At 43.4% G+C, this 1,024,695-nt stretch overlaps 3 protein-coding genes and 1 long non-coding RNA gene across 12 annotated transcripts in view; 3 read left to right on the top strand and 1 right to left on the bottom strand.

Moving 5' to 3' along the window:
* Positions 1–157,886, top strand: part of MED13 (mediator complex subunit 13) — a 191,143-nt gene extending 33,257 nt beyond the window's left edge. The window contains exons 3-30 of the mRNA XM_068268750.1: positions 26,653–26,821; positions 47,949–48,094; positions 50,876–51,073; positions 65,232–65,423; positions 78,648–78,810; positions 82,897–83,007; positions 86,589–87,278; positions 92,458–92,668; positions 101,070–101,154; positions 101,388–101,506; positions 103,596–103,683; positions 106,251–106,444; positions 108,228–108,424; positions 111,244–112,169; positions 120,944–121,111; positions 121,602–121,825; positions 127,088–127,277; positions 127,370–127,844; positions 130,452–130,671; positions 137,543–137,734; positions 140,749–140,972; positions 142,708–142,850; positions 145,484–145,642; positions 145,840–146,013; positions 148,031–148,179; positions 149,027–149,200; positions 151,594–151,694; positions 156,072–157,886. Of these exons, the coding sequence (XP_068124851.1) occupies positions 26,653–26,821; positions 47,949–48,094; positions 50,876–51,073; positions 65,232–65,423; positions 78,648–78,810; positions 82,897–83,007; positions 86,589–87,278; positions 92,458–92,668; positions 101,070–101,154; positions 101,388–101,506; positions 103,596–103,683; positions 106,251–106,444; positions 108,228–108,424; positions 111,244–112,169; positions 120,944–121,111; positions 121,602–121,825; positions 127,088–127,277; positions 127,370–127,844; positions 130,452–130,671; positions 137,543–137,734; positions 140,749–140,972; positions 142,708–142,850; positions 145,484–145,642; positions 145,840–146,013; positions 148,031–148,179; positions 149,027–149,200; positions 151,594–151,694; positions 156,072–156,204 (6,215 nt within the window). The 3' untranslated portion in view covers positions 156,205–157,886. The remainder of the gene's footprint in view (positions 1–26,652; positions 26,822–47,948; positions 48,095–50,875; positions 51,074–65,231; positions 65,424–78,647; positions 78,811–82,896; positions 83,008–86,588; positions 87,279–92,457; positions 92,669–101,069; positions 101,155–101,387; positions 101,507–103,595; positions 103,684–106,250; positions 106,445–108,227; positions 108,425–111,243; positions 112,170–120,943; positions 121,112–121,601; positions 121,826–127,087; positions 127,278–127,369; positions 127,845–130,451; positions 130,672–137,542; positions 137,735–140,748; positions 140,973–142,707; positions 142,851–145,483; positions 145,643–145,839; positions 146,014–148,030; positions 148,180–149,026; positions 149,201–151,593; positions 151,695–156,071) is intronic.
* Positions 157,887–192,589: 34,703 nt separating this feature from the next.
* INTS2 (integrator complex subunit 2) lies at positions 192,590–261,395 on the top strand. The gene is made up of 24 exons (XM_068268749.1): positions 192,590–192,705; positions 194,466–194,766; positions 197,565–197,703; positions 199,799–199,901; positions 203,064–203,177; positions 204,431–204,561; positions 206,287–206,460; positions 209,069–209,283; positions 209,844–209,969; positions 216,811–216,882; positions 217,297–217,411; positions 217,931–217,999; positions 220,930–221,064; positions 227,704–227,986; positions 230,263–230,367; positions 231,227–231,391; positions 240,153–240,354; positions 241,525–241,650; positions 241,750–241,951; positions 243,613–243,798; positions 246,252–246,359; positions 247,801–247,906; positions 249,926–250,102; positions 261,121–261,395. The coding sequence occupies exons 2-24, from the start codon at positions 194,474–194,476 to the stop codon at positions 261,291–261,293; spliced, it is 3,519 nt and encodes a 1,172-aa protein (XP_068124850.1). The 5' UTR covers positions 192,590–192,705; positions 194,466–194,473; the 3' UTR covers positions 261,294–261,395.
* A 13,768-nt stretch (positions 261,396–275,163) lies between these two features.
* On the top strand, positions 275,164–826,004 carry BRIP1 (BRCA1 interacting helicase 1). Of its 9 annotated transcripts, none has more exons than XM_068268742.1 (23): positions 275,164–275,226; positions 278,696–278,793; positions 296,007–296,118; positions 315,494–315,661; positions 316,628–316,764; positions 321,313–321,471; positions 395,434–395,718; positions 425,829–426,050; positions 432,117–432,316; positions 438,477–438,609; positions 442,380–442,534; positions 473,711–473,876; positions 477,572–477,712; positions 483,102–483,263; positions 631,576–631,735; positions 638,214–638,335; positions 678,515–678,627; positions 687,242–687,321; positions 706,151–706,471; positions 710,480–711,268; positions 725,614–725,671; positions 738,597–738,661; positions 740,550–741,515. In XM_068268742.1, exons 2-22 carry the CDS (start codon positions 278,701–278,703, stop codon positions 738,658–738,660), a joined length of 3,840 nt encoding a protein of 1,279 aa, XP_068124843.1. In that variant the 5' UTR covers positions 275,164–275,226; positions 278,696–278,700; the 3' UTR covers position 738,661; positions 740,550–741,515. The 9 variants fall into 9 exon arrangements, 8 of the variants coding, with proteins under 8 accessions (XP_068124843.1, XP_068124844.1, XP_068124842.1 ...); XM_068268743.1 differs by having other exon boundaries at positions 275,224–275,295; XR_011026250.1 differs by lacking the exons at positions 275,164–275,226; positions 738,597–738,661; positions 740,550–741,515 and adding exons at positions 275,339–275,425; positions 777,662–777,725; positions 825,772–825,809.
* Positions 500,383–506,502, bottom strand: LOC137544319 (uncharacterized). Its single transcript, XR_011025817.1, has 2 exons — positions 506,414–506,502; positions 500,383–500,788 (listed from the first exon to the last, which is right to left on the bottom strand). It is a non-coding gene; the product is annotated as an uncharacterized lncRNA (long non-coding RNA).
* Positions 826,005–1,024,695: the final 198,691 nt, after the last annotated feature.

Below are 1,024,695 nucleotides of genomic sequence, written 5' to 3'. Positions count from 1 at the left end.
CCATTTAATAAAATATATTAAAAAGAGCAAGTGCACTTACAAACATCCAGTTAAAATGCGCATATAAAACAATCCTCGAGGTGATCCAGCTTCTGACCGGCTCCTACAGCGCCGCCCGACTAGTTTTGTCACTTGGACTCATCAGGAGCTTAGCTAATAGGAGCCTGCAGATGCTTTTAAACAGTTTCCACATCACATGACCATATGATTCAGTGAGCGCCATTCGCTGAGCTCTTTAGCTCGTTTCTAACCTCACTGTCTATTGGCTCTACTTTGTGTGTTATCAGGGACTACCTTACCCATCATTCCCTAGGATCAGATCTATCCCAGGCTCTCCAATTGGGTGGTTAGGGTCACAAGCCCCTCAGGGCTCCACCCCTCCAAATTCCGCCCTAAATTCCGGATTTCTGTAACTACTATCAGACGGACTACAAATGGCAGCATGTTGAACGGATTTCCGCATAAAAAACGGAATTTCGCATTCAAAAAACGGAACTCCGCATAAAAACCGGATTTCCGCATAAAAACCGGATTTCCGCATAAAAAATTTTTTTTTCTTTCTTTTTTTTTTTTTTTTTTTTTTGATCTTGTGATCCGGAACTCCGCATCATAAGCGGGCAAAAAACCTCAACTAAACCTCGACTAAAATCATGGGTCCACGGTAATGCTTCCAAAAAAGGCTACACCAGCTCCCATAGGAAAGGGACAATTGCTCTACTTTTACCTCTGTTTCTAGGCGCTCACTTCCACATATGTAACACTACGTACATTACTACAAATAAACCCCTTTCTGTCCATAATGCCCCCACCCCTTAATACACATATTCACCAATTACAATAACTGAATTGAATACAATTTTACCTTCACATTTGTGTCCCCCATCATTATTTATATATACAGCTCCATTCAATTCTCCCTTCAATCATCAGCTATATGACAATTCAGATCAAGCTCAACGTTCAATCCACCCGGCTGCATTGTTTTAAGATCATAAATCAATTTTGTTTCCATCTTAGATATCTCCCTAATTTTGTGACAGCCCCTCCACCTTGTCAATTTTTGTACCCCACAGAATTTCAACAATTTTGGGTCCCTCCCATGCTGCTCAAAAAAATGTTTAGAAACACTGTGTCCTTTATATCCTCTACTAATGTTCCCAATATGTTCCCCAATTCGTTTGTGTAAAGCTCTTTTCGTACGTCCCACATACTGCAGCCCGCACGGGCACCATAACAGGTATACCACGTGCGTGCTGCAGCAGTGGATAAACTCTCTAATTTTCTGCACTTTTCCAGTTTGAAATGAGCCAACTTCTTTTATTTTTATCCCCTGTGCTCTTTCACATGCATAACATTGATGACAGGGAAAAAATCCCACATTTCCCCACATATCTGTCCTATTCTTAACCACAGGTGCATCCACATATGTTTTAACTAATTGCTGCTGTAGATTCCTTGCCCGTCTGTAAATAAACTTCGGTTTCTCTGGGATTACTCTTCCCAAAATCGGGTCAATTTGTAGCAACCCCCAATGTTTCTTATATTTTTTTTTTCTACTTCTCTATGTTGTGAATTATACCCCATCATTACTGCATATTCAAAGGCACTGGATTTGTTCTCCCTCCCCATGTCATTTTGTAACAATGTGTCTCTCTGCTGGTACATTATTTGATTGGACAGTCTCTAAAGTTGTTGGCAATTATAACCTTTCACGCTAAACCTATCTATAAGGGACCTTTCACACCAGAGGGATTTTTCGGCGTTTTAACGCCACGGCCGAAGTTGGCGTTTTGCTAGGTAAAAAAAGTCCATAGACTTTCATTTTACCTTTCACATCTAACTCGGCGTTTTGGAGCGTTGCGTTTCAACGCTCCCAGGAGCTTTTTCAGGGCTGTTTACAGCCGAAGTTGGCTGTTGGCGTTTCAATGATAGTCAATGGAAAACGCCAACTTCAGCGTTTTCAAAGCGTTTTACAGCTATCTTGCTCACTTATTTTTATAGAAGAAAAAAAAGACTTTTTCATATGAGCTGTAAAACTCTTTCAAAAGGCTTTGAAAACGCTATGTATTGGCGTTAAGCAAAAGGCTGACTTTCAGCCTTTTCTACCGCAGCCTCTAGTGTGAAAGAGCCAAGCACTTCAGCCTGTATCAGGTAATCAACATCAGAGCTGCAATTCCGCCGTATTCTGCTCAACTGTCCTTTTGGAATATTTCACATCCAGTTTGGGTGATGACAGCTTTGGATTGGGATGTATGAATTTCTATCTGTTTTCTTAAAAAACGTTTTTGTTCCCAAGCAACCTGCCTTATTCATGACCACCACATCGAGGAAATCAATTTCCTCTTTGTTACACTTCATAGTCAGCTCAATACCCAGCTCATTTGCATTTAACCATTGTATATAATGTTTTAATTCTTGTTCACTCCCCTCCCAGATCCAGAACAAGTCGTCAATAAAACGTTTCCAATTTCTAACTTTGTTACTTTCTTGTGCTGACAGTATGCTTCTTTCCCATTGGTCCATAAATATGTTGGCGACGCTGGGCGCAAATTTTGCCCCCATGGCGCAGCCAACACACTGGACATAAAACCCTCCCCCATACCAAAAATAATTATGTGTTAGACAAAATTCCAGCAATTGTAAAATAAACAAAATTTGGTCTTCCTTTAGTTCATTCCTCTCCCTAAATGCCTTTCCTACAGCTTCCAGTGCCTTATGAGGAATGATGGTGTACAACACCGTAACATCCGCCGTTACCAACAATTCACCTTGCCTCATCCCCAATCCATTAATACTTTGTAGAAAAGGTTTCGTGTCCTTCAATAAGCAGGGCAAGGTTCTAACAGGTTGCAAAAATCTATCAATGTATTCGCCTAATCGTTGATTCAATGAACCTATGCCACTGATAATAGGCCGCCCGGGGGGATTCGTCTGATTTTTATGGATTTTGGGATTTATATACATCACTGGAATACGTGGGGCGTCTATCATTAGGTGCCGGAACTCCGCATCACTCAAAATCCCCTTATCCAAGCCCCCCTTCAAAATATTCCTCATTTTCCCTTTATACTCACCTGTGGGATCTCCTTTAAGCTTCCTATAAGTCCTAGTGTCACTCAAAATATTCTCAATTTCCTGTGTGTATTGGTTATGCTGCATAATGACTACCCTCCCCCTTATCAGCAGGTCTAATTAATATTTCTTTTTTCTCGCTTAGATCTTTAATCTGTTTCCATTCATTTTTCTTTACTTTCATTTCTAATTTTTCAATGTCATTCAGCACCATATTTTTAAAACTTGCTATGGTGCTATTTTTTGCCATATCGGGTGGGTTGAACGTTGAGCGATTCCTAAGGTTAGTATGTACATATTGCTGGTCTACTCAAACCCCCCCCCCCCCCCCCCCCCCCTGTTAATTCTGCTCGTTGGTCCTTCTTTTGCCAAAAAATATTTTTTGATGTTCATTTTCCGAATAAATTTGTGAGGATCAATCTATACATTGAATTTATTTACCCCCTGGTGAGGGGCATATTTGAGTCCCTTGTCAAGGAGTCTCATTTCAGCTGGAGAGATGGGGACTCCACTGATGTTAAAAATCCCTTTACCCACTATTTTCTTCTTTTCATGTCTCCCCCCTCTTCTGCCTCTTCTGTGTCTCTTTTCCGTGTGTTCCTCATTTGATACTCTATCTCCTCCCATTGCCCATCTCCCATTCTCCTGTCCCCCAGAAAATGGCGGTGCGCAATTTCATCCACTTCTCTCTCCAGGGGTTCAAATCTATTAAACGTGGGTAGTGTTCCACCTCTCAGTTCCCGTTCCTCCCAACTCCCCTTTGCTGGTGTCTTTCTTTGCGGGCTCTGAGGTTTTCGGGGTTGCTGCCCAAAATGTTCACTATTGGGTTTACCTACATAGGGACCTCTGTACCCCCAATATCCCCCATATGCTCTCCCTCTATTTTGCCTAGGGTAATCCCTCTCATATCTCATCTCTCTTCTGGCAGGGGACCCATAAGCACCCATGGGGGCCGACCCTCTGCCTGGTCTCTTAGAGATACCCCCTCTATCCCACTTGTCCCATCTCTGCCCCCAAACTCCATGTGCTCTCTCCTTGTCAAGAATGGGCATACTTACCAAATTTGTCTCCATTTCCGCCTGCCCTTCACTTATAGCCTTTTTTGCTTCCTCCTTTTTATTTCTCCTACTTTGTTCTATCTGCCACTTGTACGCTATTTTTTTCTTATATTCCTGCCAGTCCATCTGATACCGATTGATCCTAACCTCAGATACATCTTTTTCACATTTTTGTACTAATTTACTGAGAGTGCCAGCATTATTCTTAAACTCCTCCTCCTCTTTAAATGGTTCCAATTTGGTTTTAATGCTGTCAATCTCTTTGCCTAATTTATCCAACCTGTTCTGTTTCCTCTTTGCCAGAAGTTTTAATAGATTTATGCCACAATTATTTAGAAATTCTCCTAATTCTCTATCATTTTCATCACTCTCCTCTCCATCATTGGCAAAACATCCCATCTAAACCTTTTTGGAATAATCCCTTCTATTGCCTTTTTCAAGCTGGCCAGGTCCCACCACGCATTTGTTTCCTTAATTAGTAAATGCTGTAGCTGTTTAAATAATCCATCTGCATCTGAGTGATTGGGATCTGGTTCTTTTACAAATAGTTTGTCAACATCAATTGTGCCTGTATTCCTGATGTTAAACAGATCTATTCCCTTATATTGTATTAAACCGGGAATCTGTTTTTTATGCGGAATTCCGTTTTTTTATGCGGAAATCCGTTCAACATGCTGCCATTTGTAGTCCGTCTGATAGTAGTTACAGAAATCCGGAATTTAGGGCGGAATTTGGAGGGGTGGAGCCCTGAGGGGCTTGTGACCCTAACCACCCAATTGGAGAGCCTGGGATAGATCTGATCCTAGGGAATGATGGGTAATGTAGTCCCTGATAACACACAAAGTAGAGCCAATAGACAGTGAGGTTAGAAACGAGCTAAAGAGCTCAGCGAATGGCGCTCACTGAATCATATGGTCATGTGATGTGGAAACTGTTTTTAAAAGCATCTGCAGGCTCCTATTAGCTAAGCTCCTGATGAGTCCAAGTGACGAAACTAGTCGGGCGGCGCTGTAGGAGCCGGTCAGACGCTGGATCACCTCGAGGATTGTTTTATATGCGCATTTTAACTGGATGTTTGTAAGTGCACTTGCTCTTTTTAATATATTTTATTAAATGGAATTACGCTATGGTACACCTGTTTGAGCCCTAGATCATTTCTTTGCTGACACAAGAGAAAGTCATCACAACAAGCTAGAGCTGCTGGTCTGTGAAGGGTCGGCCATATTATCTGGTGAGAGGCTTGAGTGCATAGCTGGTGGAGGCACTTTAGGGTGACCCGTGAGTGGAGTGGGAGCACTGGTGGTGCTGGATAGTGTATGCTCTGTAAACGGTATCACACTATTGCTGTGTCTCTCTTTCATATGACATGTATACACACATCTGAGGAGTCCTATATCAGTGGAGGAGTTCGTGTGCTGGCATGGTCCAAAAACGTGATTGCTAATCGTTAGTGGTTGGCCTATTGTTCCGGTGAGAATATATCATTACTGCTATGAACTGTATATGAAGAATTATTGCTTGGACTATTAACTGGATACCTGTGGATCACACCTATTGAGGGTGTTGTGGACTTTTTAAATGTTGAATCTTGTGTATTAATATGTAGGTTGTTGAGCGCTGTTTCCATAGAATAGAAATTTTGTATGTAGTGTGACACACACAATTGAAAAATAGCGATCCGACCAGACAGAGATTTATTAAGATTTAATAATATTTAGAATATCTATTGAGGAGCGCACTGATTAAATATAGAATTATTCCATCATTTGCCGCATGTTGGCCCTCCTCTCCTTCATAGCAACACAATGCTAGTTTGGAAGCTCGTAACGTGTCTGTACAGCATTGGGCCCCAAATTGAGGGCCCTTTCACACTGGGGCGTTGCTGTAAATGTACCGCACCACACCCCCGGGCAATGAAAGTCTATGTGGGAGTTCACACTCCCCACATTGTGGTGTGCTGAGCTCGAAGTGCCATGTGGCAATCTACGGCGGACCGGTAGTCTATAGTAACGCGTGTCTCTTTTTTTTTTTATATATATATATATATATATATATATATATATATATATATATATATATATATATATATATATATATATATATATATATATATATATATATATATATATATATATATATATATATATATATATATATATATATATATATATAAGGCCTCCAGTTTTCATTTTATAAATGCTCTTCCGTGCACGTCATTGATTGCCCAACAGGAAGTGAGCGTCACTTCCTGTTGGCCAAATGCCAGACAGGGATTACATCGTACTAACGCGGTAACCCCTGAAGGCCTGTTTTTGGCGGTGCAGGGACCGCAACACTGCCACCAAACTGCAGTGAGAAGCCGGCCTGAGGTATCGATTGCTGGTCTCGGCAAGTGACAGAATTTTAAGTTGTATACGCTTTTGTGCAGATCACTGTGACCATGGCCATTTTAGTAAAAGGGCTTGGCTGTCTGTCGTCTGTGGACAAAAAGGGAAGGGTGGCAAGGGTCAAATGTTCAGGGCTGGGGCCCTACTAAAGGTGTTCAGTATAGCACCATGATATGTAGTTGCCCCTTTAGTTTTGCTTGTTACATTTTCGTTATATCATTTTAAATGATCATCTTTTTTTTTTTTTATAATAGTTTTGTATCCTTTTTAATATTTTTTTTATACACAAACTGTACATTTTTATGACTTGTATTGATTTGTGGGATGTTTTATATGAAGTGGCTGAATGGAGTACTGGTTATGGGCTCTGCCTTTGACATGGGAGACCAGGGTTCGAATCCTGGCTAGAGTCAGTACCTATTCAGTAAGGAGTTCAAGGCAAGACTTCATAACACTGCAGGGTGGCCTTCTGAGCGCGCCCCAGTGGCTGCAGCTCTTGAGCGCTTTGAGTCCAACAGGAGAAAAGCGCTATATAAATCTTCTTCTTCTTCTTCTTCTTCTTCTTCTTCTTCTTCTTCTTCTTCTTCTTCTTCTTATAATTATTATTATTATTATTATTATTATTATTATTATATCACTCAATCTGAGCTTGAAAATAAAATTGCATTCAATACATATTTTTATCTTTAGAAAGAAATCATGCTTTTGGCGTATTACACTATAAAGGCTTGCAATTTAATTATCAGTCTCTGCATAGTACAGTACTATCGAGTTTTTAGATTTTGTCCAATGCTTTTAGGACCATTGTAGTCCCTTACACACTCCAATGAGTTCTGGGTCACCATGAGCTTGCTGGTTAGTCTGTACCTTTCGGTGTTACAAGCCCTACTGCATAGAGCCAAATTAATCCATGCCATGCACTGATGAGGATCAAACAATCCGAAACAGTCTGTATGCATGTTGGATTATTATGGCTCTGTACAAATTAACAAGCTGACACATCATTGCATTCCAGCGGTTCTGGAGGTGTGTTTAACTTACAATTAATTTGCATATATTCAGCAGTGATGCTCTGGGAGACATCTCAAGCTCACTCCAACCTGAATTATCGCAAATTCTTTCTGTTTTAAGAAAGCAAACTTTTTGTTTTTCTTTTAGAGAAAAGTAGGGTCTAGTAGTTGTTTGTGTGCATGTTACTTTTTGTAGGTGCATGTTAACCACTTCGGGACCGGCCGCCTAACCCCCCTTGAGGACCAAGGCATTTTGCGGTGGAGGGGGGTGCGCGCGTTTGGGGGGGTCAGGTGGCGGATCCCCTCTGTGGCTGGCTGGGCAGTGTTATCCTCCCACCCCAGACCCCCACCCATGGTGGCAAGTGTCCCCTCTGTAGCTGGCAGCCATCACTTACCTTCTAGGCTCCAGCGATGAGCCGCAGAAGCCACCTCTTCTCCGGCCGGCATCTCCGCTCCAAATGACGCTCAGGTCGCGGCTTGATTAAGTCATCAAGCCGGGACCCGGCGCTGACGTCAGAGGGAGCAGAGATGCCGGCCAGAGCAGAGGGGGGCGCCGATAATCGCTGGAATGGCAGGGAAGTGAGTGGATCCTCTTCTTTTCCCCCCTGCCGCCGCCGCTGTCAGTGATCACTACGATCTGACGGCGATTGTAGTGATCACGTGATCAGCAGCCATACGCGATGGCTGCTGATCACTAGGGGGAGATGCCAGCTGTCAAATGACAGCTTAATCTCCCCCTCCGGGTGCGCACGATCGCGTCGTGAGTGGTGGTTTAGCGCGGACGTTGAATGTCTGGTCAGAAGGGTACCACCACCTGCCGGACGTTGATTCAACCTGCAGCGGTCCATAATAGGTTAAAGAGCAGCTATGTTGTTACCCAGATTTATGTAGCTGAGTGTCAGAAAGAATCCTATTTGGTTATCTGCTTACTTTTTTTTTTTTTTTCTCTTGGGCTGTAACCATCTTTTCTGATTGTTTTGGCCAGAAATTCTGGTGTGTGTGTGTGTGTGTGTGTGTGTGTGTGTGTGTGTGTGTGTGTGTGTGTGTGTGTGTGTGTGTGTGTACTCTGGCATCACTGGATTTCTCTTTATTGATCTGTATGGGTGGCTTGTTTCACCCAATTGAAGGTTCCAAAGGAAAAAACTTCCTAAAGTGTTGCCAATTGTGTGCCAACCCCTCTATACACCTGTGTACATTTCTGAACTGGGATACATTGTATGGGTACAATACTTGTTGGTTCCACTTCAAATGTTCTATAGGCCTGGGACCGATGCGCTCTTTCAGCCACGCATTGGACTCGCTGGTGATCCCAAAAGAGCCAGGCTAATGAAAGTTGAGGTGATCCCACAGGATCATGTGAATTGCCAAACTGTTTCACAGGGGAAAGCCGGGCCTGAAATCGCTTCCGTTTTTAAAGAGAAACTGTAACTTTATTATTACTTATCACAAGAAAATGATCTATACCTCGTTTTTTTGGAAGTGTGATTTTATTAATGAAGTGTATGTACTTGAAAATGTATGTATTTTGTAGATGTAATATACTTTTTGGCCACAAGATGGCGCTAGTGAACACTCGTTATAGGAAGTTTTTTTTTTTTTTTTTCTTTTTTTTTTTTTTACACACACTTTATTTGTTACATTTCCTGTTTATGTGAATGGATGTAGCCGCTGTTCGCTGTCACGTCCATTCACTCCAGGCACTGCGATTGGGTAGAGGACCGTTCGGTCTTCTTCCCCAATCACCCAGCACAGGATCCCGACGGAAACAGCGGCGGTAGCGGCGCAGACACGGCGGGAATGCGCGACGTATTAAAACGTCATGTTGCCGTTAATAGAGGTAAGCATGACTTTTAATACGTTAGGATGGCGGTAAATGGTTAAACAAAATAGATTGTGTGTTAGGAGGAGGAGGAGAAGAATAGATTAGCAAAAGCGTGAAAATAGTTCTGTAATAGTACAGTAGCAGATGTTGGAAGGACAACTGTAGCATGAGAAATATGGAGGCTGCCATATTTATTTCCTTTTAAGCAAAACCAGTTGCCTCCCAGCCCTGATGATCTATTTGGCTGCAGTAGTGTCTAAATCACACCAGAAACAAGCATGCAGCTAATGTTGTCAGATCTGACAATGTCATAAACGCCTGATATGCTGCATGCTTGTTCGGGGTCTAAAGGTGCGTACACACGACCGCCCAGCGGGGAGGGTCTGACGGACCCGTCGTTCTCTTTTTAGTAGTGCATGTGTACACACCTTATGGCTAAAAGTATTAGAGGCAAGAGGGATCAGCAATTGGTATTGCTTAAAATAAAATAAATATGGCAGCCTCCAAATCCCTCTCGCTACAGTTTCCCTTTTAAGGACATACATTCATACATATCAGAAATACAGGGAGGGTCAAGACAAGGCAGTAACGACAATGCAGAGACACCTGAGGGAAAGGTAGGGGAGTTAAGGGATATTGCAGGGGTTAGAGTTCAGGAGGACAGCCTTGGAAGAAAGTGTGGTGTTGGAAAAAAAATTGTATTCCCTTACTTGAAGATGCCCCCTTTTTGTCTTCTATAAATGTCCAACTTTATCCAGACTGCGTATGGCTCGGTTTCACACTGAAATCACTGGAAAATGCCTGCTATATTGTCACAATTCTGTTTGTAATTCTCGTTCAGGGAGCGACTCTTGTTTTGTGAATGGAAATCGCAAGTGCAATTGCTGCAGTTTTCACACTTAGTTTTTTGCTCTGATCTCCACTAGGCATTTTCTATAGAATTAATTATGGAGCTTATAATTAAGCCCCAATATCGCAGCACCCCCAAACTACCTCTGTACTAAAGTGCAACCTCCCCCCCCCCCCTTGTGCAATTTGGCACAAGGGTAGTTCAGGGGGTATGAGTGCTGAGATACCGGAGCTTAAATATAAGCAACATAATCTAATGCTGTAGAAAATGTGATCAGCTACAGTATAGCAACCTAGTGGAGAGCAAACAAATAGCAAAAAATAAGTGTGAAAAACAGTTTTTCACACTGAGAATTCAAAGAACAAGAATCACTCCCTGAATGAGAGTTGCAAATGGAATTGTGGCTCAATAGCAGTGATTTTCGGTGTGAAAAGGCCCTGTGCGAACTGGATAAACTTTGGGTATCTATATAAGAAAAAAGGGGTGTGTCGTACTATGGAATAAAATAAAAAAAACCTCTGCATGCTCTGCAGCATGAGGCTTTTTTTGTGTTTTACACTACGCGGACAAGGTAAGGTTTTTATTTTTTTGCTCATTTCTTCTTTTCCTCATAACACACGCTCTTCCCTTTGTTTTGTTGGGGGTTAGTTTCCTCCTTCCCTACGAGTGTGTAGGAGGTAGGAGTGCTCAGATATCAGGGCTTAAAGAGGAACTTTACCCAGTAATGAACTTTATCCCAATTGGCAGGTGATGCCATCCCTTTCCCACAAGAAATCTTTACCTTTTCTCGAATAGATCTTCAGGGAGAGGGGTGGTTGTCTGTGTGATTGTGGTGAAACCCCTCCCATGGTCATAACTGTTTCCAACTGCCAAGCAACCGGTATCTCCCTCTGTGCATATATCTATAAAAATAACAAAAACATGTCACACGGCTTTCCCCAGTACATCGCTGGCATAGATCGCAGCGCTGTACTATGTAAATAGACTGAGTTTTCACCGTCTAACAGTCTCCTAGCGGCGATTGCAGTTGGGAGACTGATAGCAGAGCTCCGTCATCCAAACGGAGACGGCGAATCCCTGCCCCAGGACTATATGGCGTTAGGCAGGCCTGGGACTTTACGCCCATCAGCTTGACGCGGTCGCCTGCAGGTTAAAGATGACATGCAGGCTCATTGTGGAAAAAACTCCTCTTTCAAAATCAACAGCAGCAGCTATTATGGAAATCTGGAAGGAGCTGCATGTGATGTAATTACCCATGAGGCTGAGCATCCAAGGCCGAATTTCAATTAGGCTCAGGACTAACATTTCTGAGTGGGGGGGATTTCACCTTTTTTAACTGGATTTCCATTGACAAACCTGCTATCAGCTTCACACTGGTAGCGAGTTCATTTCCACCTTACAGTTCCTCTTTAACCTTTTCAGCCGCACGGGCGCGATGGTCCCGGCGACAAGTGGGATTGGTGGCAGGGGACTTCTCTGTACTTGTGCACCGAGAATGATCACTGTTGTTCAAAAACGATGATCATTCTCAGTTGTAGGAGCAATTGTGCCGCAGCGCTCCCTTCCTCGCTCGTTCCTGCCGATCGTTAGATTAATGAATGGGAACTTTGTTTTCATAATGCTTAGCATTATGTACCGCCCAAAGAAAGCCTAATTCGTTCTGATAAGTAGTGATCAAGTTATTGGGAAATATGGGAGAAGCGCTGAAATGTGGAAATTCCTCTCGTCCATAAGGTGAAAACAGCCCGCGGGCTGAAGTGGTTAAGTAAAAAATTACTCAGTGTTTTTGAGAGCGGTTTGTGTCTATAAGTGGGTCCCAGGCCTAAAGACAAAATCTTGCACATTCACTATGGTTGTACCAGAAGCCAGCCCTTATCTAGTGATAATTAAGGTGTGTATTCTCTATCGGAGAATACACACCTTTTTAGCTTTTATTTCGGTGACTCTTGACCACTCTGGGGCCCATCACTGTGGATAATGTTCAAAATAAAACAGAAGGGCACCTGTAAAGCTAGCCATGCCCTCAGGCTTTTATATGTGCTAGACTGTTCTCAGTTGAGGCTGCCTCTGCTAAAAAAAACTAGTGTGTTTGACGACCCTGATACATTGCCAAGAAATACCGATGTTGCACCATCTTTGCCTAGCGCAGCCAGAGAGCATTGTCCTCCTTATTCCTTTGCACGCTGCACTCCTCCCTGCTCTATAGAAATAGACGCATTACTAACCTGTTGGCTACTGCTGCAGTTGGCCCCAAACTGTTGCTTGAGGGATCAAGTCCTGATCCCTGCAGGTGACAATCCTCTTAAAGCGGACCCAAACCAAACATTTTTTTTTTTTATTCAAAATATTTAGTTGCTCCACTCTGACATATACAAATATAAATAAACACTCCTTCAAGCCTATGAGCATTTCAGTGCATGCTTTTAACCCTCCTCTTTGCATAACTAGGGTTATACAGGTGGCGGCCATTAGCAATTCCTCCTTTGCTGGACACCATCTACTCCACCAGTTTGCCGGATTATTTGCCGGCAATATGAAAGGAAGGGAGGGGTTTCTCCAATAAATGTAAAATATTTTATATTTGTCATCATGCAGCTGAAAAAAGGCCGCTATTTATTATTATAATTTAGAAAATAGATTTTATTTCTGAAATCTTGTATTTTTAGTTTGGGTCCACTTTAAGGTATGTATGCGGTCTAAAGCAAACCTGTGATCTTTAAAAACCTAAACATACTAACACAAACCTACTAAAAGGACAACTGTAGTGAGAGGTATATGGAGGCTGCCATTTTTATTTCCTTCTAAGCAATTCTAGTTGCCTGACTGTCCTGCTGATCTTCTGCCTCTGATACTTTTAACCATAGACCCTGAACAAGCATGCAGATAGTCGGGTGTTTCTGTCATTGTCAGATCTGACTGGATTACAGGGCTGTGGAGTTGGAGTTGGGGCAATTTTGGGCACTCTGAGTTGGAGTCGTTAATTTCATAAACGTCGGAGTCTGATGATTTTTTGAACAAAATCCACAGCCCTGTTAAGTATTAGACTAAGGAGTCGGAGTCGAGGAGTCGGAGTCTGAGCCATTTTGGGTACGAGGAGTCAGTCGTAGTTTCATAAACTGAGGAGTCTGAGTCGGGAAAGATTTGTGTACCGACTCCACAGCCCTGCTGGATTATGCATGCTTGTTCCTGGTGTTATTCAGAAACTACTGCAGCCAAATAGATCAGCGGGCTGTAAGGCAACTGGTATTGCTTAAAAGAAATAAATATGGCAGCCTCCATATCCCTCTCTACTACAGTTGTCCTTTAACTCAGTAGGGGGAAGCCTCTGGATCCCCCAGAGGTTTCACTGATCGTTCTTGAACAAACCGCTGGTTGCCAGGAGCCTCTTCTGGTTGCAGACTCGTTCTTGTCCTTGAACGAGCGCGACCACAATGCACAGGCACACTGATGGGCTACGCAGTAGCTGGGAAGAAAAAAGACTCGCACAATCGGCTTTGCGTACTGCGCAGGCCGACTTGCGGCGCTCCTTGTTCACGGGTGGGAACGTCGTTGCGTGAACCTATTTATCAAGCTCTTTTTGAATAAGTGAGTTTAAGGCGGAAACCTCTGGTTTATGTTTTTCCCAAAATTTGTCCTCCGGTATAGTGGTCATTGATCACACAGGATAAGAACAAAGTGAAAAGAAGTGTATGATTCTACTTGTGATATTCGATCACTTCTGGTTGGTGAATCTAGACCATACATGTCAAACTCCGACCCGTGTGCCAAATCTGGCCCTCAAAGCCATCAAATTTGGCCCCCAAGTGGTTTCCCCACTTTGCATTATGTTTGACCCACTCAAGACCACCAAGGAAGCTATATTGGAGGTAAAGCCCTAGAACACCAGGGAAGCCACATGTGAAGGGAGGGGCAAAGCACTAGACTCCAGGCAACTTTGTAAGGAAGAGAAGATCAATAGACACCAGGGAACTGTATAGGGGAGGGAGGAGGGCCATTAGACACCAGGGAACTTTATAAGTGAGGGAAGTGGCCATGAGGTTGGCCCGCGACTTGGGCCCAGTGTTTAACTTTTGGCCCACTTTGCATTTGAGTTTGACACCCCTGATCTAGACATTTTTAGAATGGATTTAGGTTTTAATCAATGAAACAATCACATGGACAGCTTCTTAGAAAGGAGAAGTTGTATGGCTCTTTGTATGCCCAGCTTGTTTAGCACTTCCTTGTTTTGTGCTGATACTTAACATCTGCAAGTTTTGAGCTATTGTCATTAGGGCTCTTTCACACTAGAGGCTGCGGTAGAAAAGGCTGAAAGTCAGCCTTTTGCTTAACGCCAATACATAGTGTTTTCAAAGCCTTTTGAAAGAGTTTTACAGTTCATATGAAAACGTCCTTTTTTTTTTTTTTTTTTTTCTTCTTCTATAAAAATAAGTGAACAAGTTAGCTGTAAAACGCTTTGAAAACGCTGAAGTTGGCGTTTTCCATTGACTATCATTGAAACACCAACAGCCAACTTCGGCTGTAAACAGCCCTGAAAAAGCTCCTGGTAGCGTTGAAACGCAATGCTCCAAAACGCCGAGTTAGATGTGAAAGGTAAAATGAAAGTCTATGGGCTTTCTTTTACCTAGCAAAACGCCAACTTCGGCCGTGGCGTTTTGCCGAAAAATCCCTCTGGTGTGAAAGGGCCCTTAGTGGACACCTTAAAGTGGATCCGAGATGAAAAGCTAAATATAACAAGTAAATTGTCTATATATCTTATCTAAAGTTTAGATCGTTTACACAGCAAATCTAGCTGCAAACCGCTTCATCAGTATAGTAATTTTTTTTCCTGATATACAATGGGAGCAGCCATGTTTTCTGCTCGTCACTATTGCACAATTACACATACAGGCAAGCTTAGCTGAATCTAGACCTGCAAATCTGCATATTCAGCCCTCAGCCTGTGAACTCCACTCCAGTCTCTTCCATTACACAGGCAACTGATCTGTATCTGCACTGCAGCCCTCAGCTTGTGAAAACTATAGCTAGTAACACTTTTTCACCTGCCCAGACTGAAATCCCACAATCCCTTGCAAGCGCCAAGGCACTCTGGAGAAGCTGTGGGCGTGGCTTGTTTAGTTTATAGGAAATAAGGGTATTAAAATAAAACAAAAGTATTTGGCTTAAAGAGAACCCGAGGTGGGGTTCTTCCACCGCAATCCCCATACAGAGTCTGGGTCTGTCTATAGAGCCCAGCCTCTGTTGCTAGTTCGTTTCCTTCAAAGCCCCCCCTGCGAGCTGTCAGACCCCATAAAACACAGCCGCGCTGGCGACACGCAGCGTGTCGCAGCCGGCTGTGTTTACCTCACTATTGTCAGTCTCGCCGCTCCCCTGCCTCCTGAATCACTCCGGTCCCCGCCCACGTCCATTCCCTTGCCGCTGATTGGAGGGAAGGGACGGGGGCGGGGCCCGGAGGGATTCAGGAGGCGGGGAAGCAGCCGAGACTGACAGTAGTGAGGTATACACAGCCGCGTAGCGCGGCTGTCTTTTATGGGGTCTGACAGCGCGCAGGGGAGCCTTTGGAGGGAACTAACTAGCAACAGAGGCTGGGCTCTATAGACAGACCCAGCCTCTGTATGCGGATTGCAATGGAAGAACCCCGCCTCGGGTTCTCTTTAACCTCCTTGGCGGTTAATTTTTTTTTTTTGCAAATGGGCAAAAAAAAAACGTTTTTTTATTTATTTTTTGTTTCATGTAAAGCTACCAGAGTGGTAGCTACATGAAACACCACTAGAAGGCGCATGTGGCCCTCTAGTGCGATCGTCGCCGGCATCAATAGCAAACAGGGGAGCGCGTATATAACGCGTTCCCCTGTTTGGCTTCTCCTGTCGCCATGGCGACGATCGGCATGACGTCATGGACGTCAGCTGACGTCCTGACGTCATGCGCACTCGATCCAGCCCATAGCGCTGCCCAGAACTCATTGGTCCGGGCAGCGCAGGGCTGTGGCGGGGGGGGGGCCCTCTTTCGCCCCTGCGTGCGGGCGATCGCCGCAGAGCGGCGGCGATCGAGCTGTGCGCGCGGCTAGCAAAGTGCTGGCTGCGCGCACAGCACTTTGAATGGGGCGAATCGCCCCAGCAGGCCCTGAGAAATCCTCCTGCGCGGCATAGCCCGAGCTCAGCTCGGGCTTACCGCCAGGGAGGTTAAGGAATGCCCTATAAACTATATGTAAGGAACACAATTCTGCAATGAGCAAAAGTTTAATCTCGGATCCACTTTAACACTAATGGGACCTATCTATATCATAGTGGCTCTAATGCTGGGAATACAAGGTTAGTTTTTTAGGTGATTAGATGGTTCGATAGATAATTTCCGACATGTCCGATCTCCCTTTCTATTAATTTGCTGTTTGATTTCTGATAGAAGTGAATGGAAAAAGATAAGAAAAACGAGATAAGAGAATCGACTGCAGAATTGAGCGGCAAAAACTGATCGAGAGCAGAAACACACGGCAGAAACGAACTGTGCATTCCCAGCATACCAGAGCTGTGTGCTGATCTGTCTTTGGCTGAAGCACTACTGACTTTCAACTGCAATTGTAGGACTTGTGCAACATTTTTGGTGAAAATTTGAGGTTTTTTTTTTTGTTTTGTTTTTTTGTTTTTTTTTTTTGTTTTTTTTTTGGTGTGTGGCTGTCTCTAATGATGAAATTGCCACATTAGTGAGAGTTGGTGATAGACTGGAGATTCGGGCTGCCAGTGTCACAGCCATTGAGAGTAATGGGCATTGGTTTCTTAGTGATTTGAGGTGCACTAGGCTCCTGCTTGCACAGCTCTGAATCAGCACGCCTTAAGCCGCATCTACACACGTAGATGCGGCCGCGATGCTCCTTATCCGATTGATAAGATCCGACAGGACGGATCTTAGCACCGCCGATTCCCTGCTCGCTCCCCGCGAGGGGACAATGGCAGGGAATCGAGCGGCAGATAAGGGGCGTGGGGACGAGCGGGAATCGAGCGGGTATTGATGCACGCGCGCCGAGCGGGGACGCGGAGGGCACGCGGAAGAGGCGATCCGGCAGCTAATCGAGCCGCCGGATCGCCACAATCTCTCCCCGTGTAGACGGGGCTTTAAAGTGAACCTAAAGCCACGCAAAAAAAGAGATGAACTCACCTGGGGCTTCCCTCAGCCCCCTGCAGCCGATCGGTGCCCTCGCAGCCCCGCTCCGATGGTCCAGAACCCGCCAGCGAACACCGGAAATGTTCGCCGGCGGGTCCTGGACCATTCTTGTGTGGCTTTAGGTTCACTTTTTAAGTTAATGGTGCAGCCCACTTTTTCTTTGTTGTGATGGGTGTACTTATGTATAGATACTTATTTTTCAGCATATCTTAGCTCATACTGGCAATGGCATATGGTAGGGATGAATGAGGGAGTACATATGGTCAATAAGATGCTAAGCATTCTGGCTTGCGTACAAGTTTAATGCAAATGGTACACTACTTGGAATTGGGCCATTCTAAATCCGTAGGAAGTGCATTTGATTGGCCCAGTTTCAAGCTCCTTATGTTTTGCATTAAATTTCCGTACAAGCTACAATTATTAGCATGTCATTAATCCTCTCTAGTGGAGAGTCGTCCTAATGTTCCAAATTCCACTGCTCCAGGAAATTAAAGATCTGCCAGCAAACCAGCTGCTAACTGCTGAGTTATCCAGCATGTACATTTATGTATTGGTAGCTAGTGGCTTTCATTTGCCAGGCCAGGTTCTTGGGTCAGTGAAGATTTCAGTGTTGGGTTCATTTATATGCTTATTTAGAGGTGGACAAAATCATATGGCCAGTCTGCCCAGCCCAGAAGCCAACAGGAAATTTTTAGGAGCCAACTACATTCACAATTATTGTAATACAGTACAATAAAAGCTAAGATGTTAGAAGTGAGCTGTAAATGTTTTTTTATGAGCCCTAGCAACTTGGCTCATGGAAATTTTCCAGGTTGCGGCTCATCCATAGTGCATGGAAACTTTGTGAGTCATCTTACTTTTCCAGCCTGTACAATGTTCCTTTGCAAACACAAAAAGACGAAGTCTTTGGGGGTTTTTTGCATACATTTTTACTACCGGAAGACTGGACTAACCGGAAGACTGGTCAGTAAGGGCTCTTTCACATCAGAGCTTGCGTTGGAGAACGCTCAAACCATACGTTTTGTTGTATGCGTTTTGATATGCATTGCACTGCAGTGAGTGTGCGTTTTCAATCCGTTTTCAATGCGTTACTGCACATAGAAAAACGCAGGTAATTTTTTTTTTTCTTTTAGTTTTCAACTTTCTACATTGTTCCTCTGTTGCATTCTGGGACTGATTGCCTGCGTTAACGGATTAAAAACGCACATAGTGTGCGTTTTACATTGACTAACATTGTAACGCATAAAGCTAGCGTCGGCCGAAAAACTGCGCCTGGGTGCAGTGTAACGCAACGCACAAAAAGGCTGCGTTATATGTGAAAGCTAAAATGAAAGTCTATGGACTTTCATTTCACCTTGGGTAACGCAAACTTTACCCTTTGCGTTGAAACGCAGAAAATCTGCCCTAATGTGAAAGAGCCCTAAGGGTGTTTGTTTATTTATTTTTTCCTTCTTTTTCTTCATAATGTGTTTATAGTCCTTGAGTTTACATTGTCCCCTGCAATCCTGGGTGAAAAGCAGCAGAGCAGCCCCAAAAACACAACCAAAGCCCCCTTACATGTTCAGCTGCATGTGTGCTGTTCATTTGGAGTTCACGGAGTATCTCTTTGGAAGTTTGCTTAGTTGTTTTTTTATTTGTGTGTACTGCTTTCGCTATCCCGCCTGTTCTGGGGTTTATTTTTCCTCTGCTGGCCTCTTCCTAGGGGCATTTTATTTCTCAAAATTTCCTACTGTTGTGTCAGAAGTATCAGGTCACTTGAATGCTGTGATGACCCTATGATGCCAAATAGAAGAGTTGACTACATATACCTATTTTAAGAGAGTCTGAAACAATTTTAAATACCTGTTTTTATTCAGCAGGCTGCTTCAGCATTCTAATCCAAACTGATTCTCCACAACAGCGCGACAGAACAAGGTCTTAAAGGGAAGGTTCAGGGAGTGTGAAAAAAAAAAATCCATATCCACTTACGCTCCAGAGGCTGTCGGTCGTCTCCGGTGGCCAACCTGGCCAGGCCCGGCTGCCAGGTCAGGCTCTTCTGCGCCTCACGGGGGTGCGCTGACTTCATCGGACTTCCTCCGAGCTGTACTGCGTAGGCGTTCTGCGCCTGCGCAGTACAGCCTGGAGGACGTCCGATGACGTCAGCGCGCCCGCGTGGGACTCAAAAGAGCCCGTCGTTGGAGCGCAGAAGAGCCCGACCTGGCAGCCGGCCAGGTCGGGTCGGCCACCGGGAGCCTGCGGAGCGGCGGCGAGGGCACCTCCTGCCTGCCACGGGCTGGAGGAAGCCCCAGGTAAGTGGATATGGATTTTTTTTTTTCCAGACTCCCTGAACCTTCCCTTTAATCCCCTAGGCAAATTTCTTCCAGGTAGAGGCAGAGCTTTGTGCAGTAGGTCTTCCTTTGCTTCAGTGAATCAGAGGAGATTTATTGGACTGGAGGCAGAGCTGCAACGCAAAGCTCTGCCTCCCCGGGCAGCAAAATCCACGACCTGGAAAGTTGCGGATTTTTGCCCCGGGATTTCGGTGGGTTAAAGACCTCGTTCTGCCGTGCTGTTGCGGCAAATCAGATTGGATTATGATGCTTAAGTGGCCTGCTGAATAAAAACAGGTATTTTAAAATGCTTCAGTCTCTCTTTTTAAAGTGTAACAGTTTGGCTAAACAAACAAAAATCTATTTATTTTTATCTGGTAAACAAGTAATAAGGATGCTAACCAGGCAACTATTACTTTTCTTGTTGATAAATGATCATTCCCCAGTTTACCGACTCTTATTTGGTACACACAAAATTTAGTACACACAAAGGACGTTGCAGGGCATGTTGGGTTGTTTTTGCTTCTCTACTTTCCCCTCAGTCTTAACTAATGCAGCCTGATTGGCTGAAGCCTCTTACCCTCATGTTTTTGCTCTCCCACGCATCTGCTCCTCTCTGATTGGCCAATATTTCTCATGCTGAGACAATGCACTTTCTATAGTGGAGGGCGGGCAATGCTTACACAATCAGGCAGAAGAGAGTAAGGGGGGAAATTACATCAGGATTGGCTTCAGAATAGCCGCAGTTAAAGTGGATCAGAGATAAACTTTTACTCATTGCGCAATTGTGTTCCTTTCATACAGTTTATAGGGTATTCCTCAAGCCAAATATTTTTTGTTTTTGTTTTAATACTCAAATTCCCTACTAACTAAACAAGCCTCGCTTGCAGCTTTTCAAAGAGCCTTGGCACTCAGTCCCAGGTAGCAAGGGCTTATGGGAGCTCAGTCTGGGCAGGAGGAGGAGGAGGTTACTAGCCAGAGAGTGAAATTTTCCACAGGCTGAGGGCTGGAGATGCTTTCAGCTTGCCTCAGTGTAGTGTGACGAACAGAACATGGCTGGCCTCATATCACAGCAATAAATAAGTATAAACTTTCTAAGCTGTTTGCAGCTATATATGCTGTGTAAACTATCTAAACTTTAGATAAGATATATAGACAAGTTACTTGTTATAGTTATTTTTTTTATCTCGGATCCGCCTTAAAATGGGAAATGCTAAGAAGGATTTTTTTTTCCTGTAGAAAAATCACTAAAATCAAAACGTAGACAGTGCAATAATACATATGTTATGCAAGTAGAGCAAGTATTTATCTACGTGTGTGTGTTTTTTTTTTTTTTTTTTCCCTGAGATAATATGGCTGACAGCTCCTCTTTAAAGTGAACCTTGTCCAAAAAAAGATACTTGCCTAAGTAGAGGGATTCCAGTGTCCTCCTCGCTTCTACTGCGGCCCGCTTCCTGAAGATCATGAATGTGTTCCTCTTCAGGCAAGAGAGCAGCCTCTTGCACCCGTGCAAATACAGCCGAGCCTGGGCAGTAACACGAGTGGTTCGCTTGTGCATAAGGAGGGGCATGGTCGCGGTCAGAAATCGGACAACCTCTTTTTAGATTTCTTTCAGGGGTGAGCTCGACAGTAGTGGGGGCTGGGAGGACGTGGGAAGCCTCTGCAGGATCCCAGAGGCTTATCTCTACCTAGGTATGTATCTGACTTAAGGTGGCCATACACTGGTTGATTTCTAATCAGATTCGACCAAAAGATAAATCTCTCTCTGATCGAATCTGATCAGAGAGTGATCGTATGGCCACCTTTACTGCAAACAGATTGTGATCAGTTTCAGCCTGAAACCCATTCATAATATGAGGAGTTCCCCCCGCCCCCCCCCCCCCCCACGCATACATTACCTGCTCCGCCAGCACGAGTCCCCTGGTCCACCGCTGACTTCTCCACCTTGTCCCGGCATCTTCTCCGCATCGGCTCCCGGCTGGCATTCGCGTATAACTTTCTGTCACTCCAGTGACAGCGGAAGTTCAAATAGAGCGCCCTCTATTTGTACTTCAACTGTCACTGCAGTGACACAGGAAGTTATGCCGGATGCCGGGATGCGGAAGCTGATGCGGAGAAGATGCCGGGACCAGGCGGAGAAGACAGCGGTGGACCAGGGGACTCGCGCCGGCAGAGCAGGTGATTATACCCGCTGTATTGTGTCGGTCGTCGGGCATTCAAACGCCGCTATCGACGCACTCCCGGCCCGCCGGCGACCGAGAAAAATCTTCTGCACGGATGAGTCGACTGGAACGGTGGATTTCGGACAGAAATCCATCGTTCTATCAGCGGTGTGCGCGGCGATTTCACGGCCGTTTCGATCACTGATCGAAACGGCCGTATTTCGGTGGGAAAATCGTTAGGTGTATGGGCACCTTTACTGTTTCACTTAAATGGGCAGACAAAAGGCTATGCGTTTTTTTTTGTTTTTTTTTTGCGACAAGCTCACTAGGTGGGTACAGGCGTGATCACTTAACCACTTAAGGACCAGGGCTTTTTTCAGTGATCGGTGCTGCGTGGGCTCTCCAGCCCGCAGCACCGATCAGCAGTGAGCCTTGGCGATCAGACTCCCCCCTCCCCTTTTCCCCACTAGGGGGATGTCCTGCTGAGGGGGTCTGATCGCCGCCGGCTACCCGGGCTTTCCGGGGAGGGCTCTTCAAAGCCCCCCTCCGCATCGCTTTCCGCCCTCCCTGGCTTTCCCTACCTCTCCCTTGGCATTGGAGCGGCGCAGGACAGATATCCGTCCTGCGCCTGATATGATAGGCTTCAGCCTATAGCCTCATCTACACGCGTAGATGAGGCTGCGATCCGGCGGCTCGATTAGCCGCCGGATCGCCTCTTCCGCGTGCCCGCGCAGCATACGATTCCCCCCTCGTCCCCGCCGGCGCCGCTTATCTTCAGCTCGATTCCCTGCCATTGTCCCCTCGCGGGGATCGAGCAGGGAATCGGCGGAAGCAAGATCCGTCCTGTTGGATCTTAGGCTCGATTGATGAGGAGCATCGCGGCCGCTTCTACGTGTGTAGATGCGGCTTATCATATGCCGGCGATCCCCGGCCAATCAGAGGCCGGAGATCGCCGATCTACGTCACGGCGCTGCTGCGCAGCAGCGCCGTATGATGTAAACAGCGGGGATTTTTCCCCCGCGTGTTTACATTTCGCCGGCGAGCCGCAATCGGCGGCTCTCTGGCTGTTCACTGAGACGCACTCCGTGAACTGGCATGTTTCCATGCTATACCACTAACGACCCGCCGACGCCTATCGGCGTTAGGCGGTCGTTAAGTGGTTAAATGATGATTAGCGACGTGCAGCAATAATGACTGACGGTGGATCTCATCTCTAAGCTCTCCAATGAATCTGCGCAAAGAACCACGATCGCTTTACTTCTTGTTCGCGTCTGTCGTGTGAGGTCGTATGTACACGCCGGCTGGAAGCTGGATCGTGGAATTCTCGTCAGGGGGACACCGCTAGATCCATCTTCCTCCTCCGGTTGGGGAGCATTTAGCTTAAAGGTTCCCATACAGTTATTGATTGTCACCTGATGTGGCAAAATGATTGATTTTCTCTCTTAATGGGAAGGTCTGAGGTGATTAAAAAACGAAAATCTACTTACCTCTGGTTTCCTGGCAGCTGTTCTGTACCCTCACAGCAGCTCCAGAGGCTCCTGGTCCCCTCCAGTGCAGATGCTGACCTTGCCAGGTCGGCATCTACTGCATTTCAGTGTGCGGCTCACGGAGTCGCACTGACATCATCTGGACTGTACTGCGCAGAACTACTGCGCCTGCACAGTACACTCTGGATGACGTCAGGGCAATTCCGAGAGCCGCTCGTACAGGCGCAGTAGGCATCTTGCACCGGAGGGGCCCGTGGGCCACCGGCAAGAAGCGGAGCTGTGGTGAGGGCACAGGACGGCTGCAAGGGGCTGGAGGAAGCCCAAGGTAAGTAGATTTTTGTTTGTTTTTCACCTCGGACCTTCCCTTTAAAGAAATTAATTTCTACCTCACACTGCACATAAATGTTCAATACATTCCTGGGGTGAATCTATTGAAAATTGGCAGCATTACACTATTCAATGCAGTGCAACATGGGTTGTTGATCTACCATTGCTCCTGTCCCAGTCCCAATTGACCTAGATCTTCCATCCTTTCCGATTGACACTTTTCATTTAGCTGTGGTCAAAATAAATTGATAGTCGATAGATTAGTCATTTTGCAGGAATGTTATTTGGGGAAAATTGATAAGTACCCTTACTGATCTAACAACGTATTACAGAAGACCTCTAGTTTGTCTTTACAGCCCTGTCGCTTGAAATTAACTGTAAAGCTTGTTTTGGGCAACAAATTGGCCAGGTGAGCTTTTACTCAATGACATATTGGTGACCACTTATGCAGGTCATATATGGGACACATGATTTTCATTTGCTCATTTTTCACGACCTATAGAAAACTTTTTCAGTCAACTGTTAGGCCAGGTGCTTACTATAGCCTGCGGTAGCAATACGGAAATCACTTGCGATTTCTGAATCACGGAAGTATTTTGGTCTGCAGTTCCTGGAGCGATCTATTGCTTCGGGGCAATCGCAAAAATGCGTTATACAGAGCTTTTGCGATTGCTCTGCGACCACAATGCTACTGTACATCTTGCCCTATAGGGTTGCATTGAAGCAGTGCTTTGCTGGTGATCCGTAAGCACTGCAAAAGTGGTGCTAGTGGGCTACAGCCTTAAAGAGACACTGAAGTGAAAAAAAAAAATATGATATAGTGAATTGGTTGTGTACTATGAATAATTACTAGAAGATTAGCAGCAAAGAAAATATTCTCATACTTTTATTTTCAGGTATATAGTTTTTTTTCTAACATTGCATCATTCTATAATATGTGCAGATTACACAACACTCAGCATTCAAAATGAGTATTTCAGAGCAGTCTATGAAGTAATGACCTCTCCTCTAGCAGAGGAAAAGTAAATAGTCCAGGAACAGTTGAGATAATAAGTCAGATAACAGCCCTCTCCACAACTAACTTAGTCGGAGAGCTTAATGGCTTGTTTGCATAGAGATAACAACTGGAGTTTCTCAACTGTTCCTGTACTGGAAAAAATTACACTGATGTATCTGATCTTAATGTTTTATTTCTTAGCTGTGCTACACATATAAATCATAATATCATTTTTTTTCGCTTCAGTGTCTCTTTAAGGCAGTGTTAACACTCGGCAGTTAAGATTCTCATTCAAAATGAATGAGAATTGCAACAGTCGTTGGGGAAATCTTGCATGCAACACAATTGCGATAGACAAAAAAAAAACTCACCGTTGCCACAGCGTAAGTAATCCAGCGTGCACTTTGCGAAATTGCAAAATGTGGGCGCGAACCGTGTCTTCTATATGCAAATTCCACATGTGTGTTTTTCTGCACATCCGAATCTGCATGTTGCAAATTTTCAATTTTTATTTTTTTTTTTGTGTATTGTCCTTTGGCTTTAGGATTTTACAGTTCATGTTTACATGCTGTCTTCCAGCTTGCAATTTTCGCATGCATACCATTAATGTGAATGAGAATGTATGTAACTTTAAAAACAGATGTGTGGTTTTTGTTTTGTTTTTTTGCATTTTTATTTTTTTTTCCCCTATGCACAAAACTAAGATGTTTCTGCATTTCCATTGACTTGCATTATTAACACATTGCACATGGAAAAAGCAATACAGTGGTGCAATATAAAATGCAGAAAAATCACAAACTGGGGTGAAGAAGAAGCGGGTAACGCGCACAGCCAATGAAATACATTTGATGTTTAAATGCAAACAAAGTGTGAACAGGGCCTAAGGTACCAACAAGTTTGTATGTAAGCCTATAGGAGCGTACTCATGTCAAACTTTTCCGACCAGCTTGTCGTACAACTTGTAGTTCGAAAAAGTTGGATGTGTGTACGTGTAGTCGAGCTACTGATAACTGCTGTTTTTGCCCAATCCGCTTGGCTGAGCAGTTGGACCAACTGTCGTTCAAACGACTGTCAGGTCTGTACGTGTACAAATGACCAGCGGTCGTTTGGCTAACTAATATGACGGCAAATGCGCGTAGAGGTGCAGGGTGCCAGGAACTCTATCAACATGAAGACGCACGTCTTTTATGGCTGAATGTCCAGTCTGTCAGACGACATGTAAATTAGTTTGTCAGCCGCTTTGTTGGACCTGTGTATGTGACGTTTAAACTACATGTTGTTTGCCTGACAAGTCGTTCAAAAGGCAATCAGGCATAAAGTTGTACGTGTGTATGCACCTTATGATTAACGGCAGACTGTAAGTCCGACACGTGTTTGTTCTTGTGGAAGCATAGTTTAGTGCCTGACTTTTTCAGTATGTCTGTAAGCTTCCATATAGTAGGTTTTTAAAGTGGACCTGAACTCTTGCACAGGACAGAAGGAAAACCTATAGAATATACCTTGTACGTATTTAGAGAGTTTAGCCTGTCTAATTCTCCTTCATCTGTGACTAAGCACAATTTGTAATTTGATCCCTCAGCTGTATCAGTGGAGAGTAGAGAGCTAATTGGTAAGCACAGGATGTTAACAATATGCCTGCTTACATGAAAGCAAGAAGTAAACACTGCAGATTTATTCCAGGATTTGTATCCGCTGTAACAATTATTGCTGTTGGTTAGCTTTTAAAATGAAGAGGAAAGTCTGCGTTCAGGTCCTCTTTAAGCTGACAGTATACATCAATTTTCTAGATTTGTTGTCTTCGGTTTTATCTGCCAGGCATCTATTTTCCTATCACATCCAACTAAATCTACAGACTATGCCATCAGTGTTTGGATTGTGTCCTGTGTTGGTCAGAGCACTGTTTTTTTTTTTTTTTTTTTTTTACTAGAAAATATGGCATTCTACAGTAACTGTATTTAAGAGTGAAAACTTTTATAGTCTTAAATACACAAGTAATTTTTTTTTCTCTCTTCTGAACAGTGGAGGAAGACGGAATTTGGGAAAATGGCCTTTCCTATGACTGCCGTACTTTGCTATTCAAGGCTATCCACAACTTGCTGGAGAGGTGCTTAATGAATCGTAACTTTGTGCGGATTGGGAAATGGTTTGTGAAGCCTTATGAAAAGGATGAGAAACCAGTTAATAAAAGGTGAGTTGCTTTTTCAGCTGTTTTTAAGTGTGTTGATCGAAGATTGGTTTAAAGGCAATTTGTAGAAACTGCCATCTCTTACCAAAATGTAGTGTTGTCAGTTCAAGGCTAGTGCAAATGTAAACCACGGTAAATAACAGATGTTTTTATTTATATCAAAGGCATCTGAACTTAGGATGCTGTAAGTAGGACAGTGCAGGGTACATCAGAAGTGTGTGTTTGTGTGTAAGGGCTGGTTCAGACGGACGTTTGGAGGCGTTGCGTTTGCTGGCGTCGCGTTCAGCAGCGTTCATGTGCGTTTGGATGCGGTCGCGTTTTTTCTTCCCCTAGGGGGACATTAGCCGTCGCGGTTAACCTCCCCTGGAAGCTACATGTAGCTTCCAGGGGCTCCTTGAACGCCAGAGAAAATCGGGACCCAAACGCCGCGTTTGTGTAAACGTGCTTGAAAGCTTGGTACAAACTCTCCCATTCACTTGAATGGGAGCGTTTAACACCAAGCCCTGAACGCTGGCTGTAAACGCTCTGCAAACGTCCGTCTGAACCAGCCCTTATAACTTTGCATGCATGCATCTCCCGCTGCTGCTATGAAGTCCAATCTACTCTCTTAATATCACTGTTGTTTTGCTCTCAGGTATGTCATTTATCGTGTGTTCTGTAATAGGTGATCAAAAGGGTTGAAGGTCAATTTACACCTGTGTGGTTCTCTGTGCATGTAAACTCTCTCTGTGCTCGGGGAATATGTGTTGTTTGCACATTAGAATTGGTGCTTATTTTCCACAGCGTGCTCTTGAACCGCATCATACAGCGATTTTGGTATGCTCAATGTAAGATGTTAATAGCGGTCCTCTAAGAATGCTTTAATTTCTGCACTGCACTTGTCCTTTACAAAAACATAGATGAGCCTTTAAAAAGGGTACCTGTAATGAAAAAAACAAAATCAAAATTTAGGTCCTGATCCAATTCACCTTTTCTCCTAGGCGATACTGCATCTTCTTAAAATAACTTTTCAACATTTTGCAGTTGAAAAAGTGTAGTCAAAATTATTCTGAGTATTTTCTTGCTTGCAGGTGGCTTAAACTGCATTTTGATAGATGTGAAAATACAATCTAGGAGAAAAAGTGAATTGGATTGAGCTGTTAGATTCTTAAGCCAAATCTGCATGATACGATTCTTTGTGCGATTCGATTACGATTCTATTTACGATCCGATTAAATCCGACATGTCCGATCGGGATTCGATTGAATTTGATTTGCTATTGCAAAACAATGGCAAATCGAATTGAATCGGACATGTCGGATTTAATCAGATCGTAAATAGAATTGTAATTGAATCGCACACAGAATTGTATCGTGTAGATTGGGCTTTACATCAGTAGAGAGAAGCCTCTGGATAGTTGCCTTCCCTCCTTTTGTGCACCGATCCAGTGCTGTGCCCTCTGAACATACTTGAAAGAGTTTATCAAATGTGTATTTGCAGCCGTGCTCCTGCTTGTGTATGAGCGTCTCCACGCTACCAAAGTATGGCTTGCCTAGCATCATGGAGCCACTCGTGCACAGCATTTTTCTCCATGCATGGGTGACTTTGTGTTACTGTGTGTAATACTTGCACCTGCACAGTGTGGCTTTGAAGAAGAGTCCCAGCGAGCATTAGTAGAGGTGGTTTGATGAAGCTTATATAAGCCCCTGTACCCTCTAGTGTATTCCCTCTACTGAGGGATGGATCTTACTTTTACCACCACCCCCTGCACTTAAAGGACTACTCCAGCGAATAAAGTAAGCAGTTAAAATCTGACAGAACAGTCAAGTTTTGGACTAGTCTACTGCTGTTTTGGACTGCTGGTCAGGAAATGCTTTTGAATTCAAAGAAAACCCTGAGAATCCCCCATGAGGAGATGGGACTAGTCCAAAACCTGTCAGATTTTAACCGCTTACTTTTTTCGTTGGAGTGGTTCCTTAAAACAAACCTTTGGATTGCACTGTCCACGTTTTTGATTTTACTGAATTTTTTTCTATAGTGAAAAAAGAGAAAATCCTTCTTAGGATTCTCCATCTTAACTGTCTATTTTGAATCCAATTCTGATGTCATTTCCTCCCTTAGTCTCCTATGCCTGATTGTGTATGGATTGCCTGCCCTCCTCCCAGTCTTCAGGCACTCCCACCCAGCTCTGTAATAGAAAGTGCATTGTCTCATCATGAGAAATATTGGCCAGAGAGGGCCAGAGGTGTGGGAGGGGAGAACAGGAGGGAAAGAGGCTTCAGCAAATCAGGCTGCGTTCGTTAAATCTAAAGGGTAAAGTAGACAAGCAAAAAAGGACAACCCAGCATGCCCTGCCACTTCCTTTGTGCGGCAGATGTACCAAATAAGAGACATTGAGACTGGTAAATGATGTTTTATGGGGAAGAGGTGTTTTTTTTTTAACTTTTCAATTGCCAGATAAAAGTAATTGATTTTTGATTTTATTCCCGACAGTTACACTTTAAGTATTTTGTACTGTGCTGTTATTTTCTTTTAATTGTAGAATGGGTGACTGTCACCATGTCTAATATTTTTTTTTTCTTTATTTGCACAGTAGTATTTGACTGCTTTTTAACTGGATAACTTATTTAATTAACTTCTAATGTAACCAGGAATAAACAGCGACATGCAAATTTTTGAATTGATGCAGGATCATGCAGCCTGAAACGGTCTAATTGAATTCCATTTGATTAACCCATTTACAAACTGCATGGATTTGCGTAATCCTGCATAAACTTAAAATGACTTGCACCCCATTGATCATCCCTAATGTAAGGACCCTTCTCCCCAGGCAGCTGAACTGCGTGCTCCGTGAGCAGTTACCAAGCAGCAGTGATCAAGCAGTTGTGAGAGTTTGACAGTCTTTTTACTGCCTAATAGCTGCTAGTGGAAAAAGGCCTTAATCCATGCGAAAACAATATACCGCCCCTCCCCCCTCCACACCATAAAAGGCTTCACTTAAAGGGAATCTGTACTCTAATATTCTTACACTAAAAAGCATACCATTCTATTCCTTATTTTCTCCTGTGCCCCTCTGTGCTGTTTCTGCCACTCTCTGCTGCAATCCTGGCTTGTAATTAACAGTTTTAGGCAATGTTTACAAACAAACTAACCAGCTTCTAATAGGCTCAGCTAAGCATAGTGTGTGAGTATGCAGGGGGCCTGCAGAGGGTGTGTATCGCTTCTACCAATCTCAAGCAGCCCTGCACATTCCACACAATCAAAGCCTTAGCCCGACAAACAGGACAGAGGAAAGATACATTGATTTATTACAGAGACAGTGTAATTAGGAAGAGCTGAAGTAAGCCCCAGCACATTAGAACAGGCATAGGAACTCATAGGATAGAAGAACTAAGGCTGAAAAAATTGTTACAGTCTCTTTAAAGCAGAACTGTAGCCGTCCTGTCCCGCGATGGTCCTCCACAAGCCTCCGTTCTCCCACCGCTGCTCTGTTCCTCGACTTGTTAGTCAAGGCCAGCGTAGCCCTGCCAAGCGTATCTTTTCTCCGCGGTCCCCTCTGCAGTAGCAATATTGCAGAGGGGAACGTGAAGAAAGGATATGCGTGGCTAGAGCCGCGCAGTGGCCCGGCGGCGAAACCGAACGTAGCTGGCGGCGGGAGAGCGGAGGCTCGTGAAGGACAGGACGGCTGCTGGGGGCTTGCAGAAGCCCCAGGTAAGTGAAACAGTGTGTTTGCAACATATCTACAGTTACACTTTAAATTTTAAATGAGCAAAATGTAATTGGTTGGTATCGCCACAAATCATATATTTGTGTCTGAGGTTCTCTCATTCTCCTTTGAAAAGTATACTCTTGTATGTTCTTGTATCGGCTCCTTTTATTTTGTTCAATATTTTCTGTAATCCGTTCTAAAGAAGACTTTAGGAAATTTTGTGATAAATAATTGCTGGGGCAATTTTCAAAGTCTTCCATACTTTGACCGTACATATGCACATTAGCATGAACTGCTAAACCTTTCATTTAGATTTCTGGTAGGCTGTTTAAATCATATAATACGGAGGTAAAATCTTATCAGGGACACAATGTTGGGTTTTAGTTGCAATAGGGAAATTACAAGCTTGCCAAAAACAAGCATGATGGTAAATTGATAGGGATAATGTTGCCAGGTGTTATAGTTACTGGCCCTGCAGGAATTACTAGGTTCTTGGCAGTCTTTATGTCTCCCTATTCATCTACAGGGAGTTCTCATTTTACGTGTGTAATTGACATTTATTTGAAATAAGACAATATATCAGGTTAGTCGAGTTGTTTTAAATAACACTTATTATGCATGTGTACTGTGGATGCTGGAAGAGGAGTTATGGGGTTGTCTTTGTATGTATAAAGCACTTTGCTACTGTATATTTAGAAAGGTTCAGTATCATACAGCGGTTCACTGATATGCATGCATGAAGGTTGGAGATGTGATAACATAGAAGGTGGGAAAGTCTTGTCTCTCATGAAGTACAGTTTAATTCAACTTTGAATGAATCACAGAGATTTGGAACTCTACATTCAGTGAGACTTCATACTGTACAGATGCTTTTAATCGAAGTACACCTGCTAGATAAGTTGTTGCCTATAGGTACAATTTTCCTTCAGATTCAATCTTTCCACGCAATTTTTATGATTGAATTGTTTAGAAAACTGCTCAGGGTGTGGTGCAAATCGTTGTGAAACAATTTTTTGGTCGATTGGAAAAGGAAAAAAATATGATTCAAAAGTTAGATTTTATGATCAACTCGGAATTTAAAACCTTACATAGTTCAGCTAATGGGATCAATTGATAACTCTGTTTATTACAACACTATACAGACTGTGGAGAAACCGACTGTACTGTCCCTCAGAATGCATTGCCTCAATCAATCAGTGAAGACAGATTATTTGTTGTTTCTGAGAGTGGTTGTTGAAGTCTTCTCATGTCGTTGGACAGTTTTTCAACTTAAAAACATTTCTGATGACCATATTTGTTAGCCTAACATACCCATGAGGCTTAAGATTAGTAATTGAGTTTCAGACAATCAGACCTGTAGCCTTAACCTCACTAAGTACGAACATAGCTTATATAGTGGATCATCATATGGTTCCTAAACCCCAATCACATCTATATGGGGGAAGGCTTAACCCTAGGTATAGGCACATAATTAAGACAAAGTATTGAGGTCATACAAGCCTTCTAAAGTATACCAAAATCAGCTTTTAATAAATACATATCCACATCAGACCCCCAAAGATACACAGATTGATCAAAATACTATCCCAACAACAATTAAAAACACCATATGCGGAGCATTAGCAACTGTACGTCTGTATGGCTAAATAGCATGCACCTATAATAATGCTGTAAACTTATCCTGGCCAGGAAATATATCACAACAGCACTACATGCATCCGCGCTTGCTCACACCACACACACTTGTGCCATAAGTATTGCAACGTTGGGGGGCCCCCTGTTGATTAATGCATAAGCGTGGAATCATTAAAGCCAGGCTAGATTCAGTTCCATCAACTTAAAGTAACTTCTCATCTATTGCTGCACATGAAGAAGCAAGGAAGCGAAGCAAAGCAAAGCGTGGAATCAGCAAAGCCAAGCCAGGTAAAGTTCCATCAGCTCTGTGCAACAGTACAACTGCTGCTGCATTAGGGAGGCAGTCATAAACGATCTCACCCGTTCAGTCGCATCACAGTTGGTTGACTCAAGCTCCTGGGCACAGAAGTGATGTCCGTTTCTGGACCTGCTCAGACGTGTGCTGGGGTCATGCGACAAGACCCCTCACTGCAGCGCACACCGGCAAGTAGGAGGACGCCAGCCCAGGAATCCATAGACAGCGTGTGTGAGGAAGAGCTGCGTCACACGCACCAGTTGTAGCTCCGCCCACCGACGCGTTTCACGCCCCCATTGGGCGTTTCATCAGGGTGTGTCCATAGCTGCTAACAGCCCTTCCTTTGTATCCGCCTTGGCTCCGCCCACCTTTCTTTCGCCCTGTCACTCACCATTCAGATAACCAACTCCTTCAGGAGGCGGGCATAGTAGGGGATTTGGCTGGATACTTTACATTGCATAGCAACACCATACAGATAGCTTTCTCCTCAGACAGCAAGAGCATTTAGCAGAATTCATTAGTGGGGCAGTTAGGAAGCTTATATCTAATAAACATACTCATAGATTGTCGTGAGATACTGGAAGCACACATTCCACATGTTACTGTAGCCTTTCTTGCAGCCAAATTTTCCACTATATGACAGCACAAGGCGGATACAAAGGAAGGGCTGTTAGCAGCTATGGACACACCCTGATGAAACGCCCAATGGGGGCGTGAAACGCATCGGTGGGCGGAGCTACAACTGGTGCGTGTGACGCAGCTCTTCCTCACACACGCTGTCTATGGATTCCTGGGCTGGCGTCCTCCTACTTGCCGGTGTGCGCTGCAGTGAGGGGTCTTGTCGCATGACCCCAGCACACGTCTGAGCAGGTCCAGAAACGGACATCACTTCTGTGCCCAGGAGCTTGAGTCAACCAACTGTGATGCGACTGAACGGGTGAGATCGTTTATGACTGCCTCCCTAATGCAGCAGCAGTTGTACTGTTGCACAGAGCTGATGGAACTTTACCTGGCTTGGCTTTGCTGATTCCACGCTTTGCTTTGCTTCCTTGCTTCTTCATGTGCAGCAATAGATGAGAAGTTACTTTAAGTTGATGGAACTGAATCTAGCCTGGCTTTAATGATTCCACGCTTATGCATTAATCAACAGGGGGCCCCCCAACGTTGCAATACTTATGGCACAAGTGTGTGTGGTGTGAGCAAGCGCGGATGCATGTAGTGCTGTTGTGATATATTTCCTGGCCAGGATAAGTTTACAGCATTATTATAGGTGCATGCTATTTAGCCACACAGACGTACAGTTGCTAATGCTCCGCATATGGTGTTTTTAATTGTTGTTGGGATAGTATTTTGATCAATCTGTGTATCTTTGGGGGTCTGATGTGGATATGTATTTATTAAAAGCTGATTTTGGTATACTTTAGAAGGCTTGTATGACCTGTAGCCTTAACCTCCCTGGCGGTTTATTTATTTTGCCAGGGAGGCTGCGGGAGGGTTTTTTTTAAATTAAAAAAAAAATATTTCATGCAGCCAACTGAAAGTTGGCTGCATGAAAGCCCACTAGAGGGCGCTCCGGAAGCGTACTTTTTATCGCCTCCGGCAATCGAAAGTAACAAGATAGGCCGCAATGAGCGGCCTATCTTGTTTCGCTTTCCTCGTCGCCATGGCGACGAGCGGAGTGACGTCATGGACGTCAGTCGACGTCCTGACGTCAGAGCCGCCCGATCCAGCCCCTAGCGCCGGCCGGAACTGTTTGTTCCGGCTGCGCTGGGCTCGGGCGGCTGGGGGGACCCTCTTTCGCCGCTGCACGCGGCGGATCGCCGCGGAGCGGCGGCGATCGGGCAGCACACGCGGCTGGCAAAGTGCCGGCTGCGTGTGCTGCTTTTTTCAGAATGAAAATCGGCCCAGCAGGGCCTGAGCGGCGACCTCCGGCGGCATACCCCGAGCTCAGCTCGGGATTACCGCCAAGGAGGTTAAGGTGGCCACACACCATACAATTTTTTTAAATCTGTTCAATTTAAGAATTGCAATCAATTTTTCTGACTGTAACATTTCAAAAATATGACCAATGTACCACACACGTATGTTCAATTTTTTCCCCAATTATGATAAAAATGATTGGATACTCTGACAAAATTGCTAGGGTGTGTATATTAATAAATTTATTAGAATAATATATTAATAAATTGGCAATCTAACACACACCATAGAATCTTTAGAAAGATTGAAGAAAAATATCTGGCGTTCCGGATCGATACAAATCGAAGAAAACGGGAAATCCGATCAGATTTTTCAGTCGAATGAAAAATACGTTTCGATTTTTTTTTTATTTTTTTTTATCTCAGTAAACCTGAGATGGTGACTAATCTATAATTTATACATACCTGCGGTTTCCTCCAGGCTTATTGCTCCCAAGCCATCCTCATTTGTTAGCAATTGGCCCCAGAAAGTCCTCCGGTCTGGGGCCAACTGTGCATGCACACTTGACTGGACAGAGACTGTGCCGACTGGATGGCTTAGCAGGTCCAGTTGTGGGCAAACGTGAAGGACCGCGTGGGAGCGAGAAGTCTGGAGGGGGCTGGAGAGAGCCCCAGGTATGTATATTTTATAGGATACGTGTTCCCTGAACAGGGTTAGGCCCCTAGCGCACTAAAACATCACTTTTATTAGTTCTATTAAAATCGGGTATATCAAAGGTACAGCATTTATAAGACATAAATAGCTGTGTTGGTGTTTGACACTATTGTGTCACATATGTATCCTATCCCTGGGATGGATCACTTTCAGGCAGATAAAGATTGTACATCTATGTGCATGTGTCGTGGAGAGGAAAGGGATCTCCTCTCCAGCACCTATGCACAGCTAGTACATGCACAAATAGGACCTGCTGATCACACCCTCTTGCACCAAACACAGGTATAATGGACAGCAGGGGATCACACCATGCAAACAGTGTACAAAATTACAAATAACTCGACATGTTTCGGCTAAACGCCTTCGTCCGGAGTGAATACATATATACAGTGCTGTGCATCAAACATATACAGTGCCCCTGCCCCACATAACTGTCAGCATATATAGCCCCTATCAGAGCTGAATGCCGCCCTTAAAGGGAACCTAAACTGAGAGGGATATGGATGTTTTGTTTTAAACAATACCAGTTGCCTGGCTTCCTGGTGATATCTCTGAAGTTGTAGTAGTGGCTGAATCACACACCTGAAACAAGCTTGCTGCTAATCCAGTCTGACTTCAGTCAGAGCACCTGATCTGCATGCTTGTTCAGGGGCTGTGGCTGAAAGTATTAGAGACACAGGATCAGCAGGAGAGTCAGGCAACTGGTGGTATTTTAAAAAGAAAAATTCATATCCTTCTCAGTTTAGGTTCCCTTTAACTCAGTCTTATATACTGAGCATTTCCTCTCTCCCCTGGGCGTCGCCCAGCAGGGTGTGTCCTACCTGTCGATCATGTAGTATATCCCATTCATTATCCAGGGTTCTCCTATCTCCTCATAGTTCCTCCATCTCCCCCCTCTTATCTGCGCATATGGCTGCATGTTAAAGCAATCTGAGAGATCACGGGTAGGCAATTTTCCAGTGCAGGAGGGAATTTGTTGAGGTCGGTTTCCTGTATATTGTGGTTTGGATGCTTCCATCCTTTTACAGGGTTATTGTGAGATCCAGGAAATTTATACTGTTTTTACTGATCTCATGTGTAAAAAAAAACATCCCAATTGTATTGTTGTTTAGACGCGTAACGAAGTCCTTGAAGATGTCCACTGACCCGTCCCAGATAATCAATATGTCGTCTATAAAACACCCCCAAAAGAGGGTGTGCGATGTATAGAACGACAAATCCTCACCAAAAACGATGGTACCCCTTGTCGAGTGTGTCCCTAATGAATATACCATAAAGCTGTCGGATATATAGATATACAGATGCCTGGGTGCTATTGAGCACCAGTTATATAATGAGGCACTACCTAGCTTATATAAAAAGAGGGACTCCCGAGGTTAAAATCGGGATGAACAAATATGCATGCCTAACCGTGAGTTATAGGCGACAAATGCGCAGGCCAAGCGGCTTTAGCATACAGCCATATGCGCAGATGAGGTCGCGTGAGAGAGCAAAAAGAGGGACTCGCGAGGTAAAACTCGGGGCGAATATCTAACAGTTATGCACGCCTGATCATGATTTATAGGTGACAAATGAGCCGATCAGATTGCTTTAACATGCAGCCATATGCGCAGATAAGAGGGGGGAGATGGAGGAACTATAAGGAGATAGGAGAACCCTGGATAATGAATGGGATATACTACATGATCGATAGGTAGGACACACCCTGCTGGGCGACGCCCAGGGAAGAGAGTAAATGCTCAGTATATAAGACTGTGAGTTAAGAGCGGCATTCAGCTCTGATAGGGGCTATATATGCTGACAGTTATGTGGGGCAGGGGCACTGTATATGTTTGATGCACAGCACTGTATATATGTATTTACTCCGGACGAAGGCATTTAGCCGAAACATGTCGAGTTATTTGTAATTTTGTACACTGTTTGCATGGTGTGATCCCCTACTGTCCATTATACCTGTGTTTGGTGCAAGAGGGTGTGATCAGCAGGTCCTATTTGTGCATGTACTAGCTGTGCATAGGTGCTGGAGAGGAGATCCCTTTCCTCTCCACGACACCCCTTTCCTCTCCACGACACATGCACATAGATGTACAATCTTTATCTGCCTGAAAGTGATCCATCCCAGGGATATGACACAAATGTGACACAATAGTGCCAAACACCAACGCAGCTGTTTGTTTTATAAATGCTGTACCTTTTTGATATACCTGATTTTAATAGAACTAATAAAAGTGATGTTTTAGTGCGCTAGGGGCCTAACCCTGTTCAGGGAACACGTATCCTATACAAATCCCCCGAGTACTCTATTAAGTATGTATATTTTTATAGGCAAGTCCTCATCTCAGGTACACTTTAACCACTTGACGACCAGGGTAATTTCCAGTGATTGGTGCTGCGTGGGCTCTACAGCCCACAGCACCGATCAGGAGTGCAGCAGGGCAATCAGACTACCCCCCTTTTTTCCCCACTAGGGGGATGTCCTGCTGGGGGGGTCTGATCGCCGCCGGCTGCTTGCGCTTGCGGGGGGGCTCTTCAAAGCCCCCCTCCGCAGCGCTTCCTGGCCTCCTTCCCCTTCCCTCCCTCTCCCTCCCCCTGTGAGCGGTGCAGGACGGAATTCCGTCCTGCGCCTGATAGGATAGGCTTCTGCCTATCAGATGCCGGTGATCCCCGGCCAATAAGAGGCCGGGGATCGCCGATCTACGTCACGGCGCTGCTGCGCAGCAGCGCCGTGTGATGTAAACAGCGGGGATTTCTTCCCCGTGTGTTTACATTTTGCCGGTGAGCCGCGGTCGGCGGCTCTCCGGCTGTTCACGGAGACACCCTTTGTGAACTGACATGGAAACGCCGCTCGATCGAGCGGCTGTTTCCATGGTAACCCGCAGACGACCAGTTTACGCCAATCGGCGTTAGCTGGTCGTCAAGAGGTTAAGCAATCCACTGAGTTGTATGGCGCCCAGCACCACCCCCTAACATTTAATACGGACCTAAACTTTCCTCCCTGCTGTGTAAAAAAAATAAAAAAATAAAAAATAATAATAATAAAAAAAATGACCACCACATAACCTTTCAATACAGTGGTCTGAAACTCAGCATTTATCCTTTGCTCTAAAAAAAAATAAAAAAAAATCTTTACAGCCTTAACCTCCCCGGCGTTCAATTTTCCCAGGATTTCTTTGCAAAAGGGGATAAAATTTATTTTTAAAACTTTTTTTTTTTCCTGTAACTTGCCAAAATGTGTCAAGCAAGGGTCTAGTATACAGTGCAGGAGAGTATTGATGTGTATGCACGTTTATACTGTTCACAGCATGTTTTTATGGATGGACATTTCTGTCCATACCGCTGGGGAGGTTAAACCTACTAGCAGAAACAAAAAATGTAGCAGAACAGCATTCAAACAGTTAAGCACAGCACTTTGTCCTGCCAAGGAAAGCCCCTTCAGCTTTGGATCCGATCAGAAGTGGAGATAACAGTATCGTTTACATTCCTCAGTTGTTACGTTGTATGTGACAACTGAAAAGGAGCTTTCTGTGCTTCAAGCATACACACAGTTTAGATGAGCTCACTAGAAGATTTTAATATATAATAAAAATCAGCTTGAATAAAATGCAATGGCAGCTTTCAGAGCAGATAAACTGTACTTTGGGAACTTGTAATTTGTAAACAGACAATATTACTTGTACACAAATGCAAATCTAACCACTGTATGGGCAATAACATGTTGGAAAACGCATTTTTATTGAATGTTATGTAAGAATTTCAGACCACTTTAACAAAAATAGTATTTATTACACTATTTGGAAATCCTAAAAAAAAAACCCTGAAGTTTACAAGTTGGCTTCACTTTGCAGGGAGCACTGAAAGGGTTAAGCTTCGGTGTCTACAGTATAGGGAGAGCTGCCTTGACTGAGCTCCTGCAGGCTCTTCAGATGCCAAAAAACTAATGAGACACTTTGATCTGGATAAACAAGCTCAGGAAAGCAGAGCAATGAATGTATTCAGTAACCACTACTCTGCTTAGACGGCTGATCGTCACCACTACTGCCTCTGCTGAGCAGAGGCGTCCGAGCCATTAGGCAGCTATAAATTTTCGCCTAAGGCGACAGGAAGAGGCAAGGGCGCTTCTGCACTGAGTAGTGAGAGAAGAAATGCCTCTCAGCTGACTCAGGTGTCAGTTTACACAGCAGCAGCAGCGGGGCTGACTGGACTTCAGCTCAATGATTCAAAGAACCACAGTAATGAATGAGTCAGTGAGAGAAGGCACTCATCCTAGTCAGGGATCCGAGGAGTACAGCATCATCAGCTCCTGAGTCCGACTCCTGAGAATTCAGTCCCTCTCTCTCTGCTACTGGTAACTGCATGGATGTAGAGACTGTGTAGCAGCCAGGCATTGACTTCCCCAGGCCGCCTTTCATTCAATGATTTAGGGTTGGTCCTGTGTCTGCTGTATTCAGGTTTGTTGATGTAAGGCAATGTAAAACACTAGGCTAGCTGATAAAAGTGCAATTAGAGGGCAGGCAAGCTGGTAAATATACACAGCATGATGTAGAACTCGTCTGGAGGGTCAGTGGGAAAAAATCTGTCTGGTCTCTCCCCATTGTTATGACTGCAAGTGCAGATAAGGTCTTAAACAGGTTGAAAAGTTTTGACAGTCCCTAGACTCCAGGAGGGCTGCTTGCTGACTTGTGTAAGAGACTGGCAGGGACAGCAGTCCTATTACCAGCAACTAGTCTCTGTGTAATGTGGGACTGCAATACAGATAAACTGCTCCATCTCAGGCTATTCTCAGTCTCACTCCACTCCTCCTATCTCTGTATGTGTATAGTGTATGTCTAGTGTGTGTGTGTGTGTGTGTGTGTATAGTGTGTGTACTGTGCTGTGTGTGTCTAAAGTGTGTGTGTGTGTGTGTGTGTGTACTGTGTATAGTGTGTATGTTGTGTGCAGTGTGTGTACACTGTGTGTGTGTGTGTGTGTATGTACTGTGTGTGGTGTGTGTGAGTGCATGCCGCAATAAGTATATTTTATGGTGAAACGCTCTGCTGCATAACAACTATTTTCTGGTGAACCCATGCCGCAATAAGTACATTTTCTGGTGAAACGCTGCTGCATTATGATTTTCGGGGGTCTTGGGGGTGGGGTTCACCACAGGAGTGGTGTTCACCATGAGGGGTGCGGGGTATGGGACTGGGGGCAATCACAGGGGGGGGGGGGGGGTGCCACAGGATTTCTCGCCTGGAGTGACAAAATGGCTAGAGACGCCCCTGCTGCTGCAGCATGTGTACAGCAGCCCCTGACCCTTTATCAATTTGGCTGAGCGGCAGCCAAGAGATCACTCCTGCAAATAACCAGAAGATTTACTTCAAATTCTAAATCACTGCCTTTCACCCTCTGCCCAAGCTGACCTCTCTGAAGGTGATCTAAAAAACCCACCACCTCTGGTTGAAAACCTAATGCTTTTGCCCCACTTTTTCCCCCATTTCTTTGAAGAGAGAGGCTTTTCCAGAACTTTGGTCAGGTCTTTTTTTGCGCAGCACACTGTTCAACACCCTCTCCATTGTTGCCCAGAAAATCCCCTGATCTTCTGCTATCCTAGCAACACTGGAATGAAAATGGATGCTATACCATCCACAAAGAAGATGAAAAAATGATCTGCATGGCGTTATGTAGAACTCTGATTACAATACAGGATCTGACGGTTTGAAATTTAAATATGAAGTGTGTAATTTGATTCTGCGGGAACAAGTTAAAAAAATATACCAAAATAATGGAGTTTTTCAGAAAATTTATTTTTAGAAAATATCAGAGGTGACACAGTGGGGGTAGATAGAGGAACACTAAAGACAGAGGGGGCACTGGAGGCACGGGTGAGCATAGAGGAGGTACAAGGGACAGCGATGGCAGTGTTTCAACCTGTGGTCAGATCCACGTTAAAAATGAACCTACAGTCCTTGTCTCAGTCCATAGTTTATGAATATGTGTATAGTTGCATTTCTGCCCTCAACGCAATTTACGTTTAGTAAATTCACAGATATAAATGTAGTATTATTATTATTATTATTATTATTTATTTAGTATTTATATAGCGCTGACCTCTTCCGCAGCGCTGTACAGAGTTTATATAGTTTTGTCACTAACTGTCCTTCAGAGGGGCTCACAATCTAGTCCCTACCATAGTCATGTCTATATTGTGTAGTGTATGTATTGTAGTCTAGGGGTAGTTTTTACGGGGAAGCCAATTAACTTATCTGTATGTTTTTGGGATGTGGGAGGAAAACAGAGTGCCCGGGGGAAACCCACGCAGACACAGGGGGAAAATATACAATCTCCTTGCAGCTGTTGACCTGGCTGGGATTCGAACCGGGAACCCAGCGATGCAAGGCGAGAGCGCTAACCACTACGGACAACCGAGGTGACGTGTATAAACAGTGCCAAGCACACAAATAACTAGGCTGTGCTCCTTCTTTTTTTTTTTTTTTTTTTTCTCCCTTTCTCTGCCTGAAAGGTATGCAAGTGACAGTTTATGTCCAGGTCGGGACTGGGTTGAACTGGGTCGGACTGGGTCAGACTATAACATAACCCCCCACTGATGAGTAATTACAGCCATAAATACTTTCCTGTCTGTAATTGGCTTCTGAGAGCAGGAAAGAGATGTCAATAATCCATAGATTTGAGCTCTAGCATACTTCAATAAAGGTTTCATTGAGCAGAGACAATGAAACAGTAAAACATTAGGGTTAAATAATAAAATAAAACTGTGGGATATCTTTAAAAAAGTCATTTTTAGGAGGAGGAGGATGTATACAATTGTTTTTCTCATCAGATTATTTTCACCTTGGATGGCCTTTAAAGGGAACCTTAACTGAGAGGGATATGGATGTTTCCTTATAAACAATACCAATTGCTTGTCAGCCCTGCTGATCTTTGTCTGCAGTAGTGGCTGAATCGCACACCTGAAACAAGCATGCAGCTAATCCAGTCTGACTTCAGTCAGAGCATCTGATCTGCATGCTTGTTGAGGGGCTGTGGCTAAAAGTATTAGACACAGGTTCAGCAGGAGAGTCAGTCAACTGGTATTAAAAGGAAAAATCCATATCCTTCTCAGTTTAGGTTCCCTTTAAAGTGGATCCGAGATGAACTTCTACTCGTTGCATAATTGTGTTCCTTTCCTATTGTTTATAGGGCATTCCTCAAGCCAAGTACTTTTTTGTTTTTGTTTTAATACTCTAATTCTTTATAAACTAAACAAGCCACGCCCACAGGTTTTCAGAGAGCAAAGGCATTTTCAGACAGTAGCAAGGGCTCATGGGAGCTTAGTCTGGGCAGGAGGAGGGGGAGGTATTACTAGCCAGAGATTTCAGAGGCAGAGGGGAGGAGGGAGGAGGAGGGGGCTTAGGTTTTTTTCACAGGCTGAGTGCTCAAGATGCAAATAATCCTGCCTCTGTGTAATGTTTACAATTATGGCTGCTGTCATTGTATCACAGGAAGAAATGATCATATTCTATTGAAGTTGTTTGCAGCTAGATTTGCTGTGTAAACTAAACTTTACATAAGACATATAGACAAGTTACTTGTTATAGTTAGTTTTTCATCTCAGATCCGCTTTAAGTATTTCTAATGCTGGGTTTACACCATACAATTTTCTGTTAGATTTTTCTGTTAGATTTTCTGTTAGAATGCATAATTAGATTATTTTATGGAGAGAATGGTTATTATCTCTGGTGCATTGTCTTCTGCTCATCTCCTGCTCAGTAGATTGCTCGGCAGATGGTAAATATCTCTTAAGGTGCATACACACGCACTACAGCAGCCAACGACTGGTCCGTCGGCACCTCCTGGTGGGCGGGTTTTCAGCAGACTGTAGTGCGTGTGTACGCACGGGCGGATCGTTCAGGAACAGCCTTATCAGTGCGTACATACGCACTACAGTCTGCTGAAAGTCCGCCCAACGGGAGGTCCCGACGGACCCGTCGTTAGCTGCTGTAGTGCGTGTGTATGCACCTTAAGATAGATACATTTCCAACATGTTGAATTTAGATAATCTAACAGAAAAATCTAACAGAAAATTGTGTGGTGTAATCCCAGCATAAATAGCATTGATGTAGGATGTAGAAGATTGTATGCGTGTTTAGAGTGATGTTCTCAACCAAATTGATTTAGATTGCTTCATGCGTAGTATTTTGTTCTCTGGACAGTGCCATGAATACACTGACGTTCATGAACATAAAGGCTCTTATTTGTTTTTCTTGTCCTTGGTAGCTTTCCAGCCTCTGCTGGCAGCTGTTGTGTTTTTTCTTTTGTGGAAGCTGTAATAAGTAATGTTTTACATGAAGTGTATTTCTTTGCTGTCCTACACACTGCTTTAAATTGTTGTACTCAAGATTATTGCTGCATAACAGTGAAACTTCATTATCTGCACATACCGTATTAATTCCATGCCTTTTTTTTTATATGCAACTGCATAGTTCTACATGTAAATATACTGATCAATTTAGAGATTTAGAAAAGAGGTTGATGGCAAAGAGAACTAGCAAGCGCACTGCACTAGTCTAACCACTGTGTTACATGAGTGAATTGTAATGGCAACATCATTTTTTATGTTTAGCAGCTGCTGCTGATGGTGTGCACTGCAGCTTATAATAATCATGTTGCATTATCAGCAATGCAGAGACCAGTGTTGTTGTCACTTGGATCTCTGCTGCAGAGTTGCTGTTATGACATATCTCTAATGCCAGCTGTAGGCATTGTACCTGGTTTGCACTAGGCTCTCCAGAAATCTCCAAGCCTCTGAAATGGCTTTATCAGGGATGGCGAACCTATGGCACGCCTGCCAGATCCGGCACGCGTAGCCGAATCTGCTGGCACGCCATCGCTGCTGCGCTATGTCCCGTCCGATTGCATGAACTCGCCGCGTCAGTTTATAGCCCGCAGCCCCTCTCCAGCCTGCATAGTCTTCTGGCAGGCAGAGTAGGGCTACGGGAAGATGGCAACCGAAGTCCTGTACTGGAGACTATTTGTGTCTCCAGTGCAGGGCTTCGGGCGCCATTTTCCCGTAGCCCTGCTATTCCATCCAGTGCGGGAGATATGCAAGAGCAATATCTCTGGGGGAGCTGCGCGCCAAAGGATGGCCGGGAGAGAAGACTAATGTCAGGTGAGTAAATTCCTTTTTTTGCAGGTGAAATGTTGCCCACTGCGTTACTTTCTGCTGAAATGTTGCCCACTGCATTATTTTCTGGTGTCTGGGGTAACTGTTGCTGCATTTATTTAATGGTCATAGTTGGCTATATGTGCTGCTTTGGAGTTACGGCGGGTATACTAATGAATAGCATCACACAGTTTCTGCACACCCATGATGCGAATCCTCGTTTCACCACATCATGGCGGAAACACTGCTTTCTTATGTATCGCTGTTACATCAATATGTTAGCTCCGCCCATACAATGTCATGACCACGCCCATTTTTCGGCACAGCGCAAATCTGGTCACTGTAGGTTTGAGGGCCTGGTATTTGTCATCTCTTATGTTCGGTGGGGGTGGGGGGTGTGTGTCATTTTGTTCAAATTGGCGTGTTGGCACTTTACGAGAGACGAGACTTTTTTGATTTGAAGTTTGGGCACTCGGTCTCGAAAAGGTTTGCCACCACTGGGCTATATCATCCATCAAACCAGAGCTGTGGTTAGGTTCTGGGCCATATAAGGTCATGGTCAGGGTTGCTGGAAGATGTGTGAACTAGCAGCTGTGTGATTTTAGGTGCATGCAGCTTCCACAGCAAGAATTGCAGTGTTTTTTATTTAACTGGTTGTGAGCATGCTCTATTGCGTTTTTTAATTTAAAATGTTCTCCTTTTTGGGGAATCATCTCGGCTAGGATGTAAATGTCCGTAACCCAGCTCCGTGTGCTCCTGCCACGTACTTCTGCCACCACTACACTTATCTGTCCAATGACAGCTGAGCTCTGTGCGCTTGTCAGGATCCAATTATTGTAATCACTGAGTATAAGTAGAAAAGAAGACTTGTCTTTTTGTTTAACCTGCAGACAGCATAGACCTGCTGTTTGCTATTAAATGGTAATAGTAAAAAAGCTAGCAAACCATTATTAAAAATGTTTAGTCCGGGTTTGCTGGATCACGTACAATACGCTAGCTAGAGATGAATGGAGATGCCCTAGTAAATCTGGCCCAATATGACAGTGTGACCTTTCCAAACTGTTGTGCTTGGAGTGTTTTTCCTTGGAAAGCACCTCTGCAATGGTAATACAAACGAGATTTAAATTTAACCACTTCAGCCCTCAGTCGTTCTCACTTTATGCATCCGAGCGATGTTCACCTCCCACTCATTAGCCTATAACTTTCACTACTTATCACAATGAACTGATCTACATCTTGTTTTTTCCGCCACCAATTAGGCTTTCTTTGGGTGGTACATTTTGCTAAGAGCTACCTTACTGTAAATGCATTTTAACAGTAAGAATAAGAAAAAAATAATTTCTCAGTTTTCGGCGATTATATTTTTAAAATACATGCCTCCATAATTAAAGCCCACGTATTGCGTTTGCCCATTTGTCCCAGTTATTACACAGTTGAAATTATGTCCCTATCACAATGTATGGTGACAATATTTTTTGGGGAAATAAAAGTGCATTTTTTTCCGTTTTGCATCCGTCACTGTTTACAAGCTTATAATAAAAAAAATCTCTATCTCTCGCTATCTCTATCTATATATTTTATATTTTTTCTATCTATCTATCTATCTATCTCTCTCTTCGGTTGAGGTATCCTTTAAAAGTTTAGATCCTTAGGTAATTTTTTTTTAAAATTATTATTTAACATTTTATTTGGGTATTTTTGGGAGGGTGGGATGTAAATAGTAATGTAATGTAAATATATGTTCATTTATTTCTTTTAATGTAGATGTAGATTTACTTTTTGGCCACAAGATGGCAACCTTAGGTTTGTTTACATGACGTCACTCTAAGCGTATCATGTACGCTTAGGGGGACGTAGGAGGCAGAAAAAGCAAGGCTTCCGAGAGAAGCTGTCGCTTTTTCTGCGGGGGAAAGGAATCGGTGATCGGCACCATGGCCCGATTCATTGATTCCTGGGCTAACGGTCCACGGCCGGGAGCGAGCGAGCGTGCATGCGCGCGAACGGCCACAGGAGCGCACATGGCCTTCTGGGCGTAGCTCTACGTCCAGCAGGAAAAAGTGGTTAAGGGAAAATCCTGACAGTATTTTTAAAACACGTTTTGGCTGAAGTTCTTTATTTTGCGAAGGACTTTAGCAGGTTTCTTGCAATGCAGGAGCGTTTTTTTTGTTTTTTTTACATTTTTAGTATATGCCACTGGCCATTGTCTACTGTAATCTATAGAATACTTCTGTTTTTATATTTCTTCCATACTTATTTGGTGCGGTTGAATGTCTCTATTTATTTTTGAGTGTCATTAACGCACTCAATCAGGGTCCAGACTATGATTGGCCTGCCAGTTGCAGTATAGCCCATAGGCATTGCAGTACAATATCCTCTGAAATGGGACCTTTTGTGAAGACAAACTTCTGCCAATGTTGGGACAATACAGCAGTTTACAGGTTCTCCAATTACCACTGCACAGTTTTTATCCACAGGAACGTCACATTAACACAGTGCTCCTAATCCAAAGGTTCTCAAACTGGATGGTGTGGTTCTGCGCCCCGGGCACTTCCCAGGGGTGCCACGGCTGCACTCCAAGTCATATGTCCCTATTCCGTTTCTGTTGCCAGTTGCGTCTCTCATCTGATCCGAGAGTGCCTGCGGCGATCAGCGGCTTCTCCTCTCCTTCACTCTTCCAATTTTGCTGGCTTTTCCTGATTGCATCAATACAAGTGGTGAGTGAGGGACGAGGAGAGGTGTCTAATCACTGCTGGTTCCCAGGATCAGGTGAGACATGCAATCTGTTTGCTAACTCTGCACAGGGAGGAGAGAAGGACATGGAGCACATGATGGAGAACATAGGAGACAGAGGTGGACACTAAAGAGGGAGGGATAAGGACACAGGGCAAACGAGGACACAGAGGGTCAATGGGGGCACAAATGGGGACATGGGGCAAACTGAAACTGGGACACAGAAGGGAGGATGACACAGACACAAAGAGGACACGGGGATAAAAAAGGGGGGATGGAGGACATCAGACAAACGGCGACACAAAGAGGGACAGAGGACACGAGACTTTGCGTAAAATGGCGAGCGTGCATTTTGGTAATTTTTTTGACACGTAGTGCCTTGAAAATCAATTTTAATCGTGCTCATTACCTCTTCATAGGGTACGTCAGGTTGATCAACAGAAGCAGCTTGTTTTATAAGCACCTGTCTCCCAAATTTATCATGAAAGGTTGTTCCTACAAAACCTTTATGCAGGTCTGTGCTGGGCTTTACTTATGCAGTTTTGTTGAAGACATTAGACAGTTTATTGGTAGCAAACCAATTAAGTTTCCAACTCCTCTTCTTTGGCAGTAACACAGGAAGTAGAAATATGAGATCCTTGATTTCAAGGAAAGGAAAAATATGGTAGTTAATTAAATCATGTATGTCTGTGGTGCTCTGTCTTGCTCTTCGGTTCATTGTTTCCTCAGCAATACATTGGATGCATCTATGGGTTTTGTGGATGCATCCAGTTGTGCCGAGGATGTACCATGGCTGGATGAGCGTGGCAGAGTGAAGGTGATTGTGTGATATTGTGCACAGGGATTTTCAAATTAGAAATGCTGGAGAACATCTTTATGTTTAGGAGTATGTCTCTCTTCTGTGTGCACCTTCATACAGGACATATAACAATGGGTGGTGCTCTTTTAATGTATCCAGTTTTTCATGTTTATAACATGCATTGACATATCAAACGCTCTTGTCTTTTTACAGTGAGCATCTGTCTTGCGCGTTTACCTTCTTTCTTCATGGTGACAGCAATGTTTGCACAAGTGTGGAAATTAACCAGCACCAACCAGTATACATTCTTAGTGAAGAGCACCTTACACTAGCTCAGCAATCCAGCAGCCCATTTCAAGGTAAGGACTCCCCTTTATCTTGAGTTTACTACCAGTTTTTTTTGTTAGTTTTTTTTTTTGTTTTTGTTTTGTTTTGTTTGTTTTTTGTCTTTTATACTTTGCTGAATCCACTCTTACCTTTGCCCTCAAATAGCCTTATGTGGTAGACTGCTTGGCATTTCTATTGAAAGCTGACAAGAGTTGACATCAAATTAATTTTTAATGTGAACTGGGTGAGTACCCTTTTCCAATTGGTGGCTACAGAGCGGTGTCCTTTTGTAAGACCCATTTACACCATTTGTTTCAACTTAAAAAATAAAGCACTATGAGATTTATGAAGCTATATTTTTAATTGACTGAAGAAAAATACAGTAGACTGCCAGTACAGAACAGACTTCCATATCCCGCATGCTTGTAGAGATTGTCTTCTGTCTTGTAATCCAGCCACAGCTAGTAAATGCAGCAGTGAGGGCTGGTTTACATTGGGGCGATTGTTGAGCGCTTTACTAATCGCCGGCGATCAGCTAAGCGCTGCTACAATGTATCTCTATGGATACACTCACTGCAGCGGTTGCGATTCCGGTCAAATGCAAACTGCATGCAGCGTTTTGGGGGTGATTGTTCTGTGATTCCCGTTCTATTGAACGGGAATCACAAGCGCAAATCGCGGCAGTTTCACAAGATTTAAGTTAAGATCGCGGGCTAGCAGGGCTCCAAGCGCCGAGTGTGAATTAGCCCTAAGTGCGCACTCTGCTCATTCTGCATCTCTTAAAATTGAAGGTGGAAGAGCTGTGACTGAGGATGGTTTTTTAAATACACCAAAATTGAAAGATTAGTTACCCTCGCAGAGACCATTCCACACATACTTTGGCATATTTGAAACTTTGATTTTTTTTTTTCTGCCACATCTGATCCAGAATGTATGAATAGTTCTTAAAGGGAACCAGATACGAACGTATTTTAATAATGAAATAGTTATAAGCCTCATCTACACGCGTAGATGAGGCTGCGATCCGGCGGCTCGATTAGCCGCCGGATCGCCTCTTCCGCGTACCCGCGCGTGCCAGCCGCGTCCCCGCTCGCCGCGTGTGTGCCGCATTCGATTCCCTGCTCGTCCCCGCCGGCGCCGCTTATCTTCCGCTCGATTCCCTGCCATTGTCCCCTCGCGGGGAGCGAGCAGGGAATCGGCGGAAGCAAGATCCGTCCTGTTGGATCTTATCAATTGAGCTGCATCAGCGGTTCGATAAGGAGCATCGCGGCCGCATCTATGTGTGTAGATGCGGCTATACATCCCTGGTGCTTCCTTCAGCCCCATAAGCTTGGATCGCTCCCACGCCACCGTCCTCTGCTGCCTCTATCTCTGGTACCGGGTCCCGTCACTTCCGCCGGATGCGGCCAGTCTTCCGCATGCCCAGGGGCTCCCTCCGGCTCTGTATGCATGCGCCTGTGCAGTACGGAGGGAGCGCACTGCGCTTGCGTTGACTGGCTCAACTGGCTGAAATGACGGGTCCCAGTACCGGCGGAGAAAGGAGGCATGGGAGCGATCCAGGCTGATGAGGCTGGAGGAAGCCCCAGGTATGTATAAATATGTTATTTTATTGTCTCTGGTTCTCTTTAATCTCCCTGGCTTTCCTCCTAGGCGATATTTTTCACACCTTATCAATAAAATGCCTTTTATACCACCAGCAAGCAAGAAAATACTCAGAATAATTTTGACAGCACTTTTTTCACCTACCTTGTATTACCTTTTCAGTTGCAGAGTGTTGAAAACATTGAAAAGGAAGTTGAAAAAAGTATCTCATAGGTGAAAAAGTCAATTGAATAAGGTCCACTGACTAACAAGGGGAGCTCAGAGGCCAAGATAACCTTTAAGAATCTACACCAGTGGCAGTCAGTGTTACATAGAGGGAGCCTTAAAGGAGTTGAACTAACCTGGGCCTGCGCCATGCGATTGCGACATTAATGTTGCAGAAGTGAAGCGGCGGTGGGGATTGGAGCATTGGTGACTAGCTGCACGAGCACAGGATGTCTGGGGGGGGGGGGGGGGGGGGGGGACACATTAGAAGCCCCAGGGAAGTTTAGCTATGTTTTTTTTCCCCCAGCATTCTTTTACAGCATTCTTTGAAGCGAATTAAAAAATAAAAGGAAAAAGAAAAAGATACACTCCTAAGAAGGAATGCTCTGGGTCCTATAGAGCTTCCTGTTCCGCTCACAGACCCCCCCCCCCCCCCCCCGTGTTCTAGTGCTGGCTTCCCTGCTAGCAGTCTGACCGATGGGTCGTAGACTGCTCTCTGCTGCTGCAGGAGGCTTTGGGAGCCCGATGGCTTTTGAAGATGGCCTGCTCTGTACTGCATTCTTGTGCATGCACAGTACGGAGCCGCCCATCTTTAGGAGCACTCGGGCTTCTGAAGACTTCCGAAGCCCCACCCCCTCCACAGCCTTCCTTCTCCTTAGGTGAGTTTTAATATTCGCTTCAGACTCACTTTAAGAGCATCAGTTCTGCCGATATGAAAATTTCCAAAAAGCAACATAGCGGGGCCCTATGAAACAAATTATGCAGCACTTAATAGCAAGTTGAGATGTATTCAAATGAAGGAAGCTTCAGTTTAGTTTTGCTTTAAAGGTTATATAAATAAAAAATGCTGCTAAATACCGAAATTACTCCTTAGTACCGGTAATCTTTTTAATATTACATATATATGTAGAAAAAATTGCATTTGGGATTTGCTATAGAGCGCATCTAGTATTACACCAGAACACCTTTTTTTTTTTTTTTTACTTTTTTTTTTTTTTTATTTATAGTTATCTTGAGCCCCTTTGGATTAAATGGCACCCTCACTGGACAGTCATTCAAAATGTCTGATTCCTCTACAAAGAAGCTTATTGGTGAATGGAAGCAGTTTTATCCCATCTCATCCAGTGTGAAAGAGTGCGCAGAGGAAAAGCAAGAGGAGATGGATTGGGAAGATGATTCGTTAGCAGCAGTTGAAGTACTGGTTGGTAAGTGTCTCTTTAGCATTTCAAATCTTTGTTTTCTGAATACCTCAGATATTTTCTCTGTGGCAGTTTTTTGGGTAAAAGTGAATCTGAGTCTAAATTCTGTGACATAAATGCCTGACGACTTCAATGTAATTTTTTTTTCCGCTCTGATACAGTGTTAAACTTGGGCCATAAGTTGTGCCTTACTAAGCCTGCTCCTGTTGTCCAACTGCACCATTTCTATGTGATATTGGGGATAGGGCTACTAGGGTCTGGTCCTCATTTAATCTAGAACAACTTTACTTGTTTGTAATGGTAGCCCTATTCCTACCACATTCCTATCGCTGGAGAAAGCCCTCGGTGAGTAAATGTATTTACTCAATGGGCTTAGAGAGGGGGGGGGGGGGAGGAGATCAGGAGGGGGGACATCGGGAGGGAGGGGGAGGAGGGGGATAGGCCGCCCGCAAAAGCCACAATAGAAGGGGGATCCCCCCACCCGCACAGAGGGGGATCCCCCCGCCCGCAAAAGCCACAATAGAAGGGGGATCCCCCCACCCGCACAGAGGGGGATCCCCCCGCCCGCAAAAGCCACAATAGAAGGGGGATCCCCCCACCCGCACAGAGGGGGATCCCCCGCCCGCAAAAGCCACAATAGAAGTGGGATCCCCCTGCCCGCACAGAGGGGGATCCCCCCCAGCACAGCCTCCACATACAAGGGGGATCCCCCGCACATTCTCTGCCCCGCTGGCTGCCCAGGGATTCCCTAGGGTGGCTGGATGCTTGTTCTGCACGCTGTGGGTAGCACAGATCGCTACCCACAGCGTGCAGTCAGGCATCCAGCCATCCTGGGGAATCCCTCTGATAAGAAAAAAAAATGCAGCCGGCGGGGCAGAGAAACAGGAAATCTCCCTGTCGGCATGGACGAGCTCAGCTCGTCATTAACGTTTTTTGCAAGTTTTTGCTGGACGAACTCAGCTCGTCCATACCGCCAGGGAGGCTACGTAACGACTGCTGCTCTTTCACCTCTGATGTCCTTTAAGCAATATATTAATCTTTATCATCAAGAACATATACCTAAGATAAAAGGCATTTTTGTACCGGACCATCATAAATTCTTAAATAAGTCACAACTATATGCATGCCAGTAGATGTCTCTCATTAGGATCATAGGTGTTAAGGTGGCCATACATCAGGCGACTTGGTAGCCGATCGTCTATCTGATTCAATTATTAAAATCCAATTGGATGAAAATCGGTCCTGTCAAGTTCATGCCCAACCGACAATGCGACCAATTTCGGGACAAAAATTTGTCACATTCTCGATCGTAAATGCTGCAAGATGTTGAGCCGACTTGCTCGAGAAGGTGCGCGGTGGGAACAGCGTGCAATTTTGCAATGATTGACAAACGCTCCGACGCTATCCCCCTAATGAAGAATGTCCTCCTGGTGCCCCTTGTAAAGTATATACATTACCTGACACTGCCTGCGCTTGTCCCTCCGCTGGTCCAGTCGCATTCTCCTCTCCATACACACAACCCACGTGGTTTCCTAGTATGGGCGCGTGTGTGGCGTCACACCCTTACTAGGAAACCACTTGGGGGGGGCACATGTATGAAGAAGGAATCGCTGAAGCCTGCGGGGGACAAGAGCAGGCCGTGGAGGCACATTTTACATTAGGGGCTAGCATCAGTGCAGCAAATGGCGGCGCACAAGGCAGATTCTGGATTGATTTCAGCATGAAATTAATCGGCAATCTGCCTGCGGTGTATGGGCAGCTGACGGATCTCTCTCTAATCAGATTTGATGAGAGAGATTTCTCTTGGTCGAATCTACCCATACATCACTAGATACATGTGTGCCTTTATTCACCATTGTGAGGCCTTCATGATTTATATGTATTAAGCATTGACTTTACATACAATTGATTTCTTCTTTTGCAATTGTCTTCATTATTGGTTGCACAGCTTGCACTTTATATATTTGTTCATTGAACTTCAATACAGGGAGTGCAGAATTATTAGGCAAGTTGTATTTTTGAGGAATAATTTTATTATTGAACAACCATGTTCTCAATGAACCCAAAAAACTCATAAATATCAAAGCTGAATATTTTTGAAAGTCGTTTTTAGTTTGTTTTTAGTTTTAGCTATTTTAGGGGGATATCTGTGTGTGCAGGTGACTATTACTGTGCATAATTATTAGGCAACTTAAGGCCTTGTTCATATATTCTGCGTTTGGTGTGCTTGGGAAACGCATCAGAAAACGCATGGACAAAACGCGTACATTTGTACGCGTTTGTATGCGGTTTTTAAATGCGTTTGTGTGCGTCTTTATTTAGTATGCGTTTTTGGACACCTGGACATTTCTCGTTGTCCATCCCCAAACGCATCGCCAAATATGCATAAAAAAACGCATGGTCATGCGGCCATCTGCGTTTCCATTGACTTTCATTGCTATGCGTTTGTTCGCGTTCTGCACACATATGCATGCATCTATGCGTTTCAAAAACGCGTACGTTGGAAACGCATAGATGTGAACGAGACGAATAGCAATGCATTGTTTTTGCCCTGCACTAAAAAAACGCACACATCCGCAGTGGGAAAAAACGTACAGCACCGCATTTGATGTGAACGAGGCCTAACAAAAAATAAATATATACCCATTTCAATTATTTATTTTTTACCAGTGAAACCAATATAACATCTCAACATTCACAAATCTACATTTCTGACATTCAAAAACAAAACAAAAACAAATCTGTGACCAATATAGCCACCTTTCTTTGCAAGGACACCCAAAAGCCTGCCATCCATGGATTCTGTCAGTGTTTTGATCTGTTCACCATCAACATTGCATGCAGCAGCAACCACAGCCTCCCAGACACTGTTCAGAGAGGTGTACTGTTTTCCCTCCTTGTAAATTTTATGATGGACCACAGGTTCTCAATGGGGTTCAGATCTGGTGAACAAGGAGGCCATGTCATTAGTATTTCTTCTTTTATACCCTTTCTTGCCAGCCACGCTGTGGAGTACTTGGACGCGTGTGATGGAGCATTGTCCTGCATGAAAATCATGTTTTTCTTGAAGGATGCAGACTTCTTTCTGTACCACTGCTTGAAGAAGGTGTCTTCCAGAAACTGGCAGTAGGACTGGGAGTTGAGCTTGACTCCATCCTCAACCCGAAAATGATACCATGATGATACCAGCCCAAACCAGTACTCCACCTCCACCTTGCTGGCGTCTGAGTCGGACTGGAGCTCTCTGCCCGTTACCAATCCAGCCACGGGCCTATCCATCTGGCCCATCAAGACTCGCTCTAATTTCATCAGTCCATAAAACCTTAGAAAAATCAGTCTTGAGATATTTCTTGGCCCAGTCTTGACATTTCAGCTTGTGTGTCTTGTTCAGTGGTGGTCGTCTTTCAGCCTTTCCTACCTTGGCCATGTCTCTGAGTATTGCACACCTTGTGCTTTTGGGCACTCCAGTGATGTTGCAGCTCTGAAATATGGCCAAACTGGTGGCAAGAGGCATCTTGGCAGCTGCACACTTGATTTTTCTCAGTTCATGGGCAGTTATTTTGCGCCTTGGTTTTTCCACACGCTTCTTGTGACCCTGTTGACTATTTTGAATGAAACGCTTGATTGTTCGATGATCACGCTTCAGAAGCTTTACAATTTTAAGAGTGCTGCATCCCTCTTGCAAGGTATCTCACTATTTTTGACTTTTCTGAGCCTGTCGAGTCCTTCTTTTGACCCATTTTGCCAAAGGAAAGGAAGTTGCCTAATAATTATGCACACCTGATATAGGGTGTTGATGTCATTAGACCACACCCCTTCTAATTACAGAGATGCACATCACCTAATATGCTTAATTTGTAGTAGGCTTTCGAGCCTATATAGCTTGGAGTAAGTCAACATGCATAAAGAGGATGTGGTCAAAATACTCATTTGCCTAATAATTCTGCACTCCCTGTATATGGGTCGTTAAGATTACAGTACTTAATTCTAGCAATTTAAATACGTCAGCATTTATTCTCCATGGTGAGGGCTTCATGATTTACCGTATATACTTGAATACAAGTCGACCTTGTGTATAAATCGACTCCAATATTCAACCCTCTTAATCTGGAATTTTTTTGACTCAAAGTATAAGTCTACCCAGCAAAGTTAATGGCTGCACTTGAGGCTCAGGAGGGGTTCATGACTGCACTGCCTATAGTATTGCAGCCATTAACCCCTCCTGTCCCTTAAGTGAAGACAATAACTCCTCTAAGCCCCCAAGTGCTGCAATTATTCAGTCCCTTTTATGCAGCCCAGTATTTCCCCTGCCACTTTCCTTGTTAATTGTTGTGGCCAGGACTTTCACACCTGTATTTTCTTGGCATTTCCTTTCCTCAAAGTATCACTTACCACTGGGTACATTGCTGCAAATGGGAATGTCACTATTAGTAGTACACACATATGTTGCCCGTGACTCGTGTATAAGTCAACCTCTATACTTTTATGAAGTGAATCAGACCTAAATTTCTAGACTTATACTCGAGTATATACAGTGTATGTATGTATGTATGTATATATATATATATAATATTATTAAGCATGGACTTTGCACACAATTGATTTGTGCTTTTGTGATTGTATTCATGTAATGATTGCATTGCTTGCTCCTTATATATTTTCTTTCATCACTTTGTTGGGATTTGTAAATTAAGTTTCTCTTTATGGATTATTATTAGAACATTACTTTTATTTTAGCATTTTGAACACTTTCCATTTCTGCACTTTACAGACACTTTGTGGAGCTTGCTTTGTTGGTCAGAGTATGGTATAGACCTGCATTTGTGTACCAGTGACACATGATTTTGTAATCTGACTTATTTATGAAAGCCTGGTAGAACAAACATTTTTGTCTTTTTGTATCTAATAAAGATTACTAGATTGCGTACTATACGGACTATATCTGGATTAGTTTCATGGATGTCTTTGATACAGTGTACTTTCAGCCATGTAATGTACAGTATCTCACTAAAATGCATACACCTCTCACCTTTTTGTACATTTTATTATATCTTCTCATGGGACAACACTGAAGATATGACATTTTTATACAGTGTACATTTACTGTCCCAGCAAAATAACTCAACACACAGCCATTAATGTCTAAACCACTGGCAACAAATGTGAGTACAACACTTAAGTTGAGCAATGTCAAAATTGGGTCCAATTAGGCATCTGCCTCCCTGAGTCATGTTACTTGTTAGTGTTTACGCGTTTTTAGGTGTAATTGTGGCGCAGGTTTGTTATCACTCTCAAACTCTTATACTGGTCACTAGTAATTCAAAATGGCACCTCATGACAGAAAACTCTCTGAAATTGTAAAAAAGAAAAGAAAAATGTTGCTCTACATCAGAGGCGTCAAACTCGAATACTAAGTGGGCCAAAATTGTACACTGGGACCTAGTAGTGGGCCAAACTTGTACACTGGGACCAAGTCGTGGGCCAACCTCCTTACATACTGGTCACCTTCCTCCCTTATAAAGTTCTCTGGTGTCTAGTGGTCCTCCCTCCCCTATACAGTTCCCTAGTGTTTAGTGCTTTCGCTCTACCTCCCCATATGGCTTCCCTGGTGTTCTAGGGCTTCACCTCCAATATAGCTTCCCTGGTGGTCTAGAGTGGGCCAAACATAATGCAAAGTGGAGAAACCACTTGAGGGCCAAATTTAATGTCTCTGAGGGCCAAATTTGGTTCTCGGGCCAGAGTTTGACATGTATGCTCTACATGAAGATGGCCTAGGCTATAAGAAGATTGCCAACACCCTGAAACTGAGCTGCAGCATGGTGGCCAAGACCAGACAGGCCTTGCTGTTGTCAACCAAAGGCGTTGAGTGCACATGCTTATCGTCCTATCTAGAGTTTCTTTTGCAAATAGATGTACGTCTGCTGGCAGCACTGGTACAGAGGTTTGGTGGATGGAGGTCAACCTGTCAGTGCTGAGACCATATGCCACACTGCATCACATTGGTCTGCATGGTTGCTGTCCCAGAAAGAAGCCTGTACTGAAGATGATGCACAAGAAAGCCCATGAACCGTTTGCTTTAGGGTAAGGGGGCGATGGTCATGGATTACTGCAACCATGTCCTGCAGTCTGATGAGACCAAGATAAACTTATTTGGCTCAGATGTAGTCAAGCCTGTGTGGTGACAGCCAGGGGAGGAATATAAATTCCAGCGTCTCTTGCCTATTGTCAAGCATGGTGTTCGAACTGTCATTGTTTGGAGTTGCATGAGTGCTTCCGGCACTGGGGAGCTACAGTTTATGGAGGTAACTATGAAAAATGCCAACATATACTGTGACATACTGAAGCAGATCATGATCCCCTCTATTAGGCTGCAGGGCAGTACCTCAAACACCCACCAGCGTCGTGCGATCATCATGGAGGAGTGGAAGAGGATTCCAGTGGCAACCTGTGAAGCTTTAGTGAATTCCAACACTTATGCGGCTGGGGTTCTGTTGGTCATCACAGTATTGGAAGCCGTTACCGCCATGCACTCGACCCAGCCTATTTGACCAAAACTTTTCTATCATTCCTGATTGATACATTGGACCAAATTCTAATGGAAATCGATAAAAAAAAAAAAAAATTGTTGCTACACCAGTTTTCTTTTTATTCGATGAAGTTGTTGAATAGGAACATTGGTCGGTCTGCAATATTGAGCAATGTATGGGCACTCTTAGATTTATCTAAGGCATACCTATGAATGTGCCGCCAGGAGATTTGGGCGCAGGATAAAGCCTGTATATGGCTTACCCTGCTCCTGCACAAGTCCCAGTGACGTTAATTACTATTCCCCCTCCAGGCTGCCATGGATAGTGGAGAATGATGTAATTTGGCTTCCAGCTATTGTTGGCGGCCAAATTACAGTGTTTTAAAAGTAGCTTCAGCTCCATCTTTAGGAGGCGCCCAAATTGGTCACTGAGTGCAACTATAGCTGTAATTGCTATTATAGCCGATGGTGGCACCGGCTGCGCATAAAACTCCTGTGCTCTTTTAACGGCGCTCGCATCTACGGGCTCAAATCCACTAGCAGCCTTTTCTAAGCTCTAGTGCTTTGAAAAAGCTCTTGCTAATGCAATGCTATGGGGGAATTTTTATAAAATCACATCGCTCAAGTGGGATCACAACTTTAGCATTACATTAGCAAGAGCTTTTCTAATCACAAGCGCTTAGAAAGTGCTGCTAGTGGCTACCTGGCCTAGAAGCCTAAAGAGAGCCTTGTCTTGTCGGTTGGGGTTTTTTTTTTTTTTTTTTTACTACCTTATATTCCTCTTCGTATAAGACGACTGGGCATATAAGACGACCCCCCCAACTTTTCCAGTTAAAATATAGCGTTTGGGATATACTCGCCATATAATCTTCCAACGCACACCACAAAAATACATATATCATATACTGGAGGTGCTATATATGGACAGATACTGGTGCTGTACTGTATGTGGTACCCAGTATCTAACAGGATATAGACAATTGACAGGTTGGATTGCTCAATTCTCCCTCTCCATAAGCGGATTGGTCATCTCTCCCTGTCTCCCTGTTTATCAGAGCGGTATGGAAGAATAGATTGCGCTGTGCCCATAAAACACATCCTTTCACCTGTCTGGCCCGCCCTTGTATCCTATTTACCTCCTTCTCTGCCTCTCAGATCTCGCATATGTGCGCCTGTGCCGCTTCACTACAGTCCTCCAGCAGCGAGATCTAAGAGGCGGTAACAGGATAGGGCGTATCATCCGGCATCAATGACACCCAGCGTATAAGACGACCCCTGGCTTTGCAGATGATTTTCAAGGGTTAAAAAAGACTTTTACGCCAGAATATACTGGATCTTCTCAAAAAATTAGACTTTCATATATTTTAGATTCATTACACACAACTGAAGTAGTTCAAGCCTTTTATTGTTTTAATATTGATGATTTTGGCATACAGCTCATGAAAACCCAAAATTCCTATCTCAAAAAATTAGCATATTTCATCCGACCAATAAACGAAGTGTTTTTATAACAAAAAAAGTCAACCTTCAAATAATTATGTTCAGTTATGCACTCAATACTTGGTTGGGAATCCTTTTGCAGAAATGACTGCTTCAATGCGGCGTGGCATGGAGGCAATCAGCCTGTGGCACTGCTCAGGTGTTATGGAGGCCCAGGATGCTTCGATAGCGGCCTTAAGCTCATCCAGAGTGTTGGGTCTTGTGTCTCTCAACTTTCTCTTCACAATATCCCACAGATTCTCTATGGGGTTCAGGACAGGAGAGTTGGCTGGCCAATTGAGCACAGTAATACCATGGTCAGTAAACCATTTACCAGTAGTTTTGGCACTGTGAGCAGGTGCCAGGTTGTGCTGGAAAAATGAAATCTTCATCTCCTTAAAGCTTTTCAGCAAATGGTAGCATGAACCCACTTTTGAACCAGAAACAGCGGCAGAAGCGCCTGACCTGGGCTACTGAGAAGCAGCACTGGACTGTTGCTCAGCGGTCCAAAGTACTTTATCCGGATGAAAGCAACTTTTACATGTCATTCGGAAATCAAGGTGCCAGAGCCTGGAGGAGGACTGGGGAGAGGGAAATGCCAAAATGCCTGAAGTCCAGTGTCAAGTACCCACAGTCAGTGATGGTCTGGGGTGCCATGTCAGTTGCTGGTGTTGTTCCACTGTGTTTTATCAATGGCAGGGTCAATGCAGCTAGCTATCAGATTTTGGAGCACTTCATGCTTCCATCTGCTGAAAGGCTTTATGGAGAGGAAGATTTAATTTTTCAGCACGACCTGGCACCTGCTCACAGTGCCAAAACCACTGGTAAATGGTTTACTGGCCATGGTATTACTGTGCTCAATTGGCCTGCCAACTCTCCTGACCTGAACCCCATATAGAATCTGTGGGATCTTGTGAAGAGAAAGTTGAGGTGCAAGACCCAACACTCTGGATGAGCTTAAGGCCGCTATCGAACACCTGAGCAGTGCCACAGGCTGATTGCTTCCATGCCACGCCGCATTGAAGCAGTCATTTCTGCAAAAGGATTCCCGACGAAGTATTGAGTGCATAACTGAACATAATTATTTGAAGGTTGACTTTTTTTGTTTTGTTTTAAAAACACTTTTCTTTTATTGGTTGTGAAATATGCTAATTTTTTTAGATAGAAATTTTGGGTTTTCTTGAGCTGTATGCCAAAATCATCAATATTAAAACAATAAAAGGCTTGAACTACCGTACTTCAATTGTGTGTAATGAATCTAAAATATATGAAAGTCTAATGTTTATCAGTACATTACAGAAAATAATGAACTTTATCACAATATGCAAATTTTTTTAGAAGATCCTGTACAGTAGTTGTCTTTTGAAGGCAGTGCTAGAAACATTAGTAGGCACACAGAAAATTGACACTTTGGACAGAATTTTGACATTCTTGACATTTGTTGCCAGAGGTTTAGACATTAATGGCTGAGTGTTATTTTGATAGGACATCAAACCTTGCATTGTATCAAATTGTCATCTTTAGTGTTGTCCTATGAAAAGATATTTACAAAAATGGGAGAGGTGTACTCACTTTTTTGAGATACTGTACATATTGTATAGGTTCTATTTGTTTTTTGGATTTGAACCAGCAGTCTTTCTCACACACAAGGAAGACACATGCAGCGCACCGAGCAACAGACTTCTTGCTCTCCCATGAGAGGGTGAGAACATAAATAAGAAACTCTAGACAAGACAAGACAAATAACATTTATATTGCGCTTTTCTCCTTGCGGACTCAAAGCGCCAGAGCAGAGCAGCAGCCACTAGGGCGCGCTCTATTGGCAGTAGCAGTGTAAGGGAGACTTGCCAAAGGTCTCCTACTGAATTAGTGCTTGCTTACTGAACAGGCAGAGCCGAGATTCGAACCCTGGTCTCCTGTGTCAGAGGCAGAGCCCTTAACCATTAAACCATCAACCAACTCTACAGACCACAAGAAAACTGACTAGTCGCCAATAATATCTGAACATATTTTAAACTTATTACTGTAAAAGGAACCCAAAGTGAGAGACATGGAAGCTGCAATATTTATTTCCTTTCAAACAAAAAGTTGCCTGCCAGTCCTGCTCATCTTTCTTGTCAGTAGTGTCCGAATCACACACCTGAAACAAGCATGTGGCTAGTCCAGTCAGACTTCAGTCAGAAACCTCTGCTCTGCATGCTTGTTCAGGATCTATGGCAATGGACTGGATCAGGGCTGGATATTACATTATAGCACAAGATGTCTGCTTAAACAGCTAGAATCTTTGCTTCTTACTCATGACATTACTTTGAATCATGTGGATAACTACATAGTTACTAAGTAGTTGGTTGTCAGGTTTTAATTGTATGTTATGTCAAGCTATAGTTTCACTTTAGGTCCAGGTTTATTCAAACAGAAATTAAATTGACCTGCTTATTCTTTTTTTATATAGTTTGTACTTTGCATTGCCAAGACTAGAATACATGTATAATGCTATTGCACAGCTGGCTATGGTTATTTAAATCTTTCAAAGTAGGACTTGTGCATTTGAAGGTTTTCAGCTGGTATTGTACTCCTGGTTAGATTTCGTAGTGTGTGTTTGTAGTATAAGAGGCTGTGGTATTGTATAAGAGGTTGTGGCGGGTAGTCTTGTTTTCCTGTAGAGTAAAGCCCTGTGACCTTGATGTAATCGGTTTCAATTTACAGTATATTTGATCTTAGAACACAGCGTGCCTACTGAATGTGCAGTACTGCATCCACTGCAACATTATGCACACACAGTTAAACCATGTTTTGCTAATGCTCAAAGCTCTATTTAGGCGATAATAGTTTTCCTGTTATCTTTATTAACTTGAATGGTACTTTGATCAGTGTGCGTTCTCAGAGCTCAGTTGAATTTAAAAGCTAGCTTTCTCCCAGAGGAAAAGTAAAGTATGCCAAAGAAAATTAGTGACTTCGCACGATTAAACCAGCATATGGAATAGGGGCAGTGTTTTCTGTTGAGGTCTGTAAGGTTACTGTTGTGGGCTTTTATATACAGGAGGATTTTGATTCTAGGATGGCTGGAATTTCAGTGTGCACTTTGGCCCTGTCCTTTCTCATACACATGTTGATTCAGTTTTAGACAGAATGAAGCAAGTGTGCTGCGCTTTTCTGAAACTCCTTTTTTTTCTGTCATCCTTGTGTTCCCTTCCACACAAATGCTAGCCAGCAGTTATATATAAGGAATGTTCCTCTTATTTCTGCTTATTAGATGTAATTTTAACCCACTACAAACTAGCCATAGTGGATATGTACGAAGAACCAGCGACACCTATGCTAACCTAGAAATTAAAAACCCATATATAAGTAGATAAATACTACCTCTACTTACATAACAGATGTATTGTGCTATCCACGTATGATTCCTGTGAATTTTATAAATGAAAAGCAGAATATCCTATTCTAGGCAGTAGCCATTTTACCAAGCTACTGCTGACATCCTATCCTCCCTGACTTTCGTTTCCCCCCCTCCCTTATCTTGCTCATTGTGTATTCATTAGCTGCCCTCCTCCCAGAGTCTTCAGACACTTCCACTGAGGTGTATACTAGGAACTGCACTGTTTTTGTTTTGTTTTTTTCTTTCTCCAATCGCTGAGTCACCTCAGCCTTGCTTGTAAACACAGAGGTGTTTCAGATAACAAGCTAGGCAGGGAAATAAATGGAAGAGGAGGAATATAATATAGATAAAAAGAACTCCCAGCATTCAACTGTTTGGCACTGATTACTAAAGGGCCAATGCTCCTAAAGTATGTAATAACTCCAAACCATAGCAGCAGAAAAAGTTTTGCAAGTTTTTAAAGGGAACCAGAGAGGATGACACATACATACCTGGGGCTTCCTCCAGCCCCATACGCACGGATCGCTCCCACGCCGCGTCCTCCGCTGCCTGGATCTGCCGCCACCGGGTCCCGTCATTGCCGCGAGTCGGCCGGCGGACGCGGCCAATTCTCCGCATCACAGGGTGCTCTCTCCATACAGATACGCATGTGGCTGCCTACTGCGCAGCCGCATGCGTACGTGTATGGAGGGAGCCCCTGTGATGCGAACAATTGGCCGCGTCCGCCGGAAGTGACGGGCCCGGTACCGGCGGATCCAGGAAGCTGAGGATGGTGGCGTGGGAGCGATTCAGGCTTATGGGGCTGGAAGAAGCCCCAGGTATGTATGAAATCTTCCTTTTTTCACCCCCCGTTCCTCTCTGGTTCCCTTTAATGCAGGATTACCATCTTTATCACTTAATACACTGAAACCAGTTGCTGTTGAAATTTGATTTTTATGGTGACAATGCCGCTTTAAAGAGCTTTTGTCTGGAGGAGTATGCATGTAGAGTGCATTTGCCAGTTCAGCCTGATGTAGCGTAGCATAACCTTTGTAGAATAAACATGGGAATGCTAATGTATGAAAAGCATGGAGTGTACCCCTGTGGGGTGTCTTACTGTTTTGGTAAGAATCCTGTTAATTCCTTCATCTGCCAGTGTGCACTTCGAACATTTGTTTAAAACATTCATATGTACATGCCGTTTTCCTTTTCACTTCCTTTCTTACTAACAGTTGTGGTTACATTGAGGGGGTTGAGAGATGTAAACCTCAGCATAAAGCTGTTTTGGCTAAGCACTGCATGGTTATAAAAATATAAACTCCTTAAAGGATACTTAAGTCTAGAAAAAAAAATGACATTTACTCACCTGGGGCATCCCTCAGCCCCCCGAAGCTGGATGGTGCCCTCGCAGCCCCGCTCCGATCGTCCTGTCCCCGCCGGCGGCTACTTCCGGTTCGGCGCTGCTGCTAGCAGCATAGAGAGTGATAGCAGCGGCTGGGAACGTGGAAAATCAGCCGCGTTCCCAGCCTGTCGGCGGCTGTCGCCGAACCGGAAGTAGCCGCCGGTGGGGACAGGACGATCGGAGCGGGGCTGCGAGGGCACCATCCAGCTTCGGGGGGCTGAGGGATGCCCCTGGTGAGTAAATGTCATTTTTTTTTCTAGACTTAAGTATTCCTTTAAGGAGCACACCTTCCACTCTAGCTTACCTTTGTTGGCCATGAGCCTTTCAGTGACTGGTCCTGTATGGTTGAAATTAGTCAGTGGTGTAGAGAAGAGACTACTGAGCATAGCTTTAGAATGTTTATATACTGTCTGCTGTGAATCTACTTTTCATTTTGGAAGAGTCTTCCAGAAGAAAGGTGTATAGTGCTGCTTTCATAAACAGTCATATGCTTTGTGGTTCATCTGCCTGTGGCTGGAGAAACTTTTACAGTGAGAACATACAGCACTTTAATGCAGGAACTCCAGTGAAAATAATGTAATAAAAAAAGTGCCTCATTTTTACAATAATTATGTATAAATGATTTAGTCAGTGTTAGCTCATTGTAAAATCTTTCCTCTCCCAGATTTACATTCTGACATTTATCACATGTTGACATTTTTACTGTGGGCAGGTTATGTAGCTGCTCCTAGCTGTTTTGGCTGTTGCAGACAGCTGTAAACAGCAATTTCCTGTCTGTGAACATTGTTACATTGTGGCAGTTTGCCCAGAGTACCGTGGTACCAGAGTTTCTTGTGGGAGGGGTTTCCTCACAAAATCAGTCATACAGCGCCCCCTGATGGTCTGTTTGTGAAATGCAATAGATTTGTCATGTAAAAGGGGGTATCAGCTACTGATTGGGATAAAGTTCAATTCTTGGTCGGAGTTTCTCTTTAAAGAGAACCAGAGACAAAGCGCCCTCATGTATTTTACCATATATATCAATGGGAACATGACAGTAAAGACCTACCCTGCTCTCTATTTCATTCTTCTCTGCTAAATCTGCCTGTTATCAGCCCTGATAAGAATCCCTGACTGAGCATTTAGTCTAGCTTTCACCGGAATGATTAGTTATACTGATTGTGTACTTATATTTTCAATCATTGACACATGGCCAATATTTAGGTCAGGTGCTCTGACTTTGGTCTTATCTTACTCTGCTGGCTGCGTGACAGCCAGGTAAATGACATTTACAAATGCTGGAAAGATGGTCTTCTCTATATCGTTCTCATCACAAGCTACTTGTAACTAATAAAGGTATTAAGAGGTTTTATGATAACTTATGATTCTTTTTATTTCTTTCCCTCTTCCTCTTTTGTAGCTGGTGTTCGAATGGTATATCCAGCCTGCTTTGTGCTAGTTCCTCAGTCAGATATCCCTACGGTCAGCTCAACTGGGTCCACTCACTGTACGAACACTTGTTTAGGGGCCACAGTGCTTGCTTCCTCCAGAGATCCAGTCATGTCTTCAGTAACTCTGACACCACCGACTTCTCCAGAGGAAGTTCAAACCGGTAAGTTCTTATACATGCTCAGAATATCGATATAGAATTTTTTTGCACTTCCTCACCACATGTATGTTAAAGTGCCACTGTCCTTTTCTGTGTCTAAAGGCAGAGCACTAGCAGAAAGTCAATAAGTTAAGCAAAAAGACAGGTAGGTCTCAAGATCGTGAAGGGAAAGAGAAAGTCTGTTCATGCCCTTACTTACAAGGGGTCGTGGGTAATGGTGAGATGTTGTTGTCATAACATCCAGATCTCCGTGTGTTGCTGAGTAAGCCAGTAGAGGTAGACACTGTAGATGCTAGAGCTGTGAGATTTTGTGTCCTTATTTTGATGATGGTGAAATTGTACACCTTTGCTAATAAACTCAGTGGACTTGGTTTTTGCATTGCTGGACACTTCTTTACTACAGCAGTTAAAGGGCACTTAGCACAGTCTTAATTTTTTTTTTTTTTTAAAAAAAAGAACCTCCCCATAAGGGAGGTTCATATTGTTTGTGTGCCGATGGGGATGGCAGGGAGCACCATTACTTACCTACAGTGTGCTGATCCTCTGGGACTCTTCCCAGAATGCATCTTGGCGTGTGCATGTGACCTCATTGGGAAGTTTAAAATTCCACACAAGCTGCAGTCTCCCACACCTGCATCGGCACACAATACAGTGCTCAGTGCCCTTTAAGTGAGACTCTTATCTATTGAAAACACATTCAAGTAAATACAGCAGTTTATTTTAAATATTACATTTGTTTCTAATGATACAAAAAAAAATATTTTCTGAAAAATAATTTATAGTACTAAATGCAATAAATGGATATTTCAAAAGCCATGTATTCCCTTTTAAATTGTGCAAGGGTGCTTTATCAACAATTCCTTGATCTTTGGAGAATTACAGAAAGTGACCGTAATGCTTTCATTAATGCTTATTTTGTACCATTAAGTTTAAAGGGAACCTGAGATGAAGACAAAAGAAAAGATCATACATACCTGGGGGGCTTCCTTCACCCTGATCTTCCCTCAGCGCCGTTCTCCATCTCCATAATGGCTCCCGGTATCTTGGCCAGTCGGGACTTACTTCGCATGTGCGGCCTGGTTGCTCGTGTCCGCCAGCTACGCGCCTGTCGCCAGAGCTTTCTGCGCACTGCGCATGCTCCAAATGGCCCCGACTGGCCGAAGATACCGAGAGCCCTTATGGAAGATCCAGAAGGCAGAACAGTGCCAAGGGAATGATCAGGCTGGAAGAAGCCCCCGGTATGTATGATCCCCCCCCTCTTTCATCTCTGGTACACTTTAAGTATGGTTCTTCTGACATCCCTATTTTTAGTAGGTGATGCTTAGCCTTTTTATTTATTTTTCTGTCTCCATTGACTATTAAATATATAATTTAAAAGCTTATCTTGTTTGTGTGAAATGAGGCTGCAAGCAACTATAAATACTGCATTGCAATATTGATTGCATTGACTAAAAGCACAAGGTCTAGTGGTGCTAGACATAGGGGGAGGATGTGGAGACGGGCTGATGTACCTGCTTGGTACACACAATGCAATTTTCTGACAGATTTACTGTCAGGTCGATTTACAACATGTTCAATCTGATTTTCAATCGATTTTCCGTTCACTTCTATGGGAAATCGAGTGGAAATTTGATCAGAAATCAGATCGGACATGCTGGAAATAGTCCAACTGACAGTAAAGGGGCCCATACACCTAACGATTTTGCTGCCAATATACAGCAGATTCGATCACTGTGATCGAATCTGCTGTGAAATCATTGCGCAAACACTGACAGAACGATCGATTTTTTATTTTTTTTTTTTTTTTTTTATTTTTTTTTCCATCCGAAATCAATCGTTCCTGTCGATCCGTCCATGCGGAAGATTATTCTCGAGCGCCAGCGGGTCGGGAGTGCGTCCATAGCGGCGTTCGAATGCCCGACGACCGACGCAATACAGCTGCAATACATTACCTGCTCCGCCGGCGCAACTCCCCCGGTCTCCGCTGTTTTCTTCTCCGCGCTGGTCTCCGGGTCAGGCAGGCTTCACTTCTTCCTGTCTCGGCAAGAAGTTTAACCTCCTTGGCGGTAATCCCGAGCTGAGCTCGGGGTATGCCGCTGGAGGTCGCCGCTCAGGCCCTGCTGGGCCGATTTCGGTTCTGAAAAAAGCAGCACACGCAGCTGGCACTTTGCCAGCCGCGTGTGCTTCCCGATCGCCGCCGCTCCGCGGCGATCCGCCGCGTGCAGCGGCGAAAGAGGGTCCCCCCAGCCGCCCGAGCCCAGCGCAGCCGGAACAAACAGTTCCGGCCGGCGCTAGGGGCTGGATCGGGCGGCTCTGACGTCAGGACGTCGACTGACGTCCATGACGTCACTCCGCTCGTCACCATGGCGACGAGGAAAGCGAAACAAGATAGGCCGCTCATTGCGGCCTATCTTGTTACTTTCGATTGCCGGAGGCGATCGAAAGTACGCAACAGGAGCGCCCTCTAGTGGGCTTTCATGCAGCCAACTTTCAGTTGGCTGCATGAAATATTTTTTTTTTAATAAAAAAAAAACCACATTGCAGCCTCCCTGGCAAAATAAATAAACCGCCAGGGAGGTTAAACAGTAGAGGGCGCTCTACTGTTTAAACTTCCCCCAGACAGGAAGAAGTGAAGCCTGCCTGACCCGGAGATCGGGGGAGTCGCGCCGGCGGAGCAGGTAATGTATGTATGCGGGCGGGGGCAGCACCACCACAGATTGTGATCGGTTTCATGTTGAAATCGATTGACAATCTGTTTGCAGTAAAGGCAGCCATACGATCCCTCTCTGATCAGATTCGATCAGAGAGGGATCTATCTGTTGGTCGATCTGATGGCAAATTGACCAGTGTATGGCTTCCTTAAATCTGTCAAAGTTGCATCGTGTGTACCTAGCATTAGGGAGAAATTGTTTCAGATTATGGTGCTCAGGTCCCTTTAAAGCAGACCAGCACTCAGAACTTCCTCTATCTAAAAGATAAGCAACAACATAATACTCTTTAAAGAAAAATATTTCCTTGTTAAACCTGATACAAATTCTACAATAAATCTGCACTGTTTCTACTTACTGCTCTCAAGGAAGCAGACATATTGCTAACCTCCTGTGCTTTCAAATGAGTTTATCTGCTGTGGCAGTCAAGTGACATAGGGGAGAAAGCAAATTACAAATTGTGATTAGACAAGAGGGAGAATTAGACAGGCTAAACTCTAAATGCATACAGAGTGAATTTCACTAGGTTTTCCTTCTGTGCTGTGCAAGAGTTCAGGTCCACTTTGTTCCTGCAGTGGGATAGTTGCAGGGGGAGCACTACAGACAGGATGCAAGCTGGGGGGAGACAGACGACACCGTAAGAGAGCAGATTTCATTTTTTTTTTAACTTTCAGTTTGGAACTGGGAGCAGAGGAGAGACCTGGAGAGGAGTGCACAGGAGGCTGCCTCGGAAACACCCTGTCACTGTACACGCTGTGTACTGTTCTCTCCTCTGCCCCACGAACTAAGAAAGTGAGGGGGGGGTGGGGGAGCAGAGCTCTGTGAAGACATATCACCTCTCCTGCTCTCCGTAGCGGGATTAAACCAGTGGCTCCTATTCTTAAATACACTGGCATAGTTATCTGCTGTCTGGGGGGAAGATAGAGAATGAATGTGCCGCTCATGGCTGTCCCTGATTGCCTAACCCACGTGGTTTCATCTCATAACTTTTGCTGGCTGCTCACGAGGATGTGTGGGAGTGCTTCTTTGGCTGCCTCTTTTCATTTGAAAGACAGAGACTTTTCATTGAGGGAGAGAGACGAAGCAGGAATCTCTAGCTTGAGGAAGCGCATGGTCCTGCCTTTTACAACCCACCCAGCCAATCCCTGCTCCACCAGAAAGCGTGAGGTGACAGGCAGAGGAGCGCTCCTGCAGTGTACAGCATTGGCTTTCGCTATTGTGCGAGAGCTGGGCCCTGATTGCTAGCAGGCAATGGAGCGCTCCTGCCTGCAGTTTAAGCGCTGGGTTTTTCTAGCTAGGTGGGCAAATCACAACAGCTGGGCGGGGTTTTAAAACAGCGGGCGGCTCGCCCACCTATTTGGCCCTGGGGAGAACACTGAGCTTGTCTATGTTCTCTTGGCTGCACTCCTAGTTCTATACGAGCGTGGCTGTAATGCTCCGAGAGTGCCCAGAAAGCAAATTCACTCATCCATGAGCGGCTTGGTGCTTCTGTGCAGACGCAGTATGGCCAGGCTCGTGTACTTAGCTGAGTGCAGCCGCAAACGAAAAGAAAATCCCAGCCAGTGGCAATGGGGTCCTGAATGGATGACTAGACAAGCATCTGAAGACTTCAGAGGCTTCTCTCTTTATAGGCAACTCTATAACTTTTTGCTTTCTGCTGCCTCGTGTTTGCTTTAAGTTTTAGTTTTCAAAATGTTTTTTTTACTGCAAAAGGGAACCTGGCGTGAGAGGCTTATGGATGCTGCAATTTATTTCCTTTTAAACTATAGCACTGCCCTGGCAGTCTTGCTGATCTGGCATAAGTAATGTCTGAATCACACACCTGAAACAAGCATGCAGCTAAATTAGTCAGACTCAGTCAGAAACCTATGATCTGCACGCTTGTTCAGGGTCTATGGCTAAAGGCATGAGAGGCAGGACAGCCAGGCAGTGTGCATTGTTAAAAAGGTAATATGGCAGCCTCCATATCTCCCTCTCTTCAGGTTTCCTTTAGACTAGGAGCACACTAGGCATTGCAAAATACCATGCGTTTTCTGCATTTTGCGTTTCTACATTTTTTTCTTTAGGAGCGTTTTTGTATGCAATTGTTTTTCATGCATTATATTTGTGCGTTTGTGTTTTGTCTGCAGTGGGACTTTTAACCTCCTTGCCGGTTATCCTGGCTCGTGGTAACCTGCGCAGGAGGATTTCTCAGGCCCCGCTGGGCCGATTTGCATAATTTTTTTTTAATTGCATGCAGCTAGCACTTTGCTAGCTGCGTGCATATTACGATCGCCGCCAATTCGCCGCTACCCGCCGCGTTAATTTTTCCATGAAGGGAAATCATTGGCCCAGTGGATTTCCAAGAAATGGCACTCCAGATCATCACAGAACCCCCACCATGTTTTAAGGTTGGGTGAAGGTAGTCTGGATGAAATGCTTCTTTTGGCTGTCCCCAAACGTACACTCGCCCAGAGGTTGGAAATAAGTTAACAATGATTCGTCGAGGGACCAATTCTGGTGGTTTCTACACCACTCTGAACACTTTGAAACATTTGTCTTTTAGAGCAAGGGGTTTTCTAATTGCAGTTCTTCCGTGGAATCCAGATTTGTGCAGCTCCCGACAAACAGTTTTTGTGGAAACTAGGTTCTGTAGGTGTTCGTTCAGCTCTGCAGTGATTTTAGGAACCGTGGTCTTGCGAGCTTTTCTAACAATTCGATTTAGAGTCCGACAGTCTCTCTCAGACAACTTACGGCCACAACTGTGCTTTGCTGAGGACATTTTTCCTTCTCTTTCGTTTCAAGGGTGTTTATTAAAGCAAAAACACATGAACTGGAACATTTCAAAGAAAAGATTTCCCCACGCAGGAGGAATAGCTACATAAAATACGATTTTTCCTTCTCTTTCAAAGGCAGTCATTACTTTTGAGACAGTACCTCTTGAAATGCCAAGCATTCAGTCAGTTTCTGTTACAGCAGCGCCTGCCATACAAGCACCAACAATTTGGCCTCTTTGAAAGTCTGATCTGCCATTTTTATAAATTATAACCAACTTTGGTTTAAATATCTGTAAAAAATACAATTATTTTAATTAAACCTATCAAATAACAAAAATAATAATCAAAAAACACAAATTAACATGTCAAGTTTTGATTGCTTAAAACATGTTCAAAGATTATGATGCCAAAATGGTGTTTCCATTATTTTGTCCAACCCCTGTAGTTCGGCTTTGTATGAGACAGAAGGTAAGTGGCTGAGAAAAGGGAGAGAAACCGCCATGTGGAAATCGCAGCTGTACTGGCCTTCGGCCAGTAGTAAAACACTATATCTATTGCTGTTTCTTTATGGCAATGTATAGAATCCTGAATGTGGCAGTGATCTGTTTATTCAATGCGGCAGAAAGATCTACATAGCAGTATTATCTCATGATCTGTGTCTACTAGTGGGTTTTAAGCCTCATCTACACGCGTAGATGAGGCGGCGATCCGGCGGCTCGATTAGCCGCCGGATCGCCTCTTCCGCGTCCCTGCTCGCTGCACGTGCGCCGGATTAGATACCCGCTCGTCCCCGCGCCGCTTATCTTCCGCTTGATTCCCTGCCATTGTCCCCTCGCGGGGAACGAGCAGGGAATCGGCGGTGAGGAGATCCGTCCTGTCGGATCTTATAAATCGACCTGCTCGATTGATGAGGAACATCGCCGCCGCAGCTACGCGTGTAGATGCGGCTTTAGACCTGAACAGAGAGTTAAGCCTGTTTCATTCCCCCTCATTTGTATCTAATCACAAATTGTAATTTAATCTCTCCCCTGTGTCATGACTACCACGGCAGAGATGGCAGATAAGCTCATTTGAAGGCACAGACTGTTAACAATGTCTGCTTCTGAGAATCGGGAAACTCAACTGTAACAAAGAAATGTTTTTTGTTTTTTTAACCACTTCAGTGTTCTCCCTAGAGCCATTTACTTGGGCGGGCCGCCTGGGTGAGATCCATGAGCGCCCGGGTAAATTATCACCGTTTTGTGCATTTATTAGTGAGCTGCGGCGGCTGTATCATTGCAGCCAGCCGCTGTCACTCAGAGACACTATCTCCGCCCTCCTCTTAAGCTCCCGGCAGTTGTGTGAAGGGGCGGGGGATTGCAGGAAACGTCACACACCTCGTATGACCTCTGAAGACAAGAAGCACGGCTCTCGGAAGGTCCTGCAGACGCTGTCCTCCTCCTCATCTCCCTGTACTTGCAGCTCACATGAGCTGAAGAGAGGAAGCACTGCTCTGGAATGTCCAGCCAGATGCTGTCTCCTCCTCCTCCTCCTCTCCATGTACTCAGCGCGCAGCTCTGATGTTTGTGGCATGTCCAGATGCTCTCAACCTCTCCCTGTACTGGTCCCAGCAGCAGCGTGTATGTGTGTAATCTCTACTAGTAATGGAGGAAGGAGGCCTCTAACTCAGCCAACACCCCCCCCCCCCCGCCAGCCAGAAGGTTAGGATGCTTGACCCTTTGACCCCACAATTCTCCAGTCCTGCCACCGTCTTCCCCAGCCCTGATTGATGCCCGAAGTGAGTGTCACTGGTGTGAGGGAGTTGCAGTTTGGAGGGGGCGGGGGGTGGAGTGAGCCAGTGTGTAGCTGGCCGCAGACTTACCCATGGCAACGGCAGACAGAGGCACTGAGCGATTAGTGAGAGACACCCTGGCCCCTTTACAGCCACAGCCAGCAATATCCTCTGTGAGTGGCAGTGTCACATTACAACCAGCAGCCAGGTGCAATCTGCAGATTTGAAAATGAAACTATCAAGATTTTTTTTCCATGTTGCCTATATACAAGGGTGGTGTAAGAGGGATATCTGATGTGGCCCAGAAATCCTCTTCACTCTGGGACCACCCATGTATATAGGAAAAGCTGCTAGTTTCATTGTCAAATCAGCAGCTGTTACTTACCAGGGGCTTCTTCCAGCCCCTTTAGTTGTTCTTCCTCCTTGCAGTCATTCCGCACCGCTGTGTTCCTCTCTGAACGCTGCATGCGCAGCCACGTGTCACTCGCCTCCCCTATCACATTCTTGTGACCGGTAGCGTTTTGCACTTGTGCAGTAACTAAAAATTGCTACTGCGCATGGGCAAAGCACTCCTGGTCACAGGGGCATGATCGAAGAGCTGCGGGGCTAAGGAACAGAGCAGTGTGGAATGGCGATCATGGAGCAGGAGGACTTTAGGGGGCTAGAAGAAGCCCCAGGTAAGTAACTAGTCTAATTTTTCGTCAGTTAAGTATCCCTTTAAGAGATTCCAGTACAAAAGACAGAGCCTAGCCCTAGCCTGTCAATTTATTTGGGGGGGGGGGGGGGGGGGGTGGCGTCGGCAAGGTGGCACCCCCAGGACCGCGTAACGCCGATCGGCGGCACCTGGGGGACTGATTAGCCGGGGATCGCGCGCATAAATGTGCACGCTCCGCCCACCCGCGACGTCAACCCGCCGGCCAATTAGCAGCGCTGGCGGATTGTTAACCCTCTGATCTACCACTAGAAAGTGTATAATACTGTGTAATGTATACAAAGTGTATTATACAGGCTGCCTCCTCCCCTGGTGGTCCCAGTGATCGAGCGACCCCTAGGGGAGGAGGCAGCTGTGTATGTGAAAGCACACACACATTGATCCTGTCCCCCTGCCCCCCTGATCGCCCACAGCACCCCTCAGACTACTGTTTGCACCCAATCACCCCCCCTAATCACCAATCAACCACCCCCTGTCACTGTCAATGCTATATTTTAGATTAGGTCCTAAACTGCCCCCACACCCTCAGATCCTCCCCAGACCCCCCCCCCCCCCCTGTGTACTGTATACATCTATTCTCACCTGTAATCACCCACTGATTACCTGTCAATCAGCCCCTGTCACTGCCACCCATCAGATCAGACCCTAACCTGCCCCTTGCGGGCACCTGATCACCCGCCCACACCCTCAGATCGCCCGCAGACCCGCCCTCAGATCGCCTCCCAAGTGCATTGTTTACATCTGTTCTCCCCTCTAATCACCCACTGATCACCCATCAATCACCACCTGTCACTGCTACCCATCAGATCAGACCCTAATCTGCCCCTTGCGGGCACCCAATTGCCCGCCCACCCCCTCAGATTGCCATCAGACCCCCCTGATCACCTCGCCAGTGCATTGCTTGCATCTATTGTCCCCTCTAATCACACCCTGATCACCTGTCATTTACCCCGTCACCACCTGTCACTGCTACCCATCAGATCAGAAACAAAAAAAAGAGATAACTGGGTCTCCACCTGGATTTTATGCAAATGCAAGTGAAATTTATTCACACCATAGTTTCAAAAAACAATCATCAGATCAGACCCTAATCTGCCCCTTGTGGGCACGCAATTGCCCGCCCACACCCTCAGATCGCCCTCAGTCCTTTCCTGACCACCTCCCCAGTGCATTGATTGCATCTATTCCCCCTCTAATCACCCCCTGAGACACCCATCAATCACCTCCTGTCACCCCCTAACACACCTACCCATCAGATCAGGCCCTAATTTTCCCCGTGTGGGCTCCTGATCACTCGGCCAAACCCTCAGATCCCCCTCAGACCCCCCTCCGATCACCTCCCCAGTGCATTGATTGCATCTATTCTCCCCTCTAATCGCCCATCAATCACCTCCTGTCACCCCCTAGCACTCCTACACATCAGATCAGGCCCTAATCTGCCCCCTGCGGGCTTCTGATCACCCGGCCAAACCCTCACCCGCCCACCGCAGTGACAGAATTTTTTACTTCTAATCACTGTACAATAACTGCCGCTGTAAAGATCAGTTTTGTTTTTTTTTGTTTGTTTTTGTTTTTTATCAAAACTCAGTGACCAATGCTTTCTACTTCACAAGTACTCTCTTTTGCTAGGTAGGTGCTCTTTTTCCTGGGTAGTCTCAGGGGAATACCCCCTAAATTTAGCAGTCCACCATGGCAAAAAAGGGGTATTCTGCTGAAGAGGCCGCCGAGATTCTGGCCCAGTGAGGTGAGTGCGATTGGGAAGCCTCATCCGACGAATCATCCGGGTCAGAATACGAACCGGTGAACAGCAGTGGCTCTCTGACCGATGGCAATGATGGGGTTGAGGTCCCAGCTAGAGCCAGGCGTACCACACCCCATGTCACTGGACCGCAGGATCAGACTCCAGTGCAGCAGAGTGGTGCTATCGCTGATCTGAGTTTTCTTGGTGAGGCATGCACCAACAGCGTAGCATCTCCTGGACCTAGCACCAGTACTACTGTAGACCCTGGTGAAGTGGCGAGCACCAGCATGGTAGTAGAAACTGGTTCGGTGGCTCGTGCATTAAGACCTGAGTAGCAGCCACCAGCAAAACGGGGCCGTACTACCCATAGTCTCCCAGAGGTGCTGGCAAATCCCAACTGGCAATCCCCTGGTTCCGCCACACCTGTACTGCCCCCTTTCACCGCCCAGTCTGGAGTCCAGGTGGAGACAGATAATCTAGGATTGGCCCTAGACTCTTTTTTTCATCTGTTCTGCACTGTGGATATCTACGACTTAATTGTGGCTGAGACCGTTATGCCACACAATACGCAACCGCCAATCCAAGAAGCTACCATGCCCAGCCTTTTCAGTGGAAACCACTCCAAGTTTCTGAACGTAACCTTTTTTGGGGCCTTCTCCTTTACATGGGTCTAGTCAAAAAGAATGTATTGCGGTCTTATTGGTCTACGTCTACGCACCCAATACATCACATGCCCATGTTCTCTGCTGCCATGTCCAGGTCACGATTTGAGAACATCCTGCGCTTCCTGCACTTCAGTGCCAATACAACCTGTCATCTAAGAGGCCACCCTGCTTATGACCAATTCCACAAAATTCGGCCCCTCATAGACCACCTGTCATCAAGATTTGCAGATTCTTATACCCCTGGACAGTCATTTTGAGGCATTTGGTTTCCAGACTACTCCTCACGGTTTTGGGCCCCTAAAATGCCAGGGCAGTATAGAAACCCCACAAGTGACCCCCATTTTAGGAAGAAGACACCCCAAGGTATTCTGTTAGGTGTATGATGAGTTCATAGAAGATTTTATTTTTAGTCACAAGTTAGTGAAAAATGACTTTGTGGGGAAAAAAATCCATTTCCGCTAACTTGTGACAAAAAATAAAATCTTCCATAAACTCACCCTACTCCTAACGGAATACCTTGGGGTGTCGTCTTTCTAAAATGGGGTCACTTGTGGGGTTCCTATACTGCCCTGGCATTTTAGGGGCCCTAAACCATGAGGAGTAGTCTGGAAATCAAATGCCTCCAAAATGACCTGTGAAATCCTAAAGGTACTCATAGGACTTTGGGCCCCTTAGCGCACCTAGGCTGCAAAAAAGTGTCATGTGGTATCCAATGTGTTTTGGGGTGTATTTTTACACATATCCATGCTGGGTGGGAGAAATATCTTTGTAAATGGACAATTGTGTGTAAAAAAACAGCAAAAAAATCTCATTTACAGAGATTTCTCCCACCCAGCATGGGGATGTGTAAAAATACACCCCAAAACACATTATACTATTTCTCCTGAATACGGCGATACTGCGTGTGACACTTTTTTGCAGCCTAGGTGCGCTAAGGGGTCCAAAGTCCTATGAGCACCTTTAGGCTATACAGGGGTGCTTACAATTTAGAACCCCCCAAAAATGCCAGTACAGTAAACACCCCACAAATGACCCCATTTTGGAAAGTAGACACCCCAAAGTATTCAGAGAGGGGCATGGTGTCATTTTCCACTAACATGTGAAAAAATAAAATCTTCTATGAACTCACCGTGCCTCTAAGTGAATACTTTGGGATGTCTTCTTTCCAAAATGGGGTCATTTGGGGGGTATTTATACTATCCTGGAATTCTAGCACCTCATGAAACATAACCGGTGCTCAGAAAAGTCAGAGATGCTTCAAACTAGGGAAATTCACTTCTTGCACCATAGTTTGTAAATGCTATAACTTTTACCCAAACAAAAAAAAATCCAATAAGTGTCTATTTATTGATCAAAGACATGTAGCACAATATTTAGACAAAAATGTATATAGAAATTTTACTTTTTTTGAAAAATGTCAGCACAGAAAGTAAAAAAAAATATTTTTTTGACAAAATTCATGACTTTTTTTTTTTTTTTTTTTTGATGAATATAATAAAAACTAAAAATCACATCAGCAATCAAATAGCACCAAAAGAAAGTTGTATTAGTGACAAGAAAAGGAGGTAAAATTCATTTAGATAGTAGGTTGTATGACCGAACAATAAACCGTTAAAGCTGCAGTGGTCTGAATGGAAAAAGTGTCTGGTCCTTAAAGAGAACCTGAACTGAAAATTAAACGTCAAAATAAACATAAACAAGTCATACTTACCTGCTGTGTAGTCTACTCATCAATCTCTCTCCTGTGTCCCATTTGTCCACTGTGATCAATGGATTGCTCTGTCCTCCATTTTGAAAATTGCCATTACCCCATAACTGCTTCCTGGACAGCACACTGTTAAACTGTAATATTGCCCACTTGAGCCATAGGGAAACATGGACATTACCTTGCACATTCAGTTGTAACTGACAGCAGCTGATCTATAACTGACAGCAACTGGTATATTTCAGTTCTGACAAAATATTGTCAGCACTGGAAGGGATCAATGTAACAAGAAAATGGTGAACTTCTGAGAGGAACGGACGGTGAGGTTAGTATGTAATATTCATTTGCAGCTACATCATGTGTTAAGTTTAAATAATTTACTCGCTTTAGGTTCCCTTTAAGGGGTTTTAAGGCTGCAGTCCTTTAGTGGTTAAAGGTTATTACGCTGTTGTATATCTTTTAGAGCAGAGAGGAAATTCTGAGTTCAGATTAGCATTAAAGTAGACACAAAATGCTGGCAGGTCAATGTTGGGATGTATGAGGGAGAGAAAATTGGCACCCAAAAATGCAGTGAAAAAGTAATGTAAATGAATTTGGCAGATTGAAAGACAAACCTTTAGTTGTCTGTTTGAGGTCATTTTCTCGTGGTTTATCTGTCAATCTGTTTCTTCATTTCTACACAAATTTAAGTGTGTGTGTGTGTGTGTGTGTGTGTGTGTGTGTGTGTGTGTGTGTGTGTGTGTGTGTGTGTGTGTGTGTGTGTGTGTGTGTGTCTTTAGACAGGATCATTGACATGAACACCGCTCTCCCAAACCAATCTGTTTTCTGGTCAAAACACAACTGAACTTGTTACCCCCCTCTCCTCTTGATGAATAAGCAAGTGCTAATGCGTTCACATTGTCTGTATTCCTGCTGAGAAATACAGAGATGCAGTGTAGGTGATGCTGCTACTAAGATGGATTGTGGGATTTCTGAATGTGTCTCTATCGTGGAGAGATAGGAGTTTGGAGACTAAGCCATTTAAGAGGCAAAACAAAGAACCATACTTCACATCAAGTATATAATATGCCATACAGATCTTGCACTTCCATCTGGAATACACAGCTCATGTAAATGCATTTCATTCACACAAACATTGCACTACATAATCATAGCTTTTGTTTCCTCAGTTGATGTCCAGTCGGCGCAGAAATGGATGAAGTTTCCATCAGTATCAGATTGCTTTAATACTGATAGTACCAGCCATCATGGGGGAAAAATACCAAGAAAACTGGCTAACCAAGTCGTTGACAGAGTTTGGCAAGAGTGCAACATGAACAGGTCGCAGAACAAGTAAGTATGGTGCTCAATCGTGTACCATGGTGTAAGCCAGAATAGTTTCTTCCTACACCATTTTAGTAGTTTCACATGACAAAACCTATATCAGAGTGCTTAGCATAATCCTGCAAGCATGGGACCGTTTCTCATGCTTCTGCTGAGAAGAGAAGGAGATTAATCAATTGTAGATTTTTTCTGACTTTATGCATTGTAATTTGTATGCATCTTAGAATTAGACTAATCCAAACTGTCAGCCATGGGATTTGTTTGGTTCAGTTTCAAAATGTATTCAAATGGCAAAAAAACTTGCATAAAGTTGGAAAAAGCAACATCTTGGCCCTTATGCAATTAACTTTTTCTGCTAAGTTATCTCCTAGGTGATATTTTTAAACGTATCAATAAAATGTCTTTAAAGCAACCAGAAAGCAATAAAATACTCAAAATAAATTTGGTAGTACTTTTTCACTTACCTTTTGTTACTTTTTTCGTTGAAAAGTGCTAGAAAGTTATTTTAAATAGAAGTTGAAAAATTATCTCCTAGGAGAGAACTCGGGTGAAAGTTAATTGCATATGTGCCCTTGTTGTTAATGGTAATTTAATTGGTAAAGCAAGTTGAGGATCTTCTTTGTAACAAGCAACAATATATGTCCACATGCATCAGTGAGAGTTGTTTTTGGGCGGGTTCACACTTGAACGGATGCAAAATGGGTGTGGTAATCACATCCCCTAAGCAGATGCACTCCATCCATTTTGCATCAGCTTGTAGTGTCTGCTCCGTCTGTCTGCTTCGCCGACATTGCCACTCGCATGTCCTGCTGCTCTGCCCCTCTACTCAGCCCAGAAGCTGGAAGGAGCATGGGGCTCTCCATAGTATGCAATAGACCAATCCTACCTAGCAACAGGGAGAACTTTTATTAGTCCACCATGAACCAATGATAATTCTCCCTGTTGCTGAAGATCCTCATTGGTCTTTTGCAGTCTAATGGCGATCCCCATGCTTCTGCCGGCCACTGGGCTGTGTATGAGGGGCGGTGAAGGCACTGTCTGTTCTCATAGGCTTTCATGGCATACATTTTACCAACCTGTAAAATATACAACGTTCGAACTCCACTTACTGCAACGCGGCAAGCAGATCAGTTTTGTGAAAGCGGATCCTATTTTTAACATTAGGATCCACTTCTGTGCTGAACGTAGGTTTTTTTTTTTGTTTTGTTTTTTTAAAGGACTTACGAGGCCAACGCTGGTAAAAAGTGAATTACATGTATTGTTGTTTCAGGCATGGAGGACGCCGTCCGCGCCCTCCGTGCCGATCCGCCGGGTCCCCACGCTCATTATCCCCCCTGGCCGGCTCCCGACCCCACGGCCCGGGTCGGGCTCTCCTGCCTCACGAAAGATGGCCGCTTCCTCTGGCCGTGGCTGTGCAGTCAGCTCTAGGGCCAAACCACCCCCCCCCCCCCCCATCCACGATACGTATTCGGCCCCCTTGAAGTTTTCCACATTTTGTCTCATTACTGCCACAAACGTGAATCAATTTTATTGGAATTCCACGTGAAAGATCAATACAAAGTGGAGTACACGTGAGAAGTGGACCTGAAATCGTACATGATTCCAAACATTTTTTACAAATCAATAAGTGCAAAGTGGGGTGTGCATAATTATTCGGCCCCCTGAGTCAATACTTTGTAGAACCACCTTTTTCTGCAATTACAGCTGCCAGTCTTTTAGGGTATGTCTCTACCAGCTTTGCACATCTAGAGACTGAAATCCTTGCCCATTCTTCTTTGCAAAACTGCTCCAGCTCAGTCAAATTAGATGGACAGCGTTTGTGAACAGCAGTTTTACGATCTTGCCACAGATTCTCTATTGGATTTAGACTTTGACTGGGCCATTCTAACACATAGATATGTTTTGTTTTAAACCATTCCATTGTTGCCCTGGCTTTATGCTTAGGGTCGTTGTCCTGCTGGAAGGTGAACCTCCTCCCCAGTCTCAAGTCTTTTGCAGACTCCAAGAGGTTTTCTTCCAAGATTGCCCTGTATTTGGCTCCATACATCTTCCCATCAACTCTGACCAGCTTCCCCGTCCCTTCTGAAGAGAAGCACCCCAGAGCATGATGCTGCCACCACCATATTTGACAGTGGGGATGGTGTGTTCTGAGTGATGTGCAGTGTTATTTTACCGTCACACATAGCGTTTTGCATTTTGGCCAAAAAGTTCCATTTTGGTCTCATCTGACCAGAGCACCTTCTTCCACATGTTTGCGGTGTCCCCCACATGGCTTGTGGCAAGCTGCAAACAGGATTTCCTATTCTTTTCTGTTCACAATGGCTTTCTTCTTGCCACTCTTCCATAAAGGCCAACTTTGTGCTGTGCACGACTAATAGTTGCCCTATGGACAGATTCCCCCACCTGAGCTGTAGATCTCTGCAGCTCATCCAGAGTCACCATGGGCCTCTTGACTGCATTTCTGATCAGCACTCTCATTGTTCGGCCTGTGAGTTTAGGTGGACGGCCTTGTCTTGGTAGGGTTACAGTTGTGCTATTCTCCCATTTCTGAATGATCGCTTGAACAGTGCTCCGTGTGATGTTCAAGGCTTTTGAAATCTTTTTGTAGCCTAAGCCTGCTTTAAATTTCTCAATAACTTTATCCCTGACCTGTCTGGTGTGTTCTTTGGACTTCATGGTGTTGTTGCTCCCAGTATTCTCTTAGACAACCTCTGAGGCGTCACAGAGCAGCTGTATTTGTACTGACGTTAGATTACACACAGGTGCACTCTATTTAGTCATTAGCACTCATGCAATGTCTATGGGCAACTGACTGCACTCAGACCAAAGGGGGCTGAATAATTATGCACACCCCACTTTGCAGTTATTTTAAAAAAATGTTTGGAATCATGTATGATTTTCGTTCCACTTCTCATGTGTATACCACTTTATATTGATCTTTCACGTGGAATTCCAACAAAATTTATTCATGTTTGTGGCAGCAATGTGACAAAATGTAGAAAACTTCAAGGGGGCCGAATACTTTTGCAAGCCACTGCATGTATATACCTCATATACTTGCATATAAGCCTAATTTTTTAGCACAAAAAAGTTACCCAGTCAGCTTATATATGAGTTAGTGGAGCAGATGATGGAGCAGGTTTTGTTACTGGCAGAGGAGGAGTGTAATTGTACACTAGTGATCCTGGTCTTGCCTGCTGTGTCCGTGCCCCTTTATCTCCTGCAACGTGGTGTGCAGGGTGCGCTGCTCAAGACTGTTTCCCCAGGCTTGTGGAGCGGAGCATGCAAGCAATGTGTCAGTGGTGCAATGAACGGGGATTCTTCCTGTGTAGCAATCTGTCTCTCATATCAATGACTCCATCTAGTGGAGTCTTGAGACACAGCTGTATCATCCTTGGGGCACATCTGGCTATGGGGAGAAGGAATGACTTGTATTGGGGGCATGTCTGGCTACTGTGAAGGGGGCTATATTGGAGATGGGGCTTATACATGAGTCAATTCCTGGTTTCTGAAGGAAAAGTGGGTTATATGCTGGTCGGCTTAAATGTGAGTATATACGGTACTTACAAACCTGTAGTCTGTTCTCTGCTCATTACCTCTGAAAAGTAACATCTGTATTCCATAGTTATTGTATACCCAAATCATCTAGATCTTTGGAAAAAGCTGCAGGAGTAATCTTGACAAAAAAAACAACCCCCCCCCCCCCCCTCCCCAATTCTTTTGTACAGGTAGTCCCTGGTTTACAGAGATTGGGGGGCTTGAGGTTCGTTTTTTAACCTGAATCAGAACTACTGCATCTGCGCAGTACACTGGGGACAACGTGGGCTTGATCGACAGCGGCACTTCACGCAGGCCGCAGTAAGGACGACCTTGAGGCCTTCCTCTGCACCGTGCAGAACGGAGCGGTCAGCGGGGGAACAGACAGCTGCGAGAGGCTAGAGAAAGCCTCAGGTAAGTAAATCGGATTTCGATTATTTTGCCTCATGATTCTTTTAACAATCCCTTTAATTTTAGCAACATACTTGTCCTGTGATATAACTTAAAAACGCAGTTATGTACACTTAACCTCATTCAGAAATTGTTTATACTTTTTAGACGGAAATATTCAGCTACTTCAAATGGAGTTTGCGAAGAAGAGACATCTGAGAAAACTCCATCGTGGGATTTTGTGGAAGCTACACAAAGAACAACATGTACCTGTTCAAGGTAAGAGATGTTCTGGCGTTCAGTAGGATTAACCACATAGGGCCTGTACACACAGCTGCCTTTGCGTAGCAGTTTTTAAATCACAAAGCCTTCATAAAAATAGAAAAAAATCCCATCGCACCAGTGTACAGGTTTTCACGATTTTCGTGATTTTCAGAAGACCTTGCGATTAAAAATACATGCGATTTTAATAGTGCAGCACACGCCCAGCGGTGTGTACAGGATCTTAAAGGACACCAGAGGCAAAAATAAACGAATGAAATAAACTTTTGTATCTATCTTCCTTCTCCTAAAAATGACATTTTAAGATATTCCAGTTTTATTTTAAATCTACTTTTTAAGTTTTAACTTTTTTATTGTTTTTGCTCAATGGCACATTCATTTAAGTATGCCAGAGCTATAATCTATGAACTATTGACCCTTTTTATCTCTTTCATGCTCAGAAGCCATTTTCTGCTAGAAAATGTTTTATCGTTGGAATTTCTAATCAGTGAGGGTCACACTGTAGTCCCTTCCTGTCAGGACTGAGTCAGCCACTTACATACCTGATATTTAACTCTTTTAGGCAGAGATAGAGAAAAAAAAAGGAACACAGCATAGTTATTTGTGTGCTAGGCACTGTGCATACCCATGTCTATCTCATCATGTCACCTCGGGTATCCTTCAAGCCTATCTGGACGAGCATTCTTGTTCAGATAGGTGGCACTAAAGGCAAACTGGATGAGTATTCTCGTCCAGTGTTGAAGCAGCGGGGCCGCAACCCTGCGGAACCCCGGTGGTTTTCCATTTTGGTGATTGAGGAAGGAAAGCAAGGCTTCCCCGAACTAATCGCAGTGCCTGCAATGAATCGACATAACCCCAATCAGGGGCCATGTCCACTCATAAGAAAGTGAATGGAAGTGGGAAAAAAATTCCTGGTAAACCAGAGTGTTTCTAAAGCCAACTGTAATGATCTGCTCAGCTGCCTGTGCAGGCAGGCAGCTTTTTGACCATTGTTTAGGTTTGCATGCTGCAGGACTCTGGAAAGAAGAGCTTCTGTCAGTTTTGCAGCGTGTTTGCTGAGGAATTTGCATACGTTGTCATGCAAATTTCCTGGCCACATTCATTGGAGGCGTGTACTATAAGTACTATGTGTTTCCCACAATGCTTGACTGGTCATAAGGATTCCTTCCTGTGAAACACTCCTGGAGGAGTGTCAGCCTTACTCTTTGTTTGAAGTTCAGCTTAGAGTAATTTCTGAAACTGCGCTAGGCAGGTTCCCCTAGTGCAGTTAGGATTGCTTATCTGTTTTTTTTGTTCTGTTGCGATTGTCCTGTCCCAGCGGTGGTCGACAGGAAATCGTTCTGATCTCTGTTCTTGGAGTATAGCTGGTGCAGCGGTTGCTACCAGCTATTTCTTCTGATCTGTCTCACTTGGATCGCACTAGCATCTTGCGCTAGCGCTGTGGATCCTTCTGTTCTGTCTCCTTGGATCGCGCTAGCCACTTTCCGCTAGTGCTGTGGAGATCCTTCTGTTCTGCTACTCTGTACCTGGATCGCGCAAGCCACTTTCACTAGTGCTGTGGATCCTTCTGTTCTGCTACTCTGTCTGCCTGGATCGCACTCGCCTAGCGCTAGTGCTGTGGATCCTTCTGTTCTGCTACTCTGTACCTGGATCGCACTAGCATCCTGCGCTAGTACTGTGGATCCTTCTGTTCTGTCTTCCTGGATCGCACTAGCCACTTTCGCTAGTGCTATGGATCCTATCTTTCGCTTGTCCCTGTTTTCGTGTGTCTGTCTTGTCTGCTACGAATGCTTGCTGGAGGCTCGGTGAGGTAACCGTTAAGCAAGCGCTCACGTCCTCTGTTACATGTTTGTCTGTCGATGGTTAGTTAGGCGTGCTTGTCTCTATTGTGCTTATCACGTGGAGACCGCGCATTAATGCGTGCACTGTTGCGAATTAGTGCGGTGTTCGCGTTCAGTTAGCGTTTGTTATTTTCCGTATCTCCTCATTGTATGATTTGCTGTGCCTTTGCTATCCTCGTATTCTGTTCTGATCTGCCTTGTGTCACTTTTGGCAATCGCCTTTCTTGCGGTTGCGTTTGTTTCGTATCTGCTGTTGTGTGTGCGCTGTCGCGGGGTGGCGACTAGATTGGCGCACACACATACAACCTGTCCCTTTGCTCGTTCTCATTCGCAATCGCTTCTCTTGCGATTGCGTTCTGCGCTTCGTACAATTCCTGTCTGGCATTTGTGGAGGTACAGAGGATTGGTTCCTCTGCACTCCTCAGCGCCATCTGCCGACAGGAATTTCCCTCTACGGGTGCTTAGCACCTTTTGCTGGGTTCCTGCAATTATACGCTTGTGGAGGATTTCCGCCGTATCAGCGCACGCGTTGTGCGCTGGTCACGGAGGAAGTTCCACAATCGTTACACCAACTAGTTGCAAAAAGTTGAATTACACACCACAGATAATTTTTATTAAAAAATGTATATAGTTCAATCACTTCCAAAGCCCCACATCCAGTTACCAAGCAAACAAATTGAAAAAAAATAAAATAAATTTTAATATTGATATTATGAGGGTATATTACTGTTTTTTTAGTACATAAGGGCTTTCAATTGGTTTTTAAAATGGAATATATTGACTCCATACATTGTACTAAGAACGTAATTTACATGTCGTGATAACCGGGACTAATGGGCAAATAAAATGGGTGGCTTTGCTTAACCTCCTGAGCGGTATGGATGAGCTCAGCTCGTCCATCACCGCCGGAGGCTGCCGCTCAGGCCCTGCTGGGCCGATTTTCCTCAAATAAAAAGCAGCACACGCAGCCGCCACTTTGCCAGCCGCGTGTGCTGCCTGATCGGCTGCGATCTGCCGCGAGCAGCGGCGAAAGAGGGTCCCCCCAGCCGCCCGAGCCCTGCGCAGCCGGACCAATCAGTTCCGGCCAGCTTTAAGGGCTGGATCGGAGGCGGCTGACGTCAGGACGTCGGCTGACGTCCATGACGTCACTCCGCTCGTCGCCATGGCGACGAGGAAAGCCAAACAAGGAAGGCTGCTCATTGCAGCCTTCCTTGTTACTTATGCTTGCCGGAGGCGATCAGAAGAACGCCTCCGGAGCGCCCTCTAGTGGGCTTTCATGCAGCCAACTTTCAGTTGGCTGCATGAAATAGATTTTTTTTTATTAAAAAAAAACCCTCCCGCAGCCTCCCTGGCGATCTCAATAGAACGCCGGGGAGGTTAAGCATTGCTTATTTTAAAGGGAACCTTAACCCTGGAAAATAAAGTTTCACTTACCTGGTGCTTCCCAAAGACCCCTGCAGCCATCCTGTGCCCTTGCTAGTTTTGTTTTCGGCTGAATGAGAATCGGCTCCTGGCCACGCGTATTGTTCTTCGCCTTCCAGTCAGCAAGCGCGTCCTGCGCATGCGCTGTACTTAATCTTGAGTACAGTAGAAAGCTCCATGGGTTTCTTCAAGATACATCCACGATTGGTCATATATGCTTAATTTTGTTTTTCATAAGGGGTTCATTTAATTTGAATCATTCAGTCTAGTAGTATTGTGATACAACTTATGATCTTTTGCTTTTATACTTCACAGGCACAAAAACCTTAAACAGAGAAATTCAGGTCCACAAGGGCAGGTACCTCCTGCAGGGCCTCAGCAGCAAGCAGCTCAAAAGCACAAGACTAATGAAAAGCAGGAAAAAAGTGACAAACCTCAGAAGCGCCCATTGACTCCTTTCCATCATAGAATATCTCTTTTTGATGATGTTAGCATGGAGACAGACACTGCAAACCAGAGACTTGGCATTCGTTCCCAAGACAGCAGAGGACGTTTCTCAAATATTCGACCTAATGATGTAGCAAAAACACCACAGTTGCATGGCAATGAAATAAGCAACTCTCCTCCACCACCTCCCTTGAGTCCACACCCTTGTGAGACTATTGATGATGGGGGGGAAACTATTAAAAACCCATCTACTCCTCAAAGTCAGCAATTTTATCATATGCCAACACCAGATCCGCTAAACCCAGCAAAAGCAATAGATGAAAGAATAGATGGTTTATCCCAAACCTTTGCTCCAGTGTTTACTGAAGTTCTTGAGCCAACTGTTTATGTTGGAATTGCAGTTCACCTTGAGGAACAGGAAACGGATAACACCTGGAAGTATTACAAGGTTCCAAAGAAAAGAGAATCTGAGTTTCTTCCTCCACCACTTCCGAATGATAAACTAAGAGAAGATGCTTTTGGCCCTTCTGGAAAGGAAAACATTACCTCAGTCACAGAGTAAGTATTGCGTTTTCAGTATATGTTTAGAGCTGCGCTGGCTTAATGGTTGTGAATGTTTGCTTCCATTGTATTGGTCTGTTTCCTTTTATTATTTCTTTCCCTGCCTTACAGCACAGTACATGGAGGGTGGCAATACACTGTTTAATGTTTCTGTTTTTTGTTTTTTTAACACTTTGTTTTATAGAATGATGCCTGAACAGGCTGTGTAAAATTTTCTTCAAAATATATCAACAATGTTTTGATTCAAATTTTCTATACAATTGGTCATTTTATTGAATAATTACAGAATAATTACAATTACAGTTGAAGCATTTAGGTATACTATGTATGGCCACTTTTACTTAGTGGTCTAGGAGGTATGATTTGCAAGAGGAAAGAACTAGCTATAACTACTGCTTGTCTGTGTAGGTATACCGGTAGTTCTGGCTCTTCCTAGTTTTCTTAATCAGTTGATGATGTAATGCTGTTTTGTGTGCATTTCACTGCAGCGCGCCTCAGCTTTTCAAACACACATTCAGAAAGGGCACATGCTTTCCTCTGGGCCCATTCACATGTCCATTTCATGTTCACTTTTAAAAAACTAAACTGAGCAGTACGACTTTTCTGGGCAAAGACCTGTTTTGCCATGCATTTGATGAATGGTGATATCTGCTCCAGATTGACAGCAAACCCTGGAACTACACAGTACTAGTGTTGATTTTAACGAGTAGCTATGTACTTGGGGGTGTTAGACAGCTATGGGGGGGGGGGGTTAACTTACCCATGCAACCGTCTCATCCGATGCATCCCTCATCACATCTCACATCGTGTTCCATGTCACTCCTACTCTTCTTTCGGGTTGAAGGAGGAAGTGTTGGAGCGACGTGGAATGTAGTCACTCTCCCTTGGTCACAACTATCTCATTTAAATTTTGATTAAGAGTTGCTACAAGTACGTAGCTACTCAGTAATAACACTACATGGGACAACTGTACAATATGGAAGACAAATAACTCATGTGTAGGTTTTTGGAATGTTGGCCCTGAGGGAACCTGTGCAAACACATTTTAGAGCAGTGATGGCTAACCTTTGCGCTCCAGCTGTGGTGGAACTACAAGTCCTATGAGGCATTGCAATACTCTGACAGCTGTAAGTATAACTCGGGGAGGAGGAGGCATGATGGGATTTGTAGTTTTGTCACAGCTGCAGTGCCAAGGTCAGCCATCACTGTTTTAGAGCATACAAACTCCATGCAGATAGTTTGCTAGCTGAGATTCGAATGGTTGAGAGTGCTATTCACCATTGCCACCTCTCTGCTTGTAGTTGGATATTTTAATACGTATATACACAAAACACACTTTGAGTTTACTTTTGTGCTCAATAAAATTCTATAAGGTAGCTGAGAAAGTCCTACATACTTGCTATATGATACCATAGGATTTGTTGGAAAGAAAAAGGTGTACTTGCTGTTACAAAAGTTTTACTAGATTGGCAAAATATTGGTAGGCTCATTTCTACTACATGTGTTTTTACGCACCCAAAAACACATAGAATCTGTCAGCCCATGTTAAATCAATGGGCTGTTTTTGTTTCTTGAAACCATTCAAATGTTCTGTATAAAGATCATTGTGGTGCTGTGGGTAAACAAACACTTATTGTGAGCGAATGAGCTGAATTAAGGTGGCATGTAGCGAAGATCAAATCCGTAAAATGTTTAGATTTTATATAAGCCGCTGGGGTTTCCATAAATTAATCAGTTTGATATTACAGTACAAATATATTAATGTATGACATGAAAGCAGCCATGTTTGCTTATTTATATTGCTACTTGGTTAGTTGTAATGTACAGTGATTGCCCAAGTACACGTTTATCACTCTTCTCTGCCTGTAAATGGGATAATCTCTAGCTAGATTGTTACTGATGACCATAATTTTTATGTAAAATAAACTTTTGAAATATTAAGCACTAAGCAATTTAAAATAAGCCATATCAAATTAATATCTTCTTGAAACATTATTAAAAAATTATGGCTCAAAATTGTAATCACTTAAACACAATGCACTGATTATTTATTTATTTATTTATTTGTTTGCTTTGGCTTGGCTACTAGCTTCTAGGTACCACTATTTTGCTTTGCAAGATGCACCTAGGTTTAGAGGAGGAAAAACAGAAAAAACAAAACTTAGAGCCTCCTGCATATTTAAGGTACAGAGGTCATCTTCTGGAGCATAGGGGTGAGCACACGGGTGCACAAAGGAGCACACTGGTTGTAAAGGGGTACTGGAGGAGAACCTGGGACAAACAAGGACACGGGAATGGCAGAGGACGCAAACTGGCACCGGCTATACAAAAATGTACCCTCCATCATAACTTAATTGATTCCAATGCCTACTCCCACCAATCCATACTCTCACGGATACTGGGGACCTGGTCATACACTATAACAGCTCAGTGTTTGATTGCAGTGTTCACTTTCTATACTGTAGCAGTCTGTCCATTGAAATGAATTGGGAAGCAGTGTACTGGCTACAGCACAGTGCCCTCTTACAGCTGGAATAAGCAACAGCATTGGAAGTAACTTTGCTACTATTTTGAGCGTATAGGGATGGTTGGAAACAAGTACTGAAGTGCTGAGGTACCTGAATTTTAAGTATTTTAATTACGTTCAACCTTTAACCACCCTGGCAGTTCAATTTCTCCAGGATTTCCGTGCAAAAAGTTTCAATTAATTTCCAATAATTTTCAACCAATTTTTTTTATTTTTTTTATTTTCTTTATATTGAATTCAATACAGGTTATTGTATTGAATTCAATTTAAAAAAGAAAAATTTCTGCAAGATGTTGATGCTGTGTGACCCTGGTGTCGTCAATGCCAATGAACTGGGGACGTGATCGCCGAGGGAAAAGCAAAATCCACCAAGGGACATGGAAGAAGACAATGGGGAAGGTATCAGAGGTACGCAACGAGGGATCTGCACGCCAATGGTGAGTATAAGACCCAGATATATAGTCAGATGTATAGTTAGCCAGATGTGCAGCCAGGTATAGTTAGCCAGATGTGCAGCCTGGTATAGTTGGCCAGATGTATAGTTAGCCAGATGTGCAGCCAGGTATAGTTAGCCAGATGTATTAGCCAGATGTATTAGCCAGGAATAAATAGCCAGATGTTTTTCTAGGTATAGAGAGAGCCATGTATATAGTGAGCCAGATGATTGCCAGGTATAGGAGACAGATGTGCAGCCAGGTCTAGGGAGTCAGATGTATAGGGAGCCAGGTTTGCAGGTGCATCTGCCCCCCCCCCCCCCATTGCACCTGATCCCCGTACTCCCCCCTGACTGTGCCCGGGTGTCCCTGGCCGAGGACTCCTGTTTGTGTGTGTGGGGGAATCCCCTTCTATGCTGGTGGTGGCCTGCGGGGATCTCCCTTCTGTGGGAGGGGGTTCCCCTTCTATGGGGGCTGTGGGCGGCCTCTCCCTCCTCTTCCGCAGACATACGCCCCCCCCCCCCGACCACCGCCAAGTCATGAGCCCTGATTTACTCACCTGAGGGCTTTCTCCTGCGGTGGAAGCGGTGCACTTCCTCCTCCATCGCACCGAGCCTCGTAACGACAGAGACCGGGACTTCGCCAATGGAGGAGGAGGGTGTCCATCGCGGCCAGCGCTGGAGAAAGCCCTCAGGTGAGTAGATCAGGGCTCCTGACTATGGAGGGGGATCGGAGGGGGGGGGGGGGCACGGGGGATCGGGAGGGGGGGAAGAGGGAGAGGTCACCCACAGCCCCCACAGAAGGGGACACCCCCCACAGAAGAGGGATCCCCGCAGGCCACCACCAGCCCGCACAGAAGGGGGAGCCCCCGACCGGCCACGACCAGCCCCCATAGAAGGGCACCCCCCCACCCCCCCCCGAACAAAAGGGGTATCCCCACAGGCCACCACCAGCCCGCATACAAGGGGAACACACACCGCACACACACACACCGCACACACACACACCGCACACACACACACCGCACACACACACACCGCACACACACACACCGCACACACACACACCGCACACACACACACACCGCACACACACACACCGCACACACACACACCGCACACACACACACCGCACACACACACACCGCACACACACACACCGCACACACACACACCGCACACACACACACCGCACACACACACACCGCACACACACACACCGCACACACACACACCGCACACACACACACCGCACACACACACACCGCACACACACACACCGCACACACACACACCGCACACACACACACCGCACACACACACACCGCACACACACACACCGCACACACACACACCGCACACACACACACCGCACACACACACACACCGCACACACACACACCGCACACACACACACCGCACACACACACACACACACACACACACACACACACACACACACGAGTCCCGGCCAGTCTGAGCAGGAGGGAGACATCCCCCCCCCCCCTCCCCTTGCACAGAAGGGCCACCCGCCCGCAGAGAAAGGGGAATCCCGCACACAGCCAGCACATTCTCTGCCCCGCTGGCTGCACAGGGATTCCCCAGGGTGGCTGGATGCTAGTTCTGCACGCTGGGGGTAGCACAGATCGCTACCCACAGCGTGCTGACAGGCATCCAGCCATCCTGAGGAATCCCTCTGATCAGTAAAAAGTGCAGCGGGCGGTGCAGAGAAACAGGAAATCTCCCTGTCGGCATGGATGAGCTCAGCTCGTCATTACCGCTTTTTACATGTTTATTTTCCTGGACGAACTCAGCTCGTCTATACCGCCAGGGAGGTTAAACAAGGTTGGACCTCAAAGAAAATGAGCATTTTTGGTTTGCAATGAAAGGTGCTTCAACATACTGCTAAAAAATACATTTTCTATTGTGTTCTACTGATACTCTTATCTCCATTTGTTTTAGTAATCCGTATTTGTATTATAAACTTTTGACAGTCTTAAAGCCTGTCTATGCTTGTGCACTAAAACACACTTCTGTTTTTTCATGCATATGAGTGTTGGCGTAAATGCTTTGCTTGTAACCTAACCACATAGTAACGAGTGGGATTTCTACTTGATGTGTTTCAATGCAGCAAAGGAATTTAACATGCATGTGTAAACAGGCTGTCAATCTTCTGTTCCTATTGCCTTATCTGATTGTCTGATCTAATTTTTCAGGGTAATGGTGCACTGTAAAAAGCCACTGAAAATTTCAGAAGAGTTGCTGAACAAGTATCAAAGTAAAAATCAGTATATACCAACAACTGTATTAGACAGTGAGCAAGAACCTGATCCCTATGCATTTGTGGATGGTGATGTGGAATTTGTCTTCTCTGATGCCAAAAAGGAGAGACAGATCACTGAAAGAGAAGTGGCGAAAAAACACAAGGTAACTTATCCTCTTTTAATCACTGCAGAATTTGCTGTCGGTATGTATATGCTTTATTTTTGGGGGGATACTTGTGAACTAATTTCCCTTTTCTCATGGCTACTTCTATGGGGCTTTTTCAGTGATCAGATTTTTTTTTTATAGCAGTAGTGTCCATCATTTTATGTGTCAGCATTTCTTTTTAAGTGTTATTTGTATTATAGATGGCCAAACACTTGTTGATTTTTGTCCTTCGACTCCTGGCACATTTGATCACTCTGATGGAGTGTGTACCAGACATTAGGCTTGGTTCCCATCTGCCGTCGGACAACGTGAGGCCAGCAGGAGCAGACAATGCAGTGTCTGCTGTGGTCTGGCTGGAGCCCAGATGGATGCACTGCCACCATAGGCTATATATGGGGAAAGTATCTGCCTGCCTGGTGTTATTGCAGCCTGCGTAGAAGTGGGACCACTTACCGCAACAGATCCAGTGGATCCATTGCAGACTGACAAGTGTAAAAGGCTCACATATATAAAATAGGAGCCTTTCGCTGTCAGTTTTGCGATGAGTGGTGAACAGACAAAAAATGCCCGTTCTCAGTGCTAGTGGGGACACTGCCTTACGGTCTTTTTCCGCCGAGTGAGCATTCACATTAGTTCTGAAAACAATGGAATTTCAATGAAGTAGTTTTTATTAAAAAAAAATTTACATTTATTTATTCATTCCAGTGCAAAAGAGAAAAATAGACTGCTTGCTTCCATTCATTGTTCCACATGCGAATTGCATGTAATGAAAGTCAATGGGTCCGTGTGTGAATTCAAATTTTCGCATTCGTTTTTCCCATCTAACATGCATCTTCCGGTTTATTGTGTAGTCACAGTGATGTCCTGTTGCTATGGAGATTAAAAATAGGATGCAAAAATGTGCATTCAAAACGCACATAAAAATGCATGCGGTTTGACAAATTCGCAGTATAATTGCATGTCAGTACAGTACTTAAATCGCATGCGAGACAGTGGAAGTGGACCTTTTATTTGTATGTAGAGATAAGCTTGTTGCTGTAGCTTAAAGTACCACTGAACCGGTTATTAAATTACATACTTTTAATGCTGCTTTTACTTGTGGTGCTGTGACATATGCACAGTACCTTTTTCCCGCTCCAGCGCCCCCATGTGCCCCATTCTGCTCAGCTGTAATATTCGACTGAGCAGAACGTTGAATATGGGCGGGGAGGAAGTGTCAGTTCTTCCTCCTATCTGCCTGTCCTTAGTCCTGCCCCTCCACTTGCCAGTTATAGTTCATGACCAGTGTTAAAGCACGCAGGGGAGCTGCACTGTGTATGGTCTTGTGTAATTGAAATTGGGACGATAGTGTACTATTACCTGTATTAGTACACTATTGCTCCGACCTCTGTTCGCTGGAGAGGGATTAGCACCACAACTAAAGCAGCATTAAAAGTATGTAATTTAAAAACCGGTTCAGGGGTACTTTAAAAATAAAAAAAAAAAATCAGACAAAAGCTTTCCTTAATCTAGCTGGCAGTTAATCTGGCTGCTAGTTCCTGCAGTTAGGCAAAGGCAACCAAACCAGGTAAAGAGGAAAATAAAGAGGGACATATGAGGACCTTTTTGTAAAAAAAAAAAAAAAAAAAGTGGTTTACATGTATTCTTGAAGCACCTGTGGGCTTTATGTTAAAAAAAAAACCCTTTAAAGAGACACTGAAGCGAAAAAAAATTATGATGAATTGGTTGTGTAATACGGATAATTCTAATATTTCTATTTTCAGTTATATAGTGGGTTTTTTTTGGTTTTTTTTTGAACATTGCATCATTCTCTAATATTTGCAGTTTAGACACTACTCAATATTCTAAATGGGTTCAAAAGTTGTCTAGCCTGCTCTGGAATATGTTCCCTGCTGAGGGAAAAAAAGATACGTTGGGCCATATGCAATTCACTTTTTCTCCTAGGAGATAATTTTTCATCAACGATTTAAAATAACTTATCAGCACTTTTAAACTAAAAAGTACTAAAAAGTAGGTGAAAAATATCAAAATTATTTTGAGTATTTACTTGCTTTCTGGTGGCTTAAAAAGCATTATCAGAATCAGATTTATTTCACGAAGTGTGACGGATGCTGCACTCAGAATTATTTTTGGTACACATTGGCATTGGACATAGCATGGACATAGCAAAAAAACATAAAGTGAGAGAAACAGTCATAGTGCAGAAATACAAAAAACACAGACAGTATAGAAGCATACGTGCACAGTATAGGGGCCTATATAGCGTTAAGCTGTAGAGCGCGGTGACCGTGAGGCCACGCCCGGAGGACGTGCTGAGTGGGGAGGCGCTAGTTAAGAGCGAGCACAGCTTGGGGGAAAAAGGAGTTCCTGTGCCTGGAGGTTTTAGTTGGAATAGTTCTGTAGTGGCCGCCTGTGCGCATGTAGTTGAAGAAGCGACAGCCGGGATGGCGGGGGTCTTGTGCAATCCTGTTTGCCCTGTTGCTTAAAGAGAATCTGTATTGTTAAAATCACACAAAAGTAAACATACCAGTGCGTTAGGGGACATCTCCTATTACCCTCTGTCACAATTTCGCCACTCCTCGCCGCATTAAAAGTGGTTAAAAACAGTTTTAAAAAGTTTGTTTATAAACAAACAAAATGGCCACCAAAACAGGAAGTAGGTTGATGTACAGCATGTATAGAAAATACATCCATACACAAGCAGGCTGTATACACCCTTCCTTTTGTATCTCAAGAGATCATTGTGTGTTTCTTTCCCCCTTCTGCTCTCATGCACTGAAGTTTCAGGCTGCTCTTTTCTTCTTGCAAACAGCTTTGCCCTTGTCTGAATTTCCTCAGTATGTGAAAGCCCAGCCAGCTCAGAGGATGATTTATCCAGCTTGTAAAATATACGAGAGAATCTGCCATAATCTAAATAACACACAGGCAGTGTGCAGAGAGGGGCCTGGAGGGGGGAGATTTATCACAGAACCACAACACTGAAGAACTTGGCAGCCTTCCAGACACAGGCCTACAAGTCTGACAGGGGAAAGATACATTGATTTATTACAGAGACTGTTATAGTAGAAAGTGCTGCAGTAAGCCAGAACACATTAGAATAGCTTTTGGAACTTGTAGGATGATAAAAAACAGGATGCAATTTTTGTTACGGAGTCTCTTTAACCTGGAGGCATGAAGTAGGCCCAGTGGTGGCAGGGAAGTCCCGATGATTCTTTCTGCAGCCTTGATCACTCTTTGTAGTTTATACTTGTCGCTAGCGGTGGCGCCTGCATACCATACGATGATTGAGGAGCAAAGGATAGACTAGATGGTAGCCGTGTAGAAACTTGTTATCAGCTCCTGGGGCATACCGAACTTCTTCAGTTGTCTCAGGAAGAACAGCCTTTGCTGGGCTTTTTTTTTTTGGCATTTAGTGATGTTTTCTCCCCATCTCAAATCATCGGTTATGGTTGTGCCCAAGAACCGAACGCTAAATACTCTGGCAACTTCAGTGCCTTCAATGATGACTGGGTTGAGAGGGGGAGGGCATTTCCTGAAGTCCACAGTTAGCTCAACAGTCTTTGCAGCGTTTAGGACAAGCTTGTTGCTCCTACACCAGTTGCAGATCCGCTCAATCTCGCTATGGTAGGCGCGTTCGTCCCCTCCACTGATCAGGCTGAGGATAGTAGTGTCATCCGCAAATTTAACAAGACGTTTAAAAATATCACCCAGGAGAAAACTAAGGAGAAAAAGTGAATTGCATATGGGCCATTGTCTGTATTTTTTTTTTTTTTTAAAGCTTATTATCTCAAGTGTCTGGCAGAGTTCTCTGCGACTCAGTCGTGGAGCTCAATGGCTAATTTGCATAGATAACTGGAGTTTCTTAGCTCTTCCTTTACTGGAAACAATATTAGACTTATGTCTCTGCTGCTAATCTTTTATTTCTTAGCTGTAGTACACATACAAATCATTATATCATAATTTTTGTTTCGCTTCAGTGTCTCTTTAAAGAAGGAAAAAAATCCCAAATGTTGAAGGTTTTTTTTACTTTGTTATTGTAGGACAGTGTGTCTGTATATCTAAGTGATTATTAAGATTTTGTTCTTTGCTTGGAACTGAGAAAAACACCTGGTGGTTGCAGTTTGAAACCACTTCCTCCTTCAGCTGACTGGTATATTTTGATGATTCAGATGTAGCAATTTTTTTTTTCGTCCTTGACCCCAAACAGCCCTTTTCTCAACACTAATGTTAATGAGACTAAAATGCACTCTTGTAATAAAGCTGTGTGTGGGAACTTGGCCTACTGGATCTAGATTTCCAATCTAGCCAAACAAGTTGTCTTTTGTTAGTCAACATACACATTTAAGTCGGGTGTGGTGGATCACTCGTTCTCCTCCTCTTTGCAGTAAATCTTCAGTGCAACATTTGACTTTTCTCTCTGAAGTATCGGATTGCATTAGCGTGCCAGATGCTTTCTTGCTTGGTGTTTCTATAGTGCTTGTAAATGTGCATTTTTTTCTTTGTCTTTTCACTGACTCAAGATGTACCGGTTAAAAAAAAAAGTCTTCATTTTGAAGAGAATGTAGTTTAGCAGTAGTGGTTAGGAAATATATACTACGTTAAAAGTAAAATAAGAACACCCCAACAGCGAAAAAGTGCACATATTTAGTTACTGCATTGTACGATGAGCATCCAAAATACAAATACATATAGTTTTAAAATGATACAGCAAAAACGGGCAGTTTGGCAAGAGTCCTCACTGTGGAAGTTTAAAGTTTACACTCGTTGCATTTAAACATGAATTTAGTAGTTTTATTGAAGAACCAAACTGGAAAGTGCTTTTTAGTCAGCCTGAACTGTGGCCTTTGAGTGTTATGCTGGGCATTGACTGTTTGTTTCTGTGGCTCGATTAGCCGACGGATCGACTCCCGCCGCCTCCCCGCACGCGCCTGGATCGATTTCTGCTCGTCCCCGCGGGCGCTTCCTTATCTTCCGCTCGATTTCCGCTATTGTCCGCCCGCAGGTAACGAGCGGGGAATTGATCCGCGTGGTGATCGGAGCTGTCGGAAATTATCAATCGAGCTATCAGCGGCTCGATTGATTAAGAAAAACGAACAGTCTATGCCCAGCATTACATACACAATTGTTCACTCCCAGCTAAAGCAATTTCCTATCTTTACTTGGTCAGCAGGCGCCAGTCAGCCAATCAGGTGTACGGTTATACACCCTTTGCCTGCTGTAGCAAATCTAGCAGGAATTGCATAAATTAGGCAGCATTTAGGTGGGAGTGTTCGGTTGGACGTAATCGTAGATACTGGGTATCGCATGGTGGTGTGGGGGCCCCGGTTGTTGTGCGAACCAGCGTTTGTGTCCTTTGAGTGTTAGCTAGACAATAAGTGCAAGGATTGACAAAAGCAGCGTTGAGGACCAAGACATGTGAATGGATCAAATAGCAGAATTCAGTAATTCGAGTAATTAGAGTGGAGTAGTGCTAAGATGTATGTTAAGGGGCCCATACACTGGTCGATTTCAGCCATCGATTGATCGATCAGAAATCGGTTCTAGCAAATTCCACATTCGATCGATTTGCAACCGATTTCAATGGATTTGATCTGACCGGATGGAAAATATAGGTCGATCTGCTGCTGGCAGCGGATCGATGGCCCATAGAGTTGGATTGGATCTAATGGTCCAATAATGCATTTAGATCAATTTCCAAAAGATTTCATTCTAAAATCTCTTGGTAATCTGTTCTGAGTGTGTGGCACACATCAGATTTCTGTCAGATTGGACTTGACAGGCATCTGACAGAAATCTATCTAATGGTGAAATCTGCTGCAAATCTATAAGTGTATGGCCACATTTAGACTACAGATGAGGCTGTTGTAATAGACTACTTGAGCTATAACATAAGGGAAGAAATAACTGCTGTGGACTATATCAGGAGAATAAGCAAGATCTTTTATTGTAAAATATGACATGAAGGGGTTATTAGATTTGAAGCAGATTACTGAGTTTAAAGTATGTCTGTACTTATGAACAAGTATCCAGAGTACCACTGCATTAAAGTAAACAATTAGGTACGGCTTGTTTTTATATGCATTTGTCGGAACAGTAATATGCATGAAAAGTGTTGTGGGAAAAAAATGCTGTAATGCTAAACAGAGAAGGAATAAACCCGCTGAGCCTTCAGCTGCCAGCTTACCCTGTCCACACGGTCTTCCAAGTTTAGCCTCATGCACACACTAGACTATTTTCAGCACAGGCAGCCGGTTGTGGCCCATCTTAGCTGAGCATCTATGAGACAGAGTGCCCAAACTGTATCCCAAAATCCATTTCTTTATTGCAAAGTGTCAACACAGCAATTCAAAGTGGACCTGAATTCTTGCACAGGACAAAAGGAAAACATTGAGAAATGTACTCTGTATGTAAATGAAACCTCCAGTATTGGTAGCCAGATGTCTCCCCAGTATATAAAAACAGCAGCAGATGTCCTTACAGTACTCCTGACCACCGAATAGGGTGCAGCGGGACTCCTATGCTACCCCCTCTGGTTGTGTATAAATGAGCCTTACAGTCAGGTACATACCCATACAGTGAGAAATATTGTACTGTACCGATCAAGTAAAGTACAACTATTCTACACTTGGAATTCATCAGCGAGATGCAAATTCCGAGTTCTCATGTAACCTGAAATTGAGCCAGACAAATACAGTAGCTTGTGAGTGGGTTTAGCTCAGTTTCATGTTGCATGCTATTTGCATGTAAATTTGAATCATTTGCATACCATTAATGGTTTCTGTTCATGAAACTCTGTCTCACCTCACAGTAATTTGTTATGGCAAGTAATGAAAATGTACCACCAAATAAGCACCTTATGAGAAGTCCATACTGCTGGACTGCTTTTGTTTTTTAGTAGATCAGGCCAAGAAAGTCCTTATACTGAAAACAGAATATAGACCAGCAAACCTTTTTGCTTAGCAGTGACAGAGTACGGACTAGGAAAAGATGTTTTATGCTGAAAGCTGAGGAGTAATCAAGAAAACTGTTATGGAATAGTCTCCCTTTAAATTCAATGATTAGCAATGCCTGGAACCCACTAGCAGTGCTTATTGAAGCCTTTTGTAAGTGCTTGCGATTTGAAAAGCTCTTGCTAATGTGATCCCATGTGTGTGATATCCCACTTGAGGGATTTATTTATTTATTTTTTTGTAATCCCCCATAGCATAACATTAGCAAGAACTTTTCAAATCACAAGCGCTTAGAAATGCGCTGCTAGTGGGTTCCAGGCCTAAGCCACGAGTCATCGTTAAGAAGGGCAGTTTCAGTGGAGTGGTTCAGAGAGAAACTCAATTTAAGGGTAGTAATCCGTTTTGAGCAAATGTATCATTCAAGAGGTTTGAATGAGAAGAGAAAACGAGAAGTGTTTGCATTGCGTTCATGTTTTTGTGCTGAAATTTGGGCTGTTGTCGAAATGGGATGTCTGGGGCTTTGTGTTCAATGACTGTATTATATGGACAGATTACCGTAGTTGGACATTGGTGCAAAACATTTTGAAAAGTACAAAATTGCCCATAGTTTAGAGAATAGTGCCCAATTTAAATATTTAGAAGCTGCCTTTCCACATCAAGTGATTCTTGCGGTTTTCCGCACCAGAAAAACACAGCAGTGCAAGTTTATGGACTGGTTTCTCTATTATTCAGTTTTCTGGATGTGTTAAAGTGTGGAAAAAAAACTCACCATGTGCTGCATTTTTTCAGACACCGCATCGGTTTCCTATGTAATCCTTCTCAATTTCGCTAGAATCATGTTACCTTTTGCATAGAAAAGTGAAAATCCACATACAAAAAAATGCGTGCAAAATGTAATGTGCATGCGGAAACTCAGCCTGAGGCTGTAAATGACTGCTGAGAAAATATGCATCTGTGGCATCCCATTACACCTTAGTGCAGTGAGAAGGTTTAGTACACTGCCCCCAATGGACTTTGCACTGCAGTATTGCATGAGCTTAATATAGTGAAGTACATAACTAATGTAATCTAATGCTTTGAAAGCTTTTGTGGTTTTAACCACTTCATCTCCATGGGGTTTTCCCCTTAAAAAAACAGAGCAATTTTCACCTATCAGCGCGCCTTACATTAATTTGCCTATAACTTTATTACTGCTGGTCACAATGAAACAATCTATGGCGGTAAGGAATGTAGTAGCTGCATCCCTGCAAGGAGATCTGGGATTTTGCAGGGACGTAGTTACTCGTCCCAGGGGAGGGCAAGTGGTTAAAGGAACATTGCGTTGTAGTAATGTATGAAGTCACTGCAATACAATCCAGAGCTTTTTACAATGGCATAGCTAGTCATCCTAGTCTTTTGTTTGTGTGCGTAAGCTAAATTCTTGAATTATTTTTTTATTTTTTACATAGGCTGATGACAGCATATCAGGTGTTGCCGTGATAACACAAGGAGGAGAGGATGCTATGTCATTATTCAACCCAGCAGTTAAACAAGGTCTGTTCCTGTCAGTAATTTCATTGTTTGTATGAATGGGAGGCCATAAATGTCCTACTACCACCCAAAATTTGTTGGCCTGTTACAGTAAGTGAACCAGGTTTAACCACAATGGACTGGCAGATCTGTTTTTCATGTGATAAAAGTTTATAAAGTATGATCTATATTTGTATGTATATAATTTTTTTTTATTTGGCAGATTTACATGCTTATTGAGATGTATTTATTTGTAGATCAACGATCATCTGCACATGCCCGAACCACGTCAACCAGTCTCTTTCATGAAACTGACCTTGTTGTTTCTTACACTGATCTGGATAACCTTTTCAACTCTGATGAAGATGAGCTTGCGGTATATATCTAAACTTTCATTTACATTTTAAATCTTTCTTTATTTGTGTTTAGTAATTAAAGTGGACCTGAACTCAGAACGTCCTCTCTGCTCTAAAAGATATGCAACAGCATAATAACCTTTAAAGAACAGCTGATACAAATCCTAAAATAAATCTCTAGTGTTACCACTTCCTGATTCATGGAAGCAGACATATTAACATCCTGTGCTTTCAAATGAGCTTATCTGCCATCTCTGCCACGGCAGTCGTTTGGCATGGGAGAGCTCAAATTAAACTCTCTAAATACGTACAGGGCGAATTTCTCCTTTTTCCCTCTGTCCTGTGCAAGAGTTCAGGTCCACTTTAAATATACAGTAACACCCTTTTATTATCCCACCACACTCGGTACTAGGATTACTATAGTTTTGCCACAGCACTTGTAAGAGCTTGGTAACCTACAGCAATTATGGTTGGAGGGGAATATTGTTGCATAATACAGTAAATAAAAGAAAACCTGCATTCTGAAGACTACTATGAAAAATTCCCTGATGTGGTGGTGGGGGGGGGGGGGGGGAGAGATAATTAAAGAGAACCTGTACTGAGTAAAAATATTTAAAATAAACACGAGGTAACTTCAAATGAACATTGCATAGTTACCTTGCCATCAGTTCCTCTGAGAAGCTCACCCTTTTCTTCTGACAATAATCCCTTCCAGTTCTGACAATATTTTGTCAGATCTGAAATATCAGTTGCTGTCAGTAAAATATCAGTTGCTGTCAGTTATAGCTGAGAGGAAAACTGATGTACCAGGTAATGTCCAAGTTTCCCTATGGCTCAAGTGGGCGATGTTACAGTTCAACGGTGTGCTGACCGGAAAGCTGCTATGGGGTAATGGCCATTTTCAAAATGGAGGACGGAAAATTCCCTTGATCACAGTGAACAAATAGGATGCAGGACAGGAGAAAGACACTGAGGAGTAGACTACATGGAAGGTAAGTATGACTTGTGTATGCTTATTTTGACTTTTAATTTTCAGTTCAGGTTTTCTTTAAAGAGAACCAGAGATGAAGCACCCTCTTGTATTTTACCTTATAAATCAGTGGGAACATGACAGTAAACACCTAATCTGCCCTTTGTTTCATTGTTCTCTGTGTAATCTGACTATAATCACCTCTGATAAGAATCCCCGACTGAACAGTCAGGCTGCTCCGTCTAGCTTTGCTACAGAAAGATTATAGCTAAGTCTGTCTTCTGTGGTGTTATTTCAAGCCCAAGCCTGCCCCCTTGTGGCTTTGCTATAATGACTCAGCAATAATCATTCCCAGCAAAGCCAGATTTAATTGCTCAGTCTGGGATTCTTGTGACTGCTGCTAACAGACACTTTTAGCAGTGAGGATGAAACAGACAGCATGGTAAGTGTTTTCTCTAATGTTCTTACTGATATACATGGTAAAATACACAAGGGTGCTTCCTCTCTGGTTCCCTTTAAAGAGGAACTGTAACGTCAAAATGTCCCCTGGGGGGTACTCACCTCGGGTGGGGGAAGCCTCCGGATCCTAATGAGGCTTCCCACGCCGTCCTCCGTCCCTCAGGGGTCTCGCTGCAGCCCTCCGTGCAGCGGTGACGTCAATATTTACCTTCCTGGCTCCTGCGCAGGCGCTCTGACGGCTGTCTGCTCCGAAGTAGGCGGAAATACCCGATCGCCGTCGGGTCTGCTCTACTGTGCAGGCGCAAGTTGCCGGCGTCTGCGCAGTAGAGCGGACCCGACTGAGATCGGGTATTTCCGTGTAGTTCGGAGCGGAAAGCAGCCACAGCGCCCCCGCTGGAGCCAGCAAAGGTAAATATTGAATCTACAGTCGGGTCTGTCGCCGGCTGTTCGGAGGGCTGCAGAAAGACCCCCGTGGGACAGAGGACGGCGTGGGAAGCCTCATTAGGATCCGGAGGCTTCCCCCACCCGAGGTGAGTACCCCCCAGGGGAGGTTTTTGATGTTACAGAGTCTCTTTAAAGGTAATGTTTAAAAGCTGTTGAAAGTACCCTTGACAGACAACTCGCCGGTTATGTTAAACTGACTGTGGTTTATTTATTTTTATTACTTCTACTTTTCACAGCCTGGATTAAAAAGGGCACAAAATGCAGATGACAAAAACAGCAGCAAAGAGTCGAAGTCTGGAAACCTAGATCCTCTGTCCTGCATAAGTATGTATTCTTGCTTGGAAAATTTCCTGTACGATTCTACTGTATGTGTGGCTTGTTAGTTGTTCTGTTAATTGCATCCAATCAGATGTAGTACTAAAGAGTTTTTTCCTTAGGTGTAAATCAAATTCAGTGATATTAACCACTATGTACACTGTTTATACGGAAGCATGTTTTGTTTTTTGTTTTTTTGGGGGGTTTTTTTGTTTTGTTTTTTTCCTCTGTTGTTTTATAGTGCAGTCCTGGCAAACACCATTTTACTTTAAAGGATGAATTATGTCAACTACCGTATATTCCGACATATAAGATGACCCCCCCCCCCCCCCCCAACTCTTCCAGTTAAAATATAGAGTTTGTGATATACTCGCCGTATAAGACTACCCCTCTTCCAACGTACACTAAATTAAAAAAAACAAAAACAAAAAACATATACTGGTGCTGTACTGTATGTGGTACCCAGTATATAACCGCATATAGACGATTGACTGGTTGGATTGGTCAACTCTCCCTCTCCCTAAGCGTATTGGTCAGCTCTCCCTGTTTATCAGAGCGGTATGGAAGAATAGATCACGCTGTGCCCATAAAACACGCCTCTTTCACCCTTCTGGCCCAACCTTGTATCCTATTTACTGCCTTCTCTGCCTCTCAGATCTCGCACATGTGCGCCTGCGCCACTTCACTACAGTCCTCCGCAGCGAGATCTGAGAGTATCACCCGGCATCAATGACACCTGGCGTATAAGTCGACCCTCAACATTTCTGAAGACTTTCAAGGGTTAAAAAGTAATCTTGTACGCCAGAATATATCCTTCCATCCTTGTGTTGGGGAAGGATGGATTTATTTGTGAAATCTTTTCTCTATTGATTAATGGTATAAACAAGGGAATTACTTATGGTCCTATTCGATCCGGTAGTCTTTATTTGGATGTAACTTTGTTACAGATGGTTAAGTCCTGGTTCACATTAGCATTCCCTGTCCAGATCCGCCTGATCGGATCCGGACCGTATACTGTACAAACGGAACGGACGTTCCGCATAGCAATGCAAGGTCTATGCGGACGTTCACATGCGTACGTTCCGTACAGAACGGAGCCGGATCGGATCCGGACTCGGGACACTTTTCCAACATGCGCTATTTTTCGGGTCCGGATCATCCGGCCCACGCACCCGGACCGGAGCCTGACTGCACCATCCGGAAATAGAAACCTATGTGGAACGGAAAGCACAGAACACACAGGATACAAACACCTGATTTTCTACCCCACTTCCTATGTGTATTCTAGCGGCCATTTCGGATGGGGACATATGGGCAGCAGTGGAGCAGCAATGACTAACGTGCTGGAGCGGTTTGGCAGTATGTCGGAGGTGGAGGTGAGGCCACCAGGTGCACCTTCTGCTGACCCCAACAATGTTATTAGTAATTTCGCAGTTTTCACCACACTGATCCAGATAGCAGCCTGATACATGCCTGATGCAAACGGTCCGGATCGGAACCGTACGGTTCCGATCCGGATCAGGTCCAAATTTGGTCCGTTTGCATGCCAAAACGCAAGTGTGAATAGGGCTTAAGAGTATGTAGCAGTTAAATGATCAGCAGCACGCTTACCCTAAGTAACCCCTGGCCTGTGGAACCTCTGCAAATACTTGCTGGCCACAGCTGAGACCTGTGAGTATTTGTGGGGGTCAATACAGGTGGTATGCCTAGGTAAACGTAACTTAGAGTAAAGGGTGCTTCTTCCTCTTCTATCGCAGTATAAGTTGTGGAAAGAGATGTAATGTTTGTGTTACTTCCACAGCCTCAAATCACTGCTTTTTTTTTTTTTTTTTTTTTACACTCCTTGTAATGGAATGTACTCTTCCAAAAGCCTGTCAGGATGAGTACCGTAATATCAACGGTGTTCCTTTCAACATTATCATTAATTGCTTCCTTGTTTGAGTTTGTTTTTTATTTACCTCTTTTAATACCTGATTTTAATGTGTGATTATTTTTTACTTTACATTTGACTCCTTTCACTATAGTGCCCCTTTAAAGTGAACCTTAAGCCAGGAAAAAAAAATGAGTTTTACTCACCTGGGGCTTCTACCAGCCCCCTGCAGCAGTCCAGTGCCCTCGCAGCCACTCACTAATCCTCTGGTCCCCCGCTGCCAGCTAGTTTCGTTTTTGCCGACAGGCCCGTCAGGACTGACCACGCGTAGCTTTTTTCGCATTCCCAACTAATTAGCGCTATTGCGGACCGCAACGCGTACAAAAATACGCGTTGCCGCGTATCTATGCAATAGCGCTAGTTACAGTCGGGAATGAGTAAAAAGCTACGCGTGGCCAGTCCTGACCGGCCTGTCGGCAAAAACGAAACTAGCTGGCAGCGGGGGACCAGAGGATTAGTGAGTGGCTGCGAGGGCACAGGACTGCTGCAGGGGGCTGGTAGAAGCCCCAGGTGAGTAAAACTTATATTTTTTTCCTGGCTTAAGTGTCTCTTTAACGTGACGCCATTAGTCTGACCGTTATGATGGACAGCTCAATTCTTACAAATGCTGTGCCACAGGAAGTAAAACCTTATTTCTGTTCCCTAGGTACAGCTGATCTTCATAAAATGTATCCCACTCCACCCTCCTTAGAACAGCACTTTGTGGGCTTCTCGCCTATGAACATGAACAGCGGTAACATGGACTCTGGACCAGGAGCAACAATGCTTGACGGAATAAGTGCACAGTTTAAAATAGAAGTCGATGAAGGATTTTGCAGTCCCAAACACACAGAAATTAAGGTCATTTGCTTGCTAAATTTTATTTTTACTTCTTCCTCAAACATGTTTTGGTGTTGAATTGTGATCCAATTTATTCTGTAAGACCACAAAAAACAAGTTGCCTGAAGCAGTCAGTAACAGTAACTGGAAATCTGATTGTTACAGGTTAATGTACTTACCTTCATTGTTGAATCTGTTATTGAATAATGAAGGTTGCTTGTTCTATAATTGGCTTTAGTTACATCACTATCTTTTTGTACCTTCTAATCTATAATTTTGATAACCTTCTATGACAACTACTACGTTTTAAGAATATACATGAATATATTTTGTTACCAAATGTGCACTCACCTAAAGGATTATTAGGAACACCATACTAACGCGGTGTTTGACCCCCTTTTGCCTTCAGAACTGCCTTAATTCTACGTGGCATTGATTCAACACGGTGCTGAAAGCATTCTTTAGAAATGTTGGCCCATATTGATAGGATAGCATCTTGCAGTTGATGGCGATTTGTGGGATGCACATCCAGGGCACGAAGCTCCCGTTCCGTCACATCCCAAAGATGCTCTATTTGGTTGAGATCTGGTGAATGTGGGGGCCATTTTAGTACAGTGAACTCATTGTCCTGTTCAAGAAACCAATTTGAAATGATTCGAGCTGTGTGACATGGTGCATTATCCTGCTGGAAGTAGCCATCAGAGGATGGGTACATGGTGGTTATGAAGGGATGGACATGGTCAGAAACAATGCTCAGGTAGCCCGTGGCATTTAAACCATGCCCAATTAGCACTAAGGGGCCTAAAGTGTGCCAAGAAAACATCCCCTGCCGTGTCATTGGTTGATTAGATAACTGCATTAATGAGAAATTGAACTGGTATTCCTAATAATCCTTTAGGTGAGTGTATTTGCAAATATTATGAGTTGTTGATCAAAATTTAGCAAGTTAGCTGCTGGCCTGTTTTATACTCTTAAAAGTAGGAGAAATGCCTCAAAATTACAACCACAATAACAATCACTCATTGTGAGGGCCACATTTAGCGCTTTCTACTGCAAACATTAATGATCCTAGCAACCTGCCTCTTTCCGGTTTGTGTAGTTAGATAAAAATGTCTGCTCTAATGAAAATCTATGAAAAGTTACTAATATCTGATACAACATTGTGATCTGCTGCAAAATTGACTAGTGCATGCTGGTAAGCAGGTTAATGATCAATACCTGGAAGCAAGTGATCATTTACTTGATCTAATATTCAGTGACAGCTAATTAAGTACTTTGTCACACACTAGCATAGCAGAGAAAATGTGAAGATTACGTGCTCCTTGTGGTCAAATGTTCACACTTTATTTCTTTGTGCTAAGGGGAATCTGCAAATGTCTAACAGTCGGGTGAGTCTTTGTATACAACAAGCACGTGTCAGAAATGCTGCAGGGGTACAGGCACCAGAGGTTGTGAAACTGCAATAGTGCAAAGTTTTATATACTACTATTTATAGCATATTCTTAAACTGTGATATGCAAAATGTATCTCTTGTGCTGTGAAATTGAATGTATGCCTGATCCATTAATGTTCTCTTGGGAAGAAGGCCACTGAATAAAGTAAGCTATCCTGCAAACATAACCTGGTTTTGGGGTTTCAAACGTTTGCACCCCCTCTGTGAGTTATATCAGACCATAGAAAGGCTTGTTAAAAGGCTATTGCGTTATTGGGGTCAGTTCAGTCACATTTATACGTCACAGAAGGAGCTTTTTGTGTATATACATAGGATTTTGGAAATTTACATTTTCCTTTTTATTTATTGCAGGACTTCTCTTATGTATACAAACCCGAGACCTGCCAGCTGATGGTAGGATGTACCATGTTTGCACCATTAAAGTCTCTTCCTAGCCAGTGTTTGCCGCCCATCAAGCTGCCAGATGAGTGCATTTACCGTCCAAGTTGGACTGTTGGAAAGCTTGACCTGCTTCCTCCTGTACCTACAATGCCATTCATAAAAGATGGGTAAGGTTCTTCAGCTACGACCAGCAACTACTGTGATCGTTTTCCGTTGCTAGATACCTGACACACAAAAGGCCACTAAATTTGCTGTGCATAGGCTGCTCGCTGCACATTTACCAGAAGTTACACCAGTTACACTATTTCCACCATGCGCCTTACCCTGGAAACTCGCATGGCACTAATGGTATATTAGGCACTGCTCCCCTGCCCTTAATACTTGTAAATGTACCATGCGCTGCCTGCGCACAGAGCAATTAATAACCTTTTGTGCGTCAGGCTACTGTGTCTCTTGTCTGTAAAAAATGATGAAGTGTAAAGCGTCAGTGTATCTGACAATCACCACTTTTGTTTACTTCAGAAGTTCCACTTTAAAGAGGACCTGTAACTTTAAAAACGCCCCCTGGGGGTACTTACCTTCGGAGGGGGGAGCCTCTGGATCCTATCAAGGCTTTCCCTGTCTTCCTCCGTCCCATGGTGGCAGCGCTAGCGGTCCCTGAATGGCGGCCGTGTAAATATTTACCTTCCCCCCGCTCCAGCACAGGCGCAGAAGAGTGGACCTGAATGAGATCAGCTATTTCCGCCTGAACCCGAGCGGAGAGCCGGTTCTGCGCTGGAGCTGGGGTAGGTAAATATTGCAGGCACGCCTGCGCCACAGCCGACTTTCCTTGTAGGCTGTGGTTTCAGGTGCCCAACGAGACCACAGTGGGACTAAGGACAAAGGGGGAGACCTCGATTGGATCCAGAGGCTTCCCCCTCAGGTGGCAAGTAACCCCTGGGGACCATTTTTAAAGTTAGTCTCTTTAAAGAGACTCTGAAGCCAATTTAAAAACTGGTTTTTACCTTTTATTTATGTTAAGCATGTTTGCCCCTGTTAAAATGCTGCTATCCCGCGGCAGAATGAGGGTTTTCCCAAATCCCCTGGGGCACATTGCGTGGCTCCTTCCGCATGGAGGCAGAGCTTTTGGCTGCAGCCCTGCCTCTATACACATCCATCAGCGCGGATCGCTGCCCCTCTTAGCCTCCCTTCACAGGGAGAGGCAGCGATCAGCGTTGATTGACGCGCATGGATGCAGAGCTACAGCTGAAAGCTCTGCCTCCTTGGGCAGCAAAATTCACAACCAAGAAAGTCGTGGATTTTGCACAGGGGATTAAAAAACTCTCGGTTCTGCCGCAGGATAGCGGCGTTTTAACAGGGGCAATATGCTTAACGTAAATAAAAGGTAAAAACCTGTTTTTTAAGTGCCTTCAGAGTCTCTTTAAGACATAATTCACACTAGTATCAAACAGACTTCTACAACAGTAGAAATCACCAAATTGATTTTCTATTGTAACATTCACACAGTGTTACGTCATGTATACAGCTAGTGAACGTTATCTTCAACATCTGCCTGCTACTTGATTACCTAGCTTATTGCCCTGCATGACGGTAGACTCTCACTGGAGTGGAAAATAAACGTTGGATGTGGGAAAAGTTTTGGCATTTGCAACATGATTGATGGATGTTTGCTTGTAGGAAATCCTGGAATCCTCCCCAGTATAGTAATTTATCGGGTGTAGTGGGGAAGACTAAGTGCAGTGCTCCAAAGCTGCTGCTCTGAACTGGCATAGAATTGCCATGTTTTAAAAGGTATGATCTGCTCAACTGTGGCACTAATCGGGGATTAGGTTACCGTAGCTACCCTACAGTGGTGATCAGTCCTCTAATCCCTTGAATTAAACCTTAGAATGAAAATCGTGATCTGCTTGGGTAAAGTGTCCATAGATTTAAATTGCACCCTTTGTACTTTGAGTGGGAAACATCCCTAATGCCAATTAAAGCCCATAGCATTCTCCAGTTTTACTTGAGAATCTGCATTTATAAGTCTGTTAGTAGCAAAGTTCTTTTTTTTCTAGGATGAGCGTCGGGGTGGTTGGGGTTGAGGATTGGAGAGCGTAAGGGTTCTGTGAGAGTAGGGTTAGGTTTAACTGTAGTAAAATATTGATAACATTTACCTATATTTTAATATAGAATTACCACTTTAAAATAAAAGAATTTTGGTACATGGACCCTTTTCCACTAGCCGCAATCCACTTAAACAAATGGATCGCTGGCATTTTGCCAATGTACATGTAAGTCACGATGCAATGTAGCATTTAGATTTTTTGCTAACCGCAATCGTCGGGATGCGTGATTTTTGGTGCGATTGCGTTTCGCTCCTGATGGTTCACATCACAGTTGCATAGACTGGTAAAAGAAGCTTTTGCAACTGCCAATGCATTTGCGATTAGGAATGCAAGCGGAGAAGAAACCATACTCTATCGGCGGTTTCCCTGCGGCCAAATTTTCTGGTTCCTTTATTTTGCATATACGGGTGTAGACGAGTTATGTAGTGAGAGGGATGTAGAGGCTGCCATGTTTATTTCCTTTTTAACAGTACTAGGTGCCCAGCTATCCTGTTGATAATTTATGACTTCAGTACTACGTGAATTAACCACCAAAGACCAGCATAGGCTTAATGTGGTCAGACTTTGCTCAGACCACCTTATGTGCATCCTTAATCTGGGCAGAATTTTGTAAAGTAAACCTGAGCTAAAGCCACTGGACTATGGCATTGACAGCCTTCCGTATACACGCGCACGCACACAATTTGTAAGAACATCAGACACTGCATACAAAGCCATGTTTGATGTTCCCAGTAATGCATTGCAATGGCTGCTATGCACATGTGCACTACCCTATTTAGTGTAATGAATGGAGTTACTATGTGTTGATGTACAAAGAGTACTAATGCTGTATTTTTAATTTTTTTGTTGTACTAATGCTATAATTTGTTTTAATTTAGGAATATTTCCAGTGTCAGCAGTGCAATTGATCAAGAATATGTTCAGACTTACACACCACAAACTCATACACCATTTGGAATGTCAAATAGTGCACCACCAAGCAATGGCGGAGCAGGCATCCTTCCTTCTCCAGCAACTCCCCGCTTTTCTGCTCCAACTCCACGAACTCCAAGAACACCCCGTACTCCTAGAACAGGTGGTGGGCCTGCAAGTGTTCAGGGATCAGTCAAATATGAGAACTCTGATTTATACTCTCCGGCCTCCACACCATCAACCTGCAGACCACTGAATTCTGTAGAGCCTGCCACTGTTCCATCAATCCCAGAGGCCCATAGCCTTTATGTCAACCTCATCCTTTCAGAGTCTGTGATGAATCTGTTTAAAGATTGCAACTTCGACAGCTGCTGTATTTGTGTTTGCAACATGAACATAAAAGGATCTGATGTTGGAGTGTATATCCCTGATCCTGCCCAGGAAGTACAGTATCGCTGTACATGTGGTTTTAGTGCAGTGATGAATCGCAAGTTTGGCAACAACTCTGGGTTGTTTTTGGAGGATGAGCTGGATATAATCGGTCGACATACAGATTGTGGAAAGGAAGTCGAAAAGCGCTTTGAGGCTTTAAGGACTGCTGGAGCAGATTGTGGGGGGCTTAAGGATCCTGAGAAAATGCCAGATGAATTAATACTACTTCTCCATGATCAGTGCACTAATTTATTCTCTCCATTTGGAATTATGGATCAAGAACCAGCAACCAAAACCAGCATTGTGAGCTACGCAGCTCGCGTTGAAGAACAAGACTGCTGTAACGATTGTTACTTAGCACTAGAGCATGGGCGACAGTTTATGGACAACATGTCAGGTGGCAGAGTTGATGAAGCACTAGTGAGAAGTTCTTGCTTACATAGCTGGTCTAAAAGGAACGGTGAGTAGCACAGATCATTATTCTGCATCGTTTGGGTTTACTGTAATTGTGATATTGCAACTGTGACTGATGTCTTTTTGAAAAGCTCATCTTAAATTAACCCTAAAAGGTTAAAAAAAAACACGTTCATAGAGGAAAGCCTCTGTATGCTCCAGACCCTTCCCTGATCCTCCTCGCCCCTTCTGCTGCCCCCCAGGCACATCTTCGCAGCTGCGATTCTTTGTGTATGACAAGTGCTAGTGGGTTTGTGTCTGCGCAGTAGTACGAAGCCACTCATGCATGAATGAGAAACCACCCTTGCACAAGAGGCACCGTGTTACTGCTTGGCTGTCCATGTACCTGCATAGTGTGGCCGTGCTCATACCCAGAGTGGAGCGTGGCTGCGAGTATAGAAAATAGTGGGGTGAAGGAATAACGGTGAAGCCTCTGGACTATCCAGAGGCTTCCCCCTACTGAGATAAGTATGGAACTTTACTTATATATATATTTTTTTTTAATCTGACTTCAGTTTTACTTTAAATCTACTTTATATTATTATTACCTATGCTGTAGTACTGCTCTATTAATGGGCTTTGACAACACTAGTAGAATTGCATTTCACTGTAGCCCAAAAATACAAGCTAACACAGAATGCAGCAGTGTGTTTAGCATGCTGCTAAACCAAATCTAGTTTTAACATGTATAAGCATGTTTTGTTTTCTATTATGCAATGCTATAATGTTCTAAGGAGCCTTTAGCAGTGCATATAATTATGTTTAAATCGGGAAGCTTTAACTGGAAGAACCTGTGGTGACTTGGCACAGTTAAAAGCTACTGGTTGGCTGCTTTGTGTAGGTCTTAATTGAATGCAGTCATTTACAAGTGCAGTCAGTTGTGATGCAAAGTATCTTTTACTGCTGTTTCAGACTGGGGTTTTAGTTTTTTGTTTTGTTTTTATATACGTACAGCAATCCTTTTTATAGAAAGTGTTTAAAGCAGGACTAAAATTAAAGAACATTTCTGTCTTTTATAAAATTAGGTTCAAAGGGAACCTAAAGCAAGTTCAATCTTGCCAGTTCAACTTAGCCGGGGGCTTGTTCCAGCCCACTGTAGTAGTCCCTGGGCATCATTCTGCGCTGGTCCATTCATCCACTAACCCATCCGAACACTATGTACGGCCCTGTGCCATTTTCCTCCTCCATCACGCTACTGTGAACGGAAGAATTCTGCGCTTGTGCAATAAGTAATAATTGCTACTGTGTGAATGCACAGAACACTCCTGACTACAGACGTGAGATCGAGGTGCACAGTGCCTTGCAACTGGTCAAGTAGTCCAGATTTCGAAGGGAGATTGTGAATAGAGCAGCGCAGAATGATGCCAAGGGACCAGACAGACTTTAGGGGCCAGAAGAAGCTCCCGGTAAGTTAAACTAGCTAGATGTATTTTGATTTTACCATTTTCCGGTTGAAAGAGAATTGGATTAACAGAGGTGAAATTGGTTCCTATGTTATTGTATGAAACCATTCACAAATGTATGTTAGAATTTTATCGAAATTATCCGTTTCCCATAGAAGCCTATGGTGGAAATGCTCCAGATGCCTGTGGACCATTGGAGTGGATTCTGCTCGATCTGCTCTGCTGGTCATTGGAGAGCTGACTCTAAGTGTGAACAGAGCCTTAATCTTCTGTTCCAAGACTGTTGGCAGGAAGAGAGGGGTATATTTGTGTTTTAACCCCCCCCCCCCCCCCCCCCCAAAAAAAAAAAAAATTATGGGAGAACAGGTGCTGTGTGTACATCCATAATGCCCTCTTCCCCACCTCTTGAATCCTGTCTAGCTCACTACAATAAAAAGCTGCGTACAGTATACTGTTCCTGCTTACTTGCTGAGGACATTTGGGAAGTCTATTTGGTCCCTTGCTGCAGTTCCTGTCCTCTTCGGTATCCCGTTGACTGCCCGTAAAAATCGCAGGCCCCTGGTGCAATACGCAGACATGGACGCACATGTGCAGAAGCACTGACCCTCTGGCGGGTCTGCGATCTTTACGGGCAGTCAGCGGGAAAATGAGGACCGGAACTGCTGCGAGGGACCAAAATTACTTCAAGGGGCTGGAAGAAGTCCCAGGTAAGTAAAGATAGATGAAGCTGTTCGCCTCGGGAGTCTAAAAAAAAAGACATCTATTGTGAAAAATGGTGAAATTGAAGATGCATACATATAAATGTACAGTTATCTGAGTAAAATGTACTGTAAATTGTTTCCTATATATCGTTCTCACTTTAAGCAGGTAGTACATTTCTGAAAGATTTGTCAGATTTTGTACTAGTCGTCGTCGTCCTCATGGGGGATGCTTTATTTTACAAAAGCACTTGCTGAACGGCAGTTGGTCAGTCCAACTTCCAAAATGGTGTGCAAATGATTATGGAAACTCACTGAAGTATGGATTCTTTCCTGGGAGTGCTTTTGTAAAGGTAATACTGAGTATCCCCAATGAACGAGGTTAACTAGTTCAAAATCTGTCAATTTTACTACCATTTTAAATTCAATCTGGGAGAAATGCACATTTTATGTTTTTGTTTTCTTTTTAGCTTTACGTTCTGTTTATAATAGTAGTCTTTTTTTTTTTTTTTTTTTTCAAAGTGAACCTTAACCTCACGGGAAAACTAAGTTTCACTTACCAGGGGCTTCTAACAGCACCCTGCAGCCGCCCTGTGCCCTCGCCATCCTGGAATGATGCTCTCTTGCTCTCACTCACATCACCGTCCTGCACATGCGCAGGAATAGAAAAATCTCTTCCTGGCAGGACGGTGACTGAAACTCAGCCGTGGTGGGGGACCGGAGCATCGTTCCAGGATAGCGAGGGCACAGGGCAGCTGCAGGAGGCTGGTAGAAGCCCCAGGTAAGTGAAAATGTTTTTATTTTTTTTCCCCTTCAGTTGAGTTAAGGTTCATTTTAAGTAGTTTTTTCTTGTATTGCAGTGTGTTACATGCATAAACAGAAGACATTTGAAGTGATCCACAAACCGCTTTTTATTAGTCAGTCCAATAAACTTTACTAATGACTTTATAATTATAACATGAGGGCTTGAAACAATCCATAGTACTTTTGCCGACCGTTTTATGAAAATGCCCTATAGCTAATTTTTGTTATGCTGCCTCTACTACTAGGTTAAAAACAAGTATGCAGGTCAGGTTTTCTGGTTTCTCTGGCCATTTTATGTCTTTTACACAAGATGAGATTTTCTGGCAGATTTACTGCCAGTTTGATTACCCACAAATCCGATCAAATCGGGATATCATTAGAAATAATCGATCTGGCAGTAAATCTGCCAGAAAATCTCATCCTTTGTACCTGGCATTAGAAGAACCTAAAATATTCCTCCATATTCCTTTACTTCCAGTTTGTTCTAAGACAGAGAGTGTGATTGACAAAGGTTTATCAGACTAAATTGTTACTAGGATAAAATAACTTGACATGAAGTATTAAACTGAGAATGGCCACTATTTGATGGGATGCCTGTATTTACAGTCCTTTTTTTTTCTTTCTTTCTTTTACCCTAAGTGTAGTCGGGTAATCCCCTCTATAAAGCTGTGGCCAAACCAGTTGACCATACATTACTCTCTGATCTATTACCTGCCCACACACTGCACACTAATTTCCAATAGATTTCAGCATGAAATCTATTGGAGATCTACCTAGCACTTGTCTCAGTCTGGTCTTTGGCAGGTGCCATTTGATAAAGCTGCCAGTTGAGGAGTCCTCTACTTGTCAGACTACACACTTTATTGCATTTATCCTCTTGCTCTGTTGTGCATCTAGACGTCCCACTCCTATTTCATTTGTGGTTAGAGCCAATTTTATCTTCTCTGTGACTGCAGTTGTACACAGTGAGTTTCTTGCCAATGTTTCACGTGTAACAGCAATTTCTCAGAATAACTGATTGAAGAAATGTTCTAGCCATTTTAATCCTGTATTCAAACCCTCAATTGTTAAAGCTCCCAGACATCAAACTAGTCTTAACTAGTTGCTGCAAAAGGGGCGTTTGAAGAAGTCCTGTTTTTGCACTTTTCAGTGCAAAACAGATTTTAAAATGAACGATTTTGCAGTGCAGCCCGGAGTACACCCGCATGAGAATACTGCCACTTTCCACCAACACTGGGCTGGCAGTAAGTGGATAAGACTGTCAGTTATATTGCTTCTTTTATTACCACAACAGAGTTCACCTGACTTTCTAATGATCAGTTAACCTTTTAAAATAAGCAGGCTAGTTATTTGCTCCACAAACGTATATCTTTTGGTTGCTGGATGTAAAAATAGATCCTCAGTAAAGGTGCGTACGCACGCACTACAGCAGCCAACAACTGGTTCGTCTGCACCTCTCGCTGGGCGGGTTTTCAGCAGACTATAGTGCGTGTACGAACTGTCGGCGGACTGATAAGGCTGCTCCTGAACGATCTGCCGGGCGGATCGTTCAGGAACAGCCTTATAAGTCCACCGACAGTGCGTACACACGCACTGTAGTCTACCGAAAACCCGCCCGGCGGGAGGTGCTGATGGACCCGGCGTTGGCTGCTGTAAGTGCGTGTGTACGCATCTTAAGCATTTCCCTGGGATATGCACGTAGCCATTTGTCAATAGATTGCATAGTTACACTTAAAGCGTACCAGAGACTGCGGTCCCCGAACAAAATATACATACCTATTCCCCCGGCCTGATGGCCCCCACGGCGTCGTTTTTCCCTCTCCGTTCCTCCGGTACTGGCCCCGGAAAATAAGTTAGTCGAACCAGTCGGCGCATGCGCAGTCCGGCCAGGCGCGCTCCCCTGTCTTGATCCTGTCGCCAGGATCGTTCTGCGCCTGCACAGTAATACTGCGTAGGCGCAGCACGCTCTAGGTGACGTAAACACGGCAGGAGCGCGCTCGTGGGTGGGCTGCGCATGCACAGTTGGACCTAAGGAGTTTCCAGGGCTAATTGCAGGAGCACAGAGGGAGAGAAGAGGATGCCGTATGAGCGATCAGGCCAGAGGGGGCTGGAGGAAGCCCCAGGTATGCATGTTTTCTTGTGGAGTCGCTCAGTGACACTTAAAGCTTCATACACACACTGGATGGTTCTTTGCCAGTAAGGGCCTCCTCTGCTAAGAATCTAGCATGTGTTTGAAGGCCCCATAGTGCTGCCAATAGATCCGGATTGCCAGATAGTCTCAACTTAGCTCATCGTGCTCTTGCTCAGCCCCCTCCCATAGCAACAAAAAGCCAAAGTCTTCAGTGTTCAGCCCCCAAACTGTCGCCTGAGGGATTAAGTGAGCCTTGATGCATTTGGACAATGGTACTCTATGAAATGCAGGTTTGGAAGAAACCTATGGTGAGGTGGTACCTGGCCTCTGACACCACCATCTGTATGGAAAGTTATAGAGCAATAGGCACTTGGCTCTAGCCACACCTTATGCTAGGTACACACTGAGAGTTTGTCAGATTTACTGTCAGATCGAATATTTCCAACATGTCCGATTGGTGCTGTGTTGTGCGGCCCTGCAGCTTGGCCTTAAAGCTGCAGTGGCCCTTTTAGTAAAAAATAGCCTGGTCTTAAGGGGGGGGGGTTAGCACTGTGGTCCTGAAGTGGTTAAAAGCTCACTGCATGTGCAAGCATATTACTACAATTCCACAAATGCTGTTACAATAAAAATGTACATTAACCACTAGCCGCTTTTGCTGCAGTATATCTACGCCCTGTGGAAAGACTGTTCCAGGGGCATAGATACTCCTCTTTTGATTTCAATGTGTGGCGTGTGCAAAGTGGTTAAACGGACTTAAAACATGGGTTCCAGTCTTAGTATTTTTTTTTCATGAATTTGGATGCATTTTAGCAAGTATGGTAGGGTTTTCTGCACCTTTGTTTACATTAGAGATTATCTCAGATGTGACCTGTAGCAAGTGCTGGCTGGCACAGTTAAGGAGGAACTCCAGGGAAAAAAGTAATGAACAAAAGTGCTTAATTTTTACAATAATTATGTATAAAAGATTTAATCAGTGTTTGCCCATTGCAAAATCTTTCCTCTTACAAACAATGAAAAGTCCACGGGCCTCAGCTAATGTCCACTGTATCACGGGGAGTCACAGATTAAAGTAGGAGGTTCATCAAGCCTCCAAACAACTGAAGTCCATACACATGCAATCCAATCCGGACTCGACCCTTTAGAACCTATAATAGTTTATTTGTATAGTGAGCGGCCATGCTGGGTAGATACCAAATAGACTCAATTTAGAGGAGACGCTAAGGTGCTATAAAACGTTATATCTGTACAAAAAATTATGTCACCCGCGTCTTCAGTTGGTTATCAAACAAATTACTTTATTGTGCATTCCAAAACCACAAGCTGGGTACACTTGTACCTGAATTAAAACTTCCCATTTAAAATAAACTACAAGGCTGGCGTGCTCGGGTTCGCTCTTCTTACCACTAGTCCTAGCCTAATATGCGCAATGGAGGATCGCCCGGCTTTACAGCCTATGCATAAACCCCCTGCACTTTGGCATCACTGGACTACTATGTGGCCCCACCACCATGGACGCACACTGAGGCCTCATTCACACCGCTCACTGATAGGTGAGTGGGGCCACATAGTAGTCCAGTGATGCCAAAGTGCAGGGGGTTTATGCATAGGCTGTAAAGCCGGGCGATCCTCCATTGCGCATATTAGGCTAGGACTAGTGGCAAGAAGAGCGAACCCGAGCACGCCAGCCTTGTAGTTTATTTTAAATGGGAAGTTTTAATTCAGGTACAAGTGTACCCAGCTTGTGGTTTTGGAATGCACAATAAAGTAATTTGTTTGATAACCAACTGAAGACGCGGGTGACATATAATTTTTTGTACCTTTAGAACCTATTGTGAACTTTATTTGCAATGAATAGCGTTTATACAGCAACAAACAAGCACAACGTTTCGGGCCTTCTGCCCTTTCTCAAGTGCACAATTGGTTCTGAAGGGTCTAGTCCGGATTGGATTGCATGTGTATGAAAAACTTTTCTCTACCTGATTTACATTCTGACATTTATTATATGGTGACATTTATACTGCTGGCAGGTAATGTCAGTGGAAGTAGCTTCTGCTTGTTTTTGGCAGTTGGAAAGAGCTATTTCCCCACAATGCAACAAGGCTCCCACCCAGTGTGATGTCAGCACCATGGTCCTGACATCACTCTGTGGGAGGGGTTTCAACACAAAATCAACCATACAGAGCCCCCTCATGATTCGTTTGAGAAAAAATAGATTTCTCATGGGAAAGGGGGTATCGGCTACTGACTGGGATGAAGTTCAATCCTTGTTACGGTTTCTCTTTAAAGAACAGATTTGTACAATATAGTCCTCAGGAAAACATAGAGAATGAAACGATCTCTGATAACCAGAATAAGCTCATGTAAACACAGGACATATCATGAAAAATGCTTACCTATTGTCATCTTGAAAACGTTAGATCTAACATATATCAATAATATGTAAATCTGAAGGCCTGAAAGACCAAACAGCAGTATGTTGACTAAAAAAGAAGTTATAGTAGCCATTCATTGCGTTGGTATCAGCTTACGGTTTCTCTTTAAATTGGCAGCGTACATATTAATTTTTTTTTATACCATCATCCCTGTGTTCGTAAGACAGAGTAAAGGTGGCCATACGCTGACCAATTTATTTTTTTTCTTAACCTCCCCCTTTGCATAGATATTTAGCTGATAGTCATTTGATTGTATCTGCTTGAAATCAATGCTGCAAATCAAATTTGATTTATTTGGTCATACTCACTGGATGAAAGATTTTGGTTGATTAACGGCGGGGTGCGTTGCTAGAGATGTTACATTTTGTGATGGCCGGCGCTGCTGTGTAGCTAACACTCACCTATACAATATACAATACAAGAACATTTGTAAAGCGCTTTTCTCCCATAGGACTCAAAGCTCACCTATCCACCAAGAGTCTTCTCTTCACCGCTGGGCTCTGCTTTTTGTCTCTTTTATCCTGTAGTGTGTGTCATGTGTTAAACACTAGAGATCTTTAGTGGCTTCATAAGGTATGTGCCATGGTGCCTGTAGTGTTTGGCCTTTAGTGTTTATCACATGACACAGGCCACCAGGAGAGAAGAGACAGGAAGCAAAGCCTGGCGGCGGACCGGTGAGAGAGGACTGTTGTAAGGGGTGTTACAACTACAAGACTGGGCAGGCGATGACCACATATTTTCATTAGATTCACGTAGTCCAGTGTGTGACCAGCTTAACATACTTGAGATGGACCTCACATAACTTTTTCAAAAAAATAACATTTACTATAGGACTGGAGTGGCTGCTGTTCTAGCCTGTACATAGTTTATCTAGAAAAGAATATATTGTGCAGTTAGCATATGGTGTTGGCTGTGGCAGTCTCTAAATCTGCTTTCACTTTCAGTAACAAATGGAAATACCAATCTTGCTGTAAGCAACTGCAGGTTTACCTGGGCATGGCAATTTCTGTACTGGTTTGAGGAGATTGGGAGGTGTCTTGGAGTAGTGTAATTATAGAGGGACTATATTGACAAACCCTACCTCCACGAATGTCAGTGTAAAGTTTAAAAGGATAGAATGGGAATACAATTGTTGACTTTACTGAGATCAGACCGAGTTTTAGTAACAGCGTATGTCCTTCCTCAATTAGCAAAATGTCATTTGAGTGAATTAAATGTGCATGTATGTTTTTTTGGTGGTTCACCCTTTTACCACTGTAATACAGAGTTCCCTAACACTTTTTTTTTCTACTTTCTTTCTTTCCCCCTTATAGCTATAGACTCAAGCAAACAGTGTTCCCAGGACATCCTGCGTATGCTTCTTTCATTACAACCTGTTCTGCAAGATGCTGTTCAGAAAAAGCGGACTGTTCGATCTTGGGGAGTGCAAGGACCGTTAACCTGGCAGCAGTTCCATAAAATGGCTGGCCGCGGCTCATATGGTGAAGACACACACACACACACACACACACACACACACACACACACACACACCACACACACACCACACACACACCACACACACACCACACACACACCACACACCACACACCACACAACACACACCACACAACACACACCACACAACACACACCACACAACACACACCACACACACACACCACACACACACACCACACACACACACCACACACACACACATCACACACACCACACACCACACACATCACACACACCACACACCACACACACACACCACACACACCACACACACACACACCACACACACACACAGGTTTCATGAATGTGGAGTTGCCAATAGTACCCGTTTTAATTCCTCCACAAAAAAAATTAAAATAAAGTGATACTTCCAAAATGGATTAAACGACCTTATATAGTGCAAAAATTGCTATATAATTTCTAAGACTAGAGAAATGTAAACTATCAGTAACTTTGCTCCTTGTTTCCTTAGGAACGGATGAGTCTCCAGAACCACTGCCAATTCCTACATTTCTGGTAGGGTATGACTATGATTTTCTGGTGCTTTCTCCATTCGCCTTGCCTTACTGGGAGAGGCTGATGCTGGAACCTTATGGGTCTCAACGAGACATTGCTTATGTTGTGGTGTGCCCAGAAAATGAGGCTCTGTTAAATGGAGCCAAAAGTTTCTTTCGGGATTTAACTGCAATGTATGAGGTAAGAAAACTTCCTTTTTTCGTACTTTACTCAGGAAGAGGACCTTATTTAGGCTTTAAAATATGTACAGTAGAGTCTCTGTTATCTGGCACAGACTGGGATTGTCTGATGCTGGATAGGTGTAATTTGGGTTGCTTAGGTGTCCAAGTTTACCCCCCACAGAGCCCTCTTTCCCACTAATGCAGTGCAGCGCTCAGGGGAAGACACCAGAGCTATTGGCGTAGGCTATCATTACTTGTTACAGCTGCCAGCTGTTCTGCTTCATCCTCCGTACAGCTCTCTTTGCATGCATGTGACTCATTACGTGTCAGGTGGCATCAGGAGCCTACAGAGGATGCAGCCAGGAGCAGTAAGAAGTGAAATGGATGGTGCCCAGAGCTCTGGCATGAGTTTTCCCCTGCTCTGCATTAGTGGGAGAGAGGGATGCCTCATAGGTGACTGTTACTTGAGAGACCCAGGTTGCATGAGTTGTGGTTAATGGGACTCTACTGTATATCCTTTATTCCATATAATCAATAAAATTGGTCAACAAACTGAACAGCCAACTATTGCATTTCATTCCTTACATGGTAAATTTTAAATTCCAATAATTGTAACAGACCCACTTTTGAACGTAGAATCCACTGTGGCTCCTATCTTGGAAGCACTCTTGCACTACTCACAAGTTTATACATTCCCCCTGCTCTTTTAGGGCTCAGCCACACTATAAGCACTTTTCTGAGCACTTGTGATAGATTAGTGCTTTCTGAGTGCTTTTTAAAAATCTCTCCCATTCACTTTCATTAAAATCGCAATAATTGTCAAGTCCGTGTAAAATCACGGCGATTTTTACCATGATTTTAATGAAAGTGAACGATTGTTTTAAAAAGCGCTAATAAATCACAAGCACTCGGAAAAGCGCTTATAGTGTGGATGAGCTCTTACAGGTATCTGCCCTGTCCATGCATCTTTTACATGGACGTTGTAGTTTTCGTTTTGTTGAATGTAACCTGCATAGGTTCGTATGCAGCAATGATACTGCTATTTAGCATTGCTTCAGCAATTAGAAAATCCCCTTTGCTCCAGCCCTGCCTTTCTCTCCTTGCAGGAATGGGACTGGCCGTCGCTGTTCAACTGTGCATGACTGGAGGGGAGGTTTGGAGGCATGCCTCCGCACCAAAACTTGCATAATGGCTTCCTTTGGGCGCTTTCACTCTTTCATGTACTTGCACTTTACTGGAAATGTAATATGGTAGTACCAGACTTTCACTATGTATGTTCATAGACTGTTTTCCTTGTCTTGAGTAGAAATAGTTACTGCTGACACCTTGAGCCCTTTATCTTGTGTGCCAGCCCAGCCTTGCTACAATTTATATTTAATTTTTACACATGAATAAAAGGCAGTAGTTGCCTGTTCAGTAGTTTGCACAATTTGATTCAATATTTTAATTGTATGTAATAAAGGATACAAGCTTTTATCCCATAAGGTGCTCTTTTTGAGTTTAGTACATAGTAGGTTGTGGTCTCTGGTGTTCATGAAAACCTTTAGAAAATATATGGTTGGGATTTCCATTTTCTCTGAATCATTTATTCATTTTTTTTTATTTCTTTAGAACATATATGTTAATTAGCAACTTCTTTCACCCTAACCAGCTCAGAAATATTTTCTTTTGACAAATAAATTTTACCTATATGCATTCTGTAGCTTTGGCCATGTATAGATCTGCACTGCTCAATTGTTCTCCTTCAGACCTAAATAATTATTATTATTGATTTATAAAGCTCCAACATATTCTGTGGCACTGTACAAATATTCCTCCACTATATTTAAATTACAACACCATTGTCATAGAGCCAATAAGGGATTATGACCTCGGACGTGATACCTAAACTCAGACAACATTGCGCATGGAAATGTTGCCATTAATAGCGCGGTAGAGCACCGGCCATTAACACTTAGCACCACATACATTACCTTGGTAACGCGCACATTAATGTGGGAATGCTGGTTTTAACACGCTAACCCAATAACCCACATGGCGCTAAGGGTTAATGGGCGGTACAACCCATCCCCCCCCAACTCGCTCCCCCCGCATCTCCAATCAGCGCGCACGGCTGTACTCAGGAGCGAGTGCGCTCCTGTCCTGTGACATCACTGTGCGGCAACAGGGGAGCAGAATGTCCAGGTTTGGAGTCGCCCCAAGTCACGGAGGGGAATTGGGAGGGCGCTGTAAGTATTCGATTATGTCCCCTCTATCCACTGCACCTTCAATTTTTACCAGAGCCTTTTGGCTCTGGTATCCTTTAAATGACAACTGTAGCAAGAGGGCTATGGAGGCTGCCATATTTATTTCCTTTTAAACAATACCAGTTGCCTCTGCATCCGCTACATGATCCGCTGCCTCTAATACTTTTAACCATCGACCCTGAACAAGCATGGAGCAGATCAGGTGTTTCTGACATTGTCAGATCTGACAAGATTAGCTGCATGCTTGTTTCTGGTGCTGTTCAGACCCTACTGCAACCAAATAGATTAGCAGGGCTGCTAGGCAACTGGTATTGTTTAAATGGAAATAAATATGGCAGCCTTCATATTCTCACTTCAGTTGTCCTTAACCTCCCTGGCGTTCTGATTATGCACGACTGCACATGGTTTTTTAAACCTAATTTTTTTTTTAATCATGTAGCTAGCCTAGCGCTAGCTACATGATACCCCCCTCCCAGCCGAAACCCACCCACCCTTCCGATTGCCGCCGGCGTTGATGGCTATCAGGAAATCCCGTTCTGAACGCCCACGAACGACGTTGTGACGTCATAGGAAGTCCCGATCCACCCCTCAGCGCTGCCTGGCACTGATTGGCCAGGCTGCGCAATGGGTCTTTTTGGGCCCTACTACGCGGCGGGTAGCGGCGATCGGAGCAAACATGCAGCTAGCTAAGTGCTAGCTGCGTGTTTGAAAAAAATTATCAAAATCGGCCCAGCAGGGACTGAGCGGTGCCCTCTAGCGTCTCTGGACGAGCTCGGCTCGTCCAGAACGCTAGCTAGGTTAAAGCATCCTGGTGGAGCTCTCCTCATGGATACCACAGCTAGATGACTTACTGGTCTGAGGTCCTAGCCTGAACTACGGCAAGAGAAAGGGGACACAATTGTGACTGAGGTAGTTGCTGGTATCTCAGAAATCTGTCAAAAATACTCAGATAAAAAGCTTGATGTATTGCACATTATACAATTTTAGTGCTGTTAGGTTATATTAAAGTCTAAGCCTGTTCTTATTTATCACCACTCTCTGTTGTTGTCTTACATTGTCTGTGGACAGGTAGAAAAGTTATGTGGAAGTGGAGGATTTTGAGTATGTTTTGTACATTTTAAAAGGCTACAGACGTGGTACCAGAGAAGCATATTTTGGACCAAAGACAGCTCTTGAAAATTATGTTTTGATTACTGGTACCTAGATCCTTGCAAGTGACAGGCCTTGTATGTTTGTGTGAGGTTGAAGTGCCTGTGCAGCAGACTGCTGCATTTCTGATTGAATTCCAGCAACCTGGCTCAGCGTGCAATATGCAGGCACATCAGACAACACATAGCTGATGTTTTGGAAATGTATGCTGCTTGAAAATGGACCAGTTGAATAAATTGGTTGGTCTATTTTAAAGCTGCACCAACATGGAATTCTTTTCATCTCATTGACCATCCCTAGTGGGGAAGTTGATGGTAACCAACAACGGGGTTTTTAATTTTTATTTTTTTTTACATTTGAACTTTTAAGATAAATATGTCTTATTGCACTTTTTTTTATTTGAACACATTTTTTTTACAAGATTTAAGAAATGCAGTTTATGACAAATATATATTGATCACAGCTGGCTTCCATTTTCCATGTACTACTATAAGTGAGTAATGCCACGTGAATTAATACCACAAGGAATGAAATGCCACATGAATTCTATACAGTCGAAGTTCTGAGACGATCTTCATATCCCAACCGTGCGCTTGTATGAATTTACAATGTATGACCAATTCTGATATAGTTAACTACTTGGCCAGGTTCCTTGAAGTGTACAACAGAGATTTTACTGTAATGCAGGAAATATCACATGTATTCTTCAAATAATAAAACCATCTTTAAAATAAAGCACGAGGTGAAAACCTTTGGGAGGTGATATGAAAAATGTGTGGTTTTGCTGTCTAAAATATCACCAGTGAGGAAATAAAGCATACCTTTAAATCATACCTTATAACGCAATATTTGTGCATTGAGCCCACTGTCATTACCTCCTTATCAGCTCCATGCCACTGGTGTTGTAATTTGAATATTGAGGAGAAATATAACTGTGAGGACAACTGGTCTTACAGTTTTAAATCTGTTATGGTATATGGTGCAGACCTCCTATTACTTCTGAGCAGGTCACATGTAGGTTCTGTAAGAAAAATGTGGGAAATGATTGTAGGTTTTATCATGTCACGTACATCGTGTTGACGTGGCATGCAGGGAACTGCTATGCATTTCTCACCAAGAATAGAGCTGTATGTAGAAGTCTTATCAGTTCCTTGTAGCAGGGCATATGCTTATTTATGTTTTTACAGTAAAACAGCAATGAAATGATACAGAATCCAAAGGACCTCTTACCAGTTCTGCTCTCTGCAGTTTAGCTTTAATTCATAGTGAATTAAAGTTCTATCAAATTGAAGCAATTACAATATGAAGCCATCAGTAGGCTTCTTAACAGCAGGCTTATTAGCAGTTTGTTAGGGGAGTAGTATCAGATGAGCTAGAGTCATGAACTATATAAACCTAGATTAGACTAGTACACCTTTGGATGCAAGCTCATTTGATTTTTTTATTTATTTATAAATTCCAAACAATCATAACATCCATCAGCAGTTTTGGCTCAGCAGAGTTCCCTTTATCAAGAACGTGGAGGAAATATAAATGTTCATATTGTTGGTGTTAGTGCACACTGTGAGGCCTCAAATCAGCTGTCAGATGTTATGATGGTCTGGACTTTGTGAATAAATTACAGAAATTGAATCCAGAGTTGTTCTAACCGAACATGTGTTTTTATTGCCTTTTTGTGGTGCCATACATTTTTTATTTTTATTTTTTTTTGCTACCGCACCCCGCTTTTAACCAAGCTTCCGGAATTGGGTAAAAGGTTTGTGGGTACTTCCTTCTAGAGCAGTGAGGCAGTTGTTTTTGTTGTACTTTTTTACTTAATCACCACTTTTGCTTTGTGCTTGACGGTTTACGCGCTATTTACTAATACTTGTATATTTGTGTTTTAGTCTTGTAGGCTTGGACAACATCGTGCAATTTCCAAACAGCTTACTGATGGCATCATGCGGGTTGGAACCTCTGCAGCAAAGAAAGTTTCAGAGAAGTCTGTTGCAGAATGGTTTTCTCAAGCGGCCAGTGGCAGCACTGAAGCATTTTCCAAACTGCGACTGTATGCCCAAGTGTGCAAATATGAACTAGGTATAGTGTGTGTGTGTGTGTGTGTGTAGCGTGAAATGTGACTACTGTTGTACCATAATTAGGTTTTAACATAATATTTTTTTTCTCTTTAGGTCCATACCTTGCTTCCCAACCACTAGACAGTTCTTTACTCTGCCAACCCAACCATGCACCTTCTGTTACCCAAGCATCATCCACTCAACCTCCTATCACAACCAGCACTGGTAACCCAAGCACTCCTTCCTCTTTAACCCCAGCTCCAACAAATAACTCAGCAGCAGCAACACCAAACAATAGTAACCTGCCCCCTGCAACTGCCTCCAGCCTCCCTGCTCCTACATCTGTGGCCAACTCTTTAACTGGAAATAAAAGCACCAGCTTTCCTCCCTATGGGAGCATGAATAACGGCTCACTCCCAGCTCAAGTTACCTCTGTCCCGAACAATCAGACAGGGCAGCAGCAACAACAGCAGCAGCAGCAACAACAACAACCACCACAGACTTTGCAACAAACCACTGGAGTATCAAGTGACCAAGCAGCTGCTGCCGCTGCAGCAGCAGCCGCCGCAGCATCTGAGGTTACTGAAAGGTGAGCAAGCATTACTAGAACATAATATTTTTCTTGTTTCTTCTTAAGTTTTTATTTTTTAGAGGTGTGTTTGTGTAACATGTAAACGCATGCCAAATAGATCGACAACTTACAGCCTTTCTGCATCAATAGAAGTAACATTTAAGTTAACGCTAACAATTGTTTCAGGTGTTACAAATTTTGATTGCTTACAAAATTCTCTGTTCATATATTTAGTGTTATAAAAACTGTTTGCCAGGTACACACCATGCAATTTCTCGTTAGACGAGTTGAATAGATAATTTCCGGCAGGTCCGACCTTATTTCCTATCCTTTTTCTGATCGATTTTGTATATAAGTAATTGGAAAATTGATCAGAATAAACGATCGGTAATAAGATCAGACCTGTCGGAAATTATCTATTAGACCCATCCATCTGACAGGAATTTGCATGGTGTGTACCAGGCACAAGGGCCCGTTTCCCCGGGGCTGTTTGCCCAAATTCACGCCCACTAATGCAGATCCGGAATCTCAGCCTATTGAAATCAATAGGCTGCTTCTGAATTCGAGCGTGTGAAAAAATTCTGAAGGACTGCTTCAGAATTCTGGACAACTTGTCCAAATCTCCATAGTTTTGCATGGCATGGCTACAGGGATTCGGATGCATAATCTGCATGCTTAAGTGCTAGCGTCTGTCTGGGAGACGTCCGGCGCTAGTGGAAACCTGCCCTCACACTTAAATACATTAGAAAATACAGGTATGACCAGGTTACATTTAGAAGAGCTGACCTGATCAAAACCAGACTCTACTCTTAATTATTGTACCAGCAAATACAGAATAGCCTCGGGTTTGGTCTACATGAACTCCACAGATGGTATTGCACAGTTGAACATTTAGAATGCTTTTCTGTGAGCAACCATGTCTATTTTTAGTGTCCGAGTTTGTTGTGTTTCCACATTGCACAAATTAGACCTGCAGTTTGTTCGAGCAACAGATGGATATTCACTTGGAAGGTGTACACCTGCAGCAGCCACTGCAACAGACCTCCAGAGCAGTACAGCATATGCATAGTATTTGGATACACTACTGCTCAGATTCCAATAGACCTGGCACACAGGACTGGCGTGGAGTCCAAATCAGTTATTGGGTACCTGGACTTGGAGTTCCAAAAGATGTTTTGAATCCTAATAAATGTAAATTGAATTGTAATGAAAAATTACGAATGTGAGAAACTGCAATGAAAACCAGTGTTGCAGATGATTTGTTTCCTACACCATCAAAGGGCACTTGGAAACTGAGGGGAATGGTCCTGGCAGACCTAGTTCCCAGAGTCTGCATCATAGTGTAAGTGTGTGATTCTAGGGAACCGCTCTGGTCTTTCAGGGAAATCTATCCACCCTTATGAGAATTTAAGACCATGACAAGTGGCCGAGGCTTAAAGTGGACCTGAACGCTTGCACAGGACAGAAGGAAAACAGAGAAATGCACCCTGTATGTATTCAGAGCGTTTAGCCTGTTTAATCCCCCCTCATTTGTGTCTAATCACAAGTTGTAATCTGATCTCTCCCCACTGTGTCACATGACTGCCTATGGCAGATAAGCCCATGTAAAAGCACAGGCTGTAAACAATATGTCTGCTTCCATGAATCAGGAAGTAGAAACAGTGCAGATTTATTTTAGGATTTATATCAGCTGTAACAAAGAAATGTTTTTTTTTTCATTTCAAGGTTATTATGCTGTTGTGTATCTCTTAGAGCAGAGAGGACATTCTGAATTCAGGTCCACTTTAACCAATCTGAGATGTCTTCCCCTATATTGCAGATGTTTGCAGCAGCGTAACATACAAGCTGGCACAGTATTTCGGGCTAGCTGCCCTTCCTGAAACATCCAATAAAGTGTAAAACCACCTGGATTGTTATAGCCACCGTCATCTATCATTGTCTGACAGAGGCAGTAGACAAGTTTTGAAAAAACATTTATCATAATGGGTCACAGGAGTAGAGCTTTATGTTCACTAGGCATTAATGCAAACCTGAAATCAAAGTAAACTGTTGATAAAAATCGTTCCTGTAGTTCTAATCATTAATAGGACTTTACTGGAATGTCAGTCTTATTTTTATTAAATTCTTAATGCCTCTGTTTACTGTTCTGAACATTTTATATTTAACCTTAATTAACTGGACATAAAGGTGAAAGCAAAGCACCCTACATTTGCAATCTGTATGTTGGAACTTCTACAGCAGGGCAGGGAAGAACCTTATGAACAATATTTGACTTCCCTTGGACCTTTTCTGCTGTTATATTTGCAGAAGATGGATGCTTTTGATTTATAAATTTAAATTATTTGTTTTGGTTTGTTTTCTTTTTAATATTGGAGTGCGTAAGTTTAAAAAAAAAAACTTAGGAAAGGGGCAGTTGTAGAAAGAGGGCCTTGAGCATGCATAGATAGGTGTGTGTGTGTGTGTGTGTGTGTGTGTGTGTGTGTGTGTGTGTGTGTGTGTGTGTGTGTGTGTGTGTGTGTGTGTGTGTGTGTGTGTGTTTATATATGTAGATATATTCATTTCTTCTTTCGTCTTACATTTATTTATAAATATTTTAAGTGATTCAAAAATGTTTCCCTTCCCTAGCACTATGGAACGTGATAAGGTTGGAGTGCCTACAGATGGGGAGTCTCATGCTATCACTTATCCACCAGCCATTGTGGTGTATATTGTTGATCCCTTCACTTATGAAAGTAATGATGAGAGCTCAAATTCATCTAGTGTGTGGACACTGGGGCTTTTGCGTTGCTTTATGGAACTGTTGAACACTCTTCCACCACACCTCCGAAATACAGTTTCAGTTCAGGTATTATCTTCTTTTTTTTTTTTTTTTTTTTTTTGTGCTTTGCTGCATGGTTTAGTAAGACTGTAAGCAGACTGGTTATCTACTAAAGAAACTTTTTGAATTAGTTTGATCATGTAAAACCTCCATGCTGGGACATCTCCCATCACTTCTGCACTCTGGGGAAATTGTGATTATGCAGATGACATGAGTTTTGTACAAAAGCACGTAAAATCAACTGTTTCCCAATAATGGGTATGGAAACAAGGTTTTAATGAATGTTATGCAAGACTGTTATGTTTAAGTAAGCATCACTACACAACTTCAGGCTTGGGAAAAAGGGTTCATTTTCAGATCTAAAATGATGTCCTCGTCCTTTAAGAGGTACATAAAACATTCCCATTGCACTTTGGAAACTTTACAGAAAATAACTGAGATGGTACATGACTCCCTTTTCTCATAATTCTACCTCAAATTGCTGGAGGCAGTGCAAGGTCATAGTCATTACTGCATTTCCCATGGGCCTGTCCCAAACTAAAAACTGCAGAAAGAGGTAAATAACAACATTTCAGTAGGAAACCTCCTGTACTGAAAAATCATTGGTTCTACATTCAGGTCCAGAACAAGTTCCCCCTCCTCCACAAAACAAGCGGGTTATATACACGTCTTTAAAGTGACACTGAAAGGGGGGGGGGGGGGGGGGGGGGAGTATGATATAATGAATTGTATGTGTAGTACGGATAATAAATAGAACATTAGTTGCAAAGTAGAGAGTCTAATATTTTTATTTTTTTTAGATATATAGCTTTTTTTAAAAATAACATTGCATCGTCTAATATTTGACAACACTGAGCACGCCCGGCCGGGCTGCTGCTCTCTTAACCTCCCTGGCGGTAAGCCCGTGCTGAGCACGGGCTATGCCGCCGGGAGGCACCGCTCAGGCCCCGCTGGGCCGATTTGCATAATTTTTTTTTGCTGCACGCAGCTAGCACTTTGCTAGCTGCGTGCAGTGTCCGATCGCCGCCGCTACCCGCCGATCCGCCGCTATACGCGTCGCCGCAGCTGCCCCCCCTCCCAGACCCCGTGCGCTGCCTGGCCAATCAGTGCCAGGCAGCGCCGTGGGGTGGATCGTAGTCCCCTTTGACGTCACGACGTCGGTGACGTCATCCCGCCCCGTCGCCATGGCGACGGGGGAAGCCCTCCAAGAGATCCCGTTCTTTGAACGGGATCTCTTGATCTCCGATCGTATTTGCTGCCCCCTGGCGGATTTTTACAAACCGCCAGGAGGGTTAAGCTGCTCCAGACCTTGTCTCGGATTCCTAGACCTTTATTTAAACCTATTTGTGCTGAAACTGTACCCAAAATACAGAGGAATCTCATCCACCACGATAGCTACAACCACAGCCAATCAGAACATACAGATTACTTTTGGATGGCAGAGGTTTAAGCCGGATTCTCTAATATTTGTAGTTTACAAACTACACTCTGTATTTTAAACTGAGACAGAACAGCGCTAATGGCCCTTTGAACTTCTCTGCAGTAAAATTGTATCTGAAGTTTTCTTTCATTGTTTCATTAATGTATAAGTGCTTCAGAAAATAGCATTGTGCTCTGACTAAATTAGTTGTAGAGCTCAGAGATGCTCTTTTGCATAGATAAGTGAAGTTTCTTAACTCTTCCTGTACTGGAAACAATATGAGACCTATATCTGTACTACTAATTTTAAATTTCTTAGTTGTACTACACATACAATTCATTATATAGTAAGATATTTAATTTTATATTACAAAAGTGAGTATACCTCACATTTTTATAAATATTTGATTATATTTTATCATGGGACAACACTGCAGATACGACACTTTCATATAGTGTAAAGAAGTGAGGATACAGCTTTGTATAATAGTGTAAATTTGCTGTCCCATCAAAATAACTCAATATACAGCCATTAATGTCTAAACCGCTGGCAACAACCGTGAGTATACCCCCAAAATGTCAATATTTGATGTGCCCACCCCTATTTTGCAGCATTATTTTTTTTCACTCTTGGGCATGGAGTTCACTAGCGTTTCACAGGTTGCCACTGAAATCCTGTTCCACTCCTCCATGACAACATCACAAAGCTGGTGGATATTGGAGACCTTGCGCTCCTCCACCTTGTGTTTGAGGATGCCCCACAGATGCTTAATACGGTTTAGGTCTGGAGACTGCTTGGCCAGTCCAGCACCTTTACCCTCCGTTTCGTCATCCTGTTTGAATACTGCCCTGTGGCCTACTTTCCAATGGGAATGCTCTGCTTCACTGTGTCACAGTACATGTTGGCATTCATGGTTCCCTCGCTGATCTGTTGCTCTTGCATTCCACAAACCATGACACTCCCACCAGCAGGCTTGTTTTTGTACTTCTCATCTGGTTTCCGCCACACATGTTTGACACCTTAACCAAATAAGTTTACCTTGGTCTCATCAGATCACAGGACATGATCCCAGTGATCCATTTCCTTAGTCTGCTTGTATTCAGCAAACTGTTTACAGGCTTTCTTGTGCATTATCTTTACAACAGGCTTCCTTCTGAGACAACAGTTATGCAGACCAATTTGATGCATTATGTGGCGTATGGTCTGAACACTGCATGGCTGACACACCCTCAACCCCTGCAGCAATACTGCCAGCACTCAGTCTATTTGCTGAAGACAACTTCTGGATATTAACCTTTTCGGGACCATGTGCATGAGATCCTACGCCGCACTTGTGGCTGTTCTAGCCTGATGCGGCGTAGGATCTACGCCGGCCCGCAATTTCCGCTCCCGACGCGATCGTGCGCACCCGGAGGGGGAGATGAAGCTGTCATATGACAGCCGACATCTCCCCCGAGTAATCAGCAGCCATCGCGTATGGCTGCTGATCACACGATCACTACGATCGCCGTCGGATCGTAGTGATCTGTTTGACAGCTGCGGCGGCAGGGGGGGAAAGAAGAGGATCCACTCACCTCCCTGCCGTTCCAGCGACGATCGGCGCCCCCTCCGCTCTGGCCGGCATCTCCGCTTCATCTGACGTCAGCGCCGGGTCCCGGCTTGATGACGTCATCAAGCCCGCGACCCGGAACTGCTCGTCAGACAGAACGGAGATGCCGGCCGGAGAAGAGGGTCCCGTGCGGCTCATCGCTGGAGCCTGGAAGGTAAGTGAAGGCTGCTAGCAGAAGGGGGGGCCCAGGCCACCAAGGAGGGACACAATGCCAGGCAGCCACACACGGGATCCGGCCGCCTGACCCCCCCCAAACGTGCGCACCCCCTTCCCGCGCAAAATGCCTGGTCCTTAAGGGGGGGTAGGTGGCCGGTCCCGAAAAGGTTAAAGAACAAGTGACACCCATGCTAACCTAGAAATAAAAAACACATATATAAGTAGATAAATACTACCTCTACTTACATAACAGATGTATTGTGCTATCCACGTAACGATTCCTGTGAATTTTATAAAGGAAAAGCAGAGAATCCTACTCTAGGCAGTGGCCATCTTGCCAAGCTAATGCTGACATCATATCCTCCCTGACTCTTGTTTTCCCCCTCCCTTCTCTTGCTCATTGTGTATTCATTAGCTGTCCTCCTCCCAGAGTCTTTTTATTTACACATCCAATCACTGAGTCCCCTCAGCCTTGCTTGTAAACACAAGTGATCAGCTAGGCAGGGAAATAAATGGAAGAGGAGGAATATGTTATAGATAAAAAGAACTCCCAGCATTCAACTTTTTGGCACTGTTTAGCACTAGGGCCAGTGCTCCTATAGTGTGTAATAACGCCAAACCATAACAGCAGAAAAAAAGTTTTGAATGCAGGATTAGCATCTTTATCACTTAATACACTCAGACCAGTTGCTGTTGAAATTTGATTTTTATGGTGACAATACCGCTTTAAGAAAATACAAAAATGTTAGAGGTGTACTCACTTTTGCGAGATACTTTATGTAACTGGAATTCCTTGTTACCCTTACTTGTCAGCATTGTAGATTCAGTTTAGAAAAACTTTTAGACATTAGATTAGACAAGGGCAAACAGGTTAAATATAACCCTTAGAAATGGAAAGGTGGGATGCTTTAATTTATCCATGTACTTTTGAATATATACCATATTCCTAATTTGTGAGACCCTGTTTATTAGAGGGAAAACGTTAGTGATTGCATTTTTATTGGACTTTGAACTTAGCAGATTTACTGAAATTGCAATTTTTTCATGTTTTGACTTTTTTTTAAAAAAAAATTTAAGCAGAATTGCCTAGACTTCAAAATGTTGAATGTGTCTTTTATTTGAATTGTATTAACCACTTAAGTCTATCTGGACGGATATATCCGTCCAGATTTACTTTGCAGTTGCCGCTCTCCCCCCCCCCCCCCCCCCCCCCAATCAGTGAATGGGTTTATAATTCCCATTCACCAATCTAAGTCCCCTGCAGAAAAACCGACGCTTTCTAATTAGAGAGCGCGGTATTTCTGCACAAAAAAAAAAAAAAATCACAGCCTCCTTTGTAGTTCCTGGTAGCGTGATCGAACGCTCCAGGACTTTTTTGACTGTGGCCAAATGGTAAACTACACCCACATACATTTTCTACATTACATTATTTTGCATTTAAAATTATCTGTTTCCCTCCCACACCAAAAATTACCCAAATACATTTTTTTTATTTAAAATAAATAAATAAAAAAAAAGTTACCTAAGGGTCTAAAATTTTTAAATACACATATCAAGAGAGTATCTGATTATATTTTTTAAATTTATAAGCTTGTAAATAGTGATGGATGCAAATTGAAAAAATGCACCTTTATTTCTAAATAAAATATCGGTGCCATAAATTGTGATAGGGAGATCATTTAAACGGTGTAATAACCGGGACAAATGGGCAACTAAAATACATGAGTTTTAATTACAGTAGCATGTATTAATCTCGGGTCAGGTGTCTTTAAGCAGAGCATCCTACAGATCATTTACATCAATTGGTAATAGTTCTTGGTTATATCTTATTTGGGTAATGTTTCTCTATGCATGTATGTTATTTCAGAAGCTTGTAAACTAAAATAAGAGATTAATATGATTACCTTGACTATGCCTAAATATTTCAGTTGGCCACTTTAAAGGAATACTGTAGGGGGGTCGAGGTAAAATGAGTTGAACTTATCCGGGGCTTCTAATGGCCCCCCGCAGACGTTCTGTGCCCGCGCAGCCACTCACTGATGCTCCGGCCCCGCCTCTGGTTCACTTCTGGAATTTCAGACTTTAAAGTCTGAAAACCACTGCGCCTGCATTGCCATGTCCTCGCTCCCGCGGATGTCACCAGGAGCATACTGTGCAGGCACAGACCATACTGGGCCTGCGCAGTACGCTCCTGGTGACATCAGCAGGAGCGAGGACACTGCAACGCAGGCGCAGTGGTTTACAGACTTTAAAGTCTGAATTTCCAGAAGTGAACCGGAGGCGGGGCCGGAGCATCGCTGCGCGGGCACAGGATGTCTGCGGGGGACCATTAGAAGCCTTGGGTAAGTTCAACTCATTTTCCCTCGACGCCCCTACAGTATTCCTTTAAGGCCACTGCAAAATCCTAAGGCCTCGTTCACATTACAAACGCGGACGGGCACGCACGGGGAATGCAACGCGTACAAACGCACGCCATCTGCGTTTGTATGCGTTGCGTGGCTGATCCCATCACTGAAAAGTGAATAGGGCAGCCATGCGTTTTGGCAAAAAATGCGTACAGCATGCGTTCCCGGACCGCACAGGTCCGGAACGCATGCAGTGTGAACATAGACAGTGCACTCTGTGCACTGTTGGATGTCGTGCGTGTCACCTGCACGCGTTTCCAAAACGTGGCTGGAAACGCGTGCAGTTTGAACGGGGCCTAAAGGTTTAGGATGGAGGAATTTTTTTTTTTTTTAAAGTCATTTGTTTTCAATTTATTTTCAGTAGTATAGAATAGATATCAACATACAAAAGAAAATAAACTCCGTTACATCAGAATGCAACTGCCACAACCAGCAAAGCATGGTTGCTCCCATAATACAGTGTGCTATGCAGTAGAAATATCTTCATTATACCGTACTGTACAGCCAACATTGTTGTTAGTCTGTGTCCTCCATTAAAGTGGACCTGAATTCTTGCACAGGACATAAGGATTCTGTGACTAATCACAACTATAATTTGATCTCTCGGCTGTGGCAGCTGACTGCCTTGGCAGAGCAGCTAATTTGTAAACAGGATGTTAACCCTATGTCTGCTTTCATGAAAGCAGGAAGTACACACTGCAGCTTTATTGCAGGATTTGTAGGAGCTGTAACAAAGAACATATTTTTTGTTAAAGGTTAGTATGTTGTTGCTTATCTTTTTAAAGCAGAGAGGAGGTTCTGATTTCAGATCCACTTTAGCCCCCCTTATTCCCCTGCACCCCACCTTTAATTCTTCAACTAGAGTAAAGGTACTACTACTCTTCTAATTTTAACTCCTAGTTGGGATGTAGGAATTATTTATTCAGCAGCTATGGAAGTGTTCAGAGGCCTGAGAAAATGTGGAATGGTTTCAGAAAAGCACATATATAGTGTACATTAAACGGCTACTTATTCCAACAAAAACTTGTATATTGCTGATTCAAGAATTTTATCTGCGCCACAGGGTTGGTTAGGTGAATCAATAGACTTGAAATATTTTGAGCTGTGGTAGGTTCAATTTTAAATATATTGTTTAAAGTGTACCCAAGCCGAAACTCTGGTACAAATTGAGATACCAAAAAAGAGAGAAAATCTAGCTTGTTCACTCCTATCTACAAAGTGTCACCCAAGTAACTATAACAAATCAACTTTTTCGGTCTGCGGTGAATATTTTTTTGTTGACTCAACCATGTTTGTTTTACTTTTCAGATCGTACCTTGTCAGTATCTCTTGCAGCCAGTGAAGCATGAAGACCGGCAGAATTACACCCAGCATTTAAAGTCGCTAGCTTTCTCAGTGTTCACACAGTGCCGAAGACCACTACCAGGTTCAACAAATGTAAAAACACTAACTGGATTTGGCCCTGGATTAGCCATTGAAAATGCTTTGAAAAGTCCAGAAGTAAGTGTTGTGTGGTTTTGTTTTTTTAAATATATATCTGTGATAATACATGAAAAGACTAATCTATGAATCTTGCTATTTTTCAAATATTGTTGGGCAGAATGTATTATTTAATAATGGGAATGTGGTTGACTGAGCAGCCTGTTTTTCATTCATTTCAATAAACATTATTTTACCTGGCCACATACAAAAGGAGGCTGTTGTAGAGCAGTCAGCAGTCATAATACTAACCAGGGAGTAGCTATTAGTGCCACACACAGGCCCGGCCCTAGACCATTTGCCGCCTGAGGCAAACTTTAAAGAAATCGCCGCTGCGCCCCCCCCCCCCGGGGGCCGCCCGAGCTGGAGGGGATAGCGGGCAGGAAGGGGGTATTGGGGCTAGCGGCAGAGGTGAGTGATCCCCGCCCGTTGCCTCTTACAGCCGCAGCCAGCCAGCGCGCATAACAAGCTGGAGGGGAGCGGAGGACGGGGGACCCAGGCGAGGGAGGGGGGGGGTCCGACCCCCCTCCCCGCCGCTCGCCCCAATACCCCCTTCCTGCCCGCTATTACCTCCAGCTCGGGCGGCACTCCACACCCACGGACGGGCGGGTGCCGCCCCCTCAGAAGCGCCGCCTGAGGCAAACGTTTCACCTCGCCTCATGGGCGGGCCGGCCCTGGCCACACACTACAGACTTGATCTCAGTTATATTTTAAATAAAGCTGATTTTAATCAACTAAATCAGTCACTATGTATGGCGTTTGCACTGCTTGATATAGTACAAAATGATCATTGCTGATCTAATTATCATTTTGTGTTGTGCAGTTGAGGTTCCAGGTGATTATGAGGGGAAAAGTCTTACAAAATCAGTTGCAATAATCAAACCTGCTTGGAACAGACCAGAATATGATGCTTTCTCATTTGCCACCTTTACAGTAAAATTGTAATTGTAAACTTTATAAGTTATACCTTTTTGTTTATCAGTGAAGATGTTAAATTAAAAAACCTTTAATGGCAACCCATATGTTGGTGCCACTGGTTTCACTTCATGTATGGTTCTTCCTGTAGTGCAGGCTTTCTCAACCTGGGTTCCTTGAGTACTCTGCAGGGGTTCCTTGGCATTTTCCCCATTGTGGGGGTTGGGGGAAGTATGATAGAGAGCACACTATATTAGATGGTATTAGACTTTAAAAAGAAGCACTAAATTGGGGGTCAGAATAATGAGCACGTTAATGAAAATCATTAGAATCTGTAATAAAGGGAATTGTAATAGGGGGTAGTGGCATAAACAGCCACATCCGCTTTTAAAGACCATGCCAGGGGTTCCTTGAGATCCAAAAAGTATTGCAGAGTTCATCCAGGGTAAGAAGGTTGAGAAAGGATGCTGTAGTTCATTAGCCCTCTCCCAGTCTCTGCAGTTCTATGCTCTGGCTAGTGCTTGCAATGGGGTACACTAGCAGATATGGCTAGGATATGACCTATATGGAATAATGAGAACCACATTGTCATTTACACTTTGTGGCTATACATCCATTTCTTAATCCCATCCATGAACAGAGATCAGTTTAATTTGCATCAGCTGGGAGCAAGTGACAATGCCATGAGATGGATTACTGGCTGGGTCCAATTTTGCCCAAGACAGTTTGATGCCAGATATTCTGTGCAACCCCTTCCAACCTCCTTCGTACCAGCAAATATTCATGATTCTTGTAGCCAAGTATGCAATTTAAGATCAGTCAGCTGGTGTCCCGAGTATGGTCTGTGCTCACATATAAAACATCCTTCAGCTATGTGTATCGGGCCTTAAAGCAAAACTGATGTGAAAAATAAACTTAGAAGTAATTGTATCTTTAGACGTAATCCCTAAATAGAACTTGTCTAGAATACTTTTTTTTGTGTGTGTGTGTGTTTCAGGCAGGGGTCACACTTGTCTTTCAGTATTTACACTTTTCAGAAAACTGAAAGACAAATGTGACCTCTACCGTACAACTGCTAATGTAATTTATAGAGAAAACTGACAAATTGCGCAAGATGTCAGTTTTTTTTCTGCATGCGAAATCTGCATTAAAGTGTGACCTAGCTCATTGATTAACATGGAGTTCTCAGTTGAAGTCAGTTTTTCTGTGCAGAAACCGCGTACGAAAGCTGGTAAGTGTGACCCCTGCCTTAAAGTGAACCTTAAGCCAGAAAAAAAAATTAGTTTTACTCACCTGGGGCTTCTAACAGCCCCCTGCAGCAGTCCTGTGCCCTTGCAGTCACTCACTAATCCTCTGGTCCCCTGCTGCCAGCTAGTTTCGTTTTTGCTGTCAGGCCCGGCCACGCGTAGCTTTTTCCGCATTCCCGACTGTAATTAGCGCTATTGCGGGCCGCAATGCATACAAAAGTACGCGTTTCCGCATATCTATGCGTGCGTAAAGCGGCAACGCGTATTTTTGTACGCGTTGCGGTCCGCAATAGTGCTAATTACAGTCGGGAATGCGGAAAAAGCTACGCGTGGCCAGTCCTGACGGGCATGTCGGCAAAAACGAAACTAGCTGGCAGCAGGGGACCAGAGGATTAGTGAGTGGCTGCCAGGGCACAGGACTGCTGCAGGGGGCTGGTAGAAGCCCCAGGTGAGTAAAACTCATTTTTTTTTTTCCTGGCTTAAGTGTCTCCTTTAAGAGCTGAAAATTGTAGTTTGAAATGTGAGCTATTTCAGCTCCACCACAGAGAAATGATGACCTATTGAACTTTTAATCAATACACTGCTATGATGAGTATGTGCACAGCCACAAATTTTATGGCTTCTGGTAAGTTTTCAGTAGAGCTAGGTAAAGCATTGGTTTTAACCCTTGCAATAAAAAAAAATTAAATTCGAGTTAAGTTATAGGTAGGATTTGTACTGTATTTTCTTGTTTTATCTCATGCTACATGTCTCTGCAGGTACACTTGTATTATGTTTTATTAACTTGATCATATGAATTATGGTGCAGAACACTCTTATAAACTTTTTCTCTTTTTTTTTTTTCTTTTTTTTTCTTTTCCTCCCAATTATTAGAGACCAGAATGCATTCGGCTTTATACACCACCTTTTATTTTGGCACCAGTAAAGGATAAGCAAACAGAATTGGGTGAAACATTTGGAGAAGCTGGTCAAAAATATAATGTACTTTTCCTTGGATACTGCCTATCTCATGATCAGAAATGGCTCCTGGCTTCTTGCACTGACCTCTATGGAGAGCTGTTGGAAACCTGCATCATTAACATTGATGTGCAAAACCGGTAAGCGTGAATAGTGTACCAATTTTCATGTTACTTCTGGTTTTAGACAGCAATGCCTGTTCAACTGGAACTCAGCTTAGTGATGGTCAATGAGGTGCAAATAATTCTGAGCTGATACATGATTTTCCAATTGTATACTGCTTGAGAATGGACCAATCAAACCCTGCAGAGGTATAATTGGTCCATTTTCAAGTTGCATACATTTTTGCATCTCAATGATGATCCCTACGTAGTTTAGGCTCAGTTCACATTAGATATTAACTACTTGAAGACTGCCTCACGCCAATGGGCGTCACCGCGGCAGCAGCCCCAGGACCGCCTAACGCCAAGTCCTGGGGCTGCAGTTTCACAGGGAACGTCCGAGCGCATGCGCGATCGTTCCCTGCCACTTCACGGAACGGAGTTCCGTGATTAGCCTGCTAGCCGCAGATCGCGGCTAGCAGGCTGTTTGTAAATGAAAGGGGAAAGAAGTCCCCTTTGTTCACAACTGTAAAGTGGTGCAATCCTTGGCCGCGCTGTACGAGATCGGCGATCACTGGCCTCTGATTGGACGGGGATCGCTGTCCTCTCATAGGCTGATGCCTATGAGAAGGCGGAACAGGACGGATCGCCGTCCTTTTCCAATTCTGATGATGGAGGGGAGGGAGGGAGAGAGAGCCTCATAGAGGATGGGGGGAAAAAAAAGAAGGTGAGTCCGATCGCTGGGCTCCATAGCTGGGCTGTGCAGGAGGCTGAAAAGCATGCAAAGCCCAGAACTGCAAAAAATGGCCTGGTCTTTAGGGGGGTTAGCACTGTGGGCGTCAAGTGGTTAAAGCAGGCCATACACTGGCTCGATTCACGGCCGTTTCGACAGCAGATCCGATCCTGGGATCGGATCTGCTGCCAATCGCTTGCGCTAAACGCACCCGCCGATCCGATTCCCTCCCGAAATCGGATCGGACCGTCGATCGCGCCGTGCGGGAAATTACCCTCGATCGCCCGGCGGTAGGAGCGCGTCGCTTGCGGCGTACGATTCGGGCCCGATCCGAGCATGTATACATTACCTGAAGCTGGCTCCGGGGTCCTCTTCTCCTCGCTGCACCGCATTTCCGCATGTCCCAGTGTACGCTTATACTTCCTGTGTCACTCCGGTGACCAGGAAGTTGAAATAGAGGGCGCTCTATTTGAACTTCCTGGTCACGGAGTAACACAGGAAGCGCCGGGATGGAGCAAGAACAGCGGTGCGGTGCAGTGCGGAGAAGATGCCCGGGAGCCAGCCTCAGGTAATGTATACGGGGGGGGACAGGCGGCAGGAGCAGCTGAACAGATTGTGATCGGTTTCAGGCTGAAATCGATTCACAATCTGTTTGCAGTAAAGGCAGCCATACGATCCCTATCTGATCAGATTCGATCAGATAGGGATCTGTCAGCTGGTCGATCTAATGGCACATCGACCAGTGTATGGCCACCTTAAGTGTTGTGTTATATTTTAATTCAGTGTTTCATTCACTGGGTCCAAAGCTGCTTTCACAAATGGCAATGCAATCCATTGACTAGCAGCAGGACTTTTCTTAAGTGCTCAAAAATGGGGTAATGTGAACTGGCCCAAAGGAAAGCATTGCAGTTTTCATTTTTTTTTCTTCCCCCTGTGGTTTTCAGTTTGACCATTTTCTGTCCACTGCTCGGTCCGTCAACATAAGGTCAGTGGAGATAGTGTGAATAGAACCTTAGAATTCTATGTTTTATATTTTTACAGTGCCAGGAGGAAAAAAGGTTCTGCTCGTCGCAGTGGCCTTCAGAAACTATGGGAATGGTGCCAAGGGCTTGTGCAGATGAGTTCTGTTCCATGGAGGGTTGTTATTGGTCGCTTGGGAAGGATAGGACATGGAGAATTGAAAGGTATAACTGCATTTTCTATGCAATAAAATAGTGTTCAAATCAACAGCATGTTTATCGTGATCTTTTCTGACTTTTTTTTTCTAGTTTACCGGTCTATTTGAAACCGTGATAATCCTAAAATGTTTTTTTTGGTTTTTTTTTTAAGAGATCTGGTGCAATATATAAAGGTGCCTACACATCAGGTGACGTTGGTGGCCGATCGACCAACCAATTTGATTATCAAATTGGTTGAAAATCCGTGCCGCCAAGTGCAGGCCCGGCGGACGATTCAACCAATTTTGCATTGGTCGTGTTAGTCGATCGTGCCTGGTGCAAGATGTCGGGCCAAAGTTGATCAGGTGTACAGTGGCCGATTTTCACGGCGAGCGACGAAACCCTCATTCATACACTACTTGTCCTGTGTCGGCCTCTGCGTGGTGTCCGTTCGTCTCTCAGGGTTCTATCAGCTGCATACACGCATATGGTGCATGACGTCAGACGCTATGCGCCGCCAACGTGTATGCGACTAATAGAACCCAGAGAGACTGCCGGACACAGGACAGGTAATGTATAAATGCAAACATGAGGGGCACATTTATACATTTAGGGGTGCAGCGACCGGCTCAGCCGATTCCCTGAAGATTTCATGCTGAAATCGGATGGGAATCGGCCTGCAGCTCTGACAAAAAGACAAATTTATCTCTAATCAGATTAGAGATACATTTGTCTCTTTGTTGAAGCTGACCATAATGTATGGCTACCTTAAAGTGGATCCGAGATGAACTTTTACTCATTTCATAATTGTGTTCCTTTCCTATTGTTTATAGTGCATTCCTCAAGCCAAATACTTTTTTGTTTTAATACTCTAGTTCCCTATAAACTAAATAAACCACGCCCACAGGTTTTCAGAGAGCCTTGGCAGTAGCAAGGGCTCATGGGAGCTCAGTCTGGGGAGGAGGAGGAGTTACTAGCCATTGATTTCAGAGGCAGAGTGGAGGAGGGAAGATTAGGGTTTTGTTTGCTCAAAATACGGATAAGCCTGCCTCTGTGTAATGTTTACAAACAACATGGCTGCTGCCTTTGTACCACAGAAATAATCAATCATATTCTATTAAAGCTGTTTGCAGCTAGATTTGCTGTGTAAACGGTGTAAACTATAGATAAGCTATATAGACAAGTTACTTGTTATAGTTAGTTTTTCATCTCGGATCCGCTTTAAAGGGAACCTTAACTGAGAGAGAGATGGATGTTTCTTTTTAAACAATACCAGTTGCCTGGCAGTCCTGCTGATTTCTTTGGCTGCAGTAGTGGCTGAATCACACACCTGAAACAAGCATGCAGCTAATCCAGTCTGACTTGAGACAGAGCACCTGATCTGCATGCTTGTTGAGGGGCTGTGGCTAAAAGTATTAGAGACACAGGATCAGCAGGAGAGTCGGGCAACTGGTATTTTAAAAGGAAAAAATTATATCCTTCTCAGTTTAGGTTTCCTTTAAGCCTTTATCAGGGTCCTCACCTGGGGCAGTTTTTCTGTGTGCTTTGCTCAGCTTTTTTTTTTTTTTTTTAGAATCCATTCAGCTAATGGTAAACCAACAGTTTTGTGTGCTAGAACTTGTTTTACTGGGTGGTGCGCTCATGACAGAATGAAAAGGAGTGGAGAGAAAGCTGCAGCAATAAGTAAAGCATCTTACTGAAGTCTGTCTTTCTGCTTCCAGCAACATTAGGACTTGACATTTTCTCTGTGCTTTGATTTTCCAACTAATGTGAAGTTAACTGCCCTAGTCAAACTGTCATGCTGTTAAAACAGCCTTTAGTGCAATAAGTAAATTCGAAATATCTGCACTCTTCACTTCATGCAGCATGGGGCAATAGTATTATTGATTAACTGCCCCTGGAGGCAGACTCCTTATGGGACGTGCTCCTGTAATGAACATACAGGGAAACTAGTCCAGTCTGTTGCAACAAAAAGACAAGTCTGGGCACTGCCCGTGTGATGGAGGGGTTTTATTGCAACTTCCAAAGATGCAACCACGTGGTGCGGTAGATGTCCAGGGGTGGGTGCAAGGCAATAATCGGGCCAGCATGATCGCAGTTTTGCATCCGGAAAGACACTTGCTCACATGTTTAGCCTAAGTGCAGGGGAGTGGCCGGGGCTGCCAGAGATGAAACCAATTGGTAGATTTTACTTAGATTTTCACACATGCGGTAATAGTTTGGTAACTCCTGAAAAAAGCACGTTATGACAATTCATTAATATTTTTACCCCATGTGTTATTTCATTTGGTACTTTGAGGAACCATGCAGCTCTTTCCTGCATAGAAAATACATGCAAGACCTGATACAGAAACCATTTTTATTATGCTGACAAGTACTGTAACTGTAAGTCCAAGTGCTATAAAATTTGTATTGGCTCAAAACCATTACTATATTATTAACCATTTTAGTTACTGCACAATAATAATGTGGATTTGGTTTACTTGAAATTAGGGGAAAAAGTCAAATTCCAATCCCCTCCCCATATTTAAAGGTATTCTTTGCAAGGAAACATTCTATTGTAATAAACTTTCCCTGATCTCAAATAAAACCTTGACTGGATACATGATTTGATCAATGGTTGTCATTGATTACTACTAAAGCCATCCTTTGTTCTGCAGATTGGAGTTGTTTATTGAGTCGCCGCAATCTTCAGTCACTGAGCAAGAGGTTGAAGGATACATGTAGGATGTGCGGAATATCAGCAGCAGATTCTCCCAGCATTCTAAGTGCTTGTTTGGTGGCAATGGAGCCACAGGGCTCCTTTGTGATTATGCCAGGTATGTACAGCCCTTAAAGTTGTCTTGTACTTGGGCCCCAAATGTATTTTTTTGCTGTTTGATAAAATCACCCTTGGGAGCTTGTTGCTCCATATTTCTGAGCAAACTTCATATAAGGATACAATCGACGATAGCAATATGCATGCATATCCTGTGAGCAGTTAATAATCTATGCTGTTAATTTTTTTTCCTTGCAGACTCTGTATCAACTGGTTCTGTGTTTGGTCGGAGCACTACATTAACAATGACATCTCAGTTGAATACCCCACAGGACACATCATGCACTCATATTTTAGTTTTTCCTACATCTGCGTTTGTGCAAGTAGCCTCAGCAAATACCACTGGTGAGAACATTTTCAGTTCAAATACTGGTAAGTTTTGAATAGCGAATGTTTTTTTGGCAGCTTTCAATGACTTGTAAAATAGCAATAACATGTATGTACTAACAATCACTTACACAGTTTGCCTATCTACTTCATCCCTTCCACCCTTAAAATTGGATAGGATGGTTAAGCTGAATACGAGCAGCCTTACTGTACTCAAATTGTGGACCTCTTGGCAAGAGGCCCTGTCTATAGGCATTCCATCAGGTTATTGCTGATACTGCCAGGTTTTTCTGGCATTTCTACTGCACTCTATGCAGCCAGTATGAGAGGTTGGAACTTATCACAATTATTTTTTTAGCTAATCGAGTTGAAATTAACTCATAGTTGTTGTGTGCACCTTGCTGTGTAGCAAAAATTGTAAACCGTTTAAATGACAATTGTGTGTTTTCAGTGGCAAGTTCAATGATACGTCATGGAGTTCTCCTTTAACTTACTAACAAAAGTAGGAGTTGGACTTGTGTGGATCAGAAAGTTCTCTTAAGGGTTGTGTTAATCTCTCTTTTTCCCGGAGTTGGACTTCGGATGAAGGCTTAAAGGGAACCTAAACAGGTAGGGATATGGTTGTTTCCTTTTAAAAAATACCAGTTGCTTGGCTGTCCTGCTGATCTCTTTTGCTGCAGTAGTAACTGAATCGCACATCGGAAACAAGCATGCAGCTAATCCAGTTGGACTTCAGTCAGAGCACCTGAGCTGCATGCTTGTTGAGGGGCTGTGGCTGAAAGTATTAGAGACGCAAGAGAGTCAGGCAACTGGTATTCTTTTAAAAGGAAATATCCATATCCTTCTCAGTTTAGGTTTCCTTTAAATATTTTAACGCTTTGCAGTCCTGTGTTGGACTATGTTCGACATTGGCATTTTGCAGTTCAGCACCAATGTTAGACAGTCCTGCAAAGGAAAACATGGCTGTCTCTATGGACGCCTTTACTGGGTCTAGACTTGCAAGGCATCAGCCCCTTAAAGGAGTCATCAAGGCAAAATTAATAAAATAAGTGCTACTTACCGGGGGCTTCGTCCAGGCCCAAGCATGTCCCTCGCCGCAGCTCTCCCTGCAGCCATTCGCCACAGCTCCGTCCCGGTCCCCGGCGATGACGTCAGGGCGACCTCCAGGTCGGCCTGTACTGCGCCTGTGCGAGCGGCGCTGTCAATCACCGCCACGTGGGCTGGAGCGGACTGCGCAGGTGATTGACAGCGCCGCCCGCACAGGCGCAGTACAGGTCCACCTGGAGGTCGCCCTGATGTCCTCGCCGGGGACCGGGACGGAGCTGCGGCGAATGGCTACGGCGAGGGACATGCTGGGAGCTAGGGGCTTGGACGAAGCCCCCGGTAATTAGCACTTATATTAATTTTGCCCTGATGACTCCTTTAAGATCAAAGTGTCAGACTTTGACCTCCTCCAGTACCGCCCTGTGCCATGTAATGTTGTAGTATGCCATATTTCATCACTAGTTGGGAATGTGGAATGTGGTGTACCATTCTTTCCAGCCTTTTAGCTATTAGATCCAGTCGCTATGACGCATGGCTTGGGGACCCCAGTACTGTACAGATACATTGCAAGGCAACAGCATAATAGTATTGTACGGCATTTGGTCTCTGAACTGTTGCACCAGCTATCGCATCCGACCGCTACTGGCGGCAGCCATTACAAGTGTCCACGAATCTTAAGGCCAGGTATAGGTGACACAAGGGGTTAATGAGATAGGTAGGAGTTAATACTTTGGGGGTTGTGATCACTTAAGTGTTTAATGGTGGCACTGTCACTTTAATAACACCCTCACCCCCCAACTGTTGAACTTCATTTTGCAGTTGGAAGCATTTGTGCATGTGTGGAATGACGGGAGTGTGACCACGTCAGCGATTCAATTTGCAGGACGTGAGTTTCACGTCCTGGAATGCACAGGAGGGCTAATTAGGGCATGAAATTCATGTCCTGAAATCTTAACTGGTTAATATTGCACAGAAACTTTCTACAGTACATTCTTTAATATAGTTTATTATTTCTTAGATGGAACAGATGGAATGGGAATTTTTGATGTGCTAGAGACTCCAGACGATTTGGATCCTGATATTATTAACATCTTTCCTGCATCCCCTGGTGGGTCTCCAGGAAATTCGCCTGGACCACATTATCCTCATGGAGGTGATGTTGGCAAGGTAATTAATTTGTAAAATATACAATGATTTTGTCTAAGCCATGTGCATACATTTTATAATTTATATATTGTATGTGTTACGTAGCTTACACGGAGTATAAAACAAGTCTGGTCAGGTTACTATTGACCCTTTTCAAACTTGCTGTATGCAGCAGTTACAAATTGGCATGTGCAGTGTTGATTTAATAGCCGTTCACTGTGTTGGGAAATAACATCTAAATTACGCTTATGCTGGGAATACACGGTTCGTTTTTGAGGCAGATAGACGGTTAGATAGATCATTTCCGACATGTCCGATCTTCCGGTCGATCATTGTGCCTCTCGATTTCTGATAGAAGTGAATGGAAAAAGATAAGAAAAACGAGCGGAAGATAAGCGAATCGACTGCAGAATTGAGCGGCAAAAACAATTGAGCGGCAGAAACGAACAGTGTATGCCCAGCATATCTTTTTAAATACTTTTTACAAAATATGTAAATCAATATATCAATATGTGATCTTTAAATTTGTTAAACTGTGCTTTACTTGGTGCTTTAAAATGACCCCTCAGCAATACACAAAGTACTTTTAAAACCGGAGCCAGAAATGACTTTTATTTAGCTCATGATCGTCTGGTATTGACAAATCACACTATAGCAAGTTTAAGCTATGATTGTCTCCAGATTTAACATGGTTTTAAAAATAGAACAGGCTTCGGTCACAGCAGTGGTTAGTTCTGTAGAAAAAAATATATCCAGTAGTGGCTATGCATAATAACTGGAAACATTAGCAGACAATTGAGAGAGAATGTTGGTGATCCACTGATTATAAAAACTGGTGCTTATTATTTTCAAAACTTTTAAATTGCAGGGTCAAGGTACCGATCGACTGCTGTCCACAGAATCGCATGATGAGGTTACCAACATTTTGCAGCAACCCTTGGCACTTGGTTACTTTGTTTCCACTGCCAAAGCTGGTCCACTGCCAGACTGGTTTTGGTCAGCTTGTCCTCAAGCACAAAATCAGTGCCCACTGTTTCTTAAGGTAAATGTTATTTATGTTTGGTTTGAGCATATCTATCATTCTGTGTATAACTATAAGAAATATTTGTCAGGTTGTGTAGAGAGAGCACTGAATGGGGGCATACACCTTTAACTTACACTGCTTAGGCCCGGTTAACATAGACATCTACATGGCAGTTGACGGCTGTGGCGCTCGTTGTTTAAACATTGCCCAAGTAAATGGACAGCCAACAGCACAATCAATTACCGTTATTTGGGCAAATTTCGTACCCAATCCCATCATTTTCTATCGTATCCTTTCACCCTGGATGGTACATGTAGCTTCCAGGCTCTGGTAACATCAGCGCTTCGGTGTCCCCCTGCAGGGGTCAAAATGCGACACATTTCCTGAACCCAGCTGAAAGTTGCCAAATGCTTTTCTGTTTGCCCTTAAGGTGGCCACTAACTGTCCAATTTCTAGCGAAAAATCGTTTGAGCGATAAGAAATTCTGATCGGACGAAAAATCGTTCACTACACCATCAACTAACCAATCATTGCTTCCCATCTATCACGACCACCAAGAAAATCCAAATTTTCGTTCGACGAAAATTCATTCGGGCGACATTTTTTTCACTCGTTCATAATAGATTGTGTCCACCAATGGAGATTATTTACAACCAATCCGATCAGAATTTCTGATCACTCGAACGATTTTTCGCTAGAAATTGGACAGTTAGTGGCCAGCTTTAGGCTACCACCTGCAGCAGATGTAATAGTAGAGGTGAACTGAACCTAAATATTCAAAACCAATTAACTCAATAGTCAATGTTAGTCTGTCTACTGGCACACATCCAGATATACTATCTAAGGGCTGGTGCACACCAGAGCGGTTCTGTAGTGTTCTTTAAAACACTTGCAGTGGGAAAACCGCTTGGCTAATGAAAGTAAATGGGATGGTGCACACCAGAGCGGCTCGTTTTTCCCACAAACGCAAACTCGGCGGTTGCAGCATTTTTTAGATTTGAGGCGTTTCTGCTTCAATGTTAAAGTATAGGAAAGGTGATAAACGCTCTGAAGAACGCTAGATCAGAGCGGCTTTTCAGGCGTTTTTGTTAGTCTGAAATCTGCTTCAAAAACCTGCTAGAGGTTTTTGGTGTGCACTGGGCCTAACTGCTTAGTGCTCAAATGTCAACCCTTTTGATGTTGAACAAGGTTTCTGCAACTAAATGCTCTCCTGAAATTTTGATCACATGATAAAAAGCAGGTGAGTCCACATGGTCCTCAAATCACTAAGCAGTTTAGACTAGTCTACTGATGGTTTTTAGTCTGATGGTTTGGTCAGTTGCATCAAAGGGGAATTCACTATTAACAAATGTTTTAGACCTGGTCTAAAACATTTGGTAATTAGGGCGGTAAAGCAGGGGAAATCTCCTTCTCCTTTGACGAGCTCTCCTCTGCATCAAATTAAACTCCTGCATAATTAATTCAAAAGGTTCCATCCTCACATCTAAAATACCTCACAGAATTACTTTACCGACAGAAATCAGCTGGTCTAATCTCTGTCAGCAAAAGTGGGCGTGGTTACTACTTTGCCCTTGTGAATTGTGTAATTACTGAATGTTAGACCAGGTCTAAAAACAGGTCTAAAACATTACTCCAAGCCATCAGTAGACCTTTAGACTAGTCTAAACTGCTTAGTGAATTGAGGCCATAGTCTTTCTAGAACCATGTGGAAGGGACTGCTGCGGATTAGATTGCATGAACTTGCTGTTCAGACTACAAGGGTGAAGATACAGACTGCATCTTCCTAAGAACATTGCAGCTCAGACAATCTGTGGTGCAGGAAATGACCTTTTTTTTTTTTTTTTTTTTTTTTTTTACATAATTCTTTTTATTGTAGGTACTGTTGATGTAGATGTTGAGTATTTTTTATTTCATTCAACTGTTTCTAGTTAATGGTGTCTAAATTATTTTTAATAAGCGATCTCTTTCTTTAAGTGGAGAAACGTGAGACCTGCCATTGTTCTCCTCACACTACAGAGTAATGAGAAGAGGACAGACTTGCAACACTGTCTGCGCTCTCCCTGCACATGTGATTGGTTAATTACAGATATCATGTGACTTGGAGAGTGCCTATTCACTGCTCACGTGAGAACTGCAGAACCTGTCTGTCAAATAATGGCAAAACCAGTATTCTCGTGGTGAACAGTAACTCTCACATGCATTTCAGCACTTTTTTTACATGGCACGGGAAAAAGAGGAGACATTTTTCTACTGTGTTGAAACAAAGTATGGCAGGAATGCATTCATACTGGATAGCGAAAGAGCGGTTTTCCTGATACCAACTTTTATCATGTTTTCAAGATTGTTAAATGTAAATCTACTGATAGAAAGTCAAAGAAAATTAGTTATATTCCCTTTGTTTTTCCTCTTAGGCCTCATTGCACCTCCATGTGCCTTCAGTGCAATCTGATGAGTTGCTACACAGTATACACTCACACCCACTGGATTCAAATCAAACTTCAGATGTTCTCAGGTGAGAAGAAAACAGTATACAATATACAGTATATTGTATGGTTTATTATTCCTTAGAGACTTTCAGACATATTTCTGTTCACATCTGATTGACATTGAGTGGTGCCAGGCAGTAAAATGAACACAACTCCCCTATTAGCAGTCATAGAGATATTGATAGTTTTCCCGATCAGGTACCCATCAAGTAGTATGTGGGCAGCTTAAAGAGAACCTGTACTGAGTAAAATTATTTAAAATAAACACATGAGGTAACTTCAAATGAACATTACATAGTTACCTTGCCATCAGTTCCTCTCAGAAGCTCACCATTTTCTTCTTACAGTGATCCCTTCCAGTTCTGACAACATTTTGTCAGAACTGAAATATATCAGTTGCTGTCAGTTATATATCAGTTGCTGTCAGTTACAGCTGAGAGGAGAACTTATGTGTCCATGTTTCCCTATGGCTCAAGTGGGCGATGTTACAGTTTAACAGTGTGCTGACCAGGAAGCTGTTATGGGGTAGCAGCCATTTTCAAAATGGAGGCTGGAGAATTCTATTGATCACACGGGACAAACAGGACGCAGGAGAGGAAAAATAGATTGAGGAGTAGACTACACAGGAGGTAAGTATGACTTGTGTATGTTTATTTTGACTTTTAACTTTCAGTTCAGGTTTTCTTTAAAGGTGCCAGTGATCTGTTGCCCCCAACGTGTCCAGTCGGTTTCTTTCCAGATCAGTTTCAATTCATATATCAAAAAGGTGATTAACTACTTAAAGACCGCCTCACGCCAACGGGCGTGACCGCTGCGGCAGCCCCAGGACCACCTAACGCCAATTGGCGTCAAGTCCTGGGGCCGCAGTTTCACAGGGAACGTCCGCGCGCATGCGCGATCGTTCCTTGCCACTTCATGGAACGGAGTTCCGTGATTAGCCTGCTAGCCGCCGATCGCGGCTAGCAGGCTGTTTGTAAACGAAAGGGGAAAGAAATCCCCCTTCTTTACAACTGTACAGCGCTGCGGTCCCCGGCAGCGCTGTACGAGATTGGCGATCCCCGGCCTCTGGCCAGGGAGCACCATCCTCTCATAGGCTGATGCCTATGAGAGGCGGAACAGAACGGATCGCTGTCCTGTTCCATAAAGATGAGAGAGGGAGGGAGGGAAAGAGTCTCAGAGGCTGGGGGGAACAAAAATAAACAAATGGCCACATCGATCGGACCCCTCTGGCGGCATGTCCCCCTAGGGACAAAAAAGGTGAGTCCGATCGCTGGGCTGTGCAGGAAGTTGAAAAGCCTGCACAGCCTAGTACTGCAAAAATGGCCTTGTCTTTAGGGGGGTTAGTACTGTGGGCGTCAAGCGGTTTCCTTGTGGCGTTGGGATCAACAACTGTGGGCAGCACGGTTGCGTAGTCGTTGGCACTCTCGCCTTGTAGCGCTGGGTTTGAATCCCAGCCAGGCCACTATCTGCATGGAGTTTGTATGTTTTACCAGTGTCTGTGTGTGTTTCCTCCCACATACCCCAAAACAGATGGGTTAATTGGTTTCCCTCTGACTCTGATATATACACAGGCATATGACACTGGTGGGAATTAGTGTGATCCCCTCTGAGGGACTGTTGGGGCTTGTTTCCATTGAAGCGCAGAGCCCCCGTGGCTATGCGCTGTGCGTCACTCCCGGCAGATGGGCGGGGCTTGCGTTCTCATTTATTACGGAATGGGATCGCGGGCTAAAGAGCCCTGAAATGCAGCAAACCCAGGCATCGTGATTCAGCGCTGAATTGTCACGTATAAATGGGAACGGCAGGCAGTGCAGTCTATGCACTATCTGCTGTCGCTGCCATCACGCTTCCATGGAAACAAGCCCTTAAGTGAGAATTCACACTGTACAGCGCTGCAGAGGATGTCAGCGCTACATAAATACTAAATAATTATAACTGCATAGCATTGTTCAGCATTAGGCAGTACAAAACTAGTTTCATTATCGATCATCATGTACACTGTTGCCTCCTTTGCCATGCTTCTCGGCCATTCCATTCATCTGCAATCTTGCCCGGTATTGGGGCACCAGTTGGTGTGCACTGCGCATGCGTGGCCTGGGCAGGAGCGTTCTGCACCTGCACAGTATCATCGGCGAGTGAGGCAATGGTGTACATAGGACTGGAGAAAACCCCAGGTGAGTATTCTTTTTTTTTTTATTTTTTTTTTTTTACCCTCAGTTACCCTTTAAAGCACTTTTAGTAAAACCCCTTCCTCACTTGTGTGCTGATTGCATTTTCAGCATGTGAACAATATGCAGACATCATTACTAAGTAGTAACTAGAGTTTGTGTTCACTGCCATAGTGTTTAAGGTGGCCACACATAATATAATAAAATAATCAATTTTATGGCGGTTCGATTAAAAAAAATTTGTCCTGAAAAATTAAAAGCTCATTAAAGCTAGTTTGTTTTTTTTGTTTTTTTATACAAGTCAATCCGGAGCGGTGGATGTTTCTGATCAATATTTATAAAAAATGTAATGGTGTGTGGTAGATTGTCAATTTATTAATGACCAAAGCATTTTTTCAGTTTTCAATCTTTTTTTTTTTTTTTCTTCTCATAATTGGAGAGTTAAACACAGGTGTATGATACAGTGATAAGATTATGTTTACAATCAATCAGAAAAATGTATTGCAATTCTTGAATTGAAAAGCAATGCAAAAAAATTGTATGGTGTATGGCGGCCACCTTTAGGTTAAGGTTTGTCTGCTGAGACAGAGCCACTACTTAGTCAGCAGATGTTTTACTGCAGTGTCTGTGTACAGTTGTACAGATGCAGCAGAAGTGTAAAAGAAGGATAAAATGTTTTAAAAGAAAACACTGGGGAGGTTAGTGGGGGACTTACCTCCCCGAAAGTAGGCAAATGAAAAAACTGTTGCTTAATTCAACAAATTAACGATTTACATACTGGGGGGGGGGGGGGGGGGATGCAACGCGTTTTGTGGGCACATTCCACTTCATCAGGCAATAAAAATGGAGTACAATCGACTGTGGACAGAGACCAAAATGAACACTACTAAATATTGGTACAGGACAATAAAACCATAAAGATAAAAAATAAGAGATAACATTTCAACTGTAGTGATTCATTGGTCTATGGTTCTATGATTCATTGGTCTATGTTAATACCCATTACACTAACGTGCGCAAATAATGTTTTTGTTTTTTGTTTAGCACACATTCGTTTGTGTAGAACACCTAGTTTATCATTCTTTCCGTACACAACTAAGCTCCTGAGCCCCCACGATCACTGCCATATTATCCAAGTATATAGGTCCTTTCCAACTACCCATTCCGCAATACCATACTATACACCTCACCAATGATGTATAATCCCCAGTTTAAACTAGAACCATAGACCAGTGAATCACTACAGTTAATGTTTCATTTTTTTTAATTTTTTTTTAATCTTTATGATTTTATTGTCGTACCAATATTTAGTCGAGTTTATTTTGGTCTCTGTCCACAGTCGATTGTACTCTACTTTTATTGCTTGATAAAGTGGGATGTGCCCACGAAACGTGTTGCTCTGTAAATAGTTTATTTGTCGAATTAAGCAACAGTTTTTTCTTGTCTACTTTGGGGAGGTAAGTCCACCACTAACCTCCCAGTGTTCTCTTTTAAAACATTGTATCCTTATTTTACACTTCTGGTGCCTCTGTACAACTGTACAATAAGTTTGTCCACCCCGGGTGAAGAGGACTTGGTTCCTTTTTCGATCTACTGAGAGCGACTTCTTAATCCTGAGTGGGGACAGGTCTAATACTCCACACCTGCCTACAAAGTGGTTGCCTGACTTGTGAGTAGAATATTATACTTTCTTTTTTCATACCCATCATCTCCAGTACATACTACACTATATTGGGCTCTCTGTGTCCCCCTGTGGGTCCATCTGCTACTTGGGGGCGGACTAAAGATGCTTGCTGGCATACCTTCGGCAGGTGCAAAGAATTTTTGTAAACCTTTTAATTGGCATCTGCGTACATGTTTGGGATTGGCTGATGCTGAATAAATGTGCTTTCTGGTTGCTTGAGACTCAGTTAAAACTAGGCCTAGCTAATACAGTACTATATCCCACTCTAAATACATACCATGAATTTTGAATTAAATGTTAAAATACAGTAATTTCATTGAAAGTAAATCCACAGTGGAGGATCTGTGGAACCCAATGTTTAAGCACAATAGAGCCCCCAAACAGCCTAAGAAGTTGGCTTTCACAACTGTGCGTACTGCCAGCCATTAGTGCTGGTTGGTTCAGTACTGACTTGAAATATACTTTTATTGAGCACATAATTGGGGCTTTTGCTTTAAACTGGTTCAATTGAATTGAAGCTGATACTGATTATGCTGTTCTTTTTCTTTCAGGTTTGTTTTGGAACAGTATAATGCCCTTTCCTGGCTAACCTGTGATCCTGCAACTCAAGACAGACGATCGTGTCTGCCAGTTCATTTTGTGGTGCTGAACCAGTTATATAACTTTATCATGAATATGCTGTGACACTCACTATGAAAGCTGGAAAGGACACATGGCTTTTTTTACTGCAAAGCAGAACTCTGAATTCTTGTTTCCTTTGAACCTACTCAGTACACAAAATCAGCAGCATTACCATCAGTCCGAATTATTGAACAAGACAAGCAGGAACACTCTAATTTGGATAATTAGTTTTTTTTAATAAGGAAGACAGCGCAATTCTGAAAGTCTGTCCTGAAACCTCCTGTCTCAGTATTTTGTGGGAAAAACCTTCGTTGGCATCACAGAGAAGCCTGGGGATGTCGCAAGACTGATGCTTTTCATCAACAATGACTTTTAAACATCATGAAGATGTTGTGTGAATTATAAAAACCTAATATCAATATACAGAAAAAATGCCTGCATCTCTTATTTATTGTAAGTTTTTAAATGTATAAATTGTCTTATATTTCTTAACCTCTTTTATAAAAAAAACAACAAACGAAAAAACTTTTTTCCCCCTTAGAAGGTTTATATTGCCTTCCTGCTTTAAAGCAATTGGTTTAAAATATATGTATTCGTCTTAATTAAAAGTTGCAGTAGGTTGCTTTTAGAGTATTATTTTTTTGTAAGGGGGTGGGTGATAATAAAATTTGTATTGTTTAATGTACAGGAAAATGGGAGTGGGAATGGGGGAGGGCTATGTCCATACCATCGTGTGTGGGGGATTTACAGCTAAGCTGTAGCAGCAGAGTACATGTACAGTAATGATATACACTGTGTTTATAACATTTGAAAAAGGTACCGGGTCTTTAAAAGAAAATATTTTATAATCTCACCTCAACAAACCTAATGGCAATATATCATTGAATGTTGTAGGTGGTTTAACCTGTAGTGACAAATAAACTGATCACTCTCTTTTGTAATTTGGTTCAGGGCTCTGGCTGTATTTCTTAGAATTGTTACTACAAACTAAAAGCATTACTTTCTACGATAAGAGAACTACATTGCCTTTTATCACCCCTCCAAATTCTCCAGATTGTATTAAATTCCTTTTCAGTAGCAGGTTAACATCCCATGCAAATGGATAAACCTTAGAAGGGGCTCATGTCCGAAATACAAGCAGTCAGTCTGAGGTGTAGCAAGTTTCCAGGGTGTTATGCTGTCGTGTATATAGACTTTCACACTGTTTGGATGCTGGGTTTCCTGAGTTTTTTGTTATAACAATATTTGATCTTTTAAAGCCTGTATTACCTTGAAAACCTCCTCTCTTCACAGATACCTGGAAATAAGCAAATTGTATTCAGAAAACCTCACTTTTTTTCTAAAGTTTGTAAATACAGAGTATTTACCTTTTAACACTCATAGTTACATGGAGGAATCCAGTTTGCATTTTGCGTGTGTGTGTGTATATATATATATATACATAGATATATATATAAATATATATAAATTTAAATAAATATTTAAGAAAATATCAATTTTGTTTAAAATTAAACACTTGGTGACAAAAGCTTTCAGACATTCTTTCAAAACCGTGCAATCAGAGTATTTTACTTCAGAAATCTCTATATTTTTTATTTTTGTTTGTTTCCTAAAGGTAATTTGAATGCCTCGGGAAGTAAGTTGGCATTTCTCTACTTGGTTAAGATTTCTGTGGGATAAAGATGTTTTCTGATGTGTTGGAAATTTTCAAGTCTGTAATTAAATCAGTCATATTTTTATTCATATATTGTATGTAATGCTTGCAATTATTTGCCTTCTAACCAACACACAAATAACAAGGTCTCTGTGTTGTTGCAAAAAGGTGAAGTGTACGATGTGTCAAATGCATAGCAAACTAACAACACAACTGGCTAAAAGTCAGTTTGACTTACAGGTAAAATGTAGCTCTACTTACAGAGCCAGGACTACATTTTTCATTCAGCTCAGGCTAAAATACAATGGCGTACTACTGCATAACTTTGTTTTAACAAGGTCCGGCAGCTGGAAAATACTTTAGTCATGTTTGGTTCTGTGTTCTGTGACGCCAAACTATAGTTACCATAGCTAATGAACAATCGGTCAGCAACATTTCTCACCCCACCCCTATCTGGATACACCTTCAGTAGATAGAGAAGTTTGAGCTGACTTTACCTACCATAATTTAACCTGGGAAGTGCAAATATGCCAAGTAAAAGAGCAGCTCACAAAGATGGAGGTGTAACCAGACAATCCGTGAGCTGAACCAAAGGTGGGTCATGCGAACCTTGCCCACCATTTACCATTTCTTCAGCCTCGGTATTGGGAAAGAATTGGCAGCTCTCTAAACCAGGCCGCATCTGAAATGACTACCAACAGGAGGTGTGCAGAGCCCCCTAGAGGCAACTGCACACCTTGTATTCAAAGCAGATGCTAAACTATGCACTAAATTCAAGAATGCAAACTTGAGATAGCAAATGGGTGCAGCTAGCCATAAAATAAACATACCTTTTTTTTATACAGAAGGGTGAGGTGGCAGCGCTTGCAAAGACCAGCTGCATCTGAATAACTAGCAGCATAGATTTGCAGAGCCTAATTATAGGCAGTGTACACAACTTGCATTCAGCATTGGGGCATGGCTGGCTTATAGTGACTTGTAAAGCTGGCCATACACTAGGCCGATTACCCGCCGATCGACAGCAGATTCGATCACTGGGATATCTGTCGTTCATGCTAAACGCTAAATTTCGATAGATTTCGTCCCGAAATAGATTGGTCCCATCGATCGCTCCGTGCGGGAAATTACCGTCGATCGCCCGCAGGTAGGGAGCACATCGCTAGCGGCGTACGATCGATGCAGGTATACATTACCTGAAGCTGGCTCCCGGCATCTTCTCCGCATCGGCTCCCGGCTGGCATCTTCTCCGCATCACCTTCCGCATCCCGGCATCCGTGTATAACTTCCTGTGTCACTGCAGTAACAGCGGAAGTACAAATAGAGGGCACTCTATTTGAACTTCCGCTGTCACTGGAGTGAGAGAAAATTATACGCGGATGCCGTGATGCGGAGAAGATGCCCGGGACCAGGCTGTAGGTAATGTATGTGGGGGGGGGGGGGCAGGCGGCAGCTCAGCAGATGGTGAATCTGGTTCAGGCAGAAATCGATTCACAATCTGTTTGCAGTAAAGGCAGCCATACAATCCCTCTCTGATCAGATTCGATCAGAGAGGGATCTATCTGTTGGTTGAATCTGATGGCAAATCGACCAGTGTATGGCTACCTTAAAAGTGGGCTGTAAAAAAAATAAAAATCAATATCCACTTACCTGGGGCTTCCTCCAGCCCGTGGCAGGCAGGAGGTGCCCTCGCCGCCGCTCCGCAGGCTCCCGGTGGCCGACCCGAACTACTGCGCAGTACAGCCTGGCGGACGTCCGATGACGTCAGCGCGCCCGTGTGGGACGCAGAAGTGCCAGGCCTTGGAGCGCAGAAGAGCCCGACCTGGCAGCCGGCCTGGCCAGGTCGGGTTGGCCACCGGGAGTCTGCGGAGCGGCGGCGAGGGCACCTCCTGCCTGCCACGGGCTGGAGGAAGCCCCAGGTAAGTGGATATTGATTTTTATTTTTTTACAGCCCTCCCCGAACCTTCCCTTTAACACCACACCCATACCAATCCACTTAAGTAAAAAGTGTTAGGTGCAGACGTAGTCATGCCTGAGGCTGCGCTCCTGTTTATAAGCTAGCCACTGCTCCAACTCAAAGGCTGATCTATGGTCAGGTAGGCAGGCAAGAGGATGACTACAGTTGCTACCTGTACTTGTATAGCAGTAAGGTGTAAAAATGACATAGCTTTCTACAGGTATACTGTATGTAGAAAAGGTGGTGAGTCAACATAGATTTCAACATTATCCATAACAAGGATTGTCGTCATGTATAACGAGAGTTAATGGATACTGCAAGCCTAATGGTGTTATGGCCTAGTGGGTGCTTTCAACTGGAAAGTGGATGGTGTCACCCTAAAAATCCAGCATCCACTCCATAATCATAAATAATTCATATACTCATTGTAGCAATCCAACATTTGAGTCTTCTTGCAAGGACACCTTTCTGAAGGCAGAATAGTAGACAATATCCAAACATGCTAGCCAGATGCACTTTTTCAGCAACAATTTTGTAGCTCCAACAAGCTTTAGGCGAGTGCACTGACCATACCTGATGTGTTTGCATGGTTTACAAAGAAACAAAAAAACCTTCTACTTGTTTCCCATTACTGTGCATTGCACACATTTCCATTTGCCTGGTACATGAAACTAAATGGCTTGAGCATTGGGAAGCTGTTTTTATGTGCATTGGAGGACATTTTTCTATTTAATTTGTTGAACTTTCCTCAGCACCAAACTTTACTTATCACAAACTACTGACTTGTATTGGTATTTTCTTTGGTCAGACAACCACTAAGAACCCCAATTCAAAGATGCTTATGCCAGAGCTCTCTTCTTTCTGCAGTCTGCCACAAACCTGAAGATTCAGGGAACATCGGCAAAATCATTTTAGAATCTCCTGCCTTAGTTCCCATAAAAGGGCTTTGCACTGAAAGAAGGGAACACTGCACTGCTCATTGGCCCACTGATCTAACCAATGAGAATCTTTCTCAGGAAGGATTCTTTTTGGTTTACATCAATGGGGAACCCCATTAGGAGCTTTAAAGATGCTTCCTTCTCAGTGCTGTGCCGACAACTGACCTATGACTTAGGGGGAGTTCTTCATTACAAATTTTAAGAAAAGTCCTGAGGATTACAACTGCAAATCCGCTTATTTGAATTGGACAACGGGACACAAGGATTTTTTTTTCTTCTCCCTATTTACATAATCCAGTTGCCTTTTTTATGAAGTATGTCGATACTCTTTCCAAAGTATGCATCTGAATTAAGAGGCCTTAAGAACAGGCTATTGAGAAGGTTTGTGAAATGTACTAATTTTGTCTTGCATGCAACTTAAAGTGGTTAATAATTGTGTTCCTTTCATATAATTTATAGGGCATTCCTCAAGCCAAATACTTGTTTTGTTTTAATACTCTAATTCCCTATAAACTAAACTACTAGCCAGAGATTTCAGAGGCAGAGGGGAGGAGGAGAGGGGACTAAATTTACACACAGGCAAGCTGATGGCATCTCCAGCCCTCAGCCTGTGACAATGTGTCAAACAGTAAAATAAATTCAAGCACCCTGATACTGCGCTCATGTATGGAGCATAGACAACTGACATTCTAGTTGTAATCACTGCGCCTGCGTCCCACTTCCACCGTCTACCACAGTGGCTAGCGCCTGCGCAGAGGCTCAACTTAAGCCTTTCCAGGTTAACATAAACCAAATAAAACTAGATAAAAGGCACCTAAAAATGATAAAGATAAAAAATGATAGATAAAAGATAAAAAAAAAAAATATATATATATATATATATATTCCTCCCACTGCTATATCTCACCAATCGCTTCATGCAGTGATCCATATATACCCTGTACAGACATCATACCAGCATAGAATCAAGCAGTCTATCAGGCCAATTGGTGAGTATACAATGATCAATGACTACTGTGTAGGCCCACCCCCTCCTGGCTCACTTTGAGCCCCCTATAACCACACCACACATCCCCTAACATTACCCACATTCCCTGCGAGGCCCCCCATCAATCCCCTTATCCATTATAGATAAAGCAATTTAGGTCTATGTCCACATTATGCCCCTTTGGGACCAACGTGTGCATTTTATATATCCATTCCGTCTCCTTTTGTGAGACACTCCTCTCTCTATTACTACCCCTCCAATTGGGGGTTAATTTCTCAACCCCACAAATTCTGAGTGTTTTGATATTACAATTGTGTTTCTCACCCACATGTTTAGACAGGTTATGTTTATTGAATCCTTTGGCAGAATTACATATATGCTCCTCCCACCTTTTATACAGGGCCCTAGTAGTGCGCCCTATATACTGCTGACCACATCCCCACGAGATCAGATACACTGCAAACTTTGTTCGGCATGTGATGAATCCCCTGATCTTATGCGGTCCTCCTGTAACAAAGGGACTTCACCTCTTTACATTTGTATGTCAGGCCTTCCTCACAGGCTCTACAGCTTCTACAAGGGTAAAACCCGTCCTCCTGCCATGGGTTACTTATCTTCTTGGGAGGATTCACACAGCTCGGAGCCAGATCATTTTTAAGGTTAGGGGCTTTCCGATAAAAAAGTGATCCCGGATAAGCCTAAATTTCTTTAAGTACAGGGTCCTGCTGCAACAGGGCCAGGCAGAGGCTGGAGAGGCTCCAGCCTCAGGGCGCAGTGTAGGAGGGGGCGCACAATTCATTCAGCTGTCATTCCTAAATGTGTATGAAGCAGAAAGAAATAAGAAAAGGGGATACATAGCAGTGACTGCAAGCCAGATAACTAGATATTAAGGTGTTGGGGAGGTTGTGGGCCCTGTGACCCTCTTAGTCTAATAGCAATCAGTGTGTGACGGCTGGGGTGGGAGGGATAGGGGGCGCACTTTGGTGTCTCAGCCTTGGGTGCTGGAGGACCTTGTCCCTGCTCTATGCTGCAATATGCCCCAATGTTTAGTCATCACTGATTCCAACCTCCTATGCTGCTTGCTGAAATCAGTGAGGAAGCCAAAATGTGTCAAACAGAACATGGCTGCCCTCATTCTATCACAGGAATAATCATAAAATGTTGAAGCTGTTTGCAGCTAGATTTGCTGTGTAAACTATCTGAACTTTAGATATATTATATAGACCATTTACGTGTTATAGTTAGTTTTTAATCTTGGATCCGCTTTAAATGCAGATTGTCCAATTTTAGTTTCAAAGGTTTTTATTAGAGAACTCCAAACATGACACTCGCAGGGGGATAATACTAAAGGCAGTCTACAGAAAGCACATAAAGAGTCTCAAGTTTTGTGAATTGAAGCAGTGCACTATCAAATAGTGCAATCAGAATTTAACTTCGAACATATGAAGGGGAAAAAAAGTAAAAATGTCAGCATGAATGAACAATCTGTGGCTGGATCAGGCACATAGAAGTTGACAAAGACAGAACAATATAGAAATTCCAAGGAACAGCAGCAGGGTGACAAGATTGGAAGTACCTTAGGAACAATTATACCAGATAACTTAGGCCCTGGCCATCAGCATATATTTTCTTCTGAAAGTGCTCCATGCGATCATGAGTGATCGCTAGTGTTGGGCGAACACCTAGATGTTCGGGTTCGCGAACGTTTGCCGAACATCGCCGCGATGTTCGGGTGTTCGCGCCGAACTCCGAACATAATGGAAGTCAATGGGGACCCGAACTTTCGTGCTTTGTAAAGCTTCCTTACATGCTACATACCCCAAATTAGCAGGGTATGTGCACCTTGGGAGTGGGTACAAGAGGAAAAAAATATTTAAAAAAGAGCTTATAGTTTTTGAGAAAATTGATTGTGAAGTTTCAAAGGAAAAACTGTCTTTTAAATGTGGAAAATGTCATGTTTCTTTGCACAGGTAACATGCTTTTTGTCGCCATGCAGTCATAAATGTAATACAGAGAAGAGGTTCCAGGAAAAGGTACCGGTAACGCTAACCCAGCAGCAGCAGCACACGTGATGGAACAGGAGCAGGCGCAGGAGGAGAAGGCCATGCTTTTTGAGACACAACAACCCAGGCCTTGCATGAGGACAAGAAGCGTGCGGATAGCATGCTTTTTACCGCCATGCAGTCATAAATGTAATAAAGATAAGAGGTTCAATAAACAGGGACCGGGCGTCAACGCTAACCCAGCAGCAGCAGACGTGATGGAACAGGGGGAGGCGCAGGAGGAGAAGGCCACGCTTTCAGGTGCAACTCAGGCCTTGCATGAGGACAAAAAAATGTGTGCGCAATGCAATGAGTAGTTTTCAGGACACAATGGGCTATTCGGAGGAGCTATTCCCACCCCCACAATCTTCTACCTGTGAAAGGTCAATGGAACAGCCACAAATGTTGTGCCCGGATTCACAACCTTTTTCTGTGGAAAATGCACCTCGCACTGAAATGCAAGGCGAGGATGAACATGACGTCAACAACTCAACATGACGCAAAATGGGGGTGGAACAGAAAGCTGCTTTCAATGTTTTGAAGGCCTTAATTGCCTCCGGTGGCCAGTTAGATGCATCATTCATCACACCCAAATCCCAGAGCAATGTGTGCAGGAATTTGAATCGCAGGAAGTGTACCGAGATCATCTGGACAAGTGACAAAGTGACCAGTGACAAAGTGACAACTGAGAGGTTGTGCTGGGGAGCTCCACTGCACTCAGTCGCATATGAGGAGAGGTCTCGTCGGGACTGCTGATCCTCCTTAGCTTGCTCAAAGCCTTGAGGGTTCCTGAAGATCCTCTGCTTGGAGTTCAGCTTGGTGTCTGGGTCGGCGGCGTCCTCCTCACTCCAACGTGGCAGATCTTCTGTTGAAGGGAAAAAAAAAAAACATTGTTAAAAGTCCAGTACCGCTTCTGAAGGACTCACCAAGAGATGCAGGAGCGCTTCAATCTAGCGCACCATCGCTCGCTGGGTGATGTCCCTCCCTACGCGCTGGAATTCTACGCTGCACATGCTAGCACGCTTTTGCGCAGTGCCGAGGCGCATTCCAGCAGCTAGCTACCAAGCTTCTGTGGATCTGATTGGGCCACCATGTTGGATCTCTGCCAAGCCCTCCAAAATTTTGAGCAATCCACGTTGCGTGACTGAGCAGTGACAACTCTACAGTCAGCATTACAATACCACTGCTGTGTTTACTGAAGAAATCAATGTTGAAGATGGAAAACCGCTGGCATGATGCAAGTGGGGGATTCTGAAGATGAAAACGATCAGCGTGATGATACCAACATCAGGCAACCTGCCTCAGGAAACGCTGGTCCCAGCTATGACAAAGAACAGGACGAGGAACAGCTGGAGTTGGAGCAGGAATTGGATGCCCCCACTGCCGAGGGACAGAGCGGTGCACGTTGGACTTCCACAATTTAGCGGGAATGGACAGCAGAAGAGGAGGAAAGTGATGCTGGTGACGAATATGGTGCATCACAACAATCACAACGCTCACAAGAACATGAAGACAGAGGAGTCTGGCAGGACTCTCTGGCACACATGGCTCAATTCATGCTAGACTGCATTGAACGCGGCCCGCGCATTATTCACTATTCATTATTATTCATTATTCTGGAATCTGGACAACACCAATTACTGGGTTTATACCCAGTTTATACAAACACAATGTTAAAAAACTGATTGAAGAAAGTGTCAGACAGGTCAAAAATGGAACAATTCCAGCAGGCCCTTGAGGATGGAGACTTTAGAGAGGAGATTGACATCCTCCTCCTTCTCTAGCCAGTTGTACGCCGACAGACTGACTTCAGCAAACCCAGGAGGACCAGGAGGGCAGCAAAGAACACAAGCTGCTGCTAGTGCCGAAAAGGGAATGGTATTGGCAGTGTCCTTGGAGTGGGAACATTTTCTGACACCCATGCAGCAGCCCACAGAACAGCAATCGGGCAGTTCCACGTCCTCCAACACCAATCGCCTGGAGAAGATGGTCAAGGTCCAGGACTACATGTCAGATGGCTTAGCTGTGTTGAACAATCCATCTGCAGACAGACGGTGAGTGTGACAGGCAGCACAGAAGGACCATGGCAACTCACTCATAGTACCACAGTTTGATAGTGCTGCCCAAAAAATTATATGGATCCGTGGACCCGGGCACTGCGGGCAGTACTGGGAAGTGGGAACGCAGATTTTAGTACCTAAACACACGATACAACATGTTTTCCGGGGTCGGACTCTGAGGCACATACAGATGGTCCCGATCATCATCCTCATCATACAACTCTTCTCCTGAGTCTGACCCACCCACCACCTCTGCCAGCCCAACATCCCCAGACACAGACCCCTCATCATCCTCAACATTAACTTGGGATGCTGGCCTGAGCCAGACCTCCTCCTCCACATCAGGCCCCATCATCTCCTCAATGGCAGCCCTCATTAATCGCTCTGGCGACGGACCGATGGACACAACGTTCTCCTCCGGGGAGGGCTGCTGCTGACCACTGGCTGCTGGGGTGGATGTTATAGCTTGCGTGGGGCGTTGGCTGTTGCTGTTGTTGGGAGTGCTGCTCACAGCGGAGGTCTCTGAGGAACTCATGGTGAGCTCATATAGTGGTTGGCGGTGAGTGGAGTATTACTGATCCCAGCAATATACACACTGACTGGCAGAGTACGCAATGCTATATAGTCTGGCTGAGCGGTGTACACAGAGTGGCAATACACACAATGCTATATAGTCTGGCTGAGCGGTGTACACAGAGTGGCAGTAAACAATGCTATATAGTCTGGCTGAGCCGTGTACACAGAGTGGCAGTAAACAATGCTATATAGTGTGGCTGAGCGTTGTACACAGAGTGGCAGTAAACAATGCTATATAGTCTGGCTGAGCGGTGTACACAGAGTGGCAGTAGACACAATGCTATATAGTCTGGCTGAGCGGTGTACACAGAGTGGCAGTAAACAATGCTATATAGTGTGGCTGAGCGTTGTACACAGAGTGGCAGTAAACAATGCTATATAGTCTGGCTGAGCGGTGTACACAGAGTGGCAGTACACACAATGCTATATAGTCTGGCTGAGCGGTGTACACAGAGTGGCAGTAAACAATGCTATATAGTCTGGCTGAGCGGTGTACACAGAGTGGCAGTACACACAATGCTATATAGTCTGGCTGAGCGGTGTACACAGAGTGGCAGTACACACAATGCTATATAGTCTGGCTGAGCGGTGTACACAGAGTGGCAGTAAACACAATGCTATATATAGCGTGGCTGAGCGAGGTACACAGTGGCAGTACACACAATGCTATATAGTCTGGCTGAGCCGTGTACACAGAGTGGCAGTAAACACAATGCTATATATAGTGTGGCTGAGCGAGGTACACAGTGGCAGTAACCAATGCTATATATAGTGTGGCTGAGCGAGCGGTGTACTACTGTTCCCAGCAGCGACACACAATGACTGGGGGGGACCCTGGCTAGCGTGGCTGGAGAGCGAACTACCCTGCCTGCCTACCCAAAGCTAAACCCACAGACAAATGGCGGAGATATGACGTGGTTCGGGTATTTATTTACCCGAACCACGTGACCGTTCGGCCAATCAGAGCGCGTTCGGGTCCGAACCACGTGACCCGTTCGGCCAATCACAGCGCTAGCCGAACGTTCGTGGAACGTTCGGCCATGCGCTCTTAGTTCGGCCATGTGGCCGAACGGTTTGGCCGAACACCTGATGGTGTTCGGCCGAACTCGAACATCACCCGAACAGGGTGATGTTCTGCAGAACCCGAACAGTGGCGAACACTGTTCGCCCAACACTAGTGATCGCCAGCATCTGTTTGTACATCAGAGGCCTATGGACTCTTGTTATTAGCAGGTCAAGGACCAGTCTGGGTTGCAGCCAGCAGATTGTGCAAATTTTATGCAATTTGGAATGAGCCAATCAGAATTAGCAGGAAGTAGATTTCAGTAACCAAATGTAAAAATACAAAAAAAAAAACCTTGCCTTCTCCTATTTTTGACATTAGAGAATGCCTCCTATGTCTAAAATTATTGAATCATGAGAAAAGAACCTTATGGCGGCCACTAATGATCCTAATCTAATGATTTTTCATCCCATCTTACCATTTCTATGTAATATAAGGGACTGCACAATTATCTATTTAATATATTCACTCAGTTTACTCTTCTACAACATAGATTTGGTAAGATTGGATAAAATCGATTGTATTATTAGGGGCCACCTTTATGGTGCCCATACACGGTACAATAAAAACGTTAAAATTTTCCTGTTTATTCAACCAAAACTATCAAATTGAAAAAGTTTAAAACCCTTTTTTTTCCATCTAGAAAAAAGAATCGGTTATCCTATGTTTTCAATAAAAATCTGATCGGTCATGTTGGAAAAATCTTTATATTTGATCTAACGGAATAGTCGAACCAAATTATCGATTTGAAAAAGAAAAAATTGTATCATATATGGCACCTTTAGGATGATAAAGATAGTTGAGGTTTTTTTTATTATTCGTTTTTGTGGGGTATGGAAAGCAATTTTTTTTTTTTTTTTTTTACCTAGCGCTTTCCCTAAAATAATTGTGCAAAAATATGTTCGCCAGTTGGACACTAGAATTGCATCAAGCCCTTAAATTGTAAAGTGCCTTGTGAAAATATTCAACCCCCTCAGTGTTTTGCTATATAATATAATAGAGCACAGTTCCTGGTTGTCCTGCTAAGCTAAGCTTCTGTCTCGAATGCTTTTAGCCATAGACCCTGAGCAAGCATGCAGATCAGACATTTGCCTAAATTTCATGCATGCTTGATTCAGGTGTGTGATTCAGACACTACTGATGCATGAAAGATCATCAGGATGTCAAGCAACTGGGATTATTTAAAAGGAAATAAATGTGGAGCCTCCATATCCCTCTCACTTCAGGTGTCTCTTTGAACTTTCCATGGTGGGAAATGCCATGTGTTGTGCAGACACAACACTACCCATCACCCCAAGAACTCAATTTACATGGTGGCAGCATCTTGCGGTGGGGATGATTTTTTTTTTTTTAAAGTCGGAACAGTAAAAGGGTTACGATTGAAGAAAAGATGGATGGCACCAAATAGAGGGATATACTTGAGCACATATTTCAATCTGCAGGGAATGAAAGTATACCTTTCCAGAAGGATATTGATCCTATGTATACTGCTAAAGTTATACTGGCGTAGTTTAACCACTTGAGGACCTAGGGCTTTCTACCCCTTAAGGACCGGCCACTTTTTTTCCATTCAGACCACTGCAGCTTTCACGGTTTATTGCTCGCTCATACAACCTACCACCTAAATGAATTTTGGCTCCTTTTCTTGTCACTAATAAAGCTTTCTTTTGATGCTATTTGATTGCTCCTGCGATTTTTACTTTTTATTATATTCATCAAAAAAGACATGAATTTTGGCAAAAAAATGGATTTTTTTAACTTTCTGTGCTGACATTTTTCAAATAAAGTAAAATTTCTGTATACATGCAGCGCGAAAAATGTGGACAAACATGTTTTTGATAAAAAAAAACCCATTCAGTGTATATTTATTGGTTTGGGTAAAAGTTATAGCGTTTACAAACTATGGTGCCAAAAGTGAATTTTCCCATTTTCAAGCATCTCTGACTTTTCTGACCCCCTGTCATGTTTCATGAGGGGCTAGAATTCCAGGATAGTATAAATACCCCCCAAATGACCCCATTTTGGAAAGAAGACATCCCAAAGTATTCACTGAGAGGCATAGTGAGTTCATAGAAGATATTATTTTTTGTCACAAGTAAGCGGAAAATGACACTTTGTGAGAAAAAAAAAAAAAAAAAAAGTTTCCATTTCTTCTAACTTGCGACAAAAAAAAATGAAATCTGCCACGGACTCACCATGCCCCTCTCTGAATACCTTGAAGGGTCTACTTTCCAAAATGGGATCATTTGTGGGGTGTGTTTACTGTCCTGACATTTTGGGGGGTGCTAAATTGTAAGCACCCCTGTAAAGCCTAAAGGTGCTCATTGGACTTTGGACCCCTTAGCGCAGTTAGGCTGCAAAAAAGTGCCACACATGTGGTATTGCCGTACTCAGGAGAAGTAGTATAATGTGTTTTGGGGTGTATTTTTACACATACCCATGCTGGGTGGGAGAAATATCTCTGTAAATGACAATTTGTTAATTTTTTTTACACACAATTGTCCATTTACAGAGATATTTCTCCCACTCAGCATGGGTATGTGTAAAAATACACCACAAAACACATTATACTACTTCTCCTGAGTACGGCGATACCACATGTGTGGCACTTTTTTGCACCCTAACTGCGCTAAAGGGCCCAAAGTCCAATGAGTACCTTTAGGATTTCACAGGTCATTTTGAGAAATTTCGTTTCAAGACTACTCCTCACGGTTTAGGGCCCCTAAAATGCCAGGGCAGTATAGGAACCCCACAAATGACCCCATTTTAGAAAGAAGACACCCCAAGGTATTCCGTTAGTAGTATGGCGAGTTCATAGAAGATTTTATTTTTTGTCACAAGTTAGCGGAAAATGACACTTTGTGAAAAAACACAATTAAAATCAATTTCCGCTAACTTTTGACAAAAAATAAAATCTTCTATGAACTCACCATACTCCTAACGGAATACCTTGGGGTGTCTTCTTTCTAAAATGGGGTCATTTGTGGGGTTCCTATACTGCCCTGGCATTTTAGGGGCCCTAAACTGTGAGGAGTAGTCTTGAAACGAAATTTCTCAAAATGACCTGTGAAATCCTAAAGGTACTCATTGGACTTTGGGCCCTTTAGCGCAGTTAGGGTGCAAAAAAGTGCCACACATGTGGTATCGCCATACTCAGGAGAAGTAGTACAATGTGTTTTGGGGTGTATTTTTACACATACCCATGCTGGGTGGGAGAAATACCTCTGTAAATGGACAATTGTGTGTAAAAAAAATCAAAAGATTGTCATTTACAGAGGTATTTCTCCCACCCAGCATGGGTATGTGTAAAAATACACCCCAAAACACATTGTACTACTTCTCCCGAGTACGGCGATACCACATGTGTGGCACTTTTTTGCACCCTAACTGCACTAAGGGGCCCAAAGTCCAATGAGTACCTTTAGGATTTCACAGGTCATTTTTGTTTCAAGACTACTCCTCACGGTTTAGGGCCCCTAAAATGCCAGGGCAGTATAGGAACCCCACTAATGACCCCATTTTAGAAAGAAGACACCCCAAGGTATTCCGTTAGGAGTATGGTGAGTTCATAGAAGTTTTTATTTTTTTGTCACAAGTTAGCGGAAATTGATTTTAATAGTTTTTTTTCACAAAGTGTCATTTTCCGCTAACTTGTGACAAAAAATAAAATCTTCTATGAACTCACCATACTCCGTACGGAATACCTTTGGGTGTCTTCTTTCTAGAATGGGGTCATTTGTGGGGTTCCTATACTGCCCTGGCATTTTAGGGGCCCTAAACCGTGAGGAGTAGTCTTGAAACCAAATGTCGCAAAATGACCTGTGAAATCCTAAAGGTACTCATTGGACTTTGGGCCCCTTAGCGTACTTAGGGTGTAAAAAAGTGCCACACATGTGGTACCGCTGTACTCAGGAGAAGTAGTATAATGCGTTTTGGGGTGTATTTTTACACATACCCATGCTAAGTGGGAGACATATCTCTGTAAATGACAATTGTTTGATTTTTTTACACACAATTGTCCATTTACATAGAAATTTCTCCCACCCAGCATGGGTATGTGTAAAAATACACCCCAAAACACATTATACTACTTTTCCTGAGTACGGCGGTACCACATGTGTGACACTTTTTTGCAGCCTAGGTGCGCTAAGGGGCCCAACGTCCTATTCACAGGTCATTTTGAAGCATTTGTTTTCTAGACTACTCCTCGCGGTTTAGGGCCCCTAAAATGCCAGGGCAGTATAGGAACCCCACAAGTGACCCCATTTTAGAAAGAAGACACCCCAAGGTATTCCGTTAGGTGTATGGCGAGTTCATAGAAGATTTTATTTTTTGTCACAAGTTAGTGAAAAATGACACTTTGTGAAAAAAAACCAATAAAAATTAATTTCCACTAACTTTTGACAAAAAATTAAATCTTCTATGAACTCGTCATACACCTAACATAATACCTTGGGGTGTCTTTTTTTTCTAAAATGGGGTCACTTGTGGGGTTCCTATACCGCCCTGGCATTTTACAGGCCCAAAACCGTGAGTAGTCTGGAAACCAAATGTCTCAAAATGACTGTTCAGGGGTATAAGCATCTGCAAATTTTGATGACAGGTGGTCTATGAGGGGGCGAATTTTGTGGAACCGGTCATAAGCAGGGTGGCCTTTTAGATGACAGGTTGTATTGGGCCTGATCTGATGGATAGGAGTGCTAGGGGGGTGACAGGAGGTGATTGATGGGTGTCTCAGGGGGTGGTTAGAGGGGAAAATAGATGCAATCCATGCACTGGGGAGGTGATCGGAAGGGGGTCTGAGGGTTTGGCCGAGTGATCAGGAGCCCACACGGGGCAAATTGGGGCCTGATCTGATGGGTAGGTGTGCTAGGGGGTGACAGGAGGTGATTGATGGGTGTCTCAAGGTGTGATTAGAGGGGGGAATGGATGCAAGCAATGCACTGGCGAGGTGATCAGGGCTGGGGTCTGAGGGCATTCTGAGGGTGTGGGCGGGTGATTGAGTGCCCTAGGGGCAGATAGGGGTCTAATCTGATAGGTAGCAGTGACAGGGGGTGATTGATGGGTAATTAGTGGGTGTTTAGGGTAGAGAATAGATGGAAACACTGCGCTTGGGTGGTGATCTGATGTCGGATCTGCGGGCGATCTATTGGTGTGGGTGGGTGATCAGTTTGCCCGCAAGGGGCAGGTTAGGGGCTGATTGATGGGTGGCAGTGACAGCGGGTGATTGATGGGTGGCAGTGACAGGGGGTGATTGATGGGTGGCAGTGACAGGGGGTGATTGATGGGTGATTGATAGGTGATTGACAGGTAATCAGTGGGTTACTACAGGGGAGAACAGATGTAAATATTGCACTGGCGAATTGATAAGGGGGGGTCTGAGGGCAATCTGAGCGTGTAGGCGGTCGATTGGGTGCCCGCAAGGGGCAGATTAGGGTCTGATCTGATAGGTAACAGTGACAGGTGGTGATAGGGAGTGATTGATGGGTGATTGATGGGTAATTAGTGGGTGTTTAGGGTAGAGAATAGATGGAAACACTGCGCTTGGGTGGTGATCTGATGTCGGATCTGCGGGCGATCTATTGGTGTGGGTGGGTGATCAGATTGCCCGCAAGGGGCAGGTTAGGGGCTGATTGTTGGGTGGCAGTGACAGGGGGTGATTGATGGGTGATAGGTGATTGGCAGGTGATTGACAGGTGATCAGTGGGTTATTACAGGGAAGGACAGATGTAATTAATGCACTGGCGAATTGATAAGGGGGGGGGGGTCTGAGGGCAATCTGAGCGTGTGGGCGGGTGATTGGGTGCCCGCAAGGGGCAGATTAGGGTCTGATCTGATAGGTAACAGTGACAGGTGGTGATAGGGGGTGATTGATGGGTAATTAGTGGGTGTTTAGAGAAGATAACAGATGTAAACGATACATTTGGGAGGTAATCTGACGGCGGGTTTGCGGGCGATCTAATGGTGTGGGTGGGTGATCAGATTGCCCGCAAGGGGCAGGTTAGGGGCTGATTGATGGGTGGCAGTGACAGGGGGTGATTGATGGGTGATAGGTGATTGGCAGGTGATTGACAGGTGATCAGTGGGTTATTACAGGGAAGAACAGATGTAATTAATGCACTGGTGAATTGATAAGGGGGGGTCAGAGGGCAATCTGAGCGTGTGGGCGGGTGATTGGGTGCCCGCAAGGGGCAGATTAGGGTCTGATCTGATAGGTAAAAGTGACAAGTGGTGATAGGGGGTGATTGATGGGTGATTGATGGGTAATTAGTGGGTGTTTAGAGGAGAGAATAGATGTAAACAATGGATTTGGGAGGTGATCTGATGTCGGATCTGTGGGCGATCTATTGGTGTGGGGGGGTGATCAGATTGCCCGCAAGGGGCAGGTTAGGGGCTGATTGATGGGTGGCAGTGACAGGGGGTGATGGGTGATTGACGGGTGATTGACGGGTGATTGACGGGTGATTGACAGGTGATTGACAGGTGATTGACAGGTGATCAGGGGGATAGATGCATACAGTAAACAGGGGGGGGTGGTCTGGGGGGGGGTCTGGGGAGAATCTGAGGGGTGGGGGGTGATCAGGAGGGGGCAGGGAGCAGGGGGGGGGATAAAAAAAAAAATAGCGTTGACAGATAGTGACAGGGAGTGATTGATGGGTGATTAGGGGGGTGATTGGGTGCAAACAGGGGTCTGGGGGGTGGGCAGGGGGGGGGTCTGATGGGTGCTGTGGGCGATCTGGGGCAGGGGGGGGAGAAATCAGTGTGCTTGGGTGCAGACTAGGGTGGCTGCAGCCTGCCCTGGTGGTCCCTCGGACACTGGGACCACCAGGGCAGGAGGCAGCCTGTATAATACACTTTGTAAACATTACAAAGTGTATTATACACTTTGTATGCGGCGATCGCGGGGTTAACATCCCGCCGGCGCTTCCGTATAGCCGGCGGGATGTTGCGGCGAGCGAGCGGTGACAGGCGCCGGCGGAGGATCGCGTCACGGATGACGCGATCGCTCCGCCCATGCCCTTAAATGGACCGCCGCCTCTGTGGGTGAGGCCGTCCTGCAGGGCTCCACTTCCCCGCCGCCCCTGTGTAGTGGGCGGTCGGGAAGTGGTTAAAAGGAAACATCTGAGTGCCTTGAAATGGCCTAGCCAATAGGAATGGTTAATAAGATGCAAAGTTGATACTGTATCATTCAGATCTTGTGTGCAAATTTATGCAGCTTGAACATAGACCATTGATATTATACCTTGGCAGAATTTTCTGCATTTTCAAGCTGCATACATTTGTAAGCAATATCTGCATAATACTGTATTGACTCGGAACAATTTGATTCCCATTGACCATTCCTACTAGCCAATGCCCATACCTCAAACCCACTAGAAGCCCTTTCTAAGTGCTAGTGATTTGAAAAAGCTCTTGCTAATGCAATGCTATGGGGGATTTTTATAAAATCACATTGCTCAAGTGGGCTCACACTCATAGCATTACATTAGCAAGAGCTTTTTAAATCATAAAGCGCTCCTACTGGGATCCAGGTCTGGGGAATGAGGGGAAATCCCAGTGGCTAAATATATTTAGGTAATGGACATACTTAGTCTTGCTGCTGCAGTTGCTGCTAAAGATGGCTGTGCAAAGTATTGAATGCATATGCACACATTTATTTTGTCACAATATTGGGCCAGTGCACACCAAAAAGCGGTATCTTAAAAGCAAACGCTTAATGCTTTTTTAAGTGATTATTTTTTAAAGGCGATTCTAGGCATGTACCTAGCTATTTTTGGAGCGTTTTGGTGTAGCGTTTTTATATTTTGTTACAGTAGAGCTGTAACTGAACCGCTTCTGTAACAAAAATGCTTGGAAAATCGCTCTGCTCGAGCGCTTTTCAGAGCAATTTTCACTTTCCTATACTTAACATTGGGGCTGAATCGCCTCAGAAATCAGCCAGAATGCTGCAGGACCCACGTTTGCGTTTGTGGAAAAAAAAAATCACATCTCTCTGGTGTGCTACATCCCATTCAAAGCACTAGTGTTTTTAAGAACGCTCAGAAAAGCTCTTGGTGTGCACCAGCCCCTAAAAATGGTTTCCACTTTTTAAAGCATGTAGATTGATGCAACAAAAACAGGACAAATGACTTAAGGGGGTTGTAGAGATAAATTTTCAAGGCACTGCATAAGGATATCCGAAGTGACATGATGAAATAGACATGGGTATGTACAGTGCCTAGCACACAAATTACTATGCTGTGTTCCTTTTTTTTCTTTCTCTGCCTGAAAGAGTGAAGTATCAGGTATGTAAGTGGCTGACTTGGACAGGAAGTGATTACAGTGTGACCCTCACTGATGAGAAATTTCAACTATATAAAGGTGGCCATACACTCGTAGATTAGCAGCAGATAGATCATCAGATAGATTTCTGATCTATCTGATGTGTTTAGGAACAGATTTCCAATAGATTTCAGTATGAAATCTATTGAAAATCGATCTGATGGCATTTTTTTGCCATCAGACTTCCATTAGGTCCAATGCAAAATAAGCAATCTCAACAGATCGACCTAGATTTTCCAGCATGTCAGAACGATTGAAATAGATCGAAATAGGCCGCAAATCGATCGATTGGTCAATCGATTTGCTTTTGATCGATCAGCCGCTAATCGGCTCAGTGTATGGAACCCTTAACACTTTCCTAGTAGAAAATGGCTTCTGAGAGCAAGAAACAGGAAGAATGAGAAAGAAAGAGAAAAAAAATCATTCTTTCTCTGTTTTTGGCCTTTATAGTTTGAAATTAATGCATGCTACTTTAATTAAAACACATGTATTTTATTTGCCCATTTGTCTCGGTTATTACACCGTTTAAGTTATGTCCCTATCACAATGTATGGCGCCAATATTTTATTTAGAAATAAAGGTGCATTTTTTTAATTTGTCCATTACTATTTACAAGCTTATAATGTAAAAAAAAAAATAGTAATCTACTCTCTTGACATGCATAATAAAAAAAGTGTTCAGACCCTTAGGTAACTATTTGTTGTTGTTTTTTAATTGTATTTTTTTTTTTATTAAAAATGTTATTTGGGTAATTTTTGGTGTGGGAGGTAAACAGTTCATTTTAAATGTAATAATGTGTTTGTTTACAAAAAAAAAAAAATGTATGTGGATGTAGTTTTACTATTTAGCCACAAGACGGCTACAGTGAAAAAAAATGTTTTGTCCTGGACGCTTCCAGGTACCATAAAAAGGACGGGACTCTTTTTTTTTTTCATGCGCAGAAATACACAGCCTCTAATAAGAGGCCGTCTGTTTTTCTGCCGGGGACTTAGATCAATGAATGGGAACTATTATTATTTAGTGCTTATATAGCGCTGACAGTATATATTGTATTGTCACTTCAGAGGGGCTCACAATCTAGTCCCTACGTCTATGTATGTATCGTGCAGTGTAAACAGTGGAGTCTAGGGCCAATTTGGGGGGAAGCCAATTAACTTATCTGTATGTTTTTGGGATGTGGGAGGAAACCGGAGTGCCTGGAGGAAACCCATGCAGACACAGGGAGATCATACAAACTCCTTGCAGATGTTGACCTGGCTGGGATTCAAACCGGGGACCCAGTGTTGCAAGGCGAGAGCGTTAACCACTACGCCATCGTGCTGCCCAACCATGTTCCCATTCATTGTTCTCGGGGCTAACAAGGTGGCGGGAGCGCCTGTGGCTGCAGGGCAGGCTATCTGGACGGATATATCCGTTCAGATAGACCTAAGTGGTTGAACTTGGTCTGTTGGGCATGTGTATGCTGGCAAACAACAAGATATCCAACTGATAACAGGATCAACCATACCATCTATCATGCAGGTTAGTCACGTGTGTACAAGGCATTTGAACGACTTGTTGTTCCTGAATGCGAACATGTTGGTGCGTACAGTGTTTTTAAAACGAATTGGTTGTTGATCAGCGTGTGTGTGTACGTACTTATCGTGTAAGCAACAAGTCTTGCGGCTGATTATGTGCGGTTGGTGGTGCATTAAGTTGCACATGTATACGAGCCTACAGTTTACTGACAGACCAATCCCTCTACCCCTAGTATCGTCATGTATCTGAAGCCAGAGTCTTAACCACTTGAGGACCCACCCTTTAACCCCCCCCCCCCTTAAGGACCAGCGCTGTTTTAGCTGTGCCCCCAGCACAGATCAGGGTGCAGGCAGAGCGACCAGATCGCCCCCCTTTTTTCCCCACTAGGGGGATGATGTGCTGGGGGGGGGGTCTGATCGCTCCTGCCTGCCTAGGTGTTGCGGGGGGGGGCACCTCAAAGCCCCCCTCCGCGGGAATTCCCCCCTTCCTCTCCTCCCTCCCTTCCCCGGAGATCCGAGGCTGCACAGGAACGGATCTGTCCTGTGCAGCCTCTAACAAGCTCCTGCCTGTCATGTGACAGCGATCCCCGGCCGCTGATTGGCCGGGGATCGCTGATCTGGTACAACGCTGCTACTGTTAGCAGCGTTGTACGAATGTAAACAAAGCGGATTATTTCCGCTTGTGTTTACATTTAGCCTGCGAGCCGCGATCGGCGGCCCGCAGGCTATTCATGGAGCCCCCCGCCGTGAATTGTCAGGAAGCAGCCGCTCGCGCGAGCGGCTGTTTCCTGATTAATTAGCCTGCAGCCGGCGACGCAGAACTGCGTCGCTGGTCCTGCAGCTGCCACTTTGCCGACGCGCGGTATGATTGCGCGGTCGGCAAGTGGTTAAGGTAACTGGATGTAAGTAGGGGAGATGTGGATTCTTCTATGCTGTACAAATTTTTGTTTCAAAAACTTCTATGCATAAGAAACCTTCTCCGGATGAAGGTGATAGAAATTGACGCAATTTACTGTCACTTATCCCTGCCTGGCCGTAGTTTTCAAGAAGTTTTTGCCACTGCACTCTGCCAATCACAGTATTTAAATCAGTATCAAAAAGTTTGCGCAAACCGAACTTTTTGCGCAGGTTCGCGAACCTAAAATCTGAGGTTCGAGCCATCTCTAACCCTGGGCTTCATATAACAGACTGGTGTCTATACCAGTGCAGAGGTGGGGGATCCAGTCACATAGGCTGGTGTAGGTCAGGAGTCTGGATTGGTGTTGGCCTTTCATTTGACATCAGAGACTTGCCAGTGCTTGGAAGTGCACATTTAGTGACAGCAGTCTGTGCTGCTGTAAAGCCTTTGCATTATGCAATTTTATTACTAGTTATTAATTACAGTGATCATCTAAAGAATAATTTTAAAGGAGAACTCCAGGGTGTATTAAATACAGGTTTCCCCACTGGTCACATTAGATGTTGCAGTTTCTGTATATGATTTAAATTGCTCATAATTCACTTTAATGGCTGTGGATGATTAAAACAGGACTTTATAACTTCTGCAAAGGCAATGGGTGTGAATTTACTAAGGATCTGAAAATCACTGGAGGACCCAAATGGCATTCCAGACTAGCTTGATTCATTTGCAGTAATTGTCAGTGTTAAATGGGGCTGTGGCATCAATACAAAGATCATCCGACTCCTCAGTTTATGAGATCTCCGACTCCATGTACACAAAATTGCTTTGACTCTGACTCCTTTTAGTCTAAAGGTGGGTACACACGTCAGATAAAAGTATTTGGAAAAGGCAAGATCACAGACCAATTTTACCCCCTTTCATGTAGTATGAGAGCCATACTCTACACAGTCTATTCTATGGAGCTGAACTCCCCATCAGATAAAAATCTTGGCAAGATGCTGCATACACAGATGCTGTACAGACACAAAAGATCAGTATCTGCAAAAGATCTGTTCCTGCGAAAGATCCATCCTGCAAAATGCATTCATAGTCCATGACATCTGCAGATCCCATACACACCTTGTTTAACCCTCCTGGCGATTTAAAAAAAAATCCGCCAGGGGGCAGCAAAGTAGTGTTTTTAAAAAAAAAAAATATTTTTTTCATGTAGCGAGACAAAGTCTCGCTACATGGTAGCCGCTGCTCAGCGGCATCCCCCCAGCCCCAAAAGAACGGGATCTCCTGGAGGGCTTCCCCCATCGCCATGGCGACGGGCGGGATGACGTCATCGACGTCGTGACGTCAAAGGGGACTCCCATCCACCCCACAGCGCTGCCTGGCACTGATTGGCCAGGCAGCGCACGGGGTCGGGGGGGGGGGGGGGTGGCCGCGGCGGATCGGCGGCGATCAGATGCTACACGCAGCTAGCAAAGTGCTAGCTGCGTGTAGCAAAAAAAAAAATTATGCAAAATTATGCAAATCGGCCCAGCGGGGCCTGAGCGGTGCCTCCCGGCGGCATAGCCCGTGCTCAGCACGGGCTTACCGCCAGGGAGGTTAATGGACATTCATCTGCAGATCAGACAATTATCTGCCAATCTGAAGATCCAACCTGGTGGATCTGATCTACAGATAATTGTCCGTTAAACAAGGTGTGTATGAGATCTGCAGATATCATAGACTATGAATGCGTTTTGCAGGAATGGATCTTTTGCAGGAACAGATCTTTTGCAGATACTGATCTGTTGAATGTGTACAGCATCTGTGTGTGCAGCATCTTGCAAAGATTTTTATCTGATGGGGAGTTCAGCTCCATAGAATAGACTGTGTAGAGTATGGCTCTCATACTACATGAAAGGGGGTAAAATTGGTCTGTGATCTTTCATTTTCCAAAGACTTTTATCTGACGTGTGTACCCACCTTAATACTTACCAGGGCTTTAGAGTTGGTCCAAAATCATCCGACTCCTCAGTTTATGAAACCTCTGACTTCAGAGCCCTGGTGTTAATGTACACCTGGGTCCATATGCAATTAACTTTTTCACCTGAGTTATCCCGTTGATGTTAATTTTCATCTTCTCTTTTCAGCATTTTACAATTGAAAGTACTATCAAATGTATTTTGATTATTTTTTTGTTTGCTGGTGGCTTAGAAGCAGTGTATGGGTATATGGGTATATGCAGTGAGCTGGGTTCACTCAACACGACAGGTAGTAGGTATATGCAGTGAGCTGGGTTCACTCAACACGACAGGTAGTAGGTATATGCAGTGAGCTGGGTTCACTCAACACAACAGGTAGTAGGTATATGCAGTGAGCTGGGTTCACTCAACACAACAGGTAGTTATGTGCAGTGATGAGGTGGGTTAAGTAAACACAACAGGTAGTAGTAGGATGCAGTGAGCTGGGTTCACTCAACACAAAGGTGTTGAGTGAACCCAGCTCACTGCATATACCTACTACCTGTTGTGTTTACTTAACCCACCTCATCACTGCATATACCTAGCTTTGTGTTGAGTGAACCCAGCTCACTGCATCCTACTACTACCTGTTGTGTTTACTTAACCCTCCTCATCACTGCACATAACTACCTGTTGTGTTGAGTGAACCCAGCTCACTGCATATACCTACTACCTGTTGTGTTGAGTGAACCCAGCTCACTGCATATACCTACTACCTGTTGTGTAGAGTGAACCCAGCTCACTGCATATACCTACTACCTGTTGTGTAGAGTGAACCCAGCTCACTTCATATACCTACTACCTGTTGTGTAGAGTGAACCCAGCTCACTGCATATACCTACTACCTGTTGTGTTGAGTAAACCCAGCTCATTGCATATACCTAGCATCCCCCCGAGATGGACAAAATGGACAAACCAGGTAGAGGAAGAGGTAGAGGCAGACCCAGAGGAAGGCCACCAGGCACCGGCAGGTCTGTGCGAGGTGGTGTTGCTGTGATTTCGTGCGGACCTGCCCCAAAATACAGTGCTCAGAAGAAGGCACGTGCCATCACTTCCCGAAATCGTGAGGAGGTGATTGAGTATTTAACACAGAACACCATCTCCCGCAGCCACCAGCGCTACAACAAGCACCACATCCGCTGCATTTCACACTTCGCAGGAGTTGTTTGGTGGTGGTGGTGGTGAAATCACCGATTTACAGCCACTACTGCAACAACAAGAAGAAGGCGCAGGTACTCCACCTCCTACGTCTGAGTGAGGTGGTGATAGTATGGACGTAACGTGTGTGGATGATGGACCACCTGAAGTTGGTGCAGTTGAGGAGGTTTCTGAGGAAAGCGCAGCTGGCCAGGAGGATTATGATGACGATTATACGGATACCACATATGTTCCCGGTAGAGGAGATGACTAGGGGGACAGTTCAGGGGAGGATTCAGAGAGGACTAGGAGGAGACGACTCCATGATAGAAGCAGAGGGAGCTCGTCCTCAGAAACAGCTGGGGGCAGTGTCCAGCGCCATGTATCGCCAGCTATGGCCAGACAGCCAACATGCCCTTCAACCTCAGCTGCTGATGCCACCGTAGCGCCATCAGCCCAGGGGGGCTCAGCGGTTTGGAAATTTTTTAACGTGTGTGTCTCAGATCGGAGCAAAGCCATCTGTTGTCTCTGCCAGCAAAAATTGAGCCGTGGAAAGGCCAACTCTCACGTAGGGACAAGTGCCTTACGAAGGGACCTGGAGAGCAGGCACAAACCGCTATGGCAAGAACACCGGAGGAAAAGCAGCACCCCTCAAAAGACAAGCCACCCTCCTTCTCCTCTTCCTCCTTCAGGTGCATCATCTTCATCCACTTTCTCCCTTGCACCTTCACAGCCACCCTCCTCCACACCGCCTCTTCCCTTCAGCGGTTCCTTCTCCTCTGCCCACAGCAGTACCCAGCTGTCCGTGAAGGAAGTATTTGAGCGGAAGAAACAAATGTCTGCCAGTCACTCTCTTGCCCGGCGTCTGACAGCTGGCGTGGTGGAACTATTAGCTCGCCAGCTATTACCATACAAGCTGGTGGAGTCGGAGGCTTTCCGTAAGTTTGTGGCCATTGGTACACCGCAGTGGAAGATACCAGGCCGCAATTATTTTTCACAAAAGGCCATACCCAAACTGTACCGTGCAGTTGAGAGGCAAGTGGTGTCATCTCTGGCACACAGCGTTGGGTCAAGGGTCCACCTGACCACGGATGCCTGGTCTGCCAAGCACGGGCAGGGCCACTACATTACATACACAGCCCATTGGGTCAACCTGGTGACCGATGGCAGCAAGCAGGGAGCACGTGGCTGCGCAGAGGACCGACTTGTGACACCTCCACGGCTTGCAGGCAGGCCTCCAGCCACCTCCTCTCCACCTGCTATCACCGCTTCGCTGTCGTCATCCTCCTCCTCCTCCTCCTTGGCTGGTGCCGCCATCTCCTCTCCAGCTACACAGCCCCAGCACCCCAGGGCCTATGCTGCATGCCAGGTGCGACGGTGTCATGCAGTGTTAGACATGTCTTGCCTGTAAGCGGAGAGTCACACTGGAGCAGCTCTCCTGGCTGCTCTTAACAAACAGGTGGAGCAATGGCTGACCCCGCACAAGCTTGAGATTGACAACGTGGTGTGTGACAATGGCAGCAATCTCATTGCTGCGTTGAATTTGGGAAAGCTGACACACATACCCTGCATGGCACATGTGCTTAATCTGGTCGTGCAAAGATTTGTGTCCAAGTACCCAGGCTTAGAGGACGTCCTGAAGCAGGCCAGGAAGTTGTGTGGGCATTTCAGGCGCTCTTACAAGACCATGGCACGCTTTGCGGAGATTCAGCGTAGAATCAACTTGCCGGTGAGACACCTGATTTGCGATACCTCGATTCGCTGGAATTCCACCCTGCTGAGGTTCTCTCGCCTGCTAGACCAGGAGAAAGCCTTCACCCAGTACCTGTATCATTACTGTACAAGGACACAATCTGGGAGGATGGGGATGTTGTGGCCCAACAACTGGACACTGATGCGAAATGCATTGAGGGTCATGGAGCCCTTTGAGGAGGTGACCAAACTGGTGAGTCGCGATGAGGGCACCATCAGTGACTTGATCCCCTACGCCTACTTCCTGGAGCGTGCCGTGCGTAGAGTGGTGGATACAGCTGTGGAGGAGCGTGAACAAGAAGAGTTAGGGCAGCAGGAGTCGTGGGAGCCATTTACACACGAACCCGATGTTTCCACAACACCGGCGGCAGCACAGAGGGGGGAGGAGGAGGAAGAAGAGGAGTCGTGTGGGGAAGGAGAGGAGTCAGACTCTGATGATGGTGATGATGAGGAAGGTGTTTCTGTGGAGGAGGAAGAGGCGGCGGAAGGAGAACAACCTCGGCAGCCATCACAGGGGGCTTCTGCTGCTCCACGTTCCCGTGGTATTGTTCGTGGCTGGGGGGAGGAAGAGGAGTTGCGTCCCGTCACTGAGGAAGAGCAAGAGGAGATGGAGAGTACGTCTGCATCCAGCTTTGTGCAGATGTCCTCTTTCATGTTGTCCAGCCTGTTGAGGGACCCCTGTATCAAAAAACTCAATACGAATGACCTGTACTGGGTGGCCACGCTACTAGACCCTCGGTACAGGCACAAAGTGGCGGACCTCTTAGCAACTCAACAAAAGGCGGAAAGGATGCAGCACTTGCAGAACAAGCTGTCGATGATGCTTTACAATGCATTTAAGGGTGATGTGGCTGCACAACGCAATCAAGGTACCACTGGCAGTAACCCTCCTCCTCCCAAGTCCACGCAGGCAAGAACAGGATGCTCCAGCGATCTCAGGGTTATGTCGGACATGCGGACGTTCTTTAGTCCAACTCCTCGCCATAGTCCTTCCGGATCCACCCTCCACCAACGCCTGGACCGGCAGGTAGCCGACTACCTGGCCTTGAGTGTGGATGTAGACTCTGCGAAAAGCGACGATGAACCCTTGGACTACTGGTTGCGCAGGCTTGACCTGTGGCCAGAGCTGTCCCAATTTGCCATACAACTTCTCTCTTGCCCTGCCGCAAGCGTCCTGTCAGAAAGGACCTTCAGTGCAGCTGGAGGCATAGTTACTGAGAAGAGAAGTCGCCTAAGTCACGACAGTGTTCAGTACCTGACCTTTATCAAAATGAATGAGGAATGGATCACGGAGGGCTACTGCACGACCGAAGACTAAGTCAGTCCCCACACACAGCATCTCTGCCTGCAGGCCGCTTGACTGCCTTCTCCGCCACTACCAACAGGGTCCAGGACTCTAGGCGGATTCCTGAATTTTTAAGGCCGCTGCTAGCAGCGGCCGCTACACTTCTTTCTCTGGTGCGTGTACATGTGCCCATCCCCCTTCGTGATCATTACCTTGCCGCGGTGAAGGGGCTTGCGCATCACAATGAAGCAATGACCGCTGGCTATTTGAGTGTCTCGGGTGGGGGTGGCACACAAAAGATAATAAGGTCGTTGCTTCATTGTGGTCAGACCAAATTTGATCAGCTGGACAGTCACTGTTCTGTCATTCAGCTACATCAGCCGGGCGAGCATATGGGCTGAAAAGCCACCATCACCTGCACTCTCGTCATGGTGCGCACCAGTCCAACACGCCCGTCACTACACAAACGGCTGTTTGCAGTCACTGCATACCTTTCACTGCATCTGTGACTGCACATTATACCTGGCAGTCAGTGCATAACTTGCACTTGAATGGATACACTTTTAAACAATTTAAAAATACAACCATCTAAACTTTTAAACAATTTAAAAATACAACCATCTATCATTTTCAAAAAATTTAAAAAAAGGGCAAAAAAACTTGCCCTCCGTAAAACATTCTTGGCAAATGCTTTCGACTTGGTTTGTCTTCCGCTGGCTCAAGGGTCCATCTGACCACAGATGCCTGGTCTGCAAAGCACGGTCAGGGCAGCTACAGCATGGGTCTCAGCAGGCTCCCACTTCGTGCCGGAATCCAACCTTCATTCCCCGCGGTGACAATGGAAGACTTGCCCTCCATAACGGATTCCCGTTAAAGGATTTAAAGTTAATTCATTTCAGATACACAGCAGGGCCTCGAAAGTCCACCTCCTGTATTGTTATTTTTGGTCACTACCTCGGGGCGGGCATGCATGCCTGCCTGCTGCCCTCCTTGGATGTGTAGTGGTAGCGGTTTCTCAGGCACCACACCGGATTCCATCCCTCATTCCCCGGCCATTTCCCGGGGTCACAAATGGCAGACTTGCCTGCCTCCATATGATTCTCGTGAAAGGAATGTGGTGTCATCTTTGCCCGCCATAACTGGTTCTCGTTAAAGGATTTAAAGTACATTCATTTTAAATACACAGCAGGGCCTCGAAAGTCCTCATCCTGTATTGTTATTTTTGGTCACAACCTCGGGGCGGGCGGGCGTGCGTTCATGCCTGCCCTCCTTGAATGTGTAGTGGTAGCCGTTGCTCAGGCTCCACACCGGATTCAAACCCCTCATTCCCCGGCCATTACCCGGGGTCACAATGGCAGACTTGCCCGCCTCCACAGGATTCTCATTGTAGCGGTACTGAACAAGTACACAGCAAGTAGAAAATGTAATTTAAAAACAAAACGTAAGCTTTTTAACAATGCCATGGAAAGTTGAGAAGGAAGTCACACATTACCTGACATCACTGAGTGAGGAAGGGCAATCTCGCCATGTTGCGCAGTAGTCCAGCATGGCCGTCACTACACAAACAGCTGTTTGCGGTGCGTTACACAGTGAGTTTGGTGTGTCAGTGTGAAGCAGTACTCTAATTACACTCCCTGATTGATGTATACACATGCAAGATGTTTGAAAGCACGTTAGGCCTGCAATTTAGCATTCAATGTGATTTCTGCCCTTAAAACGCTGCTTTGCGTCACATCCAGATTTTTCCCCGGGACTTTTGGCATGTATCCCACTCCACCATGCCCCCCTCCAGGTGTTAGACCCCTTGAAACATCTTTTCCATCACTTTTGTGGCCAGCATAATTTTTTCTATTTTTCAAAGTTCGCCTCCCCATTGAAGTCTATTGCGGTTCGCGAACTTTTCCGCGAACCGAACCTTCCGCGGAAGTTCGCGAACCGAAAATCGGAGGTTCGTGACATCTCTATCCGCTTGGTCAATGTATCTCAATGGGGTGGTGCACACCAAAGCGGGAGGCCCCTCCCGGGGTGAGGCATTTTTTGGATTTCGGATGCGTTTCTGCCTCAATGTTAAGTATAGGAAAAATGCCTGTTCAGAGTGGTTTTGCCGGCGTTTTTGTTACAGAAGCTGTTTAGTAATAGCTTTACTGTAACAATATATGAAATCTACTACACCAAAACCGCTACACAAAACCGCAAAACGCTAGCTGAAACGCTACAGAAAAAGAAGAAAAAGCGTTTCAAAATCTGCTAGCATTTGCGGATCTGCTAGCGGGTTTTGGTGTGCACCAGGCCTAAGGGTCAGTGCACACCAAAAAGCGCTAGCATAATCACAAACGCTTAGCGCTTTTTTAAGTAATTTTTTAAGGTGATACTAGCCATGTGCATAACGATTTTCTAAGCATGCCTAGTGATTGTTGAAGCGTTTTGGTGTAGCGGTTTTTATATTTTGTTACAGTAGAGCTGTAACTGAACAGCTTCTGTAACAAAAACGCTTGGAAAATAGCACTGATCTAGCGCTTTTAAGACTGATTTTCCACTTTCCTATACTTAACATTGAGGCTGAATCACCTCAGAAATCAGCAAAAATGCTGCAGGACCCGAGTTTGCGTTTGGGGAAAAAACAAATCGCTCTGGTGTGCACCATTCCATCGAAATACATTAGCCAAGCGCTTTTTTAAAAACGCTCAGAACCACTCTTGGTGTGCACCAGCCCTTACACTATGATGCAGACTCTGGGAACTAGGTCTACCAGGCCCATTCTCCTCAGTTTCCAAGTGCCCTTTGATGGTGTAGGAAACAAATAATTTACAATACTAGTTTTCATTGCAGTTTCTCTGAATTGGTAATTTTTCATTACAATTCAATTTACATTTATTAGGATTTGGAGTCAGGACATCTTTTGGAACTCCCAAGTCCAGGTACCCAATAACTGATTTGGACTGAATGCCAGTCCTGTGTGCCAAGTCTATTGGAATCTGAGCAGTAGTGTATCCAAATACAGAGCCGGGACAAGGTCCTCCAGCACCCAAGGCTGAGACACCAATTGCACCCCTCCATCCCTCCCACCCCAGCTGTCAGGCCCGTCACATACTGATTGCTATTAGACTTATGCTTCATACACACTTGAGATAAAAGTCTTTGGAAAAGGCAAGATCACAGACCAATTTTACCCCATTCCATGTAGTATGAGAGCCATACTCTACACAGTCAATTCTATGGAGCTGCACTCCCCATCAGATAAAATATTTGCAAGATGCTGCACACAAAGATGCCCGTACACACTCAAAAGATCATTATCTGCAAAAGATCTGTTCCTGCAAAATGCATTCATAGTCTATGAGATCTGCAGATCATCATACACACCTTGTTTAACAGACTTCATCTGCATATCTGGCAATCATCTGCAGATCTGAAAATCCATCCTGGTGGATCTGATCTGATAATAATAATAATCTGAACATTTGTATAGCGCTTTTCTCCTTTCGGACTCAAAGCGCTCAAGAGCTGCAGCCACTGGGACGCGCTCAAGAGGCCACCCTGCAGTGTTAGGGAGTCTTGCCTTGAACTCCTTACTGATAGGTACTTGACCTAGCCAGGATTTGAACCCTGGTCTCCCATGTCAAAGGCAGAGCCCTTAACCAGTACACTATCCAGCCACCAGCTGCAGATGATCTGCAGATGATTGTCTGTTAAACAAGGTGTGTATGATGATCTGCAGATCTCATAGACTATGAATGCATTTTGCAGGAATGGATCTTTGGCAGGAACAGATCTTTTGCAGATAATGATCTTTTGAGTGTGTACGGGCATCTTTGTGTGCAGCATCTTGCAAAGATTTTATCTGATGGGGAGTGCAGCTCCATAGAATAGACTGTGTTGGTATGGCTCTCATACTACATGGAAGGGGGCAAAATTGGTCTGTGATCTTGCCTTTTCCAAAGACTTTTATCTCAAGTGTGTATGAACCATAAGAGGTGCCCCCCCCCCCCCCCAACACTTTAATCTTTAGTTATCTAGCTTGCAGTCACTGCCATGCACCCCCCTTTCTTATTTCTCTCTGCTTCAAACACAATAGGGGAATAATAGCTGAGTGAGTTGTGCGCTACCTCCTACACTGTGCCCAGAGGCTGGAGCCTCTCTCACCTCTGCCTCGGCCCGGCCCTGTCCAAATAGTATGCATATGCTGTACTGCTCTGGAGGTCTGTTGCAGTGTCTGCTGCAGGTGTACACCTTCCGAATTATTATGCATCTGCTGTCCAAACAAATTGTGCAGGTCTAATTTGTGCAATGTGGAAATACAACAAACTTAGACACTAAAAATAGACATGGCTGTTCACAGAAAAGCGTTCCAAATGTTCAGTTGCGCAATACCATCTGTGGAGTTCATGTAAGCCAAACCTGAGGCCATTCTAGATTTGCTGGTCTTTGATCCGGTCAGCTCTTCTAAATGTAACCTGGTCATACCTGTATTTTCTAATGTATTTAAGTGTGAGGGCAGGTTTCCACTAGCGCCGGACGTCTCCCAGACAGACGCTAGCACTTAAGCATGCAGATTATGCATCCGAATCCCTGTAGCCGTGCCATGCAAAACTATGGAGATTTGGACACGATGTCCAGAATTCTGACGAAGCGCTTCAGAATGTTTTCCCACACTCGAATTCAGAAGCATCCTATTGATTTCAATAGGCTGAGATTCCGAATCTGCATTAGTGCGCGTGAGTTTGGGCACAAACAGCCCCGGGGAAAGGAGCCCTTGTGCCTGGTACACACCATGCAATTTAGTCAGATGGATGGGTCAAATAAATAATTTCCGACAGGTCTGATCTGATGACCAATCGTTTATTCTGATCGATTTTCCAATCACTTATATAAAAAAAAAAAAACACAAAACACAAAATCAGAAAAAAGATCGGAAATAACGTCGGACCTGCCAGAAATTATCTATTCAATCTGTCGGACGAGAAATTGCATGGTGTGTACCAGGCATAAGACCACACACACTGTAAGGGCAATTCTGGTCTGATCTCTGTTAATTGTCTTTTTTTGCCATTTTGGACACAACAGACTTCTTGCTGTTCAGAAACAGTTTTTATAACACTAAGGCTGCTTACACACAGGGACGTTACAGGCGCACTGTAACGCTCCCCCAACGCACAGCAATGTAACACAAGTGGGCTGTTCACACAGCCCACGTTGCGTTACATGTAACGCTGCACGTTCTCCCGAAAGTGCAGCATGCTACCGCGTTAGAGCGGCTATAGCCGCGTTAGACTGTTTGCACATGCTCAGTGGGGGGCAGAGAGGAGGCGGGGAGAGCCAGCTACAGTAGCCGCGCACATGGCTACTTAATATTCACTGCACTGGCGGCAGCTGATTGGCCGGCGGGACCACGTGATGCGGAGTGTCTCGCTCCGCATCACATGGTCCCGCCGGCCAATCAGCGCCACTCTGGGAGACCTTATAGGAATCGAGCCGCCTGACGCGGCTCACTCTACCGTCCTATCTTGCAGCACCATACGTTATGTTAGGTGCACGTTATGCGACCTTAACGTGGCACCTAACGCAACGTCTTGGTGTGCAAGTAGCCTTAATGAATGAAAAGCGAATTTTGTATTTAATCAAAATTTGTGACAACTGTAAGAATTGTTAGCGTTAACTTAAATTTTACTTCTATTGCTGCAGAAAGGCTGTAAGTTGACAATCTATTATTTGGCATGCGTTTCCAGTAAACGCATTACACGTACACAGACACACACCTCAAAAAAAAAAATAAAACCAGAAAAATATTCTTTCAGGCTGCTTACACACAGGGACGTTACTGTAACGCTCCCCCAACGCACAGCAATGTAACACAAGTGGGCTGTTCACACAGCCCACGTTGCGTTACATGTAACGCTGCACGTTCTCCCGAAAGTGCAGCATGCTACGGCGTTGGAGCGGCTATAGCCGCGTTAGACTGTTTGCACATGCTCAGTGGGGGGCAGAGAGGAGGCAGGGAGAGCCAGCTACAGTAGCCGCGCACATGGCTACTTAATATTCACTGCACTGGCGGCAGCTGATTGGCCGGCGGGACCACGTGATGCGGAGTGTCTCGCTCCGCATCACGTGGTCCCGCTGGCCAATCAGCGCCACTCTGGGAGACCTTATAGGGATAGAGCCGCCTAACGCGGCTCACTCTACCGTCCTATCTTGCAGCATCATACGTTGTGTTAGGTGCACGTTATGCGACCTTAACGTGGCACCGAACGCAACGTCTTGGTGTGCAAGTAGCCTCAAAGTAACGCTTGCTCACTTTTCAGTAACCTGCAGCAGCTGCTTGGTCACTTGATACCCCAGTGGTTTGTTGCACGGTCTGTTGCTACTGCCCTGTATGTTTGGGACAGAGGTAACTTGAGCTGAGAGTGTGCAGTTATTCATACTCCCATTGAGAGTAAAGCTAAAAATCAATTTTTAACAGCAACTGTTTTGAGTCTATCAACTAATGCAGATGTTAATCATGAATTCAAAACGTGTTTTGTTATTGTTGGGTGCAGTAATGACATAAATCAGGTCACTGGCCCTTTTTGCGCCATCGTCTCCTACCCTTTGTAGTGTTGTCCGGATCATGAACGATTCGGATCTTTGATCCGAATCTATTTTGTGAGTCGAATCATCCGAATAATCAAAATGAGTGATTTGGATCGCAAAAAGGGCGGGGCCAGGAGCGACATGCCCCCTCTCAGCGGGCAGCAGGGTCCTGGAAGCAGAGCTGAGATGGATCGCTCTGTTGGATGGGAGCCAGCCTTGCGTACGTTAAAAAAGGGCGCCGGGAAAAAAGGGCGCAGGATTTTAAATGATAAGCATGAATAACGTTTAAAAAAAATTGTGCTATATTTCGTTAAAAAATAATGTTTTATAAAGTTATAAATCATTAAATAATGTGTATGAAATCGGCAATTGTAAAAACGTTAATCTTCCCTGTTTAAAAAGTGAAATTTATAATAACGTTTTATAAAGCATTAATAAGAATGTTACTAAAGCTATACCTAACCCTACTCTCACACAGAACCCTCCCTGTACCTATCCCTAACCCTTAGACCCCCCCTGGTGGTGCCTAAACCTAAGACCCCCCCCTGGTGGTGCCTAAACCTAAGGTGGTGCCTAAACCTAAGCCACTCCTGGTGATGCCTAAACCTAAGACCCCCCTGTGATAAGCATTAATAACGTTGTAAAAAAATATTGTGCGTTTTTTCGTTTAAAAATAATGTTTTAAAAAAAAATTGTACGGTTTTTTGTTTAAAGATAATGTTTTAAAAAAATATTGTACTGTTTTTCGTTTAAAAATAATGTTTAAAAAATTATAAATCATTAAATAATGTGTAATCATGAGAAGCAGTTATAAAACATGAAAAGTCTCCGGGCGCCGCTTTTAAAAAGTTATTTTTCTCCGGCGCCCTTCTTTCCTGTTAAACGATATTTATTATGGGAGTGAATGGCGGCGCCCTTTTTGTCCACCTGCCTCATGCGCCCAAATTTCCTGCTTCCCCAGCCTTGCAGGGAGACAGGTAGATGAGAGAGAGGGGACATGGGGTGCCACTGCCAGATATGTGTAGAGCACACATACTGGCTATAACGTGCTGCTGATTATAGGCTGTCTGTTCCGTAGTTGCGCACAGTGAACACATTGGAAGCTTTTGGCTCAGCTCAGCACAGCTTAGTAACTTTGCAGGCACTGTGATTGCAGCGCAATATGATCCTCCTGCACTGCTCTAAACAGCTGCACTTCACTTCTGGGAATGCTTTCTTTCACTGTGCGATGTTTGCATTCAAAGTACACAGATGAGCATAGAGGTGAACATGTAAAGCATATGATTGCAGCATGTGGGTATTGTGTGCAAACAAACATTTCTGCTCTCTGCTCGTCCCTCCTCCCTTCTCTGTCCACTCCCTGCCCTCTGTCCATCTTCTCCCCTTCTCTGTGTGTCCACCCCCCTTCCCTTCTCTGCCCACTGCAGGGAAAGTCCTGTCCTGCTAGTCATTTCACCCCCGAATGCTTCCCTAGTAAAATGATCCGAGATTCGGATCAAAGATCCGGATCTTTTCAATGATCCGATTCGAATCATCCGGATCATTGAAAAGATCCGAACTTCCCATCTCTTTGTCCCTCCTAAAAAACTCCTCCTAAGCCTCCTCCCTCGCTCTCCCGTTCCTCCCCACCCACAGCACACCTCTGATTGGCTGAAACCGCAGTGACGTGTTTGTTAGTCGCCACTGTTCTCATCATGATCAGAGGAAGAGGAGCTGTGTGAAGAAGTCGCCGCCGCCGCCGCCGCCGCCGCCGCTGCTGGAGAGTAACTCGTGGACTCGCTGGCAGGAGGGAGAGGACCGTGCAGTGAAGAGTGGTAATTCATACTTTGCACGCATCACCACAGCACAGCTCTGCAAGGGGGGACATGGGCACATATTTTTCATACTGACTGGCCTTGCTTTAACTATACTGAGGGAACCAACCTGACTATAGTTTTTCTGGGGGAACCTAACTCCCCATGTTGGGGAAAACTACCTGCCTATAGCGATACTAGGGGAACCTACCTGCTTATACTGATACTGGGGGAACCTAACTGCCTATACTTATACTGGGGGAACCTAACTGCCTATACTTATACTGGGGGAACCTAACTGCCTATACTTATACTGGGGGAACCTAACTGCCTATACTTATTTAGGCAGTTAGGTTCCCCCAGTGAGCTCCGGCCGGCAGCTCAATGACACTGTGCGACTCCGTACTGTATCCACGATCATCCGCAATTGTCACAATTGACTTCGATAATGGCAGCCGTAGACTGCCGAAACGCGTTAGTCTCAACCCTCACCCTGCACCATCCTATATTGTTCAGCGAGGATTTTTGCAACTAACACTACCAGACTTAAACTCGTCTATCATCCTCCGCTAAACCGCAGTATAGCGGTAACTTAGCAATAGAGGACGCGAGGAACAGGTGACGTCACCGGAAGTAGACCAGCCACCACCCGGAACTACTACTGATCATTGCGGATGATCGTGGATACAGTACGGAGTCGCACAGTGTCATTGAGCTGCCGGCCGGAACTCGGACACACTAACTGGATCCCCCGCAAACCTCTCAGCAGCCCTCACCCTAGGACGTGAGTACAACCATCACCAGTACAACTTGAAAACACTATTGACTTTTTGAGGAAGGAGGTGAGTCCATCTATGAACTTTATGAACTATATGCAAATTACAGCCTTGATGCCTGGCATTTTCAAACGTAAACTTACATTGAAAGATTGATCTTATACCAAGTCCAAGGGAGCTAACCCTCTGCAAGACTTTATTGTGATTCACATCGGGACACATCAGCATTTCTTAGGGAGCCCATACTACAAATATTGAAACACTAATTTTAGGTATCTGCATGATATATATATTTTTTAATATCATTTATATACATTTTACCTTTTGCAATTGCTTATTCTTAGCATCCATTTTTTTATTCACATTTTTTTATTATTTTTTATTTTTATTTTTTGGCAATCTATGCACATTGGAGGGTCTGTGGATGATTGTTAGTCTGAATGAGACAGCTATTTATTATCATTGCTTGACCCGCATGTAATGTAATATGCATTTTATTGTATCAATAAATTTCCAGATGCTTTACTAATTAATGGTTTGAACGTATATCACATTGGGTGAATGATACAGGATACCAGCTAGACCCAGCGCAACTAGTATCTGTTTACCTAAATATAATTATTTTGTATGAGGTGAGTGGGTCCCCATACCTATCTAGTTAGCAGTGGGCAGAACAGTCCAACTTGCCTACCTAAGCGCCCTCCAGTTTATTAGAACCTAACTGCCTAAACTTATATTGGGGGAACCTAACTGCCTAAACTTATACTGGGGGAACATACAGGCTATTAGCCAATCACTGACCAATTTTACTACCTCCACATAGTATGAGGGTTCACCTACACCATCTGCTCATAGTATTCAATATCTGTTGGCCTTCATATTACATGGATGTGGTAAAATTCGTCAGTGATTTGGCCAATTATAACCAGGCTTAAAAGCTGTAGTACTTAAGTTTTATTTTTTGGTTTTGTACTACTCATATTCTATTTTTTTTTCTTTGTAAAGGTGTTAAAATGATTGACATGTCGGGTCTCCAGTTTGTCAGTCCATTTGCATTTGAAGCAATGCAGAAGGTGGATGTAGTACGATTGGCTGCCTTGAGTGATCCAGAACTGAGACTCTTACTGCCATGTCTGGTTCGTATGGCCCTGTGTGCTCCAGCAGACCAGAGTCAGAGCTGGGCCCAAGACAAGAAACTACTACTTCGGCTTCTTTCTGGAGTAGAGGCTGTAAACGCCATTGTGGCCTTGCTGTCAGTGGATTTTCATGCTCTGGAGCAGGATGCCAATAAAGAGCAACAACTAAGGTATGTCAGCAGTATTAAGGGGAACTTAAGTGGAAAGAGAGTGAAACAGTCTTCCCTAATTAGCTGTATAAATTGTTTACCTTGTTTTGATGTCCACATACTAAACACACTTTTGCAATTGACTTCTAAGAAATGCAAAAGGCAACATACTGCTATGAGTTGATTATAGCAACCTAGCAAATTTAGGCAAACATTCATCATGTTATCCATTTTATTTTGAGGCAGCACAAAAATACATTTTATAACACACCGAGACTTATATCTATCAAAAATAGAATGTGCATGATATTGTTAGCTGTTCATTTTAAGGGCCTAAAGCCTGTCTGAGCTGGCTTAACCAAAATAGTATTAACCGTGGATGGCCTATGCGCTAGCATATTTGCCAGAATTTTAACATCTGTGGTCAAGAACGCAATAGGTCTGTATGATTCAACCAACAGGAGGTTCTACCCAGTCTTTATAACCAGGAGGGAGGGGTTTTATGGTGGCATCTGGGAGTCCTCTTCAAGGGACCTCCAGATGCCAGCCCCCTCCCCAGGGCCCCATTTCCACAGATGGTTAAATTTGAAATAAAAATGCAGCCTCGAAAAAAGTCCTTTAATGTTCTTAATTAACCATGAATACTTACCTTAAAACTTGCCTAAAAAAAGTTCCCACGCCAATATCCTCTTGGTACATTGATTGAAGATCTTTGCCTGCCGCTGCCACACACACTAAGTATAGCTGAGAGCCCTGTCCCTCCCGACGCAGCACCAACGGATCCTGTTGTGTTCCCTGCCCCCCCCCCCCATACCCCAGCTATGCTGGCACCTAGTGCATCCGATAGGTGTGGGGTGCGATAGGTGTTGGGGGCGGGGAGGACAGCGGGATCTGGCAGTGCAGTGTCCAGACGAAGCTCTCAGCTATACCAAGTATAGATGAGAGCAAAAGCATCTTCAAATAGCCCTCCAAGGCTCCCCATTGGTCCATCAGGATTCCCATTGGTCTGTTAATAGACCAATGGGGGGAGCCTTGGAGGGCTATTTGAAGATGCTTTTGCTCTCATCTATATTTGGTATAGCAGAGAGATGCACGGGGGAGTGGCATGTGGTGGCGGCCGCCGAAGATCTTCAATCAATGTAACAAGAGGGTATTGCTGTAGATATTGGTGTTAAAGGAGAACTGTAGTGAGAGGTATATGGAGGCTGCCATATTTATTTCGTTTTAAGCAATACCAGTTGCCTGGCTATCATGCTGATCTTCTGCCTCTAATACGTTTAGCCATAGACCCTGAACAAGCATGCAGCAGATCAGGTGTTTATGACATTATTGCCAGATCTGACAAGATTAGCTGCATGCTTGGTTCTGGTGTTATTTACACTATTGCAGGCAGATAGCTCAGCAGGGCTGCCAGGCAACTGGATATATATGTGTATATGTTGACACATTCTCTTATATATTCCCCCCCCCCCCTCTGACTTAAAAATCGATTTTCTCCGAAACTATGGTCGTCCTTAACCACTTAAAGGAGTCATCAGCCAAATTACTTGAAAACACATTTAGTTACCTGGGGCTTTCTACAGCCCCTTGCAGCCGATTGTCCCACGATGACAGCTCCGTTCGCAGCCGCCAGCCCGGGGTCCCCACCGGTGCAGAGGACGACCTCAAGGTTGTCTTTACTGCACCTGCATGAAGCACTGGTGTCAATCAAGCCCACGTTGTATGTGGTGTACTGCGCAGGTGCAGTAGTTCTGCGCCTGCGCAGTAAGCTGCGGACGACGTGGCCTTGATTGACAGCGGCGCTCATGCAGGCACAGTAGAGGATGCTTGCGAGACATCGTGCGGGGACCCCGGCCTGGCAACGGAAAGCGGAGCTGCGGCGTGGGGCAATCGGCTGCAAGGGGCTGGCGAAAGCCCCAGGTAAGGAAATGGGTTTTTAGGTAATTTTGGCTGATGATTCCTTTAAGGGCCACGGTCCTACCCCCCCCTTCCTAGTGACCAGGCCATTTTTTTACTAACTAGGCCACTGCAGCTTTAAGGCCTTGCTGCTGGGCCGTACAATCTAGCACACAAGTGATTTTTTTTTCCCCTTCCGCTTTCTGCCCACCAACAGAGCTTTCTGTTGGGCTATGATTGCTCCCAGGATGTTTATTTTACAAATATTTATACTTTATTTTTTTAAATATATATATATATGTATGTATGTATGTATGTATGTGTATGGGCTAAAAAAAAAAAAGTAGGCTGTCTGATCCGCGGGGCTGAGCGTATCAGGTAGCCGCAAAAAACGGCACTTCTATGGGTCGCACTGGCCCACATTCAATTTCCTGACCTATAGTGTCTCTCATAGTGTGCAGGGAGGTTGGGGAGCAGTAGGGGGTGTGTCCAGTGAGAGAGAGCTGCCCAATGGCACCTCTGGAAACTCTGTAGGAACTCCCCCTAGCGGGCATTTTAACCAGGGAATCCTACTGCCGCTAATCTTGGTTGGGGGGGGGGGGGGCAGAGAGGGGTGGTGTGGGGACACAAAGGCATGTCATGAGGCAGAGAACATGCCTCTGTGTCCCATCTGCCCACCTCTGGTTCGCTTTACCATACCCTGAAAATTTGGTGTTTCGAGTATAGGAGCTTTGTAGAACTATCTGATAACCATGCTATCCGTAGAACTTGTTGTGATTTGTACCTCATATCATTGTATTACATGTAGCAAAAACACAAAATGCTGTTTACCTTTCTGTGTAAGTTTACAGTCTTCATGATATCTTGTGAAGCATATCAGTCTGATTATATTGTAATAATGAAATATGTTTAATTCTATGTAGACACAAACTCGGGGGAAGTACCGGAGAGAGTATCCTGGTATCACAGCTTCAGCATGGCCTGACACTGGAGTTTGAGCACAGCGATTCTCCTCGCCGGTTGCGTCTAGTGCTCAGTGAATTGTTAGCAATAATTAATAAGGTATGACGTCTGTATTTGTTACTTCAAGCAACTGTTTGAATTGTACTAACTTTTCTGTGCTGCTTTTATTTTGCCACTTTATAGATTCCATTATCCTTTTTGTGTGTGAGCAGTGAGGTAGACTAGGCACTCCTTTTGTCTTTATCTTCCACCTGGCATTGGTTTCTCGGGAAGAATAAATTTATGTAAGGGCCCTTTTCCATTGGCAAAGTGATGTGAATGTGGCTACCTCGCCGCATGGCATCACTTCTGCTTGCATATGCGAAAGTGAATGGAGGAGTCTGGACGTGGGGTGGATGCAGCCGTGCCAGAATCTGCAGCATACTGCATATTCTCTGATCGCTCCGCACTGTTCTGCATAAACAGCACGCAATGGAAACTGTTCCGTTGCCGTGCATTGGTTTCAGTTCGGATGCGGTGCAATGTGGCTATGTAGCCACATCGCACCGCGTGTAGTGGAAACTGGCCCTAACAGATTCTAAAAACGTTTGTACATCCTTTTCAGCAGTGGCAAGTAAGATTTTTGACATCAGTGAGAGTAGCATTATTGGGAATTTTAAAGGACCACTGAAGAGGGATATGGAGGCTGCCATATTCCTTTCCTTTTTAACTACTTTAGGACCAAACTGATTTAAATCTACGCCCTGTTTTGGTGGTTACCTGGCTGGCAGGGTGAAGATTTCAATCAGCCGCAACTGCACGCATTCGCCGATCTCGCCGCTTATTCACCACCGTCTCTCGCCGATTTCATTGGCTCCTGGCCCTGTCTTTCAATGTATGCAACTCCCATTGGCTTACATTGAAAGACATGGTCAAGTGCCATTGATGGCGACTTCTGACCGGCTCACAGGAACTCTGCTGTCAGAGACAGCAGAGTGGGTGGCCCAGGATCCCGACGTGCTGTGGTGACGGCAATTGCGGCAGGTATGTGCGCCAATTCGTCGTTTTCCGTCGGGATTCTGCCGTTTCTGTACCAGTGGTCTCCGGTCCTTAAAGAGAAACTCCAATCAAGAATTGAACTTTATCCCAATCAGTAGCTGATACCCCCTTTTACATGAGAAATAGAATGATTTTCACAAACAGACCATCAGGGGGCGCTGTGTGACTAATTTTGTGCTGAAACCCCTCCCACAAGAGGCTCTGAATACCGCGGTACTCTGGGCAAACTGCCACAATGTAACAATGTTCACAGACAGGAAATGGCTGTTTAAAGCTGTCTGTAACAGCCAGAGCAGCTAGAAACAGCTACATAACTTGCCCACAGTAACAATGTCACCATGTAATACATGTCAGAATGTGAATCTGGGAGAGGAAAGATTTTACAATGAGCAAACACTGCCTAAATCATTTATACAGAATTATTGTAAAAATGAAGCACTTTTTTTATTAAATTATTTTCACTGGAGTTCCTCTTTAAAGAGAAACTCCGACCAAGAATTTAACTTTATCCCAATAAGTAGCTGATACCCCCTTTTACATGAGAAATCTATTCCTTTTCACAAACAGACCATCAGGGGGTGCTGTATGGCTGATATTGTGGTGAAACGTCTACCACAAAGAAATTCTGAGTACGTACTCTTGGCAGTTTCCTGTCTGTGAACCCTGTTGCATTGTGGGAAATAGCTGTTTACAGCTGTTTCCAACTGCCAAAACAGCAAGCAGCAGTCAGAATATAAATCAGGGATTTAAAATATTTTACAATGGGCAAACACTGACTAAATCATTTATACATAATTATTGTAAAAATGGACTTTTTTTATTATGTTATTTTCACTTGAGTTCCTCTTTAAGCGGGCAGAGTTCGCTGGTACTTTAAGTAGTTAAACAATACCAGTTGCTTGTCTATCCTGCTGATCCTGTAATCCTTTTTAGCCATAGACCCCAGAACAAGCATATGCAGATCAGGTCTTTCTGCCTTTGAAGATCTGACAAGATAAACTGTATGCTTGTGTCTGGTGTTATTCAGACACTACTGCAGCCAAATAGATCCATTTTGCTGAAAAGTATTTTACAGAACACGTGAAATCAATCAACTCATGAGAAGTTTTTTTGCATCATGGCCAACTGCGTATTTGTTTTCCTTCTTAAACGGTAGGTGGCAGATTCCAATGGTGAATACTTCTTGAAGTCTTCTGAACTCTTTGAAAGCCCTGTGCACATGGAGGAAGCTGCTGACGTCCTATGCATTTTACAAGCAGGTATAATCTATTCCTACAGTGCTTTACTTGCCTGGTCCAGCCTTTTGAATGCATCTTTGTTTTGCAATGGTGTAAAGGATGTTTAGTTTGCTTGGGTTGAATAATGCTGGCCACTTCCATTAATATTGCAAATAATTTAGTGAGCAGTTTTGTCATATGTAGATATTTCTGTAATTGAAATGAGTAAATTTAGCCTTGTATACTTGCTACATGGTTCTTGGCCAAGATGACCGGTCAGGGTTACCTCTGCTGAGGATCTGATTTCCCTCAATGCGTCCGCGAGCAATCAGCCTGGAAGATCATCTCAGCTGAGTGCAGGCCATGGGCATTGTTGCACTAATAAACCAGGACTGTGGAGTCAGTACAAAAATCATCCGACTCCTCAGTTTGAGACCTCCAACTCCAGGTACATAAAATTACTCTGACTTCTTGTCACTAAGGCAGTCAGCCAATATATTGCACTCAGTTGTTAAAAAGATAGTCTATATCCTAGGTTCTCAACGTGTGGTACGCGTACCCCAGGGGGTACTTCTGATGGTTCCAGGGGGTACTCAGGCTTGATATACTTAACCAAGAATAACATATTTAGAGTTTTAGAAACTGATAAATCTTATTTAAGAAACACCAAATTAGGTGTTTTAGCTAATTAAAAGCTTAAGTAAATACTTGGAAATGATTTAGAACCAGTTATAATGTACTACGATTAAATATATATTTGTCAAGGGGTACTTGTGATAAGGTTTACTATACAAGGGGGTACTTGGTAAGTACAGGGTTTTCAAAGGGGTACATTCCAATAAAATGTTGAGAAACACTGGTCTATATGGATAGAACATATGACATCCTGATTTCAACTGTCAATTTGTCAACACTGCTCAGATAAGTCTCACGCACACACCCCCAATGTGGATCGCAATAAATTCTTGGGGTGTTCTCCCCGTTCAGCAAATGTCACTAAGGCAGTCAGCCAATATATTGCGCTCAGCTGTTTTAAAGAACATATGACATCCTGATTTCAACTTTGTCAAGACTGCTCAAATAGGGTCTTCACTTTCATATGTAGATAAACAGTGACTCACTGTTTGATTGGGCTCAACGAGCCAGACAGGGCATTCGAAGCGCATATGGTGGCCCTCAGAGCTTCCTTGATCATATACCCTCTTGTCCAGCAACAGCTCCAGGAATGGTACACTCTCTAGGATTCTCAGCAGCACTTCCAATTAGTATGGCAATTTAGAAGGGGGGAGGGGGGGGTCTTATAGTCTAAATCCCTTTTATTAACCAGCTGAGCGGTCTGGACGAGCTCAGCTCGTCCAACACCGCCAGCGGCTGCCGCTCAGGCCCTGCTGGGCCGATTTTAATGAAATAAAAAGCAGCACACGCAGCCGGCACTTTGCCAGCCGCGTGTGCTGCCTGATCGCCGCCGCTCTGCGGCGATTCGCCGCGAGCAGCGGCGAAAGAGGGTCCCCCCAGCCGCCTGAGCTCAGCGTAGCCGGAACAAAAAGTTCCGGCCAGCGCTAAGGGCTGGATCGGAGGCGGCTGACGTCAGGACGTCGGCTGATGTCGATGACGTCACTCCGCTCGTCGCTATGGCGACGATATAAGCAAAACAAGGAAGGCCGCTCATTGCGGCCTTCCTTGTTTATTCTGGGCGCCGGAGGCGATCGGAAGATCGCCTCCGGAGCGCCCTCTAGTGGGCTTTCATGCAGCCAACTTTCAGTTGGCTGCATGAAATAGTTTTTTTTTTTTATTTAAAAAAAACCCTCCCGCAGCCACCCTGGCGATTTAATCAGAACGCCAGGGTGGTTAAAGTAGCATACAATCCAAGTTGGGCAAGGTATGGAGGTTTACAATAGATAGTGCCTACGCGTTTCACTTGAAATGAAACGCGTAGGACAGAGCTACTGGCTAAGCAGGAACTAGGAGCCATAGATGAGCTGTGTTTGCACGTGTTTTGCGTGGCGTGGAGTAGGCTGTATTGACACCCAGGGTGCAGCTACCTGCCCACTATGGCATACACTCTCACAGTGTAGCACCGTCTTTTGTAACCTCCATACCTTGCCCAAATTGTCCAAACAAATTTACACTATATAAGAGGCCCATTTTTTTTTTTTTTAAAGTGCCATACTAATTGGAAGTGCGTCTGAGAATCCTGTAGAGTGTTCCATTCCTGGAGCTGTTGCTGTACAAGAGGGTATATGATCGAGGAAGGTCTGAGGGCCACCATAAGTGTCCCGAATGCGCTGTCTGGCTCGCTGAGCCCAACCAAACAGTGAGTCACCCTGTGTTGGGGGGAGGGGTGGACAGGCCTCTTTATTTACATATGAAAGTGAAGACCCTAACTGAGCAGTGTGGACAAAGGATCAGGATGTCATATGCTCTATCCATATGACTGTCTTTTTAACAGCTGAGCGCAATATATTGGCTGACTGCCTTTTACATTTTGTTGAACGGGGAGAACACCCCAAGAATTTATTGCGATCCACATTGAGGGCGTGCGTGAGACTGTTAACAGTATATCATCGCCCTGCATTGTGTATAACTGTACTCTAGCTTCTTGTTTGTGTGCAGGAGGTCTCCCATTTTCTAAGTCTAATTCTTACCAGGGCTGTGGAGTTGGAACAAAAATCATCTGACTCCTCAGTTTATTGAAACCACTGACTCCAGGTACCCAAAATTGCTCTGACTCTTTGACTCCGACTCCACAGCCCTGCATCCCTGCATGATGCTCCATCAGCCTTCATCCCCCTCCTAGCAACAGAGCAGACATACCCTACAGGTTGCCATGGTCAGATAAGGAGCTCAGACTTGAATTTGTGAATGGAGTCAGTGTGATCTTACCACTAAAGTCACCCAGGTATGGCAGCATGTGATTGACTTAAAAAGGCTGTCTGCAAAGAGATGAAAGATGTGAAGCTTCGTGCCTTTCACAAGCGCACTTCACTCCGCTCTGACGCTTAGCTGTATGTCACTCTGTTAGATGCAGGAAATCTCCAGGTTTTTAGGCAGTCCAGAACAAATATCCAGATACTTCTGCTGAAAGCTCCCTCCACCTGCATATCTAGAAGTAGTCTAATGATTTATCTTGGCTTGGCTATTATTATTTCTGTTTGGAAATGTCTTCCAATGGATTAGAATTCAGCCACTCTTGTTTTGTTCCAGAACTGCACAATTTATTGCCGATTACTGAAATGGCGGAAGCATTACTCCATGTTCGGAATGGGGCTTGGTTCTTGTGTCTTTTAGTAGCCAATGTTCCAGATAGTTTCAATGAAGGTAAGCAGTAATATATTTATGCATGGATTATTGAATGATCTCTATGCTGGACTTAATATTGTTTAACTAGTATCAGAATTCTTTCTTGTTCTTTTTATTTGAAAATTTAAAGATTTCACATTAAACTTTGTATGCTAAAACTTCTTTCTTCTTTTTTTTAATGTTACTAACTATGTAAAATCACAGAAACGCAGTGTTGACTAGCAGGCAACATTTGTAAAATGTTTACAAAGTGTCTTCATATGCGTTGTATGCTGATAAACAGGGGGTCTGTAATACTATAAAACCATGAAATATATATTCACAAAGCAGAAGCGAACAGTGCAGTCATTCCCAAAGGCCCATTCCACACGGAGTGTGTTGCAGTGGACAACATCCCCTCATCGCTACGCTATGCTATTCATATGGGACTTGCACATAGCGTGTGGTGGGTTCCAACGCAGTAATTAATGCACAGCATGGTTCAATCTTATTCTGTTATGTTTTCCACATCAGCTACATAAGATATACGTTTGTTTGAAAACCTCATCAATACCTTCCTAACCTAGGGACACCTGCCCTCCTGGCACTGCTGGTGATCCACAAGTTAAATATTTTTCTTATAGGTCTGCTATATTTTCAAATCTTCTTTACAACCCTAGGAGCTGCACTATCTGACCTGATGGCTATGCCTGTCACTAGTGCATAAATGAGGACTACCAAGACCTATAACATTAGGTTCCTTTAATGTTAAACAAAATACATACTTATGCAGCTGACCACAATAGCTATAACATTCCAGGGAGATACTAACGCTCTCCTTTGAATGTATGTTCCTTCATGTCTGTGTTTATTCTCCCATGGATGTAAAACTTATATTTCAAGTTGATAACAACTTCCTTTTTTCTGCATGTTTGTAATTTTTTAGAAAATGTTTCAATAAACTACAAATTGGAAAAAAAATATAGTATTTTGTATATGTCTTAAAGTTGGTGACTATGTACATGTCAATATTTTATTATACTTTATGTTGGCTATCCATGGTATATTTGCTTTGGGGCCTCTGAACCATTAATTTTTTTTTTTTTTTCTGTGATATTGTGTTGGTCGGGCAAAAAGGTGTGTGTGTGTGTGTGTGTGTGTGTGTGTTTTCTATTTAGGAGTCAGCAGTTGCCTCCTGCATAATCTTTACTTCAGGTACATATTACTGCCCAATCCTGTGTTTAGAGACCTACTGCTTCCCATTGTATAAATGCAGTGCAATCTTTCTATAGTTTGCCGGAGTTTGATAAAGAATGGAGAGCGTCAAGATGAGGAAAGCACTGGAGGGCGACGGAGGACTGAAGCGTTGCGTCAGCTGTGCAAGATGAATCCTTCACAGGCACTCAAAGTCCGGGGCATGGTGGTAAGGAACTGTGCGAAATGCCTCAAATGGAGGCAGTTACTAACAATTTGCAATTACAAAATCTTAAAGAGAATCTGTATTGTTAAAATCGCACAAAAGTAAACATACCAGTGCGTTAGGGGACATCTCCTATTACCCTCTGTCACAATTTCGCTGCTCCCTGCCGCATTAAAAGTGGTTAAAAACAGTTTTAAAAAGTTTGTTTATAAACAAACAAAATGGCCACCAAAACAGGAAGTAGGTTGATGTACAGTATGTCCACACATAGAAAATACATCCATACACAAGCAGGCTGTATACACACTTCCTTTTGAATCTCAAGAGATCATTTGTGTGTTTCTTTCCCCCTGCAGCTATCTTCCACTGAAGTGTCAGGCTGTTTCTTCCTGCAGAGTGCAGACAGCTCTGCCTGTATGTAATTCCTCAGTATGTGAAAGCCCAGCCAGCTCAGAGGACGATTTATCCAGCTTGTAAAAGAGAAGAGAGAAGCTGCCCTAATCTAAATAATACACAGGCAGTGTGCATAGAGGGGCCTGGAAGGGGGAGTTCATAGCAGAACCACAACACTGAAGAACTTGGCAGCCTTCCAGACACAGGCCGACAAGTCTGACAGGGGAAAGATGCATTGATTTATTACAGAGATGGTGATAGTAGAAAGTGCTGCAGTAAGCCAGAACACATTAGAATAGCTTTTGGAACGTGTAGGATGATAAAAAAACAGGATGCAATTTTTGTTACGGAGTCTCTTTAATGTCTATGCATTAAAAAAAGTAATTTTAAAGGCTTTCATTATTGAACTTTAAATAAAAAAAAAAATTGGTTTTAGGACAGTGGCGCATGAGACTGTATAGACACACTAGAGAAGCTTTTACAGACTCTGCTGTGTAATGTAACATAGTGCTTAAAAATGTATTACTAAGCGTCTTTATAGGAATGGACTTTGGGTATCTGATAGCAGCTCTGTGCAAGTTTGGCATTACTGCAGATTTCCAGTAAATTGGACCCAAGTTAAAAATACAAGATTTCAGAAATCAAATCTATTTTCTAACTTATAATAATAAATAGCAGCCTTTTTTCAGCTGCATGATGAAAAATATAAAATATTTTACATTTATTGGTGGAACCCCTCCCTTCCTTATTGCCGGGACAGAATCCTGCAGACTGGGGAAGGAGATAAAAAACAAAACACAGGCTGCTACTGATGATGTCACAGGGGAAGTGATCTCATCTTGTGTGAGATTTCACATAGACGATGCCCCTGGTCGTCAAGAGGTTACAGGGGTTCTCTGTTACCTGTGTTAAAAAAAAAGCTAAAAATGACACTTACACGGGGCAGAGATGCTGCGAGGGACATGTCAGATGCAAGGGGCTGGAGGAAGCCCCGTGTAAGTATATCATAGGGCAGCACAATTTGCTTCATGTTTCCTTTAAGCAGCCTATTCACTAACCAATTATACCCCCCCCCCCCTCTGAAAAAAAAAAGCAGCCTGTACATCTTAGGCGACCTTTATATCCACGGATAATACATTTACAGATTACACCTCCGAGCATTGTGATTGGGAAGCATATTCCCCCATTCCCAATAATACATAATTGGGGAGGGTGTCCCCTTTAACAAGGCAGAGTTTCATCTTAGAAGCAAAGTGTCTCCCAAAAGAACACAAAATTAAAATTGTGTTTATGTAGATAGGATTTAAGCAACTCTCTAATGCTTTCTTATGACAGGTGGAGGAATGCCACCTTCCAGGGCTCGGTGTAGCTTTGACACTGGACCACACTAAAAATGAGGCAGGTGATGATGGTGTGAGCAACATGGTATGCTTTGTGAGTGGGCTGCTGCTGGGAACCAATGCAAAAGTTCGCACCTGGTTTGGAACATTTATTCGCAATGGTCAACTGGTAAGTACCATATTTAAAGTTTATTCCTTTGAAATATTGTTAGATTTTGGAGGTTTCATTGTCTGTTATATCTGAAGAGATTTATTGTTTCATGAATATTTTACAGGATATGTGTTTTTGTTTTTTTATTAAGGTTTTTATATAAAATCTAGTTAAGTATAAGAACTATGTACAACATTGTACAAGATGTCATTGGTATTGGGTGCATCAACATGGTAATCGCAGTGCTTTTTCCTCACTGGTGCAATCAATTTGAACCAAAAAGCAAAAGAAGTGCATGCAGCATGTTTGCTGTGTTGCGTTAAAAAGACCCCGAGGTGAGAGACCTATGGAAGCTGCCATATTTATTTCCTTTTAAATCATACCATTTGCCTGGCAGTCTTGCTGATCTTTTTGGTCCGTAGGGTCTAAATTGCACACCTGAAACTAGTATGCAGCTAATTTTGTCAGATTTGTCTTAGACTTTGGATCTGCATGCTTGTTCAGGGTCTCTGGCTAAATGTATTGGAGGCAGAGGATCAACAGGACAGCCGGACAATGTGCATTTTTTTAAAAGGAAATAAACATTTCTGCCGTCATGTTCCCTTTAAAGTGACCCTGAACGCAACGGAAAAATACCATACTGCACTTCCTCCAGCCCTCCCGTAGTCTGTGAGGTCCCTCCGGTGTCCTCAAGGCTCCCTTTGTTCTCCCTCTGGTGGCTCCGTTAGCTGCGAGGCCTGTCTTGTTCGCGCACCCGTCGCTGTGAGCATTCTGCACATGCACGACTCTCCAAAGAATAAACCATGCTAAACACTCATGGCGACGGATGAGCCATGCATTCGCTGATGCACTTGACTCCCAGCCAAGTCACGCAGCTTACAGAGCCACCAGGAGGAGTATGGAGGGAGCCCAGAGGACGTCAAGGGACCTCACGGACTACGAGAGCTGGAAGAAGCCCCAGATAAGTTCAATATGGCAATTTTTCATTGAATTTAGGGTCCTTTTAAGTCCATGAGAGCACATGAAAATTGTGTAGCAAAATGTGGTGCTATACAGGTTTTTTTTTTTTTTTTTTTTTGTTTTTGTTTTGTTTGCTTCAATTTCCCATTTTCCCATTCTTCAGGTCTTTTTTTGGAAGAAAAAAAAACAAAAAAACAAACTCCCCACTGGAAATTGCAGTTGCGTAGGCAAAACTCACCCAGTCGTATGTTATTCGTGTCACAGCAGGTGCATTGTGAATAAAGAAAATCGTGATTGCAGCGTATTTGTCATGCTCATCTCCATTTTCAGTGTGAAAGCACCCTAATGCCAGCTACACACTGAGATTTTCTGTCAGATTAACTATTTTGTTTGCTACAAGAGAACGGAAAACACATCAGAAAGTGATCGGAAATCAATCAAAATTCAGATCGGACATGTAAATCCGCCAGAAAATCTCATCGTGTGTACCTAGCATAAAAGTCCACCAGCTCTTCTTTTTTTTTTTGGTTTGATGTTGCACAATTTATTATTATTTTTTTTTTAATTGGCCCTATGCCTATCAGGTAGGTCCAGAGGGCAAATTGCTGTACGCTTCTGGATACACACAAAATAGCAGCTTGGACGTTTCTAAAAGTAGCGACGGTGAGTTGGGATAGTGGTGTTAGGTTCGTATTGGCGATAGGTTGGTTAGTGGAAGCGATAATAGACTATAAATTTAATCCGGCACACAAATAACCCTGCGCCTTTACAGATATGCCAAATTGTAGGTTAAGATAGAAGTACCCCCCCTCCGTGTTATTTAGTGGCACTTAAAGTGGATCTGAGAAACTTTTACTCATTGCATAATTGTGTTCCTTTCATATAGTTTATCGGGCATTCCTCAAGCCAAATACTTTTTTGTGTTTGTTTTAATACTCGAATGCCGTATAAACTAAACAAGCCTCGCCCACAGCTTTTCAGAGTGCCTTGGCATTTTCAGACAGTAGCAAGAGCTTACAGGAGCTCGGTGTGGGCAGGAGGAGGGGAAAGGTGTTACTAGCCATTGATTTCAGAGGCAAAGGGGAGGAGAGGGGACTGAATTTACACACAGGCAAGCTAATAGCATCTCCAGCCCTTAGCATGTGACAATGTGACAAACAGAACCTGGCTGCCCTCATTGTATCACAGGAATACATAATCATAAACTTTTGCAGCTAGATATGCTGTGTAAACTATCTAAACTTTAGATAACATATATAGACAAGTTACTACTTATTATAATTGGTTTTTCATCTCAGATCTGCTTTAGCAGCCCTGTTAACAAAGGTGGTTACTTTTCCTCACTGAGGAGCTTTTAGAATGAACTTGATATGACCTCTACTAGCACTAACGCATCTTTGCACAGATTACATTATTTTGAAACAAAAGCAAGGATGAAAAATTCAGGGGCAAAAAGAGTATTGAAACCAACTTTTAATGTAATTTATGCCAGTTTGTAATTCCAATTAGCAAACCCCAGAGAAAATTAAATTGGAAGTTAACAGACTCTGAACATGGTACAGTCCATGTATAAAACCTCAAATCTACTTCTGTTTTTATTTTTATTTCTTTTTGAATTTTGTTTTTGCATGAAATTCATAGTTTGTGTTTTCTTTCTTGTCTTCAGAGAAGAAAGGAGAATAGCAGCTCGGTGCTTTGGCAGATGAGAAAGCAGCTGCTTGCTGAGCTAATGAGCATTCTCCCAGCTGCAAAAAAATCACAGACCCCACAGGAGGGGGATTCTGCAACTTCTCTGTACTGTGGACTTAAAGAAGAACATGTGGTGAAAGCCAGTGCCCTGCTCCGACTGTACTGTGCCTTGATGGGAATTGCTGGCCTTAAGTATGCTCTCAGTGCTTTTCTGCTGTTATTAATGTTGCATTCTCTTTATACGCTAATTCTATAGTTGAAGTTGACAATTTATTTTACATTTTGAATAGAGGGAGGAAGTGATAGATCTTTCCAGAGGTCTACTGACTTAAGATTTGAAGTTGAACGGTGCAAATATTTTCATTGGACAGACTGCGCTGTCATCAACCATTGCCTCTCTGCTTTTACACTATGTACGGGATGTGATACTTATCCTACTTATTCACATCTGTGATGTGATTTGGGCAAAATGAACTACATTGATATGCTTGCGTGTTCTTTTGTATGCAGTCTTCGTAGATGCCAGATGATCCTGAAGATTTGGTAATGCTGCCATATGCCTTGTATAGATTTAGCCATGGGTGGTTAGACCTGTGTAAAGATAAGAATATTTGTGTTCAGTTTAGATGTTATGCTCTTGGTATAATTCATTTTTTTTTTTTTTTTTGTAGGTTTGTTTTTTCTTGTGTATCGCTGTCATTATCCAGCTCAGACTTACTGATATGTGTATTATATATCTGTTATCTGTACAGGCCAACAGATGAAGAAGCTGAACAAGTATTGCACCTCATGACCAGCCGCCCACCTGCAACTCCTGCTGGGGTACGCTTTGTCTCCCTTTCTTTCTGCATGCTGCTGGCTTTTTCCACGCTTGTCAGGTGAGTTGTACGGTACTGTCTCCGATGATTGAGTCAGGGCAATCCTACTGGTTCCTTAGCAAGAATAAACCTCAAACCATTTTTTTAGCTGCTACTTCCCTGATAGCTCTCGGATAAAAGCTGGAATCCCAGAGCTTCAACAAATATCCAACCAAAAAATTGCTTTCTGAATGAAGTGCTTTAATTGGCTGTAGTAGTCTGTTTTTTTTATTTTCCTGATGATATTACTAGCCTTATGATCTGGTTTCAGAATTCTTATGCAAGGTAAAGCTTAATTAGTCTAAAAATGTTATAATAAACCTAGTTTTCCTTTTATTTTACTAAAAAAAAAAAAAAACAAAAAAAAACCCAAAAACGTTTGCCCCAAAAAGGAGGCTGGATTCCTCTCCTTTTTCCCCTTCTTCCCTGCACAGTTGCGAGTGAGTGGCAGCGGATTTAAAACTCCTCTATCAACGATTCCCGTGTCATGTCTCTATGGCAACAGGGCGTCACATGACATGACATCGGGACGTGCCAGCATATTACACGCTGGCTTCCAGCCATGAAGATGCAACCCAATGATCGAGGTGAGTTTCTAATCCCCCGCCGTCCACTCGCAAATCTGCAGGGAGGGGGGTTGGAATTTTAAGGACCGCATCCCTCAGCATGTGGCCTGGGCTCCTTAAAGTTTGCCCAGCGCTTGTGTAGATGGACCATGTTAATTTATGTACATAAAATTAATGCCTGTTTAGGGACTATGCATTTAACCTTTATCATGCAGGACATCTACATGTATTTTTTTTTTTTTTTTAATCCCAGAAATCAAGACAAAAACAATATACTGTATTTCTTGGATTATTAGACGCACGTTTTCTCCCAAAAATGGGGAGAAAATTTCCTACGTCTTATATTCCAAACACAGGGAGTCAGGAGGGACAGGAGAGGACACACAGTAGGGGACACGGGTACACACATGGGGATTGGAGAATGACATGGGAGTAGAAGTGGACACACAGGCAAAGGAGGACATGGAGACATAAGAGGGCAGAGGATGACACAGTGGGACACAGGAGGAGGAAAGGGGACACAGGAGGACAATTTGTGGGGGAGATCTTCAAGATGCTCATGGAACATGCACACACCAGTTTGTTTTTTTTATAATATAGTAGCTGATGGCCCTGCCTTGCCCGGGTATGTATTTGGCTGGTGTTAGCTCAGCCCACTTTTCTAACCCTAATACACAATTATTTAATGACCTACTTTTTGAGCTTTGCAGTGTTTGGCATTAATCATTTGCATTGAAATGAGACAAATCTGATTGGCTGTGGCTCCACCCCCTTTTCTGAATTTGAACCCCAGTCACCCCCGGTTTGGGGCTTGTGCCATTAACAGTGCATGAATTTTGATTGGCTTTTGTAGGCTCCGCCCATTTTTATGTATATTAATCCCAGTCACCTAGTGACCAACTGTGCAAAGTTTGAGAACCCTACCATTAACAGTGTAAGAATGGCTGATGATTAAGTTTTTTTTCAGCGAAATTTGTATTTGTCTCCGCCACTTTTTGGTTATGGGAATAAAAAGTATCCTGTATGTTCCAGGTAATGCACTATGTGTGTGCCAAATTTCATTCAAAGCCGATAAGCCGCTTTTGCGTGATCGAGTAACCAACATCCGAACGTTCCCATTTATAATATTAGTAAGATACTGTATGTATATGTGTGTATGGATGTATCTATCTATAGATAGATAGATAGATAGATAGATTTATAGATAGATATCTATCTATCTATCTATCTATCTATCTATAAATCTATCTATCTACCGTATTTTTCGCCGTATAAGACACACACTTTTTCTCCCCCAAAAATGGGGAGAAAAAGTCCCTGCGTCTTATACGGCAAAGGCAGGGAATCCCCAACTTAACGCCCGCCGTTCCGACCCGCCGCCATGTTGGGGATTCCCTGCCTGCTTTCCCCATGCCTGCCCGAGTCTCCTGGCCCCCCGGATGGAGTGTTAATAGCAGCGGCAACTTACCTTTGGCAGGCTCCCGCGCTGATCCTATAGCAGCGCGCTGCCCCCCGCTAGCCTCCTCTGCCTCCCCCCTCTGTATCTGGCCCCCCCGGGTGAAGGAATAAGTATCGGCAGCTTACCTCCGCAGGGCGCCCGCGATGACTGCAGACGTCCGTCTTCAGGGCACTTCTCGCTCTAGTGGCCGGCTTTGAACTGCGCGTCATCAGTTCAAGCCGGCCACTAGAGCGAGAAGTGCCCTGAAAACGGACGTCTGCAGTCATCGCGGGCGCCCTGCGGAGGTAAGCTGCCGATACTTATTCCTTCACCCGGGGGGGGCCAGATACAGAGGGGGGAGGCAGAGGAGGCTAGCGGGGGGCAGCGCGATGCTATAGGATCAGCGCGGGAGCCTGCCAAAGGTAAGTTGCCGCTGCTAGTAACACTCCATCCGGGGGGCCAGGAGACGCAGGTGGGAGGGAGGAAGGCTGGGGGGCACTGGATGACATATGGGGGGGGCACTGAAGGACATATGGGGGGCACTGGAGGACATATGGGGGGCACTGGAGGACATATGGGGGGGCACTGGAGGACATATGGGGGGCACAGGAGCACACATGAGGACACACAGGAGGGGCACAGAAGGACACATGGGGGCACATTAGGACACACAGGAGGACACATGGGAGGTACAGAAGGACACATGGGGGGCACAGGAGGACACACAGAAGGACACATGAGGATGTGGGGGGCACAGGAGGACACATGAGGACACACAAGGTTATGTACAAGACGCTCCTGGAATACGGACGCACCAGGTTTAGTATTTTTTTTTTCCCTGGTTTTTGCCCTCTAAACCTAGGTGCGTCTTATATTCCGGAGCGTCTTATACGGCGCGAAATACGGTATATCTATATCTATTTCTCTATACAGTGGAGGAAATAATTATTTGACCCCTCACTGATTTTGTAAGTTTGTCCAATGACAAAGAAATGAAAAGTCTCAGAACAGTATCATTTCAATGGTAGGTTTATTTTAACAGTGGCAGATAGCACAGCAAAAGGAAAATCGAAAAAATAACCTTAAATAAAAGATAGCAACTGATTTGCATTTCATTGAGTGAAATAAGTTTTTGAACCCCTACCAACCATTAAGAATTCTGGCTCCCACAGAGTGGTTAGACACTTCTACTCAATTAGTCACCCTCATTAAGGACACCTGTCTTAACTAGTCACCTGTATAAAAGACACCTGTCCACAGAATCAATCAATCAAGCAGACTCCAAACTCTCCAACATGGGAAAGACCAAAGAGCTGTCCAAGGATGTCAGAGACAAAATTGTAGACCTGCACAAGGCTGGAATGGGCTACAAAACCATTAGCAAGAAGCTGGGAGAGAAGGTGACAACTGTTGGTGCGATTGTTCGAAAATGGAAGGAGCACAAAATGACCATCAATCGACCTCGCTCTGGGGCTCCACGCAAGATCTCACCTCGTGTGGTGTCAATGGTTCTGAGAAAGGTGAAAAAGCATCCTAGAACTACACGGGAGGAGTTAGTGAATGACCTCAAATTAGCAGGGACCGCAGTCACCAAGAAAACCATTGGAAACACATTACACCGCAATGGATTAAAATCCTGCAGGGCTTGCAAGGTCCCCCTGCTCAAGAAGGCACATGTGCAGGCCCGTCTGAAGTTTGCCAATGAACACCTGAATGATTCTGTGAGTGACTGGGAGAAGGTGCTGTGGTCTGCTGAGACCAAAATAGAGCTCTTTGGCATTAACTCAACTCGCTGTGTTTGGAGGAAGAAAAATGCTGCCTATGACCCCCAAAACACCGTCCCCACCGTCAAGCATGGGGGTGGAAACATTTTGCTTTGGGGGTGTTTTTCTGCTAAGGGCACAGGACAACTTAATCGCATTAACGGGAAAATGGACGGAGCCATGTATCGTGAAATCCTGAACGACAACCTCCTTCCCTCTGCCAGGAAACTGAAAATGGGTCGTGGATGGGTGTTCCAGCACGACAATGACCCAAAACATACAGCAAAGGCAACAAAGGAGTGGCTCAAGAAGAAGCACATTAAGGTCATGGAGTGGCCTAGTCAGTCTCCAGACCTTAATCCAATAGAAAACCTATGGGGGGAGCTCAAGCTCAGAGTTGCACAGAGACAGCCTCGAAACCTTAGGGATTTAGAGATGATCTGCAAAGAGGAGTGGACCAACATTCCTCCTAAAATGTGTGCAAACTTGGTCATCAATTACAAGAAACGTTTGACCTCTGTGCTTGCAAACAAGGGTTTTTCCACTAAGTATTAAGTCTTTTATTGTTAGAGGGTTCAAAAACGTATTTCACTCAATGAAATGCAAATCAGTTGCTATCTTTTATTTAAAGAGACTCTGTAACAAATTGTTTATCTTTATTTCTTCTATGCTATAAGTTCCTATGCCTTTTCTAATGTGGTCTGGCTTACTGCAGCTTTTCCTAATTGCACAGTAGCTGTGTTATCTCTGTTATATGATCTAATCTTCTCTCTATAGTCGGCACAGTCAGGCTGAGGCAGTCAGACTGGAATGTGCAGGGCTGCTTGTGATTAGCTAGAAGCTGTACACACCCCCTGCAGGCTCTGTGTGACTAACACACTCTGCTTAGCTGAGCCTATTAGAAGCTGGTTAGTTTGTTTGTAAACACTGCCTAAAACTGGCAATTACAAGCCAGGTTTGCAGCAGAGAATGGCAGAAACAGCACAGAGGGGACCAGGAGCACATAATGAATAGAATGGTATGCTTTTTATTGTAAGAATTTCAGAGTACAGATTCTCTTTAAGGTTATTTTTTCGATTTTTCCTTTTTGATGTGCTATCTGCCACTGTTAAAATAAACCTACCATTGAAATGATACTGTTGTAAGACTTTTCATTTCTTTGTCATTGGACAAACTTACAAAATCCGTGAGGGGTCAAATAATTATTTCCTCCACTGTATCTATCTATCTATCTATCTATCTATATATATATATATATATATATATATATATATATATATATATATATATATATATATATATATATATATACCAAAACATAAGAGGATGTACAAGAGGCATTATTGTGTTAAAAAAAAATTCCAGCTTTTATTTACACTTGAACAAAAAAGTGTCCAGTCCAAAATTATTCATACCCTTCACAAACTGTCAGTCTGTGGGAAAATCCAAAGTTCTATATCATTCCAAATAGTCTGAGCTGTTCTAAAGCATCCTAATTACCCTGATTAATTGGGAACAGCTGTTTTAATCAACTCAGCAGGTGAAAAAAAAAACAGCTCTATGCAGTTGGTTGCGCATTGTGGCTGCTTACAAGTCAGGAAAGGGTTACAAGGCCATTTCTAAATGTTTTCAAGTTCCAGTGGCTACAGTGCAAAGTATAAAAAATACAAGATGTTCCACACTGTGGAAAATCTCAGAGGACGTAGTCGGAAGCCAAAAGTGACACCTGTGCTGACCAGGAGGATAGTGAGAAAGGTGAAAGAATCCAAGGACCACCACGAGGGCCATCCTGGTGAATCTGGGCTCTGCTGGTGGCAATGTCTCAAGGCAGACAATCCAGCGGACACTGCTGGGTTCCATGGATGCAGACCAAGGAGGACACCACTTCTCCAGATAAAGCACACAAAAGTTCGCTTGGCATTTGCAAATGCTCATCTGGACAAAGAAGACTTCTGACCTTCTGTGTTAAGGTCAGATGAAAACGAAACAGGTCTGCAATTAAAGGAACCTGTTGATTGCTGTAGTTGTCAATAAAGGCTTATCTATTGATTATTGAGAAGGGTATGAATAATTGTGGACTGAGCATTTTTTTTGCTCAAATGTAAATAAAAGGTGAGAAATGTTTTTGTTGGGCCCCTCCCCCCCATCCCGAATTCCTCTTGTACATTATCTCCTTATGTTTTGGGAGGCACCTATGTCATTTCCCGTCAAAAAATTACGTGCTGGTTGAATAAAAGTAAATTAAGTCAAAATTTGCCTAGGGTATGAGTAATTATGGGCAGCACTATAGATAGTGGTATGATTAGGGAGTGGGTTTAGTGGCATGCATCAGGCAAGCCATTCATCAAATAATGGTTACAGAACCATACAAATATTTTTAACTATTGGCAATACCCAGCATCCAAATTAGCATGTACCTCTCAATGAGGATCATAGGTTATTTTTTTTATTTAGTATTTATATAGCGCCAACATCTTCCCCAGCGCTGTACAGAGTACATAGTCTTGTCGCTATCTGTCCTTCAAAGGAGCTCACAAACCAATCCCTATCATAGTCACTAAACCCATGCAGACATGGGGAGAACATTCAGACTTTGTGCATATAGTGCCCTTCCTGGCATGGATTGGGACCAGGTGCCCATCTTTGCAAGGCGAGTGCAATCCACAATGACAAAAGATATGGCTTCGGCAGTGGCTTAGAATAGACTAGAAAGCCAGAGGTGGCATGAGACAATGTAGTTAAGCAAATTATCACTGAAATGCACCTAGTCATAAAATGTCCTGATCTATTCAGTAGCTTTTTGCTGTGTTCTTACACACTGGTGTACAGCACTATAACTTTTTAGTGAAAACCACAAGCAACTTCTTCCTAGGCTGCAACAGACACAATACGTAAACACCTGTGCACAGTTGTCTTTACGGGGTATATACTTTATTAGTGTGCCATTCTTACATTGAATCTGCAGACGTTTTTGTAAAAATATTCTTCATGATTTTAGGTGTTATTACCTTCAGATTGATGCCATAAGCGTGTATTTAAGTTTTAAGAAATTTGGAGGGGTTCTATATTACCTTTACCTTGAAATAATTTTACAGTACCCCAGAACAGGAGCAGCTGATGTTGACCTGGCTAAGCTGGATGATTAAAGAGGAGGCTTATTTTGAAAGGTAGGCTGTGTAATTGATTTCTTATTTTTAAAAAAAGCACTGAAGAAAATCTCTAGTGGTGTAAAATACAAAACAAAAAACAAACAACCCAGAAAATGAATTAAATGATCGTGTTATTGCTGTATTTGTAGAGTCCTTTCTCTTGGCATCAGAATAGAATTACATAATCTGCTTTAATTGGTGGGCATTCTCACTTGTTAGTTATTCTGGTTCGAAATTTAAATTTTTAAAGTATACATCCAGCTATCTGAAAAATAATAAAATTTGGGGTTAGAGGGAAATTGCCAGGACTCCTGGGTTTGCTCGACAGTATTTTTTATTTTATTTATTTTGATGCTTAGATGTCCTTTAAGAAGATGGTCTTGTTTTAGTTTAGTCAGTCCTGTAGTATTTAATTTGTTTTGTGCATTACAGTACTGCTGGTGTATCTGCCTCATTCGGAGAAATGCTATTGTTGGTTGCCATGTATTTTCATAGTAACCAACTGAGTGCTATCATTGATTTGGTGTGTTCCACACTGGGAATGAAGGTAAGTAAAATATAGCATCATTGCTAGAGTAGTCAATTCAAACTTCAGATTTTTCACAAGTATTGTCTTTTTAATAACTCATTATAGAAGAGGAGGAGGGATGTGTGCACATAGCTATAGTTTATACTTGCCTATGAGGTAAAACCTCACTTGTACAGTGTTTTCAAATGCAACATACCCTTTAAATCATATCTTCTGCAGTAGGACTGCCTTTGTACATTTGCAGGAGCAGTATTCTTACTATTATTATTATAAAAAATAATTATTATTATTTTATGTGAGATTGTTATTCAGCTCAGCTGCAAATGGCTAATTTAGAAGTTTTCTGACATCTGTGGCCTACTTTAAGTTTTCTTCCTTCTTGCTAATTAACTGTGTGCTCCTGATTTTCTAATTTCCATGATATCTATTTAAATAAGCTAATGGCTGCTTAGATGCATACAAATAAGTTACATAATAAGCTGTATTAAACCAGACTGAACCATGTTGATTTTTTTTTTTCTCTAATTTTTTTTGAAGACGGTCATTAAACCAAGTTCGCTCAGCAGAATGAAGACTATTTTCACTCAAGAGATTTTTACAGAGCAGGTAAAGTCATTAACTTATTTGTTAATGTAATTATAGCTCCAAGAACTAATGAGCATCAGTTAACTAGAGGAAAATCACTCAAGAAAAATGTAATTGCTGCCTGGCTCAGCAGAGAGCACTGCTGTATTTACAGGCAATGTTTAGTGTAATTATGCTAATAGTCTTAGAGAACCTTGATTTTTAAAGAGCTTTTTGTGCTGTGGTTTTATTGGACCTGTCTTAATTAACGGATATTATAAAATGTATGACACAGTGACTTATTCCGCTTTTGACTCCATTATCTTTCAATATTAGAGAAATTAATCTACTTTATGACATAAACTTTCCACCTACTTCATGTCTTAAAATTTCTGCTTTCAGCAAAATGTATACTTCTAACACAGTTGCTTCCTCAGGTGTATACAAGACCGCACACAACACCAAAATGATATCCCTTCACCCTAAAGAGTGTCACACTGACTATTACTTCACTACTTAAAGGGAACCTAAACTGAGAGGGATATGGATTTTTCCTTTTAATTTAAACAATGCCAGTTGCATGGCTGCCCTGCTGATCTCTTTAGCTGCAGTAGCGGCTGAATTGCACACCTGAAACAAGCATGCAGCTAATCCAGTCTGACTTCAGTCAGAGCACCTAATCTGCATGCTTGTTGAGGGGCTGGGGCTGAAAGTCTTAGACACAGGATTAGCAGGAGAGTCAGGTAACTGGTATTATTTTAAAATGAAAAATCCATATCCTTCTCAGTTTAGGTTCCCTTTAAAGACCATCTCCAGCCAAAAAAAGGTCTGAATGGCAATACATATATGTAGTCTAGGCACTGTGTACAGTTAGATGAACATATAAAGTTTACATCTAGTATATCAAATTGGATATAACACTCACATTTATATCTGTAAGTAGCACTTCCTTAAAGGAAAGGTTCAGGGTAACGTGGAAAAAAATAAAAATCCATATCCACTTACCCGGGGCTTCCTCCAGCCCGTGGCAGGCAGGAGGTGCCCTCGCTGCCGCTCCAGAGGCTTCCGGTCGTCTTCGGTGGCCGAACCGACCTGGCCAGGCCGGCTGCCAGGTCGGGCTCTTCTGCGCTCCACGGACGGGCTCTTCTGCGTCCCACGCGGGCGCGCTGACGTCATCGGACGTCCTCCGGCCTGTACTGCGCAGCTGCAGCTGTCCTCCTGCAGCTGAAAGAATTGAGCCCACCTCTTCAGCCTGGTTAACTCCTCTGCCCCTCCCTCCCCTGCTGTCTGCCTGCCTGAATCAAATTACTTCTCTTTTGACAAACCGTAGTACAGAGAAGAGACAGGAAAACTGCTGCAGCCTATCTTATCATGTCTGTCTGCTATAATTCTTATTTCAGATGTCTGTCTGCCTTTTATTAGATCACAAGGACATGAGGGGTAGAGTTATGACATCAATCCCCCAGCACCCTTTGCATCTATGGTTTGGAAATTAAAAAAAAAAAAGGCCCTGGGGTGAGAAAATCACACTTTATCATGTGTGAGTTTATAAATCTTGACAACTTATTACGTTTAAAGCAAACTGTAATTTTATAATTTAGGTACTCTTTAAGCCTTGTACACACTTTCAATTATGATTGGCCAATCACTGATCAATTTTAACCCCTCCATGTAGGACGAGGGTTTACTTACACAATCTGCGCATAGTATTCAATATCTGTTGACCCTCATATTAAATGGAAGTGGTAAAATCTGTCAGTGATTGGCTAATCATAATTGAAAGAGTGTACCAAGTCATCAGCCCTGATGTAAAAAAAACCTGATGTAAAAAATAAAAATAAAATAAAAATTGTATGAGTTGTACTGTAGAACCAATATAATTTCTATAGCCTAGAACTGAGTCTTATACTTTTTATATGGAGTTTGATGGCTTCATTTTAAGACTCTAATTCTAAACAGCAGCTTTGACTAATCTGCCTTCCTGTGCTAAAAAAACAACAGAAGTGACCCTCTAAACCTTCCAGCACTGAAATCTTATCACAAGCCTGTTCTCTCTCACACGCTTTTGGCTTCTTTTTACTTTTCAGGAAACTGCCTGAATTCAACAAAACTGTTCATCAAGCTTCTTAGATAACAATTAGCCTATCTGTATGTATTTGATATGTTGGAGGGAACTGGGAGTACCCATATGAACACCACCCACACATGGGGAGAACGTATAAACTCCATTCAGATAGTGTTCTGGCCCAAAGATCTTGGTAATTTTGAATGTCCGATTACTAGTGCAACATTTTGGGTGGGCCTGCCTATTTTTATTTTTTTTATTATCTACAATATATATACTTGAAGAGCTAGTGGAGTCGCGGCGGCCATAAAGGGGACTTCTCTGTGGGTGAGATCCAACCATTGTTTGGAATATAAATTGTAGAGAAGGCGGGGCCCCCGCAATACAGAGACAGTGGCAGTATGGATGATGAATGCTTGCGCGGATAAATGTGATGTGATTACATTATTCTCTGGCCAGAGACAAGTATTTACTGTTATCTGCTGGGTTCAGTAGTGCCACGTAATGGCTAAATTGCTCCACCTTGTTCTTTGTTTTTATTAATGGGAATATTATGCTGCATAGAGGGTTTTGTATTTAGATTATGCTTTGTAATTTTGGTACTAATAAATTGATTTTTGGTATAATTATGGTGGCCATATGACCTGTCTGTATATGTTTAAAGCATTCACTGTGTTGAGGTCGGCCCCACCCTTTATCTTTACAGGGTTACTAACCAATCAGTCTATAAGGCACCATTGCATCTATACTATTTAGACTTAAGATACAGGTACAGCCCAAGTCTATGCATTTAGCTACTGCACAAAACATGTATATGTCATTTTTATCACACTGCTTTGAACTGTTAAGTGGTTATGTATGTTTTTGTGTTTTCATTGGTTCTTATTCTATTATATCTTGTCTTTAGGTTGTCACAGCGCATGCAGTTCGTGTTCCTGTAACAAGCAACTTGAGTGCAAACATTACTGGTTTTCTTCCAATTCACTGTATATATCAGCTGCTGAGGAGTCGCGCCTTCACCAAGCACAAAGTGTCAATCAAGGTAACATGCATTAAGGTCCGTACACACGCCGGACTTTAGGCAACGACGGGTCCGTCGTTGCCTCCCGCTGGGTGGGCGTGCCAGCGACAGTCCGGCGTGTGTACGCTCTGTCGTCAGACTGTCAAATGTCTGACTAAAAATGTCAGCAGACATAGGAGGTACAGGTAGTCCCCGACTTACTAGTACATGATTTATGAACGACCCGCTGATATGAATGGCTTGAAAATATGAACATTTTGATTCTGTGGGAACATGTGAAAAATACATTTTTCAAAAAGACCTTGTAGTTTTTGAGAAAATCAATAAAAAAAATTAAGAAAAAAATGCTTCTTAAACTGTTAAAATTACGTCTTGCTGTGGTACATGGAGACGGAGGTGACACAATGGGTGGACAAAGTAGGAACGGGGGGGGGGCATAGAGATTTTTGTTTATAAAAGCTGTGAGTCAGCTTGTTGGAATGCAGAAAGAAATTCAGTATCATGGATTTTCACAAGGCACCAGGTTGACTGTGTCTGCATGCAGAGAAAAAGATGGCAAATTGAATGCTTTACAAATCAGGAGAAGGTCTAAAACAAATTGTTCCTCTGTTGATAACCCTACATACATTTTGACTTGGATCACTGTCTTCCACATGGACATGCACATCTCTGAGGACACACCACATTTAAAGTCAATGGGAACTGCTTACAAAATATATATCTATATCTATCCGATACTTACCTAAGGAGAGGGAAGGCTCTGGTTCCTATAGAGCCTTTCCCCCTCCTCTCCCGGTCCCCGTTGCAGCATTTAATTAATTTGGTCAAATACTGCTCTCTCTTTCTCTGCCGCCGAAGGAGACTGTGGACGTTTTTGGGTGCTCAAGTGCTCCTGAAGATGAGTTCCTGAAAAAGATCAATTCTTGCAAAATACATTCATAGTCTGATATCTGCAGATCCTCATACACACCTTGTTTAACAGACATTTATCTGCAGGTCAGATCCACCAGGATAGATCTTCAGATCTGCAGATGACTGTCAGATATGCAGATGAAAGTCTGTTAAACAAGGTGTGTATGAGGATCTGCAGATATCATAGGCTATGAATGCAATTTGCAAGAACTGATCTTTTGCAGATACTGATCTTTTGCAGATACTGATCTTTTGCAGATACTGATCTGTTGAATGTGTACAGCGGTCTTTGTATACCATGTATAGAGCCACTGGCTCGATTACGGCTCGTTCCCGCTCGTCCCCGCGGGCGCTTCCTTATCTTCTGCTTCGTTTATTCTATTGTCCTGCCCGCCGGTATCGAGCGCGTAATTGAACCGGCGAGGTATCGGACACGTCGGAAATTATCAATCGAGCCATCAGCGGCTCGATTGATTAAAAAAAAAACCGTACCGTGTATCCCCAGCATAAGAGTATGCCTTAGTTGTAGATAAAGAGGTCTGTCATTTATGAGTACTGCTCTTGAGTGTTGCAGAGTACCAGTTGCTGATTATGTATAATTTGCTCCAACTATATCATACCCTTATTGGTATTGCAACCAAAATTTGCATCAATTCTGGTAAAAAATTGCTTCTTTTACATAATCTTCAGTATTAATGCAATTGGACAATCCAACTTGTATTGATGAGGTTCAGCTACTAGATGTCAGTTTTGTTTACTTTAGTCATGGAGCCAGTTATATCTGCTTTTAAAATATGAAGTTGAACTAAGAGATATTTTAGTTGCTGTTGTAGTTGTCTTTGAGAGCTGTTTTTATATATATTTTTTTAATTATTGTCCTGTACTTTTTAAGGAAGTAATGTTTTTACCCAGTATTCATGCATGATGATCATGCATTGTAGGAGGATATGTAGTCGTTCATTAAAGGATGAACGGGCACAATTGTTGTCGCCTGAAGGGATCAGGGCTTGATCTCTAGGGTGATAGTTTACAAACAATGATTAACCCTCTGCACACATACACTCACATCAAGCAGGAAATCAAGTAATGATGAAAACAATTTGCACATTGCAAAATGCACTAATTTGCATTCAGTTGTACTAATGGAGGAGGTTCGCTTTCAAAATGGTTTGCATGCATAGGCATTTCATACTAGACCCTTTCAACGCGAAGAGGTAATTCTATGGAAAGGAGCGCTACTCTACCCACTCCAGAGAGTGAAGTAAGCAAACATTTCATGCGCTCAAACTGGATATTCACGCAGAGGCCTGTCAGGTTCTACCACTCTAGGGATCACATGCATGTACATAAATCAGTCTAAGACACAGGTGTCGAACTCCAGGCCTGTGTTTAGGATGGACTGAGAAATAGAGGAATGTGTTCTACCTGATGGACCACACCTTTCCTGATTCAGACCCATTAATTAATTTGAGCTGTGTCAAAAACGTGCGAGGACCTCGACCCTCCAAAGACCGGTTTGATATCCTTGAGTCTAGGTCATCCAGGGAGTGACAAAATGCACTATTTACACCATTATATAAATAAGCTGCACAGGAGCAGGAGAGCTGCAGCATGCAGCCATACCACAATGGCATGCGTGGTAGACCCGCGCCTGCGCAGTAGAGCGGATCCGATCAGGTTTGGCTATTTCCACCTTACCCGCAATGAAGAGCTACTACTGTGCCTGCGCAGAATTGCGTTAGGTACAGTAAATATTTACCTCGCTGCGGTTCGTCGGGCTGCAGCGTTTGATTGCCGAGACACCGGAGGACAGGGGAAGCCGCGTTAGGATCCAGAGGCTCCCCCCTTATGAGGTAAGTTTCTTTAAGATAACCGGTCACAAGCTTTGTATTGTTATATAGGGGCTGTATCAGGACCTAGTGGCATTAAAATTCTATGAAACTTCTGCAGTGGCAGAGAAGCAGAGCGGGGAGGCTGCAGACATGACTTCTTCCAGCACCCGCTCTGCAAGAACGAACGGCAGGATTCCCTGCCGCTACGAACGAACCTGGCAGACACGCGTGTCCCCCGGCTTCCAAAGCTGCATTGGAGAGGGGCAGGGGGAGGAGGCAGAGCCAAAGAGGCAGCTTCATCTGATACATTGCCGCCGGGGGTGAATTCATTAATTTAATGCCACCGTAAGCTGGGAATCCTTTTCATTTCTAACATTGGCTGCTTTATAGGAGAGGGGCAGGGGGAGGAGGCAGAGCCGAAGAGGCGGCTTCATCTGTTACATTGCCGCCGGGGGTGAATTCATTCACCGGGAGCCGGGAATCCTTTTAATTTTCTAACATTGGCGCAGGTGCATGGCCACTTCGCGTTTTGACTGGCCAGACCCCGAAGTGGCCAGACTTCGGGGTCTGTCTGTGACATATTGATGTATGGGATGGCAAGTGTAAAACATGTAGAAAGATAAAATATTTAAACACGTGAATTATTGAGCCATTTGTCCCAGATAAGGGAAAATCTATTCTTATAGACCAGTCGTTTAAAGGGGAGCATCTTATTTATTCTAGTCTTCCAGCTGTCAGTGGTGGGATTAGTGGGGGAAAGCCAACAAAGAGCAAAGCATTGTTTAGCAGCAAAGAGGGTTTCAGATCGCTTTGGTGTATTATATAGTTGGGTGAGTTTTTCACGTAGACAGGGAGAAACGAAGCGAGAGTTTAAAAGGCATTCTTCCCAATCCTCGTCCAAGTCCATACCCCTAGCATTCCATTTAGATTGTGCATGGGAAATTGTTGGGGCGGAGGTCTTCTCAATAAATATAGAATAAAGGTTCCCAATTTGGTGTCTAACCGGGCCGTACATAATACTTTCAAGTACAAGTGAGGTACCAATATGGGGCATGCCATCAGGAAATTGAGCTTTAAGAGCATGTTGTAGTTGTGTATTAGAGAAGAGAAATTTTATTTGAAAGAGCATATCTTCAAAAGGAGCTAATTTGGCGTTGTGTATAATTTTACCGAAGTAGACCACTCTTTTGTCTGCCCATTGTGAAGTATTTTCAAGTTACGCCAGTTCTGATAGTTTGGGTTTTGGCAATAAGGGTGTAAAGTATTCCCAAGAACTGAGGGAGAGCAATTTAGAGGTCCTTTGCCAAACCTTAGAGGCTTGATGTAGGATTGTGTTGTGGTGGTCATTTTGGGTTAATGTGCCATTCAGAGCAAAGGAAAGATTTTTATTTCTGTCAGAGTCTGAGAAGCCCAGAAGAGCAGGGGCTTGGTCGGAATCTGACACAAACCAGTTAGACATATGTTCGAGTTGTGAGGCACGATAGTAGAGGTGGGGAACAGGTAGTGCCAGTCCTCCAGAGGCTGCGGGGCATTGTAAAATGGTGTGTTAGCTAGGTCTAGATTTCCCCCAAACTGTAGAGCGGAATAAAGATTTGAGTTTACGGAAGAAAGGCATATAGGCTTCAATTCATCAAAGGGTGTTCGATAACAAAATCCCAGTCCTTAAAGGGACTCCGAGCTCAGAAAAAAAAGGAAAGTTGTACTCACCAGGGGCTTTTTCCAGCCCAGTGCTGGTCGGGAGGTCCCACGCCGGCGTCCTGGCTCCTCTTCTTCACCCCGCTCCGGAATGGCTGACAGGCCGCAGCCCGGGCGACACTCTCCCGAGTGTCGGGCTGCTCCTTCCGCATATGACGCGGATTACGTCACACGCCGGCCGCCTCGCGTCATCACGGCGGCCGGCGTGAAAGTACTGCGCATGCGCGCTTTGTTCGCGCATGCGCAGTACTTTCACGCCGGCCGCCGTGATGACGCGAGGCGGCCGGCGTTGACGTAATCTGCGTCATATGCGGAAGAAGCAGCCCGACACTCGGGAGAGTGTCGCCCGGGCTGCGGCCTGCCAGCCATTCCGGAGCGGGGTGAAGAAGAGGAGCCAGGACGCCGGCGTGGGACCTCCCGACCAGCACTGGGCTGGAAAAAGCCCCTGGTGAGTACAACTTTCCTTTTTTTTCTGAGCTCGGAGTCCCTTTAAAATACCGCATTCGGTATTTTACACTTCACTGTGCTAATTCATCAATATTTTCACACATGTGGTAGAGGTTCGTTAAGTTACCGAAGTAATACGGCTTCAGTTCATCAAAGGCTGTTCGATAACAGCAGAGTGGTGCAGAGCAGCTTGGAATGTCCTTGTGTTGTTACAAGCTGATAACAATAGAAGGCATCCAGACATCCCTTTACATGTAAACGTGTTCTATTTACTGTTACTTATACTGCCTCTGCTGCTCTGAATCTGTCCATCAGTGTTTTTTAACATTTTACTTATTTGCCACAACGTAGATAAACTTCCTGGAGACATTACAAATGCCATGCTTGGTGATTTCACCACTTGCATCTTTGCATATTCAAACAGGGACTCAAAGGGTTACACCACCAAAGGACATCTGGGGATATCTTTTGTCCCGTTCTCTCTGCTCACTGCCTGGGGGGTCTGGAAGCTTGTGTGGAGAAGCCTGTGTGACCTATCAGCAGCACTTGCAGGAGAACAGGGGCTGTTTCTATTGGCTGCCTGCTCCTGCTAATCATGAAAACATTCACACAGAAGGCTTTCAAAAGCCTGTAAGGACAGGGGAGAGCTGGAGATAATCACCGAATGTGTTAGCGAATGTGGTAACCTTGATGAATTAACATTTACTGACATTTGCTGACATGTGTTGAGCACATGTCGGTAATTTATCTCATTGTTCTGTCATTTCAGCTTCTCATTCGGTAACAGCTTTGATGAATTAACATTTTCTAAAGTGCTCCCTGTAAGTCAGCTGTTTTCAGCATTACCGAATGCGGTAATGCTTGATGAATTGAAGCCATAGACTGGGGAGTTGTGGAGGATATAGAGGATCTTGGGTAGTAGTACCGTTTTTATAAGGTAAACTCTACCAGCTACAGACGAAGGTAATTTAGCCCAAGCATTTAGTTTCTGTTAAGCAAGGCAGAGGAGTGGCCCAACATTGTCTTCAAAATATATTTTGGGGTCGGCCCGGACCATTACACCAAGATATTTAAAACTAGTTACAATTTGCAGGGGGCAAGGAAGAGGAGCAGAGTAAACATCAGTGTTATCAATACCCAAGATGGCTGATTTTCCCCAATTAATGGATAAGCCTGAATAGTGTTCCATCTCAACAATTAGGTCATAGACTACTTGGAGGGAGTTATGTGGTTCGGCAAGGAATAGTATAGTATCATCAGCATACTGACTGAGTTTTTCTTGGCTGTCGTCGATTGAGACCTTTTATCAACGGATTTTGCCTAATTTAACATGCCAGGGGTTCTGCCAATAGAGCATATAAAAGTGGGGAGAGGGGGCTACCTTGACTGACTCGTTCCTCTGCCAATTGGGAAAGGATCAGATATTAAGGAGTTAGGCCTGGTGCACACCAAAACCCGCTAGCAGATACGCAAAATGCTAGCAGATTTTGAAACGCTCCTCAGATTGTGATCGGTTTCAGGCTGAAATCGATTCACAATCTGTTTGCAGTAAGGTGGCCATACGATCCCTCTCTGATCAGATTCAATCAGACAGGGATCTATCTTTTGGTCGAATCTGATGGCAAATCGACCAGTGTATGGCTGCCTTAAATACATTTAGAACCAGTTAATGTTGAGGTGTGTGTGTGTCTTTTGATGGAGGTAATTACCGTCCTGAGCTAATTTTGCCAAAGGTTTATGTGTTCATTTAATTGTCACCCTTCTATTTCCCCAGGACTGGATATACACTCAACTTTGTGAAACAACGCTACCGCTGCATCAGCAGCTGCTTCCACTTATTGATGTGTACATCAATTCCATCCTTACTCCAGCTTCCAAATCTAGCCCAGAGGCCACTAATAAACCAATCACAGAGCAAGAAATACTGAAAGTATTCCAGGGTCACCCAGGAGAGAATTCACGGTTCACTCAGCACCCTAAAATAACTACTCAACTCCTGTTGCTTTATTACCTTCTGTCTTATGAAGAAGCTCTTTTAGCTAATTCAAAGTCATTAGGTTAGTGGTTTGCTTTCATTTATTTGTGTTGCTTGTTTGGTTACAATACTGTAGCAGAAAATGTTGCATGTAAACCATTCCTAATAGATGCTCTGAAGATGGTGCTCTTCAGCACTCACATCAGTGTTGTTGTTGTTATTATTATTTATTATTATTACTACTACTATTACTACTACTACTACTACTACTACTACTACTACTACTACGCTTTAGTCCTGTCACTAACGCAGAGGGGCTCACAATGTAATCCCTATCAAAGTCAAGGTCTAATGTCAATACCATAGTCTAAAGGTGGCCACACACCATACAATTTTTTAAATATCTGTTCAATTTAAGAATTGCAATCAATTTTTCTGACTGATTGTAACATTTCAAAAATCTGACCAATGTACCACACACGTATGTTAAATTTTTTCCCCAATTATGATAAAAATGATTGGAAACTCTGACAAAATGGCTAGGGTGTGTATGTTAATAAATTGGCAATCTAACACACACCATACAATCTTTAGAAAGATTGAAGAAAAATATCTGGCATTCGGGATCGATAAAAATCGAAGAAAACAGGAAATCCGATCAGATTTTTCTGTCGAATGGAAAAAAAAGCTTTTGATTTTTTTTTTTTTTTGGGAGATCCGATCGTTTTTATCGAATTACCGTAAAATCGGATCATTTTATTGTATCGTGTGTGGCCACCTTTAGGCCGGTTTAAAGGGAATTAATGAATCCGTCTGTTTTTAGGCTGTAGGGGGAAATCAGAGTGCCTGAAGGAAAAGGAAAATGATGTAAACACAGGGATAACATAGAATACAGTGCAAGTAGTGTATGGTCAGTATTGTAAGTCAGGACTCCACCATTGCAAAGCTAAAATGTTAAGGCCAATGCCAGTGCACACCGAAAAGCACTAGCATAATCGCAAAAGCTCAGCGCTTTTTGAAGTGATTTTTCTAGGCGATTCTAGGCGTATGCCTAGCAATTTTTCTAATCATGCCTAGTGATTTATTTATTTATTAATTTTTTTTTTTTGGGGGGGGGGGGGGGGGAGCATTTTGGTGTAGCTTTTTTTTTTTTTTTTGTTACAGTAGAGCTGTAACTGAACAGCTTCTGTAACAAACTATTGTAAAATTGCTCTGATCTAGCGCTTTTCATAGTAATTTTCCACTTTCCTAAACTTAACATTGAGGCTGAATCACCTCTGAAATCAGAAATGCTGCAGGACCCGCATTTGCGTTTTGGTAGAAAATCACATCGCTCTGGTGTGATCCATCCCATTCAAATACATTAGCCAAGCACTTTCCAAAGCGCTAGTGTTTTTAAAAGCGCTCAAAGGGCTCTTGGTGTGCAGCATGCTAATTATTTTAAATTGAATTGGGAGGCTCTAGAGAACCCATAGGCTCTTTATTTCTTCCGTCCTCTTCCAGATAAACTGTGTGCATTGCAACACTTTAATATTTCACAAGAAGAGGGGAAAAAATGCTTCAGAACAGCAATAATTTTGCAGCAGGTCACAGAGAACATAGTATTTTCACATACCGGAAGTTCCCTTTGCCCAAAGCCGTTCAGTCTGCTGTTTCTACTATATAGTTGTGAACGAAATTGCGCAATATAGATTTTGCATTGTGGGAAGAGAAAATGCCAAGCCCATGCAGATAACTGTGATAGCATTTGGACCAGGACTTCAGAGCTGTAAGGGAAGAAAATACTAACCACTTAGCCACCTGGCAGCCTCTTGCATTTAGAGCTTTTGCAGATATATTTTACAGTGTGCGCACAAAAAGATGTATATGCTCGAATACATGTATAAGTTGACTTCAATAATCAACCCTCTTAAGCTGGAATTATTGACTCAAGTATAAGTCTACCCAGCAAAGGCTGCACTTGGGGACCAGGAGGGGTTAATACTGCATGCAGTATTGCAGCTATTAACCCCTCCTGTCCCTATAGTGCAGCCAATACCTCCTTCAGGCACCCAAGTGCTGCAATTATTCACTCCTTTTTATGCAGCCACGGATCTCCCCCCCCACCCACCCTTGACTTTCAGACCTGTTTTCTTGGCATTTACTTTCCTTGATGTATAACTTACCACTGGGTAAATTGCTGCAAATGGGAATGTCACTATTAGTACACACATTGCTCAGTGTTGCCCGTGACTTGTGTATAAGTGGACCCCTATACTTTTATAAAGTGAATCAGAACTTCATTTCTAGACTTATACTCGAGTATGTACAGTGGCATATATGTTTCTCTTGTTTTGAGTAATGTTATTGTTTCTGCAGCTGCCATGCAGAAGAAACCAAAGTCTTATTCTTCATCACTGATGGACCAGATTCCTATAAAATACCTTATTAGACAAGCACAGGGTCTACAGCAGGAACTTGGAGGTAAAGATTATATCTTAGGAACTGGGTTACCCCATATGTTAAAAGAAAAATCTAAATCTGATTTTCATTGACAGCTTTTCAAGTCTGTAAAGTATGTAATACCACCTAAGCTGTCAAAACATGATGGTGTTACCACAGGGGACAGCCATGACAGCCATTAATGTGTGTTGACCTCCCTTCCTTCATTCCATGTGCATATGAGAGTGTAATTTATCTGTCTGCGCCATTTACCTGCCTACATCACTGAGAGGTTGAGCGGCTGATCTGTTGCTGCTGCTACCACAGGGGATACTTAGTTTCGGCTGAAAAAAGGATGCATGTGTATCCTTTCATACAAATGTATCTCATTGACCCTCTTTGCTGATAATTAAGTGTTCCTAGTGTTGAAGGATAGAAAAAAGGCTCTAGTAGGCTAGGGAAAGTTAGTTTTAGGTTATTGTTTGGGCTTCAACAAGTAGAATGTTGGGGTTGAACTTTAACCCCAAAATCCTAAACAGAAAAAAATCCTGAGCTTGAAATATAGCATCGTGAATCTATCCCTTGGTGTTTGTAAAATACTGGTAATGGTACCATCCAGTCTCCAGTCTTCTGATTATAAAAATAAATAAATAAAATTAAAGTAAAAAAAGTGTGCATGGTAAAGCGAATGCAACTATATTTTAGGTTGCCCTGACACTGCTTGTTTTGAACGTGTTACATTTTTTTTGTTTGTTTCCTGTATGAATCCCTTTTGGAACCACAGTACTAGCATTATTGTGAGGATTTCATTTTGTGCTATATTTATTCCTTGTGTACTTTCTATAATTTTAGCCCTGATTTATGTAGCTGCGAAGAGCAATGATATCTTTGCCTATTCTAGGTTTACATTCGGCATTGCTGCGTCTTCTTGCCACTAACTACCCTCATCTGTGCATTGTGGATGACTGGATATGTGAAGAGGAAATCACAGGCACAGATGCTCTTTTAAGAAGGATGTTACTAACAAACACTGCCAAAAATCATTCTCCAAAACAGCTACAAGAAGGTAAGTTCAGTAAGGCCTGGGTGCTTGAGGCCCTGTTCACAGTGCTCAGTTGTGTTGCAGAATAATACTGCATGATAACTCACTGCCCATACAATTCTATGGGCCTGTTGAGTGCTGGGTTGTAACTGATCACGTTGTTCTAACTCGCTGCATGCAGGCTTTATATTAACCACATGCCGACCGCCCACAGCTGATGGGCACAGAACGACCGCAATACGCCCATCGTCGGCGGCTCGTTCTGCGCTCTCTGGCCGGGGATCACGAGCTCGGCAATAGGCTCTGCCCACCCTCGACGTCAACCCACCAGCTGTTCGGAAGTGCCAGCCGGTTGTTAACTCGCGGATCGCCGCACAGTAAGCGTATAATACGCTTTGTAATGTATACAAAGCGTATTATACAGGCTGCCTCCTGCCATGGTCCCAGTGATCGAGGGACCACCAGGGCAGGCTGCAGACCTCCCTGTCTGCACCCAAGCACACTGATCTGTCTCCCCCCCCCCCCCCCCTGCCCTCTTATCTCCCACAGCACCCCTCAGACCCCCCCCCTGCCCACCCCCCAGACCCCTGTTTGCACCCAATCACCCCCCTAATCACCCATCAATCACTCCCTGTCACTATCTGTCAATGCTATTTTGTAGATTAGGTCCTAAACTGCCCCCTGGGGGCTCCCGATCACCCCCACACCCTCAGATCCTCCCCAGACCCCCCCCCCCCTGTGTACTGTATACATCTATTCTATTCTTCCCTGTAATCGCCCACTGATCACCTGTCAATCACCCCGTCACCACCTGTCACTAACACCCATCAGATCAGACCCTAACCTGCACCTTGCGGGAACCTGATCACCCGCCCGCACCCTCAGATCGCCCGCAGACTGCCCTCAGATTGCCTCCGAAGTGCATAGTTTACATCTGTTCTCCCCTCTAATCACCCACTAATCACCTATCAATCACCCCGTCACCACCTGTCACTGCTGCCCATCAGATCAGGCCTTAATCTGCCCCTTGCGGGCACCCAATCACCCGCCCACACCCTGAGATTGCCCTCAGACCCCACCTTATCAATTTGCCAGTGCATTGCTTGCATATATTCTCCTCTGTAATCACTTACTGAACACCTATCAATTACACCGTCACCCCCTGTCACCACCTGTCACTGCTAACCATCAGATCAGACCCTAAACTGCCCCCTGCGGGCACCCAAACACCCGCCCACACCCTCAGATCACCCTCAGACCCCGCCTGAACACCTCTCCAGTGCATTTCTTGCATCTATTCTCCCCTCTAATCACACCCTGATCACCTATCAATCACCCCGTCACCACCTGTCACTGCTACCCATCAGATCAGGCCCTAAACTGCCCCCTGCGGGCTCCCAAACACTCGCCCACACCCTCAGATCACCCTCAGACACCGCCTGAACACCTCTCCAGTGCATTATTTACATCTGTTCTCCCCTCTAATCACCCATCAATCACCCCCTGTCACTGCTACCCATCATACCCATCAGATCAGACCCTCATCTGCCCCTTTGCGGGCACCCAATCACCCACCCACACCCTCGGATCGCCCTCAGACCCCCCCCCCCCAATCATCTCCCCAGTGCATTGCTTGCATCTATCCCCCCCCTCTAATCACACCTTGAGACACCCATCAATCACCTCATGTCACCACCTGTCACCCCCTAGCACACCTACCCATCAGATCAGGCCCTAATTTGCCCCGTGTGGGCTCCTGATCACTCGGCCAAACCCTCAGATCCCCCTCAGACCCCCTTACGATCACCTCCCCAGTGCATTGATTGCATCTATTCTCCCCTCTAATCACCCCCTGAGACACCCATCAATCACCTCCTGTCACCCCCTAGCACTCCTATCCATCAGATCAGACCCTAATCACCCGGCCAAACCCTCACCCCCCCCACCGCAGTGACAGAATTTTTTATTTTCTGATCACTGCTGGTCTCTACGACTTAATTGTCGCTGAGACCAACAGTTATGCCACACAATACGCAACCGCCAATCCAAGAAGCTACCATGCCCAGCCTTTTCGGTGGAAACCACTCCAAGTTTCCGAACGTAACATTTTTGGGGCCTTCTCCTTAGCATGGGTCTAGTCAAAAATAATGTATTGCGGTCTTATTGGTCTACGCACCCAATTCATCACATGCCCATGTTCTCTGCTGCCATGTCCAGATCATCACGATTTGAGAACATCCTGCGCTTCCTGCACTTCAGTGCCAATACAGCCTGTCATCTAAGAGGCCACCCTGCTTATGACCGGTTCCACAAAATTCGGCCCCTCATAGACCGCCTGTCATCAAAATTTGCAGATGCTTATACCCCTGAACAGTCATTTTGAGGCATTTGGTTTCCAGACTACTCCTCATGGTTTTGGACCCCTAAAATGCCAGGGCAGTATAGGAACCCCACAAGTGACCCCATTTTAGAAAGAAGATACCCCAAGGTATTCCGTTAGGTGTATGACGAGTTCATAGAAGATTTTTATTTTTTGTCACAAGTTAGTGGAAAATGACACTTTGTGAAAAAAATAAAAATTAATTTCCGCTAACTTGTGACAAAAAATAAAATCTTCTATGAACTCACCATACTCCTAACGGAATACCTTGGGGTGCCTTCTTTCTAAAATGGGGTCATTTGTGGGGTTTCTATACTGCCCTGGCATTTTAGGGGCCCTAAACCGTGAGTAGTCTAGAAACCAAATGTCTTAAAATGACCTGTGAATAGGACGTTGGGCCCCTTAGTGCACCTAGGCTGCAAAAAAGTGTCACACGTGTGGTATCGCTGTACTCAGGAGAAATTGTATGATGTATTTTGGGGGTGTATTTTTACACATACCCATGCTGGGTGGGAGAAATATCTCTGTAAATGACAATTTTTTTTTTATTTTTTTTTATTTTTTATTTTTTTTTTTACACACAATTGTTCATTTACAGAGATATTTCTCCCACCCAGCATGGGTATGTGTAAAAATACACCCCAAAACACATTATACTATTTCTCCTGAGTACGACAATACCACATGTGTGACCCTTTTTTTTGCATCCTAGGTGCGCTAAGGGGCCCAACGTCCTATTCCCAGGTCATTTTGAGGCATTTGGTTTCTAGACTACTCCTCACTGTTTAGGGCCCCTAAAATGCCATGGCAGTATAGGAACCCCATTTTAGAAAGAAGACACCCCAAGGTATTCTGTTAGTAGTATGGCGAGTTCATGGAAGATTTTATTTTTTTGTCACAAGTTAGCGGAAATTGATTTTTATTGTTTTTTTTTCACAAAGTGTCATTTTCCACTAACTTGTGACAAAAAATAAAATCTTCTATGAACTCACCATACTACTAACGGAATACCTTGGGGTGTCTTCTTTCTAAAATGGGGTTCCTATACTGTCCTGGCATTTTAGGGGCCCTAAAGCTTGAGGAGTAGTCTAGAAACCAAATGCCTCAAAATGACCTGTGAAATCCTAAAGGTACTCATAGGATGTTGGGCCCCTTAGCGCACCTAGGGCCATATGCAATTCTCTTTTTCACCTGAGTTTTCTCCCAGGAGATAATTTTTCATCTTTAATTTTAAATAACTTTCCAGTACTTTTCACCGAAAAAAGTACCAAAAAGTTGGTGAAAAAGTACTATTAAAATTATTTTGAGCATATTCTTGCCTTCTGGGGGCTTAAAATGCATTTTATTGACGAGTTTAAAAATATCACCTAGGAGAAAACTCAGGTGAAAAAGTGAATTGCATATGGCCCCTAGGCTGCAAAAAAGTGTCACACGTGGTATCGCCGTACTCAGAAGTAGTATAATGTGTTTTGGGTTGTATTTTTACACATACCCATGCTGGGTGGGAGAAATATCTGCTGGTTAAAGTCCATGTCCAGTCCCCCATGCCAGTTCACACTTATTAAAAGATGAAATACAGGCGCTGTTCCTAATCCACAAAGAATATTTCACCCGCTGCTCCAGACAACCGTATCCACAGTAGGTGTCAGAAATGCCAAAAGAATATCCAAAGCGCTGGGTGATCAAATATCTGCAGCACCACAGTGCACAGAGAAAGAATCTCAAATAGTGACCGTCACCAAGGATAAAACCATCAAAGGGTCACTCATATTTCTTTAAAACATCCAGTTTTAATCACAAGTAATAAAAATGACAACACATGTACAATGACTCGCTTCGAGGGAACCTGACGACGGCGGAAGGCCGAAACCGGTCGGAACTGGAGACTGGGCAAATCGATAAAAAGGTTATAAGACTATGTGATGTGTATTGGTATACACTAGAAGCGTGTTTTTATCTAGGGTCCCTGTCAAAAGGACCCTCGAAGTGAGTCATTGTACATGTGTTGTCATTTTTATTACTTGTGATTAAAACTGGATGTTTTAAAGAAATATGAGTGACCCTTTGATGGTTTTATCCTTGGTGACGGTCACTATTTGAGATTCTTTCTCTGTGCACTGTGGTGCTGCAGATATTTGATCACCCAGCGCTTTGGATATTCTTTTGGCAGTTCACACTTATTGTAACGCATTGCGTTATGCAACTGACCACTGTAACTTAGTCTGAAGATTTGTATTTATTTACTTTTGAATAGCAACTTATTTACATTGTATTAAGCATGTCCTGTTAATTTGAATATAAACATTCTTTGCCTTTCGTCGTCTTCTAATTGGCATGCCATTTGGGTTTAAATTCCTTTTTTCAAAGCTACACATTGTACAGAATTCAATCAGCAAAGCACTTAAAATGCAGGATAATTAACCTCATGAGCGGTATGCCAGACAATGTTGGGCAAGGAATTGTTGCAAAAAGCGCTATGCCCGACACAGTATCGGGCATGCCGCTCGGGGTTTCCCTAGCTACAGGAGCCCCACAGTATAAGTTAACTAGGTGCAGGGTCTCCTGTGCACTATAGGCAGCATTAGGAATGTTAGGCATAGTGGTACCCCCCCCCCCCCCCCCCAATGAAACCGCTAGATAAATACCGAGCCTCGTTCCAGCGATCGCTCTAGCCTCCCTGCACAGCACTGCATATCATCCGGTATGTGGAGGATCGGGACTGACGTTATGTCTGATGTCACATGACATCAGTCCCGATCCTCAACGTACCGGATGATATGCAGGACTGACGTTATGATGTCTGATGTCACATGACATCAGTCCCGATCCTCCGCATACCGGAAAATATGTGGAGCTGTGCAGGGAGGCTAGAGCGATCCTTGGAATGAGACTCCGTATGAATCTAGTGGCTGCATCTGGGGGGTAGGGACCACTATGCCTAAAATTCCTAATGCTGCTTATAGCGTACAGGAGCCCCTGCACCTAGCTAACTTATACTGTGGGACTCCTGTACCTACCTAGCCTATCCTGGGGGACACCTACCTAGCCTATCCTGGGGGACACCTACCTAGCCTATCCTGGGGGACACCTACCTAGCCTATCCTGGGGGACACCTACCTAGCCTATCCTGGGGGACACCTACCTAGCCTATCCTGGGGGACACCTGCCTAGCCTAGCCTATCCTGGGGGACACCTGCCTAGCCTAGCCTATCCTGGGGGACACCTGCCTAGCCTATCCTGGGGGACACCTGCCTAGCCTATCCTGGGGGACACCTGCCTAGCCTATCCTGGGGGACACCTGCCTAGCCTATCCTGGGGGACACCTACCTAGCCTATCCTGGGGGAAACCTACCTAGCCTATCCTGGGGGACACCTACCTAGCCTATCCTGGGGGACACCTACCTAGCCTATCCTGGGGGACACCTACCTAGCCTATCCTGGGGGACACCTACCTAGCCTATCCTGGGGGACACCTACCTAGCCTATCCTGGGGGACACCTGCACCTAACTAGCCTATACAGGGGGGCACCTGTACCTAGCTAGCCTATACAGGGGGGCACCTGTACCTAGCTAGCCTATACAGGGGGGCACCTGTACCTAGCTAGCCTATACAGGGGGGCACCTGTACCTAGCTAGCCTATACAGGGGGGCACCTGTACCTAGCTAGCCTATACAGGGGGGCACCTGTACCTAGCTAGCCTATACAGGGGGGCACCTGTACCTAGCTAGCCTATACAGGGGGGCACCTGTACCTAGCTAGCCTATACTGGGGGAAACCTGTACCTAGCTAGCCTATACTGGGGGAAACCTGTACCTAGCTAGCCTATACTGGGGGAAACCTGTACCTAGCTAGCCTATACTGGGGGAAACCTGTACCTAGCTAGCCTATACTGTGGGCACCTAGACCTGGCTAGCTACCTACAATAATCTGCGGGGGATTCCAAAGACAGATGGGCACCACGCGGTGGGCAACACAGGACAGGTAATGTATAAATGCACACACGGGGGTACATTTTTTACATTGGGGGAGCAGCGACGAGGCAACGGGCACAGTCGATTCCCTAGCAATTTCATGTTGAAATGTATCTGGAATCAGCCTGCGGAGTATGGGCAGCCGACCAATCTCTCTCTAATCATATTTGATTATATAAAGATTTGTCTCTTTGTCGAATCTGCCCATCATTTCTATTGTATCAGTGCAGGTTGAGCAGCTGCAGTTTGGAAGTTTAAATGATCAGAGATTTTGGGGAGTCATTTTGAAATGTAGTTTAGCTTTTGTGTTTCAAGATTTTATTGGACTTAAAGGGAACCAGAGACGCCAGCGCTGAAAAAAGAAATACGATTTCATACATACCTGGGGCTTCTTCCAGCCCCATAAGCGTGCATCGCTCCCACGCCGCCAACCTCCGCTTCCTTGATCCACCGGTACCGGGTCCCGTCACTTCCGGCGGACGCGGACAGTTATCCACATGCACAGGGGCTCCCTTCATACCCGTACGCTTGCGGTTGCGCAGTATGCAGCCGCATGCGTAAGGGTATGCCGGGAGCCCCTGTGATGTGGACAATTGGCTGCGTGCTGCCTCCGACTGGCCGAAACTACGGGACCCGGTACCGCCGGATACAGGAAGCCGAGGACGGCGGCGTGGGAGCGATCCGTGCATATGGGCCTGGAGGAAGCCCCAGGTATGTATAAATTCTTTTTTCTGGGGCCTCTGGTTCCCTTTAAAATGTACACTAGACCCCTGCTTGACACATTTTGTTAAGTTACAGGAAAAAAAAGTTATGAAAATTAATTGGATCACTTTTTGCACAGAAATCCAGCAGAAACTGAACGCCGAGGAGGTTAATCATGTCATGCTCTTCAACTGACTAGGATAGCACAGGGCTAAATGTGTATATCCATCTTTCTGAATTCACACGTTTGATAATCATCAAGCCCTTATTCGTTATGTAAATAATGCTGAATAAGAGCTTATAAGCTTTTTGGAGGTCAGGTATGCTTAAACTCAAAACTAGGCAATAAAGTGGCTACTCCTATTCTGTGATGGCCATTTTATATAATAAGCTGTTAACTGTAACTGCTCACTGGTAGTTTGCCTTTGTTTTATCCCGCTTTGGACATCTGTATACCCTATCTAATTTTATATAGAGCTGTATTTGTTTGTGCAGAGTGCTCATGCTCGGTTAACTGCAGCAGGGCCTGCTTAACTCCTCTTACCAACTTGTTTGTTTTTGCATGCTGTTCATGGACTTTCCCAAAGCAACATGGCAGTTACTATAAATGGTGTTTCTGCTGCTTGTTGTTTTTAGGGTGGTAGTTTTTTTGACCTGAGGTTGGGGCCTTGGCTATTTTTGGCAGGGAATGATCTCACTTTTGGTTGAGATATAGATATACAGAGTATAGAGATATAGATATAGAGATATAGATATATATTATAACTTTACATGCACAGCTACTATTTTTTGTACATATTGTACAATATACCATTAATGCCAAAATAGTGTCAGTGGTAATCAAAGCCATGCTAGCAGCAAAAAAAAAAAAAAAGTGCTCATGATGAAATTCCTTAAAGAGAACCCGAGGTGTTTTTTTTACAAAAGATAATAGGACACAGAAGCATGTGCACCGCACAATGACAAACTTCTATGTGCTGCTAAGCAAATTGTATTCTAATATTGTGAAACTGGCAGTTAGCAAAGAACTTTGAAAGCTCTCAGAATTTACCTCTGTATTTCTTCTGGTATAATGGTGTACATTTTCTTAAAAACTCCATATTCAGTAAGGGCTTCTTTTCTTGAATTATAAGTGATCATATTATAGCTAAATACATGTTTTTAAAAAAGAATCTGTACTGTGAAAATCTTACATAAATAAAAGTACCAGCCTGTTTGTAGTCTTCTTTTAGTCCCCTCTGTGATATTTTCGCTGCTCCTGCTGCTTTCTTGGCTGCTTGTCTGGGCTTTGAACTGATCTTTCTGCACTCACAGCTGTTCACAAGGTCACAGACAGGCTGGCTGTGAGCAGAGATGCTGGCTGTGACTCGCGCACACACACAGAGCCTGCAGGGGGCGTGGGGGAGGTGTGCATAACTTCTCCCTATCACAGCACATTCCTCTCTGTGCTGACGAGGCTCGACAAAGGAAAGAAGATTAGATATATTACAGAGACAGTGCAACTAGAAAAGGCTGCAGTAAGCCAGACTACATTAGAACAGGTATAGGAACGTATAGGATAGAAAAAATAAGGCTGAACAATTTGTTATTCTCTTTAATGATTTTGTTTCATTTTTTTTTTTTTTTTTAAAGAATTTTAGAATCTTAGTATTTTTAAAGCCATACTATATGTCATGAGTTATGGGCTTTTTTCATACTGTCATACTGTTCTGTTTTAACCTCTGTTTACAGCATTTACAGTGCTGCAGAGCAACCACACACAACTAATGCAAATCTTGGAACATCTGACGTTGCTTAGTGCCAGTGACCTCATCCCCTATGCAGAAGTGCTGTCTGCTAATATGGGCCAGCTCCTCAATGTTGGTGTTCCATGCAGAATCTTGCAGACCATCAACAAGCTGTGGATGACCCTGAATACAGTTATGCCAAGAAGGTACCATATATACAATTTAGTGGTTCTCTAGAGAATGTATATTTTAGGAATTGTTGAAATCACTTAACATATATGCAATAAACCATTCACGTTAACATTTTCACCTGCAGCTTTTCCAATTTACAATTAAGACCTTTCTGACTTTAACCCTTTATATATTTTTGGATCATCACCCCACTCCAGCTCTATCTTTTACATGTGCTGAGGGGTGACACATAGATGATCTCTGCAAGCTTGCTGAGGGTTGCCGGTGTGGGATTAGTGCAGCAAGGAGGTCACCTTCCAAACAGGAAGGGAGTAAAGCCTGTGCCAAAGTGCGTGCTCTAACTCCTGGCCACAGTGCATGAGCGCTAACATGATCACATGTAGCAGCATGGTGCCAGAGGGGATCGAAGTCCAACACTTCAATCAGAGGGGCCTGATGCCGTGTCAGGAATAGATCCGGCCAGTGGCAGCCTTGAATGCTCCTTGCTGGATTTGGTCCAACATCAGGAGCTATGGCGAATGCTCCAGTTGGAACACATTTGTCAGAATCGCATGCCACATCACTCATGCGAATTACCATTTGAACTTAAAGTGAACCTGAGACAAGAAACAGCCCTAATGGGGCTCAAGGAAGCCCCAGGAAAGTAATGTACCAGAGACTCTTCTTGTCTCTGGTACGCTTTGAAACCAATGTAAGTCAACAGCATTATTCACACTTAAATGTGAGCTTTGCATTTGTGGGGTAAAAAAAACTCACAGCAGTGCAGCATGATTTCACACATTGTTTTTTTTTTCATGGACAATCATTCATTTCAATGGCAAAACACATTTAATTGCAGACGAAGGCACAAAATTGTGTGTGGACAAATAAGGCACCTCTTAGCAGTGTAATATTATATAGTCCACCTTTGGTGGAAGGTTAGGTTTTCCCACCTTCACTTTTTTGTTCTTTCTGGAGAGCTACTACTGATGCTTGACTGCACAATCTCGTGGGTGGACAGGTTTGTCATCCACATCTGCCTTGTCTGGTTGCCTTGCTGTGTGACCCTGATCTGGCAGTGCACATTTGTATGCGTTACATTTTACCTGAATTCTAAATTTTCACTAAAAGTGGTTCTTGTGTTTTTCTCTGACTTGCCTAAAGACTTCAACTTCTCTTACTGTTTAAAATGTTTTCCTTTACAGGTTGTGGGTAATGACAGTAAATGCTTTACAGCCTTCATTAAAGTTGGATCGTCATCACAAATACACACAGAATGATCTCATGATTGACCCTCTGATTGTTTTACGGTGTGATTCACGAATTCTGAGGTTAGTTGATGATCTACTGCATTGATACAGGGAACGTGGTTAGTGTCTTGTTAACATGCTAAATTGTTTAATCCCTTTTTATTTTATTTTTATTTTTAGGTGCCCGCCTTTGATGGATATAATCTTGCATATGCTGAATGGTTATCTTTTAGCCTCTAAAGCCTACCTAAATTCATACCTAAAAGAAACTGCAGACCAGGACATTAAACCATCACCCAGTAATGCCCTGGGTCTTGCAGGACAAGCAGAAACAATGGAAGTTACCAGAGAAGAACTAAAAAATGCTCTGCTCTCTGCCCAGGTACTGTAGCTAAACGAAACATGTAAAATAACATATGTACAGGATCTTCTCAAAAAATTAGCATATTGTGATAAAGTTCATTATTTTCTGTAATGTACTGATAAACATTAGACTTTCATATATTTTAGATTCAAATACACACAACTGAAGTAGTTCAAGCCTTTTATTGTTTTAATATTGATGATTTTGGCATACAGCTCATGAAAACCAAAATTTACTATCTCAAAAAATTAGCATATTTAATCCGACCAATAAAAGAAAAGTGTTTTTTAAACAAAAAAGGCAACCTTCAAATAATTATGTTCAGTTATGCACTCAATACTTGGTCAGGAATCCTTTTGCAGAAATGACTGCTTCAATGCGTCGTGGCGTGGAGGCAATCAGCCTGTGGCACTGCTCAGGTGTTATGGAGGCCCAGGATGCTTCGATAGCGGCCTTAAGCTCATCCAGAGTGTTGGGTCTTGCATCTCTCAACTTTCTCTTCACAATATCCCACAGATTCTCTATGGGGTTCAGGTCAGGAGAGTTGGCAGGCCAATTGAGCACAGTAATACCATGGTCAGTAAACCATTTACCAGTGGTTTTGGCACTGTGAGCAGGTGCCAGGTCATGCTGACAAATGAAATCTTCATCTCCATAAAGCTTTTCAGCAGATGGAAGCATGAAGTGCTCCAAAATCTCCTGATAGCTAGCTGCATTGACGCTGCCTTTGATAAAACACATAGTGGACCAACACCAGCAGCTGACATGGCACCCCAGACCATCACTGACTGTGGGTACTTGACACTGGACTTCAGGCATTTTGGCATTTCCCTCTCCCCAGTCTTCTTCCAGACTCTGGCACCTTGATTTGCGAATGGCATGTAAAAGTTGCTTTCATCCCGAAAAAAGTACTTTGGACCACTGAGCAACAGTCCAGTGCTGCTTCTCTGTAGCCCAGGTCAGGCGCTTCTGCCTCTGTTTCTGGTTCAAAAGTGGGTTCATGCTTCCATCTGCTGAAAAGCTTTATGGAGATGAAGATTTCATTTGTCAGCACGACCTGGCACCTGCTCACAGTACCAAAACCACTGGTAAATGGTTTACTGACCATGGTATTACTGTGCTCAATTGGCCTGCCAACTCTCCTGACCTGAACCCCATAGAGAATCTGTGGGATATTGTAAAGAGAAAGTTGAGAGACTCAAGACCCAACACTCTGGATGAGCTTAAGGCCACTATCGAAGCATCCTGGGCCTCCATAACACCTAAGCAGTGCCACAGGCAGATTGCCTCCATGCCACGCCGCATTGAAGCAGTCATTTCTGCAAAAGGATTCCCGACCAAGTATTGAGTGCATAACTGAACATAATTATTTGAAGGTTGCCTTTTTTGTTTTAAAAACACCTTTCTTGTATTGGTCGGATGAAATATGCTAATTTTTTGAGATAGGAAATTTTGGTTTTCATGAGCTGTATGCCAAAATCATCAATATTAAAATAAAAGGCTTGAACTACTTCAGTTGTGTGTATTTGAATCTAAAATATATGAAAGTCTGTTTATCAGTACATTACAGGAAATAATGAACTTTATCACAATATGCTATTTTTTTGAGAAGATCCTGTATATACTTCACATGTACCAGATAGAGATATCTAAATGCTATGGTCTCTGTTGACTTTTAGGATAGCGCAGCAGTGCAGATCTTGCTGGAGATTTGCCTCCCTTCGGAGGACGAGAATACTCTGGAGACCACGGAAGGAGAGGAGAGTCTGCTTTGTAACCTCCGGGAGGTGCAGTGCTTGATCTGCTGTCTGCTGCATCAGATGTTCATTGCAGACCCAAACATAGCTAAGCTGGTTCATTTCCAGGTACTCAACACTTTGAAAAATGGGGGAAATAGTGTGGTTGTTTTTTTTTTTTTTTTACTTTTATATTGACGTTTTGATATTTGAAAACCTACTTTCAAAACATCCCTGCATGACAAATGCATTGAAACCACACCTGAATTTTCAAGAATATGGAGGCTGACATATTTATTTCTTTTTAAATGATGCAAATTGCCTGCCAGTCCTACTGATCCTTCATCTCTAAAGGCCCGTACACATGCCAGACAACAGAGGAACTGTCGCGAAAATCCTAAAATTTAAAAAACCTACAAATAAGAAGTGCACTTCTTCCTGAGTAAAATGAGCCATGAATTACTTCTCTCCTATGTTGCTGGCACTTACAGGAAGTAGTAGAAATCTGACATTACTGACAGGGTGTACATTGGAAAAGGACTCCTGTAAAAAAGGGCTCCTGATATAGACGAAAAAACAAATTCGGCTACAAAGGGCGCCTGGTGTATCCCATATGCCAAATTCGGCTACAAAGGGCGCCTGGTGTATCCCATATGCCAAATTCGGCTACAAAGGGCGCCTGGTGTATCCCATATGCCAAATTCAGCTACAAAGGGCACCTGGTGTAAGCGAAATGTCAAATTTGGCTATAAAGGGCGTCCGGTGTAGCCCATATACCAAATTTGGCTACAAAGGGTGCCTGGTGTAGCCCATATGCCAAATTTGGCTGAAACAGGTTCCTGGTGTAGCTGAAAAGCTAGTTTTAGTTTATAAAAAGGATGCTGTTATAGGCAAAATTTGTTGGGCTATAAAAGCGCTCTGGATATAGCCAAGAAAAGTGATTTACTATGACCTAACTTCTCCCTACTCTCACACAGAACCCTCCCCTGGTGGTGCCTTACCCTAAGACTCCTCCCCCCCCCCCCCCCCAGTGGTGCCTAACCCTAAGACACCCCCCCCCCACCCCCACTTGTGATGCCTAATTCTACCCCCCCCCCCCCCCCCCCTTTGCAACCTTTTGTAGCAGAATCAAAAACCTTGCAGCCAAATCAAAACTATGGGCTACAAAGGGGTGCCCATTTGTAGCCGAATCGAAAACCTTGCAGCCGAAAGGAAATTTGGGAGCCCTTTTCACCACTTTGTAGCCCATATTTGAAGAAATAACATTGAAGTCTATGGGGGAGCCCTTTTCAACTGATTCCCTAACAGGTTTTGGGCTAGAATCTCCATGGGGGATTCTCAGCATGGCCTTTATTCTTTTTAAAGACATTCCCTGAAAAAGATTTATACAAAGATGCTGACCAGCCTCCCTGCTCACCGTACACTTTTTTTTGGCAGTTGGACGGAGCAACTGCCATTCACTAGGTGCATTTTGAAAAAAAAATAATCCCTGTGAACCCCCTATGAGGAGATGGGCTAGTCCAAAACCTGTCGGTTCTGTCACATTTCTACTACCTGCTGTAAGTGACAGCAGCATAGGAGAAATGTAATTTATGGCTCATTTTACTCTGGAAGAAACGTACATCTTAATTGTATATGTTTATGTATATTTTAAATGTTAATATTTTTGTGACAGAGGTCCTTTACGTCGGCTGAGGCAGCCTATAACGACTGCCTCAGCTGAGAATCAGGCGTGTGTACAGCAACCCTCAACCCACGAGCAATCCGCCCAGCGGATCTACTCATCCCTAGTGACACCAATCCCATTGTGCACGTCACTCCCCTGCCTGCAGTGTGACGCTCGCAGTCCCCCGCCCATCCGCATAGCACCACAGTGCATCATCAGCTACACAGCTGACATGCATGTGTGCAGCCTGGACCAACAATGTCACCCAAGGGGGTCCTGATTCTTGATGGGCGATGTCTGTCAAAGGTTTGTCCGCACCTTAATAATTTTAGTCCTAGACCTTCAACAAGCCTGCAGATCAGATGTTTTTGACTGAGGTCTGACTAGATTAGCCGCATGCTTGTTAAAGGTGTTAAAGCTGATTCAGACACTGCTGCAGCCAGAAAGATCAGCAGAACTAGTATGGTTTAAAGGGAAATAAATATGGCAACCTCCATATCCCTATCACTTCAAGTGTCCTTTTAAGAGTTATCTGTGTGACTTTGGCATATATGCTTGAGAAAGGGACCATGTTCTGAAACTTCTAGGAGGCATGTTTGTGGACTTAAATGTCCTACAGCTATAATATGTAACATTTTTAGTGGTTTCCTATAAACGCTAGTCTAGGCACCAACCCTTCCTCCTCCTATACTCCCCTTTTAGTTCTTTAATGTGATTCAGGGTTTCACCGAGCCTCACTCTGCTTTCATTTTGTCATAAATAACCGCTACATGTAACTTTGAAAGTATGGTACTGATTAATTCAACATGCAATTTTCTTTGACGAGAACCTCTAATTATGCTTTTGTTTTCACCAAACTCTGACCTTCAAACTCTGTTAGTGGTTTGTTGTGAATAAACTTTCCTTTGTTATACAGGGCTACCCATGCCACCTTCTGCCCTTGACTGTTGCAGGCATACCATCAATGCATATTTGTCTGGATTTTATTCCTGAGCTCATAGCTCAACCTGAAGTGGAAAAACAGGTAATTTTTGTATAGTTTTTAGTAGCAGAGCAGCTGGGGATCCTGGCAGATAAATGTAGGCAGCGGGTGCGAAGCACTGGAAGTTTCCTCCCACAACTGGAATACTAGTTTTGGATCATATGATCCTTGTACAATGCAGTTTACACAATGTTGAAAGTTTAGGCTTTATTAAAGCGTCACTGAAGCGAAAAAAAAAAAAAGCATGATATAATGGGGAGGTTTCGAGGGCGCACATCCGAGGTGAAAATAAACTGATCAGAAAAACAATTCTATCTATCCTCCTTCTCCTTAAAGAGAATCTGTACTGTGAAAATCTCACATAAATAAAAGTACCAGCCTGTCTGTAGTCTTCTCCTAGTCCCCTCTGTGACATTTTCGCTGCTCCTGCTGCTTTCCTGGAGATAAAATCACTGTTTTATTCATTGTTTTTGTAAACAATGAAGATGGCCACCAAACAGAATATGCCTCATCAGAGCAGGTGCCTTTGCAGAGGCTCCTCTCAAACCTGACTTCACTGCTGTAATATTTCTCCCACTTGTTGACTTGCCTGCTTGTCTGGGCTTTGAACTGATCTTTCTGCACTCACAGCTGTTCACAAGGTCACAGACAGGCTGGCTGTGAGCAGAGATGCTGGCTGTGACTCATACACACAGAGCCTGCAGGGGGTGTGGGGGAGGTGTGCATTATTATGTGAATTATTGACCTGTATCTCTTTTCTGCTCTCAGAAGCCATTTACTGACAGGGAAGTTTTTTTTATAGCTGTAATTACTAATTCGTGAGGGTAAAGGCCCATACACACGTTGGATTTTTCTGAACGACGGGTCGTTTGAACGTCCCGTCGTTCAGTCGTTCGCACGCGGAATCAGACGTGTGTACGGACTATCGTTCGCGTGATAAGACTGGTTTCCAGCGATCCACCCGGCGGATCGCTGGAAGCCAGTCTTATCACCCGAACGATAGTCTGTACACACGTCGGATTTGACGTGCGAACGACTGAACGACAGAACTTTCAAACGACGGGTCGTTCAGAAAAATACGACGTGTGTATGGGCCTTTATGCTATAGTCTGACCCATTCCGACCCGGTCCCGAACCCGGATAGAAACACTTGTCACTTGCATACCTGATGTTTAACTAGGTAGAGAAAAAGTCTGTGTAGAATGGCAAAATGAAAGAAACAAAGGAACACATCCTAGTTATTTGTGTCATCATGTCACATGTCACTTCGGTTGTCCTTTAAGGTTCCCACTATCTTTGGCCATGCCATTTTTTTGTTTGTTTTCAATTTTGAAGTATTTCATTGAATCAAAACTCTCTAGGCAAGTTTAATTTTTTTGTTAAATATTGTACAAAGCATAACTGATGCCAATTAGGTATTTCAGAAATGTTGTGGGCTTTGTCATAGTTTCTTTAATATAAACTTTTTTTTTTTAATTTCTAGATATTTGCAATACAACTTCTTTCACACTTGTGTATCCAGTATGCCTTACCCAAGTCACTTAGCATGGCTCGGCTAGCCATTAATGTAATGGGGACCCTGCTTACAGGTAAATAGTTTTGTTATTGCAATACCTATAGCTATATTTTTTGTCTTTAAAGGACAACTGAAATGAGAGTGATATGGAGGCCTACCATATTTGTTTCCTTTATAAGCAATACCAGTTGCCTGGCTATCCTGCTGATCTTTTGCCTCTAATACTTCGCCTTAGGCCCAGAACAAGCATGCAGCAGATCAGAAGTTTCTGACGTTGTTAGATATGACAAGATTAGCTGCATGCTTGTTTCTGGTGTTATTCAGACACTACTGCAGCCAAATAGATCAGCAGGCTGCCAGGCAACTGGTATTGTTTTGAAGGAAATAAAAATGTCAGCCTCCATAATCTTCTCACTACAATTGTCCTCAAACCACTTAAAGTGGACCCACATAAAAAATACAAGATTTCAGAATAAAATCTATTTTCTAAATTATAATAATAAATAGCAGCCTTTTTTCAGCTGCATGACGCCAAATATAAAATATTTTACATTTTATTGGAGGAACCCCTCCCTCCCTTCCTTTCATATTGCCAGGACAGAATCCGGCAGACTGGTGGAGGAGATAAAAAAACAAAAACAAAACACAGGATGCTACTGATGATGTCACAGGGGAGGTGATCTCAGCTTGTGTGAGATTTCACATAGACGACGCCCCTGTGAGGGAGAGTAGCTTATGACAAACACACCCATAATCTAAAACCTCCTACTAAGCTCAGAAGTAATGGCTGCCACCTGTATAACCCTAGTTATGAAAAGAGAAGGGTGAAAAGCATGCACTGAAGTGCTCATAGGCTTTAGGAATGTTTATCTTTGTATGTGTCAGTGGTGCAACTAAATATTTTGAATTAAAAAAGTTTGGTTTGGGTCCGCTTTAAGGACCACAGGCTTATACCCCCCTAGTGACTAGTCTTCGGAAGTACTCTAGGACTTAAGTACATCTGTAGGCTGCCTAAGGCGTGCCAAAGAGGTATGCAACCTAGCAGGTCAAGATAACTTTGAGGACGATGCTGAAACGACTGGACAGACTGAGGACCAGGATGGCTCTACGCTATTCAGAGCTTTCCTTCTACATAGGTAAGTATTTAACCTGAAGGGAGTTTCACTTTCCTCACTTCAGCTTCACTTTAATCACATTCTACTAAAGGAAGTACTCCCTTTCATCATAAAAGTAGAGCAAAGGCCTGTATATTGTGCACATTACCTCAAAAGTACCTGGATTGAAAATCAGTTTATTTAATTAAAATGCCTTGAAGAACTTATTAAAAGCCACCATACTTTAATTGCCATAACTTTTTAATGCTTGCCTAGAACCCACCCAAAAAATCCCTGTCAGACCTGACTGTTGGTTAGGAAATCCAGATTTGCCCCGTAAGCCAAACCCTACACCTTGTATCATAATCCACTGAGTAATACACCTCTCCACCTATCTACGGTCTCTGGGAAGGTGGACGGAGAGACGATTCACTGAGTCTGTGTAGAATGGCAAAATGTCTGACTGACAAAAATCTATTGTACTGTATGTTCATGGCTCAATACTGATTGTACAGTATATCTTTTATAGAAAGGCGCAATCCTGCCATGTAATATTTACTAAGCTGACGATTAGATTTTTTTTTTTTTATGCGTGATGGATATTAGTTATGACTCTAATACTGAAAGAATTTGGTGTTGCCATAGCCCAAAATTAAAATGTTACATCTGGTAGAAATATTACCTTTACCCTTCATATATGAAAATGCACGTACGTACTTACCAGACTTAAAATGGAACTATAGTCAAAGTATTCCATGTTCTAAAAGACGAGCCACAACATAAAAACTTGTAAGGACAAACCATTAGGTCTTATGGTTACTGAAAGGGTTAAGATACTGTGTTTCATTTTCCTGGGAAGCTTATCACTGCTCTGTATTTTGTTATCAGACTGTAATTTCACTTTAAGGAAATTTTAAATTGATTTGTCAATACTATTTCTGTCACGGTTTGAACACATTTATTAGACATTTATGCTTTACTGTTCTCATATTTTGCAGTGCTAACTCAAGCTAAGCGTTACAAATTTTTCATGCCAACATTGCCTTGTTTGGTATCCTTCTGCCAAGCCTTCCCTCCGTTATATGAGGATACCATGTCATTGCTCATACAAATAGGACAAGTTTGTGCATCAAATGTCTCCACACAAACAAGAGATGTTGACCCAATTATTACACGTAAGTGGAGTTGCTAAAAACTGATATACATTATTATTCTAAGTTATATTTGCGGGTATGCAGTACTCGGTGTGCAGCTACCTGCAGTCTCTTAAATTTACATTTGTTCATTGGTAACTGTTAGCTTCTGCAGGGCTCTGACATGTAGCTTAACTAGTTTCTATCTTATACGGTAAATTAAATTTTACAGTACATCAGGACACCGTTATTCTTGACCCACTGTCAATAGTATTCAATCGTATTGTAATTGACCATGAGCACTTGAAATTGGCTTTTATTATTCTTTAGTATTTCTATAGCACTGACCTCTTCCGCAGCACTGTACAGTATATATTGTCTTGTCACTTAACTGTCCCTCAGAGGGGCTGACAATCTAGTCCCTACCATAGTCATATGTCTATGTATGTATTGCGTAGTGTACGTATTGTAGTCTAGGGCCAATTTAGTGGGAAGCCAATTCATTGGGATGTGGGGGGAAAATGGAGTGCCCGGAGGAAACCCATGCAGACACAGAGAAAACATACAAACTCCTTGCAGATGTTGAACCGGGAAATCCAGCATTGCAAGGCAATAGCGCTAACCACTACGCCACCCTGCTGCCCCGTGCTGCTTTTTTAACACAGTGATGGCTATAACAACCAATCATAGTGATCGTTATGCTGTATTCGTTTTCTCTTTCTCTCTGTTCTCTACCCCCCCCCTTTTTTTACCAGCACCACAGCCTTGCATTCAGGAGTGGGTCATGGACATTTAAGAGTTAAGGCCCATACACACGTTGGATTTTTTTAAACGACTGGTCGTTTGGACGTCCCGTCGTTCAGTCGTCCAGACGTCAAATCTGGCATGTGTACAGTCCGTTGTTCAGTTGATAAGACTGGTCTTGAGCAATCCGCCAGTATTTGACGTCTGGACGACTGAACGACGGGATGTCCAAACGACCCGTCGTTAAAAAAAAAAATCTGTGTGTATGGGCCTTTAGACAGCACCTAGCTCAGACGTGATCAACATATATTGGCTAAATAAACTAACAGGAGTTAAATACCTGGAAGCGTAGATAAACTTGCTGCTTACCAGGAGGCTCCCATCAAGGGTGGTTAAACTAAAGAATGACCGCACTTGTAATAAAGGGACAAACACCATCAGATGCCAGCACTACATGGAAAGTATTATGTATCATAACTACCAAATAACAGAACCGTATGGGCCACTAGACAGCACAGATCAGGAAGGCATTGGGAACAAAACCAGAGGCACAAACACCAGTTTCTCATAAACAAAGTAGTCAGCCAAGTCTCAAAGTTGAGACATAACATTAACTGAATTCAGCTTGGATTGACTAGCCACACACACAAATATGTGAATTCCTGGTGCTATACAGAGTCAACAGGCCACGAAGAACCTTCCTCAAATTCAATAGGACAGTGGAAGACCACACTAGAAACTCAAACTCAAGACAATTAGCATAATGAATATGTGAAGATTGTGAGTGGGCACACCATCTCGCCAAAGGTTGGGTGCTTGATATTGTGGCATAGGCTATGTCACGAAGTATATCCGTAATCAAGTATATCAGCACACCGTATTTGCAGGAATCACGCTCTTTTATTGAGCCATTATATCCAGAGGTAGCCAACAATTGTTTCAGGGGCCTCGCAGGGTCCCCCCTTTGATCAAGGCATGTGGTTACAATATTGCATAGTAGACAACTCATATATACTTACTTAATCCTGTAATCATGCAGGCTTACCGGTCTGTGATTACCGGTTTGTGATTGCAGTAGTGCTGGGCGTACTGTCATTTTGACAGAAGTGATTTCTTGTCTGATGAGATGTTAAGAGGATTTCTGCATAGTTACATGTTTATGTTGTGACTAGGAGATGACCTCACTGTTTGGTCATTGATTTGGGTGGGGTATTTTAGGATTAAGTAAGTATATATGAGTTGTCTACTATGCATTATTGTAACCACACGCCTTGATAAAAGGGGACCATGCGAGGCCCCCGAAACAATTGTCTGCTACCTCTGTGGATATAATGGCTCTATAATGCTGGGTACACACTATGAGATTTTATGGTCGATTTACTGTCGAATCGATTATTTCCAACATGTCCGATTTGCTTTCTGATCGATTTCCGAGCATTTTCCGATCGATTTCCGTTAACTTTAATAGGAAATCAATCGGAAAATGCTCGGAAATCGATCGGAAAGCAAATCGAACATGTTGGAAATAATCGATCTGACAGTAAATCGACCATAAAATCTCATAGTGTGTACCCAGCATTAGAGAGCGTGATTCCTGCAAATACGATTCCTGCAAATTCCTGCTGATATACCTGATTGCTGAATTAGCACAAGGGAGTAATCTTGTGTGGCATATATCAAGGTGTGGCACTTTCTCTGTTGCTGCTTTGCATTATCTCAAAGCCCTCAGTAAAGGTATGTACACACGTCTGATCTTTCTGAACGACTTGTTGTTCAAACCGGTCATTTGAACGGCAGTTTAGAGTGTGTACGAACGATCGTTAGACTGATAGCAGCAGTTTTGACTGATCCGCTTGGCGGATCCGTGGACTGTTAAAACAAATTGGTTTTAGTTTTTTTTAGTTCTATTAGTTTGACACTAAAAGACATTCAAACAACAAGTTGTTTGATCAGTCATTGATCTGGTCCATTGTTCTATACAGTCCATTGACCATTTAAACGACATGTAAATTAACTGTAATTGGCATTCTGTAATAGATTGCGGAAAAGCCACCGCGCGGACTGACAGCAAGGCGGCTGATTCCGCGTCCAGCCCGGCGGTTTGCACGCAGCAGCGTGCGTCTGCTGTGGCTGGGTCTGTTCGTGCACACAGATTGAGGAATACGCGCGCGCGCGCTGAGAGGCAGAACCTTTATGGCAAACGAGGAGGGATCAGCTGACCAGGTTAGTCAGCTGATCGCAGAGCAAGTGGCCATTGGCTGATCAGCGGTGGGTGGCGCCGCTCTATATATAGTTATTGCTGGTCAGTCTCAAGTTGTCTGCCGTTGCGAACACTTACGTGAAAGCACTCAGACCATAGTCAGATCCCACAGTGTGTTAGAACCAGGAGGACCTGGGAATTCACACTGAGCCAGATTACTTCTGTATTATTATTGTGTTATACTTCAGACTAGTTCCAGGGTGTTGAGACCACGGACCTCACACCCAAGATTAGGGATACTATGTTATCATTGTGTTATACTCCAGACTAGTTCCAGGGTGTTGAAAACACGGACCTCACACCCAAGACTAGGCATTGTTTGATATGTTATGACCTATTGCATTCCTGACTATCCCTCCGCTTTCTGATTCGGTACCTACGCATATCTGATTACCTGTTGCCAACCCTGCCTGCCCCTGGTTACCGAATCAGCCTTCTGTCTTTGTACTTTATCTGCCCGTGTGTTGCCGACCTGGCTTGCCCGACCTTGAGAGCTATCCCTCTCCATTGAGAGATTAGTCTCCAGACCTGTTTGTGACGCCCACCTTCCAGGTGTCACTCAGCCACAGGGCCTTCCTGCTATTCAGCCTGGGGCTCCACCCCTTTGGATGTCTCAGGCTGCTGAAAGGTCCTTGTACTTTCCAGAGGGAGGCATTTCCCATACTGCCAAGGACCACCTGCTCCTAGGGTGGTCCAACTCCGTCATTACTGTTGCACCAAACACTCACACTATATAGGTGTCCAGAGGTTAGTTATACTTGTATTATTGGTGATTCTGCAGATCATCAATAATCAGGTATATATCTGTATTCTTGCTGATACTGCAGATCACCAATAATCAGATTCTCTCTGTGTGCTGACACCGATCGTTACACATTTCAAACGTTTTCTCGTATGTGTGTACAAGGAGTCTGCACGACTTCTTATTTGAAAGACAAGTCGTTCAAACGTCCAGTTTGAACGACAATCTGGCATAACATCAGATGTGTACGCACCTTAAAGAGAACCCGAGGTGGGTTTGAAGAATATTATCTGCATACAGAGGCTGGATCTGCCTATACAGTCCAGCTTCTGTTGCTATCCCAAACCCCCCTAAGGTCCCCCTGCACTCTGCAATCCCTCATAAATCACATCCTCGCTGCTGACAAACAGCTTGTCAGAGCTGGCTGTGTTAATCTCTATAGTGTCAGTCTGCTGCTCTCCCCGCCTCCTACAGAACTCCAGTCCCCGCCTGCATCCCTTCCCCCCCTGCTGATTGGAGGGAAGGGACGGGGGCAGGGACCGGAGCTATGCAGGAGGCGGGGGAGCAGCTGAGACTGACACTACAGATGTAAAATCAGCCTCACAGCATGGCTGTGATTTATGAGGGATTGCAGAGTGCAGGGGAACCTTAGTGAGGTTTGGGATAGCAACAGAGGCTGGGCTGTATAGGCAGATCCAGCCTCTGTATGCAGATAACCTTCTTTAAACACACCTCGGGTTCTCTTTAAGACTGCAAGTGGATACAAGTTAAAGAGAGGAGCTACCAGCAGTAACGTCTTCTACAATCTGCTTTTTTACTGGAATGGTATTTAATTAGGATACATTAGGAAAGCATTTGTGCAGTATGAGTAGATCCCAAAAACTAGTGCAGGAGATGAGGCTCACCATCTCTACAGTGTTCTTTATGAATTTACAAACAATGGGACATAACTGTGCAGAAAGATGCTTCCTCCAGGACTCAAGGCGCCTCTCGCATATTTATTTGACATAAACTGAGGAAGGTTTTCTCCTACATGCTTCTTGCTCTTGCTAATCATCCCTCTTTTATATGCACCCATTTGCAAGTTTTCTTTAATTACTTCCCCAAACTTCTTACCATTTAAACTCTACATTATATGCGGCATTCAGCAATGACAGGAATTATTTGTAATATATAATATATAATTGATATATAGTTTCTATTCTTTTATTTATCTATTATTAATTTATTTTTTAAACTGCAGTCCTATTCCTTTTCTGCACACAAGATGCTGGAAGAACCTCTAAGTTATACCCAGAGGTTATATAAAGTTTAACAGGAACCTAGTCGCTGCTGTCCACACACAATATATACAACATAATCTTTTACTGGATACACCTAGATGTTAAACTCTGTTCAAAGTAGGCTGAACTTGAACACTGGGACCAAGTTACAGGCCAATTGCAATGTCTAGTGGTCACCTCCATCACTTATAAAAGTTTGCTGTTTTCTAAAGGACCTCCTCCTTCCCTATACAATTCCCTGATGTCCTACCTCCCCTTTTCATTTTCCTGGTTTCTCCCTCGCCTATAAATTTCCCTCGTATCTAGTGATCCCCCTCCTACCCCTAAACTATTTCTTGGTATTTACAGTGGTTTGCAAAAGTATTTGGCCCCCTTGAAGTTTTCCACCTTTTATCATATTACTGCCACAAACATGAATCAATTTTATTGGAATTCCACATGAAAGACCAATACAAAGTGGTGTACACGTCAGAAGTGGAACGAAAATCATACATGAATCCAAACACCTGAGCTGTAGATCTCTGCAGCTCGTCCAGAGTCACCATGGGCCTCTTGACTGCATTTCTGATCAGCGCTCTCCTTGTTCAGCCTGTGAGTTTAGGTGGATGGCCTTGTCTTGGTAGGTTTACAGTTGTGCCATACTCCTTCCATTTCTGAATGATCGCTTGAACAGTGCTCCTTGGGATGTTCAAGGCTTTGGAAATCTTTTTGTAACCTAAGCCTGCTTTAAAATTCTCAGTAACTTGATCCCTGACCTGTCTTGTGTGTTCTTTGGACTTCACGGTGTTGTTGCTCCCAACTCTTAGGCAACGTCTGAGGCCGTCACAGAGCAGCTGTATTTGTACTGACATTAGATTACACACAAGTGCACTCTATTTAGTCATTAGCACTCATCAGGCAATGTCTATTGGCAACTGACTGCACTCAGACCAAAGGGGACTGAATAATTACGCACACCCCACTTTGAAGTTATTTATTTGTAAAAAAAAATGTTTGGAATCCATGTATGATTTTTGTTCCACTTCTCACGTGTTCACCACTTTGTATTGGTCTTTCACAGGGAATTCCAATAAAATTGATTCATGTTTGTGGCAGTGATAATAATAATAATAATAATAATAATAATAATAATAATAATAATATTTATTGAATTTATAAAGCGCCAACATATTACGCAGCGCTGGACAATAAATATATACAATGATACAAGGATGACAGACATAAGGTTATACAACATAGAACAAAGTTAAACATGGAAATTGTTCAAAATACATGATCGTGTGATATGGGCTGGTTAGGTAGGCCCAGTAATACCAGTACAGGCTGTCATAGGACAGGAGCACACAATCCTGTAGATTACACTAGGGAGTGGAGGACCCTGCCAGAGGCTTACAATCTAAAGGGTGGGGTGGAAACACTAGGTGGGGCTGTTAAATACTCATTAGAGAGTTACTGTGCGGTAGGAGGTGGGTAGGCCATCCTAAAGAGGTAGGTTTTAAGGGCTTGCTTGAATGTGTTGAAAGAGGGAGCAAGTCTGATGGGTGGTGGAAGGGCATTCCAGAGGGTGGGGGCAGCCCTTGAGAAATCCTGCAGGCGGGCATGGGAGTGTGAAATGCGTGGGGTGGTGAGGCGAAGGTCGTTGGAGGATCGGAGGGGGCGACCTGGTGTATACCTGTGAACAAGCTCCGAGATGTAGGTAGGGCAGGTTTTGTGCACAGATTTATACGCCAGGCATAGAATCTTGAAAGTTATCCTGAAACGGATAGGGAGCCAGTGCAGGGATTCACAAAGGGGAGATGAGGATGCGGAGCGGTGCGAGGAATGGATGAGTCTTGCAGCCACGTTCATCACTGATTGAAGGGGGGGCAGTGCGTTTCAGGGGGAGGCCAGAAAGGAGGGAGTTACAGTAATCAAGGCGGGAGATGATGAGGGCATGGATGAGCAGTTTGGTCGTGTCTGGGGTTAAGAAGGGGCGGATCTTGGAGATATTACAGAGGTGGAAATTGCAGGCTCTGGTGATGTTTTGGATGTGTGGGATGAAGGAGAGGTCAGAGTCCAAGGTGACACCCAGACAGCGGGCCTGGGAGGTAGGGCGAATGGTTGTGTTGTCGATTGTGAGGTGGAAATCTGGGAGGGGTGCAGCAGCATGCGGTGGAAAGATCAGGAGCTCAGTTTTGTCTAGGTTAAGCTTCAGGAACCTAGCTGACATCCAGGAGGAAATTGCTGAGAGACACAAGGAGACCTTGTTTATGGTGGTGGATGAGAGATCGGGGGTATGGAGATAAATCTGAGTGTCATCTGCATAAAGGTGGTAATTGAAGCCCAGGGAGGAGATAAGCTTGCCAATGGAGGAAGTGTATATGGAGAAAAGAAGGGGGCCTAGAACAGAGCCCTGAGGGACCCCAACTGCGAGGGGGGCAGGGGTTGAGGAGGAGCCATTGAAGGAAGTGGTGAAGGAGCGATTGGATAGGTAGGAGGAGATCCAGGCCAAGGCAAGGCCATGGATGCCCATGGACTGTAGTGATTGGAGGAGGAGGGGGTGGTCAACAGTGTCAAATGCTGCGGAGAGGTCAAGGAGGAGCAGGATGGAATAACTGCCTTTGGCCCTGGCAAGGATAAGGTCGTGGACCACCTTGGCAAGGACTGTTTCAGTTGAGTGTGCAGGTCGGAATCCAGACTGTAGGGGGTCAAGTAGGGTATTGGTGTTGATGTATTGGGTAATGCGTTGGTGTACTAGGCGTTCAAGGAGTTTAGAAGCATAGGGAAGGAGGGAGATTGGGCGGTAGTTTGAGGGTAGGGATGGGTCGAGTGAGGGTTTTTTCAGCAGGGGAAGTACAGTGGCCTGTTTGAATGGTTTGGGGAAGGTGCCTGTGGAAAGGGAGAGATTGAACAAGGAGGTGAGGACTGGGGCCAGGTCAGGGAAGTGGGGACGAAGAGTATTGGCAGGTACCGGATCACAAGGAGAGGATGGGGGGGGGGGGGGGGGGGGAGCCGCTAGCAGCAGGCTGACTTCATCAATGGTGGCAGGAGCAAAAGAGGTGAGGAGTGGATGAGACAGGGGAGCAGCTGGGAGGGAAGGCAAGGGGACAACCTGAGAGGCGTTGGGAAGGGAGGGATGGGGGAGGGAAATTTCATTGCGTATTGTTGCAATTTTAGTGGTGAAGTGGTTGGCAAAGTCGTTGGCTGAGAGGGAGGAGCTGGGAGGGGGAGGAGTGGGGTTGAGGAGGGAATTAAAGGTAGCAAAAAGCTGTCGAGGGTTGGAAGCTTGGGTTCCAATCAATGCTGCGAAGTACCTTTTGTTTAGCCTCAGAGAGGGCAGTGTGGAAGAGTAACAGTTTGGCCTTGTAATCTAGGAAGTCAGAATTGAGATGTGATTTCCTCCATTTCCGTTCAGCTGCTCGAGTTTCTTTCCTGAGGTTGCGTATGTGGGTGTTGTGCCAAGTGATATGACAAAATGTGGAATGTGGAAAACGTGAAGGGGGCCTAATACTTTTGCAAACCACTGTAATCTGCAAAAGGAACATACACTGAAAAGCACATCTAAGTCCTGTATTGAAACATCTGTACAACATATGTGCTTCTGCTTCAAGTCTAGAAGGGAGATTCATCCCAAGGTCCTAGAAAATAACAGGTCTAAGAATCTTTGAGGCTTGCAGTTCCAGATTGACACAGCCGCACTCAATTCTTTTTGTTTTACTATTAATGGAGATAAGAACTTCTTTCCATAATCGTTTGGGTTTATTGCAGTGTATTACTTTATGCAAACCACAGTTGGTATCCAGTATTTGTTAGGTTGTAGTTTCCCTTTTACAAAAATGCTTAGTTATAAAAGTTGTACTTTATATTTTACCAGTTCACCTCTACTCTAAAGGAAACCCGAGTTGAAACTGAAGTGTCCCCTTTTACTTACCTGGGGTTTCTTCCAGCCCACCGTAGTCTTTATCCGCTGTTTGGCCTGGTAACATTGGCACTTGCCTTACTAGGCATGCGTTGGCTCGGCAGCACGCTTCCTTTATCGCGCTCCCATAATCTGGTGTGTTCGTTGCCTGCGCTGCACATTAAGACTCATGACCATGCATGCACAGTAGTGTGCAACGTAACGAAATCTGCACTTTACTGGGCCACACAGTGGATCAAGGAAGAGAAACAGGAGGACAGCAAGGGACCTACAAGATTTCAGGGGTATCTTTTTCAACTCAAGTATCCTTTAAAGGGACTCCGAGCAGTGCAGAAACTATGGAAAGATGCATACCATTTCGAAGCTCTCTTTCTCCTCTTTCCAACAATATATAAACCGCCGCCCTATGCCTTTTAGTTTGTGTTAATTTTCGCGATCGAAATCGCATTTGCCGTGATTTCGATCGTGAAAATAACGAAAACTAAAAGGTGTAGGGTGGCGGTTTATGTGTCGTTGGAAAGAGGCGAGAGCTTCAAAATGGTATGCATCTTTCCATAGTTTCTGCACTGCTCGGCGTCCCTTTAAAGGGATCCTTAAAGAGACTCTGAAGTCTCATATTTTATTCCTGTTTTTGTTATTTAATCCTGTTCAGCATTATATCCTAAGTAGATTGCAGGTCTATTTCTCTAGTATAATACACTCGTTCTGACGCGGGATTGCGGCAAATCCACTTAGGATATAAGGCTGAACAGGATTAAATAAAAAAACAGGAAAAAAATGACTTCAGAGTCTTTCAGCCTGCAAGAAAAAAAATCAGTTTTACTCACCTGGGGCTTCTACCAGCCCTCTGCAGCCATCCTGTGCCCTCAGTCATTTTGCAGATGTCCCCTGCAGTTAGCTACCGTCTTTTTCGGCCGACAGGCTGACTGCGCCTGTACAGGCCTGGCTACGTGTGTTCACGTTCCCGTCCGCAATACCATCCTGCGCTGGCCAGGCCTGTCCATGCATGTTCACGTTCCTGTCCGCAATACCGTCCTGCGCAGGTGCTGGCCAGGCCTGTTGGCGAAATGAAAGTAGCTGGCGGTGGGGGATAGGAGGATCTGTGGGTGATTGCGAGGGCACGGGACGGCTGCAGGGGGCTGGTGGAAGCCCCAGGTTAGTGAAACTGAATTATTTTTTTTTGCAGGCTTAAAGGGACTCTGAGACTGGGCTTAAAGTGAACCTCCGGACTAAAAATCGACTCAGCAGCACTGAAAAGGCTTTGTGTTTCTTTAACAGTTTCACAGCATCAGAACTTTGTTTCTCTTAAACAAGCCTTATTTTTAGCTGCACAGAAGAAAACTGCCTGGGCTTTTTTCCACTGATGCTGTGCAAAGCATGATGGGATTTCTGTTTTTGTTGTTCTCGTTCTGCTGTTTTAGTGTATTTTTTTTTTTTTACATTTTGAATTTGACATTTGAAGCCCAGTGTGTGCAGCTGGGAGGGGTAATCAGGACACAGGATAGTTGGAACTGTGTCTCCTGCTCCTTGTCACCTCCTTTCAACCAAAAAGATGGCTGCCCCCATGACAAAGATGGCAGCCCCCATTAATCACAAACATTTGCCTGTTCTTTTAAAACAGGGTGGGTAAGAGATTAAATTACCTAACTAAAGTAACTTGATGACAGTATGTTTGTTTAGGCTGAAGTTTCCCTTTAAAGCTATTTTTTTTTTGCTTACCTGGGGCTTCCTCCTGCCCCATAAGCACGGCTGCGTCCCTCGCCGTCCTCCTGCTCTCTACTGTTGAGCCTGCGGTGAGCCCCGGTAACAGACTCAGTCAAAGCCTTCTGCGCATTCGCAGTAGACCTGGAGTGATGTCACTGAGCCTGCTACCGGGGCTCACCGCTGCTGAACAGGAGATCGCAGGAGGACGGCGAGGGACACAGCCATGCTTATGGGGCTGGAGGAAGCCTCGGGTAAGTAAAAAAAAAAAAATAGCTTAAGACTCGTCTCTGAGTCTCTTTAAGTGCCTCTTTAAGTACATTTTTTAAATATGGATTGGTTGTCCTGGACTTTTTTGGGGATTTGTGAATTGCACAACATTCTCATACTCTGTTGCTATGTTACATGACTGTTTTATGTCTCTTTTAACAGGCCTGCAGCAGCTTAAAGAAAAGCCAAAGGAGTTGTCCAGCACATTTAGCCAAACCCCTGCATCCATTTCCCTTACAAAGGATGCAGAGACTGTGGATCCAGATGTACAGCTCTGTCAACAAGTTGAATGTACAATTGTTGAAATAATTAATATGAGTGTCACAGGAGTATGAATAATATCACAATGTTATAGTTTTGTATACTTTATCTGTACATAAGCAGAAATGGATCAGCTTGTAAAAAGCAATAAAACAGCATTATAGTTGTTAAACTTATAGACTTCTTGTGTGTGCAGATAGTAGGATGTGTAAGATGGACTAAAACGCTTTGCCAAAATACAAAATAGGATCTGATCTTTAAAAAGTTTTGGGCATTGGTTTTCATATAATTTGTAGCAGTTTTCTAAAAGTGACAGTACATTTTTAAAGAGAACTGTTTTTTTCTCAAATGTTAATTTCAACAGTAATGTAAAAGCAGAGGTGCATTTTAATTCTTGGAAATTCCTGCAATATTCCTTGCAACAATTCCTGTGTACGTGGGGTGGTAATTGATCCTCAGGTGCATTCTGTACAAAAGGGCTTAGAATAGCTGAGGACTTTTTATATACAAGCACAATAACTGTTTATTTTTAGGGTATGTTACATGTTTGCAGACCCAGCAGCTGTTGACATCTTCTTGTTTGGGTAAAATAGTTTCCCCCATGAGACAAACTAATCCCCAAAACAGGCAGTGTTCAAATATTAAAGTGCTGACCAGTTAAGCAGAGTGACCACCCAATTTTAATCCCAGTGGGTTATAGTGACCCCTCCATATTGTTTAGAGCAACTATTAGTAAAGCAGAGTAACCCAAAAAATTTCCTCCCTTCAGTTGGGTAAAATTTACCTCCATGCCATATCCGCCAAATGAACAGCGTAAGCCTGGCCGCATGCTTTGGCTGTATACCGTACATTCTGAGGCTGGTGCACACCAAGAGCGCTTCTGAGCTCTTTTAAAAAACGTCAGCGTTTTGAAAAGTGCTTGGCTAATGTATTTGAATAGGATGGATCACACCGGAGCCAGGGTCCTGCAGCATTTCTGCTGATGTCTGAGGCGATTCAGCCTCAATGTTAAGTATAGGAAAGTGAAAAATCACTTTGAAAAGCGCTAGATCAAATCTATTTTCCAAGCGTTTTTGTTACAGAAGCTGTTCAGTTACAGCTCTACTGTAACAAAAAAAATAAAATAAACCTACACCAAAACGCTCCATAAATCGCTAGGCATATGCCTAGAAGAATCACTTCAAAAAGCCCTGAGCGTTTGCGATTACGCTTGCGCTTTTTAGCATGTACTGGCCCTGACATTCGCCACTGGAGCAACAGCTCATGGGTGGTACGCATCTGAAAACCACACAGGCCTTTGAAGGCCACTAAAAAAAGGGCCACATATGTTGACTATTGGTATATAAAATCTATTAGGTCAGCAGAACATATATTAGTGTCGCTAGTTATCTATTTATATTATGGAATTATCAAATTAATATATATGGAATGGTCAAATAAGGGAACCAAGAAGTTTGGTTCACATGAATGTGTTGGCTGTAATGACTAAAGGAGGGGCAGCAACAAACCTCCGTTTGAGTAATTAACCAGTCTTCGTTCTGTCCATAATGGAAAAGAATAGGATGTGATTTGTTATTTTCCACCAGTGCAGTGATCTGCAAAGTTGGCTCCCCAGCTGTTAAAGGGGTTCTTCCGCGAATGAGGAAAAAAAATCAAAATGGTTTATGCATGTTCTATTAAAAATCCTTCTAAAATAGTGTGAAAATTTTTTCAAAAAAATGAATGGTTTCACCAATACAACATGTAATGTATACAGTGACGGCTGACGGGACTGTGAGGCTAATCCATTTGTTAGGGGTGTTTTTTTTTGTTACTTTCACTTCATAAGCTGCTCCCTACCTAGTTTTCATTGCTGTAATGCAGGGCTATGATGAAGTGCTGTGCAATGGCAGTTACAGCTATTAAAATAACGGCTGTGCTGCTCTGTAGTTTCTGCTTGTACTTCCTCACAGAGCTGACCCCCCTCCCCCCGCCTCTCCCTGTAGGCAGAGGTCGGGCAGCTCTTCGGAGCAAATCACGTGTTTACCTCGTTGCCGGGCAACCAGACTTCAGCGTCTGTGCAGAGGACTTCCTATCCATTGCACGGCAAGTTAGCTGCCTGAGCTACAGTTCAGTACAGTACAGTACAGAGAGGGGGGGGAGGGGGGTCAGCTCTGTAAGGAAGTACAAGCAGAAACTACAGAGCAGCACAGCCGTTATTCAGCTGTAACTGCCATTGCACAGCACTTCATCATAGCCCTGCATTACAGCAATGAAAACTAGGTAGGGAGCAGCTTGTGAAATGACAGTAACAAAAAAACCACCCCTAACAAATGGATTAGCCTCACAGTCACCTCAGCCGTCACTGTATACATTACATGTTGTATTGGTGAAACCATTCATTTTTTAAAAAAACTTTTCACACTATTTTAGAAGGATTTTTAATAGATTATGCATAAACCATTTTGATTTTTTTTCCTCATTCGCGGAAGAACCCCTTTAAGGAACTACAAGCCCCACAATGCATTTGCCTTTATGAATCATGACTGTGTCTGTCAGACTCCCGCAATGCATTGTGGGACTTGTAGTTCCTTAACAGCTGGAGAGCCAAGTTTTCAGATCACTGCGCCGGTGTAGCTCATCAATAATGTAATTATTACATTAGTTATTTTAAGTTTACTATAAATAAAGCACCATTCACATTCTGCAGACTAGACTAAATTGTGTCCATTACACCCTCGCATGTTCTGCTCCTGGTAAACACTCCAGAAATCCATGTAAAATACTACTTACTACTTGTACCATATAAAAAGGCATTCCCCTGTTTGGTTCTGTCCTAGTATAGCAATACTTTTTTTTTTTTGCAAGAGCAGAAAAGAGAAAAACAGGGTAAGACATAGCTTGACTGTGTGCAGCCTGCTCCATGTAAACATCTGAGTGCTACTTTGTCCATAGCTGGTTTAAGAAGCAAATCAGTAATATAATTGCATTAGCATTTGGGGAGATTTTCAAATAAATGTCAAATTGTGCTTGTAATATTCTATTCTGTTCTAGTGCATTGACAACTCTGAATTTATACTTCTTGTGTTCACCAATCTAGTCACTGGTTTTCTCAGATGTTATATTAAAGCTCTGTACAGATGCTGAATGATTGTCACCCAAAACTATTGTTGGTGATAATTTTGCAATTTTAGGCTCTGGAGTGGGGAGGGGGTAATTATGCGCTAAACAATAGTGGTCATAATTTAGTGATCTGGTATAGTGCTAAATGATATCATGGGGCGCACCTGTACTGACACTAGGTTTGCACCCAAGTAATGTCATGTTACAGGGCCAGAGTTAGGACACCTATGTTTACCTGGGTACTTCTGCGCAGTATAGGTGACTAAGCATAAGAATGCAAATGCATAGTCTGTGAACTAAGACCCCGGCTTTTAACTTAGCTGTAGGGATACAGTTGTGCCTGGATGAGTGAACCTGTGAATGTATTTGTTTGAAAATTTGCATGCGAGGGTGCAAAGGGTTACTGATTTTTGCAAGTAATGTCTTGGGCGATGATGGTCCATCTGTATGTAGCTTCAAGAAGTGTAGAGGAAAAACTTTATACTTGACTGTAATATTTTGTAATTTATTATGTTTTGTGCTGTATGTCATGAACACATGACTATAAATAGGTTTGATAATATCATTTCTTTTTAAGAATACACTTGTTTATACTATGAAATGGCTGAAGTTCCTATGAAATGTGGATGGATTTTGCTGTTGTAAAAAATACATTTTTTTTTTATCAAAGTGTTGTGTTTTTTTATTCTATTTTCTGTTTGTACAAAAAACTGCATTCAGGTAGTGTTTGCCAATGTCCTGGTAAATTACCGTAATAAACAGTCTATGTAAACTGTTTTGAACTGAATGGCACCATACACACAAGTGCTTGCTGAAGCATCAGCTGTTTTATGTACTAAATCATGGTCAAATGAATGCAAGTTGGTGGTAAGGATACCTTTTTTGAGTAGTTTATGGAATTCTTTTGATCCTTGTTTTGTATGTATAAAGTTGGAGATCAGAAACATACAGTCCTCGATCTCTGGTCCCTACCCCCAAAAATTCCTATGCAGTATGACTGCATTATTTGTTCCTTGTGTATTGCAGATACAAAGGCTACCCTCTCAGGGTTAATGGCATTAAAGAGAACCCGAGGTGGGTTTGAAGAATGTGATCTGCATACAGAGGCTGGATCTGCCTGTACAGCCCAGCCTCTGTTGGTATCCCAAACCCCCCTAAGGTCCCGTGCACTCTGCAATCCCTCATAAATCACAGCCGTGCTGTCAACACACGGCGTGTCGCAGCAGGCTGTGTTTTTCTCTATAGTGTCAGTCTGCTGCTCTCCCCGCCTCCTGCAGAACTCCAGTCCCCGCCTGCATCCCTTCCCTCCCTGCTGATTGGAGGGAAGGGACGGGGGCAGGGACCGGAGCTATGCAGGAGGCGGGGGAGCAGCGGAGACTGACACTACAGATGTAAACACAGTACGCACGGCTGTGATCTATGTCTGATTGCAGAGTGCAGGGGGACATTAGGGGGGTTTGGAATACCAACAGAGGCTGGGCTGTATAGGCAGATCCAGCCTCTGTATGCAGATCACATTCTTCAAACACACCTCGGGTTCTCTTTAAAATAAAACACAGCAGATAAGTGTAGACTGCTATTTCATTGCTTAACCAACAGGTAAAATTATGAACTAAACAAAATAAATACAGGGCCCATGAAATGGGTACCCCTAAATAAAACCACACTTCAATGTGTGATTAATGAAATGGCAAAGAGGTAAAGGCGCTGCCTGTGTCCTTCCCAATGCTAGTTTTGTAACTTGCTTTACAGGAAAATAGTAGGACTAGTACTACATGTACCTACAGTATGTTTGTCTCATCCTTTCACATGTCACTTCAGGTAGGTGTTATAGAGACTCTGTAACAAAATTTTGAGCCTTATTTCTTCTATCCTATAAATTCCTATAGCTGTTCTAATGTGCTCTGTCTTACTGCAGCCTTTCCTAGTTGCACAGTGACTGTGTTATCTCTGTTATATGATCTAACCTTCTCTCCTCTGTCAGGCTCAGGCAGTCAGGCTGGAATGTGCTGTGCTGCTTGTAATTTGTGTTTACTGGAAACAGGCCCATAGGCATTCATTGCAGTCATTTTTTCCTGCATCCAATCTGCGTGTAGTGGAAACAGACCCTCACAGTTAGTGCTGGTGTTCACATCCAGGTTTCCATTCTCTGAAGCCTGGGTAACACAGTGTACTGCCATTCAGCACCATTAGCGGGGTTAGTCACGCAATTGTGCTCCACCTCATGCTTAACGTGACTCTGTTTCCTTCTTCTAAGCTGGAAGTAGGAAGCATCGAAGTCGCATGAAGCGCAAACTGGAGTGCAACTTCGTGACGCTATCCCCTGCTAATGGTGCTGTATGACTGTGTACAGCACTATCCAGGCATCCGAAAATGGAAACCCGGATGTGAATAACACTATTCACAATAAACATTACAATCTATCTATGCATCATAAATGGATGCATTTAGAAAAAGTATTTTGCCAAATGCTCCGCAAAGGAGAGTATAAGGTACAGCTTTGTTTCCTATAGAAAATTGAAAGTATTCTCGAAGCTCAGAGGCATGATTCTGAATCTGTGGATACCAAACTCAGTCAAAATGATGGATGGTGAATAATATTTTTTTATTTATTTTTTAATTATTTGGACAGTTTGCAAAATGACTTGTACATCTTCTATCGTTCCCCCTGCACATATCAAATAGTGCACATTTGCCAAGTTTAATAAAACATAAATACTTTTTTTTGTTTTCCCTCAAAATGATGGCCATGTGACCTTTGTTCACCTCATCTTAATTCCACATATATAACTGCTATCAATGAGGGCCCATTCACATTAGATGTGCTTTTCTGAGAGTTTTACAATTGATTAGCGTTTTTTAAAATTGCTGCCATTCACTTTCATTAACTACTTTGGCCTCCTGGACGTACCAGCTATGCCCAGGAGGCCATGTGCGCTCCCGCGGCCGATACGGCCGTGGATCGTTAGCCCACGAACAGTGAATCAGGCTATGGTGCCCGATCACTGATTCCTCTCCCCCGCAGAAAAAGCGACAGCTTCTCTCAGAAGCTCCGCTTTTTCTGGCTGTTGCATCCCCCATGCGTCCCTCTAAGCGTATGTTACGCTTAGAGTGACGTCATGTAAACAAACTCATGGCCGCCATCTTGTGGCCAAAAAGTAAAACTACAACTAAAAGTAAAAAAAAATAAAACTCAACACACATTTACATTATAAAAGTACTGTTTACATCCCACCCTCCCAAAAAATACCTAAATAAAATGTTTAATATAAAAAATAAAAAAAATTACAATAATAAAAAAAAAACATGTAAATATTTACCTAAGGGTCTAAACTTTTTAAATATCAATGTAAAGATGAAATATTTCTATATATTTTTTATTTTAAACTTATAAATAGTGATGGATGTAAAACGGAAAAAATGCACCTTTATTTCCAAATAAAATATTGTCGCCATACATTGTTATAGGGACATAATTTTAACGGTGTAATAACCCGGGACATATGGGCAAATACAATACGTGAGTTTTAATTATGGAGGCATGTATTATTTTAAAACTATAATAGCTGAAAACTAAGAAATAATGAATTTTTTCCGTTTTTTTCTTATTCTTCCTGTTAAAATGCATTTACAGTAAAGTGGCTCTTAGCAAAATGTACCAGCCAAAGAAAGCCTAATTGGTTGGCGGAAAAAACAAGATATAGATCAGTTCATTGTGATAAGTAGTGATAAAGTTATAGGCTAATGAATGGGAGGTGAACATTGCTCGGATGCATAAAGTGAAAACGACTGAAGGCTGAAGTGGTTAAAATCGTGTAAAAATTGCCACAATTTTTACCGCTATTTTAATGAAAGTGAATGGGAGTGATTTTAAAAAATGTGAATCAATCACAAAACGCTCAGAAAAGCGCTTCTAGTGTGAATGGGCCCTGAGTGTCTAACAGGATGCTGACTCCTCTACTTCAGGCTGTTGTGTGATAGGTTAACACACATACAGTCAGGCACAAGCAGATAAGTCTAGAATACATTCTACTAACCACCTCGTACACAAGTGCTACTATTCCGCCTAACTATCTAAACTTGGTCTGTTGGACGATAGTTGGGCATGTGTACCTGTGATAAATGACTAGATGAGCGATTGATAACAGGTAGTTTGCCCAGTCCAACCGGTGATTCAACTCACACAAGTGTTGGGCTGATATTGCACAGTTGGCCACGTGTGTTCAAATCGTTTGAACGACTTGTATTTGTTTGGAATGTAGTCATATTGTGCAGTCCATCATTCCGCTTGCGTACGCAGTATGCAAATTAGTTGATCATTCAGCTGGGTGGTGTGTGGAAAGGTCGTGCAATCGCTTGGTCATATGGTTGGTCATGTGCTTTGTTGGATGTGTGTACGAGCATTAAGATCTGTGGAAGGAATGGTTCGGATTAGAGACAAGAACAAACCAATTTTGAAGAACTATTTTCATAGAATAATTATAGGCTCAGTGCTGCATATTAGTTCTTTACAAGTAAAATATAATAATTATTGTTATGGATTTATATAGCGCCAACATCTCCTGTGGTGCTATACAATAATAGACATTACCTTGTAACTGTCTGTACTGTGTATTGAGTTACAGATAATAGACAACTGAACTGGCCAATGATGCATTGTACATGAAGGTGGAAAATATGTAACTACGTGAAACCGCAATAATAGCACATACGGGTTGAGAGCCCTGACTGACTTATACAGTGGAGGAAATAATTATTTGACCCCTCACTGATTTTGTAATTTTGTCCAATGACAAAGAAATGAAGTCTCAAAACAGTATCATTTCAATGGTAGGTTTATTTTAACAGTGGCAGATAGCACATCAAAAGGAAAATCAAAAAAATAGCAACTGATTTGCATTTCATTGAGTGAAATAAGTTTTTGAACCCCTACCAACCATTAAGAGTTCTGGCTCCCACAGAGTGGTTAGACACTTCTACTCAATTAGTCACCCTCATTAAGGACACCTGTCTTAACTAGTCACCTGTATAAAAGACACCTGTCCACAGAATCAATCAATCAAGTAGACTCCAAACACTCCAACATGGGAAAGACCAAAGAGCTGTCCAAGGATGTCAGAGACAAAATTGTAGACCTGCACAAGGCTGGAATGGGCTACAAAACCATTAGCAAGAAGCTGGGAGAGAAGGTGACAACTGTTGGTGCGATTGTTCGAAAATGGAAGGAGCACAAAATGACCATCAATCGACCTCGCTCTGGGGCTCCACGCAAGATCTCACCTCGTGGGGTGTCAATGGTTCTGAGAAAGGTGAAAAAGCATCCTAGAACTACACGGGAGGAGTTAGTGAATGAACTCAAATTAGCAGGGACCACAGTCACCAAGAAAACCATTGGAAACACATTACACCGCAATGGATTAAAATCCTGCAGGCCTCGCAAGGTCCACCTGCTCAAGAAGGCACATGTGCAGGCCCGTCTGAAGTTTGCCAATGAACACCTGAATGATTCTGTGAGTGACTGGGAGAAGGTGCTGTGGTCTGATGAGACCAAAATAGAGGTCTTTGGCATTAACTCAACTCGCTGTGTTTGGAGGAAGAAAAATGCTGCCTATGACCCCCAAAACACCGTCCCCACCGTCAAGCATGGGGGTGGAAACATTTTGCTTTGGGGGTGTTTTTCTGCTAAGGTCACAGGACAACTTAATCGCATTAACGGGAAAATGGACGGAGCCATGTATCGTGAAATCCTGAACGACAACCTCCTTCCCTCTGCCAGGAAACTGAAAATGGGTCGTGGATGGGTGTTCCAGCACGACAATGACCCAAAATATACAGCAAAGGCAACAAAGGAGTGACTCAAGAAGAAGCACATTAAGGTCATGGAATGGCCTAGTCAGTCTCCGGACCTTAATCCAATAGAAAACCTATGGAGAGAGCTCAAGCTCAGAGTTGCACAGAGACAGCCTCGAAACCTTAGGGATTTAGAGATGACCTGCAAAGAGGAGTGGACCAACATTCCTCCTAAAATGTTTGCAAACTTGGTCATCAATTACAAGAAACGTTTGACCTCTGTGCTTGCAAACAAGGGTTTTTCCACTAAGTATTAAGTCTTTTATTGTTAGAGGGTTCAAAAACTTATTTCACTCAATGAAATGCAAATCAGTTGCTATCTTTTAATTAAGGTTATTTTTTCGATTTTCCTTTTGATGTGCTATCTGCCACTGTTAAAATAAACCTACCATTGAAATGATACTGTTGTAAGACTTTTCATTTCTTTGTCATTGGACAAACTTACAAAATCAGTGAGGGGTCAAATAATTATTTCCTCCACTGTATGTAAGGCTGTTTTGGCCTAGCTAATCTGAAAGGTGTATGGCTGGCTAGAATGACTGGAGCTACACTTAGAAGCCCAGTATTTTAACTTGTTATAATGAGCTGTCTGTGGCAAGCATATAGTATCTCACAAGAGTGAGTACACCTCTCACATTTTTGTAAATATTGTATATCTTTTCATGGGCTGTGTGTAATCTAATGTCAGTACAAATACAGCTGCTCTGTGACGGCCTCAAAGGTTGTCTAAGAGAATATTGGGAGCAACAACACCATGAAGTCCAAAGAACACACCAGACAGGTCAGGGATAAAGTTATTGAGAAATTTAAAACAGACTGGGGCTACAAAAAGATTTCCAAAGCCTTGAACATCCCACGGAGCACTGTTAAAGCGATCATTCAGAAATGGAAGGAGTATGGCACAACATAAAACCTACCAAGACAAGGCCATCCACCTAAACTCACAGGTCGAACAAGGAGAGTGCTGATCAGAAATGCAATCAAGAGGCCCATGGTGACTCTGGACGAGCTGCAGAGATCTACAGCTCAGGTGGGGGAATTTGTCCATAGGACAACTATTAGTCGTGCACTGCACAAAGTTGGCCTTTATGGAAGAGTGGCAAGAAGAAAGCCATTGTTAACAGAAAAGCATAAGAAGTCCCGTTTGCAGTCTGCCACAAGCCATGTGGGGGACACAGTTAACATGTGGAAGAAGGTGCTCATGTCAGATGAGACCAAAATGGAACTTTTTGGCCAAAATGCAAAACGCTATGTGTGGTGGAAAACTAACACTGCGCATCACTCTGAACACACCATTCCCACTGTCAAATATGGTGGTGGCAGCATCCTGCTCTGGGGGTGCTTCTCTTCTGCAGGGACAGGGAAGCTGGTCAGAGTTGATGGGAAGATGGATGGAGCCAAATACAGGGCAATCTTGGAAGAAAACCTCTTGAAGTCTGCAATAGACTTGAGATTGGGGTGGAGGTTCACCTCCCAGCAGGACAACAACCCTAAACATAAAGCCAGGGCAATAATGGAATGGTTTAAAACAAAACATATCCATGTGTTAGAATGGCCCAGTCAAAGTCCAGATCTAAATCCAATCGAGAATCTGGCAAGATCTGAAAACCGCTGTTCACAAACGCTGTCCATCTAATCTGACTGAGCTGGAGCTGTTTTGCAAAGAAGAATGGGCAAGGATTTCAGTCTCTAGATGTGCAACTTGCATTTCAGGTACTTGAACTTGACCCGATGAAGCAGTTATAGCTGCGAAACGCGTTGTCTGATGTGCATAGTAAAACCTTAGTTTTAACAAAAACGTTGCTTTCTTGAAATTGGCAGCACTAGGGTAAGATTTTCTTACCAATTTAATATTCCACCTGATTAATTATACCTTGGGTGCCTCCTACTCTCTCTTTATGTATTTAGTACGCTTCCCTAGAGGAATGTACTGAGTCCTAGACCTCTTTGAAGGCCAAAAGACTCCCCCCTTTTTTTTGGTTTTGGAGCAGCGACTGCCAGACCATCCTCTCACAAAGGCCGAGTGGGGATGGTACTTCCTCACATGCCAGTATGAGTGGTTGCCTTGTTTGCAACCCATCTTTGTGAGTATATATACATTTTTTTTCTACTTGCTAACATCCTTAACCCGACGATACTACACGAGATTGGGCTCCTGGTGTCTCTGTGTCTTTTTCTCGCCCCTACAAGACCCTAAAATACTGGCAGCTGTAATTGCAGCAAAAGGTGGTTCTACAAAGTATTGACTCAGGGGGCTGAATAATTATGCACACCCCACTTTACACTTACTGATTTGTAAAAAATGTTTGGAATCATGTATGATTTTCGTTCCACTTCTCACGTGTACACCACTTTGTATTGGTTTTTCACATGGAATTCCAATAAAATTGATTCATGTTTGTGGCAGTATTATGACAAAATGTGGAAAACTTCAAGGGGGTGAATACTTTTGCAAACCAATGTATTTATCCTGCTGGTCCCTGTGCACTATGTTTAGTATCTTTTGCTTATGTGTTACTGAGTGGTAAGTGCAGTACAGTACTTTTTCAAATGTAAAGTGCTGAAAGTTATTTTAAACAGAAGATGAAAAATTACCCCCTAAGAGAAAAAAGTGAATTGAACAAGGGCCAATGGCTCCTATGCAATTCACTTTTTCTACTAGGTCATATTTTCACACTTTGTCACTAAAATGCCATTGATCTTAGCAGCATAAGGTGGACATTGTCCTCCCATCCGATAGCAGCATTGGGTGGCATATGCCCAAATCCTCTCCCCCCCCCCCCCCCCCCCGAACATTGCATTGTCCCTCCTGCACAGTGCACACAGCGAAGCATTCTCATCTTTCCGACTGGTGTGCTCGGTTTTTTTTTTTTTCAGTGCTACCTGCAGGGATAGTGATGGAAGGTAGTTGAAGAAAGGGGGCGTGTGCCAACCGGAAAGACTGCGCAGTCGCAGAACTCTCCCAGCCGCGGGAGCGTGGGCGGACTGCACTGACTGGCCGATGATAATGAGGCATCTACCGGACCATCCAGGAATTGTGAGACCATCCAGGAAACGGGGAATGGTGGCGAGAGAGCAATCTGCGTGGAGGGGGCTGGAGGAAGCCCCAGGTATGTATAAAACTTTAATGTTCTTTCATCTCATGTACACTTTAACCACTTAAGAACCAGGCTTGTTTGCGCTGATCTGTGCAGCGTGGGCTCTCCAGCCCACAGCACAGATCAGCAGACAGCCAGGGTGACCAGACTTTCCCCCTTTTTTCCCCACTAGGGGGATGTCCTGCTGGGGGGGTCTGATCGCCGCTAGCTATTTTCGATCAGTGGGGGGCTCGTCAAAGCCCCCTCCACAGCGATTTTCAGTCTCCTTCCCCTTCCCTCTTTCCCCTGGGCGGCGCAGGACGGAAATACGTCCTGCACCGCCTCTAATAGGCTTCAGCCTATCAGCTGCTGGCGATCCCCGGCCAATCAGAGGCCGGGGATCGCCGATCTCCTTTACGGCGCTGCCGTATGATGTTAACAGCGGGGATTTCTTCCTCGCGTGTTTACATTTCGCCTGCGAGCCGCGATCGGCGGCTCGCAGGTTGTTCACGGAGACACACTCCGTGAACTGACATGGAAAGGCCGCTCGAACTGCGGCTGTTTCCATGTAAAACCACTTCACACCTAGGTCCGCCGATTGGCTGACCGTGGTCGTTAAGTGGTTAAAGGACAACCGAAGTGAAAATATGAAGGCTGCCATATTTCCTATTAAACAATACCAGTTTCCTGGCAGCCCTGCTGATCTTTGCCTGCAGCAGAGTCTGAAGAACACCAGAAACAAGAATGCAACTAATCTTGTCATATCTGACAACAATGTCAGAAACACCTGGTATGCTGCATGCTTATTCAGGGTGAGCATCATCGGCAGATCAGGTCCACCAGGATGGATCTTCAAATGATTGTTTGATCTGCAGATGAATGTCCGTTAAACAAGGTGTGTATGAGGATCTGCAGCTATCATAGACTATGAATGCATTTTGCAGGAATTGATCTTTTGCAGATACTGATCTGTTGCATGTGTACAGCATCCTTGTTTTCAGCATCTTGCAAAGATTTTTATTTGATGGGGAGTTCAGCTCAACAGAATAGACTGTGTAGAGCAGGGGTCTCAAACTCAATTTACCTGGGGGCCGCATAAGGAATTTCACAATCGTGGCGAATCCCCGCCTCTGCCCGCCCCTCTCACTCTTCCTTCACAGAGAGGGGCGGGGAGAGGCGGCGATCTGTGCGGCGATTGACGTCAGGAGGGGCAGAGCTGAAGCTGAAAGCTCTGCCCCTTCCAGGAAATGCCGGCAGATTGCCTCCGGGCGATTTGGGGGCTTTGCAGCCCTTGTTTAGTGGCGGGGATGCAGCGGATTACTTGGGAGCATTGAAGCGAACTATAAGTAAGCTTTTGCTGGCGAGGGCCACAAAATATTGTATCGAGGGCCGTGAGTTTGAGACTCCTGAAGTATGGGTCTCATACTACATGGAAAGGGGTAAAATTGGTCTGTGAAGTTTCATTTTCCAAAGAAATTTATCTGATGTGTTGTATGCACGGTGCACCTTTACTCCGAATATACTGCTTCAGTGGTTATTTTGGTCCCCCCCCCCCCTTATCCCCCATCCTATCCATTATCCCTACTCACCTGGTATCTAACCCCGTATCATGTACTGCTCAAACCTCTCATTGTTTTATGATCATAATGAAACCTGCACGATTAATATACGAATGGAACTAGTTATTTTCTGATTTTCACACTGGTTCATTTACAAGTTTCTCTAAATATGATACATGCCATACATTTTACATTCATAAAGAAATATTCAGTCTTGTAGGGGAAATAAAGTAGAGCTAGCGATGTATTCAGCTCTAGCGGAAGTCAATCCGGAGTCATCTGCCACAGGTCAGCTAATCCTGCTCAGCTATTGGTGAGATGCCACCCGATGTTCAATTGGCTGCGAGTGGGGGTAGTGGGCGGGGCAACGTAAACCCGGGAAGAATTGGGCTGTGCTGTTCGGTTCCGGATAGAAATAGGTACGAATGGAGAAATAGCGGTGGCGTAGCGGTTGCCGGGGGAAGCATATGCCATATGCACCGCCTAAGGTTTAGTTGTGTCACTGTCATCCCACTACAGTGTGTTTATGTGTATAAAGTGGCGGGGGACTGACCTGCGCCTGCACACGCTGAGGCATGTCCTCAGAGAGATTCATGTGCAGTGTGTTGCAGGCAGCTTGTACGTATAGCAGTTTGGCCAGTCCATCAGCTGTGTTGTTTGTCAGTAAAAGCTTGTCATACACTCAGTGGTGTTTACCCAGTTGGATTAATGATTACATATTTTTCAGATTATAAATTAATCAGGGACCAGCATGAGTTCTCTCTTGCATGAAAAGTGATTTTAGCGTTGTCACTTGTGGAAATATCAGTACTGCACCTGTGCAATAGTTTTATATATGTCTAACTTGATAAAATCATCAAAAGGTATGACATTTTTTGAAATAATAGGAGCCCCTAAGTTTTGATTCGGAAGGTGATCTTGAGGCTAGGTTCACAGCCACTCGTAGCCGTTGCATTCCCTATGAGACCAGGAATGCAATGGATAGGGAAAGCCTCATTGCATGTTATGGAAGGCATACAGTCAATGAAAAGTATGTTTAAATGTTAACATGCGCTACAATGCTGCATATCGTTATACTGCAATGCAAACACCACACTGAACATTGCATAGGTGGTGCATTGCAGTGTGGCAAGCTGTGTTACAAAGAAGCTGTTATGTCGCACTGCATTGCACCACTATGAATGTAGCCTCCGCGTCAGTTGTTTTATTGGTGAAGCGCAGGGAGAGTGGCAGGTGATTAATGTTGCATAACAGTACTTGCGTATTAGTCTGTTGGCAATCCCATTCACCGTGACCATACTAACCGCTGATATGATTAACTGTCACAATGGTCGTTCCGTCCCGATCCCAACACTGACAGTTGACATTAGTGCTAAATGTTACTCAATGGAAAATATAGAGTGTGAGGTAAATAGTATGGTCGTGAATGATCTAATTACAGTGAAAATTAGGGATAATAAGGCCTGGTACACACCAAAACCCGCTAGCAAATCCGCAAAATGCTTGCAGATTTTGAAACGCGTTTTCTTATTTTTCTATAGCGTTTCACCTAGCATTTTGCGGTTTTGTGAAGCGTTTTTGGTGTAGTAGATTTCATAATAAAGCTGTTACTGAACAGCTTCTGTAACAAAAACGCCTGCAAAACCGCTCTGAACTGCCATTTTTCAGAGCGGTTTGCGTTTTTCCTATACTTTACATTGGAGGCAGAAACGCCTCCGCAATCCAAAAAATGCCTCACCCCGGGAGTATGCGTTTCAGCAAAACGCCTCCCGCTCTGGTGTGAACCACCCCATTGATATACATTGACCGAGCGTATCCGCAGCAAAAACGCTAAAAAACCCGCTCGGTGTGCACCAGTCCTCAGAGTAGAGAAGAGATTGGCGTAGCACACTAAGGACAAAAGGAGTAACTTGCCCTGTGAGTGTCTCCCCAGTCACCACATCTCAAGCTCTTCTTGTCTTTGCCAGCAAACTCAACTTAGAATTAGAAGAACACAGGTAAAAAAATGGAGGGATGTGACAAGTTTATCTGGAGGAGCGGGGGTGTTGGGTCAGCGGTGACTGGATATGAAGCGGGTACATTCTTCCTGTGTATCTGTGAGACAGTCTCTGTACTTACAGTTAAGTTTCTTAACATAGTAATGGGGGCTTTACAAGTGTCTCTCCCCCAGCCAGCCTGACAGCCTTGAGGTCACTGTTCTGTAGTTACAGATAACCGTCCACGAACTCCTACTCCAATCTCTTTTCTACTCTTATTATCCCAACCATTGTAACAACGACCGCACTCACAGCTAAGCCTGGTTTTACACTGAATCAGTTGCTGTCAGCTATAATGCAACACACCACTGATAAGGAACTTTCCATGTTTCCTTATGGGTCACTTTACATCTATGTGATAACACATACTGGTAGTTGTATAAAGACCCATAGGGAAGCCTGCAAGATTCCTTCTCATCAGATTTCCGTTATGTTATAGCTAACTGCAACAGATTCTGTGTAAAAATCAGCCTTAAGCTGGCCACTAACGGTCCAATTTCTAGCGAAAAAAATGTCGCCCGAATGAATTTTCGTCGAACAAAAATTTGGATTTTCTTGGTGGTCGTAATAGATAGGAAGCAATGATTGGTTAGTTGATGGTGTAGTGAACGATTTTTCGTCCGATCAGAATTTCTGATCGCTCGAACGATTTTTCGCTAGAAATTGGACTGTTAGTGGCCAGCTTAAGACCATTTACTGCTGTTTTTTTTTCGGTTATTTACCGCACATATTTCTGTAACAGACAATTACTGTTTGATCCAAAATTGACTAAGGGATTTTATGTATTTGAAAAACTTTCATTCCTTTTGATGATTTTACTATATTAGATATCATAAGTCAGTGAAAGGAATAGCCAGCGGGCTAATACGTGAGTAGTCGCATAACTTTATACCACATTGAGAGGTACAATGCTTGGTGGCAGTGTTCTAACCTGTTTACAGTTGGATTTCTGCCAAAACAGAATCCCCAATTGATTTTTGATCAAGAAAATCTCGCATAGGCCCAGTTTTATAACTTATCCAGGTGAATCCAATTGTGTGGAAATTGAAAAGATGCCCAAATACATTACATAATATTTTAGTCCAAGTAGATTTTTCAGCTGACAACTAACATTCTTTAGTTGAGGTATTAGGTCCACTTGCCTCTCCCTTATATGTACAGGAGGTAATCTTTGTTCCTGCCCATACTGTAATGTAGCTGTAATGTATTATCACCCTTTTGGAAATGACGTGGCAGGGATGCCATATATGGCGTCTGAGGAATCGGTGTGTCACCAACACACATCATAGAATCTGGGAAACTGACATGTCACATGGGACAAGCACAGATAACTGCAAGGAGTTTAAAGATATAACCACAAGGCAAATGCTAATATAATCTTGCAGAGCTTCACTTCATCCCTGTTTCAGAGCCACCACTCCATTTCCCCATGCATCAAATAAGCCCAGTCAAAGCTGTCTGAATTCTCACATGGAATGAGTCAGCCTGACTAATGATACTTACCCATAGCTCTCACTGGGGGTGCAGAGGATGCAGCATACGTGAGGGAGAAATTTGGTTTTGTAGTTCCCAACTGGTATTATAGCTGGTGGATTACTTCTGGCACCCTATACTGTGGGCTACCTAATACTGGGGCTCATGTGGCATAAACCTACTGGGGGATGCTGAAATCTGGGGTCCTCTTTGGCAAACAACTGGGGGTAGCAAATACTGTGGGTACTTCTGGCTACCTTTACTTGGGACTAGCTTTGGCTATCTGTACTAGAGGTCACTTATGGCTACCTATACAGTATTAACTTGAAAGTTTATATGAAAGTGGCTTTAAACTAAATATGTTACATTTTTTTTACAGTCAAAATGTCTTCAGCCTGTTCAGAGTATACGATTGGGGGAGTGAAAATTATTTTTCCATGCAAAGCATACCCATCCCAACTTGCCATGATGAATTCTGTAAGTAATACTATCAGCACTCATTCTATCAGGTTTGCAGCATCAGTCTTGATAATCAAATTTTGTCATGTAATCTTAAATCATGACCACTATTAATCTTCATTATGGCACTTCAAGGGTCTACAGGAAAATGTCATTGTGATACATCCCTTAAAGGGAACCCAAGGTGAGGGGAATATGGAGGCTGACATTTATTTCCTTTTGTGGTCTGAAACTCCAACATAACATTCAATAAAAATGTGTTTTCCTACTTTGTATTACTCATACAGTTATATTTGCTTTTGTGCACACATAATATTGTCTGTTTACAAATTACAAGTTTCCAAAGTGTTGTTTATCTTGCCCTGAAACCTGCCATTGCATTTTATTCAAACTGCTTTTTTATTATATATCAACATCTAATTAGCTGTTCTGAGCTGTTTGTGTGCTTGAAGCACTGAGAGCTTCACAGAGAGCTCAGTTTTTACCTGTTACACTGTGTTTGCACACATTGTAACAGCATTAGAATGTAAATGTAAGGATCGGTGTCGGCAAACAGAGAGAATCTGATTATTGGTGATCTGCAGTATCGCCAACAATACAGATATCACCTGATTATTGATGATCTGCAGAATCACCAATAATACAAGTGAAACTAACCTCCGGACACCTAACACAGTAAATAACAATAACGACAGCAATAATTCACAAGATCGTGGAAATATCCACCACACGGCAATTCCTCAGAGGTGTGGTTACCTCTGAATGGGAACCCCGTGTGTGAGATCCTCAAACCAGGCAAAGAGAGGAATCTCGGCCCCTGGCAGTAATCGTCTGCTAGGGCAGGCGTCTCGGAGAGGCAAGCCTCAGAGATAACCCTACAGTGGGAGACATTCCACTGTAGGGAGAAAGGTCAGACAAGCAGAGGTTCGGCAACAGAGAAGGTGGCAGCAGTACAGAAACGGAAGGCTGATTCAGAGTTGGTAAACAGGCAATTTAAATCAGATAGGCAGAAGTACAAGAGCGATTAGAGTAAAGAGTAGTCCGGGATAGCCAGAGTCAAAACACAGGTAAATATACAAATACAATCCTAATCTAAGGTGTGACGTCCTTGGTATCAACACCTAGGAAACTGAACTACGGTCTGAGCGCTAACACGGATGTATTCACGACAGCAGACAACTTGCTACTGACAAGCAAGTCCTATATGTAGCCAAAGAGCTGCCCAGCGCCGCCCCAGAGCCCCAGCCAATCACCAGAGCAGCCGGAGTCAGCTGACTCCCCGTCTAGAGGCATAAAGATCCTGACTCCTCGCGCGCGTCATGCGGAGACTGAGGGCCGGCGAAGGGAACCCCACAGGAAGCAACTCCGCTGTCCGCACTGCCCCGCTCGGCGGCACACCAGAGGTGAGAGCCTGGGAAGCGGAGCCCGCTGCCACATGCATACTGGCAGCGGGTCCGCTAGCCCTTACAGTACCCCCCCTTGAGGAGTGGACTCCGGACACTTCCTACATGGTTTCTCAGGATGTAACTGATGAAACCTCTTCCTCAATCTCTCGGCATGCATGTGACCCTCTGGTACCCAAGATCTTTCCTCCACACCATACCCCTTCCAATGGACCAGATACTGCACAGAATTCTGTACCAAACGATAATCCAAAATCTTTTTCACCTCATATTCTGTCTGGCCCTCCACTACCACTGGGGGTGGGGGGGGGGGGGGGGGGTGAGGAATCCACATACACCGCCGGCTTCAACAAAGAGACGTGGAATGATCTCCCACTTCTCATGCTGGCTGGGAGGTCAATCACATAAGAAGCGTCATTGATCTTTTTGGCCACCGGATAAGGCCCTATAAACTTGGGACCCAACTTGGTGGACGGTTGTCTGAGTGCCAAATGTCTGGTCGACACCCACACCATGTCCCCCGGTGGTAAAGTGCCACTCAACAGATCGCCTCTTGTCTGCCTGTTTCTTCTGATTTTGAAAGGCTACCCCTAAACTCTTTTTCACCTGTGCCCAAAGCTCCTTTAAAACCTTCTGCCACACTTCCAGGGCTGGGAAGGGAGAGGAACACACCGGTAAAGGGGAACATTTAGGAGACCTTCCTGATACAACCTGAAAAGGGGACAACCCCGTAGAGGAACTTTTCAGATTGTTGTGCGCAAATTCCGCGAAGGGCAAAATCTTAACCCATTCAGTTTGCGCATCCGCCACATAACATCTGAGAAATTGTTCTAGTGCCTGATTAACCCTTTCGGTCTGTCCGTTGGTCGTTGGGTGGTACCCAGACGAAAAGGTCAAATTCATACCCAAACTAAGGGAAAAAGGCCTCCAAAATTTAGATACAAATTGGACTCTACTATCAGAAACCACATCATCCGGAATCCCATGCAAGCGAAAAATGCGTTGTGCAAAGAGATGTGCCACATCTTGAGCCGAAGGAAATCCTTTCAGAGGGACAAAATGGGCCATTTTGCTGAACCTGTCTACGATCACCCATATGACTGTCATACCCTCGGACCGAGGAAGCTCGCCAACAAAGTCCATGGACAGATGGGTCCATGGTTCACTCGGCACTGGCAGGGGTTGCAGGGTACCCACTGAGGCCTGGTGAGAAGGTTTGCTCCTGGCACACACAACACACTCCCTGACAAACTCTTTGCAATCAGAGGCCAATGAAGGCCTCCAAACACACCTCGTGAGCAAGTCCAGAGTGCGAGTGACCCCAGGGTGACCTGCATTTTTATGGGCATGGAACAACTGGATGATCTGTAATCGGAAGGGAAGTGGTACAAGCAAAACCCCCTCTGGTTTCCCTTCCAGAGTATCTAACTGGTAGGCAGCTAATGTGACTGCCCAATCCTCCCAGGTCTCAGTGGCAGCAAGCACCACTTTGCGAAGTAGAATGCTCTCGGGAATTGCAGACTGCACTGTCTCAGGCTCGAAACATCTGGAGAGAGCATCCGCTTTGACGTTCTTACTACCTGGGGTGTATGTGATGATAAATCTGAAACGCGAGAAAAATAAAGACCAGCGGGCCTGACGAGGACTAAGCCTCTTGGCCCCTTCAATGTACTCCAAGTTCGTATGGTCTGTGAAGACCGTGATCGTGTGTTCTGCCCCCTCTAGTCAATGGCGCCACTCCTCAAAGGCCAACTTAATGGCCAACAGTTCCCGATTACCAATGTCGTAGTTTCTCTCCGCCGGAGAGAATCTACGGGAAAAGAAGGCACATGGGTGCAGTTTACCCTGAAGTCCTGAACGCTGAGACAGCACAGCTCCAACCCCGATCTTTGATGCATCTACCTCCAAGATGAAGGGAAGGGTAACATCTACGTGTCTCAGAATGGGTGCAGAACAAAATAACTTTTTTAGGGTATCGAAGGCTGCCTGGGCCTCCGATGTCCAATGATATGGATCAGCCCCCTTCTTGGTAAGACTGGTAAGGGGGGCAACTACTGAGGAAAACCCCTTGATGAACTTCCGGTAGTAGTTGGCAAAACCAAGAAATCTCTGTAGTGCCTTCAAGCCTATCGGTTGGGGCCACCCCAAGACTGCGGAGACCTTTTTTGGGTCCATAGAGAGACCTGAAGTGGAAATAATGTAACCCAGAAAAGGAATCTGAGTGACTTCAACGAGACACTTCTCTAGTTTTGCATACAGCGAATTCTGTCTCAATTTCTTTAATACGAATTTGACATGTTTACGATGTTCAACAAGATTTGGAGAAAAAAATAAATATATCATCTAGATACACGAGTACAAACTTTCCCAGCACTTCCCTGGAGACCTTGTTGATCAACTCCTGGAAGACGGCCAGGGCGTTACACAGCCCGAAGGGCATAACTAAATACTCGTAATGCCCGTCGGGCGTGTTGAAGGCCGTCTTCCACTCGTCACCGTCCCTGATGCGTACCAGGTTGTATGCCCCATGTAAGTCCAATTTTGAAAAAATACTGGCACTAGTTATCTGAGCGAAAACATCGTCTATCAAGGGCAGAGGATAGCGATTCTTTATGGTGATCTTGTTTAGACCACGATAATCAATACAAGGTCTAAGACCACCGTCTTTTTTTTGCACAAAAAAAACCCTTCCCCGTCCGGTGACCGGGAAGGACGGATGAAACCCTTTGCCAGATTTTCTGTAATGTATTCCCGCATTGCCAGCTTCTCAGGCCCTGACAAATTATAGAGATGACCTCTAGGGGGCATACAGCCAGATCTCAAGTCAATGGGGCAGTCGAAACTCCGATGAGGTGGGAGTTTATCAGCGGACCTAGGACAGAACACGTCAGCAAATTCGGTGTATTGTGTTGGCACTCCTTTAACCTCCACCTTGGTGGTACAAATAGCTATTTTCGCCAAACAATGACTATGACAATACGGTGACCAACTGAGTAACTGGCCTGACGCCCAGTCAATCTGCGGGGAGTGGAGCTGCAACTAGGGCATACCAAGGATAATGGTGGAGGTTGTCATGCGTAGCACAAGAAACTGTAATTTTTCTTTGTGTAAAACCCCTATCGTGCATGACAACAGCGGGGTCTGAGAGAGGGGTTGTCTGTATTGCAATGGAATGTCATCTACTGCAGTGAATACTAGTTGACGGTTTAATGAATGGAACGGAACTCCCAATCTTTTTACAAACTCGTAGTCAAAATTGGCCGCCGAGCCAGAGTCCACGAAGGCCTCAGTGCACGCGGCCCGGCCTTCCCAAGAAATAGAACAAGGTAAGAGTAAACGATTATTGTTCAGAGGTAATGTCTGCTCGCCTAGGGTGCTACCTCCAACTACTCCTAGGCGGCAGAGTTTCCCCACTTCTTGGGGCAATTTTTTGCAAAGTGACCCTCCTATGCACAATACAGACAAAGCTTCTCAGACCTCCGGCGATCTCTCTCCGCTTGTGTCAAGCGGGAATGTCTGATCTGCATCGGTTCATCTGTGGGTAGGGTAAGTGACGAGGAAGCATAGGAGAGTGACCTTAGTGCACTTTTCCCTCTTGACTAACGCTGATAGCGTAACCGGCGGTCCACTCGGACGGCCAACGAAATAGCGTCATCAATAGATTTAGGCTCAGGATGACCCAACATTAGCTCGGAGACCGCGTCTGACAGACCTGAAAGGAAGTGGTCCAACAACGCATATGACCCCCACCTAGCCGACACAGCCCATTTTCGAAATTCTGCCGCATAGACTTCAACAGAATCCCGACCCTGTTTAAGATTTTTAAGCTTCCTCTCGGCAGTGATGGAAGCGTCCGGATCATCATAAATTATAGCCATTGCTTTAAAAAATTCCTGGACTGAGGTTAATGCCGCATCTTCCGGCGGTAGACCGTATGCCCAGGTTTGTGAGTCCTTGGTTAATAAGGTCTTTATAAACGTCACCCTTTGAGGCTCAGAACCTGATAAATTTGGCCTTAATTCAAAATAGGACAATACTCGATTGCGGAAATTCTGGAAGTCAGACCTATGCCCTGAAAACTTCTCAGGTACTGACATACGAAGATCTGTGACCGAAGGGGATTGCATTGTGGTAACAGTCGTTTGAAGGACCTGCACAGACCCAGTCAGTTGATTGATGTGGGTCTGTTGAGTATTAATCACCTCGATGAGGTTATTTACCGAGGTGGTCAAAGCCTCAACCTGGCTGCGTAATGCATCCATAATGTGGTCTGCTGTTCTGTAAGGATCGGTGTCAGCAAACAGAGAGAATCTGATTATTGGTGATCTGCAGTATCGCCAACAATACAGATATCACCTGATTATTGATGATCTGCAGAATCACCAATAATACAAGTGAAACTAACCTCCGGACACCTAACACAGTAAATAACAATAACGACAGCAATAATTCACAAGATCGTGGAAATATCCACCACACGGCAATTTCTCAGAGGTGTGGTTACCTCTGAATGGGAACCCCGTGTGTGAGATCCTCAAACCAGGCAAAAAGAGGAATCTCGGCCCCTGGCAGTAATCGTCTGCTAGGGCAGGCGTCTCGGAGAGGCAAGCCTCAGAGATAACCCTACAGTGGGAGACGTTCCACTGTGGGGAGAAAGGTCAGACAAGCAGAGGTTCGGCAACAGAGAAGGCAGCAGCAGTACAGAAACGGAAGGCTGATTCAGAGTCGGTAAACAGGCAGGGTCGGCAACTTGAATCAGATAAGCAGAAGTACAAGAGCGATTAGAGTAAAGAGTAGTCCGGGATAGCCAGAGTCAAAACACAGGTAAATATACAAATACAATCCTAATCTAAGGTGTGACGTTTTTGGTATCAACACCTAGGAAACTGAACTAAGGTCTGAGCGCTAACACGGATGTATTCACGACAGCAGACAACTTGCTACTGACAAGCAAGTCCTATATGTAGCCAAAGAGCTGCCCAGCGCCGCCCCAGAGCCCCAGCCAATCACCAGAGCAGCCGACCGGCCTGGTCAGCTGACTCCCCCGTCTAGAGGCATAAAGAACCTGCCTCCTCCCATGCGCGTCATGCGGAGACTGAGGGCCGGCGAAAGGGACCCCACAGGAAGCAACTGCGCGGCGGAGTCCGCCGAGTATGCGCTGCCCCGCTCGGCGGCACAACAGAGGTGAGAGCCTGAGAAGCGGAGCCCGCTGCCACATGCATACTGGCAGCGGGTCCGCTAGCCCTTACAGTAAACAAAGATATTGCTCTCTCCAGTTTGGATGCGGATTTGAAGATGAATAGCAGGACAAAATGCTTTGTTTAACCATTTCAGTGATGTTTTGCTAATAAAAAATTCTGGGATCAGAGCTTTCGAGCTGTGAGGAATCTTTTAGAGCAAAGCAGAAATGCTAACTTTCAGACCACTTTAAACAATACCTATTGCCTGGTTGTCCTGCTGATCCTCTGCCTCTTATACCTGTAGCCATAGACCCCGAACAAGCTTGCAGATCAGATGTTTCTGACAAAAATCTGACTGGATTAGCCACATGGTTATTTTCATGTGTGTGATTCAGACGCTACTGCGGCCAATAGATCAGCAAGACTGCCAGGCAACTGTTCTTGCTTAAAATGAAATAAATATGGGGGGCGTGGCTTGCTAATGGCCGGATAAAGACGTGTTTCACTTGAGCTCCCACTGCCCAGGCTCCCAAAACCCTACCAAACAATCATAACCAGCTGGATTACTGCCCCACATGGGCGGCAGCAGAAGAAAGAAGGAATCCGCTAAAAAACCTCGCTCAAGCTCAGCTCAGATCCTCCATTTCCTTCGCCCACTCGAGAGGAGGCTGCAGCAACAAGAGGGAGACAACATGGCGTCCTCACCACGCGGGGGACAAGGCCGCAACTCTCCACCTACGACTTCCGCCCACAGCGCTGACTCGCCTGGGGGACTGACACCTGCCAACTCCCCAATAGCACCACAAAGGCAGTCTAAAGACCTCCAAAAGACCTCACCTCGCGGCGGGCAGAGCCGGGACTCCCCGCCGTCTGGGTCCTCCAACAGCAAAAATGCCACAAAACGGCAGTCTCCTGCGAACTCGCCTAAGTCGCCTCAGAACCTGCCTTCACGCAACCCAACGTCTCCCGCAGCTTCAGAGGGTGCTGACTCTTATATGGAGGTCGATCTACATGAATATATCTGATCGCTGCCTACTAAGCAAGACCTGGAGAACTGCGTTACCCGCATAATGGAGTCGCACAGAAAAGACATGGCGGAATTCCGTCAGGAGTTCAGCCACGTAGTTCAACGAGTGGAGGCAATCGAAAGGAGGCAAGAGGAGGTCGACAAAACCCTAAAGGCCCAGCAAAGCACCATCAACTCACACACAGACCATATCTCGAACATCTACCTTAAGATTGATGATATAGAAAACCGCCACAGGAGAAACAATGTCAGAATCCGTGGAATCCCTGAGGCCACACGTGCTCCAGACATCATGGCCACCACGGAAGCTATCTTTAACCTCTTTCTGGATGCCCCAGCGGATAACAAGATAGAACTTGACAGAGCCCACAGGACCGCTGGCCCACCAAATACCGATCCCCTTAAGCCAAGGGACATCATACGTAGAGTCCACTTCTTCTGTGAAAAAGAAAGGATAATGGCAGCTGCGCGCCAGAAAGGCGAGGTGGACTTTGATGGAGTTAAGATCCGCCTCTATCCTGATCTATCGGGGTTAACTCTCCAAATGAGAAAAGCAGTCCGTCCTTTACTCACGGTGCTGCGGGAAAATGACATCACTTATCACTGGGGCTATCCGTTCGCGATCTACATGTCCAAAGATGGGAGATCAACGGCTTTCTCCTCACCCCAGGACCTTTAGAAGGTGAGAGACTTTTTTGATCTACCGAGAGTCATCATCCCGGAATGGCCTCTCCATACAGCCACATCGCCCCCCCCCCCCCCCCCGCAGCGGGAACGCTGGAGAAGAGTCCAAAATCGTGGGAGACCAGCTAGAGCTGTCGGCGGGGCACCCAGTTAAGAAACTCGCTTTCTTTCAGTATACTGCTTCGGACTTTGGCCTTATTGACTTTCCCCTCCCGAGGGCGACCTCATACATGTGAGTACTACCTCGGACAATACCATCGTACAATCTTTGCGAGGTGTTTGTTTTTGTTTTTATCTTTTGCTCCTCCTCTCTGCTACCCAATATCTCAGACCAACGGCCCTATTTCTACTGTTTTTTACTTTTTTACTGTTTTTTTTGAATGCTCAGGATCAGTTATCCCTCCAGAGCTACATGTTTCCCTACGAACTAAAAAAAAACAAAAAACCATCAACTTCCTTTATAACTACTATTGCCGCCCTACCCGGCTCCTGCACTCAAGTCAGACATGCGTATGCTCACTAAGGGACCATCACGCTAAGAGCCCAACCTTGTGTGTTTCCCCTCAACATCATTCCTAACTACGCTGGACACTTATCCTTCACTTTTCTTTTATTTCAAGTAAATACAGGGGAAACGGGTACCGCTTATTCACCACTGCCGATGGTCCCCTGAACTTTATGTGGCTATCCTTGTCATTGAATCCCTGCTCATAGACCCACAATGCAGGAATCTCAGGGTTTCATATACATATGGTTTAACCGTTTGTAGGTTGTTCATGCTTTTTAGATGATGTTGTTGTTTTATTAAGGTTAGCTAAGCTCCAGGAACCTCATCAGTTCCTTCTATTGCTAAGGCAAGATGTTTCTTCATTTCCCTACTCTGCACTATAAACATAAGATATAAACAGGGCGCAGCCTCTGGGTGTTAATTGATGTCTTTCTCACTCCTCCACTCCTTCAGATTTGAATTGGAGGCGGATTGTGTGCCCAAGTCTAATCCAACCCAAATATTACTCTCTTACAGATCCAACCCACACAGTCCCACCATCAATATCCTATGCATAGTTTACTAGTATACTGCTCCCTCTTTGACTCATCTCACACGACCCCATTTATCAATAAAATACAAATTACTTACTCTCTCGCTATAATGGGTCTCATCACAGCAAATTACTAGGCCCACAGACCCCATCCCTTAAATTGCCCTGTTTGTAAATAACTATTTAACCTCCCTGGCGGTTAATTTTTTTTTGCAAAATTGGCAAAAATCCTTTTTTTTTAATTTTTTTTTTTGTTTCATGTAAAGCTACCAGAGTGGTAGCTACATGAAACACCACTAGGAGGGCGCATGTGTCCCTCTAGTGCGATCGTCGCCGGCATCAATAGCAAACAGGGAACGCGTATATAACGCGTTCCCCTGTTTGGCTTCTCCTGTCGCCATGGCGACGATCGGGATGACCGTCATGGACGTCAGCTGACGTCCTGACGTCAGGCGCACCCGATCCAGCCCATAGCGCTGCCCGGAACTCATTGGTCCGGGCAGCGCAGGGCTCTGGCGGGGGGGGCCCTCTTTCGCCGCTGCGAGCGGCCGCAATCAAGCTGTGCGCGCGGCTAGCAAAGTGCTGGCTGCGCGCACAGCACTTTGAATGGGGCGAATCGCCCCAGTAGAGCTAAAGAAATCCTCCTGCGCGGCATAGCCCGAGCTCAGCTCGGGCTTACCGCCAGGGAGGTTAACATAGCCCATGATATTCCTCATGTCCTAGTTTATGTAAGCTAAACAGCTCTACTTATTTTCGGCCACCCAGAGGCTGCGCCCCAAGCACAGCTCAGGTTCTTGAACATACACCTGATCTAGGGTGGGATAATCAACCGACATCTAACGTCCTGACCTCTACGTTCTTAAGCTAATAAATGAGAACAAGTTAAGGGTATGAGTAACATTTTTTTTTTAACTGTTTAACAAGTTCATGCCGATATCTGGTTATGGAATCAATGGTTATTTCTATGGGAGCCTGGGACCGGTCGGACTCCTGTGACTAGTGTTGGCTTCCACACTCCACCAAAATTACCACACTGCGGGTGCTTTCAGTGCCACAGGTGTGACCGATGACCTAGATGTTTTAATGGCTGGCACATTTGATGCTAGCCTTTTAAGTTGTGTTTTCTTTCTCTTTTTCTCTTTCTTACCTACGGCTTTCTTTTACTCCTACTCTCCTCCTCCCCTTCCCCTTCTTGGAGACTGCCGCTTTGAGATCGCCGAGATTACTCATCTTTTATGGTCAGTGCACGGGAGATATGGTAAGTTTCTTCTCATTCACCCCCACATGAACAGTTGTGAAATCGCCTCATTCAATGTCATGGGCTTTAACTCGCCTGGAAAGCGCTCACAAATTTTACATCACTTCCACAAACAAAAGGTTTCCATAGCGTTCATTCAGGAAACCCACTTCAAAACAAATGAAATCCCAACTTTCAAAACCAGGTACTTCAACAGATGGTACCACAGTACTAACCCCTTAACTAAATCAAAAGGCGTGTCCATCGGCTTCCATAAACACCTTAAAGTGACTCTGTAACAAAAATTACAACGTTTTTTCTACCATCCTACAAGTTCCTAAACCTATTCTAATCTGTTCTGGCTCACTGCAGCACTTTGTACTATCACGGTCTCTGTAATAAATCAATGTATCTTTCCCTTGTCAGACTTGTTGGCCTGTGTCTGGAAGGCTGCTAACTCTTCCGTGCTGGTCTGTTCCTCTATGCACACTCCAGTGTGTGTTTTATTTACATAAGCCAGCAGCTTCTCTGCTATCTTATCAGTGATAGAAGAGAGCTGGATAAAAATCCTCCTTTGTTAGGCTGTGAAAGTAGCTGGCTGACACATACTGAGGGATTACAAACACAAACACAGGCAGAGCTGTCTGCAGGAAGCCTGTAATGTTCAGTGCATGAGAGAAGAAGGGGACAGAAGGTAAAGACACAAATGATCTTTTGAGATTCAAAAGGAAAGCTGTATACAGCCTGCTTGTGTATGGATGTATTTTCTATGTGTGGACATATTGTACATCAATCTACTTCCTGTTTTGGTGGCCATTTTGTTTGTTTATAAACACACTTTTTAAAACTGTTTTTGACTACTTTTAATGCGGCGGGGAGCGGCGAACTTGTGACAGAGGGTAATAGGAGATGTCCCCTAACGCACTGGTATGTTTACTTTTGTGCGATTTTAACAATACAGATTCTCTTTAACCTCACAGTTCAAAAAGAGCTAATAGACCCAAACGGGAGATTTGTATTCCTAACTATCCTGTTAGACAAATGTAAATACACCCTAGCAAACCTGTACCTACCCAACCTCAACCAAGGTGGGACTCTGCTGAATTATCTCTCCAGATTGGCTACCTTTGCCGAAGGAGAACTGATACTGGGGGGGGGGGGGGGGGGGGGATTTTAACTTATGTTTTGACTCGAAACTGGACTCCTCTTCCCAGAGATCATCCCTACCCAAATCAACGCTTTTGAAGCTAAAATCTAAACTAACATCACTCCATCTAGTCGATGCCTGGAGAACTCTAAATCCAGATACACGCGACTATACCTTCTTTTCCTCAGTTCACAAAACCTATAGTCGTATTGATTACATCTTCGTTTCCCAATCCCTACTTGATCTAAACATTGAGACCTCCATTGGAGACAGGCTCTGGTCTGACCATACACCCATATTCTGCTCATTTTGCACGAGTGATTACTCGCGACGCCATTTCCAATGGAGACTTAATGAAAATCTCTTGAAAGATCCTCAATGCGCTGCAGCTATCAAAGACACGATTGAACAATTTAAGCTAAACCATGCTAATGATGAATCCCCAGATACCATTAAATGGGAAGCCCTTAAATGCGTCCTGCGCGGCGTATTCATTTCCCACGGAGCAAGATTAAAAAAAGAAAGAACCACACAAATAACAGACCTCCTTGCAAAAATTCACAACCTAGAACTCTCCCTCAAATCTGCCTACTCTTCTTCCCTAGACCTAGAACTCTGAAACACTAGACAGACCTTACTAGCTTTACTCGATCAGAAAACCCTAGTAGCCAGAGAAAGATTTCATGGTAAACTCTTTTTCAAAGGCAGCAAATGTGGCACCCTGTTAGCACACTACCTCCATCCCCGAGTAGCCACCTCCAATATTCCCTCAATTAAAAACTCCAAGGGTCAATCCAAATTCAAAAATTCAGAAATCGCCCATGAATTCCATAGTTTTTACGCAGCCCTATATAATATTAAGGGTAAATACCATGACATGAACCAGGCTAAACTGAAGGACAAAATACGATCATACATTAATGCAACTAAATTACCAACCATCTCTGAAGACCTGATTAAAGAACTAGAATTAGATATATCAGACTTTGAACTAATATCCTGCATTAGAGCACTCAAGAACGGCAAAAGCCCCGGGCCCGATGGGCTTACTGGACCCTTCTATAAACAATATTGCTCCGCCTTGACTCCCCTACTTTTGCAAACCTTTAACTCTATCAATGAAGATAGGACCTTCACACCTCAGACCTCGATGGCACACATATCAGTAATACCCAAGCCAAATAAAGACCCCAATAGTTGCGCAAATTATCGCCCAATCTCCTTAATTAATATCGATCTTAAACTTTATGCCAAAATCCTGTCTGAGAGACTTAAACCCATCCTGACTTCCATTATACACACTGATCAGACTGGCTTTGTGACGGGGAGAGAGGCTAGAGACAATACTCTAAAAACTGTCTCCCTAATACACTATGCTAGGAAATCTAAGTCACCTTTATGCATCATGTCAGTAGACGCGGAGAAGGCGTTCAACAGGGTCCACTGGCTGTTCCTTGAATCCTGTTTGGAGCAGATAGGTTTGGGACCTGGCTTTAGGACCAAGGTGATGGCTCTATACAAAAACCCCTCAGCCAGAATTAAGATAAATGGGACCCTGTCGGACGCCTTCCCTATAACAAACGGAACGCGACAGGGCTGCCCCCTCTCACCGTTGCTTTATGTTCTCTGTATGGAACATCTGGCAGTTGCCTTAAGACAGAACCTGGACATTCAGGGAATAAAGAAAGATGACAAACACTTCAAAATCTCTCTATTCGCAGACGATCTGCTAGTTTATATTTCGAATCCTATGATTGCCCTCCCAAATCTACTCAAGGAGTTTGACCTCTTTGGAAACGTCAGTAACTTCAAAATTAACATCACCAAAACCGAAATGTTAAATATCACACTATCATCCTCCGTAGTGTCCAATCTCCAACACTCCTTCTCCTTCAAATGGCAACCCCATAAAATCAGATACCTGGGAATACATATCTCAGCTGACCCATCTGAATTGTTCGATCTAAACTACCCACCCTTAATAGCACAAATTACAAAGGACTTAGACAACTGGAACCCACTGCATCTGTCCTGGACAGGCCGCATTAATGCCATTAAAATGGACACTCTTCCAAAATTGCTGTATGTAATGCAGGCAATCCCGATCAGATTACCCATGCTATTTCTAAACAAACTACAAGCACTCATATTAAAATTCATTTGGCACAATAGACCTCACAGAACTAAATTTAGGCTCCTCACCAGACCTAAAGCAGGGGGTGGTATGGGTCTCCCAGATATTAAGGTGTACTACCAGGCCATTTTACTTACACACATACTCAACTGGTTCCAGGATAGAACAGATAAGCAATGGGTCAGTTTGGAGACTTCCCTGTCCACACTCGATCCCAGGGCACTGCTCTGGACATCAACAGCTCATAAACCAAACTCTGTAGACCTAGCATTCTGGGCCCAAATTGTCCTTAAGATGTGGCACTCCCTTAGTAAAAGATTAAGCCCCTCTTCTCCATACAGCCCACTTACCTCGCTTTTCGACAACCCAGACTTTGCCACAGGGGTAGAGGCTCACTCTATCCTTGGCTGGTCCCGAGATTTCTGGCCACAGATAAGACACATCACGAGTGAGGGCAGACTAACTTCTCCAAACACAATTGGTAATCCTGACAAGCGTCCCAACTTGGATTGGCTGTCCTGGAACCAACTGGTATGGTTTCATAAAATGATCACTTCCAAATCTCTAATCCATAGATCACTCTCGGAATTTGAGAGTATGTGTGCTTCCGCATCTTCCCTCCCACATAAGGTTTCGCTCTTATACTCTCTTCTTATAAGCGCCTCCAGTGAAAAGGTCCTACTCAACCTTACTGATATGTGGGACAGGGACATAGGATCTCCTCTCCCAGCAGAACAGTGGGAGAAGATTTTTTCCCTTATCCATAAAACCTCCATTTCTGCGATTCATCAGGAGAGGAACTACAAAGTCTTCTCCAGATGGTAACGTACTCCAATCCAAGTAGCTAAATATAACCTTGAAACGCCCCCCACATGCTGGAGATGTACCCAGGCTCTTGGAACCTTTCGACACATTTGGTGGGATTGTCCTCTCGTCCAACTTTTCTGGTCCAAGGTCTTCCTGGTACATAAACACCTCTAATGTGGAGATCTTCCGTTGTCAATTTCCACTGCTCTCCTAACTCTCCTACCAGGAAGAACCTCTGTAATCAAAAAATCAATAACTCCCCAATTAATGGTTGTTGCCAGATTATTAATTTCCAGACACTGGAAATCTACTACCATCCCCTCCATGACAGAGTTTTTCAAGGAGATCAACCACATCATGAGGATGGAGGATCTTTACACGGACACACAGGGATCGGCCGAAACCTTTACCATGAAATGGGCAGTATGGGTCGACTGTTGAGAATCAACCAGGGCTAGGGACATGCTCTAGGCCCTACTCCCACATATACTTTAACACATAACGCCCCATGCACACCTCTGACCGAACCTCTATAATAGAAACCCACACACACACTCAACACGGCGATGATCTTGGCTTCAGACCTCTCCTGCTCTCTTTCTCCCTTATTCCTATCTTCTCTACCCCTCTGCTCCCACCCTGTTCTCCCTTTCCTTCTCCCTACACACTCCTGTTTAGAGGATACGAGGAGATACCTTCCCACTAAATGGGATAATACTAGAGATAGTCTCTTCTTTGGTTCCAATTTTATATAACAATGTGCCAATATACTTAGTGAATTCTCTGCATTTTTTCTTTCATGATAATTAACGTTGTTAACTATAAGTTAATAGACACTAGGTTGGCTACCAAAGCTTTCAAGAGTTCCTATGCTAATTATACTGTCTCCTATACAAGGTATCACTCTTTTGTATTACAAGGATGATGGGAAGGTGTTTCTCTGCTTACCTGTTCCTTTACGGTTTTGTATTATATTGAAATAATAAATAAAAGTTATTTTACAAAAAAAAAAATGAAATAAATATGGCAGCTTCCATGTACCTCTCACTTCATGTTTCCTTCCAAGCCCAAACACTGAGTTTTCCTTTACGTTTTTGAAGGTAGGGGAAAGTATGGACTTCTTTCACTTTGCTTGGGAGGTTTCCTAACTTTCAGCTTCTGTGGCACCATCTGTGACACCTTGGGTTTATGGTTTAGTCTGTTGCAGTCTGTGTCATCCTCTAACAGGTATTTGATGTTACTTACTGCTCACGGTGAAAGTGTTTTTTATTTTTATAGATAAAAGGACCTGTTTTTATCGTTACTTTGCTGTATACCCCAAATGTAATCCCAATTTGAAAAGCGGTTAAATAATCCTCCAAAAATATGGATTCGAACATTAGATATAAATCTTTTTCTAACTTTTATTATAGAGCTCCAAAATATTATTCCAAGAAATTAGAAATGTATTTTTTCTAGTCTGTATATAACATTCATTTTTCTTAGCTCTCATTAATACAGTTTCAATCTACAAGTTATTGGCTATACAGTAGTACAATAATGCGTCATTCTGAGCTGCCTGACGCAAGTTTCATGGTCCTGTCGGTGCTTCCCCAAAGAGGCTCAACAAGAAAATGTCGACTCAAGTTTCAGCCAGTTTTACATTTTAATATTCCAGTCTAAAAAAATATTGTTTCAGAGAGAATCCAAAGAACATTGTCAGAGACAAAGCAAAAATGTCCACAAGTGATTATACAGTAATGATGCTTCAGTCAATCATTCATTCATCCATCCATCCATCCATCATATGTATAGGGCTACATATAGTCATTCATACTGATCTGCAAGCAAGACTACAAATGACAAAAGAACAAGGGGTTAAAGTAGTGTTGAAAATGGAGAGAGAAGGCAATATAAAAAAAAAAGTTTTTAACCCGTTGTCCCCTATGCAGGCTGGTATAGCCAGGATGGTTTTGTAAGTCTCTGGTAGGATCTCTTCTGTTTCCTGTAAGTTAAAGCAGGCAGGGGTCACAGCAAACCAGAGCCTTACAAATCTATCATCTGATCACACTGACCATCTACTTATCCATGAGTCCTGCTGCACACAAGCACCTGGGTTAACAGTATTAAGTATCGGTGAATGGGGTTACCACCCACATAAGGAGAAATTGAATCTAAAAGAGAGGGCATAGATCAAGTGACTACCATCTCCAATTCGAACTCCAGGTATTTAAAGGTTTTATTTGATAAAGGGACCAGTCATTATTAAATCTATGATCAGTAAACTATGTAATGGTGCTTTTACTTTTGATTTAGGAATTCTACATCGAGTGAAATGAAGATCTGAATACCATCTCTTGCGTGTGAGAGAATCTGGTTTATAATGAATTCTGGTACCAAGATTCAGTTCAGTAGCATGAATTCAGACCACTAGATGGCAGCACTTCCTCATATACTTTAGATTACATAGTCACAGTATTACTCCTTGATGGAGCAGAATTTTGACAACATAAGTTGATTGCTAAAACATGACATTATTTCCAATACAGCAAAATAATAAAATATGTATTTTCTGTTTCTTTTATTCCTGTAGATTATGAGAGGACTGAACTGCAGCCAGCATTGTTTGTTGGAAAGTCCTACTGGAAGTGGGAAAAGTTTAGCATTACTTTGCTCTGCTCTTGCATGGCAGCAGGCTCAGTATGGTGAGTAATGTATACAGTCATTGCTAGATTTGTTTTGTAGAGCCTTATTTGTAAAGTTGTTTGCAAATAACAGATATATTGTTGCTGAATTTGGACTGTGTCTGTAACAGCAAGTAGTGTTTTTATTACTCTGAAAGATCCATGATATGCTCATTTTCCTATATTACTACAGTGTGAACAATGAAACGGATCTTGCCATGAGCAGTATATTATATGCTACTTCATACAGCTCATACATGAGACTTGCTGTTTGAAGGTCTGGCAGGATATACGGACAAATCCTATACAATAAAGTCCAAGTGTTGCTGCGTCCAACAGTTTTGCCAGCTGGCTGAAACTGACAGTGCTGCATTCACAGCAGCGCTACAAAGTGACCCAAGCCTGGAGGCGCTCAGGCAGCAAGTCTCTGAGCCCCTCGCAGACGAAGCCGCTTTCAAGGTGTACTGGGAAAGTGGGAGACTGTACAGCAAGGCTCTGCAGCCCACTACAGGTAAGCCACAGGTGAATACCAAGTGGCTTGTAGTACCGAGTGCATTCAGGGGCCATGTGCTGCACTCTGCACATGACAGCCCTCTGACCAGACACTTGGGGGTCCACAAGACACTTGCCTGTATTCGAAAACAGTTTTATTGGCCCAGGATGAACATGGATGTAGCAAAATACTGCAAGGCATGTGCCGTCTGTCAGGAGCTGGGAAGGTCCAGGGATTCCTGCGGGGTTCCCTTAAGTCCACAGCCACTTAGAAAGGAACCCTTGCGTGGGCTGACTGTTGACCTACCCAAACTACTGCCCGTTGTTAGCAGTCCTGGCAGAAGCCACATCCGAATGCGGTGGCGCAAACACCCTGTCCAGAACAGTCCATGTTGGGTCAATCCTAAGAGTAAAGGACAGCGACCTGTCCAGATGACTCGAGCCGCAGGCTCCAATGAGTTATCCCGCCGTAGCGGCAGCTCGAGACCTGTCAGCCACACATTTGTGGATGCCTGGCTGAAGCCTTTATCCTTGGGAGGAGGTGTCACGGAAGAGCCGTGAGACCAGAAAACGCAATCGCAGTAGTTTCCTGAACCAATTGTCGCGTTGCCAGACCAAGATTGCATGTTGGGGGGTTATTTTGGAAATCTAGCTTCCATAGCTGCTAGAGGAAGTCTGTTCATGAAGCCTTTTGCCTGTGACTTGTTAATTAGCCAGTGGTGTGAAACCTTAGCTGGAAGCCTGGTGTAAAACTCAAAGGTTGTTCTAGCTGGTCACGCTTAGATGATAATTAACACACCAAAAGGTGGCTTTCATCCAGGGGAAGCCAAAGGAAGCTAGCTCCACAGGGGTCCACTGAAGAACTCAGACACAGTGGCACCGCTGGGGAACAGATTTAAATGCATGTGGTTTATGATTTCTGTCTGTTAAATGAAAACCGTGTAGAGCACAGCTATGAAATTCATGTAGTCTTATTCGTTAAAATCTGCCCAATGTGCTGATATAAAATTCATATCAATAACCCGTCCAGTTATTGGTGTATGGCCCTTCTCGGGGACAGGACAGCCTAACGCATTCGTGCAAGATGTCATATTAATCGGTATTTTCTGACAATTATGAATCCGCTGTCCGCCTAAATATGACATTTATCATTAATAAGTTAGTGTTTTACAATTTAAGCTCAAAATTCTCCTAGGAGGAGGTGGGCTGTCATTGGTGGGTAATTCAGAGGGGGCATGCGTTGACACACCCCCAAACCAGCTTCATCAAAAGCACATTGCCAGCAGGCGGACTTGAGTCCTCCATCTTAACATCATCTGGATTACAACTAGACCTGCTGCTGGGCAGAGGACCACCCAGCAGCCATCTTGGAACTGTAACATCTGCTTGGATTACCAAAATATGCCTAAAGACCTATGACTCTGAAACCAAGGACTTTGCATTTCTTTTCCCAGAAGGACATACTTCCGCATGAACTTAAGTATCCATATTTTCTCTCGCTATTATTTGTCTCTATAATTGTTGATTTTAACGATTTTCTGTATATATTAATTATTTATATTGCTTTTATAATAAACAACGCTGTCATTTATTTGTTCGGCTACACCTATTAATTAGGACAATAGTAGAGGTTGATTGGCACAAGATGACAGTGGACTGTAGACAGGTAGGGGGTAACAGGTGACCCAAGTTGTGCCTCCAGCTCAGTAGTCAACATTCAGTAGTAATAGGTAGAAGAAAGTATCCGGGCACCAACAGCAGCAGTAATGCTAATACACCTTTAATACATCCCCAAACCGCTTGACATACAGGTAAAGCCTAACAGCCGTTTCACAGGAAAAGACCTGCTTCTTCAGAGGCAACCCTATTAATTAGCAACACAAAACTGAACCCTGGCTTCTGAAGAGTCGCTACTATTGTTGATCGCTAGATAAAATAGGGTGTGTTTAACCATTTCTATTTGCAGGTCTAGAGTCAGCCAGTCAGTGGGTTCCTCTGTCCCATGATAACAGAGGTGGTGCCAGTTACACCCTGAAATAGTGTGTAATTTGTATTACCGTAACTAACGGGCTCCATTCTAGTCAGTCTGATGGCAAAATCCCAGTGGTTTCTGCGCACCGATTGCGACCACAGATAGCATGGCCGGTGTGCTGAAACCGATTGGAAGGCATTGTGCTGTCCGGCCACTAGGGGGCTTGTGACATGCTTATTCTCTGAACAATGGTTAAAGAGAACCCGAGGTGGCCTTGTATTACGTAAGTGGGGCACAGAGGCTGGTTGGGCACACTAACACCAGCCTCTGTTGCCCCATCGTGTGTGTCAAAGACCCCCCTGCTCGCCGCTAAACTCCCCGCAGTGCTGGCGACACGCAGCGCGTCGCCAGCACAATGTTTACTCTATCGCTGTCTGTCAGCGCCGCTCCCACGCCTCCTCCGCATCGCCGCTACCCGCCCTCGTCCCTTCCCTCCAATCAGCGGGAGGGAAGGGACGAGGGCGGGTAGCGGCGATGCGGAGGAGGCGGCGGAGCGGCGCTGACAGACAGCGCTAGAGTAAACATTGTGCTGGCGACACGCTGCGTGTCGCCAGCTCTGCGGGGGTATAGCGGCGAGCAGGGGGGTCTTTGACACACACGATGGGGCAACAGAGGCTGGTGTTAGTGTGCCCAACCAGCCTCTGTGCCCCACTTACGTAATACAAGGCCACCTCGGGTTCTCTTTAAGAAATCATAAATTCTGTTAGGGGATGTAAACTTATAAGCAAAACTGTAGTATGGGGTTTACTTTTATATTTGGGTCAGTGTTAGATTACCTTTACGGATGGAAAAAAAATTGTGATGTAAAATGTGACCAGTAAGGTCGCAAAATTATGTGATATACTTATACTGGATAAGCACTTATGTCAGCAGATTCCTGTTATTCAGCTACCTTACAAAATAATGAATAATTTAAGACCAGGTATTTCAAGTGAATGCTGTTCATCCTGTGACAGTCTCCTCCTCCTAGCAGGAATGAGTGGCACCTGGGAAATGGGGTACGTATGGGTCTGACATGGTCTATATTAGTTTTTTCTCAGCTTTAGTTATGCAGTTATGGCACAGGTTTGTAATATAAGTCTCCAGCCATCACTAAGCACAGAGTGTATGCTAGCCCAGGCTTTTGCTCATTAAATAAACAGCTGGAAGCAACATTGGATAAGGCAAAATATTTACTTGTCACTAATTCCATCAATGTGTGCAACTGCTGATTGCAGTGCTGCTGTCACCATCCATCATCTGCCATATGCAGTTCTGGCTAAATCATGTCCTAATGGTCCTAATTTAAGTGTGATATGTGGGCCAAAAGCTTAATACAGTCACACTATATGGGGGAAAATTAAGAGAATTTTCCCATGTCTCCTTTTCCATTTAAAATGAATTGATTTTTAGAAGATACATGCAAGGAGTGGATTGGGCAGGCGGGCAAAGAGGCCAATAACTACAGCAATTTCTTGACCTGAGCATTCTATTTTTTTTGTTCACTTTTATTATTTTCCAGTCATTCTGCTTAGGTCTAGCCATGACTAAACTAAGTTGTCCTAGCTTAAAATTTTTGTTTCGTGCTGTGAGGCTCTGTGTGGTTAGTCTGAGTAGATGTGTGTATAGTTTACAGTATGCCTTTTTTGAAATTGTTTTTGTTTGTCTAAAATGGGAGGATTGAGATGGCTGAAAATGTTGTTGATACATTCCTTGCAATGCAAATAGTTCCTGTACTAAAACCATTGTGTACAACTATCACTTACTCCTACTATTTACCGGAATTATAGATGTCAAGATATGTAGATAAGTAATTTGACTGTCATGTCAGTTCTAAAAATGCTGCCATCTGAGGTGAAGCTTGTGGCCCTAACTACTTAAATGTTTCCAGTGGTTGATCAATTGGTCATATGACTTGCCTCAGAACTACAGCAGACAGCAAGTTTTTCCATAGACAACAGAGCCTGCTGGAAGGTTTCCCTCAACTTGGCAGTGTGCATATAACTTAATGTGCCTAAAATAACTTAAAATGAAGCTCTGATCAAGGAAGGAATGTACTTGCAATATTTATTTTTACAACATTTTAAATACATGCATGTCAACACCAATATGTTTGTAGTAAGCTGGCGCACTGTATTTATGGCAATAGTAAACAAGATACAGTCTGTTCTGGTCTCTGCTTGAATATCTGGTCTCAACCTCTAAAGGGCTAAACTGACACCATATATTGAATTATTTCTCTGTGCAAGTCCATAAAAACACCACATCCAGATATCAGGTTCAGATGAGTCTTTGCTGCAGTTTCAACAGAAGTGGGAAATAATATGCAGGTTGGAATAGAACCAAAGACAGAAGTATACAGCATTATTTATTTATTTCAGTTATATAATGACGTGTGTTGTTTAATAAACATGTTCCCTTAAAGTGGAGTAATCCTTTAAATGATAATTTTCCTCAACCCAAAGACATGGGGCTTGATTCACAAAGCGGTGCTAACCTAGTTAGCACGCCTAAAGACTTTTAGGCGTGATAAGCATAGCACTAAGTAGGTTAGCACCGATTTAAGGGAAAAGCGCGCAAAGTTTTGCGCACGCAAAGTCCGGTGCGCGCGAAAAGTTGCATAGAGTTTAATGGCGTTGCGCACGCAACCTTTGCGTGCGTAAAAGTTTACGCGCAAATTTATTTTATCACGCTTAAACCGAGTTTAGGCGTGATAATGGGCTTTTCACCAGCGTGCTAACAGTTAGCACCGCTTTGTGAATCAAGCCCCTGGTGTCTTGGTGTCACTTTTGACTCTGCACTCTCATTTACTTCCCACATCCAGAACATCTCAAATCCTGTTATTATCACCTGAGCAAAGTATGACCCTTTGAAGCTCTCGTGAGCACTAAAATACTTAGATCATGCAGTCAGTCTTGTACTTTAGCTGCTGGAACATTCATTTGTCTGATATTCAATCTATCTGTAATGCTACAGCTACTCTTATCTGTCCATCTCCCTACTCATCTGCTTATCCTTCCTACATATCTGTACAATGGCTTCTAATTCACCTCAGAATTAAATTTAAGCTACTGTACTTGGCTTTACTTTTGTATTTCAATGCAAATCCTGCTGCGCTCTCCACCTATGCCTGTAATGTAAAAGAAGACTCCACATAGGGTAATAACGTTCTAACTGGAATTCCCATATTTCAAGCAACACCAGTGCGCATGATAAACCGTGCCACTCTCTGTGCATTACACAACCCCCATTATCTGAATGCTCACCGGATAGGAGACACCTCAGCTTTCAGGTGGGTAAGCATGTTAGGCCCGGTTCACATTAGCGTTCCAGGTCCGGCTTCCCCAGACCCGGAACGCTCTGTACACAGCGGATGGTGAACGAATACATTGTTAATCAATGTATCCATTCACACTCGTGCGCCGTCCGGGAACGCAGCTCCGGGACGGTCCGGCTTTTTTTCCAACATGCGCTATTTTTCAGTCCGTCCCGATGCGGCTGCGGACCCGGACCGGATCCTGACCCTTCGCATGCGGCCATGCTGTGCAATGGGAAACGGATGTTTCCCATCACACTGGCAATAGGACCGGATGCTTCCAGCACCGGTCCTATGCCACTTGGGGGGCCCGGACTACACGCCGGTATCCCCCATGCTTGCAGTGCCTTTCTGGCACTGCAATGTATCTAGTTCCGGCTACTTTATTGTAGCCGGAACTGATACATGCATCCGGCGCAACTTGTGGCCAGCGCAGAGACCCGTACGGTCTCTTTGCGGGACCCGGACCCCCGGACACTTGCGGACTCGAACCGCAAGTGTGAATGGGGCCTTAAACTGAAGATCCTTTCTGTGAATCTAGGACTGTTCTAAAATCTATAAATGAACGCCAGAGTAGTATTGCTACAACAATTTGGAATCAATCAACCTTACTCTGTGTGTGGGGTGCCAACACTCGGTGCAACACAACACCTTGCAGTAATCACACTGTAACTGCTCACCAGATGTAGCCCACCTCTAACTTGCAGGTGGAATTTGCGCTTAGGGAATGTAGGTAGTGGAGAGGTATCTGGAGAGGTTCGGTGAAGAATCGGTGTTATGTGGCAATAGCGGGGATGGTTTGTTAACAGCCTTGCAGTGACATTCTGTACTAATTGCAGGCGGTGCAGGTCTTTTTTTGGAAGGTCTGTACAGAGAACATTGCAGTTGTCAAACCGTGATGTTATGAATGCATAAACTAGGGTTGGAAGATCTGCTGGAGGTATGAGGTGCTTCATTTTTGCAATGTTCTTTAGGTGAAAGAAGGAAAGTTTCACAACAGCTGAGATTTGATTTCTGCAGCTTAATTCTCCATCAATCAGTGCAAAGGGCTGTGCATAAAGTATGAGCTGTTCAGGTCTGAACGCCCTATTCTTAGTGCTGCTGGCTGAGACTAGGAGTAGACAGCCGAGTGTCATGGTTGTCCCCAGTACAGTGCTGCCTTAGATCGCAGCGCTGTACATTGTAAATAGACGTCTAACAGTCTCCTAGCGGGGATCGACGCTGGGAGACTGATGATGGAGCAGAGCTCCATCATTCAAGCGGAGATGCGCGCGCCAATGCACGCGCAATCTCCTGTAAATTACGCCCCAAGGACTGCGCACCATTTGGCATTAGGCGGTCCTGGGGCTGCCGCCGCGTTCACGCCAATTGGCGTTACGCGGTAGGCAAGACGTTAATGGATGCAAAAAGTAGCCTGCCACCATGGTCTGATTCAAGGTTATTACTGAAGAAGGTATCTTAGATATCCTCTTAAACCTTCGCACATTACCAGTGACCAGTGACCTCGACCCTGGGCCAACTAAATTCATTTTGAAATGCCCTGACCTATTTAGACAAGCATTCCACAAAATAGTAAACTGTTCCTTACAAGCTGGGAGGTTTCCCACCTGTCTGAATGAAGAAGAGACTGAAAGAAGCAATTATCAGACTGCTCCATCCTTAGACCCAGATGCTGCGAACAGCTACAGACATGTCTCTAACCTAAGCTTTCTGGGGAAAGTTATTGAAAAGGCTGTCTATCGCCAACTTGAAGCCAGGCTCTCCTGAAACCACATCCTTGACCCTTTTCAATCTGGCTTCAAAAACATCACAGCTTTGAAACAGTCTCCACCCAGATCTGCAATGATCTACCCATGGCAAGAAACAGAGGTCAATGTTCCATCCTGATATTGCTTGAACTCTCAGCGGCTTTTGACACAATTGATCATGCAATCTTGCTTAAGAGGCTACAAGATTACTGTGGCATTAGATAGCTTAGTTCAGTAAGCCAGCACTAATTCAGTAGGAGACCTTTGGCAAGTCTCCCTTACACTGCTACTGCCAATAGAGCGCGCCCTAGTGGCTGCTGCTCTGCTCTGGCGCTTTAAATCCGCAAGGAGAAAAGCGCAATATAAATGTTATTTGTCTTGTCTTGTCTTGTCTAGTGGTTCAATTTCTTTGCTGGCATAGCACAAAGGGTATCCTTTCTTTTCCAACATTGTACCACTAAAATATGGTGTACGCCAGTCTCCTTTGCTGTTAACAATATTCATGCTGCCACTTGGTTAAAATAAATGCGTGCTTAGCTGAGCTTCACAATTGGCTGAATGATAGCTGGCTAAAACTGAATACTGACAAAACTGAGCATTTTGTAATCAGTGGTCCACACTTGACAGCAAACCTCCTAGTCTCAGCCAGCACCACTAAGGATAGGGAGTTCAGACCTGAACAGCTCATACTTTATGCACAGCCTGGGTGTACTGATTGATGGAGAATTAAGCTGCAGAAATCAAATCTCAGCTGTTATGAAACTTTCCTTCTTTCACCTAAGGAACATTGCAAAAATGAAGCACCTCATACCTCTAGCTATATCTTCCAACCCTAGTTTATGCATTCATAACATCACGGTTGGACAACTGCAATGTTCTCTGTACAGACCTTCCAAAGACCTGCACTGCCTGCAATTAGTACAGACTGTCGCTTCAAGGCTGTTAACAAACCATCCCCCGCTATTACCACATAAAACCGATTCTTTACTGAACCTCTCCTGATGAGCTCTCCACTACCTATATTCTCCTATATTTCCCTCTCCACAGAATAGAAGTGGAGTGTGTCCACACACAAATTCAGAAACAATTGTGTTTTTTAATATAGCCAATGCTCTCTCTGATCCGGAAAGATATCAGTCAGTGTGATGAAAGTCACTGAATACTGTTGGCAAGCAGGGCTGCACTAATCACATAAAAAATATGCACTTCTAAATAGCACGTTGTGAAAATACTTGGCAGCTGGGTAGCTCAACAATATATCCGTAACTCCTGAATTTAACCCTCTTTTTTTTTTTATGTGGAAAAATTTGTTTTATTATATGAAAGTCTGAATTAATTTAATCAGCAGGACTAGCAAGGCGCTTGTCTCCTGTTCTGGAAATTTGCTTTGCTGAGTTGAATGAATGTTGGATTTCTGACTTCTTTTAACTACTGGGCTTTTTGTAACTTTGTGAGTTCTCAGGAGGTTACATGTGTTAGGCTTTAAGACAGCTCGGGGAATAACGAGATCAGGTATATGCAGAATCTGAAGACTCAGATGTTTCATAGGAAGGTGTCATTAAGTGAACTGATACAACACATGCTAAAACTCAAAACCAGTTAGGAAACCTGTGACATCACATACATAGTTTTCTACCTGCATGTCAAGTCACTTCATAAACTGAGAAATGGCACCTTTTTGTAGACATTTTGGGGTTTCATACTATTGTTTTTATTGCATCTATGTGATCTTTCAGAATTTGCCTTGTCCTTTCTAGTTATATTTTTGTTGAGGTCACTTATCACACAATATGGCTGAAAGTCCACCAAATCGGATGCTCTATACATGCATATAATGCATAGAGGGAGAGCAGTAGAGGATCTTTGCGATCTCACAAACCTTAAGTAGATGTTTATAAAAATGACTTATTATTGGGTGGTAATACAATAATACAATACAATAACATTTCTATAGCGCTTTTCTCCCATAGGACTCAAAGCGCTTAGGCTCTCTCAGATTCAGTAATTAGTAGGATGAAGTATTCACACAACAAAAGTTATATTTCTGCAAATGCCAAACTGAACAGGTGGGTTTTCAGTCTGGATTTAAACACGTCCAGGGATGGAGCTGTCCTGATCTGTTGAGGTAAGAAGTTCCAAAACGTAGGGGCAGCATGACAGAAGGCTCTGGGACCAAAAGTTTCCAAGTGGACTCTGGGTATGACTAGATTATTAGAACCTGTTGATCTGAGAATGCGGGGATTGCTACGCAGCTGCAACATATCTTTCATGTATCCAAGGCCTAAATTATTCAGGGATTTAAATGTCAGTAGGCCGATCTTGAATAGGACCCTCCATTCTATAGGTAGCCAGTGAAGGGAGCGCAGGACTGGCGTTATGTGGCAGTGACGGGGTTGGTTGGTTAGCAGTCTGGCAGCAGTATTCTGTATCAGCTGTAGTCGGTACAAGACCTTTTTTGGAAGGCCAGTGTAGAGAGCATTGCAGTAGTTCAGTCGGGATGTGATCAAGGCGTGGACTAAGGTTGGCAGATCTTCTGGCGGTATGAGGTGCTTGATTTTTGCAATGTTCTTCAGGTGAAAATAGGATGATTTCACCACAGCAGAGATTTGAGTTCTGAAGTTTAAATCCCAATCAATTAGAACTCCCAGGCTACGCACATGATCAGAGCTGCGCAGATCCGTGCCTCCTATTCCCAGTGGTGAAGACTGCAAGTTAAGTTGTTTTGTTATCATGCTCTGCCCTCCTATCAGAAGGACTTCAGTTTTGTCTGCATTTAGTTTCAGCCAGTTGTCATTCATCCATTGCTGTAGTTCACGTAAGCAGGCGTTTATAGTTAGGTCTGTCACACCAGGCTTGAAGGAAAGATATAGTTGGGTGTCGTCTGCATAGCAGTGGTATGTCAGGCCATGTTTTTGGATTAGTTTTCCCAGCGGTAACATGTAAATCGTGAAAAGCAGGGGAGAGAGGATTGAGCCCTGGGGCACCCCATACTTAAGTGATACAGGGGTGGACAGGAAGGGCCCCATAGACACTTTGTGGGTTCTGCCACTCAAGAAGGATTGGAACCACTGAAGAACTATGCCATCAATGCCGCAGTATTCCTGTAGCCTGTTTATCAAGATGTCATGGTCAACTGTATCAAAGGCTGCAGAAAGGTCTAGCAGTATGAGGATGGAGCACTCTCCTCTGGTAATGGTTTTTAATACACACCTGCATCATATTGTTTATAGTGATGATTGCTACAAGGTGAGTGAAATAGTGGCGGTCTAACTGCAGCCAAATACAGCACCTGCAGGGACAACTATTGTGTAATAAATCCAGGAACACTTGGACTTTTTACAAAAGTGTTGCAGTGAAAGTACTACACGAAAATGCAACGGCATGTCTGCTACTTCAGTAAGATTTGACTAGATTTTTCATGATCTTCTGATGTTGTAAACCTTTGCTGCTTAATAGAAAACCGCTTTTAAAATAACCCAGTACTGGTTTGCAGCATTTCACAAGTTGTCCATTGCTGTACAATCCACAGGCTTGTGTTTCAGATGCTGCTCTCAAGCCTTTTACACATGTGCGAAGCATATCGACTAGCAGGGATCGGGATCTGATCCCTCAAGCAACACTGCAGGGCCAACACTGTACAGACTCATCACTAGCCTGCTGGCTAGCAACATGTTCTGTTGCTATGGGGGGCGGAGAGCCAACAGAGTGGTTCAGGTAATGACCTCATGCGGAGCATGGTAAGTGGGGAGAACAATGCTCTCAGATGTCGCTTGGCCAAATCAATCTGCCGTTATTGGCTCCCTCGGCCAAGTTTCAACAAGTGTGTGTACAGGGTTTTAGCGCTAGGTACACAGAACATAATAAAGGTGAAGATCAGATAGACTCTCAATATCTTCTGGACATAAGTCATCTTCCAGGTCTACCACTTTGCATTTTAGATCTAAGGCAAGATTTCAGCAGAAATCTTAAGTAATGTTGATTGCGTAACTGCTAGCTTTGCATTGCATGGTTTAGTATGATTTAGTGAGAAGCTTCTTTTAGGCTGTGTTCCCACTAGATAGTAGAACTGACATTTTTTGTCTGCTCTCTGCTCATCGCTAAGCAGACAGTGAACAGCTCCTGGTTTATAAATGGGAGCCATTCACACTTGTCACTCTGCAATGGATCCCAGGATTATCTCAGATGCACTTCTATGCAGTCTGAGATAATCCCGGGCAGGCGGATGCATCTGCATCTGCTCCAGGCTATGCCAATCCCCGCTGATCACTCCCTGTTCACAGTGAAGTAGCATGGGGATTTCCCTTGGGTTGCAGAGAACCAATGGAAATCCTCAGCAACAGGGAGAATTCTCATTGTTTCATGGTGTACCAATGAAGATTGAAAGTGTTGCTAGAGAGAATTGCCTAATGCAGCCTGTGTGCCGGCCTTCGGGCTGAGTACAGAGAGGAACCGAGAAGCGGCGGGACGGGTGAGCAGCATTTCCGATGTAGAGCGGATAAAAAATGGACTTAGCTTAGCAAATGCGCTTACTGTGTGCATTTTGCCTTTCCGATTTGCAGTTCTGATTTTCGATTTTCACCGGATGCTAGCAACACAAGAAGAAAAATGTAGAAAAAAAGCAGCATGCATGACTTTTTAAAATTGCATAAAAATCGGAATTGCATGTAAAATTGCATCGTAATCGCATGTAGTGTAAAAGAGCCCAACATGTCACACAAACGATGCTGCAGCCTGTGGCTCCCGCATTCTTCTGTCAGCACTGCTCACTTGAAAAATACATTTTTTCTGAATCAGGAAAATGCCAATTTCACCTGTCCCTCAGGCAGGTTATTTAGGTGTACTAGTTCATAACACACTAACTATTCTCCCGCCGTAATCCCCATAATAACATAATTTCTCTTTCAAGATACACCTTAACTACTTATGCATGCCTTGATACGCTCTCCTGTGATTCTTGCTGCGCTAATCATCCAGCTGTCCTCTCCTTACAGTTTACTGACAGAATACACACAACACAACTGAAGATACTATTACTTACAAAGATCTCTATGACTTCGCTCCCCCTAACATAACTGCGTGTCTAAGCCATATAACAAAAATAACAAATAAAACAAAATACCAATGTAACGATCGGTGTCAGCACGCAGAGAGAATCTGATTATTGGTGATCTGCAGTATCACCAAGAATGCAGATATGTTACTAACCTCTGGACACCTAAGGGTATGTAAGTGTTTGGTGTAACAGTAGTACTTTGAGTAATGCACCTGCTGGGCAGGTGATATAGGCAGTAAAGGAACACCGCTCTGAGAGCACAGGAACCTTCCAGCAGCCTGAGACTCTCCAAGGGGTGGAGTCAGGCTGGAGACAGGAAGGGCCAGAGAGTGAGTGACACCTGAAGGTGAATGTCACTAACTGATCTGGAGACTATCTCTTGAAGGGAGAGATAGCTCTCGAGGTCGGACACACCTGGTCGGTAACACACGGACAGATAAAGTACAAAGACAGAAGGCTGATTCGGTATCCAAGGCAAGCAGGGTCTGGCAACGGAGTATCAGATATGCGAGGTACCAAATCAGAGGACAGAAGAGTAGTCAAGAAAGCAATAAGTCATAACAGATATCAAACAATGCCTAGTCTGGGTGCGAGGTCCGTGGTCTCTCCACCCGGGAACTAGTCTGATGTATAACAAAATGATCGCACAAGTTCCCTAGTCTTGGGTGCGAGGTCCGTGGTCTCAGCACCCTGGAACTAGTCTGATGTATAACACAAATGATAATACAGTTCCCTAGTCTGGGTGCGAGGTCCGTGGTCTCAGCACCCTGGAACTAGTCTGATGTATAACACAAATGATAATACAGTTCCCTAGTCTGGGTGCGAGGTCCGTGGTCTCAGCACCCTGGAACTAGTCTGGAGTATAACACAAATGATAATACAGTTCCCTAGTCTGGATGCGAGGTCCGTGGTCTCAGCACCCTGGAACTAATCTGGAGTATAACACAAATGATAATACAGCTCCCTAATCTGGGTGTGAGGTCCTTGGTCTCTACACCCTGGAACTAGCTTAAGCATAAACAGAATAACAGTTCAAGTAATCTGGCTCAGTGTGAATTTCCAGGTCCACCTGGTTCAAACACACTGTTGGATATGACTAAGGTCTGAGTGCTTCCACGTAGTGTTCGCAACGGCAGACAACTTGCAACTGGCCAGCAGTAACTATATATGGAGTAGTGCTCTCCAGCACCACCCCTAATTGATCAACCAATAGTATCCTGCTCTGGAGTCAGCTGATCGGCGTGATCAGCTGACTCTCTGTGCCCAGTATATGAATTCTGCCTCTCAGCGCACGTGCGTATTCCTAAGCCTGTGTGCACTAACAGACTCAGCCACACCAGACACGCTGCCGCGTGCAAACCGCCGCACTGGACGCGGAACCAGCCGCCTTCCTGTTGTTGCATGCGGACGCGGAACCAGCCGCGTTCTGCCCTGCTACCAGACACACGCTTCCGCGTGCAAACCACCGCATTGGACGCGGAATCAGCCGCCTCCTCAGTAGCACGCGCGGCGGCTTTTCCGCGTTCTCTCACAACCAACCTTAACTTCTCGCCTAACAATAAGATTTCTATTGTGGACCCTGTACACTTTTTTTAGTTATAAGGGAATGATGGGCGGGTGCAATTTCCGTAGCCTGTGAGCGCATACACGCAGCTGCAACACTGACTTTATGAATGGCGGCTGGCGTCCGCTCCCTGCCACAGCATATGCGGAACAGGTTGAGCTGACTTGCCGACCACCAAGTGCGGAGGCCTCACGCTTTTTGGCTGCTGTTGACCCTATTCTCTTGTGGGGGACCTGTTCAGAAGAGCCCGGTTTACTGGATGACTGGACGGAAGCATGCTGAAGTGGTGAGACATATATATACCTGCTGAAACTGTCATGTGCTTGCAAGCTGAAGACTAACCATTCACGCTTAATGCTGCTGCAATCCTCTCCCCCTCTCTGAAGAAAGGGACATTGGTACCGGTACCAGAAGGGGTGTATGAGTGGCTATGCATGCATGGTGAGTGGGTGTTGTGGAGCGCTCTGTATGGCTACTTTTAATTGTTTTTAAAGCTGTTTTGCCACACATTTGCCAAATTCTAATAAAGTTCAATTTCTACTTTTGATACCCAAGAGGGACCCATTTATCATTTATCCAATTAATGATGCTCAATGACAGGAGAAAAAATTGTTTATACAGGGTCTTCTCAAAAAATTAGCATATTGTGATAAAGTTTATTATTTTCTGTAATGTATTAATAAACATTAGACTTTCATATATTTTAGATTCAAATACACACAACTGAAGTAGTTCAATCCTTTTATTGTTTTAATATTGATGATTTTGGCATACAGCTCATGAAAACCCAAATTTCCTATCTCAAAAAATTAGCATATTTCATCCGACCAATAAAAGAAAAGTGTTTTTAAAACAAAAAAAGTCAACCTTCAAATAATTATGTTCAGTTATGCACTCAATACTTGGTTGGGAATCCTTTTGCAGAAATGACTGCTTCAATGCGGCATGGCATGGAGGCAATCAGCCTGTGGCACTGCTCAGGCGTTATGGAGGCCCAGGATGCTTCGATAGCGGCCTTAAGCTCATCCAGAGTGTTGGGTCTTGCGTCTCTCAACTTTCTCTTCACAATATCCCACAGATTCTCTATGGGGTTCAGGTCAGGAGAGTTGGCAGGCCAATTGAGCACAGTAATACCATGGTCAGTAAACCATTTACCAGTGGTTTTGGCACTGTGAGCAGGTGCCAGGTCGTGTTGAAAAATGAAACCTTCATCTCCATAAAGCTTTTCAGCAGATGGAAGCATGAAGTGCTCCAAAATCTCGTGATAGCTAGCTGCATTGACCCTGCCCTTGATAAAACACAGTGGATCAACACCAGCAGCTGACATGGCACCCCAGACCATCACTGACTGTGGGTACTTGACACTGGACTTCAGGCATTTTGGCATTTCCCTCTCCCCAGTCCTCCTCCAGACTCTGGCACCTTGATTTCTGAATTACATGTAAAAGTTGCTTTCATCTGCAAAAAGTACTTTGGACCACTGAGCAACAGTCCAGTGCTGCTTCTCTGTAGCCCAGGTCACTCGCTTCTGCCGCTGTTTCTGGTTCAAAAGTGGGTTCATGCTTCCATCTGCTGAAAAGCTTTATGGAGATGAAGATTTTATTTTTCAGCACGACCTGGCACCTGCTCACAGTGCCAAAACCACTGGTAAATGGTTTACTGACCATGGTATTACTGTGCTCAATTGGCCTGCCAACTCTCCTGACCTGAACCCCATAGAGAATCTGTGGGATATTGTGAAGAGAAAGTTGAGAGACGCAAGACCCAACACTCTGGATGAGCTTAAGGCCGCTATCGAAGCATCCTGGGCCTCCATAACACCTGAGCAGTGCCACAGGCTGATTGCCTCCATGCCACGCCGTATTGAAGCAGTCATTTCTGCAAAAGGATTCCCGACCAAATATTGAGTGCAAAACTGAACATAATTATTTGAAGGTTGACTTTTTTTTGTTTTAAAAACACTTTTCTTTTATTGGTTGGATCAAATATGCTAATTTTTTGAGATAGGAAATTTTGGTTTTCATGAGCTGTATGCCAAAATCATCAATATTAAAACAATAAAAGGCTTGAACTACTTCAGTTGTGTGTATTTGAATCTAAAATATATGAAAGTCTAATGTTTATCAGTACATTACAGAAAATAATGAACTTTATCACAGTATGCTAATTTTTTGAGAAGACCCTGTAAAACTGTTTACTTACTGAATCTATTTATTGGAACTTTGTTTGCCTTTGTAGCTTTGTACGGAGGCTGTCAGCCTTTTCGTTTAATTAGAAACATGAAATCTTAAGGTAGCCACTAATGATATAATTTCCTGAACGATAGTTTACAAACAGAGGCCCTGTATTTGACGAGACGGGGCGCTGTACTTGGCTACACAACCTCTGACTTACTCCTATCTGTATTACAGCATGAGGAAGCGGGCTAGAGACCCGCAAAACGCGTTGCATTTGTTTTGGAGTGCGAATTAAATCTTGTTTAAACCATACATAGTGGTTGTTTGGTTTTGGGGAGGTAAGTCCATCCTTGCCCAACCCCCCCCAACTTTTATCTGTTTTTACCTATGATCAATTTTTACTCTGCTGGCGCCTCTGCTTCCATTGCGATAGTTTACAAACGATTATTATTATGAACATCTGGAAATTGTTTGGGACCACTAATGGACTAAACTCTCCTACTTGTTGAAGGAGAACCAGAGACCCTCTTGTTCTCTATGGCAGTGTCATATCTAGGGATGGTCAGTGAGATGTTAATGCAGAATTATGAACGTTTGTGGAGCCTCACAATGGAGCTAATTTTTCAAGCTGCATTAATTTACATACTCTTTTATCAACGTAATTAATAGCATCTCATTGATCATCCCTTGTCATATCTTCTCTGCACTGCAACAAAACAAGGCCTTTACTGTACACGCCAAGCTTGCCAGTCAATCAGTGATATTTAATATTTTCCTAACTAAAAAGAAATAATTAAACAATTGAAATTATTTTTTAGTACTTAATAAATACAATTAAAAAAGGTAATTGTTTAGATCTTGCCTTGCGTTATTGTTAAAGTTACTTGCATTTGTATTTTCTGCATTAAATCCTGAAGATAGCATTTGTCCCACTGTGTACCCTGGAGATCTGTCATTGGTCACAAAATAGCTGAAAGTCATAGAGAGTATTGACATTACCACTGAACTTTCCCCTAGGTCTGTGTATTTCAGTTTTAGGTGGGAAAGATCATTTCTGTTTCATAACTAGTAAACAGAACTCGGTGCAACAAAAACTCATATGTGCAAAATGTTTTCAGTTTGTATTTAGTTTTGTTTTTTTTCAAATGTGTAATTTTTTTGGTGTGTACAGTATAAAAATATATCCAAAGCATTTTTTTTTCCTTTATGTCAAGGTGTGGAATGTTATTGAAATGTCTTTACCTGTTCAAGACTTTTAACCTGTATTTCCCACTCATTCCCTTACACATTTTGAAGACGTATCTGTTTCTAAATTGTCCAAGACTGGCTATCTAAACTTTTTACCAACCCTTTCTGCACCGCGTTAGGTGAAAGCTATGGTGTACTTGTGGTGAGGTGGAAAAAAATAATGATAGGGATTTTTATGTGCATTACAGCTAAGAAATAAAACATTAGAAGCAGAGACATAAGTCTAATATTGTTTCCAGTACAGGAAGAGTTAAGAAACTCTTGTTGTTATCTATGCAAAAGAGCCACTGAGCTCCACGACTTTCAAAGTCGCAGAGAGCTCTGTCTTCTGAAGCTTATCTCAAGTGTCAGTCACTGTATTGTTTTTTTTTTTCTTCCTGCAGAGGGCAGTTCAAAAGTTCACTGACCTGCTCTGTAAAATCATTTAGAATGCTGAGTAGTGTGAAAACTGCAAATATTAGAGAATGATGCCATGTTATATATAAAAAAAAACCTATATAACTGAAAATAAAAATATGATCATATTTTCTTTGCTACTAATGTTCTAGTAATTATCCGTACTACACAACCAATTCATTATATCATAATTTTTTTTTCCATTCAGTGTCTCTTTAAGGAGCCAGAGCAGCGCCATTTCCAAAAGGTTAAAGGGAAATGCTACTATTTTTTTTCCTTTTGGATACAGAGTTTAACCACTTGCCGACCGCACGCTTATACCGCGCGTCGGCAAAGTGGCAGCTGCAGGACCAGCGACGCAGTACTGCGTCGCCAGCTGCAGGCTGATTAATCAGGAAGCAGCCGTTCGCGCGAGCGGCTGCTTCCTGTCAAATCACGGCGGGGGGCTCCGTGAATAGCCTGCGGGCCGCCGATGGCGGCTCGCAGGCTAAATGTAAACACAAGCGGAAATAATCCGCTTTGTTTACATTTGTACGGCGCTGCTGCGCAGCAGCGCCGTAAGGCAGATCGGCGATCCCCGGCCAATCAGCGGCCGGGGATCACCGCCATGTGACAGGGGACGTCCTGTCACTGGCTGCACAGGACGGATAGCGTCCTGTGCAGCCTCGATCACCGGGGATGGACAGGTAGGAGAGGGAGGGGAGGAATCTCGCCGCGGAGGGGGGCTTTGAGGTGCCCCCCCCGCCAGCCACACGCAGGCAGAAGAGATCAGACCCCCCTGCACATCATCCCCATAGGGGGGAAAAAGGGGGGGCAATCTGATCTCTCTGCCTGCACCCTGATCTGTGCTGGGGGCTGTAGAGCCCACCCAGCACAGATCACTAAAAACCACGCTGGTCCTTAAGGGGGGGTAAAGGGTGGGTCATCAAGTGGTTAAATCAGTCTTATATGCGATTTGTGGCAGAAGCAGAAAAGTGTCACTCCACTCCACTTTGTTTTTTGACTTGTGATGCTGTGTATTGAGCACAATATGTTGGTTACTCTGTGCTTGGAGCTCATTCTGCGGTGATCATCGAGGAATCTAGCATTGTGACAGTGTTGCCAGTGTCTTTGTAGAGTCTCCATCGGAAGGGATGACACGTGCACTCCATAAAGGGAAGCTAGCAATCTCTCTCACCAGGGCCAAGACAGTAGAGAAAACTTGACAGATAAAGAACTTTCCTCCAGTGTGACCGGCAATATACAGTGTGGTATAATATTGCAGATTAAAAGCAGTTATTGATGTGGATGTGTGAGCTGTGTGGTTTTGTGAATTAAGGATGGAGTCCTATTAAATGTCAGTGGTTGCTACTGATCATTTATATATTACGCTTCATTCTGTTGTATTTCAGTAAAGCCAGCCGATGAGGGCACCAAAGAGAAATGCTTTAAAAAAGAAGAGACCGTTCCATGTAGCTGTTCTTGTCATTCAAAGATTCCAAGCATCACAGGACCATCCACATCAACCACCAGTAGTAATGCAGGACCCTCTTCTGGTGAACCGTTTTCATCCACTTCTGGTAATAATATGGAACGGATGTCCTGTGACACCCAACTCCTGCATTATTTTGTGAATGTTCTAATTTTGTTTTAAAAATTTGCATTTGCTTTTTTTCAGCGACAGTTCTTTAAGGTAGGGTGAGTAGCACGTGAAAGGGCAAAGTGAGGGTGGGAGATGCAGCAGACAGGATGGGAGGAGAACAGGGAGGTAGTAACAGAGATAGTTGCTAGGGAAACGGAAGTGGCAAAAAATGTACCTGCTCAGCATTCACAAATCTTTGATCTGCTGCGCTTTTTGTTGGCCTGTAGGGCATGCAACTGGGCCAAAACCATTATGCAAGAAGGTAAATAAATTGTATATGACAACTTCACATAAATAAATTAAAGAATAAATTAAAGGGAATCTGAGGTGGGAATGTTTGTAAAAAACCAAACATGCTTCCTGATCTGTGGCTGTCAGGTAGCCGCAATACCTGCCACTCCTGTGGCCTGCAATTATTTGATGATGATGATGATGATGATGCTGGAAGCCTTTTGCCCTGTGTGTCTCACACAGAGCAGAGTGAAGGGAGGCGGGGGAGCAGCCGGGGAAAGGCAGTGCTGCCCAATGGCAGTTGTGGAAGGGGGATCAGGAATGCCCCAGTGGGCGTTTTGCAGGAGTTCTTCTGTTAGGGATGCCCCTACCCCTCAAGATTGGCAACAGGCTGAATGTGGCCAATTTCGGGAGTCGCAGCGCAGCACGGGGGAGGGAGGGGGGGCAGAGAGCAGTGCATAGGGGACACAGCCATGTCATGGACCAGGAAACCTGCCTCTGTGTCTCATCTGCCCCCTCCTGCACTGCCTCGGGTTCCCTTTAAACATGAGAAATATAATTAATAAAAGTAGCCTTAATTCTCCACATTTCCTTTGGCAATAGTCTTGATTAATCTTTTTATGGGTTTTTAGCTGCATTTTAGAGTTCTATTGTGTTTTGTTTTTCTGCTTAGATACCAAAATCAAACCAACACTAGCCTCAAAGCTCTCTGCAAAAAAACAGGCTTCTTTTACATCTGATCACGAAGAGGATGATGATGATTTTCAATTAGAGAGAAAACGCACCCGGCAACCATCGCTTGAACAGCAGGTAATAACATGTTGGATGTGGAGCATTGTACGGTTTCTCTTCTTCCTAGATCCCTTGGGAGATCATAAGGTCATATACACCCGCTATATCATGCTATGTCACAGTAGCCAGTTACAAATAGCTTCATTATTGCTGCACACAAAGGCATGCCAGGCAGAGTAATGACTTCTTATCTGACAATGATTGTGAAATTACAGTAGTCAAACCTTGTGGTTACTCCCTTAACAGCTAATCTTAATAGTAATAGCTAAATAAATTACAAAATGGCAGTTACGGTAGAAACACAGTATCTTGATAGGATTTATGCATTGTGGCTAATTATATTTTCTGCATTGGCTTCATGTATGTCCAGGCAATCATTTTTTAGCTTTGAATAGACTGAGGAAAGGTTAAAACATCTATTAGGTATATGATTAAAACCCCTGTGGGGGTATGAAACAGCAATATGTTTCTACAAATAAAACCCTTTTTGAAACTAAAACACCTACAGTATTAGGTTTTAATGGTCATTTGTGTTGCCGTTGTACAAGTTTATTCTCACTTCCTGTTCTTGGTGACCTCGTCCCTCTAGCAAATAATGAAGGAAATCTTCTTCTTCTTCCTCCTCCCTTCTTCTTCCTCCTCCCTTCTTCCTCCTCCTCCCTTCCTCTTCTTCCTCCTCCTTCGTCCTCCCTTCCTCCTCCCTTCCTTCCTTTTTTTTTTACAAAAGAAAGGAAAAGAAAATGCATTATGAGGAAAAGAAATAGAGATAAGGAAAAGAGAGAAAACAAATCCTCTTACCCTGTCAGTGTGGTGTGGGAAAAAAAGGCCTCATGCTTTTTTTTAAATTCCTTTAGTTAAAGACACATCCCCCTTTTTTTCTTGTATTAGTAGATAACCAAGTTAATTCATATTGCTTAGGGCCCGGTTTCACACTGAAAATCAAAATCACAGCTATTTTAACACTGTTTCCTTTGGGATTCTCGTTCAGGGAGCGATCTTGTTCCCTCAACTAGAATTGCAAAAGGAACTACTGCAAACTTTTGCCATGATTTTCAGTATGAAACTAGACTAGCTTGTACACCGTTATTTCCTGCTACTTCTGCTGCAGCTATTCCTGTGCTGTCCACTAGGCTGCTATGCTGGAGCTGTGTCTAATTTTCTGCTGCTGCTATTTCTCTGCTCTTTACTTAGTAATGGTAGTGTAATGGTTAAAGGGAAGGTCCAAGCAAAAAAAAAAAAATGAGTTTCACTTACCTGGGGCTTCTACCAGCCCCATGCAGCCATCCTGTGCCCTCGTAGTCACTCACTGCTGCTCCAGTCCCCCGCTGGCAGCTTTCTGACCTCGGAGGTCAGGGCCGAATTGCGTACATTTTTACACATTCCCGCTAGTGCAGGAACATTAACACATACATTTTTACGCGTTAGTGGTGCAACGCATACATTTTTGTTCCTGCACTAGCTGGAATGCGTAAAAATGTATGCAATGTGGCCCTGACCTCCGAGGTCAGAAAGCTGCCAGCGGGGGACTGGAGCAGCAGTGAGTGACTACGTGGGCACAGGATGGCTACATGGGGCTGGTAGAAGCCCCAGGTAAGTGAAACTCATTTTTTTTTTTTTGCTTGGACCTTCCCTTTAAGTGTTCTGCCTCTGACACAGGGGACCTGGGATCATATCTCTGCTCTTCTTGTTCAGTAAGCCAGCATCTATTCAGTAAGGACTCTTTGGGCTAGACTCCCTAACACTGCTACTGCCTACTGAGCATGCCCTAGTGGCTGCAGCTCAAGTGCTTTGAGTCCACCAGGACAAAAGCAAAATATTCCATATTTTCCAGTGTATAAGACAACTGGGTGTATAAGACGATCCCCCCCGCCCACTAAACTTTTCCAGTTAAAATATAGAGTTTGGGATATACTTGCCGTATAAGTCTAACCCTCTTCCAAAGCACACCAAATAAAAGTAAAAAAATAAAATAAAAATTTTACTGGTGCAATGTATGAACAGATAATGGTGCTGTACTGTATGTGGCACACAGGATATAACAGTGATTGACTGGTTGGTTGGTCAGCTCTCCCTAAGCGGATTGTTCAGCTCTACCAGTCTCCAAGTGGATTGGTCAGCTCTCCCTGTTTATCAGAGTGGTATGGAAGAATAGATTGCTCTGTGCTACTTAATTTCCTGGTTGAACTTGATGGACGTATATCTTTTTTTCAACCCAAATAACTGTAACTGTGTGCCCATAAAACACGCCTCTTTCACCTGGTCCAGACGGGTGAAAGAGGCGTGTTTTATGGGCACAGCGCAAGCTCTTCCATACCCTGGGCATCCCAGACCTTGCAGCGTGAGCGATGAGCTCCCCCCAGCATATGTGGCGACCGCCGAATCGCCAGCACCCAGTAATTAAACATGAGCATGTCTCATACGCGCATCGGGTGTCAGCACCGCGTATCACCCGGCATCAATGACACCCTGCATATAAGACGACCCCCGACTTTTCAGAAGTTTTTCAAGGGTTAAAAAGCTGCCATATTTGTCTATTAGATTATGCTTATGATATTTTAGAACTGATATCTCAGCACTCATACCTTATACATACTCCACAATTTGAGGGTAGGTAGGAGACCCCCTAACTACCTCTGTGCCAAATTGCAGATCTCCCCCCGTCCCCATGGTTCCTGAAGCTATCTTGTTAACCACTGGGGCGGGGGGCCTGCAGAGGTAGTTTGGGGGGATCTTCTCCCTACCCACAAAATTTTCCTGCAAATCAGGAAGTACCTGCCTGTGATATTACCCACAAGGCTGTGCGTCCAAAGCTGAATTTTAATTAGGTCTAGGACGAACCTCACTGAGTGGGAGGGCTTTCACCTTTTCAGCTGGATTTCCATTGGATGCTGTACTCTTTTTTTTTTTTTTACCTTTAAAGAGGGATTGTCACCATAAAAATCAAAATTTCAACAGCAACTTGTCTGAGTGTATTAAGTGATAAAGATGCTAATCCTGCATTTAAAACTTTCATTTTTTTTCTGCTTTTTAACCAAGATAGAAACTTTCTAGGATAGTATTCTCTGCTTTTCCTTTATAAAATCCACAGGAATCATAATGTGGACAGTGCAATACATCTGTTATGTAAGTAGAACTAGTATTTATCTACTTATATATGGCTAGATTCACAGTGGGATGTTGCGTTTTGATGCAATGTTAAAGTCGCAACGCAAACTTACAACGCAAAGCGCCCAAAAAGTCGCAACACAGCATTACCAACACGTAAAGCAGATACAGTGCAGAATACAGGCAATGAAAAGTATGCTTCCAAGTCAGTACTGACCATGTGCAAACAGTCTAACGCAGCTAATAACATGTATTACGCACTGCATGCTGTACTTTCACTTAACGTGCAGTGTTAGACACCAACGCAACGTGTGCACCGTTGAATGTTGTTTTAATGTGGGACTTTAACATCGCACTGTGAACTTAGCCTATGTGTTTTTTATTTCTAGGTTAGCATGGGTGTCGCTTGTTCTTTAAAACTGGGTTTTCTCTGACAAACCTACCATCAGCTTCACACTGGTGGTGAGTTCCACCTTACAGTTCCTCTTTAAAGTACATCTGTATCCTTTCACTCCAACAAAGTTAGTTACTTACCTCTGTAGGGACAAGCCTCTGGATTATTTCAGAGACTTTTCTGTTCCTCCGGGACCCCTCCACTGCCGACTTGGACCCTTATTATCTTCTATGTACGCTCCCTTCTATGTACGAGTGCAGCTGCACTGCGCAGGCACCAGTGGGTTCGCACCTGCGCAGTAGCACGCAGTAGTGCGGAGTCGCTCATGCATAGGGAAAAAAATGCACACGCAGCTCTGTGCTACTGTGATCTGCGCCTGCGCAGTGCAGCTGGGCTCGTACATGGAGTGGAGCGCGGCCGCAAACAATCTTCGACTTTGTTGAAGATTGTTCATAGGGGGTCCCAGTAAGTAAGTATCTAACTTTTTTGGGGGGAAACATTACAGGTGCCCTTTTAAAAGAAATGTTTATACTCAAAAACAATACTTCACTAAGATATAGCAAAATCATTTAAGAAATTAAAACAATAAGATACCTTGTGTTATAAAACACAGTACGGTATCAGCGCTGGTAGAAAAGATTTATAATGGTATAAACATGTGTATATATACAAATGAATTACTATGTACATAGGGATAGTCACATTGGCCTCAAATGGGTAATCTATAATAACGGGTGCCATATCCACTCGGCGTAGTTATCGAATAATAATACATTGTGAGCTACAGCAGGCTGTTAAACCAACTGCCAGTATTAGATAAATTGGTTAGCAACAGTACATATTTACATAAAGTGAGCTAGGCACAGAGCAGTGTGAAACCGATTAGTGGGTACAGAACGCTGCCCTGACATTTCAGGGCAATAGGCTTTCCACCAGAAAGTCTGCATTTTATTTTTATAGTATTCATGGATTTTAATTCATTTTGTTAAGGAAATTAAGGTTTTCATGCTATGTCCTGAGCTAGGTTTTAATGAAAATAATATGGAAGCTTTCTTTCTTCCCTGCAGACACGGAAACGGCGATGTTTTGAAAAAGGTGTGCAGTTTATTGATGATGATGATGATAATGATCATGTGAGCAGAAGCTATGCGGACACAAGTTTGAATCATCAACTGAAAACAGGAGCTACAAATTATCAGGAGGATTCAGAGTTCACAGCAAAACAAGTACGTTTTTCAATTACTATGATCATGCCTTTTGTAATGCAGAACGTCTACAATCCTCTTGAGCAGTGGTGTCAAAGAAGTCTGTGTGCGGCCTTGACTTGCATCAGCACTTACAAGTAGTGAGTGGAGTGTGGTAGAGCTTTTAGCTCACCTGCCAGCGTGTACCTCGGCTTATGCCTGATCAGTGTAGCAAACCTTTGTGGTTTGCCATAGCTAAGATTTCTACTCTCGCGGTCTGTAGACATGTGACATAAGCTTGACCATGCTGGCAAAAAACAGTGAAACCGGAGACTTGAGGCATAGGCACAGGGATGAGACTGGACAATGGTGTTTGCTGAATGGATAAATAAGCTAAACTCGCCAAAATGCTCCTCTTGCGTCTCAGATTGCATAGGAAAAGTGCAAAAGTTTCTCCTGTGTACTTGCATTGGAATGTTTAATGGGTTTAATGACCCTCAATCATCGATCCTAAATAGGATAGAATGCAGTTGTGTAAAAAAATGCAGCATGCTGTGTGCCTGCCAATTACAACACATTTGTTAGCACAGCAGCCTGTGCTCTCTGTGAGAAGGCCCATGCCATTGTATTCTCTTAGGGCCCTTTTCCACCAGCGCGTTTGCGCTGGCTGAATCGCAAAAACGCAAACCGCTAGCGATTTTACAATCGCTACGGTTTGCTTTTTAACATAGGAATCGCGGTAGGTCATTTCCACTACCGCGATTCGCTTTTTACGGGAAAGCGAACGCGCGGCGGAGCGATATTTGCCGCGATTTTGCTATGCAGTGCATAGCATAGCAAAATCGCGGCCGTGAACGTCGAGGAATCGCCGGTAATTGCGATTCAGCAATCGCTAGCGTTCAGCGTGAACGCTAGCGACTGCAAGTGGAAAAGGGCCCTGACTGTATGTGTAACAGACTCCTACTATGTACAGCTAATTACTCCTATTGCGAGATGGAAATTGTCTAGTCCACCATAATTCCACAAAGTACAGATTCCAGGTTGTTAAAGAAGTTGCATTTTATCTTTATATTTTAGAAAATTCATAGCTGGTTGTACGTTGAATTGCAAAAATGCATGGGTGCACAGTGTATAGCACTCTCCCCTTTCAGTCTCAGTTTGCATTATGTCTCTTGGCCTGCATTTTGATGGACCCGACAGCAGGCTCAAAATAGATGGGTCGAGGACTGCACTGATCTGCTGTAGGCCCATTGAGGTTGACCAATTCTGTTTGAGCCTTTTGTGGAAAAATCCAACTGCATGCATTTTTACAAACTGTTAATTGCAGTGCCATTCATTTGAATGGCACAGCTCCACTCTGGAATGGCAGCAAATTCTGTCAGCGATCACAGCTCATTTGTCAGAATGGATTCAATTGTGTTGAAATGCACAGCCACCTGTATAGTTTGCCTACATCCATGGCCCTGGAATAGGGACAAGTTATACAACATGTATTAGTGGCACTTTTTTTGTGTTGTGAGTCTTGCACTTTGAACTCTAACTAGTGCAGGTTCTGGCTAGTGTTTTCAATCTCAGTGGGGTGATCCAAAGGAATGCAAATAAATATGCAAGAAAGGTGGAGCAATTCTCGGGAGTCCTCATCAGATGAAAACTTTATTGTTTGCTCCTGTCAACACCTCCTGTTTTGACACATCTGCCCCAATGAAAAGTAAAGGTCATACACTGGTCGATTGACACCAGAGCGACTAACAGAAAGATCCCTCTCTGATCGAATCTGAACAGAGAGGGATCTAATGGCTACCCATACACTGTAAACAGATTTTGAACGATTTCAGCATGAAATCGATTCACAAACTGTGGAACTGCCGCCTGCCTCTCGCCCCTGTTCCTCTGGCCAGCCGCAATACATTACCTGTCCGCCGGCGCGGGTCCCCGCAGTCTCATTTCTTCCAGAGTACTCCTCCATCTTCGCTTTACTTCCTGTCCCGTCCAGAACGTTCAAACAGTAGAGCGTCTTTTACTGTTTGAACTTCGCTTTCTCACAGGATGGGACAGGAAGTGAAGAGAAGACGCCGGAAGAAGTGAGAGACTGCGGGACCCGGGAACTCGTGCTGGCCGGACAGGTGATATATTGCTGCGTCGGTCTTCGCCGTATCCAACGCCGCTAACGACACGCTCCCGACCTGCCGGCGATCGAGCAAAATTTTCCGTCTGGGCAGATCGATGGAATCGATTGATTTCAGATGGAAAAAACATTTGCGTTATCAATTTCACAGCAGATTCGATCACAGTGATCGAATCTGCAGTCAGTGGGATATCGCGTTAGTGTATGGGCATCTTTAGTGCTTGGGGTAAACAGCATTATCTGAGAAGAGAAGTTGAACCTATACCACAGTTTATTTATTATTACAAGCCATCATTTCATGATGTTCTTTCCTCAGGCTTTGAAAGCTGATATGAATAATTGCTTGTACACTGTACAAACCTGGCAATGTTATGTGAACTGCAGTTTAATTGCCTAACCTAATTATGAACATGCCATTTCTGTAGCAGAGCTGCAGTAAAGTATTTGAGCCTTATTTTGTGCTTGTTTTCCTGCTGCCACAAGGTGGTGCTGTAGTCTTCTATACTGTACTTGCATAACTCATGGCTGGTGTAATACAAGTAGTTTGACCTGCAGTAATTTGCTATTACTGTATGAACTTGTTTTATTTTTGAAATGCTTTATTTGTAATATACAAATCTAGTGTTAATGTTTGCATCGCTCTTATTATGTAATATGTTGTCATCATGTTACTGGATGCCTTACTTCGCTTCATTGTCTCTGTTCTCATATATAATTCATTCTAGTTTAAAGCTATGAGGTATATTGGAGTCATATAGATGAGATGATAATAATGAATGCTTAGGTTGGGAATCTGGGTACATCATAAAATGTATGGTTATTGATCGCAAGTCTAGACGGTTACTCAGTATAGTCATTTGTTATCAGTACACTGGTTTAATGCATCTTCTTTGGAAAAGGCAGTTTAAAGAATGTGTGAATCTCATGGTATGGTGTACCAGATGCATGAAAATGTTTAAACTGATATGAACACTAAAACGCAATCTTTGAAAAAGCATTTTAATTTAATTCATTGTAGATTACAAAAATATTATTTTCTTTCAAAATATACCTGAGACGAGAAAAAAAAGGTTTAATACACACCCATGGCTTCCTCCAGCCCCCTTCAGGCTGTTCATTCATTTGCTGTCTTCCCATGTCCACCTGGATCCTCCGTTAGGCGGCCCAGTAAGTTGACAAGTTGGAGTGTACTGTGCAGGTGTAGAATGTGCCCAGTTGCGGAAGGGAGTCGGGGGAGCGCTCACAGCCAGGCTGTGTCTGCACTGACTGGTGTCGACCTGTGAAATTGCCTGGCCACCTAGCGGAGGAAGTCTGCTAACAATCGATCAGCCTGATGGTGGCTGAAGGAAGCACCAGGTACCCTGTAAGATCACAGAACTTTCCTTACTGATAAAACTCAGATTACAATATGGTAATTCCTTATATCTTCATAAACGCATTTACTTCCTTAGAATGGAAAGCCTGCAAATGCAGTCATTGTGTCAGGGGCGGACTGACCATTAGGGAACTCGGGCATGGACCGAGGGCCCATGGTCAGTAGGGGGCCAGCCCCTGGTGCGATTGAGAGGCAGGAAGGGGGGGACACAGTGGCGAGGGGCGTGAGCATAGTAGGTACAACTTGCCTTCTTCCGCCGATCCCTGCAGCCTCTATCTCCTTCCTCTCTCCCAGGCATCCATTGCGTTGGTAACAGCACCTCCCTGTAGTGACGTGACCGCATGTCATCACAATGGGGCGCTGTTACCAATGTGAGAGATGCCTGGGGAGGAAGGAGATAGAGACTGTGGGGGATATGCGGCGGAAGGTGAGTTGTAACTACTATGCCTGCTTCCCCCGCCGCTGCGGGGCACTTACCTATCTAACTTGTACAGCTGGCACCTACCTATCTAACCTATGCTGGGGAAACCTACCTATCTAACCTACACTGTGGGCACCTACCTATGTGACCTATATGGGGCACCTACCTATCTAACCAATATTTGGTCACCTAACTATCTAACCCAGTGATTTTCAATCAGGGTTCCGCGGAACCCTGGGGTTCCGTCAGAACCCCTCAGGGGTTCTGCTGTGTTTTACTGCTTCTGCAGGACAGCCTGGTCCCGCTTTCCCCTTCCGTGGGACAAAATAGTCCCACTGATGTGACCGGCGGATTGATCCAATCCGCTGCGCCTCACGCCGCTCTCTCATAGGGCAGTTTTGGCACCCTTCAGTGATGGGGAAGAGCAAGCGTGGTGGACGTGGCGAATGGAGAAAGCGAGCGAGAAAGTGAACAGGAGACTGCTGAGGAATGAGGCAGTCACTGGGTGAGTATGTTAGGGGTGACAGCGTGCACTGTAGCGTGTCAGCCTTGTTACCTATGTTGGGGGTCCCTATTCCTTCCTACCTATACTGAAAACACCTATGCCTTGTTACCTATATTGGGGGTCCCTATTCCTTCCAATCTATACTGAAAACACCTATGCCTTGTTACCTGTATTGGGGGTCCATATTCCTTCTAATCTATACTGAAAACACCTGCGACTTTGTACCTATACTGGGGGCCCCCATTCCTGCCTATCTATACTGGGAACACCTATGTCTGGTTACCTATATTGCGGGTCCCTATTGATCTATAATGGAAACACCTATTCCTGGTTACCTATATAGGGGGTCCCTATTCCTGCCTATCTGTACTGGGAACACCTATGCCTGTTACCTTTACTGGGGACACCTTTGCCTGGTTACCTATACTGGGGGCCCCCTTGTGACGGACGAGCCATGAGACCAGAAAATGCAATCGCAATCCGCTTCCTGCATCGATTGTCGTAGCATTGCCAGATCAGAATCTTATGTCTAGGGGGGTAGCAGTCTGTCAGCCTGGGTTCTTCTTTTGGGAAATCTAGCTTCATAGCCTCTTTTCATGAAGCCTCGTGCCTGTGATTTGTTAATTAGCATATGACATGGCAGAGGTGTCAGAGTTTGTCCCAGCTGATCTCACTCAGATGTTAATTACCGCACCAAAAGTCCTTTCCTCCAGGGATAGCCAAAGGAAGATAGTCGCAGCATGAAGGAAGACTGGCTGGCTCCAGCAGGGGCAGATTAAAATGCACATGTTGTGTGATTTTTAGCATGTTTAAGGAATACCGTTCATATGAGAGGTATGAGAGTTATCTCATTCTGCTGGTCGGGGTCTGGTGAATATGTTGATATTAAATTGAAGCCACTGACATACCCAGAACCCAAGGTATTCCGCTATTTCGTAACCTGGCGTGCAAAAGCACCCAAGTTTGATGTCATATGAACTGTCATATTCTGAGGAACATGAGTTTGTGGCCGTTAAGTGTGTGCGGGAAGCGTAAGCCAGGATCTAGGAAATGTCATATTTGGTGGCCACAAGGAATCCACCCAGGGGATTAACTGCACCCTGTCCGGCCCCTGGGCTGGACCTGAGACTCCACCCAAAGATGGGGATCAGTCAAAAGTGTTTGCGAGGGACTCCTCCCTTAGTGCTCCAAATTCCATCTTCACAAGAGCCTGCTGCTGCTAACCAGAGGACCATGTGGTTAGCGGCCATCTTGTCTGAACTTTGCTCCTGAACTTAAACAAAGGAACTTTACGAGTTTTCCCAGAAAGGACATATTTCCATGAACCTAAGTATTTTATTCCCTTTTATTTTTTATACTGTGCTATTTGTTTCTATAATTGTTGATTTTAATGTCATTTATTCGTTCAGCTACCCTATAATTCAGCCGCCCAAACTGAACCCTGGTCTCTGAAGAGTCGCTACTATTGTTGATAGCTAGACAGAATAGAGTGTGTTTAACCGTTTTATTTGCAGGTCTAGAATCAGCCAGTCAGTGGACTCCTCTGTCCCATGGTAACAGAGGTGGTGGCAGTTATACCCTGAAATAGTGTGTAAATTGGATTACCGTAACTCACAGGCTCCCTTCTAGTCAGTCTACTGCCAAAATTCCAGCGGTTTCTGCGCACCGATTGCGACCACAGCTTGCATGGTCTGTGTGCTGAAACCGATTGGAAGGCATTTTGTGGTCCGACCACTAGGGGTCCTGTGACACCCCTGTTGATTGGTGCAATTTATATGTGGGTTGATTGCTACATTGTATATGGGGGTGAATAATGCATTTATTATGTGAGTTGATTACTGTATTTGCTATGGTAGTAGATTGGTGCAATTTATATGTGGGGTAATTGCCACATATGTATACGGGGGTGATTAATGCATTTATTATGTGAGATGATGATTTCTGCATTTGCTATGGTATTAGATTGGTGCAATTTATATGTGCAACATTCTTTGTACATAATACATGACTTTAGTGGTGATAGAATGCTAATTAGTAAACATTTTAAGTTTGCAATCAAAATGGCGATGTTTCTCTGCATCACTTTCATACAGGGGTTCCCTGAGATTTGAAAAAAAAATGAAGGGCTCCTTAGCCCAAAAAAGGTTGAGAAAGGCTGATCTAACCTATACTGGGGGCACCTACCTATGTAACCTATATAGCGGGCATCTACCTATCTAAACTATACTGGGGGCACCTACCTATCTAACCTATACTGCGGGCACCTACCTATCTAACCTATACTGCGGGCAACTACCTATCTAACCTATACTGGGGACACCTACCTATCTAACCTATACTGGGGGCAACTGTACTGGCTACCAATATGGGCGACACCTACGCCTCCACCGCGCAAGCGGGTGTACGGGGCCCCATTATCTCCTATTGCCCGGGGGCCCCATGAGTTGTCAGTCCACCCCTGCATTGTGTTCATTCTGGCTAGGGCTGAACGTTTTAGGAAAAGATTTAATTGCCATTTTTCTGTCAGAAATTGTGATTTTTTTATTCATGATTTTCTTCAAATCAAGCTTTAGCACTAAATTCACAATGTACAGTAACATTTACAAACCTGCATGTCCCGTGGTGATCGCCCTCTGCAACCCCTCGCATGTCCAGCTGCCCGTTGATCATCCTCTGCCTTTGGCCTGGAGTACACAGGCAGATGCAAGCAACCAGTGGAAGTATTTGCAGACTACACTATCTGAACTGACCTACCAATCAGATGGGGGGGCGCTGCGGGGCCAGTTAGAAGGCGGAGCAGAGAAGAGTAGTGCTGATTGGTGTTTCTGGGGAAACGCCCCCATCTGATTGGTGGACGGTCCAGATAGTGTGTGAACACTTCCACTGGCACCTTGTATCCACACCTGACGATCACTGGTCAGCTGGACATGCGAGGGGGGGAGGGGGGGACAGAGGGCAGACGTGCAGGGGAAGGGGGGGAGAGCAGAGGACGATCACTGGGCAGATATGTGGCAGAGGGTGGGGTTGCAGAGGACGGACATGCGGGGGAGCAGAAGAGGACGATCCCCGGAAATGCATGAGAGATTCCGGATGAGACTTACTGGACTGACCCGTTCTCGAACACAGGGATCATCTAACTTAAAAAAACGCAGCTTTTATGATCACATGATCGTCTTGTCCCAAATAGCAATTTCGGTCTACAAACGTTAGATCATTCAGCCCTAATTCTGGCCCTTTTTATTATGTACTGATTGACAGCACAGTGCATGTTATTACAAAGGAAGACACCCTAGCCCGGAGAACAGAGATTACATAGTAAATGTGGCGTGGGTTATTGAAAATCATCTTACAGGTTGGCAAGACTTTTCAACCCTCCTGTGGTAATATTTTGGTCTGTAGTAAGGTCAGTGAGTCAGAGCTGTGTACTTATAGTCACATGTAGCTATACTAAAAAAACTTCTGATACATTCGGATATACAGTATGTCGCATGATCACTTATGAAGGACTGCTGTACGTTAAAAAGCATCACAAAGAAAAATAAGTGAGAAATAATGGTAATAAAATATTTGTAATTCTACTGATATTCAACTATCATCCACTGTACTGAGTTTCACTTGAACCCTCTGCTATAAATGCCGAACCCTTAACACCCCCACTTACTCCAAACACTAACCAGCCCTTATTTATGCCTAACCCGAACCACCCCTCATCTACTCCTACCACTAACCAGCCCCTATCTATGCCTAATACTACCCCCCAATCTAGCCACCCCATCTACTCCTAACATTAACCCTCCCCTATCTATACCTAACACCAATGGGCGCGGCCATAGGAAAAGATCTAAAACCGTATATTTGGGTACTGGAGTTGCCCAATGGTGCCCAATAGTGGGTGCTGGTATCCGCCACATGGATGCCTGGTGCCAAAAGTTAATTGCAGCGCTCCATGTCCAGCTTTACGGGACACCCCCCCCGGTGTGCTTATTAGATCAGCACTATACTTCAAGGATTTTCTCCCTGCTTCACACATGTTCTTATATCGCATGTTGTGGTGTATTGATTGCTATTGTGCAGTGATCTACATGTCATTTGCCAAGGCATTCAGAACTTGGCAAGGGCAACTTTATCATCAATAATAAAAGTGCTTTTGTTTTCTCATTTCTAAAGTTAACCCATTCGCGTTCCGTCGTTTTCACTTAAGCAATGCTCACTTCCCATTTATTAGCCTATAACTTTATCACTACTTATCACAATTAACTGTTCTATATCTTGTTTTTTCCGCCACCAATTAGGCTTTCTTTGGGGGGTACATTTTGCTAAGAGCCACTTTACTGTAAATGAATTTTAACAGGAAGAATAAGAAAAAAAACGGAAAAAATTCATTATTTCTCAGTTTTCAGCCATTATAGTTTTAACCACTTCAGGATTCTGCATACGCTTAAGTACACCCCTGAATCCTGAAGTGGATTCCATGGAAACGGCCGCTCGTACGAGCGGCCGTTCCATGTCAGTTTACGGAGGGTGTCTCCGTGAACACCCTGCGAGCCGCCGATCGCGGCTCGCAGGGTAAATGTACACACGGGGAAGATCTTCCCCGGTGTTTACATATATATGGCGCTGCTGCAGCGCCGTAGAGGAGATCGGCGATCCCCGGCCTCTGATTGGCCGGGGATCGCCGGCATCTGATAGGCTAAAGCCTATCCCATCAGGCGCAGGACGGAAATCCGTCCTGCGCCGCTCACAGGGAGAGGGAGGGAACGAGGCCAGAAAGCGCTGCGGAGGGGGGCTTTGAAGAGCCCCCCCGCAAGCGCAAGCAGCCGGCGGCAATCAGACCCCCCCAGCAGGACATCCCCCTAGTGGGGAAAAAAGGGGGAAAGTCTGATCGGTCTGGCTGCTATCTGATCGGTGCTGCGGGCTGGAGAGCCCACGCGGCACCGATCAGCAAAAAACCACGTGGTACAGAAGTGGTTAAAATAATACATGCCTCCATAATTAAAACTCACGTATTGTATTTGCCCATATGTCCCGGTTATTATACCGTTAAAATTATGTCCCTATCACAATGTATGGCAACAATATTTTATTAGGAAATAAAGATGCATTTTTTCCGTTTTGCATCTATCACTATTTACAAGTTTAAAATAAAAAAAAAAAGAGAAATATTTCATCTTTACATTGATATTTAAAGAGTTTAGACCCTTAGGTAAATATTTACATTTTTTTTTTATTGTAATGTTTTTTTTTTATATTAAACATTTTATTTGGGTAGTTTTGGGAGGGTGGGATGTAAACAATAGTTTTATAATGTAAATGTGTGTTGTTTTATTTTTTTTACTTTTAGTTGTAGTTTTACTTTATGGCCACAAGATGGCGGCCATGAGTTTGTTTACATGACGTCACTCTAAGCGTAACATACGCTCAGAGAGACGCATGGGGGACGCTACAGCCAGAAAAAGCGAAGCTTCCGAGAGAAGCTGTCGCTTTTTCAACGGGGGAGAGGAATCAGTGATTGGGCACCATAGCCCGATGCACTGATTAGCTGGCTAACTAACCGCGGGCCGGGAGCGCGCATGGTTCCTGGACGTAGTTTCTACGTCCAGGAACTAAAATGGGTTAATGTTTTATCTGGTCAATATAATTAAAAGGAAACCTTAACTGAGAGGGATATGCATGTTTCCTTTTAAACAACACCAGTTGCTTGTCGGTCCTGCTGATCTATTTGGCTGCAGTAGTGGCTGAATCACACACCTGAAACAATCATGCAGCTTATCCAGTCTGACTTCATGCAGAGCACCTGATCTACATGCTTGTTGAGGGGCTGTGGCTGAGTTGGGGGGCTGAGACACAGGATCAGCAGGAGTGTCAGGCAACTGGTATTATTTTAAAAGGAAAAATCCATTTCCGTCTCAGTTTAGGTTTCCTTTAAAGTGTATGTCCAGACAAAACTAAAATCCTTTTGAAGAAAGTATCTGTGTCTTTAAAGTGTAAAGTATATGTGTGACAGTGTTAGCATTCTGGTAGCTAAAGTAGGAGAGTCATCTAGCCTTCTTTGTATTCACTTGAGATCTTCTGCATGAGAGATGAGCTTACTATACCTAATATACTAAGATTCCTATGGCTATGCAGGCAGTTCTGTGTGGACTCTGCTTGATACTGGGAACACAAATTGCAATTTTCTGTCTGATTGACGGGAACCGGGCGATTATTTCCAACATTTCCAAAGGAGAAAGCGATCGATTTTGCAAAGTTATCATTGGAAAATGGATTCCTTTATCGATCTGGAGCAGTTTGGATATGTACACACGGTACAACTTTCTGTCCAACCACCTGTCGATCAGACGGGGAATTGCATAGTGTGTTCCCAGCACAAAGCTTAAAAGACATCGGAACTGGATCTGTGCACTCATTTTAGGTCAGTTGTGTTTCAGAACTTATTAGACAGAAGATCAGCACATCAACCAAGCATTCAGCCTTTTCTAAAGGGATGGAGAAAATCTTCTACGTTCCTTCTACTTCAGACTTTGTCTTTTGGCTGTATTGGATGTACCCCTTATCAATGAATGAGTGTTTATACTTCCTTGCTACTATTTGTACTTTATAATTATGGCTATAGCATGAATGCAGTCTCTGCTTCATGGTAGTGTCTTTCTGTTTCTCTTACTTCATTACTAGTCTGCTAGACAGTGTCTGTCTGATTTAAAGAGGAACTCCAGTGAAAATAATTTAATATAAAAAGGTGCTTAATTTTTACAATAATTATGTATACATGATTTAGTCAGAGTTTGCTCATTGTAAAATCTTTCCTCTCCCAGATTCACATTCTGACATGTATTACATGGTGACATTGTTACTGTGGGCAGATTATGTAGCTGTTCTGGCTTTAACAGACAGCTATAAACAGCCATTTCCTGTGTGTGTCATTGTTACATTGTGGCAGTTTGCCCAGAGTACCGTACGGTACCAGAGCCTCTTGTGGGAGGGGTTTCAGCACAAAATCAGTCATACAGCGCCCCCTGATGGTCTGTTTGTGAAAATCATTATATTTTTCACGTAAAAGTGGGTATCAGCTACTGATTGGGATAAAGTTCAATTCTTGGTCGGAGTTTCTCTTTAAATCAATAAACTATTTTCAGGTTGATTTTTATAATGGGAAACAATGCTCTTTGTACTATGTATTAGTTATTTAAATAGAGGATGTCAAATAACTGTGAAAGTGCTTGGTCAGGAGCCACTTCGAGCCATTTCCTGCAGTACAAGTTTTCAGAGCTTCTTACTGTGATCCCCACAGAAAGGTCTGTCTGTGCCTTGTTGTTTCGTGCAGCCTGCATAGCATGATGATGGGCAGCTAAGTACCAGCACTCTGCCTACCAGCCTGCTGTTGACTCCTGCAACTTTGTTGCTTTAGGTTGCTTTCTAACTTTTAGTGGATGTCTTAGGCCCTGTTCACACAGGTTTTTTTTAAGGCCTAGAGATGCACATCCCAGAAACGCAAGATAATTGTCTTTCTCTCAAAATTGTCCTTACACTGTAAAAGCTTTAAAGCCATGTACATACATTGGATAAAAGTCAGCTGATAACTGCTTTGACCAAGGATCGTTCATTAATTATGTGTACATCAGCCGCCTAATGTCTTTTACAAAACCAACATAACGGATTCTTAATGATACTCGAGCAGCCCCGATTCATTTAACACAAAGCTCCACTAATAATATTGTTTAAAAATCAGGAGACCACAACATGCACACACACATACTGTAAACTATCAACCAGACATCGGTCCTACCTAAACCATCAAATCTGACATCGCCCTAAATCATTTTCAGATCAAAAACCGAATAATTAAAACCAAAAAGAGATAAAGATATCACAAATGGTTACTACAAGAGTGCTTATAACTATTGGGGCATAGTCACGCTCAGTGGTATATTCTCCACAGTCAGCACGTAATGCATAACCTGACGTGAAGGAGACACACACGCAAGCACAAGGAACCAGGATATCTCCAGTTATAGTGCGAACGCACTAGTGGAGGAGAGGACTGACTCTAGTAGGAGATGTGGCGCACATAGCAGGCGTAGATCTGAGCAACCACAAACAATACCTAACAATAGTGGCTCAGTGCAAGGTAGCGCTGAGCGCATAAACCAGCACTCAGAAAGATCAGGACAGGTAGACCGAATGAACGCTTACTAAACTAGTAACTGACTCAGTAACCGCAAGCGCCCATAAACAGGACAGACTGAAACGAGGTAGCCCATCGTGAATACAGCGATGGCCTATCTCGCAGAAACAGGACTGAACTAGCTAAGCACGGGTGATCACGATAAGCGCAACCTACCGAAACGTGCTGGGACTGACTGACTGAACACAGGATATAAACAGTTCGAGTACGTATATATCAGCGACGCTGATGTATTAACGTAACACGAATACAAGGAAAATAACAAACACGCTAGTATGCGTATATATTGGCGATGAACCAATATATGATGCAAGACTAGCTAAGTAACAAATACTGATAAACAAGAACAGGACTAGAAGGACTCACTGAATCCTGTGCAGGAGTCAGTGCAGTCCACATGAGTAACAAGCTGAGACTGAAACTATGATAGCCCGTGGAGCACTGCAGGAAGCAGCTCTTTATACTGAGGTCATCCAATGGGAGCAGACATGCAGATTCCCACACAGGTGAATGATAATCAGTCACAAGCTGGCAGCAGGAAAAGGCAGAAAAAACTATGCAACCTGCATGAAAAGCTCCACTGCAACAGAATGTTTAACTTCACAAGAGCATCCCAAACTGTCATGAACTGCAGAGCGACTGCAGATGAAATCATCACTTAGTGTGAGTGCAAGCAAAACTATGCGAGCAAATGCATGTAAAGAAATCAGAAACTGCTTGTCTACAGTACAACTGCAGCCAGCAGTACATGCTGCAGAAGTGATCATAACAGGCATATAAAGTGCTGAGACTTTATGATCCTCATTATTCAATTGATAAGTCGCCTGCATGGCTTTGGAGTCAGTACAAAAATCATCCAACACCTCAGTTTATGAAACTTCCAACTCCGAGGTACCCAAAATGGCTTAGACTCCTTAGTCTAATACTTACCAGGGCTGTGGATTTGGTACAAAACTCATCCGACTCTCGGCTCTGACGCCTCAGTTTATGAAACCATCTACACCCAACTCTGACTCCGGGTACCCAAAATTGCTCCAACTCCGACTCCACAGCCCTGGTCACCTGTAGCTCTGTAGAGTTCCATAATCCAGTGAGAAAATATAGTGCACAAGTGGAGTGTTATCCCACCTTTTGTGTTCTGCCGATTCCCAGTAATACGGTAAGTACAAATGTACCAATAATCCTGTGATTTGGAAGATAGAAATATAGTATACCGTGCAGCTGATTGCACTTAGTTCACAATAAGTCGAAAAGGGTGGTCATCACATTAACATTATTTATGTGGATAAAATCATTGTCTACACTTTATACCTAGCTCTGGTTTGTACATATATTTTGAGCCTATTATGATAAACTTCACAATCAGAGGCTGTCATCTTCATCTTTTCACTGAAAACTGCATGATGTTTGTTCCAGAGCTACACCCAGGGAAAGTACTTTTGTTCCTATCAGTGTCGGGAAGCGGTTCCTTCCCTTTCAAACATTTAAAGAATATCCGAGGTGACATGTGTATGTACAGTGCCAGGCACACAAATAACTGTGCTGTGTTCCTTTTTTTCTTTCTCTGCCTGAAAGAGTTAAACTTCAGGTATGTAATTGGCAGTCTCTGTCTTAGTCAGGACTGGGTCAGATTACAGTGTGACCCTCACTGATAGATTTCAACTAAAACACTTTCATTGCAGAAAATGGCTTCTGAGAGCAGGAAAGAGATAAAACTCGTCAATAGTTCATAGATTTTTGCTCTAGCATACTTCAACAAATATGTCATTGAGCAAAAACAATAAAACTGTAAAAACTTAAAAAGTAGATTTAACCACTTAAGGACCAGGGGTGGTTTGCCTGATCTGTGCTGCGTGGACTCTCCAGCCCGCAGCACAGATCAGGATAGAGCCAGGGCGATCAGACTTACCCCCTTTTTTCCTCACTAGGGGGGTCTGATCGCCGCCGGCTTGCTGCACTTTGCGGGGGGGCTCTTCAAAGCCCCCCTCCGCAGCGTTTTCGGCGCTCCCTTCCCTCTCCCTCCATGGGCTGCGCAGGACGGATATCCGTCCTGCGCATTGTAGGATAGGCTTCAGCCTATCATATGCCGGCGATCCCCGGCCAAACAGAGGCCGGGGATCGCCGATCTGCCTTACGGCGCTGCTGCGCAGCAGCGCCATATGATGTAAACAGCGGGGATTTCTTCCCCGAGTGTTTACATTTTGCCGGCGAGCCGCGATCGGCGGCTCTCCGGCTGTTCACGGAGACACCCTCCGTGAACTGACATGGAAAGGCTTTAGCTTTAGCTGGGCGTTAGACAAGACAAGACAAATAACATTTATATTGCGCTTTTCTCCTTGCGGACTCAAAGCGCCAGCGTTAGCTGGTCGTTAAGTGGTTAAATATAAAATAAAACTGGAATATCTTAAAAAAGTATTTTTTAGGAGAAGGAGGATAGATACAATTGTTTATTTAATTAGTTTATTTTCACCTCGGGTGTCCTTGTCCTTCACTAGTAAGGAGCTTTTTCACTTTACTCTCAGTTCCACTTCTATCTCCCTCTGATCTGTGGAATTGCTTAACATTTCCATATACTGTTTGCTCTATAGGTTAATTCCTGATTACGTTTTATATATTCTCCATATTTCATTACCATATGTTCAGTTTATACGGTGCAAGTTTCCTTCAGGGGCACTTTAATCTACACAACATTCTTCCCTGTTACTAAAATTATTTTTGGGGGGATTTTAAGTGAATTGAATGAAAGTTGCAACTTATTTTCCTGCCAGCCTCACTTTCATCTTGCTTTTAAAAACATCATTTTTTTTTTTTTTTTTTTTTTTTTTTTTTTTTTTTTTTCGAACTCAGCGAGGCTTGACCTTGCCCATGCCGGACCATAATTCGAGCTTCATTGAAAGTCTCCATATGTCCGGCTAGAGGTTGCATCATAGTTCGATTAATCTTATTTTATTATCTTAATTTATTAACCTCAAGTGGACAGAAAAAAAAAATAAAAAAATGCCTTCTAGAGCTAAGTATGCTATAGACCCCTAAACCAAACTACATAAATTCTTTTCCACTTATCCTCCATCACACCCCCCTCCCCCCCCACTCCGTCATTCCCACATATTTTAGACTAAGCATCCAGACCACATTCAAAAACCAAGTATCCCATTCGTCCCTTATCCTTCCTCCCTACCCGCCCGCATTCAAACCACATCTACTCATTTACCTATTAACCAGGTCTACACCAGAGCCTCCAGTTTCTGTTGATTCCTCTTCCTTCCATAGCAAATCCATCCAAAATTCCTTTAATCTTTTTAACCTATTAGGTCCCCTTATATTCTCTGATCCCTCCGACAGGACCTCCTCCCAAAAAGAACTCATCCCCGTCAGCCATGTTTCAAAAGCTAATGGGTTCTTATCCTTCCATTGCTTTGCTAAAATATTTCGTGCCACCAGGCTCCCAATTTCTCTGAGATCCCTAAATTGGGTATTCTCTTCAGCTTCTACCACTCCAAATACTGCTTCTAAACAGCTTATATGTATATTTCTTTGCATATATTTACTCCAAAAATCCTCTAATACTTGCCAGGATTGATACACCCGGGGGCATGCCCACCACATATGAATCTGGTCCCCTCCCTCTGGTCCCCTCCCTCCTGGTCACATCTCCAACAGCGATCCACCCCATTCACGGAGAACTTAGCCAGTCTGGACGGGGTAAGGTGCCATCTAGATAGAATTTTGTATTGAGAGAGTTGACATCTACGGTTCGGATATTTCCAAATAATCTGATAGATCTTATCCCAAAGTTCTTTTCCCCAGTTGCTTCGTATATCCTCTTCCCATTTTTTTTGCCATATAAGGGGTTTCTCCGGCTTTCCCCCTCTAATAAATTTATATATCCGGGATAACAAGTTTGCCGGTCTTTCCCTAAAAAAAATAAATTTTTCTATCTTGTTGATATTTGTTCTTATACCCAACCTTTTCTTATCTAACGTTCTCAGATAACTATTGATTTGCATTATACCCCATGGACAAATATTGTTCTCCCTTCTCAGGGAGCCAATAATCCTCAAATCATGATTACCCAATAAATCCAAAATCCGGGTCTCCTTGTCCAGTCTGTTAGAAACAAACCAGCCCCTTTGGATACCTGGAGGAAATTCCTCATTATCTCTTAATGTGACCAGGGGGGAGGTACCCGCCCTCCTATCCCACTCTACCACAAAATCATACAGCGTCCTGAGTGTCGGGGCAATAAGTGGATGTGAGGCCCGGTTTTTTATATCCCGAATGTTTCCCGGTATCCAAGTAAATAGATGTTCAAGATCTACTTCCCCTTCTTCTGTCGCTACCCACAGTTTCTCTTCAGAACCTACCCTCCAGTCAATCACCCTTGCTAGGTGTATACTTTTATAATAGGTTCGGATATCCAGAGGTACATATGTACGGAGGCACACAATATATCCTGTCTTGTGGCCCTTAAGATCAATATGACCTCTGTCCCTGCCCGGCCAGCTAGCTGCCCTGCCATGTGCCATGCTCTATGCTCTATGCCCCATTAGATGATCCTCGTTTTCTGCCTGGCCAGCAGCTTATAGCCAGCAGCTCATAGCCATTTAACCAATTAGCATATAAATGTTAAATACATTTTTGCTTGTATTAGTCTGCCTGTATCAGTTTTGCTTGTATTAGTCTGCCTGTATCAGTTTTTTTTTTTTTTTTCCCCCCCCCCTTTTTTTTTTTTTTTTTTTTTTTTTGCAGTTACAGTCATTGGCTTTTTTGGGGCTTTGTGTGGCATTCTGCGGCATTTGGTGCTCATCTACGTGCATCTTAGATGTGCTGTATGCATTGCATGTTCTGCATGCATAGGAAAACACTAGACTTCTTTGCTGCCTATTTGCTGCCTATTTAAAAATCTTTAATAGCTGCTAAGCTGTTAAGTCTTGAAGATAAAGATACAGAGTACATAGAGTATGGCTAACTTTGGCTAAATTTGTAAAAACATATAAAAACATATAAAACATATAAAATAGCTTGCCAGATTGCCAGGTGAACCTGTGAAGGTCTGGAATAGTGCTTGTCCAGATACCTCTTCAATACCTCTTCAATATATCATCTACAGCACAATAAGACACAATAAGACGGCAGATTGTAGACCTTGAGGGTCCGGAATAACGCTTGGATTCCGCCGGTCCACTGCCGGCAGCTATTGTTGGATACTTTGGCCTCCTTTGTCCTCCTCCCCCCCACCCCTCCACTGTGCATATGGACCTACAGCTTTCCAGTGTTTGCATTTTTTTTTTTTTCTTTTTCCCTTCCTCTTCTCGTTTAGGAGGTGCTGCAGTAACTGTCTATCTCAAGATCGGATAACGGTCCTGATTGTCTGCTGATCTGCCTGTTGCGGCCCAGCTTGACCACAAGTAAGTGAGATAAGCGGAGAAGCGGAACGCTGCCTCACCGCCACCGTGGGAGTGAAGGGTGAGTGAAGTTTATCTGCTCAGTGTTGGCTACCCTTTCTGCTGAAATTAATATATCTTATCTGAGCATTGCTGGACTGAGCTACTGAATTGAAGTAAGGTTGGGTGGAAGAGAAGGGGCAGGGGGAAAATACATGGCCACAGGCACAAGGAATAGAGGAAGGACCACACAGCCTAATAAAAACAAAGGCCTAACCGACTTTGGATTTACAACAAATACAAACGGGAAAGAGACTTTAGGTCTCCTAGCTGAGAACAGCACCCGTACTACTATTATGCTCAGCACACCGAAGAAAGACCCTCCAATTTTAGCACCTCAGGCAGCCTTTACTCCTAAAGATATAGCCACACATATAAAGAGAATTGACGCACTGTGTAATAGTTCCTCACATAAAGATCCAAAAATAGATGAAGCTACCCCAAAAAAAACTAATTCACAGGCCAACGCACAAGATCCGATTGAAGGCGTGTTAATCAATGAGACAGACACCCTAGCTAACAGTATGGAAAAAAAAATGCTGGGATTAATGGAGGAATTTGCAAAGAAAATAGAGCAAACAATGGTAACGACAGTCCAAAATAGTATTAAAGAGGCAGTTGCCTATGAGATCCAACCCATCAAGGAGCAGATAATACAACTGACAAAAGATGTGAAGAAGATTGAGGATAGACTGGAAGGAATTTCCACAGTCACACAGACATGTTCTGAATCTCTTAAGGTACATAAAGATCAAATACATGAGATTAATAGCAAGCTGGACGATCTGGAGAACAGAAACAGACGTAATAATATTAAAATAAGAGGACTGTCTCCCCAAATAAAAAACGAGGAGCTACTGGAGGCAGTAACAGAAATCTTTAAACAAATCCTGGGCAACGAAGCCCCAGAAGAAATAACCATTGAAAGAGTGCACAGAGTGGGTAAGATCAGGAGCGTGATGGAGGGAGGAGGAGGAAGAGGAACTGATGTTTTGTGTAAATTACTTTTATACCAGATCAAAGAAAAGATCATAAAGAAAGCAAGGAATCTAGGCACTATTAAATACAGAGACTCTAATATTGAAATATTTCAGGATCTTTCTAAGAGGACGATAGATAGAAGAAGAATGCTTAAACCTCTTCTGGCGGAGATTAAACAGAGGGGGGGTACATATCGCTGGGGTTTCCCACTCTCATTGAACGCTACTATCGATAATAAATCGGCCACATTGAGAGATGGTGACCCGTTAGCTGCTTTTACTGAGTCCTTGGGCCTATCTAAAAAGGAGATTGCAGAATGGGAAAAAGTCTAGGTCTTGAGGATATCTATAGGTGGCGCCTCTCCTCCCCTGTCCCCTAGCTTATTGAAGCAGCTCAGCGCCCCAATATTTAATATACAGTGAATGGCGGAGGGTGGGACAGGAATACTGGAATCAGGGCCTTTACCTGGTATCCCATCGGAAGTGCCAGGGAAGGCTTCTGGAGAAGGAGAGTTATTCGAATGACTCTTGAAGTAGACACCTATGTGTGTCTCTCTTCAGAAATGGATCATAATGGTGATGTGTGGTGTTGGTTGAGAATGAATGGGATTGAGTGGATATTGACCAGGCCTCCTTGTGACTCGCCCTATGAGCTTTATTTCCGGATTCGGCCCCTTCTAATTTTTTTTTATGTTATTTCTAATAAAATGAAAGTTATTAAATTTGAATCAGTCAACGTAAAGGGAGCCAATTCGGGTTGCAAAAGAGGAAGAATCATAGAGGAATTTGTTAGAAAGAAGATAGACATAGGTTTCATACAAGAAACGCATTTTAAATCTGGCAGGATACCCAAGGCATTTGACAGAAGATACAATAGGTGGATCATTAATGCAAATTCTCAAAAGAAAGCTGGGGGAGTAGCTATAGTTTTTAGCTCTAAATTAGCAGTCACCATCAATAGAATAATAAAAGACGAGGAAGCAAGGGAGCTAATTGTTCTGGGGAGTGTTGATGGCACAGATTTTACACTTGCTAATTTATACGCACCTAATAAAAAACAGGTTAAATATATTATAGGGTTTCTTGATAAAGTAAAACAGGTAGCGGTTGGCACCATTGTTATTGGTGGCGACTTTAATGTTGCGATCAGCCCCCCCCAAGACACGTCTAGAGGAGTTAGTCAGATTTCTGACACAGACTTGGTACTGTTGAAAGACAGGTTGAGGACACTGGGATTAATAGATGTATGGAGATTGTATAATCTGAATGAAAGGGAATATACATTCTATTCTAATAGACATAAAACAGCCTCCAGGATAGACTATTTTCTTGTCTCTCAGAGAAATATATCCGAAGTCACTGATGTGGGGATTGGAGAGATAACTTATTCTGACCATGCTCCAGTATGGCTAACAATAAAAATAAGAACGGCACATCAAGGGAATGTTATTTGGAGGTTGGACACTAGTTTACTGGAGGATGAGGTCGTGAAGAAAGACCTGCGATTAAATATAACTGAATTTATTACAATAAATGGAACTCCAGAAATTTCACCGATTACCCTTTGGGATACAATGAAGTGCGTGTTAAGGGGGAGGCTGATCGCAATGAAATGCGCCCTAAAGAGAGAGAGAGAGCAGAAGACGAATACCCTATTAGATAAATTGGTGGAAGCCGACAATGTAGCCAAACAAAACCCATCAATAGATAATATTACTAGATTAAATACAATAAAAACAGAATTAAATTTAGTTCTGGATAGGAACTGTGAAGAAGAAATTAGGAAAAATAAAATCACATTTAAAAAAAATATTAATAGATCTGGTAGGTTTATGGCAAATTACCTTAAAAGTGGAATGAAGAGGAATAATAACATTGAAAAAATTAGAGATGATAATGGAGAGATAAAGATTAGACCCGAAGAAATAGGGGAAGTTTTTACCAATTATTATGAAAAATTGTATAATTTGAGCAGTGCAGTAGGTCAGGACCCCGGGGAGTATCTGATGAAGGTGAAATTGCCGGAGGTTGAAGAGGAGATGTGGGCAATGTTAGACGCTCCAATATCGGAGTCAGAATTTAAAGAGACGGTACGCAAATTGAAAAAGGGGAAAAGTCCGGGCCCGGACGGATTCCCTGGGGAATTCTATGAATGTGTAGCGGAGGAGGTGGCCCCGCTATTCTGTAGCCTCGTTAATCAAGACACATTTCCTATAACCTTCTCTAAAGAAACTAATATGGCTTTTATCTCTGTAATCCTGAAAGAGGGAGGGAACCCGGAAAATTGTAAACAATACAGGCCGATATCTCTGATTAATACAGATGTAAAAATCTACTCGAGAATCTTGGCCTCAAGATTAGAGAATGCCATAGAACATATAATAAGTAAACAACAAAGCGGCTTTAGGAGGAATAAACACATCCAGGAAAATATCTATGCTGCCATTAGCTTTATTCATGCCTGTAAAAAAAAAAATGAAGAAGCGATAGTAGTAACAATAGACGCCGAAAAGGCATTTGATAGAATCTCAAGAGAATTTATGTTTAAAACTTTACAGAAATATGGCCTTACAGAAACATTTATCAATAGAATTAAGAAACTTTATGAGAATCAGTCATCTAGTGTGAAGCTGAACGGCTCCCTAGCGGGAAGTTTTAGATTACAAAATGGGGTACGTCAGGGGTGCCCACTGTCTCCGATCCTCTTCAACCTCTGCGTAGAACCGATTATTAGCCTAATTCAGAACGATCCCCAGATAGAGGGGCTGCCACTGAAGGGAACAGAATTAAAACTACTAGCCTATGCAGATGATATACTTTTGACCCTAACAAAACCAATAAGTTCATTGAAGAAAACTTGGGAATTATTGGAGGAATTTTGTATCCATTCAAATTTTAAAATTAATAACGGGAAGACTAAAATCTTAAATATAGGTTGCTCAAAGGAGATACGAACAGTAATTCAAAAATCAAACCAACTAGAATGGTGTGAAGACTCTGTCAGATACCTGGGGATCCTGCTAAGTAGCAACCCAGATATGCTGTTTTTGGATAATTTTCCCCTACTAATTAAGAACTGTAAAAAGATATTAAAGGGAGCGGACCGTCCCTGTTTTAATGCCCTGGGAAGGTTGGATATTATCAAGATGCTTATCCTCCCCAAGATTTTATTTGTACTCCAATGTCTCCCGGTAGCCATACCTCATTATTGGTTTATGGATGTGAATAATATCCTTCAAAAATTTATTTGGGCTAATGGGAAACGCAAAATTAAATATGCCCAGCTGATGAGGGAGAGAGAACAGGGAAAAACATCATTTTTATACTATATATCACTTATTAATTTTGAGAAATGTGATTCCTCATGTGGCAGGAAAAATGTACATATAGTTACAAATCTTTTAAGCCTTTAAAAACTCTTTTAGAGAAAATTGCATGATTAGCTGCTGTACGTACAATCTGTGAAATTCTCCTTAATTATTTTTAGATGAAAATGAGTGAGGTGAGAATATTCCTGCTGAAAGAAATACAAAGCGTGATACTTGATTGGCTTTTAAGTAAGACTTGCCGCCCATGTTTTGATTCCCTAATTTTTCCAGGCTAAAGACACCCTTGTGGTTGTACACTAGTGTCTTTTAATGTATGTGTGTACAGTGCCTCCTTCTTCCCACTACCAATGCAGCACTGTGTATTTACTATGAATAAATAGCTTTTCCTTTTTATATTAGTTATTTTGGAATGTAATACAGAGCTTAATGTGTTGACAGAGTTTTAATTGCCAAGGCATGAAGTGTGAGCAAACTCTGCTGAGTTGCACATAGTTGGCAGTGATGTAATTTCTCAGAGGGAACATAAAAAGTGCTAAAAAATGTCATAAGAACACCGGCACTAATTATATTAACCACTGAGCTGTTTATATCATAGCTTTGCACTAGGATTGATCTTGCTTTAAGTGAAGCAAATACATTTTAGGCCCAATTCATTAAAGAGAAGTTTTTTTTTTTTTTTTGCTTGGTTTCCAGGCACATCCAACCAGAGTACTTGAAATTAGTACAATGAGATTCTACAAATCTGGTATGCAAATTTAATTATTTGTGTGCAGCTTAGAACCGAACCAATCAAAAGGGACAAGAAGTGCATTTGATTGGCCAAGTTCCAAGCTGTTCACCTTAAATTTGCATGCAAGTTGAAATTAGTAGCATCTTATTGGCCATCTCTATAAAAATTGGTGATTGGGTATTATGTCAGTAAGGGCCAGCCTTGGCTGGTTGGAGTGAAGGGACTCCCCTGTCTCATGCTTCACACAATACACACTCAACACGCTATTCACACTTCACCTCCCATCCCCTTAGTCTCAGTACCCACCCTCTCATTCCACCAACATAACTCCTAGCACTAAGCTTCATCCACATATGTAATGGCTTGATCGCTGTACACTATAAGCAGATGGGCAGAAGAGGCAGGAAGCCAACGAAAAGGTTGCAGTCATATAAAGCCAAACACACCTTGAAGAGGCACCGTAGTGGCATATAGTAGAATGTAGTAAATTATGCAGGATACCCACTTTTACATTAAGTATCTGGGTTTCATCATCAGAAATATTTCCTATCTCTATAAATTGCTGTATATTGGTTTGTAGCCCTGCCCTTTCAGGCTGTTTAGCTGTGCGGGATTCTACTCCCAGAGTATTCTGGGAGACCATGTATTACTTGTACTGGCTTTGCACATAGATGCACCTGACAGCACTAAAGATTTCGCTACCTGTGATAAATTTCAGAATGTAATCCCTGGTGAGGAAAGATTTTTTAATAAGCAAACACTGACTAAATAATTTAGAGTAATATTGTAAAATAAATAAGCAGTTTTATTCGTTACGTTATTTTCAGTGCATTTCCCCGTTAAAGAGAACCCGAGGAGGGGTTCTAACAATGCAATCCACATACAGAGGCTGGGTCTGCCTATACTGCCCAGCCTCTGTTGCTATTTCAATTCCCCCGGGCGGCACCGGAGCTATACAGGAGGCGGGGGGAGCACGCAGAGTGACAGTACAGATGTAAACACAGCCCGCACAGCGCGGCTGTGATTTATGGAGGATTGCAGAGGGCAGGGGGAACTTAGGGGGGATTGAAATAACAGAGGCTGGGCAGTATAGGCAGACCCAGCCTCTGTACATGGATTGCATTATCAGAACCCCGCCTCGGGTTCTCTTTAAAGAGGAACTGTAACCAAGGATTGAACTGCATCACAAACAGTATCTGATACCCCTTTTCCCATGAGAAATCTTTACCTTTTCTCAAACAAATCATCAGAGAGCTCTGTATGGCTGATATTGTGGTGAAACTCCTCCCACTTTGTGATGTCAGCACCTAGGTACACTGTGGCTCTCACACTGGCTCTCACACTGTTAGAGCCTTGTTGCATTGTGGAAAATAACAGCTGTTTCTAACTGCTAAAAAAGGCATCCTTCCGCAAAAAGCATGCTTCCACACACATCACTTGCCAGCAGTAAAAATGTCGCCATGTAATACATTTTAGAATGTAAGTCAGGGAGAGGAAAGATTTTACAATGGGCAAACACTGATTAAATCATTTATAAATAATTAAAAAAACAAATTAAAGTAAAAATTAAGCACTTTTTTCTATTATGTTATTTTCACTGCAGTTCCTCCTTAATTCAAACAAAACTTTAACCACATGCCCAAGTAGAAACTACTGTACATCTAGCACTGCATTGTGCACAAAAACATGAATTCGTACATCATTCAACTTAATTCAGTAACTGTTTACTGTATTAACAATTACACAAATAAAGTGAAAATGGGTAAAACCCACAAAAGGGTAAATAATAACCTTGTGCAAACTCTGCTCGTTCACATTGGGTGTGCTGAAAAACGTGTAAACGCATGATAAACGCATGTGTGTGCTTTAGTGCGCGTTTCAGTGCGTTGCGGTGCACTTTTTTTAAGCATGTTTTGCTTATTGTAGCAGTTGTCAATAAAGCTTTGTTTTCATATTTAAATTTATTTTTTTCCAGTAACCCTCCAGGACAGGTGAACTACGATATTTGACCCCTCCCAGGAAACAGGAAACATCCACTCTATCTCTCTTTAAGTTTAGACCCACCGCAGGTGTCCGGCAGTATTGAGGGATTACTGTTCCCTGGAACAGGTGCGTTCTGGTCCTGGAGAGCCTGGGTGGCTAGGGGCTGGTGGGGCACGCTTCCTGGATTGTTGCGCTTTGTAGCGCTTTATGAATTCAACTGGGCAGTGAAATGGTTGCAGTACGGATTGCTCGGTCCTTGAATTGGACACAGAGCTGAAACAATGCCGGTTGTTACCTCTCTGGAGTGCTGGATATCATAGGAGAGCGGTGGAGAGAGGGCTGCGGCGAAGACGCTTGTTCACAGAGGCTGTTGGCGTGGTGACGTCCAGGGATGGAGTGGTGGGCAGAGGCTGTGTGCATTTTCCCTGATCCAAGATGGCAGCACGTACATTTTCGGTGGCATCGTGACGTAACTTCCGCCTGCCAGTAAAGAGCCGCAGCGTTTTGTCGTCCTCTCTCACTATCCTGACAAACTTGTGAGAGATGGATGCTGCTCAGGAAGCCAGCAATATGGGGCAGGAGGCCAGACCGGAAAATGGGGGTAAAAAACGCATACGCTTGTATGCGCTAAAAAAGCGCACCCATTCACTTGCATTGATGTGCGTTTTAGAGCTCAATGCACAGAAATGCATGCAACACTATGTTTTTGTAACACAGCTCAGCGCAGCGCATACATGTGAACAAGGCACATTTATTACATGGGAAAATCAATACCTTGCAGAATGCACAGGGCAATGCGCTGTGAAAAACGCACAGAAACAGCCCTAATGTGAACGAGGCCTAAGCGTTTATTGTAGCAGACATTCATTGGAGTCCTAAAACAGTCATTATCTTTGTGAAATCCATTTAAAGCGGAATATAACCCTGCATTTCAACTTTGCTCTAAAACATTATTTACAGTATATTATATGCAACCAGCATTTTTTTTTTTTACTAGACCAGCATTGGAAGGGTTACACAGGGCTTTAAAGTTCCTTTAGATTTCTGCAGAGGCATCCGAAGCTGAAAAGAGATGCATTTTGTTTACAGAAATGTGTTGAATGACTCATCTCTCTGACTGAGAAGGAGCTTGGAGGACTGCCAAAGAGTGTGTAACTGTTTATCAATAGATACATAGAATGTAACAATCTGAACTTCTGCATATCTCTCCACGGAACTTGAAACGTCTGTGTTTAACCCTTCCAATGCTGGTCTAGTAAAAAAAATTCTTTTTGCATATAATATGCTGTAAATAATATTTTAGAGCAAAGTTGAAATGCAGGGTTATATTCCGCTTTAAAGGGACTCCGAGCAGTGCAGAAACTATGGAAAGTTGCATATCATTTTAAAGCTCTCCCTTTCCTCTTTCCAACGATATATAAACCGCCGCCCTACGCCTTTTAGTTTTCGCTATTTTTGCGATTGAAATTGCCGCGACCGCGATTTCAATCGCGAAAATAGAGAAAACTAAAAGGTGTAGGGTGACGATTTGGGTGTCGCCAGAAAGAGGAGAAAGAGAGCTTTAAAATGATATCCATCTTTCCATAGTTACTTGTATTACACAGGACGACACTTTCCCCAGTGTCAGCAGCTCCATTCAGCAGAATGGAGCTGCTGACTTTAGGAAAAAGTCGCCCTGTGTAATACAATGTAACTATGGAAAGATGGATATCATTTTAAAGCTCTCTTTCTCCTCTTTCTGACGACACCCAAATCGTCACCCTACGCCTTTTAGTTTTCTCTATTTTCGCGATTGAAATCGCGGTTGCGGCAATTTCAATCGCGAAAATAGCGAAAACTAAAAGGCGTAGGGCGGCGGTTTATATATCATTGGAAAGAGGAGAAAGAGAGCTTTAAAATGATATGCATCTTTCCATAGTTTCTGCACTGCTCGGAGTCCCTTTAAAGCAAACCTGAAGGATTAAAAAAATAATTAGATACCACTGTAGAGAGAAGGCTTCTCCGATGTCCACGACTCCTCAATGCCTTGAGGAAACCCACATAACTATGGAAGTACATTTAAACTCCTTGCATATAGTAACCTGGCTAAGGATTGAACCTGGTATGCTGCTGTTGCTAGGAAATAGTGCTAACTACTTAAAGGACTTACGAGCCCAAAATGTCTAAAAAAGCAAAGTACCTGTAAGCTGTTTAAATGCACGGAGGACGCCATCCGCGCCCTCCGTGCAGTTCCGCCGGGTCCCCTTCCTGAGATCGCCCCCCGCGCCGACCCCGACCCCCCAGGCCGGGTCGGGCTCTCGTGCCGCTCTCAATATGGCCGCTTCCATTGGCCGCGGCTGCGCAGTCCGCCTGGCCGCGAGTACGGCTGCGCAGCTCTACGGCCAACCCCCCGAACCACGCACTGTAGCGTGGATCGGAGGGGTTGGCCGTAGAGCTGCGCAGCCGCACTCGCGGCCAGGCGGACTGCGCAGCCGCGGCCAATGGAAGCGGCCATATTGAGAGCGGCACGAGAGCCCGACCCGGCCTGGGGGGTCGGGGTCGGCGCGGGGGGCGATCTCAGGAAGGGGACCCGGCGGAACTGCACGGAGGGCGCGGACGGCGTCCTCCGTGTATTTAAACAGCTTACAGGTACTTTGCTTTTTTAGACATTTTGGGCTCGTAAGTCCTTTAAAGAGGAACTATCGCGAAAAATTTAAAATTTAAACCAGAAGCATAGGAGAGAAGTAATTTATGGCTCATTTTACTCTGGGAGAAATGTACTTCTTATTTGTATGTGTATTAAATTTTATTTAAAGATTTCCGTGGCACTTTCTCTTTAACTACTGTGCCTCAACTCAGTATTTAAATAAAGTAAGCCTCGTATACAGTGGAAGATTGTCATCGTTTGCAACCATCGGTGAAAGACTGTTTCATGATCAAGATGAGAGAAGATGTCAAGCAATGGACATGCACAACAGCAGAAGACTGCAACCAAATGGCAGACTATTGTAAAATGATGTAATCGTTAAACCACGGAGGATGTGGCGCCGTAGAAACAAACTGTAGGGGATACATCATTTACAAATTTAACTAGCTCTGTACACACTACTGATTAAGAATGATCTTCCAAAGTCATCCATCAGGTTTGTCATTCAGAATGCCAGGGCACCGCTGGGGATCTGTCAGTTATTGTTCACAAGCCGTTGTTTGAGCGTATGATTTGCAAATGATACTTGGACGATTGACTGTTCATCGGTTGTTTACAACAATTTTAATTTGCTGTTAGCTTTAGTTCAGTAGTCGGGCTTTAAAGAACAACTGTATCCAGATGAGAATTTCGATGCCCCATGCACACCTCATTTTGGAACTCGTACTACTTTATGTGTCAAATGACAAGAAACATTCAGCTTCAAAAAAATGACCTTTACAACTTAGGTAATGCTTAGTTGGTGGCACCATGGGCAGTTTTACATTGGCACTATGATGCCTGCTCTCTCAGGGAAATGTGTAAAACTCTTTTCAGCACTTTTCTGACTACACTATGTACAGTTATAGGTTTTACAAGCGTTGTAACTTGTGGGGAGTCATCTGTGGGCATTGTTAAAATTCTTATGATTGGTCATGGAAAGCAGACCCTCAAAGTGATCCTGTAGTAAGAGGGATATTGTGGTTGTAATATTTATTTTCTTTTAAACAATGCCAGTTGTCCTTTTTTCCTGCTAATCATTTATAATGTCTGGAACACACACCTGAAATTGGCATGGTGATGCATCAATCACAGCACCTGCTCTGGGTCAGTGAGTTGGTATTGGAGGCACAGGAGCAGCAGGACAGCCAGGCAATTAGCATTGTTTAAAATGAAATAAATATGGCAGCCTCTATATCCCTTCCTCTTTACAGACACTTTTAATGGGATTGCACCATAATAGAAATATGGATGCTGCTTTCGCAAACATTTTATATATGCGCTTTTTCATTCCACTTATGTTGCTTCTTGACTTTGTTATTGAGATAGGACAAGTCTAGATGGCAAGGTTTGTAACTTTATTGGCAGCATATGTGTTTCTGGTTACTGGTTTATCTTGAATTGTGAAGTTGTAGTAGGGCTATAACATCCATAATTCATCACTTTTAATGTCCAAATTATTATCAAGAAATGTTCCCAATAGAGTTGCGTTTGGGTTTCTGAATTGCACATTAACTAGTACATAAATGTTAGATGGAAACCAGTTAGCCTGTGTTTCTAGACCCCATCGAGCAAATTACCTTAGATGAAACGTCTGTAAGCAATCAAAGTTAAAAGATGTCATGAGTGCACAACAAGTTGTTTTTAATGACAGCTTTTTCAAGTGTGTCAGCTGTATGTCCTTATGCTGCAATGCACAATGGCCTGTGTTTTACACTGTTTGACGATAATATAAAACTTTTTCTCTTTTTTCTTTATTGAGACTTTATCAGCTGATCAAAGAGAGTGTGTGTATGCTAGCTCAGGGAATTAAGTCTCCAGTATCATGCACATCTTAAACTCTAAAGTCAAGCAGAGGCTACGTGGACATTTTCTAATCCTTCCCAAATGAATCTGGTATATGATACTGTGGCCTGGTGTAGGCCCAACACACATCTTTGGCACGATTAAAGTAATGGGTGAGATTTGTTACTTAATATGAGAATCCTGGTTTGACTTTAGTAATTTTGTTATCCTATCTTCATAATCTCAACACTGTGTACATGATAGTGAGATAAATTACAGACTAATAAAATATGACTATAAAGGTATGAATCTGTTTTCCAAGTCTGTTGACTTCCTGATTTATTGTTAAGAACACTGGTTTAATTATAAAGCAGGATATTTTAAAACAAAAATCTACTGAAACCAACGTGCAGCCAGTTAAAGGGAACCTAAACTAGACCAATACATGGTATATAAGAGAGGACGGCTGTAGAAAGGTGACCTTAGGAGAATCTTCATTCACTTTTAATGAAAGATCTGCTGAAGTCAGGTTGTCAGGGATGACCAAAGCGGAACCATGAAGCAGAACATTGTGCAGACTTCTTATGACAACTTGTTGGAAAATATTTATTTCTGAATATTTAAGTGAGAGTCTAGAACCTATTTGACTTATTGCTGTCCTATACCTGCAAATGTGAAAATTTACATTGCTTCCTGTTAAGTCAAGAAGTATAGATATCTGTAGAAAGCATAGGAAGAGTGGGGACAGGGTCAGCAAGAAATAAAGCATATTTCTTGTGTAATAGTTATTTATTGCTGTCCCCTCATTTCCTGTCCCCAGTACTACAAGTTTTCTGTCTGAATGTCACAATGTTGCATGGAGTTCCCAGGACAGGAATGAGAGAAATTATCTCTGATCGGGATATGGAGAGGAAAAAAAAAGCAGGTGGTTATTTGCTGCTTTTGCTGTTTGAAAGCAAAGTTTATGAACAGCAGGACAATTTTCACGTCATTAGAGAATCAGAATATTTTTTTTACTTGTATAGTAGTTGCAAAAATTAGCTGTTTCATGCTAGTTTTTAGTTCCCTTCTCATGTTTCTTGACCTTGCTATTGACTTACTTTTTGTGAAATTCTTTTTATTTATGGGATTCTATGTTTCATAGTGGAAAGTAATTAATGTTCAGGTAAGGCTGGAAGCATACTTGCTTATGCAGAAAAGCATGTTTTTTAAGGCAAGTGCGTTTCTTTGTTTTTGAATTTTATGCTTTGCCTTTTTCATACGTTTGTGTTTGCATTTTATTAATAATCTGCCTTTTCAACTATAGAAAAAAATACATTACTAGATCTGTTTTTACATAAAAACGCATACCTTTGTGGCTCCATAGGGAAGCATTATATGCATACTGTATGCGGGGAAAAGGGAAATTGCTGCGCAATTTAAAAATGCAAATAAAATCACACTGTGAATTGCAGAGTTTTGTGCAGCCCGTAGAATTTCATACTATGCATTTTCCACTATGCGGCAAAACAGATGTGATTCAAATCAGTGTGCTTCTAGGATAAATGTTTGTAGATCAGCCTGGGTGGAAAATAACCATTTAAGTAATGAAAAAGTAATTATAACTTGTAAAATAATTCTTGTGTCACCTGTGCTATAATTGTGGTGCTTGAGAAGTGTTGTCATGTCAGGCTTTGTCTAAATTATGCAGGATTGGGGAGGGGAGGTCATAGGGCTTGATTCACAAAGCGGTGCAAACTGTTTAGCACGGGTGTGCTAAACAGTTAGCACGTGAAGTGCTTTTTCGCGGACGTTTGCGCGCGCAAAGTGCCGCGATTCGCGGCAAATTGTGCGTGCAAAAGTCAGCGATCACGCGAATCGCGGCATTTTGCGCGCGCAAAAGTCCGTGAAAAGCACTTCACGTGCTAACTGTTTAGCACACCCGTGCTAAACAGTTTGCACCGCTTTGTGAATCAAGCCCATAGTGTGCTAAGGTGTCATCTATGGCTTCAATTCATCAAGCATTACTGCATTCAGTAATGCTGAAAACAGCTGACTTTACGGCGCACTTAAAGAGAACCAGAGATGAAGCACCCTCTTGTATTTTACCTTATAAATCAGTGGGAACATGACAGTAAACACCTAATCTGCCCTTTGTTTCATTGTTCTCTGTGTAATCTGACTGTTATCACGTCTGATAAGAATCCCCGACTGAGAAGTCAGGCTGCTCCGTCTAGCTTTGCTACAGAAAGATTATAGCTAAGTCTGTATTCTGTGGTGTTATTTCAAGCCCAAGCCTGCCCCCTTGTGGCTTTGCTATAATGACTCAGCTATAATCATTCCCAGCAAAGCCAGATTTAATTGCTCAGTCTGGGATTCTTGTGACTGCTGTTAACAGACACTTTTAGCAGTGAGGAGGAAACAGAGAGCATGGTAAGTGTTTTCTCTAATGTTCTTACTGATATACATGGTAAAATACACAAGGGTGCTTCGTCTCTGGTTCCCTTTAAGAAAATGTAAATTCATCAAAGCTGTTACCGCATGAAAAGCTGAAATTACAGAGCAGTGAGATAAATTACCGAATTGTGCTGAACACATGTCAGCAAATGTCAGTATATGTCAATTCATCGAGGACAAAATATATTTTCCAGGCACCCTTCAGTGGTGTAACCCTTTGAGTCCCTGTTTGAAAATGCAATGTTGCTAGTGGTGAAATCACCAAGCATGGCATTTGTAATGTCTCCATTTAAGTTGAGGCAATTAAGTAAAATGTTAAGAAAGACTGATGGACAGATTCAGAGAAGCAGAGGTAGTATAAAAAACAGGAACTATAACAAATGTTTACATCTAAAGGGATGTCGGGATGCCTTCTATTGTAAATGCCTTATAGCAGCTTGTAACAACACGGAGACACTCACAAGCTGCTCTGCTGTTATCGAACAGCCTTTGATGAATTGAAGCCGTAGTAGTTTGGTAACTTAACGAACATCTACGGCACATGTGAAAATATTAATGAATTAGCACACACGTGTAAAATACCGAATGCGGTATTTTACTGACTTGGATTTTGTTATCGAACAGCCTTTGATGAATTGAAGCCTATGTCTATACTATTGCAATCAGATACTTTTTTGGCCTTTGGAGTGGTTTCAGGCTGTGAATGGTGTTTGTGCTCTCCATTTTTTATGTTGTTGTATTTTTGTATATTTCTTGTGAAGAAGAAAAAAAAAAAATATATTAAATTTAAATAGAACAAATAGTAGTATATACTTTTTGAGGTGATAAAAACTTTTCCCTGATTCCTCCTTGTTTGAATTTATTTACAATTGGGATTTAGGCCCTGGAAAAACCGTTATTTTGTAGTAAGTGCCCTGATATTGTCTTGTGTTTAAATGAAGCCCACGGAAACTGAGTTAGTGGTTAGGGCTAGTAGCTAATGTAGAAGGGTTAAGCTGGCCATGCATGAATTGATTGTGGTCTGATTTGCTAAGTCAGTCGGTCCATGTCTGATCGGAATTCAATCAGATACTGTTTGATTCTTACATCACAACACCTGCTCAGTTTGTATATATTTCAGAAGAAGCCTATCAAATCAATTAAACTGTGAGTGATGTACTGCTTGATGCAGTGCAGTACTATGTGGCCATTGATCCCTCACTGGTCCTGCCCTTCTGCTGGCACAGAGATTTTCCAACATGTCCAATCAGACATTTGATTAACAAACTGCCCGTAATTGATCAAAAGTGGATCATTTGGAGATGTCTGGGAGATTTGGTCAGTGTGACTGAATCGTCCAGAAAATGATAGTAAAGAAAACTATGTATGGCCAGCCTTAGTGTTGAGGATAGCAATCGGAAGGGATGTAATATTTAAAGGGACGCTTAAGCCAGGAATTAAAAAAAAAAAAAAAATCAGTTTTACTTTACTGGTGCTTCTACCAGTCCCCTGCAGCCGTCCCGTGCCCTCGCAGTCACTTATGGAGCCTCCGGTCCCCTGCCACCAGATAGTTTCGTTTTCGCAGACAGGCCTGGCCACGCAAATTTTTCTTCCCGTTCCCGTCTGCAATAGCGTCCTGCGTCTGTGCAGGACTCTATTGAGGACAGGAACATAAAAAAAAGTATATGCACGACAAGGCCTGCGCAGGCACAGAACACCCGCCAAATCCCTGTCAGTGAAAATGAAACTAGCTGGCGGCGGGGGACCGGAGGCTCCATGAGTGACTGTGAGGGCACAGGATGGCTGCAGGGGGTTGGTAGAAGCACTAGGAAAGTAAAACTGATTTTTTATTCTTGGCTTAAGTGTCCCTTTAACCAGCTGAGCGGTCTGGACGAGCTCAGCTCGTCCAACACCGCCAGCGGCTGCCGCTCAGGCCCTGCTGGGCCGATTTTAATGAAATAAAAAGCAGCACACGCAGCCGGCACTTTGCCAGCCGCGTGTGCTGCCTGATCGCCGCCGCTCTGCGGCGATTCGCCGCGAGCAGCGGCGAAAGAGGGTCCCCCCAGCCGCCTGAGCCCAGCGTAGCCGGAACAAAAAGTTCCGGCCAGCGCTAAGGGCTGGATCGGAGGCGGCTGACGTCACGACGTCGGCTGACGTCGATGACGTCACTCCGCTCGTCGCTATGGCGACGATATAAGCAAAACAAGGAAGGCCGCTCATTGCGGCCTTCCTTGTTTATTCTGGGCGCCGGAGGCGATCGGAAGATCGCCTCCGGAGCGCCCTCTAGTGGGCTTTCATGCAGCCAACTTTCAGTTGGCTGCATGAAATAGTTTTTTTTTTTATTTAAAAAAAACCCTCCCGCAGCCACCCTGGCGATTTAATCAGAACGCCAGGGTGGTTAATATTTGTAGAGAGGCTTGGGGCAGGATTCAGGAAGGATTTAATATTGAGGAATAAGGAGGGGAAGTTACACTTAGTGATTAGAAAGAGATTTACCCTAAGACTGGAGGATAGTATTTAAGTGTTAGACAAGAGAAGGCTTCATCAATGTATACCTGAGCAATGGGGAGTGGCAAAAGTGCAGTACAAAGCCAATAAAACCAACTTGCACCTGTGCAGTGCGGTTGTATTTGTACATGGAGAGTAACGCGGCTGCAAATAAGTTGTACAATCAAGATTGTATGGTATATGTCCATCTTAAAGGATACATCTGGGGAAAAAAGTTTCAGTCACCTGGGGCTTCTTCCAGCCCCTAGAAGTCTGTTAGGTCCCACGTAGTCATTCTGCTTCGAGCCAGGCCTCCTCTTCTACAGGTCAATTGGTTGCACCAGACCTATTTGGCGCCAACAAAACTTGCCAAATTTAGTCCACTGCAGGCAAGTGCTGTAAATGTAGAACCGAGGTAGCCGATTTCATTCATTGTGTATTGCTGTATCCCTTGGTGCAAGAGTACTGGAAGTCGGTAGTTCATTTCTCATTACTCACTATCAATTTATCAATGCATGCTAGGAATACTGACCAATGTGCCCTGCAATAAACATAGGAAGAAACTTGTTAGACTGCTATTCTTCTATGCCAGACAAATGTTATTGGTGAAATGGAAGCTGCCAGTGATTCCGAATTTGAATGATTGAAAAGCTTTGTTAAATGCGAATTTACCTCTGTATAAATTAACATATCAGGTGAGGGGTCATCCAACGGTCTTTGAAAAAAATTGGGGTGTGTGGGTTGATGCAATTTCACCAATTGTACCTAACTTAGACATTAATGTGGCTGTTGCAGATGTACATTTATAACACTGACTACTTTGTTCCTCTGAACATAAGTGTTATGATGTACAACAGGTGAAAATGGCAGCACTTTCAAATGCAGGCTGCACTCGAGTTGACCAGCTGCATAGATGTGCAGAGCCCAAAACACGGGCAGATTACACAACATGCATTCAAAACAGAGGCAGCAAATGAAGGATGTTAGCTTCCAAAACAGTTTGTGCACAGATTGTTCAGTACTAGACTCTTCCATGATGATAATGTGCCCTCACAGAAGAGACCTAACTGCTAACTAACAATTAAAACATAGTGTAAATCTGGGGCTACTAGCCACAAATGCTCTACATATTTTCTAAAGAACAACAAAAATTTGGCAGCGCTCCAAATCAGGCTGAAAATGTAATGTCTGTTCAAGAATATGACATGGCTTTGGATGATATCTAGAGATATATACATGTACTAGAACTGGGTGATTATACTTGAATTTGGATGCTGTAATCTGCTCATTGTATGTACAATTGGCTTCACCTGTTATTATTCCTATGTATTGTGTGTTGCTTTAGTTCTCTTGAGCAAAAACCAATACAAATTCTCTGTTAAAAAAGGCCTCCTCTCTATAAGATTGCGACCTGCGGCAGGGCTTTATTGCGCAAGCACACCACGCGCCTCTCCCAATGACGCTCCACTCGCCGGAAGCAGTCTGCGCTTGCACAGTTCAGTTCAGTCTAAATTGCCGCTAGGGGAGTACGATCACGAGAGGGTGTGCAAACGCAGAAGATCTTCCAGGGGGCAGAGCGGAGACCTGCCTCGGAGCGGAACTATGGCCTATGACCTAACAGATTTTTAGGGGCTAGAAGAAGCCCCAGGTAAGAACACCCCCCCCCCCCCCCCCCAGATGTAAACCTTTAAGGCTACTGCTCTTGGGTCACTTAAAGATTCATAATATAGCAGTGGCTGTAAAGCAAGAGAGAAGGGCAAAGTTGTACTTTTTTAATATCATATCCTGTTTATAAACACTTTCCTGAAGCAAAATATCTGTGTTAAGAAAATTACATTTTCTTGCCAGTAATCCCTTTCTTTTTACAGTGCAGCCAACAGTAAATTACTTAGCTGATTTTTTTTTTTTTTTAAATTTTTTTTTTAAGCCAGGCACATTCCAGATTTTATTTGAAAGAAATTCCCCGTGAAAAATGACTAAGAGAACATAGAAGAGACTGAAACAGGGAGCAAATAATTGCCTTGCAATTATTTACGGCTGCAGTTTGTCTTGTGCTTCCTTATCACAATACTATTGCTGTCGCTTTCAGCAAATTCTTTGTGCCTCAAAGAGTAAAACATAATTGGGTTTCTAACTCACCTGTGCACATTCTCACTGATGAAAACTGGTAATTACACATACAGCAGTATCATGTGCCTGGAAACCAGCCTTATACTAGTTCTGTTACACCTGATGTGGCACCGGCATAGTTCCTCTTAAAGGGAACCTAAACTGAGAGGGATATGGATATTTCCTTTTAAACAATACCAGTTGCCTGGCAGTCCTGCTGATCTCTTTGGTGGCAGTGGTGGCTGAATCACAGACCTGAAACATGCATGCAGCTAATCCAGTCTGACTTCAGTCAGGGCACCTGATCTGCATGCTTGTTGAGGGGCAGTAGCTGAAAGTATTAGAGACACAGGATCAGCTTCTTAGTTTAGGTTCCCTTTAAGTTAGTCACTCCAGGGCCCCTATGCAATTCACTTTTTCACCTGAGTTTTCTTCTAGGAGATCATTTTTCATCTTCTATTTAAAATAACTGCTTAGCACTTTTCAACAAAAAAAATACGAAAAAGTAAATGAAAAAGTACTATCAAAATTATTTTGAGTATTTTCTTGCTTTCTGGTGGCTTAAAGGGCATTTTATGGACAAGTTTAAAAATATCACCTAGGAGAAAAATTTAGGCGCAAAAGATGATTGCATGTGGGCCCAGGCCCCTTATTTAAGTCACCTTTTCGCTTATGTTTTTTTCTTCTGTTTAAAATAACTTTTTTTTTAACTTTAATTGAAAAAGTACGTGAAAACGTACCATCAAAATTATTGTAGTTTCTTGCTTGTTGGTGGCTTAAAAGGCATTTTATTGATAAGGTGTGAAAATATCGCCTATGAGAAAACGTCAGAGAAAAAGTGAATTGAATAAGGGTCTAGAGTGCAGTTTCCATTTAAATGGTGCCTGAAGTGAGATGATGAGATAAACGTGTATGTGCAGTCCCATTTTTCCACAGAAATAAGCTCCTTTTTTCTCACAGCAAATGCTAAGAATCTAGAATGTGTTCTGAGTATTTACTGTATTTAAACTGCCTATGTGTCCTACCATAGAACTATTGTGTGTTTACAACTCTGCATGATCCTGCAGCAGCATGGCAGAAGTAGAGACAGACCTTGCTAAGAAAGATTGCCTTGCAAAAATGATGTTTGGATCATATCTTTGGCTAAAAATGCATGTGGTGGCAGGCATTTGGTTGGGCTGGTGCACACAGGAGCGGTTCTTTTGGAGCGTTTTTCTAAACGCTTGTAGGGGGAAAACTGCTTGGCTAATGAAAGTGAATGGGATGGTGCACACCAGAGCAGTTTGTTTTTTCCACAAACGCAAACTCGGGGGCTGCAGCATTTTTTTTTTTTTTTTTAAAGATTCTTTATTTAAAGAGTAACTGTCAGGCTGCAGAAGCTAATTTAAACCTCTATTCTCCTGTGTTAAACCGTTTAGAAGGAAGTCAAAAAGGCATTAGTGAAGATAAAAATCTCAGTTACTTTTGATGTGTGCTTATCAGCAAAGCTGTTAGAGTCCCAAGAGGACGCAAGCCGCATACTATACTGCAAAGCATTCTGGGGCCCTCCCCTCGGCTGCTAATGAGACGTTACAGCAGCTTGTAATCAGTCCAGCGTGTAGCACTGATAAATCTCCGGGCAGAGTACACTGCAGGAGTCAGCTATTGTTCCTAGCCACATGGCTCATTAATATTCACTGCACACTGTGTTATTCAGTACGAGCTTTTCTGTGATCAGGAAGCAGGCAGGACATGACGACACATTTGACAGAAAAACATGGAGCCTGCCATGAGCTGTCAGGAGCATCTATCTCTGCATATACTATATACAAATTCTGTGAAATCCAAACGTGGACAGTGAAATGCATATGTAATGTAAGTACAGCCAATCTTTAGCTACTGATATGTGTTTATTTTCTCTGAGACCTTATACCTAACAGCTCCTCTTTAAAGTTTTACACATAACATATAGAAAATATGATATTGATACAAGGGAACTGTAGGTGATACACCTGGTTACATTAATGACTGATTTTCATATACAATAGGTCAACCAACTGCGTTGACTTCTAAAGTCCATAACCAAGTGAGTAGAATAAACGAACATATCCCTTTATAGCTACTAATTGAAAGAATAACAAGTATTTTAGCATATTGAAAACTTTTCTTAAGCTAAGAAGGTTGCACATGTCTGCCACTCATGTGCTCTTAACTATATGATCGGAGGTAGATTATAAGAATCTTTTATCAGCACCAAGAGGAACTTGAGGCCCTGTGGGATCATACACTCAAGTAGTCCCCTTGACGCAGATCTATTATCTCTGACATAGTAACTGATTTTCAATTCGTAGAATCAATAGAATAGTACGTGTACGTATATATTACCTATGTAGTATAGATATGAATGCACGCCCAGTGCACTCAATGTATACTGCTAATGCTATTATTTGACCCACTGGTTAAAGAGAGTCTGAAGCGAGAATAAATCTCGCTTCAGACCTCATATATAGCAGGGGCACGTGTGCCCCTGCTAAACCGCCGCTATCCCGCGGCTTTACGAGGGTCCCTGTCCCCCCAAATCCCCTCCGTAATGCGGGGGAGCGCTTCCTGGTTGGGGCAGGGCTAGCCGCCGCAGCCCTGCCTCACGCGCATCTGTCAGCGCGTATCTCCGCCTCTCCCCCGCCCCTCTGTCTTCCTTCACTGAGAGGGGCGGGGGAGAGGCGGCGATGCGCGGCTGATAGACGCGAATGGAGGCAGGGCTGCGGCCGTTAGCCCTGCCTCCAGGAGCGACCAAGCCTGCGACCAAGTGTCGGAGTGGGGGGTTTGGTGGTGAAGGGACCCCTGTTTAGCGGCGCGTATGCAGCGGTTTAGCAGGGGCACACGTGCCCCTGCTAACCATGAGCTCTGAAGCGAGATTTATTCTCGCTTCAGAGTCTCTTTAAGATATGTATTCAGATGCGTATTTGGGTCTATAGTATCTAATCTAATGCTGGCAATAACAGAACCAGAAAGGTAGAAAAATAGGTGGGGAAGATAAAGAGAGAAAAAGAGGTGTAGGATAGATTATAAAGAAGCAAGTTTCAATTTCGACCCATCGCAGCCCGTATAGCGAACACATACACTGAAGTCATTATTATTGTTTAATGATAGAAAGGGGAAGTATAAATTCCTTCAATATGATATATTCTGGTAGTTTCAGACTATATCTCCATATTCCTGTGTAATCCACCATACATCCCATGGCCTCCAGATCTCATTGAATTTACCTAGTGTATCATTTAAACGAGCCGTGAGCTCTTCTAATCTCTTAACCTCCAAAATTTCGTTAATTAAAGCATCTTTAGTTGGAGATTTTGGAGAACGCCAATGTTTGGCTATCAAACGTTTAGCCGTGTTTAAAATGATACCCGAGAGCTTACTGGCTTTACGTGTTTGTCCTGGGTATGGATATCCCAATAGCATATTTAAAGGATTACACTCTAATTTTGTTTCCAGGATTTCACTTAGAATATTTTTAACCTTGTTCCAGAAGAGGCTTATACGAGTGCAATCCCAGAATATATGGTATATGCTGCCTCGCGTTTTCTGGCATCGCCAGCAAGAGCTAGGGATGGTTGGGTTCCATTTGTTGATAACCTCTGGAGTTCTATACCATAAGAAAAGGACCTTATAGTAAGTCTCCTTATGCGTCGTACATATGGTGAGTAGAGAAGAAGCATTCCAAAGTCTTTTCCACATGGGGGTTGTAATATCAATAGATAAGTATTGTGACCATTTTGTCATATATCTATGTGTGAGTATGTCAGCTGGTGGGGTGGCTAATATTTGATATATCCTTGAGATGAGATGGGGTTGAGTATGGCCCTTTGCGCATAGCATCTCAAAAGATGTGGGTGTCTCGAAAGACCATGATCCACTTAGTGAGTGTATAAAATGTCTAATTTGGTGGTAATTATAAAGCATCAATGACGATAGCTTAAATTTCGCCTTTGCTTGTTCTGGAGTGTACATGGTTTTAGTTAAAGGATCTATTAAGTGTCTTAATTGGAAGACTCCCCCTTTTAACCACTGTTTTACAAAGTAGGGCATGGAGCTATTAGGTAGGTCACAATGAAACAGTATATTGGTTAGCGTGGATGTTTGAGATGTTAAACCAAATTTTTTACTACTGTAGGACCAGATATATTTAGTAAATTGTATCGTCTTCAGTAGGGGACTGTGTACTAGGTTGGCGTTCCATAAGAGAGAGCATGGGTGTATTGGTGCTAGCCATATTTTCTCGATCTCCATCCATTTAGAATATGCATAGTAATGGGTCCATGGCACCACCTGACGTAGGTGGGCAGCCAGATAATATTTGATAATGTCAGGTAGCCCAAGACCTCCATGTTCTTTCCGAGTGATCATAACAGAGTTGGGTATTCTATGAAATTTCGAGGCCCAGATATATTGTAGTATATCTTTCTGTAGGGAGCGTAACGAGCTCATTGGGATCCTAACTGGGAGGGTCTCAAATAGGTACAATAGTTTAGGGAGAATAGTCACTGATACACTGTAGATTCTCCCGAAGAAGGATAATTTAAGAGGGGACCATTTAGTAAGCAATTGTCTAATTTCTACAAAAAGGGAGGGGAAATTGTTATTATATAGTGAATCGTAGTCCGAGGTAAGTTTAATCCCCAAGTATTTCAGCGAAGTGGAGCACCATTTATAGGTATACCTGTTTTGTAATAGGGTGAGCTTATCTGGAGGAATATTAATGGGGAGGGCTTCTGTTTTAGTGGTGTTCACTTTGTATCCAGACAGGTCCCCAAATTGACGTAGGAGTTTATGCAGATTCGGGAGTGTGATATGCAAGTTTGTAAGGGTAAGGAGAATATCGTCTGCAAATAGTGACAATTTGTACTGCTTATGACCTATTTGTAGGGCTGCAGCATTTTTTAGATTTCTGAGGCGTTTCTGCCTCAGTGTTAAAGTATAGGAAAGTGGAAAACTGCTCTGAAAAACGCTAGATCAGAGCGTCTCTAAACATGCTCAGAATCACTCTGAAATCTGCTTCAAAAACCTCTAGCGTTTTGCAGATCTGCTAGAGGTTTTTGGTGTGCACTGGGCCGTTGTGTGTGGATAAGACCCGTCAGTTCAACATTGTCAGTGACACTTTTTCATCTTGCTGGTACTTAAATTGTCATCCTGAGTGCTGCAAAATATAAGTGTAGCATCTAGCCAAGAGTAGTTTATCACAGATGCTACTCTCTGTGCAAAATACATAAACATTCTAGTGTTTTCACAAGTACAGTGCAGCCCATAATTATTCATACACCTGGTAAATTTTGAATTAAAGTTACTTTTATTAAGCCAGCAAGTAATTTTTTGACGGGAAATTTCATAGGTGTCTGCCAAACGATAACAAGACGATGTACAAGAGGCATTATTGTGGGGAAAAACATTTCTCAGCTTTTATTTACATTTTAGCAAAAAGTGTCCAGTTCAAAATTATTCATACCCTTCTCAATAATCAATAGAAAAACCTTTATTTGCTATTACAGCAATCAAACGCTTCCTATAATTGCAGACCAGTATGATTAATTATGGGCAGCACTGTAATTTCACTAAAACTGAATGAAACTTTCTTCAGAACTGCTTTCATTTAAAATGTACCCCGTCTTTTGCTATGTGGAGGGAGGAGAGCTGACGGAAGGATTGTCATTGCGCGGCAGGCAGGGTGAGTAAGGAGATGACAGCTCTTGGCCAGTGATCGGGTGACCTAATCCTCGTGGCGGATTGCTGGCTGAGGCATTTCATCTAATGTATGTACGGGGCTTCAGCTAAGCTTGTGTATCTGTTAGGCCCTGTTCACATTGCACGCGTTGCGTCCGTGTTTTGGCAACTCGTGCGGGAGGCAGAAGCGCGCGACACTAGAAGTGCATAGACTGCACTGTCTGATATTCACTCTACATGCGTTCTGGACCAGTGAGGTCCGAGAACGCATGCTGCACACATTTTCTAACTACTTGCCGACTGCTCCACGCCCGCCAATTGGCGTGAGCAGTGCGGCAGCCCCAGGACCGCTCCACGCCGATTGGCGTGAACGGCTGTTTATGGGGCTAGCAGGAGATTACGCGCATTCTGCGCACGCATTTCCTGCTTGGAAGTTCACTGTTAGACGGCAGAACCGCTGTCTAATTACTTTGTACAGCGCTGCGATCTGCAGCAGCGCTATACTGGGGACAGCTGTGTGAAACGGCGGTCCCCCTGGGACACGGAAGCAATCAGCTGTGATAGGCTGAAGCCTGTCACAGCCGATCGCGCTGATAGGCTGGCCAGGGGAGGGAGTAAGGGCAGGTAGTGATTTTTTTTTTTTTTTTTAAAGCAAAATTTTATTTAAAAATAATACAAATAAATATTTATATAAAAATAAACAAACATTGGGGGAGCGATCAGACCCCACCAACAGAGAGCTCTGTTGGTGGGGAGAAAGGGGGGGGGATCACTTGTGTGCTGAGTTTTACAGCCCTGCAGCTTGGCCTTAAAGCTGCAGTGGCCTATTTAAAGGGGAACTGAAGAGAGAGGTATATGGAGGCTGTCATGTTTATTTCCTTTTAATCAATACCAGTTGCCTGGCAGCCCTGCTGGTCTATTTCTCTGCAGTAGTATCTGATTAAAACCAGAAACAAGCATGCAGCTAGTCTTGTCAGATCAGACTTATAAGTCTGAACCACTGAAACACCTGATCTGCTGCATGCTTGTTCAGGGGCTATGGCCAATAGTATTAGAGGCAGATGATCAGCAGGGCTGCCAGGCAACTGGTATTGTCTAAAAGGAAATAAACATGACAGCCTCCATATACCTCTCTCTTCAGTTCCCCTTTAACTAAAAATGGCCTGGTCTTTGGGGGGGTTGACACTGCGGTCCTCAAGTGGTTAACAAAACGCGTAGCTGATCCATTCAGTATAGTGAATGGTATAAGCCACGCAATGCATGCAAACACAGATGGCGTTCCGATCGCACGACCATCCGCGTTTGATAATGTGAACGTGGCCTAAAGGGATTGCTATTTCGAAAGATAGATACTAGCTAGGACATGCGTTATTTGGCAAACTAATATGCAATATAAAATTTGCCTCTGACTTTAGTCTATATAAGCTTGTGAGTACGGCCTATTTTGTTTTGACAGGCAATAGCTTGCATATTTTGTTAGTGATGGATTATTATTATTTTTTTAATTGGTCTGTGGCTCAGGTATGATGTACATAACAAGATTATTGCTAAGTGATCTCATTGCTAAAATTTCATCTGCTTGCTTATTTAACTGTTTAACCACTTCAGGATGAGAGCAATTTCCATATATCAGTGCTGCTCCCATTCATTTGCCAATAACTTTATTACTACTTATCACACCTAAATTGTCTGTATATTGTTTTTTTCAGGACAAATTAGGCTTTTAATGTGTGATAATTTTGTTTAGTATCTACCTTGTTTTCTATGCATTTTAAAGGGAAATAAAGTGGAAAAATAGAAAAAAACACACTATTTCTCCATTTACATCCATTATAGCGTTTCAATAAACAGTGCTACCTATAAGTTAAACCCACAAATTGTATTTGCTTATCCATCCTGGTTATTACAACATTTAGATTGTCCCTAGTACATTGTATGGTGACAATATTGTATAAGGAAATAAAGGCGTCTTTTTTTTTCTGTTTTTCGTTTTTGTTTTCTCATTGTACACCATCGATGATTACAAGACCTTATTTGCAAATATAATAGTAATATACCCTCATGGCATATTTTTTAAAAGCCATGTTCCTAAGGTAAGAATATATGTTTTTTCTTTTATATTCTGTCACTTTGTTTTCATTTTACAAGTCTTTTATTTGGGTACAGAATATGTGAAAATTTAATTGCTTTTGATTGTTTGTGACTAAAAAGAATACACAAGACATGGGCCCCAACTCTAAAACTCTCTTCTACTTCTTATTATGGTTAAAATGTTACAACATAAGTCTCTTGTAGTCTAGTTAAAACATTCACAAGTTTGATCATAATTTTGAAAATGACTTTTTTTTATGTTGGATTGAATTTGTCCCTACCTATATTTTATGTGACATGGGTCCAAGCTTTAAGACACACCAAAATGTATTCTACAACTCGTCATGGTCAAAATGATACCACGTGTTCCTCATTTAGTAGTATATACTGTGTGTGTGTGTGTGTGTGTGTGTGTGTGTGTGTGTGTGTGTGTGTGTGTGTGTGTGTGTGTGTGTGTGTGTGTGTGTGTGTGTGTGTGTGTGTGTGTGTGTGTGTGTGTGTCCAGTTGTCATTAAGTGGCTAAAGCTTTTGGATAGTTTAGGATGTGTGTACAAACTTTTCAGTCCGTGCAGATGTTCTTGTCTCCATTCACTCTCATTTCCTAGGATTGGCGTGGAACTCCTTGGTCTTGTAATGAACCTTGATGGTTCCAGGGACAGGAATAAAAAAAAAAATCTTATACTGTACAGTGTTCTCCCCAGAAATGTTTTTCCAGCTGTGTGGGGCATGATTGGGGAAGGCAGGGCTGGCGCAACACTGCTTACAGCATAGGAGGAGGATGAGGAGGCAAGCCGACAGTTGTTTGCTCACCAAAATTAGCCGGGTGGAGCGCACGCCTTAAAGAGACACTGAAGCGAAAAAAAAAATATGATATAGTGAATTGGTTGTGTACTATGAATAATTACTAGAAGATTAGCAGCAAAGAAAATATTCTCATACTTTTATTTTCAGGTATATAGTGTTTTTCTAACCTTGCATCATTTTATAATATGTGCAGATTACACAACACTCAGCATTCAAAATGAGTCTTTCAGAGCAGTCTGTGAAGTAATGACCTCTCCTCTAGCAGAGAAAAAGTAAACAGTTTACTTACAGTTGAGATAATAAAAGTCAGATAACAGCCCTCTCCACGACTAACTTAGTCGGAGAGCTTAATGGCTTATTTGCATAGAGATAACAACTGCAGTTTCTCAACTCTTCCTGTACTGGAAACAATTACACTGATGTATCTGATCTCAATGTTTTATTTCTTAGCTGTACTACACATACAAATCATAATATTATAATTTTTTTCCCGCTTCAGTGTCTCTTTAAAGAGCTGGGTGAGAACACTGCTGTTTATGTGCTGTTTATGTATTGAGACTTCAAACTGTTCCCAGGATATGTGATGCGTTTATTTCTTGCTGTCTTTTAAATAAAAACTGCAGTGTTATTTTTACAATAATTATATAAAAATGATTTAGTCAGTGCTTGCCCAATGTAAAATATTTCCTCTACCCGATTTACATCTTTACTGCAGGTGATGTCTGTGGAAAGAGAGGATGCATTTTTGGCAGTTGGAAATGGCTGTTATTTCCCACAATGCAACAAGGCTCCCACAGTGTGATGTCAGCATCCTTGTGTTGACATCACACTGTGGGAGGGGATTCACTACAATATCAGTCATACAGCGCCCCCTGATGATTTGTTTGAGAAAAGGAAAAGATTTCTCATGGGAAAGGGATATCCGCTACTGATTGGGAGGAAGTTCAGTCCTTGGTTACGGTTTCTCTCTAAGAGATTTACCTTTCCTTTTTTTCTAGAAAGATGGCAAGCAATAGTTCTTCAGTACCATAGTAACACTGACGGCTATAACCCCAAAAAGGGGGGTTACTTTTAAGAATTTTTTTTCTTGTAGCTGGGCATTAAAGGGAAGGTTCAGGGATGCTGTGAAAAAAATAAAAATCCAAATCCACTTACCTGGGGCTTCCTCCAGCCCGTGGCAGGCAGGAGGTGCCCTCGTCGCGGCTCCGCAGGCTCCCGGTCTCCTCCGGTGGCGTGCCCGACCTGGCCAGGCCGGCTGCCAGGTCGGGCTCTTTTGCGCTCCAATGTGCGGCTCACTGGTGCGCGCTGACGTCATCGGACGTCCTCCGGGCTGTACTGCGCAGGCTCAGAACTACTGAGCCTGCGCAGAACAGCCCGGAGGACGTCCGATGACGTCAGCGCGCACCAGTGAGCCGCACATTGGAGCGCAGAAGAGCCCGACCTGGCAGCCGGCCTGGCCAGGTCGGGCGCGCCACCAGAGGAGACCGGGAGCCTGCGGAGCCGCGACGAGGGCACCTCCTGCCTGCCACGGGCTGGAGGAAGCCCCAGGTAAGTGGATTTGGATTTTTGTTTTTTTCACAGCGTCCCTGAACCTTCCCTTTAATTTATCACCTTGTACCCATGGGAAAGAAAGCACGCGTTTTCAGTGCCTTCATTCCAGGAGACATTTTGGAGGTCACAGTGCCTGTAACACAGCACTGCTAATGTCTTCGCTGTCCTTGCTTTTCTTAGATCCAGTCAAACCTTGTGAAGTCACAGTGACTTTAACACAGTTTTTTTTTCTGTTTCTTTGCCATTTGTATTCAGTCCTTTTCAGTAGGTCCCCTGGTGTGCTGACACTTGTATTTACCTTGGAAGACTGTCAGTCCTTCTGTATTGAGTCTGTGTTTGGCCCTTGGGCCATAAGAAGAAATGGACGCTCACATACTGTTTGTATAGGTTCTGACTGTGAAACCGAACCCTAGCTGCACACTCTTGATTAATTCTGCGGGTGCAGTGACTTCGTGAAAGTGGGACAGCAATGTTAAGGAATCCCCATGTACACCAGCTAAGAAAGTAAACAGTAAATGGAGAGTAGTGTAACAAACACTTGCCGTATCAAGAAACCGGCTGTGAAAAGGATCTGTCTTAATGTGCTAGCCCACTGCAGTTTAACATATTGCTTACAACCTGCACAATGGGGTTCGAGTGACTTGAGTTACACATTCCAGGAGACTGGCAGTCTGTTACAATCAGAGCCCCAACTTTATACCAGGCTAATTTACAGAGATGGGATGAAGAAAGTTACGGATTTGTATTACACACTCTCACCTGACACCGTATCCGATCTCTATCCCGCTGATTGACATCTTGAATAAGTTCTTTGAAGCGAGTTCCAGCTTAATTAAAACGTTTGCTTGGCTACCAGTGATCTGTAAAAGCCTATGATAAATATTGAATCGGGTTCACCTGCTGGTTACTGTGAGTGGATAAACAGCTGCTTTGTGTAGCTTAATCATGGGACTATTGCTGGGGAGCACTACCCCCTGTTAAGAGTTAAAGAGTAGTTGAGAAGCTTTAGTAATGTCACTTCTCATATCCCAGCAGGGTGCCCTCGTGTGAGATTTCACACAACAGGGTATTCAGGCTTGTAACACTGAGATGGCTTTGTGACAGTATTATTTTGTAGATGATGATAGCCCCATATTCAAGTTATCTGCCTCCTGTCTTGCATCAGTGATCAAAGGTTCTCTGTTAATTGATTTTACTTAATGTGTTATTGTTTTTCTGTTCAGCTCTTAGTCTGCTTTCATAATGATAGGTTGATAGGCTTTAGATGATACCTGCGTCCTCAGTTATTATTTGTTCATGAGCTTAGATCACTGGACTGTTAATAATCTTGAGGGGCCGCTGTCTAGTATTTAATTTAGAAGTATGTGCAAAAATTGGAGTAGTGCTCCCAGTTATTTGTACTACATAGACAATTATAAGCAACCTTCATATTAACGATTTCTTAGAAATAACACCATGAATTAACTAACTCTTTTTTTGCAGTACAGGTAGTCCCCGGTTAACGAAAGAGATAGGGACTGTAGGTTCGTTCTTAACCTGAATCTGTTCTTAAGTCGAAACATTGTGCCATCTCTGTCCCCTGTACCTCCTCTGTGCCTCCAGTGTCCCCCTCTGTGTCACCTCTGCTCTTTGTACCTGTTTATACAAGTTTAAAAGCCATTTTTTCTTTGATTTTTTTTAATATCTATTTTCTCAAACACTACAAGTCCAATTTCCCATGGAAACAGAGAATCCATGCTGTTCGTATCGGCGGGTCATTCGTAAGTCGGGCGATCGTAAGTCGGGGAATTGTAAAATTGTTCAAGAAACCTCAGTCATATTCTCAGTCTTGTTGGTGCTGTGCAATAACTAAATGATCTATGTCTGTATAGCAAAAACGTAATTTAGCAGACATAAGCACACCATTTTTGTTTATCCTTACAATAAAGCTAGTTTCTTATTGAAGTGAAATACACTCACCTAAAGGATTATTAGGAACACCATACTAATACGGTGTTTGACCCCCTTTTGTCTTCAGAACCGCCTTAATTGTACGTGGCATTGATTCAACAAGGTGCTGAAAGCATTCTTTAGAAATGTTGGCCCATATTGATAGGATAGCATCTTGCAGTTGATGGAGATTTGTGGGATGCACATCCAGGGCACGATGCTCTATTGGGTTGCAATCTGGTGACTGTGGGGGCCATTTTCGTACAGTGAAGATATTGTCATGTTCAAGAAACCAATTTGAAATGATTTGAGCTTTGTGACATGGTGCATTATCCTGCTGGAATTAGCCATCAGAGGATGGGTACATGGTGGTCATGAAGGGATGGACATGGTCAGAAACAATGCTCAGGTAGCTCGTGGCATTTAAATAGTGCCCAATTGGCACTAATGGGCCTAAAGTTTGCCAAGAAAACATCCCCCACACCATTACACCACCACCACCAGCCTGCACAGTGGTAACAAGGCATGATGGATCCATATACTCATTCTGTTTACGCCAAATTCTGACTCTATCGAGACTCATCAGACCAGGCAACATTTTTCCAGTCTTCAACTGTCCAATTTTGGTGAGCACATGCAAATTGTAGCCTCTTTTTCCTATTTATAGTGGATATGAGTGGTACCCGGTGTGGTCTTCTGCTGTTGTAGCCCATCTGCCTCAAGGTTGTGCATGTTGTGGCTTCACAAATGCTTTGCTGCATGCCTCAGTTGTAACGAGTGGTTATTTCAGTCAACGTTGCTCTACTATCAGCTTGAATCAGTCGGCCCATTCTCCTCTGACCTCTAGCATCAACAAGGCATTTTCGCCCACAGGACTGCCGTATACTGGATGTTTTTCCCTTTTCACACCATTCTTTGTAAACCCTAGAAATGGTTTTGCATGAAAATCCCAGTAGCTGAGCAGATTGTGAAATACTAAGACCGGCCGATCTGGCACCAACAACCATGCTATGCTCAAAATTGCTTAAATCTCCTTTCTTTCCCATTCTGACATTCAGTTTGGAGTTCAGGAGATTGTCTTGACCAGGACCACACCCCTAAATGCATTGTAGCAACTGCAATGTGATTGGTTGATTAGATAATTGCATTCATGAGAAATTGAACAGGTGTTCCTGATAATCCTTTAGGTGAGTGTAAATATTTGGATGCTGCCACTACTGACGTATAGCTGCTAGTTTCCTGGTAGTAATGATGATCATCTGGTTGTGTTACTTTCAGCGATCAACCTGCCAGCCAACGATCAGATTAGGTAATGATGTGTTTTTATTTTGTATATAGCGCTGACATCTTATGCATTTCTGCACAGGGTAAAGTCTGGTCACTTAACTGTCCCTCGGAGGGGCTCACAATCTAATCCCTGCCATAGGCATATGTCTAGTTATGTATAGTGTAGTGTTTGTACTGTAGTCAAGGGCCAATTTGGGGGAGGGGAGGAGGGTAAAACCACCAAAAGAAAGATCTATTTGTGAGAAGAAAAGGGGGTAAAATTTCATTTGGGTGCTAAGTTGTATGACAAAGCAATAATCTGTTGAAGTTGTGAAGTGCCGAATTGTAAAACATGGCCTGGTCACTAGGGGGGTATAAACCTCTGGTCCTCAAGTAATTAAATTAGTGAAATGTATGTATGTCCACAAACAGCACTAATATTTTATTTACCGTAATATTAGTGCACACAGTAGTTGAAAAGCATTTGAAAAATGTATCTAATTGCAACAACATAATAAAAATGTTTAGGTCACAGGTAATGAGATGGCATTACATGTTTGCTTTAAAAAAGAACAATTGCAATAATCGTTAAGTAAAAGTAGGAACATTTTCTGTATGAACACAGATTATGTAGACAGGATAAAAAACATTGTGATAAACCTCAAGTGCAAAATATAACAGCCACTGTTAGTATATTGTAACATTTGTATAGTGCTTTTCTCCTTTTGGACTCAAAGCACTCAAGAGCTGCATCCACAAAGTGTGTGCTCAAGGGGCCACCTTGCAGTGTTAGAAAGTCTTGCCCAAGGATTTCTTACAGAATAGGTTCTAACCCTAGCCAGGATTCAAACACTGGTCTCCCATGTCAAAGGCAGATCCCTTAAATGATACCAGATGCAAAAGCATCTGGTAAAAGTCAAACCTGTACTTGGTAGGGGGGCATAATCAATTACCCCCCCCCCCCCCGCTCTCCGCCTCTTTTAGCTTCCTCCAATAGGAAGCCAAGCCGTGACCCATGAGTAATTCCTGGGTCGCGGCTTGGCTTCCTATTGGAGGAAGCTAACAGAGATAGAGAGCGGCAGGGGGAGCATGTTATTAAGGAGGCGATGCGGAGGAGGCTGATTGACAAACCTTACATAAACAAAGCAGGCTAGCGACAAGCAGATTGTCGCTAGCCTGGTGATCTTTAAGGGGGGACAGCAGAATGCAGGGGGGTTGGCAGCGGCGATAGAATGACACAGAGGCATGTCATTGTGCACATGACATGCCTCTAGGTCCTATTAGAATTTCAATATGCCTCCCCGGGTTCTCTTTAATGCGAGTCCGGCCACTGTTGGTATATACTGACTGATAGAAGTTATTATATAACATAATAGCGGTCACACAGTTTAAAGCAAACCTGTAACATAAAAGAAGATGGAAAACGGATACTTAAGTAGTGGAAAGCCTGTGGGTGCTCCAGAGGCTTCCCAGATGGTCTTTTATCACACTGCTGCTATCCTCTTCTTGTTTGCGGTCACGCCCCCCTCCATGTATGAGCGCGGGCTGTACTGCACCTGCTTGAGTACAACTTGTGCATGTGCACTAGAACAAAGCTTCCTGCTACTAAGCAAGCGTGGGGTGTTCTCTTGCATGCACAGTACGGCCATGCTCGTACAGAGAGTGCGGCCACAACATGTATGAAAAGTTCTTGTTGGATATGTTCAGAAGGACCCTGCATGGGAAAGTGGGGGGAGGGGGGGGGGCATAAGAGGATCTGGGATTATCTGGAAACTTCCCTCTACAGAGGTAATATTTTTTTTCCCCGTTAAAGGTCCCCTGTAATAACTGAATGGTAGTAGAATAGTTGTTTTCGTCCACTACAAAGAATTATAGTTAACTAGAAGTGTCCTTACAGGCTTTGTGGTTAAAAACTTCTTCAAAGAATATTTGTATAATGAAGTATGAGTGGAAGAGAGAACCACTGTAGAACACTATTAAAGTAGATACATTATTATAAAAGGACTGTAGCGCTTTGCATGGTACAAAAAGGCAATAATGGGCAGTACCCAATCGACCACGTGGGCCCAAGATTTCCAATCATGCTTGACTGATACATTTGGCCAATTTCGGCACAAAATTGGTTGATCTGTTGATAGGACATGCTTGTTGCGGCGCCGATTTTCATCTGATTGAATTCTATGGGGCTGATTCATTATCACTATAGCTCCCCTTACTGCATGGTTAGCGTGCCTTATCAGAGTTAACGTGCCTTATCAGAGTTAATATGCCTTATCAGAGTTTGCGTGCTTTATCAGAGTAGCATAGCGAGTGCTACAAACGTATGCCTGCTAATTGGCAATGACGAGAGCTCCACTCGTCCTGCCCTGAGTCCCTGCGGGTCCAATCACTTTAACCGTTTATGCCGCAGGGACGTGCTAGTCACGTCCCTGCAGCTTGGGGGGCTGTGCAGGCGATTCTGCAGGCAAATACCCGTGATCGTGCTGTTACAGGGAGCAGGGGGAGATTGGCTGGAGGGGACAAAAGTCCCCTGTGCCAATCCGTACATTACCGCCGAGAATAAACACTGTTTTTGATCAAAAACAGTGTTTATTCTTACATAGAGCCGCCGGTTTCTGCCACCCGATCGTTACATGTATGAATGAAAGCAGGTTATAGACTGGCCACAATTCAGGTGGAGAGTCTATACATCAGAATCCCTCACGAGGAGGGAGTAAGGGCGGGTCCGTAGGTTCCTCGACAGAACTAACAAAGATGATGGGTACAAAGACTTTCTAGGCAATTTCCTAGATCTGAAAATTAAACCGGATGGAGCGAGGTTAGTCTGTGAAGGCTACAGAAAAGTTACAGCGGTCAACTCTTTATTGCATAGAGGTAGTTTTCACCCGGAATATGTGAAGGCAACCCTGCCATACAGCCATTATCTACGACTGAGACAGAATTATTCAAGCTTTGACACCTTTGAAACGCAGGCAGAGGATTTGACTGCACGGTTAGAAGCGAGAAAATACAATCGGTGTGCCTTAAGCCGCATCTACACGAGTAGATGCGCCCGCGATGCTCCTTATCAATCGAGCCGCTGATGCGGCTCGATTGATAAGATCCGACAGGACGGATCTCCGCACCGCCGATTCCCTGCTCGCTCCCCGCGAGGGGACAATGGCAGGGAATCGAGTGGAAGATCGGCGGGGACGAACGGGCACGAGCGGGGAATCTAATGCGGCGCACGTGCGGCGAGCGGGGACGCGGCGGGTAGATGAGGCTTAAAGCGGATCCGAGATGAAAAACTAACTATAACAAGTAACTTGTCTATATATTATCTAAAGTTTAGATAGTTTATACAGCAAATCTAGATGCAAACAGCTTTAATAGAATATGATCATTTCTTCCTGTGATACAATGGCAGCAGACATGTTGTTTGTAAACATTACACAGAGGCAAGGCTTATCTGTATCTTGAGCAAAAAAACCTAATCCCCCTCATCCTCCCTCCTCCCCTTTTCCTCTGAAACCTCTGGCTAGTAATACCTCCCCCTCCTCCTGCCCAGACTGAGCTCCCATGAGCCCTTGCTACTGTCTGAGAGAGCCTTGGCTCTCTGAAAACCTGTGGGCGTGGCTTGGTTAGTTTATAGGGAATTAAAGTATTAAAACAAAAACAAAAAAGTATTTGGCTTGAGGAATGCCCTATAAACAATAGGAAAGGAACACAATTATGCAATGTGTAAAAGTTCATCTCGGATCCACTTTAAGAGAAGGCTAGGATTAAAGCAGGGGAGAGAAACAGGTCCTCACTTTTACATAGGACTCCCAGAGACAAAGGAAAAAGTCCTTTCACCCTGACCTTTAATTATACCCTCATGTCTTAAAAAATGGACACAGATCGTCAAAATATATACCCAGTGCCTCTAGTGGAACCCACCGCGAGGCGGTGTGCCTCCCCCCCCCCTCCTTTCCCCATTACTGCATTTTTGCCCCTCATTCCTCCTTTTTTCATATCTCTATGACCTTCCTTTTTAGGTCTCTATCCTGATGACCTCCCTGTCTGGACCTTCATATTCGGGCATACTGTTCTCACCCTTTGATCCCTCCCCTTCGTCTGTTAGCTACCCAGGTTCCCCCATTTCCCCCAGCAGGGTACGGGAAGGGGGGGGGAGGGGTCAGGGATTGTATATTTTTTTCCAACAAGTCACGCCAGCACTTGTAACCAATGGCGGTCGCGCTGGGTGGGACCCGGGAGCTTTATCCCGAAAGCCCAAGCGCTCTGCTGTTTACACAGGACAAAGCACGTGAACAAGCGCCACACCAAAGCAGCTGTTGTGCCACCTTGTCCACCCCTGGTCACTGGTCTCCCTCTCGCTCCACCATTGTCTACTGATGCAGGTCTGATGTATTTTCCGTAGACTTTATGTGAATTTGCTTGTGATCTCTGAACACAATATTAAAGCGGTTAAAGGGACAGTGCCTGGTCTATTTTGGTGTACGCAAATGACTTTTGTCATGTTTCCCGCATATTTTACCGGACGCACGCCCCGACGCTGATGGCACAGACTCTTATTCATGTGGTTAGAGTGAAGAGGTGGTGAAATTAATAGTTTGGCAGGCACGTAGGATACACCATCCGTCCCCTATTGCCGGGTGCCGGGTATTCCAATTCTCCAGTAAACTTATTTAGGCCAGTCTATAACCTGAAGCATCAGATGATGTTTGAATATTGACCTCTTTCTCCTACTGGGGTTGATGCATGAAAGTGCGGTAATATTGCTGTGCGCAGACAACATATGGCAATATTACAGTTACTACCGGCAGCATTGTACTGCCAGTTACACTATTAGCGCAACCCATGGTACTTGGATAGCGCAAGCATTACTAACTAGTGCCGTAGCAATGCTCACACTGCTTAAGTACTGCAGGTTGCGCTAAGAATGTAACTTGCAGTACAATAATGACGGTATTAATGGTAATATTGCCACATGCTATCTGCACACAAAAATTTTGCACATCGACCCAATAGTCTGCTCTACTCCTTTAAACAATCGCTATGTAAGAATCATTTATTTCGCCAAATACAAAAGGGGGTTGTACCCGAAATTGGTTTTGGCTCATACAAGTTCCGGAAAGAGGGAGGGGATAATGTGCAAAAGCCAAGAGCCGAGACTGCGCTACTACGGCGCCACCAGTCGCATTTGGCAATCAACTGTTATCTTAGAGACATCGAGGGGGGGGGGGGGGGTGCGAGGTGAAGGTTCAGCAGTGATGACCAAGTTCTTCATGAAATAAACCTGCAATGATGGCTGATGCTGCTGAGGATCCCGAATACTGACATCTGGCAGTGCTGACCAAGGCGTTCTGGTGCAAAAGATGCAGTAGTTTTCACTTCTGTGGTGGGTCCTGACTCCTGGGCAGCATTGGGCAGGGCTGGTCAAGATAATCTGGCTGTCACAGAAATGTCCTTCCCGCAATGGCCCTTGCTTTTGAATTAGCGGCTGATATCATGGGTGGACTGATTCAAAAGTGTCTCTGCTGTGGTGGAGCAGCAGCAGCCGATGGATGGATGGAGCAGGCATCCAGCAAGGGCAAAGGTGTCCGGATCGGCGGAGTGTCTTCTGACCTTCTGCATAGCAGCGGTGGACTCCACTTGGCCTGTACCTGCACAGGCAATGGATCCAGGCAGCGGCAAGGCAGAAAAAACGCCAGGTCCTGAACTCCCACCACCCTCACCCATGTCCCAGGCTACACCGGACCACACTGCACACCTTCAGGGGAGAAAACAAGATGAATTGATAAGGAAAGACAAGAAAAGGTCAGAATACTGTGGCCATGGCTGCCAATTAATGCGCTATCTTCCTGGAAAAAAAAAAAGAAGCACATTGGACATTCCAATAAGAGAGACCTGGAGCAGTTTGCAAAGGAAGAGTGGTCCAAAATCCTGGGTGATAGGTGTAAGAAGCTAATTGATGGTTATAGGAAGCGACTGATTTCAGTTATTTTTTCCAAAGGTTATAAAACAAAATATTAGGTTAAGGGTGCCAATAATTTTGCCCAGCCTATTTTTGGAGTTTTGTGTGACATTATGTGCAATTTGCTTTTTTCCCTCCCTCTTTTTGTTTTGCTCCAATACACTCAAAGGGTATAAATGAGTATTGCAAAACATGTTACTACATTACTTTTCTGTGAGAAAAACTTGATTTTCTGGAAACATTTCTGGGGTGCCAACAATTTCGGCCATGACTGTATGTCCATCACAAACCCTGTTAGCAGGTTTTTCACATTTCTTCTTTAATTTACACAGTTTACCTGCATTTACTTTGTCCTGTTCCCTTATCATCAACTTTTGCTTGAGAAAGTTACAAGGAGGGCTCATCTAAAGCTGCTTTGTAGAGAACAGAATCTTTTATCAACGTGCATGTATGTCTGGGCACATGTGGTGCTTTCCATGGTTATTTGCCATATAGGGCACTTAAACCTGTTCCTAATCTGCAAACTGCACACTTACCATAATGATTTGTATGAGTTGAAGAGAGGCCACAGTGACACCTGTTTTGTTGTTTCCTTTCAATTGAAGCAGAAGCACACACAGCACTGTCCACACAAAAGGCTCTTTGTTGAGTAGAGGGTCTGCCATTAAAAGGTATTGCAGAATCTAAGTTTAAGTATGTTTACCTCCCTTATTAAAATAACTCTGGGCATTTCTTGCACAATTCCTTCTGCAGAACTCTAGTAACAGGGCTGCCTGTTTTATCTAGGGCATTTATAGGAAGAGTGCACTGTAATATGTGTACTGCTGAGTTAGAAAATAAAATAGACAAAGCATCTGCTCTGTTCTTTCCTTTTATTTTGGGAACAACATTACTTGGGTTGTTCAGTTCCACATTTTTACAGAACGCCATAAAATATGGCCAACTTTATAGCTTGATAGCTTCATGCTGTCTCAGTAGAAAGTCACAATTTGAGTCAAGTATATTGAACACAGTTCCTATTAAAGACCTCTTTATACCAGATCTTTAACATTGCTAAAGTTATTTTACAGTTGCTGCTAAGAAAAACATTCTTGCTCTACTTGTCTGTTTATTTGGTGACCTGGAACTTTTATTTATTATGCCTTTTCTTTGCTGTAAAGAAACAGTTTTATACCTTTTCTTTCTTGATGTTGTTGAATGGGTCCCATTCTCAACAGGTGACTTCTCATAGTGTGGAATGAATATATGTGTATTGAACATTGTATAATACAATGCATAATAGTTTTGTCAAGTGTTTATCATACACTGGCCATTACGAAGTAAAAAGTCCTTTTTACAATAAATTGTATTACAGAAACAGGAATTGTATATACTGTAGAATCCCTTTAAAGTAAACTCCAAGGGTTCTGTAAAAGTAGTTTACTATATCAAAATTGGTCATACATTGTATATTTATACAGACACATTTTCTGGCACCTGAGGACTGAGTTTACTATATCCAGAGGTTTACTAGATCAGAGTTTACTATAACGAGATTCTACTGTATTAAAGGTTTGCTGTATCTTTGTGCAATGTTTAAAGCACAAATTAATGTTTTCCAAGTATAGTTATGAATTTATTTACAGTCATAGGTCAATTAAGAAGTCCATAAACAATTCAGCGTTCCAGTGTGACAGCTGTAGTTTCATGCAGAGGATATAGCTGCAGTTGTATGCCGCGATTCTCAGCTGGATGTGGCAGTATGTGTGTCTTTTATACACCTGGGTTATCTCTCATGGTGCCCACACGCGATACAATAAAATGATCCGATTTTACGGCAATTCGATAAAAAAGATTGAATTTCCCAAAACTAAACATGAATTAAGGAGACAAAATAATGTAAATTGTGCCATGACTGATTTAACTACTTAAGAACCACAGGCTTAAACCCCCCTACTGATCAGGCTATTTTTTACAAAATAGGACAAAATAGGCCAGTGCAGCACTCAAGTCCCCGCCCCCCCCCCCCTTTTCTGCCCACCAACAGAGCTTTCTGATCGCCCACCAATGTTTATTTATTTTTTTTACAAATATTTATTTGTTTAATTTTATAATTTCCCTTTTTTTTTTTTTTTTTATTATTTTCTTAACTGACCCTCCCTCCCCCCGCCAGCCAATCAGGCTTTCATTGGCTTCAGCCTACGACAGTGGAATGCTTCTTTGCTCTCCAGGGGGACAGCCGTGTCACACAGCTGTCCCCAGGACAGAGCTGCCATAGATCGCACCGCTGTCCAGAGTAAGTAGACAGCGGTTTCACAGTCTATCAGTCTTTTAGCGGCGATCGCCGCTGGGAGACTGATGGCGGAGTGGAGCTCTGTCATTCAAGCGGAGATGCGCACGCGATCATCTGCAAAACCGCCACTGCTGCCATAGGAGTGGTCGGCAAGGGGTTAATAAAACAACACAAGTAAAGCCATCCATATAGCCAATAATAAATGCTAGAAATAACAAAGTCCATAAAGTACTAGTAAAGTTTATTAAGGATGTGTCCCTTTTAAAAACATTAAAAACACAGCAAGGAGTGGAGATCCAGTGTTGTAAGGACTACTACAATAATGGTCATATAAATCAATAATATGCAAACAGTACCACATATAATGTAACGTGATGTAAGGTACAAATAGGGCAAGTCCACCATAACAGAATCAATCTATATCAAAAATCCATATCACAAATAAAAATCATTGTAAAAAAAAAATCCATATAAAAAATCCAGGACGCCCTGCGTCCTGTCGCAACGGCTGTCAGTGTTTGACAGATGCAGGAACACTTGTATTTTATTATATAGGATATGCCCAAGCAATTCTCTGAGTTTCCAATCATTTTTTATGAAAATTAAGTAAAAATTTAATGTGTGTGGTACATTGGTCAGATTTTTGCAATGTTACAATCAGTCAGAAAAATTGATTGATATTCTTGAATTGAACAGATATTTTAAAAATTGTATGGTGTGTGGCCACCTTAATATGGACTGCACGTGAATTTGGCTTTTGTTGCAATTAGATGGGAAAAAACTAAAATGGCCTCCCGGGTAATGCCCATTCTAGCTTCCACTAATGCAAATTGTGGTGGGGATTCTTCACTGACTAAAGTAGTGATAATGAGGTGGTCACTCTCTGGTTGCATTGGTAGTAATGTGGGTCAGTATTTGGCTGGTTTAAAGGGCTACTGTAAAAAGAAAAAAAAAAAATGTACTTTACATACTTGCATATAAAGTGTATGTTGTCTTAAAGTTAAATGCACAATACATTTTTCTCCTATTAGCTACCACTTACAGCCAGTATTAACCTCCTTGGCAGTATGGACGAGCTCAGCTCGTCCATAAACGCCGGAGGGCACCGCTCAGGCCCTACTGGGCCGATTTTCTTAATTTTTTTTAAAAACACGCAGCTAGCACTTTGGTGACGATCGCGTTCGCTTGCCGCCGATGCGCTGCTACCCGCCGTGTTACTTCCCCCCCCCCCCCCCCCCCCCCGAGACCCAGTGCGCAGCCTGGCCAATCAGTGCCAGGCAGCGCTAAGGGGTGGATTGGGACTCCCTGTGATGTCACAACGTCGATTTCGTCATTCCGTTCGTCGCCATGGCGACGGGGGAAGCCCTAAAGGAAATCCAGTACATATATCCTTTGACAAGATTCTCAATGGATTCACAGCAGATCTACAAGGAAAGTATATATTGTTATCTGTGAAATAGGACATTTTAACACATTATACTGTTTTATTACAATTAAGTTATTAAGAATTGGTTCTTTTTTGCTGACTATGAGTCCTGGTATCAAATTACTTTTTCCATCTCCATAACTCCACATTCTTGCATAGTGGTGAAGGGCACTCGCTACTGCTTAGTGATGGGCTTAGTGATGGGCATTTCTTAACGTGGACCTGAACTCTAGCACTAGACAGGGAGGGGTGGGCCTACTCCTCTCCCCATCCTGCACCTTCCGTGTCCTTACCCCTCCCCCTTCTCTTTACTTTACCTCCTTTGAGGCCCATGTTATCCGCCTCTACCATCCCCTCCCAGCCATTATTGCAGTCCTATACCGCCCCCCCTCCAGTACAATATCGCACTTCCTAGAAAACTTTGCCTCCTGGCTCCCACACATCCTGTCCTCCGACCTCCCAACAATCATCCTCGGAGACTTTAACATTCCAATTGATGAGCCTATCACCTCTGCTGCCACTCAGCTTCTCTCGCTCACCAACTCCCTTGGTCTCACTCAGCATACTAACGCCACAACCCACAGTGCTGGTAATACCTTGGACCTAATTTTCTCCAAAGCCATCGCACTTACCACCCTGGACATTACACCATTCCCCATCTCCGACCACCACCTCTTCACCCTCACTCCATCCAGCACCCCCTGTCCCCCTCCCCAAACTGGACGTTGGCAGAGAGATCTGCGCAACCTTGACCCCAATGTACTAGCCACACCCCTCCACTCTCTCTCCTCCTCCCTCCCCAGCCTAACCTGCACCAACGAAGCAGCAGCTTAATACAACAGTAACCTCTCTGCAGCCTTAGACCATGCGGCTCCCCTGACCTTTCGTACCAACAGTCGCCCCAACTCCCAACCTTGGCACACTGCCCTCACAAGAAAACTACAAAATGAGACACGAGCTGCAGAACGCAAATGGAGGAAATCCCGCAACAACAATGATTTCCTGGGATACAAGACTAAGTTGCAGACGTACCATGCTGCCCTCGCTGATAGTAAACAGATATACTTCACTCACTTGATCGCTACCCAAGCCTCCAACCCACGTCGTCTTTTTGCCACCTTCAATGCCCTACTTAACCCCACACCTCCCCCCCCAACCTCCACCCTCTCAGCCACTGACCTATCAAATTACTTTATCAACAAAATTACAACCATCCGGAGGGATATTTCTCTCCTCCACTCTATCGCCCCCGCCTCCCCACCACATCCGACTCCTTCCTCTTTCTCCTCCCTTACCTCCTTCAATCCTGTCACGGTGGAGGAAGTCAACCAGCTGCTGGCAACTTCACCTGCCACTTCCTGCCCCCTAGATCCGGTCCCATCTGATTCTCTGCGCCCACATTTTTTTTGATCTGGCCCCTGTCCTCACCCATCTGTTCAACCTCTCCTTCTCCACCGGCATCTTCCCCTCCGTATTCAAACAGGCCACTGTGCTTCCCCTACTAAAGAAATCTTCACTTGACCCTGCTCTGCCATCCAACTACCGCCCAATCTCTCTCCTCCCTTTTGCCTCAAAAATTCTTGAACGCCTGGCCCACCAACGCCTGACCAACTTCCTTAACTCCAACTCCCTTCTCAATCCCCTGCAATCTGGTTTTCGCACAGCCCATTCTACAGAAACCGCCCTCACCAAAGTGGTAAATGACCTCGCCCTTGCCAAAGCCGAAGGTAAATACTCCATCCTGCTCCTCCTGGACCTCTCCTCGGCATTCGACACTGTCGACCACTCCCTCCTCCTCCACTCCCTGCAGCTAATGGGCATTCAGGACCTTGCCTTAGCCTGGATCTCCTCCTACCTCTCCAACCGCTCCTTTACAACATTTTTCAATGGCTCCTCATCCACTCCTACACCCCTCTCAGTTGGTGTTCCTCAAGGTTCCGTCCTAGGACCCCTACTGTTCTCACTCTATACTGCCTCAATTGGCAAAATCATCTCCTCCATGGGCTTCAATTACCACCTGTATGCCAACGACACCCAGATATATCTCCACACCCCAGACCTCTCCTCCTCTACCATGGACAAAGTCTCTGCCTGCCTCACATCCATTTCCTCCTGGATGGCTGCCAGGTACCTGAAGCTTAATTTGGACAAGACTGAGCTTCTAATATTCCCACCCCGCACAGCTGCACCCCTGCCAGATCTGCACGTCACTATTGAAAATACTATAATCCACCCTACCTCCCAAGCCCGCTGTCTAGGCGTTACTCTGGACTCTGAACTTTCCTTTACCGCCCACATCCAAGGTATTGCCAGATCCTGCAACTTCCACCTCCGCAACATCTCCAAGATCCGCTCCTACCTGTCCCCTGACACCACTAAACTCCTTATCCACGCCCTTGTCATCTCCCGCCTAGACTACTGCAATTCTCTTTTATCTGGCCTCCCCTCTAACCGTACTGACCCACTTAAATTGGTAATGAATGCGGCAGCCAGACTGATACATTCTTCTCACCGCAGCGCCTCTACAACTCCGCTCTGTAAAGCACTACACTGGCTCCCCATCAGCTTTAGGATCAATTTCAAAATCCTGTGCTTTGCCTACAAATCAGTGCACAAGACCTGCCCAACCTACATCTCTGATCTGGTCCACAGGCACATACCAGCCCGCCCCCTCCGATCCTCCAATGACCTGCGCCTAGTCGCACCACGCATAACTCAGTCACACGCACGATTGCAGGACTTCACCAGGGCCGCCCCTACTCTCTGGAACTCTCTCCCACCAGCCGTCAGACTCGCCCCCACCTTTAATTCCTTCAAACAAGCTCTCAAGACTCACCTCTTCACGCTCGCATACCCCCCTACACCAGCACCATAATATGTTCTGTTAGACCCCCTCTCAAAAGACGCACCTATTGTCTCCACCCCACCCTTTAGATTGTAAGCCTCCGGCAGGGCCCTCCTCCCTAACGTATCCAGCTTGATTATGCAATCTTACTCGCAACCACCCCTCTTGTAGACTCGAACAGTCTCTATTTTGACCTATGATACTGTATTGTTATCAAATCATTTGCATGATCTTGTTTTGTTGTGAGTTTCCGTATGTTCTACCTGTATGTTAACCCATTTATCTATTGTGCAGCACTGCGTAAGATGTTGGCGCTTTATAAATACAATAAATAATAATAATAATAATAGACAGAAGGAAAACATATAGAAATGCACCCTGTATGTACTTAGAGAGTTTAGCTTGTCTAATTCCCCATCATCTGTGACTTAAAGTGACTCTGTAACAAAAATTACAACGTTTTTTCTACCATCCTACAAGTTCCTAAACCTATTCTAATGTGTTCTGGCTCACTGCAGCACTTTGTACTATGACAGTCTCTGTAATAAATCAATGTATCTTTCCCCTGTCAGACTTGTCGGCCTGTGTCTGGAAGGCTGCCAACTCTTCAGTGTTGAACTGTTCCTCTATGCACACTCCAGTGTGTGTTTTATTTACATAAGCCAGCAGCTTCTCTGCTATTTTATCAGTGATAGAAGAGAGCTGGATAAAAATCCTCCTCTGTTAGGCTGTGAAAGTAGCTGGCTGACACATACTTAGGAATTACAAACACAGGCACAGGCAGAGCTGTCTGCAGGAAGCCTGTAATGTTCAGTGCATGAGAGAAGAAGGGGAAAGAAGGTAAACACACAAATGATCTTTTGAGATTCAAAAGGAAAGCTGCATACAGCCTGCTTGTGTATGGATGTATTTTCTATGTGTGGACATATTGTACATCAATCCACTTCCTGTTTTGGTGGCCATTTTGTTTGTTTATAAACAAACTTTTTAAAACGGTTTTTGACTACTTTTAATGCGGCGGGGAGCGGCGAAATTGTGACAGAGGGTAATAGATGTCCCCTAACACACTGGTATGTTTACTTTTGTGCGATTTTAACAATACAGATTCTCTTTAAGCACAAGTTGTAATTTGATCCCTTAGCTGTGTCAACTGAGAGCTCATTTGTATGCGCAGGATGTTAACCATATGTCTGCTTCCATGAAAGCAGAAAGTAGACAAACTGCAGATTTTTGCAGGATATGTATCAGCTATAACAAATGTTTTTCTTTAAAGGACAACTGAAGTGAGAAGAATATGGAGGTTGAAATATTTATTTCCTTTAACCAATACCAGTTGACTGGCAGTTCTGCTGATCTATTTTGCTGCAGTAGTGTACAAACACCACCAGAAACAAGCATGCAGCTAAATTTGTCAGATCTGACAATAATGTCAGAAACACCTGATATGCTGCATGCTTGTTCAGGGTCGTGGCTAAAAGTATTAGAGGTAGAAGATCAGCAGGATAGCCAGACATCTGATATTGTAAGGAAATAAATATGGCAGCCTCCACATTTCTCTTGCTTCAGTTGTCCTTTAAAGGTTATTATGCTGTTGTTTATCTTTTAGAGCTGAGGTGAAGTTCAGGTGTGCTTTAAAGCGGTATAAAACCCTGACATAATATTCAATAAAAACATGTTTTCCTACTTTTTATATGCCATACGGTTATCATATTTGCCTTTGTGCATAAGTAGTATTATTTATTTAGAAACTATACATTCCCAAAAGTACACTTTTTGCTTTGTGAGCTGACTTTGAATTTTAATAATAACTGGTTTTATTCATTATGCATTGAATTCAGAAATGCTTTATCTGTGTCCAGGAGCTTCTGCACAGTCAGAGAATGTGTCACATTCCTCACTTGATACAATTAAGTAAACACAAGATAACAATCTACACTTCGGATGCGTCCACATTTCTCTGCACTGAACTTTCCAGCCCTGTGTGTAACCCTTTGAATGCTGGTCTAGTAAAAAAAAAAAGTGCTGGTTGTATATAATATGCTGTAAATATTTTTTTAGAGCAAAGAAGAAATGCTGGGTTTTATTACGCTCTAACTACCTTCAAGGTTGGTAATAGATCGTTACAGTGTTGGTAATTAATTGCTATGGCGGTTTTAAGTGGTGATCCTTCCTTGGATGTAGTTTTGTTGTCTTTTGGCAAAACAGTTCTATCCTGCAGTGTTATGCAGGTCTTCCTCCATTGCTGTGTCAGCTACTTGGACTCTAGCCACGGTTAGACCTTGAAGTGCAGTGGCCACCTCTCTCTCTTGATGCCCTCTGTGCTGCCAGGAAGGACAGACATTGGAGACTTGGGCCATCCACCATACACATGCACAGAAAGAGAAGACACTTGCAGAGACAGAAATGCCAGTTCCGAAAGTAAAAATATGAAGGCAGGGCTCTGTAGCATCTTTTTCGGGAGGAGAAATATTTGTTTTTCTCTTTGAGTTATTTTTATTTTAAACTGAATGAATATGGTTGCTGCGCTTTCATAAAACAGAAGAAAATTAGAATGTTAGAACAGAAAAAACTTTCAGTTAGAAAAATGTAAGATTTGGGAGAATGAATAAGCTTTGACTCTCTTAGTTATGTTAGATGAAACCTTTGCCATACTGCAACCATTACATATGCTTTACAATTTTTTTTTTTGTAAATAAAGTTTATCATCTTCTCATACCTCACTGTTTAGAGAAATTTTGGTCTCACAGTCACATAAGCTGTACCAGTCCAGCGCTCTCATCATCGCATCTCTTCTGCGGCATAGATTTCTGTATCTGAAGTTACTAACCAGCTGACTGAAATAGACACAGTCATGTCTCAATTTTTTTTTCTTTTTCTAGTGAAAAGGAAAGCCCTAGTCCTATTTAATACAATCCAAAACCACTGAATACTGGAACGAGTCTTCAGAGTGAAATAATCATTATATAATTTGCTCTCTGCTTTCCCGTTCAAGTAGGATATTGCAGTGAATGTAAGGGACACCGCCGGGTCAGCTGTTTCCTCCTTCACCACTTACAAGAACTCCATTCATAACGCGCCCTTTTTATCCTTTTGAGTGAATAAGTAATTATTCAATATAGAAGGCAGGATATTTGGAGCTGACTGTTTAATGTGGCAGCACACCGTAATGAAGCCTACCTTACTTGGCAACTTGAGAAGGGAATGTAACAATTCCAACAAGAAGGAAACTTTATCCGGTTTGACGGGCTGTTTCTTTGGCACATCAGTGAACCTTTTATCCCCGTGACTGACAGCTCCAGAAGGGTCACATTCACCTCCATTCTATCGCTTATTGTAATATTTAATGGTTGACAAGGTTGAGTGGGATGGAGGGTAATCTGAACTTGCTTTTCCACGTCGCAAAGGCTAAGAGACAGCTTGATCCCCAGTATTGTGGTGTAACACATGCCATGGCTTAGCATTTATTTATAGAGGATAATCTTACTTTTTTATAAATAAAAAAGAAAAATCTTCACCTGAATTTTACTCCGTAACAACTACTGACAGTAAAGCATATACCACAGGGAGTTCCAGAAGCACAAGCCTAAAGATGTAACCATACATTGGGCAGATTTGTAAGCGACATGTGCATACATGTCCATCCTGTGCATAGTTACATGTTTATGGATTGAAAGGGACTCTTGTGGTAATCATGCTCTTCTACTTGTCTTACTGGTAATGTAAAAGGGCATAAGTACTACTGAATGCTTTGTGTTTATTTCATGAAATTGTATTGGTTTTTGCAAACTAAAATTATTCATTCTCATGTGTGTGCGTACGTGCTGCATGTCTATTAGATTTAAAAGTAAAAAAGCAACATATTTCTCAGGCATTTGTCCCCCTATAACATCTAAGCAAATAGACTATTATTACAAATATGATAAAAAAATAAAAAATCCTTTATTAGAACAAGCTAAAAGATTGTACTGTACAACCACACATTTCTACCCACAGACCACCCATAAACCACCCTTATAAAAACACATACCCCCCCCCCCCCCACTCCCCTTTGGTATGGCGCAGGATACCCCAAGTCAATGGTCACCCACAGCTATACTGCCTGTAGTATGTCCTCAGTGGACTGGGCGTCCCCAGTCAAGTGTGAAAAGGCCAATGATGGAGTCAATCTTTAGGGAAGCAGATGTTTAGAATGGTAGAACACAAGCTTCAATGATGTCATGAAGTCCAAACAACCAGCTGGATTCCTTCTGAGAGCAATTCAAATACAGCTATCTATCCACAAAATAACTGAGAAAGTTCTTTGATATTTCAGAAGTCAGCTCTATATCTTCTAATAACGGCCCAATCGCAGCCAGACATTAGATTTAAAAGCTTTAGTAGGAAAGATTACTGACCAAAAGGGCATATGTATATTAAAATTGTTAAGGGACAGCTGTTTAACCCCCCTACTTATGTTCCCCCAACTGCAAAGGATTGAACATTAATGGCCCTTTGAACTATTCAGCTCTAAAACCTTATCAGAAACATCTCACTCTTTCTCAGCTGTTTTGGCTTATATTTACATTTTAAAAAAAGGACTGAATTTGACAAGTTGTTTGAGCTCATTTACATAAAAAGCGACTTCGGACAATTCTTTAGTAGGGCTAGTACTACATGTGTTTAGCCTGCAGCACCAAGCAGAAGCCCATAAAGCTGTTCATGGGGCACAGAGTGTGTTGGAGCTCTCTTATATACTAGGTCAGCAATACATGGCTAAATTCACACCAGTAGCATTGGCCTCAATTCACTAAGCTTAACTCCTGTCTTTAATAACTCTTCTGAGCTGTTTTACAGTTATCACAATTATATCACCATGGTGATAACTGTAAAACAGCTCAGAAGAGTTATTAAAGACAGGAGTTAAGCTTAGTGAATTGAGTGTTAACAAATTGTTAATCCTTATCAACAGCCCTTCATATATATTCCCAGATATATGGTTGGAAAGTGCAGGAGAGCCAGCATAAGTGGCATATAGCAAGCAGATGCAGCGGGGCATAATCTAGGGTGCAAGCAAGTAGCCGTAGTGGAGAGAGAAAAGATGCATAGCTGCAGCAGTCAGTAGCAATGAATAGGTGAAACATAACACCAGGTGGAGTTCAACGTAGTATGCCTGGGGTATAAATGTCTCACCACAACGGTGTGCCACCTTTCAGATATCCATATCTCCAAATGCAATCAGTATGTGTTTGAACTGCAAGGCCCCCATATAACCAGTGCAGATTCTTGGACCCCATGTAATGTGTGTGTAGTGGCCAAGCCTGCATTTCCAGTACATGGAAGTGTGGACAACAGTTGAGACTACTAGGGCAGAATAAGAGCATACTGGCCCTTAGATATAAAATATCTAGTTCTTTGATTCCCTATGGCCTCTTAAAAATGCTTTACATTGTGTGGTAAAGCGCACAGTGCTAATAGTGTAATACCTGCTGCTCCCCTGGCATTATTACTGGTAACATTCTGTGTGCGCTGCCAGCACACGGCTAATGTACCAGCCTTTCGTGCATCAGGCCCATTGTCCTAACTAAACTAAGCACCCTTTTTTCCCCCTGGAATTCCTCCTGGTTTGTAATAGCTATAGGAGTTGCCATGTCCCCCTTCCCTTCTCCCCCTCCTTATTTACAGAAGTCACATATGCTATCTTCACACATTCCCTCTGGATAAGCTCATTAAAGAAGTTGTCCTAATTAACACCTCCCCCCCCCCCCACCCACATTGATAAAAAGGTATGGTTTATAACAAAACTATTAACTTAAAGTGACTCTGTAACAAAAATTACAACGTTTTTTCTACCATCCTACAAGTTCCTAAACCTATTCTAATCTGTTCTGGCTCACTGCAGCACTTTGTACTATCACCGTCTCTGTAATAAATCAATGTATCTTTCCCCTGTCAGACTTGTCGGCCTGTGTCTGGAAGGCTGCCAACTCTTCCATGCTGGTCTGTTCCTCTATGCACACTCCAGCGTGTGTTTTATTTACATAAGCCAGCAGCTTCTCTGCTATCTTATCAGTGATAGAAGAGAGCTGGATAAAAATCCTCCTCTGTTAGGCTGTGAAAGTAGCTGGCTGACACATACTGAGGAATTACAAACACAGGCACAGGCAGAGCTGTCTGCAGGAAGCCTGTAATGTTCAGTGCATGAGAGAAGAAGGGGACAGAAGGTAAACACACACATGATCTTTTGAGATTCAAAAGGAAAGCTGTATACAGCCTGCTTGTGTATGGATGTATTTTCTATGTGTGGACATATTGTACATCAATCTACTTCCTGTTTTGGTGGCCATTTTGTTTGTTTATAAACAAACTTTTTAAAACTGTTTTTGACTACTTTTAATGCGGCGAGGAGCGGCGAAATTGTGACAGAGGGTAATAGGAGATGTCCCCTAACACACTGGTATGTTTACTGTTGTGCGATTTTAACAATACAGATTCTCTTTAAGTTCTTAGCTGCCTGGAATCTGCGGTCGGGCCGTCCGGCTGTAGTAGGCTAATAAAACCTGTGCTAAACTTTAAATGTAAAAATAGGTAAAATGGAAGATTTTTTTCTTTTACTAATGAGACACATTGTTTGCATACATTTTTAATGTGCTATTGAGATGCTCTGGGTGCTAAAAATGGTGCTTGGTTCACTTTAAGCTCCTGTCCTCCGTGCTCTCTGTGATTGTACCACAAGGCCCCCATATAACCAGTGCAGACTGTTTGACATGTAACATTTAGCACACACACACTTAACACACACACTTAACACACACACTTAACACACACACACACTTAACACACACTTAACACACACACACTTAACACACACACACACACACACTTAACCACCCTGGCGTTCTATTAAGATCGCCAGGGCGGCTGCGGGAGGGTTTTTTTTAAACAAAAAAAAAAATATTTCATGCAGCCAACTAAAAGTTGGCTGCATGAAAGCCCACAAGAGGGCGCTCCGGAGGCGTTCTTCTGATCGCCTCCGGCGGCCAGAAGTAACACGGAAGGCCGCAATGAGCGGCCTTCCGTGTTTTGCTTACTTCGTCGCCATGGCGGCGAGCGGAGTGACATCATGGACGTCAGCCGACGTCCTGACGTCAGCCGCCTCCGATCCAGCCCTTAGCGCTGACTGGAACTATTTGTTCCGGCTGCGCAGGGCTGGGGGGACCCTCTTTCGCCGCTGCTCGCGGCGGATCGCCGCAGAGCGGCGTCGATCGGGCCGCACACGCGGCTAGCAAAGTGCCGGCTGCGTGTTCTGCTTTTTATTTCAGCAAAATCGGCCCAGCAGGGCCTGAGCGGCACCCTCTGGCGGTAATGGACGAGCTGAGCTCGTCCATACCGCTAAGGTGGTTAACACATACTTAACACACACACACACACACACACACACACTCACACTCACACTCACACACACACACACACTTAACACACACACACACACACACTTAACACACACACACACACACACTTAACACACTTAACACACTTAACACACACACACGCACACTTAACACACGCACGCACACACACACACACACTTAACACACACACACACACTTAACACACGCACACACTTAACACACACACGCACGCACTTAACACACACGCACGCACTTAACACACGCACACACTTAACACACACACACTTAACACACACACACACTTAACACACACACACACACTCTCACACACACACACACACACACACACACACACACACACTCTTAACACACACACACACGCACACTCTTAACACACACCCTCACTTAACACACACACACACACACACCCTCACTTAACACACACACACACCCTCACTTAACACACACACACACACACCCTCACTTAACACACACACACACACACACACACACGCTCACTTAACACACACACACACCCTCACTTCACACACACACACACACACACACACACACACACACACACACACACACACACACACACACACACACGCACACACACGCACACACCCTCACTTAACACACACACACACACCCTCACTTAACACACACACACACACACACACACACACACACACACACACACACACACACACACACACACCCTCACTTAACACACACACACACACACCCTCACTTAACACACAGTAAACGTAGCATCAAGCCCACTATATAACAAGTATAGCCTCATGCTTTGCATCTAAGAAGTACAGTGTTATGCAATATTCTCTAAAGAACAGGTGTGGCATCATATAAGCCATATATCAAGTGCTGCCCTCCATGTCACCGCTGCATACGTTATACGTCACTGACAAGTGCCTTCCTTCAATCCCATATAACAAGTGCTGTCATGGCTGACCCTTATGCCAATTAGTGGGTGTTCTGTCTGCCAGTTACACAAAGAATCCAATTGAAAATTCTTTAATCCATAAAGTTTTTACAGGCTTTTACGCCTGTACATCTGTTTACTTACTTCAATATATAATTATGTATCATTCTTTCATCCTTCAATAGACTCGTCTCCTCAAATTTGCATAAATAGAACTTTTCAGAAGTATTCCCTTTCTCTGCAGATTTGTCACTCTTCACCCCTTGAAAACCTCAAGCAAACCCGAACACTTACCTTGTCAAGAATGCACATATTAACCAGGATAGTTCTTAAAGAGACTCTGAAGCGAGTCTTAAATCCTGTTTAAAGCTTTTATTACTGTAAAGCACTACAGATAGTGCTAAACCGCTGCATCCCTGCGGCAAAACGAGGGGTTTATACCCCCCAAATCCCCTCATAACTCCGGGGAGCGCTTCCTGATGAGGCAGAGCTTAGCGCTTTAGCTCTGCCTCTTAGCGCGTCAATCTCTGCTGATCGCCGCCTCTCCCCGCCCCTTTGCCTTCACAGAGAGGGACGGAAGGAGGGGAGATCCGCGGGCAGATCGAAGCGCATGGAGGCAGAGCTACAGCCTTAAAGGAGTCATCAGAAAAAGTGTAAAATAAGTGGTCCTTACTGGGGGCTTCCTCCAGCTCCAAGCTCCCAGGACGTCCCTCGCCGCAGCTCTGCCCGCAGCCATTTGCCGCAGGTCCATCCCAGTGCCCGGCGATGACGTCAGAGTGACCTCCAGGTCGCTCTGTACTGCGCCTGCGCAGTCCGCTCCGGCCCACGTGGCGGTGACTGACAGCGCCGCTCGCACAGGCGCAGTACAGAGCGACCTGGAGGTCGCTCTGACATCAACGCCTGGGATCGGGACGGACCTGCGGCGAACGGCTGCGGGCAGGGACGTCCTGAGAGCTTGGAGCTGGAGGAAACCCCCGGTAAGTACCACTTATTTTACACTTTTTCCCCTGATGACTCCTTTAAGGCTGTACCTCTGCCTCCATGCGCGTCGATCTGCCCCCGCATCTACCCCTCCTTCCGCCCCTCTCTGTGAAGGCAGACAGAGGGGCGGGGAGAGGCGGCGATCAGCAGAGATTGACGCGCTAAGAGACTCCTTTAAAGAGACTCTGTAACAATTTTCAGCCTTATTTCTTCTATCCTATAAGTTCCTATACCTGTTTTAATGTGGTCTGTCTTACTGCACAGTCCTAGTTGCACAGTGGCTGTATTATCTCTGTTTTATAATCTAATCGTCTTTCCTTTGTCGGCTCAGGCAGGAATGTGCTGCTCTGCTTGTGATAGGCAGAAGTTATACACACCCTCTCCACGCCCCCTGCAGGCTCTGTATGAGTCACAGACTGAGCTTCTCTCAGCCTATCACATGACATGTCTTTTGTTTGTAAACACTGCCTAAAACTGGCAATTACAAGCCAGGATTGCAGCAGGGAGTGGCAGAAACAGCACAGAGGGGCCCAGGAGAACATAATGTATAGAATGGTATGCTTTTTATTGTAAGAATTTTAGAATACAGATTCTCTTTAAGCTCTGCCTCCATGGGCAGTAAAATCCACAGCCAAGAAAGTCGTGGATTTTGCAGAGGGGATTTGGAGGGTTTAAACCCCTTGTTTTGCCGCGGGGATGCAGCGGTTTAGCTCTATCTATAGTGCTTTACAGTAATAAAAGCTTTAAACATGACTTAAAGGGAAGGTTCAGGGACAGTTAAAAAAAAAAATCCAAATCCACTTACCTGGGGCTTCCTCCAGCCCGTGGCAGGCAGGAGGTGCCCTCGGCGCCGCTCCGCAGGCTACTGAACTACTGAGCCTGCGCAGTACAGCCAGGAGGACGTCCGATGACGTCAGCGCGCCGGCGTGGAACGCACAATGGAGTGCAGAAGAGGCCCGACCAGACCACCGGCCTGGACAGGTCGGCTCAGCCACCGGAGACCACCGGGAGCCTGCGGAGCGGCGCCGAGGGCACCTCCTGCCTGCCACGGGCTGGAGGAAGCCCCAGGTAAGTGCATTTGGATTTTTATTTTTCTTTAACTGTCTCTGAACCTTCCCTTTAACCTCCTTGGTGGTATGGACGAGTATATCCGTCCATTACCGCCGGAGGTCGCCGCTCAGGCCCTGCTGGGCCGATTTTCGTAAAATAAAAAGCAGCACACGCAGCCGGCACTTTGCCAGCCGCGTGTGCTGCCTGATCGCCGCCGCTCTGCGGCGATCCGCCGCGAGCAGCGGCGAAAGAGGGTCCCCCCAGCCGCCCGAGCCCTGCGCAGCCGGAACAAATAGTTCCGGCCAGCGCTAAGGGCTGGATCGGAGGCGGCTGACGTCAGGACGTCGGCTGACGTCACTCAGCTCGTCGCCATGGCGACGAGGTAAGCGAAACACGGAAGGCCGCTCATTGTGGCCTTCCGTGTTACTTCTGGCTGCCGGAGGCGATCAGAAGATCGCCTCCGAAGCGCCCTCTAGTAGGCTTTCATGCAGCCAACTTTCAGTTGGCTGCATGAAATAGTTTTTTTTTTATAAAAAAAAAAAACCCTCCCGCAGCCTCCCTGGCGATTTTAATAGAACGCCAGGGAGGTTAGGACTCGCTTCAGAGTCTCTTTGATTGTTGTATGTTTTGCTTGACACATTTTTAGTTATTGCCATTTTGTTTGTATTTTCCCTGTATATTTTGCATGTATGTTTGTATTTTTAGAGCACATCCAAATGTAATTTGTCACCATTACTTGTACGATTTTTTTGAAAAGTCACATTTTTGATGAGATCATTCAAATAAAACCAAGTATAATTGTATGGGTGGAAGGGTCGACAGGCCCACACAGATTTTCAATAGATTTCATGCTGAAATCTTTTAAAAATCTGTGGGTAGTGTGTGGAGGGATTCGATCAGATAGATTCCTCTAGGATCAGATGGCCACATAGACTAGTGTATGGCCACCTTAAAATGAATAACGTAACCTTATGGAAAACAAAGTAAAACAGTGTTGTTTGTCTTCGAAAAAGTTTAAAACCAATTGGTAAAATTGGTCTTTACAGTAAATATAACATTTTTTAGAACAGGTGCATAAGTAAGAAATGACAAAAAAAGTATCTTTTTTTTCTTTACTGGTGGGTGGAAGGGTGGGATAGGGCTGCAGTTCCACTTACCGTAGTTGCTTATGCCATGGATTTACATGGTGAATTCTACATGTATGTTATCATCCATGAACGTTATGTATCATCCGTGAACTGGTTTAACTGTGTTTCTTTATTTACAGTACCTTGAGCCATGCAGTCTCTGCTCCAACGGATGCTCCAAAAGCCAGGACAAAGGGGACTTACATGGTAAAAAGAAAGAGAATGAGGAAAAGCAAAGAGTGCCCAAAATATTTTTTGGAACCCGAACACACAAACAAATAGCACAAATAACCAGGGAATTGCGGAAGACTGCTTATTCTGGTGTGCGGATGACTATCCTCTCCAGCAGAGAGCATACTTGTGTCAACCCAGACATCCACACCAACAGGAATGAGAAATGTAAAGAACTTCTTGATGCAAAGGATGTAAGTTAATCATAGAGTTGCACTTTTTTTTTTTACTGTTATAAGAACATCTACGGAAAATCTGCTTGGGAACCCTAATATAATTGCCAGAAGTTATTCAGTAGATGTGTTTTTTAACCAGTGAAAATAAGTCAGCTGCACACTGATCTAGAGATTGTAAAATAAAACATCTTAGGCACAAATTCAGGGATGTTAGCCGGATTTTATTACTTAGTTTAGAGAACTGGTTTAAAGAGACACTGAAGCGGAAAAAAAAATTATGACATAATGGATTGGTTGTGCAGTATGGATAATTACTAGATCATTAGTAGCAAAGAAAATATTCTTATATTTTTATTTTCAGTTATATAGTGTTTTTTATAACATTGCATCATTCTCTAATATTTGCAGTTTACACACTACTCCGCATTCTAAATCATTTTACAGAGCAGGCTAGTGAACTTGAGACCTGTCCTTTGCAGAGAAATACAATACAATGACTGACAGTTGAGATAACAAGCTTCAGAAGACAGAGCTCTCTGCGACTTTGAAAGTTGTAGAGATCAGTGGCTCTATTGCATAGATAACAACTGGAGTTTCTTAACGCTTCCTGTACTGGAAACAATATTAGACTCATGTCTTTGCTCCTAATGTTTTATTTTTTAGCTGTACTACACATAGAAATCATTATTTCATAAGTTTATTTTCACTTCAGATTCCCTTGAAGTTTACGAAATGGACAGTTAACATTTACAAGCTACATTCTTTTTCTAGATCACTAGCCAACTAGATATTAAAGTGAACCCGAGGTGAAAATTATATGGGAGGCTGCCTTATTTATTTATTTTTAAGCAATACCAGTTGCCTGGATTTCCTGCTGATCTTCTACCTCTAATACAAAGGGGGAGAAAGAGGCGCCCAGGGTATGATAAAACTATGTTAAAAGCAACTAAAATGAAAAAAAAGTTTGAGGTGGCTTACCTCAATGATGACACGTTCAAAATAATTTGTAACTGTGACGATTGAGTGCCACACCTCAGATGTCTGATTATTGGTGATCTGCGGAATCACCAAGAATGCAGACGCTATACCCGATTATGTGTGATCTGCAGAATCACCAATAATGCCAGTATAGCAAGACTGAGAGCAGAGTGTGTAGTGATTGGTGTAACCGTCACTATAATGCTTAACCACTTGCCGACTGCGCACTCATAACGCGCGTCGGCAAAGTGGCAGCTGCAGGACCAGCGACGCAGTATTGCGTCGCCAGCTGCAGGCTGATTAATCAGGAAGCAGCCGCTCGTGCGAGCGGCTGCTTCCTGTCAATTCACGGCGGGGGGCTCCGTGAATAGCCTGCGGGCCGCCGATGGCGGCTCGCAGGCTAAATGTAAACACAAGCGGAAATAATCCGCTTTGTTTACATTTGTACGGCGCTGCTGCGCAGCAGCGCCGTAAGGCAGAACGGCGATCCCCGGCCAATCAGCGGCCGGGGATCGCCGCCATGTGACGGGACGTCCCGTCACTGGCTGCACAGGACGGATAGTGTCCTGTGCAGCCCGGATCTCCAGGGGGGGGCCAGGTAGGAGAAGGGAGGGGGAGGATTTCGCCGCGGAGGGGGGCTTTGAGGTGCCCCCCCCCCGCAACACCCGGCAGGCAGGAGCGATCAGACCCCCCCAGCACATCATCCCCCTAGTGGGGAAAAAAGGGGGGCGATCTGGTCGCTCTGCCTGCACGCTGATCTGTGCTGGGGGCTGCAGAGCCCACCCAGCACAGATCAGCTACAACAGCGCTGGTCCTTAAGGGGGGGGTAAAGGGTGGGTCCTCAAGTGGTTAAATGAGACCTCACCAGAGGGGCTGGTGAGGTGTAAACAGTACACCGAATGTGCACGGACGTACAACCTCCAGCAGGCTGGAGAAACAATACTGAAGAGGCCGAATCTCCCGAGGAGCGGGTGATTCAGAATATACTGCAGGCAAATGAACACCTGAGGGGCGGATGAGTCAGACTGACTGACTGAAAAGAAAATACTCTTCTGGAGTGGCCCAGTCCTGACCTCAACCCGATTGAGATGCTGTGGCATGACCTCAAGAAAGTGATTCACACCAGACATCCCAAGAATATTGCTGAACTGAAACAGTCCTGTAAAGAAGAATGGTCAAGAATTACTCCTGACCATGGTGCACATCTGATCTGCAACTACAGGAAACGTTTGGTTGAAGTTGCTGCCAAAGGAGGTTCAAACTGTTATTAAATGCCAGGGTTCACATACTTTTTCCACCTGCACTGTGAATGTTTACATGGTGTGTTCAATAAAAACATGGAAACAATTAATTATTTGTGTGGTATTAGTTTAAGCAGACTGTGATTGTCTATTATTGTGACTTAGATGAAGATCGGAACACATTTTATGACCAATTTGTGCAGAAATCCACATAATTCCAAAGGGTTCACATACTTTTTCTTGCTACTGTATATATCTTTGATAATTTTTATAAGAGTATAAGAATATCAGCTGAGTTCAGAGGACTCTGTGTTTAATGATTTTAGGCACCGTATTCGGCCTGAGGAAGTGGGCTGAGACCCACGAGACAAAGTGCATAATCAAAGTAAGTTACAAATTATTTTGAATGGGTCATCATTGAGGTAAGCCACCTCAAACTTTTTTTCATTTTAGTGTCCAAAAAGAGCTTTATTGAAAAGACCAAAGAAATATAACAAGCGAAATTAACAGTATAAAACACTTTTAGAAAATCAAACAGAACAGTACAGACACATAACAAAAGGCGATGGATATGTAAGAGTACTTAAAACAGGGGAATCGGCAAAGGAGGAGGTATAGGTTGTCCGGGTGAGGTACAGTAAAGCATCACAATCCCATTCTACCAAGCATGATATATGCACATTATTACTTTTAAAGCCACTTTCAACTGCAGCAGGTAAATGTATAAGGTACACTCTCAACCAACCTCATTAGTACATACAGAGGTTTGTCTTTAATGATGTATTTGCCAACTAGTCATTGACAATATTAAACATGGGAATGCTTCCTTTATGATCCACCCATGGTCTCCACACTCTTTCAAAGTGTTGCATCATATCCTGAACTCTGGCGTTAATTCTTTCATGCATCATTTTTCTATCTTTTCTTGCTAGTATTGGTAGCATAAAAGAGTTTTTTTCCATTGAGATGCTATATATAGCTTAACAGAGGATACTATATGCTGAATCAATTTATGGGTGGCGTGTTGCATCTCGTCCGGTCTATGGCCCAAAAGAAATATCTGAGGGTCTTTAGTAAAAGAGTCTTGGAAGATTCTGCTTAATAACCTTGCAATTTTAGACCAAAGACCAGACACAACTGGGCACTCCCTCCAAATGTGGTACATGGATCCAGGGAGCGGGCAGCCTCTAAAACACTGGGAAGATTGTGAGGAGTATATTCGGGCCAATCTCACGGGGACTAAGTATGTTCTGTGGAGTAATCGTATAGACACTTCCATGGTGGAAGATTGCATACTACCCTTAGATAGGACCTCAAGAGACTGTTTCCAGTCTTCGTCATCAAACTGGATACCTAGATTTGATTCCCATGCTATTCGGTAAGGGAGTACATAGTCATTGGGCGGGGCGTTTATAGTTGGAATATAGATATAAAACCATTCCTTTCATTAAGGGGACTGTCAGGCAGAAGTTCTAAAAGGCGGACGTTTTAATGCCAATTAGCGGATTAATTAAAGAGAGTACAAAGTGATGTAATTGTCTACATCTGAAAAATTTGGATGTAGGAGGTCGGAGGGAAGAGAGTAAATCCTCCATAGTAGGAATTTTATTGTGCACTAGAATGTGTTTAAGTAAACACAGGTTTTAGTCTGTCCACCAATGAAAAGCCATTGCCTCCAGACCTGCTGGAAAGTCAGGATTACCTGTAAAACGTGTGAGGGGAGAGGTGGCGGTTTGCAATTTAAACTTAAATCTGGATTTTCTCCATATTTGTAATGTGCGTGAGGTAATTGGAGACCCTGAGATCACCTGTTGCGGGATAGGTTTGCGTGACCAAAGCATGCCTTCCAATAAGTAGGGGAACAGAATATTATTTTCAATCTCTGCCCAGGAGGGGGCGTAAAAGTTTGCATAAATTAGAGGGAGTTGGGCTAGTTGGGAGGCTGTGAAGTATTTCATGAGGTTAGGGACCGAGAGTCCACCATCGCTTTTATGTCTCATCATCAAACTCTTCTTGATACAGGGTTTTTTATGGTTCCACACATATTGGAATATCTGTTTTTGGAGCAATAGTATATCAGAGGTTTTGATTGCGATGGGTAAACCTCTAAAGTAATACGTGATTCGTGGGAGGAGAGTCATTTTAACAGCTGCGATACGTCCGGACCAGGAGATAGAGGGGACGTCCCATTCAGTCAGGTCCTGTTTTAACTTGGCGATAAGAGGAATGTAATTCCATTTATAGAGTGTGTGGTAATTGTTGGTAAGCTTGACACCCAAATATTGTACATAGTGATCTCTATATTGGAAGTTGTATTTGGTAACTAGTTACGGAGGTTTGACAGAACATGACTTCAGTTTTGTTAATATTAACTTTAAGGCCTGATAAGTTGCCAAATTCTGTCAGAGCTGCAAGTGAGTGGGGGGATTGAATCTGTGGGATTTGTAAGTGTAAAGAGAACGTCATCTGCAAAGAGTGTTAGTTTGGATTCAGTCTTCCCTATTTGAAAGCCATGGATGTTGGGGTGGCGTCGGCTATGCTCTGCTTCTATAGAAGGTGCAAATAGGGCGGGGGACAGGGGACACCCTTGGCGGGTCCCTCATAGGATAGGGAATGATACGGGATTAGATCCTGGGATTTTAAGAGAAGCTGTGGGATGAGAGTAAAGATTTTTTTTTTGAAAAAAAGTTTTTATTAAAGTTTTTAACACATTTAAACAGACAATGCTCGAATTGGTAAGAAACATATTGATTATCGTAAAAGTACAAATAAAGAAATACATCTTACATTGCAGGTAAAGGTTAAGTTTTTGTTTGTTTGTTTGTTCTTCAACCCAGGGGAGCAAGGGTAAGGGGGGGGGGGGTACGAAAGGGAAGGAAAAAGGAGGGTATGGGAGCGGGGAGAGGGAGTGGTATTATGGGGGGGGGGGGGTAGGGGGCAAGGGGTAAGGAAAGGAACAAAACCGTCATTAAGCATAGACATATGGCAACGATCTACAGCGCATTGTAATGGAAGTAGTTAGGATTCTTTTCTCTAACATATGTAGGTAGGCTCATGTATGATCTACCACTTTCTCTAAGTATGTTGCGTTATTAACAGCTGTACCTCTGTGTATACACTATTCAGTCATGGGGTTAGTTAATTACACTTCATGTTAGAAACGCTTTGGCCTTGTCTGATTCCCTGTAGTCTATCCAGATGGCCTATCTGTTCACAAACTTTTCTTAACGGCCTTGGGTGGTTAGGCAGAGTTCATCTAATCTCATTAGCTTATTCAGATGTGAGAATAGGTCAGATACTGTGGGGATATCAGTGGATCGCCAATTTCTGGTTATCAGAGTTCTGGCTGCAGTAAGAATAAATCTGAAGATAGAACTCTTGATATTAGAAAATGAGCCAGGTATGGTGGATAATAAGGCTATTGCTGGGGACGGAGAGACCGAGGTAAGGTATAATTCTTTATGTAGCTCGAAAACTTTTATCCAGAAGGGTTGTAAATTACTGCATTCCCACCATATATGCATATACGTTCCTTTGTGGCTATTGCATCTCCAGCAAAGGTCAGAGGTTGTGGGCTGGAATTTGCTTAGCCTTTCTGGGTCTCTATACCATCTGGAAAATATTCTGAAATTTCTTTCCTGACGTTTTGTTGAGATTAAGAGTTTGTGGGAGAGTATAAAGATCTTTTCCCAGGTCTCAGCAGTAAGGGTAGTTCCCAATTCCTTGTCCCATGTATCTGTGATTTTTTTGTAGATGCTGTTCAGACCCTCTGGATATAAGTAAATTGTAGATTTTAGATAAAATATGCTCTACCCGCTCTGTTTGTGAGCAAATGTTCTCGAAAGGTGTCAAAGGTCTGTGAATATTGGATTTGGGATGCAGGGAATTGTAGAATTTGTCCAGCTGGAATTTAGTTAGCCAAGTGGGTTTGTAGCTTAGGATTGTAATGGGCCAGTCAGCCATATTTTTTATTCCATGTTGGGTTAAGTAATGTCTAATTTGTGGCCAATCTGATTTGTTATTTCCTAGAACTGATGGAGAACCAAGGCCTATTTTGAAGTCTGGATTATCTAGCAGAGGGGTAAGAGGACTGGGCATGGTGGTAAGATTATAGATGCTGTATAGTTTGTCCCAGAAGGTAATGCTTTTCCCTGCCCAAAAAGGTGAGTTAGCAATTGAGGGTCTTTTTGTTTTGGTTGTCCAAAGTAGCGCGCGGCGGTCCATGCCCAGTTCTGCCTCCTCCAGCTCTATCCATTGTTTCTGGTTTGTGCCTTGAAACCAGTCTGTTATTAAGAGTAATCTGGCAGCTTGGTAATATTTAGTTAGGTCGGGTAATCCTACTCCTCCTGATTCTTTAGGTCTTGTGAGTAGTTTAAAATTAGTCCTTGGTTTTTTCCCTGTCCAAATAAATTTAGTGCAAGCTGTTTTGATAGTTTTCAATATGGAGCTTGGAATGGGAATTGGAGTGGCCTGAAATAAGTATAAAAGTCTGGGGAGTACATTCATTTTTAGGACGTTTATTCTGCCTAACCAAGATAAACTGAGATTATTCCATTTGGTTAAATCTTGTTGTATTTTAAGTATAAGTGGGATGTGGTTTAAAGTGAGTAGTCTGGTTAGATCCGTGGGTATGTTAATTCCAAGATATTTGATGTAATCAATTTTCCATGTGATAGGGAAGGAATGCTTCAAAGTTTGTATTTAATTTGGGTGGGAGGGAAATGTTTAGGGCCTCAGTTTTGGATAGATTCATTTTGAAATTACTAATGGCAGAGAACCTATCAGCTTCTTGTAAGAAGTTTGGGATGGAAATGAGGGGGTTCGTCATATATAGCAGTAAATCATCTGCATATAAGGCTAATTTGAATTCTTTATTGCCAGATTTGAATCCTGAGATGTTTACATTTTTTCTGATAGCAAATGCAAAGTGTTCCATACATAGAACAAATAATAATGGTGACAAGGGGCACCCCTGCCTCGTTCCGTTATTGATGCTGAAGGCATCCGACAGGACCCCATTTGCTTTAACTCTAGCTGTAGGACCCCTGTATAGTCCTAGAATTCTGTGGAGAGCTTTCTGTCCCAATCCCAGATTTTCCAGTACTCGGCTTAAATAGCCCCAGTGGATCCTGTCGAATGCCTTCTCCGCATCTACTGATAGGAGACACAGGGGTACCCCCTGTTTCTGTGCCCTAGTCATCAGGGATATGGTTTTAATAGTGTTATCTCTTGCTTCCCGAAATTGTGTGAACCCCACCTGGTCAGTGTGTAGAACCCGAGGTAAGGACAATTTTAAGCGTTCTGCTATAAGTTTGGCAAAGAGCTTAATGTCTATGTTGATTAATGAAATAGGCCTATAGTTGCCGCAGGTTGTGTGGTCTTTATCAGGTTTTGGTATTACTGTAATATAAGCCTGCAAGGACTGTATAGGGAAGGAAGTGTCAGCTGAAATAGAATTAAATGAGGCTAGTAAAAAGGGGATGAGGTCTGGGGCGAGGGCTTTATAGAAGGCAGGGGTGAAACCGTCTGGGCCAGGGCTTTTCCCAACCTTCAGGGATCTAATTGCCGTGAGGAGTTCTTCGCCTGTAAAATCTTCTTCTAGAGCTTTGATCTCGTCTTGTTCAAGTACGGGGACGTTGGAGGATTTTATATATTTGTCTATTTTGTTATCTAACTTGGTTTGGGGAAGTTGGTGGTATTTTACACGTATGGAGTATAGCTCTTGGTAGTAGGATTTAAAAGTGTCTGCAATCTCTGTAGGCTTGGACTTGAGGGAATTATCTTTTGCTCTGATGATCGGGATGTAGGTGGAAGGTTGCTTGGGGTGGAGATAGTGTGCAAGCATGGTACCGCATTTATCTGCTTTCTCAAATAATAGGCCCTGGAATCGCTCTCTTTCTCTAAGAGAGTTTTGGTCTAGTAAGGTTAACAACTTCTGTCTAGTAGTGGACAGTTGAAGGGATATACAATCGTCTTTCCCCTTACTATTTTTCAGTTGTTGCTCTAAACTAGAGACTTCTGTAAACAGGGTATCAATTTGGGCTGTTCTTTCTTTTTTAAGCCTTGCGCCATGAGAAATAGTATGCCTCTAAGGGTGCATTTGAGGGCTTCCCATTTTATTGGGGCGGCCGTTTCATCATTTGTATGATTCCGTGTGAAATCTGAGATAGTTTTTTTGAGTGCATCCAGGCATTCTAAGTCTTTCAATAGGTTATTGTTAAGACGCCAGTGAAAACCCGAACGGGACCTCTCAAAGATTTTAATTGTACAAAAAACTGGAGCGTGGTCAGACCAAACTCTTGTACCTATGTTTGATTCTATGATGTCATCTAAGATAGAGTGAGAAACTAATAGGTAGTCCAATCTACTGTAAGACTTGTGTACCGAGGAGAAGTGAGTAAAATCTTGTGTCTTGGGGTTGAAAGTTCTCCAGCAGTCAGCAAGTCTTAACTCAAATACTTTTTGCTTGATGGCTACCAATGTGCATTGAGGCACTGAGGAATGGCCCGTTGAGGAGTCCCGTGCGGGGTCCAGGCAAAGATTTAGATCAGCCCCAATTAGTATTTTCCCTTCAGCAAATCTCTGTGGTTTGGACAGGGATTGCAGCAGCCATTTTCCCGGATTAGAATTGGGGAGGTACATGTTCGCTATTGTGTAAAGGATACCATATATTTCCAGTATTATGAAGACAAATCTGCCCTCTTCGTCAATAAGTTGTTTTTTAAGTATAAAGGGGAGGGTTCTGTGTAGTCCTATTGATGTTCCCCTCGCTTTCGTGGTGGGATTGGTACTATGAAGCCAGGTGGGGTACTGTTTTAGTGGCATTTTGGGCAAATGGTTTAGTTTAAAATGAGTTTCTTGTAGGAGGATAATATGGGAATTTTCTTTGTGTAGGTGATTTAATGTTTGGGTTCTCTTTGTAGGGTTGTTAAGGCCATTAACATTGTAAGTAGTGATTTTTAACTCTCCCATGGTGTCTTAGAGTGGTTGGCATAAGTGATTTGAGAGAATGTGGTGAGGATTATTGAGTGTGGAGGGTTTAAGAGATTCATTGCAATAAAACAAGGGGAGAACATAGATACAACATGAAACACTAAATAAACAAAGTTGGGTGTGCTCAAGGGGCACCGGAGTGAGTTACCCCGTCCCATCAGGTGTGGCGTAGCCTTCTCCTGATGGGAGTGGGTCGCCCAATCCATGGATTGACCACGTTTGGGTCTTTTAGATCTTAGAAAAGATCTAACCTATCAGGTGAAGAGTGGAAGCCCTGAAGGAGCGAACAGTGTCTCCCTAAAGCCAGGACCCCTTACCCACCGATCCCGCGTAGCTATGATTGATGGTTAGGTATAAACATGCATAGAGGCTTAAATCCTAAGAGTTATCTAACAATTGTAATGAAACATCTATTATAACATCATAAACCAGGTAATATAGATCGCAGCAAAATGGAGGTGTGAGTATATGTTGCAGAGACACATTGCAGGTCATATTGAACATATGCAAATAATAACCATTTTAATATCTAACATTTCTTATAGTATGAGATCTTTATAGAGCCATAAGTTAGACCAGGTAGTGGGGTATGGGAGAGAGATACTTGTCAAGGGCTAAGCCCTGACTATCTGTCCCTTACGCAGTGTCCCAGCCACATAAACTGTATGTGTCCTTTCATTTGTGGATGAGATAGCGTAAATTAATAGGAAAGAACCCGGTGGGTGCGTATGCAGGGATTGATTCTCGAGTGAGCTCCAGCCATCTGAATGTCTAAGGCGCACACAAAAGAAAGGCCAGAAAAAGAGAATCCGTAGTGAAAAGTCCAAAGTTATGGTGTGCTAATGAAGTTGTGAGCAAGGCGAGTGGATGGGGCAGTGGAACATTGCTATTATAGAGTAAAATGTATAGAAAAGGACCTGTGATTATCTTAAAAGTTCATTACTCACGTTGTGCATTTCTGTTGTTGCGGCGAGCGTTCTTCCAATGTGCTCTTTGTGGAAGTGAAGTGTTTTGCTCAGCAGATTCTGAATGTAGTGGCCAATCTGATATCTCAAAAGCCGGAAGATTCAAATCTTTTTTTGATCTTAGTCGCATCTGAGGGATCTTTCAGTGTATGGGTTTGGCCCTCGTGCCTTATTTGTAAACTGAAGGGGTATCCCCATTTATAAGGACTCTCTCTTTCTTGAAGGATTGTGAGAAGTGGCTTTGGCTTCAGTGCTCTCCGCATCTGTAAGGTAAGTTTTGAGAGATCTGATAGTAATGTGATGCGGGTTCCGTCAAAGTCGATGCTGCCTTTTTCACGAGCTGCCGCCATGATGTCTGTCTTTGATTACAAGGCGGTGGACGCGGCAGATGACATCTCTAGGTCTATCCGGGTTTGTGCTGATCGGTGCAAGTATCCTGTGGGCTGTGTCCAGTTCTATGTTGTGATCTGCAGCTCTTCCCAGGAATTGATTAAAGATCCCGACCAGGGTGGGTGCTAGGTCTGCTTGTTTTGTTGACTCCGGGATGCCTCTGACCCTGATGTTATTCCTTCTCTGTCTGTTTTCCTGATCATCAAGTTTTAAGTAAAGGTCTTTAATTTGACTCTCATGTCGATTGATATCAGCTTGTTGTTTTTCTTGAGTGTGCGCCATCTTATCCACCTCCTTTTCTGTGTCATCCACTCGGTGGCCTATCTGTTTTATGTCTTGTTTGACCTCAGCCATCTCCTTTCTGTAAGTGGGTTCAATTCTACTAACGTATCTTTCAAGATCGTTTTTGTTTGGTAGTGCGCAAATATAATCATGTAAGTCCATCTCTATATATGACTCCGAGCTGCCCGAGGGCGTAGGAGAAAGCATCATGGTGGGGCCCTCCATCCTGTCTGATTCGTGAGCTGGGGATGCAGACAAAGGTGAGTCTCGCCCCTTACGTTTAGCTGACTGTGTTTCTTGATGTGTAGGATGTGGGGACCCTTGTTTGGAGCTTGCCGAGTGTGTCGGTGAGGGAGCTCCACTGGAAGCCATGTTTCCCGAGGTCGTGCTGTGGGTCGGGGAGGCCTGTGTTGAGTCCCCGCGTATTTTATATTGTGGAGACTGACCTTGTGATGGCTGTGAGATGCCTCGGCCCGGGCTCGGCTGGTGGTCTTGGACAATTTTGTCATTTGAGAGTCCGTTAGTGGCAGGTGAGTTATGCTCCGGAGAGTTAGCTGGGGGAGTTTCCCTCTCCCTGTGATCTTGCGCGGGCGCCATCTTGGTGGAACTCGGGGAAGTCAGGGTCTGGGCTAACGGTTTCAGGAACTTCTTAATCTGCGAGCTTCTGTTTTTCCGGGGTGAGCGCTTGGGTTGTTTGTGCTTAGTGCTCCCCATAGATGTGATTTTTAGCCTCTATTAGGTGCGGGATCCGGGGTTTCAGCGTTCCAGGCAGCGGGAGCTCCTATCAACCACGTCTTGTCCGCGCCATAGGAAAGCCACGCCCCTCGAGAGTAAAGATTTTTAATGAGATTAAGGAAAGGACCTGTAATACCTGCATTTTCGATAATTTTGAACATATAGGGACATTCTAGTGTATCGAATGCTTTCTCTATGTCAATTGTGAGAATAGTTAGTGGAGTTTTGGTGGTGTTAGCATGATTAATTAATAGCATATTTCGTCTGATATTGTCGGAAGCTTGCCGATGGGGAATGAAGCCGACTTGATCGTTAGAAATTAGAGAGGGCAGAAATTTGTTGAGTCTGGCTACCAAGATAGCTGTGAGAAGCTTATAATCAAAGTTTAATAGGGAAATAGGGTGAAACTTCTTGACATTGGTATGATCTCTAGCAGGTTTGGGTAGGAGTGTGATATGGGATCCAAACTTTTTTCATTTTAGTTGCTTTTATCATAGTGTTATCATACCCTGGTCGCATCTTTCTCCCCCTTTGTGTTACCAACCCACCTTTGTGAGGGGTATTGTATTTGGCCAGGTGGCCTAACAACACCTTTGCAACCATCTAGAACTTTTTTTTACCAAGAGAGCAACCGCATCCAGCTTTGCTGGTCACCCGAGTGGATTCGGGTTTGTGTATCTCCTGCCTACAGTGGTTGGTTGCCTGTCTGCAACCTTACTTTATGAGTACATTTCATTGACCACAACACTTTAAGGGACCCATTCACCTAACGGTTTTCCCGACTATATACAGCAGATTCGATCACTGTGATCGAATCTGCTGTGAAATCGTTGCACAAATGCTTACAGAATGATCGATTTCCGTCCGAAATCAATCGTTCCCGTCGATTCCTGTCGATCCGTCCTTGCGGAAGATTTCACTTGATCGCCGGCGGGTCGGGAGTACGTCGATAGCGGCGTTCGAATGCCCGACGACCAACGCTAGCGGCAATACATTGCCTGCTCCAGCCGGCGCGTGTCCCCTGGTCTCAGCTGTACCTTCTCCCTGCTCGGCTCCTTCAGCTTCACTGAACTTCCTGTCCCAGCAGGAAGTTTAAACAGTAGAGTGCCCTCTACTGTTTAAACTCCCCCAGCAGAAAGTTCAGTGAAGCTGGCGGAGCCAAGCACGGAGAGGAAGACGGCGGAGACCGGGGGACACGCGTCGGTCGGATCAGGTAATGTATGCAGGGGGGGCAGTGACAGCTTCACAGATTGTGATCGGTTTCATGCTGAAATCGATTCACAATCTGTTTGCAGTAAAGGCAGCCATACGATCCCTCTCTGATCAGATTCGATCAGAGAGGGATCTATCTGTTGGTCAGATCTGATGGCAAATCGACCAGTGTATGGCTACCTTTATTGTGGTGACTTACTGCACCACCGGGACGCCCGGTGTCTGTGTTTTTTTTTTTTTCTAATCCAGGGTGTTACCCCTCTTTTTTACCCTACCTACGCATTCTGCCTCTAATACTTTTAGCCATAGACCCTGAACAAGCACATGCAGATCAGGTGTTTGACACCATTCTCAGATCTGACGAGATTAGCTGCATATTTTCACAAGGTCCAACTGGATAATGCCCTAAATGGTACACTATAAATCAGGGCTGTGGATGCGGTACAAAAAAATCCACCGACTTCGACTCCTCAGGTTAGGATTCCACCTACTCCGAATCTCCGACCCCTCTAATTTGCATGTTACAAGCTTGTTGATTGAAAGTATGTAACATGAAATGCATCTCTTAACTGCCAATGCTTAGGAATTTTAAAAGGCATTTAAAGTGAGAGGGATATGGAGGCTGCCATATTTATACCCTTTTAAACAATACCAGTTACCTGGCTATCCAGCTGATATTCTGCCTCTAATGCTTTTAGTCATAGACTTAGGCCTCGTTCACATCATATGCGCTTCCGTGCGCATTTGGAAGCGCGTGTGACGTGTTAACATGCAAGAACGGCAGAAGGGTAGGATCTTCTGCCTTTAGTCATAGATTAAAATTAGTCCTTGGTAAGAATACTTGTAGAAGGTACAGACAGGAACAAAGAACATCTATCAGGCCCTAGGCAATGTAACTGTGGGTACATGTAAGAGCTTTATTCTTACAGCATAGATGTTATTTAGTATATATAAGAGATTCCTTTGTACACATCATACATACAGTCACAATCAGATATGTATATCTGACTTTAAAAATACGGGGACTGCTTTATTGAAGCAGCACAAGTAACTATTTTTTGATTGTTTATTTCATTTTTGTGGACTAAGCACTTACTGTATATATAAATTATTTATGATGACCATTATATGAGAAATAGAACATTGTATCATATTTTCTATTTTAATTACAGTTTAAATTCATTAGGAGTCGGAGTCCGTGCATTTTTTCTGACTCCGACTCCAGGTACCCAAAATTGCTCCGACTCCGATTCCACGACTCTGACTCCACAGCCCTGCTATAAATACAAAGTGTATACCCTTTATTGTTAAAACCACAATGTTATTGTGTGTTGGAAAAATCAAAAAGGTGTGCTGGAGGGGTCGTTATTCATCACCCACCACTCGACATGTTTTACCCAGCTCTGACTTGTGCTATTCGCAGCTGCAGGTTTTGTGATGTCGTTTGGTGGGGAATATTTTGTATATATTTTATTTTTTCTAAATATCACTGACACCTGTTAACACTTCTGATGAAGCCCCTCTGGGCGAAACATGTCTAGAACTAGGTGGTGTTGTCACTGTAAATATGTATGCGCACCCGTTAAGTTTTCAGTTGTATTAGCTACTAGGCCTGACCGATTTTAGGAAAAGATTGAAGTGCACGATCTTTGTCAGAAATTGTGATTTTGATTTGATTCATGGTTTTCTTTGTCATGCGAGAGCCTGTGGAACCCATTCAGGCAGTCTCTGCACCCCTGCAACCCATTCATGCACTCTCTGCACCTCCTTAATGGGTAGGGTGGAGGCGCCCAATGTATGTTCTATTTTGGTATTTTTAAATGCAAATAAAAAAATTATATAATGAAAAGATAGGTAATTGCTTACCTCTCCAGAAGATATAGACACCAGTTCAACTGGAAAAAAAAGTTTTTAATCAAAAAGCAATCTGACAATGCATTTCACGGGTCATGGCCCGCTTCCTCAGGTCAATACAAAATGCCTTGATAGCATAGGGGATAGAGTATAGGCGCATGCAGTATGTTTTTTAATCGGAATCCAAAATCGGATCAGATAAAAAAAATCGGAATCGCATGTAGTGTGCAAGAGGCCTAAGACCCTTTCTGCTGATCCTGTAACCACAACACACGCTTTTTGCATCCCCGTAGCCCAGACAGATGTTCTCTTTATTCCTGTGATACACTCTCTGCATCCCCATATCCACATCTCATAACCCCAAGCAGAGATCCCCGATCGCCACAGTGCAGCAGCACTAGGAGTCACCTGGAGAGGCAGCTGCTGTTTATGGCCCTCTGAACTCTCGTCATGGTGCCGCGGAGATCTTTCAGCTGATCCTACAAACTTCCCGCGCTGCCGTTCTGGATCACCCACTCCCAACGCAGAGGGAAAGAGAGTGATTGCAAGAGCCTGTGGGCGGAGTCTGCCACCCGCCCAGCTAATGATGCGCTAGGCTGAGCAGGAGGGAAAAAGAGAGAGCCTGCCAGCTGATGACGCAGGAGGAGGCGGCTAGGCAGAAAGGAGGAGGTAGTGAGCCGCCGACGAGAGTGAGAGCTGCTGCTACTTTTACATGGAGTGGCTAGCGGGAGTGCTAGACAGTTAATGCTGCACATCAGGAGGGTGCGGAATATGTCCAAAAAACGCTGCTTTGACTATCACGGAATCACCATTTTGATCTAAAATCGATAAATCATTCAGGCCTATTAGAAACTCCAGCCACTTGTTATGTTACAGTTACACTGTTCAATGGATAATGATCATTAGCAGTATACCACAGACCTCGGAGGACATGTCAGAGATAACGATCGTCTGGACTGTGGTTACCCCACTTTGAACAGTATGCTCTATTATAAAGTGTTCTGTTGGACAAGGTACTGAAGGATAGTTACACCCCGTATATACTCACAGGAGTGGTGGGGGATGAACAAAGACCCCCTCCTGTGCACCTTTTTGAATTTTTCATCAGATACAATAACATTGTGGTTTTAACCACAAAAAAAGTGTATGCGTTTTGTATTTTTAGTATACTATTTAGGACAGGGGTCCCCAAACGTTTTGGGTCAAGGGCCGAGTCAACATGCTTCAGACTACTGGGGGGCCAGAGAATACATAAAATTATGTAGAAGTCTTTGCGGAACAGACAATGACGCATACCCAGGTGACAACATGCAGTCCAATTGGACAACAGTGTCACCTGATGTAGAATTTGATTGGAAACCAGCGAATTACTGCTTTCTGGCTTCATTCTATATGTGGACAACCAATATTTAAAGATGTAGCTGATCGCATCTATAATACATTTTGTGTGTGGGGGGGCCGGTAAAAAAGCCTCAGGGGGCCACATTCGGCCCGCGGGCCTTAGTTTGAGGACCACTGATTTAGGACATTAAACCAGTTGGACCAAATATTTCAATTTTCCCATCACGGTTTGTTTGTAGGTCTCAAGATAACCTGCAAGTTTGTTTCTGGTGTCATTCAGACACTACTGCAGCCAAATAGATCAGCAAGGCTGTGAGGCAACTGGTATTGTTTAAAAGAAAATAAATATGGCAGCCTTCCTGTCACTCTCACCTCAGATTCACTTTAAATCAGACATGAAGATAGCTTTGGAGTGTAGACATTTACAGAGTAACTAAAAGAATTGAGCAGTTGAAGTTTGTATATATCTTTCTTGTGTTTATTTTAAAGAGCACAGTGAGCTTGCAGGTGATTTTTGTGAAACTGATATAGAAATATTCCCAAAATCTGTTCTAAACGTATGGGTTATTCAGACTTCAAGCTCTATATCAATGAAAAAACAGAAACTACAGTAAGCACTCCCCCTGCACCTTCCCCTGTCTAAACTCTAAACAATAGTATGCTGGGCTTGCTGCACCTCAAAGTGTTACATGTACACCATAAAGATTGATTTAGAATTATTCAGTTAGACAGCACTACCCAAACCAATGTCCACACACCACAAAAAAGTCCTGTTTCAAGCAGTTATCCCCATTGTGGTTGTGTAACATTGGGATGTACTCACTAGACTGCGTTAAGCAGAATAATATGCATTAAATCTTACTGCACCTCTTACTGGTAACAGGTTTTGAACTAGTCATCCTTTGGAGGATTCTCAAGATTTCCTTTATCTCCTTATAAATACTAGGTTCTCAACACTTGATACACACACACCCAGGTGGTATTTTAGTAGGGCCCAGAGGGAACTTGGATTCGTATTAGTCAGTCTGTTATACGTGTGTGGGGGGTGGGGGTGGGGGAACAAAACTTCAAATATAAACAAACCTAAATAAGTTTTTGTAGCAAATTGAAAACCTTAAGGAATGTATCTGTGTTAAGGAATACTTGAGATGTTTCCCTTCGATTGAGAATACTTGACTAAATTTGACATTCAAGAAGGGGTACATGTTATAACACTGTTGAGAAACACTGTTCTAAAGCTCTCCCTGACAAAGACCTGTACAAAGGTTAGAAGAGCGTAATGCAACTTCATTGAGCATGATTCACAAAGCTTTTTCACTTTTTTTTTACTTTATGTATGTTACTTTTTTAAGCTCCCAAAGACCAAAAATATAACAATTAAGATACGAAAAGTAATATTGAAATGAAGTTAATCAGGAACAACTTAGGTTTAGTGATTATTTTGCTTGTAAATGTGCTCAAGGGTTATTTTTATCAATCAGCTGATAAATAAGACCTTTATGAGAAGTTTTGTGAATAGAGCCCAATGTGTACTGTAAATCGTTGCACATTATTCTGCTTATCAGTGTTTAGTGAATGCTCCCTACTGTATGAACATTATTTGTTTTGTAGCAGTCCACAATTTCCAAATGACATTATAAGTAGTTTGTATACAAAGCCAGGTTCCATCTTCTGCACAGCCCAAAGCAATTTTTTAAAGTAATATTTCTTGGAAGGTTCTCATTTATTCAGGTCATGATATAGCCAAAGAAAGTTAGATTATATTTAACTAGGCATCTATTTGTGTTCTAGAAGATTTTTCATGGCTTTTAGTAAATAAGTTGTTTATTTATAAGGAGGTTTAAGACATACCCAGTTACATGCAAAGGTAATTTTCCAGGGAAATCAAATATTAACACCTGCCTAATGAGTGTCCATTGGCCAGCCTATTGATTGACTGAAATAAATAGGTTGCATGTTCCTCTCCATTAGAACTGAGCATGATGTTTTCTAAGAGTGTAGAAACATTCTCTAGAATACAAAGAGGTATGCGGTTGAAGCTGCATTTATTTTTTAAATTCAGATAGGTCTGTAAAATATGTAGGTGTGTTCATGTTCTCTTTTTGTGCCCTTATATTTGGGCTTTACTCCTCAGTGTGCTGGTGCCACATGCAGTTCCATACCCTTCATCAGATCTGTACAAACCATTTTAAATGTGTAAGTCAGGTTGCATATGAGTTACATATCTCACATTTCACTTGGACAGTCTTTAGAACAATATGTTAATGTCCACATCTGAAAGAACAGCACATAGTGCTAAACAAAGCTATGGTTTTACACATTTCCTTCATATGAGCTGGTCGGGTGTACTTAGGTTTCTTGTAGAGGTGTCTGGTAACGTCTTCGATTGAGGTTCCTCTGTGTGCTAATACATTTTACATTTGTAGTATCACCTTTAGAGGAACTTCTGCTTAACATCAAATAATAATATATACAGTACATCCAGTGAAGACTGAGTAGCATGGTACAGTAAAACCCCTGTTATCCAGAACTCTGTTAACCAGAAGTCTCAAGCATCTAGAAAAAAAAATTCTGACCTTGCCGAATCTACTTTTACACTTCTTTATACAGTAATAAACCTTTGTTACATTACTGTATATACTCGAGTATCAGCCGACCCGAGTATAGGTTGACCCCTCAACTTTTACTTAAAAAACCTGGAAATATGATTGACTTGAGTATAAGCTATGGGTAACAAATGCAGAAGTATTAACCTGTAGCATTTCTTTACGACATTATTTTTTTACATACAGTGATGTGAAAAACTATTTGCCCCCTTCCTGATTTCTTATTCTTTTGCATGTTTGTCACACTTAAATGTTTCTGCTCATCAAAAACCGTTAACTATTAGTCAAAGATAACATAATTGAACACAAAATGCAGTTTTAAATGGTGGTTTTTATTATTTAGTGAGAAAAAAAAACTCCAAATCTACATGGCCCTGTGTGAAAAAGTGATTGCCCCCCTTGTTAAAAAATAACTTAACTGTGGTTTATCACACCTGAGTTCAATTTCTGTAGTCATCCCCAGGCCTGATTACTGCCACACCTGTTTCAATCAAAAAATCACTTAAATAGGAGCTATCTGACACAGAGAAGTAGACCAAAAGCACCTCAAAAGCTAGACATCATGCCATCGGGGACACACTGAGGGCAGAAGTTGACACGAAGGAGACAGAAGGGTGGTCACAGTTGGAGTCAAATAACCTTTAATTTTATCCTTAATATGCACTTTTTAAAGTAAGTTTCTAAACATAGCTTAGTCACTTAATATACATACATATACATGCGTCTTCCTACACCAGCTGTCAAAAAAACTTTTGCCTCCTTTGCTACAGTTTTATCATCACTGGACCTAGTGTTTTCTCCACTAGACAGTAAACCTGGCAGGACATGCCTCTCTCACCCATATTTTTTTTTTGTCTTTGATGTTCGAAGTTGCACTTAGCTCTCTTTTTTAGGGAGGCCAAACTATGCACTTGTTGGGCAGTGTAGCCTTGCATTTGGAACATAAGTATCAGCGTTTGATATGCAGTGGTGTTACTTGGCAGCAAAAAAAATAGCATCATGTTTCTGGGCTTGGCCACTGCCTCACTCAAATGTTACTCCACAGGGGGCTGAAGGAAGTACTTCTAATGGATGATGATGTTATACTATGGATAATTTGTGTATTAAGGCGTATTCACAGTGGGACGTTGCGTTGTAATGCAATGTTAAAGTCGCAATGCAAAAAAAAGTGGTAAAGCACATTAATGCTGCGTTACCATGACATACAGTAGATACAGTGGAGCATTCAGTCAATGAAAAGTATGCCTCTCCGTATCTGTTGACGTCTGCGTTTAGAGGTATAGCACTGCAAGCAGTGAGTTACCATAGCGCAACATTTATAATTCGATGTTAATGTCACACTGTAAATGTCGCATAGGCTTAACATTACAGTGCGTTATCCTGCGTTATAATTGCTTTATAACGCAGGACAATAACGTCCCACTGTGAATGCGACCTTAACCTCCTTGGCAGTAATGACGAGCTCAGCTCGTCCATTACCGCTGGAGGGCGCCGCTCAGGCCCTGGTGGGCCGATTTTCTTCATTTTTTTAAACATGCAGATAGCACTTTGCTAGCTGCGTGTTTAGGGCGATCGCCGCCGATGCGCCGCTACCCGCCGCGTTACAGGCCCGCCCCCTCCCCCCCCCCCCCGAGACCCCGTGCGCAGCCTGGCCGATCGGTGCGGGTGGATCAGGACTCCCGATGACGTCACAACGTCGATGACTATCGTCGCCATGGTAATGAGAGAAGCCCTAAAGGAAATCCCTTTGAGAACGGGATTTCCTTATGGGCATACGCGCCGGCGGGTATTGGAGGGGGGGAGGGATGCCGCAGGGAGGTGGGAATTATGTAGCTAGCGCTAGGCTAGCTACATGATTTAAAAAAAGAAAAAATACTGCTGCGCCGCCACCCTGGCGCATTTAATAGAACGCCAAGGTGGTTAATATATGCAGTATTCTCCCCAGGCTGTGTTAGCCAGGTGCCCCAACACAATAATGTTGGTGGGCACCCGGCTGTCATCGGCTCACCTTTGCATCCTCCTCCTATGGGGTAAGAAGAAATGCGCAGAGAAGTGGCTAACCTGCATTTTCCCCACCCGACTACTTTTTCATGTCACTTGCCTGGAAAAAAATTCTGGGGGGGACACTATATGTGGTATCTGTATTGCTTGATATTCCTGTAGGTTTCAACTGTTAGTGTGCTGTTACCCACTGTTGTCTGTATTTTATCCTGCTCAGTGCTATGAGAGAGAGATGATGGTGGTATATAGACAAAATAACAATACTGGTCTGATAATGTGACTGAAGAAGCTCCTCCCCCACTCTGGCATAGCAGATAAATCATAAAGGAAAGATGGGGAAGGCACATTTAGTAATGATCCAATATTGCACCTTTTATAAGCTTGGACTGTGTGAAAGTCATTACGGATTATATTTTTTTTTACCCTCAAAAATGTGAAGGTGTAGGAAACCAAGTCTTCAATTGCTGGCTAATAATACAAATGAGTTATACTAAAAGTAAATTGTACAAGTCTGGCGCTGGATTCAAGATAAAGGGCCTGATTCACAAAAGAGTGCTAACTGTCAGCACGGGCGTTTTCGTGCGAATTCTCGCATTGCGCGCGATCGCGAATTTTCGCGCAAAACAATAACGTTTTCTTGCGCTAACGTGAATTTTCGGGTGGAAACGATATCGATTTCACAGGGAAATTTGCGTTTGCACGCGAAAACATTATCGGTTTGCACGAAAATTTGCAATCGCGCACAATGCGAAAATTCGCGCGAAACCGCCCATGCTAACAGCACTCTTTTGTTAATCAAGCCCATAGTATGAACCATTTGATCAGTTCCACATTTTGCCCCAATATTGTTAATAGATGTTAGGAGAAGGTAGTATATTTAGCTTTCTTTAAAGAGACACTGAAGCGAAAAAAAAATATTATATAATGAATTGGTTGTGTACTATGAATAATTACTAGAAGATTAGCAGCAAAGAAAATATTCTCATATTTTTATTTTCAGGTATATAGTGTGTTTTTTAACATTGCATCATTCTCTAATATGTGCAGATTACACAACACTCTGCATTCAAAATGATTCTTTCAGAGCAGTCTGTGAACTAATGACCTCTCCTCTGGCAGATAAAAAGAAAACTGTTCACTTACAGTTGAGATAATGAAAGTCCGATAACAGCCCTCTCCACGACTTTGAAAGTCGTAGAGATTAATGGCTTTTTTGCATAGAGATAACAACTGGAGTTTCTTAACTCTTCCTGTACTGGAAACAATTACACTGATGTATCTGATCTTAATGTTTTATTTATTAGCTGTACTACACGTACAAATCATTATATCATAAAAAAAAAATCGCTTCAGTGTCTCTTTAACCTGCTGGGCGGTCTGGACGAGCTCAGCTCGTCCAGTACCGCCGGAGCCTGCCGCTCAGGCCCTGCTGGGCCGATTTGGCTCAAGTAAAAAGCAGCACACGCAGCCGGCACTTTGCCAGCCGCGTGTGCTGCCTGATCGCCGCCGCTCTGCGGTGATCCGCCGCGAGCAGCGGCGAAAGAGGGTCCCCCCAGCCGCCTGAGCCCAGCGTAGCCGGAACAAAAAGTTCCGGCCAGCGCTAAGGGCTGGATCGGAGGCGGCTGACGTCAGGACGTCGGCTGACGTCCATGACGTCACTCCGCTCGTCGCTATGGCGACGAGGGAAGCAAAACAAGGAAGGCCGCTCATTGCGGCCTTCCTTGTTTATTCTGGGCGCCGGAGGCGATCGGAAGAACGCCTCCGGAGCGCCCTCTAGTGGGCTTTCATGCAGCCAACTTTCAGTTGGCTGCATGAAATATTTTTTTTTTATTAAAAAAAAACCCTCCCGCAGCCTCCCTGGCGATCTTATCAGAACGCCAGGCAGGTTAAGTGGCCCTGCCTGGAGCTTTCTTCCCATGTCAGATATAATTAAATTCCAGTGTGTGATCTCTTTGAGGATTTATACTTGAACATGGATACTTTGATCTAGCTGGTATTTTATTGTCAATACATTTGCAGTACAGGGGATTGGTGGTCAGGGTGATGAATGTAATGCTATTGTAAAGTTAGCTCTTCAATATAAAATATACATTTAGGCTGTCTAACAAAAAATACAGATTTTAGAACATAGTCTGATAATTTTCCATGGACATGATTTCTATTTTTGTAGTACAAACATGCGTAATGTGGGATTTAGCAATCTAAAGTAACCTGCTGCTGCCAGTACTCTTATCCATGTGCTCAGCAAGTGGAACATTGCAGCAATACCCATTGCCTCTTTGGTTTTTATTACATCCGTACTATTTGGATGGCTACCACTGTTCTTTGGAATCTTGCCTTGTATTTGTGCCTGGCAACCTGTCGAAAACTCATTTAGCTACCCAACCATTTTATTAGTTCATTTCAACCTGGCTAAAATTAATGTGTTTCCATCCTTCCATTCCAGCTATTTGATTTAACTTGTGTTTGTTTTGGTATTTTGTAATAATGAAATAATTTTCTTTCCATTATGAACAGGTTTACTCAAGAATACCTTCATAAATAACGGTTGTTATTTATTTTATTGTTTGTTTATAAAAGTCAATACTATACATTATTATTACACTAGTAGACCCACACTGTTTAAAAAACGGGCTCTAGGGTCTGTTTCTCGGCGCACACTCACGCCTGCCCGGCTCCCTGGCCCCGTCCTCCTGTCTCTGTGAGGCTGGGTCTGTGCTGCGCCCATGCGCAGTAGCATAAAGCACGGACCCACCTACACAGAGACAGTAAACGCAGGGACACAGGGGTTTTATTATAGAGGATTAGAATTATAAATATCCCCCCCCCCCCCTAAAGTTTTCCCCTTTTTATACAATTTAGAATTAAAAGAGACGTAACTTGATTTTGTGTTGCTAAAAATTTGTTTACAATACAAAGAAGAAAAAGTGGATAGATCTTCAACATAGAAACCTAAAAAAAATATGAAAATGTAACCTCTTGTCTATCATACGATATGTAAAACAGAGATTTTAATTCTTATAATATCACATTTGCCATTCACAGTGGTGTAAATGTTATTGCATTCCAGAGTTTACCTATTTCTGGTTTAGTGTATTAAAAAAACAAACAAAAATACCTCTTATTTCAGCAAAGGGGGTTTTACTACACAGGATTGATACACATTCTGAAGTCATTATGTTTTAATAGACAATATATTTTGCGGTAAGTTTTTTGTTACAGCACTTGCTCTCAAGGCCATTGGCACAGCTTTTGTTGCATGTTATAAATGCATTGTGATATCTATCATGATCTGAAGATCATAGGATAGCATGTATTCTTAATGACGGGTAATTAAATTGTCAGCTGAGGTGTCTGACTTCAGAGCTTCTCTGTTAATCAAGTAAGGTGATGGACTGATAAAAGCCAGCACAGCTTGATAATGTGTGATAACAGAGTTAACAACTGTTCCCTGCGGGTTGTGTTACCTGGCTGAGTGATGAGCTTTCTCCTTTTCCTATTGCTCTTCTCATGAAGTAAGTGCAGATGGTTAGCATGGAAAGGATACTTCACTGAATAACAATGAAAGGAAATAGGAAGAATATACATTAGAAACGCTGCATAGATAATGTGGGAGAATTGTTTTATTATATCGCTGCTCCACAACATTCATTTTCACTGCATTCTCTGTAAGATAAATAGATTATTTCAATTGTATCTGCCTATTAAATAAGGCACTCAGAAAAATACTTCTGTGTAAGTAGCAGTCTGCAAACTTCAAGAGAAAAATTGTAGCTTTCTTTAGTCATGTTTGTCTAATTGATAATGATGAGTCTTATATTATTCCATGAATTGGGTACTGGACGGTTGAGCTTGATTGGCTACATTAGGCAATACATGCTCTAGGCCCTGTTCACAGTGCTCAGTTACATCACAGAATAATTCTGGATGTCCACTCACTGCCTGTAAAATATGGGTCTGTTCATAGTGCTGCGTTGTAACGGATCACATTATTCTAACTCGCTACATGCAGGCTTTGTCTATTTCCATCTCTAAGAGTGATGTGCAGGTACTCTGCAGGAGAATGAGGCGATTCTTCCTCTATTACACATTCTTCATGCACAATCTGAACCAGGTTTATGGGTGATAGACAACACCTCTGTGTTCAATGTGCACAACATTCTCAGTGGATTGCAAGGACATGAACAGCGCTACTTAAAAACAGGCAAGTGCCTACCTGCAAAAGAGTGCAAGCCCCACTTGTGGGATATAATACACACCGAGCATACGCATTCTCAGTGGATTCCCTGCAGCTCTGTGGGGAGTGCATATGTAAAGTATAGTACTACTGTGTAAAAGTAAACCTGAGACAGATGAAATTAAAGTTTTATACATACTTGGGGCTTCAGGCTATTCAGTCCCTTGCTGTCCTCCTCCGCCACCTGGAACTTCTGCTATGAGTCCAGGTACTTGAGCCAGTCTGCACACACTCCGCCGCCGGGAGCGTGCTACACCTGCCCAGCACTATTGCGCAGGTGCAGAATGCTCTTGGCTGTAGGAGTGACGCGTGGCCAGACTGCGCTGACTGGCTGAATTGCCAGGACTCATAGCAGAAGATCCAGGTGGTGGAGGAGGAGGACAGCGAGGGACTGATTGGCCTGAAGGAAGCCCCATGTATGTATAAAACTTTTCTTTTCATCTGTCTCAGGTACCCTTTAGTTCGTAGTCACCAAACCAAATTTTACCAACATATCAAATTATTTGATTTCATGAGCAAAGAGAGTGCATACATTTGCATAAATCAGCATCAACGCAGAATTATTTCCAGCTCATTGACCATCTCTATTAGTGACACGGCTACACATCAGGCTTTATACTTACAGCATAGATGTAATTTAGTATATATAAGAGATTCCTGTGTACACATCATATATACAGTCACAATCAGATATGTGTATCTGACTTAAAAATACGGAGACTGCTTTACTGAAGCAGCACAAGTAACTAATTTTGATTGGTTTATTTCATTTTTTTGTAGACTAAGAACAGCTATTACTGTATATAAAAATTATTTATGATTATTATCTGAGAAATAGAACATTTTATCATATTTTCTATTTTAATTACAGTTTAAATTCAATAGGAATTTAGACTCCGACTCCAGGCACCCAAAATTGCTCCGACTCCACGACTCCGACTCCACAGCCCTGTTTAGAACAGCTATTGGCATTGGCTGGTTGCTTCTTCAAATGTAAAGGATTAGTGTATTTCGAACTGTCAGGACACTGTCTGCATGAAGTTTGATCAGACCATGTTGACATAGGTTTTCTCCAGGCGCTCCAGTTTCCTCCCACAGCATTTAAAAAAATACTGGCAAATTATTCAAATTTCTGCTTAAAACTGCACATAGCGTGTGGTAGACACATTAGATTTTGAGCCCTGCTGAGAAAGAGTGGGTGATGTAAATTACTCTAGATCGTCTGTAAAGCACTGCAGAAAATATCATCACTATAAAAAAAAGAGTAAATTAACAAATGTGATGGTGAGGATGTTAAATCGTTGCTTTCCACATCACTCCGACTTCGAAGGAAAGAGAATTAACCACTGCGCCGTGGCCCGCAGGTGTAACGCTTCCATTTCCTGAATGTGAACTCAAAAACTCATCCCTATTTATAAGGTTGATAATGGTTGGTACTATGTTTGTTAAATCACTTATCAAACTGAAAAAAAGAACAGTCACCCAAAAAGTGATTTGTCATTTAGGCTAGGTTCACAGTGATCAGCTGCATAACATATGAGTTATAATGCGTTAGATGCTCCTCCGTCCACTAAACTTCAGTCCTGGATCGGGTGTATTTCCACTCCTCACAAATGCTACCTACCGCTATAGGCAGCCGCATTCATGTACATGAGTTTCTGCATAGAGGTGTCTTGGATGTGTAGGAGGAACCAGTTTGTGTGAGGGGTAATGGTTGTGAGAAACTCCACTCTGCTCTGCGTGTCTTACACAAGCAAGCAGCAGGCAGCTGGAGAGGTTTGTGAACTGACAAGCAGGTGCGTGGTAGAAAGGATGAACGGTGGCTGCCGTATAGTGTGATTAAAAGGAATCTCAGATTAGATTATTCCATGGTTGGCTAACCGGTTTTCTCACATTGTCTATTGAGTGAGCTCTCCCCTCCCTTTTCCCCTTGTCCTTTATACCCACAGTCACGCTGCCTAGGGCCTGATCCATGTTCAGATTGTGCATGAAGAATGTGTAATAGAGGAAGAATCTCCTCATTCCCCTGCAGAGTACCTGCACATCATTCTTACATGTACCCACAGTTACATTGCCTAGGGCCTGATAGATTTCCTTTGTTCCTGTCTGTACCTTTTACAAGTGCTCTTACCAAGGACTAGTTTTAGTCTATGATTAAAGGGAATAAATATGGCAGTCTACATATCCTTCTTACTTCAGTTGTCTTTTAAAATTCCTAAGCATTGGCAGTTAAGAGATAAATTTCATGTTAGATACTTTCAATCAACAAGATTGTAATATGCAAATTAAAGGAGTCGGAGTTGGTGGAATCCTAAACTGAGGAGTCGGAGTCGGTGGATTTTTGTACCGACTCCACAGCCCTGGTTCTAAACACAATTTTCTTTTACATATGAATCTTACGCCAAGTAAATTGGTAACTTTACTATTTTTACAGCATGTGTGTTCCAAACACTTTGGACACATCTTGAATGTTAAGTTAGAATTTTGAATGCCATCTGATATGGAATTTCAAACCCATACTTCGGATATATTTGATATGCTTTACATTTTGTAGTAGATAAGAATTCTGCTGCACCAATCTCAGGATAAAAGTCCAATTTTGATTGAAGCAATTGTGGACAAACAGCAATACAGCTCACATATATCGGAGGAAACTTATGGCTCCTTAGTCATAGTCAGCTAAGGAGCCATAAGTTTGCTCCGATACGCGTGAGCTGTATTGCTGTTTGTCCACAATTGCTTCAATAAAAATTGGACTTTTATCCTGAGATCGGTGCAGCGGAATTCTTATTTACTACATTTTCCTGGCTCTTCGGTGTTCTGCTCCCGATCACAGTAGGTGCAGTGGTTGCAGCTACCTGTTTCCTGGATTGTATGCTTTACCTACTGTTTTATAAACCCAGCCCTATTATCCCGTGTTTGTGGTTTCTTGATTGTGTGAAGTGCTTTCTTGATTACTCACTGTATTAAAGTTTAGTTGGTGGTTATGGCCAAATCCTATTCAGATGCAGTTGAATGTTTATTTAAGCACAAATTAAATGCAAACATTAGCATGCTCAAGCTTTTACCTTTTTTCCCAGATTATATCCATCTTCAAATAATGTACCACTGAATTAGTACTACTGAAAGAGTTAGTTTTACACTACATTTCATAGAGGCATTCCTATGCTTCCCAGTTGGTCACTGTTTTTCAAGGAACTTTAGAGTATTAGACAAGTATGTTTTTGGGGTGTGGGAGGAAACAGAAGCACCCAGGCAACATATATTGGTAGGAATTCCAGTATGGTAGAACTGCAAGACAAGTAAGCTAACCACTTAACCACCACTGTTGCTAGTTATCCGTGTACTGCCAGGTGCCCTGCAGTCCTTTAGATTGGTGTTTTCCACACTTTATTGTTGGCAAGTAAGCTGCCATGATGGCACAACATTTGAAATGGAAACTTCATTAAGCACTTAAGGAAACTTGTACCAATGGTGATGGTAGATTTAAACGTATGGGAGTTAGATAAAAAGGGCATGTAGAAAACCATAAAAGTAAACAGAAGCCAAGTGTGAAATAAGTGATAACAATCTGCAAGTGGAGACACTGTAGAGACACTATCCTTTTGCTTTATATCGTAGACTAAAGGGGACAGTTTAGAGTCCAAGAACAACATGATAGGAATTTATTTTACATTCCACTTGGGAATTATTGTTTCTTTGCATAATGGAAAAAACACTAGGTCTATTATTTTACTGCCTTAGCAGCCTGTGCCGAATAAGCTGCCAGATAGTTCTGCGTTTTCCACTGAGGTGCCAGTATCAAAGTGTGGGTTTTGTAACCCAATAAAATGGCTCTCGAACTGTCTGATCAGTTTTCCACCAGAAATAAATTTATTGACATAATTACAAACAAAGGTGTAAGCTACGCAGGACTATATAAACAAATCAGCTTTTTATTTTTATCTTTTTTTCCCTTTTGGCAGCGCAGAACATTTTCAAAGGGTTAAATATTCTGCCTCATTTAAAACAACATGCCTAGACCTGCTTTTTATTTTTCCTAAGTCAAGCCAATGCAGACTATATTGAGCAAAAACATGGCTCTGGTCCCACTGGACTGTTAAAGCATCCTTGCATTTCTTTCACTGGTTTGGGAGTCCTAAAATGTTTATAGGACCTTTATAGAGCCCCCAAGGCATTTCAACACTAAGATGTTCTGGGCTTTAACTGTATTTCTGGCATGGCCTGCTAAAGCTGTTAAACTTAGTTGAATGTCCAAAATACAGTCACTTGACGGGGCATCTGCTAACAGATTCTCCATGCTAGCGTATAAGCTGCTCATAGTAACCATCGCTTTGGAGCCAAGACAAGATGAAGGTAGAATTCTGGTGTAAGGTGAACAGTTAACGTGACTGTCTTCCTGCTATAGGATTTCCTGTGTAGGTTGTGTTACGTTTATTTTATGAACATGCAGTTTGAGTGTCTGCTAATATTTTTTTTTTTATCATATTTGTAGGTGACCTTTGGGCTGTGTTCCAAAATAAGTAAAGGTCATGTAGTATTTAGTTGCGTGTGGTTTTTTTTTTCTGACCTTCATTTTATTTGCACAGTTGTAATTTTGTAGATGTTATTTATTCACAACATAGCAGGTATAAAACTGCAGGAGGGAGCCAGTCTGCTTAGCCGCGCACTTGATCAGGATGAATTGCTACTTACAGTGCGTGAAGCAGTACATTCAATATATTCATGGTTCAGAAGAAAAAAGCATTTGATTCTGAGTTGCAGGGTGCAGTTTAAATGGTGTTGTATCTTTGCATGAACAACTTACAGTATGTCTGTGATCTATACAATCATGAATGGGTTCAAGTATATTATGTTTGATTGCCGTATTTTAAAGGAGAACTCCTAGGAGAACATAGTGTTTGATGCAAACAATAAACGTGAGTACGGTACTTGTCTGCTTTCTGGTTTTGAGTGTACCATTAAGTAGGGAAAAAAGAATTCATATGTTTCTGTGCTTTTAGTAGGAAATCAGTATTTCAATACATTGCTTCTTTGGTTCCACACAACTAAACTCGATTGGTTGAAATTAATGGTGGTTGTATTTTTTTCAACCAAACTATGTAATTACACAAAATATATTTTCTATCTTGCAGTGATAGCTATCACATGAATTTTACAGGTATATGTTTGGAAGAGTGGGGCCCATTGTAAATTGGAGCTGCATTGTTTTGCCACAGTTGATATTCAAAATCAAACAAGACACTGTAAGTGCGTAGTAAAATACATTCTCACAATTTATTATTTTTTTTAGGGTCCTTCTTGCCGCTACTATTATGGGGTTCAGAGAATGAATGAACAGACTGTCCTGCAGTACAGGCATGGAGTAACTCAGGCTTGGGATATTGAAGAGCTTGTTGGCCTTGGGAAGAGGCTTCGTGCCTGTGCTTACTATGCGGCTCGTGAACTGATGAAAGACGCTGATATTGTGTTCTGCCCTTACAACTACCTACTGGATTCACAAATTAGGGAAAGTGTAAGTACATGCTTATGTTCTGATTTTATATTTGTGTGTGCATTTAAAGAGGAACATTAACCCAGGATTGAACTTAATCCCAATCAGTAGCTGATACCCCCTTCCCTACGAGAAATCTTTACCTTTTCTCAAATGCATCATCTCAGTGTGATGTCAGGACCATGGTCCTATCTGTGAACCTCGTTGCATTGTGGGAAATGATGGCTTTTTCGAACTGCCAAGCAAGCAATAACTACCTCTGTGCATAGAACTTAAGTAGACAAATATTCTGTACAGATCACCTGGCAGAACTAAAGTGATACATTTCAGAATGTAAATCAGGCAGAGGAAAGATTGTACAATGGGCAAACACTGACTAATTAATCTATAAATGAATACAGCAGAGTCCTCAGTAATCGGCACTGGCGGGGATCGCCTGATGCCAAATACATGTGCTTGCCGGTTGCTTGAGCAACCGGGCTAAAATGCACCCCTCTCCCCAAGTACTTATCGAGCCTCCAGCGATGTCTAGCAGCCTTTCTGAATCATCTAACAGGGCGCTAGCAGCTTTCTGACTTCCCCCAGAAGCCGGTATGTCAGCTGACCCACATCGGGTCATGTGACACGCCGACTTGTGTGCACAGATGCCGGAAGTCCATATGAGCCCACTAGGTGATGCAGAAAGGCTGCTAGATATCGCTGCAGGCATGTCTGTTAGTTGAGGCTTCCAGTTGCCTGAGTTCCGGGTAACAGGGATTTTGCTGTATTGTAGAAAATAAGCAATTTTGTTCATTGTTATTTTCACTGCAGTTTCTCTTTAAATATGATTATAATAATCCCTTCCTTTATTAAATAATTACATTTGTGTCTCCTGTTTCACAATGATTACACACTGTGAATAAATACCAGTAACGGAAGGAAAATGGTTGCTTTAGTTATCTCTTGAAACAGGTGAAGCTATCTCTTTTCATCTGTTTTACAGTGCACTTAACAGAGTTCTACACTTTTTATGATTTGTCTTAATCACCTGTCATATAAAAGAGAGAATTTCATAGTAGCAACTGACTTTAATAATTTCTATACATATACACTGCATGCAGATATTCCCTCTGACAGCCAGCAGACCTAGCACACCAGTATGGATTCTTAGCCGATGTCCAAGTTTGTTTTACCAGTAAGGCCTCGATTCATAAAGCATTACCACATGCGTTATCGGCCAAGCGGTAAATTACCGCATGGTATGTTGTTGATAGTGGATTCATAAAATTTTACGCATGTTTTACTGCATGCGGTAATGAAAACGTTGTTTGTGTCGGCGTGTCATATATATATATATATATATATATATATATATATATATATATATATATATATATATATACATACATACATACATACATACATACATACATACATACATACATATATATATATATATATATATATATATATATATATATATATATATATATATTTTTATAAAATATAATAATTATAATTTATAAAAAATAAGTCACGTGTCTAAAACTGCCCACTTCTACACAGCATGCACCTTGTCATTAGGAAGTCAGCGGCAAACTACTGCACTCAGCAAATTATACCGACAGCTTTCCGTACCACACCGCACACTTACCGACTGCTATCGCAATCTTCTCGCACTCAGAATTTTTTTAATGAATTTACTGCAAACACCCTCATTTACCGCTAGAGGTAATTTCCCGCCCGTCTCTGAACTACCCCACTCACTTTTATGAATCGAGGCCTAAGTGGATTAGTCCACTCTGAGAAGCACAGCTAATTATTTCTACAGCCAGATGGGTAGACTTTATGTTGACTGTACTCCACAGAGTACAGATTCCTGGTACGTAAAAAGCACAATTTCATCTTCAGTTATGGTACCCATACAGTACAATAAAACATTTGATTTTCATGTTTTTTTTTCGAAACGATCGAATTGAATGAAAGTTGAAAATAATCTTTTTTTTTTTTTATCAAGAAAAAATAACGATTATCATTTTTTCTATAAAAATACGATCAGACATGTTGGAAAAATCTTTATATTCTATCTAACGGAATAATCAAACTAAATTATCTAATTGAAAAAAATGAAAAATTGTACCATGTATGGGCACCCTTAGTTTAGGAAATTCCTAGCTCACTGCAAATTGTAAAGGAATTATACTTTTATTAACATTACATTACAAAAAGTGTTGAAGAGTACTGGTCCATATTTGTAGCAGTTATGGACTTTCCACTTTAATTTGTTTAACTTATATTAACAAAAGGCTGCCTGCACTAAACTTTCAGTCCTTCCTTATCACCTGTTCCCTAAATCCCATTTTTTCTCACCTGAATCCACTCTCAATCAGTTTCATACTGGAGTATGTGTTTTCCTCTCTTGTTTAGGTGATACCTTTAGGCTGCTTACACACCAAGACGTTACAGGCGCACGTTAGTGCGCCTGTAACGCTCCCCCAACGCACAGCAATGTAACACAAGTGGGCTGTTCACACAGCCCACGTTGCGTTACATGTAACGCTGCACGTTCTCCGCAAAGTGCAGCATGCTACGGCGTTGGAGCGGCTATAGCCGCGTTAGACTGTTTGCACATGCGCAGTGGGGGGCGGAGAGGAGGCGGGGAGAGCCAGCTACAGTAGCCGTGCACATGGCTACTTAATATTCACTGCACTGGCGGGCGCTGATTGGCCGGCGGGACCACGTGATGCGGAGTGTCTCGCTCCGCATCACGTGGACCCGCTGGCCAATCAGCGCCACTCTGGGAGACATTAGAGGAATCGAGCCGCCTAACGCGGCTCACTCTACCGTCGGCTCTTGCAGCACCATACGTTGTGTTAGGTGCACGTTATGCGACCTTAACATAGCACCTAACGCAACGTCTTGGTGTGCAAGTAGCCTTAATGACTAACTGTACAATATTTCTCCGCAAGCTTTCAAAACTTTACATTTCTTCTTCAGGCATGTTTCAGAACTGGATGATATGGTTCTGATCCAGTTGGTGTATGGCTTATGGTTCTGATCCAGGTTTGAAACATGCCCTGAAGAAGAAACTTAAAGTTTTGAAAGCTTGCACAGCAATCTTCTACAGTTAGGCATTATAGGTATCACCTAAACAACTTTTGTTATTATGTCTTCGGATCCTCTCCATGACTAATACCGGACCACACGCAACTAACTTTTCTTGTTTTCCCATCCAAGTTGCTAGAACAATGCATTCACTCATATGGAATATTTACCTCTTAAATTTTATTTGGTTCCCATCATAATTAAAAGTTCAAAAGATTATTATTGTCTATGTGGGAGAAGTTCTATGTGCAGTTACTACTACGCATACAAATAATTCTCTCATAAGTTTAGGTTTGCTTTAAACCGTGAGAGAGTATAATATTCTTTCCACTGCTAGAAAAAAACTAGCCATGTTTGGTGGCGGGGGTTTGCCCTAATGTCATTCCATTTAGTTGAAAGAACTCTTCTGTGGCCCATAGGCTTAGATTGAATCTATATCTGAGGTGCCCAAATTTTTTCAGCTTTCGCGCTACTTAAACTATGCATTGAAAATGATCTACCATGTAGAACCTACGTACAAATGCAAGCCACAACTGTAGCATGTGCACATCACTCAGGCTGGAGGAGTGGGATATACCCAGAAGTCCTTTGCAATTTAGCGATAGATCACAATGTATGCAATGGGCAGAGGTAATCTATATTATGAAAAGATGTAGTGTGAGCGATATATTGTCTTTATAAAGAGGCTGCAAGAATATTTTACAAGATTAAGATTTTTATATATTTGGCATTTTTAGCATACCTGTGTAAATAGGCCCCTTGGGCTGGCCATACACTGGTCAATGTGGCCAACAGATAGATCCCTCTCAGAAGTGGCTGGACAGTGTAATGGCTAAGGGCCTCTGCCTCTGACACAGGAGACCTGGTTTAAATCTTGGGTCTTCCTGTTCAGTAAGACACTAGACACTACTGCAGCCAAAGAGATTAGCGGGAATGCCAGATGCTAGATTACAATACATATACTACATGATATAGACATATGACTATGGTAGGGATTAGATTGTAAGCCCCCCTGAGGGGCAGTTAAGTCACAAGACAATTTAATCTGTACAGTGCTGCAGAAGATGTTGGTGCAATATAAATACTAAACAATAATTTTGCATATTTTCCTATATGTACAGTTAAAACAAATATTGCATACTACTGTACTGCTCTTGTCTGTCTGTAAACTTTATTTTTCACCTTTATTGTCCCCTTAAAGTGTAACTGTCGGGCATAAAATCAAAAACCAATTATTTATTTTTATCTGGTAAATAAGTAATAAGCATGCTAACCAGGCAATCCAAAAGTTAAAATCACTATTACTTTTCTTGTTGATAAATGGTCATTCCCCAGTTTGCCTGACTCTTATTTGGTACACATAACATTTGGTACACAAAAAGGAAGTTGCAGGGTATGCTGGGTTGTCCTTTTTTCTTCTCTACCTCCCCTCAGACTTAACTAATGCAGCCTGATTGGCTGTAGCCTCTTTCTCTCCCTTTTTTTCCCCCTCCCGCACCTCTGTTCCTCTGTGATTGGATAACATTTTTCATGCTGAGTCAATGCACTTTCTATAGTGAAGGGCGGGCAATGCATACACAATCAGGCAGAGGAAAGTAAGGGTGGAAATGACATCAGGATTGGCTTAAAAATTGCCACAGTTAAAATGGGAAATGCAAAGAAGGATTTTCTCTTTTTTTACTGTAGAAAAATCACTAAAATCAAAATGTGGACAGTGCAATAAATATGTTATGTAAGTAGAGCAAGTATTTATCTACTTATATACTGTATGTGTTTTTTTCTGAGATAGTATACCTGATAGCTCTTCTTTGAAATGCTGCGGAAGATGATGGAGCTTCATAATCGCACTTTTTGTCTTGGTGAAGTCTGATTTTTCTCTTTTCTTTGCTCTTTTCTGTTCTCTTATTATTATCATCATCTATTATTGTTTTGTATTTATATACCGTATATACTCGCAAGCAAGCCGACCCGCATATAAGCCGACCCCCAACTTTTACCCGAAAAACCAGGAGAAAATGATTGACCCTCATATAAGCCGGGGGTAGGAAATGCTGGCCGCGTGATCCCTCCAGTGTGTCCCAGTATAGCTAGTATAGTGTCCAGTATGGGTAGGTAGTGCCTCAGTATAGCTAGTATAGTGCCCAGTATAACTAGTATAGTGCCCCAGTATAACTAGTATAGTGCCCCAGTATAGCTAGTATAGTGCCCCAGTATAGCTAGTATAGTGCCCAGTATAGGTAGTATAGTGCCCAGTATAGGTAGTATAGTGCCCAGTATAGCTAGTAAAGTGCCCAGTGTAGTTAGTATAGTGCCCCAGTGTAGTTAGTATAGTGTCCCAGTATAGCTAGTATAGTGCCCCAGTATAGCTAGTATAGTGCTCAATATAGCGACCCAGTATTGGTAGGTAGTGCCCCCCCAACCCCCACGGCTGCCGCTGCTATTACCTTACCTGGCGGCTTCCTCTATTCCCCTCTCCGTCTCCTGCTCGCCCCGTGTAAGTAATTTACAGCAGCTCGCCCCACGGCGCTGCTGTGTGATGAGGGAGGAAGCCGTAGAGAGAGCGGCTTCCTGTAGTGGCGATGTGTATCGCCGTTACTATGAGAACCGCTCTCTACGTCTTCCTCCCTCATCACACAGCAGCCGCCGTGGGTCGAGCTGCTGTAAATTATTTACACGGGGCGAGCAGGAGACGGAGAGGGGAATAGAGGAAGCCGCCGGGTAAGCTAATAGCAGCGGGGGGGGGGGGGGGGGGGGGGGGGGGGGGGTTGGTTCTATCGCGGACCAACATGTCTAGCAAGCAAGCCAACTTTTGGCCCACTTTTTGGGGGTCAAAAATTCGGCTTGCTTGCGAGTATATACGGTATTTACTTAAGGAAGGCAACAAAGCAGAGCATTGTTCACCTCAAGCATCTAACTATTGCAGACAATAAAGTAAACACAATACCTCACATAATTATCTTAGTAAACTGCCCCCACTGATTCCTGATATTTGACCTCTTTCAGATGGAAATATTGCTAAAAGACCAGGTGGTAATCCTTGATGAAGCTCACAATATTGAGGACTGTGCTCGTGAATCTGCCAGCTTTAGTGTGACAGACACACAATTAATGTTTGCCCGGGATGAGTTGGACAGCATGGTGAATCATAGGATCAGAATTAGCGATCATGAACCTCTTCGTGGGGTGTGCTATAATTTAACAAAGTAAGTTGGTTAATGAAGGAAACTGCTGGAGTATTTGAAATGCTTACCTTTTCTTACATTTTGGACACATGCTAATTTGTAACATGGCTAGGAAACAGTGGAGATCTCTTCTCGGTCCTTGACTGGTTGCTTTGGGTTGTTGCAGGTTGCACCTGTGTTTTTTACTTTTAATGATTGTACCCTTATAATGAACAGGTACACAAACACAGGCACAGTACCAGTAGTGAGAGATTACATAAACTATCAAGTAGAATGTGCTACTGTAAACCATATTTCTCAGCTTTACTACCAGGGGCGTAGCAATAGGGGGTGCAGAGGTAGCGACCGCATCGGGGCCCTTGAGCCAGAGGGGCCCCGAAGGGCCCTCCCTCAGCTACAGTATTAGCTCTCTATTGGTCCTGTGATCCTAATAATTACTCTATAGATACTTTGAATAGTGGTAATCATAAACAAACTGCTTCCCATCCCTTTCTTACACCTTTGACACTGTAGTTGCCATTGGCAGGTTTTGGTGCGCCGTATCAATTGTTATGTACAGAGTGCTTGGGGGGCCCCATTGTAAAACTTGCATTGGGGCCCGCAGCTCCTTAGCTACGCCACTGTTTACTACATTCATTGAATTGGCTCTTCCATGTCTCAACAATCAAGAGAAGTTTGCTCCAGACTTTGAGTATACTTGGAGATGTTGAGAGTCAGTGTACTTCTCCTTAAAGAGAATCTGAAGCGAGTATAAAACTCGCTTCTTCTCTTATATTCAGCAGGGAAATGTGTGCCCCTGCTAAACCGCCGCTATCCCGCCGCACAACGGGGGTCCCTTCACCCCCAAATCCCCTCCGTCCTCGCCGGGGATCTCTTCCGCATTGAGGCAGGGCTAACGGCTGCAGCCCTGCCTCACGCGCGTCTGTCAGCGCGTATCTCCACCTCTCCCCCGCCCCTCTCAGTCTTCCTTCACTGAGAGGGGCGGGGGAGAGGCGGCGATGTGCCGCTGATAGACGCGCTGTGAGGCAGGGTTGCAGCCGTTAGCCCTGCCTCTAGGAGCAGCAAAATCTACGACCAAGCTGGTCGTAGATTTTGCAGGGGGGGGGGGGGGAATTGGGGGGTAAGGGACCCCCATTGTGCGTGGGGATAGCGGCGGTTTAGCAGGGGCACACATGCCCCTGCTGAATATAAGAGAAGAAGTGAGTTTTTTACTCGCTTCAGTGTCTCTTTTAAGTGTGCTTTTAAGTAATCAGACTGTGACTTACAGCCGGTAGGGTATTATGTGCAGGAAGGGATGTGTAGGGTAGCGGGAGGGTTAGTTTTAGGAGTAGCTGGGGTGGGGGTTACTGTTAGGATTGGGTAGAGGGAGGGTAAGTGTCAGAAGTTGGTTATGTAAAGCTTTATTCGAATATCAGCATTACCACTGATATTCTACTAGCGGTTGTGCACAGTTGTGTAAGCCAAAATTCAGGGGCACAGAGAGTTTGCCACTGAAGGATGTCCCAGTCCTGAAATAACATCATCTTGAAGCAGGAAAGGGGCACATATTCTCTTTCAAGCTCAATTTGTGTTCATGATGCAATGTACGATTGGAGGTCCTTTTCAGTGATCACAAACAATGCTTTTTCATCATATATTTTTTATTTATTTTTAAAACTGCTTTTCCATATCGGATTGGAGAAAAGTATAATTGTCTAATCATGTTAAATTGTGTCCTTGCAACTGTGCCACTGTTTAATGTAACTCCTACAAATTTCTGCTTTAGCATCCACATTTGCCATTGTGGTCAGTTAAGGCTGGGAAGACCACAGCTATAGGATATTCAGTATACCAAGTCCTCAGTCACACGTGTGACTGATTCACCCCCTTTCATCTGCTCCCAAGCACTGGCTGTGCAAGATGAGTTACACTTTGAAACCTAGGAACTATATTATTTTGTTATGGCTGTAAGTTCCTAATATGCTTAAAATGACCCTGTACCCTTGGGGGTAGAGACCTGCAGCGGGTCGGGTACCCGCGGGTAACCCGAAATGCGGGTCGGGTTCGGGTACCCGAATTGGTTTAAGCTGCGGGTGCGGTTCGGGTGCGGGTAGCGAGTTACGGTTGCAGGTAGGGTTGCGGGTAGCGGGTCGCGGGTAGTGAAAGCAAGCTAAAAACCTTCTTTAGCTTTTGTTTGTGTATAAAAATAGGTTTTATTAACTTTACAGCTCCCCAATGTTACTTTAAATGTGCACTTTAGAAGAAAATATAAAAAAGCGGGTCGCGTGGGAGCGGGACGGGTAGCAGGCCTGCGGGTCGGGTGCGGGTAGCGGTTCTGCGGGTGCGGGTCGGGTTGCGGGTATTAAATTCACCCGAAAGCGGGTCGGGTGCGGGTAGCTGGTCGCAGGTGCGGGTCGGGTGCGGGTATGAAAAAGTGGACCCGTGCAGGCCTCTACTTGGGGGTACCTACCTCGGGAGGGGGAAACCTCTGGATCCTAAAGGGGCTTCCTCCATTCTGCTCAGCAGAATTGATCTGAAACCCCCAAAAGTCAGCTTGTCGCACTGCACACCGACGCTCTAGTGTTTTTCCACTCGGGCTCTGGCCAAGCCCGATCGGGTCTGCTCTACTGCGCAGGCTCGAGACGCCTGAGCAGTAGAGCAGACCCAGTCGGGTACATTTCTCTCCACTGGAACCAGAGGGGAAAGCTGCTAGTGTGCCTGGCAGGCAGGCCACTGATTTTTTGGGTATGCCAGTGCTAGGTTAGGCTGGATGAGGAACATGGTAGAAGCCTCAATAGGATCCAGAGACAACCATCCCCCCCCCCCCCTCCTCCTGAGGTATGTTTTTTTTTTTTTTCAAATTACAGATTCTCTTTAATAAAGGTATTCTTAAATGTGATGATACGTGTTAATGTGTTCTTTTGCTATAGGCCCTTACACAGTACATTTTTCTTATGAGTTTTCTCTCAGGGGAGATTTTCACACCTTATCAATATAAAAATGTTTTAAAGTGTAAATGTCGGGCATAAAATCAAAAATCAATTCTTTGTTTATCTGGTAAACAAGTAATAAGGATGCTAACCAGGCAATACAAAAGTTAAAATCACTGTTACTTTTCTTGTTGATAAATGATCGTTCCCCAGTTTACCTGACTCTTATTTGGTACACACAAAATTTGGTACACAAAAAGGAAGTAGCAGGGCATGCTGGGTTGTCCTTTTTTTCTTCTCTATTTCCCCTCAGACTTAACTAATGCAGCTTGATTGGCTGAAGCCTCTTTCCCTCCTGTTTTCCCCTCCCACATCTCTGTTCCTCTCTGATTGGCCAATATTTCTCATGCTGGGACAAGGCACTTTCTATAGTGAAGGGTGGGCAAATCAGGCAAAGGTGAGTAGGACAGGAAATTACATCAGAATTGGCTTCAAAATAGCCACAGTTAAAATGGGAAATTCTCAGAAGGATTTTCTCTTTTGTTTTTTGTTTTTTTACTGTAGAAAAATCACTAAAATTAAAATGTGGACAGTACAATACATGTGTTATGTAAGTAGAGCAAGTATTTATCTACTTATATATGTGTTTTTTTTTCTGAGATAGTATGGCTGACAGCTCCTTTTTAAGCTTACCAATAAGCAAAGAAATTCAGATACAGTCTACCAAATACACTTGAAGAGGAGATTTAACCAAGGATTGAACTTCATCTCGATCAGTAGCCAATACCCCTTTTCTCATGAGAAATCTTTACCTTTTCTAAAATAGGTCATCAGGGGAGGTCTGTGTGGCTGATATTGTGGTGAAACCCCTCCAACAGTGTAATATCATGACCATAGTCATGACAGTTTCCTTTCTGTGAATCTTGTTGCAATGTGGGAAATAACTGCTGTTTCCAACTGCCCAACAACCAGTATCGCCCTCTGTGCATATTTATATCTATAATAAAACCCATCCTTTTAGCCTATTGCATTGTTAGGGAGTGTGGTTATAGATCATGGAAGTTGGTGCTGTCTAGTTTTTTTCTTGTCTGTCAGTAGTAAAGATGATCACCTTGCAGGTTCATTGTGGATCAAACAACATGAACGAATTACAAAGCGGGTATCAATCATTTCATGATCTCTTTTCTATTTTTAAATTCTTCCTTTGCAGCGTATTGATGTACCGTATATACTCGAGTATAAGCCGAGATTTTGGGCCCAAAAAAGTGGCCCTAAAGTGGGGGTCTCGGCTTATACTCGAGTCTGACAAGTTACTCTGGCATCCCCCCCCCCCCCCCCCCCCCCTCTGAGTGCTCCCTCCCACCGCCACCTCTTCCCCCGCCATAGGCACATCGGAGAAGTGCGGAGACGGCAGTAACAGGTGTGCGATCCGTGCTGCCCCCTCTTCCTGACTGAGCGCATGCTAATTTGCATAGTGAGGTGAGACCTATCGCGCTGCACTCAACTCCTGTCCGGGCGTCTTTCTACTTCTCCGGTATTTTCTTTGCCCCCAGCTCTTTCATCACCTTATGCCGCTCATTATCGCTGTCAGCAGCATGGAGCTCCGGTCTCGTCGGGACACAGTGCGCAGCCAGGAACACTCATAGGCTCATTGCTATGACGCGTGCAGCACATTGTGGGAAGCGCCACTAGATGGCGTCATAGCAATGAGACTATGAGTGTCCCTGGCTGCACACTGCCCCGACGAGACCGGAGCTCCTTGCTGCTGACAGCGAGAACGAGCGGCAAAGGGGATGAAAGAGCTGGAGCAGAGGAACTACCGGAGACACGGAAAGCGGCCCGGACAGGAGGTGAGAGCAGTGCGATAGGCCTCACCACACTATGCAAATTAGCATGCGCTCAGTTAGGAAGAGGGGGCAGCACGGACCACACAGCTATCACCACTATGCCCCTACTGCTCTGTTGTGGCTAGTGGAGGGAGGGGGCACTCAGAGGGGGCGAGTTAGCATGCACTATGCCATGGAGGTGGACATCATGGCATAAAGCTCACAAAGTATCACCACTGTACCCCCACTGCTCTGTATTGTGCCTATGGTAGTAGGGAGAGGTGCACTCAGAGGGGGGAACAATTAGCATGACTATGCCACGGAGGGAGGAAGCATGGCACAAAGCCCACACAGCTGTCACCACTGTTTACCCACAGCTCCATTGTGCCTATGGTGGGGTAGAGGGAACACTCAGAGGGGTGCCAGTTAGCATGCACTCTGCCATGGAGGAGAGGGGGCAGCATGGCACAAACCCCACACAGCTATCACCACTGTGCTCCCCACTGCTCCGTTGTGGCTATGGTGGGGGGAAGAGGCCAGTTAGCATGCACTCTGCCATGGAGGAGAGGGGGGCAGCATGGCACAAAGCCCACACAGCTATCACCACTGCGCCCTCCCTGCTCTGTTGTTCCTATGGTGGGAGGTAGGGGCCATTCAGTTGGATCAGTAGCTGGAGCATTTCCTATCCTCGGCTTATACACGGGTCAATCATTTTTCCCCATTTTTTTTTTTTTTAGGGAAAAGTTGGGGTGTCGACTTATACTCGGTCCGGCTTATACTCGAGTATATACGGTCTTCCTCCCCTCTCCCCTACTATATTTCGGTTAAGTTCCTCTTTAAAGAGGACTAAGTCTGTAAAATTTAAAACATTTAATGTAAATCCCTATTTAAGGCCTCTTGCACACTGCAAGTGATTCCGATTCAGATTCCGCTTTTTAATCAGTTTTTACATCCGATTCAGATTCAGATTTGCAGTGTGCAGGGAGCAAACTGAAAATCGGAATCTGAATCGGATGTAAAAACTAATTAAAAAGCGGAATCTGAATCAGAATCACTTGCAATTATGCAAGAATCGGTGAGTGCCAGGGTTAGCAACTCACCCACTCGCCCATAAAGCATTATTCGTCTTAAACTCAACCTCCCTTGGCAAAACCGTTACTACCACATTCCCACCGGTATTACCACAGCCTGTCCCCACCCCAGCTCGGCAGCCACGCCCATTCACTATTTTTACCTGCTAGATGTTGAAAATATGCTCTGCAGCAAAGATGAGGAAACACCTTTTGTGAGGAATCTCAGTAGACAAGTATATTGAATCAGGACCATAATTGTGTCATGTTGGAAAAGATTGTGCTGTATTTCTATGTGCCATTTATAGTTGGTATTCCCATCTCTAATCAAATGTAGACAGACAACTTGATGAAATAATGTATTTTTTCTTACAAGTTGGATAAAAGATTGTATTGGCCAGCTGGTGGAACGAGAATATGAATCCTCTTGTAAAGTGTGGCATGGTACTGAGATCATTTCCATTTTTCATGACATGGGTATAACCAATGCAACGTTCCCTGTTCTTCAGGTAGGTCTGTGTTTTGTTTGTTTTTTTACTAAAAAGCCTCAGTAGAAGTCTCACTGAGGCTACAGGAATTATTTTTTTGCAGTGACTGCCTCTAGCAAAATATTAGATTACGAGTCCGAGCATTTTGTCCATGCCATTTTCAGTTTGGTTGTTATTTAAAATATTGTATAAAAGCTAAACTTTACTGATTTTGTTAAATATAGCTAATAAACAGAATTGGATACCAGTTAGTTTTGCAATTTTAAGGTTATTTTCAGAGTATATCTGTATGCTCTGTCTGCAGCTTTCTTGTAACTTGACAGAATTATGCTATTTCTTTAAAGTAGACCTGAACAGCATAATAACCTTTAAACAAAAAAAAATTTCTTTGTTACAGCTGATACAAATCCTAAAATAAATCTGCACTATTTCTACTTTCTGATTCATGGAAGCAGACATATTGTTTACAGCCTGTGCTTTCAAATGGACTTATCTGCCATAGGCAGTCATGTGACACAGGGGAGGGATCAAATTACAACTAGTGGTTAAACACAAATGAGGGGGAATTACACAGGCTAAACTCTTTAACCTCCCTGGCGGTACGTAGTTTAAGTGGCTGCGTCTGCGGGAGGGATTTTTTTAATTAAATGTTTTTTTGTTTTTTTTTATGTTAGCTGCTAGCACTAGGCTAGCTAGCTATGCTGCTCAAGTCCCCTGGCACCTCTCTGACCCCCCCCCCCCCCAATCACCGCCGGCAACACTCACCCGTCCACGATCCCACGAGAGCCGCAGCTTCCCAATTAGCATCACTCGTCGCTATGGGGACGATCGGACATGACGTCATCAATGTCATGATGTCATGTGCTGTTCCAATCCTCCCCATAGCGAAGCCGGGTGCTGATTCGGAGGCTGCGCCATCGCGAGATCCCTGGGGGGTACGTATACCGGTGGCGATCGGAGGGGACCAGAGTGACTTGGGCAACATAGTTAGCTAGCAAAGTGCTAGCTTAACAAAATGTAACAAATTTTATTTTAAAAAATCCTCCCGGGGTGATGTGATCCCCTGCGGCGGCTAGCCCGACACTGTGTCGGGCTTACCGCCAGGGAGGTTAAATACATACAGGGTACATTTCTGTTATGTTTTTCTCGTGTCCTGTGCAAGAGTTCAGGTCCACTTTAAAGGGAACCTGGACTGAACCTAAATATTAAGACTTTAATTACCTGGGGCTCCTCCTTCCCGCCAGTGTCCCTCAGGTCCCCTCTGTTTTCCTGCTGGTTGCTCTGTTAGATAGACGACCCGAACGGCAGTCCCTGCATCTGCTCATCCACAGCCCAGTCTGCACACCTGGTGCGTTCTCAAAACAATGAGCCATGCATGCACAGAACGCGCCCAGCGATGGATGAGTGGACTGGGCCACGGATGTGCAGTCACAGCAATTTGGGCCGTTATTTTAACGGATCATTTTAACGGAGCCGGTAACGGGAGAATGTAGGGAACCCTAAGGGGCCTCATGGACTACAGGGGCTGGGAGAAGGCCCAGGTAAGTTAAAAGACTAAATGGTTAGGTTTAGTTCAGGTTCCCTTTAATAAGTCAAGAATAAAATAAGCCATTGCTTGCCGCAATAAGCTTTACAGGATACCAGAGTTGAAAATGAAGTGACCCCTTTAACTTAACTGGGCTTCTTCCTGCTCCCAAAGGGGTTGATTCATCAAACCGCAGTAATATTACTGTGCAGGCACAGCACACGGCAATACTGTGTTACTTACGCGCCTACATACAGCGAGATACACTAGTAGTGAGACCCACGATACTCCAGAAGTGCCCGAAGTGCGCGCATCCTCCTGGTCTTCTTTCTTGATCCGCTGTGTCCTGGTAAAGTGCACGACTTAGCTATGCCGTGCACTACTGCGCATGTCCTAGTCTGCTTTGTCCTAAACTGCCTAATAGACATTTACAAGTATAGCAGCTGCAGAAAGTTTGACCTCAGGGACATATGATTAAAGGGAAGGTTCAGGGAGGGTGGGTAAAAAATAAAAATCAAATTCCACTTACCTGGGGCTTCCTCCAGCCCGTGGCAGGCAGGAGGTGCCCTCGCCGCCGCTCCGCAGGCTCCCGGTGGTCTCCGGTGGCGCGCCCGACCTGGCCAGGCCGGCTGCCAGGTCGGGCTCTTCTGCGCTCCTTGGCCCGGAACTTCTGCGTCCCACGCCGGCGCTCTGACGTCATCGGACATCCTCCGGGCTCTACTGCGCATGCGCAGAACTACTGCGCATGCGCAGTAGAGCACGGAGGACGTCCGATGACGTCAGAGCGCCGGCGTGGGACGCAGAAGATCCGGGCCTTGGAGCGCAGAAGAGCCCGACCTGGCAGCCGGCCTGGCCAGGTCGGGCGCGCCACCGGAGACCACCGGGAGCCTGCGGAGCGGCGGCGAGGGCACCTCCTGCCTGCCACGGGCTGGAGGAAGCCCCAGGTAAGTGGAATTTGATTTTTATTTTTTGCCCACCCTCCCTGAACCTTCCCTTTAAGGCAATAATGCAATTGTTCACTGCAGCAACCCTTGCATCCCTTTAGAGGTGAATTCTCTTTAGAGTGCCAGGAATATACTGTGAGGCCATTTTATGCTGCCTCTGTTACATTTATAAGCAGAGCATATGCATAAACATTTAGTATAAGAGCATTGGTATGACAGGTGAGCTAGTCAGGAGCCAATTTAATTGGATCCTGATCCTGTGACCATGGGGAGCTAATCACAGTGATCACAGGGTCTGGAGCCAATAAAATTTATGGTGCTCTGCTGTCATACCAACAGCAGAGCATGTAGGCTGCAGCGACGAGAAAGAGACACCGTCGGCGTAAGCGTGCGGCGCGATAATTGAATCCTATGCCCTGGCAACGATGACAAGTCCGAAACAGAGCATAGATTTCAATTACCAAGATCTGGAAGAGGTTAACAGTTTTCTCACCACAAAAAAATAAAGGTATGTATTTATACAGTTACCTATATGTCCACGCTGTGCCTTTATACCAGAAGGTGCTGAGCGGAAGGAAGCTCTCTAGTGATTATACTTTTACTCCTCCCCACCTCCTCTTGTAATAAGTTGCTGTGGCAACGGCTGACGTCACTTGGAAATGGACCTGAGCTGCGCAGCTGCCACTGGCTTAAACGCGCTGAAGTCACAGCAGGGAGAACTGTTAAACATACTCTAGTACATAGCAATAGGTACAAGAGTTTTCAAAGTCCAATGTCCCCCCTGTTAAGGTCCCTTTCATACTTAACATAATTAGCACATGTTGTTCGGGGGTTACGATATCTCGTTTGTTGCATATCTAATGTATTTCAATGGCATCCCTTTTGACCTGCGGTTTTGCAGTTTTTCTACATTTTTAAAATGGTTGGCAGTGGAAATGTATAAAAATCGCAGTTGAAATGTGAAAAAAATCACATGCAATTTCGAAGTTAATAGCATACATTTTCCTGTAAATTAACTACACAAAACAAAAAGTTGTATGCGAAATGCGACAAAAAAAGATTCAGAGTTTAAAAAATTGCAAAATCCCGTATGGAAATCACAGGGATAAATGTGAGGGCTGCCTAAAACAATTCTTTGATTTTAGTTTGGCAGCTGGACATATACAAAAAGTTAATTACCCAGTGTGCCATATTTTACAATTCTATAGACCTGTACATAGTCCTATTTTGCACTTCTATAGACCTGTACATAGTCATTGTATAATTGATTTTATATACATTTCTGTTTCCTTATGTTTGTCTTTTGCACTGTTTTTCTGCAGGGCAATCTGGCATCCGTAGTGGAGAAAGAAGAAAAGACAACAATGTTGAATGGTCAAGAAACTGTTGTGCAAGTTCCAGTTTTAAGCTCTCAAACACAAATTGTTCTAAAAGGGCTGTTTGTTGTCTTGGATTACCTATTTCGTCAAAACAACAGGTTACTGTCAAACAAATTTATTTTTTCATAAAAAGCTTATTTTGTGTATGCACTAAAGTGTTTTTGTGTTGATTTATGTTGCCCATGTATTCTAGTTGTTTTTTGTAAAGTTCTTCTATTACAATGTTGCTGTTGATAGGAGAAATTTACTTTTAAAATCTTAATTATTGTAAAGCTTTAAAGCCAGTGGTTACCTATTTAAAAACCAAAAAGTCAGATACTCACCTAATGAGTGGGAAGGCTCGGTCCTAATGAGCCTTCCCTCTCCTCTCTCGGTGCCCTCTGTGCTGCGCTGGCTCCCCCGTTTGCGTCCGCCGCCGCAGGGACTTCGGAGGTCTTCGGGAGCACTCGGGCTTCCGAAGACGGGCCGCTCCATACTACGCACGCGCAAGTGCGTCATAGAGGGCGCTCGCGCATGCGTAGTATGGAGCGGCCCGTCTTCGGAAGTCCGAGTGCTCCCGCAGGCTTCCGAAAGCTTCCTTCGGCATGCGGACGTGGCAGTATTTGACCGAACTGGTCGAATACTGCCACGGGGGATCCTGCGCGGGACCGGGCATCGGGAGAGGAGAGGGAAGGCTCATTAGGACCGAGCCTTCCCTCTCCTTAGGTGAGTATCTGGCTTTTTGGTTTTTAAATAGGTAAACATTCACTTTAATTTTAGTCAACCAGATGGGGAACGACGCAGTATGAATCTACGTCCAGCAGGTGGTGCTGCCGCTCTGACTGGATGTAGATTTAATGTTGCCGTAAATGTAGCGTCCCGCCATGATTGTGCGCACCCGAGAGGGGAGATTAAGTTGTCATATGGCAGCTGACATCTCCCCTCAGTGATCAGGAGCCATCGCGCTTAGCTCTTGATCAAGTGATCACTCCAAACGCCGGCGGATCATAGTGATCACTGTTTGTTAGAGCTGCAGCGGTAGGGGGGGGGGGGGTAAGAGGATCCAATCACCTTCCTGACGTTGCCCCGGCGATCGTCGCTCCGCTCTGGCTGGCATCGCCGCTCGTTCTGGCGTAAGTATCGGGTCCTGGCTTGATGACGTCATCAAGCCTGAACATGGCAGGGTGCCAGCCAGAGTGGAGGGGTACACAGCTGCTCCATCGCTGGAGCCTGGGAGGTGGGTAAAGGCTGCCTGCAATACAGGGGACACCTGGCCACAGTGGGGACACCATACCCAGCCTAGCCCTACCAGGAATACGGCTGCCTGACCCCCCTAAACGCCCCCGCACCCCCCCCCCCCCCTGACCCCTGTGCAAAATCGCCTGGTCATTAAGAGGTGGTTAGGCAGCCAGTCTCAAAAGGGTTAATAATAATGCATTATTGTATTTCACAAAGCACTGAGGCAGTTTGTTTACATACTATCATTATTATTATTATTATTATTATTATTATTGATTTATAAAGTGCCAACATATTCCTTGGAGCTGTACAAAGTAAGAAACAGACATGGGGTACATAATAATACAGACAGTGGTGTACACCAAATATAGGCACTGGTACTAAATGCAGAATTGGTAATTACAGTGACAAATATAACATAGTAAATAAACTGTGTAACAAGTCGCAAGACACAAAATGAATAACAAATTTGAAGACCCAAAACAGTGAGAGTGCCCTGCCCTTGCGAGCTTACAATTCAAAGGAGTAGCGGGGGGATAAGAGGTGGGGTAGTATACAATATTCGTACCTAGAGGCAGTGTGTTTTTAGGTTACCTAGTAAGTAGTACAACTCCTTACTAGAAGTCGAAGGGGGAATGGCCCATATTAGAGGCCAGCATGTCTGAAAACCTGTTCATGGCAGTTGGCTCCTGTCCCCACCTCCATCTATGCAATGCCCCTAAGCAAAGGCTGAGTCCCCATGTGTTTCAAGATGTCTGTCATCATCCCTGTCCCTAAGGAACAAGGACCTTAACATTTTCAGGCCCATTGCCCTTGCTTTCTTCATCATAAAGACCTTTGGAAGAGTAGTCCTGTCTTTTCTTAAGCACTCTGCAATGGCCCACTTAGACCCTTTCCAGTTTGCTTATAGAACAAACTGATCCACTGGTAATGCCATTAATATCGGCATTGAACTTATCACTGACCATCTTGACAGACCGTACAGCTATGCAAGGATCCTCCTTCTGGACTTTAGCTTTGCTTTCAATACCATCTGTCCCTGTACACTGCATGACTTTCTTGTGGACCTTGACGTCCACCCCCATCCTCCGCCTATGAATTATGGACTTTCTCAGGAACCCAAGTTAACAAGCTCTCCTCTCATCCAAACATCACCAAAACCGGTGCCCCACAAGGCTGCATTTTAGTAGAGTGGCTGGATAGTATACTGGTAAGGGCACCGCCTTTGACATGGGACACCAGGGTTAGAATCCTGGCTAGGGTCAGTTCCTATTCAGTAAGCAATTCAAGGCAAGACTCCCTAACACTGCAAGGTGGCCTCTTGAGTGCGTCCTAGTGGCTGCAGCTCTTGAGCGCTTTGAGTCCGACAGGAGAAAAGCGCTATACAAATGTTCAGATTATTTTTGTCACGAATCCTGTTCTACCTCTCCATGAACAACTGCAATTGCATGGCAAACTTTGTTAAGATCATCACACTTGCAGACAACAAGACCTTCATTGGCCTTGCAACCAAGAAGGATAAGCAAGCCCACCATCAGGAGATTGCCGCTGAAGAACAGCCAAAACTGTCTTGGTGATAAATCAACTTCAGGAAACATAAACCTCCAATCTCCCCATCCCCCCACCATCTACAACTCCGGACTGGGGACTAGAGTAATGAGGACTTCTAATAATCACCTAGAAATCATTTCTTCGGCCAGCTCCTATCAGGTCTTAGGTTCCAGGCCTCCTCCACCAGAACCTCGATGCACAGGACACATTCTTCACCTCATTGTCAAACTCCTGAACTCACTCCACTCCACCCCCTTTTGCTCTTCTGTAGGCTGCCGCTATTCACTGCTTCCTGTCACTGCTGCTTTGTTGTTGGTTCTGATGGATCACCTTTGTGGACTTTGTTTCTGATGTAATGCCCTACTGCAGGGGTCCCCAACCACCGGGCCGTGGCCCACTGCCGGTCCGTGAGCAGTTTTCTGTCGATGTATATCACCTCTACAGGAAGCCGCTGTCTCACTTCCTTCTTCCTTTCAGCAGCCACGGGACGCGCTGCTGTTATAGAGGATGGTGCATGGAGGAGAGGGGCCACCAGGGAATATAAAAGAAGAAGCGGCCAGCTCATAAGGTAACAGGAGCGGCGGCCGCGGGGGGAGGGGTCACTCGGTACCTATCCTAGCTATACTGGGGTAACTATACTAGCTTTACTGGAGTAACTATACTAGCTATTCTGGGGTAACTATACTAGCTATACAGGGGTATCTATACTAGCTATACTGGAGTAACTATACCAGCTATACTGGGTAACTATACCAGTTATACTACTAGCTATACATGGGTACCTATACTAGCTATACTGGACTAACAGCTATGGGGTAACTATACAGGGGTACATTTACTTACTATACTGGGCTAACTATATTAGCTGTGCAGGGTAACTTTAGTAGCTATACAGGGGTAACTATACTAGCTATACTGGGGTAACTATACTAGCTATACTGGAGTAACTATACTAGCTATACAGGGGTAACTATACTACCTATACTTGGGTAACTATACTACCTAACTAACTATACTGGGGCAACTATACTACTTATACAGGGGCAACTGTATTAGCTACCTATACTGGGGGCAACTATACCTAGATACCTACCTATAAATTCCAAGTGGGGGCTCCTGTTACTCCAAATTGGCGGGGCTACCGCCGCTACCCCTGCCCTTCTGTACTTTGCTGTTTTGTGTATTAACCTGTTCTGCTTTAAAGAGGAACTCCAGTGAAAGTTATGTAATAAAAAAGTGCTTCATTTTTACAATAATTATGGATAAATGATTTAGTCAGTGTTTGCCCATTGTAAAAGCTTTCCCCTCCTTGATTTACATTTTGACATTTATCACATGGTGACATTTTTACTGCTGGCAGGTGATGTAGCTGCTGCTTGCTTTTTTTGCAGTTGGAAACAGCTGTAAACATCTATTTCTCACAATGCAACAAGGTTCACAGACCGGAAACTGCCAGGAAAATGGTCCTCACAGTTTCCTGTGGGAGGAGCTTCACCACAATATCAGCCATACAGAGCCCCCTGATGATCCATTTGTAAAAAGGAAAAGATTTCTCATGTAAAAGGGGGTATCAGCTACTGATTGGGGTGAAGTTCAATTCTTGGTCACGGTTTCTCTTTAAATAGACTCCGTAACAAAAATTGCATCCTGTTTTTTATCATCCTACAAGTTCCAAAAGCTATTCTAATGTGTTCTAGCTTACTGCAGCACTTTCTACTATCACAGTCTCTGTAATAAATCAATGTATCTTTCCCCTGTCAGACTTGTCGGCCTGTGTCTGGAAGGCTGCCAAGTTCTTCAGTGTTGTGGTTCTGCTATGAACTCCCCCTCCCAGGCCCCTCTATGCACACTGCCTGTGTATTATTTAGATTAGAGCAGCTTCTCTCTTCTCTCTTATCTTTTACAAGCTGGATAAATCGTCCTATGAGCTGGCTGGGCTTTCACATACTGAAGAATTACAGACAAGGGCAAAGCTGTTTGCAGGAAGAAACGAGCAGCCTGAAACTTTAGTGCATGAGAGATGCAGGGGGAAAGAAACACACAAATGATCTCTTGAGATTCAAAAGGAAGGCTGTATACAGCCTGCTTGTGTATGGATGTATTTTCTATGTGTGGACATACTGTACATACACCTACTTCCTGTTTTGGTGGCCATTTTGTTTGTTTATAAACAAACTTTTTAAAACAGTTTTTAACCACTTTTAATGCGGCGAGGAGCAGCGAAATTGTGTCAGAGGGTAATAGGAGATGTCCCCTAACGCACTGGTATGTTTACTTTTGTGCGATTTTAACAATACAGATTCTCTTTAAGTCCTGTATGTTTACTGTATGTGCCAAAAGCAATTCTGGGTATGACCCTGTCATACTTGGTGAAAAAAAACTGATTCTGATATGAAGCATGTCTGTAGTTCAAGGGCACTGAGCAGTCAGTACTGAGTGCTTGGGGAAGATATGGCAAGAGCATGAAAATCACAGTACCATTCTTGGTTGTAAAATAAAAAGATTTTGCTGCACTGTCAGACTTGTTGTATTCATATTAGCAGAGCAGAATGCTATATGGAAAATGTGTATATTGCCTTTTTTAACCACTTACCGACCGCCCACTGCACAGGGGCGGCCGGAAAGTGGATCCCGCAAGGACCGCCGCATGTACAATTGGCGGCGGTCCTTGTACAGGCATGGGCGGAGCGATCGCGTCATCCGTGACGCGATCCTTGGCCGGGAATTTAGCCTGCAGCTCGCCGGCCACTTAGCAGCGCCGGCGGGCGGAGGAATACAAATCTCCGCCGATCCATGCGTATAATAGGCTTTGTAATGTATACAAAGCCTATTATACAGGCTGCCTCCTGCCCTGGTGGTCCCAGTGTCCGAGGGACCACCAGGGCAGGCTGCAGCCACCCTAGTCTGCACCCAAGCACACTGATCCCCCCCCCTGCCCCCTGATCGCCCACAGCACAAAAAATAAAATCTTCTATGAACTCGCCATACACCTAACGGAATACCTTGTGGTGTCTTCTTTCTAAAATGGGGTCACTTGTGGGGTTCCTATACTGCCCTGGCATTTTAGGGGCCTTAAACCGTGAGGAGTAGTCTAGAAAACAAATGCCTCAAAATGACCTGTGAATAGGACGTTGGGCCCCTTAGCGCACCTTGGCTGCAAAAAAGTGTCACACATGTGGTATCGCCGTACTCAACAGAAATAGTATAATGTGTTTTGGGGTGTATTTTTACACATACCCATGCTGGGTGGGAGAAATCTCTCTGTAAATGGACAATTGTGTGTAAAAAAAAAATCAAACAATTGTCATTTACAGAGATATTTCTCCCACCCAGCATGGGTATGTTTAAAAATACACCCCAAAACACATTGTACTACTTCTCCCGAGTACGGCGATACCACATGTGTGGCACTTTTTTACACCCTAAGTGCGCTAAGGGGCCCAAAGTCCAATGAGTACCTTTAGAAATTTCACAGGTCATTTTGCGACATTTGGTTTCAAGACTACTCCTCACGGTTTAGGGCCCCTAAAATGCCAGGGCAGTATAGGAACCCCACAAATGACCCCATTCTAGAAAGAAGACACCCAAAGGTATTCCGTTAGGAGTATGGTGAGTTCATAGAAGATTTTATTTTTTGTCACAAGTTAGCGGAAAATGACACTTTATGAAAAAAAAACAATTAAAATCAATTTCCGCTAACTTGTGACAAAAAATAAAATCTTCTATGAACTCACCATACTCCTAACGGAATACCTTGGGGTGTCTTCTTTCCAAAATGGGGTCATTAGTGGGGTTCCTATACTGCCCTGGCATTTTAGGGGCCGTAAACCGTGAGGAGTAGTCTTGAAACAAAAATGACCTGTGAAATCCTAAAGGTACTCATTGGACTTTGGGCCCCTTAGCGCAGTTAGGGTGCAAAAAAAGTGCCACACATGTCGTATCGTCGTACTCAGGAGAAGTAGTATAATGTGTTTTGGGGTGTATTTTTACACATACCCATGCTGAGTGGGAGAAATATCTCTGTAAATGGGCATGTAATGAAGTGCGGAGTTTTCGCCGCACGGTCTGACAGTGAGGCGGCTGGTGCCGCGTTCAGACCGGCGGTTTCTCCGCAGCAACATGCGCTTGGGTTGTCTGAGCCTAGTAGTGCACACAAATGGAGAGCTACGCGCGCACGCACTAACAGGCAAGCCCTTCATGCCAATAGGAGAGGGATTGTAACGGAGTCCAGAGACACCCGCCGCACAGTCTGACAATGAGGCGGCTGGTGCCGAGTTCAGACCGGCGGTTTGTCCGCAACAACATGCGCCTGGTTTGTCTGAACCTAGTAGTGCACACAGATGGAGAGCTACGTGGCAAGCCCTTTATTCCAATAGGAGAAGGATCAGCTGATCTGGACGATCAGCTGATCCCAGAACAGCAGGTGATTGGCTGACTGGGACTGGGTGGTGCTGAGGAACACCTTGCTATATATACTTTCTCTCTGTCAGTTGCCAGTTGTCTTCCGTTGCGAATGCTTATGTGTTAGCACTCAGACCTTAGTCAGATCCTCCAGTGGGGTGGAACCAGGTGGACCTGGGAATCCACACTTAGCCAGAATACTGTGTTATTATTGTTTTATACTTAAGACTAGTTCCAGGGTGTCGAGACCAAGGACCTCACACCCAAGACTAGGGATACTGTATCATCATTGTGTATATCTTAGACCAGTCCCTGGGTGTTGAGACCACGGACCTCACACTCTAGACTAGGCATCTGTTTGATATCTGTTATGACCTATTGCTCTCCTGACCTTCCTTCTGCTCTCTGATTCGGTACCTACGCCTATCTGATTACTTGTTGCCAACCCTGCCTGTCCCTGGTTACCGAATCAGCCTTCTGTCTTTGTACCTAATCTGCTCGTGTGTTGCCGACCCGGCCTGGCCGACCTCTTTAACTGATACCCCCTCCTGGGGTGTCCAGTAGCTGCAGAGACTCCCTATCTCCCAAAGGGACCTCTCTGCAATCCAGTCAGGGACTCCATCTCAAAGGAGTCCTTTGACTGCAGTAGAGTCTGATTCCTACAGTCAAGGAATCACTGGCTCATATACTGTTGCACCAAACACTTACACTTGTCAGGTGTCCAGAGGTTAGTTATACTTGTATTATTGGTGATTCTGCAGATCATTAATAATCGGGTATATATCTGTATTCTTGGTGACACTGCAGATCACCAATAATCAGATTCTCTCTGTGTGTTGACACCGATCGTTACAAGACAATTGTGTGTAAAAAAAAATCAAACAATTGTCATTTACAGAGATATTTCTCCCACCCAGCATGGGTATGTGTAAAAATACACCCCAAAACACATTATACTACTTCTCCTGAGTACGGCGGTACCACATGTGTGGCACTTTTTTACACCCTAAGTGCGCTAAGGGGCCCAAAGTCCAATGAGTACCTTTCGGATTTCACAGGTAATTTTGCGACATTTGGTTTCAAGACTACTCCTCAAGGTTTAGGGCCTCTAAAATGCCAGGGCAGTATAGGAACTCCACAAATGACTCCATTCTAGAAAGAAGACATCCAAAGGTATTCCGTTAGGAGTATGGTGAGTTCATAGAAGATTTTATTTTTTGTCACAAGTTAGCGGAAAATGACACTTTGTGAAAAAAAACAATTAAAATCAATTTCCGCTAACTTGTGACAAAAAATAAAATCTTCTATGAACTCACCATACTCCTAACGGAATACCTTGGGGTGTCTTCTTTCTAAAATGGGGTCATTAGTGGGGTTCCTATACTGCTCTGGCATTTTAGGGGCCCTAAACCGTGAGGAGTAGTCTTGAAACAAAAATGACCTGTGAAATCCTAAAGGTACTCATTGGACTTGGGCCCCTTAGCGCAGTTAGAGTGCAAAAAAGTGCCACACGTGGTATCGCCGTACTCAGGAGAAGTAGTATAATGTGTTTTGGGGTGTATTTTTACACATACCCATGCTGAGTGGGAGAAATATCTCTGTAAATGGACAATTGTGTGTAAAAAAAAAAAATCAAACAATTGTCATTTACAGAGATATTTCTCCTACCCAGCATGGGTATGTGTAAAAATACACCCCAAAACACATTATACTACTTCTCCTGAGTACGGCAATACCACATGTGTGGCACTTTTTTCCAGCCTACCTGCGCTAAGGGGCCCAAAGTCCAATGAGCTTTACAGGGGTGCTTACAAATTAGCACCCCAAAAAATGCGAGGACAGTAATCACACCCCACAAATGACCCCATTTTGGAAAGTAGACACTTCAAGGTATTCGGAGAGGGGCATGGTGAGTCCGTGGCAGATTTCATTTTTTTTGTCACAAGTTAGCAGAAATGGAAACTTTTTTTTTTTTTTCAGGTCACAAACTGTCATTTTCCGCTAACTTGTGACAAAAAATAATATCTTCTATGAACTCTCTATGCCTCTGAGTGAATAATTTGTGATGTCTTCTTTCCAAAATGGGGTCATTTGGGGGGTATTTATACTATCCTGGAATTCTAGCCCCTCATGAAACATGACAGGAGGTCAGAAAAATCAGAGATGCTTCAAAATGGGAAAATTCACTTTTTGCACCATAGTTTGTAAACGCTATAACTTTTATCCAAACCAATAAATATAGGCTGAATGGGTTTTTTTTAATCAAAAACATGTTTGACCACATTTTTCGTGCTGCATGTATACAGAAATTTTACTTTTTGCAGGAGCTATCAAATAGCACCAAAAGAAAGCTTTATTAGTGACAAGAAAAGGAGCCAAAATTCATTTAGGTGGTAGGTTGTATGAGCGAGCAATAAACCGTGAAAGCTGCAGTGGTCTGAATGGAAAAAAGGGTCTGGTCCTTAAGGGGGGTAAAGCTTACGGTCCTCAAGTGGTTAATGATGCCTGTGTAAGAAATCGGATATTGCTGAAAATATTGCATCGACGATGCGATGTTATTAAAGACAACAATATCTATTTCTCGTAAGTTCTGGGTGGTCGTTTTGGCAAAGAAATACACATCAAAAACAGTATAAATAAAGTTTATATTGCATTTGATATTTATGATACAGGTAGAGACATTGATGAGCTACAGAAAGCAAGATTTACAGAGCAATTCAACAATGTAATGCGTTAGCCACAGAAAATAATGCCCATAATTTATACATTAATATGTAACCTGAATGCAGCTTTCCAATATCTCCTAAAATACAGCCCACAATACACCCACAATACATCTTACCATTAGCCATGATCCCAGCTAGCAGTCCAGACAGCAGATTCAAGAAGCCCCCTTTCCAGCCCCTTCCTGGATTTTTATTTTATTCGACCTCTCCTCTACATCAACCTCCTGAAGGCTAGAATCTCCCAGAATCAGAAACTTCTGGAAATTTTCTTTGTTCTCTAGGGCACAATTGCTTGTGGAAGAAAATTCTAGCACCCAGGCTATTGTTCACCTTTGTGCTTGGTAATGGCTGCTCAAAGCAAGCTGTGAAACACACACAGCCCATTCCTTACACCTGTAATGCCATTAATGGCCTGCCTGTTACAAACACAAGCGTATGAAGGTATAGTTGTTATACTTGTCTTTTAACTTTTAGATGATTTTGTATCTCTTGACCTCTATTGTCCGTGGTCAGTCCTTTTTGAAATAGCTGTGTGTTTTCATATAGCTTGCATTTACAGTAATAAATTATTCATGGTCTAGACGAGAGAATAATGCATGTAGTTGATGTAGTGGTTGTTACTTCTTATCTTCAATCCATGGGCAAAGTGTAGGGTTGCTGTAACTGATGCCTCAGTCCCCTTAAGATAAATGAATACAATGTATGTACATCTTTATATAGTGCTGTGCTAAAGCTTTGGGTACTTGAGAAAAATTACTGTAAATGGAAAATCGTTGCAAACATAAAGCAGTTTTTAATTAGGAATTATCTCATAAAGTGCTCAAAGAGAAACACCTAAATCAGATTAGTATTTGGAGGCTTATTTATATATGGAAAGTAAACAGCAATTTACCAGAAATGTGCTGTTATTTCCTTTAAAATGCCATTTTTGAGATATTAAACTTTTAAAAAGTTGTAATGCTCTTAAATGTTTGCCACTTCTCAACAGCATTGCCTCTTTTATGTGATTTCTAATTTTCTTTCATTTAACCACTTCACGTTCCTAAAAATTTTTTATTCCTTAAAGGAAACCTGTAATTAACTAAAAATGGCATCTTCGTTCGCGCTCCTGTTGCCTGGAGCGTCTTGCGCAGGCACAGTGCGATAAAACCGTACTGCGCCTGTGCAGGACACTCCCAGTGATGGGAGCGCGAATGAGGACGCACGCAGGTGCAGTGGCCAGCGACAGGTGAAAGTGAAACAGAGCCATGGTGGAGAGCCAGAGGAACGTTGAGTGATGGTGCGGGCACAGGGCAGCTGCAGGGGGCTGGCAGAAGACCCAGGCTAAGTTATTAGAGGTTTGCTTTAAAGAGTAACTGTTAGCCCAAAAAATCTAATTTAAATCTCTATTGCAATGTGTTAAATAGTTTGTAAGGGAGCCAAAAAGGCAATGCTGAAGTTAAAAAGCAATCTAATTTTTTTACTGTGTGGCTATCATTCAGACTTTTCTCCAAGCTCCTAAGGAGGACGCAAAGCCGCATAACAGATACTGCAGAGCATGCCCATGTCTGCCCTCTCCTTCTCTCCCCTCCAGGACCAGGTGCCGATGTCTGCCCGACCCCCTCTCCCCCCCCCCAGGACCAGGTGCCGATGTCTATCCGCTCCCCCTTTAAGCCACCCCCCCCCCCCCCCAAAGAGCCGATGTCTGTCCGACCCCCCAGGACCAGGTGCCGATATCTTCTCACCCCAAACAGCTGACACGGAGAGAGAGCGGGAGCGGAGTACAACTACACACTTCCAGCGCCGCCACCGCAGAGCAGCCGCCGCCGTGCATCTCTCTCCTGCTCGTGATTCTCTCACATGTGACTCGGCGGCGGCTGCTCTGCGGTGGCGGCGCTGGAAGTGTGTAGATGTACTCCGCTCCCGCTCTCTCTCCGTGTCAGCTGTTTGGGGTGAGAAGATATCGGCACCTGGTCCTGGGGGGTCGGACAGACATCGGCTCTTGGGGGGGGGCGGGTTGGGGGGGAGCGGATAGACATCGGCACCTGGTCCTGGGGGGGGAGAGGGGGTCGGGCAGACATCGGCACCTGGTCCTGGGGGGGAGAGGGCAGACATGGGCATGCTCTGCAGTATCTGTTATGAGGCTTTGCGTTCTCCTTAGGAGCTTGGAGAAAAGGCTGAATGATAGCCACACAGTAAAAAAAATTAGATTGCTTTTTAACTTCAGCATTGCCTTTTTGCCTCCCTTACAAACTATTTAACACATTGCAATAGAGATTTAAATTTGATTTTTTGGGCTAACAGTTACTCTTTAAAGTGAACCTCCAGACTAAAAATTGACTTAGCAGCACTGAAAAGGCTTGGTGTTTCTTTAACAGTTTCACAGCATCAGAACTTTTTTTCTCTTATACAAGCCTCATTTTTAGCTGCACAGAAATAAACTGCCCGGGCATTTTTCCCCTAATGCTGTGCAAAGCATTATGGGATTTCTGATGATGTTGTTCTCGTTCTGCTGTTTTGGTGCAATTTTTTTTTTTTTACATTTTGAATTTGACATTTGAAGCCTAGCGTGTGCAGCTGGGAGGGGTTATCAGGAGTCAGGACACAGGACAGTTGGAACTGTGTCTCCTGCTCCCTGTCACCTCCTTTCAACCAAAAAGATGGCTGCCCCCATGACAAAGATGGCAGCCCCCATGAATCACAAACATTTGCCTGTTCTTTTAAAACGGGGTGGGTAAGAGATTATACTACCTATCTATTCTAATTAACATAACTAATGTAACTTAATGACAGTATGTTTGTTTAGGCTGAAGTTCCCCTTTAAGATTTCTGACAATTTTGACATATCAGCTGTGTCGCTGTTGATACAGCAATAACTTTTTATTACTCATGCCGTTAAAGTGATGCACATATTGCTTTTTTTTTTGCAGGACAATTTATGCTTTCTTTGGGTAATATTTTTTCCAAGTATTGTTTAATTTCACAGGCATTTTATCAAGGAAAATTAGGCATAAACATGCATTTTTTTCATGTTTTACCCTTCCTAATTGCACAACTTTAAAATGTTTCAAAATACATGATTTGGCTTGTCCCGGTTAAAACTATACCGTATGTGCCATATTTCATCACTAGTTGAGCATGTAGCATACCGTTATCGCCAGCAGGTGCGTCTATACAAATTGCATGCGATCGATAGGGCACACAGTTTAGGGACTCCAGTGTTGTACAGCTGCATTGCATAGCGATGCATCTATACAGCATTGAGTCCCTGAGCTGTCTCCCTGATGATCGCATCTGATCGCTATAGCGGCAGCCATTACAGGCATCAAATATTAAGGCAAAGTATAGGTCACCTAGGACGTAATTAGTCTGGTGAATGTTAACCCCCCCCCCCCCCCCTTTTTTTGTACTGTAACTTTATTTGAATGATTGCTGCTATGGCAGCAATCATTCACTTTTGAATGTGTGAACAATGGGATGCGCTCATCCACGGCCATAAGGCATAAGAATCTATTTTTTTTTTTTAAATGCTTCATGGTACTTTAACCACTTGATGCAAAATGGACATTTATAAATGTCCTATTAGTGCAGTAATTAACGCAAATAGGACGTTTGTTAATGCGCATTTTACCAAAAATTTATAGCATTAAATGGTTAATGACCGTTTAGTACGGCATAGTAATGATAACATCAGTTATCCTAGTTACCTTTGCACATAGGTAGGGATTTTGCAGGCATATAGTCCAGTATGCCATTAAACAATTATACCTCTAAGGTGCTAATGATCAACAAATTAATTTGCAGATAATCACTCAAATTTTATGAAATTGAATCGGCTGTGTAGGGGAAAGGAAACTGGCAAGGAAATGCCGTCCTCTATACGAAATTGAGAGCTCTAAAGACAGTTGAATTAAAAAAAAAAAAAAAAAATGTTAAAATTGAGTTCAGCAACATGACGCAATGTTGACAGGAAAATGTCTCAGGAACAGGAAGACATTTTATGGAAGACAGTTGTTTTCAGATGTGCGCTCCAAGATCTTCTGCAGACATATAAAGAAACGGGTAATGTTGAGGACCAAAAAAGCAGCGATCAGTAAAAGAAATTTAGTGGAGCAGATGGAAGAGACATTTTGCTGACTTTTCCTCTGTTCAGAAACCCAGTGGGACTCTTACACCCTTCTACAGTTTAGAGAAGTCAGAAGAACATAAGTGATCTTTATGCAAGCTTAACCACTTGAGGACCGTGGGCTTTACCCCCCTTAAAAGGACACTTAAGTCAAACAAAAAAAATGAGTTGTACTCACCCGGGGCTTCCAATAGCCCGCTGCAGCTGTCCAGTGCCCTCGCCATCTCCCTCCGATCCTCCTGGCCCCGCCGGCAGCCACTTCCTGTTTCGGTGACAGGAGCTGACAGGCTGGGGACGCGAGTGATTCTTCGCGTTCCTGGCCACAATAGCTCCATCTATGCTGCTATAGCATATATCATATACCATATAGCAGCATAGAGGGTGCTAATGTGTCTGGGATCGCGAAGAATCACTCGCGTCCCCAGCCTGTCAGCTCCTGTCACCGAAACAGGAAGTGGCTGCTGGCGGGGCCAGGAGGATCGGAGGGAGACAGGGAGGGCACCAGACAGCTGCAGGGGGCTATTGGAAGCCCTAGGTGAGTAAAACTCATTTTTTTTTGTTACACTTAAGTGTCCCTTTAAGGACCAGAGCCTTTTTCTCCATTCAGACCACTGCAGCTTTCACGGTTTATTGCTCGGTCATACAACCTACCACCTAAATGAATTTTGGCTCCTTTTCTTGTCACTAATAAAGCTTTCTTTTGGTGCTATTTGATTGCTGCTGCGATTTTTACTTTTTATTATATTCATCAAAAAAGACATGAATTTTGTCAAAAAAATGATTTTTATAACTTTCTGTGCTGACATTTTTCAAATAAAGTAAAATTTCTGTATACAGTAAAATGTGGACAAACATGTTTTTGATAAAAAAAAAAAACCATTCAGCCTATATTGATTGGTTTGGGTAAAAGTTATAGCATTTACAAACTATGGTGCAAAAAGTGAATTTTCCCATTTTCCAGCATCTCTGACTTTTCTGACCCCCTGTCATGTTTCATGAGGGGCTAGAATTCCAGGATAGTATAAATATCCCCCACATGACCCAATTTTGGAAAGAAGACATCCCAAAGTATTCACTGAGAGGCATAGTGAGTTCATAGAATATATTATTTTTTTGTCACAAGTAAGCGGAAAATGACACTTTGTGACCTGAAAAAAAAAAAAAAGTTTCAATTTCTTCTAACTTGCGACAAAAAAAAAAAGAAATCTGCCACGGACTCACCATGCCCCTCCCTGAATACCTTGAAGTGTCTACTTTCCAAAATGGGGTCATTTGTGGGGTGTGTTTACTGTCCTGACATTTTGGGGGGTGCTAAATTGTAAGCACCCCTGTAAAGCCTAAAGGTGCTTATTGGACTTTGGGCCCCTTAGCGCAGTTAGGCTGCAAAAAAGTGCCACACATGTGGTATTGCCGTACTCAGGAGAAGTAGTATAATGTGTTTTGGGGTGTATTTTTACACATACCCATGCTGGGTGGGAGAAATATCTCTGTAAATGACAATTGTTTGATTTTTTTTCACACAATTGTCCATTTACAGAGAGATTTCTCCCACCCAGCATGGGTATGTGTAAAAATACACCCCAAAACACATTATACTACTTTTCCTGAGTACGGCGGTACCACATGTGTGACACTTTTTTGCAGCCTAGGTGCGCTAAGGGGCCCAACGTCCTATTCACAGGTCATTTTGAGGCATTTGTTTTCTAGACTACTCCTCACGGTTTAGGGCCCCTAAAATGCCAGGGCAGTATAGGAACCCCACAAGTGACCCCATTTCAAAAAGAAGACACCCCAAGGTATTCCGTTAGGTGTATGGCGAGTTCATAGAAGATTTTATTTTTTGTCACAAGTTAGTGAAAAATGACAAGTATGATAGAGAAAGTCCGCTCCACCTTTGATACCTGGTGCAAGGTGCTGGATACTGAACAGCAGGACAGGAACACAAGGAAGATGTCCGCACTCTCGCTGGTATAGTCCAAGGGTCTTTATTTTAATCCAAATCGCAAATACAGACATTGGCTGACATGTTTCGGATAAAATCCTTACTCATAGCCTAAAACACTGACATCTTGGTGAGACATATATGCTGACAGAACCGCCCTTAAAGGGCGTGTACTTACACAATCATGGGAAGAAAGCTTCAACTCAAATTTAAGTTTAAAGGCACAGACCTAGAATCTAGTAAAGTATGTCCACCATAGAATTACACTTAAAGTAAAATAACAAAAGATACAATAGCACAATTAAGATAATACAAAAATACAAAATTGTTAAAACGATATCAGTATACAAAGTTAATATCCCACCTGGCATTTAGGCCATTAGGTTCCCTAGTGCCCATCTGTAGAATCCAAAAGGCCTCTCTTATTCGTAATTTTTTAGAAATATTACCTCGTCTAAGCGAGACCATAACCCTCTCTATCCCTTGAAAAGTAAAGCCCCTCATAATACCATCATGTTTCTCCCTGAAGTGTCTCGCCACATTGCTAATATTATCTGTCTTCCAGGAGGCCCCATTAAAATGCTCAGAAATCCTTTTCCTTAAACAGCGCGTGGTGCAACCCACATACTGTAGGCTGCAGAGTGTACATGTGACCACATAGATGACAGATTTCGTATTGCAGTTAATAAACTGTCGTAGGGGAAAGGTCTTATGGTTAGCAACGGACGAGACAGTACGTGAGGAGTGATGGTGAATACAAAAATTACAGGTGGAGAAGCCACACTTGTACGACCCCACAGTAGACAACCAAGTGGGCCGCACTGGAACAGTAGAGGAGTGAAAAAGGCTAGGGGAAAGAGTGGACCCCAAAGATGGGGCCTTCTTGTAGGCGAACCTACAACCTAGTTGGAGTACCTGATAAAGCTTGTCATCTGCATATAACACGGGGATGTATTTCTTGATGACCCCTATAACTTTATTATATTGCTGGCTATATGTAGTTATAAAATTAACAGAACTAGCATTAGAATCATGCACCAATGTACCATTAGGCTTGTCCTTCAGAAGTTGATCTCTATCTCTAGATACAGCAATTCTCTGGGCCCTATCTAAATCAGAATCAAGATAACCCCTCGCTCTGAATCGTGATCTGAGGGTTGAAAACTCCTGTGATGTGAACTCATCCGTGGAGCAATTTCTTCTTGCTCTAATAAACTCCCCAACAGGGACACCCCTGAGGGTGTGTTTCGGGTGGCAACTGGTGGCCTGCAGTAACGAGTTCCCAGCACAGGGCTTTCTGTAAGTCCTAGTGTCTATCTTTCCAGAGTCCCTTGATCCACAAAGAGTAATATCAAGAAAGTCTATTTGTATGTCATCGAAGGTACATGTAAAGGATAGATTGAAATTATTATCATTAAGGTATATCAAAAATTGTTGTAAAGCTTCATCTGTCCCCTGCCATATCAAAAGGAGGTCGTCAATAAAGCGACCATACCAAACAATACAATCAAAAAAGGGGTTCATCTCTCCAAAAATGCGGAGCTCCTCCCACCAACCCATGTAGAGGTTTGCGAGCGAGGGCGAAAACTTCGCCCCCATCGAAGCTCCGCACTTCTGGAGATAGAACCCCCCATCAAAAGAAAAATAGTTATGTGAAAGAAGAAACTCGGTCGTCACTAGAATGTAAGCTTGTAATGAAGCCGAGAAAGAGCTATACCTAGAGAGATGAAACTCCAGAGCTACAGTGGCCAAATTGTGAGGAATAGAAGAGTACAAGGCTCTTACGTCAAGGGTAACCCACTTGTATTGTGGCTTCCATTGTATATCAACAAGGGAGGCGAGGACATGCTTGGTATCTTTGATGAGGCCAGGGAGCCTCAAGACCAATGGCTGTAGGTGGGAGTCCAGCCATTCCCCCAATCTCTCACCAAGAGAACCAATGCCGGACACAATCGGCCGGCCCTCAGGGGGAGAGGCCGGCTTATGTATCTTGGGGAGATGATGGAAAATGGGAATGACTGGACTCCGAACCTTAAGAAAATCTGCCATATTCTTCTTTAACAACCCCATAGACTCTCCTATAGACACAAGTTGATCAAATTCAAGTTTGAAGTCAAAGGTGGGATCAGTGGGAAGACGCGTGTAAGTATTCGGGTCCTGAAGCTGACGCAGGGCCTCAGCCCTGTAATCAGTAGCATTAAGGACCACCACCGCCCCCCCCTTGTCCGCATTTCTAATAACAATGTCAGATCTAGACTTTAAATTATCTAGTGCCTGTCGCTCCAAGGGGGTTAAATTGTACCTAATCCTACTGGCTTCAGCCAAAGATTTCAAATATCTTTCCACCAGATCTTGAAAGATTTCCACTGGTGAAGATCTGCAATAGACTGGGTAGTATTCACGGTTAAGGGGTATGGGCAAAATCACATCCTCTGCGCTAATCTGACCCATGCTTTCAGATGCTAACTGTTGTGCTGTGAGAGATGTGCAGGTGTCGTGAAACGGGAGAATAGGTGAAAGTAAGTTAGAGATGTGGGAAGAAAGTGTATTAGAAGTAGACTGTGAAAGGAAATGTTTTTTCAATAGAAGTGTTCTGATAAACCTATTCACATCCATAAGTGTATCAAAAAGGTTGAATTTACAGGCTGGAACAAAGTTCAAGCCTTTAGATAAAAGTGAGATCTCCTCATGTGACAATGTGGCATCAGAGATATTTATTACATTAAGCAAATGGGTCACTGTCTTCTTCCTGTGCTTCCTCCCCCCTCTCCGTGTCTTCCTCCCGACCCTCCCATAGGTGTCTGTTGAGGCCTGTACCATCTCCGTTTGGATTTCTTGGGATGTTTGGGACGTGTCACCTGCTCTAAAGGGATGGAGTTCAGATCTGGTTGAGATCGTGAAAATCCATCATTACCAGAACCTGAATATTCCGGAACATCTGACAAATCAGACTGAATATCTGAATCATCTGGGGAGCTGAAGCTGACTCGTTTAGTGGGAGTCTTGGGAGAACGTTTCAAAATTGGTTTAGGGTTGAGTGGTCCACCTGGACGTCCCCTCCCTAGGGAGTTCCACCTGCCCCACTCGTACACAAGGCCATCACGGTAATCAGCCACATCTCTTAAATATTTGGACCTTTTTAGGTTCATAATGGTAGTTTCCAATTTGGCTACATTTTCTTTCAGCTGACTATTTAACTCATCATATAATTCTGTGTCAAAGAACTTGTCGATCTCTGCCCGCGTGCGAGAAATCTCGAGGTTGAAGTCGACAAGTCTCTGTTCCTCATAAATCACAATTAATTTCATCAACCTTAGCGAGCAATCAGACAAAATCTCATTCCATTCTATCAAAAATCTATCACAATAAACATTGGTAGGAATTTTTTTAATTCTAAGGCCACGAGGTATGATTCCCTCCGCCACATACTGTTTAAGGGCGGTGAGATCCCACCAAAGCTTGGTCTCTTTGGTGAGCTGATGTTCTAAATGATTAAACACAGATTTTAAGGATAAGTCCATTTCATCCTCAAGGACTTTGGGTGTCCTGGAGAAAACCGTAGCAAATTTATTGGCCCTCCTTGAATCACAGCCCAGATCTGACTGTGACAAGAGTCTCTGGTTGGGAATGTCACTTTTTTGAAGCTGGTTGGAGCAATCCGCAGCAGCGGAAGTCCCCAAGGTCTGTGTGGGTGCATGCTCCACCAACCCTGAAGTATATCCACTTGAAATAGTTCCAGAGGGATTAACAAGATTCCTAGCAACGTCATTGATGTTATGGCCTGAAGCATCATGCAGCAAAAGAGGCAAATTAGAGAGGTGTGTGGGGATAGAATGAGTCCCTGGGAAATAAAGGGAAGGGGCTGTCCATGTTGGAGGAGCAGATATGGACCCATGTGTAGGCACAATACCAGAGGCAGCAGAAGAAACAATAGGAGTCAAAGTACTCACATACCGATATGGGTCATGTGGAAGTCATTAGTGAAAAATGACACTTTGTGAAAAAAAGACAATAAAAATCAATTTCCGCTAACTTTTGACAAAAAATAAAATCTTCTATGAACTCGTCATACACCTAACAGAATACCTTTGGGTGTCTTTTTTCTAAAATGGGGTCACCTGTGGGGTTCCTATACCACCCTGGCATTTTACGGGCCCAAAACCGTGAGTAGTCTGGAAACCAAATGTCTCAAAATGACTGTTCAGGGGTATAAGCATCAGGTGGTCTATGAGGGGGCGAATTTTGTGGAACCGGTCATAAGCAGTGTGGCCTTTTAGATGACAGGTTGTATTGGGCCTGATCTGATGGATAGGAGTGCTAGGGGGGTGACAGGAGGTGATTGATGGGTGTCTCAGGGGGTGGTTAGAGGGGAAAATAGATGCAATCAATGCACTGGGGAGGTGATCAGAAGGGGGTCTGAGGGGGATCTGAGGGTTTGGCCGAGTGATCAGGAGCCCACACGGGGCAAATTAGGGCCTGATCTGATGGGTAGGTGTGCTAGGGGGTGACAGGAGGTGATTGATGGGTGTCTCAAGGTGTGATTAGAGGGGGGAAATAGATGCAAGCAATGCACTGGCGAGGTGATCAGGGCTGGGGTCTGAGGGTGTAGGCGGGTGATTGAGTGCCCTAGGGGCAGATAGGGGTCTAATCTGATGGGTAGCAGTGACAGGGGGTGATTGATGGGTAATTAGTGGGTGTTTAGGGTAGAGAACAGATGTAAACACTGCACTTGGAAGGTGATCTGACGTCGGATCTGCGGGCGATCTATTGGTGTGGGTGGGTGATCAGATTGCCCGCAAGGGGCAGGTTAGAGGCTGATTGATGGGTGGCAGTGACAGGGGGTGATTGATGGGTGGCAGTGACAGGGGGTGATTGACGGGTGATTGACAGGTGATCAGTGGGTGATTACAGGGAAGCACAGATGTAAATATTGCACTGGCGAATTGATAAGGGGGGGTCTGAGGGCCATCTGAGCGTGTAGGCGGGTGATTGGGTGCCCGCAAGGGGCAGATTAGGGTCTGATCTGATGGGTAACAGTGACAGGTGGTGATAGGGGGTGATTGATGGGTAATTAGTGGGTGTTTAGGGTAGAGAACAAATGTAAACACTGCACTTGGGAGGTGATCAGACGTCGGATCTGCGGGCGATCTATTGGTGTGGATGGGTGATCAGATTGCCCACAAGGGGCAGGTTAGGGGCTGCTTGATGGGTGGCAGTGACAGGGGGTGATTGATGGGTGGCAGTGACAGGGGCTGATTGATGGGTGGCAGTGACAGGGGGTTATTGATGGGTGATTGACAGGTGTTCAGGGGGATAGATGCATACAGTACACAGGGGGGGGGGGGGGGGTCTGGGGAGAATCTGAGGGGTGGTCAGGAGGGGGCAGGGGGGGATAAAAAAAAATAGCGTTGACAGATAGGGACAGGGAGTGATTGATGGGTGATTAGGGGGGTGATTGGGTGCAAACAGGGATCTGGGGGGTGGGCAGGGGGGGGGGGTCTGAGGGGTGCTGTGAGCAATTTGGTGCAGGGGGGGGTAAAATCAGTGTGCTTGGGTGCGACATAGGGTGGCTGCAGCCTGCCCTGGTGGTCCCTCGGACATTGGGACCACCAGGGCAGGAGGCAGCCTGTATAATACACTTTGTAAACATTACAAAGTGTATTATACACTTTGTATGTGGCGATCCGAGTGTTAGTAACCCGCCGGCGCTTCCGAACGGCCGGCAGGTTACAGCGCGAGGTGGGCGGAGCCAGTCCCCGGTGCCCGATCGCGTCACGAATGACGCGATCACGCCGCCCATGCCCCTACAAGGACCGCCACCATTTGTCGATACGGCGGTCCTTGCGGGGTCCACTTCCCTGCCGCCAATTGTCTATACGGCGGTCGGGAAGTGGTTAATGGCTAAAAAGCCATACCTCTGACATGGAAACAAGCCCAACCAACTTGTCAAAGCACAATAGAGACAGTGCACAGTGTTGCTTTTGGAGACATCTCAAGCTCACTCCAACCTGAATTATCGCAAATTCTTTCTGTTTTAGGGAAGCAAACTTTTATTTTTCTTAACATCTTAGTAAGGGGGCTTTTAGGACCATTGTAGTCCCTTACACACTCCAATGAGTTCTAGGTCACCATGAGCTTGCTGGTTAGTCTGGTTAATTTGCATATATTCAGCAGTGGTGCCTGGGAGACATCTCAAGCTCACTCCAACCTGAATTATCGCAAATTCTTTCTGTTTTAGGAAAGCAAACTTTTGTTTTTCTTCACAATAGAGAAGACGTGTAAAAAAAAAATAAAAAAAAAAAATTCAACATATGTTCTAGACTGCTGTAACATAATTAAATGTTGTTCTAAGAGGTTTGCATGGAAGATGTTCTTCATGAAACAATTCTTAGTCATAATGCAAAGCCATAAGGAGGCAGAAGCAACTAAAACAGATCACAGCCATGGACTTCCCTCAACTACTGTATATTAAGCAGTAGGGGGTTATGATTTCAAGGGGTGAAACGGTTGGGAGGGGGGTGTTGTGAGAATGTTGCAGTGGTTCTTGGTATTGGGGCGCAAATGGTGGTGAGGTTAGAGGTGAGTATAAAGGGCCTTAGGTGGTACAATGTAAGTGTACTTTAAGGGAAGGGAGGGTATTATTATTTACATTTTATTTATTTACTTTGTGTTTATGTGGCAGAAACATTTTCCACAGCACAATACACAGTATATAGCCTTGAGCACTGAAAATCTTGATGCAGAAAACTTGACAAATCTCATACTAGAATGTTGAGACCAGTATTTTACCTATATACTCTCACCCAGCACTCAGACCAGTTAAGCTAGCTGTGCACGCCCATGTCCTGTCACTGGTTCACCAGCCATTTTTCCTTCACTCTTAATAGATACTAATGACTGCACACTAACCCTCCCTCTACCAATTGCCTAACTAGCCTTTATGTAAATATTATGCAAATTTATTCAGCTTGAAATTAGACCAATCAGACTCATCAGCTACTGCTTTTGATTGGTCCATTGACAGCAGCATGTATTTGCATAAAATCAACATATTTGTTATCACCTCAAAATGTATAGACAATTGTTACCTCCTTATTTTTCCCCACTCTTGGCATGTGCATTGTAATAAAATGATCATTTCTGTTTTCGTCTTCTGTCAGTGGTTGTAATCTTATGGATAGAGGTGATTAGAGATGGTCAATGAGTTTTAAATAATCATGGCTTGTATGCAGATTTTATGTTGCTTGCTATTGGGTCTATCAAAGGCACTTCCTGATGCTTTTGTTTAGTTCAGTGCTAAGTTGCATGTAATATGCATTAAATTTGCTTGCAAACTAGAATCATTAACATCTCATTGACCTTCCCTCAAGGTGATCAGTGAGATGGCTATTTTCTTCGTCTCTGCAAATGTTGTTGCAATGTGTATCCACCATGGAATTGCCATGGAGTTGCCATGGCCTCGCTCCCGCTGATGTCACCAGGAGCGTACTGCGCAGGCACAGATCATACTGGGCCTGCGCAGTACTCTCCTGGTGACATCAGCGGGAGCGAGGACACGGCAACGCAGGTGCAGTGCTTTTCAGACTTTAAAGTCTGAAATTCCAGAAATGAACTGGAGGCGGGGCTGGAGCATCGGTGAGTGGCTGCGCCGGCACAGGATGTCTGTGGAGGACCATTAGAAGCCCCGGGTAAATTTAACTCATTTTCCCCCGACCCCCCTACAGTATTCCTTTAAGGATGAAAACAAAATCTACAATGGAGGAAATCAAGGTGTTGGCAATGGCGTGTTTGCAGAAGGGCAGTTTATTTCTGCTACTTGTTGTATTTGTTTAATGGCCTGTTTCCACTTGTGCGGAATCCGCAGTTTTTTCCCACATGCGAGCCAGATGGGGAAACACTGCCTGTTCAGTCAATAGGCTTACTGTCCAAATTGCATGCTGGTCTGTTTTGGACAGCATGCTGCATATTACCGTGGTACATATCTCAATCCATATAGCCCTGCATGGGATGGCTACAGAGAGAGATTGGGATGCATACCAACATTCCTGCAAGTACTGGCGTGCGTTCCACAAGATACATGCCTGCTCAGTAGAAACCAGCCCTAAAGGAAACCAGAGTCCTTAGATGCAGAAAGTGCCTGTCTGGACTTTCAAGCCAAAAGAATGAAAATTACAAAAAAATTCCCTCCTGCGTCTTTGGGGCCACTGTGTAAGTTCCTATTGATAAAGGTCAAGGTCACATGCTTAACCACCCTGGCGTTCTGATTAAATCGCCAGGGTGGCTGCGGGAGGGTTTTTTTTAAATAAAAAAAAAACTATTTCATGCAGCCAACTGAAAGTTGGCTGCATGAAAGCCCACTAGAGGGCGCTCCGGAGGCGATCTTCCGATCGCCTCCGGCGCCCATAATAAACAAGGAAGGCCGCAATGAGCGGCCTTCCTTGTTTTGCTTATATCGTCGCCATAGCGACGAGCGGAGTGACGTCATCGACGTCAGCCGACGTCCTGACGTCAGCCGCCTCCGATCCAGCCCTTAGCGCTGGCCGGAACTTTTTGTTCCGGCTGCGCAGGGCTCAGGCGGCTAGGGGGGCCCTCTTTCGCCGCTGCTCGCGGCGAATCGCCGCAGAGCGGCGGCGATCAGGCAGCACACGCGGCTGGCAAAGTGCCGGCTGCGTGTGCTGCTTTTTATTTCATCAAAATCGGCCCAGCAGGGCCTGAGCGGCAGCCGCTGGCGGTGTTGGACGAGCTGAGCTCGTCCAGACCGCTCAGCTGGTTAATTTGTTGGCAGTTATGAGTGTGACAGAAGACTTCTTTTACATTTTACCTCGCAAGCAATCCTGAAACAACTCTATGCCCACTCGTGATTCATTGTACACATAAAGGACTTATGCCGACTCAATGTCTTGTCATTCTGCTACAGCGAATCAGTCCACAGGAAGTGGCCAAGGATTCATGAGGTGCACTTGGAGAACAATTTCCAGAACAGAGAGTACTTTTATGTGAAAAACTAAAAAAATATTGTAATTCAAGCTACCATTCTTGCCTTCACTGTTGCATCAAGTAGCTTGATGAATGTTCTGCAGCTTTCTGTTTTTTGTTTTTTTCCTGTGAGAATCTAATCTGCACTTTTTTCTTTCAAAGACGTCTTGTCAATAAAGGTAGAGCATGTACTGCAGTTCTAAATGATAGAACATGCCCTGCAGTGCAGAATTACATTGTAGCACTTCCCTTTTGCAACAATGGTGTGATTGGCAGTTCCTCTTTTTTTCTTTGTAATTATACCCTGCACTTTTTACCCCTTTTTTTCCAGATACCTGTTGTCATTAAAGGCCTTTTCTTTACCCTTTTCACAGTTAAACCTTTTTGCTGTTTCTTACCTTAATACTGCTTCATCTTTTATGTCTGTTTTGGAGTTTTTCTGTAATTTTAACCCTTAGATTGTCACGGAGGTCTATGGGTGTTTCTGTGTTTGTCCATCTATACACCATGGACATCTAAAGGCGTTTTAGTACAAAACTACTTCTGTCTGCCACAGAAGTCTATAGGCAGTTTTCCCCCTCATTTTCCTGTGATTCAGACGTGTAGAGGGGTTTAGTAGTGTTTGTGTTCAAATTCATGACCATGTGGTTCGGGGTCCAAACACATGCATTCAGGGGTACATTTCATTTAACTCTGATACTTTCTCCTTTCAGCTTGGACAATTGGCAAAACAATGAAAAAAATAAATTCAAACATTACTGGCAGTCTAAGTGTCAATAACCGTTTTAATATATTTTAAAGAGACACTTAAGTGAAAAAAAATATGATATAGTGAATTGGTTGTGTACTATGAATAATTACTAGATTAGCAGCAAATAAAATATTCTCATACTTTTATTTTCAGGTATATAGTGTTTTTTCTAACATTGCATCATTCTATAATATGTGCAGATTACACAACACTCAGCATTCAAAATGAGTATTTCAGAGCTGTCTGTGAAGTAATGACCTCTCCTCTAGCAGAGAAAAAGTAAATAGTCCAGGAACAGTTGAGATAATAAAAGTCAGATAACAGCCCTCTCCACCACTAACTTAGTCAGAGAGCTTAATAGCTTGTTTGCATAGAGATAACAACTGGAGTTTCTCAACTCTTCCTGTACTTGAAACAATTACACTGATGTATCTGATCTTAAAGAGACTCCGTAACAAAAATTGCATCCTGTTTTTTATCATCCTACAAGTTCAAAAAGCTATTCTAATGTGTTCTGGCTTACTGCAGCACGTTCTACTATCACCATCTCTGTAATAAATCAACTTATCTCTCTCTTGTCAGACTTGTCAGCCTGTGTCTGGAAGGCTGCCAAGTTCTTCAGTGTTGTGGTTCTGCTATGAACTCCTCCTTCCAGGCACCTCTGTGCACACTGCCTGTGTGTTATTTAGGATTAGAGCAGCTTCTCTCTTCTCTTATCTTTTACAAGCTGGATAAATCGTCCTCTGAGCTGGCTGGGCTTTCACATACTGAAGAATTACAGACAAGGGCAAAGCTGTTTGCAGGAAGAAACAAGCAGCCTGAAACTTCAGTGCATGAGAACAGGGGGAAAGAAACACACAAATGATCTCTTGAGATTCAAAAGGAAGGCTGTATACAGCCTGCTTGTGTATGGATGTATTTTCTATGTGTGGACATACTGTACATCAACCTACTTCCTGTTTTGGTGGCCATTTTGTTTGTTTATAAACAATCTTTTTAAAACTGTTTTTAACCACTTTTAATGCGGCGAGGAGCGGCTAAATTGTGTAAGAGGGTAATAGGAGATGTCCCCTAACGCACTGGTATGTTTACTTTTGTGCGAATTTAACAATACAGATTCTCTTTAATGTTTTATTTCTTAGCTGTGCTACATATACAAATCATAATATCATCATTTTTTTTTCGCTTCAGTGTCTCTTTAAATAAGCTGATGTTTTAGATGTGAAAAAAATAATACTAATTTTATTCGCATTTAAAGGAATACTATCGATACCCAAGTGTTCCAAAAATGACAGTGTGCAAATAATGTCTAAGTAGCTGTGTAAACATTTTCCTACTTTTCATGGATAAATATCAGTGGCAAAAACTGTAATTTATTGAGGGTAGGATTTAGCTATATTGGGACAAATCAATTGCAGAAGGGGTGTCTGCTTCAATGCACAGCCAGAGTTGCATATCAGACTACAGAAAGCAAATATCAAACATCAAACTCTGAAATAAAAAACTGTTACATTTCCTCTGCTCTCTTCAGACACTTCAGTCAGAAACAGAGCTCCCAACAGCTGCAGCTCCTGTGTCCCGTCTCTCTCTGTCACACACAGAGTTACACATAGAGTTAACTGATCAAGTGTGAGGGGAATTTCCCCTCTCCTCATGGCTCAGTCAGCCGTCAGTTTTGGCGTCAGTAAACTTTGAATGTATTTTGCTAACAGTAAACAAAGAAGTTGCTACTAAAATGTATACACCAGTACTTAGCAGCACTTCCAAAACAATTCCTGTGTCAATTGAAAAAAATATGTGAATAGATAGTATTCCTTTAAGTCTTTTATGAACGTCTTATTGGTCAATGGGGAGGATTAATAATTTGTCTAGTTCATCTGAGTTGCAGAATGGCAGCCCATTCCAGAGGATTAAAGGGAATCTTAAAGCGATATTTAACTCTGACACACTATTCAATAAAAATGTGTTTTCCTACTTTTTATATCCCATACAGTTATTATATTTGCTTTTGTGCATAAGTATTATTATTCATTTAGAAATTACAAGTTCCCAAAGTACAGTTGTATTTGCTCTGAAAGCTGCCATTGCATTTTATTCATAACTGGTGTATTTATATTTTAATGTACCCAGTAACGTTTGTTATAGCGCGCGTACATTCTTATGCGCAGTAAACCTTGCACTCAGCATAGCACGCCCATGCTATGAGTTAGCACGGCTTTGTGAATCAACCCCAATGTTTACCAGGTTTACATATTGTATAAAATGAGTTATTCAAATAGCTGAACTCACTTTATACATGCAAGCTTATTTTGCCTGCTATACAACTAATGTAAGTGTTGCATGTTTTAAGTGAAAACTTAAACCTAATGGGCTTGATTCACTAAGACAAATAGCATGCCTTATCAAAGTTAACAAGCCTTATCAGAGTAGCATAGCGAGCGCTACGAACCCGCAGAGGCTCAGGGCAGGACGAGTGGAGCTCTCGTTATTGCCAATTAGCAGGCAAAAGTTTGCTATGCTACTCTGATAAGGCATGCTATTTGTGAATCAAACCCATTGTGTGCTTGGCTGTACATGTTAGGTTTACTGCCTTTTTTTGTGACTATACCCCTATAGTTGCTCCAGATAAAGCAGTTGCACAACCTCCAATTCATCTTTCAGCACAATGTTCTGATATGACTCAGGCAGTGGTTGCAAACATTTCCTGTCTGGTAACAAATTTAGTCCTTGTTCCCTCTACTACTTATGCTCTCTAGTGTTCTCAAACATTTGTAAATCAGACCTTATGTCTGACAAAATGAGTAACAAATAAATACTGTGCTGCAGGTGTTACATTAGTAGTTAGTTACCTTCGCGCTGTCACCTTCCAGTGCATCATATACTGTATGTTATAGTACCTATTCTAATACTCTACATACACTAGTACTAAATTGGCTATACTATTGTCTGCATGTGCATAAGACAATGGGGCATGTCCTATTAACTTTTACTAAAAAGTAGGTAAAAAGGTAATATCAATCTCCTTGTATTTTATTGATAAGGTTTAAAAAAAATCTCCTACTACACCAATTTAAAGTAATCGTTAACTAAACCTCCAACCTATTAATACACTTAACTAAACATTTCTGTTTAAATGAATAATTTTCTTTATTTTCCCTAAAGACAACAATATTTTCATGGGTATAATTCTGGGTTGATATACTTTTATAGGAAAAACCAATTTATCTCTGTTTTGAGACTTATATTAGTGTCTGTCTAATGTAAGTGTTAAGCTTTATACGCAATTTTTAATTGAAATGGACTTAGACATGAGGTGACAGCCATTTGATCCAACCAAACATGATATAATTTCTTTGGGTAGCTGCAGATGGCTGCAGGCTGATAGATCTTTAGGGAAATAGTAATCCTGCATGTTGGAAAGCCACGTCTGGCTGTTATTGCTTCCCACACAAATAAGCCTGTCGTAAGTATGTGTGTGAGTGCCTTCCTTCCCACACCCATAAATAACATACGTGAATGCCCAACTAATGTCTATAAATAGTCTATAAATGTGTGTGCTCAGCTAGGCACGGGAATTGATGCATTTTTTTGCAGAGCCGGAAGTTGGTACTGTTGCTCCTGCATGCCCTGTCATTCAATATGCTAGCCGTGTTTTCTTCAAAACGTTTGCCACTTTACACTAACATTGATTTAAATATGGTCTGCAGATGACAGTCTACAGGGTGGGCCATTTATATGGCTATACCTTATCTATGGATACCCCCCATATACCACCATTTTTTTGTTCCAACAGTCTTGGCGGGATCTGTCCAATGTGGGTTAGTGTCAGACCAATAGCGGTGGTTTTGTTTGTTAACTTCACCATTCACATCAAAATGGTGTATCTATATAAATGGCCATATTAAGGTGTATCCATATAAATGGCCCACCCTGTATTTTGGTGGCAATACACTGAGCAATCTAAATTAGCAATCAGTCTGATTGTCTGGGGTAATGCTTATATTGAAAATGCATACTTGCTTAAAGGAATACTATCGATTCACATATTTTTTTCAATTGACACAGGAATTGTTTGGGAAGTGCTGCTAAGTACTGGTGTATACATTTTAGTAGCAACTTCTTTGTTTACTGTTAGCAAAATACATTCAAAGTTTACTGACGCCAAAAATGACGGCTGACTGAGCCATGAGGAGAGGAGAAATTCCCCTCACACTTGATCAGTTAACTCTATGTGTAGCTCTGTGTGTGACAGAGAGAGACAGGACACAGGAGCTGCAGCTGTTGGGAGCTCTGTTTCTGACTGAAGTGTCTGAAGAGAGCAGAGGAAATGTAACTAATTGTCACAGCTTTTTCATATTGTTTTTGCTTTCAGAGTTTGATATGTTTGATATTTGCTTTCTGTAGTCTGATATGCAACTCTGGCTGTGCGTTAAAGCAGACACCCCTTCTGCAATTGATTTGTCCCAATATAGCTAAATCCTACCCTCAATAAATTACAGCTTTTGCCTCTGATATTTAACATGAAAAGTAGGAAAATGTTTACACAGCTACTTAGACATTATTTGTACATTGTCATTTTAGAACACTTGGGTATCGATAGTATTCCTTTAACTAAATAATTTTTCTTCCTTGGCTACCATACGTTGAAGACAGTGTTTCTGTGGTTTGCTCCACCCACCTCCTATCATATTTCTCCCCTGTCTTGCCCCCTCCCCAATGTGACCACACGAGTTGGGCATGGCACAGGACACGCAATTTGGGGGCCGCGAAAGGCCATAATGGGAATCACGGTTATAGCTGCACTCACTGAGTAATTTGGGCATCGGCAATAGCTGGAGCTTAAATTCTGGGGAAAGAATGGTGTAAGGGCTTTTACACTAAATGTGATTCCGATGCAATTTTACATGCAATTCCAATTTTTGCTGTGATTAAGAAAGATGTCTTGCCTGCTGCGTTTCTTCTTCTTGTGTTGCTAGCATCCAGTGAAAATCGGAATTGAAATTTGCAGTAAAAGAAGCCTAATTTAGTAGGCAGCAATACCTGTATTGCCTGAATTTGGGGGGGGGCACTGACCCAGGTTTGTAAACTGTTAACCTTCCTGGCGGTAAGCCCGAGCTGAGCTCGGGCTATGCCGCGCAGGAAGATATCTCAGTCCCTGGTGGAGCGATTTGCTCCATTTAAAATGCTGTACGCGCAGCTAGCACTTTGCTAGCCGCGCGTACAGCTTGATCGCCGCCGCTCTGCGGCGATCGCCCGTACGCAGCGGCGCAAGAGGGCCCCGCCAGAGCCCTGCGCTGCCCGGACCAATGAGTTCCGGGCAGCGCTATATGACGTCATTCCGATCGTCGCCATGGCGACAGGAGAAGCCAAACAGGGGAGCGCGTTATATACGCGTTCCCCTGTTTGCTATTGATGCCGGCGACGATCGCACTAGAGGGACACATGCGCCCTCTAGTGGTGTTTCATGTAGCTACCACTCTGGTAGCTTTACATGAAACACAAAAAAAAAAATTAAAAAAAAAAGGATTTTTGCCATTTTGGCAAAAAAAATTGACCGCCAGGAGGGTTAATATGTTCGCTTGTTCTATAACATTTTTTTTTCAGATTTGCAGAAGATTACAGAGTGGCCCTGCAACAAAGTTACATGTGGACAAACAAGCAAGATAGTATCGATGAGAACGGCTTCTTTGCAAAACCGAGAAATCGGAGAAACGCTCGTCAGAAGACCCTGGTTTACACACTGAATTTCTGGTGTCTGAACCCTGCTGTGGTACACTTTACTTCATTTGTAATTGTGTTTTAGGCTGTCAGCATATACCTTCACTCAGTACAGTATTAGGAGCATATACTCCTGTAAATACCTAATACACCAAACAGATTTCAGCAACTCACTGTATATAATCGTGAAATACAGGGCTGGAGCATAAGTTGATCACATCAAAAACCAGAATAGGGGAAAATAAATAATTATTTATATAGTGCCAACATATTTCTTAACACTTTACTTATTACGAAAACAAATAGTGGGGAGCATAGATACATGAAAAGTTCAAAACTCATACAATCAGGACAGTCAGCAGTACACGTTCAAATACATACATAGTTGATGTGTAGTTTGAGTCATCACCAATACATATTCATATGATAATTTGCAGCAGAGACACGAGGAGAAGGTCCCTTTCCATCCAAGCTTACAGTCTACTCTAGAGCACAGGTGTCGAACTCCAGGCCTGGAGGGCCAGATCCATGCCAGTGTTTAGGATGGACTGAGAAAGAAAGGAATGTGTTCTACCTGATGGACCACACCTTTCCTGATTCAGACCCATCAATTCATTTGAGCTGTATCAAAAATGTGTGAGGATCTCGGCCCTTGTAGGACCGGTTTGACATACCTGGTCTAGAGGGTAGTGGATTGGAGACATTGGGGAAGCAGACACAGGGGCTAGCGGATGAGACAGTGATGTTACCTATTGCAAATTCTAGGCATGTACAGACAGGTGTGTTTTGAGAGTATTTTGGAAGGTTTCCAGGTTTAGAGCATGACGGACTGGCTGTGGGAGGTGATGCTCGTGAGAAGTCCTGTATGCGGGAATGAGAGGAAGTGACCAAGCTAGAGACCAAGAAGATCTCCAGGGAGCAGCGAAGGTTCTGTGTGGGAGGGTATCTGGATATTAATGAGGAAATGTATGGAGGTGACAACTTATATAGAGCTTTGTGCGATAGATTGAGGAGTTTAAACTAGATCCTTTGGGTAATAGGTAAAAATAATTGTGGCAGAATTGAAATCTGGAAACATTTGCGCCAAGATTGGTTGTAGCATATGGGTGGTCTAAGTATTTCTGTAACTGCTGATCTTCTGTGTTCCTTAGAATGCTATGAAAATTAAGCACATTCAGGGAATAACATTTTTTTGTAGATGGAAAAGCCATAGTTGATCACTGACCAGAGAAAAATGGGCAGAATTATTTGAGCTGACAGAAAGGCTGCTTTAAAGGGATACAGTAAGGGGGTCGGGGGAAAATGAGTTGAACTTACCCAGAGCTTCTAATGGTCCCCCGCAGACATCTTGTGCCCGCACAGCCACTCACCGATGCTCCGGCCCCGCCTCCAGTTCACTTCTGGAATTTCAGACTTTAAAGTCTGAAAACCACTGTGCCTGCGTTGCCGTGTCCTCAATCCCGCTGATGTCACCAGGAGCGTACCTACGCAGGCCCAGTATGGACTGTGTCTGCGCTGTATGCTCCTGGTGACATCAACGGGAGTGAGGACACAGCAATGCAGGCACAGTGGTTTTCAGACTTTAAAGTCTGAAATTCTAGAAGTGAACCGGAGGCGGGGCCGGAGCATCGGTGAGTGGCTGCGCATGCACAGGATGTCTGCGGGGGACTGTTAGAAGCCCCGGGTAAGTAAGTTCATCTCATTTCCCCCGACCCCCTTACAGTATCCCTTTAACTTAGATAAAGAATCTTTACAACTTTACAACGTGTGTTGTAAAGACTCTTGGCAAAAACTGGACAGCTGCACCTAGTGAAACCTGGTCTAACCTGGCGCCCTAGCATACATGGTAGGGTCAGAAAATGAAGCCTTGTTCAGAATTACCTGCATTTCATTGACCATCCCTAGTCGTAATCAAAGACTGTGTTTATGTTCTTCCTGTTTCATACATTTTCAGTTATATTTTATTGGAATTAATTAATATTTCTAAAAAAAACTCTAGTGCATTTCTATCACCTTAAGGCCAGGTTCACATCATGAAACGCGGAAGGACGTGCATTCGGAACGCAACGCGTACGAATGCACGCCATCTGCGTTTGTATGCGTTGCGTGGCTGATCCCATTCACTGAAAGCCGCACGTTTTGTTAAAAAATGCGTGCAGCGTGGGTTCGCGGACCGCACTGGTCCAGAACGCATGCAGTGTGAACATCAGACAGTGCAGTCTATGTACTTTCTGATGTCGTGCGTGTCTGCCTCCTGCACGCTTTGCAACGTGTGCAGTGTGAACGGGGCCTAAATGTTTTGTCTGGCATAAAAAAAAATCAACTTTATTAGCCATGAAAAGTATGTATTTATTAAAAAACAAGATATTGTAAAACTAATATCTGTACACTGTGTCTTGTGTAAAAAGTCTATTATGCAAGCTTTTAAGGAACTAGTACCCGTGTTCTGGCTTATGTTAGTCCCCTCCTTCAACACTTTCAAGCAAGCCCTCAAAATGTATCCCTTTACCCGGGCCTACACTCCCTCACCAATATCCTTGTCCTCTCTGCTGAGCACCCATTCAGTGGTCCCCTACCTACACATTCTCCCTTTAGATCAGGGGTGTCAAACTCAAATACAGAGTGGGCCAAAATTGAACACTGGAACCAAGTCGCGGGCCAACCTCAATGTCTAATGGCCACCTTCCTCCCTTATAAAGTTTCCTGGTGTCTAATGGCTCCCCTCCAACCCCTATACAGTTTCCTGGTATCTAGTGGCCCCCACCCTCCCCTATACAGTTCCCTGGTGCCTATTGCTTTCCCCCTAACTCCCCCTTATGGCTTTCCTGGTGTTCTAGGGCTTCACCTCCAGTATAGCTTCCCTGGTGGTCTACAGTGGGCCAAACATAATGCAAAGTGGGGAAAGCACTTGAGGGACGAATTTATTGGCTATGAGGGCCAGATTTGGCCTGCGGGACGGAGTTTGACATGTATGCTCTAGATCGTAAGCCTTTGGCATGGCCAAACTCTTTATGAATTAAAATAAATGTGTAAGCGGAAGTATCATAGTGTCCCACACAGTCTGTGTGCGTCTCTTTCTCTCTCTCTCACACACACGCTCAATCACTCGCTCTCTCTCTGATTCAGGCTTGCTGTATACACAAAAATAAATATGCCTGAAGAAGGGGTCAAGCTCCCTAAAAGTTTGCATTATGAAACCCTTTTTGGGGTTAGCTTTCAAAAGGTAACATTTTACAGTATCTTGTTTGTTCCTAACTATACTATAGCTTTGACCAAAGTAGGAAACACTAAAGCTGGCCACTAACAGTCTAATTTCTAGCGAAAAATCGTTCGAGCGATCAGAAATTCTGATCGGACGAAAAATCGTTCACTACACCATCAACTAACCAATCTTTGCTTCCTATCCATCACGACCACCAAGAAAATCCAAATTTTCGTTTGACGAAAATTCATTCGGGCGACATTTTTTTCACTCGTTCATAATCGATTGTGTCCACCAATGGAAATCATTTACAACCAATCCGATCAGAATTTCTGATCGCTCGAACGATTTTTCGCTAGAAATTGGACCGTTAGTGGCCAGCTTTAGTAGCTTGGTGTACTGTGTTTGTGTTGTTGCTATCGTGTTTTTTTCATGTCATGCTCACTTTAGCAAACACATGTGCATAAGACAATAACAGAGATGTGTCTCTGCACATTTAAGGGTTGCGTGTAATAAAGCGTGTTTCTCTTCTTTTGTTATTTTAGGCTTTTTCTGATCTAAGTGGCAATGTTCGCACAATTGTCCTGACATCAGGCACCTTGTCTCCAATGGGATCGTTTTCTTCTGAACTAGGTGTGAAGTTTGCTATTCAGCTGGAGGCAAATCATGTTATTCATAAATCCCAGGTGAGCCACTTTCTTTACACCTTGCCTTTGTCAGTACTTTGGTTAGCACACAAGGATGTTGCTGCACATTAACAGAAAGTTAGAGCGGAAGCTGCCTGGAAAGAGCACAAGTGTTAATGCAAAGCTTAGCTTCAGAAGACTGCCTAGAGCTTAATGTGCTTGTACTTGCAAGGTTTGTCTTTCAGGAGGATACCCTGTCTGAGACTTGTTACATATGTTAAATAGACATAGATGAAAAACTGCAATATTTGAATGTGGATTTAACTCCATAGTTTGTTTATCGGCAGCATGAAAAATCTTAAAATAAATTGGACTTCATGTTTTCAGAGCTTCCATTCCACTGCATTATGTTTTGCATATCAAGGTTCACTAGGGGACATTTATCAAGAGTGTCTGAGACAAAATATTGGTAGGTTTTTAGAAATTTGTGCAGAACAGTCTCAGATATTTTAAGAAATCACTAAATAATACAGTTTCATCTGCGGCAGTTTGGGGATGGATTTGCAGTTTTCTTAACTGTAGAGCAGTTTTAGAAATTCACGCTAAACTGACGCTATTAAGTAGGATTTAAAGGGGTTCTTTCGCGAATGAGGAAAAAATAAAAAGTGGTTTATGCATAAACTATTAAACATCCTTCTGAAATAGTGTAAAAAGTCTAAAAAAATGAATGGTTTCATCAATACAACATGTATTGTAAATAGTGACGGATGACAGCTGGGAGGCTAATCCATTTGTTAGGGGTGGTGTTTTTTTTACTTTCTTTTCACAAACATAACTCCTGCCTAAGTAGTTTTCAGTGGTATAACCCACTTCTAGCAGGAATCGCTGTTATAACCCTAAGGGCTTAGCTCTGCTGAGCTGCTGAATATGTGTTTATATTGTTGCTAGGAAACCAGAGGCCATGCAGAGACTGGTTTGTGAAAAAGAGTCATAAGGTGCTGGGAGAATGAATCGGTCCCATCTACACCATATGGTTCTTCGTCAGATTCGATTCAATTTAATTTGATTCATTGATTTGATGTAATTCAATCTGACATGATTCATGATTCGATTCAATTTGAATCGAATTAAATCAAATCATGAATCGGACATGTCAGATTGACTCAAATCAATTAATCAAATCAAATTGAGTCGAATCTGACGAAGAACCATATGGTGTAGATGGGACCGATTCATTCTCCCAGCACCTTATGACTCTTTTTCACAAACGAGTCTCTGCATGGCCTCTGGTTTCCTAGCAACAATGTAAACACACATTCAGCAGCTCAGCAGAGCTAAGCCATTAGGGCTATAACAGCGATTCCTGCTAGAAGTGGGTTATACCACTGAAATCTACTTAGGCAGGAGTTATGGTTGTGAAAAGAAAGTAAAAAAAAAACACCCCTAACAAATGGATTAGCCTCCCAGTCCTTCATACGTCACTATTTACAATACATGTTGTATTGATGAAACCACTCATTAAAAAAAAAACTTTTTACACTATTTTAAAAGGTTGTTTAATAGTTTATGCATAAACTACTTTTTTTTATTTTTTTCCTCATTCGCGGAAGAACCCATTTAAGAAGTTTCTTATTATCATACAGACCAGTTCAAACTGTTTAAGAAGAAAAAACTGTTGGGGGTGCTTTGATAAATCTGACCCAATATGCTGTATTTAGTGGGGAGTTCAGGAGACCGTTGTCAGATTTCAGAGATAAAAGAATTAGCAAATGGAGATGCACAAAAATTATATATATATATATACTAGTTGAAACAACCACTAAATCTAGAAAAATAAGCGGAACATTTTATCACTTGCTATGAGCAAGTAAAATATTTTTCTGCAGACACACTGATAAGCTGGATGATCAAACAGTGAAGCATTCTTCTTCCAGCTGGCCAAACTACATTGTTTCCTGAGTTCTAACGTCAATGAATAAAGGTCCACTGCACTGAAATATGTCTACAGATTCGACCATGGTGATTTAATATACTGAGGATTGATGCCCCAACATGCCACTTTATCGTAATTTTGATCGATTTCTGAACGCAAATGAACGACATTACAAATTGGAAAAGATGCGGCTTTGGTGGTTGAAAGGGGGCATGGCAGTATCTATGTGGGGGGGGGGGGGCTACAGCCAGTGTTGGGCCCCCAGGTTTTCCACCTGCTAATACTGCTCCCTAGTATAAGCACAGCAGAGCACACTCGACTGTCTGGCCAGCACACTCCCTCTTGTATGCTTCTGTCCACTCCCGGTGCCCATACTTTGTGACCTGGTGTGAGTACTGGGCACACGGACAGGTGAGTGCGATTCACTGTGCTAACACTCTGCAGGGCCCCAAGAAGCAGTATTTGTGGGGGGCTGGGACACCTGGGGGAGCTGCGGTACTATTGATTTTTAATAATGCTGAACTCTATGAAAAATCAATGTGCAGTGTGGCAGTAATAGATCCCTCCCTGATTAGATGTCGATCAGAGAGGGTTCTAACTTTTAGGCATGTCGGGAAAAAGTCTGCCAGTGTGTGGCAAGTGTTAATAATTAGAACACATCTCTGTCGGCATCTATTAAAGACTAAGGATTAGGATATCAGCTAGGAAGCTAGCATAATTAGAGCGCGCTCAGTAATGGCTATGAAGAGATGAAGAAAAGGTAGGAATAATGGATGGGTGAATGGATGTGAACTTAAAAGGGATTGTATATTCATGATATCAAATCTAGCCATCTTCTACTGGTTATGACAGAGGAGAATGTCTAAGCCTGTAAATTCCTTAATGCTCTGCTCAGTTAATAGTATAAACTCAAGAATGAATCCTAAAAATATTTTTAAAAAATGTGAAATCCATACAGGCACTGCCAGCTTCATCATGTCAGGAATGAGCCGAGACTTGTTGCCTTATCTGGTCAAAAATGACCAACCATGGTAACTGCCGCTTTATTTATTTATCTCTAAAATGGCCAATCACCAACGAACATCTTCAGACTCAACTGCTTAAAGAGGATTTCCAGTGAAAATAATGTAATAAAAAAAGTGCTTCATTTTTACAATAATTATGTATAAATGATTTAGTCAGTGTTTGCCCATTGTAAAATCTTTTAAATCCCTGATTTACATTCTGACATTTAGTACATGGTGACATTTTTACTGTTGGCAGGTGATGTAGCTGCTGCATGCTTTTTTGGCTGTTGGAAACAGCTGTAAACAGCTATTTCCCACAATGCAACAAGGTTCACAGACAGGAAACTGCCAGGAGTACCATGGTCCTCAGAGTTTCTTGTGGGAGGGGTTTCACCATAATATCAGCCATATAGCGCCCCCTGATGGTCTGTTTTTGAAAAGGAATAGATTTCTCATGTAAAAGGGGGTATCAGCTACTGATTGGGATAAAGTTTAATTCTTGGTCAGAGTTTCTCTTTAACTATTGAAACCCAAAGCCAGTAACGAATTAGAAAGTGAACTGCATGTCAGTATCTAGGGACATAGGTACACAAGATAGATATAAATATATATTATTTACCGCAAGACGCATGGATGAACAGCAGTACAGATGGCAAATAAAAGCCCACTCTGTGCATACCAGTTGGCTTTTAGTTTATTTAAAAAGCAGTAATTTATTATCAACTAGTGGTTTTCATTTGCTAGCACTGCTTCCACTCCCTGGGTCACAGGAGATTTGAATGTCAGGAGAATTTTCTGCTCATGCCTACTAAGAAGTGAAGAGCTGCTTGGGTATACTAGGACCTCTGTAGAAATATCCTGAAAATACCCTTCTATGAAAAAAATAAAAATAGAGAACTGTATGGAGCAACAGTAGTAAAACAAGGGAGGGAGTTGTGGGCACACTACTATTTCAGTCAGGTGCAGACTTCAGCCAGTAAAATACTTGATCTTTTGGCTCAGGAAATGCAAACCCATTAAAGAGAATCTGTATGCAAAAAGCATACAATTCTATTCATTATGTTCTCCTGGGCCCCTCTGTGCTGTTTCTGCCACTCTCTGCTGCAAATCTGGCTTGTAATTGCCAGTTTTAGGCAGTGTTTACAAACAAACTAACCAGCTTGTGATAAGCTCACATAAGCAGAGTGTGTGAGTCATACAGAGCCTGCTGGGGGCCTGGAGGGGGTGTGTATAGCTTCTACCAATCACAAGCAGCCCTGCACATTCCACACATTCCAGCCTTAGCCCGACGACTGTGCCGACAGAAGAAAACAGATTAGATCATATAACAGAGATAACACAGCCACTGTGCAATTAGGAAAAGCTGCAGTAAGTCAGAGCACATTAGAACAGGCAAAGGAACTTATAGGATAGAAGAGCTAAGGCTGAAAATTTTGTTACAGAGTCTCTTTAAAGAGTAACTGTTAGCCCCAAAAATGAAATTTAAATCTCTATTGCAATGTTTTATTTACTATTTAAGTGAGCCAAAAAGGCAATGCAGAAGTTAAAAATCAATCAATTTTTTTTACTATGTAGCCTTTTCCCCAAGCTCCGGACGCAAAGCCGCATATCAGATACTGATGAGCATGCAGAGCATGCCTATGTCTGCCCGACGCCCCTCTCCCCCCCAGGACCAGGTGCCGATATATTCGCACCACAAACAGCTGACCGCTCTGACACGGAGAGAGAGCGGGAGCACTTCCAGCGCCGCCACCGCAGAGCAGCCGCTGCCGTGCATCTCTCTCACATGTGATTCTCTCACATGTGACTCGGCGGCGGCTGCTCTGCGGTGGCGGTGCTGGAAGTGCTGCCGCTCTCTCTCCGTGTCAGAGCGGTCAGCTGTTTGTGGTGCGAATATATCGGCACCTGGTCCTGGGGGGGAGAGGGGCGTCGGGCAGACATAGGCATGCTCTGCATGCTCATCAGTATCTGATATGCGGCTTTGCGTCCGGAGCTTGGGGAAAAGGCTACATAGTAAAAAAAATAATTGATTTTTAACTTCTGCATTGCCTTTTTGGCTCACTTAAATAGTAAATAAAACATTGCAATAGAGATTTAAATTTCATTTTTGGGGCTAACAGTTACTCTTTAAGTTCTCTACTTTACAGCATCGTTTTATGGACAAAATTAATACAAATGTGTTTCAACTTCTGTAATCTACAGATACAGCTACTTGCAGGTGCACACAAGTTTCCTTTAAAGAGGAGCTTTAACCAAGGATTGAACTTCATCCCATCATGGTTTAAAATGGAATTTACAGACATGATATAAATAATCTATCTGACTGTTATCCAAACTGAAAGTTGCCAGATTGGGCATCAGTTGTCTTATGTCTGTAGGTAGCTTTAGTAGATACTCAAGGGTGACAGTGGAATATTGTAAATGACAGAACAATATGCTTTTGTATGCACAAAGTGGAGTCTGCCTTTAACTATACATTTTTTTGCCCTGTTGTGTATTTGTGTGACAGGTGTGGGTTGGCACTATCGGTGCTGGTCCGAAAGGCCGAAAGCTTTGTGCAACATTTCAACATACAGAGACATTTGACTTTCAGGATGAAATTGGTGCCCTTTTGCTGTCAGTGTGTCAGACTATAAGCCATGGCGTGCTTTGCTTTCTCCCATCTTATAAAGTAAGTGAACAAAGGTTGAGAAAGGAATGGTACGCTCTTAAACAATGCTGTTTTGCTTTATTTTTTCACTTATTCAGTAAAGAACATAGTACAGAACTCTGGATCAGGGGCGTCAAACTCAATCACGTAAGGGGCCAAAATGTAAAATATAGTCTAAGTTACGGGCCAAATTGATTATTAAGATTTGATGGCAACAGTCTCAAACTAATTAGCGTAACTATAGTGATTGTAGGGGGCCTATTCCTCCCCTTCCTGCAGAGTAGTTCAGTGGAGAAATATTTTCCTGCTCCAGTGCTGCTACGGATCTCCTCTGATCTTCCTGCCAGCCATATGCTCGATGCTGCTTACCTTTGGCTCCGAAAGCATGTCTTGTGATGAGAACCTGGACAAATGGAAGCACAAGAGTGTGCAGTGCAGCTGCTGGGAAGAACAGATTAAAGACCTTATGCAGCGCTGAAGCAGGTAAATACAACACTGCACCGCAGCGCTACTCTGCTATGTGCCGAGATGGTGTTGGGGGGGAGAGGGGGGCGCGAGGGTGTATATGTTTACCAGCCACATGTATGATCCTGACTTGAAAGACACACTGGCGTGTCAAAACTCGTCGTCATTATAACCCGGCACACGGAGCTTGCCTGGACTCCCGACCTACCACGTACCCTTGTTGATGTCCCCCGCTGGCCACGGTCGACATCTGAGGAGTGGAACATTGAGCAAGTGAGGTATGCTTGCAAATTTATGCAATCTTGTACGTGCATTTATTTTGCAATTTGCAAACTGAATTAAAGGTATTGCACCCTAGAGGCGCTCTCTTCTCTCTCCTTTTTCTGATACATGTATGTATCACAGCAGGGTATCCCATGCTAATTTCGATGGGGAGTGCCTTGGATTGTTGCAACACCCTGGCTCAATCTGACAATGTTTCAACCAGAAACGCCTGTCACCGGAGTGCTCATTCTGAAAGGGAAGACAGTGTGCTGTCATTCTCTTTATTGCTCCCAATGATGCACATTTTTCGGGGCCCACATAAAATAGCAAGGTTGCCCGCATTTGGCCCGCGGGCCTTGAGCTTGACACGTGCTGCAGATGGTGCCATCTGCCACTTGAACAAAATCTTATAAGATAAGGACATATCCTATCTCAATCACACTGCATACAGCATATTACATTAACCACTTCATGCCATGGGCTGAAGGGTATATAAAGTGATGTGAAAAACTATTTGCCCCCTTCCTGATTTCTTATTCTTTTGCATGTTTGTCAAACTTTAATGTTTCTGCTCATCAAAAACCGTTAACTATCAGTCAAAGATAACATAATTGAACACAAAATGCAGTTTTAAATGATGGTTTTTATTATTTAGTGAGAAAAAAAACTCAAAACCTACATGGCCCTGTGTGAAAAAGAAATTGCCCCCTAAACCTAATAAGTGGTTGGGCCACCCTTAGCAGCAATAACTGCAATCAAGCGTTTGCGATAACTTGCAACGATAGTCTTTTACAGCGTTCTGGAGGAATTTTGGCCCACTCATCTTTGCAGAATTGTTGTAATTCAGCTTTATTTGAGGGTTTTCTAGCATGAACCGTCTTTTTAAGGTCATGCCACAACATCTCAATAGGATTCAGGTCAGGACTTTGACTAGGCCACTCCAAAGTCTTCATTTTGTTTTTCTTCAGCCATTCAGAGGTGGATTTTCTGGTGTGTTTTGGGTCATTGTCCTGCTGCAGCACCCAAGATCGCTTCAGCTTGAGTTGACGAACAGATGGCCGGACATTCTCCTTCAGGATTTTTTGGTAGACAGTAGAATTCATGGTTCCATCTATCACAGCAAGCCTTCCATGTCCTGAAGCAGCAAAACAACCCCAGACCATCACACTACCACCATCATATTTTACTGTTGGTATGATGTTCTTTTGCTGAAATGCTGTGTTACTTCTACGCCAGATGTAACGGGACACGCACCTTCCAAAAAGTTCAACTTTTGTCTCGTCGGTCCACAAGGTATTTTCCCAAAAGTCTTGGCAATCATTGAGATGTTTTTTAGCAAAATTGAGACGAGCCTTAATGTTCTTTTTGCTTAAAAGTGGTTTGCGCCTTGGATATCTGCCATGCAGGCCGTTTTTGCCCAGTCTCTTTTTTATGGTGGAGTCGTGAACACTGACCTTAATTGAGGCAAGTGAGGCCTGCAGTTCTTTAGATGTTTCTTTTGTGGCCTCTCGGATGAGTTTTCTCTGCTCTCTTGGGGTAATTTTGGTCGGCCGGACACTCCTGGGAAGGTTCATCACTGTTCCATGTTTTTGCCATTTGTGGATAATGGCTCTCACTGTGGTGCGCTGGAGTCCCAAAGTTTTAGAAATGGCTTTATAACCTTTACCAGACTGATAGATCTCAATTACTTTTGTTCTCATTTGTTCCTGAATTTCTTTGGATCTTGGCATGATGTCTAGCTTTTGAGGTGCTTTTGGTCTACTTCTCTGTGTCAGCTCCTATTTAAGTGATTTCTTGATTGAAACAGGTGTGGCAGTAATCAGGCCTGGGGGTGACTACAGAAATTGAACTCAGGTGTGATAAACCACAGTTAAGTTATTTTTTAACAAGGGGGGCAATCACTTTTTCACACAGGGCCATGTAGATTTGGAGTTTTTTTTCCTCACTAAATAATAAAAAACATCATTTAAAACTGCATTTTGTGTTCAATTATGTTATCTTTGACTAATAGTTAACGGTTTTTGATGAGCAGAAACATTTAAGTGTGACAAACATGCAAAAGAATAAGAAATCAGGAAGGGGGCAAATAGTTTTTCACATCACTATATGCGCTTGCACATGCATACGTCTGCAATGCATGTGCCCTTTGGCCGAATAGACGTTAATATAAAAGTCAAAATTGCATCAGAGGTGCACCAATGGTACGTTTACAAACTTTCATGTTGCAGGGAATACCGTATATACTCGCAAGCAAGCCGACCTGCATATAAGCCGACCCCCCAACTTTTTCCTGAAAAAACAGGAAAAAATGATTGACCCTCATATAAGCCAGGGGTAGGAAATGCTGGCCGTGTGATTTCCCCCCCCCCCCCAGTGTGTCCCAGTATAGTCAGTATAGTGCCCAGTATGGGTAGGTAGTGCCCAGTATAGCTAGTATAGTGCCCAGTACAGCTAGTAAAGTGCCCAGTATAGCTAGTATAGTGCTCAGTATAGCTAATATAGTGCCCAGTATAGCTAGTATAGTGCCCCAGTATAGTGCTCAGTATAGGTAGGTAGTGCTCAGTATAGTGCACAGTATAGGTAGTATAGTGCTCGTTATAGCTAGTATAGCGCCCCAGTATAGCTAGTATAGCGCCCAGTATAGCTATTATAGTGCCCAGTATAGCTAGTATAGTGCCCAGTATAGCTAGTATAGTGCCCCAGTATAGCTAGTATATTGCCCAGTATAGCCAGTATAGTGCTCAGTATAGCCAGTATAGTGCTCAGTATAGTGCCCCAGTATAGTGCCCCAGTATAGTGCTCAGTATAGTGCCCCAGTATAGCTAGTATAGTGCTCAGTATAGCTAGTTTAGTGCCCAGTATAGCTAGTATAGTGCCCCAGTACAGCTAGTATATTGCCCAGTATAGCTAGTATAGTGCTCAGTATAGCTAGTATATTGCCCAGTATAGCTGGTATATTGCCCAGTATAGCTAGTATAGTGCTCAGTATAGCTGGTATAGTGCCCCCCGCCTCAGCCAAGTCACCACCACCCCCCCCCCCCCCCCCCCCCGCGGCCGCCGCTGCTATTTGCTTACCGTGCGGCCACTAATATTCCCCTCTCCGTCTCCCGGGCATGTAAATAGATCAAAGCAGCTCGCTCCACGGCGGCTGCTGCGTGATGCCAGGAAGCTGTAGGGAGAGCGGCTTCCTGTAACGGCGATGTGTATCGGCGTTACTATGGAAACCGCTCTGCCTACAGCTTCCCGTGACTCGCAAGCAAGCCGACCCCCCAACTTTTGGCCCACTTTTGCGGGGTCAAAAATTCGGCTTGCTTGCGAGTATATACGGTAGGTAAAGACAGTTATTGCAAATCTTCTCATCAAGAAATGCAATTATTTAATAGATTTACTGTGTGTGCATATAATAAAAATTATATATCGCGCTTAAAAAACGGTGCCAGATATAAACGATGTTGAAGTAAAATGGGTGCCAGGATATGCCGTAAACCAGGGGTGCACACAGTTTTTCAGCTTGTGAGCTATTTTGAAAATTGCAGAACCCAAGAGACCTACCAACATTTCAAATGCTAAACTTAGCATTTACAATGCTGGTATATTACCATATAAGTCTTAAATAGTCATATAACATTATAAATGCTACAATAAATGGTATAATGCACACATATACACACATGGATATTATAGTGTCATATTCCACGTTCCTGCTGACCACCACCACAAATAGATTGAGTCAAGGAATACTCCAATTCCCACCTTAAGCAAAGCCCCTGTTCAGTGCTCCAGCAAAGCCTTCGCTCAGTCTCCTATCCCCAAGACCTTGCAAACATCACTGAAGAAGCGTGGGACCTGGGCAGGCGTGGCCACAAGGCTGTGCAAGAGTACCTGGATGGGTAGGAGATGCTTACCATTCACTCCTGTCCCCTTCAGCTGCACCTCTCCCATCTACTTCGGATAGCTGCGGCTGCTAGGTAGCTAATTTTGAAGCCCCAGCTACATGGCAGTAGGAAATTTTGAGAGCCGCAAAATTTGACAGGTCGCGGACAAGTAGCCGAAATCTACTAAGGAGGTGGTTGCGATCCAGCAGTAGATTGCGATCGACCTATTGGGCAGCCCTGTCGTAAACTATTGTGTATAATACTGATATTCTACTATTCCCCACTATAACCTCTGTTTTTACATTAAAGTGGTCTAACACCCAGCATTTCAACTTTGCTTTAAAAGATTGCTTACAGCTTAGAAACTATTATGCCAGATTTTTTTTTTTTGCAGAAATTCACTGAATGGATTAAACATGACATTTTAGTGTTGCATTTAGCTAGAAATCCTCCTCCGTGCTGAGGTTTAGATACAAATGTATCTATTTACAATGTAAATAAAAAACCTCTCTTAGAGAGCACAGAGGGCTTCCCAGACAGGCTTTTCCGAGGTCTATTTGCATTCCAAATAAAGATACATTTGTAACTAAACCTTAGCAGGGATGTGGATTTCTAGCTAAATGCAAAACTAAAATGTCATTTTTAACCCATTCAGTGAATTTCTGCTTAAAACAAAATCTGGCATAATAGTTTGTAAGCTGTAAGCAATCTTTTAAAGCAACGTTGTAATGCTGGGTGTTAGACCGCTTTAAGTAGTATTTTATCAGTAAAAGAGATAAAAAATGTTTAATTCATCAATATTGTTCTATGTCATTAATATAGTAAAATATCTAATATTTAACAATATTTTTCTATGACCTAACCTTTCCCTACTATCACACAGAATTCTCCCTTTGTGGTGTCTAACCTTAACCTCCCCCTGGTGGTGCCTAACCTTAATCCCCCCTCCCTCTTTGGTGATGCCTAATCTTAACCTCCCCTGGTGGAGCTTAACCTTAATCCCACCTCCCTCTTTGGTGGTGCCTAATCTTAACCTCCCCTGGTGGAGCCTAACCTTAATCCCCCCTCCCTCTTTGTTGATGCCTAATCTTAACCTCCCCTGCTGGAGCCTAACCTTAATCCCCCCTCCCTCTTTGGTGGTGCCTAATCTTAACCTCCCCTGGTGGGGCCTAACCTTAATCCCCCCTCCCTCTTTGGTGGTGCCTAATCTTAACCTCCCCTGGTGGAGCCTAACCTTAATCCCCCCTCCCTCTTTGGTGGTGCCTAATCTTAACCTCCCCTGGTGGGGCCTAACCTTAATCCCCTCACCCTGTGTGGTGGTGCCTAACCTTAATCCCCTCCGGTGGTGCCTAACCTTAACCTCCCCCTGGTGGTGCCTAAGCTTAAAGGGAACCTTAAAGAGAACCAGAGACGAAGCACCCTCATGTATTTTATCATAAAAATCAATGAGAACATGACAGTAAACACCTACCATGCTTTTAGTTTCTTTCTTCTCTGCCCAATTACTCTGCTATCAGCTGTGATAAGAAAGCCCGACTGAGCCAGTCTAAATTTGACCTGGAATCAGATAAGCTGAGTCCGTCTGCTGTGTAAAGTCATTTCAAGCCCTCCCCCTCCTGGCTCTGCCTTCCTGCTTTGCATACACAGCATTACGGAGGGCTGTGATGAGAAGGGAGTGTTTGTATATAGTATATACACATATGCGTACATAGATATATGATTGGTACATGGATGGTACTTTTGAGTTAGCAGACTGTAGGTTGTAGGGTGCTGTACAGTTACCGAAAATATGACCTATGTACTCTCTGTACTGCTATCTTCTGCTATCTCCTTCTCGTTCTTGCCCAGGTCAGTGGAAATCCAGGTCGGGTTGTCGCAGCGTGCGGATTACGTCGCAGGCGCTTCTCAGCACTGCGCATGCGTCCCCCCACTAGGCTTGTGCGTTGAGCAGCACGGAAGCGCAGCAAGCCGAAATAATGACAATTTATCAGGGATTATAAATGTAAAAATAAATGTTATCAGGCACACTAGAGCGGCGAAAATACTGGTAAGAGGATTTTCTCAGCTAAAGCTATTGAATTATATGTTTATTTTGTGTGTTATTTTGTGTGACATTCATCTCTGGTTCCCTTTAACTGTGGGGGAAAAAAATCACTTACCTGGGGCTTTCCCAAGCCTCCTGCAGCCGTCCTGTGCCCGCGCCGGTCCTTTGGTGCCCTCCGGTCTCCCTCTGCGGCTAAGTTTCGTTTTCGTCCGACTGCCAGTCGTCCTCCGGCAAAGCGTCCTCTTCTTCCGCAAAAACGTAAAAATAAACTTTTTTTTAATATAAGTTTGAGAAAGTTTTGTTGAAAAATGATCATTTGTAACAGGTGAGACTCATGGAAGCTGCTTGTTTTGGTACAAAAAGTTGAAATGTAAACAATATTTTTCTGAGCAAGCATAGGGAACAAATTTAGAAACAATTATACAGTTTTAGAAACGCTTATTTGTTAAATAATTGGCTTATTGTAATCTATAAATTTGGTATGGAAATGAAAGTTAAAAATAACAAGTTATATAGTTGTTCTATATTTATGCGGAGCTCTTTTTATACACTTAATGCCATTAGAGAAAATTGATTTGCATTGATGTCGAAATGAGCGCCCTTTTAAATAGGCACCATTATTACGTTCTACCTTTAATTCTGTGTACATTAGAATAATTGTAAAACTTTATTATTGTTTTTTAATTTAGTATTTCCATTGTTTCAAAGGGGCAAAAATTATGTTGTAGCCCCTTCATCCAGTCATATGTAAGCTGTTAAATAAAACAAGTAATCTGACTAGCGGTCCGGAGCAACTATCCCCAGTTTTTTTTACAGTAATATTTTATTGGAATTGTTGTTGAACAGACCAACTACAGGGGATCCCTAACATAAGGCACCAATTCAAACAAGAATAAAAAAAAGGTCAGAATTGATAGATTACATCATTGGCTTTGCAGGACCAAAATGACTTTATTGCATTATTAGATAATTTGACTAGTTTTGTTTTATTATTATTTATTTTTTCATTGACTGTTTTTAGTACTTCCTTATAGTTTGGTACAAACTTATAGTTTGGAGAAAAATTGCCTGCCCATGTCTGTGTTTGGGAATTACAGCTTCACTTGCTGCCCTTATTCTAAGCTGCCGTGCATATTGCTGTATCAGTACAGATCAATTTGTCAATAACTGAAACTGTGTTAACATGGCTTTACTTGATAAGTGTGATATCCTTACTGCTTTTCACTACAAGGGAAACCTACCAAGCCTGTCTGAGGATTTTATTTCAATACTGCTATTGTGAACTACATGTGTATTGCATTCAGGTAAATAATGGGCACGGTGTACAAAAACCCCTAAAGGTGGCTGTACATGAGGCGACTTGGCGGTCAATTGACCATCCGACTCCATTATTATAATCGAATTGGATGAAAATCGGTGTCGCCAAGTGCGTGCCCAACCGACAAAGCGACCAATTTCGGGATGAAAATTGGTCGCCTTGTCGATCGCAAAGCTGCAAGATGTTGGGCCGAAGTTGGTCAGGTGTGTTGGGGCATGGCGGCTGATTTTGAAACGAGCAATGATATGATGAAACCCCCACCGCTGCCGCCTCTGGCCAGTCACTGCGTGAAGGCTGCTACAGGACCTGTAATGTATAAATGCACACACGGTGGGGGGCACATTTTTACATTTGGGGCAAGACATTTATACATGGAGCGGACGCGGCAGGCTCAGTCAATTCCCTGAAGATCTCATGCTGAAACCGGACTGAACTTGCCCTGCAGTATATGGGCAGCTTCGACAAAGAGACAAATTTATCTCTAATCAGATTCAATTACAGATAAATTTGTCTCTTTGTCGAATCTGCCCATAATCTTCAGGTGTATAGCTTGGCTACCTTAATAGACTTTACCGTTTAGCTGGCAGAAAAGATAATTCTCATTATTTTGGCTAGTCGTCTATCAGCAGTCCTGTGTCAGTCCATTCACTCGACTGAGCTTCATGTACTGTCCCATGGAGGGGAACAGGAGAGAAACAAGAGGGCTCCACACACTTCCTGAGAACAAAGCAAATCGCCCAAATGCCTCTGCTGCAGCCAATTGCTTGTTGACTGTGATCTCACAGGATGCCTGTACAAACCTATAAAGGTGGCCACACACGATACAATAAAATGATCCGATTTTAGAGCAATTTGATAAAAACTATCGTATCTCCCGAAAAAATCGAAAGCTTTTTTTCATTCGACAAAAAAATCTGATCGGATTTCCCGGTTTTTTTTTTTCGATTTATATCGATCCGGAATGCCAGATTGCTTTTCAATTTCTACTAAAGATTGTATGGTGTGTGTTGGATTGTCAATTTATTAATATATACTCACTAGCAATTTTCTCAGAGTTTCCAATCATTTTTATCATAATTTAGGAAAAATTTAACATATGTGCGTGTGGTACACTGGTCATATTTTTGAAATGTTACAATCAGTCAGAAAAATTGATTGCAATTCTTAAATTGAACAGATATTTAAAAAATTGTATGGTGTGGCCACCTTAAGAGAGTTTAAAGGGAACATGAAGTGAGAGGAATACAGAGGCTGTCATTTTCATGCCCTTATAAACAATGCCAGTTGCCTGGCTGTCGTGCTGAGTTTTTACTTCAATTGATTGTGAGTGACACACCAGCAACAAACATGCAGCCATTGGAGTCAGACTATCTGATCTGCATGCTCATTCTGGGCCAGTGACTTTTACAGTATTATTAGCGGCAGAGCATCTGGCATTGTTTTTTAGAGGAGATGGCAGCCTCTCTTTTCCTCCTCTCACATCAGGTTACCTTTAAGGCATCTCCAACTGTCTCCAGTTGGAGGTCTCTTCTAAACAATGAAGCAAACCATGATATTTTTTTAATTGTTTGCGGTTGTGCGATAAAAGAATATTGTCTTCATTCCTGCCCTCAGAATCGAAAATAATCGTTTTTTTTCCATCAAGAAAAGCGAACAATTACCGGGATCCTGTTTTTCAATAAAAATCCGATCAGAAAAATCTATATAATCGATCTAACCGAATAATCGAACAAAATTAATCAGAAAAAAATGTACCATGTATGGGCACTATAAGAGTTGCATGCTGGTAGCTGTGTTGGAGTATAGGACGTTTTTCAGTAGTCAGCGTGGTCTGATGTCACCACTACACTGATAAGGTTTTAATTGCAAAAAATGTTATCAAAACATGGAGGCAAATATTTATACTTGGTGGAGTTAAACATAAATTATGGTATTATGGCTTTGAATAACACCAGGCACAACTGTAATTAGAAAGTAGAAACTTGAAATAGCATTTTTCAATTTTAATAACTGTGTGCTTATTTATGGAATATTTATATTCCCTGCTCATAATAATTGAGCTTTGTCGACTTCAGGAGTGACCGCTGCTGTCTTTACACTTAGGCCCAGTGCACACCGAGCGGATTTGGATGCGATCCGCCGTCCGCATCCGCCTGTAAATCCGCTTGGCTAATGTATTTCAATGGGCTGGTGCACACCGGCGGCTTGAGGTTTTTAGCAAACCGCAAACGTGCCTCCTGCTGCATGTTTGCGGTTTGCTAAAAACCTCAAACTGCCAGTGTGCACCAGCCCATTGAAATACAATAGCCAAGCGGATTTACAGGCGGATGTGGGCAGCGGATCGCATCCAAATCCGCTCGGTGTGCACTGGGCCAAATCTCGGAAATCCGCACTAAAAACCGCTAGTGTTTTGTGGATCTGCTAGCAGTTTTGGTGTGCACTGGGCCTTACACACTCGAGTTAAGCAAAACACTTTAACTGCTTCAGCAGCCAGGACGTGATACTCATGTCTTTTTCTTCATTCCATAGTCAGGACATAAGTATCACCACCTTGAACTTTCCCTAGGGCAGTGCATGAATGCGTGCTTGTACACAACCTCCCAGCAGGCAGCACTGATTGGTGCAAAGAAGCATAAGTTCCTTGAGCCAAACTATGCCTTTTTGTTTGTGAATGATTGCTGTTACAGCCAGTGGCAGTGATCATTCTCTAATTACATGTGATTTTCATGTCCTCTTTTCCTACCTTTACCCACACAAGGATGTGACTCATGCGGCCCTGTAGTTTTGGCAAGATCCTGCATGGGCATGCACTCCAGTGGCATCACTAATTGGTGCAAGGGGACGTGTTCCCTGATCTATTCTTTGCCAGTTTTTTGAGGAGTAATCTCTCTTACAACCAGTAACAGTGATCATTCTTAGGCTGAGACCACGCTTGCACAAAAAGGTTCTCTGCATTGTTTTACTGCCTGCTTCACCCACATTAGACCTCTAGCACTTGCTGACAGTCTATAGTAAGCACAGACACACGATCATGCATTTATTCCATGTGTCATTGTGTGTGTGTGCGTGCATGCATGCTAATGATGAATACCAAGGGAGCACTGATTGGTGCAAGGGAACGTATTAAATCTAGTTAAATGGAGGCCCATCCACAACTAGTGTTTAAAGCCACCCAAGTGGATAAAAAGAAAAAAAAGGACCCTGGAATATGGATAGTGGGTAACAACAAGTTTAGGGAAACAGTAGTTACAAGGCTCAACCAAGGATCCCAAGCTAAAAACCATCCCCCATGGCACTTGGTACTAAATCAAGTAGTAGCTGTTTTTAGATCATTTACCAAATTTGGGAATCTGAATTGCTTTCAGTTATTTTTAATCACAGTTCTTGACCAGGGTACATAGTCTTTATTAGTTAAGGTGGGTGGGGGGGGGGGGGGGGGGGAGCATACTTCCAGTATTCCAGTACTGTATAAAGTTTTATTTAAATACTCAACTTAGTAAGTGGACTTTATATTTTGGCTGATGTGCAATTCTTGGGAATGGCCACCAGGTGGCATGACAGACCACTTAATGCGTTCTCTTAATAAGACATACTCTTTTTATGCTGCAGCCCTGACTTATCATTCAGTAACAACTACAGAATTCAACTCTGAAAGCTGTTAAGGAAATAACCCCTTCATTTTATTAACCATTACTGTGTAGTAAATAATATTTGTAACCAGTTTTAAGCTATACAATCTGCAAATCTAAAGATCAAGCTAAACTCAGTATATAAGATTTTCACTGCTGTGCAATTTCTGAGCAGCTATGTTTCCACAGATAACCAGGAATTCCCGGCCACCCTGTCAGCATCTGAAACATAGTAGTTTTCCCATTTTGCACTTTTATTCTTGCTTTCTCCCTTGTCAGACTGCTGTGAATCTGTAGTTTAGTTGTTATTTTTTCCCCGTAAAGTGTATCCAGGTGGAACCCTTCGATGGTTATGGAAACAGAGACAGGTTAGTGATGTAATCATATGCCTCTGTGTCCTTTCCTTCCCCATTGCTGGGTCCCCCTGTCTGCTGCATACCCGCCCCCCAAGAAAGAATTTCCATCATTTAGAATGTTGACATTTGTATCTTAGAAGGGGTGTCCTGTGCCTGAGAGCGACTCCTGCAGAACACCCTCTCAGGCATCAGGAACGCCTCTTGCCCACCCTCTGTTTATGCATTGTAAAAGAAAGTGCATGAGAGGAGCTACTGAGCATGCCCAAAGCTCAGGCCCTCTCGTGCACTGTAGTCGGGCATGTGCCGTGACCCCGGAAGTACTTACAGTGTTGCAGCCATCTTGGATTTTTTCCGCCTTCACCCGGCGGACAAATGGAGTGGCAGGGAAGAGTGTGAAGTGGCGTGGCGGGATCTGAAAGATGAGCTGCATCAGGTAGTAAGTTTTTCATTTTTACAACACCGCTTTGGGTTCTCTTTAATCTTTTGGTGTCTTTTATTTTGGAGTAGCTGTGAGGTAGTTGAGTATTGCCCAGTATCTCTTCATGACCATCTGCCTCACAGTGTCCCCTCACTGGAACGTTGGCAGAACCATAATAGCAACAGCCCTATCAGTCAAAGACTCTACCATTACGCCTCAATTGTCCTGATTACCAGAAGGGGTAGAATGAAGTAGGCACTAGCCCTGAATAATTTTAGGAAAAAATTGATTTGAGCGATTTCTGTCCGAAATCACAATTTCGTTTCGATTCACGATTTGCTTCAAATCAAGCTTTGTTCCCCCTCTGTGTCTCTCTGTCCCTTTCTTTCTTTGTGCACCCTCTGTCTCTCTCTCTCTCTCTGTGTCCCCTTTGTGTCTCTCTTTGTGTCCCCTCTGGGTCTCTCGCTGTACCCGCTCTGGGGTCTCTCTCTGCTACTCCTTTATCCCCCAAGCTGCGACAGTGCTGGATATACCTTCCAGAACAAGTTCAACGATGCCCGTCTATCCACTTCTTCTCCTGCAGGATCTAATGCATGGCATACTTCCTGTATGTCTTGTGACATACAGAAACCAGGAAGTATGCTGTGCACAAGAGTCAGCAGACGGCGATAGAGTCCGGACAGTGTTGGGTTTGTGTGGAAGGTATGTCCAACACTGCAGAAGCTGCGGGCCGTACTTGCCAGGACTTGGGGGAAGTATGAAGCAGCTTCTTCAAACTTCCTTTATGCAAAAATGACGTCATTGTGATACTCCCCGCTTTCACGATTCCAAAATTGTGATCTTGGTGATCATGATTTCGGTTTAACTTCGATTTATTGTTCAGGCCTAGTTGGCACCTTAGAAAGATGTGGCTTTAGAACAGTAAGATGGCATAAGGAATATTATTCTTACCACTAAGTTCAGTTATTGGCCTGGACAGTATTTGCATGAAATTTGTATGTTCTTTCAAGTTTGTTTCCTCCATGTACTCTGGTTTCTACCGATATGGCAAAAACAAACTGATAAGTCAGTCCCTCTCCCAAATTGGCCTTAGACTATATGGAAGAGACATTAGACTATGACTATCGGATTAGTTTTTTACCTCTTCTGATGAAGGCACAATAGGCGAAAGATTACCCTTATATATTTTTAAGTTAACCAATAAATGGTATCATCTTGATGCAAAATGTATTGCTTTTACCTCCTCTGAGGGACTGTAAGCGAGATGATTTGATACTCTGTAATACATAATAATCTTTAAAGGGATACTTAAGTCTGCGAAAAAAAAATGATTTGTACTCACCCGAGGCTACCCTCAGCGTCCTGCTGCTGAACAGTGCCCTCGCCGTGTCCCTCCGATATACCTGGACTAGCCGGCGGCCACTTTCGGTTTTGCCGTCGCCGGCCGACAGGCTGGGAACGCTGCTGATTATCCGCGTCCCCGGCCGCAATAGCGCCCTCTATAATGCTATTGCGGCCGGGGACGCGGATAATCAGCCGCGTTCCCAGCCTGTCGGCCGGTGACGGCCAAACCGGAAGTGGCCTCCGGCGAGCCCAGGTGTATAGGAGGGACACGGCGAGGGCACTGTTCAGCTGCAGGAGGCTGAGGGGAGCCTTGGGTGAGTACAAGTCATTTTTTTTCGCAGACTTAAGGTTCCCTTTAACACTGTAAGTACACACAGCAAATAGACACCTTGAAAGTAAAGCTAATTACAACAGAGAGAAAATGTGTGCATCAACCAAGTGAACCTGACAAATCTGGCTTTGCAAATTTGGCCTATTGGCTAATCACGAGACATTGCTCATGCAAATATGCATTTGCTTTCGCATGCCTAAATATGCAGGGTCAAAAAACAAAAACCGCAAAACAATTGCCCTGCGGGAATTAGTTCATGCTACATAGCACTATCCAGGGGCGCCACGAGGAGGCTTCCCATTGCCCCCATACAACCGGGGGGCCGCGGGGGTAACATGGTTGCCTCACCGCCTGGAACCCACACAGCGGCACCTCGGAGGTGGAGGCTGGGGGGTGCAGGCGATCTGGAAAGTAAAGAAGAGGAGGACCAGAGATCAGCCAAATACCCCATGGATAGGTAACTATGTTGTTTTCTGCCTAAATGAGTTTTTAGTTATTGTTATGCACTTTGAATTCCACTTTAAGCTATTGAAAGAACATACATAATTTTTGTGATGTTTACATCATAAATTTTATAAATGATCTACAGGTTTTTCTGTATAACTTCAAAGTTGAATTGAACATGCACTGTTTACAGTATATGTCCAGTTCCATAATGTGGTCCTAGTGCTGGGGAAGGGGCTACAATGTTATTATAAAATACATGCTTATCATTGAAAATATTCTTCTAGACTCTGCCCACTCGTCTTTTTTTGTTGTTGCTGAAGAAGCTGCTGTGCAGTTCCTAATTGTGTCCATACTGCTATGCTGTCTTTAGATGGAATGTCTGTCATCAGCCTCCATTCACCGACACATTATTTCCCTCACTGTCACATTGGTGCAGAGGCAGGTTCATGGCCTGTCAGACCATGCTGCTCCTTAATGTGGGATGCAGTGGTTGCAGAAACAGAATACGGGACCAGGAGCAGCTGTGGGTAGGGAGGCAGTCAGAGAAGTTCAGTAAGGCTGGCCCTGTTTATCCTTGCTGAAAAAATAAAATGGACCAGGGAACTTTATTACAAGTTAAAGTAAATCTTTGAAATGAATCAATCAATGAAAACTACCCAAGGGGGCGTTATTTAGCAGGTCATTGTGCAAGACATACACTTACAATAGCTAAACAGAGATTTCAGTCAGCATTCCCCATGGGCCAAACTCAGGCTTTCACAGAGCACATAAAGGAATAGCCAGAAAGGCCTGTGAGCTGAGGACGTTGCAAGAGATCTCATCATCAATGCTTTAATAAAGAACATCTGCATAATGATGTATTCTTATTGTATAGTGTTGTGACTGCAATTTTATTATAAGCCCCACTGCTTCCTTTAAGCACCACACAAGTTATTTGTATGAGATATCACTCATGCACCACAGTCAGCTATACTCTGACCCCCCACCTCATGCAGGATAGCTTTCATATATTTTACTAATCTGTTGTATGCTTCATTGTGTCTCCCTGCTGGGGGCCACACTGTATGATGACATCTTCTGGCTCTTGGCCACATGACATGACCTGTTCGGCAGCCAGACGATGGCAGCCTCTGCGCCCACTTGACTGTGGAGGAATAATGTGTCAGTGAATGGAGGCTGACAACGGACATGTCATCTGAGGACTTTAGAGCGCTAGGGACACGAATAGACACTGCACAGCAGCTTCTTCAGTAACAGTAGGCAGGTAGTATTTTCTCAAAAAGATCATCAAAGGAGGGTCTGTGTTTCTTATGTCAGCACCTAGGTCCTGACAGTTTCCTTTCTGTGAACCTTGTTGCATTGTGGGAAATAAGTATTTCCAACTAGGGATGCTCATTCGGATTCAGTGGAATTTGATATTCTGCATTTCCGATCGGAAATTGGAATTCTGTGGAAATCTGATTTACCGCAACTCAGTACTTTTAGCCAAACATAGAACTCTGAAGCATTGACCAATCAGATAATGCAGAGTTTTTCTACAAAAAAAATCAGATCACAACGGTAATTTTAGACCAATCACGCGGGGGAGGGGGGCACATGGGTGCATGGGTTGGTTGTTTTTTTGCATGTTCTGACGCAAAAAAATGACTTATAAAATACTCCTCAAAAAACGGAAATTGGCATTGGCTGAAATTGGAATTTTGTGGAATCAAAAATTGGCATTTCTGACCATCCCTATTTCCAACTGCCAAGCAACAAACAAACAAACAAAACACCTTTCAGCCTGTCACAATCTTAGTGGGTGTGGTTACAACTAATGGTAGTTGGTAGCAAAAGGAAGGGGGTCCGCACATGTCCCAAAATGAATCCTTTATTATGGATGTATCCAAAATCAAAACACCAAATCACGCAGGTGCAGATGCGTGATTTGGTGTTTTGATTTTGGATACGTCCATAATAAAGTATTCATTTTAGGACATGTGCGGACCCCTTTCCTTTTGCTACAGATTTTGGATTTGGCCTTCCTGGTTCCAGCACTGTCCCAGTCTGAGTGAGCGGTGTTTTGGTGCTTTTTTTTCTCTAATGGTAGTTGGTGCTGTCTATTTTTTTTATTGTCTGCCAGCAGTAAAGATGATTACATGCAGGCTCATTGTGGTTCAAACAAATTACATGGCGAATATCAATCATTTCTTGATCTCCCTTCTATTTTTTAAATTCTCACTTTGTAATGTATTGATTTTTTTTCCTATTTTCGTTAGAGTTGCTCTTTAAACTTACCTAACTGCTAGAAGCTGCTTGCCTGTGTTGCCTAGTCATCCCTTCTCTAGTCCATTGACATTTGCTTGCCTACATCTGAGAACCTTGTCTGAACAGCACTCATTTCCTGTAATGCAGCCTTAGTAATCAAGTAACGATTGTTACGGGGATATTAATCCAATGTATCTATGATTCCCCATGTCCTTTTATTGGTGTCTAGATGGCTATCCTCAAATTTAGTACAATGTTTCCCAGTCCATGAATTCCATAGTAAATTATACTAGGTTTCCTGCATCTGCTAAAATGGCATTATTTTTTTTCAAAAACACAATTCTGTTAAGTCTCGGTCATTTATTCATGTAATGATGGTTTATTTCAATGAAACTCCAAATATATGTGCCAAAGCTACAAATTAAATGTTTATTGTTTCTATATTTTATAAATGGCAGCTTATGACTGATGAATAAAACAGGGGGGTCCTTGATTGGGCAGGCTGTTACATTATTGACCAGGTGACCAATATTTGTGGGCAAGTAGACATTTCCACCAAGGATGCTATGTAGGTACAACATGCCTGCACCTACTGTTACTGAGCGAGGAATCTTCGCTTCTCTGTGACGTGTAGTCTGGACAGAACTAAATGTCCTTTCTGTAGAATAAGGATAGAGGTTACTGATAGTGAAGTCTGAAGGCTGCTTAATTATAGTCTCACAGCATTCATTGCATTCCTGTTCATGGAGGACCATGCTCCCAAGTTGTCATGAATTGTAACTTGACTGAATGTGAGTGGTTATTCGGGCTAGAATAAAGAAAGGAGATTATTATTATTATTTATTTATTTATTTCATTTATTAAGTACCAACTAATTATGCAGTGCTGGACAATAAATAGGGTTACAGACAATGAAATAGAACACCCGAATGCATGATCATGCATCCCTGGTGGATATTTAGGTAAGAGGGTAGGTTCATGAAGTATATGGAGCGGTGATTAAGTAGTACAGGTAGTTTAGCTATTCAGTGGGATAGGTGCAGTTGCATGATCTAGTTGAATACACAGGGGCATAAGACCCTGCCCAAAGGCGTACAATCAGATTGGGAGAGCTAGGTACACACTAGGTGGGGATGATGAGTATTGCAAGATTATTTACATTTTGGTAGAGGTTTGTTTGTATACCATTTTAAATTAGTATTATTAAAGTCTGCATGATTCTTTGTTAGCTTTTAAGCAAAATAGAAAAGTTGATAAGTTAACTTAACAATTCTTTGGGTGGCAGATTTAATTTTTTTATAAACCTTCGTAGTGAAATTAACTTAGGACTTCATGAAGCAGACTAAGGATTACAAATAATAACAACCCTGTATTTAAAACAATCTGTAGACCAGCTGAGAATTGTGGGTTCCTTGAAAGTTTTGTCAGTTGTGAGGGTTGATGCTGTAAGTTATGTTTTCATCCCATTCATTGCTAGATTTGAGGATATTTTAAAGGAAATGGGGCAGTTCATCTTTAGTTTACGGTATGTTGTAGTCATGCTCAACAAATTATAGGGCCACCTGCAGGTCTGAATAGAAAGATTTTCAATATTTACCTATAGACAAGTGTACATACCTGCATTTGTCCGGGGAATTGGGGCTATTTGCTCTGCTCATATTTGCAGAAATCAGGAACCTACAATACATTACTTTCTTTATGTACAGGCATTATTTTCTTATTTATTGTGCGCTGTGTCAGTTCAAAAATAAACTAAAGACTTTCAGTGTTTGCACCAGAATTACAGCATAGCAGAAGGATGAGGAGGCGAGCAGATGACAGCCAGGTGGTCACCAAATTAGCCTGGGGAGAACAGTGTCTTTATTCTGAAATTGAGTTATCACTTTTCTATTTATGGGCATGAGTAGTAATCGAAAGTAATACAGTAGTCTAGGCAGTGGTGACATTTTTTCAGAAGTTAATTTTCCTAGAAAGGATTGGAAGACTTTCTGCTAACTGGCAAGATAATGAGTTAGGTCATTGTATAAAGGGGAATAGTTCTCATTATACTGGATTTCCAGTCTTTGGTTAATCTAATACCAAAATATCAAATCTATTGAGGATCCAAGGTGATCCGGCATGATGCCTAAGGACTGCATGATTGCATTGTTCTCCACACCTGTGGGAATTCACTTATTTGCACGCTGGTCATTGTCCTTTCGGTCCCCACATAGCACCAGAAACCTAGCTAGCCAGGAGGCTGATGACGCGTCTGTATAGTGTCATAAGTGCTCTGCCGCCTAGAAGGAATTGATGTATGATCCCTTGGGCAATGAAGGTCTACCCAAAAATAGAATTGACTGTTATAAGTTAATCTAGGAACTCGTGATGATTTGTTGCCTTTTAGGATCTGGGAGAAAAATGACTGCAAGTGGAAGGCAAATATTCATCTGGGCCTAGAGAAATACATAATTTAAAATGTACTTACTTCAGTTATTTCTGTTAGGGCTAAGTGGGCGGATAAGGACTTTTGGCCGAATATGATAATTACGGGGGAGTGAGACAGATTATTAATGTTTTTTAATTTATTCTTTCTTGAAACGCTATGCATTTTTTTTTATATTGACAGAAGGTGTCGTGTATTTTTGCTGGGTCAGAAGTTGCCTGTGTGAGTTTTCATATTAAATATAATATCAATCCAACTTTGTGCCTTCCACTGCCGTTAGTTTCTCAGGTTTGTTTGCAAATTTATGAACTTTATCTGATTTGAGAGGATTATCATCGATGTCTCAGATCCCAGATTCCTCTAAAAAAAACTCTTTTAGGCAGGTTTCAATTTCAGGTTTTACCTGTGTTTTCGTGAGGATAGATTTGGTTATCCTCCACCTATAAAAAGGCTTAGATCGGTAATTTAAATCAATAGCCAAAATGACAAACCTCTGATCTGAGCAACTACTTACCGTATTTTTCGGACTATAAGACGCTCCGGACCATAAGACGCACCTAGGTTTAGAGGACAAAAACATGGGAAAAAAATATATGCTAAACCTGGTGCATCCATGGTGCAGTAGCGTCTTGAGTATCTTCTCCCCCCCTCAATTATTATGTCCCTGTGTCCCCTTGTACCTTTTGTGTCTCCCTTGTGTCCTCATATGTGCCCCTGTGTCCTCATAAGTGCCCCCCACTGTCTCCTACCCTTCTCTGTCCTGAGTCCTATGTGTGTGTTCTGTCCCGAGTCCTCTGTGTCCTTTGTGTTGACTGTCCGGAGTCCTGTGTGTTCTCTGTCCTGAGTCTTGAGTGCAGTGGCATGTCTGGGTTATATGGCACCTATTGGCAAACACTGAAATGGTGCCTGCTCCCACCCCCATCAGTCAGAGCTTCCTTCCCCTGTAAAAACAGCACCTGTCCCCCCAGCTCGACACACTTCCCCCCCCATCAGCATATGACACACACCCCTATCCTTCCCCACATGACACCCCTGTCACATGACTTCCCCTGCAAATGACAACCCTGTCCTGCCTGTCCCTGCTCACCACATAATATGCCCTCCCAAACTGCACAAGACACCCTGCCCCGTCCCTCCAGCACATTATGCTCAGCAATAGCATGTGGCACCCATGGCCCCCGGGGTAATGCGCGGCACGGAAGTGAGGAATAATTTGTACCTGAGGCGGAAGAAGTTGGATCCGACATCTGCTGCGATCGCTGCAGATGTCGGATCCAACTTCTTCCGCCTCAGGTACAAATTATTCCTCACTTCCGTGCCGCGCATTACCCCGGGGGCCATAGCTTGAACAGATGCTGTGGAATGCCCCTAAAGACACTAGGACAGATGTGGGGACAAGGGACAGCAGCCAGGAAGACACTACAGCAGACGGGACTCAAGAAAGGGGGCAGACACCCGGCCAAAATTGTTGTATTCGGACCATAAGACGCAGTGACTTTCCCCCCCCCCATTTTTGGGGGAGAAAAAGTGCGTCTTATGGTCCGAAAAATACGGTATGTATGTCTTGGGCACAGTAGTAACAAAATGGACTGTAAATTTATTTGGGAATACATATTCTTTATAGAAGAGTAGACCGTGGATCCCCTATTGTTTGCCTCTATTTTGTGCTCTCCCGTTATAAAGCCAAGATTTACATAGCTTCGCTCTTTGGGTCTTGGATATCTTAACCATATTGAAACTAGATTTATCTGGAGTACTACCCATTGCAATATTAAGATTCCCTTATCACAGTAACATCTTGTAATAGAGGAGATCGACCATTCCAGCAATTAATAAAAAAAAGTCTCAAAAGCTCCATCTGGAGGAGAGTAAGAGTTAATCAGATACTCGTTGCTCACCAAGTCTTCACGACAGTATGAAAAATGTTCCCTCTTGTCTGTTTAGACATTTTGAATATATTAAATCGCAGTGAGTTTTTCAATAAATGTATCACTCCTTTATGGGGGCTGCTATCCAGTATAATGTTTGTAATCTGGTAGTTGATACGCAAGAAAATTGTGTCTTGCAGACATATTAAATCATGGAAGTGCTTCTTATAATCAATAAATGCTTTGTATGTTTTGACTGGGGAGTTTAGACCATGTGTGCTATGGAATAATACCTTAAGGGGCATTCATATGAAAGTTATAGAGAGTATATTGGTCACCTTGAAATAGTTTGTACTTAATAAGGCTCTCAGAAAATTCCACATGAGAAATTATCAGTCAATGGGTTGGCAGTAAAATCTCAGTGTATTTTGGGATCTCCATACTCTGGCCACTCTTTGTAGTCTAGGTAGCAGATTATGCTTAGGTACTTACATAAACATTTTTGTTTGTGTTACAACTGGTTTCCTTTTGTAAAGCCAAAACTATTAGACTAAGCTGTCTTTGCTTTTATAAAATGCAGGGTAGAGGTAGCACACTGAGATTGGGACAACCTTTAGTGAAATAAGGTCTCTTGCTGCCACGTTTTGGTAATGTCTCATAATAATGGCGTTGATAATTATACCAATTCAATGCTTCTGTGGCTAAGAGCCCTATATATCCATCTATGCAAAAAAAAAAGCCTGGATCTACCTGTACTGAACAATGGGCCTGATGCACTAACTAGTGGAAATATTGACGTACAGAGACAGTGCATGGCAGTATTACCTGTACTACTGCAGCAGTGGTACCGTGAGGTATGCTATTAGTGCCACCCGCGATACTCGAGTGACGTGCTAAAAGTTTAACTCACAGTAACAGTACTGCGGTAGTACCAGTAATATTGCTGCATGCGGTCCCTGTACAGGAATATTACTGTGAGCTAGGACATCAAGCCCAAAGAGATTAGAGCAACAAGTCCCTTTTTCAGAATCCTTAATGCATCCAACCTAGCTGATTGCTTGTCGGCTTTTAGGCTGTCTATAAATTAATCAAATCTGTGCTCCAGTCCTCCTGTGCAATTTTCTTGTTAATTTAAGTAGTAGACTAAACTTGAGCCAGTTTTGTTCTTTATAGCAGTTTACTGTTAGTGGAAAGTTATGTTATGCTAAAGCTCCCCAAGTCAGTCTCCTATGAGCTGTTGAATAGGCTGGGAGACTCTACTCCCTCTGATTAATATTCTTACATTGTTGGTCTTGTCTGCCTGCTTGTTCTGCTTTGTCAGAGTGGAGTTGGCTGTATTTGCCATATCAAGTTTGTGAAGCAAGAGCTGCAAAAAAATGCTGGGTGTGCAAGCATTGCCTTTTTTAGGCATGAGGCCTGCTTTCTTAATCACCATGATATTCCTACGCCGAGCCTGGTAGTTCCTGCATATCTTCTCCTGGGCTAGAGTTTTTGGTTACCAAGAGTCCTGCTGGGATTATTAAACATGTCATCCCAAGGACCATGTACCATCAGTGAGTATACTTTAAAGGGAAGGTTCAGGGAGTGTGAAAATTAAATAAAAATCCATATCCACTTACCTCGGGCTTCCTCGAGCCCATGGCAGGCAGGAGGTGCCCTCGCCGCCGCTCCAGAGGCTCCCGGTCGGCTCCGGTGGCCGACCCGACCTGGCCAGGCCGGCTGCCAGGTCGGGATCGTCTGCGCTCCAATCTGCGCCTCACGGGGGGGCGCGCTGACGTCATCGGACGTCCTCTGGCCTGCGCAGTAGAGCCCGGAGGACGTCCGATGACGTCAGCGCGCCCGCGCGGGACACAGAAGAGCCCGTTGTTGGGGCGTAGAAGAGCCCGACCTGGCAGCCGGCCTGGCCAGGTCGGGTCGACCACCGGGAGCCTGCGTAGCGGCGGCGAGGGCACCTCCTGCCTGCCACGGGCTGGAGGAAGCCCCAGGTAAGTGGATATGGATTTTTTTTTTCAGACTCCCTGAACCTTCCCTTTAAAGATTGACAAAACCAAGCGTAGGAGCAATGGATAGGATGGCATGAATAGCTGCAAAAGTAACAAAATAGTTATTTATCTAGCAGTAATTTGTAGTTGTTACTTACGTGCCCTCTCTTTCCTGCACTGTAGCATTATGTCTTGTGTTCATCTTAGGCCATAAGACATTGATTTGATGTGGACAAGAAGCAGCTCTGTACCAAGAGAGTAGTGGTATCATAGCAACCAGGATACAGAGGAGCAGGAACAATGCACTTTCAGGGTAAATAGACAGGAAAGGAACCCTAGACATCTGAAAACATAGTAATGGCCATTGCAACTGTGTCACCAATTTAGAAATGTCTCCAAATCTAATAAATGAGAAATCTGTATTTATTTAAGCTATGCATGTTTTTCTTTACCAACCTATCAAATGTTTGTGCATTATGAATTGGTAACTGAGTAATAACTTCAATAGTACTCAGACAAGCAAATAAACATCATGACTTTCAATGCATCCACTAAATGTTTTATTTTATTTTACTACATTTACCTAGTTTGACGGTTTTACTTAGCGATAGTCCTACTAATAACTCATAGCTGCTACAGCCAAGAGTAACATTGGGAAGCATGGCCAAAACATGGTTTGCCGTTTCCTTTTTGATTTTTACATTCAGTCCCTGTGACAGGTCAGGAGGACAGGAAGTGTAGAGAAATCTGGCCAGGTGGTATATGAGGTGTGCTAACGGAAGAAAGCAAAAGATGTGTGATAGTTTTGGAAAAAGTTAGAAGTTGTCAGGTTTTTGTTGTCAGGTGCCCACTAGCTCTGGCATCCCTGTGGGGAAGGAGAGTATTTTTGGATGTCTTTTACATTTCTGTTTTTTACTTGTCATATAATATTTAACATCATTTTCTAAGAATGGGTATTCCCTTCAAGGGGTATTTAGGGAAATGACTGCAGGGCTGGGCATATGGGACCTGGTTTACAAAGTTTTCCTCAGCTGAAGAACTTCAGAACATAAGTTATCTGGAGACCAGTTCTGGAGTAAATTATCTGCTAAAAGATGCCAAACATTTGGGTACCCTACCCTGGAGATTAGCAAAGGTTGCTAGAATGTAGGTAAACTGCAATCTCATGTATATGCTTTAAGCAAAAGCCTTGTATATCGAAGAGGGGGTGGCAGGTTACCTTTAAAAGGAAACACAGGCAACAGAAGCTGCAATATGTCACCAAACTGAGAAAATGTGATGAAAGAAAAACGATACTCACAAAGCTAGCTTGCACCAGGCGGCAACCAACCACTTGAAGCAGGTGGAGATGCACAAATCCTACTCCTCAGGTATCCAGAAGATACTGGTTTTCTCTTAGGAAAACACACTGGTACTGAGTGTGGCAAAGCCACAAAAGGCCAATTACACCTCTCCAAAGGAGGGTTAGAAGCACAAAGGGGTGTAAGAGGCACCCAGAGGTGTATAAAACTAAGTTAAAAACTACTACAAAAATGACAACTCATATAACAATTATATTTATTATGCACTGGCCTTTTATATTGAGGCTGTCCTTTTTTGTTTTTTTTCAACAACAAGACATATAAAAGTGCACCCTGTATTTATTTAGAGTGTTTAGCGTGTCTAATTTCCCCTCACCTGTGACTAAGCACAAATTGTAATTTGATCACTTCGCTTAGCAAGGCAGAGAGCTACGGTAATTGGTAAACACAGGATATTAACATAATGTCTCCTTCCATGAAAGCTGGGAGTAGACATACTGCAGATTTATTGCAGGATTTGTATCAGCTGCAGCAAAGATCTTTTTCTTTAAAGGTTGTATTGCTGTTGCTTATATTTCAGAGCAGAGAGGAAGTTCAGGTCAGGGCCCATATGCAAGGAGAGTCTTCTCCTAAGTGATTTTTTCACAACTTGCCGTAGAATGCCTTTTTAAAGAGAATCTGTACTCTAAAATTCTTAGAATAAAAAGCATTCCATTCTATTCATTATGTTCTCCTGTGCCCCTCTGTGCTGCTTCTGCCTCTCCCTGCTGCAATCCTGGCTTGTAATTGCCATTTTTATCCAGTGTTTACAAACAAAATACATAGCAAGTGATAGGCTGAGTGTATGAGTCATACAGAGTGTGCAGGGGGCCTGGAGAGGGTGTGTATAGCTTCTGCCAATGACAAGCAGTGCAGCACATTCCACACATTCCAGCCTCAGAGGAAAGAAGATTAGATCATATCACAGAGATAATATTGCCACTGTGCAAATAGGAAAGGCTGCAGTTAGACAGAGCACATTAGAACAGGTATAGGAACTTATAGGATAGAAGAAATGAGGATGAACATTTTGTTACAATGTCTCTTTAAGCCACCAGCAAGAAAGACAATACTCAAAATAAATTTTATAGTACTTTTTTCACCAACTTTGGGTACTTTTACAATTGTAAAATGCTGAAAATGTAGTTTAACCTCCCTGGCGGTACACAGTTTCAGATGCTGCGTCCGCGGGAGGATTTTTTTAAATAAAATTTGATGTAAATGTTTAAGCTAGCACTTCGCTGGCTAAATATGTCCCCCAAGTCCTCCGGCACCCCTCTGATCCCTCCGATCCCGTGAGTGCCGCAGCTCTGATATTTACCTGTCCGCGATCCCGCGAGAGCCGCAGCTTCACTGTTTAGCTTCAGTCGTCGCTATGGCGACGATCGGACATGACGTCATTCCTCCCCATAGCGAAGCCTGGAGCTGTTTGGGAGGCTGCGCCATCGTGGGATCCCTGGGGGAAGTACGTATAATTGCGGTGATCGGGGGAGGAGAGCGGAGGCACTTGGGGGGGAATATTTAGCTAGCGAAGTGCTAGCTTAAACATTTAAAACAATTTTTATTTTAAAAAATCCTCAGGGGGCCATGTGATCCTCTCCGGCAGCTAGCCCGAACATAGGTCGGGCTTACCGCCAGGGAGGTTAAATAAGAGAGGATGAAAATTATCTCCTAGGAGATAACTCAGGTGAAAAGGTTAATTGCATATGGCCCCTGGTCCGCTATAAGTCTGCAGTAATAACTTTTGTAATCTGTCAGTAAAGATCCTTTTTAGTTTCAAAACATTTTATTAAGAATTTTGATGAACAAGGACAGCTTTTAAGTAGTCCCTTAGCAAAGGGCACATTTGCAGTATATAGTCATAACAAACATTAACAAAAATGAACTAGCAGGTTATAACAGGAGTCAGGAATAAAGGTGATTTACACAAGTGGGCATCGCTCCTAGAAGGAGAGGGCACAGGATCGCAGGCCCAATGAGGTTGAGGCCGAGAGCCAGGGTTGCCATGTTCTAGTAAAAGGCAAGGTAGTATCGTTAACGATTGCTAGCAATGTTTCTGGTATTAATATTTCCATAATGATGGCATCTGCCATTTCAAATGAAAGGGTGGGTTTCAACCATTGGCGGGCAATATGGAGACGGGCAGCTTTGGCCACATGTTGTGCTAGCCTGTGCTGTGGATATTTCCACTTCCCAGCAGTAATTGGAGAGGATCTGGCAAAAGGGGTAGCTCAAGAGCTGTGCCAATAGCGGAGGCCACCTGAGCCCAGAATCTATTTGCCACAGGGCAAAACCACCAAGTGTGAGCAAGGTCACCTATCTAACAACATCCTCTGAAGCAAAGGGAAGAGTTGTCTTTGGATATAATATATAGCTTCTGAGGGGTAATATAAGTGCAGTGCAAATTTTTAAAATTAGTTTCTATATCTGAGAAATAATTACTACCCTTTGCTAAAGTGAGACAACATTTAGACCATTGTTTGATGGTAAGAGTCTGGCCCAGGTCAGCCTCCCAGGCTCTCATTGAGGCAGTTTTATTACGTTCCAGTGGTTGTGAGATGGAGGCTGCCATATGTATTTAATTTAAAGCAATACCAGGTGCCTGGCAGCCCTGTTGATCTATTTGGCTGCAGTAATGTCGGAATCGCACCAGAAACAAGCATCCAGGTAATCTTGTCAGATCTGACAATAATGTCAGAAACACCTGATCTGCTGTATGCTTGTTCAGGGATTATGGCTAAAAGAATTAGAGGCAACGAATCATATGGATAGCCAGGCAACTGGTACAGCTTAAAAGGAAATAGATATGGCAGATTCCATATCCCTCTTACTTCAGTTGTCGTTTAAGAGTGGATTCAAGCAACTAAAATAGTGCAAGCATTAACCACTTAATGACCACAAGACGCATATATGCGTCCAGTTTAGTTGTGGAGAGTGCACCACCAGTTTATTACTAAATGATGCACATGTGGTATCATTTTAATCGTAACGAGTTGTAGAATACATTTTGGTGGGTCATAAAGCTTGGACACATGTCAAGTAAAAAATAGGTAGAGACAAACTCAATCCAACATAAAAAGTTATTTTCAAAATTATGATCTTTTTTAGCAAAACTACAAGAGACATATGTGGTAACCTTTTAACCGTGATAAGTAGTAGAACAGAGTTTAGAAAGTTTTAGGGTTGAGGCCCATGTCCTGTGTATTCTTTTTAGTCACAATCTGAATCAAAGGCAATAACATTTTTACATATCCTGTACAAAAATAAAAGACTTGTAAAATGAAAACAAAGTGACAGAATAGGAAAGAAGAAACCTACATTGTTACCTTAGGAACTTAGCTTTTTAAATATGTATGCCATAAGGGTATATTACTATTATTTTTTGCAAATAAGGTCTTATAATCATGAATAGTGTACAATGAGAAAACAAAAAAACAGAAAAAAGACACCTTTATTTCTAAACACAATAGTGTCACCATACATTGTGCTAGTAACATAATCTAAACATTGTTATAACCAGGATGGATAAGCAAATACAATTTGTGGGTTTGATTTATAGATAGCACTGTTTATTGTAACGCTATAATGGATGTAAATGGAGAAATTGTGTTTTTTCTATTTTTTCCCTTTAAAATGCATTGAGTGGCTCTGTGCTATTAGACAGGCACAAGGCGTCCTGCCCCTGCACAGTGAAGCTACTCTCATTCAACAAGCCCTTCTCGAAGAGGTTTGGGGGTCCCAGCGCCGGATTGGTAGAGGCAAGGAGGATAGGATTATCCAGCAGCTTTCCCCTACTGAGGTAATTAGCTAAATGGGGCACTTTTTTCCCGCTACACGTATACTTAAAGGAAGCAAAGCCCTTTTATCGTTTATTCAAGTGACCCTGTACTGGGTCAGTAAAGCAGGAAGTATTAAACACACTTGGTAGGTGAAGTGTTTTTTTAACATTGACTGAAGACAGCAGCCTTCATGCTCCTCACCAGCAGGGTAACTTTAAATGTGTAAACTAGATTGATAATCTATAAAGGCCTATATTTAAATATGGCATTTAAAGTGACAAAAGTTTTAAAATGATCTCACAGCCTTATATGTAAAAAAAAATAAATCAATTTTTAAAATGTATAAATCTACTAATTTATAAAATTCTTAAATTAAGGAAATAATATAGGCTGTAAATAGATGTAATACTGGTGAAAATTGAGGGACTGATATATTACCATAAAAAGCATATTTTTCCCAGTGCTCACTAAAGAAAAACACCATATATTTCCCTTCATGACCATTGGAATGAACTTTCAAATATTAATTTTAGCAGGCCTACATCTAAAGTGTAATCCTCTGTGAGCCGTATTTTTACATGTAATACAGTAAAGACTTAGCACAGACTTTAATAATGTTTAGAATCCAAGGTATGATACAGATATTCATCACATTCTTGCACCTGTTATTATTCCAGTGAACACTGAACATGTATTCCATTTTATTAGCAAATAATTTCTCCAATTTGTTTTGGCCTTCTCCCAGCACACCCTGGCATATCCCTTTTAGTAATTAGCAATAGCTGTGGAAGTATTCTATGCCAGTGCCATATTTAATGACGCACACGTTTGAGATGTTTTCGGTTGGATGATGGATGACGATACTGAGCCTCTTTACACAGAACAGCTTTGAGGTCTAGGTTAGAAAACCTTAACTGAAAGCCTGTCATGTTTTCTAGAGACATTTTTAATATTCTATGCATTTTTCTTGAGATAAGTAAGAGAGAAAATGGATTTCTGGCATATTTAGCATTATTGATTCAATATTTAGTTAAGGCTTTGTTCTTAAGTATGATTTTGACACTGCTATATATTTATTTTTATTTTCCTAGTTAGCTGTCACCAGTAAGCACAGCATACACTGTCAGATTTAGCTGTATTGTATTTATTACTACAACTGCCAGAAAGGGTAATAAAAACATTACACTACAAAGAGCCAGGTATGGAAGGTAACATAGGTATTGTTCTGGTATTTTGCAGATATGTAAGGCATAGTTCAAAGTTTTGCTCTTTGTTTTCTTTTGTTTTCTGTATAACAAAGCCCCATCCACCTAAAGCTCCATACACACACTAGACCGCCATCGCCCAAAACGAACCAGAAACAAAGGGTTGGCCAAGAGTTGTTCAAAAACAGTGTTTCAATGACGGTTAACAAGTGATTGCTCCATTCAAACTACTCAAGCGCTGCTAATTACGCATTTCGGGGTCCTCTTTTTTTGTGCTTCTGTTAATGATGTGTTTGGTGGACCATTTTGAATTCAACTTGTGTTTTAGCCGTAAACTGTTGGGGATCGTTAGTGTGTACGGAGCTTATGCCTCACACCTTTGTGTAAATAGATCAGTGTTTTCCAAAGTGAAAAACTACAGAGTTGAGAATTTCTATGCAAAATGACTTTGTTGGAGGACCTAATGTAATCTTAGGTACAGTGATAGTTACCGAAGTGAGCATGTTAAGAGTGTTTCTTTGGGATCTTCTGGGGTCCAATAGACATTTTGGTGGGGATAAGGTTTTCACTAAGCTAGTAGTGTAGCAGGGCACACACCATTTCTAGCACAATGAAAAGTCTTGACCTGCACGACTTTTCTGGATGTGGATACAGATCATTGATGACGTGGATGCTGACAGAATCAATGGAAGCCCTGAGAACAGACAGTGTCTCACTAGGCTGGTTGTCTAGTGAGTTTCCACAACAACTGCTGGCACTGTTGCTCGGTTCAGTGCAGTGGAGAAGCGCCGGTATACAGGTCAGAGCCCCTGACAGGTATATGGGGCTCTTCATTGGATTGCAACAGACCAATGGAAATCCGACCCAGGATGATTCCAATTGGTATGTTGCAATATCCTTTTGCTGGGGCTCCAATCTATATACCAGTGCTTCTTCTCTGCAGTGGATTGGGCGGCTGTGCCAGCAGTAGCGTTGGAACTGGATGGGTAGCGGCAGCAGTAAATCCGATGCACATCAAAAGGTAATATGGGCAGAGCGCTTGAACGTGCCTCGGAGCACAGCATGTTCTAGATGGATGGATTCACTGTGACCGTGCCATTGTGCATCTGGTACAGTGTGGCCCGAGCCTAAAGACTGGTCTCTCAGAACAGAACATTTTGAATGGATCAGTAAAGTTCATGTCATGTGTGTAATCTTTTCTTTGAGGTCCATACACACTTGCAGCTTAGGTCACCCAAAACAACCTTTGTTTAATATCATGCCTGTACTATTAGTTTTATTTTGTTTTTCCCCCACAAGTGCTGTCAGCTCACACCCGCACTTACACAACTCATACCCGCTTTTCCTCCCCCAACCCTCACTACACATAAAATAAAAAAATACTGTTCTTTAGATAGCCAAACAGTATGTTTATAAAGAAAAAGTACACCTAAACCAATTAACATTGATAGTTTTGAACAAACATTGTTGAAATTGTGTGTACCCTGGTGTGATTTGTCATAGCAAGGCTAACCATTTGTGGCATATTTTTCTGCACAGCTGCAAACCACAGTCCAATAGTGCTTTGTAGCAGATAGTAAACAATATGTCATACAGCAGGGCATCACTAGCAGTGTTTTTCAGATGAGCAATGCATGTTAATAAATTAAGAATGCTACAGAGGGGGAAAGAGGGAGGTATACAATGCAAGGGGGAAAGGAGCAGTATGGGGAACTTTACTTGCATTCCTGAATTTCCCTGCAGTCTTGCCCATGTAACAAGCTGTTTCTTGCATGAACACACAAATGTCTTGTTGACAAAATAACAGATTTTTTTTTAATGTGTAAAGTTGTATCTATAAAATCATGTGGCACAATGGTGTAGTGGATATCACTCTTTTCTTGCAGTGTTCGGGTCCCCACTTCTTATGAGTCAGGACACAATATGCATGTAGTTTGTATGTTCACAAAAGTTATGGATGACTTCGCCCCTCTTACCGATGTCTGCCCTCTTCATGTCAGTCGCCAATTCTGGCTTACCAGAGCAAGTAAACAGTTGAAAATGTGCTCTAGAGTAGTTGAACGTTGTTGGAGGAAAAGTAAGTGAGGAATTCATCTCATATAAAAAAGCCTTGAACAACTTTAGAAACACACTCTCTTTGGCAAAACAGTCCTATTTTTCATCCCTAATATCCTCCTATTTCCACATTTCAAAGCAGTTGTTCAGCACTTTTAACTCCATTTTCCGTCCCCTACATACTTCAACATACTTCACTGATAAAATTGACAAAATCCGAAGTGGATTTTCCATGCAGCCCTCAAATCCCACCTCCACACGTCTCATCAACTGCTCTCTATCTGCCTTCTCTCCACTTTCTGAACATTCACTGTCCTCTATAATTTCCAGATCCCATCTAACCTCCTGTTCTTTGGATCCTATTCCCTCCCATCTTATGTCACAGCTTTCCTCATCTTTCATGCCTGTGCTAACATTGTTATTTAACCTGTCCCTCTCCACTGGCATCTTTCTGTCCCCACTCAAACAGGCTGTTGTGACACCACTTATGTAGAACTGTTTTGTGGCTTACACCCAAGAAATGTCTGCATAAATTGCATGATGAATGTGGTTTTTGGACATCAAGAGTTGGCACAACCATATATGACCATAGAAGAACAAGTATAGATATAAGGGTGTAACGCACCACGTCTAGTTATGTCCAAAACACTTATTTATTGCAAAGATAGTAGGGCACACATGATTTTAGGCATCAATGAATGAACAATATGCACAACATTAAAATTATTCTGTACAGAACATAATTAAAACCATGAGGCTACCACCGGGGTCATGTACTCATACCACACAATGCCTTAATGGAGTACTATATTCCTACTCAGAAGACTTTCTGCGCTTCCTAAATAAATACAAGCTCATTTTCACAGATGTGCACTGGAAAGATAGTCAATCGATATCTCACCCACAATTGCTTCTGGGTGATATGAGTGGCTGTATGGATTAATGGAAGAGTTTAAATCAATTATAATGGATTCCACCACATCACAATTAAATCTCCTTTGTATATAGTAATTTTCCTTGCTTGACATGTAGTTGGATAAGATAAAGAAGATACTTGCGTTTAGAAGATACAGCTACTGCAACCAGTGCAGATTTATATGCCGCTACATATGGGAGGCAGTTCTGGCTTCTGACATGTCAGTAAGCTGGTCTCAATGGGCCCAATTGTCTCCTCCAGTGATCACTGTGCACTGCACCAGGTGTGCTCTGTGGGGAAGTTCAGTGCTTATGAGGTCACTCTTGGACCTGTGGTTCGCCAGGTCCTCACCTCGCACTATTGTCCAGCTAGTGAACTCACTCCTGTGCCTGCAGACTGCCAGGCCCTCTCACCGCACTGGCGTCTGCTCGCACTTCCGGACGCTAGTTGTATTCCCCGGGCTCGTGGGAGCTGTAAGTAGGGCAGCATGGCTGGCCAATGGCTCCTCCCACCTACGTGTTCCACGTCATTTGACGTTTGGTCAAGGCGTGTTGTGACACCACTACTTAAAAAACCGTCCCTATATCCTACCGCACTCGCCAACTACCGCCCGGTGTCACTTCTCCCTTTTGCATCCAAATTACTTGAGTGCCATATACATGCTGAACTAACCCATTAGTTATCTGTTAACTCCCTGTTTGAGCAGTTCTAGTATGACTTTCACTCTAACCACTTCACAGAAACAGCTCTTACTAAAATGACCAATAATCTTCTTTTAGCTAAATCCAAAGGTAATTTTTCCATACTCATCCTTCTTGATCTGTCATCAGCAATTGATACTGTTGACCACACCTTACTCCCACAGATACTTTCATTTGTAGGCATAAAGGTCCTCACTCTCTCCTGGTTATCTTCCTATCTCTCTGGAAGGTCCTTCACAGTCTCTTACTCAGATCACTTCCTTTCATCCTTTGTCTGTAGGAGTACCTCAGTGCTCTGTCATTGGCCCCCTCCTCTTGTCCATCTACATGCAAGGTCTTGGCAACTTAATTAATTCATTTGGGTTTCTTTACCACTTATGTGCAGATGATACACAACTGTACCTCTTGGCCCCAGATCTTAACTCCCTACTCACACGTATTCCTGACTGCTTGTCTGCTATATCCTCCTTCATGTCCTCTCACTTCTTAAAACTTAAAGGGGTTCTGTGAAGCCTATTAAAAACAAAAACCTGACACTTATCAGGGGCTTCTATCTGGCGCCCCCTGCAGCTCTTCTACCTGGGGCCACCTGCAGCTGTAATGTCCCGCGCTGTCCTCCTACGATTCTCCTTTGGCTGCCGCCGATCCCAGTCTAATTCTTCCTGAATTAGAACTGTGGCTGCGCGGCCGTGGCCACACACCTACTCACTCCGCGCATGTCAGCGGTAGCTTACTGCACAGGCGCAGTACAAGAAAGCTTCGTACTACGACTGCGCAGTAAGCTCCCGATGACGCACATGGGGCAAGCACTATTCGTCTGTTTAGACCAATAATTAGGCCGGGCTGGTGGCGGAGAACGAAGAATCGTAGGAGGACGGCGCGGGACATTACAGCTGCAGGGAGCCGATAGAAGCCCCAGGTAAGTGTCAGGTTTTTGTTTTTTTTAATAGGCTCCACAGAACCCCTTTAATATGAGTAAAACAGAACTAATAATTTTTCCACCGTCTCTGTCCGCCACTCTGTCTGAAATAACAATAAATGATAACACTACCATAACTTCAGTTCCCAAAGCACTGTGCTTAGGGGTCATATTTGACTCCTCTCTCTCTTTAACCTCCTTGGTGGTTAAATTTTTCCGCCAAGGAGGCTGCATTGCACTTTTTAAAAAAAAATTTTTTTGTTTGTTTCATGTAGCTACCTGAGTGGTAGCTACATAAAACACCACTAGAGGGCGCATGTGTCCCTCTAGTCCGATCGCCGCCGGCCACAAAAGTAAACAGGAGATCGTGTATAGAACGCGATCTCCTGTTTGGCTTCTCCCGTCGCCATGGCGACGATCAGAATGACGTCATGGACGTCAGCCGACGTCCTGACGTCAGACCCATCCGATCCAGCCCTTTGCGCTGCCCGGGACTGATTGGTCCGGGCTGCGCAGGGCTCTGGCGGGGGGGCCCTCTTCCGCCGCTGCGTGCGGACGATCGCCGCGGAGTGGCGGCGATCGAGCTGGACGCGCAGCTAGCAAAGTGCTGGCTGCGCGTACAGCAATTTACAGGACAGGAATCGCCCCACCAGGGGCTGAGATATCCTCCGCGGCGGCTTACCCCGAGCTGAGCTCGGGGTTACCGCTAAGGAGGTTAATTCCTCACATTCACTCCCTAGCCAGCACCTGTCATTTCCAACTCAAAAACATATCTCACATCTGTCCTTTTCTCACTTAAGACACAACTAAAATGTTAATACATGCTCTTATAGTATCTCGCCTGGACTATTGTAACATACTTCTTTGTGGACTACCAACTAACAGGCTGGCACCGCTCCAATCTTTATTGAACTCCGCTGCTTGTCTCATTTATCTTTCTTCTCGTTCTTCCTCTGCTGCTCCTCTCTGTCAAGCTCTTCATTGGTTACCAATTAACGAGAGGATCCAGTTTAAACTCTTAAACCTAATCTACAAAGCTCTCCAGAGTCTCTCTCCCTGTACACCTCGCTAGTTTCCAGATACCACCCAATTGTAATCTCAGCACATGACCTGCTGTTCTCCTCTTGAATTGCCTCCTCACATTCATGTATACAAGATTTTGCAGTTGCTTCACCCCTCATCTGGAATGCCCTCCCACAACACATCTGTCATTCTCCAACCTTTTACCTTTAAACTATCTCTCAAAACTAACTTGTTTTTCGACAAACACTCTACCTTAGGCCACATCCCCTTTGTCCTATAGCCAAGTTGCACTACTACTAGATATCCTAAAGCACACTGCCTCTAGGTATGATTATTGTATACTACCCCACCTCTTGTTTCACCCCTATTCCTTTAGATCGTAAGCTCGCAAAGGCAGGGCTCTTTCACCCTTTAGTGTCTTGGAATTCATTATACATTTTATTCATCATGTTACTTTTGTCACTGTCATTACCGATTCTGTATTTTGTCACCAATTATGTATTTTGTATATTGGCGTATTCCATTTGTCTGTATTATTATGTTCCCCGTGTTTGTTTCCTACTTTGTACAGCGGCATGGAATATGTTGGCGCTTTTATAAATCAATAATAATGATATTAAAATGTTCTCCCTGTGTTTGTGTGTATTTCCTACAGGCGCTCTAGTTTACTCCCACTTCCCAAAAACATGCTGTCAAGTTAACTGTCCCTCCCTAATTGGTCTTGGATCATGATGGTCACTAGACTATGGTGGGGATTGTTAGCTTTTCTTAGAGAAAGTTAGTGGCATGATTATGGACTCTGTAAAGCACTTTGGAAGATGTCATATTCATTTACAATTTTAATATCAGCAATTTCTGTCCATACCCAGACTTTCCATACCAATGAAGCATGTTTTTCTGATCAGCAGCTACTTGTAGCAAAATAATGATGGCCCACTCGAGAAAGAATAAGTACCAATGTAAGGAGAGCTTCAGTAAAGTTTTGGAAAGACAGCCAAAGTAATGTAATATTTCTACAGATAATGTATTTAGTATCTGCTATTGTTACAAGCAAAGTTGGGCTACTCTTTGTTCTCCTGTTTGAGTCTTGAGCAATGTAAGCTTTCTGAAAAATCTACAAGCTCAAATTTTTGTATTTGTGTGTCTTTGTGGTGGTTTTATTCCAGCTTCCCAGTGTACGGTGTGTCTTAGCAGTTTGCACATTCTAACAATAAGGTTTTTATTAATTGAAACTGTTTAAGCAGCTCAAAATATCAGATAAATATTATTTAGGAGATTGATACTTAGAAAAAGTGCCTCATGAATAGTAGAAATATGTCCCTGGCTTGATTGTGTGACAGTGAGACGTTAGTGTCTCAGTTTAGTCTGCCAAGCTTTGACAGTCCTTGTTTGCCAGTAACTGAAATTAACTTGAGACCATTCTATCTTTATATTGAGAGATTTTGTGCAGAGTTTATAAATGAAGAGATAGGGAATGAGATCTACTGTATGTGTTTCCTGAGGTAATATGGTGGACCACAGAAACAAAGTTTATTTTAGTCCTGCAGATATCTTTATTCTTATTTTATAATAGGAGCTTAAAGTATACTTGGCTGATCATGAAAGTTGTTCCAAGGTAACAATCCTGGTAAAATGTCTGCATCATGGAAAGACTGATATTTGAAAATCTGTAAACTATTTCTATACTTTTTGGGCTCTCAATATTTACTAGCCCAAAGGTCAGATGGATATTGTACTAGTTAAAGTTGTTCCCTTTGAAGGATTTAAGCCTTTGACCAGGGTTTGAATCCCAGCTCAAGCCCCTACTTAAGACAGTAAGAAGTATTTGGGCAAGGCTCCCTAATGTTGCCCATGCAGCATGCCCTAAGTGGCTGCAGCCCTGAAGCACTTTGAGTCCACCAGGAGAAAAGCATAATATACATTTTATGTGTCTACTAAGTGCGACAGCACCTCATCCCTTCCTGTTTTAATCTACACCCAAGTATATTACATCAGTCCAGTGAAGGAGCCTTAAAGTAAATCTGAACTGAGAAGGACATGGAGGCTGACATATTTATTTCCTTTTGAACAATGTAGATTGCCTGGCTGTACTGCTGATTCACTGCCTGTAATACTTTTAGCCATAGACCCTGAACAAACATGCAGATCAGATGTTTCTGACTAAAGTCTGACTGGTTTGGTTTCATGCTTGTTTCAGGTATGTGATCCAGACACTACTGATGCCAGAAAGATCAGCAGAATGCCAGGCAACTGGTATTTGTAAAAAGGAAATAAATATGGCAACCTCCTTATTCCTCTCAGTTAAGGGGTGCTTTAAAGAGAGACTAAAGCAAACAAAAATTGCCATTTTTACCTTCTAGTTCACTTCAGTACTCTCAGTAGATGCAAACCGCCGCATCCCCGCTGCAAAAGAGGGCATTTGACCCCCCAAATACCAGGGGGCAATCCAGACAGCACTTCCTGAAAGAGGCAGAGCTTTCAGCTTTTTGTTCGCTTCAGAGTCTCTTTAATTTAAGTAACTTCTTGGGTCCTTGCATTGGACTGCTAAAAAGGTGAAAATAGGACATAAAATGAGAATTGTCAGGACTGTGCTGTAGAACTGGAAGGTCCAGCAGGCTCCTTCACATAGTGCATTGTACGTTAAAATTGTAAGTCATTGCGAAATTGTGCACCATAAATACAGCTTTGCTATAGTTTAAACATTTGCATTATGATTTGGCAATGTACTTGTGAATTTTTGCTGGCATGAAAAAGTAGCCGGGTGGGGCGGAATGGGGGAATGCAGGGCCGACGCAATTCTGCTTACAGCATGGGAGGAGGAGGATGCGAGCCAATGACAGCCGGGTGTTTACCAAAATTGGCCGGGTGGTGTCCCCGGCTAAAGGAGCCTGAGGAGAACACGAAGGATGAACAACAAAAATCTCCTAATATAAATTTTCATCTACCAAGAAAGAACATTAAATTGACACAATCAAAGACTAGCTGTTGTTATGTTAATCACTAATTGTTTTCCTATTGCATCGTGTGGTTTTTATTGTCTACCAACGTAGGGTAGTCTTTTTCTATGTTTTAAGTTTTGTTTTTGCAAAACTGCTTTATACAAGTAAACCTGCAAAACATTAGTCACTGCAGTAGCCTATTTCAATTTGTATTATATGATGAGCAAATCCTTATAAATTCAGTGAATGATATGATCTCAACTGCTCCTTTAACACTGGATTAAGGATCCGAATGTAACAGCTAATCAAGTATTTTCATTTGGCTGAATGTTGTGAAATGACAGGTTGTTGCTTGTCAGAAAATCTGCTTGTGTTTAGCATACTTCCGACACATTTAAAATAAAATACATGGTTCTTATTGTTTCAAAATTTGAAGCCTGATTCAAAAAGAATGTTTTTACAATACGGAATTAAACTTGCTGCCTTTAGGCTCTGCTGTGTTTGTTGCTCAGTATCCAGAATGTGTTTGCGAAGTAACAAGTGTTGCCCTTATGCTTATTGTAGTTTGGTGCTTAACATATAAATCCTGCAGCTGGCCCTCAAACCACTGCTCTCCATCATTTTCTCCTGGTTTTGCATATCATGTTCCCTTGCTGTTCACAAGACATTGCAGGCCTTTCCTGTTGAGTGGAGAATATGTTTTAAGATTCTTTTAACAACTGGTGAACAGTACTTGGTCTCTTGCCAAAGTACACTTTGAAGTTGTTGACTCTTCATTCAGCACAACTTAGTGGAATTCTTTGTGGTGCCTTTTCTGCCTTTCATTCATTGAAGCCAAAATGCGTATTATTTATTACATTTCCATACACTCAAGGTAAAACAATTACAATTATCTTATGTTAAGGAAATGCTGGACTGTGACCAATATGGAAGGAGCCAGTAAGGATTCCAGTTTGAAAATGCTGCTTGATTTCTGATCCACTGACCCAAAACAAGTGTGCAGATCAGGTGTCTTTACTCAAATGGCTGCATGCTTTTTGCAGGTGCATGCCTGAGAATTTAGTGATAACAGTGCATTAGTATGCCAGTCAGTCAGCAATTTTAGAATAGAGTTTAGAGGGCAGCTTCCAGTTTACACTCGCCACTTTGGTTTAGTTAAGACCTTGTTCAGAGGATGACTAGACTGTTACTCACACTATCAATTGAAAAACATATGCAATGCAAATACATGTACAGTTGTGTGCGTATTTTGTTACATGTTTCGGCACACAGCTCATTCCCACTAACTGCTGGGCTGTATGAGCTTGCAAACAGGAACTGCTCCTGCAATGCAGTTCAAAAAGCATACTGTTCAAATTGAATAAGCTGTGAACGGTGCATTTGAAATGCACTGTCACCAGGAAAACATACATATTTAATGTGATGGCATATATAAAAGTGTGTTAAAGTAAAGCATATACAGGGAGTGCAGAATTATTAGGCAAATTAGTATTTTGACCACATCATCCTCTTTATGCATGTTGTCTTTCTCCAAGCTGTATAGGCTCGAAAGCCTACTACCAATTAAGCATATTAGGTGATGTGCATCTCTGTAATGAGAAGGGGTGTGGTCTAATGACATCAATACCCTATATCAGGTGTGCATAATTATTAGGCAACTTCCTTTCCTTTGGCAAAATGGGTCAAAAAAAGGGCTTAACAGGCTCAGAAAAGTCAAAAATAGTGAGATATCTTGCAAAGGAATGCAGCACTCTTAAAATTGCAAAGCTTCTGAAGCGTGATCATCGAACAATCAAGCGTTTCATTCAAAATAGTCAACAGGGTCACAAGAAGCGTGTGGAAAAACCAAGGTGCAAAATAACTGCCCATGAACTGAGAAAAGTCAAGCGTGCAGCTGCCAAGATGCCACTTGCCACCAGTTTGGCCATATTTCAGAGCTGCAACATCACTAGAGTGCCCAAAAGCACAAGGTGTGCAATACTCCGAGACATGGCCAAGGTAAGAAAGGCTGAAAGACGACCACCACTGAACAAGACACAAGCTGAAACGTCAAGCCTGGGCCAAGAAATATCTCAAGACTGATTTTTCTAAGGTTTTATGGACTGATGAAATGAGAGTGAGTCTTGATGGGCCAGATGGATGGGCCCGTGGCTGGATTGGTAAAGGGCAAAGAGCTCCAGTCCGACTCAGACGCCAGCAAGGTGGAGGTGGAGTACTGGTTTGGGCTGGTATCATCAAAGATGAGCTTGTGGGGCCTTTTCGGGTTGAGGATGGAGTCAAGCTCAACTCCCAGTCCTACTGCCAGTTTCTGGAAGACACCTTCTTCAAGCAGTGGTACAGGAAGAAGTCTTCATCCTTCAAGAAAAACATGATTTTCATGCAGGACAATGCTCCATCACACGCGTCCAAGTACTCCACAGCGTGGCTGGCAAGAAAGGGTATAAAAGAAGAAAAACTAATGACATGGCCTCCTTGTTCACCTGATCTGAACCCCATTGAGAACCTCTGGTCCATCATAAAATGTGAGATTTACAAGGAGGGAAAACAGTACACCTCTCTGAACAGTGTCTGGGAGGCTGTGGTTGCTGCTGCACGCAATGTTGATGGTGAACAGATCAAAACACTGACAGAATCCATGGATGGCAGGCTTTTGAGTGTCCTTGCAAAGAAAGGTGGCTATATTGGTCACTGATTTGTTTTCGTTTTGTTTTTGAATGTCAGAAATGTATATTTGTGAATGTTGAGATGTTATATTGGTTTCACTGGTAAAAATAAATAATTGTAATGGGTATATATTTGTTTTTTGTTAAGTTGCCTAATAATTATGCACAGTAATAGTCACCTGCACACACAGATAATCCCCCTAAAATAGCTCAAACTAAAAACTACTTTCAAAAATATTCAACTTTGATATTAATCAGTTTTTTGGTTCATTGAGAACATGGTTGTTGTTCAATAATAAAATTATTCCTCAAAAATACAACTTGCCTAATAATTCTGCACTCCCTGTAGTGTGAACGAATCTTAATGTGTTTCCATATGGGAAATGAAAAAGTTTTTTTTTGTTTTGTTTTTTTAAATAATTGTAGATGGGTGCTTTCCATTGCAAGAGATATTGCTAGGTTACTTTTTATTTGGATGATGTAGATTACAGAGTCGTGATCTGCATGTGTAGGTTAGGTTGGTGATCACTGGTGATGAGCAACTATTTCCACTTAATTTTCTTCAACACATTGAGGGAGTGGTATACATATGAATGATCAAAGCTCTTAGGATACATACACACATCCAATTTTGATTTGCCAGTCAATAACCAATTTTAACACCGTGTAGTGTGAGGGCTATGAATACTTTGAACAGATTGGGTAGGTTAGCTCCCATATTATGTGGAAGTGATAAAATTGGCCAATCATAATTGGATCTGTGTACCAGGATTTGGCTGCCAGTCGTTTGATTAGTAGCTGCTGGGTTTGATGAACTCAATTATTTCACTGCGTAGGTCAGTGAAAACGTGCATGTTAAGAGACTTTTCTCATTATCTATATCATTTCTGTGTTATAGAGGCGTTATTGTTGTTGCCCTGGTATTAGTTATATATCACCCTACAATATGGCAGTGTAAATATATGGATTATGACAATACCAAAAGCTCCCAAGTCAACCCTATACTCTCTTGTAATGAGCCTCAAGGGCTCTTGGGTGGGGGTTACACCAAAATATATAATGTTATGCTCACTATTGGAAACATAGTTATATTTTTTTATTGATGTATTTTGTTTCCAGATATAAAATGTTACTTATTAACATATTACACTTACTGTTTGGTGTAAAAAGTTGTTTCATTTACCACAGGTTCATAACGTTGATATAAGATAACTAAAACGTATAACTAACAAGTTAAGAGCATTCTCATTATTGTGCTTACAGTTGAGAGCTACCTGTAAATAGAGAGTAGTCCGTTTTTGAAACTCCTTGAGGCTTTACAAATTGGGACACATGGCTTCCCCATGTATGCAAATTGTACTTGCAAATGAAAAGGATATCGGTGTAGAGACTTGCCAAAATATTTTTAAACAAATGACTGAAAGCCACTACAGTTTACCTTTAAATAAACAATGGCTTGCTGTAGATTGCAAAGATAGATGATGTACTGTAAAGGCTCAAAGGTATTGAATAATTCAAATTGGCTGTTTTAGTTTAATAATAGCAATAAAACTGCACAGCTCATTCCTTGTTTTGCACACCTTTGTATGTCTTAATTCCACAGTTGTATTAACAGGTGCCAACAAAACATTAATTTAATTTGAATATATGAGTTTAAAAGCGACATTAAACATTTTTTAACCCCAAAATTTAAGTAACAAATGTTTCTAGTGTATTCAGTGTCAGCTAAGTAGAGATATGCAACACTTTTTCCTTAGCCGAGTATCCTGACGACCCCTGTGTGTTATTCTAGCTTAAGGTGTATTATGTTTCCTTGTAAGTACAATCTCACTGATAAATACTTTGTTCCAATGTGTTGTTATGCATTTTGTATGAATTATTGATGGCCCTGCAAGAAGTGTATCACCATTAGCCGCTAGGGGATTCAGTCAGCTTTCTCACGTTACTGGCGTAAAAATATGATCCTCTCCGCACTGACAGAAAATGCCTTTAGAAAAAGGTAATGTTTAATGATACTCTCTCCCCCCTTTTTCAAAACTAAGAAAAAGTAAAAAAAAACAAAAAACTTTTTTTTATTTATCGCAAAAGGTTTTTTGTTTTTTTTCATTTTTTTTTTAATTCCCTTTTTTGTTTTTGCTTTCCTTGCCTAGTAATACCAGGTTTTTAATCCCAGAGTATTTTTGACACTTCAAGTGATGTTTGTGTCCTGCACACTGAGAGTTTTCATACTGGCATGTTTTGAGGGAATTTATGTACTGTAAACATAACCTGAGAACCGTTCATGTTCGGTTTTGTCCATACTATAGAACTGAATCGCTCCTATAGATAACATATCATCCACTGACTTTTCCGTCTGCTCGCAGAAAATTGAAAATTTTTATGTCACATGTGAACCTACACTAAGCAGTTTATGTCACTCTGGGGTCACAAAGCTTACTTACTTTTCACCTTAACTGTAAGGAGACCTAATGCATTAGTTACATAAATAAGGAGATAATTCATGAGATAAACAGATAAGAAGAGATAATTCATAAGTTACGTCAAATAAGGAGGAACTTTGTGTTATCCATAATGTAATTTCAAAAACTGTATTCCGTGTTCCAGATGCAGCCTCACAAATTATTTATTCAGAGAAAGTAGAAGACTAGTGTTTCATGTTTTTGTTTTAATAATCCCAGAATTATAATGCTACTGGGCATTGAATGCAATTTCTTAAAGCGGAATAAAACCCAGCATTTCTTCTTTGCTCTAAAAAAATATTTATAGCATATTATATACAACCAGCAATTTTTTTTTTACTAGACCAGCATTCAAAGGGTTACACATAGGGCTGGAACGTTCAGTGCTCTAAATGTGGACGCATCCGAAGAGTAGATTGTTATCTTGTGTTTACTTAAATGTATCAAGTGAGGAATGTGACACATTCTCTGACTGTGCAGAAGCTCCTGGACACAGACAGAAACTCAAAGCATTTCTGCCTTCAATACATAATGAATAAAACCAGTTATTAATAAAATGCAAAGTCAGCTCACAAAGCAAAAAACTGTACTTTTGGGAACGTATAATTTCTACATGAATAATAATACTTATGCACAAATGCAAATATCATAACCGTATGGCATATAAAAAGTAGGAAAACATGTTTTTATTGAATATTATGTCAGGGTTTTATACCGCTTTAACTTATCATATATTACTTCTCTGCCTTTCATCCACATCTGATGCCCTCTGATGTATCCAGCTCAGTTTATATGGTTCTACTCCATTTGTTCAGCCAAGGTGCATGACCTTAATTATCATATATAATGTAAATTTAGTCTGCCATTTACCCATCCACATAGCCATCCTGTCAAAATCCCCCTCGGTTTGAGTGAATGCTGCTGTGTGTTTTGAATTATTGGAAGGAAAATACCAGTATGTGAAACATTACATGGATGAGTAATGTAACAGTGTATAAGTAAAGTTTCTCAACTAAATACATAATATTAAGAGAATCCAGGAAGGTGGCTTCCCTCCCCATTAAAACTGTTGTACCTGTGCTCTTTTCTGTTCGACGGCAATGTCTTCAGGCTATGTCTTCAGTAGTCAAAGGGGTGAGAGGGGAGCCTGGGGACCACTCGACTGTCAGGGATAGGGGGTATCTCCCTGCCTTTGCCATTGTGTATCTAGTTAAATTCTCAAAAGACAATTAACCCATACTAACATAATTTTACTTTTTTAAATAATCCCTGGGATATTAAAGAGTAATTCTTAAAAAGGCTCAGAGACAAGGAATATTAAAGCACTGATACTTACCCGGGGCTTCCTCCCGCCCCATAAACACGTCTAAGTTCCACGCCGTCCTCCCGTGGTCTGCCGTTCAGCCACAGTGAGCCCCGGTAACAGGCTCAGTGCTTAGTGACATCAGACCGGGTCTACTGCGCATGCGCGGTAGGTCTGCGCGTGTGCAGTAGACCCCGACTGGCATCGACTGAGCCCGTCACCTGGGCTCACCGTGGCTGAACGGCAGACCGCGGAAGGACGACGTGGGACTTGGATGTATTTATTGGGCGGAAGAAAGCCCCGGGTAAGTATCAGAGCTTTACTATTCTTCGTCTCTGAGTCTCTTTAAGGACATGTGAAGGCTTTTGATAATTGTTTCATTTTAGATATGCTAATTTGGCATAACCTGGAAAATCTGACATTGTCCAGATTTTATTTTTATAGCCTATTGACTTTTGAAGGTGTACATTGTAATTTAGCTAATACACATCATTTAATATTTGGGGAATCTGAATGTTTACATAATTGATGTTGTTAAACCTACAAGTAAAATTAACATTTCCAGTCTCAGTTGGGACTTATAGTTAACTTAAAATTACTGACCATGCTAAAGGCTTCAAGTTCCTTCAGGATATTAAGGGAGATTGTGGTATTGTTGACGAGCAGCAGTAAATCACCAGCAAAAATTGCTGTTTTGTGGCTTTCCACCTACTTTTATGCTGAAAATATCAAGATTATATCTGATTGCTTGAGGGAACTCTTCCACTATTAAAATATGAAGTAGGGGAAAGAGTGGGCACACCTGCCTTATCCCATTTATTCTGAGTTTAGCTGAGGGCTTCAAGTTTAAGGCTATGATGAGTTTATTATTCTCTTAAAATTCAAGGGGACGTTCTGTACCAAGAAAAGTGTCAGGAACTTGCAGCTAATTCTACGGCATCAGTTAACTGATTCTGCATTTGAATCTTCATAGCAGTGTCTCTGTGTATCACTAAAAGGGTTGTACATTATACCTAGCTCCTTTGTTCTGGGCAGCCTACCTGTTCTTTGTGGATTAAAGCTGACATTACTTCTAGCATTAGGGGCTTACATTTTATCATACAACATAGTATTTAAGCCAAGTGAGGTAAGGTGGTAGCTATACACTCTGACCTATCTATTTGAGGTTGGGAAATTACTGTGATGACTGCTATAGGGCAGGTTCACACTGTACCAGATGTAAAACTGTGCATTCACAGCGTATCCGCTCAGTATATGCTCAGGTCCGTGCAGTTTCCATGTCCCTTGTTGACATACAGTATGCACCGTTGTGCATCCTGTCCGCTGTGGCCCCCACCTGCTGAGTCCACCTGTCTCCATCACATTTGCATTCCACCGCCGCTACTGCCACACCTCTCGGGTCCACTGCAGGGGACAAACATTGGTATATAGTTTAGAGCCCCAGATTTCAATTGGTCTGTTGCAGTCTAACTGGGAGCCCCATGCTTTTGCTGGGGCTCCTGTCTGTATATCAGTGCTTGTCTCCTGCAGTGGACCTGAGGTGACAGAACACAAATCTGACTGAAAAAGTGCAGAAGTGTATGAGGTGGCCAGCCTAGTTAGAATGGACACTCTCCTTTCTCATAGGTTTCCGCAGATTGTGTCTGCATCTGTGGCATTGGTGATCTGTACCCGTATCCAGAAAAATTGCATACCGTACAGCCTTCTGTTCTGTTCATCGGGAACTGAATGAACGGATCTGCACCAAACTGCCAGATGTCCTTTAAGGCTGGGATCACAGTGTCATAACATTTTGAACATTGGAGTGGAACAGCAGGCATGCCAACAGATCCTTTTTTTTGTTTTTGTTTGAATGCAAGCCATTCCGTTCTGTTGTAAGTTGATAGGTAGTGGCTGATTTTTCGGGACCAATTTTTATGAAAGTTGAATGGTGTAGGATAGATTGTCAATTTCTTGATTCATAGACTAAAACAGTTTTTGCAATCTTTTTTTTTTCTTCATAACTGTGGAAAACTGAACATGTGATGCATTGGTCAGATTTTACAAACATTAGTCAGTCGGAAAAACTGAATGTAATATTCAAACTGAAAAGAAATATAAAAGAAGTATCGTATGTGGCCACATTATACCTGTTAAAAACTGTAAAGAAGAAGTCCACTAACTATACTTAAAGGATACATGAGGCTAGCAGTCTAACCGTTCCCGCGCCAAAGTTCCGCTGTTCTCCAGGCTGCCGATGCACCCTCAGTTAGAATGTGGTCCAAGGCCGGGTCATGCCAGCTGCGGCTTCCGATCTTTCGCTGGGACAGTTAGACGGCTTGGGCCTCTTTTTTTTTTTTTGCCTCATTTATCCTTTAACCATTTAGGGACAATGTAACGCATTAAAACGTCATGTTCGCCGCTATTAATGGCAACAGGACGTTTTAATAAGTTACATTGTAACTCTGCTGCTGTGTGCGAGCGGGCGCGCTCCCGCTGCGCGCGCACGTCGGGTCCCGCGGCTTGGTGATTGGACCAGGGAATCACATGGTCCCTGGGCCAATCAAGTGCCAGTAACAAGGCAGATCATTGTTACAAGCCAGTAACAATGATCTGTCCTGTAGTGTATGTAAACAAAGTTGCTTTCTCCCTCCCAGCTCATCTGTCACCTCACACTGCTGTCAATCAGCATTCAGAGGTGACAGGAGCTGTGAGGGAGAAAGACTGTGATTGTGGTAGGATTTTTATATTTTTAAATAAAATTTTATCCCCATACTTTTTTATTAACCCCTTATCCTCCCCCTCCTTTGCCATTTACTGGTTTTCTGTTTTATTTTAGTACTTTTTAGTACTTCTTAGTACTTTTCTGTACTTTTTCACCCCTCTTTTACCCTTACTCTGATATTTCTATCTATACTTTCTATCTATACTCTTTCTTTTCATCTTCATATAAAAACAAAAAAACAAAAAAACAAAAAAAATCTTTCTGTGATTGATCAATCGCTTGGTTGATCGATCGATCTGTCTGTCTATCCCATCCATCCCATCCATCCATCCATCCCATCCATCCATCCATCCATCCATCCATCCATCCATCCATCTATCTATCTATCTATCTATCTATCCCCTTTGCTTACTATGGCGAGGAGACTGTATTCTGTTGAGGAGGCAGCCGTCTACCTTCAGCAGAGCAGCAGCAGTGGGGACGATTCAGGGAGCGAATGGCACCCAACGAGCAGCAGCTCTGAGTCAGATTCTGACAGTTCAGAGAGCGTTGGGCAGCCGTCTCGCCGCTTCAGGAGGGATGATGAGTCCACTGTTCAGGGCCCTTCAGAATCCACCGCAGGGGGCTCGGTGGGTAGCACAGCTGCAGCTAGCAGCACAGGCCAGAGGGGAACCACTGTCCAGGGCCCTTCAGATGCCACCGCAGGGGGCTCAGTGGGTAGCACTGCTGCAGCTAGCAGCAGAGGCCGAAGGGGAGCCAGGCAAAGGCAGGTACGCCCACCGGTACCTGAGGACATAATTCGGGGCACCTGGTCACCCGCTAACCTTGTAGCACCCAACATCCCGCCTTTTACAGGGGCAAGCGAAATATTAGTGCCCACTGACAACTTCGGGCCTGCTGACTTCTTCCAGCTCTTTGTGGGTGATGATTTGCTGCAGCACATTGTGGAGCAAACCAATTTGTTTGCACAGCAGTATATTGCCCAGAAGCCCACCTGCTATTTGGCTGAGAAATGGGAGCCCACCACCATACCTGAGCTAAAGGTGTTTCTGGCCCTAACACTACACATGGGCATACTCCAACAGCCAGAAATAAGACTGTACTGGTCTAAGGACTTTATGCACGCAACACCCCTGTTTCCAGCTTCCATGAGCAGGCAGCGCTATGAGGCTCTTATGAAGTGCCTGCACTTTGCCGACAATTCGGACAATGTCCCCAAAGGTGATCCTGGCCATGACAAGCTTTTTAAGCTGAGGCCCATACTCACCCACCTCAGTACAAAATTTAGCGAGGTGTACACCCCAGAGAGAGAGGTTGCAGTGGATGAATCCCTCCTACCCTTCCATGGCAGATTAGGGATAAAACAATATATCCCAAGTAAGGCTGCCAAGTATGGGATAAAATTTTATAAACTTTGTGAGAGCAGCACTGGCTACACCTATTCTTTTTTTCTGTATGAGGGCAAAGATAGCCATTTGCAACCAGCTGGGTGCCCACCATACATGCCAACCAGTGGGAAAATTGTGGTGGAACTAGCCAACCCACTCCTCCACCAAGGCTATCATCTGTACGTGGATAACTTCTACACCAGCATTCCCCTTTTCAAATTTTTATATTCTGCAGAGACTGGTGCCTGTGGGACAGTGAGGCCAAACCGCAAAGGCCTCCCACCACAGGTGGTTAATAAAAAATTATCGAAAGGGGAAACACACAGTCTCAGAAGTGGTGAGCTCCTGGCTATAAAATTCAGGGACAAGAGAGACGTCATGGTCCTGACTTCAATCCACACTGAAGAAGTGGTTCCTGTCACAACCTCCAGAGAGCGGATCGAGAAGCCAATGGCATTGGTCGACTACACAAAAAATATGGGTGCGGTGGATCTTGCGGACCAAATGCTCTCCTACTACTTTTTAAAAAAAAAAAAGAGGGCCTGGTACAAAAAAGTTTTTTTTTACCTCCTGCAGATGGCCATGCACAACGCATTTGTGCTTTATAAAAAGAAATGCCACGGTGACAGCTACCTCCCGTTTATGCGACAAGCTTTAAGATCGCTGATCAATGAAAGCGTACACCTTATGGAGGAATACAATCCAATGCAACTGGATGGAGCAGTTCGCCTAAGGGGAAAACATTTTCCTGCCCTGATCCCCCCGAACCCAATTAAGGCGAAGCCACAGAAGCGATGCCGGGTGTGCACCAAGCACAAGAGGCGGAAAGACAGCAGATACCACTGCCCAAAGTGCCCCTCACAGCCGGGACTCTGCGTTTCCGGCTGCTTTGAGGCATACCATACCCTCAGCAGCTATTAGACTTTATTTTTTATTTTATTTTTTTTTCTTCGTTACCCTAAATTTTCACTGGACTTTTTCCTCTCTACTTTTATTTGCCACTTACTGTCCCTCAAAGGAACTCACAATTACCACTAGTTAACATTACCACCTTTTTTGGGGGTGTGGGAGGAAACCCAGAAGCTTAGAGGAAACCCAAGACTCCTACAACCTGCAAATAGTTTTTTCCCATTTGGACTTGCTGCTGCAAGGCGAGACTGTTTGCCACAGGACTTTACTCTGCAGACCACCCCCCATCTTCTGACCACTGGCTTTCCTTGGCGTATGACCTCTGGCCTTTCTCCATCCTGCTAGACCTGCAATGGTGAGTTCCAATGTATCTGTCATTCATGTTATGGATAGTGATTTAGGCCTCACCTAAATTATTCTATTTGCAACTGAGTAGGCCTGAGTCTCTAGTTTTCAGAATGGTAACATTTGTGTCTTTTATTGAATGGTCTTACACTCCTGGGGCTTTGAGAAGAAAGAATTACATTGTTGCATTTGGTAAAAAAAGGGCCTTAAAAAATACATTGGCGCTGCTCATGATTAACAGTGTATTATGTGGCCAAAACACTATCTGATGATGTGTATAGGGTATCATTTTAACCGTGACAAGCAAGAGAAGAGAATTTGGGGTGTTTGAGAGATTATGCATATGTCATTTGAATTGTTTTTTCATGCCAAAGTAAAGAAAACTGTAAAAAAAAAACATTTTCAAAGTTACGGTGCAATTTCATCAAAACCGCAAAAGTGCAAATGTTACAAAATATGTATATTTGGGTAGGTCTGGTTCTCTAGTTTTCAGAATGGTATAATTTATGACCTATATCCAATGTTCTGAGACACCAGGAGTTTTGCTAGGAAAGTATGACTGTATTGTTTCTGGTGCAAAAAATGGCCTTGAAAAATACATTGGCGCTGCTCATGATTAACAGTGTATTATGTGGCCAAAACACTATCTGATGATGTGTATAGGGTATCATTTTAACCGTGACAAGCAAGAGAAGAGAATTTGGGGTGTTTGAGAGATTATGCATATGTCATTTGAATTGTTTTTTCATGCCAAAGTAAAGAAAACTGTAAAAAAAAAACATTTTCAAAGTTACGGTGCAATTTCATCAAAACCGCAAAAGTGCAAATGTTACTCAATATGTATATTTGGGTAGGTCTGGTTCTCTAGTTTTCAGAATGGTATAATTTATGACCTATATCCAATGTTCTGAGACACCAGGGGTTTTGCTAGGAAAGTATGACTGTATTGTTTCTGGTGCAAAAAATGGCCTTGAAAAATACATTGGCGCTGCTCATGATTAACAGTGTATTATGTGGCCAAAACATTATCTGATGATGTGTATAGGGTATCATTTTAACCGTGACAAGCAAGAGAAGAGAATTTGGGGTGTTTGAGAGATTATGCATATGTCATTTGAATTGTTTTTTCATGCCAAAGTAAAGAAAACTGTAAAAAAAAAAACATTTTTTAAGTTACGGTGCAATTTCATCAAAACCGCAAAAGTGCAAATGTTACAAAATATGTATATTTGGGTAGGTCTGGTTCTCTAGTTTTCAGAATGGTATAATTTATGACCTATATCCAATGTTCTGAGACACCAGGGGTTTTGCTGGGAAAGTATGACTGTATTGTTTCTGGTGCAAAAAATGGCCTTGAAAAATACATTGTGCTGCTCATGATTAACAGTGTATTATGTGGCCAAAACACTATCTGATGATGTGTATAGGGTATCATTTTAACCGTGACAAGCAAGAGAAGATAATTTGGGGTGTTTGAGAGATTATGCATATGTCATTTGATTTAGATTTTTTGGCAAACTGAATGAGAAGCAATAAAACTGTTATTTCCATATACTCTGTACCAAAATAAAACACTTGTAAAAAACACCAAAAGTGACAGAATTGAAAACCGAATGCATAAATAGTTACCTTAGGGACTCAGCTTTTAAAATATGTATGCTATGAGGGTGAACTACTGTTATATTTGCAAATAAGGGCTTGAATTCATTGGTAGTATGCAATGAGAAAACAAAAAACACAACATAGGAAAAATACACCTTTATTTCCAAATAATATATTGTCACCATACTTTGCACTAGGGACATAATTTATATATTGTAATAACCAGGACAAATAGGCAGATAAAATGTGTCTGTTTTATGCACATTAGCAGTGTTTATTTTAAAACTATAGGGGATGAAAATGGAGAAATCGTGTATTTTTTCATTTTTTTCCTTGTTTTTCCCTTTAAAATGCATAAAAAGAAAAGGTATTACTGAAAATAAATATCGCCTCCAAAAAGCCTATTTAGTGGCAATAAAAACAAGGTATTGATCAATTTGCTGTGATAAGTAGTGAAAAAGTTATTGGTGAATGAAAGGGAGGAGCGCTGAAAGGTGAAAATTGCTCTGGTCCGTTAGGGTAAAAACCCTTGGGGGTGAACTGGTTAAAATGCCCATCATTTTTTTAAACAGTTTGTAGTGAATGATCAGATTTTTCAGATCATGTTGTATGAAAAGAAAGAACCTCTTGTGCTCTATCGATACTAGATTATCATATTAATCGATCAATTCCTTAAAAGATGTAGAGGAAGATTTTTTTCATAGACCCAATTGCAGCTTTTTTAGGAACAATTGCAAGTTGCATTTCTGTTGCTTTGAAGGAACTTATCAGAAATACGATCCCCCGCTAAGTATTCACTATTAGTGATCTCCTTTAGAATAAAGGCGAGCCCTGCACACGTTTATTCTAAAGGAGCCCACTAGCGGTGCAATTTTTAGCAAATGATGTGATGATAGCACAGTTTGATTGAGGCATCTTTTCAGCTGATCTCCGGATAATATGCTCAAATAAATCCCATGCAAACAAGCATGAAATGTAAAATATATTATTGGAGTTTTTCTTCGGTGAAAACTGCATACCAAAGCTCTCAGTACAGTAGTACCAGAACTACATGGGCTGCTAACTATGTATCTTCAGTTCCAAGTTGTGAAAGTCCAGCTTTGATGACTCTTCTTTTTCCAAGACTCCCCTAATGGTGCTTCAATCTGATGTGACTATTTAACCAGCAGGAAAGCTCAAGGTTTCACATTCACTTTATAGCTGCATACACACTTATGATAAATGTTGCCCCAAGTGATTGTTGGAGATCACTTTAGATGTCCGCTTACCCTCAGGCTTTGTACAAGTGAGCTACCTGGCTCTCTGTCAAGCAGCTCATTCTGTTCTGAGGGGGGAGAAGAGGGCCAAGAAGAAATGTCCTACCGCAGCTGGCAGGAGGCATTTCAGTAGTACTGAACAAACTAGAAGATAACTCGATGGATCACTGAAGAAGTGGTATTTTCGGGAGGCACCCACATTCTTTTTTTTTTTTTTTTTTTTTCCCCCTGCAAAAATCTATTGTGTTTTGTAGCTCATATCTCTGGGACTACTGATCATGTTCACTTTATTTTTATCACTTATTTCATTATCTTAGCAATCCTAGCTGTCAGCACTGTATATGTGACAGAAACAGCCTCTACTAGCTGAATAGTCTTTCCGTATTTATAATGAGAAGCCTTTGAAATGGGGACTTGCTAAAAATCTTGATGCATTAAAAAGTCAGTTTGAGCATAGAAGACACATCTGTGTTCCAGTCAGGGCTGTGGAGTCGGAGTCGGGGCAATTTTGGGTGCCTGGAGTCGGAGTTGGGGAAAAATGCTCCGACTCCTAATGAATTTAAACTGTAATTAAAATAGAAAATATGATAAAATGTTCTATTTCTCAGATAATAGTCATCATAAATAATTTATACATACAGTAATAGCTGTGCTTAGTCCACAAAAATGAAGTAAACCAATCAAAATTAGTTACTTGTGCTGCTTCAATAAAGCAGTCCCCGTATTTTTAAAGTCAAATATATACATCTGATTGTGACTGTATATATGATGTGTACACAGGAATCTCTTATATATACTAAATAACATCTATGCTGTAAGTATAAAGCCTGATGTGTAGCCGTGTCACTAATAGAGATGGTCAATGAGATGGAAATAATTCTGTGTTGATTCTGATTTATGCAAATGTAAATGTACGCACTCTCTCTGCTCATGAAATCAAATAATTTAATATGTTAAAATTTGGTGGCTACGAATTAAATGGTACATGAGAAGGATGAAAAGAAAAGCTTTATACATACCTGGGGCTTCTTCCAGCCCCCTTCAGGCTAATCAGTCCCTCGCTGTCCACCTCCACCACCTGGATCTTTTGCTATGAGTCCTGGTAATTCAGCCAGTCAGCGCAGTCCGGCTGCATGCCGCTTCCACAGCCAGGAGCGTTCTGCACCTGCTCAATAGTGCTGCGCAGGTGTAGTATGCTCCCGGCGGCGGAGTGTGTGCATGCGCACTACGCCAGACTGGCTCAAGTACCTGGACTCATAGCAGAAGATCCAGGTGGCGGAGGAGGACAGCAAGGGACTGATTAGCCTGAAGGGGGCTGGAGGAAGCCCCAGGTATGTATAAAACTTTAATTTTATCTGTCTCAGGTTTACTTTGTTACACAGTAGTACTATAGTCTACATATGCACTCTCCACAGAGCTGCAGGGAATCCACTGAGAATGTTGTGCACATTGAACACAGAGGTGTTGTCTATCACCCATAAACCTGGTTCAGATTGTGCATGAAGAATGTGTAATAGAGGAATAATCTCCTTATTCCCCTGCAGAGTACCTGCACATCACTCCCACAGTTACATTGCCTAGGGCATGATAGATGTTCTTTGTTCCGGTCTGTACCTTTTACAAGTACTCTTACCAAGGACTAGTTTTAGTCTTTGACTAAAGGGAATAAATATGGCAGTCTCCATATCCTTCTCACTTCAGTTGTCTTTTAAAATTCCTAAGCGTTGGTAGTTCAGAGACGAATTTCATGTTACATACTTTCAATCAACAAGATTGTAATATGCAAATTAGAGAAGTCGGAGTCGGTGGAGTCCTAAACTGAGGTGTCAGAGTCGGTGGATTTTTGTACCGACTCAACAGCCCTGGTTCCAATGACACTCAGACCTAATATATTACAAGCAAAGGTGTATGTAAAATCATTTCAGGGCCAGCTGTAAAATAATCAATAACATAAATATGGCTTTCTTCATGAGCAGTTCTCTTTTAATATGGCTGGCTACTTGGACACTCTAGTAATATGATCTGACTGAATTCAAATTAATATATTTTATGTATGCTCTCAAGGTGAACTCCTGAACCTGACAGCACATAATTTAACCTTGTGTGTGATTTGTGTGCCACTTATGATATCGGGTTCAGCCCTTTCACACTGCAAAGCTTTGTGTAACAAGGGGTCAGAACTGTCTTCTTACTAAGGAAGCAGCCATTATAAAGCCAATCGCCTCTGAAGGGCACATGGTGCTTTTACTATTGCCATCTCTGTCATCTCATTACTGCCGTGCTATTCACTAACATTATCCTAAGGTTTTAAAAAATAATTAATTGTGCGCCTGGATTTCAATGAATCATGTGTAATATGCAATCTGATTAAAAATCAGTAGCATGTTCGGATCCAAAACCATTATATTGAGAATGAATGTCAAAAATTGAAAAAGATTACATAGAAATCTAAGATGCTTTTAAACAAGATTAAGATAAGGACCATTAGGGTACATGTCGCCGACCTGTCTGCATTAAGATATATCTTGCTTGGCGCCTGCAGCACAGATGATTCATTCAATATGTGTCATATCAAAGTCGAACTGGCTGCTGTAGAGGAAAATGCTAATGCTTATTTGTTTAAGAGATGCCCCCTCCTGCTGTCTCACTGACCTTTGTTTGCTGACTCGTAGGAGTGTGACCATATTTCAGCATCTGCTGTACTGATGTCCTCAAATAAATAGTCAGTGGAGAGAGGCAAACAATAGAAAATAAAGTACTGTTCCGTGTGAAATATATATATATATATATATATATATATATATATATATATATATACACACACACAAACACCCACATGTGCATGCATTAGTGTATAGGTGCTTTTGTGCCACTCAAGACAGTAATTGAGGGTGTTTTTCGATGTCTGGTAGTAACATCCAAAATGCATATGACCTTGTTACCGTGGCACAAGGTCATATGAAGCATCATATCTTTGGTGCTTCCACTGCATCGCATCTCAAGCCTTAAAGTACAAGTGACACCCATGCTAACCTAGAAATAAAAACACATATTTAAGTAGATAAATACTAGTTCTACTTACATAACAGATGTATTGCACTGTCCACGCTATGATTCCTGTGATTTTTTTTTAAAGGATAAGCAGATAATCCTATTCTAGACAGTTTTCATCTTGGATACCTTTGAGTGAAGCTAATCCTGACATCATTTCCTCCCTCACTCTTTTTTCTCCTCTTGCTAATTGTGTATTCATTACCCGCCCTCCTCTCAGAGTCTTCAGATACTCCCATTGAGGTCTATACTAGGAAGTGCACTGTCTTATGTCATTAGAAGGAGGGGGAAGTAAATGGAGGAGGAGGAATATATTATAGATAAAAAGCCCCCCCCCCCCAGCATGCAATTGTTTTGCCAGCCGATGGCAATGGCAGTTAAAGGGCCAGTGCTCCTAAGGTATGTGATAACGTCTAACCATAATAGCAGAAAAAGTTTTGAATGCAGGATTAGCATCTTTATCACTCAATACATTCAGACCTGTTGCTTTTGAAATTTGATTTTTATGGTGACAATCCCGCTCTAAAGTACCCATAGGTGGGGTTTTGAACGATATACTTTTTATATACTATTTGCTTTCTTCTGCTGTGACATATCACAGCACAAGTATATTATTTACTGCCCGGTTCAGGGGTACTTTAAGTGTAAAACAGGCCTAAAGTACACCTGAAGTGAGAGGTATTTGGAGGCTGACATTTAATTCTTTTTAAACAATGCACATTGCCTGGCTGTCTTTATGATCTGCTGTCTCTAATACTTTTAGTCATAGACCCCAAACAAGAATGTTTGACTGACATCTGACTGCGTTTGCTGCATGCTTGTTTCAGGTGCACTATTTACATACTAAAGGTGGCCATACGTCAGGTGACTTGGCAGCCAATAGACCATCTAATTCGATTATTATAATCGAATTGGGTGAAGATTGGTGCTGCCAAATGCATGCCCGAGCGACAAAGCGGACAGAAATTGATCGCATGGTCGATCGCGCATGCCGATGTGGGCCGAAGTTGTTTGGTCGGGTGTACGGCGGACGATTTCGAAACGAGCAACGAGACGAAGAAACCCCTGTCGCTGCCGCCGTAATGCATAAATGTAACCTGCCCGTGTGTGCATTTATACGTTACCTGTCCTGCTGCAGCCTCCGCTCGATGTCCCGTAACCTCCGGGTGGCTCTCCGTACACGCTACTGGTGCCTAGCGTCTGACATGCAACGCTATGCGCTGACGTCAGACGCTAAGCGCCAGTAGCGTGTATGGAGAGCCGCTCGGAGGTTACGGACACCGCGCAGAGGCTGCTACAGGACAGGTAATGTATAATGCACACACTGGGGGGGGCATTTATACATTGGGGGCAGTGGCAATGCAGATTCCCTAAAGATTTGATGCTGAAATCGGACGGGAATCGGCCTGTAGTATATGGGCAGAATCAACAAAAAGACAAATTTATCTCTAATCAGATTCGATTAGAGATAAATTTGTCTCTTTGTCGAATCTGCCCATAATCGTCAGGTCTATGGGCACCTTAATAATCCCTGAAAGATCAGCAGAATGCCAGGCACCTGGTATTGTTTAAAAGGAAAAAAAAATATTGCAGCCTTCATATCTCACTCACTTCAGGTGTCTTTTAAGTCCTGAGATACGCAAGGATATTCAGAATGGTTTGAGATCTGGGGAACATGGAAGCCGAAGACAGACCAGGCCATCCAATCCTGAAGCTTGTGTGCCCATTTGTAGGCCCAATTGGCAGTGGCCAGATGACAGCATGGGCACTCTGTCTGGTCTGTGGCTACACAGATCCACATACAGCAAGCTGCAATACTATATGTTCTGACACCTTTATCTTATGGCCATATTACATTTTCAGTAACTTGTTCTACAGTACTTATGTTGGATTAGTCCAGACAGGCTAACCTTCACTCCAGATGTGCTTCAATAAGCCTTGGACGCTGATGTATCGGTTGCTGGTGTCCTTTCCTTAAAGTAAACCAGAGCTGATGACCTATGAAAAATCGATACTCACCTGGTGCTACCTCCAGCCACATAAGCACATGATCAGCCCCAGTTCAGTCCCATCAGTCTGGGTCTACTGCGCATGCGCAGGAGGTTTTCATACATACTAACTAAAGATGGTCAATTAGCTGCTAATAAGTACAAGTTGGCACACATTTATGTTAATTTAATAGTTACAAATGGAATAATCAGGTAATGTATTTGATTGTTCCAATGCAAAATGCATAGTTAGCATAACATTTGTTTTAAGTATCTTATTGACCAGCTCTAGTACTTATCATTGCATGTCAGGAACAACTCACAACATCTATTGTATCCAAGTCATCCAATAATAATTTGGCATTTGACAAAGTTGATCAGATCAAAATCTTAGGCTTGCCCATTTCTCCAGCTTCTACCAAATTATTTTAATAACTGATGGGCCGATCTGTGTAATATTTGTTAATGTCTTCTAAGCTGCTTCAGTGTACAGGATGCGGAGGGGGGTTGGCCATGGAGGAAATTCCCCTCCATACTTGGGAAGCATCTGTGGACTGCAAAAGCTCTGACAGCTAACAATAAGGGCCCATTTCCACTATCGAGAATCTGCATGCGTATTTCCACTTGTCAGGAAAACAGAGCGTTTTTCTGTGCAGGAAAAATCTGCACAGCAGAGCCATCAGAATGCGATTCGCATACAATGTAATTCATAAATTCGCATGCGTTTTCGCTATTTTCCATGCAAAAAAGCACACAGGCACTGACATGGTTAAATTCACATACTTCCAAAAAAAAAAAGCAAAAACGCACGCAAATTCGCGGTAAAATTCGCATCCGCATGCAAATTAGTTTTCACGTTTTCCACAACGAATTCGCACCACACAAGTGGAAACGGGCCCTAAATAATAGTATGCAAAAGTATATGTGCTAGTGTCTTGTAAATAATCAGCTGCCAGAGGTTTTCCAATCCACCATTCAACATTGTCACAAGAAAAAAGATAATCCTCAGTGCTGTATGTTGTGGGGCAGTCGGCATCATTGTGTAAATCTTTTCCACAGAGTGTTATTGTAAAGAATAAAGGAATTGTTGAGGCTCCCCCCTTAAAGGATACCGGAGCCAAAACCCTTAGGAGAAACGAGGGGATCCGGCATGTATGGTGAGCTGTCCTGATGCCCACCACTCCCTCTGTTCTCCCTTGTCCCCCTCACATACCTAAAGCCCCACTGGTAGCCTCTTCCGGGCTTTAGATATGTAAGGAGGGGGACACAGGAGAATGGAGGGAGCGGTGGGCATCAGGACAGCTCACCATACATGCTGCCCCTCCCCCCGCCCCCATTTCTCCTAAAGGTTTCGGCTATGGTATGCTTTAAGGAAATGGACTAGTCAAAAACATACTATTTACTGTAAGTGAAAGTGTCGTGGTGGGGCAGTCACAGCACTGGCTTGAAGATTAGAGTTGTTAAAACCCTAGCCAAACAGTGGTCAGTGCTTTTACTTTTATGCAGCCATGGCATGTTCTGTGTCGTTTACTTTAGACAGTCCTGCTGCCACGCATTCCAGTCCGCCCTGCCAGTCCTTCCTTCCAGTCCACCCTGCCAATCCTCTCTCTGATTAGTTGGTCCTGCCACCAGTGGCGCAATCCTGGGGGTCATGAAGGCAGCAAAGGAGTCCGCCAACCAATAGGGGTGACGGACCACCATTCCTTGTGGGCCTCTCTGTTGAAGACCTGTGGTCACTTAGACTCCATTCCCTGGAGTGCCCACACCAACCACCTTTGCAGTAATTTATAGTGCATTTTACTCTGGGATAAACGGACATCTTATAATTATACATGTGATTGAGATTTTACAATTTTGCCATATTGGTACATTAAAAAGGTAACCCGAAGTGAGAGAAATACAGAGTCTGTATTCATTCCCTTTTAAACAATACCAGTTGTCTGTTTATCATGCTGAGCTTTAGGCTTTAGTTGTTTTTGATGCACACACCTCCAACAAGCATGCAGCCAGTGGAGTTAGACCTGAGTAAAATATCTGATCAGAATGCTCATTTTGGGTTTGTGACTTGGATGATTTTTGAACCAAATCTATAGCCTTTGTAAAAATTAGACTAAGGAGTTGGAGCAATTTTGGGAACCTGGAGTCGGTGGTTTCATAAACTGAGGAGTCGGAGTCGGATGATTTTTGTACCGACTCCACAGCCCTGAATTTTTTTCTGGATTAGAACTTTTTACTTGGTATTTAGTATAAACTACCTCCATGAATGGAACAGTACCTGATGATCTGGCTCCTGCCTACCACAACAGGGTTTGAACAAGTAACAAAAGTTACTTTTGGGCTTTTGTTTATATTGGCCCACAAGGGCAGGTATGTTGTAATTAGCTTTTTCCTTTCCTTTTGAAATTATTATTGTTCTTACTACTTCTCTGCTTTAGTTTGGAAATTAAATACAATCTTTCAGAATCACCTTTATTAGCCAATTACACTGATCGACGTACCCGTAATTGTTTGTGGTTTACATGGCAATGGCAGTAGTGCATGAAACAGACAGGGTACATGGGAAAATACATTGATATAAACATAAGAAGCAAACATTCAGACAATAGGGGCAAGCAATAAAGCTCTCAAAAAAACGATGCTGTGAAACAAGGACTGAGCAAGAGTGCTTGGAAGTTCGGAGTGGGCTGTCCAAGTACAGGGTGGACATTGTGATGTCTGTGAATTGTGCTGACCAAGGGGCTAGAGAGCCACAGTAGGGGTGATCTGGCAGTGGAGACTGGAGTTCAGCAGGAGGACTGTTTGGGGGAAGAAGCTGTTCCTGCGCCTGGAGGGGATGAATCTATAACACTACAAATGATCTGTGGGCCGATTTAATGCAAAATATTGCAATGCTTTTTTAAACTATTGTCTTCCATGTGTACATAAAAAGACAGCGCCAGGGAAATTTGGTAAAATTACTGATATTCTATTGATGGGCAGTGCTTATTCCAATTGTAAAATATCTTTAAATTGCACCTATACATTACTATCACTAAACTTAACCCCATTCTCACACAAGCTTTCCCTCTACCGATGCCTAACCCTAACTGACAGGCTGAACGATAATTTCCAGCATGTCCAAGCTGCTCTTTATTGAGAAAGAGATACATTTTCAGATCCGTACTGCACAAAATTGACCGCTTTCTCAATCGGAAGCAGATTGGACATGCTGAAAAATTATAGATTGACCTGAGAAAATTGCATTGTATGTACCCGGTATTACTTTTGCTTGAGATGCAAAAGTACACAGTAAGTTATACTTTTCTTAGCAGCACAGTTTTACAGAGGTGGGGTTCTACGTTTTTTATGTCATACTTCTTGTAGCAGCTGTTTAATGCTGCAGGTTATTGACATTACGCTCTGCATACCTTGTTTTTTAGAAGTATACTGCAGCTTTCTTTATAAGTAAGTGCCTGCTGGCCTTAAATTATAAACAATTTTTATTAAATGCATGCTTTATATTAAACTGTAAACTACATATATACATATATTTGTTAGTCTTTGAGAGGTGTTGCCTGTTTGTGTGTGCCAGAAAACGTTCTTCCTATGACAATAGCTTAAATATAATATTACTGTGGATGCCGTAATGTATATATATTTTTTTTTTCATCTTGCACTACAAAGCATTCTTGAATGGAAAACAAATGGAGTGTTTCATACATTGAGCATATGAATACTACCAATAATGTTTATTCTGTGCATATTCCAATTCAGCTAGTTTCTCTTATACTGTAATTTGTATTTCATGCTGAAGCATTGCCAGTTATGTGTAGTTGTGGTTTCATAAAGTACAGAAACCAGTTAAGTGGCTTTGAATTTTTTTTTCCAGAAAAATTCTTTTGTACTTTCGTTGCTATGGATTATTTTATTTCAAAGGAAGGCTTTTAATGTTGACATGACCTAAGGTGTGCCATCTTCAGCCGTACAAAGAGAGTAGATTCTATTTTTCTTCCTTCCAGAATCTTCAAATGATGATGTTTGGGCTTTTGAGGAGGGCTCTTTGAATGCCAGTGAGCATCATATAACACATGCTGGCCACACACACACGGCAATGTGACTGAGCTTCCCTTTGCCAGAAGAAACAGCTATACAATTTGAAGGTCTGACTGACCCTCAGATGACACTGTTATCAGTAAACCCACATATGCAAACTTCATTTTTCTTCCTTAAGAAAATCATTTCATTGTCTCATGTGAAAATAGCAACAGTACAAGTGGCCACCACCATCTTTGGCCTTCCCTTCAACCACCCACATCACTGGATCTCATCAGGGCTGTGAAGTCTGTTCAGTTTTAGGTACCTGGAGTCAGTTGGTGGTTTCATAAAACTGAGGAGTCTAAAGATTTTTGTACCAACTCCACAGCTCTGGTAAGTATTAGACTAAGGAGTCGAAGCAATTTTGGGTACCATAAGTTTGAAGTCGGTGGTTTCATATACTGAGGAGTCTGATGATTTTTGCATTGACTCCACAGCTCTGGATCCCATGTCCTCAACCGCTGTTACTATTCTATTGTAGTTGTGGCAGTGGTGCATTCTCCTACACCCACTCAGCTTGTATGTAAACAATGTATAGGTCAAGAGCACGTTGGTATTGTCGCAGTGACCTAAAACACTGTTTCCAGAAGATGTTCCACCTGTAGCAATCCTCTCAGTCACAATCATATAACAAAAGAAAATGAGATCTTATGTATGATGACTGCACTGTACTTTAAAGCAGCCATATCTGGAAATAAATGCGAGATTCTTAATTGTATGTGTAGTCTTTAACCTCAATGGGGATTTTTTTAGGGTTCTATTTTTAAAAGCACAAGAATAGTTGCTTAGTCCAACTGCCAGAATAGCATTTAACCATTTACTACAACCACAGGGACGCGCTATTCACATCCTTTGGGGTGCTTTGCGGGCGATCGTGGGGACAAATGCCCGCAATCGCATTGTTGCTGGTAGCGGGGGGGATTGGCTGCAGGGGACAAAAGTCTCCTGTGCCAATCCTTACATGTCCGCCGAGAAAAAACACTGCTTTTTGTTCAAAAGCAGTGTTTATTCTTAAATAGAACCACCGCGCTTTCCACCGCCGATTGTTAGATTTATGAATAGAAACAAAGTTCCCATTCATTAATCTCCCCGCAGGCCACCACTTCCCTAGTTACAATGTAGCAACACATTGTTTCCTATGTAGCATACATACTAAAATCCATCAAGCAAGGGTCTAGTATCCATTTTGAGTATAATAAAAGTTTCAAAACAAAATCATGTCAAAAACGTAAATTAAAATTTCAATTTTTTAATCACAAATAGAAAAATCCTCCTCAAATATGGATGAAGAAATAAATATACAGATGCAGAAATAAATACCGTACAGTGTTTACCTAAAACATCTATATTGCGTGGTACAACAACTAAGGCCCAGTTCACACGCACACTTACACGTCGTTTGATCCTTATTCCTTTTTCCTATGTCTGGAAGCCGCAGGGTCTGGTCGTTCAGGGGTCCATTCGTGCCGCACTCCTCCTCCTGCGGGATGAAAAATGACGATCACTGGTAATCACTGCTGAAAATCGACAAATGCTTTTCTGCATGCTTACAGAAAAACATTTGGACGAGACTCTGGGCAGGTGATTGAGACATCCGCCTAGCCATAAAGGTCCATACACACGCTGGTCTGAACTCTGAGTGGTGCACCATAACAACTGCCATGGCAGGGTTGGTCATTATCGTCAGACCAGCATGACTACATCAGGCGAACGATTGCATTAAGATCCGGCGTTACATTTTTGGCAATGCCCGAGCACAGCACAATAGCATTGTTCTCGCTGCTCCCACCACCAGAAACTTCTCCATTACACACGCTCATCGTTTCAGGGGGGCTGCATAGCAAAAGACTCATCGTGTGCAAAGGCTCATGACACGTCTGTACACTGTTGTTAGTGCACTGTCGCCTTTCGCTGATGACGTCTCTGTTGCGATGCGTGGGGGATGAACGCTCTGACTTAGCGGCTTCCAGTGGGGGGGGGGGGGGAGGAATGCCAAGAACAATGCCGTTGGGTCATGCTTAGGTATAGCTAAAGGTTCGAAATGCCAGATCTTTAGGGATCGTCATTGGGCCACTATGCACATTCTGGTCTGCTGCACAACTTTTAGCCATAATAGTTCTTATAGTCCGTCCTGGCCGAGTTCAGACCAGTGTGGCAATAAGTGTCATTCTCTGTACAATATACAGTATGCTATCAATTACAATTTTCTGTAATGCTGTAATATGTGCCTACTGCCAGTAGGTGGTGCACATACACCATTATAACTCTTTCCAGGCCTGTTTTCAGCGTGGACGAAGTTAACTCGTCTATACCCATTGTAGCAAGTTTTACCACCAGGGAGGTTAATGGAAAACAAATAAGCTCAATGAATATGGAAATTGTATTCTTAATGTGCATACTAGGGCTGCTCAAATCTGGATCCGGTAGACATCCGGATAGTTGCTATCCGGATATCTCCCAGTAAACCTGTGCGGGGTGGGCGGGGAGGGAAACAATCTTACCTGTCTGAAGTCTTCTTCGGTCCGTCCCTCGGCGCCTCCCACCTTGCAGTCCAAGCGGCGGTCACGTGATTACAAACACTTCCTCCTTCCGGTTTGAAGGAGGAAGTGTTTGTAATCACGTGACGCGTGTGGAACGCATCGTAGGAGGCACCGAAGGACGACCAAAGAAGAAGTCGTCAGACAGGTAAGATTGTTTCCCTCCCCGCCCACCCCGCACAGGTTTACTGGGAGATATCCAGATAGCAACTATCCGGGTATCTACCGGATCCGGATTTGAGCAGCCCTAGTGCATACACTCCTGATGAGTCTTTATGACGAAACATGTCGGGCGGGGCTTAGACGCGGAAGTGAGAGCCGAGCAAACTGAGTGAGGAGCGTCTGGCTGGCGTCCTGAACGGCGGTGGGGGAGGCTAGTGCGCACCTGGCACCATCCACGCAGATACGGGAGGACATAGAAAGGCAGCCGGAGCCCAACTTATACGGGGGAGAGCCCGTGGCAAAAACTCTGAGCCCATACATTGAGCCTACGCATTGTGAGTGCAACTTGTTTTTTTAAATTTTATATTAAAAGTTTTACAGTATTACGCTATGTCAGCTCTTTCTTCCTCTTGAGGAATACATGTGCTGATACATATGTTTGTATGAGACATCTGGTCGGAGGTAAAGGCGGAAAATAACCAGAGGAGGTGGGGGACGGCCCTAAGTGTCCCAACGCGTTGTTAGACCTCCTTTGAGGTCTTAGGATCTGGTGAGTCTGTTTCCTGGCGGTGTGGTGGCGGATAGTGCACTTTTGGAGGAGTTTGCTGACACTGTCATTTTATCAAACCGCAGGAATATTGCTTTACGGACTGGGGACTCATATTGACACTTTTATTGTGTAGACGCCACCTTCATTTGAATACTGTTTAATGTTAGACATTGAAGGGGCAGCTCCAATATACATATTAACAAGGTGTAGCGCCCATCTCTGTGTGTATACACCTAGTGCATACACGTTAGACTGAACTTGGCAAAGACGGCCCCAACTGCCGATAATCTATCGTACACAATCCGTTTGTGTACAGACGCCATGATGCAACACTGAGAGATCTAGGCTGCTGGATCATCTTGGCTGAGTACATTTTTTTTACTTTTTACTCACTGCACTGGAAGAAGGCACTCTTTTTGATAGGCCAATTTTACCATTTTCATGTAGCGTGAGAGCTTACATACAGAAAATAGGTTCATAGTATTTAAAATCTGCTAGTCCTTGTACTACATGGAAGCGATGATCTTGACTATCAAAATCAGATGTTTTGTACACAGCCTTAGAAAGAAACTCAAGATGCTTTCCAGAATACTAACTTATTTTGTTTGCTTTTGAACTCTGCCATAAGTGAAACCGATATTGGCTTGTTTATTGTACTTTGCATACCACCTCTTATTGTTGCTCCTTTCAGCTGTTTGGAGTCTTGATTGGACACTCTAAGCTTTACTTTTATTCCCTGGGTTTTGATCTTGTGATTATGCCTACAGGAGGCTACCATCTGCAATCCCTCACCTCAACCATCTGTTAATGCTTGATTTCTCCCTCAGCATGCATCTGAATCAGTAGTTTACTGTAGGCATTATCATGTGACCACAGCTCAGCAAAAATAAAGGTAAGGTGTTTACTCCTGAAATGCTATTTGACACCCACACGAAGAGCAGTTTAATTTTATTATTAAACATGTTTATTGATCAAGTCAAAAATATAAACAAGCACAGCTTTAATACAACATGTATCAAAATGCACAGGTAAAAAAGAGATGATACAGAATACAATCACAGGCCAATATTGAGTTACAAAATATGAATATCATAATCGTAGTATAAATGATAATGTCCATTCAACGAAGACGTGAAAGACTTAGGTTAGATGCAGCCTTCTATGTTCAATCCAATTATCCCACACACTATGAAACTTATCAATATTTTCAATGCTCAAGTAGTAAAGTCTATCAGTTAACATAATAGTATCTAGTCTATCTCCAACCAACCGAATATCCAGACCTGTAGATTTCCAACAGAGAGCAATGGACCAATGACCTGCCAGCAACATATAGTTATAAAATTTGGAAAATTGTTTAGCAATCGACGGATTATGAGCATATAACAGGCATAATATTTCTGTAAGAGTGGGGCGAACTCCCGAGACTTCAAAAAATAGTTGTTGAAAACCGTGATGCAGTGGGGCAATCCCAAAAAATATAGCAAAGGATATCCAAAGCTCCACAACCTCTAAAACATAATGGGGAACTATTAGGAAAAATTGAGGAAGGCGAGTGGGGGTGTAATACCATCTCATCATAAGTTTCACCGCCGTATCCTTTAATATTGAAGCGCGAGTGACAGAAGCCACGTTAGTCCAACATGAAGTCCATTGGGTATTATCAATATGTATCTGCAGATCTTGTTTCTATGCTCTCATATAAGACATTGAACCAGCAGTAAATTTTGATAGCAACAATTGGTAGAGCAAGGATATAGTACCCGACTGTCTAGTGTCCCTATCATACATAGATTCAAATGTAAGGGGATCAGATAAGGAATAATGAGGAAACTGGGAATGCAGAATTTGGAGATATCGAAAAGCTGAAGCTTTTCCATGGAGTATCTCTACCAAACCGAAACTGTTGAAATTATATGAACCTGCCCCCCTGCCAAAACCTGTTTGCAGTAACCAATCCTTGACTTTCCCACCAACCAAAAGCCCCAGGGTTAAGAAGAGCTGGCTTAAAGCGTGTATTACCCAGAAAAGAGAGTTTAGGAGAAGGGGTTCTAACTAAGTCAAATTGAGAGAGCACTCGAGTCCAAAAGCGTAATAAGTGGGCAACTACTTTATTCAATTTGGAGATATTTTGAAGCATTTCAGGAGAATTATTATGAATAAGATAGGGGAGCCTAAATGGCTGAATTGATTGAGCCTCAAATTCCCACCAGGGAGGATGAGAAGAGATAAGACCCCACTCTAAGATATGATTTAGGCGGGCGGCTAAGTGATAATGCCATAATGATGGAAGTCCAATTCCCCCCTGATAATGATGCCTATATAAAACTGTAGCCCTCACCCGAGGTGTTGTTTTGTCCCAAATGAATTTATTAAAAGCTGATTGGATGGGTGCCAAATTACATTTAGTTAGGGAAATGGGTAACATCCGAAAGCATAGAGAGGTTTAGGCAGTAATATCATTTTACAGGCAATTACACGACCTAACCAAGGGGTTTTAAATTGGGCCCAAGTTTTAAGTATGGAAATAATTTGTTGAAATGGGGGGGGGGGGGTAATTAACTAAAAACACCTAAGTATTTAATTTTTTTTTTCTGCCAAGTAAAATCAAAATTGGGATAACAGCCTAAATAAGTTAGGTAAGGTGATAACCAACTTATAGAGAAATAAAAGAGCATCGTCAGCATAAAGTACAATTTTATGCTGGCCATGCCCATAACCATGAATGTCTGGGTGCTGCCGAATAGCAGCCGCCAAAGGTTCCATAGCCAAGGCAAAAAGCAGGGGCAACAAAGGGCACCCCTGCCCAGTACCTCTTTTTAAAAGGAAGGGGTCAGAGACAGCCCCAGTTATACGAATAACTGTGGTGGGAGCAGTATATAAAGCAGAAATTGCTGTTGTAAATGAACCTGTAATACCAAAACTCTTCACAGAAGTTAACACATAATCCCAATTCACAGAATCGAAGGCCTTGATAATGTCTAGGCCTAACATGAGAAAACCAGACTTATGTAATTCAGCATCTTGTAGCAAATTAACAGCCAATCTAATATCTAACATTTCAGGGTGGAAAGCAGCACCTTGCAAAATAGAATTATATAAAGTGGTAAGAGGTGGAACCAAAAAATGTGCACATTTTTTAAAATATTGGGATGTAAATCCATCGGGGCCCGGGGCAGTAGAAGGCCTCAATGTTTTAATAGCTTCACGCACCTCCGATTCGGAAATCAGGGAATTTAAAGCCTCCAACTGCTCGGTCCCATAGAGGGCAAATTCAAGCCAGCAAGCCAAGCCTCCAAAGCCGCTCCATCTACATTAGAGACATGACCAAACAAATTAGCATAATATGATTCCAAGAGTTTCATTACCTTAGAAGGAAGGCATTCCAGTTTACCCTGAGAATTACGTAATCTAAATGAGTGAGGTGGCTTATAGTAATTGGTAAGCTTCCTAGCAAATTGTCTTTAGGGCGGTTATTACCATACAATAAAAAGCGAGCCCTCGAAAACTTAATGGCTTTTAAATGGGATAGGGAGAGGAGAGAGTCAAGCTCCAACCGTTTAGTAGAAATAAGCTGAGCATTGACATTATCCAGGTTCTGAAAATGCCTCTTAAGCCTTGTACACACGCTGTACTACAGGGAATGATGGGTCCGTCAGACCCTCCGCAGGGCGGGCGTTCCAGCGACAGTACAGCGTGTCGACAGTCTGTCTGCAGACTGATAAGGCTGTTTCTGAACGATCTGCTTAGCGGATCGTTCAGAAACAGCCTTATCAGTCTGCCTGACAGACTGTACACACGCTGTACTGTCGCTGGACTGCCCGCCCAATGGGAGGGTCTGACGGACCCGTCGTTCCCTGTAGTACAGCGTGTGTATGAGCCTTTATGCTGGAATTACACCATACAATTTTCTGTTAGATTTCTCTGTTAGATTCTCTAAGTTCAACATGTTGGAAATTTATCTATCTTACCATCTATCTGCCGAGCAATTACGCATTGTTCTACTCAGCAGGAGATGACCAGAAGATAATGACCATTCTCTACAGAAAATAATCTAATTATGCACTCTACAGAAGAATCTAACAGAAAATTGTATGGTGTAATCCCAGCATTATAAAGAGAATCAAGCTCACAAGTTAAATTCAGAATCTGTTCCGATCTCTGCCTTTTTAGATGAATAGCTTTTTTAATGAATATTCCACGAATCACAGGCTTATGAGCTACCCAACGAAGGGTAGGAGATTAATCCTGTGAGTCATCAAATAAGAAATATTCTTCCAATCCGGAAGCAATCTCGAATCTACTAGATTGGTCAGCAATTAAACTATCATTGAGGCGCCAATAGCTAGGATTGTATAGGAGACCAATACCTGTTAATGAAACTGACAAAATATGATGATCAGACCAGACGCAGCTATTAATTTTAGAGGCTTGAACATTGGCTGACAGAACTGGTGTTAAAAAAAATATAATCAAGCCTAGCATATGACTGACGGGGATGAGAAAAGAAGGTATATTCTCTACAGCCAATGTTACATGCCCTCCAAACATCTATCAATGGGTTACAAAGCAAAAGAGAGGTAACATTTTTAGGAAAACATTTGGCAAATGGAGATAAAGTGGTACGGTCTAAGGCAGGGTTGGCACTCCTGCCTTAGACCACTCAGGATCGACAAAAGAGGTTTTCAGATCAAAAGCCAAACTATTATGGAAAAGGATAGCAACTGCTCTAGCTTTTTTATCAAAGGTGGTGGTATATGCTCGTTTAAAGGATTTATCAAAAAATTTAGGTACTTTTCCTGGCACAAAATGGGTCTCTTGTAAAAATAGGATGCGGGTTCCCAACTTTTTATATTGCTGGAATGCCTTTCTTCGTTTAATAGGTTCATTAACCACTTGCCGACCGCACGCTTATACCGTGCGTCGGCAAAGTGGCAGCTGCAGGACCAGCGACGCAGTACTGCGTTGCCAGCTGCAGGCTGATTAATCAGGAAGCAGCCGCTCGCGCGAGCGGCTGCTTCCTGTCAATTCACGGCGGGGGGCTCCGTGAATAGCCTGCGGGCCGCCGATGGCGGCTCGCAGGCTAAATGTAAACACAAGCGGAAATAATCCGCTTTGTTTACATTGTACGGCGCTGCTGCGCAGCAGCGCCGTAAGGCAGATCGGCGATCCCCGGCCAATCAGCGGCCGGGGATCGCCGCCATGTGACAGGGGACGTCCTGTCACTGGCTGCACAGGACGGATAGCGTCCTGTGCAGCCCCGATCACCGGGGGGACAGGTAGGAGAGGGAGGGGGGTGAATGTCGCCGCGGAGGGGGGCTTTGAGGTGCCCCCCCGCAACTAGCCTGCCCACCAGAGCGATCAGACCCCCCCTGCACATTATCCCCATAGGGGGGAAAAAAGGGGGGCTATCTGATCGCTCTGCATGAAACCTGATCTGTGCTGGGGGCTGCAGAGCCCACCCAGCACAGATCACAAAAAATAACGCTGGTCCTTAAGGGGGGGTAAAGGGTGGGTCTTCAAGTGGTTATAGCCTTTCACATTGTGACTAATAATCACAAGATCAGCGGACATTAAAAAAATAATAAAGGTCTGAGATCAACTGACCAAACTCAATATTAGAACCAACTACCTGTGCAGACATGACGATCAATATACAAGTATTATAATAAACCAATGAACAATGCATACAAAACTGAAAATGCAAACACAAAAAACTTCTGGGCAATAATTTCACCTCCAACACTCCTAGAACGGCCCAGGAAAACTCTGCATGGAGTAGTAAAAGTAGGTATGTCCATAGAAAAAATCTCCAAGCCGAGGGGGTCATAATACCAGGTATGGGGAGGACAGCACATGTACTGAGCAGCTTAAAAAAATAAAAATGAAAAAAAAAAGTAGTAGTGAACTGCATATATCTGGTGATATCTATGCAAATGAAAAGTTATCCAGTTATAGAAGGACTAAAGCAGCCAGATCAGTGCCAGAGGAAAAAAAAAATTGGGCAGAACAGCAATGCCAGTGGAGAAACCCCTATGCAGAACGAGGGGATGAGTGCTGCGATGTATATCGAGGTGATAGGTGTTGCGACGTAGATCGAGGAGATTGCTGATGCGACCAGATCGGAGAGGCATCAGGTCTGGGAGGGGATGCACAAGATGAAGATGATCTAGTTGGGGATACTCAGGGGTCCCCAACCTTTTTGAGCCCGGGGCCCACTATCCCGACCAAAATTTTATCCGGGGCATGGTTAATGGCGGCGGCCCCCCCTTTTTTCCCCGATTTTGAGTGTAGTATATAGGTAAGTAGGTATCTAGGTATAGTTGCCCCCAGTATAGGTAGCTAACACAGTTGCCCCTGTATAAGGACTATAGTTGCCCCAGTATAGTTAGTTTGGTAGTATAGTTACCCCAATATAGTTAGTATAGTTACCCCAGTATAGTTAGTACAGTTACCACAGTATAGCAAGTACAGTTACCACAGTATAGCAAGTAAAGTTAGCCCAATATAGCAAGTACAGTTACCACAGTATAGCAAGTACAGTTACCACAGTATAGCAAGTACAGTTAGCCCAGTATAGCAAGTACAGTTACCACAGTATAGCTAGTACAGTTACCACAGTATAGCAAGTATAGTTAGCCCAGTATAGCAAGTACAGTTAGCCCAGTATAGCAAGTACAGTTAGCCCAGTATAGCCAGTACAGTTATATGTAGCTAGGATAGCTGCCCTCTCCCCCCCGCGGCCGCCGCTCCTGTTACCTTATGAGCGGGCGGGCGCTTCCTTACTTATATTCCCCCATAGCTCCTCTCCTCGTTGCAGCATCTCGTATTATAGCAGCGCTTCCCGCGCGGCTGCTGTAAGGGAGGGAAGGAAGCAGGGCAGCGGCTTCCTGTAGCGGCGATCGCCGTTACCATGGGAACCGCTGCCCCGCCTCCTTCCCTCCTTACAGCAGCCGCACAGGAAGCTCTGCTGTAATAAGAAATGCTGCAAAGAGGAGAGGGGCTATGGGGAATATAAGGAAGGGAGCAGCGGCCGCGGGGGGGGGGGGGGGTTGGGGGTGGAGAGGGAGAAAGGCCAGATCCGCCGCGGCCCCACAGAAATCTGCCCACGAACCACCAGGGGGCCGCGGCCCCCAGGTTGGGGACCTCTGCTCTAGAGGAGCTCCGTGACAGGCCTAATTTTTCAAGGATATCCAGACCCTCAGCAGGAGTAGTAGCAGATAAAATTGTGCCATTATGCGGGACTAGCAATTTAAAGGGGAATCCGCATCTGTAGCGAATCTTCGCTTTAATCAGCTTAACGGTAATTTATTTCATAGCTCGTCTGCAACCCAATGTAAGGGGAGAAAGATCGGGAAAGATTTTATATGTATGACCTTCAAAAGACAGCTGCGGTTAGTTACAGGTATGCGCTAGAACTTGTTCCATCAAAAGATAATCCTTAAAACACATAACCACGTCTCGTGGGGGCTTACCCGCTGTAGGAGGAGACCGAAGAGCCCTATGTACACGGTCAAAAATAAACTGTTCAGCCGGGATATCGGGGAGCAGAGCATGGAACGGGCGTGGCACGTCTTCCTGCAAAGATACATAAGTCTCGGGCAGGCCTCTGATGCGTAGGTTACTGCGCCTATTAAGATTGTCCAAATCCTCAGATTGTAATTGAGAATCCGTAAACTGTAAGGATTCATGCTCTTTCTTAAGGGAAGGCTAATTTGTCATGTTTATTTCTCCAAGAGGTCTGCACGAAATCCTATTTCAGCAATCTCTTTTGATAAGGAATCCGCCATGCGGCGGAGTTCAGTTTGCAATTTCCCCACAAACTTGTTATAAATACGATCCAGACTCTCTTCAAAGTCTCTCTTAGATATCGGGGTCTGGGATGAGGTAGGTGGATGGAAGCTGGGATCACTCACCGCCTTTGGAGCTCTGATCGACCCGCCAGCGCCATCTTGAGAGGCTTCCATTTTTCCTCTAGGCCGCAACAGGTAGTCTTGGACAGAGCGCTGGGTGCTCGAATCCGTCTTTCCTCGTCGCCAAGGCATACACCAGGCTAATCCCTCGGGGATGGGTAAGTACAAGTCGGCAGAATAGTGCTAAAAAGCCCCGGGGTGCTTCAGAAGGTGCCTCCAAGAAGCGGAGCTACAGCGCCATGCGTCTGCTCTGGACTGCGCCCAAGCCACGCCCCGAGCAGTTTAATTTTAGACACAGTGTCCAATATGCAATTAACTTTTTCTCCTGAATTTTCTCCTAAATGATATTTTCAAACTTGTCAATAAAATGCATTTTACCCCGCCAGCAAGCAAGAAAATACTTAAAATAGTTGTGATATTACTTTTCCTCCTACTTTTTGGTACTTTTTCAATTATAAAGTGTTGAAAAGCTATTCTAAATAGAAGATGAAAAATGATCTGATCTCCTGGGAGAAAACTCAGGAGAAAAATTTAATTGCATATGGGCCAGTGTATGTGGTTACTGCAGTGCCACTTTAAGAGTTTGTCTTAAGTTATTGGCTTTTAAAGCCTGCTTATTATAATGCCTCTATGAAAATGCTTTGTTTTAGGGGGGATTTATCTCTTTCCAGATCGGTATGACTAATAAAGGATTCCGTGAATATGTTTATGCTGTATTGTAATCATTTATGAAATAGTATAATAATCCCCATTGTACTCCCCCATACGTTCTGCATAGTAATCCGTCTGAGTCAAGGTCCTTAGCAACCCAGATGGAAAACCATTTGGTCTGAACGTTTTCAGTGCACCACTTTATGGTACCCCATAGATTTCTTTTTGCTAACTCTGCATAGCACAGATATGCAATTTTACAGCAACATATATCAGGTCAAATGAGTTACTTATGTCTCTGGAACATTTACGATTGCATTACATTAACATTTTTGGTTCTTGGTTACTGTGTGTTTGCAAAGACTCCTTTTAAACCTATTGTCTTTGCTAATGTCACTGTCAGTTTTTTTTTCTCTGCAATAAACTATTTTCAGGTGAACAGAGTAACTTATATGACATTTTAATTTTTAATTTTCCCATACTGGCCAAGTTTAGACTTTACTTGTGTTGCAGAACCACAACACGTCTTACCTGCTCATGTGCGGTTTTGAAGGGACAACTGTATATTTATTTTAAAGCCGTAGTTCACCCACTCAGATTTTTCATTGTTGGTAAAGCAGAGATTATGCTATTATCCACTCATTTACAATGCACAATAATGCATTAATTCCCTTAGGAAAAGTCAGTCATGTGACCCAGGATTCATTGAGAAAACTAGCAGCTGCCAAGAGGGTGGACCTTTCCAGGCTAGTAAACAGTCCTCATTCCACTGCACAGAGCTAATTACTTCTACATGTCTTCCCTCTGCTGCTTAGTGATCAGCTTTTTGTGGCCAACATTGCAGCTCTGCAGACTCATCTAGTGTGCATTAAAGCATTTATCCCTCCACAAACCCTCCTCAGTATTTTCCTAAAAGCCATATATATTCCTTGTTTCCTTAGCCTGTCTGCAATAGAAAACTATTTCTCACTGCTCTCTTTTTATAAGCACACTGGGGTAAATCAGAGAAGGATAAATGCTTAACCATTTTGGCCTTTTGGACGTGACTGTCACGTCCAAAAGGCGGCCCGTGCGCTCCCGTGCCGCCGCCCGTTAGCCCGGAGATTAATGACTGGGAGCATAGTTCCCATTCATTGATCTAAGTCCCCGGTAGAAAGACTGACGGCTTCTTTGAGAAGCTGTGCTCATTTTGAAGAAAAAAAAAGTTTCCGTCCTCCTTATACTTGCTTCTAGGACTACAAAAAAAAAATGGACTCTGGCCATCTTGTGGCCAAATAGTAAAACTACATCTACATTTTTTTAAATTAAATAAACACATTATTATGTTCAAAATTAACTTTACCTCCCACACCAAAAATTACCCAAATAAAAATTTTATTGAAAAAAACAATCAAAAAACAAATAACAAACAAAGCATAAATAGTTACCTAAAGGTCTGGATTTTTTTAATATGCATGTGAAGAGGGTATATTACTAATATTTTTTAAATTATAAGCTTGTAAATAGTGATGGACGCAAACATGAAAAAATGCACCTTTATTTCCAAATAAAATATTGGTGCCATACATTGTGATAGGGACATAATTTAAATGGTGTAATAACCGGGACAAATGGGCAAAGAAAATATAGGTTTTAATTATGGTAGACTGTATTATTTTAAAGCTATAATGGCCGAAATCTGAGAAATAATGATTTTTTTTTCTATTTTTTTTTTAATATTGCCATTTAAAAATGCATTTAGAAAAAAAAAATGCTTATAAAAATGTACCACCCAAAGAAAGCCTAATTGGTGGCGGAAAAAAACAAAATATAGATCAATTTATTGTGATAAGTAGTGATTAGTTATTGGCGAAATAATGGGAGGTTAAAATTGCTCGGATGCATAAGGTGAAAAACAACTGAAGGCTGAAGTGGTTAAGGAGCCACTGTAATGACATATAGTAGACTGTAGTACATTAATCAAGATACCCAATTTTACGTTAATTATTCAGTTTTACATATCCGAAACATTTCCTATATGCATATGTTGCTGCATATTGGTGTGTAACTCCGCCCTCCCAGTGATGTTTAGCATAGGCTACGTAGTTATGAAGCCTTCTGCCCCAGAGAACTTTTGCTCACTTCAGAACACACAAACATACATTCTGCAGTGATGCTCCTTGCCAGTAGATGTCGCCAGCTTGGATAACATTAACCACTTCCGGGCCTTGCTGATTGAAGTATAAGCCCTGTTTATGGCCTTTTTTACTTTCCAAGGTGTAGATTTCATCATAAACCATGTACTCCCATCACTCTGGTGCCCCTGCTGACTTCTTGCTCAGCTATCCTAATGACAGCTGAGCTCTGTGCGCCAGTCAGGAGTAAATAATAGACATATAATAATATTAATACAATTTGACTTTTGTGTGCCCCATTCACACCCCATGAGGGGAGTGATTAGGCCGAGAAGGGAATGGGATAGGGATAATATCGTTGAAAGCCTGCCTCTTTTTGGCCTAAAGTCTCTTTTTTATGCTCTTGCTTTTCACTAATGAAGGATACACCTGCAACAGGTTATTAACCAAGTAATACTTCTCCACCACCTCAGTATTACTGAACAAACAATGGTTAATGCACAATTTTCAGTTCTTCCCTGTTGCAGGTGTATCTGTCATTAGGAAAAAGCAATAGCATAACAGGAGGTGCGAACTGTAAAGTGTCCCCTTGCTAAAACTGGTTTTAGCAACAGAAACAATTCCTATATCTATAACTCCTCCCTGTCAGGCTATGATTTCACTCAACCTTTTGCCCCAGAGCACTTAGGAAGACTATACCAGAATCTGGTATGTAGAAGAAAGTGTACAGTTTAGCAAATACAGGTGTCTGATCTGAAAAATGAAATAAAACATTTTAAAATAAAGCTTTCAGCACAAAAATGTGGCTTAGGGGGTAATGCTGGGGATTCACGGTACGTTTCTGTACTGTGTATCGACCAGATGATCCGGCCAGCTGATAATATTCAGCTGGCCCGATCAAGCCGCTCAACCCGCGCCTGCTCGATTCCCGCCAGCGGACAATGGCAGGTAATCGAGCGGCTGATAAGGACCGCCGGCGGGGACAAGCAGGGATCGATCCGCGGGGACGCGGCGGGGGTCGATCCGGCGGCTAATCGGCCGCCGGATCATGTATGCCCAGCATAATGCTTCTGCCTTGTAACCAGGACTTCTTGGGTTTAAATCCAGCTTGGTTCAAGTTATTTAGCTTGCCTCATTTATATGCTATGTTGCTAAATGTGACAAGCTTCCAGATACATGGTTCACATTCACTGTGAAAGTGTGTGAGCTAAAAAAAATCAGTTGCAAATATAATGGCTTCTTTGGACAGAGAGAGAAGGAAGGCTGATAACAGGAGAGGGTTAGGAGAGTCCATGTATTGCAGTTGCTTACAGCAGACTTTCTGATGGAGATTAGCTGTTGAGAAGATAAAAAAAAATGATGTTTGGAGGTATTTTTCTAACCTAACACAAGCTCTATGGAGTAAATTATGTTGCCCCATTACACAACAGATAATAGAGATACTGTATTACTACAGCATCATTTTAGCCATAGTGTCCATTTATGGGAATCCACGAGGATGCATCCATATCCATCTCTGTAGGTTACCTTTAAGCTTCCTGGTGGTAAGCCCGAGCTGAGCTCGGGCTATGCAGCGCAGGAGGATTTCTCAGGCTCCGCTGGGCCAATTCGCATAATGGGTTTTTTGTGGTACACGCAGCTAGCACTTTGCTAGCTGCGTGTACTGCCCGATCGCCGCCACCCGCCGATTAGCCGCCGATCGCCGCACCGGACCCCCCCAGACCCCGTACGCTGTCTGGCCAATCAGTGCCAGGCAGCGCTGAGGGGTGGATCGGGACTTCCTTAGACGTCGTGACGTCATCCCGCCCCGTCGCCATGGCGACGGGGGAAGCCCTTCAGGAAATCCCGTTCTTTGAATGGGATTTCCTCATCAAAGATCGCCGGAGGCGATCGAAGCGGGCGGGGGGATGCCGCTGTACAGCGGCTATCATGTAGCGAGCCTAGGATTTAAATTTTTTTTTTTTAAAAAACAGTTCTGCGCTGCCCCCTGGCAGATTCTAATAGACCTCCAGGAGGGTTAAAGGATACCCGAGGTGACATGTGACAGGATGAGATAGACGTGTATGTACAGTGCCTAGCACACAAATAACTATGCTGTGTTCCTTGTTTTTCTTTCTCTGCATGAAATAGTTAAATATCAGGTATGTAAGTGGCTGACTCAGTCCTGATTCAGACAGGAAGTGATTACAGTGTGACCCTCACTGATAAGAAATTCCAACTATAAAACACTTTCCTAGCAGAAAATGGTTTCTGAGAGCAGGAAATAGATAAAAAGGGAAATTTATTATCAGTGAGGGTCACACTGTAGTCACTTCCTGTCTGAGTCTTGACTGAGTCAGCCACTTACATACCTGATATTTAACTCTTTCAGGCAGAGAAAGAAAAAAAGGAACACAGCATAGTTATTTGTGTGCTAGGCACTGTACATACACATGTCTATCTCATCATGTCACATGTCACTTCGGGTATCCTTTAAAGTCAAGATAGACAGTAAAATATCTGTGGGAAGAGAAGTAAAACCCCCACAGAGATTGTGACTCCTTTCCAGACTAAAATCATTTTTTGCTACTGGAATTGATTTTTTGGGATTATGTTAGGCCTGGCCAATGCAATAAGCAAGACATTTTTTATTTCATAGTTAAAGTGTATGGAATTTTTCATTATATGCAAGATGTTTCGCACAGCATGTTTTCCATATAGAACATCAGATTTGTTTAAAAATAGGGAGGGGTCATTGTTTTTCCCTGTGAGCTTGTATGCATAATGGAAAAACAATAATGAGTGTGAAAACAGCTTCTCTAAAAAGGTGATATGAATGAATAACCGTTTTTTTTGTTCTATAAATGCAAATAGATCTGTATGTTTTTCCACAATCAGCTTCTCTATATATAATAATGACCAATGTTGCTGGTGTGTTTGGCGAGTCAGGATGTTGGAAAAGCACTATAACCCCAACCTATAGTACAAAGATGCAGGTCTGAGACAGAGGTTGTTGTCCCCTCTTCCAGGTCCCTCTTTACGGGAGAAGCGGTTATAGTTCTCACTCAGAGTAAAATATCTGACCAAGGTCTGCTATTATCTCTGCTTTATGTTTATGCTGACCATGGCTTCTGCCAGCCTTAAGCTGGCCATACACTGGCCCGATTTGCCGCTGTTTCGACAGCAGATTCGATCACTGGGATCGAATCTGCTGCCAATCGTTCGTGCTACACGCCGAATTTCGATCCATTTCGTCCGATCCCGTCGATCGCTCCGTGTGGAAAATTACCATCGATCGCCCGCGGGTAGGGAGCGCGTCATAGCGGCATTCGAGTGCCCGACGACCGACGCAATAGAGAGGCAATACATTACCTGCTCCGCCGGCGCGACTGCCCCTGCTTTCACCGCTGCTTCTTCTCCGCTCTGGTCTCCGGCATGCTTCAGTTCCTCCTGCCCGGCAGGAAGTTAAAACAGTAGAGGGCACTCTACTGTTTAAACTTCCTGCCGGGCAGGAAGAAGTAAAGCATGCCGGACCTGGAGACCAGAGCGGAGAAGACAGCGGAGACCTGGGGACTAGAGTCGCGCCGGCGGAGCAGGTAATGTAATGTATGCGGGCGGGGGGAGCGGCGGCAGCAGCACCACCACCACAACAGATTGTGAATGGTTTCAGGCTGAAATCTGTTCACAATCTGTTTGCAGTAAAGGTAGCCATACGATCCCTCTCTGATCAGATTCGATCAGAGAGGGATCTATCTGTTGGTCGAATCTGATGGCAAATCGACCAGTGTATGGCTACCTTTACTTCTCAGAATAAAAGTTGTTATACTGTGTTCAAAATGATTTTCTTAAAGGACACCCGAGGTGTAAATAAACTAATGAAATAAGCAATTGTATCTATCCTCCTTTTCTTAAAAATGACTTAACATATTCCACAGCTTTATTTTATATTTAAATCTACATTTTACATTTTACTGTTTTATTGTTTTTGCTCAATGACACATTCATTGAAATATGCTAGAACTACAATCTATGAACTGTTGACCCTTTTTTATCTCTTTCCTGCTCTCAGAAGCCATTTTCTGCTAGGAAAGTGTTTTATAGTTGTAATTTCTGATCAGTGAAGGTCACACTGTAGTCTGACCCAGTCCTGACTCGGACAGGAACTGCCGCTTACATACTTGATGTTTAACTCTTTCAGGCAAAGAAATACAAAAAGGAATACAACATAGTTATTTGTGTGCATGGCACTGTACATACACATGTCTAGCTCATCATGTCACATGTCACCTCGGTTGTACTTTAACATTTTATACTAAATGGAAGGAAGTCTATTTGCAATTCAGTTTTGTTAATTATGTTTAGTTTTTGCAATATGAGAAATAATTGATTTAACTACCACAGAGGATCACAAGCCCTCAGATCCTCGAAACCAACCCTTCTCCACCCCTTCCTCTCCCCAATAGTCCAAACCAGATCTCCTGCTAGTCATTTGGTACCCACAGTGATGCCATCAGGGGACTTGTCTGACCAAAATAGTATTTTAACATAGAGAGGAGTGGGTTTAAAAGTGAACCCAAGGTGAAAGTGATATGGAGGCTGCCATATTTGTTTACTTTTTAACAATACCATTTGCCTAGCAGCCCTGCTGATTTATTTGGCTGCAGTAGTGTCTAAAGTACACCTGAAACAAGCATGCAGCTAATTTTATCAGTTCTGACAATATTATCAGAAACACCTGCTCTGCATATGCTTGCTCAGGGTCTATGGCTGAAAGTATTAGAGGGAGAGGCTCAGCAGGACAGCCAGGCAACTGGTATTACTTAAAAGGAAATAAATATACTGTAGCAGCCTCCATATAATTCTCACCTCTGGTTCACTAATAATTCTGTCCATTGCATGCTCGTGAAGCTCTACACTCCTCTTTTCTGTCTCAAGGAAAACCCACTTATTTGCGTCACTTGATTATGAGAAGCTCAGTTCTCCTACTCGCCCCACCCAGCGGAAGCTGCTTATCCGTTCATTTTTGTGTATGTCAAAACTAGGACTTATACATAGCATATAAAAAAACAAAAACAAAAAACAGAAAAACCAAGCTGTGAACCGCTAGTTCTGTTTTACAGAAGTCATCAGTCTGATATTTGTAGATGGACTGGCTATTGGGGTTTGTTCAGGTTACATTGCTGTGGACAAAACAGAAAGCCTTTGTATTAGACGTTTCGTTGTGTTTTTGTCTGTATTTGTACTCTGTATATGTGTGTGTTTATGTATCTAAACATAACTGGAGAAGAAACCATAAAAGTTTAAAGCGTATTTTGTACAATAAAACCACAATTTGCTATTTCTCTTTAAAGTTTGGCCCATGGTGAATGTTTACAGGAGCTAGCATTCCTGCCAGCGTTTGAGAACTATGATTTGCTGTTAAGGGTAATTATCGTTTCCTCTAATTCGACTTCAATGGGTGTGTGGATGTGTTATTGTGGGAGCAAAGTTGGTGTTAAAATGCTTTGGTTATGAGTGCTCTGCTCTGTGCTGACAGAATAACAGTGAACTTTATAGCAGCCTTATTAAAAAACATACAGCACTTTAGGGACTTAAACTTCTTAAATATGCTAAAAATCATTATGTGGCAGAATTTATTTTGAATGCAGAAGTGTGCAATAATATACTTTGTGTGGGATCTGTTCACGAAAACGTGTGCACGGAAATTCATGCTTATTATTTTGCTGTTAAGTGATCTTAACATACACTTTTCACTGTCTCAAACAGCTTTGTTTAATGTTAAGCCAGCATAAGCAATAAGATAGTTTGCATATCAGCTTTTGGCATATATATATAGTTCTAAATTACCATTTTAATGAACGTTTTCGCATGAGCCTGTGCTCTGAATAAGTCTGATGTAGTTAGGCAGCAAGGAGCTTTTGAAAAATGTTTTGATAGAGCAGTTTATAGACATTCAGTAATGTTAGTTACTATGAAATATGTAATGATGGCACACAGTGAAGCTCCCTACCATTTTTCTTTTTCATTTTCGTTCACAAAAGTGACTTGTAACCTAAGGCCCTTTTCACACCCGGGCACTGGTTCTCCAGGTGGTTTACCTGCAGAGAAAGCATTGCTCGGCTGCTGGAAAACGATTGCCGTGGTACTGTATGGGTTTTTCATGCAGAGTATGCATGGACAGCGCATACATTCAGCGTAGCTGCATGTTCCCTTGTTCAATCATGATAAATTGAGTGGCCTCTAAGCCACCCTAGTCTTCCCCATCCCTGAGCATCTCTGTTATCCTTACATTATTCAGTGTAAGGAGTGCATGAATGCTGGCGAGAAACATGAGTCTGGTGATTTGGGCGCTGCCATAGGCTGCTGGGCTGCTATGCAATTAGCTGCTATGGTGGTTCCCAGAGTGTAATTTGGGTGCCAGAATAACTATGGCCATCGGCGGAGCGGGAGGACGGCTAAGCACAGGAGGGTATTAGTAGTTAGTGTTAGCTGTAGGTGAACGTGAGCTTGGTGTAAGGTGTACACAGGGGGAGGGTTAGTATGAGGTTTATGTTATAGAGAGGGATAGTGCAATATTGGTATAATTACCGATATTCTACTATTGGAAATTGGGGAATAGTAGAATATCAGTAAACATTAAGGATATTCTACTATCGGCACTACCCTGTGTCCTTTTTTTTTGTTTTTTTTTGTTATTGGGCGCCTTTATTAAATATATGTCCTTGAGTCACCTTTCTGCAGATTAGGCCTGCAGACCACTGGGTGCTCTTTCTACTAGGCCTGTTTATGTTGACAAAAGTTGATCATCCACTATGACCACTGTTTCTATGATTTGAATTACCTTTCAAAACAGTGTATAGTTTATGATAGTTTCACTGATGCAGGTTAAAAAGCCATCAAGGAGTAATACAGTATTAAGTCACTTTGTGACACTGGTGACCTTTGTGTCCTGTGTGCTCAATGCCCTCACCCCCCCCCCCCCCCCAAGCTGCAAGCTGACTGTCCAGCTGCAGCAAGATTTACAGCTGCTTACCAGTCTTCCTTCCTGCTTGTGCTTGTCTACCAGTGAAAGGAGCAGAGCAGCTGCATTATAGTTTTGTCTTCTCCCCACAGGCTGTTTTCTTCCTCATCTTCAGAATCTCCTGTCTCCTCTCTCCCATCCCTCCCCACGACCATGATGCTGAGAGGAGAGGCAGGAGAGCAGAGCCAGGACATCTGAATTAATAAGGAGGAAGTCCGGTGGAAGGGCTGGCACAGAGGGTCATACATGATACCAGTGAAAAAAGGTAAAGTGCTTGAGCACCTAGAGTCCCCTGTAGACGTGCCTTCTTCCTCCCTTGTAATACTAACCTATGTCCCTGTCACAGTATTGCTAGCTCCCTCACTGATATCTGTAACTCATCTAAATAATATTCAAGCCCTGTCACCGATGTCTAGCACTCCAGCCACATGTTAGGTCTAAAACGCTTAAAATTGACATTCTGCCGTGTTCCTAACTTAACCGATTGTTGAACAGCAATATTGCACTTGTTCATCATTATGGTTGGCTAAATCCTGATGTAATTTCTTCCCTTAACTTTTTTTCTTTTCTCCAATTGCTGAGTCACCTCAGCCTTGCTTGTAAACACGAGTGAGCAGAGGATCATGTTTCAGCTAGGCAGCTTCACACTGCAGTCTGCTCAGCCAATCAGTGAGAAGCAGGAAGGCGGGAGGGGAGATGACAAGCCTCCCTTTTCTCACTGTGGTTGGCCATGGCACAGAAAAGAGCCTGGGGGACTGAGAGAATATAATAACAGCAGAGTGATTCCTGAATAAATTGGAGAGATTGTATTGCAGGGTGAGATTTCTGGCAGCATTTTAAAAACACTGCAGTGTTTAAATAGAATTCGGTTTTGTGGCTGACTAACCCTCTTTAAGGAAATCAATGAAAAATGTCCATAGTTCCATCTGACCTCTTGAGATCACAATGCGGACTTCTGTGACCTCTGGTGGCTGGAAGAATTTCTTTTTTTTTATTATGTCATTTTATGATCAATCTATCCCCATGGATGGAAATTGGCATCTAGGAAAATATGCTTAAAGGTTTGTTTACCCTTTAACTACTTTGTTACCCACTTAATACAAACATTCCTATTACTTTATGTCATCATACTTATAATACAGTATATACGGCTGCTGAGTCCAGTATTTAGTAATATATCTTTAGTCTAATTGTTAGCATTATTCATTGCGGTGCATTTAATCACAAATTAACATGTATACATTCATAAATCATGAGTCTTTCTCTTCTCTCCGTTCCCTGCTGCAGCAGATGCTGCTGAGAACAGATATATTTGGGTACAAGAACATTTCAGCATTCTTTGTTTTAGGAATTGTTTCTTCGCATTCACAAAGATGGCATGCTGCTTTCCTGACCTATTAAGGACATTAGGTTTTGAAAGCATGGCAGTTAAAGTGAGTAAGTGGCAATATTAAAAAGTTAAACAAATGCCAAAAAACATTTTCCAGAGGACTGGGATTGTAACAATGCCATTAATGAGGGCAAAGAGGTTTTAATGCAATTTGCACATTCTTAAGTTTCAAAAAGAGGTTTTCAGTTAGTGCATTATTAATGGGCTGCACATCTGGAAGTGTGTAAAAGCGATAGACATTGAGCAAGTGCAGGGTTTCCCCACTAGGCCTGATTCTGACTTTTTCCCCTCCCAAGTGAAATGCTGGTTTTCAGAGGACTTTAGACAGGGCAGTGACAATATCCAGAGAGTATGTAAACATTCCACACTGCAGACATGTTTATGACCAGAACAGAAGAAGATGCTTTGTGAGTAAATAATACAACAGATTTTTTTAAATCCTTTCCATTTTACTTTACTTTCTTGGGTGTATGTGAACATTTATTGAGCTTCCGCTACTAAAATGTTTTTTCCCCTTCCTTTTTTTGTGTTTTAGACATTTAGGCTGGCATTTTCTGTTAATGTTGGGTGCATGTGTAACAGCTTAATGAAAATGGAGCAGGTTCAGGGTTGCTCTTCCCAAAACAAATACAATAGTGTTGAGCTATATTGTTTTCAAGCTTCTTATGCTTTTTAGGAATTCCACTAATGTAATTACATTATAATCAAATGTGTGAAAATAGGAAAGCATGCTGTGGACTACTGTGACTTCTACTAGATACTTCAAACTGAGCTGCATACCCCCAAATTCCCCCCCCTCTCCCCCAAAATGGCAATGGTAAAGTGGCAGAGAGTAGTGCTCCGGTTTACAGATCTTAATGTTTGGGACCCTAGATTCATTCTGTCATTTTCTAACCAGAACTGAAATATCTGCATTTGAATTGCTTAAATTGTGAGGTAATCATCACGTGATGTGGCTGATTTCATTTAAGTGAAGGGACAGTTTCAGCTGTGCATGCGTGTGCTCAATAAGGACCAAGGGAGGAAAGAGTGTAGCCTTGTTATTCAGAGCTTTTCAGCTTGCTAGAGTTTTGCCTGATAATAATAGGAATGGGAAGGCTGGTCTGTTTGATTAATATTCAGGGCTTTGATGGAGTTTGCGGAAAAAAAATTCCCAATGACTGCTAGACAATAGAATACTGAAAAGAAGATCCAATGTGCTTGAAACTTTCAGATAACAATTGTGAGTTGATGTGTTCTTGTACAGGGAACTCACAAGCCTGTTCTATCTGCTACTGTGCATCTTAAAATCAGGCCCTTTTTTTTTAAATACTCACACATCACTTCTAGTTTTTTTTTTAACTGTAAACACTCCTGAACAGTGTGTATTGTGTTTTGTTGTACTGAAATGTTAAAAACATTCTGCACAGGGATGACATTTTAGGAGTATACTTCCCAAGATGGGCTATTTTACTTTTCTCTGGAGATTAAATGGGCCATAATCAGTAATGCCAATATATACTGCATTGCTTTCAGCCCCATTTTAACTTAAATTTATGTTTGCTAACCTTTTAATAAGGCCTCTCTCACAGTGCAATGTTAAAGTCACACGTTAGAAAATGTTTTAACGCAGACTAACACACAGCAATACTAAGTCTGTGCGACATTCACAGTGCACACGTTGCGTTTGTGTGTAACGCTGCACGTTATTAGAAAGTGTTGCATGCTGTGCGTTATACACGTTATCAGCTGCGTTGGACTGTTTGCACATGCTCAGTAATGACTTAGAAGCATACTTTTCATTGCCTGTATGCTCTACTGTATGCAACGATAACGGGGCATTAAGTTGCGGTGCGACTTTTTCGAGGCGTTGCGTTGTAATTTGCGTTGCGACTTTAACGTCGCATCAAACCACAACGTCCTTCTGTGAAAGAGGCCTTAGGGTTTTTTTTTTTGTTTTTTTTTATCTCTAAGGTTATGACCAGGTGTATTTTCACTGCCCCCTCATATACACCCTAGAGTTCACAATAGATGTTCTAGTGGGCATGACCGTGACTTGCAGAGATAAGAAGCAGCAATGTATCATTGCAACAGCCAGACCATTGCAATTACTTCAAGGCAGGAGCATGGTGTATGTGCCACTTTTCCTTTAGTTACTTTTGGACATGGGCGTGGCTGTTAGACTTTAGTTGCCTTGTTCTGGTGAATGTAAGTAGGCTTGGCTGAGTAAGGGATTTAGTATAGTTAATTGTGTCAGAGTTTTTTTTAGGTGTATTGCAAGGATGGGGTAAGGTGCAAGGTATTGCACTCAATTTTAGACCCATTGTTTCCTATGACACAGAAAGGTGATCCAGAAACGGGAGGAGTTGAAGGGGCTGGCTGGAACCGTGTGATCTCCTCCTAGACGGACTAGATTAAACTAGAGAAGTTCAGTGGAATTCTAGTAAATCTGGCTTGAATGCAAATGGCATACAACTTGGAAATGGGCAAATGAAAATACTCATAAAGTGCATTTGACAGGCCTAGAAATAAAGGAGGGAGAGGAGCCAATCGAAATCCCTCAATAGTGCAGTATGTTAAAGCGGATCCGAGATGAAAAACTAACTATAACAAGTAACTTGTCTATATATCTTATCTAAAGTTTAGATGGTTTACACAGCAATCTAGCTGCAAACAGCTTTAATAGAATATGATTATTTCTTCCTGTGATACAATGACAGCAGCCATGTTGTTTGTAAACATTACACAGAGGCTGGCTTATCTGCATCTTGAGCAAAAAAAACTAATCTCCCCTCCTCTTCCCTCCTCCCCTCTGCCTCTGAAATCTCTGGCTAGTAATACCTCCCCCTCCTTCTGCCCAGGCTGAGCTCCCATGAGCCCTTGCTACGGTCTGAAAGTGCCTTGGCTCTCTGAAAACCTGTGGGCGTGGCTTATGTAGTTTATAGGGAATTAGAGTATTAAAACAAAAACGTATTTGGCTTGAGGAATGCCCTATAAACAATAGGAAAGGAACACAATTATGACATGAGTAAAAGTTCATCTCGGATCCACTTTAAATAAGGTTTTTAAATGGTATTCATTCATTAACAGAGGCATAATTCTCGTCCCGGTGGATTTAAAGTTTCTTCTTTTGTAACATACCTGAGGAAACCTCGTGAACATGTTGCAGCAATTTTTGGAGTAAGAAATAAACATTTTGTGCTTTTGATTCGAATCTGTCGAGTTTTCTGTGGGGAGGTAAGTCCACCACTACCCCCCTTTTTAAACTGTTTTTAATGTATTTGTTATACTTTACTGGTGTCTGTTTCCAAACAACAATTTGACGGGACTAGTTCCACACTGCATAAAATTTGCATGCAAACCAGAATTATTAGCATTTCATTGACCATTATCTAGTTACACCAAAGTTTAGGATTCTGTAGGTGATGCAGCTTTTAGTTTAGTGTTAGGAGGTAGGAGAGGAAAGTTAGTTGTTTGACAACCATCCTCCTGATTGACAACTGATGGGGTACTAATTGTGACAGAAGTCCTTCTCTTCACCACCCTGTACACTTAGGACCACAAACTGAGTGGAGTGTTGCAGACAGTTATCTAAGGCCCTGTTCACACTTGCGTTCTGGGATGCAAACGGACCGGATCGGATCTGGACCGGATCCGGTCCGTTTGCATCAGGCATGAATCAGGCTGCCATCCGGATCTGTGTAGTAAAAATAGGGAAAAAAACTATTAAAATTGTTGGAGTGTGGGAGGTCAGCAGAAGGTGCACCTGTACAATCAGGTCCTCCGCCGTTTAGAGCCTCACCTCCACGTCCGACATACTGCCAACAGCTCCAGCACAAAGTCACTGCTGCTCCACTCCAGGAATGCTGGGCCCATGTGTCCCCATCCGAAATGGCCGCTAGAATACGCATAGGAAGTGGGGTAGAACGTCTGGTTTTGATAGCCAGTGTGTTCTGTGCTTTCCGTTCCCCATTGGTTTCTACATCCTGATGGTGCAGTCAAGCACCGGTCCGGGTGCGTGGGCCGGATGATCCGGACCCGAAAAATAGCGCATGTTGGAAAAGTGTCCGGATCCGATCCGGCTCCGTTCTGTACGGAACGTACGCATGTGAACGTCCGCATAGACTTTGCATTGCTATGCGGAACGTACGTTACGTTTGTACAGTATATGGTCCGGATCCGATCAGGCGGATCCAGACAGCGAACGCTAATGTGAACCAGGCCTAACCTGACAACATTTGCTCTAACTCAACCAGATATCTGCCACCAAATGTTTCCAAAGCAGGGGCACGGTCCCCACAGCAGTAGTGCAAAGTAACTTTATGTTTATCCCTTTCTCTGAGCAAGGTCTGTGTTAGTTTCTGCCCCTGCAGATTGCACTGTATCTTTAGTCTCAACTGATATTTTTTTATTTGTTTTTTGAGATGTAAAACTTTCCAAATGTTTTAGGTATATCTCTAGTTAAAACCTTTTTTTATTTTTGGTTTTAAATAGGACCTGAGAAAAGTAAAAACATCTATCAGGCTTGTATTTCTGAAAAGGTGGCCACCGATGATACAATAAAATTATTATTTTACAGCAATTTGATAAAAACTATTGGATTTCCCCCAAAAAACCTAAGACTTTTTTTTAATTTGAGCAAGAAAACCACTGGGTTTTCCCACTTATTTTCAATATAAGTCCAATGGGAGTAGTGGATTTTTCTGATCAATTTTTATGAAAATTTAATGGTGTAGGTAGATTGTCAGTTTCTTGATATATACACTAGAGCAATTTTCTCAGTTTTCAGTCATTTTTTTTATTATTGAGGAAAAATTGAACACGTGGGTGATGCATTGGTCCGATTTTTCAAAACTTACAATAATTTGGAAAAATGGATTGTAATTCTTGAATTGAAAAGAAATCTAAAAAATATTATGGTGTGAGGCCACCTTTAGTGTTCTCTGTTGAGGATTTCTTTGACTTTGTCGCTTTGACAGGAAGTGAACAGAATTTCCTGAATAGACGAGCATGCAGCAGTAAAACCTCACTGATTCTCTATGTTGCTAAAACAAAGTAGTAGTTATTTTTGCATGTGTCCTCAATGCAGAGACCTTGGTGACCTAGTCCGTAGAATAGGAAATGAAGATGAATCTCCCACCTGAAACACACAAAGCAATTTGAACATGAGATTCTAACTCTTCCCCACTCTATACAGTTTAGTTGGACTTCCACATTAAATGTTATGGGGCTGAATGTCTTGGTAAATGGAGTAGCTCGTAAGAAACAATTTGTTTTCAAGTGTTGAATGGAACAAAACATTTATTTGTTTGACCTGGGCATTTGCTGCAGTTTTATTTACATTCGTCTTAAGAATTCAACATGCTTTATGCTTGAACATTTGCCAGTCTGTGCCCCTGTTTGAGATATTCTCCTTCGTTCCTGACACAGATAACAAGAATGTTATGTACAGTGGTTTGCAAAAGTATTTGGTCCCCTTGACGGTTTCCACATTTTGTCACATTACTGCCACAAACCTGAATCAATTTTATTGGAATTCCATGTGAAAGACCAATACAAAGTGGTGTACACGTGAGAAGTGGACCGAAAATCATACATGATTCCAAACATTAAAAAAAAAAAAATAACTGCAAAGTGGGGTGTGCGTAATTATTCAGCCCCCTGAGTCAATACTTTGTAGAACCACCTTTTGCTGCAATTACAGCTGCCAGTCTTTTCGGGTATGTCTCTACCAGCTTTGCACATCTAGAGACTGAAATCCTTGCCCATTCTTCTTTGCAAAACAGCTCCAGCTCAGTCAGATTAGATGGACAGCGTTTGTGAACAGCAGTTTTCAGATCTTGCCACAGATTCTCAATTGGATTTAGATCTGGACTTTGACAGGGCCATTCTAACACATGGATATGTTTTGTTTTAAACCATTCCATTGTTGCCCTGGCTTTATGTTTAGAGTCGTTGTCCTGCTGGAAGGTGAACCTCTGCCCCAGTCTCAAGTCTTTTGCAGACTCCAAGAAATTTTCTTCCAACATTGCCCTGTATTTGGCTCCATCCATCTTCCCATCAACTCTGACCAGCTTCCCTGTCCCTGCTGAAGAGAAGCACCCCCAGAGCACGATGCTGCCACCACCATATTTGACAGTGGGAATGGTGTGTTCAGAGTGATGTGCAGTGTTAGTTTTCCGCCACACATAGCGTTTTGCATTTTGGCCAAAAAGTTCCATTTTGGTCTCATCTGACCAGAACACCTTCTTCCACGTATTTGCTGTGTCCCCCACATGGCTTGTGGCAAACTGCAAAAGGGACTTCTTATGCTTTTCTGTTAACAATGGCTTTCTTCTTGCCATTCTTCCATAAAGGCCAACTTTGTTCAGTGCACAACTAATAGTTGTCCTATGGACAGATTCCCCCACCTGAGCTGTAGAGCTCTGCAGCTCGTCCATGGGCCTCTTGACTGCATTTCTGATCAGCGCTCTCCTTGTTCGGCCTGTGAGTTTAGGTGGACGGCCTTGTCTTGGTAGGTTTACAGTTGTGCCATACTCCTTCCATTTCTGAATGATCGCTTGAACAGTGCTCCATGGGATGTTCAAGGCTTTGGACATCTTTTTGTAGCCTAAGCCTGCTTTACATTTCTCAGTAACGTTATCCCCGACCTGTCTGGTGTGTTCTTTGGACTTCATGGCGTTGTTGCTTCCAATATTCTCTTAGACAACCTCTGAGGTCGTCACAGAGCAGCTGTATTTGTACTGACATTAGATTGCACACTGGTGCACTCTATTTAGTCATTAGCACTCATCAGGCAATATCTATGGGCAACTGACTGCACTTAGACCAAAGGGGGCTGAATAATTTCGGACACCCCACTTTGCAGTTTTTTATTTGTAAAAAATGTTTGGAATCATGTATGATTTTAGTTCCACTTCTCACGTGTACACCACTTTGTATTGGTCTTTCACGTGGAATTCCAATAAAATTGATTCATGTTTGTGGCAGCAATATGACAAAATGTGGAAAACTTCAAGGGGGCTGAATACTTTTGCAAACCACTGTATGTAATCTATCAAGAATACAACTCTTCCTATTCTTTATTAAACTCCCCTGAGGGACAGTTAAAGAGACACTGAAGTCTCAAAAAAAACCCAACTTTTTATTTAACAAAAGTGTTTAAAATGTTTGTCCTTAAACTGCCGCATTCCCGCCACTGTAATCTATCTAAATCCCCCCTAACTTGCCCTCCCTCTCCCCTGCAAAATCCACGACTTTCTTTTTTGTGGATTTTGCTGCCCTCTTCTCTTCCATGTAAGGCAGAGCTATGAGCTGCAGCCCTGCCTCACACACGTATGTCAGCGGCGGATCTCCGCCCCTCTCATTGAAGCAAGACTGAGAGGCAGGGGGAGAGGTGGCCCCTCTGGGCTGACAGACACGCTGAGAGGCAGAGCTGCGACTCATAGCTCTGCCTCTCATGGAAGTGCTGCCCAGATTGCCCCTTGGGGAGTTAGGGGGGATTTAGATAGCGTACAGCGGCGGGAATGCGGCGGTTTAGTTAGGGGAATCATATTAAACATATTTGTTAAATAAAAAGATTTTTTTTGAGACTTCAGTCTCTTTAAAGGGACTCTGAGCTCATCTAAAAAATAAAAGTTGTACTCACCCGGGGCTTTTTCCAGTCCAGTGCTGGTCGGGAGGTCCCACGACGGCGTCCTGGCTCCTCTCCTACTCCCCGCTCCAGAATGGCTGACCGGCCGCAGCCCGGGTGACACTCGGGCCGAGTGTCAGGCTGCTCCTTCCGTGTATGACGCGGCTGACGTCACACGCCGGCCGCCTCGCGTCATCACGGCGGCCGGCGTGGCAGTACCGCGCATGCGCACTTTAATCGCGCATGCGCAGTACTGCCACGCCGGTCGCCGTGATGACGCGAGGCGGCCGGCGTGTGACGTCAGCCGCGTCCTACGCGGAAGGAGCAGCCCAACACTCGGCCGAGTATCGCCCGGGCTGCGGCCAGTCAGCCATTCCGGAGCGGGGACATGGAGAGGAGCCAGGACGCCGTCGTGGGACCTCCCGACCAGCACTGGGCTGGAAAAATCCCCGGGTGAGTACAACTTTTATTTTTTAGATGAGCTCGGAGTCCCTTTAAGTGACAAAACATTATACTCTGTGCAGTGCTGCACTACCAAATAATAATAATTCAGGAGTTTCACTTAGAGGATACCTTAGCCTTAATTTAAATTTTAAAATGATGCCCTGTGTGTGTCTGGGGAGATGTGCATAGGCTTACCGTACCTCCTGTAGTCCAGCGTCTTTGTTCGTTTGTCCGCTATGCCTCCCGTTGTCTATTTCCTAGTAGCTCTTTGACCCGACATACTGCTCTGTGTATGCGCAGTATATACTATTGGGCTGCCTGTGACTGCGCTCCGTGGGGACCAGTATGCCAGCATGAGGACGTACCCACGTGCACTCGCATCACAGGCTAGCTGCATCACAGGCAGCCCAATGCGCAGTATGTTGGGTCAAAGGGCGCGGACTACGCCGACCAGCAAATAGACAACGGGAGGCATAGCGGACAAACAGAGGCAGACGCCGGGCCACAGGAGGTGCGGTAAGCCTACCCCTCACACACAGGGCGTAATTTTGAATTTTAAATTGGGGCTTGTCCCTACCTCCACCCATTAGGGCAGCCCCCTCCTTCAACATCTTCAAGAAAGCCCTCAAAACTCACCTTTTCACCCTGGCCTACTACCCCTCACAAGTGCTCTAAACCCACAGCTGAACTCTGGTCCCCTACCTTCCGTGTCCTTACCTCTCCCTCTAGATTTTAAGCCTTTGGGCAGGGTCCTGCTCCTTTTGTGTCCTACCTGATCATGCACCTCCATTACTGTGCACCCATGCTATGCATCTGAGTGAACCTAACTTGCCTAATCTCCATGCTCCCCTCCAGTGACTAACCATTACCTTGTACTCATACTGTGCTGCATGATCTGGTCTTTCTTGTATTCAGGTATTGTCATTTTGCTGTATGTCACCCCTAAATATTGTATGTATTCCTATTTATTGTCCAGCGCTGCGTAATATGTTGACGCTTTATAAATACAATAAATAAATAAATATATCTGCTGTGGGTACATGTTTTTCTGTAATGTTGTGTTCCTTTGTGTGCATATATCTCTCTGCTTATATTTGTAGTATGTACTATATGTTAGTGTTTTTGTGGGATGTGTGTGTTTATGTCTCTACTGCATACTTACTGGTTCTGTGAAACGGAACGCTAACCACCAGTCACCTCCAGTGTGCTATATATTCCATATATGGAGATGACTATCTCTAGACACAGATCTTTACTATCTTATAACTGGTTAATCAGTGAGCTCAATTGCTATCGTTTTATGTGAAATGAGACATCTGTAGCTAAAAATCTTTAAAAAGTACTAGAAACTTCTAGGTTGATAATTTTGGTTTTGTGGGTGGTACTGCTGATGCTGCTTCTTAGATTACATCATCCTTCTGCAAGTGGATAAGCACAAACTAAATCTCTCTGTGAAATTGCAACCTAAGGAAGTGACAGTCTTCAGGGCAGAAAGTGGCTATTGTATCTCTGGTCTCCTGACCAGGTTCTTTAAAAAGAATTTATTTGACCTTGGCTAATACAGGAGGTCATACAAAGCAAAAAAACAATCTATACAACCAATAGAGAGAGAGATCTTGGAGACATATTTGGGCCAAGATTTACAGCTATAATATATCAAAGAAAGCTCCTGTTTTTATATTTCTTTCATGTCTTTGGGTACGAAATTTCATAAACAGTCTTTTTGTTTAATGTGCTGAAGTCCTGGTTGTGGCTTAATTAAATAGAGATATCACTCCACAGAGTTATTTCTTAAAATATAGATATGTATACAACTATAACATATCTGGAAAGACAAAGTTATTAAAACCAAGATTACTAATAAACTGAGGTAAAAATATTTATACGAATGGGTTTATTTTTCCTGCAAAATTGACGTTACCCTCTTTATTGAATATACAGCCCTGTGTAATCCGTTGGTGATTTATAAATACAAGATAAAAATAATGATTACTAGATAGTTTTCATACATTAGTATATGCTGCATAAAACAGTAGTGCATATATGTATTTACAGTTAATACATACATTCAATAAGCTGCGGTCAGACAAACAATTCAGTTCATGCAAACAGCACAAAGTCTTAAGGGATACATTTCCAGAGAAGTCTCTGAATATACTAATAAACAAAGTGGTAAAATGATATTATGGTGTTGAGTTTCTGCATTACTTTTCGTTCATTACCCCAATGGGAGGGCTTTTCTCTTCCATAGGAAGCACAAGCTTAATTCATTCAGCCAGCCAGCTGCATAGGAGTAAGAGCATAAGTAATGTAAGGAACAAGGGCCCTGGAGGCCATCATGTCTTATTTCTACATTCCTGATTTTCCATCTTTATTTTTTTATGTACCCTCATATATCTTCTTGCAGTGAAATCCCCAGGCTTGCTGACAGCTCTAGGATTTTTGTCCTATAAAACCTGTGTTACGAGTGTTATGGTACAGAAGCATAACTTCTGTCTCCTGACGAATAGTGAAAGTCAGGTGTTCCCTGTAGCTATATGAGACATTGCACACTGTAACTCTCTCTGTTTCAACAGGTGGCTAAATACAATAGTTGCGATTTGGAACCTACTTTGTCTGTCCTTGGTGACCATCGGTGTACTGGTGTCACTGTGCAATAAGATTTAAGCAGTCTCATTTGCAGACTACATATTTTCTTCTGCTTGCTTCATTTTGGAAGTAACAGACACAAAAGTCTGTACTAGAAAACTTTTAGAAATAAGTTACATTTTTTTCACCTGTAACGGAATATCCAAGCAGCTTGGGGTGACCCAAAACCACAAGAAAAGTCCTCCTACTGGATGTAAGCCTGGCTTCAGGGGTATAAATAAATAATTTGCATATTCAGTAGTGATGCATTGTGGGTAACCACAGTTGCTCAATTAAAGCTGAATTATCGCAAATACCTTCCGTTTTAAGAAGGCAAATTACACTTTCACCTATAACTGTAAAAACTGTGATAGGAACCAAAAATGATGTACAACTTTGCCACAGTTCCACTGTCACAATAGGGCTTAAACACACTGCTCTTCCCTCTGTAGCACAGGTGGCCATGCAATATACATAAACGCATGGCACTTGTGGTGTTCTCTATTGCAGTACTGTCCTATTTATGTGCTGAATGGTAGTGTTGGTGTTTGAATTCAGAATACAGCACCATTTCAGTTGCAGACAAGCAGCCAGGGTCAGGGGGAGTTCACTTGACTCTGTTGCTTTCTCCTTCCAAAGTTGGAAGTAGGAAGTATCAAAGTCACATGAAATGTGCCATGAAGCGCAAGTTAGTAAACTACCCCTGACCCTGTCCGCTTGTTCGGTACTGAAATGGATGCGTAAGTGTGGTGTTTGGAGTGTTTTAGGTGTTCTGAATTTGATATGCTGAATTCAAACACCAACACTACTGGATGTGACAGCTCTGCGTTGCACTCAGAATGTGTGCAGTATTGCAGTGTGACATCCATACAGTCACAATTTATCACTTCGATTTAGCTAGCTCTATGTGTTGATCAAGGTGGCCATTCCTGTTCAGTACTCTGGTGTTTGTCAGCAGGGGTGAGGAGCAGTACACTTCTGCCGTTAAAGCTCAAAGGTATGCAGATCTCTCATTGGAAAGACTGATGGTAATCTGATTAAGTCAAGCTATCATATATTTGTATGTGGCTTACAGAAGAATTGTAATATCTAGCGCCACACAAGCTATGAACTTACATTTCACATACATCCTGTATATACATTTAGCACTGCTTTCTATATGTAATACAAGTATGCTACCTCTGTCAAGCTGGGCAGTTTTAGTGGTGGCGAATACTTGCCTAGCTGTCCCGCTGACCCTCTGCCTATAATACTTTTTGTCTTAAATCCTGAACAAATCAGGTGCTCTGTCTGACTAGCTTTATGCTTGTTTCAGATGTGTTATTCAGACACTACCGACACCAATAAGATCAGCCAGACTGTCAGGCAACTGGTGTTATTTAAAATAAAATTAATATGGCAGCCACCATGTGCCTTTGATATCAGGTGTCCTTTAACCACTTAAGGACCAGGGGTGTTTTGTTACATCTGTGCTGTGTGGGCTCTCCAGCCCGCAGCACTGATCAGCTAAAAGGCAGGGCGATCAGACTTCCCCCCCCCCCCCTTTTTTTCCATACTAGGGGGATATCCTGCTGGGGGGGTCTGATCGCCGCCGCTCTGTGTGGCCGAGTGGGGGGGGGCTACTCAAAGCCCCCCTCCGCAACGATTCCCAGCCTCGCTCTCTTTCCCTCCCTCCCCTCCTCTTTCTGGGTGGCACAGGACGGCGATCCGTCCTGCGCCGCCTCTGACAGGCTTCAGCCTATCAGATGCCAGAGATCCCCGGGCCAATCAGAGGCCGGGGATCGCCGATCTCGCGCCGTATGATGTAAACAGAGCTTGTTTACATTTAGCTGTTCACGGAGACACCCTCTGTGAACTGACATGGAACATGGAAACCCACAAACGACCAGCCGCCGCCTATCGGCGTTAGCTGGCCGTTAAGTGAGTTCACACTGTGTTAGAGCAGTATCGCAGATTGCACGTACAGGTATGTTTCATTGTTAGGTTCGATACCGCTCCACCGTGCAAAAATATCATATGTCAATAAAATGGCAACACAATGTGCAATATGTAAAAATGTTTGCAGTCCAATTTTTCTGCAAGGGACTCAAACAGAATCGGTCAATGTGGAATTGTCCATAAAAAATCATTACTCGTCTATTTTGATTCCACTGCCTAGTCCATCAAACTGCAGGGAAATGGACGTAATGTAAACTGATCCTCCATCCCAGAGCACTTCCAAGAGTTGCTAAAACACTTATTCGAAGAAAAGTTAAATACATAATTTTAAAGAATAAAGCACGTAGGGCTTGATCCATCAAGCTGCGCGGTTTAGCAGCACAGCTAATGTGAAGGAGCACCCACTTTGCCTCCCTTACATAGCAGCGCTCACTGTTATCTAAGGAGCATGCCTTCCCTAGTTACACGCATTGCGTACATAGCAACGTGCATAACTTTAACTGCAGGCTGTCCTGTGAAGCCATATGTTACATAGTTGTGCATAACTAAGCAGCTCAGCTTGATGAATCGGGCCCATAGGAAGAGATAGGTTGGGGTTGTGTATTAAAGGATGAAAAAGAAAGTTTAGCCATTTAAAACAAAACAAGATCTACAGCAGTCCCACATCTTTATCTTCACTACATTTAAAATAGCATGGGGAGGAGAATGTATTCATTGTAACTGAAATATTGCATTAATTATTTTTAATAATTATAACTTTCTTAGAAAGTGCAATGAACAGATACGAACAAATGAATTCAATACTTGATGTCAATACTCTTTGTCTTTAACACAGCAGTAGTTCTTATGGGGTACACATGCATGTAATGGAAAACATCCCAGAGAACTTGCCCTTTTTAGGTTTTCCTGTCTAGCTTGCACTTCCTTCAGCAGGCAATCCAAGACTGGCGTGATGTTGAGATCAAGGCTTTGTGGGCAAACATCTACTTATCTCATGGCTGCTCCCAGTGTTGGCGCTGACCTTATGCTGAATACACACGGTTCGTTCCTGCATCGAATGCGCCGCTCGATTCCCGACGAATCGATTATTCACGAACATTTTAGAGCGCATTTTGATGATTTTTAGGTCGATTGCCATGTAAAGTATGGCAAATCGACCTAACGATACATCGAAACGCGAATCGGACATGTCGGAAATAAACGAATCGACGGGAATCGAGCGGCGCATCGACGGGAATCGAGTGCGGGAACGAACCGTGTGTATCCAGCATTAGTTGCATGAGTCCACCTTTTTCCTATCTCATTATATCGCACTGCTTTCATCAGTGTTTCTCAAGTTTCTTCCTCCATCAATTACCTAATTTTAACTGATCCCACTTAAAGCAAATAGCAAACCTGATCTGCAAATATACTAAAGTATTAATTGTATGTGTAGTACCAGTGATATATAAAACTTTCATTGTTGTCATATTCTTATTTAGGATTTCAGGGACCAGTTTTGAAGTTTGCACAGCAGCCATGTAGTGTCACATAAGATTTTGTTCAATCAGCTTTGAGCGTTTTCTCACTCTCCTATTATCTGTATTGTTTGCTTAGCAAGACAAAAGTAGTTTGTTTCTACTCACTGTTCAGGAGAGCTGTGGCTGCATTTAACTTCCTCATTTGCATATAGCATTGTCTATCAATTCTTGCAGTGTAAAAAAAGAACCCGAGGTGGCATATAGTAATCCTAATAGGACCCAGAGGCATGTCGTGTGCACAATTACATGCCTCTGGGTCATTGTATCGCCACTGCCAGCCCCCCTACACCGCTCCATCCCCCCCCTTAAAAAGATCGCCAGGCTAGCGACAATCTGCTTGTCTGCTTGTTTATTTATGTGACGCTGTCAATCGGCCTCCTCCTCACCGCCACCTCCATGACAAGGTCCCCTGCCGCTCTTCACCTCTGTTAGCTTCCTCCAATAGGAAGCCAAGCCACGCCTTAAAGTGATCTAAGCAGCTCCTGGCTTCAAATAGCTGAAAGGGCTGCCATGTTTCAGGAGTTCAAAAACTCCTGCTGCTTTTACAATGTCTTATCCAGGCTAGGTGTGAAATTCTTCAAGTGCGTCTTATGTTTTCTGTTTGAAGTACAATGGGGAAGGCTCAGGGTTTGTTTGTGGTCAATTAGGTCTAATGAGGTGATTTCTTATCAGCCTTCCATCATCTGTTGATCTCCGTCCGTCCGCAGGTCCTTTCACAGACGCAAGAAGTGTGTATTTGAACCCTTAAATGTAAAAAGATGAGGTAAAACGAAAGGTTTTTTTAATAATAAACCACATTTTTATAATGCGTTTTTAATTTGCTATAGAGCTGCACTGGGTGTTAAAAATGATGCTCGGTTCACTTTAAGGTCCTCACGTTCATCTCATAATGTTATATCAGTTCACGTATACTCTAACAAAACATTTATCCCAATGTCTAAACATAGCCTGGAATCCACTTCCTGATGCTTAACTTTATACTCCTTACACGTGGGTGATTGGTGAATGGGAACATGTTCCATGATTCAATAATAAGTGCCTGTGTATGCCTGCATGTCCATAAAAATCTCCAAGGAGGGCACCCAATTAGTACCTGCACAGTAGACCTGGAAAACTAAGTCTCAGAGTTTACTGGTAACCACCATAGTATCCTTGTACTATGCGTATGAATGAACATGGCTTTATTCAATCAGAACCTTGTTACACAAAAAGAGGGAGAAAGCTGAGAGCCCAATATAGCATAGTATGTTAGTATACCAATGGGTATATGAATTGTCAGGTAGTAATATACTCACAAGTCAGGGTTACCTCCAAGGCAACCACTGTAAAAGCAAGTGGGCAGGATATACCCGATCCCACTTGGGTTAGAAAGTCGCTTTCTATAGTAAAAATGGGGATTGCACCCCTCCTCCAAGGGTGGCCTCTGCCCTGTGCTCACTGATACTGATAGAGAGACTCCCTTTTTTTTTGCCTGAAGAAGCAGGCTGTATACCGTGAAACACATCACATTTTGAAGTTTTTAAGGCCTCTTTCACAGAAGGACGTTACGGTTTGATGTGATGTTAAGGTCGCAATGCAAATTGCAACGCAACGCCCCAAAAAAGTCGCAACACAACTTAATGCCCCGTTATCTTCGCATACAGTAGAGCATACAGGCAATGAAAAGTATGCTTCCAAGTCATTACAGAGCATGTGCAAACAGTCTAACGCAGCTAATAACGTGTATAACGCACAGCATGCAGCACTTTCTAATAACCCTACACGTTACACACAAACGCAACGTGTGCGCTGTGATTGTCGCACAGACTTAGTATTGCTGTGCGTTAGTCTGCGTTAAAACATTTTTCTAACGTGCGACTTTAACGTCGCACTGTGAAAAACACCTAAAGTGACAAAAGCTTTTACTAAAATTGAGTATTTGGGTCAGCATTGGAGAGGTACATCCACCACTAACTCCTCTTTTAACAATTTTTTAAATATATTTTACACTTGTTGGCGCCACTGTTACTTTGTTTTTGTTGATGACTTCAATCAGAAGCCATGTACATTCATCAAAATGAAAGTAAAAAGTAGTCGCTTGGGGTGGAGCGCGACGTGATGACGTAGGGGGCGTGTCTTGGAGCCCCTCCCGGTCCATGAGTCTCGCTGGAAGAAAGTATGCTCGCTAAGGAAGAGAGACTTTTGACCCTCTGCTAATACGGGGGATGACGGGCCGTAGCAAGCGAAAGGTGACTCAGGACAACATATCGGAGAAACAAAGGACCCCACAGCGATCTGTAAAAGACTTGCTGATTAAACCCTCAGTGGGTGTTACAACTGGGGATATGGCGGAGAAACACGTGCAAGCAGCGGTATCGGCGGTACCAGCAACGCCACCGCATACTTCGCACACTTCAACTAAGAAGCAGGGGAGCCTGGACGAGATATGGAGGCATCTAAAGAATCTGTCAACTAAGCAAGATATGGCGGAACAGACGGAAAAGATACTCCAGGCGACAAAAGCAGAGATAGAAACGCTCCGGGTGAACCTGCAGGAGGCGAATGATGAGATTGGACGGTTGAAAGCCGATATGAATGGGATGCGGATAAAAATAAAGGAGTTGGCTACAGGTAAAGAACAGCAGGCGGCCTACAATAGCGCGCTGCGATATCAATTGGAGGATATTCAAAACAGAGCCAGGCGCAACAATATAAGAGTTCGGGCCTGCCAGAAACTGTGAAGCCTGAGGACCTGACGCAGACGGTGATTAATCTCTTCAATAAAGTGCTGGGCAGACCGGTCGATCAACTGATTAAGTTGGAAAGATGTCACAGGGCGCTCAGACAGCAACCAAAATCGTCAGAGCCACCGAGAGATGTTATATGCCACATACATCATTACCAAGAAAAAGAGGCTATAATGGAGGCGGCAAGAAAACAGGGAAAGATTGATTATGAAGACAATGAGATCCAATTATACCAGGACTTGACGATGAGTACATTACAGCAGAGAAGGGCCTTACGACCGATCTTGCAAGTTATGAGGGCAGAGGGGACCCCATATAGATGGGGATTCCCTTTCAGCCTGATCATCAGGAAGAATGAACTGACTTTTGCCCTAAGATTTCCATCTGATCTACCTGATTTGTTTTTGCTTCCTGGGAATTGACCCGATTAAAGTCCCTGATTGGAATCCGGACTTGAACTTGGTCAAGGGTGGTCAGCGAAACCGCAAATACTAGTGAAGCATAATGAGATAGCTTCTGGATTCTCTCATCTAGAAAAACTTTTTTATACATTGATATATATATATATATATATATATATATATATATATATATATATATATATATATACTTGCTTTTTGGTTTGTTTTCTTCTCTTTTTTTTTCTTTTTTTTCACTTTTTTGCTACAATGGATTCCTAAGGACTGAGTTAAAAAGAGAGAAAAAATTCTCCTGGACGGTGGAGGGAGGGAAGCGAAGGGGTTAAGAACTGGACACATATGCCTATGGAGGAGAGGAAAGGGTTTTTTTTTTTTTTTTTTTTTTTTTACCAACAGTCATGCTATCGCTTGTCATATTGACACTGGACATGATGAATGAATTAATGTCATAAAATGCAGCTATGTTAGGAATTAAGTTCTGCTAATTATGTGGGTAGAGTAACAGCAATGTCATTGCTGATAAATGAATATCTGACAAAAGTGAATGAATTAATGTCATAGGGTATGGTTGGAATGGGGGGCCGTGCTTGGCCCGGGGTCGTGCGGGCGTCGGGCCGTTTGGGTGTCCGGCCGTCCGCGCGCGGGGTCGGGCGTGTGCGCGGGCTGTCGCCCGGGTGGTGGGGCTGGGTCTGGGCGATCCGCGTGGCGGGTCGCTCGGGCGGCGGTCTGTGCGCGCGCCCGGCTTCGCGCGCGGGCGGTGGAGCGTTCGGGCGGCCCGTCGCTCGGGTGGGCCCGGGGCGTGTATGGGCCTTAAGGAATAGGCCTTGCTGGTCGTGGAGATGGGGAGTAACAGCTATGATATCGCTGATAAGTTAATATATGACATGATGAACGAATGGGTGCATAGGATGCAGTCAGGGTTTGGATTTGATTTTGTAGATCATGTGGACACCCTTGTGTGATGCATCGCGGATTTGGAGGGCGGGGAGGTGGAGGGAACAAAGGAAAGACGCGATTCATCACTGGGGGAGAGCAGAATTCAAAACGGTAGATAGAGGGGAGACACTATCCATGACATCTAAGGTTTGAAAAGATAGGAGGAGAAAGTGTGAAAATCAAAATATATAATGATGAGTATGTTTGTGTCTTCCCTCTGCATCTTTTTCGTTTATTTACCCACTGCATTTTGTTTTTCGATTAGCTGAGGCCCCCTGTGCGCGGGACGCAGCTCGGTGGAGAGCAGAGGATGGAATACTGTGGGAGGATGCACCGTCCCTGGCGTGCAACGAGGCCTAGTGGGAACATAATATTGTACTATAGGGATATGCGGGAGGATAAAAAATAGAGGGAGGTAGTAAAAAATAGTGTAATGTTAGTTCTGTAAGCGGTGGTGGGAAGAGGGGAGGGAGGAGAAGAAATATGCCTTCAGGAATTGCACAGTAGATAATAGGGATATGTGTTGTGTTATTATGTAAGTGGCGATATTTATCTTGGAGGAGATTAGAAACCTCCCTAAATTATATTCTATGTAGGATGGGGGTGTGGCGTATATTTTGGGAATTCATGGACGGGATTGGTATGAATAGTTTGGGAAAGATGCTTGGTACACTTTATTTGAGTTGTTTGGGAATATAGGAGAGGATCCATTGGCACGTATGTGAGAATAGGTATGCGGGGGAGGGGGATGTTGGACATAACACCTCGGAAGGGGGACTCACTGGTATTATGAAGAGTGACCTATGGGGAAAGAGAGAGGGAGGGGGGGGAAGGGGGGAGGGAGGGAAGGAGAAGGAAGAGGAAGAAAGAAAGAAAAAAAGAGAAAAAATAGGTAAATAGCTTTGAATTATATAATCACAGATTATTCACGAGCACTACATCGGATAAATATTGTGTGGTAATATTGTATGATTAGGGGTTTAGTAGACACCGGAGAGGGGGAGGGAAAGGGCAGTGAGAGGATTGAGAGTAGGAGGTCAATAGATCAGGAGAGGGGGGGGTGAGAGAGAGGAGGGTATAAAAAATTAGGAAACACTTAATATTAAACTGAACACAGAGGGGTATTGGATGTGTGTGTACTAGGATGGGGGATATTTTGTATATTGACCTGTTAGATTAAACACGAATGTATATTGAATATAAGAAATATTAGATTAAGTGAAGATATTGAAACACTAAGGTGAATAATGACAGAGGGTTTAAGTGGAAGGGATGTGATATAAAGGGCAATTTAACCACTTGAGGACCCACCCTTTACCCCCCCTTAAGGACCAGCATTATTTTTTGTGATCTGTGCTGGGTGGGCTTTGCAGCCCCCAGCACAGATCATGTTTCATGCAGAGCGATCAGATCGCCCCCCTTTTTTCCCACCTATGGGGATGATGTGCAGGGGGGGTCTGATCGCTCCTGCCTGCAGGCATGTTGCGGGGGGGGGGCACCTCAAAGCCCCCCTCCACGGCGAAATTCCCCCCTCCCTCTCCTATCTGCTCATCCCCGGTGATCGGGGCTGCACAGGACGCTGTCCGTCCTGTGCAGCCAGTGAAAGGCTGTCCCCTGTCACATGGCGGCGATCCCCGGCCGCTGATTGGCCGGGGATCGCCGATCTGCCTTACGGCGCAGCAGCGCCGTACAATGTAAACAAAGCGGATTATTTCCGCTTGTGTTTACATTTAGCCTGCGAGCCGCGATCGGCGGCCCGCAGGCTATTCACGGAGCCCCCCGCCGTGAATTGACAGGAAGCGGCTGCTTCCTGATTAATCAGCCTGCAGCTGGCGACGCAATACTGCGTCGCTGGTCCTGCAGCTGCCACTTTGCCGACGCGCGGTATGAGTGCGTGGTTGGCAAGTGGTTAATAAAATTACTTGGGGAATAATAGAGACTTGGATGGCGATTCTCATCGACATCGGTGAGTGGAAGTAAGGTGGAGCTTAGGATGGGTGGGGTGGGGGGGGAGAGGGGGAGGGGAGGAATAGAGAATGGAGGATAAGAAGAGCACGATGTCGGTGGGATGACACCACTTAAGTATAGCAGTATAAGTAATAAAATGACAGTGTGTGTGATACTGAGTGATGGGTGGAAGGAATGGATATGTAGCAAACTAATATGGGTGACTGAGGTGGAAGAATATCTTGATTCAGGATATGAGTTGGCGGGGTTTTTTTTTTTTTTTTTTGGAGGGGGTGAAGGGAGGGAGGGGAAGGCGGGGTTTTTTTTTTTTTTTTCCTCTCTTCCTCTCTTCATGCGGATTTATGAAGTAGGAACCCCTTCGTCCCTTAGGATAGGAAAGAGGAGAGGATTGGACCGGAGTTAGGACGGAACTTCACCTTACAGGGTAGTGTTACCATTATATAGGGGACATAAATTGTGGACCCCCGAAGGGAATTTTGACCCAACAAGCCCTTTGTAAGGCCTGTGTGGATTTGATCCACAAAAAAGAAAGATGAAAGGATTAGAGAGCGTGGAGAGTGAGAGGGATGGTGAGAGGGAAGTGAAAGGGATGAATGAACAAAAAAATTGGATGTTGTGGATGGGTTTGGAAGTTGTGTGGGGAGGTCCGTGCGTTGGGGGGTGGAGGAGGAGGGAGGGAGACGGATGAATCATCTTAAGTGTATGTCCCTGAACGCTCGTGGCCTTAAAGAGAACCCGAGGTGTGTTTAAAGAATGTTATCTGCATACAGAGGCTGGATCTGCCTATACAGCCCAGCCTCTGTTGCTATCCCAAACCCCACTAAGGTCCCCCTGCACTCTGCAATCCCTCATAAATCACAGCCGTGTTGTGAGGCTGTGTTTACATCTTTAGTGTCAGTCTAAGCTGCTCCCCCGCCTCCGGTCCCTGCCCTCGTCCCTTCCCTCCAATCAGCAGGGTTGAAAGGGACGCAGGCGGGGACTGGAGTTCTGCAGGAGGCGGGGAGAGCAGCAGACTGACACTATAGAGATAAACACAGCCAGCTCTGACAAGCTGTTTGTCAGCAGCGGGGCTGTGATTTATGAGGGATTGCAGAGTGCAGGGGGACCTTTGGGGGGTTTGGGATAGCAACAGAGGCTGGGCTCTATAGGCAGATCCAGCCTCTGTATGCAGATAATATTCTTCAAACCCACCTCGGGTTCTCTTTAATATCCCGGAGAAAAGGATAAGTCTTATGAGAGACTTACATGAACAGCGAATATAGGTTTCATTTATTCAGGAAACCCATTTTAGGGGACCATCACACCCCAAATTAACAAATTGGAGATTTCCCCAGGCCTTTTATAGCAGTGTGGGGGATGCAAAGAGAAAAGGGGTAGCAATTATCATTTCAAAAGAGGTAGTTTCTGAAAATCTTAACATATATCAAGACCCTAATGGTAGATTTCTATTAGTGAAAGGAACATTTAACGCACATAAACTCACATTGGGAGCTGTGTATGCACCTAATAGTAAACAAATTGGATTTTTAGAGCAGCTCATAAGTGAGCTGGAGGGATTTGCAGAAGGGTCGGTGATACTTGGGGGGGATTTTAATCTTAAGCTTGACCCTCAGATAGATAGTTCCACTGGAAAGGCGTTCCTCCCATATAAGGCAATTAAGAAGGGAAAGGGTCTCCTACATAGGAACCAACTCCTGGACATATGGCGTGTACAAACATCCCACTGTTAGGGATTACACTTATTACTCTCCCCCTCATGGGTCCTACTCCCGGATAGATATGTTTTTAGTGTCACACAATCTGCTGTCAATACCGATTAATACAAAAATTGGAGTGATAGCGAATTCGGATCATGCACCAATTTATATGGAGGTAGGATTAAGAGATATCAGCTTTAAATCTTGCAATTGGAGATTAAATACCTCCATTATTCAAAGAGAGGAAGTAAAGAAAAGGATAGAGGAGAATGTTAAGAGTTATTTCGAACTTAACGACACGGGAGAAGTCCCCCATGTGACAGTATGGGAGGCGCATAAATGTGTAATTAGGGGGATACTTATACAGGAAGGGAGTAGGCTGAAGACAGAAAGGGAAAGAGAGAAAGCTGAATTATTAAGCAATATTGCCCGCTTAGAAAGACAACATAAGATTTCACTGGATAGAGACATGTTGGGGGAACTGACAGCGGAGAGGGAGAAATTAAGAAATCTCTTGATCACAAGAGCAAAATACATAGGGCAAAGGTGCAGAAGAATGTTTTATGAACATGGGAATAAAGGAGGGAAGTTATTGGCAAGTGCATTAAGAACCCAACAAACTGCTAACTATGTTCCTTATATATTGGATGCTGCATCTAGGAAGCATATGAGAAGCGAATCTATAGCTCGAGTCTTTAAGGAATATTATGGTTCCCTATATGGACTTCCAGAAATTGAGACGCAAAAAGGAAGGGAACATAGGATCGAGAAAATTAAGAAATATATAGCCTCTTCAGGCTTACCAAGTATGTCAGTGGAAGATAGGGAAGAGCTAGATAGACCGATCACAGTGGAAGAAATAAAACAGGCAATAGCACAAACGCCTTTGGGAAAATCTCCTGGACCGGATGGCTTTGGGATTGAGTACTATAGGCAGTTTAGTGATACTCTGGGACCATATGTGGTGAAGGCACTGTGTACTTTGGCGAAGAGAGGGGACAATAGGGGAAGACTGGGTAGAGATAGCTTGGAGTCTCATATTACAGTGATTCATAAAAAAATAAAGATCCAGCAAATTGCACAAGCTATAGACCGATATCGCTATTAAATGTTGATCTGAAGCTGTTTGCAAGAATTCTTGCTAGACGTCTATCTCAGGTTGTCCCAGGCCTGATATATTACGATCAGACAGGATTTGTACCTGGAAGAGAGGCAAGGGACAACGCTATTAGGACTTTGATCCTGATGAGATATGCAAGAGCCCGGTCCATCCCTGTCATGTGCCTCTCGACGGATGCCGAGAAGGCGTTTGACAGGGTGGACTGGGATTTTATCAAACAGACTTTAAAGCAAATTGGGCTGGGAGATAGGATGAGAGCATATGTTATGGCTCTCTATTCATCTCCTGGGGCTAGGATTAAGATAAATGGAATACTATCAGAAACCCTAGAAATTAGGAATGGGACAAGGCAGGGATGTCCCCTCTCTCCGCTAATTTTTGCACTGACCCTGGAGCCTTTACTGAGATATATTAGGGGAAATGAAGACATAACAGGGATAAAGATAGGAAGGGGGGTCCATAAAATCGCCGCTTATGCGGATGACCTCCTGTTTTTTCTTACCCAACCTAGAATTGCGTTACCCTGTCTACTTATAGAATTTAAGAAATATGGGCTTTTATCCAACTTTAAAGTAAACTGGGATAAATGTGAGGCCTTAGGAGTAGGGATGAGACTAGAAGACATAAACTCCATGCAAGAGAGCTTCCCAATAAGATGGGTCTCACGGACCCTAACTTATTTGGGGGTAAAAGTGGCACCCAACTCAAGGAATATCATACAGTCCAACTACAAAGAGATGGAGAAGGAAATAGACAAAGATCTAAAGAGATGGAATAAGCCTGAATTTTCTTGGCTGGGGAGGGTGAGCATATTAAAAATGAATGTCTTGCCGAGACTTCTATATCTGTTTCAGACCCTCCCAATTGCAATACCATCATCCTTCTTCCAAAACATCAGAAGAAATTTTTTAAGGTTTATATGGAGAGCAAAACCCCCTAGAATAAGCTTTAAGTTATTGACACAACCTAGACAGAGTGGAGGGTTAGCAGTACCAGACCCCCAATTATACTATGTGGCCTCCATTCTCAGCAGGATTGTAGACTGGCATAGTTCCATACAAAGTAAGAGGTGGGTCAATCTGGAACAAGAACTGGAAAGTATACCGCTAAGAAACATACCTTGGATAGGGTCAAAATATAATCCCACCCACCCGGCAAATGAACTGCTGGGACATACATTAAACATTTTCTATAAATACTATAAGAAAATGGAGCCCGAGGCTTACCCCTCACCATTACTACCGGTTCTCGATAACCCGGAGTTTGTTCCTGGGATGCAAAAAAACGCATACCATAACTGGAGAGGCCCAAAGGGACTGCAAGCACGCATGTTAATGGAGGGGGGAAGGTGGAAGACATTGACTGAAATAGAAAGATCCTTGCAGAAAGAAAGACTGGATTTTTGGAGTCTGGTAAAATTTAGGTCATTTCTGAGTACGAGAGGCACGAGAGAGGAACTATCCAGGAGAAATACTAGTTTTGAGGATATCTGTGAAGGAGAGGGGAGACGGAAAGGAGTGATGTCTCAGATATACGCAATGTTAAATGGACAGGAGGACCATACTCAAGCTATTAGAAATAAATGGCAGGTGGATTTACAAAGGGATTTAACAGACTTACAGTGGAGGAGAGTAATGATATGGGCACATAAGACATCTATCTCAGCAAGAATACAGGAAATGGGCTTTAAAATATTAACAAGATGGTATTATACACCGGAGAAGCTAGGTAAGATGTTTCAGGGAGCCGACAGAAAGTGTTGGAGATGTAGGAAAGAGATTGGCACCCTGAAACATATATTTTGGGACTGTAGTAATATCAGACCTTACTGGGAAGGAGTCAGGGAAGTGATGAGGGAAGAGGTGGGGAGTGACGTACCGGACGATCCAGGCTTCTGCCTTCTTCACCTGAATAGTTGGAGCATTGGAAGATATAAGAGGTCCTTAATACGACATCTAATAGATGGTGCTAGAGCACTCATTGGGAGACACTGGAAGTCAGTGAGTCCCCCATCTGTTGTGGAATGGCTTGGGGAGGTCTCGCATATATTTAGAATGGAGCAATTAACTCATTGTTTACATGGAACAGAGGATTATGGAGCGGAGATATGGGAAAAGTGGGTTGAATTCATGGAAACAGAGAGATATAGGAAGATCTTGGGTGGTGGAAACTAAAAATGAATAGGCCGGGGCTGGACGGGACGATTTGAATGAGGGGCCCTGTTGGGTCCTGTCTCTGACCTACCGACCCCTCCCCCCCCCCCCTCCTGCGGACTCCCTATGACCTATGATTGAGAAGGATGGAAGGTGTAAGTGAGGTATGAGAGATATGGACTGTATTAAAATAAGATGGAATGTAGTATGAATGATTAGGGTAAATTTAGAAGGTAGTTGGTACTCTTGGAATTCATTGTGCTGCTGAGGGGGGAGGGGGGTGGGATAATTGAGATCTGTATATTGGGTTATGTATTTAAATGTTTGTGATAAATGAATTTATTTGTTAAATTATGATATATATTTGTAGAAAGGTATTGGAATTTTGGTGAGTAATTGAAAATAATAAATAAAGTATATTTAAAAAAAAAAAAAAGTAAAAAGTAGAGTAAAAAAGTGATCAAACACTTCCTGGTAACACAGGATCTTATGTAGCACCATCTTGTGGTCAAAAAGTAAAATTCAAATAAAAATATATTAAAAAAAAAAAAAGTTTCCAGTAGTTATTGACCCCCCAAAGTGACAGCATTTAAAAAAAAACTTAATAGTTACATTAGGGATTTTTAATCTGTATGTCATGATGCTATATTACTGTCATTTTTGCTAATAAGGGCTTGTAATTATTTAGAGGGTACAGTGAGAAAACAAAAAATAAATTATATATTGCTGCCATACATTATACTAGGAGCATACGGTAATTTAAATGTTTTGATAGCCAGGATGAGCAAATAAAATGTGTGGGTTTTATCTACAGTAGCAATTTTATAAATGGTGTATTTTATAATTTTTTTCTTAGCTTTTTTTTTTATTGACAATGCATAGAAAATGAAGTAATTACTGAATACATGAATGACCCACAAAAATCCTAATTTGTGGCGGAAAAACAAGTTATAGATCATTTAGGTGATAAAGTTATGTCTAAGTGAATGGGAGGAGGTAAAAATGGCTCTTGGCGGGAAGGGTAAGCCCTCTTGCACACTACATGCGATTCCGATTTGCGATTTTTAATTGCTACTGCATGCTGCGTTTTTTCTGCGTTTTTCCTTTGATAGCGTCCAGAGAAAATCTGAATCGCAAATCGGATTTGCATTTTGCAGGGGCCTAAAATAGCCTGTGGGGTTAAGTGGTTAAACAGGTCAAATGTAATTTTATCCATATTCTCATTTATGCTGAACTTTAAAGGATACCACAACTGAAATGTGACATAATGAGATAGACATGTGTATGTACAGTGCCTAGCACACAGATAACTATGCTGTGTTCCTTTTTTTCTTTCTCTGCCTGAAAGAGTTAAATATCAGGTATGTAAGTGGCTGACTCAGTCCTGACTCAGACAGGAAGTGACTACAGTGTGACCCTCACTGATAAGAAATTCCCCTTTTTTACCTCTTTCTTGCTCTCAGAAGCCATTTTCTGCTAGGAAAGTGTTTTATAATTGGAATTTCTTATCAGTGAGGGTCACACTGTAGTCACTTCCTGTCTGAGTCAGGACTGAGTCAGCCACTTACATACCTGATATTTAACTCTTTCAGGCAGAGAAAGAAAAAAAGGAACACAGCATAGTTATCTGTGTGCTAGGCACTGTACATACACATGTCTATCTCATTATGTCACATTTCAGTTGTGGTATCCTTTAAAGGAACCCTGAGCAGCAGCCCTGGGTATGCATTTAAGCATACCCACGTATAATTAGTTATGCCCATATACTCACCCTGCCCCGTTTCAAGCTCTCTGCCTCCCAGTTCTTCAGTTTCAAAATACATCACAGCAGCCACTCTGTCAAAAGACGCACTGTGACCCCCGGAACAGGTGGCCTGCGGGTCTTCTCTGTGCATGCGCAGGCTTCCTGGATTCTTCATATGATGCACGACAGAGGAGAGGGAACGGAGGAGGAAAACGGGGCAGGGTGAGTGCATGAGCATAACAAATTTAAGTGGGTATTCTTAAATGCATACCTAGGGCTACTGCTCGTGGTCCCTTTTTAAGAGTCAAAATGTTTCTTCTCAATCTTGTTTTTGCGTGATTTCAAACAGGATTCTTCTATTATTATTATTGTTATTTGGCTAATTAAATGCAAGAGATAGGCGTCCAACTTTTATTTATTATTTAATTGATGTAGTTAAAAATTGTTATCAATGCTCTTGCACTGTTATCGTAAGTGGAAAGTAGTATACTGTGCATAAATATAACAGTGGCTGCAGTTTTTTTAATGCAGCACTTGTAGTCATCCAAAAAGATAAATTATTATTCCCTGACAAGTTTTTCCCCTGCCCAAACCATGAATATTCCAAATGTGAAATAAACGGTTTTATGGCTTCATTGGATCAGTTACAACTAGGAATAGGTTTTATGGTGAGAACTGAAGTGCAGAGTTATGAATGTCACATGGGACTTGAAAAACTGGAGAACAAAATGAGTGTTCAGAAACAAAGGCAGATATTATTTGTATGCATATCTGCAGCAGGACCTTTCAAACCTATTTGGATTATGTGGTTGAAAATGTACAGTAGTTGAGCGTTTGGCAAGTCAAACCTTGTTGATGCGCTTGAAAGCTATATTGAAAAAGTAGAAACCCTATAAAATCATTATATGCAAACGTTGTACAATGAAAAATAGGGCTTGGTTTAACTAAGGATGTGTCTGGATAATTTAAAAGGGTGTTGAGGAGGAGGGACAGTTACAGAGAAATAGTGGTCCCCAAGCAATGATTGAGCCAGGCACATAGCTCACTGGTAGCATTCAGGCTGCTTTCAGTAGGCCATCTTCTGCATTGCTCCCTCCCCTACAAAAAGGACACATTAACATTATATATATATATCTTAGGATCTCAGTTTTCTACAAAGATGACCTCCACTTTTAGGTGTTTAATAGTCTAATGAACAAGCCTTGGGCATTCTATGAGTTTACAGACCTGAAGTTGTCTCTATGCACATTTTCCATTTTCAGCGTTGCATAATATGTTGGCACTTTATAAATACAATAAATAATACAGAAGAAACCTTTCCTTTATTAGTATCAAGTAAATGTCAGCCTTCTGTCCCCTCTTCCAGGGGACTGGAATGTGCACTGTACTGTGAAAGGTGAAGTCTATGGAAATTAATGTTACCATACAGATCACATACCATGTGCGGTGCTTCAGAAGTGACAGCAATATACCGTATCTTTCACTGTATAAGACGCTCCGGAATATGACGCACCTAGATTTAGAGGGCAAAAACCAGGGAAAAAATATATAACCTATACCTGGTGTGTCCATATTTCAGGAGCGTCTTGTACATGTCCTCCCCCAAATGGTGTCATCCTGTGTCCCCATGTGTCCTCCTAGGTCCCTTTGTCTCCTCCTGTATCCCCCATGTCACCCCCATGTCTCCAATCTCCCCATGTCTCCAATCTCCCCCATGTCTCCTCCGTGCCTGCTCTGGCCTCCCCATGCATTCTCTGGCCTCCCCCATGCCTCATTTTGTCTCCCCCATGCCTCCCCATGTCTCCAACATGTGTCCCCCTTGCCTCCTCTGGTCTCCCCTTGCCTTCTCTGGCCTCCCCCATGCCTCCAACATGTGTCCCCATGCCTCATACATGTGTACCCCATGCCTCATACATGTGTCCTCCATGCCTCATACATGTGTCCTCCATGCCTCATACATGTGTCCTCCATGCCTCCTCTGGTCTCCCCCATGTCTCCTCATGCCTGAAACATGTGTCCCCCATGCCTCCCCATTGCCTCCTCTTGCCTCCCCCGGTCTCCCCATGTCTCCATAATGTGTCCCCCATGCCTCCTCTGGTCTCCCCAATGTCTTCCCATGCCTCATACATGTGTCCCCCATGCCTCCTCTGGTCTCCCCCATGCCTCCTCCAGTCTTCCACTGTCTCACCCATGTGTCCCCGCTGTGCCTGGCTTCATGCCTGGCTTCCTCTCCGCATGCCTCTCCTCCTCTCTCCTCACTCCCCCATGTATCTCTGACCCAGAGATACAGATACGGCACCAGAGGAAGCCACTCGCAGAAGCCGGATGTCTTCAATCGCCGCAGGCATGATGGAGGAGGTAAGTCGCTCGCTGCCGCTGCTCACGCGGGGGGGGGGCCCAGAGATACATAGGGGATGGAGGAGAGGCATGCTGGGACAAGGCAGGGAATCCCCGATGGCGTCGGGCCGGCGGTTCGTAACGGCGGGCGTTCGGAAGTTAGGGATTCTCTGCCTTTGCCGTATAAGACGCAGGGACTTTTCTTCCCAAATGAGCTCTTACATAATTATGTGTTGCCATGTAAAAATATCCATACTGGAGGTCTTTGAACACATACACTTTGCACATTTGATATGCAGTGCTACATTAAACAGTAATGCTTAAAGGATACCCGAAGTGACGTGTGCCACAATTAGATAGACATGGGTATGTATAGTGGCAAGCACACTAGGGTTGCAACGGTATGAAATTCCACGGTATGATAAGTGTAAAAAAAAATACCACGGTATGACGGTATTCTGGTATACGGTATTATGCAATTATTTGGACCCGGGGCCCCCCTCTGTAGCCAGTAGTAGGTGGCCAGAGCATAGGTAGCCAGGGATAGGTGTAGCCAGTAGTAAGTGGCCGCAGCATAGGTAGCCAGTGATAGGTGTAGCCAGTAGTAGGTGCTCGCAGCATAGGTAGCCAGGGATAGGTGTAACCAGTAGTAGGTGCTCGCAGCAAAGGTAGCCAGGAATAGGTGTAGCTAGTAGTAGGTGCTCGCAGCATAGGTAGCCAGGGATAGGTGTAGCCAGTAGTAGGTGCTCACAGCAAAGGTAGCCAGTGATAGGTCTAGCCAGTAGTTAGGTGCTCGCAGCAAAGGTAGCCAGGGATAGGTGTAGCCAGTAGTAGGTGCTCGCAGCAAAGGTAGTCAGTGATAGATGTAGCCAGTAGTAGGTACTTGCAGCATAGGTAGCCAGGGATAAGTGTAGCCAGTAGTAGGTGCCTTCAGCATAGGTAGCCAGAGATAGGTGTAGCCAGAATTAGGTGGCCACAGCACAGAGAGCCGGGGAGGGGGTGGGGGAGAGGGGATGCAGCAGCAGGGATAAATACTCACTTGCCGACAGCCAGGTCCTTCACGATGTACTGGCTTCATTCTATTTCCTGTTCTTGCATCATCTTATTGAGTACAGTACAATGAAGCCAGTACATCGTTCAGGACAGAGCTGGCTGCCTGCAAGTGAGTGTTTGTTTCTCGGCCGCTGTTGCGCTCTCCGCTGCGTCGCAGCCCCCCCCGGTTGCCCGCCCCCTAAGACCAGTAAAACGAGATTGTGCATGGTATGATTACCATGCACAATCAAACCGCGGTATAGCGTCATACCGGTATACCGCGGCAACCCTAAAGCACACTAATAACTGTGCTGGGTTCCTTTTTTTCTTTCTCAGCCTGAAAGAGTTAAATATCAGGTATGTAAGTGGCTGACTTAGTCCTGACTCAGACAGGAAATGACTACAGTGTGACCTTCACTGATAAGAAATTCCAACTATATAACACTTTCCTAGCAGAAAATGGCTTCTGAGAGCAGAAAAGAGATAAAAAGGGTCAATACTTCATAGATTTTAGCTCTGGCATACTTAAATGGATGTGTCATTGAGCAAAAGCCATAAAACATTTAAAACTTAAAAAGTACATTTAAACATAAAATAAAACTGTCATTTTTAGGAGAAGGAAGATGGATACAATCGTTTGTTTATTTTCGCTTCGGGTGTCCTTTAATCAGCCAAACTTTTATTCTGACTTGCCTTAATTGGTTTTACACAAAGGGCAGAAAAGCTGATTGTCAATCAGTAGGCTGTTATATTTAACGTAGCCAGATTTTAGCTTGCTGACAGGAACAGTTGAATTGGGAATGGTCTTCCACTGGTGTGTAATAGACCACAGTGTTAAATTGCGGTCTTACAGTGGCGAGCATGTGAATCGGGCACCCAATACTAGCCAATCGGCTATCAGTTTCTAATCAGCTAGCATTAATACTAGCCGATCAGCTAATACTTCCATTACCACTTTTAGGCAATACTAACCAAACTGCTAATAATTTGTGAAATGGCTAGTAGTTTTGCTTTAAATACCTGATTGGCTACAATAGAGCTTTAGAAAGATGTTAGTGTTAGGCATTAGGAGAGGGGTTAGTGTTAGGCATGAAGATGGATGGTTAACATATGTACTTGAATATAAGCTGAGCTTTTCAGCACCCAAAATGTGCTGGGGGAAAAAATAAATCAAGCCTCGACAGTCAGCTGTGCGTGAAGTCTTGCAGCCAAAGAATCAGTGATGACTGAGTTTGTCAGAAGATCTAAGCCATGTATGTCTACCTTTTTACACTCCATGCTGTTAAATCAGTAACACAGGAGAGAAAAATCAGTCACAGCTAAAATACAGCAGCACATTAGTTTTCTGTGTAATTTTACTCCTTGATCAATAAATACAGGGTGGTGCATATAAGACTGTCACCGACTGCCTGCAACCAGCATGTGAATATATAGGCAGATGCCGGCTGACCCATCTCTGTGTTTCATTTGCTATTTGCTGTGCGTGTGGTCTCCAGCTTTATTCCAGACTTTTTCACTGGTATTCGCTACCATATTCTACCATATGTGCAGCAACACCGGCTGCAATAAAGCCACGCACACACACAGCAGGTAGGGACAGTGTATGGGTGCACAGGGCTGCACCAGCACCTGCTTTTTTTTGTACTCCTGTGCTGGTGGGCTGGATTTATATGCTATATAGATGTGGCCCACTGCACATTTAAATGTCGGTGCCCCGCATATAGAATGGTAGTGCTGGCACCACCCATCCTCATACTGTAGAAGCCAGCGAGCAGTCATTTACTGGCTTCCAATCCAATTCTACTTCAGGTGACACTGCTGTCCAATTGGACGGCAGGTTGTCACCTGGCTATGCTTCACTGTCTGGTGCACAAAAACGTTCTTCACGCGCCGCATGACTGAATGGCTGCTGCTGGGAGTTCTCCTCTGGGCATCATTGGCACAGAATCAGTACCTACATTCAATGTAATGTTTTTCAACATCATTTTATGTATGTTCCGGCCCCCAGCAGTCTGAAGTATGTTGACCCGACCCTTGACTGAAAACGTTTGGGGACCCCTGTTTTATAGCTTACAGCAAGCTATTACTCATCAGATGTGGTGGGAGAAACTCCTCCTGCTCCATAACATAGCCGCATGTATTAGCTGTACACGAGGGATGCTAATCTCTCAAAAGATGTAATTACCGTTTCCGCTCAGGTAGCAATGGCGTACTTCCGTTCGGATGTCTGCAAATATCTGAAAACTGTAAAGAGAGTGTTAATCTGCACAAAGGCACACATGACTTCAAAAGTCCATAAAAAATGCAAAAGGGGCGGAGTAGTTACAGACAGGCAGTCCAATCGCAGAACACACTCTAACGAAGGGGAACACTGATGTTAGGAGACAAATTTAAAGGAGGGTAGATTTAAAAAAACAACAACTTTAAAATATGATGCAATTAATAAAAAACCACCACTTACAATTTGCTGCATCATCCAGGTTAGTCAAAATACATAAACAGGGAAACGGTCCTCTCTGCATATGGGGCGGAGGCTACCTAATACTAGGGGCATATCAGGCTATTTATATTGGGGAGGGTCCTATCTAATAAAGGGGGCAAATTTGGCTATCTATACTAGGTAGTGAGTTACCTAATACTGGGTGCATGGGTGCACCGGCTATTCATACTGGGGAGGGAACTGCCTTATATGGGGGCACAGCTGACTAGCTATATTGAGAAGAGGGATTACCTAATACTGGGGGGCATACTAGGCTTTTTATTCTGGGTGAGGCAGGCAACCTAATACTAGAGGCACATCATGCAAGCTATATTTGGGGCACATCAGGCAAGCTATATTGGGGGGCATTTATTTTGATTAATGAAACTCAGCAGTAGCTACTGCGTGTCCCACTCGAGGGTTATACTACTCAAGTCAATCACTTTTCACTAGTTTCATATGTAAAACTATCTACTTAAAGAGGACCTCCATACTAAATACAAAAATCTGTCAGCCTGCAAGAAAAAGAAAGAGAAGCCTTGTCCCGCGATGCTGTCCCAAAGTCCCTTTCTTTTTCTTGCAGGCTGCTGGATTTTTTGTATTTAGTATGAAGGTCCTCTTTAGGCTTCTATTCAGATCGGTTTATACACAAATATAGAAGGCAGGGTTAGAATAGAAGACTGGGTATGTCTATAGTAAAATATTGTCAATTCTATTACTGATATTTTAACTATTGACATGAAGCGATGCCCAGCTCACCCGACGCTCTCATAATACATACTCGGCTGACTATTGCTAAAAATTGTGGAATATATTATTTATACAGCAAATTTGAAATATTAACATGCTAGCTTACAATCTAAAGGAATAGGTATTAACTACTTAAGCCTTTTGAATGTAGCTGCTATGTCCAAAAGGCAGCCGCTCGCCACCGATCGCGTGCATTGTCGCCGCTGCCACTTATCTCAGAGATCAAAGAATGGGAACACAGTTCCCATTCATTGATGTAAGTCTCCTTTAGAATGATCTCTGGCTTCTATGAGAAGCAGCGATTATTCTAAGCTACACATCTGCTCTTCACTTCCTGTAAGCGTAAATAGTACACTTACAGGGCGCCTAGAAAAAAAAAAGACATCTTGTTGCCAAATAGTAAAGTTACACCTGCATACATTTTTTTTATAAACATCCCCACATTTACATTTATAATTAACTCCTTACTTTGCACACTCTCCCAAAAATACCCAAATAAAACTTTTAATAAAAAAATAAATAATTACAATAAAAAAAAAAAACAGTTACCTTAGGGACTGCAAGTGTTTAATATGCATGTCAAGATAGTATGTTACTATTATTTTTTAAATTATGAACTTGTAAATAGTGATGGATGCAAAACTGAAAAAAATGCACCTCTATTTCCATATCAAATATTGGCGCCGTACTAGCATGTAGTATTTTTAAAACTATAATGGCCGGAAACTGAGAAATAATGCATTTTTTCCATTTGTTTCTTAATATTCCCCGTTAAAATGCAATTAGAATAAAATAATTCTTAGAAAAATGTATCCCCCAAAGAAAGCCTAAATGGTGGTGAAAAAAACAAGGTATAGATCATTTTTTGTTATAAGTGATAATGTTATGGGTGAATGAATGGGAGGTAAAAGTTGCTCGGATGCATAAGGTGAAAAAACACTGAAGGCTGAAGTGGTTAAACAAGAGGTGTGGGAATACAGAAGACTTATGTCCAGGTTTGCTGTGTCTGTAAGCTAGCACAGCTTTTCCAGAAGCCGAAAGTGGAATCTCCTAAATTAGATTTTATGCTAGTCTGTGCTTATAGTTGGAGAGGTTTGTGGACAGACGGATGTGTCTTGGAAGTTAAGAGGTTTTGGTTGACCTAAGGGGGAAGAAAGGTTGTGGAGAGCTTTGTAGGTTAAAGTTAAAACATTGAAGTGTGTTATGTTATTATGTAATCAATTCAAACATACTCTCTAGTAGAATTACTGTACATGCTAAAAGTTGTATTTAAGACAGTCTTATCTTAGCGACCAGTTCTTGTTAAAAACATTGAAAGTGAGAAAAAAAATTTAAACAAGTTTTTTTTCTTGATGTAATTAAGAGAGGGGTTCTTTGGACTCCTCAACCTTGTGTTAGCGTAAGACAGGCCTTTTGCAGGCACTTAGCACAGCTAATCTTGTACTCTACATAAAAGGTCACACAACCCTTCTGCCAGTCAGCACCTGCTTGTGCTAGCAGTGGCTGGAAGATTCATTGATTTGGATTGTGCACTGTTGCTGCTGACCAGTAAGGGAGCTACGGTACTACAGAGTGGAGGAAGGAACTTCCTTTTCAAGCACACAACTACTCTGGTCAAAGGTTTGTTGGATTTCTCTTTCAGTAGTATTAAAAAGTGACTTTTTAAAGATGTTATTATTTCTTGTAGACTCTTACAGTTACACAGAATTGAATGCTTGCGTTGCCTCCATTTCCCTTTAAGTGATTTAACCACTTCACGCCCCTCCATTGAGGGGTTAAAACCTGCACGTGTGTGTGTGTGTGTGTGTGTGTGTGTGTGTATTTTTGGCAAATGGACTTTTATTAAACGTCCTATTTGCACATATTGGTGCCCAAATAGGACATCAACATCCATTTTGCCTTATGTTACTACATTTTCCACAGTTGTTCCAAAATATACAATATGACACAGGACTATACTTTTCTAAATAGACATGTGGTAATGTTCATGGTCTTGGGAATGCTAGAAAATGGGACTCATACTCAGGGCCGGATTTACAGCTCAGGAGCCTATAGGCACAGAAGATCTGGCACCCTAAACCCCACCCCTAAGCATAGGCCACTCCCCCATTACGCTCCCTTTCCTTATGAAATAAAAACATAGATTACCTAGTAGACAAGTAGAGAATACCAACAATATACAATATGCCCAGCTGCCTATCATGATCGCAAGTATACAGGTAAATGCTGACTGGCCTATCCCCATACGCTTTTTGCTCTATCCCTGCTGTGTGTGTCCTCTCTGGCTTTATTAAAGGACAACTGTAACGAAACGGATATGGAGGCTGCCATATTTATTTCCTTATAAGCTATACCAGTTGCCTGGCTATCCTGCTGATCCTCTGCCTCTAATACTTTTAGCCATAGACCCTGAACAAGCATGCAGCATATCAGTTGTTTCTGACATTGTCAGATCTGACAAGATTAGCGCCATGCTTGTTTCTGGTGTTATGCAGACACCACTTCAGCCACATAGATCAGCAGGGCTGCCGGGCAACTGGTATTGTTTAAACATGACAGCCTCCATATTCTTCTCCCTACAGTGGTCCTTTAAAGCATGTGAATTTGGGTATGAGATATTTACCCATTCAGCTTTAATAAAGCCGGAGAGGGCAAACGCACAGCATGGATTGAGCTAGAGGGGCACGGGGACCGGCCAGCGTCAGCTTGTAAACTCGCATGTGACAGATAGCAGGGCTGGTCTTTCAAGCCCCACTTAAAGTCTAGACAAGAATTCCCATTCCCCCTCCCCCCATAAAGCCTACCTCCCACCCTGGCCCTGGGAACTTCTCCTAAGCAGCCTCTGGCCTATACAATACCCCCCCAGGCCTGGACAATGACCATTCCATTATCCCCCATTCCATAAAGCATGCCTTTACTCTTAAAGTAAATGTGAGGTAAAAGGTTATGGATCCTATTAAGCCTTCTCTGTCTCCTTTTGGTCCCCTCATTCCAGCGCTCCCAGTAGAGGGATCCAACCAACTGGTCGAATACGCCTTTGGGTGCCCTTGTAAGGCTTTGGGTAGCACTCGTATTCCCGAGTGCTCCTGAAGATGGGCAGCTCCATGCCAGTCCTTGGGAGCACTCGGTTATGCGACTGTTACCCAAAGCAGCGTAACTTTCATGGGGAACAGCGCTGGAACATGGGGACCAAGAGGCGATATAGGGAAAGCGCTCTAGGATCCAAAGATAAGTATCAGCCTTTTATTTTTAATTTCACATTTACTTTAAGTGAAATTTAAGGTTGCCAGTTACTTACTTGGGGCTCCTCCCTGACCCCTGAAGTTCTCCTAGTCCTTCGCCAGCATTCTGCACTGCTCCATTTCTCCGCTGTCCCCCTCCAAATGCTGCATGCGTGGCCCAGTGCCTCCTTGATCATGATCATGATCTCCTCGCTGGGAGCATTCTTCGTTTGTGCAAAAAGTAAAAAATTGCTACTGCACAGGTGCAAAACACTCCGCCTAAGGGGGCGTGATCCCGCCGACGGGGATACTCGCTGGGCGGCTAATGTCTGCAGGGGCGGCATTGTGCTGGGAGCGGGCAAACCGGGTGATCTCGCACTCTTCCATACTGTGTAGGGGAATGGTGTATGCATTCATCAATAGAGCAGCCGCCGGAGACACTCACTGTTCGGCTTCCGTCTGCAGGGCAGGGGGTGAATAATTTTGCGCTCTGCTATTCTTTTGCGCTGTATAGGGGGCATTCAGGAGCCGCCTATGACCATATAAGGTGCAGGTAGGCACGTGCCTACTACAGCGCCTTATGGTAAATCCGGCCCTGCTCATACTCATATTACAGTCTTTTATCATTGGGCCTTTCCATGTTCCCATGGAGTGGCTGAAGCAAACTTGTATGATAAACAGATTGACCCGTAAGGCTCTCTTCTGTTGTATTTTGGTATTGATGTTGCTCTGGGCTCGATTCACAAAAGCATGCTAAGTGTTAGCACGCTTGTGAAAAGGCCCTTAGCAGGCCTAAAGGGCTTTAGGTCACCGTAAGCTTCGCACACTAAGTTAGTGCGTGCAATGTTTAGCGCCACACGGTGTGCGCAGAACGACACACCGGGTGCGCCGAAAACTGCACACTAGATGCGCCTTTAATGTCACACCGGGTGCGCCCGAAAAATCATGTAGTGCGACAATTCGGGCGCACCCAGTGCACCGTTCCGCGAGCTCCACGCGGCGCTGAACTTTGCGCGTGATGCGTAAAAGCTGTGGGCGTACGAACTACTTAGCACTGTAGTTAGCACGCCCAAAGCTTTTAGGCGTGCTAACTAAGTTAACACGCTTTTGTGAATCGAGGCCTCTATCTAATTTGTTTTACATACTGATTATATTTTGCCAACAACTTCTGTAGCACTGTTGTAATAAAAAATGGACATGGTGATGCCTAGGTAAATTACCACTCATGCCTTGTATCACTTGAGCTGTATGTTCATATTCTGGACAGAACCCTATCTGCATGGTTTGTAAATTCCCCATTTTTACTGGTTTCATCTGGGTACCCAGTCTCCCATACATATCCTCAAAACATGCTTTCATTAATTGGCTTTCCTACAATAAATTGGTCAAAGACTATTATTAGTATTCATATAGCGCCGACATCTTCCACAGCGCTGTACAGAGTATATATATTGTCTTGTCACTTAACTGTCCCTCAGAGGGGCTCACAATCTAATCTCTACCATTGTCATATGTCTATATATGTAACATGTAGTGTATGTCTAGGGCCAATTTAAGGGGGAAGCCAATTAACTTATCTGTATGTTTTTGGGATATGGGATGAAACTGGAGTGCTCGGAGGAAACACACAGGCACGCAGAGAACATACAAACTCTGTGCAGATAGTGCCCTGGCTGGGAACCCTGGACCCAGCGCTGCAAGGCGAGTGTGCTAACCGCTATGCCACTGTGCTGCCCCATACAGATATTAAGTTGTCAGCAACTGAGTGAATGAAATGGATTCATTATATGCTCTGTAATGGGCTGCTGGATATTTTGGTGCTATAAAAATGTGTAATAATAATAATAATTTAGCGGACACAGGCAACCCTCACTGCCTTACAGTGTACATTTTTGACCAGGAACCTCATCATAAAGCCACTGCTGTATGCATGTATATAGTAATGAAGTATGAATTTCTTGTAATTACTTTAAAAATTTGCTGCCATTTCACGTAACTTGTTACAGCATAATTGTACCCTTTGTAAGTTGGACTCTCCGATTCCATTGTGCTTCACGTTGAGCCTGTGTCTTCCCTTACAGAACATCACAGTTTTATGTGACTGCCTATACTTCACTTCCATAAACTCTGACTTACGAAGATGGTTTATGGGAGGGAGGAGATCTCATATCTGGCACAATAAAATGTTGATTATTACATTTTGATACCTTCAGGAACGTCATTTGTAGCATGTGTTGGGAAATGAAAAAAAATCCATTAATGCTCTTCACCTCCATGTGGAGCTGTTTGTTGTTAAGAAAGCACAAAATATAACTGCTGCAGTTATTTTAACACATGGTCTGAATTCCAGTTTGATTACTTTTAATGAGTTTTGCTTCAGCATTTTTTCCCACCACTTAACCAGCAGTTGCATGAGAGGAGATTTATCACACAGTTGAAATGAAGTATTTTGCTCTTTGGACTGGGGGAGTATGCAAGCAATAAACCGTAGCAGCTCTTGCTGTCAGCCAGGGCTCTTGCAGAATCCTGTAATAAACCAATGAGCAGCTAAAGATGATAGTAAATCAGCTACACAAAACATGAACAAAAACAGCCTGACTTACAACATTGTACAAAGAGCAAAGGACAGGCAGAAGTAGGCTGCAACTATGACTTTTCTGCCCACGCAACGGTCCTGGACAGCTTTGAGATTAATAACAACTAATTACTAATTGATTTATATGTTTTAGTATACACCACTGCTCTGTGCAAAGTCATTAAGTGAAACTACATTAGTAGGGTTACAGTATCCCTTTTACCTGATGATCTTTTATTCAACCTTATCGGTCTACAAGAAGAATAGTATGTGGATTGTGCAGATGTGGACACTGATAACACTGGCCATACACTGGGTGATTATTGGACTTTTTAAACACTTGAGCTTATTGAAATCAATAGTTTATTGTCTGTGGCGAAAGAAATTAATATTTGATATCTAGCTAATACAATTATAAGTTGCTCCCTTTATCAATCATCACTCTGTCAACCTGTGACACACTAATCTCAAAAAAAAATAAAAAATTGCTGAACATACACCTTGGCCCCTATTCACTTAACTTTTTATTTTTAGGTTTCTCACAGGAAATGTTTTTCAACACAACTTTTCCTTACCAGAAGTCTCTGGCCCCTTCAGGACCAGAGACTTTTGGTAAGAAAACAAGTTCACCGACGTCACTCTGCTCTGACCCGTCTCTCTTGCTGATCGCGCCACTCCCATCGCTGAAACCCACTCGCTCTGCTGTTGGTGTGACAGCAGAGCTTTGTGAGCCGGTCAGAAGCGGTACGTTCATAATATAGTTGAGGAGATTGCAATAGGTTGGAACTTTGCATTTGCGATCCATGTGCATTACGTTTGAGTACCGATTGACAGTGTGAACACATCCTATTAATAACATGATGCACTCATCATCCGATTTTACCTTTTTCCCTTCGTTCCAGAATACGCTGCTTTTTTTCCTGCAATGTAAATGAGCCCTTAAGCTGTCGCCAGTCCTTTCCTTCCATAACTCATTCAGTGCTCACCATCCCTTAAGATACTCCCAATGTCAAAACTCACCTCTTGAGGAGTACAAACAACCTGATTATCTGTTCACTAATCAAGCTTTCTCTTCTGTGCTGACCAACTGTCATTCATCTTTTTGTTTTGCTTTATTTTTTGACCCCTTCTCTTCTTTGATTTGAAGTGAAACCTAGGCAGTGAGATTGAAGTATGGCAATAGGTCAGCACATTTATTTCCCCCAAATAACAATTAGGCTTTTAATCAGCCTGCTGAATGTCCCCAAATAGAAAATTGGCAGTATAACAACAAAATTAAGCAGAATTTTTTTCCTAAAGAGACTCTGTAACTAGGAAAACGTCCCCTGGGGGGTACTCACCTCGGGAGGGGGAAGCCTCCGGATCCTAATGAGTCTTCCCCCATCTTCCTCTGTCCCACGGGGGTCTTGCTGCAGCCCTTCAAAGCCAGCCCGACAAATCCATCAGCCTGTTCAATATTTACCTTTCCAGGCTCCAGCGGGGGCGCTGTTTCGGCTGTGTAGACGGAAATACCCGATCTTAGTTGGGTCCGCTCTACTGCGCAGGTGCCGGAGACTTGCACCTGCGCAGTAGAATGGACCCGACTGAGATCGGGTATTTCCGCCTACTTCAGAGCGCAGCACCGCTTCTGCGCCTGCGCTGGAGCCGGGAAGGTAAATATTTACATTGCCGACGTTAGAAGGGACACCCGTGGGACGCAGGACGACGGGGGAAGCTTCGATAGGATCCGGAAGCTTCCCCCTCCCGAGGTGAGTACCCCCCAGGGGCCGTTTTTCTCAGTACAGGATTTCTTTAAATAACATAATTAGGCAGAATTTATGTCCAAGGAAAAAAAACCTACCCTATGACATACCCCAGTATGTCAGCTGACACATCATTGCATTCCAGCGGTTCTGGAGGTGTGTTTAGCTTCTAAGGGTACAATGGTTAATTTGCATATATTCAGCAGTGGTGCTCTGGGAGACATCTCGAGCTCACTCCAACCTGAATTATCGCAAATTCTTTCTGTTTTAGGAAAGCAAATTTTTGTTTTTCTTAACATCTTAGTAAGGGGGCTTTTAGGACCATTGTAGTCCCTTACACACTCCAATGAGTTCTGGGTCACCATGAGCTTGCTGGTTAGTCTGTACCTGATAGTGCTTATGGCAGATCCTGGTAACAGTTGGCCCCTCCCTCCCTATCTTAAGTAATAGTCCTTCAAGACAGAGCTCTAATCATAAACCTCCAGTTTAAAGACCGCCTAACCCCTAAAACAGACCTTGAGCTACAGACTGCTCCCCAGTGACAAGAAATGACCCCCAGTATTAGACACCACCTCCATGAAAGACCCCTGCAAGACCCCAGTAACTGAAAGCTGTCTCGTTATAGTTTTCCCATTAACAAACACTCCCTGCATGCATCGCTGATAGAGCCTCTATGCTTTAAAAGGGAACTGAAGTAAGAGGTATACGGAGGCTGCCATATTTATTTCCTTTTAAACAATACCAGTTGCCTGCCAGCCCTGCTGGTCTATTTCTCTCCAGTAGTATCTGAATAACACCAGAAAGAAGCATGCAGCTAGTCTTGTCAGATCTGACTTTAAAGTCTGAAACACCGGATCTGCTGCATGCTTGTTCAGGGGCTATGGCTAATAGTATTAGAGGCAGAGGATCAGCCGGGCTGCCAGGCAACTGGTATTGATTAAAAGGAAATACATTTGGCAGCCTCCGTATACCTCTTACTTCTATTCCCCTTTAGGCTTACCAACTGTTTTGATATGCTCTTCAATATTGTCTTACATTTCTGACCTCTCAAATACAGATACAAATCTACATGTTCTCCGGTTGCCACTAAACTACTTTTTGTTCTTCTAAATTGCAAACCGATGTAAAGTAATTCAGTTTTGCTCAGTTTAACACAGGGCTGTGGAGTCGGTACAAAAATCCTCCGACTCCTCCGTTTAGGATTCCTCTGACTACAACTCCTCGACTTCGACTCCTCTAATTTGCGTATTACAATCTTGTTGATTGAAAGTATGTAACATGAAATTCGGCTCTTAACTGCCATTGCTTAGGAATTTAAAATACAATACAATACAATAACATTTCTATAGCGCTTTTCTCCCATAGGACTCAAAGCGCTTAGGCTCTCTCAGATTCAGTAATTAGTAGGATGAAGTATTCACACAACAAAAGTTATATTTCTGCAAATGCCAGACTGAACAGGTGGGTTTTCAGTCTGGATTTAAACACGTCCAGGGATGGGGCTGTCCTGATCTGTTGAGGTAAGGAGTTCCAAAACGTAGGGGCAGCATGACAGAAGGCTCTGGGACCAAAAGTTTCCAAGTGGACTCTGGGTATGACTAGATTATTAGAACCTGTTGATCTGAGAATGCGGGGATTGCTACGCAGCTGCAACATATCTTTCATGTATCCAGGGCCTAGATTATTCAGGGATTTAAATGTCAGTAGGCCGATCTTGAATAGGACCCTCCATTCTATAGGTAGCCAGTGAAGGGAGTGCAGGACTGGCGTTATGTGGCAGTGACGGGGTTGGTTGGTAAGGCAGTCTGGCAGCAGTATTCTGTATCAGCTGTAGTCGGTACAAGACCTTTTTTGGAAGGCCAGTGTAGAGAGCATTGCAGTAGTCCAGTCGGGATGTGATGAAGGCGTGGACTAAGGTTGGCAGATCTTCTGGGGGTATGAGGTGCTTGATTTTTGCAATGTTCTTCAGGTGAAAATAGGATGATTTCACCACAGCAGAGATTTGAGTTCTGAAGTTTAAATCCCAATCAATTAGAACTCCCAGGCTACGCACATGATCAGAGCTGCGCAGATCCGTGCCTCCTATTCCCAGTGGTGAAGACTGCAAGTTAAGTTGTTTTGTTATCATGCTCTGCCCTCCTATCAGAAGGACTTCAGTTTTGTCTGCATTTAGTTTCAGCCAGTTGTCATTCATCCATTGCTGTAGTTCACGTAAGCAGGCGTTTATAGTTAGAGTTGGGTCTGTCACACCAGGCTTGAAGGAAAGATATAGTTGGGTGTCGTCTGCATAGCAGTGGTATGTCAGGCCATGCTTTTGGATTAGTTTTCCCAGCGGTAACATGTAAATCGTGAAAAGCAGGGGAGAGAGGATTGAGCCCTGGGGCACCCCAGTTAAAAGACAACTGAAGTGAGAAGGATATGTAGACTGCCATATTTATTCCCTTTAGTCATAGACTAAAACTAGTCCATGGTAAGAGTACTTGTAAAAGGTACAGGCCGGAACAAAGACCATCTGTCAAGCCCTAGACAATGTAACTGTGGGTACATGTAAGAATAATGTGCAGGTACTCTGCAGGGGAATGAGGCGATTCTTCCTCTATTACACATTCTTCATGCACAATCTGAACCAGGTTTATAGGTGATATACAACAACTCTGGTTCAATGTCCACAACATTCTCAGTGGATTCCCTGCAGCTCTTTGGGGAGTGCATATGTAGAGTATAGTACTACTGTGTAACAAAGTAAACCTGAGACAGATGAAATTAAAGTTTTATACATACCTGGGGCTTCCTCGAACCCCCTTCAGGCTAATCAGTCCCTTGCTGTCCTCCTCCGCCACCTGGACCTTCTGCTATGAGTCCAGGTACTTGAGCCAGTCTGGCGTAGTGCGCATGCACACACTCCGCCGCCGGGAGTGTACTACACCTGCGCAGCACTATTGCGTAGGTGCAGAATGCTCCTGGCTGTAGGAGCGGCGCATGGCCGGACTGCTCTGACTGGCTTAATTACCGGGACGCATAGCAGAAGATCCAAGTGGTGGAGGAGGACAGCAAGAAACTGATTGGCCTGAAGGAGGCTGGAGTATGTATAAAACTTTTCTTTTTCATTCGTCTCAGGTACCCTTTAATTCATAGTCCCCAAACCAAATTTTAACAACATATCTAATTATTTGATTTCATGAGTGCATACATTTGCATAAATCAGCATGAACGCAGAATTATTTCCATCTCATTGACCATCTCTATTAGTGACACGGCTACACATCAGGCTTTATTCTTACAGCATAGATGTTATTTAGTATATACTGTATAAGAGATTCCTGTGTACACATCCTATATATTGTACAGTCACAATCAGATATGTATATCTGACATTAAAAATACGAGGACTGCTTTATTGAAGCAGCACAAATAACTAATTTTGTGGACTAAGCACAACTATTACTGTATATATAAATTATGATGACTATTATCTGAGAAATAGAAAATTTTATCATATTTTCTATTTTAATTACAGTTTAAATTCTTTAGGAGTCAGTGCAGTTTTTCCCGACTCCGACTCCAGGCACCCAAAATTGCTCCGACTCCACTACTCCGACTCCACAGCCCTGGTTTAACAGTCAGAAACCTTACACATGCATGGTGTGAATGGTACAAGGCAGCATAAGAAATTAGTAGTAACCCCAAATTACTAGGCGATGGCAGAATAAAAGTAATAAACCCATACTGGTTGCAGACTAGTGGTATATTTGCACATCTTAGTAACTTGGGAAGAGCTTAGAACTCCTACACGTCTTGGGGCTCGTTTCCATTTGCAACGCAGAGCCGCGCGCCTCTGCATTGCACGTGACTCCCCTGTGGGCAGTGCTTGCAATCCAATTCATTATACTGAATGGGATCGAGGGCCAAAATCACCTAAAATGCAGGCAACCATGTGCTGTACCTCAGTGGTGAATCGCAGCGCATGTATGGAAACAGCAGACAGTCCAGTCTATGCACTGTCTGATGTCCCTGCGATTGTGTTTCCATAAGCATGGCTGAAAGCGCGCAAATGGAAACGAGCCCTTAGGCCTGGTACATACCATGCAATTTTCACTACTCCCAACAAAAGATCTGATCAATTTCCATATCGGATACAAAAGAAAGCTGGTTTACCCAAGTATGCAATTTTTTTTTCATTTTGGTCATTTTTCTGATTGGATGGCAATAAAAAAATTAGAGGAAAAACGCTGCCAAAATCAGACGTATACATGGAGCGATAACTGGTATTTTGAACAATTTTGAGCTTGAGATCAGTTGCCAGTGACCAATAGGCTATATATTTTTAGCACAATCAGATCACATATCTCGATTGCATGGAGTGTACCTCTCCTATTCACACTACAGCTTGCAGTACCATATCTGTATTGTGGGTATATGTTGTCCATGTTGTTGGGTCCGCTGCAATTTCAGAGTGACACTGTGGTCTGTTGCAGAATCCCCTGACACATTGGATTGCTGCACTTTTAAAGTGGATGGATGCCTTTCATCAAATGAATAGCAACACATCTACTGTTACAAAAAAATGGTACCTATTAGAGCTGTCCTTTGAAAAATAGACACACCAAAAACAAGTTGGAATAAACTGGTTCATAGAAATTACCAGGTTTGCCTCCTCCATTTTTGCCCACTGCCCAATGCCTAATGCCTCTTGGCGACATGCAAAGTTAGGACGGGTGTGCTTTTTAAAAATATAACAGTGTACCCATGCAGGATGATGTTTTGACACATGGGCTAAATGCTGCATAATGATCTAGCAGAGACATTTTTATGTTTGAAGTTTGCGTTTAATGTTCAAAATAACGTAATGATTGTACGAATTTCTTATCTGATTATTTTTTCATATCTATTGAACAAAAATGACTTTAATTTAGTACCAGGAAATTTGTAATATGTTTGTTTTCCTTATTATTTTTGACTTGAAGAAAATATTAAGTGTCTCTTTTTGTGAAGCCTTTAGCGTGCAAAATATTTCATTTTTCATTACTGTTGTCACAGTCAAATGTTTCATTATTTAACATTGTTATTGAAAAATTGATGGTATGTTTGTACCAGGGAGACATCCTGTAGGATACAGTGTTGATTTATGGCACTGGGAAGACAGTTCAGTGCTCTTGTCTTCCTTGGTAGGAGCCACTTTGTCACTGTCCCTATAGAGAAATCATTGCAGTGAAGTACTCTGCTCTTTGAGCTGAATGATGCAGTCTCTGCCTTCAAAATATGACAATGAATTATTCACTTCTTACCATGTTGTTTCGTCCATGCACCAAGCTTAATGCTGATCATAATACTATGTTTCTTCTTCACACTTGGGGTTTTAATTTTAATTATGTAATGCAAAGCAAAATACAAACCAACAAGTCAGATCAGTACTGAGCTGCCACATTGGCTATGATTCATTACATAGTCTTATGCAATCATTACCTTAGTCCACAAATATGTTGCATTCTTCAGCAGCCCTGACCAAAGTGATCACTGAAAGATCCACTCAGCATGAGAAATGGTGGCCTTGGTTTACTAACGGAATTGTGTGTGCAGCTATCATGTATAAAAGTTTATTGATTAAAGAGAACTCAAGGTGGGTTTTAAGAATGCTATTAGGACACAGAGGCTGGCTGTGCGTACTATCACCAGCCTCTGTTACTATTTGCTGCTCCACCCCCCCCCACCCCCCACGCACTCTGCTGTCCCCCCCCCCCCCCCCCCCAAAAAAAACACAGAGCTAGCCACATGCAGCGTGTCGCTAGCGGGCTGTTTACATCCAGGATGTCACTCTCCATCGCTCCCCCGCCTTCTCTATAGCACCGGTCCCCACCTGCATCCCTTCCCTCCAATCAGCTTACAGAGGCGGGGAGGGAAGGGACGCAGGCAGGGAGCGGCGCTATAGAGGAGGTGGGGGATCCTCGGAGAGTGACATCCTGCATGTAAACAGCCTGCTGGCGACATGCTGCATGTCGCTAGCATGGCATTCTTTTTTGGGGGGGACAGCAGAGCGCAGGGGGGGGGGGGGGGGCACGGTATAGTAACAGAGGCTGGTGATAGTGTGCACAACCAGTCTCTGTGTCCTAATAGCATTCTTAAAACCCATCTCTGGTTCTCTTTAATATACATGCATATATAAATACAGAGGGGCTGCAGCAGACAACAGGAAAACAGCGACAGGGGCTCTTGGTCAGGCTTTAACGTGCTTAAGCTCATCAACTGTGCCAAAGTGTCCCAAGTCTGGTGAGTCCTACTCCAACCATGCAAAAATGCTAGTTTCTATTAGCTTTTTAGTGGAAACTATTCCAAAAGCCCAAGTCAACTGAATGGGAGAAAAGGAAATTAAAAACACCTCACCTTCCAACTAGCTACTGACTGAACTCTCTGAACATGTGCAATCCGCTCATTTATATGCTTGACTGTGCTTGGGGTGGGCGTGGTTATGCAAGCTCACAGGGGAAAGTAATAGATACGGGGGAATGAGCGGTACAAACCATACCTGCATATAGTTCTAGTCATACTAAAAAAGGACTAAAGTTCTTTTCTGTCTTCCAGTACTTAAAGAGTTAAGAAAATGGGGGTTGTTGGCTATGCAAATGAACTCATTTGCATAGCTTACAACCCCCCTTTTTAATCAATATGTTAGTCCATAAGTTAGTTCTGTTTCCTAAAAAAGTTAATAAAAGCCAAAAGGCTATTATCCTGTATGTAGAAAGCAGATGATAAGGGTTTAGTACAGAAAAATTCAAAAGTTCATTACTTCTGTTTTGTTTTTAAGCTAAATGAGGCAATCGTGAAAATGAAGCCATTAACTGTTTCAGCCGCATGGACAATAGAGCCATGTCCGTTCACTCTGCTGGATGCGTGTGCTCCCAATGTCCTCTGAAGCATGAAGGATTGGTGGAAGGGGATATGTGTCCCTTGAGCCAATATCTGCCTATTATGTGAAAATGATTGCTGTTACAGCCAGTAAACGAGATCATTCTCAAAATGCGTACAGGAAGTACATGACATGTAACGATCATGCATGGGCATGCGTGCACATAACCCCCCTTCTGTGGCAGTGATCGATCATACGAATCCTTGACTCCTGTGGCTGCAGTAATTGGCAAATGGGATCATGTGATCCCTAGACCAATCAATGTTCTCCAAGTCCCCCAATGATCACTGCTACTGCTAGGCAGTAATAATTGTTGCAAGGGATCACGGAGTTCCTGAAACAGTAAATAAATAGAGGGTGATGAGTCTGCCCATGATAGAAACTGTGACTATAAATTTAGCAGTTATAACCACTATTAGCAACATTTTATGTGGACGGCTATGGCGGTGCCCATTAGTGTTAGGTATACAATGGGGAGGATTAGTGTTAGGAGTCTGTGTGGGGTGGCTAAAGTTAGGTGGAAAGTTAGTGTTAGGCATAGACAGGGCAAATTCTATAATAGAGCCATGAGGAACAATAGGCCTAAAAATATCAGTAATAGAATATTGGTAATTATACTGATATTCTATTATCCACAATAGTAGAATATTAGTAATCTATTCAATATCCTACTATCACCCACTGTGACCCAACGTTTACCTTAACCCTCCGCTAACTAACCACCCACCACCTACTCCTAGCACTAACCAGTCCTTATCTTGAACTACAAAAAAGCCATAGGCGCAGCTTGAGAATAATGGATTGCTGTGCATCCAGTTTATCAAATGAGGTACATGTGACCTCATTTTAATCATAACGAGTCTTAGAATACATTTTTGATATTTCTTATAACTTGGACCCCTGTCATATAAATAATAGGTAGGGACAAATCCAATCCATTGTTCAAATAAAATGGCATTTTCAAAATGATGATCAACTTTCAGCAAAAGTACACAAGTCAATAGCCACAATATCGCACGCCGTTACCCCTGCACACCAGATCGACCATGTCGAATCGTCAATCGGGCATGCTTACTGCGGCACTGATAATTATCTGATTTGATTATCGTTTCGGATGGTCAGTCAGATACAAAATCACCAGATGTATGGCCACCTTTAGCCTCTTCAGCGTTTCAGTTTCTGCTGGATTTCTGTGCAAAAAGTGTTTGTTAATTTTCATAACTTTTTTTCTGTAACTTATCAAGTTGTCACGCAAAGGTCTAGTATACATTTTGAGTATAAAAAAAAGCTTAAAACATAAAATCAAATCAAAACTAAATTTCATAATTACTCCCCAAAATAAATCTCTGATCATTTACACTTCTGAGCTACAGCTGCTCAACCTGCACTAATACAAATCTAAAGGTGGCCATACATCTAGCGATGATGGGCAGAGTCGCCCAAGAGACAAATCTCTCTGATCAGATTTAATTAGAGAAAGATTTATCGGATTCCCATACACCACAGGGTGATTCACGATCAATTTCAGCATGAAATCTCTTGTGTTATTATTATTATTAATTGTATTTATAAAGCGCCAACATATTCTGAAGCTCTGAAAAATAAATATATACAATGATACAGGAATGACAGACATAACAAGGTTAAACAACATAGAACAAAGTTATACAATGCAAATGGTACAAGATACATGATCATGCGATTATGGGTTGGTTAGCTAGGCCCAGTATTACAAGTACAGGCTGCGTGTTCCCCAGTTAAGGAAGCCAGGTACAGTTGTGGCCAGTATAGGTAGCCAGGTTTAGGTGTTCCCCAGTATAGGAAGCCAGTCACAAGTGTGGCCAGTATAGGTAGCCAGGTTTAGGTGTTCACCAGTATAGGAAGCCAGGAACAGGTGTGGCCAGTATAGGTAGCCAGGTATAGGGGTTCCTCAGTATAGGAAGGCAGATACAGGTGTGGCCAATATAGGTAGCCAGGTTTAGGTGTTCCCAGTATAGGAAGCCAGGAACAGATGTGGCCAGTATAGGTAGCCATGTTTAGGTGTTCCCCAGTATAGGTAGCCAGATACAGGTGTGGCCAGTATAAGAAAAATCTTATAAAAAAAAATCTTATAAAACAATTAATGTTCCCACATTGTGCTAAATGGTACTTTGTTTGTATCTCCAGTGAGAAAAAATTATTTTATTCCTTTTATTGTTGACAACAGACGTTTAACTCGAATGATTGAGGAAATCTTTACTACAAAGATCCCAGACAAATGTTAAAACCTGGCAGGAATGTTCACCCTTCCTCACTCTGATTGGAGCTAGCACAAGTTTTGCCCAGAGTTCTTCCATAGCTTTTTAGGCACAGTTAGGAGCAGTGCTATAAACTCACCTCTGACTTGTTAACGGATTTGGAGATTGTCTTGCATTTATTGCCATTTTCCCAAGAATAATCTGCCAGAGTGCACATTTACTCCATACTTAATGTGACAGCCACATCCAGCTCCACACTCTTGGGGTTTTTATGGTATTACTTTTGGATATTTTTTTCTTACATTAATCCCCATGAAGTATTTTACCAGATATTGCAACTTATTCCTGGGATTCTTAATGTGGTATGATAGACTTTCCCTTATGCTTGATCGTCAAGTGTGAATTTAACATGAGTCTTATGTTTTGATGCTCTTCAGAAAGAGTTGTGCTTTACAGGACATCAGCACTCAGCAAATAAATTAAAACGTTGTAAAGTTTTTTTCTAGTGCTATTAGTTTTTGCTTTTACATGATGCTTACCGTACTTTGCATTGTGGCTCTAAACATTGTAGCATAGCATGCTGAACATCAAGTGAGGATTGTACTTCACAAACATCAGAATGTGAAGTCAGTTATCAAGCACAACCCCAACCACTCTCCGCAACTTTGGACTGCTTCATAAACAGAACTGTCTCAAGGACTCCATAATATGTGTGCTAGGTATTTCAATCCCTGGTCTGAAACCCCCACAAAATCTAATTAATCACTACTTGACTACTGCTTGATAGGCCAGCAGCGGATGTGCCACACTTTGCTGGACACTGAAGTGGTTACTTGACGACTACAACAGATATACAGACTTGAACATCTTACTGCCCAATTGTGGGATAAAGTTGTCTTCTTCAGCAAAGCTTGATGTGACTCCCCTTTTCATGTTCTCTATTGACTTGTATCTCTTGTACTTTATTGTACCCTTGATGTATCGAGCCCTGCATGGCCTCAGTTAAGCTCATATATTTCACTTGTTCAAAGCAGACTGTTTGTATCTTTCATTAAGATGATTGAATCTTTAAAATTATTAATGGGAAAAAAGAAGTGGCAGAACAAGCTCTGGCAATTTTTTACTTCCTTTCCATTCAGAATCTCTTTATTGCACTCAACCAAAAGTTTCAGTCTGGAGCCACGAGGCAGAAGTTTATACCTAACACACAACAGAATTGACAATGGTCATCTTGTGTCTGTGGTAGCCCATAATATAGCCATTTCTTAATTTACCGAAATAAAGAAAGGTGGTCAATATACGTAATATACCATACTCACTAAGCACTATAGAGGTGTTTTTATGTTCATTTTAGCAGGCATGATCAGTGAGTTCAGTCAGGTCACTTCAGCACTTCTCCACATAAACATGATTCCACACATTTTGTGTTTATAGCTTTGCTCCTTTTTCACTCTCCAGTCTTTTAAGTTGACAGCATTGCCTGACTAACTTAACTATGTTCCATTAGTTTTGTTACATCTGGCAGGAAAGCAAAAAAAGCAGTGGTCCATTGTCAAGCTGCATAAATTTGCGTACAAAATTTGCACAATCCTGCATAAATTTGGAACGATGTACAACTCCTTGACCATCCCAAATCGTTATGAAAAATCCATAATAATTATATTTAGAGGTGTGAAAAACATTCCCCCAAATGCAGCAGACAGAATTTTCTTCTGCTTCATATGCCTCAGTACACACATACAAGCACTGTCACCTTTAGTGAGAACTGTAGGCTAGCAACTAGGGATGAGCTTCCAGGTGTTGGATCCGAGTATGAAACGGACATTTTAGGCCTGTGGTGTTTCACATCTCTCCGATGCTTCCTCATTCTGGGTTTAAAGAAAAAATGTATCAGGGCAATGGAATGCAGCAGCCAGAGGCTGTGACAAGGGTGAATTAACTACACCCTGCCAAGGCCTGCAACTCTAAAACTTCCGTTCCATACTCAACTCGGAGTCTCAGAAGCAACCTGCCTATACAAATGGCACAACAATGGTAACATGTCAAAACATTTAAAAAAAAAAAAAAAAAGTTTTTGAGAAAATCCATTAAAAAAATGCTACAAAAATGTGTTTTTTAAACTTAGTAAAGGGACATTTTTTTGTGGTACACTATACTAAATAGCAAGTTCCGTGTTCTGCATACAAATTTTATGCATTTTAAACCGGTGATCCAGCACCGGGACCCCCAGGATGTTTGCGTGGATTACTTAAATCAGTTCAATTTTAAGATCGTAATTACATATAATCGTAATTGCAAAATTTTATGTGAAATTTTGTGTAAACCTAATAGGCACATTCTGATGATCACTAGGACAGAAGGAGGCACAAACGAGGGCAGATGTGGTTCAGAGGGACACAGTGAAGGCAGAGGTGGCTCAGAGGGCAACACTAATAAAACGGGGACAGAAGTGACACAGTGGAGGGGGGCGGGGGTGGCACAGGGGGACACTGAAGGCACGAGGGTACAGAAGGAGGTACAGGGGACAGAGAGGGCACAGTGTTCCGACTTAAAGTGGACCCAAATTAAAAATACAAGTTTTTAGAAATAAAATCTTTTCTAAATTATAATAATAAATAGCAGCCTTTTTTTCAGCTGCATGATGACTAATATAAAATATTTTATATTTATTGAAGGTACCCCTCCCTTCCTTTCATATTGCTGGGACAAAATCCGGCAAACTGATGGAGTAGCTGGTGTCCGGCAAATGAGGAATTGCTAATGGCTGCCACCTGTATAACCCTAGTTATGAAAAGAGAAGGGTGAAAAGCATGCACTGAAATGCTCATAGGCTTGAAGGAGTGTTTATTTATCTTTGTATGTGTCAGAGTGGTGCAACTAAATATTTTGAATTAAAAAAATGTTTGGTTTGGGTCCGCTTTAAGAACAGATTCGGGTTTAGACTGAACCTACAGTCCCCTATTTTGTTAATGGGGACTACCTGTAATTTTGTACCGCATTGTTAGCTTCTGAATATCTGTTGTAGTCGTCAAGTAACCACTTCAGTGTCCAGCAAAGTGTAACCTCATACCAGTCATGTTCCCCTATTAGCTCTTATGCTGTGTTTAATGTTTTAGAGCAGGGATGACATTTAAGTTTCATACCACTGTACTCAATTTACATTATAACCACTTTAGCTGTTTATATGAGTTTTTTTGAAGCATAGATAAAACTTCTTTATGACCCTTCAGCCCTCTCCCGTGCAAGTGCCGAAGTACTTGAAAAGGCAGTGCTTACCCAAAGAGAAAATTTAAGGAACAAACACATGAAGAGACGTGCATGGCAGAAGGATTTTAGATCAGTGCTGTTCCTCTGAGGCTCCCTGACTTTTTGCACTAACGGCAGCGTTGATACTGTGATTTTATTAGGAATGCAGTTTTCTTGTTTTTTCTCCCGCCAAGTATTAACTGCAGCAGGTTAAAATATTATTTAGTGTTTCAGTTTGGTGAAATGCCCAGAAGATTCTTCAGTGTAAAATAAACTGAATGGGAAGGTTCTGGTGGAATCATGTCTATCCATAAATCATTTTACCTTTCTTACATTACAAAACTGAATGGATAATTTGTTTTGCAGCTCGCTCACATCATGATATTGCATGTCAATATGTTTACAGCCCTATCAGAGTGCTAATTTTGTAGTCTCTTTGCAAGGATTACATTTCTGAAATGATTACAGTTATAGCAGCTTTGTTTTAAATGTGATTTCCAGATAACTTTCATGACTCTGCAATCTGAGACATGTCCGTTAGGCTGCCCTTTTTGTGCCTAACAAATATGTCAGATGCTACAAATATTAAATTAGGTTAACATTTTGAAAGTATTTGCAATACACTGTGAGTTTATTCAGTGAGAGAACAGCAGTAACCTGTACCAACCCACAGACTTAGATAAGATAAATATATTTTGCCATTAGTTACAACATTTTTACAATAATTTCTAAATCATATCTGAACTGTGACATAAGAAAAACGTATGTTACCATACTGCATAGGCCTGGTTTACATGACGTTCGTTGTCCGGATTCGCCTGATCGGATCCAGACCATATACTGTACAAACGGAACGTACGTTCCGCATAGCAATGCAAAGTCTATGCGGACGTTCACATGCGTCCGTTCCGTACAGAACGGAGCCGGATCGGATCCGGACTCCGGACACTTTTCCAACATGCGCTATTTTTCGGGTCCGGATCATCCGGCCCACGCACCCGGACCGGAGCCTGACTGCACCATCCGGAAATAGAAACCAATGGGAAACGGAAAGCACAGAACACACTGGCTACAAACACCTGACGTTCTACCCCACTTCCTATGCATATTCTAGCGGCCATTTTGGATGGGGACACATGGGCCAAGCATTTCTGGAGTGGAGCAGCAGTGACTAATGTGCTGGAGCTGTTTGGCAGTATGTCGGAGGTGGAGGTGAGGCCTAAACAGCGGAGGACCTGATTCTACAGGTGCACCTTCTGCTGACCTCCCAGACCCCAACAATTATATAGTTTTATTTATAACTTTTACCAAACGGATCCGGATCGCAGCCGTATACATACCTGATGCAACCGGACCGGATCCGAACCGTACGGTTCCGGTCCGGTCATCCGGTCCGTTTGGCACAGAAACGCAAGTGTGAACGGGGCCTAAGCCATAACTTGTCAAATTCAGCTGGTCTCTCCTGAAAAGTAAACAGAAGCAAAACACTTTATCTTGTGGAGCACCCTAATAGCAAGAGAGTTCTCTCAGGCTCAAATCTATGTATGTTTGTGAGGAGCTGATTGAACCAGACTAACCATATTTTATGTCACTCTCAGATCAATTTGGTGTCCTTTTTCACAGCCAAAATACGTTACAATGAAACTATTATGAGACTCCAATAACGTTCTATATATAATTGCTACTACATGTACAATGTGCATTATCTCTTGGGTTATTTTTTGTTCAAGTTTGCTTTAAAGGATGAATTTAATAGTGCTGGCTAAACACAGCATAAAAACAGGTCCAACCAACATAAAGTACTTCCTACTTGAAGTATTGAATAAGATAATGACTTTGAATTTAGTCAAGAATTTATAAATGTAAGATACAACAATGGGCCCCGGGTAGATTCAATCATAATGATTAATGATCTGCCTGAAATCACTTAGTGTTGTCGAGCTACAGTGCTGCCCATAATTATTCATACCCCTGGCAAATGTTGACTTAAAGTTACTTTTATTCAACCAGCAATTCATTCTTTGAGGGGAAATGACATGGGTGTCTCCCAAAAGATAAGACGATATAAAAGGGGCACTATTGTGGGGGAAAAAAATCTCAGCTTTTATTTACATTTGAGCAAAAAGTGTCCAGTCCAACATTATCCATACCCTTCACAAACTGCCGCAGTGTTTGGGAAAATCCAAAGTTCTATACCATTCCAAATAGTCCAAGCTGTTCTAAAGCATCCTAATTTCCCTGATTAATTGGGAACTGCTATTTTAATCAACTCAACAGGTGAAAAGCAGCAGCTCTCTGCAGTTGGTTTGTGGATTGTCATTGCTAAGATAAAGGAAGTCAGGAAAGGGCTACAAGGCCATTTCTTAATGTTTTCAAGTTCCAGTAGCTACAGTGCAAAGTATTATTAAAAAATACAAAATGTCCGTACTATGGGAAATCTCAGAGGAAGCCAAAAGTGACACCTGTGCCGGCCAGGAGGATAGTGAGAGAGGTTAAAAAGAATCCAAGGATTACCACCAAGGCCTTCCTGGTGAATCTGGGCTCTGCTGGTGGCAATGTCTCAAGGCAGACAATCCAGCGGACACTGCAAACTGCTATGTTTCACCAATGCAGACCAAGGAGAACACTGCTTCTCCAAATAAGGCACACAAAAGCTTGCTTGGCCTTTCCAAATGCTAATCTGGACAAAAGAAGACGACTTCTGGTCTTCTGTGTTTTGGTCGGATGAAATAAAACATTTAATTGTTTAGTCACAATGATATTTCCTTCATTTGGCATAAAAAAGGAGAAGCCTTTAACCCAAAGAACACCATCCCCACTGTCAAACATGGTGGTGGGAACCTAATGCTTTGGGGGTGTTTTTCAACCAATGGACCAGGGAACCTAATCACAGTAAACAGCACTATGAAAAAAGAGCAATACATGAGGATTCTCAATGACAACATCAGGCAGTCTGCAGAGAAACTTGGCCTTGCGAACCAGTGGACATTTCAGCATGACAATGACCCAAAACACACAGCAAAAGTGGTGAAGAAATGGTTAGCAGACAACGTTATTAACATTTTGGAATGGCCTAGCCAAAGTCCTGACTTGAATCCAATTGAGAATCTCTGGAGGGAGCTAAAGATGAGGGTGGTGGCAGGAAGACCCTCCAACCTGAAAGATTTGGAGCTCACTGCTAAAGATGAATGGGCAAAAATACCTGTGGAGACATGCAAAACGCTGGTCTGCAAATATAAGAAGCGTTTGATTGCTGTAATAAGCTTTTCTATTGATTATTGTGAAGGGTATGAATAATTTTGGACTGGACACTTTTTGCACAAATGTAAATGAAAGTTGAGAATTTTAGCCTGGTTGCCATGGTGTACTAGGATCTTAAACTGATCAACAATAGAGATGGCCCAAACGGTTCGCCGGCGAACGGGTCCCGGCGAACTTCAATTGTTCGCGGAGAATCGCAAACTTTTCCGGAAGTTCAATTCGCCCCCATAGTGCATCATTAGGGTCAACTTTGACCCTCTACATCACAGTCAGCAGGCACATTGTAGCCAATCAGGCTACACTCCCTCCTGAAGCCCCCCCCCCCCTTATAAAAGGCAGGCAGCGTCAGGCATTGGACTCACTCGTGTGCCTGCAGTAATTAGAGAAGGGAGAGCTGCTGTGCAGAGACCTATAGGGAAAGCTTAGTTAGGCTCTTGTAGGCTTCTTAGCTTGCTTCTTGCTGGTTCTTATTGCTAAAAAAGCACCACTCAACAGCTCTTTTGAGAGCTAATTTTGTTCTTGTGATCTATTTTTTTTTTTGTGTGTGTGTGGCCCACTTTCATTATATACAGCCCTGTCAGTCAGTCGCAGCTGTCCTTTGGCCCCTTGGTGGTATAATTAATACTGTGCCAGGTGCACATTATAATACCCATCACTGCATATACCTACCTGTTGTTCACAGTGCACCCAACTACCTATGTGAGCGCACGCAGTGTCACTGTACAGGGCTGTGGAGTCGGTACAAAAATCTTCCAACTCCACCTCCGACTCCTCAGTTTCTAAAAACCACGACTCCAACTCCGATTCCGGGTGCCCAAAATTGCTCAGACTCCAACTCCTTGACTCCGACTCCTTAGTCTAATACTTAACAGGGCTGTGGATTTTGTACAAAAATCATGCGACTCCGACTCCTCAGTTTCTGAAACCACGACTCCGACTTAAATTCCGACTCCGGGTGCCCAAAATTGCCCCGACTCAGACTCCGACTCCACAGCCCTGTTTAATACCACCAGTCACTGTACCTGTTCACGGTACGTGTGTGTGACAGGTGCACATTTGTAATACCCATCACTGCATATACCTACCTGTTGTGTTCAGTGAACCCACCTACCTACGTGAGTGCACACAGTGTGATATACCACTCCGTGCATACCTGTTAACTGCACCTGTGTGACTGCAGATTGTATCAGTCAAGTCAGTGCAGAGCCCCAAGGCAGAGGGAGGCCCCTGTGGCTAGGGTCTAATTCAGTGCACTCCCTCCTTCCCCTGTATGTGTTTGTCAGCATGCACACAGCTTATGCTGGTGTATGAGCATGGTGCACATGGACACATAACGTTAGCTCCCTTGTGCGATTGGTAAGATGCACTGTCTGTCCCAGGAGAGGACGTCAGGATGTGTGCTCCTCATCCATTGATAGGTTTGATGCAATGAATGTGTTTGCATGTCTGCACTATGCATGTTACAGGGCCAGAGTTAGGACACCTATGTTTACCTGGGTACTTCTGCGCAGTATAGGTGACTAAGCATAAGAATGCATTCTTCTGTGAACTAAAACCCCGGCTTTTAACTTAGCTGTAGGGATAACAGTTGTGCCTGGATGAGTGAATCTGTGAATGCATTTGTTTGAACATTTGCATGCGAGAGTGCGAAGGGTTAATAGATTTTTTCTCAATATTGTCAGGACGTAGTTGCCTACTCAACACAGAAGACCTATCTTAGCTTCCGCACGGCAGCGTGACATAACTTCACTTAACACTCAGTTGGCCGCCACCACCAAAGTGCCATCACCCCAGGGCTCAGCGGTGTGGACAATTTTTTGTGTGTCTGCCTCAGATGAGAGCAGTGCCATCTGTACTCTCTGCCACCGAAAATTGAGCAGTGGAAAAACCGAGACCTGCGTAGGGACAACTACCTTACGAAGGCACATGATTACAAAGCATATACTGCAATGGGATGACCACCTGAGGAAAGAAGCACACAAAAGCAAAGCCACACACCGCAGTGGAAGATACCAGGCCGCACACCCATGATAATAAGGTCGTTGCTTCATTGTGAACAGACCAAATTTGATCAGCTGGACAGTCACTGCTTTGTCATTCAGCTACCTCAGCCCGGTGACCATATGGGCTGGAAAGCCGCCATCACCTGCACTCTCGTCATGGTGTGCACCAGTCCAGCACTACACAAACAGCTGTTTGCAGTCACTGCATACCTTTCACTACATCTGTGACTGCACATTGCATTATACCTGGCAGTCAGTGCATACCTTTCACTTGAATGGATGGCAGACTTGCCCTCTATAACAGATTCTCGTTAAAGGTATTAAAGAGTAACTGTTAGCCCCCACATTGAAATTTAAATCTCTATTGCAATGTTTTATTTAGTATTTAAGTGAGCCAAAAAGCCAATGCAGAACTTAAAAATCAATCTAATTTTTTTACTATGTAATCTTTTCCCCCAGCTCCGGACGCAAAGCCGCATATCAGATACTGCTTAGCATGCAGAGCATGCCTATGTCTGGCCGACCCCCCTCTCCCCCCCAGGACCAGGTGCCAATATATTCTCCCCACCAAACAGCTGACCGCTCTGACACGGAGAGAGAGCAGGAGCACTTCCAGCGCCGCCACCGCAGAGCAGCCGCCGCCGAGTCACATGTGATTCTCTCACATGTGAGAGATATGCACGGCGACGGCTGCTCTGCGGTGGCGGCGCTGGAAGTGCTCCCGCTCTCTCTCCGTGTCAGAGCGGTCAGCTGTTTGATGGGGAGAATATATTGGCACCTGGTCCTGGGGGGGAGAGGGGGGTCGGCCAGACATACTGTAGGCATGCTCTGCATGCTAAGCAGTATCTGATATGCGGCTTTGCGTCCGGAGCTGGGGGAAAAGATTACATAGTAAAAAAATTAGATTGATTTTTAAGTTCTGCATTGGCTTTTTGGCTCACTTAAATACTAAATAAAACATTGCAATAGAGATTTAAATTTCAATTTGGGGGCTAACAGTTACTCTTTAAAGTTGATTAGTTGATATATACAGCAGGACCTCGAACGTCCTCCTGTATTGTTATTTTTTGTCACTACCTCGGGACTTGCATGCCTTGCCTGCTGCCTTCCTTGGATGTGTGGTGGTGGTAGCCATTTTTTAGGCTTCCACTCCGGACCGGAATTGAACCAGGATTCCCGGCCATTACCCGTGGTCACCATGCTACTGAGAAAGTACCACCGAAAGTTTCACACTGTTGAATGAGTGGCAGACTTGCCCTCCATAACACATTCTTGGCAAATGCTTTTGATTTGGTTCGCCTTGCTCTGGGTCAAGGGTCCATCTAACTACAGATGCCTGGTCTGAAAAGCACGGTCAGGGCAGGTACATTACTTATACAGCAAATGGGTCCTTACTTGGATGTGTGGTGGTGGTAGCCGGTTCTCAGGCTCCCACTCCAGACCGGAATCGAACCCTGATTCCCCGCCCGTTACCCGTGGTGACAATGGCAGACTTGCCCTCCATAACAGATTCTCGTTACAGGTACTGAATAGCCAGCAGAAAATATAATTTAAAAAAAAAATAGATGTAAGCTTTAACAATGGTAGAGAAAGAACCATCGAAAGATGATAAGGCAGTCAGACATTACCTGATATCACTGAGGAAGAGCAATCTCGCCATGGTGCGCACCAGTCCAGCACGGCCGTCACTACACAAGCAGCTGTTTGCGGTGTGTTACACAGTGAGTTTGGTGTATCAGTGTGAAGCAGTTCTCTAATTACACTCCCTGATTGATGTATACACGCACATGCAAGATGTTTTAAAGCACTTTAGGCCTGCAATTTAGCATTCAGTGGGATTTCTGCCCTTAAAACTCTGCTTTGCGTCAAATTCAGATATTTTTCCCCGGGACTTTTGGCGTCTATCCCACTCATCCATGCAAAAACTCAGATGTTAGACCCCTTGAAACATCTTTTTCATCACTTTTGTGGCCAGAATAAGTGTTTCTAGTTTTCAAAGTTTGCCTTCCCATTGAAGTCTATAGCAGTTCGCAGAGGTTCGCGCGAACTGAAGTTTTCCTGAAGTTAGCGTTCGCGGTTCGCAAACCGAAAATCGGAGGTTCGGGCCATCTCTAATCAACAACTGAAGATCTGTTGGACTCCTGTAGTTTGCCATTTTTTTATTTTTGCATAATTTGATGACTGAGGACAGGGACAGAGGAGGATGCAGGGACAAAGATATTATTATATAGGATTTACCGTATATACTCGCATACAAGCCGAATTTTTGACCCCCAAAAAGGGGGCCAAAAGTTGGGGGTTCGGCTTTTATGCGAGTCATGGTGGTCCGCGGGTCACCCCCCTCCGCTGGTCCGCGGGTCCCCCGCTCCCCCCATGGCCGCCGCCGCTGCTATTACCTGTCCGCATCTTCTATTTCAGTCTCCGTGCTTGTAAACATTCAGAGCAGCGCGCCCGGCGCTGCTACTGTGACGAGGCAGGAAAGAGCGCGGCTTCCTGTTACTATGGGAACCGCTCTTTCCTGGCTCGCCGCTCATCACAGTAGCAGCGCCGGGCGCGCTGCTCTGAATGTTTACAAGAACGGAGACTGAAATAGAAGATGCAGCCAGGTAATAGCGGCGGCGGCCATGGGGAGCGGGGACTGTACTGGCTAAACTGGGGCACTTAACTAGCTTTACTGAGCGCTATACTAGCTAAACTGGGGCGCTATACTAGCTATACTGAGCACTATACTAGCTAAACTGGGGCACTATACTAGCTAAACTGGGGCATTATACTAGCTATACTGAGCACTATACTAGCTATACTGAGCACTATACTAGCTAAACTGGGGCACTATACTAGCTATACTGAGCACTATACTAGCTAAACTGGGGCACTATACTAGCTATACTGAGCACTATACTAGCTAAACTGGGGCACTATACTAGCTATACTGAGCACTATACTAGCTAAACTGGGGCACTATACTAGCTATACTGAGCACTATACTAGCTATACTGGGGCACTATACTAGCTATACTGAGCACTATACTAGCTATACTGGGGCACTATACTAGCTATACTGAGCACTATACTAGCTATACTGGGGCACTTTACTAGCTATACTGAGCACTATACTAGCTATACTGAGCACTATACTAGCTAAACTGGGGCACTATACTAGCTATACTGAGCACTATACTAGCTATACTGAGCACTATACTAGCTATACTGAGCACTATACTAGCTAAACTGGGGCACTTTACTAGCTATACTGAGCACTATACTAGCTGTACTGGGCACTATACTAGCTATACTGAGCACTATACTAGCTATACTGGGCACTATACTAGCTATACTGGGGCACTCCCTACCCATACTGGACACTTTACTAGCTATACTGGGACACACTCGGGGAATAAGGCGGCCAGCATTTTCTACCCCCGGCTTATATGGGGGTCACTCATTTTCCCCTGGTTTTTCAGGGAAAAGTTGGGGGGTCGGCTTTTATGCGGGTCGGCTTATATGCGAGTATATACGGTATACTAGAATCTGTTATCTTATTTTAGTGTGTGCATTTTACTAGTTTTGGTCAAGTATTGATGCTCCGAATAATAAAAAAAAAAAAACCATTTGTACTATATACCTGAGTTGGTTTTGTTTGCCCCAGGATTAAATTCCTTTAGTTAAAGTGGACTCTTGCACAACACACAATAACACACACACAATAAAAAGTCTTCATCTCATGTATACTACCATACATACACTGTACGATCATAAATTGACATATTGACATATATCTATGGTAGGGATTAGATTGGGAGCCCCTGTCCACACAGAGGAAAGCCCAACAGAGACTTTTTTTTCTCCGCCAACTAAAAAAGTTTGGTATGGCCCAAAAACTTCTGACAAACTTCTACTCCGCTACAATCGAATCTGTCCTATGCTCTTCCATCCTGGTTTGGTATGCCAGCTCCTCTGCCAGCGACAGACTCAAACTGCAGAGGGTCATCAGATCAGCGGAGAGGATCATCGGGAGATCCCTTCCCTCTCTGGACTTCCTTTACCATTCCAGGCTTTACTCCAGAGCATTAAAGATCACCAACGACCCCTCACACCCAGGCCATCGCTTCTTTAGTCAGCTCCCCTCGAGCCGGAGACTCCGGTACCGGTCCATCTTCACCAAGACCTCAAGGCATAAAAACAGTTTCTTTCCCTCGGCTGTCAACCTTCTGAACTCTCTCCACGTAACTGCCCATCCCCACACCACAACACCATGCCGGCACGGAGACGCTCTACATACAGACTGCGCTCTAGCTCAAACTGACTTTTTGATGTTTTTGTGTTGTAACTTATGCTACATTGTCTCTCTCTGCAAATGTTGTGTTCCTTTCTAACTGCTTGATTTGTCCTGTATCTGTATCTATATCCTGTATCAGTACCCTGTACGTGCCAAGCCCAATTCCGGGCACGACCCAGTCGTGCTTGGCGATAATAAAGATTCTGATTCTGACAAAACAATATAGTTTGTACAGCGCTGCAGAAGATGTCAGCACAATGTAAATACTAAATAATAATATAGAGTTTCTTACAAATTCACTGCTGCTGTGTTATTTGTTAGTAGCCAGAGCAAACTGTCTTAACAGTAGTTGAGTACACTGCAGGCAGCTCTGCTGGGATCTCTGTAGGCATTCGCCTTATACATTAGCACTGAGACTTTAACCCTTTCAGTGCCCCCTGGAAAGTGAATCATAGTTAAAGCTTTAGTTTTATTAGGATTTTCATAAACCGTAATGAAGAATGTTTTTTCCCCCATAAAGATTATTATGCTGTGACTAATCCTTTAGAGCAGAGAGGAAGTTCTGAGTTTAGCTCCACTTTGAGTGCCAAGTATTTGAGCATGAAAAAAGAGAATTTTGAGGCAGACATACTATTGTGTACCAGAATGTTAAAGTGGACTCAAATTAAAAAAACAAGATTTCAGAAATAAAATCTATTTTCTAAATTATAATAATAAATAGCAGAATTTTTTCAGTTGCATGATGACAAATATAAAATATTTACATTTATTGGAGGAACCCCTCCCTTCCTTTCAAATTGCGGGGATTTTTCCGGCAAACTGGTGGAGTAGATGGTGTCCGGCAATGGAGGAATTGCAAATGGCTGCCCCCAGTATAACCCTAGCTATGAAAAGAGAAGGGTGAAAAGCATGCACTGAAATGATCATAGATTTAAAGGAGTGTTTATTTATCTTTGTATGTGTCAGAGTGGTGCAACTAAATAGTTTTAATTAAAAACATGTTTGGTTTGGGTCCGCTTTAAACACTAGTACGTTGTTAATGAGGATATACTTAAGACTGGAATATTAAAGAGACTATGAAGTCTAAACTAAAGATGTTATGCATGCGGTTTTTCTACAAAATTTTACCAACTTCAGCGGTGTATGAATTGTAACCCACTCTTGGATTCCCACCATGCGCCCACTTCCAGCGATTAACCCCACCCACCTGCACCTGAGAGCTGCATGCATGTCTGTGACACTCTGATACAGAGAATTCCGCAGGACTCGGCTGCAAGGGGGGCAGGACTACGAGTTACACTTCATACACCGCCAAAGTCGATATACCTTTGTAGAAGAACCACATGCATAAGCTTTAATTTCATAGTCTCTTAACAGAAACGTCATTGACAATTTTTATAACTTGAAACTTTTCAGATGCTGGAGAAATTGAAAGATAGATGGATCCATACTGGCTTATGGGAAAACTTGGAGAATATTAAGACAGTCATTAAAGAACCACAAGGAGGAGATAAGACCGATTTTGATAAGTTGCTGCAGATGTATTATGATGCAGTACGTTTTAGAGATGGAAAAGGTAAGCTTGGCGAGGTATATGCAATATGGAAGTTACATTTTGAACATATGTTATCAAAATGGACACAGTTGTAGAAATGTGTTCTAATAATTTCATTGTATATTAAAAAGTGATATGTAAAGTATTTGTATAAATAAAGCAATATGTGTATGTATTCTAGTATTATTTCTGTTTTAGTGCTCTGCAATTATACTTTTCTGATGTTTTTGATGTCCGCACTTCTTTATACATTACAGTATACAGATTGCTTTCTTTGACTTTCTTTATCTTTTATTTTATTTTTTTATCTTCTGCCTATCAAAGGGCCAGATTTACATCTGCCCTCTTCTGATCCAGAGATCATACTTTTGCAGGTTTGCCTGGAGAATTGCACCACAAGTGTGCTGGCTGCCCTTCTTCCTTAATCTGCCTAATGTTAGTAGCTAAAGTGCTGTCCCCAATATTACTACAAAGTAGAGATGGCCCGAACGGTTCGCCGGCGAACTTCCGTGGTTCGCGATCGCGGAGAACTGCGAACTTTTCCGGAAGTTCGGTTCGCCCCCATAATGCACCAGTAGGGGCAACTTTGACCCTCTACATCACAGTCAGCAGGCACATTGTAGCCAATCAGGCTACACTCCCTCCTGGAGCCACTCCCACCCTTATAAAAGGCAGGCACCACCGGCCATTATACTCACTTGTGTGCCTGCAGTAAATAGAGAAGGGACTGCTGCTGTAGACTCTCTCATAGGGAAAATTAGTTAGGCTCTTGTAGGCTACTTAGCTTGCTCCTTGCTGATTCTTATTGCTAAAATAGCACCCAAAAACAGCTCTTTTGAGAGCTAATCTTGTTCTTGTGATCTATTTTTTTTTCTGTCTGTGTCCCACTGACACTTGTGTTGCATAGGCAGCCTTGCCAATTCATACTGTATGTGCCACTGCCAGGCCCAGCACATTCAGTGACTACCTGTGTGTGTGACAGGTGCACATTACCCATCACTGCATCTACCTACCTGTTGTTTACAGTGCACCCACCTACCTACGTGAGCTAAGCGCACGCAGTGTCACTGTGCCTGTCCGCTACCTGTCTGTGTGTGACAGGTGCACATTGTAATACCCAGTACTGCATATACCTACCTACCTGTTGTTCACAGTGCACCCACCTACCTATGTGAGCACACGCAGTGTCACTGTGCCTGTCCGCTACCTGGGCTGTGTGTGACAGGTGCACATTGTAATACCCAGTACTGCATATACCTACCTACCTGTTGTTCTCAGTGCACCCACCTACCTACGTGAGTTGAGCGCACGCAGTGTCATTGTGCCTGTCCGCTACCTGTCTGTGTGTGGCAGATGCACATTGTAATACCCATCACTGCATATACCTACCTACCTGTTGTTCACAGTGCACCCACCTACCTACGTGAGTTGCGTGCACGCAGTGTCACTGTGCCTGTCCGCTACCTGTCTGTGTGTGACAGGTGCACATTGTAATACCCATCACTGCATATACCTACCTACCTGTTGTTCACAGTGCACCTACCTACGTGAGTTGAGCGCACGCAGTGTCATTGTGCCTGCCCGCTACCTGTCTGTGTGACAGGTGCACATTGTAATACCCATCACTGCATATACCTACCTGTTGTGTTCAGTACACCCACCTCATCACTGCATATACCTTCCTGTTGTGTTCAGTGCACCCACCTACCTACGTGAGTGCACGCAGTGTGATATACCACTCCTTGCATACCTGTTAACTGCACCTGTGTGACTGCACATTGTATTAGTCAAGTCAGTGCATACCTTTCACTTCATCCCCCCGATATGGACACAACGGACAAAAAAGGCAGAGGAAGACCCAGAGGAAGGCCACCCGGCAGGTCTGTGCAAGGTCGTGTTGATGTGATTTCGTGCGGCCCTCGACCAAAGTACAGTGCTCAGAAGAAGGCAGGTCCCATCAACTCCCAAGATTGTCAGGACGTGGTTGACTATTTAACACAGAACACCTCATCTTCCGCAGCCACCAGCGCTACTACAAGTACCACATCCGTTGCATTTGACACTTCGCATGAGTTAATTGGTGGAGAATTAACTAACTCACAGCCATTATTGTTACAACCAGATGAAGGCACTAAGCAAGTTACACCACCTCATATGTCTGAGTTAGGCGGCGACACTATAGAAGATGCTGAAGTACCTGCTGTTGTTGCAGTTTTGGAGGTGTCTGAGGCAAGCGAAGCTGGGCAGGATGATTATAATGATGACGATGATACGGATCCCACGTATGTTCCCAATAGAGGGGTTGAACAGGGGGACAGTTCAGAGGGGGAGTCAGAGAGGAGTAGAAGGAGACGAGTTGCTGAAAAAAGCAGGAGGAGCTCGTCGTCAGAAACAGCTGGTGGCAGTGTCCGGCACCATGTATCGCCACCTATGTACAGCCAGCCAACATGCCCTTCAACGTCAGCTGCTGATGCCACCATAGTGCCATCAGCCCAGGGGGGCTCAGCGGTTTGGAAACTTTTTAATGTGTCTGCCTCAGATCGGAGCAATGCTATCTGTTGTCTTTGCCTCCAAAAATTGAGCCATGGAAAGGCCAACACTCACGTAGGGACAAGTGCCTTACGAAGGCACATAGAGAAAAGGCACAAACTGCAATGGGAAGAGCACCTGAGCAAAAGCAGCACACAAAAGAAAAGCCACCCTCCTTCTCCTCTTCCTCCTTCAGGAGCAGCATCTTCAGCCGCTTTCTCCCTTGCACCTTCACAGCCACCCTCCTCCACTCCGCCTCTACCCTTAAACGGTTCCTGCTCCTCTGCCCACAGCAGCCAGGTGTCCGTGAAATCTTTGAGCGGAAGAAGCCAATTTCTGCCAGTCACCCCCTTGCCCGGCGTCTGACAGCTGGCTTGGCGGAACTGTTAGCTCGCCAGCTGTTACCATACAAGCTGGTGGACTCTGAGGCCTTCCGTACATTTGTGGCTATTGGGACACCGCAGTGGAAGATACCAGGCCGCAATTATTTCTCTAAAAAGGTGATACCCAAACTGTACCGTGAAGTTGAGAGGCAAGTGGTGTCATCTGTGACACACAGCGTTGGGTCAAGGGTCCACCTGACCACGGATGCCTGGTCTGCCAAGCACGGTCAGGGCAGGTACCTTACTTACACAGCCCATTGGGTCAACCTGGTGACCGATGGCAAGCAGGGAGTACGTGGCTGTGCAGCGGACCAACTTGTGACACCTCCACGGCTTGCAGGCAGGCCTCCTGCCACCTCCTTTCCTCCTGCTACATCCTCTTCGCTGTCGTCCTGCTCCTCCTTGGCTGAGTGGCAGTTAAACTCTACTGGTGCTGCGATCTCCTCTCCAGCTACACAGACCCACCCCCTCAGGGCCTATGCTGCATGCCCGGTACGACGGTGTCACGCCATCTTAGACATGTCTTTCCTCAAAGCGGAGAGTCACACTGGAGCAGCTGTCCTGGCTGCTCTTAACAAACAGGTGGATCAGTGGCTGACCCCGCAACAGCTGGAGATCGGCAACGTGGTGTGTATCAACGGCAGCAATTTACTTTCCGCTTTGAGTTTGGGAAAGCTGACACATACACCCTGCATGGCACTTATGCTGAATCTAGTCATTCAAAGATTTGTGTCAAAGTACCCAGGCTTAGAGGACATCCTGAAGCAGGACAGGAAGTTGTGTGGGCATTTCAGGCGGTCTTACACGGCCATGGCACGCTTTGCGGACATTCAGCCGAGAACCAACTTGCCGGTGAGACGCTTGATATGTGATGGCCCGACTCACTGGAATTCGACCCAGGTCATGTTCTCTCGCCTGCTAGAACAGGAGAAAGCCGTCACCCAGTACCTCTACAATTTCAGTAGAAGTACACAATCTGGGGAGATGGGGATGTTCTGGCCCAACAACTGGACACTGGTGCAAAATGCATGCAGGCTCATGCGGCCGTTTGAGGAGGTGACCAACCTGGTGAGTCGCAGTGAAGGCACCATCAGCGACTTGATCCCGTACGCTTACTTCCTGGAGTGTGCCGTACGTAGAGTTGTGGATCAAGCTGTGGAGGAGCGTGAAGAGGAACAGTTACAGCAGGAACAGTTGTGGGAGCAATTCACATCAGAATCAGATTTTTCTTCAACACCTGCGGCAGCACAGAGTGGGGAGAAGGAGGAAGAGGAGTCAGACTCGGTTGATGAGGTGGGTGTTTCTTTGGAGGAGGAGGAGGCGGCGGCAGAAGAACAACCGCAGCAGGCGTCACACGGGGCTTGTGCTGCTCAACGTTCCCGTGGTATTGTTCGTGGCTGGGGGGAGGAGGAGGACTTACCTGACGTCACTGAGGACAAGCAAGAGAACATGGATAGTACATCTGCATCCAACTTTGTGCAGATGTTGTCTTTCATGCTGTCCAGCCTGTTGAGGGACCCCGTATAAAAAAACGCAAGGGGAATGAGCTGTGCTGGGTGGCCACGCTACTAGACCCTCGGTAAAGGCACAAAGTGCCGGACATGTTACCAACTCACCAGAAGGCAGAAAGGATGCAGCACATGCAGAACAAGCTGGCAACTATGCTTTACAATGCGTTTAAGGATGATGTCCCAGCACAACGCAATAAAGATGCCACTGCCAGTAATCCTCCTCCTCCCATGTCCACGCAGGCAAGGACAGGACGCTCCAGCGATCTCATGGTGATGTCTGACATGCGGGCATTCTTTAGTCTCGCCTCGCCTTAGCGCTTCCGGATCCACCGTCCACCAACGCCTGGACCAGCAGGTAGCCGACTACCTGGCCTTAAGTGTGGATGTTGACACTGTGAGCAGCGATGAACCCTTGGTCTACTGGGTGCGCAGGCTTGACCTGTGGCCAGAGCTGTCCCAATTTGCCGTCCAACTTCTGTCTTGCCCTGCCTCAAGCGTCCTGTCAGAAAGGACCTTCAGCACAGCTGGAGGCATTGTCACTGAGAAGAGAAGTCGCCTAAGTCACAAAAGTGTTCAGTACCTCACCTTTATCAAAATGAATGAGGCATGGATCCCGGAGGGCTACTGCCTGCCCGAAAACTAAGTCAGTCCCCACACACAGTATCTCTGCCTGCATGCCGTGTGACTGGCTGCCTGCCCCAAGACTAAGTCGCTCCCCACACAGGACCTCATCCCACAAGCCGCTTGACTGCCTTCTCCACCACTACCAACAGGGTCCAGGACTCCAGGCGGATTTCTGAATTTTTTAGGCCAATGCTAGCAGCGGCCACTATAATAATTTTTCTGGTGCGTGTACATGCCTGCCTAATTTTTCTGGCTGCACTGCGGCTGCAACAACAAAACAGAAGGCATGTACATGTGCCCATTTCCCTTCGTGATCATTACCTTGCAGCGGTGAAGGGGCTTGCGTACCACAATGAAGCAATGACCGCCGCCTATATGAGTGTCTCGGGGGGTGGCACACCAAAGATAATAAGGTTGTTGCTTCATTGTGGACAGACCAAATTCGATCAGCTGTACAGTCGCTGTTGTTGTTCTATCATTGAGCTACCACAGCCCAGCGACCATATGGGCTTGAAAACCACCACGGCCTACACTCTGGCCATGGTGCGCACCAGTCCAGCACGGCCGTCACAAAGCAAACAGATGTTTGCGGTGCGTTACACAGTGAGTTTGGTGTGTCAGTGTGATGCAGTGCTCTAATTACACTCCCTGATTGATGTATACACATGCAAGATGTTATAAAGCACTTTAGGCCTGCAATTTAGCATTCAATGTGATTTCTGCCTTCAAAACGCTGCTTTGCGTCAAATACAGATTTTTACCCGGGACTTTTGGCGTGTATCCCACTCCGCCATGCCCTTCTCCATGTGTTAGACCCCTTGAAACATCTTTTCCATCACTTTTGTGTCCAGCATAATTTTTTCTAGTTTTCGAAGTTCGCCTCCCCATTGAAGTCTATTGTGGCTCACGAACGTTTGCGCGAACCAAACTTTAGCGGTAGGTTCGCGAACCCGGTTCACAAACCGAAAATCGAAGGTTCGGGCAATCTCTACTACTAAGTACACCCTGAATGGAGGAAAGAAGGTCCTATAGGTGGTCAGGTCACTGACAGCTAGATCAGAGACAGCCCAGATGGAATGGGAGGGGGACGAGACAGAATTGCTGGACCACCACTGCCTGCCACTGTTGTATAATACTGACTTGCCAGTGATGCTTGGCGCAGTGGGTCTGAGTCAAACTGACTGCTACTGTTGACGTATTCAGAAAATTCAGCTGCAGTTTCTTTTGACTAATGTTGGAAGCACCTCTCTACGTATCAAAAAGATCTGTTGAGGAGTTGAAAGGGCAAAGGTGATGGGAAATGGTCCTTTGTTAGATGCACAAAAGCATCAGTTATTCTACACCTCCTGCTTATTTATGTGTAGGTTTCTTTCTTTTTTTGGATAGTACAGTTCACACTGACATACATATCTGTATATTTGACAAACTGCAAAATTGTGTATGTTATTTCAGATGGTGCTCTCCTGATAGCAGTTTGCAGAGGAAAAGTGAGTGAAGGATTGGACTTCTCTGATGACAATGCCCGGGCTGTTGTAACTGTAGGAATTCCTTTTCCAAATGTAAAGGATCTACAAGTACGTATTGTTACACACTGCAGACTGTTACCTAAACTCAGTCTGATAATGATCTGATCATTGTATATGTATTTTTTTTTCTTTTGAAAGCATTGTGGTTTTTAACTGTATAAATTACTGTTAAAAATTGTTTACTTTGTTACAATTTAGTACTTACCTTAGATGTATTGAAGGCTTTACTTCAGAAGAATGGTATATTTGACACAGATAGGTTTGGCACCATCGCAGGGTATAGTCCAAGCGATGCTGTTTTCATAATTTCTCTCCCATTTGTCTATCACTATATTTTGTAATAAAAACACCCCAAAACAGCCCTCTTGAGATTAACCTCTTCCTGACATTGTTAACCACTTCCTGATTCCTAACCTTTGTTAACCTCTTCCTGATACCTAACCTTTATCACCCTCCTTGGCATCCATGATTTTATGAAACCTAACCATAGTGCCATACAGTTCAGACTCTTGCCTGCCACCCGCCAGTGCAATTCAGGTGTAATTTAAATGCAACCAAAATGGAGACGCTGTAACACTACGCATGTCAACATTCAAACATTTTCTATTGCAGGTAACGGACTTAGGAACTCCCTATGCCTATTTATATTTTATCGTGCTGCAGCATCTCTCATTTATCTCTTCTCATGATTCAGTTACTCTTCTTGGCTGGTCTTTAAAGAGTAACTGTTAAGCATGAATTAAAAAAATAGTTCTGGATATCCCTCTTTAATAAAGCCTAAAAAGATGCTAAAAGGCATTGGCACAGTAAAAATCATTCTCACTTTTAAATTAATCTGACTTATAAATCCTCTTGCTCCCAGCTCCTAACTCGTACGCAGAGCCGCAAAAGAGAAGTAGCAGTGAATGCTGGGCGGCTTTTTTTTCCTTTGCTGTTCCCTGTTCCTCCCCTTCATTTAATATTACTTCCCTTACGCAGTAGTGCAGCCTGATTGGCTGCTTCCTCTGGCCCTGAAGTTTTCCCTACCCCCGCCTCTGTTCCTCTCTGATCAGCAATACAGACGTCCCGCATACATTTATTGTAGCTGCCTGCCTGAGTGAGGGGCTCTGCAGAGTGGGGTAAAGATGGCAAGCGGCACGCTCCAGACCCCTGCTGCTGGTGGCAAGGCTGTGTGTAGTGCACGGAAGAGGTGGACTTCAAATAGCGGCAGTGTGGCTCATCTGCAGCAGCTCCCTCCTCCAGCATTGTGTTTGTGAAGCCGCAGCTGCCAGCAACTACGTGATTCCTGGATTGCTGATGACAGAAGCCTCACATACACTATGCTGGAATGAATGAGTCCCTGCAGATGAGTACGCACTGCTCGGTAATTAAGGAAAAAAAAAACACAGGGCGGCCAGAAACCTTCAGCGCTCTCCTCTTCTTCTCCTCCTAAGGCGGCAGACCGTGTCCAGCTCCACTGCATTCTGTCCGGGAGGATCTGTCACTGGGCAGAGGCTCTGACAGTTCCAGGAGCAGAGGTGATGTATAGGAGGAGGGGAGGGGGGACACTGGGTTCACATTCCTCACGGATAGTGAAGGGGGACTCTGCTTTCAGTAGGAGGAGGGGGAGGAATACCAGCTGCAGCAGCTTTCTTTATCTGCTGCTAGTTTCCTAACTGAAGGCTGGCTGGCAGCATATATCAGCTTAGCTTACTACAGTAACTACTAGGATTCGTAGCAGCACTAATAATGGGTGACTGTGAGCAAGTGTGGTTTAGCACTTCATGCAAACAGACTGGCTACTTCACTCACCTACTGAGCAGCAAGTGGGAGTGTCTGAGGGCTTGGAAGAGGGAGTGCTAATGCATATTAAGTCAAAAGGAGGAGGGCAAACCGTAAGGGAGGAAATTACATCACAATTGGCTTCACACACACAGTCATCCTAAAATGGAACCTCTCAGGAATAGAAATCTCTTTATTTACTATATATAATTCACTGCAAAGCAAAACATGGACAGTGCAATGCATATGTTGTGTAAGTACAGCAAGTATTTATCTACTTGTATATGTGGGGGGTTTTTTGGAGACACTATGCGTAACAGCTCCTCTTTAAAGGAGAATGCCAGGGGAGGACGCATGCGCGGCTACAGCAAGATGGCCGCATAGACTCGGAGCTCCGGCCCCACGCAGCCCACTCACCGCCGCTTACAGCTTCCTCTCCGCCTCTGTAGCGCGGCACAGACTCGGGATCCCCCTCCGAACACTCAGGCAGCCAGATGGCAGCGAAATCGGGCACCAAAACGGCCCCGCAGACAGGAGCCATGGAACGCTACCTCCGCATTCCAGACAGCCAAGATGGCGCCGGCATCGCTGAACAGCCTGACGCAGCTCTCTCTCAGCAGGCCTCACAGGCCCCACAGCCCCCATCTTCGGCTCCCCTGACGGCTGATCTACTGGAGGCCGCTCTAGAAAGGCACTACCGCTCCCTCCACGACTCCCTCCAACAGGTAATCCTCACAGCAGTAAACGACCTGAAAAGGGACATGAATAGCCTGGGGGAGCGCACTAGCACACTAGAGGGAAAAATGGACGCTCTTAATATAAAGCACAAGGATATAGAGGAAGATCAGAAACTGATGCAGTCTGACATTAAATTCTTAAGAAACGCGCAGGAAGACCAGGAAAACCGGGATAGGAGACAGAACCTGAGAATCAAAGGTATATCTAAGTCTGTGAGCCCTGACCAATTGAGCCCTTATCTGACTGATCTCTTTAAAACATTAGCACCAGATATCCCCATTGAACTTTGGAGAATGGATCGTGCTCATCGCTCGCTAGGGGAGAGGCAGACTGCTTCACAAAGGCCCAAAGATGTAATAATTCGCATGCATTACTATGAGGCAAAAGAGGCCCTTCTAAAAGCAGCACGCAAAGCGTCTCCGCTTTCATTTAAAGGGGACGACCTCTCCATCTTTACAGACTTATCCCTCATCACCCTGGCAAAGCGCAGGGCTTTCAAGCCTATCACCCAACTCCTAAGAGACGCGAAAATCGACTATAGATGGGGCTTTCCTTTCCGCTTAATGGTAAACAGGAATGGATCTTTCTTCACGCTTTCAGATATCGACGATGCCCCCATGTTTCTGAAGCAGATGGGAATCCGCCCGCCCCCAAGTAACACCACTACTGACTACCTGCGTTCTTCTTCTGATAATTCACCTCCCAGAAAGATGCGCCACATTTCTCACTCAACAAGCGCACTTGCCCGAAGCCTCACCTATCCTGACCCACTGGAAAGAATGGAATCCCAACCATCTTGAGAATCCCACAGATACGTTTACATTACTCGTCCATCGTGAGTATTGGCCACAGGCCAGAGCAAAGGATCCCGGATTAACCTATCATTTTCAATGTTGTTTAACATTATGGGCACCCAGTTTTGAGTTATGTGCCGACCTAATTGTTCCGCCCTCATGCTCCTCAGGGGAGTTGACTCTGAGGCCATCTGGTCCCGGGAGGAACCAGGAACTCTCACTCAACTCCCGATAGTGCAACTACCTTTAGTTGCTGCAAAATGTAGCCACGTTACTTTCAGTGGCCTATGCTATTTACTTTCACTCCTCCCACAATATGGAAATGTTTATTGGCTACTATGTTTCTCCCTTATGTTTTATCTTATTGCTCCACACCAAATGATTAATGTTTGTTTTGATAGATACAGAGTTTATATAGATAATGGTTAAGTTACTTACCTTAAATTGCAAGGGCTTAAATTTACCTCAAAAAAGAAACTCTTTATTACGAGACTTGCGGAGACTTGCGATCGATATAGCATTCTTGCAAGAGACGCATATATCCTCGCGAGGCTCCGTACGTCTTTATAACAGAGCATACCCGGAAGTGTATCTAGCCTCGGGACCCAAAAAAAGGGCGGGAGTAGCAATTGTGTATAAAAAAGGCCTCCCTCTACAAATAACTAAAACCATAAAAGATCCAAAAGGTCACTATTTGATCTTGCTGGGTACACTATCGGGTAGACCTATAACATTGGCTAATGTATACGCACCAAACTCCAACCAAATTTCCTTTCTGACAAGCTTTTTTGTTAAATTATTTAAAGTGACTACTGGCTCCCTCCTATTAGGGGGGGATTTCAATCTAGCATTCTCCTCTGTTAATGACAGGTCAATACCCCTAGACTCACCATCATTCCCCTCACATGATCGCCTCTCTAGGAAATTCAGGGCCTTGATCCGTAAATACGGCCTCTTAGATTTATGGAGAATCTCGAACCCCACATCCAGGGACTATACTTTTTTCTCTCCCCCCCATGCAACACACTCCCGCATTGATTACTTTTTTACCAAAATGCCTACCTTGCCATCCCTAATCACAGCAGACATCTCCCCCACTGCCTGGTCAGACCATCATGCCGTCCTAATTGAACTTGATTGGCTACACACGCCACATAAACCTATGCAGTGGAGACTTAATGAATCTCTACTACGAGACAAAACATTCCACACCAAAATGTCAGAAGAAATTCAGTCCTTCTTTACCACCAATATCCCTTCTGTCTCTTCATTGGGGATGGCCTGGGAAGCACACAAAGCCTTTGTTAGGGGCCATTTTATTGCTGAGGGTTCTAAACGCAAAAAGATCTCCTCACGGAAATTGACCGAACTCACAAAGGCCCTCAAAGATGCATATACATTATATAAACAATCCCCCTCCCAAGACCTCTCCTCAAATATACAAAAACTAAAGCTTGATATCAGGTCCCTCCAGACCTCCCAACTGGAAAAAAGCTTGAAATGGTCGAGACAGCTGTTTTTCGAACGAGGAAATAAACCCCATACTATCCTTGCCCGCAAACTCAACCCCAGGGGATCTTCTCAGGCGATCCACGCCATGAAGGATAGTGAAGGCACCACTCACTATAACCCAACTAAAATTGCACAACTTTTCACTTCATATTATGAACAGTTATATAATCTACCTGATCCCTCTCTAGACCCTACATACACAGACAGAGTTTCTTCCTTCCTAGAAAATCTCCAACTCCCTAAGCTGACTGATGAGGAACGCGCATCACTAAACGTTCCAATTTCCAACATAGAAATTCTAGATACTCTTAAATCTCTTCCTTCCTCAAAGTCACCAGGCCCTGACGGCCTTCCCTACTCCTACTATAAAAACTTCCAAATGGTCTTAGTCCCCCATCTGACATCCCTAGCAAATAAAATCATGACAGGTGAATCTCCCCCCTCTACTTTCCTAAACTCCCTACTGACAGTAATCCCCAAGGAAGGAAAGGACCCACAACTCCCACAGAGCTATCGACCCATCTCACTTTTAAATTCAGACCTCAAAATCATCACTAAAACATTAGCCAGTCGACTAAACGCTATACTACCAAGACTAATAAATAATGACCAGGTGGGATTCATATTAAACAGACAAGCAGGAGACAACACTCGGCGAGCCATTGACCTCATCTCCCTTATGTCCCGTTTAGGTAGGCCTTCTCTGCTTCTTAGCCTTGATGCAGAGAAGGCTTTTGATCGCCTCTCATGGCCTTTTCTTTTCCACGTCCTGCAACATCAAGGATTTGACGGACCCTTTCTAAATATTCTACATTTTCTTTACTCCTCCCCCTCAGCCACCATAAAACTCCCCATGGCCTCACATACCCCCTTCCAGATCCGCAATGGCACAAGGCAGGGCTGCCCCCTCTCCCCACTGCTTTTCGCCCTTAGCATTGAACCTCTGGCCAGCGCCATACGACAGAATACAAACATTTCAGGTGTCCAGATAGAAAAACACGAATTCAAAATCTCTCTATTTGCGGATGATATCCTGCTCACTATCACAAACCCCCTTATTTCATTGCCAAACCTACACGACACTATTTCTGCCTATGAATCACTCTCAAGCTTTCGCCTAAATCAAGATAAAACAGAGGCATTACCCATTAAAATCACACCTGATCTTCTAACCTCACTAAAACAACACTACCAATACAAATGGCAAACCCACTCCCTAAAATATCTAGGCATACATCTTACGCCCACATACTCTACCTTATACAAACACAACTACCCTTCTCTCATTCAACAAATACTTAAAGACCTTCACAAGTGGACCGCCTACAAGATCTCCTGGATAGGAAGGATTTATACTTTAAAAATGAACATACTCCCAAGACTCCTTTATCTCTTTGAAACCCTACCAGTACTAGTCCCAGCCTCCCAGTTATCAATTTTGCAAGCAGCCTTCGCTAAATTTGTCTGGAATCATAAACGACCAAGAATACGAGCCTCAATCCTCCTTTCCCCTAGGGAACAAGGGGGTTTGGGGTTACCCCTCCTCCGATACTATTACCAAGCTGCACATCTCCGCCAGCTACGTGAATGGTCCAAACTTAAAGTTCACACTAAATGGGGCCTTATCGAGGCACTTACTTTACTCCCAACCTCCCTTGCCTCCCTGATTTGGTCCAATCACCCTCCTAAAATACCCTTATCTCAACTACTTCCTACTATAAAATTCACTGTACAAATCTGGAGATCAACGGCTACATCAGCTAACTTGAGATCTTCCCCCTCCCCATTAATGCCTATTCTAGGCAACCCTGCTTTCCCCCCTGGAATGTCTAGAGACTTTATGTCTAGATGGTACAACCTCAATTTCTTTAACCTGCTTAATTGGAAAGACCCTCTCACTGGCCTTTTACAATCTAGGTCCTCCCTAAAAGATAAAATACCATCCTCACCCCAATACATATTAGAATATACCCAAACAAAGCACTTCCTCCTCTCCCTACTGCGGAATTCTCCCTCCTCCTCTGTTCCCCCGCTAACACCCTTTGAACATATATGCAACTCTGAGGGCTACCAAAAGGGTCTGATCTCTCAGATCTACACCCTGCTACATACTAAATCAGGACTAATCACTCCTGCCCACACATATATGTCCAAATGGGAATCTGCCCTATCTCAAACTATACAATTAGAGGACTGGGAGGAGATATGGGAAAACGCCAAGCACTCCTCTATGTGCATACAGATAAGAGAAAACATATACAAAGTTATGTTCCGGTGGTATCTTACTCCAGCTAAGCTTTCAAAGATATATCCAGAATCCTCTCAATTGTGTTGGAGAGGCTGCAATGAAAAGGGAAGCCTGGAACATATCTTTTGGTTTTGCCCAAAGATCTCCCCACTATGGTCTAAAGTACAACGCCTCATTCAATTAAAAACTGGGATTTTAATCCCTCTTGACCCCGTCTATATGGTCCTTGGTAAACCTCCCCCAGATACCCCCAGGCACACGATACGCTTAATCACTCACATTTTGACAGCCACTCGTCTATCAATTGCCTCATCCTGGAAAAACATTGCTCCCCCGACATTAACGGAGGTCAAACATAAGATCGAATGGACCAAAGAGATGGAAAGAATGACAGCATCACTAAGAGACAATGAATCCAGTTTTCACAAAGTCTGGAGCCCTTGGTCCCTATCCTCTCCCGACTTACGGCCCCCCTAAATCACACTCACCAATCCTACTCCTAGAATACACACACTCCCCTACAACATATAGACAGGCCAGGAATATCCCACCACTAAAGAGCCAAATACTCAAACTTACACCTTTAAGCCCCTGCATACATATACATAACCTTCGACCTTAGTCCTATCGGAAGGCCAATGGTATATCTCTTCCGTCCCCCTCCTATAGGCCTTCCCTCCATTACCCATTGATCTTTGGTGTGACCCCCCATACTGTTATGCCCCCAGTTTCAGTGTTGATTAGGCTAACAGTGCCAGTGCATAATATTCAATTATGTTATTTAAGTTGCCCTCTAGAATTGCTCTACTTTTCTTAAATTAATCTGCAAGATGATCAAGAATACATATTTGTATAATCGTTGGATGGTTACAGGTTCACCACAACTCCAAGCCGTCAGAACTTTTTCCGAACTGGACTAACGCTCTTGAGATGAACTGTTCCTGAACTAGTCTACAGTTATTGATCTCACCATGTTAGGCGCTGTTAGCCCTTGACATGATTATTATGTTTACCCAACACTGTGTATTCTCTTTGTGTTTTGTTTTTCCCTTTCTGTTAAGAAAATCTTTTAATAAACATCAGTAAAACAAAAAAAAAAAAAAACAAAAAAAAAAAAAGGAGAATGCCAGGCAAGGAAGCCTTTAGTAATTGCCTATATACATTGATAATATCTATACACCTGATGACTACAGTATTGTATTAGACTGGAGCATTTGAGCAGTTTTAACATAAGATTGTTTTTACCTCACCACCCAGGTAGCATACCTTTTAAGAGACCATTCAGATTGAACTTTTGTTTTAAGAGCGCCTCTACCCAAAACCGAGATTTCAGTTTTTGATAGGACTGGATAGTTTGAATTGTCTGCCATTTTTTTAATAAGATTTGGGGACACAAATGGACCAAACTGTGGTATAGCAGCATTGAAGGTGAATTAGAAGATTATGTTGTGCTCACTTAACTCATACTGGCTTGAGCTAAAACTAAACTACTTAAGCAACACCACCACTAATAGCCGGTGAACCACTTCACCACTTACCTCCTGTTTGATCACCAACAATGTGGGTTCTCTGCACGTCATTCCACCAAAGTGACCAATTGTTTATTAACTTTTACATCTGAAAGTTTGTACTCTATGCTTATCTTTCTTGGGTCTCTTTGGCTTTTGACACAGTGGATCACCTTTTGCTCCTCCAGATCCTCTTATCTCTATGCAAGCAGGGACTCACGGTCTTTTGGCTTTCCTCCCACCTCATTGATAGGACTTTCAATGTCGCACATGCCAGCACTAAAGGTAGCCATACATCTAGCGATGATGGGCAGATTCGACCAAGAGACAAATCTCTCTCTAATCAAATCTGATAAGAGAGAGATCTGTCAGCTGCCCATACACCACAGGTCGCTTCCCGATCAATTTCATGCTAAAATCAATCTGGAATCAGCCGAACCTGCCGCCTCCGCCTCCTTGCCGCGGTCCTCTAATGAAAAATGTCCGTGCTCGGGCCCCCCCCCGTGTAAAATATATATTACTTGTCTGCGGCCTCCGCTTGTCCCCCCACTGGCTTTCAGGATTCCTCCTCTGCATACACGCGCACCCAACGTGGTTTCTTAGTAAGGGCGCGCGTGCAGGCTGCAGACAGGTAATGTATACTTTACACTGGGCATTTTTCATTAGGGTAGCATAGCGCCGAGGGTTTCGACGCATTCGTTGATCGTCGCAAAATTGCACACAGTTACCGACGCACACTCGATCAAGCAAGTCAGCCCAACATCTTGCAGCAGGAGCGGTAGACAATGCGACCTTTTTCCCCGAAATTGGTGGCGTTGTTGAGCAGGCATGCACTTTGGCAGCACCGATTTTCATCCAATTCAATTATGATAAACGAATCAGATTGTCAGTCGCCCCCCCCAACCCCATGGCCACCTTAACTCTACCACACCCAATACACAAAACCTCTGCATTCAGCGTGCACAACATTCTCAGTGGATTCACTACAGCTATGCAGGGGGTGCATATGTAGAGTATAGTACTACTATATAACTTAATTTTCACCAACTCCAAATTTAACATATCAAAATAAATTGCATACAAAATTTGCATAAACCTGCATCAACTCAGAGTTATTTGTGTGATTGTCCATCCCTGCTTGTGTCACAAGTACTTATTGGGATTTATTCTTACCTGCGAGATGTTATTTATTCTATATAGGTTCCTGAAGCTTAATTTGGACAAGACTGAGCTTCTGATAATCCCACCCGCACAGCTGCACCACTCCCAGATTTACATATCACTATCGAAAATACTACCATCCTCCCTACCTCCCATGCCCGCTGTCTAGGTGTTACCCTGGACTCTGCACTTTCCTTTACACCCCGCATCCAAAGTATTGGCCGATCGTGTAATTTCCACCTCCGCAACATCTCCAGGATCTGCTCCAACCTGTCCCCTGATGCCACCAAACTCCTCACCCATGCCCTTATCATCTCCCTCCTGGACTATTGCAATTCCCCTTTATTAGCCCTCCCCTCTAACCGTATTGCCCCCTTCATTCGGCAATGAATGCGACAGCCAGACTGATGAATTCTTCTCATCGCAGCGCCTCTACAACTCTGCTCTGTAAAGCCCTACACTGGCTCCCCATCAGCGTTGGGATCAATTTCAAAATCCTGTGCTTGGCCTACAAATTAGTGCACAAGACTTTATGCTGATTGTGGGGTTGAGGGGCGCCCCGTAATATCTACAAGCTAGCCCGACATTCCCTCAACTCAAAGTATCACTATTACAGTAAGCAAGATATGAGGAAGTAAAGTGGAACACAGGGAAGCGGCATCAGCAATACGAGTGAGACGCACTAGAGTAAGTGACATCATCACTCAGGATCAGTAGCAGAGCGGCAAGGCAGACGCAGCCGAGCTCCGCAACTTGCAACGCTCACCGGGATGCGATCACCGGAGCGCTATCCGGAGGGAGCCACTGGAACTAAAGGAGCCTGGGAATCCATACTATCATACGCGGAGGGTGAGATCTACAGTATATAAGCAGCTGTTTTAAAGTGATATGCGCCATCGCACATTTGTACATAAAACGAACTTAGTTGTTACCGTCTGGGAACTTAGTGACATCATGAATATATTGCCACTATTGTAATCTACAGTTAACAGACTGTCCAAGACTCTGGTAGCAACAAGGAATCGAAGACATAGTCTCTCTTACAGTGCTTTGCTTGTGTCTTTTTGTATATTTGATATATTTTAGAAAGATTTTTTATTCCTTTATTTTAAAGTGGAGCCAGCATGCTCAAGTGTGTGTGAGAATGTGTAAATGAGGGCGATGCATACATGAAGTGGTTTAAGAGTGTATTAACACATTTTTTAAAATAAATTGGTTTATTGAATAAGAACCATAACTTGCAAGTGCTTATGTCCAGGGGCGGTGCCAGGGGGGTGCTTGGGGGTGCTCGAGCACCCCCTAGAATTGTCCAAGCACCCCCTGGAGTGAACTGACTTCAGGCGTCTAAAAGACGCCAAGTCAGTTCACACAGCGGCAGCAGGCAGGGCTACGGTAAGATGGCCGCCCGGAGCCCTGTTCTGCAGACTTCGAGTCTGCAGTGCATGGCTTCGGGCGGCCATTTTCCCGTAGCCCTGCTCTCTGCATGCAGGCAGGAAGTCTCGTCGTGACGTCGGGAAGGAAGAGGATCGTGGGCGCGCGGGCGCTGCGCGCCACAATGAGGTCGGGACTCGGGACAGGAGGTCGGGAAAGAAGGTCTTCTGGCTGTAGGTGAGTAAATGGGTTTTTCTTTTCTTTTTTCAGGTGATGCTGATTGTGCATATTGGGGTCATATCTGCTACGGATTGTGCATATTGGGGTCATATCTGCTACGGATTGTGCATATTGGGGTCATATCTGCTACGGATTGTGCATATTGGGGTCATTTCTGCTACCGATTGTGCATATTGGGGTCATTTCTGCTACCGATTGTGCATATTGGGGTCATTTCTGCTACCGATTGTGCATATTGGGGTCATTTCTGCTACCGATTGTGCATATTGGGGTCATTTCTGCTACCGATTGTGCATATTGGGGTCATATCTGCTACGGTCGGATTGTGCATATTGGAGTCATATCTGCTACCGATTGTGCATATTGGGGTCATATCTGCTACCGATTGTGCATATTGGGGTCATATCTGCTACCGATTGTGCATATTGGGGTCATATCTGCTACCGATTGTGCATATTGGGGCCATATCTGCTACCGATTGTGCATATTGGGACCATATCTGCCACCGATTGTGCATATTGGGACCATATCTGCCACCGATTGTGCATATTGGGACCATATCTGCCACCGATTGTGCATATTGGGACCATATCTGCCACCGATTGTGCATATTGGGACCATATCTGCCACCGATTGTGCATATTGGGACCATATCTGCTACCGATTGTGCATATTGGGACCATATCTGCTACCGATTGTGCATATTGGGGCCATATCTGATAACGATTGTGCATATTGGGGTCATATCTGCTACCGATTGTGCATATTGGGGTCATATCTGCTACCGATTGTGCATATTGGGGTCATATCTGCTACCGATTGTGCATATTGGGGCCATATCTGCTACCGATTGTGCATATTGGGGCCATATCTGATAACGATTGTGCATATTGGGGCCATATCTGATAACGATTGTGCATATTGGGGCCATATCTGATAACGATTGTGCATATTGGGGCCATATCTGATAACGATTGTGCATATTGGGGCCATATCTGATAACGATTGTGCATATTGGGGCCATATCTGATAACGATTGTGCATATTGGGGCCATATCTGATAACGATTGTGCATATTGGGGTCATTGGACGTGTTTTTTGTTAAAATCTGCTCACATTACGTGTATTTTCTTGAGAAAACCTGCACAATTGTGTGAATTTTCTGGGAAAAGGGTCACCAAAACTTGGGCCCTCTGTCTTTGCGTTGCACTTTTAAAGGGAACCCGAGGTGAGAATAATATTGAGGCTGCCATATTTATCTCCCTTTAAGCAATACCAGTTGCCTGGCTGCCGTGCTGGTCCTCTGCCTCTTATTCTTTCAACCATAGACCCTGAACAAGCATGCAGCAGGTCAGGGGTTTCTGACAATATTGTCAGAACTGACAAGATTAGCTGCATGGCTTGTTTCTGGTGTAATTCAGTTCACTACTACAGCCAAATAGATCAGCAGGGCTGCCAGGCAACTAGTATTGTTTAAAAGGAAATAAATATGGCAGCCACCATATCACTCTCACCCTGGGTTCACTTTAAATTACAGTTAGCCCCGCCCTCATCCGGTCATGACCACGCCCATTTTTTCACCGCGGCGCGCTTCGCGCACCGCAGGTTGTAGCTACACCCATTTTTTGCCGCGGCGCGCTTCGCGCACCGCAGGTCGTCAGCTCCCCCAGAAATTGGTCCAGCACCTGCATACCACCCCCTAAAAAAAATTCCTGGAGCCGCCACTGCTTATGTCCAGCGCACCTCCATTGACAACATAAAAACGATTACCTTTTGGAAGGTGGGGAGTAAGGGGAAAACCCCACCTGGACAGTTGCAGCAAGAGGTGGATTGTTGTTTTATTAGGAGCATATCAATAGGATATCAATAATTTATAAGACAATATAAGTGGTAGCGCCCTCACTGCCGGTTGTTATCAGTGCACAAGACCTGCCCGACCTACATCTCTGATCTGGTCCACAGGCACATACCAGCCCGCCCCCTTAGATCCTCCAATGACCTGCGCTTAGTCGCACCATGCATATCTCACTCCCATCCACGATTGCAGGACTTCACTAGGGCTGCCCCCACTCTCTGGAACTCACTCCCACCAGCCACCAGACTTGCCCCCACCTTTTATACCTTCAAACAAGCCCTCAAGACTCACCTTTTCATGCTCACATACCCCCGTACACCAGCACCATAATACTTTCTGTTGTACACCCTCTCAACAGATGCACCTATTGTCTCCACTCCTCCCCACCAGATTGTAAGCCTCTGGCAGGACCCTCCTCTTCCAGCTTGATTATGCAATCTTACTGTCAATCGCCCTTCTTCCAATGATGCTCATGCGTAAGTCATCAGAAGCTTACGGCGCAGTACAAGAAAACATCGTACTGCACCTGCGCAGTAAGCTTCTGATGACACGAGCGTGAGCTCCCATTATTGGTCTTGTTAGACGAATAATTACCCGGTGCCGGCGGCGGGGAATGGTGGATCGGAGGAGGACGGCGCGGGACATTACAGCTACAGGGGGCTGATGGACGCCCCAGGTAAGTGTCAGATTTTATTTTCAAACCCCCCTGGAGAAACCCTTTAATTACAGCAGCACACGTAACTGTTTTTTGATTGGTTTATTATTTCCAGTTTGTGGACTAAGTACTGCTATTACTGCATATACAAGATCTTTATAATGACTTTTATCTGAGAAATAGAACATTTTATCATATTTTTTCTTTTTATTACAGTTTACATTTATTAGACGTCCGAGTATAATTGTTAATAATTCCAACTCCAGGTACCCAAAAATTGCTCCGACTCAGCAGCCCTGGATGTAACCATCATTATACTATAGTGTACTTATTGCAACATAAAGTATTTACCCACAATTGAAGTTGCTGCCTAATCAGGAAGTGCAAATCTACTATCATTTTCAATCCTAACAATAAATTGTGTGAAATTAATCAAAAGTTATTGAATAGCCTGCCGAGTGAGAAGATGTCAGGCTGATTTGGTCAAAATGATCAGGTCTGTAATATTTAAATAGATTTAGTTCAGTTTGCCAGTACCCATGTGAAGCTGGCAGTGAAAACCGACTGTTTCCTATGCTAAGATACATGTCTCCTAGGAATGAAGGCACCATAAGCTTTATTCTTCAAAATCATGCTTTTAGCTGTCTAGGTCCTCAGTGCTTTTTCCTCACTCAGAAACCAGAATAATGTAAGATCCAACACATGCATTTTTCAGTGGCTAACGGATTGTCAGCTTTGAATGGATTTTCCTCTCTGAAATGTTGCAGCTACAACTGACACATAATTATAAACTCTTAAAGGAGCTATAATTTGTTACATGTTGAGCCCTGTCTAATAAAGACTTATATAGCTGTGGCGCTGGCAAATTTTCAGCGAACAGCTAAAAACCTTTTCCACAAATGCAATAAGCACACCTTCTGTTGCTACTATTATATTGCAAAAAGATATTATACTGTAAATAAGAAGTGAAAAGATGATTTCACACAACATGGCTGTTTGCACCGCTAGATTGTCTGAAAGCTTAGATGTGCTTTAAGGTGCATCTTCAGACGCAGTCCCAAAACTAGGGGAGGATAACCAGTACACATAATCCCAGTCTGAATCTTGGCAAGGCTCTCCACGTCTTTGTGCCATGCTTTTATGTAGAGACAGCACTACAGCTTCAGGCTACAGACACCACTTAAAGGGAATCTGAAGTGAAAATAAACTTATGAAATAATCCATTGTTTATGTAGTACAGCTAAGAAATAGAGCATTAGTAGCCAAGAAACGAGTCTCATATTGTTTTGTTTCCAGTACAGGAAGAGTTAAGAAACTTCAGTTATCTATGCAAAAGAGCTTCTCTGAGCTCTCCGACCTAAGTGCTATTTTTTGCATACATCATTACTTCAAAGAAACAGTGAGAGGCAGCTTTATATAAGGTTTTACTGCAGGGGAATTCAAAGGGTCATTAGCTCTGCTCTGTTTCATAGTTTAAAATGCAGTGTGTGGTTTGTAACTGCAAATATGAGAGCATGATGCAATATTAAAAAAAAAAAAAAAAAAAAGCTATATACCTGAAAATAAAAATGAGACTCTTTTCTTTGCTACTAATGTACTACACATACAATTCATTATATCATAAGATTATTTTCGCTTCAGTGTCACTTTAACCTCCTTAGCGGTAACCCTGAGTCAGATCCTGAGTGAGTTATATGCTGGGGCTGCTGCAGATCTCTCTGATACTGCAATACTTTTCTGTGAGAAATACTTGATTTTCTGGAAAAATGTACGAGGTGTCAACAATTTCGGCCATGACTGTGTGGCTTCTGATACCCTCTGCTGCCATGTTATCCAATCTCATTCCGGGTCCTCCTTTTTTAATGGCAATATTCAGCCCCATTATGGCTATAGAGCTGAATTTTGACAGTTCACATTAGGGAGAGGGAGAAGAGGAGTGGTGCCCAGCCTGAGATTGGTTGAGGAGGAGAGCAGCCTAAGGTTGAAAAGGGAGGAGAGCTGAGGGAGAAGAGGAGGGATAAACCTGAGACTAAGGGAGAGCCACAATGCTTTACTGCTCCCCCCTCCCCCCACTGCCTTAGTCTTGGTCTGAGTTTCACACAACATGCAAAGAACCTTGTACAGAGGAAGGCAGAGACCTAGTGGCTGCAGTGGCAGAGAGATCTGACGCTGAAGGAGGTAAGCCCTAGTACTACTGCTGCACTGAACTGTGGGTCTATTAATGGAAGGCAACAGCAAGGTGAGCACGGGACAGCAATCCTGGGGGAGGAGCTAAGGAAGAAGTCTGGGCCCTTACGCAATTGCGGATGCTCCTTTCACATAGTTATGCCACTGACCTCACTGCTGCTACACCTAACACTAACCTCACTGATGCTGTGCCTAACATTAACCTAACTGCAACCACACATAACACTAACCTCATTGCCTTTTCACCTAACACTAACCTTACCACTCTAGGATGTCCGCTTGCTGATCATCATACGATTGTGCCAGCGTTTTCCAATCATAATACAAGAAACTATTGCTGAGTGGCACTCAATCCAAACACTTCAGCGCACCATAGCCACAATTAACACTGCAGGCGATGGTTCTGCCAAGGACTTCACTTGCCAGCTGTGCCCAAAGGAAGTGCTGTGTTTTACATGTATTTGTGTTACTGTCTGTTTTATTTTAAGGGGATCTGAAGTTATTGAAAAAAAAATATGATACCTCGGTGTGGAGAAGCCTCTGAAGGGTCCTTCTTAAATCCCTAATGATGAATCTGTTGCAGAAAACAAGAGCTGATCCATTAAGAGTAGCTTCTGCTTTGGTCTCTCTGCATGTTTGTGAGTAACGTGAACCTGACCTGGGTACTGTGCATCATGACTACACCCTCAATGTTGATTGCCCCACTTCCTATATTTCCTCCTGTATCCCCTGCACCTGACTGACTGATCAATTCATACTCTACCCTCCATCCTTACTCACCTCTCCCCCCACACCCAGGCTGACTTCTCCACCCCTCAGTAAATATGTGCAATGTTTACCAGTACCTGCTTTTTGTTATGGCCACACCCTCTTTTTGCCACCAAAGGGGCTAGCAGCTAGTACTTTACATAAGGGCTCACAGTTGCTGTGTCCAAAGGTCTTTCAATTTATAATTTTTTGCCTGTTCTCATGAAAAAATGGGGGGCTCAGTTTATATTCAAATCCATTTATATTATGTTCTATATGGTGAGTTTTCTAATGATCTCCAGTGCTGGTAAGCCTCAGTGATTCAGGCTAGTCTGCTATTCCCAGCCCCGTTTCTAGGGACAGGCCAGGCGAGCGATCGCCCTGAGCACTGTGAGGGAGGGACGCAGTGATGCAGGGGGAGCCGTGTCCTCACTGGGACTCAGTCGCAGGGAGTGGAGCCTGACTTCTACCTTCTCCCTGGGGCTCCCCTCCATGCTCCCCCCCTCTTTGCAGAGTAAGCACAGCGGGAAGCCTCATATTAGCAACTCGCCTCCCTTCCCGCTGCAATCTCAGCTCACTTACCACTGATCTCCTCCTCCTGCATAGCCGCTTATACAAGCTCTACTTCCTGGTTCTACTTTCCTTGTTCTGAAACACAATGCATGTTGTAGAATCCTGCTGTACAAAGTAAGGCTGGTTGATGAAACACTTTTAAATTGGTGTTACATTTAAAGCAATGAAGTAACGTTAGTATATGTGAAGTAAGTTAAATGTCAGATACTGTTGGATGTTTTCAAATCTGACTTAATAGGAGGAAAATATGTTGCTGAGCCAGATATGTGACCAGTTTGGCTGTGACTAGGATTTCCTATGCCTACCTCAGGGACCTCAAATTAGTGGTAGGAAAATGTTGAAGCCAAGTGTGACTTATTTGGTACTGGCAGTAATTAATCAGGCTTATTTTAGAAATGTGAAATTATTGGTTTCTTTAAGATGTTTCCTACATTTCAACCTGCTAAACTTTCTTAAAGCCAATTTCTGATTAGTAAAGCAAGCCAGACATTTAGTTGGCCACTCTTTTTGGTTTGCTGGAATTAGTGTTAGTCAAATCATAATTCAGTCCCAGACATAATAATAGTCACTTTTTAGATTTGGAACCATTGTTTCATAAATCCTATGCCTAGCCCATTTTAACAATACTGTTTAGTTAATAAGAGTTTGGATTTAATAGGAACCACTTTGTGTTCTCAAATGATAGACTATTCTTTTTGCCAGCTAACCAATGTTGCTTAAATCTGAAGTATTAAAGGGAAACACTATGAACTCCATTCATCAAAGTTTTCCACACCTGTTCTGCGAGCTGCCGTTGTTTTATTTCCTCTATAGCCATGAACACAGAGCAGGTGTGGAAATTGTATATGGAACACAGTTCGTTGATTGTTTCCATGGGTATAATTTGTGAGCAATGACAGAAGCCATCATATAGCGTTTTGCAGTTTTTTGTTTTATTGCTCAATGCTGGAATGTTTTCACTATGCCAAGATTTTCTGACTCGTGCTTTTCTGCAGTGTCAGAAGCTGCTACAAATCTGCCAGGTGATGGTCTTTCTGTGTCTGTCATTAGAGTTTATGCAAAAGGAAAGAAGTGTCCAGCCTCTTGCCAGAGTTATTCACATGACTTTGGATGCTGTTACAGTACTATGATTTAGAGGAAATTTCATTACAGGAACTTTGTCATGAAGCAGAATACTGGTTTGATTACAATTTCACGGAAACCACTATTTCCTCACTCATATGCTGCAGATTTGCTCCATTGTATGACTTAGTGTGTTAAAAGGAACCTTAACTGCCGTGGGAAAATAAATTCACTTACCTGGGGGCTTTTCCAAGCCTCCTGCAGCCGTCCTGTGCCCGCGCCGGTCCTTCGGTGCCCTCCGGTCTCCCTCCGCCGCTAAGTTTCGATTTCGGACGACTGCCAGTCGTCCTCGGGCCTCTTCCGCATTCCTCGTCGTAAACTGCAGTAAAGCGCGTCCGCATGACGCGTTTGGCGTCATGCGATGACGCGTTTGGCGTCATGCGGACGCGCTTTACTGCAGTTTACGACGAGGAATGCGGAAGAGGCCCGAGGACGACTGGCAGTCGTCCGAAATCGAAACTTAGCGGCGGAGGGAGACCGGAGGGCACCGAAGGACCGGCGCGGGCACAGGACGGCTGCAGGAGGCTTGGGAAAGCCCCCAGGTAAGTGAATTTATTTTCCCACGGCAGTTAAGGTTCCCTTTAAGCTACACTGCCATAGACCTGGTATGTGCCCAGTGACGTAGCAATAGCAACATCCATGGATTGTTGCTGCAGATCTCTAAGGAGTTTGGGGTTTTTTTGGGATCAAAGTACCTGGGGTTGAATTTTACACATTTTTTTTCCTATGTTACAAATCAGGTTTTTTGTCCCAGTTTTGATGCAGACTGGGTTGACTTTTTTCCATCATCTTGCACTTATCATGGGAGAACTAACGCCTGGTACATTCCTTCAGTTTTGATTGCCAATTTTACAATCTACATGTAATATGAGGACCAAAAGTTTTTCTATACAATGAACAGATTGTGTAGGTAAGCTCTGGTAGTACATGAAAGTTGAAAAATTGGCCACTGATTGGCCAATCAAAATTGGATGTGTGTACCAGGCTTTAGATGAGCTATGTTTCCCTTATACTTCATTTAATGTAGGCACCCTGATGTTCTTGCTTTATGTATTGTGTGCCCCAAGTATCAGTACTACCTCTCTTCCATGTACTGCTGGTTCACTGGACTGGTGTGAGGGATACTGCATATCGCCCATTTACTGTTCATATGGGATACAAGTTTGTTCAGGTTTTAGTTACCGCTTGTTGACCAGATATAAAAATGGGCCTCCAAATCATCCAGTTTTGAGCCTAATAGCCGATATTTAACATTAGGGTGAATGATGGCACCCAAATTGTCCACTTCTCATATACACCTGCTTCCCCCACCCTCATATATTTCCTGCTTCCTCCCTACCCTCTCCCCTAACATTAACGCTCATAAAACTAATTCTAATTTTGTCTTTCTCAGTAAATCTGATATCCGGCACTAAGTCTGAGCTACAGTAGCCTGAGGGATATCTAAAAAAAAGAATATCCAGGGCTTATTGAAATATCAGCTGTGTATTTGCTGGTCAGTTAATAGCTTGGCTGCCCAATGTACACTGTTAGCAGGCACACAATTCAACTGTTTCACCTTGTGTTAGTTGCATAATCCCAGAGGGGTTCCCACCCCTCCCCCCTTTTATTTTTTGTACCTATTATTTTTCCTATTGCTCTTAGAGGACAGTAACATGGATTTATATCCTGCATTCATGAAACTTGATATATACTATTAAATCACTGACTTTCCGAATTATTTGTGTGACGCCTCACTGCATACTTTGAATTTTTATGGTTTAGATTAGAAAATGTGGACTAGCACCATACAGCTCAAAATCATATAATGGAGCACACATTTCAATATACTCATGATGTAGTACACACACATATAAAGTGCCTCCCTCTAGAGAGCAGAATGTGCTGAGGGCATAACAATATGTAAAAAAACAGAAAAGCACCCATAAGCAGCTCCAAACTTCTTCAAGATAATAAATTGTTCTTTATTGAAAATTAAACCCATTGAATTTTTATGGTTATCTTGGAACCTGTCCTAAGAACTGTGCCATTTCTGTCCTGGAATGTAACAGAAGCAGGCACCTGTAACCATTGTCTTCTATGCATGTATATGTGCAACTGACACACCCATCTCTCCAAGTAAAGCCAAAAATACAGCATGCGTACAGCAGCCACTGATCCATCTCAGCCAGCAAGCATGCCGGCAGATCACTTAGTTCTAGTAACAGATGAAAGCATATTTCTCCTTTCTTACCCTGCCCGCCTCGTGACGTCACTACTACTGCTCCATCTCCCCTCCCCCCTCCTTATTACTTGCATTCAACAAATCATGGCAAGCCAGCAACGTGTGCAAAGCCTCGGCCCTCCAATGAAGCATGATGCATTGGGTCTCGATCCCCATTGGGCGATATTGCTTGAGCATGTATATGAGGCTTTATGTAGAAAAAAAACAAAGTTTTGTAAAAGTAATACCTTTTAATGGCTAACTGATAGAGTTAACGAGAGTCTGAAGACTTCTAAAAGTGCTCTTTTTATTAGACATTTATCTTGAGCAATATCAGCATAGCTAAAACACTGCATTACCGCGGCAGAACGAAGTAATTAAACCCCCCAAATACCGGGGCAAAATTCCACGATTTTCCAGGTCGTGAATTTTGCTGCTCGGGGAAGCAGAACTTAGCGCCGTAGCTCTGCCTCCATTAGCGTCAATCCCCGCTGATCGACGTCCCACTCAGTAAAAGAAGACTGCACAAAGCTACAGCACAAAGCTCTGCCTCTACCAGGAAGTGATCCTTGCATTTTGCCCTGGGGATTTGAGGGGTTTAATTACATCGTTGTGCCACGGAAATGCAGCGTTTTAGCTATGCTGATATTGCTCAAGATAACTGTAAAATTAAAAAAAAAAACATTTTTAGAAGGTTTCAGACTCTCTTTAAATTATGCAAGCTTTCTGGTATCTAGTCCCCTTCTTCAGGCATATTTCCAGATGTTTGGTAAAGTAAGACACTGATGCAGGTAAATTGTACAAAACATGAAGATGACAGTTGTGCTACTGGTTACTGTCCTCTTCGTGTTTACTGTTTGACTGCATCAGTGTTTTACTTCAGCTAACATCTGGAAATATGCCTGAAGAAGGGGTCTAGATCCCAAAAAGATTGCATAATTTAACTCTTATCAGTTAGCCATTAAAAGTTACTACTTTTATAAAACTTTGTTTTTTCTACCTGCATAATTTTTTTGGCTAACACGGTACAGAAACTTTTTTTCTGCAATGAGACTTTAGAAAACTTATATTTATATCATGTACCTGGTGCTTAGTGGTTCTCCCCCATACAGCAAAGCTGGTATCTAGTGGTCCCTCCTCCCTCTCCAGCAGAGTTCCCTGATGTCTAGTGGCCACCACACCCCTCCCCATGCAGAGTATGTGTAGCTGAGGCTATGGAAGTGCACCTCACCTGACCCCAGGCCCGTCCGGACACATTGCATGTGACTCCTCTGTGTCTTCCACATTCTTCCTCTAGTGTTTAAACTCAACGGCGAGGAAACTTGATTTACTTTGTGTTACGGAGACGTGTGCTCCTCATGTGTGGGTCTGTGGCATTATATTGTCAAGATTCACTGGCCGATGTTTGGAACTTCCATCTGCTGGGTGCAAATGGTGAATTTGAAATACTGTACATATAAAATGATTATTGGTGAAGATGGATATGTTTAATCTACTGCCATTTCAGTAATACAATTGTACATTTAAGGCCCTGTTCACACTGCACGCGTTTCCAGCCGCGTTTTGGAAACGCGTGCAGGTGGCCGACACGCACGACATCAGACATTGCATAGAGTGCAATGTCTGATGTTCACACTGCATGCGTTCTGGACCTGTGCGGTCCGGGAACGCATGCTGCATGCATTTTTTGTAAAAACGCATGGCTGTCCCATTCACTTTTCAGTGATGGGATCAGCCACGCAACGCACACAAACGCGGATGGCGTGCGTTCGTACGCGTTGCGGTCCGCACGCGTTCCGCACGCATGGCCATCCGCATTTGTGATGTGAACGGGGCCTAACAGTATAAACAAGATAAATAAAGTTTGCCCGCATTGTATATTATTATTTGTGTGTTGCACATTATTGTGGGGTGATTTATGACTAACCCTTCCCATACACGCATACAATTTAACTGTGCACTTTGAATGTCCCTTCTTTCTTGTTAAGCAGTGATAAGTTTTTATTTTATTCTTTTTAATTTGCCTTCATTAGTTAACTTTTCCAGACCATAAAACATTCCAGAATGATTTACTTGTGTTTTTTCTTGTACTTAGCAAGCAGGGTTGACCTTTACATTTTTGCATCACTGTCAAAGTATGTTGAAGGCTTTAAAAGTGAAGCTATCACCTTGGGGATTTGTCAGTTTGAGTGACACTACTTCACTCAAACTGTAGTGGCAGTGAACATATGGAAGAGCGTTATACCTCAAGGGAAGCTCTTGGATTTTTTTCTCTGAGTTACTCTTGCTTCACTGAACAGAGACTGCAATCCCTGTTCAGAGCAGAATTTTGGTTGCATTAGTTTTTAATCAAGTCACTTGTTCACAGTCCCTCAAAGCCTGCAAGTCTTCGATGAGTAGATGGACCCGGGGTGAATGTGATACATGATTTGCCGAACTGTGCTTTCTAAGAGGCCTTGTTCTACAACTGACATCACTCTGATTGTGCAGTGTTTCTACCATTATTTAATCCTTTCAACCCCTCTTGTCAAAGGGATTACTAGTGAGAGTGCTAGGTAATGAATGGAGTAAGTGGTTCTACTGATAACATACATTAGTGATCAACAATACCTCTAGAGAAGCTGATAAATTTATGTTCAGCAGACAAGGACACATTGAGACGTTTAGATATATGGCAGTGAAACAGATTTTGTAAAGATGCAAATTTTTGCTTGCACCAGTGTTCATATTCGTATGTAAAACGTAAATTTTAGGCAATGTTCACACTTCTCTATTTACGTTTTTTCTTGTTTTCCCACTTATCCAATTCTGCATTTTGAGATTTTTTTTTGGGGGGGGGGGGGTATTTGGACAAGCAAAGCACGGAGAAGCCTAGGTGAAGAGGGTGTGTTATGTAAACAACACCTTCATAGCTTTGTACTTCACTGAAGAGTACTCTTAATTCTGTTAGTTATACTGAAAGCCTTGTTTACATTTTTAACCTTATACAGTGCAATACTTTGTATTAAATATTTTTCTATAACTTTTTGGATTGTGGTACAAATCACCCGAGTTTCCATTAATTCGTATGTGGAAATTCACTTTGGATTACAAGCATGTTTCCCGGAACAAATTATGCTCGCAAACCAAGGTTCCACCATACTTGTTTTGGGTCAGTGGATACAAGTATTGGAGGCCCAGGTGCAGCAGGACAGCCAGCCAGCTGGTCTTGCTTATAAATAAAGAAGAATGGAAGCCTCTATATCCCTCTTACTACATGGGTCACCAGTTGCCTGACTGTACTACCGATCCTGGACCTTTAATGCTTGAACTTACCACCCCAGAATTGGTATGCCAACCAGAGGCTCTAACTACTTCTCTAGACACATGCTTTGTTTGTAATTTAGACACTACTAGACCCAAATAGATTAACAGGCTAGCCAGACATTTGGTATTGTTTAAAAGGAACTAAATATGGCATCTTTCATATTCCTTTCATTACAGGGCCACTTACATTTTAAGCAGCTGTTATTCTGTATTTGGTAGTTTGCTTCCACTTTCTTAGTCAATTAGGAGGATTCTCTGCTTATCACTTATTGTAAAGCAAACTACATTGGCTTAGAATTTACTGGCTAAATATAATTTTAGAAATCTCTTTATGGTAATAAACCCCATGATGTATAGACATTTAAAACTATAAATAAGTTACTTCAATAATATTTTTTTCCTAATGTGTTCCTGCCTCCGCAGCCCTGTGTGTCTTCGTGGTACAAAAAAACCTGTTTGTTTTTTTAGCTTTTTTTGTTGTTGCTGTTCATGACGTTGAATCTAATTATTTTAGGATTCAGATGTCAAGGACTTGTATTAGCTGATTAGAGCAGTCTGTATCTGTGCTGAGATGTAAGAAAAAGCAGCAGACTTCTTGTTGAGCCTTTTGCTATCAAAAGGCACTATTCACTCTCTAAGTATAGGTTGTTTAAAGAGGAACTGTAACGATTGATTCATAGCATAACAGAACATCATTCAGGATACCCATTGTTGTGTTAACAATCCTGGTTTCTGCAACAGAAATTCAAGTTTGGGCTAGGACATTATCTCCATGGAATTCCCGTGATTGCTTGGGTTTCCTCTGGGCATTCTCATTTCATCCAACACCCAAATAACATACTGAAAACTGAATCGTTGGCAACATATCAGCTTTTAATATCTCATAGTTTGAACCGAGCCTCAGAGACAAGTGGTGGTTGCTATCTGTGCTTCCCTGGACTTTTTTGCAATTTCAATTTAGTTTCTTTTCAATTCAGTTGACTTGACTGTATTCTGAAGTTTAACTTTTTTCAGCCTGGAACCTGTACTTGTACTGGACTGTGGGCTGCTTAGAAACTCCCCATCTTTCTGCAGGAGTGATTAACTGCTATTCCACTCACCTCCCTTACTATCCAGTGGCAGGATTTTTTCCATGGCATCTGCTAATGCCATCCTTGGAATTATGCTCTGCTGGGCATGGAACAATGCTCTGTTTCAGTGCACTGCGGGGGTAGAACTTGTACTCACAGCATATTCCCTCGTGGTATGAGTTGTCTAGCCAGTCCTGTTAATCTTGCCAGCCAGTCCTGTCAGTCTAGCCAGCCAATCCTATCAGTCTTGAACAGCAAGCCCATTTTCACTACCCTTCCATTCTGTCCTGCCAGTCCTTCCTTCCTGTTAGTCTTGCCAGACCCTTCTGTTTCCCAGATCCCTGTCCTAGACGTTCCTTCCATTTCTGTCGCCCTTCGCACACTGTAGTTTGTCCTGCTGTCCTTCCTATTACCAATGAGGCTATCCTGGGGGTCATGACCTTGTGGCCACCATGCTGCAAAATAGTCTGCCACCCACTAGCAATGATGGCTTCGATCAACAGGGTCCTACACATAGTGATAGCTTGTCACTTATTGATCACACCTGGACTGATTTATTAACTGGCATAAAATTAAGACAGTCCCATATCACAGTCTGTGTTAGGAACATTGTTAAATAACTGTTCCACATGCAAGGTGAAATACAGTTTGCCAATAATTCCTGCAATGTATAAAACTTAAGTGAAAGGGTTTCCTTTTCAGCAAATGTGGAGTTTTACTTTAACAAAAGAGGCGGTCCTCCATATTTTCAATATATAAATCTGAATAAGGCCCTTCATAATGTGTACAGTATATTGTTGACAAAATTGTGGCTGCAGTGTAGGGAGATTACTACAAAGGATGTTTTATCTGCCATTAGAAATCTGAGGTTCATTTCATTACTTATGAAATATATGTCAAATAATTTATAGATACTATTGTTCCTATAGTCTTGCTTTTCTTAATTGTAGTAATGGAGGCTGAATAGGAATTAATAGGAATAAAATGTGGGAGGTGGGTGCTTTCCCACGGCTTGAAGCAACAAGTGACCTATGGAAAATACCAAAACGTAACATAAACAGTGGAATAAAACACCTCGTCTTTGTAGCAGTGAGACCGTCTAACGCAGGCTGGAAGAGTTAATCTCCACACAAGAATATTCCTAAAATGTGCTTTGAACTGGCAAGCTCTTTGAACATCTTATAATATATTTTTGTGTTTCATTATCAATATTTGGATGTAGATAGCAGCTAATGAAGTGCTAAAGTACTTTACTCAGCGGTGCAGCACATCTGTCAGCAATTGTCTCTATTGAAATGTACTTTTTTCAAGACACCTCATTAGGAAAGAAAGGTTTTGGTGGTTCCAGTAGTAGCTTTGCCTCTGTTTTTATCTTCTGCTTCCAACAGAACTGTAAATTAAATGGCTCAAGTGCAGCTTATTAACAGTTGCACAGATTTCACATGTACTGTGTTGATTTTCCTTGTGAAGATTATCACAGCTGTTTGATAGTTCATCATACTGAATTATGGAGGCCACCACTGCAGAAACCTCAGGGAATGCTGTACAGTGCATTCTGCATGGTTGATTTCTGATAACTCTTCATCCCATTTCTGTCTGCCAGTTCACTGCGTGGTCTCGGTTGTGTAGCACATGGAAGTGTAATTACTTTTTTCACCGTTGTATTGTGTTAATATAGGCAGGGTGTTTTTTTTTTTTGGGGGGGGGGGGGGTTGCGTGCTGAAGTTCTATGTACCCATTTAAGAATGAACACTGCCATTCCAGCGCAGGAGACTTGGGCACAGCAGTGAGTAACTTCAGCGCCGTCAGAAGACTGTGCTGAAGTTACTAATAAAACACTATAATTTGGCCTCAAGCAATTGCTGGAATCCAAATTATTTCATTTCCTACCATCCATGGCGGCCTGGAGGGGGAATAGTATTTAAAATCAATGGGAATTTGTGCAGGAGCAGGATAAGCCATACAGGCTGTATCCTGCGCCCGAGTCTCCTGCGCCGATTCCTCTCGTACGCTTTTTGAAAGCCTGTGCTCACCAAGTACCCCCTGTTATGGTAAAATGATCTTAAGTACCACTTGACATGTATACAGGATCTTCTCAAAAAATTAGCATATTGTTATAAAGTTCATTATTTTCTGTAATGTACTGATAAACATTAGACTTTCATATATTTTAGATTCAAATACACACAACTGAAGTAGTTCAAGCCTTTTATTGTTTTAATATTGATGATTTTGGCATACAGCTCATGAAAACCCCAAATTCCTATCTCAAAAAATTAGCATATTTCATCCGACCAATAAAAGAAAAGTGTTTTTAAAACAAAAAAAGTCAACCTTCAAATAATTATGTTCAGTTATGCACTCAATACTTGGTCGGGAATCCTTTTGCAGAAATGACTGCTTCAATGCGGCGTGGCATGGAGGCAATCAGCCTGTGGCACTGCTCAGGTGTTATGGAGGCCCAGGATGCTTCGATAGCGGCCTTAAGCTCATCCAGAGTGTTGGGTCTTGCGTCTCTCAACTTTCTCTTCACAATATCCCACAGATTCTCTATGGGGTTCAGGTCAGGAGAGTTGGCAGGCCAATTGAGCACAGTAATACCATGGTCAGTAAACCATTTACCAGTGGTTTTGGCACTGTGAGCAGGTGCCAGGTCGTGCTGAAAAATGAAATCTTCATCTCCATAAAGCTTTTCAGCAGATGGAAGCATGAAGTGCTCCAAAATCTCCTGATAGCTAGCTGCATTGACCCTGCCCTTGATAAAACACAGTGGACCAACACCAGCAGCTGACATGGCACCTCAGACCATCACTGACTGTGGGTACTTGACACTGGACTTCAGGCATTTTGGCATTTCCCTCTCCCCAGTCTTCCTTCAGACTCTGGCACCTTGATTTCGGAATGGCATGTAAAAGTTGCTTTCATCCGAAAAAAGTACTTTGGACCACTGAGCAACAGACGAGTGCTGCTTCTCTGTAGCCCAGGTCAGGCGCTTCTGCCGCTGTTTCTGGTTCAAAAGTGGGTTCATGCTTCCATCTGCTGAAAAGCTTTATGGAGATGAAGATTTCATTTTTCAGCATGACCGGGCACCTGCTCACAGTGCCAAAACCACTGGTAAATGGTTTACTGACCATGGTATTACTGTGCTCAATTGGCCGGCCAACTCTCCTGACCGGAACCCCATAGAGAATCTGTGGGATATTGTGAAGAGAAAGTTGAGAGATGCAAGACCCAACACTCTGGATGAGCTTCAGGCCGCTATCGAAGCATCCTGGGCCTCCATAACACCTGAGCAGTGCCACAGGCTGATTGCCTCCATGCCACACCGCACTGAAGCAGTCATTTCTGCAAAAGGACTCTCAACCAAGTATTGAGTGCATAACTGAACATAATTATTTAAAGGTGGACTTTTTTGTTTTAAAAACACTTGTCTTTTATTGGTCGGATGAAATATGCTAATTATTTGAGATAGGAATTTTGGGTTTTCATGCGCTGTATGCCAAAATCATCAATATTAAAACAATAAAAGGCTTGAACTACTTCAGTTGTGTGTATTAGAATCTAAAATATATGAAAGTCTAATGTTTATCAGTACATTACAAAAAATAATGAACTTTATCACAATATGCTAATTTTTTGAGAAGATCCTGTATATTTAATTGTAGTACATTGGAATAGTTTCTAAACAATAAGCATTTATATTTGGTGTTGCTGTCTGCATAAGATTAAATGGATTTATCATTTTCTACAACTAAAAAGTTTTGATTTGGTTAAATAGAGTATTGGAAAATTAGTACCCCTTGGACCCATCAGATGTACCCCCTGGGGTACGTGTACCACACATTAAGAATCTAGGATCTATATTACCCAACAGCAAAGGGGACACCAAGAGCCCAATATAGTGTAGTGTGTACTGGTTATGGATGAGATAGTGAAAAGTAAGTATCGTTATACTCACAAACGAGGGTTACCACCAGGCAACCACTGTAAAGCAGGTGGGGAGATCGGACCTGTCCCCACTCAGGATTAAGAAGCCGCTCTTCGTAGAACAGAAAAAGGGGTATCACCCCTCCACCAAAGGTGGACTCGTACAATGTAAAGGTAAACAGAGGCCCCAGTATGATAAAAAAAAAAAGCTAAAATGTTTAAAAATAGAGGAGGCAGAAGTGGACTTACCTCCTTCAAGTAGACACAAAATAGTAATGATGATACAGATAAATATTTATTTGTGTATTTATGTATCTATTTATATATGTATTTACTCATTTGTCAATTTTTCATGCAAATGCATGCCATATCTAAGCCTACTGACTCTTACCCACAGCTGTATACTCCATCCCTGTTGTCTGATGAAGCAGGGTCATTCCTGTGAAACGCTTTCTACTGAATCTTGGGAGTGTATAAATAAATTATTTTGTTGATACAACATTATTACTATACATTACTATACTATTTTGTGTCTACTTGGAGCAGGTAAGTCCACCTCCGCCTCCATTTACCTTTTTTTTTTATATCCTACTGATGCTTCTGTTTACCTTTACATTACATCACTCAACAGATTTTTTGATTGTTATAATTTTTATTATGCCTTAATGTTCCCGGTGGGAGTTTGAAAGGACAGATCAGATCGCTGACTACAAAAGGTTTTGGGCCAACTGCCCTTTATCAATTGGCCTGAAAACTTGTGCTGTTTAGTATGCTGTAATACTGCTAATAATGCAATAAATATTATTAGATAAGCATCCGTTAAGGGTCGAGTTCTAAGGGAACACTTGCATTGTTTGTGGATAGCTCATGTGAGACGTGATGGACCTCATCTCCCAGTAGGACTCCCCGAGAGATGTAGATATCTACCCTGAGGTCAAGCGGATTATCGTTCTACACACAAAAGGACCCTATTCAATTTACTTTTTCTCCTATGTTTTCATATTCTTTTTAAATTAACTTTTCAGTACTCTGCAAATGAAAAAGTACTGTCAAATTTATTCTTTTAAATATTTTCTTGCTTGCTGGTGGCTTTAAAGGCATTTTATTGATAAGGTGTGTAAATATCACTTAGGAGAAAAGGTAAATTGAAAAAGGGTGGATGTGTTTGTTTCTATAGATTGCATTATTACGTTGGACCAGTTAATACGAACAATAAATTGTGTTATTTGCATTTACAGAAATTACCGTATCTAAATTTATACTTTCCACCAACTCTTTGAAATGAAATGTTGCCTAGCTTACTTCCAGTTTACCTACTTGCCAAACTGATTGGCTTGTTTTTGCATTGCTTCTGATGATCTCTATTGTGAGTTACATCACACGTTATTATACTATCTTGCTTCATTGCACTAACGTAATGTACAGTACATACTTTAGATTTTCTTTGCCGAAACAATCAGTCTTGATCGTCGCTCAGCTGTCCCTTCCATTACTTCCTTCCTTGGGTTAAGGCATCAGTAGATGTAGGGGTCTGTGTGAGAATAAAGTTAGGCTAGGCTATAGTACTATAAAAAATTACCAATATTTTACTGTTGGAATAACCCTCTGATCCGTGGTAGAATATCAGCAATTTACCAATATTCTTCTTGCAGCTATTCCCGGCTCCCAAATTCTTGTGGCACTTTTTTTTAAATGTACACTAGGAGGCAGATGTTAGAAAATGTGCTTAGAAAACGGAGTATGCCAACGTCTCAAATAGTGTAAACGTAACTGAAAAGCTTGTGAGAGGAGTGTAGCCTTTCAAATCAGCCGATCAAACGTTTCTGGAGATACTTGTTCTTGCAGTTGCAAAGACTCATGTTTTTCAAGGCAATATTGAGGTTTTTACACTTTAAATTAAATTCAGTTTACGTCTAAATCGAGTTAATATACTAAACATTTTTTTACTCAAGTTTGCAAATATGTCGTGTGAAAAGTTACCCTGAACCTAGAGTCAACTATCGCATGCGGAGGTCAACGTGTGTGTGTGTATATAGTAGTAATATAGCTTACCTACTATCCATTTTGGCGGTTGTGCTTCTAAGGGTTAATGAGGCCCTGTTCAGACTATGTGCATTACTAGCCGTTTTTACAGAACGCATACAGAAAGATTTTACGCATAGAAACGGCTAGTAATGTTTTCTAATGGCCTCGTTCACATGTATGCGCATGAGACGCATACATTTCTCATCCGCATTGCTGCACACAGTTCTGTGCGTCAAATATATGGTGCCTAGTGATTTATCATATGGTTGATTATCACTTTAAAGCATAAATATTATTAGTATGTAGAAGTTTGGGTGTTTTTTAAATAAAAGTCACAGAATGTAGTTACAGTGCACATAAAAAATTGTGTCTAAAAGTATTCCGAAATATATTTCTGTTAATTTTCATACTAATCACTAGTGCAGTGTTCTCATTTATGGTCCTAAATTCTTAAATATTTACAATATATTTTTTCATGCACTTTCTATATAAGTGTGATTTAAATAAAACTGTCGATTGTGTTACATCTACAGATGTAGATATTCACACATTGCCAGTGTGTTCTGTAGCCGGGTATAGAAGCATGGCATATTTGCCTAATTATGCGTAAAGCAAATCATGGCTACCAGGTATAATGCTGTTAGACATACACTAATATGAATACAGTGTGTTCATGACCGCCTGGGCAGATCAAAGCCTAAATCTCTCTGACAACTACAAGATGGCAGAGCTTGCCACAGGCCGTTCGCTGCTTGCTTGCTGAAGCTCTTTGTCTGTAAAGTATGCCTGATAGCTAAGAGTATGTTTTTAAGGATGATCAGGTAAAAGGCTGTGTTCTGACATTTTAACTAATCCCTTCTAGCCTGTGGTTTGGTGCACATTGAAGATATTTGCTAGCAGGGGCGAGTGGCTTTTTCACATATGCAACCTGTCATTTTGAATTGGGCGTTTATTTGATGCCTGTTAATGTGAAGCCTTTACAATGAAATAGATTCTGATTGCAGTAAACTGACACAAGGTTTCTTTTTTTTTTCCTAATATACCTTGGCTAGAGCTCTAATGAATATTTAACCTACAGCAGTTTACATGTTGTGGGCTTATGCTAAAACATGATCTTTGCAGAATGTAACATCTTCTGTGCTCATTTAAGTGTGAAAGCTGAAATTTGGTGACCTTTATTCCTCTTGTCATTCAGCAGTAATTAGAAATCTTTCCCGTGTTTTACCCATAAAGCTCCCTCCTGTACAAAAAAAATTCTAACATATTGCAATTACTAATTTTTTGTATAATACTTAGTAATATAATATGTGGATGGTAGGATAAACAGCAAAAAATAGAATTTTGATCTGTCAGTGTTAACTAGCCTGGTCTTCTACTGAAAATAAATGAAACATATTGTGAACCATACCATTTTGTAATTTTATATGTACCTCTCCACATAAGATTAGACAAGACAAGACAAATAACATTTACAGTGATTTGAAAAACTATTTGCCCCCTTCCTGATTTCTTATTCTTTTGCATGTTGTCACACTTACATGTTTCTGCTCATCAAAAAATGTTAACTAATGCAGTTTTAAATGATGGTTTTTATTATTTAGTGAGAAAAAAAACTCCAAACCTACATGGCCCTGTGTAAAAAAGAAATTGCCCCCTGAACCAAATAACTGGTTGGGCCACCCTTAGCAGCAATAACTGCAATCAAGCGTTTGCGATAACATGCAACGAGTCTTTTATAGTGCTCTGTAGGAATTTTGGCCCACTCATCTTTGCAGAATTGTTGTAATTCAGCTTTATTTGAGGGTTTTCTAGCATGAACCGCCTTTTCAAGGTCATGCCACAACATCTCAATAGGATTCAGTTAAGGACTTTGACTAGGCCACTCCAAAGTCTTTTTTTTGTTTTTGTTCAGCCATTCAGAGGTAAATTTGCTGGTGTGTTTTGGGTCATTGTCCTGCTGCAGCACCCAAGATCGCTTCAGCTTAAGTTGACGAACAGATGGCCGGACATTCTCCTTCAGGATTTTTTGGTAGACAGTAGAAATCATGGTTCCATCTATCACAGCAAGCCTTCCAGGTCCTGAAGCAGCAAAACAACCCTGGACCATCACACTACCACCACCATATTTTACTGTTGGTATGATGTTCTTTTGCTGAAATGCTCTGTTACTTCTACGCCAGATGTAACGGGACACGCACCTTCCAAAAAGTTCAACTTTTGTCTCATCGGTCCACAAGGTATTTTCCCAAAAGTCTTGGCAATCATTGAGATGTTTTTTAGAAAAATTGAGACGAGCCTTAATGTTCTTTTTGCTTAAAAGTGGTTTGCGCCTTGGATATCTGCCATGCAGGCCGTTATTGCCCAGTCTCTTTCTTATGGTGGAGTCGTGAACACTGACCTTAATTGAGGCAAGTGAGGCCTGCAGTTCTTTAGATGTTGTCCTGGGGTCTTTTGTGGCCTCTCAGATGAGTTTTCTCTGCGCTCTTGGGGTAATTTTGGTCGGCTGGCCACTCCTGGGAAGGTTCATCACTGTTCCATGTTTTTGACATTTGTGGATAATGGCTCTCACTGTGGTTCACTGGAGTCCCAAAGCTTTAGAAACTGCTTTATAACCTTACTGAACAGGCAGAGCCAAGATTTGAACCCTGGTCTACTGTGTCAGCCCTTAACCATTACACCATCCAGCCACTACGTCAGCTGTAATTTTCTCATATCACCAGGAACTGTTTCTATGCAGAAAGACCCTTAGTAAAATTTCTGTATCCCATGCCAATATCTATATTGTCCACAAATTAGCAATTAACGTTAAATCAGAATTTTTATTATTATAGTCAATTTTACTATGTCTATCTAGCCAGGGCAGTGCTGATAACATGGATGTTTCTTTTTTCACAAATACACTTATCTCAACTAGAGAGCCACTACTTGGGTTATTTAATTGTTTTCTGCAGAATGTCTGTTGACATTATGTTATTCTTGTCCTTCCAAAGCTTAACCTGTTATCTCAAACTAGATGCATAAAAACCAGTTTGAGTACCGCCTATGTTATAAGGATGTGCCAGTGTGTCCTTTTAACCAGCGGCAGGTGTAAGTGCGCTCCGGACATCCATTCACATCGGAACTTACATTTTGGAGATTAGTGACCGGGAACATTTGTTTCCTGAGCCAACATGTCTGTATATGAATGAATGTGACTCCAATCATTAGCCATGTTCATTCATAATAATAAAAGTAAAAAAACAAACAAACAGATCAGACACTTTCTGGTGTGTTTGTAGCACCATCTTGTGGCCATAAAGTAAAATTACAATCGAAATACATACAAAAATTACCACCCCCCCCCCCCCCCTCCATCCTTCCACAGAAACAAACACTTCTAACAAAAAAATAGGTGAAAATTAAAAAAAAAAAACACGTAAATAGTTGCCTTAAAGTGGCCATACACTCATCGATTTTCTTATTCGATTCCTTGCAGATTCAATCCATCTGCTGGAAATTGATTCCCAAAATTTCAGATTTTTTATTCATTTTAAATAAAAAATGATTAAAAGATTCAATTGGAACAGGATAGAAAATGTGTCAGATAGCCAGGACAAGTTGGCAAATAAAATGTGTGAGTTTTATTCATAGTAGTGTTGTTAATTTTAAAACGATCGCAAATGGAATTAGAGAAATTGTGTATTTTTTCCCTTGCTTTTCTCTGTAAAATGCATAGAAAATAAACTAAGTACTGAAAACAACAAGTATTGCCCACAAAAAAACAACAACTAAATTTGTGGTGAAAAAAACAAGATATAGATTGTTTAGGTGTGATGAGCAGTAATAAAGTTATGGCCAAATGAATGAGAGGAGCACTGACAGGTGAAAAGGGCTCTTGGTGTTAAGAGTAAAATAGCCTGTGCGGTTAAAAGAAATCTGAGGTGTGAAATATATGGAGGCTGCCATATTTATTTTCTTTTAAAAAATACCAGTTGCCTGGCATCCCTGCTAAACTTTCTGGTCAGTAGAATGTAAATTAAATACCTGAAAGAAGCATCCAGCTAATCTTGTCAGATTTGTCATAGACATCTGATCTGCATGCTTGTTCAGGGTCTTAAAGTATTAGAGGTAGAGGATCTGCAGGACAGCCAAGCAATCTGCATTATTTATAAGGAAATAAACATGTCAGCCTTCATATCCCTCTCTCCTCGGGTTCCCTTTAAGTGGTTAATAAGGAGGATTTGTTTTGAGCGTAGGAAGTAGAAACCTAGTTTGGTAATATTGATGTGTCATATTGTGTTTTGGTGTTTCAATGAAAGGTCTGCTTTAATGATGACGCATGCTGTTGGGATCTATGGGCTCACAGCTCCTCACACTCTGGGAACTGTCTGTTGGTCAGTCTTCAAATTGTAGCAGTTTCTTCTAACGAGTGTGGTACGTTTGCTTGCTCTTTGTGACCCATTCAAACCAGTGTAGAACAGGCAACAGGAAGAAGAGCACTACTGCACTTTTGAACGCAACACCAACAAAGAAAAAGAGTGATTTTTGTTTCCAGGCCATTTATGAAGCATGCCTTTAGTTGCCGGTAGGAATGAGCTGAAAATGTTTTTAGTGTGCAAATCTCCACCGGTTGAAACCATTCTGTCAAATAAAAGCCACAAGTTGATAACCAGTTAGTCATCAACTGTGTAAATCAGCAGCCAGTTAATTGATCAGCAGCTAGTAGCTTTCATTTTTTTTAATGAATAGGTTAGTACAAACTGGGGAACATGGTCAGGTCAGTGAATGACTATGCAGAACATTTTTTTAAGCCCCTTTTTTAATCCAAGCATGCACACAAAATCACTGCTATGCAGTACCCATTTAGCTTTTTAATTTTACAGACTGTTTTGGGGCAGTTTTGGCCATTATTGGTGAAAAGTATGGCTTGTGATGGCATTATGGTAGGAGTTTTGAGGTGGTTTTGTTACAGAGTACTATACATAAGCTTGCAATCCTTTATTTTTTCACAAATGTTTCAACATGTTTTCAACATTTTGTACTGTAACAACCTGAAATTAGCCTGTATTTATGTAAACTATGCATGTACTTAACCACTTGATGACCCACCTTTACCCCCCCTTAAGGACCAGCGCTGTGTTTAGTGATCTGTGCTGGGTGGGCTCTGCAGCCCCCAGCACAGATCAGGTAGCAGGCAGAGAGATCAGATTGCCCCCCTTTTTTCCCCACTAGGGGGATGATGTGCTGGGGGGGTCCGATCTCTCCTGCCTGCGTGTGGCTGGCGGGGGGGGGCACCTCAAAGCCCCCCTCCGCGGCGAAATTCCCCCCTCCCTCTCCTACCTGCTCCCCCCCCCCCCCCCCCCCGGAGATCGGGGCTGCACAGGACGCTATCCGTCCTGTGCAGCCAGTAACAGGCTGTCCCCTGTCACATGGCAGTGATCCCCGGCCGCTGATTGGCCAGGGATCGCCGATCTGCCTTACGGCGCTGCTGCGCAGCAGCGCCGTACAATGTAAACAAAGCGGATTATTTCCGCTTGTGTTTACATTTAGCCTGCTAGCAGGCTATTCACGGAGCCCCCCGCCGTGAATTGACAGGAAGCAGCCGCTCGCGCGAGCGGTTGCTTCCTGATTAATCAGCCTGCAGCTGGCGACGCAGTACTGCGTCGCTGGTCCTGCAGCTGCCACTTTGCCGACGCGCGTTATGAGTGCGCGGTCGGCAAGTGGTTAATAATAGACCAAAATATTTTATTGTAACAAGGAAGTTTATTGGTACAAAAAAACAAACAAACAGATATTTGTTTGCACAGGAATTCACTCTGGAAGCAGTAGTTGCTACAATACAGTTTGGGCTATAGTTACAACTGCAAGTGTTTAGGGACATTAAGGGCTAGGGCCTAGTGTTGGTTTGGTTTTTTTTGCCACTTTTCCACATCAGGTTTTTAAAATTCTTTTTTTCCAGGTTATGTATGAAAGCGTCTTTGAAAGCTTGCCTCTTTTTCTATTGAAGTAGCAAACAAATGGTATAATCTTTACGCTAAAGCTTTTCCTTTAACTTCAGGCTAACACAGTACAGTTTGTTTGTTACTTTCTCCTCTGTGTGCCATTTTGCCTAGCTTTGATCTGTATATATAAAAATGAATTTAGTGTTTGCCTGCTAAGGTATATTATACCTTTATCATCAACTTTATATTTCGTTTAACATTTATTTGTATTGTAATTTTTTTAAAGGATTTTTATGTATACATTTTCGTTTAAACCATATGGTAATGTAGGATCTAATTTAAATATTTATATCTCCAAGTACCCTTTTTGTGCATCAGACAGCTACTTACTCACGTCTTCCATCCTTCACCTTCCCTAATAAAGTCAAAGCAAAAGTTACAAATGGAATTTTAAAATGGAAGAAGGATGACAATTTCTGATTTCTTTTTACTTCACGTCTTCACTAAGACTTTGTGCTGTGAGGCAAGTACTTCTCCACTTCCTTGGTCACCAAGAGCTGACATTTTGTCACAAGGTTATTGTATACCCATGTCTTTTTCATCTCATATATCTATTGGAGTTAATATTTTTCTTGTCCATTAAGATATCTCTTTGTCACCATTATATCTGCTACAAGAAAGAATTTGCAATCCTTTCTTTTTTTTTTCTTTTAACATAAAAGAATGTAGGTCGAATCCTAGGTGTCTTTTATTCATCTTTGTTTGATTTTTGCTTGCTATCCTAGCCGTATTTCCTCTTATTATACTGTTGGCAGCATATTAATACAGTACTAATCGACTTGTTGAGTTCTGAAATGAGTTAAACTTGTTTGATCATATTTTATTGAAAAAATACCATGCTGAAAGAATGTGAACAGAGCATGTGGAATTATGAAACCTACAGGACATTTTTTCACTGGAAAATGACGAGGAGTTTGCAAATACAGATATTAAATATAAACTTTGCATGAATAGCAGGTACAGATAAGACTGAAGCAGTTTTTCTCTCTAGCCTTATTTTGTTATGCATATCTTTTGCCACATTGATTTTGTATGTGGTAGTCATTGCAATGATACAATTTCACATCAGGTGAGTCTCTTCTTGCCTCTAGTAAATGTCTGTTTAGATGTATTGCTGAACATATCCTGAATAAACTGCTGAATAACGAAATGTAACATTTTGTAAGGACACTCGCAGCATCTCTCTGGGTGATTTTTCGCCACCTTTCACTTTAAGAGACAAATGCGCAGTTCTGTCACATCCTTTCTTCTTGATTGAGACAACTATTAAATCTACAGAATCAAATTCAATTTATTGTCTGGCTTTAAAGTTTGAATTTGTAAATTTGACAGGTCGTTTTAAAGGGCATAGGTACACAAAATAAAATTTTGTACCCCAACCCCTGTTGAAAATTACCTGTCAGAAATAGTTAGAAGTCTTCTGTATTTCTCTTGAAGCATCTCCCTTCAGCTGTCAGTATAAAAAGGTTAACAGCACAAAAGAGCGATCCAAAAGGAAATTAAAAAAAACCTTTCCAATGCAGCTTTTTGCTCAGAAGACCATAAAACTCTGTTTACAGGTTTCAAAGTTTTACTGTTGGGGATTTGTGATGTTTGTCAAAACTTATTACTGTGCCAAAGTGAACTCTGAGCTTCATTGCTGGTGGAAATAGTCTATTCTGGCAATTTAATCTGCTTGATTATGTTCTGTTCTCCAGATGCGATAAAATAAGTTTATTGCTCAAACTTCGTAACAAGTAATTAAAAAAGAGTAAAAAAAAAAAAATCAATACAACATTTTCTTAGTCACATTTTTACACACTGTTTATTATTATTAGTTATGGTTGATGTGATGTCTTCATATTTTGTTAATTCATTTATCTTTTTTTTAATTGGTCTCTTGTGCAAGTATGTACCAAACTGGGTCAATAAATGCAACTTTCTTTACTTATCAGTAATTTTCCTAAGATGATACTCTGCATACAAAGTGGAATCTATTCACCAGTAATATGGAAAGTCTCCAGGAAATACTTAATTTCTGTGTTTGATCAGAATTATTACATCTCCTCTATTGCTCCATTTTCTTCTCAGTTGGTACTGTGTGATCAGTAAAAAGACATCTTAAAAATGGAGCCAAATATTCTGTATACTTGGAATGTTTATCTTATAATTCATATTAAAACCTGTAAAAACACTAAGCACATTTTAAGATTTTATTGTGGTTTGTGTTGAACGCTTTCCAGTTATTAACAATGCTGCCAACTTTAAATTTACCAGCTTTGGCTTAGTGATATGTTTTTGTTATGAGTATTTTTTTTCTTAGTTGTAAGGCTAAATTAAGATTATCTGATTTCCCCATTTCCAATCCGTTGCTTGTATTTTCCTTTTCAAAATGACTCTTGAAATGAGACTTTTTATTACATCTAATTGGTTGTTGTAAGCGACACTCCCAGTTTGCATCCCCAGCACATTTTCTTAGGGATCCATTTGATAGTCCTGTTCTGTAAAATGTTATAGTATAAATATTGTATTCCTGCACACAACTGATATTTTATCTAAAGAGGGTAGAAGGTAAGGGAGCAGGCAGTGTTTACTGTGTGTTACAAATGTAATCCATTGATTATTTTATTTCAGTCATCTCTTTACACTGAAGGAATGGAGCATGGTTCATTATTTATGTGCCTTTTCAGTTCCTCAAGGAATATGTTTAACATTAAAGTGTTAGTCATTTGTAATGTACTCAGTATGTAGCTTGAACATCACTGAGATTTTATGTCCATGGATATAATGTCAGCTACATTTTCTCAAATACCACTAAGTTTGTGTGAGTGATTCATTTAAATACGTGACATATTACAAAAGTATATCAGAGTGACAACATGTAAGAAAGAATCCTCAATCTTTAGATCTTCTGAGTGCTAAGAAAAAGTACATTACTGTAATGTTAAGTCTGCTTTTAGCTATTCCAAATAATATGTGTAACAGCCATAGTATTTTATTAATATTACGTTGCTTGCAACTAGGAAATATGCCAGTATAAACAACTGACCCATTCCGCATTTTAACAGAGGTTTTTGCTAGTCATTTAACCCTTTTTCAGGTGCCAGTAGGTTTAGGTGTGTTTTAATTACATGCACAACTAGAGTGGGTTGTTATTTGTATGTTTTTAACTTTTTAGCTATGAAGTCAGCTGCTAGTCTGCAAGATATCTGGCTTTTTTATTAGCTTGTTTTAATGGTATCATTTCTATTGCATTCATATTAGGTTGAGCTAAAGAGAAAGTATAATGACCAGCACTCAAAGACTAGAGGACTGCTGCCTGGAAGCCTGTGGTATGAGATTCAAGCCTACCGCGCCCTGAATCAAGCCTTGGGGAGGTAAGAATGGTACTTTAGTGATTGCAATGATATGGAATTTTATGCATTTATTGTGTAACCTGCTTTAGCTTTACATATGGAATAGGATTGCCTTCCTGCTGGGATTATTTCCAAAGCTGCAGTTAAACAGCGTCGGCAAGAAGGTTGATCATTGAATATACATTGATTTTATTTATAGAAAATGACTGCTGAGAAAGGAGATGTTGCTTACTTTTTTTCCTATACCAATTACAGTCCAATGTATCTGCCACAAACAACCTTGAGGATCAATCTGGTAAAGATAATTCATTTACAGGCTTATATTGAGAATATGGGAGTAAAACTGAGCACCTATAGGAAAAACAAACGGATGCAGAAAGTACACTAATACAGTCTTCTGCAGTCATGTGAGCGTAATACCCGAGTACTGCAAGTGCTAAAAGTACTATCCAATAGTCCATCATGCTGCCTGCCCAACACCAAATAAGTAGTGTAAAAGTTGCTCTTTCTTAATAACGGTTTTAAAGTGAAAATCTGTTCTGTCTTATACGTTCATCAAGCTACCAATAAGGATTATAATGTAGATCATATTTTAGAGTAGAACCTAAAGCATGTAATCAATACATTATAACCAGTTATTCATTATAAAGTCCTACTTTATCAATTGACATTATACTGTTTAAGTGCTTTTGCAAACAGTTTGCTTTTTCCATTCGATCTGCATTTCTAAACGACTTTGGTTGGATCTTGTGCAATGTTTAGATTTTGTGTGGAGCAGTGTGAATGCTGCTTTTGAATTCCACCTGCTCTTTGTTCTGTCTTTCATAATGCAACTTGTCATCTTGCACTTGAAGTCCTTTACTGATTGTTTTGAATTGAATGGGTGTCTGAGCCCAAAAGCAAGTGGAATGCGGTTAAGCTACAAATGAGGTGCCAACACCAATGTATATGTACTCTAAAAATATACTTACATTTATGGTGACAATGCCTGTTGCATTCACTGTCCGCAGCTCCTGAAACTCCCTGGGACATTATTTGCTGGACTAGCTCAGCATTTGCTATTTTTGAGGTTCATAATTTTAATCTCTGATTATCTAAATTGCCATTGTTCCTAAGTGATACTGTAATGCTGGCTACACACGATACATTTTCCGCTCAATTCTGCGATCGATTCTTTTATCTTACGCTCGTTTTTCTTGTCTTTTTCCATTCACTTTTATGAGAAATCGAGCCAAAAAAAACGATCGGAAGGAATATCGGACATGTCGGAAATTATCTATGAAACCCATCAATCGGTTGAAAAAATGTATGGTGTATTCCCAGCATTAGGCCCGTACACATGCTCAACCAAACCGCCTGATTGTTCTCTGATTTTGGTCTGTTGGATGACAGTCAGGCGTGTACATGTGGCAAACAACTAGACAAGCGATGGCGGTTTGAACAATCCATCCAGCAGATCAACTCACACAACTGTTGGGCTGATATCGTGCAGTTGGCCACATGTGTACTATGTTGTTTGAATTTCATAATTGTTTTGAATGCGGCCATGTCGTGCAGTCCGTTGTTTCGCTTGCGAACGCAGTATGTAGACGAGTTGGTTGTTCAGTTGGTTGGTGTGCAGAAAATACAAGTCATGTAAATGGTTTGTCGTGGTGTTGGTTGTGCATTTTGTTGGATGTGCACGTAACTTAAAGCTTTGCACACTCTAAATGGAGCTTGGTCTAGGTGGCCATTCATGGCCATCTCGGCTGAAAATGTAGTGGGTGCAAAGCTGCCCCGATATTTCTCTCTTTAAATCTGGAGTGGCGGATCATCTCGTGTGAGTGCATTTTTTCTTTCCCTGCCACCCGCTAGAAGTTGCACCATTGTGCATCGTGCTATTATCACTTCTCCCACCTCCATAGAGACTACTCATTTCTCTAGTATGCTCAGAAAATTGTACTTGATCCTGAAGGGCAACACTAATTGGAGGTGTATACTCAGCTGTTTACAATTAAGAACAGCTGATCCTCCCGACTGGCTTTCAATGAAACTTTAATCTTAGCTGCAGAAGATGTTAGAGAGTTGTCTTTTTTATGTAGTCTGTTTTAATAGAAGTTTGACTGTCTTGAAAGTAATTTATTTTTGAAGGTTTTGTTCTACATTATATATTTCATTATCGCAAATTATTTGATTAGTCATTTGATAAAAGGTGATTTTCGAATAATATGTACTGGCTGACATCGCTAGTACGTTAACAGACTACCCCTTGATAGATTCATTACTTAATGGATCGTTGCCCATCTCTTAGCTGTAAAAACATGCACATTTAGACCGTGTTCACACTTTACATGTTGTGAAATGCATGAAAAACACACACAAATTTGCAAACACACAATCTTATATTATTTTTCACATAGTCCATCCACTAAAATGAATGGAGCACTGCAGAAACATACACCAAAATATGAGAGGAACATTGCCTTTGAGCTGCTGTGGACAATATATGTATTTTTGTATGCTAAAACATGTAGAAAAAAGAAATTATGCGGTGAAGTGTGAAGGAAGTCATAGGACCGATTTACACTACTACATTTGATGTTGTTGGTTAAAGATCCACATTTTTCGCAATTCAGTTTTGCTGCAGTGTAAAGATGTACTTTCAGGACACTTGCCATTACATATTATGCAAAAACACACTAAAATGTCTACATGCAGGATTTCTGGAATGACCCATTGAAGTCATCTCAGCTGTAACGCTGAGACTGAAAATAGTGGCTTAGCCAGACACGGTTAGGGAATTTATTCAGTGTGTTTTTTAAGCTGAATACTCATTACCCGATGGAGGAAGAAAGATCCAGCGACATCCCCCTCATGACGAGCATTCCATGATCCATCTTTTGGCCGGCAGGTGCACACGATGGGCGTTAACGGGAAGTCAAGCGTTCACAGTACTTTGCACAGAGTCGTCAGGGATCTTTAAGATCCGATCCGCCGTGACGGTCGTTATTGCCACACAACGCTAAACGACATTCGCATGATCCCGTGCCTGTACCCATGTTGGGAGATTGCGGAAAGGATCAATTGTTGCTCAAAGTATTACTGGTCATTGGACAAGTCGTCGGGAAAATCTCATCGTAGGTACGGGCCTTAAGGAATACATTTCCATGTGAATAGACCCACACAGACCTCACTAGATAAACATCACTGATGTTCTAGAACTCTCTAAAAACAATGCCAAGTTTAGTGGCATTGTACAGTTTTTGTGTTTTAGTAAAAAATGAAATTTGCAAGTTCAATCTATGGATTGCGTGTGCTGATCACATCAAATCAGTTTATTCATTTTTCATAGTTCTTTGTTATTACAGTATTAATATGCGGTTACTAAATGCTTATCTACAAAGATGCACCTATTAATAATGTTTTATTTGAGATTGATTGCCACTTTTCTCTTTTCTACTTTTGAAAAATTGACGGCTGCTTTTACAAGCTCAATTTTTTTTCCGGGTTTTCTTTTTGGTCTTAGGAAAAATGGCAAATTCCCATGCTTCATTCATAAGGTCTCAATCAGAATCTCCCTTAAAGGGGAACTGAAGTGAGAGTGATATGGTGGCTGCCATATTTATCTTCCTTTAAACAATACCAGTTGCCCGGCTTTCCTGCTGATCTATTTGGCTACAAAAGTGTCTGAATCACACCAGAAACAAGCATGCAGCTAATCTTGTCATATCTGACAATGTCAGAAACTCCTGATCTTCTGCATGCTTGTTCAGGGGCTTTGGCTAAAAGTATTAGAGGCAGAGGATCAGCAGGATAGCAAGGAAACTGGTATTGCTTAAAAGTAAATAAATATGGCAGCCTCCACCTCTCTATCACTTCAGTTGCCCTTTAACTTTAATGAGGTAACTGATCACTACTAGTGAGCATTACAGATAGTCAGTTAAATGCAAATAATTCCAAGTTGATGCAGAATTAAATGTTTTAAGCCCATTTATGCATCTGGAATATAGACCAATCAGATCTCACATTGGCTTTATTTGATTGGTCCATTTTCAATCTATATAAATTTCCATTAAAACTTTGCATAGTTCTGTATCTACTCTAATTTATTTGCATCTTAATGACCATCCCTAATAACCATTTTATTTCACTACATCTGTTCTTGACGTTCATTGCAGCCTCTTACTGCTGTTTTCTAAAATGGTGATATGCCTTCCTATGGTGTTTGTCCCTTGAAGATGGAGAATGCTATGTGGCAAAGAGCAATGTGACAGTCAAACTTCATTGCCACCATAAACCTATGATGATCACATTTTAAAGTACCATTAAAAAAGGGTAAATGTGGGTAAAAAGTGTTCATCAGTTAAGCTGATTATCACTCTTATAACTGAGAGATCTGAAACCTTATGTTGAAAAAATTTTGTTAAAATAAAATAGGCCTCAAAGTGATAGAATTGGGGTTATGACAAATAGTCCGTAAGCAATTTGTATGTGTGCCAGATTTTCCTTTTCAATTGCACACGATCCCCCCCCCCCCCCCCCATCTCCATCTCATTTCCCAGCCCCCTGCCCACCAAAACTGAGTACATTTTATTATAATGCACAGCAGCATAATTTATAATATGCTACTTACTGTATATATTCTCGCTGTTCTAGTATTCATTGCTCTTACTTTAGTAAGTAATTAAATGTGTAAATACTTTATAGGGAACTTTTTTTTTCCTTTTTCCCATCTCAATATATTTTATGTAAAGCCCCTGGTCTCATCAACTTTTATGTAATCAAAGGAGGAATCTGCAGACATACCTATTGTTTTATCACCCTCTTTAAAGTAATTTATGGGAAAACTAAGCTGGTTTGTTTGCTGAGTTGCAACACATGCGTTAATACAGTTGAAGAACAAGTCATGACCTTGCTGTTTACTTTCTAGCTTAAACACTCTGGCTTTATTACATATTTCTTGAGAAATATTCACGTATGCTGTTTAATAACATTTGTTATAAACCCGCTAACCTCAGTTTGGGATTCAGGCCCATGAAATGAAAGGGTTAATTCTCATAAACATCCTGTAACAAGTATACTTTTGATAGTTTTCAACCTTTTACAAGACTGTTTTTGTAGTTTGCTAAATAATGAAGCACAATAATCAAGGATGGGTATTTTAATAGTTGATATGAGACCACAATGTTCTGAGCTTCAAAACAGTAAACAGACCAATAAATAAAGGACGTTTTATAACAGAATAAATGTAATATTTTCTGTTTGCAGGAGTTTCAGCAAATTAAGTGTCTTTAATTTCTTTGCTAATATGCCTAACCTTTTAAAATGACAAAATCGTTTTATTGAATTTTACTCTAATGCTTAGAATGGAAGTAGGTGTCAAACTGAGAGTTTAATTCCTATACAGTATACATAAAAAATATTGCCTGTGTTTTCTCAGGTTACATATTGTTGATCCATTTAAAATTGTAATTATGTTGTCAGCAGTTTGTAATAAAATACATTCTTATTTTTATCTATGTTTTATGATATGTAAGATGACTGTGGCCATGTTAGTGGGCTTGTAGCATTAAAAAATGTGTATTTGATACTCTTGTAATATTTTGATTTTATTTATTTTCTGTGCTTGTAAAAATTGCTATAGTCCCACTCCCTCCTCCAGAATGTAAAAATTAGCACTGGATTCTTTCAGTCGTGTACTGATTCCTGTGAAGTCATCAAGAGATTCGGACTGTGTATCTTATATCTTTTTTTTTTGTAAAAAAAAAAACAAAAAAAGATGATCACATAATGTAATCCCCTTTTCTGCTATTTATTTTTAACAGTACTTTTTGCATACAGCTTAAATTTCTAAAATACTTCCCCCTGTCATAAACTATGGTCATGTTGAAAAAAAAAGACAATTGCTTTGTACTTATAAAAAATGTTATCTTGTGAGAAGATGGAACTTGATTGATAAGTGTCATATTTTGAACCTATTTAACCAGGTAACATCTGCTTTTTTATCAGTACATGCATTTCTTTATACCCGTGTCTATCTTTGTTTTAAGTCAAAGCAGCATGTTTCTGGGTTCAGCAAACTCAAACATGGAACAATGTGTTTTGATGTTTGTGAACAAATTGATAAAAAAAATGCAGCAAATACTTACGTCTTCCACTTCGTAAAACGTTGCATAAAGGCCATGAAGAAGGAAAGAAAGTCACTAAAGACAAGTGACCTTTTAGATGAAGAGATCCTTCTCAAAAATATGATATATGCTGACAGTGACAGAAGGTGGTCACATTTTGGGAGGAAAATGTCTAAAGAGATTTATGGCAATAGAAGCAGAAAAGGCTTGAATCTGGCACTGATAATCCTGGAATACTCACCCAAGCAGAAAAAAGTGAGACAGATTCAAACTTTCTAGCTGGTGACTCTTTGAAGTAAGAAGTTACGTTTTATACAGGTCAAATTCGTAGCTAATGTTAATGCAGCAGAGTCACCACCTAGTATGCTTCTTTTTCACCACATGTAAAATTCACACTGTCCTTTCTGATCATTGTAGTAAATATGTACAGTGCACAAAAGTGGATCAAAAATTGCTGTCAGCCACTTATACTTCACAACAGAAAGATGTCTCTGCTGCTTTATGCAGAGTAGTTTTACTACCAGCTGCATTTTATCACACAGTTTTTGTTGTTGGTGTTGTTGGTTACCATTACATTGAAATTTTAGTTACATAGTTATTTTGGTTGAAAAAAGACATACGTCCATCGAGTTCAACCAGTATAAAGTACATCAGCCTGCTCCCTCACATATCCCTGTTGTTTTTGTATCAAATGTTTTTATTGTAGTAAAAAAAAAATAAGTTTTTGAAATGCTTTCATATGAAGTGGAAATACTCCTTCCCTTACAAGAAGAGGGGAACTTTTGGAGAAGGTACTAATAAATGCAAAAATCTGCCATGAAATGATAAACACAGTGCATGTTTTTGTTTGCAATTTCATAGCCCACTAACCACAATGATGCTTACACAGTATATGAAGTGGAGCCATTCAAATTCACATGTGTTTTCATTGTAAAAATGCATACATATTCACCTGCGAAAGCTAGTACAAAACATGTTGCATTCTGCGACAGTCAACAAAACTGAGCATATGCTGCAAGTAAGAGCATATATATGGCTGCACTGGGGTACGAACAGTACAAGTCTGCAAGTCTAACTATAGTCCAAATTTGTGTGCAGATTGCATGTAGCTTAGAATCTAGCCACAAAAATGCTTCAGCATTTGTTAAATTGGTTAAAGGTATATGCAAATCCAAAATATCTGCATCTTATCGCACATCTCTATTGATTATTGTGCCTTGATGAGGAGACCTTAAGTGACCTTAAAACATTTGCTATACACTGGATCAAAAGTTATCCATTTATTAAGTTGATTGAGTGTTTATGCATTTAGAAAATGTGTATAGGGGGCACAATTTTATTTCTGCCACATATATTCAGTTTTGAAATCTGTTGCTTTTTGAACTGAAATGAAGAAATCTTGCTGTAACAAACGTTGGAGAGGCAGCCGCGGTGAACAGCGCTACCACCGCAGTTGCCTCCAGCTCCCTGCCTAGCAATGTATCCGTGCCTCAGGCGTCTAGCACGCCGAGGACGGGTCTGTCAGTTGCACATAGGGTTGCTTTGTCGCGTGCGCGCGCGCTCAGACAGGACCTTTATGCGGGGAGGAGGCGCGTCAGCTGACCGGCCGGTCGGCTGACGTCAGAGGAGACGCTCACCGCTCCTCATTGGTTGATAGGAGGGGGCATGCCTGAAGGGTCTCCTCTGCTTCAAAAGCCTAGCTGAATCACTCGCAACTTGTCTGCTGTTGCGAATACTCCGTGTTAGCGCTCAGACCCTTAGATAGTTCCGGTGTGCTTTGATCCGGGAGGAAACCAGGGATTTCACACAAGATAGGAATTGTTTGATAGCCTTAAAGATCTAACATTACTGTGTTAGTATTTGTGCATGACTCTGGCTCGTTCTGACTACTCTTCTGCTCAGTGACTCTGTACCTCTGCCCATCTAATCTTGCTGCCGACTCTGCTTGCTTATACCTTTCTGCCTCTGCCTCCCGATTTTGCACTGCATCTGTCTGTCTGTTGCCGAACCCGATCTGTCTGACTACTCTACTCTCACCAGAGGTCCCTTGACTCTGGTGAGAGGCACTGTACTGTTAGTACCCACCAGGTCCTCTGGTGAGGTATTGCCAAACCTATCAGTACTACTGTTGCACCAATCACTCATTGCTTATTGTTGTCACATCAGCTTCCTATATACCAGTATTATAGGTGATTCTGCAGATCACCATATAATCAGGTATATATCTGCATTATAGATGATACTGCAGATCACCTAATAATCAGAATTCTGGTATTTGCTGACACAAATTGTTACACTTGCAAAAGAAAAAAGTTAAGTTGCCGTTTGTTGGGAATTTGGGAGGAAATGCAACTGGTGTTACTGATCAAGTTTTAAAATTAGTAGCTTTTACAATTTGTATATTAAAATGGCATTCAACCTCATCATTTTCTGTAGTTATAGAACATAGAGTAAAAGTGTTTGGTTCATACCTACTATGGAGTAATTAAGTGCTTTGTGCTTATTTTACTTTTTCTTACTTTTGCCAGATGCATCCGACACAGGAATGACTGGGGTGCCCTGATACTAGTTGATGACCGTTTTAGAATGAATCCAAAGTATATAACTGGTGAGGATAAAGTAACTGAATTTTTGTGCTGCCTTCTTGCAGTCTGCCATAACTCTTTTCTTTGAACATAGTTCAAGCAATTACATTTTTTTAACAGTGATGTTTTATATCAGTGTGTGTTGGTTATTTGATTTAGCCACAAGACTATGTAACAAATTTCCCACTGGCTCCCTCACTGAAGGAATACATGATTACACTGGTATTCTTTGTAAACTCCAGTCACTAAGGGCTTGTTCACCCCTAGGACATTTTCGCTATTTTTTCAGCACCGCCGATTTGGAAAATCGCATTCAAAGCACTTGTGCAATGAGTCCCTATGAGAATGTTCACATATGAGCAGTTCGTTTCCGATCCGCTCAGCAAAGTGCTGCCTGTACCATTTTTAGGGCGATTTTGCTACAATGGAAGGTATAGGAAAAGCGCAAAACGCTCACAAAATCGCTTTTTGCGGTGATTGCGTGAGCGTTTTGATGAATAAATACATAGTATTTTTTCATTTCTGAGGTTAGAGTTCACTTCCTGACTTGCATCAGGAAGTGACAGAACAAATCACTCTGCAAAAGCGCTTTACACAAAATCGAAGCATGCCGGTAAGCACCGGAAGGAGACAAAAAAAAAACACACAAAAAAATTGAAAATTACTGGTGTTAGCGGTTTCAATTTTAGATGTGAACAAAGCCTAAGTACCCCAACAGAACAGTCTTTCAGAATTTTTTTTTTCCTGAGCTGAAATGTTATAATTACTCCTTGACCTCTCAAGGCATTGGCTATTTGGTAGAAATAACATACTTTATCCCTGTTAAAGATGCCGTGTCTTTCAAAGGTCACCTTCATAATTTTTAAATACTTTATCTAGACAGTTTGATGACATATCCACGGGAATAAGTTGCAATGCATTTGCATAGCAATAAAACTATTATCTTTAGATACAATCCAGTAAAGCCCAATATATACGCTAGATTAAAGTCGGCTAACGGGGCCAGTAGCAACCGCCTCAGCCGATAATCCAGCATGCGTACAGTGGCCCCTGACTGTTGCCCAGCAAGTGATCCGCCAGGCAGATCAGCTTGCGTAAGCGACGGTCTATACCTTTCTTCTTGCAGTGTGACTTCATGTCTGCGCTGCTCTGTCAGACCTCCGCCTGCCCGCATAGCAACTGAATGTCTGTACAGCCCAGCTCAGCGATGTCACCCAAGAGATCGGGTCCTGATCCCTGTTGGGCAACACTGCGTTTTTACGATGAATAGATTCATTTGATTGATAGTTTCCATCATGTCCGATATTAGTTTCAATCGTTTTACTGCTCGATTTCTCATAGAAGTGAATGGAAATTGATAAGAAAAGATAAGAGAATCTATCTGGAAATCGAATCGAAAATCGATCGAACTGGAAATCGGCCGAAAAAATGCATTGTGTGTACCCAACATTAAAGGACCACTATCGCGAAAAAAGTAGGCAGTTAAAATGTGACAGATGACAGGTTTTGGGCCAGTCCATCTTTTTAAAGTGAACCGAGCACCTTTTTAGAACTCAGGACATTTCTATAGCACATGAAAAATGCATGCCAACAATCTGTTTCATTATTAAAATAAACTTGTATGTGACCTTGTATTTTACAATCAATGGACTTTTAATAGGCTGTTTCAGCAGCCTGACCGTCCGCAGAAATCTCAGGAAGCTAATTGTTTTATTGAGCTAATTACCCAGAAGAAAACAATCTCTTTTCAACAACAAAGGGGGTGGGTAATTAGGATTGTTTCTTTAAAAACATTGTCTGTTTCAAACAGTCCTAATTACCCACCCCCTTTGTTGTTGAAAAGAGATTGTTTTCTTCTGGGTAATTCTCAATAAAACAATTCGCTTCCTGGGATTTCTGCGGACGGTCAGGCTGCTGAAACAGCCTATTAAAAGTCCTTTGATTGTAAAATACAAGGTCAAATACAAGTTTATTTTAATAATGAAACAGATTGTTGGCATGCATTTTTCATGTGCTATAGAAATGTCCTGAGTGCTAAAAAGGTGCTCGGTTCACTTTAAGGGAGATTCTCAGGGCTTTCTTTGTTTTCAACAGCATTTCCTGAACAACAGTTGCAAAATCTAACTGACATAATAGTGTGCAAGTGATTAGGGAGGCCGGCTGGTATCTTGCTATTTTGGCAGTTAAACTGCTGTTCAGGAAATGCTGTTGAAAACAAAGCAAGCCCTTGAAATACCCTATGAGGAGATGGATTATCCCAAAACCTGTCGGTTCTGTCAGATTTTAAATGCCTACCTTAAGTGTCCTCTGCCTGGCAAAACGTTCTTATCGTTGTTTAAACAGCAGGAGTTATAACAGACACTGATAGTCAGTCTAAGCTTGCTTCATAAAACTTAGATTTCAGGATCAGAAATGTTTTTTTCTTTTTTTTAGCTTTTTTTTTTATTTTATTTTTTTAGCAAGCTTTCAATGCATGTTATAAGCAAGGGAAAATCAATATTAAAGAGGGAATTAGTGTATTTAATCTATTTTGGAGTTCATCTTTAAATCACCTGTATAAATTGAAGATAATCCTAAAAACATGGTTACTTTTGTGTACTTGAGGATGTGTGTTTTTTACACATTTGATTTATATCATTTATATCTAGGTATGTTTTCTCTAGTTTCTCTAGTATTCTCTAGTATAAACTGAACACTCATTTCAAACATGCACGTGCAAGCACATGCTGTAGGTGCAAAAAGGATCTTTGTAGAAGATAAGTGTCTCTGGAGCCTTTAGACGGTGCTTATTTTTTTTCTTTCTGCTGTGGACACAGCACTGCATTAGACTGATGTTGCTGTTCCTCTGTAAAGTAACTACGGTAGAGTACATTTCTGTAGGGGGCTTTGCAGAGGCAGGGATAGCACTTTAGTGTTTGGAGCAGATGTCACTTACAACCAACAGCTGTGCAAGTGAGAAAAAGAGAGAACACCAAGAGCCCAATATAGTGTAGTATGTACTGGTAATGTATAATTGGAAGAGTAATAATATTAATTTAATACTCAGAAACCAGGGTTACCAATTAGGCAACCACTGTCAAAGCAGGTGGGGAGATTGTCCTGACCCCACTCAGGATTAAAAAGTCGCTCTCTGTAGTAGAAGAAGGAAGGGTACAACCCTCCACCAAGGGTGGACTTGATGTAGATAATAGGATAACAGAGGGGCCAACATGATAAAAAACACTAAAAGTACTTAAAAACCCATCTTGATAATAGAGGAGGTAGTGGTGGACTTACCTCCTCCAAGCAGAACATACAACTGTGGATTTTCAGTTAAAACAATTTTATTGAATACTCCAAATAAAGTGCAACGCTTCATCAGGCAATAGCAGATAGGAGTAAACAGCATCTGCCAGTATCATCAACGCTGAGCACCTCTGAGACATGAAAATCCACAGTTGTATGTTCTGCTTGGAGGAGGTAATTCCACCACTACCTGCTTTATTACCAAGATGGGTTTTTAAGTTTTTTTTAGTGTTTTTTTTATCCTGTTGGCGCCTCTGTTATCCTATTATCTAGCTGTGCAAGTGAGGCCATAACCCGAATTCCCAAAAAGTAAGATGATATTTGCACAGCTAAAATTCAGTTCAGTCAGAATTCCTCTCTTTTACTGTCAAGCCTGTGTACAGTTAGGAGTACTGCTTTAAGTGCTTGGTTCTGCTCTCCCCCTCTGGTGAAAAAATGAAAAACTTTTGGCAGGGGAGCAGCAGAGACAGAACCTCTTAGTGTCACTCAGTAATCTATGCCTAAAAAAATGCCGGTCTGCTTGAAACAAAGAAAACCGCTCTGTCCAGAAAAGTTAGGTGACCACGGGCCGGATGCACGAAGCAGCTGTAAAATTGCTGTGATGAGGCAGTGCAATTTTACTGGTACTAACAGCTGGGGGAGCTGTGACAAGATGACAGGTCCTGACACCACGAGCAGGCAGACAATTGGAAGATAACTCACTCATCCCATTTCAAGCATTAGAAAAACTCCATCTCACTCAGTAGTAAAACTCCAGTATATGCAGACCCAGCCTCTGTGTGCTGTGAGCATTCTAAGAACCCACCTCGGGTTCTCTTTAATTTCAGATTTGCCATCAGTAGTTTAAGCTGAATGTTATTTTTTTAGGATAATTTATCCATAGATGTTGCTATTTGATTCTTAGTGTGCACTGTCAGTTTTTCTGTACAATTAATAAACTCTTCTTGTTGCAGCTATTCTTTTTTAAAAGTCACTGAAGTATGTTTAGTTCATGAGCCAGCACTGCAATGAAAATCTGTAAATCCTCCCAGGCTGCAGTCAATGGTTGCTTACAAGTGGATAAGTGCTGAGAAGGAATCAGCAACTTAAATGGAGCTGGCTGCTATGCAACCAGCAGAGGGAGCTCAAGTTCCATATTAGAATAAATATTGGCAGTGAAACACATTTTCAAGCCACATTGAATACATCAGTAACCATGACACGCACATATTTTTGGTCAATATCAGGTGTCAATACTGTTTTAAAAGTCATGTATGTGCTTTGAAATTAGTCTGTAATACCCATATAAACACATGCAGAATGTTTTTATTGTGAAACAATCCATCTGTATTAATTTCACTTGTTTTTAACACATTTACAGCAGTACAGCACACTTTTATGCACATAATCCTTAGGTTGTTTTTTTTTAATAAAAAATGGCCTCAAATAGCCACTCTACAGTATTAGTGAGGAGCATTTAAAGCGGGTCAGGAACCGTTGTGGCAGAGAGAGAGAGCCATGGATGCCACATATTTTAAAATGTAATTCCGTGAGAGCCATACAATATGTTTCAAACTAAATACTAGTACAATTGGAGCGGCCGTTAGTTTTGGGGTAGGGCGAGTAGCAGCAGTAGCGTGCCTACTTTGAAAATTTTACTTGCGCTGCCACACTAAGATGCGCTGCTTGAGTAGTGTAGTTAGTGAATCAACCTCTACTGATATGTCTGCGAGCCAGATGCAACCATCAAAAGAGCCACATCTGGTAGGTTCCCTACCCCTTATTTAAAGTCTATGTTCAACTGCCATTTTGTATGCATTTAATCGAACAATATTTAAAATGAATTATGCATAACAAGATGAATAAAATTGAATTTTTTGCTAAATAAAAAGGGTAAAATCTGTCAATCAAGGTATAGACCCTAAACAACCAGCAACAATTTCTGAATGCTCACTGCCTCCTCCCTTTATGTTTAAAGAATGGCCTCCCTGGTTAGCTATCAGTCTAAAGAATGACTACTGCAGAGTGACTACTCACCCTCTGCCCCTTTCCCTGCATGCCCATGTGACTAAAAGGGAAGGGGGATTTGCCTGACTGATTGCTAGTAAGGAGGCAGCTGTAAACTGCTGAGTATTAGATGCAGTAGGTATTTTCCTTTACTATTTTACTAGTTTTTTGTTAAAGCAAATCTGTAGTGATTTTTTTTTTTAAAAGTCTGATACCTATGGAGAGGGAAGGCAAGTTCAAATTTTCCACCTTCGGGAGCTCTCATGTACCCCAGTGCTTCCGAAGATGGGCGGCTCCATACAGCCAGTAAGAGTTGATTAAATATTCAGGCTCACAGGGGTAACATCACAACTTTGTTACTTTGATATCTCATGTGTCGAGTGCATTCCAGAAGCCATTTAGAGCCTGGAAATGTGACTTCCCAAATTTACTGCTGATTGGGAAAGTATAGTTTCCAATTTTGTTAAGACTCCTCTCGCTGCACGTCATCGCCTTAGTGCCCTCAATTATTTGTACAGGGTCTACCTAACCCCTCGCAGGCTGCCAAAAATGAATTTTTTGATACATGGCTGATGCATGTTGGCGGCGTGGTACTGATGGGGCTGGTTTGTTTCACTTGTTCTGGGAGTTCCGGGAGCTCTGCTCATTTTGGACCCAGGTTCATGGCCTCCTGGCAGAGATTGTCGATGCTCAGATCTCATTTACGGCTGAGGCTATGCTCCTCAGTCACTTTGGTGAAGCGACACTTAGTGAGCAAAAGCTCTTTCTTGCCAAATTACTCCTTTTCTACACCAGGAGGGCCATTGTCTTGGCCTGGAAGAGCCCGGTAGCTCCGACGATCACTGACCTTAAAGGAATCATCCGGCAACATAAAAAAAAGCTTTACCCACCTGGAGCTTTCTCCAGCCCCTTGCAGCCGACTGTCCCAGGCCGACCTCTCCGCCGCTGTCCCGGTCTCCGAGCACGGTGCAGAGGCTGACCCCGAGGTCGTCCTTACTGCGCCTGCGTGAACCGTCGATGTCAATCAAGCCCACTTTGTACGCGGCTTACTGCGCAGGCGAGTTGATTGAACACGTGCAATGGGGGTAACAGCGCTGAAATGAGGGCAGCATGACAGGAACGGGAAGGTATTAAAGGATCCAGAGCCTTCCTTCCCCATAGGTAAAGTATCTGACTTTTTTTTTTAATCAGTTTTAATTTAACAAAATATTAATGCATAATTAATTTAAAGCAATTTTCCATGACATACGTAATAATCTGGGGCTTTGAGTTAGTGTGCTAATTATATTGACATGCTAGCATTTCGAATTTGCACATTTTTGTCCAATGAGGTGGAGACCTAAACTGATCTCAACACAGAGTTTTTTAGAGAGTTTGACGGTTGCCTGTAGCTAATCATTAGGCATTAGTGCAGTCGCCATCTGTATATGAAAATTAATAATACTAACGGCTTATTAAGGGACATTTTAATGACAAACTATTAAATTAAATGAATTACATTTTATTAGTGCTACTGTTCTACAGCATTTGTAGAGCATTTTAGCTTTTATGTTGTGTACTGCTATTTTATTTTAACTAGCGCATTTTGAAATTATATAGTGTTGTTATTTGAAGGAGTGAGGCCCTTTGAATTTAACAGGCTGCTCACTTCTGATCTAAATATGACACATTTTACATTCATAAAGAAATATTCAGTCTATCTGTGGAAACATTGGTCTTGACGAGAATGCATTTCCTGTGTGCATGAAATGCTGCTGAACGTTCTTATTGGAAAACTTAGGGTGCTTTGTAAACTGCTATGAATCGCTGCACTCATATCTCATCTTTTTACTTTTTTTGTGTGAAACAAACAAAAGTAAACCTGAAGTGAAAAAACGTATGACTTTTTTTTTTTTTTTTTTTTTTTTTTTAGTAACAATGCATAATTATGTCACAGTTGCCTTTTTAAGCGCACTCTGTCTTTTAAACTATAAAACAAAATAATAAAGTAATGACCCTTTGGACTCTCCTGCAGTGAAACCTGCACCTACCTACCTACCTATCCCAGGGGACACTTGCACCTAACTAGCTTATCCCGGGGGACACCTGCACCTACCTAGCCTATCCTGGGGGACAACTGCACCTACCTAGCCTATCCTGGCTGACACCTGTACCTACCTAGCCTATCCTGGGGGACACCTGCACCTACCTAGCCTATCCTGGGGGACACCTGCACCTAACTAGCCTATCCTGGGGGACACCTGCACCTACCTAGCCTATCTTGGGGGACACCTGCACCTACCTAGCCTATACTAAGGGGACACTTGTACCTTGTACCTACCTAGCCTATACTGAGTGACACCTGTACCTAGCTATCCTATACTGGGGGCACCTGGACCTGTCTACCTACCTACAATAATCTGCGGGGGATTCCGAAGACAGATGGGAACCACGCGGTAAGTGATACAGGACAGGTAATGTATAAATGCACACACAGGAGTACATTTTTACATTGGGGGGGGGCAGCGCCGAGGCAACGGGTGGGGCTGATTCCCGAGCGATTTCATGTCAACATTTATCGGGAATCAGCCTGCGGAGTATGGGTAGCCGACCAATCTCTCTCTAATCATATTTGATAGAGAAAGATTTGTCTCTTGGTCGAGTCTGCCCATCATCTCTAGATGTATGACCACCTTTACTTTTTATATCAGTGCAGGTTGAGCAGCTGTAGCTTGGAAGTGATCAGAGATTTTGGGGAGTCGTTTTGAAATTTAGTTTACATTTTGTGTTTCAAGCTTTTATTGGACTCAACATGTACACTAGACCTCTGCTTGACACATTTTGTTAAGTTACAGGAAAAAAGTTTATGAAAATTAATTGGATCACTTTCTGAACAGAAATCCAGCAGAAACTGAACGCCGAAGAGGTTAAATAGATATGTTCAACCCTGGCATTGCTAAGGTGGGCTAAGGTGGTGTGTTTCTTAACTACTTATAGACCGCGTGACCGTGGCGGCAGCCCCAGGACCGCGTAACACCAATTGGTGTCAAGTCCTGGGTCTGGCTTCTGCAGGAGATCACCGCTCGGATAAACATAGTACAGCGCTGCGATCTACAGCAGCGCTGTACTGGGGACAGCTGTGTGATACGGCTGTCCCCATGGGACACGAGGGAGCGATCGGCTCTCATTGTCAGAAGCATATGTATGACAGCCGATCACCATGATTGGCTGGCTGCGGGGAGGGAGGGATTTAAAAAAAAAAGCTAAAAATAAATAGAAAAATAATGAAATAAATATTTATACAAAAATAAATAAACATCTGTGGGGCGATCATACCCCACCAACAGAGCTCTCTGGTGGGGAGAAAAGGGGGGGTCACTTGTGTGCTGAGTTGTGCGGCCCTGCAGCTAGACCTTAAAGCTGAAGTGGCCAATTTAAAGAAAAATGGCCTGGTCCTTAGGAGGGGTTTAACACTGCGGTCCTCAAGTGTCATTAGGGAAAAAGTATTAGCAGAATTTGCAGCTACCAAAACTGACCAGTAAATAGTGTGTATGATCTTGCCTGGAACACAGGTGATTCAGAGACATAGGCTTCAATTCATCAAAGGAAGTTCAATAACAAAAACCAAGTCGTTAAAATACAGCATTCAGTATTTTAGACTTGTATGTGCTAATTCATCAATATTTTCACATGTGCGATAGATGTTCGGTAATTTACCGAAGCGGTAACAGCAGTTCTGTGTTGTTACACTGTTGTCCGTGCAGTGAGGGCATTACAATAGAAAAGAGGCATACCCGACATCCCTTTAGATGTGCATGTTGTACTGCCTCTGCTCACTCTGAATCTGTCCCATTAGTCTTAACATTCTGTTTACTTGCCACGGCTTAGATGAACTGCCAAGAAACATTACACATGCCCTGCTTAGGTAATTTTCCCACCAGCTCTCTCTAGCATCTCTGCATATTCAAACAGGAACTGGAAGGAAGGTGTTACACTACGGAAGGGTGGCAGGAAAGCATCTTTTGTTCTTTTCTCTAAGCTCGCTGCCTGGGGGAAAGGAAAACTAGACCCTCCGGCAGAGCCTGCGCTTCAAATCACGGAGGAGACTGGCTTGCAGAAGAGCGAGAACTGTCCCTATTGGCTCTCTGCAGCTATCACACAGAGGGATCTCCACACGGAGGCCTTTCGAAACTGGTTATCGCAACCTCAGAACAGCCAGTAATGATCAAGCACATTCCTGTGTGTTACCGAATGCTGTAACCTTGATGAATTGACATTTACTGACATGTGTTGAGGTATTTACCGCACATGTCAGTAATTTACCTCACTGCTTGGTAATTTCAGCTTTTTATGAGTTAACAGCTTTGATGAATTGACATTTTCCTAAGTGCTCGGTAAAGTCAGCTGTTTTCAGCATTACCGTATGCGGTAATGCTTGATGAATTGAAGCCATAGGCAACAAATTATCTCAGGTACGGTAATTTACCTCATGAGGTAATGACATTTAGCAATTTTGGTAGGTTTTAGTCATGTTTTACATCATGCGGTAAATTATAAAGTAATTCGGGAGGTAATTTGCATTAATTTTACGAAAACAGCTTCTCTCATGGAAGTTAGGGGCAGGTGTTAGCACATCATTTACCGATCAGTTTAAGACCTTCCTGTACCTGGAGGTAAAGTCAATTTGTATGTATTTTGCAGTTTTTAGTGGAGTTCCTATTGCTGTTTTATGGATTTCCTATTCAGGCTGTGTAATAGAAAAGAATAGTAAAAATAAAATGCCAAATATTTACTGGATTTTTTTTTATAGGGAATGCCTATAAATATACTTTTCATAGGTTGCTACATAATCAAATACACCTTCACCCCTCAAAAAAAAAAAAAGAAATCTTCCAAAGACTATCCTAACTTATGGAAGACAATTAAAGACTACTATTATTTATTTGCTGCATGCTTACCCCTGAAATACCGCACGTTTTACCGTATTTTATCCATTTACCGCACATTTTACCGCATGTTCAGAAATGCAGAAAAATCTTTCAGAATTGCTTAAAAAAAGAGGAAAATATCGCATGAGGTATTTTACCTACAAAGAAATATTTACCTCACATAGCTACCAGAATTGAGGCCGTAGTTGTTTAACAGGAATTATGATACAGCTATTTGAAAAGCAAGCTTTTTCAGCCTGCAAACATGGCTAGCATCATTTTTACTGTAAACGAGTGTTTCATGTGTACCGTGACTGTTGTCGACTACGCTTTTCAGTGGATGAGTGTTCTTTTAATACTATACTGGGGGACTATACTGATTAAGCAGCGTGTCAGATGAGGGATCCCTTCACCCTCAATTATTGAGCAAGAATATATGATAATACCAACACGCGCTAAATTGAACACAAGTTTATTTTTAGTTTAGTTTAAAATCAGTAGATAATTTTCTCAATCAATCCGTCCAATCTACATCACATACACACATACAATCCCTAACAGAAGGGCCCTTCTGGCTAATTATGCCCCTATGTGTGCACAAAAAATGTAAAATTAATCTAAAAAAAACTAAAATCATAAAAAACTGGCGGATATAATTTATAAGTGAAGGAGGTTCTCTACTTGGTAGGGAATCCACTCCAATAGTGTCCTCCAATAGTTCCTTACTGTGGTTTGTAGTCAGTATAAACTCACAGCATCAGTCCCGGTTTTCTCCTATTAATAAACACAGTTCACACTTACAGTTCTGTAGTTTAGGTGTGTAAATGGATCATGTATGTTTCCATACTTCAGTTTAGGCAGCTCCTGGTCTCCCCAGCTTCACCACCGCGAGCCCGGGTTCTCCTCGTAACAGCTGATGTGCACCGCTCTCCGCACTGGTAACCCGATGCAACCTGCGTCACTTCCGGTTGTTAGACTCTGAGGTCCGCTCGCTGCACTTCCGCCCAGCTTGCTCCGGCGTGCACTATACTCTATGGGTGATGTCACCCATATCATGCACATCAGCTGTTACGAGGAGAACCCGGTCTCGCGGTGGTGAAGCTGGGGAGACCAGGAGCTGCCTAAACTAAAGTGTGGAAACATACATGATCCATTTATACACCTAAACTATGGAACTGTAAGTGTGAACTGTGTTTATTAATAGGACAAACCCCGGATTGATGCTGTGAGTTTATACTGACTACAAACCACAGTAAGGAACCATTGGAGGACACTATTGGAGTGGATTCCCTACCAAGTAGAGAACCTCCTTCACTTATAAATTATATCCGCCAGTTTTTTATGATGATAGTTTTTTTAGATGAATTTTACATTTTTTGTGCACACATAGGGGCATAATTAGCCAGAAGGGCCCTTCTGTTAGGGATTGTATGTGTGTATGTGATGTAGAATGGACAGATTGATTGAGAAGATTATCTACTGATTTTAAACTAAACTAAAAATAAACTTGTGTTCATTTTAGCACGTGTTGGTATTATTATATGTTCTTTTAATACACTTGCATTGATTTTTTTTTTGATTTTTTTTTTTATCTGGGAACCTGAATAAGGGAAACTTTTACCATGTACATACCCTTATGCTGCATACACACTTGAGATAAAAGTCTCTGGAAAAGGCAAGATCACAGACCAATTTTACTCCATTCCATGTAGTATGAGAGCCATACTCTACACAGTCTATTCTATTGAGCTGAACTCCCCATCAGATAAAATCTTTGCAAGATGCTGCACACAAAGATGCTGTACACATTCAAAAGATCAGTATCTGCAAAGGATCTCTTCCTGCAATAGATCCATTCCTGCAAAATGCATTCATAGTCTATGAGATCTGCAGATCATCATACACACCTTGTTTAACAGGCAATCATCTGCAGATCAGATCCACCAGGATAGATTTTCAGATCTGCAGATGATTGCCAGATATGCAGATGAAGTCTGTTAACCACTTCCCGACCGCCGTATATACAATTGGCGGCCGGGAAGTGGACGCCGCAAGGACCGCCGTATTGACAATTGGCGGCGGTCCTTGTATGGGCATGGGCGGAGCGATCGCGTCATCCGTGACGCGAGCCTCCGCCTGGCGCCGCTCACCCGCCGCAACATCCCGCCGGCCATACGGAAGCGCCGGCGGGATGTTAACCCGACGATCGCCGCATACAAAGTGTATAATACACTTTGTAATGTTTACAAAGTGTATTATACAGGCTGCCTCCTGCCCTGGTGGTCCCAATGTCCGAGGGACCACCAGGGCAGGCTGCAGCCACCCTAGTCTGCACCAAGCACACTGATTTCCCCCCCCCCCTGCCCCAGATCGCCCACAGCACCCATCAGACCCCCCCCTGCCCACCCCCCAGACCCCTGTTTGCACCCAATCACCCCCCTAATCACCCATCAATCACTATCTGTCAACGCTATTTTTTTTTTATTCCCCCCCCTGCCCCCCGCTCCCTCCTGATCACCCCCCCACCCCTCAGATTCTCCCCAGACCCCCCCCCCCCCCCCCATGTACTGTATGCATCTATCCCCCCTGATCACCTGTCCATCACCTGTCAATCACCCGTCAATCACCCCCTGTCACTGCCACCCATCAATCAGCCCCTAACCTGCCCCTTGCGGGCAATCTGATCACCCCCCCCCCCCCACACCAATAGATCGCCCGCAGATCCGACATCAGATCACCTCCCAAATCCATTGTTTACATCTATTCTCTCCTCTAAACACCCACTAATTACCCATCAATCACCCATCAATCACCCCCTATCACCACCTGTCACTTTTACCTATCAGATCAGACCCTAATCTGCCCCTTGCGGGCACCCAATCACCCGCCCACACGCTCAGATTGCCCTCTGACCCCCCCCCCCCTTATCAATTCACCAGTGCATTAATTACATCTGTTCTTCCCTGTAATAACCCACTGATCACCTGTCAATCACCTGCCAATCACCTATCACCCATCAATCACCCCCTGTCACTGCCACCCAACAATCAGCCCCTAACCTGCCCCTTGCGGGCAATCTGATCACCCACCCACACCAATAGATCGCCCGCAGATCCGACATCAGATCACCACCCAAGCGCAGTGTTTCCATCTATTCTCTCCTCTAAACACCCACTAATTACCCATCAATCACCCCCTATCACCACCTGTCACTGTTACCCATCAGATCAGACCCTAATCTGCCCCTTGCGGGCACCCAATCGCCCGCCTACACGCTCAGATTGCTCTCAGACCCCCCCTTATCAATTCGCCAGTGCAATATTTACATCTGTTCTCCCCTGTAATAACCCACTGATTACCTGTCAATCACCTATCAATCACCCATCAATCACCCCCTGTCACTGCCACCCATCAATCACCCCCTGTCACTGCCACCCATCAATCACCCGCTGTCACTGCCACCCAACAATCAGCCCCTAACCTGCCCCTTGCGGGCAATCTGATCACCCACCCACACCAATAGATCGCCCGCAGATCCGACATCAGATCACCACCCAAGCGCAGCGTTTACATCTATTCTCTCCTCTAAACACCCACTAATTACCCATCAATCACCCATCAATCACTCCCTATCACCACCTGTCACTGTTACCTATCAGATCAGACCCTAATCTGCCCCTTGCGGGCACCCAATCACCCGCCTACACGCTCAGATTGCCCTCAGACCCCCCCTTATCAATTCGCCAGTGCAATATTTACATCTGTCCTTCCCTGTAATAACCCACTGATCACCTGTCAATCACCTGCCAATCACCTATCACCCATCAATCACCCCCTGTCACTGCCACCCAACAATCAGCCCCTAACCTGCCCCTTGCGGGCAAACTGATCACCCACCCACACCAATAGATCGCCCGCAGATCCGACATCAGATCACCACCCAAGCGCAGTGTTTCCATCTATTCTCTCCTCTAAACACCCACTAATTACCCATCAATCACCCATCAATCACCCCCTATCACCACCTGTCACTGTTACCCATCAGATCAGACCCTAATCTGCCCCTTGCGGGCACCCAATCGCCCGCCTACACGCTCAGATTGCTCTCAGACCCCCCCTTATCAATTCGCCAGTGCAATATTTACATCTGTTCTCCCCTGTAATAACCCACTGATTACCTATCAATCACCCATCAATCACCCCCTGTCACTGCCACCCATCAATCACCCCCTGTCACTGCCACCCATCAATCATCCGCTGTCACTGCCACCCATCAATCAGCCCCTAACCTGCCCCTTGCGGGCAAACTGATCACCCACCCACACCAATAGATCGCCCGCAGATCCGACATCAGATCACCACCCAAGCGCAGTGTTTCCATCTATTCTCTACCCTAAACACCCACTAATTACCCATCAATCACCCCCTGTCACTGCTACCTATCAGATTAGACCCCTATCTGCCCCTAGGGCACTCAATCACCCGCCCACACCCTCAGAATGCCCTCAGACCCCAGCCCTGATCACCTCGCCAGTGCATTGCTTGCATCTATTCCCCCCTCTAATCACACCTTGAGACACCCATCAATCACCTCCTGTCACCCCCTAGCACACCTACCCATCAGATCAGGCCCCAATTTGCCCCGTGTGGGCTCCTGATCACTCGGCCAAACCCTCAGATCCCCCTCAGACCCCCTTCCGATCACCTCCCCAGTGCATTGATTGCATCTATTTTCCCCTCTAACCACCCCCTGAGACACCCATCAATCACCTCCTGTCACCCCCCTAGCACTCCTATCCATCAGATCAGGCCCAATACAACCTGTCATCTAAAAGGCCACCCTGCTTATGACCGGTTCCACAAAATTCGGCCCCTCATAGACCACCTGTCATCAAAATTTGCAGATGCTTATACCCCTGAACAGTCATTTTGAGACATTTGGTTTCCAGACTACTCACGGTTTTGGGCCTGTAAAATGCCAGGGCGGTATAGGAACCCCACAAGTGACCCCATTTTATAAAAAAAAGACACCCCAAGGTATTCTGTTAGGTGTAGGACGAGTTCATAGAAGATTTTATTTTTTGTCAAAAGTTAGCGGAAATTAATTTTTATTGGTTTTTTTTCACAAAGTGTCATTTTTCACTAACTTGTGACAAAAAATAAAATCTTCTATGAACTCGCCATACACCTAACGGAATACCTTGGGGTGTCTTCTTTCTAAAATGGGGTCACTTGTGGGGTTCCTATACTGCCCTGGCATTTTAGGGGCCCTAAACCGCGAGGAGTAGTCTAGAAAACAAATGCTTCAAAATGACCTGTGAATAGGACGTTGGGCCCCTTAGCGCACCTAGGCTGCAAAAAAGTGGCACACATGTGGTACCGCTGTACTCAGGAAAAGTAGTATAATGTGTTCTGGGGTGTATTTTTACACATACCCATGCTGGGTGGGAGAAATTTCTATGTAAATGGACAATTGTGTGTAAAAAAATCAAACAATTGTCATTTACAGAGATATTTCTCCCACTTAGCATGGGTATGTGTAAAAATACACCCCAAAACGCATTATACTACTTCTCCTGAGTACGGCGGTACCACATGTGTGGCACTTTTTTACACCCTAAGTACGCTAAGGGGCCCAAAGTCCAATGAGTACCTTTAAGATTTCACAGGTCATTTTGCGACATTTGGTTTCAAGACTACTCCTCACGGTTTAGGGCCCCTAAAATGCCAGGGCAGTATAGGAACCCCACAAATGACCCCATTCTAGAAAGAAGACACCCAAAGGTATTCCGTACGGAGTATGGTGAGTTCATAGAAGATTTTATTTTTTGTCACAAGTTAGCGGAAAATGACACTTTGTGAAAAAAAACTATTAAAATCAATTTCCGCTAACTTGTGACAAAAAAATAAAAACTTCTATGAACTCACCATACTCCTAACGGAATACCTTGGGGTGTCTTCTTTCTAAAATGGGGTCATTAGTGGGGTTCCTATACTGCCCTGGCATTTTAGGGGCCCTAAACCGTGAGGAGTAGTCTTGAAACAAAAATGACCTGTGAAATCCTAAAGGTACTCATTGGACTTTGGGCCCCTTAGTGCAGTTAGGGTGCAAAAAAGTGCCACACATGTGGTATCGCCGTACTCGGGAGAAGTAGTACAATGTGTTTTGGGGTGTATTTTTACACATACCCATGCTGGGTGGGAGAAATACCTCTGTAAATGACAATCTTTTGATTTTTTTACACACAATTGTCCATTTACAGAGGTATTTCTCCCACCCAGCATGGGTATGTGTAAAAATACACCCCAAAACACATTGTACTACTTCTCCCGAGTATGGCGATACCACATGTGTGGCACTTTTTTGCACCCTAACTGCGCTAAAGGGCCCAAAGTCCAATGAGTACCTTTAGGATTTCACAGGTCATTTTGAGAAATTTCGTTTCAAGACTACTCCTCACGGTTTAGGGCCCCTAAAATGCCAGGGCAGTATAGGAACCCCACAAATGACCCCATTTTAGAAAGAAGACACCCCAAGGTATTCCGTTAGGAGTATGGTGAGTTCATAGAAGATTTTATTTTTTGTCAAAAGTTAGCGGAAATTGATTTTAGTTGTGTTTTTTCACAAAGTGTCATTTTCCGCTAACTTTTGACAAAAAATAAAATCTTCTATGAACTCACCATACTCCTAACGGAATTCCTTGGGGTGTCTTCTTTCTAAAATGGGGTCATTTGTGGGGTTCCTATACTGCCCTGGCATTTTAGGGGCCCTAAACCGTGAGGAGTAGTCTTGAAACGAAATTTCTCAAAATGACCTGTGAAATCCTAAAGGTACTCATTGGACTTTGGGCCCTTTAGCGCAGTTAGGGTGCAAAAAAGTGCCACACATGTGGTATCGCCGTACTCAGGAGAAGTAGTATAATGTGTTTTGTGGTGTATTTTTACACATACCCATGCTGAGTGGGAGAAATATCTCTGTAAATGGACAATTGTGTGTAAAAAAAAATTAACAAATTGTCATTTACAGAGATATTTCTCCCACCCAGCATGGGTATGTGTAAAAATACACCCCAAAACACATTATACTACTTCTCCTGAGTACGTCAATACCACATGTGTGGCACTTTTTTGCAGCCTAACTGCGCTAAGGGGTCCAAAGTCCAATGAGCACCTTTAGGCTTTACAGGGGTGCTTACAATTTAGCACCCCCCAAAATGTCAGGACAGTAAACACACCCCACAAATGACCCCATTTTGGAAAGTAGACCCTTCAAGGTATTCAGAGAGGGGCATGGTGAGTCCGTGGCAGATTTCATTTTTTTTGTCGCAAGTTAGAAGAAATGGAAACTTTTTTTTTTTTTTTTTTTTCCTCACAAAGTGTCATTTTCCGCTTACTTGTGACAAAAAATAATATCTTCTATGAACTCACTATGCCTCTCAGTGAATACTTTGGGATGTCTTATTTCCAAAATGGGGTCATTTGGGGGGTATTTATACTATCCTGGAATTCTAGCCCCTCATGAAACATGACAGGGGGTCAGAAAAGTCAGAGATGCTTGAAAATGGGAAAATTCACTTTTTGCACCATAGTTTGTAAACGCTATAACTTTTACCCAAACCAATAAATATACACTGAATGGGTTTTTTTTTATCAAAAACATGTTTGTCCACATTTTTCGCGCTGCATGTATACAGAAATTTTACTTTATTTGAAAAATGTCAGCACAGAAAGTTAAAAAAAATCATTTTTTTGCCAAAATTCATGTCTTTTTTGATGAATATAATAAAAAGTAAAAATCGCAGGAGCAATCAAATAGCACTAAAAGAAAGCTTTATTAGTGACAAGAAAAGGAGCCAAAATTCATTTAGGTGGTAGGTTGTATGAGCGAGCAATAAACCGTGAAAGCTGCAGTGGTCTGAATGGAAAAAAAGTGGCCGGTCCTTAAGGGGTAGAAAGCCCTAGGTCCTCAAGTGGTTAAACAAGGTGTGTATGATGATCTGCAGATCTCATAGACTATGAATGCATTTTGCAGGAATGGATCTATTGCAGGAAGAGATCTTTTGCAGATAATGATCTTTTGAATGTGTACGGGCAATCTTTGTGTGCAGCATCTTGCAAAGATTTTATCTGATGGGGAGTGCAGCTCCATAGAATAGACTGTGTAGAGTATGGCTCTCATACTACATGGAATGGGGTAAAATTGGTCTGTGATCTTGCCTATTCCAGAGACTTTTATCTCAAGTGTGTATGCAGCATTAGTCTCTCTGATCCTTCCATCATCCACAGCTTGCAGATCACAAAATACATTATTGCAATAGCTTCAGATATGATGACCAGCAGAGGGAGTTTTTTTTTTGCTAGGGGTACCATCTTTACTTACTTCTGAAAAATAGAAAGTCAGTCCCTCCATGAACAAAACGGCTTTCTCTGGTGGTTGGAAGAGTGTTCCACAATCCAGCTTCTTGGTTTGTGCAGGGCTTAGATGATAGAAGACCCAGAATATATTGTGGGAGTAGAAATAGGATATAAAATACCTAAACCGGCAGTTATACTTTATCAGATCACCGTTGCTTTTGCTTCATACAAAATGAAATGTTTTCTTTTAAGTAGCATGCTGTGACTATACTTTGTTCATATGCAAAATAACTTTCCGCTTTGTTTTATTTTTTAACAGGATTATCAAAATGGGTACGGCAGTTGGTACAGCACTATCCAACTTTCAATAGCGCTGTTGAATCTTTAGCTGAATTTTCTAAAAAACAGCATCAGAGGGTACAGATGGAAACCATTGGTGCGGATTCTTCCCAAGTACCTTCCACCTCCTCCAGAGATACAGACCCAAGTGCCTCATTGCTGGAGCTCACTGTTCACCCTTCTGAAAGTGTTGTAGAACCTACACAAGAGACTGTGCGAGCACCTTCACCGCCTGTGATCACCATTTTATCTGGTTCAGATAATTCCGAATCCGAGGAAAGCACAGCACACAAAAATAAACGTAAGTTTACAGTGTTTAATATAGCATATATACAGCAGAGAGATAAGGTATATATTTTTGAAATATTCACACCGTTTATCAAAACCTTTGATGCACAAAATTATATTGGCAGTATTTTACAGTTCACATCTAATATGTACAATAGAAGATGACTACTAACTATTGATAGTCTAGATGGCAGCTTGCACTGCAGATTAATGTGCACTGTGACCCTCTATAATAAAACCCTACTGTCTCTGCGTCCCATGTCCGTGTGTGTGTCCCTGCGTGCTACTGCGCATATACCGCAGGGACAGCCATTGGACGGGAGAAGGACAGACAGGAAACTGGGCGGGCACGCGTGCATGCGCGGTGAATGTGAGGCAATGGCGGCGGTCACGGGAGGATGGGTGGGAAAGGCGGAGGGGAGGGGTTTAAACACAGACCTAGAGCTGTTTTTAAACGGGCTGAGGTCTACTAGTCGTACATGAAATGATTGGGTATGTCATTTTCTGTGCAGCTTTGGACGTATTGTAGCAAATGAAAAGATTGATGGAAGCCAAGTAAGTGCGACTCCACACTCAAAATTACAGCTTTGGACATATTAACATAATGTTATTATTAATCTTTATAAAGTGCTAACATATTATGCAGTGCTGTAAACAATGTTACAAGGGACATTTTAGCGTTCAACAGTGATACACAAAACAGTGATGTAGGAATAAGTATTGCAGACATATTGTGGCGGAGAACATACAGGGAGGAATAGACCTGCCAAGTAGGCTTACATTCTAAACATGTTAGTAATGTTATTAGTGACATTCCACTGTTAAAGGAAGCTTATTGGTTTAGGTTTTTAAGTCTTTATACACTGATTTTCTTTGGTAGGTATGCTGCCCTGGGATGATGTTCCCTCCTGCCTGCACATAATGCTTAGAAACATTTCTGATGTATTTTTATATGACCAAAATAAGTTCTTTCCGTCAATTCTAGTATTTGCAGTTTCCTGTTTTGTGCTCCTGTTGCAATAGATAGTGGCTTCATACTCAGCCTGCAAATCATTGTAGACGCTTTAATAAAAGTACTATAGAAATATAAGTTTACTGCTGTTTAGGCCTGATTATTCATTGCAAATGTATTCTAACACATGTGAAAGGAAAAGTCCCATTACAATGTAAAAGCAAGGGTGCGTACAGTTGTGTACTTTTAGTATTTTTCAAATGGAAATGCCTACATCTTTAAAACAAATAAATCTATCTTTTGTTGTTTTTTTTTACCCTATGAATTTAACTTCTATGGAAGAACACCCTTTACCTCCAATAAGTCACTATTTGGCTATTATGCACAGGCTTTGCAATTTAATTGTCCCTTTGCTTAGTCTGGATGCAGTCACCAGGGTGGATGTGTAACTACATTCCTCCAACTCCCCGACAAGCCACTCTTGTCCCAATCTAAAGAGCAAGGGCTGTTTCCCACCTCAGTTTGCCTGAAAAGGAGGCGGGGTAATACCGTTAGGGGGTCTTGTGATGCTAACTGGTAATCCTACTTTAATAAGAGGGAGACCAAGTTAGTAAACTACACAGATGTTGTTGTTGTTTTTTTACCACTTCACCCCAATGGTTTTTATCAGAACAGAGCAAATTTGATCTGTCAGCACTCCTCCCTTTCATTTAACAATTACTTTATCACTACTTATAACACTGAAATGATCTATACCTGTTTTTTTTCACCACAAATTAAGCTTTTTGGGGGTGAAATTTGTTTTCAGTAATTACTTTACTTTCTATGCATTTTAAAGGGTAAAACAAGGGAAAAAAAAGCAAAAAATACACCATTTCTCCAATTCCATCCCCTATTGTTTTAAAATAAACAATGCTACTGTAAATAAAGCCCACACATTTTATTAGCCCCATCTCTCGGTTATTGCAACATTTAAATTATGTCCCTAGTACAGTGTATGGTGACAATATAGTATTTTGAAATAAAGGTGTATTTGTTCTGTTTTGAGTTTTTAATAATTACAAGTCTTTATTTATGAAAAATAACAGTAATATACCCTCATGCAATACATAATAAAAAAAGCGGAGTTCCTAAGGTACTGTATTCTTTACCGTATAAGACGCTCTGGAATATAAGACGGACCTAGGTTTAGAGGGCAAAAACCGGGGGGGGGTTATACTAAACCTGGTACGTCCTTGTTCCAGAAGTGTCTTGTACATGTTCTCCCCCAAAAGGTGTCCTCCTTCTGTACCCCATTCAAACTCCTGTGCCCTCTATGTCCCCACATGTGTCCCCCATGTCCTCCTGTGTCCCCATGCCTCCTCTTCTGACGTCCGCCGCTCCCCCTCCCTCCTGTGTCTCCTGGCCCCCCTTGGGTGTGTAGCGGCAGCTACTTACCTGATCTGCCATGCCCGCAGGGATTTCAGACCTCCGTCTTCTCTGTGCAGCTGGCTCTAGTGACAGGCTCGTAATGATGACAAGATCATTAGAAGCCAATCACTAGAGGAAGCAGTATTGAGAAGACAGAGGTCTGCAATCCCCGCAGGCATGGCACTTTAGCTATTTTTAAAATAACAAACAGGTACTAACCTAAGAAGAGGGAAGGCTCTGGGTCCTATAGAGCATTACCGTTCTCCTGCCGGTCTCCGTGTTCTCCCGCAGGCTCCCCCGTTAGAATCTCCCACCACGGGAGACTTCGGCAGTCTTTGTAAGAGAGAGGGCCCATCTTCAGAAGCCCGAGTGCTTCCGAAGACTGCTGAATCCTACATAAGTGAGCAGTCCACGACCAAACAGTCGTCGACTGGTACGGTGGGAGCCTGCGATGGTATGCCAGAACCGGGAGGAGAACTGGAAAGTTCTATAGGACCCAAAACCTTCCCTCTCCTTAGGTAAGTATCTGTTTTTTATTTTAAAAATAGCTTCAAACTTACTTTAATCTGCATTTTTTTTCAAAGTATTTTACTAAGTTTCTAGATATTCTCTTCTGTTTCTTGTTACTTGAAGAATCTTTTACAGCACTGCTCTGTATTGCTTAAAGTTCTGGTCAATGCTTTATACATCAATAATAATAACAGCCATGTATTTTTCCCTGTCACTAACATAACTCAACCACATCAACTTGCCACATCTGCTGTATAAATATAGTCAAGGCAGACTTACATCACTTGTGCACCAGAGTTGATGGGCAGTGTGGGCAACATCACATCTTTTCAGTCATCATAAAAGAAAGCAGCAGGATAATATTCTTAAAGTGTACCTGAGATTAAAAATATATATATACACACACAAACCTGGGGCTTCCTCCAGCCCCCTTCAGGCTCATCAGTCCCTCTCCGTCCTCCCACGCCACCTGGATTCTCGTGAAATGTGAAAATTGCTCTTGGATTTAAGGGGAAATAATCTGTGGTAGGGAATTGGTTAAAAGGAAATACATATGTCAGTCTCTGTATCCCTTTTTGTTAAAAGTGTCCTTTACGGCATAAGGAAGCTTTGCGTGAGTAAACTTTCCCAAGTTTCCTGTGTACTAGGGATGATCAATGAGATGCAAATAATTTTTCATTGCATTCAGTTTTCATGTAAATGATATGGAGCTGGAAAATGGACTAATCAGAATAACTTTGTGACAATTTTTAATGGTTCAAGGTGCATAACATTTACATAAAATTTGAATACAAGGAACAAGTATTTGCTTCCCATTAATCATCCCTATTGCCTACATGATTGAATACAATGCTGTATTGTATACCACACCTATAATGTTCATTAACATTTAAACAAAATACAGTTTTCCTGTGTCTCGTGTTATTGAGAAAAGTTTGTGATTATAGAGACCACAATTCCCTAAAACCAATGTTAAAATATACTGTATGTATATATATATATATTTTTTTTTTTTTTGAGTGGTTACGCACCCGGCTTTTGGTATTTGTCCAGCTCTGCATAGTAAGGAAATGGTATATACACAACATATTTCTCTCTCACTTGCAGTGCATACTGTATATTTATTTGTTTTTTCTTCTTAATTTGCAGATGATTTTGAATCTTTCAGAAGGCATCCTCAGCATAAAGCCTTGAGAAAAAGAAAAGGAGTTTCGTCAGAAAAACCGATGATCTCGTTTGATAAAAAGAAACTGAGTGCAACAAAACAGAGATCTTCATTCTATAACTACTTCATCAGTAGTCCACTTACATCGACTCCTCTACCGGCATCTTCCAGGAGAAACCTGCACCCAGACCCTAACATGGAAAACAAAACTGGTCATGTCAATAGAGCAACCACAGAAATATGTCCTCCTTTTGCAGATAATAGCATTCTAGCTGAAGCCATTCATGGAGATTCAGCTGAAAACATTTCTAATGTTATCCCACTATTCCGTGCGAACACAACTGATGTACTTGTTGTGGATGAAGAAAATGAGCCCCCTGTCTTTGAGGTACCTGCAGAAGGAGATGAGAAGGATGACACCATCCATTTTACTCCTGAACTTTTTGATGACAATAAAGAAGATATTCCACATCCTGAGGAGCAAGAAAGTTGTACCTTCTATGAATTAGACATTGATCACATCTCAAATAGCAACCATGGCATTAGGGAAAAAGATAATACCACATTATCAGGGAACGATGTAGAAAGGGCTGAAAATGATTTAAATATGTGCAATATTAACAAATATAGAAACAATGAGGAAGTAATGAACAGTAAGTGTCCATCCAGCAGTGCACAAGGTGTTTCTGAGGAACATACTAGTATAGCAGAAGCAGAGCCTACACAACAAAAAGAGAACAGAAGGAACAGACTGTCCAGGTCTAGGAACAGAGGTTTGTCTTCTGTTGTTTCAGAATAATTGTAGTATTAATTAAATGTCAGATTATAGGGTTGTTCTTTTAAAATGTGACATTTCAGCTGCTCTTATTTGCCATCAGGCTGAGAAGTATGGAATGATAACATTGATCACTAAGAAATCCAAATCACTAGGGATCCGCTGCAGAGTTAAAAAAAAATAAAAATGTTATAAGAGCCCAAAGCTGGTCATACACAATAAAATACAAAATTTGATTCAAGAATATCTTAATTATTTCCAAATTGAATGTTTATTTTCTCTTTTTGATAGCAAGCTACGGTACTTTAAAGCAAACGTGGAGAAAAAAAAAGGTCAGTTAGATAATGACCTCAGTAGAAGGAAGCCTCTGAGTGATCCAGAGGCTTCTCCAATCCTTCTGCACCCCACCACTGCACGCCGGGACCCTCTTCATCTTTGCGATCGCGTTGCTGTCCGTGGGTCAACAAGGCTGCCCTGCTCAGGTGCGCAGTAAAATGGTGCCACTCATGTACGAGCGGCTCTATGCTACTCTTACAGGGATGGGAGTGTGACTGCTTAAAGGGAAGGTCCAAGCAAAAAAAAAAAAAAATGAGTTTCACTTACCTGGGGCTTCTACCAGCCCCATGCAGCCATCCTGTGCCCTCGTAGCCACTCACTGCTGCTCCAGTCCCCCGCCGGCAGCTTTCTGACCTCAGAGGTCAGGGACGAATTGCGTACATTTTTACACATTCCTGCTAGTGCAGGAACATTAACGCATACATTTTTACGCGTTAGTGGTGCAACGCGTACATTTTTGTTCCTGCACTAGCTGGAATGCATAAAAATGTATGCAATTCGGCCCTGACCTCTGAGGTCAGAAAGCTGCTAGCGGGGGACTGGAGCAGCAGTGAGTGACTACGAGGGCACAGGATGGCTCCATGGGGCTGGTAGAAGCCCCAGGTAAGTGAAACTCATTTTTTTTTTTTTGCTTGGACCTTCCCTTTAAACACATCCGACAAGCTCTTGTGGAATATGTTCAGGGGGTCCTAGCGCAGGGTCGGTGTGGTGAAGAAGGATGGGGTAAGCCTCTGGATTCTCCTGAGCCTTCCCTCTATTGAGGTAAATATCTCTGTTTCCTCTTCAGGTATCCTTTAATCAACTCACTGTGAGCAATCTTTTGATCAGTTGCATCTCTCGTTCTCACTCTCTCAAAAATAAAAAATCAGACCAGCATGAATATTATGATCATTAAATTGATTGATTGATAGATTATGTCATATATGAACAGCATAACATCTGTAGGCTAGTGAGATTTTGCTAGAGAAAAAAAAATGGTTTGTAATCTTTGCCCATAAGAAACAAATGAACAACTAACCCAAAGCGAGTTGTAATCTTTTATTCTCCAGCCACAGGTCAGTATTCACTCTTTCACCACCGTTTGTCCCTTCTTCTCCCCCTCACACTGCTTGGCAATGCATCTGCATTACATTTGTTCCCAAAAGTGTTACCCTAACAATCTTAGAGAGTTACCATAATTACAGAGCAGCTGTAGTGAAAATAACGCCATGAATAAAATTGCTTATTTTTCTTACAATATTCATTTATAAATTAAAAAGTCAGTGTATGCCCATTCTAAAATCTTTCGACTTCCGATTTACATTCTGAATTGTATCACAGGTGGTGACATCTTTAGTGCTGTTAGGTGATCTCTGTGGAATGTTTGTTTACTGAAGAATCTGAAGCCAGTGCAAATAATACCTGGTCACCCAAAATGTTCGGGGGTGGGGGGATTCCACATAGCTAAACATTGACATGAAACAACCACAGCAATTTTTTTTTCACAAGCTTTTTGAATTGAGCTTTTTTGATCTGAGTTTATATTAAAAAAAAGAAAAGCAGACACTTGCGTACATTATTCTGGAATTACACAAACACTAATTTGCAGCAGTTTCCTTTAAAGTGTCACTTAAGTATAATAATTAAGGGATCGTTTTATAAAGGTGTGCAAAAGTTGCTAAATATAACTGGCTTCAAATTCTGAAGATGCAGCTCACCACTAATATCATAACACATTTTTAGCGGAAAAACTCTGCCATTTTCAACGTGGTGAGATCTATTAAAATAGCACACTGCCAGCCCCTCCCACTCAGATGGCTGACCTGCAGTCAACCCCTGATCTCCAGTCAAAAACCATTGTTTTCGTTGTGGTAGTGTGATGTTATCTTTTTTTGTAAAATCATCTGGCTATTTGATGTTCAAAAGCATCAGGCATGGTCGGTTTGCAGGTTATTGGTGGATGAAAAGAGAACATATCTGCCTATTTTCAGAACAAATATATTCAGCTTATTGACATTGCGCTGTCTCCCCTATCCCCCCCCCCCCTCCCACTCACACACCCACCAACACAACCCACCCAAACACACACACACTCTAGAGGGGGGTGTTCCCCCTTATTGTGCCTCAAATAGGGGCCAGGCATGTTGCTTCACCACTTTATAAATCAGTCCCTTAATATTGAACCTTACATAAACCCTTAAAGTGAGATTGTAGGCTACATTGGATGGATAAACTTGAGTGAATAGGCAAATAAATTATCTTTTTTTCTATTTTTCCTAACAGCTGTTATTTTTTTTGTGGCTCTCGTGGTGGATGAGCAATTTATTTTAATTTTTTTTTTTTTTTTTACTATCTTCTGTTTTGATCTTTGAACAATATGTGCACTCACCTGCTATAGTGGGTGATAAGTATAGAATATGTATTTATAATGCTTCTGTCTTAAAAAGAATGTGATCACTGAGCTGAACTGGGATCACTCATTTTTATGTTTTTTTTGTTTGTTTTTTTATTTTGTATAGCAGGACAAATCGTGAAGGAATCCTTGTATGTATTTAAATGTACAATGTGTGGTCTCTTTTTCATTAAAAATGAAAATATACTTCACATGTTCCCATGTTATTCCTCTATCTCTTAAAGTGGATCTGAGATCAACTTTTACTCATTGCATAATTGTGTTCCTTTCATATAGTTTATAGGGCATTCCTCAAGCCAAATACTTTTTTTGTTTTAATTCTATAAACTAAACAAGCCTCGCCCACAGCTTTTCAGAGTGTCTTGGCATTTTCAGACACTAGCAAGAGGATTACAGGAGTTCAGTCTGGGCAGAAGTAGGGGTAGGTGTTACTAGCCAGAGATTTCAGAGGCAGAGGGGAGGAGGAGAGGGGACTGAATTTACACACAGGCAAGCTGATAGCATCTCCAGCCCTTAGCCTGTGACAATGTGACAAACAGAACATGGCTGCCTTCATTGTATCACAGGAATAAATAATCATAAACTGTTGCAGCTAGATATGCTGTGTAAACTATCTAAACTTTAGATATATAGACAAGTTACTTGTTATAGTTAGTTTTTCATCTCGGATCCGCTTTAAGTGTGCATCAGATTTCAGCAGGTTCCACACTTTAAAAAGGAAATGTCTTTTAATTACCTTGAGCTATATAGGCTTGAAACTTGATCACATGGAGAAAAAGATATAGTTGCATGAAATATGTGGGCACTGCATTCATAAAGGCACGTTAGGATGCTTTAACACGGGGCATCACGGCGTGCCGCATCAGATTCAATGTAAAGCAAAATTGAAGCAAATGTGGAGACTGCACCATTGTGCCAGCATGCTAAGTGAGTCTTTCACAGGCTTCAAAATTGCACATCAAATATGTTTGAGGTCTTTGTAGCCTTACTGTTACCATAGCAGGAGTGCATTTTGTAGCTTTTGTAATTCTAAATGACTAATAATTTGGGACAGCTGAATCAACTCCTAAAGTCCCACAAAATGGGATATTAGTAGCTAATTCAGAGTGCTAGAATACAACTAAATGAGAAACATGAGCATTTTAGTACTCATTGTGCTTTATTCATAACCGACTGAGCTGGAATGCCAGTCATGAATAAAGCATGATAGGCTTTTCTAGTGCCTAGTGACTGTGTTCCTCAGCATGTACTATCCCTTTAAATATCCTAATAAAATCTTATTTAGTTAAAGTACAACGCTAACCAAGTTTTTGTTTAGTTTTGGGATTTATATCCACAAAAGGGGTTCCTCTGATTTTTTTTTTATAGATAGCAATGAAAGACTATATGGTTTTTGACCCTTTCTTCAATGTAGTAAGCACCAAAATGGCACCAAAATGCTGAAAGACTACTGAGATATATTAAAATTCAATAATTAATGCTACAGGTGTTTGTATGTACAGTTAGGTCAATAAATGTTTGGACAGAGACAACTTTTTCTAATTATGGTTCTGTCCATTACCACAATGAATTTTAAATGAAACAGAAACAGCTCAGATGCAGTTGAATTGCAGACTTCCATCTTTGATTCAGTGAGGCGAACAAAGCAATTGCTTAAAATGTGATGTAACTAAAGCAATGCCTTCATTTCAGGGGCTCAAAAGTAATCGGACAAATTAAATAACTGGGAATAAAATGTTCATTTCGAATATTTTGTTGAAAACTTTTTGTTGGCAATGATAGCCTGAAGTCTTGAACTCATGGACATCAACATTTGCTGCGTTTCCTACTTTTTAATGCTCTGCCAGACCTTTACTGTAGCAGCTTTCCATCACTGTTTGTGAGGCTCTCTGTAAAAAGTTTAGTCTTCAACAAGTGAAATGCATGCTCAATTGGAGTAAGATCAGGTGACTGACTTGGCCGTTCAACATTTTTTTACTTCTTTGGTTTAACCATGGTGTTAAACTCCCCTAATGACCATGCCATTTTTTACTAAATTGGCCACTGCAGCTTTAAGGCCTCGCTGCAGGGCCGCATAACTCGGCACACAAGTGATTCCCGCTTCCTTTTGCTCCCCATCCTACAGAGGTTTCTGTTGGTGGGGTCTGATCCCTGCCAGCTTGTTTATTTTTTTTTCTACTATTCAATTTTTTTATTTATTTTTTAAAAACACCGCCCTCCCTCCCCCCACTAGCCAGTGACAGCGATCGGCTGTCATAGGCATCAGCCTATGACAGAAGAGCACCTTTGTGCTTCTGGAGGGGACAGCCGACTGACACGGCTGTCCCCAGTACAGAGCTGTACAGTCTTATTAGACAATGGTTTCGCCGTTTAATGGTCTTGAGCGACTAACGCTGCTGGGAGACTGAAGGCGGAGCGGAACTTCCTTCATTCCAGCGGGGATGCGTGCGAGAACTCCTGCAGTCCTCGCCCCTAGTACTTCACGCCGTGGAGTGGTCCTGGGGCTGCCGCCGCGTTCACGCCAGTCAGTGTGGAGCGGTCAGCAAGGTGTTAAAGTGATCCCAAGCTGAAGCTCGGGATCAAAATTAGATACATACCGTATTTTTTTTAATATAAGATGCTCCGAACTATAAGACGCACCTAGGTTTAGAGGGTAAAAACCAGGGAAAAATATGTATACTAAACCTGGTGCATCCTTGGTCAAGGAGCATCTTGTAGATGTTCTCCTCCCAATTATTGTCCTCTTCCTTTCCCACTTGGTGTTCTCCTCCTGTCCCCCCTTGGTGTCCTCTTCCTGTCCCCCTCAGTGTCCTCCTACTGTTCTCAGTGTTTATCTACTCTTCCCTTCAATGTCCTTCTACTGTCTCCCTCAGTGTCCTCCTACTGTCCCCCTTGTGTCTTCCTCCTGTCCCCTTCGGTGTCCTGCTCATGTCCCCCTTGTGTTGTCACCTTGTGTTTTCCTCTTGTCCCCCAGTGTCCTCCTCCTGTCCCACAGTGTTCTCATGCTGTCCCCCAGTTTCTTCCTCCTGCCCCCGAGTGTCCTCTACCTGTCCCCCAGTGTCCTCTACCTTTCCACCAGTGTCCTCCACCTGTCCCCCAGTGCCCTCATTTGTGTCTGCCACCGTACCCCCTTGCTGTGCTGTAATAAGTGTCAGTAGCCGCTTGTATCACACAAGACCAAGTGTCCTCTTTCTTTCCCCAGTGTCCTCCTTTTGTGTCTGCCTCCGTGCCCCCTTTCTGCACCGTGTGTGCTGTAATTAGCAGCAGTAACCACTTGTATTACTCACAAGACCGAGCGTACCCACGGAGAACAGCAGCTTCTTGCTCAATCCTTCCCCCTATAGTTGGTCAGGTGCATAATGAAGTGACGAGGAAGTGCCAGCACTAGGAGGAAGGAGTGGGCGAGAGAGGAGCCGCTGTTCACTACGGGCCAGCTCGGTCTGGTGAGTGATACAAGCGGCTGCTGCCGCTAATTACAGGACACTGCGCGCGGCAAGGAGTCAGACACAAAGGAGGACACTGGGCACAGGAAGAGGACACTCGGTCTGGTGAGTGATACAAACAGCTACGGCCCCTTATTACAGTACTCACAGCACAGCAAGGGGGTACGGATGAGGACACAAAGGAGGATGTGGAGGCAGACACAGAGGGGGACATGGAGGCAGACCCAACTGCACTTAAGACACCAGGAATGCAGGTATTCCCCGACATGTGGCTGGTCGGCTATTCAGCATGCAATCTTAAGTCGGGAGCTCCCTGCATTCGGACTAAGATGCAGGGACTATTGAGGCTTATCTCTCTTCTCTGTTGTCCCAAGTTGCTGAGTGCGGCACCCTCTATATCGGGGCTTGCACAGCTCCTCTTCTTGAAGCGAGCCTTTCTGCGCATGCACAAAAGCTCAGAGGCGGAGTAGCGAGGGAAGCCTTAATAGGTTCCTGACGCTTCCCTCTCTTAAGGTAAGTATCTGATTTTGTACCCGACCTTCGGCTCAGGTACACTTTAATAAACTCCTGGCATGCTTTGGCTGTATGTTTTGGGTCATTGTCCATCTGTATCCAGGGCCGGATTTGTACATTTTGCCGCCCTAGGCCAACAGTTTACAACCGCCCCTCCCCCTCGTATGTACACGCACAATCCTCTATAATAATTCCCGTGTCTCTACGTCCGTGTGTGTGTTGCACAGACAGCCTTGACACAGGGAGCAGGACGGGCCAGGGGGCCAACGGCCATATGCTGTATGGCGGTGGCGGCGCTCACAGGGGAGGGGAGGAGAGGAGGCTCCAACACAGACCTAGAGCCCATTTTTAAACGGGCTTAGGTCTACTAGTGGTGTATAAATACATAATAATAATATGGTAGGACATTAGACTATGACGGTAGGATTAGATTGTGAGTTCCTCTGAGGACAGTCAGTGACATGACTATGTACTCTGTAATGTGCTGCAGAAGATGTCAGTGCTATATAAATACATAATAATAATATGGTAGGACATTAGACTATGACTATGGTAGGATTAGATTGTGAGCTCCTCTGCGGACAGTCAGTGACATGACTATGTACTCTGTAATGTGCTGCAGACATTGTTAGCACTATGTACATGCATTTTAATACTATGGTAAACGTTAGGGTAGGGATTAGATAGTGAGTTCCTGTAAGGGCAAAATAGAGAGAGGAAAGGGTAGAGAGATGAAGGAAGACTAGCCAGAGAGGAGGAAAGGATAGAGATGGGGAGGGAGGGAAAAGCAAGGGAGCTGGCCAAGATGGGAGAGGAAAAGAGAGAGAGAGAGGGAAGAAGATGGGGAAGAGAGGGTATAGATTGCCATATCCTCTCCTGGACACAACATGTAAGAAAAGTGAAAATAGTGCAGGAGGAAAGGAGATGTTTCACATGTCCCACTGGAGCGACTGTAAATGGGCAATAAATCTGGCAGGACAGGCTGAGACAAAGCATCCAGCAGCAGCAGCGGGCAAGTCTGCTTAACTTCAGTTTATTGCAAGTTGTTTGTTTGTTTACTTACAGGTCATTGCGATCTGTTTCATAATGACTTGTGCAGAGCTTCTGTTCTCGTGGCCTTGCCGATGTGACCGCTGGCCCCTCTGCCCGTTCCTCAGATGTCCGTAACATATTGTCCTGCTCGCCTCTTATTTACAGACCCCCTCACTACTACACTCACTGCAGACACAGATCATCAGCGTGGCGTCTCACAGTGATGAGAGTGTGAGCGATGCCCAGTGATGACAGCTGTATACAGGAAGTCATCAGTGCGCAGCGCTCATTCACTCAGCATTGTGATCTGATGATCTGCAGGTCTGTGTATGAAGAGCAGCAAGTGAGGGGGAAGCTCTGAAGGAGAGACAAACAGAGCAATATGTCACTGACATCATGGGGCGGGTAGACGGGCCAGCGGTCAGGAAGTTGCAGGAGAACACAACCAAAGCGCCACACACAAGTATTTATAAAACAGCTGATCTGCTTTCAGCTGAAGCCCCGCCCCAGCTCAAGCCCCGCCCTAGGCCAGTTCCTATGTGGCCTGCCCACAAATCCGGCCCTGTCTGTATCATGAAACGCCACCAAATCAGTTTAACTGCTTTTAGCTGGATTTGAGCAGACAGTATCAGTTGTTTTAATCAACTCAACAGGTGAAAAACCGCAGCTCTCTGCAGTTGGTTTGTGGACAGTTATGGCTAAGACAAAGGAGTATATAAAGGTACAGTAGTATACACTACCTAATTGTTATATTTGTCTGCTCCTAAAATGTTTATTTTTTTCACTTGTTAATTCTTTAGGCTTGCCATTGAATTCCCTAGGGGAAGGAGATTGCTTTGCTTTTATTCTGTTACAACTGTATAGCATTTTTATCAACTCAGAGATAACTAAACAGTGTTATATAGGATTTTGTAGGGAAGAGAGTGCAGAGACTTATTTTAACGTCATGAAGCTTCAACTGGTTAAAAAATACAAGATGTTCCGCACTGTGGAAAATCTCAGAGGATGTGTTTGGAAGCCAAAAGTGACACCTGTGCTGGCCAGGATGATAGTGGAAGAGGTGAAAAAGTATCCAAGGATCACCGCCAAGGCCATCCTGGTGAATCTGGGCTCTGCTGGTGGAAATGTCTCGAGGCAGACAATCCAACGGACACTGCTGACTGCTAAGTTCTCCAGATGCAGACCGAAGAGGATGCCACTTCTCCAGATAAGGCACACAAAAGCTTGTTTGGCCTTTGCAAATGCTCATCTGGACAAAGAAGATTTCTGGTCTTCTGTGTTATGGTCAGATGAAACAAAAAATGTATTGTTTGGTCACAATGAGGTTTCCTTCATTTGGTGTAATAAAAAAAGGAGAAGCCTTCAACCCAAAGAACACCATCCCCACTGTCAAACGTGGTGGTGGGAACCTAATGCTTTGGGGGTGTTTTTTAGCCAATGAACATTGGAACCTCATCACAGTAAACGGCACCATGAAAAAAGAGCAATACATGAGGATTCTTAATGACAACATCAGGCAGTCTGTAGAGAAACTTAGCCTTGGGCACCAGTGGACATTTCAGCATGACAATGACCCAAAACGCACAGCAAAAGTGGTGAAGAAATGGTTAGCATACAAAAATATTAACATTTTGGAGTGGCCCAGCCAGAGTCCTGACTTGAATCCAATTGAGAATCTGTGAAGGGAGCTAAAGATCATGGTGATGGCAAGAAGACTATCCTGAAGTATTTGGAGCTCATTGCTAAAGATGAATGGGCTAAAATACATGTGGAGACATGCAAAATTGGTCTGCAATTATAGGAAGCGTTTGATTGCTGTAATAGCCAATAAAGGCTATTCTGTTGATTATTGAGAAGGGTATGAATAATTTTGGACTGGACACTTTTTGCTCAAATGTAAATAAAAGCTGAGAAATGTTTTTTTCCCACAATAATGCGTCTAGTACATCGTCTTACTATCTTTTAAGAGACACCTATGTCATTTCCCTTCAAAAAATTACTTGCTGGTTGAATAGAAGTAACAAAGTCAAAATTTTCCAGGGGTATGAATAATTATGGGCAGCACTGTAGATGCTTCTGTCCTGTGTAACATCATCAATAAACACTAGTTTGCATACCCAAGCCTTCACACTGCCTCCACCATGTTTTACAGATGATGTGGTTTGCTTTGACTAATGAGCTTTTCCACATTTTCTCCATACTTGCCATCATTCAGCTAGAGGTTGATCTTGGTTTCATCTGTCCAAACAATGTTTTTCCAGCACGGTGGCAAAGTGGTTTGCGCTCTCGCTTTGCAGCGCTGGGTCCCCAGCTCGATTCCCAGCCATGGCACTATCTGCTCAGAGTTTCTATGTTCTCCCCATGTCTGTGTGGGTTTCTTTCAGGCACTCAGTTTTCTTCCTACATCCCAAAAATATCTATTATAACTGTGCTGGCTTTATTAGATGTTCTTAAAGAGACTCCGTAACAAAAATTGCATCCTGTTTTTTATCATCCTACAAGTTCCAAAAGCTATTCTAATGTGTTCTGGCTTACTGCAGCACGTTCTACTATCACCATCTCTGTAATAAATCAACTTATCTCTCTCTTGTCAGACTTGTCAGCCTGTGTCTGGAAGGCTGCCAAGTTCTTCAGTGTTGTGGTTCTGTGATGCATCTCCCCCCTCCAGGCCCCTCTCTGCACAATGCCTGTGTATTATTTAGATTAGGGCAGCTTCTCTCTTCTCTCTTATCTTTTACAAGCTGGATAAATCGTCCTCTGAGCTGGCTGGGCTTTCACATACTGAGGAATTACATACAGGCAGAGCTGTCTGCACTCTGCAGTAAGAAACAGCCTGACAGTTCAGTGGAAGATAGCTGCAGGGGGAAAGAAACACACAAATGATCTCTTGAGATTCAAAAGGAAGGGTGTATACAGCCTGCTTGTGTATGAATGTATTTTCTATGTGTGGACATACTGTACATCAACCTACTTCCTGTTTTGGTGGCCATTTTGTTTGTTTATAAACAAACTTTTTAAAACTGTTTTTAACCACTTTTAATGCGGCGAGGAGCGGCGAAATTGTGACAGAGGGTAATAGGAGATGTCCCCTAACGCACTGGTATGTTTACTTTTGTGCAATTTTAACAATACAGATTCTCTTTAAGTCCAATCTAGCCTTTCTATTTTTGAGGCTTATGAATTGCTTGCATCTTGCAGTGCACCCTCTGTGTTTACTTTCATGCAGTCTTCTCTTAACAATACACTTGGATATCGATACGCCTACCCCCTGGAGAGTGTTGTTCACTTGGTTGGCTGTTGTGAAGGGGTTTCTCTTCACCATGGAAATGATTCTGCAAACATCCACAACTATTGTCTTCCGTGGACTTTCAGGCCTTTTTGTGTTGCTGCTGAGTTTGTCAGTGCTTTCTTTCTCAGGTTGTACCAAACTGTAGGTTTTGCCACTCAGCAGCTTAAAGAGGAACTCCAGTGAACATTTTACTGTTGGCAGGTGATGTAGCTGCTGCATGGTTTTTGGCAGTTGGAAACAGCTGTAAACAGCTATTTCCCACAAAAGTTCGAACTTTTCTTGTGAGAGGGGTTACTTGTGGGAGGGGTTTCACCACAATATCAGTTATACAGCGCCCCCTGATGGTCTGTTTGTGAAAAGGAATAGATTTCTCATGTAAAAGGGGGTATCAGCTACTGATTGGGATAAAGTTCAATTTTTGGTCAGTTTCTCTTTAAGGATGGCTTCTTTCACCTGCATTGAAAGCTTCTTTGACCCGTATGTCACAGCAAAATCTGGCAAATGCAGACACCACACCTCAAATCAACTCCAGGCCTTTTTTAACTGCTTACCGTATTTGCCGCCGTATAAGACAATCTGGAATATAAGATTCACCTAGGTTTAGAGGGCAAAAAAAAAACAGGGGAAAAAAAACTAAATACGGTGTGTCCATATTCCAGGAGCGTCTTATCCTGGATAAGATGTCATCTCCACAAGTGCCGGTCACTAGAGCGAGAAGTGAAGACATCGGCGATCTCCAGGCAGCGTGGATGCAGTAAGACACGCTGGCTTGCACTACATTTAACAGGCACAGGGAGACACCGACAAGGGGTGGGACAAAGCGGCCACCCGGGACAGAAGGGGGGATGTTATACAGAGGAGCGGAGACACAGAATATCGGGCTGAACAGAGCGGCCACATGGGATAGAAGCAGGGACACATGATGCACTGGGAGCGGCACACCAAAGTACCAGACATGCGGCTAAGACTATGCAGGGAATGCCCGATGATGCGGCAGGTCGGCGGTTTGTAACGGCGGGCGATCGTTAGTCAGGGATTCCCTGCCTTTGCCGTATAAGACGCAGTGACTTTTTCTCCCCATTTTGGGGGAGAAAATGTGCGTCTTATACGGTGGAAAATACGGTAATTCATAATGACACAGTGGCAGATTAGCCCACACCTGTCCATGAAATAGCCTTTGAGTCAATTGTCCAATTACTTTTGAGCCCCTGAAATTAAGAGTTTGTGTTAAAAAATGCTTTAGTTGCCTCACGTTTTTATGCAATCGTTTTGTTCACCCCACAGCTTTAGGGCCCCTTCACACTAGGGGCGCTTTCCACCTATTTTCAAGCGCAGGCGATTTTTAAAATCGCCCACAAAACCCTTGTGCAATGATTCCCTGAGAGAGTTCACAGCTGAGCGGTTTATTTCCGATCCGCTCAGCAAAACGGTGCATGTACCATTTTTGGGGCATTTTTGCTATACTAGAAGGTATAGGAAAAAGGCTCACAAAATCGCTTTGTTTTTAACCTGCTGGGCGGGATGGACGAGCTCAGCTCGTCCATTACCGCCGGAGGCTGCTGCTCAGGCCCTGCTGGGCCAATTTTAATGAAATAAAAAGGAGCACACGCAGCCGGCACTTTGCCAGCCGCGTGTGCTACCTCGGCGGCGATCCGCCGCGTGCAGTGGCAAAAGAGGGTCCCCCCAGCCGCCCGAGCCCAGCACAGCCGGACCAAACAGTTCCGGCCAGCGCCAAGGGCTGGATCGGAGGCGGCTGACGTCAGGACGTCGGCTGACATCCATGACGTCACTCCGCTCATCGCCATGGCGACGAGGAAAGCATAACAAGAAGGGCTGCTCATTGCGGCCTTTCTTGTTACTTCTGATCGCCGGAGGCCCTCTAGTGGGCTTTCATGCAGCCAACTTTCAGTTGGCTGCATGCAATCGTTTTTTTTTTTTATTAAAAAAAAAACGTCCGGTCGGCAGCCTGGCGATCTTAATAGAACGCCAGGCTGGTTAATCAATGTATCACACACCTGTGTTAATTTTTTCCACACTTATAAAAAAAAAAATTGGATCCATAAATCAATAAATCTACCCTACACCATTACATTTTCATGAAAATTGATCAGAAAAATCCACTAATCTCGATAATCTTTCATAGGGAAAGAAACATGGGAAATTTAGTCACACTGAAACAAATAAAAAAAAAATAAAAAAACTTTACATATTTTGTACAATCAATTGTTTTTTATCACATTAGCATAAAATTGGATCATGCTATTGTATTATTTGTAGCCACCTGTGGTTTTTCCTTTTCTTTTCTTTTCTTTTTTTACTTGAACACAATCACATGTCAACATTTTTGGCTAGCATGAGACTACACAAAAAACAGTTCTTTATTACTGAATGAACTGCTCTGTTTAGTCTCCCACCTAAGGATTTTGATCTTGCTCTTTTTGGTATGGTCTCTCTCCGTCTCTCACTAATACTAGTACAATCATTGTAATCTTGATCTGCCAAGGTAAGTAGAAATGTTGTTTAACCTCCCTGGTGTTCAATTTCCCCAAGATTTCTGTGCAAAAAGTAATCAAATTAATTTTCATAACCTTTTTTTTTCCTGTAACTTGCCAAAATGTGTCAAGCAAGGGTCTAGTATACAGTGCAGGAGAGTATTAATATGTATGCACGTCAATACTGTGCACAGCAAGTTTTGTATTGATATGTATAACCGTCAATACTGCTAGGGAGGTTAAGGCTGCTTTCACATTAGGACGTTACAGGCGCACGTTACAGCAGCCTGTAACGCAGCTCAACTGACAGCAATGACAAATGAATGGGCTGTTCACAGTGCCCATGTTGCGTTGGAGTATAACGCAGCACGGTAAATGAAAGGGCAGCGTGCTGTGCGTTATACTCGTATGTGGCTGCATTCGGATGTTTGCACATGCTCAGTACTGTTTGTTTGTTTTTTAATTTGACACATGCGCCACTTTCGTTCGATAGTATGCGTCAAAAAGTACGCATCACATACGCATGAAGAGACGCATAACATGGCTCTATATAACGTCCAACTTCAAAGCTAACATGCGTTGCGTTAGGGGCACGTTATGCGACCTTAATGTCGCATCTAACGCAACGTCTTGGTGTGAAAGAGCCCTAAAGGCAAGAATGTACCATTCTCCAACAATATAACAAGGTGGTGTGTTAGCACAACAAAATGAATCTTATTAAGCACAACCTAAAATGATTTTCTTCTTTGATTGCAGGCATACCTTTTAAATTATTTAGTAATCAGTAAATACTAAAGACACATTTTTTAAATCAAACCTAATAGTTTTATGTTTGTCACTTCAAAGGTCTTAAAGTTCTAAGAATGAACAAAAGGAGGGGAAATCAGAGAGATACATGCAAAAGGTACTTTTGACACACTTCCTCAAATTCTGTTTGGTTTAAGAAAATATGCTTTTGATGATTTAGATATTAAAAGACAGTGTAAGATTAATAATGCTTAACACATATTAAAGGGTAGGGATGCGTGAAACTGCTGAATTTTTATATAAAATTCAAGGTTTTGATAAAGGGAATGTGAACTAGTGCAACATTTGCAGTCTTTTACTTACCTGGGGCTTCTTACAGTCCCACACAATCCATGAGGCCCCTCGGCATCCTCTGTATCACCCCCCCCCCACACACACACACACACACACGCACTTCCGCTGGTGGCTCCTTTACATGTACGATTTGAACGACAGTTGTGGTGACTATGCACGCGCTGCCCCATCCGCACACCATGAGCGATCACACTCCTGCAGCCGAGAGTGTTTTGTGCATGAGCTGTTTATGAAAGAGTGAGCAGCGCAAGTGCAGAATGCTCCCGTCGGCAGGAAGGCGATAGACAGGGCCAGGCATGTGTACTCGCCACGACTCTCATTCTGGACGTACATGTAAAGGAGCTGCCAGCAGCAAAACGGAGTGGACTCAGAGGACGCCAAGGGACATCATTGACTGTGGGGCTTATAAGAAGCCCCCCAGGTAAGTAAAGCACTGCAGAATTTGCACCAGTTCAGGTTCCCTTTAAAATGTAGTTATGTCACAAAATGTTTTACATTTTAAAAGGGTGTGAAGCCTCCCCCTTATAATCCATTAAAGAGAAACTCCAGTAAAATTAATGTAATAAAAAAGTGCTTCATTTTTACAATAATTATGTATAAATAATTTAGTCAGTGTTTGCCCACTGTAAAATATTTTAAATCCCTGATTTACATCCTGACATTTATTACATAGTGACATTTTTACTGTGGGCAGGTGATGTAGCTGCTGCATGCTGTTTTGGCAGTTGGAAACAGCTGTAAACAGCTATTTCCCACAATGCAGCAAGGTTCACAGACAGGAAACTGCCAAGAGTACTACTCAGGCAGGGGTCACACTTGTCGGCTTTCGTGCGCGTTTTCTGCACAGAAAAACTGTTTTCAACTGAGAACTCATGTTAATCAATGAGCTAGGTCACACTTGAATGCAGATTTCGCGCGCAGAAAACAAACTGACATCTTGCGCAATTTATCAGTTTTCTCTATAAATTACATTAGCTGCTGTAAGGCAGGGGACACACTTGTCTTTCAGTTTTCTGAAAAGTGTAGAAACTGAAAGACAAGTGTGACCCCTGCCTCAGTGTTTCTTGTGGGAGGTATCAGCTACTGATTGGGATAAAGTTAAATTCTTGGCCGGAGTTTCTCTTTAAAGAGGATGAGTGCCCAGAAGTCCTCATGAATGGAGGCAAACAAAAAATGTGCACAAACGCTTTATGTAACTGTGCATACTCAGTTCTATCCCACAGATACTGACAACTGATCCATTCATGGTGTACCAATTACATAGGCGCAGGGGAAAGATGATAAACGGCTTACCCTGCTCCTGCAAAAGTCCCGGCGGCATTAATTATTATTCCCCCTCCAGGTTGCCATAGTGGGGGAAAGAGGTAATTCGGCTTCCTGCTATTGCTGTCGGACGAATTACGGTGTTTTTGCAGTGATTTGGGCTCCGTCTTCTGACGGTGCCCAAATCGCTCATTGAGCGCTGCTGTAGCCGTAATTCCTATTACGGCCTATGGTGGCACCGGCTGCACCAAAATCTCCTGTGCTGTTTTTACAGTGCTCCCATTCAGGCTGCATAACGCATTACTATTTACTGAAATTCAAAATGTTCCAAAAAACTATATCTGAGTGAGCTACTCTCAGATATGAGGAAATGCAAATCATTTGTTTCTGTGCTAATCCCCTGACTCATTCAAATAGGTGACTTGGCCAATTGACTTTGCAAAGCGTGTGCAGCTGATAACATTTTAACCCTCTGGGCGATACAATTATATTGCCCAGGAGGTGGCGCAGCACTATTTTTAAAAAAATTTTATTTTTTAAATCATGTAGCGAGCCCAGGGCTCGCTACATGATAGCCGCAGCGCAGCAGCATCCCCCCACCCACTCCGATCACCTTCGGCGATCAGAGTAAGCAGGAAATCCCGTTCAGAACGGGATTTCCTGCTGGGCTTCCCCGGTCGCCATGGCGACGGGGCGGGATGACGTCACCGACGTCATGGACATCGTGACGTCAGAGGGAGTCCCGATCCACCCCTCAGCGCTGCCTGGCACTGATTGGCCAGGCTGCGCAAAGAGGAGGGGGGGCTGCGCGGCACGGCGGGTAGCGGCGGATCGGCGGCGAGCGGCAGCGATCGGAAGTTACACGCAGCTAGCAAAGTGCTAGCTGCGTGTAACAAAAAAAAAATTATGCAAATCGGCCCACCAGGACCTGAGAAATCCTCCTGCGCGATATACCCCGAGCTCAGCTCGGGATTATCGCTCAGGACGGTAAAGACAAAAACTTATTGACAAAAAAAGTTATAGGTTTAAGTTTGAACTGTTATTTAAGTTGAGTGCCTACTACTACACTATTACACTTTATGGATCTATCCTTTAAGGCCAATGTTTGCGTATATTTTTTGCATTGTGGTGGAGATGCGATGCTCTGGCCGCATCCCATCGCAACACAAAAAGTGACAAACATATGACCCTGTGGCAGTGTTCCGACAGGGTCCTATGCATAGCGCCTCCCCCCATTCAGTGACGTATGCCCTGCAAGGCAGAAAGTAAATCACTGAGATTCCTGTTGGACCGCGATCCCTTCAATTCAATTCCTTCACCCATTGGCTCCACAGACTTTCACTGCGTCACCGTGGAAGTCACATGGTAACGTGCTCCTGACTTTGAGTCAGCTCGGTAGCGATGCAGAAGTTTCTGGCAGGATGCAGCAAGTGTGCAAGGCCCCTTACACTTGCATTGCTGTTGCGTTACCCTGTGGTAAAACAGGGTAATGCAGCGCACGCTTGCAATGCAAGTGTATTAGGGGCCTTAGGGCAAAGTTAGATTTTGATAGTGCAATTGTTAGTGTAAGGCTTAGTTTAGTGATTTAATGGAGATGAAAGATGTCTCAGGTTCCATACTTGCCTGGGGCTTCCTTAAGCTCACTTAAGGCCGCTCGATCCCTCGCTGTCTCACCCCGGGTGGCTCCTGTCCCGCACTGGATGGCCTCATAGCCTGGCTGAGTTCCACTTCGTCACGCATGTGTGGCCCAGACGCGTGCGTGTCTGCGCAGTACACTCCCGGTGACAGGAGCACACGAGGCTGGGCCGCTCATGCGCGAAGAAGCGCAACTATCGGGCCGTCCACATGTAGTGATGAAGGAGATGCGGAGGATGGTCAACGATTGTTTCACCCATCAATGTAGGCCTTATCAGCACTGTTTAAAAAAAAAAAAAGCTCTTGCAGTGTGAACCTAGCCTCAATCTGGACCTGTTTGTATTCCAGTTTGCGAGAATACAGTGATAGGCTTATACAGATTTCCAGTTGGATCTTCTTGACTACGGGCAGCCATCTTTTATTTTCTGCTAATTGTCAAGGACTTAACCATACTGTGATGCTTAGTGAAAAGAAAAGTAAAGAATTAGCCATGCAAATAAAAGTGGCATTTGTGTCATTCCCAGGCAGAATTTAGTTTGTTCAGCTAATGTCTGGCGTCTCTAGCAGTGAAAAAAAGAAATCTTAGCTGAATAACTTTGTTTGGTTTAAGAGGTGTTGATTGTTCATGTGCCAGGTGCATCTTGTATTATTGGGAAATCAGCTGTCACTGGATTTACATACTTTTTACCAGTATTTCTGTGTTATCTAAACATAACATTCTTACTTCAGACAATCTTTATCCTGTCTATTCGGTCCAAGTAGCATTTTTTATTTCATTCTTGAATCCTTTTTCTTATGCTTTAATTAGGTTGTATTTAATTTATTCTATTGCCCAGTACATTAAAGAGAACCCGAGGTGGGAATTTATTATGCTAGTGGGGCACAGAGGCTGGTTGTGCACACTAACACCAGCCTCTGTTGCCCCATGGTGTGCCTCAAAGACACCCCTGCACGCCGCTATACCCCCGCAGTGCTGGTGACAATGTTTACCTAAGCGCTGTCTGTCAGCGCCGCTCCCCCGCCTCCTCCTTATCGACCCTACCCGCCTGTGTCCCTTCCCTCCCGCTGATTGGAGGGAAGTGACGCGGGCGGGTAGCGCCGATACGGAGAAGGCGGGGGAGCGGCGCTGACAGACAGCGCTTAGATAAACATTGTGCTGACGACTAGCTGCGTGTCGCCAGCACTGCGGGGGTATAGCGGCGCGCAGGGGGGTCTTTGAGGCACACCATGGGGCAACAGAGGCTGGTGTTAGTGTGCACAACCAGCCTCTGTGTCCCACTAACATAATAAATTCCCACCTTGGGTTCTCTTTAATACCAACTATATAATGTTCTTATACCTTCAACTAAATATAGTGCACTGACAAATATTTAAATATAAATGTAACCAAAAATATTAGCCTTTTAGTCTGCCTGCCCCATTGATTTAAGCATAATTGTTGCAACAAAACTACTGTGGCTTTTTTGCTTAGGTTTATGGTGGGTTGCTTGGAGTACCTTGGCTCGAATAAATGTTTAGGGTTTTTTTTTCAATTTTTCTTTTACCTAAAAAACATTTCATTTTGCCGGACCTGAATACGCACACTAAGCACCAAAACACAAAGGCCTCGATTCATAAAGCATTACCGCATGTATTATCGCCCAAGCGCTAAATTACCACATAGTATGTTGTTGATATTGGATTCATAAAATTTAACGCATGTTTTAAGCATGTTTTACCGCATGCGGTAATAGTGCGGTAATGAAAATGTTGTTTGTGTCGGTAAACTGAATGAAGTGTAGTCATGAAAAAAAAAAGAGAAAGAGCACAGAGTTAAATAATTTATAAGAATTATATATATAACTGCCCTCTTCTACCCAGCATGCACCCTTATATAGTTACATAGTTGTTTTGGTTGAAAAAAGACATACGTCCATCGAGTTCAACCTGTCATCAGGAAGTCAGAAGCAAACTACTGCACTCAGCAAATTATACCGACAGCTTTTTGAACCACACCGCACACTTACCGACTGCTATCGCAATCACCCTGCACTCGGAATTTTTTTTTTATGAATTCACTGCAAGAACCCTCATTTACCACTAACGGTACCGTATTTTTCAGACTATAAGATGCACTTTTTCTCCACCAAAAGGGAAAAAAGTCAGTGCGTCTTATAGTCCAAAGGTGTTCACAATAAGTGCCCCCTCTGTCCTCTTGCTGGCCTCGGTCTCTGGTGTCCTCAAGTTTCCCCTCTGGCCAGTGTCCCGTGTTCTCCTGCGTCTCACTGCCCCCCTCTGTCACATCTGCCCCTGTGTCCGTTGTCCCACTGTGTAGAGACCTGGGACCTCCATGCAGCCATTCAGCGGCTCGCTCGCTGGAGCCTCCAGACGCCGTGCATCCTGCTGTACATACCGGCCCCCTCTGTCCCATCAGTCCTTCTAGTAATTTTCTTTTCAGGTACCGCATCGTCCCGGGAGTAGAGACCGGGACCTTCGTGAAGCCATTCAATGCCTCCCTCACTGGAGCCTCCAGACGCTGACAGCCAATCAGATGGAGCTCTGCAAGTGAATCACTGCTGTGATTGGCCCAATGTCGGAGTCACGGTCCCGCCTCCGAGACCAGCGCCTCCAGTCAGAATGCTAGGCGGCTGTGATTGATTAGCAGCACACCCTCTGATTGGCAGCACGGCGTCTGGATGCCCCAGCGAGTGAACCGCTGAATGGCTGCATGGAGGTCTTTACACTCGGGACGCCGTGGTACTTGCAAAGTACATTACTAGGAGGACTGATAGGACAGAGGGGGCCGGTAAAGTACAGGGGGCTGCACGGCGTCTGGATGCCCCAGCGAGTGAGCCGCTGAATGGCTGCATGGAGGTCTTTACACTTGGGACGCCGCGGTACTTGCAAAGTACATTACTAGGAGGACTGATGGGACAGAGGAGGCTGGTAAAGTACAGGGGCAAGGCACTCAATGGCTGCAAGGCCACGGAGGTCCCGGGTCTCTACAACATTGTTTTGGCAGCGGTAAGTAAGAGGATACAGGCGGCTGAATGGACACAGGGGGCTGTTGACGTACAGGTGGACACCGAGCATGGCGGCAGATGGAGCTAGATTGATGACGGGGACAAACACACACAAGGTCTCAGTGGGCAGATGGGACAAAGGGGGCCAGTGAGGTACAGAGGGACACTGGGCACAGTGGCAGATAGAGATCACTGATCACAGAGACACACACACAAGGTCATAGGGGCAGATGGGACAGAGAGGGTTGGTGAGGCACAGGGGGACACCAGACACAGGGGCGCAGATGAGGATAGACTGATCTTAGGGGGACACGGGGACAGAGGGGACACATTAGGGAGCAGGGGACCAGTGAGACAAGAGGGCACAGGGGGGAAGATGGGACACAGGAGGGCAGATAGGACACTGAAGACACAAAGGGGCAGATGGGTCAGAGGGGCCGGTGAGACATAGGAGACACCGGTGAGACACAATAATTGGGGAGAACATGTACACGACGCTCCTGGACCATGGACGCACCAGGTTTAGTATATTTTTTCTTCTCAGGTTCTTGCCCTCTAAAACAAGGTGCGTCTTATAGTCCGAAGCGTCTTATAGTCCAAAAAATACGGTAATTTTCCGCCCTTCTCTTAACTACCGCACTCACTTTTATGAATCGAGGCCAATGATGGTGACAACTTTTACCCATGTTTGTGTGCTGTAGCACCATCAAATTAATATTATTATATATTTTTTTTCGGGGGGGGGGGGGGGGGGTAGGGGGGGGAGAGAGAAGCCAAAATAAATAATAAAAAAAAAAACTCCACATTTTTAATCAGGGATTAAATAACATATTACTTTTTTATACTTTGGCCCATATGCAATTTACTTTTTCTCCTGAGTTAATTTTCATATTCTCTTTAAAATTGCTTTTAAGCATTTTACTATTGAAAAAGTACTTGGTTGGTGAAAAAGTACTATCAAGTGTGAGTGTTGTTTTGCTTGCTGGTGGTTTAAAATGCATTTTATGACAATGGCCTCAATTCACTAAGATCATGCTGGAGATAATAAGGCAAGAGAAAACGTACCTCCACACAGTGAGAGAGTTATCTTATCTCTCCATTCCTTAAGTTACCTCCTCTGTAGTTAATTTACCTCCTCTGTAGTTATTTTCACACGCAGTTAATTAACAGCCTGTCTTTAACTCTGGAGTTATTTTAAGGATTGGAGAGTTAACTTAAAGACAGAAGAGTTAACTTTAGGTTTGCCTGAGGTAAAATGTTTCCTGAATACGACATGCCTTATCACCATGGTGATAACTATAGAAACGTTATTAAAGACAGGAGATAAGCTTAGTGAATTGAGGCCAATGTGTGAAAATATCACCTAGGAGAAATATCAGGAAAAAAAGTGAATTGCATATGGGCTGTTGCATGCTAAGTACTAAAAAATAGGTTTCCTATGTATGGTGATAAGATAAGAGGAGATAATTAGTTTATCAGATCCATTATGTATTATTAGGAGTCCATTGAAAAGGTCCTAAACCATAAGTGTTTCACCACTAAGGCCCCATTCACACTAGAGCGTTTTGCCGGCGATTTCGGCAAAACGCTCAAGCGATAACACTTTTTAAAGCGCTAGTGCTATAATACCCTATGGGGCCGTTCTTACTTGGGCGATTTGCATTAATCACCGGCGATTAACGCAAATCGCCAAACGCAAACGTGTAGCCTGCACCATTTCAGTGCTATAGAAGCTATAGAATCACTGGCGTTTTGCGCTTTTAAGTGTGAATGGGACTTAACTGTGATGATCTGGTCTAGTTTAAAAGTTTTAATCTTGTATTTCTCAGTTGAACTTGCAAATGTCTTTAGTTTTGGATAATGTTGTTCATATTTTATGGATCTATCTGTAATATGTAGTATACTTTAACCTCGCTGGCTGTTCATTTCTGTCTGGATTTATGGGTCTAAAAAGCGGTAAATTGTTTCTCAAGAATTTTAGGCCTCCAATTCTTAAGTTATAACTCGCCAAAATATGTCAAAATAAAGGTCTTGTTGACATCCCGCATATAGTAAAAGACTAGAACACAAAATTGTTGAAGTAATTACATTTATGAATAAACTTAAAAAATAGTGAAACTGTACAAATAAGGCACCAGACTATACAGTGTGTACATATATACCTCCCGCGTGTGGTATATTTTGAAACGGGGAATGGCACAAAGAGCGACATCATAATCGGGGCAGTAGAAGCATGATTCCTTTCAGACTTTTTTCCCTTTGCTATCAGTTTTAGGTGGCAAGCAGAGAGAGAGAGTAGTCAAAACCCAGGCAGAGAGTAGTCAAAACCCAGGCAGAGGATCGGGGCAGGCGGCCGGCTAAAAGTTGTCAAAATCAAGGCAGAGGATGGTGCATGCAGCAGACAGAGAGTACTCAAAACAGAAGTCGGTAAAGGTGGCAAAATCAAGGCAAAATCGGTAACAGTATAGCTATGTACCCATGTCGCGATTTTGCTGACGAGTTTTGAGCACCGAACGGTCATTTCTGCGATATCATGACGTGGATACAGGTGCAAGACCATGCAAATGTTGCACCGTAATAACGGTGGATCAGATCGCTAAGATCCCTGACGACTTCCACGCAAAGTACAGTGATTGCTTGAAGTCTCATTCGCTCCCAACGTATAATGTCGATTATAGATCAGAGGAGACTCGAATCAGCGATGGAGCAGGTAAATATTAAACTGCTCCATTGCGCTATTCTGCAGAAGGGGAGGAGCAGGCCACTCACAGTCAATATAGTTGCATCATTCAGTTTGAGATAGTTCAATAAATGTTAAAGGGAACCTAAATTGAGAACAATATTGATTTTTTTCTTTTCAAATAATACCAGTTGCCTGACTCCTGCTGATTCTGTGTCTCTATTACGTTTAGCCACAGCCCCTGAACAAGCATGCAGATCAGGTGCTCTGCCTGAAGTCAGACTGGATTAGCTGCATGCTTGTTTCAGGTGTGTGATTCAGCCACTACTGCAGCCAAAGAGATCAGCAGGACTGCCAGGCAACTGGTATTGTTTAAAAGGAAACGTCCATATCCCTCTTAGTTAAGGTTCCCTTTAAATCTTAATAAACAATTTGGCCTGCAAGTTAGAATATGTTGTATATTTTTGACCCCTTATGTGAATGAGTTTGACACCCCTAATATATAGTCTTGTCACCAACTGTCTCTTGTCACAATCTATTCCCTACCGTAGCCATATATCCATTGTAGTCTATGGCCAATTTTAGGGGTAAGCCAATTAACTTGGAAACTGGAGTGCCCAGAGGAGAACATACAAATGCCGTGCTGATAGTTCCCTGGCTGGAATTTGGACCGAGGACCCAGCGCTGCAAGGCGCATGAGTATTGTCCACTATGCCACTGTGCTGCCCATATCGAACATATATGTCCAAGATTCATATTTCTGGATATATGTTAGAAGTCAATTATGGTGTCTCATGTTTTACTTCTGCTGTACCCATGCTTATTGCTGCTTTTTTGTTTTCCTTTCAGCTAGCAGAATGATACTTGAAAAGCATATGTATGAAGAATAAACAGGTTTGGTTATGCAGCCAGATTGGATGGCTGTTCTGACATGTTGGTTCATATGCTTTACATAAATGTCGAATAAATACAAATACTCAGCCCAAACAGTCTGTGAAAGGTCCCAGAGATTGATGGGGCTATACTAAGTGGATAACAAGCTCTACAAATAACTCTTGTGTGTTTAGGTTTTCTTCTAATAAGGGTCGCAATGTTTATTTTACATTCAAAATATTGACATCCTTTTCAAAATAGAAAAAATATATATTTCCAACACCTTGGTATGCATTGATGACAAGTATTTTCTGTTTGCGTGGCGACTATTCACAGCCTTTCAGACACCTTCATACTTGTGGCTCCCAGCTTTCCCTTTCTCCATGCTGGGAGTGTAGCGTTGAAAGATACCCATTTCTTTACACTGGACTGTCAGCCTCTGTGTGATAACTTGCTCTACAAACTCATTTGTGAGTGATACACATGAATGATTTCTATTGTTAACACATAGCTTTAGTTACAGATGATTTTCTCTCTTCATGCATTAATGAAATAAGACTATTATGGATAGTCTTTTATAGCATGTGGAAGTTTGTCTGCAGTGTTCCAGCTCTCTCTTCTTTCTTGCTTGTGTAGTGTTATCAAGCTAGCTTAACCATATTACAGTGAGGTCAAGCAGGGAAAAGAAAAGTGTGATGCCCGTTGTACTTAGTTACTGTACAATTTTGTTATTGTGGGCTGAATTATAATGGTTTGAATGTGATTAGCTGCTATGGACAGCTTGAACACTTACTTCCCTTTGGTTTTTAAAGGATACCTGACCCAAACTGGTCTATTTAAATGGAGGCTACAGAAATGTGTTTGCATGAGTCCTGAGGCTTACCGCTCCTCCCAGTCACTCCCGTTACTCTCCGTTACCCTGCAAAAGACCGTTAGCGGTCAAACTGGCCGTACTCAGTTGTGACCATGCTCCCTGAGCTCCTGTGTTCCCAACGCGTATGCTCCCTTGTAGACCACAGTACAAGGGGGGGTCGATCTGACATTCTGCGCATGCACATCCGAGAACATGAGGGTTAAAGGGTGGTGACTCAGCCAAGTTGCGGTCGCAATCTGGCATTTTGCAGGGGAACAAAGCATCATGGGATAGATCGAGAGGAGCAGCAAGCCTCAGCACTCATGCACACACATCTCTGTAGCCTCCATTTAAATAGACCAAGTCGGCTTGCATATCCTTTAATTAATCTGTCCTATTATTATTATTATTATTATTGTCTTAAAGTAAGAGATATACTTGTCTCAGTATGTTTGCACAGTGTCTTATTTATAGTGTGGGTGTTTGGATTCAGGTTGTCCTTATATTTGACCTGAATACGGTTGTACGAATTTGGGCCTTGCCAACCAAAAATGAATGTACAACAACGTGAGTTTGTTGCTCCCATACAATTCGGCTTAGCTGTCAGGGCCCTCTGTCACTACTCTGAGGCTTGTGTACCGCTTGTAGCAGAGCAGTGAAACCTAGCCACTCATTTTTGGACCAGAAGAACCCCCGACGGGCACTCTCTGCACAGTAGAGCGGGTCTGACCAGAAAGCCGCTGCTGCACCTGCGCTGAAGCCGGAGAAAGTAATTATTTCCGGCTATGGTTTTGGGGGAGCCAGCACTGGCACTGAAGGGACAGAGGAGGACAGGGGATGCCTCACTAGGCTCCAGAGTCTTCCCCCTCCCAAGGTAAATACCCCCCCCCCCCGGGGTATTTTTCTTACAGTTCCTCTTTAAATTATTTAGTTGACAATAATGATAAAGTGTAATGCAAAATGACCCTTAGAAATGTTAAGGGAATCTGAAGTGAAAGTAAACTTGTGATATAATGATTTGTATGTGTAGTACAGCTAAGAAATAGAACATTAGTAGCAAAAATATGAATCTACTTTTGTTTCCCGTACAGGAAAAGTTAAGAAACTTCACTTGTTATCTATGCAAAAGAGCTTCTCTTCGCTCTCTGACTAATTTAGTCAAAGAGCAGATTTTCTGAAGCACTTCTACATCAAAGAAACTGAGAAAGACAACGTCAGATAAGATTTAACTGCAAGGAAGTTCAAAGGGCCATTAGCTCTTTTCTGTTTCATATGTTTAAAATGCAGAGTGTAGTTTGTAAACTGCAATAGAATGATGCAATGTTATTTAAAAAAAAAAAAAAAAAAGCTATACAACTGAAAGTAGAAATATGACTCTTTTATTTGCTACTAATTTTCAAGTATAGAGGTCGACTTATACACAAGTCACAGGGACCACTGATCACACCGAGTAATATGTGTACTAATAGTGACTTTCCCAGTTGCAGCAATTTACCCCATGGTAAGTGATACTTTGGGCAAAGCAAATGCCAAGAAAACAGTCTGAAAGTCCTGGCCACATCAATTAACAAGGAAAGGGCAGGGGGCAAATACTGGGTTGCAGTGGGGTGAATTGCAGCACTTGGGGGCCTGAAGGGGTTATTGGCTGCACTTATAGGACAGGAGGAGGGGTTAATGGCTGTAATACTTTATGCAGTGCAGTCATTAACCCCTCCTGAGCCCAAAGTGCAGCCATTAAATTTGCTGGGTAGACATATACTTGAGTCAATAAAAAATTCCAGCTTAAGAGAGTTGAATATTGGAGTCGACTGATACACAAGGTCCATTTGTATTCGAGTATATACAGTATCCGTACTACACATACAATTCATTAAATCATAAGTTTTTTTTTTAGTTTTTTTTTTTTCACTTCAGTGTCTCTTTAAAAGCACAGCAAGTGTACCTACACCTGCAGTACTGGATCTAGCAAGTGCTGAACTGAATAATCTATCTCTTCTGTCTTGAAAGGAGACTTCAGTTTCATATAATAATGCAATTACGTCCTATTTAGGAGTAGGAGTATAGATGCAGTTGTTTAAAATATCAGTTTATTTTCACATCAGGCTTGCTTTAAATGAGCTATCAAATGGTACATTTGGTACATTTATGTGCCTATGGTTGGGCTTTCCAGGTAGTTGATTAAAATATCACTGTATCTCCTACATCGGTGCCTCATTCATGCTACAGAATAGCTTAACTCTGCGAATATAATCATATGAAAGGACTTTAGCCTTGTGGTTGGAGAGGCTGTTCACATGGAAAATGTTATTTTTTTGTTCCTTGTGGTGGTATGGATCATTGCAAGTGTCTGGCTGGCCTGCTTTCATAGCAAAATGTGTGATATTTGAATTATATAAAGGATTATAACTATTTTGTTTAACAGACTATTCGGGGAGACTGCCAAGACTTTGACACAGTACAGTAAGGAACACCACACAGCAAGATGAGGTAAAGATCTGTATGATTAGCTGCTCACAGATTTGCAATTTCAGCTGTTAATTACTGCTCAGAGCAACACGTTCAAAGAGGTTGTTCTGTGTTGTGTAAAAGGGCAAATAAAAGGTTTTTAGGTTGTTCCTTGGGCCTGAGAAACGAGATCACTGAGAAAGTTGCACAAACCAAGCAAGATTCAAAGAGACCATGAACTCTGGATGACTTTATTAAAGCAAACCTGTTAGGTTTGCCGCAGTCTGTTTTGGATACTTACCTCGGCAGGCGGAAGCCTCTGGTTCCTGGAGAGACTCTGTTCACAGAAGTTGCAACCACATTGACAAGTAGGGAGCATCAGTGACTAGAGCTTTTGAAGGTTCCTGGGATGTGTTATGTTTGGACATTGTGGTGGTTTGAGACTACTGTGTCCAATCAGCCAAGATGCAAACTGTCCCACATAGACACATTTGACATGATGCAGGAAAGAGTGCTAACCATACCACGCGCACACAACGCGGGTTAATACTAATGCGTGTATGCAGCGCTAGGTCCTGTCAGCGTAGTGTTACCATAGTAGTGGCCATGCTAGTGGTGTATCACGGCCGCACTTTGAGCTCATTGCACGGCACTTAGGAGCGCACGCCAGGCTGACAAGACCTCGCACTGCATGTGCTCAGCAGTATTAACGTGCACAGTATGGTTAGCTCTCTTTCCTGCATCAAGCCGAATTACAGTAAATTATAGACCACGGAGTCAGCTAGCTTTTTATGTCAAGATACATGCAGAATGGTATAGAATGGATAGGTTATGCCAAATTATCTTTTGTGGCTGGTTCAGGTGACTGATTGCCCCAACTGATGTGGTAATGACCTTCTCAGCTCTCTCCTGAGCTGTCTATTCTGTTCTGTGTACTTTTGTACTGGTCTGTGAAGCTGAAAATGCACAAAAGTCAGTCACTTGTAAGCACGGGGCTTGCATGATATTAGTCCTTGAAATGCACCATACAGCTTCTGCCTAGCTCTTGTATGGTACCTAAAGAATTTTTCAGGTCAAGATTTAATTAAATAAATCTAATAGCTTAGACATTTGAGTGTTTCATTGCTACTTTCTTTTTGTGAAACTTTGGTTCTGCTACTACAAATCTTCTATTAAAGATGTGTTGTCACATGACCTAAAACAGCTAAGTTTATGCAGCAGACTAGGTGAGTGTGGCTGCTGCCTCGGCTTAGATTACATGATTCTGTTGTACAGACTGAACGGTTTAATAAGTGATTTATGTGACATCGGCTAATAAAAGAATACCTGCACAAATAAAAACTGGGGGCCATATGCAATTAACTTTTTCTCCTGAGTTTTCTCCTAGGAGATAATTTTTCATCTTCTATTTAAAATAATCTTTTCAGCACTTTGCAACTGAGAAAGTACTAAAAAGTAGGCAAAAAAGTACTATTAAAATTATTTTGAGTATTTTCTTGCTTACTGGTTGTTTAAAAAAAGCATTTTGAAAATATCACCTAAGAGGAAACTAAGAAGAAGAAAAATATTTGCTTGTAAAATGGTATCTATATCTGGCATAGTTTCCTTCTAGTGATTAAAGTATTTTGTTATCATTAACGATTTTTATTCATTGAACTGCCACTAAATAGCGATCCATATATTATAGGGATTTGTTCATCTGGGTGTCACATTTAGCAAACTTCTCTGCTAATATCCCAACTAAGAACAACAGCTTGACCTAAATCTTAGCTTTCTTTTTTTTTTTTTTTTTTTTTCTTTTTAGAAATTGACCGCTGACTGTGCATAATGATATAGCATTTTAAAAGGTTTTGACCGTCTGTTTAATAAAGATTTGATACACCATCCGGGCATATAATTACTGTGTTTTTATTGCTTTTGTGTTGAACAGATTGGTAGCCCACATTGTGCATCACCAGTGAGAAGAGATAAAAAAAAATCAAACTACTTTGCTCTTTTATTTTCGAGCTCATTGAATCTCATTATTATGTAAACCGTCAATATTACAACAGATTGCACTAAGGAAGCTCGTTAGTCTTTGTTCGTACAGGTTGGTAATTGATGGCCATTGTTAAATGTCCTCCGAATAATTATTAAGAAAGGAAAGTCAACTAAATTTCCATGTCCTGTTTGCTTTGACTTCCAGCTATTTCTACAGCATTTATTAGATGATGAAAATGTGTTTAATTTACCCCCACTTTTACTGCACAGGAAAACATAGCTTCATCTCATTTCATGAAATGTCTGTCATTTCATTAAAATAACAAGACCGGCCTTTTTTAAACAACCCACATATCTCCTACATTAAAGATTAGAAACATCTTCAAGGAAGATATCAGTCAACACCGAAATTTGTCTTACAAGTCTTACCTTGACTACAGAAGACTTGATCCCTGGAACTGAATGTTTGCTGTGGCGTATGCAGTGTTTATTTTATGTGGAAAGCCATTTTAATCCTTAAAAACAGTATTCAAAGAGACGTTTTATGCTTTTTAACTTTTGCTTGCATTGATAAAGTGAGGAACATACAAAAATATCAAAGAAGCAAACCTGGTTGAATGGGTGTATTATCAGTTTGCAAAAGCAGAACTAGTACAGTATAATTTTTGTATGTGTCCATTGATAGACTTATAAGGTTTGTTTTAGGTATATTGAAAAAAAATCAGGTAGTTTGTTGGAAAGTAATTTATTTTGTACATGTCATGGCCAATGTACAGTTCATTTTTCACTTTACATGCACAGCTGTTGGACAGGACACACTCTGAAAGCTGTTGTTTCTGAAAGTCATAGAATGAATACCTTTATGGAAGATGATATATGTGTGTGTAATGTTATAGATCTCTATATATATTAGAATTAGCTGTGTTCTTTGTTGTGTACAATCACATTCCAAATACATCTTTAGGATGGTTTTTATACATTACTGTATATAATATTTTAAATTTAAAATTTAGAATAAATAATTTAGGCCCCATTCACACTGGGAATTAAAAAAAAGCACTAGCAAAATCACTAGCGTTTTGCAAAGTTATTTTTCTGTGATTTTTCACTGTACAGGAAAGCGATTTTGCAGTGATTGCGTTTTGTAATTCTTAAACATTACAATGCAATCACTCCGAAATCGCTGAAAAATGCTGCATCCTGTGCTTTTGTGATTTCAGCAAATCGCTAATCGTTGGCAATCACTACAGTGTGAACACTACCATTGATTTATATTGTTATATTGTGCCATAGTGCTTTTTCCAGCACTTTTTACTTGCAAGCGGAAATCACTAGTAAAACGCTGCAGTGTGAATGAGCCGTTACTGTGACAAGTCCAGGTGTCTCCTGGGGTACACAACTACCACATGTTCAGAGGCTAGGCTGGAAGCACTTATTTGTTGTTACAGGTTTCTTTCTGTGTCACACCTGAGAAATATGGTGACATTGTTTGCAAATATGCAACCCTGTTTGTTTTTTCGTTTGTTGATTGGTTTTGGCCAGCTTTATCTATTAAGACAGTCTTTGTAATGTCTGATACACACTATGCAATTTCTCGTCAGATAGGCAGGACAAATCAATAGTCACCATCAGGTCCGACCTCTTTTCCGATCGTTTTTCTGACCTATTTTCTGATCACTTGTGTACAAAATCAATCTGAAAAATGATCATTTGACCCGCCTAGCTGACAGGAAATTGCATGGTGTGTACCAAGCGTAGCATGAAATGCTTAGGTGATTTGATGGTGATTTTGTTGTATGGGATTTGAATTTTTATTAAAAGTACTTAATTCTATGAAGATTGTTATGTCTTTTTTACTAGATGGAGCTAAAAAACCTCAATCTCACAAATTTGTGGCCACTGTAATTTAAAGGGAACCTTAACTGAGAGGGATATGGATGTTTTCTTTTAAACAATACCAGTTGCTTGTCAGTCCTGCTGATCTCTTGGGATGTAGCAGTGGCTGAATCACACACCTGAAACAAGCATGCAGCTAATCAAGTCTGACTTCAGTCAGAGCACCTGATCTGCATGCTCTTTGACGGGTTGTGGCTAAAAGTATTAGGGCGCGATTCCATTTGAGCGGCGCGCGTCTGCGAGACGCGCGCCGGCTCTTCTGGGTCTGCTGGGAAAGCAGACGAATCCCATCAGCCGTGCATGGGATCCACAGCCTCCCGCGCCGATTCGGATGTAAAAGCCGGCCGAATCGCCAGCGATTCGGCCGGCGTTATCATTGCACCCTATGGCAGAGCTTCCCCGCACTATTCACCTGCGGGGAAACTGCGGATTCGCAGCGGTTTCTGCTCAAGTGGAAACGCACCCTTAGAGACACAGGATCGGCAGGAGAGTCAGGCAACTGGTATTATTTTAAAAGGAAAAACCCATGTTCTTCTCAGTTTAGGTTCCCCCTCCAGCCTCGCCCCCAGTGGTCAGCTATAGCATATCCATACCTGAATAAAAAAATTATGCGTCCCAAGGGATCGTTGGGAAACCCCTTCTCCTGCTAGACCTCCTATACAACTCCAGACTGCACAACAAGAGCAATGAGGATTGCCAAAAAACCCTCTCACCCTGGCTACCGTTTCTTTAGATGGCTCCCATCAGGCCACTGGAGGTTCTGGGCCATCTCCACCAGAACCTCAAGGCATAGAAACACTTTTTTCTCCTCTGCTGGCAAGCTCTTGCACTCTATCCACGCCTTCCACTTTAGGCTACAGCTGCTGCTGTTGCCTTATCATGGTTGTTGTTATTGATTAACGGTTTACTGATAAACTGTCTCCTGTTTTTTTGGGTTTTTTTGGCCCGCTTATAGTGTCACTTTACTGTTTACTGAGTATTGCCTTAATTCCTGGTTTGAGTACTGTTGATTCCCCATATGTACCAAAATGATTTCTGGGCATAACCCAGTCTTGTTTGGTAAATAAAACTGATTCTGATACTATGTATTGTTTTATGTTTTTTTGTAGGTAAGATTACTTTGAATTCCACTTTTTGTACTGTTTGCCTTTTCTATAAATATGAGCTGGCCACAAGTCAGGAGTAGAAGGTGGCAGATCATTTTAGATACATTTTAATCTACTAGTATAGTTGTGCTGTAAACTCTTTTAGGCAGAATTTTCTTCTTCCCTGCATAACATCTACATCACTTATTTTGTGTATATTCTATCTACAACACAATTTGTTGGTGCCTTATGCATCAGGGATACTTTACTAATAATAAAAGTGCTCTCAAGGTGCAGAAAAACTGATTTGTAGATTATTATAGACACTTACAGGACCTACTAGGGATGGGCATTCTGGAACCTATATTGCGTTGCTCACTGCTTGTGACATTACAGGTTCACTTTAAAGAGACACTGAAGCGGAAAGAAAAAAAATATAATGAATTGGTTGTGTAGTACGGATAATTACTAGAACATTAGTAGCAAAGAAAATATTCTTATATTTTTATTTTCAGTTATATAGTGTTTTTTATAACATTACATCATTCTCTAATATTTGCAGTTTATACACTACTCAGCATTCTAAATGATTTTACAGAGCAGGTCAGTGAACTTTTGAACGGTCCTCTGGAGAGAAAAAGAAAATACAGTGACTGACAGTTGAGATAACAAGCTTCAGAAGACAGAGCTCTCTGCAACTTTGGAAGTCTCTTTACAGTGGGATGAAACCCAGCATTTCTTCTTTGCTCTACAAGATTATTTACAGCATATTGTATACCACCACCATTTTGTTTTACTAGAACAGCATTCAACTAGTTAAATACAGGACTTCGACACACACAAGCAATAGAACACAGCAGTACATGTATCCATCTACATTTAAATCGCCAGCAGGCGCTCGTCAGCCAATCAGGATGCACTGTCATACACCCTTTACCTTCCATTCCACATCTAGCAGCCATTAGCATTTAGGTGGGAGGCTTCAGTTGGACGCAATCCAAGATTGCGTCACTAGCAGGACCGCCCCGTGCAGGCATCCCTCCCACGGGGGTCCCTCCCTAACCGCTCACCTGTCCGCCGTGTCCTAGAGCTGAAAAAAATGTTTAAAAACACACGATTGCTTCACACGATGGCCAGGGGCCCCGGACCTCTCTCACTGGCCGGGGCCCCACGGCCAACATGCGATACCTGGAGGGGAGTGCAGATGGGCCCGGACCTCTCACACCCAGGCTCTGGACCTGAGGTCCGGGGCCCCTGGCCATTGTGTGAACCAATCGTGTGTTTTGAAACGTTTTTTTTTTCAGCTCTAGGACACGGCGGACAGGTGAGCGGTTAGGGAGGGACCCCCATGGGAGGGATGCCTGCACGGGGCGGTCCTGCTAGTGACGCAATCTTGGATTGCGTCCAACTGAAGCCTCCCACCTGAATGCTAATGGCTGCTAGATGTGGTATGGCAGGTAAAGGGTGTATGACAGTACAGCCTGATTGGCTGACGAGCGCCTGCTGGCCATTTAAATGTAGCTGGATACATGTACTGCTGTGTTCTATTGCTTGTGTGTGTCGAATTTAGCATTCAGTATGGAGGCAGTGTTGGTGGGCTTTCTGGATGTGAGAGGTCCAGAGCCTGGGTGTGAGAGGTCCGGGCCCACCTGCAATTCCCTCCAGGTATCGCATGTTGGCCGTGGGGCCCCAGCCAGTGAGAGAGGTCCAGGGCCCCTGGCCATCGTGTGAACCAATCGTGTGTTTTTAAATACAGGACTTACAAGCTCCCTGCCTGGAAAGCTGGACGCATCAGAACTGGAGATAATGTTATCTTGTGTTTACATTCCTCACTTGATACAATTAAGTAAACACTTCTCTGACACTGCAGACTCTCCTGAACACAGTCAAATACTCAGAAAGCATTTCTGCTTACATTACAAGTTGAATAAACCAGTTATGAATAAAATGCACAGTCAACTCTCAGAGCAAAAAAAGTGTACTTTGGAAACGTGTAATTTCTAAATGAATAATGATACTCATGCACAAAAGCAAATATGATAAAGGTATGGCATATAAAAAGTAGGAAAACATGTTTTTGTTGAATATTTTGTCAGGGTTTTATACCGCTTTAAGCACTTTTTTTTTGTTTTTTTGCCAGAAGCTAGGATTTATAAATGATAGAATCATGAATGGCATTTTAATCCCAGTAATTTGTTGTAGGTATTACTCCTTTATCAAGGAATGACCAAACAATGAAACAGAATATTTTGGGATTAAATTGCTATTTGTTTCCACATGATTTATTGTGTGTCTGATTTTTCTTTGTGAGACTTATCTGCATCTAGAAGCCGTGCAGTCCTCTGCATCCTGAACTGATCTTTTTCTTAGTTCTAGTGGGATTATGTATTATTAAAGGATATGATCAGTGCTTGTCATGTGGCATAGTAATCCTAATAGCTCCTACCACAACGAGTAAACAAGAGAACACATATCTTTAGAACATATTTGCTATCTATCAGGTTCAGCAATAAGCTTCTATACTGCATGACATTTGGCTTTTATCCTGTTAATTATTGTCTGGACATTTTTGTATTTAAGAATGCATAAGGATTTGCGTAATTTGTATCAGAAATATCTGAATACCTTGCAGTGCAGTGTCTACATTATAGTAATACATTTAAAGGACACCAAACAATTTGTTTTGGTGAGTCAACTAGGGCCAAATGTCAAAGCGTAATTACAGTATGCCATAACATACAGTAAACATCTGTCTCCCAGCTCCTTATTGCCTATATAACTGCCCTGCCTGCTTTTATCCCAAAGTAATTACATCTGTTTAAAAATCACAATCTTCCCCATACCTTCCCACATTTACATCACAGTACTAGCAAGCACTGGAAGGAGCCATGCTGCTTGTTGTCATGCCGAATACACAGAGCCTTACAGTAAGGAAAGCATAGCATTCTGCTGCTTATAGTCAGTGTGGCTGTCACACAGAACTGTTTCTCATCTCTCTTATCATTCCTAGGCTCAGAATCCTAAAATTCTAGGGGAAAAGTGAAAATAAGTATATTAACCATTTCAAGCATTTTGCTTTTTCCTCAAGAACATTTTCTTGAAATTACTCTAGTGTAGCAAATATATTAAAGAAGAGGGGAAATGTCAATGGTGATTTTACTCTAAAATCATTGCTTACTCACTATGCACGAAGGTGCAATTACTGGTTAACTGGCCAGGTTTCACATGCTATTCGGGCTGATCCTCATGCCATCCAAGTGTTGGACCACCTGCTCTGCTTTTCAAGTCTAAAATTAGTACTAAAATAAGTAACTGACATTTTAAAAGATGGAGAAGTTGGTCCAACACTTAGAACTTTGGACAGACTCAGAAGATCAGCCTATGGAGGAAAGGAGATAGGTATTCTCTACTGTAGTAATGTTCATGATGAGTTAAATAATTGGTAATGGCTGAGAAGTTTCTTGACATTCATTCCTAGGGGACATTGTTACTATTTGCATTTTTATCTTTTTAATTTTTCAAGTAAAATTATCCAGAAAAAAAAAACGAGGAAACCTGCTACCAATGCTAATCCTCTCATTGCCTAAATGTTTAGAGCATTGAAAGGGTTACACACTAAACAGATGTAAATATGCAAGCACCAAAAATTAGTGATCATGCACTTACAGCCATTCAAACCCAGATCTTATTTGAATTGTTTTCCTAGACAATTCCGAATGGTCCAAACTAATGAACCAATACCAAATCCCGGTGTGCATTTCAAAGATACCGCTGACAGGGCTCTTGTGCGTTTTGTGGCAGGATGTGACGAGGTCACACATAGGGTGCTGTGATCTTAGCAACTGAAAAGACAGACAAGACATGAAGATAGAAGAATTGCAGATGAAAACAATTATTCCGTTACCTCACTCCATGTTTTTCTGCTCCACTTTTTAAATTAAGTATATATTCCCTATATGTAAACCAAATAGATTTTTGAGTTCTGCAAAATTTCCACCCAATGGCTAACCAGGAGAAGTCTATACTATAATCTGATTAAAGGAAAGACATATTGCTTCTTGGCACGGACGCTGGGTTCGACAACTTTCCTAATCTTCTAATTGGTCTGATCTGATATAGCCTGAAGATTATTCATTGCAGATCTTGTGTAATCTGTCTACCTCCATAGCTGATAATTCTTGGCTACGGACGATGTTTTTGCAGAGTTAAAACGTAAAACCATTAAAGTCTAGTGGGATTAGATGCTAAGAAATGGTTAAGAAAATGGAAGCAGACAGTTATAAGAGACAAACATTTGGATCAGCTTTAGGGGTCTTATCCTTAGGCTAATAGACTTTTCTCTTTCTTCTGTCATCTGTACCATTTGTGAGTTAAAAAAAACTGCTTGATAATTGCATATTATGCTATCTACAACTTGTCCTAGAGATTATATAGCAGTCAATAACTCATACCCATAATCTGTCATTTTTCTTAGCTGTAACGTAGAATGGGTTCTCATATTCTTCAATACAGTATGTGTGTATGGCATACTGCCTGCTGCAAGTGTTGTCTTAGGGAAGTACAGCAGTTTTGACTGATAAACATATTCCCTGAGATCCTGCAGATGGGTGGTGTCTGCTGTGGTCTCAAGGTACCTACAGACATACTGATCCTTCTTACCCATGTGAATTACAGTCATCTAAGTCGAGGAATACCTTAATCCAAGTGATAATGTGGCTAAGATGTCTGAATGCTGAGTGTATTTTGCTTGCTACTGTTCGGCTTTCATTATTGATTTGCACTAAAATATTTCACATTACATTTCAAATATTTGCAATGTGCAATCAAGATTCATATGTCTTAGTTCACCATGAAACTTAAACGTTTGTTTTTTTTAAATTTCACAGTGTAAAAGGATTGAGGAACATTTATATGAACTAATATAAAACTAACTGTAAAGAGCAATCTACAATTACACAGTTACCGTAATAAATATTGTACAGCCTAACATTGGGTTTGCATCCACTGTTGGGTGTCATTGCCATCTGTTAAAAAAACTGTTCAGTATGCGTCACACAGAGACGTCTGGCACACTAGAGTCCCAGTTCAGATACTTCCTTTTTGCCTGATGAAGCAGGCGGTGTCCTGCGAAATACGTCACATCCTTTTTTTTAAAAAAAAGGGACTAAGAAAAAGTATTTAGATATTGATTGTCTGAATCATCAAATAGGAGGTAAGTGTACCACTACCTCTTTTATCTATAAATACTCTCTTTTATAAGGTTTTTTTTATAAGGTTTTCTTATTTGTTGGCGCCCCTGTTAATTTCTTCTTATTAACCAAAATACTGGCTTCATGTTTGTAGGCCACTGGAACAGAGCTAGGTGATGTGACAATCCGAAAAAAATGCTGTTATCTTCAATACAAAAGCAGAACATATCTTATTTTTTGCAGCAAAAATTGGCACACATGTAGCTCTACACCAAACTTATGGAATTTTGCAGGATCTGAAGGTTTCAACCTATTGCCTATGGGGTGAGATTTCTAGATCGGGGAGGAGGGGTGGCAGGCTTATGATGCCCACTGATCACCACTTAAAGGACTATTATAATGAGAAGAATATGGAGGCTGCAATTTTTTTTAAACTTTTAAACAATACCAGTTGCCTGGCTAGCCTGCTTTTCCTTTACCTCTAATACTTCTAGCCACAGACCCTGACCAAGCATGTAGCTGATCAGGTTCCTGACATTATTAGAATAAACGAGAAATTATGAATATGAAATTATCCAAAATCATGTAACTTTATTGCACAATACTCCAAACACAATGAGCTCCTCTCATAGAGCCAGAAAATACACAGACAATCTTAAAATCGTATCTGCGCAGACATGTTTAAAATCAGAAGCTCCCCGCTTCCCACTTTATGATATATAGACTTGTCTGCATGGAGACTGGCCACAATTGGGCTCTTTTGCTGCATGCACGCAAGTCCAAGCCCCTCACTGACACAAACACACACACAAGCCAGGCACACAGCAGCTGCCCCCCTCACATGGGGTATAGTCCTAGGTGTGGCTGCAGCATTTAATGTTGGCCGGCTTCAATGCACAGAACGATATGACTTAGCAATACAAAGTGCACAAATGACGTTTCACAATGCCGTTCAACTATTTAGTATGACATTTCCAGCGTTATACTTGCATGTGTGTCCCGCTTATAGGCACCTCCATCAGCTCCTCGCCCACCACATGTAGTGTACTCACTTTCCGCTGGTGGCTTTACACATTGGCATTTCCTCTAGATAGTGTGACTTTAGCTTTATAGCCATATGCAGCTAGCACCAGGACGCTTCCGAATACAGCGCTCGCTCTTCACTTATATAGTCCAGTTCCAGCCTTTGTGGAGGTAGCAGTTTCCTTTTGGGTGACGCTAGCAGAGCTCTGCACTTGTCAGTCCCATTCTCGGTGCCATCTGAGCGGTGTCCATGGGCAGGTGATCGGGCTCGAATGTGAGACAGGCGTACATGAATGCACTACCACGGGTGGCTCTTCCCACTGACGCGTTTCACGTCACAGGACGTTTCTTCAGGGCTTGGTTACCGGCCATCACAGTCTTTTCTTTATGGGAAGCGTTTTTTTCCATAGCAAATCAGCGGTTTTCTCCATTATGACATCACTGCTACCGGGCAGATTCCAAGAACTTACTGCTGTCTGTAACATTGCAAAAAGCAGCCTTAGTGGATAGTTCAGATTACTATTTTTTAATCATATTACATTAGTTGTCTTCTATACAGACACATCTCACTTCTTTTATTATTCAAGCTGTCAAAAGACAACATTTTACATTTTCTTCACTGGGTCCATAATCTAACTTTTTTCTACAGACTTGCACATCATAAGTCAACACTGAGCAGGCTTCAATTGAGCAATTATTCATCATCTTTTATTTATTATTATTATTATTATTATTATCATGTTTAGATCTGAGTGATTCCCTGATTCATTTGCAGCAGCACGCACCCTACGTCATATCTTTTTCTATATATAGACTATATTTTATATATGGCTACGCCTCAATTGGTCAAACCTCTTATAGAGGATGAGGATTGGAAGTAACCCCTTCCATGCCCGGCGCTAGGTTATAGGCAAAACAAAAATACAAAGGCGATCATTTCTCGCACATTTCATCTATAATATGCTATTTGACACAAAAAAGGTGTCCGATCCAGATCAGAATTGAAGCCATGGGGCTGTCATAGGCTTCAGTGTGTGTGCCACCCAGGGGTAGAGCTGTGTCACACGGCTGTCCCCTGTACAGCCCTGCCATAGATCGCAGCACTGTACCGTGTTAAAAGATGGCGGAGCTCCGTCATCCATTCGGGAATGCGCTCGCGATTTCCCGCAAACCACTGCTCCAGGACCTAGGTCCTACGGCTGCCACCATGGCCACGCCCATCGGCGTGACACGGTGGGCAAGTGGTTAAGAAGGGCATTATCCGTCATGTTAAGAAGACCCAGACTGAGACAGTTACCGGTGCTGATTGGGGCTAAATGGCAGACCGCGGGAGGAAGCCAAGGGACTCGCACATGTTTATGCTGCTGGAGGAAGCAGCAGGTAAGTATTGATTTTTCTTATTTATTCAGCTCTGGTACACTTTAAGTCATGATGAACCAGAACCACTAGACCAACCATAACAAGGAATCTAAGTAAAACACACACACCGAAAAGACTTGAAATGTAAATTTAATTTAAGATCTCTTGATGGATATGAACATTCTGTATGTTTTATCATAACTTAATGACTACCAGTGTGAGCACAAAGTTTGAGTAATAGCTATATAAATTCAATTTTAAGAAAGACCAAACTATTCATTGGTGGAGCTAGAACTTTGCATTGGCTAATCAGATACAAAATCTGATTATGTGCTCAGCTTCTGATTAATAGATCAGTAGTTCTCTAATCTTGTTAGCCCTGTATACATTTCTTGTTCTGCCAGCATGAGTTTGGATTACTGTGAAAATGATGGTGCAGACTCAGATATACAAATTGTACATATTACTGTATTCACTGTATCACATATGCACATTGTCAGTTCACAACTTTAAAATAGAGTTATAAACATAGTCATTTTCTTGCTAAATAAGCAATAGCACTGTAGTCCAAGCATAGTTTCCATTTTACAAATATTCCATTCATTTTGGTGACATCAGTAAGCTGCCTGATTTGAATATAATAATGTGAATAGAGGTTAAAAGAGGGTCAAAGAGTGCGGAGTTGGGACCATTATTTTTAGTAACTCTACTTTTTACAACACGGTTGTATGGAACTGGTGAGAATAATATTTATGCACTTTTACATTGTTCATGTAGATTTAATGCCTGAAATGGATGTTATAACACAATGGCTGTTATTTTATGATGCATTGAAGATGAAATGTATTTTTCAGATATGGTCTGCCTTTCCTGCAAGAAATGGAATATGCAGTGTGTGATGTGCTTGCGTCCTTGAAGTATGAAAGGATAACTGGCAACAGTAAATCTTGTTTTCATTCTCCTTTCCACAATATTCCTCCTGCATTGTCCAGGATAAAACCGTGCATGTACAAAAGCTCAATTGGTACTGACAACCATATAAAACTCCTGACGCAAGGATCCCTGTGGTGAAACCTTGCCCTTTACCAGCCAGATGTAAGATTAACAATACGAGTCTACTTTAATCCTCTTGGCTTCACTTTATTGTTGTTGCAAGAAGTTCCAATCCAGCAATATGTTGGATGTCTTCAAGGGCTGTCCACAAAATCATTACCAATTAATCAATTCACTCCTTCAGACACACACACAATGGTACTGTTGTTAACACTAGCCCTGTCATTATAGCACTTTTTGGAAAAAAAAAATATTAATTTAAAAACGACTTTAATAGGTTTCGATCCAAGAAATATATGAACGTGCTTTATGCCTGTTCTTATAATTTCATTATTTTTCAAGTTTTAAAAGTGACTATTAACAGTAGCTTTGTAAATCAGTAAGAACAGACAGCACCTGAGACATATTATTCTCGGAAACTGGAAAAAGTACTGCAGGAATATTTGGGCAAGTGATAAATAAATGTAATACTGTCAATCACCCTGAATTCCAAAGTCACCCTCGAGAGATCTGCCATCTTCAAAATCAGTCTTGATGTTGTGGTGTATTAAGCCCCTTTACTACTGGGCGTTGAGTGCCGACTTACAGCGTAATGTACAACGTTGGATAAAAGCGGATGCATGAGAAGGCTGATTTTCGAAGTAGCAGGTCTTTTAGTGGTGGAAGTGATATTGATAATATTAAACCTACTTACACTTTAGACCTGATTTATATAACCAATGGATTGCAAAATACAATGGTCCAGCTTATCATGATTCACCAAGCAGGATGCAATCGCATCTTGTCTGGCTCATGATCTCCTGCAGCCAACTGCACAGAAAGAAATCATAAGCTACATGGAAATGAAATTGGATTCATGCACAGGCATACACGGCTTCCTGTTCATCACAAGGCATCACAATTTATCTTCAGCATACAGCCAGATTATTTATTTTTTTAAAAAAAAAGAATGTGCCATGGCCATGCAGTGTAGTGCAAAAAAAGTTTTGACCAAAAAAAATGCTTTTTTAAATTTGTGCCTTCTGACATCCTGCATTGTACAGTGGCTTGCAAAAGTATTTGGCCCCCTTAAAATGTTCTACATTTTGTCACATAACTGCCACAAACATGAAACAATTTTATTGGAATTCCACATGAAAGACCAATACAAAGTGGTGTACAATTGAGAAGTGGAACGAAAATCATACATGATTCCAAACATTTTTTACAAATCAATAACTGCAAAGTGGAGTGTGCATAATTATTCAGCCCCCTTTGGTCTGAGTCAGTTGCCCATGAACATTGCCTGATGAGTGCTAATGACTAAATAGAGTGCACCTGTGTGTAATCTAATGTCAGTACAAATACAGCTGCTCTGTGATGGCCTCAGAGGTTGTCTAAGAGAATATTGGGAGCAACAACACCATGAAGTCCAAATAACACACCAGGCAGGTCAGGGATAAAGTTCTTGAGAAATGTAAAGCAGGCTTAGGCTGCAAAAAGATTTCCAAAGCTTTGAACATCCCACGGAGCACTGTTCAAGCGATCATTCAGAAATGGAAGGAGTATGGCACAACTGTAAACCTATCAAGACAAGGCCATCCACCTAAACTCACAGGCCGAACAAGGAGAGCGCTGATCAGAAATGCAGTCAAGAGGCCCGCGGTGAGGGGGATCTGTCGATAGGGCAACTATCAGTCGTGCACTGCACAAAGTTGGCCTTTATGGAAGAGTGGCAAGAAGAAAGCCATTGTTAACAGAAAAGCATAAGAAGTCCCGTTTGCAGTTTACCACAAGCCATGTGGGGACACAGCAAACATGTGGAAGAAGTTGCACTCGTCAGATACCAAAATTGAACTTTTTGGCCAAAATGCAAAGCGCTATGTGTGGCGGAAAACTAACACTGTATATCACTCTGAACACACCATCCCCACTGTCAAATATGGTGGTGGCAGCATCATGCTCGGGGGGTGCTTCTCTTCAGCAGGGACAGGGAAGCTGGTCAGAGTTGATGGGAAGATGAATGGAGCCAAATATAGGGCAATCTTGGAAGAAAACCTCTTGAAGTCTGCAAAAGAGTTGAGACTGGGGCGGAGGTTCACCTTCCAGCAGGACAACGACCCTAAACATAAAGCCAGGACAACAATGGAATGGTTTAATACAAAACATATCCATGTGTTAGAATAGCCCAGTCAAGGTCCAGATCTAAATCGAATCGAGAATCTGTGGCAAGATCTGAAAACTGCTGTTCACAAACGCTGTCCATCTAATCTGACTGAGCTGGAGCTGTTTTGCAAAGAAGAATGGGCAAGGGTTTTAGTCTCTAGATGTGCAAAGCTGGTAGAGACATACCCTAAAAGATTGGCAGCTGTAATTGCAGCAAAGGGTGGTTCTACAAAGTATTGACTGAATAATTACGCACATCCCACTTTGCAGTTATTGATTTGTAAAAAATGTTTGGAATCACGTATGATTTTCGTTCCACTTCTCACGTGTACACCACTTTGTATTGGTCTTTCACCGGGAATTCCAATAATATTGATTCAGGTTTGTGGCAGTAATGTAACAAAATGTGAAAAACTTCAAGGGGGCCAAATACTTTTGCAAGCCACTGTATATTCACGCATCAATTACACTATCTTCATCTGTGTTCTTCTGGCTTGCTTGAAGAGATATTGCACAACATTCCCCATGTTCCTGCCACTATCTGAGGAACCCCTGCATCAGCATGTTTTAATCTCCCCCATGAAAGACAGCACAGGACTTTACTGCAACATCTCCCTGCAGTGACTAGCAACACTTAGTTGAATAACTCTTATTCACCTAAGTGAGGCTCTTCTCACTGAACTATCACCCAGGTGATAGAGTCATGTGAAAAAGTATTGTAAAACGGACCCCCTTTTAATTTTTTTGCGTGTCATTGGCTGAAATTTCCAAATAGCAACTTCCTTTGTATATATGTAATGCTGCCACTGCTGCTACAGTGCAGGGCACCATCACTCTCCTGATGTCCACTCTTCCAGACCCCCACCGCTCACCTCCACTACAGTGCTGGACAAATCTACATTCTCCTGACTTCCAGAGTGCTTAACCCTAGACTCTCCTGTCACCATCTTAAGAGCGCCAAACCGCCACGTCCACTGCCACAGCCCACCGCTCTTCTCACTGTAAAATGGAAGCCCCGGCAAACAAGTATATTTTAACCTCCTGCTGGAGCTCTCCATTGGTCCAATAAACTGGCTAATGGGAATTCTCCTCAGGACATTAAAAAAAGTTTAATTTAATGATAAATGTGCAGTGGGTCAAGAATTACCCCTTTACCTATTTAAAGGTTGGGTATCCGAGGATCTCCTTATTAAAGGGGCTTTGAGATATGACCATAAGGCCCCCCCCCCCCCATACATTTACCCTGATGCATAGAAGTGGTGATAAGGGCTTTGTTGGTGAGAAAGAGGCTTTGCTCCCATATCATGGACCATGTGGACTGGTATAGGTTACTATGGCCGAGCCCCACGAGGATCGGCTCAGCCATCCTGGCTGCACTAGCTCACATGAATGACAAGGGGCTAATAAAACCTACTGGGGAGGGGGGATATATATATATATATATATATACACACAGTATTTATATTAAAAACCTGACTTCATGTTTGCCAGGAAGCATGAAACTGGGAATTGCATGGGGGGAAACTTGCTTGGAGATAAAATCATCCTACCATTTTTTTTCCATCCTGCGTGGTGAAAACTGCAATTGTATCAGGCAACTATTACGTCACCTGTTTTTAGGACTTGTCAGTGCTTAATGCTAGCAACTTCAGCAATTGCATTGGGCCAATGTAGCTTTCTCCAGTAATGGGATTACAATAGGTAATTTGAATTAAATAAAATAAAATTGAATTATAAGTCCTAAAAGAGTAATTAACTGTTTGTTATGCATAGTTCAATTTACAACTGAGCACCCACTTGAAAGTTGCCAGATTTCAAAGTGAGTAAAATCTTAAGGGAGACTTGCTGTTTGCCTTGTTACCTGCAAATACATTAGGGTGAGGAGACTCAAGTCATCATGAATGTAAAGGCAGAGAATATTAATCATTTGTATATGTATGATCCATTGGTGTTGGTCAGATATCTGTATCAGTAATAGTATACGGCATATTGCAAGTACTTAATTCACCTACAAGGTGGCATCACCATCCTAATCTGTTCAAAGAGTGTGTCAAGACTTTTCTTCCAGAATAGACCCACTACTTCTGACTATTTTACATGTGTTGGGATAAATATTACGTTTGTCACATTTACCAGACTAGTTTACAGGTATTTACCTAGAAGTATATAACAGATGGTTAATGTTCCCAAAAGATAATATACACTGAGAAATATTCACGCCCTTTAGTAAGAGACTAGAACATGTCTTCTGAGTTTTTAAAGCTCAGGTGCACCCAAAACCTATTCTTGTCATAGTTTTAGATAGACAAGTTGGTCTTAGGACCAGTATCAGTTTGTTAATGCTACCTGTGTCTTTGGGAGATGCACTTATTACTGATCTTTTGTGACATGTAAAAGGGAAAGGAAGTGAATAAACTGACAAAAACCACTGACAGAAACTAAATTCTGACAGACATTTTAACTTGTCAGTATTGTGAAAAAATGTGAAAAAGAAAAAATGATTGCTGTCCCTGATTCTGTGATGGGAATTATTCCTCACTTCCTGGTCTTTGTGACATGCACTGAAGCAACACAAAGTAAGTGACTGTCTCCAGGATATGGATCTAGCCTTCAGTTAAAATTTGGCTGAACTTGTTACCTTTCCTTATGAATAAGCTGCGTTGTTAGGTAGTTCCAAACTCTTATTAATACCTACACATTCCAGGACCATTTTCTTTTCTGTCATGCAGATATTAGCATATTTGAGGAAGTTTTTGTTTATCGCTATTTATGTTACATTTACTGTATGGAGTGTTGTGTAGCATGTAATTTAAAATGCAATTCACTGAGGCTTATAACATGATCAGGGTTGTCATAAATCTCTTGGTAACCTTATTCATTAGTCTACTCCTTCACAGTGACTGACCTTTGGTGGATGGCCTGTTGTAGGCAGATTTACATCTGTGCCATAGTATTTTCAATACTTCATTATTAATTAAGCTGCACTCCAAAAGTTATTCAGTGACTTGGAAACTTTTTGCATCCATAACCTGATTAGTGCTTTCCAGTCGCCTTTACATGGTGGTGCTATGAGTGTTTTTTGATACAATTGCTTCAAACCACTTAACTGGCTGTACTAGTGGAATAGTCTAGTTCTCTTTTTTCATTGGACAAACCTGTTTAATTCTCCTTTATTTAGTGTTCCATAACAACACAATATGAAAACCTCAAAAGGAGTGAATGCATTTTATGGCACGTTGCATATACCAAACACATACATTTGCCACCCAGAGGTACAAAACATTCTCTGGTCTCCACACAAAGCAATATCGGGGCCTCCTTCCCTTCTCTGGGACATAATAGAGTGATCTGCATATTCATTCACTAAGCTGAAGTGTTGCAGTGTTTACTCGTGAAGCTGAAAAATTGCAAATACTTTCTGTGGTGGCGTTTTGGTACCTTTAGGCCCTTTGCAAATACTATTGCTTCTGGTTCTTCTTGCCTTTATGGTGTACTGTGCAAACACCTCTTCCTTGCAAATACTACCTATAGGTGTAAGTAGTCCATACCCTGCACTGATTAAAACCTACATGGGCTGAAACAGCTGTGTGCAAGATGGATTAAATGGCTCTGTAAAGGTAATAAGTGTAATGATCTGCTCAGCTGTCTGCACTGACAGACAGCTATTTGACCATTCCTTAAATATGAGGGCTGCAGGTCTCTAGAAAAGAGACCTGTCTTTGCTTTACAAGTTTCAGACCTGCTCTGCTGCTGAGGAATTTGCATATATTTGTTATGCAAATTGCCTACCTGCCTCCTTTGAAGGCTGGCAGTATAAATACCATGTTCTCCCAGAATCCTTTGCTGGTCATCTTCATGGTTTGTTGCTGAAGAACTCTCCTAGAGTGTCAGCCCTGTTTGTTTGCTAAAGTTTATCTTAGAGTAATTCCTTGGGACTGCACTAGGCAGCTCTTCTAGTGCAGTCAGGTTGCTTTATCTGTTTTGTCTGTGTTGTCTCTGCTGCGATTGTCCTGTCGCCAGCGGCGGTCGACAGGAAATCGTTCTGTCTGTCTGGGAGTGTAGGCCAGAGCTGTGGTTGCTACTGGCTGCTCCATCTGTCTGGATTGCATTAGCCCTAATGGTAGTGGGAGTGCTTCCTTCTGTGTCTCGATTGCCTTGTCGCCAGCGGCGGTCGACAGGGAATCGTTCTGTCTGTCTGGGAGTGTAGGCCAGAGCTGCGGTTGCTACTGGCTGCTCCATCTGTCTGGATTGCATTAGCCCTAATGGTAGTGGCAGTGCCTCCTTCTGTATTCTGCCTTTGGGGTGCTAACCAGAGCAGCGGTTGCTACTGGTAGCCCCTTCTGTTTATCTGTCTGGATCGCACTTGCCCTAGTGGTAGTGGCAGTGCCTCCTTCTGTATCTCTGCCTTAGGGGTGCTAACCAGAGCAGCGGTTGCTACTGGTAGCCCCTTCTGTTTATCTGTCTGAATCGCACTTGCCCTAGTGGTAGTGGCAGTGCCTCCTTCTGTATCTCTGCCTTAGGGGTGCTAGCCAGAGCAGCGGTTGCTACTGGCAGCCCCACCTGTCTGTCTGTCTTGTCTGATACAAACGCTTGCTGTAGGCTCGGTGAGGTAACCGTTTAGCAAGCGTTTGCGTTCTCTATTTTGTGTTTGTTTGTCATTGGTTAGTTAGAGTGGCACGCTTATCACTGGGCACCTAACACGCGGTGAGCGTGCAGAAACGCGTTCGCTGTTGCGAATGTTCGCGTTTAGCTAGCGTTTGTTATTTTCTTTATCTTCTCATTGTTGTTTGTTGTGCCTTGGCTACTCTTGTGCTCTGTTCTGTTCAGCCTTGTGTCACTTCTGGCAATCGCCTCTCTCTTGCGATTGCATTCCCGCTTTGTTTCTGCGAATGTGTGTTCACCGTCGTTGGGTGGCGACTAGATTGGGGAACACACATTTAGTCTGTCTCTGTGCTCTCTCTTTTGGAGGGCTATCGTGCCCTACTTTGCCTTTATCCGTACAATTCCCATCTGGCATCTGTGGCCGTGCAGAGGCTGTGCTTGTCTGCACTCCACAGCTCCATCTGCTGGTGGGAATTGCCCTCTACTGGTGCATTGCACCCAAGCTGAGTACTATCTAATGATACGCTTGTGGAGGATTTCCGGTGTGTCAGCGCGCATCTTGTGCGCTGACCACGGGAATAGAAATCCGCAAACGTTACAATAAGCTATAAACATACAGTCATGTAATGAACAAGCATTTTTGAGTATATAAAGGAATGAGTGAAATAATGCATTATGGGAGTACTAGCTTAAAGAGACTCCGTAACAAAAATTGCATCCTGTTTTTTATCATCCTACAAGTTCCAAAAGCTATTCTAATGTGTTCTGGCTAACTGCAGCACTTTATACTATCACTGTCTCTGTAATAAATCAATGTATCTTTCCCCTGTCAGACTTGTCGGCCTGTGTCTGGAAGGCTGCCAAGTTCTTCAGTGTTGTGGTTCTGCTATGAACTCACCCTTCCAGGCCCCTCTCTGCACACTGCCTGTGTGTTATTTAGGATTAGAGCAGCTTCTCTCTTCTCTCTTATCTTTTACAAGCTGGATAAATCGTCCTCTGAGCTGGCTGGGCTATTACATGCTGAGGAATTACAAACAAGGGCAAAGCTGTTTGCAGGAAGAAACAAGCAGCCTGAAACTTCAGTGCATGGGGGAAAGAAACACACAAATGATCTCTTGAGATTCAAAAGGAATTGTGTATACAGCCTGCTTGTGTATGGATGTATTTTTCTATGTGTGGACATACTGTACATCAACCTACTTCCTGTTTTGGTGGCCATTTTGTTTGTTTACAAACAAACTTTTTAAAACTGTGTTTAACCACTTTTAAAGAGACTCCGTAACAAAAATTGCATCCTGTTTTTTATCATCCTACAAGTTCCAAAAGCTATTCTAATGTGTTCTGGCTTACTGCAGCACGTTCTACTATTACCATCTCTGTAATAAATCAACTTATCTCTCTCTTGTCAGACTTGTCAGCCTGTGTCTGGAAGGCTGCCAAGTTCTTCAGTGTTGTGGTTCTGTGATGAATCTCCCCCCTCCAGGCCCCTCTCTGCACACTGCCTGTGTATTATTTAGGATTAGAGCAGCTTCTCTCTTCTCTCTTATCTTTTACAAGCTGGATAAATCCTCCTCTGAGCTGGCTGGGCTTTCACATACTGAGGAATTACATACAGGCAGAGCTGTCTGCACTCTGCAGGAAGAAACAGCCTGACACTTCAGTGGAAGATAGCTGCAGGAGGAAAGAAACACACAAATGATCTCTTGAGATTCAAAAGGAAGGCTGTATACAGCCTGCTTATGTATGGATGTATTTTCTATGTGTGGACATGCTGTACATCAACCTACTTCCTGTTTTGGTGGCCATTTTGTTTGTTTATAAACAAACTTTTTAAAACTGTTTTTAACCACTTTTAATGCGGTGAGGAGCGGCGAAATTGTGACAGAGGGTAATAGGAGATGTCCCCTAACGCACTGGTATGTTTACTTTTGTGCGATTTTAACAATACAGATTCTCTTTAATGCGGCGAGGAGCGGCGAAATTGTGACAGAGGGTAATAGGAGATGTCCCCTAACGCACTGGTATGTTTACTTTTGAGCGATTTTAACAATACAGATTCTCTTTAATGTGATGCTGAATATTTGCAGATACCTTCTGTTTCTTGAAGGCAAATTTCTGTTTTCCATAAGATCCTGCAACATCACGCATTAGAGTACCTATATTTAAAAAGATTTTGAAAAAAAAAGCCTATTACATTTTTTTAAAGAAAAATCTTTTCACAAGATGGATAAAAATGAATCCAATATACATCACCTTCAGTTTAGGCTTGCGGCTCTTTTTATTCATTTAGCCTTCCCAGGTGTTGGTTAAATAGGAAGTCATTCTGAGGTTGTGATGAGTGAAGTTTTCTTTTTAAACTAGGAAAAAAAGGCGGCTAAGCCCAATATTAAATGTGTTCCGTGCCAAAATGTGTTGTGTTTTAGCTATAAAGCATTGTTGTGGATGTTTTATGTAGCAGTGTATTTAATACATTTACACAATTGGCGCTGAGCTCTTTGCAGAATGGATATTAAACACAAGGTTTAAAGGAACAATACATGGTTATAGTTCTGGGTGGGATTGCAACCTTTTCACACTTTCCTGTGCCTTAGCTTGTAAAATGCATTATGAATTGATTGGTTTTAAACCACTTTATTCTGGTTTTAGCAAATTATGTATAGATGTTTAGTAAGTGACCTTTTAGCAACACTTTCTATACAAAACAAACTTTGTAGATCTATTATACCAAAAATTCTTTGAATGCCGCCTAATGGATTGTGTAAGGAACATAATCTCTGTGTACCTAAGCGTACACCCTTTATACCCAAGCATATTTAAGGCATCTGAATATTTAAACAACATGTTTTACAATAGTTTGTCACGGGTTATGCTAAGACTTGAAAGTATTACAAAATGAAATTAAACGCATATAAAATATACAATACTTCTCGGCTACAAGTATGGTCAAATTTACCATTAGTACAGAAAGAACAGCCTGCATGCAACTGAATCTTTCTTCTTTCTCCACTTACTGCTGTTGTGGATTTGCAAGTACTTCCCATAATGTAATGCTGGGCATACACGGCTCGATTTTGCAGCTCGATTCTCCCGCCCGATCGAGTCCCTGCTTGATTCTGCAGGCAATACTCTTATCTTTTGCTCATTTTTCTTATCTTTTTCCATTGTTCTCAATGCAGAATTGAGCGTGGCAACAATCGGGCGGGAGATCGGACATGTCAGAAATTATCTATCGAGCCCTCTAAATGGCTCAGAATCGAGCGGGGTATTCCTAGCATAAGATTGGTAGAGAAGCACATGGGGTTTTTCCTCTACCTAGGCCTCTGCAGTGATTTGGCTTTTATATCCTGCTCTTAGTCATATCATTGACCATGTATGGTAATGTCTTTTCATGTGCAATGTTGTCACTAAAGGATCCCTGGCTTATCTATATATGATAGCATGTTAGTTCTCAGTAGGACATTGAATAGTTAGGATGGTAGACCCATGGCTTCGCTTCTAAAGTTAACACCACTGAAGAGTCCGATCAAGAACAATGATAGGAGAACTTTTTTTCTTTTACTTTTCAACCTCACTGCTAAATGAAAAAATACCCTATTCTATAATTCACCTGATTATGCCAGCACAGTGGCATAGTGGGTTTGAGTCCCAGCCAGGTCACTATCTGTAAGGAGTTGTGTCTGCATGGGTTTCCTCCAGGCAACTTCATTGGCTTCCCTCTAAATTTTCCCTAGACTACAATGGACATATGACTATAGTATGGATTAGGTTGTGAGCCTCTCTGAGGGATAGTTAGGGATAAAACTAAATGCAGTAGAATCCCTTTAACCACTTGCCGACCGCACACTCATAACACGCGTCGGCAAAGTGGCAGCTGCAGGACCAGCAACGCAGATCTGCGTCGCCGGCTACAGGCTAATTAATCAGGAAACAGCCGCTCGCGAGAGCGGCTGCTTCCTGTCAATTCACGGCGGGGGGTCCGTGAATAGCCTGCGGGCCGCCAATCGCGGCTCGCAGGCTACATGTAAACACAAGCGGAAACAATCCGCTTTGTTTACATTTGTACAACACTGCTAACAGTAGCAGCGTTGTACTAGATCAGCGATCCCCGGCCAATCTGCGGCCGGGGATCGCTGTCACATGACAGGCAGGAGCCTGTTAGAGGCTGCACAGGACAGATCCGTTCCTGTGCAGCCTCCGATCTGCGGGGAAGGGAGGGAGGAGAGGGGGAATCCTGCGGTGGAGGGGGCTTTGAGGTGCCCCCCCGCCAGCCACACGCAGGCAGGAGCGATCAGACTCCCCCAGCACATCATCCCCCTAGTGGGGAAAAAGGGGGGCAATCTGGTCACTCTGCCTGGTGTTTGATCTGTGCTGGGGGCTGTAGAGCCCACCCAGCACAAATCAGCGAAATCAGCGCTTGTCCTTAAGGGGGGGGGGGGGGAGTAAAGGCTGTGTCATCAAGTGGTTAAAGTAAACTCCAAAGGACCGGGAAAAGTTGTTTACTGTATCAGAAGTTGAGAATTGGTCATACATTGTATATTCATACAGACACACTTGCTGGGACCTGAGGACTGAGTTTACTATATCCAGAGGTTTACTATATCAGAGTTTACTATAACAATAGTCTAATGTACTTTCTAAAATTTCTGCTGAAGATGTCAGAACTATATAGATGATAAGTAATAATTCGCCTGGAAGGAAGTGGTGACTGGTTTGCTGTCTCCTCTAGGATAGTGCTTAGGTAGTTAACACATACACCTCTCTATCTTTATCAGCAACTGCCTCAAGGGCCAACAAATCTAAAGTATTGGCATCACTCTCGGTATTGCCGAAAGAAAAAAACAAAATGCTTTATTGGGAAAAGACATGCAAAAAGACCAACCAATACAAATCATTGAACATTGCCTACTATGGAACACTCCTACACGCATCCTCACAACATACACGCATGCTCATTCACCCACTCTGGTACCAATACTAAGTTTTGCCAGCGTCTTCAGAGAGGGGGAGAGACATGCAGCTAGTTGCAGAGATGTGGCCAAAATAGTGTTAGTAAGCAGCTGCTCAAGCATAAGGAAGAGTCACAGAAGGTCTCACCAGCAGTCCAAGCCTATTAGCAGATTAGTACACAGGTTTTCATCTGCTTTGTACAGACCAAAAAGTCTAGCTTGTTCAAAGCAAAAATCCACTAACCCTTCGCACTCTCGCATGCAAATGTTCAAACAAATGCATTCACAGATTCACCCATCCAGGCACAACCGCTATCCCTACAGCTAAATTAAAAGCCGGGGTCTTAGTTCACAGAAGAATGCATTCTTATGCTTAGTAACCTATACTGCGCAGAAGTACCCAGGTAAACATAGGTGTCCTAACTCTGGCCCTGTAACATGCATAGTGCAGACATGCAAACACATTAATTGCATCAAACCTATCAATGGACTAGGAGCACACATCCTGACGTCCTCTCCTGGGACAGACAGTGCATCCCACCAATCGCACAAGGGAGCCAACGCAATGTATCCATGTGCACCATGCGCATACACCAGCATAAGCTGTGTGCATGCTGGCAAACATACAGGGGAGGAGGAGGGAGTGCACTGGATTAGACCCTAGCCACAGGGGTCAGTAACCAGAACAAAATACATATAATCCAGGCACATAACATCTAGTTAGGACATTATAAGCCAAGGAAAGGGAGGTGCTGAAGGGGGTGTGGCTAGAAAACAGCAAAAATCCACTAACCCTTCGCACTCTCGCATGCAAATGTTTAAACAAATGCATTCACAGATTTACTCATCCAGGCACAACCGCTATCCCTACAGCTAAATTAAAAGCCGGGGTCTTAGTTCACAGAAGAATGCATTCTTATGCTTAGTCACCTCCCTTTCCTTGGCTTATAATGTCCTAACTAGATGTGATGTGCCTGGATTATATGTATTTTGTTCTAGCTTGTTCAAAGCAGCAGCTCCACCCAGATAAACACGATGAACACCGGGGAGCGGCTGATGCACCAATCAAACATGCCAGTGGGAACCGCTCGCATACCTACATGACTTGGCTCTGCCCACCTACACCTGTGCCTGCCCCCTTGTGAGCTTCATCAGTGTGTGTGTCCCTCCAGGGCCAGACCATGTGCAGAAGAGTGAACAAGATTGTAAGTATAGTTTGGTTTTTTTGAATCCCCCATCCCTTTAGGTACTTCTTCAACAATACTAAAAGAAATGTTAGCTGGTTGAATCAGCAACCATATGCTGGCTGTCTCTCTTTCTAGGGACATCAGCTTATATGCATACATTCTAAGTCAACTAAAGTGACCCTGTAGTTAGAGGGAAAGGGAGGCTGCTATAATTATCTCCTTTTAAATAATACCAGTATCCTGGCTGTCCTGCTGATATTTTTAGATCTCACCAGAGGATCACTTTTCTGTAGGATGCCAACCGAATGCCATAGATCCTAACTAATGGCACATTAATTAATGTGGTTCAGGTTTCCTGGATCACTTGTAATATTGTTTCATTATGACTGGGGACCCTCAGTTATCACTGGCTGTGCCTTAGTTAGTAAGTCAGGCCTTGGTGTCTTACCTGCTTTTGTATCGGCAAATAATCTCAGACTGGCCTAATAATGATGAGATCAGAACCCTGTGGGTCCCATACCACCCGCTGCATCATTCTTTGTTGTTGTTTTTTGCTTTAATTGCAGATAGTTCCTTATGATATTGTTTATGCAATTCACTGTTGCCTCCAGGAAATAAACTGCCCTTTGATAAATATTTAAATCCATGGCTCCTCAGTTCAGAGCACTTGCTGCCACCTGCATCTCAGTGTTAATGTTTTGGCTTTGTTTGTTACACTTTGTTTTCCACGCTTTTTTGCTATTTTTTTCTAATTAACTGATTGCAAACCAATTGCCATATATTAGAAAAATGAGGACCAGGGAGGTGTCCCAAGTGTAAAAAAAAAATGTGCCAAGGAGTATAAGTCTCTAGGTCACAGGTGTTGAACTCCAGTCCTTGAGGGCCATGCCATGATGAACCACACATTTACTGATTCATTCCCATCAATTAATTTGAGCCATGCCAAGTATGTGTGAAGACCTCAGAACTTGAGTACTGGAGTTCGGCATTCCTGTTTTAGGTACTAACCTCTTAAGGAGCTTTAACAGATTAATATAAAAACCCCTTTAACATAGCATTAGGGATGTGCAAGTCAGCTTCACAGCTTCAGAATGAATCTGGCTGGTTTGCTTAGGTTGAAATCTTTTCTAACCCGAGGCAAAATTGCCCATAAGGTCAATATTCTTTTCCTTTTTTTTTTTTGAGTGTGTGTGTGTGTGTGTGGGGGGGGGGGTGCCTACATTCTTTTCTTTAAGCATTAGAGGCATTGTACTATGTGTAAAAGAGAGAGATCGCCATAAGAAACGTGGGGTAAGAATCCACAGATTTCATATTCAACCAGCTGTTGCCCATATCCATCACCCACTGCTACATTGTGACCTTTCTCTCATGGTGGTGCCCAACATGTGTCAAATACTTGCTCATATAGGACATTCAGTCTCCCTAAACAAGGCATCCAACTTTACACTTCCAGGCAGCCATACATTTATTTATTTTTATATTTATCCAGATCAACTCAGTACTAATTTCTAAGGTATCATCTGTGTATAATCTTAAAATTGGTTCCGTTCAAAACAAAGTAGCCTGTACCAGAGCTTATGACTCTGCACACCATTTCCAACTATTTTTCCTACAATGTACTGACGTGTTATTATTATTGTTATTATTTTACGTTAACAATCTGTTACAGAAAATCTGTCGTTAATCTCTGCAGTCTTAACACACCCATTAACAAATCTACTAGCCCTTATGTGTGAAAGTGCCAGGTCTTGAAATCCAGATATTCTCTCTGGTGGTTGTTCTGTAAAACAGACGTCCTCTCCCTATAGGTCCTTTAACTGCTCATTGTAGGTGTAATATGAGTCACAAAAGCAAGCCTTGGCAGTTCTTTGGGTGCCATGATCTTTCAAATACAGTTATAGTAGAACTTAAGTAAAGAATGAATGCTGTCCAATCCTTTGTGTTGTTTTTCTTTCATCGCCACATCACCTTCAATAACTTCTTTTAAAAAAAAATTAAGTATTTTATTAACTTGTTCATTGCATTCACCTGAATACAGAAATGTATCTAGGAACATTTCCATCTTTGAATATTTAATAGGAATCACATACAGTCAGCAGTTGGAACACCAATCTTCAATTTAAATTAAAATTCTGAAAGCCAGTTTTTGGTTTGCTGTGAGATTCGTTTTTCTCACAGTTCAGACTAATGAGTAATTTAGTCAGGTAATCAGAAGAAACTTATTTATTTAACTTCCCTGGCGGTACGCAGTTTCAAAGACTGCGTCCGCGGAAGGATTTTTTAATATAAAATGTGTTTTTTATGTTTTAGCTAGCACTTCGCTAGCTAACTATGTCCCCCAAGCCCCGCCACACCTAACTAAACCCCCCGATTGCCGCCGGCAATATTTACCCCTCCGCGATCCCGCAATAGTCACAGCTTCACCATTCAGCTTCACTCAATTGGACATGACGTCATCGATGTCATGACATCATGCGCAGTCCAGATCCTCCCCATAGCGAAACCTGGAGCTGATTGGGAGGCTGCGCCATCGCGGGATCCCTGGGGGGGTACGTATTATGGTGTAGAGTGGGGGGGACATAGTTAGCTAGCCAAGTGCTCGCTTAAGCATATACAGCACATTTTATTTAAAAAAAATCCTCCCGGGGCCATGTGATCCTCTGCGGCGGCTAGCCCGAGCCATGTTACACTGCAGATACCAAACAATATAACAAATAGTATTAACTATTAGTTTGTGAACATCTTACAAGCATCTCCCCTCCTTTGGATTTCTCTATCCATCTTGCTCTGAGCCTGGGAACCTTCAGACCCTCAAAACACATCTTTTCAGACAGTACTCACCGCACCAGAATATAGTCCACTCCAGCTTGGTATGTTTTATACAGCAACTTTTTTTTTTTTTCAAAAACATCCACTATAGAGAGGATGGTAAAGCTGCACATACAGTAAGGCAGCTTTATGTTCAGAGAACACGGTCTTAAGCTTGATACATATTTCTTTAAAGTGAGCATGTCACCTGATTAGCTTTACACTATACCAAGGTAAATAGCTCACTGGTCTACCTATTCCCAGAATCCACTTAAAAACATTTGGTTTTCGGGCCTTTTTCCTATGCAGCCCCTAATCTATGGAACTCACTTCCACGAGTGCGAGAGGCTCCCTCTCTGGACAGCTTTAAGAAAAGGCTAAAAACACACCTCTTTTCCCGAGCCTTTGAGACTGCATAATGCAGGGTCACAGTGCTTTGAGTCCCCAGGGAGAAAAGCGCTATAAAAATATTCATATTATTACCTAAATATTATTTCTAATTCTCTGGTATGAAAATCAAGCCCCTGATTTGTATTTCAGTTGTGTATTGAAGCTGACGCTGCAAGTTCTAATTAAGGTTTAGGTAGTCATCTCCTTTATTCTTAAGGCTATTCTCTTTAAGATGCTCAGCCTTTAAACATCTTACAATTAAGAGCACATTAGCCATTTGCAACACTGATCTGTTGATATTCCCTTTCACTTTGTTCTTGGAGCAGGACGTCCAGTCGCTGCGCCTGTAACACAACATTTTGGTTGTTTCTTTGCCAGCCCACCCAGGTATAAAAACGGTACAAGATTCCTAAATATTTCCTCCCATTTAAAACGCTGGATCCACGTACATTAAACACTCATTTTCATGGTGGAATTCTGCCTCAGCATCAATTTTTACCAGATTCTTTCATGCTCGCCAAATAAAATTCTCAGAAGGAAAGAAACTGTATCTATATTGAATTTGTGCCGAGCAGTTTATTAATATTTGCATGGACCAGATGGTAGAAAAGTCTAGTAGTTTATTAAGCTTTGAGAAAATCTTAGTTATTGAGTTTTCATCTTTTATATGGTCCATATAAAGTATGTACATCAAATTAATGCATCTATAAATTTTTTGCTGTTTAATAAAATCTGCAGTTCTTGTATCTAACCACTATATAGCTTTTACAGCCCACAGATTTGAATACATGAACACACCTATGACATATTCTAACATATGGCCCATTCTACTAATGTGATACACTTTAAGGCTTCAATTATTGGTTACATTCCAAACAATACTGCAAACATTTTCTTTATTGAATGAATCGATTTAACTCCAAAGCTCAGCAAATGCAGCTTTTCTAGCTTATTACTATACATTTATAGAGATTCAAACATCCTCTGTGTAAGTTTAGAATTACAATGGACAAACTATGTACAGTATGTAAACAATTACATCTTGTGAACAATAGTGAGGTAGATGATACAAAAAAGAGAAAAAAGGGTTCTCCACAATCTCAAACTGTCCAGGGTAAATTTTCGGTCAATACAAATATTTATCTGATTGTTTCTGGAAAGATGAATGGACCACCATCTATGCAGTGATGAGAAGACTTGCCACATAATTAGATCCACATTATAAGGTTTATATAAGCCACAAATAATTGCTGGACTCTTGTTCTAAGCCAGGGCTTTTCAATCTTTTCACTAATTGTACCACTTTTATCACCTGAACATGTTCAAGTACCACCCGTGCACCTGTGCAGTAGAGTGGACCCGATCGGGCTCATCTGTTTCCACCGAAATCCGTGCGGAGAGCCACTACTGCTCATGCAGGCATGCTGACAAGGAGATGTTCAGGGGGTCCTATCACTAGATCCCCTCTACTGAGAGGAATGGGGAAGCCTCTTTAGCATTAAGACATCCCCCCCTGAGGTCCTCGCTATGCTGCCCTGCAGAACAGTTCAGACCTCAGATCAGCGGTAACCTGACCACAGTGAAGAGACAGCCAGGCGAAAGGTGCACAGTGACAGCATGTATACTTCAAATACAGGAAGTGAGCAGTGATGTCACTGTCACTGTGCACCGTTTGCCTGGCTGTCTCTTCACCACTGATCTGAGGTCTAAAGTATGCCGCAGGGCAGCACAGCGAGGAGTGAGCGAAGGGGAGCTGAACTTTGTGGATGCAAGATGGGACCAGGACAAGTGGCAGGCAAACCTGGTGTGTACCACCTGGCCAATAGCAAAGTACCACTGGTGGTACGCGTACCACAGGTTGAAAAGCCCTGTTCTAAGCAGCCCTCTTCATTGATCATTTAGACTAGAATTATACAGTCAAGATAAAATTCATGGACCACATCCATCACTCTCCTTATAGTCAATAAGTCCAGTATTTCCTGTCTCTGACCAGCCTACAACTCATTCCTAGTAATTTCTAGTAGTTGTCTTTTCTTTCTTCCTTTTCTTTCCCTCTCTCTACTTTTTAGTATACATCCAGCTATCCCATGGTGGTCTGTATCCTCATGGTTACATATCACCCGGTATTGCAGGAGGTCGTTAGCAGAGCACTCCACCCATGTCCTCCATTTCTAGTTGATTATATTGTTTTGAGTCATTTACGAGGTGTGTAGCCATTATGAATCAATGCAGATTTTTTATTTTCTGCAGTCTGTGATCGGTTGTTGTCTGAAAATTATACCATTTGATATCTATACTGCTTTAGGGGGCATTGGGAAGCCTCCCCGTGGCGCTCCTGGATAGTGCTAATGTAGCATGAACTAATTCCTGCAGGGCAACCGCTTTGCGGTATTGGTTTTAACCCTGCAAACTTTGGCATGCGAAAGCAAATGCATATTTGCTTTTCGAGTTATGTCTCGTGAGTAGCCAATTAGGCCAAATTTGCAAAGCCAGATTTGTCAGGTGTTACTTGGTTTGATGCACACATAAATTCTCTATAAAGTGTAGTGTTTCATTTCTATCCCCCTTTGGAGGCGGGTGGTGGATGGCTTGTTCTAGGAGGTGAGAGCCCTGGAGCGAGCTGTCTGCGCCTGCCCTCCCACCCCCCCTTGGAGTGTTGTGTGAAAGCCAGCTCTGAGCGCCAAAGCTTGGTGTGGCCTATGCTTCACACCTTTCTCATGTGTTCACTCCCAAGTCGTGCTCATGTAGCAAAACGCAATGGACATTAACCACCCTGGCGTTCTATTAAGATTGCCAGGGCGGCTGCGGGAGGGTTTTTTTTAAATAAAAAAAAAACAATTTCATGCAGCCAACTGAAAGTTGGCTGCATGAAAGCCCACTAGAGGGCGCTCCGGATGCGTTCTTCTGATCGCCTCCGGCTGCCAGAAGTAACATGGAAGGCCACAATGAGCGGCCTTCCGTGTTTTGCTTACTTCGTCGCCATGGCGACGAGCGGAGTGACGTCATGGACGTCAGCCGACGTCCTGACGTCAGCCGCCTATGATCCAGCCCTTAGCGCTGGCCGGAACTATTTGTTCCGGCTGCGCAGGGCTCAGGCGGCTGGGGGGACCCTCTTTCGCCGCTGCTCGCGGCGGATCGCCGCAGAGCGGCGGCGATCAGGTAGCACACGCGGCTGGCAAAGTGCCGGCTGCGTGTGCTGCTTTTTATTTCAGCAAAATCAGCCCAGCAGGGCCTGAGCGGCACCCTCTGGCGGTAATGGACGAGCTGAGCTCGTCCATACCGCTAAGGTGGTTAAGGTAAGTGCCTGTTTTAAAATTTGGGGAGGCAGGTGCGGGCAGCTCTTCCCCGCACTGGCCCCGCTTGGGGGGGTCACCTGCACCGCCCTGCCTCCCCCACCGGGATGCCGCTGGGGTTTCCATGCAGTGAGAGAGCTTGGGGCCCAGCGGCACCCCGGTTGTATGGGGGCATTGGGAAGCCTCCCTGTGGTGCTCCTGGGTAGTGCTAATGCAGCATGAACTAATTCCCGCAGGGCAACCGCTTTGCGGTATTGGTTTTAACCCTGCAAACTTTGGCATGCGAAAGCAAATGCATATTTGCAGGAGCTATGTCTCGTGAGTAGCCAATTAGGCCAAATTTGCAAAGCCAGATTTGTCAGGTGTTACTTGGTTTGATGCACACATAAATTCTCTATAAAGTGTACTATACTGCTTTCTTCTATCACAAAAATGTAAATGAAAAAAAAAAAAAACAATAATAAGGCCAGTATTTCCACTAGTCAGGTCTCAGTGTAACATAAAGAAAAGCAAATATTTGCTATAAACTTATTTTCAATGAACAATTGAAAAATGAAAAACTCAGCATCACAGCGTCTTCTCCATCATCCATATGCAGCAGGTGAGATCCCGCCTTTCTCCTAACAGGTGGATACATAAATAATCCCCGGGCCTATGTATAAATACAGATCATTTCTCTGGGATTATCCTACCTCATACTGCACAAAGCTTGTACAAACTGCTTCTGCTTGCTCAAACTGCTTCTGCTTAAGCAGACCTGTGCAAGTAATGCAAAGAGACCACCCTTTATGATGCCACAGTGACCTGAAGCAAAGTGAGTCACTTGTAAGCTTCCCAAGCACCATCTTCATAATCCTGCCAACCAGAATAGCAAAGTTATGCCAACAACGTGGGAACAACTGTGACATTTATATCTGCTCGAAGCAATGTTTTTGTATACAGCATATAGGCTATAATTGTTTGTTACTACAATTGTACAATTACTACATTTGCAGCCGTAAGTTCCCCATAGAATAAAAAGCCCCCAAACTTTGTAAAATAACCAGAAGTTTATTAAAAAATGCATTAAACTTTATACTGCAATAAACATAGTAATAATGTAATTCATAAAAATATTAAAAACAAAAATATAAATAAAAACATGTTTAGAAAACAATGCAGGGATATCACTCTTGTTAATACATGTGTCTGCTTAAAGAGGAACTGTCGTGAAAATCTTTACATTTAAAACATATACAAATAATAATAGTAGTAGTAGATAGTGTGGCACCCTTCCTTGCTTCCAGATGGATGTGCCTCGGTCAATCCGCCAGCACTGCAGATGTATACAACTTGAATGAAGATGACCGGCACTATCCGTAATTATAATGCTCTTTTATTGATCAAAGATATCATGTAGCCATCCAGCGACGTTTCGGAGTTTACCTCCTTTATCAAGCAAGGCTATACATGAACTGACATATCTATTCAATACAACACGTTTATATACATTCATGGATAGTAAACAGCCAATCCTGGACCGCAATACAAACTGTCCAATCAGACAGGTCTATCTAACATGCCGACCTGATAGGGAACTGATCTGCTGTCTAGCTATTGGTCGCTGATCCCTCTCACCTCCTCTCCCCCTCACGTCACAATGCCCGCAGCCTCCCCATCGCCTGGACCTGCGCATAGACAGACTCCCGCAGCGTCACCAGGCCCCGCCCTCGGCGGACCTGATGGGAAACTGTGGCAAGTGACGTGGAGTGCGGGCGATGTCACCACCGCCCACACCTCCACACGCTATGCGACTATGGGAGAGGAGCAGAATTTCCGAACGCCGCCCTAAGGCCGTGCGCATTTCCGTCCCCTCCCACTGGTTGTTACTATGGTGACAGGCAACAAAGCGCTGCACGCACTGTGGAAACCTCCACTACCACAGCCATCCTATCTCATCATACGTAGGTTACATCTCCTACCTTACTGTTTACTTCACAGTCTTAGGCTGAGGGAGGATTCAAGAGGATTATCTTTCTGTAAAAACAAAACATAATGAATAAACAATAAATCATAAATAAAAAATAAATAAAAAGCAAGATGTCAATAGGCACAGATATTACATAAACGGGGTCAAATCCAATTCCCTATTTAAGCCTCTAGGCTCAATGGAATCCAATTTTTTTATCCAATATGCCTCCCTATACAATCATTTTTTAACCCTATCCCCTCCTCTTCTAGGGAGGGGCACTTGTTCCAAAATCATATATTTTAGTTGGCTAACTGTATGAGATGCCTGGTTAAAATGAAATGGTACTGCTTGTTCAATAAGTTTTTCCCTGATCGCATGCTTATGAGATGAAAGTCTAACCTTCATTTTTTGTGTAGTCTGGCCGACGTAGACTAAACCGCAGGGGTACTTCAACGCATAAACAACAAACATCGAGTCACAAGTGTGACAACCTATAATTTTAAATTTAGTACCCCTATGAGGGTGTGTGATAACATCACCTTTCATGACAGAACTGCAATGAACACAGTTAAGACACGGAAAAGTGCCCCTGCGGGTCAGTCCACGCCGGCCCGTCTCCCCCTTACTACTATCCGCATGTACCAATCTATCCCTCAACGATGGTGCTTTTTTTATACGAAAAAATAGGGATATTTTAAAATTCATTAATGTGTAGAAAACTCTCAGACAGTAGATGCCAGTGTCGTTTTATAATTTTTGATATATTATCACTAGCTATATTAAATTTAGACACAAAAGGCAACCGGTCAGAGAGCTTTTTGCGGCGTCTGTGCCCAGTGACATCTGCCATTCTGGCCATTGCCCCCTTGACAATCTTATCCGGATAACCTCTCTGTAAGAACTTGTTTCTCATTTCTCCTATCCTAACTTCTCTCTGCTGCTGATCAGACACAATAGAGTGCACTCTCTTAAATTGACTTAATGGAATTGACCTCTTGGTTGCCGGCGGATGAAAACTCCCGTAATGAAGCAGGCAGTTGACATCCGTCAGCTTAGTATAGAGGTAAGTTCTTAACACATCTCCATCCTTAACTATCATAACATCCAAAAAAGGTATCTGCCTCTCAGAACTTTGAATAGTGAACCTTATGTCTCTATTACAAGACATGACTTCAGTCACAAAGGCATCTAGGGTCGAACGTGGCCCTGCCCACATGCAAAATATATCATCAATATATCTAAACCACTGTAGGGCGTGTTTTTGAAACAAGGAGTTAGTATATATATATATATATATATATACATATCTTCATATACACCCATATATATACAGTGGTGTGAAAAACTATTTGCCCCCTTCCTGATTTCTTATTCTTTTGCATGTTTGTCACACTTAAATGTTTCTGTTCATCAAAAACCGTTAACCATTAGTTAAAGATAACATAATTGAACACAAAATGCAGTTTTAAATGATGGTTTTTATTATTTAGTGAGAAAAAAAAACTCAAAACCTACATGGCCCTGTGTGAAAAAGAAATTGCCCCCTGAACCTAATAACTGGTTGGGCCACCCTTAGCAGCAATAACTGCAATCAAGCGTTTGCGATAACTTGCAACAAGTCTTTTACAGCGCTCTGGAGGAATTTTGGCCCACTCATCTTTGCAGAATTGTTGTAATTCATCTTTGTTTGCGGGTTTTCTATCATGAACTGCCTTTTTAAGGTCATGCCACAACATCTCAATAGGATTCAGGTCAGGGCTTTGACTAGGCCACTCCAAAGTCTTCATTTTGTTTTTCTTCAGCCATTCAGAGGTGGATTTGCTGGTGTCTTTTGGGTCATTGTCCTGCTGAAGCACCCAAGATCGCTTCAGCTTGAGTTGACGAACAGATGGCCGGACATTCTCCTTCAGGATTTTTTGGTAGACAGTAAAATTCATGGTTCCATCTATCACAGCAAACCTTCCAGGTCCTGAAGCAGCAAAACAACCCCAGACCATCACACTACCACCACCATATTTTACTGTTGGTATGATGTTCTTTTGCTGAAATGCTGTGTTACTGCTATGACAGATTTAACAGGACACGCACCTTCCAAAAAGTTCAACTTTTGTCTCGGCGGTCCACAAGGTATTTTCCCACAAGTCTTGGCAATCATTGAGATGTTTTTTTAGCAAAATTGAGACGAGCCTTAATGTTCTTTTTGCTTAAAAGTGGTTTGCGCCTTGGATATCTGCCATGCAGGCCGTTTTTGCCCAGTCTCTTTCTTATGGTGGAGTTGTGAACACTGACCTTAATTGAGGCAAGTGAGGCCTGCAGTTCTTTAGATGTTGTCCTGGGGTCTTTTGTGGCCTCTCGGATGAGTTTTCTCTGCGCTCTTGGGGTAATTTTGGTCGGCCAGCCACTCCTGGGAAGGTTCATCACTGTTCCATGTTTTTGCCACTTGTGGATAATGGCTCTCACTGTGGTTCGCTGGAGTCCCAAAGCTTTAGAAATGGCTTTATAACCTTTACCAGACTGATAGATCTCAATGACAGTACTTTTGTTCTCATTTGTTCCTGAATTTCTTTGGATCTTGGCATGATGTCTAGCTTTTGAGGTGCTTTTGGTCTACTTCTCTGTGTCAGATAGCTCCTATTTAAGTGATTTCTTGATTGAAACAGGTGTGGCAGTAATCAGGCCTGGGGGTGACTACAGAAATTGAACTCAGGTGTGATAAACCACAGTTAAGTTATTTTTTAACAAGGGGGACAATCACTTTTTCACACAAGGCCATGTAGGTTTTGAGTTTTTTTTCCTCAATAAATAATAAAAACCATCATTTCAAACTGTATTTTGTGTTCAATTATGTTATCTTTGACTAATAGTTAACGGTTTTTGATGAGCAGAAACATTTAAGTGTGACAAACATGCAAAAGAATAAGAAATCAGGAAGGGGGCAAATAGTTTTTCACACCACTGTATTTACATAGGTAGGGGCAACGTTCGACCCCATCGCCGTGCCTTTCACCTGTAGGAAAAACCGTCCTCAAATCGAAAATATTTATTCCTCAAAACCAAATCCAACATTTCACATATAAATATAACCTGTTCCGAATTGAAATCAGAAGCTGTCTCCAGCATAAACCGGACAGCCTCTACACCCACATCATGTGGGATGGAGGTGTAGAGGCTCTCTACATCCATAGTTACTAACAGATAATCCCTATCCAAGGGCTCCAAATTTCTAATCATATTTAAAAACATCTGAGTGTCCCTTAGGTATGACTTCTGTCCTGCTACATATGGTCTTAATATTATGTCCAAATACTTAGCAATCGGAGAAAAAAACGAATCCACCCCAGCCACTATAGGGCGGCCCGGTGGATTAACTAGTGTCTTATGGATTTTTGGACATGTATATAAAACTGGAGTGATCGGTTCTTTTTGGATCAAATAATCAGCAAGTTTCAGATCAATCACTTGGCTTAGTAACGCATCAGATATCAGGACTTGAATTTTCTGTTGTATTTCTATAAGAGGATCTCCACACAACTGTCGATAAGTCCCCACTTCTGCAAGTTGTCTTCTGATCTCATTTTTATAGGACACAGTGTCCATGATGACGACAGCACCCCCCTTATCTGCCGGTTTTATAGTCAATAGTGGATTATCTATTAACTCCTGTAGTGCCTTCTTTGCATCTCCCTTAAGATTGTTAGAGGCTAACATACCTATTCTATCTGTTCTACGGGCAGCACAGTGGCGTAGTGGTTAGCTCTCTCGCCTTGCAGCACTGGGTCCCTGGTTTGAATCCCAGCCAGGGCACTATTTGCAAAGAGTTTGTATGTTCTCTACGTGTCTGCGTGGGTTTCCTCCGGGCACTCCGGTTTCCTCCCACATTCCAAAAACATACAGATAATTTAATTGTCTCTCCCTAAAAATTGGCCCTAGACTGTAGTACTTACACTACATAATATAGACATATGGCAATGGTAGGGATTAGATTGTGAGCTCCTTTGAGGGACAGTTAGTGACAAGAAAATATATATATATATACACTGTACAGCGCTGCGTAATATGTCGGCGCTATATAAATACTAAATAATAATAATAATAGCATTGTATCTATCTCTCCCTGTACACTTTTTATAAATAGATCTATAATCTGACAAGAGGGAGGCTGAAATGTAGATTTTAATCGAAGTCCTGTATCCTTTAAGGTAAGTAACTCCTCCTCATTCTGTGGGGGTGCTGTCATCTCAAAGTCTCTAGGTGTAGAGAAATAATATTTTAACTTAATATTCCTGAAGAAACGTTGGAGCTCTATATCTACTTCAAGGGGATCAGGCCAGTTGGTTGGTGAAAAAGATAGTCCATAATTTAAAGCAACCCTTTGTGTCGGTGTCAGCTCAACAGATGATATGTTAACCACTACATTATCCTCTGGTAGGGGCATTGCTGCCGGGGCCTTAGTCTGGACTGAATGGTGCCTCCTCCTGCGCCCTCCCCTGCATTTCCTGGAACGTCTGACAGACTTTCCTGCGAGGAGCTGGTGAAAAAATCTGTAGACTCAGGTTGTGAGTCATTTTGCCCTGCATTAGGACCCTTTCCTTCTCTGGGTTTACGAGGTATTCGTGGTCTGCCACCCGGTCTTTGCCAGGTGTAAACATAACCGGATGTGTAGTCAAGCTCATCACGCTGGTACTTATCACGTTTAATTTCCTCCACATTCCTCTGATGTACATCCAGGTAGGTCACAAGCTCATCTTCAAACTGAGCATATGCCTCTGCTGAGGTCATACTCTTAAGTTTGGTTTTGAGTTCAATCCGTGTCTGGGTGAGTCTGGGTAACTCTTCCTGTATCTTCTGAATAGTCAAAACCATGGCATCAAATGACGCTTTGTTCCAAATATGTGACCAAGTATCACAAAAGGCCTTATCAAAAGGAAACATTATGGGGGCCACATGGGCTCTCATGCCCTTTGGTATGCGTCCAACACGTCGGTATTCCGCCAAAGTTTTGGCGTGGAGTTCAAAAGTGATGTGTAGCTTGGCTATCTTCTGTATTTGCCGCCGCAAGGCTTTTTCATCTGAAGTATTCAAAAACGCAACTTCATGATAAACTTGTGCAATGATCTTGGAGGTCTCCTCTGCCGTGTAGGAGAAGGTGAGGGTATCAAGATCAGCATCCTCCATGTTTGTCTTCCAGCTGAAGGTGCTCTACACACTCTGTGCTGTATAGAATCCAGTAGTAATAGATAGTGTGGCACCCTTCCTTGCTTCCAGATGGATGTGCCTCGGTCAATCCGCCAGCACTGCAGATGTATACAACTTGAATGAAGATGACCGGCACCATCCGTAATTATAATGCTCTTTTATTGATCAAAGATATCATGTAGCCATCCAGCGACGTTTCGGAGTTTACCTCCTTTATCAAGCAAGGCTATACATGAACTGACATATCTATTCAATACAACACGTTTATATACATTCATGGATAGTAAACAGCCAATCCTGGACCGCAATACAGAGGTGAGAGGGATCAGCGACCAATAGCTAGACAGCAGATCAGTTCCCTATCAGGTCGGCATGTTAGATAGACCTGTCTGATTGGACAGTTTGTATTGCGGTCCAGGATTGGCTGCTTACTATCCATGAATGTATATAAACGTGTTGTATTGAATAGATATGTAGTTCATGTATAGCCTTGCTTGATAAAGGAGGTAAACTCCGAAATGTCGCTGGATGGCTACATGATATCTTAGATCAATAAAAGAGCATTATAATTACGGATGGTGCCGGTCATCTTCATTCAAACATATACAAATAAGAAATACATTTCTCCCAGAGTAAAATGAGCCATAAACTACTTTTCTCCTATGTTGCTGTCACTTACAGTAAGTAGTAGAAATCTGACATTACCGACAGATTTTGGACTAGCCCATCTTCTCATAGGGGGGTTCTTAGGGGTTTCCTTATTTTTAAAAGCACCTGTGAATGGCAGTTGCTCTGTCCAACTGCCAAAATAGTGGGCAGCGAGCAGGGAGGCTGGTCAGCATCTTTGTATAAATCTTTTTCAGGGAATATATAAAGAAGAAAGGCCATGCTGAGAATCCCCCATGAAGAGATGAACTAGCCCAACACCTGTCGGTAATGTCAGATTTCTACTACCTACTGTAAGTGACAGAAACCTAGTAGAAAAGTAATTTATGGCTCATTTTACTCTGGAAGAAATGTACTTCTTATTTGTATGTGTTTAAAATTTTAAGATTTTTGCGACAGTTCCTCTATAACCACTTGCCGACCGCCCACAGCCATCCTTCAGGCGTGTCCGGGAAGCGATTTTGTCATTGATGGCGCACGCTGCCGCCGTCAAAAGGCCCCGCCCACCTGGCAAGATACCCCGCCGGCCAATTAGCAGCGCCGGCGGGGTTTAAAATCAGCGATCGGCCAATAGAAAACGTATAATACACTTTGTTATTGTAACAAAGTGTATTATACAGGCTGCCTCCTCCTCCTCTGCACTCTTCATCTCGGGACTATCAGAGGAGGAGGCAGCCCTGTAAGTGAGGAGCACAACACCTGTTTTTCGCCACACAGACCCCCCGATCGCCCCCCCCAGCCCTCAGGACCCCCCCCCTTGACCACCCCAGCACACCCTTGTTTACACCCAAGCACCCACATATAAACTCATCAATCACCCCCTGCCACTACCTGCCGACGCTATCATTTAGATTAGGTCCAGAACTGCCCCTAGGGTCCCTTGATAACCCCCCTAACCCTCAGATCCCCCCAGACCCCCCCCCCTCCCGACCACCCCCTGTATACTATTGTATACATCTGCCTTACCCACTGATCATCTGTCTATCACCTGTCTGTCACCTGTCTATCACCCCTTGTCACCACCACCCATCAGAGCAGACCCTAAACTGTCCCTTGGGGGCACCTGATCACTCACCCAGACCCTCAGACCCCCCTCCTGATAACCTCCCCAGTGCATTGTTTACATCTATTCTCCCCTGTAATCGCTCACTGATCTCCCATCGGTCACCCCCTGTGTCTGCCACCCATCAGATCAGGACCCAATCTGCCCCTAATCAACCCCCCTCACCCTCAGATCGCCCTCAGACACCCCCCCCCCCCCAAATCAAATCACCTTCCCAGTGCATTGTATTTGATTGTGCTGTAATTGTATTTGATTGTGCTGACATTGTATTTGATTGTGCTGACATTGTATTTGATTGTGCTGACATTGTATTTGATTGTGCTGACATCGTATTTGATTGAGCTGTAATTGTATTTGATTGTCCCGTGATCGGCTTTGATTGCCCTGTGATTGGGCTTTGATTGGCCTGTGATTGGCTTTGATTGTCCCGTGATTGGCTTTGATTGCCCTGTGATTGCCCTCGATTGCCCTGTGATTGGCTTTGATTGTCCTGTGATTGTTTCTGATTGCCTCTGATTTCCCACTCGCCACCACCCCCCTGTCACTATCCTAGTGATCTAAAAACAGTGATCAGTGAAAACTATCACTTTTTTAGTATCACTAGTGTTAGCAGTTAGGCCAGTTAGCTAGGCCCCTTTGTTAGTGTCAGTTAATGCTCAGCCCACTGCTCCACAGTCACTAATTAGCGTCATCACTGTCGCTAATCAACATTGTTACTCTATAGTGATCATTACTGATCGCAGTCAGATCTATTAAGGTCACTAGGATCCACTAAAAAAACGCAGTGTTTGCCCGATCAGGCCTGATCGTTCGCCTGCACTTGCGTTCAGCCTGCCCCACCGCAGTGACAGAATTTTTTTTTTCTGATCACTGCAAAAACCACTGTACACTAGTTGTGCACTGTAAACATCAGTTTTGATTTTTTTTTTAAATTAAAACTCAGTGACCACAGCTTTCTACCTCTCAAATACTCCCTTTCGCTAGGTAGGTGCTCCTTTTCCTGGGTAGTCTCAGAGGAATACCCCCTAAATTTAGCAGTCCACCATGGCAAGAAAGGGGTATTCCGATGATGAGGTGTTCAGGTACATGGCCCAGTCGGATGAGGACGATTGGGACGAACCATTCGACAAATCATCTGGGTCAGAGTTTGAACCTGAATTGAGCAGTGGCTCACTGACCGATAGCGATGACGAGGTTGAGGTCCCGGCTAGAGCCAGGCGTACCACACCCCATGTCATTGGACCGCAGGTGGTGTTAGTGCTGGTCTGAGATTTCATGGTGGGGCAGGCTCCAGCAGCACAACATCTCCTGGACCTAGCACCAGTGCTTCCTTATACCCTGGTGAAGTGGCGAGCACCAGCATGGAAGTTGAAACTGGTGCGGTGGCACGTGCAGTAACACCCCGGTCGCAGCCACCAAGTAGACGGGCCCGTACTACCCCTAGTTTACCAGAGGTGCTGGCAAATCCAAATTGGCAATCCCCTGATACCGCCGCACCCGTACTGCCCCCTTTCACCGCCCAGTCTGGAGTCCAGGTGGAGACAGATAATCTAGGATCGCCCCTAGACTTTTTTTTATCTGTTCATCACCCAGGATCTCTTAGACCTAGTCGTGGCAGAGACCAACCGTAAAGCCACACAATTTCTAACTGCCAATCCGGATGTCTTCCTTGCCCAGCCTTTCCGGTGGAAACCAGTCCAAATTTCCGAAATTAAAATTTTTTTGGGCCTTCTTTTACACATGGGACTAATCAAACAAAATGTGTTGCGGTCTTATTGGTCTACGGACCCATCACAACACGTTGCCTTGTACTCTGCTGCCATGTTCAGGACACGATTTGAGAACATCTTGCGCTTCCTGCACTTCAATGATGACGAAACCTGTCATCAACGTGACCACCCTGCTTTTGACCGACTCCACAAAATTCGGCCCATCATAGACCACCTGTCATCAAAATTTGCAGATGCTTATACCCCTGAACAGCAAATCTGCGTAGACGAGTCCCTCATACGGTTTACCGGGTGCCTTGGCATCAAACAGTACATCCCAAGCAAGCACGCCCAGTATGGGGTGAAACTGTATAAGCTCTGTGAAAGGGCCACAGGCTATACATCTTATTTTAGGGTCTATGAGGGAAAAGACTCCAAATTGGAGCCGGTCGGATGCCCTGACTACCTGGGGAGCAGTGGAAAGGTTGTGTGGGACTTGGCGTCACCCTTGTTCCAGAAGGGGTACCATCTTTATGTGGACAATTACTACTCAAGTGTGGCCCTCTATCAGCACTTAAAAATAGAACAAATCCGATGCTGTGGCACCGTGCGGCCTAGTCGCCGGGGCTTCCCCCAACGGCTCATTACCACCAGACTTCAACGGGGGCAGAGGGCCGCCTTGAGTGCTGACGACCTGCTTGCGGTGAAATGGAAGGACAAGAGCGACGTTTACTTTCTGTCCACCATTCACGCAGACACGACAGTCTAAATTAAACGGCGAACTGAGGTAATTGAAAAACCCCTTGTCGCCCACGAGTATAATACCAACATGGGAGGGGTGGACTTCAATGACCAGAGGTTAGCGCCCTATTTACTTTCCCGCAAAACAACACGGTGGTATTAAAAAGTGTCTTTTTATCTAATTCAATTGGCAGTTTACAACAGCTTTGTTCTCTACAGTGAGACTGGGAGAACTGGATCGTTTCTTCAATTTCAGAGACAGATCACTATGGAACTCCTGTATCCAGGAGGTGTCCGGGCCCAACCCCAAGATGCAACTAGCCGGCTGCATGGAAGGCATTACGCCTATCCGATTCCATGTACCCCAGGTCACCGAATCCGAAGAAAACGTTGTCGTGTCTGCAACAGGGCTGGAACAAGGCGTGAAACCACTGTTTATTGTCCCCGCTGCCCTGACCAGCCTGGCCTATGCCTAGGGCAATGTTTTGAGAGGTACCACGAGCAGGTACACTATTAGAGAGTAGGGAACTACAGACACAGCGGTAGGCACACAAGGGTCTCTCGGTGCTATTTCACACTGCTGCGATGCGTTAGGGCAAAATGCCTAGCGAAAGTCACACTTTGCGGTCCCCCCCCCTACGCCGGAAGTGCTTGACTTAACGCTAGTGCATGCCTACGTTACTGCGGGGCTTCTGCGGCAGTTTCGGTCGGCCCGGAAGTCATGTTAGTCTATGGCGACGCAGTTCATTACTAGGCCGAATGCTACTCTTGTGGTATTCCCTGAAGGTCTGTTTTTGACGATACGGTGCGGCGGGCTCGACCCACCGGATATGTCAATATGCAGTGTGAAACCAAACATCGGGTTTCCATAGACCCTAATACACAGGGCTGCCAGAAATCTCTCCTTTCACTTGGGACAAAATGCGGAATGTACTTCGCCACAACTCTGTGCGATTTGCACTTCACACATTGTCCCATGGGGGAGGGGAGGTTTGTCCTCGGGAGGTAAGTTAAAAAACAAAACAAAAAAACAAACAACAGGTAAGCAAAAAAGTTAATGTTTGGTTCGCAATGTTAAGGTTTTGATTAAAAAAGTTCAAAGTTTATTAATGTTAATGAAGTAATTGCTTTGCTGCTTGCTTGTTTTCGGGGTTTTTTGTATTTTTTTTTCTCTTTTGCCATCCATTAACCTTCCAGGTGGACCGAGAGAACGACTAACCAGCTGCAGCACTGGTGGTGCATCCTGACAGAACATTGCGCGTCTGTCAGGTTACACAAAATTGGTGCATGCAGCGCTGCAGGACGAGATTTCTCCTCCGCAGTAAAAAAGATACGTTTGCAGAGGCATATGAGCTGAGGAGCGGTGTTGGAGTTCATATGCTTTGGCAAACACCTTGTATCAAAAAAGAACTCAAGCAATGATTTCTCCATTCACATCAATCGATGTGGATGAATAAATCAGGTTTGCCTGGGCATACGAGCTGGTGGGTTTGGATTTTTGGGGCGGCAGCTCCTATGTCCAGGCGGACACCTTCCCCTCCTTTTTGTTTTGTCTTTTTTCTTCTCTCTTTTTTCTATCCAGACCGACCGACCAATCAGCTGCAGCACTGATGGTGCATCCTGACAGAAGCATTGTGCTTCTGTCAGGTTACACAAAATCGGTGCATGCAGCGCTGCAGATCGAGAGTTCTCCTCCGCAGTCAAAAAGATACGTTTGCTGAGGCATATGGGCCGAGGAGCGGTGTTGGGGTTCATATGCTTTGGCAAGCACTTTGTATCAAAAAAGAACTCTGGCAATGATTTGTTCATCCACATCGATCGGTGTGAATAGATAAATCGGGTTTGCCAGGGCATACGAGCTGATGGGTTTGGATTTTTGGGGCGGCAGCTCCTATGTCCTGGCAGACGCCTTCCCCTCTTTTTTTTCACATTTTTTTGGCAGATATTTTTTCATCCACATTGATTGATTGATTGTTTGACGTTCATTTTTCCTTTCAGCCCAGAGTGCATTACCCTTATGCCCAATATAAGGAGGTACTTATATTCAAATGATCCTATGGAGTTGTCTAGGGAATAGGAATCATAGAAGGGATGCAATGCTGTACAGTTTTTTGTTTGCTGCCCGTTCTAAAAGCCCATTTCCACTAGCCCAAAATCTCGTTTTTTGGGCCAATAAAAACTGGGTCTACCTGATGCCGATACAAGTACTGAAGTCTGTTTCCAATACATCAGATTTTTTTGTCCTTCTTCTGAATTAAGGACTTAACGGACAAATCGGACGTAATGCTTTTCAATGGTCCCAGATATATTATCCATTTTTTCATCAGAATTCATATCCGAATCATAGGAAAAAAACTGTTTCCTGTCTGTGTAAGTACATCCTGTTTCCTGTTTTTCTCCTCTGATCATGGTACAGTGGGATGCAAAACTTTGGGCAACCCTGTTAATTGTCATGATTTTTCTGTATAAATCGTTGGTTGTTACGATAAAAAAGTCAGTAAAATATATCATATAGGAGACACACACAGTAATATTTGAGACATGAAATTAAGTTTATTGGATTTACAGAAAGTGCACAATAATTGTTTAAATAAAATTAGGCAGGTGCATAAATTTAGGCAGTGTTGTCATTTTATTGATTCCAAAACCTTTAGAACTATTTATTGGAACTCGCCTTGGTAAGCTCAGTGACCCCTGACCCACATACACAGGTGAATCGAATTATGAGTAAGAGTATTTACAGGGATCAGTTGTAAGTTCCCTCCGCTTTTAATTTTCTCTGAAGAGTAGCAACATGGGGTCTCAAAATTACTCTCAAATGACCTGAAAACAAAGATTGTTCACCATCATGGTTTAGGGAAAGGATACAAAAAGCTGTCTCAGAGATTTCAGCTATCTTTTTCCACAGTTAGGAACATATTGAGGAAATGGAAGACCACAAGCTCAGTTCAAGTTAAGGCTCAAAGTGGCAGTCCAAGAAAAATCTCGGATAAACAGAAGCGATGAATGGTGAGAACAGTCAGAGTCAACCTACAGACCAGCACCAAAGGCCTACAACATCATCTTTCTGCAGATGGAGTGACTGTGCATCGTTCAACCATTATGCGCACTTTTCACAAGGAGATGCTGTATGCTAGAGTAATGCAGAGGAAGCCTTTTCTCTGCCCACTTGATGTATGTTAAAGCACATTTGAACAAGCCAGCTTCATTCTGGAATAAGGTGTTGTACACTGATAAAACTAAAATTGAGTTATTTGGGCATAACAAGGGGCATTATGCATGGAGGAGAAACAACACAGCATTCCAAGAAAAACACCTGCTAACTACAGTGAAATATGGTGGTGGTACCATCATGCTGTGGGGCTTTGTGGCCAGTGCAGGGACTGGGAATCTTGTCAAAGTTGAGGGACGCATAGATTCCACTCGGGGCTGGATCATTTAACAAGACAACGACCCTAAACACTGCTCAAAATCCACTAAGGCATTCATGCAGATAAATAAGTACAACGTTCTGGAATGGCCATCTCAGTCCCCAGACCTAAATATAATTGAAAATCTGGTGTAAGTTAAAAAAGAGCTGTCTGTGCTCGGAAGCCATCAAACGTGAGTGAACTAGAGATGATTTGTAAAGAGGAATGGTCCAAATTACCTTCAACCAGAATCCAGACTCTCATTGGCACCTACAGGAAGCGTTTAGAGGCTGTACTTTCTGCAAAAGCAGGATCTACTAAATATTGATTTCATTTATTTTTTGTGGTGCCCAAATGTATGCACCTGCCTAATTTTGTTTAAACAATTATTGCACACTTTCTCTAAATCCAATAAACTTAGTTTCACTTCTCAAACATCACTGTGTGTGTCTCCTATACAATATATTTAACTGACATTTTTTATAGTAACAACCAACGATTTATACAGGAAAATCATGACAATTAACAAGGTTGCCCAAACTTTCACACCCCACTGTATGTAGACATGGAGGAGCCTGTCTCCAGAGTGTGCAGGCCCATTCCTGCCTTATGCTGGGAATAGACTGTAAGTTTTCGCCGCTCGATTGAGCCATTTCTGACACGTCAGATCACCCGCCCGATCGATTCCGCGCTCGATACCGCATGGGGGACAATGGAAAAAGATAAAGAAAATGAGCAGAAGATAAGAGTATCGCCCGCGGAATCGAGTGCGGAATCGATCGGGCGGCAGAATCAAGCCGCGAAAACGTACCGTCTATTCCCAGCATTATGTGTTTTCACAGGCAGGAATAGCAGCAATGTCCTTGGTGCTGACAAATGGGAACACATTGCTCTGCTTTGTTCTCCGGTTGCTACTGTACTGATGTTGGACAAACAGGGTGGGGCGTAAATACTGGTTTTGCATTCATTCCAGCACTTTGTACCATCCGTTTTTACACTTGTCACAAAAAAAAAATCCAAAATTTGGATTGAAAGACTGAAAAAAAAGTCACTTTTTCCCAAAAGACATTGCCAGAAATTTGTCCATGATAATTTGGGTACAAATTTTCAAGCTCTATTGGAAACGGGCTCCACACACATCTGGTGTCAAAGCCCACTGCTCATCTTTACTTTTTAAAATGTTAAAAAAATGCTTAGCTTCTTGAACCAGCATTGTCCCATGGATGTTCAATTCTGGCCATGGTCTCATTGACATAGGGTACAGTGCTCATGCTTCTGCTAACTGACTAAGGTGTATGGTCTGGTGTCATAGACGTTTCTAAAGTTAAGATCATTGGAAATGAGCCGTACATTTCTGTTGCAATCACTGGTGCTTTGAATCTAACAAAAGGATAGCATCTATGCAAAACTGGGACCCACTAGCAGTTCTTTTCTCTTGAAAATCTCTTACTAATGTAATGCTATGAGGGATTTTCAAAAGATCACATGCCTCAAAAGGAATCACACACATAGCATTACATTAGCAAGAGCTTTACACATCACAAGTGCTTAGAAAAGTGCTGCTACATGTCATTAGGCAGGAGATGAAGTGACATTTGACTAAAAGATGGGACCTTCAACTGTAGAAAACAAATGCAAAGCTGTGTGATGTGATGGGCATTGTCACTGGGTTGTTTATAATTGTATGAGCTATTTCTGAATATTCTTTGTGTTGAAAGTCATTTTTTTCTGGTTTTCAAGATCAGTTCTCAGGTAGAAGCCAAGCAACTTTTGGGGCTCATATGGCAAAGGCAGAGCAGCAAACTGTATGTTCAGTCATGGGTTATTGAGTTTGAATCTTGAACGTGTTAACATTTTGTTTTTTAGCCTACCATTTTCTTTCATCATTTGTTAAAATTACATTTGATAAAAAATGTGTATTTTTGTTTGCTATCCACATTTTGTTTGATAAAGGAGCTCACGTAAAGCTTTCTTTTTTAGTGCAAGGTGTTTAGCAAGCATAGCTGTCTTGGTGATCCACCTGAAACGAGGATTAAACTTAATGATTCTACCTTTTGTCAGTGAGCAGCAATACCTTTGTTGGTGGTTTAGCACATAAAATGGCCAGTATCCAAATGTGAGGTTCTGGGTTCAGATCACTGGAGTGGTAGAGTGTGTTATATGCTGCCATCAACAGAGTTGAATTTTATGTTAAAAACATGACCATGCCCTAAATCACACATATAAATTGGCCACACCCCTGCCTATAAAGAAAACATTGGCAGATATTCAATTAACTTTTTCTCCTCAGTTTTCTCCTAGACAGGCCAGGTCTGCTGGAACATTTAGGTTCTCCAATGATCTACCCAGAAGAGCTTTAATAAATCAAAAACCATGGCCCATATGCAATTAATGTTTTCTCCTGGGTTTTCTCCTAGGAGATAATTTTTCACCTTCTCTTTTAACTCATTTTTCAGCATTTTACAACTGAAAAAGTACCCAAAAGTTGTCGAAAAAGTACTATCAAATTAAGTATTTTATTGCTTGCTGGTTGCATTTTATGACAAGTTATGAAAATATCACCTAGGAGACAACTCGGGGGGGGGGGGGGGGGGGGGGTGATGTAATTGCATATGGCCCTGTGTCAATACAGCATACTCTATAAACCAGGAGACCAATCCTCCTAATGTGTCTCAAGCTAATATACTACAGTACCATCAGTTTAAAATAACTTTTAAAATACCATTTCCAATGGCACATTAGTCTGAAAAGTAGCTGTAAAACAATATAAACCATTGTTAACACCTTTGCTTCTATTCATAAGGTCCTGTGTTGCTGTCCTACAATGAGACAGAATATACAGCAATACTGATACAATGAAGCAGAATGGATAACTATACACTCAAATTTCCTGAAACGTTCTATTTTTCTGTTTTGTTTTGTTTTTCTTTCTTTCTAGTTACTGTTTCCTTCAAGTTGTATATCTGAAGTAAAAACAGGCACATGTTAAGAGAGACACACCCAGTGACATAAACATCTCTTTATGATACTTATGTGAAACTTTTAAATATACTTGATAAAATCAAGGAACAGAAACTCATACATGAGATTTTACTTGGAAAGTTAAAAAAAAATTGCCTCTCCTGAAATAAAACCTTCAGGACTTTAACTGTTTCTATCAACATGCCAGTTTGATGAGCAAGGGGCTTCAAACCTGCAGCTGTGCTTAAATCACTTACTCTGCAGACTACAGTCAAAACCAGAATCAGCCAAGAAAAACAGTGTCATTTCATAAATCGGGAATGAAAAGGAAATAAATGGTTTGTTTCAAACTGGCAACGAGAAAGTCGTGTTTTAGGCACAGTTCTCGTACTTGTAGGAAATATGTTTCTGGCCATTGAAGCACTCCCCTATGGGTACAGTTGCTCTCTTCTTACGCTGCAAAAATAGACATATTTGCATTTACGGTTTGATTATTTCATCAGTGCTGCATCTTAACACCCAGCATTTTCCTGGGAAAGCAGTTAAGCAAATAGACGTAATCCACATACATCCCGTTAAAACACATTTTCACGCTTAAAGATTTGGGGTAGAAAGGAGACTATTATTTTTGTTTACCGTGTGTAATTTTAGGAATAAAAGTCGTATGTTAGAGAGTGTACTTAAGAAACTACATTAGTTGCCATTCGTGCTAACTGGATTATTGGAGATAGGATCTAACAGAGCGGAAAGTTATATACAATATAAAGACAAGTATAATAATTGATAGCAAACATGGTAACCATACTTAATGCTGCCTCAGCTTCCTTAATGGTTTGGCCAACTAACGTTTAAAGAAAGTTCATGCGAAGTGCAATTCTGATGATCAAATGTTTTACCACTTGGAGATTAACGCAGATGTTTTCTTTCAGCAGACCTTTTGACTTAGATCATAAAGAATAGCTTGTTCTATTCTGAATGTGTACACAGAGAATAAGGTGCTTTCTTTCATCAGACTTACTGACGTCAGGGAGGTTCAATGCTCTGTTCATGGTAAAAAAAAAAAGTATGAAATCAAAAAACAGCAAATGTTTCATTTATTTTGCTAAATTTCACACAAACATGACATGATTTTTTTTCTTTTCTTTTTTTCCTCTGTATTTTTGTGACAAAAAATGGGAATTATTTTTCAATCATTGTAATTGATTAGTCTAAGATGAGGGTAAGGCTATGTCCATGTCACAGCCAATGGTTTAGTGCATTCGAATTACTTGTTTTTTAGATTGGTCTAGTGTTACTGCTATGTATTATGTATAGAATTAAATTTGGGTTAAGCCATTTCCCCACTTGTGCGTTGCTGATCACATTCTCAGCAATGCACAGTTACAGTATGTGATCAGAAGTGCATAGATTGCACTGTCTGATGTTTCCATTCCTGTATTGGGATTCAGCATGGAATCGCAATTGCATGGATGCAGACAAATACATGCAAACTTATTGTAATTCCATTCATTATGGGAGAATCAGGGAGAATTACATAGCAATGCAAGTGTCACATGTGTTGCTAGGGCCACCTGCATTAAATGCAGCTTGGTAATGGGGAAGGGACCTTAAGAAGGATGATTTCTAGGTTTAGGATTTAGAAATGTGTCCCTAGCGGGGCAGCCTTGCTTTGCTTTCACCATGTCAGAGAGAAAGGTTGCATGGTTTCAAAGGGGCGGAAAATATTGCGTCTGATTTACTAAGATTGAAAAACACCAGACAACATAAGTGATATAGCAAATCTGGGCTTGATGAATTAGATATTAGGTGACAAAAGCTTGAAACCATATCATGTACCCACTCACCCACTTTACAGAAAGGATCTGTAAAGCAAGCCACTGATAAGGAAGGGGTTAAAAACTGGATACTTACCTCAGTAGTGGAAAGCTTCTGGATGGTCCAGAGGCTTCACAGAGCCTTATCTAGCCCTCTGTTACTGCCTAGGACCCTCTTCTTTTAGCTCTACACCTATAAACTGTTTGACAATGCCCATCACCTCTTCCTAAAAAGGTTAGAGGAGCAGGCATTCCCAAAATAGATGAAGCAAGGACCTGGTGCCTCTACAGCCCAACAGAACGAGTAGTGAGATTTATAGAACCTGGCTAAGGAGGCAGGGGCCCTGTTCCATCTTACCAAAAGTTACGGCAGCCTTTTTGGATATTTGTACTCATAGAAGAAGAATGTGCCAATTTGGTCACCTGGGGTCCAGCAATTGAAGAACCTATTCTCCCATTCCCACAAAAACACTGGCTTCTCTTTCCACTTTAAAGAACAAGCGACACCCATGCTAACCTGTGTTTGGTGCAAGAGGGTGTAATCAGCAGGTCCTATTTGTGCATGTACTAGCTGTGCATAGGTGCTGGAGAGGAGATCCCTTTCCTCTCCACAACACATGCACATAGATGTACAATCTTTATCTGCCTGAAAGTGATCCATCCCAGTGAAAAGATACATATGTGACACATTAGCGTCAAACACCAACGCAGCTGTTTTTTGTTTTATAAATGCTGTACCTTTGATATACCTGATTTTAATAGAACTAATAAAAGTTATGTTTTAGTTCGCTAGGGGCCTAACCCTGTTCAGGGAACACGTATCCTATACAAATCCCCCGAGTACTCTATTAAGTAATCGCTATTTTCTTGATCCTCCACGATATATCAGACTGAAAAAGCAAAGTGGTCATGTCCACCATATTGATCGGTCTACCAACAATGAATACCCTGACTTCAGAGGCAATCGATTGTTTTTGTTCCTCAGGCCCTTCAGTAACCTTATCGGAAGCTAATGAACATAGACCAGTGACAGATAAAGTTGATATTGAACCACAGTTTGTGAATATTTTTCAGACTTATAAATAACATAACAGAGCATCATGGGAAGTGGCTAGTTATAATGTATATCTTAAAAAGGGTATTACTGTGAGAGGCCTAAGGAATCTGGTACTACCACATTCACACAGAGATGACGCAGAGTTTATGAAAAAATGGGATAATCTTAAAACAAAGCAGACACTTGAGCTGATGACCCTTCTTAGAGACCAAGAACAAAATGTGGCAGCTAAGGTAGCGACCAAACTCTGCAGGGAACGGCAGGAATTGTTGAAATTAAGTGAACACCCTGATTTTTCGAAATTTGAAAATAAATTACAAACAAAAGTCGCTTTACATAAAGACGACATTAAGTCGAGAAACAGAGAAAGTTCATCAGAGACACAGGTGACTTTGACAAGGGCTGTGTGTATAATTGTAATAAAGGTAAATACCCTGATAATAATAAGGGTGTAAGTGACACAGAGGGTGATTCCACTGCTACAGAAACAGAAAATGAGTCCCAATCCGAAACAAACTTCCCAAGGGGACGAAACAGAAAGGGTAGACGAAAACCGAGATCAAAAAAGCCACCTAAAACCCCAAAACCAAAAGCTAACCCCCAATCTGAAACAAGTGAGGCTGAGAACAGGTTTTTATTACAAACCGAACAGCCAACGGGCAATCCCAAACCACTGCCCCGAAAACGGGGAACGGGAACACAGGCCGAAAGCTGGGAAACCCAGTGAACAACTGGTAGAAGATACAATGATCGACCAAACAGACAGACTGAGAGTGATACATTTGTCCTCCACTACCCTTGATAGCAATGTTACTAGCCTTCTGGAAAAAGGCCTCACATATGTCCCAAACACTGACTTCCAGGCTTTTGAGTGGGTTAAGGACGTCAACTTATTCACAAGGAAACTAGCATTGCATAAATACTTTGTGAACCCCACAGTGAGGGCCAGAAATGAGGCATCAGTCGAAAATCAGGCCCTAAATGATCTTACTGATCTATTGCGGGAGAACATGGAGGGCACTGATGTGATGGCACCAACTAGTCAGCTAGACCAAAAAAGAAGGTTCTGTCCACCTATTATTTTTTATTATTATTATTTAATATTTATATAGCGCCGACATATTACGCAGCGCTGTACAGTGTATATATATATCTTGTCACTAGCTGTCCCTCAAAGGAGCTCACAATCTAATCCCTACCATTGTCTATATTATGTAGGGGGAGACAATTAACTTATCCGTATGTTTTTGGAATGTGGGAGGAAACCGGAGTGCCCGGTGGAAACCCACGGAGCCACGGACGTACTGCTAACCCCCCAGCCCTGAACATAAATTTCGAAACGGAGCCACGGAGCCACCTATGGCGCAATATACACATATCAACACCTTTATAAATATGGTCACACGCAACCTCAAAAATCTTGAAAAAGAGGTCCAACAGAAATTTTTTTTAAAAGTGACAACTTGTCCAGGGAAGAAAGGAATGCCCTCGACTTTCTGAGCGATGAGAAAACTATTGTGGTAAAACCCGCGGATAAAGGGGGGAATATTGTAGTAATGGACAAGGATGTGTATAGGAATATGTGTATGTCGCTATTACAAAATGGGGAACAATACAAATGTTTAAAAGATGATCCGACTGTTAAATTTCAAAAAGAGATGCAAATGTTGCTGGAACACGGGCTGAAATCCCAAGGCCTACACAAGGGCGACTTTACGGTATTGAAAAAATTTGCAGAAACCCCCACAATGGCAGTCTTTTATGCTCTCACAAAGATTCATAAAAGAAAAAAACCACCACCGGGGAGACCAATAGTCTCCGGGAGAGGGAGCCTAACGGAAAAGCTAAGCATATATACGGATGGTTTCCTCAGGCCGTTTGTGGAAACGTTACCATCATATATACGAGACACCAAGGATCTGCTGGGGCATTTACAAGACATCAGAATTCCCGAGACAGCCTTTTTGGCAAGCCTTGATGTTGAGGCCCTGTATAGTAGTATCAGGCATGAACTCGGTATACAAGCCGCTAAACACTTTTTACAAGCGAGAAGCATACACATGAAGGCCCATACAGAGTTCCTGCTCAGGAGCCTGGAGTTTATATTGACCCACAATTTTTTCAGATTCGAGGGATTGGTATACCATCAAGTAAGAGGAAGCGCGATGGGGACGGCATGTGCCCCATCGTATGCTAATCTCTTCCTCGGGTGGTGGGAGGATGTCATCGTTTTTGGTGAGGATTTGTCGTTCTATACATCACACATCCTCTTTTGGGGGCGTTTTATAGACGACATATTGATTATCTGGGACGGGTCGGTGGACATCTTCAAGGACTTTGTTACGTGTCTAAACAATTACAATTGGGATGTTCTTTACACATGAGATCAGTAATAACAGTATAAATTTCCTGGATCTCACAATAACCCTGGAAAAGGATGGAAGCTTCCAAACCACAATATACAGGAAACCGACCTCAACAAATTCCCTCCTGCACTGGAAAAGTGCCCACCCATGATCTCTCAGGGCCGGGATACCAGTGGGTCAATTTTTAAGAGCAAAAAGAAACTGCTCAAAAGAAAGTTATTTTGAGATAGAAAGTAAAGGTCTCACAGAGAGATTTAAGAGCAGGGGTTTCCCAGATTTTGTTTTGAAAAAGGCATACGACAGGGCGAGAGAGACTGACCGTACGTCACTCCTGAATACAAACAGCCAAAAAACCACAGAGAAAGAGAAGTTCCGGAGATTGATAGGAACGTATACTGCCCACTCCTATCAAATTATGATATCATCAAGAGGTACTGGCCGGTCCTGCATCAGGATAAGGATCTTTGTAAGATTTTGCCCACACGACCTAGTGTGACTTATAGAAGGGCTGAGAACCTAAGGGACAAGCGTGTATACAGCGAATTTAAAAGAGATCTAGTTGAACCAGCCCCAGTACGATCATGGCCACCTCCGAAACCAATCGGCACATACAAATGCGGGAAATGTAAAGCCTGTCAAAATATTCTGCAGACAAAAAACTTTAAGGACTCCAGTCACATACGCACTTTTAAGATTCTGACATTTATCAACTGTGACACAGAGAGTGTGATTTATGGTGCAATATGCCCGTGCAAAAAATTGTATGTTGGCGAAACAGGGAGGGCCTTTAAATCACAAGTTCTGGAACACGTGGGTGATATCAGGAATAAAAGAGAAACAGCAATGTCTAGACATATGAGGTCAATTCATGAGGAGGACCCCTTTAACATCAACTTGTTGGGCATTCAGAAAGTCATAAGGAACAGTAGAGGGGGGAACCATGGCAAAATCCTCAGGCAGATTAAAGCAAAGTGGATTTTTCGGATAAATTGTATGGCTCCGAATGGGCTAAATGAGGGGTGTGCGTATGCACCCTTTTTGGACTAGATGCGATCTGTATAATGTGAATCTACAAGGATATATGTGTGAGACTGACTCTTCTAAAAATATGACAATTTATATGTATATATAGTTTTTTGGTCTGATTTTGGCCCTAATATAGGGGCCCAGAGCAAAGTACTTGTAAACCATGAGCATTATCCTCTATCCCCCCCCTTTCTCCCTCTCCCTCTTGCTCCGCCCCTCCTTCCCTACAGTTTGCCATGAAAAGGTACCCCTTGTCGAGTATGTCCCTAATGAATATACCATAAAGCTGTCGGATATTTAGATATACAGATGCCTGGGTGCTATTGAGCACCACTTATATAATGAGAGGCACTACCTAGCTTATATAAAAAGAGGGACTCCCGAGGTTAAAATTGGGATGAACTGTTATGCATGCCTAACCTAACCGTGAGACAGGTGACAAATGCGCCGGTCAAGTGGCTTTAGCATACAGCCATATGCGCAGATGAGGTCGCATGAGACAGAGCAAAAAGAGGGACTCCCGAGGTAAAACTCGGGGCGAATACCTACAGTTATGCATGCCTGATCATGATTTATAGGTGACAAATGCGCCGATCAGGCTGCTTTAGCATACAGCCATATGTACAGATAAGGTTGCATGAGACAGAGCAAAAAGAGGGACTCCTGAGGTAACAATCAGGGCGAATATCTAACAGTTATGCATGCCTGATCATGATTTATAGGTGACAAATGTGCAGATCAGGCCGCTTTAGCACATAGCCATATGCGCAGATAAGGCCGCATGAGACAAAGCAAAAAGAGGGACTCCCGAGGAAAAATTGGGGCGAATATCTAACAGTTATGCATGCCTGATCATGATTTATAGGTGACAAATGCGCCAATCAGATTGCTTTAACATGCAGCCATATGCGCAGATAGGGGGGATATGGAGGAACTATAAGGAGATAGGAGAACCCTGGATAATGAATGGGATATACTACATGATCGACAGGTAGGACACACCCTGCTGGGCGACGCCCAGGGGAGAGAGTAAATGCTCAGTATATAAGACTGTGAGTTAAGGACGGCATTCAGCTCTGATAGGGGCTATATATGCTGACAGTTATGTGGGGCGGGGGCACTGTATATGTTTGATGCACAGCACTGTATATATGTATTCACTCCGGACGAAGGCGTTTAGCCGAAACATGTCGAGTTATTTGTAATTTTGTACACTGTTTGCATGGTGTGATCCCCTACTGTCCGTTAGACCTGTGTTTGGTGCAAGAGGGTGTGATCAGCAGGTCCTTTTTGTGCATGTACTAGCTGTGCATAGGTGCTGGAGAGGAGATCCCTTTCCTTTCCACAACACATGCACATAGATGTACAATCTTTATCTGCCTGAAAGTGATCCATCCCAGTGATATGATACATATGTGACACATTAGCGTCAAACACCAACGCAGCTGTTTTTTGTTTTATAAATGCTGTACCTTTGATATACCTGATTTTAATAGAACTAATAAAAGTTATGTTTTAGTTCGCTAGGGGCCTAACCCTGTTCAGGGAACACGTATCCTATACAAATCCCCCGAGTACTCTATTAAGTATTGACATATATAAGTAGATAAATACTAGTTCTACTTACATAACAGATGTATTGTGCTATCCACGTACTCAGTGGCGTACCTAGGGTATTTGGCACCCGGTGCTGGTTATCCACAGTCACCCCCCCCCCCCCCCCCCTGGGCTGTGGAGTCGGTACAAAAATCTTCCGACTCCTCAGTTTATGAAACCACGACTCCGACTCCGGGTACCCAAAATAGCTTCAACTCCGACTCCTTAGTCTAATACTTAACAGGGCTGTGGATTTTGTACCAAAATCGCCCGACTCCTCAGTTTATGAAATCAACGACTCCGACTCCAACTCCAGGTGCCCAAAATTGCCCAGACTCCGACTCTTCGACTCAGACTCCACAGCCCTGCCCCCCCCCCCCCGTAATTGGGGCTACGTTGCGCAAAAAATGTGTGTGGTCATATACCAAAATGTGGGTGTGGTCACGGGTGGAGACAAGTTTACATGAACTTAGCAATGGTGGGACATTAGATTAGGACAGTGGTGGCGAAAAGTCACTTATCTATCGCAAAGTGCCAACAGCAATTTAAACTAAATACAAACATTTTAACTCATACATGAACATTATGGAAAATCCAAGTTGAAAATAAACTGTGAAGATAAACAATTTCATCCATCCTACTCCTGAAAAATGTATTTATTTTTTTTTAGAACCCCCCAGTTTTATTTTCTGTTTTAAAAAGCTAAAAAAAAAAAAAAGTAGGTTTAAAGGAGTTATCCGGGCAGTTTTAATAAAATGAACGCCCCAAGCTCCCAGGACCTCCCTCGCCGCATCTCTGCTCTCAGCAATTCGCCGGAGCTCCGACCCGGTCCCCGGCGATGACGTCAGAGCGACCTGGAGGTCGCTTTGTACTGCGCCTGCGCGATCGGCGCTGTCAATCACCACCACGTGGGCCGGAGCGAGTGCGCAGGCTCAGAACTACTACCACCTGCGCAGTCCGCTCCGGCCCACGTGGCGGTGATTGACAGCGCCGATCGCGCAGGCGCAGTACAGAGCAACCTCCAGGTCGCTCTGACGTCATCGCCCGGGGACCGGGTCGGAGCTCCGGCGAACGGCTGAGAGCAGAGATGCGGCGAGGGAGGTCCTGGGAGCTTGGGGCTGGAGGAAGCCCCCGGTTAATTTTATTAAAACTGCCCGGATAACTCCTTTAATGCTATTGTCTCATATGAGGTTGATTCCGCTTTTCCCATAGTCTCGCAGTTAGCAATCATGAGGCCCCCAACAAGACAAATTCAGCAATCTTGAGGCCCCCAACAAATCATGAGGCCCCCAACAAGACAAATTCAGCAATCTTGAGGCCCCCAACAAGTCAAATTCAGCAATCACGAGGCCCCCAATAAATTATGAGTCCCCCAACAAGACAAATTCAGCAATCATGAGGCCCACAGCAAGACAAATCCAGTAACCATGAGTCCCCCCCAACAAGACAAATTCAGCAGTCATGAGGCACATAAATAGACAGCATTTCAAATAAATAGGCAGAATGCCCCATTAATATGGTAGACACCTCTCACCTGGCTTCTGAATTCTCCTCTACTGGCTGCTGTGCCTGGCTGGCAATACTATTTTTGTCTGGATTGGCGATGATGTGTGAGCTGAAAGGCCTGGCAGTGATGCTGTGGCCTGACTGGCAGTGATGCTGTGGCTGGGCTGGCTGGCGGTGATGCTGTGGCTGGACTGGCTGGTTGAAGTAAATGCTGGCCTGACTGGTGGTGATGCTGTGGCCTTTTTGCCAGTGATTCTGGGCTGGTTGGCTGGTGGTTATGTTGGGCTGGCTGGCCTAGATAGTTTAGGTAGTGAGAGGTGCCCCACAGTTTAGGTAGTGCCAGGAGCCCCCCAGTTTAGGTAGTTACAGGAGCCCCCTAGCTCAATTAGTGACTGGAGCCCCCCAGTTCAGTTAGTGACAGGTACCCCCCAGTTTAGGTAGTGACAGGTACCCCCCAGTTTAGGTAGTGACAGGTGCCCCCCAGTTCAGCTAGTGACAGGTGCCCCCCCAGTTTAGCTAGTGACTGGTGCCCCCCAGTTCAGCTAGCGACTGGTGCCCCCCAGTTCAGCTAGTGACTGGTGCCCCCCAGTTTGTGTAGTGACATGAACCCCCAGTTTAGATAGTGACAGGGACCCCCAGTTTAGATAGTGACAGGGACCCCCAGTTTAGATAGTGACAGGGACCCCCAGTTTAGATAGCAACAGCGACCCCCCAGGTTAGACAGCGACCCCCCCAGGTTAGACAGCGACCCCCCCCAGGTTAGATAGCGACCCCCCCAGGTTAGACAGCGACCCCCCCAGGTTAGACAGCGACCCCCCCAGGTTAGACAGCGACCCCCCCAGGTTAGATAGCGACAGCGAACCCCGGTTAGATAGTGACAGGGACCCCCCAGTGTAGATAGTGACAGGGACCCCCCAGGTTAGATAGTGACAGGGACCCCCAGGTTAGATAGTGACAGGGACCCCCCAGGTTAGATAGTGACAGGGACCCCCAGTTAGTGACAGGGACCCCCTAGGTTAGATAGTAATAGGGATCCCCCCCAGGTTAGATAGTGACAGGTGCCCTTCACACGTTGTGCAAATTTGGGATTTTACACCCCCGTGGCCGTCCCCGCTGACAACCTACCCCCCCCCCTCACCTCACAGGCCTTCCCCGGTGACAGGCAGGAGCAGCCCAGCTTCAGACCTCAGTATCAGCCGGCGACCAGTATGCGGGCGCACCGAACTCAGTGAACACCACGCCGTATATGCGGAAGTGATGTCACTTCCGCATATCAGTGCGGTGTCCGCTGGGTCCTAGCGCCCGCAACTGGTCGCCGGCTGGTCGGAGGTCTGAAGCTGGGCTGCTCCTGAGTCCTGCCTGTCACCGGGGAAGACCCCGGGGGGGGGGGGGGGGGACATAGGTTGTCAGCGGGGACGGCCACGGGGGGTGTAAAATCCCAAATTTGCACAACATGTGCACTGACTGCAGCGGCAGGGGCGGCAACACAGGACTCCGGGTGTCACCCCCTAAGCATCAAGACACCCGGTGCGGGCCGCCCCTGCCGCTTGACGGTAGGTACGCCACTGCACGTACTGATTCTTGTGAATTCTATAAAGAAAAGCGGAAAATCCTATTCTAGGCAGTGGCCATCTTGCCAAGCTAATGCTGACATCATATCCTCCCTGACTCTTGTTTTCCCCCCTCCCTTCTCTTGCTCATTGTGAATTCATTAGCTGCCCTCCTCCCAGAGTCTTTAGACACTCCCACAGAGGTGTATACTAGGAACTACACTGTCTTATCCTCCAATCGCTGAGTCACCTCAGCTTTGCTTGTAAACACAAGTGTGCAGAGGCGTTTCAGAAAAGAAAGCTAGGCAGGGAAATAAATGGAAGAGGAGGAATATATTATAATTAAAAAGAACTCCCAGCATTCAACTGTTTGGCACTAGGGCCAGTGCTCCTAAAGTATGTGATAACTCCAAACCATAACAGCAGAAAAAGTTTTGCAAGTTTTGAATGCAGGATTTGCATCTTTATCACTTAATACACTCAGACCAGTTGCTGTTGAAATTTGATTTTTATGGTGACAATACCGCTTTATTAACAGCCTCCTTTTGCACATAACTGTATTAACTGCCATCACACAACTGTTGCCACCTAAAAAAAATAGACCAAATTTTATAGATCATGTATGTCTTCCATTGTTCATTTTACTTTAAATTGATTAACCCCCCTGGCGGTATGAAACATTCCGCCAGGGGGCAGCGCAGCAGTTTTTAAATTTTTTTTTTTTTTTTAAATCATGTAGCGAGCCTAGGGCGATAGGCGATCAGGAAATCCCGTTCAAAGAATGGGATTTCCTGGAGGGCTTCCCCCGTCGCCATGGCGACGGGGCGGGATGACGTCACCGACGTCAGCGACGTCGGGACGTCATTGGGACTCCAGATCTACCCCTCGGCGCTGCCTGGCACTGATTGGCCAGGCAGCGCACGGGGTCTGGGGGGGGGGGGGGGGGCACGCCGCAACGAATAGCGGTGATCGGGCGCACGGCAGCGGCGATCGGGGTGCTGGCGCAGCTAGCAAAGTGCTAGCTGCGTCCAGCAAAAAAAAAAATTATTTAAATCGGCCCAGCAGGGCCTGAGCGGCACCCTCCGGCGGCTTACCCCGTGTCACACACGGGGTTACCGCTAAGGAGGTTAAGTAATAACACCATTAACTTAAAGTGACAGAAGTGACAGCTGTCACCTAAACTCTCCACCACTGCTCTCTTGAATAACCAAGAAGAGTCCTCATCTCTGCTACGTTTAATGTCCCGTAATAACAGCTAGACTGAGTAAGCTACTGAACTGTGATTGAAAAAAATAAATAAAAAAGGTAACAAAGTTGGTCATGCTTTCAATTGGTGTCCTCTGGGTTCCCTCCGTTGTCCTACTGTCACCCCAACTAAAGTCAACAAGATCCATGCTCCCTTCCACATCCAACACCACGCCATAACACCCCCCCCCCTCATTTTTTTCCCTAATCCCTTTTCCTCATTCTTTCCTGTATGTTTACACTTTTGGCACCTCTGTTTATATACGTTGTGTAAGTCCACCACGGCTGGAGGGGTTTTACCCCCTTTTTCTTATCTACGGAGAGCGACTTTAATCCTGAGTAGAGATGTGGCGAACGGTTCCCGAACCGTTCGCCGGCGAACATCTCTAAATTCATGGGCCTCTTACTACTTCCGGGTCGCAATGACCCGGAGTAGTACGCCTGCGCTGCCCGGCGGAGCGCGTCCTAGATCGCGCTCCCGTTGCCGGGCACTCTCTGCGCATGTGCGTGACGTCATGAGTGACGTCACGCTCATGTGCAGAGAGCGCCCGGCAACAGGAGCGCGATCTAGGACGCGCTCCGCCGGGCAGCGCAGGCGTACTACTCCGGGTCATTGCGACCCGGAAGTAGTAAGAGGCCCAGAGAGGTTCGCCAGGCGAACTGTTCGGCCCAACTCTAATCCTGAGTGGGGTCAGGTTTAATCTCCCTACCTATATTTACAGTGGTTGCCTGAGTGGTAACCCTGCTTTGTGAGTATAATTGTATCTACTCTTTCATCATTTCATTTAATTCCAGTACATACTAAACTATATAGGGATCTCAGTGTCCTCTTTTTGTATAAAGTCAACAACTCTCTGAATAGTGCACTATGGTGCATGTGTTGTACCAGCTGCATGCCTCCATGATTACACTTCCATGGCCGGGAGCATTCGGTGCATTTGCAGTTACAAGCCTTTTCAAACTATGCATGTGTAGCAGTCAAGGAGCCACCAGCTTGGACAACGCGTTCACCATACTGAATGACCAAGCTGGGTCTGTAGACTTTTATTAAAGAGACTCTGAAGCGAGCTCATAGTTAGCAGGGGCATGTGTGCCCCTGCTAAAACGCCGCTATCTAAATGGGGGTCCCTTCACCCCCAAACCCACCCCCGCAAAACTTGGTCGTAAACTTGGTCGTAAAATTTTCTCTTCCTGGAGGAAGGGCTAACGGCTGCAGCCCTGCCTCTCAGCAAGTCTATCAGACGCGCATCGCCGTCTCTCCCTAGCCCCTCTCAGTGAAGGAAGACTGAGGGGGCGGGGCAGAGGCGGAGGTACGCGTCTGATAGACACGCATGAGGCAGGGCTGTGGCGGTTAGCCCTGCCCCAATGCGGAAGCGCTCCCCGGCTGTACGGAGGGGATTTTGGGGTGAAAGGACCCCCGTTAAGCCGCGGGATAGCTGCGTTTTAGCAGGGGCACACATGCCCCTGCTATCTATGAGGTCTGAAGCGAGATTTATTCTCGCTTCAGACTCTCTTTAAGACAGCGGAAGAACAAAGGGGATCCGGAGGACTCAGAGGGACTTCAAAGACTATGGGGGCTGGAAGAAGTGAAGTCCCGAATTAGCCATACAGTTCATACCTGTTAATGGGATAAAGCAGTGACAATATATCTAATGATGAAAAAGTCACTGGAATGCTTTTGTTCTCACATTTTATTTTATTTTAACCTTAAAAACAAATTAGCTTGTACTTCTATGTACAATGGACCTCACAGTTGACAGGTGCTGCAAGCTTTAATCCCACACAGCCTCAACTGCTACATTACAATAGACAGCTTTCAGTCTCTGTAAACTTCACAAGTTGTTAGTCCACTTAGACATTACTCCATGAGATAAAATGGCTTTGCAGTTCTCCATCTCTGGCAGTTCAGTATAAAGGAGATCTGTTGGTTAAATACTTTAGGTAAATAAAAGAGTTGGCAGAGCAGTAAGAATTCATGTGTGTTCCTACTTCTATGACCCAGATCACTTTAAAACTGTGCAGTTATTGCCAAGACTTTGACATATAAAGGATATTACCCAGTGCCAATAATTTTTTTCCGTTTAGGACAATGTTCATTATTAATATTGTAAGACGCATCACTTATCGTACTCGTTTTTACATACCACAGAAGTTGAAAGCTGGCTAAAAAGCTCTGCTGTGTTGCAGAAGGCTATACGAGACTTAACACATGAAACAATGGGTAGGTATTCTGAAAACACAATTAAAATCAATCACCTTTTCCAATGCATTTTTTCTTGTTCACAGTAATTAGGATGTTGCCTAAAGTTTGGACATAAAAAGAGCTCAGTGTGCCTATAATGTATGTCTTTGTTTAATTATTCTCTTACCAGTTTTGTGGGGTCTCACTTAGCCAACAATAGGCCCTGCTTTGTGCAATCTTACCTTGTTGATTGAACGCGCCCGCTCAACACTGTGGTTCCTGTACCCAATTGGTGCCCGCTGAGCTACAATGATCGCTGTTACAACGAATAACAGCGATCATTGTAAACTGCGCATAGGAAGTACATTACTTCCTGTATTGCTCGTGTGCATGTCCCCCGTACTATGCCACTGATTGGCGAAAGGAATCATGTCCCTTGACCCCTGTGGCTGCAGTGATTGGCCCAAGGGATCATGTGATCCCTTGAGCCAATCAGTGTCACCCCAGTCATTCAATGAACATTGTTACTGCTAGTAACGCCATGATAATTTTATAGCATTTGTTTAAATGATCGGTCATGCCTTCGTTACCACTGTTCTACAGATGGATCAGGGAATGATCGCTGTTCGTCACTGATCCCCGATCCACATTCACGTGGGTACTTAGCTTATATTTAAGTGATAACTATTACAGCCATTAACAGTCATCATTCATAAAAACAATAAAATACAGAGGGGCTGCAGCACACAACAGGAAAACAGTGACAGGGGCTCTTGGTTACGCTTTAACGCGCTTAAGTTCACCAACTGCGCCAAAGTGTCCCCGATCTGGTGAGTCCTACTCTAACCATGCAATGCTAGTTTATATCAGCAGTCTAGTGGGAACTAATCCAAAAACCCAAGAGTCAACTAAATGGGAGAAAAGGAAATTAAAAACACCTCACCTTCCACTAGCTACCAAACGAACTCTCTGAACATGTGCAATCCACTCATTTATATGCTTAACTGTGCTAGAGGTGGGCGTGGTTATGCAGGCTCATAGGGGAAAATTATAAACAAATATCAAGGGGTGAGCAGCACAAACCAACTTTAACGCAATTTTTTTGCAAAGCATGCACGCAGCAGTTATATGCTTAACTGTGCTAGAGGTGGGCGTGGTTATGCAGGCTCACAGGGGAAAATTATAAACAAATATCAAGAGGTGAGCAGCGCAAACCAACTTTAACGCAATTTTTTTGCAAAGCATGCACGCAGCAGTTATATGCTTAACTGTGCTAGAGGTGGGCGTGGTTATGCAGGCTCACAGGGGAAAATTATAAACAAATATCAAGGGGTGAGCAGCGCAAACCAACTTTAACGCAATTTTTTTGCAAAGCATGCACACAGCAGTGGAGACCCCAATCCCCACAAGAAATATATATAAAATACAGAGGGGCTGCAGCACACAACAGGAAAACAGTGACAGGAGCTCTTAGTTATGCTTTAATGCGCTTAAGCTCACCAACTGCGCCAAAGTGTCCCCGATCTGGTGAGTCCTACTCTAACCATGCAATGCTAGTTTTTATCAGCAAATGAACTCTCTGAACATGTGCAATCCACTCATTTATATGCATAACTGTGCTAGGTCCACTAAGGCATTTTCGCCCACAGGACTGCCGCATACTGGATGTTTTTCCCTTTTCACACCATTTTTTGTAAACCCTAGAAATGGTTGTGCATGAAAATCCCAGTAACTGAGCAGATTGTGAAATACTCAGACCGGCCCATCTGGCAGCAACAACCATGCCACGCTCAAAATTGCCTAAATCACCTTTCTTTCCCATTCTGACATTCAGTGTGGAGTTCAGGAGATTGTTTTGACCAGGACCACACCCCTAAATGCATTGTAGCAACTGCCATGTGATTGGTTGATTAGATAATTGCATTAAGAGAAATTGAACAGGTGTTCCTAATAATCCTTTAGTGTAAATCGTTTCATAACAAGTTAGACTCTCCACTTGGGTTATATTTTTTTTCAAAATTGTATGTCTATTTTGTTCAAGTTAGATTGTCAGGAATCGTGTTACATTGTTTTACCTGCTGGTTTCAGTATAGACAAGACGCAGAACATTTATAACATTTATATCGATGTTAGACTTCCACTGTCCACCAGCAGATTGCCTTTTACAGCCTATGGACAAACAGCATTTTTTTTTCCACCTGTGGGTGGTATGGGGAGCTCTGTGAATTTGTGTTTTTTGCACCAGAAGGTCTTCCCTGCAGGGGCATAACTAGAAATCACTGGGCCACCCTGAAAAACTTTGGATGGGCTCCCCTTCTCATCCCCCCCAAACAGAAATTGGAAAGGCAGGCCAGGCAGAATATTAAGAAAAAAATACTTACATTATAGGTTGCCAGATATAGGTGTCCCCAGTGTAGGTAGCCTGGTATAGGTGCCCCAGGTATTGGTAGCCAGGTATAGGTGCCCCCAATATACAGTTGCAAGAAAAAATATGTGAACCCTTTGAAATGATGGATTTCAGCACAAATTGGTCATAAAATGTGATCTGATCTTCATCTAAGTCACAACAATAGACAATCACAGTCTGTCTAAACTAATATCACACAAATAATTCAATGTTTTCCATGTTTTTGTTGAACACACCATGTAAACATTCACAGTGCAGGTGGAAAAAGTATGTGAACCCCTAGACTAATGACATTTCCAAGAGCTAATTGGAGTGAGGTGTCAGCCAGCTGGAGTCCAATCAATGAGATGAGATTGGAGGTGTTGGTTACAGCTGCCCTGCCCTTTAAAAACACACACATCAGTTTGGGGTTTGCTTTTCCCAAGAAGCATTGCCTCATGTGAATGATGCCTTGCACAAAAGAGTTCTCAGAAGACCTACGATTTAGAATTGTTGTCTTGCATAAAGCTGAAAAGGGTTATAATAGTATTTCCAAAAGCCTTGCAGTTCATCATTCCATGATAAGACAAACTGTCTATAAATGGAAAAAAGTTCAGCACTGCTCCTACTCTCCCTAGGAGTGGCCGTCCTGTAAAGATGACTGCAAGGGCACAAAACAGAATGCTCAATGAGGTGAAGAAGAATCCTATAGTGTCAGATAAATACTTACAGAAGTCTCTGGCATATGCCAACATCCATGTTAGTGAATCTACAATACATAAAACACTAAACAAGAATGGATTTTATGAGCGCATCCCACAGAGGAGGCCACTACTGTCCAAAAAACATTGCTGCATGTTTAAAGTTTGCAAAAGAGCACCTGGATGTTCCACTGCAGTACAGGCAAAATACTACATTCTGTGGACAGATGAAACCAAAGTTGAGTTGTTTGGAAAAAACGTGCAACACTATAGGCTTGATTCACTAAACTGTGATAACTGAAATATCACACCTTATCAAAGATATTACACCTTATCAAAGTTAACACGCCTTAACATAGTAACCTAGTGAGCGCTACGAACCCGAAGGGGCTCAGGGCAGGACGAGTGCCATTGCCAATTAGCAGGCGTAAGTTCGTAGCGCTCACTATGCTACTCTGATAAGGCATGTTAACTTTGACAAGGTGTGATATTTGAGTTATCACGGTTTAGTGAATCAAGCCCTATGTGTGGAGATAAAGAGGCACAGCACACCAACATCAAAACCTCTTCCCAACTGTGAAGTATGGTGCGGAAGGCATCATGGTTTAGGGCTGCTTTGCTGCGTCAGGGCCTGGATGGATTACTATCGTCAAAGGAAAAATGAATCCAAAGTTTAACAAGACATTCTGCAGGAGACCTTAACGCCATCTGTCCACCAGCTGAAGCTCAGCAGAAGATGGGTGTTGCAACAGGACAACGACCCAAAGCATAGAAGAAAATCAACAACAGAATGGCTTAAACAGAAGAAAATACCCCTTCTGGATTGGCCCAGTGAGAGTACTGACCTCAACCTTATTGAGATGCTGTGGCATGACCTCAAGAAAGCGATTTACACCAGACATCCCAAGAATATTGCTGAACTGAAACAATTATGTAAAGAGTAATGGTCAAGAACTACTCCTGACTATTGTGCACGTCTGATCTGCAACTATAGGAAACATTTGGTTGAAGTTATTGCTGCCAAAGGAGGTTCAACCAGTTACCGTATATTCTGGCATATAAAACGACTGGGTGTAAAAGACAACCCCCCAACTTTTCCAGATAAAATATGGAGTTTGGGATATACTCTCCATATAAGACTACCCCTCTTCCAACGCACACCAAATAAAAATTAAAAAAAATCATATACTGGTGCTATGTATGAACAGTCACTGGTGCTACACTGTTGTGGTATATAACCGTATATAGGTGATTGACTGGTTAAATTGGTCAACTCTCCCTCTCCCTAAGCGGATTGGTCAGCCCTAGGTGCCCCAAGTATAGGTAGCCAGGTATAGGTGTCCCCAGTATATGGAGCCTGGAGGGGGGAGCAGCAAGCACACAAAGCCGTGGGGAGGGGAGCCTGACCTCCCCCCTCCCTTACCTTGAGCCCACCTTCAGTGCTCCTCCCTCCAGAAATTAGCACAGCAGCGGACAGGGAACAACTAATCTCTTCCTTGCTACCGGTGACGGAGCTCTGTGTCTCACCGATTTTTTTTTTGTTACATCTCCAACACCACTGACTTTACTTCCTGATTAGCGAAAGTAGAGTGAGTGGCGTTGGAGACATGGAAGACCAGCGGCATGCAGAGCTCCAGGAAGAGGTGAGTTGTTCGCTGCCACTGCACTAATTTCTGGAGGGGGGAAGGCTGAAGATGAGGGAGGGGCACTCCTGCGATGTGCCCCCCCCTCCTAAAAACAGCCCTGGGTGGGCCCAAGAGTCGCAGCCCGGCCCCAGGCTTCTCCCCTCCATTGCTGCATCCATTGCAGGGGCAGTTGGTACGCCCCTCTTTCCCATTGACCTAGAGTTTCATTATTTTAAAGTGTGACTTGCTTATCTAACACCTTTTTCTGTACTAAGACCTTGCCAGAATATTTCTTGCTAGGATTGAGTGCTGCTACATTTTTAGACTCTCTAATGCTGAAAACCTGTGCCTGATTTGTATTTTGATTTTCCATTTGTGAAATTTGCTTCTGCGTTTACCTAATGTTTGTATGCTATTTTGGTACTGTGCATTAGTGTATATGTTTCTATATTTTGCTTGCTCTATACTGTGCTTGATATTGTAGTCCACCTTGTATTTGCAATGTTTTCACTGTTTTTCACTTTTGTCTGGTGTTAGGATTTATGTACATTTCTGCAAAGAGTGGTCATCTGTTTATTGACTTTGCAGCCCTGTAACATAATATTCTGGTCACATATTCGCCTGTAATACAAACAAACTACCACATTTCTGTCTGCAATTCATCACGATTCTGCCTCCTGCCCAGAAAGACTCTTCTACAATTCAACCTGCCATCTTACCATACTTCAACCTGTTGTACACAGAAACCGTCACATTTCAGCCTGTTACACAGTTAACAGGTTGTTACACAGCAGTCAGACTTTCTGCTTTGCAGCCTGCTGTCCTTGGCTACATTAGAAGAACCATGAAAGGTCAGTCATTATTAATCAGACATGATGGATCCCATTTGTCCTGGTTATTACATTTAAACTATGTCCCCAGTACAATGTATGGCGACAATATTTTATTTGGAAATAAAGGTGCATTTTTTCAGTTTCGCATCCGTTGCTAATTACAACCCCATATATGCAAATATAACCGTAATATACCCTCATGCCATACATAGTAGAAAAGCAGAGTCCCTAATGTAACAATTATATGTTTGTTTGCTTTAAATGCTGTAATTTTTTTTTCTACAAGTGTTTTTATTTTGGTAACGGGGGGGTCAGGAAGTGGGGAAGAGGTATTAATTTATTTTTATTTAATTTAAAAAATTTAAAATGTAGTGTGATTCTTCCCTTTCTCCAATCACGTCCCTGCGGGTCCCGGCGGTGAGCGTGGTGGTAAGCGGTCACGGTGACGAGGGGGGACATTTTAAAACATCTATTAGTTCGTTAATATAGGGACCAACAGGGCGTTTTAAAACACCGGGTGGTGCGGGTAGTGGTTAAAGTATGACAGTCTGCTAAACTTTTCAAATTATCCAATCAGATTTGGAAGAACGGTTTACTTTTTTAAAAAAAAGTTTTCTAACATAAAGCCGTAGGATAACTAAAAGTCATTTTTTTGGAGTAGAATGATAGATACAATTGTTTATCTAATAATATTAATGCCAACTTTTGTATAGCATTTTTCTCTTCTTGGACTCAAAGTGCTTGAAAGCTGTAGCCACTAAGGGCGTGGTCAGTAGGAGACCCTGCAGTGTTAGGGAGTCTTTCCCAATTATTCCTTTCTGGTTGAACTCGATGGACGTATGTCTTTTTTCAACTCAAATAACTATGAATAGGTGCCCTTAAAGAGAACCCGAGGTGGGATTTAATTATGTTACTGGGGCACAGAGGCTGGTTGTGCACACTAAGACCAGCCTCCGTTGCCCCATGGTGTGCCTCCAGGACCCCCCTGCGCGCTGCTATACCCCCGCAGTGCTAGCGATATGCAGCGTGTCGCCAGCACAATGTTTACCTAAGCGCTGTCTGTCAGCGCCACTCCCCCGCCTCCTCCGCATCGGCGCTACCCGCCCGTGTCCCTTCCCTCCTGCTGATAGGAGGTAAGTGACGCGGGCAGGTAGCGCCAATGCGGAGGAAGCGGGGGAGCGGCGCTGACTGACAGCACATAGGTAAACATTGTGCTGGTGACGCGCTGCGTGTCGCCAGCACTGCGGGGGGTATAGCAGCGCACAGGGGGGTCCTGGAGGCACACCATGGGGCAACGGAGGCTGGTCTTTGTGTGCACAACCAGCCTCTGTGCCCCAGTAACATAATTAAATCCCACCTCGGGTTCTCTTTAAAGGAGAACTGTAGTGAGAGGTATATGGAGGCTGCCATATTTATTTCCATTTAAGCAATACCAGTTGCCTGACTGTCCTGCTGATCCTCTGCCTCTAATACTTTCAGGCATAGGCCCTGAACAAGCATGTAGCAGATCAGGTGTTTCTGACAATTTTGACAGATAAGACAATATTAGCTGCATGTTTTTTTCTGGTGTGATTCAGACACTTCTTCAGCCAAATAGATCAGCAGAGCTGCCAGGTAACTGGTATTGCTTAAAAGGAAATACATAAGGCAGTCTCCATATACCTCTCACTACAGTTCTCCTTTAACAAGTACATTATCCAGTTTATTTAAGTGGATTGAATACACTGTTTTGCATCTCATCTTGGTGTGATACCTTTGACACATGTATTTTGCTTACATTTTTTAGCATCTGCATTGCTTTAAAAGACTTTCTTACAGAATAGCACCCTGGACTGTCTCTCTGATGAAGAAAAAACTTGAGGATAGTTTGTTGTGTAAAGTAGTTGCACTGTAGCGAGCACCTAAGGAAAGGGAAGGCTCTGGGTCCTTAGAGTCTTCCCATTCTCCTCACGGTGTCCTCGTTCCTCTGCAGGCTCCTCTGTTTGAATCTCCCTCTGACTTTGGAAGTCTTTGGAAGCACTCAGGCTCCCAAAGACCGGCGTCCCTGTACTGCGCACATGCGAGTGCACGAGAGAGGATGCTCGCCCGAGTGCTTCCGGAGACTGCCGAAGCCAGCCACACCTGGAAGAGAGCAGTCTATGACCAAAAGGTCGTAGAATGCTAATGGGGGAGTCTGTGGGGGAATATTTGAAAGTATTCATTGTGTTCTTAAATTCCTTGCCGTAGGTCATCCTGAAATAAATTGTTTCTTTTGTGGCAGTATAAACATATGTGTTTACTGCTCACATTAGTTCTTGTGCTGCTGTGCAATAGAAGTAGCGATCTAGTGGGTCTAGCTTCCTTGTTGTTTAAACATGGTCCACATTTTTGAGGATATTAAAATGCCCATGTTTATCGCCTTCTAAGATGTCCATGTTAACTCAGTCCTCATTTAGGAAAATAGGCTAACTGTGGTTTGCCAGTGTTCCTTTTTGCCAACAGGTCCAGCAAACTGTTGCTGTGTATCACTCACTTACAGTGGGATGCGAAAATTTGGGCAACCTTGTTAACCTCCTTGCCAGTTATCCCGAGCTCTGCTCGGGGTAACCTGCGCAGGAGGATTTCTCAGGCCCCGCTGGGCCGATTTGCATAATTTTTTCTTTACAAGCAGCTAGCACTTTGCTAGCTGCTTGTAACACCCGATCGCCGCCGATCCGCCGCTATCCGCAACGTCGCGCCGCCTCCCCCTCCAGACCCCTTGCGCAGCCTGGCCAATCAGGGCCAGGCAGCGCTGAGGGGTGGCCCAGGATTCCCTGTGACGTCCACGGGATTTCCTGCAAACTCTGATCGCCGAAGGCGATCGGAGTGGGTGGGGGGATGCCGCCGCTTAGCGGCTATCATGTAGCGAGCCCTGGGCTCGCTACATGATTTAAAAAATAAATAAATAAATAAAAAGTGCGGCGCTGCCTCCTTGCCGGATTTTTTAGACCGGCAAGGAGGTTTATCGTCATGATTTTCCTGTATAAAATCATTGGTTGTTACAATAAAAAATGTCAGTTAAATATATCATATAGGAGACACACACAGTGATATTTTAGAAGTGAAATGAAGTTTATTGGATTTACAGAGTGGAATGGTCCAAAATACCTTCAACCAGAATCCAGACTCTCATTGGAACCTACAGGAAGCATTTAGAGCCTGTAATTTGTGCAAAAGGAGGATCTACTAAATATTCTTTTTTGTGGGTCCAAATGTATGCACCTGCCTAATTTTATTTAAACAATTATTGTGCACTTGCGCAACGAATTATACGGGAAAATCATGACAGTTGACAAGGTTACCCAAACGTTCGCATCCCACTGTATATTTAAACAATATGAGAGATGCAAGTGATCTGTATTGACATTAAGTTCACAGCATCAAGCACGTTTGTTATGTTTTGCTAGACTATGGTGTTCAAAATCCATATCTGGCCATAGATATGTTTGCTCAAGCAGTGTTACTCATTTTAAGAATACACAATTGTGAAAGAAAAAAGGTTGGGAAGAGTTCATATAATCCTAAGCAGTGTTTGTATTAGTCTGTTCAGATCACCTGAAAAAAAATGCCCTTCTTTGTGGATTTGTGACCTAAAAGACATGCTAAAATAACAAGTCTGGACAGAAGAAAGAAGTGTGGGTACAGTCATTATTTGTCATAGGTAACAGTGTGATCTTGTAGTGGTTTATGCTTTTGTCCTAAGCCCTGTCAAGTTCAAAACACAGTACAGAGCCAACATAAAAAGGCATGGGTTTCAAATGTGGAATACAGTTCAGTGTATGCAAACAGGAGTGCTTCACTGGAACAAAATCTCTCTCTTATAGCAAGTAAATCTTTAAGAAGTGGATTGTATACTTTATAAGGTTAGAAAAGGACAGGGCTGTCTAACTCCAGTCTTCAAGGGCAGAGGTCCTCACACATTTTTTGCACAACTCAAATGAATTGATGAGACTTAGGGCCCGTTCGCACTTGAGCGATTAGCGGGTTATTCCCGCTAATTTCCGAAGCACTAGAATTTTTCAAAGCACTAGCGCAATAGTAAGTATATGGCAGTGATCTCACTGCCGCGATTTGCAATTAGTGCCAACCGCAAAACGTGTTACATGCAGAATTTTGCCACGATTCTGGAGCAATCATGGTTCAGTGGTTAATAAAGCGCTGATCGCGAACGATCTGAATCACGGAAGTGTGAGTAGTGATTTTACCATGCTAATGACGGTAAAATCGCCCATGCAAAACGGTAGCCCCAAATGCTACCGTTTTGCAATTTATAGAGTGAATGGGCCCTTAATCAGGAGAGGTGTGCTTCATCAAGTAGACCACGTTTCTCCCTTTCTCAGTCCATCCTCGGCACTGGCATGGATATAGCCTGATTTTCTGTAGTTCTCCAGGTCCGAAAACATGAAGGTCAGAAGTAATCTAGGAAACCTGGCCTGCATGTATTAATCATTGTCTGCTATATAGTGGTAGGAGTCTTAAATCCTTGCCTGGGCCATTTTAGACATCACTGAGGGCTAAGGTGAATACACACCCACTATTAGTATCACCTTTCAGATTCAAGATCCTGTGGGTGACACTGCAGGGAATGATTGGTGTACAGATACAATTCTCTGGTGTAGCAGAGCCAGGGGTGATGTTGCTATAGGGAGGAGAGACAACAGTGGGGCACACAAGGAGGAAAGCAGTTTGCATGGTTTGGGGAAGGGGGTTGATTGGGAATTGCTGACACTTAAAGATCTTCTAAAAAAAATACATATATCCAGGCACATCGCCTCTAGTTAGGACATTAAATAAGTTATTAAGGAAAGGGAGGTGCTGAAGGGGGTGTGGCCAGAAAACAGCAAAAATCTATTAACCCTTTGCACTCTCGCATGCAAATGTTCAAACAAATGCATTCACAGATTCACTCATCCAGGCACAACTGTTATCCCTACAGCTAAGTTAAAAGCTGGGGTCTTAGTTCACAGAAGAATGCATTCTTATGCTTAGTCACCTATACTGCGCAGAAGTACCCAGGTAAACATAGGTGTCCTAACTCTGGCCCTGTAAAATGCATAGTGCAGACATGCAAACATTCATTGCATCAAACCTATCTAGGGATTAGGAGCGCACATCCTGACGTCCTCTCCTGGGACAGATAGTGCATCTTACCAATCGCACAAGGGAGCCAACGTTATGTGTCCATGTGCACCATGCACATACACCAGCATAAGCTGTGTGCATGCTGACAAACACATACAGGGGAAGGAGGGAGTGCACTGAATTAAAACCCTAGCCCCAGGGGTCAGTAACAAGAAAAAAATACATATATCCAGGCACATCGCCTCTAGTTAGGACATTAAATAAGTTATTAAGGAAAGGGAGGTGCTGAAGGGGGTGTGGCCAGAAAACAGCAAAAATCTATTAACCCTTCGCACTCTCGCATGCAAATGTTCAAACAAATGCATTCACAGATTCACTCATCCAGGCACAACTGTTATCCCTACAGCTAAGTTAAAAGCCGGGGTCTTATTTCACAGAAGAATGCATTCTTATGCTTAGTCACCTATACTGCGCAGAAGTACACAGGTAAACATAGGTGTCCTAACTCTGGCCCTGTAACATGCATAGTGCAGACATGCAAACATTCATTGCATCAAACCTATCTAGGGAATAGGAGCACACATCCTGACGTCCTCTCCTGGGACAGATAGTGCATCTTACCAATCGCACAAGGGAGCTAACGTAATGTATCCATGCGCACCATGCACATACACCAGCATAAGCTGTGTGCATGCTGACAAACACATACAGGGGAAGGAGGAAGTGCGATGTGCCTGGATATATGTATTTTTTTCTTGTTACTGACCCCTGTGGCTAGGGTTTTAATTCAGTGCACTCCCTCCTTCCCCTGTATGTGTTTGTCAGCATGCACACAGCTTATGCTGGTGTATGTGCATGGTGCGCATGGATACATTACGTTAGCTCCCTTGTGCGATTGGTAAGATGCACTATCTGTCCCAGGAGAGGACGTCAGGATGTGTGCTCCTAATCCCTAGATAGGTTTGATGCAATGAATGTTTGCATGTCTGCACTATGCATGTTACAGGGCCAGAGTTAGGACACCTATGTTTACCTAGGTACTTCTGCGCAGTATAGGTGACTAAGCATAAGAATGCATTCTTCTGTGAACTAAGACCCTGGCTTTTAACTTAGCTGTAGGGATAACAGTGGTGCCTGGATGAGTGAATCTGTGAATGTATTTGTTTGAACATTTGCATGCGAGAGTGCGAAGGGTTAATAGATTTTTACTTAAAGATCTTCTAGCATATCAGATTTTTTAAGTAACGTCCTGTACACCCATTGGCATCTTGCCCAAGACCACCCTGAATGGCTGCCTTGGCTGAGTTCCATCTGCAGTTTGTACGTACCTTTAGTAATGAACTTAGTGATGTAATTGTTTTGTGTTTGCAGTCATGTGCACCCACCATGAAACTACGGTTTTATTTTAAATAAATCTAGGTTTCCCTGATGTGAGCATCATGTTGTGTAAGAAGCTAATATAAGAGAAGCTTACAAGGCACAAGACTCTTAAAAATTTCAATTTTTAAATACAGAAATGATGAACTTATTATGCTTCCATTTTTAATACAAGTAGTGCTTAGTGGGGTAACCTTTAATGTTGTTAGTCATTAATTTTTGGGGGAAAGACATTGCATGTATTCACATATTGGCCTATATGCAGTTTTCATACCTTTGCCCCGATGCAATTCACTTTTTCTCTTGAGTTTTCTCCTGTGTGATATTTTCACAACTTGTCATAAAATGCCTTTTAACCACTTTACCCCCGCCCGAACGAATTTCTCCGACCCTTTTTTCCATCCTTTAACCCCCAGGGACGGAGAAATCCGTACTTTCCGCGCTCCCGCCGCTGCCCGCGCTCCCGCTCGCTCTAGCGCGCACTCCCGCGGGTAAACACGCCGCTCGCCCGGAGATCAATGAACAGGAAAATCCATTCCCGTTCGTTGATCTAAGCCCCGCAATGATCCGCTGCTTTTCCGCTAAGCAGCGCGATCATTGTGAAAAAAAAACTTACCCAGCCTCCTAGTACTTCCTCCAAGCGTCCGGAAGGACGCTTGGAGGTCGCATTAAGCAAAAAAGTTACTGTTGCCATCTTGTGGCCAAATAGTAAAACTACACCCTAAACATTTTTCACATACAAATGAATTACTTAAAAAAAAAATTACCTCCCACACTCCCCATTTTTTTTTTTTGTAATTAAAATTTTTTAAAAAAATTTACAATTAAAAAAATACATAAATAGTTACCTTAGGGACTGATCTTTTTAAATATTTATGTCAGGAGGGTACAACACTGTTACTTTATAAACTATGGGCTTGTAATTAGGGATGGGCGCAAAGCTGAAAAAAGGCACCTTTATTTCTAAATAAAATATTGGCGCCAAACATTGTGATAGGGACATAATTTAACCCCTTGAGGACCCACGCTTTACCCCCCCTTAAGGACCAGCGCTGTATTCTGTGATCTGTGCTGGGTGGGCTCTGCAGCCCCCAGCACAGATCAGGTAGCAGGCAGAGCGACCAGATCGCCCCCCTTTTTTCCCCCCTATGGGGATGATGTGTAGGGGGGGTCTGATCGCTCCTGCTGGCTGAGGTTTGCGGGGGGGGGGCACCTCAAAGCCCCCCTCCGCAGCGACATTCACCCCCTCCCTCTCCTACCTCCTTTCCCCTCGGAGATCAGAGGCTGCACAGGAACGGATCTGTCCTGTGCAGCCTCTAACAGGCTCCTGCCTGTCATGTGACAGCGATACCCGGCCGCTGATTGGCCGGGGATCGCTGATCTGGTACAACGCTGCTACTGTTAGCAGCGTTGTACGAATGTAAACAAAGCGGATTATTTCCGCTTGTGTTTATATTTAGCCTGCGAGCCGTGATCGGCGGCCCGCAGGCTATTCACGGAGCCCCTCGCCGTGAATTGACAGGAAGCAGCCGCTCACGCGAGCGGCTGCTTCCTGATTAATTAGCCTGCAGCCGGCGACGCAGAACTGCGTCGCTGGTCCTGCAGCTGCCACTTTGCCGACACGCGTTATGAGTGCGCGGTCGGCAAGTAGTTAAACGGTATTATAACCGGGACAAAAGGGCAAGTACATTTCATGGGTTTTAATTACAGTAGCATGCATTATTTGAAAACTATAATGGCCGAAAACTGAAAAATAATTAATTTTTTCCCACATTTTTCCTATTTTCCCATTATAACACATTTAGAATAAAATAATTCTTGGCATAATGTCCCACCTAAAGAAAGCCTAATTGGTGGCGGAAAAAACAAGATATAGTTCATTTCATTGTGATAAGTAATGATAAAGTTATAGACGACTGAATGGAAGGAGCGCTGAAAGGTGAAAATTGCTCTGGTGCTCAGGGGTAAAACCCCTCAGTGGTGAAGTGGTTAAACCACCAGCAAGCTAGAAACACTTTCAGTTTTTACCAAAACTGATTTTGGTAGTTTTCTTTCAACACCTTTTGGGTACTTTTTCAACAGTAAAATGGGAAAAAGTTAATTTAAATAGAAGATGAAAATAGTAAGCAAGAAAATACTTAAAATAATTTCAATTATACTTTTTCACCAACTTGTAGGTACTTTTTCAATTGTAAAATGCTTTAAAAAATATTTTAAAGAGAATATGAAAATTAAAATATCACCCAGAGTAAAACTCTGGAGAAAAAGGTAGTTCCGTATGGGCCCTTACAGTATGTTGATCCCTTGTGTTTTTTTGAATACATGTTTAGAATACTTACATCTGTGTGGGCACATTTTCTATCGACTCATTATCCTATCATTTTAGAAATGATATTCGCAGGCTTAAAGGAAACCAGAGCTATGTAGTGGGGGCGCACTTCTTTTGCGCAGACTAGCCACGACTGGCTGAAGTTACGGGACCCAGGTACCGAAGAGGGGCAAGATTGAGGACGGCGGCGGGGAAGCGTTCCGTGCACATGGGGCTGGAGGAAGGCCCGGGTATGTCTAAAACTTTTAACTTATGTCAGCTCTGGAACACTTTAAGAATTTTGCCTGATAGAATATACAGTAAGCTTAGAAAAAGTGCACCTCTGCCTTTTGCCAATGAAGAAATGCTTGCGTTGTCCTCTGCTGGGGAAAATGGAAACACAAAATATCTTACAGTGATACATCTGGTTTCTGAATGGCTTACTAAAAAGTAGCTTTACTTGCAGACATGACATAAGGCATTACACAGATGATGGACAGTCACTGCCACTACTTTGAAAACATATCCACCCGTATTTATGAGCACACTTGGTCCACCCAGTCCCTAATCATAATGGTTAGCAATACTCTGTGTATGAAAACAGAGCAATGCAGACAGCCCCAATTATAAAGCGCTAGTGGGTATTCTACTTAGATCGTACTGACATGCCACTGTGTTGGATGTCACAGGCAGTCCAGTCTAAGGAAGTCAAACCCACAAGCACGGCAGATCTGGGAAGCAACATATAAATTGCCTATTACTTCATTTTTAAATGTAATGGTCTCTGTGGGTATTCGGCCCACAAAATGTTTTTAATGGTTGTTTATAAAGTGTGTGTGATGATTATAATGTTTATTCAGTTCCACATAGCTTAGAGGAGCATTGTCTTCAGTGTCTGTTGTAGCCTCTATGACTTTAAATACAAATAAACTTGCTAACCTGTGCATTGATCTTCCTGAAGTGCCGATTCTTGCTGTTCCACAGCCTGTTTCCTTAACCGTAATTTGTAGCAAGTGTCCCCTAACTTTGACATTTTATTATAGTTACAATACACAATAATACACTAGTGTTTACCACCATGAGTAAATGATGGTAAAGTTTCTCCTCTAATATCTCCTCCCCATTATTCTTATGTAGACTCCTAAAGTTCAAGAACTCATGTCTCTTCTATTTGGGACTCCTTCAGCTTCTGGAAGTGGGCTAGTATATCACTGTAGTGACCCAGCCTCCTCAATGACACTTCTAAGGAGGGGCATGACTAAAAGAAGGCCGCTAACCTTCACCACAGTATATCAGTAGGTAAGCATGGGGGAGCGGAGGACATGGAGGGGTGCAATATCAGGTTTGTCAATGGCCACGTTTTGTCTCTTCAGACTGGCTTCCATCTCCTCCTGTCCCAGAGGGTGAAAGCCCCAGTTGTGTAGCCCCTGTGTTACAGTATATAGCCATGAAGTTGGAGGCTTTTACATAGATGCACTGTATATGTGCATTTAAACCTAATGTCGGAGTACTATTGTTTGACATTAATTATATTGAATGAATCCAGTAAGTACAATTATTAATTAATTGAATAACTATAGATGTGATTAACCTAAACAAGTACAAAACCCTCATGGAACGGCTAATACGAAACAAAGAGGTGAACATAGATCAAAGATGGAAATGTTATGTAGCAGCTAACATGAAATGAATAGAGGAACATAGATATAAAGACATGTATCGGCTACCAAACAGGAAGAGGAGAAATATATGTACAAAAAAAGGTCCTGAAGTTCAAAGCCCTAAACATAAATGTAAAACATATAAGTTTTATAAGTAAAAATGTTGTACAGACACGGATCATGGTGTTAGCTGTGACCCAAAAAACACAATGGATTTGCGTGCAATCAATCAGTATTTTGGGGGAAATGACAGAAGCCCCCCACCTGATCCCCCACCACACCTTAAGTGATATCAGTGTGGGGTGTAACTATCTCCCTATGTCTCCCTGATAGCGTACATTAACCACTTGTCGACCGCACACTCATACCGTGCGGCGGCAAAGTGGTAGCTGGAGGACCAGCGACGCAGATCTGCGTCGCCAGGTGCCTCCCTAATCAATCAGGAAAGGCCGCTCGCGCGACCGGCCGTTTGCTGTTAGATCATGGAGCGGGTCTCCGTGAATAGCCTGCGAGCCGCTGATTGCGGCTCGCAGACTAAATGCAAATGTAGGAGACATTTGTCTCCTTTGTTTACATTGTACGGCGCTGCTGCGCAGCAGCGCCGTAAGGCAGATCGGCGATCCCCGGCCAGTCAGCGGCCGGGGATCGCTGCCATGTGACGGGACAGCCTGTCACTGGCTGCACAGGACGGATAGCGTCCTGTGCAGCCCGGATCACCAGGGGTGAGAGGGAGGGGGGAATTTCGCCGCGGAGGGGGGCTTTGAGGTGCCCCCCCCGCAACATGCCAGCCAGGAGGAGCGATCAGACCCCCCCTGCACATCATCCCCATAGGGGGGAAAAAAGGGGGGCGATCTGATCGCTCTGCGTGCCAGCTGATCTGTGCTGGGGGCTGCAGAGCCCACCCAGCACAGATCACAAAAAATAGCGCTGGTCCTTAAGGGGGGGGGGGGTAAAGGCTGGGTCATCAAGTGGTTAAAAGAAATGTCAGGCAAATTAAGCTAGGCAAGCTCTACTTACCTGGGGCTTCCTCCAGCCTCTTGCAGTCGATATGTCTCCACCGCAGCTCTAATCCCAGCCACCGGCCTGGGGTCCCTGCCAATGCAGAGGCCGACCTTGCAAGGTTATCATCTACTGCGCCTGCGCAAGCACTGCTGTCAATCACTTGCACGTGGGCTGGAGTTTTCTGCGCAGATTCAGTAGTTCTGTTCACCTGTGCAGAACACTCCAGCCCACATGTGATTGATTGACAGTGGCGCTTGTGCAGGCGCAGTAGAGGACGACCTGCAAGGTCGGCATCTGCCCTGTCGGGGCCCCGGGCCGGCGGCTGGGAGTGGAACTGCAGCAGGGGACATATCGGCTGCTAAGGGGCTGGAGGAATCCTCAGGTAAGTAGAGCTTGCCTAGCTTGAATTGCCTGACATTTTCTTTAAAGTGACAAAGCCTAGTGGGAAGTGGGATGTTTTATATATATATATATATATATATATATATATATATATTGTGTGTGTGTGTATATATATATATATATATATATATATATATCAGCTTATATGTATCAGCTACCAAACGTGGTATGTATTGGCTTGCACACAGTATATAGTGGCTAACTAAGCATGAACAGAGTAACCAAATAGCAACTAATAGATTTGTATGGAGATAATGCTGGACTTGCCAAAATATATGTTGACAATAGGTCCCTATAACCTGTAAATAGCTGCTACAGAAAGTGCTGACACATATATAGCCAAGAGATAATTATAACCTGTATGTAACCAGAATTGCCAAAAGTTATGTACACAAATGGTAACTGTAGACTTACATCACACTAAGGTATGCTGTATCACCTCCATAGCTCAATTGGTTGGGTGTCGAGTATCACTGTATTACAAGCATCATTATTGCAAGCTAATTTCTCACAGTGCTGCATAGGTACCGAGAACTATTGCATTACACAGTAGAATTATGCAGTGTAACAATAGAAAAATCTAAAGTAGGAAGAGTGGTAAACCACTGCTTACAAAGAAAAATACACTACAGAGAGCAACTGATCTAAAGGGATGATTAGAGTACAGTGCATGCAATACAATGTACAAGGGTACACCTCCTTTCTTAAAGGAGAACTGTAGGGGAAAAAGAGTTGAACTTACCTGGGGCTTTTAATGGTCCACCACAGATGTCCTGTGCCCACGCAGCCAGTCACAGATGCTCCAGTATCTGCCTCCAGTTCACTTCTGTAATTTCCGACTTAAAAGTCGGAAAACCACAGCGCCTGCGTGGCTGCACCCTCCCTCCCACTGACGTCACCAAGAGTGTATTGTGCAGGGCCAGTATGGTCTGCGCCTGCGCAGTACGCTCCTCGTGATCTCGGTTGGAGCAAGGACACGGCTGCGCAGGCGAAGTGGTTTTCCAACTTTAAAGTCGGAAATTCCAGAAGTTAACCAGAGGCGAGGACCGGAGCATCGGCAAGTGGCTGCATGGGCACAGGATGTCTGTGGGGGACCATTAGAAGCCCCGGGTAAGTTCAACTCTTTTTTCCCCCTACAGTAGTCCTTTAAGACAGTCCTGTTGCATGCTTTTTACCCGCAGGAAAGTTCATATCAAACAAGGCTTTTAAGATTACCAGCTAGCTCCTATTGACTTGTGCTGTGCAGTATAAAAATAAGATGGGGCGCTCATATCACTTCCAGTTTATAGTCCTAGCCTAGCACTGTGGGGTCTTAAATATGCAGAAAGACATGAATCCTTAAAGAGACTCTGTAACAAAAATTTCAGTCTTATTTCTTCTATCCTATAAATTCCTATACCTGTTCTAATGTGGTCTGTCTTACTGCAGCCTTTCCTAGTTGCACAGTGGCTGTATTGTCTCTGTTATATAATCTAATCTTCTTTCCTTTCCATTCACAGGAATGTGCTGCTCTGCTGTGATAGGTAGAAGTTATACACACCCTCTCCATGCCCCCTGCAGGCTCTGTGTGAGTCACAGACTGAGCTTCTCTCAGCCTATCACATGCTGGTTAGCAGCCATGTTTTTTGTTTGTAAACACTGCCTAAAACTGGCAATTACAAGCCAGAATTGCAGCAGGGAGCGGCAGAAACAGCAAAGAGGGGCCCAGGAGAACATAATGAATAGAATGGGATGCTTTTTATTGTAAGAATTTTGGAGTACAGATTCTCTTTAAATGTGTGGTAGAAAAGTTGTAGGTGGCTTCTCTTGGTTTGACATTGTTTGTAGATGATAATCTGAGCCAGAAGGGAATAAGAGGAAAAGGTCAGTAGCATAGGGTATGTGAACTTTTATTCTTGGGCTAGAATCCCAAGTAATCTTCTCTTCTGTGGTAAGTTGCCTCACACCTGGTACTCTTTCTTATCAACCTGTTTCATAATTTATCTTTTAGACTTTTAATAATAATAATTATTTTGGAGCGCTCACATTTGTACATGGATGTGCAGATAAAGCACAAGCATTTTACTGAGCCTTTCTGCACATTAATACAGCAAAGCAATATGTGCGCTATGAAAATTGGCAACATACTGGGAGGACATAGGAGAGATATTGTGTGGTACACAGAGGGGCCACATCCACAGGGTAGGGAGGATACTAAAAGCCATGAAAAGGGATACTAATTACAGGAATGAGGCTTAAGACCTTGTTTCCACCTGTGCAATGATGGCTGTGTTTTCAGCAGCACACTGGGATGCAATCTGCAGGGACATCAGAAAGTGCATAGACTGCCTTTTTTGATGTTTCCATTCATTTGCATACATCAAAATAAGGCCCAACTGAGGCTCTAATCACAAGAGAAGGGTGCATTTTGTACAGGTAATGGAGCTTTATTTTAGGGAAGGGAGACTCTACAAGCAAGGGGTCACAAAGTAGTTGTCTGCTGATTAGTACTTTTTTTTGCTATGTAGTGCACATGTTTATTTTTCTCTGAGACTTAGCAGGCTGACAAAGGGATATATGCCTGGAAACAACGGTCTGTCGCTTCGTGTTTTCTTTTATAACTTGTATGTCTTTTTAAATAAATTAAATAACTATTTTACACATTGTGGTGCCTACTCTCCATTCTACTTTAGCTGTTGGGCCCCAAGGGGTACTAGGCCCAGGTCAAGGCACACACATTTTCCACTTGGCCATTTGGGTGCTCCCTTCCTTTGTTTTTGTTATTTTCTTAATTAGGGGACATACTGCATTAATTTCTTCCTGACATCAAGGGCGGATTTATATTTTTTCAACCCCAAGACCAAGTATGTTTCTCCTCTTTCATGTGCAGCAGTGCCCCTCTCATTCCACATGTCTCTCTCTCTTGTGTAACATCTTTCATATACAGCTCTCTAGGGCATCCGTTTCCCTTTGTCATGCATTTCTCCCCATTTACAGCCTTCCCTTTCATATGTAGCAACCCCTGTTCATGCCAGTGCTGCAGCTGCCCATGGCCTGGCCCTTTGTGGCCTGTTCAGAAATATGGCCCTGTATGACATAATGCCTAACATTGCTTAATGGACATGCTCATTTGTTATTTGGGTACTATGCAGCATACACTTCTGAGTGCCATGTTGCCTAAGCTTGTTTATTTGAGGCCATTGGTAGCTTAACCTACTGTATTTAGGGGACATATTATCTAATTATCTTATATGGGGAACAAACTGCCTAATTATGTTAACTGGAGGGCATAATGCTAATTTTTGTTATTTGGAGGTCACACAGCCTAATTTTGTCATTTAAGGTTTACACTCCCATGTCTGGGACATACTGCCTGATTTAGTAATTTATTACAATTCATATGGCTTTTTGCATGACAGTTAAGGCCTTATTTTTTATCTTTGCTGAGTCCCATACAAAGTTCCCGAGGGGCTCACAGATACTTGGTTATACCCCTGTCTTCACTTTCTGCCTGTTATAGCAGTACTTTGTGTGATCCTTGATGTACACTGAGAATGAAAAGCTTATTCTGACCTCTTAGCACTAAGATTGTGTGCTTGCACCAGCACCTGGAAATCACTCTGCTAACAGCTATAAAAATCAGCTCAGCAGTTTCAGCACATGAAACGACTGGTGAATCTGTAGATGGCAAATGTTCTGTAACATCGTCTAAAAGGTCATAGATCAACATTAACTGCCAAGTTCATATGTTTAGTGGTAACAGCAACTCTGCTGACAAGTTGAAATTTCAACTTTTAAGTTCTTGAAATGATGGTCTTGTGGGAAAAGCCTTCCTGGTCCTCTGTGTGTCTTTTGCAAGCCCAGCCTTTAACCCCTTCATGCCATACCCCTGCAGTGCATGTGCGCATGGACTTATATCAACGTCCTATTTGCACTAAAGGTCACTATCCATATATAGCCCGCTGGCACACATTGTCATGCGACTCGGAGGATTGTATTTCCTACTCTGTACTGAGTACCCATGTATGCAGATATTGACCTGAGATTCATATTCATTGATCGTGTTTCCAAATTAAAGGAATACTATCAATACCCAAGTATTCTAAAATGGCAATGTACAAATAATGTCTAAGTAGCTGTGTAAACATTGTCCTACTTTTCATGTTAAAGATCAGAGGCAAAAGCTTTAATTTATTGAGTGTAGGATTTAGCTATATTGGGACAAATCAATTGCAGAAGGGGTGTCTACTTCAATGCACAGCCAGTGTTGCATACTACAGAGTATTTTTCTCTGAAAGCAAAAACAGTATGAAAAGCTGTGACAATTACAAATGTTCATAACAGGTTTCCTCTGCTCTCTTCAGACACTTCAGTCAAAAACACAGGACACAGAAGCTGCAGCTGTTGGGAGCTTTCTCTCTCTCACACACAGAGTTACACACAGGGTTAACTGACAAGTGTGAGGGGAATTTCCCCTCCCCTCATGGTTCATTCTGCTGTCAGTTTTGGCATCAGTAAAGTTTGAAAGTATTTTGACAACAGTAAGCAAAGAGGATGCCAGTGAAATGTATACCCCAGTACTTAGCAGCACTTCCCAATCAATGCCTATCTCAATTGAAAAAAATATGTAAATCGATAATGTTTCTTTAAGGAGAGAAGAGGAACGGGTCATGAGCCTCAAGCAGCATGAGGTATAGTGGATTGACAAGTTGGTGACTGGTGACTCTGTTCCCAAGAGGTCTCAGTAGAGACTTCAATTTAAATTTATTTTTGTAATCTACAGGTAACTAATGATATGGAATATGAAACACTGAATGAGACACTATGAATTATGGACTTCGAACAGATAAGTCTGAAGTCAAAACTTCCTGTTCTTTTACTTAAAGATTGTTTGATTTAGTTACTATGATGATGTCACTTCCGGTGCTGGAAGCTTCTAATTTGTTATTTGCATGTTTTGGCTGGACAAAAGGTGAAGACACCTGAGGCTAAGTTCACAGTGGGACGTCAAGTTGTGGAGCGACACACAATAGAACTATAACGCAAAGCTTGGTCACACAATGCAGGCTGTGGTAGGATACATTAAGTTTGGTACACATCATGCAATTACCCATTAGATAGATGGGTCATTAGATAATTTCCGACAGATCTAATCAGATTGCCGATAATTTTTCTGATCGATTTTCTGATCACTTCTATGCAAATAGATCAGAAAAAAACAATCGGAAATCAGATCGGACCTGTTGGAAATTATCTATTCGACCCATCTTTCTGACGAGAAATGGTATGGTGTCTATTAGGCTTTAGATCACAATAGTGTTATGTGCTATAGTGATGTTATAAATGTGCAACGTATGCACACTTAAGCAGACTGAACTAATGGGTGGATGCTGAGTATAGTAATTACTCTGCACCTGCTGCTGACTTCATGGCGCATGTGCAAACATCATGACGTTGGCAATAGTTGTGTCCAACGCACTGCATGCTCTACTTGCATGTAACGCAGCATGTTACACCTCAATGCAACGTGGTGCATAGGTTTAAAATTGCAGCGAGACATTGTGCATTATATGCGTCCATAACATTGCACCATAACGTCCCACTGTGAACTTAGCCTAAAACTATTGCTTTGCTATTAATTTGCTGTTGAACTTATTAAAGAGCATTGTGTGCTACAACAACTTGGCCTTGTCATTGCATGGACAGAGGGCGTGGGAACCCTTCACTTACTTGCATACTATTGCTTTAAAGCTTCAAAAAGTGGAGCTGCTGATCATACATCTACAATATGTACATATGTATGTGTGTGTGTGTCTGATACACAACAATAACCTGACCGTGCAACTGTCCACACTGTGCCTGAAAGCATGGATAAAACATATCCATAGTTAGTAGAGATGATCAAGGTGATGCTAATTTTTCTGACATGATGCAGATTGTATTGCTGTTTGTATGCAGCATGAAACCGGAGTGAATGCAGTTGCTGTGACTTTGGATTGGCCCAACTTCATTGCTGCCCAACTGCATACAAATTGCAACAAAATTTGCATCAATTGTTTGCAATTTATTGATTATTGCATCAATTGTTTTCAAGTGTTTGCAATTTATTGATTATCTGTAATGGATATCAAACACAGAGTTACACTGACATGAACAGGGTCACCTTTGAAGATATCCACCACTGTATGTAAAGTGCATTCCTACTGCTCCAGAATGAAAAAGTTACAACGTTGTATGTGGCACCTACCTCTTTCATAGCCCACACAACACAAGGCTTCAATTCACTAAGTGTTACTGCGAAATGTCACTTCAGTAAGGCTGTTACTGCCTAGAATACTGAAATTACCGACTAGTGAGGTAAATGACCAACAGGTGAGGTAAATACCTCATAAATGTCAATTCACAGAGATTAGAGCGAATGATAAAACTAGTGAGATTTTCGGTATGTAAGTCCAGCCTGGAGCTGTTGGTAACTAAAGAACAGCCATTTGATAATATAAATGGGTGCTATGAGTGCAAGGTATATTTACCACAGTTTGATGAATCAAGCTGTTTTTAACAAATATCCTTTTAAAGCCACATTCTATTTTATACTTACTCAGCATTAATTTGAAAGTTTGGTATTCGCCTTTTTCTCTTTTAGATGTTTCAGTTACCAATCCACATTTTCCTTACACATTTGGGAAAGAAAGAACACGTCTATCCATTTGTTAGCATAGGGGAAAAAAGATTCCTTTGCTGCATTAATACAATTACTTTATCTGCAAACTTTCTTTTTCAACAATTATAAAAACGAATCACATTGGCAACCTGTAGGTGGCAGCATTATATAACCCTAGTAGCTGTATGTGCTGTATGCCAATGCTTGCAGTTAGGCTTTACGGAACAATTGCTGCCAGATGCAGCATTTAGTACCTGTGTTTAGGGTACTCATAATGCCTTCAGCTAAGTCACATTCAGCAACTGTATTGCTCTCCAATACATCACTTCCATTGTGATTTGCAAGCAGTGGATCTATTGAAATAAGGCAAATTGTATTGGCTTGACTTTAAATGAGTATTATATACATGGACATTAATACCTCTTATTATACAGACCAAAAGGTTCTGTCTTGAATGCAATTTTTTTTTTAAGTTTCCGTGCTCACTTTCTTGTGTAGTGCTTATTATTCTTATCCCTGGTATTTTCTTTTATCCAGCATTATGTTACCCAGGATCTATTCTGTTGCTGCATGTGTTTTGATTTATTGCACAGAAAATGTTTTCTTTTAACAAGAATATGCGTTTCACAGTATTTTATTGGAGTCTGTTCCACCACAAATCCAAAGCTTTCCCCCTTTTATAAAAGGTTATTCTTTGGCCAGAAACATTTGCTTCTATTAAACTGTTTATCTGTTTGATTTAGGATATTTTTATATTGGGAACATGTTATTACAGGGTGTAAGATCATATCCTTTGCCTTCTATATTGCTTTTCAGAGTAAGAAATCCTGCCCTTGTAGAAAGCATACATAATTATTATAATGATTAAAGTAGAACTCCAGCCTGTTTTTAAAGTCTAATTCCACTTTTATCAAAACTGCTGTTATGTAATCTAATGTTATTAAAATATTATTTTTCCATTGCAATCCGCAGCCAGCTAAGAGTTTTTTTTATTGTGTGTAAATGTAAATTTCGCATACCTGCAATCATGGCAATGGTACACTGTTTGGTGTACTTTGGTATACAAAATAACCTGTATTCCCATTATTTTCCTAAATTAGCCTTGTTTATTTTGCACACCTGAGACTAATTGAATGATTGCAGCAGGCTGATATCCCCATTTAGCATTTTTGTAAAAAAAAAAAAAAAAAAACCTGTCTGTGTATTTGCACATAAAAGTTAAATTTTAGTTAAATACCTTGCAGTGTATAGAACTGATCTGGAGGGATTGTTTTTCCCTCAGGATTTACTTTAACCAGTTCCCTTTTAAGGGCTTTACCCCTTACAGTAAAAACTAGAGCAATTTTCGCATTTCACGCTCCTCCCATTCATTATCCAATAACGTTATCGCTACTTATCTCAGCTAAGTTTTCTTTACATAGTTGTTTTTTTTTGCCACAAATTAGGCTTTCTTTGAATGGTTCTTTTTACTAAGAATTATTTAATTTCATATGCATTTTAAGGGGAAGAAGAAGAAAAACATAGAAAAAATAATAATTTCTTATTTTTCAGCTATTATAGTTTTTAAATAAAATGTGCTACAATAGATAAAACCCACACATTTAAGGCTAATTTCACACCAGGACGTTGCGTTAGAGGGGGCGTTAAGGTCGCATAACGTCCCCCTAACGGAACGCCTGGTGGTGCTAGATCTGGACGTCAGAGTGAGCCGCGTTGTGTAGCTCACTCTGGCGTCAGTGATGCCGTGATGCGCACTCTTGTGCGCATGCGGCATCACGTGGTCCCGCCGGCCAATCGCCGCACAGAGCGGCTGCTCCAGGAAGTAAACACTGCACGTCATAACGTGCAGTGCATATTAATTAGCCATGTGCCTGGCCGCTCTCCGCTCCTCCCCAACATTACTGAGCATGTGCAAGCAGTCTAACGCGGCTCAGCCGCGTCCAAAGTACTGCATGCAGTACGTTGTCTTGTGACGCAGCGTTACAATGTAACGCAACGTCCGCACTGTGAACAGCCCCATTGATTTTTCATTACTGTGCGGTGGGCTGCGTTACAGGCTGCTCTAACGTGCGCCTGTAACGTCCCACTGTGAAACCAGCCTTATTTGCCTATTTGTACCGGTTGTTACAATGTTTAAATTATGTCTCTAGTACAATGTATGTCGTCAATATTTTATTTGGAGATAAAGACCTTTTTTTCCATTTTGTGCTTCTTTATAATATATAAATAATTACAAGCCCTTATTTGCAAAAATAACAGTAATATACCCTAATGTCATACATATTAATAATGCTAAGTAACTATTTATGTATTTTTTTTTAAATGCTGTCACTTTTTATATTTTTATTTATTTTACCAGTGTTTTATTTTGATAATAATGGGAAAGGGAGAATAAAAGGTTAATTAATAATTGGGGTTTATTTATTTATGTAATTTACATGTAGGTTGTATTTACAGTATGTAGTTTTTATTTTTTGTCCACTAGATGTCCCCACCCTTGCCAGTGTACTGAATAGTACACAGGAAGTAATATCTGTGTGTTTAACTTTGATCACCAGCATCTTGCTGATGCTGGTGATCATTTGTTACAGGCACTTTGATCGGTGAATGGGAACTAGTGATGGGAATTCCGGCTCTTATCGGAGAATCGGCTCTTCTGAATCGGCTCCCATTAAAGAGCCGGCTCTTACGGCTCTCAATCGGCTCTTCATTAAATATCACTGGACACCACTCAGAATCGGAGGAAAAGCCCTGCCCCCGTCTCCATGACAACTCTAGACTGCTTCGCTGACCGGGGCAATCCCTCCTGCTACTGCTCTGGCCTGCCCCATACACTCCTACAAGCTGCAAGAGGAGGACTACATCTCCCAGTATGCCTCAGCGCCCTTTATTACACAGCAAATCAGAGCTGTGTGGGGCGGCTGAGGCATCGGCTCTTTCAAAACTGAGAGCCGGCTCTTGTCGTTCACAGCAAAGAGCCGGCTCTTAGAGCCGGCTCGTTCGTGAACGACCCATCACTAATGGGAACACATGTGAAACTGGGCGATGAGACATGAGCATTAAATGGTATACTGTAGTTGGGGTTTCCAACAGGGTCCTTAGAAAGAAAGGCAATATTTAATGCCATTTACTTACAACATTATTTTGATATTGAGGATACATATTTTGTATACATTTTGTTTTAAAGTTAGGCTAGGTTCACAGTGGTCAACTAATCCACTGTGAACAAGGCCGAAGAGTAAGGGTGGATTCATGCTGTGCGCATTGCATAGTACTTGTGTTATAATGTGTGTGTACTGCAATGGACATATGTTAATTTAAAGTCTCTATGCAACAAGTTAGAAGTATGCAATCCAGCAAGTCCGGATTCACAGTGGTGGGTTGTATAACGCATGCATTAAAATGTTTGTGAACTTCAATGGAGACTGGACATAGACATTCATGTAGAGCCTGCATGCAGCGAGTTAGAATAATGCAATCCATTACAACTCAGTACTGCGAAGTGAACAGGCCCATAAAATTTTATGTGCAGTGAGTTTACATGCAAAATTATTCTGCAACACAACTGAGAACTGTAAAATAGCCCTAAGGCCTCTTGCACACTGCAAGTGATTCCGATTCAGATTCCGCTTTTTAATCAGTTTTTACATCCGATTCAGATTCTGATTTGCAGTTTGCTCCCTCGGAAATCGGAATCTAAATCGGATGTAAAAACTGATTAAAAAGCGGAATCGGAATCACTTGCAGTGTGCAAGAGGCCTTATTCTGGGCATACACGGCGTCGAGGGGAGGATTATCAATCGAGCCTGATGGCTCGATTGATAATATCCGACGTGTCCGATCACCGCGGGGATCAATTCCGCGCTCGATCCCCGCAGGCGGACAATAGCGGCGAATCGAGCGGGTGATAAGAAGCGCCGGCGGGGACGAGCGGGAATTGATCCGTGCGGACGAGCGGGGACGCAGCGGGGGTCGATCCAGTGGCTAATCGGCCACCAGATCGACCCGTGTATGCCCAGCATTAGACTTTGTTTAGAACAGAGTGAAGCAAATTACAACATCAACACTTTTAATTGCCATGAATCTATTTCAGAGATTTCCATGACTTCCTGTGTGTCAGCACTGAGATGAAATGAAGGAATCTCTTTAGCAGAGAAAAAATAAATAAATACATATCTTTATGCACTTTACTTATAATACTTTATAATCTCTGTATGCCCATATCATTTTTTAGGCTTTAGGAGGTGTGCCATCTTAGTAGACAGGATGTACCTTGAACTTGTAGTCAACCCAACCAACTTACTGTACATATTGTTTTTGCACTAACATATGTGTGTATTAGTTTCTGGGGCCTGTTTAAAAGGGGCAAACAGTTGGGATGAGTGGAACTGATAAATTCCACTGCAACATCATTTCTGTGGAATTTCCCAATTTTCAGTGTAATTGCACAATTTACAGTCACAATTTAAAACCAGTGTTGAAGGTGCAGTTATTGAGTTTTTACCCAGAAGACACAATAGTGGTAAAGAGGCACCCAAATTGAGGTGGCTTACCTCAATGACGACAGTCTCATAAGACAAAAAGGTTTATTTAGCGCAGGCAATGCGGTTCACGGGTCTGAGCACGCTTCCTCGGGCCAATACAAGTGCCAGGATAAAGATAGCATTGAGCACCTCAGACCTGTGAAACCTAGTTTAATTCCAATTTGGGCCCCTCTTCAACCTGATTGTGCACCCTACCCTATTGAGGTTGGAGGGGTTAACTCTGGTTTCACATGTTAAACACCATTGTGATAGCCAGTTTTTTCTACCAAAGAGAGCGACCGCATCTAGTCCTGTCTAGACACCCTGGGGGGAGTCAGGTTAATTGTCTCCACCTACTTCAAGTGGTTGGTTGCCCCTGCTGCAACCCACCTTTGTGAGTAGCCCTTTTCAACATTTACTTACATCTTATTGACAACTAATATACTATGCTGTCGGGGCTCCTGTTGTCTTTGTCTTTTTTCCTTAGGGTGTCAAGACACCCAATCTTCTCACATTTTATATAAAAGGGTTCAGTGATTTGAAGAAGACCCAGAGTGAACGCAAAGTTACTTAAAAATATGATATTTTTTAGACAAGGAACTTTAATTGTTTTCCAGTGTTTTGCAATCAGCAGCAACGCTGTACTGGGGACAGCCGTGTGACACCGCTGTCCCCCTGGGGGACAAGAGAGCGATCGACTCTCATAGGCAGAAGCCTATGACAGCCGATCGCCATGATTGGCCGGCTAAGGGGAGTGAGGGGATTTGGTAAAATAAAATAAAATAAAAATAGTAATAAATATTAAAAAAAAAAACAAATAAATATTTATTTAAAAAAAAATAAACACAGGAGGGGGGGGGGGGGTGATCAGACCCCACCAACACAGAGCTCTGTTGGTGGGGAGAAAAGGGGGATCACTTGTGTGCAGAGTTGTACGGCCCTGCAGCTTGGCATTAAAGCTGCAGTGGCCAATTAAACAGAAAATAGCCTAGTCACTAGGGGGGTTTATCATGGTCCTCAAGAGGTTAAGGCTTGGCTGGAGGAGAGTTCAGAACCTAGAGAACTTGGCAATCAGCTTCTCTCTGACTGTAAGGCCCCGTTCACATTGCACGCATTGCCTGATTTAGGAACGGCGATCTGCACCCCCCCCCCCAAATGCATTATTTATATGGTGCTTGTCCATCCTTTGTAAATTAAATTCAAAATCCGGACGGCAACGCGTGCAGGTGGCAGACACGCACAACATCATAAAGTGCACAGACTGCACTGTCTGATGTTCACACTGCATGTGTTCCGGACCAGTGCGGTCCGCATGCTGCATGCATTTTTTCCCGAAATGCACGGCTTTTCCATTCAGGATAGTGAATGGGATCAGGCACACAATGCATGCAAACTCAGATGGCGTGCTTTCGTACGCGTTCCGTTCCGATCGCACGACCATCCACTTTTTATAATGTGAACGTGGCCTAAGACTCTCCCAACTCTTGTCTGCCAGAAGAATAAAATGTTAGCAGGGACAGCCTGAGAAGTATGTGTTTCATAGATGTTACTTTCCGTCAGGCATGGGCGCAAATTCGGCTTCGGGTGAGTCCAGATAGTTCTATCCGGATCTCACCCAGTAATGTTGTGCGGTGTGGGCGGGGAGGTCAAGCTTACCTGTCTGACGTCTTCTTAGGTATGTCCCTCGGCGCCTCCCACGATGCGCTCCAAGTGGCGGTCACGTGAGTACAAACACTTCCTCCTTCGGAGGAAGTGTTTGTAATCACGTGACGCGTGTGGACCGCATCGTGGGAGGCGCTGAGGGACGACCGAAGAAGACGTCAGATAGGTAAGCTTGACCTCCCCGCCCACACCGCACAGCATTACTGGGTGAGATCCGGATAGAACTATCCGGACTCACCCGAAGCCGAATTTGCGCCCATGCCTGCTTTCTGTACCTGGGGAGTGGATTGAACAGACTGAAGGAGGAATTGGAGGAATAGCTACTCTGCCCTGTTGACTTGCATGTTTATTCTGCTCCCACCGGTATGGGAGATAAGATGACTCATTTCTAAATTACATCCCTTTTTGCCCTCTAGTGATTCACTGGCTAAACACCAAACATCCAAGACAGTGATTGGTCTTTAACATGACTTACAGGTGATGCCTAAAAAAGGTCCAGATGAGGGAAGTGGGTGAAAATGCTATGCATTATTTATACCAGCACTGCCGTGAGTCTGGCTGTGAATTCATGACTGCCTTAAAGAGACACTGAAGCGAGAAAAAATCTCGCTTCAGTGCTTATATTCAGCAGGGGCATGTGTGCCCCTGCTAAAACGCTGCTATCCCGCTATCCCCCCCCCTGCAAAATCAACGACCGACTTGGTCGTAGATTTTGCTGCTGTTGAGGCAGGGCTAATGGCTGCAGTCCTGCCTCTCAGCGCCATCTATCAGCGGCGCATCGCCGCCTCTCCCCCGCCCCTCTCAGCGAAGGAAGACTGAGAGGGGCGGGGGAGAGGCGGAGATGCATGCTGACAGACGCGCGTGAGGCAGGGCTGCGGCCATTAGCCATGCCTCAATGCGGAAGTGATCCCTGATGCACGGAGGGGATTTGGGAGGTAAGGGACCCCCGTTTAGCCGCGGGATAGCGGCGGTTTAGCAGGGGCACACGTGCCCCTGCTGAATATAAGCACTGAAGCGAGATTTATTCTCGCTTCAGTGTCTCTTTAAGGTTTGCTGGGGGCCTCTCTGCCTCAGCTGTGTTAGAAGCCTTTATTCCTTTTGCCTAGGTTGATGCTGCTTTGTCTTCTGTGATAACTAAGGCCTCATACACACATCGGAGGACTGTCACCCGGCAGGGATTGGGACTTCATCCCTTAGGCGACCATGCAAGGTTAAGGCTATACAGAAACATTGCTGTGCACTAGCAACATGTTTTGAACATCCATGGATGCAGCCAGCTGACATCTTTCCACCTCTTCTCACTCCCTCCTACTTATACTGTAGTGCCAGCAAACTTTCTCTGTTTTTCGTTTTAGCAATGTTCTTTTGCTATGCAGTGAAGAGAAAGACTGATCGCAAGCTGCATGAAGGAGCGGACAGGGCAAGTGAGAGAACAATGCCAAGTGACCGCTGACACATCATAGTTATCACTAAAGTTTCGTAAGTGGTAATAAAGTTATTGTTGGGTTATTAGGGATATAGATCAGAAGTCAGAATTGCTCTGCACCATAAGGTAAAGGAAACAACTTCTACATGCAAGGCAGTTAACACAACTGTTATAGTATGTTTTGTTATTCTTTACTTTTTACTGTATCTTCAGTGCAATTTGGCAATTAAAAAAAAACCCGTTCTCACTTCTATAAATATGGCAATAAAAATCTCCTACCCAAAAATGTTGGACTTTAAAAAGCAAGAAAGAAAATTTAAATCAAGATGCAAACTGCAATTCTTAACCACTCTGCATCTTGACCTGTTTTCCCCTTATAAACCAGAGCAGCTTTGATGTTTTAAATATGTCCCTATTTAATCAGCAATAATTTTATCACTACTAATGACAAGCCCAAATGCACTTACATAATATTTTAATGAAATGGTGTAGGAGGGGTCCGGCGGTGATCTAAGTGTCCGACTTAGTCCGACACTATGATCAAAAGGCATTGCTGTCCAACTGGTGGTCTGCAGGCCCGTCAGGCTCCTGCCAACTCCATGTCTGTGGTGTGCGTCTTTCCACCCTCTAGGTCCCAGAAGGCAGAGCAGCAACAGAGCGGTCTTGGCACATGCTGGGATGGCTGCAGAGTGCCGAGATGATGGGGAGTAATAGAAAACTCCAGCCGCATTACCTGTAACTCATTACTGGCCGGCTCAGTGTAGGTAGCAAGAGCTGCACCACTAAAGGCAGGAGATCAACGCTGGAGGAGTCACCTCGCATGTCAGTTATTCATTTTTTGTTTTCAGGTTGCCACCTTGCCTAGACAGACAACAGGCATATCGGGGGCACAGCAATCCTCATTTTATTGAAGGGAGAACATTTTGTTAAAGGGAACTCTGCCTGATGTGTATTTTTTAGGGGAAAACTCTGCCTGGTGTTCTTGTGGGGGAGGTTAATGCTGCCAGATCATGTGGGGGAGAAATGCCTCCAGGTGTATTTTGAATAAATCACTACAAAATTATGCGTATTTTGCAGGAACGATGCTAGAGCTTGGGCTTGATTCACAAAATGGTGCTAACTGTTAGCACGGCTTTTCACGAGTTTTCACGAGAAAAAGGGTTTTCGCGCGCAAAAAATTGTGTTCGCGCGGTAACATTCGCGTTTGCGTGAAAACACGAATTTATCACGCGAACGTGACCGTTAACGCGTGAAAAATTTGCATTCATGCACGAATGTGAATGTTTGCGCCCGAAAACCGTTATTATCCGTAATTTTGCTCGGAGCACTTTTCGCAGCGTGCTAACAGTTAGCACCGCTTTGTGAATCAAGCCCCTTGTGTATTTTGTGGCAAAACTGCTGCCAGATCATGTGCATTTTGTGGGCAAACTTCAGCCAGAGCATGTGTATTTTATGGGGAAACTGCCGCCAGATCATGTGTATGGGGAAACTTCAGCTAGATGATATGTATTTTGTGGGGAAACAATACTGCCAGATTATGTGTATTTTGTGGGCAAAACTGCTGCCTGATCATGTATATTTTGTGGTAAATGCTCCCAGATTATTTGTATTTTTCAGGGGCCAGGGCTGTTATGGGGGTTGAGTAGCGGAAACCCCATTTATTGAAGTTGGCCTTCCACCATGCAGTGTGAAAAAAAATGTGTCTCTCCATACCCATGAAGTTGGACAGCACTGATCTAAAGGGACTGATGCCAGGATTTTATTGGGCATCAGAGCCACCTAGTAACTTTGAAAAAGCCTATGTATGAAATAAAGGTATACTTTTCAGCATTATGTCGGTTTTTATTTCTCCTAGTACTACAATGATAATAAAAACATGTCTAAACAAAACGGAGGGAATAACATTTTTATAGAAAGCTTAATTAGTTTAGCTTAATTTACAGGATGTGTGGCCTCATAAGTGGGCAGGGTTGTAAAGGTGGCTAAACAGTTTTTTTCATAGTAATATAGCTCCCTCTTTTTGTTATAACTTGCCCTGATTATTTAGGGGTCCTCTCATCTAGCTTTAACTGGGGTCTAATGGTCCCACTCCCTATCATATATTTTTCTGGGGTAGTCTAGTGCCCTCCCCTCCCCTTATCTTTAAGGTATTACCTGGTAGTCTAGAGCATCTTTCTTCCCCTTTAAGGCAGTCTCTGGTAATCTTCCCCCAGCTCTCTCTGGTAGTCTAGTGGTCCCCCTCTACTACAATTGCTTTCTCTGGTAGTTTAGTGGTTCTTCCCCCTTTTAAAGGCATTTCCTAAAAGTTTAGTGACTTTTCCCCATTTCCCTTTACGCACTTACTGGTAGTCTAATGGTAACCACCACATTCCCTGGTGGTCTAGTGGAATATCCATTCCTCCTTTAAGGATTCCCTGGCAGTCTAGTGGTATCCCCTTGTAGTCTGGTTGTAACCCTCTACTTTAATGCCCTGGCAGTCTAATGGTACCCCTCTTTTCCTGGCAGCCTAGTGTTCACCCCTCCCCCAACCCACCCTTGAAGAAACTGGCAGAGGAAGAGATGCAGTAAGTATGTCTCACTCCTCCTGGTTCCTCTGGCAATTGGCTCCCTCCCCTCACATGTCCTAATGCCAGGGCTCTTGTGTCTGCATGTACCAGGTCTCAGCTTGATGACATCATCAAGCCGAGTACTGGGACATGAAGGGACAACAGACCGGCATTAGATCAAGCCAGGGAGAGGTCCAATCACTGCAGGATCACAATCGGACAGCAGGGCAATAAACCCTGATTAGTACTACACTTGTCGACTGGAGTACTCAGCAGAGGCACATGCTAGCTTGTATGCTATATTCATCGGTGCTGCAGACTAACAATCACATCCTTCTGCTACAGCTGGTGGCAGAGAGGACATGTTGATAATGTATTGCGTGTACAAATTGTTAAAGTGGATCCGAGATGAACTTTTACTCATTGCATAATTGTGTTCCTTTCCTATAGTTTATAGTGCATTCCTCAAGCCAAATACTTTTTTTGTTTTTGTTTTAATACTCTAATTCCCTATAAACTAAATTAGCCCCACTCAGAGTTTTCAGAGAGCCTTGGCAGTAGCAAGGGCTCAAGGGAGCTCAGTCTGGGCAGGAGGAGAGGGAGGTATTACTAGCCAGAGAATTCAGAGGCAGAGGGGAGGAGGGGGGATTAGGTTTTTTTAGTCTGAGTGCTGATGGTGCAGATAAGCCTGCCTCTGTGTAATGTTTACAAACAACATGGCTGCTGTCATTGTATCACAGGTAGAAATAATCATATTCTATTAAAGCAGTATGCAGACAGATTTGCTGTTTAAACCATCTAAACTGTACATTAGATATATAGACAAGTTACTTGTTATAGTTAGTTTTTCATCTCGGATCCGCTTTAAAGCACCCATGAATTGATCTAAACAGTTGCAAACCAAATATTGTGGTTCCTGGTTTCCCCCGTTCCCTTGTATGACAGTAGGAATAAGATTAAACTGTAAATGTTGCTGCAGCCAGGGACCAACATGAAGAAATCAATGTTCAAGGATAAAGTTTGCAGGAAAAGCATCATAGTCAAAGACTATATCATTGATTGAAACAAGTAAGTAAAGCATAGTTGTGCCTCTGAATGGCTTACTCGTTCTGATGGGAATCACTGTCTGATGCAACTTACAATGAAACTCCCACCTCCCATTTTACCCTTTTGCGTCCAACAAAGCATACTGCATGATTACACACAAAAATGTATCCAGAAGCAAAGTGCAAAAACATGCTTTGGTGTAGTTCATCGGCCTAGGTGTACAGTATTATACTGCCCAGTTATATAATAAAGGACATTCTTCACTAAATTATAGATTTTCAAAGTGTACAGATGATAGGCAGTTATGTAGAATACACAACGTATGGTTTTCTGATAGGGTTGTTTAATATGACAACATTTATTATGTTTATTGATAATATAAGGTAAGTGGCATTGTTTAATATAGTATGAAAGTGAAGTGAACCCTGCAATTGGAATCCATCCAAACCCTTGCATCTCTGTGTAAGGTTCAATTCTGAAGAGCTTTCCTTTTGTCCTGCTCCATTCAGGCTGTGTATTGTTTTGCCATTGTTGTTATTTTTATTGTGCAGATAAATTATTTTTTTTATGTATAATACCTTGAACATTAAAGGGATTTTTGGTTTGTGTGAGACTACTTTTGATGTTTGCATTGGGTCTTAATAGGAGGCAGACATAATACATAAAAGCCTATGCTGACTGTGTGCTACGCCCATTAACACAAAAGTTGCAATGTTTTCTGAGGCCCTTTTATTGAATCACCAGTTATCCTGAACTTTTCACAGCTTGAACCAATAGTACATCGCTAATAATGAAGTCACCATTTATATGGTGTGGCACAATAGGCCCAAAGCAAGCACAGACCAGGAACACTGAACATTTCAAAAGCACAAACGAAATCAACTTTTGTCAGGGAATCCTTTTTTTTATAAGTCCGCTGTTGCTAACAAACAATAACAGGATGATATTTCAGCAGGTGTGCTTTTCTTTGTTCAGAATGCAGGCTGCTCCAATTTCTATAAAGCTGTATGTTTTAGTGGTTGGTGGAAAACACTACTGTAAGCATTTTTGAAAAGGCTTTGTTTGTTTCAGTGTACGGATCTCAGACAGGAAATTTACGGTTTTCTCAGTGTACGGTAGGAACGTACTTGTTTGTACTCATTTGTCACTCTATTGCAATCAAACACCTGCAGGCTTATACTATAAAGTAGCGCAAAAGCAATGACAATATGAAAAATACAGGGACTTCATATAGTCAAATGAATACTGGTTAGCTGCTGAGGTGCCAGTGTTGGTTGTGAAAAGGATCCAGAAACGTTTTTTTTTTCAGAATAATAAAAAGTATTGCATGATTGTATTATATATCTACCCAGACATGTAGTCATCTGTATGTGTGTCTGAATAGTCTACCTTTCTAGCCTTTTCAGGTACCCTTCCTCATCATAGTTCCTCATATAGAGTTTACTTACACTAATTCACAAAAATTATTTAAAGGTGACCATCAAATGAGTGATTATTATCTACCAGATATCGATCTTATACCTAGGCTGCAATCTTGCACCAGTAGATATTATGCTAGCCATGCATGGGTCCAATATGCCTCCCCAATCGATCCTATCACATGGCTTAAGTAAATGTCAATAGATTTTTTCAGAAATCTATTGAGCATTGATTAAAGTGGATCCGAGATAAACTTTTACTCATTGCATAATTGTGTTCCTTTCATTTCGTTTATAGGGCATTCCTCAAGCCAAATACTTTTTTTGTTTTGTTTTAATATCTAATTCCCTATAAACTAAACAAACCTTCGCCCACAGCTTCTCCAGAGAGCCTTGGCACTCTCAGCCTTAGTAGCAAGGGCTCATGGGAGCTCAGTCTGGGCAGGAGGAGGAGGAGGTTACTAGCCAGAGATTTCAGAGGTAGAGGGGAGGAGGGAGAGGGGAGTGGGAGATACATTTCAGCTTGCCTATGTGTAATGTGACAAACAGAACATGGCTGCCCTCATTGTATCACAGGAATAAATAATCATATACTGTTGAAGCTGTTTGCAGCTATATTTGCTTAGTAAACTATCAAAACTTTAGATAAGATATAGACAAGTTACTTGTTATAGTTAGTTTTTCATCTCGGATCCGCTTTAAGCTGCAGGTATTGTATTGCTTGATACAGTGTGATGCTATGTGGCCATTAACCACTCTACCCCCGCCCGTACGAATTTCTCCGTCCCTTTTTCCATCCTTTAACCCCCAGGGACGGAGAAATCCGTACTTTACGCGCTCCCGCCGCTGCCCGCGCTCCCGCTCGTAAACGCCGCCCGCTGCTAGTAAACACGCCGCCGCCCGCTCGCCCGGAGATCAATGAACGGGAAAATCCATTCCCGTTCGTTGATCTAAGCCCCGCAATGATCTGCTGCTCTCCGATGGGCAGCGCGATCATTGTGAAAAAAAACTCACGTGTCCAGCCTCCTTATACTTCCTCAAAGCGTCCGGAAGGACGCTTGGAGGTCGCATTAGACAAAAAGTTACTGTTGCCATCTTGTGGCCAAATAGTAAAACTACATCCTAAACATTTTTCAAACACAAATGAATTAGTTATACACAAAAAATTAACTCATTACCTCCCACACTCCCCATTTTTTTTTTTTTTGTAATGAAAAAAAAATTAAAACATTTTCAATTAAAAAAAATACATACATTGTTACCTTAGGGACTGAACTTTTTAAATATTTATGTCAGGAGGGTACAACACTGTTACTTTATAAACTATGGGCTTGTAATTAGGGATGGACGTAAAACTGAAAAAAATGCACCTTTATTTCCAAATAAAATATTGGCGCCAAACATTGTGATAGGGACATAATTTAAATGGTTTTATAACTGGGACAAAAGGGCAAATGTCATGGGTTTTAATTACAGTAGCATGCATTATTTAAAAACTATAATGGCCGAAAACTGAAAAATAATTATTTTTTTCCCACATTTTTCCTACTTTCCCATTAAAACACATTTAGAATAAAATAATTTTTGGCATAATGTCCCACCTAAAGAAAGCCTAATTGGTGGCGGAAAAAACAAAATATAGTTCATTTCATTGTGATAAGTAATGATAAAGTTATAGACGAATGAATGGAAGGAGCGCTGAAAGGTGAAAATTGCTCTGGTGCTCAGGGGGTAAAACCCCTCAGTGGTGAAGTGGTTAAATACCCATTTTTCCTGTCCTCCCTATGTGGATATTTTCCAACCTGTCTAATCAGACTTTAGATTGACCAATAACCTGCCCAGAATAAATCAAAAGGGAATCAACTGGATATTCTGGAGTAATAGATGATTGGCCGGTCCAAATCAAATGATCAAATTTGCTGAAAATCTGTACAGCAGCACTGGTCGATGTAGTACAAACCTGTGAAGCCTTTGATCGTGCTCTGCTCCCACCCAGCCATCTTTTCTTAGGTACCAAGATTGTTTCCCCAAAGGACATATATGTGCTTTATAGAGTAGCAGAATACCAAAGCAGCTTGGGGTGACCCAAAACCACAAGGAAAACATAGGGGACTAAAAGAAAGCAAAAAGCACTCCTACTAAAAAGCAATGCTTAGTGTGGTTTGCCTTCAGCAATGGTGCCCTGTGGATAACCACAGTTACACACCTAAATCTGAATTATCGCAAATACCTTCTGTTTTAACGAAGGCAAACCACACTGAGCTTTAGAGGGTAGGAAAGAAATGCTCCTAGCAAGCTATTCAATCTGTACTTTTGAACCTGCATTATAAAGCTGATCTTGTATCTAATATGTTGCCATGGGCTAAAGTAGCCCCCCCACCTAAGTAATAGCCAGATATGCCCCACCCCCAGTAGCCTGACATGCCCCCAAAATGAGATAGCCTCCCCCATTAACCTTCCTGGCGGTATAAGCCGCGCAGGAGGTTTTCTCAGGCCCTGCTGGGCCGATTTGCGCCAATTTTTATTTTTGCTGCACGCAGCTAGCACTTTGCTAGCTGCGTGAGCACACCGATCACTGCCGCCCCACGCCGATTCGCCGCTATCCGCCGCGCCGCAGAGCCCCCCCCCCTAAACCCCGTGTGCTGCCTGGCATATCAGCACCAGGCAGTGCTGAGGTGTGGATCGGGACTCCCTTAGACGTCACGACGTCCATGACGTCATCCCGCCCCGTCGGCATGGCGACGGGGGAAGCCCTCCAGGAAATCCTGTTCTTTGAACGGGATTTCCTGATCGCCGATCGCTGGAGGCGATCTAAGGGGGTAGGGGGATGCCGCTGCACAGCGGCTATCATGTAGCGAGCCCTAGGCTCGCTACATGATTTAAAATAATCAAAAAACGGCTTCGCTGCCCCCTGGTTTTTAATAGACCGCCAGGAGGGTTAAAAGCTGGATGTGCTTCCAGAGTAAGGTGACCTTCCGCCTCCACCCCAGTAAATGTCAGACCCCCTCCAAAATAAGGTAACCCCTCTCCCAGTAATAGCTTCACATGCCCCCAGAATAAACTAGCACCCCCAGTAATAGCCAGACCTGCCCAAGAATAAGGTAGCACCCCACAATAGACCCTCACAGGACCTACAGATCTGTCCTCATGCACAGAAATAGTAATAATTATTATATATGATATAGAAAGAATTATATATTATTTTCCCCCCTCTAAGCTAAACTCTGAGCAGATGATTAGAACACTGAAATTCCTGTGCAACCCTGTGTCAATCCATAAGTAGACACTTCAACGCATGGGACAAGCACTTGTTGGTATTGCCTCTGATCGCTTGTATACTGTGATTCACTGCAGTATTCAAGCCCCCCTGCATCCCCCCTCCCCTCCTGCAGAGTACGGAGGAGTGTGCAGAGAGGATCAAAGCAGCAGCTTCACTCACTTCCCAGTGATAGAAGTCCGGAGCTCGTCTGTCTTCTCTGCCTCTATAAACTTCCTGTTCTGAGAATCAGGAAGTATATAGAGCATGAGACATAGATGGGCTCATGTGCTCCTGGTCTATGCATGTAGGCTGAATCGCACACAGGCAGAAATGATGGTACACCAGACTTCGCTTGGATCCAGGAGGAGGTGAGTCAGGTTTCTGCTCTAATACTTGCTGCTTGCCCACTGTGCTCTGCCGGGAACCCCTACCTGTGCCCTGACAGCCAATCGCCCTGAGGCTGTAGCCTTTCCAGCCTTGGCCCGGCTCTGAGTCCGCCAGGAGAAAAGCACGATATAAATGTTATTTCTCTTGTCTTGTCTATTTTACAAGCCTTGCATTATAATTGTTTGTTTTTTTTTTACTTTCCTTCTTATAATTAATTTAATAGGGAAAATATACCTCAGAATATTAATTATCTCCCATTTCAAACTTGGAGGAGGAGCTTCAAACAGCCCTGAAAGCTTGAAAAACAATTCGAGCTTTTATGCAGAGGTCCAATTAAATAAATTGTGCTCTGATTCACAAAAAAACTGTGAGAGGGTAGAGATGGCCCGAACCTCCGATTTTGCAGCTGCCTGTCACACACACACACAGGTACCGTGAACAGGTGCAATGACTGGTGGTATTAACAATGCGTGCGCTCAAGTAGGTAGGTAGGTGCACTGAACAGTGAACAGGCGCAGTGATTGGGATTACAAATGTGCAGCTGCCTGTCACATACACAGGTAATCACTCACTGAATGTGCTGGGCCTGGCAGTGGCACAGTAGCAATTACCACCAAGGGACCAAAGGCCAGCTGCGAAAAAATAGATCACAAGAACAAGATTAGCTCTCAAAAGAGCTGCTGAGGGGTGCTTTTTTTAGCAATAATAATCAGCAAGGAGCAAGCTAACAAGCCTACAAGAGCCTAACTAAGCTTTCCCTATAGCTCTCTCTGCAGCAGCTCTCCCGTCTCTAATTACTGCAGCCACACAAGTGAGTAAAAAGGCTGACACTGCCTGCCTTTTATAAGGGGGGGGGGGCTCCAGGAGGGAGTGTAGCCTGATTGGCTACAATGTGCCTGCTGACTGTGATGTAGAGGGTCAACGTTGACCCTAATGATGCACTATGGGGGCAAATCGAACTTCCAGAAAAGTTTGCAGTTCTCTGCGTTCGCGAACCCCGAAAGTTCCCTGGTTCCCGTTCACCGGCAAACCGTTCGGGCCATCTCTATAAGAGGGCCAGTGCACACCAAAAACCGCTAACGGATTGGCAAACGCTAGCGGTTTTTGAAGAGGTTTTTCAGAGCAATTCTAGGCCTGTTTACAGAGATTTTCTAAACATGCCTAGTGTTATTTGGAGAGTTTTTGTGTAGCGTTTTTTTATATTTTGTTATAGTACAGCTGTAACTACACAGCTACTGTAACAAAAACATTTGGAAAATTGCTCTGATCTAGCGTTTTTCAGAGTGGTTTTTCACTTCCTATACTTAACATTGAGGCAGAATCGCCTCAGAAATCAGCAAAAATGCTGCAGGAACCGAGTTTGCATTTGGAGAAAAAAGGAACCGCTCTGGTGTGCACCATCCCAATTTCATTAGCCAAGAAGTTTTTCCCCCGCAAGCGTTTTAAAAAACGCTCAGAACCGCTCTTGGTGTGCACCAGCCCACATCCATCTCCCTACTCTTGTTGGGTCACCCCAAGCTACTTGGTTGCTCTGCTTTACTGTACTAAGTGAGTGGATAGAACTTGGTATTTTGATCTGGCATTGAAGACCTTCAGGGATACTTCTGCTTTCTTATGAGATAGGCCTGGGACCTACTTGTGATTGCAAAACTCCCTAAAAAAAAATATAGTTTTCGAGAGTGATTTAAAGCGATGTGATTTCCCGAATGAAAAATGCTGCATGCAGGTTTATTGTGATTTCACCAAAACTCAATCACTCCTGTAGGATCACGGCCATTCACTTTCAGCAGTGACGCACTTTGGAATCACAGGCGATTCCTGGAAAGCATAAATCACTGCTGAAAGCGCTCTAGTGGGGCCCAGGCCTTAAAGGATACCCGAACTGACATGTGACATGATGAGATAGACAGAGGTATGTACAGTGCCTAGCACACAAATACCTATGCTGTGTTCCTTTTTTTCTTTCTCTGCCTGAAAAAGTTAAATATCAGGTATGTAAGTGTCTGACTCAGTCCTGACTCAGACAGGAAGTGACTACAGTGTGACCCTTACTGATAAGAAATTCCAACTATAAAACACTTTCCTAGCAGAAAATGGCTTCTGAGAGCAAGAAAGAGTTAAAAATGGGAATTTCTTATCAGTGAGGGTCACACTGTAGTCACTTCCTGTCTGAGTCAGGACTGAGTCAGCCACTTACATACCTGATATTTAACTTTTTCAGGCAGAGAAAGAAAAAAAGGAACACAGCATAGTTATTTGTGTGCTAGGCACTGTACATACACATGTCTATCTCAACATGTCACATGTCAGTTCGGGTATCCTTTAAAGGACTTCCAAGGTGAGGAGGAGTACAATCTGTTAACTCACCTGGGGCTTCTTCCAGCCCCTAACAGCCGTTTCAGTCACCCGCCGCAGCCCCGGTCCTCGGTGTCCTGTTGGTCGCCCGTAATGATCACGACACACCGGTGGGGTCAGCTCTTCTGCGAGTGCTCACACGTTCACGTCACCCAGTGCGTACTGTGCCTGTACACAACTACTGCGCAGGCACAGAAGAGCCGACAGGTTGCGATCATTACGGACGACCAGCGGGACACTAAAGAGGACCATGGCTGGTGTGAGTGACTGAAATTGCTGCTAGGGGTTAGAGGAGGCCCCAGGTAAGTAAACAGCTTGTAATCCTCCTTGCCATGGAAGTCTTTTAAGCTTTGTGAGCTGCACCATGCATGAAATACTCAGAAATTATTATAAAATGTAACTTTCAATTACAATAATGCTAATAGACAGGTATGACAAACTCTGTAAAATCCATGTGTCACATAAATGTGCAGTGATTAGCCTAATGCACGTTTCAAGAAGTAATTAAAAGATCAACATAAGTGTAAAGCATGAGTATGGGTCAAGTCCTCCACAATATTCTCAACATCCACTTTATTATATCAGCCAATTAATGTACATAGTACGGTCAATCAGTGTAAACACTGTTGTTAACATACAAAGAGTAATGGTCGTCTAATTTGGTAATTAAGTAATTAGCGTCTGGCATTGGTATTGGCTTTGCGTGACATGTAATGCTGGGCATACACGAGTCGACCCGGCGGCTCTTTTAGCTGACGGATCGACTCCCGCCGCTTCCCCGTGGGCGGCCGGATCGATTCCCGCTCATCCCCGCGGGTGCTCCTTATCTTCCGCTCGATTTCCAGCTATTGTCCGCCCGCGGGGATCGAGCGGGGAATCGATCCGGCGGGTCATCGGACCTGTCGGAAATTATCAATCGAGCCATCAGCGGCTCGATTGATAAGGAAGGATCCTACCGTGTATGTCCAGCATAAGGAACTCTCCCCGACAGAACTCACTGCAGTTTGGAGTTAGAACTCGAGGCAGACAGAAATCTGTCAATAATGGACACTATTTTCGAGTATTCTGTGCTGTAAGTGGCAACAAAGTTAACACCAATCCACACAGAGTCTCTGGGTGGTTTATTAGCAAGTTGATCTACACTGTTTCTCCTCGACACAATATCTTTGGCTCTATTAATGCGAAGCAGGTGGTTTTCACCGCCGGGCGCCAAAACCAGGCGTCCCATAGCAGCAATGTAATGCTGCACGAGGCGCGTAAGGGTAATTCGGGGCTCCGGTAGTTGCCGGACCCCGAATTACATCTCCCACTGAGTTGCAACAACTCGGAGGGATAATAGTATTTAATGCCGCCGGGGGAGTTTTGCGGCAGCCGGGAGAGTCGTAATTCAGCTCTCCCGGCGCCCAACTTACCAGTGACACGTACATATGTACACCTATTATAGTGCCAGTATACCCATGTTCTTTCAGATTTTTATCTGTGATCGCAAACTCCAACTCTAACCACTCCTCCTCCAGGCGATTCCTCTTGACCTTTATAAACACTCCTCTGGGGATCGAGATTTATGGTATGGTGGGGATGACAACTGGTGGCGCGAAGAAGTGTATTGCCAGAGCAGAGCTTTCTAGGTCCTAGTTCTAATATGACCCACATCTGGAAAACATCGATAGGTACAAAAATGGGCGTGGCAACAGTCTGATTGATTTTAATGTTTCATTTTGAAATGTAGCTGAAATAAATTGGTTCAGTGCTGTAAAACAATTGCTACTGTCCAATCATTTTCAGCTCAGTTGGGTACACATCTAATGGAGTATTTAAGCCTATAAAAGTAGTCATCTGGCTGACAGGAACATTGCTGGCAAACATTTCTGGCACATTTTCAGAGGCCATACAGATGAAAGGCTGGTTGCTGTAAACCTAAAGACAATGCAGGGGATTTCTGTTTTTTTTTCTTTTTGATCAATGCAGAGATATGAACATAGACAGGTATTTTGGGAACTCCTGCACACGAAACAGTGTTGTCATGGCTGTCACTCAGCATAAGTAAAACTGACACTTGACAAGTGCACATGAAAAAGGTCCCAAACAACAGCGCTTAAAAAAAATCACAATTAATTGTGCTGTGTTTATAAGGTCAAGAAACTCTCAGAAGGGGTCATAGTCACTAACTAACAGTACATTTTTACCTGGACTTACACCATTTGTGTAGAACAGTAGAGAGTAGATTCCGCACAATGTCGGTATGAACAAACTTGGCTAAAAATCCATCACCACATGCTGACATGTTTCGGACGTTACACACCGTTAATCATAGCAGGTGTGTAGAACATAGTGTGCAATTAGCCCATCATGTTTTATTTAGGTATCGCCTGTGTCGCTAATGGCAAGTAGCATTGCACTCATTACACTAGCAATGTGCGCACTATGTAAATGGCGGAAGCACCAGTAAAACTCACATTATTTAGTAAATATATCATAAAATCACTGATCTTTATCCACCACTACAGTATATCTACGTCCTCTGTGACTTCATCTAAGCCACGAGTCAGTAGATATACGTCTTGTAGAAGAAGCAGTGCTGTGCAGGATTTGGCTTGCTCATGTGCACATTTCTGGCACTATCTGCTGCAGCACTGATTGGTGAACCGGAATATATGTTTCCCGAGCTAATGATTTTTACCATTAAAAATACTTTTATTTTCTCAGTTCATAGTGAAAAATACACTCTGTAGCATTATTTCAGAATCAAATAACTTCACCATAAATTGTGACAGGAACATGTAACGATCGGTGTAACACAGAGAGGATCTGATTACCGGTGATCTGCAGTATCACCGAGAATGCAGATATATACCCGATTATTGATGATCTGCAGTATCACCGATAATCAGATATATCTCTAACCTCTGGACACCTGAGACAAGAGAGTGTTAGGTGCGACAGTAATACTTTGAGGACTGCACCTCAGAAGTAGGTGCAGATGCAGTAAGGAATACTGCACAGAAGTACGTTCCTTCTGTTAGCCTAGAGACTGTCCCGGGGTAGGAGCTAGGCTGAGAGTAGGAAGGACAGAGTGTGAGTGACACCAGTGAGGATGTCACTAACAGGTCTGGGAACTGCCTCTAACAGTAAGGCCAGTTCTCGAGGTCGGGCAAGCCAGGTCGTTAACACACAGACTGATAAGGTACGGATTCAGGAGACAGATACGGAATCCAATGGACAGACAGAGTTTGGCAACGGAGTATCAGAATAGCAAGGTACAGAATCAGGAGGCAGATACAGAGTCCAGGAACGAGCAGAGTTTGGCAACAGGATATCAGAATAGCAGGATACAGAATCAGAGATCAGAGGAATGGTCAGGCAGGCAGAAGGTCATAACAAATAATACAATACAATATTTCCTAAGCTAAGGTGTGAGCTCCGTGATCATCAACACCTTTGGAAACTGATCTAGAACACAGATACTGACAAGGTCTGAGTGCTACCACGTAGTGATCGCAACGCCGGACACCAGAGGAATGACCAGCACCCAGTATATATACACTAGCGCTCTCCTGCGCCTCCCCTAAGTGCTGGATCAATGAAAACTGGTGAAAATGTCAGCTGACCAGCTTGGTCAGCTGACTCTCCTCTGGCTGTCATATAAGCTCTGCCTCTCAGCGCGCGCGCGCGTCCTTCTGAACCTGTGTGGACTATCAGTCCCAGCCACACCAGACATGTTTTGCAATGTATCTGCTGACTCGGGCGCGGGACCTGCCGCGCTGCTCTCCAAGCAAGCGGCGGCCTCCCCGCGTCCAACCACACTGTCATTAACATTGTCATGCGCGCAATCTGCCGCTGACTCCACCGCTCAGATATGAGAAACCGCCACATGCCCATGCGGCATGTGGCGGATTCTCCGCGTTGTGCCGCCATGTTGGACGCGGAAACAGCCGCCTCACTCTGAGTACTTGCGGCGGCTTTTCCGTGTTTCCTCACAGAACATAATCTAAGTTTTGTGATAAGCGGTAAGAATAGCCAAACAAAATTTGTGTTTTTTATCTACAGTAGCACTTTTTATTTTAAAACTGGAATTGGTAAAAATGAGAAATAATGTGTTTTTTCTATTTTTTTCCTTGTTTTTCCATTAAAATTCATAGAAAACAAAATTGTTCGAGGGAAAAAATAGCACACAATGAAAGCCTAGTTTGTCTCGAAAAAAACAATATATATTGCTTTTCTGTGTCATATGTAGGGATAAAGTTATTTCTGATTAAATAAGGACATAGCTAAACTGTCAAAACTGCTCTGGTCCATAAGTGGGAAACAAGGTCTGGATGCGAAGTGGTTAAAAGTGAAAAAATCTCTGTAAAACAAATCCTGTCCAATTTGGGTCCAAAATGTAATGCAGGCAACAGTAACCCATAGAACTAGACCCTTATTCAGTAATTTTTTTTCTTAGTCTTCTCACAGAATATTTTACACACTTTATCAATTAAACATCTTTTAAGTCCTCAGCAAGTGACAGTTTCTCCTCCTTTCTGATAAGGAGCTACAGCCATAAAACTCTTGTCTGGTAGAGAACAAGGCTTCTAAGTGCAGGGGATTGATAAAAAATAGTTCATATATTTTAGTTTCTGGAACACTGAAAGACTGTCTCAGTCATATGAGATGATACAACATTAAAGGCAGTTGCGTGTGGTCCGGTATTAGTCATGGAGAGAATCTGACCACATAACAACAATAGTTGTTTAGCTGATACCTTTAATGACTAACTGGACAATATTTCTTTGCAAGCTTTGGAGGAGAAACTTAAAGTTTTGAAAGCTTGCAAAAAAAAAAAAAATCTTGTATAGTTAGTCATTAAAGGTATCACCGAAACAACTTTTGTTGTTATGTGTTCAGATATTATTATTGTTATTATTATTGATTTATAAAGCACCAACATATTCCGTGGTGCTACAACATTAAACTTAGCTTTAAAAAAATTAAAAAGCTGGTATTCTAAAAAAAAAAGTAATTAGGAGGATAGATACAATCACATTGGTTTATTTACACCTTGGGTTTCCTTTAACTACTTTTTTTTACCTTTTTAGTTGTCAGGTGCTGAAAAATCATATTATAGATAAGATGAAAATTTGTATTCTAGGAGAAAACTCAGTAGACAAGTTAACCCCCTTGGCGTTATGATTCTTTCCAGATTTTAGGGTCTAAAAGCGGTACAATTTTTTTGCACCGTTTCAGACCCTAAAACCTGGAAAAAAATCATGCTGCCAGGGAGATCTGCACAGCCCCAGTAATCACTCACCTCCCTGGCTCCAGTGCTGCAGTTATGTCTCCATCCTCCAGGTGGCGCTGCAACTCTAAAGTGAGATTGCCTGCTGTTGTCATGACGACAGCAAGCAATCTTACAAGGAGGAAGCAGAGCCCCGGGGGACGGAAGAAGAATGGCGTCCGAATTTGGGATCCCTGGGAGGTATGTAGAAACGCTCCCGCTGTGTGCATTGCTCTGCATAGAGCCTCTGGCGGTTACCCCGAGCAGAGGTTGGGATTACCGCTCTGAGCTGCGGTCTTCCGCCCCGACCCTAGCTCGGGGTTACCGCCAAGGAGGTTAATTGAATTAGAGCTGTGGAGTTTTATTTAAGCAATCCTGAGATAATTAAACAAAAATAATAATAATTGTACATACCTGGGTCTTCCTCCAGTCCCCGTCAGGCTAATTTGCTGTCCTCCTAGATCCTCCACTAGCTGCCTGGGATTTCCTCCAGTCGGGGCATACTGCGCATGTGCAGCCCGGCCACGCACACACGCCCCATTTCACTCCCATGGCGGGGAGCGCTCTGCACCTGCACAGTACTACTGTACAGGCTCAGAATGCTCCCGGGCACAGGAGCACAATGGGGGATCACGCTCGTCAGGACTGTGCCTGTGCCAACTGGAGGAATTACTGGGCCTCCTAGTGGAGGACTGAGGCAGCCTGGAAAAACAGGGAGGAAGCAAGCAGCCTGAAGGGGGCTGGAGGAAACCCCAGGTATGCTTTTTTTTAATTGTCTCAGGTACACTTTAAGTATTCTTTAATAATCATTGGGCCCTTATCCACCTCCTTGAAAAGCACGTTCAGGTGTTGATGGGGAGTTTCTGGTGACATACTGCCGGATGAAAAAGGGCCAAAAAGCAAATAAAGGGCTGATGCCACATGAGACATACAATCCATGGAAGCTCTGTTCAACAAAGCAAGCAACATGAGTTTAACAAACATACTGCAGGTAAGTTTATGGAGAATACTGTATATGAAAAACATAGTTCACTGGCGCTAAGCTGGGGACAACTTTTTAAAGCGGACTATAACCCTGCATTTCAACTTTGCTCTAAAACATTATTTACAGTATATTATATGCAACCAGCATTTTTTTGTTTACTAGACCAGCATTGGAAGGGTTACACAGGGCTTTAACCACTTCCCGACCGCCCACTACACAGGGGCGGCGGGGAAGTGGAGCCCTGCAGGACGGCCTCACCCACAGAGGCGGCGGTCCATTTAAGGGCATGGGCGGAGCGATCGCGTCATCCGTGACGCGATCCTCCGCCGGCGCCTGTCACCGCTCGCTCGCCGCAACATCCCGCCGGCTATACGGAAGCGCCGGCGGGATGTTAACCCCGCGATCGCCGCATACAAAGTGTATAATACACTTTGTAATGTTTACAAAGTGTATTATACATGCTGCCTCCTGCCCTGGTGGTCCCAGTGTCCGAGGGACCACCAGGGCAGGCTGCAGCCACCCTAGTCTGCACCCAAGCACACTGATTTCTCCCCCCCCTGCCCCAGATCGCCCACAGCACCCATCAGACCCCCCCCTGCCCACCCCCCAGACCCCTGTTTGCACCCAATCACCCCCCTAATCACCCATCAATCACTCCCTGTCACTATCTGTCAACGCTATTTTTTTTTTATCCCCCCCCCCTGCTCCCTGCCCCCTCCTGATCACCCCCCACCCCTCAGATTCTCCCCAGACCCCCCCCCCAGACCACCCCCCCCCCTGTTTACTGTATGCATCTATCCCCCTGATCACCTGTCAATCACCTGTCAATCACCTGTCAATCACCCGTCAATCACCCATCAATCACCCGTCAATCACCCCCTGTCACTGCCACCCATCAATCAGCCCCTAACCTGCCCCTTGCGGGCAATCTGATCACCCCCCCACACCAATAGATCGCCCACAGATCCGACATCAGATCACCTCCCAAATCCATTGTTTACATCTATTCTCTCCTCTAAACACCCACTAATTACCCATCAATCACCCCCTATCACCACTTGTCACTTTTACCTATCAGATCAGACCCTAATCTGCCCCTTGCGGGCACCCAATCACCCGCCCACACGCTCAGATTGCCCTCTGACCCCCCCTTATCAATTCACCAGTGCATTAATTACATCTGTTCTTCCCTGTAATAACCCACTGATCACCTGTCAATCACCTGCCAATCACCTATCACCCATCAATCACCCCCTGTCACTGCCACCCATCAATCAGCCCCTAACCTGCCCCTTGCGGGCAATCTGATCACCCACCCACACCATTAGATCGCCCGCAAACCCGCCGTCAGATTACCTCCCAAATGTATCGTTTACATCTGTTATCTTCTCTAAACACCCACTAATTACCCATCAATCACCCCCTATCACCACCTGTCACTGTTACCTATCAGATCAGACCCTAATCTGCCCCTTGCGGGCACCCAATCACCCGCCCACACGCTCAGATTGCCCTCAGACCCCCCCTTATCAATTCGCCAGTGCATTAATTACATCTGTCCTTCCCTGTAATAACCCACTGATCACCTGTCAATCACCTGCCAATCACCTATCACCCATCAATCACCCCCTGTCACTGCCACCCAACAATCAGCCCCTAACCTGCCCCTTGCGGGCAATCTGATCACCCACCCACACCAATAGATCGCCCGCAGATCCGACATCAGATCACCACCCAAGCGCAGTGTTTCCATCTATTCTCTCCTCTAAACACCCACTAATTACCCATCAATCACCCATCAATCACTCCCTATCACCACCTGTCACTGTTACCTATCAGATCAGACCCTAATCTGCCCCTTGCGGGCACCCAATCGCCCGCCTACACGCTCAGATTGCCCTCAGACCCCCCCTTATCAATTCGCCAGTGCAATATTTACATCTGTTCTCCCCTGTAATAACCCACTGATTACCTGTCAATCACCTATCAATCACCCATCAATCACCCCCTGTCACTGCCACCCATCAATCACCCCCTGTCACTGCCACCCATCAATCACCCGCTGTCACTGCCACCCATCAATCAGCCCCTAACCTGCCCCTTGCGGGCAAACTGATCACCCACCCACACCAATAGATCGCCCGCAGATCCGACATCAGATCACCACCCAAGCGCAGTGTTTCCATCTATTCTCTACCCTAAACACCCACTAATTACCCATCAATCACCCCCTGTCACTGCTACCTATCAGATTAGACCCCTATCTGCCCCTAGGGCACTCAATCACCCGCCCACACCCTCAGAATGCCCTCAGACCCCAGCCCTGATCACCTCGCCAGTGCATTGCTTGCATCCATTCCCCCCTCTAATCACACCTTGAGACACCCATCAATCACCTCCTGTCACCCCCTAGCACACCTACCCATCAGATCAGGCCCCAATTTGCCCCGTGTGGGCTCCTGATCACTCGGCCAAACCCTCAGACCCCCTTCCGATCACCTCCCCAGTGCATGGATTGCATCTATTTTCCCCTCTAACCACCCCCTGAGACACCCATCAATCACCTCCTGTCACCCCCCTAGCACTCCTATCCATCAGATCAGGCCCAATACAACCTGTCATCTAAAAGGCCACCCTGCTTATGACCGGTTCCACAAAATTCGCCCCCTCATAGACCACCTGTCATCAAAATTTGCAGATGCTTATACCCCTGAACAGTCATTTTGAGACATTTGGTTTCCAGACTACTCACGGTTTTGAGCCTGTAAAATGCCAGGGCGGTATAGGAACCCCACAAGTGACCCCATTTTAGAAAAAAAAGACACCCCAAGGTACTATGTTAGGTGTATGACGAGTTCATAGAAGATTTAATTTTTTGTCAAAAGTTAGCGGAAATTAATTTTTATTGGTTTTTTTTCACAAAGTGTCATTTTTCACTAACTTGTGACAAAAAATAAAATCTTCTATGAACTCGCCATACACCTAACGGAATACCTTGGGGTGTCTTCTTTCTAAAATGGGGTCACTTGTGGGGTTCCTATACTGCCCTGGCATTTTAGGGGCCCTAAACCGCGAGGAGTAGTCTAGAAAACAAATGCTTCAAAATGACCTGTGAATAGGACGTTGGGCCCCTTAGCGCACCTAGGCTGCAAAAAAGTGTCACACATGTGGTACCGCCGTACCTATAATGTGTTTTGGGGTGTATTTTTACACATACCCATGCTGGGTGGGAGAAATTTCTATGTAAATGGACAATTGTGTGTAAAAAAATCAAACAATTGTCATTTACAGAGATATTTCTCCCACTTAGCATGGGTATGTGTAAAAATACACCCCAAAACGCATTATACTACTTCTCCTGAGTACAGCGATACCACATGTGTGGCACTTTTTTACACCCTAAGTACGCTAAGGGGCCCAAAGTCCAATGAGTACCTTTAGGATTTCACAGGTCATTTTGCGACATTTGGTTTCAAGACTACTCCTCACGGTTTAGGGCCCCTAAAATGCCAGGGCAGTATAGGAACCCCACAAATGACCCCATTCTAGAAAGAAGACACCCAAAGGTATTCCGTACGGAGTATGGTGAGTTCATAGAAGATTTTATTTTTTGTCACAAGTTAGCGGAAAATGACACTTTGTGAAAAAAAACTATTAAAATCAATTTCCGCTAACTTGTGACAAAAAAATAAAAACTTCTATGAACTCACCATACTCCTAACGGAATACCTTGGGGTGTCTTCTTTCTAAAATGGGGTCATTAGTGGGGTTCCTATACTGCCCTGGCATTTTAGGGGCCCTAAACCGTGAGGAGTAGTCTTGAAACAAAAATGACCTGTGAAATCCTAAAGGTACTCATTGGACTTTGGGCCCCTTAGTGCAGTTAGGGTGCAAAAAAGTGCCACACATGTGGTATCGCCGTACTCGGGAGAAGTAGTACAATGTGTTTTGGGGTGTATTTTTACACATACCCATGCTGGGTGGGAGAAATACCTCTGTAAATGACAATCTTTTGATTTTTTTACACACAATTGTCCATTTACAGAGGTATTTCTCCCACCCAGCATGGGTATGTGTAAAAATACACCCCAAAACACATTGTACTACTTCTCCCGAGTATGGCGATACCACATGTGTGGCACTTTTTTGCACCCTAACTGCGCTAAAGGGCCCAAAGTCCAATGAGTACCTTTAGGATTTCACAGGTCATTTTGCGACATTTGGTTTCAAGACTACTCCTCACGGTTTAGGGCCCCTAAAATGCCAGGGCAGTATAGGAACCCCACAAATGACCCCATTTTAGAAAGAAGACACCCCAAGGTATTCCGTTAGGAGTATGGTGAGTTCATAGAAGATTTTATTTTTTGTCAAAAGTTAGCGGAAATTGATTTTAATTGTGTTTTTTCACAAAGTGTCATTTTCCGCTAACTTGTGACAAAAAATAAAATCTTCTATGAACTCGCCATACTACTAACGGAATACCTTGGGGTGTCTTCTTTCTAAAATGGGGTCATTTGTGGGGTTCCTATACTGCCCTGGCATTTTAGGGGCCCTAAACCGTGAGGAGTAGTCTTGAAACGAAATTTCTCAAAATGACCTGTGAAATCCTAAAGGTACTCATTGGACTTTGGGCCCTTTAGCGCAGTTAGGGTGCAAAAAAGTGCCACACATGTGGTATCGCCGTACTCAGGAGAAGTAGTATAATGTGTTTTGTGGTGTATTTTTACACATACCCATGCTGAGTGGGAGAAATATCTCTGTAAATGGACAATTGTGTGTAAAAAAAATTAACAAATTGTCATTTACAGAGATATTTCTCCCACCCAGCATGGGTATGTGTAAAAATACACCCCAAAACACATTATACTACTTCTCCTGAGTACGGCAATACCACATGTGTGGCACTTTTTTGCAGCCTAACTGCGCTAAGGGGTCCAAAGTCCAATGAGCACCTTTAGGCTTTACAGGGGTGCTTACAATTTAGCACCCCCCAAAATGTCAGGACAGTAAACACACCCCACAAATGATCCCATTTTGGAAAGTAGACCCTTCAAGGTATTCAGAGAGGGGCATGGTGAGTCCGTGGCAGATCTCATTTTTTTTTGTCGCAAGTTAGAAGAAATGGAAACTTTTTTTTTTTTTTTTTTTCCTCACAAAGTGTCATTTTCCGCTTACTTGTGACAAAAAATAATATCTTCTATGAACTCACTATGCCTCTCAGTGAATACTTTGGGATGTCTTCTTTCCAAAATGGGGTCATTTGGGGGGTATTTATACTATCCTGGAATTCTAGCCCCTCATGAAACATGACAGGGGGTCAGAAAAGTCAGAGATGCTTGAAAATGGGAAAATTCACTTTTGGCACCATAGTTTGTAAACGCTATAACTTTTACCCAAACCAATAAATATACACTGAATGGTTTTTTTTTTATCAAAAACATGTTTGTCCACATTTTTCGCGCTGCATGTATACAGAAATTTTACTTTATTTGAAAACTGTCAGCACAGAAAGTTAAAAAAATCATTTTTTTGCCAAAATTCATGTCTTTTTTGATGAATATAATAAAAAGTAAAAATCGCAGGAGCAATCAAATAGCATCAAAAGAAAGCTTTATTAGTGACAAGAAAAGGAGCCAAAATTCATTTAGGTGGTAGGTTGTATGAGCGAGCAATAAACCGTGAAAGCTGCAGTGGTCTGAATGGAAAAAAAGTGGCCGGTCCTTAAGGGGGGTAAAGCCCTAGGTCCTCAAGTGGTTAAAGTTCCTGGAGATTTCTGCAGACGCATCCGAAGCTGAAATAGATACATTTTGTTTACATAAATGTATCTAAGTGTTGAATGTGACTCATCTCTCTGACTGAGAAGGAGCTTGGAGGACAGCCAAAAAGTGTGTAACATTTATCAATAGATACATCTAACTAAATAGAATGTAACCATCTGAACTTCTGCATATCTCTCCACGGAACTTGAAACCTCTGTGTTTAACCCTTCCAATGCTGGTCTAGTAAAAAAAAAAAAAATGTTTTTTGCATATAATATGCTCTAAATAATGTTTTAGAGCAAAGTTGAAATGCAGGGTTATATTCCGCTTTAATATCAATTCGCTAAATAAACCAGGATCATAATATATACCCCACTAATCACCCTATGCATATGACCTCTCCCAATATAATCTGCTTTTTACTTTATGAAATATTCTAAAAAAAGAAACCCAAATGGACATTAACATGTCACAGTATGCTGACAAACTGCTCAGCCTCTATTAATCCTTCTGATAACAACTCTTATTAGTCCTATTATGTTACTGTCCTCAGCCGATTACAGTAGGCTCGTAAACTACAAGATTTCCTGAGTTTAGCAGGGCTAAATCCTCTCCATGATAAATGTGTGAGATGTACAGTAACACAGTGGTACAATACTGACATAGTTCCTCTTATTGTGTAAATAGGAAATAGACACAGGGGTTTTAATACATGCACATAGATAAACAATTTACAGTAGGTATTGGGTAAATGGGTAAGATGATTATGTACATTTTTTCTTCTTTTTAAAAAAATATTCAGTAACACACACATCAATAATAGTAATGTATCTAGCCATAGATAATATAGTTTAACTCAAACTGAATATTACAAATGAAGCAGTGCATGAACCCCAGTGCCCCCTAACATACCTAGAAAATGTGGTGATGATAGCATGTATGGGGCTTTGTTAAAATCCGTTAAAGAGAAACTCTGACCAAGAATTGAACTTTATCCCAATCAGTAGCTGATACCCCCTTTTACGTGAGAAATCTATTCCTTTTCACAAACAGACCATCAGGGGGTGCTGTACGGCTGATATTATGGTGAAAGAAATTCTGAGTATGTACAAATAAATTCTGAGTACGTACTCTTGGCAGTTTCCTGTCTGTGAACCCTGTTGCATTGTGGGAAATAGCTGTTCCAACTGCCAAAACAGCAAGCAGCAGCTACATCACCTGCCAGCAGTAAAAAAATGTCACCATGTGATAAATGTCACAATATAAATCAGGGAGAGGAAAGATTTTACAATGGGCAAAAGCTGACTAAATCATTTATGCATAATTATTGTAAAAATGAAGCACTTTTTTTATTATTTTCACTGGAGTTCCTCTTTAAAGTTGTTGGTATTAACACATTTTCTAGTAATTATGAGTAATTGTGAAAATACGGATCATAATTATGGTTACAAGCGAAATCAATTGCAAATTTTCTGGAAAATTCACATTGTAATTGCAAATTTTGATGCAACATTTTGAATATGCAAAATTCAACCCCATCTCTAGTGTGCACACAACCAATAGTTGCATCCAGCACAAACACAAGTGTGTTGCTCGTTAATTACCTTGCCTCACTGCCCGCACTGTGTAAGGTCAGCAGAGGGTAACGATCGCTCGTTACCCTCCAGCCACCGAGTCCCACGCAGCTCCTCGTCTGTCTCCCCGCATGGCAGAGAGACACCAACTCGACTTCCTCCTTGTTGCTGGCGTCTCCCTCTGTTGGAAGGTGCGCGCATGCCAGCTCCCCCTTTGCGCAGTGGCCAGAGGCTGTACTGCACCTGTCACTAATTGAGAGGCTGGCTATATAAGTCCATCACTCACTGTTCGGATGCTGTTGCATCCCTGGTCATAGCCACGGCGTTCCATGGCCATTCCTGCCTTCCCTTTCCTGGATCTCCTCCCTGTTGGCTTTCCCTCGATCAGGATCTCCCTTCCAGGACATCCCTTTGGCTAATTCCTGTTGCTAAACCTGCCTGCCTGTCAGTCTCCTGTCAGCCTGCAGCGCAACACATGATCCCTGCACTCCCTGTCAGACTCCTGTCTGCTATCCATTCATCCCTGTCTCCCAGCCTGCACTTACCAGCCGGCCTCCCTGTGCCTATCCCTGTTCTCTATCAGTTTCCCTGCCTCACTCCCTGTCTTGCAGCTTCCCTGGGGATTCCCTCAGCCTGCTAGTTCCCTCCAGGAGCTCTCCAGTCACCTGCAGCTTCCCTGGGGATTCCCTCAGCCTGTCAGTTCTCTCTGGGACCTCTCCAGCCACCTGCAGCTTCCCTCGGGTTTCCCTCAAGCTGTCAGTTTTCTCTGGGAGCTCTCCAGTCACCTGCAGCTTCCCTTGGTATTCCCTTAGCCTGCTAGTTCCCTCCGGGAGCTTTCCAGTCACATGCAGCTTCCCTGGGTTTTCCTCAGCCTGTCAGTTCCCTCCGGGAGCTCTCCAGTCACCTGCAGCTTCCTTGTCCACGGTCCACTCTGCCAGCCCCTATTATACAGTCAGGTACCCTCTGTTCTTTCCGTCACTGGTGCGGTAGCACTAGGGGCCATGACCTGGCGACCACCAGGCAGCAAAGTAGTTTGCTACCTACTAGGGGTGACGGCCCAGGGTGCAGGGTAAGCTGGTGAAGACCCATGCTCACTTAGACCACATGTCCTGGGGATGCTCACCCCTTGATACCAGTGACAGGCTCAACAAAACCCGACAGTTCACAAGAAACCTTACAACAAGCCTGGGGACAGTTTCCCAGACTCCAAGAAAATCACTGAGGGGAGTTGTGGTAGTGGCTGGATAGTGTACTGGTTAAAGAGAACCCAAGGCGGGTCTACAAGTAAAATAAAAACATGCTGCCTGGTCCGTGGTGGTTGCTGGACCTGGCAGCGCTCATTACACACTCTCCCCGCTGCTCCTATCTACTGCCATCCATCACTTTCACGCTAGAGAGGAAGCATCCGTGTTCAGCACGCTTATTGAGGTGGAGGGGGCGAGGGAGAGGAAGGGAGCAGGCAGCGGAGAGACTGTTAGAAGGCTCAGATAGGTGGGGAAGGGGCGTTTTGCAGGTGTTCCTTAGCCTGCAGTGGGAAGCCTCTTCCCGTAGGGGGATTCCGGGGGAGGAGAGGCATGTCCTGCAGATAGGAACATGTCTCTGTGTCCCTTTTTAGATTTAATTTACCCGCCTTGGGTTCTCTTTAAGGGCTCTGCCTCGGACCCAGGGGACCAGGATTCAAATCTCAGCTCTTCCTGTTAAGTAAGCCAGCACCTATTAAGTGAGGAGATCTTGTGCAAGGCTCTCAAACACTGCTACTGCCTATAGAGCATGGCCTAGTGGCTGCAGCTCTGGCACTTTGAGTCTGCCAGGAGAAACGAGCGATATAAATGCTCCGTGTCTTGTCTTTATAAACAACTCTTTCAGTTCAGCTGTAGGGTTAGAGATAAAGCATGACTTTTTCACCTTTGAAAAAAAAAAAAAAAGATAAAGCATAACTTATATGTTTGCATAAATTATCATATTCACACATCCTTCTTCCCTAACTTTATATATCCCTAACAGGGGCGTTGCTAGGATCCTAAGAGATCAAGGGCACTTTTGGGCACTACAGCCAAAAATGGGTGTGGCCATGCACCAGAATGTGGGTGTGGTCATGGGTGGAGCAACATTTACATGAACGTAACACTGGTCTAAGTAGACCTGCCCAGAAAAATGTTGGATGAAGCCCCTCTCTCCATTAATTAAAAAAAATGCATGCTGGATGCTGTGACGCCATTCATGGTGCTGTGGTGCCTCTATGGGGCACGCTGGGTGTCGTAGTGACATGCTGGAAGCTGTGGAGCCTCCATAGGGAGTATGCATCGTTGTGTGTGCTCTTAATTGTTTCTCCCCCCCCCCCCCTTCACAGCAGAGTAAAACAGCGGACAGAACTACTCATCTCCTTCATCTACTCTCCAAGTCTGGAGAGATCCTCTGTAGCTGGCAATTCTCCCCAGCATCTAAGAATCAGATGCTAGGAGCTCTAATGTCTGATTCCTTCTCAGACAGTAGAGTGGAGAAGCCCAGAAGAGATGTCTGCAGAATCTGGAGACCAAGTGGCCAGAGATGGGTACTGCTGCCTGACATCCAGGGCACCCCAGAACAGATCTGGAGCACGTGCCACTGATCTTTGGGGCTAGCAATGCCCCTGATCCCTAAAAAATGAAACAGCATCTTTTACACAGCAACAGTCATGAGTTAATGAATACCCAGTTTAGTCATAAAGTAATCAGAACCATCAGGCACTAATTCAGAACTTAAAAGAACCAAAAAGACCCCCATAATAAAATAAATTATGATAAATACAGATTTCCCTCTTTTTTTTAAGCAAAAGGCATTTGCAAATACTGAGCTTCGCATGAGAAAAGTGGTTGCTCTCGTAATGCATTACATCAGCTCAGTGAGTAAATATGCAAATCATTCCTTTATGTACCCCCCCCCCTCCCCCCCAAACCCAGGCATATATCCAGAGCCACTGGTGTACAGCCTATAACTTATTACATTTACAGGGCCATATAATCCAGCTAGCGGACAGATGGTTCTGTTTAGCACAGCAATATTCAGAAAATCTTACTAATAATGTCCTCACAAAATAATAATAAAAACTACTACCTAAATGTGCCTCACTTGGATGGATAGCTAACTGAACATTTTAAGGATTACCTCTATATATTTACTATTACCAGTCAACGTACATAGCAGTATCAGCCTGTTTGGTGAAAAGCTTTCTGTGAATCACAAATTAAACATAAAATTATATGGCTGAAACAAATACGAGGTGTCCTGGTCTGTTGCACTGAATATAATTCCTCCTTATCCCAGAAAATGTGAATCAGTCCAAGGGGAGCATTTCTCTTAATAAAAATATTTCTTCTGTCTTCAGTGGTTCAATTAGTGGATGTTTTGGATATGATTGGTGGTGTGTACTAACTAACAGAATATTGTGTTTACTGGAACAGCTGATGCTCTTCTTAAAGTGGTTGTCTGTTATTACTAACTCCCTGAAGAAGGGTAATAAATGCCCGGAGAGAGGTAATGATGAAAAGCACACACATATGGCTGCAAACAACAGGCTATCACATGTCATTTGGCTTTCCTGCAAGTAACTGTTTTCTCCAGATTGCTATGTTATGATCACTAATCAATCTGGAGAGAAAGGGGCTACTCTGTGCACTGGTTTGTGTCTCTTATTCTTACTGTGTTGCTCAGCAACAAGGGTGTGCTTTCACCTCCTATGTTTTGCGCTAAACAAAATACTTTAACGGCCTAAGGAACAAAACTGGCTATATTCTTTGTGTGCTGGTAGGTAAACAACATTTTTAGAGATTGTTGCAGTAAAAGAATAGCAGATATTAGTGTTTTTCTGTTATGTACCAACAACAGAGAGGTCCCATAAATGCTTGGTCTGAAGAGAAAACATACGCAGTCCCCTCTCATCTCACTGGGCACACGTTACACCTCAGCAACAGGGATAAGTAAGAATGTTCCCATGACAAGCAAGAACGTCCTCGCAGGTGCTATGCAGGGGTTAACTCACCGCCCCCCTCCTCATGTGTTTTATGCTGTGTTCCATCTTCTTACACTTCCAGTGTGAGAGCGGAAGTTCCGCCTTAGAGTGCGGAAGTGTACGCAGCATAGATTGCAGTATAAAACGCATCAAAAGGGAGGTGGAGACTAGGTCAGTTAAGAACTGCATACCTTGCTCCCACACACTGCAGGATGATCTTGCTTTTCATTAGAACGTTCTTGCTCATCCCTACTCAACAACTTATAATTTTTACTTTTTGACCACTAGACAAGACACAGGACATTTATATTATGCCTTTCTCCTGGTGGACTCAAAGCGTTTTAGGTCTGCAGCCACTTTGGGTGTGCTCCACGGTCTGACAGACTCATTAGGGAGTCTTTCCTAAAGACTCTTTACTGTTTTGCTTGAGCCAGGAATCGAATCTCGATCACAGGCTCAACCAGTGCACTATCTAGCTGACCTTCTACCTTTTAATGTTCTTAATTTGTTCACTACTTTATCTCCTCTAAAACCGACTTGCTTCCACAGAGGTCCCCAGAATTTAAGTTAGGATTTACTATTATTCACTTGCCACTAATCTCTCCCTATTTACCAGCATACTAGAATAACCATGCACGGATAGGAAAGGATATCTGCTGTGTACGTACAAATTTGCACCATTTAATTGACTTTGTCTTTGACCTAATAATCCCCAGCTTTGCCATGCCTACTATACCAGAGCCCTATAAAGTGGCTATACTCAAACAAATAAACTTTTTTTGGAACCCAAGTCAAAACTTTTTGTTCACTTCATCACAGTTCAAACTGCCAAGTAAATTCACTTCTCTTTCCTTGAATTCCTTCTAAACCTCTAATCTGTGCCACCTCTTTGCCAACTACGATTTCCTTCTCATACAGCCGCCTCCTGTTCCAGTCAATCCTTTGTGTAATCAAACAACTTTTTTCTTCCAGGCCAGGATCAAGTCTACTGCAGAAACTGAGGAGAGTTAATCCCTTTAAATGTGATGCCTATCCAGGAGTCTGATGTGCTACTAAATAGAGTGGTCCTAGCGTTGTCCACACATGGTAGCTACCTCTGATTTGCCTATATTGCACAAGAGTGTCCAAGACTAATGAAATCCTTGGATTTTCATGCTTTATTTGGGGAATGAGAATGTAATGTTTATTTATTTTATTGAAAAACATAACAATTTACGTAGAAAGATAAGACATTTTGCAAATAAATGGTTTTGTTTTTCATTGTAGGCGCTCCTACACTTGGTAAGGTTTTGTGAGTGGAAAATAATTTAACTTTACTCTTGTAAAGTTTATAATATTGCAAACTTCCCAGACTTGGTGAGTGGCAGCTTTATCCCATTGCTCTTTACTTTGTAAATGCTCCCTAGATCCCCACTATCCACATTGTTTTCAGAATATTAAAGATCCTTCCCTTTCTTGGGTATCATTGTAATCATAGAACACAGGTATGAATGGATTTGAGAATTCTGAAAGATCCTTAAAAACCGCTGTAATTTTCTCTAAGGTAATTGGGGAATTTAATGAAGTGAGTCTTGATAAGTCTGGAAAGATTCATTAAGGTAAAAAAATGTGTTAAATGTATGTAGAATCAATGAGCAAGAGAATGTTATACAGTTCCTTATTTATAATAATTTATGAAAGGGTCAGCAAGTAAGTTTGGATCATATAGAATAGTGCCCTAGCTAACTTTATTCTCAAATACTTGTTAAGGTAGGGTTTAGTCTTCAGGCAAAAATATTAACTGAGGTTTGTTCCTTCACTTGTAAATTTCACAGACCAACTGGGCCACTTGGATACTTTTACTTTTGATTTATTATGGTTTAGGTCCCTTGCACACTGGCATTGTGGATCTGCGTTGCATTACCCTTTCTTACTGCAAAGTGCTCTGAATAAGTCAGTGGAGCCTTGCAAAGTTAATGCAGCACAATTTGATGCACTGGAAGCATCCAATCTGATGCAAAGTCTGCTGTGTGTTACCACATGAACAGTGCTTACTGCACAGATTATGCAGTAAATGCAAGTCAATGGGTGATGCAGGCAGTGTGCATGATGGGACAGCAGCATAGATGTGGGGACTGACAGGAATCCCAGAGACATCTTTCCTGCCTAGCAGAAAGTACGTCACTAGCTGAGGGGCGGACATATGCATATGACCTTGTCGCCACACCACAGAGTCATATGAAGCTTCATTGTACCACACATTGGCTTCAATTCACTAAGATCATGCTGGAGATAATATGGCAAGAGAAAACTTACCTCCACACAGTGAGAGAGTTATCTTATCTCTTCATTCCTTAAGTTACCTCCTCTGTAGTTAATTTACCCCCTCTGTAGTTAAGTTACCTCCTCTGTAGTTAATTTACCTCTTCTGTAGTTAATTTACCTCCTCTGTAGTTATTTTCACATGCAGTTAATAAACAGCCTGTCTTTAACTCTGGAGTTATTTTAAGGATTGGAGAGTTAATTTAAAGACAGAAGAGTTAACTTTAGGCTTGCCTGAGGTAAAATGTTTCCTGAATTCTACATGCCTTATCACCATGGTAACAACTCTAGAAGAGTTATTAAAGTCAGGAGATAATCTTAGTGAATTGAGGCCAAAGACCCAGACTGAATGCGACTAAACTGTTACTGGGGCTGATCGCAGCTGAACGGCAGACCACAGAAGGATGGCGAGGGACTTAGACGAGCTTATTGGGCTGGAAGAAGCCCCGGGTAAGTATCAAATCTTTACTTATTTTCATCTCTGGTACAGTTTAAGGGTCACAGAAAAATCTTTTTAAAATCTAATTTTTCCAGTGGAAGCCTCTGATGTTAACAGGTCTTGGATATGACCTTCCCTGGTTATCTCAAGTTGTTAAAAGGAAAGAACATTGAGATCAGGAGCGTAACAATAGGGGCTGCAACCCCTGCACCCACGAGGGGGGGGGCTTTTGGGAGGCAGGAGAGGTTGCAGCATGAGGGGAGAGCTTGACCACACATCGGCGGGGAGGGGGGAAAGTCCCCCCCCCTCACCTCGGGATCTCTCCTCAGCACTCCCCTCCAGCTTCAATCAGTGTCTGCAGAGCGGGCTGGAACAGATACCTTCCTGGGTTCCACCGCCAGAGCTACCTCTCGCTAAGTGTCTGACGCTACTTCCTGTTTAACAGGAATTAGTGTGAAGCACTAAGAGATCGGACCTCCGCGGTGGAAGGGGGTATGTGTTCCTGCCCACTCTGCAGGCACTGATTGAAGCTGGAGGGGAGCGCGCTGAGGGAAGAGCCCAAGGTGAGGAAGGGGGGATTGTCCCCCCTCCCCGCCGATGTGTGGCCCTTGCTGTCCTCTCCCGCCTTTTGGATCCTGCGCTACAGTTCCTGGTAATCCGGACAGTTGGGATGTAATACGTATGTGCGGCCTGAACTCGTGCGCATGCCCCATTGCGCTTGGCCGAGAGTGCGACAGGGGTGCGTTCCCAGCCAGACTGTGCCTGCATTGACTGGCCTCGACTGACCAAATTACCGGGAGCCATAGCGGTGGATACAAAAGGCAGAAGAAGACAGCAAGGGACCGATCAGTTTGAAGGAGGCTGGAGGAACCCGCAGGTATGTAAACATTTCTTCATTCCATTAATCTCAGGTACCCTTTAAGCCCCAGATTGCTGTCTGATTAATAATAATAATTAATAAAACATCTTGTATCTTCACAGCATAGACAATTGCCTTCAGATGACCCCAAAGATAAAAGTCTAATGGGGTCAGATCGAGAGACCTTGGGGGCCATTCAACTAGCCCACGACGACCAATCCACTTTCCAGGAAACTGTTCATCTAGGAATGCTCGGACCTGAAACCCATAATGTGGTGGTGCACCATCTTGCTGGAAAAACTCAGGGAACAAGCCAGCTTCAGTGCATAAAGAGGAAAACACATCATCATGCAGCAATTTTGCATATCCAGTGGCCTTGAGTTTTCCATTGATGAAAAATCGCCCCACTATCTTTGTACCCCATATACCACACCATTGTCTTTTCAATAGGAAGAGGGTACGAGATGTGCAGCACCTGAAACTACGGAAACTGGAAGCCTGTGCTAGCATTTCTCCTGCGGTGTTGCTATCGGTGTGTGAAGAGAGGGAGAAGAGAGTTGCATTGACAATCCAACACAATGGGCAGCACATTGAACACATTTTCAACTTGTAAACATTTTCAAACTTGTAAATAACTCATGAAGGAATAAAGTTACGTTAAAACCAAGCACACCATTGTTTTCTTTGTGAAATTCTCAATAAGTTTGATGTCACATGACCCTCTTCCTATTAAAAAAAACAAAGTTGGATTCAAAATGGCCGACTTCAAAATGGCCGCCATGGTCACCACTCATCTTGAAAAGTTTCCCTCCTCACATATACTAATGTGCTACAAACAGGAAGATAATATCACTGTAATGATCTGCGGGCGATTTCCAAAGTCAACGCATGCCACGTGCGCTGAAACAGGAGGAAATTGCCACAGTCACAGAAGCAAAGTACCAAGTATAGATTTGTAGAGGAGAATTCCAACCAGCAGACGGAGGTGTGGAGTACAGAGGGATAAGTCCTCTGTACAGCCACAGATGCCAGGTTGAAATTGTACGATAAGCAAGAACAGGGCAACAAAGTAGCAACTCAGAAGAAAGCAAGAACAGAGACAGACTATGTGAATGTCTACCAATCTAGTCGCCACCCTGCGAAGGTAGACATATCACATCAGAACAGACCAGAGTAAGAAAGCTAATGGCAAGAGAGGCGATAGCTATCAGCAACACAAGACTAAGTAAAGACAGAGCGTGAACTGAGTAAGGAAGACACAGAAAATCACCACAATCTGAACGCCAATGAAAATAACAAACGAACTAGCTAAACGCGGTCCCTGCACGATATGCGCAACAGAGACAAGGGCGTTAACGGTATGGTCACTGCACGTTAAGTGCAACAGTGACAAAACGTACCAACCCTGACTAACAAATGAACACGGAGAATGAAAACAACCAGATAATGCAAACGCTTGCCAATCGGTTGCCTCACACCAGACAACAGCAAGCGTTCGTTCCAGACAAGACAGACAGAAGGAGTAACCAGTAGCAACCGCAGCTAAGGTTATACTCCAAGATTCAGACAAGAAAGATCCACCGCCTCTAATGCTAGGTCGAATGCGATCTAGGAACAGGACAGAATGATTCACTTTCAGCCACCGCTGCCGATAGTGCAATCGCACAGACAAGACAAGACAGAATAGGCAGTACAAATTATACACAACCTGACTGCACTAATAAGAATGCAAGGAGCACTCCCCAAGAATTAACTACACTAGAATATAGTAACAAGATGCTGAGGCTCTAAGGCAAGTTTCCCTAATGAGGAACTATGTCGAGCGAGGAATTCTGGGAGGAAGTGACATTAAAGGTCCGTACACACGCCAGACTGGAGGCAACGACGGGTCCGTCGTCACCTCAGAAACAGCCGTATCAGTCTGCAGACATACTGTACACACGCCGGACTGTCGCTGGAACGCCCACCCAGCGGAAGGTGACGATGGACCCGTCGTTGCCTCCAGTCCGGCGTGTGTACGGACCTTTATACTAGAAACCTTCAAAGGAAGCAGATAAGCAATTTGCATGACAAGTGGATGCAAATCAGTCAGCCTTTCAAACTGACAGAAAAGTCTCTTTTCTCTGGACTGAACTATGCAAGCTGCATAGGAAACAACACAGTCCAGAGAATCAAGACCAGCAGAGCGGATTCTGACAATCACCAACCATTCCCATTTTATTAAGGTGTATCCATATAAATGGCCCACCCTGTATATCTATATACTGTATATAAATTTGGATGTATGTGTGTGTGTGTGTGTGTGTGTATGTATGTATGTGTGTATGTGCCACGATCACTTGAAAACGTCTTGACTGATTTGAACGAAACTTGGGATGTGGATTCCTTACTACCTGGAATGATAAGTTTCTGGGGGTCTCGCGTCCCCCCTGCACACCTGGGCGGAGCTACAAATAGCAAATCAGATTTCACCCATTCATGTCAATGGAAAAAATGGAAAAGGCTGCCATTCTCACAGTAATCAAGCCAGAGTCCCCACACTTGGCACAGTTGGTCACTTGGTGACCTAGTTACAAATGCAGGAAAAGTAGGCGGAGCATAAAACAGCCAAATTTCAGCCATTCGTTTTAAATGGGAAAATGTAATCTGCAGCCATTCTTACACTGTTAATCACAGGGTTCTCAAACTTACCACACTTCATCACTGGGTGAATGAGATTAGGATTCAGGAAAGTGGGTGGAGCCTACAACAGCCATTCAAAATTCACCTATTGATTTTCAAGGGGAATATTTCAACTGCTGCCATTCTTACACTGGTAATGGCAGAGGCTTCAAACTTGCTACAGTCGGTCATTGGGTGAATAGGGTTCAAATTCACTAAAGGGGCAGGGCCACAAACAGCCAATCAGACTTCCTTGGTAGATAAACTGCTTTCATTCACACATTTTTTATACCAGTAACCTGAAAGCTCACAAACTTGGTCATTGAGTGACTGTGCGTCAAGGTTACAAAAAGTGGGCGGAGCCAAAAACAAATTTCACGGGAAAAATGTAAACTGAAGCCATTCTTACACTGTTAATGGCAGGGTTGTCAAACTTTCCATAGTTGGTCACTGGGTGACTGGGATTAATATTCAGGAAAATGAAAATTCACCTGGTAATTTTAAAGGGGAGTATTTAAATTTCTGCCATTCTTACACTGTTAATAGCAGATGCCTCAAACTTGGTACAGTCGGTCACTGGGTGACTGGGGTTCAGATTCAGAAAGGGGGCGGAGCGACAAACAGTCAATCTGATTTTTTTAATTTCAATGGGAATATACAAATTATTGATACCAAGGACCCTAAAGCTAATAAACTTGGTAATTGAGTGATTGTATGTCAAGGTTACAAAAACTGGGCGGTGCCAACAACTACATTTTTTGCATGAAAGGGTTCCCAAACTTGACACAGTTGCCCAGTGGCTGGGATTAATATTCAGAAATGTGGGTGGAGCCTACAACAGCCAATCGAAATTCACCTATTGTCAAGGGGAATATTTACATTGCTGCCATTCATACACTCTTAATGGCAGAGGCCTCAAATCTGGTACAGTCAGTCACTGGGAGACTGGGGTTTAAATTCTGAAAAGTCGGTGGGCCAAAAACAGCCAATCAGATTTGTTTAATTGCAATGGAAAAATGCAACGTATTGATGCCAGACCCAGACCAAAGCTCATAAACTTGGTCATTGAGTGACTGCATGTCAAGGTGAAAAATAGTGGGTGGAGCCAAAAACAACTAACTTTTTACAAGGGAAAATATAAACTGCAGCTATTTTTACACTGTTAATGCCAGGATTCTAAAACTTGACACAGTTGGTCACTGGGTGACTGGGATTAATCTTCTGAAAAGTAGGTGGAGCCTACAACAGCCAACCAAAATTCACCTATTGATTTTCAAGGGGAATATTGAAACTGCTGCCATTCTTACACTGCTAATGCAAAGGTCTCAAACCTGCTGCAGTCGGTCATTAAGTGACTGGGGTTCAAATTCACTAAAGGGGCAGAGCCACAAACAGCCAATTAGATTTATTTGCTGGATATACTGCTTCCACTCATACAATTTTGATGCCAGGAATCCAAAAGCTCACAAACTTGGTCATTGAGTGACTGGGTGTCAAGGTTACAAAAACTGGGTGGAGTCAAAAACAGATTTCCCTGCAAAAATGTAAACTGCTGCCCTTCTTCACTGTTAATGCCAGGGTTCTCAAACATTGCACAGTCGGTTACCGGGTGACTGGGATTAATATTCAGAAAAGTGGTTGGAGCCTAAAAAAGCCAATCAATATTCCCCTGTTGATTTTCAAGGGGAATATTAAAATTGCTGCCATTCTTGCACTGTTAATGGCACAAGCCTCAAACTTGGTACAGTTAGTCATTGGGTTACTGGGGTTCAAGTTCAGAAAAAGGGGCGGGGCCACAAACAGCCAATCAGATTTGTTTTTATTGATGCCTGATGCCAAGGACCCGAAAGCTCACAAACTTGGTCATTGAGTGACTGTGTGTCCAGGTTACAAAAAGTGGGCAGAGCCAAAAACAAATTTCACTGGTCAGAGCCAGAAACAAATTTCACTGGAAAAATATAAACTGCAGGCCTACTTACACTGTTAATGGCAGGGTTCTCAAACTTTACCCAGGTGGTCAATGGGTGACTGAGATTAATATTCAGGGAAGTGGGTGGAGCCTATAATAGCCGATCAAAATTCACTGGTTGATTTTCAAGGCGAATATTTAAATTGCTGCCATTTTTACACTGTTAATAGCAGATGCCTCAAACCTGTTACAGTTGGTCATTGGGTGACTGGGGTTCAAATGCTGGATGGGGGGGGCGGAGCCACAAACAGCCAATCTGATTTATTTAATTTCTATGGGAATATACAAATTATTGATGCCAAAGCTCACAAACTTGGTCATTGAGGGTTTGTGTGTTAGGGTTAGAAAAAGTGGGCGGAGCCGACACCAGCCAAATACATACCCGGGCAACGCCAGGTTATCAGCTAGTTATTATATATAAATTATTCCTCAGGGTGCTATTTCAGACTTATTTAACCGTATATATGAAACCGTATATCGAAACTGAATACATCTAAGTTAAATAAGTATTACTAAGGATGTTTTCTGGCACAGGTAATATTTGTAGATGCCAAGAGTGACACTTGGAGGGGGGGCCACAGAGAAATTTTTAGCAATTCTTATACACAACTGCTAGTTCCATTAGGAAATGGATGTATGGAAGGTCATTTTGGGTACTGCTGATTAGCATAACAAAGATGGCCCAGAATAGGATAACAATTATGTGGCAGGTGTTATTAATGTACTAATTGAATTGTCCAGTAATTGTTTAAAGGTGGCCACTAGCAATCCAATCTTTTTCATCCAATTTTACCAAATCTATGTAGTATAAAGGTACATTGAGTGAATATATTGAATAGTTATTTTAGGCAGTTCCCTTATATTTCATTGAAATGGTAAGATTGGATGAAAAAGATTGGATCATTAGTGGCATTAGATTTACAGTATCTGTACAGTTTGTTGCAACTCTTCTGGATTTCCAGGACAATATGGCAATCTGTAAAGACCCAGGCTGTACGTAAACATTGTTTTTATGTAGTGGCTACATATTCCTTTAAAAGTTAAAGAAGTGGTTTCTTATGTGGGTTTGATGAGTTTGGGTCATTAAAGTATATCTGGCCTGGTAAAAGTATTTTGAGATACAACATTATTTATATATATATATATAACCTATCAATTTGTTATTAGTGTCTGCAAAATTAATACATCTAGTCTGCGTTCTTCCTATTCACAAGACTGTCAGAGGCCAAAAGTGCCTTGCCTGGGGGCACCAGAATAGCCAGAGTATTACTCTAGGCTTTTAATTTATGTCTTACTTCCTACTGACATTTTATTGAACTGGCCAGCAATCAAGTCCATGTTAAAATGCTTTCACTATTTTTGTGACAGCTGTTATTTATAAGTGTGAATTACATATACAACTATGCAATGCTTTAAATGTGAAGAATATAATTGCATTTCATACATGTTAGAACATTTTTAGTAACAATTATGTTTTTCTTGCTAAATCTAATACTTTAATTAACATAGCTAAGATATCACAGGTATTAAAAGTAGAAAATGGAAAGTTAAATAAACATTTTTTTTTTTTTTGCCTTAATGAAAAGTTACATTACGTTAAAGAGATTATTGCTACTTGTAATATGTTTTAATAAGTTGCAATTTATATCTATTAATTTATGGTTGGTTTTAAACCAAAAATATTTTTTTTTCTAACTCAGAGCTAACTCTATTTAAATGCTTTTAAACTTAACCTATATGGGTTAATTCAATAACATTCAGATTCAGATGGGCACCTGTGAGGAAACGCGGAAAAGCCGCCGCAAGTGCTCAGAGTGAGGTGACTGTTTCCACGCCAACATGGTGGCACAACGCGAAGAAACCGCCGCATGCCGCATGGGCAGAGCGGTGGAGTCTGCGTTGGATGCGGCGGATTGTGCGCATAGCAATATTACTGACATTGTGGTTGGACGCGGGGAAGCCGCTGCTTGCTTGGAGAGCAGTGCGGCAGCCCCCGCGCCCGAATCAGCGGATACATTGCAAAACATGTCTGGTGTGGCTGGGACTGCTAGTCCACACAGGTTCAGAAGGACGCACGCGCGCGCTGAGAGACAGAGCTTATATGACAGCCAGAGAAGAGTCAGCTGACCAAGCTAGTCAGCTGACATTTTCACCACCTTCCATTGGTCCAGCACTTAGGGGTGGCGCTGGAGAGCGCTATAGTATATATACTGGGTGCTGGTCATTTCTCTGGTGTCTGGCGTTGCGATCACTACATGGTAGCACTCAGACCTTGTCTGTTTCTGTGTTCTAGCATAGTTTCCAAAGGTGTTGACGATCAAGGAACTCACACCTTAGTGTTAGGAATATTGAACTGTATTATTTGTTATGACCTTTTGCCTGCCTGACTGTTCCTCTGAACTCTGACTCTGTACCTTGCTATTTCTGATATCCTGTTGCTAAACTCTGCTCGTTCCTGGACTCTGTATTTGCCTCCTGATTCTGTACCTTGCTATTCTGATACTCCGTTGCCAAACCCTGCCTGTCCTTTGGATTCCGTATCTGTCTTCTTATCTGTCTGTGTGTTAACGACCTGGCTTGCCCGACCTCGAGAACTGGCCTTACGTTTAGAGGCAGTTCCCGGACCTGTTAGTGACACCCCCACTGGTGTCACTCACACTCGGTCCTTCCTACTCTCAGCCTAGCTCCTCCCTCGGGAGAGTCTAGGCTAACGGAAGGAACGTACTCCAGTGCAGTATTCTTTACTGCTGCTGTACCTACTTCTGAGGTACAGCCCTCAAAGTATTATTGTTACACCAAACACTCTCTGCTTTCTGGTGACCAGAGGTTAGTAGATATATCTGATTATCGGTGATACTGCAGATCATCAATAATCGGGTATATTCTGCATTCTCGGTGATACTGCAGATCACCGGTAATCAGACCCTCTCTGTGTTACACCGATCGTTACAGCACCACAGTGACGTAGTGTAGTGTTTCTCAACATTACTATCTCTTGTTCCCCTTTATTAATAGCCGTATTTGCCAAATACCCCCTATTGTGAGTATCACCATCTCAGTACCTCTTGATACATACTTTCTTGGAGTATTCCATATTTGTGTATTAATTTAGACCTGCTTCTGGAGGGTCCGGAGTTATCCACAATTACAATAGATTTTTGCTGTTTCATCCTTACCCATCCCCTTTCTGGGCACATAGCTGAGCTGATATAGAAACATATCCAAATAAAGCGTCTTTTAAGGGAACCCCTTAAAACATTTTAGGGTAAAATTAATTTGCAACAGACTCTGCATCTGTGGCCACTGTATGATGAATAAATACCAAAATTAGTCAATAAATAATGTCCAAAATGAAAAACTACTAAGGATATGTTGATGTATTTTATTGTAAAAATTCTAGTTCATAAGAGGATAAAGGCATACTGTAACGATCGATGTCAGCACACAGAGAGAATCTGATTATTGATGATCTGCAGAATCATCAACAATACAGATGTATACCTGATTATGGATGATCTGCAGAATCACCAATAATACAAGTATGACTAACCTCTGGACACCTAATAAAGTGTAAGTGTTTGGTGTAACAGTAGACTATCTCCCGAGCGGCAGGAGATACAGGCAGCTTAACCAAGAACCACTTGAGGGGCAGGTGGCCCTGGGCAGTGCAGGAACTATCCCCTAGAGAGAGGGAATGGAGAGGACCTGGCAACCAGGGATATCTGGAGAGTAGATATAGACTGTACTGCAGCCAGGGGACTCCAGGAGAAGAGGCCACTGGCTGCTAACAGGCCGGACTCCCTGAGGAGCAGGAGTCCTAGTTGCAACTGACACTAGGTGGAATTGTGTCACTGCTAGTACAGATAGACTGAGCACTCAAGGAGTGAGTGACAGCCTGGAAGGTCGGGCAGGCCAGGTCGGCAACACACGTGCAGATAAGGTACAGAGACAGAAGGCTGATTCGGTAACCGGGTACAGGCAGGGTCTGGCAACAGGAAGGCAGATATGCAGGGGTACTGAATCAGAAGGCAATAGAGAGGTCGACAGAGCAAATAGTCATAACAGAAATAGAGCAGAGTCCTAGTCTGGGGTGTGAGGTCCGTGGTCTCGACACCCAGGAACTAGTCTAAAGTATAACACAGCAATGACACAGTAATCCTTAGCTTGGGTGTGAGGTCCTTGGTCACAACACCCCGGAACTGGTCTAAAGTATAACACAGCAATGACACAGTAATCCTAATCTTGGGTGTGAGGTCCTTGGTCACAACACCCCGGAACTGGTCAAAAGTATAACACAGCAATGACACAGTAATCCGAAGGTTGGGTGTGAGGTCCTTGGACACAACACCCTGGAACTGGTCTAAAGTATAACACAGTAATGACACAGTAATCCTAAGCTTGGGTGTGAGGTTCTTGGTCACAACACCCCTGAACTGGTCTAAAGTATAACACAAACGTAATCTGGCTAAGTGTGAATTCCCAGGTCCACCTGGTTCTAACACACTGTGGGATCTGACTATGGTCTGAGTGCTCACACGTATGTATTCGCAATTGCAGACAACTTGAGACTGACCAGCGAGATCTATATATAGTGAAGCACTCCTCAGCGCCACCCAGCTCTCTATCTGTGTGCACTAGAAGGCTCAGACAAACCAGACGCATGCTGCTGTGCGGAAACCGCCGGTCTGAACGCGGAGACAGCCGCCCCGCTGCCAGACCACGCGGCGGCATCTCCGCAATCCATTACACATACATGATACACTGTGCAACTACCATTCAAACTATGCCCTGGCAATATCTTAAGGGCTTGTTACAAATGCACCACACCCTCTAGACCCTCAGATCAACAAAATCTAATATCTTAGTCATCCCCAGAATCCACCACAAGATGCTCAGAACCAGAGCCTTCTGTCATGCTGCGCCCACCTTCTGGAGCTCCTTACCACAATCAGGACAGCTCTATCCCTGGGGAGTTTAAGGTTTGATTGAAACACCACCTATTGAGTTTACAGACATGCTTTCCTCTGTAACATAATCCTACTAACTTTTTTTTAACTGGTTTTCATAAGCCATGTGGTTTGAGTCCTATGGGCCATATGCAATTCACTTTTTCACCTGAGTTTTCTCCTAGGGGATATTTTTAAAAATGTCAATAAAATGCCTTTTAAGACACCAGAAAACAAGAAAATGCTCATAATTATTTTATAGTACATGTTTATTTACTTTTTGGTACTTTTTTAGTTGAAAAGTGCTGGAAAGTTATTTTAAATAGAAGATGAAAAATTATCTCCTAGGAGAAAATTTAGGTGAAAAAGTGAATTGCATAGGGCCCTATGTGAGAAAAGTGCTTAATTACTAAAATATTGTTGTGGTTATAGGATGTTCTGTATGAATAGAAATGTACATACAGTAAGTTTAGCACTTACATTTTTTCCCAGTGATGACACTAACTGGTGATTAGTAAGAAGAAAAATAAATGGCAAAACTATTTTAATTGGTGAGCCTGTGTGAGAGCAAATGCATGCACACTATGTGGATTTTTTTCCCAATAGTAAAACCAACTTGTTGTGATAAGTCAGACACTAAAATAAATGACTGACCCTTTTTATAACTTGATGGACTGTGTGACAGCAATAATACAAACACAAAATGTTATGCTTTAATTTGTTTCTACAACAGTAGCACAAAGTTGTGTTGACAATGTAGGAGATTAAAAAGAATTCGAGGCGGGTATTTTATATCTTAAGAGACGACAGAGGCATGTTCTGTGCATAATCACATGCCTCTGTGTCTCTGTATTGCCAACTCTAGTCCCCCCCACCCCCCGGGTCTGCTTTGGGGACAGAGGCAGGGGAGCCGAAATAGAATGCCAGGCTGCAGGTAAATACAAGGCTAGCGACAAGCAGATTGCCGCTAGCCTAGCACTTTTTTCGGGGGGCAAAGTTGACCCCGGGGGGACTAGAGGTGGCAATACAGAGACACAGAGGCATGTAATTATGCACAGAACTATGCCTCTGTGTTCTCCTAAGATATACTTAACATCTCCCAGACCTCCAAATATATCATTGACATGGCTAAATTTTGGTGGAACACTAATATTCCCAAAAAATGGGCCTTATGGGAAAATAAACTAAACCACAACATCCCTCCCCGAGATCTGCTTCTATTAAGTAGCTGCCAATAGAGATGTAGCGAACGGTTCACCAGCGAACAAGTACAGGCGAACTATGGTGGTTCGCGTTTGCCTGCACCAGACAAACTTTTGCGGAAGTTCAATTCGCCCCGTAATGTACTATGAGGGTCAACTTTGACCCTCTGCATCACAGTCAGCAGGCACATTGTAGCCATTCAGGCTACAGTAAGCCCTGGAGCCCCCGCCCCCCCTTACATAAGGCAGGCTCCGGCGGCCATTAGCTTCACTCGTGTGCCTGCTGGAGACAGACTAGGGACAGCTGCTGCAGACTTTTTCTTCTAGGGACAGATTAGTTAGGTTCTTGGCTGCTTAGCTTGCTCCTGGCTGATTATTATTGCTTTTATAGCACCCCTCAACAGCTCTTTTCAGAGCTCATCCTGTACTTTTTTTTTCTGTGTGTCAAACTGACACTTTTGTTGCATGCACAGCCTTGCTAATTCATAGTGTGTGTGCCACTGCCAGCAACCCAGCACATTTAGTGACTACCTGTGTGTGTGACAGGGAGCTGCACATTGTACAACCCAGTACTGCATATACCCAGTACCTGTTGTGTTTACTTAACCCACCTCATCACTGCATATACCCAGCTTTGTGTTGAGTGAACCCAGCTCACTGCATCTAACTACCTGTTGTGTTGAGTGACCCCACCTCACTGCATCTAAGTACCTTTACTGTTCAGTGAACCCACCTCACTGCATCTAAGTACCTGTTGTGTTGAGTGAACCCACCTCACTGCATCTAAGTACCTTTACTGTTCAGTGAACCCACCTCACTGCATCTCACTACCTGTTGTGTTGAGTGAACCCAACTCACTGCATCTAAGTACCTTTACTGTTCAGTGAACCCACCTCACTGCATCTAACTACTTGTTGTGTTGAGTGAACCCACCTCACTGCATCTAAGTACCTTTACTGTTCAGTGAACCCACCTCACTGCATCTAACTACCTGTTGTGTTGAGTGAACCCACCTCATGGCATCTAAGTACCTTTACTGTTCAGTGAACCCACCTCACTGCATCTCACTACCTGTTGTGTTGAGTGAACCCACCTCACTGCTTCTAAGTACCTTTACTGTTCAGTGAACCCACCTCACTGCATCTAACTACCTGTTGTGTTGAGTGAACCCACCTCACTGCATCTAAGTACCTTTACTGTTCAGTGAACCCACCTCACTGCATCTCACTACCTGTTGTGTTGAGTGAACCCACCTCACTGCATCTAAGTACCTTTACTGTTCAGTGAACACACCTCACTGCATCTAACTACCTGTTGTGTTGAGTGAACCCACCTCACTGCATCTAAGTACCTTTACTGTTCAGTGAACCCACCTCACTGCATCTCACTACCTGTTGTGTTGAGTGAACCCACCTCACTGCATCTAAGTACCTTTACTGTTCACTGAACCCACCTCACTGCATCTAACTACCTGTTGTGTTGCGTGAACTCACCTCACTGCATCTAAGTACCTTTACTGTTCACTGAACCCACCTCACTGCATCTAACTACCTGTTGTGTTGAGTGAACCCACCTCACTGCATCTAAGTACCTTTACTGTTCAGTGAACCCACCTCACTGCATCTAACTACCTGTTGTGTTGAGTGAACCCACCTCACGGCATCTAAGTACCTTTACTGTTCAGTGAACCCACCTCACTGCATCTCACTACCTGTTGTGTTGAGTGAACCCACCTCACTGCATCTAAGTACCTGTTGTGTTGAGTGAACCCACCTCACGGCATCTAAGTACCTTTACTGTTCAGTGAACCCAGCTCACTGCATATAAGTACCTTTACTGTTCAGTGAACCCACCTCACTGCATCTCACTACCTGTTGTGTTGAGTGAACCCACCTCACTGCATCTAAGTACCTGTTGTGTTGAGTGAACCCACCTCACTGCATCTAAGTACCTTTACTGTTCAGTGAACCCACCTCACTGCATCTCACTACCTGTTGTGTTGAGTGAACCCAACTCACTGCATCTAAGTACCTTTACTGTTCAGTGAACCCACCTCACTGCATCTAACTACTTGTTGTGTTGAGTGAACCCACCTCACTGCATCTAAGTACCTTTACTGTTCAGTGAACCCACCTCACTGCATCTAACTACCTGTTGTGTTGAGTGAACCCACCTCACGGCATCTAAGTACCTTTACTGTTCAGTGAACCCACCTCACTGCATCTCACTACCTGTTGTGTTGAGTGAACCCACCTCACTGCTTCTAAGTACCTTTACTGTTCAGTGAACCCACCTCACTGCATCTAACTACCTGTTGTGTTGAGTGAACCCACCTCACTGCATCTAAGTACCTTTACTGTTCAGTGAACCCACCTCACTGCATCTAACTACCTGTTGTGTTGAGTGAACCCACCTCACGGCATCTAAGTACCTTTACTGTTCAGTGAACCCACCTCACTGCATCTCACTACCTGTTGTGTTGAGTGAACCCACCTCACTGCATCTAAGTACCTGTTGTGTTGAGTGAACCCACCTCACGGCATCTAAGTACCTTTACTGTTCAGTGAACTCAGCTCACTGCATATAAGTACCTTTACTGTTCAGTAAACCCACCTCACTGCGTCTAACTACCTGTTGTGTTGAGTGAACCCACCTCACTGCATCTAAGTACCTTTACTGTTCAGTGAACCCACCTCACTGCATCTAACTACCTGTTGTGTTGAGTGAACCCACCTCACTGCATCTAAGTACCTTTACTGTTCAGTGAACCCACCTCACTGCATCTAACTACCTGTTGTGTTGAGTGAACCCACCTCACTGCATCTAAGTACCTTTACTGCTCAGTGAACCCACCTCACTGCATCTAACTACCTGTTGTGTTGAGTGAACCCACCTCACGGCATCTTAATACCTTTACTGTTCAGTGAACCCACCTCACTGCATCTCACTACCTGTTGTGTTGAGTGAACCCACCTCACTGCATCTAAGTACCTGTTGTGTTGAGTGAACCCACCTCACGGCATCTAAGTACCTTTACTGTTCAGTGAACCCAGCTCACTGCATCTCACTACCTGTTGTGTTGAGTGAACCCACCTCACTGCATCTAAGTACCTTTACTGTTCACTGAACCCACCTCACTGCATCTAACTACCTGTTGTGTTGCGTGAACTCACCTCACTGCATCTAAGTACCTTTACTGTTCACTGAACCCACCTCACTGCATCTAACTACCTGTTGTGTTGAGTGAACCCACCTCACTGCATCTAAGTACCTTTACTGTTCAGTGAACCCACCTCACTGCATCTAACTACCTGTTGTGTTGAGTGAACCCACCTCACGGCATCTAAGTACCTTTACTGTTCAGTGAACCCACCTCACTGCATCTCACTACCTGTTGTGTTGAGTGAACCCACCTCACTGCATCTAAGTACCTGTTGTGTTGAGTGAACCCACCTCACGGCATCTAAGTACCTTTACTGTTCAGTGAACCCAGCTCACTGCATATAAGTACCTTTACTGTTCAGTGAACCCACCTCACTGCATCTCACTACCTGTTGTGTTGAGTGAACCCACCTCACTGCATCTAAGTACCTGTTGTGTTGAGTGAACCCACCTCACTGCATCTAAGTACCTTTACTGTTCAGTGAACCCACCTCACTGCATCTCACTACCTGTTGTGTTGAGTGAACCCAACTCACTGCATCTAAGTACCTTTACTGTTCAGTGAACCCACCTCACTGCATCTAACTACTTGTTGTGTTGAGTGAACCCACCTCACTGCATCTAAGTACCTTTACTGTTCAGTGAACCCACCTCACTGCATCTAACTACCTGTTGTGTTGAGTGAACCCACCTCACGGCATCTAAGTACCTTTACTGTTCAGTGAACCCACCTCACTGCATCTCACTACCTGTTGTGTTGAGTGAACCCACCTCACTGCTTCTAAGTACCTTTACTGTTCAGTGAACCCACCTCACTGCATCTAACTACCTGTTGTGTTGAGTGAACCCACCTCACTGCATCTAAGTACCTTTACTGTTCAGTGAACCCACCTCACTGCATCTAACTACCTGTTGTGTTGAGTGAACCCACCTCACGGCATCTAAGTACCTTTACTGTTCAGTGAACCCACCTCACTGCATCTCACTACCTGTTGTGTTGAGTGAACCCACCTCACTGCATCTAAGTACCTGTTGTGTTGAGTGAACCCACCTCATGGCATCTAAGTACCTTTACTGTTCAGTGAACTCAGCTCACTGCATATAAGTACCTTTACTGTTCAGTAAACCCACCTCACTGCGTCTAACTACCTGTTGTGTTGAGTGAACCCACCTCACTGCATCTAAGTACCTTTACTGTTCAGTGAACCCACCTCACTGCATCTAACTACCTGTTGTGTTGAGTGAACCCACCTCACTGCATCTAAGTACCTTTACTGTTCAGTGAACCCACCTCACTGCATCTAACTACCTGTTGTGTTGAGTGAACCCACCTCACTGCATCTAAGTACCTTTACTGCTCAGTGAACCCACCTCACTGCATCTAACTACCTGTTGTGTTGAGTGAACCCACCTCACGGCATCTTAATACCTTTACTGTTCAGTGAACCCACCTCACTGCATCTCACTACCTGTTGTGTTGAGTGAACCCACCTCACTGCATCTAAGTACCTGTTGTGTTGAGTGAACCCACCTCACGGCATCTAAGTACCTTTACTGTTCAGTGAACCCAGCTCACTGCATATAAGTACCTTTACTGTTCAGTGAACCCACCTCACTGCATCTCACTACCTGTTGTGTTGAGTGAACCCACCTCACTGCATCTAAGTACCTTTACTGTTCAGTGAACCCACCTCACTGCATCTAACTACCTGTTGTGTTGAGTGAACCCACCTCACTGCATCTAAGTACCTTTACTGTTCAGTGAACCCACCTCACTGCATCTAACTACCTGTTGTGTTGAGTGAACCCACCTCACTGCATCTAAGTACCTTTACTGCTCAGTGAACCCACCTCACTGCATCTAACTACCTGTTGTGTTGAGTGAACCCACCTCACGGCATCTTAATACCTTTACTGTTCAGTGAACCCACCTCACTGCATCTCACTACCTGTTGTGTTGAGTGAACCCACCTCACTGCATCTAAGTACCTTTACTGTTCAGTGAACCCACCTCACTGCATCTAACTACCTGTTGTGTTGCGTGAACTCACTTCACTGCATCTAAGTACCTTTACTGTTCACTGAACCCACCTCACTGCATCTAACTACCTGTTGTGTTGAGTGAACCCACCTCACTGCATCTAAGTACCTTTACTGTTCAGTGAACCCACCTCACTGCATCTCACTACCTGTTGTGTTGAGTGAACCCACCTCACTGCATCTAAGTACCTTTACTGTTCAGTGAACCCACCTCACTGCATCTAACTATCTTTACTGTTCAGTGAACTCACCTCACTGCATCTAACTACCTGTTGTGTTGAGTGAACCCACCTCACTGCATCTAAGTACCTATACTGTTCAGTGAAGCCACCTCATTGCATCTAACTACCTGTTGTGTTGGGTGAACCCACCTCACGGCATCTAAGTACCTTTACTGTTCAGTGAACCCACCTCACTGCATCTCACTACCTGTTGTGTTAAGTGAACCCACCTCACTGCATCTAAGTACCTTTACTGTTCAGTGAACCCACCTCACTCCATCTAACTACCTGTTGTGTTGAGTGAACCCACCTTACTGCATCTAAGTACCTTTAGTGTTCAGTGAACCCACCTCACTGCATCTCACTACCTGTTGTGTTGAGTGAACCCACCTTACCTCATCTAACTACCTGTTGTGTTGAGTGAACCCACCTCACTGCATCTAAGTACCTTTACTGTTCAGTGAACCCAGCTCACTGCATCCTACTACCTTTACTGTTCAGTGAACCCACCTCACTGCATATAACTACCTGTTGTGTTGAGTGAACCCAGCTCACTGCATATACCTAGCATCCCCCCGAGATGGACAAAATGGACAAACCAGGTAGAGAAAGAGGTAGAGGCAGACCCAGAGGAAGGCCACCAGGCACCGGCAGGTCTGTGCGAGGTGGTGTTGCTGTGATTTTATGCTGACCTGGCCCAAAATACAGTGCTCAGAAGAAGTCACGTGCCATCACTTCTCAAAAATGTGAGGACGTGCTTGAGTATTTAACACAGAACACCTCGTTTCCCGCAGCCAGTGCCCCCAGCGCTAGTACAAGCACCACATCCGCTGCATTTGACACTTCGCAGGAGTTATTTGGTGGTGGTGAAATCACTGATTCACAGCCACTACTGCAACAACAAGTAGAAGGCGCAGGTACACCACCTCATACGTCAGAGTTAGGTGGCAATAGTATGGACGTAACGTGTGAGGAGGGGGATGATGAACCACCTGAAGTTGGTGCAGTTGAGGAGGTGTCTGAGGGAAGCGAAGCTGGGCAGGAGGATTATGATGACGATTATACGGATGCCACGTATGTTCCCAGTAGAGGAGATGACCAGGGGGACAGTTCAGAGGGGGAGTCAGAGAGGAGTAGGAGAAGATGGCTCCATGATAGAAGCAGAGGGAGCTCGTCCTCAGAAACGGCTGGGGGCAGTGTCTGGCACCATGTATTGCCAGCTATGGACAGCCAGCCAACATGCCCTTCAACGTCAGCTGCTGATGCCACCGTAGCGGCATCACCCCAGGGGGGCTCAGCGGTTTGGAAATTTTTTAACATGTGTGTCTCAGATTGGAGCAAAGCCATCTGTTGTCTCTGCCAGCAAAAATTGAGCCGTGTAAAGGCCAACTCTCACGTAGGGACAAGTGCCTTACGAAGGCACCTGGAGAGAAGGCACAAACAGCTATGGCAAGAACACCTGAAGAAAAGCAGCACCCAAAAGACAAGCCACCCTCCTTCTCCTCTTCCTCCTTCAGGTGCATCGTCTTCATCCGCTTTCTCCCTTGCACCTTCACAGCCACCCTCCTCCACACGCCTCTTCCCTTGAGCGGTTCCTTCTCCTCTGCCCACAGCAGTACCCAGCTGTCCGTGAAGGAAGTATTTGAGCGTAAGAAGCAAATGTCTGCCAGTCACCCTCTTGCCTGGCGTCTGACAGCTGGCGCGGCGGAACTATTAGCTCGCCAGCTATTACCATACAAGCTGGTGGAGTCGGAGGCTTTCCGTAAGTTTGTGGCCATTGGAACACCGCAGTGGAAGATTATATAGGAGAGAACAGAGGCGCCAAAAGGATAAAAGGGGTTTTAAATGAGCTTAAAAGCCAAAAAATTGGTAATTAGAGGAGGCAGTGGTGGACTTACCTCCTCCAAGCAGACACAACACGACTGTACATTCAGTCTATTTATTAACGAACTCCAGATAAAACAAAGCAACGCGTTTCACGGGTCAGTGCCCGCTTCCTCAGGCAATAGAAAAAGGAGTTACAGCTGCAAATGAAAGAGATCAGAGGGTATGTTGTTTCTGCTATGATACATCCTACATTTAAAGCTTCAATCAATGAGTGACAAACATGTGCAACATAATATGGTATATTGGCAGTAAAGGTACAGTATTTTGTATTATAGAATTGTTATGTTGGTGGGTTGTGTTGGTGGGGGGAAAGAATGGGAGGGGCGGAGAACCACACAGGGGTGGGGGATGGGGGAAACCTGGGGGACGGGGGGGAGGGGAGGGGGAGAGGCCAAGAGAAAGTTGTGTATCAGGAGGAGGGAGGGGGGGGGAAAGGAAGGGGTTTATCAATTATAGCCATGGGACGTGCAAGTTACAGATCAAGTAGCAAAAGAGGTGACTGTAGATCAAAGGTAGTAAAAGAGTGTGAATGGCAGCAAAACAAACGAAACAGTGGCAGCGGAACATACCCCAGTATGGGGCTAAAAATTACAGATGGCAGCAGTAAAGACAAAATGTAAGTGGGTGAACCCACCAGGACTTACCATCTAGCAAAACAAACCACACTCGGCACCTCTGTAATGGCAGAGAGTGTCTGAGCATGCTAAGTAGTGTTAAGGATGTGACATCAACTGGGGAGAGGAAGTGCATCATCAGTGGGTGCACTTCCTCTCCCCAGTTGATGTCACATCCTGAACACTACTTAGCATGCTCAGACACTCTCTGCCATTACAGAGGTGCCGAGTGTTGTTTGTTTTGCTAGATGGTAAGTCCTGGTGGGTTCACCAACTTACATTTTGTCTTTACTGCTGCCATCTGTAATTTTTAACCCCATACTGGGGTATGTTCTGCTGCCACTGTTTCGTTTGTTTTGCTGCCATTCACACTCTTTTACTACCTTTGATCTACAGTCACCTCTTTTGCTACTTGAACTGTAACTTGCACGTCCTATGGCTATAATTGATAAACCCCTTCCTCCCCCCCCACTCCCTCCTCCTGATACACAACTTTCCCTTGGCCTCTCCCCCTCCCCTCCCCCCGTCCCCCAGGTTTCCCCCATCCCCCACCCCTGTGTGGTTCTCCTCCCCTCCCATTCTTTCCCCCCACCAACACAACCCACCAACATAACAATTCTATAATACAAAATACTGTACCTTTACTGCCAATATACCATATTATGTTGCACATGTTTGTCACTCATTGATCGGAGCTTTAAATGTAGGATGTATCATAGCAGAAACAACATACCCTCTGATCTCTGTCATTTGCAGCTGTAACTCCTTTTTCTATTGCCTGAGGAAGCGGGCACTGACCCGTGAAATGCGTTGCTTTGTTTTATCTGGAGTTCGTTAATAAATAGACTGAATGTACAGTCGTGTTGTGTCTGCTTGGAGGAGGTAAGTCCACCACTGCCTCCTCTAATTACCAAATTTTTGGCTTTTAAGCTTATTTAAAACCCCTTTTATCCTTTTGGCGCCTCTGTTCTCTCCTAAATAATATTGTATCCACCCTGGGTGGAGGGTTGCGACCCTTTTCTACAATCTACAGAGAGCGACTTCTTATTCCTGATCCTGAGTGGGGTCAGGATAATCTCCCCACCTGCCTTTACAGTGGTTGCCTATTGGTGACCCATGCTTGTGAGTATAACAACTATTACTCTTTGTCATTATCCCCTTTGTCAATACATACTACACTATTGGGGCTCTTGGTGTTCCTCTGTTTATCTTGTTTGCAAGACCGCAGTGGAAGATACCAGGCCGCAATTATTTTTCACAAAAGGCCATACCCAAACTGTACCGTGCAGTTGAGAGGCAAGTGGTGTCATCTATTGCGAAGAGCGTTGGGTCAAGGGTCCACCTGACCACGGATGCCTGGTCTGCCAAGCACGGGCAGGGCCGCTACATTACGTACACAGCCCATTGGGTCAACCTGGTGACCGATGGCAGCAAGCAGGGAGTACGTGACTGCGCAGCGGAACGACTTGTCACACCTCCACGGCTTGCAGGCAGGCCTCCAGCCACCTCCTCTCTGCCTGCTACCACCTCTTCGCTGTCTTCATCCCCCTCCTCCTCCTCCTCCTTGGCTGGTGCCGCGATCTCCTCTCCAGTTACACAGCCCCCGCACCCCAGGGCCTATGCTGCATGCCAGGTACGACGGTGTCACGCAGTGTTAGACATGTCTTGCCTCAAAGCGGAGAGTCACACTGGAGCAGCTCTCCTGGCTGCTCTTAACAAACAGGTGGAGCAATGGCTGACCCCGCACAAGCTTGAGATCGGCAACGTGGTGTGTGACAACGGCAGCAATCACTCATTTCTGCGTTGTATGTGGGAAAGCTGACACACGTACCCTGCATGGCGCATGTGCTGAACCTAGTCGTGCAAAGATTTGTGTCCAAGTACCCAGACTTAGAGGACGTCCTGAAGCAGGCCAGGAAGTTGTGTGGGCATTTCAGGCGCTCTTACATGACCATGGCACGCTTTGCGGGCATTCAGCGTAGAAACAACTTGCCGGTGAGACGCCTGATTTGCAATAGCCCGACTCGCATGAATCCCACCCCGCTGATGTTCTCTCGCCTGCTAGACCAGGAGAAAGCTGTCACCCAGTACCTGTATCATTACAGTACAAGGACACAATCTGGAAGGATGGGGATGTTGTGGCCCAACAACTGGACACTGATGCGAAATGCATGCAGGGTCATGGAGCCCTTTGAGGAGCTGACCAAACTGGTGAGTCGCGCTGAAGGCACCATCAGCGACTTGATCCCCTACACCTACTTCCTGGAGCATGCCGTGCGTAGAGTGGTGGATACAGCTGTGGAGAAGCGTGAACGAGAACAGTTACAGCAGCAGGAGTCGTGGGAGTGATTTACATCAGAACCCAATGTTTCCACAACACCTGCGGCAGCACAGAGGGGGGAGAAGGAGGAGGAAGAAGAGGAGTCGTGTGGGGAAGGAGAGGAGTCAGACTCTGATGATGGTGAGGAGGAAGGTGTTTCTGTGGAAAAGGAAGAGGCGGCGGAAGAACAACCGCGGCAGCCATCACAGGGGGCTTCTGCTGCTCCACGTTCCCGTGGTATTGTTCGTGGCTGGGGGGAGGAAGAAGAGTTGCGTCCCATCACTGAGGAAGAGCAAGAGGAGATGGAGAGTACGTCTGCATCCAGCTTTGTGCAGATGGCCTCTTTCATGTTGTCCAGCCTGTTGAGGGACCCCCGTATCAAAAAACTCAAGGCGAATGACCTGTACTGGGTGGCCACGCTACTAGACCCTCGGTACAGGCACAAAGTGGCGGACCTGTTACCAACTCAACAGAAGGCAGAAAGGCTGCAGCACTTGCAGAACAAGCTGTTGATGATGCTTTACAATGCGTTTAAGGGTGATGTGGCTGCACAACGCAATCAAGGCTGGAAGTAACCCTCCTCCTCCCAAGTCCACGCAAGCAAGGACAGGACACTCCAGTGATCTCAGGGTGATGTCGGACATGTGGAAATTCTTTAGTCCAACTTCTCGCCATAGTCTTTCCGGATCCACCCTCCACCAACGCCTGCACTAGCAGGTAGCCGACTACCTGGCCTTGAGTGTGGATGTAGACACTGCGAAAAGCGACGATGAACCCTTGCACTACTGGTTGCGCAGGCCTGACCTGTGGCCAGAGCTGTCCCAATTTGCCATACAACTTCTCTCTTGCCCTGCCGCAAGCGTCCTGTCAGAAAGGACCTTCAGTGCAGCTGGAGGCATAGTCACTGAGAAGAGAAGTCGCCTAAGTCACGACAGTGTTCAGTACCTGACCTTTATCAAAATGAATGAGGAATGGAGGGCTACTGCATGACCGAAGACTAAGTCAGTCCCCGTACACAGCATCTCTGCCTGCAGGCCGCTTGCCTTCTCGGCGACCAACAACAGGGTCCAGGACTCTAGGCGGATTCCTGAATTTTTAAGGCCGCTGCTAGCAGCGACCGCTACACTAATTTTTCTGGTGCGTGTACATGCCTGCCTAATTTTTCTGGTTGCACTGCGGGCGGCTGCAACAAAAAAACAAAAGGCATGTACATGTGCCCATCCCCCTTCGTGATCATTACGTTGCCACGGTGAAGGGGCTTGCTTATCACAATGAAGCAATGACCGCCGGCTATTTGAGTGTCTCGGATGGGGGTGGGACACAAAAGATAATAAGGTCATTGCTTCATTGTGGTCAGACCAAATTTGATCAGCTGGACAGTCACTGTTGTTCTATCATTGAGCTACCACAGCCCGGTGACCATATGGGCTTGAAAACCGCCACGGCCTACACTCTCGCCACGGTGCGCACCAGTCCAGCACGGCCGTCACTACGCAAGCGTTACACGGTGAGTTTGGTGCGTCAGTGTGAAGCAGAACTCTAATTACACTCCCTGATTGATGTATACACATGCAAGATATTTTAAAGCACTTTAGGCCTGCAATTTAGCATTCAGTGTGATTTCTGCCCTTAAAACGCTGCTTTGCGTCACATCCAGATTTTTCCCCGGGACTTTGGGCATGAATCCCACTCCGCCATGCCCCCCTCCAGGTGTTAGACCCCTTGAAACATCTTTTCCATCACTTTTGTGGCCAGCATAATATTTTCTATTTTTCAAAGTTCGCATCCCCATTGAAGTCTATTGTGGTTCGCGAACTTTTACGCGAACCGAACCTTCCGTGAAGGTTCGCGAACGGGGTTCGCGAACCGAAAATCGGAGGTTCGTGACATCTCTAGCTGCAAACGAGATCTGCACTTCTCAACCTCCCCAATTATGCAAGTCACTATACAATTCTGGGCTGACATGCTCGCTAACTTATTACCCAACACTGAGTATAAATTAGTTCCCATCAAAATTTCGGCACTCTCAGCAGTTATTCGAGACTTTAGAGTTCAGGGATGGAACTCTCTGGGTATACAGACACTATCGCAAATTACTTCACGTAATATACTTCTTCCTTTTTTGACTCTATCCCAGAGATTTCCAGGTTTTGAATGCACCTTCCTCCAATACCAACAAGTAGCACACTGGTTTAAATCGTACCCTCTAACAGAAATCCTTATACCTCGACTACTACTTGCAATGTTAGACAGCCAAATCCAGCTTAGAGGAGGCATCTCTGCCTGGTACCAAACTATGATGCATAAACGAGTCAGTTTATTGGATAAATATGCTATTTACTGGTCTTCGGAAATGCAGACCCCAATAACAACGAATATCTTTATCAGGACCCATAACGACCTTAAAAAGGTATCTAAATGCGCCATCTTTTCTACTGATCATTCCCCCTATTGCTGGAAAGGGCGTGATATGATAGGTACAGCTTTTCACCTATTATGGGACTGCCCCAAGATCAAGCTCCTATGGCAAGCTATTTTCCAAATAATTACGACAATTACAGGCTCACCGATAACAGGAAGTCCAGAACTAGCCCTGATTCTTATAGGCCTTAAAACATTTCCTATTCATTTCCAAATTCCAGTAGCGCACTTGTTATGCTATACAAGACAAGCTATTTGAGGTAGAGTGACCAGACGTCCCGGATTGCCCGGGACACGTCCCGGATTCGGGGTCCGCTGTCCCAGGCAGCATGAGGTCCCGGGAAACGTCCCGCTTTTAGCAGCGGGACGCCCCGGCCTCGGGACTCTGGCCACTATATCCTCATGAACTGGCAGCAGTCTATAGACGCCGTGCCAGTTCATTGCCCGCAGCCCCGCTCCAACCTCCTTGGTCTTCCGTTGTTTTGACACCGGCAGGCGAGCAGGGCTACGGCAAGATGGCTGCCGGAGCCCTGTACTGGAGACTATTTGTCTCCAGTACAGGGCTTCGGGCGCCATCTTGCCGTAGCCCTGTCAGCGCGGGAGAGAAGATCAGGAGCAAGATGGTCCCGGGAGCAGCGCGCCAGAGGCCGGAGACTTCTGCCAGGTGAGTAAATGCTTTCTTTTCCAGGTGAGATGTTTGCCCGCATTGCGTTTATTTTCTGGTGAAATGTTTGCCCGCATTGTGTTTATTTTCTGGTGAAATGTTTGCCCGCATTGCGCTTATTTTCTGGTGAAATGTTTGCCCGCATTGCGTTTATTTTCTGGTGAAATGTTTGCCCGCATTGCGTTTATTTTCTGGTGAAATGTTTTCCCGCATTGCGTTTATTTTCTGGTGAAATGTTTGCCCGCATTGCGTTTATTTTCCGGTGAAATGTTTGCCTGCATTGCGTTTATTTTCTGGTAAAATGTTTGCCCGCATTGCGTTTATTTTGTACTGACATGTTGCCCGCATTGCGTTTATTTTGTACTGACATGTTTGCCCGCATTGCGTTTATTTTGTACTGACATGTTGCCCGCATTGCGTTTATTTTGTACTGACCTGTTGCCCGCATTGCGTTTATTTTGTACTGACATGTTTGCCCGCATTGCATTTATTTTGTACTGACATGTTTGCCCGCATTGCGTTTATTTTGTACTGACATGTTTGCCCGCATTGCGTTTATTTTGTACTGACATGTTTGCCCGCATTGCATTTATTTTGTACTGACATGTTTGCCCGCATTGCGTTTATTTTGTACTGACATGTTTGCCCGCATTGCATTTATTTTATACTGACATGTTGCCCGCATTGCGTTTATTTTGTGCTGACATGTTGCCCATTGCGTTTATTTTCTGGTGTCCGGGGTAACTGTTACTGCATGCATTATTTAATGGTCATAGATGGCTATGTTTGTTGCTTTATGGTTACGGTATACTATTAGCATCACACAGTTTCTGCACAATCATGATGCAAAGTCTCGTTTGACCACATCATGGCGTAAACACTGCTTTCTTATGCCTTGCTGTTACATCATTACGTTAGCTCCGCCCATACAATGCCATGGCCACGCCCATTTTTTTGCAGCAGCCCCCCCCCAGTCTTCATTACTGCGTGCTCCTCAGTCCCCCCACTTTTCGCTGCACCGCGAGGAGACTAGGCATCTGAAAATATCCCTTCCTTGCCTTCCATAATTCAGACCACGCAATGTAATCTAACTATGGAACACGGTCTCTGATTAAATCCCAACCCCCTACTATATCCTCCTGTCCAATCTATTGGAAAGAAATAATAAATTCTTTTGTTGAAGTCTCCACCTCTAATACTAGTTCTCCCTTAGTACAATGAGATATGAAGTATACTCTACCAACATAGATTGTTAGTGGTACCTCCCTATTCTACTTAATGGATATAATACCTCCCCACTGGCGCTCTCCCCCACACTCTCCTTCTCTTCCCCTATCCCTCTGATGAGACAAACTGTCCACAAGAGCTCCCCTTACCACAAGAAAATAGCAGGTAAGGTAAAGGTCTGCTGTTACTTTCACACCTCTGCATTGTTAGACCCTATATTGGTTTTTGGTTTATTGGTTTCTTAAACATGTTACCTTATATATTATATACTGTGTGGTGGTAACAAGATGATGACACTTTTCTAAATGATAGATTGATGTCTCACATCTATATTGATCAGAATCTTTGTTATATTTATACCTACAAATATATAGTATGGTATAGGTTCATAGAAGTAGAAAAGAGTAGATTATGATCTTGTGACCTATATCCTTGATTTATGTGTTCTTAAATACCTTTATATTCTGTTTATACATGTCATGTACATAGAACCATGATGCAGTTTATACCTGAATGTTTGTTACTGTTATTGCTTTAAATTCAATAAAAAATGTGTGAAAAAAAAGATATACTTAAGATATAAAATACCCACCTCGGGTTCAAAATGCTGTACTGCTGATGATAAACCGTAAACATAGTTAGAGTTACACTATGCAAAAAAAGCTAAAGTGCTGCTCAATGCTTGGTGTCATATGTTGCAATTGCATATCTAGTACAATAAACTTGAAAAACCAATGAGGTTGATAACTGGTTTACAATGCAATGCCATTGTAATAATGGCGCCTGCAAAAAAGGGCGCATGGGATTACTACTAGTAGAATACTGGAAAAATGACTCATATTCTACTACTTAATTCCGATAGTAAAAGAACCAGAACCCTCCCTCTATTGGTGCTTAACTCTCCCCCTACCAATACCAAACCTGTAACCCTCCCTCTACCGATACCTATCCTTAACCCCCCCCCCCACCTATGCCTAACCCTTAACCCCCCGTGCTGGTGTCTACCCTTTAACTATTAACCCCCAGGCCCACAAAGCTTAAACCTTAACCCCCCCCCCCCCCCGGTGCAAAGATTAGCGTCACTGAGAGGAAATTAGACCAAGAAGAGTCACCCGATAAAATTGTGGATGCAGAAGGTTCCAACTATACAAGCTGCAGCATTACATTGGGGGCCGCTCCGAGCAAGTTGTATTATGCAGCAATTTGCATAGCAGAAAGCCTCGACACCTGCTTTTTTTTGTGAGCGACTCCGGGTGGCCAAATTTCCTCCCAGTGCCGCTAATCATAGCTTTTACAATAGGACCCTATGGCAGAACACTTCTTTCCAAGGCGCCAGTGGTGACCTTTTTACAGGCTTCATACTATGCAGCCATACACTAATAATTGAAGCCCCCACTTAAAGCAGTAGGATCATCCATACTATGCCAGGAAAAAAAACACATATATAAGTAGATAAACACTTGATCTACTTACATAACACATGTATTATACTGTCCACGTTTTGATTTCAGTGAATGCTATATAGTAAATTACGAGAATTCTGTTCCTGGTTGGGGCCATGTCTTTTGCCCCCAGTTAAGGCTAACTCGTGATGTAATTTCTGCCCTTTACTTTTTTTCTTGTCTCCTCCGATCGCTGAGTCACCTCAGCCTTGCACAAGTGAGAAGGGGATTAGGGTTCAGATAAGCAGCTGGCAGGGAAATAAAGAGAAGAGGAGGAATAGATTATAGATAAAAAGAACCCCCAGCATGCAATTCTTTGGCACCGACTACTAAAGGGCCAGTGTTCCTTAACTCTCCTGGCGGTTTATTAAAATATAGCAGCACAGCCGTTTAAAAAAAAATGGGTACTTATCTGTTAGCCGGGCGCATGCGGCAGGTGGCGCTGTTGATGTTAATTCCAATCATAATTACTTCACGTCAACCTGTGAATGTAAACGCCGGATGCGCCCGGCTTAAACAGATCAAGCCGCCGGCTTGCTTCGTGTCTCGCTCTTCTCCCCCTCTTGCCCTCTCTCCTATAGAACACTGGGGAGGGGACATGCGTGTCCCCCCAGAGTCGTTCGTCGCAATGCCGCGACAAACGACTCTGGGGGGACACGCATGTCCCCTCCCCAAGGCTCATACGAGAGAGGGCAAGAGGGAGAGGAGAGAGAGACACTCACGAAGCAAGCCGGCGGCTTGATCTGTTTAAGCCGGGTGCATCCGGTGTTTACATTCACAGGTTGACGTGAAGTAATTATGATTGGAATTAACATCAACAGCGCCACCTGCCGGATGCGCCCGGCTAACAGATAAGTACCAAAAAATGTATATCATGTAGCGAGACAAGGTCTCGCTACATGATAGCCGCTGCTCAGCGGCATCCCCCCAGCCCCTCCGATCGCTTCCGGCGATCGAAGATCAGGAAATCCCGTTCAAATCTCCTGGAGGGCTACCCCCGTCGCCATGGCGACGGACGGGATGACGTCACCGGCGTCGTGATGACAAGGGGACTCCGATCCACCCCTCAGCGCTGCCTGGCACTGATTGGCCAGGCAGCGCACGGGGTCTGGGGGAAGGGGGGCGGCTGCGGCGCAACGGATAGCTGCAAATCGGTGGGGTGTGGCGGCGATCGGATTGCACACACAGCTAGCAAAGTGCTAGCTGCGTGTAGCAAAAAAAAAAATGCAAATCGGCCCAGCGGGGCCTGAGCGGTGCCTTCCGGCGGCATAGCTCGGGCTTACCGCCAGGAAGGATAAGTATGTGATAACTCCAAATCATAACAGCAGAAAAAGTTTTTAAAGTTTTGAATGCAGGCTTAGCATCTTTATCACTTAATACACTCAGACCAGTTGCTGTTGAAATTTGATTTTTATGGTGACAATACCGCTTTAATAGAGACCCCTACCTTACTAACCTCTAAGAATATGCTGTCTAACTATCTCCTCATCAGCACTGAACTAATTTGCTAGTTGTAAAGAATCATAATGGTGCTGATCCTAAAGTCTGGCTTACGAAATTATTAGTATCTAAAGGCTGTGTGAGTCATGGCATATGCCAGGTTATCACAGGCATCCAAAAGCATGCCTACCACTACAAGCATCATGTGCAGAACCAATGTGGAAGGTAGTAGCTGGCTGGTTCCTTTAAGAGATCAAGGCATTATGGGATAGGATAACCTGCCAGATTGTCCTTCAAACATTGCAGTTATTCAGTTTAGAGTTTGTTGACAATATTTGGCATGCATATAATTTTTACCTTAACAAAGACAACAGCACAACTCTTTGAAGAAAGCCAGGGCTTGGTTTTGTAATCTGATCTTAGGAAAATAACTTGTAACTGGTGCTGATTTTTTCTTATGATTAAACACAGATGGAAGATGGACCGCCTTTTCTATTAATTTTTCAAACCATCCCTGTTTCACCTCCAAGAATCTCTTTTAGTCACTTAAACTCACTATTGGTAGAATTTACAAATACTATATTTAAGTGATGTTTAGGTTCAACAGACCTGGCATCAACTTGGTGGTGCAGTGTTACCACTAGTTAATGCAGAAAGTTTTGAATCAGGATGATCCCATGTATTGCTTAATTAAAAGATTTAAAGAATAAGCTTTCAATATAGTAATATCTCTTCTGACTCTTACATCCCATTATTTATGCCACTGAGACACACAGCTTACATATGTTGGGCCTCCTTAGTCTTCAAATCCTTAATCACAGACAATGCTAACAAAATCCAATCTCTTAATAAATAGGCTCCAGGCTTAATTAGATAATTGGTCTGTGGTACGATCTGCATTAAAATATAAGATTAAATCCCTGTCTATTTGAATACAAATACAAGAATAGATCCAAATAAAAAAAAGGAGAAATAAAAATAAAAGGGAAAATGAATAATGATATACAGTATAAATGAATGCCAACAGTAGTGGTAAACTAAGTGACTAAGGGGGTCAGTTACCTTTTCAAATGGATGGTATGGATATTGTTGAACGAAAAACGAGAACAATATAAACACCAAAAGATACAATAAATATAATCATGAGCAGGTTGATGCCCCCAGTCCAAATGGATATACACAATATAAATATCTAAATTCTATATACACCAAAAATAATAATTTATCCACACATGAAATTAATGCAAATTATCTTATTATCAAATGATCTTATTGTATCCTAAAATACAGTACAGTTTGAAAATAGTTACAATAGATATACATCTTAGTGATGGTCCATATATAAAGCCTGATATATTATAATTACGCAAGTATACAGTAAAAGGCAAAAATAAGCGTGACCAATCACTCATTACAGCCGAACAATGTCTGAGCGATGCAAACATGAAGAATAAATATAAAATCCAAAGAGCTTCCATGCTATGCTGCAATGATGTCTCAAATTGGTAAAAATTGAAATAGCTACATTAATGTTATGTATAGAGAATATACAGAAATTGTTACCTAATGGTACAGGTAGAAAAAAGAGGCTCAGAGCACCAACATTTTGGGAGACCCTTCCCCCTTTCTTAAGGTAGAATCTCGGTTGCAGACCGTACTTGCCCATGTTCATCCATGGCTGAGTTGAGTACCTGAAGATAAAAAGGACCGCATGCTGGAATGGTGGGATATACTGATGTATGTGTCTAACTTTTGTTTTATTTGAAAACTATCTTTTTGGCAAAAGAAGGTATAAAAGCAAATAAAACATTGTCCATATGACAAAGATACACAGTATATCTTGCTCAGAAGTGGAACAACTTAGGAAGCTCAACCAATACATTTCTAACGGGGTGCAGAGGTTGCGACCACATCGGGGCCCTTGGGCCTGAGGGGCCCTTCCCCAACTGCAGCATTAGCTCTTTATTGGTCCTGTGCTCATAATAATCACTTCTATAGATACTTTGAATATCAGTAATCATTATCAAACTGTTCCCCATTCCCTTCTTGCACCTCTTACACTGTAGTTGCCTTTGGCAAGTTTTGGTGCGCTGTATCAATTAGCTACGCCACTGCTGGTCATCTTAACCACTTCACCACTGAGGGGTTTTACCCCTTGACCACCAGAGCAATTTTCACCTTTCAGCGCTCCTTCCATTCATTCGTCTATAACTTTATTATTACTTATCCCAATGAAATGAACTATATCTTGTTTTTTTCGCCACCAATTAGGCTTTCTTTAGGTAGAACATTATGCCAAGAATTATTTTATTCTAAATGTGTTTTAATGGGGAAATAGGAAAAAATGTGGGAAAAAATTATTATTTTTCAGTTTTCGGCCATTATAGTTTTTAAATAAAGCATGCTACTGTAATTAAAACCCATGAAATGTATTAACCCATTTGTCCCGGTTATAAAACCATTTAAATTATGTCCCTATCACAATGTTTGGCGACAATATTTTATTTGGAAATAAAGGTGCATTTTTTTCAGTTTTGCATCCATCCCTAATTACAAGCCCGCAGTTTATAAAGTAACAGTGTTATACCCTCTTGACATAAATATTTAAAAAGTTCAGTCCCTAAGCTAACTATTTATGTTTTTTTTTTTTATTGTATTTTTTTTTTTTTTTAATTACAAAAAAAAAATAAAAATTGGGGAGTGTGGGAGGTAATGAGTTAATTTATTGTGTAAATGTAATGTTTGAATATGTAAAATGCTTTTAGGGTGCAGTTTACTATTTGGCCACAAGATGGCCACAGAGTGTTTGTTTACATGCGACCTGTAAGCGTCCGGAAGGACGCTTACAGGAAGCAGTAGGAGGCTGGGAGACTCACAATGATCTCGCTGTTTCTGAAAGAAGCAGCAGATCATTGCGGGGGCTAGATCAACGAACGGGAATGGATTTTCCCGTTCATTGATCTCCGGGCGAGCGGGCGGCAGGGTGCACGAGCGGCGGGTGCGCGCGCACGAGCGGCGGGAGCGCGGACAGCGGCGGTAGCGCGGAAGGTACGGATTTCTCCGTCCCTGGTTTTTTAGGGGGGAAAAAAGGGGCGGAGAAATTCGTACCGCTGGGGGTAAAGTGGTTAAGTCTCTACAAATGTATACTAACATCTTCATAGTAAACAATGCCCTACTAATTTTTGCCCTAAAACACAACTATTCTATAAAACAACTAAAACAGCATAGAAATAGTTAGCCTCCCATCCCCACCCTCCATCAACAACAAGATAAATAAAAAAAAAAGAAACAGAAGAGACACAGCCAAAAAGATCATTTCACAATCTTCCCTGACCATAATTGAAATCCCAGAAGTCCCAGACCTTCTTACAGTCTCCCTCTTGTTCATGCACCAATGACATCAAATGGTTCATATTACAGTCCTAACCCTCCTATCCTATGAACCATCTCGTCAATAGCAGGGAGATTATTCTGCTTCCGCAAGGATGCAATAGTCAAAAGGGCTGCCATGAATATTTTGTTCAACATTTTGACATATGGGGCCGTATGAAATTCACTTTTTCACCTGAGTTTTCTCCAAGGTGATATTTTCACAATTGTTAAATAAAATGCCCTTTTAAACCACCAGCAGGCGAAAAAAAAAGACTCAAAATAATTTTTACAGCATTGTTTCACCTACTTTATGGTACTTTTTCAATTGCAGAGTTCTAAAAAGTTATTTTAAATCAAAGATGAAAAATTAACTCCTAGGAGAAAACTCAGGAGAAAAAGTGAATTGCATATGGGCCAAGATGTCTCAAACCCTCATAAGGCTTCTCCAAAAAAATAAACCCAAGGTTCTCTCTCTCTCTCTCTCTTTCTCTCTCTCTCTCTCTATACATATGTATATACTTCAAAATAACTCTATAAAGGGGTCTAACTTGAATCCAAAAAACTTGGGCTGCTGGAAAGATCCAGAATATATGATATATGGTGCCCTTATGGCCACAATTCCTCTAAAACCTATCCAAAGTCCCTGGATAAATTTCACTGAGCCTATCCGGGGTTTGGTACCAATGAAATAAGATCTTATAAATATTTTATTTTGTTTGCATGCAAATGGACTGCTTCCATGGCCCCTGCCTCCTACTGCCCCTGTCCTGTGCTCCAATAGCAGCTGTAAGCTAATCACCTCCCTGCCGGAGTCCCTTGCCACGTGACCTTGCTCTCTGCTCACAGCTCACTCTAGTGCCTGGCATATCCTCCTGCATGACACGTAGTTACTTGCGCAATGCAGTAGGTGAGGCCGGACACTAGAGTGAGCTGTCGGCAGAGTGGACTGCCGCACAGCGATGGATTGTGATGGGGAGGGGAGTAGCTCAGAGCTGCACTATACTCAGGGCTTGTGGCGCGCAGCATGGGGGCGGACGGAAGCACAATTTCTGTTAGCAATCCATGGTGGCCTCAGTGTAGGTTATCCATCATATTGTGGTGGCCACCAGTCTCTGTTAGCAGTGACATATTATCCTCAATGTCTGCCTTTCTGGCTTGGAATCTTACTCAGAATTTACACGACAGACCCCAGACTCTTTGATTAGTCACAGGCTATCATCAATTACTGTCAGCACTCAAAGCGGTCCCAGTCTCTTTCAGTGGTTAGCAAACAGTATGTAGCTGGGGATATATAGAAATGTATAGGTAGGTTTGGAAAGGTGGGGGAGAGTACACACCAATAATACAAATCTTGAAACCGCTTAATAGTAAAAAATATATACAAACTTTATTAATCAATAATTTTAACCATTAAAACATTCCACTAATCTATCAGGGCCAAAAACCACCCATCTCCAGAATCCCCCCAACATCCGCCCAGCAAATGGACTAACCTACAAGCCTTATAGCCCACCCCCAAATGGCTTGATCATAACTGCCTTGCTCAATAGCAATAGTGGTTAAAATCAGACCCTACTGTAGTATTATCAAAATTGATGATGGACAATGATAAAAATCCTATTAATATAAGCTTGCAAGCTTATAACTCCATAGTGAGTAAAGAGCAAGTGATTCCAGCAGCAGGAAAAGCAGGGAATTAGTCAGCAGATGAGTGCCTTCCTTGGAAATTGACTTAAGTCCCACAGTGATGCAGCCAACAGTTCAAGCAAAATCCAACAGCATGCACAAGCATATCAGCAATCAGCAGGATGTAGCTGGGGATACGTTACTCAGTACACCAAGAAATTTGGGGACACACTGTGAATTGCACTGAAAAGCTAGGACTCATTTTGGGGGTGTTTGGAATCTTGGGCACAATATGGGAGCAGTGGAAAATATAGCTTTCTTTTGATAGGCACTGTACAGCTGACTCACAGAGTGAGGCATACTGTAAAAGAAAGCTAGGGTATATTATGAGGGGCAACCTGCAGCACTTTACTAGAGCAAGAGTACTTAGGCCCTAAATTTGTTGCTTGTAGTTCTGCCCACATTTAGCCACTTGGCTGTATTTGCCCCTCAGGCCAAATTGTCCTCTTCTGTATGTATTGATACATAAATGTGGGCACATTCTCTTCTACACATTGATTTCCTCTCTTGCTTTGGACTTCTGCAACTTAACTGCACTAAACCCTGTCCAGGCTGTAATGGGGGTCTACAAAAACAATATTTTGCACTTGTCTATGCAGAAAATATTATATTTGCTTTATTTAACATATCTCTTCTCTGCTATCTCTTTTCTACTAAAGACTTACAGTCATTTTCTCTTCTCTCTTATTACCCTACTGTACAAGTATGAATTAAAAAACCCATTAGTTGCTGTTTTGTTGTCTGTCCTAACTTTAGTGTTGCTGAGAAAAATACTAATGATTTCTGCAGCAATGAAGTTGGCATTCCTTTTTCGTGGTTGGTTCAGATCCCTGCACTTTGGGATGGTGTAATTTATTTGAAAGCTTTTTCTTTTATTACAGCAAAGCTCTAAGACTTATTAGCTTTGTCCGATTAAGTGAGCAAAATGACAAACAAGGTTGTCCGGCTCTCATCCTCTTCCGTCTTTAGACAGATAATCACCTTTAACAGGCAAGCTTGTATTCAATTGTTCTGTCAGTCAGCAATACCAAGAGGCCAATAAGGAGCATTTATCAAGCTAAGCGCTTGATCTGTAACGGCACATCAGCTGGAGAGGAGGTCTAAGATGTAAGATGAAAGTTGCTATTAGCCTTAAGTAGGACATTTTATTATCTGAGATCTGAAATAGGTTTTCTTGCTAATCCAAACATCTTTCCTCTTTAATATGTTGACAAGGCCCTTCTGTTTTCAGGCTTACTTCAGCTTAAGTGGGAACTGAGGTAGTTGTTGCCAAGTGAGGAGTGGTCAGAGGTGACCAAGGCAACCTTGTTTTGGGTTCATGACATTTGTGGCTTGGAGAGAGGTGTGTGTCAGTCCCTCATTAAAACTGCAGTACTACGTATCATGTGCAAGATTACATTAATGCATACGCCTTCTTACCTGTGAACTGCAGGAAGATAAAGGTATATAGTGACATAGGGGACCTGATTCATTAAGCTGAAAGATGGAAAATTGCAAAATGATTGCATCTTGCCCTAGCAGCCATGTGGCTGTGAAGTGCAGAAAATCATCCTGATTCTCTCTTCTTCTTTCAAGAGCCATGAATGTGTGTGTAGCTATACTGCTACTGTCAACCTCTATAAAAATGTAGGTATACTACCCCCTCTCTGATAAGGAGTATAGTTAAAAAAAGTAAGTATACTTACTACTTCTGCAGATAACCGATATTCTATTATCACCTCTTATCCTATTCTCACATGAAACTTCCCTACATCTATGACTAACACTAACCTACCACCTACCTATGCCTAACACTGACCTCCCACCTTCTGTGCCTAACATTAGCTTACCCCCTACCAATGCCTAACATTACCCTTCCACCAGCTATGCCTAACCCTAAACTACTCTTTACCTATGCTAAATACTAATCTCCCACCATCTATGTACCTAACATTAACTTATCCCCTACCTGTGCCTAACACTAGACTTTCACCATCTATGCCTAACACTAACCTACCCCCTACCTATGCCTAACACTAACCTCCCACCATCTGTGCCTAACATTAACTTACCCCTACCTATGCCTAATTACGACATTTCACCATCTATGCCTAGCACTTACCTACCCCCTCACCTATGTCTACCACTAACCTCCCACCATCTATAAATTCATACAGTCCACTAGTAGTTTCTTTAACAAAATCAAATCAGATCCTCCACCAAGGGAAAAAGACTGCATACAACTGGAAAAGGACTCACCAATGTGTAAGACTATAATCACAGTAGTAATACAAGCTTATGGAGCATTTAACAGGCTCCCTTTAGCCTCCTCTCTATCAGACAGACCAGCAGATCAAAATGCTCCTCCACAGTACCGATTTTATCTTCTTCACATCGTGCAGTTCACATTAAAGTGCATAAGTGTTGTATATCTCACAGAAACAAACATGGAACGCTCATTGTGCAATGCAGTTTAAGATTATTACAACTTAAAAACCCTCACATTCTGTCAAAGATGATTCTTTTGAAATGTATGAGCAGGTTCCGCCCCGAGTGGTCTCCTGGGTTGACCACTGCATTGTATTGCCTGCTGCTCCCAACACCTCTCTTCACCAGACCTCCGTCATTTCCTGGTCAGCCTCCCTTATGTGCTAGACTCCTCCCACATCTATACTTAAAGCGGACCCAAACCAAACATTTTTTTAATTCAAAATATTTAGTTGCACCACTCTGACACATACAAAGATAAACTCTCCCTCAAGCCTATGAACATTTCAGTGCATGCTTTTCACCCTTCTCTTTTCATAACTAGGGTTATACAGGTGGCAGCCATTACTTCTGAGCTTAGTAGGAGGTTTTAGATCATGGGTGTGTTTGTCATCAGCTACCCTCCCTCACAGAGGCGTCATCTATGTGAAATCTCACACAAGCTGAGATCACCTTCCCTGTGACATCATCAGTAGAAGCCTGTGTTTTGTTTTTGTTTTTTATCTCCTCCACCATTCTGTCGGATTCTGTCCCGGCAATATGTAAGGAAGGGAGGGGTTCCTCCAATAAATGTAAAATATTTTATATTTGTCCTCATGCAGCTGAAAAAAGGCTGCTATTTATTATTATAAGTTAGAAAATAGATTTTATTTCTGAAATCTTGTATTTTTAATTTGGGTCCACTTTAAAACTAACCTCCTTGTAACCGTTAAACTGTTGTGGCTACAAATATTTCTGTAACAGTATATACTAGAAAGCCCCTGATTCTTTTTAAAGAATTGCACATCACAACAGCTGCACTAAGCCACAGCCCACAACTGCACCGCACATACTAAGTTGTCGCACTAAGGGTTAGGCATCAGTTACATCGTTGGTTAGAGTTAGGCACTGGTTGGAGGGGGGTGGTTAGGGTCAGGCATACGTTGCAGGGGTTGGTTAGGGTTGGACATCCAATGGGATCTGGTTAGGTGATAGTAAAATACTGGTAAAAATTACTGATCTTTTGCGATCGTAATAATGCAGAGCCTAATAGTAGAATTTCAGTAATTTTACTGGAATTCTACTAGCAGCTCAGTCAGAAACCTTAGGGTCCCTTCACTCTTAATGGTAACACAGTGCAATTACATTAAATCGTAATGTTCACATCTGCGCGCTACCAATGCAGTGAGCCGAATGCCATCAAAATAATGCAGGGAGAGCTGTGCATTGCTGGCCAGCGTACACATTGACAGAGTTAATAGAAGTCAATGGTAACAGAATTTTCTTTTTATTATTAGCTGTACTCTCAAATTTTGGTATGTGTATATATATATATATATATATATATATATATATATATATATATATATATATATATATATATATATACATACAGTATATATATATATATATATATATATATATATATATATATATATATTGTTTTTTTAAAGAGAACCCGATGTGGGTTTGAAGAATGTTATTTGCATACAGAGGCTGGATCTGCCTATACAGCCCAGCCTCTGTTGCTATCCCAAACCCCCCTAAGGTCCCCCTGCACTCTGCAATCCCTCATAAATCACAGCCACGCTGCTGACAAACAGCTTGTCAGAGCTGGCTGTGTTTATCTCTATAGTGTCAGTCTGCTGCTCTCCCCGCCTCCTGCAGAACTCTAGTCCCTGCAGAACTCTAGTCCCTGCCTGTAGTGTCAGTCTCAGCTGCTCCCCCGCCTCCTGCATAGCTCCGGTCCCTGCCCCCATCCCTTCCCTCCAATCAGCAGGGAGGGAAGGGATTTCCCTCCCTGCTGATTGGAGGGAAGGGATGGGGGCAGGGACCGGAGCTATGCAGGAGGCGGGGGAGCAGCTGAGACTGACACTACAGATGTAAACACAGCCTCACAGCACGGCTGTGATTTATGAGGGATTGCAGAGTGCAGAGGGACCTTAGGGGGGTTTGGGATAGCAACAGAGGCTGGGCTGTATAGGCAGATCCAGCCTCTGTATGCAGATAACATTCTTTAAACACACCTCGGGTTCTCTTTAAAATCATTATTGTTTACAGCACTTTACAGACTATATAGACTTGTCACTAACTTTCCCTCAAAAGAGTTTACAATTGAATCTCTACCATGTCCATCACGGAGTAAGGCCCATTTTATTTAAAGCGTACCTGAAATTGCATGTTACACAATGAAATAAACATACGTATATATGTGTTTTGGCCAAAAAATTAGAGACACCTCTTATTTGAAAGTAAACCAGTCCAACACTGACGTAGAGTGTTGTAACAATGCAGAGTTCCTTGCTTATATAAGGAATGTTCAGCTTCATGAACGTTAATGTCGAAATTGGAAAGACAAAAGATTTAAGTAACTTTGAACAAGGGATGATCATCAGTGCAAGATGGTGCTAGCAAGATGGTGCTAGCATCATTGATAAGGTCTATTCTGGTTGAAAAAGGCTGGTGTGAATGAGAGGTGAAAGACGAGAAGCACACATAGTCAGCGGCAACAGAAGGGCAATAACACAACACATTACAGCTGAATTCAATGCAGGTGCATCACAAAGCATGTACGAATGCACAAGACAAACGTTGCAAAAGATGGACATTAGCAACAGGAGACCATCAAGAGTGCCTTTGTTATCACAGAAAAATAGGAAAAGATGACTGTTGTGACCCCTTGCCACCGTGCAAGAGTTGTTATCTCTAAAAATAGTTTGTTGAATTAAGTCTTTTTTTTTTGAAAAGTAAATAGAAGCAAAAACAGCTGAGAATAAGTGAGATAAGGCTTCTAATATGGCCTAAGCACTGGAAAGTTAAAAGCATTGTTTTTTTAGTTTGTTTTTACATTCAGAAATCAGATATGTCGCTGTGCTGTTCACAATAAAGTCTTAAAACGAAGCTCTTAAACTGAAAAGAAAAATATCTCAGTTTGCCTTACCTGTAGTAGAACACATACAATTAATCATCACATAAATTTATTTTTACTTCAAGTTTGCTTTAAGAAAAATATATTTTTTTAAACCTGGGCTTTATTACTTTATAAAACTAAAAACTTGAAAAAGCACATTTAGCATAACAAGGGCAGATACCACCTTAATGCATCAGATGTTCTCAACACGTGTTTTATGTACCCCTGGGGATACGTTAGATAAATTCAGGGGTATCTGAATTTATCATAATCAATAAATTCACAACAATCTTGGGAATGCTAATGTAGACATAAATGAGCCATATAAGTTTTTCACTTAATTAAAAACATAAAGGAATGATTCAACCATTACCGCCGCCCAGACGTTAGCCTAATGTCTGCGGCAGGTGCTGCTGCATAGAGTTGGGCCGAACGGTTCGCCTGCGAACGGTTCCATGCGAACTTCCGTGGTTCGCGTTCGCGTCCCGCCGGCGAACCTTTGCGGAAGTTCGGTTCGCCCCATAATGCACATGGAGGGTCAACTTTGACCCTCTACATCACAGTCAGCAGGCCCAGTGTAGCCAATTAGGCTACACTAGCCCCTGGAGCCCCACCCCCCCTTATATAAGGCAGGCAGCGGCGGCCATTACGGTCACTCGTGTGCTGCCTGCGTTAGTGAGAGTAGGGCGAGCTGCTGCAGACTGTCTCTCAGGGAAAGATTAGTTAGGCTTAACTTGTTCCTGTCTGGCTGCATACCTGTGCTGTGAACCCACCACTGCATACCTGTACTGTGAACCCACCACTGCATACCTGTGCTGTGAACCCACCACTGCATACCTGTGCTGTGAACCCACCACTGCATACCTGTGCTGTGAACCCACCACTGCATACCTGTGCTGTGAACCCACCACTGCATACCTGTGCTGTGAACCCACCACTGCATACCTGTGCTGTGAACCCACCACTGCATACCTGTGCTGTGAACCCACCACTGCATACCTGTGCTGTGAACCCACCACTGCATACCTGTGCTGTGAACCCACCACTGCATACCTGTGCTGTGAACCCACCACTGCATACCTGTTCTGTTCAGTGGACCCGCCACTGTATACCTGTTCATTGAACCCACCACTGCATACCTGTGCTGTGAACCCACCACTGCATACCTGTTCTGTGAACCCACCACTGCATACTTGTTCAGTGAACCCGCCACTGCATACCTGTTCTGTTCAGTGAACCCGCCACTGCATACCTGTTCTGTTCAGTGGACCTGCCACTGTATACCTATGCTGTGAACCCACCACTGCATACCTGTTCTGTTCAGTGGACCCGCCACTGTATACCTGTTCATTGAACCCACCACTGCATACCTGTGCTGTGAACCCACCACTGCATACCTGTTCTGTGAACCCACCACTGCATACTTGTTCTGTTTAGTGAACCCGCCACTGCATACCTGTTCTGTTCAGTGGACCCGCCACTGTATACCTGTTCAGTGAACCCGCCACTGCATACCTGTTCTGTGAACCCGCCACTGTATACCTGTTCTGTTTAGTGAACCCGCCACTGCATACCTGTTCTGTTCATTGGACCCGCCACTGTATACCTGTTCAGTGAACCCGCCACTGCATACCTGTTGTGTTCAGTGAACCTGCCACTGCATACCTGTTCTGTTCAGTGGACCCGCCACTGCATACCTGTTCTGTGAACCCGCCACTGTATACCTGTTCTGTTTAGTGAACCCGCCACTGCATACCTGTTCTGTTCTGTGGACCCGCCACTGCATACCTGTTCTGTGAACCCGCCACTGTATACTTGTTCTGTTTAGTGAACCCACCACTGCATACCTGTGCTGTGAACCCACCTCTGCATACCTGTTCTGTTCAGTGGACCCGCCACTGTATACCTGTTCAGTGAACCCGCCACTGCATACCTGTTGTGTTCAGTGAACCTGCCACTGCATACCTGTTCTGTTCAGTGGACCCGTCACTGTATACCTGTGCTGTGAACCCACCACTGCATACCTGTTCTGTTCAGTGGACCCGCCACTGTATACCTGTTCAGTGAACCCGCCACTGCATACCTGTTGTGTTCAGTGAACCCGCCACTGCATACCTGTTCTGTTCAGTGGACCCGCCACTGTATACCTGTGCTGTGAACCCACCACTGTATACCTGTTCTGTTTAGTGAACCCGCCACTGCATACCTGTTCTGTTCAGTGGACCTGCCACTGCATACCTGTTCTGTGAACCCGCCACTGTATACCTGTTCTGTTTAGTGAACCCACCACTGCATACCTGTGCTGTGAACCCACCTCTGCATACCTGTTCTGTTCAGTGGACCTGCCACTGTATACCTGTTCAGTAAACCCGCCACTGCATACCTGTTGTGTTCAGTGAACCTGCCACTGCATACCTGTTCTGTTCAGTGGACCCGCCACTGTATACCTGTGCTGTGAACCCACCACTGCATACCTGTTCTGTTCAGTGGACCCGCCACTGCATACCTGTTCTGTGAACCCGCCACTGCATACCTGTGCTGTGAACCCACCACTGCATACCTGTTCTGTGCTGTGAACCCACCACTGCATACCTGTTCTGTTCAGTGGACCCGCCACTGTATACCTGTTCAGTGAACCCGCCACTGCATACCTGTTGTGTTAAGTGAACCTGCCACTGCATACCTGTTCTGTTCAGTGGACCCGCCACTGCATACCTGTTCTGTGAACCCGCCACTGTATACCTGTTCTGTTTAGTGAACCCGCCACTGCATACCTGTTCTGTTCAGTGGACCCGCCACTGTATACCTGTTCAGTGAACCCGCCACTGCATACCTGTGCTGTGAACCCACCACTGCATACCTGTTCTGTTCAGTGAACCCGCCACTGCATACCTGTTGTGTTCAGTGAACCTGCCACTGCATACCTGTTCTGTTCAGTGAACCCGCCACTGCATACCTGTTCTGTGAACCCGCCACTGTATACCTGTTCTGTTTAGTGAACCCGCCACTGCATACCTGTTCTGTTCAGTGGACCCGCCACTGTATACCTGTTCAGTGAACCCGCCACTGCATACCTGTTGTGTTCAGTGAACCTGCCACTGCATACCTGTTCTGTTCAGTGGACCCGCCACTGCATACCTGTTCAGTGAACCCACCGCATCAGTGCGCATACCTGTGCAGTTAAGTGAACCCACCTACCTACGTGAGTGCACACAGTGTGATATACCACTCCGTGCATACCCGATATGGACAAAACAGGTAGAGGAAGAGGTAGTGCCAGAGCCAGAGGAAGGCCACCCGGCAGGTCTGCGCGAGGTCGTGTAAATGTAATTTCGTGTGGACCTGGCCCACAGTACAGTGCTCGGAAGAAGGCACGTCCCATCACCTCCCAAGATTGTCAGGACGTGGTTGAGTATTTAGCGACACAGAACACCTCATCTTGCTCAGCCACCAGCGCTACTACTAGCACCACTAGCGCTGCATTTGACACTTCGCAAGAATTATTTAGTGGTGAAATCACTGATGCACAGCCATTGTTGTTACAGCCAGATGAATTTTCACCAGCTCATATGTCTGAGTTACGCGGCAACATTATGGATGTAACGTGTAAGGAGGATGAAGGACCTACTGATGGTGCATGTTTGGATTTGTCTGAGGCAAGCGAAGCTGGGCAGGATGATTACGATGATGACGATAATAAGGATCCTCTGTATGTTCCCAGAGGAGATGAAGAGGGGGACAGTTCAGAGGGGGAGTCAGAGAGTAGTAGGAGGAGAGAAGTTGCTGAAAGAAGCTGGGGCAGCTCTTCGTCAGAAACAGCTGGTGGCAGTGTCCGGCACCATGTATCGCCACCTATGTACAGCCAGCCGACTTGCCCTTCAGCATCAGCTGCTGAGGTCCCCATAGTGCCCACATCCCAGGGTGGCTCAGCGGTGTGGAAATTTTTTAATGTGTGTGCCTCAGATCGGACCAAAGCCATCTGTTCGCTCTGCCAACAAAAATTGAGCCGTGGAAAGGCCAACACTCACGTAGGGACAAGTGCCTTACGAAGGCACCTGGAGAAAAGGCACAAACAGCAATGGGATGGCCACCTGAGCAAAAGCAGCAGCAGCACACAAAAGCAAAGCCACCCTCCTTCTCCTCTTCCTCCTCCATCAGGTGCATTATCTGCTTCTGCCGCTTTCTCCCTTGCACCTTCACAGGCACCCTCCTCCACTCCGCCTCTGCCCTTGAGCGGTTCCTGCTCCTCTGCCCACAGCAGCAGTCAGGTGTCCGTGAAGGAAATGTTTGAGCGGAAGAAGCCAATTTCGGCTAGTCACCCCCTTGCCCGGCGTCTGACAGCTGGCGTGGCGGAACTGTTAGCTCGGCAGCTGTTACCATACCGGCTGGTGGACTCTGAGGCCTTCCGTAAATTTGTGGCCATCGGAACACCGCAGTGGAAGATGCCAGGCCGCACTTATTTTTCGAGAAAGGCCATACCCCAACTGCACCGTGAAGTTGAGAGGCAAGTGGTGTCATCTCTTGCGAAGAGCGTTGGGTCAAGGGTACACCTGACCACGGATGCCTGGTCTGCCAAGCACGGGCAGGGCCGCTACATTACCTACACAGCCCATTGGGTGAACCTGGTGGTGAACGATGGCAAGCAGGGCGCAGCGGACCAAATTGTGACACCTCCACGGCTTGCAGACAGGCCTCCTGCCACCTCCTCTCCTCCTGCTACATGCTCTTCGCTGTCCTCCTCCTCCTTGGCTGAGTGGCAGTTCTCCTCTCCAGCTACACAGCCCCAGCTCCGCAGGGCCTATGCTGCATGCCAGGTACGACGCTGTCACGCCATCTTAGACATGTCTTGTCTCAAAGCGGAGAGTCACACTGGAGCAGCTCTCCTGGCTGCTCTTAAGAAACAGGTGGATGAGTGGCTGACCCCGCACCACCTGGAGATAGGCAACGTGGTGTGCGACAACGGCAGCAATCTGCTTGCCGCTTTGCATATGGGGAAGCTGACACACATACCCTGCATGGCACATGTCATGAATCTAGTGGTTCAAAGATTTGTGGCAAAGTACCCTGGCTTAGCGAATGTCCTGAAGCAGGCCAGGAAGTTCTGTGGGCATTTGAGGCGGTCTTACACAGCCATGGCACGCTTTGCGGAAATTCAGCGCAAAAACAACATGCCGGTGAGACGCCTCATTTGCGATAGCCCGACTCGCTGGAACTCGACCCTGCTCATGTTCTCCCGCCTGCTAGAACAGAAGAAAGCCGTGACCCACTACCTCTACAACTACAGTAGAATGAAACAGTCTGGGAAGATGGGGATGTTCTGGCCCGACAACTGGACACTGATGGAAAATGCATGCAGGCTCATGCGGCCGTTTGAGGAGGTGACCAACCTGGTGAGCCGCAGTGAGGGCACCATCAGCGACTTAATTCCCTACGCTTACTTCTTGGAGCGTGCTGTGCGTAGAGTGGCGGATGAAGCTGTGAATGAGCGTGACCAGGAACCGTTACGGCAGGAACAGGCATGGGACCAATTTTCATCAGACCCAGCTGTTTCCTCAACACCTGCGGCAGCACAGAGGGGGGAGGAGGAGGAAGAAGAGAAGTCGTGTGCAGAAGATGAGTCAGACTCAGAGGATGATGAGCAAGGTGTTTCTTTGGGGGAGGAGGAGGAGGAGGAGGAGGGGACAGCGGCAGGAGAACAACCTCAGCAGGCATCGCAAGGGGCTTGTGCTGCTCAACCTTCCCGTGGTATTCTTCGCGGCTGGGGGGGAGGAGGTTGACTTACCTGACGTCACTGAGGAAGAGCAAGAGGAGATGGAGGGTACTGGATCCGACTTTGTGCAGATGTCGTCTTTTATGCTGTCCTGCCTGTTGAGGGACCCCCGTATAAAAAAACCTCAAGGGGAATGAGCTGTACTGGGTGGCCACACTACTAGACCCTCGGTACAGGCACAAAGTGGCGGACCTGTTACCAACTCACCGGAAGGTGGAAAGGATGCAGCACATGCAGAACCAGCTGTCAACTATGCTTTACAATGCCTTTAAGGGTGATGTGACGGCACAACGCCAGCAAGGTACCACTGCCACTAATCCTCCTCCCGTGTCCACGCAGTCAAAGACAGGACGCTCCAGCGATCTCATGGTGATGTCGGACATGCGGACGTTCTTTAGTCCAACGCCTCGCCGTAGCCCTTCCGGATCCACCCTCCACCAACGCCTGGAACGGCAGGTAGCCGACTACCTGGCCTTAAGTGTGGATGTAGACACTGCTGTGAACAGCGATGAGGAACCCTTGAACTACTGGGTGCGCAGGCTTGACCTGTGGCCAGAGCTGTCCCAATTTGCCATCCAACTTCTCTCCTGCCCTGCCGCAAGCGTCCTGTCAGAAAGGACCTTCAGCGCAGCTGGAGGCATTGTCACAGAGAAGAGAAGTCGCCTAAGTCACAAAAGTGTTAAGTACCTCACCTTTATCAAAATGAATGAGGCATGGATCCCGGAGGGCTGCTGCCCGCCCCAAGACTAAGTCAGTCCCCGCACACACAGCATCTCTGCCTGCACGCCGTGTGACTGGCTGCCTGGCCTGCCCCAAGAAGACTAAGTCGCTCCCAGTCCCTCCACACAGCATGTCTGCCTGCAGGCCGCTTGACTACCTTCTCCGCCACCACCAACAGGGTCCGGGACTCCAGGCGGATTGCTGAATTTTTTAGGCCGCTGCTAGCAGCGGCCGCTGTAATAATTTTTCTGGTGCGTGTACATGACTGCCTAATTTTTCTGGCTGCACTGCGGGCAGCTGCAACAACAAAAGAAAAGGCATGTACATGCGCCCATTCCCCTTCGTGATCATTACCTTGCCGTGGTGAAGGGGCTTGCGTATCACAATGAAGCAATGACCGGCGCCTAGATGAGTGTCTCGGGGGGCACACCCACGATAATAAGGTCGTTGCCTCATTGTGGTCAGACCAAATTTGATCAGCTGGACAGTTACTGTTCTGTCATTCAGCTACATCAGCCAGGCGACCATATGGGCTGTAAAGCCACCAAAACCTGCACTCTCGCCATGGTGCGCACCAGTCCAGCACGGCCGTCACTACACAAACAGCTGTTTGCGGTGCGTTACATGGTGAGTTTGGTGTGTCAGTGTGAAGCAGTACCTTAATTACACTACCTGATTGATGTATACACATGCAAGATGTTTGAAAGCACTTTAGGCCTGTCATTTAGCATTCAATGTGATTTCTGCCCTTAAAACGCTGCTTTGCGTCAAATCCAGATTTTTCCCGGGGACTTTTGGCATGTATCCCACTCCGCCATGCCCCCCTCCAGGTGTTAGACCCCTTGAAACATCTTTTCCATCACTTTTGTGGCCAGCATAATTTTTTTTTTTTTCAAAGTTCGCATCCCCATTGAAGTCTATTGCGGTTCGCGAACTTTAACGCGAACCGAACCTTCCGCGGAAGTTCGCGAACCAGGTTCGCGAACCTAAAAACGGAGGTTCGGCCCAACTCTACTGCTGCAGCAGCAGGGACATGAGGCTCACGACTGTGCAGTCTGCAAGGCGGTGCACACAATCGTCGCAATGGTCCCGGCATCAGGAAGGATTGGTTGCATCAGTTGCATTGGTTGCATCAGGAAGGATTGGTTGCAGGGGACAAAAGCCTCCTGAGCCAATTTGGGCATGTCCACCGAGAATAATCACAGTTTTTGTTCACAAACAGTATCCATTCTCAATTGGTGCTGCCGCGCTGCCTCCTGCTCGCTGGTTTCCGCTGCTCCGCCGCTGATCGTTAGATTAATGAATCGGAACTTTGTTCCCATTCATTCATCTCCCCTCTAGGCCTTCGTCACTTGCCTGAGTTGCCTGCGTCACTTCTGAAGTAACACTGTAACGCATTATTTCCTATTTAGATTAGATTATCGGAAGTAATGCGCGAGGACATCTTGTGGCCAAATAGTAAAATTACACCTACATACATTAGGGACTACATTTTTTTTTAATATGTATGTCAAGAGAGTATATTATTATTAAAGTATGAGCATGTGATTAGTGATAGATGTAAAACTGAAAAAATGCACCTTTATTTCCAAATAAAAAAATTGTAACCATACATTGTACTAGGGATATAATTTAAATGTTGCAATAGCCGGGACAAATGGGCAAATAACATGTGTGGCTTTTATCCACAGTAGAAAGTTTTATTTTAAAACTATAATGGCCGAAAACTGAGAAATAATATATTTTTTCCATTTTTTTCTTATTATTCCCATTAAATTGCATTTAGAATAAAATAATTCTTAGCATAATGTATTATCCAAAGAAAGCCTAACCGGTGGTGGAAAACCCAAGGTATAGATAATTTTGTTGTGATAACTAGTGATAAAGTTATTGGGGAATAAATGGGAGAAGCACTGAAATGTGAAAATTCACATAAGGTAAAAACAACCCGTGGACTAAAATGGTTAAAAATAATTTATATTCAAATCTCGAGTACCCCTATGAAATATGTGTCAAGAGGTACTCGGTAAACACCATCTTTCATCTGCAAGGCAACTAAGCCAGATGCCTAGGGCCTCGTAGCTGCCACCTTTTCTGATCCCCATTCCTCATCCAACTTTACCAACCAAACCAGGTCATTAGAGGGGGGGGGGGGCAAATATGCTATCTTGCTTGGGGCCTCATTTCATGTAAATCTTTTTCAGATAAAGGGTTACGTGCTATAATAATATTAAGAAATACAGGCATAGACCATCCATTACCAGGTGAAATCTCCAGATGAAACTACCTGATTTTCTTCTGGATAGTATATTACCTTCTGTATATTAATACATGCTTTATTTACTTGCTATCCTCTGACACTGAGATTTCAGAGTAGTAAAATGATATTTTTGTGTCCCAGTCCCAGTTATTTACCGTTTACTAATGAACATGCCAGATACTGTAGTGGCTATTACTGCAAGATCACCTTGTCCTTGAATTCATACTGTAGTTTTAAATGTATATTTTCTTTTAGAGTCCTATTCCCTATTCTGTTGTTATTAAACGTATTCCTGTGTAAAAGCCACCCATTAAAAATGTCATTTCTCGCCTATTTGAACGTTAAATCTGTCACATTTTTGGTTGCAGTTGTCCATTATTGTCAAATCATTGCCAAGTAGCAAAATGGAAATAGTTATTGTGGTCCAACCACAGGGTTTTCACTAAACCTATTCAAAGTTATTTCCTCCTATTTTATACATTGTTTAAACCTGTTTAATCATTTGAGGCCAAGCTAATATTCTTCAGAACTCAAAAACATCACAAATACGCCAAACGCACATTCAGGTATTAATATTCTTCAGTGCAAAAATGTCTGCGAAGAATCACTTTATTGTGGTTGAATAGCAAGTGACTTTAGGAACATAATACTTTATAGCTTTAATTTTACTATACATTTTCAACCATAACATGATATCATTAAACCGTATCTCCAGAATATAAATGAAAGTATTACTTCCTACCATGTAAGGGTTATTTTTATAGAATAAGTTTGCTCTAACTTTATTCATAAAATAGCCCCATGAATAAAAAGCACTGCTGCCTGCATCATAAATCCTTTTATATATACAGTAGTTGTATATGTTTTGTGCAATGGTGTATCAGTTTTCAAGTCTGTGTATATGTGTGCTTGCATGTTGAAGAAGAGCATCTTAGGATGCATACACACGTTACATTTTCATTGGCCAATCACTGGCCAATTGTACCACCACCATGTAGTAAGAGCGCCGACAGATTTTGAATTCTGAGAACCGATTGTGTAGTTAAGCTCTCGTACTACATGCAGGTGGTAAAACTGGCCAATAATTGACCAATCAAAATTAGATGTGTGTAGTGTACACATCATTAGCACTAGTTATTTGGTGCCAGTAATCTCAGTGTAGTGAGCAGGCCCAATTATTACACTGTTTCTGGGAGAGCAGGTTCTCTAGGAGTTCACCTCCTGCATGATTCACTCTTAAAAGACAAGGCTGGTAGATGGCATATTATTGTATTGTGCTTTCCCTTTACACCTTGTGGCTTGCTAATGGGTAATGGAAAGGCAGTGAAAAAAGTATATAAACATGCAAATACTGGTCTCTAATTACCAATAAAGCAGTACAAACTCTATAGCTGCTGGATTTAATATATTTACTGTATGTACAGTATATGGTAGTTACTTATGTTTCAAGCTGGATAAGTGCAGGAACTAAAAAAGTTAGATGACTGCACTTCAAGGATGTAGGACATCGTTCTATTAATTGGTTGTAAAAGGAATCCATGTCACAATAATTATTGCTACCCAGTTTTACTCCCAACTTTAAAGTAATCTTGTATATAATACAGGCTTGCTTCGCCAGACTAGTTCAGGTCTAAGCTTTGAACTAGATCTGTGATAGTTATATGCTCCGTTTATAGCCTGATGAAGCGTGATATGCCTGCAAAATGCATTGCACAGGACTTTTGGAGTATATATGTTAATAAATAATTTTTGTTGAATATGATTCACAGTATCTTGTGTCTACTTGGAGGAGGTAAGTCCACCTCTGCCTCTTTGGTTTATAACCATTTTAGAGATTTTTATCTGGAGCACCTGTCTGCTTACAAGTTACTTGAGTCCACCCTGGGTAGAGGGGTGTTGCCCCTTTCTTCCGATCTACAGAGAGCGACTTCTTAATCCTGAGTGGGGACAGGTCTAATCTCCCCACCTGCCCTTGTCTGGATGGTAATCCTGGTTTGCGAGTATACAAATATATACTTAGTTTATTATTCCCATCACCAGTACACACTACACTATATTGTGCTCTCAGTGTCCCTCTTTTTATAGTTTAGGACTAGTTCATGCTCCTTCCGCTCAGTTCCCTGGTTCTTTGCATCCCTGCCACTCCCCTACCATGCCAGTCACACTGCATTACAACCCCTTAGTGATATTGTTGTCTAAACTCTGCTTCACTACTGAAATCAGGAGGGAAGGATGGAGAAGTTAGTAGTCAAGCCATAGTCATAGTCATTTTCTCTGGAACTCCATAGAGACACATCTGTGAGGGCAGCCAGTGCTGCTGAGGTTTTAGTAAATCTGCCCAGTTGCAGATTTATTAAGGTAGATGGTACACACACAGTACCCAACTACAGGGTCACTTTATGGCAATCCCTCTATGAAATCTAGAGCTTTGTAAAGTAGCAACTAACATTGCCACAAAACAGCTTTTATATAAACCTGCTAGAGCAAAAAGCTTTTTACAAATGTTATGTTTCTCTGTAATTAGTTTAGAAATGTTGCTCTCAAACATGCAACTGAAGTGTAGAGAAATCCTTGTATTAAAATAGATCAATCAATCAATAGATCATATACATTACTACAATTTATTAGCTGGGTTTAACAAAATAACAAGTCTTGGTACCACATGTACCTTAAAGGGGCACTATGGCGAAAAATGTTAAAATTTAAAATATGTGCAAACAGACAAATAAGAAGTTTTTTTTCAGAGTAAAATGAGCCATTAATTACTTTTCTTCTTTGTTACTGTCACTTACAGTAGGTAGTAGAAATCGCAAAAAGATTTTGGAAAGTGAAATAGGGAGGCAATGAAAGTCTATGGGGGATTTTACCAATTTTGGACCCCTGTAACTCTGGTTTGCAGAGATGTAGGGACCCCATCTTTGGAATCCAAGTCTAACAATATGTCTTCTACCTGCATGAGACATTTCGTGAAATTCAGACGTTGCTAACGGCCATGGCTGAGATTTATGTACGTCACCATCACTACCATTGAAATAGCCCAAATAAACAGGTTTTTGTGACCCTAGGCTATGACCTCTTCGGCCTAGGGGCCCGAAACTCACCAGTCATGTTCCCCCTAAGGGTCCCTACAATGCTAGAAAATTTGCCACTGCTGATCAATTGCCCTTTGAAAAGATGTGAGATTTTGGAACTGTAAATAGGAGGCCCAATGAAAGCCTATGGGGGATTTTACCAATTTTGGACCCCTGTAACTCTGGTTTGCAGAGATGTAGGGACCCCATCTTTGGAATCCAAGTCTAACAATATGTCTTCTACCTGCATGAGACATTTCGTGAAATTCAGACGTTGCTAACGGCCATGGCTGAGATTTATGTACGTCACCATCACTACCATTGAAATAGCCCAAATAAACAGGTTTTTGTGACCCTAGGCTATGACCTCTTCGGCCTAGGACTGCATTGAACGCGACCCACGCATTGTGCGCATTCTGGACAACACCAATTACTGGGTTTATACCCTTCTGGATCCACGGTACAAACACAATGTTCCAAAACTGCTTGAAGAAAGAGTCAGACAGGTCAAAATGGAAGAATACCAGCAGGCCCTTGTGGAGACTTTAAAGAGGAGATTGACATCCTCCCCCTCCTCTAGCCAGTTGTACGCCGACAGACTGACTTCCGCAAACCCAGGACGACCAGGAGGGCAGCAAACAACACAAGCCGCAGCTAGTGCCCAAAAGGGAATGGTATCGGCAGTGTCCTTGGAGTGGGAAAATTTTCTGACACCCATGCAGCAGCACACAGAATAGCAAGCGTGCAGATCCACCTCCAACACCGATCGCCTGGAGAAGATGGTCAAGGACTACATGTCAGATGGCATAGCTGTGTTGAACAATCCATCTGCACCCTTCAACTATTGGGTATCGAAGCTAGACACCTGGCACAAACTGGCAATGTACGCAATAGAGGTGCTAGCTTGCCCGGCAGCCAGCGTTATGTCGGAACGCTGTTTTAGTGCTGCCGGAGGCATTGTCACAGATCGGCGTATCCGCCTCTCCACAGAAAATGCAGACCGTCTGACTCAAATTACAATGAATCAATCCTAGATTGGAAACGACTACGCAACACTCCCGGACCCCAACCAAGTAACATGAACAATGAACATCTGTGATGGGTTAGCGTTTCCGGTCCCTGTTTATTGAACCTCTCATCTGTATTAAATTTATGACTGCATGGCGACAAAACGCAAATTGCTATCCGCACGCTTCTTGTCCTCATGCAAGGCCTGGGTTGTTGTGTCTCAAAGCGTGGCCTTCTCCTCCAGCGCCACCCTCCTCCTGTTCCATCACGTGTGCTGCTGCTGGGTTAGCGTTACCGGTCCCTTTTCCTGGAACCTCTTATATGTATTACATTTATGACTGCATGCCGACAAAAAGCATGTTACCTGTGCAAAGAAAACAGACATTTCCCGCATTTAAAAGACAGTTTTCCCTTTGAAACTTTAAAATCGATTTTCTCAAAAACTATAAGCTCTTTGTGCTAATTTTTTTTTCCTCTTGTACCCACTCCCAAGGTGCACATACCCTGCAAATTTTGGGTATGTAGCATGTAAGGAAGCTTTACAAAGCACGAAAGTTCGGGTCCCCATTGACTTCCATTATGTTCGGAGTTCAAGTCGAACACCCGAACATCGCGGCGATGTTCGGCGAACGTTCGCGAACCCGAACATCTAGGTGTTCGCCCAACACTAGTCAAGTGACGTGTAATCATGACGAGATCAGCTAAATTCTAGATATTGGAAGCAGGGGCACCCAGACAAGGCTATGGATTTGATGGACTGAGTCATCTTTCTTTAAAGAAAACCAAACTAAACTTTGCTCCACTGCAGCACATCTACTTCATGGACAACATAACTACGTAATCTCATTTTATTATTGCACACTGTCATTGCACATTGCAGGGCAGAACTGTAGTATCTGCTATTTTTTTCTCGTGGAGGCTGCCATATTGCTCTTTGTACATTTAGAGCCCCCCAACTGCATGTTTTGTCATGTTTATGTGTTGATTGTATGACTTTCCTACTCTATGGAATATTAAAATCCTGTAGCTTTTCATATATTACATTTTGTAAGAATACTTTCTGCTTTAATTAGGATGTGATAATGAATAATCATTTTTAATCAGCAGAAATAAAATGTAACTCCACTTTGTAGGAAAAGAAAACTCGTTACCTGCAAGAAAACTGTAAACATTGCAAAGGTTACAACAAACATTTCATAAAGTACTTCTTTCCTTTGTTTTGACTTTCTTACCCAACAGCGCAGCTGTACTGAAAGCAGGCAATAATTGGGCTTGTGTGCACATAGGCTGTAAACAGACATTGGAAATTCTGATTTTCCTCTAAAGAAAATAACTACAACCAGTGACGTAGCCATAGGGGATGCAGAGGTTTCGACCGCAGTAGGGTCCCTGGAGCTGAGGGGCCAACATGGGACACTCCTCCAGTTACTGCATTAGCTGTTCATTCTGAAACAGTTAAAAAGGACGCCTTGATTAAATGGGTGCTGCCATAGGTGCCTATGTTAATAGCCACGATTAGCATAACTGCAATTAGCACAGTTTGCATAGCGGATGGTCCCAACTCTTGCTATCTTATCAGGCGCCTCCAGCACCCAAATTACAGCTAAAAGCTGCTAATATCGGCAGGTAGGGTTAGGCATTACCAGAGGAGAGCAGCCTTTAGGGTTAGGAGACAGAGGTGAGGTCCTTAGCATTAAACATTTGAATGAGGTTAAAGTTGGGAATCACCAGGGGGTTCTTAGGGTTAGGCACAGCGGGGGAGTCCTTAGAATTAGGCATCACCAAGGGAGATCAGTTGGGGTTAGGCATCAATAGGTTAAGGTTAGGTTATAGTAAAATGTTGGTAGAGATTACTGATAATTTACGATCAGGGCTAGCTAGTAGAATATTGGTAATTTTAGCAATATTCTACTATTGTGATTATCTCCTCTTTACTGCCGCGCCCTTTTTACATGTACGCTTCACTGATGCTGTGGCGGTACTGATTATCTCTATATGCAGCGCCATAGAATATGTTGGTGCTTTATTAATCAATAATAATATTAATCATAATTTAACAATTCCTTTCCCTGTGCTGACAATTTTCTGACACAGTGGCTGTCCTTGGGAAGCTGCTTTTGGTGTTCTGCATTATATGATACCATGCTGGGGGCACAGAGTAGGCCCATGGCTCTGTAGCTATCTCACTGAGGCCTTTAGCTATCTCACTGATGCCAGCTCATATGAATGGAACACTCATTCCAGGAGCAAACAGGAAATTGAAAAATGCAATCCAAACAGTGGATTATTTTGATAGCTTGATTGACGCACAATTCACCATGTCTAGAAAAATCACATGTGCAGACTGATCTTGAGAGCTAGAGTATTAATAATATTAAATTGCAGGATGATTTGTCTATCATTTTAATATGCAATATCATTTTTAAGAAAAGCAGAGTTACACTTTAAAGTATATAAAATCTTTTATTACGTTTTTTATGTCTAAATATTAGTGGATCTGAGGTTACCCTTATGCATAAGAACAATCACATAAACATTTCTACTTGAACTGAATCATGCAAAGCTAAAAGGAAATAAAAATCCTCAGATGATATGATTTAGCAGCAGCTGTGTTATAGAATGTTGCACATTCCTGGCATGTTCTGTTAGTGTATGAAGCAACCCTTGCAGTTCACAAAATAAACAGTAGATGTCCTCATGGATAAAGGATCCAGCCAGGTTATCTTGTGTACAGAAAGCAGCAGACCTTGCAGTCAAGACTCCTATGACTTGGTTTATAGATTCAAGATTGCAGAAATGAATCACGCAAGACAAAGTTCCAAAGCAACAGTCTGTACTTTAGTAAAGCATCACTCCATAATGCTGTTCAGTCACTGATAGATTTTTTTGTTGCATCATCGGCCAAACTTTCCTTCCAATGGCTATTAGTTAAACATTTAGCAACCAATTCCAAATGTTGAAGCCAGTGATTTGAGGCATTGTGAAATTTCAGAATTTGCTTATGTTAGCCCTGTTTTAAAAGCAGTCTTTGATAATTCATTTAGCGATGCTGACATGGAATGACTGTGTTGCACGATGTTTGGGTGCATTAACTGGAGCTCTCGCTACAGCAGGAATCCTTTCACTTTTCCATATGCTTATAGTAGAGGGAGACTCATGCTCTGTGATTTGTTGCAGTGTGTTCATACTGCTGGTTTAATCCTAAAATCAATAAATATACATTATTCCACGGTAGTCTGTTTATTTTTACATACATTTGTGTCATACTGATTACACAGAAAGAAAGACCTTAATTAGTGAAAATACCATTTCGCCTCTACAAAGTGGATACATGTTTGTTTATGTTGTTGTTAAAAAGCAGTTGTGTGATATGTCCATTGGTTTTGTAATATAAAACTCCCTCATGGCTGCAGTTTCAAGTCCTCCATTCTACTAGAGGGAGAAGTGAGCCTTACAGCTTCATTACACACAAGGGAATACAAGTTTCATCAAACTGGAAACTGTTTTTTTTTCCTATATTGGCCAGAATTGTAATCAGTTTCAAGTGACAGTTCTTTTGTTTTATTATTATTATTATTAATCACTTCACAACAAGGGTTATTTTCCCTTAAAACCCAGAGAAATGTTCACATTTCACACTCCTCCCATTCGTTCACCAATAACTTTATTGCTACTTGATCTATGGTCTATACATTGTTTTTTTTTGCCACAAATTAGGCTTTCTTTGGGTGGTACTTTTTGCTAAGAATTATTTTATTTTATATGCATTTTAAAGAGATAACAAGGAAAAATGCGGAAAAAAAAATCAGTATTTCCTAGTTTTCAGCCATTATAGTTTTAAAATAAAATGTGCTACTGTAGATAAACACACATTTTTATTTGCCCATTTGTCCCAGTTATTAAAGCGTTAAAAGTTTGTCCCCAGTACAATGTATGGCAACAATATTTTATTTGGAATTAAAGGCTAATTTTTCATTTTGTGTTTCTTTATCAATAATTACTAGCCCTTATTTGCAAAATTAATAGTAAAAAAAATATTAGTAATATGCCCACATCCCTTACATATTAAAAAAGCTGAGTACCCAAGGTAGCTAATTATGCACCATATTTAACCACTTCACCACTGAGGGGTTTTACCCCCTGACCACCAGAGCAATTTTCACCTTTCAGCGCTCCTTCCATTCATTCGTCTATAACTTTATTATTACTTATCCCAATGAAATGAACTATATCTTGTTTTTTTCGCCACCAATTAGGCTTTCTTTAGGTGGGACATTATGCCAAGAATTATTTTATTCTAAATGTGTTTTAATGGGGAAATAGGAAAAAATGTGGGAAAAAAAATATTATTTTTCAGTTTTCGGCCATTATAGTTTTTAAATAAAGCATGCTACTGTAATTAAAACCCATGAAATGTATTAACCCATTTGTCCCGGTTATAAAACCATTTAAATTATGTCCCTATCACAATGTTTGGCCACAATATTTTATTTGGAAATAAAGGTGCATTTTTTTCAGTTTTGCATCCATCCCTAATTACAAGCCCGCAGTTTATAAAGTAACAGTGTTATACCCTCTTGACATAAATATTTAAAAAGTTCAGTCCCTAAGGTAACTATTTATGTTTTTTTTTTATTGTATTTTTTTTTTTTTAATTACAAAAAAAAAAAAAAAAATTGGGGAGTGTGGGAGGTAATGAGTTAATTTATTGTGTAAATGTAATGTTTGTGTATGTAAAATGCTTTTAGGGTGTAGTTTACTATTTGGCCACAAGATGGCCACAGAGTGTTTGTTTACATGCAACCTGTAAGCGTCCGGAAGGACGCTTACAGGAAGCAGGAGGAGGCTGGGAGATTCACAATGATCTCGCTGTTTCTGAAAGAAGCAGCAGATCATTGCGGGGGCTAGATCAACGAACGGGAATGGATTTTCCCGTTCATTGATCCCCGGGCTAGCGGGCGGCGGCGTGCACGAGCGGCGGGTGCGCGCGCACGAGCGGCGGGAGCGCGGACAGCGGCGGTAGCGCGGAAGGTACGGATTTCTCCGTCCCTGGTTTTTTAGGGGGGAAAAAAGGGACGGAGAAATTCGTACCGCCGGGGGTAAAGTGGTTAAAAAAAAATGCTGTGACTTTTTTTTTTGAAGGGGCGGAGGGGGGTGTAGAAGGGGTTAATAACTAATGGGGATTTATTTTTCAATGTAATTTACTGTATTGTAAAGGCATTTTTGATGTTGGTTCACTAGATGTCCCCACAGTTTATCCTGTGTACTGTTTATTTCACTATCATTTTATAAAATGACCACCAGCATCTTGCTGATGCCGGTGGTCATTTACAACAGGCACTTTGATTGGCTTTGGTAACACATGTTCCCATTCACTGATCAGTACTCTGCCATGCAGGGTCTTGGGTGCGCTGCTCATAAATACAAATGATGATGATTTATATAGTGCTATCATCTTACGTGGTTGTGTACAGAAGAAGAAACAGACAAAAGTACATAACAATAACTGTAATTCAGAAGTGGTAGACAGTATGATAGTGATAGTGACACATGTATAGTGATTAACAAAGCATACAGCATCTGACAAGACACAAAAGGGAGATAGCCCTGTCCTTGCAAGCTCAAAATATAAAGGGATAGGGAGGAAACTAAAGGTGGGCATACACATAAGGGGAGGTTGTTGTGTTTATGGATTATATTCAGAAAATACCTCATCTTGTCCAGAGGCTGAAAGTAGAATGTGCTACGTTAGATTGTATGCTAGTCTGAAAAAGTGTGTTTTAAAGGCACACTTGAAGGTTACAAGTTTTGGAGAGTGATGCATGTGTATTGGATGCTAATTCCAGAGGAGAGGGGAGGCTTGTAAGAAATCCTGTGAGTGGGTGGAAGTGATTTTAGGAGAAGTAAAAAGAAGGTTGTGTACAGTGTCGATGTTAATTTTGGGATAGTATTTGGGAAATTAGTGAGGAAATGCATAGGTGTAACGATCGACTGTCAGCACGCAGAGAGAATCTGATTATTGGTGATCTGCACTATCACCAAGAATACAGATCTATACCTGATTATGGATGATCTGCAGAATCACCAATAATACAGATATAGTGCTAACCTCTGGACACCTCTAGATATATATATATGGTGAGTGTTTGGTGTAACAGTATGACTTTGAGCAACCCACCTGATGAACAGGTGACCCTAAGCAGTACATAAGAGACTGCTATGGAGAGTACAGAAACCTTCCAGCAGCCTGAGACTCTCCAAGGGGTGGAGTCAGGCTGAAGGTAGGAAGGACCAGAGAGTGAGTGACACCTGAAGGTGGATGTCACTGACTGATCTAGGAGACTATCTCTTAGGTGGAGAGAGATAGCTCTCGAGGTCGGGCAAGCCAGGTCGGCAACACACAGACAGATAAAGTACAAAGACAGAAGGCTGATTCGGTATCCAAGTCAGGCAGGGTTTGGCAACGAGATATCAGATATGCGTGGTACCGAATCAGAAAGCAGAGGGATAGTCAGGAAAGCAATAGGTCATAACAAATATCAAACACTGCCTAGTCTTGGGTGTGAGGTCCGTGGTCTCTACACCCTGGAACTAGTCTGAAGTATAACATAATGATAACACAAGTTCCCTAGTCTTGGGTGCTGGGGATCGAGAAGGACGAATAAAACCCTTAGCTAAATTTTCTCGGATGTATTCTTGCATGGCTAATTTCTCTGGCCCAGATAGATTATAGAGATGACCTCTAGGGGGCATACAACCAGACCTGAGATCAATGGGGAAATCAAAAGGACGGTGTGGAGGAAGTTTATCGGCTGATTTAGGACAAAACACGTCCGCAAATTCTGAATACTGATCTGGCAATCCCTCCATGTGAATCTTGGTTTCACCCAAGGTTACTTTCTCTAGACAATTATGATAACAATGGGTAGACCAGCTCGTTAGCTGACTTGTAGCCCAATTGATCTGAGGCGAGTGAAATTGCATAACCATGGCATACCAAGAATGATCGTGGAGGTTGGCATTCGCAACACTAGAAACTGTAAATTCTCTTAATGTAACACCCCTACCATAACCCTTAACTCAGGGGTCTGAGACAGAGGGTGGTTACTCTTCAGGGGGGAATCGTCCACTGCAGTGACCAGAATCTGTTGTTTCAACAGGGGAAATTGGGATCCCCAATTTCTTAGCAAATTTGTAATCCATAAAGTTGGCTGCTGAGCCAGAGTCAACGAAGGCCTCAGTGGTCTCTGTCTTATCCTTCCAAGATATAGTACAAGGGAGGAGCAAACGTTTATTGTCTAGAGGCAAAGATTGTTTGGGACAACTCTGCACTATATGACCCACCTCTGCACAGTATAGACAGAGCTGCTCTGTTTCTCTGCGCCTCTGCTCCACCCGGGACAATTTCGACCGCCCAATCTGCATTGGTTCTGGTGGAGATGAATCGGTTTGAGGCGCGGCGTAGGAAACATATCTCACATCGTTCCTACTCCGAGTCTGTGTTTGATAACGTAGGCGACGATCAATCCTGACTGCTAATGAAATGGCCTCATCGATAGACTTTGGTTCGGGGTGACCCAATATTAGATCAGAGACCGCGTCTGACAACCCTGACAAAAAACAGTCCAGAAGTGCGAATGAGTCCCATCTAGATGAAACTGCCCACTTCCTGAACTCAGCTGCATAATTTTCCACCGGACCCTTGCCCTGCCGTAACGTCTTGAGCTTACGCTCAGCGGTAGAGGCAATGTCCGGATCATCATAAATTTAAGCCATAGCTTTAAAAAATTCCTCAACCGAGGCTAGAGCCTCATTCCCTGGCTGAAGATTATTTGCCCAGGTCTGGGAATCCCCTGACAACAGAGTCTTAATAAACGTAATTCTTTGTGCCATGGTTCCAGAAGAATTAGGTCTCAACTCAAAGTATGACAACACTCTATTTCTAAAATTCTGAAAGTCAGATCTGTGACCAGAAAACCTTTCAGGTACAGGCATACGTATGTCTGTGCTAGGAGGAGATCGCACTGTGTTCACAGCCGTCTGAAAGACTTGTACAGACCCAGATAATGCGTTGATCTGAGTCTGATGACTGTCCAGCACTCGGATGAAAGTTTCCACCAAGGTGGTGAGTGCCTCAAGATGGTTGTAAAGTGCGTCCATTTGGGTTTGGTCTGCCGTTCTGTAACGATCGGTGTCAGCACGCAGAGAGAATCTGATTATTGGTGATCTGCAGTATCACCAAGAATATAGATCTATACCTGATTATGGATGATCTGCAGAATCACCAATAATACAGATATAGTGCTAACCTCTGGACACCTCTAGATATATATGTATATGGTGAGTGTTTGGTGTAACAGTATGACTTTGAGCAACCCACCTGATGAACAGGTGACCCTAAGCAGTACATAAGAGACTGCTATGGTGAGTACAGAAACCTTCCAGCAGCCTGAAACTCTCCAAGGGGTGGAGTCAGGCTGAAGGTAGGAAGGACCAGAGAGTGAGTGACACCTGAAGGTGGATGTCACTGACTGATCTAGGAGACTATCTCTTAGGTGGAGAGAGATAGCTCTCGAGGTCTGGCAAGCCAGGTCGGCAACACACAGACAGATAAAGTACAAAGACAGAACGCATGCGGAACGCGGAGAAACGTCCACGTCCGCAGCGGTAGCACGATCCACCATTCAGTCGCAGACCTCTCAGCGTACTCCACGTCGAGGCTGCACTCCTGGAACACCTTCACAGGCCTCATGGCATGCTGCTCGCCGAGACACCTCTCATGACAGTCTGGACCCCGTAGGGGCCGCGCGCGTGTGCAGTAGAGCCTTTTATACTCTTAGAAAGAGAGTCAGCTGACCAGCTGGTCAGCTGACCTCAGCAAGGTCCTTGAGCTGTACTGCAAGGTCCTTGAGCCACGTTGTGATTGGTTGAATGGCTGGGCGGGCTGTTTGAGTCCAGCACAGTATAAAAGCAGGCATTCTGTCAGTTGCAAGTTGTCTGCAGTCAGCGAATACTTGTGTGTTAGCACTCAGACCCTAGTCAGATCCCAAAGTGTGCTAGAACCAGCTGGGCTGGAGCTGGGGATCCACACTTAGCCAGATTCTGTTGATAGCCTAAAGTACTATTGCATTATATTGTGTATGACCTTTTGCCTGTTACCTCTTTATCCTCTTGTCTCCTGATTTTGTACTTCGCCAGCCCGTACCGTTACCGACTATTGGCTTGGCTTCTGACTACCCTTGTGTTTCTCGATTCTGTACCTCTGCTCATCTGATTTCCCGTTGCTGACCTTGGCTTGACCTCTGATCTTGATTTCTGTCTGTCGATTCGGTACTTCTTTGCCAGTTCTGATACCGAACCGTTTTTCCGTTTGACTTTGCCCCCTTTAGTGGGTTTTCCACTAAAGGGTTAACTCTGCTGAGTTCTTCTTGCGGGGAACTCAGTAACTCCTCAGCATATCATTACTGTTGAGGAACGCAATTCTGCGTTCTTATGCTAGTCGCAGAATCGCACACACTGACCTTCCTTCCAGAGGTCTCAATCCCTCTGAGTTAACGTCAGTGTGGTGGGTTTTCCACAAGTTATCTGTACCTTGTTTTCCAGAGTACGCATAAATATTTGTATTATTGGTGATGCCGCAGATCACCATATAATCAAATATATCTGTATTACTAGTGATACTGCGGATCACTAATAATCAGAAAACTCTGAAGTGTATACACCAAACACCACAACATAACAGTACTGCAGACCAGTAAAAGTAACATGGAGGGAGTTGCCGAGCAGTTGCAGACTTTAACTGCGGCAGTCGATGAGCTTAGAAACACCGTTGCTGCTCAGCAGGTCCAGATCAACCAGCTGACTGAGGCCTTTCAGAAACTGCCGGCACCACTTAATGTTCTACCCTCCCCAGCCAGTAGCGAGCCTAAGATGGCTCTTCCTGAAAGATTTTCTGGTTCTCGGTCCGACTTCAGTAATTTCAAAAATCGTTGTTTAGCCTGTTTTCAGATGAGGCCCATATCATCTGGTTCTGAGGTACAGAGAGTAATTTTTATTAAAACTTTGTTACAAGGGGATTCTCAGACATGGGCTTTCAGCTTACCTGAGGGTCACTCTGCCTTATCTTCAGTGTCCGAGTATTTCAAGAATATGGCCATCATATATGAGGATCCTGATTTAGCCGGCACTGCCGAGCGTAAACTCCGATGCCTAAAGCAAGGCAATCGTATGCTTGAGGAGTACGCTGCCGAGTTTAGAAGGTGGGCGGTCTCAGTGAGGTGGGATCAGTTCACTCTTCTAGACACATACATGACTGGTCTCTCCGAGTCCATTATTGATGTCATGATAAGCCACCCTGAGCCCAAAGATGTAGATGCAGCTATTGCCTTATCGGTTAAGATCGATAGACGCATTCGCTATCATAAAAAGGGCAGGTCATCTGTGCTAGTTAGAGCGCCCTCTACTGTTGGTTCCCCTGGGGTTCCAGAGGAGGAGCCAATGCAGTTGGGGCACGGACGACTCTCAGTCGCTGAGAAAGCTAGGAGAAGGAAGGAGGGTCTGTGTCTATATTGTGGGGAAAAGGGTCATCGAGTGCAGAACTGCAGTAAGAAGGCGGAAAACTTGTCCGCTTAGGGATGGTTGGAGGTACCACCCTAAGCGAGCCAGTTCTACCTCCATGTCAGAATAAAATCTTGCTGCCCTGTTCTCTTCATTGGGAGAACAGTGACTTCCTAACCTCTGCATTTGTTGACTCTGGGTCAGCTGCCAACTTCATTGACAGAGACCTGGCTTTAAACTTTAACATTCCCATTCTTCCCATACAAAGACACATCTATGTTACAGCAATCGATGACTCTCCTTTACAGAACAAGACACCTCTTTGTCAAACTCCGCCGCTCACACTTCAGGTTGGAGTATTGCACACTGAGGTCATCCAGTTCTATGTTTTAAAGATGGCCACCTCATCCGTCATATTGGGGCTACCATGGTTGAAGAAGCATTCCCCTCAAATAGACTGGAAAGAGGGCCAATTATCTGCCTGGTCCTCCTATTGTCAGGAGAATTGTCTTAAATCCATTTCTGTGTGTGCTTCAGAGGTCCAGGTCCAGGGGGTCCCACCTCAGTACACTGATTTTTCCGACGTATTTTGTCCTCGATCTGCTGACAGGTTGCCTCCACATAGACCCTATGACTGCCCCATTGAATTGAGACTGGGTACACTGCCTCCTAGGGGTCGTTTGTACAACCTCTCCAGCCCTGAAAAGGTGGCAATGAAAGATTACATCAAGGAGAACTTGGAGAAGGGATTTATCCGTGCCTCCAAGTCTCCTGCTGGTGCAGGTTTCTTTTTTGTTAAAAAGAAGGATGGTGGTCTTCGCCCCTGCATAGACTACAGGCAGCTAAACAAAATCACCATAAAAAATCGATACCCTCTTCCACTCATTGATGACCTGTTTACTCAGATTACTGAGGCCTGTGTTTTTTCAAAGTTAGACTTGAGGGGGGCATACAATCTTATTCGGATCAGAGAGGGCGACGAGTGGAAGACCGCATTTAACACTCCTGACGGTCACTATGAGTATTTAGTTATGCCCTTTGGATTGTGCAATGCCCCAGCTGTCTTTCAGGAGTTTGTAAACGATATTTTCAGAGATGTGTCTGGCAGGTTTACAGTGGTCTATCTTGATGATATTTTAATTTTTTCAAAAAATTTACAGGAACACAGGAAGCATGTAAAATTTGTGTTACAGAAGCTCAGGGAGAACCAGTTATATGCTAAGCTGGAGAAATGCCTCTTCGAGGTGAAAGAGGTGGCATTTTTAGGGTATATTATATCCACCTCTGGACTGGCAATGGATCCAAGCAAAGTCTCAGCAGTGTTGGATTGGCCGCAACCTTCAGGCCTCAAAGCCCTGCAGAGATTTTTAGGCTTTGCTAACTATTATAGGCGGTTTATTAGGGGGTACTCTTCAGTTGTTGCCCCCATGACCCAGTTGACCAAGAAAGGCGCTGATGCGACTAACTGGTCACCAGAAGCCATTGAGGCCTTTCAATCATTAAAAAAATCTTTTTGTTCCGCCCCCATATTGCGTCATGTTGACGTCACCCGCCCCTTCATAGTAGAGGTAGATGCATCGGAGGTTGGGGTTGGGGCAGTCCTCTCGCAAGCCGCAAGCTTTTGGACCTGATAATAAGGTTCATCCTTGTGCATTTTTTTCAAGAAAGTTTGCACCGGCAGAGAGGAATTATGATGTGGGGAACCGGGAATTGTTGGCTGTTAAGTTAGCTCTAGAGGAGTGGCGTCATTGGTTAGAGGGGGCAGAATTTCCTTTTACTGTTTATACTGACCATAAGAACCTCGAATACATTGAGAAGGCCAAGAGGTTAACACCCAGGCAGGCGAGATGGGCACTTTTTTTTTCCCGGTTTGATTTTATCATAACCTATAAGCCTGGGGATAAGAATGTTAAGGCTGACGCCTTATCCAGGTGTTTTGAATCTGAATCTGCCCCACCAGCCACTCCTGTCAATATTCTACCTGAGAGGTATTTTCTGGCAGCCACTGAGATCTCCGAAGACTTGTCAAAATCGCTTATTGCATGCCAGTCCAATGTTCCCAATGGAAAACCTGAGGGACTTCTGTACGTCCCTATTCGTTTTCGGGAACGGGTGCTCCAGATGTTTCATGAACATAAGAATGAGGGACATCCAGGTATTGCCAGAACCCAGGAACTCTTGAATAGGGCAGTCTGGTGGCCTTCTTACATGTCTGATTGTGAGGAATTTGTTAAGTCCTGCTCTGTCTGTGCCAGGAGTAAGTCCTCCAGAAAAGCTCCAGCAGGCTCTCTTCAGCCCCTGCCTTCTCCACAGGTTCCATGGTCCCACATTTCCATGGATTTTGTGGGGGAGCTGCCTGAATCTGAAGGTAACACTGTCATCTGGGTTGTGACGGACAGATTTAGTAAAATGGCACATTTCGTTGCTCTGTCTGGGTTTCCATCTGCCCGTAAATTGGCAGATTTATTTATTAATAACATCTTTAAGTTACATGGAATTCCGGTGGATATTGTATCTGATAGGGGGGTTCAATTTGTGTCAAAGTTCTGGAGGGCCTTTTGTAAAGATCTGGGGATTTCTTTATCATTCTCTTCAGGTTACCATCCCCAGACTAATGGGCAGACAGAGAGGATCAATCAGTCCATGGAGCAGTTTCTTAGATGTTACATAGCAGATGCACAACATCTCTGGACAAGATTCCTCCCAATTGCTGAATTTGCCCACAATAACTTGAAAAACGCATCCTCTGGTTATTCTCCCTTTCAGATTGTCAATGGGAAGTGTCCCAAGTTTACGTCACTTCCAGTCAAGGAGTCACCTCTTCCAGCTCTCCAGGAATGGCAGGGGACTTTCAGAGAGATCTGGGGGAAGGTCAGAGATAATTTGGACAAAGCTTTTTCTGTTCAAAAGAAATTTGCTGATAGAAGACGTTCCACGGAGTGGAACTTTATTCCAGGGGATTATGTTTGGGTCTCTACTAGACACATTCCTCTCAGGCAACCATCAGCAAAATTAGGTCCTCGCTTTATCGGGCCTTTCCCTATAGAGAGTAAGATCAATGAGGTCACTTACAAGGTAAAATTACCTACTAATATGAGATGTGGCAGGACTTATCATGTTTCTTTATTGAAGCCTGCGGTAAGGGTAGATTCTACTCCCCCTGCTCCTGTGGTAGTGGATGGGGAATTGGAATATGAAGTCCAGGACATTTTAGATTCCCGTTTCTCACGCAACAAGCTCCAGTATCTGGTGCACTGGAAGGGGTACGGGCCAGAAGAGAGGTCATGGGTTCCCCTTCGAGATCTTCATGCTGAGGAGAAAAGGAGGAGATTTCATGAGTTGTATCCTGGGAAACCGGGTGAGGCATGCCCGGAGGTCATGCCTGAAAGGGGGGGTTGTGTAATGAGGCAACAGCAGGCTGAACGCGGACGTGTGTCCGCGTCCGCATCAGCAGCGCAACCGCCCGCATGGCCGCATGCGGAACGCGGAGAAACGTCCACGTCCGCAGCGGTAGCACGATCCACCATTCAGTCGCAGACCTCTCAGCGTACTCCACGTCGAGGCTGCACTCCTGGAACACCTTCACAGGCCTCATGGCATGCTGCTCGCCGAGACACCTCTCATGACAGTCTGGACCCCGTAGGGGCCGCGCGCGTGTGCAGTAGAGCCTTTTATACTCTTAGAAAGAGAGTCAGCTGACCAGCTGGTCAGCTGACCTCAGCAAGGTCCTTGAGCTGTACTGCAAGGTCCTTGAGCCACGTTGTGATTGGTTGAATGGCTGGGCGGGCTGTTTGAGTCCAGCACAGTATAAAAGCAGGCATTCTGTCAGTTGCAAGTTGTCTGCAGTCAGCGAATACTTGTGTGTTAGCACTCAGACCCTAGTCAGATCCCAAAGTGTGCTAGAACCAGCTGGAGCTGGGGATCCACACTTAGCCAGATTCTGTTGATAGCCTAAAGTACTATTGCATTATATTGTGTATGACCTTTTGCCTGTTACCTCTTTATCCTCTTGTCTCCTGATTTTGTACTTCGCCAGCCCGTACCGTTACCGACTATTGGCTTGGCTTCTGACTACCCTTGTGTTTCTCGATTCTGTACCTCTGCTCATCTGATTTCCCGTTGCTGAACTTGGCTTGACCTCTGATCTTGATTTCTGTCTGTCGATTCGGTACTTCTTTGCCAGTTCTGATACCGAACCGTTTTTCCGTTTGACTTTGCCCCCTTTAGTGGGTTTTCCACTAAAGGGTTAACTCTGCTGAGTTCTTCTTGCGGGGAACTCAGTAACTCCTCAGCATATCATTACTGTTGAGGAACGCAATTCTGCGTTCTTATGCTAGTCGCAGAATCGCACACACTGACCTTCCTTCCAGAGGTCTCCATCCCTCTGAGTTAACGTCAGTGTGGTGGGTTTTCCACAAGTTATCTGTACCTTGTTTGCCAGAGTACGCATAAATATTTGTATTATTGGTGATACCGCAGATCACCATATAATCAAATATATCTGTATTACTAGTGATACTGCGGATCACTAATAATCAGAAAACTCTGAAGTGTATACACCAAACACCACAACATAACACTGACTATCTCTCTCTCTACCAGACATTATATCAGGCTTGTGAACATCAAATGCTAGCAGATGATAAGAACAAGGGCAATTCTGGTAACACACAATAGAACAGTAGCAAATACCCCATCTGACTCCAGTAATTTAAGCCTAGTACACACGGTACAATTTTCCATTGGGTTGACCGTTAATCGGTAATCTGATAAGAAATTGCATTGTGTGTAGACGTCCAAATTGATAATTACCCAAAATTGATTGCGTTGTCGATTGGAATCCCATTGGACCGGTCGGAAATTATCTGATCGATCCGTCAATCTGACGGTAAATTGTACAGTGTGTAACCAGCTTTATGCCTGGTACACACTATGCAATTTCCTGCCAGACAGATGAGTCAAATCGATTATTTGCGTCAGGTCTTATCTGATTTCCAATCATTTTTCAGTTTTGTACAGAAGTTATCAGAAAATCGATCAGAAAAACAATTGGAAATCAGATCAGACCTGTTGGAAATAATTGATTTGACCCATCTACCTGAGGGGAAATTGCATGGTGTATACCAGGAATAAGAATCAGTGTAGAGAAAAAGCCCAATCACAGCAATGAACAAAATACATTTAGCAAAAACTACAGTTATACACAGTTATATACCATACATCACTTTCCTCCCCACATACATTCCTGGACCCCCAGTTGAAACCATTAATTGGGTGAAACTGAGGTACAGGTATGAAGCAAATCTGCCCTTCTATTCCTTCATAGTTCATAATTAATTGCTCTTGTTTTCGTATGTTCCAGTTCAACTTTTACCCGATGTCCACATATGATTTGTCTATTCAATCCAAATACAGCCCTTGGTGCATCATCCAGACTCTCAAACTCCACAAAACTAAATCTAGGTTGACTCCTCAAGACCCAGATATGGCACACAGGTCCATAGCGGCCAAATGCTTGCTTCAACTCCCAGTTATTGCTTTTGGCTTCCCAAGTGTCCAATGTACACCTTGGAATTTGTCTGTCAAGCACAATTGGATTGGGCACAGTCAGATGTGTCGTTGGTCAAGATATTATTTGACAGAACAACAGAATGAATCCCTTTGGCATCTTCTCTTTCTACTAATGTTCTCAAAACTGAGGAAACATCTGAGGAGTTGGTTGCCACATTCCTGCCAACAGCAGGCTCAGGAAACAGAGCAGCTCCATTGTCTCTGATCCCCTGTGGGCAAGCTGCTACCAGGTGCATTGCTCAGTTGACCCACAGCCAAAACACAACTCACTTTGTTCCTTATATTAGCAGTGGCAGAACTCCCCTCTGGATGGGTGGGCCAGGGTTCTACATGTTGTCCTGGATGCTTTACAGACACAAATTTTAACTGTTAAATGACACACCTGTGATCTGTCCGAAACAACTGTCTGCATGCTGGATAAATATGGCTCTGTAAATTTACATTCCAGCGATTCTGAATGTGTGTCTGGCCTTTAGGGATATAAAGGAAGGATTTATATATTCAGCAGTTCTGCATCAAGATCTTTCTTGATCACATCAAATGAGCCCAAATACAAAAAAAAAGTTCTGTACCTGCATGATTTTTGAAAGCACGGAGGACGCCCTCCGTGCAGTTCCCCGGGTCCCTGCTGCTTAATCCCCCCCAGCCGGATCCCGACCCCACAGCCTGGGTCGGGCTCTCCTGCCTCCTCAAAAATGGCCGCCGGAGGTTGCCGCGGCTGCGCAGTCTGCACAGACACGAGTGCGGCTGCGGAGCTCTAGGGCCTCCCTCAATCCACGCTACAGGCTGTCTCCTGTAGCGTGGATCGGGGGAGGCCCTAGAGCTGCTCAGCCGCACTCGCGTCTGTGCGGACTGCGCAGCCGTGGCCTCCTCTGGCGGCCATTTTTGAGGAGGCATCAGAGCCCGGCCCGGGCTTTGGGGTCGGGATCCGGCCGGGGGGAGATTAAGCAGCGGGGATGCCTTCAAAAATCATGCAGGTACAGAACTTTTTTTATTTGGGTTTGTAAGTCCTTTAAGCATACCAGCATGGCTGGGGTGAAGGTGGGAGAAGCCTGGTTGAACTTTCCAGAACAGTAGTGGACTACTGTTGATGATGGGAATGCACTAGAGCTCAGCAGAGCTTCTTTTATAGCACTAATAGCCTTGGCTATTCTTACCACCTGTTTTGTATACCTATTGAGATAGATCCAGACAACCCAATCTGACAAAACAGACTGTGATTTGACCTTGATTGTATACACTAAACTCCAGCATATGTATAAAGGACAGAAAGACTCAAACATGGCCTCATTCAATTTTAAGGCTGTTTGACCAAACAATTGAAAATGCTTAGCATCCTAATCCAGATGCTTCAGTATGGACACATACTGGAGGTGTGTTTGGCTTCTAAAGTCTGACAGAACAACAAAATAGCATGGGATCTCCTCCACATCTCTGGGGGGTTACTTTAAAAAAATATCAAATTGTGTACATCAATGGAGAGCAATCATTTGATACTATTTTGAGGGAAAATGGAAATAATGCAAATCCATCCAATTATAGCTTTCATTTCACCTGCCTTGGAAGTCATGTGGTTGGTAATCAAGAATTAGAACTAGCAGGAGCTTGATTGCAACAATCACGTATGTACAGTGTTTTGGCGTTCCTGATCAATCACATATCAGGAACTCGATTGGAATGATCCATTGCCAAAAAGGTTGCACACGGATTAATTTTTATGTACAGTACTAGGCTAAACAACGTAAACCTAATTACTGCTCAGTATCAGAATATTATGGTCTTATCTGTAAGGTTTTATATGTGTTGTGACGGGAAGATGTTTTGTCAGTGCACGAGTGAAATCACCGTTGAGAGACTTGAGCGCAGGATACAGCTAAACTACGGCTTACCCTGCTTACTATTTTCCCTCCAGGTCTACGTGGATGGTGGGGAATGATGTAATTCGGCTGCCAGCTATTGCTGGAGGTCAAATTACAGTGTTTTAAAAGTAATTTCAACTCCGTCTTCTGGCGGCGCCAAAGCTACTCACTGTGCGCCGCTATAGCCGTAATTCCTATTATGGTCTATGGTGGCGCCGCCTGCGCCCAAATCTCCTGCACTGGATACAACGAGTTTGGTTTTGTCATGGTTAGACAACCAATGACCGAGTGCAATATTGCAGTATATCATAGTCTTTTAATCATAGTCTTTTAATCATAGTCTTTCAATTTATACTAGGGGTATTTTTGACAGAATCATGTGAAGGGTAGGTTTTCATTTATGGAATTCATTATGTGCTACACAGTAAAAATAAATAAATAAAGCCAGCAACATGGCTTTTAAACCAAGACTTCCAAATGAACCAAGACTAGATTCTAATGAAAGGCAACAAGAATAACAACCCGGCTTTATTGATCAAAGAGGAAGTGTCACTAATTATTTCAGTTGGACACTTAAGGCATATATTTAATGGAAAACGGGTAGATTTCCCCTGCATGTGGCTCAAATCAGAGTTATCATATAATTGACTCTTTACAAGGCAAAGTGACTTTGTAATGGACTAGATATTAAGAGCCTTAATCATTTAAAACTAGCTTCCGCCTTTGTTTTAGAGATCCTTCACTATTTAAAGGTATTTTACATGTTTAAAAGATTATGAGCTCTACTCTGAAATACAAAGCATTTTGATTCAGAAGCTTAGAAGCTTTAATGGATTTGATGATTAATGTTGTTCATCCAATGGCAGCTAATGTGATGGGGGTGCTATGAAGCAACAGTAAAAAGTATACATGTTAGCAGCTATTTGTTTCCACCGGACATTTTGTATTAATATCATGTACAACTGCCTGCAGATTGTTAAATGCAATATTTATGGGTGTACATTTTTGAATAAAATGGGGGGGTCCAACTTTTGCTATGAAGCCTAGTGATTTATATCTATTGCCCCTGAGCTTACTGCAAGTTTTTTTTGCATCACTACTATGTTATATGTCATGTCATAGTCACTTTTAAGAGAAGATATACCCCAAAAAATACAAAGAGAAAAGAAAAAATAAGATATGTGGCTTGATTCACAAAGCCGTGCTAACCTACTTAGCACCTTTGGGCGTGATAAGCAGAGTGCTAAGTAGGTTAGCACTGTTTTGACAATAAGATCGCACGCAAAGTCCCACCCGCAAAACTTTGCACACGCATAGCACGGTGCGCGCGAAACGTCGCACCACGATGCGACTTTAACGTCTATAAAGTCGCATGGGTGCGACTTTAATGTCGCACCCCATGTGACCTTATAGGTGCATCGGATGCGACGTTAAAGTTGATTTTATCACGCCTAAACTGAGTTTAGGAGTGAAGGGGGGCTTTTCACAAGCGTGCTAACAGTTAGCACTGCTTTGTGAATCAAGCCCCTGGTATTGAAACTTGTACACTATTATTAATCAAAACAGCTAAAGCAAAATAATGTATTTAACCACTTAACGACCAGCCAACGCCGATAGGCGGTGGCTGGTCGCACCTGTGTTTCTATCAGTTCACGGCGGGGGGCTCCGTGAACAGCCTGTGAACAGCTCCGTGAACAGCCTGCGAGCCTCCGATCGCGGCTCGCAGGCTAAATGTAAACACCCGGGGACGTAATCCCCGATGTTTACATTGTACGGCGCTGCTGTTACAGCCTCTGATTGGCCAGGGATCAGCGCCATCTGATAGGCTGAAGCCTATCTTAAGCGGTACAGGACAGATCGCTGTCCTGTACCACCTACATTGTGAAGGGGAGGGAGGGAAGGAGAGGGAGGGGGGAATTGCGCTGCGGAGGGGGCTTTGAGGAGCCCCTCCGCTAGGCATAAACAGGCGGCGGCGATCAGACCCCCCCAACAGGACATCCCCCTAGTGGGAAAAAAAAGGGGGAAGTCTGATTGCCCTGCCTGCAACCTGATCTGTGCTGGGGGCTGAAGAGCCCACCCAGCACAGATCATAGAAAAACTGACCGGTCCTTAAGTGGTTAATTAAAAAAATAGTATGCACAAAGTACAGAAATGAGACACTAAAAACAAATTGAACTTCACAGATTAGCCTGAAAACATGGATTCTGGGCCGTTGGTATTTGAAAAGATGAGTGTGTTTGCCTAGAAATAAAATAAAAATTGGGGTTTACTCATCTTTCTAGAGGTCACATTTTGCTTTTATCTGTGCATTTCAGGCTAGGTTCACAGTGGGGAGCCAAGTTGCGATCCCTGTAAAAACAGGAACGCAACAAAATGGAGGGGAAAAGTTGCATTGCATGTTATGCACTTGTTGTGCACTTTGAGTCCTATGGGAGAAAAGCGCTTTACAAATGACAGGCTGCATTGGACAGAAAACCTCAGAGTCACACACACACAGCTCCCTGCCTGCCCGCGCTGGTCAGTTTTGCTCATTTCTATGCGAAGCAGGAAATTTGGGATAGCGTTTTTACAGGAAATGCAACTATCGGAAGAAACTTGGGCGTCGCCACAGGTGCCATTATAAATTGCGGTTATAAAGTGAAATTTGTGACCCGATACATTGCGAGTGCCCAAATTTCACACACAATTTATAATGGAGCCAATGGCGGCGCTCCATCATTATAATAATTGCGGATGATTGGTGGCAGGGGTCAGTTAACGTTATGGGTGGAAGGAGTGTTTTTAAGGGTTAGGCGTGTGTGTGTGTGTGGGGGGGGGGGGTGGTTACTGTTAGACCTGGAAGGGTGTCTAACAGGCTAGGTGTGGCAAAGATGGTTAGGGTTAGGTGTGAAGGGCTGTGTTTAAGAGTTAGGCAGGGAGTATGGTTAAGGGGTGGTTAGTGTTAGGTTAAGTTGTAGTAAAATATCTGTATTATTTACCAATATCTTACTAAAGTAATATACACTTTAAAAACGTAGAATATCAGTAAATTTTACCAATATTCTACTAGCTGAAATTGGGCGCCAAATTTTCTTGTGCCCTTTTTTCATGTATGCTGTCTATGTGAGAAGTGTTTGTTGGTAGCTCTGGGCATATCAATGAATAATTCCCACATTCACTTCCACATGTACTGTAGAAAGCATTACTGAATACAGTCTACTGGCATCAATTGGGGATTAACTTTAAAACAGGAGTCAAGATCAATTGCCTCTTTTTATGCATTAGTATACTTAACACTTAGAGGGCTGTCCTACCCCCCAAATTCCTCCACATACCTATGGGGTCCTTAAGTTCAAGGATGATGTCACCCCGATCATCCCAGCACTTGATACAGCTTCTTCTTGACACAATGCTAGCTTCCAGCTGTCTGAACAACATTGACATCCCATAGGCCAACCCAGGATTCCTACTTTACAGAACAAACAGAAGGGTTATGACCTCACACAGCCTACACACACACACACACACACACGCACGCACACGCACACGCACACGCACACACACTGACTCTACCAGTCCTTTCCATTCCAAAAAAGAGTGTGTGTGGTGCAGACACCATGGCCCCTATCCAGTTAACTTTTCTCCTGAATTTTTTCAGAGGAGAACATTTTTCATTCTAGCTACAAAATGATTTAAAAATGGTAAATATGTAATATCAATATTTGAGGAATTATAGATAGGACATGAAAACCTTGTGGGAATACTCAGGAAAAAAAAGTTAATTGAATAGGAGTGCAATGCCCATGTCTCCTTCGACAGGACTCCATGGGAGTCCAGAATATTGTTATAACTCAGTGGCTCTCCTCCAGAAGAGATCCTAATGCTGCTGAAAGATGTGGTGTCAACAGAGTAATGTCAGTGGGATTTGGTATATTTGAGAAACGGTTTGGGGCTTTTGGACCATTCATTTTGTTTGGGGAGGGAGGCTTTTTTTGTGTGGACTATTTACTAATATTTTTACTCTGTGGGAGCATGTACATGATTTAGGTTGCACAACAGCAAAGTTACCCATCTAATCCAATCAGAAGCTCTGCTAGGCTGGCTCATATACCATATTACCCAGGTAAGAGATTACAACCTGTTTATATCTACAACAACATAATGTTCTTATACATTTTCCAGAGAATACAAGGAACAATTTCTCAGTTTTGATTGGCTGCACCCTTCAATGTGTAACTAAAAAGTAAAAAAAAAAAGGTGGCCATACACGGTTCAACAGAATTGATACAGTTTTCCATTTTTTTTAATAGATATAGCTATATAGTTATAGAAATGTTTTATTTTATTTTATTTTTTGATCAAGAGAAAACAATGTATTTTTTTTTTAAATTTGATAAATATCTGGTGTGTTGGAAAAATCTGATTGAAAAATACAAAGATTACGGAAAATGTATTTCTATTTTTTTTTAGTATTTTTTGGAAAAATCAATCATACGTGTATTGGATAGATTTTTCTAATTATTTGATCAAGCAGAAAAATTGATTGGTTTTGGGAAAAAAAATGTTAATCTTAAAAGAGCCTGACACCAAACCTTGTATATAACCTGGTATATTTGTTTTATACTCCTTCCTGCTGATAAATATATATAGCACAATGCTATTTTTGCCTTTGTTCAATCCATGAGATTTTATCACAGTTTATGATGCAAGCAATTCTTAAACTTTAAATGGTTTCAGCCTAACCAAGCAATACGTTCCCAGATTCAAAATACTGATATTTTTCTAATTAATGAATACAGGGCCACTGCATTATGTCATAGCAAATAAAGCCTTTCAGGCTGTCCTTTCTGACCCCACTAACTTCCCATCCCCACTTCACATTGACACTAATGGCTCCACTCTCCATGAGTAAAGAAAAAAGAGATCCATTGCAGAACACATGATACTGTGTAAGCATGATTGATATACAGAGTGTATGCTTTTAGTTCATGTTGCCTACTAGTTGGTGAGATATTCGTATGTGTGCCTTGTGCCAAGGGCAAAATGATGAGAAATACACTGGTTATGACATCTAATTGGTACTTACCCAAATACAAATGTATTTTGATTCTTTGAAGTGAAATGGAACAGTGACAAGACTTCAATTGAATGCTGTTGGCTGCAAGCAATTTGGAGTTCTTATTTAACTCTAAAAGATAAACCTAAGTTGTAGTTACTATTAACATTACGGTACAGCTGAAATCTATTTTGTCTGTCTTTCTTGTTACTCACAGAATCAGTGCAGATTTTTGAACAAAGTAACGTAACTTTTTACTAGCTTTTTTTTTTTTACATTTAATATTCGCATTTTATGTTTCTGAATTATGGTTTATGAATTATGTAAATAATTAAAAACAAAAGAAAAATAATAAATTGTAAGAAACAAGTTAATGTCATAATTCAATGGATCACTATCTAAAGACCACTATGCATAGTAATTGTATATTTATGTGATCTGTTTTTCATGTTTTTCATGTCTGAATTACTGTGATTTTGTGCTGTATTCAAGTTGATGGCTGTTTGCCACAACAAACCAAAATGTTTGGGTTCCACTAGAACCCATGGCTGAACACCACTGAAGGCAAACCCAGGATTTTCAAGTGGGGTGGGATTCCTGAATGGTCTCCCTCAGCCACGCACAATACAGTATAATAATATGACAGGACGTCATGCTGGGTACACACAATGCAATTTCCCATCCAACTGAAAGGATCTGATGATTATTTCCGACATGTCAGATCTGCTCCTGATTGACAAAGGGATCGATCAGGAGCAGTTTGGATACAGATAATAATGTGGACAGCCGACATTGGTAATGAAGGGGAAAGTGAAGCATTCACACAGCAGGGGTACATGGCTGTGCTCATACCTGACTCTGTGCTCTGTGAAGTTCCCCACAGCTGCTCCATTCTCTGTACACACGCTGCTGCTACATCCAAAGTCAACTGTAGCTGGGAAAGAAAGGAGGCAGTGCTGTGAACTGCAGGATGCCTGCAGATATGCTGGTATTTCAACTTGTGCCTGTCCCCAAACACTGCACTGACCCTGGTCTGAGGGGGGATTCTGAGCAGCTGTAACCCATACCCCCCCCCCCCCCTCCCGAACTTGCCTATGGTCAAGAAGGTAAAATTCTGATGGTGTGGTGGTTTGGCCCTGGCACCATTTCCTCTGGAGACCATGCTGGTATTTATAAAAAGATAGAGCTTCACTCCTCTAGGTTTGAGTGTGAAAAAATTCTATATGGCACTCATTTCCATGGCAAACAGACCGAGATGCCATAACACAAAGCATAAATAACTTTTGTGATAATCGAATTGTGCTGCAGCACTGGGGTATGTGTGGGCAACATTTTTTAATTACCTTGCAGGACTAGATTTTGATGACAGCTTAAACAAGCTTCAAAGGTGATGCAGATGGTGCTTAGAAGTATCTTTTCCAAAATTAAATAGTCAAAACAAACAGAAACCTTGCTGTCCAAGCATGCTAATTAGTTAACAAACCCCAAGGGAAAATGATGAAATGTATACTTCTGTATAGCAAAGAGTACAATCAACTCTGTAATAATCTAAAACAGCTCTATGATCCATGTATAAGCCACATCTTACTACTAAAACACACAAATAGTAAATGTTTTCTCTATAGAAAATGTAGAGATATTTATGACGTCGCATACATAAATCTCAGTTTACTGTTATGAACCTTCACCTAATTATGCAATACCATTCAGAAGGTTGAGGTGAAATAACTGAGTGCCCAACCATATAAATCGTAGGTGAGTAACCAACAAGACACATAGGAAAGGAAAATAAACAGCTTGAATGGTGGTCTTCATTTCATCAGTTGGCATCGTGACATATTTTGTGGTCAAAGACCGACTTCATCAGAGGACCATTTCTGTGTGTGTTGCCCATGATTTTCCTAGCAGCTGTATGAGCTTGCCTATTTACTCAACTATTTGGTCTGTTGGTTGTTTTACATGCCCCTCAGCCTGTTATCTGTTAATATATGTTTGCATATGTGTATCAGCGCCAAGGAAACAATGTGGCCGCTGCTAAGAGAAGAACAATGTCCAGAGTTCACAAACAGGTAAATTATATATGATCAGCACATTGATGGATCCTGGACAGACTGTTGCTTCCTGATGTCCTACCAAATCATTGATACAACCTTATAATGTGGGATGTCACCAGCTGGTAAGCCTCTTTCCTTTTTCTGGGTATCCATGATTGCAGAGCTGTGCCATGACCCCAATATTTATTGTGGTGGAGATTTGCCTGCTCTTATTCTTTGTCTTCTGTTTTTGGACTCTGCACTAATCATATATAATTTATCTGTTAATATATGGGCTGGCCTTTCTTTCTTTGGAACAAAGTTCAACTCTTTCTTTAGTGTATACCGTATTTTTCGCCGTATAAGACGCACTTTTTCTCAACCAAAAAATGGGGATAAAAAGTCTCTGTGTCTTATACGGCAAAGGCAGGGAATCCTGACTTACGAACGCCCGCCGATACGAACCGCGACCCGTTGCCACATCGGGGATTCCCTGCCTGTCCCTCCTCTCCCTCCACATGCCTGTGTCATCCCCCTCTAATCAGTTTAGCCCCCCATGTGTGCAGAGCAATCTGCTATGTGCCCCCCCCGCGTGACTCCACTCCCCCCGCATGGCGGCACTATGCCTTCCTAATATACCGGCCTCCGCTATCCCCCTGTAATATTCTGGCCCCCCTCGTTTGCCTGCAGTGGCAGTGGCTTACCCGATCCATGCCTCTGCGGGGACTGCAGACACCCGGCTACTCCATACAGTTCCTCTTGTGTGCGGCTTATACTGATCGTGTCATCAGTAGCCGCACTTAAGAGGAAGTGTATGGAGTAGCCGGGTGTCTGCAGTCCTCGCCGCAGCATGGATTGGGTAAGCCGCTGCAGGCAAACGAGGGGGGCTAGAGTATTACAGGGGGATAGCGGAGGCCGGTACATTAGAAAGGCATATCGCCGGCATGTGGGGGGAGTGGAGTCATGCGGGGGCACATAGCAGATTGCTCTGCACACACAGGGGGCTAAACTGATTAGAGGAGGATAGCATGGGGGGCACGCAGGAGGACACCGAGAAATGGCATTGAAAAGTACCCGAGGGAGATGGGGCACACAGGAAAGACACAGGGGGTACACAGGAGAAGACATGGGGCACACAGGAGAGAGACAGTGGGCGCATAGGACACAGGGGGTACACAGGAGAAGACTGGGGGCACATAGGAGAGAGACAGTGGGCACATAGGACACAGGGGGTACACAGGAGAAGATGGGGCACACAGGAGAGAGACAGTGGGCACATAGGACACGGGGGGGGGGGGTGTCAGGAACCGGCCCGCGGCACGCCTGCGTATACGGTTCCCGACTGCGGGTTGGACCAGATCAAGCGGGGAGCAGCCTTATTCAAGCTAAAAACAAGGCTGGGACCCCTCAAACACTTCTCACTGCCACCACTAGCTGTGGCTAGACACGTCCACTCTGCTGTCGAGTGCTCAGCATGCAATCCGCGTTTTCGTACCCGGGTCAGCTTTGCGCTTTAGGCCAAATACGAGAATGCCACGCACACACACACAGTTGCAATCTTACACTGTAGTGAAGCAAAACCACTAACAGTCGTTCCGTACGATACTGTTAGCCACTCCGAGACGTCCCACTCTGCTGTCGAGCGCAGAAGTGCCCCATACACACAATGCAATTACAATCTTATACGGTATTGTTGCTCAGTCATACAATCAGGCATGGACTTATACACAGTTACACTTCAGTCTCTTCTAGGCTATGAGTGTTAGTTTAGTACAGCAGAAGTCAAACTTATTAAATAACGATTTACTATTCCAGGAAAAAAAAATGGAACAATGCAGAAAATAATATATACAAAAGTTTTACAAAAACAAAGTAACAGTTACAAAATAAAAGTTACAAGGATACACACAAAACAAGTTGCAAAATAAAAGGGAAATAAACGTAAAGTGAACTTTTACCAGCGCAAATGTCCAACCGTGGAGGGACACGGATTTACCGATTCGTAAATCCGTGTCCCTCCATGGTTGGACATCAGCTCTGGCGATGTGCTACCCTCAAGAGAAGATGATCTGTGACTGTCCCAGTCTGGTTCTTATAGTCCCAAGTGTTGCCCCGGGCAATGGATGTTCAGTCCCACAATCGAATGCAATTTCCCCAATGTCCCAGGTCCAGGAATAATCCAACTTCCTGTTTAACGTGTGCAACTTCAAAGCATTCCTGTGTTAGTGTTTGATCTTTTCAGAGATTTCAGAACACTTACATAAAATCCAATTTCCACAGGTAACTATAGTCTAGTCCATACATCAAAAGATTGTGTTTTGGTTACAGGTAGCAGTTTGCATGTAATTACCTGTAAACAGACACAGACAATCACATCTGAGACAGCCGATCCAAGGTGAAGACCTGACTGCTATTGTTCCCCCTCAAATGCAAATGTACTACAGGAGATTCAATTAGCAGCATCCAACTTCCAGAGGAACTGAATGCAAAAGCTCAAAGTACTTCATTCTGCCATAGAAACAAGCACAGCTTTCCCTAAAGCCAGAATGGCTGTAGCGACATCACATATGATAGTCAGAAAAATGAAAAATATGCTTCTGTATTATTCCAACATCCTAACTAGCTGCTATATCATGACAGGGGGTACACAGGAGAAGACAGGGGGCACATAGGAGAGAGACAATGGGCAAATAGGACACAGGGGGTACACAGGAGAAGACAGGGGGCACACAGGAGAGAGACAGTGGGCACATAGGACAAAGGGGGTACACAGGAAAGAGACAGTGAGGACATAGGACACAGGGGGTACACAGGAGAAGACATGAGGCACACAGGAGAGAGACAGGGGGTACACAGGAGAACACATGGGGCACACAGGAGAGAGACAGGGGGCACACAGGACACAGGGGGCACACAGGGAAAGACATGGGGCACACAGGAGAGAGACAGTGGGCACATAGAAGGACACAGGGGGTACACCGTAGAAGACATGGGGCACACAAGAGAGAGACAGGGGGCACACAGGAGGAGACATGGACACATGAAGCACACAGAAGGACACATGTGGGAGACATGGGGCACTCAGGGGGACACCATTTGGGGGAGGTCATGTACAAGATGCTCCTGGAATATGGACGCACCAGGTTTTCAGTAGATAACGCAAAGCTTGACACTGTGACATGGCTTGTGGGGGTCTTCGGCAATTCTAATCCAGTTAAGCCACAGAGCATTTTTTCTGTAGTTAGAGCACCTGATCAGCATGCTTGTTCTGGGTATGTAGTTAAAACTAATGGAGGCACAGGATCAGCAGTACAGCCTTTCAGTACTGGTTCACATTAAATTTATATATAAACTACACTTGTCTTTAAAGCACACCTGAACTGAACCAAAAAATACATTTTTACTTACCTGTGTCTTCTTCCAGCTTCCCCTAGTCTCTTGTGAACTGCACATGTGCAGCATGCTCCTGGCAAAGGGAACAGAATTGAGGCGGTGCACTGACTGGACCATGCATGAGTAGTAACTTGTGACTGGAATTCTAGTCCCAGATCTTTTGGAGGGGACAGCGGTAGAACAGAGGGACCCAGAAGATACAGAGTACGGGGGCTGGAAGAAGCCAGAGGTAAGTAAAAATCTACTCTTTTTTGCTCCGATTTCGGTGTGCTTTAAGTAGTAGATCAATATCTTGATATGTAGTACAAGGAGAGGATTTGTATTTCTAGTCCCAAAACACAGAACCCACATGGTGAATAGTGAATTGGATTTGTTTCAATATTTTTTTTTATTAACATTTCTCTACGAAAATCAAATTATGAGTTGACTTCAAGAACAAACAAAACAGAACATTTCTGAGGTCTTAGTAAACAAAGCCAATACAGATGATATTACAGATCATCATTAACAAAATGTTAATTATGCTAACACTTTGCTCTGTGGAAAGTAGGCTCATCTAATACACTTAAAGGGACACTTAAGTCAAACAAAAAAAAATGAGTTTTACTCATCTGGGGCTTCCAATAGCCCCCTGCAGCTGTCCGGTGCCCTCGCCGTCTCCCTCCGATCCTCCTGGCCCCGCCGGCAGCCACTTCCTGTTTCGGTGACAGGAGATGACAGGCTGGGGACACGAGTGATTCTTCGCATTCCTGGCCACAATAGCGCCATCTATGCTGCTATAGCATATATCATATACCACATAGCAGCATAGAGGGTGCTAATGTGTCTGGGAACGCGAAGAATCACTCGCGTCCCCAGCCTGTTAGCTCCTGTCACCGAAACAGGAGTGGCTGCCGGCGGGGCCAGGAGGATCGGAGCGAGACGGCGAGGGCACCGGACAGCTGCAGGGGGCTATTGGAAGCCCTAGGTGAGTAAAACTCATTTTTTTGTTTGACTTAAGCGTCCCTTTAAAGGGACCTAGAGATGAAACTAAGAAAAGATTTTATACATACCTATGGCTTCTTCCAGCCCCATCTGCCTGGATCGCTCCCACACCGCCGTCCTTTGCTGCCCGCAGCTACAAGAACCGGGTCCCGTCACTGACGTCATCGGAGCCAGCCTTCGCAGGAGAAGTGCGCCCTCTACGTATCTCTCCAGCGGCTGCAGGAGATATACGCAAACAGTGAACTTTTCTTATGCTAGACTGGCTCCGACTGACGGCAGTTGCGGGACCCGGTTCTCGTAGAAGCCACAGGTATGTATAAAATGTTTTCTTTGTTTCATCTCTGGTTCACTTTAAGGAATTTTGGAGTCCAGGAGCGGTATCGAAAAACTACCTGGGTAGGCAGTAACTACCTATCCCAGACAGTCATTAATAATCCAACATGCATACAGACTGTTTTGGATTGGTTGATCCTTATCAGTGCATGGCATGGATTAATGTGGCTCTATGGGATAGGACTTAAAACATCCGGAGTTACAGACTACCCAGCAAGCTCATGGTGAACCAGAACTGGATTATTGTGGCTCTGTTCAACTAACAAGTTTACACATCATTGCATGCCAGCGGTTCTGGAAATGTGTTTAGCTATCAGGGACAACAAAGGATGATTTGCATATCCAGCAGTGATGCATTGTTGGAGACATAAGGTTGGTACCACTAGAAAGTGGTACCATCTTGGTTGTTTGTCTGCTTTGTCATATCTGATGGCTTCAGATTTGAAGGAGAGATTACACAGAGTGTTACCACTGTATAGGAGTCACTAACTTACTATATGGATAAATCATTGTACAACAATGTTTTTACGGAATGCTGCAAGTTGGGGACCAGGGACATTTATGGAGCGCCAACTGGCAAATGCACCAGGCACTGGAGCTAACACACCATTTACATAAAACAAATCTAGATGTGCTCAGGTTAATTAAAATACAGTAAAGGCTTTGCCATCTTGCATTTTTGCATCAGGTATTTCACTCCAGTTTTGCTTCTACTCTGCCAATGTTATTTCTGATTGTCGGAGAGACTGCCACTTGCTTGTAACAGAATGGTTAATAAGACATTTATTAAAGCTTTTTAGGGACTGTGAGAAATGTGCCACTTTAAAGTACAAGGGAAAATGCCCCATACTGCATGCATTAGCAGAAGCCTTCCATCACACACACAGATATATAGGAGCTCTGAGCCTCAACATACTGATGCTGTAAAACAACCATTTAATAAGCCATTAAAATGCCATTGAGTTGGACACATAAAAAAGAATGAAAAGAAAGGCATTTCCAATAATTAAGATCTTATGCCCTAGACCGACAGTCAGTCTTTTAGCCTATCATTTTCCCTGCTGAATACAGGATGTATATAAATCTGATAATCCAGAGACATATCAAAGGTATAAACCAAGGGTAGCTTTCACGTTGCTTTGCTATACGGCTTAGCTGGGTGACTTTTAAAAACAGTAGTCTACTGATTTTGGCGATAAGTTGTTAGATTGTTTCCTCCATAAAAGATATTTAGATATCTCAGATGCCAGGTTCTTCAGCAAGTTTTCCTGAGAATTGTATGAACATACTTGTATGTATTATTTCATTTGTGCTGCAATGGAACTGTGGAATGTTTCAGGGCATTACTCCCTGAAACATCACTTGGGTGTCCACCAAAATCACCGCATTCCCTTGCAAGCAGGGCCGGATTTGTAATTTTTACTGCCCAAGGCCAACTATACTGTCTGTATGGTTATTATCTCTGTGGGCCCCAATGAGAATTCTACTTACTTTCCATCATTGGATGTCACAGACAATAAGTAGTTTAGTAATACGCGTATAGATTATAAATGATGTTTTCCTTAAGAACTTTTATGTTATGTTTGCCATCTTGTTAATGATGGACCCACTTTGTCACCATGAAAGTTAGGCTGATGTGTACCTGCAGGATAGAGCTTACAGGTTTTGCAGGGACGACACAAGTACAGGACACAGAGTACATAGGGTTAAAGATATCCTTGTAGATAGGGATGGCTGCACAGAACATCTTTACTGCCCCTCACTGAGCCGCCCCTAAATTTCTGGTGCCATAGGCCATGGCCTATGTGGCCTTGCCAGAAATCCGGCCCTGCTTGCAAGTCAGGACTTCTCTCAGTTATTGCATGTGCAAGTGTAACGTGTATCCATCTGGCTACTTACTGTGTATCACCCTTTCAGTTAGATGCTGAAACTGGGCTCCTGCTTTCCTATTCACAATGAGGAGCATAGATTTTGAGAGTGTGGCGTACCCAAATAGATGCCTCCATTTTGGTTTGCATGTCTGGGTCAGTGACCTGAACTGGAGCAATATGCCCTAGAAGTTCTATGCTGTGTACCCTCAGGCAGGATGTCTGGGGTGGTGGGTGGCCTTGTTATGGACATACATTTTCCACTTACAGAGAAGACTATTTAACCACCTTAGCGGTATGGACGAGCTCAGCTCGTCCATTACCGCCGGTGGCTGCCGCTCAGGCCCTGCTGGGCCAATTTGCTCCCTGTAAAAAGCAGCACACGCAGCCGGCACTTTGCCAGCCGCGTGTGCTACCTGATCGCCGCTGCAAACAGTTCCGGCCAGTGCTGAGGGCTGGATCGGAGGCGGCTGACGTCAGGACGTCGGCTGACGTCCATGACGTCACTCCGCTCGTCGCCATGGCGACAAGCAAAACGAAACAAGGAAGGCCGCTCATTGCGGCCTTCCTTGTTACTGTGGATCGCCGGAGGCGATCAGAAATACGGTATAGGAGCACCCTCTAGTGGGCTTTCATGCAGCCAACTTTCAGTTGGCTGCATGAAATAGTTTCTTTTTTATTTAAAAAAAACCCTCCCGCAGCTGCCCTGGCGATCTTAATAGAACGCCAGGGTGGTTAATAACCAATTTAAAGGACCTCAGTCATGAAAATCTTGTAAAACATGTAAACATGCAGTATACAAATAAGAAGTATGTTTCTTCCAGAGTAAAATGAGCCATAAATTACTTTTCTCCTATGTTGCTGTAACCAACAGTAAGTAGTAGAAATTTGACATTACCAACAGATTTTGGACTAGCCCATCTTCTCATGGGGGGTTCTCAGGGTTTTCTTTATTTTTAAAAGCACTTAGTGAATAGGAGGTCCAACTGCCAAAAAAGTGTGCAGGGAGGCTGTCCCGCATCTTTGTATAAATCTTTTTCAGGGAGTGATTTTATAAAGAATAAAGGCCATGCTGAGAATCCCTCACGAAGAGATGGACTAACCCAAAACCTGTCGGTAATGTCAGATTTCTAGTACCTACTATAAGTGACAGCAACATAGGAGAATAGTAATGTATGGCTCATTTTACTCGGAAGAAATGTACTTATTTGTATGTGTTTTAAATTTCAAGATTTTCCTGACAGTTCCTCTTTAAGCAGGGTGGGATCAGTGACCATTAGGAGCTGACCATCAGTGACCTTGGTGAAAAGACTCATCTACCATTTCTTCCTTTATTTCCACCACTTCTTGCATCATTAAGCTACCTCCAGCTAAATGTAAATGAAAAGATGCTGTTACAGCTGCTGCTTATTTCCTTCTCCCACTGCTGTTGTTTGCTGGATACCTACTTGAATGTGCAGTTGTGTATAGCAAAATGTCAGGACTGGCTGTTTTGATAACTGGGCAACACAATCTTGTGCAGTGTGCTGGATATGAACGGCACAGCACACAAGGCAGGGCAAAGCAGAGCTATTGAGTCGGTACAAAAATCATCCAACTCCAACTTAGACTCCTCAGTTTATGACACCACCGCCTCTCCAACTTCAGGTACCCAAAATGGCTCCGGCTCCTCAACTCAGACTTGTTAGTCTTATACTTACCAGGGCTGTGGATTTGGTACAAAAATCATCTGACTCACGACTCTGACTCCTCAGTTTATGAAACTTCCAACTCCAATTTCAGGTACCCAAAATTGCTCTGACTCCGACTCCAACTCCACAGCCCTGGGGCAAACTAGTAAAACTCAATTGCAACAGAGGAACAAATGAAATAAAAAAAAATTCCCTGTGCAGAAGTGTAAACAATTGATAATAAAGTCAAGAAAACTGGAAATAAAGGAATGAACAAATGAGTAACATATTATTCAATATTGAAAAATGCATTGTGACAAGGGGTAATAAAGTACTACTTTAAGGAAATAACGTTTAATTATATTAAAGATAAATTGCAATAAGATTGGCTATTTACTATCAAACTATGTATTAATTTCTCCTGTGCAATCATTCCCAATGATTCCCAAAGGCATCTTACATCTTAAAGTTATGTACCTGGGTCCACCACTGGGCGTGCATGCACTGAGAAGAGATGTACATGACAGCCATTGTGGATCAAGTGACTTCACTTATGTGACCTGGCAAGGGACTGGCTATGATGTCCTAAAGAAACACTGGTAGTATTGTGCCCAGAACACCCATTGTGTTCGACACTCAAGCACCAGTTATGACAGGGATTTATCTTCCTTTATGGCGGGACTTCTGAGCCTCTGACTGGCTAGTTTCAGTCATGGAAACTGTAAATCTGTTCATAGCTGAATGCTGAGATCTTCAGAAGCTGTGTTTTTTTTAAGTAAAAACCTGGTGATCATCATGATCGAAATAGCTCATCCTTATACCAGACATACTGTACTGCCTAGTAAGATCCACTTTCAACCCGTCTGCCCCCCCAAAATCTTTCACTAATGAATCTTTCACTAAGTAATCTGTCACTAAGATGTAGAAACTGACTTCGATCAGCGCATCAAACATACTGCATCAGGAAGGTGTCACTATCACATAGTTCCATAATTTGTCAGTTAAAAGATCAACATGTTTGACTTATATTTTTAGTTATAATTAAGTAATACTAAGTATGGACTATGGTTGTTAGAGGTTTGGACAGAGGTGCACTTTTAGTGCTTGCGATAGGTCACTCATGGGATAGTGATGGTTGCTGATGAACAAAACAATTATTCTGCATATGTCTTCTTACCATGGGAGAGGATTACATTTTGCAAATCAAAGCAGCCTCACTACCCATGCCCAGTGCTTGCAAGTGCACAAAAGGTCCACGGGAGTAGCTGATAGTGTTGGGCGAACAGTGTTCACCACTGTTCGGGTTCTGCAGAACATCACCCTGTTCGGGTGATGTTCGCGTTCGGCCGAACACCTGGTGGTGTTCGGCCAAACTGTTCGGGTTCGCCCGAACGGCTCATTGCCTGGCCGAACAGGGCCCCTGTTCGGCACGAACAGGGCCCTGTTCGCCCGAATACTGGCCCCCTATGGGGTCGCAGGCATAAGGGGGGAGCATGCCCCGATCGCGGGGGGGGTCGGAAATTCCCCCCACCCCCTCCGCTAGCGCTCCCCCCTCTGCCCGCTTCCCCATTCAAAAGTTAGGAAGTGAAACTGTACCTGTGCGGCCGGTAGTGGGTGACTGGCAGTGGGCGGCACTATGGAGAGACTGAGGAGGAGGAGGAGTCCGGAGAGTGACGCGTTGAGGGAGGCCGGGCAGTGGGCGGATCAGCAGTAGTACCGTACTACTGCTGATCCGCCCACTGCCCGGCCTCCCTCAACGCGTCACTCTCCGGACTCCTCCTCCTCCTCAGTCTCTCCATAGTGCCGCCCACTGCCAGTCACCCACTACCGGCCGCACAGGTACAGTTTCACTTCCTAACTTTTGAATGGGGAAGCGGGCAGAGGGGGGAGCGCTAGCGGAGGGGGTGGGGGGAATTTCCGACCCCCCCCCCCCGCGATCGGGGCATGCTCCCCCCTTATGCCTGCGACCCCATAGGGCCCCCAAAAGCGGGATGTTCGGGGAGTTCGGGGTTCGGCCCGAACATGCCGAACATTGCGGCCATGTTCGGCGAACTTTCCCGAACCCGAACATCCAGGTGTTCGCCCAACACTAGTAGCTGATAGGAGGTGGATGCAACACCTGCAGCTGTCCAAGTGAAGGAGGCCTGAAAGTTGGGGAAACTTACATGCAGCCATATTGACCAAACTATTTTTGTTAGCATAGATGATTCTACTATAAGAAGAGGTTAACATTTAGAATGGCTGGGCTGAATCTGTCTTGGCTGTGTTCAAACAGCTGAGTGTAAACATCTAAATTTGGCCAAATGATTGAGTAAATAAGTAAGTAGTAACATTTTCTGATAGGAGAATGGGGTGGATGTTAGTTAACTTTACTTTTTTAACTAAATGAATTCATATCTCACAAAACAATGTTATGTGTAAATCAGGTTTTTCTTGTGTAATGGAACATTTTGTATAAAGATTTCATTTGAAAAAAAGTAATAAATGGGGGAAATCAGAAATATGTTTTAGACTGCCATATATAGAAAAATTAGCATAGCTGCTATTCCTAAAGAGTGTAATGGCCATGCTGAAATGTAGAAGAATTTAGCTTTATCCACTTAACTACATGAGGCTCAGAAGAAGTTAAATGCAGACAAGGGTGTAACGATCGGTGGGCGCAGAGAGTATCTGATTACCGGTGATCTGCAGTATCACCGGAAATACAGATATATACCAGATTATAAGTGATCTGCAGTCTCACCGATAATCCGATATACAAACTAACCTCTGTTCACCTGAGTAGAGTCTAGTGTTTGGTGTAACAGTAACACTTAGAGGACAAGGCCTCAATGCAGCAAGGAGTACTGCACAGATTCCTTCCGCAGACCTGAGCTCTCCAAGACGGGAGGAGTCAGACTGACAGTAGGAAGGTATATCTGAAAGTGACCCTCAGGAGGAAGGATCGCTAACAGAGCGAGGAACCGCCTCTAACGGTAAGGTCGGTTCTCGAGGTCGGACAAGCCAGGTCGTACACACACGGACAGATAAAGTACAAGATCAGAAGGCAAAGGCGGAGTCAAAGTACAGGCAGGGTTCAGCAACGGGGTATCAGATATATCGGGGTACAAAATCAGGAGGCAGAAGCAGAGTCAAGGAGCGAGCCGGGGTTCGGCAACAGAGTATCAGAAATATCGAGGTGCAAGATCAGAGTTCAGGAGGATAGTCAAGGCAGGCAAGAGTCATAACAGATAATCACAATCAAACTAGTACTTTAGCTATCAACAGAATCTAGCTAAGTGTAGGATTACAGCTCCAGCTGGTCCCGGCACACTTGCGGATCTGACTACGGATCTGGGTGCTCCCACGTATGTGATCGCACGCCAGACAAAGAGCAAGTGAACAACCAGCAGTATATATACTCTAGGACCTTTCCAGGACCTCCCTAATTGCTGGTCCAATGAGAGCAGTGGAATTTGTCAGCTGACCCAGCTGGTCAGCCGACACCCTTCTAACTGCTATTTAAACTCTGCCTCTGTGCTCGCGCGCGTGTAAGTCTGAATCTTGGTGGACTATCAGTCCCAGCCACACCAGTACTGTCATGCAATGTATCTAATGCGGGGGCTGCCTCTGATGCGGATTCCGCCGTTACCAATGCGGATTCCGCTGTTACCAATGCGGATTCCGCCGCTCTGCCTGGACGGCTTGCGGCGGTTTTTCCGCGTTGAGACGCGCTGCTGGATGCGAAAACAGCCGCCTCACCTCGAGAGACGGCGGCTTTTCCGCGTTTCCTCACAGTACCCCCCCCCCCCCCCCCCGAGGAGTGGACTCCGGACAACTCCCACCAGGTTTCTCGGGATGTAAGGCATGAAATTCCCTTCTTAACTCTGCATGCATACGCGTCCCTGGTACCCATTGCCTCTCCTCAATGCCGTACCCTTTCCAATGTACGAGATACTGTACCGAGTTTTGTACAGTACGTGAATCTACAATCTTCTCCACCTCGTATTCGGGTTGGGCATCTACCAAGACAGGAGGAGGAGGAGTGGGACCCACCTGGACTGCTGGTTTGAGAAGAGATACGTGGAATGATCTCACCCCACGCATGCTGGCGGGGAGATCAACTGTATAAGTGACGTTGTTAATCTTTTTCGCTACCGGAAATGGACCGACAAACCTGGGGCCCAATTTGTCTGAGGGCTGCTTCAGGACTAAATGACGCGTGGACACCCAAACCAAGTCTCCTGGCTGGAAGCTCCACTCCACCGAACGTCTTTTGTCAGCTTGACCCTTCTGACTTAAAAACGCCTTTTGTAAACTCTCTCTCACCGTGCGCCAAATGTCTTTAAAAGACCTCTGCCAGGCCTCCAGAGCTGGAAACGGGGTGGAGGCCACTGGAAATGGTGAGAACTTGGGCAATTTTCCAGACACAACCTGGAACGGAGAGAATCCGGTGGAAGAGCTTTTCAAATTATTTTGTGCGAACTCCGCGAAGGGCAGAAATTTAACCCAGTCGCTCTGCGTCTCCGCAACGTAGCACCTCAAAAATTGCTCCAATGACTGGTTGATTCTCTCCGTTTGCCCATTGGTCTGTGGGTGGTAGCCCGATGAAAATGACAGCTTCATGCCCATTTGTTGGCAGAATGCCCTCCAGAATCTGGAAACGAACTGGACTCCCCGATCCGACACTATGTTCTCCGGAATGCCGTGCAGCCGGAAGACATGTGTAATAAACAAGTCGGCCAATTCCTGGGCCGAGGGGAGTCCTTTCAAGGGCACGAAATGGGCCATCTTACTGAAGCGGTCGACTACCACCCAAATGACCGACATACCTTCTGACTTGGGAAGTTCGCCCACAAAATCCATGGACAAATGAGTCCATGGCTCACTCGGTGTGGGTAAAGGCTGCAAGGTACCCACAGGTGCCAGCCGGGAGGGTTTACTCTTAGCGCAAACTGCACACTCCCTAACGAACTCCTTGCAGTCTGCTGCTAAAGAAGGCCACCAAGCACACCTGGATACTAGATCCTGAGTTCTAGATGCCCCAGGGTGTCCCGCATTCTTGTGAGAATGAAACATCTGCAAAGTGCGGAGACGAAAGGGTAGGGGTACAAACATCACCCCTTCAGGTTTCCCTTCGGGGACATCCTGCTGAAAAGGCCTCAGGGTCTCTGTCCAGTCCTCCCAAGTCTCAGCTGCCGCTAACACTAGCCTCTGTGGGATAATGGACTCTGGGGCAGGAGGCTGGGCTATCTCTGGCTCAAAGCATCTGGACAGAGCATCTGCCTTAACGTTCTTGCTGCCCGGGGTGTATGTAATCAGGAACCGGAACCTCGAAAAAAAATAACGACCATCGAGCCTGACGGGGACTTAACCTCTTAGCCCCCTCGATGTATTCCAGGTTTTTGTGATCGGTGTATACCGTAATCATATGCTCTGCTCCTTCCAGCCAATGACGCCACTCCTCAAAGGCAAGTTTAATGGCAAGGAGCTCTCTGTTGCCTATATCGTAGTTTCTCTCTGCCGGAGAGAACCTACGAGAGAAATAGGCACAGGGATGTAATCTTCCCTGCAACCCTGATCGCTGAGACAGCACAGCCCCTACCCCGACCTCTGAGGCGTCCACCTCAACAATAAAGGGGTAAGAAGTGTCAACGTGCCTCAGAATGGGTGCTGAGCAAAACAAGTCTTTCAGAGTGGAGAATGCTCGTAGAGCTTCTGGAGTCCAGTGGTTAGTATCTGCCCCTTTTTTTGTAAGACTGGTGAGGGGTGAAATGACCGTGGAATACCCCTTTATGAACCTTCTGTAATAGTTCGCAAAGCCTAAGAACCGCTGTAAAGATTTTAACCCCACGGGTTGGGGCCACTCTAACACAGCAGAGACTTTGGCGGGATCCATACACAGGCCCATGGTGGAAATAATGTAACCCAAAAAGGCAACAGATGTTACTTCGAAAATACATTTCTCAAGTTTAGCGTATAACGAGTTTTGTCTTAGTTTGCTGAGTACAAATTTCACATGCATTCTGTGCTCAGAGAGGTTGTTGGAGAAAACAAGTATATCGTCTAGATAGACCAGCACGAATCTCCCCAACACCTCTCTGAAGACCTCGTTGATGAGTTCCTGGAAAACGGCCGGGGCATTACATAACCCAAAGGGCATCACTAGGTACTCGTAATGCCCATCTGGCGTGTTAAAGGCCGTTTTCCACTCATCACCCTTTCTTATGCGTACCAGGTTGTACGCGCCCCGTAAATCCAGTTTTGAGAAGATCTTGGCGTCTGTGACCTGCGTAAATAAATCGTCTATCAGGGGTAACGGATATCGGTTCTTTACCGTGATTTTATTCAGTCCCCGGTAATCGATACAGGGCCGCAGGCCCCCGTCTTTCTTTTTAACGAAAAAGAAGCCTGCTCCAGCAGGCGATCGGGACGGACGAATAAAACCCTTGGCCAAATTCTCACGGATATATTCTTGCATGGCCAACTTTTCTGGCCCAGATAAATTGTACAGATGACCCCGAGGAGGCATACAACCAGAACGGATATCAATGGGGCAGTCAAAAGAGCGATGTGGGGGTAATTTGTCTGCTGCCTTGGGACAGAACACATCAGAATATTCTAAATATTGCTCAGGTACCCCTTGTACATGAACCCTGGTTTGGCCCAGTGTCACCTTCCCTAAACATTGCTGAAAGCAGCGTGCTGACCAAGAAACTAGTTGGCCGGTGGCCCAATCGATGTGTGGAGAATGAAGGTGCAACCACGGCATGCCGAGTATAATGGTGGAAGTAGACATATGCAACACAAAGAATTGTAATCTTTCCCAGTGCAGAACCCCTATGGTGACTCCCACCTCTGGTGTCTGAGACAGTGGGTGACTCCCTTGCAGAGGAGAGTCATCCACTGCCGTAACCTGGATGGGTGGTTGTACAGGTGTGAGTGGAATACCCAATTTCTTAGCAAACTCAAAATCCATAAAATTTGCCGCGGAGCCTGAATCGATAAAGGCTTCCGTGACCTCGGTTTTATCTTCCCACGTAATGGTGCAGGGAAGAAGCAACCGTTTTTCTTCTAAGGGTAAAAGTCGGACGCCCAGGGTGTTACCCCCTACCACTCCCAGGCGGTAGCGTTTTCCCGGCTTATTAGGGCAGTTTCGTACTATATGCCCCCCTTCAGCGCAATACAGACACAGCTGTTCGGTCATTCTCCGTCTTCGCTCCACCAGGGTCAATTTTGACCGACCAATCTGTATCGGCTCGGATGGAAGCAAGACCGGAGAAGACGAAACAGTAGGAGGTGGAATCACTGGGGCTGTAGTGTAAGACACCCTTCTGACACGGGAACTACCCCTGGTCTGCCTTTGGTAGCCCAGCCTGCGGTCGATCCGGATGGCCGCTGAGATGGCCTCATCGACTGTTCTGGGTTCGGGCTGACTTAACATCATGTCAGAGACCTCATCGGACAGCCCTGACAAGAAACAATCTAACAGGGCATGAGTGTCCCACCTGGCCGTAACTGACCACCTCCTAAACTCGGCCGTGTAATCTTCGACCAGACCTTCGCCTTGACGCAATAGCTTGAGCTTCCGCTCAGAAGTCGAGGCAAGGTCTGGATCGTCGTAAATTACTGCCATAGCCTTAAAGAATTCCTCTACAGAGGTAAGCGCTTTGTCTCCAGTGGGCAGGCTATATGCCCATGACTGGGAGTCGCCGGACAACAACGTTTTAATAAACGTGACCCTCTGGGTCTCAGTACCCGAAGATTGGGGTCTCAACTCAAAATAGGACAATACTCTACTCCTAAAATTCCGGAAGTCAGATCTGTGGCCGGAAAAGCTTTCAGGGACAGGCATACGTATGTCAGAGCTAGGAGAGGATCGCACATGATCCACTGATGTCTGGAGGGTTTGTACAGACCCTGATAGGGCATCAATAAGAGTTATGTGGGTGCCCAGTACTTGATTGATGTTGTCCACCGAAGCGGCAAGTACACCCAGACAATCAGTGTTTGCGTCCATTTTGTATTTGGGTCTGGCGTTCTGTAACGATCGGTGGGCGCAGAGAGTATCTGATTACCGGTGATCTGCAGTATCACCGGAAATACAGATATATACCAGATTATAAGTGATCTGCAGTCTCACCGATAATCCGATATACAAACTAACCTCTGTTCACCTGAGTAGAGTGTAGTGTTTGGTGTAACAGTAACACTTAGAGGACAAGGCCTCAATGCAGCAAGGAGTACTGCACAGATTCCTTCCGCAGACCTGAGCTCTCCAAGACGGGAGGAGTCAGACTGACAGTAGGAAGGTATATCTGAAAGTGACCCTCAGGAGGAAGGATCGCTAACAGAGCGAGGAACCGCCTCTAACGGTAAGGTCGGTTCTCGAGGTCGGACAAGCCAGGTCGTACACACACGGACAGATAAAGTACAAGATCAGAAGGCAAAGGCGGAGTCAAAGTACAGGCAGGGTTCAGCAACGGGGTATCAGATATATCGGGGTACAAAATCAGGAGGCAGAAGCAGAGTCAAGGAGCGAGCCGGGGTTCGGCAACAGAGTATCAGAAATATCGAGGTGCAAGATCAGAGTTCAGGAGGATAGTCAAGGCAGGCAAGAGTCATAACAGATAATCACAATCAAACTAGTACTTTAGCTATCAACAGAATCTAGCTAAGTGTAGGATTACAGCTCCAGCTGGTCCCGGCACACTTGCGGATCTGACTACGGATCTGGGTGCTCCCACGTATGTGATCGCACGCCAGACAAAGAGCAAGTGAACAACCAGCAGTATATATACTCTAGGACCTTTCCAGGACCTCCCTAATTGCTCGTCCAATGAGAGCAGTGGAATTTGTCAGCTGACCCAGCTGGTCAGCCGACACCCTTCTAACTGCTATTTAAACTCTGCCTCTGTGCTCGCGCACGTGTAAGTCTGAATCTTGGTGGACTATCAGTCCCAGCCACACCAGTACTGTCATGCAATGTATCTAATGCGGGGGCTGCCTCTGATGCGGATTCCGCCGTTACCAATGCGGATTCCGCCGCTCTGCCTGGACGGCTTGCGGCGGTTTTTCCGCGTTGAGACGCGCTGCTGGATGCGGAAACAGCCGCCTCACCTCGAGAGACGGCGGCTTTTCCGCGTTTCCTCACAAAGGGAAAGGATGATTTTAGGAAAAATGGATCGCTTTTATGGTGCATTTATGATGCATTTACAATGTGTTTACCATGTGTTTCAGATGCTTTTTATATGCTTTTCATACATTTCCAATATATTTCCCCTGAGCTCAGTACAGTCACAAAGGCATTTGAATTGCAGCATGCTACATTATGCTGCATTTTACAAATGTTCAATGCAAACCATAGTTAGTTTCTTTTTAAAGGCAATACAAATGTACATTGCTACACAGGATCTCTAAGGCTAGGTTCACACTTGGGCATTGTGTGCCCTGTAAAAACAGGATCACAGCTTAGTGTTATGCGCCCCATGATATGCATACAGTGAAGCATACCATTACTAAAAATTATGCTTTGCTGCAACTGTAAACATGCTCACTTTCTAGTACTGCACAGCATGCCTCGCATTACACTAACAGATTTTGTTGCACCACACTGCTAACACGTTGTGATTGAACATGCCATTACAATCTAATTGCATCATGTGTGCTAGGCAATTCTATTGTCTGACACAAAGCATCACAACGTGTCAGTTTGAACCTAGCCTAGATATAATTAGAGATAGAAATGATAAGTACAGTGAGTTTCTGTGTGAAGTCAGTCATGCATGCATAGCTGAGAAAAAGATTGTATCAAGAACCAAAGCCAATATTCTCCCCTGCTAGCCCTGTATTATCCTATTCTACCAACCAGCAAGACTCCAAGAAGTGGATTCAAAAGCTTGTGAGTTTACACTAGGATAAGTCACGTGCATGGGCGTAGCAATCACCCTTGCAACCCCTGCCATTGCAGGGGGTCCACCTTCTCCCTCTCCCCAATCGCAAGTGCAGCCAATTAGCATACAAACTTCCCTGTTCACACAAAAAAAAAAAAAAAAAAAAAAAAGGATGCAGGAGTGTGTGTATTTTTTTCCTGCTTCCTGAGGCTGCTTCACAGCAGAACACTCTCTGCTGCCATTCTCCAGCTCCCGATCACGTGACCCGCATGGGGTTCGGAAACCAAGGGGGCCCCATGCTATAAGTTTTGCAGAGGGGCCCTGTTAAGTCTAGTTACATCCCTGGTCAAGTGAGTGTATGTGACACACTCATGCTGGGAATGTACACTGGCCACAAAGTGACTGGAGATATGGCGATTGGCTGACCTTTTGTGAACTGGCTTTGACATGGAGGATGTTCAATTTAGAAGACTGGATGGAATGATTGGAAAAGAGCTTATGCCCAAAACAGCTGGCTATTGCTGTATGCACAGTTGTATTCATATATTTAGGCCTTTTAATATTATTTGAAATAACTTTATAATAACATGGTGATGGCGACCATTCCAGCAGATGAAAATTGTTTCCTTTGAGAAACTACTGGGGTTGATCTCTGTGGACATGAGTGTTTTCTCATACAGTGAACCAAGTGGTCCAGGAGCAGAAGTCATGGTGAGTTTGAATGCATTGTATTTGCTGTGCACTGGATAATCTTATCATCTTTAAAAGCTCTCCTTTTCAAGGATGGCCAATTGTTTGCTCCTAATCTGGTCAGGTTAAGGCCCACACACACGTCGGATTTCCGCGAATGACGGGTCGTTTGAACGTCCCGTCATTCCGTCGTTCGCCCGCTAAATCGGGCGTGTGTACAGACTGTCGTTCGCTTGATAAGGGTGAGTTTGAGCGATCCGCCAGGTGGATCACTCAAACTCACCCTTATCAAGCGAACGACAGTCTGAACACACGCCCGATTTAGCGGGCGAACGACGGAACGACGGGACGTTCAAACGACCCGTCGTTCGCGGAAATCCGACGTGTGTATGAGCCTTAAAGCTCACTATGCTAGGTACACACAATACAATTTTCCTACAGGTTTACTATCAAATCGACTATTTACAATTGGTCCAATCTGAATTCCGATCGATTTTCTGATCACTTCTATGGATAATCGATTGGAAATCATATCAGATCTGTTGGAAATGATCGATTTGATAGTAATTCTGTCATAAAATACACACAATAAGGTACACACAATCCAATTTTCTGACAGATGTACTATCAAATCGATTATTTCCAACATGTGCAATACAAATTGAATTGTGTGTACCTAGCAAAAGAGGATAAAGAGTTCATGCTAGATGATGCGAGTTCTTAAGCTATATATAATGCTAGGTACACACTATACAGTTTTATGACAGATTTACTATCAGATCGATTATTTCCAACATGTCCAATCTGATTTCTGATCAATTTTATTATTGATTTTCCCTTCACTTCTATAAAAATGTGTTCAAAAAATCTATCGGAAACCAGATCAGACATGTTGGAAATAATCGAACTGACAGTAAATCAGTAAAGATTGCATCATGTGTATCTAGCATTAGACTGTGAGCTTTAATGGGCAGTATTCTTATGGAATAGGGAATAGGTAGCTGCACACAAGGGAGAAGGGGGGCACACATGAATGTTGGCTCATGGGAGGAAAGAGCGGAATTATGGCCCTGTGGATAATGTACTTAATTGTTTCAAATAGGTCACAAATGTATAAGTAGTGATGAGGCCTGTAATAATTTTATCTTTCCTCTGGTTTACCTGTTACAGGCATGATTCAGTGGCCTCATGAAAGGAAGCACATGAAGAGGCCTAACATCATTCCACTGCCAGAAGCCAACACTTATAGAACATTATACAGAAGGATGTGGAGGTGGGGCATTTTATCGAACCAGCAGGAACAGGACAGCTTCACACTCTTCTCTATTTGAATTACCAGAGCTACACAATGTGGTATGCATGATATATGGCAGATGCATCAACGCAATTACTGTAGCCATTAAGTACCTCAACCCAAATGCAGGTTATAGGAATTTTTGTTGCATTCCCATAGAGAAGGTATATTGAAGTAGTGGCTATGTGTACTGGCACCTAGTAGATTATTTCTTCCTCTCAGAACTCTTCTGGCTGTGATGTGTCATCGATTTCTCTGTCTTCAGGAGACTTAGAAGCAGCAGCACCATTAGCAGATTCGGCAGCATCATTGTCTGGATATTTGGTACTTCTGCCATAGCACTCTAAAATGTCAGTCCACAGACATAGGTAGGTGACCTGACTGGGGCTCATTTGCATTTTGGAAAAGATGGTCTCATGTGTAGTGATTAGCAAATATGGCCATTTAAGTTTTGCCATAATGTTCACAAAAATGTATGGGAATGTGAAAACTTATTTTAGTACACATGAGAATATGGCCAAACATTTTTGGGCATGCAAACGAAAACACATTTTCACCAAATGCATTTGAAGTCAACACATTTTCAAGAAAGTTCTCATTTTCATGAAAATGTCTACAGTATCTTGTGAAAATCCATTTTATTTTCACAAAAAACTTGAGTCCGGGGAAAATAGAGATGCTAGTGAAAAAACTGCTGCTGTCAATTTTGCTCCTTTACCCCCTCATGCTGCTGCTTGCTCCAAACTCTGCTACTTTTGAAAGAATAAAATAAATTACCCTCTAGATTTTAAGCTCACAAGGGCAGGCTCCTCTCCCAAATTTTTCATGTTTCTGCTGTATTTTATCAAATTAACATGTACCATCAAATCAGTTGATTTAGCCATCGGCTTTGGCAGATGCTCTGATAGACTGCAGTGCCAAGGCTGTGACTTCTGAAAGTACTTCTGGGGTTGTAGCTATTTTGATTTTCGAAGATTTTTTTAACTTAAAAAAAAAAATAGTGTGATCTTAGTGTCATCTGGACCAGGTAGTAGTTTTTTTTATTATTGAGATCTTCCTCTGGTTTTCTGTAAGCACTGGCAGGGGTTAGAGTTATGCATTAGGGGACCCTAGTGTTGGGCAGTAAGAGGAGTATTGGTGTTAGAATTAGGTACTGGGTAAGTTTAGAGTAAAATATTGGTAAAATTACCTTGCCCATATTTTCACTAAAGCGTGAAACAGTGCACAAGTCAACAGGTGGCAACACTACATTTACGCTGTACCAGTATTGTTATTGTTTCAAACCACACATCAACTTTGTATTTGCACATGAGAAATGTATGTGTATGTATGTTGCATCTACATACGGTCAAAATAGTGCATATGCTTCTAGCTCCCTGTCCGTCTCTCCGGTGTCTAGGACGCCGGGGACGGAACTGACTGTTTCCTGTAGGGACGCTGTCTCGCGCGGGTGCACGCGTAGACAGGACCTTTATGCGGGGAGAAGGATCGTCAGCTGACCTGCTGGTCAGCTGACGGCAGAGGAGACTCATGACGCCCCGGATTGGCTGGCTGCTGGGGGCGGGCCAGTGAGGTCTCCTCGGCTTCTTAAACCTTCAGGCTTCAGTCTGGCACTGTCTGTTGTCGTGAACGCTTGTGTGGCAGCGCTCAGACCAAGCCTAGGATTTCTGTGTCATAGTTGTGTTATACTTTAGAACAGTCCCAGGGGGTTGAGACCAAGGACCTCACCCCCAAGCTCAGGATTGTTTTGTCATTACTCTGTTATACTTTAGACCAGTTCCAGGGGGTTGACACCAAGGACCTCACCCCCAAGATTAGGATTGTTGTCTCATTGCTCTGTTTAGTGTTGGGCGAACAGTGTTCGCCACTGTTCGGGTTCTGCAGAACATCACCCTGTTCGGGTGATGTTCGAGTTCGGCCGAACACCTGATGGTGCTCGGCCAAACCGTTCGGCCACATGGCCGAACTAAGAGCGCATGGCCGAACGTTCCCTGAACGTTCGGCTAGCGCTGTGATTGGCCGAACGGGTCACGTGGTTCGGACCCCGAACGCGCTCTGATTGGCCGAACGGGTCACGTGGTTCGGCCCGAACGCGCTCTGATTGGCCGAACGGTCACGTGGTTCGGGTAAATAAATACCCGAACCACGTCATATCTCCGCCATTTGTCTGTGGGTTTAGCTTTGGGTAGGCAGGCAGGGTAGTTCGCGCTCCAGCCACGCTAGCCAGGGTCCCCCCAGTCATTGTGTGTCGCTGCTGGGAACAGTAGTACACCGCTCGCTCAGCCACACTATATAGCATTGTGTGTACTGCCACTGTGTACCTCGCTCAGCCACACTATATATAGCATTGTTTACTGCCACTGTGTGTACACGGCTCAGCCAGACTATATAGCATTGTGTGTACTGCCACTCTGTGTACACCGCTCAGCCAGACTATATAGCATTGTTTACTGCCACTCTGTGTACACCGCTCAGCCAGACTATATAGCATTGTGTGTACTGCCACTCTGTGTACACCGCTCAGCCAGACTATATAGCATTGTGTGTACTGCCACTCTGTGTACACCGCTCAGCCAGACTATATAGCATTGTGTGTACTGCCACTCTGTGTACACCGCTCAGCCAGACTATATAGCATTGTTTACTGCCACTCTGTGTACACCGCTCAGCCAGACTATATAGCATTGTGTGTACTGCCACTCTGTGTACACCGCTCAGCCAGACTATATAGCATTGTTTACTGCCACTCTGTGTACACTGCTCAGCCAGACTATATAGCATTGTGTGTACTGCCACTCTGTGTACACCGCTCAGCCAGACTATATAGCATTGTTTACTGCCACTCTGTGTACACCGCTCAGCCAGACTTTATAGCATTGTGTACACCGCTCAGCCAGACTATATAGCATTGTTTACTGCCACTCTGTGTACACCGCTCAGCCAGACTATATAGCATTGTGTGTACTGCCACTCTGTGTACACCGCTCAGCCAGACTATATAGCATTGTGTGTACTGCCACTCTGTGTACACCGCTCAGCCAGACTATATAGCATTGTGTGTACTGCCACTGTGTGTACACGGCTCAGCCAGACTATATAGCATTGTTTACTGCCACTGTGTGTACACGGCTCAGCCAGACTATATAGCATTGTGTGTACTGCCACTCTGTGTACACCGCTCAGCCAGACTATATAGCATTGTTTACTGCCACTCTGTGTACACCGCTCAGCCAGACTATATAGCATTGTGTGTACTGCCACTCTGTGTACACGGCTCAGCCAGACTATATAGCATTGTGTGTACTGCCACTCTGTGTTCACCGCTCAGCCAGACTATATAGCATTGTTTACTGCCACTCTGTGTACACCGCTCAGCCAGACTATATAGCATTGTGTGTACTGCCACTCTGTGTACACCGCTCAGCCAGACTATATAGCATTGTGTGTACTGCCACTGTGTGTACACCGCTCAGCCAGACTATATAGCATTGTGTGTACTGCCACTCTGTGTACACCGCTCAGCCAGACTATATAGCATTGTTTACTGCCACTGTGTGTACACGGCTCAGCCAGACTATATAGCATTGTGTGTACTGCCACTCTGTGTACACCGCTCAGCCAGACTATATAGCATTGTTTACTGCCACTCTGTGTACACCGCTCAGCCAGACTATATAGCATTGTGTGTACTGCCACTCTGTGTTCACGGCTCAGCCAGACTATATAGCATTGTGTGCACTGCCACTCTGTGTACACCGCTCAGCCAGACTATATAGCATTGTTTACTGCCACTCTGTGTACACCGCTCAGCCAGACTATATAGCATTGTGTGTACTGCCACTCTGTGTACACCGCTCAGCCAGACTATATAGCATTGTTTACTGCCACTCTGTGTACACCGCTCAGCCAGACTATATAGCATTGTGTGTACTGCCACTCTGTGTACACGGCTCAGCCAGACTATATAGCATTGTGTGTACTGCCACTCTGTGTACACCGCTCAGCCAGACTATATAGCATTGTTTACTGCCACTCTGTGTACACCGCTCAGCCAGACTATATAGTATTGTTTACTGCCACTGTGTGTACACTGCTCAGCCAGACTATATAGCATTGTGTGTACTGCCACTGTGTGTACACCGCTCAGCCAGACTATATAGCATTGTGTGTACTGCCACTGTGTGTACACCGCTCAGCCAGACTATATAGCATTGTTTACTGCCACTGTGTGTACACCGCTCAGCCAGACTATATAGCATTGTGTGTACTGCCACTCTGTGTACACCGCTCAGCCAGACCATATAGCATTGTTTACTGCCACTCTGTATACACCGCTCAGCCAGACTATATAGCATTGTGTACACCGCTCAGCCAGACTATATAGCATTGTTTACTGCCACTCTGTGTACACCGCTCAACCAGACTATATAGCATTGTGTGTACTGCCACTGTGTGTACACCGCTCAGCCAGACTATATAGCATTGTGTGTACTGCCACTGTGTGTACACCGCTCAACCAGACTATATAGCATTGTGTGTACTGCCACTCTGTGTACACGGCTCAGCCAGACTATATAGCATTGTTTACTGCCCCTGTGTGTACACGGCTCAGCCACACTATATAGCATTGTGTTTACTGCCACTCTGTGTCTGCTGGGAACAGTAGTACACCACTCACCCGCCACTGTATAGCATTGTGCTCTGTGTCGCTGCTGGCAATAGTGGTACACCGCTCACCCACCACTGTATAGCATTTCTGTACTGCCACTGTACTGCTGCCAGTCAGCGTGTACTTTAAGGATAAGTGAAATGAGGAAGAAATCCGGTGAAAGAGGGAGGGGCAAGGGAAGAGGTGTTTCCCCTGACGGTTCACGTACAGGCCACAGGGGAGCACCCAAGAAAACCCACTCAATACCGCCCATGTTGTCCAGGACAACAACCCTCACAGATCCAAAAGAACAGGACCAGATAATTACTTGGATGACCTCTGAAGCATCCAGCAGTGGGTTAAGCAGCACCAGCACATCACGCACGAGGTCCGAGTCCTCAGGAAGTTACAAGGAGCCAGTGGGCACAAAGCTGACACAACCGGCAGCGACACCACGCACACAACTGCCAGATAACCAGTCCGATGAATTACCTCAGGACACAATGGGGTATTCGCAGGAGCTATTCCCAGGCCAACAAACTTCCACCTTTGAAAGGTCAATGGAGGAACAGCCAGAAATGTTGTGCCCGGATTCACAACCATTAACTGTGGGAAATGCACCGGGCACTGAAATACAACAAGGCGAGTCCGAGGACTTGGAAACCCAAATCCCAGAGCAAGTTGGGCAGGAGGGGTTGCAATTGCAGGAGGTTGGCCGAGAAGATCTGGAAGACGACGTTGGAGTGAGCTGCGCAGAGGTTGTTCTGGGGAGCTCTACTCCACGGCGGCGGCCCCCCACAATGACATATGACGAGTTTCAAAAGATGGAAGAGGAGGGTATGGACAATGTGGACAGAGACCCAGATTTTGTTTGTGAACGAGAACATCGCCGTCGTAGCAGCAGCACAGATGAGTCTGTTGAAGAACCCACTGCTGCACGAGTTCGCCTTGTGCCACAAGGTAGGCGGCGCGCAATTTCAGGCACCACAAGCGTGGAAGTTCAAGTGAGAGGCAAAAGAGGCGCAAACAGAAATCGCCAGCAAGGCAGGTGCTCCAAAGTCTGGGCTTTCTTTGAAGACTGCACTGAGGATGTTACCATGGCGATTTGCAAGGTGTGCAAGACCCGCCTGAGCAGGGGGAAAAGTATTAACAACCTCTCCACCACCAGCATGAGCCGCCACATGCTATCCAAACATCCCACTCTGTGGGCAAACTCGACAGGACAGGGTACCAGCAACACTGCCTCCCTTGGGTTCACCCGACTCACCACCAGACCCGCCTCAGCAGCAGCAGTAGCCCAGCCATTGCGTGGTTCACAACATTCACAAACATCAGACGACGCTGACACTGTCACTTTCCGGAGTAGTGCTCTTGAGGTCTCCCAGTGTTCATCAAACACAACAACCAACAGCCCTTCAGTGTGCAGCCCTACGGTTCAGTTGTCTGTCTCGGAGATGTTTGAGCGCAAGAGGAAATTGCCAGCAAATGACCCCCGGGCCGTGGCAGTAACAGCCAGCATAGCCAAGCTTCTGGCCTGCGAAATGCTGCCATATCGAGTGGTGGAGACAAACAGCTTCAAGGGCATGATGTCAGTGGCCATCCCACGTTACGTGGTTCCCAGCCGCTACCACTTTGCGCGCTCTGCAGTGCCTGAGTTGCATGAGCACGTGGTCAGCAAAATAACCCGAAGCTTGAAGAATGCCGTTGCCTGCAAGGTTCACCTCACCACTGACACCTGGACGAGTGCGTTCGGCCAGGGTCGATAAATCTCCCTTACCGCGCACTGGGTGAACCTTGTGGAGCCTGGCAGCGATTCCTCACCTGCTACGGCGCGGGTGTTGCCCACGCCGCAAACAGCTGCACTGCCGTCCCTCCCACTGGATAACAACAGCAGCACCTACCTCTCTGACTCCTTCTCCTCCAACGCATCTCAAAGCTGTACCTCATCCGGAAACGCTAACCCAGCAGCAGTAGGATCGTGGAAGCAGTGCAGCACAGCTGTTGGCATGCGTCAGCAAGCGTTGCTGAAGCTGATCTGCCTTGGGGATAAGCAGCACACAGGGGAGGAAATTTGGAGGGGAATAAAGGAACAGACGGATTTGTGGCTGGCACCGCTGGACCTGAAACCGGGCATGGTTGTGTGTGATAATGGGAGTAATCTCATTCGCGCTTTAAGGTTGGCTAAGCTGACACACATCCCTTGCCTGGCGCACGTGATGAACCTAGTAGTTCAGCGGTTCCTGAGGACATACCCAGGCGTGGCCGATCTTCTGTTGAAGGTGCGACGAGTGGCCAAACATTGCAGAAATTCCAGTACTGCTTCGGGGGCACTCGCCAAGATGCAGGAGCGCTTCAATCTCCCCCACCATCGCTTGCTGTGTGATGTCCCTACGCGCTGGAATTCTACGCTGCACATGCTAGCCCGCTTTTGCGAGCAGAAGAGTGCAGTGGTCCAGTACATGACGGCGCAGTACCGAGGCGCATCCGGCCAGCTGCCAAGCTTCTGTGGATCCGATTGGGCCAAGATGTTGGACCTCTGCCAAGTCCTCCAAAATTTTGAGCAATCCACGTTGCTTGTGAGCAGTGACAACTCTTCAGTCAGCATTACCATACCACTGCTGTGTTTACTGAAGAGGTCAATGTTGAAAATCAAGGAAACAGCTGTCATGATGCAACTGGGGGAATCTAAAGGAGAAAACGATCAGCGTGATGGTACCAACATCAGGCCATCCGCCTCAGGAAACGCTGGCCCCAGCAGCTATGACGAAGAAGAGGAGGAGGAACAGCTGGAGTTGGAGCAGGAATTTCCTGCCACCACTGACGAGGACCAGAGCGGTGCACGTTGGACTTCCACAATTCAGCGCGAATGGTCAGCAGAAGCATAGCAGACTATGATGCATCACAACAACTATCACAACGCTCACAAGAGGATGATGAGGATGCATCACAACAACTATCACAACGCTCACAAGAGGATTATGAGGATTCTGGTAGGACTCTGGCACACATGGCTCAATTCATGCTAGACTGCATTGAACGCGACCCACGCATTGTGCGCATTCTGGACAACACCAATTACTGGGTTTATACTAGGGATGGGACGACGAATCCGGCGAATCCACGAATCCCTCGAATATTAGGAAATATTCGAGATTCGTGGATTCGAATCCCGACGCCATTTTCTGATCACCGAATCCGCCGCATCCCGACGCTGCATCGCCGCGCATCCGCCGCTTTACCCGTCCGCAATTGTCCTCCTTCCTCCCCCTGCAGCCTCCTCCGCTCGCCCGCCGCATAAATAAGAGGAAGCAGCCTCTCACCTCCAGCGTGGAGCTCAGAGCGGCAGACCTCCTCCAGACTTCCTTATTTCCCCTAGTGACCGGCTCTTACTACGCGTCATCAGTAAGAGCCGGTCAGGTGGCCACTAGGGGGAACCAGGAAGTGAAGGGAGAAGTCTGCTGCTCCGGGCTCCACGCTGATGCTGGAGGTGAGAGGCTGCTTCTCCTTATTTATGCAGGGGGACGAGTGGAGGAGGCTGCGGGGGGAGGGAGGAGGATTACCCAGCTACCTATACTGCAGCCCCTCATAGCCTGCTACCTATACTGAAGCCCCCCATAGCCTGCTACCTATACTGAACCTCCCATAGCCTGCTACCTATACTGAAGCCCCCCATACTGAAGCCCCCCGTAGCCTAACTATACTGAAGTCCCCCATGCTGAAGCCCCCCATAGCCTGCTATCTATACTGAAGCCCCCCATAGCCTGCTACCTATACTGAAGCCCCCCATACTGAAGCCCCCCATAGCCTGCTAACTATACTGAAGCCCCCCATACTGAAGCCCCCCATAGCCTGCTAACTATACTGAAGCCCCCCATACTGAAGCCCCCCATAGCCTGCTACCTTTACTGAAGCCCCCCATACTGAAGCCCCCCATAGCCTGCTACCTATACTAAAGCAACCCCATAGCCTACTACCTATACTAAAGCACCCCCATAGCCTGCTACCTATACTGAAGCCCCCCATACTGAAGCCCCCCATAGCCTGCTAACTATACTGAAGCCCCCCATAGCCTGCTACCTATACTGAAGCCCCCCATACTGAAGCCCCCCATAGCCTGCTACCTATACTAAAGCACCCCCATAGTCTGCTACCTATACTGAAGCCCCCCATAGCCTGGCAACTATACTGAAGCCCCCCATACTGAAGCCCCCCATAGCCTGCTAACTATACTGAAGCCCCCATAGCCTGCTTACTGTACTGAAGCCCCCCATAGTCTGTTACCTATACTGAAGCCCCCCATAGCCTGCTAACTATACTGAAGCCCCCCATACTGAAGCCCCCCATAGCCTGCTAACTATACTGAAGCCCCCATAGCCTGCTCACTGTACTGAAGCCCCCCGGAGCCTGTTACCTATACTGAAGCCCCCCATAGCCTGCTAACTATACTGAAGCCCCCCATACTGAAGCCCCCCATAGCCTGCTAACTATACTGAAGCCCCCATAGCCTGCTTACTGTACTGAAGCCCCCCATAGTCTGTTACCTATACTGAAGCCCCCCATAGCCTGCTAACTATACTGAAGCCCCCCATACTGAAGCCCCCCATAGCCTGCTAACTATACTGAAGCCCCCATAGCCTGCTCACTGTACTGAAGCCCCCCGGAGCCTGTTACCTATACTGAAGCCCCCCATAGCCTGCTAACTATACTGAAGCCCCCCATAGCCTGCTACCTATACTGAAGCCCCCCATACCGAAGCCCCCCATAGCCTGCTACCTATACTAAAGCACCCCCATAGTCTGCTACCTATACTGAAGCCCCCCATAGCCTGCTAACTATACTGAAGCCCCCCATACTGAAGCCCCCCATAGCCTGCTAACTATACTGAAGCCCCCATAGCCTGCTTACTGTACTGAAGCCCCCCATAGTCTGTTACCTATACTGAAGCCCCCTCATAGCCTGCTAACTATACTGAAGCCCACCATACTGAAGCCCCCCATAGCCTGCTAACTATACTGAAGCCCCCATAGCCTGCTCACTGTACTGAAGCCCCCCGGAGCCTGTTACCTATACTGAAGCCCCCCATAGCCTGCTGCTAACTATACTGAAGCCCCCCATAGCCTGCTACCTATACTGAAGCACCCCATAGCCTGTTACCTATACTAAAGCCCCCCATAGCCTGTTACCTATACTGAAGCCCCCCATAGCCTGTTACCTATACTGAAGCCCCCTATACCCTGCTACCTATACTGAAGGCCCCTATACCCTGCTACCTGTACTGAAGGCCCCTATACCCTGCTGCCTATACTGAAGCCCCCCATAGCCTGCTACCTATACTGAAGCCCCCTATACCCTGCTACCTATACTGAAGCCCCCTATACCCTGCTACCTATACTGAAGGCCCCTATACCCTGCTGCCTATACTGAAGGCCCCTATACCCTGCTGCCTATACTGAAGGCCCCTATACCCTGCTGCCTATACTGAAGGCCCATATACCCTGCTGCCTATACTGAAGGCCCCTATATCCTGCTGCCTATACTGAAGGCCCTTTATACCCTGCTGCCTGTACTGAAGGCCACTATACCCTGCTGCCTATAATGAAGGCCACTATACCCTGCAACCTATAGTGAAGGCCCCTATACCTTGCAACCTATAGTAAGGGCCCCTATACCTTGGTAGCTATACTGAAGACACCTTTACCTAGCTACCTATACTGCGGGCACCTATGCCTGGGTACCTTATACTGCGGGCAACTATACCATGGATCACACAATTCTTATGCGCAGGATTCGTTAGATTCGGGATTCGAAAGGTTCGAGATATTCGAGAACCTTTTTAGATTCGGATCCGGATTCGGATTCGAAGAAATTGTGGATTCGTCCCATCCCTAGTTTATACCCTTCTGGATCCACGGTACAAACACAATGTTCCAAAACTGCTTGAAGAAAGAGTCAGCCAGGTCAAAATGGAAGAATACCAGCAGGCCCTTGTGGAGACTTTAGAGAGGAGATTGACATCCTCCCCCTCCTCTAGCCAGTTGTACGCCGACAGACAGGCAAACCCAGGACGACCAGGAGGGCAGCAAACAACACAAGCCGCAGCTAGTGCCCAAAAGGGAATGGTATCGGCAGTGTCCTTGGAGTGGGAAAATTTTCTGACACCCATGCAGCAGCAGCCCACAGAACAGCAAGCGTGCAGATCCACCTCCAACACCGATCGCCTGGAGAAGATGGTCAAGGACTACATGTCAGATGGCGTAGCTGTGTCTAACAATCCATCTGCACCCTTCAACTATTGGGTATCAAAGCTAGACACCTGGCACGAACTGGCAATGTACGCAATAGAGGTGCTGGCTTGCCCGGCAGCCAGCGTTATGTCGGAACGCTGTTTCAGTGCTGCCGGAGGCATCGTCACAGATCGGCGTATCCGCCTCTCCACAGAAAATGCAGACCGTCTGACTCAAATTAACCACTTGATGACCCACCCTTTACCCCCCCTTAAGGACCAGCGCTGGTTTGATTGATCTGTGCTGGGTGGGCTCTGCAGCCCCCAGCACAGATCAGGGTGCAGGCAGGGAGATCAGATTGCCCCCCTTTTTTCCCCCCTATGGGGATGATGTGCTGGGGGGGTCTGATCTCTCCTGCCTGCTGTGGGTGGCGGGGGGGGCACCTCAAAGCCCCCCTCCGCGGCGAAATTCCCCCTCCCTCTCCTACCTGCTGCCTCCCCCTGGTGTTCCGGGCTGCACAGGACGCTATCCGTCCTGTGCAGCCAGTGACAGGATGTGGTCTGTCACATGGCGGCGATCCCCAGCCGCTGATTGGCCGGGGATCGCCGATCTGCCTTACGGCGCTGCTGCGCAGCAGCGCCATACAAATGTAAACAAAGCGGATTATTTCCGCTTGTGTTTACATCTAGCCTGCGAGCCGCCATCGGCGGCCCGCAGGCTATTCACGGAGCCCCCCGCCGTGATTTGACAGGAAGCAGCCGCTCGTACGAGCGGCTGCTTCCTGATTAATTAGGCTGCAGCTGGCGACGCAGTACTGCGTCGCTGGTCCTGCAGCTGCCACTTTGCCGACGCACGTTATGAGTGTGCGGTCGGCAAGTGGTTAAAATGAATCAATCCTGGCTTGGAAACGACTACGCAACACTCCAGGACCCCAACCAAGTAACATGACCAATGAACATCTGGGATGGTTTAGCGTTTCCGGTCCCTGTTTATTGAACCTCTTATCTGTATTACATTTATGACTGCATGGCGGCAAAAAGCATTGCTGCTATATCCGCACGCTTTTTGTCCTCATGCAAGGCCTGGGTTGTTGTGTCTCAAAAAGCATGGCCTTCTCCTCCTGCGCCTGCTCCTGTTCCATCACGTGTGCTGCTGCTGCTGGGTTAGCGTTGCCGGTCCCTGTTTATGGAACCTCTCATCTGTATTACACTTATGACTGCATGGCGGCAAAAAGCATTGCTATATCCGCACGCTTTTTGTCCTCATGCAAGGCCTGGGTTGTTGTGTCTCAAAAAGCGTGGCCTTCTCCTCCTGCGCCTGCTCCTGTTCCATCACGTGTGCTGCTGCTGCTGGGTTAGCGTTGCCGGTCCCTGTTTATGGAACCTCTCATCTGTATTACACTTATGACTGCATGGCGGCAAAAAGCATTGCTATATCCGCACGCTTTTTGTCCTCATGCAAGGCCTGGGTTGTTGTGTCTCAAAGCGTGGCCTTCTCCTCCTGTGCCTCCTCCTGTTCCATCACGTGTGCTGCTGCTGCTGGGTTAGCGTTACCGGTCCCTGTTTATGGAACCTCTTCTCTTTATTACATTTATGACTGCATGGCAGTAAAAAGCATGCTATCCGCACGCTTCTTGTCCTCATGCAAGGCCTGGGTTGTTGTGTCTCAAAAAGCGTGGCCTTCTCCTCCTGCGCCTCCTCCTGTTCCATCACATGTGCTGCTGCTGCTGCTGCTGGGTTAGCGTTACCGGTCCCTGTTTATGGAACCTCTTCTCTTTATTACATTTATGACTGCATGGCGGTAAAAAGCATGCTATCCGCACGCTTCTTGTCCTCATGCAAGGCCTGGGTTGTTGTGTCTCAAAGCGTGGCCTTCTCCTCCTGCGCCTCCTCCTGTTACATCACGTGTGCTGCTGCTGCTGCTGGGTTAGCGTTACCGGTCCCTGTTTATGGAACCTCTTCTCTTTATTACATTTATGACTGCATGGCGGTAAAAAGCATGCTATCCGCACGCTTCTTGTCCTCATGCAAGGCCTGGGTTGTTGTGTCTCAAAGCGTGGCCTTCTCCTCCTGCGCCTCCTCCTGTTCCATCACGTGTGCTGCTGCTGCTGGGTTAGCGTTACCGGTCCCTGTTTATGGAACCTCTTCTCTTTATTACATTTATGACTGCATGGCGGTAAAAAGCATGCTATCCGCACGCTTCTTGTCCTCATGCAAGGCCTGGGTTGTTGTGTCTCAAAGCGTGGCCTTCTCCTCCTGCACCTCCTCCTGTTCCATCACGTGTGCTGCTGCTGCTGCTGCTGGGTTAGCGTTACCGATCCCTGTTTATGGAACCTCTTCTCTTTATTTCATTTATGACTGCATGGCGGTAAAAAGCATGCTATCCGCACGCTTCTTGTCCTCATGCAAGGCCTGAGTTGTTGTGTCTCAAAGCGTGGCCTTCTCCTCCTGCGCCTCCTCCTGTTCCATCACGTGTGCTGCTGCTGCTGCTGCTGGGTTAGCGTTACCGGTCCCTGTTTATGGAACCTCTTCTCTTTATTACATTTATGACTGCATGGTGGTAAAAAGCATGCTATCCGCACGCTTCTTGTCCTCATGCAAGGCCTGGGTTGTTGTGTCTCAAAAAGCGTGGCCTTCTCCTCCTGCGCCTCCTCCTGTTCCATCACGTGTGCTGCTGCTGCTGCTGGGTTAGCGTTACCGGTCCCTGTTTATGGAACCTCTTCTCTTTATTACATTTATGACTGCATGGCGGTAAAAAGCATGCTATCCGCACGCTTCTTGTCCTCATGCAAGGCCTGGGTTGTTGTGTCTCAAAGCGTGGCCTTCTCCTCCTGCGCCTCCTCCTGTTCCATCACGTGTGCTGCTGCTGCTGCTGGGTTAGCGTTACCGGTCCCTGTTTATGGAACCTCTTCTCTTTATTACATTTTTGACTGCATGGCGGTAAAAAGCATGTTACCTGTGCAAAGAAACATGACATTTTCAGCATTTAAAAGACAGTTTTTCCTTTGAAACTTTACAATCAATTTTCTCAAAAACTATAAGCTCTTTTTCAAATATTTTTTTCCCTCTTGTACCCACTCCCAAGGTGCACATACCCTGCTAATTTGGGGTATGTAGCATGTAAGGAAGCTTTACAAAGCACGAAAGTTCGGGTCCCCATTGACTTCCATTATGTTCGGAGTTCGGCGCGAACACCCGAACATCGCGGCGATGTTCGGCGAACGTTCTCGAACCCGAACATCTAGGTGTTCGCCCAACACTAGCTCTGTTATACTTTACACCAGTTCAGGGGGTTGAGACCAAGGACCTCACCCCCAAGCTTAGGATATTGCTACTCTGTTATTGCTATTTGTTTAGACTAGTTCCCGGGTGTTGACGCTACGGATTTCACACCCAGACTAGGTTATTGCTTCTGTATTGATCTCCTGTGTATGACTCTTAGCTATTACTTTGACCCTGATCCTGTCTTCTGTTCCTGTACTTTCGCCTATCTGCCTACCTGTTGCTGAATTTCTGCCTGATTGCCGACTATTCTCTTGCTTCACGATTCTGTACTGATACTTACCTCTCTGTTGCCGAACCCTGCCTGTCTGATCATTTTACTTGCCAGTGGGCCCTCGCCACTGGTGAGGTGTTAACTGCGCCAGCTCCGCTGGTTAAGCAGCTCTGCTAGGATATAGTTAGTCCTAATTACCTGCTCATTAGGTACCTGTTGTTTTAGTATTACTGTATCTTGTTGGCTGCAGTTCAGTATGACTCACCTGCACCTCGGGTGTTCATTTGCCTGCAGTATAGTCTGAATCACCCGCTTATCGAGAGATTCAGTCTCTTCAGTAGTATTTCTCCAGCTTGCTGGAGGTTGGACGTTGGCACACACGCAGTGTACTGTTTATACCTCACCAGCCCCTCTGGTGAGGTCTCTTTAAAGCATTATAGTGACGGTTACACCAATCACTACACACTCTGCTCTCAGTCTTGCTATACTGGCATTATTGGTGATTCTGTGGATCACACATAATCGGGTATAGCGTCTGCATTCTTGGTGATTCCGCAGATCACCAATGATCAGACGTCTGAGGTGTGGCACTCAATCGTCACAGTTACTAAGCAGATTTACATATTTTATTATCTCACACTAAGAAAACATTAAAACGATACGTAACCTATAGTAAAATTATTTTCTCTTGATGTACTGTCTTGATATATTATTACCAAAGTGCTCAAACATATCATAATGAAAGTTCAATATGAATTTCAATCTAGAACATTGTAAGGTATGATCCCTAGATGTAAAGTCTTCTATGATTTATTACACATATTATGTGACTTCCATGCTAAAATGCATTCATATACACATTGTGAGGTATGAAATACTGCTCATATTAAGAATTATGTATGCTAAGACATGACTTAGAATCATCAACTTCTTAATCATAATCATCATCATCAGCAATTCTGCATGGTCAGCTCATGATGAGTGTAATTTCCTGCCCTCCTGAGAAACTCGGCTTGCAGTCTGAAACAATCCTGTCTCAGTGTTCCCCTGCATTGTTGATCCTTTCATTTCCTCCAGGCAGACTTTCTTGAAAGTTTTATGCCTCTCCTAAAGGCTGCTTATTTTAGACAGTGAAAGGAAAGACAACCTCCTGAACAAGCATTTTAGTATCAGTAAGATACACAACACTTATTAACCAGGAGAGATCCAAAAACATTGCTAGACACAATAAACAAACAGCTGAACAAATAAGCAATCAAGTTAAAACAAACAAACAAGCAACTAAGTAAACAAACAGTACTTCCAAAATGGTCATGTTCTGTGTTAGGACTTAACAAATCTGGGAGTAAGCCCAGTATGCGGTCTGTTTTTACTGTTTTTCACAGCTTGAAGGCAGCTTCCATAAGAGCTGAGAACTGACTCATCTGACAAGGAATCATTGGTAAACAATAAAGGATCCTGATTTTTGGCTGACATGGGCTGTCAGAGCTGCCGGTGCTAAGGATTTAGCATGTGTACAGTGTCCCCTGATACCCCCCATGTGCCGGCAGGAGATCAAACTGGCATTTTGTTTCAGCCGAGGTTAATGTTCTTCTTCTCACCCCCCTCGCTTCATGCCGCTCTGTTGTGTGCCATGTGTGCCATGTTGTTGGCTTTCCTCCCCCTCCATAGCAACAGAAGATGTAAGTAGCTTGCAGTGCAGTGAGCATGTGTGCAGAATTTGCCCCTGAGCTGTCGCCCAAGGAATTGGATCCCGAACCCTGCAAGCGAAGTGTGTGCTATATGTACTGTCCCTGATGATCGTTGCTCAATCATAAAGTTGACACTGGTGTGCACAAGCATTGGATAGAAAGATGAGAAGTGCTTACTGTTCAGTGGAGAGGGTGAAAGAGACTATGGGGCAATGGGCAAGTGTCCTGCATACATAAGAATACAAAGTGCTTGTTCATGGGAGTCATTCAGAGATCTGGCATGCTGGAATGTTCAACCTCTCCACTTGGTAGATTCTTGGCCAAGGTCTTGCACAAATGAGCATATCAGCCAAGCTTTGCTAGTTTGTATACAAGCCTTAAAAGCTCTTTCATACTATTATGTGTTGCTGTAAGTTTTGGACACACTGCAGATTGTACAGTATATGATCTGCAAGGTAACATTAAAGTCCACAGACTTTCATATTACCATTCCCAGTGCAGCAATATATTGATGCGCAGTGCATTTTTGTTCTATTTCTATTTGTAGCTAAATTTGCGTGCATTTCAGCACACAGTAATGTGAATGGTGTGTGATATAGTGCATGTGTTAAAATGCATATATGAACAACACAGGTAGTAGTGTCTTTTACAGAAACGCACGGCACCTGCATCGCTCTCAGTAGCAACGCTGACCCAATTCAACTAGACTAAATGGGACAGAGCTGCATTGTACACAGAAATGAGCTGTGAGAATGCACTGCTACACAATGTACAAGTATTTGAAGCATTTGGGGCTAAAATCAGGACCAACCCACTATTCGTGTTATAAATATGATGCTACTGACTCAGCACGTCTAGGTGCTGAGACCATACAAAGCATACAACTATTAACCACTTCACTCTACACGTTGTTTTACCCTTCCCTTCCCAATGAAAAAATACTCTAGTTCTTAAATTCCATCCCCTATAGTTTTAAAATAAACAATGCTACTGTAGATAAAACCCACACATTGTATTTGCTCATTTGTCTTGGCTGTCACATTTAAATTATGTTCCTAGTACAAAGTAAGGTGATGATATTTGTGTATTTTTCTGTTTTGTGTTTTTTGTTTTTTTCACTGTACTCTGTGAATAATTACAAGCTCTTATTTGCTAAAATAACAGTAATATACCCTCATTACATACATATTTAAAAAGCTGAGTCCCTAAGGTAACTATTTTTGTATTTTTTTATTTTAGTAACTATGGGGGCAGAAAAGGGAGCAGAAGGAGTTAATGTCTTTCATGTACTTTATTGTGGTGCAAATTGTGTATTTTTAATGTAATTTTATTTTATTAACCATTAGATGTCCTCACACACTGTGTGCTTAGAAAGAGTTCAAAGCACACAGAAAGTGTTTTTGTAGTCATTTGAATTAATGATCATTGGCTTCTTGCTGAAGCCACGATCATTCATTCACAGGCTTTGATTGGCTCAGGAAACACATGTTCCTGTTCACTAATCACAGATGATTAAGTCCCGGCAGACGGCAGAATAGAGCTATGCATTAAACATCCCATTTGCAGTTAACAGAGTCTGCAGTCAGCAACTAGTTAAACTAAGGAGTGGAAAAGGAAAATAATAAATTGCATTTTGGTCTCGTGCAGTGTGACAAATATGACTTTATTTTACGTGCCATGTACAATAACAAACGTAACTTCACACAAGTCAATAATAATAAGTAAAATTGGACAGTTATGTCACCAAATAAAACCAATAACAAGGTTCAAAGCAATGGCCGGCCCACACACCAGACAAACAAACACATGCAACTGGGGGCTCCTATTAAACTCTAACTGCACAAGTATACCAATCAGTCAATCAATGTAAAACCTGAACTGGGGCCCAAAGCTCCTTAGCTACGCCACTGTCAGATATGTATTATAGGTAACAAATAATATTGTGAAACACAGGAATGGAAAGCATGTACATTCTATAAAATATGTTTACCTTTAATATACCTTTCAGATCTACTTGCCTTGTGAGATAGGATGCATGGTGAAAGCAAGGATCTATGAAATACAGGTGAAGAAACATTATAAGAGTCTTATGTGCTAAGGTTCTCCTGATCTGGTGAACACTGAAGGTCATCATTGACACTAGAAACTAATAACTGTCTTCTATGAGTAGTAAAAATTTGCATCCTTCTCCGGATTATATCAAACCACAGTTAGAGCTCCTGACATGTCATGGAAGCAATAATTGTTCTATTGCAGTAGCCTGCATATCCTCACTGCAAAAACGTTTTAATTGTAAGCGTACCTGTCCTGTAGCCATCAGCATCTGTTTTTGTGGGTTTAGCTACGTGCGTGTGCCAGACTGCCAGTGTCTGTGACCCTGCATTGGAAATCTCTGTTTGGTCAAGGGGTGTAATTAGTGTTGGGCGAACACCTAGATGTTCGGGTTCGCGAACGTTCGCCGAACATCGCCGCGATGTTCGGGTGTTCGCGCCGAACTCCAAACATAATGGAAGTCAATGGGGACCCGAACTTTCGTGCTTTGTAAAGCTTCCTTACATACTACATACCCCAAATTAGCAGGGTATGTGCACCTTGGGAGTGGGTACAAGAGGAAAAAAAATATTTGAAAAAGAGCTTATAGTTTTTGAGAAAATTGATTGTAAAGTTTCAAAGGAAAAACTGTCTTTTAAATGTGGAAAATGTCATGTTTCTTTGCACAGGTAACATGCTTTTTGTCGCCATGCAGTCATAAATGTAATACAGAGAAGAGGTTCCAGGAAAAGGGACCGGTAACGCTAACCCAGCAGCAGCAGCACACGTGATGGAACAGGAGCAGGCGCAGGAGGAGAAGGCCATGCTTTTTGAGACACAACAACCCAGGCCTTGCATGAGGACAAGAAGCGTGCGGATAGCATGCTTTTTACCGCCATGCAGTCATAAATGTAATAAAGATAAGAAGTTCAATAAACAGGGACCGGGCGTCAACGCTAACCCAGCAGCAGCAGACGTGATGGAACAGGAGGAGGCGCAGGAGGAGAAAGCCACGCTTTCAGGTGCAACTCAGGCCTTGCATGAGGACAAAAAAATGTGTGCGCAAAGCAATGCAATGAGTAGTTTTCAGGACACAATGGGCTATTCGGAGGAGCTATTCCCACCCCCACCATCTTCTACCTGTGAAAGGTCAATGGAACAGCCACAAATGTTGTGCCCGGATTCACAACCTTTTTCTGTGGAAAATGCACCTCGCACTGAAATGCAAGGCGAGGCCGAGGATGAACATGACGTCAACAACTCAACATGACGCAAAATGGGGGCGGAACAGAAAGCTGCTTTCAATGTTTTGAAGGCCTTAATTGCCTCCGGTGGCCAGTTAGATGCATCATTCATCACACCCAAATCCCAGAGCAATGTGTGCAGGAATTTGAATCTCAGGAGGTGTACCGAGATCATCTGGACAAGTGACCAAGTGACAAGTGACAAAGTGACCAGTGACAAAGTGACAAAATGACAAAGTGACAAAATGACAAAGTGACAAGTGACAAAGTGAGAAGTGACAAGTGACAAAGTGACAAGTGACAAAATGACAAAGTGACAAGTGACAAAGTGACAAGTGACAAAGTGACAAGTGACAAAATGACAAAGTGACAAGTGACAAAGTGACCAGTGACAAAGTGACAACTGACAAAGTGACAAAATGACAAAGTGACAAAGTGACCAGTGACAAAGTGACAACTGAGAGGTTGTTCTGGGGAGCTCCACTGCACTCAGTCGCATATGAGGAGAGGTCTCGTCGGGACTGCTGATCCTCCTCAGCTTGCTCAAAGCCTTGAGGGTTCCTGAAGATCCTCTGCTTGGAGTTCGCCGGGGTTCAGCTTGGTGTCGGGGTCGGCGGCGTCCTCCTCACTCCAACGTGGCAGATCTTCTGTTGAAGGAAAAAAAAACATTGTTAAAAGTCCAGTACCGCTTCTGAAGGACTCACCAAGAGATGCAGGAGCGCTTCAATCTAGCGCACCATCGCTCGCTGGGTGATGTCCCTGCCTACGCGCTGGAATTCTACGCTGCACATGCTAGCACGCTTTTGCGCAGTGCCGAGGCGCATTCCAGCAGCTAGTAGCTACCAAGCTTCTGTGGATCTGATTGGGCCACCATGTTGGATCTCTGCCAAGTCCTCCAAAATTTTGAGCAATCCACGTTGCGTGACTGAGCAGTGACAACTCTACAGTCAGCATTACAATACCACTGCTGTGTTTACTGAAGAAATCAATGTTGAAGATGGAAACCGCTGGCATGATGCAAGTGGGGGATTCTGAAGATGAAAACGATCAGCGTGATGATACCAACATCAGGCAACCTGCCTCAGGAAACGCTGGTCCCAGCTATGACAAAGAACAGGACGAGGAACAGCTGGAGTTGGAGCAGGAATTGGATGCCCCCACTGCCGAGGGACAGAGCGGTGCACGTTGGACTTCCACAATTTAGCGGGAAAGGACAGCAGAAGAGGAAGAAAGTGATGCTGGTGACGAATATGGTGCATCACAACAATCACAACGCTTACAAGAACATGAAGACAGAGGAGTCTGGCAGGACTCTCTGGCACACATGGCTCAATTCATGCTAGACTGCATTGAACGCGGCCCGCGCATTATTCACTATTCATTATTATTCATTATTCTGGAATCTGGACAACACCAATTACTGGGTTTATACCCAGTTTATACAAACACAATGTTAAAAAACTGATTGAAGAAAGTGTCAGACAGGTCAAAAATGGAACAATTCCAGCAGGCCCTTGAGGATGGAGACTTTACAGAGGAGATTGACATCCTCCTCCTTCTCTAGCCAGTTGTACGCCGACAGACTGACTTCAGCAAACCCAGGAGGACCAGGAGGGCAGCAAAGAACACAAGCTGCTGCTAGTGCCGAAAAGGGAATGGTATTGGCAGTGTCCTTGGAGTGGGAACATTTTCTGACACCCATGCAGCAGCCCACAGAACAGCAATCGGGCAGTTCCACGTCCTCCAACACCAATCGCCTGGAGAAGATGGTCAAGGTCCAGGACTACATGTCAGATGGCGTAGCTGTGTTGAACAATCCATCTGCAGACAGACGGTGAGTGTGACAGGCAGCACAGAAGGACCATGGCAACTCACTCATAGTACCACAGTTTGATAGTGCTGCCCAAAAAATTATATGGATCCGTGGACCCGGGCACTGCGGGCAGTACTGGGAAGTGGGAACGCAGATTTTAGTACCTAAACACACGATACAACATGTTTTCCGGGGTCGGACTCTGAGGCACATACAGATGGTCCCGATCATCATCCTCATCATACAACTCTTCTCCTGAGTCTGACCCACCCACCACCTCTGCCACCCCAACATCCCCAGACACAGACCCCTCATCGTCCTCAACATTAACTTGGGATGCTGGCCTGAGCCAGACCTCCTCCTCCACATCAGGCCCCATCATCTCCTCAATGGCAGCCCTCATTAATCGTTCTGGCGACGGACCGATGGACACAACATTCTCCTCTGGAGAGGGCTGCTGCTGACCACTGGCTGCTGGGGTGGATGTTATAGCTTGCGTGGGACGTTGGCTGTTGCTGTTGTTGGGAGTGCTGCTCACAGCGGAGGTCTCTGAGGAACTCATGGTGAGCTCATATAGTGGTTGGCGGTGAGTGGAGTATTACTGATCCCAGCAATATACACACTGACTGGCAGAGTACGCAATGCTATATAGTCTGGCTGAGCGGTGTACACAGAGTGTCAGTAAACACAATGCTATATATAGCGTGGCTGAGCGAGGTGCACAGTGGCAGTACACACAATGCTATATAGTCAGGCTAAGCCGTGTACACAGAGTGTCAGAAAACACAATGCTATATATAGCGTGGCTGAGCGAGGTGCACAGTGGCAGTACACACAATGCTATATAGTCTGGCTGAGCCGTGTACACAGAGTGGCAGTAAACACAATGCTATATATAGCGTGGCTGAGCGAGGTACACAGTGGCAGTACACACAATGCTATATAGTCAGGCTAAGCCGTGTACACAGAGTGTCAGAAAACACAATGCTATATATAGCGTGGCTGAGCGAGGTACACAGTGGCAGTAAACAATGCTATATATAGTGTGGCTGAGCGAGCGGTGTACTACTGTTCCCAGCAGCGACACACAATGACTGGGGGGGACCCTGGCTAGCGTGGCTGGAGAGCGAACTACCCTGCCTGCCTACCCAAAGCTAAACCCACAGACAAATGGCGGAGATATGACGTGGTTCGGGTATTTATTTACCCGAACCACGTGACCGTTCGGCCAATCAGAGCGCGTTCGGGCCCGAACCACGTGACCCATTCGGCCAATCACAGCGCTAGCCGAACGTTCGGGGGAACGTTCGGCCATGCGCTCTTAGTACGGCCATGTGGCCGAACGGTTTGGCCGAGCACCGTCAGGTGTTCGGCCGAACTCGAACATCACCCGAACAGGGTGATGTTCTGCAGAACCCGAACAGTGGCGAACACTGTTCGCCCAACACTAGGTGTAATTTGGCCCCCACAGACTACTCTTTGCCAAGTGCTGTCAGGTCTGATCAGCTATTGAGACATAGACTACTTGCTAGTTCTGTTCCTGATTGCTTGTTGCTGACCTTTGCCCACTGATCTTCATTTTGCCTGCTGCCTGTGTTGACTTCTGCTTGTGAACTTCACCACTGCCTTGCCTGCCATCTGAACTAACCTTCTGCTTGTTTCTTGAGCACAGGTCATCTGGCCTGACCATTGGCCTGTCCTGGACCTAAATCCATTTTCAGACAACACTATACTGAGTGTGTTCTGCCTGCTTTGGTGGGTCGATCCCAGGAGCCATGACCTGTTAGCTACTTGGTGAAAACTAGCTCACTGGCAACTAGGGGTAGTGGCTCACATAGTCTTGCAGGACACTCAGGTAAAGACAAGTGGCTATTTAAATTTTGTAAATTCCACCAAACAGGATTTTGCTACAGTTTGCACAAATCATTATATACAGTAATAATTAGGTAAACTAAAATATGAATAAAAACAAACCATTAAAAATGATTATACATCCAAAATTCTAGAGGAAAAGTAGTTCTGGCACCAGTATGCTACTTCAGTGAAAATCTTTAACCACTTGCCGACCGCACGCTTATACTGCAGTGGCCAGCTGCAGGCTGATTAATCAGGAAGGATCCTGTCAATTCACGGCGGGGGGCTCCGTGAATAGCCTGCGGGCCGCCGATGGCGGCTCGCAGGCTAAATGTAAACACAAGCGGAAATAATCCGCTTTGTTTACATTGTACGGCGCTGCTGCGCAGCAGCGCCGTAAGGCAGATCGGTGATCCCCGGCCAATCAGCGGCCGGGGATCGCCGCCATGTGACAGGGGATGTCCTGTCACTGGCTGCACAGGACGGATAGCGTCCTGTGCAGCCCGGATCACCAGGGGGGAAAGGTAGGAGAGGGAGGGGGGGAATTTCGCCGCGGAGGGGGGCTTTGAGGTGCCCCCCCCGCAACATGCCTGCAGGCAGGAGCGATCAGACCCCCCCTGCACATCATCCCCATAGGGGGGAAAAAAGGGGGGCGATCTGATCGCTCTGCGTGCACCCTGATTAGTGTTGGGCGAACATTGTTCGCCACTGTTCGGGTTCTGCAGAACATCACCCTGTTCGGGTGATGTTCGAGTTCGGCCGAACACCATCAGGTGTTCGGCCAAACCGTTCGGCCGCATGGCCGAACTAAGAGCGCATGGCCGAACGTTCGGCTAGTGCTGTGATTGGCCGAACGGGTCACGTGGTTCGGACCCGAACGCGCTCTGATTGGCCGAACGGTCACGTGGTTCGGGTAAATAAATACCCGAACCACGTCATATCTCCGCCATTTGTCTGTGGGTTTAGCTTTGGGTAGGCAGGCAGGGTAGTTCGCTCTCCAGCCACGCTAGCCAGGGTCCCCCCCAGTCATTGTGTGTCACTGCTGGGAACAGTAGTACACCGCTCGCTCAGCCACACTATATATAGCATTGTTTACTGCCACTGTGTACCTTGCTCAGCCACACTATATATAGCATTGTGTTTACTGCCACTCTGTGTACACGGCTCAGCCAGACTATATAGCATTGTGTGTACTGCCACTGTGTACCTCGCTCAGCCACGCTATATATAGCATTGTGTTTACTGCCACTCTGTGTACACCGCTCAGCCAGACTATATAGCATTGTGTGTACTGCCACTCTGTGTACACGGCTCAGCCAGACTATATAGCATTGTGTGTACTGCCACTCTGTGTACACCGCTCAGCCAGACTATATAGCATTGTGTGTACTGCCACTCTCTGTACACGGCTCAGCCAGACTATATAGCATTGTGTGTACTGCCACTCTGTGTACACCGCTCAGCCAGACTATATAGCATTGTTTACTGCCACTCTGTGTACACGGCTCAGCCAGACTATATAGCATTGTTTACTGCCACTCTGTGTACACCGCTCAGCCAGACTATATAGCATTGTGTGTACTGCCACTCTGTGTATACCGCTCAGCCAGACTATATAGCATTGCGTACTCTGCCAGTCAGTGTGTATATTGCTGGGATCAGTAATACTCCACTCACCGCCAACCACTATATGAGCTCACCATGAGTTCCTCAGAGACCTCCGCTGTGAGCAGCACTCCAAACAACAGCAACAGCCAACGCCCCACGCAAGCTATAACATCCACCCCAGCAGCCAGTGGTCAGCAGCAGCCCTCCCCGGAGGAGAACGTTGTGTCCATCGGTCCGTCGCCAGAGCGATTAATGAGGGCTGCCATTGAGGAGATGATGGGGCCTGATGTGGAGGAGGAGGTCTGGCTCAGGCCAGCATCCCAAGTTAATGTTGAGGACGATGAGGGGTCTGTGTCTGGGGATGTTGGGGTGGCAGAGGTGGTGGGTGGGTCAGACTCAGTAGAAGAGTTGTATGATGAGGATGATGATCGGGACCATCTGTATGTGCCTCAGAGTCCGACCCCGGAAAACATGTTGTATCGTGTGTTTAGGTACTAAAATCTGCGTTCCCACTTCCCAGTACTGCCCGCAGTGCCCGGGTCCACGGATCCATATAATTTTTTGGGCAGCACTATCAAACTGTGGTACTATGAGTGAGTTGCCATGGTCCTTCTGTGCTGCCTGTCACACTCACCGTCTGTCTGCAGATGGATTGTTCAACACAGCTACGCCATCTGACATGTAGTCCTGGACCTTGAACATCTTCTCCAGGCGATTGGTGTTGAAGGACGTGGAACTGCCCGATTGCTGTTCTGTGGGCTGCTGCATGGGTGTCAGAAAATGTTCCCACTCCAAGGACACTGCCAATACCATTCCCTTTTCGGCACTAGCAGCAGCTTGTGTTCTTTGCTGCCCTCCTGGTCCTCCTGGGTTTGCTAAAGTCAGTCTGTCGGCGTACAACTGGCTAGAGAAGGAGGAGGATGTCAATCTCCTCTGTAAAGTCTCCATCCTCAAGGGCCTGCTGGAATTGTTCCATTTTTGACCTGTCTGACACTTTCTTCAATCAGTTTTTTAACATTGTGTTTGTATAAACTGGGTATAAACCCAGTAATTGGTGTTGTCCAGATTCCAGAATAATGAATAATAATGAATAGTGAATAATGCGCGGGCCGCGTTCAATGCAGTCTAGCATGAATTGAGCCATGTGTGCCAGAGAGTCCTGCCAGACTCCTCTGTCTTCATGTTCTTGTGAGCGTTGTGATTGTTGTGATGCACCATATTCGTCACCAGCATCACTTTCTTCCTCTTCTGCTGTCCATTCCCGCTAAATTGTGGAAGTCCAACGTGCACCGCTCTGTCCCTCGGCAGTGGGGGCATCCAATTCCTGCTCCAACTCCAGCTGTTCCTCGTCCTGTTCTTTGTCATAGCTGGGACCAGCGTTTCCTGAGGCAGGTTGCCTGATGTTGGTATCATCACGCTGATCGTTTTCATCTTCAGAATCCCCCACTTGCATCATGCCAGCGGTTTCCATCTTCAACATTGATTTCTTCAGTAAACACAGCAGTGGTATTGTAATGCTGACTGTAGAGTTGTCACTTCTCAGTCACGCAACGTGGATTGCTCAAAATTTTGGAGGACTTGGCAGAGATCCAACATGGTGGCCCAATCAGATCCACAGAAGCTTGGTAGCTAGCTGCTGGAATGCGCCTCGGCACTGCGCAAAAGCGTGCTAGCATGTGCAGCGTAGAATTCCAGCGCATAGGGAGGGACATCACCCAGCGAGCGATGGTGCGCTAGATTAAAGCGCTCCTGCATCTCTTGGTGAGTCCTTCAGAAGCGGTACTGGACTTTTAACAATGTTTTTTTTTTTCCCTTCAACAGAAGATCTGCCACGTTGGAGTGAGGAGGACGCCGCCGACCCCGACACCAAGCTGAACCCCGGCGAACTCCAAGCAGAGGATCTTCAGGAACCCTCAAGGCTTTGAGCAAGCTGAGGAGGATCAGCAGTCCCGACGAGACCTCTCCTCATATGCGACTGAGTGCAGTGGAGCTCCCCAGAACAACCTCTCAGTTGTCACTTTGTCACTGGTCACTTTGTCACTTTGTCATTTTGTCACTTGTCACTTTGTCACTTGTCACTTGTCACTTGTCACTTTGTCACTTGTCACTTTGTCATTTTGTCACTTGTCACTTGTCACTTTGTCACTTTGTCATTTTGTCACTTTGTCACTTGTCACTTTGTCACTTGTCACTTTGTCACTTGTCACTTTGTCATTTTGTCACTTTGTCATTTTGTCACTTTGTCACTGGTCACTTTGTCACTTTTCACTTGGTCACTTGTCACTTGGTCACTTGTCCAGATGATCTCGGTACACCTCCTGCGATTCAAATTCCTGCACACATTGCTCTGGGATTTGGGTGTGATGAATGATGCATCTAACTGGCCACCAGAGGCAATTAAGGCCTTCAAAACATTGAAAGCAGCTTTCTGTTCCGCCCCCATTTTGCGTCATGTTGAGTTGTTGACGTCATGTTCATCCTCGGCCTCGCCTTGCATTTCAGTGCGAGGTGCATTTTCCACAGAAAAAGGTTGTGAATCCGGGCACAACATTTGTGGCTGTTCCATTGAACTTTCACAGGTAGAAGATTGTGGGGGTGGGAATAGCTCCTCCGAATAGCCCATTGTGTCCAAAAAACTACTCATTGCATTGCTTTGCGCACACATTTTTTTGTCCTCATGCAAGGCCTGAGTTGCACCTGAAAGCGTGGCCTTCTCCTCCTGCGCCTCCTCCTGTTCCATCACGTCTGCTGCTGCTGGGTTAGCGTTGACACCCGGTCCCTGTTTATTGAACCTCTTATCTTTATTACATTTATGACTGCATGGCGGTAAAAAGCATGCTATCCGCACGCTTCTTGTCCTCATGCAAGGCCTGGGTTGTTGTGTCTCAAAAAGCATGGCCTTCTCCTTCTGCGCCTGCTCCTGTTCCATCACGTGTGCTGCTGCTGCTGGGTTAGCGTTACCGGTCCCTTTTCCTGGAACCTCTTCTCTGTATTACATTTATGACTGCATGGCGACAAAAAGCATGTTACCTGTGCAAAGAAACATGACATTTTCCACATTTAAAAGACAGTTTTTCCTTTGAAACTTTACAATCAATTTTCTCAAAAACTATAAGCTCTTTTTCAAATATTTTTTTTTCCTCTTGTACCCACTCCCAAGGTGCACATACCCTGCTAATTTGGGGTATGTAGCATGTAAGGAAGCTTTACAAAGCACGAAAGTTCAGGTCCCCATTGACTTCCATTATGTTCGGAGTTCGGCGCGAACACCCGAACATCGCGGCGATGTTCGGCGAACGTTCGCGAACCCGAACATCTAGGTGTTCGCCCAACACTAACCCTGATCTGTGCTGGGGGGTGCAGAGCCCACCCAGCACAGATCCCAACAAACAGCGCTGGTCCTTAAGGGGGGTAAAGGGTGGGTCCTCAAGAGGTTAATCCAACAGGTACAGTAAGGTCAACATTAGAGAGTACAAAAAGACGGTCTGACAGCCGTTTCGCAGGTCTCCCTGCTTCGTCAGAGGCCATTTTCTTGGCCTCTGATGAAGCAGGGAGACCTGCGAAACGGCTGTCAGGCCGTCTTTTTGTACTCTCTAATGTTAACCTTACTGTACCTGTTGGATTAAAGATTTTCACTGAAGCAGCAGACTGGTGCCAGAAATACTTTTCCTCTAGAATTTTGGATGTATGAACTACTTGTTGGTGAGCACAGTCTGTTCGGTCAAGTAATCCAACTGCTACTATCCAGCAAATTTTGAGTGCCAGTCACCTCTGTATCTTCTGACTGGTTTATTAAAAATGATTATATACAAAACATTCAAATCTAATGAGTATGCCTTTCCTCGGTTGGCAGCCACTCAGATAATGTTCTAGTTCAAGCACACATCTCAACAACACATCAATTAATAAAAATTCCAATGCAAAGAAACTCCACTTAGATCTAATCAGGGAAAGCCACCTCTAGGAAACATGCTGTAGATAAAACTCGCCCAATGCGGTGTGACCACTTTTAGATTGGGCAGTGACAGGCAGCTCTATGCCAGGATACTCCAGCTCTTAAAGAGACTCCGTAACAAAAATTGCATCCTGTTTTTTATCATCATACAAGTTCAAAAAGCTATTCTAATGTGTTCTGGCTTACTGCAGCACTTTATACTATCACTGTCTCTGTAATAAATCAATGTATCTTTCCCCTGTCAGACTTGTCGGCCTGTGTCTGGAAGGCTGCCAAGTTCTTCAGTGTTGTGGTTCTGCTATGAACTCCCTCTTCCAGGCCCCTCTATGCACACTGCCTGTGTGTTATTTAGGATTAGAGCAGCTTCTCTCTTCTCTCTTATCTTTTACAAGCTGGATAAATCATCCTCTGAGCTGGCTGGGCTTTCACATACTGAGGAGTTACAGACAAGGGCAAAGCTGTTTGCAGGAAGAAACAAGCAGCCTGAAACTTCAGTGCATGAGAACAGGGGGAAAGAAACACACAAATGATCTCTTGAGATTCAAAAGGAAGGCTGTATACAGCCTGCTTGTGTATGGATGTATTTTCTATGTGTGGACATACTGTACATCAACCTACTTCCTGTTTTGGTGGCCATTTTGTTTGTTTATAAACAAACTTTTTTAAACTGTTTTTAACCACTTTTAATGCGGCGAGGAGCGGCGAAATTGTGTCAGAGGGTAATAGGAGATGTCCCCTAACGCACTGGTATGTTTACTTTTGTGCGATTTTAACAATACAGATTCTCTTTAAAGTCCCCAGTTGCACTACTGTATCATCTTCTACTGTGATACCTCAGATAAAATAAGCGCCAACCATAGTGTAACACCATAAAAACAGTAAACCTTTCTTTAAAAATGCACTCATACTCCAGGGCTCTTAAGACACTTGGAGTTTTTTTTATATGGGCTCTACACCTTGCCACCCAGTCAGGAGGGTAAACCAGGAAGTGACTAACACTCCGTGTGGAGGAGAGAACTGACCAATGTGTTAGAGACGCTGTGTGAGAGAAACTGCGGGGGTACCTGACCGGGAAGCATGCATTCCATGTATTATGTTGTATTCCATAAACACTGAAAATAACCTATGTTGTTATCAACAATGAGTACTTTTCAACCATACAACCAAAAATATGATTTGTCTTAGGCAAGGTAAGAACAAAGAATTACACTCCAAACTAAATTGCTATTGCTTATGTATTAATTAAATGGGTAATACACGGGCAACAAACAGGTAAGTTCATTGGTTCCCCCAAAATATGTCTGTGGCAGAGATTAAATTGTGAGCTCCCCAGAGGGACAGTTTGTGACATGAGTGTGTACTCTGCAGAAGATGTCATTGCTACTGTATCTAAACGCATAGCAATAACTGACAGCTGATGCCATGTCCACACAATAGTTTGTCTTAGCTTCCTCACTGTTATAGGACTAACCTCTCCTAAATATGGTTGTGTTCAGTAGTATGCATGCTGGTGAAACAGCTCAGGTGCAGATTCTTAACCCAGATGTTGTTTCATCGACGTTACTTTATACTAGCAAAAGACATCTGAGGACTCTTTAAGGATGCTGAGATAACATCTTACCCTGGAACAGATGCTTACCTGCTGATGAGTCTGCCAGGAACACACTGACATTTGAAGATATTTTCATGATGTTATATGCAGAATAGTGTTCTTGAAGTTTTATATGTAAGCTAAGACATAAATCAGTCCCTGGTGTTCTGCATTAGCATTTTTTTGCTTACATTAATCTATTTTTATTGATGCGTTTAATCAAGTCATCCCGAGGACAGAGCAAACACCTCTGACCTGCAGTAAAACAATATGTGGAAATACTGTAAATAATATTCACAGGTAGCTGATATTACCATTAGACATTTAAGTGGCAAGCAATTGGTGTGAAAGCCTTAAATATTAATGAAGCCAATCTGATGTACGTAGTTACTATAAAAAAATATGTCAAGAGCTTATTTGTGAGATGTACGGAGCTACAGCCAAATGTAATACTGTTCCACAATCAAGCTATGTCAGTTTTCAGTGATGTCCTTAAATTCTAGCAATGAATGCATTTGTTAAACAACAGCAACATGTTAATAAACTATGATCCTGTATGTTTACTGCCAGGAATTTAGTTTAGAGACTGAACTGGCTGAAACCAAACATCTCTTAGAGAAGGTCGACAATCTCCACTGTGATTTTCTTCCGTTGGTGTAGTCCGACGTTTCAATACTGCATTCAGAGTTTATAATCATTTACTGTACTTGCCTACAGTGAATCTAGTCCTGAATAAACCATGTAGCTTCCCTTCATAAACTTCCTGGTAGCTGTTGCCAGTGCAGTTCTCTTCAGTGTTTTAGTGATTCATGTTAGATCGCCATGTTTCAGGGTATACTTTTACTGGAGTAAATCCTGCTTGTGGTTTGTCCTAACCATATTTATGCTTGTTTAATTTGTCTTGCTTCTACTATTAAATACCTACTGCTGCTTTTAATGCCACAACTTGCTCTTTGCTGATCAAAATCCCCTTCTTCATTCTTTTCCCTAAAGCAAATCTGAGCTAAATTTTTCTTCACTTCACCTCATCCTTCACCATTAGAGATGGCCCGAACCCCGAATTTTCGGAGAACCGCAATAGACTTCAATGGGGAGGCGAACTTTGAAAATTAGAAAAATTTATGCTGGCCACAAAAATGATGGAAAAGATGTTTCAAGGGTTCTAACACCTGGAGGGGGGCATGGCGGAGTGGGATAGACGCCAAAAGTCCCGGGGAAAAATCTGGATTGGATGCAAAGCAGTGTTTTAAGGGCAGAAATCACCCTGAATGCTAAATTGCAGGCCGAAAGTGCTTTAAAACATCTTGCATGTGTATACATCAATCAGGGAGTGTAATTAGTGTACTGCTTCACACTGACACACCAAACTCACTGGGTAACGCACCGCAAAGAGCTGTTTGTGTAGTGATGGCCGTACTGGACTGGTGCGCCACGTGGCCAGAGTCCAGGCCGTGGCGGTTTTCAAGCCCATATGGTCGCCGGGCTGTGGTAGCTCAATGATAGAACAACAGTGACTGTCCAGCTGATCAAATTTGGTCTGTCCACAATGAAGCAACGACCTTATTATCTTAGGTGTGCCCCCCTCCCTCCCCCCCCGAGACACTCATATAGCCGGCTGTCATTGCTTCATTGTGATACGCAAGCCCCTTCACCGCGGCAAGGTAATGATCACGAAGGGGAATTGGCACATGTACATGCCTTTTGTTTTGTTGATGCAGCTGCAGTGCAGCCAGAAAAATTAGGCAGGCATGTACACGCACCAGAAAAATTATTATAATTATATTGTATTATATTATAATTATATTATTTAAATTATATTATTAAAAATTCAGGGATCCACATGGAGTCCTGGACCCTGTTGGTGGTGGTGGAGAAAGCAGTCAAGCGGCCTGCGGGCAGAGGTGCTGTGTGGGGAGCGACTTAGTCTTGGGGCAGGCAGTCACATGGCGTGCAGGCAAGATGCTGTGTGCAGGGTATTACAATGTGCACCTGTCTCACACACACAGGTACCGGACAGGCACAGTGACACTGCGTGTGCTCACGTAAGTAGGTGGGTGCACTGACTGAAGTGAACAACAGGTAGGTATATGCAGTGATGGGTATTACAATGTGCACCTGTCACACACAGACAGGTACCGGACAGGCACAGTGACACTGCGTGCACTCACGTAGGTAGGTGGGGGTACTGACTGAAGTGAACAACAGGTAGGTATATGCAGTGATGGGTATTACAATGTGCACCTGTCACACACAGACAGGTACCGGACAGGCACAGTGACACTGCGTGCACTCACATAGGTAGGTGGGTGTACTGACTGAAGTGAACAACAGGTAGGTATATGCAGTGATGGGTATTACAATGTGCACCTGTCACACACAGACAGGTACCGGACAGGCACAGTGACACTGCATGCACTCACGTAGGTAGGTGGGAGTACTGACTGAAGTGAACAACAGGTAGGTATATGCAGTGATGGGTATTACAATGTGCACCTGTCACACACAGACAGGTACCGGACAGGCACAGTGACACTGCGTGGGCTCACATAGGTAGGTGGGTGCACAGTGAACAACGGGTAGGTATATGCAGTATATGCAGTGATGGGTATTACAATGTGCACCTGTCACACACAGACAGGTACCGGACAGGCACAGTGACACTACGTGGGCTCACGTAGGTAGGTGGGTGCACAGTGAACAACAGGTAGGTATATGCAGTGATGGGTATTACAATGTGCACCTGTCACACACACAGGTAGTCACTGAATGTGCTGGGCCTGGCAGTGGCACATACAGTATGAATTAGCAAGGCTGTCTATGCAACACAAGTGTCAGTGGGACACACACACACACACAAAAAATAAATCACAAGAACAAGATTAGCTCTCAAAAGAGAAAATGACACTACCTGCATCTAAGAAACTGTGCACAGTACCATCTTCCTCCCTCAAGCAGTCCTCTCAACTCCAGTCCCTAACCCAGTCACGCCAGTCCTCCTGTGGCACTCTGTGCCCCCTAGCAAAATTCCCTGGTCTCTCACTCTGACCTTTGAGGCAGCCCTGTGCAGTACTGCATGCACCTACACCTTAATGCAAATTGTAGTTTAAGCAGTCATCCAGAAAATCCTACTGCACTTATATAGCGTCGACATATTACGCAGAGCTGTACAGAGTTTATTGTCTTGTCACTAACTGTCCCTCAGAGGTGCTCACAATCTAGTCCCTACCATAGTCATATGTCTATGTATGTATCATGTAGTGTATGTATCATAGTCTAGGGCCAATTTAGAGAGAAGCCAATTACCCTATCTGTATGTTTTGGGGATGTGGGAGGAAACCAGAGTGCCCGGCGAAAACCCACGCAGACACGGGGAGAACATACAAACTCCTTTCTGATGTTGACCTGGCTGGGATTCGAACCGGGGACCCAGTGTTGCAAGGCAAGAGCGCTAACCACTATGCCACCGTGCTGCCCCATTTCAACAACTCCTTATGCAGTTCAATCCAAGATGGCATAACCACCACCAGAGCACACGTTCGGAAACAAACTCACCCAATTGGTGTGACCACTGCTAGACTGGTCAGTATATGCTCTATGCCAGGATGCCTCGGCTCATTAGGTCCCAGTTGATAGACATGCTCCAATGCTTAAAGCGGATGTGAGATGTAAAACTAACTATAACAAAGCTTGGTGTAATTGCCTTCTTAAAACAGAAGGAAATTCGCAATAATTCAGTTATAAATGGACATTTGTGGTTACCCACAATGCACACCTACTAAATATGCAAATTATCCCTTTTTGCCCTTGGTAAGCCAAGCAAGCATCCAGAACCGCTGGTTTATAGCAAGCCTATAGCTTTAAGTTTTACACAGCCATATCAAACCCACATGTAGACAGCCTGTTTCGGACTAACTATAACAAGTAACTTGTCTATATATCTTATCTAAAGTTTAGATACAAAGAAAATCTACCTGAAAACAGCTTCAGCAGTTTATGATTATTTATTCCTGTGATACAATGAGGGCAGCCATGTTCTGTTTGTCACATTACACACAGGCAAGCTGATAGCATCTCCAGGCCTCAGCCTGTTACAAATTCAGTCCCCTCTCCTCCTCCCTCTTCCCCTCTGCCTCTGAAATCTCTGGCTAGTAACCTCCTGCTCCTGCTGCCCAGACTGAGCTCCCATAAGGCACTCTGAAAAAGTTGTGGGTGAGGCTTGTTTAGTTTATAGGGAATTGGAGTATTAAAACAAAACAAAAAAGTATTTGGCGTGAGGACTGCCCTATAAGCTATATGAAAGGAACACAATTATGCAATGAGTAAAAGTTTATGTCAGAGCACTTTAAAGAAGGACCTAAAATAAAACAATTGCTCCCATAGCGTAGTTCTGTCATAACACTAAAACCTTTATTGTTAAAATACACTCACACGCTGTTGCTAAATACACGCTTAGAGTTTTCCAATACAGGCTCTCCCCCGCTGCCTGCTCATTCAGGCACCCCACCCGGCTTTCAGTGTCCGCCCCACAAGGCTCTGTGCTATTCATTCCCACAGTTCTGGACCAGAGGTGTTCTTCCAGTTTTAGGCTATTACCCTTTTAGACATTATAGCTGCCAACACTATCAGGTCAGAGCCCCCCTCCCCCCTTCCTTTCTGATTCAGATATTCAGAAAATTACAGTTGATTTGGAGAAGCGGCAGAGTGTTACAAAAATGTTCACTCTTACCACAACTTCTTTATGATTGCGCAGGATTACCACATATCTCTAAGCCTGATTCCATATGCTTTCTCCAGAAAAGGTCTCCTCTCTGACTTACCATCTTTCCTAATTCGATAGGGAAGAGGTACCATCTTGAAATAAATGTATTGTTAATAAGTTGATATCTGGTATTCTGGAGTTACAATGTTTTTTTTCCAACTTCAACAGGACATTAAGTACTAAGAAAAGTGGCTGTGGTATGCATAAGTCCTTATCCATGAAATATATTGTGTTGGACGGGCTCAGTTTGTGGCTTTATAGCTGTTTGTGGCTTTTCCCAGGAGGTAAGCCAATACTTATTCTCCCTTCTATTATTTTCAGTTTCCTTTATATTAGGTTGCTTCCATACTTTTTCAGTTAAAACATACAGTGCATAATTATTAAAGGCTCAAATAATCAGTAGAAACCTCTACATAAAAGTGAAGAACACTGAAAGCCAATATTGGACAGCCAATATTTTCAGCCCACAGGCAGCAATGCATTATGAACAGACATGATTCTGCAGTGGAAATATCTGTATCAGCTCTGGAACACTTTCAAAAACCATAATACATAAAGTATGTTGGTGCATCCAGTTCAAATTACCATGCATGAAATCATAAATAAACAAATCCACTTTATAAAAATGATGGACGCTGCATCATCTGGGCTTAAGAAAACTGTCAACCTTGTTGTCAGTGCACAGTTTAAAAGTTTCCATCTGTTATGGTATGGGAATTCATCAGTGCACATGGCATGGGTAGTATGAACATCTGAGAAGACATCATTAATACTGAAAAATATAGATACAGGTTTAACCACTTGAGGACCCACCCTTTACCCCCCCTTAAGGACCAGCGCTGTTTGTTTGGATCTGTGCTGGGTGGGCTCTGCAGCCCCCAGCACAGATCCGCGGCCACACAGAGCGATCAGATCGCCCCCCTTTTTTCCCCCCTATGGGGATGATGTGCAGGGGGGGTCTGATCGCTCCTACTTGCAGGCATTTTGCGGGGGGGGCACCTCAAAGCCCCCCCCCCCGCGGCGACATTCTCCCCCCTCCCTCTACTACCTGCTCCCCCGGGAGATCTGGGCTGCACAGGACGCTATCCGTCCTGTGCAGCCAGTGACAGGCTGTCTTCTGTCACATGGCGGCGATTCCCGGCCGCTGATTGGCCGGGGATCGCCGATCTGCCTTACGGCGCTGCTGCGCAGCAGCGCCGTACAAATGTAAACAAAGCGGATTATTTCCGCTTGTGTTTACATTTAGCTTGCGAGCCGCCATCGGCGGCCCGCAGGCTATTCACGGAGCCCCCCGCCGTGATTTGACAGGAAGCAGCCGCTCGCACGAGCGGCTGCTTCCTGATTAATCAGCCTGCAGCTGGCGACGCAGTACTGCGTCGCTGGTCCTGCAGCTGCCACTTTGCCGACGCACGGTATAAGCGTGCGGTCGGCAAGTGGTTAAGAGAGCAATGCATGCTGCCATCCGTATTATGTCTTTTCTAGGGAAGGCCTTGCTTAATTCAATAAAACAGTGCCAAACCGCATTCTACGCATGTTACAACAGGATGGCAGTAAAATAGTTTGGGTAATAAGCTGCCCTGCTTACTGCCTAGAACTGTCACCCATTGAAAACACTTGGCACTTTATGAAACACAAATATGAGTAGGAGACCCCGAATTGTTGAGCAACTAAAATCCAATATCATTCAGGAGATAGACAACATTATCATCAGTACAGCAATTGACCTCTTCAGTTTTTAAATGTTTACAAACAGTGCTGATAAAACAAGAGGTGATAAAATGCAATAGAAATCATGCCCTATCACATCTGAGTAGAATTAGAGCCCATTTCCTGTAGCTGGATGATTTCTGCATCCAGCTTTCCGTAACGCAGACAGATGTGGGTATCGTCCGGTTGTCTTACGGAAGTCTGGATGCGGCTGTCACTCACTGCTAAAGAGAATTGGATGCATGCTGCAGAAATCTGCAGCAAACAATCCATATTTCTCCCCACAGCGCATCGCATGGCTCAGTTCCATTCAATGGAAACTATTCCATTGAAATGGATTGGTTGCAGATCTATTGCGGAAAATCTCAATACGAATTTGCGTCTAGCGGAAACGGGCCTTTAAATGAACATACGTTTGCTAAAGAAAAGTATATTATTTTTCTGTTTCAGCATGTGCTATGTTTTGTACTATTTTAAATTAAATATAGGGTTTACATTATTTTCAAAAATAGCATTCTGATGTATTTACATTTAACACAGCATCACTTTTTTTTTTTTTAGTAATAGAGCGATACATTTGAGGGAAGATTTTTCTCAACATATGTTCAGCTGCACATGCTGCTCTTTGCAAGTATGTAGCATGACCAGTGTGTTGTAGCTAAGCGAAGTGAAAGGGAAATGTCAGGAACAATTATATGTACATGTACAGTATAAAGCACACGACAGTGCACTGTTATACTGTCAGATGGCAAGGTCAGGAGAGGTAAGGTTACAACAAGCTTTATTGAGTGATTTAAGGGTGTCTGTGAGTAGGATCTTTATTTTTTGGACAGGTCTCTCTGCCTTTAAACAGGTTTTGGGGGAGGTGCGTGTAAGAGGTAGAAGTGTAACATCCTTACCTTCCAGCGGTAGGTCCCACGGCGTCTCCGGCGTGGTCCGGGCAAGCGGCGGGACTTCGCAGCCGACGTCCTTTGGCGACGTCCCCGGCATCCCTCCTACGGTGAGTTCAGGCGTGCGTGCGACCAAACGCGCATGTGCGGCCACCGATAAGCCTTATCGGCTTAGGAAGAGGATCTAGCTGAGGTCAGCAGTCACTAAGGGGGTGGTTTCTGGGGAATTGGGAATGGTATTTAAGGCCAAAGCTTGCAGTCGCTCACTGGCCTTGATACTAATCAGTTTGCTGGTTCTAGGTCTAGCTAGCTACTCTGAGCTACATTGATATATTGTGTAGACACACAATATATATGTACTCCAGTTAGTCAGTCTTTATCATTTTTGTATATATCCTCCTAATATTATTGTAACATCTCATGATATATTCTAGTAATATTATTGTAACATCTCATTCTATATTCTCTGTGTACCGACTTATGCCTGCCTCTTGACCTCGCTCCTGTCTAGTCCTTTTCTACCGCTGCCATCTGATATTCGTTACCGACTCGGCCTGTCCCTGACTACGTTATTGCCTAATCCTTACAATACGACTGACATCTGACTTATGTGTACGAACAGTCTTGATTATTGACTACGAATTAGTCTAGTGACTCTGTACTTTGACATTTCTAACTTGTGCACACTTTCTGACTTAACCAGTTTACACCTTGTACTCTTGTTGTTTATACCTGTACCTGTTCACGCCCCAGCGTGATAGTGTGAGTGAGAAGGCAGGGTTGGCAATGAGGTAATCTTACAGAGTTTAGGAAAGACAAGGTCAAGGGTGTGTCCAACAAACTGGTAATTAATGTTGAGCATCATGATTTGCTATAAGTAAGCCTATTTACCTTCCTCTACTAATTTGGGGATTTTATAGGTAGAATAGCATCTCCTTCTTGCCAATTTAGCTACAGTAGCTGCAAACTGCAAATAGTATTCCTTACATTCAAAGAACCAAGCAACTGGTCAAGAAATGGAATAATGTATCTGTTGCAACCAGGAGATATATGGCTATGCTGGCAGATTCGTTCTGCTGGTTTGGTAAAATACTTGAATTGTACTAAGATACATGGTTTAACTGTTATTGCACATGCTAACTGTTATTGCTCAGTCCATCTATGCTCCAGATAACTTATAGTGGCACTGCTGGGTACAAATGTTTTGTTGTTGTCAGTTGTCATGTTTTCAATAAAAACACACAAAAAAAGAATTGTGCACCCACTCGGTGTCACCTAGTCTGGCCCCAGTGTCTGTGTTCTTCATTAGGTGAAATATCAGCTTAAGAAGGGCGCCCCATTCACATCAATGCAAACCTATTCTCTATTGGCGTTAAGTGTATAAAAAGGCTGCCATGTTAATATAAAACAATGATATAGTTACATAGTTACATAGTTATTATGGTTGAAAAAAGACATACGTCCATCGAGTTCAACCAGTACAAAGTACAACTCCAGCCTGCTCCCTCACATATCCCTGTTGTTATCTTTACCTTTCATTTTCACACCAATGTTATTGATTACAATAACCAATTATTTAACAAAACATTTCTAAAACTGTCCCCTTATGATTTCTCATCTCAAAAAAATCATTTACATTATAACTATTTTGCACCACAATGAGCAACTTCCCTGAGTCTTTTGTATGTTACAAATTATCGTTTTTCAAAAACTTACTTAAACTATATAGAAATAAATTGTTTATTTTTTTATTTTGCTTCCTAACTATATTTTTTTTTCAATTCTATATTACATAAAACCACAAACAATCATATACTCATTTATATTACACAAATAAATAAAAAGACATTATTGTTTGGTACGTATGGTAAATTTCAACATTACAACCATTGTTATCATGTTCAAACACAGTTAGAATAACATAATACTTATAATAAACGGATAACGTGAAGTACTCACACATTCATATTTATACAGGTCTTGATGGATGTTAGTTGCACACCGGGGGGGTTAAGGTTAGTTGCCCACCATGGGGGTTAAGATTATTTGCCCTCTGGGGGGTTAAGTTTAGTTGCCCTACACAGAGGGATTTGTATTAGTTGCCCACGGTGGGGTTAGGATTAGGCACCACAGGTGGCAGGGGGTTAAAGTTAGGCACCACCAGAGGATGGTCTGTGTAACAATAGAGAGTGGTTAGGTCATAGTCATGAAGTTCAAAGGTCATAAATATTACCAATATTTTACTATATGAATGAAGTAGTAGAATTAATATTGGTAAGTTAACAGATATTCTATCACTTTTCATGGTGCTCATTTCACTACACTAGATGCATGAATAGAAATTACAGTGGGGAATAGTAAAATATTAGTATTATAAATTATGTTTTAGCGGCATTTCCTGGCACCCATTTTACTAAACAGCTATAACAGCTATATCTGGTGCCTATATTTTTTAACATATTTTATTTTGTTTTTTTTATATGCTCACAGTAATTATTGATTACTCAGCTTTGGAGGTACTAGGTCCATTGTGTTTGGACTTTTTATTAGTCTTCCTCTGCTGAACCCAGATTTCTGCATATGAGCCTCTGCCTCATGGCTTGCTCATATTTCATAATACTGAAGATTGTACTTCCTTCCATAACTTAAGCTCTATGTCTCATATGTCAGCTTCAGGTTACTAAAGGACTAATCCAAACTTGCCTAATATTAATTACTTTAAAAGAAACCCAAGGGGAGAGACATATGGAGGCTGCCATATAGATTTTCTTTCAAACTATTCCAGTTGCCTGACAATCCTGCTGGTCAGCAGCGTCTCAATCACACACCTGGAACAGGCATGTGGCTAAATCTTGTCAGAATTAAGTCAGAAATATCTGATCTGCATGCTTGTTGATGGCCTGTGTCTTAAATTATTAGAGGCAGTTGATCAACAGGACAGCCAAAAAATGTGCATTGTCTAAAAGGAAATAAATATATTATCCTCCATAGGTCTCACTTTAAACAGACTCGAAATATGGATTAAAGATTGTGTGTGAAATACTAAATAGGGATGATCAATGAGATGCAGATTGTTCCAAAATTATGCAAATTTTTATGCAAATGTATGCTGTTTGGAAATGGACCAATACATTTAAACCCAGGTTTAAATTGATTGGTTCATTTTCAAGCTGCATACATTTACATAAATATTTGCATAAATGTGCATCAACTCTGAAAAATTTGCATACCGATGATCATCCCTAATACTACTGTAGTAAACCTTGTTTTGATACCCACTTCTTTATTCTCTCGATGGGATTGATTCATTAAGCTGCACTGCTAAAGCACCGCAGATTAATGTGAGCAGTGCAAGTTATGCGCACACTACATGCGGTAGTGCAGTGTAGCATGCGCTGGTAACTTACGCATGCTCCTTCCAAGTAACGGCCGCTCTACTCATCCCTCCCTGAGCCTCGGTGGGTCCAGTGGCTTCATAGGAGGTGATCCTTGTACTTTGATAGGCTCAATAGGCTGCACCGGGTCCAGTGGCTTCATAAGATGTGATCCTCGGACATTGATTGGCTCAATAGGCTTCCCGTCACTTCTCTTGTGCACAACTTGCGCTGCTCACATTAGGCTGCGCTGCTTTAGCAGTCTCAGGACTGCAGCCTCTCCTACAGGTCGCTGTAGCCACTGACGAGCATAGCTGCCTTGTGCTTGACTGAGGGGAGGGATAACAGCTGCTGGCTCTGTCACCCAGGGAGGAGCATAACTGTCCTCTCTGATAACTCTGCGGTGGGATCCAGGTGCACCGCCTTAGCCAATTTGGGCGGGATTGGCTCCAATGACTGAGCCGTGGTCCCGCCGACAGACTATCTGGACCAGTTACAAAAGGGAACAGCGGTGGTCTTGATTGGATGGGCTGGTGGCAGCTCCCCCTGCCTGATTGACTGATGATCTCCTAATTGTCACTGATTGGCTAAGGCGGTGCATCTGGATTCCGCTTGTGGAGCTATTGGAGCTATGTGCACATAGTAAGGGTGGTAGGCCTTCCGGAAGTCGCTGCCATAGCAGGACTTTGAAACCAATGGTCCCTGCAAAAGCATTGCGGTGCTTACTGAAGATTGCAATGTGGAGGACCCCTGGTGCCATATTTGGACCATAAAATGCACTGACTTTCCCCCTCACACTTTTGGGGGAGAAAAAGTGCATCTTATGGTCCACAAAATATGGTACTGGGGTATACACCAAGATATTTCACTCCTAAAATACCCCCCAATGCAATATCTTGGTTTATAGTAAGGTCATATTTTTACTGGTCCCTCATCCCTCTCCCATACAACATACCTGGTGTCTAGTTGCTCTCTTTTCATCTCCCATAGCATGTTACTCTGGTGTCCCATACAGCTTTCCTGGTGTCTAGTGGTTCCCCCTCCCATAGCATGTTTCCCTGGTGTCTAGCGGCCGCCTGTCCTCCCTCTCCATGTCTCCTTTCAGAGTACTGGCAATGGAGGCAGTGGAAAAGCATCCTACCCAGTTCAGGGCCAGACACACTGCACTGAGTCTCCATGTCTTGCTTCACATCGGATTCCACCTCTGGTGTTTGTATCAAGCAAATGCAGTGCAGTGTGTCCAGCCCCAGATCCAGTTAGATGTTTTTTGCTGCCTCCACTCTGAGGACACTGCTAGGGGGCATGTGGAGGGAGGGCTGGTAACCACTAGACAGCAGGGAAACCCGCTATAGGAGAAGGAGAGAGGAACCACTAGAGACCAGGTACACTGTATAGGCAATGAAGTGGGGACAGCTAGACACCAGGTGCACTGTATGTGGGAGGAAGGGAGGGAACCATTAGATACCACATAATGATGTATGGGATAGGTAAGGGGACCACTAGACTCCAGATATGCTGTATGGGGGAGGGTAAACCACTAGACAGTAGTGGCTCTAGTTTCTACCATAGTCAAAAACATTTCTGGTGTCTGAAGGAAAAATGAAGTACCTTAGTTTATACTTGGATCAATTTATATTTGAGTATATACAGTAGTGTATTATATCTTACTATAGGTGGTCACTAATGATACAATTTGCCATACAATCATTTACGAATGATTCTTCATATGAACGATCGAAAATGATCATTTGGGACAACTAACGGACAAAAATCTCCTAACCGATCCAATCAGATTGACGGGATTGATTCGAAATTTGGATCAATTTCATTAATCTCATTGGATTGGTTGGGAGATTTTTTTCCAATCGGGGTCACAAACGATCATTTCTGATCATTCATACGAAGAATGTTGTATCATTAGTAGCCACCTTAAATCTCAGTGATTTTCTGCAGGGTTCCCAACTGCAGTAATCTTTTATAAATAGAGTAAAGTAGTCTGCATTCATGGAAAGTCAATAACATGCCTTGTATGCTATCATGTCTCTACTTTCCAGCACCTGTACACTATAGTTCAATAGAGCTGGCAAATCCAGTGTATCGTGGTATTTTAAATCTCTGTAAATAAAATATGTGTAAAATGACCTCTCACCTCCTCCATCCTTGGATGTAGAATCATTAGCAATCAGCAGGAAACAATTATTGAGGCCCAGATTTACCCATGCCAAGCATCGTGTGCGCTTTTAGCAATGTGAAAATGCACATAATGCTTCCCTGTGGCAACTGCAGGGAAGGGAATGCATTTTCTCACAGTGTGGAAAAAAATACCAGCACTGCTGGGTTGTTTTTTCTTTTTTTTGCATATAGCGTGCGATTCCCCATTGCCAACAGTCAGCTGCTCTCAACTGGCTGTTGGCCAACATTGCAAATTGGTCCGTGGACAAATACTACCATTTTTCAAGTGTGACCTGTGCCTCATGACCAGAACCTTCCAGTGTTTGTACAGACCAGGTATTGGCACTTCAGTTTGCTGGATATCCTTGTCCTTAGAGATGGGACAAGTCCCACATTTCCCCAATTCTAAATCCAAAAAGATTCCTAATTTTTTGGAATATTTCATATCTCGTATCTAAGTAATCCTGTGCATAAGTATTGTGTGATGCACGTAAATATAGTAGTTAGACTGTAGTTAGAGATTTCAAAGATTCAAGAGAATGGAGAATCTTTTTGGATTTGAATTCAAGGAAATTTGGGATTTGTCCCATCTTTATTCTTATTACTACAACTTGTACCTACTCATCTTCTCCCACTCTGCTCTATATAGGGGCACACAAACTGCTCTGCAGAGAGACAAGCAACTTCTGTGTACAGGGATTGGTCACCAAAAGTGATCACAAATGATCATTTGTAGGGACCAAAGTTGCAAAATTAAATGGGAGGAACAGTAGGAGTTTGTATGTTCTTCCAGTAAACTATGTGATGGACATTTAGGGACTATTTTAGGGATTTGATTGTGAGCTCCTCTGTGTGACAGTTAGTGACAAGACTATATACTCTGTAAAGAGCTGAAGATGTTGATGCTGTATCAATACAAAATAATAATAATTCACAATTACAATGACTAGGCATGGTTTTGTACGATTTTGACCAGGGAGATCAAAGTTGTGATTTATTGGTTTGGGAAGGATTTTTGTAGTGTGTGGTTGTGCAGAGTCTGGTCTTCTGAATTAAAATTGTTGTTTTGTGAGCGTTTGAATTTGATGGACATGCAGCTTATTTTCAATGTCATTGGTTATGCATCTACTGAATGAAGCAGCAGTATGTAGCCCATGTAGAACAAGTAACTGTAGCACAGCTGAAGAACAAATCTTGCTTTCAGTTTTCGGGACATGTAGGAGTAATAACATTTTTTTGGTGAGTCACTGTTAATGTAGACTTCATGACTGACACATTGTAGAGTAAATTTAAATTAGGAATTAAAAGGCAGAATAAAAATCACATTAACAGCCCTCTGGCTCTTGCCAAATCTTTTCTACACACTTGAACTACAGAGCTGTAATCCATAAATTGCTGGAGGAGGCTGGCAGCAGTAGACTAGTCAAGTGTTGATATAGTGCCATTTTGACAAATGAAACTGTGCAGTCCACCAAAAATTAAGAGAACAACCCAGGTCACACTTGCCTGTCTACTCAAGTATTGTTTTTATCTTCCAAGATGTCAGCATACATCAATAAGATGTGTTTGTATTACATGTATTACTTACCAGATCTTATCTACTGTATGTGAAATATTTTTTTCTTTTACTCCATCAACAAATGGCTATTTTAGACTTCTTTCAAGCTTTATTTTTTTCCACTGATTTTCTTTATGGTACCTTTTTATGGCTTTCTTGTGTGCTTGGAGAGTTTTCTAGAATTTGCTATGTGCCTAAAATAAGGCTATGTACGTGACTTCACAACACTTAACTGCACTTCCCTGGATTGTTCCATTTAACAAAGGACATTGAAATGGTGCATACACGCAGCTGCTCTTATAATAGAAATCAACAAAACTAATGTTTTGCATATGTACTCAAAGCATATACTCATGATGCCATTAAAATTTAATAGGAACTCAAAGTCCTAACAGAAATTCAACAGTGTTCTTAGTCTAATTAATCTATTATTTCTGTGAAAATGTGTAATTACTTAATATTTTTGCAGTCTTCTGTGTTATTTTGATTTATCTCTTTTATGTAAGTTTGATTATAAGAAACAAGAACTCTATGAAGTTCTTTGGTATAATACAAATAATATTTTAACACATGCTTTTGAAATGTTTTTTCTTTTTTGAGGTTAATTTGTGAAAATATTTTTTTATTATACTAAAATTGTCTGTTTAGTTTCCCAAGAACTTCAGATATATCCTTAAACATACAGTTGATTCATTGACCAATAAAATAGGTGGAATCTACCTGAAATAAAAAGTTAGCCATTGAAAATATGATGAGGGTGTCCTGTCGATTAAAACAAAAAACACCAAGAGTGCCAGATTGTTTAGTATTTGCAGGCAATGTAATACTGTGTGAAACAAATACTACCTACAAACCTGCCTTGCTGTTAGGCAACCACGGTATCAGGCAGGTTTGAATATCCTCTTCAGGATAGGTTGGGTCGCACTCCAGAAAAAAAGGACCACTGCATAAGTATCATAGAGGACACTGCTGGGGGAGAGGGGGAAACTGTACACAAAATAGGAGTAGCAGCGCTTCCAGTCTGTGCATGCAGCTGCATAAGACACTGAACTGTAAACTGTAGACCTGAAGAAATGGGCAGGTCCAGCAAAATGCATCGTCTTTTCCTGTGTCCAGTAAAATTATTAACTCTAAACCTCAAACCTGAGGTAAGATCGGGGCGTAACTTGAAACCACTGGGCCCCCCTCTGAAACTTTGGATGCCCCCCTTCCAAACCTACCCCCCGAACTCTTTCCTAAACCCCCACCAAAAAAAATCAGACTGGAACCCCCCACTAACAAAATAGAAATCAGGCACCAACCGCCCCTCCCTCCTTCAAAAATTACATCAGGCAGGGTAACACTGAGGCTCAGGGTAACGTCCCCCACCCCCCAACGTGACCTCTCCTGTCCCCCAGCCCGAGTGTCTCTAATCTTTAGGTACACACACACACACAGCACGCTGAGATATATTCACACACAGAGCACCCTGACATATACTCACACACAGAGCACCCTGACATATACTCACACACAGAGCACCCTGACACAGCATACACAGCACCCTGACACAGCATACACAGATCACCCTGACACAGCACACACACAGCACCCTAACACACACACCCAGCACCCTGACACACACACAGACACACGGCACGCTGAGATATACTCACACACAGAGCACCCTCACATATACTCACACACAGAGCACCCTCACATATACTCACACACAGAGCACCATGACACAGCATACACAGCACCCTGAAATAGCACACACAGCACCCACACACACACACACACACACACACACACACACACACACACACACACACACACACACACACACACACACGCGAGTTTCTCACAACTGGCAGCAGCGTGACATCTTTCTCCTGGCCTGCAACATTGTGTCTCCATCTTGCGTGCTTGAGCAGGCAGGCACCGGGCTGAGAAAGCATCTTAGCAAGAGACAGTAAGTGAGTTTCCTCCGGGTCCTAGTGCCCTCCACCGCACACTAAGCAACAGCCTGCTGCTGCTCAGCCACAGAAACATTTTTGTTGCATCCACCCGCTACTTACTGCATACGGGTGGCCAGTGGGCTCAAGAACCGTGGCCCCCCCCTTAGGCTTCTTCCTCTCTGCCCCCCCCCCACATTTGCAACCCTTGCAGGTGCTGTAGTTCTGCCACTGGGTAAGATTGTTTCATTACCCAAGTTAACCCATTCCATACTACACTGGCACCCTCCTCCCATTTTGTGTACAGTCATTGAAAATACTTATTTTAGTACTTATTGCTAGGGTAGTTGGGTTAAGTCTATATTTGTTAAATCTGACACTAGGATACAATGAAAAGGGGTGGGACAGCACCCATACAAAGGAGATGGTGTGCTCAGGCAAACAGCATTCCACACCACCGGAGCTGTTAAATGCAGGAACCAAGTCGTGCAGGCACCACCGCTGTAATTAAAGCTTCTGTATTGATCACGTTGATAAAAACTGCAATCGATTGATTGCTTAAATCTGATACTAGAATTCAGGCAATTTCCAGGAGCAAAACCTATTTTCTAATAATTTTAAAGGAAACTATATTTGATTTCCTTTTAAAACGGCTACACTTGCTTGACCATTGTTTTGACCCACTGCCTCCAACATACTTGGAATCACTGACCCAGATTAAGTTAGCATCTCATGTGATCATGTGACAAGCTGCCCTCCTTTTCCTTCTGGAGAAGGATTCTGAATATAAGGCTAAAGCCTGGTACACACCATGCAATTTCCTGCCAGATAGATGGGTCGAATAGATAATTTCCGACAGGTCCGATCTGATTTTCATCGAAGGGATTTGCATAGAAGGGATTAGTAAATACAAAAAAAAAGATCGGAAATGTGATCGGATCTGTAGGAAATGATCTATCAACCTATCTATCTGATGGGAAATTGCATGGTGTGTACAAGGCTTAAGCTGGATGTGTGGCAGGGATGTGTCCTGGACTGCTGGAAGTTGGTCTTTCAATGGAAGTTAGTAATCATGGAGATCATTGGGCACATGATCACTATTTCAAGTAAAGAACGTATTCATAAAACACATTGCTATTAAAATAGTAGTACAGACAAAGGGACTGCCTAGTTTTGTTTTTTGTAGTTCTTGTAATTCCGCTTTAAAACTGTAGTACACCATAAGATTGCTGTCTCATTTACTTTCAAACCAGTAGCATATGAATGCCTAGATGTTTTCAATTTTCACAGGTTGTAATGAAAATAAATACACAGTTAAGCCCCTCTATGCTGACAGGAAGGATGACACATGTTTTCTGTTGGTTTGTAGCTTTATAGTTTTCAGAACGGTGACAGTTTCTACCACATCCAGAGGTTCCTTGCTGAAGTGTAAGCCTGCGCAATCTGTTGCTTATCAAAACTGTATTTAGTTGTGCACAAGCTATTTTATGTCCATTGCCTCGTGCATGCTATTATTTCTGCAATGGAGCAATGGAATAACACAATGTCAGCTCAGTCTACAGGTACATATCCACAGCTGAAGTACAAAAGTACAAAATAAATCACAATGAAAAACTAGAGGAAAAGTATCAATCAAACCCATTACAAATATGATTTGCAAATTATTTTCCAAATTACTCACTGGTTCTAGAACACTGAGCTGAATGAGTCTAGTTATCTTCATTCATCAAAAGAACCTTCTTGTTTGCTATTCTCTATAAAAACATTATCTGGATATACTATAAACTATTTTAAAATGTTGTCAATAGAGATCAGTGAGATGCAAATATTTCTGCTTTCATGCAGGAATTTGTATGCAAATGTATGCATCTTGAATCATGTCCCACCAAGATTTAAACTGATTGAGCCATTTTCAAGCTGCTTTCATTTACAATGTACATAATGTACATAGTTCTGTATGAATATTTGCATGTCATTGATTATCCCTAGTTGTCAATAAAAGTAATGAAGCAATGAAGTCTGTAAAATACCGCATTTAGTATTTTAGAATTTTTTTTCCCAAATTCACAAAGATTTTGACTCATGTGGTGTTTTGTAATTTACCGAAAAACTTGGCTTCAGTTCATGAAGACCTGTTTGGTAAACAGTAGAAGGTCTCATCAGCAGGCTGCATTTTGTCACTGTGCTGTGACAGCATCTATTAGTAAGAGACATAATGGTACATGCCAGGCTGGCTTCAGCATGTAGTGTTGCTGGTGGTATAGTGGTTAAGTCAGTTACCTACCACACACTGAGACCTGGGTTCAATTCCCAGCCCAGCCTGGGTTCAATTCCCAGCCATGGTGAGGCTTCACGTTTGATAATGTTACACTGTTATTATTTCGGTATTGTTCGTTCAAATGTTAAAAGTGGTACATAGCACACCACAAATAGTCATGGCTGTGCAATACATACAGGGATACTCTTATTTTCTTGTATAGCTATAGCAATTTGTTATAAGTAGCGCTGTTCCTTTCCTCGCCATGTACAAATGTAAGTAACTTCGGTCAGCTGCTCCCATTTAATAGCATTGCTTATTTATGTTTATGCAGAGCTTCTGTTTGGTTTCAAGGTGCGTTTGTAGTTTCTTGGGGGGGGGGGGGGGGCTCAGCGCACCTCTGACTGGTGGTGGCCATTTGGAGGCGGCCTGGTGATGCGCTGATCCACCTTTGCGCAATAGCTATTAAGAAGACATTTCAAAACGAATCAAAGTGGCTTTCTTAATTCAATAACGTGAAGAGAGCATCTGCAGCTTGTAAGTATACAGTATATGGGCATTCTTTTAAAGATTCTTATTTTTCCAGGTCATTTTATGTCCCAGGAAAAAATTCCTGCTTCAGCTATGAGTTTCTTTATTCTTGCTACTGAAATTGACACCATTTTCATATATTTCGACATAGTTATGTAATCTCATTACTCCAGACATAAACTGTGGCAGATGGAATTTTCCATCTATATAACGACATCTCTGAAAAGTTGTCTCCGCAATATTTTAGATTACTTTATTGCCATACAAATCATCGCTTAAAGTGTTAATTTCTCAATTTACTTGGCTATTTGTTTATGTGGTTAAGATGCAAATGATAGTTTAACCATTTGGGGTAAAAATAGTATTTTATCGTGGAATAAAAAAAATTGTATTTAAGCTAGTGATAAACATTGTGACTCTGATAGAGTCAAGGAAAATGAAGTTTTAAAATAAAATTGTTTAGAATGTTGTACAATACAGTATATAAACAAATATAAGAATATAATGATAGTTTTCGTTGTTGATTTTTTTTTTAAAGCACAGGGCAAAATTTGAAAAGTTTGAGTGCATGAATGTGTCTGAAGCGGTACTTGAGAAAATGTGGTCTTCACCAGGGAACATTTAGTACACACTTTTAAAAATGTTATGTTATATACTAAAGTTGATAAACTCTACTGAAAAAAATCCTTCCCAGCGTTAAAAGTGTAAGTAACTGTGTAAATATTTGACAGTCTCGCATGCAGTACAGTTGCTAAGCATGCTGGTTAATGGTCTTCTGCCCAAAATTTGCCTTTAATGTGTGAGCTCCACTGAGGAACAGTTAAAAATGTGAATTGTAAAGCACTGCATTAAATATGTCATCTCTTTATAAATGTGTAATAACAGTATTGACTATAAAGTAGTAAGCCCAGAAATGTCTGCAAGCCTATGAAGAACTTTGGAATACTCTAAGTAACATAAACCATTATAGGCCTTGTAACCACATTCTTATTTTTTTTATTTCACACTGCAGAAATATGTACAAAAAAAACCTAGAGAAATTAAGAAAATTGAACTTCCATCTTTAAATTATAAAGAATACATATCTGCCCAGTTCAAATATTTGCTGGCAAAGCTTTAATTTGTCATGTTCTGTTCCCACAAGGAAGAAACAAATTATTCTATGTGATGGGATGAGTACTGGCTAATTGTTGTGTTGCGGCCTGTTTCCTGTTGTACAGTCATAATTATTTTTTAATATCAGTTTCTTTTAATAGGAATGTATTTTGAAAATGTGCTCATTTCTCAACATGAAAGCATTAAGACATTATATGTAACTGCTTTAAATGTAATAAAATATTATTGTAATTAAGAAATGTCTAATTGTTTGGCTTCTTCTTGTGCAGTTCTGAAAGTTGCTCTATTTCATGGTAATGTCACCTTCGAAATTTACAGTACTTGCCCCCTCTCCAGATGTTAAATCTGTGATAGATTGAGCACTAACTGGCTTTCAAGGACTTCAGGCAAAAGTATAATGATGTTAAAATGAAGAAACAAATAATGATCAGATGAGCTCCACATATAACTTTAGACTAGATTCTAGGATAGTACCTTTGCTTGGAGGGAAGGAGTCAGTAAATTGTATATATAAATATAAAAAAATCAGGGAATGAAGACAAACACTATAGGAAATATCACGTTCTGCTCTATTTATGTTGACTTTACATATTACCGTATGCAAAAAAAAGTTGTAATGCTGTGTAAAATGTACATAAAAGCAGGATATAATGATCTGCAAATTATGTAAATCGCTATATTTAAAGGACACCCAATGTGAAAATAAACTGATAAGATAAACAATTGCATCTACCCTCCTTCTAGAAATGACTTTTTTTTTAGATATCCCACAGTTGTATTTTATATTTAAATCTACTTTTCAAGTTTTTACTGTTTCATTGTTTCTGCTCAATGACTCATTCATTGACATATGCCAGAGCTAAAATCTATGAACCTTTGACCCTTTTTATCTCTTTCCTGCTCCGAGAAGCCATTTTCTGCTAGGAAAGTGTTTTATGACTGTAGTTCTTTATCACTGAGGGTTACACTGTAGTCTGACCCAGGCCTGACTCAGACAGGAACTGTCACTTACATACCTGACTTTTAAACCTTTCAGGCAGAGAAAGAAAAAAAGGAACATAGCATAGTCATTTGTGTAAAGAACAGATAAAATGTATCCAATCAGTTCCACCCCAAACTATACTCAGATATATACAAAACAGTCCACAAGGGGTTTTTAAAGCAACAGCATCAGTCTTTTAATTCTTCATACACATCAGTTTCCTTGATTGCAGTCATATGAACAAGATATCCAATCACAGTACCAAAAAATGCCTGACACGTGTTTCACAGTCATAGGCCGCTTCCTCAGAGGCAAACAAGTGCGTTCTGTCTGTTAAAAATACATAATACATACAAAAATTGTCAGTACACCAGTCAGTAGGTGTACTGACTATTTTTGTATGTATTATGTATTTTTAACAGAAAGAACGCACTTGTTTGCATCTGAGGAAGTGGCCTATCGCCGTGAAACACGTTGTGACGCCGTCGATATGGCATATCGAATGCGTCATGGAGTTAAGAACGCCAGTTCTTCGCAAACCAACCAAACTGACAGTTGTTGGTTTAAAATCCCCTTATTTTTTCTCTTACACTCTGGCTGCTAACAAACCCTGGCTCTTTGGTAGCTTCTAATTACAAAATCTCTCACCTACATGGGACAGGGAGTTTCCTGGCCTTATGTGGCCCCCTAGAGAGTTTATAAGCTCATCCATCAGAAGAAGGGTGGATATCAGTTGACAGAAGCTCATAAATTGTAGCTTTCTCCAGTCAGATCGGCCCCAGTCTCAGCAGTAGATCTGACACCTAGGCTGCTCCCTGAGCTCAAAAGACTTCTGACCTTAGGAAAACCTTTTTTCTGATCTCACAAATATGAAATCCATCTTTTGTCATAAAGATGACTTTCCAAATAGGCAATGGCCTTTAGAACCCGCTTATTCTGAAATTCGGACCCAACCACACGATTGGATGTTTCTGAATTCAAGGTAAGCCCTGCCAAAGCCGAGATATGCATTTTGGGGTCACCGTTCACCCCCAAGTTTGGTATCAATGTTCTTGATAAATTCTGACAAACCTAAAAATGTTATTAGATTTAACATAACTTGTACGGTTTGCAGATGAGCACACCTATCATGATTCAGGTAAATTCTTGTTTCTATGAGAGGGGCAGAGACCTCCTGTTGCAAAGAGGTGTGTGATCCATGCCCCCTAACCCCTCCTTGCTGGAGTGGGGGCTATAACCACAGAGAGCCCAGAAAGCTCTGAGTCCTTTACCTTCCATCTGATGCCTAGTAACATCCTGGCAGCCCGCAAGGACACGGGCTAAAACCTCCATCTTAGAACTATTTCTAACAAAGGCCTGTTGGCCGCATGGCAACCGCCATTTTGGGACTTTCGCCAAAGACTTGCGATTGCCGCATGGACTACCAATAACGGTATTTGAACTGTATATAATCGGACATTCTGTTTCTTTTCCTCTCTTCCCTCTGTCAATTCAATCTGTTCTAAAGTAAGCTGTGTGTATGTAGTTTATAAATAAACTAACGATTTTATCGTTCAGTCTTGTGCCTTTTCTGGTCATCTGATTGCTGCTTTAACGAATCTGCCCTCTGAAGAGTCAGTCATACTACCGCATTGTTTTATGATTTGCTTATAAATTGTTGATTTACTAGCTAGGTTGTAAATAACCGTTTCTTCCTTCGAGAATTAGCTAGTACCAGATTTCCTGTGTGAAATTGATAACTTTCGTTTCTCGATTGTAAATACAATTCGAGATTGCATCATATAGGGACCCAGTAACCTTTCTTTAACGTCACATTGCTCACAGTCTTTAAGCCGTCGGAAGTGACTATTCCCCGAACGGTGACTGGAGGCTGGAGCGTGTTGAACGTGATTGGGCTGGCTACCGTATTATGATAGCGGGAGTCTCTTTCCTCCCTACAGAACGTGAGAGAGTGGTGGCAGTGTATTTACCTGATTTCCAGCGCGAAATCAATATTTTTTAGTTTACTGATTGTATATACAATCAGAATTGTACATGTATGGGCACCTCCAACCAATCTTAACCGTTTACTACGCACACAGTGAATTTGCCTCCAGCAGTCTCTAGTGCATGAGACCTGCATGGCAACAGTGGCCTAGTAATACGGGATTGGTGAATGTTTGTCTCATTACATATTGTCGGCAGTTGCCCGACCAATCTTTATTGTCAGTCTGTTCACTGTACTTCCTGCGTATGCTACCAGGAACAGATTAGACGGGATTGGCACGCTCAGTTGCCTTTTTCCTTTTCTTTCTTCCCTCTGACGATCCAGCAACCGGTCTCGTTGTCCGTCTGCGCCCGTACTTCCTGCGTACGCTAACGGGAGCAGACCTCGACAGGATCGCGAGGCTGGATTGTCACACACGTGTCAGGCATTTTTTTGGTTCTGTGATTGAATATCTTGTTCATATGACGGCAATCAAGGAAACTGATGTGTATGAATAATTAAAAGACTGATGCTGTTCCTTTAAAAACCCCTTGTGGACTGTTTTGTATATATAGTCATTTGTGTGCTTAGAGCACTCTCATCATGTCACATGTCACCTCGGGTATCCTTTAAATGAAAAATGGTTTCAAAGACAACATAGTGAAAATATATGTTCACGTTGAATTACAAAAATGATGGGAAATGGGTATGTTCTCCACTGTTGTGCATCACCTGTTTTGACAACAGTGTGTGTGTTTGTAAACAGAGGGAACCAGTTGTTGTAGGTATAAAAGTTAATTGTTTCCCTGTTCTTACCTCATATGAGATTTCAGTTACTCAACAGTTCCAAGTCTGCTTTGTTGTATCCTTGTTACATTATGCACCTCGTAATTTCATGGAGTAACATGTCTAAACTGCAAGCAGGCCAGATTAGCACCCCAACTCTTCTTTGTTGGAACCAAGCAGAATGAAGATGGGCTCACTTGCTGAAATAAGCAAGATCTCCCCTGACAGAAGCCAAGATACGTTGGTGCAAAACCTGTATATATCATTCAGCGTGTTCACCAATGAACCCCCATACCATCATGAAGATTGTCTGCAGAACTGTGTTCTGAGAACAAACAGGAGGACACTTCTCTTTTGTCCAGAGAACCCAGTGTCTATGGTTTCAAAACCAAATTTTAATTTTGATTAAAATTTGTTTTAACGATTTTACACCTAACCTCAGAAGTATCTTAAAATGAGCTTGATCCCACAGAAGGTTGCAATATTTAAGTATGTTAATTGTGTATGGTTTCTTCTTTGAATGGTATAGTTTTAACATTTGGCAAAGCAGTGATAAATTGTGTTCATAGACAGTGTTTTTCAGAAGTTCTTCTTGAGTTTTGCAGTCATTTCCATTACAGAACCATGTTTGTTTATAAAGTAATGCTGCCTAAGGGCCCGAAGATCACAGTTTTCCAATATTGGCTTTTGACCTTGTATCTTGTGGGCAGAGATTTCTTCATATTCTCATAAACATTTGATGATATCATACACTTTAGATGATGACATTTCCAAATTCTTTACACTGAGGAATGTTGTTTTTTAAGTTGTTACACTACCTGCTTACACAATGTTCCACAGAATAGTTCATGTTCATGTTTACGTCTGAGAGATTTAGCCTTTCTGGTATGCCCTTTTTATAGAAAAAGAACCGCACAGCTCCAGTACAACCGCACACCTGTACTGGAGCTGAGCTGGAGCGGATCCCTCTTGTGATTGATGGACTTTTTATAGATAAATCATGGCTGACATGTTGACAATTAACCTAATTGGTTTTGAGATTTTCTTCCAAGTGTTTTTTTTTTTTTTCCTTTTAGTATCGCATAACTCGTTTAGCTTACAACAAGAGCATTTCCCAATTTCAACAGTCAATATAATGTTTTTCTCCTATTTCTAACTAAATATAGGGTATACATAATTTGAAAATCATTGCAATCCTTTTTTTTTTTACACAGTAGCACAACTTGAGGCCATTTTCTGAAAACTATTTGCCCTTGTTTAGTGCAGAGGTTACACATTGGGCCACATCCCATTACCTTTTCTCCAGAGTTTTCTCCAAGGATATATAACCTTATTATTAAAATACTTTTAAAGCTCCCTCCAAGCAAGAAATCACTGAAAATATTCAGTATACTATCCACTTCTGTATCCTTCAGTGGAAAGTGTACTGGCTAAGGGCTCTGCCTCTGACACAGAAGGCCAGGGTTCAAATCTCAGCTCTTCCTATTAGGTAAGCCAGAACTTATTCAGTTAGGAGATCTTGGGCAAGACTCCCTAACATTGCTACTGCCTACTGAGCATGCCCTAGTGGCTGCAACTCTGGTGCTTTGAGTCTGCCAAGAGCAATATAAATGTTCTGTGTCTTGTCTACGTTTATTGCTTTTTCAGTTGCTGAGTACTGAAAATTTGCTTTTTAAAGATGAAAAATGATCTCAGGAGAAACATTAATGGGATATGGTCTATTGTGTGGTTTGATCAGAAGCAACAATCATTAGATTTAAGGTTTTTGCAAACTTTTTAAGTAGAGGAAACACAAAAAAAGTGCTAGCATTGAGTGGCTTAAAGACAATCTGTAAGAAACTCCCCTCAGGGGGTTACTTACCTCGGGAGGGGGAAGCTTCTGGATCCTAATGAGGCTTCCCCTGTCCTCCTAAACCTTTGCAATCCAGTGCTGGAAGCCCCCGAACACCTGAGAGGTAAATATTTACCTACCATGATTCAGCGCAGGTGCAGTAGCAGATTTTCAATCGGGCTCAGGCAGAAATGGCCAAGCCCAATCGGGTCCACTCCACACTACTTGTGCCTGTGCAGTAGACTGGGCCCCATCGGGCTTGGCTTTCTGCCCAATCGGAAAGCTGCTACTGCAGCTAGGCAATATTGCAAATATTGCAGGTACTACTGGTTTCAGGGGAAGCCTCATTAGGACCCAGAGGCTTCCCCCTCACGAGGTAAGTAATTTGGGGTATAGGTATTGATCTACCTATTTATTTAACCGTTTTACTTTTTAATCACAGAGATACATAGGCAGTAGGCAGATGTACACAGTAGACAGAAATATAACATTGCAACAACATTGCCACATGATTGCTTGGTCTACACACTCTCTGATTAGCTTTCAACAACAATGGGTTGTGGACTCCCTTTGATCCCATCTCCAAGAGAAAACTTCATTTGAGTCACTTAAAAAGCCAACCACATACTGAGAAATCTCAGGCTGTGTCCTGCAGCTGAATGTACACCTCTTACCAAAGGTAATTCCTCTCACGAATTAGCCCACCTTGCAGAGTACAAAAACTGCTTACAAGGAAGAGGAAAACTACTCTTTCAAAAACTGAAACAAATGGCATTCTTTGACACAACAAGGCTGTTTTCTTTTGTCTCTTTTCCTTCTTCCATGGACAAAAATACACTATATAAAAAGCATAACATATTTTCTCACCAATACACCAAAAGGACAATATATGCCCCTCTCAATTCAAAATAAGAGTACACCAGTTCAATGTATAATACTTCATTTAAACCACTGAAAGTGCAAGTTTCTAAAATGAATATCTCCCACTGTTTAGTTCCACTTTGTAGAGAGCAAAGCCTGCTTGCAAGAACAATCCTTAAAAACTGAGCCAAGCATATTAATTTATGGTTGAAAATAAAGAAAAATAGATGATAATATTGTTAGCAATAATTTTGTGGCTTAAAGAAAACCTGAGAAGATTAGCCATTTTAGCCCGCGGGTATTTTTCAACTTATGGATGAGAGGAATTTTCCCATTTCAACGCTCCTCCCTTTCATTCCCCAATAACTTTATTACTACTTATCACAAAGAAATGATCTATACCTTGTTTTTTCCGCCACCATTAGACTTTCTTTGGGTGGTACATTATGTTAAGAATGATTTTTATTCTACATGCATTTTAATGGGAATATTTTTAAAAAAATCATTATTTCTCGGTTTTCGGCCATTATAGTTTTAAAATACCACCTGCTACCATAATTAAAATCCACACATTTTATTTAGCCATTTGTCCCGGTTATTGCAACGTTAAAATTATATCCCTAGTATAATATATGGTTACAATATTATATTTGGAAATAAAGGTAATTTTTTCAGTTTTACATCCATCGCTAATTTTTAGCCCATACATTTATAATAATATTGCCCTCTTGACATACATATTCATTTTTTTTTATTCCCTAAAGTCAGTAGATGTTATTTTACTATTTGGCCACAAGATGTCCCCGCTGAGCAAAACCTATTAGCGTATAAGTACCCTACATTGCTACATTGTAACTAGGGAAGTGGTGGCCTGTGGGGAGAGTAATGAATGGGAACTTTGTTCCCATTCATACATCTAATGATCATCGGCGGAAGGAAGCGCGGTGGCTCTATTTTAGAATAAACACTGTTTTTGAACAAAAACTGTGTTTATTCTCTGTGGACATGTACAGGATTGGTACAGGGGACTTTTGTCCCCTCCAGCCAAACCCCCCTGCTACCAGCAACATTGCGATTGTGGGCATTTGCCCACACGATCGTGTGCAAACCCCCCAAACTGCGGAGATGTAACTAGCACGTGCCTGCGGCTGTAGCAGCTGCCGCTGCGGACCTGAGGCTCACATCCATGCGGCATAAATGGTTAAAAAAATTATACCTAACTGGGACTTCCTCCAGCCCCCTTCAGACTGATCGCTCCCTCAATGTCCTCCTGGACCTCCTGGAACCTCCACTAGCTGCCCAGGTATTTCATCCAGTTGGGGTGTACTGAACATGTGCAGCCCAGCCAAACATGCCCCATTGTACTACAGTTGCTGGGAGCATTCTGCATTTGCACAGTATGACTGTGCAGGAGCAGAACGGGAGCATATGGCTTGACTGCGCCTGTGCCGGCCGGAGGAATTACCGAGCTGCCTAGCGGAGGATTGAGGTGCCTTGGGAAGACGGCGAGGGAGCGATCAGCCTCAAGGGGACTGAAGAAAGCACCAGGTATGTATATAAATATTTTTAATCATCTCAGGTACACTTTAACTCTGAGGCTGTGGTAGTCTAGGAAGGAGAGTGGTATATCAGTGACATGTGAAACACAGAAGTAGAACTGACTGCTCAGCACATTTGTAGTCCTATCTATTACATACATGTGTAATGTCCTGTGAAAAAGCCACTTATCTTGAAATATGTGTCAGGCTATATGTTCAATGCTTGTCTTTGTTGGCATCCACAGAAATGTTTTTAAAATGTTTGTCAGAGCAACATCACTACTATTATTATCATTATTATTATTTAGTATTTATATAGTGCCAACATCTTCTGCAGCACTGTACAGAGTATATTGTCCTGTCACATAACTGTCCCTCAGAGAGGCTCATAATCGAATCCCTACCACAGCCATATGTTTATGTATGTATCGTGTAGTGTACATATCATAGTCTAGGACAATTTAGGGGAAGCCAATTAACTTATCCGTATGTTTTAGGACTGTGGGAGGAAACTGAAATTCCTGGAGGAAACCCACACAGACACAGTCAGAACATGTAAACTCCATGCAGATAGTGCCTTGGCTGGTATTTGAACTGGGGGGCCAGCGCTGCAAGACTGCTAACCACTGTAACTAATAAAGGACCTTATTTATGAAGGTGGCAAAAGTACTTGTAGTGTACAATATTTGCAAAACTGATAATTGATTGCCATTTTTATAATGCTTTACCACTTCCTAATACTTATAGTTAATAAAGGGATAATTACCATATTTTGAAAATACATATTTTAACCTCTTCCCCTCCCCTGGGACAAGTAACTACATCCTTGCAAATTCCCTCTTCACCTCGCAGGGACATAGCTACTACGTCCCTTGCCACCGCACACTCCTGCTCGCTTCCCTACGTGCTCCCTCGCTTGTTATCACTGCTGATCTGTAGATGGGAGATGAATGAATGGGAACACAGTGTGTATGATTGCAGATGCAATGAGATGCCGTGATCATTTGTTTACTTTCGACGGAACACATCCACACATTGCTTCCTATTTATTGTACTATAGGTACACAATAGGAAGTAATGTGCAATTGGTAAATAGTAAAATTACACCTACACACAATTATTTTTTAAAAAAGACCATCAAAAACATTTAAAATGAACACTTTACCTCCCACACTATATCATAATCACCCACTTTTTTTGCATAAAAAAAAAAATTAAAAAAAAATGTACATAAATAATTACCTTAGGGACTGAAGTTTTTCTTAATATGCATGTAAAGAGATTACATTACTGTTAATTTTTAAACTATGGGCTTGTAAATGTGTGACGGATGCAAAACTGAAAAAAATGCACCTTTATTTCCAAATAAAATATTGGTGCTATATATTGTACTAGGGAAATATTTTAAACATTACAATAACTGGGACAAATGGGCAAATAAAATGTGTGGGTTTTAATTACGGTAGCATGTATTATTTTAAAGCAATAATGGCTGAAAACTTTTTTTTTTCTCCTAGCATAATTTTTAATTCTCTGTTTAAAGTAATTTTTCAGCACTCTGCAATTGCAAATTCACCAAAAAGTAGATAAAACAGTACTGTATAAATTGTTCTACACATTTTCTTGCTTTATGGTGGCTTAACCCCTTGCCGACTGCGTGACCGCGCTGATCGGCGTGAAGTGCTAGGGGCAGGGATTGCAGGAGATCGCGCACTCCGATGCTCGTGCATCCCCGCTGGAATGACGGAGCTTCGCTCTGCCTTCAGTCTCCCAGCAGTGATCACCACTCAGAGACTGTTAGATGGCGAAACTAATAAGAGTGTACAGCGCTGCAATCTAAGGCAGCGCTGTACTGGGGACAGCCGTGTCACTCGGCTGTCCCCTCCAAAGGCACAAAGGTGATACAGTGTCATAGGCTGATGCCTATGGGGTTTTTAAAAAATAAATACAAAATATAATAAATTATAGCAAAAAAAACAAAACAAAACCAAATAAATAAACACGCTGGCAGGGATCAGACCCTGCCACCAACAGAAAGCTCTGTTGGTGGAGAGAAAAGGGAGGGGGAATCACTTGTGTGCTTAGTTATGCAGCCCTGCAGTGAGGCCTTAAAGCTGCAGTGGCCTATTCAGTAAAAAATGGCCTGGTCACTAGGAGGGTTTAACACTGCGGTCCTTATAGGCATCTTTGATTAAGTGTGAAAATATTACCTAGGAGAAAAAGTGCA

Source organism: Hyperolius riggenbachi, chromosome 2 (genome assembly GCF_040937935.1).
Source record: "Hyperolius riggenbachi isolate aHypRig1 chromosome 2, aHypRig1.pri, whole genome shotgun sequence".
NCBI classification, from domain to species: Eukaryota; Metazoa; Chordata; class Amphibia; order Anura; family Hyperoliidae; genus Hyperolius; species Hyperolius riggenbachi.
This window is presented reverse-complemented; position numbering and strand designations above follow the sequence as displayed.

What these genes read in the sequence shown, in the direction of transcription:
- INTS2 (XM_068268749.1), top strand. Translation starts at nt 194,474, where the DNA reads ATGATTGACATGTCGGGTCTCCAGTTTGTCAGTCCATTTGCATTTGAA. An exon ending in TTATTCGCAATGGTCAACTG is followed by an intron (nt 206,461 to 209,068) that starts GTAAGTACCATA and finishes TCTTGTCTTCAG; the next exon opens with AGAAGAAAGGAGAATAGCAG. An exon ending in TGTTGACCCAATTATTACAC is followed by an intron (nt 250,103 to 261,120) that starts GTAAGTGGAGTT and finishes CTCTTTTAACAG; the next exon opens with GCCTGCAGCAGCTTAAAGAA.
- BRIP1 (XM_068268741.1), top strand. Translation starts at nt 275,383, where the DNA reads ATGTCCTCAGAGAGATTCATGTGCAGTGTGTTGCAGGCAGCTT. An exon ending in ACCGTTTTCATCCACTTCTG is followed by an intron (nt 315,662 to 316,627) that starts GTAATAATATGG and finishes TTTTCTGCTTAG; the next exon opens with ATACCAAAATCAAACCAACA. An exon ending in GTGTGCTATAATTTAACAAA is followed by an intron (nt 432,317 to 438,476) that starts GTAAGTTGGTTA and finishes TTTTCTTACAAG; the next exon opens with TTGGATAAAAGATTGTATTG.